General features: G+C 40.8%; 5 protein-coding genes and 1 pseudogene across 35 annotated transcripts; 3 read left to right on the top strand and 3 right to left on the bottom strand.

Annotated features, from left to right (window-relative positions):
- The first annotated feature begins 226135 nt into the window (after nt 1-226135).
- Nucleotides 226136-232709, top strand: SHISA2 (shisa family member 2). The gene is made up of 2 exons (XM_008538350.2): nt 226136-227274; nt 230533-232709. The coding sequence occupies exons 1-2, from the start codon at nt 226941-226943 to the stop codon at nt 231084-231086; spliced, it is 888 nt and encodes a 295-aa protein (XP_008536572.1). The 5' UTR covers nt 226136-226940; the 3' UTR covers nt 231087-232709.
- A 14006-nt stretch (nt 232710-246715) lies between these two features.
- On the bottom strand, nt 246716-838651 carry ATP8A2 (ATPase phospholipid transporting 8A2). Of its 11 annotated transcripts, none has more exons than XM_070578675.1 (37): nt 838420-838651; nt 739907-740051; nt 688066-688165; nt 687498-687596; nt 686472-686517; nt 685747-685787; nt 681465-681538; nt 679497-679566; nt 678359-678486; nt 677049-677160; nt 671108-671273; nt 666503-666630; nt 665577-665654; nt 663049-663137; nt 659095-659139; nt 657069-657144; nt 651128-651233; nt 650308-650390; nt 647608-647657; nt 645292-645361; nt 643617-643701; nt 642468-642607; nt 640797-640935; nt 632144-632208; nt 545277-545449; nt 480350-480533; nt 476380-476490; nt 426359-426433; nt 419037-419159; nt 416976-417054; nt 400643-400704; nt 400034-400090; nt 398536-398643; nt 309057-309145; nt 302851-302955; nt 258482-258573; nt 246716-252471 (listed from the first exon to the last, which is right to left on the bottom strand). In XM_070578675.1, exons 2-37 carry the CDS (start codon nt 740005-740007, stop codon nt 252374-252376), a joined length of 3447 nt encoding a protein of 1148 aa, XP_070434776.1. In that variant the 5' UTR covers nt 740008-740051; nt 838420-838651; the 3' UTR covers nt 246716-252373. The 11 variants fall into 11 exon arrangements, with proteins under 11 accessions (XP_070434776.1, XP_070434775.1, XP_070434785.1 ...); XM_070578674.1 differs by having other exon boundaries at nt 838416-838602; XM_070578684.1 differs by lacking the exon at nt 838420-838651 and adding an exon at nt 837913-838159.
- Nucleotides 838652-893569: 54918 nt separating this feature from the next.
- On the bottom strand, nt 893570-945595 carry NUP58 (nucleoporin 58). 4 transcript variants are annotated; one of them, XM_070578670.1, is made up of 16 exons: nt 944658-945400; nt 939916-940058; nt 938830-938865; nt 936098-936247; nt 935317-935454; nt 932865-932975; nt 928512-928536; nt 927222-927287; nt 926695-926869; nt 922716-922795; nt 920150-920268; nt 919635-919717; nt 914723-914924; nt 909218-909316; nt 907494-907589; nt 893570-893977 (listed from the first exon to the last, which is right to left on the bottom strand). In XM_070578670.1, the coding sequence occupies exons 1-16, from the start codon at nt 944762-944764 to the stop codon at nt 893895-893897; spliced, it is 1713 nt and encodes a 570-aa protein (XP_070434771.1). In that variant the 5' UTR covers nt 944765-945400; the 3' UTR covers nt 893570-893894. The 4 variants fall into 4 exon arrangements, with proteins under 4 accessions (XP_070434771.1, XP_070434772.1, XP_008538430.2 ...); XM_008540208.2 differs by lacking the exon at nt 893570-893977 and adding an exon at nt 904005-906214; XM_070578671.1 differs by lacking the exon at nt 938830-938865 and having other exon boundaries at nt 944658-945595.
- Nucleotides 945596-953865: 8270 nt separating this feature from the next.
- On the top strand, nt 953866-1047561 carry MTMR6 (myotubularin related protein 6). Of its 15 annotated transcripts, XR_011528005.1 has the most exons (18): nt 953963-954254; nt 965664-965780; nt 973232-973394; nt 974654-974811; nt 975020-975148; nt 978061-978195; nt 979100-979213; nt 980545-980677; nt 981870-981979; nt 982618-982743; nt 985358-985407; nt 985842-986042; nt 987757-987888; nt 987973-988099; nt 989971-990146; nt 1039386-1039494; nt 1043776-1043865; nt 1046509-1047561. XR_011528005.1 is itself a non-coding variant. In XM_070578640.1 (17 exons), the coding sequence occupies exons 1-16, from the start codon at nt 954231-954233 to the stop codon at nt 1009423-1009425; spliced, it is 1905 nt and encodes a 634-aa protein (XP_070434741.1). In that variant the 5' UTR covers nt 953963-954230; the 3' UTR covers nt 1009426-1009450; nt 1030798-1030993. The 15 variants fall into 15 exon arrangements, 14 of the variants coding, with proteins under 14 accessions (XP_008538429.1, XP_070434735.1, XP_070434741.1 ...); XM_070578640.1 differs by lacking the exons at nt 1039386-1039494; nt 1043776-1043865; nt 1046509-1047561 and adding exons at nt 1009416-1009450; nt 1030798-1030993; XM_070578639.1 differs by lacking the exons at nt 1039386-1039494; nt 1043776-1043865; nt 1046509-1047561 and adding exons at nt 1009416-1009450; nt 1019781-1019970.
- Nucleotides 967495-968608, bottom strand: LOC139076412 (Y-box-binding protein 1 pseudogene; annotated as a pseudogene).
- Nucleotides 1047562-1058945: 11384 nt separating the features above from the next.
- Nucleotides 1058946-1069398, top strand: AMER2 (APC membrane recruitment protein 2). 4 transcript variants are annotated; one of them, XR_011528004.1, is made up of 3 exons: nt 1058953-1060714; nt 1061078-1062296; nt 1062425-1069398. XR_011528004.1 is itself a non-coding variant. In XM_070578630.1 (2 exons), exon 2 carries the CDS (start codon nt 1059853-1059855, stop codon nt 1061947-1061949), a length of 2097 nt encoding a protein of 698 aa, XP_070434731.1. In that variant the 5' UTR covers nt 1058946-1059486; nt 1059794-1059852; the 3' UTR covers nt 1061950-1069398. The 4 variants fall into 4 exon arrangements, 2 of the variants coding, with proteins under 2 accessions (XP_070434731.1, XP_070434733.1); XR_011528003.1 differs by having other exon boundaries at nt 1058946-1062296; XM_070578630.1 differs by having other exon boundaries at nt 1058946-1059486; nt 1059794-1069398.
- The last annotated feature ends 1800 nt before the right edge of the window (nt 1069399-1071198 follow it).

Raw genomic sequence — 1071198 nt, 5'->3', positions numbered from 1 at the left:
TAAACTTGCCCAAAGCTGCGAAATCAGTAGCTGAGCTGGGATTTTGACACAGGCATGTCTTATTTCCAAGTACATGCTCTTAATCCCCGTTGAATAGTTCGGATATTTAGAGACAGTGGAAAGTTGTATCTGTAACACATGACAAACTAGACAGTCTTTATTGATAGCATTATGATTTTAATTTCAGAGCATCGCATGCCAGCATAAGCTCTAGATTCTGCGATCGTAGGCTCAGTGGGGTGTTCTTACTGAGTGGCCCCAGTCAGCCCGTGAGGAGGATCTCTGGGGCCAGGGCTTTGATGGTGTTTTTATTTTGGGAAAATCAGCTTAAATCTCACCCTCCCCATGAAGATTTCTTTCCTCACGACTTATTCTGGTGAACTTTTATGCCCTGAAGATTGCCTTAGCTACACCCCACAGGTTTGCATACCAAAGAAGTTTCACTGACTAATGATTATTCTAAATATTTTATAATTTCTTATCTAACTCAACTAGTTTAGAAGTGCATTTTAAAGTTTCCAAGTACTTGAATTTCCTTTAAGCTGAAAATCTTATCAGAGTTCTTGATGCGGATTTTTTTCAAAGTATTGCAGACCCAGCTACTAAACCATTAGGTGACGTCTTAGAAAACAGGAGGGAGGGGGCGGGAATACTGAGACAGTGATGGAGTGAGGAAAATCCAGTATAACAATTATCCGCAAGGTCACTACTGTGGTCAGTGGGAGGTCAATCTCACCGGGAAATGATCTGAATTTCTTCTAGACCTACCTATTTGAAGGATGGGAATCTGAAGGATGGGAATCTGAAGAATGGTAGAGGTTTGCCCTGGGCAGGGATGTGGACGAGAGGTGTGGGGAACAGAGGAAACAGCGATCATTCTCTGATATTTCTGGGCAGTGTTTGTCCAGGCCAGTGGGCTCCCACTGCTTCAGCTTCTGAGAAGGCCCTGAGACAGAATGCCTACAGACAAAGGTATGCTCCTTCCTATATCAGTAAGTATTGAGCGCCTGCTAATGTTCGAGTACAGTGCTTGGCCCTGGAGAAGGAATGTTGAATTAAATATGGTTCTTGTCCTTATGGAAATCATAGTCTAGTGAAGTATTATGTGCCAGACCTTATGGGCAAGGAAGTAAATGAAGTGTGTAGAGGTATGAAAGTTGTGCAATCTTGTTGGAACATAGAGGGTGATGGCAAGACTGGATAGGTAAGCAGGGGTCAGATAGCGGAACACTCTTGTAAACAGCATTAAGAAGCTTGGGTTTCATTTTGAGGGAAGTATGTTTTTAAGCAGAGAGTGACATCATCTTTTATATTTTAGAAAGAAATAAGCATTGTGGAGTAAGGCATAACTAGGGGTAGGAGGATCTTGCAACAATGCGGGTGAGAAACAAAAGTGGCTTGCCCTAGCCTTTCAGCAATGGTGGTGGATGCGGAAAACATTTGGGAGGAAATTGTTTATTAATCGAATGTGAAGCGTAAGAGGGGAGGCTGAAGGATGTTACCCAGGTTTCTAGTTAAGGTTGCAGGGTAGATTGTGCAATTGTTTCTTGACGAATAGAAAATATAAAGGGGAATAGATTTGGGGTGAGTTGGATTTTGGACATATTGAGTTTGGGCCTCTCTCGTAGTTATGATTATCAGCCGTGTGTTGAAGAATGGGTGGTCTCTCCCACTGAGAGGGCTTCACATGAGGAAAGAAGGGAACCAGGACGGAGCTCTGACTCATGACCATTGACATTTAAGAGATGGGCAGAGGAAGAGGATGTAGCCAAGAACTGATGAGAGGGTCTAGGAAGAGTCCATTGGAGCTGTTGACAAACAGGATATGGGTGACCTTTACAAAGCCATTTCTGTGGAGCAGTGGCAGCCAGATTTCATTGAGTTGAAAAGTTAGTGGGAGTTGATGAAGTAGAGTTGGCCAGCGTAGACAACTGCTTCCAGGAAGTTTGTCTTTATTTATTTATTTATTTTTTGAGGAAGATTAGCCTTGAGCTAACTGCTCCCAATCCTCCTCTTTTTGCTGAGGAAGACTGGCCCTGAGCTAACATCTGTGCTCATCTTCCTCTACTTTATATGTGGGACACCTACCACAGCATGGTGTGCCAAGTGGTGCCATGTCTGCACCCGGGGTCCGAACCAGCGAACCCCAGGCCACCAAAGCGGAACATGCACACTTAACCACTGTGCCACCGGGCTGGCCCCAACCAGGAGGTTTGTCTTTGTATCAGTTTCTTCAAGCTGCTATAACAAAGTACAACAAAGTATGTGGCTTAAAATGACAGAAATGTATGGTCTTACAGTTCTGGGGGCTAGGAATCTGAGATCAAAGTGTCAGCAGGATGGTCTTCCATCTGAGATTCTGGGTGGAATCCTATCTTGCCTCTTCTTGGTTTCTGGTGGTGACTGTCAATCCTTGGTGTTACTGGGCTTGCAGACATAGGATTCCAATCTCTCTCCATCATCATATGGCATCCTTATTGTGTGTTTCTGTCTTTATGTGGCATGTTCCTCTTCTTGTAAGGATTCCAGTCATGTTGGATTAGGGTCCATCCTAATGACCTCATCTTAACTTGGTTACGTCTGCAAAGATTCTATTTCCAAATAATGTCACATTCTCAGGTATCAGGGGAGACATCAACCTGTCTTTTTGGAGGTCATAATTTAATCCATAACAGTCCTTAAAGGGGAGGCTGGGAAGATCACGCTTAGAGTACAAGGAAAAGTATAGACTCGAGAACACTGAGGACAAATTTACTTGCATCACAACGGCCAGTCTTGACTAGAAAGGTAGCATTTCATTTCAAGGAGTTTACCAGACAACCCCTCTTTCCATCTTCATTCCTCTTCATTTCCCTAGAATGTGAGAGTGCTGTGTTCCTTCCTTTTCCCTGTCAAACACACAGACGCTCACCTTGGGAATCATGAGTTCTAAATAAGTGTGAGAGAATCATAAAAAATCAGGCATTTTTGTTGTTTTCCATGCATACTTTCAAGTTGGAAATTGCCTTGCATCTTACTATAATTCAGAAGTGCACAATTCTTTACTGGGAGCTCACTGGAAGAGTGAGGGAATGGTGGACTATTTTCTGGTCCATTCTGTCTGACTTCCTTGTGGCACCCTCTTCTGGTTCTCCCTCACACCCCAATTTTCCTTACTTTCAGGCTGCTCTTGGCCTGCAACAAGGTCCCTCTGTAGTTAATTCCTTAGGATGCCAGGCCACCAAAAGTGAGTGAGCCAACTTCGTCTTAGGGAAGGCAATGCAATAAGCCCTAAGGATATCCCGCAGCTGTCCACCAGGTTATGTGGGAGAAGGGAAGAGGAAAGGGTGACTGTGCCGGGGACAGGGGAGCCGGAGAGGGAAGCTTGCTGTTCTTGGGAACAGAGTATTCTCTTAAAATGCACCTGACCCAGAGAATGAGCACCTTGGTTAGTAGTGAACTTGTCGGCTACTAAGGCATCAAGAGGCTCCTGATTGAGAGCAAGACCCTTGGGGGATTGTTATGGGCTGAATTGTGTCCCTCCCCCCAACACCCCGCCAAATTCATATACTGAAATCTTAATTCCAAGTACCTCAGAATGTGACTGTATTTGGAGACAGGGTCTTCACAGAGGTAATTAAGTTAAAATGAGGCTTTTAGGGTGGGCCTTAATCCAATATGACTGGTATCCTTATAAAAAGAAGACATTAGAATCCACAGAGAGCCACAAGGGACGTGCGCCCACGAAGGAAAGATCACATGAAGACACCACAAGAAGGTGTATCTGAGTGTGTGTGTGCTGAGAAGGCAAGGAGAGAGACCTCAGAAGACACCTAACCTGCTGGCACCTTGATCTTGGACTTATAGCCTCCAGAACTGTGAGAAAATATACTGTTTCAGCCACAGAGTCTATGGCATTTTATTATGGCAGCCCTGCCAAAGTAATATAGGAATGGACATTACTAAGTCTCCTGGAGGACAGTCTGGAAGTGTGACCTGCCCCACTATTGTCCTACACTGTCACTCTTCAAATCGCACTACATCCTCTGGAGGGGCTGGTCAGGGGTTCTGAGCTGGGTGTGGTGCGGAGAAGCATGTGAGATTGAGGAGCAGCTTTATCTCCTCCTCCCCAGGATGCTCAAGAGGTTGCTTCCTGCAGCCTGTGCTCATGTCACACATTGTCCGGTTAACACATTTGCCGCAAGTGCTATTCCACCTAAAAATGTAGAGTTAGGGGAGGTGAGCTAACTCTCTGCTCCTATTTGTAACACTCCCTTATCAGATTCATAGAGGGTGGCAAGGCCTCCACATTTGGGGTGGTAATAGTGAATCAGAGCACCATTTTGGAGCACGTGGAGCCCTGACATCACTCCACTGACTGGTGTTTTCCAATTGAGGGAGCACTCGTGTACGGTGGTAGGAAGAGTCCTCTTCTATGACTAGAGGAAGAAATTAAAAGTGTGTGTGCATATGTGTGTAGTTTGCCTGGGAGTGATGAGGGGCAGGAAAGGTAGGACAAATTAAATCACTTTTTTTTTTTTCCCCGGTAAAAGAGCTGCCAAATTCTTCTGTCCTTCTGTAGCAGGCAGCTTTACAGAGCAATCTGTCGTTTATCTGATTTCTCCCTCTCACAAGCTATACGAGGTACTTTCAGTGCCAGTTGCGTTTGTTTGTTCATTAACTCCACAAAAACTTATTGGACTCCTCCTGGATCCAAAATCAAATCGTAAGACACAATCCCTGACCTTAAGGAAGTCAATGTCTGACCTGTGTGGTCAGCCGTGTGGACTGAGAAATCACTCCATAACTGGTAGTGCTAAGACTGAGGTTGGTGCAGTGTGTGAGAGGGCCACAGAGAAGGGCGAGAGGGTCAGGGAAGGCTGCAGAGAGGAGGTGACATCTGAGCAGGAGTTTGCTAAGGGAAGGCAGCCTTAGACAGGGTGGCCTGTGCATGTGAGGAGTGGGGTGCAAAGGGGCTTGGTGCGCTCGGGGGACACTGACTGGTTCAGTGTTTGGATTCTCACTTAAAAGGATGGAGTGACAGGAGAGAAGGCCACATAAGGGGCCAGCTGGTGAAGGGTCAGATATATTCTGTTAAAGACTCTGTTCCTGATCCTATAGGCCACAGGGAGCCAGAGAGAAGTTTTGAACTGAGAGACTGAATATACAAACAGACAATGGCCAGACCGTGTATAAAAAGAGAACTCCGACCACAACCTGCAGCAACCAGTCCAGGAAGCCAGCCTGCTCTCTACAAGTCAGCCTTGCAGGAAGTCAGACCTCTAACTCTAGTAACAGTCTGGGAAGCCAGACAATAACCCCTGTAACAATGGCCTCAAACAACCAGGATTCGATTCATAACTGACGACTTGTCTAATTTTTGTCCCTGCTTCCAACTTAGGACCAACGGGAGAAAGCCAAATGTGTCCCCTAACAATCACACAGGATGCCCCACTTCTAGTCTGCTGGGCCTCCAGCTGCCCCAGACTATCAGCTCCCTCAGGGCTCCCCCAGAGCCTTCCCTTTTCCACTGTAAAGCTCTCCCACTGCTCTGCCCGCCTTTCAGTCAAGTGATGGAGGCTGACTCCCTTGCTAGAGCAAGCTCGGAATAAATGGCTGTTGCCTGTTCTCATTTGGTTAGTCTTCATTTATTTCCACAGAATCCAGGGAAGACAACTCAGACAGAACGTGGAGAATAGATGAGAAGTTGAAGAGACAGTGGCTGCGGCAGTCGCCTTTGCCGTGGGCAGGACACCTCTGCAGAACTACTAATTAATTGTCTTTTGTTCATTTTGCTTTTCGGGGCAGGTTCAGAGAAGGGGTCAGGGCCCATGACTTGTGAATCAAAGCCAGGACCAAAGGACCCTCCTCTCGGGGAGATAAGGTTCTCAACGGTCCTCCAGGTCGGGGCTAAGGACCGAGACATCCAGGCAGGCCCTGGGTGAAGCTCTGCCTGGAGAACCATTTGAGCAGCCGTGCCTGACAGTGAGTTTCAAGTTGTTCCCGGCTCTGTCCTAATTTCCCATTCTTAGTCCTAAGCCTTCAGCAAAGCCGATACTACAAGATAACCTTGTATCAGCATTATTTTGTGGAGTGGAGGGAAGTGCCTGTTCCTTTTTGGGAGGTGGTGAGTGCAGCCCAGCATGACAAAGGCTGGACAGCCTCTCAGCACCCCAAAAGCCCAGAGGACTTGATGACACTCCGTATATACTTATGATTTGCTCATTCTCTTTCTTTAGTTATCTCAGTCATATAATCTCATATGCATCAGAAAACCTCAGTGTTATTACTTCTAAATAATCAAAGATTTTGACTATTTCTAATAGTCACTTTTATTTGCATCAACTCACGTATAGTTAAAATATGAAGTTGGTTTTTTTTTTTGCATTTTAGAAAATGTTATCTGAACAGCTTGAGTATGCCCATGGATTTTTACCTATATGACATATCTCCTCAGTGAAATGTAAGTTGGATATTTTCTAATGTATTTATTTCAAGACTTTAGGTCTTTTTGTGGGCAATGCTCTAGAAGTACCGTGGCTTGGAGGACGATAAAGCTCAGCACCCATGACATCATGTTCCTGTGTTCACCTATGCTCATGAGCACCATCTAGCCATGTGACTGGAGTTGGGAGCCAGCATGGAAAAGAACAAAAGGTTTGCAAAGTTCAGACCATCTGCTGGTGAGTGGCATGAAGCTGCTCAGAAATGAGGAGGCTCCTGGAAACGGCCTGAGAAGCTTTCCTTCCCCCTCGGATGGGAAGTTCCACCGAAGCTGTCATGTGTATGACTCTATGATAGTGTCTAAAACAGTGGCTCGCATGTTATAGGTGCTCAATAAATGCATGCTGATTGAATGAGAGCTTACAGCTACCCTTGTGGTCCACTCTGGTGTGTCTCTCTCCAGTCCTTCCTTAGGAAATAGGGTAATTCTGGAGCCTCCCAAACAGAGCAGAGGATGTTATATGATACATAATATAAATACATATAAAATATTATATATAATATAAAGAATAATCAAAAGTAAGATGTTATGGCAGTTATATGTTTGTTAAGTTTTTCCGTGTATACTTAAGCTTCTTACATCCTGTAAAAATGTCACAAAGTATTTATATCAGTCTAGAATTTCAAATTCATGCATACTTAATTAAAAATTAAAAAATTCACTTGTACTTATAACTTTGCCCAAAATGTAATTTAAAATTATTTTGCTGAGTACCAGAGCAGCCTAACTTAGAAAAACACAGCGGGATATTTGTTCAACACAAGAAATTTTGTTTTTCAGCATTGCCTTGAAATGTCCTTTCATAGTCTATAGGTTTTTTCTCTTATCTTATCTGGGAGAATGAACTGTTTCTTCTAAGGTCATCGGACTCATGACTCCTGTGGGCTATTTACTCTATGAAGCCCATGAGTAGTTTTCACATTTAAAGAAATGTTTCAGTCGTCTAACAAGTCTTAACAGTGTTTCTGCTCATGTAAAATAAGTGTTTTGTTTTGTTTTTTTAAGAATTTCAGGTGCTCAGGATTGAGTCAGTCATTGATCACACTCTTTACTGATGGCACAATATCATTGGTCCAGAAAGGTTACACTTATGTTCTGTTTCATTTCACCTTAACAGTTTTTCTTCATCTCCTGCCTGCAATTCCATACTCCTCCCCTCATGTATTTAATATTTGTCCTTCCAAGTCATCTTCCATACTTTGGATATATTTCCTTGAAAAACTATATAATAATATTTATTTTGTATATGTTTTTAAATTTTATATAAATGATATTGCGGTATAAATCTCATTTTGCTAACTTTCATAAAATATTGGGTTTTCAAGATCTATTCATTCTACTTTATATAACATGCTTCTGATTGATGCATATTATTCTACTTCATTCACACACTGTAGCTTATCTCCTCCTCTAGTCATAGGTACTTACTCAGGTTGTTCCCCACTGCTCCCACTTCTATAAATGTGTACCTGTCTTCTCATGACCTTACCCTGTAGTGTCTTTGGTATGTATGTCCTAGAGTAGAATGGCTGGGGTTTTACATGTGACACCAGCCCTGGTGTCAGTTCCCCTACATTAAACCCAGCATATGTGGGGTTAAAGCCAGCAGCACCCGTCCCCTTTCCCTGCTTCTCTAAGTTACACTCGTATGTAAATATCAGTTTCTTTAACCTTTGTGTCCTTGAAGTTTATTACAGGAAAACAGATATCCAAAGAATATCAGGAAGCTGCAGCTTCCCAAACACCCACTCCTTGGCTTCCGGCACCAGAGTCCACCATCCATCAAGGAGACAGAGAACCAAGAATACTCACTGGCGGATTCCCTTATCTCGCTGTCCCCTTCCCTGCAGGCAGCCTCACAAGGCCAAATGCAGGCCAGTGGGAAGATGCCAACCGGCAAGGCCACATGCTCCTCCCTCCTACAAGCAGCCACATTCCTTGCAACCTTTAAAAACCCTTGCCTCACATCTTTTGAGGAGACGAATTTGAGGGCTTGCTCTCATCTCTAGGCTGACATTACCCAAAATAAACTCCTTTCCTTGCTGTAAACCTGGTGTTCCCATTGTTATTTTAGCCCCTTGTGTGTGGCTGGTGAAAAGAACCTGTGTTTGTGGCCAGTAAAACATGCATATTTCGTTTGATTAAGTGATGCTGGACTGTTCTCAGGAACGATGTACCAGAGTAACTGTTAGTACGGTAAATATCGATAGAGATAAGCCACATTAACAAGAGCTCTTTGGGTTCCTTCATATTTTTTGAGTATTAAGGATTCCTGAGACCCTAAAGTTTGAGAACCAATGACTTAGACCATACCGGTATTGGCAAAAATCATCAGTTGCCAAATTTACATTAAGTTCATGTGATTTCAAGTCTTATCCTGATGTGTTCCCTCCTCAGTAAGGTATGATATGTACTTTTTTCCACCATTTGGAAGAAAGATGAATTAGCTTCTAAGTATGGAAGGTCTCTTTTATCTTTCTAGGCTGATTTGAAAGGATGGAGCTCCTTCAGAGGGCAAGAAGAGCACAGTTTGTGAGTGTGGAAGGACAAGAAGCTTGGCAGCCCTGTCTCAGAAGCACACTATGGAGGGGAAGTGCTGAGCCCTCAACTGTCAGAACTTTCAGAGGGGAGCTGAGGGAAGGTCCCCTCTCATGCCAGGGGAAGACCAGGGGCCACAGTCTAGGATTAGGGCTGTCTGTGCTAAGTGACGCCATTCAGGATATTAAGCCTAAAAGATCAGTTTTCTAGTGAAAAGTGGTCTCCTCAGCCTAAGACTGGTGAGTAACTGTGGAGCTCTTTATTGGAATTTGCTGTCCCTTTAAGCATGGCAGCTACACTAACTGAACTTGGTTACATTCTCAAACGTCCCAGGCTCACTCAGACAGTCTGCCACTCCTCCTCTTTCATTCCAGGTTCTTGCCCTTGAAATATTGTGGGACAGGTGTTGAGAGGCTGACATCTGTGTCTTGTATCCTAAATGGCCAGAGAAATAATAAATTGAGATGATAGATTCATATATAATTAACCTATTGCTTAAAAATATTCTGGTAGTTTGGACTGTTGCTATTTGGTGGATGGCAATGCAGTCTATGTGATGTGTGTCAGCATTGTGTGTAAACTTCAACAAACATACAGAATAAATGACCTTCAACATTTTGTTATATTTGCTTCTAGGATTTTCTCTATTTTTTTTAAATAAATAAAGCATTGGAGGTAAAGCAAAGCAAAAATAACCTTTAACCATCATCTCTAGGCTCTTTCCTCCTGTCCCCCCCCCGACCCCCTGCCCCAGCAATTACTATTATGAGTGTGTTCTGTATGATTTTAATCCTCTTTTAGCGTCTAAAACTACTTTTAGGGGCCAGCCTGGTGGCGTAGTGGTTAAGTATGCACGTTCCGCTTCAGCGGCCTGGAGTTTGTGGGTTCGGATCCCAGGCACGAACCTACACACCACTCATCAAGCCACGCTATGGCAGCGTCCCACATACAAAATAGAGGAAGACTGGCACGGATGTTAGCTCAGGGACAGTCTTCCTCCAGCAAAAAGAGAAAGATTGGCAATAGATGTTAGCTCAGGTGCCAATCTAAAAAAAAAATCTTTACATAAATGGTTCAATAGAGTACGTATATCTAGCATTTTCACATCACTCAGGCTTTTGAGATCAATCTATCTACCTATCAATAATGTATTTATTGACAGAGTCATTCTTTTTTATTTTTTTATTCTTATTTTTTGAGGAAGATTAGCCCTGAGCTAACATCCACTGCCAATCCTCCTCTTTTTGCTGAAGAAGGCTGGCCCTGAGCTAACATCCGTGCCCATCTTCCTCTACTTTATATGTGGGACGCCTACCACAGCATGGCTTGCCAAGCAGTGCCATGTCCGCACCCGGGATCCCAACTGGTGAACCCCGGGCCACTGAAGCAGAACGTGCGCACTTAGCTGCTGCACCAGCAGGCTGGCCCCAGACAGAGTCATTGTTTTTAATGCCTCTGCAATATTTCATCGTATGATTAAGAAGGGTTTTATTTAACTGTTCCTCTATTGCAGGATTTAGGTTTTTCCATTTTTTCACTGTTACAGACAGTGCTGAAATGCACATTTTTGTTCATGTCTCCTTGTATACATGCATGAGTTTTTTAACATATAATTAAAAGTGAAGTGATGAATTATACAGCACATGCAACCTAAACTTGATCTCTAAAACAATTGTACCAGCTTATACTCCTACTGGTGCCATGCTGGTTTCCAATTCCCCAAGTCCTCGCCAACCTTTGCTGTTGTCATACCCTTTAGTTTTTAGCTTGAGCCTGATTGAATCAGATCATATTTTTATATAATTACAGGCCATTTGGACTCTAGTACAAACATGCTTTCCTAGTGTTGAGGGCACACAGGGCAAATCCCCTTCCCAGTCTGACCTCTGTTTCTCACCAAAGACACATAAAGCTCACCTTGGTCCTTTTGTCAAATATCTCATTTGTTTTAGGAGATGTTCAAGTAAAAATTGCACTGGACAAAGTTAAACAGGCAAGGAATACTTTATTCAAGACTATCACAATAGATAACCCAATTCAGGTGAAACAGCACTGAAGCGTTTTTAAGAGCTGGGCTAGGGAAGAGCGGTGGGTCGTGGGCCACCTGTGTTTGCTAATTGGCTTTATCCAAAAGAGAAAAGCATGTTTTCTTCTATCTTCATGACAGAGGGGAGCTAACTTGGAGCAAGACACCGTCTGGTCAGGCTTCTGCCCTCCCATGGAAAGATCTTCCTTGATGCCCACGCAGAGATATCCTAGGTCCTGGAGAAAGCCATTCCCTGGATCTTAAAGCTGGCAAGGGGCTTTTAAGGAGATTTATATAAATTTTAAAGGGAGTAGAGTAATATGTTACAATTATCAGGTTTCTAAAGTACGTTCTTTACGTAGAAAACAGAAAAAAGGAAAGGGAGGTCAGGGGGCTACAGGCAGGAAGACATCTGTTTAGTCAAGCTGCGGGGAATGTGAAGGCATCTGGGTCAAGGGGCTCCTCTCTGGTCAGGGAGCTATTGCTTTTCAACCAAGACACTTTCCAGTGGGCCCCCCTTTCCTTCCTCACCCCCTCCTTCCTTCCCTTTGCCTCTTCCCCCTTCCTCCTTGTCTTTCTGAGCTCAGCCCCTGGCCCCCATTTCACCACAGGTCCCCAGTCCCCTCCCTGGCCTGAGCGTTGGTGCCCACCTGGTGCTTCCAGGGCTGGGGAGCAGAAGGGGATGTGTGAGCTGGGAAGGAACCCGAACTGCCCCTCTGGTGCAGGGTAGCAGGGAAGGGCAGCCCCTGCTACTTCTCCTGGCCAGGGTGACATCCCTGGGGAAGGGGGTCGGGCAGGTGAGCAGCTGGGGGCAGAGAAAGCAGTCCGCCCCAAGGGCATTCGCAGAGGCCGTTGTGCCCAACCCCCGCCCCCACTCCCCCCCACACTCCCCCCTCCACTCAGTGTCATTGCTGCCTCCCCTAGAGCCGGCCTTCATTTGCATTGCTGTGTGATGTTCCTGTGCCTTCTTGCTGCAGGACCCGTTCACTTCTCTTTGGGCTTTCTGAAGGTGGAGGAAAAGATGGGCTGGCAACAAGCTGTGCAAGAATCAGATGGGTCCAAAGTCCGCACCATTTACCTCAATGAACCTCTTAAGAACAATTTCTGCAAAAATTCCATCAGGTGAGAATTGTATGTAGCTGGGAGGAGAGGAAGGAGGAAGATGTGGTCCTTCTCTGCAAAAAAGTACTTTGAATGCTTCAGGCTATAATAGTTTTCTCAAACCTTGAGGAACTCTAAATTCTCATGTTCGCTCCCTAGACTAGGATTTGTTTTCATCTCCCTGGGATCAAACTCCCTCTCTCTGAATGGCCTCTGCTCTCACATGTTCCTGTTTCTAGGCAGTATCGTGCAGCCCACTGCCAACTGAGAGCTCTCTAGCAATGCCTACGGATATGAGGCAAAGCCCAGTGGAACCTCACACATCTGTGAGTTCCTCACCAACATCCTGTGCTGGGGAATTGAGCACTGGACTTCTTAAGAGTTCTGTTTCCTGAGGAATTCACTGAGTTGAGTATGTACTGCAGAGGCAGAGTTAGATGAAAGCTTCAAAGGAAACTAGTTTTTCAGTGCATATATATAGATTTTACCAGCTGGCACTGAGGCCAGGAGTTGGATACACTAGCTCAGTAGTCTCTAAGCTTTTTGATTACTAACTAATGGGATAGCTTAAAAAATGTGCATCATTGATGTGGCAAGAAAAAGGATATCCCCAGAGGCCAAAAATGAAGGCAAAGCAGGAATTCAAAGAGGTAGGGGACGCTGAAGTGGATGGTTGCTCTGGGGACCTGCCCCGTTCTGGTGACCTAAAGCTTCCTTTTTAAAAATGCTCAGTTGGGGAGAGAACTCAAGCCTAAAGCCACACAAGGTGGAAGATAGAATTGGAGACCCCACCACCATAAAATCTGGCCTTTGGAGGGCTACATCCTAATTGAAGGGAGAATAAGATTAAAAATCTGCCTTTTAAAAAGGATGTGGTGAGGAAATTTAACCTCTCTTAAATTTGGCTCTGATCTTAGGCAACAAAAAAATTATTTCGAGATTTATTAATATATGCTGACGACCTTCTCATGAGGTTTCTGCCTAAATTGATATCTGTGTGATCCAGAAAAACTCAAGCTCAAAATAAATTTTAAAATGGTGCCAGGTTGCTAGTGTCCCTAGTCATCTGGCAGAAGCAAAGATAAACCTTCTCTGGAAGAATGCTCCATCAACTCAGGCCCTAAAGATTTCCAAAAGATGAAGTTTGATTGAACATGAGCTTAAGAAACATCAAAATGTGAGGAAGAAAGGCCTTATTAATGAGAGGCAGTAGGAAGAGAGAAATAAATAAACAAACCAAAAGCAAGCAGAGTCAGACCCTTGAAGGACCTCAGGTAGGGCAATTATCAGGGATAGAATTAACATAAGAATATTTCTATTAGACATGATAAAATAATGTGTTTAAAAGATTAAAAAGGGTATTAAAAGTATGAATGGAAAACATAAGACTGTTTTCTATAAAACCCCAGTAGATTTGGGAAAGAATCAAATAGAGTCTAAAGATATGATAATCTATTAGAAAATCTCAGTGAATGGGGTGAAAAAAAGGCAGAGAGGAGACGCAACTGAAGACAGAGGTAATTTTCTGGAAAACAGATATGAGAAAATACTCCTAATGCAACATAGAAAGATGAAGAATTGGAAAATATTAAAGAGAGGTTCAGAAAGATGAACAACAGAGTAAATAACTCTAGCCTAGATCAAATCAGAGTTCCAAAATAAGAGAATAGAGAGAGTGGGACAGACGTTATTTAAAGAAATAATGGCCAAAATTTTTCTAGAAACGAATGAGAGATGTGAATCCTAAAATTCAGGAACCACAGCAAATTCCAAGTAAGACAAATGAAAAGAAATTCATATCTAATGACATGAAACACAGAACAAGTGAGGGCCCCACTGTCAACCTGTATATTAAATATTAGTAAGGCTTAGTTTCTTTTCTTTTAGATTAAAAGATAAAAATAGAATTTTCAGTATTTTTTGCTCGAGAATTATTTGAGATATCCCATTTTTGTGACTACTACTGTAGGTCTCTTAGTGCTATTTTTCCTAACCTGCCAAAGACATCATTAACCATTTTACAGTTGATGAACCTGAGGCAGAAAAGAAAGATAATTTACCCTGAGTCACCTGCTCGCTAAGGGACAGAGCTGGAACAAAACCCAAGCCTCTTTGACCTTGAAATTCATTTTCTTTCCACGTTAGGACCCGGCATCTCTAGTTACAGAAATTAGTAAATGTTTAACTATGACAATAGCTGAGGACTTTCAGGATAAGCTTTTATAATTAAAGCTTAACCTGTCTACCTAGAAAACACAAGCTATTCAAACTGGAAAATCTGTTAGAATCAATAAGAGAGTTGAGTAAGTTAGTCAGACACAAGATTAGCACACAAAAATAGTTTTTGCCTCATACTGACAATAAGCAACTAGGAAAAGTAGAGAAAACATACTCTTCATAATAGCAACAAAAAAAGCTCTTCAATATCCTATGAAAAAATGCAATAAGATATTTGTAAAATTTTTATCAATAAAACAAAAATACTTTACTGAAGGACATAAAAGGAGATCTAGATAAATAAGGAGATACGTCATATTCTTCAAAGGGAAAAGTCAACAATGTTAAGGTCAATTTTACTCAAATCATTTATAAATTTCATGAAATTTTAGTCAGAATCCCAGTGGGAATTTTTGTTAAGTGGAATTTAGCAAACTGAGTACAAAGTGTATCTGGAATATTAAATGTGTAAAGAATATCTAAGAAAACATTAAAAAAGAATAATATGGCTGAATTTGCTAATCCGTATATCAGAACACACTGTAAAGATACCATAATTAAAATAGTACAATGTACAAATAGTTAAACAACTTCATGGGACAGAATAGATAAAATAGAAATAGATCCATTTTTATTTTGAAATTTAAAGTTAATAAGATGGCATTTCAAATCAATGGGCAGAGGATGGTTTATGTTTTTTTCTCCTTATGGTCATCCAGTTGTTCCCCAAAAAAGGAGGAAGATTGGCAAAAGATGTTAGCTCAAGGCCAATCTTTCTCACCAAAAAGTATACAAAAAAAAAAAAGGAAAATTAGCTGTCCATAGACGTGTGCATTTATATTTGTGCTCTTGATTCTCTTCCATTGATCTGTGTGTCTGTTTTTGTGATAGTACCATGCTGTTTTGGTTGCTATGGCTTTGTAGGACATTTTGAAATCAGGGAGCATAAGAACGCCAGGTGTGTTCTCTTTTCTCAGGACTCCTTTGGCTATTTGGGGTCTTTTGTGCTCCCATATAAATTTTAAGATTCTTGGTTCCATTTCTGTGAAAAATGCTGTTGGAACTTTGATAGGGATTGCATTGAATCTGTAGATTGCTTTAGGAAGTATGGACATTTTAATTGTGTTAATTCTTCCAATCCAAGAGCACAGAATATCTTTCCATTTTCTTGTGTCTTCCCCAATTTCTTTCAGCAATGTTTTATAGTTTTCAGTGTGCAGATATTTCACCTCTTTGGTTAAGTTTATTTCTAGGTATTTTATTCTTTTTGTTTCAATTGTAAATGGGATTGTATTCTTAATTTCTCTTCATTCTACTTCGTTGTTAGTGTATACAAATGCAATTGATTTTTGTATGTTGATTTTGTATCCTGCTACCTTACCATATTCATTCATTATTTCTAAAAATATTTTAGTGAATTCTTTAAGGTTTTCTATATATAAATTCATGTGATCTGCAAATAGTGACAGTTTCTCTTCTTCCTTTCCAATATTGATCCCTTTTATTTCTTTTTCTTTCCTGATTGCTCTGGCTAAGACTTCTAATACTACGTTAAATAAGAGTGGTGAAAAATGGGCATCCTTGTCTGGTTCCTGCTCTTAGAGGGATAGCTTTCAGTTTTTCTCCATTGAGAATGATATTAGCTGTGGGTTTGTCATATATGGTCTTTATTATGTTGAGGTGCTTTTCTTCTATACCCATTTTATTCAGAGTTTTTATCATAAATGGATGCAGTATCTTGTCAAATGCTTTCTCTGCATCTAATGAGATGATTATGTGATTTTAATTCTTCATTTTGTTAATGTGATGTATCACATTGATTGATTTACGGATGTTGAACCAGCCCTGCATCCCTGGAATAAATACCACTTGATCATGGTGTATGATATTTTTAATGTATTGTTGTATTTGATTTGCCAGTATTTTGTTGAGGATTTTTGAGCCAATGTTCATCAGTGATATTGGCTTGTAATTTTCTTTTTGTGTGTTGTCCTTGTCTGGTTTTGGTATCAGGGTAACGTTGGCTTCATAGAATGAGTTAGGAAGCCTCCCCTCCTCTTCAATTTTTTGCAAGAATTTGAAAAGGATAGGTATTAAGTCTTCTTTGAATGTGTGGTAGAATTTACCAGGGAAGCTGTCTGGTCCTGGACTTTTATTTTTGGGGAGGTTTTTGATTACTGTTTTGATCTCCTTACTGGTGATTGATCTATTCAAATTCTCTATTTCTTCTTGATTTAGTTTTGGAAGGTTGTATGATTCTAAGAATTTACCCATTTCTTCTAGATTATCCAATTTGTTAGCATATACCTTTTCATAGTATTCTTTTATAATCTTTTGTATTTCTGTGGTGTCTGTTGTAATTTCTCCTCTTTCATTTCTTATTTTATTTATTTGAGCCTTCTCTCTTTTTTCTTGGTGAGCTTAGCTAATGGTTTGTCAATTTTGTTTATCTTTTAAAAGAACCAGCTCTTGCTTTCATTGATTTTTTCCTATTGTTTTTTAGTCTCTCTTTTATTTCTGCTCTGATTTTTATTATTTCCTTCCTTCTATTGATTTTAGGCTTTGTTTGTTCTTCTTTTTTCTGTTTGTTTAGGTGCACTGTTAGATAGTTTATTTGAGATTTTTCTTGTTTGTTGAGGTAGGATGCATTGCCATAAAATTCCCTCTTGGAACTGCTTTTGCTGTATCCCATAGATTTTGGCATGTTGTATTTTCATTTTCATGTGTCTCCAGGTAATTTTTGCATTCTCTTTTGATCTCTTCATTGACGCAGTTGTTGTTCTGTAGCATTTTGTTTAATCGCCACATATTTGTGGCTTTTTTGATTTTCTTCCTGTAATTGATTTCTAGTTTCATAACTTTGTCATCAGAAAAGATGCTGGGGCCGGCTCCGTGGCTGAGTGGTTAAGTTTGCACGCTCTGCACAGTGGCCCAGGGTTTGGATCTTGGGCGCAGACATGGCACCGCTCGTCAGGCCATGTTGAGGCAGTGTCCCACATCCCACAACTAGGAGGACCGGCAACTAAGATATACAACTGTGTACAGGGGGGGTTTGGGGAGATAAAGCAGAAAAAAAAAAAAGAAAAAAGAAAAGATGCTTGGTATTATTTCGGTCTTCTTAAATTTATTGAGACTTGTTTTGTGGCCTAATATGTGATCAATCCTGGAGAATGTTTGATGTGCATTTGAAAAGATTGTGTATTCTGCAGTTTTTGGATGGAACTTTCTATATATATCTCCTAAGTCCATCTGGTCAAATGTGTCATTTAAGGCCTATGTTTCCTTAGGATCTTCTGTTTGGATGATCTATCCATTGGTGTAAGTGGAGTGTTAAAGTCTCCTACTATTATTGCGTTACTGTCTATTTCTCCTTTTATGTCTGTTAATAATTGCTTTGTATATTTAGGTGCTCCTATTTTGGCTGCATAGATATTTACAAGTGTTATATCCTCCTGTTGAGTTGTTCCCTTTATCATTATGTAGTGCCCTTCTTTGTCTCTTGTTACAGTTTTTGTTTTATATTCTATTTTGTCTGATATAAGTATTGCTACCCAGCTTTCTTTTCTTTGCCATTTGTATAGAATATCTTCTTCCATACCTTCACTTTCAGTTTGTGAGCGTCTTTACATCTGAAGTATGTCTCTTCTATGCAGCATATACATGGGTATTTTTTTCCACGCAAATGGCCACCCTATGCCTTTTTATTGGAGCATTTAGTCCATTAACATTTAATGTAGCTAATGATAAATATATTCTTATTACCATTTTGTTACTTTTTTTCTGGGTGTTTTAGTAGTTCTTCTCTATTCCTTTCTTCTTCTCTTGTTCTTTCCCTTGTGGTTTGATGGCTTTCTTTAGTATTATGTTTGGGTTCCTTTCTCTTAGGTTTTTGTGTATTTATTATAGGTTTCTGGTTTTTGATTACCCTGAGGATCATATATAATAATCTATGTTTATAGCAATCTATATCGAGTTGATGATCTCTTTAGTTTGATCTCTTTCTAGAAGCTCTACTCTTTTACTCCCCTCCTCCCACATTTTATGTTTTTGAAATCTTATCTAACCTCTTTTTTGTGTGAGTGTATCCATTACCCTGTTATCATTGAAATAGGTAATTTTAGTACTTTTGTCTTTTGACCTCATATTATCGTCATAGGTGGTTGATTTGCTACCTTTACTGTATTTTTGCCTTTACCAGTGATTTTATTCCCTGTTTTTTTGGGGGTGTTTTTTTGATAATTTTCTTATACCCATCTGTGGTCTTCTCTTTCCCACTTAAGTCCCTTTAGCATTTCTTGTCAAACTAGTTTCTTGGTGGTAAATGCTTTAATTTTTGCTTCTTGGAGAAACTCTTCATCTCTCCTTCCATTCTGAATGATACCTATGCTGGGTAGGGTATTCTTGCCTGTAGGTTTTTTCCTTTCAGCACTTTAAATATATCATGCCAGTCCCTTCTAGCCTGTAAGGTTTCTGCTGAGAAGTCAGCTCCTAGCCTTAGGGGATTTCCTTTGTATGTCACTTGTTGTAATGCTCCCCCACTCATGTCCCCCACTCCTTCATGGAAGGCCACATACTTTAGGATTGCTCCCAGGCAGCCATGAAGTGCTGGGGCTTTTGCAGGTGGCCTTTTTTCTTCCAGAAAGGAATTTCTGCCTCTTCCACCTCAGTCAGGACTGTGCCTTGTTACATGGATTCTTTTTGTCCAGCTTTCAGTTTTCTCACGGGTAATTGGTCCAAGAGTAGTTGTAAATTGGTTGTGTCTGTGGAAGGAGGTGAGTTCAGAGTCCACCTAAGCTGCCATCTTGACGCCATCCAACCTCTCCTGTGGAGTTTAGAATGGAGCCCTCTATTCCAAGATTATATAATAGTTATTCACATTTTTTCTGCTGTTTGTATGGTTTCATTTTTTAAAATTTTATTTATTTTCTTGTAACAGCTTTGAAATATAATTTACATATCATTCAATTCACTCAATTTAAAGTGTACAGTTCAAAGCTTTTTAGTATTTTCACAGTTATGTAACCATCGCCACAGTCAAATTTAGAACATTTTCATCACCTGCAAAGAAACTTGATGACCATTGGCAGTCACCTCCCATGCCCCACTCCAGCTAGGCCATCTTTTTGTTTTAACTTTAAGTCTTTCATCTAAGTAGAGTTTATTTTGGTGTATGGAATGGGGTAGAGATCCAGCTTAACTTATTTTCCAATTGGTTAATTGGTCATTTCATCCCTACTAATTCGTAATACTTATTTTATTATATAAATTACCATCTGTTCCTTTAGTGTATTTGAAGACTTTAATATGAATCTACTGATTTGTCTTTTCTTATGCTGGAACTTCAGTACTTGGTACATCTTATTTCTTATTTTATTCATATTCCTAAAAATTGGAGAATCTTATACTTTCAAAGTAGTTTTTATTTTCTTTTTGTTTCTATTTCAATTATTTAGTTCCATTTTTATTGTATGGTAGTCAGAGAAATATGGTGTGAGTTATCTCCCTTTGAAAATTTGTTTAAAAATTTAGTTAATTGTTATAAATTTGAAATTAATTAATTGTTCAAATAACATTTATTCTTTATTAAGGGTATAGAATTTGATAGCACACATTAATATGCATACACCTCTATCGGTTTACCTAATGATTTATTGACAAATATATATGTAGTATTTTAACTATACTACCAAATCTTTTTTTAATTTATTTTTTAAATTGAGATATAATTGACATAACATTATATTAATTTCTGGTGTACATTATGATTCAATATTTGTATATATTGCAAAATGCTCACCACAATAAGTCTCGTTAACATCCATCACCACACATAGTTACAAAATTTCTATCTCTTGTGATGAGAACTTATAAGATCTACTTTCTTAACAACTTTCAAATATATAGTACAGTGTTATTAACTTTAGTCACCATTCTATGCACGACATCCCTGGGACTTATTTATTTTATGATTAGGTGTTTGCATCCTTGACCACCATCACTTATTTTGCCCACCCCATACACCCCTCCTCTGGTAACCACCAATCTCTTCTTTGTATTTACGAATTTGAGGGATTTTTATTTGTTTGATTGATCACTTTTTGGATTCCACATATAAGTAAGATAATATGGTATTTGTCTTTCTCTGACTTATTTCACTTAGCGTAATACCCTCTAGGTCCATCCATGTTGCTGCAAATGGCATGATTTTCCTTCTTTGTATGGCTGAGTAATATTCCATTGTACATATACACCACATCTTCTCTATTCATTCATCCATCAACGGACACTTACGTTGCTTCCGTGTTTTGGCTGTTGTAAATAACGCTGCAATGAACGTGGGAGTGCAAATATCTTTTCAAGTTAGTGTTTTTGTTTCTTTCGTATACCCAGAAGTGAAATTGCTGTGTCATATGATAGTTCAATTTTTTTGTTTTTGAGGGATCTCCATTTTGTTTTCCATAGTGGCTGCATCAATTTACCTTCCCACCAATAGTACACAAGGGTTCCCTTTTCTCTACATCCTTGACAACACTTATTATTTCTTATATTTGATAATAGCCATCCTAACAAGTGTGAGGTGTTATCTCATTGTGGTTTTGATTTGCATTTACCTGATGATTAGTGATGTTGAGCATCTTTTCACTTACTTATTGGCCATTTGTATGTCTTCTTTGGAAAAATGTCTGTTTAGATCCTCTGCCCATTTCTAAATCAGATTGTTTTTTTGCTCTTGAGTTGTTTGAGTTCTTTACACATTTTGGATATTAACTCCTTATCAGAGGCATGACTTGCAAATATTTTCTCCCATTCAGTGGATTGCCTTTTTATTTGTTGATGGTTTCCTCAGTTGTGCAGAAGCTTTTTATTTTGATATAATCCCACTTATTTATTTTTGCTTTTGTTGCCTCTGCTTTTTCTGTCAAATTCAAAAAAATTGTAGCCAAAACCAATGTCAAGGAGCTTATGACCTATGTTTTCTTCTAGGAGTTTTATGGTTTCAAGCCTTTCATTCAAGTCTTTAATCCATTTTGAGTTAATTTTTGTATATGGTGTAAGATAGGGGTCCAGTTTCCTTCTTTTGCATGTGGCTGTCCCGTTTTCCCAACACCATTTCTTGAAGAGACTGTCCTCTCCCCAGTGTATATTCTTGGCTCCTTTGTAATAAATTACTTGACCATATATGCATGGGTTTATTTCTGGGCTCTGGCTCTATTGTCTTGCATTTATCTATGTGTTTGTTTTTATGCCAATAGGATACTATTTTGATTACTTTAGCTTTGTAATATAGTTTGAAATCAGGAAGCATGGTGCCTCCACCTTTGTTTGTTTTTCCCTGTCAAGATTGCTTTGGCTATTCAGGGCCTTTTTAACTTGCAGAAAAATTTTAGGATTGTTTATTCTATTTCTATGAAAAATGTCATTGGAATTTTACTAGGGATTACATTGAATTTACAGATTGCTTTGGATAGTATGGATGTTTTAACAATATTAATTCTTCCAGTTCATGAGCACAGAATAGCTTTCCATTTATTTGTGTCTTCAATTTCTTTCATCAGTATCTTATAGTTTTCACTATACAAGTCTTTCACCTCCTTGGTTAAATTTGTTCCTAGGGATTTTATTCTTTTGGATGCAATTGTAAATGGGATTTTTTCTTAATTTCTCTTTCTGATAGTTCATTGTTAGTGTATAGAAACACAACAGATTTTTTTACATTGATTTTGTATTCTGAAACTTTACTGAATTTGTTTATTAGTTCTAACAGTTTTTTGTGGAGTCTTTAGGGTTTTCTGTATATAACATCACGTCATTTGCAGATAGCAACAGTTTTACTTCTTTTTTGATTTGGATGCTTTTTATTTCTTTTTCTTGCCTAATTCCTCTGTCTAGGACTTCTAATACTATGGTGAATAAAAGTGGTGAGAGTGGGCATCCTTGTCACGTTCCTGTTCTTAGAGGAAAAGCTTTCAGCTTTTCACTATTGAGTATGATGTTAGCTGCGGGCTTGTCCTATGTGGCCTTTATTATGTTGAGGTACCTTCCGTGTATATTCACTTTGTTGAGAGTTTTTTATCATAAGTGGATTTGAATTTTGTTTAATGCTTTTTCTGTATCCATTGAGATCATCACATGATTTTTATCTCTCATTTTATTAATGTGTTGTATCACGTTGCTTGATTTGGCAATGTTGAACCATCATTACATCCCTGGAATAAATCCCATTTTGTCATGGTGTATGATCCTTTTAATATATTGTTGAATTTGGTTTGCTAATATTTTTCTGGGGATTTTTGCATCTATGTATGTCAGGGATATTGGCCTGTAATTTTCTTTTCTTGTACCGTACTTCTCTGGTTTTGTATCAAGGTAACCCTGGCCTCATAAAATGAGTTTGGGAGTGTTTCCTCCTCTTCTATTTTTTGGAAGAGTTTGAGAAAGAAATTGGTATTAATTTTTCTTTGAATGTTTGGTAGAATTCACCAGTGAGGCTATCTTGCCCTGGACTTTTATTTGTTGGGAGGTTTTTCATTACCAATTCAATCTCCTTACTAGTAATTTGTCTGTTAAGATTTACTATTTCTTCATGATTCAGTCTTGGTAGGTTGTATGTTTCTAGGAATTTATCCATTTCTTCTAGGTTGTCCAATTTGTTGGCATATAATTGTTCACAGTAGTCTTCTATGATCCTTTGTATTTCTGTGGTTCTGTTGTTCTGTCTCCTCTTCCATTTCTTATTTTTATTATTTGAGTCCTCTCTCTTTTTTTCTGAATGAATCCAGTTAAATGTTAGTCTATTTGTTTATCTTTGCAAATAACCAGCTCTTACTTTTTCAAGAGGAGTTGATCTTTTGTATTTTCTTTTTAGTTTCTATTTTATTTATTTCCACTCTGATCTTTTTTGTTTCCTTCCTTCTATTAACTTTGGGCTTCATTTGTTCTTTTTTTCCCTAGTTTCTTGAGGTGTAAAGTTATGCTGTGTTTTGAGATCTTTCTTTTTTCTTAATGTAGGTATTTATCACCATGAACTTGTCTTTTAGAACTGTTCTTGCTGCATCCCATAACTTTTGGTATGTTGTATTTCTAATTTTTCTCAAGGCATTTTTCTATTTCTCTTTTGATTTCTTCTTTGACCTGTTGGTTGTTCAGTACCATGTCTTTTAAAATCCACCAAATCTTCAATATTCTTTTATTTGGGCAAGGACTAAGAGAATTATGTTAATACTCCCCACTGTTGTGTGTCTGTCAATTCTTTCTTGTATTTCCTGCAGTTTTTAATATTAGGTAGTCCAGTATTATATTAATCAATGCATAATGGTTTATGGCACTTTTATGTTCTTTTGTGGGTTGTTGTATTAATATTTACAAAGTGATCCTCCTTTTGTACTTAATATGATTAGTTTGAATTAAACACTGTCTTATACTAATATTGCAAACTTTTCTTGCTTGCTTCTCACCTCTCTAATTTGCCTCCTGTACATTTGGGTAGCCATGAATTTAGAGCCATTCTTGGACATTTTGTAAGAATATTTCTTTCAATTGTGTTTTGTGTTTTGACTCATTCTGATACATTTTGCCACTTGTATATATTATATATAAGATGTATTTGGCCATGGACTGTCATTTTGCATCTCGTTACTCTCTCTCTTTGTTGTGTGTGTGTGTGTGTGTGTGTGTGTTTTACAGCTTTCATGCTGTTCTTTTTGTTTTCCATAGTACAATGAGCAGAATGATGTAAAAGTGACCATGAAGCTCACTCTGAGTTGTCTAGCCAGGGCCTGTGGCATATTTAACACTTCCCTTGTCTCTCCAAACCTAGAGGGGCTGCACCCCAAGCCAGGCGTCTGCCTCTTCCTCTGCTGACAAGGTTGCTCTCACCCTTTTCCTACTGGAATGGAGAGCAGTGACAGTGAGGTGGGATCCCTTTAAACCCACAGATCGTCCAGCAGCCGTGCCAGGCCCTGGCTTGCCTCTTAAAGGGATGATGGCAGCATCAGGGATCTGGGCCTTCTCTTGATGACCCCATAATTTCCCCTTTCTTAACCTATACCATGTGATGTTGTGGAATTCATCCTGAACACCTCCTTATCATTTCTTCCACTCCCCATTACTCTTGGATAATTTGGAATACATGCAGTTTTGATTTTAGTGTTTCTGATTTTTAAACCAAAAATTTATTAAGTGAAGTAGCTTAATTAGAAAAAAAGAAATACACCTGAGAGGATTTTCTTTGTCCATGACACATCCTAGTCATTGGGGTGTCGATACATTTAAGATATCTTTTAATGATGAAATATCCTTGAGGGAGAGAGGTGGGAAGAATTGGTGACTCTTATTATCTTTGAACTATGAGACAAACATTGCTTAGGAGTTTTGTTAAAAACATTACAGGCCATTAGAGAATGTGGAATAGGTCTTGCTTACCATCTTCAAACATATATCTATATTTAACTTCTTTATCATTTTTGTTTGTTGTTGTTTGTCTTGCTCCATCAGAATGTAAGCCCCATAAAGGCAGGGATCTTTGTGTTTTTCCTGATATATCTCAAGCACCTAGAATAGTTGCCTGGCACATAGTAGCTACTCAATAAATATTTGCTTAGTGAATTGGGACTGGCCTGGTGGTGTAGTGCTTAAGTTTGCAGGCCCAGCTTTGGCGGCCCGGGGTTTGTGGGTTTGGATCCTGCGTGTGGACCTACACAATGTTATCAAGCCATGCTGTGGCAGCATCCCACATACAAAATAGGGGAAGATTGGCACAGATGTTAGTTCAGGGACAATCTTCCTCAAGCAAAAAGAGGAAGATTGGAAACAAATGTTGGCTCAAGGCCAATCTTCCTCACACCCCAAAAAAAGTTGCTTAGTGAATAAATGAATGAATGATCTCAATCGTTAAGGAAATGAAAGATGACAGGCACGCCTCTCCATCTTCCCCATTTAATGTGTTTAAATAAGATGCCTCTCTCTGGCTTTTGATACTTGACTCTCTATGTCTACTATATTCATAGTTCTTGATTCCTAAAAAGGGGAAAATTCTTCTTTTATCCTGAAATTGTTTTCAGATAACAATCATTGCTTTCAAAAATGACAAAATAGCTTTAAAAAAGGGTCAGTGTTTTATAACAGTGCTTTATCCACCTTCTGAGTTATAATTAACATTTTGTGTTTTCCATTAGTGTTTTTGGAGTCCAGAATGTTAACTGACAGTGATATTTTTCTTTTCACCTACAGCACAGCCAAGTACAGCTTGTGGTCATTTCTCCCTCGATATTTGTATCTGCAGTTTAGCAAAGCTGCCAATGCTTTCTTCCTGTTCATTACTATTTTGCAGATAACATTTCTGAACATATTATTAGATGAAGATTTTTTAAAGGTAAAAAATATATATATAAAAAGCTCATTTAGCTGAAATAAGAGTTTGATGTAGAGAATAAATTTAAACACTGTAAGAAAAGAACTCTCTTCTTACAATAGTTAAATTATGTAGTGAGACACTGAAACTCCGTTTTTGGGCTGAAAAGCATGTTGATACACAATAAAGTAGGTCCACAGTTCATCCTGATTTAGGTCGTTAATGAGATATTACTGGAGTGACTTTGTCGTTTATGTCACCTCCATGATAGGATAATTTTATTATATTTTGAAAGAAATAATTTGAAGAAAATTCAAATGCTGGTTTCTGTGACTTCTGTGACTGGCTTATTTCACTCAGCATAATGTCCTCAAGGTTCATCCGTGTTGTTGGTATGTATATGTATATATATATCACATTTTCTTTATCCATTTAACCATCGATGGACATTTGGGTTGTTTTCATGTCTTGGCCATTGTGAATAATGCTGCCCTGAACATGGGAGTGGAGATATCTCTTTAAGATCCTGATTTCAATTCTTTAATTTAAATTTTTTCAGGAACCTCCATACTGTTTTCAGTTGTAGCTGCACCATTTTACATTACACCAATAGTGTACAAGGGTTCCAATTTGTCCACGTCCTTGCCAATATTTGTTTTATATATTTCTTTGTAATAGCCGTCTAAGAGGTGTGAAGCGATAACTCATTGTGGTTTTGATTTGCATTTCTCTAAGGATTAGTGACATTGAGCACTTTTTCATATACCTGTTGGCCATTTGTATGTCTTCTTTGGAGAAATGTTTATTCAAATCCTTTGCACATTTTTTAACTGGGTTATTCGTTTGTTTGTTATTGAGTTGTAGGAGTTCCTTTTATCCCCCTATCAGTAGAGAGTTTGCAAATATTTTTACCTTTTTCATAGATTGCCTTTTCATTTTACTAATGGTTTCCTTTGTTGTGCAGAAGCTTTTTAGTTTGATGTAGTCCCACTTGTCTATTTTTGCTTTTGTTGCCTGTGCTTTTACTGTCATATCCAAGAATTCATTGCCAAACTAATGTCCAGAAGCTTTCTCCCTGTGTTTTCTTCTAGGAATAACCTCTTTTCAAAACAATTAAATTCAAAGCTCTCCATAATCTGGCTTATTCCTGTTTATTCAACCTTATTTCCAGCATGAACCCCACAATCCAACCAGGCAAATCTTCTCACAGTTCCCCCGTTTTCTTCCTGTCTCTAGACCTTGGCCCATTCCACTACGTAAACCTGGAAGGCACTCATCTGGCTGGATCCTGCCCATTCTCTCAAAGGCACAGCTTACAACTATCCTCCTCCAAACTTCACCAAGTGCCATCATTTACACGGATTTATCCCTTCTCTACTTCCGTAGCAATGGTCTATGCTATATGTCTGGCCTCAGTAAACATTTATAGAGGCTACATAGTATGTATCAAAATCTGTGCACGGAATTAAGAATTCAAGGATGAATTATTAGATAGTTCCTGCCTTTGGAGAGCTGTGAGTCTTGACATACAAGTACTTTCTGGAATATTTATAACATGCTAGAGGAACAGGGTCTACTTCTGGCTTGAGGGTGAATGGTTCAGGAAAAGCTTCCGAAAAGCAGGTGACATTTGAGCCAAAGATCAGAGTAGGAGGAGCTTCAGAGCAGCGTGGGGCGGAGGAAGAGAGGCAGGCCTTCCAGGCCCAGGAGACAGTGCGCAAAGGCACTCAAGCTGGTTGCCTTTCGTGAGGAGACCAGGCACCAAGTGCACAGGGGAAAGAGGTAGGATTTTCTCTGCGAACTCTGTCATATATTGCAAATTATGAAAATTTAAACTATTAAATTTTTCTCTAGTGTATGAAATCTTTAGCAAACAGTAAAAATTTTGTTTTGGGAGTGTAGGGTAGAGCAGAGAAGAAGCTAAAGTGGTCATCTGAGGCCAGGTTGTAAGGAGCTTAGTGTGTTAGACACGGAAGCTCGGAGTTCGTTCCAGAAACAGAGAGAAGATAGTGAAGTCATGAGCTGCATGGTGAAGTGACCGGCTCTGGCCAGTCTTAACTGAGGAAAAGTAGGGGGTCCGCAAGCAAGAAGCCAGCCTGGAGGTGTCTGCAGAGAGATGGAGAAGAGGGCCAGATCCAAGGCTAGTCCAAAGGCAGAGTGATTGATAGCTTTAGCAATTGTACAATTTCCCCCTTGTCTTCCTCTGTTACTCAGATTCCTTTTAAAGTAATTACAAGAATTATCAAAAGCTTCAAAATAGACACTATCTGCTACACTGGACAAAGAAATAATAAGCAAGCAAGAAATAAGACAGCATAGATAGTCCACACAGGCCCAAGTCTGGAAATATAGGCCTAAGAACTTGTCTAAATGCTTTAGAAAACTAAAGGGTCCCATCCAGGACCTCACTCACCCCTGCATCCTTCAGGAAACTCCAGCGGCTGTTTCAGTTGCTTTGTGTCTCGTGTCTTAGACAGTGGGGAACAGCCCTAGGGCACTGTCCACAGTCCACAGAATTTGTACCCTAGCAAACATTATGCTCCTGAACCTCCAAAAAATTTCACTTTTGCCTCAAAAAGAAGTAAGATTCAGTTAAAATAGCTCACCTTCTGGAATTAACTAATTTGAAAAGATGCTATTTTAAACATTTAGGTTTTAAACAATTTTCTTCAAAATATGATAGAAATATCCTATTAGAAAGGTGGCACACTGACTTAAGCGTTATTAAGCAGCCGCTCTGGCAGCTTTCCCATGATGTAATTTTTAGTGTCACATTCAAGGGATGGCTTTGATATCCTGAGGCTCCTTCCCCTTTTTATTTAACATGTCTGCTGTTTTCATGTCCTGGGCCCTGCCACTAATAGTGTGACTTTCCCTGTAAGCAAACTATAATGAGGATTTATCATAAAATTAATAGTTTACCTCTGATTGTTTTGCAACAAATTCCAGATGTGCCTCCAACGGGAAAATACACAACTCTCTTGCCTTTGATGATTATTCTTATAATTTCAGGCATCAAAGAGATTGTAGAAGATTATGTAAATTTACTGTTAGTGAAATGCTCTCAAAACTACTGCCTTGAATAGAAGAGGTATATTTGTTGCCTTTGTAATAAGCACCTACCATTCGTAAAGTTGTAGATTTTTGTCCGTGAAACATGCCTTCAAGAACTGTCGTGTTATCCCGTTTTGAAGATGAGGAAGTCGAGGATCAAAGAGAAGTATCTTGCTCAAGGTCACAGCCAGGAAGCGGTGAAAATAGGATCTGAACTTAAGTCTGGTTGGAAGTCTATATGCTTTCTAATGCGCCTCTGTGTCACCTCTGTGTCATTGTGTGGAATATTTGAAGATCATGCTTCACAATCTGTTGCCCAGGGTACAAGACAGCCTTTATATGAAGAATATCTCAGTGAATGTTGTCGTGAATATTTGCCCTTGGGATGTAAGTTAAAAGCATGCTGGGGTAGATACTGACTTTGTCATCATCAATAATTAGTTGATGCCCAGTGTAAAATTCTTTTGAAAGCTTATTATAAGACTGTTTTGATTTCTAAGTACCGTCAATATTTCTTTCCTGAAACAGATAGCTCAGGTGAGTCAGTAGTGATTTTGCTCCTCTCGTTGGGACCAAGAGAAAAAAGCCACCAAGAGCTAGCCCTCCATTTCTGATGGCAGAGTCTCGGGGGCGAGGGACAAGTGAATGACAGGAGGAGAGGAGGTGAGGCTGCAGTGGTGGGCTTCTACTGAGCAGAGGGGATTGCATGATTGCGTTCTAATTGACCCCAGTACCATCCACTGAAGAACAAGTTAAGCAGTCAGAGCCAGGGACCTGGAATTCGTGTCCGACTGAGTCCTTTCTGTGCATCTACAACCAAATGGAGCACTTTAAACATCGGGTGCTTATACAAGGACAAGGGAAAGACATGATGGTGAAGACCGTCTGCCGTCAGGTCCATGGGTCATAATTTTCTCCATCCGTATTATTTCTGGGGAAAAACCTAGTTTTAATCTCACAGTTTCAAGTTGTCTTATTCTAGCCACCTTTAGACCTTGCTGTAAGTTAGTTACTTATGTAAGTTATAAACGCTTTGCTGTTCATTGCGTTGTGAAGTTTATGTAAGTTGTGAATGTCTTATTGTCAATCTTTTTTCTCCCCTGCTGTTGTGCTTGTCGTCTGCATTTATAGACACATTGTAGCTTTCAATGTTCTCTCCTCACTTTGATCCAAAAGTATTTAATTAATTTGTGGCTTAATTAATGAAGATAGAAGTGATCTGTGTAATCATATTAAAAAAAGAAAAATATAGTCTCCTTGTTCTCTTCCTCCTCAGTAAGATATTATTATCTTTTCAATATAGGTCCAGAAATTGGTTTAGGAATGAATTTTGACCCCCTGCTTTCCTAGCTGCCGAGGAAGGGCCTGACATTTTAAGAGTTGTGTCCTCGGTACTTAGCACAGTGTAAACGTTCAAATGGTCTGTTAAAGAAATAACAATACAGGAAGAAAGCGTCAAGAGCTTATACTGCTTTCCCCATGTATTGTTCCTAGTATTTACATCTCTCTCTTGCTCTTATTTACAAGTTAGAATTCATTCATACATTCAGTCAACAAACGTTTATTGGGTGCTTGCTACAGGCAGCCACTATACTGAGCACTGGGAATTCACCTGAAAGTGAGGCAGGCATTTTCCCTGTTCTACATGAAGCGCACCGGCCAGCCGAGGAAAATGGGCCATTGGGCAAGCAAGGTCAGTGTGAGAGTGTGTGAACAACACGTCACTGCAAATGTAGTCATACTAATAAGTCTGTGTGGATTTCTCAACCTTGGCACTCTTGACATTCGGGGCCAGAAAATTCTTTGTTGGAGGGGGCTGTGCATTTTGGCCTCCACCCACTTGATACCAAGAGCATCATCCCCTAAAACTCCCAAAGTTGTGACAACCAAAAATGTCTCCAGAAGTCATCAAATGTCCCCTAGTGGGGGGGCTGGCCCCGTGGCCGAGTGGTTAAGTTCGCGCGCTCCGCTGCAGGCGGCCCAGTGTTTCGTTGGTTCGAATCCTGGGCGCGGACATGGCACTGCTCATCAGACCACGCTGAGGCAGCGTCCCACATGCCACAACTAGAAGAACCCACAACGAAGAATACACAACTATGTACCGGGGGGCTTTGGGGAGAAAAAGGAAAAAATAAAAAATCTTTAAAAAAAAAAAAAAATGTCCCCTAGTGGGTGAGGAAGGCACAATAACCTCTGGTAAAGAACAGCTGTTTCAGAGAAATGAATTGATCAGGAAATAGAATTGTTCTCATGGAGCTGAAATTTATTAGGGTCGCTCCAGGATTTTCATGTCGTACTTTTTCTTGAGACTACTTGACACATTTTGCGTCTATTTGTGCTTTTAAAATTCATGCTTCTATGTTCTCTCTCCTGGTTTAAAAGGTACACGTGGGTGACATTGTGCAGGCCTCAAATGAGCAGTTCCCTCCTGCAGACATGGTCCTGATTTCTTCCAGGTTAGTAATGTTAGTGAACATGTAAGGAACTTTCATTCTGAATTAGACACTTTAGGAAAACCAAAGGCAGAAGCCACCTTTCCTTGTCTTACTCCTTTCACCATCCCTTTCTCTGTATTGTAGACCAGTGGGCGCAAATTTTTCTGTAAAGGGACAGATAGTACTTGCAGCTTTGTGGACCATGCCGTCTCTGTTGTAGCTATTCAACTCTGCCTTTGTAACGTTGGAAGCAGCCATAGGCAATATGTAAACAAACGGATAAGGCTATGTTCCCATGAAACTTTATAAATATAGGTAGGGCCCAGATTCAGCCTGCGGTTTGCCAACCCCTGTTCTATACAGGCATACCTCGGGGATATGGTGGGTTCAGTTCCACGCCACCGCAATAAAGCGAATATTGCAATAAAGTGAGTCACAGGAATGTTTGTTTTCCCAGTACATACAAGCTTATGTTTATGCTATACTGTAGTCTACAAAGTGTACAATAGCATTGTGTCTAGAAAAAAGATATGTATACCTTAATTAAAAAATACTTTATCACTAAAAACCGCTAACCATCCTCTGAGCCTTCTGTAAGTCATAATCTTTTTCCTGGTGGAGGGTCTTGTGAAAAACACAATACTTATGAGGCGTAATAAAGCATCGTGCAATAAAACAAGGTATGCCTGTACTTTTTAAAAAAATTTTGTATTTGAGTTCATCTAGTTTGCATCATTGTGAAATTTCACTTGTACATTATTTCTTGTCTGTCGCCAAATAGGTGCTCCCCTTCACCCCCTGTGCCCACCCCCCACCCCCTTCCCCTGGTAACTACTGAAGCGTTTTCTTTGTCCCAGTACTTGTTCATATTCCACATATGAGTGAAATCATCTGGTGTTTGTCTTTCTCAGTCTGGCTTGTTTCGCTTAGCATAATTCCCTCCAGGTCCTTCCATGTTGTTGCAAATGGGATTAATGTGTCTGTTTTTCTGGCTGAGTAGTATTCCATTGAATATATATATACCACATCTTCTTTATCCAATCATTGGTCGATGGGCACTGGGATTGTTTCCATGTCTTGGCTATTGTGAATAGTGCTGCAATGAACATAGGGGTGCATATGTTACTTTGGACTGTTGATTTCAAGTTGTTTGGGAAGATACCCAGTAGTGGGATAGCTGGGTCGTATGGTAGTTCTATTTTTAGTTTTTTGAGGAATCTCCATACTGTTTTGCATAGTGGCTGCACCAGTTTGCATTCCCACCAGCAGTGTCTGAGGGTTCCCTTCTCTCCACACCCTCTCCAACATTTGTTATTTGTAGTCTTAGTGATTACAGCCATTTTAACAGGTATAAGGTGGTATCCTGTGTAGTTTTCATTTGCATTTCCCTGATGATTAGTGATGTTGAACATTTTTTCATGTGTTTATTGGCCATGTGGATATCTTCCTTGGAAAAATGTCTGTTTGTATCCTCTGCCCATTTTTTGATTGTGCTGTTTGTTTTTCTGTTGTTCATTTGTGTGAGTTCCTTATATATTATGGAGAGTAACCCCTGTCAGATATATGATTTGCAAAAACTTTCTCCCACCTGGTGGGTTGTCTTTTGCTTTTGATCCTGGTTTCTTTTGCCTTGCAGAAACTCTTTAGTCTGATAAAGTCCCACTTGTTTATTTTTTCTTTTGTTTCCCTTGTCTGAGAAGACATGGTATTCTAAAAGATCCTTTTAAGTTCAATGGTATTCTAAAAGATCCTTTTAAGTTCAATGTCAAAGAGTGTACTACCTATATTATCTTCCAGAAGTTTTATGGTTTCAGGACTTTTCTTCAAGTCTTTGATCCACTTTGAGTGTATTTTTGTGTACGGCATGAGATAATGGTCTACTTTCATTCTTTTGCATGTGGCTGTCCGGATTTCCAAACACCATTTATTGAAGAGACTATCTTTTCTCCGTTGTATATTCTTGACACCTTTGTTGAAGATTAGCTGTCTGTATATGTGCAGTTTTATTTCTGGGCTTTCAGTCCTATTCCATTGATCTGTGTGCCTATTTTTGTAGCAGTACCATGCTGTTTTGATCACTATGTATGCTTGTGCTTGCATTATCTTTTCTTTAATATTCCTGGAAATATTTTCTTTTATCCTAATTCTTAGATTAATTCCATCCCTCTCTATAATTTCTACAGACATTCAACTGATCTAAAAAATTTTACACTTATTTTCTCATTTGATTCTCATAGCAATTGTGACGTATTCCCATTATATAAGCAAACTGACTCACACAGAGATCAAGTGATTTTTTTTCATGATTGTTAAGTGGGCTTGTATTAGGCCCAAGTTTTAAAACATAGCCTCTCTTCTTTTTACAGAACTATACTGCTTAATTCACCAGCTGTTTGGAGGAGACTTACACAGAGACTCCCTACAGGAAATATTTCCTTCCCATTAGGTCGTATTTGACCACCTCCCATGGGCTTCTATGTTGGACCCTCTGGGGAGCACAGCTGTCCACTCCCTCATGTTCTCTGTAAGGAACATGTGGTAGTCTGGGGTGTCTGTGGGTGAGAGTGGCTGTAGACACTAACACAACTACATTCGATATGTTTGGCCATCTGGTTCCCCAGATCAGGTCATGTCATCTCAAAGGGATAAAAAAAAAATGTTCCTAGCTTTCTAGACACATGCTACCTTGGAGCATGGAGAGATTTCTTGGGAAGAAAGACAGACTTGTTCTGGAGCCATTCTCCAATCTTCCGGAAAAGCAATAATACCAACATTAGCTCCTCTTTTTACCAGATGCACTTTGTTCTTTTGCCATCAATGCTTTAACCCAAATGACAAAGGAACTTATTGTTGCTGATGTGTTTCTCTCTTGGGCTTGGCTAGGAGTATGGGGTGGACACAGGACCCAGGGATGTACCATGAAAGGTTTTGTTTTTATAACCTCTACATCATTTATACATGTAACATTTTTTTATCTCTTCATTTCTCCCAATGAAGTACGACTTGTATGGAAAACAGTCTTTTATTTGGCATGAGAAGGAATGAGGGGAGACAAAAATCATCATTCTTGGATTTTTTCTCTAGCAGTTTCACAGATTATATTTTCTAAGTGATTCTCCCTGTGCCCACTAAAACAACTAAGATACACACACACATGCACACACTCACACACACTTATTGGAATGCTTATTTGATCTGGCATAAAAGTAAGAAAACCAGATTGAACTCCAGAATGAACTGAGGTGCTAGGAACCCCAGAAGGTAATCCTGTGCCAACAATGGCTTTCTCCTGGAGGGTTTCTGCCAAACCATGAAGACCTTGAGCTTCCATTTTGTTGAGTGTAGGTAGTACAAGTGACAAAGGATAAAACCCAGGGGACACTCCCATGAGGAGAATTTGATAGGTAATCCTTGCATAAAGCTGAGAAATACACCCTTAGTTAAGGGAGAGTGAAAAAAACCCGCCATTCTGTAGGGGGCACTAGGGGAATGTGTCTGACTTGACCCTAGTGCAGGGTGCAGGGGAAACTTCCCTGTGAGAATTCAAGCTGACCTCATGCAGACAATCTCTGAATTCACCTTGCCTGTGTGATGCAAAATTTTAAGCAGAAAATTTAATGGGATCATAGAGAATAAAGAGGAAACAACTAACTAATTAGAAGGAGATAAGGCAGAGAAGAACAGGAAGCAGTAGTCCAAAAGATGATGACTGACAATTTTTCAGAATTGTTGAAAGTACATCCTTTGGATTCTTTGAGTTTCCTGGTTCTGAGTCAAGAACTAAGATAACAGGAAATAGCAACATAGAAGTTGTGAGGGTGATAATAAGAACTGGGCTGAAGGTATTTGTATTGTTTAGAATGAGGGTGAAAATATTGATTGGCTATAAACCTTAAATTCAGGATATTTGTCTAAAAAAGTTACTTTAGTATTTAAAAGATTAGACATAGTGTATATATATCATTTCCAGCCATATCAAGGTGAAAAATTATTTGAGAAGAAGAAAGAAACCTCAAAAGTACCCAAAAGAATGGAAAAAAAGAGAAATAAAAAGAGACAAAATAAGAGAGAAATAGAAATGCACATAATCTGATAGTAGAATAAATAAAAAATATCAGTATTCACAATTAATGCAAATGGACTTAAGTTAAAAAGAGAAGAGTGTAAAGTTGTCTGGCTATATGTCGTTTACAAGAAATTCACCTGAAACACGGAGTCACAAACATTGAGATCAAAGGATGAAAAAATATACACAGAAAATACTAAAGAAAGGAAATCCAGAAGAGATGGTGCCACTATCAGATAAAATAGACTTTGAGACAAAAAACATTTCTTGAGATAAAGAGTCATTGAATAAAGAGAAAAGAGACATTGCATAATGATAAAAGTTTTAATTCATGAAGAAATAACATAGCGTAAACATAAAGAAAAAACTTACACAACTACAAGGAGAAATTTACAAATCCAACATTATACTGGGATGTTTTAACATTTGCTCTCAGAAATTGATAGATCAAAAGGAGCAAAAAATTGGTGTGGATATAGAATACTTGAACAGCACAACTGACAACCTTGAAATAATGGCATGTATAGAACTTTGGTGCAATACACCAAAAAGTGATGTACACATAATTTTCAAGCACAAATAGAAATATTTATGAAAATTGTTAAGACATAGGACAGAATCAACAAATTTCAAGGGACTGGTATTCTACAGGCCACATTCTCTGACTGCAAGCTATTAAGTTTGAAATCAACAGTAAAAAAGATAGCTAAGAACCCTATATGTTGGGGAAAAAAACATACTTCTAAACAATTCATGGATCAAGGAGGCAATCATAATGGAAATTGGAAAATACGTAGATTTTCATAGTTGTGAATGAGGCGTTGATCTTGCTTCTGAAAGGTGTCCACAGAAGTTTTATTATTTAAAAAATCAGGACATCAACATCATGGTGGAGTGAGCTTTCCCAGTAATCTCTCACCTCAATGATACAACGAAAAAGACATTCATACTCCAACACAGAACATCAAAATGCAACACAAAAGATGTCTGAGAGACCCACACAGTCATACAACAGAGGGTGGAGAGGCTGGAGCCCCCTTGGAGGAGGTGGAATGGGGTAAGAGAAAATTTCACTCCCTCCCCTAAAGACTGCAATCTGGGACCATGGGAGGCCTCCGAGATGGAAGGAACTGGGGAGGTTCCCCCCCCCCCCAGGGCCCTCACAGCCTAGGGTAAAGCCCCTACTGAGGTGAAAGTTAACACGGGGGTGATCTCCTCAAGCCAACACCCCAGGAGAGCAGATAGTGAGAAAACCCCAAGAGCATGCAGAAGAAAGCACCCATACCCCCACCCACCCAGCACTGGGTCCAGTGCCTGGGATCTCATCAGAACACAGAGGGCTCAGAATACGCAGCTCTTGACCCCCATCCAGTGTTGATAGGCGGTAACTGAGACCCAATAATACCACAATGTGCAGAAACAGAGCTACACCCTCTAGCAGTATCAAAAATTATGTTAAATCTTCCCACCATAGAGAAAATGACAAGTACCCAGAAGTCAGTCCTAAGGACACAGACATGTAATCTAAATGACAGAGGATTCAAAATAGCTATCATCAAAAAACTCAACAAGTTAAAAGAGAATGTAGAGAAACAATTTAACAGGTTCAGGAACTACTTCACAAAAGAGATCGAAACTATAAAGAAGAATCAATCAGAAATATTAGAGATGAAAGACACAATGGAAGAAATAAAACAAAATATGGATTTGCCGAATGCTGGAGTGGACATCATAGAGGAGCAAATCAGCATAATTGAAGATAGACATGTTGAAATGCTCCAGATAGAGGAGGAGAGAGAATTAAGACTAAAAGAAACGAAGAAAGTCTCTGAGAAATATTCAACTCAATTAGGAAATGCAACATAAGAATTGTAGGTATTCCAGAGGGGGAAGAGAAAGAGAATGGAGCAGAAATCTTGTTCAAAGAATTAATAGCAGAGAACTTTCCAAACCTGGGGAAGATGTCCAGGAAGTTCCTCCAGGAAGCACGTCTCACCTCCAATGACAAACACAGGCTCAGAGTGAAGGGACGGAAGATGATATTCCAAGCTAATGGCAAACAGAAGAAAGCAGGTGTTACAATACTTATATCAGACAAAGTAGACTTCAAGATAAGACAGGTAAAGAGAGACAAAGAGGGGCAGTATATAATGATCAAAGAGACTCTCCACCAAGAAGATGTAACACTTATAAATATCTATGCACCCAACCCAGGAGCACCAAAGTACATAAAGCAACTATTAACAAACCTAAAAGAAGACATTAACAATAACACAATAATAGTAAGGGACCTCAACACTCCACTCACATCATTGGACAGATCATCCAGACAGAAAATCCACAAGGAAACAGTGGAATTAAAGGAAAAGCTAGACCACTTAGACTTAATAGACATATATAGAACACTCCATCCAAAAACAGCAGACTACACATTCTTCTCAAGTGCACACGGAACATTCTCAAGGATAAACCATATGTTGGGAAACAAGGCAAGCCTCAATTAATTTAAGAAGATTGAAATAATAACAAGCATCTTTTCCAATCACAATGGTATGAAGCTAGAAATTAATTACAAGAAAAAAACTGAGAAAGGGACAAAGATGTGGAGACTAAACAACATGCTATTGAACAACCAATGGATCATGGAAGAAATTAAAGGAGAAATAAAAAAATATCTGGAGACAAATGAAAATGAAAACATACCATACCAGCTCATATGGGATGCAGCAAAAGCCATTTTAAGAGGGAAATTCATTGCACTAAGGCTCATCTTAACAAACAAGAAAAATCCCAAATAAGCAATCTCAAACCATACGTAACTGAATTAGAAAAAGAACGAAGCCCAAAGTCAGCAGAAGGAGAGTAATAATAAAAATCCTAACAGAAATAAATGCTCTTAAAAAAAGGCAGTAGAAAGGATCAGTGAAACAAAGAGCTGGTTCTTTGAGAAGATAAACAAAATGGACAAACCCATAGCCAGACCTACAAAGAAAAAAAGAGAGAAAGCTCAGATATGTAAAATTAGAAATGAAAGAGGAGAAATAACAACGGATACCACAGAAATACAAGAGATTATAAGAGAATATTATGAAAAGCTGTATGCCAACAAAATGTACAATCTAGAGGAAATGGATAAATTCTTAGACTCTTACAACCTCCCAAAGCTGAATGAAGAAGAAATAGATAATCTGAATAGACCAATCGCAAGTAAAGAGGTTGAAATAGTAATCAAAAGCATCCCAAAGAATGAAAGCCCAGGACCAGATGGCTTCCCTGGAGAATTCTACCAAACTTTTAGAGAGGACTTAATACCTATTCTTCTCAAGCTATTCCAAAAAATTAGGGATGATGGAATGCTTCCTAACACATTCTATGAGGCCAACATCACTCTGATACCAAAGCCTGACAAAGACAACACAAAAAAGGAAAACTACAGGCCAATATCACTGATGAACATAGATACAAAAATCCTCAACAAAATATTGGCAACCTGAATACAGCAATACATCAAAAAGATCATACATCAGGAGCAAATGGGATCCATACAAGGGACACAGGGATGGTTCAACATCTGCAAATCTATCAATGTGACACACCACATTAAAAAAATAAAGAATAAAAACCACACGATTATCTCAATAGATGCAGAGAAAGCATTTGACAAGATCCAACAGCCATTTATGATAAAAGGTCTTAACAAAATGGGGATAGAAGGAAATTATCTCAACATAATAAAGGCCATATATGACAAAGCCACAGCCAACATCATACTCAATGGGGAAAAACTGAACACCATGCCTCTGAGAACAGGAATGAGACAAGGATGCCCACTATCATCGCTTTTATTCAACATAGTAAAGGAGGTTTTGGCTAGAGCAATTAGGCAAGAGAAACGAATAAAAGGAATCCAAATAGGGAGCGAAGAAGTGAAAATCTCGCTCTTTACAGACAACATGATCTTCTATATAGAAAACCCTAAAAAAACCATCAGGAAAACTATTAGAAATAGTTAACAACTACAGTAAAGTTGCAGGGTACAAAATCAACTTACAAAAATCAGTTGCATTTCTATACTCTAATAACGAAATTACAGAAAGAGAACTCAAGAATACTATTCCATTTATAATCGCAACGAAAAGAATAAAGTATCTAGGAATAAATTTAACCAAAGAGGTGAAGGACTTATACAATGAAAACTATAAGACATTATTGAAAGAAATAGATAACGACATAAAGAGATGGAAAGAGATTCCATGCACATGGATTGGAAGAATAAACATCATTAAAATGTCCATGCTACCCAAAGCAACCTACAGATTCAATGCAATCCCAATCAGAATCCCAATGACACTTTTCACGAAAATAGAGCAAAGAATCCTAAAATTCATATGGGGCAACCAAAGACCTCGACTTGCTAAGGCAATCCTGAGAAGAAAGAACAAGGCTGGAGGCATCAGAATCCCTGACTTCAAAATGTCCTACAAAGCCATAGTGATCAAAATGGCATGGTACTGGTACAAAAACAGGCACACAGGTCAATGGAACTGAACTGAAAGCCCAGCAATAAAACCGTGCATCTACAGACAGCTGATCTTCAACAAAGGTGTCAAGAATATACAACGGAGAAAAGATAGTCTCTTCAATAAATGGTGTTTGGAAATCCGGACAGCCACATGCAAAAGAATGAAAGTAGACCATTATCTCATGCCGTACACAAAAATACACTCAAAGTGGATCAAAGACTTGAAGAAAAGTCCTGAAACCATAAAACTCCTGGAAGATAATATAGGTAGTACACTCTTTGACATCAAACTTAAAAGGATCTTTTCAAATACCATGTCTTCTCAGACAAGGGAAACAAAAGAAAAAACAAACAAGTGGCACTTCATCAGACTAAAGAGTTTCTGCAAGGCAAAAGAAACCAGGATCAAAAGCAAAAGACAACCCACCAACTGGGAGAAAGTTTTTGCAAATCATATATCTGACAGGGGTTACTCTCCATAATATATAAGGAACTCACACAAATGAACAACAGAAAAACAGCACAATCAAAAAATGGGCAGAGGATACAAACAGGCATTTTTCCAAGGAAGATATCCACATGGCCAATAAGCACATGAAAAAAATGTTCAACATCACTAATCATCAGGGAAATGCAAATCAAAACTACATAGGATACCACCTTACACCTGCTAAAATGGCTGTAATCACTAAAACTAAAAATAACAAATGTTGGAGAGGGTGTGGAGAGAAGGGAACCCTCAGACACTGCTGGTGGGAATGCAAACTGGTGCAGCCACTATGCAAAACAGTATGGAGATTCCTCAAAAAACTAAAAGTAGAACTACCATATGACCCAGCTATCCCACTACTGGGTATCTTCCCAAACAACTTGAAATCAACAGTCCAAAGTAACATATGCACCCCTATGTTCGTTGCAGCACTATTCAAAATAGCCAAGAAAGGGAAACAATCCCAGTGCCCATCGACCAATGATTGGATAAAGAAGATGTGGTATATATATATCAATGGAATACTACTCAGCCAGAAAAACAGACACATTAATCCCATTTGCAACAACATGGAAGGACCTGGAGGGAATTATGCTAAGCGAAACAAGCCAGACTGAGAAAGACAAACACGAGATGATTTCACTCATATGTGGAAAATAAACAAGCACATGGACAAAGAAAACAGTTCAGTGGTTACCGGGGGAGGGGAGTAGGAGGTGGGCACGGGGGTGAAGGGGAGTACTTATGTGGTGACTGACAAGAAATAACGTGCAAGTGAAATTTCACAATGATATAAACTATTATGAACTCAATTTAAAAAAATTTAAAAATCAAAGAATGCACTTTTTCACTTTAGTAGATTAAAAGATGAACAATATGATTATATCAGAAGCATTTCAAAATATGCACCACCCATTTATGATAAAATCTGTTAGAAAACTACCAATAAAAAAGGAATTATCTTAATTTGATCAAAGGAAAAAATGGTTTATAAGGAGGAGAAAAAGGAACAAAATTCTTTTAGATGATATTGTGTACATAATCCCCCCAAATATTTATTGATAAATTATAAGCATTAACAAAAGAGATTAGCAAGTTTGTGAATGCATTATGCAAATTCAGTTGCATTTTTATATACCAACAATTACATATCACTTAAAAATGTAATAAAAAGACATTTTACCGTAGAAACAGAAATTATAAAGTGCTTAAGAATAGATCTGACAAAATATATGCCAGTCCTTCGTGGAGAAAATAATGAAACTATTAAAAGACATCTGAAGACTTAAATACATGGAGAGATATAAGATATAAGATATAAGATGTGCTCGCATAGAAAGATTCACTGTTATAAAGATGTCAGTTCCCTCCAAGTTGATCTAGAGGTTTATTGCAATTCCAGCCAAAATCTCAAACATTTTTTGATGGAAATGACAAGCTTATTGTAAAATGTGTAGTTTGTCCCTGTGGGATTTTAACTTATAGAGGTGATTGACTGATGACACTCAATGCCATTGAAAGAAGAATTTATTGCATTTCCTGAAGGAAGGTGGCATGCCATGCAGGGCCACAGGGGAAGCATTGGGCTTGGTCAGGAGGCAGAAACAGGAGAGAGGGAAAAGCCTAGGCAGAGTCTTACTGGGATTTCTGCAGGAAAGGCAAGGTAGGGCAGAGTAAATGGTTTAGAATTGGCTAGTTTGAATAGTTCTGATGGACTTTGGGCGATGGGAGTGGTCTCTAGTTGCCTCATACCAGTTTTCATTTCTAAGTGTATCTAGAACATTTTCTTTTCTATTTTATTAAGGTGTAAGGTCAGCTTATTGATTTGAGATCTTTGTTTTTTTAGACGTAGGCATTTATAGCTATTGATTTAGCTCTAAGCACTGCATTAGCTGCATCCCATAAACTTTGGTGTGTTGCATCTTCATTTTCATTCACCTCAAAGTGTTTTCTAACTTCCCTTTTGGTTTCTTTTTGACCCATTGGTTATTTAGTAGTATGCATTTAATTTCCACATTTTTGCAAATTTCCAAAATCTGTTTTCCTTATTGATTTCCAAACTCATTCCATTGTGATCAGAGAACATACTTTGTATGACTTCAATACTTTAAGTTTATCGAGGCTTGTTGAATGGTCTAGCATATGGTCAATCCTGGAGAATGTTCCATGTGCACTTGAGAGGAAAGTATATTTTGCTCTTGTTGGGTGGAGTGTTCTATAGAAGTCTGTTAACTCTAGTTAGTGTAGAGTGTTGTTTAAGTCTTTGATTTCCTTGTCAATCTTCTGCTTACGTTCCTCGACCTATTCTATCTATTATAGAAAGTAGGGTATTGAAGTTTCCAACCATTATTGTTGAATTGTCTGTCCCTTCAGTTCTGTGAATTTTTGCTTCATGTATTCTGACCTCTGTTCTTTGGTGTGTATATGTTTATAACTGTTAGATCTTCTTGATGGATTGATCCTTTTATCATTATAAAATATCTTCCTTTCTCTCTAGTAACAACTTTGTGTTAGAGTCTATTTTGTCTGATATTAGTGTAGCCACAATAGCTCTCTTGCTTCCTATTTTGCATGGTTTATCTTCTTCCATCCATTTACTTGCAACCTATTTATGTCCTTAAATCTGAAATGAGTAGCTTGTAGAGAGCATATAGTTGTATCATGTTTGTTTTTTTCTGTAAGCTCTTTTTGCCAATCTTCATGTTCTAATTGGTGAACATAATCCATTTGTATTTAACACAATTACTGATAAGCTAGGATTTTTGTGTGCCATTTGCTATTTGTTTTCTTATATCCTATGTCTTTTTCTTCTTCAGTTCCCCTGTCACTGCTTTCTTCTGTCCTAAATAGATATATACTAGCATAACTTTAACTCTCTTTAGTTTCTTTTACTATATATGTACTTTTACTATATATGTTTCAGTTATTTTCTTAGTGATTGCCTTGGGGATTACCATTAGCATCTTAATTTATAACAATCTAGTTTGGATTAATACCAATTTAGTTTCCAAAATATACACAAATTTTGCTCCAAAATGTCTGTTCCTCTTCCTCCTCCTTTTTGCTGTTATTATCACAAATTACATCTTTTTACACTGTGTGACCATCAATATAGATTTATAATTATTCCTTATGTGGTTGACTTTTAAATCAGGTAGGAGAGAAAAAGCATTACAAACAAGCTATATATATATATATATATATATATATGTTTTATGTTTTTTATGTTTTATGTTTATGTTTTCCTATACAGTACCTTTACTGGCACTCTCATTTTCTTCCTATAGATTCACATACGGCCTTGCGACCTTCCATTTTAGCCTGAAGCACTCCCTTTAGTACAGTCATGCGTCACTTAATGATGGGGATGTGTTCTCAGAAATGTATCATTAGGCAATTTTGCAGTTTTGTGAACATCGTAGAGTGTACTGAAGGGGAACAAAATTTGCCACCCCAAAATGTGTCTCTTTAATATGAGGATTATTTTACGCTAATTATTATTATTATTATTATTCTGCTGAGGAAGATTCACCTTGACCTAACATCTGTGCCAATCTCCCTCTATTTTGTATGTGGGTCACCGCCACAGCGTGGCTGCCAATGAGTGGTGTAGATCCATGCCTGGAAACTGAACCAGTCTGCCAAAATGGAGCGCATTGAACTTAACCACTAGGCCATGGGGCTGGCCCGATAGGCTAATTATTTTTGAGAAACGAAAGACTCAGAAGCTTTTTTTCTTACCTTTCGCTTAACTATCTAAAGGAATTCAGATTTAAAAAAAAAGTCTGTCTCAGGATGTGAGCTATCACCTTAGCATAACATGAACCAGGTGGCAGACAGGGAGGAACCTAGACAAGCATGTTTCTTGGGCTCCCCTTTGTGTTCTTCTGTTTCTATTTGGCCAAAGACTTGTTTTTCAAATGTTTGTTTCTTTTCATCTACCTGTGAATTGCCTTTCTTCCCTTTGAAGTCCCTGACTCCTCACCGTCAACATCTTTTGTCTTCAGCTGAGGATGGTATTTAAGGTAAGGGCTTCAGCTATTTTGGTAAGTTACTCAGTTTTCCTGGGTTTCTCACATGTATTCATGTTGTTTAACTTTTGTTTGTATTTCTCCTTTCAATCTGTCTCACGTCAATTTAATTCTTAGATCAGCCAAAAGAACCCAGCGGGGTAGAGGAAAATTTCTTCCTCCCCTCAGTACTAACACAAGCCTAGGTGGTATAGTCTCCTACAACTAGGCTATATGGTACTAATCTTATGGGGCCACCACCATATATGTGGTCTGTTATTGACTGAGATGTCATTATGCAGTACGTTGACTGTATTTATTATAGGGTAAACTGCTATCAACAATCTCTCTCAGTTTTTTATTTATCTGGGAATGTCTTAATTACTCCTTCATTTTGGAAAGGTAGTTTTGCTGGATATTGAATTCTTGGTTAACATTTTTTTTCCAGTCCTTTGAATATTTCATCCCAGTGCCTTCTGTCCTCCAAAGTTTCAGCTTGATATTATCTGTTAATCATAGTTAGCATCTCTTGAATGTGATGAGTAGCTTCTCTCTTGCTGCTTTCTTTTTTTCTTTTTTTTTTGGTGAGGAAGATTGCCCCTGAGCTAACATCTGTTGCCAATTTCCCTCTTTTTGCTTGAGGAAGCTGGTCCCTGAACTAAGATCTATGCCAATCTCCTTCTACGTTATATATGGGACCCTGCCACAGAACGGCTTGATGAGTGGTGTGTAGGTCCATACCCAGCATCCAAACCTATGGACCCTGAGCACATGAACTGAACCACTATATCACTGGACTGGCCCCACTCCCTTGCTGCTTTCAAGATTCTCCCTGTGGCTTTAACTTTCAATAATTTGATTATGATTTGTCTAGACGAGAATCTCTTTGAGTATATTGGAGTCTCATTTTGTTGAGCTTCTTGGATGAGTATATTAATGCTTTTCATCAAATATTGGAAGTTTTTGGCCACTAATGCTTTAAATATTCTTTCTGCTCCTTTTCCTCTCAACTCTCCTTCTGAGACTCTCATTATGTGTATGTTGGTATGCTTGATTGTGTCCCATAGGTCTCTGAGGTTCTGTTCATTTTTCTTCATTCTTTTTCATTTCTGTTGCTCAGACTGGATTATCTCACTTAACCTATAGTCAAATTCACTGAGTCTTTCTTCTGCTTGCTCAAGTCTGATATTGAGCCCTTCTAGTGATTTTTTTCATTTAAGTTATTGTACTTTTCAATGCAAGAATTTCTATTTGGTTTCTTTTGAATATTAATATTCTCATTTAATTTTGATTTTCAACTTAATATTGATATTGATTTTTTTATATTCTTTATTTAGTGGGACATGTTCTCTCACATTATTTCTTTCAGCATAATGTCCTTTAGCTGTTTGAACATATTTAGCATATCTGATTTAAATCTTTGTCTAGTAAGTCCAGTGTCTGGACTTCCTCAAGGTCAGTCTTCATTGATTGCTTTTTTACCTTGTGTATGGGCCATACTTACTTCTTTCCACCTCTCATGATTTTTTGTTGAAATCTGAAGATTTTAAGTAATAAAATGTGACATCTCTGGCAATCAGATTCCTCATCCTCCCCAGGAATTATTTTTGTTGCTGCTCATTAGAGTTTTTCTTTTAAGCTTTTTGGTTAGTCTATTGTTTACCCCAAGTGTTATACATCACCTCAGGCAGCTGCAACATTTAAGCACTTCCCTGTAAATGTTTTCAACAAATGCCCCCATGAGTCCCCTGGGAGAGGCTTTTAGCACTGAGTGAGCTCTGAGTCAGGCCAGATGAAAACAAGCTTTCCAGTGGGGTCCTCCAGAGAACCATCATACAGGTCAAATAATGACTGTTTGGAATGAGGCTCTGTTCTGCTCTCTCCGTACTGGGAATGCAGACTGCTATTTTTCAAAGCTACCATTGAGCTAAAAGTGGGAAGTGGGAGGAGGGCAAGTTAAAAGGTCACAAATCCCCCTGTTTTTCTTTAACCAAAGTTCAGCTATTTCCTTGAACAAAATTTCCCTGGGTTGCTTTAAGCCTTTGGTTAATTTTCAGAATTTTGAAAAGGTTAACTCTGATAACTTTTGTCAGTTTTCTTATGTTTTTATAGAGGAGAGGCTTTTTTGAAGTCCTTACTCTGTGATATCACTGGAACCCTAGTGAAGCTACATTTTCATTTTGAGGTATATGGTCTTGGTTAGCAAAATTAATAGATTGTTTCACCTCAAACCTGATATTTCAGTGAATGAGATACAGTCAAAAGAGATGTCTGAATTTAAGACTAAGTAAAGTTTAATGGAGAACTTTTGTTATTCTTTGTGGCATTTCCCCCAAAGTGATTAATTATCATGAGTTGCATTTGACATGGAATAAAATTTGGCAAGGCAAATGTTTGCCCTGATTCTCTGACTGTTGAGGTTAGATGGAAACAGAGAAGCCCCATGTGCAATGTCTGTCTCAGGGCCCCTGCTCTGTCCAGAGTTGTCTGGGAAGATCTACCCTCATTCTGAAGACTATGGAGCCTGGGCCTTTGGGGATTACAATGGACCCGTTTTAGAAAATAATGGAATTTTATATTTGACCTCAGATGTGACTCTGGTCTGTTATGAGCTATGTAACAGCTCCCATTTATCCTTAATTGTTTCTTTTGGGGGGATTAAAGAGTAATCACACAGGTCTGTAAGGGTAGAAATTTTTCTCCTGAGCCATTCTGGAAGATGAATTTTAGGTTGGTATGATCAGAGTGGTAATATCTCCTGGGAAATTAGTTGTTGTAGTCCTCTTAGTTTTGAAGAACAGTTATTGATGTAGATCATATTTCATAGTACCATCATTGGGAAATTAATTTGTTGAAGAGATATTAATTCAATATTATTTACTTTATTCTCCTTAGTGAACCTCAGTCAGCATGTTATGTTTCAACATCTAATCTGGATGGGGAGACAAATCTAAAAATACATCAGGTAAAGACACCTTTTAAATTCCTAATTTTATACCTGAGTCCATGATGCCAAGAAATTCTCTCACCACTATTGAATGGATGTAATTTCTCCTCCACAGATATTTAGGGAGAACACACACACACACACATGTTATATATATATATATATATATATATATATATATATATATAATAAGCAGGACCTGGGTGAATGTGTCAGTACTGAAAGAAAAGATATGTCTTATAAAGTTCAGGTCATAAAACATAACGTGCCTTTATGCGTATTGTTTTGAAGATATTTCTATTAGTGCTTTGGTGATAAAACTACTCTCACAGCTAACTATCCTAACTAGATTGAAAGAGGTATAAATGGTTTCTGAGTGAGCTTATACACCACTGTTTTTAAAACTACCATTTGTATTTCAGAGTAACTTGAGGTTATGAAAGGGAGGAGCAATTTCCAAATAACTTTTTATTAATGAAAAAATGCATTGATGTTTAAGATAATCAAGTCTTTGCTTTCTTAATTTCTTTCAGTAAGGAAGCCCCTGGTTTTACATTTGATGATTCACATGTCTGTTTGCTAATCTTTTTTGCAAACTTTAATTTGATTGAAAATGAAAAAAAGGTTTGAAATTTGTTAAAGTCATATATCATCTTTGTAAAAATTATATAAATAATACAGAAACTTGGTCTATTTAACACTCTCCACCTTCCAAATCCCATCTTTATCCCCAGTGCTAATCATAGTAATAGTTTGATGGTACCGCCTTGGTTTTTAAAAAATGCAATTACAGACTTCTGTTATTGGGAAGATGGAGCAGACATACTTCTACCTAATTTTCCTGCTAAGCACAACTAAAAACTTTGGGCATTATACAGAAAACAAATGTAGGAAGACTCCGAAAGAGTGAGAGAAGAAGGCACTTTGCAGGTGAGTTCCCTGGGTTTTCCTTTCACCTCACATGTCCCAGGAGTTTAAATGAAGAAGCTGGATCCTAGAAAGACCAATGAACACAGAAAAAAAATGCACGAACAAAAGACTTCTTTCTCCTGTCAAAGGACCAGGAAAGGGGAAGCCTCATAAGACAGAAAACTTTGAGACAATGGCCAGTCTACTTCAGCCAAAGACCCTAGTAAAAATGTGGCCCCACTCCCATCCCTGCCAGGAAAGGTTTGCTGAGGAGCCTGGACTTCCACCTTCACCAGGTTGTAATAAGCCACCCCAATTCCTCCGCAAGAGTGGTGTCAGGGAAGGCCAAGTATGGAGCCAGGACTTTCATTCAGTGATAAGGGTGGCAATGAGGCCCTCTCCTCTTTTCACAGTGTCAGTAGAGACCATGTGGGCAACAGTAACAAGGCACTTCAACACACTCAAGCCAAGGAGGTATTGGTGGAAGCCTATAGGGGAGACAGAACTTTTACTCTTGCCTAGTTATAGCAAGGAGGCCCTCCCCTTGGCTGTCAACAGAGGCCAAGTGTGCAACTTGTATTTTTATCCCCCATAATGCAGGATTGAAGCAACACCCTCTTCTTCTGTCAGGTGAAGTCAGCTAACACAGAAGGTTTAAATAATATCAGAGTCTCACAACATCATACCCAAAATGTCCAGGTTTCAATAAAGTTATTCATTTCCAAAAACCAGAAGGATCTCAAACTCAATGAAAAAAGATAGTCAATTAATGCCATCACCAAAATAGCACAGATGCTAGAATTATCTGGCAGAGGCTTTAAAGGATCCACTAGAAAAAAGCCTCAGTGAGCAATCACAAACATGCCTGAAACAAATAAAAATATAAAAATTCTCAGTAAAGAAACAAAGTCTCAGCAAATAAATAGAAGATATAAAAGAACCAAATGGAAATTTTAGAACATAAAATTCAATAACTGAAATAAAAAACTCAAGAGATGGGCTCAACAGCAGAACAGAAGGGTCAGAGAAAAGAATCTGCGAGCTGATAGAACAATCGAAATTACCCAATTTGAACAACATTGAAAATAGGCTGAAAAAAAAATGAACAGATCCTCAGGGACTTGTGGAAATATAACCAGAGTTAGCATTCATGTCTTCAGACCCTGGAAGGAGAGGAGAAAGAGGGCAAACCTGAAAAACTACTCAAAGAAATAATTGCTAAAACTTCACAAATTTGCCAAAAGACATAAATTATAGATTCAAGAAGCTGAGCAAACCAAAAGGACAGACTCAACGAAATCCATACCAAAACATATCATAGTCAAACTTCTGAAAACAAAGAAAAAATATTTAAAATGGTGAGAGAAAATGGCACTACCTATAGGGGAAAGACAATTTGAATAACAGCAGATTTCTCATTAAAAGTCATGGAGGTCAGAAGGAAGTGGCATAATGTCTTTCAAGTGCTAAAAAGGAAGAACTGTCAGCCCAGAATCATATCCACCAAAAATATCTTTTGAGAATAAAGAGGAAATCAGAATATTTTCAAATGAAGGAAAACTAAGAGAACTTATTGCCAGAAGATCTTCCCTAAAAGAATGGCTAAAGGAAGGTCTCTAAAGAGAAAAGAAAGAATAAAAAAGGAAGATAAATAAAGAATAAGATAGGAAAAAATAAGGGGCTGGCCCTGTGGCCTAGTGGTTAAGTTCGCATGCTCTGCTGTGGTGGCCCAGGTTTTCACTGGTTCAGATCCTGGGTGCGGACATGGCACCGCTCATCAGGCCACGTTGAGGCAGCATCCCATATGCCACAACTAGAAGGACCTGCAACTAAGATATACAACTAGGTACTAGGGGGGATTTGGGGAGATAAAGCAGAAGAAAAGAAAAAAAGATTGGCCACAGTTATTAGCTCAGGGGCCAATCTTTAAAAAAAAAAAAAGAAAAAAAGAAAAAATAAGACTAAATACAATAGGTTTTCTTTCTCTTGAGTTTTCTAAATTATATTTGATGGTTGAAGGAAAAGCTATAAAACTATCTCGTGTGGTTCTAAATATATGTATAGAAAATATTTAAGATAATATTATAACAGGAGAGGATAAAGGAGCATAAAAGGAGGCAAAGCTTCTATACTCTGTTAAAACTTGTAAAATGATGACATAGACTGTGAGAAGGTACATATAAGTAATGTAATGCCTTGAGCAACCACTAAAATAGCTATACAAAGGGATACACTAAAATACACTATCAGGAAAAGGTTGCTGACAAGATGGCAGCATAGGCGGACTCTGAAATTGCCTCCTCCCATGGAAACAACCAATTTAAAACTATTCTTGGAACAATTACCCCTGAGAGAGAACTGAAAACTGGATAAAAAGAACCCCCACAGCAACAGTCCTGACTGAGGTGGAAGAGGAAGAAATTCTTTTCTGGAGAGAAAAAAGCCACCTTCTTGAGCTGTGGAGCTTCATGATCAGCCAGGAGGAATTCTAAGGTACACAGCCTTCCCTGGAGCAGCGGGGGACCTGAGCAAGGGAGTGTTACCACTATAAGCACCCTTTGGACTCAACACAACTGATATGAGTCCCATAATATCTGGCTTTGCTGGCTGTTAACTACAATGGGGAATATCCCTAGAAAAGCTATCAGACGTAAGTGGAAGAAAGCCAGCTCTCAAAAGGTCCATGCACAAATTCACCCGTTTTGGGAAGCAACCTAAAATCACCAGAAAGGAAGGTGCACAGACTTTTCTTGAAAAAAGACCCACCTGATAGGCTCTGGGAAGATCTCAGTGAGAGGTGAGACCTCTCCAGGGACTGAGACATTGGCAGCAGCCATCACTGTGACCTAGTACAGGAATGCTGACACAGATGCTGGCAGACGCCATTGGAGTTCTTCCACTGTCCTGTTAGCCAGGGTATGCCCTGCCCACTAGGGTGACAATTTAACCCAGCACCTCCAGGGCTGGCAGCACGCCATAGGGACTGACCCAACCCAATAGTAAGCCCTGGAGCAACTTGTGGGCCTGCATAGACCAGATGCCTGGATCCTCTGCAGGCAGGCAAGTGGATCTATCTCTGCAAGGCAGGGCATGCACAAGGAGGAGGTGGAGTGTGTGGGGGCCTCTGCAGTGGGGTGACTGGGTCCACTTCAGGGGGTTGGGACATGTGCATGGGCCACGACTGTGTTGACACTGTGTACGGACCTGTGGGCTGTGGGACTTGTCACCTGCAGAAGACTTGTGCTTTTCAAACAGTGACATAGGGGATGGGCCCCACCTTCCAAAGCCTGAAACAATTGGGTGCTCCCATGCTTGAGAGAGCCAACAACAGCCTTGCAGACTGGATGCCTACAGCAATTATAAGCCTCTGAGCCTAGCAGCCAGCCATGCTGGGGGCCTGCTCACTTAACAGCAAAACTGCAGCAGGATTGTGCTATTAGACCTTGCAGCCAAATGTGCTGGGGATCCCCAAACCCAATAAAGTGACTGAAGGGTCCAGAGCAGCCACATGCAGCTGAGACTTACAACCAGCTGGCCAGGGGGACAGCCTAGACTCCCTGGGCACCTGCAGCAAGAGCAACCCAGCCACAACAGATGGACACTTGTAGCCCACACAGGGGTCACTCCTGGAACATTTGGAACTGGTGATGAGAGGGAAACACACTGCTAGGCCTCATAAGGTGTCTCTTACATAAGGCCACCTCTCCAAGACCAGGAGACAAACCTCACCAATGAAGACATAGATATAAGCACAGAGAAAGAGGCAAAGTGAGGAGGCAAAGGAATAAGTTCCAAGCAAGGGAACAGGACAAAACCCCAGAAAAAGAACTGAATGAAACAGAGACAAACAATCTACCTGACAAAGAGTTCAAACAAAAAGTCATAAGGATGTTCAGTGATCTTGGGAGAAGAATGGATGAACTCAGTGAGAAGATCAACAAAGCACTGATAAATATAAAAAAGAACCAATCAGGAATGAAGAATACAATACTGAAGTGAAAAATTCACCAGAGGGACTCAGTAGCAGAGTAGATGATACAGAAGAACAGATCAGTGAGCTGGATGAAGGAATAGAGGAAATCACCCAAGCTGAACAGATAAAAGAAAAAAGAATTAAAAAGAATGAGAACAGTCGAAAGGAACTCTGGGACAACATTCTGGGTCCCAGAGGGAGAATAAAGACACAAAGGAGCAGAGAATCTCTCTGAAGAAATAATAGCTGAAAACTTTTCTAACCTAAAGAAGGAAACAGACATCCAGGTAGAGGAAGCACAGACAGCACTAAACAAGATGAACCCAAAGAGGCCCACACCAAGACACATTATAATTAAAATGTTCAAAATTAAAGATAAAGAGAGACTCCTAAAAGCTGCAATAGAAAGGCAACAAGTCACCTACAAAGGAAACTCTCTAAGGCTAGCAGCTGACTTCTCAGCAGAAACCTTGCAAGCTAGAAGGGAGTGTCATGATATATTTAAAGTGCTAAAAGGAAAAACCTACAGCCAAGAATACTCTACCTGGCAAGGTTATCATTCAGAATGGAAGGAGAGATAAAGAGTTTCCCTGACAAGCAAAAATTAAAGGAGTTTATCATCAAGAAACCAGTTTTACGAGAATTGCTAAAGTGACTTATTTAAGTGGAAAAAGAAGCCCACAAATAGGATTAAGAAAATTATTTTTTTAAATGTAATAAAAGCACTGGTAAAGGCAAAAATACAGTAGAGGTAGCAGATCAATCACCTATGAAGAAAATATGAAGGTCAAAAGAAAAAAGTACTAAAACTACTTCAATGATAGGAGGGTAATGAATACACACACACAAAATAAGAGCTTAGATGTGATATCAAAAACATAAAATGTAATAGGATGGGGGTAAAAGAGTAGAGCTTTTAGAAAGAGGTCAAACTAAAGAGACCATCATCTCAATATAGATTGCCATACACGTAGATTATTATCCTCATAGTAATCACAAACCACAAACCTGTAATAAATACGCAAATGAATTAAAAGAAAAGAACACAACATAATACTAAAGAAAGCTATCAAACCACAAGGGAGGAGAGCAAGAGAAGAAAGGGATGGAGAAGAATTACTAAAACACCCAGAAAAAAAATAACAAAATGGCAATAAGTACATACTTAGCATTAGCTACATTAAATGTCAGTGGACTAAATGCTCCAATCAAAGACATAGGGTGGGCAACTGGATTAAAAAACAAGACCCATATATATGCTGCATACAGAGACACACTTCAGACCTAAAGACACTCACAAACTGAAAGTGAAGGAATGGAAAAAGATACTCCATGCAAATGGCAAAGAAAAGAATGCTGAGGTAGCAATACATATAGCCGACCAAATAAACTTTAAAAAAAACTGTAACAAGAGATAAAGAAATGCGTTATAAATGATAAAGGGAACAATCCAACGGGAGGATATAACACTTGTAAATATTGATGCACCCAACATAGAAGCACCTAAACATATAAAGCAACTATTAACAGACATAAAGGAGAAATAGCAACACAATAATAGTAGAGGACTTTAACATTCCACTTACACTAATTGATAGATCATCCAAACAGAAGATCAATAAGGAAACATTGGCCTTAAATGACACACTAGGTCAGCTGGACTTAGTAGATATATACAGAAGATTCCATACAAAAACCACAGAATACACATTCTTTTCAAATGCGCATGGAACATTCTCCAGGACTGATCACATGTTAGGCCACAAAACAAGTCTCAATAAATTTAAGAAGATTGAAATAATACCAAGCATCTTTTCTGACCACAAAGCTATGAAAACTAGACATCAACTACAGGAAGAAAATCAGAAAAGCCAAAAATATGTGGAGATTAAACAAAATGCTACTAAACAATGATTGCGTCAATGAAGAAATCAAAGGGGACATAAAAAAATACCTGGAGACAAATGAAAATGAAAACATGACATGTCCAAATTTATGAGATACAGGGGCCAGCCCAGTGGCACAGCAGTTAAGTTTGCATGTTCTGCTTCAGCAGCCCAGGATTTGCTGATTTGGATCCTGGGTGTGGACATGGCACCACTTGGCAAGCCATGCTGTGGTAGGCGTCCCACATACAAAGTGGAGGCAGATGGGCACGGATGTTAATTCAGGACCAGTTTTCCTCAGCGAAAAAGAAGAGAATTGGCAGCAGATGTTAGCTCAGGCTAATCTTCCTCAAAAAAAAAAAAAAAAAAAACATTTATGGGATACAGAAAAAGCAGCTCTAAGAGGGAAGTTTGTAGCAATACGGGCCTATCTCAACAAACAAGAAAAATCTCAAATAAACTATCTAACAGTGCATCTAAAGGAATTGGAAAAAGAATAAACAAAGCCCAAAATCAGTAGAAGAAAGGAAATAATAAAAATTAGAGCAAAAATAAATGAAATAGAGACTAAAAAAAGAAAAAATCAATGAAACCAAAGCTCTTTCTTTGAAAAGATAAAATTGACAAATCTTTAGCTAGACTCATCAAGAAAAAAAAAGAGACTAGTCTCAAGCAAATAAAATCAGAAATGAAAGAGGAGAAATTACAGTGGACACTGCAGAAATACAAAGGATTATAAGAGAATACTATGAAAAGCTATATGCCAACAAATGGGATAATCTAGAAGAAATGGATAAATTCTTAGAATTATACAGCCTTCCAACTGAATCAAGAAGAAATAGAGAATTTGGATAAACCAATCACCAGTGAGGAGATCGAAACAGTAATCAAAAACCTCCCCCAAAATAAAAGTTCATGACCAGACAGCTTCCTTGGAGAATTCTATCAAGATTTAAAGAAGACTTAATAACTATCCTCAAGCTCTTCTAAAAAATTGAAGGGGAAGGGAGGCTTCCTCACTCATTCTTCGAAGCCAACATTATCCTGATACCAAAACCAGACAAGGACACCAGAAAAAAAGAAAATTACAGGCCAATATCACTGATGAACATCGATGCAAATATCCTCAACAAAATACTAGCATGTCGAATACAACAATACATTAAAAAGATCATAGACCATGATCAAGTGGGATTTAATCCAGGGATGCAGGGATAGTTCAACATCTGCAAATCAATCATTGTGATACACCACCTTAACAAAATGAAAAATAAAAATCACATCATCATTTCAATAGATGCAGAGAAAGCATTTGACAAGATATAGCATCCATTTATGATAAAAACTCTGGATAAAATGGGTATAGAAGGAAAGTAGCTCAACATAATAAAGCCCAAATATGACAAACCCACAGCTAATATCAATCTCAATGGAGAAAAACTGAAAGCTATCCCTCTAAGAACAGGCACCAGACAAGCATGCCCACTTTCGCCACTCTTATTTAACATAGTTTTGGAAGTCTTAGGCAGAGCAGTCAGGCAAGAAAAAGAAATAAAGGGGACCGACATTGGAAAGGAAGAAGTGAAACTGTCACTATTTGTAGATGATTTTATATATAAAAACCCCTAAAGAATCCACTACAAAACTTTTAGAAATAATAAATGAATACCATGAAGTTTCAGGATAAAAAATCAACATACAAAAACCGGTTGCATTTCTATACATGTACAACAAAGTAGAGAAAGAGAAATTAACAATACAATCCCATTTACAATTGCAACAAAAAGAATAGAATACCTAGGACTAAACTTAACCAAAGAGGTGAAAGATCTGTAAACTGAAAACTGTAAAACGTTGTTGAAAGATTTTGAAGAATACACAAAGAAATGGAAAGAAATTGCATACTCTTGGATTGGAAGAATTAAAAGTTAAAATGTCCATACTTCCTAAAGCAATCTACAGATTCAATGCAATCCCTATCAAAGTTCCAACAACATTTTTCACAGAAATAGAACAAAGAATCCTAAAATTTATATGGAAGAACAAAAGACCCCAAGTAGCCAAAGGAATCCTGAGAAAAAAGAACAAAGCTGGAGGTATCACACTCCTTTATTTCAAAATGTACTACAAAGCTATAGTAACCAAAACAGCATGGTACTGGCACAAAAACAGACACACAGATCAATGGAAGAGAATCGAGAACCCAAAAATAAACCCACACATCTATGGACAGATAATTTTTGATGAAGGAGCCAAGAACATACAATGGAGAAAGGAAAGTCACTTCAATAAATGGTGTTGGGAAAACTGGACAGCCACATGCAAAAGCATGAAAGTAGACCATTGTCTTACACCATACACAAAAATTAACTCAAAGTGGATTAAACACCTGAATGCAAGACCTGAAACCATGAAACTTCTAGAAGAAAACATAGGCAGTACGCTCTTTGACATCGTTCTTAGCAGCATATTTTCAAATAATATGTCTGACTGGGCAAGGGAAGCAGTAGAAAAAAAATAAACAAATCGGACTACATCAAACTAAAAATCTTCTGCACAGCAAAGGAAACCATCAACAAAATGAAAAGACAACCTAACAATTGGGAGAAAGTATTTGCAAACCATATATCTGATAAGAGGTTAATATCCAAAGCATACAAAGAACTCATACATCTCAACAGCAAAAAACCTAACAACCCAATTAAAAAATGGGCAAAAGATCTTAACAGTCATTTCTCCAAAGAAGGTATACAGATGGCCAACAGGCACACGGAAAGATGTTCAACATCATTAACAATCAGGGAAATGCAAATCAAAACTACAATGAGATATCACCTCACTCCCGTCAGAATGGCTATAATTAACAAGATAGGAAAGAATCAGTGTTGGAGAGGATGTGGAGAGAAGGGAACTCTCATATACTGCTGGTGGGAGTGTAAACTGGTGCAGCCACTATGGAAAACAGTACAGAGATTCCTCAAAAAATTAAGACTAGAACTACTGTATCATCCAGCTATTCCACTGCTGAGTGTTTACCCAAAGAACTGGAAAACACAAATGCATTAAGATAGAGGCACCCGTATGTTCATCACAGCCTTATTCACAATAGCCAAGTGGAAGCAACCTAGATACTCATCAAAGGACGAATGGATAAAGAAGATGTGGTATATATATGCTATGAAATACTACTCAGCCATAAGAAACAATGAAATCCAACCATTTGTGACAAAATGGATGGACCTTTAGGGTATTATGCTAAGAGAAATAAGTCAGAGGGAGAAATTCAAATACCATATGATCTCACTCATAAGTTAAAAGTAAAAGGATGGTGAAAGATGTATCATGCAAAGATTAATCAAAAGAAATCAGGAGTGGCTTTATTAATATCAGATAAAGTAAACATCAGACCAAATAAAATTACCAGAGACAGAAAGGAACATTTTTAAATTATTATATAATGATGAAAGAGTCAATCCATTAGAAGACATAGCAATGCTAACGTGTATGCTTCAAAAACAGAGCTACAGTATTTATGAAGCTAAAACTGATAGAACTAAAGGGATAAATATATAAATCCACAATTATAGTTGGAGACTTCAACAACTCCCTCTCATCAACTGACAGAACAACCAGACAGAAAATTCTCAAAGATATATAAGAACTCAACGCCATCAACCAAAAGGATCCATTTGATATTTGTAGAACATTTAACAATGGAATGTTATAGAATAATACCCAACAGAAGGACACGTTATTTTTAGTGCTCAAGGAATATACACCAAGCTAGACAATACCCATGTCGTAAAACAAGTCTCATAAAATTAAAAGATTTTAAATCATAGATAATTTGCTCTCTAACCACAATGGAATAAAACTAGAAAGCAATGACAAAGATAACAGGAAAACCTCCAAAGACTGGAAATAGATAAATTGAATACTCCTATAACTAATGAGAAAATTGAATTAATAGTTTAAAAGCTCCCAAGAAGGAAATCTCCAGGCCCAGGTGGTTTCACTGGAGAATTCTACCAAACATGTAAAGAAAAATTGGCATCGCTTACACACAATCTCCTCCAGGAAATAGAAGAGGAGGGAACACTTCCTAATTTATTTTATGAGGGTATGATTACCCTGATACCCAAACCAGACAAATACAGTGCAAAAAAAGAAACCTACAGACCAATAGCCCTCATGAGTATAGGCACAAAAATTCTTTAAAAGTATTAGTAAATAGAACTCAATAATGTATACAAAGAATTGTAAAGGTTTATTCCAGGGTTGTAAGTCTGGGTTAATAATTGAAAATCAATCCATGTAATTTACCATCTTAACAGGCTAAGGAGGAAAAATCGTGTGATCATATCAATCAATGCAGAGAAAGCATTTGACAAAATTCAATGTCGATTCATGATAGAAACTCAAAAAATGTATAGAAATAGAAGGAAACTTTCTTAACTTGGTAAAGAGAGTCTACAAAAAAACTTTATAGCTAGCATTGTATTTAGCAGTGAAAGGCTAAATGCATTACCCCTAAGACTAGGGGGTCTCCTAATGTATTCCTAAGACTGGGAACAAGGCAAGGATATCTGCTCTTTCTACTCTTATTCAACATAGTACTAGAAGACATAGAAAGAGCAGTAAGAAAAGAAAACAAGGGACACAGATTGGAAAGGAAGTAACGAAACTGTCTCCATCTGCTTTTAACATAGTGGTCTACATAGAAAATCCCAAGGATCTAAAATAAAGTCTAAAAAAAAGTGTATCAGTCATCTGCACAGGCCCAGTTGATGAGTTGGTGGTCTTAACCAGCCTGAACTGGACAAGGAGTTGACCTCAGTTCCTGAAAAACTCAAGCACCCATTCCCAGGGTGACCCAAGTGTCTGAGATGTTATCTATGGGGTGGGTTTTAGTAACGCGTTATCTAACTACTTTTGCAAGCAGATAACTAACTACGAAAAAAGCAAGTTGATCCCTGGTTTCAGTGTGGTGAAGGAATAGACACATCGCTCAATGAAATCACATAGAAAACCCAGAGATAGATCTACACAAATATGGCCAAATGATTTTGTCAAATGTGCAAAAACAATTCATTTGAGAAAAGATAATCTTTCCAACAAATGGTGCTACAGCAATTGTAATTTCATAGGCAACAAACAAACAAAAACCCCTTGACCAAAGTCTTATACTTTATGCAAAAGTTAACTCAAAGTTTAGTAAGACTTAAATGTAAAATATAAAACTGTAAAACTTGTAGGAAAAAACACTGGAGAAAACCCTCAGGACCTAGGGCTAGGCCAAGATTTCTCAGACTTGATACTAAAAGCGTGATCCACAAAAGGAAAAATTTGTAAATTAGACCTCATCAAAATGAAAAACTTTGCTTTTGAAGAGGATGAAAAGACAAGCTACAAAGTGGGAGAAAATATTTACAAACCACGTATCTGACAAAGGACTGGTATCTGGAATATATAAAGAACTCTCAAAACTCAACAGAAAAAAAAATCAACCAAACAATCCAATTGGAAAATGGGCAAAAGAGACATTTCACAGAACAGCATATAAAAATGGCAAATAAGCACATGAAAACATTTTCTACATCATTAGCCATTAGGGAAACGCAAATTAAAATCACAGTGAGCTATCGCTACATGGCTATCAGAATAGCTAGAATTAAAAGTACTTACACCACCAGATGCTGGTGAGGGTGTGCAGAGACTGGATCACTCACACATTGCAAGTGTGAATATGAAATGGTACAACCACTCTGGAAAGCGTTTTGGCAGTTTTGTGTGAAATTAAACATGCAACAATCATATGACCCAGCTATTGCACTCCTGGTCATTTATCCCAGAGAAGTGAAAACTCGTGTTCACACAAAAACCTTTATGCAAATGTTTATAGCAGTTTCATTAGCAATAGCCAGATGTCCTCTACTGGGTGAATGTTTAAACTGTGGTACATCAATACATATTTTTGTTTATTGATCTTGTATCCAGCCACCTTACTAAACTCTAATACATTTTTATGATTTTTAAGTCAAGTTGTGTAGGATTTTTCGGGTAGTAAATCCCTTCTGTAAAAGTTGGATCACTTTTGATCTTTCCTTCCCTGTAATAATAATACCTAATTTATTTTTCCCCCCCATCTTATGGCAATGCTAGAAACTCCGGAGCAGTTGAAAAATAAGTTAGGTGATAGCACCTGGTCTCTTCTTGTTCCTGACTAACACGGCAATGCTTCTAACTTATTGCTTCTAACTATTTCATAGTTAAGTATGATAGTTGCTTTTGATTTGCACGGATATCTTTTTACCAAATTTGAGAAGTTTCCTTATAAGTGAAGCTTACTAGGAATTTTTTCCCCTAGAATGCATGTTAAATCTTTTACTAGTTTTTTCAGCATCAATTGATATAGTAATGATTTTTCTTCTTTAGTTCGTTAACATATCACTCGAGCATCTGTTTCTGAGTTTGCTGGTAATGCATATTTTTCTCTTCTGGGAAATATTTGTTCATTTTTCTATTGAGATATTTGTATTTTCTTATTGATTTATAGGATTTCTTTATGTATTTTTCATACTAATCCTTTGTCAGTCATATATAATTACACCTGTCTCCTTCCAGTTGGTAACTTGCTCTAATACTTTCTTTAAGGTGTCTTTTGATGAATAGAAGTTCATCCTGAACTGTTTCAAGTGTAGGTTTCTGACTGTCAAAACTTCTAAGACTTTGCATGCATGCCTGAGAATATTTGTCTTAAACCTTCACATATGTTGGATATTTGGAAAGATACAACATTCTAGATTTAAAGGTCTTTTATTTAAATACTTGAAAATAAAAATTCTCTGTCTTCCTGTATCTTGTACTGCTCTTTAAAAGACTTATGACAGTTTGATTCTTACTCTCTTGAAGGTGATCTGCCTTTTCTCTCTGGACGGTTGAGATCATCTTATTGGAATGAGACATTTTCTAAATCAGTGGTTCTCAAAGTGTGATCCCTGGACCAGCAGCATCACTATCCTCTTGGAGCTGTTAGCAATGCAAATTCTGGTACCCCGCACCAGACCTACTGAATAAAAAACCCTGGGGGTGCATCCCAGCAATCTGTATTTTAACAAAACCTCCAGGTGAACCTGATGCACTCAAGAGTTTGGAACCATTGTTCTAAATCCTTGTTAGTTAAAGTGTGGTCCGGAGGTCAGCATCATCAGCTACAGACATAAACGTGTCAAACATTACTTAGTGTTTGGTTATGGTGATTACACTTTCAAAAATAGTATTTTCATAGACAGGTGATGAAAACTTAACTTTCCTACCTCTTTCAACCTTATTAAAATCATTTGCAAAATGCTGGTATGGCAAAGTCTTCTAACACAGTTTATGTTAAAGTTTGATGTATATTATTTACTATCTGCTAAGAGCAATCCCTTTTTAGACACTGACTTCCATAATCTTCTTTTATTAACTATCAGAGACATTGAACTTTGCCATTAAAATTTTATTTTCATTTTTTTCATTTGATTTTGCTTTGTAGGCTTTGTCAGAAACAGCTGAAATGCAAACAGAAAAGCAGTTGTCAAACCTATCTGGAAAAATAGAATGTGCAGGACCTCATTGTCATTTCAATAGCTTTGTGGGAACCTTGTGCCTAAGTGGTAAAAGGTATCATCTTTCTCTTCTCAAACGTTTCCTTTCTTTTATGAAACATAGAATGTGGCAGTTTTTGTTCTCTCAGTAAATAACATCTTAAAACATTATATTATATTATTTTCATATTTTACTTGACTTTGAAATAACCTGAGCTATCAAGGTAATTGTTAAAAAAGAATTCTTAAAGATAAGTGGAAAGCTTATGGCATTTTCTGAATCAGTATGCCTGCCGATGGTAGCACTAGAGAAGTCAGGTCCAAGTTTCCTTTGAGTAGAAGTATTTAGCATATTCGTTGGGATGAATTAGCGGGAAGAACAGGATCTTGAAAGTCATCAAAGAGGAGAAGCCACTAGGATTGTGGTTTGATAATGATGGACGAGTTTTCCCAACTTCTGTTCCACTGCCACTTGATTTCCACTTAAGACTTTCATGGGAATGTCTTTTATATAGTGAGTCAGCTCAGTGGGGAGGGGAGGAGGCCAGGTCAATATGGCCGACTGAGCTTGCTTTCTGTGCTCTGAATGACCACACGTAATCCCTTCCACAGATTGCCAAATTAGCATACAGGGATTTATTTGTTCACGTCATCTTCCCTGACAATAAATTATATAGTCACCTTAAGTATAAGAGATGTTTTTCTCTGTAAAATTTGTGATCAATGTACCTTTGGAATGGTGCGAAATGGAGGACAAAGCAGATTTTTTTCCATGCTCTTTTAGGAATAGGTACTTTCTACGAAGACACATTTGTTTTTATTGCTGTTTGCCCATATAGTTGAACTTAACAAAAGGAAATATCTTTAAGGTGAAAGCCCAGGCTTGTTTTACATTGCGAAAAGAAAAAAAGCTTTTTTGGTAGTTAATAAATGCTCTTTTTAATTTTTAGCCCTCTTCCACTTGGGCCTGACCAGGTCGTGCTAAGAGGTACACAGCTTAAAAATACTTGGTGGATCCTTGGCATAGTTGTTTACACTGGATTTGAAACGAAATTCATGCAGGTAAAATAATCTGCGACGACAAATAGTGTTGCTTCTGGATTTTTCCTTCTGCTTTTATGAAGTGAGGATGTTGAATATATATCTGTTGAACTTAGGGAGCTTATTTCTGTTTATTAACCTGAAATTTGAAGGGAAGTCCATGTTTATTTTAGTCTATATATGGCTCCTATTTATGATATTTATTTTTGCCAAAATGACATTAAAGGTTCTATGTAAGTTATTTCTCTTGTGTACCATTCCTCTCAGTTGTTATCTTTTGAGAACCACTCAGGACATTTTGTCTTGGAGCAGGAATTTCTTGAATGAGAAATTCTCTTATTAATGAGAAGTAACTCGACAATAAGTCTATGCATTTTTCCATTTGCTAAAACACAACATTTGGCTTTGACTGTTCCTTCCACAAATATCTCTAGCCGCTATGCCAGACACCGTGCTAAGCCCCTGGGGTACAGTAGGGAACAAGGCCTGTTTCCTGCCCTCAAGTTACTTGTAGTCTGTAAAGGAAGACACTCAAGGTAATATAACACTAGTGGGAAGTGAGGAGGGGTAGATGCTGTGTGTGTATGTAGGGGCCCTGTCCAAAATGACCTTGAGGCTGTTGTGAGGAAGGAAGATGGAAACTAAGGCCTGAAGCTGATAGAACAGATGGAAATGTAAAGGGCACGGGGATTGGTCCTAGAGAAGAGGAGGCAGCTAAGAGAGCTCTAGGCCAAGAATACGGCATGTGTCCAAAGGCCAGTTGGTGAGTGCAGCTCAGTGTGCCTGGAGTGTAGATGGCAGAGGATGAAGCACGGAGTGGTGAGAGACCAGTCAGAGGAAAGTTGGGGCCTGCATGACAGAGGAACTGCGTGTGTTTTCCTGCAAAGCTTTGACTAGCTCAGTGACATACTACTTTGTATTTGCTTCCCCGTTCTCTGTCTCACTGTCCTTTTTCCTCTCACTCTTCCTGCCCTGAGATTGCACCCTGCAATAATGCATTAATGTGTGAGTTTTCCTCAGACTCTGTTTCCTAAGGAACCCAGGCTAAGACAGTGATATAAGCACAAGTTTATCCACAGATGGAAGTTCAGATCTGGGCAGGGAGCCAAAGTCAACATAGAACCCACATAATTGTGACCTGTGATTCAATTGTAAAATGCACAATTCTCTAACACGACGTGTTTTTGTCTTCAGTTGTGTTCAAATGATAACATATCTTACTTAATTATATACATGGTAGCACAATATTTCATCTGAGATTTAAATGCCTATTGTAACTTGAAAAAACCATTCCATCGTTCTCCCAGCATGATTGGTCTGAGCTGCAGCTCATGATAAAGTGCATCCTGCTCTGTCACGTCATTTTGTGGATCTAAATCTCTGCAGGGCTTATTATACATTTGATTGTGTCCTTTCAGAATAACAAAAACCTCAGAGAGGGGCTTTTCATGACTCTAGGAAAGAAAGAACTGGTAAATGTAAATATTTCCTTACCAAAAGATTTTAAAGCCAGCACACTTAGCTGAAAACTATTCTATATTATATAGCATCTGAAGTCATTATTCAAACAAGTCAACCAAAGAGGGGAAATGTGTATGTATGTATGTATGTATGTGTATATACGTGCACACGTACGCATATACATACACATACACGTACAAGGATGTTCTCTTGCAATATGCTTAATGCAGTTAAACTGAGGAGTTTTTTGACCTTATCTATTTCTGCGCTATGTTAAGAAAGTTGAGTACTTTGGATCACTAACTTATATTTTCATAATTTGTAAACTTGGAGCATTTATGCTTCTACATTTTAATGAAAATGTAGAAATGGTAAATTTAATCTGGTAAAATGTGATTGAAAATTTAAATATAAGTTAAAAATATAAGGGTATATATTCTCCAATGTCCCAGTAAACCTCTGCAGATGATTAGACAGAAATTTATGGACAAATCTGAAATGTTAACAGAAAGTTATCGTTTAAAGCTCTCACCGTATCCCTAACCCAGAGCTTTGGTTTCCCTAAAATATGTATGTTAGAGCAATTTTTTTTTTTGAGGAAGATTAGCCCTGAGCTAACATCTGCCACCAATCCTTTTCTTTTTGCTGAGGAAGACTGGCCCTGAGCTAACATCTGTGCCTGTCTTCCTCTACTTTATATGTGAGATGCCTGCCACAGCATGGCTTGATAAGCAATGCATAGGTCTGTGCCCGGGATCTGAACCGGTGAACCCCAGGCTGCCGAAGCAGAGCCTGTGGACTTAACCACTACACCACTGGGCTGGCCCCTAGAGCAATTATCATACTGATAAAATCTTGAATATTTTCTCAACAGACTCAAGTGAAGACTGTCTTACCACGGTTTTTAAACTGGAAATAATCCAATAACTAGAAGCAGTAAGGCCAATAAATTAGTGAGGTTTTTGTTTGTTTGTTTTGCCTATTCAGAACATCACCCAGGCTGTCAGATTTGCCACATCTGATTTTTAAGAACTCTAGAACGTTGAAGTGGTAGATCTGCTGTGTGAGTGTTTTCTACGAACTAGTAAAAGATGCTCGAAGGACTGAAGTGGAAAAGCCATGCTCATTCAACAATGTGGCACCCTTTTAATCTGTTAGTTATCTGTAAAAAAATGTATTCTACTTTTTACCTGTTGGAAGTTGTGACTTCCTGTCATCATCAAAATGTTTGTGCGCTGTAATTCCTCTGTTTGTTTTGTTCTGGTTTGTTGTTGTTGTTCTTTTTGGTGTATGGGGACTATTGTGCAGAATTCAGTCAAATCGCCTCTCAAGAGGTCAAAGGTGGAGAAACTGGCCAACGTGCAGATCCTGGCGCTGTTCGTGCTGCTCTTGGCGATGTCCTTGGTGAGCTGTGTGGGAGCCTTTCTCTGGAATCGAAGGTATGGAGCAGACATTTGGTACATCAGGAAGAAGGGTGAGTGTCAGAGGGGGCAATAAGCTGCCATTTATGGAAGTTTAAATGCTTTAAAAAGTGACTTTAAACACTTGCTTCCATGTTTTTATTTAAAAGGGAAGGCACTTGTTCTATTCTAACTGGTATATTATTATTATTATTTTTTTTTTGAAAAACTGAGGATTAATGAGCGTTAGAAACAGACTGTTTTCAGATATTTTTTTTTAAAGCTTGTTCTGTCAATTCCACATAATCCTGGCATTCCAGAATAAAGGAGTGAGAGGAGTCAGGGTGGAGGCATGAGACTGTGAGTCAGATACACAAGGCCATGCCTCTGGTTGTACCGCTTAGTCACGAGGAGAATTCGGACAAGGTTTTTACTTCTTTGAGCATTACTTCCCTCCTTTGAAGATGGGGACAGTACCTACCTCATTGGGTTAGTACAGTACTTCCAGGACAATGAATGGTGCCCAGGAAATGAGGACAAGGGCACTGAGGGAGATTCAGTGGTTCAGTTGACTGATTTAAAGGTAAACTGGTATTTGGCATGAAAAGTTCAGCATTTTTTTTTTTATGTCTTTCCGTGTTTTCAGAGTACACCATTATACATCTTTCTGCCTTTTCTAATCTATCTCCTGAGGATTTTAAATTATTCTAACTTCCCTTGAGAGGATCTGTTTGGGAGCATTTTAGGAATAAAGAAACTAAGATACAGACTCTGTAGTTTGATAAAAAAAATCAAGGATTCATTCTTATGCGATCTGGGTTTCTAGATGTTACCTGTTGAGTTTTTATTTCAAGCTTACAGATTTTAGATGATTTGAAAAAAGTAATCTTGATTTAAATTTGCTTGTTTAATTTTCTCTAGCCCAAGAGTGTGAATATTATCTCATTTTTGAAACAGACATAAAAGCTTACAGAAGTCATTGATATTTTGATGTCTGTAAAAAGTGTCAAGTTCTGCATATACTGTACAATTGCTCTCTTCTTCACTTCTTGATCAGACCTCTTGAAAGAAGAGACAACCCACACTGTCTCCGTTTCCTTACCGCCTGGTCATTCTTGGGCCCATTTCAGTGTGCTGTCTACTTCAACCAGTCTACTGAAATTGTTGCTCAAGGTTAGGAATAAATTCCTAATTGCCAAGGCGGGGGCTCATTTTTAAGTCTCTATCCAATTGGACTTCTGCCCCCTCTTCTGATCTTTGTTAAAAAAACTCTTCCCTATTTGACTCATTGATCCACCTTTTAAATGCTGGTGTTTTTCAGGATCCTGCTCACCAAGAATTCCTCAAATTTGGTCCATAAATCCTCAAAATTTTGGGAAAAGTTTTCTTCACATATGTACGTGTGTTATTTTTTTCTTCAGGAGAGACTTCATCAACTTCTTAAGGGTTAATTGTCTCATGCAAGATAATCTTTCTAAGAGAGCTCACCCACTAATAATTTCAACTGTTAACCATCACTTGATGTCTTCTACCTGGTTGCCTCCAGGCTAGCTCTCTCTATGAGTTATTAACTCATTATTGCCTACACGTGGCTTTCTAGATGTCCTGTAGGCCTCTTACCTCAGCATGCACAAAACTAAATTCATCTTTCCCCCCCCCAAATCAGTGTCTTTTTTCAATACTCTCCATGTAAATTGTAAGTACCACCATCCAACCATCCAAGCTGGAAACATAAAGGTCATTCTTACCTCTCTTTCTCAGCTTGCTGCTCTCTTCCCCACTCCTGCACCCATCGCCTTCATCATCCAATCAGTGCCAAAGTCTTGCTGACTCTACCTTTCCAACATTTTCTCTGTGGGCACACTCCTCTCCATCTGTCTGCCACAGTTCCCTAAGTGATTGCCCAGTTCTCAGCCAAGTTCCACAAAAATTCACTCTTTACACAGTTTGCAGAAGGATGCATGTGAAAAGTAGTTATGAATATGTAAAGTAGCTTCGGTGGTGTCCTGTTGCCTGTACTGGGTTGGCAAACTACCACCAATGGCCCATTGCTTGTTTTTGTAAATAAAGTTTTATTGGAACACAGCCACACTTATTCGTTACCTGTCATCTGTGGCTACTTTCATGCTTACAACAGCAGAGGTGAGTAGTTGCAACAGAGACTGTATGGCCTGCAAAGCCTGAGACATTTTCCCTCTGGCTGTTAGAGAAAATGTTTTCTGACCTCTGGCCTACAGGGTCAAGATAAATCTCCTTTAGCCTGGTACATCAGGACTTCTATAACCTGGTCCTATCTCCATCGCTTGACATCTCACCCCTTCTTCCTTAGCATTTAGCGTCTATTCATAGAGGACTCCTTTTTGGTCTTTTTCATGATCCTTCATCCACTGGCTGCTTCATCGTCTCCAGACCTTTGGTCCAGTTCTCCTTCTGCCTCAAATGCGTGTCTCGTCTCTTCTTGCCTTGGTACCTGCCTCTTTTCATTTCAGACCAAGTTGAAGCGTTACCTTCTCCAGAAGCGTTTCCTATGTCTTACCTCCCTCTTTTTTTGTTTTTTTTTGTTGTTGTTGTTTTTTAGTTAGGAGCCCTCTTTGGCTTCTATAATGATATCCTTAATAGCTATCATTCCATTTCCATGTTTTATAATTATTGTTCATCCCTTCCCTACAACTAGATTGTGAATTTTTGAGGACAGGAATCATTGTATCTTTAACTCCAGGAACAGTGCCTTTTCATAGTAGGAACTCAGTAATTAATTGATTGGCTAAAAGAAATAACTTCAGAGTTGAAACAGAATTCTATAGTTTTCTAGTCCAACCCCTAGTTTTATGAAAGTGAAACAGGTTACATGTGTTTACCAAAAAAGCACAGAGGAAGTTAGTGCTTATTTGCAGTAAGAACCTACAATTGGCTCTGGACTACACCCCTTCGCTCAGGATGTTCCAGTCCAAAAGAAGAAAAAGACATCGGGTAATTAAAGTTATGACTGCATTTTCAGTGATTAGAAATTTACCAAGCACTAAAGATTTTGTCTCCATTTCTCTGTCCATAAAATGGTCATAGTAATATCTGCCTGTAGTTTTCTTAAAAGAATGATTTATAACCATAAAGTAATACACTAGGTATAAAAGTATAATCATGGCAAATAGGGGAAAGTTAGTAAACTCAAGGTGATAACAGTTTGAATACATGTGGCAGTGAATTGAACTTGACTTTTAGGTCGATGGAATTTAGAAATCTACGTTTAACTACTATTGTTCTAAATTACAAGTATGCTCCCTTTTACGAAAAATGAATATAAAATTTTGACTTAAAACTATTATTTAATTTTGTCTGTATTTATGCAGCTTTGTGTTTAATTAAATTAACGTTCCTTACAAATTAATTTCTGTTTAGTTCTTTTCAGTTATGACCCCTCCTCCCATAACTCAACCATATAAATTTAACATGTAAGATTGAGATGCAAGTTTTCAGAAAGGTGTATATAAGGCAGTGTGTGTATATCCCCTGAACACCTTCTAGATATTTTTAAGTAAATTTCTATGAAATTTGGTTGAATTCTTATTGGAAAATTATCCTATCAAACACACCTATCTGTTTAAAAATGAGTACATCACTAGGTTTTACCAAGTATCATATTTGGTTTTTGGGCTTTACTTTCCTACTTTCCCTGAGTCTTAAAAGTGGTTATAATAATTCTCTCTTTGACTTCAAAGCTACTGTTACTGCCAGCTAAAATGTCCTCCTCATTCCTTCCCCTCATCTCCTGGATTTAACAAACTCCCTTCTTCAAAGCTTTGCTCACCCCCTTTTCTGCAACCCCTTTCTGGGCCCTCTGCTTTGTGGTGTTGCTACACTGTGCACAGCACCATCGTGGAATTCATCACACCGTAACTGCTGACTCGTCTTGCTTTCTCAAGCTGCATCCAGAGCTCCCTGAGGACAGGGCCTGTCTCTTATTAGCTCTTGTCTCTCAATGCTTCCAGTACACCTTATTCTGTGGTTGGTGCTTACCTAATATTTTTAAAACCATTTTATAGCTGTGTGCGCATAATTATACTTTTAATAGTAATCTTCATGGAGAAAATTCCACAATTTAATAATGTAATAATGCAAACAGAGATGAATAAAGATATCGCCTGAAGCTGTGACACAGTTCTTCTGATTTTCTTCCACAGATTACAATTCCCACAACTTTGGGTTTGATTTATTGGTGTTCATTACCTTGTACCACAATCTCATCCCCATTAGTATGCTGGTCACTCTGGAAATGGTGAAATATGTTCAGACCCTGTTTATAAACTGGGTGAGTATTAAAATCAGAAAGTTAAAAGTTCTCTCTTGAGCTATGGCTTTTGTTTTCTTTTTAAGAATCCATGTAACTAACTGAGTTCTTATCATGGGGCCGGTGCTGCCAATGGGACAGCTGTGCTTTCGACAGGAGAGCCAACCATTGGTGTCGATCTGATTCAGAGTCCCCAGGCCTCTGTGTGTCACTCTTGAGGACACCATTTTTTTATATATATTTTTTCTAGTTAATAAGAAAGGTTTAAGAGACAGTGGCTTCATAGCAAGCGTAGAGAGATAGTCAATCCATTAAAACTTAAGATTGTCACAGAGAAAGAGAGTCCAGTAGACTTACAATAGATTTGCAGATCTTGGCAAGAATGACAGAAATAAAGCCATTCTAGAATCACTTCAAATTAAAAAAAAAACGATTCTCAGGTGACAACCACGTATTGTGAAGTTACTGCTTAGTAAGTTGTGACCAAACGAATTTTCCAGTTTGAATGTGGGGTTGCAATTTTTAGTTATATCTTAAAATATTTTTATTTGAAATAAAAATCATTAGATGTCACATTTAAATGATCCTCTCAATATGTCAATGAATTACCATCATTTGAAGGGGAATGCTATTTTAACAACCACAAAATGAGACAAAGTGCTTTCAAATGTGTTCTCATTTAGTTTTCACAGTAGTGCTGTGAGGTGCGTGTTATTGCTCCCGACTTCTAGATGTAATAGTTGAGGCACGCTCAAGGTCCAGAGCACGTCTGAGGCACAGCCAGGGTTGGGAAGCCGAGTCTTCCAGTTCCAGGTCACCAGCACATTGACATTTGTTCCTACATGGCGTGGCCTCTCCTGAATCGCCTCTGCCAACGTATGTGAGAAACTGGGATCTGGCATTCCAAATCCGACTAGTCAAGACTCCCCATTGTGAGTTCTTTCTAAATGTCAGCCACCTTGGAAGAAGATCAGTGGCAGTATGGCCTTCCTAAAGAAATTTTGAACCAAGTCCTGACTCTGTGGCTTGGCTGTTTTGTTCGTTTCTTGCAGGATGACGATATGCATTATAAAGAAAACAATGTCTACGCCATGGCCAGAACATCGAATCTTAACGAAGAGCTTGGGCAGGTGAGGGCCCCTTCAGGGCTGGACAACGAGATAGGGGCTTCAGAGAAGGTGGATCCAGGAGAAGTGTGTGCAAAGTTCAAGTGTCAAATTCAGGCTCAGACTATAGTTAACTTGACTCCCACATGGAGCTTCAAAAGTATAATTTGGTCAAAACATGGATAATATTCATGATGGGTTGCAAATAGAACAGGCCTTCTAGAGGTGATTATGTGCTTATGAAGGAGTGGAGGAGCTGGAAGGACTCTCAAGGAGCCACAGGAACCCTGGGACCTGCCACGGTGGCCGTCCTCCTGCTGCCCTAAGTCAGATGCCTCACAGGGAAGCTTCCAGAGGCTGCTGCAAAATTTCACGCCTGCCAAACCCATGCATCTGCCCACAGCTGCTGGAAGGGCAGTCATATAGCTGCTAATTCTTTCTTGCAAGTTTTTCTCGATGGTAGACTCTAACCTGGAGTCCTGCTGACAGGGCATTGGGACACACGTAGCCTTGGGCCTCTGGTCACTGCAATACAACGGAAAGAGGTGAGGATGAGGCCAGGTTAACAACAGACAGCCGGTTACTTTTTAAATGATGGGGGCGTCTTTACAAGTGTAAATTAAGTTAAAAAAAAACTCCCACTATTATTTGTCAATTATACCTCAATAAAGCTAGGAAAAAACCCCTCTCCCGTAGTTATACAGTACTTAAAAGGAGAGAGACTTCTAATTATTATTCTTTTCTAACTACTTTTTGTTCTTAATATATTTTTTACTACATTATAATTTTCCATCTTTCAATTAATTGGGGGCAATATATAACTTGTACCAAAAGGCAGAATTTTGGAGCTAAACTTCCTGGGTGTGAATCCTGGCTTCACCCTTTACCAGCAGAGTCATCTTGGGCTTCTTATGTAACTTTCCTGGCCTTGATTCCTCATCTGTAAAATGGGCATGATAATAGCATCCACTTCACAAGGTTCTTACGAAGATTGAATAAGGTAATGTAGACGTAAGGCGCTCAGCATAGTACCTGGTGTGAAGGGATTTCATTAATGCTAGTCATTATAACCAGTAATTGGTAGAGATAATTTCTAATTTCTAGTCCTATTGTACAGTATTAGTTCTCAGTAAATATTTATTTAAAAAGGTTTCTGGCTCCTACAAAAGCCTGTTCGGAGAACAATATCAATAGCCTTTGAACTTGGGCAACTAAAGATGAAGGGGGATGGGATAATCAGATCTCCACCACCTTTTCTGTTCATGAACATCCGATTATTTGCTAATCTTTTAGAATGTATGTTTTCTGTTGACAATTGGGAAAAGGTCACTTCATCTACCTCGACTAGTCAATTGACACTAGACTCTTTAGGATAGTAATTAAACATCGTCTTAATAAAAATGGCTTTAGGACTCAAGCTTTGAAAATTATATTGTTTATGTAGGTAATACATAAAGATAAGAGCAGAAATCAATGAAATTGAAAACAGAAAGACAATAGAGAGTTTAATATCCAGAATACATAAAGAACTCCTACTATTCAACAGCAAAAAGACAAATAACCTAATTAAAAAATGGCAAAGGACTTAAATAGACATTTCTCCAAAGATATATGAATGGCTGATAAGCACGTGAAAAGATGCTCAACATCACTAATCTTTAACGAAATGCAAATCAAAACTACAGTAAGATATCATTTCACACCACAGGATGGCTATTATAAAACAACAACAAGAACAGAAAACAGTAAGTATTAAATGAGGATGTGGAGCAATTGGAACCCTTGTGTGTTACTGGTGAAAATGTAAAATGGTACAGTCACTGTGGAAAATGGTATGGTTGTTCCTCAAAAAATTAAACATAGAATTTCCATATGATCCGACCATTCCATTTCTGGGTATGTACACAAAAGAATTGAAAGTAGGGACTCAAACATATATTTGTACACCAAAAGATGGCAACAACTCAACCGTCCATCAATGGATGAATGGATAAACAAAATATGGTATATATGTACAATGGCGTATTATTCAGCCCTAAAAATGAATGAAATTCTGATACATGCTACAACATGGATGAACCTTGAAGATATTATGCTAAGTGAAACATGCCAGACACAAAAGGACAAATACTATATGATTCTACTTGTATGAGGTACTTGGAATAGTAAGATTCATAGAGACAAAAAGTAGAATAGTGGTTGCCAGGGCTGGGGGGAGGAGAGAATGGAGAATTCTCCTATTATTTAATTGCTTTCAGTTTGGGGTGATGAAAAAGTTCTGGAGATGGATGGTGGCACAAATGTGTGAATGTACTAAATATGCTAATATTTTACCACAATAGGAAAAAACATTTTGACACTGCTTGCCTCTTTTTTAGTTATATGCTGGTTTTGTCCAGTATTTTGGTTTTAAAATCTTTCGACCCCGTAGATAAGACATCATGATTATGATTATGATTTCATGCAGCAATGCTTACTTAGATTTATCCACCTCCTTACCAATGTCTTCGCACACCTTTCATTCTCATAACTCAGAATTCTCACCTGAGGTCCCATATCTACTGCCTGAAAGATGTTCTCAAAGTTTCCTTTAGAGAAGGAATGTTGGCAGGCAGATCTCATGTTTCCTAGGTCTGAAAATGGTTTTGTTTCTCCCGTCTTGAAATACCGTTTTCTCCCAGAACGTTGAAAATACTATTCATCGTCCTGTGCCTTTGATGACTTTGAGAAGCCACTCTTCAATCTAGTATTGGTCCCTGGACATGCGATTGGTCTTTTCTTTCTGCTTTGAAAATTTTCTCTCTAGACTGCTGCCGTTTCGTTGTCATGTGACTAGATGTGGCTGCCTTTTTATTTATGCTCTGTCTGATCACTGAGATCCTGGAGTCTGAGGATCAGTAACTTTGAAGAACTTTAGAAAACTGATCTGTACGTAAATATCAGCTCATCTCCAGCCTCCATTTTCTCTCCCTTTGGAACTCCAACTCAATATACATCATCAACCCTTTCCTCTCTATCCTTGTGTCTCTTGCCCTCCTTTCAGATTTCCATCTCTTTATCTCTCTGCACTGGAGAATTTCTTCAGACTCATCTTTCTGTTTTCTAGTTGTCTCTTCATTTGATTCTGGTCATCTGTTTAATCTGTCAATTAAGTCTTTCAACCATTATAATTTTAACTTTCTAGAAGTTTTATTTACTCTTAAAATACATGCTTTGTTCTTTTTATTTTCCTGTTCCTTGCTCATATTTTTAAACTATTCTTTTTGAAAAACATACAAAATCTAGTTATTTCATATTTTGAGTCTAATAATTCCAGAACCTGAATGATTTGTGGATCTGATTCTGTTTCTCTTTTTTCTAGTGGTTTTCATTTAGGGTGCCTTATTTTGATTATGACCCCATGATGCTTGGAACTTTTTTGGTAGGAATTCTTTGAGGCCTAGGTTGAAGTTGAGTTTCTGCAGAAAGGATTTGCATTTCCTTCTGCCAATCACCTGAGACCACTTTAATTTAAATCCTCTGCTTGAGGTGTTTTGGGCCCACAGGTGGTGTGAATTTGGCCACAAGCCCTTGGAAGGGCCAGCTTGTGTCAACATTCTCAAGAGAAGCATGTTTTTCTTCTGTCCAACCTCAAAGTTTAATCAGGAAAATTCATTCTCTTTAACTCTTATTTTGAGAGGCTGTCCTCTTGGCCAGATTTATGAAGGGTCTTCTTTTGCACTGTCCACTGGGGCAACCCATTGCTTTCTCTTCTAGTTCCGGAATCCTGTACGGCCTTCAAGGTGAAAACTTTAGGTTTCCAGGGTTTGACACTCAGAGAAAAAGCTCCTTACTTTCCACAGTTTACTCTGAATTTCACCTCGGAGGACTACTTCCTTCTGGGACAACTTTGTGATGTTGCGATGATGTTTAAAAACATGAGTTTTTATGTTTTATCCTGTATTATCCTAGTTTTCATCAGAAGGGCAGTTCACGTTATTTAGCTCATCATATTACACAAAATGGAAGGTCTCTTTTGTCCTTTTCAACAGGAGGTCTTTATTCACCTTTACCATCTCAACTTCTTGTTTTAATTTGGCAACTTATTTTTTTCCAGGAAATTATCCATTTCTGCTGGTTAAAAAAATTTGGTAGAGTTGCAAGTAATGTTAAAAAAATCTCTTCTTTATGTGTAGTTATATTTCCTTTCTTATTTCTCATCTCACATATTTTTACACACCCACTTTCCCTTTTCCTAAAGAATTTTCATGCAATTTATATTCTTGATCTTTTCAGTGAATTAAATTTTGGATTTATTCATCCTTTCTACTAATTTATTTTTCATTTCATTCATTTCAGTTTTTTGTCTCTTCTAATTCCTTCAACTGGTTTCTTTTGATTTTTTTCCCTGTATTTTCTTAAACTGAGCACAATTTTACTTTTAGCTTTTCTTCTTTAATAATGAAACATTTCTGATCATCCATTTTCTTCTGCTTGCAGCTTTGACTGAATCCTGTAAGTTTTATTATGGGTTATGTTAGGAACTCTCCTTATTGCTTTTTAGATATTTTTAGATATTTTTTCCAGAAATCAAACTAGAAGGAATCAACCTAAATTTCTTAATTTCCAAGAAGCTTTATGGTTCCTTTTTTCATAATTAATTTTTTTGTTTTATTGCATTATGATGAACAAATGTGACTTATAAAACCTCTACTTTAAAAATTTTGTCCATGATTTATGTGGCCAATTACATAATCAATTTTTATAAAGGACATAAAAAACATGTATTTTTTGCCATATCTACTAAATCAAGTTTATTATATTTTTCAATTTTTTCCATGTCTATAATATTTATTTATTCAGATCTGAAAGAAATTCAGCTCTAAAAGAATCTGAAATTCTGAAAGAAATATTCTGAATTCTCTAAGTGTTATTTACTTTTATCAAGTTCTCTTTGTTTTATGTATTTACTTAGGTTTTGTTTGGTTTATACAGGTTCTTAATTCTTGTATCTTCTTTGTAAATGTTGTCTTACCATTACTTAATATCTCTCTTTAACTTGCACTGAGAACTTTAGCATCTGCTTTAGTGTTAATGTTGCCATTGTGCTAGTTGTTTGTTTTCATTTACTGCATCTCATTTCCGACCCTGATTTTCCTTTCAAAATTACATAGTTTAAATGTTTTTGTGCGCATATATAATAGCATCTGCTTTTTATTGTCATTTTTTGGTTACTTCATTTAACAAAAATGTAAAGTTAACAAAATCTAAAGTTAATCAGTATCTCTCTCATCTTCCAAAATAATACAAAGATCTCGGTGTTGGTTGAGTCAGTTTCGACTCCTAGTGAGTCTGTGTACAACAGAGTGGAACCCTGCCCCGTCTTTTTTGCGCCATCCTCTCACCTTCCAGTGCAGCATCAGACAGTGCTCTGCTGCTGTTCACAGGGTTTTCATGGCCAATTTTTTCAGAAGTGGGTGCCATGTCCTTCTTCCTAGTCTGTCTTAGTCTGGAAGCTCCACTGAAACTTGTCCACCGTGGGTGACCTGCTGGTATTTGAAATCCCGCTGGCACAGCTTTCAGCACCACAGCAACACTCCACCGCCACGCTGACAACCCACAGACGGAGGTGTGGTTCCCCGACTGGAAAACGAGCCTGGGCCAGGGCGGTGAACATGCTGAATCTTAACCACTAGACACCAGAGCTGACGAACATTTTAAAACTGTTTAACTCTATGTTGCTTCGTGTTGATTGTTGGACAGAAGTGATCATCTAAAGAATTTCCATTTGTCTTTAGAAATGAGCATTATACTTTGTGATCATGATTAAAAGGGCTTCGAGTTTGGTTTTCTTTTTCATCTGATAGATAGGTAAACAGATAGATAATTTACTTTGCATATTACCGTGAGATTTCACTTCCAGTGTGAAACTAACAGAAGAGTGTGGCCTCTGAAAGAAGTATAAATATTAAAGATAGAATTCTTATAGACCGAACTTCTTGTTTTCTAAAAATTCAAATATTTTGAAGATTTAAAGAGAAAGAATGTCATCTTGTCTTTGTTTTCTTAATACATTTTAACTTAATGTTGTTTATCATGTTCGTTTTTTCTTTGTTTAGGTAAAATACTTATTTTGTGATAAAACGGGAACCCTCACTTGCAATATTATGACATTTAAGAAGTGTACCATTGCAGGTATAATTTATGGGTGTGTTTTTATTGCCATACTCTGTTGGAAATTCTTATATTTTTTCTTAATAAAGTTAATTATCCTTTATTTGCTCCAAAACATATCTGAATTTCTAATACTATCACTGTATCTGAGTGAGACTGAAACCTAATATAACCTAAATGAAAACTTGCAGTTGTTAAAAAATAGGGTTTACATCTGCTTTCATACGTGGTTAGAATTCTTAAAGGGTTTTATATTTATAGTCTTGTAACTGTTATATTTCCTCCCTCATTTTCCCTTAGAAATCAGTTAAACACAAGTGATGTTATAGACAACTTAAGGTAAATAGACGACATTCTTTTCTCCTTTGCCCTTCTTCCTTTTTCCCTGCAACACACTTTTCATCAGTCCTGGTGTGCTGGCAGATGATAGCACAGCTCTCCCTGGTCCAGACTTCAAATGGCAGTTCCCAGGACGCTCCCCTGGATAGATCTTTCCTGTATGGTGTTCAAAAACCCCAGGATCTAGACTTTACTGCTTTTGTAGTTTCTCTGTCTCAAATTCCACATAACTGTTCAGTATTCAACACAATTTTAGGCATTTTCTAACGCCATTTTGCAGCTTGAGGTCTGAGAGGAGGAACTTTAAATATTTACTCGTTCTATGGACTTTTTAGGTGTGACTTACTGAAAACAGAAGGTAGGGCTATGTGTTCACTATAGATCCTTTTGGTTATTGACTGTTATCATCAGGAACCTTTTGTTAAAACCGCTCTTCTCCATTCTCCCTCAGTCAGCCGCCTTCTCCCATCACAGACTCCTGTGAATTTGATGACCCAACATTATTGCAGAACATGGAGAGTAACCATGTAAGTCTGCTTTTTTCACTCTGTCAACAGGGTAATGCTATATAACTTTAAAACATTTGTATAGTTTCCTAAAAGATATAATTTTCTGAGCCCAGGAAAGAGAGAGTCTTGAAATTTTTTGATGTTACTATAGTAAGCAAGGGACTTTTTACCCATATTATGAACTGAGCACTGAACTTGGTGTGACCGAAATCAAACATTATACAAGAACGTTTTACCGGGTAGCCATCTGTGTAAGACTCTCTCTTCTGCTTTTAAACTATTTGGTTCAATTGCATGCTACCAATATCTTCACTTATCTATTTTAAGATATTGATCTACCTGATTTGAAATCTTAATCTTCTAAAAAGTAAAAGTGGTCTTTTAAAACATAAGTCTGTACGTGTCTTCCTGTGCTTAAAACCTTTCCAAGGACTGACACCACACTTAAGATGAAACCCAAACTCGTGACTGTGCTCCTCTCTCCAGCCTCATTCTGGGTATTGTTCCTCCTGCTCAAGATGCTAGAGTCACACTTGCCTTGAAGCTCCACAAATGCACGAGTCTGATTCCTGCCCCGGAGCCTTTGAAAGTGCTATTCCTCTTGTCTAGTGTGTGCCACCGTCACATGTCACCTAACACAGCTAACTAACCTTTCCATTTAGGTCTTAATTTAAATATCATCTCCCCAGTGTTTTTGTCCTGACCACCTACCTAAAATAAGCCTCTCTTTTCTCTATCACAGCCCCTATGTATTTCTCCAGCTTTGAGAAAGCTTATCTCTCCAATAAGAATAAAAGCTCCATGAGGGCAGGGTCATCTTGTTCCTGCAGGTCTCCCCAGCCTACCACACCGTCTCTGCCTCAGTAGCCACTCCACAGACACATGCTAACTGCACAATATGGTTTTTAGCTGGTGCCTGACTCTGCGTATACCTGAAGTAAAACCTTAGTTGGTAAAAGCTGCAGACTATATATTACTCTTGCGTTCTAAGAGACTCACCAGCTCGGTGCCTTTCTTATATATAGCCCATGAAAGACTATATAAAGGAATTTCTTACCCTGTTGTGTGTGTGCCACACTGTTGTTCCTGAGACAGATGGAAATGATATAATCTACCAAGCTTCCTCCCCAGGTAGGTGCTGTGTGCACCTGGAGCACCTGGCAGGTGATGAGCACAGAAGAGGGGATGCTGCCCCTGGTCCCCTGATGGTGCCTGTGTTTCTCCTTCCCTGGAGTTGTTATGGTCAGGGGCATTGGTGGCACAGTGCAGGCCTCAGCTGCTCTGGGGCTCCGGCTCCCCAGACCCACAAAGACTGCCATAAGGAGGCTGGCGGGGGCTCTCGGGGCCGGGGTTCAGTGGCATGTTAGGTTATAATAAGTAACAGGCAGGGGTAAGGTCAAGACCTGCAACATTTTCTGGAGCTGCTACTACTGGCCCGGAGCACAAACAAGACCATAATGAAACTAGGGAAGGATTTCACTCTCAGCCTGGGGAATTTATCTTAGCCCCACTGAAAGTGGCCCTATTTAGCCAAATTTCCTCTTTCATGAACACTGTCTGGCCCCTAGAGGTACAGATAAGTGCATTTGGATGAAAAAAGTCAAGTTTAAAATATGACGTGATATTTTAGCTGAAGAATGGAAATCCGTATTAAATTAAATTCAATGTTAATACATTTGCTCAGTCTCCATTAACACAGAATTTTTATTAACAGATGAAGCAGCTTTAGTGAAAGGAGCAAAGAAACTCGGCTTTGTTTTCACTACAAGAACGCCGTATTCTATCATCATAGAAGCTGTGAGTAGCATCCTATATACTTTCCCAGGGGTCACACGCACCTGTTTTTCCAGAGAGACACAGGTACACAGCGGTCAGATGAGGAACCCCTGCAGTTACAGTGCGTGGGGTTCCCACCTGCCCCACACCTTCCCAGCCGCTATTCTTGGGCGCATTCCTTAACTTCTCTGTGTTTGCCCCAGTTTGCTCATCATGCATGTCACAGGGTTTTCGTGAGGATTAAATGAGTTGACATATCTTAAGTAGTTGGAATTAGTGCTTGGCACAGAGAAAGTGCTCAATAAAAATGAGCTATTCCGAAGACTTAGAATCATCAGACCTTCAAGCAATACACTATTTTTTTTTCCTATAAGAATTAAAGTGTTTCAAATTATTTTTGGCAAGTTTTATTATTATTTTGATTTACTCATTTTATTATGTATATATTTTCTTGTTCTGTCTTGATGACCACTTACCACAAGACTTTGATATTACGGGAAAAAATTGGAGCAGTGTAAACATGGTGGCCAACACTGATTTTTTTTTTCTAGTAATAATGCAGTGGTTAGGGATGTTTACTAGACATTGAGTCCTTGGCAAGACGGACTGACTAATTCACCTTTGTATCTATAGAATATGCCACATGGATGACTCTCAAATTATTTGAAATCCCGCAGTGTCATATTGGTGAAGCTGGGAGCTGGTAGCTTCACAGATAAATTGATCATGGCTACAGGAAGTCAAGAGGCTATAACTGGAAAAGTCTAGAAAACATGCATGTTTCATTGATATAAAATTTTATAGCATACCACCTTTTTCCACGTTTACCTCTTCAAATTATCTCAGCATTAAGGATTTCATTTGATCTCTGCTATTTTATTAAAAGATGTGTTTGTTCTCCCAGTTTTGTCTGCTGACTGTCTCATTTACTCCCGTGTACCCCTGCAACCTGAGAGTATTTATAAAGTTTCCAATAGTGCTGCTTTTAGATTGAAAAGAGAGGTGTTCCAGTCTTCAGTCGGCACTATTAGAAACATTTGTGCCAATATTGTTCTTGCCAGAGGAGGGCACCATCATCTTATCAGACTTTATATTTTGAAAAAGATGGGTATTTGGGGGGTAAAACTTGTTTGTGCTTGGGAGAGTGAGTTATTTTGCAAGGATACTTTTTCCTTCAGGTAAGAATCTGCTGTTTTATCTTTCTGTAGATGGGAGAAAACTTAACGTATGAAATTCTTAACGTCCTGGAGTTTTCTAGGTAAGCTACTTTTTCATTCACTTCATGTATTTCCCAGGGCTCTTTCTGTGACTGTTCAGTGAGATTTGGTAATGTAAACCAAAACTTTACTACAGAATCATGAAATTCCAGTCTGCTTCCATCCATCCTTTAATCTCAGCTCAGGTCTTGCTTCTTCAGGCCTCATTGGGCCAAACTCCCTTTTGTGGGTGATGTGGGTTCCCACACCTCTCCTTCCTAGCACTTGTCACAGTCAGCATTGCGATTTCTAATCTGAGTGTTTATTTAATGACTGTGTCGCCAACTAGACTATAAGTTCTAGGAGGGCAGGAGTCACCTCCCGCCAGGTCTGGTATCCAGTAAGTGCTCAATAAATATTTGATGAATGGATGGATATTGGGCATTATTGTCGCAAATAAACTAAATACTATTTCTTTTAAAATAGTGAATTAATTAATGTTTTTCAAAAGAAACAACGTGCATCCAAATCCTTTTCTCCCCTTACGCTTCAGAGGGCCTGCTGCTCCAGCAGCTGGCCTGATTCCCCAAAGAGTATTGTGAGTTTATGGCTGATGATTTTATTTTCACTGGACTTTCCTCCAGCCTCATGAAGTCATGTCTCTTGGACCACCTGAGCCTTGCTAATGTGGAATCTGAAAGATTAGAAAAGGAAGTAAATAAGTAAATCATTTGTTCTTCCCAAAGCCAGACTTTTTAAATCATATTTTTAAAGCATTGTTTCCCAATGCCATTTTTTAAAAAAAGCTTTAAACCTCAGAAAAGTTGTTGTTACCAACTCCCCCTCTCTCTAGGAAAGCTTTTTCTAAAACTTTATTACAAGAAAATATATCTCAATGTTCATTCCAGCTTTCCCCTTTCCTGATATTTAAACACTGCTACTATGAGAGCACTCATTTCCAGTCATTACAATGTGCACTCCTAGCTAGGTGACACTTAAAAGACTCAGTGGCCTTGAGTAGTGTTCTAACAGCTTTCTAAGTATTTAAAGCAATTGCTAATCCCGTCTTCCTGTCGGAAAGCACTCTCTGACTACTCACTGGGGCCGTCCTTGGAGGGCAGAAGCTTTGGCTTAGACTGTTCAGGGTGAGATGGGGACAGATGAAGAGTGTTTTAAGTAGATGAGGCCGATGGGGCTCCCAGGGAGGTGAGAGAAGTTTAAGACATTTCTCTCGCCTCTTCTTGCTGACATGCTGCTCTCTGGTGGCCTGGCGAAATGGCCATCTTGGTGGCTGATTGGGCTACTTTGGGGCTGTATTGTCTGGGCCTCGTGGGCAAGAGGAGGAAGAAGAGGAAAGAAGGGAGGATGACAAGCATGGATCCATTTGGAGAGGAGGAGTGGAGAGGGTAAAAAGAGCCTGGGAGACTGAGGAGGGAAAAGGTTTATTTGTGGTCTTAGCTGTGACTCTGTTACTAGCTCATGACCTTCCTAGTCACCTAACCTCTCTGGACCTTGGTTTCTTGGCCTAGAAAATGGGGATAGCATTGATATCCTCCTCATGGGATTGCTGTGAAGATTAAATAACAATGCCTGGTACATACGAAAAAAAGATACAGCACTTGCTATAAGTATTTATTTTTATTCCTGTTCTTTTAAGTGGAACACTCTTTTCCGATGCTTATATGTTTGGATTTTACTAGGTTTCTCCTCCCTCCCTCCGTGAAGGAGATCCTTCTTCTCTCCTTCAGGAATCATTTCTATGAACCTTACTTCTGTTCTAAGCTTGACCATGCATTTCTTGATCAATCTTATTCCTGAGGAAAAATAAAATTCATTTCTTGTTGGAAGAGCTTGAGAACGTGGAAAAACTAATGACTGAGATCCCAATTGGTCTGCTTGACCTGCACAGAGCAGTCCTTCAAGGTAGATGGCAGCAGCCCCATTCGAAGGATATGCAGCTGGAGCTCAATTTAAGCAACCGTGCCAACATCACTAAGCAAATAAGTGGCAGAATCAGGGTTCAAATCAGGTGTATCTGATCCCAAAGTCCCGGTATTTTCAACCAATCTCTGCTTCCAGAGGTGAAAGAAAAGCTAGAGAATGTAAAAAATATATTTTCGTCTTCATGGCATTAAATGCAGTCTACAAATATTTTTGAGCATCTTCCACATGCCAGCCACTGTTCTAGAATTAGAGTGGCCATGATGAGCCCCTGTTTGTGGGGCTTCTACTCTAGTGGAGGGAGGCAGAGAGTAAACAGAGAAGTGAATGAACAAGATAATTTCGGGTCATGATGAGCACTGTAGAAAGAATCAACAGTAGGATCCGACAGAGGCAGACTGTGGAGCTGCTGGTGGTGGAGGTTTACCTTAGAGCGGCCGAGGGAGCCTTTGCGAGGTGTGGGATTTGGGCTGATAATTGAAGGTGGAGGAGGCAGCCACGTGAAGACGTGGAGGAAGAGCATCCCGGGCAGAAGTAACAGCTAGAGCAAGGCACTGAGAGATACTGGTCTCAGCGTCAAGCAACAGAAAGAACCTCAATGTGGCGGAAGCGAAGCGAGGAGCAGGGAGGTGCTGGAGACGAGCTTGGAGAATCAGTCTGCGGCAGGATCTTTGCAGCACACAGTGCGGAAGTCGAATTTTTTGTATGTGTGATGTAAAGTCACTAGAGGGCTTCAAGCAGGGCAGTGCTATCCGATTTGTGTTTTTAAAAGATCATCATTTTCTTGGATGTATTTATACCATTTTTACTTGCCCTAGTAACTTAGATAGTAACATATTCCTTCAAGTAATAAGGAGCAGAATATCTTTAAGTTTTCAGTTTGTAGTATTTTTATTTGTCTGCTGTTTGGCTGCTTGTTGTGTTGTTATCCACACTTCATGCTTCTAGTTTTTACTCCTTGACGTCTTTGCTGATGCTTTTTCTAGAGAATGAGTTGGAAAAACAGAAAGACAGGATACCCATTTAAGTCACTTTGTAGCCTTACTTTGAAAAGAAAATGTTAGTTGCCAAGTTTAAAAATAGCAACTCAAATGCAGTTTAGACTTTGATGTATCTTTCACTTACCTAAGGGACCTCTGTATTCCACCACAGTTGAAAATTAGGTATAAAATTTTTCAGTGGGAGAAATTCTTGCTGCTCTTCTGCTAATCATTTCAGGAACTTTGAGTACTGGTCTGTATTAAGAACTGTGCTAGGGGGTGGAGGTTTGTATCCCGACAAAGATGCTGTCCTTGCCTGTGGGAGCCTACAGTCTGTTAGAAGACAGGTATGTGCAGAAACGGTTTTAGTACCAGACAGGATCTGGTAAGAACTAGGTAGATGGATATATCGCGTTCTGGGTAAGCACAGAAGATATTATTTCTGACTGAGGCGTTTGGGGAAGGCTCTGTGGAGAGGGTTGCATCTTTGAACGATGGGTAGAATTTCAACAGGTAGATATGGGAGTTGGGAGGGGGCACCTACCTGAGGAGGAGGCTGTGGAGCCAGCGACGGCATGGAACCTAATGTAAGCTGTGCCGGGGAGGGAGGGTCTTCTGGTGTGGTTGGAGTCCGAGTGTGCAAGGCATAGGGCTGTGGGGTATGAGAAAGAGCTGAGACAGTGAAGATTCCTGCAAGGATTATCTGTAGGAGTCTCTTGAAAAGTATTTACAGGCCATGGAGAGCCATCCGAGGGTTAAGGGCGGTGGGTGGGGAGGATGACGTGATAAGGAAGCAGGACTGTTTTGAGCAGTTTACTTTGGCAGTGAGAACAGATCTTCAAGCCTATTTGGGCTGCTAAATCAGGAGTAAAATCAATGAGTTTAAGTTTGTCTACGACGGTAAAATAAATAAATACACAAATAAATAAATAAATAAATCTAGAGGACTTTGAGGCAGAACTGTACATTAAAATAAACCTGGCATCTATCAAGCTAGCTGTTTAACATCTCTGTGCAGCAAACTGGAGACAGGAAGGCCTACCTGATGGAGACGTTGTGAGGACTGAATGATACGCAGACGTGGGCTGCTCTCCTCGTTCTTCCTCAGTTTTTAAATGGTTATATTTTGTATGTGTATATAACATGTATTTTATTATATTTAATATATGTATTATATACATATAACACTAAATTACATTATAAATTATAAATTACATTATATAGTATATGTATTATGTACTATAAGTAATATAATACACATTAATATAAAATATATTAATATATATTATACATAATATAATATATAAGTAATATATATAATAGATTAGATATATTTGCATAAGTAAATTTCCATAGAAGAAAGAATAGTAACTGAGAAATAGTAGTAGTATAAGAAAGTGGAGAGTAATGGTAAAAGAAAGAGGAAGTGGAAACTGGCAAGAAACATGTTGGCCCTTTCACTAATGGTCAGTGGAGGACTCTCTCAGAATGCTTTTGATTTTGATTTTTTGTGTGTGTCAGTGCCATGTACTAAGGAAAATAGAAGCTAATGCTTTTAATGTTGTTTTAGTAATAGAAAAAGGAAGTCTGTAATTGTCCGAACTCCTGCAGGACAGCTCCGGCCCTACTGCAAAGGGGCTGTAAGCACTGGATTCATTGTTCATATCAGCTCCTCTCTTGGTTCCCACAACTTGTAGGAGCCTTCTACAACTCAGCAGTATTTGAAAATGTTGTTGTTTTGTATCTGCTGTCGCCACAGGTTGTTGACCGCATTATCCAAGACTGAAAAATCCATGTCAAGGTAGCCAAAAAGCTTCCCCGACAGCCAAGCCCACTGAAATTTATGTGGCTCACACCAGAATTTTTATTAAGCTTTAATGTCAATGAAAAATTTGCTGTCACTCCGTGTTTTATTGAGAGCCAGTGAATAGGTTTTAGATGCTGAGGGTTTATAGCAGGAACTTTGATCCCAGTTCTAAGCCCAAAGTGCTGGGATTTGGTGAGTCTCAGGAATTAGCTTTGACCTCTGTGAATCTTGGTCTTTTTTGGATCACTTACGTATTTGTTCACTACCATAATTACTTTAAAAAGCCCAGCTTTATTGAGGTAAAATTGGCGTAGAATAAACGGCACACATTTAAAGTATACAATTTGGTAAGTTTTGACACTGATCTGCATTCTGTCACTATAGATTCATTTGCATTTACTACATTTTTATATAAATAAAGTCACATAGTGTATATGACTTTTTGTCTGGCTTCTTTCACTCATAATTATTTTAAAATTCATTCAGTTTGTGGCTCGTATCAATAGTTCATTTGTTTGTGTTGCTGAGTAGTATTCCAGTATATGGGTATATCAGAGTTTGTTTATCCATTCACCTGTTGGTGGACATTTTGTTTGCAGTTTTGGCTACTACAAATAATGCTCCTATGATCATTTGTGCAAAAGTCTTTGTATGGACATATGCTTTCATTTCTCTTTGGTAAATATTTAAGAATAAAATGGCTGGATCATATGGTAAGTGTATTTTAACTTTTTAAGAAACCACCCAACTGTGGTTACATTCCTGCAAGCTATTGTCACCAACACTTGGTATGGTTAGTCTTTTTAATTTTAGCTCTTCTACTAGGTGTGTATCTCATGTGGTTTTAATTTACATTTCCATGCTGTGACTGATGATAGTGAGCATCTTTTCACGTGCCCATTTGTCATCTGTGTTGGGGGTTCCCAAAACCACCCCTATGTTTTTAGTAAATCTCTAGAAGAATTCATGGGACTCAGCACATTATTGTACTCATGGCTAAGATTTATTACAGGAATGTAGTAAGGATACACAGCCAGGTCGTAAGGGAAAAAGCCATAGCCAGAGCCTGGAGGAAGTCACGTGCAGGCTTCCCATGGGGGTCACACAGGGTAAGTTGTATCAGTTTGGAGAATTGTTTACCAGCCAAGGGCCAGCCTTGCAAGTAGGTCTTTCTAAGGATAGCAGTCTCTGACCTCTGTGTTAACTCTTTCAAGTTATAACAGCCTTAAAAAATTATGATTCTTGACTTTAATTTTGTTTTTTCAAAATCTATGTCATCAATTCTAGTTTTCTAGGCTTGGAACACCTGTATACCATCTAGAAAAGCTAATAGTCTTGTCTTTCAGTTGTCCTTTTTCTTATTTTGTATCAGCTATCCGAGCATCTAATTATCTGCCTTGTGACTTGTGTTAATTTCCACAATTCTAGCAGATGTTATATTAGTTATAGTTATACGGCTACTTTCTGCAGACCTTTGGGTAAGCATTGGAAACTGACATAAAAGAGCGTAAAATCAACTGGTTCTGTGAAATTGGCTCTTATATACAACTTCATGCACATTTTGATGGTCCTAATTGTTTTCAGTTATAGAGAGATATTTTCTGACACTTTTCCTGGCTATTGAGGCCAGTAGCACTTTGCTTTTTGAAGATTTTTCTTTTGGGGACTCATAAGATTTTAAATTTCTTTCTTGTTGGGTAAGGGTAAGACAGACAATGTCTACATTTGTATCAATAGTCAAATGTAGCATAACTTAGAATATACTTGCTAAAGTAATTAGCTATCAGACACCAGGATTGTTCTGTTGGTAAAATATGAATTTGATAGATCGACTGATTGAATTAGACTTGATTCTGAGGCTCTTTGGATTCATAGTTCCTTTGAAACATTCCCCCTTTTTTTATATGACAATTCTATCTTTCATTTTTTGAGGAACTACCATACTGTTTTCCCTAATGGCTATACCATTTTACATTCCCACCAACAGGGCACAAGTGTTCCAATTTCTCCAAATCCTTACCAAGATTTGTTACTTCTGGTTGTTTTTTAATTTTTAAATTTTTTATTGAGGTAACATTGATTCGTAACCTTATGTAAATTTCAAGTATACATCATTGTATTTCTACTTCTGTATAAACTACCTCATGCTCACCACCAAAGTCTAGGTGCCATCTGTCACCATAATAATGTGCCCCTTCACTCCTTTCACCCTCTTCCTACACCCCTTCCTCTCTGGTAATCACCAATCTATTCTCTGTATCTATGTATTTGTTTGTTTATCTTCCACATGTGAGTGAAATCATATGGTATTTTGGGTTTTGTGAATAATGCTGTGATGAACAGAGGGATGCATATATCTTTTAAAAATAGTGTTTTTCTGTTCTTTGAATAAATATCTGTGAGTGGAATAGCTGGATCATATGGTAGTTCTAGTTTTAATTTTTTGATGAATCTCCATACTGTTTTCCATAGTGGCTATGCCTAAGTACATTCCCACCTGCAGTGTACGAGGGTTCCTTTTTCTCCACATCTTCTCCAACACTTATTATTTCTTGTGTTTTTAATAACAGCCATTCTCATGGGCATAGGTGATATCTCATTTTGGTTCTGATTTGCATTTCCCTAACAATTAGTGATGCTGAACATCTTTTCACGTGCCTGTTGGCCATCTGTATGTCTTCTTTGGAAAAATGTCTGTTCAGATCCCCTGCCCATTTTTTAATCAAGTTGCTTGTTTTTTTGTTGTTGAGTTGTGTGAGTTCTTTATATATTTTGGATATTAACCCTTATCAAATATTGGTAGGTTGCCTTTTCATTTTGTTGATGGTTTCCTTTGCTGTGCAAAAGCATTTTAGTTTGGTGTAGTCTCATTTATCTTTTCCTTTGTTTCCTTTGCCTGAGCAGACATAGTCAAGGAAATACTGCTACAACCGATGTCAAAGAGTTTACTGCTTATGTTTTCTTCTAGGAGTTTTATACTTTTAGGTCTTACATTCAAGTCTTTAATACGTTTTGAGTTAATTTTTGTGTATGGAATAAGATAGGTGGTCTACTTTCATTCTTTTGCATGTGGCTGTCCAGTTTCCCCAGCACCATTTATTGAAGAGACTTTCCTTTCTCCATTGTATGTTCTTGGCTCCTTTGTCAAAAATTAGCTCTCCATAAATATGTGGGACTTATTTTTGGGCTCTCAGTTCTGTTCCATTGATCTGTGTGTCTGTTTTTCTGCCAGTACCATGTTGTTTTGATTACTATAGCTTTGTAGTATATTTGGAAATCAGAGAGTGTGATACCTCCAGCTTTTTTCTTTTTTCTCAGGATTCCTTTGGCTAGTCAAGGTCTTTTGTTGTTCCATATAAATTTTAGGGTTCTTTGTTCTATTTCTGTCAGAAATGTCCTTGGGATTCTGATAAGGATGGCATTGAATTGGTAGATTGCTTTAGGTAATATAGAAATTTTAACTATGTTAATTCTTCCAATTCATAAGCATGGAGTATCTCTCCATTTCTTTGTGTCATCTCTGATATCTTTCAACAATGTCTTATAGTTTTCAGTGTACAGGTCTTTTACTTCCTTGGTTAAATTCATTCCTGGGCGTTTAATTTTTTTTCTTGTGATTGTAAATGGGATTGTATTCTTCATTTCCCTTTCTGCTAGTTTGTTGTCAGAGTATAGAAATGCAACTGATTTTTGTAAGTTGATTTTGTACCCTGCAACTTTGCTGTAGTTATTGATTATTTCTAATAGTTTTCTGATGGATTCTTTAGGTTTTTCTCTATATAAAATTATGTCTTCTGCAAACAGTGACAATTTCACTTCCTCGTTGCCTATTTGGACTCCTTTTATTTCCTTTTTTTTGTCTAATCGCTCTGGCCAAAACCTCCAGTACTATGTTGAATAAGAGTGGCAAGAGTAGGAATGCTTGTTTTGTTCCTGTTCTCAGAAGGATAGCTTTCAGTTTTTCCCCATTGAATATGATATTGATGGTGGGTTTGTCATGTATGGGCTTTATTTTGTTGAGGTATTTTCCTTCCAAACTCATTTTATTGGGAGTTTTTATCATAAATGTATGTTGGATCTTGTGAAATGCTTTCTCTGTGTCTATTGAGATGATCATATGGTTTTTATTTTTCATTTTATTAACGTGGTGTATCACATTATACATATTTGTGGATTTTGAACCATCCCTGCATTCCTAAATCCCACTTGATCATGGTGTACAATGTTTTTAATGTTTTGCTGTGTTCAGTTTGCCCATATTTTGTTGAGGACTTTTGCATCTATGTTCATCAGTTATATTGACCTGTAATTTTCCTTCTTTGTGTTGTCCTTGCCTGGCTTTGGTATCAGGGTGATCTTGGCCTCATAGAATGTGTTAGGAAGTATTACGTCATCTTCAATTTTTTTGAATAGTTTGAGAAGGATAGGTATTAAGTCTTCTTTGAATGTTTGGTAGAATTCACCAGGGAAGCTGTCTGGTCCTGGACTTTTATTTTTGGGGAGGTTTTGTTTACTGTTTCAATCCCTTTACTTGTGTTTTGTTTATTTGGATTCTCTATTTCTTCTTGGTTCAGTTTTAGGAGGTAGTATGAGTCTAAGGATTTATCCATTTCTCCTAGATTGTCCAATTTGTTGGCATATAGTTTTTCATAGTATTCTCTTATAATCCTTTGTATTTCTGTGGTATCCATTGCAATTTCTCCTCTTATCTTTCTAATTTTATTTATTTGAGCCTGCTGTCTTTTTTCTTAGTGAGTCTGGCTAAGGGTTTGTCAATTTTGCTTATCTTCCAAAGAAACAGCTCTTAGTTTCATTGATCCTTTCTAGTGTTTTTTTGTTTATTTCTGCTAAGTATTATTTCCCTCCTTCTGCTCACTTTTGGCTTTGTTTTTTCTTCTTTTTCTAATTATGTTAGGTGTAGTTTAAGATTGATTATCTCAGATTTTTCTTGTTTTTTACAGTGGGCCTGTATTGCTATGAATTTCCCTCTTAGAATTGCTTTTGCTGCATCTCATATAAGTTGGTATGGTGTATTTTCATTTTCATTTGTCTCTGGATATTTTTTTATTTCTCCTTTAATTTCTTCAGTGATCCATTCATTCATGTTCCGTAGCATGTTGTTTAGTCCCACATCTTTGTCATTTTCTCAGCCTTTTACCTGTAGTTGATTTCTAGTTTTATAGAATTATGGTCAGAAAAGATGCTTGATATGATTTCAATCTTAAATTTATTGAGGCTTGCCTTGTTTCCCAACATACAGTCTATCCTTGAGAATGTTCCATGTAAACTTGAGAAGAATGTGTCTTCTGCTGTTTTTTGGATGTAGTGTTCTATATATATCTATTAAGTCCATCTGGTCTAGTTTTTCACTTAAATCTACTATTTCCTTGTTGACTTTCTGTCTGGGTGATCTATCCATTGATGTGAGTGTTGAGGTTCCCTACTATTATTGTGTTGTTGTTAATATCTCCTTTTAGGTTTGTTAATAGTTGCTTTATGTACTTTGGTGCTCCTGTGTTGGGTGCATAGATGTTTACAAGTGTTATGTCTTCTTGGTGGAATGTCCCTTTTATCACTATATACTCCCCCTCTTTGTCTCTCATTCACCTGTTTTGTCTTGAAGTCTGCTTTGTCTAATATAAGCATGGAAACAGCGGCTTTCTTTCGTTTTCCGTTGGCTTGGAGTATCATCTTCCATCCCTTCACTCTGAGCCTGTGTTTGTCTTTAGAGATGAGAGGTGTTTCCTGGAGGCAGCATATTTTTGGGTCTTGTTTTTTAATCCATCCTGCCACTCTGTGTCTCTTTTTTTTTTTTTTTTGAGGAAGATTAGCCCTGAGCTAACTGCTGCCAATCCTCCTCTTTTTCTGAGGAAGGCTGGCCCTGAGCTAACATCCATGCCCATCTTCCTCTACCTTATATGTGGGACACCTACCACAGCATGGCTTGCCAGGCGGTGCCATGTCCGCACCCAGGATCTGAACTGGCAAACCTTGGGCCGCCGAAGTGGAACATGTGAACTTAAACGCTGCGCCACCGAGCCAGCCCCCACTCTGTGTCTTTTGATTGGAGAACTCAATCCATTTACATTTAGAGTGATTATTGATATATCAGGGCTTAATGTTGCCATTTTATCACTCATTTTCTGGTTCTTCTGCCTTTCCCTTGTTTCTCGTCCTGTGTATTTCAGATACCAATTCAGTCTGGTAGTTCTCTATGATGGTTTTCTTAGTTTTCTCTTTATTTATCATTTGTGTCTCTGTTCTGATTATTGGTTTATTAGTTACCATGAGGTTTGTTTAAAAAATCTCATAGATGCGATAGTCCATTTTCTGATAGCTTCTTATTTCCTTAGCCTTAGCCAATTCCATCCCTTTCCTCTTCCCCTTCTATGTTATTATTGTCATGACTTATTTCGTCTTGTCTAGTGAGTTTGTGGTTAAAATGACGAGATTTTATTTATTTTTGATGTTTTCTTTCCCTTTATCTTTAGTGTTAAAATTAAGTGTTTACTAACCTAGTCTGATAGGGAGCTGAAATTTTTCTGGTTTTGCCTACCTATTTATCTCCTTGCTCAAGGCTTTGTAACCCCTTTCTTTTTTTTCAGGTATGAGGGCCTTCTTGAGTATTTCTTGTAGGGGGGCATGTCTTGTGGCAATGAACTTTAGCTTTTGTTTGTCTGGGAAAGTTTTTATTTCTCCATAATGTCTGAAGGATATTTTCACTGGATGGAGTATTCTTGGCTGAAAGTTTTTTCAGAATTGTGAATATATTGTTCCACTCTCTCCTAGCCTGTAAAGTTTGCTGAGAAATCTGGTGAAAGCCTGATAGAGGTTCCTTTGTAAGTTATTTTCTTCTGCCTTGCTGCCCTTAATATTTTTTCCCTCGTGTTGACTTTTGCCAGCTTTACTGCTATATGCCTTAGAGAAGGTCTTTTTACATTGATATAATTAGGAGATCTAATAGCTTCTTTCACTTATATTTCCAGCTCCTTCCCCAGGTTTGGGAAGTTCTCAGCTATTATTTCTTTGAACAAGCTCTCTGCTCCATTCACCTCTTCTCCCTCTGGAATACCCATAATCCTTATGTTGCATTTCCTAACTGAGTCAGATATTTCTTGGAGAATTTCTTCATTTCTTTTTAGTCTTAGTTCTCCCTTCCTCCATCTGAAGCATTTCTGTCCTCCAAGGTGCTAATTCTGTCCTTCATGATATCAGCTCTGTTATTCAGGGATTCCAGGTTATTCTTCATCTCATCCATTGTGTTTTACATCTCCAACATTTCTGTTTTGTTTTTCTTTATAGTTTCAATCTCTTTCATAGAGAAGTTCCTGATTTCATTGAACTGTTTTTTCTGTATCTTCTTGTAACCCACTGAGGTTTTCTATGATAGCTATTTTGAATTCTCTGTCATTTAGATTAGAAATTTCTGTGCCTTCAGGATTGATTTCTGGGTACTTGTCATTTTCCTTCTCATCTGGAATATTAAGATGTTTTTTCATATTGTTTGATGGTGTGGATCTGTGCCTCTGCATAGTGATAGTATTTGGTCATAGCTTCCACCTGCCACCACTGGGTTGAGGTCAAGAACTGTGTATTCTGAGCCTGCCGTGATCTGCAGTTCACTCGCTCACAGCTACTGCTTTTCTGTGGTATGCATGGACACTCTGGCTGACTGGCTGAGCTGGAGTGCCAGGCGAGGGGAGGGGTACTTTTTTTCATCTGTGCTATCCTGGGGGTGTTCTTGCTATGCCCTCGCTATCTGCTCTCCCGGAGTGCTAGCTTGATGAAGACACCCCTACAATATCTTAGCCACCTCTGTGTGTGGCTTTCCCTTTGGCTGTAAGGGAACTTGGAGAATGAAGGTCTTCCCACAAAGGGCTGCCCCTACCTGCTCCTATCAGTGCTGTGCACAGTCCCGGGGCCACTGCTGTTCAGAAGGGAGAGGAGATCCCCTTACCTCCTTCCACTTCCTCAAAGGGTACAGCACCTCCATCTTCAGACGTATGGCTGTGTGTGTTGCAGACATCTTTAGTGTTGTGTGACTGTCCTCTCTTAGGATATGAATGTCCTTTCCATTGTATCTTAGAGGGGAGAGTCTAAGGGAAGCACTCACTCTGCCATGATGCTGATGTCACTCCCACAAGGCATTATTTTTATACTCTCACTTCCATTACACAATCTATATCTATCTTTATGCCAGTATCACACTATCCTGATTACAGTTGCTTTGTTGTAAGTTTTGAAATCAGGAAGCATGAGACTTCCACTTGGTTATTTTGTGTCGAGATTGTATTGGATATTTTGTGTCCCTTGCAATTCCATATGAATTTTAGAATCAGTTTGTCCATTTCCGAAAATAAATCAGTGGGAATTCTGATAGGGATTGTATTGAATCTATAGATCAATTTGGGGAATATTGCTGTCTTAAAAATATTGTCTTCCAATCCATAACATAGAATGTTTATAATTTATTTAGATCTTCTTTAATTTCTTTGAACAATATTTATTTGTTTTCAGATTATAAGTTTTGCACTTCTTCTGTTAAATTTTTTCCTAAGTATTTTGTTATTTTTGATGCTATTATAAATGGGGTTTTGTTTTTCTTAATTTCATTTTTTGGATTGTTCCTTTCAAGTACATAGAAATACAATTGACTTTTGTATATTGATAGTATATCCTGCAACCTTGCTGAACTCATTTATTATTTCTAATCATTTTTTAGAGGGTTCTTTAGGGTATTTTAGATACAAGATCATGTCATCTGTGAATAGAGATAGTTTTACTTTTTAGTTTTCATTTTGGATCTCTTTATTTCTTTTTCTTTCCTAATTACCTTGGCTGGAACCTCCAGGACAATGTTGAATGGTACTGGTGAGGGTGGACATTCTTATCTTATTCATGATCTTAAAAGGAAAGCATCTAGTCCTTTTCCATTAAGTTGGATATTAACTGTAGATCTTCATAGACGTCCTTTATCAGGCTGAGGACAATCCCTTTTATTCCTAGTTAGCTGAGTGTTTTTATCATGAAAAGATTTAAAGCATTCTTTTAAAAGTCCATGTTTCATACCTAGAAACATAAATCGTTACTGAAAATACTTTCTGATAGTTGTGAGAAATCTTACATTGTAATACAAAGTTTTGATATAGAAATATCTTGAAAATATTATAGTAGAAATGACACAAAAATAATATGATGAAAATAGAAAGATGTCTAGTAGGATCAAGATGACTTGAATATTTAACATTTTAAAAAATTCACTTTGGGGCTGGCCCAGTAGTATAGTGGTTAAGTTCAGTGCAGTCCATTTCAGTGGCCTGGGGTCTGTAGGTTTGAATCCCAGGCACGGACCTCCACCACCTAGAAGCCATGCTATATGTGGCAGCCCACATACAAAATAAAGGAAGATGAGCACCAGATGTTAGTTCAAGGCCACTCTTCCTCACCAAAAAAAAAAAAAAAAATTAAAAATAGAAATAAAATAATTCAATTTGTCAAAAAGAATAAAATACTTTATGGCTATTTTAAAGCCTTAATTTACAGTTTGCATGTGATAGTGTTTCAATGGTGTTAATTCTAATTATCAGCACGGAATCAGCTCATGTTAATTCTACTTTAACAACTAATAGCAATGTAAAATACTCTTGAACCTTTAGATTATGCTGGCTTCTGGGAAACAATATCCCAGATTATCAGAGATCATCTGGCTTTATGTTTTACATAAACCTCTTTATCTACCATCAAGCTTCCATTTAAAACCCTCCAGTGATAGGGAAATAATTCACAATAAGAACAAACACTATCAAATAAACCATCTGGTGGTAAGAACTTTATGGAGAAAATTATGAAATTTTTCTTAAGGACTAAAGTAAGGACCTACATAAATGGATGGGTCTATACAATAACAGAAAAACTCAGTATAATAAATGTAATTGTTCTCTTCGAAGTAATCTGTAAATTTAATGCAATTCCCAACAGGATTTTCGCAGAACTGGACAAGTTTGTTCTAAAATTCAGACAGAAGTAGGAGGAGGCTAAGGATTATCATGATAATTTTTGAAGGATAATAAAGAAAGGGGGCTTACCTCTCTAGACATCAAGACTTATCTTAAGGTTATAATGATCAAAATAAGAGGTAATATTAACTATTTATAATATGCTAGACATTATTCTAATCACTTTACAAATGTTAACTCCCACAATAATTCTATGAGTAGTTGTATTTTCCCCTCTTCTCCAGTTATAGAAAAGGAGGCACAGAAGTTTGAGTAATTTACTCTTGATTACATATCTAGTAACTTTTAGAGTTAGGGCACGAATCTAAGAGCCAATGCTCTTAACCATCATGCTACACTGCCTCATGTGGTGAAACAGGGAAAACAAATAGACCAATGGAAGAGACTAGAAAAAATTATGTGTGTGTGTGCACATTTATGGGACTTTACATAATAAATTATTAGACTGCATATCTTCAAAATATACTTCATTCATTTGTTAAAATTTTTTAAAATCTTTGATTAGTAATAAAAAATATCTCTTTCAAAAACATCTAGGAATTTCTGCTACTTGGAGCCACAGCCATTGAAGATTGCCTTCAAGCACGTGTTCCAGAAACGATAACCAACTTACTGAAAGCAGACATTAAAATATGGGTCCTGACAGAAGATAAACAAGAAACTGCAATTAACATAGGTAATAGATCTAAAGAGAGTTTTAAAAATCTGGTTGTACGTGTTTTCTAAATAGGTCCTCGTATCAAGAATGTATGGTTGAACTTCCTTCAAGTAATTGTTTTATATATCTTTGGAAAAGTGGAGTGCAATGGAGTCTTACCATCATATGGCAGAGAATTTGAACAAAATGGCAAAGCAAACTGTTCTTTCTCCTTCACATTCCTGAACTATGGAATGCAGAATGCTCACATGAATAATATGTAGTTTCTTGTTCCTTTTTTTTTGAAACCTGAAGTTATGGCTTTTTTTCTCTGTGATGTGTATACATAGCTTTGTATCATCTATGTTTATTCATAAAAAGTTTGATCATTGGTGAGAATATTCAGTTGGTTTTTCTTTTTCTAACCGAGCTCCAATGTCACTTCTTGCTTTTATAGTTGTTTGGGTTTTTGTTTGTTTGTTTGTTTGTTTACTTCAGTTTGTTTGTATCTTAGAGTTGAAAGAGCAAGAGGTAGAGGGAGTAATTAGATAGAAAAGCTATTAAGGAGGTGACATTTAATGCAGTGACCCAAAAGGAAAGAGTGAGCAATGTTGGGAAGATCTCTGAGATGTGCATTCCAGGCAGAGAGTGTGGTGAGCCCAATGGCTCTGGTGTGGGCATGTGCTTGTCATATTTGAGGACCAATAGAAAGGCCAGCGTGGTTGGAGTACAGGGAGCAAAGCAGAGAAAATAGGAGATGAGAGCTTGTTAGGCTACAGTAAGAAATGTGTAGGGGATGGGGCCAGCCCTGTGGTCGAGTGGTTAAGTTCACGCGCTCCGCTGTGGCAGCCCAGGGTTTCACTGGTTTGGATCCTGGGCGTGGACATAGCACCACTCCTTGGACCACATTGGGGTGGCATCCCACGTGCCACAACTAGAAGGACCCACAACTAAAATGTGCAGCTGTGTACTGGGGGGATTTGGGGAGGGAAAGCAGAAAGAAAAAAGGGAATAGATTGGCAGCAGTCATTAGTGCAGGTGCCAATCTTTAAAAAGAAAGAAAAGACAAGAAATGTGTAGGGTTTTGAGCAAAAGAGTGATATGATCTAATTTATGTTTTAAAATGTCTGTTGGCTCTTGTGTGGGAACTAGACTAAATGGAGGCCAAGAGATCAGTTAGGAAGCCTTTGTAGAAGTCTAGATCAGAGACAACGGTGACTTGTGCTAGGGTGTAATGGGGCATGTGAGAGAGGGGCTGAAATTGGCATACATTTGATGGGTTGATCTGTCAGCCCTCGTTGATGTGGGTGCAGCAGGTGTAGACCACACTTTCAAAGAATTTTGCCATGAAGGAGAGCAGAGAAATAGGGGGTAGCCGATAGATAAAGTTGATGAAGGGTTGGTTATTTTTGAAGGAGCTACTTGACCTGTAAACATCAGTTTTCTCATCTGTAAAATGAGTATGATAATAGTTTTCACCTTATAAGATGGCTGGGATGATGCCTTGAGATAATACCCGACGAGAGCTTAGCTTGGTGCCCAGCACTTAGCAAGAGCCTCCATGAAAGTTAGATATTAACATAATTATTAAGGACTCACGTAAGGAGAGCATGATGTGGTCACTCATTTATCTATCTGACCAATATTTGAGAACACACCATGCATTTGCTTTCTCTTTTCCAGCTCTCCTATATTTCTGCTTTAAGGTCACTTGCCATGTTTCTTGATAACCACGAACCCAATGACCACAGTAACTGAGTATATACCCTGTGAAGAGGCTAGGCTGACACAGCACCATAAAAGACGATGATTGCATAGACAACAAAACTGTATTATAAACATCATGCTTGCTAAGAGAATAGATCCTAATTGTTCCCCCCACTAGAAGAAATGGGAATTGTGTGATGTGGCAGAGGTGTTAGCTAAGTCTGCAATGGCAACTATATTGCAATATAAGTTTATCAAATCAGTATGTTGTACCCCTTAGACTTACACAATGTTATACGTCAATTCTATCTCAAAAAAAAAAAAAAGACGCTGATTGCTCTCACCAACTTCCTAAATTACACCCAATCATCCTTGCCAGACCCACTGCCTGAGGACTATTTGTTTTATCTGAGCCTTCGACTGTCTCGTCAACTCAACCTAGGTAAGACACAGCAGTTGTTGCTAGTAGGGGAATTTTTATTCTTATCGAATAAGGCATTTTTGTTACCAGATGTCTACAATTGACTTAAAGGACTCTGCTCAGAATAACTGGATTTTTAGATAACTACTATGTTGAATTGCACCCAATTAAAAAATTGTGTGGTAGCCGTAGTGTGCCTGAAAGAAGAAAGGAAAAAACTCCTCAATTTCTTAGAGCAGGGCTTGCAAATATCTGGAAGAATCAGGCAGGACAAGAGTGAAGGAATGCACACACCCGAGGGGCAGGAAAGGGTTAATGCACACAAGTCGGGGAGGAGGTCCATGGGGGGGAGTACTGGCCCCTTGAAGGGGCAGCCAGCGCATCCCTGCCTTGTGGAACTGTGTCCACTGTTGGCACAGGGTTTTAGTTTTTAAAAGATAATTGGGAATTCTGTCTTTTGATATGAAGAAATATTCTGATTTATAAATGTTGGGTTAAATGTATAAAATATTGTAAGGGCAAAGCAAAACAAGTCTGTTGGCTCCAGACCTGCAGCCCCCAGCTCCCGTTTGAGTCGTGGTCGTAGGTGGAATACTACTGTCTCCCGTTGGAGGCTCTCACGAAGGGGAAGAGCAGCTGAAAGACAGTGAACTTCGCCTGGTGTAAACTGAAGATGATGCTGACACAGTTTGTTTTCTTAGAGGTTGTCTTAGCTCTCGCTTTTTTCCAGAAAAGTAATAGCCTTTTGTTAGAGAACTCTCATGTTACTTTTTACTGTATGATTTTCCTGAGACTCATTTTTAAAGAATTTTAAATAGATTTTATTTTTTCCTGATGCTTTTCCCCTTTCTTAAATGTAGATCTCAGTTTCTGATATATATTATTCTTCTTCTCCATGAAAAACTTAAAAAAAAATATTTCTTACAGGGCAGGTCTGCTGGTGGTGAATTCCCTCCGTTTTTGTTTGTCTGACAAAGCCTTTGTGTCTTTCATATTTGAAGGATAATTTCACTGGGTGTAGAATTCTAGGTTGGTGTTTCTTGTTCTTTCAACACTGAGTCTTTTACTTCACTCTGTTCTTGACTGTGTGGGTTCTGATGAGAAGTTGGCCACGTCTTATCTTTATTCCTCTACAGGTAAGGTGTTTTTTCCCCTCAGGCTTCTTTCAAGATTTCCTCTTTGTGTTTAGTTTTGTGCCATTTGAATATGATTTGCATCGGTATAGCTTTTTTGGCATTGATCCTGCTTTGTGTTTTCTGAGCTTCCTGGATCTATGGTTTTGTGACTGCCATTAATTTTGGAAGATTCTCAGTCATTAGTACTTGAACTTTTCCTTCTTCTCTGTTCTCTTTTTCTTCTCCTCCTGATATTCCAATCAGTCATATGTTAGACATTTTAAATTGTCCCACAGTTCTTGAATATGCTGTTCTGGTTTTTTTCCATTTTTTTCTCTTTGTATTTCAGTTTGGGAAGTTTTTGTAGACATATCTTCAATGTCATTGATTGTTACTCCTATCTTTATTATTTATTTCCTTCTACCAGGTTTGTGTTTACTTTGCTCTTCTTGTTCTAGCTTTTGAAGTCTATGTATTAACCATGTCTTTTGTTGTCTTTATTCTGATGCTTTGCTATCCGGGGCTTTGCTGACCCTGGGGGTCCTGCCCTCCCAGGGTTGGCTAATTCCTGGAGCTATCAAACAATCACCCAATGAGTGAGCCTTTCTTATGCAAACCAACCAATCCAGAGCTCACAGCCCTACCACCTCCTTTATGGATCTCACACTCTGGGCCACTCTCCACCTGCCCTCATCACCCCCGGGCCAGGCACCAGACGACTAGGGTCAGCCCTATGCCCTAGGGCCCACTGAAATTATTCAAACTAGCCAAATCCTATACCTGCTCGCCCTCTCTCACCTGTTCCTTTCTGAGAAAACCACAACAAAGGTTCTTGCCCACGGTTTCCTCCTGCTTCCTCTGCCTTCTGACGGGACCCAGTGCTTCCCCACATGGCCCCTCATGGAGTGGTTTGCTCTCTGATCTTGAGATCTGTGAGTATAACAAACTGTCTTTTCAATAGCGCTTGTCTCCTAAGGTGTTGGCCTTACTATATCTCAAATTTTCTATTAATACACTGTATTTTAAAACAGTGTATTAGTTTTCTATTGTTGCATAACAGACTACCACAAATTTCGCAGCTTAAAGCAATGTAAATTTTTTATCTTACAGTTTCCGTGGAGTAGGAGTTTGGCATGTTTTAGCTGAGTCCTCTGCTCAGTGTCTTACAGGGACAATCAAGATGTTGGCTAGCTGCATCCTCATCTGGAGGCTCATCCTGGGAAGGACCCACTTTTAAGCTTCCTCAGGTGGTTGGCAGAATTTGCTTCCTTGTGGCTGTCTGACCGAGGTCCCATTTTCTTGTTGGCTGTCAGCCAGGGACTGGTCTCAGCGACCTGGCCTTGCGGCCCCCTCTGCAGCATGGAGGTTTGCTTCTTCAAGGCCAGCAAAAGAACGTCTGCTGCAGCTTCAAATTTCTCTGCCTTCTTGTCTCTCACTGTAAAACCTCTTTTACAAGAGCCCACCTGATTAGGTCAGGCTCACTCACACTCACAGGAAATGGATTATATGGGGCTTGCACATTGGTGGGTGGGAACCTTAAAACCCTGCCTACCACAAGGTGGAAGCTTGGGCCATTATTTTTCAACATTTCCTTTCTTCTAATTTAAGCACTAAAACTATAATTTTTTCTCTAAGCATCGCTTTAGTTACATTCCATAAATATTGTGTTATATTTTCATTATCATCTTTTCAAAATATCTTCCAATTTCCACGATTTCTTCTTTGACCTATGACTTATTTAGAAGTGTATTGATTAATTTACATATATTTGGCATTTTTCTAGATGCGTTATTGTTATTTTTTCTAATTTAATTTTATTCTGGACAAAGGATGTATACTCTAGTTGGTTTTAATCTTTTTAAATTCGTTAAGGCTTGTTTGTGATCCAGTCTGTGGTCTGTCTTGGTGAACATACTGTGTACAAATATCAGTGATGTCAAGCTGGTTGAGAGTACTGTCCTAATAAACTTTCCTTACTGATTGCTTTCCTAGCTGCTCTATCAGTTTCTGAAAGAAGCATTAAAACCTCTTGCTGAGATTTTGAATTTCGTATTTCTCCCTTTAATTCTGCCAATTTTTCCTTCGTGTATTTTGAGGCTCTGCTGTTAGGTACATACAATTAGAATCGTTATGCCTTTCTGAAAACTTGACTTTTTAATGTCTGTGAAAGGTCCCTCTTTGTTTTCGGTAGTACTTTCTGTCTTTACGTCTACTTTGTCTGATATTAATAGAGCCACTCCAGCCTTTGTATGCTTCTGTTTGCATGGTCTATCTCTCCTCATTCATTTACTTTGATCTCATCTGTTCTGTGTTTAAAATGTGTCCCTTGTATGAAAGTACATAGTTTGGTCTTGCTTTTTTCGATATCAATTCTGAAAACTACTGTTTAATTTGTAATGGTTAATCCATTAACAGTTAATGTAATTATTGATATCATTTGATTTAGGTCTAACATGTTATTATTTGTTTTCTGTTTGTCCTGTCTGTGTTTGTTTCTCTGTTCTTCCCTTCTTGCCTTTTTTTCTTGAGGGGGGAGGGGTTATTTGAATATTTTTTAGAATTCCATTTTATGCATTTAGCCAAATGTTTTGCATTATTATTCTAGTGACTGCTTAGCAATTAGAATGTACACCCTTAACTTTTCATATTCATATTAGAGTTAATATGGTAACACTGCATAAAATGTAGAAACCTTATAACCCCATAGGTTCATTTCTCATCCCTTATTGACCTTTATGTTGTGGTTTTCATATACATTCATTTATATGTATTCATCTTAATACATTATAATCTTCACAAGCCGATAGTATAATTTTTGCTTTAAAAAGTATATGTGTTTCAGAGAAATTAAGATAAAAATAATCTTTTATATTTTGCTCATAGATTTACTATTCCTGACACTCTTCATTTATTCCTGAAGACACATGTTTCCCTCTAGCATTGTCTCCCTTCAGGTGAAGAATCGTCTCTGGCATTTCTTGTAGATTTAAGCTGATGATAGTGTATTGCTTTGGTTTTTCTTCATCTACAAATGTCTTTATTTACCTTCACTTGAAGAGTATTTTCACTGAGTATGGAATTCCTATTTGAATTCTTTTCCTTTCAGCTGTTTAAATTTGTTGTTCAACGGTTGTCTGGCCTCCGTAGTTTCTGAGAAGTCTGCAGTCATTCAAATGGTTATTTCCTGTATATGTCTTTTTCTCTGACTCCCTTCAAGATTTTTCTCTTTCTCACTGATTTTTAGCAGTTTGATTTTGATATGAACATGCGTTTTTTTAAAAAAATTTTATTCTGTTCAGGCTTTGCCAAGCTTATTAAATTTGTAAATTTATTCCTGTCACTAAATTTTCGGTCATTATTTCAAATAATTTTTCTGGAACTTGAATTATCTATATGTTTGAACTTGATGGTTTTCCCATAGATCTTTGTGTCTCTATTTTTTCCTTTTTTTATCTCTTTCATGCTCACATTGGATGATTTTCATTGGTCTATCTCAAGTTCACTGACTCTCCTGTCATTTCTATTCTTTATTAAGCTCTCTATTGACTTTTTTATTTGTTACTGTATTTTTCAGTCCTAAAATGTCCTTTTCTGTTTCTCTGCTGAGATTTTGAATCTTTTTATTCTCTATGCATATAATTATAATAGCTTCTTTAAGAACTTTGTTTGATAATTCTGGCATCTGGATCATCTGTGATTAGTATCTGTTTATTGTCTTTCGATACTGGATCTCATCTTTTCCTGGTTCTTCTTATGTTGAGTAATTTAGGATTAAACCCTGGACATTGTGAATGTTTATTGTGGTGACTCTGGATTCAGTTACATTGCCCAGTACAGTTCTTTAAGTCTTAGATGCAGTACACTGACAGTTTATTCTACAGAGGATTGTTTCAGGGTTCAACCAAAGGTTTTAGCTAAGTTTCAACATAGCATTTGTGGTTCCACTTTCCTGTCTTTTTCCTTTCCAAGGTTCTCCCTTCACTTCCTGGTATCCCTGGTTGCCTGGGATCTTTCCACTGGTTCTTTTGGCCAGAAAGATGGCAGACTTTCTATTTGGAGGTTTAGCTACCTCCACGTTACTACCATTGCTATAACTACAGCCATCCTAAAGGCAAACCTGAAAGAGCAGACAGATCTCATTCATTGCTGGTTACTTGTTTCACATTTTGACTTCCCTATAAAACCTGCCCACCTTTATTCAGAGCCTGTACCAGGATTAAGAACTCTCTCTTAATCAATTTTGATAATTTTATCTAAGCTTTCCTATTCGTTGGTATAAAAGTATACATAATTACTTAAAATTTGAAATAATTCTTCTCCATATATGTATTAAATCCCTCCTTTTCATCGTTTCTTTATTTCAGTTTTTTCTCGTAGCAAGATACTTTTGAATATTGTTGTGATGAATAGAATTTTCTTGAGGTAAAGAGAAGTGAAGATAAACATTCCTTTTATTGATTTTTCAAGGTTACAACTGTGGATTTTCATGTTATATTTTAATATTATTTTTATGTTGTTTTCTGATTTTTATGTAATTTTCTATTGCTAAATTTATATTTTTAATCTAAGTGTTTTTTCCTAGCTTCTTGATGTTTAGGCAGCAAATAATCACTTTTTGTTATGACTAAGTTTTCCTATCAGTGAAAACTTTTATTACATCTATAGCAGTCTTGGTTCTTACCTGGAAGCAATGAAAATAATTCTGGCTAATTGAAGGAGACTAATCATTTGTTAGGGAACCTTAGACAGCTCACATAATTCCGGGAGACTAAGAGAAACAGGTTTGGAAACCATGTGTCGGGAGCACTTTGCAAAAGCACACTGTGGAACTGGTCTAATGAAGACACGGTCACTTTGTACAGACCCTTCAATCAGCACCAACAGTCTAACAAAGGCTGGGTACTGAATGCTCTCTCTTGAATTATTGTCACTTCTGGAAATTGGATGTAGTTGCTTCTTTAACCTCATCAGAAATAAGATTTGGTTAGGTGTCCCAGTTATCAAACATCATCAGCTTTTGATTGAGAATCTGGAATGGGTGCTGTTCACAAAAGAAGATATTTGAATACCCAATAAATATAAGAAAAGATGGTGAGCATCATTACTCATTAGGGAATTGCAAGTGAAAATGAAATTGAGACACACCATGACATACTCATCAGAATAGCATCTATTAGAAAGACCCATATTATCAAGTGTTGGCAAGGATGTAGAGTGACTGGAATTCTAATACATTGCTTGTGAGAATATAAAATGGTGCAGCTACTTTGGAAAACATTTTGGTAGTTTCTACCAAAGCAAAACGTAAGCCTGCCCTACGGTTCAGCAATTCCACTACTAGGTATATATCTAGGAAAAAGTAATGCATGTGTGTATCAAAAGATTTGTACAAGAATGTTCATAGTAGTTTTATTCATAATTTCCCCAAACTGTAAACAACTCAAATGTCTATCAACAGGAAAAACAACTGGTGCATTCATACAATGGAATACTACACAGCAATTAAAAGGAACTATTATTGATAAATACAACAGCATAGATGAATCTCTCAAATGTTATTTTGAGTGAAGAAAGCCAAACACAAGAGTTTACACTGATTATTCAATTTATGTGAGTTCAAGAACAGGCAAAATGAATCAATAGAGACAAAAATCAGAAGAGTGATTGCCTCTGGAGGCATGCAGTTTGACTCACTGCAAATGGGCATGAGGGATCCTTCTAAAGTCCTTTAAATATTCTGCATTGATCTGGGTGATGGTTACATAAGTGTATATATCTTTACAGATTCTTTGAGCTGTACATTTGAGATTTGTGCATTTTTTCATCTGTCCGTTATATCTCAATAAAGTATTCAGGATAAGATATTTGCAAGAAAAAAACTCATTATGTTTAAGGAGTAATTAATTCAAGTCTTAACTCTTCATAGCATATAATTGTGGCAGTACCTTTTCTATCATTTTTCTTTATTTCTCAGTTTAGTTTTTATATATTTGGGGAGTTGCATGTAGCCTTTGTATTATTAATAAGGCTCCTAAGAGTATAATATTGAACAGAATCTTCTTATACGTTTGTGGGGTTTTTTTGAGGAAGATTAGCCCTGAGCCAACATCTGCCGCCAATCCTCCTCTTTTTGCTGAGGAAAATTGGCTCTGAGCTAACATCTGTGCCCAGCTTCCTCTATTTTTTATATGTAGGATACCTGCCACAGTGTGGCTTGGTGAGTGGTGTGTAGGTCCATGCCCAGGATCTGAACAGGCGAACCCCAGGTTGCCGAAGGGGAGCACAAACTTAACCACTGCACCACCAGGCCGGCCCCAGAGTTTCTTATATGTTTTATCACGAATTTCTATTGTTAAACATTAGATGAAGTTTGAATTATAATTTTTATTTCTCCAAATTATATACACCAAAGGCAACTAACACGTTTTCAAATTTATGTTTCCAAAGTTTGTTAATATTTTGGTCTCAGTTGCATAAGTAATTAGAATTAGTTGCATGAATTAGAATTTTCCAGAAGCTAGTCTTGTCAGTGCAGCCGACTTTGGGAGGCTCTATTTCACTTAAATGTTGTGGTTTACATGGTGATCCGGATACTTTGTCTCTCTTGGCTTTTCTCTTGCATCTTAAGTTCCTGTAAACTTTAAAGTTACGTCATTTTGAAAACTAATTATTCCTAAATAATCATTATTTAATTACTGATATACTTGTTTTGCATAATTTAAGCAGTAATGCAAGTTTCCCATATAATGTGTTGCAGGTTACCAAAGTGATTTTACATAATTAATTTTAGCAAGTCACTCAGGTAGTCAGAGTCTAGTATGAACCGTATCAAAGGAATTATCTTAACTTCTGTTCGCATTGGCAGCAGAAACCATGGTAAAGAGAAATGAAAAAAATTTAGAAGTTGGAGAAAAAATTAGACATTAAAAGTGTAATAGCTTTAGCTGCAAGCATTTAGTTTTTCTAAGCAATTATAAAATTGAAAAAATATGTTAATTAGAAAAGCACCAAGTCTGGGGTTCAGAAATCAAATGAAATGTGAGGTGACTTGTTGAAGTAGAGGAGAACTTCAATTTTGTCTGATTATTTTTGGGAGAACAGAGCAATTACAGTCATTTGCGTGTTGATGGAATATTCAGCCAACTATACGGAAAATGTAGAAGTGGAAATGTTTAGTATGATACACATATTATATTACACAGAATAATTCCTACACAGTGTGAAATCGAGTTTCAAGTTTTTGAATTCCATCTCTTATTAGAACTTTAGGGTTTATATAAAGGTCTCAGTAATTCAAAGACTATTAAATTACCTTTTCTTTCAGGAAACGTAGTCATTGCATTTGAGTAATGAGTCATGAAGACCTTTCGAGAAAAATAGGGGTGAGGATTATTTCATTAAAGGTTTTGGTGCTTGATACCTATTGTGCTTTAAGGTTTTTCCCCAAGCGACACATTTTGTTAAAATTTCATTTATTAATATGTTTAGGGAAATTAGAGATCATAAAAAATCTTTCTCTACTTTTTATAGGTAATTGAACATAACTGAAAATTATAGTTAAGTAAAATAATTAAATAAGCTTTTAAATATGATTTAGTACTTTACGGCATTCACTTTAGATAGTCAGAAATAAAACAGAGATGCAACAATCAAGAAATATTTTGGTACACTTATTAGTCCACTAATCTTTCAACAGATGATGGTAATTGATATTTTTGGTTTTTTAAAATGTCACTTGTTTTTTCATCAAATTTCTTTAGCATTAATCTATATGACTTAAACTTTTATTACATATCTTACTTGAAATACTCCACTACCTGAATTTTCCACTTTGCCACTGGCATGGGGAGTTGTTTCTCTAAAATTTTGAGCTTTCAACAGTTTATGTGAATTTTGAAGGAAAGAAAGGATGGGGTGAGAAAAATGAGCTACGAGAGGCTAAATGAGCTAAGCTTAAAAATAAGCTTACGATGACTCCCACACCTTCAATTCAGTAATGCGTCTCTGCAGCATACTTCTCTCTTAGAAACCTGATGACTCATTTTGGTAGAAGTTCACTCCATTATTCTCTTTTCATCTTTTACATTTTTTCCAAAAATTCTCTGAACTTCCAGGTCTGCTGTTAGCACCCTTCCCTATTTTACCACTGATTTGAAGTCACTATTATTTATATACCTTAAAAAAAACCCAGCTTTATTGAGCTATAATTCACATAGCAAAACAGTCATCCATTTAGTGTACAATTCAGTGTATTTTAATATCTTCACAGATACATGCAACTGTCACCACAGTCAACTTTAAAATATTTTCATCACCTCTAAAGGAAACTCCATACCCTTTAGTTATCATCTCTCCCACCATTCTTCCCCTCACCTAAACCACCACTAATCTGCTTTCTGTGCCTATGAAATTGCTTATTCTTGACTTCCATATGAATCGAATCATATAACATACAGGCTTTTGTGACTGGCTTCATTCACTTACCATAACGTTTTCAAGGTTCATCCATGTTGTAGCATGCTTTAACACTTCGTATCTTTTTTATAGCTAAAGAATATTCTATTGTATGGATATACCATATTTGGTTTATCCATTTATCAGATTGTTTCCAGTTTTAGGCAATTGTGAATAACGCTGTTATAAACATTCATGTACAAGTTTTTGTGTAGACATATGTTTTCATTTCTCTTGGGTATATATACCTATGAGTGGAATTGCTGAGTCATCTGGTAGCTCTATGTTTAATTGTTTGAGGAAAAGCCAGACTGTTTTCCGAATTGGCTGCACCATTTTACATTGCCACCAGCAGTGTATGAGAGTTTTGGGTTTCTCTAGATCCTCACCAAGACTTGTTATAATCTGACTTTTTGATTCTAGTCGTGCTAGTAGATGTGAAGTGGTATCTCATTGTGGTTTTGATTGGCATTTCCCTGATGACTAATGATGTCAAGCATCTTTCATACTATTTGTTTACTTTTTAATTTCATTTCAGTGAAATTTTTGAAGGGAAAAATGAGGTCAAGATATGTCTCAGTCTACCAGCTTGACTCAGAAGGTCTTTTCATTTATATTTAACATGAGAAAAGTTAAGTGATCCCTGCCCCCTCTCTGTTTTAGGCAACACAGGAAATGATTAATCAGAACTGTCAAGATCCTGGAGCCTTGTTAGGTAAAGAAAATGACCTGGCGCTAATCATTGATGGTGAGACATTGAGATATGCCCTCCGTTTTGAAGTTAAGAGGTGCTTCCTCAGTTTGGCCTTCTCATGTAGAGCAGTACTGTGTTGTAGGTAAGAATATATTTGCTGTTCTTTTTTTTACCCTGATATATTTAATACTGTTTATGTAAAGAAAGTATAGGCATGGAAATATAAGTTTTTGCAAAGGCAAAGTCTTTAGAGGGAAAATATATGCTCAAACTGAAATGACAGTTATTAATTTAATTTTAATTGTCAGGTTTAAGATGTACTGGAAGGTAGTTTATAACTTTGTAATGCTAAATTTTTTATCGATGTAATGACCGAGGATGGAAGTCTTCAGTGGGAACAAAGGTCCTCAGTTTATTTACAGTGAGGAGCAAGTCAGAAAAAACCCACTGACACCTAGAGGAAAATGAAGTTATGAGTATTAGGGCAAGTCAAAACGTTGGTTTTAAAAAGGCAAATCTTCTACAACAAAGATGGCTGGAACTGAGAAAATAATGAAACTACGTACAGGACAGTTGTTCCTTCTTCCTCAGTAAAAATATTAATGGACCAATTATTAAAACATGTCAATTTAAAAAGCAAATTTGCCTGCTATTTTACCCTCAAAATGTGTTTATTCATGAATAGCCAAAAGAATCGCAATTCAGGATGTGAACCATAGGCAAATCCAGAGAACGAAGGAGGGGAGCTTGCTTTTATAGAGAAAAGAAGGGAACAGGGAGGGGCTGTTCTAAACAAAAGTGCGTTGGGGGAAAATAACAGTTCAGGGCACCAGCAGCCTCTCATTGGCGGAGCTGGGGCTTTTCTCACGCGTGGGCTGTTGCCAAGTAGGGAGAAAACCCTTTAGCAGTGAAGAGGTTGTACTTCCTGTCAGAGGTGCAAGCATATGTCTCTCCCTGTTTGGAGTAACTGATGATGTGTGATAGGATGTCAGAGCTTCCCCTCCAGGCTTTCTTGATTCCAATTTAGGTGAGGTTTCTTTTATTCATTTTACATTTTCCCCTCTTGATCAAGATCTTTCTCTGAAAGCATCGCTGGTCAGCAGTCAGGTTCTCTGCATGTACTGGTTTGTCCCTCAGTGCCAGGAATGACCCTTCCTGGCTGTTGTGTTCCACATTGGAGAGAAGGTGCATAGTGGTTGGAAACCATTTAGGTCACATTTGAGTAGCAAGGAAGGTTAGTGGGGAGAACTCTCAGGCATTTTCCATCTATATTTCTCCAAAATCCAAGGCATTGGAGATCATCTTGAAGTGCTGAGCCAGCATAACCTTATTGGGTATCATTTTTATAAGAGGTTCAACGGGTAATAGGTACAGAACTTTACAACAAGTTTACTGAATAAGATTAAGAGCAATATGAGTATCCCAGTTTCCAGGGTGGTTCTAAACCAAGAGCCCAGACCTGAAGGTAACCAGCTGAATTAATCAAAAGACAGTGGATCGTTAAGTGAAATTTGTTGTAGTCAATGTGCTTGCTCTCTCGTCTCTACTTCCCCAGAAGCATTGGAGGTGTTTGCCATTGCGCAGATACCTCTTTTCTCAGCAAGTAAACAAATGAAGTGATATACAATTATCCAAAACTACCTTGGCCAATGAGTTAAGTGACTGTTGCTGAGCTAAAATTGCTTAGGCTGTAGAGTTGTCCAACTCTGCTAGAGTCAGGGAGAGATTGTTGATCATTTATTCATTGGCACTCACTCTGATCCATGAGAAGAAAGCTCTTCCTATGGAGGCAAACCCAGAGTCGAGTATGCCTCCTGGAATTTCTCTTTTAGAGCGACTATGGAGGTTGAATGGGAGAGACCAATGAGAAGTCTCTGGTTATGCAGAGAGAACAGGACAGTGAATATGGCAAGGGCACACTGTTCTTTTATTCTCCAACTGTCAAGGCAGTGAGTTGCCCAAGCATAAAAACCGTTACTGAAACCTCCACAGATGAAGATGGAACCAGGGGATGGACATAAAGCTCCTGCATAAGTGATATTATCTATAGACTTATTCATTGGCATAAAGGAGTTAGCATAATATCACCAAAGCTCAGATACTATGTTGTTACATACTGAGAAGCAACCTAAATACATGGACATGTTAAGAAATATACAACTGATTCAACTTACAGTAACAGTCCCATGAAATTTCTCATACAAATATTCAAAATATTTTTTTTTTTGTCCTCCTAAGACTGGGCTAAATTAAAGCAAGGAATGAATTTAGATGGGCTTAGCACCCTGACTTGCTAAAATGGGCCAGCAGAGCAATTTAGACAAACACAGCATCTGGAATCCCATTGAAATTACTTATAGGGTAAACTATGGGGTCATCACTGTCTTGGAAAGACTGAGGTTTATGATGGCAACTCCAGAAATCAGAAAAGCTTTCCCCTTTTGCAAGGGATTGAGAAATGCAGGTAAGAGAATTCTCCAGGAAAGAGAGGGAAAAAATGAAGGAAGAAACAGCAGTGGGAAGAGAGCATATAGGCCTGGTCCAGTCATCTTGGGAAAGCCGTCTGCCTCAGATGTCAGCTTCTTCTCTTCCTAATCCATTTGATTTGGAGGTCACTAGCATTTGCACATCTAGATGTCAAGTGGAGGCTTCTTTAGCTGTGAGATGTGTACTAAAGGCTTGAGTCCCTGAAGTTTGGCTGCCATCAGGGTAGTGAGGAGGTCCTGGTATAGTCCCTTCCAAGGAGATTTCAAGGGCAGTAAAATTAGAAATGTTGGTTTGGAATATCATAGCTGGATATTTAAAAAAAAATAGAAGAATTTAGGATCTAGTCTAGCTTTCAGATATATAACAAACTTTAAAGACAATTAATAAAACTAGAATATAATATTTACAAAGATGCAAGCATAATTTTTCTTTCCACAATTACCCCCATTTTTATTAAAGATAATCATAAGAAAACTAATTTGTTTGTAGTAAACTTAGCCTGATTATTTATATAAATGCAGCAAGAATAGTGATTGACCATACAAGCTCTTTTTAAGATTGCTTTGCTGGAAACTTGTAAGCAAGGTACCAGGCCTATTTTTGAAGCAGTTTCTTAAAACTGTCTGGTCATATCTGAGTCTGTGTACATCCTTCTAGTCAAAGCCTTGGTAATGTAGTTCAGGGCATCAGAAAATCTGAAGGAAACTTTAACCTTCTCCCTAACTGCCTAAACGAATTTAAGATAGAAGGCCTGTCTCAGGACAGGGCATCACCATAGACAACTCTGAGTATTGGTAAACTGGGAGGGTCCTTACTAAGCCTATTTTTATCAAAAGATCTATTTTGGGGCAGTGGGGGCGGGGTCCTGTTGTCTATAGATGGCCTAGCAAACACTTGTTTAACAAACATTTACATTTAAATCTCCATGTAAATTACCTTCCTCCCTTTGAAGACCCAAACCACTAAACCCAACATACTCCTTTGTCTTTGGCTAAAGATGGTATTTAAGGTGGCAGTTTTGGCCATTCTGGCAAGTTATTCAGCTTTCCTAGGTTTCTCTCATGTATGCATGTCATAAAGCTTTGTTTGATTTTCTCCTGTTATTGTGTCTCATGTCAATTTAATTCTTAGGCCAGCCAGAAGGACCTAGAGGGTAGAGGAATTGTCTTCCTCCCCTGCAGCAGCCGATATTTCTAGTTTGTCTTGTTACAAGCAGAGCATGCCTTCACTGAGCCCATGCCAACACATATATTGTCATGAAAACAATACTTAAGAGTTTCCAAATTCTGGAGGGATCATGTAGAAAGAAAAAGATAAATGTTTCAGAGATACACTTTACCATATTGCTGTAAGTTTTAGATAGCTTAAAATAGAGGAGAAAAAGGGATCTTTTACATCTGGAAAACAAAACAACAAAGCAATCAGTCCTCCACTCGAGTTCCAGAAACTCCCACCCAATTCAGTGCTATAACCTTAAAATTATCAAAAACCTGTGTCCCAAAGTACTTGTTAAAGTATTTTCTATGAATCTCTTTGAAAATGAAACATATTTATAAAAGCATCAGAGTAGAACACTAATTGTCCCTAACTGACAAAAGACTTAAAAGGCCATGGGTAAATACAAGTACTTGGGTTTGACATTAAATAGCTAACCATCATCTTAGGTTCCTTTCTTACTGACAGATTTTATAACAGAGATAACATGATTTTAATAAACTCAGGTAGAATGAAAATTATGTGTCTGTATTATATTCAGCATTGATAACTCTGAAGACATGCCTGTTTCAATTAAACCAAAAACCTTAAACTAGCTTTTATTTACTAAAGGTTAATCCTAGATCACATAAATTTGAAAAGCATTGGAGTTATTTTGCATTATATTTCTGAGATTAAAAATATTTAATTTATAAGCACTTAATTTCAAGCCAATTAAACAGAGCTCTTTACAAACCAATTTTAGCAATACCATCCAGAGGTAGAGAAATATCACATCTCTATAACATACATCCATAGACACACAGACAGACATATACAGAGATCTCATAGCTTTTATTTTAAAACTTTAACTATGGCTCAAGTACAATAATATAAAACTCAAAAGAATTGTTGGATCCAAATTGTATTCCTGGAAGATGGACTAAATTAAAGTTATTTGTTCAGATGGCCAAAGCTTTTTACTAAAGTTTTTTTTAGGAATCATAAATTAGTATATTTTATTTAATTATGATTATATATTAATAACAAGTATGAATCATTCATGTATGTATCATTATCATCATTGGTAAGTGTAAGGCCTGTCTATCTGTCTATCTATCCTAAATATCTTTATTTGCATGCTGTAAGTATCAGTTTAGAGCTGTTTTTGGAGTCATTTTGCCTATTATCACAAGTCCAGGGTAATTGCTATTTAAATTTTCCCTCCTAGTTGTTTATTTGCGCTAGTTAACTTAGAAATAGTCATTAGGAGTTCAGCATTTGAACCAAAAGAATTGCAATTCAGGACGTGCATGCTATGGCAAACCATAGGCAAACCTAGAGAACAAAGGAGGGAAACTTGCTTTTATAGAGAAAAGAAGCAGGAGTAGAGAGGGGCTGTTCTAAAGCAAAGACCATTGGGGGAAAGTATCAGTTTAGGGTAGTAACAGCTTCTCATTGACTGAGCTGTGGCTTTTCTCATTGGCTGGGCTGTTGCCAGGTGGGGAGAGAAATCTTTCGGTAGTAAAGTAGTCGTATCTCCTGTCAGAGATGCAAGCATATGTCTCTTCCTGTTTGGAGTAATTGATGATGTATGACAGGGCATGAGAGCTCACTCTACAGGCCTTCCTGACTTCCATTTAGCCGAGGTTTCTCTTAGTCATTTCACAAACATATTGATACATTGGACTTCGAAATATTATGAACATGCTCCTCAATCAATGAGATCCATTATATGCTTTAAATGTCTCGCTTAGATGTCCTTCTGTGTTCACATTCTATCAGTTAGAACTGGTAGAAATGATGGAAAGCTGAATTAAAATCCAACTTAGGCAAAAAGAGAATTTATTAGGTCACACAACTGAAAACTCTGCAAGTGGAGTTGACTTCAAGGGAAGCAAACAAATTCATCAATAATCAATTCACCAAAACTACTTGTTTCTTTGAACCATTCAGATTTAAACAACTGGTTTTCATTTTGCATCATAACAATATTGTAAGGAATTCTCACTTTTTCTCTGCTCAAACTCCCTAGTCATGCTGGTGGAAACTGGAGGAAGCAATGAAAGGATATACTGAAGAAGCAGAGAGAAGAAGAAAATATAGGGACTAATTTTGCCACTAAGGGTGGATATTCCAGCAGTTGGCTTACAGTGAACTATTGGTGTTTTGTCCAAAATCTAGCTTCAATCACGGATTGACATAGGACTCAAGGGGGATCACCCTTTTGATTCATCTGGTGCAGGCTTTATCCCCAGGCTGGATCCCCTTCTGGCAGCAGGTTGGGGCTTGGCAGCCCCAAGTCTCACATTCTCATATGACTGTGTCCAGAGGAAAATTTGCATATGCTCTCTCCCAAAAACCTCAGCAAATGGGTCATCATGTCTCATGGGCTCTGAAAGTAGACACTTTCTTTCAGGAGCCTAAGATGAAACACCAAACAAAGAGATTATTTACATGCTGGTAGGTGGAAGAGCTGTCACACCCCTAGGTCCAAAGGGATCGGGGAGCGAATGGTCACTGGAACCTGAAAGGAGAGAGCGCTGCAGAACAGCCTGCCTCTGAGGAACAGTGAGCTGTGGTGGACAGACGCAACTAGCGAGAGAAGGCATTGCAGGGAGGAGCAGGGGAGTGACCCACCTGACCTCACTCTCCTCCTTTTCTAGCTTCTGCTGAGGTCACTCATCAACCGACACAACTATAGCACCAAAACTCAATTATCTAGGTATATGTGATCCAAGGCCTTCACTTCTCCACTTACTCACTTCATCCCTTTAAGTGTCCCCATTAGATGAACAGTAAACATAAATGAATGCAAAGCTGAAGCCTATTAGCTGAGCTATACTCTGAACTGGTGAAAACAGTTGAGCACGGAACTAACTGAAACCATAACTGAAAAGGGGAGTTGTGGGGTAGGAGACCAGACTATGCCTCGAGTGTTCTTCACGCCTTTAAAACTTTATGACTCGATTTTATTATTTTTCCATACATTGTACTGAAATTTCACAAAGAATTTTTAGTCTATTTTCTTGAAAGACATTTGTCTGTGGTTTTCTTTCTTTTAAAGTCTTTGCCTGGCTGTGGTATCAGGATAATTCCGGCCTGATAAACTGAGTTGGGAAGTGTTTCTTCGTCCTGTTTTCTAAGATACTTTCTGCAGTATTAGTATGATTTCTTCCTAAAATGTTTGACACACTTGACTGTTGACCGGGCCTGGACCTTTCCTTGTGAGAAGGTTTTGATAACTAATTCATTTTTTTTTTTTTAAAGATTGGCACCTGAGCTAACAACTGTTGCCAATCTTCTTTTTTTTTTCCTGCTTTATCTTCCCAAACCACCCCCACCACACACACACATAGTTGTATATCCTAGTTGCAGGTCCTTCTAGTTGTGGGATGTGGGACGCCGCCTCAATGTGGCCTGATGAGCGGTGCCATGTCCGCGCCCAGGATCCGAACCCTGGGCCACCACAGTGGAGCGCGAGAACTTAACCACTCAGCCACGGAGCCGACCCCATTCAGTTTCTTTACTAAATATTTTCGGCATCTCTTTCAGTTAGTTTTGGTAATTTGTGTCTTTCAAGGAATTTCTCTGTTTTATCTAGTTGTCAGATTGGTTGGCGTAAAGCTTTTCAGAGCAGTCCTTTATTTATTTTTTATTTCTGTGTGATGTGTGCTGGTGCTCCTTCTTTCCTTCCTCATGTGGACAATTTCTATTTACTCTCTCTTTTTTTCCCTTGTTCAATTTTGCTGATCTTTTCAAAGGGCCAAGTCTGTGGTTTGTCTAGTTTCTATTTACATTCTGATATATAATATATATCATATATAATATATTAATGTATTATATATGTATATAATATATAATCATAATACATAATAATATTATATTCTGATATATAATATAATATATTCTTATCTGTATTCTTTCTTTCAACTTACTTTTAATTTAATTTATTCTTCTTTTTCTGGCTCCTTAAGGTGTAGGCTTCTATCATTGATTTTAAGCCTTTCTTCTTTTCTACTGTAAGCATTTCAAGCTATAAATCTGTAAGCACTGATTTAACTACATCTTACAAATTTTGATACGTTGTGTTTTCATTGTGATTCAGTTCAAGGTATAGTATTTTCCCATTTCCCTTGTGACTTCCTTTTTCACTTATGGGCTATTTAAAAGTGTGTTGTTCAAGGGCCGGCCCAGTGGTGCAGCGGCTAAGTTTGCAAATTCAGCTTCAGTGGCCCAGGGTTCACTGGTTCAGCTCCCAGGCGCAGACCTATGCACCGCTTGTGAAGCCATGCTGTGGCAGGCATCCCACACATAAAATGGAGGAAGATGGGCACAGATGTTAGGTCAGGGCCATTCTTCCTCAACAAGAACAAAAAAAGTGTGTTGTTTAATTCCCACACATTTGGCTATTTCCTATATTCTTTTCTCTAATTTCTAATTTAAATCTATTATTGGATGAAATACTTTTTATGGTTGACTTTTTTTCCTTTCAGTACTTTGAATTCGCCATTCTATCTCCTCAGGTTTTCGTAATCTCACCTGAAATTTGAAAAAGTTAAATTCAAATTCATTTTTAGAAGCTGTTTTGTGGGAAGGGGATAATAAGTGAGGTCGTTTACTTACTAGAAAATAAAACCTTTGTGTGTCCCCTACCACTTTTGGGAGAGGTGTGTGTCCAACTTATTGAGTCAATGAATAAATGTGTGATGAATAAGAGATCAAAGTTTTGCTTCTCCTTTCTTAGAATATTTGTAAATATTTTATGGGCAGACAGGGTATACTAGCCTGACATTTTTTAGGAATATTAAATTAACTTTTGTAGCTTGTCTCAGAAAAAAAAGGATCAACGATGTATCCTAATCTACATTGGGCACAAAGCATGAGAAAGAAGCGAATATTTGTTATGTCACTTAGCTTTTGTTTGTTGTAGTAACTACAGCATTACCTCGATTCTCCTGACTGATACCTTCATGTTTTTATATCTCCTGGTATTTTTCGAGTTCCCTTGAGAGTAGTTTCATTTGCAAAGGCTGCTTTACATTCTATATTTTGGGCAAATGCCTTCATATAGTTTTAGAAATAGTGGACTTTCACTTCTTGCTCTCATGTAGGTAGATAATGTAAAATACTAGAGCAGGCCAGTGTCAGGCAACAGGGAGGGGCGGGGAAAATGGCAAACTGAAGAATTTATCTCCGTGTAAACTGGGCAACTGATATTATGTATTTCTTTGGGGATGTTAAAGAAGCTGCTGTATGGTTTTTTTTTTTTTTTGCTTCTTTTTCTTTTTTGGTGGGGGTGGGTAAGAACTTGTTTATATATGTACAAAGTTTAATTAATGAGTGGGGAAATTTACCAGTAACTACCATTTAAATGTGGCTATGTGTAGATTATTGTTGACTCCTTCATAAAAGCTTTTAGAACAGGCTGAATAAAATGAACCAAACCAAAATGCTACAAAGTGGTTGTTTCTGTCTTCTTTTTCAGGTTATCTCTTCAGAAGGCTGAAATAGTGGACTTGGTTAAGAAGCATGTAAGGGCCATCACTCTTGCCATTGGGGACGGTGCCAACGATGTTGGGATGATCCGGATGGCCCACGTGGGTATGGGAATCAGTGGAAACGAGGGCATGCAGGCGTCCAACAACTCAGATTATGCCATCGCACGGGTCAGCGATGTGGGCATGGAGAGTATTGAAGACCTTGGGTCCATCCCCGAGGTCTACCCTACTCCTAAAACTGCTTTCCAAATGAAACTACCAGCGCATTTTGGGTTCTCTTTAGTTTTGTTGTTATGCACTTTGCAGCAGAAAAGGTGTTTCTTGACTAGCTATGGAGCTGGTTAAACTGATGCTGCCAAGAATCTGTAGCTCTGCTAATGTAATCTCTAAATCCCTAGTCAATCCAGTCTGTAATGTGTGTTTTGCTTTGTGGTGTCTCTTGATGAAGAGTTCTTAAAGACTATAATTTCCCCGTTTTCTCTCTTTTGTTTTTAAAGGAGGCACTGCGTCTTGGCAGGCATTTTTTAAAAAAATAGACTTTATATTTTAGAGCAGTTGTGGCTTCACAGCAAAATTAAGCAGGAAATATAGAAAGTTCCCATGTACACCCTGGCCACACACACACACAGCCTCCCCTACTATCAATGTCCCCAACCAGAGTGGTGCATTTGTTATAATTGATGAAGCTACAGTGACACATCATAATCTCCCAAAGTCCATAGTTCACATTAGGATTCACTCTTGGAGCTGAACATTCTATGGATTTGGACAAATGCATAAGGATATGTATCCACCGTTATAGTATCATACAGAAAAATTTCATTGCCTTAAAAAATGCTCTGTGCTCCGTCTGGTCATTCCTCCCTCCACACTAACCCTTTGCAGCCACTGATCTCTTTATTGTCTCTCTAGTTTTGTCTTTTACAGAATGTCATTTGTTTGGAATCATCCAGTATGTAGGCTTTTCAAACTAACTTCTCTCACTTAGTAATATACATTTACATTTCCTCCATGTCTTTTATGGCTTAATAGATCACTTCTTTCTAGTGCTGAATAACATTCCATTGTCTGGGTGTATCACAGTTTGTCTGTTCACCTACTGAAGGATATCTTGGTTATTTCCAAGTTCTGGCAATTATGAATAAAGCTGCTATAAATATCCATGTGCAGGTTTTTGCATGGACATAAGTTTTCAATTCCTTTGAGTCAATACCAAGAAGTGCAATTGCTGGATCATATGGTAAGAGTATATTTAGTTTTGCAAGAAACAGCCAAAGTCCCTTCCACAGCGGCTGTATCATTCATTGGAGGGCATTTAAGAAGAGTGTGTAGCCCTGCGATTTATAGCCCCTGCATGTTTATGTAATATCCTTTGCTGTTTAATAAGAATGCCCCCTCTTTCTACATTTTAGTATTTTTACTTTTGAATAATATAATATTTTGATCAATAATTTGATATTGGCTTTTAATGGATATAATATTTTCATCACATTTGAGCAATTAACAATAACACTTTTCATTCTTGCTGAATTCAGGAGCCTTATGTAATTGTTGAGCAGCTCCTAGGAATAACCTGGTACTCTGGGGAGGCCACGCCTGCTGGGGCTGTTCCTATGGTGGCTGTCTCTGAGAGGCTAGATGATTTAGTAATCTGTCCACAGGTAAGTGGACGCCTAAAACTAGAGTGGTCACAGCATTGATTCCTAGGGTTCTGTACCACAGATGAAAAGCGTATTGCCCCAATGTTTGAATCAGATCAGTTTGGAGATTCTCCTCTTTACTCCTGGATTAAGTGTCCTGGCTTTAGAGATGGGAAAACTGGGGCTCCTATGTGTTAGGTGGCCCTGCCTAAGGAAAGTGTCAGTAGTCTATGATCAAGGCACCACTCTGTAAACAAGGAAATGGACACACCAGACTCACCTATTTCCTTTCCTTAATTGCTAAATGCCATTGGGATACATGCCTCCCATGGGCTCGGCAATGATATGTGACATAAGCCTTGAACTATTACACACCATAGATGCACTGAGCGCCATGGCAGGTGTCGTGTGTCTTGGGGACCCACGGCAATCTCTGTTCGCCATTTTCTCAAGTCTGTCTAGGGAAGGCAATTCCAACCTTCTCTTTTTAAACCAAATCTTGAAGGCGTTTAGAATCCTCAGGTTGTTCTCATCAGAGTTAAAGTCTGAGAGAAACAGAGAGAGGGAGGCAGGGTTTTATGAGTCTGCGGTGGTCCCCACCGTGTTTGTCATCAGCAGCAGAACTAAACTCTCTCTGCTGCCTGTGTCTGAATTCTCGTTGACCTTTGTCCCAGCCCCTCTTATCGCAGCTGCATTTATGATTAGGCAGATGTTGTGCGATATCAGGCTTTCTTTCATTTTTTTCCTTCCACCCACCCCTAAGTTGCCACACCAAGTCAATCACTAATGTGGGAGATTGGTTTGATTCTTGCTTTGGCCCCTATTAACACGCTATTTCAGGTTAATGATAACACTGTAAGCCGCATCAATTTTTTTCCATCTTACTTTTACCAGACAGCAGCTTTGAATGGAGACAGGGAGAGGGTATTATGCCATGGTGTATGCCGTTTTGTACTTTTCCCGGGATGAGTCTTGTCCCCAGCACTGTGGTGGACATTTTCCTGTTTCTGCCCACCCCCTCCCGCCATGAAGTACGCTGCAGCAGTGGCCCAACAGCGGCTTTTTCTTTGCCACCTCTTGGTGATGCACCACTTTCACTCCCTGAGTGTATCGGTATAACGTGCTCACAACCTGCATCATTTTACTCTCTGAAAAGAGTAAATGATTCGCTTCTCCCTCCCCAAATGTCTTCATATTTTTAAATCATCCCCAGAAATAGGAAATCATTGCAAAGCTAAAAACTGAGATGTTGGAATGTTGCCTATAATGACTCAAGTTTAATATCAAGTCCTAGGTCAAAACAAACAAAAAAAACCTTCGTTCTTTAATTCACTTATTTTCAGTTTAGCTATGCATTTTATGAGTCAATGTCTTACAGGCTGTGAGAGTAAACCTAACTGCATCTCAACCGTTTGTAAAGCTTTTAAAAAATACAGCCACCTAGAAGAAACATAGGCCTTTTAAATGCATTGAGACTTGCTTCATGGCTCAAAATATGGTCTATCTTCTAAACATTTCATCTTCACTGGAGGGGAATGCACGAATTAGGTCAAGTTCATAGTGTTGTTCAAAACTTCTGCACCCTCACTGATTTTATGTCCAATTGTTCTATCAATTATGGAGAGGTACTGAAATCTCCAACCAAAACTGTGGATTCATCTATTTGCCTTTGCAGTTCTACCAGCTTTGCTCCACGTATTTTAAAGTTATGTTATTAGGTGTATAAATGTTTAGGATTGTTATATTCTCTTGATTGACCCCTTTTTCATTCTGAAATGACCTTTGTTATTCCAGGTGTTTTCTTTGATCTAAAATCTAATTTGACAGTAATATAATCACTCCAGCTTTTGTCTTTCAATGTTTCTACAATAGGTCTTTTTCCATCCTTTTACTTTTAACCTATTTGTGCCTTCATATTTAAGATGTGTTTCGTGTAGGTCACTTGTGGTCTTGCTTTGTTATCCAATCTGACAGTATCCACCATTTAACTGAGTGTTTAAAACATTTACATTTAATGTGCTTATGGGTGTGGTTTGGTTTAAACTTACCATCTTTCTATACATTTTCTATTTTTCCCATCTGTAATTTGTTTCCTTCTTTTCTCTTGTTCTGCCTTCTTTTGGGTTAATTTTCATGGTTCCATTTTATCTCCTAGTTGACTTGTTAGCTTTAACTCTTTATTTTCTTATTTTAGAACTTCCTTTAGGGTTTATAGCATACATCTTCAGGTAATTATGGTCTGCCTTCAAGCGATTTACTACTTCACATAAAGTATAAAAACTTAGGGGCTGGCCTGGTGGTGTAGTGGTTAAGTTTACACACTCCACTTTAGTGGCCTGGGGTTTGCAGGTTCAGATCCTGGACGTGGACCTACATACTGTTCACCAAGCCATGCTGTGGCAGCACCCCGCATACAAAACAGACAAAGATTGGCACAGATGTTAGCTCAGCAATAATCTTCCGCAAGCAAAAAGGGGAAGATTGGAAACAGGTGTTAGCTCAGGGCCAATCTTCCTCACCAAAAAAAACAAAAAAACAAAAAACCAAACCAAACTTAATATAATATACTTCCATTTCTCTCTTTTTGAGTTTTGGACTATTGTCATACATGTTACTTTTACATGTTATAAACCCCACACCATATTGTTCATATTTTTGTTTAAAAAATTATTATTATTATTATTATTATTTTTTAAAGATTTTATTTTTTCCTTTTTCTCCCCAAAGCCCCCCGCTACATAGTTGTGTATTCTTCGTTGTGGTTCTTCTAGTTGTGGCATGTGGGACGCTGCCTCAGCGTGGTCTGATGAGCAGTGCCATGTCCGCACCCAGGATTCGAACTAACGAAACACTGTGCTGCCTGCAGCAGAGCGCGCAAACATAACCGCTCGGCCACGGGGCCAGCCCCTAAAAAATTATTTTTAAAAGTAATTTGAATAGTAAGAGTAACACTTAAATCTTTACCCATGTATTTATTATTTTCAGTGATCTTTTATCCTTTGTGTAGATTCATATTATCTGTTATAATTTTCTTTCTGCCTGAAGAACTTCATTTAACATTTCTTGTAGTGCAAATCTGCTGGTGATGAACTCTTTCAGCTTTTGTATGTCTGAGAAAGTCTTGATTTCACCTTCACTTTTGAAATTTATTTTTGTTTGGCATAAAATTGTAGGTTTCCAGTTTATTTCTTTCAGTAATTTCCATTGTCTTCTTGTTTGCATTGTTTTGATGTGAAATTGCTGTCTTCATCATCTTTATGCCTTTAATGTGTCTTTTTTTCCTCTGGCTGCTTTTAAGAACTTTTTCTCTGTTACTAAATTTGAGCAATTTGATTGTGATGTGTCTTATGTCTTCCTGTTTCTTATCTTGAGGCTCAGTGAGCTTCTTGAATCTGTGAGTTACAGTAAGAAGATCATCAAACTATGGCCCATAGGCTAAATATAGCAAATAAGAATACGTCTATTCTTATAAAAAAAAGATTTATTGGAACACAGCCGTGCTTCTTCACTTACAAATCATCCATGGCTGCTTTAGAGCTGCAGTTGCAGAGCTGAGTGGTTGCAGAAGAGATCACGTGGCCACAAAGATTAAAATACTACCTTGTCCTTTGCAGAAAATGTCTCCTGGTTTACAGTCTATATCAAATTTGCAAAGTTTTCAGCCATTATTTCTTCAAATATTTTTTTCTGGACTATCTTCTCGCCTTTCATTGCTTCCAGTCATACATATATTAGGTCACTTGGAGTTGTCCAAAACCTCATTGAAACTATATTTTTGTTTTATAAATTCTCCTTTCTCTCTGTTTCATTTTGGATATTTTCATTGTTTTGGCTTCAAGTTTACCTCTGCAGTGTCTTATCTGCCATTAATTTTTTCTTCTGCAATGTTGAATCTGCATCAACCCCATCTAGTAAATTTATCTCACACATTGTAGTTTTTGATCGGTAGAATTTCTATTTGGACTTTTTTTTATATCTTCCGTTTCCCTACTTAACTTTTTGAGCATAAAGAGTACAGTTATAGAATTATTTCAATATCCTTGTCTGCGAATTCTAACATCTGTGTTGGTTCTGGGTTGGATCTGGTTGATTTATTTCCCTCCTCATTCGGGGTACCATTGCCTGGCTGGGAATTCTGAATGGGATACGTGATTTCAAGAATTTCACCTATGTGAGTGCTGGATATTTCTGTGTTATTCTAAGTATTCTTGAGTTTTGTTCTGGAACACAAGCAAGTTAATTGGAAACAGTTGCATCCTTTTGGATCTAGCTTTTAAGATTTATTAGGCAGGAAAGGAGAGGTGCTGAGTCCAAGGATAGTTTTTCTCCACTTCTGAGGTAGAAACTTTCTGTGTACCCTACCCAATGTTCCATGAATGTTGAGGTTTTCCAGTTTGGCGTTATCTTTGTTTTTAACCAGTTTCTTACATTTTTGCCTAAAAACTGCTTTACTCCAGTAAATTTGGGTCATGGGCCAGATATGTTTTTTCTATGCTCTTTTCTTTTCTGGAACTTTATCTGTAAGTCTTCCTGGCAAGCATGAAAATAGTTGGTATATTTAGAACTGAAAGAACAAAGACTTGTTTTTATTTTTATTCTAGCATCTCCTAACCAATATGCCCCCTTGTTTGATTGGCCCCAGATATTTTATATTATTGAGATTTCCTTTGAGAAAATTGTATATGATCTATTAACAATTATTATTTTTTATTTGTTTTTGGTTTGTTTTTTCAATTATTTTATTGAGATCATATTGGTTTATAACATTGTGTAATTTCAGCTGTACATTATTATGTATCAGTTTCTGTATAGACTGTATCTTGCTCACCCCTAATAGTCTAGTTTTTATCCACCACCATTATGTATGTGCCCTTTTACTCCTTTTTCCCTCCCCCCATATTAAAAATTATTTTGATCACAGTCAGGGTGGGGATATAAAGATGCAGAGTGTATCACATAAAATGTTATGAAGTTATATTTAAAGTATAATTTAAAGATGGAAAATATTTTTATTATTTCTTTTAAAAATTACTTCTGGTTCTCTTGCACTGGATAATTTAAACCTTTATATTTTTTATAACAAGTATACTATATTTGAGTTCTACAAATTTATATTTAATAAGTGTTTTTCAAATAATATTATCATATAATTTCACAGTCATTTCTTTTGAAAGTAGAGTAAAGAGATGGAATTTTTCAATCTCCAGGAAAACATTTTAGCTTTGTAACTGTGTTTCACACAGCAAAGGTACTTCATAAAGTCATATGTTATTCGATTTAGACCAAGGTATTATCCTGACTTTCTTGCTTTATTTTCTTTTAGGTGTTTTGGATTCGCTGTCTAAGTGCTTTGGTCCATTCCTTCATCCTCTTCTGGTTGCCCACAAAAATGGTGGAGCATGGTAATGGCTTACCTGTTTCAAATATTTAGCAAACAGCATGTTATTCTCACTGGGGTCAGTGTTTCTAGGTGTGCCTATCTGTGTGTGTCTGTGTGTGTGTGTCTACAGAAAGAACTGAGGGACACAAAAATAAAATTTAAAAAAATATATTCACCTAAATCTAATAGAACCTGGTTAACAGATTGTAGTTTGAACATTTAATAGCTGACCTTTAAAACCCTTTTTTCTTTGCCTCTGACATGTGTAAATTGAGAATTAGTGCTTTTATTGTTAATTTTTACTAAATATTTGAGTAAGGAGGTCTGATAGAAAGCACAACAGTTCTAATGAATCATAGATGCCTCCTGTTAGTGAGTTTGAAATTTATGTATACTTTGTTTCTTGTTTTCACTTCCCAAACTTCAAGCCTCAATTTAGACTATAACACAAGCCTAACAAGATTATACGGAAATTTAACCTTATATTTTATCTTTAGTCTCCTTTTCCTGACATCCAATTTTCCAAATAACATTATCTGTGAAGTTTTTCTCCAAACTGGCTTGAATCTAATACATTGTAAAGTATGTTATTGGTGTGTAATGGGCTCACAGGCACAAATTAAGAAATGAAATATAATTCTTTTCTTGTATTCCGATTTAATTTTTATTGGGTGTTACTAGCAACATGTTCTTTTTCTTGGACATATTTTTTTAAAAGCTGAGTTTGAGTCGTGTGTGTTTATGTTTATTTGTATTTAAAGAAAGAATCTATCATAATATTGCTCAGGGCCTTCCTTGTGAAAAAAAAAATTAGCGAAACTTTCAAATGATTCCAACAAACATAACAAAGTCACAAGTTTTCACCGAGTTGGTTCCACTTCCAGGAGCTCCTTGGACCTGCTCCCCACCCAAAAAAGCAAAGCTGGTCAAAACTATAAAAATACAACTTTGTAGGGGCTGGCCCCGTGGCCGAGTGGTTAAGTTCGCGTGCTCCGCTGCAGGCGGCCCAGTGTTTCGTTGGTTCGAATCCTGGGCGTGGACATGGCACTGCTCATCAAACCACGCTGAGGCAGTGTCTCACATACCACAACTAGAAGGACCCACAACGAAGAATATACAACTATGTACCGGGGGGCTTTGGGGGAAAAAAAGGAAAAAATAAAATCTTTAAAAAAAAAAATACAACTTTGTAAATTCTCTGGAAATTGTCCTAAAGACAAATGAAGCAACATTTACTCAAGCAAATCGACTGAAACTCAGTAAGAACATCAAGAATCCATGGCGTTTGAGCCATGACCCACTCCCTCCCTCCCCCATCACAGCCTAGCTTGATGGAAGCTCCACTCCAGGCGGATATAGTCAAGAATGTGGGACTACCACTCTTCTCAGTTCGCAGTCAAGGTTACCACATCTCACAGGAGGGGCAGGCCGCCAGCATTACTCATCCCCTCCAACTCTGAGTTGAAGAGGCAAAATTCCGATGAGTGTGGCCGAGAGGCTAGAGCTCTCTTTCTCTGATGAACTTATATCCATAGGATGGAGTCTATACCCCAATCTCTATGCCCAGGCATGACAGGACAAGAATACCATGCTTTTATAAAATTAGTATTTTACAGAAGTTACGTTGTTAAATGTCAAGCATTTAATAAGATAATTCTTGTAAAGACATTCATTTTTAAAATAATAAACAATTATTGATTTTTGTTCTGACTGGGTGGGAAGAAGGCTAATTTAAATAAAATGCTCTTTGCAAACTTGGTTAGAAGTTTATGGGAATGTGTGAATATATGTAATGTGATATATGAATATATGTAAATCGGGGACTATAACTTGAAATATATGATTATTGTTTCTTATCAAATAATCTTAAATTAGAAATTCAATAAGAGTAAGTTCAGCCCAAAAGTTTTATTGTATATCACTTATTGTTTATCATTATGACATCACTAAGATATTATACACACTTTCTTTGTGATTTTATTTTGCATTTATCTGATAACTAATCACAAAGAGCCTCTCTTCATGTGATTGTTTGCCATTTGTCTACTTTCTATGGGGAAGTTTATTTTCAAACACTTTGTCCATTTTTTAATTGAATTCTTGTCTTCTTATGGAGTTGCAAGAATTCTTTCTGGATAAAAGTCCTTTGTCCTGTATGAAGTGTGATTTTTTTTCTCAAAATCTGTGGCTGACTGTAATTTTCTTAATTTTATTAAAATCAGAAGTTTTAAATTTTAAGTCCAACGTATCAATAATTTTTATGGTCTGTGCTTTTGTTTTTATCCTAAGAAATATTTGCCTACCCCAAATTTACAAAGACTTAATGCTGTTTATTTTAGAAGTTTTCTGATCAGATTGTTTGTTTTTTTTATGTTGAGTTGTATGAGTTCTTCATAATTTTGGAAATTAACCCCTTGTTGGATATGATTTGCAAATATTTTCTCCCAATTGATGGGCCGTCTTTTTGTTCTGTTCATGGTTTATTTTGCCTTGCAGAAACTTTTTAGTCTGATGTAGTCTAATTTGTTTATTTTATCTATCGTTTCCCTTGCCCAGACAGACATAGTACTTGAAAATATGCTTCTAAGACTGATGTTGAAGAGTGTACTGCCTGTTGTTTTCTTCTAGAAGTTTAATGGTTTCAGGTCTTACATTCAAGTCTTTAATCCATTTTGAGTTGATTTTTGTGTATGGTGTAAGATAATGGTCTACTTTCATGCTTTTGCATGTGGCTGCAGTGTTTTCCCAACACCATTTATTGAAGAGACTTTCCTTTCTCCATTGTATGTTCTTAGCTCCCTTGTCGAAAATTAGACGTCCATGGATGTGTGGGTTTACTTCCAGGCTCTCGATTCTGTTCCCCTGATCTGTGTGTGTGTTTTTGTGCCAGTACCATGCTGATTTGGTTACCATAATTTAGTAGTATATTTGAAATCAGGGAGTGTGATACCTCCAGCTTTCTTCTTTTTTCTCAGAGTTCTTTTGGCCATTCGGGGTCTTTTGTTGTTCCATATAAATTTTAGGATTCTTTGTTCTATTTCTATGAAAAATGTTGTTGAAACTTCAATGGATTACATTGAATCTGTAAATTGCTTTAGGAAGTATGGACATTTTAACTATGTTAATTCTTCCAATCCAAGAGCACGGAATATCTTTCTATTTCTTTGAGTCTTCTTCAATCCCTTTCAACAATGTTTCATAGTTTTCAGTGTATAGATCTCTTTGGTTAAGTTAATTCCTAGCAATATTTTTTGTTGCAAACATAAATGGGATTGTATTCTTAATTTCTTTTTCTGCTACTTCGTTGTTAGTGTATAAAAATGCAATTGATTTTTGTATGTTGATTTTGTATCCTGAAACTTTACCATATTCATTTATTATTTCTAAAAGTTTTTCAGTGGATTCTTTAGGGTTTTCTATATATAAAATCATGTCATCTGCAAATAGTGACAGTTTCACTTCTTGCTTTCCAGTTTGGGTCCCTTATCTTTCTTTTTCTTGCCTGATTGCTCTGGCTATGACTTCCAATACTATGTTACATAAGAGTGCTGCAAGTGGGCATCCTTGTCTGGTGCCTGTTCTTAGAGGGATAAATTTCAGTTTTTCCCCATTAAGAATGATATAAGCTGTGGGTTTGTCATATATGGCCTTTATTATATTGAGGTACTTTCCTTCTATACCCATTTTATTCAGAGTTTTTATCATAAATGGATGCTATATCTTGTCAAATGCTTTCTCTGCATGTATTGAGATGATCATGTGATTTTTATTCTTCATTTTGTTAATGTGGTTCATCACATTGCTTGATTTACAGATGTTGAACCATCCCTGCATCCCTAGAATGAATCCCACTTGATCATGGTGTGGGATATTTTTAATGTATTGTTGTATTTGATTTGCTAATATTTTCTTGAGGATTTTTGCATCAATGTTCATCAGTGATATAGGCCTGTAATTTTCTTTTTTTGCGTTGTCCTTGTCTGGTTTTGGAATCAGGGTAATGTTGGCTTCGTAGAATGAGTTAAAAAGCTCCCCCTGCTCTTCAATTTTTTGGAATAGTTTGAGAAGGATAAGTATTAGGTCTTCTTTGTATGTTTGGTAGAATTCACCAGGGAAGCCATCTGGTCCTGGACTTTTATTTTTGGGGAGATTTTTGATTATTGTTTCAATCCCCTTACTGCTGATTGGTCTATTCAAATTCTCTATTTTTTCTTGTTCAGTTTTGGAAGGTCGTATGATTCTAAGAATTTATCCATTTCTTCTAGATTATCCCATTTCTTGGTGTATAGCTTTTTGTAGTATTCTCTTATGATCTTTTGTATTTTTGAGGTGTCCATTGTAATTTCTCCTCCTTCACTTCTGATTTTATTTATTTGAGGCTTCTCCCATTTTTTCTTGGTGGGTCTAGCTAAAGGTCTGTCAATTATTTTGTTTTCAAAGAACCAGCTCTTGGTTTCATTGATTTTTTCTTTTTTCCTTTTTTAGTCTCTATTTCATTTATTTCTGCTCTGAGTTTTATTATTTCCTTCCTTCTACTAATTTTGAGCTGTGTTTGTTCTTCTTTTTCCAGTTCCTTTAGGTGCACTGTTAGATTGTTTATTTGGGATTTTTCTTGTTTGATGAGGTAGGCCTGAATTGCTACAAATTTCCCTCTTAGAACTGCTTTTGCTGTATCCCATAGATTTTGGCGTGTTGTATTTTCATTTCTATTTATCTCCAGGCAATTTTTGCTTTCTCCTTTGATTTCTTCATTGATTGAATCATTGTTCAGTAGACTTTTGTTTAATCTCCACATATTTGTGGCTTTTCTGATTTTCTTCCTGTAGTTGACTTCTACTTTCATACCGTTGTGGTCAGAAAAGATGCTTGGTATTATTTCAGTCTTCTTAAATTTATTGAGACTTGTTTTGTGTCCTACTATGTGACCAATCCTGGAGAATGTTCCATGTGCATTTCAGAAGGAAGCATGTTCTGCAGTTTTTGGATGGAATGTTCTATATATCCCTACTAAGTCCATCTCTTCTAATGTGTTGTTTAAGGCCAGTGATTCCTTATTGATCTTCTGTTTGGATGATCTATCAATTAGTGTAAGTGGAGTGCTAAAGTCCCCTATGGTTATTGTGTTACTGTCTGTTTCTCCTTTTATGTCTGTTAGAAATTGTATATTTAGGTGCTCCTATGTTGGGTGCATAGATGTTTGCAAGTATTATATCCTCTTGTTGGATTGTTCCTTTTATCTTTATGTAGTGCCCTTCTTTCTCTCTTGTTAGACTTTTTGCTTTAAAGTCTATTTTGTCTGGTGTAAGTCTTGCTACCCTAGCTTTCTTTTCCTTGCCATTTGCATGGAGTATCTTTTTCCATTCCTTCACTTTCAGTTCATGAGTGTCTTTAAGTCTGAAGTCTGCCTCTGGTATGCAGCATATATATGGGTCTTGTTTTTTCACCCAATCAGCCACCCTATGCCTTTTGATTGGAGCATTTAGTCTATTGACATTTAAAGTAGCTATTGATAAGTATGTACTTATTGCCATTTTGTTACTTTTTTTCTGGGTGTTTCGGTAGCTCTTCTCTGTTCTTTTCTTCTTCTCTTGCTCTCTTCCCTTGTGGTTTGATGGCTTTCTTTAGTATTATGTTCGGCTTCCTTTCTCTGACTTATTTGTGTATTTATTATAGATTTCTTGTTTTTGATTACCATTAGGTTCATGTATAATAATCTATGTATATAGCAATCTATATTAAGTTGATGGTCTCTTTAGTTTGGCTCTTTCTAAAAGCTCTACTCTTTTCTCCCTTCCTCACACATTTTGTTTTTGATATTATATCTAACCTCTTATTTTGTGTGTATGTATCCATTACTTTCTTATCATTGAAATAGGTAATTTTAGTACTTTTGTCTTTTGACCTCCATATTACCTTCATAGGTAGTTGATTTGCTACCTTTATTGTATTTTTGCCTTTAGCAGTGACTTTATTGCCTTTTTTTTTTTTTGATAATTTTATTATTCCTATTTGTGGTCTTCTCTTTCCCACTTAAATAAGTCCCTTCAGCATTTCCTGTAAAACTGGTTTCTTGGTGATAAACTCCTTTAATTGTTGCTTGTCAGTGAAACTCTTTGTCTCTCCTTCCCTTCTGAATGATAACCTTGCTGGGCAGAGTATTCCTGGCTGTAGGATTTTTCCTTTCAGCATTTTAAATATATCATGCCACTGCCTTCTAGCCTGTAAGTTTTCAGCTGAGAAGTCAGCTGCTAGCCTTGTAGGGTTTCCTTTGTATGTCCCTTGTTGTCTTTCTCTTGCAGCTTTTAGGATTCTCTCTTTATCTTTAGCTCTTGACATTTTAATTATAATGTGTCTTGGTGTGGGCCTCTTTGGGTTTATCTTGTTTGATGTTCCCTGTACTTCCTGTACCTGGATGTCTGTTTCCTTCCTTAGGTTAGGAACACTTTCAGCTACTATTTCTTCAAATAGATTCTCTGCCCCTTTGTCTCTCTCTTCTCCTTCTGGGACACCTATAATATGACTGTTAGTGTGCTTGATGTTGTCCCAGATTTCCCTTAGACTGTTCTTATTCTTTTTAATTCTTTTTCCTTTTTTCTGTTCATCTTGGGTGATTTCCCCTAGTCTCTCATCCAGCTCGCCTATCCATTCTTCTGTATCATCTACCCTGCTATGGAATCCCTCTACTGAATTTTTCATTTCCAGTATTGTATTCTTCATTTCTGATTGGTTCCTTTTTATATTTTCCAAATCTTTGTTGATGTTTTCACTGTGTTCATCCATTCTTCTCCCAAGATCAATGAGCATCCTCATGACTTTTTGTTTGAACTCTTTGTCAGGTAGATTGTTTATTTCTGTTTCATTTAGTTCTTTTTCTGGGGTTTTGTCCTCTCCCCTTGCTTGAAACATATTCCTTTCCCTCTTCATTTTGTCTCTTTCTCTGTGCTTACATCAATGTTGGGCTCATAGAATGAGTTAGAAAGCATTCCATCTTCTTCAATTTTTTGGAATAGTTTGAGAAAGATAGGTATTAAATCTTCTTTGAATGTTTGGTAGAATTCTCCAAAGAAGCCACTTGGTCCTAGAATTTTGTTTTCTATTTTTATGTTTTATGTTTAGTTTTCTGATCTGTTTTGAGTTCATTTTTGTTTGTGGTGTCATGTGCTAGTTCAGGTTTACTTTTTGCATACAGATGTCTAACTGTTCCAATGCTTTTTGTTGAAAAGATTTTCCTTTTACCATGGAATTACCTTGGCATTATAAAAAAATACATTGAAGGTATATGTATGAATCTATATCTGGAATTTATATTCTGTTTCCTTGATCTGTATGTCTATTCTTAGACCATATTGTCTCTGTTACTGTACTACATATTTAAATATTTAACCATGTAGTGTATCTTCTCTGGAAAAGTTTTGACTAGTCTAGGTCTTTGAATTTTAATATAAATTTTTAAATCAGCTATTCGAATTCTAATAAAAACTCTGGGATTTGGATTGGCATGGTGTTTATCTGTAGATTAATTTTGGGAGAACTGGGGAATTGATATTTTAAGATTATTGAGTCTTCCAGACCGTGAATATAGTGTATCTCTCCAATTATTTAAGTTTTCTTAATTTTTCTCGGAAATGTTTTGTAGTTTTTGATGTACAGTCTTTGCACATCTTTTGTTAAATTTATCCCTCAATATTCAAGTTTTGGATGCCACCGTAAATGGTACTTTTAAATTTTATTTTTCACGTTTTCAGTGTTACCATATAGAAATACAATTTATTTTTTATAATTACCTTATATTCTGTGACTTGCTAAATTCACTGTTCTTGTTGCTATTTTTTGCTTTATTAGGATTTTATCTATATACAACTATATTGCCTGGGAATAAAGAGAAGTTTATTTCTTCCTTTATTTTTATTTCTTTTTCCTGCATTAATGCACAGGCTTGGACCCCCAGTACAATGTTAAGGAGAAGTGGTGAGTGTGGACATATTTGGGGTTCCCCTAATCTTAGGAGGAAAGAATTCATCTTTTTACCCCTAATTATGATGTTACTTTTTCATAGATGTCTTTTAACATGTTGAGGAAGTTTCCTTTTATTTCTAGTTTGCTGAAGATATTTATCATGAAAAGATTTTGGGTTTGATCAAATGATTTTTTTGAAATGCATATATTAAGGTGGTCATATTTTTCTCCTTTATTCTGCTAATATGATTAATTGTATTCGTTGCTATTTAAATATTAAACCAATATTGCACTTTCAGAATAAACCCCTGTTGGTCATGATTTATTGTCCTTTTTATATATTGGTGGATTTCATTTGTTCATATTTGTTAAGAATTTTTACATGGATATACAAAAAGGATATGTTCATGATAGATATTTGCCTACTTTGACCTAAAATATTCTTGGTCTGGATTTTTGAATCAGGATAGTACTTGCTTCTTGCATTGATTTGAGAAGTGTTTTCTTCTTCTCTGTTTTCTGAAAAAGTTTGCATAGGATTAGTATTATTTCTTCCATAAATATTTGATAGAATTCACTGATGAAGCCATCTGGCCTTGAGTCTTCATGGGAAAAATTTTAATTATGAATCTAATTTCTTTACTGAATATAGGAATATTTAGATTTTTATTTTTTTATGTTTTTATTTTTTTTCAAGTTTTATTTTTATTTTTTTTTCTTTCTGCTTTTTCTCCCCAAATCCCCCCAGTACATAGTTGTATATTTTTTCAGTTGTGGGTCTTTCTAGTTGTGGCATGTGGGATGCTGCCTCAACGTGACCTGATGACCGGTGCCACGTTTGCAACCGGGATCCAAACCAATGAAACCCCGGCTGCTGAAGCAGTGCACCCAGACATAACCACTCAGCCATGAGGCTGGCCCCAAGATTTTTATTTTTTGTTGAATCCTTTTCGTTAATTTGTATCTTACAAGGAATTTTTTATTTTCATCCAAGTTCTCCCATTTCTTGGCATAAGTCTGTTTGTACTATTCCTTTATTATCAGTGATATTCATGCTGGTATCTACTGTATATCCTCTCTTTAATTCCCAAGCTTGGTAATTTTGAATTCTCTTTTTTTGTCTTAATCGGTGTAGCTGGAGGTTATCAACTTCATCAGTAGTTTCAAATGACCAACTTTGGTTTCATTGATTTTATATACTGTTTGCCTTTTTTCTGTTTTATTAATTTCTACTCTTATAATTTCCTTCTCTTCTATTTAATTGACATTTAATTTGTTCTTCTTTTCCAGCTAGTTGAAGCTGGAACATTAGGTCATTGATTTGTTCAAGAAAAAGAAAAGCTTTTTGCTTTTCTAACATAAGCTTTGAAAGCTAATTTAAATTCTTCCAAATTTAAAGCAAATGAATAGTGTTTCAAACTTCGTCAAAAAAGACTTTATTTTGCCTTCAATTTTGAGAAAATATTTTTGCTGGATATAGAATTCTAGATCTATAGTTCATTTTCTTCAACACTTGAAAAACGTCAGTCTGTTCCCTTCTGGTTTGCATTAGTTTGTTGAGAAGTCTGTGATATTTCTTGTATTTGTTCGTTCCTCTTTATGTAATGTTTTCTATCTCTGTGTGATTTTATGATTTTTCTCTTTATCACTGGTTTTCAGCAATTTGGTTTGGATATGCCTTGGTGTGGTTTTATTTGCATTTATCCTTCTTGAGATTGCTCAAAGTTTTTGAGTCTGCTGGTTTACAGTTTTCATCAAATTTGGAAAAATTTGCTCATCATTTCTTTCTTTCTTTCTTTCTCTTTCTTTCTCCCTTCCTTCTGTCCTTCCTTCCTTTCTTTCTTATCTCACTGTGTTTCCTCTTCTTCTGGGACTCCAAATACACATCTGTTAGAACCTTTGATATTTTCCCACATCTATATTCATTTATACTATCTTCATTCTCTCTTCAGTCCATTTTTAGTTTCTTTTGCCATGTCTTTGAGATTATTGACCTTCTACTCAGTAGTGGCCCTCTGCTGTTAATCACAATTCAGTAACATTTTCCATCTCCAGAAATTCTATTTAGGTCTTCTTTACATCTTTTGTTTCTCTTCTCATTATGTTCATGTTTTTGTTTAAATCCCTGGTATAATTGTAATATTTATAATAGCTATCTTAAAGACGTTCCTACTAATTCCAACATCTCTATTATTTCTTGGTTGGCTTCTGTTGCCAATTTTCTCCTTGTTATAGGTCAAATTTTTTGCTTTGTCACATTTCGCACATTTTATAATGGCTGCTGGACATTGCAAATTTTATGCAGCTGAGTGTTTTTCTTGTGTACATTTAAATGCTTGGACTTTGTTTTGGTAAGTAGTTAAATTCTCTATGATCCTTTTAAGATTTGTTTTTCTTTTTATTTTTGAGTCTAGGGTATCTTTTACTGTAAGATTAATTTAGTTTCTGTACTAAGGTTATCTCTTCTTGGGTCTCTACTAAATGCTTCATATAGTGAATGATGTCCCTTCACTTTGGCTCATGGAAATTTGAGCAATTCCTAGCTCCGTATTAGATCTGGCAATTTTTGGCTTGCGATTCTGTGGTGATTTGGTTTTCCATGGTTATTGCCCATTGCAGGACTTGTGAAATTTCTCAGTCCACATATGCGAATTGGCATGCGGGCAAAGACTTATGAGGACCCCATGTGAATTTCTGGAGCTCATTCTCTGCTTAGTTCTCATTTCCAGTGTTCAGTTCTGCAATTTCCAGCCACCTTGGCTTCTCTAAAGCCCAATCTCTGTCTCATCAACTCAGCAAAAGTGTTGCTCTGTCTTTGGGCTCTTGCTGCACAGTAGTCTAGACATTGCCTCCAGGTGTGAAGCAAGGGCAATGGTAAAGCTCACCTAATTTTTTACCCTTCTCTCAGGAATCACAGTCCTGTGCTGCTTTTTACCCAATGTCTAAAGGAAATTGTTTTGTCCAATCTTCTTATTGATTATAGCAGGAGGGAAAGTCCTGTTACTTCATCAAGTGTCCTGGTCTTGCTAGTTTCTTTGTCAGCTGATCTTTCATGTCCTGAGAAAGGTGAGGGAAGGTCTTCTACTACTAACATATTTGTTTCCCTTTTAATTTTTTGTAATTTATGATTGAGAAGTCTTTCTTATTTGTTGCACCAATGCTCCTATTTCATAATCATTGCAACTTCTACCACTGGCTTTATAAATTAACTTTCTTTGTCTTGTTTAAATCTTTTTCTCTTCAAGTTCTTCTTAACTAATGTTCATACTGCATCTTGTCCTTTTAATTTGTATTTTCCTCGCCTGTCCTTTATTTTTCAAATTTTATGAATTTTTTTTTAGGAGTGTTGCTTGTGTACAACATAGAAATTGGGTTTTGTTTTAAGATACAATCTGAAACTCATTTTTTAAAAAGAGGTTTTGTTTGCACTATCTCTTTTGACTTTGCATTTCCTGTTTTAATATATTTTTCTAATCTTTAATTAGGTGGTAGGCTTTCTTTGTTTTTTGTTTGTGTGTGTTGTCTTCCGATATTCAGGAAGGTTTTAATTTTTGTTCTTATGGTTATTTTTATTATAAGTTTATGTAAACAGTGCTGTGTTTATTTAGACGACTCCATTTGTTTCCAAGTATGGTAAAATTCTCATGTTTCCCTTTCTTCTGTCTCTCTTCCCTTTCATCCAGCATCCCATTATCTTGCACATGACATACCTTTATACTGTTAAATAAACTTAGAATTCCATTGCTTGATTTGTTAGCTTTGAATTTTCTTTGACTCCCGGTTATTATAGATGAGAAAACCTGCAAACTTACTCTATGTCTCATCTACTCCACCTGTACCCTCATGTATTATATAAATTGCATCATTTCCACCTTCTCTGGGTATAGAATTACAATCAGATTGATCTTTCTAACACCACACTTGTTTTTGGTTTTTTAGTCTTAATTCTGTAGTTAAATATAACAAATGTTCCCAACAAGTCTTTTTGCTCTGGCTTCTCCAGTCATTTCTTTGCTGGCTGGTTATAATAAGGTCTTGTTGCAGGATTCCCTGGTTGAGTATTCTTCATCTAAGTTTTGCTGCTCTTCTGTTCATTTGCTTTTAAACCATTTGAAAACATTTTATACAATAGGCAAATTTATATTATAGTGAATAATAACCATATAAATCATGAAATAGAATATTTTGCCTTTTTTTAGTCTCTTTTTATAGATGCTGTGCCTGCTTCCTTTATATTATTGTTCAAGGAATTAGATTTTTCTTTTCCAGCCACTTAAAGAAGCTTCTTTTAAGGAGAGTATTTTTGCTGATATGTTCTGAGATCTGCAGCCCTTGGCCAGACTGATATTTCCTTTACCCCAGATCTTCTACTATCACTTACCAAGCAAAGCTTCTGTGCTCCCCTTAGCTGTCTGGAAGCCTTCATTAGCTTTCCGAGTCTGTGGATTTTTTGTCTCCTACTTTCCCTGATAGATTCTGTGGATGTTTTCTCTGTTTACATAGTTGGTTTTGTATAATATCCAGAAGGAAAGGAATTTGTGTTTCATACCACCAGTGCATACTGGAAGTTTCCCCTCTGTCCCGACGTGGCTCGTAATTTCTCTCCCTCTTTCGTGAACATATGTCTGGATAACATAACCTATAACCGATATGGCCTTTCTATGCAGTAATTTTCTCCCCTTTTCTAGTCCAGTACAATATTGTTATCATTTATAACTATTACCCCACTCCCCGTGAAATTCACCAAGGTAGGTCTATACACAATCCAGACCTATAATTGTCTCTCTTCTAGCTGGTCTAAACTGACCCACATATTTATCTACAGTTTCCTTCAATCAGATGCCCTAATATCCCATTGCATCTAGTTTCAAGAAAGGATGTAAGCCTTGCATGTTCAATGGGTTTAAAATCAGGAGAAAACAGAACAAGTGAGCTTCAAATACATGGGTATGCTACCTGAACTGGTGTTAGGGTCAGGGATTTGCACTCCAAAATTTTCACATCAAGCAGGACCAGAACCACCAATGTTCATCCGAGAATTTTAAAAAGTGAGAAGAAGCCCTGAAGAAATCATCAAAATTAGGATGAAATTTGTAAGTTTACATCAGACTTAACAATAGTTAAAGAGAATATGAAATTCTATTGTAATTTCAAATTATTTGTTAGATTTATTGTTTTAAAAATCATAGAAAAGGAGTAGTGTGAAAAACATGATGACAAAGTCCTTAAAGTCCAAGTCTTGTGACCTGTGTCTGTCCTTGGACTGTTTGGACTTTTAATTTGTCGATTCTGCCCATCGATTTAGATGCATGTGAAATTAGGTTTAATGAGCTCATTCATGTCCTCATTGTGATTTATTTACTTACTTATTTGCAAAATAGATCTTTGGAGAGAGTAAGAGATGGAAAAAAGTCACAATTGTGGTAGGCAAAGTAAACATTATTGCCACTGACAGAGCACTTTATATTTCTAAATATGACCAATAATTGATGAATACGTTTGGTGTCCAGTATAGGTTCCTTTGGTAAACATTAATTCAAAGTCTATGTTTCAGACTCTATATAAGATAAAAAAATGACTTTTTCACTTTTCAGATATGGTCTTACGAGGTGGTCACACTACAGACTATTTGTTTCTTGGAAATTTTATTTATACAGTAAGATCATCCATGCGAGTTAAATCACTTTTACTAGTGTTTAATCAAAAGATTCAAGCCTTTTAAGCGGCTGGCCCAGTGGCATAGTGGTTAAGTTCAGCAAACTCCACTTTGGGGGCCCAGGTTTGCAGGTTCAGATCCTGGGTGTGGACGTACACCACTCATCAAGCCATGCTGTGGTTACTGCCCACATACAAAATAGAGGAAGATGGGGACAGATGTTAGTTCAGGGCCACTCTTCCTCAAGCATAAAGAGGAAGATTGGCAACCGGTGTCAGCTCAAGGACAGTCTTCCTCACCCCCCCGCCAGCTAAAAAAAATCAAGCATTTTAAGAGAGTATCCCATGAATTTTAGTCTCCCTCATGTTTCAATATCTTTTCAAGAAATAACTATTATAATGGTTGTGCATATATATGTATACGTTTCTAGAAAAGTGACATGCATATACAAACACACATCCCCCCACTTTTTCTTGTACAAGTAGGGGGATGCTCTTCTACATCTTGATTTTTATTACACAGCATGCCTTGGTGATGGTTTTAAATCAGTCCATAAATATCTGCCTCATTCTTTTAGGGCTACTTGTGTGAATAACTCACCCTTATTTATTTAACCAATCTATTAGTGGAAATGAGGTTGTTCTAGGTCCTTTGCCATTATGAACAATGCTGCAAAGACTATCTTATGCTCAGGAGTAAGTATATCTGTAGGACAATTTCAAGAAGTGTAGCTGCTGGATCAGAGGGCATTGTGAATTTTGAAAAACATTACCAAATTGACCCCCAAAGAGGTTGCACAAATTTAGTGATAAAAATGTCGGTTTCCCCAAGTCTCCATAGACAGCAGTCTCACCACACTTTTTGATATCGCAGGTGAAGCGGTACCCTAATACAGGTTTTGCTTTGAGGGCAAGTATATTCACATGAGGTTAAAAACTACTTTCATTTTCTTTTTTCTGTGAAGTGCTTGTTGATTTACTTTACCAGTTGTTCTTTTGGGCTGTTAGTATTTTTCTTATGAATTATTAATAATTATTTACTTATTAAGCATGTTAATTTTTTCTAATATTTGTTACAAAAATATTTTCCTGGTAGGGGCCAACCCAGTGTTGCAGCGGTTAAGTTCACATGTGCCACTTTGGCAGCCTGGGGTTCATCGGTTTGACTCCTGGGTGTGGACCTATGCATCGCTTGTCAAGCCGTGTTGTGGCAGGCGTCCCACAAATAAAGTAGAGGAAGATGGGCACAGATGTTAGCTCAGGGCCAATCTTCCTCAAAAAAAACCCAAACATATTCCTGGTTTCACATTTTCACTTTTCAAGGCATTTTTGTCATGCATATATTTTACATATTAATTTCATGCCCAGGAAATAAAGTCAGATAGGATATTTGTTCATTTAATTTACTCATCAATATTTATTGAGCTCTGTCATGTGCAGAACACTGAGTTGAGTGATGGACATATGGTGGTAAACCCAAGTCCTCATGAAAATTACATTCTAGAGAGACAGAAGGACATTAAATTCATACATGCATGCATGCACACAAACGTACAAGAGATTCCTAGTTAAGATGCCAGAGTAAATTGATCTCATGGAATCTCAATCCCCCAAGGCTAAAAAAGCAAACAAAAAAACCCCAAAATTGTAAAATCAGCAACAAAAACAAAAAGTTACAGCAAAATAAATTGACGATAGCAACTAAAGAAGGAAAGGGAACTAGATGAATGCTAGAAACCTGAAAATGTGATGCCAAAGGAGAGATACAAGGAGAATTGGCAGGCCCATCAGGGTGAGATCGTTCACCCAACTTCCTGACGTGCTGTTCCCAGTGGTAGTGAGTTGGAGGAAAAACTAAGTCTGAAGACAGTCCCCAGAGGAATGAAGTAAACTTCCAGTAAGGTGGTGTCAACCCTGGTGTTTTCAGGGAATTAAAAAAGTCTGGTAGAATTAGAGCACTGTGCAAACAACGTGTTGGGCAGGGGAGATTCAGGGTAATGGCAAAGGTGGCCTTGGAGCAGAAGGTAGGGGCAGCGCCTTGGCACCTTAAAGGTTTGGGAATAGCTTAGGTGAGACGATGAGGCTTGCCAGAATGCTGATGCTGGAGACGGAGAAGTAGACGTAATCAAAGACTACTTCAAAAGTAGCATTTAAAACTCTAGGTGTATCACTCATCTGTTGCTGCCTAAGAACCCACCCTTCAACAAAATCACACTTAGTGAAACATCAAAAGCTTTTTCTTTGAGATTGAGACTAAGACAAAGATTCTCAGCGTTACCACCTCCCTTCGACACTGTAGTGGAGTTACTAATCAGAACAATAAGTAGATAAAAGAGAAGCAAAAGCTTGGGAAAGGGAAAAAAAATCCATTTTAAATCATAGATGGTATGAGTGTGTACATAGAAAATACAAAAAATTCTACAGATAAAATATTACAATTAGTAAAAGAGGTTGGCAGTTTGCTAAACACTGATCAATATTTTAAAATCAATTATATTTTAATATACTGACAACAAATCTTTAGAAAATTTAAAAATTTTAAATACTACTTTACAGTGGTGTCAAACATATGAAAAACATATGAATAAATCAAACAAATGATATTCAAGACCTCTGAGAAAAATTGTAAAACTTTATTGGAGATGTTAAGAACATCTAAATGGAGAAATATACCATGTCCGTTGACTGGAAGAGTCACTACTTTAAGGAAGTCAGCTCTCCTCAGAGGATTTATAGATTTACCGTAATCCCAATGGAAAAGGCCAACGATAACCAAGATGCTCTTTGATTGATGATGATTTTAATCTACCCTGTTCAACTGTGTTTTTTATCATTAGCACTTGGATTCCTCATCAGAATCAAATCTTCCGTGCTATTTATAAAGAATGTAAATATAAGCTTATGACATAAGCATAATTTTCATCATATGTTAAAGGGCTTCTAAATGTGGAACATTTATTGAAAAGCGCTGCATTCTCCCAAAAACTAAAACCTAGCAAAGCACTCAGCAAGCTCATGAGCCCGGAGTTCCCCAGACACGGAGGAGAACCGAGGGGAGGGGCCGGCAGGAGGGGAAAGGGAGATGTGGGTTCTGATGGAGATTTTTAATACATTTTCCAATCTCTTTCCTCTTCCCATCTGACCTCACACAGTATGTAGTTGTTACTGTTTGTCTGAAAGCTGGTTTGGAGACACTGTCTTGGAATAAAGTGAGTATTCTTTAGGATATTTCCTCGATCCAGCATAGTTGTTTGTATGTCGATTTACTTTTTAAGCTTTAAAAAAGTAATAAGCATTTTTTCTGGTCTCCGTATTTTACTTTCTTTTGTTTTGCATGTTCAAGTGATGATTTAAACTGGATGATGACATATTAGCCATCTAATGTCTTTAGAATGTTCATTTTCCTGTCTTACATTTGAAATAGATTCAATTTATCATCCTGTTAATTGAGACTCTTAATTCACTATTATTATCCAAGTACAGAATTATACTAGAAAATTTAGCAAGTACAGAAAAAGAAGGAAATACAAATTGCCCGTATCTTTCAATGTCAATGACATTGACATTTTGATTTCTATTCTTTCAGTCTTTGTGTATGCTTATATTTTTTCACAAAAATAGAATTATAATGTACCTAATATTTTATAATTTGCTTTTTTCACTTAACAGATCTTTAACATTTTTACAGATCTTTAATTTTTATACCTCATTTAATGACTGTATAATATTTTATACATGGATGTTTATTATTGAAATTATTTTTAGAATAATTGCTTTAACTTTTGCAACTATGAACAACATGTAATCAATACTACTGTGAGCACAGATGTACCTGTGTATTTGCAGACATAAGTAAGAATTTTCTTATGATATTATTAAAATTGAAACTTCTGTTGAATTAAACACAATTTTTTATTAACTTTTCAACAATTTAAGTGAATATATATATATATACACACACACATACATAGACACATATACACCTATAAGTAAGTTGTTTTCTAAGCTGTACTCAAAAATTTTATGAGAGAAAATGAATTTTTTATTAGTTTGTCCCCGTTGGAGAGCCAAGATTATGTAGCATACCATGTATTTCTTCTCTGACACAATCAATTTAGAGTTCTCACTGCTTCTGTCTCAATTGGATGTCAACACTAAGTTGGGACTGAGGAGTTCCGCACAAAAATATTTTATTAGCAATTCATAAGGCATACTAATTGTAAGTGTGGTATTATACCACATTAATGTAACATAAATATAGAAATGATTATTTTTGAGTCTTCCTTTTAGTTGTTGTGAAATTCCCTCTAGTAAGAGTATTTCTTAGATCCGTGATGACTTATATTATCTGCATATCGTGAATCTCGTTTATGGATAAGGCAATATTTCAAGGCCAAAGCAGACTCAGCAAAACACAAGAGGTCTCTCTTCTGGTCTAAGAGGTACCAGGCTCCTGCCTTCCAGCTCACAGAGAGGATAACAAGGAGCCTGGAGACGGGCAGGAAAGACAAGGGACTGGTTCTCGGTTTTTCTCTTATGCTACTCTGCCATGTGGGGAGGGTTGAGGCCTGGTGCTTCTTCCATGGGGAAGAGGATGCTGGGAGCCATCGTTCAGGTACAGAGAATGAGCCAGGGTGGAGAGATAACAAATACATCTCAAAGCAGCAGTGGTGTCTTGCCACCGCCCCCAAGGTAGTGGTCCCAACTGAGACCCACCTGAAAATACTATGAGCCATACAGAAATGCCTCACGTTGCAGCTAATGTATTACGTCGACTGATGCATACAGTATTTGAAAAGTTTAAAGTTCCCAGTCCTGGGCTGATCCTCTCCTCCATCATCTCAGCATGATCACGAGAGAGACAGCCCTCAGGAGACCAGTTCTATTTAATCAGAGGGAGGAATCATTTAAGTGGGAGGTTATTTTTAAAGAGTGTGAAAAATTGCCCTTGAAGATGACTCATAAACAAATAATAAATACCCTGAGGAATCGCAGATTGTGGAGGAGGGGCATTCTCAATATTTTTGTTGTTCAGCTATGATTAAGTAATGAGTAGTACCTAACAGAATGAGAGTACTTGAGCCCTTATGAAACCGTCTTGTCCGGCTGCTCATCTTATTACATGTAAATGATACCTCTGAGGCTTGCAGAGGTATGCGGTGCACCCAGCATAGCCAAGTTTGGAGCATGGCTCTCCTACCTTTTCTTACTATTCCTCTGATAACACAAAAGGTACAAAGCAACAGACCAGACTGACAGCAGGGTCTGCCTGCTTAGCATTTACCATTATGGAATGCGGCAGAAGTTCCTAGTCCCAGACATGGGCAGTGATCTTTCAGCCAACAGTCTCAACCAGAATGACATACATCGTTGATATGCACAGCAAATCCTCCAGTTACGGTCGATCTGACATTCACAACTTCTGCCATTGCCCCAGATCTACTCACACAGAACAAGTATGACAGGGTCAAATTTTTATCCCTCTTAATGATTTCTCTTCCAACTTGTTTTTTTCCTGAAGAGAGCTTTGTATTAATAAGTAGGCAGAAACAGAAGTCTCATTAAATAACCTATCAATTGTGTGAACCACATCTGATTGAGAGATGACCATTTTCACTGAATATCACTTGCCTTGGGTGACGAAGGTACATTTGTTTTAGGTCCTTTAAACAATAGTCCCTTGAGTCCACAGCAAAATATTCTGAGAAAATGTTAGAAAGGAAGACTCAAATATCAAGAAATTGAATGAATATCGGTACCTTCATATGAGAACATATGGCCTGGATAAATGTATTTTGTTAGTTGATTGATAGTTAAATATTTTTTTCCTTTTAAATAGAAAAGACTGAAGTATTTCTACGCTATTCTTGTTTCTGCAGTTTTGTCATTTGGCAGTCTGGGGAAGCGCAGTGATATGGCTGGTGTTCCTTGCAGTTTACTCTTCCCTCTGGCCCACCGTTCCTATTGGTTCCGAAATGACGGGACAGGTTAGTTTTACTGTCATTGGTGAATATGCCTTGCATTCTTCATGAAAACTTATGTTCATTAACAAAAGCTGATGTTATCTCTTTCAAAATAGTTTGGAAAGAAAAGATAAAATCAATGCAATTAGAAGTAGTTAGTGATCCAACTAAATTCTGACTGATAACTTTAGTTATAATAAGGTTTTATCTAAAATCTCATTACTTCAAACTGTCTTTATTAACCATCTTTTCCACATTTTTTCTTTTGTGCATATCTGATAAAAGCTGCAATAATTTCAGAATCATCTAAAATAGCTAATGTTGTAATTATATTTTTCACATGATGTGCTATGTGCTTAAATTATTTGGTACTTGGTAATACATGCATGGTAATTAAGAAAACATTTTTATATAAACTGTTTAACTCACCAGAATAGACATTCCTTGGAGCTCCAGAAGCTCCAGCTTCTAAATATTTTAAAGTTCCACCGAAGCTGTTATTTCACTTATGTTAAACCATTTTTTAGATTTTTACACTTATTTGCATATTTCTAAATTCTATACTTTGTCTATATCTATTGTGAGAAATTAGGCACACAATGCTTACAAAATGGATCACAGAGCTGTACTATTTTAGGGCTAGAGGTAGGCTTAGTCCAAAACCAATCAGCTATCAAATGAAGAAACGCGAGTCTAGAGTTCCCAGCCCAATCCCTGTGGTCTGTCCATGGCACAGCCAACGCTCCCTGTCTTTCTTTGTAGAAATGGGAGAAAACCCTTGTACCCCGAGGCCTGGGGCAGCCCAAGGCCCAGGAAATAAGAATTCTGAGAGACTTCCTCTTTCAGCCAGGACCAAGTGTTGGAATAGCCTGACAAAAACAACTGTAAAAACCAAACAAAATATAAGAATTGTTTGAAGACATTGGCTAGACACCAACAGGCATAATACTGAAGGGTATGAGTCATGAAGAAGAGAAGCCTGCCCCTTTCTTTGCTTGTTCTTCCTGGCTCCTTCCCTAACGGTATCTCTCAGCTTGTATTGCAGAGGAATGAGCCTAAATATAATGTAGTGATCTTACTGGGAGGAGAACGCGGAGTTCAGAGTCTCAGGCTACTGAAATGCCTGAACTTGAGGGACAGAGTCGTTAAGAAGAGGCAGTCATGGAGAACTAAGAGGCAAAGTACCAGGGAAAGACCTTGATAGGGTCGAGGGTGGTTTTGAAGCTTTGTTTTGCCTTTAATAACAATCATGACCTTATTCCCAGGGTGTAGTACTTTCTCCTAACTTGAGGCATTTACTTCTAGGGCATGACTTTTCTGGGGGTCTGAAGAAGACCCTGGATGTTTACCAAGGCCACCCTAATTTAGCAAGGCTCAAACTACAATCTCTGACTCCGCAACACTGCGGGAGGGGGGTGCCAACTTTCTCCTTGATTCTGCAGCCCACCATCTGTTTTCTGCTGCCTCTCTTAAAGTCTCACCTCACACATGCTCTGTTTAAGAGTCTTCCCAGGAGTTGAGGGGAATTCTCATACTTCTAAATAATTTATGTGTCAAAGAAGGAATCAAAGAGGAAATTGGACAACATTGTGAACTAAATGAAAATGAAAACATGACGTGTTAAAATGGTGGGACACAGCTGATGCAGTACTTGGAGGGAAATTTTTAGCACTTTAACAGAAGAATTTCTCTGATCAACAGCCCCAGCCCCCACATTAAGAAACTAGGAAAAGAAGAACAAATGAAACCCAAACTAAGAAGAAGAAAGGAAATAATAAAAGATGAAATGACCAAATTATACAATGGGCAAAATATTCAAATAGATACTTCACCAAAGAATATATATGAATACCAAAAAGCAAATGAAAAGATGAGCAACATCATTAGTTATTAGGTAAATACAAATTACAACCAAAATGAGATACCAGGACACAACTATAGAATGGCTAAAACTATAAGAATGACAATACCAAGTGTTGACAAGGATATGGAGCAACTGGAACTCTCATATGCTATTTATAAGAATGAAAAATCGTGCAACTGCTTTGGAAAACAGCTTGGCAGTTTTATAAAAGTAAACATACATGTACCATAAGACCCTGTCATTCCCCTCCCTGGTATTTACCCAAAAGAAGTCAAAGCATATGTCCACACAGAGACTTGAACATGAATGGGTATAATGTATGTCAAAACATATCAAATTGCTCACTTAAATATGTATGGTTTATTGTATGTCAATTATGCTTTTATAAAGCTGTTAAAATAATGAAGTTTTAAATTGAGCCTTAATTCATAAAAGCGGTGGAACAAGCATTGTAGTAAGGGAATGGTGATAAGCTGACTTTGTTCTAATTTTAGGAGAGAATATTTATATTGTCATAAATTTTGTATTAAAAATGAGAATTGAAAATTTTGTACTTTTCTGAATGTTTTTAGCATAAATTGAGTTTTAAAATGAAGGAATATAGAAGTTTTGTGGTTTAGATATCAAATGAATATAAAATATTACTCACTTTGCTTGTTTCTCAGTAAAATGTCTATAATGATAAATTAAATTATCCCTTTAAAAATCCTTTCTCCAATACAACTTTCACGCCTAAATATAGAAGAAGATTCTCCACTGAGAGCCAAACATTGAGTTAGTCTGGGCTTGAGCTACCTGTTCCTGGATCCGAGGTGTTCAGGATATTTATTGTTTCAGTTCTTAAATATACTCAAATCTAGGGTGTGAAAACTATCTCCTTGACACTTGTTGCAAAGACGCAGTTATTTAATTTCTTTCTTACTTTTGTTTATTGTTTGTATTCATTAAAAAGTCTTTTTACCCTTAGCAGAACTTCCAAGGATTGTTAGCAAAGACACACAATGTGTTTACATAGGAAGATCTATTGATTTCGTTATACACACTTCAGAGAAAAGGTTTTTCACTCTGATTCCAGCATGATGTGCAGGAATTCCTTATTTCCCTGTCCAGTGGAACAAACAGACCTGCATGTGGCTCCATCGATGCTGAAATTACCTAGTTGGATTACTTTGGTTTTATATCTAAAAGTCAAGGATCTCAGAATTCCTGACCCATAATTTTCAATTCTAGATATTTGGGATTTTATTTGAATGGCAGGAGGATTCTTGGCTGTTTTTATGAAGTGTGCTGAATAGATAGAACTGAAGACACAAATTTATGTATGAGTGCTAGGTCAGGAAGTCAACTATAATATTTTAGTTTGAGTCAATGTTAAATGTAATAGGTTGAAGCAGAAATAGTGGATGAAGTTTTCATTCATTCTGATTACTCATTAAAGAAATCACTCTAACCTGCTGAATTCTTGAACTGAGCTGAATCTTCATTCTACTGAGCTCAAGTTGAACACTTCAGGACATCATATTCTCCTAGAATTTCTTGAGCCTATTCCAGTTAGTCTTCAAAAGGAGCTGTAAGGAAGAAGTGAACCAGCCAATGGATAAAAATAAATAAGAACAGTGGGGAACATCACCTGAATTTAGTTTTGATTATTAATTCAATTTGTGGCAGGAAAGTGTATAAGTGAACACTTGCAGCTGTAATGGTTCTGTTTACTGCAGCCTTAGCTGGAATGCAAGGGCCGATGGATATGAAAACCACATTGTGAGAACAAAAATGAAAGCACTGAGGAGGTGGAGTTATAATGAAAAATATTTTAGAGGTAGGACTAAATGCCAAAGGGGAAGCTGCCTTTACATAGACAAGATCATGACAAGTTGAGCTTTTCCAAAATCCTGAGATATAGATAGGGAAGAAACTGTCAAGATTTTGTAGATAGTTGAAGCTAAGGAGATAAGTAATTGGGACAAGGCCAAATTAGGACTCCGGTGTTTCCCTGTTGATGCTTTATCAAGTGGTTCTAATCCAAAAAATAAATGTCTGAAACAAAAGAGAAGCAGAAATGCTCTCTTGACCTGCTTTATCTTCTACCTAACATCTGCTATCTCTCCTTGCACACTCTATTAAATATTTTGAAAGAAGAGTCTACTTGCTATCCCTACTTCTTAAGCCCTGTTCTTCCCTAAGCCACTAAAATCTGATTTTCACCCCATCACTTTTCTAAAATTGTTTTGCAAAAGTTATAATTAATCATTTTTAGTAAAATCCAATGGGAATTGGACCTCTAGTTTGAACTTGTATCTGCTTTTTCACTTCATCACCTCCCTATTTTCTTTGGATTTTTGGTACTTCTCTCTACGCTTCTCATCCAACCTCTCTGACTAGTACTTATCCATTTCAGAACTGCTCCTTAAACATTGACGTACCGGGAAACTTCAAAAAACATAGGTTTGAGCAGAAATGAATATACATGCTAAAAACACTCATGCTGGATAAAATATTTTTACAATACATTTTATTATACATCAGTGATCTCAACATATAAAGGATTCCCAAAGTGCCAGAAACAAAGGGGGAACTCAAAGACAGTGTGGAAAACTTGAGCTGACATTGGAATTTCAAGGTGCATTAGATACTGATATGTTACCAAGAGACAGGGGACTAGAGTTTAACAACCTCATTGGGTTAGGATGCATGATTTTTCAACTTTTCTTCTTTGCTAATACATGCATGTAAGGCTGTAGTTTTCCCTCTAAGAAATGATTCAGCTGGACACCACCAGTTGACTGTATGTTATCATTTAAATGACTTCTATTTGGTCCTTTGTACATCTCCTTGATTGATTTGTACCTTAAATCAATGACTTAAGCTTCTAGCTCAAAAAGCTAGAAAAAGAATAGAGAATCAAACCTAAGAAAACTAGAAAAAGGAAACGATAAAGACAATAGATCAGTGAAATAGGAAACAACTACACAATGGAGAAAACCAACAAAGACCAAAGTTGGTTCTTTGAAAAGTTTAATAAAATTAATAAACCTCTAACGAGACTGTTAGAATGGAAAAGACAGAAAACACCATTACTAATATCAGACATTGTGGCAGTCCTGGAGAACTCAGATCTCTTGCTGCAAGGAACATAATTGATTGCTTACCCCAGCTACTGGCCCTCTGGAGCCACCCCTGTGTCCAACCAAGTCTGTGTTCCCCACAGGCTGCTCTCGGGAAGTGAGGAAGAACATGGCAGTACTAAGGCAGGCCTGTTCTACTAAGGCACATTTCCCCTCCAGGGGCTGACTTTGACTTGAGTACTCCCCACCAGGATAGGTAAACATTTCTTAGAACTATACAATGATGCAAGATTCCTCCTACCCAAGTCTTCTTGCATCCCCATCTCCTTCCACAGATATCAGACCTTCAACATGGTCTGAAGGCTTTCTCTGCCCTTTCCAGCTCCCTCCCCCAGTAAGTCTCTTGCTCATGTAAACCTGTCCTGGCATCTGTTTCTTGGCCAACCCAAATTAACACAAATATCACAAAATATATTAGGAGACCCACATAAATATAGTCAACTTATCTCTGACAAAAGACAAAAGGTAATACAGTGGAGAAAAGATAGTCTTTTCAGCAAATGATGCTGGAGTAACTGGACATCCACATGCAAAAAAAAAAATGAATCTAGACACAGACTTTACACCCATCACAGAAATTAACTCAAAATGGATCCTAGACCTAAATGTTAAAGGAAAAACTATAAAACTCCTAGAAGACAGCATAGGAGAAAACCTGGCTGACCTTTGGTATGGCAATGACTTTTTAGATATAACACCAAAGGCATGAACCATGAAAGAAGTAATTCATAAGCTGAACTTAATTAAAATTTAAAACTTCTGTTCTGCAAAAGACAATATCAAGAGAATAAGAAGACAAGTCACAGACTGGGAGAAAATATTTGCAAAAGACACATCTGCTAAAGGACTGTTATTCAAAATATACAAAGAACCCTTAAAACTCAACAATAAGAAAATAACCTGATTAAAAAGTGGGCCAAATATCTTAACAGGCACCTCATCAAAGAAGATATACAGATGGCAAATGAGCATATGAAAAGATGCTTCACATCATATGTGATCAGTACAATGCAAATTAAAACAATGAGATACCACTACACACCTTTAGAATGGCCAAAATCCAAACCACAGACAACACCAAATGCTGGTGGGGATATGGAGCAACAAGAACTCTCATTCATTGCTGGTGAGAATACAAAATGGTACAGACACTTTGGAAGACAGTTTGAGGGGTTCTTGCAAAATTAAACCATACTCTTACCTTCAATCCAGCAATTTCACTCCTTAGTATTTACCCAATGTAGTTGAAAACATATCCACATAAAAACCTGCACATATCTGTTTATAGTAGCTTTATTCATAATTGGAAGCAACATGGAAGCAAAATTTGGAAGCAATCTACATGCTCTTCAGCAGGTGAATAGATAAATAAACTGTGGTATATCCAGACAGTGGAATATTATTCAGCAGTAAAAAGAAATGAGTTGTCAAGCCATGAAAAGACATGGAGGAAACTTAAATGAGTATTACTAAGTGAAAGAAGCCAATCTGAAAAGACTACTTAGTGTATGATTCCAACTATATGACAATCTAGAAAAGGCAAAACTATGGAGATGGTAAAAACATCAGTGGTTGCCAGGGGTTGTAGGGGAGGGGAGGCAGAGCAGAGAGGATTTTTTAGGGCATTTCACTGTCATATGCTGTATGATTTTATAATTAATAATTAATAATAATAATGATGGATAAATGTCATTATCCAAACCCATAGAATACACAACACCAAGAGTGAACCCTAATGTAGCTATGGGCTTTGGGTGACTATGATGTGTCAATGTAGGTTCATCAGTTGTAAAAAATGTACCACCCGGTGGGGGACACTGATAATGAGGGAGGCTATACATGTGTAGGGGTAGGGGGTATATGACAAATCTCTATTCCTTTCTCTGAATTTTACTGTGACTCTTAAACTGCTCTAAAAAATTAGTAAAAAAAAAAAAAATAAGAGGCTAGTATTAACAAATATAACATATTAATAAATTTGTGTAATAATAGACAAATTCCTTAAAAGATACAAACTTACCAAAACTGACAGAGAAAGAAATAGACAGAGACCCTGCAGAGTTTGGGGCAGATAATTGGAGATCTTGGGCAGTCAGCCTGTTTTCCCCTCAGTTCATTTGGCAACTTCTAGGACACCATGTGGGAAGAAGCTAAAACTTCAAAAAAAGCCTGTAAAGAGCACACAAGTGTATTGAGTAGACTCAGGAGAGAAATGTTAGAGTTTGGGACCTGCCAGGGGTATGGCCTCAAAGAAAACACTAGGCATCAGTTGGAAAAAAACCTGGAGAACCAAAGACAAACTAGAGGTAGAAGGACCCTGTTTTGTAGTCTTTTATGAGATGATCAGTCAGGTATCACCACAAGAGGAGACAGAGGAGAGGCTCAGGAAAAAAACAAACTTTATCTTTTTTCCCCCAGCTTTATCAAGATATATTTGACGTATAGCATTGTGTAAGTTTAAAGTGTATTATGTGGTGATTTGATGTGTATTCATATTGCAAAATGATTACCACAATAAGGTTAGTTAACATATTCATTATCCCACATAGTGAGTGTGTGGTGAGAACATTTAAGATTTACTATCTTAGTAAATATGCAATAAATATTATTCAAATACACAATATTGTTCAAATATTTAAACATTATTCAAATTATTCAAATATACAATAAATATTAGCTATAGTCATCATGCTGTGCCAACCGTCTCCCATTCCCCCAGCCCCCAGCTATTTTCTTTGTGGTTACCAAGGGAATTACATTTAACCCCCTAAAGTTATAACACTCTCATTTGAATTTATACCAGGTTAACTCTAATAATATAGAAAAACTCTGTTTCTTTATAGCTCCATCCCCATCCCTTTTGGTGGTTGATGTCACAGAATTACATTGTCATACGTTGGGTGCCACAAAACATAAACTAATAATTCTTTTAAATACATTAGTCTCTGAAATTATGTAGAAAACAAAATGTGGAGTTACGTGGCCGGCCTGGTGGCACAGCAATTAAGTTCACATGTTCCGCTTCGGCAGCCCAGGGTTCACCAGTTCAGATCCCAGGGGCAGACCTATGCACCACTTGTCAAGCCATGCTGTGGCAGGCATCCCACATATATAGTAGAGGAAGATGGGCACAGATGTTAGCTCAGGGCCAGTCTTCCTCAGCAAAAAGAGGAGGATTGGTGGCAGATAGCTCAGGCTAATCTTCCTCAAAAAAAAAAAAAAAAATGTGGAGCTACAAAACAAAGTTACAGTAATAAAGTTAATACTAACTTTTACATCAACAATTTTTTTTTAATGTATTAGTCTCTTAAATCCTGTAGAAGACAAAAAGTGGAGTTATAAACCATTGTTATAATAATTCTAGCTTTTATAATTGCCCATGTATTTCCTCTATTGAGATCTTTATTTCTCCAAACAGCTTCGAGTACTGTCTAGTGTCCTTTCCTTTCACCTTGCAGGACTCCCTTGAGCATTTCTTGCAGGGTGAGCCTAGTAGTCACAAACTTCCTCAACTTTTGTCTATCTGGGAATGTCTTAATTTCTCCCTAACTTTTGAAGAACAGTTTTTTCAGATCTGGGATTTTGGTTGATAGTATTTTTCTTTTAGCACTTTGAATATGTGGGTCCACTGTCTTCTGGCCTCCAGTGTTTCTGATGAGAAATCTGCTGATCATCTTATTGAGGCTCTCTTGTATGTGATGATTTGTTTCTCTTGCTGCTTTCAAGATTCTCTCTTTCTTTGTCTTTTGCAAGTTTAGTTGTGATGTGTCAGTGTGGGTCTCTTTGAGTTAATCCTACTTGCGGTTTTTGAGCTTCTTGAATGTTCAGCCGTTATTTCTTCCAATATTCTCTCTGCCCCCTTCTCTCTCTCTCTCTTCTCCTGCTGGGACTCCAGTGATTTGTATGTTGGTGTTCTTGATGGTATCCCACAGGTTCTTTAGCCTTTGTTCACTTTTCTTTGAGCTTTTTCTTTTTCCTGTCCCTCAGTCTTAATACTTCCCGTTGTCTTATCTTCAAGTTTACTGGGTCTTTCTTCTGCCTGCTCAAATCTGCCTTTAAATCACTCTAGTGAATTTTTCATTTTAGTTATTGTACTTTCACCTCCAGAATTTCTTTTCAGTTTCTTTTTAGGTTTTCTATCTCTTTACTGATATTTGTTCACACATGGTTTTCTTGACTTTTTCCACATCTTCCTTTAGTTCTTTGAGTATCCTTAAGATAGCTGTTTTAAATTCTTTGCCTAGTATATCTACCATTAGGTCTTTTTCATTGACAGTTTTGTAGATTTATTTTTTTCCTTTTAATGAGCCATACTTTCCTATCGTTTGTATGCCTTGTGGGTTTTTTTGACTGGAAATTTGAATCAAATACGGTTGTAAACTTGGAAATCAGGTTCTCTCCCTTCCCTAGGATTTGCTATTTTTTGTTATTATTGTTGTTTATTGTTTTTAAAATTGTTGTAGGCTGTCTCTGTGCTGAGGATCAACCTGAGGTGTAAACTTAACATCTTCTCATTTCTTTTCTGGGCCTTTCCCTGGGTGTGCCTAGTTACTTTCTAATTTTCCCTGTATATGCATTGTTTTTGAATGTCCTAGTCTTTAATGTCTGGCTCCTGAAAGGAGAAAAAGTGAAAAGCTTTAGGGAAAAAAAGGGTACTAGCCCTTTAAATCCCCTGGAAGGCACTTCAGCCATAGGGGAGGGGCTTGCAACAACGGGACCGGGTGCAACAACACTAGCTGCCTCCCCCTTTGTCTGCACCTCTGTGATCAGAAGCAGCAATCAGTGATTAGAGCAAAATCATCAATATTTGGAGAACAGGGTCCTTTTTGCCCATGCTGTCTTTCACAAGGTGTGTGCAAGCTGCTGCAGGAATAGATGCACACCTGTCTGCCACATGGCTGGGGTTAGAGGATGGGTAGCTGTTACTGTGCTAAGAGCTGAAATTGACTGAAATTAACTAAAATTTACCATCCAAGTCATCCCCTGAAAGTTGCAAGCCTTTAAAAGACTCCAGAGTTCCAAAATAGTTACATCAGACAGATGCTGCTGGTGTAATTGTTGGGGAGACAGATTCCAGGGGCTTCCTACTCTGTTATCTTCCTAGAACCCTCTCTCTCTGTTTCATTTACTTTTGCTCCAATCTTTATTATTTTCTTCCTTCTGCTAACTGTGGGCTTAGTTTTTCTTGTTTTTCTAGTTCCTTGAGGTGTAAAGTTAGGTTGCTTATTTGAGATCTTTCTTTTTCTTTAAGCATTTATCACTATAAAATTCCCTGTTAGAACTGCGTTTGTCACATCCCATAAGTTTTGGTATGTTGTGTTTTCATTTTTGTTTGTCTGAAATAATTTCTGATTTTCCTTTTGATTTCTTCTTTGATTCATTTGTTATTCAAGAGTGTGTTGCTTAATTTCCACACATTTGTGATTTTTTTTCAGTTTTCCTCTTGTTATTGATTTCTAGTTTCATACCATTATAGTTGGGGGAAAAATACTTGATAAGATTTCAATCTTCTTAAATTTGTTAGACTTGCTATGTGGCCCAATATATGATCTATCCTGGAGAATGTTCCATGTGAGCTTGAGAAGAATGTGTATTCTGGTGGTGTTGGATGAATTCTTCTGTCTATGTCTATAAGGCCTATTGGTCTATAGTATTATTCAGGTCGATTGTTTCCTTATTGATTTCCTGTCTGGATGATCTATCCCTTGTTGAAAGTGGTGTATTGAAACTCCCTACTATTATCATATTGCTGTGAATTTCTCCCTTCAGTTTTGTTAATATTTGGTTTAAATATTTAGATGCAGCAACGTTGGGTGCGAATAACTTTACAATTCTTATATCTTCTTGATGAATTGAAACCTTTAACACTATATAGTGACGTTCTTTGTCTCTTATGACTGTTTTTGACTGAATTTCTATTTTATCTGACCTAAGTATAGCCAATTTTGCTCTCTTTTGGTTACCATTTGCATGTAATATCTTTTTCCATCCCTTTACTTTGAGCCTATGTATGTCCTTAAATTTAAAGTGAGTCTCTTATAGGTAGTGTATTGTTGGATCTTGTTTTTTTTAATCCATTCACTTTCTCTGTGTCTTTTGATTGAAGAATTTAATCCATTTATGTTTAATTATTGATAGGTGAGACTTACTATTGCCATTTAAACAAAACTTATTATACTTACAGGTACTAGAGATAGAAGGCTCAGCATGCCACACAGGGCCACATGGGAAAGATACCAGGGTGGTTAAGATGCAAAAGACAAGAGCAGGGGGAGCACTTAGACCATGCCTTTATTTGGGTTTCCATGGGAAAGGCAAGGCAGGGCAGGGTGAACAGCCTAGGATTGGCTAGTTTGAATAATTTTTACAGCCCTGGGGCTACAGAAGTGATCTGTAGTTCCTTGGTAACTGGCCCTGGGATGATTAAGGCAGAGGAATATTGCCTCTTGAGGTGTACAGGCCAAATAGAGAAGATATGGTTGTGGATTGGTTAATTTCCGTATCAAAGGCACACTCCCAGCTGAGACCTTGCTATCTGTAAGAAATGGCTAGCCCTGGGAGGAGCAGTCTTGCCCCAGATAGAAAGGTTTTTTAAGAGTTGAAAATACCAGAATATACAGAAAAATTAAAAATATATGCAATAGAGAGCCTTACCCAGTCTCAAATCAGTAGAGTCCTGATTGAATTAAGATGATCAGTCAGCCACCAATTAATCTGCCAGGTGGAGAGAAGAGTGAATTCTCCCAAGGGAGTAATGACATAATTGTTTTACACGCAATGTCTGGCAGTTAAACAAAGTTGCATTGCTAGCTAATATAATGTTGAACCATCCTTGCATTCTTCGGATAAAACCTCTTTGATCAAAATATTTATTTGGTTGTTTGTTTGTAGAATATGCTATTAAATTAAGTTAACTAATACTATTTTTAGATTTTATGTACCTATGTTGACTTAGTAGCTCTAGGTTCATATGACTGCATCCATACCTTTTGTGGCATCTCCCAATTTTTTGGAGGGGAGGAAACTGAAAGCTGCACTTCGTACCCAATATTGACAAACTGAAAGGATCCTATTTAAATATTCTTTATTTTTGTTTATTTTCAGGTCAATGTGGTCCTGGTTTGTCCACACTTCTGCCTGGGGTTTTTCCTAGTCCCCACTGTGTGCCTGATTCAAAATATAACATGGAAATTGTAAGTTGAAAAATGAAGTTGATAACCAAAAAATATATTGTCATGGTTAATTACTCTTTTCTAATTACAGTCATTCATCACTTAATAATGGGGATATGTTCTGAGAAATGTGTCACTGGGCAATTTCATCATTGTGCAAACATCATAGAGCGTACTTATACAAAGCTAGACAGTACAACCTACTACACACCTAGGCTATAAAGTTCTAATCTTGTGGGACCACCATCATATATACGGGCTGTCATTGAAACGTGGCACATGACTGCATATGGCTTTCAAAATTAAGCTAAGTGCCACTTTATGAATATTAAGTGTCATGGGGCTTTTAAAGGAAGTAAATGCCCTGTGCTTTTTGCCACTGGAGATTTACCAGAAATCAATTTAGAAAAAAAAAACAAGATGGAATCAAAATGCATGAGAGAGAAATTTGGTAGTGATATTATTTACCTCATGATTTTTTTTCTGAAAAGAGGTCCATTTTTTCACATATTAGAAGTGACTTATGTAACTTTTATCTACTTTTCAGGAGCCAAAACCTGATACCAGAAGATCACAGATTAAAAAATAAATAAAATGAGAAATAGGAGGGAGATGTTCAAATTAGAAAGGAATTCTTCACTTTTTAAAAAAATTTGGAGTAAGAATCTTTCAAATATAGTTATCCAAGAATATTTAAATATTAGATTAGAGGATACCAGTTTTTTTTTTACCAAGTCTAACAGAAAAAAAAAACCTTTGATCTAAGGTGTTAGAAATCCCTGAAATTCCTAATATTAAAGATAATGTTAAAGGTAAAGAATCCACAAAATTATAAGGTTTCAAAATTAGAAATAATTCAATACATAATATTAATTATATCACATAATCTGTAAAATAAAAAACAAAGCTCTAAAGCATAAATTTAAACTAATTAGTAAGCAGAGAAAGGCATATTCTAGAAGGAATAATATTAATTTTGCTTTTCAATGTTCCATTCTTCCTTAATTCCTTTGTGTATCAGGACAAACAATTATTTGTAGACCCTGAAATGGAAAATTGAATCTTTCTCAAGTTTCCCCCCAAATATATCAGGTTTTCTGTGTGTGTGTGTGTGTGTGTGTGGTCTCTTCATTCATTCTGCCTTTAACGAGAATTGTCTTGCCTGAGAGTTTAAGAAGATAACAAATACAGGGACAAAGAGAACAGATTACTGGTTACCAGAGGGGAAGGGGGTTGGGGGACCAGCGAAAGGGGTGAAGGGACACGTACGTATGGTGATGGATAAAAATTAGACTACTGGGGGGTGAGTGTGATGCAGTGTATTCAGGAATTGATAAGCAATAATGTACACCTGAAATTACACAGTGTTATAAGCCTTTATAATCCCAATACAGTTACTTTAAAAAAAATCATATTTTCTCTTCAAAAACAAAAAGTCTTTTGAAGTCATATCAGTATTAACTCATCAATCAAAGTTAGCAACAGCAGGTGGAGAGAAAGCACTAAGTTTGTAATATCTATATTTATTCATATTATCCTGAAAATAAGAGGGGCAGAGATAGGCTATTATTACACACCTATAGCACCAGCCTCATTGGTTCCTCTTGCCTCTATCTTTCCCATTTCTGGGGTGATACAATGAGAGCTGGGTGGACAGGCCCGCAAGTATGGAAGTTGTAGCACACGAGAGAAACCAAAAAGAATATAGACCTGGGAGTTTCTGTAGGAGAGGAGCAGTTGTTCTTTCTTCCTCCTGAGAGAGGAGAGAAACTTTGCTCCCTGATGTAAACAAATTGTCCTTGGGAGAAGGAGAAGGATCTTTGGTTCTCACCCTTTGGAATGTAAATAAAATTCTCCAGCGGGTGAAACAAGTGTCTCTGAGTTTACAATTCGCGGAATGTCTCTGGGTCTCATCCCTTTTCGAAATACAAACATTTTTGCGCTAACATAAAATGTTTTCTCTACAGTCCCACGAGTACATCATATGTTCCATTTGATAAGTTTTGCCTTTTGGGAAGGAAATCATCCTGATTTAACTAACAGTTAGAGACCCAGCTTTGTATTAATAGATCTGTGGTTTCGTTCATTAAAAACATTCACGACAAAAAAAAAGGGAAACACTTTCCATTTGGGGGCACCTTCAATCTGAGTGCTAAAGAATGCACTGCCCCAAAGGCATCTACTTCACACCAAAGTGTTCCTGGTAGCAGAGCCAGGACTCCTTGGGGAGGCAGAAACTTGAATCAAACTGGGATATGCAGAAGACTCCCAATTTAAAATAAGCATTTCATATCTATGCCAGAGCATAATTTCCCCAGTAAAATATGTATTGGTCCTGTTTCAATCTATACTTTCTTTTGCTTACAGAATGGAATTTTTTATCATACTGTTTATATTCCATCTTGAGTATAAAAATTTCTATTAAACTGGATGAAATTGAAGTGCCTTTTTTTTTTCTGGAAAGAGAAAGCTTTCTATTAAATACTTAACCCAGGGCAATTTTAATCTACTGCTTGTTAACTTTGGAAAACTTGCAGTCTTTTCCTCCTAAGTATTCCTGACTATATTCTAATCCACATCCTATCCACCAGCTTTTCAATTTAATTTCAGAAATAATTATTGAGAAAGAAAGTAATGGATTAGGCACTAGATGTTGTCATTTAGAGGGTGAAGAAGAATGTATCCAATGTTGACAACCCGCAAGTATATGTACATATACTTTTAAATATTGGTATCACTGTAGATCTTGGATCTGGAGATTTTTAATCTTGGCACCTTTTGAAGATGTGTCTAACTTTTTAAAAGTTATTAAATTCTAGCACATGGCAATATTGCCATTACAAAAAATTAATATGAGCTCTTAAGGAAGTCAAGTGCATTATTTCTGCTCTTTTTCAGCCCATTTTTCATTTCTCCATGTCAGAACTCAAACCGTTAGGAGTAAAAAGCATCAGAATGAAGTAGTTCAGTCATTTTTTTCCCATGGTGTTTGAACACTTCCTGGATAATCATCCACTATCAGGCAACAAGAGGCAGGTTTGAGTGTTTAAACATACTCTGCGTTTTTATCCTCGTCACCACCAGAATTTTCATGTGGTATCAAACTTTGCTTAAAACATTTGATTGGGTACATGTGATATCTGGATAATATGTATTTCTTGAAAAGCATAAGTCTTGATTTTCTTATGGGAGGATAATTACTTTATTTTATTCTTCCAAATTGTTTATCTGAGACGGCATTTTTAAATAAGCTGCCATATACTCATTCACAGCACAATGGAGTTCGTTCGTTCAGGTTGCTGTAAAATGCTGTAAAATGCTGTAAAATGCTGAGGTCAAAGCCACTGAGAGTTCGGCGGCAGTGCTTTTGGTTCTGCTTTGTTTTTAACCTCAGTGTATCTGCTTCTTTTACTAATCTGTCATATTTCCTACTTACACAACATTCCATAATCCAGAATGATTTAAAATCCTTGATACAATCCCAGGAAAACACTTAAAGGAAAATTAGGTAAAATAATTCAAACGTGTGACTTGGATTTTAAAAGACTGTATGTACTACTAAACTAATTTCTGCTGAAGTACATAGTACTTACACCAAAGCACAGAGTCCGAAAGATTTCACATTCTCCTTTGAATTGCAAATTCTAACACGTCTATTTACCATGTCACAGAACAAAACAAAAACAAGGAAAGTGGTGTGCTAAATTATCTTTACTCACAGAGAAAAAGGGGCCTCAAGTAACAAAACAGACAAAGAAAAGTTCAGGATTACTACTATTTGCCTTTGAAATGCAGTTGGAAACTTGTGGATAACCTTAGCCCTAGTCACAGTTATGTAGAAGATGCTTACATACTCATATGATAATTCTGATATGAGCCCCTCATCACCCAAGTGCACCCTTGTCTCTCTTTGGACATCCGCAGTCTGTGGCTAGAGGAAGCCATCGCTGAGGAAGCAATTCACAGAAGCCACAGGTTTTAAAATAGTCCAAGCTAAGACCTAAGTTTAATTCCACTGATCACTTTCCAAATAATTTTTGGAGCTATTAGTATTAAATTTTAGCCATTTCACAGTTATACATTATCAAAGAAAGCTTTGATATCTTTTACATAACTGCAGAATTTATTAGACGGATTTTCCCGGGAAACATTAGTAGCAGATGCGTTTCTATCCTCACTTCCAGAAGAGTCCATTAAAATGCATGTAAGTGGCCCCCAACTTCCAAACAAACTATGTTCTGAATACTCACTTGCAGATCTATTTGGATCTAAGGGCATATTTTCTCAAAGCCTCAAATAGTAGTGTCTTTTTTTTTTTTAAGTCAGGGCCATAAATCCTTATTTATTTGGTAATATAGATGAAAAATAATTTCAATGGGAAGAAAAGAGAAGAAATGCTGTTGGAAATGAGCAAGATTTCAGCTCCTGAGAGTACTTTACCACGCACACAGTGCTTGAAGCATCTCGCTCCCAGTCTGGAATCTAAGAAGGTGTGGCAGGGCGTGAAGTTGCAGGGGAGGGTGGTAGGCCAGGGGAGGACCTGAGAAAGGAGGGACGGGTGCAAAAATTAAGGTGGCCAGGAAATAGATGAGCCAGATGTTTTTCTGCTTAAGACAAGACTTCAGACTGCCTCTTAGGACCTGTTGCCAGAACTGCCACCCTGAGGCTCTCCCTCAGCGGCTTTACAAAGGACTTAGTTGACAGGATCCCAAAAGTTAACATCGTGGGTTGACTTCCTGCCGCTGCCCCAGTGGTGTGGCTTCCTGCCATGCGTGAGAAGAAAATGTGGTGGCTCTGATTATCCGGGGAGCTCCTTCCTCTACAGCCAAACGAGTATTTCTCTCTATGATTTATGGTCAGACATGGTTCTGAGTTCAGGAAGTGCCAAATACACATTGTGATGAAAACTAATATGGTTTACTGTCATTTTAATATCTATTTCATGTAAAATTTGTAAGGTTTTTAATTTAATATAATATTAACGTACAAATCTACATTTTAAATGATAGTTCTTTATTACATGAAATTATGATTAAATCAGTTAATAAATATAGTCTTTAGAAAATTACCTACCATATGGTGCTCTTTATCTCTTGATCTATCTATTTATTTATCATGTGTAAAGACTCTATAATTTAGTTCTCTTGTTTATTCTGTGGAAAAAAATACATGACATATACTGTATTTTATTATTTACGGTCTATTCCCTGATAGAAGATGTCTATATTCTGTCTTAAACTTTATTTCCGTAAAACAAAAACTCTTCATTTTAGAATAAACAGAAAATATATCCTATGCCTCTACTTCAACTGATTTACAAAATGTTCTCCTTTGTTACTCTCCTCCTTCCTTTAGCTTGTGATGGCCGAAAGTGTTCCTAGGTGAACACATGCCAAGGCGAGCCTTTTCAGAATAAGTAATTATGTACTTTTGAACCTTTAAAATAAAGCCTGGCCTTTCTTTTCGAAGATCTAAAACCATGTCTTGTTAGCTGCGTTTCCTTCATTTTATTTTATATTTTTGTTGTTGTTAAATTATCCCCCATCAGTAATTTCCTGATGTGTGTGATGGTAGGTCAACCTTGTGATCAGTTGTGTAACAGCATGGTAAAATCTTCACTTCTTTATATGCTACTCATTATTTTACTTTAACCAGAAAGGACTGCAAAAAATAAATGCAGTGCTAACAAAGGGACATCGTAGGTTTTCAGCTAAAATATTGGCAGAACAGTTGCTGACCAGGGAGAAAAGACAGGTTTTTTGTTTCAGGAAGCAGATTAGAAAATTCCTTAAATTGAATCTTACCACTTAGATATGTGTGTTTTTCTTCAGGTGCACTTTAGTATTTAGGTTTGTTAATGTTTTGTAATATTATTTTGAAGTGTGTGGTATCACAATCTTTGAGTTTTTTGTTCTAAAACTTGACCATTGACCTCTCTGATTTCTCCAAATCCACCAATCTTCTTTTTTCCCCACAATTTTCTCTCTCAGCCAGCCTAAAATTTATAAACCATCAAGTCTTACTAACATCCTAAACTCTTTTGCACTTTTTTTTATTGTACTTTCCTGGGGGTAAAAAATAGCCATGACGAAACCAGAAGTCCATGAGTTGTCCTCTGCTCTGCTTCTCAGCACCTGCCTTTACTCTTGGGATAAAGACCAAATCCTCACCAGGTCATGACGGTCTGCTCCGGCCATCTCTGCCGCCTCTCTCAGACCGTGCTCACTGATTTCCTCCCACCACAGGGCTTTTGTGTGTGGTGTTGCTTCTCTCTGGAATGCTCTCCCTCACTCGCCTCTAGTTACTGCCTTCTCCTCCTTTGCCCCAGCTCAAATTCTCCTTCCTCAGAGGAGCCTTTGCTAATACCCTTCCCGAGCTTCCACCTCTGCCTCCTGCTGTTGTGGCGCCATGTTGCTCCCCTTCCATCATACCTGTTTTCTTCTGACATTGCTCATTTGTTCACTTTTCTATCATCTGTCTCTCTCTCTCTTTGTTGGAAGCTTTATGAATGTAGAGATGATGTCTGTTTTTGCTTTAGCACTTAATTGTGGCTCAAGAAATATATTTAACGAATGCGTAAGTGGATGGATGACCAATGCCTGAATATAGATATAGACCGCACTTAAAAGAAATTGCCAAAGAAAAGGAGAACATCTGTCTGGGTTGATGTGTATGTTTCAAGTCAATAGTCCATACACCTGATAGGCAAACCACTGAGATGCCACTCCACCATTATGATTGCTATGAATGGCACAGCCAGCCCTAGGGCTCTCAGATTGAAGTAAGGACTGGAAGTCGCACTCAGCTGAGTGAGAATTTAAGCATCAAGATTCTGGAACTGTGACTATGGTAGAAATAGCCATACAGAATCATGTCTCAGTTCTGTGAATCTTCAACTAACTTTCTGACCAGGATCAAGCAGATTGACTTTTCTGGAGTCAGAGTTCTCTGCAGCCTAGACACACACCCAGTAGATCTACAAGCTTGCATGCAAAGTCAGCAGTGATTGGGGTGGCTGGCTGCTAACATGCACCCCCTACCACCACCACCACCACAAGCTCTGTCTGGCATCCTTCTGGTAATGCCTCTCAGCTACTAGGAAAATAAAGCACAGGTCACACGTGGAGCCTGGGCATGCTGCATTTCATCCCACCATACCACTTAGCCATGGGATGTCCTGCTGTCATCCGAGAGGGGAGAAATCTGTTTCCAGTGTGTGAAGCTCATGTGTTATGATCTTTTTATCTTTCCCACATGGCACAGGATTAGAAATACCCACACGAGAACTTTACTAGAGGAGGTTCAGGAGATGGAAAGCAGCAGAGCTCAAGGACTTGATCTTCCTACAACGTTTGAAAAGGGGTGAGGCTGTTCTCTTCGTCCCGACTTCTGTTACAAACCCGTTCTCTTTGTTGCTCTTCCCACCTTTCCTTCCCGGGTACTTCCATACTCCCTATGATTTCCCAGGAGTATTCAGTGTCTGTCAGAGAAGCATCTGGAACTTCACGTGCCCAGCAGAGCAAGCCCCTCTTCTGCCATGCCAGCTCCCACCGTGGGCTTCCTTTCTGCTGAGGGCAACTTCATTTTTCAGGTTCTCGGGCCGAAATTCTTGGAGTCATTCTCACTTACTCTCCCTCATATCCCACACCCATTGTGTTAGAAAATCCTATTGCTCCTACTTCAAAGTAAATCGAAAACTAGACCATTACTCACGATCTCTACTGTCTCACCCTGACCCAATCCCTCTCATGGATTATTGCAGTGGCCTCTCACCAGGTATCCCTGCTTCCGCCCTTCCCCCGGCTGCCAGAGTGGGAGGCTTAGCCAGTGTCAATTAGATCGTGTCACTCCCTGCTGTCCACCTTCCTGTGACCTCCCCTCCCACTCAGAAAAAGACAAGATCTTTTCAGCGGCCTAGAGTGCCCTACACACTCTGTCCCTTCACAGGTACGCATGTATCCACACACGTGCAGGTATACACACACACGCACGCACAACCGGCTTGAGATCTCTCCTTATGACTTTCTCTCCTAATGTCTGGTTACCAAAAAAGTTTTTTTTTAAATGAATCATTTTGAAAAATCATGTTTCCATTTCACCTCACATATTTTTAAAGAAGCTTCGTCCTTTTCACAGCCTCCCTTGCTATTATTCTACCAGAAGGTGCATTAAGCTTATGCACACTAACTTTGTCTTAACCTCTGGTGGTTGGTGAACAGAAACACATATATCTGTGGTGGGCCAGAGAATCTGATAATTTCTGTTACTTTCCCCTGCAGATTTTTGCACAAAGGTTTGGACATGCAGGGGAAACCAGCTCCTCTCTCTGTCCTTCTTCCCTAGATGAAGCTGTAGATAGAGGAGGACAGCGAGCTGTACTGAAGAAGAAAAGGATCAGGGTTTCTTCTAGCATCTGAATTGCTCCCCTTCTCCCACAGCCTGGGAATAAGAGATCACAGTGTTTGCTCTTGCAGTTGCTGCTTTATTCCCACACGTCCTTATTCGACGGCCTTGAGAGAAGAACAGGCCAAATGCTAGGAGTGACAGAAGGTTTATGGGAATTAAATGTGTATTGACATTTTTAAATCTCTACACCCAGACTCTCTCCAGAGAGCAGTCAATCCCACTTGTCTGACACAGCCTGGGTGTTCTTTGGAGGAGAGGCACCATGCTCCTTCTCAGCAGCAACAAGAAACCTTTGTTCTGGGCTTTTGAATGAGGCCTGCTCATGTCCTGGAGTTTTGAGTGTGATTTCTGTGAATCTGGAATATTTTTCCAGCAATTGTAAGGCAAAGAATCAGTCTTTGCCTTATATTGCAGGTATATTGAATACTTGCTGAATTTTGACTACTTTGTTAAGCTTGAAGGAAAGGATGAAGAGCAACTGATGATGTGACCTCGGTAAAGAGGCCCAAAAGCACATTTAAAAATATCTAGGGATCAGCAACTTTTACGTACAAGCAAATCTAAAGTAAATGAATGGGATGTAGGGGCTGGCCCCATGGCGCAGCAGTTAAGTTCTCACGTCCCGCTTCTCAGCGGCCCAGGGTTTGCTGGTTCAGATCCCATGTGCGGACACGGCACCGCTTGGCAAGCCATGCTGTGGTAGGCATACCACATATAAAGTAGAGGAAGATGGGCACAGATGTTAGCTCAGGGCCAGTCTTCCTCAGCAAAAAGAGGAGGATTGGCAGCAGTTAGCTCAGGGCTAATCTTCCTCAAAAAAAAAAATGAATGGAATGAATAATCAATATCCATGTACTTGGCACCTACTGAGTACTCAGCACTGACAGTACCAAGTGTGTTGGTGAGGATGGAGAGCAACTAGAATTCTTGTACAATCAGTTTGGCTAACTGGCCATTTCTAATTATCTTAAACAAATACCTATCCTGTTACCCAACTGGTCCATTTCTAGGTATTTACCCAAGAGATTTTAAAACATATGTTCACACATTTAGATACATGAAGCTAAAAGATCCCCAACCAGGTTCAAACCAAAGAAGATTTCACCAAGATACATCATAGTAAAACTGTCAAAAATCATAGACAGAGAATCCCAAAAGCAGCAAAAGAAAAGAAGTTTATCACATACAAGGGAACACCCATGAGGCTATGAGTGGCTTTCTCAGGAGAAACCTTGCAGGTCAGGAGAGAGTAGGATGCTATATTTAAAATGCTGAAGCAAAATCTACCAGCAAAGATTACTTTACCCAGCAAAGCTATCCTTCAGAATTTAAGGAGAGATCAAGAATTTTCCAGACAAACAAAAGCTAGAAGAGTTTATCACCACTAGATTGGCCTTACAAGAAGTGTCAAAGCAACTTCTTTATGCTGAAACAAAAGGGCACTAATAAGTAACAGAAAACATATGAAATATAAATCTCACTGGTAAAGGTAAATATATAGTAAAATTCAGAATAATCTAATATTGTAAAGGTAGTGGGTTAATTACTTAAAAAGCTAATATGAAGGTTAAAGGACAAAAGTTGTAAAAATAACTATAAGTACCATCCTTTGCTAATTGATACATGAGATAAAAAGATGTAAATTGTGACATCAAAAACACAAAGCATGGGGGCAGGGAGTAAAAATGTAGAGCTTTAGAATGCATTCAAAGTTAAGTTGTTATGAACTTAAACTTTTATAAATATAAGTTGTTTTATGTAAGCCTCGTGGTAACCACCAAACAAAAACCTATTGTAGATAAACAAAAGAGAAAGGAATCTAAACATACCACTACAGAAAATCATCAAATCACAAAGGAAGAGAGCAAGAAGTGAAGAAAGGAACAAAGAAATTACAAAATAGCCAGAAAACAATTTTTAAAACGACAATAAATACATACATATCAATATTACTTTAAATGTAAATGGACTAAATTTTGCAATCAAAAGACACATACTGACTGGATTAAAGAAAACAAGACCCATCTATATGTTGCCTACAACAGACTCACTTCAGTTATGAGGACACACACAGACTTAAAGTGAAGAGATGGACAAAGATATTTTATGCAAATGGAAACCAAAAGAAAGCTAGAGTGGCTATAATTGTATCAGACAAAATAGACTTTAAAACAAAGACTATAATAAGAGACAAAAAAGGGCATTACATAATGATAAAGGGGTCAATCCAACAAAAGGGTATAGCACTCATAAAGATGCAACCAACATAGGAGCACCTAAATATATAAAGCAAATGTATAAATATATGATAAATATATATAATTATATATACATAATAAATTTAAATATACAAATAATAAATAAATGCATAAATATAAAATAAATAAAGCAAATATATAAAGGAAATATTAACGGACATAAAGGAAGAAATAGACAGCAATACAATAATAGCAGTGGACTTTAGTACCTCACTTTCACCAATGGGTAAATCATCCAGATAGAAAATCAATAAGGAAACATTGGCCTTAAACAATGCATTAGGCCAGGTGGACTTAACAGACATACATAGAACATTCCATCCAAAAGCAACAGAATACACATTCTTTTCAAGTGCACATGGAACATTATCCAGGATAGATCATGTTAGGCACAAAACAAGTCTTAATAAATTTAAGAAGATTGAAATAGTATCAAGCATCTTTTCTGATCACAGTGACATCAAACTAGAAATCAATTACAAGAAGAAAACGGAAATTCACAAATATGTGGAAATTAAACAACATGCTACTGAACAACCAATGGGTCAAGTAATAAATCAAAAGTAAAATGAAAAAATATCTTGAGACAAATGAAAATGGAAATACAACTTACCGAAACTTACGAGATGCAGCAAAAGCAGTTCTAAGAGGGACATTCATAGTGATAAGTACCTACATTAAAAAAACAAGAAAGATCTCAAATAAATAACCTAACTTTACACCTCATGAACTAGAAAAAAAGAACAAACTAAGCCTAAAGTTAGCAGAAGGAAGGAAATAACAAAGACTGAGTGGAAATAAGTGAAATAGAGACTAAAAATACAATAGAAAAGATGAATGAAACTAAGAGCTGGTTTTTTGAAAAGATAAACAAAATGGTCAAACTTTTAGCTAGATTTACCAAGAAAAAAGAGAGGGGATTCAAATAAATAAAATCAGAAATGAAAGAAGAGACATTACAACTGATACCACAAAAATAAAAAGGATCATAAGAGACTACTGTGAACAATTATATGCCAACAAATTGGACAAACTAGAAGAAATGGATAAATTCTTAGAATCATGTAAACTACCAAGACTGAATCACAAAGAATTAGAAAATCTGAACAGATTGATTACTAGTAAGGAAATTGATTTAGTAATCAAAAACCTCGTAACAAATAAATATCCAGGACCAGTTGGCTTCACTGGTGAATTCTACCAAACATTTCAAGGAGAATTATTACCAATCTTTCTCAAACTTATCCAAAAAATAGAAGAAGAGGGAACTTATTTTATGAGGCCAGCATTACCCTGATACCAAAACCAGACAAAGACAGTAAAAGAAAAGAAACTACAGGCCAATATCCCTGATGAACATAGATGCAGAAATCCTCAACAAAATACTAGCAAACCAAATTCAACAATATGTTAAAAGAATCACATATCAGAATCAAGTGGGATGCAAGGATGGTGCAACATCTGCAAATCAATCAATGTGATATGTCACATTAACAAAATGAAAGATAAAAATCATATGATCATCTCAATAGAGGCAGAAAAAGCATTTGACAAAATTCAACATCCTTTCATGATAAGAACTCTCAACAAACTGAGCATGGAGGAAATGTACCTTGACATAATAAAGGCCATTTATGAAAAATCCAGAGCTAACATCATACTCAGTAGTGAAAAGCTGAAAGTTTTTCCTCTATGATCAGGAACAAGACAAGGATGCCCACTCTCACCAGTTTTATTCAATGTAGTATTGGAAGTCCTAGACAGAGCAGTTAGCTAAGAAAAAGATATAAAAGTCATCTATATTGGAAAGGAAGAAATAAAACTGTCACCATTTGCCAATGACATGATATCATATAGAGAAAACCTTAAAGACTCCGCCAAAAAACAAATTAGTTAGAACTAATAAATTCAGTAAAGTTGAAGGATACAAAATCAATGTACAAAAATCTGTTGTGTTTATATAAACGAATAATGAGCTATCAAAAAGAGAAATTAAGTGCTTAAGTTCGTGTGCTCCGCTGCAGGCGGCCCAGTGTTTCGTTGGTTCGAATCCTAGGCGTGGACATGGCACTGCTCATCAAACCACGCTGAGGCAGCGTCCCACATGCCACAACTAGAAGGGCCCACAACGAAGAATATACAACTATGTACCGGGGGGCTTTGGGGAGAAAAAGGAAAAAAATAAAATCTTTAAAAAAAAAGAGAGAAATTAAGAAAACAATCCCATTTACAATTTCATCAAAAAGAATAAAATACTCAGGAATAAGTTTAACCAAGAAGGTGAAAGACCTGTACACTGAAAACTATAGGACATTGATGAAAGAAATTGAAGACACAAATAAATGGAAAGAGATTCTGTGCTCATGGTTTGGAAGAATTAATATTGTTAAAATGTCTGTACTACCCAAAGCAAACTATAGATTCAATGCAGCCCCTATCAAAAGTCCAATGGCACTTTTCACAGAAATAGATAAAAAATCTGTATGGAACCACAAAAAGACCCTGAATAGCCAAAGCAATCTTGAGAAAGAACAAAGCTGGAGGCATCACACTTTCCGATTTCAAACTATGTTACAAAGCTATAGTAATCAAAACAGTATGGTACTGGCTTAAAAACAGATCTGGGAGATGGATACATAGGTAAATACCTTTGTTAAATCTCATTACACTGTACTTTTCAGATCTATGCATTTTACCATACGCAAAATGAACCTCAATAAAAGGAACCAAAACAAATATAAACCAAAACACAATATAAATGTGCAAAAAGAGAGCTCACATAACAAAGGGCTAATCTCCCAAATAAAGTGTTTCCAGAAATCAGCAAGAAGACCACTAGCCAGAGAAAAATAGGCAAAGTATAAAGACAGTTCACAGAAAAAGAAAAAGAAATGATTCTCAAACAACGAAAGTATTCTCAACTTCACTCATAATAAGAAATGAAAATGATAAGTACACAGAAAGGATATTTTTCACCTATCATAGTTGGCAACCTTTGGTTGGTAAAAATATAGGAAAGTAAATCCTTATGGCAGTTACTTTGGTAATATCTATCGGAAATACAAATACATACAGCCTTTGACTCAGTAATTCAATTTCTGGGAATATGTCTCCCCCTCCCACCCTCAGTGTTAGAGATTGCAGCAGGATTTGGCATAGCAGACATTTAGGAAAAACCATACCTGTGTGGTGCATACACACGCTGATAGACTCTCCAGCTGTGAAAAGGAGTGAGGAAGCTCTCTGATGCTGAGATATATTAACAGAAAAATTGAATGCGGAACACTGTGTACAATATGCCAAAGGACAGAGATAATAAGAATATATGATCACTTTTACTTATAAAGCACCTCTGCAAAATCACCTAAGACATCACTACCAGTGAGGAGCAGAGGGAGGAACCAGGCGGGTGGCACAAGGAAAATAGACTGTTCATCCTCTACCTTTGTTTATTTTCTCTTTAAGTTTTTGAACCATGTTTATGTTTTATCTGTGACAAATTTAACAGAGAGAGACAGAGACAGAGAGAAGGAGGAAATGCAAATGAGTAAAGGGATTCTGGAAAGCTCAGAGTCAAATGCTCTTCGGCTCCTGGATGTATGAGCAAATGTAAAACCCTAATCTGCTTCCTTTAACTACTTTGACAATTTTCAACCGCTTTTTTTTTTCAATTTTACACTTAAGTTTTAAAAACTCTGGTGTAGAACGTTATCAGTGAATAGCCTTCATTTTGAGGGGAATTCGGACAGGGACATCAGTAGCCAGCTATCCAGAAGCCAATGCTGTCACGCAGTAACCTTCGGGCCATACCGCCCCTGGGGCTACGTCTCCGGCTCTTCAGGCAGTCCTTGGAAACCATGCTCTGGGTCGCAGAAGGGGAGCTGGCTCTTGGAAGGCCCTCTTGCCACGGGAAGATATGGCATAGGGACGCTGTGGTGGTGGTTGGAAGCAGCTGCAATTTGTCACACAAGCTCTCAGCCCCTCAGACCCTGGAAATATCAGGGTACATGGCAAATCCCAAAACAGCAGAAGGCTCCTCTGGCCTGGTGACATCCAAGAAGTGAGAAAACAGAGCAGGCGATGCTGCATGGGTATTATCTTTTTAAGCCCCATCTTTCAGGTTAAATAAAACAAAAGAAGAAGAAACCATGAAGTTCCCTAGTTCTGCTGCTCTGTTTACCTACAGCAGTGGCAGCCTTGGAGGGGGCACGTTCATCCAACGACCCCACTCTTTGGAATTTAGTATTGTATTTCAATTTCCAGTGTGGTCCCACGATAAGCCTGGGGCTCTGGAGGAGGTCTCTCTCATGCCTAGAGCCGACCTTTCCTGACATACATTGTTAAGAGTCTTGAACCAATGTTGTTTATGGCTTTGCCATAAGAATAGGAAGTTGGGACAAACGTTTTTAAAATACATGCCATAAAATCTCTAAGGTGCTCTGGGAGGCCAGAAGACAACAGGACATTTATTATTCAGTTCAACTATTTGGAAAGGACAGTTAGGAAAGTGGTATATAAGAAATGCTCACAGCAAACACTATTTTAGAAGAAGCACCTTGCTGAGAGTGTCTGGCTAATATCCATTTTATTTTAAACATATAAACATTCTCCAAAACATGATGAGGATTTTGTACTTTTACTTTGCAACTTGTGTTTTTCCGGTACATTCCTTTGATATCTGTTGCAATGAACTAAAGCCAGGCTGTTTGATTTACTCACAGGGTGGAGGCAACAAATCTCCAAACATCCCTGACTAACCAGCCCTGCGAGGTTGTCTTCCGGAACGATTCTGTTGACAAAGGCGCCCCACGTAAGTAACGCGCCGTCAAGTGGGCCACAGCTCTGAGACTCCGTCTACTCACAAGAAGGATGAGTAATTCAAAGTCAGGTCCTTCTCCTTGAAGACATTATGCTAAGTGAAATAAGCCAGACACAAAAGGGCAGATACTGTCTGATTCCACACATATGAGGTGCCTAGAGCGGTCAAATTCATAGAGACGGAAAGTAGAACAGTGGTTGCCAGGGGCTGGGGGAGAGGAGAGTGGGGAGTTGGTGTTTGACGGGTGCAGACTTTCAGTTTGGGAAGATGAAAAGAAGAATGCCACTGAACAGTACAGTTAAACATCATTAAGATGGTAAATTTTATGATACGTGTGTTTTACAATTAACAGAAAGGAAACTACCTGCATTATTATCTATTTGACAAAAAAGGAAGGTAGTTTTCATTGGGAAAGGGCTCAATTAGATGCGTGAAATTAGTGTGCTAGGCCTAAAGCAAGTGCAGTTGGAAAGAAGGCAGTCCTGGTCTCCTCTCCTAAATGATGACGTCCTTCGATGTAAAATCCTCATGTTTTCAAGAGCCTCTGACAGATTCCCTATATACCATTTTAAATGTAAAAGTGGTATTTGGCTCCAAGTAATTTTTACCCAAAGAAAACTTACATACCCTTCTTTTTGGCATAATGTTATCATAGCCCAAATTAGGCATGAAACTTTCAAAAGTTACTTCATTTTCCCCTCCTTCAATAAGAAATCTGTCCAAGAAGCGCCTGGATGGAAGGTTTAGGCCCTATGTGACTCATGTCAGACTATGTGAATACTGAATACTATACTGGGAAAGGAAACAAGTCAAACACAAAGATAATAAAAATAAAGGAACATCTGGTATTTGTTGGGAACGAGAACTAATTGTCCTCCTTTTCTGGCCAAGATGTTCATTGGAAGTTGTAGGATTTTAAAATTCTAGGTTCTCTTATTGTTGATTTTTTTTTCTATCACAGGTTTACGTCTCTTTGGGTTGGTCACTACTTCTCTTTTGCACACACACGCACTGCTGCTTCTTCCTGTCCTCCGCCCACCACGTCACCTTCTCCTCCCTAGAGATGTTTAGGAAGATAGAACTGAAAGGTAACCAAAGGTACAAATTGAACCAGGACAAGGAAACAGAAAGTCCAGCACATGCCTTGAGGATTTAGGTTACAGCTCTCCCATCCTTTTCCCCAACTGATGACCTTGTTTTCTACATCCCCAAGGAAAATGAGCCAGAAATGAACTTCCATCGCTTCTCACCACCGCCTCACCTGCCAGCCAAACACACCCACACATTCTGCCGGCCCGCCTGTTTCCACAGATATGCTCCCCGCACCCTGTCTAAAGCCAGTCCTTCTGTTTGTGCCATTGACTCCATTGCCCTTGCCTCCTCAAGAACATCACTCCAGAAATTCTCGCCTATACCTCCTACCTCATCAACTTTGCACCCTACTGGGTCATTCACACAATGTAATAGGTTGTCTTGAAATGTAAAACTTTCTCTTGACCTCCCCCACCCATTAGATTTTGCTTCATTTCATTGCATTCCTTTGCAGCAACGGTTCTTAATCAAATTATCTGTATCCATTGTCTCCAATTCCTCTTCTTCCATTCTCTCTTAAACCCACTCCAGTCAAGCTTTCACTCCCTCCACTCACCTGACACCAGTGACCTCATGTGGCCGAGTTTACTAGTCTATTCTCACTCCTCCTCCTAAGTGATCTGTCAGCAGCAGATGGCTCAGTAGGTTGCTTCCTCCTTCTTCGTATATTTCTTTACCTGGTTTCCAATACACCATGCTCTCTAGATTTTCCTCTTACCTTGCAGGTCATTCTTTTTCATTTTGGCTGACTTCTTCCTTTTCCCCCCAACCTCTTATTACTGGAATGTCCCATGACTCAGTGCTTGATTTTTTTTTTTTTCTTTTCTCTATCTATAGTCACTCCACTGGTAATCTCATATAGTCTCAAAATTTTAAATACCATCTATATGTTGATGACTCCCAAATTTATATTTCCAGCCCACACCTCTCTCTCAAATCCCAAATTCCTACTCATTCAACATCTCCTTTTGGCTATCTAGTAGATACTTCAAACTTAACATGTCCAAAACTGAGCTCCTGGCTTCCTCTCCCGCCAAGCCCACTCTATCTGCAGCCTTGCCTATCTCAGTTGACGACAACTGCATACTTCCAATTGCTCAGGCCAAAATCCTTGGAGTCATTCTTAATTCCTCTTTCCCTCTAACACATTAGGCCATTGCATTGGCTCTGCTGTCACATAGTATTCAGAGTCTACCACTTCTCCCTCACTCCACTGTTGACACCCTGGTCTGAACCACCATTGTCTGTCTGCACTACTGCAATAACCTCTTAACAAGCCTCTCACTTCTACCCTTGCCCCTCATGCAGTAACTAAAGTGATGTGTTACAAACTCTGTCAGCACAAGGACATCAATTTTCTGCTCAAACTCTTGCAATGGCTATCCATCATACTCAACCAAAAATACCTTACAATAGTCAAAAAAGATCTGGTACTGTTACTTTCCTAGTGTCATCTCCTACTCTTTTTCCTCCTCCCTCATTCTACTCCAGCCTCTGCACTTTTCTCATTATATACCAGGAATGCTCTTGCCCCAGGGCCTTTGCATTGGCTGGCACCACTGCCTAGAGTACTAATCCTTCAAAACCTATGCAGCCCCCTCCTTTAATTCCTTCAAGTTTCCCCCACTTATCACCTTCTCAATGAAGCCTATCCTGACTGCTCAGTTACGCCACTATCCTTACTCTGAGCCCAGGTCACTTTGTCTTTTGTTGATGGTACACTCTTAGGTACTGTATGATTCACTTTTTATTATGTGCTGATTTATTGTATGTCTTCATTGCTAGAATGTAAGTACCACGAGCACAAGGATGTTTGTTTGTTTCACTGATTTATCCCAAGAATGCCTGGTACATAGTAGGCACCCAATACAAATTTTGTTGAATTAGTGACTAATTTCCAAGTGAACAGTCCAAACAGAATTATACATCCTATCAGATAGCCATTCCTTCTTCCATCTCTCCAACGTAAAGTATAAGTATGGACAAAATGGAACCAGTGTTTATTAAGCATGTACTGCAAGCTTGGCCCACTGTTAAACACTTGGCCTTTGTTACACTAAGTTTTTGGAACCCCATGTGGATATAGTTTTTTACATACTTGTTGAATGGAATATTAACTGAATGAATCCTCATTTTGCAGAGGAGGAAATGGTGGTTCAGCAAAGCCAAGTCACTTGCCTTGGATTACAGAGCTAGAAACGGGTGGAAGCCAGACTGCAACTTCAGTCCGCCTCACTCCAACGTGCCACATGGTGTTCAGTTCCAGAGCAGAGACCTGGAAATCAGATAGATGGGCAGCCGCTGCCCAGCTCTGCCACTTAACTTGCTGTGGACTCCAGGAACGAAGTATCATCTCTGAGCTGCCGCGTCTCTATCTTTCTGGTATTTCATGCTTTGGGGGTCATACAGGCAGCATGGAGTGTAAAAGGCCAAGTGTGTCTGGATTCAAATAGAGGGACAAATGCTTTATGCAGGAATCATACATCCTAAAACCACTAAAAAACTGTTCATAATATACGATAGTGTGAGTGACCTCAAAATACCATTGCATACATACGAGAAATAGAAAAAAGATCTTTCAGTTATTTTTTAAGAAGTATTATGTGAGAAGAAATTAGTTTCATGACTCACTATTTTTTGAGGTTAAAACAGAGAATACTATTGGATGTTTAGAAATCTTACTGGGTTGCCAGAGGTCCTAAGTTGTTTTCTCTATTTACGTTATGGTTGTTGCTTGAGGCAAAGTCCCTCGGCCAGTGTGTAGCTTTTTAGGTTCAGCATGTTTTTCTGCTGTATGTCACGATATTAACCTGGATTTGTAAAGTGCTCTGAGCAACTCAAATAAGAAATGGAGGAGCAAATTCTCTCTTAATTGCGATATACTCACTCTTCTCGAGACAGAAAATTCTGACTTTAAGATTCTGTCATACTCCCAAATTTATAATATAATAAAGTGAAATGAGACAATTATGCCAAAATAATGAGCCATGACATGGTTGACTTTGAAATCTGCTAAACGTTTTACCAGGTTGAAGAAAAAAATGACGAAAATTCCCACATCCTTCTCCCTCTACCCTCCTTCCCTTTCCTGCCTCTGTCGCCTCCTCCCCTGGGTCCTGGCTGTGGCTGAGTATGTAGGAAGCAGATACATTAGGAAGCCAGCCAGGGAAAGTTCATAAGCTGGGTCCCTTGAGCACTTTCTCCAGGCCCCATCATTACTTTCAGACGGTCAGGTCTTCCGGAAAGATGAATGAAAGTGGGAAATGCTCAGAGCTGGGGGCTTCCTCTGAGCTCCCATTTGGATGCAAAACGTAGTTCATTGCTCGTCAGACAGAAGCTGCTGATAATGGTGCATGCCTTCAGGCTGAGGGGCGCAGGCTGGGCAGGCAGTGGAGAGGGCTGTGGTCCCTGTTGTCCCACTTCAGCTCTCACTCCTTCCTGAGAACGGTGTGAAAAGGAAAACCAGCCCAGGTTTCTAAAACATCCATTTTGCCTCTGAATAAGGGCAGCTTCCGGTTTTGTGAGACCAGAACTTTAAATAGTTTGGGGGACCCTCTTTAGGAGAAGAATACGAAACTACAAATGCAAAATTAAGTTCAAAAGCAAATATTTATTTAGAATGAGTAAAGAAATCACAAAAAATCACTAGTATATGAAAGCAAATTCTGAAAATCATCCAGAGGCTTGTGCGGGGCAATGCAGCCGCAACTTCACCAGCTTGGGGAAGCGCCTCTCTGTGCACGTGACCTGCTGTGAACCCAAGAGAAATATTCCTTCTCGGCCAAATCTGCCAGGCCGTCTTCCTACTGCCTGGAGGGCGAGAATTAAAAACAGGAAAAAAGAGAGGTTTGGTTTCTCCATTTGAGCGGGGTGGAGACTATTTAAAATGCTAATACATCTCTCATTAAAAAAGGGTGGGGATATTTTTAATTTGTTCATCTTTACAGCCCTCCATGTTTTAATGATTAGAATATTCTAAAACGAAGGGACACGTGTTTTTCACCTTCGGTGGTGTGCAGGGCTGACACAGCGTGGGCCTCTACCTGAAAGGGGAGGCCGCGGAAGGCTCAGAAAACCTGCCTCAGGGCTCCCCGGCCTCATCCGCGGTCTCCTCCTGCCTTTCCCATGCTCCTCACAGAATCTGCGGCTACACACAAGAAACACCTGGCTGGTTCTAAAAAAAACACCCACGTTTGACCTTGAGATTCTGACTGAGTTCGTCTAAGTGGGAAGGAAGGAAACCCCGAGGGCTTGGAAGCTATTGGTACTGGCATCCATCCAGAGATTGTGAATAAACTGGCCTTAAACAGCGGTTCTCCAGGCGCTGTTCTTAGACTAGCAGCAGAAGCATCACCTGGGATGTAGTTAGAAACGTCAGTTCTTGAGCTCCACCTAACTCGCTAACTCAGAAACTCTGGAGACAAGGCCCAGCGGGCACCAGGCAGATTCCAGTGCATGCGTGTTTGAGAACCGCCGGCCTAGCGTTTGTGCTGGATACTGGGATTTTTACAGCTCCCAGGTGATTTTACTGTGCGGAGAAGGTCACGGAGCACTCATCTTTCCTTCTACACAGAAGCATTTCATTTAATTAATAATTCAGTACATAACACATGGATACGAGTTACTTTTTATTCTTTCAAAGAGCATGGCTGCTCACTAGTAAATCCATTGTCATTGATGAGCCAGGCGATAAATCTTAGGTATAGATGGGCGGAAACAGCAGTTGCCTGGCCCAGTGTTGTATTTTAATCTGAACGTATTATTCAAGTGTGTGATGCTTGATGCGAGATCGGTGAGCCGAGGAGTCGAAAGAAAGATTTCTTGGATTCTCAAGATCTGGCAGTAGTGCTCTTTTATTTAGAGAATAGTGTGGAATAGCATGGGGACAGGGCCCATGGGCAGGCAGAGCCGCTGCTGCTGCCCTGAGTTGAGGGTTAGGGTTAATTTTATAAGGCATGGGTATGTGAGTCATCTCTTTACAAGACAAAGGAAAGAACATGAAGAAAAGTTAAAATGGTATCAGTGCAGGTGGGGTCTGGTCATTGGGTGATCCCATGACTTTTAGACAAGAATCAAATCAGATTAAGTAAAGGTTAGAAAGGTTAGAAGCCACCACCCTAAATCGGTTACGTGAGATTGCCAGACAGCAACCAACTTAAGTTCTTGCCTTCCCCATTAAGAGTTTCTAGGGGCAAGGTCATCTCTCTTCTTCTTCCTGGTACAGAGAGGGAGGCACCTTTTACAGATAGAGATTTACCTTACAAATGTAAATGTGTCCCAACAAGGGCAAGTTCCATTCCCCAGAGCCTCCCTCCCTCTCCCAGTTTATCAAAAGCAATCAGCCCCAAACAATCCCGATGCCAAAGAGACATATCCTGGGGTGGCCAATTTCAGGTCCCTACAAGGTCATCCCCCCTTCCTTCACAAATGCAAATATCTCTCCAAGGGCAAGAAAATTCCAGTCCTCAGAGCCTGCTTCTCATCTGCAGTTTTTTAAAATTAACCAGCCTAAAATCCTCATCAATGCTCTATTGTCTCATCTGTTAAGATCAAGTGTTAAAATATGAAAGTACTCGTTAGCTCTGTCTACTGCCTGGTGAGTGCCAGCACTACTACTCTCAGAAATGTTTATAAGGCTGATTCTCCCAGGGAGACAGTGCTGATCAATGAATTAATTGCTCTGAGAATTTCCACCTGTGACCTTGTTATTCCTTTAACCTTGATTAAACCTCAAGGTTTAATACCTATTTAAGTCAGCCAAATTTTAAAACATGAATTTTAAAACATGAATCTTTCCAGCATTATGAATTCTTTACCAAATTTACTATTAACATTGTGTGTTGTCCCCCAGCATGGTCTCAACTTCATAAACTACTTTTTTGGGTTCCAGTGGCAAATTTCAGATTCAAGATTGAGACATTCCTAGAGCTTCTCCCCTCTGCTGGTGGTGGGAAGCTGACATTAGGGACCATGAGACCACTGTTTGAGCTGCTCAGACCAGGCCCAGCCACAGCCCCATATAAAGAGGCATGAGCCACATAGCCTCTCAGGCCAGGCTGCATCCTCCAGGACAGTGGGTCCCATCTGGGATATGGTGCCACATCAGAATCCCTGGGAGAATTTAAAAAGCGCACACTGATGTCCAGCCACCCACAGAGCAGTTGTGGCCCCAGAAATCGGTATGTTTAAAAGGGTCCCTAAGTGGTTCTCTAATACTGCCAGATTTGCAAACTGCTCCGATGCCGTGCCCTCGCCACACCTTGCCACTTTCCCTGCCTCAGTCACTGGCATGGCCCATGTGGCCAATGTGTCCCGGTCCGGCAGAAGTCTCGATTTCTGTCACCAGAATGTTCACTGTACATTAGCGCTCTTAACAGATTCCCCTGTCTTTGCTCTTTCAGATGGGTATGCATTTTCTCAAACAGAACAATCTGTGATTTCTCAGGAAGAAATAGTCCGTTCTTATGACATGACTAAAAGCAAAAGCAGTAGGGGTTTCTGCACTTCCGAGGCCAGTTATGAGTGAGGCTTGGATTGCTGTGTCCTGTACCTGTCCTTCCCTGAGACTGCTGGAATGAGCCACACTCCTCAACACCCATTTCTGTGGCTCTGGACAGTCGATTTGTTATTTATTTATCTACTGAGTTACTTATTTAAACACTGAGTTATTTATCTACAATCCTCAGGTACAAATAATGGGAGAATCCTATTTGCTTTTGTTAATTTGTCTTCAATGTTTTACCTTATTTATTTGCTTTTCTGTGGCTGTGAGGTAATTTATCAGTTCACTCTGAAGTATAAAATTAAAACATTGTTTCACCAAAATTTAAACTTTGGTACAAGTTGTTTTGGGAAAAAAGGTAAAGGATGTCATGTTGCATAATAAGCCTATCTCTTGCTTAATTGAAAAGGGGTCACGCAAAAACTTTGTATTTTGAAAATTCACAGATTAAAGGCACAAGGCAGCATATAAAACATTTTTCTAAGTAGGATGTCCTGTCACTTTGAGTCACATCTTATCTCTGTGAAATTTGTACAGTATTCTTGCTTTCAGTGAACTCACAAAATGAGTGTAGCATCCACTGATCTTGGGCCTCAAAATCAGGTGTGCAAGAATTACCATATCTCATTATTCCCTATAAAGCAATTTAATCTCCCTTGTGAGTCCACCATGCAACAGGACTAGTAGAAAATTCAACCTCGATCACTCTTGTGGCTCTGTCTCAGGCTTGCACCAACTTTCCAGGGTTTCAGACAGTGCAAAGCACTGGGGCACCTCCATTCTTCTGTCATCAGCCCACACAGGTCCCCACTAAGACCCATGGTTTCTTTTGGTCTGGCCACTTTGTGAGGCTTCTCTGCCAGGTATGAGGAACTGAAATCTTTGGGGAGGCTGGAAATCCCCACACCCATGATCAAACATCCCCAGCACAACCATTCCTCTCCTGAACACAGTGTCCTCCCAGTGCACCTTGGAGGAACAAGGAGATGTCTTTCAAATTCTTGTCTAGTCCAGGCTAGAGCCCACTTTCTCAAACCCTATTCTATGTAGTGAGTTTTTAGAAGCAAAGACCAAGAATTCTTGAACGCTACCTCTATTTTCTGTCCGATGACTCCTCTGAAGAAATGAACTAAAAAGCCTGGTTCATGTCTGAATGGAAATAAGGCAACAAGGAAAACAATGGGAGAAAAACCCAATTAATATCTTAACAGTTGGGGCCGGCCCCATGGCTGAGTGGTTAAGTTCGCATGCTCTGCTTTGGTGGCCCCAAGTTTTGCTGGTTTGGATCCTGGGTGTGGAGACGGCATCGCTCATCAGGCCATGCTGAGGCGGCATCCCACACAGCACAGCCAGAGGCACTCACAACTAGAATATGCAACTATGTACTGGGGGGCTTTGGGGAGAAAAAGAAGAAGAAAAAAACCCCAACAAGATTGGCAACAGATGTTAGCTCAGGTGCCAATCTTTAAAAAAAGAGAGAGAGAGAAAAATCTTAAAATCAGCCAGAAGGTGTAACTTCATTACAAAGTTAATGAAGGAAAAGCAAATTGATAATGACTACTGATTTCTCAGAAAATCCAAAAGATAATTTCCCGAAATAAAAAAACAAACAAACTGTCAACCTAAATTCTACAGCTAGTGAAAATATCCTCCAAGATGAAGGGGGAAGACAAGCCATTTTCAGAAAAAAATTGAGAGATTTTATTACTAACAAACCTGATCATGTTAAAGGAAATTGCTTAGGCAGAAGGAACATGATAAGAGACAGAAAATCTGATCTACACAAAGGAATAAAGAGCTCAAAAAATGGTAATTCTGCAATAAGTATAAAAGAATCTTATTTTCTCATTTTAAAAATTTCTGTCTTTCTACTTAAAGCAAAATTGATAAAGATGAGTTATAGGGTTTATAACATATGTAGAAGTACAATATATGTTGACAATAGCACAAAGTAAAGAAGGGGAAAAAATGAAAGTGTACTATTATACGGTTTTTATACTATATGTTACATGGTATAATACAATTTAAAAGTAGGCTTTGGTAAATGAAAGATACATACTATACATCCTAGAATAACCACTAAAAACTTAACCAAAATTGTATGTCTAGTAAACCAGTAGATGAGATAAAATGGAATACCAAAAATAATCAAAAAGAATGCAGGAAAAATAGAAAATAAATAGAAGAAATGAAAAATCAAAAGAAAGCTGGTAGATTTAACCCCAACTATACTGATAAATACATTAAACGTAAATGGTTTAAATATTCCAAATAAAAGTCAGAGATTGTCAGAATTCAAAAAGGAAGATCCAAATATATGCTGGTGACAAGAAATGCACTTTATTTATTTTATTTTATTTTTTTGTGGGGAAGACTAGCCCTGAGCTAACATCTGTTGCCAATCTTCCTCTTTTTGCTTGAGGAAGATTGTCGCTGAGCTAACATCTGTGCTAGTCTTCCTCTATTTTATGTGGGATGCGTCCAAAGCATGGCTTCATGAGTGGTGCTAAGTCCGCACCTGGGCACCTGGGATCTGAACCTGCGAACCCCAGGCTTACAAATCAGAACGTGAGAACTTAACCACTATGCCACCAGCCACTCCATAAATGCACTTTAAATACAAATACACATGATGCAAAAGTTCCAGAGATCTGTTGCACAATATGAATATACTTAACACTGCTGAACTGCACACTTAAAAATAGTTAAGATGGTAATTTAATGTTACATGGGTTTTTTTTTTACCCCAATAAAAAATATGTATAAGTATACTCATAGTTTAAAAGGATGGAAAAGCAGATAAACCATGCGACACTAGTAACAGAAAAGGTGGGTTGCCTATATTAATATCAGAAAAATTAGAATTCAGGTGAATTAATACTATTGGAGATAACAAAGTGCATTTCATAATGATAAGAGGGTCAGTATATCAAGAAGATATCACAATCCTAAGTGTATATGCACATAATTACAAACCTTCAAAATACATAAATTAAAAATTGATAGAACTTAAAGAAGAAATAGACAAATCCACAATTATAGTTGGAGATTTCAACATTCCTCTCTTAGTAATTGATAGGATAAGTAGACAGAAATAAGTAAGGATATAGAGGACTTGAACAGCACCTTTCAGCTAAGTTAATCTAATTGATATTTATAGAACACTGCTCACACCAACCAGACATATTTTTTTCAATTGCACATGGAATAATCACCAATACATGAATACCTTGGAGGCATTGTGAGTTCGGTTACAAACCATCACAATAAAATGAATATTGAACTAAAGAGAGTCACGTGAATTTTTTGCATTCCCAGTACGTATAAAAGTTATGTTTATGCTATAGTGTAGTCTATTAAGTGTGCAATAGCATTATGTTTAAAAACAACAACGTGCATACCTTAATTTAAAAAGAGTTTATTTAAAAAAACCACTGACATTGACCAAGGAGTGACATCAGCAACATGGTGGCATGAGCTCACCCAGGACTCTCTCCCCTCCAAAATACAACCAAAAAGACCAACTGCTTTCCAACCAAAAAATAACTCCTAATAACAGAAATCGTCAGAGACCCACAGCAGCCAAACGACGGAGGGCGGAGAGGCTGGAGCCGCCCTTTGAGAAGCTGGAACAGGGTAAGAGAGAACTTTGCCCCCTCCCCTAGAGACTGGGATCGCTGCTGTGGGTGCAGGAAGGAGCAGGGGAGAGATTGCGCGTCTGAGGATCATCCAGGACTACCACCGCCCATGTAGTGGAAACCCTCTAATGGGGGAAAGCTATCGTGTCGGGGAACCCGAGCAAGCCCGCCTGGGAGACCAGAAAGCGAGAGCTGATCCAATCCAGGTCAGCGGGCAAGAGAAAGTGCCCCTCCTCCCGCAACCTGCACTGTGCGCCACCATCATGGCTGAAGGCGGAAGGCTCAGAACGTGTGCTCTTGATCCCCATCTAGTGGCAACAGGCTGTAACTGCAACCTAATAATAGCATCATGTGCAAAAACCACTCTAACATCCAGCAATTTATAAATGCTCCAGACCAGAAGGAAAACAATAAAAACACAGAATTAAGTCTTGAGGACTTGGAAAGAGGTAAACTAAGTGAAAATAGTTCAGAACAGCTATCATCAAAATACTCAATGAGGTAAAGGGAAATATAGAGAAACAAGTCAATGAGTTCTGGAGTTACGTCACAAAAGAAATTGAAACTATAGAGAGGAATCAATCAGAAATACTAGACATGAAAAATACAATGGATCACATAAAACAGAATATGGATTCCTTGAATGCCCGTGTAGACACCATAGAGGAGAAAATTAGCATAATTGAAGATAGATAGGCTGAATGGTACCAGACAGAGGAAGAAAGAGAACTAAGAATTAAAAAAACTGAAGAAAATCTCCGAGAAATAGCAGACTCAGTGAGAAAATCCAACTTAAGAATTACTGGAATCCCTGTGGGTGTGGAAAAGGAAAATGCAGCAGAAAGTGTGCTCAATGAAATAATAGAAGAGAACTTCTCAAGTCTGGGGATTGAGAGAGAAATGTGTGTGGAGGAAGTTTTCAGATCTCCTAGATTTGTCAATGTAAAAAGACCTACTGCAAGGCATATAATAGCAAAAATGGCAAAAATGAATGACAAAGAAAGAATACTCAGGGTAGCAAGGCAGAAGAAAATAGCCTACAAAGGAACCCCTATCAGACATTCAGTGGATTTCTCTACAGAAACCTTATAAGCTAGGAGAGATTGGAGTGACATATTCAAAGCTTTAAAGGATAAAAATCTTCAGCCAAGAATACTCTATCCAGCAAAAATATCCTTCAGATATAAGGGAGAAATTAAATCTTTACCAGACAAACAAAAGCTAAGGGACTTCATAGCCACAAGAAATCCTCAAGAAGGCTCTCATACGTGAAAAAAGAAAAGGGAGAAAGTGGTCACAAAACACAGAGTAGGGAGACACATAGATACAATCTGAATAGCATAGCAAATATTCAACTATAGCATTAGGATAAAGGGAAGTAAATCACCAAAGCAAAGACAATCTTATCACTCTAACCACAAACTCACAGCACAAGTTGGAATAAGAGATGAAAATAATAATTTAGGAGGTGAGGAGTAAAGGGACTGAAACAGTCTAGGCTAAGTAAGTAAGAGACTGCCAGAAAATGGACTATGTTATACATGAGATTCTGAATACAAAGTTCAGGGTAGCCACTAAACTAAAAAACAGAACAGAGACACAAAACATAAATAAGGAAAAAGCTAAGAAACACAACATAAGAAATTGCAGAAGTCAATGGGTAGGCCAAAACACACAGGACGAGAAACAAAGGAAACACAGGAAAACCAGAAAACGAACAACAGAATGACAGCATTAAGCCCTCATGCATCAATACTCACCCTCAATGTGAACGGACTGAACTCTCCAATAAAAAGACACAGAGTGGCAAAATGGATTAAAGAACAGGATCCAATAATTTGTTGCCTCCGGGAAACACACCTCAGCTCCAAGGACAAGCAGCCTCAGAGTGAAGGGGTGGAAGACAATACTCCAAGCTAATGGCAAACAAAAGAAAGCTGGTGTTGCAATACTTATATCAGACAAAGCAGACTTCAAGATAAGGCAGGTAAAGAGAGACATAGAGGGCCAACATATAATGATCAAAGGGACACTTCATCAAGAAGAAATAATGGTTATAAATATCTATGCACCCAACACAGGAGCACCAAAGTTCATGAAGCAACAGTTAACAAACCTAAAAGAAGATATCAAAAATAACACAATAATAGTAGGGGACCTCAACACCCCACTCACATCAATGGACAGATCATCCAGACAGAAAATCAACAAAGAAACAGTGGAGCTAAACGAAAAGCTAAAACAATTGGACCTATAGACATATATAGAACACTCCATCCAAAAACAGCAGAATACACATTCTTCTCAAGCACACATGGAACATTCTCAAGGACAGACCATATGGTGGGAAACAAGCAAGCCTCTACAAATTTAAAAAAATTGAAATAATAACAAGCATCTTCTCTGATCATAATGCTATAAAGCTAGAAATTAATTACAAGAAAAAAGCTGTGAAAGGCACAAGGATGTGGAGACTAAACAATATGCTATTGAACAAGCAATGGACCATTGAAGAAATTAAAGAAGAAATCAAAAAATATCTGGAGACAAATGAAAATGATAACATGCCATACCAACTCATATGGGATACAGGAAAAGCTGTATTAAGAGGAAAATTCATCGCAATACAGGCACATCTTAACAAACAAAAAAAATCCCAAATAAGCAATCTTAAACTACACCTAACTGAACTAGAGAAAGAAGAACAAACAAAGCCCAAAGTCAGCAGAAGGAGAGAAATAATAAAAATCAGAGCAGAAATAAATGCTATTGAAACAAAAAAGGAAGTAGGAAGGATCAATGAAACGACGAGCTGGTCCTTTGAGAAGATACATAAAATTGACAAACCCCTAGCCAGACTTACAAAGAAAAAAAGAGAGAAAGCTCAAATAAACAAAATCAGAAATGAAAGAGGAGAAATAACAACAGACTCCACAGAAATACAACAGATTATAAGAGAATACTACAAAAAACTATATGCCAGGGGCTGGCCCCGTGGCCGAGTGGTTGAGTTCACGTGCTCCGCCGCAGGCAGCCCAGTGTTTTGTAGGTTCGAATCCTGGGTGCGGACATCACACTGCTCATCAAACCACGCTGAGGCAGTGTCCCACATGCCACAACTAGAAGGACCCACAATGAAGAATATACAACTATGTACTGGGGGGCTTTGGGGAGAAAAAGGAAAAAAATAAAATCTTTAAAAAAAAAAAAACTATATGCCAGTAAAATGGATAACCTAGTGGAAATGGATAAATTCTTGGACTCCTACAATCTCCCAAAGCTAAGCCAAGAATAAGCAGACAATTTGAACAGACCAATCACCAGGAAAGAGATTGAAACAGCAATCAAAAGCATCCCAAAGAATAAAACCCCAGGACCAGATGGCTTTCCTGGGGAAGTCTACCAAACTTTCAGAGAGGATTTAATACCTATCCCTTTCAAGCTACTCCAAAAAATTAGGGAGGATGGAACACTTCCTAATACATTCTACGAGGCCAACATCACACTGATACCAAAGCCTGACAAAGACAGCACGAAAAAGGAGAACTACAGGCCAATATCACTGATGAACATAGACGCAAAAATTCCCAAGAAAATTTTGGCAACCCGAATTCAGCAATTCATCAAAAGGATCATACATCATGATCAGGTGGGATTCATACCAGGGACACAGGGATGGTTCAACATCCTGCAAATCAATCAACGTGATACACCACATCAACAAACTGAGGAATAAAAACCACATGATCATCTCAATAGATGCAGAGAAAGCATTTGACAAGATCCAACAGCCATTTATGATAAAAACTCTGAACAAAAGGGGATAGAAGGGAACCACCTCAACATAATAAAGGCCATATACGACAAACCCATAGCCAACATCATACTCAATGGGCAAAAACTGAGCACCATCCCCCTGAAAACAGGAACGAGACAAGGATCCCCTCTATCCCCACTCTTATTTAACATAGTACTGGAGGTTATGGCCAGAGCAATTATGCAAGAGAAAGGAATAAAAGGAATCCAAATTGGGAGGGAAGAAGTGAAACTCTCACTGTTTGCAGACGACATGATCTTATATATAGAAAACCCCAAAGAATCCATTGGAAAACTTTTAGAAGTAATCAACAACTACAGCAAAGTTGCAGGGTATAAAATCAATTTACCTAAATCAGTAGCATTTCTATACTCTAATAATGAACTAACAGAAAAAGAACTCAAGAACACAATACCATTCACCATCGCAACAAAAGGAATAAAATACCTTGTGGTGAATTTAACTAAGGAAGTGAAAGACCTATATAACGAAACTTACAAGGCTTTTCTGAAAGAATTGGATGATGATATAAAGGGATGGAAAGACATTCCATGTACATGGATTGGAAGAATAAACATAGTTAAAATGTCCATTCTACCTAAAGCAATCTACAGATTCAACGCCATCCCAATCAGAATCCCAATGACATTCTTTACAGAAATAGAACAAAGAATCCTAAAATTCATATGGGGCAACAAAAGACCCCAAATTGCTAAAGCAATCCTGAGAAAAAAGAACAAAGCTGGAGGCATCACAATCCCTGACTTCAAAACATACTACAAAGCTACAGTAATCAAAACAGCATGGTACTGGTACGAAAACAGGTGCACAGATCAATGGAGCAGAATTGAAAACCCAGAAACAAAACCACACATCTATGGACAGCTAATCTTCAACAAAGAAGCTGAAGGCATACAATGGAGAAAAGAAAGTCTTTTCAACAAATGGTGCTGGGAAAACTGGACAGCCACATGTAAAAGAATGAAAATTGACCAATTCTTTTCACCATTCAGCAAAATAAACTCAAAATGGATCAAAGATCTAAAGCTGAGACCTGAAACCATAAGGCTTCTGGAAGAAAATGTAGGCAGTACACTCTTTGGCATCAGTATTAAAAGGATCTTTTTGGACACCATGTCTTCTCAGACAAGGGAAACAATAGAAAGAATAAACAAACAGGACTTCATCAGACTAAAGAGCTTCTTCAAGGCAAAGGAAAACAGGATTAAAACAAAAAAAACAACCCACTAACTGGGAAAAAATATTTGCAAGTCATACATTGGACAACGGCTTAATATCCATAATATATAAAGAACTCACACAACTCAACAACAAAAAATCAAACAACCCAATCAAAACATGGGCAGGAGACCTGAACAGACATTTCTCCAAAGAAGATATACTGATGGCCAATAGGCACATGAAAAGATGTTCATCATTGCTGTGCATTAGGGAAATGCAAATCAAAACTACACTAAGATATCACCTTACACCCATTAGAATGACAAAAATAACCAAAACAAATAGTAGCAAATGTTGGAGAGGTTGTGGAGCAAAAGGAACCCTCATACACTCCTGGTGGGAATGCAAACTGGTGCAGCCACTATGGAAAACAGTATGGAGATTTCTCAAAAATTAAAAATAGAATTACCATATGATCCAGCTATCCCACTACTGGGTATCTATCCAAAGAGCATGAAGTCAGCAATTCCAAAAGTCCCATACACCCCAATGTTCACTATAGCATTGTTTAAAATAGCCAAGACATGTAAGCAACCTAAGTGCCCATCAACAGATGATTGGATGAAGAAGATGTGGTATATATATACAATGGAATACTACTCAGCCATAAAAAAGAATAAAATCGTCCCATTTGCAACAACATGCATGGACCTTGAGGGAATTATGTTAAGTGAAATAAGCCAGATAGAGAAGGACAATCTCTGTATGACTCCACTCATATGAGGAATTTAAACATGTTGATGAAGAGAACAGATTAGTGGCTACCAGGGGAAAGGTGGGGTGGGAGGTGAGCACAAAGGGTGAAGGGGTGCACCTACAACACGACTGATAGACAATAATGTACAACTGAAATTTCACAAGATTGTAACCTATCATTAACTCAATAAAAAATAATAAAAAAATAAAAAATAAAAAGACTTTATTAATAAAAAAACGTTAACCCTTGGGGCCGGTCCCGTGGCACTCTGCTTGAGTGGCTGGGGTTTGACCGGTTTCGATCCTGGTTGCTGACATGGCACTGCTCATCAGGTCACATTGAGGCAGCATCCCACATAGCACAACAAGAGGCACACACAACTAGAATATACAACTACGGAAATTTTTTACTTCCTCCCTTTTAGGTTCTTTGTCTTGTCTAATAATTAAATTGACGTAAGACAGATTAACAGGAGAAAAAAACAAATTTAATTTTGTATATATGGGAATCCTAAAGAAATGAGGTTCTCTGACAGTCAGGCTACTGAGGTTTATATGCCATCCTGAGTTAGCGAGAATAGGTTAGAGGTCTGGGACTTCAAAGGGGATGAACACAACTCACAGGAAAATGGAAAGAGCGAATGTTTGGTAACCAAATGTTGGCTGTGCTATGTGGTCAAGTCTTCCTGATGGAAAAAAAAGTTATCTTTGGTAATAGCTCTCTTCCTGGTACAGGCTGTCTATCTAAATTCTTTTAGGCTGTTAAGAAGGAGGTAAAAAGCTCTTCTTGAGTCTGTTGGGCCTTGATTGTCTCCAGCTTGAAATAATCCACATGCCAAAGTGGTACATTCTGGGGTAGCCTGCTTTGACCTCCATCGAAACCTTCTCCTAAAGAAAATTACAGATCCAAATAGTTTTATCGATAAAATATATCAAATATTTAAGGAAGAAATGTCAATTGTACACAAACTCTTCCAAAAACTAGAAGAGAAAGGAACACTTCCCAACTTATTTTATGAGGACAGTATTTTCCTGATGCCAAAACCAAACAAAGACATTACAATAAAATAAACTACAATAAAATAAAACTACAGACTAACATCCTTCATAATTATAAATACAAAAATCATTGACAAAATATTTACATATTAAATTCAGTGACATATAAAAGGGATAATACGACATGAGCAACTGGAATTTAATCTAGGAAGGCAAGGTTAGTTTAGCATTTGAAAATTCATCAATCTCATTCATCATTTTAACAGACTAAAGGAGAAAAACCATATGAACATCTCTAAAAGTGCAGAAAAGGCATCTGACAAAATTCAAAACTGTTCATGACAAAAAAAATCCTCTCAGAAAACAAGGAAAAGAAAAAAACTTAAACTGATTATGAGGGTCTATAAAAACCCCACAGATCACATTAAATAGAGAAAGACAGAATGCTTTTCCCCTAAGAAGAGCTGCAGAACAGAAATGTCTGCTCTCACAACTTCTCCCCAACATTGTTTCAGACGTTCTAGCCACTGCAGTAGGAGAAAAAAATACAGATTTGGAAAGGAAGAAGTACTCTCTCTTTATTTTCAGGTGATGACATACTTACAAACTCCTGAGCAGTCTTACTAGAAGCTACTAGAAATACTGATAGATGCATAGATTAACCTTGAAAACATCATGGTAAGTGAAAGAAGCCAAATAGAAAAGGCCACATATTTTACAATTCCATTTATATGAAATATCCAGTATAGGCAAATCCGTAGAGACATAAAGTAGACTAGTTGCTGCCTAGGGCTCAGGGAGGGGGATTTGGATGTGATGTGGAGTGACTGCTAATGAGTACAGTGTCTTTTGAAGATGAGAAAAATGTCCTAAATTTAGATGATGGTGATAGTTGCACAATTCTGAGACTATACTAAAAACTATTGAATTGTACCCTTTACACTTAAGAAGATGAATTTCATGGTATATAATTTATATCTCAATAAAGCTGTTAAGTTTTTTAAAAACTCATCTATTAAAAAATTCTGAATTTAGAAATTTAAAGCTCGAAGGTCCATAAACAAAAAATCAATTGTATTTTTATATACTAGCAACAAACAATGGGAAAATAAAGTTTCTTTAAAGATAACATTTACAATAGCACCAAAAGACAAGAAATAAGAATAAATCTAAAAAATATATATGTGTAAGATCTGCATGCTAACAACCACAAAACATTGATGGAAAGAAAATTAGGAAGACTCAATAAATGGAGAGATACACTATGTTCATGGACTGGAAATCTCAATATTGTTAAGACGTCAATTCTCCCCAAACTGATCAATAGGTTCAACACAATCCTAATCAAAATCACAAATAAAATACCATCTACAATAGGGACTTACATTTAGGAATAAATTTAACAGAATGGTAGTGAACACCATAAAACATTGCTGAGAGAAATTAAAGATGATCTAAATAAATGAAGAGATATGCCATGTTCACGAACTGGGTAATTCTCACTGAAAATTGTTAAGATGTCAATTCTCCCTAAATTTATCTATAGATTCACTATAATTGTAAATAATACTCCAGCAGGCTTCTTTGGTAGAAGTTAATGGCTGATTCTAAAATTTATGTGGAATGTCAAAGAACTAGAATGGTCAAAACAATTTGGAAAACAAAAAAGAATCAATTTGGAGAACATAGATTACCTAATTTCAAAATTACTCTAAAGTCAGATATAGTAATTAAGATAGTGTGTATGGTCAAACATAAAGATCAATGGAACAGAAAAGAGTCCAAATATAGACCTATGTATATATTGTCAATTGATATTTGATAAACATTTCAAGGTAACTCAATGTAAGAAATGAGTGACCTTTTAAGAATGACCCTTAGGGGCTGGCCTGGTGGTGCAGTGCTCACATTCTGCTTAGGAGGCCCGGGGTTCCCCGGTTTGGATCCCAGGTGCAGACATGGCACCACTTGGCAAGCCATGCTGTGGTAGGCGTCCCACATATAAATAGAGGAAGATGGGCATGGATGTTAGCTCAGGGCCAGTGTTCCTCATCAAAAAGAGAATTGGCAGCAGATGTTAGCTCAGGGCTAATCTTCCTCAAAAAAAAAAAAAAAAAAATGACCCTTAAATGTTTTCAGCAAATCATGCTGGAAGGACTGAATATTCATGTGTAAAAAAATTGAACTTCAACCTCTACCTCATACCAAAGGCAAAATTAATTTGAAAAGGATGATAGACTTAAAGGTAAAAGCTGATGGTATAAAATTTCTAGAAGAAATTTTAAGAAGGAAGGAAGGTGTCATGATTTATAATAACACTTGCACTTAACAAGGGAAATGAACTTTAAACTTATTAGGAAAATTAGCTTTGAAGAGAAACTAGAGGAAAGCAAAGAAATGAAACTGATGAGAAAGGCTAAATAAATTTCCCCTCCTTTTCACCCTGTCCTAAGTGGTCTGTTGGTTGGTTTTAATGTTAAATTATCAATACCAGTTGGGTCTAGCAAAGTGCTTATCATTTAGAAACATCTGTAATGGCCTGTAGAGAAATTACAATAATATGTTCATGGGCAACCACAAATCAAGGTGTACATTTGTATGCATATTCTGGGCCCATATGTCAGCATATTTATGGGAGAATGCAAAATTCTAACAAAGATCCTAAAAGCCTATCTGTGGAGATCATTTTAGCATTGTGAATATTTTATTCCACTTGTGAATCCATTTGAAGAGTGAGCCAAAATTCAATTCTTTTCCAAGCATGCGGCTATTTCCTGAACTTGATTCTGATGAAGATAAATTAAACTTCTCATACTCCTTACCAAATTTCCTTTTTTCCTTCCTTATTTTCAGGGGTTGTACCCACCTATTAGAGTGAGTTCCAGTTCTTGCTATGATAAAACTCCATAAATTTATTGGCTAATAATAACCTAGAAGTTGATTTTGTGCAGATTTTTCTTCTACAACATTTGACTGATTTAATTTTCTTTTCTGATAGCATCCTGTTTCCTATTTATGCAAAATAAAAACAAATTTGTGGAGGACCAGGGCACCATACATTAATTTAAGAGTCAAATTAAAGTTGGGTAAAAGATTCTTAATAGTGATGATAAACAATCAGAAAAAGGAAGACCTTGAAAGATAGAAAAGGGGAGGCCAAGAGCGTAAACAACTTACAGATGCAGGAAAATACAAATGACCCTTAACAACGAAAAATTAAAACGTTAAGCTCACTTGTAATCACTAGCAAAAGTAGTGAAAAAGACAGCGAGCTACTACTTTTCACCTACCTGGAAATGGTTGACAGAGGAAAGCCAGCGTTTACAAGTGTGGTAAACCAAACCCTCTCAGTTGCTGCTGGTGAAACATTCAGTGGGGCAAAATGTCTAAGTGTGTCAAAATTTCAAAAATCTGCTTTCCCTTTTCTTTTTCTGCTGAGGAAGATTCACCCTGAGCTAACATCCACTGCCAATCCTCCTTTTTTTTTCCTTGAGGAAGATTAGCCCCAAGCTAACATCTGTGCTAGTCCTCCTCTGTTTTTTTTTTTTTTTTTTTTTTTAATGTGGGACACCTCCACAGCATGGCTAGTGGGCAGAGTAGGTCCACGCCAGGGACCCAAACCCACCAACCTGGGCCACCAAAGCAGAGCATGCAGGACCCTGACCACGCGGCCACGGGGCTGGGCCCTGTGCTTTCCCTTTTAACTAATTTTATGTTAGATGTTTACTCTGAGCATATAATCAAAGTTGTAGGTAAAAATCCAAATATACGGATGTTTGCTTGAAAATATTGTAAAGAAATAAAAATTGGAAGAAGATCTAAACGTCCTACCATAGGTCGCCAGTTAAATGTTATGTTATTTAAAATCATGTTATAAAAGAGTATTTTCCAGCATGAGAAAATGTTCATATGTTATATGGCGGGGGGAAAAATGGTCTTCAGAATGGTATGTGAGTTTATATACATTTACAGGTACATCAGACAAGACTGGACTAATATGCCTTGTATTTTAACATTGAAATGTTAACAATTATTATCTTGGGATGGTGAAAATACAGGCAAGTTTTTTTGTATTGCCCATATTTTCTACATGTCAAATATGATTCACAACATTAATAAGACACTTGGGTATGGGCATTTCAGTATTATGCTATGGTTTGTAATTCTCTAAGTTCAAGTCCAAACTTTTGTGAGCCACCAAAAGATCTCACCATGTTCGACTCATATTTTCTGTATTGGAAACTATTCTGAGAGGCATAACGATGCTTCCCTTCTAGCACCTCAGAGGAAATTATCACCAGTTGATCCAAAGAATTGCAAAAAAAGATTATAGTGTGCACAGATAGGTTATTTGTAATTGAAAATAAATCATGTTTTTCAGAGCGGAGCAAATGTTCCCAACCCACCAATAATTGCATGACATCGTGTTAAATGATATTTTAAGTAGTGATCATTCTTAGAAATACAAAACTACTTGTTTGCCATCTTGAATGGTGTTATTTGTATATGAATGGTTGCTTTATTTTCAGTGCCTTTCATATTGCTGCAACTCACTTTGGAAAATAGCAGCTTATCTTAGTCAAAACTTACTGACTTTTCTAGGTGATTAAAAAAAAAGACCAAGATTAAGGAATCTCCCTCCAGTTATTTGAATATTTATAATCTTATTTTCCCATTATGGGCAGCACAGTCTATTGGATTTCCAAATTGAAAAAAGAAAGAATCATACCCCAAACAGCTTATGTCTCTAAAATAGAGTAATAAACCTAGACCCAGGAAGGACCTTGAAAAGTCAACTTAATCACCATTTTGTTTGTTTGTTTGACTTTAGGTAAAACAATACCTAAATCGTCTTTTAAAAATAAGAGTCCTCCCCCTTTTGAATGTGTCATTTATATTTAGAAAGTTGTGGTTTCCCTCGGTAACAACAAGTGGAGCATAAACCTCCATGCTGAGCCAGGCAGTGAAGCTGCCCCAGATGCTGGACCGCATGACCCTGCCCTTCTGAACCATCCTGGGCACGAGCAACAGGGCCTCTGCACAGCCCAGGCATCTGCGCTTGCTCCCAGGGGGACCCACCCAGGTTATCAATCTTTGCTCATGCGAGGCCAGCACATCTGTGGCCATGACCATGAGAGTACCCTACTATTAGACCTACAGGTGATGAAAGGGATGAGCTCGCATTTCCTTGTCATCTCTGCTCCCCGGCTGTAGTCCTGGATGTTCTTACTTCCTCCGGCTGCTCAAATCTTTTCACCCTCTTATATTCACAAAGAACTTGCTAGAATCCACAGCCAAAATACTACGGGAAATCCAGCCTCTTTCTTCAGTTCTTCTGGGGATTCACAGATCTTATGTTTCTCCTATTCATCTCAGCTCTGATTTCCTACCTCAAGTAAAGCCTTGATTTCTTTTTTATTTTGTCTCTTGTGGCTGTTTCCTTCTCTCCACCTTTCCTCAACCTAAACTTGGAACACGGCATTTTTTCTTTGATTTGCTTAAACACCACTAACACAAAACAATTATGGTAGTAGACTTTTACTGACTATTTGAGAGTGATGGGGTGGTAAGGAAGAAGGGCAATTATATTTACACAAACAGTAGGATGACCAGCTACCCCAGTTTGCCTAGGACAGAGGGTTTCCCTGGGATCTGGACTTTCAGCGCTAAAACCAGGTGAGTCTGGGCTAACCAGGATGAGTTGGTCATCCTAAGTTAGAGTTTGGTTGCTAAAGAGACAGGACTCAAAATGACAATGCTCACAAATTTACAGTTTATTGCAGGAAAAGGACACACTCCGGCAACAGCACCAAAGTAAGGTTATGCACCACAGTCAAGGCTGCCCCACAGCCATGGGCCCACAGAGGCCGGGCACCAGCTCCAATAGCCTGCCCTCAGTAAGGGCCAGTACGAACATACTTTCTCTCTTGGATCAGGAACCACTGACTTGTGTACCCAACACCTCAGAACCAGAGAGCCCAAATGTAACCTCAGCTGTTCCTTATACCCTCTGGTCACGTAGGCATATTCTTGTTACACGATGAATCCAAATGGCAGCGCAATCTTGGTGGGGGGAGTATCATTGAGACAAGGTGCAAATCATCATCCTCACTGTTGTCAATCAACAATGCTGACAAGCTAGTATAAACTTGTTAGATCCATGGTTATTAATTAGTATGTTCCACACCTTCCCCAGGGGTTAGTGCCCTGCAGGTACTTTAGGAAAACAGCTCAGTTCAATTCCAGGTCTGCCAGAATTAACCCTCACATTACATCCAGCAAAATAAGAAATTTAAAAGAGAATGGGACATGTTTTTATTCTAAGTCCTTTGGCTTCTCCTAACAATGGAAGTTTCTATTTAGCCTCCTTCTTGGGTCCTGCTTCCTTGCAGCAAACTCAGCCCACTCTCTGTCTTCATTTCTTATTTCTAACCAGCTTTCCTATTTTCCTGGGCCCTTTCATTCTACTTCTCAGGATGCTGCACAAACTGAAAATTCACATTTTACTTTGCGAAGCAATTTGATTCACTTTGTTGTACTCCAAGTTCTCATAAGCAGCGTCCCAGGGGCTACATTTTCACAATTACCATCATCTCTTCATCCTCATTATCATCATGATTATAATTATTACAACAACAATTACAGTAGTAGCAGCAATAGCAGTAACAATGCTTAATCTAGGTCTTACTCCTCCCAGGCTCTAAGCGCCTTGTACATATTATCTCATCTAATCACCACAACAATGCTACAAAGTAGGTAGTATTAATATCCCCATTTTACAGATGAACAAAGTGAAGCAAAACAAGTAATTTTCCCAAGTTCACACAGGTTGTAAATCATAAAGCCAGAATTCCAAGCCAGGCAGCCTGGCTCCAATGTCTGTGCTTTAAACGCTTCACTGAACTGTTTCAATGTGGCCCATCATGGTATTTTGCAGGCAATTCTCTCCAGAGGAACCCTGCCACTTTTAATCAGTATTTTGTAAAATCAACAGCATGAAATAGACAAAGATTTTTTTAAAAAAAATCACTCCTAAGCATATACTGATAACTTGTGAAAGACAACATTTATTAAAAAATTTGTAATTATACAGTATTCAGGTATTTTTGAGAATATATTCACAAAACAAGGAAAGAATGGTATAAAGAGGAAAAATCAAAGAACAAGAAGAGTTCTTGACAATTAAAAATAACATCGCAAAAGTAAAATAAACCCTCTAAAAGGGGGTGTGGAAGATAAAATGTTGGCAATATCTTAGAACATAAAGAGCAAAACTCCAGAAACTATGAACAAAGAGATAAGAAATATAGGGAATCAGGGCTGGCTCCGTGGCCGAGTGGTTAAGTTGGCGCACTCCGCTGCAGGCGGCCCAGGCTGTCATGGAAAGGAAATTCTTTATGCACTAGAGGTGGAAAAGGTGTACGTCACGTCTGCCCATGCTTCACTGGCCAAACCGGTCCCATTGGCCAAGACCAGATGTAAAGAAGCTAGACAAAAAACGATGCAAAAACCTGGGAAATTAAAAAAAATAGCAGCTGCTTGGGAAATATCATCTTCCTGTGTAACATGGACGAAACAAACTGTTTGGTGAACATGTCACTTTGGCTTTACCACAGAAAGCTGATACAGATTGGAGCAGGAGGTCATAATGTTCTGAAAATACAGTCTTAAAGAATTAAGAGGATTTCATACAGTAGATAATATGATTGAGAAGTGCGGTTACATTGAAGACATGAAAAAGATGTATATTTCTTCGATTAAGAAGAAAAAGAGGAAAGGCAATTAGAAGGCTCAGGAAAACCCAAAAGCTGTAGGAGAAAATTATGGCCTGAATACAAAGGAAAATAAAGAGGAGTATGATATTAAATAGGTGACGGGATGTAAAAAAGAGAAGAGAGAGAGAACCAGAGGAATAGAGAGAATACATTTGTCCTCAAAGCCTGTCATAGTTTCATTAAGGAAGACACAAGGTTAGTAATATTGAACATAGAGAATTGTAGAGAAGAAATTTAACCCTTAGATACTACTTGGCTCAGCAGGGAACATATATAATAAAAGGAATGTAAATATTGTTCATTGGCTTTCAATACATAGACTAAACCTGTGATGAAGAACAAAATACTTAGAATGCAAATAATAACTTTGAAAATGTAAAGCAAAGGTACAGTTAATAGAAGAGGAGATATACAGGTATAGTTAGGTATAGTTAATAGAAGGAGAAAATATAGAAGCATTCATTTATATAGTAGTTATTACGGACTGAGTTGTTTCCCTGAAATTCACATGTTGAAGCCCTAACCTCTGATATACTTGGAGATAAGAGAGATAATTAATGTTAAATGAGTACACGAGGGTGGGGCCTTAACCTGATAAGGCTGCTACCCTTATAAGAAGAGGGAGAGACTTCAGAGATCTCTGTGTGCACAGAGAAGAGGCCATGTGAGGACCCAGTGAGAAGACAGCTGTCTACAAGCCAGGAGGAGAGGCTTCACCAGAAACCAACCCTGATGGCACCTTGGTCGTGGACTTCCAGCCTCCAGAACTGTGAGAAAATAAATTCCTATTGTTTAAGCCACCCTGTCTGTGGTATTTTGTTATGGCAGCTCAAGCTGACTAATACAGGAGTCAAGTGTCTAAAGTTGATGGAACAACAGGCTTAAAAACATGATTTCAAGTTATGAAGGTAAGTAACCAAGAGAATATTTTTAAATAGTAATATAATTATCAAAAATATAAGACCAAGGGGCTAGCCCCATGGCCGAGTGGTTAAGTTCGCACGCTCTGCTTCAGTGGCCCAGGGTTTTGCCGGTTCGGATCCTGGGTGTGGACCTAGCACCACTCATCAAGCCACACTGAGGTGGTGTCCCACATAGCACAACCAGAAGGACCTATAACTAGAATATACAACTGTGTACTGGGGGGCTTTGGGGAGAAAGAAAAAAAGAAGATTGGCAACAGATGTTAACTCAGGTGCCAATCTTTAATATATATATATATTTAATATATATATATATAAAAGACCAAAAAGTGGAAGTAGATGGTGTGTGTGTGTGTGTGTGTGCGCGCACACACGCATGCACTTTCAAAAGATATGCTTATCTCAAGCAGGCAGTGGGGACCGCATCAGGAGGGACGAGAACAAATTGTCCTTATTCTTGGGCAACTTCCTCTGAGCTTTGCAAGGAAATGGGGCCCATTCATCCTAGCACAAGATTTGTGACAGACATTGTAATAGGTAGCTTCTAAGATGTCACCCAGTGACTCCTGCTTCCGCGTATTCATGCTTTGGGTAATTTCATTCCCTTGAGTATAGGCTACACCCAGCAATTTGCTTCCAATGAAAAGAACATGGCCAAAGGTATGTGGGATGTCACTTATGAGATTAAGTGATAAAAAGCCTCAGAAGCCTATCTTGCCATCTTTTTGGCTCTCTCACTTGTTCACTCTGATGAAAGCCAGCTGCCATATTGTGAGTTACCCTATGAAAAAGATCATATGGCAAGAAGCTGAGGAAGGTCTCCAGCCAATTGCCAGCAAGGTATGATGGCCCTTAGTCTGACAGCTTGTAAGGACCTGAATCCTGACAACAACCACAGGAGAGAGCTTGCAGGCAGATCCTCCTCCAAATGAGCCTTCAGATGGGACACAGCTCTGGCCAACACTCACCTTGGCTGCAATCTTGTGAGAGACCCGAATCCAGAGGGCCTGGCTAAAGCATGCCTGGACTCCTGTCCCACAGAATCCGTGCGATAACAAATGTTTGCTACTTTTAAGTCCCTAATATTTGGAGTAAATTGTTACACAATAGGTAACCAATAAAAATATCTTTATCATCTGTAGACCTAAATTTTGATTTACTTTTCTCATCCAGAGTTGTGACCAACGTCACTGCACCATCCTCCTCACATCTGGGGTGTGGCAGAGACTGCCATTTGTCTACCAACATCCATCCTCCTCATCTTCTCTATTAATTAACATAGTCTGATGGTATTTACCACATTTCCTAGCTTCCTTTGCAGATAAGATCCCCATGTGACACTTTTAGGCTAAATAATATAAAAGCAGATTCTTTGGGGGGCCTCCAGGAAAGACCCTTAAAGAGGACCATCCCCAGTTGGCACATGTGTTTTACCCTTCACCCTTTATTTCCTCATTGCTGCATGGACCTGATGCTGGAATTGGAGCAGCCATGATGTACTGTGAGGCAAGAAGCACATCCTAGACATGAATAAGTGGAAAGATAGGAGTCCAATCCTTGAAGGCTTTCTAGAAATATACCGGCCCTGGTCTGACTACCATAAAGCCACTAATTTGGTTAAGCTGCTGTTTTTCAGGTTTGAGTTACTTGTAGCCAAACTTAATTCCTAACTCGTATGCCGGTTCCTGGCATAGCTGCTGAGACGTAAGTAGTGCATCCATGCTCACCATTTAAAAGCTTTCCCTGTGCTTATACATAATGAATTCATGTTACCTATTGATACCCCCATGAAAGAAAGGGATTTATCTTACACAGCCCCAGGATCTCAGAAGAAACTTATTTTCTACTTTTCACAAATTTCTGTCTATAAGAAATAAAAAGCATTACAGTTTTAGAACATTTAGTGTAGCGGAAAACAGGAGTCTCAGAGACCATCAGCATACTGTAGCAAAATGTAACACCTATTATGGTCCCTAGCCAATAACTCAAGAGAGGAATAAATTATTTCAATACACATCTTAGGCTTTAAAACTGCATATAGCCTTTGGCACAGCAGCTCCACTTCCACTTCTATCCTAAGGAAATAAGTTGGTAAGTAGATAATACAGATGCTACGAGGGAAGTTTTCAGATAATCTATGAGAATTTAAAAGATCTTTTAAAGTTCTGTTTGACTTAACTTAGCCCTATTCTGCTTAAAATCTTTGATAACTTCATACTGCATTTAAGATTAAAGACAAAACCCTTCAGAAGTTTCCAATCACAGCAACATGATCCAGCCCCTCCTTCAATTCTCCTCACTTCCTTCTGTCTCTTTTCTGCTCTTCCTCATTCAAAAATTCCTTTTCATTTCTATTTCCTATTCATTTCCTATAATAACTTCCTTTTTCTTTTTTCTCTTTTTTTTTCATTTAGAAAGCACCTTTTTTTTTTTTTCCTGAGGAAGATTTGCCCTGAACTAACAACTACTGCCAATCTTCCTCTTTTTGTATGTGAGCCGCCACCACAGCACAGCCACTGATAGATGAGTGATGTAGGTCCATGCTCGGGAACTGAACCAGGTGTGCTGAACCCAACCACTAGGCCACCAGGGCTGGCCCAATAATCTCTTTTTTCATTATCTCTTCCCACTCAAACCACCAAGGCTTCAGCTTCCATCACCAAGCTTTTTATTAAGATACTATATACCTCTCTTTTTATGGGTGCCAGCTATTAATTTTTTTACCCTGCTGCATTTCCTAAGGTAACTCTGTTGGAGGATATATCACGTCATTCTCTTTTCCTCAGAAATACTAAGTCCAAGCTCTTTAGGATGGTACTCAAGGCCTTTCACAAACTGACCCCACCTTTTCTCTCTAGGTAGGCTCCTGGCTGTTGTTAAGTTGATATTAATGTAAGCAGTTTAAAGTAGTGAGCTCTATGTGCGTTTTCTGATTACAAAAATGAAAACTGTAAGTATGTGGGTGTGATTCAGTAGAAAAGGAAATGCATACTATTTCATTGCATGAATGTATCACAATTTATTTACCCAACCCCTATCTTGGACACTCAGTTTGTTTACAGCGAAGCTCTTCACCATAGTAAACAATACTGCGTTCAACATCCTTTAAGTATGTCCTTATGAAATCCTTCACTGAAATATCTTAGTGATAAGAATTGGTTTTCACCTTTTCTTTCTAAATGTTTGAGATTATTTAATCTAATTACATAATTAAAGTGCTTTGTAATTGAATACTTTGACCTCCATAAAGGAAAAGCATTAGTCAATGATTATTGTAATAATATAGGAATAAAATGGTTAAATTTCATATTGATGATCTTCAACTAATAGTGTAACTAAACAGCCTTTCACTGATACATTCTTGGCCAACTAACATTGAATTTCAAAGCACCCATATCTGAAGTGCAGGAAATTATTAATCAAGTAGAATGAGGATTAAAAGACGTAAGAATGTATCCCATCAGTGTTGTCATGCTTATTTCATATGACATGGGAATAAGCATTTCTTTTGCATACATTACTGTAGCAAACATTGTTGGTTGACTACCGAGTATCCATTTTTCTCCACTTGCTTGCTAATAGAACCCTAATTTTGTTCAGGTACCCAGCCTTTCTTCACATTACTACACTCAGAAGGAAGTCCCTTTTTTGGTTTAAGCCAATCATGATGGTTCTATTCCTCATCTGTGATTGGCTTAGAGGTGGGCATGTGACTTAATTCTGCCCAATGAGATATGAAGAGAGTTCTGCTAGGAAGCTTTTGGGAAACGCTGTTTTCCTATTAAGAAGACCAGAGGAGATGGCCTATTTCTGCTTCTGGATGTTTCTGTATCTGGATGTGATGCCTGGAACTGCTGCAGCAAGCATAGGAGCATGAGAAGAGCTGGCCTGGAGGCAAAGCCAACACTCAGAGGATGGTACAACAGAGATGGAAAAACCTGGGTCCTTTCAGTCATAGAGTCGAGGAGCTATCTCAATCAACAGTCAAGCCACCCATAATAATAAACTGCCTTATGGTTTAAACCAAGTTAAGTCAAGGACTTCTGTTAATTGCAGCTGAAGTCATCCCAACTTACCTAGCATAAATTACTTTAAAAATAGTACCAGATCACCATATTTGAAATACTGGCAAGTTACCATTTTCAAAACTTTTAAAACATTTGTCCTGATGAAGTTAGACATTAGAACGTGGAAAAAGCAAAGCAAACAAAAACTAGAGAATGACTCAAACTTTAAGGGAGAAATAATTTCATCATCAGTCTTAGGCAGTTCTTTAAGTTGATCTACATTACCATCAGTTGACACTTCAAAATCCTACAGGTCATTCTACACTGGCACTTTATGAAAGCCCCTGAAAAAAGTGCATTTTTATACAGCATTTTTTTTTTTTTTGCCCAAGACCTAACTCTAACATGAACCCATAAGCAAGTGGTAATGTGAACCAGATAACGTGTATTTACTGCAGGTCACATCACATGTTTAAGTACTTCTGGAGGATTCCAGATCATGGGAAAAATGGCTGTCAGTGGAGGAGTAGTTGCCTATCTCAGAGAAAAGGGTGGGAGCTGGGCAAGCCTCTCAAAAGGTGAGGCTTGAAATGTGTCCAGAATATCATAAAATCGCGTGACAAAAAGAGAGAGGAAAAGATTGGAAGGGGATAGAGAATTCTCATGGGCCCACCATGCCAACGTGCGCCAGCATGTGAATTCTCTGCAGCTTAAGAAGCTCTACCATTCAAAAGTGGCCATGATTGTTAGTGGTAACTCTTCAGAGTTGTATTCACTATTAAGAGAGACAACAAGAAACCAAACCAACATCCATCACCCCTCCATATGTTCAAAGAAGAATATCTTGGCAGTAAAAAAATATATATCCTTGGAAAATGCTGTAAAAAGATGTGCATGGAGCGAGCCAAGCAGAAGCCAGGAAATGGCAGAACACATTGAAAAGGGATTCGCCTTTTGTCACAATTTAGTAAACTCCCCCAACTGCTGCCACGGTTGCAACATCTCACAGCAGCAAGAGCCTGCAAAGATCTGGACACACCCAGTAATAACTCCACTATTTCAGGTTTTGCCAAAGATATACCAAGTATGAGGAGCCTGTCGCAACATCCAAATGGAGATCTAAGAGAAGCAGCTGAGCACACAGACGGAGAGCCAGGGAAGGGGCTTCAGACAGACACCTAAGGCTAGGCAGTCGGATGACCTTGCGTAGCAGACAGTTGAGTGAGAAGATAAGGAAGCTGAAGCCTGAGTCTCCAGGGGTCTTAAATTACTCGCTATATACATGATAATATAACCCCAACTTTACCCCCCCAAATCTTCAGTTAATGTCCAAAACACAACTACCTTAACAGTGTTTGGAGAATCAGGTGAAAATGCCTGCATTCTGTTTTGAGGTCAGCACACACAGAACGACTGTAAATGAAAAGGGAACTTTTTTGAGGTCACCAAGAGCAAATCACTGACACCTCTGAAGGGGGACTATGATCCCAGCAGGATGTAGGGGTTGGGAGGGTGGGAGAGGACTGAGTCAATGTGAACTAAGTGTCAACAGTTAAGGAGGGTGCCCTCAGCTGACACATGGGTTACGTGGCTGAGTTTCAGGAACGCTAGACTCCTTCCATGACTCTTCAACGCTTTTATACACGTTTGTAGTAAATATTTATTACGCAGCTACTACATGCTATACATTTTGCTAGGCTTAGGGTGACAGCAGGAAGCAAGAAAAATCTGTTGCCTGACATTATTCAGGTTACAACTTGCTTAGGGAAGAATTATTAAATACACAACTTACTTTGACAGTCTTGCCTATTGTCTGGAAAATATCCTTTTCCCAGCCATAGAGGCTCACTGAGAAAAGATTTCCTGACGCACAAGACTAACCCAACTGTGGACACCATGTAAATCATTTGGGAAAATGTCTTGCTCCAAAGCTCCCTGTTCAAGTCTCATTTCCACTCAGAAACCGTTTTTTGGAGGTTTCCTCGTGGAAAGGAACTTATTAAAGACATCTGCGGCCTCTTGCCAGCCTGCATTTCTCAAGGCTGTTTATTCAGACTTTGTTGTTTGGTTGGTTTCCTAAGAAATAGGAGGCTAGGGGCTGGCCCCGTGGCCGAGTGGTTAAGTTCGCGCGCTCCGCTGCAGGCGGCCCAGTGTTTCGTTGGTTCGAATCCTGGGCGCGGACATGGCACTGCTCATCAAACCACGCTGAGGCAGCGTCCCATACGCCACAACTAGAAGGACCCACAACGAAGAATATACAACTATGTACCGGGGGGCTTTGGGGAGAAAAAAGAAAAAAAATAAAATCTTTAAAAAAAAAAAAAAAGAAAGAAATAGGAGGCTAGATGGAACCTGCGGCCTGTCCATTTCCTCTCAATGGAAACACATGCCTGGGGCGTTTCATCTATTCCGCTGGCGTCTGCACTTGGGCCGCTGACTCCCAACCCAGGTAGAATGAAGTGCGATCATCACTAGGAAATATGCGATCACGCGCAACCATAAGACCAGGTTTTCCCTCAATTCGGTTTTTTACTCCTTAAGTCAGGATTTTGTCCCATTATCCTAAAGACTTTACATTGACGGCACTATGCCCAGAGAGACCAGCCACATTTAATACTTTGAAAACTAAAAAACAAATAAAAATTGATTGATACACTTGGACAAGTCGCTTCTCAGGAATTTTGTTTCTGCAGAACAAGGAGGCCGTCCCTGGAGTCTCTTGGAGTTTAAGCATCTAGGAATTCTCCTTTCTATGCACATAGGTGGGGGATCCGGAGAGATCCGGGACCACTGAACCTGGGGACACAGGGCCGCGCCGCTCCTACCAGTGCGTGCGTGAGTTGGGCTGAGCGAGGAGAAGGGAAGCTGGCCAGCCGGGAAGGCGGCCATCTGCGTAAAATTGAGTCCTGGCTGTTTCCTCCGTGCAGAAGCTTCCTTTACGCTTACCCGAATCCCCCCCATTCCAGCTACATGTCAAACAGCCAGAGAAGCCGAATACCACACCCGGGGGAAGGAAGCGGGCCTCTGAAGCGCCCCCAAAGCTCAAGACAGGTTGCACCTTCGCCCGCCATACCCTGCCCCAGCTCCGGCCAGGCCACCCAAGTTCATGGTTCGCAGTGCTCTTTCTACCGCCCCTGCGTTGCTGCGCACTCTGCCCACCGAGCGAGCGCCCGAGCCAGTGCAGGGGAGCGGGCGCGGGCAGAGCGCAGGAGGGGCGGGGCAGGGCTCAGGGGGGCGGGGTGGGGCGGAGCCGGGAGGGGCTCAGGGGGCGCGGGGCATGGTGGGGCGCAGGCGGGGCTCAGGGGGGGCGGGGCAGGGCAGGGCGCAGGCGGGCCTCAGGAAGGGGGCGGGGTGCAGGGAGGGGCGGGGCGGGGTGTAGGCGGGGCTCAGAAAGGGCGGGGCCGGGGTGGGGTGGGGTGGGGCGGGCAGGGGAGCAGTTGGGGCTCTGCAAGGGAGGGACAAGGCGGGGCCGGGGTGGGGCCCAAGAGGGTTCCCCAGTTCAGCGCCCTTCTTGCATCCCTAGTGGGAAGATGCCCAGAGGGCCGCCGGGGGTGAGCGGAGGGGCTCCCTTGTTGCTTAGGTGTGTGAGCTGCGCCTGCCCAGGCACTTGAATGAGCTAGAGAGAAAAGTGCCCGAGAACCTTGTAGGGAGCCGCTTGTCCCCAGCTGCCTGGGGATGCGTCAGTCCTGCGCGAGGTGGAGAGAGGTTGCCTCAGAGCTCACAGGGAGTTGAAGCGTCACCCTTTGTGGGGAATGTTCGCCATACATGAGGCTTCTCGCTCCTCACTCATCCAACTAGCGCCTCAAAGCCCCACACCTCCACAGCAGTGGTTCTCCCGGTGGGCTAGCAGTATCACGTTACCAGAGAACTTAGGGAAAATGCAAATTTCGCCACATCCCAGATCTATAGAATCAGAAACTCTGGGGATTGACTCTCCTCCTACCTTATCTGTATTTACTGAGTTCTCCAGGTGATTCTGATGCAAGCTACGAGTGCAAGCCAGCCCACAGGGAGGAACCCTGCCGGCACACACGGCCTACACCCGCCTTTGGGTTTTATCGCCATAAGCGGAGAGCACACGCAGGGGTTTCCCGCCCAGTGTTTCCCTTCACGTGTCTCGTGACACCTTCACGTGTTTCGCTTGTTAGAGTTTACCAGCTGTGCAGAAGTCCAGCTCTTGCTGAGCTGTGTGTAGATCGCCATGACGTAGAAACCTGTTTCCCGGAAGCTTGGCTAACCAAAAGCTCGAAAAGAGCGTTCTTGATATGTTTTGAATTTCATCTTGCGCCTTGGCCCTGCAGTCTGTGTGAGGAGTCCGCCCTCGATTTTGGGAAGCCACTTAGTTGCAGTTCGCGGCTTGAAGGTTTGCACCCCTGGGCTTCTTAGGGCAGAGTAAGGTTTCCGGGGCTTTCTTCAAGAAACTCGAATGGAAACAAGCTCATGGATTTAGCCGGTGGGGAGCATGATGCCCTCCCCTGACACTACAACTAAAATAAGTTGTCTAGTCCCTGAAACTGTATTCCTTGGTTCATTTACAGACATGCATTGCTTAAAGATGGGGATGTTCTGAGAAATTTGTCCTTAGGTGATTTCTTCATTTTCAAACACAGTAGTACTTAAACCTGGTGTGTGGTATAGTCTAGTATGCAGAGGCTATGATACTAATCTTATGGGGCCACCATCAGATGTGGTGCATGACTGTAGCGTGCTTAGCTGAAGATTCCTTTACTAGGCATTGTTCACATTCTTTTAATTCTTGGAAAAGTAAGTCTTGGCTGTGGTTTTCACCTGCCTCATTTCAAGAGGACAGAGGCATTTGTGTTGTGAGAATATTCTCACTGGGCCAGGATAACATCAAACACAGAAAGTCATGGACTTAAAACATCTGGTGTCCATGGGATCCAATTGTTTGGATTCACTTAAGTCAAAGGAAGGGCATTATTCAGTAAAAGGAAACTATTAATTTTCGTCTTCCTTTGTATAGGTTCTCTGAAAACAATTGAATTATGGTGGTAAGATAAGTTTTGTTAGCTGTCAAGCCTTATGAAGTTTTTGAGCAGCCGCACAAATTGTCCTCTGAAAAGCAGTGTCTTTGTGACTTTAATAATTACCTGTTGGAAATGCCTGACCATAAGGTACTCTTAGAGTAATATCATGGAGGGATGGGTAAATATGGGCAAAATCTACCCCAGCACATGGTAAGTAGTCAGCTTCTCAAAAATATCCAACCTGCTGTTAAATGAGTTGTTGATTATGTAGTGATATAATCGAGTGGTCGTTATTTTGTATCTGTGACACTCCTTTGACGCCTGTGTCATTTTGCCTTGGTCAGTCCAAACTGCGCAAAAACAAACCTTTGCTGGGATCTGATGTGCGCTGGGCACCGTGCTGGGGGCGCAGGCCTCAGGCTTGAGATGAAGATTTGGTTCTCCAGGCAACAGGTAAGTAAAGATCCTCTCAGCCCTGTGCTCCACCTACTCTTATCAAGAATCACAGGCTTAAAAAGTGCGTTCCCAAAGGCTGTTGTCTGGCCTTTAATTTCATTTGTGTTTGTTAGATATTTAAAAATTTTAAATGTCCAATTTCTGAAGCTTCTAGTACAACTGGTAAGAGCAAATATATATACAGTAGTCCCTCCTTGTTCGTGGGGGATATGTTCCAAGACCCCTAGTGGATGCCTGAAACCACGGTTAGAGTACTGAACCATATATATATATACTGTTTTTTCCTATACATACATACCTCTGATAAAGTTTAATTTGTAAATTAGGCACAATAAGAGATAAACAATGGTAACTTCTCTTTGGCATATCTGAATTTCCGGCATCACTACTCTTGCACTTTGGGGCCATTATTGAGTAAAATAAGGGTTACTTGAACACAAGCACTGGGGTACCACAACCGTTGATCTGATAACCCTGTCTGCTACTAAATGGCTAGCAGGTGGGTAGGGCGCACAGCGTGGATCTGCTGGACAAAGAGGTGATTCCCGTCCTGGCGGGATGGAACAGGACAGGAGAGGTTTCGTCACGCTATCAGAACGGTGTGAAATTTAAAACATGAATTCTTTATTCCTGGAATTTTCTGCTTAATATTTTCAGACCAAAGTTGACCGCGAGTAACTGAAACAGCAGTTAAGCGGGACGACTGTAGAAACCAGACTCCTCATTTGTTTGGTCATGTTATTTTGATTATTTTTCTGAAATGGGATTTCTTTTCTTTCTTAACGGCCTCTTTTTGTTTGCTTGTTTTGACAGACGGTTATTTGATTGTCTGTCTTCGATCTAACCTGGATTGGAGTGATATTCAGAATTCCCAGTCCAAGCCAGTTTTTCCTCCTCCCACAGTCTGGTCACATTTGTGCTTCCGCACAGTTCTGACCTCTGGTTCTCCTCCTGCACTCTTGATTTTCCTCCTTGGCTCTGGGCTCTTTGCTCACCAAACTCTGCTGCTTTTCACAGGCACTCGGTACTTGTCCCTGTCCCTCCTAGTAACTAATTCAGAAGTTCTCACAGGTGTCTTCACTGATGGCAGCCATCTGTTTATGACCTCCAGCTCCTCTTAGCATCCTTGACTAGCCACTTTCACAGCTGGAGTAAACTCAGGACACAGCCATCAGCAAACACCAGGCCTCCTTGTCTCTCATATTTGGATGGGTATTTGAATTATTATTATCATAATAAAGTATCTCATTAGTAAGAATGGGGAATTAAAATTCATTCTCTGTGATACGAATTGTTCTGAGTTAGGGAAGAATCTACAGGAATCTTTTCTCTTGAAATGATTCAAAAATTTTAGAATGCTGCAAGTAGACCAAAAGACACTAGGGGGCATGAGAGACTGTCTTTCCTCTGGTCAGCCTTGTCACCCAGTTTGTGAAGAATGAACACACACTTACCTCCAGTGTTGTTTGCAGCTTTTCCACTTATGAGACCTGTATTTGTTTTTTCATAGTTTATATAGTTTCCTGTTAAGAATCTTGCTTTTCCCTACTGCAATTTAGTTGGCTATATATTAACTGAAAATAAAACATCTGGGCCAATCAATTAGTGTTTGTCTGTTTCACATAACTTCTCTCCTGATAAGTAGCTGAGGCCTGGATGTGCATTTCCTCCTGTGTTAAGCAGCATCCTTCTACTTCAGAATGTTAGGATGGGTCCAAAAGGTGCTTTAGAAAAAAAGTATATGGTATCCTTGTGCACTGAGTAGGAAGTATTTTCTAGAAAATCCTAACTGGGAAAACAGTCTCACCAGGAACCAAAACAAAATGTAAATGGTGGTCATCATATCATGTTCAATAAATATGAGTTACCTGGCTGAATTTATAAAAGGTGCTTTAGGAACAATAGTCTTCAACATTTTTAACCTTATATGCCCAATGATTAAAAATAATTTTTCTGTCCTTTCTTGAATGATATTGGGAAATTTCCAAAGAAGTGGTTTGCTTGTTTGTTTCATTTTCCAAATAGTCAGTGACCTTCTAACAATGAGTTTTATGCCTGGCCCCTTCAAAGACTCTGAAGTGTCTGCCTGCTTTGGTTGGGGAAGGATCAGCTTCGCTTGTGGGAGCAACTAGGACATATCATGTAACTAAGAGGAGACAAATGACAAATGTTCAGTGGCTTCTCTTGTCATCTCAGATCAAACACCCTGCCCTCGTTAACTCACCTATCCAGGCCACCTTCAGACTCCTGGTAGAGTTATCATCCGATGACACAACCTTGGCAAACCATGCTAGAGACAGTTGAATACCCCTGCTCTGCGCGTCCCCGTCCCCTCCCACCCCTGCAGAATGCATCCCCGCTGACCTCTCCCCCGTGGCCCACAGTCGGGATTCAGAGGAGATGTCTTTGCAAAGGCCTCCCCTCCCCCTTCTCCACTCCCCCTCGGCTCTCTCCTCTGCGCTCTGGTTGAACTGGATTTGTTTTAGCTCTCACCACATCTCATCTCCATGCTGTAGACTAGGTGTCTTTTTACATTATATACCCAGTGCTAAATTCATGACTCCCATATAGTAGATGCTCAATAAATGCTGGGTAAAAAAAATTATAGCTAGATTAATGGATGATCCACAGCTGAATTTCTCTGCAGGTTTAGTGTCCTCATGTCCTCTGACAAGGAATGATTCATCACAAGTTTTAACTAGACTTTTAAAACCCACTCTTATGGAAAACAATGAACTTGGAGGAAAAGAAAATCCAGATCTGAGTGATCACTTGAGTCCATCGTATCTATTATGTAAGACACTTTTAATTTCCGCCCCGTATTTCAGGCAATGTTCCTGAGTACGGTAGTCAGTTCACCCTGGCCAAGCGAACAGCGAGGAGCCCACCTTCCCGAGAATCCGCACTGGCTGCTTATCGTCTTCTAATTCCACAAGCCCGTAAATCTCTACAAGCTAAATTTCTTGATTTGAACTGACTTCAGAAGTAGCTTCATAAAAATTAACTAAAAGTTAGGCTATTCCAACAAAAAACTCAAATATAAGAGGTAAAATTATGTCACATTTATTCTACTGAGTGTGCTATTCCTTAACTCCGAGGGGAAATTTTTTTTTTAGCTTTTTCCTGTACATAAAACACAATTTTCTTGCTCTGTCACACACTCTTGTCTTCTGCAGTTTTAAAATAGCAACTACAGCTGCCAGTACAGACTCTTCAGGGATTTTAGGGCCACTAATCAATTTCACAGCTGGAGGCAAAGCACTTTGCTGGGAAATATTTTTCGCATGACATACAAGGCGCTTTGACCTTCTCAGGGCAGCCAGAGGGTTAAGCTGGAGGAGCAGAGGAAGCAGAGCAGAGTGGGGAGGCCACAGGCGGGCCAGCGCCTTTGCTGGCTACCTTTCCCTGCCTCCTCTCATTGTTCACACACTGAGCTGGGAACAAGGAGACTCCCACCCCTCCAGGAGCCGCTGGGAGCAGTGAGCTGGGAAGTCAGAGCTGCCTGCCTGGCACGTCTCGGAACTCAGTGCAAGACCCAAACTTAAAGTGTATACAGGTTCACTGAAGCACGGACTGCCGGGGGCCTCATCCAGGGCTCTGATCGTGGGTCTGGGGTGAGGCCCAGAGTCTGCATTTCTAACACACTCGCAGCTGCTGTGGCTGCTGCTGCTCTGGAACCACATTAAGAACCACTGCTCTTCTCTATCCCATTAGTTCCCTTCCTTGCACTGGAATATTTGCTCACAAGAGAGTTTTTCTCCTTTGTGTCTCTTGAAGCACACTGCTTCACTCACCCACACCTTCCCTCCAGGTGTCAGCCTACTCTGATGGGAGGAGGGCAATGGACGGAGAGGCATATGGTCAAATAATTGCTCTTGCCTAATTTTAGAGTAAACGTGTCAGGAGAATAACAGAAAGACTGTATTATAAAATCATAATTTTAACAGGCTTCCTTTCTTTAAGCTGCTAAACATATTTCCCTGATATATAAGTTTCATTAACTCAATACACTTTTATTGAGCATCTGTGCCGGTATGCGGTGGGGTCATAACACTTCCTGCTATCCAGACTCTCTTGTCTCAGAAAATCAACTTAGTTTTCATACGTGTATCAGTTTTCAGATGGAAGCGGCTTTCTTCATTTCCTACCTGGAATAAATTGTCCATCATGCCGTAGGGTGACTTCTTGTAAAGTGAACTTCTCCACTTCGCTGGAGCTCAGACCAAAGACTATGTTAGAGAGAGAATGTAGCTTAGTGGTTAAGAACACAGTTCTGGAGTCAGATAGACCGGACGTGGACCGGAGAAAGCTTCTAGACCCTCATGAGCCTCAGTTGTGTGTGTGTGTGTGTGTCTGTGTGTGTGTGTGTGTTTTAAATTATAAACTGGAGATAATGATTCCTATCTCATAGAGACACACCAAATCCAAACTTTGGCTGGATTCTGAATGGTCAAGAGGCCAAAGCCAAATGTCACCACCATAATGTAGATTTCTGGAATAAAAGACTAAGCTTGATATTGTTCTTAAGAAGTAATCATGAACTGTATCAGTTATCCATTGCCACAATAATGCTGTGCAGCCACAAACTTCAGCAGCTTACGAGAACTACAAAACTTCAGTGGCGTGCCATCTTAAGCATTTCTTTTTCATTCTGTTGGTCAGCTGGGTGGTTGTGCTGATCTGGGCCAGACCTGGAGGATCTCAGGTGGGTTCATGTCTGCTCGCTCACATGGCTGCAGTCACTTGGCAGGTCAGCTGGGGGCTGGCTGGTCTAGGACCAGCTGAGACAACTGGCCTCTGCTGCATGTGGTCTCTCATCCTCCAGCGGATAACTGAGCTGGTTCTCAGGGCAGGGCAGGGTTCAGAGAGTGAGAGCGAAAGCAGGCCAGCATGCAAGTCTCAGAACTGACGCATCGGTCATTTCTGCTTCTTTCTGTTGGCTAAAGGAAATCACAAGGGTGCTGAGATTCAGAGGGAAAAAATAGACTCCACCTCTTGAAGGGAGGGGCTTCAAAAAGTCACATTACCACGGCTGTGGAGGGATGGAGAATTAGAATAATTTTTTTCAGTCCACTTACTACATTAACATGCTTTTATTATTAAAGTGTTTATCAGTCAGTGTTATAAATTTGACATTATAGAGAAGAAACAATAATTTCTCCACTGTCAGCTGCTAGATTTCTCCTATGGCAGCTACCTACATATTTACAATAGTAGAGAGAACCCACTTTCAACTGTGATTGGGAGAGAAGCAAGGTATTTGGGTAGCACATTTTAAAATAAATATTCTAGTTTTCTTTAGTCTTTATTATGAGACTTTATAAGATGACTTGTCATGTAGAATGATTTGGGAGTTTTTCCTTGTGAAATTTTAAGTGGCAAGGTTAACATGCTGATTTAAAGCACATATACAAAAACTGAAGAATTTCCAAATAGTATTTTTCCTTAAAAAGATCATGGCTTACATAGAATTTAAAAAAGAAAAAATAAATACAGTTTTGTTTTTTTTTTAAAGATTGGCACCTGAGCTAATATCTGTTGCCAATCTTCTTCTTTTTTTTTTCTTCTTCTCCCCAAAGCCCCCCAAGTACATAGTTGTATATTCTAGTTGTGAATGCCTCTGGTTGTGCTGTGTAGGACGCTGCCTCAGCATGGCTTGATGAGTGGCACCATGTCCACACCCAGGATCCAAACCAGCAAAACCCTGGGTCAGCGAAGCGTAGCACACAAACTTAACCACTAGGCCACAGGGCCGGCTCCTAAATGCAGTTCTTAAATGTCACTTTATTTCATGCTAAGTATGCAGTACATCCAATTCGACGAAGTCTAGAATTAAGATATAATCAATTAATGCTTATTATTCTGCCCCATATTGTCATTTGAATTTGCATGAACATTTGTTGTCTCAAAAAAGGATATGTATCCTGAAGCTAACATGCTTTCTTTTACATAATCTTTATGACTTTTGCACTCATTGTAGTGTGGTTATGATAAATATAGATTTACACTTGAACTGACTGATAGAATTCCAGCCTCTAAACCTCTAGAGAGATTTTCACTCCAAGTTTCATGTAGAAATGCTCACCTGTATTTGAAAGTAAATACTGTATTTCAGTGTTAACAACAAATCCAAATGTCACACCATGTTTGTATTTCTGATGTGATAATAATTAGATATGATGGTAGCCTCTGTAAGCAGATGACCACTGATCGTACACAAGTTCATAGATGCCAGAAATATCATCAGAGCAGGCTTCCAAAGCTGAAACCAAGGCAAATGGCAGATTTCAGCTGAAAACTAAGGTCCAAGCTGAGCTCTGGGTGTGGCACTATGCTCCCAAATGGGTTTTACAAGATGAAATGAGGTGATGTGTGTAGATAATCCATGGCACACAGTGAGTCTACAATAAATGACAGATATCATTTTTCCCTATTTTGGTCTTTAGTCAGAATTATGCTATTGCATTGTATTTTGACTCCTAGTGAAACTTATCAGCAAGGTTTCTTGAGTCAAAGCAGACACGAAGTTAAGGATGAAGCATGCATGTGCAAAAAGGATCTGGTCCCTTGGAGATTTCATTTTACTGTTGTATAGAAGGCTATCTCCTTGTTGCTTCAGTTAATCAACATGGCCATGTTTCACTCTGTTGTGACTCTCGGTACCACAGTGTCCTGACAATTATATCACCTGTTTTAAGGGTATGTTACAAATATGATTAAACCCAGAACAGGCTCCGAAAGCGCAGGGAATCTGTAGATGGAATCTGTAGAATTATTTATGTTGATGTTTCAAAACCAATTGGAGAACTTGATTTTGGATGTAAAGCCTATGATTATTATAGTCCATCCCAGGTCTAGAATATTAGGATTCTAAGTGGATAATTAGTGTCTGCAAATAGGTTGGATTTCAGGAGCAAATGAACATGTGACTAGAGAGATGTATATAATTCTTGCTACTGAAAAGCTATTAGTTCCTAGATATTTTGCTATTGTGTACTACAATAATTTATTACTTTGATATTTGTATTTCAGGTTAAAACTTTAACAGCATATCTGCGCGTGTCAAACAAAAGCACATAAATTAGTTTCTTATTCTTTCTTCACTCATTCAACAAGATACTCTACAATCTATGGATGGTACCAAGGTAAATTGGGCTCGGTTCTTGCCTGCAAGGAGTTTAGATTTAGGAGCGGTGGCTTGAAGAAAGTTTCCCTAAGATTTAAAGTAAAATCATGATGATCAGCTGATACTCCCTGTGCCTGGCCCTCCACCCCTCACCCCACCTCGTTCTCTCTACTTCCATCCCCCACTTGGCCATAAAACCTCCTGAAGCTGGCTTGTAGGATTGACATCCTAGGTAAGCAGAGGGTGTCATTTCAGCCTCGTGGTCATCCTCGTTCTGCTCACATGGATTGCTTTTTTCCTACAGACTTAGTCCATTTTCACTGGTATAATGTTTGTGGCTCTCTTGTTGAAGTCTCATGCCAGGATACTCTGTTATATAATTCATTATAACAATTGGTGTGTTCAACTTAACCGTCTCACGGTCCCATTAGCCAGGAGATGGAGTGCAAGAGCCAAAGACAGGAAATCTTGGGAAGTTTATGGCTTTCATATATTTTTCTCTATATAGAAAGGTCTGGAATTACATTCTTCAATTTAGCACCTGGAACCCAAAGTTCAGCATCGTAATACGTGTAATGTTAGCCAAGCTGTTAGGAGTGGGCTACCCAAATAATATGTTTTGACAACCATATGATTTAGATTTAATAATTTGTTGACAACAAGTAAAAAACATAAATCAATGACCAACATAAGAGAACGGGTTTTGATTCTATTCTAACAAGCAATGTACAATTAGTAATGTTGGTGCTTTTGTCTACATGTCTATATGACGGATAGTCCCAAATCAGAAGGAGCAGGATTAATCCATTTTTATGAGTCATTGTTTGGACATAAAACAGATTGCCCAAATGCTAACAATTGGTGAATATGGTAAAGAGTTCTTTGTACTATTTTTATTCTTGCAATTCTTTCTCCAAGTTTGAAATTATTTGCAAATAAAAAGTAAAAACAAACAAAAAACCGATTTCCTAGTTATTTAGTCAGTCAGACACAGCATGATTTTTATCATTTGGTTAAAAACTATAGCACTTACACTGCCCTTAACCTACTTCTTAGGGAAAAAAACAATCGAATACTAGAATTTGCTAAAATCCATAGCTAATTGTGAAAAAAAAGACAATGAGCATTAAGGAAATTTTAAGATTTGAATTATGTCAGTTATCAGAATCCCAAGTTTTTATTGTCCTAGGAATCTTGGAATCTCCCGTGAGCTGGAGACATGGCAAATAGTGTTGCAAGACTTCCATAGAGAAGCAGTGTTCACTTTCTGTGAAATGAGGACAGGCTGGGGAGACTGTTCTTGGATTCCTCTGTTGTCTTTTAAAAAGAATCATCTACAAAGAGAACTGATTGGTGATTACCAGGGGAAAGGGGGGTGGGGGGAGGGCACAAAGGGTGAAGTGGTGTACCTACAACACGACTAACAATAATGTACAACTGAAATTTCACAAGGTTGTAAACTATCATAATCTTAATAAAAAGTTTAAAAAAAAAAAGAATCATCTAGCTTAGTGAGCTTGCTCCCTATTCATGACTTAGCTACTGTAATACCAGCCCGTGTCAGAGCCCTCTTCTCCTTGCACAGAACTCAACCACAGGAGGGCTGTGCTTCCTGTATCTGGGAGGCTATTATTCCAACACTCGGACTTGAAAGTAAACCAAGTCCTGGTCCTCGGCTTCACCTCGAAGACAACCAAAACAGGACCCACCGTGATGAAGAAAACAGCAGTGAGTGCTGTGTCTCGGAGCCAGTTCCTCATTTTTTTATTTCTTAGAGTCTGGCTTAATCCTTCTCTTCCTATCAAGAAACAGATGGATTATATTTTCTCAAAAATTAGGCTGAGTTTGGCAGTCCTATACAGACTCTGGAAATGTATGAATGAGTTAAAAAGGAAGTGATTTTTTGCTGGTTTGTTTTGTTGTGTTTTCTTGTTTTGTTTTGTTTCTTAGCACTTATTATCCATTCTCTACCAAGAGGAGATTGAATGTTCAAATGCATGTGAAACAGTACTACAGAAGTGGGAAGTTCGGTTTAAGTGTTGAGGTCGCCTCTCCTGTGGTTTCAGCACTCAATATCATGACCACTGCATTCAATCCAGTTGGCAAGATTTCTTCAAGTCAAGTGAGAGATATAGGTTTTACTTGCACTCTATAAATATGGCCATTTATTGGTCCCAACATATTTATGTTCCCATTTATTCAGTGCTCACTTAAACTGTCCAATTTGCTTGACCCCGTCTGTAAATGTAAATTGCCTACATCTGAAACTCACTCTGGATGGCTTCTGAGTGTACAGGATGCGGAGTTGCTTGACTTCTCTAGACCAGACCAGGTCTCAGGGTAACCCCCAAACAGCAAGTCCCTCTCTCACTCTGCCTTTCCTCCTACTCTCAAAAGTGCTAAAAATGCATATTATTCCAAAACTTTAATTAAAATATTGCTGGAATGGGATACCAGATACATTAATAGAGGCAACAATCTTGTCTTGTTTTAAAATATTTTATTTGCTTAAGGAAGTCAGGAAGTTTGATCAATGTCAAAAGAACGAATGTGAATCATGTTTGCTGTTTTCCTCATTATAAGCCTAAAAATTTTGCATGGCATAGTAAGATTCAAAGAATACAAGTAAAGAATCTTAAGAATTTAACCAGTCCTGGCCCTATCTATTTGCAGTTATGCTAAGACACCCCTCCTCCTTCCAAGGCTAGAGTTTATTTAACGAGTTCTTAAGATGACAGGGGTTGGAGTTTTCATTCCCTCTTTAGTCACCTGCATTTCTGCTTCATCTGCACTGGTTAGATGGCGTTCTTCAAATATCGCTTTCTGTAATTTGACTCCACTTCCTCTAGTCTGCCTTCTCTGTACAGGAGGGCTAAGGGCCCTCCTAAAATAATCTTTCACATTATTAAAGGTAATTTGGAAGCAACCTCCCTCACTTTATTTTCTTTAGGCATAATACCTCATCACCTTTAACCTTTCTATACTTTTCTGCTTTTCCAATATTTTCTTCCAGGCCTTGTGTCTCCAGAGTAAATTGACTCACTTCCAGAAGTAAAATAACTAAAAATAGGTGCACCTTATAAAATCAAACCACTGTGTACCAAGACGGAAATTGGTAATAGAAATTAAGAATGCCAGTGATTTGCGTATTTTTTTCTAAGACATCTCATCTCATTTGTGTGACATTAGAAACCACTTCATTGAAAATAAGAGCTGGGAAAGGCATACTAACAATGCCTGTATTAAAACTAATTGAGTGGCATTCTGCACAGGCTGGAAATTTCTTTTTAACTTATTAGGAAATTTTAGGAAAATGCATATGAATTTGAACCTTTTTTAGCTTACTTAATAACATACTTATTGGAAGAGACACTATAATGATATCAAAGAATTCAGCACAATGGCTGGCACATACCAGCTGCTCAATACGTAGTAGTTATTAGCTGGTTGAATTTCAGTCTTGTAGCTATTCAAGTATATTTTCTAACATAAAAATATTTTTTAGAAAAACCTTTCTTCTAATTAAGTAAGGAAGGTCAGCCAGTTGGAGACTTTCCTGAAAACTGTTACATTGAGTAAGAACTTACAATATCAAGCAAGAAGTGTCCTGAATGCTGTAAAGCTGCAAAATGGTCTGAAATACTTAACGAGTCTTAAGGGGTTATGGGACGCTAACATTTTTAGGATATGGAACTCATTAAACATTCTCCTGCTCATTTGAATACTACACAATGCAGAACATTCACCCTTTATTCTTTCACTGGAGACTTTTTGAGGAAATGCAGATGCGAGAGCTATCCAAGGACTTTTAAACAAATATGAAGTTAATTCAGTTGTTTCCTGAGAGATTGACTTCTTGCAAAAGCCAAAGAAAATCTCTTACTAATCCAAAAGGTACAAAAAGAAGGTTGAAACTATAAAATGGGGGAGGGCTTGGTTTAGAAAAAGTTAAAGTATTTGGACAAGGCCCATTACGACGATGGTGAGGCTGCGCTGTGACTTCTGTCATTCCATTTCTGCTAAAATAAGCAGCACAATAGTTCTTTTATCTTTTTATGTTTTTACCGGGAGACTAGTGAGGCAGCTTTGATGAAGGAAATTCCCATTTATATCAAATCTAAACACCCAGCATGAATGGTTTTTTTCCTATCACCCGCCCCATATGAAAACAATGATCCTAATAATGAGAAATCCCAAGAAACCTGTGATCCAAAAGTGCCTTCTGAATTATTTTAATAAAAAATATGAAATTATATTCAATGGACCTAGTTTCTTAGTCTGGATGTAAGACAACATAATTTCATACTACATAACAATATCGGACAATTCTACACCTTCTCTTGCTCTGTTGGGACCAGTACCACCCAGCCCAGAAGTTCCTCTCAGTTGTGGGAATCCTCGCAGAGTGCCCCACGTGCTTCTCAGGCTCATCCTTCTGGTGACTAGGAGGCTGGCGCTGTTCCTTGTGTCAGCTCTAGCTCTCTGGGGGCCTATCATATGCTGAAGATAGCAGCCTCGGTCATACAGCTAGTGCCTGCCGAACGAGCTGGCCAGGCCATTGCCCCACCAACACCAGCCCTAAGGCAATGTTGAGAACACCAATGGCAGCACAGAGGAGCTGCTCCTGCCACCAGATAAAGTTGCTGGAACCAATTCTGTGGATGGCTTACATTTCGATTTCTTGTGGTGACATCCAGGTCACCACAAAGAACAAGCTTGTTCTTTTCTTGCATCTTCTTTCATCGCAAACTTCTGTCACCTTAAGCCTCAAATATAGGTCTGTAGGGGGGCGGGGCCGTGGGAAGCTCTGACTAGAGGGAAGGAATTCACTTCCCTCTGGACCTTCTGTCTAAAGATTTCTTCCCGAGCACCAGATTTTTTACCCTAATCTTACCGGATATTTAATATCCAAGCTGCTATTATACTCAGCATAGCTTTAATATTTAGGTAAGTTTTATTGATTTCAAATTCCTTGAAATTAACACTTCAATATTGAGTATTTTTGTGCCTAGCATATAGCACATGCTCAATAAATGTTTATGGACTGAGTAACCCGAACCTATGCTGTGAGGACTTGAAGATGAGCAAGATTTGATTCTGCCTTCAAGGAGTTATCGTCTAGAAGCGAAGACAAAGGGAATCATGATCCCAGTTATATCAATAGAGACATGAATAAAATGTTCTGGGGGGAGACTGAGCCTGGGTAAATTCCATACTCAGCTCTTAGCAGCCGGTTAGCTACATTCCATTCTCCAACCATTTTGACTCAGCACACATTCTTACTGTACCTTATTCTAGATAGATATCTAGTTTTCTTAAACTGTTTGTAGCACATACTCCTGTCACTCCAAGTCATCCCTCTATGGTCCATAGGTGGAGCTATGACTCAAGCTGCTGCGCCTTTTAGGAAGACTTCACAGTTGTCTTAGGGCATTCCCAGTGTCAGCCCGTTAGAGGGAGCAGGGGAAAGAGGCTGTATTAGTCAGCTCGGGGTGCCATAACAAAATACCACAGACTGGGGGCTTAAACAACAGAAATTTATCTCTCGCAGTTCTGGAGGATCAAGCCATCAAGGAGCCAGCAGGTTTGGTTTCTCCCGAGGCCTGTCTCCTTGGCTTACAGAGGGCTACCTTCTCACTGTGTGTGCCCATTCCTGCTGTCTCTTTCTTTCCTTATAAGGACATCAGTCCTTTTGGTCTAGGGCCCCACTCTTAGGACCTCATTTAATCTTAATTATCTCCCCAAGGGCCCTATCTCCAAATGCAGTCACACTGGGGATCAGAGCATTAACCTATGAACTTTGGGGGGACACAATTCAGTCTGTAACAGAAGATTTGCGACATGTAGCTTAGAGGCTTGGAATTATATTCAGAAGTATCTGGCTGTGTCACGGAACTTCTTAAATGATGATGTTTCAGTACCATTCATTGGTAAGAGAATAGAGCCTTGAAATTGGTGCAGCTTTTTTTTTTTTTTTTTTTTTTTAGCTCTAGATTCTTTCTTATTGTGGTAGGATACACATAATGTAAAATTTACCATGAGTGACATTTAGTACATTCACAGTGTTGTGCAACTCTTACCATTATCTGGTTCCACAGCATTTTCAACCCAGAAGGAAAGCCTGTGCACATTAAGCAATCAGTTCCCCTTCTTTCCTCCTGCCAGCCCCAGGCAACCCTGATCTACTTTCTGCCTCCATGAATATGCCTGTTCTGGTCATTTCATATAAACGGAATCATATAATATTTGCCTTTTGTGTCTTGTTTCTTTCACTTAGCACAATGTTCTCAGGATTCATCCATGTTGTAGCACGCATTCGCAGTACTTCGTTCCTTCTTGTGGCCAAGTGATACTCCATTTGTAAGGCTACACTACATTTTGTTTATCTGTTCATCAGTTGCTGGACATTGAGTTGTTTCCACTTTTTGGCTATTATGAATAGTGCTGCTATGAACATTTGTGTACAAATTTTTGTATGGATATATGTTTTCAACTCTTTGGGGTATATATACCCAAGAGTGGAATTTCAGGGTCATATGGTAATTCTACTTTTAACTTTTAGAGGAACTGTCAAACTGTTTTGCACAGCAGTTGAACCATGTCACATTCCCACTAGCAATGTGCAAGGGTTCCAATTTCCCTACATCTTCCCCAACACATTATTTTCTGGTTGTTATTATTATTGCCATCCTAGTAGGTGTGGAGTGGTATCTCATTGTGATTTCAATTTCCATTTCCCTAATAACCAGTGATGTTGAGTATCTTTTCATGTGCATGTTGGTTATTGTGTTTCTTCTTTGGAGAAATGTCTGTTCAAGTCCTTTGCCTGTTTCTGAATTGAGTTGTTTGCCTTTTTGTTGTCGAGTTGTATATATGCTCTAGATACTAGACTTTTATCAGGTATATGATTTGCAAACATTTTCTGTAGACTTTTTAATGTCATGTTGATTTTGTTTATGCTACTCTTTCCTGCATTATTTGGAGAAGTCTTGGATGTTTTTTAACTGTATGTCTCCAAAAGAAAATATAACAATAGTGAACATCAAAATCAACGTAAAAATGGTTCAGTAAAACTCTGGGATTGGTTAGGGGTGAGGCTGGAGTCGGGGGGGGAGAGAAGTATGTCAAATGTTTAAAGTTAATGGTGGATGAGAAGAAAAAGAATTTAAAATATACAAATTACTTTTCTGAAAATATATTAGTATATTAGGATACTGTACACAGTACATAAAGTCAGTATGTTAATTACAAGGAAAAAATAGGAGGATGAAAGATGAAAAATTTTAAAGCAACAAGAAAGATGTTTTTCAAAATTTTATGACCATTTTTATTTTCAGATGAGGTTAGGTAACCACAAAACAAAATTAAAAGGAATGTAAATTAACATGTTTGTTTGAGTTTGAGGTCTCATTTGTTAACACAAACACTTTAGCTTAAAAGAACTTCTGGTAAACCAAATGTGAATTTTCAATACTACTCCTATTTATAAAAGAGGAGGAAAAAAATGAATGAACATAGTGAAAGCCGTTCTTCCTAACAGACTGCTGACTGCTGTACACATGGTGAGAACCTTCTGCTCTTGCTGAAACTTGCAGAAAAACACTGTAGATCTTACAGCTTTTAGAACTGCCAGCCAAATGAAATATGACGACCTCCATATGATTTGTATCAACTCCAGTTAGCAACGTTGTAAGTAATCATTTCTTTAGTTCTATGACTTTCTACTTGTACAATTGAAGATATGTCAGAAGTTTGTTTTTAAATCAACTGTATTTTATTCACATATACAGGCACAGACTGAAAGGCGAAATAACCTGAAAATATACTCCTGCAGTGAATGTCTATAGAATTCAACTTTTTAAAAGGGAAGAGAGTACTCTTTCATATGTGTTTAAATATATTTTGGCAGACTGCCTGACATTTAGTTTTGATTATAATAAATTATTATTACTACTACCTATGTGTTATGATTACTAGTTACACTTTCTCAAAAGAGAATAGTAAAATAGTTTAGGCTGTTTGTTAAGGATGGAGAGGGAACGTCTTTTTATTTCTTATGGAAGGAATAGACCATCTTACTATCTCCCAGTAGCCCCTCCATAGAGAAGCTCAATAAGTGTTTAACTTATTTTGTAAAATTTCAATACAACACACTAGATACACAAATAAGATGTAAAAGCAAGTCAGAGGGAGGAACAGAGCGATATAAAGGGTCTCTGAGCCTTGAAGACAATCAACACCACGTGAAGGAACGAGAGAACAGGCCTCTCCGTAACTCTCAAGGAATAAAGCAAGACAACAATAAGAAAGAGGCCACGTTTCCTCAAAGCTCTGCACTTCCAGGTTCGCCAGCCGTGGACTAAATTGTGAACTATTGGGGAAAAACTTATTGTGTTTAAATTGTGGCACTACCAAGCCACTAAGTCAATTCCAGTATGAAGATGTTCAACATTTCTTTCTCCATAAATTAACTCTGATAAACTGTGGGTGTTCTGGAGAAGAGGATAAATGGATAGTGGGAGGAGGGTATGGCACAGGTACTGTCTGAAGAAGTGCATAATTCTCTTGCATTAATTTTTTTTCCAAAGGAGAAAAAGTAAAGTGTTAACCCTCTGACCACCACCCAAATCAATTTTGGTGCCATAGGAAAATAATGATACCTAACCATCTGGTGACTGGCACAGAGCTCACAGTTAATCCTGCGCTTACCGTTGTGGAGACTGCTAACTAGCAGCATGGTGGGCGGGCCTTGGAGTCGCTAGAATTGGGTGCAGTCCAGGCAAACTGACACTTTCTATCTGTGTGCACTGGGCAAGCTATCCTCACCAGTAAAATAAGGATAGTAATTCTGTCTTCTTCATAGGGTTGCTGTGAGGATTAAATGAGACCATGCATGTAAAACTCTTAGCACAGTGCCTGGCACAGATTAAGCCCTAAATAATAATAGTAGTAATAAAATGCTAATAGTATTTTCTAAGAAAAAGACTCAGTCTGAAAAACTGAGTCTTCCCTAGCGTATTCTGGTCTAGTTTTGAGTGTCATTCCTCGGAGGACTTGTCTGCCCTCCCTCCGGTCCCCACCCCCAGGTTATGTGCTGTCGTTGATCCTGAACATCACCGGCCATAGCTTTCAGCACACTTGTATTATCCTTGCTTATTCAAGTCTTTGTCTTCCTGTCTGATTTCTGTTTTACCCCTGGGACTTTCAGCTCTGTTGGAAGGAAATGGCCATGTCTGGCTTCTTGGTGAATCCCCAGTCCCGAACGCAGAGCACAGCATACTGTAAGTCCTTAGCATGTATTCGTTGAATTAATAATTCGATATTGAAATTTTGTTCACAGGTTAAGAAAAGTGGGTGACTGGTGCATTTAAAATACGTAATTTTATGTCACTAAAAATTACAACAAAATAGCACTGAAACGAAGTGCAATGCTTGAGAGAGGTTTAGTGAGAAGAAGGACTCGTTGCCAGGGAGGAGGGTGGGTTTTTCCCTTTCACCTGACTTTGTGGGGGTGAGTGGAAGGATATCCACAGGGTCGGAGTCCGTCCATTTACCAGGCATACCCAAGTGCCCAGTGAGTGCCTGAACAGCACGTCTTCGCTGTGAAGAAAATCGCCTTGTGTTCTATAGTCGTGGACTTGGAAGGGACCTTAGTGGCCATCCATCCTATGCTCCGCTTTAAAAATGAAGCAACGGAGGCCAACAAAACGCAATGATTCTTTACTGGCAGGGCTGGGCCTAGAATTCAGGTCAGCTGACTCCCAGACCCTATTGGAAGGGTCAGCAGTCCCTTGAAAAATAATCACTGCTGCTTTAATAGCATCAGCACCTGTTGCTCCAGCTTCCGCAAGAGAGAGGCTATTAATTTCTCCTTCATCAAAGCCGAGTTTCTGGTCTGTCTGAACCTTGTTTTCTTCCTGACTGCAGCTGTCTACACCACTAAGGCCAAATGGTGAACGGCGGCACCTTTCTGCTTGAATCCAATAAATCGCCACGCCCAAATATAGAAAGAAAAAAAGCGACACAGTTCACCCAGACAGTGGCCAGACCTGTGGTCTTTGCCGAACTCTCTTCATTCCACACTGTAGAATCCTGGAGCCCCCAAGACGCAGCCCCAGGCGCGCGAACCCTGCCACAAACAGCCGAGTTCTTTCTCGGCTGGGCCAGTGCCCAGCGGTGGCCAGGACAGCAGATGCTGAAAACCGAGAGAGACAGTTAATCTGAGCGGCAACTTCCTGGTCTGTAAAATGGAAAGTAATTATAATCCTTTTTTGGGAAGTTTTGAGAATCAAACAGAATTTTGAATGCTAAAGATCTTCAATAAGCAAGTTTCGTTTGCTTTTATGATCATGATTGTTGTCATTGTGTTAGCAAGGCCTAGATTCTTTAGGTTCTGTTTTCTCCCCCGCCCGCTCCAGCCGGCAGCCCACGGCCCGCAGCCACGCGGGTTCTTCCCCGCCGCAGTCGGAAGGTGAAGGGCTGGCGGCGTCCTGGGGCTTCCAGGGGCGGAGGGAAGCCCGCGCAGCGCGCATGCGCGCCCGAGGAGCCGCCGGCCTCTAATAAGAGCGCCGCGCAGCGCCGCGCCCCGCCGAGTCGGAGCTGGCCGGGGGCCGGGCGCAGAGGGGTGCGGGCGGCTGCGGCGCTCGGCGTCTTCAGTAGCCCGGAGGACTGAAACTCACGTGGGAGGCTCCCTTCGGGGCGCACCTCCCGACGGCGCAGCGGCCAGGGGAGACGGAGAGCCGGCCGAGGCTGCCCGGCGCCCGTGGGAGCCAGCTGCAGCCGGAGAGGCGGAGGAGGGGAGCCGGGGGCGAGCCGCCCACCTGGACCCGCGCCCAGCAGCAGCCGCGGCCGCCGCCAGCCGGGCAGGCTCCCGGGACTGCGGCGGGGAGCGCCGGACCCTCGCGCGCGTCCTGGCCGGCAGCGTGCGCTGGGAGCACTGCCCGTCGGTCCCGCGGAGGGGAGCGCTGGGGCTGCACCTGGGACGCCTGCCCCGGCGGCGCGGCCGGAGCCATGCGGACCGACTTCGGAGCTGAGGAGGCTGAGCGCGGCCGGCCGCTGCACTTGCTGCCTGGAGCCCTGCGCCTGCTGCCCGCCTTCGTGGCCCCTTCTCGCCGCCCGAGAGGGGAATAAAGGAGAGGAGACGCGCCCCGACTCGTGTGCGGGACCCCGAGGCTTAAACTCTGCGGCAGCCACCTGGCTCCGGGTGCACAGCGACGTGCCCAGCCGCCTTCCGACTGGAGTGAGCGTCCCCTCGGGGATGCACCGGGAGGGTCTTGTCGCGGGTGAAGCCTCCAGGGGCTGTAGGACGGCAGCCTCGGGGGCCCTTTGACTCTGCGCCCAGAGAGTTCCATCAGCGAGTGCCCACTCTCAAGACAGCCCCTACCGGGACCGGGCCACCCGGCTGAGGGAGGGGATGGCTTAGGAGCCCCCGACCCCGCAGCCCGGCGTCGTCGGCTCCCAGACGTCGTGGCAGAGGGCAGAGGCCCGCGCGGAGAGCGCCGCGGAAGGGACACTCAGCGAAGAGGTCCCTGCCTCCGCCCCGCTGAGACCAGGGTCGCCCGGGCCCCTGCTTCCCGGGAATCGCGCTGCGCCCTCTGAGACGCGCCGCCCGCGCCCAGGGTGGTGCCATGTGGGGCGGACGCCGCTCGCCCGCCGCCTCCCCTCGGAACGCCGCTTCCCTCCTGCAGCTGCTGCTGGCCGCGCTGCTGGCGGCGGGGGCGCGGGCCAGCGGCGAGTACTGCCACGGCTGGCTGGACGCGCAGGGCGTCTGGCGCATCGGCTTCCAGTGCCCCGAGCGCTTCGACGGCGGCGACGCCACCATCTGCTGCGGCAGCTGCGCGTTGCGCTACTGCTGCTCCAGCGCCGAGGCGCGCCTGGACCAGGGCGGCTGCGACAACGACCGCCAGCAGGGCGCCGGCGAGCCTGGCCGAGCGGACAAAGACAGCCCCGACGGCTCGGCAGGTAGGGTGGGCCAGGTCGAGCGCGAAAGGGGCAGGAGGGTTGGCTTTGCACGGACCTGGGAGCTTGGAGATGGGAAGGGAATTAGGAGCACTGACATTTCAGAAAAGGATCTGGGACCAGGAGGTGGTTGTGCGAGGTGGGACACCAATTTACTGCCCTGGGCCTCAGTTTCCCCATCTGTCAGCTAAAGAGTGACTTGGCATGGATTTTCCGAGGATTCTCTAGGCTTGGATTCTCCACACGTCTAAGCTAGTGTGGGTCGCAGACAGCCCCACATTCCTCTTCTCCAGGGGCCTCTGCCCCCTCCCAGGTCTCCTGTCTCCATAGGTCTAACTTCTAGTAAGGTTACTGTCTTGGGAGCACCAAGGAAACGGTGGGGCGCTCCATCACAAGGGGGCTGGCAGGGTTTCTGCCTGAAGGCTCCTCAGAAGGAAGGCAGCTCCTCAGGACTTTGTCCTGGGTGAGGCGCTTTACGGGACCACCGGGCATTCTTATGCTCCCGTACGCGTGGCTGCACTGTCCCCTGCCGCGTCCGGGGCCACTCTGGTTTCTGGACAGTTCTTACTACGTCAGACTTGGTTGGTGTGATATCATAGCGGTGCCCAACCTTGCTTTTTGTGGCTTTAATGTTTTTTAATTACCTTTTTTATTTTTTCAAATTGCCATCGCTAGAGTTAGAAAAATAAACAAATTTGGAGAGGAATTTGATAGGTTCCACTTCCTCCCCTCTGCACGTACCTCCCAGACTGGCTGCCTCGAGGCCCTACACCAATGTGTGTGTGTTTGGGAGGGAAGATTTAGTTCACTTTTAGGGGTAGAGGTCAAAGGGCAAACATGTCACAGAGGGGGCATCTCCTCTCTTTTCTGTGACTGCTTATGTCAGGGAGAGGACTTTACCAGCACCCTGAGCCCGGAGTTTGGTCTGCCTGAGCGTTGGCGCTGGGTGGCGTCTGTGTTGGCGGCGCTGTCCCCGGGCCCTGGTAGGGGCAGCTCCTCTCAGTGACCTCCCCTTTGCAGTCAGGCATTTTATTAGCCAGGCTCCTCCCATTGTTCCACTGCCTTGAATCTGAGAGAGGAAGACCGGGTAATTCCAGAAAAGGGGCCTTCCTAAAATGCGAGCTCAGCCTTGCAGGGTGTGTGGCTGTCAGTAAAGCCGTGAGAAGTGAGCCCGAGGCAGAATTGCTATCTTGATGCGTCTGCGGAGCTGGGTGCCTGAATGGTCTAAAAAGTTGCGTTGACTTTGGGCAGATCAGTAGGCAGCTGACTTCTCGTGACGCCGTGTGAACTGCATGGATGCCTTCTTCACTCTGCTTTTAAATCTCTTTTCCTAAAAGTTCTGTTCCTCTCCCTGCTCTTCTGCGGTTACCGCTGGGCACTGCCGGGGCTTGGCCGAGCGCTGCCTCCTGTACCCTGTGCCGTTGTTCACGCCTCCAGTTAAAAATCCTGGGGGCAGAATACTCCTTCCTCCCGAGAACTCATTCTGTGGACTCAGCCTCCTTTCAGCTAGTTTCTGCTGTAGCGTTTGGAGTACTTTTTTACCATCATTTGTTACTTATCGATAACATAGTCGGGGCTGCCATGCTCATTTCTAGAATGAAATATTTATAGCATGCGTAAGGGAAAGCCCAGCGTCGTCTGCTCCCCTCCGCCGGCATTGGCCTGAGGAGGGCGCGCGATGAGACCACCGGCTGGCAGAGCCAGCTGTGCGCAGCCTGCGCAGCGAGCGCGCCGAGTCAATCTGGGATTTACTCTGTTCCCCCTGAACGGCTCCGGAAACCTTCAGATGTCAGCCTTTGCTTAAATACTTACAATGTTCGTCTTACTTATGAGACGTTATTTCTCCGTGACTCCATGTGGCACTGTGTTCTGATACCCCTGACTCCAGGAGTCCCAGAGCCGTCAAAAGGAGAGTGATCCGAAAGGCGGCTGCCCCAGCGGACAGACCGAGGGTGTTTCGTGCGTCCGATCCGAGGTGTGGGAGGACTGGGCTCCTCCCGGAAGCGCTGCCCCGCACCCCTGCGCTGGCGCTGTGCTTTGCCGGGACCAGCAAGACCTGGTCCCTGTCCTCATGTTTTCCAATCACGTAGTCAAGAAGATCGGCAGGAACACAGCAAAAAACGTAGGTTCTTGGTAACACAGGGTGAAATTTCACAGAGGTGGTTCCAGGCATTCTGCAGGGCCTCCCTCCTGATTCTCTGCCCCCATCGGCCGGTGTGTGTAGCTTCTGAAAGCCCTGTAGTGCTAGCCCCATGGCTCCCAAAAGGTTTATGTAAAATAATTTTAAAATGGAGCTCACTACTAATTTCAGTAAAGTTTTTATTTTTCAGGGTAAACCACACTTGTTAAATGTGATGCCCGTTGCTTTGTGCTCTGCAGGCTTTCTGCGTAGGTCTTCACGCAGAATCCTGTGTCATAACTCCGGGCATAACTGCACCATCTCAGCCACCCTGGTCTTTCCTGGGTGCCTCCTTGGCTCACTGTGGGTGCTCTTCCTGGAACAGATGTCTTTTTGCTCCCAACATTTGTTCTCCTTGGTGTGTTGTTTCATCCTGATCTGCTGCCTGGAATAACTTCCCTCCGCAAGAGTCACTTCATGTCCCGCCATCCAGTGGCACATGCTAGGCCCACCACCACAGGCCCAGCCTTCAGCCAGACAAGGGTGGGTGGGGTTTTTTTCACCCTTCTTGGATGTCTGTGTCTTACAGACTGTTTTTGGAAATGGTCGTGGCTAGAGTCTGACCTAAGTTTTTTATTTATTTGCCTATGAAAAGAGAATTTGCTAAAAAATGGTAAAAGAAGTTTGCAAGAAATATTAACAACTTTCTGGGGAAAAAAGTCGTTTAAATAATTAAAACTGAATTCTATGCAGATCCTACAACTATCTGTTGGGGCAGACTTAAGTTTGGGCAGTTCAGTTATTGTAGGAATTTTAGAACAGTCTTAAAACATTAAACTGATATTTTTGCTAAATTGGATATTTGCCTCAATCAGTGTTGCAGCTGGTGAGTGTAGCTGTAAGTATGAACAGTTTTGCTTTGGGGGGACTGCTCCATCATGCCTGTGGTACCCTACTGCCTTTCCTGAGCTCTTGATAAAGGACAGTGCATCTCATGGGCTGCTAGTTAGCATGCAAACCCGCTTGGCCTAGGTCTTTCAATTCTTGGGATCAGTGTTGCTCAGTTATGCGTCTCCGCTGCCAATCACCGATTTTTACTGCATTCTCACAGTCAACCATAATGTTCTGTTTTCATCCTTCAGTCCCCATCTACGTGCCGTTCCTCATCGTTGGGTCCGTGTTTGTCGCCTTCATCATCTTGGGATCCCTCGTGGCGGCCTGTTGCTGCAGATGTCTCCGGCCTAAGCAGGAGCCCCAGCAGAGCCGGGCCCCGGGAGGGAACCGCCTGATGGAGACCATCCCCATGATCCCCAGCGCCAGCACCTCCCGAGGGTCGTCCTCCCGTCAGTCCAGCACAGCGGCCAGCTCCAGCTCCAGTGCCAACTCTGGGGCCCGGGCGCCCCCAACAAGGTCACAGACCAACTGTTGCTTGCCCGAGGGCACCATGAACAACGTATATGTCAACATGCCCACGAATTTCTCTGTGCTGAACTGTCAGCAGGCCACCCAAATTGTGCCCCATCAAGGGCAGTACCTGCATCCCCCATATGTGGGGTACACAGTGCAGCATGACTCAGTGCCCATGACGCCTGTGCCGCCTTTCATGGACGGCCTGCAGACGGGCTACAGGCAAATCCAGGCCCCCTTCCCCCACACTAACAGTGAACAGAAGATGTACCCGGCTGTGACCGTGTAACACAAGGTGCCGGTGGGTTCCTTTACGAGACGGAGGAAGACAGGGAGGCCGTGGCCTTTGGAAGGATTCTCAAGTGGAAGTCTTCGCATGTTGGTGGTGTTTATGGCACGGTTCTTTTGGATGGTTTTATTTGCTCCCTAACTGTATGAAAATGTCTCTCTCTGAATTAGCATTTCTGGATATGTTTCATCCCAGTGCATGATTGATTTATGATGGAAAAAAGCATCACCTGGAGATGGCTGTGTTGTTGCTGACGGTTGTGTGACAAATGCTTGAGCCCTTAAGTGCCCTTGAGGTATGGCTGTCAAAAGAATTTTGTAAACAGGTAGATTAAGGGTTTTTATTATATCGTTATTATTATTATTTCTTTTTTGTTGTTTACGGTACTGGATCAGAATACCTGTTCTCGCCTTTTTACCTGGGTAAGTTTTTTAATAAGCATTCAAGGTTTAGGGGAAGACATAAAGAACACAATTATTATAAAAGGAAATCCAGCTTGAAGTCTGAGGTTAGTCATTGATCTCAGTGTTTCACAGGCGCATCTTAGTTTCATTGTAAAAAGATATATATATTTTGTCTACTTTGTGATTTTTTGAGTCTATTTTGTGCTTTTTTACCCTGTGTAGAGGTCTTATTACAAAGTGATTTTCTACATTAAAAAGAGGCTGGAGGAAATTGTCTAGTTGCTTAAGCAATGACATTTCAGAACTCGGGGATTATTTCATCTTGAAGTAGTGGGTGGTGTGATAATAAAACCATTCATCCCCTTCTTGGTGGGATCATCTAATTTTCTGACTTCACAGTGACATCTGAGAAGTAATTACATGTTTTTTATATTGAAATCATAAACTATCACCTGCTTTCTCCAAGTTACTTTTAATTTTACCGTGTGGTCCGGCTTGGCATCTCGTCCCCTTTGGTCGTCAGATCCCCATTTTTGTGTAGTACCGAGTGCAGGTAATTGTCATAAAGGAAGATCAGCATTTCTGCCCAGATCTGCTCAAACGTTTTCTTGTTTCCCCTACAAAACCTCAAAGAAATCCTTTACAAAGATACTTAGTATAGCTTCTAAGCCATAATCTAAGATTTAGGATGAAATTTAAACCACCAATATGATTTACTTTGCAAATCTCGTTATCAAAATGGCGTATTTTTCAGGCACTAAGGACTGTTAAGTCGAGAAAAGCTTTTGAAAGAGATATTGCCTTTCTTCCCCCACAAAACTGGTTCTTGTTTTCCTCTCTTAGTTCTCAACAAGTGCTATATTCATTACCAATGTTCTGAATTAGGAAATTCAAGTGAATTTATTTGTATATTGTTTACTTATAAGAAATGAGGTTATGTGCAAATGGATTTCCAACTTCTAGCAAAACCAAGATTTGTAATTAAACCATTGTAAGATATGGTCTTTAACACATTTATATCTTTATCTATAGTTTATCATCCATCTGTCTATCACCTGTCGAGCTACCCTATTTATCTCTCTCTCTGTCTCATGGCTGAATACTGTAAAATCATTGTTAGCAATTGGTCTCAACAAAGATACTCAAATCAAAATTTTTTAATAACCAAAGGCAGGGGAAAATGATTTTACTTATTAATAAATATTTTATGTATAAATTCCTAGGGGAGTTGGGTTTTTTCATTTTCATTCTGCTTGGTAATTTTTCAGATGGTCTGTTAAACTTGTCAATAGAATAAAATTGCGAAAAATTTAAAATACCGCTTTCTAGAACCCAGAGCTTGCCTTTAAAAGTAATTAATATCTGGGAACTTAGTGTGCGTGTTCTGTGAGTCAGACAGTATTACTTTACATTGTTCCATAGGAAATGTTGACAACACAAAACAAACAGTTTTTTGGAGATTATTATCAGTGAATGTGTGTTCCGTGCATTGCCTTTGATGGAAGATTCGGCTTATCTAAGGAAGAAAAATTCCTGGAAATGTGGAGGTGAAAGGGACCTTAAAGATCACCCAGCCTAGGGATTGGCAAACTTTTTTTTTGGTTAAGAGCCACGGAGCAAATATTTTAGGCTTTGCAGGCCATGTGGTCTCTATCAACTACTCAGTGCTGCTGTCGCATCACAGAAGCAGCCGTCGAAGATACACCAACAAACGAGCAGGGCTGTTTCAATTTTGGTAAAAACTGGAGAAATTTAGCTGAAAAAGTAAAAAAGTTCAAATACCTGTCTTAAGTATACCTGTCTTACTGTTGTGAAATCAGAACCTATACAGTGAAATACCTAAGTCTGTTGGGAAAAAAAGGGGGGCTTACAGATAGAAAAAATAGTTTGCTGCTGCACATTTTCTTCTATATCTAAACCTCAAGGGTTGGTTCATGATGGTTCCAGGAGAATTCTGTATCCCTGTGTGTAGGAAATAAAGTCAGGCCCCTTGAGTGCAAGGAAGAAGAAATCAACTGGCTCTTTGTCTCCATTTAAGAGCCGGAAACTAAGCAACTCCTATCATTGCGGCTGCTGCTGGAAAAGTTAAAATTTAACAATAATATCAACATCCAAAACGGAGAGAAGACCGTTAGGGCAAATGCGGTTTGGTTTAGCATGTTTGCTCCGCAATACTCACCTTAAAGCTAGCCTTCCATTTCTGGTTTATGTTCTCAGAGGCTCGATGAATGAACTAGTCCATTAAATTTACTTTGAGCTCATCTTTTCCAGATTGCACAGTTTTACTTTCTGAATTCTGTGGCTGACGTTTTCTCCATGTTTTGTTTTTAACCAAATTGGGATTTAGGTTCCCTTCAGAAGCATTTCCTTCGTTAGAACGAAGCTGCCGGGGAGAGTCAGGGCAGATACAAGTGGACCGGACACGGGAGAGAAGTTTAAATTGGGCTAAAAGTTGTGATCGGAAGGAGTTTGGTGGAACACTACGTTCTCGTCTCGCTTTGGCCCCAACCTAGTCAGAGCTCTCACATTTAGTCCCCTTTATCTCAGAGTCTTTGTCTCTGTTTCCTGCAAATTCACAGTGATCTTTTGCTTATAATTTACGGCTCTTGACAACACATATCCTCAGTGATTCATTGAAGCAATTAAATTAATGAACACACACTTGCTTTTAGTTGCTTGAGCTTCCTAAATGCCTAAAAGGAATGTTTCTTTTTAATGGCCTCTGGAATTGAGATGTCTCGTTAATTTAGCCTGCTCTTCCTCCAGTCAGTCAGAATTGCAGCATGAAAATACGTAGTCCGTATTTTACTGCACTGTCCAGTGCAGACCTCCACTCACGCTATGAGCATGGGGAGCTCCTTGGAATCTGGGGAGAGGGTTCCAACAGGCAGACTCTCAGTCGGAAATGAGATTCTCCCCAGATTCTCCAAGGACCCTGTCAGTCGTTAGGATGGAGAACAAGCACCCCAGCCATCTGCCTACCATACTGGACTTGCTGTGTGACCGCTAAGTAGATATATCAGCACTCATGGCTAAGTGAACTTTCTAGGATTTTAAAAAATGTGATCACTTCCCCATTTTGCTTATTTCCCTTGCTTTTTGAGCAGGAGAAAAAAACCAAAGCGTCCGGGGGAGCAAACTCGAGTGGAGGAACCTTGAAGCACAGAGTGGGTGGTGGCAGTAGCTTTAAAAAGCCTGGGGGGTGTGTGGACTCCTGGGGCCTGCCCAGAGCGGAGCCTGGGAGCTGGGAGTGGGTCTGGACCTGGCCACTGGGGCAGGCATGCCCTTTGTGCTCAACTTTTTGCGTTTTTACAAGGAGCAGCCTAAATATTGCAAGGAGGAATAAATCATGCATACAAATGAGAAGACCAGTCCTCATCACTCAACCTTAATCCGCCTTTTCTTCTCCTTGCTTAGATGTGGAGCCCGGAGGACATCTCCATCCTGCCACCGGCTCCCTCTTTCTCTCTCCCTTTTTTTTTTTTCAGAACCGGAGATCAGCTATTTTCATTCAGCCCATTCATTCCAAAATACTTACGTAGAAATTTCTTTGCCTTCTGAAAAAATTTTTTAATTGAAAACATGAAATGTTATTGTGATTCAAGTGCCTTTCAGGGGTCGGGTAAGTGAAAGATGACAAAGAATTAGAAATTACCAACTGTTTCCCTGAAAATTACAGCAGGTCTATGTGTGTGAGTGTGTTGATTTCCATTGCAGGCCTCTACCCTCTGTTCTTCTGCATAGAATCATTTATCACTGAAAAATGGAAGAATTAAACCCTAGAAAAGCAGTTCCACCTGTCTAAGATGTTAGCTATTTTTGACTATTAGCTGTAACCCCACAGCACCATGACAGAATCGCTTTGTAATAAAATTACCAAGTTTTATGTGGGCAGTTGGTTGTGAGGGTCATTCCGCTTTTCACAGTGAAATCTTCAGAATGCCTTCTACATTTATACCCCAAATTGAAGGACCTAAACTCAAATCAAGAGCAAGGAATTCAAAATTAATGCTTCTTAAAAAAACTTTTAAATGAGAGATGATAAAAGGGGTAAAAAGTTTATGATGGCAGCCTTAAGATTGACTTTAAACATAAAACTTGCCTCTTAATTTCAACCATCTTGAAGTGTAGGTCTTTCCATTTAGAAAAATCATGGGTTACACAAGACAGTATTTACTCAGTAGACATAACAGCTGTAGAAGAGTGATTGCCATCTGTAACATGTATATAAAATCACCACATGTGTGTATACATATGTGTACAGAATGATCACAGGAAAATTTGAAACAGAAACAACTTATTATATGAGGCTATCTCGTCCAAGACTCTCATCTTATTTCTTGGCCGATTTTTTAAAACTGGAGTTTGTTTCAGTGCTCAGCTTCTCCCGTCTCGGTTGTAACTGGTTCTGTCGAAGCTCCTCTGGAGTTGGATGGACCCAAGTTAGAACCCATTTCTACCGCTTACGGTGTGGCTTTCAACGTGAGCCTTTCTGTCTTGGAACCTCAGCGTGCTCTCTGTAAAAGGGGGTTAGCAACACCCACCTCCTAGGCTAGGTATGGGGACAAAGGAAACAATATAGCATGGTGTTAGTGGCATCCAATGGGTTTTCATAATACACATATAATTTAAATTCTTTTCAGATATTTTTAACCTACCCAATATAAAGAAGTACATAATTTATATTGACAAAATATGTAAATATATATAGTTCCTTATAAGAGAACTAGCTTAGGAGATTTTCCCTATTTCTTGTTTCAGTAACTCGTCAGTTTTACCTGGGTCTAAATTCCTTGTGTTTTTAGTTGCCTGGGAGACTTGTATAGAATTGGTTTCTCTGACCCTTGAATGAATACTGCTCTTGGTAATGCCCTCACCGGCCTGTCTTATTTCTCTGCACTGTTGCTTTGCAAATACACAGCTTCTCTCATCCCCAGGTCTCTGCTAGGTTTGGCTATTCCTACCGAGCATTTCTAGCCTGCCACTTGGCATCTCTCTGAGCCACTCAGGGTTCAGTCAGGAACATAGACTGAATCATGTTATTTTAATTTTCTACTGAATTTTAGCCTCCACACAGTAGAGCACACACATCTCAAATGTCCAGATCACAAGATAGAAAGAATCCAGTTGACAGCTCCCTTCAAGGTAAGTGCTCCTCTGATGTCTGGCACCACAGATTAGCGTTACCTGGTTTTGAACTTCATGTCAATGGAATCACACAGCATGGACCCTTTTGTGTCTGGCTTCTTTCACTCAGTGTTATGACCAATGTTAAATGGAGCAGGAGTTTGTTTTCATTGCTGTGTAGTATTCCATCTTATGGATATGCCATAATTATTTATCCACTCTCCTGTTGAGGGGCATTTGGGTTGTTTTCCGTTTGGTGCTCTTAGGAATAATGCTGTTAGGAACATTTTTTTTTTTTTTTTTAAAGATTTTATTTTTTTTTCCTTTTTTTTCTCCCCAAAGCCCCCCGGTACATAGTTGTACATTCTTCGTTGTGGGTCCTTCTAGTTGTGGCATGTGGGATGCCGCCTCAGCGTGGTCTGATGAGTAGTGCCATGTCCGCGCCCAGGATTCGAACCAACGAAACACTGGGCCGCCTGCAGCGGAGCGCGCAAACTTAACCACTCGGCCACGGGGCCAGCCCCTGTTAGGAACATTTTTAAACATGCCTTTTGGTGAAGAGAAGCACTCGGTTCTCTTGGGTGGAATTCCAGGAGTACAATTGCTATGTCATAGGATATATGTGCATTTGTGTTAGGAGACAAGGTCATTGTCACACTGTTTTTTATTTATTGTTTTGCTGAGGAAGATTAGCCCTGAGCTGACATCTGTGCCAATCCTCCTCCACTTTATATGTGGGACGCCACCACAGCATGGCTGATGAATGGTGTAGGTCTGCGCCCAGGATCTGAACCCGCAAACTCAGGCTGCTGAAGCAGGCTGCGCAGAACTTAACCATTATGCCATGGGGCTGACCCCCACACCAGTTATTTTTAAGAGCGAATTTGTATGAGGAATTGGGCAAACAGGTGTTAGAGACCTGAAACAGCAAAAGGAGACACAGCGGCAACACAGAGCTAGTAACTGCCCCCAGCAGTTACTACCCCTAAGGCCAAAGGAACAAAGGGGAGAAGTTGGGGCTATTAGCATCTAGAAGCTTGAAGGAAAGGCCCTGCCATGAGCAGAGAGGGGCACTTGCTGAGTGTTGCCCAGGGAGATGCAATGAGGCTGATTCTGGGAACGCCACAAAAAGCCGGCAACTGGTACCAACTGCTGCCGGGGTGAAGGCTGCGACTGTGGATACTGACTGGGCAGTGGACAGACAGGACCTTGCCCTTCTGCTCCTCCAGCCTGGCAGTCTCCCTCCAGTGCCCCTGTTGGCGGAACCCAGCCCGTGGCCAGCAGGCAAAGGGAAAGGGGCTTTGCAGTCCCACCTCAGCATCACTCGGTGGGATTGGAAGTCAGTAATTGGCATCCTTCAAGCTGAGGCTATGCCTTGTGGCTCGAATGGCTCTCTGGAGTTTCCTCCTCTTTCTGACGTGTATGTTGCAAATGTATTAATCTACTCACTATGACTCTATATAAAGTCAGTGATCGAACAAAGTAGTTCATTCGTCCCATTTTAACGCAAAAATAAGAACCAAATGCGCCATCAGAGTTGAGTTTAACAGCATTCCCTGGGCACTTGCATTGGTGGGGACCTGGCAGGCTTCTCCATTTTTAAGGTACAGTACAGACGTTGGAGGAGCTGAGAGTCAGATTCAAATCTGTCTTCCATCCCTGACAAGTGTGGACCATTTCAGAGACCTCTGAGCTTCAGTGGGTTAAAGTGGGCCTCACGGTCACATCTACACATGGGCAGTGGTGCAGATTAAGTAACATAATAGGACAGTGCCTGCCACCACAGCTCTCTCCTAACAGGGTATTGCTTCTGTAGGCTGCTTTCCAGGGGCTCTGCTTGTATGTAAGTGGTACGGGTTTTTGGTTAAATTTTAAACCATCTTTAAAACCTCACCTAGCCACATTCTACTGGGATCCGTTTGTTGTTCCTCTGTTGTAATGTTATCCAGTAATCCTTGGAAATCCGTCCACAGGAACTTGGAGTAGAGCTTAGGTAGGGGACCCTGCTGCTCTCTGCTCCTTTCACAGACACTGGGCGTAATTCCTCTTTGTTCTCCGTTCCCATAGCACTTGCTTGTACCCTTACGTCATGCTGCCTGGTACTGTATTTGTGAACATGTCCCCTTAGATGGTGAGTCCCTTGAGGGTAGAAACCAAGACTTCAACTCTAAATGACTCCTCGGCACCAAGTACAATGCCTGCCTACAGTATGCATGTAGTTAATATTTGCAGAGGTGGAAAAATATTTGGATATAAAAATTTTAACTATTTCCAAAGGAATTTAATAAGAGGTATCCTTAGACCAAGGCAATACCATATTTATTTAAATGTAGCATCCAAGATAACTAGGCATTATGTGGAGCAACACACAGATTTTTCTTTGATTACAAAAATTTTCAAACAGCCATTCAGTTAACAATGCCTGAGATAGAATAGGAATGTTAGTGCTATTTGCTTTATTCTCGGACACTTCTTCTGGTGACCTTTGTGAGGATGATATCTGCTGCTTCTATCTAGGTTTTAGTTGCAGGTTAACTCCAAATATTTGGCCCAACAGAGCTAAGTGAGGATATCAAAAGTTTGAAATCACCAGAGCCATCTTAAAACAATTTCTCCCAATAATAAATCGAAAGACCGAGAGTGATCTCTGGAGTGGATTTTTTTCTAGCTTTTATTAGTAATGAGTTTTCTCTTTCTTCTTTTTCTAACCAGTACAGTATATTAGTTTTAGTTTTAAGAAATTTTATATCTAATGAAAGTTGTATTGGAACAGAACGACTCCTTGGTGACTATCTAAGGATCGATATTTATTCAGCAATCATTTATTGAGAAGTATCAGAACCTCATTTGATTCAGTGATTGTAAGAAATGTGGTTATAAGAAAAAACTGTGCTTGATGAATGGTATTTCAGCCAACATCCACCCCCATGATTAGTAGACAATGAGTTGGTTATGTTAGAACCTCATGACTACAGTTCACTCACCTTGGAGTGCTTTGCACATGGTGGCGTTCGTGCACGTTGGTGGCCTTGATTTGCCATAGAATAGAATACGGAGTGAGGCACCCCACTTGGACATCATCCACAGGATCCTTGGTTCCTGAGCTACATGCTCATCTCTTTATATAACGGGCCTGCTACATGCATTCCCAGGGTAGTAGCACAGAGTCCCTTAATGAATTTAAATAGGCTGAGAGTCAGGTCTCTGACTGCGTCTTAGCAATTGGGAAGAAGCTGCAAAACTTTGTCTTAATTCAATATTTACTGTCACCATCATTGATAATGCATTGGTAGAATATTTTATGTTTTAACTTTATGTTTTCACATCAATTACTTCATCCTGGATGAGACCTTCTCCTTTTCCCTGAAAGGCTCCCTGAATCCCCAGAGAGTTGTCTTGTCTGCACCTTAGTACCTTGTACACGCTTCCCTTATCACATTGTGGTAGAATGAAAATAGCCACAAATTCTTTGAAACTTCTTTCATGGAGAAGTGGGGGTGTTAGTCCCCTCTTCTTGGAGCTGGGTGGGCTCTGTGGCTTCTCACCAATAGAATTTTGGGAAGTGATGCCATGCCTGTTTCCAGACTCAGGCCTTAGACCCTGGCAGCTCTACTTCCTGCCTCTTAGATCCCTCACTCTAGGGACGCTGAGCTGCCACATAAGAAGTCTGACCACCCCGAAGCCACCGTGGCAGAGAGGCCACGTGAAGAGGGTACAAGGAGAGGCCCTGAGACAACATGAAGAGATGGAGATGCCCAGGAAGTCCCTGCCATTTAAGTCATCCCAGCTGAGGTCCCAACATCATGGAGCAGAGATGGACCATTCCTGCTGAGTCCACCCCAAATTGCAGATTTATGAGCAAAAGAGATGATTGATTGTTGTTCTTTTTTTTTTATTATGGTACAATATATATAACATAAAATTTAGCATTTTAACTCTTTTTAAGTGTACAGTTCACTGGCATCAAGTGCATTCACATTGTTGTAAACCATCACCATCATCCATCTCTGGAACTTTCTCATCTTCCCAAACTCGAACTCTATACTCATTAAACACTAACGCCCTGTACCCCCTTCACCCGGCCGCTGGCAACCACCCTTCTACTTTTTGACTTTGTGAATACCTGGGTATGTCATATAAATAGAACCATACAATATCTGTCCTTTTGTGTTTGGCTTATTTCACTTGGCATAATGTCTTCAAGGTTCACCCATGTTGTACCATGTGTCAGAGTTGTTTTCCTTGTTAAGGTTAATTAATATTCCATTGTATCTGTAGACCACATTTTGTTTAGCCACTCCTCTCTTGATGGGCGTTTGTGTTGCTTCCACCTTTTGGCTGCTGTGAATAATGCTGCTATGAACATGGGTGGGTAAATATCAATTTGAGTCCCAGTTTTCAATTCTTTGGGGTATATACCCGGAGGTGAAATTGCTAGATCATGTTGTAAGTCCATGTTTGATCTTTTGAGGAACCTGTTGTTATTTTAAGCTGCTAAGTTTTGAATTTGTTACATAAGAACAGATAACTGGAGCACTCATCACCTCATTCTGTTTAGTTACATCTGTCTCCCCTACTGGGTTGAGCTATTTGGATGCTTTACTTTTCTTATCATTAGCACAAAACAGAATGCCTGGAACATATTTCTGGAATGAGTATGTGGAGATTCTCACAACCGGATGCGATTTAAAAAATATTTATCAATCTGAACAGCAGAGGCACTGAGCAGTCTTAATGGACAAGTGCATTGCAGGGCCAGGAGCCCCGCCAGGCAGGTGTTACCTCTTAGTTGCTGGATTGTGGAAAGGTCCAGAGATGGTGATGGTGTGGGTACCCATGTGTCCCTTTACTAACAGGGGAAGTGGCTATTTATCAACTGGTATGGAAGTATTTCAGTATTTTAGCAAGCCGTCGAGTTGTGCCAGTGTGGATGCACCTGCTCACCATGGCCCGGGAGGAGGGAGGGAAGGTATATTCTCAGCTCTGTAGGTGAAGAAATTGAGGTGCAGAGGAGTTAAATGACTTCTCCAAGTTCATGAGGCTAAAAGTGGCCGAATTTCTGAAGCCTAGTGCTTTGCTTCTGTGTCCGTGTTCACCCCATTGCACAATCTGTAGTGTGCACGTGTGGTGACATGGGCCTTGTGGGGAAGTTTATAATCTTCTTGGAAAGACAAGGCTCACACGTGTAGAATGCGTGCTATGATAAAGTGCAGGCCTGGAATGCCCAGAAGCTGCAGGTGCAGAGACAGGAGCACCGTCGTCTGAGAGGGATTCCTGGAAGAGGCTGACTAGAACCAAGCCTCTAAGGATAGCAAAGATTTAAGCCATCAGGGAGGAGAAGGGAGAGTGAGCAGAGGGTGGGTAGGGAGGAGAGGCTGGGGTGTTAATGGACCCGGGGTCTAGCTGAAGTAGAGATTCTCTTCGATAAGCAGAGAGACCACCATTAGGTATGAAAGAAAAGAGGACATTGTTGTCCCCCTCCCCTGCTCACTTATTTGTGTGGCCAACAGGGACAAGTCAAGTCACAGGGAAGTTTCACAAGGAGCTTGTTTGACAAGAGAAGGACAACAGCATTTGTTGAGTAAGACTAAACCATGCCCTGGGCAGCCGCCTAATATAGTCTGGTGTCAGGCCATGGAGCCTGCATCTAAGGGCAGTGACATCTGCTATAGACTGAATCTTTGTGTCCCCCAAATGCATATGCTGAACTGCTAACTCTCTCAACGGGATGGCATTAGGAGGTGGGGCCTTTGGGAAGCGATTAGGTCATGAGAGTGGAGCCCTTATGAATGGGATTAGTGCCCTCATAAAAGAGACCCCAGAGAGCTCCCTTGACCCTTCTGCCACATGAGGACAGCTGTCCGTGAACTAGGAAGCAGGCTCTCGCCAGATACCAAATCTGCATCGTGGACTTCCAGTCTCCAGATGGTGAGAAATAAATGTTTGTTGATTATGTCACTCAGTCGATGGTATTTTTGTTATAGCAGCCCAAGTTGACTCAGACACCATCTATGCTGCAGGACCTGGTATTAGATTGTATATTCTTTTGTTTATTGTGTCTCTGCCACTAGAGGAGGGGAACTCTGTTGGTTCACCACTACGTCTCCAGTGCCCGGAAGACAGCTTGTACGCCAAAGAGCAGTGAGGAAGGGTGTATGATAGCCCTCCAAGCTGAAGCTCCCCAGGACGGGCAGGGTTCAAGAGCATTAGCAAGTCTTGGGTGCCGCCAGCACAGGGGCTCACGGAAACTGCAAGGCCCAGTGCTCTCCGCCTCTGCCTGCAGCTGAGGCCTTTCCCGTGGAGCAGGGGCCTCAGCAGTCTTAGCAGAAAGGCCCCGGCTTCTCGGGCAAACATTTGGCTGTCTGGTCCGCAGGGAGTGAACGGGCCCTGAAGCATTTTCCCTTTAGCACAGACAGTTGACAGAAGTGGGTTTTCTCTTGTCTCCAAAAATAAGAGATGAATTAAGCCCTTCCATACCTACCATGGCATTGTCAGAGCTGCTTTGCCAAATTCTCAAGGTTAAGAAGAATTCTTTTCTTCTGTATTCGTATACACTTGTGTCTACTTCCTCCTCTCCCACAGAACTATTACATCTGTGTGTGTGTGTGTGTGTGTACGCTAATGCACACACAGTTTCGAAAGCAGCGTGCCATTTGCATGGTCTCCCTCACGCACTAGGGCACGTGGTCCCGTGGAGCACCCTCGCTCCCAGCTCCCTCCACTGCAAGCCCACTGGGGCGTTTCACCAAATAAATTGGAAAGTGGGATTCCATTAAAACGTTTTTCAGCTAAAGTATTAAATAAATTTGCTTGGAGGTGGTTTCTTTTCTGGACGAATGAGTCTCCTCCACCATCACACCCCCCACCCTCATCCAATTTTAAATGTAATATTGAAACAAATTCAAGGACTTTTCCTGCAGCCATCTTTGTCAGTAATTTGCAGACAGCTTCTCTTAAGGACACTGGGAAGGAGAAAAAGTGACTTTAGCTGCTTTGTTTGTGGCTAAAGGGTGTTCTGTTTCGGCTCACAGCAGCTACTTCATTCCAGGCCTTTTGGAAAACAATGGTGACAATCACCTGTGCCCTCAGCCACGGGCAAGATGTGTGAAGTCGGCAGAAGAGCTTTCAATCAAACAACACTGAATGTAGGCACAACCACTGTTTTCAAAGTTGGGGGAGAATCAGGAAGAGTTTCTTGGCAATTAATTTAGAATATTTCAAATCAAAGCACATGTTCTTTAGAGGAGGGGAGAGTGTGCAGGGAGCTTTAAACTTCGCAAACAACTCTAATAACAATTCCACAGAAACTGCTGCGACCGCCCCTTCCAGTTCTAGGCGTAGCCAGGGCAGTGGCTCTGAGGATAGCCCGTGCTCCCTTCTCTAAGCATCCATTGCTCTGGAAGCCCAAGTCAAGGCCAGTTCGCGCAAAGGAGACCAACAGCTGAGGGCCGAGCTCTGTGGCCAACCCTCAGGAATTCTAAGTCATTTTATTTATGTGCGTGACCTACTTTAAATTAATGAAAGCTTGATGCCTGTGAGCTGGACTGTGTTTGGTGCTTTGCTTGGGTAAGTGGAGGGATCTTATTTGGTCCTCCTTTGGGGAAAGATGAAGTCCCTGTTACGACTGCTTGATGTTTCAACAATTGCTGGAAAGTTCCCTTGAAAGATTCAAATGTGGAACAGCATTTGGGCAGCAGCAGGCTCCTGTCATGCGCCCTGTTGCCTTGATATACATTTCAATCCCTCACTTTATCTATGTCTCTGTTTTTTTGTTTTTTTTTTTTGAGGAAGATTTAGCCCTGAGCTAACTACTGACAATCCTCCTCTTTTTTGCTGAGGAAGCCTGGCCCTGAGCTAACATCCATGCCCATCTTCCTCTACTTTATACGTGGGATGCCTACCTCAGCATGGTGTGCCAAGTGGTGCCATGTCCGCACCCGGGATCCGAACCGGTGAACCCCGGGCCGCCGAGAAGCGGAACATGCGAACTTAACCACTGCGCAACCAGGCCAGCCCTATCTATGTCTCTTATAGCAACATTTTGAAAATAAATAGCAGAATCTGAATGATTTTTCAAAGTATCTTGAGACCTCTTTGGAGAGGAAACTACTCTAAAGAATATTGCTTTCGGCCGGAATGTAGGGTCTTCCAACTGTCTTCAGCTGCTAAGTCTTCAGTGGCTAACGGCCTCTGGATGGCTCACTGGTGAGCACAAGTGAAGGATGACATTTCAGAAACAGCCCTGTAGCAGCAAAGGCAGATTTTGTAGACACGACCAAGAAATGGCGACAGTTGGAATACAGCACTTGCCTGTTGATTGTCTGAAATGATTTTCGGTTTTGCACAATTCCAAAAATAGAAGAAGGCCCAGCTTATGGAGAACAGGAGAAAGAGGGCCTTCCTGCTCCTCCCTGAGCTGCAGAACTCTGCCTGGAAGGGAGGCCCGCCTCCTATCCCCGCTCATGCCTGGGATGTGGCCTCCACAGTCAGGAGTGCCCTGAGCAGGCCCACTTCAAACGCGTCGCGGACTACCTGGAGCAAGCAGAGTCAACTGAAGGAAAGTGTGGTCAGTTTAAAGGGGGAAATCATGAGTTTTCTTGGGTTCCAGACTCAAGCCTCTGCGGGGAACCGTCTCCAGCAGGCTCTCTCTCCTTTCTGTCCTCCACCTCCAGGTTCTGCCTCGCCGCATGCTGGTGAAGCCTAGACCCAGAGCCCGAGGCTGGTGTCCAGTGAGGGTGCCCTGCCTCGATGCTTCCAAGGCTGACACCTGGCCCCTCCCGCTCCCACCTTACACAGGCTCAGTGTGGCCTCCGCAGGCGAACTGTGCATCCCAGGGAAGCTCAAGGCCGTGGACGTTTATCTGGATGCAGCGTATTGTACTTACAGGGCATGGGCATCTTCAACACAACATAGGGAGGAAAAGCCTCCTTCTGCTCTCTCAGGTTCTGTGGCTGGCCTAAGGATTTTTTTTTCTTTTTTAAGATTTTATTTTCCTTTTTCTCCCCAAAGCCCCGGGTACATAGTTGTGTAATTTTTGAATTGTGGGTCCTTCTAGTTGTGCCATGTGGGACGCCGCCTGAGCGTGGCCTGATGAGCGGTGCCATGTCTGCTCCCAGGATCCGAACCGGCGAAACCCTGGGCCACCAAAGCGGAGCGCGCAAACTTAACCACTCGGCCCCAGGGCGGCCCCCGGCCTAAGAATTTAACCGACATAAGGCATATCGACAGGAGTCAAAATACAAAGTTGTTTAACATTTTTATGTGTCCATGGGAGTCTTCAGAAGGAAAAGGGAGACCCCAAGAAGCCGTTAGGCCCAAAAGCTTATATACCTTTTTACACGAAGAAAGATAAATTTTGGGTATGTGACGAGAAAAAGGGGCTTGGGCTAGTGGCAGCAAACTGTGGGACAGTGACCAGGAAATATATGGGGAGACTAACGGAAGATCAGGTGATTTCAGGAGGTAGGTTTGTGCATGGCCATTCCAGCGTCGACTCCGTCTGGCGATAAGAATGTTCGCCTCTGCAGGCGCAGGGAGGGCACTGTCTCAGGGGAGATGTCAGGACCTGCTTTTAGGCAGAAGGTGGAGGACAGAGCCCTTCCGCACCTGCCGTTTCTCAAGTGCTTTCAGCTCAAAATTATCAAGATGCCAAAGTGGCATATTTTGGGGTGGCCTGTTCTGAACCCGATCAATAACCATGTCATGATTTCATGCTTGACAATAGAATTTGAACTTCCCAGGTCTCAGTTTGCAGGGAAACTGAGATTAAAAAAAGGGAGTAAAGTAATTGAGAGAAGAAGCCCTCTGCACAATTTTTTCCTTTGCATCATCAATCCACACTCAGTGTGGCCTCGCGGATCCCCGCTCTCGTAAAGGGGGCCTGGCCTCGCAGCACATTCAGCTCCTGTTAATCTGCAATTCAGATTCTCCTGCGCTCCTGCCATTTAACGGTGTGTCCAGGCCGTCAGCTCTGGAGGCAGAGCATGTATCTACAGTCTATCCCTGGTGATGAAGCCTCTGTGTTACAGTCCGAAGTCCCTATGGCAGGGACTGCTTATTAGTGGAAAAGAAAATTCCAGAATAAAACACGGTCCATCATTTACTTTAACAAAAGATTTATTTGAAACAGGTTTGTGCAGACATACACCAGTCAACAGGATTGATCAAAGCCACAAATCACTACATTTTTCAAAACCTCTAAAAATACAAGTAAATGTCCTTCATTTGTATTCACTCCAGGAGGGAACCCAGCTCCACTATAATGTGCTGCTGTAAGTTAACAACCAGAGGACATTAATAGGACATGAAAATGGTAACACTTCTAGGGGGAGGGAACAAAACCCCACACTCCGTAGCACTCGCTGCTCTGCTGGGAGCCAATTAAACGTGCCCCCATAGCCCGTGTCTCTGCATAACCAGATTAAACCTCCCTGTCGCAAACAATGTTTAAGCAATCTGAGCATAGATGTGACAGCAGACAGGAGAGCGGTGGGCTTTGCTTGCACGAGAAACACACCACAAAGATGTTGCCTTCAAACAGCAATCCAGTGACCTGCAGGAAGGATGACCCACAGAGGCTGCAGACCTGCTGCTCCCGCTGGCCCTGCGGGCCGCACCCCTGCTTGCCGGCTGCAGCTGCCTGCACTGCCCTTCAGGGGGAGGCTGTGAGGGCAGCAGCACGGCACACTCCTGAATCCAGCGGCCACCGGCAACGGGGGAGGGAGGGTGGAGGAAGCGTCAGCACTGGCACTGATTTTATTCATGAAAAACCAGAAAAGTATTTCCTTGTGTGGGGATCTTGTTGGAAGGGGAGAAACTCTTTTTTTTCCCCCAGTTTTTTTGCTGGTGTTTATTGATCCACCTGCAGCTGCATTCCAAGCTGTCTTTAGAATACCGCTAAACCCAAGCCCATTGGAAGTGGTTCGCATCCTAATCTTTGGCTTTCTCCCTCTTTCTGGCCCTTTCTCTTCCGTACTGAGGAGCTGGCCTCTAAGCGGCTCTTGATAAGCTCTCTTGACCCCTGGGGTTCCTGGGCGGGATTATTTGGATAGTGCTATTACTTCAACTTTCTTCTTCCTATTTCTGCCATAAATCAAAGCCACCTGACACTTTGTTCCTGACTTTTAAAGCGAACAGGTCTCCTTTCTTTCTTTAGCCAGGTCAGGGCTAATCTGTGGAGCATGTTTTTCTTGGTCTGATGCCTGGGAGAAAGAGCAGAGGAGATATCTCTAAGGCAACGAGGGCAAGAGATTGTTACCTGAAAACGGGCCAGCCTGGGGCAGAGAAAATCAGTCTTCTGTGTCCCCTCAGCAGGGAGCAGAGGTGCCTGTCAGAGTTAACAGCTATGGATTAGGCTCGGGGTGGGGTGATAGGTGAGTGTGCCCAGTCTTTTCTGTTCCCATTTGTTTTGCAACTGCTGGCCACTTAGACTTCTGTTGGCTCAGAAGCCTTTTCTTCCCACTCGAGCTCACACGCCCCATTCACGAACCCCTCACACCCAACTGAGAGCGAGCTTTAAACAGAAGACTAGTTGGAGGTTTGGCATTAAATGAAGCTCTTGTTAGGTAAAAGGGAATGAAAATGCGTACTGTTGGACAATATGGGAGGCTGAGAGAAAAACAAATGAAGAGTACAACACATTAAGTAGAGTATTCCAGATCCACTCCTTGCAGGAATACTTATTAATATGTTATTATGGGGGATCGTGAGCCCTCACCTCTCTGACCCATCGGAAACCCTTCTAATTGTCCTCTTTGCCCTTCAAGATGGAAAAATGGCTAGTGTGAGGCTCAGTAATCTCCCCCAAGGCTAGACTGAGACAAACAACTGCCCCGAGCCAATGAGGAACCAGCAGCAAAGCCAACTGATGTATGCCTTCTTTGGGGGGTGGGGGGGGGCGGCTTTATTTTCACTATCTCCATCACTATTATATTTGCTAGTTTAAGCCCCTGAGTGAAGAAAGCAATGACTATGATGGGGGATGCCATCCTTTAACTTGACCTGATAAACTCCTTTCTTTGCCAAGTTATTATTTCAGGCTTTGCTTAACCACAGTTTCCCTGTTCACATTTTTTATGGATCCCAGGAGATGAAGGCTACATTTCAAATGCTGAAGCTAAATCACGCCTTGAATTACTTTGGGACAAAGACCCTGGGCAGTAATTCAAACCCTGGCTGAAGCGTGTGCATGTTGAGAACTAAAGACTACCTTATCCTATAGCAGAGTTTTGCAAACATTCTATTCAACTTGTGGTTTAAGACATAAATCCCTAGGAGCAGGAATATGATAGATGTCTCTTCTTTATGGTTCAAAAAAATAAGATAAAGGGTCATTGTTAGAACAAATGGAGATTATAGACTATGGCTTTCTTTTTAAAAAATTCAACCTTAAAGCCTGTAATATATATAGGTCCATCTGTATTTTCAGACATTAGTTACCTATACTCACTTTGTTTTCATTACTCACTGCTTCTTGACAAGCTATTACTGATTTTCACTCTCAGCTCCCTACAGCAAGACCTGAAGCCTTATCAAGGAAAAGAAAACATCAACAGAGTTCTCAGCCACGCTCTGCTGAAACCCAGGCTCACGTATTAGGATATTACTCCATGAGTGTTAAAGAAACAGCATCTCCTTTGTCTAAAGCACAGGTTTTGTATGCTATACTGAGTCAGAAAAGGTTATCACATGTGTGGACGTGTGTTGGGAGATGGGAGGTGTAACACTGGCCAAGAAGCCCGGAATATTCTGCAAAGAGACAGGATTGACACATGAGCTACACCCCAAATTATTACAAAGCCCATTCTGATCAACAATGCAATGCTAATCCGGACAGCCAAGCAGAAACCAGCCAAGCTGGTTTGTTCTCTTCCCCCACCTTCCCTTTTCAATGTGCACTTTCCATCGCCGTCCTTACTGACTCGTGTGGGCGTGTGGCCGAACTCAGAACAGAGTTCACAGAACGGCTGGTCTTTTCCTTTTGCAGAGTCAGCCAGGACGGGACATAAACTCAAACCAAAGTCGGGCGACACTGGACCAAGGCCAGCCTGGGTGGATTCTGCCACTTTAGCCCAAAGTTAGGCGCTAGAGCACTAACCGAGTATGACCTGCCAGCCTGTGAGTCACTTACTGTGTGGCAGAATGACAAGTCCCATGTGGCATTTCCACTGAGCTGACAGCTAGAGTATGCAACTTAGTCCAGTCCCCGCTGGTCCCTGGGGAGGGGTTGTGTGTGACACTCTGACCTCAATTTAAAGATAGGACAACTGACACAGCCCCTGAGTCAGCGCCGGCTAAATATTATACATCACACGGAGTGACAGCTGCTCCTCCTAGAAACCCCATTTAGTCACTGGCTACAAGATAGCTTAATAGCACGAGAGAATAAATAGAAAGGCATCCTTCGAATGTTTTCTTCTGTGGGCATATTTCATTATTGCAAAGAATGTTTAGTCTACTTCTCAAAAGAATTGGAAAATATACTTAAATCTCAAATCTGAACTGTATTCTAACGTAAAATATAAAAGAAAAAGCCCAAAACAGAAACACACACTGTAATTCATAAATCTGACTCGGAAGGCTTCAGGAAAGAGCTGTTTGAGAAAGAATCGAGTTTGAATTCCCTCTTTCCAAACAGGCTTAGTTCCCAAATGAAACCAAATAGTCAGAAGGCCTAACAGTTCAACTCTGTGTTTAATTTTCCTCTCTCCTCTGTATTTAGGCCCTTGTCTTTCGTGGCGTGCAATAAAGACACACACCTTGGTTTGCTGTGTTAATTCCAGGCACATTTTTGTTGTTGGTTCCTGCACGGCGGTCCTTCCGTGATTCCCCTTGCTGGGTGCTCTAGTATTTAAAAACATTTTATCACCTTGAGGAGGAGGGAGTGGCGGGTTTTCAGAGCCTCACCTGTTAACTGCATTGTTCTGCTTCCCCTCCAGCCCTCTCTGGATCCCCGTTACCTCATAAGTGAGGGATTAATTTCCTTAGTCTATGCAAATCATACTCTAAATTATTTCAACACCCAGTAAGGTGTGGATGTTCTGAAAATAGAGTTAGGAAGCCAAGGGCACTATTGTTTTATTTCCTAATTTAGCACAGCCATCCCCAAAGGAATTATGCCATTTTAACCAGCAACAGCTGCCCAAATATATTTACGTTAAGCCACCCAAAAATTGGGTTTGGCAACTGAAGCAGAGAAGAGAGAACGTGCCTCCAGGCTGGTAGCTTATTCAAGGCTCCAGGTTCTGTCCAGACTGAGACTGGGGACTCTTCAGTTTGGAAAGTCAGGACTCAGCACTTCCCTTCTTTGTCTCTGATTCAGGACACTTCACATTCAGAGAGGTGCCTGGATCTAACTCTACCCGGACGAGGAGGAAGGAAATCTTGTCAATATAAAAAGGGCTGTTCCCTGAAATGTTTGGAATTCTTTTCAGTTTAAACTGTCTGGGCTTCAGGGTTTGATTTCAGAATTTCTACTGAGGAGATTTGGCTGGAAATGTCCTCTACGTCCTCCTCCCAGGGTCTCTGTGTCGTTCTCACTTTCCACTTTGATGGCCTTCTTCAATCACCGCCCGCACTGTCCCTTATGCTCCCATCTGGGTCACTCATCCTCTGATTCTAGAGCTACAGAGTGACAGGTGTTTTCCTGCGCTGGGGAGACATGCTAGAAATTAATTTGTTTCCCAATAGTGAAAACCCAAAATGTAACTCTCAAGAAAACAAGCGTGAGTTCTAATTTGTACAAATGCCAAAGGTCCAGTGGTCTGGAGGCTGGGAAATGAGCATCAAGGGCCTGACCAGGGCAGGGAGTGCCAAGCGGTTCTAGCACCACCCTCACCCTCAGGCTTCTATGTTGTCAGAAAGAGGCAGATAAACATTTAGAATATATGCAGAACAGCTATGTTTCTTTTCTTTAGTTATAGCAGGAAAAGGGCAGTGGAAGAAGGGATTTTGCATCCATATCTAAAACTGCCGTAGAACAAGGAAGAATGCAGATCTGGGTCGTTGCCCCGCAGCTGCCATGCACTGAGCCCAGTGGCCAGCCATGCATGAGATCTGAGCACGAGAGATGCCTGGGCAGCAACGGGAGGACAGGCCAGAAGGAAACCCAGGAAGGGTGGGGAAAACTCTGTTGGAATACCAATTGGTTTGCCCTGCTGGGAATGCGGCTAAGAGGTTGAAATAAACGTTCTTAGGTTTACTCCCAGATATATATTTTTGTGATTTCATCACAATTAAGAAGTTTATGCCAACTTCATACAAACAAAATAGGAATCAAAGCCAGGCAGCAACCTGCCTAGAGTGAAGTTTACATGCTGCCCGGTGGACTTAACTGTGTGCGTTAACAAAACAGGAAGCTGTGTGCCCCCTCGCCGATTCTGTGAGATGGATTTCTCACGCAACATAAAACTCTTTTACCTTTCTCCCAGAACAACTAGTACTGATGTTTAAATATTGGAGAAACATAATGTTTTTAATTTCACACCTCACAGAGCACAGTTGAATGCTTCATAACAACGTAAACAAAAGTTAGGCCAAGCACTGCAGACAAACTGGAAGGAAAAAAATGGCTTCCCCTGCGGTGTATACTCCAGGTTGCGAGGGAATATATAACTAACAAACTGTTGGCTAAGGCCACAGAAATGTGTTTTCTGGTGTTTTGGCTGCTGACACCAGTCCGTTCCCAAAAAAGATGTGTTAACACTGGGTGCAACAAACCACATCTCTTTCCTAGGATCAATCAAGAAAATTCACGTCTTATTTCTTCCTCGATTTCATTTTGGTAGTGTCATAAGCACGGACTATTTCTTCCTGAGTAACAGCTCCATGCTCTTCTTGAGAGAAGGCATACCCATCTGCAAGAGAAGTACACAGAAGGAACTGGTTAAGAGGCGAATCGGGGAAGCATACTAGGCACAGAAGCAGCTGCTTTTTTTGGGAAGACTGTAGCTGAGCTTGGACAGGCCGGGTTCATTAGCCTCAGGTAGGTGGAGGCCTGAGACAAAGAGACCTGTGACCTTGAGGGAGAATGAGGGCAAAGTGGGGGTGTGGAGCCAAGATGCAGCCTGACAGGCAGGTCCGAGTGGTTCTGGCTGCTGATGCTGGGATGGGAATGGCTCAGAGGGGTGGCCTCCTATTCTAGTGGGCTGAAGCTGAGCTCAGCCTGGGAAGCATAAACAGTGCATCACTGGTCCATGTCTGCACTTTCCCACCACCAATCAAGAGGAAAGGCAAGATGTTCTGCTCCGGAAATGTCCCGATCTGCCTGAAGCTGCAACCAGCCGGGTAATTTATGAAGCTGTAAACATGCTGAGGGAAACACACACGATGCTGACAGTACAGGCTGGCAAAGTGCATCTGATGCTCAGAGCATTCCTGTGTTTAAATTGGACTGATTTGGACTAGTAATAAGAAATTACATTGGGTTTATTTTTGTGTAAATAAAGAAAAAGATCACAAGATAAAGTCAAGAGAAATTTAGTGATTGGCCCCGTGGCCACAGAAAGACTGGTTTTTACAATCAGTTCCAATAATAATAATAATGATAATAATGACAGCAGCCAACAGTTATTTAACACTATGCGTATCAGGCGCTGCTTATGTACTATGCACAATCAGCTCATTTGTTCTTCCCAACAGCCCTATGAGATAGGTGACTGTATTCTTCCCGTTTCACAGATGGGGAACCTGGGGCCCAGGGTGATTTCAGGACTTGCCCAAGGCTGCACACTTAGTGAGCGGCAGAGCTAGGAGCCAAAGCCAGGCAGGGCCCGCGCTCTCCTGCATCTCCGGTTCTGAAACAGGTTTAGCATTCATAAGCCCAAGTAGGTTTTCCTTCCTAACTAGTCCTTCCTCCAGAATGGACATTTACAAAACTCCCTCTCTGTCGGCTGACCCTTCTGGGTGGGGGGTTTGGAAAAGTCCCATGGCTGGGTTAGACATTCTGACCAAAAAACAACACACTAAAAAGCCTGATAATTGTGACTTCCATCCATACATACTTTTTTTTTTTGATTTATCAATGGAGCTGTTAATTCATTGTTATCTTCTTTAAAGGAGAGAAAAAATCAGAAATTGTGTCCATGTATCTTCTGGATCATTAATTATTTTGCTCAGACATTTGGGTTAAAAAGGAAAGTTTCTGGAGTAGAAAGACACACCATAGCAATGTTTAAGGGTCTTTGTGGGGATGGAGACGAGGAAGAGACTTCAAGACAACATGCTCAGGGTGAATCACTCCGAGTCTGCCCATAAACCCAGAGTCTCTGTCCCTGGCCCGGTTCCCCGGCACTTCCAGGGAGCGTGTCTTTCAGCCACTGCCTGAGAAAACCCAAGGGTTCAGGAGGGCCACCCTGGGAGGCAGGGGCTTGTCTGCAGAGGTGGCCTGGGAGCCAAGTGAGGACATGGCTGGATGGCAGGGAGCCAGCGGCAGCAGTGGGAGGGAAGAGCAGGACAAGCCAGCAGGCATGACCACGGAGGAGTCTTCTGTCTACTCTCTCACCTCTGTTTCCAACAGGACCAAACCCGCAAACCAAAACATCCCACTATGAGGTCGCCACGGGGGACCAGCCCCAGGCCGGCGTGAGCCCCAGCTGGCTGGGTGGAGAGCGGGTGGCGGTGCAGGAACCGAGCACGGCCGGCCCCATGCTTCTCCACACAGCAGGCCATGCCATGTCACATGGCCTTGCAGGCTTCATGGGTCAGAAGAGGAAAGGCCTCCGCTCACCTCCGGTCCCCTTAGAGCTTTTAGATTTTCGCTGAGTTCCTTGATCCAAGATGACCAGGGACGAGGAGACCTCGTTGTCTACTTCCGAGGGGCGCCACTGCCCCCGTCCAGCACAAGGTGCTCTGTGCAGGTTTTTACTGCACCCCCAGACAAGATGCCTTTCCTTGGGATGTTTCACAGCAAAATCTAGCAAATAACACTGCTTCCTCCTGGAACAGGCTGTGCACTGTGGTCAGCTTGGACAGTTTTCGTTCTCTGGTCTTTTACAGGCACTGTTCCTAGTAAACACCTGTTGTTCTCCTGAGGGGGTCAGGGAGCAGCTGTCTTTGGATCTGACGTGCGGCTGGCACGGCAGCCCCGCCAGGGCCCTGCGGGCATCTGTGCCACTGCAGGTGCAGCTTCCCAACCCGACAGAAATGGCTCGGACCCCAAGTAATGGGAACACCTTGTAAATGCTCTTCATGAGCCTTCTGCTGGCAGCCAGATGCCCTCTCCACCCTGAAGATGCCTTTCCCCACCTGCTCTGCTTTCATCTTGGATCCTGGGTCCCAAGGGCCTGAGACACGCGGGGCAAGAGGGACGATTCTAATCTTTGCTTGGCTGTAACTTGGCCATGGGACCGTAGGCTCTTTAAGATCTCTGGGTCTTCTTGGTTTACTTTTCTGTAAAATAAACGGCCTGGAGTAGCTGAGGGCCAGGTTCTCACAGCTCCAATTCTCTCTGCAGGCACCGGGGCCTTCCCTTGGCTATGGTACCCAGTTCTGTGGGTCTCTCCTTCCTTTAGGGCTAATTTACACCTGGCACCGCCGAGAGAGGCCTCGATCTCCATGCCAGCAAAGGGAGCCTGTATCAACCATCTGTCCAAATAGAACACTTGCTGCCTATGGTTTTTGGTGTATTTTTTGGGTGGGGAGGTGAAGGGAAAGGAATGACGGGACTTGCTGAGACATAAAAATAAACACTGTTCGGAGTATCCTTCTGGGAAAGGTACCTTAGCATTTAGAATTGTCTACCCTGTGTTCAAAGGGAAGGAGAAAAAGCCTTGTCCTTGATTTATCTTGTTTTTGACCCATCTCCTGCCCGTGCCTACTGGGAAGCCACCTGCAGTGGGTTTTAGCTTGTAGCTTTATGGCACCCTCTGCTTGCATTAGTCTTACTGGCGCAAGGGCCTTCCAGCGGGATTACTCAGTCACTCTGGGTGGGAAGGGTTTCTCGTTTCCATCAGAAGAGATGGCAGAGAGGACCAATAGCAAATCTCTTCTCCCAGGGAAAGCAGGGCACCCAGAGGTCACTACCAAAGGGTATCGCCTCAGTTCCCATTGGCTGCATCTACCATCATGCTTCCAAAATGTTGTGCACTAAGACTTTCTTAAGTAGACATTTTTAGCCTCAACTGAGGCTTAAAGTGGACCCTGCAATTCAAGAACAAAAGGAGGGTGGCCTGATAGTTACCCTGGGGGCAGGGGTGTCTCCCTGGTTCAAATAAAATATTTTCCTTGTTGAAATCAGGCCTGGTGAGAGTGAGAGCCATAACAGGAGAAGTTTCAGTAGGACAACAGGGACCCTAACCCTCCACTACCTGCCCAGCACGCACCCCTCAGACTGACAAAGATGCACCATCAGGTCACCAGCTTCTGCCCAATGAGCACTGAACTAATGAGCTCAGAAGCAGCCCCCAGCTCTTAGCATTTCTCACTGTCACTTATCTTTCAGGAAGTCCTGACAGCTAGAAAGTAATGTTGGGGGCCTAGAGAAAGCACTCAATGGACCCAACTCATGAACTTTCCCTGGCTGGCTTCCTGATGTATCTGCTTCCTAAATACCCACCCACAGCCAGAATCTGGGGACAAAATGGACCAGGTGAAAGGAGATGGAAGGGTAGGTGAATTTCTCAGTTATTGTGTCTTTTCCTGGTAAAACATTTGGTGAAGTCCATAAAAACATGTCGCTTTTTCATTATTTTGGAATAAAACTCCCCTTAGGTAGCATTCCTTTGAATCTGAGCTCTGATAACATCCTAATGAAAGTAGCCATTTCCTGTCTGGAAAAGTATTCCTCACAGCAATAGAAATGGGGATGATGAAGAAATTCGACTGTGTAGGACAAGGTGATCTCAGTTACAAATACTGTGTGTTGGTGGCCCACCCATAAGGAACTAAAAGTCCTACCAAGGTTAGCATTTTTCTTCTAGTTTCCCGGGGAGAGTGAGGTCCAGATAGCTGAAGGGCAGACCCAGGAGACGTACGTAAAGGTGGAGACCAATGACGCAGAAGTTTCAGAAGGCCAGGAGCAGTTCGAACTGCTTGACAGCCTTCTCAGCTGCTAAGGACAGAGCGTTCTTGTATCCATCAGGTTCTTACTAGTCGTTGAGTATTTTTAAAATGTGGTGTCATTTTACAAGCTTTCTTATTTTTCGTACTTGCTCATTAGAATTTTTTTTGTCCTTCAAAATACTGAGAGTTAAGAAAAATGTTTAGCTGTTGTTTTAAGACATTATATGGACCTCCCGCAGAAGTTCTCACTCCGTCTTTGATCTCGGTATAGGGAACCAGCACAGAGAAGGGGCTTTATGTACATCATCGTGGAGCCTCACGAAGATTGTGTAAGATGTATATTATTATGATTCTACTTTTTCCCAGAGGAGAAAACAGAAGTTCAGAGAATACGTAAGCTGCCCAAAGTTATTCAACTGGTGACAGAATAATAATAGTAATAGTAATACCTCACATTCTTGGATTCTATACTGTCAGAAACTATTCTAGGCACTGTATATACGCGATCTCGTTTAATCCCCCTGATAACTCCAGGGAGCTTCACATATCATCTCTATTTTACAGATGTAGAAACAGAGAGTAACTTGCCCAAGGTCATAAAAGGTTGCAGAGCTGGGTCAGGACTCTAGAAGCCTGGCTCCTGAGGCGGGGGCCCACAAAATGCAGCAAGCCTCTGGACTTGACCTCTCTCTCAGATCAGAGAGACCACGGCTATGATCCAGATCGCCCTGCCACACTGGGCCAGTTCCTGTACCGGCCTGAGCCTCAGCCAGGCGCTCTCAGGGCTGACATCACCTGCCCCCTGGGACAGTGGAGTGGAAAAGGACATGAAGCCTGTGGGGCTCCACACAGAGCTGGCCTCATCCCCTTTCTCCCACGTTGCTATTCCATGGGGGAGATGGAGGAGAGGGAGTGGATTACTGAAAGGCGATGATATTCCACCCCTTTCCTCCCTCCATTGAGAAAGTCTGTGAAGATCCGTTGACAGGTGGAGTTCAACTGAACTTGACATTGATCCTTCAATGTACTATGGATACAATGATTTTTCACTTTTCCTAAACCGTTCTCGGTCTACCAGTTGTTTCCTTCTCAACTCCTCAGGGAGAGAAAGGAAAGCAGGATGCAGGACATAGATTGAAGAGACGGCGTGTGCGCCTGTAAGAGAGGGAGTGCAGGCAGTTGCTGACTGCCAACAGGCCTGGGCCCTGGGGAAGGCAGGCAGCCCAGGGAAGGACACCTGCACTCTGACCACCCCCTCAGCCGGGAGCCCAATAGCTGCATTGCCGCAGGAAGCCCACAGGCCGCCCGAGAGCTCCAGCACCCCATCTGCCTTTCACGGCCTTCTGCTCCCCGCTTCTCTGGGTTTGGGTGCATCTCCGGAGACCTCAGCGTGAGTCAGGCCCCTGCAGCAGAAACCAGGCCTGGGCCTAGTGTTCAGAGGAGGGACATCAGTGCTAGACACAGGGCACCCTTCCTGGGAAAAGCACAGAGATTTTTTTCCCAGTGATTGTCATTGTTTTAATTAATATGCTAACATTAAATAAGGCAGTACGTATTGATATCTTTGAGGGAAACAGTTTAAAGTGCTATCATTTCAACCTTAGAAAAAATGCTATTGGGAGGCTGGCAGAAGGATCTTAACCACATCAGGATTTTAAGTTGAAGGATTTTGTCATTCGGGCATTTGATTGGGTCCCTGGGAATCGCCTACATTCAGGCTGCACTTGCCTCGGGCCAAATAATCGAATCCCACTTGCAGCCGTGGGGGCAGCTCGGCGGTCTCCTTCCCCAGCGGGAAGCCCACCCGGCCGCCCGCCTGCAGCTCCCGCCTCCCTGGGGCCATCCCCAGCCGGCCGGGCTACTTACGGGGGACGCTCTGCTGCAGCGAGGCTCCCCGGAGGAGAGTGGGGGGCGTCCTCTTGCCGAGCCTCTTTATCAGGCGGTCGCGCTCGTTCACCCTGCGGGAAAGCAAACACGCTCAGCGTCTAGTTCACAAGGGCGCGGCGCAAAGACACTCGCTGAGCGACTCCAGGTTGTACAGGAAAACAGACAGACGGGAAAGAGCTTCCTCTCATCCAGAAAAACGTCCAGTTTCGCAAGCTGCCCTGTTATTGACAGGAGACGCTATCTCGCCACTTTGAGGGCACTGCTGCGCTCCTGAAAGGCGCCCTGTGCCGCCGCCTGTACACGGCACCTTCCCTCCCTCCCCGAAGCGCGCTACAAGCGCCCTTTCACACCGGGTCTCGGCCTCCCGCTGCACTTCTGAAAGGACCTGTTTCCACGCCACACGTCTCAAAGCCTCACTCCCGCCTGCAGCTGCCTGTCCCCGGGCGAGAGCCTCCCCAGGAGGCTCAGCACACTGCAGGAGGCGGGCTTTTTTTCTGCAGAACCTGATGCTTATTTGGAACCCTGATGAAAACCAAGGTGAGTTTTCTTCTAAAACACAAGGATTAGGAGCTCTTCCTGCTTTTCTTGAAATTGTTCCCACCTGCTGTAAAGTAATATGGAGCTATCCTGGAGGCCGGCTGCTGTTTATTCCTATAAACCAAAATGGGGTGCTTGAAAACGGTCCTGCTGGGCCAAGGTGTTTTGATTTCTTCCCATCAGGATGTCACTCTGCTTGCCCCCAGAGAAACTTCCGGTGTGCAGGAGTCTGCCAGTGCCCTCTGTTATGAGCTGAATTGTGTGCCCCCTCAAGGTTCATATGCTGAAGTCCTAACCCCCAGTACCTCAGAATGGGACTGTGATCGAAGAAGGTCTTTAAAGAGGTAATTAAGTTAAAATGACGTCATCAGGCTGGGCCCTAATCCACTCTGACGGGGGTCCTCATAAGGAGAGATTAGGACACAGACACACAGAGGGAAGACCACGTGAAGACAAAGGAAGATTGCAACCGTCTATAAGCCAAGGATAGAAGCCTCAAAAGAAACCCAAGCCGCTGGGACCTTGATCCTGGACTTGCAGCCTCCAGAACTGTGAGAAAATAAATTTCTGTTGTTTAAGCCCCCCAGGCTGTAGTCCTTTGCTGTGGCAGCCCCAATAAATGAATACACCCCCAATCTACCGTTTGTGGGAACTTGATGGCAGAGAAGTTAAGGAGCTGCGGTTGCTTGAGCTCTAAAGCACCTCCCCTGCATCGGCCTGTGAGCCTCAAGCCTGAGGGGGCTGTTCCCCTGACCAGCTCCCCCAAGGGCCTTCGAGAGAGGAGTGGGCCCTGGGCATTCTCAACAGTTCTATGAGCTTAAGTTCATTTTGCATTTGGGTTTCCAGAAGCAAGCATTTTCTGATTATCTTGGTTGAAAGGACAATGTTTAATTCATCAGCAATTAAGGGTGAGCCTCAGCTAGCTCAGCTTGGCAAATGTTTGATGGCTGATGAGGAAAAACACTCTTTCTGTCCCTTCACACTGGCTTTCCTTGCCTCTCATGGCTTTTTCTTCCACGGGCCAAATTAATCTCACCGGGCCCAGCTATGCAACTGCCCCGGACCTCAGGGACAGCGGACGAACCAGGAGGGAGCCCGTGAGCCAGCTAGTGCGCTGTCCTCCGTGTGGCTGCTGCTGAGTCTGCACCTCCCTGTGCTGGCTGGTTTCAGGACGTGGGGTGTGTAATGAAGGGCCGTGCTCCCTGTCTGACGCGGCCCCAGCCGTGATTCCTGCCCAGGAGGCCTTGCTCAGGGCACTGTGTGCACAGGGGGCTCCCTGAGGGCGGTGCTGCAGCTCCCTGGCAGCCTTCCCGGCCAGGGCCCATGTGGTGTGGTAAAGGGTGGCGAAGGTGCTCTCTCCCCGGGAACCCAGGGGACAGATACAGGACTAGGCTCTGCCATCACATCCCTCCTCCCTTCCAGCCATCCCTGGTCCCTCTAACATCTCAGCTCCAGAAGCTGCTCCTGGTGCTGGGCAGGTGAGGAAGCAGACTCAGCTGTGCCAAATAAGAAGGTCACAGGGTGCTTGCTCGCAGTGCTCCTGCCCCCGCCTCTGTGCTGGGCAGATGTTCCTAATTCCCCTGTGGAATGGCATATGCTTGTCTCATTCTTCTTTTTCTATAAGGAAATGTTCCAAGCACACAGAAACAGTCAGAAACTCGTACAGTAAATATCCACAACCTGCTCAGCATCAGCAAACGACAGCACCACTCTTGACTCCATGCTGCAGGGGGACCCATTCTGTCCTATAACCCTTCCTCCCACAGGGTGAGTGGGCCACGGGCCAAGGAGACCTGTCCACCCAGAGCTCACGCCTGTCCCCAATCCTAGGTATTTGGGACCCTAGAAGTCCCTTCTCAGTGACCCCTGAGCTAGCATCCAAGGCCAACCCGACCTCTTCACCAGCTCCATCCCTCTAAAAGTAGATCATATAGCTAATGTCCACATTCCTCAGCCTGTGGGGGTGGCCAAAGGGTGGCTTTTTTGCATGGGACATGTGGACTGGGATGTCCACACACCACGCACCAATCCCCTCCCAGTGTGGGACGGAGCTGGGGTTGGGCAGGAAGAAAGGGGTGCGCACGGCTGCTACCTCTCCCCCACGCACCCGCCTCCTGGCCCGGCCCTCCGAGGGGTCTGGGAATCACCAAGGACTGCCGTCTTTATTCAGGTGTGTTATCAGGTTTGCAGCTGTCTGTCAGCTCGTCTTATAACTTGCACACGCTTAGATGTGGTACGTGGCCTCCCTTTGTAGTCCCGCACCAAGTCCTGCAAATGTCAGGAGTGGGCCCCCTTGTGAGAACTACTTCTGATTTTGACAAAATAAGCACATCTCAAACATAAAGGCCCCTTATATTCCTCTGTCATCCCATTTATTTCCATTCTACTATAATAAAGTTAGAAATAATCTTCTGTCCATATTTCACACCTTTGTTCTATATATATGCATTCACAATGTATAATCTGTTTTAAAATATGTGTAAGTGACGTCATTTATTTTGTTTCTAGTTTATCATACATTTCCTTTGCTCCTTTTCTCCCTTCTTATTTTCTTTTGTATTGTCTACTCGTTTAAAGGACTAGTTGTTTGCAGTTAATCTGTCTTCATTCTGGTTGCTTTAATAATCATTTGTCTTTGGTGCTCTGCAGTTTCATTACACTTGGTATGACTAAGCGTAGATTTATTTTTATATCCTGCCCAGCTGCTTAGACCTGGAAAGCGACAATAACCTGAGGGCTTCTTTATCTTCACTTGTGGAAAACACTCTGAATTCCCTCATTCTCTGTTTTTATATATCCAGAAGCTTCATATATATATGTGTGTGTGTATATATAAAATTCTATCTTCCACATCCCTAAATCTCCCCCACATTTTCCATTTCCTTTTGGCTTTATCTAAACTATTTTTAAACTGACCAATATGTTTTAATTTAAATTACTACCTTTTTCGTTTATATATTTTATTTTCTCCCAGATCTACCTGTTCCTACATATTATCCAACTTTTGCTTTTTGATTTCTGTGTCCTCTTTCACCAGTATTTTATACACTTTCAGACCCTCCTTGCATCTTCAGTTCTCGGGGAGCTAATAAATGTCTGTACTACTCAATGAGTCTCCTTCATTGTGCTTCATTTACTACGTGTGCTCTAGTTGTGGAATCTTTCTTCAAAATGATTTTCCTTTTGCCTCTGCCAGGGCCCTACAGGTTACATCAATTTTTATATTATTATCTTAGCTTAGTGTTCCTGTAGCATTGGGAATAAGTCTAAATGGGATCTATATAAAATATATAAGCACAGCTTCCAGTTTCTAGTGGATAATTCTTTTTTCCACCTGTTTGCCTGGGCATGTAGAATGACTCATTGCTGTTTTGTTAATCTAGTGAGTAAAAGTTTTCTGGTTTCTGTTTTACTAAAATAGCAGCCCTACAAAATCTGCAGCTTTATGCATAGAGCTCTGTTCTATCTCACATGGGACTGAGGTTTTATCTCCTCTCCCTACACCAACCCCCGAACCTTCAACCCCTGAGCTTTTTTTTTTTAAAGATTTTATTATTTCCTTTTTCTCCCCAAAGCCCCCCAGTACATAGTTGTATATTCTTCGTTGTGGGTTCTTCTAGTTGTGGTATGTGGGACGCTGCCTCAGCGTGGTCTGACGAGCAGTGCCATGTCCGCGCCCAGGATTCGAACCAACGAAACACTGGGCCGCCTGCAGCGGAGCGCGCGAACTTAACCACTCGGCCACGGGGCCAGCCCCAACCCCTGAGCTTTTATGAGTCTGTGCTGCCTCCTCAGCTTCAGGTCCCTCTTACCCTGCTGGCTTTGATGTCTCTCCATTTCTGGTACCTAGGTTTCCTTGTCTTTCTTTTGAACTTGATTATGTATTGAAAGCCTTTCTTTGTTCATATTTCACCCAGCATTTCTATGCATTTGGAAAAGTCCTCTCTGCATCAGCTCAGTCTACCATATTGACTCTCTGGTTTCCATGAATAATTTATACTCCCTTGACCCAATTACTGGAAAATATTATGGCCACAGGACAAGATCACAGAATTATTCTTTCCCAAGTCTTGCCATCCTCAGAAAGAGCCTTTTCTGGATGGAGACTTTTAAAACAGCAACGGATTTGACAAAGCTTTGGGTGATGAAAAGTGTATGAAAGCTCATGAAAGCTCTCCACTGGAGGTGTCTGAGGCACTGGCTTCTCCATGTGCTCCAGGTTGAAATGTCAAGAAACATTATTTCCCAATTTCCCTTTCTTCTTTGGGGAAGAAAAGACCACTTGTGAATGAACATTATTAAAATTTCTCATGAACAATAATGTTAGAAAAACTCAAGATAGAAAGGAGTGATAATAAGAATAACATTCACCATTTATAGTATTCCATCATCTGTATAGGGTTTGGAAGCTATCCATTCACAAAGACAAAGGAAAAAAGGTAAAGAAAACACAACCAAATATTTACTTGGTTAATTGTAAATAATGAGAAGAAAAGAAAAAAAGGGGGGCCGGTCCAGTGGCACAGCAGTTAAGTTTGCACGTTCTGCTTCGGTGGCCTGGGGTTTGCCAGTTTGGATCCCAGATGCAGATCTACACGCCACTCATCAAGCCACGCTGTGGCAGGCATCCAACATATAAAGTAGAGGAAGATGGGCAGGGATGTTAGCTCAGGGCCAGTCTTCCTCAGAAAAAGGAGGAGGATTGGCAGCGGATATTAGTTCAGAGCTAATCTTCCTCCAAAAAAAACCAAAACAAAACAAAAAACAAACAAAAGGAGTACAAATTAACACCGAGAAGAACAATTTAGATCAATGAGATTTTGCTTTTTTAAAAAAAGATATTCCTCAACAAAATACTAGCCAACTGAATTCAGCAATATAATAAAAAGATTATACGTCATGACCACATGGGATTTATCCCTGGAATGCAAGGGTGGTTCAACATACAAAAAAAAAATCAATCAATATAATATACCACGTTAATAGAACGAGGAAAAAATATCACATGATCTCATTGATACAGAAAAAGAATTTGACAAAAATCCAACATCCTTTCATGATAAAAATACTCAGAAAACTGAACAGAAGGGAAATTCCTCAACACAATAAAAGGCGTTTATGAAAACCCACAGCTAACTTTATACTCAATGATGAAAGACTGAAAGCTATCTCTCTATGAGCAAGAACAAGACAAGGAAGTCTGCTTTCATTACTTCTATTCAACAAATTTACTGGACGTTCTAACCAAAACAATTAGGCAAAGCCCCAACAGCCTTTTTTGCAGAAGTGGAAAAACTTGTTCTAAGATTCATATGGAATTGCAAGGGACCCCAAATAGCCAAAACAATCTTGAAAAAAGAACAACAAAGTTATAGGACTCACACTTCCAGATTTAAAAACTTAATGTAAAACTACAGTAATAAAAACAGTGTGGTACTGGCATAAGGATAGACATATAACTCAATTTAATATAATTGAGATCCCAGAAATAAATCCATATATCTATGGTCAATAGATTTTTGGCTGGGGTACTAAGACCATTCAATGAGGAAAGAATAGTCTGTTCAGCAAATGGTGCTGGAACAACCCGATTTCCACATGCAAAAGAATGAAGTTGGGACCTTATCTGCAATCATAAACAAAAATTAACTCAAAATGGATCAAAGACCTGAATATAACAGTTAAAACTATATAAATCTTAGAAGAAAACATAGGAGTAAATTTTTATGACCTTGGATTTGGCAATGGTTTCTTAGGTGTGACACCCAAAGTACAGGCAACAATAACAACAAAAAGATAAACTGGACTTCATCAAAATTAAAAACTTTTCTGCATCAAAGGATATTATCAAGAAAGTGAAAAGACCACAAGATGAGAGAAAAATATTTGCAAATCATATATCTGATAAGCATCTGATATCCAAAATATATCAATAATCCCAACAGCTCAACAGCAAAAAGACAAACAACCCAATTAAAAAATGGGCAAAAGACTTGAATAGATATTTATCCAAAGAAGAAACATAACGGCCAACAGCATGTGAAAAGATACTCAACATCACTAGTCATTAGTGAAATGCAAATCGAAACCTCAGAGATAACACTTAACATCTACCAGAATGGTTATAACAAAAAGAAAACCCCCCAGAAAATAACAAGTGAAATTTACGTGAAATGTCCACAATAGGCAAATAGATAGAGCAGTGGTTGCCAGGGACTGTTGGGTGGGGAGCGGGGGAGGACAGTGACTGCTTAAAGCATACAAGGTTTCCCCTCGGGGAGATGAAAGCGTTCTGGAACCGGACAGTGGCGATGGTTGCACAACACTGAGAATGCATTAAATGCCACTAAATATACACTTTAAAATGGTGAATTTTATACTTTGTGAATTTTATTACAATTTTAAAAAAGAAAATTCAATTAAAAACCAAAAAGGAGGAGGAATGGGTCCTGAATTAAGGTAAATTCCCTCCCATCACCTGAACTGTTGGCAATGATGCCATCTTCACAGTTTATTTCTCCAGTGGTTGGGAATGTGGGAGTTAAGGTGCTTTCCTTTGAGTTTTTTGTCCCAGCTTAAGCAGGTACGCTGTCTGGGATCTACTGGTATGAAAGGTGTATGCAAACACAAATTCACCCGACGAATGTGTACTCTTGGTGCCTCCTCAATAATGAGGGTAAAACCCAGTCTCACACAAGTCCTCACAAGCAGGCTCTGTGTGGAAGGTGACATGTCCTACAGGAGGCAGCGTGTTCCTGTCTCAACAAACGAGCAGTGGGAGGAAGGAGTGGAGAGCTGAGAAGTGTTATGCTGGAGAATAAAACTCTATGTCCACATTTCTGTCAGGAGGCTATTCCTGCAAAAACAACACATGCAGAATTGCCAAAGAGCAGGAACATGGAGAATATAGTGAATAACCCCAAAGCTGAGTTTTAGATCTTGTCAGTAGTTACAGCCGGTAAGAATCGCAGCTGACACCACAATAAAGCCAAAAACAAATAAGTATTTTTAGAAACATTTTCAAATTACTGCTGGACTGACTTCAAAACATAAATCTGCACGTTCCTCAAGAAAAAACCTAGTTCAAAGTTCCCTTTCCTTCAGGTAAGGTCGAACATCTACCAATCTGTTAGACTGCTGAAATTCTGACCTATTTTTAAGGATCCCCAGAGAATGAGATTCATAGCCTCAACTGATAACTTATTTCACGCATTATAATCTGAACATTAGGAAATGAGAACCTTTTGGGCTCAAGTGTATTCCAGACCCACCCAGGCCTTTGCAGGATCAGGAACCTTACCTCAGTTAAATACACTTAACGTAATGAGGGAAAATAACAAGAATAAAACAAAACAAAATAGGTTTTGCAGCCTAAGATTGCATTAAGATAGGAGTTATATGTTGGAGCTAGGAGCCCTTCATAAATTCTATTCTATTAGATGGCAGTAAATTCTTCTCCTCCTTCCTTTCTGCCAATCCATACACATCCTGCTTTTTAAAGCTTGACTTCTCATTCATCCAGCCTTTATGCTGCACCTATTTGTGTGAGATCCAGTGCTGGGAACGAAGTTACCTAAGACACAGTCTCTGCCCTCACCAAGCTCACAGCCTCTGAGGTGATCTCACTGTGTAGACCATATCATGGCATAAGGCGATGAGTGCCAGAATGGAGGTCATATGAGGCTCAGAGTTTTACCTCTTGGTGAAACAGAGGAGGGAAGGACGTGGAGAAAGTTCAGCAAGGCTTAAAGAAGAATTGACAGTGAAGCTACATCCTGAACAATGGAGGACTCCTTGCTCATCAATCCAGATGGAAACACAGGCGGAAGAACAGGTTTAGTGGGAAAGACAATGAGTCCAGTTTTGGATGTGAGACTTCAAGTTGCCTCTGAGGCATTCAGGAGGCCGTGGGACGCTGGTGGCTAGAGAGGTGCAAGCTGGAGATGCTGCTTTGCATTCCTCAGCCTGTAGAAACCCATGGAGAGCAGGTGGCGGGTGGGGGGAGGCACTGTAAGTGGTGATTCCTAGAAGCACCCACATGTCGTCTGTGTGTTCAACTATAGAGGGTTTGTTCTCTCAGAAAGGGATCAAATCTTATACTTTGTCTGCATTTTTCACAGTACCTACCCTGGGCTGAGAACAGAGGACATTGTTACAGATATAAAATGGCATTTGTCCTTTGTATTTATGGATCTGAGCCGTGACTCACTATCTTACTCCTGTGTTTCTCCATCACTCGGTCCTGGCATCATTTGTCTTTGCACGTGTCCACGATGCCCAGAACTGAGCTCAGGACACAGCAGGTTTTCCAATAGCAGCTGAGATAAATTCCTGGGTATTATTCTTTAAAAATGATGGGACAGAACATCATCTCAATCCTCTTCCAGAGGAGAAAAGCCCCCTCCAAACTCTGGAGGATACTGTGAGCAAAAAAACCTCTGTGGCCTTTAAATAGCTAGGACAGTGTACTTTGTCAAGAAAAGAATTCAGGTTACATGGAACAGCTGGAGGACAGTCTGGCTGAGGACAGGGCAGAGTTCAACGTTAACTAACAATACAAATTCTATTCCAAAATACTAAGATAGATTCCTCTAGTCCTCGCTGGTTTCAAGTCTCCTCTGACTTTCAAAATAGGGAACTGGAAAGAAGGCAGGCTTGTACCAGCATGGTGTTTATTTTCCTCCGTTCCAGACCAAGTTTTGGATAGCAGGTGTAAGCGGGCCATTCTGGGTATTTGAAGAAATTTCATTCTTTTATAGTGTGTTTTGGGGGAATTCCTATACAAAAGAAGAGTCTGTCCAAGGAGTTGTAGTACCAAATGGTTAGGCAATGACTTTGTAAGGGGAAACAGCAGATTTGCAGCCTCAAAATAGATGGGCTCTGTCTGTCCACAACCATCCCAGGTCAGAACACAGATGTGCAGAAGCGAACTGTGCTGATGGACAGAATTGCCTAGCAAGTCTTTAACAAAAAGAGGGGTGGGGATATAGAAAAGATTTAAAAGCAAAAATAGATACATATAATCCTTTTCTACTGTGCCTGCTAGCTGGAGTGGTAACTTAAACAAACCAGTGAGGTAGGAGGAAAGTTCAAAAAGAAACAGAAACTAGCAGCCAGCAACCACACTGTTCTTTCACCTGGAACAGCAACTTGGGTAAAATCGGAAAAAATGGCTTCTTCTGAAAATTAGTACTGCATTACCATATCCTATCTACTTATAAGAGTTAACAAAAATCCATTTTTAAACATTCTTGGTCAGAGAGACTTCTGCTTCTGGGATGATGGAGTAGATGTATTTTCCCTATTTCTCTTAAGTACAACCGACAACCCCAGACATTATGTGTAAACAAATATAAGAAGATACTGAAAAAGTGGAGAGAAGAAGGAAGACCAGCTAGGAACCTCAGAGCACGAGAAAAGTGTGCTTTCTTTTGACCTTACAGATTCCAGACTTTTAGCTGAAGAGCCTGTCAATCCAGAAATGCCACAGGTGCAGACAACAAAGCCCAGGAAAAGCCTCTTTTCTCTAGCCAACGGAGCAGGAAAGGGGCAGCCTAGCACAACAAAAACTTTTAGACCATGATGTCTTTACTCTAGCCAAATACCCGCCAAAAAACTGTGGCCCCACTCTCACCCATGTCAGCAAAGACCAAGTGGGCAGCCTAGAGTTCCACACTTACAAGGCTGCAACAAGGTGCCCAACACCCCTATTCGGGTAGTGATAGAGGAGGCCTCGTAAGGACCTGGGGTTTTCATCCTTGCCAGCTGATCATGGTCCCCTGTCATGTCAGTGGAGACCATGTAGGGGACACATGGGGAGAATGGGCTTCCATCTACCACCCAGTGAGATAAAGAGGCATTCCTCTCCTTCCTTGCTGGAGTGGTGTCAGAAGAGGCCTAAAGGAGAATCAGGACTTTCATCATTGCCAGGCAGTAAAAAGGGCACACTCCTATTCCCCCTGCAGGGTCAGTGGAGATCATGTGGAGAGCAGGAACTTTCATCACCACCCATCAGGCATCAACAGAGGCCAACTAGGGAAACTGGATTATCTCTACCTGGCAGGAGCAAGGCTGTCATAAAATCCACAGTCACATAATATAACACCCAAAACATCCACATTTGATTTGAAAATCACTTTTCATACCAAGAAACAGAAAGATCTCAAACCGAATGTAAAAAAACACTCAACAGATACAAACTTTAAGATGACAGAGATAGTGGAATAATCTGAGAAAGATTTTAAAGCATCCAAGATAAAAATGCTTCAATGAGCAACTATGACATGTTTAAAACAATTAAAAAAAAAAAAAGAAAGCCTCAGTAAAGAAACAGAATGTATAAAGTAGAACCAATTGTAAATTTTAGAACTCATAAGTACAATAACTGAAATAAAAAGCTTAATGGATTGGCTCAATAGCAGGATGGAGGGAACAGAAGAAATAATCAGTGAGCTAGAAGACAGCACAGTAGCAATGACCCAATCTGAATAACAGAGGCAAAATAGACTGGAGAAAAAATTAACAGAGCCTCAGGGACCTGTGGGAATATAACAGAAGACACAACATTCAAGTTTTCAGGGTCCTAGAAGGAGAGGAGAAAGAGGATGGGGCTGAAAAAGCACTCAAAGAAATAAAGGCTGAAAACTTCTCAAATTTAGTGAGAGATATAAACCTACAGATTCAAGAAGGTACATAAATCCTAAATAGGATAAACCCAAGGAAATTCAGGTCAAGACAGATTATAATTAAACTTCTGGAAATTAAAGACAAAGAAAAGATCTTGAAAGCAACCAAAGAGAAACGACATTTTACCTATGGGGAAAACCAATTCGAATGACAATGGATTTCTCATCAGAAACCACTGAGGTCAGAAGTGGCATAATATTCTTCAACTGCTGAAAGAAAAGAACTGTTAACTCAGTGAAAATATCTTTAAGGAATGAAGAAGAAATCAAGACATTCTCAAATGGAAGGCAAACTAAGAGAACTTTCACCATCAGAACCACCCTACAAGAACAGCTAAAGGAAGTTCTAGAAACAAAAAGGAAGTGATAAAAGAAGGAATCTTGGAACATCAAGAAGGAAGAAAGGACATGGTAAGAAAAATATGGGTAAATACAATGGGCTGTTCCTTTTCTCTTGAATTCTCCAAATTACGTTTGACAAGTTTAAGCAAAAATTATAAACTGTCTGATACGATTTTAAATGTATATAGAGAAGATATTTAAGACAATTATATTATAAAGGGGGGTGGGTAAATAGATGTAAAAGGAGTCAAGGTTTCTGTATTTCACTCAAATTGGTAAAATGACAACACAAGTAGACTGTGATTAGTATAGTGTAATACCTGGAACAACTAGTAAAAGTTATACTATGAGACACACTCAAAAACACAATAGATAAATCAAAATGCACTTCTAAAAAATGTTCACATAAGTCATAAGAAAGAAGGAAAAAGAAAATAGAGAAATAAAAAACAGACAGAACAAACAGAAAATTAAAGATAAAATAGTAGACCTAAACCCCAACATATTAATAATACATTAAATATAAATGGTCTAGATATATCAATGAAAAGAAACAGACTGGCAGAGTGGATTAAAAAATATGACCCAATTATATGCTGTCTACAAGAAATCCACTTCAAATATAATGACATAGGAAGACAGAAAATAAAAGGATGAAGACAGATATATCATGCAAACATTAATCAAAGGAATGCCGGAGTAACTATGTTAATATCAGATAAAGTAGACTTCAGAGCAAAGAAAATTACCAGAGACAGCAAAGGACACTATATAACGACAGAGGGTAAATCCACCCAGAACACATGACAATCCTAAATGTCTATGCACCAAGCAAGAGAGCTGCAGAAGCAAAAACTGATAGAACTGAAGAGAGAAACAGACACATTCATAATTACAGTTGAATTCTTCAACAGTCCTCTCTCAACAGTTGATAGTACAGACGGAAAATCAGGAACGAAATTAAAGCACTCTAAAACATCATCAAAAAAAGGATCTAATCAGGGGCTGGCCCCGTGGCCGAGTGGTTAAGTTCGTGCGCTCCGCTGCAGGCGGCCCAGTGTTTCGTTGGTTCGAATCCTGGGCGCGGACATGGCACTGCTCATCAAACCACGCTGAAGCAGCGTCCCACATGCCACAACTAGAAGGACCCACAATGAAGAATACACAACTATGTACCGGGGGGCTTTAGGGAGAAAAAGGAAAAAATAAAAATTCTTTAAAAAAAGGATCTAATCAGCATATATAGAACACGCCACTCAACGGCAGCAGAATACACATTCTTTCCAAGGGCACAAGGAACATATGCCAAGAGAGACTACAATCTGGGCCACAAAACAAACCTCAACAAATTTAAAAGACTGAACTCATTGAGAGTGCGTTCTCCAAAAACAACAGAATCAGAGTAGAAATCAATAACAGGAAGATAATAGGAAAATCTTCAAACACTTGGGAACTAAACAGTGTGCTTCCAAATGATCCCTAGGTCAAAGAGAAAGTCTCAAGAGAAATAAAAAAAAAAAATTGAACTAAATTAGAAGAAAAATACATCAGAATTTGTGGGACACAGTTTAAGCAGTGCAGAGAGGGAAATTCATAGCAATAATGCATACATTAGAAAAAAACAAAAAGTCTCAACTTAGCATTCTAAATTCTCACCTGAAGAAACTAGAAAAGAAGAGCAAAAGAAACCCAAAGCATGCAGAAGGAAGGAAATAATACAGAGTAGAAATCAGTGAAACAATAGGAGAAAACCAGTGAAATAAAGAGCTTGTTATTGAAAATAACAATAAAATTAACAAACCCCTAGAAAGACTCATAAAGAAAAAAAGAGAGAAGATATAAATGACCAACATTAGGAATGATATGGGATAGCTCCCTAGACCCTACAGACATCAACAAGATAATGGAGGGATATTGCAAACAGCTTTATACACATAAATTTGACAACTTAGATAAAATGGACCAATTCTTCGATAAACAAAAACTACCCAAACTTACACAATTCCAAACAATTTGGATATCCTTATAACTATTAAGCAACTTGAATTCATAATTTAAAAATCTCCCCAAAAGAAATGTCCAGGCCCAGAGGGATTCACTGGAGGATTCTACCAAATATATTTAAAGAAGACGTAAAACCAGTTCTACACAATCTCTTCCAGAAAATCGACGAGGAAGGGACACTTTGCAATTCATTTATGAAGCTAGTATTACTTGGGCATTAAATCCATATAAAGACATTACAAAAAAAGAAAGCCATAGTCCAATATCCCTCATGAATATAGATGTAAAATGTCTGAACATAATATTAGTACATAAAATTCAGCAATATATAATAAGAATTAGGCAACGTGACCAAATGGGGTTTATTCCAGGGAGGCAAGGCTGGTTCAGTATTCAAAAGGCAATCAAGCAATCCACCATATTAACAGGCTAAAGAGGAAAAACAAATCACATGATCATATCAGCTGATGCAGATAAAGCATTTTACAAGATTCAACACCCATTCATGATTTAAAAACAAAATAAAACCTCTTAGTAAATTAGAAATAGAGGGGAACTTCCTCAGCCTGACAAAGAGCCTCTATAAAAAAATGTACAGCTAACACCACACTTTATGATGAAAGACTGAATACCTGCCCCCTAAGAGTAGGAACAATGCAAGGATGCCGACTGTCACCACTCTCATTCAACACAGTGCTGGAGGTTTCAGCCAGTGCAATAGGCAAGAAAATGAAATAAAAGACAAGGATCAGAAAGGAGAAATATAAGTGTTCCTATTTTCAGATAACATGATTGTCTAGAAAATCCCAAGAAATATAAGCATATAAATATAAATAAAAACACACACATATACATATAAAACTCCTAGAACTAATAAGTGAGTTCAGCAAAGTTGCCTGGTATATGACCAACACACAAAATTCAGTTGTATTTCTATATACTAGCAGGGAACACATGAATCCTGAAGTTAAAAATGCAATGCAATTTATGACTGCTCAAAAGAGTGAAATATTTAGGTGTAAGTCTAGCAAAACACATACAGGACTTGTATGCTGAAAACTACACAATACTGATGAAAGAAATCAAGGAAAATCTAAATAAATGGAAACATGCCATTTTCATGGATTGGAAGACTCAACGTAGTAAAGATATTCATTCTCCCCAAATTGATATAAAGGTTTAATGAAATTCTTGTCGAAATTCCCACAAGATTTTTTGTAGGTATAGATAATATTATTCTAAAATACGTATGAAAGGCAAAGGAACTAGAATAGTTAAAACAATTTTGAAAAAGAAGAAAATGGAAGAAATGGTCTACCTGATTTCAAGACAGTGTGGCATTGGTTAAGGGATGGACACATAGATTAATGGAACAGAATAGAACAGAGGACCCAGAAATAAACCCACATAAACATGCCCATTTAACTTTTAACAATGATGCAAAAGCAATTCAATGGAAAAAAGACACTTTTTGCAACAAAAAGTGCTGGAGCTACCATGTATACAAAGGCCAAAAACAAAAACAACCCAAAACCCCCAAAACAAACCTCTGAGTTTCACACCTTATACAAAAATTAACTCAACATGGCTCACTGACTTAACAGTGAAATATAAAACTATACAAATTTTAGGGAAAAAAAATAGGACAATATCTTTGGGATTTAGACTATGCAAAGAGTTCTTAGACTTGAAACCAAAAGCATAATCATAAAGCATAAAGAAAAATTAATTAATTTGGACTTCATCAAAGTTAAACACTTTTTTTCTGAAAAAGACTCTATTAAGAGGCTGAAAGGACAAGCTACAAAGTGGGAGAAAATATTTGTAAACTACACATCTGACAAACGACTAACGTCTAGAATATATAAAGAACTCTCAAAACTCAACAGAAGAAAACCCAAAGAATCCAATTAGAAAATGGGCAACAGACTTCGGGAGACATTTCATTAGTAAGGATATACAGATAGCAAATAAGCACATGGAAAGATGTTCAAGCTCATTAGCCACCAGGGAAATGCAAATTAGAACCACAAAGAGCTATTACCACACACGTATCACCATGGCTGACGTAAAAACACCAGTGACGACACCAAATGCTGGCAAGGATGTGGGAAAACTGGGTCACTCAGACATTGCTGGCGGGATTGTAAAATGGAACGGCCGCTCTGAAAAACAGTTTGGCAGTTCCTTAAGAAAACTAAACATACCACAACCTTGTGAATATACTGTAGAGCACTGAATTATCCAGTTAAAAATGGTGAAGTTTATGTATTTGAATTATATCTCAAAAAAAAAAGATCAAACCTGGGCTAACGTGCAGCCCAAATTGCCAACACAGAATCAGGAGCTAAATAAATGGTTATTTTTAAAAAAAGAAAAAAAACCCATACCGCCTGAATATGTAACTACCACAGACCCAGCTGTTGCACTCCTGGACATTTATCCCAGAGAAACGAGGACTCACACTCACACAGAAACCTGCACATAAGTGTTTATAAGAGCTTTATTCCAATAGCCCCAGACCGGAAACCCAGATATCTGTTAGCATGCGAATGGTTTAACAAAGTGTGTGCATCCACACCATGAACCACACTTGGCAAGAAAGAAGAAGAAATTACTGATACTTGCAACAACCTGGAAGGTTCTCTAGAGAATTACGCTGAGTGAAAAAGGTCACTACCAAAAGATGACATAGTGTAGGATTCATTTATAAAACATTCTTGAAATGACAAAATTCTAGAAATAGAGAACGGGTTAATGATTACCAGGAGCTAAGGAGAGGGTAGAAAGTAGATATGGCTATAAAAGACAACATGAGGGATCCTGTGGTGACGGAAATGTTCTGTGTTTTGAGTGCACCAATGTCAATGTCCTGCTTGTGATACTGTTCTGTAGTTTTGCAAGATGTTACTACTGGGGAAACTGAGTAAAGGGTACATGGGCTCTTTCTGTATTATTTCTTACAACTGTATGTGAGGCTACAATGATCTTGACATAAGTTTAAATTAAAAAAAAATCCCTCTCAGTTTTTATGCATTCTCTTCTCTTTCATGTTTCTCTGCGTTACAGTCTGAGGAAATGCCGCATCTTGGAGCTGGATTTGAGGGGGTGGGAGACTCTCATCCATCTCTTGCAGGCGTACTGCCCCAGGGAGAGGCTGTCCACCCCAGGCAGAGCCGTCTGACCTCATTAGTGGAGCAGGCAAAACTGAATATGAATGACAGCCCCCGCACATATGGAAACCATTACCTCATTCCATGACTTGCAATGAGCTTGTGAGGCTCCTCTTAAGAAGTGAGCTCCGTGGTCCAGTGGGCAAGCCTATGGAAGGGTCAGGTCAGAGTCATGAGGCTGTTAGGAACAGATAAGTTAGCAGGGCACCTGGCTGACCCAGAGAGGCCTCAGTGAAATGCTATGCGGTGGGTTGAAAAGCCCCAGGTGTAACGGAGTGAGTGTGGACTAGTCAAGGCTCTGTGCACTTCCTGATACCGTTGGGGGAAAGGACAAGACAAAACAACACCATAGTGGGGAGCACCCCACCCAGCAGGAAGATGCAGCTTTCGGAGCAGAAAGTTTTTCTGTTAAAGTTCTATTTCTACCCATTGGATGGTGCCAATTACCTGCTTCAAATCATATACTAAATGCAAGACCCTGGCTTCCTCTCGAACCCATTTTCCTACTATGCTTCCCCTCCCTCCCTCTGCTCCAGCCACAGGGCCTTTCTCGCCAGTCCTGGAACACTCGAGTTTCCCACCTCAGGTCTTTGCACTTGCGCTCTCTCTGCCTGGGATGTCTTCCCATGCTGGCTCTCTCCCTCAGTGCACTCAGAGCAGCTTCCCCCAACCAGTTTACAGTAGCAGCTCCCCTCTTCCTCCCTCCCCACGCACCCCGCTCCCCTCCTCCCTACACCTGCACCCTGCTTCATTTTTCTTTATCCTACTTGTCACTGCACATTTTCTTTACTGTCTGTGCTCCGCACTAGAAGGTAAATTCTATGAGGGCCAGAATTTTGTGTTTTGTTCACAGTTATATGCCCAGCACCAAAAATAGTGCTTAATACATCGTAGATGCTCAAGAACTTTGTTGAAGGACTGAAAAATGAAGAGATGAATGAATAAATGCAGGCTAGGCGAAAAGTACAAAAGCAAAGACAAAGATAGAAATGGCAAGGCCATGGGGCCCTCCCTCTTCTCCCTGCAAAGGTTCTGCAGGCGTGGCCTCTTCCAGGGAGAAGGGAGGAGCTGGTGTGCTGACCTCCCAAGATCTTGTCTCAAGGAGCTTCTGTTTATGTATGTATGTAGGTACGTAGGTATGTATTTATTTTGGTGAGCTCTGAGCTAACAGCTGTTGCCAATCTTCTTTTTTTTTTCTTGCTTGAGGAAGATTAGCCCTGAGCTAACATCTGTGTCAATCTTCCTCTATTTTGTATGTGGGATTCCTCTGCAGCTAGGCTTGACAAACGGTGCAGGTCCGCACCTGGGATCTGGACGTGGGCTGCTGAAGCAGAGCATGCTGGACCTAACCACCATGCCACGGGACCAGCCCACAAAGTTTCTTTTTGAAAAAGAGAATTTTCAGGGCCACAGAACTAGCAGGTCTACACTCTAATTTTGCCAAGAAAGAGTCGATACGTCTCAGACAGATGTGCAAGCTTGTACAATGGAAACTGTGCACTTCAGCCCAGGTCCAAGGTTCACCCTCACATGAAGCTTGAAAACAGCGGCCTCATTTCAGAGTGTTAAATTAATACACAAGGAGGTCCTTAGACTGAGAGGGCTCTAATGCCAAGCTGGCCTACGTAGGCAAACTAAAAGCTTACAAAATTGAAACCTGAGGACCACCAATCGCAAGCAGCCAACTAGGCTTTAAGCGATAGCCAATCAATAATTTCCTTACGTGGCTTCTGTCTTTTCTCTATAAAATCTCTCCCCAGCTGCTGTCGGTGGCATGCTCCTAACCATTTCTGGTTTGGCACTGCACAATTCTAATTGATTTTTCGCTCAAATAAACTAAAAATGTTTAATATGCCTCAGTTTGTCTTTTTTTTAAAGATTTTTTATTTTTTTCCTTTTTCTCCCCAAAGCCCCCCCGGTACATAGTTGTATATTCTTCATTGTGGGTCCTTCTAGTTGTGGCATGTGGGACACTGCCTCAGCGTGGTCTGATGAGCAGTGCCATGTCCGCGCCCAGGATTCGAACTAACGAAACACTGGGCCGCCTGCAGCGGAGCGCGCGAACTTAACCACTCGGCCACGGGGCCAGCCCTGCCTCATTTTGTCTTTTAACAACAAAGTATGTGAACGCGAAGGAGAGAAGAACCCGAGAGAGTGGCATGGATACTTATAAAAAGACAATGAGGATTTTTAAGGTGTTTGAATGTCACAGATAATCAGCGGAGGAGAGAAATAGCACAGGGCGCTTGAAAGAAGCAAAGGGAAATTTCAGCTAGATTTCAAGGACAGTTTTTGAACAATGAAGCCTATTGGGCTGGAATATAATTTCCTGAGGGTATAGTTGGCAGCTTTATGATGTAAAATACTGAAAATTAAATGTGACTTGACAAAGTATATAATATGTGAAGGTAAAGACGTGGGGTAATGACTTAATAGTATTTTTCAATCGATTAAATTCCTTGAATGTGAACTTGCCCTTATATGAAAAATAAAACAAATCTGCCGATTGGAATTTAAGATTTGGATCAAGTTTGAAAGAGCTGATCTCTCTCATCACTGTTATTTTCTTTTAAAACAGCAAACTTTCTAGTCGGCCCATTAAGCTGCAAATTCATCACAATAAAAATAACTGTGACATCCATTGCCCCTCTTTTCCTAGCACCCCCTCCAATGCACATGGGGTGTGGGTCTGGGTAATAAACATCTGACTTTACAAATTCAAATAAGCATCCAAACAAACAGAATAATTCAAAGCAGCCGCAAGGTCCCCCTGACTCAGCTGTTGAAGTAGTTAAAGAAAGATGAGCTTCTCTACCGATTAACCTCCTCAACACTAATTACAGATAATGAGGGATCAAGGTGCCTGGCCCAGCCTGACCTCTGTGCTCTCCGGAGCTCACGAGCCAGCTGACGGCCCCCGGAAGACACAGAGGAAAAGGATCAAGTGGACGCAGGTGCCTGCCTCACTGTCCGCCTGGGCAGACGACTGGCCCAGGCTTCGGTGGGGAACACAGTCAACTCTCTTGATAAGAATTACATAGAGGAAATTTGGCAGATCTCAGCCTAGGATATTTGTTTATAGGACTTAAGACCATCGCTGAGTCGCTCAAAGTTCAGCCTAGCCGCTGGAGAGAGTCAGAGGACTTCAAGAAATTGTTTTTTAAACTAAAGCACTTTATTCATGTTTTTGAACTGCTTGAAGTCTGTTCTGGAAGAAGGTGGGGTGTGTGTAAATAAGAAGTTATAAAGGAATGAATGTCCTGAGTACTCTGGAGTCTAGCCATGCCACCACTAACATGTGGAAATATTTCCTCTCATCCTTTTTCCACCTCATCCCACATGGAGGAATGTAATATTCGCAGTTAAGTGCTAGGTAGACTCAGGAAAAGCCATAGAAACAAGTAATTTGTGTGCACTTGAGCCTCCCTCCCTGTTCCACTGAACGTGCTCCAGGTAGGACGCAGCGTGGGGCCTGGACATTCCTTCACGTCACAACTACAGTAACTGCAGGCTGCAGGCTGAGCTGAATGAATAAAAAGTGTGTGGCTGCCATTCTCAGCACTCGTGAGTCACGGCCTTTCCCCAGCTCTGCATGCAGGTGCTGGAGCCCAGTGTCTTCACTCTCAGAGCGGAGACGGCATTCGAGTCCTGTGACACTGCAGGACAGGCAGTGAACACCACCAGCTGAGGCTGACACCCACGCTCAGTTAGCTGGACATGCAGGCGCTTCAGCTGGGCCCTCCTCAGTCACTAACCTGTGACCAGGTCTCCACTAACTAGCTGAGTTGCTTTAGAGTTGGAGCTAAACTTTCATTTTCCATAATCCTGTAGGGATACTTATAACTCTGTTTCCTGCGGCCAAGCAGTTGGGCTAAATATCTGAAAATGTCTCTTGAAAAATGTCTGCATCATCTGGGAAAAAAATTAACCTGTAGTCTTCAGCAGAGGTGACTAAGCAGTGGGTTTTCAAATCAACAGTTCGAAGAGAGCAAGTGTGCAGTCATTTCTCAAGTGAGGCCACACCTGCAGAAAGTTCTACGTGGAACAAGCAGGAACCGTTCCACAGATGCCTTTTTTATTTTTGAGTTGATTGTTGAGTTAAAGTAAACGGAAAGGGAAAATTAACATTCAGTTATCTGGTGCCATTTGAAGGCTGTCCAGATGGAGAGCCAGACCTCTAGCCGGGGCTGCAGAGGGCTAAGAAACGTGACCCCCACCCCAAAGGGGTGGTGGCCATGGGGGGTCTTGGCAACACATCAAATTCTTTCTGGGCCTCGTCTTTAGAGAAGTGTCTTCAAGGTGGAGATGGGAGTGAGGCAACGCTCCACAGACATTGCCAGAGTCTTCCTTCATTACTTTTGAAGCAGGCCTTACTGAAAGCTGAGATGCACATAGACAGATGATGCTGAAGGGGTTCTTCAGAGGGAAGGCCCTTGCCTTCTGCTAGGCAGAACAGCTGCTAAATCTGCCCAGTATTTATGGCAAACCATTTCATTTTAAATTTCAGAATAAGATGACTGTCCACATCACTTCTTGCTCACATTTTCCAGTTTGGAGGAACTCTCCTTGAAAAGACTTAACTGGATCCACAGTGTGAAGCTGTCCTGACAGGTCTGGCTAGATCACCTTACTCTTGGGACCTAGCAGTCTGTGGAAAGATTCATTGAAACTGATGTTGGGATAGCGTTGTGAAAGACATGGTAAAAAAAAAAAGATATGGGGCACAGAAGAGGGAAAACACATTTCCCTTTCCCTTCCCAATGGAAAAAAAACCCCTGTGGCTTATGAAGTTTTTAAAGAATGAATTGAATGTTTCAAATTAATTATTGTATTTAATTACTTGGCCTTTGTCTGGGTTATCCATAAAAATTATGAGATAGCAACTCAAAACCACAATTTACCTCCAGCGTTTGATCACTCAACTTCCTGAATAAACACACAGTACAGGAGAATGCTGGAGTCTAAGAATAAGATGCCTCTCTGTTCTGGAAGCAACGTTATTTTCCTAAGTTAAAGAATGACACTCATCAGGAGGTTAGTGAATTCCCTAAAAATCTAATGCAAATTGACATGTACGGAGATGGGGCATAGCTTTCATAATCTTATCAAAGGCCTGAAGTAGACATGCTAATGTTCCCACCAATATCCATTTCTTCCCTCCTGTGCCAAGGAGCACTCATAAACGGAGTGACATCCCCCACCCCCAACCTTCCTACATGGATGGGTTCTGGTAATGTGAGCCTAAATCAATCCGCCATGGCATTTCCCTGACTGTAGGGATTGGCTCAAGACGGCCCCATCAAGGAAAACAGGAACTTGTTGTCTGTTGGTAGTGCCAACTCTCTCTCTTCCATTGGTTGTGAACAAGGTTGCACATGGGGTGACCTCCCTGTGATCATGACAGTGGGTGGAGGGCAGACTTAGTATAAAGTGTTGGAGCAAAGTGAACAGATAGAAAGAAACTGGATCCTTGATGACATTCTTGGCTAGGCATCCATCATCTATGACTGCCCTCCATCAGGATGTTCAAATTACACGAGCTAGGGACTTCTCAAAGCCTGAAGGGAAGTTTGAATTGGGGCCTCTGTTATTTGCAACGAAAACCATCCTCCATTGATAGAAGAGTTCTTGTTCCAGAATAATTAAGAACCATTGGCCCAAGGACCGACTTTAAGGAACCAAGGTATGTTCTCAGAAGAAAGCAGGGAGAGTGAATCGGAAGGATATGGAGTGGAAGAGAGGTGGGACTTGGCTACTTATTCTTGGCCTTCTGATCCTGAGGTACACTTAGCAGTTATTTTTTGAAGTCGACTTTTTGGATATAATTCATAAGAGTAATCTAAGTTTTATCATCTTTTCCATCCTTGTAACTAGCATACATTATTTCTACTAAATGAATAACTACCCATAGGTCTTATATGAGAAACTGCATTCCCCACATTAGCAGTGCCATGAGCTCCCTGGGGACGGAGGGTAGTTTATGGGCAGCCCAAGGGTCATCATGCTAAATTTGCAAACTTGGTTGCTTAGTGCTTATCTGCCAGGCAGTTACTAACCTATAATTTCCTTTTCTCCTCAAAAAGGGTGAGACCACTATAAGAAAACCTTTCTATAGTGTTGTTCTAGAATAGGGGTGAGGGGTGACTTTCGAACACTCTCAGAAGAAATATGCATGTTCCAATACAACCCTGCATGGGAGAGGAATCCTGGGGACATATACACGTTGTTTTGGCATGGACAAACTCCAGATGCCTTGATGAAGAAAGGCCAAGTAGCTCTTTTCAATATTCTCTACTCGTAAGATCTCATCCCATAGCTATTTCTTATAAGTGAGGCTTTTGATGGTTCCCTTTACTACAGAATAAAGCCACAACCTCATCATAGGTCATTTGATTTGGCCCTTACCTACTTCTCCAACCTAACGTCTCACCACCATGCTGGACTCTTGGCCCAGCATACTGAACTTTTCATGGGGCCTGGAGAACTCTGCCGAGTCACCCTCTGCTGCTGGAATCCCCTTTCCTTCCTTCACTCCTTGGTAACAAATTCTAATCTGCACTGGGCTCTCCCAGCAGCCTCCCCATCACTCTATTCAAACACTTCCACATTGTATTCCCATTCTCTATCTACTCATCTCCCACCATTACCCTACTCTTTCTCTATTTCTTTACTGCCTGGCATGATCTCTGGCAAAATGCAAGGACTCAATACATGCTCCTGCCTGGATTAGCATCACCATGAAGGACAACAACATAAGCATCTCTGAGTGAGTGAATACATATAAGCAACCATGTGTGGAAAATTCTCAGAAGTTCTTCTTTTATTTAAGCTGACTCCTGAAGATTAGGAGGAAAATGCACCAAGGTTCTGTTAGAGAAACCTATTTTTAAAATATGGTCTTCAACAACAGGATATGCCCACTCACAGGCATTTAAAAAAAAAATCATGATACTACTTGATCAGCAGGTGTTTCGTACAACAAGTTTATAAGAGTTCAGACGTAAAATAGGTAATGGTAAATGGAAGAAAAAGGATTAAGGGAGCATTATGTCTTGCACTGCTCATAGATGGGTGGACAAAGTTTTGGGAGAACAAATTATAAATTTCACTGTAAATTCTATGATCAGGTTTTTCCTTTGTTGTTGTTTTTCCATTTTCATTTTCTTTGCTGTTCTAACAAATGGTAGAAGTATATCAGAAATGCTGCTCTCTATATGTATACATATTTACACACACACACATACATATCAGTTGTTAGGAATGTGAAAATATTTGCTGCTGTGACACTAATGTGAAAGCAGCACAGAAAATCAAAATGGACAAACAGAAGGTGCATCCCAGAGCACATACAACAGCACTCATGATGTCGTAAGTTGGACATGCTCCAACAGTTATAAAAGAACAAAAGTCAGAAAACATGAAACCTATGCATGGTATAAGCCACTGTGTTCAAGAAAGAAATTAATGCAAGGAATACAGCAGTGACACAGCTATGAGGTAAACTTGAAGGAATGATGTGGTTATGTCCTCTGAGAATATTACATTAAAAGGAAGAGGAAGGAAAAGTCGCCTGTAAGGAAACAATCAGAACTGAGGATCTAAAGTCCATAAATGAGGATGCATGCTGGGCCTAACGGAAGAATTCCCTGAAGATCCTTAAGAAAATTCTTTATCTGGAATCAGATGGTGCACTTTGTCTGCAGACATTCCTTACAAAACAGCATAGATACAAATCAATTGTTTTTGAGGCTATACGTGTATTTTCATTTTCAGATACTGAAGGAACTAAAGTGAAAAATTTTGAGGAATAGCAGAAATATGGTCTTCAGTCAGTTGAATCAGGACTGCATGATTTATGGATTCAAGAAGCAGAGGCCAAAATGGAGCAGAAACATGTAGCTGGAGCATTTCGCTGAGTCATCAAATAAAAGCTCACTTGCATTTACTTTGAAAAGTCATCGTGTCTCACATGGTCCAGGTACAGAATACCTGTAGATGTCTGGTCAAAGAATATAACCAATTTGTCTGGCAACATGGCCACAGAGAGGCTTATACACAACCCAGCCCAATGCCTCTTTGCTCCTGACTGCTTTAGCATCTTTCATCTTCTGCAGTGTGTGAAAGGTGCGGCACGAATTGGGAGCAGGCAAAGGGCTTTGTCTGTAGCCTGTGGCAACCTGGACAGTTCTTCAGTTTTCCATAAATTTGTGAGGATGGCGAAAAGATGATAGCTTGGACAGTGACCCCAAAGTTCCACATGACAAAAGTGCTTTCGTTCCTGTCCTCAGTTCTGTGTAAGAAAGCAAATGTTTTCTGAATAAGTAGGACAAAGCCAGCCAGGGAAAGGTCTGGGTGATATCCCAATGCTTTAATAAACAAAACAACTGTCATTCTAGAAATCCCTTGAATATCTAAAATTTCTTCCATCTGAAATCTTGACTATTTCTGATGAAGTGGCAAAAAGAAATATATGGTAGAATTAAAAATTTTTTATTCCACTACTAATGAAAAGTTATATTTATCAGTAAATTCAATGAATGTATGTAAAACTCTTGCTTAAATTATACTTTTTAATTTAAATACCAAAATTTTAAGTTATTCATTTTATATTATAAAACTATATGTATAAGAAATACTAAAATAATTGTTTTACTCTCTCTAAAGTGCATATTCTTTCCTAAGACTTCAAATTTTTTTGAAGAATATATGTATGTGGATTTTCTGACTAAACTGAAATAGAAGGATAACATATGCTTTTAAGGTTACAACGCTATTTACTATTCTTTCAACACTAGCTTTTAAATCACATTCTACATACGTTAAACATTTAAAGAAATATTCAACTAGGAGTGATGTCAGCATCATGGAGGAGTGAGTTGTTCCCTCAGTCTCTCCCTTTTAAGTGACAACTAAATGGACATTGATTAACCAGCAGAGGATTCCCTGCTCAACACAACAGGACTTTTGAGAGATTCATGCAACTATACATCTGAAGGTGGGTGGACTGGATCCCTGGGAGGCAGTGGAACTAAGTAAGCACACCCCTCCCCCTCCACAGGGGCAGTGAGCCAGTTTGTGGATCCTTACACAGTGGTTGCACACAATTGTAAGAGGAGGTAGGGAGAACCCGGCATTCACGAATGCTTGCAGAGTTGCAGCCGGGCCTGCGGGAGCACCCAGTGTGCCACAGCAGCCTTGCCCATGCGAATGCTCTACACTGAGGGGCAGTGGTGATACTCCAAGCTAATGGCAAACAAAAGAAAGCAGGTGTCGCAATACTCATATCAGACAAAGCAGACTTCAAGATAAGACAGGTAAAGAGAAAAAGAGGGGCAGTATATAACGATTAAAGGGACACCACCAAGAAGACATAACACTATAAATATCTATGCACCCAACACAGCAGCACCAAAGTACATATAGCAACTATTAACAAACCTAAAAGAAGAAATTAACAATAAGACAATAATAGTAGGGGACCTTAACACTCCACTCACATCAATGGATAGATCATCCAGAAATAAGATCAACAAGAAACAGTGGAATTAAAGGAAATGCTAGACCAGTTGGACTTAATAGACATATATAGAAAACTCCATCCAAAAACAACAGAATACATATTCTTCTCAAGTGCGCATGCAACATTCTTAAGGATAGACCATATGTTGGGAAATAACACTAGCCTCAATTAATTTAAGAAGATTGAAATAATAACAAGCATGTTTTCCGTTCACAATGCTATGAAGCTAGAAATTAATTACAAGAGAAAAGCTGAGAAAGGGACAAAGATGTGGAGACTACACAACAGGCCATTGAACAACCAGTAGATCACTGAAGAAATTAAAGGAGAAATAAAAAATATCTGGAGACAAATGAAAATGAAAACATACCGTACCATCTCATAAGGGATGCAGCAAAAGCCATATTAAGAGGGAAATTCATCGCAATACAGTCTCACCTTAACAAACAAGAAAAATCCCAAATAAGCAATCTCAAACCACACCTAAGTGAATTAGAAAAAAGACCAAACAAAGCCCAAAGTCAGCAGAAGGAGAGAAATAATAAAAATCAGAGCAGAAATAAATGCAATTGAAACAAAAAAAAGCAGTAGAAAGGATTAATGAAACAAAGAGCTGGTTCTTTGAGAAGATAAACAAAACTGACAAACTCCTAGCCAGACTTACAAAGATTACTCTATCCAGCAAAACTATCCTTCAGATACAATGGAGAAATAAAAGCTTTCCCAGATAAACAAAAGCTGAGGGAGTTCAATGCCACTAGACCTCCCCTACAAGAAATGATGAGGGAAGTCCTCCTACCTATATCAAAAAGATAAACGTTTACAAAACCTTGAGCAAAGAGATAAATAGATAGAGGGAATCAGAAAATTGAAGCTCTATATCAGAGTAGGTCAGTAAACAATTAAAACATAAAAGACAAAGGGAAAGAAAGCATCAAAAATAAGTATAAACACTTTAAGTCACAAACTCACAACACAGAAAAGAACAATTTGTGACAACAATAACTCAGAAAGGGAGCGGAAAGGGATGGAACCTTCTTAGGCTAATGGAGACAAGAGGCTATCAGAAAATGGATTATCTTTATACAAACCTCATGGTAACCACTAAACAAAAAATCAGAACAGAGCCACAAATCAATAAAGATAAAACTGAGAAAACCATCAAAGAAAACCACCAAACTGAAATGGCAGGCAGAAATACAAGGGAAGAGAAACAATGGAAACATAGAACAACTGGAAAACAAGAGATGAAATTGTGCTACTAAGCCCTCATTTATCAATAATCAGTCTAAATGTAAATGGATTGAATTCTCCAATCAAAAGACACAGAGTGGCTGGATGGATTAAAAAACAAGACTCAACAATATGCTGCCTCCAGGAAACACATCTCAGCTCTAAAGACAAACATAGGTTCAGACTGAAGGGATGGAAGACAATACTCCAAGAAAATGGCAAACGAAAGCAGGTATTGCCATACTTATATCAAACAAAGTATACTTCAAGATAAAAAAGACTATGAGAGACAAAGAAGGGCAGTATATAATGAAAAAAGGGACATTCCACCAAGAGGACATAACTCTTATGAATGTATGTGCACCTAACACAGGAGCACCAAAGTATATAAAGCAACTATTAACAGACCTAAAGGGAGAAAGTGACAGTAAGACAATACTAGGGGACCTCAAAACTCCACTTACATCAATGGATAGATTACCCAGACAGAATGTCAACAAGGAAACAATGGCCTTCAATGAAATATTAGAGCAGATAGACTTAACAGATATAGACAGAAAGTTCATCCAAAAACAGCAGAAAACACATTCTTCTCAAGTGCACAGGGAACATTCTCAAAGACAGACCACATGTTGGGAAACAACGCAAGACAATAAATTTAAGAATATTGAACTCATATCAAGCATCTTTTTCAACTACAATGCTATGAAACTAGAAATCAACTACAAGAAAAAGGCTAGAAAAGTCACAAATATGTGGAGACTAAACAACATGCTACTGAACAACCTCTGCATCAATGAGGAAATCAAAGGAGAAATAAAAAAATACTTGGAGACAAATTAAAATGAAAACACAACATACTAACTCTACAGGATGCAGCAAAAGCAGTCTTAAGAGGGAAATTTACAGTAACACAGGCCTACCTCAACAAAGAAGAAAAATCTCAAATAGGTAAACTTAAACTATACCTAGCAGAATTAGAAAAAGAAAAACAAACAAAGCCCAAAGTTAGCAGAAGGGGGAAAATAATAAAAATTGGAGCAGAAATAAATGAAATAGGGACTAAAAAATAATAGAAAGGATCAATGAAACTAAGAGCTGGTTCTTTGAGAAGGTAAACAAAATTGACAAATGCTTAGCCAGACTCCCTAAGAGAAAAATAATAAGAAAAAAATAGACAATGCTCAAATAAATAAAATTAAAAACGAAAGAGGAGGGGCCGGCCCTGTGGCCAAATGGTTAAGTTCAAGCACTCTGCTTCAGTGGCCCAGGGTTTTGTCACTTTGGATCCTGGGCATGGACCTAGCACCACTCATGAAGCCATGCTGAAGTGGTGTCCCACGTGGCAGAACCAGAAGGACCTTCAACTAGAGTATACAACTATGTACAGGGGAGGCTTTGAGGAGAAGGGGAAAAAAACAGAAAGAGGAGAAATTACAACAGATAGCACGGAAATACATAGGATTATAAAAGAATACTATAAAAAACTATATGCCAACAAATTGGACAACCTAGAACAAATGGATAAATTCTTAGACTCATAGGAACTCCCAAAACTGAATCAAGAAGAAATAGAGAGTCTGAATAGAGCAATTACAAGTAAAGAGATTGAAACAGTGACCAAAAACCTCCCCAAACACAAACATGTAGGACCAGATGGCTTCTCTGGAGAATTCTACCAAACATTCAAAGAAGATTTAATACCTATCCTTTTCAAACTATTCCAAAAAAGTGAAGAAGATGGAATGCTTCCTAACTCATTCTATGAGGCCAACATTACTCTGATACCAAACCCAGACAAGGACATCACAAAGAAGGAAAATTACAGGCCAATATCGTTGATGAACATAGATGCAAAAATCCTCAAAAAAATACTGGCAAATCAAACACAGCAGTACATTAAAAGGTTCATACACTATGGTCAAGTGGGATTTATACCAGGGACACAGGGATGGTTTAACATCCACAAATCAATCAATGTGATACACCACATTAACAAAATGAGGAATAAGAACCACATGTTCATCTCAATAGACACAGAGAAAGCATTTGACAAGATCCAACATCCATTTACAATAAAAACTGTTGAGAAAATTGGTATGAAAGGAAAGTACCTCAATACAATAAAGGCCATACATGAGAAACCCATAGCCAACATCATACTTAACAGTGAAAAACTGAAAGCCATCCTTCTGAGAACAGGAACAAGACAAGGGCGCCCACTCTTGACACTCCTATTCAACATGGTACTAGAGATCTTGGCCAGAGCAATTAGGCAAGAAAAAGAAATAAAAGATACCCTGATTGGAAAGGAAGAAGTAAAACTCTCACTGTTTGCAGATGACATGATTGTACATATAGAAAACCCTAAAGAATCTACCAGAAAGCTATTAGAGATAATCAACAACTACAGCAAAGTTGCAGGGTACAAAATCAACTTACAAAAATCAGTTGCCTTTCTATGTATTCATAACAAACTAGCAGAAAGAGAAGTCAAGAATACAATTACATTTATAATTGCAAAAAAAAAGAGAATAAAATATCTAAGAATAAATTTAACCAAGGAGGTGAAAGACCTATACACTGAAAACTATAAGACATTATTGAAAGAAGTCAAAGAAGACATAAAGAAATGGGAAGATATTCCATGCACATGGATTGGAAAAATAAACATAGTTAAAACGTCCATACTACCTAAAGCAATCTATAGATTCAGTGGAATCCCAACCAGAATCCCAATGACATTCTTCAATGAAATAGAACAAAGAATCCTAAAATTTACATGGAATGATAAAATACCCCAAACAGCCAGAGCAATCCTGAGAAAAAAGAAGAAAGCTGGAGGCATCATAATCCCTGACTTGAAAATATACTATAAAGCTATAGTAATCAAAACAGCATGGTACTGGCACAAAAATAGACACACAGATCAATGGAACAGAATCGAGAGCCCAGAAATAAAACCACATATCTATGGACAGCTAATCTTCGACAAAGTAGCCAAGAACATACAATGGAGAAAGGAAAGTCTCTTCAATAAATGGTGTTAGGAAAACTGGACAGCCATATGCCAAAGAATGAAAGTAGACCATACACCAAAATTAACTCAAAACGGATTAAAGATTTTAATGTAAGACATGAAATCATAAAATTCCTAGAAGAAAATATAGGCAGCACACTCTTTGACATTGGTCTTAGCAGCATCTTTTCAACTACCATGTCTACTCAGGCAAAGGAAACAGAAGAAAAAATAAACAAGTGGGACTACATCAGACTAAAGAGCTTCTGCAAGGCAAAGGAAGTTACTAAGAAAATGAAAAGACAACCTACCAACTGGGAGAAAATATTTGCAAATAACATATCCGACAAGGGGTTAATTTCCAAAATACATAAAGAACACATACAGCTCAACAACAAAAAGACAAACAACCCAATCAATAATTGGGCAGAGGATACGAACAGACATTTTTCCAAAGAAGATATACAGATGGCCAACAGGCACATGAAAAGATGTTCAACATCACTAATTATGAGGGAAATGCAAATCAAAACTATAATGAAATATCATTTTACACTCGTCAGAATGGGTATAATTAACAAGACAAAAAATAACAAATGTTGGAGAGGATGTGGAGAAAACGAACCCTCATACACTGCTGGTGGGAATGCAAACTGGTGCAGCCACTATGAAAATCAGTATGGAGATTTCTAAAAAAGTTAAAAACAGAAACACCATATGATCCAGCTATTCCACTACTGGGTATTTATTCAAAGAACATAAAATCAACAATACAAAGAGATCTATGTACCCCTATGTTCATGGCAGCATTATTAACAATAGCCAAGCCATGGAAACAACCCAAGTGCCCATCGACTGCAAAATGGATAAGGAAGATGTGGTGTATATATATACAACAGAATATTACTCAACCATAAACAAAGACAAAATTGTCCTATTTGTGACAACATGCATGGACCTTGAGGGTATTACATTAAGCAAAATAAGCCAGACAGAGAAAGACAAACACTGTATGATTTCACTCATAGTGGAAAATAAATAAAAACATGGATAAAGAGAACGGATTAGTGGTTACCAGAGGGGAAAGGTGCAGTGGGTGAAAGGGGTAGAGAGGCACACATGTATGGTGACGGATAAAAAGCAGACTATTGGTGGTGAGCACAATGCAGTCTATACAGAAACTGATACATAATAATATACACCTGCAATTACACAGTTATAAACAAATATGACCACAATAAAATAACTGGAAGAAATTTAACTGAATTAAAACATATAAATATTTCATTTAATACATATCAAATCCTTATTTATTAAAAACCACCAATGTTTTCAAGTTAACTTGCTTTTGTAAAGATCTCAAATTAAAGGCGTTTATATTTGATCTAACAAATAGGTCACTTATTAAAAAGGCCCCAATTATATATTGCTATTTTTAAAAAGCATTCTTATGTGTCCATTCATATAAAATAATACTGGCAACCTGCCTATTCTGCTCCAAGGGCATTGCTTTTTTTTTTAAAGATTGGCACCTGAGCTAACATCTGTTGCCAATCCTTTTTTTTCTTCTTCTTCTCCCCCAAATGCCTCCCTCCCCAGTACACAGCTGTATATTCTAGTTGTAGGTCCTTCTAATTGTGGCATGTGGGACGCCGTCTCTGATGAGTGGTGCCATGTCTGCGCCTGGGATCTGAGCCAGCAAAACCCTGGGCCGCAGAAGCGGAGCACACAAACTTAACCACTCAGCCACTGGGCTGGCACCCAAGTGCATTGCTTGACCATGTTGCTGTCTGCATAAGTCAGTCGCATAACGAGGAACAATCAATTTATCACATGATGTTATTTTAGAGAGTTTTAGAGCTTACATAAACCATTGGTGGCTTCTTTTTATTTTTTTAAAGATTGGCACCTGAGCTCACATCTGTTGCCAATCTTCTTTTTTTTCCCTCTTCTTCTCCTCCCCAAAGCCCCCCACTACAGAGCTGTATATTCTAGTTATGGGTCCTTCTGGTTGTGCTACATGGGACGCTGCCTCAGCATGGCCTGATGAGCGGTGCCACGTCTGTGCCCAGGATCCGAACCAGCGAAACTGTGAAGTGGAGTGCGCGAACTTAACCACTCAGCCACGGGCCAGCCCCAGTGGCTTCTTTATATGCTTTGTACATTTATGATGAGAAATTTAAGCTAATTTATTTTATAGAAATTATTTATATTAATATTTATATATTATTTAATATTTATAAAATTACAAAATTAAAATCATAAAATTTATTAAAATTATAAAAACTATTATTAAATTTATTTAACTATATATTATTTACACATTATTTATATTATTTTATATAGATTAATTTAAGCAAATGTTATTATCATATTAAATATAATGGAGAATAAAAACGAGAAAGTCTGAGGTTACAAGGTTAACTGGGAAACACTTAAAACTGGCAACTAATCTTTGTACATTGGAGCCTTTCTCAATACCACTCAAAAGAAAAACAGAAAAAAAATTGGACACGGAGATGATATGAGACATCTGTCCTCCATAACACTAATTTCAAATTTTTGTCATCTTGAAAATCATCTCATTGTTACCACTAATTGACTTTAAAACAAATAAATGTGTTAATTTGAACTTTTATAATGCATTCATGCTAATAAGTGCTTTCTGTTTTATACACTGAGATTTTACTAAACTTTTTGAAAATGGGACTCTATGGCTTTCAAGTGGCATGGCAATCGCATCTTCTAGAAAACTGGGTCATGCATTTCCCTTGCTGGCCCCCTCGGCTCCTGGTGGCTGAAATCCTGATCCCTGACCCTTGCCCACAAATCCCTGAGCACCTCTGCTGCCTCTTAGATGGCTTTGTGGGCACCAGCAAGACCAACTGTGCTCCCCCTTGGGCCTCCCCTCCAACACTTCTGCTGCATGCAGTGCTCCTTGCCCACACCTTCATTTGGATGGCTATCTGACTTAGTTAGGTCTCAGTTCACCGGTCATCTTGAGAGGCTTTCCTGACCACTCAAACCCAGTCATTCATTCCCCATTACAAACCTGTTTCATTTTCTCACAACAGTCATCACTGATTCTCTTGTTTATTCGCTTGTCTGTTCATTGTCTGTTACTCCCACTAGAGTGTGAGCTCTGCCACAGTGGGAACCTGTCTCTCTTGTTCTTGCCACACCCTGGCCTGGCACGTCTTCAGTTTTCAATGTCTATTGCATAGATGAATACATGACTTGTCCCATATTAAGGCAATCACTGATTCTATTTGCTATGAAGCCAACATGTTTACTCATTAGCAAGTGTGAATTCCCAATTAGCACCACATAAGGTGCCTTGAGCCAATCCTAATTGCTAGAGAAAGAGAATAAACACTGAATACCATTATCACCGCCTTGTTAGAAAGGGAAGGCTAAACTGAGAATTACTGAGTGGCTAAAACCCAAGGCTCCATGACGATAAGCAGTCCTGGTCTCCAGAAGGATTTACTCTTAGGTGCACTAGTGTGAGACACACCCATTTTTTTCTGCTTCTATTAATAGAGAAATCTCCCCAAAAGTCCAATAAATCTATTGCTAAATGCAGTGATTCCCACTACAACGACCATCTCCTAGCCATAACTTTTACATATTCTCCAAGTTCTTCTCAACCACAAGATCAATGATGTCATACTCACCTGTGACCAAATGGGCCTTAACTGGCTTTCCAAGTGCCAGCCACAGAGATGGGAACTACAGCACCTTACAATAAAGACCACACCTGGGACTTGGGTGGATATGTTGAGAGTAGTGTCAGGTGCAAAAGGAGACATCAAACATAAACAAAAAAATGTCCCGCACTGCCCCTCACGTTCTTTTTTCTTCCCACAGTCCAATACATCCAGAGGATTTATTAATTCTCTTAAATGCACTACAAAAACAACTTTACACCTGTACTCGGAGGGTGCCAGAAAGCCTACACTTCTTGCCTCACTTCCCTCAGGATTTAGGAGCAGCCCATTGAGAAAAGAGCAGTAGAATCCGCCTCTGCCTGGACTCTGTGTAAAACCGTAACTCAGTTTCAGAAGCGGTGTTTCTGGTCATCTGTTTCCAGCTGGCTGGAATGCTTTACTCTCAGAGACCCATCACATCACAGTCGGAGATAGGGAAGAAAGAAAGTCAAACTGAAAAGCAAAAACTCACTGATAATGAAGTAGAGAGGTGATTAGCCAAGATCTTCTAAGAACCTCTCACAGAACTAATCCTTGCTTGGAATGTGAATATCATTATTCAAATGATATGACCTATACAACAAAAAAACACTCTTTTTTGAAAATCTGCCTTTGTATGCTTCTATTGTTGCTCAAATGGGGTTAAATAAAACCAACTTCTAAAAAAAGGATTAAATTATTTCATACTACTTTAAAGGGATACAAGGAGCCATCAGTAGTTTGTTAGTGACATTAACCTCATGAGTAAAACGATTTTTGAAAAGGGTTCTGGTAGGCAAATAGAGAAAGTTGACGTTAAACTAACTTAAGTCATAATCCAAAAGTAAATTTACTCATGTCATCCTGGAAATACAGTCTGAGGATGTGTTACTGGCAAACTAACACAGAACCTGCCTCCATACCTGTCGGCTCACCTCCCTACACCAACAGCAAACGACTGCTTCTCCTCTGGCAGCAACGCCTCTCTCCAGGCATCTCAGAAAGACGCTGCCCGCCTCCACCACAGCGGCGGCGGAGGCTAAGCTCCTGAGTCGACTTCTAGCACAGTTCAGGCACCACTTAAAGGTGAGCAAGGAGACCTTTTCTTGCTTCGTAACAAATGAAAAATGGTATTTACAAAAGCTTTTTAAATTATGAAACATCAGACCATAACAACACCAAAAAAAGGCACCTGGGATTTAACATCCATAAAATAACACAGAATCAATTATTGTAGTTGACACAGGCGGCTTAGGCATTAACTAAATGCTAATGAGGACTTTTACTTCCTTGAAAGTTTATTTTCCTCAGCCTATTCTTCCTGTGCCCAGGATGCAAACAGTCAGCAGAATCCCCGTTTGGGTAATCCAGTCAGCCTCTCTGTAATTTCCTGAACCATTTACTCCCTTTGTCCCACTAACGCATTTCCTCACCTGTTCTGAGCATCTGCCAGGGAGCCTAGAGGTTTAACTGGTCTTGCTTGGGAGCATTGTGGACTCTCCAATTGTTCTCCTAAGAACGCTCCCTGTTGTCTCAACCAAAATATTTGCCAGCGTTAGGCCTTGCCCAAGCTTCTTCCCTGCACAAGATTAAATCCATTCAATTAATTTCTTTTATAGACTAGTCTTCATTAAGGTGGTTCTGGCTGGAAATCATCTTTCTCAACAAAGCTTCTCTTTTCTGAACCATATCAAAGCAGTTAACAGCTCTCATGAGCTTCTTTTTCTTTATTTGCCCTCGAGTGGTCAGCTTGTTTGGCTTCTGTATTCCTTTATGGGAGGGTATAGTTTCTATGTTTGCTCCATGTTCTTTCTACATTTAGGGATATAAAAGGCAACAACTCATAACTATTATTTTCTAGCTTCCTTGGAGTTCTGCCTGTGACTTTATCAAATCAGCAGACTTTGACCCTTTTCTGCGGCCCCTAATCAGACTCCCACTGCCAGGAAGTCGCCCCTCCTGGTCCCTCTGGGGCTCCGCTGCTCTCCAGGCACTCTCAGAAAGGGGAAATTGCACATGGGAGCTTGTGTGTGACTCTCGGTATCTTGGCTTTGGGAAAAGAACCCTGGAGTTCAGAGACACGGGCTCCCCTGTCTTTAGTGGGGCAACTCGAGGTGGGCGACTCCACTTCTCTGAGGCTGAGTCCCTCCTTCTGTGCAGGAAGACACTTTCACTAGCAGCATGTGGTGATAACTGTTATGAGAAAAATAAAATGGGACATAATTTCTGTTCAGCCCGTGGCACTAAAAACAAGGAAGCGGAGCGGGGCTTCTTGAGATTAAAAGACTTAAAAAATACAGCAAACAAATGTTACATGTGGACCTTGCCTAGATCCTAATACAAACCTAATAAAACACTAAAAGGACAGGGTTGAGATGATCAAGAAAACCTGTGTATGGACTGGGTATCAATTGGTAGCAGGGAATTATTGTTGATTTATTAGATGTGATAACAGGCATTGGAGTTACACTGTTTATATGTAATAACATAAACAAGTATAATATATATTAGTCATACACACGTCATGACGTATAATGTGATATTTAGAGCTACATCTTGAAGTCTGTAAGGGTGAAATGTTGTGATGGCCAGGATCTGTTCTATACGCTTCAGCAAAGGAAAACAGGGCCAAAAAGAGGCTACTTGAAGCAACTGTGGCAAGATCTTGCTAAGCGTTGAGTCTGGGCAATGAGTACATGGCAGTTCGTTGTGCTAGTCTCTCCACAACTCGGAATGCTGAATATTTGAATAATTTAAAAACCTTTTAAAACAAATGTATTAAGGGAGTCCCAGGCCGAAGTTATCATAGTGGAGAGGTCGGAAACAATGGAGCAAGGTCAGAGGGTGTGTCTGGAGGTGGATGCATTTGTCCTCAGGGCTGCAGGTCCCTCCAGGACAAGGGTCTGTCTCCTTTGTCCCCGAGTCCCCTTTGCTTGGCCCAGTACTGCCACAGCTGTATGAAATCAGAAAAGAGAAGGGCCCAGGGGCAGCATGAGCCACAGAAGGGCATGGCCAAGCTTGGTGAGGGGAAGCGTGGGAGGGCAAGGGGAGACAGGAGGCCGAGAGTCACACAGGTCAAAGAGGCCGAGGAGAGAGACATCATTCGTGGCCCTGGGCTGCACCTAGCTCAGCGGACAGTGGGAAACCATCACAGGTTTAGACCAGAGAGCAGCATGGCTTGGGGCTGCGCTTCAGAAACCCAGTTTCCAGCTGTGTGGAGGGAGGAGAGGGGAGAGAAAGGCACCACGGCAGGGGACCAGTTGGGATGACAGAGCTGGAGAGAAGTAACGGACCTGGGAAAGGATACTGGCCGAGGAGGGGAAACTGGCCCTTTATGCTTGAGACCTGGTGCCCCGCCGGCTGCAAAGACGAAGAGGGCACAAGATGGGGCTGAGAGGGAGCCTGTGGTACTGGAACAGCTGGTCATGAATGGGAGCAGAGAACCCTGCAAGAAGAGCTGGTTCTCGGGGAGACGGCGAGCCCCGGCCGACATGGGCCTTCACGTGGACGCGACGTGAGCAGAGCACCTCCTCAGGGGAGTCGCAGCCTGGCTGGGAACACCCTCTTCTTTGCCAACAGGAGGCAGTCAAAGCAGGAATCCAAAGGCTGACTTGGGAAACTGTCAGGATTTTGAACCCTCTCCCATCCCCACAATCTAAAACTCACTGTGGCTTGCCCACACGCTCTGAGGTGACTGGGGTTCAGTTGGATCTTTGCCCTTTGCCCCAGCCTGGGGGGTTGAACCCCGACTATACAAACCAGAGAGTGCTACGGACAAAGCGCCTATGTGTTAAAACGGCCAGTGAAATTTAATTGTTATTCAGCTTCTAAGTTAGGGGACCCATGAATGTTAGTTAACACTTTCTGAACGTCTACATATGCTATAGATTTAATATGTATTATTTCATTTGAACCTCAAAGGAACTTTATGATGAGAAAACTAAAGTTCAGAGAAGTTAATAACCTAGCCAAGGTCACACAGCTACATGAGTGGCAGGGCTTGGAGCCCAACTCAGGTCCGTCGGTCTCTACAATCTGTGTTCTTGCCTCTGCTTCATGACACAGTGATGGAAAAAACGCAGCTGGAAGTAAAATAAATCTTAACCAGGTGTTGGAAGCAGACATTTGCCACCTGGCCTGGAGAGGCTTGCTAAAATGATGCCATAATTTCCTATCCTTTCAGCTAATAAAAAACTAATAGATATTTTAGGGAAAAAAGTGTGGGAAGGAGTACAGGGGAAACAAAGGGAAGACAGATATATTAGTATTGCCAACAACCAAAATTTGAGGAAAAAAAAATTTTTCCTGAAATGATATAAAGTCTATATTGGAGAAAGAATATACAGTAAAGCTGGTGCATCTCACATTTTTGGGCTTGCTTCTACTCATCTTTGACTCAGCAGTTGTACCAACTGTGATTTGGAGGTGTGACAAAACCAAATAGCTTTTTGAACATTATTTTAAAGATCAAAGGATTTCTGCCTAAAGATAAATGCATAATGGCTATTCTTTAGTTGAGTACTCAATTCAAAATATATCGGGAAGTTTTTGTTTTTTAATACAATTGGTTTTTAAAAGAGCACTGGGAGACTGCTGCCTGGAGTGGAGGAATAATCGTTTGTCTGAAAATCCTGCTGATGTGTTTCAGGCTCTGTCTTCTACTTTTCAGCAGATAACACTCCATTAGGATTCCCAGATCGGCCACTTGGACCAGCGCCCTACCTACGGAGAGGGAGCCTTGATGAAATGGAAGCTGAGTGAGCACCGTGGATCCCAGACAGAGCAGTGAATCAGATTTCCCTCCCGAATTCCCAAGACGTGGACAGGCTGTCTGGATTACCCCGTGTGCGTGGTTCAGCCCCGGGGTCACAGGGCCCACGCATCAGCATTCAGGGAGGACATAAAACCAAATGGGAGATTCAAGAGATCGCTCACCATAAGGTGAAGATCAGTCACACAGATGCCTTTATCAGAGGCACAGAGAAAGCCATGCTTGGGGAAAGCACTTAAGTGAAAGAAAATTCCACCGCTTTGCTGGGGAAAGGCAGGGGCAGCAGCCAGAACTCCACGACCTTGAAACTGGAGAAAATCAGCCTAGCCCCCTCCCTGCCCCCACCAACTGTGATGAACAGAAAGAAGGTCTAGAATACAACAAGGTCTCCTTTTTGTTTATTCAGACTAAGTATAACTAGATGTTTTCATCAAATATATTCACCTTTCTTCTTGCTTGTCAAAATACCTAAAACATCAGAAGACTCTCTACCCCACACCACGGGAGAAAAACAATTTAAGGGGAAAAAAAGTTAATTTGTCATCTCACATAACATTTTAGGCACTTGTTTAAATTATATTTGCAGAAGTAAGTGGCCATCAGTAGATTTTCTTCTACCAGAAAAAAAAATTGTATCAGATACACTTTAGAAATAAAGAGGGGAAAAAAATATTACCGAAACATTGAAAAAAGGAATTCTTCCATTTAGCTCCTCATTTTTCAGACTTGAAAAATAACGATATGCACGATAGACTCTCTTCCACACACAGGACAGGGGAATAGCTCTTGGTAAAGATTACTGGGGAAGGTGGTTTGGGGAAAGATATTCTGAACAGGGCAAGTATTAACAAGCGTCTAGTGTCTGTAAGGTACACAAACAACGTGTCAAGAAAAATGCTCCACCAAGAAAAGATGAACTAAAATCAAGACCAACTTTTTGTTCATTACCTTAAGCATTTTCCTACTTCACTCCACTTTCTAGATATCTAATTCTCCGACTTTGCCCTTTCTCATTATCAGCTTGTTTTATCTAAGTCATGATAACAGGCTTCTTTATGCATAAATTACACAGGTTAATCTTGGAAGACAAGATGTACTAATGAAAAAGTGCAGAAGCACACTAATGAAATTTTAAAGTTTACCACAATAGTGTAAAAGTTTGGGGCTTAGACAAGATCAATAAAATGTTAGGTTGAAGTATTTTATTGAATGAATAAAGCGTATAGAGGGACACTTAGAACCCCTAGCTACTGTTTCAAAATTGTAATTGTAAAGTTGGCACAAAAGTGTTTTTTAAGATTAACACATAAAGATTTTTGTTCCATTTCTTCTGAGTACATTCCTGAGAAAAACTGCTAGAATATTTGCCAGTGACTTGGACCCGCATTTTACGACTTGGCAGAAGGTCCTGAAGGGGCCTTAAGAAAGGCTTTCCAAACTGAAAGCCTTTGTAACCCTCGTAGTTAGGGATGCTGAAGACACCAGGGGGCCAGAGGCTTTGCTGGCCCTGGGGGGGGGGGCGGGGGGGTGGAGGGGTTGGGGGGATGGGGGAGTGGGGGGGTGGCAGGAGGGCTGTGGGCTGCTGGGGAGTACCACTCCTATCTGTTCCTCTCTGTCTGGGTAGGGCGATGCTAATGCCCTAAATGTCTCTCCATCTGTGATTCTATGTAAGCTCTGTTCTTACCCCATGAGATAAATGGCCCTCGAACTAAAGGCCAAGTGACTGCCTGCATATCTCTCAGCATCTCTCTGGCCACTTTCAACACAAGCTAACACACCAGGCACCAACACCAGGCACAGATAATGCAGATTCCCCTTCCCTTCCTCACTGCCACCTCAGTGGACTTTTGCGTTTCCAGCCAGCCAGTCAACAAATATTTACGGAGTCTCTCCTATGTGCCAGACTAACAGCTAGAGAGATGCATGGGTCAACATCAGGCGGGCGTGGGGAATAAGGATGAGGAGGTGTGAGAAGAAGCAAAAATGCTAAGGACCTCTCAAAGACGGCATCTATAAATCTTTAGAGAGAAGATGGAGCTGAAGAAGCTTCTACCCCACCCCTCCTGGGCTTACCCTCCCCTATCTCTCTCCAGCACCAGAGGTACACAGGATCCCAGGCAGGTGCGAAGGAAGAAAACAAAGGTGATAAAGGAACTCCTGGGAGGCCAAGCAGGACAAAATCATCTCTTGCAGAGAGCAGCATGCTGCCATTATCTAGTTTGCAGATGGACCACCCAGAAAATCTGGGAGCAATTAGGATGGAGAAAAACAAATCCGGGGGTGGGGGAGGCTGAGGATGATAGGAGGCACAAAGTCCCCAAACTATCTTCTGCTAGGAACACAAAAGTGAGGCAAGACACTGGGATTAGAGGAAAAAGAAACCCGTGTAACCAAGCATAAGCAACCACATTCACACATTCATACACCATCACGTCAGCTACGAAGCTGCGAAATTCTAGCTGCGAAATTCACAAAGGTAGGAAACCGCATTTAAATTTGAATTATCTTCTGATATCCATTTGAACACTTAAAAGTGATTTTTTAACAGGATAAGTGAATTTTTAAAAGTACATTCTTTTTATCAGCAACAAGCAAAGACAGGCTTACACTCTCAAGGCTGACAGCCCACGGTTCCTTCAACATGGCCACTCTCCTGCCAAACTGAGGACTGATTGCTGATAGTTTGCCTTCCTGCTGTGGATCAGGCAATATAGTGTGTTGTACACATTGTTTCATAAACCCTAACCCCCCAAATAATAGTCTTCTTCCATAACAGATGAAGAGACAATCTCATTACATGAAATAGCTTGCCCAAGGTCCCGTGGCTAATCAGTGGCTGAGCCAGAATTGAACCGCAGGCTCGCATTCTCTGTGGAATGCACAACGGCCCTCCAAACTGAGTAGGGGCTTCTCTTGGCACACTGTCTGACTTGCGCCTTCGCACAGACTGCTCTCTCAGCCAGAAACACTCTCTCATCGTTTCTCTCCATCAAGTCCATCTGTCCTTCACATCTTCAAAGCCTTGTTGTCCATTCTATCTCCAACATGAAGCCTTTCCTGATTCTCAAGCCAGATGGCCTCCAGGACTGCTCCTCTTCGGAACGCGCTCTGCGCTACTGACCCCATGTCTGGTCTGTTTAAGAACCTCACAGGCCGGAACGAGACCCTGCCCCACATCAGATCAAGCATGCTAAAGTGTATTGTCATGTCACATTATATGGAACATCTTCCTGTCAAATATTTGAAAGGAGTTTTAGAATTTGGCTCTGATTTCTCATTTTACTTAGAAATTACTTATGATTTCTCAGCAATCACTGGGTATGCTTGAGAATTCTTGAGATAGAGTCTATAAGTTGTTTTCAAATATGATAAAATTTAATGTTCTTATTAAGCTTAATAATTATTGACTGGTATTCATTTTAGAGTTTTAAACATTTATTTTATTTATTTATTTAAAATTTTTTTTGAGGAAGATTAGCCCTGAGCTAATTATTGCCAGTTCTCCTCTTTTTTGCTGAGGAATCCTGGCCCTGAGCTAACATCCGTCGCCATCTTCCTCTACTTTGTATGTGGGATGCCTACCACAGCATGGTGTGCCAAGTGGTGCCATGTCCACACCCGGGATCCGAACCGGCAAACCCCAGGCCACTGAGAAGCAGAATGTGCGAACTTAACCACTGTGCCACTGGGCCGGCCCCCTAAACATTTATTAATTTCAATTTGCAGAGGCTTCCTCTACAGTAGTCCCTCCCTCCCTTATCCACGCAGGATATGTTCCAAGACCCCCAGTGGATGCCTGAAACCGTGGACAGTACTGAAGTAGGACGGCATGAGATTTCATCGTACTACTCACAACGGCACACAATTTAAAACTAATGAGTTGTTTATTTCTGGAGTTTTCCATTTAATATTTTTGGACAATGGTTGACGTGGGTAACTGAAACTGCAGAAAGCAGAACTGTGGAAAAGGGGGGACTATTATATTTTTAGAGCCCATGAATATTTTTTTTTTAAGGTCTCAATGTCGTAGGCCCTTGAAAATCTAGTAGGTGCTAAGCACTGTGCCTCAAGTGTCCGAGGGACAGAAGAGCTGGCCAGCCTGGCCGCGTGCTGTCCGTGTGCGGGTTACACAGAGATCTGCTCTATAGATCTGCTTGAGACCCTGATGGGGTAGGTGGCCCTGCCCATCCCGTCAGGACCTCAAGCCCACTGAAAACAGTGGTTTCTGTGTTGTTGACTGACCCTTTTTACAGCAACAGCACAGCTGCCATACAATGAATGCTAATGGATGCACTTATTGAAAAATGTCATAAACAAACACAAAGCCACCACTTCAACTACGCACTCTACAACCCCTTTCCTAAAACAGCAATGGTTATTTGAAATTATACTCCTGATACTTCTAAAAATGTTTGGATTTTCTTTCCTTTAAGAAAAAATATTGCTTGGAAAGATGATACAAATAAACAGAATATAAACAAAACACAGTAGGAATGCCTAGCAGTATTCCACTTCTATATTTCTGTTTCATCAGCAGTTAGCTACAAATTTCCTTCTAAGCATTTATAGGGGAGTTGTAGTCATAATTTTCTAGACAATCTGTCTCTAACGCAGCAATAGCTCTTTATTACCCTGCAAACTGTCCTGGGGTCCAGGTAAATTTCCTCTGGTAAACTTTAACCAAACGTACTCTAATAACACTTGAACATACACGATTAAACAAAAACTACTCAGATGCCCCACTGTGAGGTACAGGGGAGAGGAGGGTGATGCTCCATGAGAAACAAGGGGAGGGAACAGCAGCATTTGCTTCCATGAACTAGCATGTCTGTAGGTCACATGATACTTTCTCAACGCCAGTAGAAAATAATAATTCATTAAAGACAAAACACAAAAAACCTCAGGTATACTTGAAGTGGACTATAACAGGATTTACATGAATAATTAACAACATGCATAATTCAGCATGAAAACCTCTACAGTAGATACTCATCCTTTCATATAATAATTGAGCCTGATAGCAACAGGCCTCGCTTTTAAATACTCTTTGGTAATACTCCTTTTCTACCTTAAGATAATATTGCTACTATTTCTATTTTCTACATGTGGGTTGTTTTGCCCACGTCCACCAACAAAAACCCCAGTGTTAACTGGGGCAGGTCCAGTGACTCAGAAATTCAGATTGCATGTTGCCACTGAAAGAGTGAGATTTAAATCTATGACCACATCCTTAGAGAATAAGCAAAATGCTGAAAACCGAGCAATCTCTGCTCACATTGAAAACTGGGAGGAGAAAAAGAAACACAGGAAGGAAACGGGAGGAAAAGGGCCAGGAGGACTCGTGTTCTGCACATACTCGGATGGCGCCGCCCCACCTCTTTCCATTACTGTCCCGAAGCATCGCCTTTCCCATCACTCTGGACTTAGTTTCCAGCTCCTGCACCTCCTCCAGCAACGTTTTCTTGCAGGTATGCTTGGCCCTGTGTCACAAAGAAAGACAAAAAGAACATGACATGACACAGCTGGAAAGATCAGTCGCTCCCCTCATGGGACACATCTGAATACTCTTTCACCAAATCCGAGGCTTGTAACATCACAGAACATTCATGGTCCCTGTTGCATGGCAAGGGCTCCATCTTCGTAACCTGGGAAACATCCCAAGTCCCGCCGAACAGACTCAGACCACGAACATCAGAAGTGACCCTCCTCCACCTCCTAAAACCCTGCAGATCTGGCTGGGGACCCCAGACACTCAGAGCAAAGACCGGGGTTTATGGATACTCATGGGTGTGTCTCTAAAGCTTTTCACTGTAAGACCTTAAAACCTGGAAGGTGCTTTCAATCCTCACCTTAGTGGATGTATGCGGGTCCCTTGGCCCTCGCCCCGACTGTGATCAGAGAGCCCGGGGTGAGCAGTTTCCTCTTTCTCTTTTTGGTGTGAAAACAGCCACTGTCAGGGCAGGCATGGGATTTATAATGCTAGAGTTCATGCTCTTCATGTCAAAGCCTTGACCTAAAATTTGGGGTCAACACAAATATCCAGGCACAGCTTTTCCATCCTGCTCCTGCAGAGACTTACCCGTAGGGCCCATGTATGTAGGCCTCAATGGTGTTAAACAACCAATGGAACAACGAAAGCAAGCTGGCCTTCCCACCAGGACTGAAACCGCAGCCTGGACTCGTCCATCTGCTTGAACTGTCGGAAGAGTTATCTGCACCCTTTTTCTGATTAAACTAAGGAATACCTCACAACGACAATGTTGAATAAGAGGCTGATCTCAGGGTCCTCCTACAACTGAGACTAAACACAGAGCTACTGTTTGGAAACAATATAGGCGAAGAAGAGGCATTTAACAAGGTACAGGTTATAAGTGGCAAAAGAAAAACTATAAAAAAGGCTCCTAACTGAACAATATGGGGCGGGTTCCCTTATTAAGAAAGTTTTCTATGAGGTTCAATATAAATGAATGTGAGGGTCCCGCTAAGGACCAGGACTCCCAGACAGAACAAGAACAAAACTGAGCACGTCTGCAAGGAAGTGAAGCCAGCGTAAGGGAACACTGTAAGGCTGTGGGCTGTTTCCGTGGGATCACATGCTCCCGCCCACCCTCCACCTCCAAGGAAAGAAAGTCTGTTAAGATAACGCCCAGCCATCCCGCAACACTCCAAGTTAATCTATAATGGAGTATTAGTACTAAGACACTGTCTATGCGCCTGCCATTCCTTTTCCCCAAAGTAAACAAGGGAACTGAACCACACAGCTTCTAACACATAATACCTTAATTACATCAAGCAGAGTCCTGAGACTCAGGAGGGATAAAACACTGCAGTTCAAAGCAGGGACTGTGGAATTTTAATTCAAACAGTAAATGAGAAAATGTTAAACATTTTGCTGGAAAGGAGACAGTCAAAAAGAAGGCTAAAATTTACACTGTTCAATATTAATCCAAATGCTGGGCCCCAAACATTATCTTTTATCTCACGGGTTTATGGGACTATACTGATAAGAAGTCGGCTTCGCGGCAAGCCCCATTCTGTTCAGATTCACCCCCAACGTACAGATCCCATGAGAACAGATCTGCTCGTCCTGAAGGAGGAGCTCACTCTCCGTTTCAGGACTGTCCTCACTCCACCATCATCCTCCGGTCCTCTTCCCTCTCGAGCCCACACAGAGTAAGCATTCTTCATCGACCTCTAGAACAGCCAACAGTGTTATCTTCTGGGCTAGGTGAGAAGGGTGGCACTAAGAAGGAGGATTGGAACAGGAAAGGCTGGGCCACTGGGTATAGGGCACTGGATATCTACAGCTTAGGCCAAGGAAGAAAAGAATCTGATCCACTGCATTGAAGCTGCCAGTTTTCACTCATTCACAAAATCGCCTCAGAGGGAAATGATCTGAGTATCTTGATGCTACCAGGCATTGTGCACGTTCTCAGTGGATGAAACTGCATCCACGTCCATGAGTTACTCAGCAGCTTTGCAGTATTTCCCTTAGGCTAGCTCCTATGAGCTAGCCTGGGAACTTAACCACTGTTTGAGAACGCTGAATGGCAACTCTGGGATGATTGGCTAGGCTTTCTGCGTGAGGCACTGGAGTAGACGTGATGCCAGCAACGTAAAACCATTTTCTCAAGAACCTTTACCTAATAAAGCCCTAACTAGATAAATGATTCCAAAATCTCCCGTCAGAGTCTACGTGTGAATTGACTAAAACCTAATAGTTATAGGTTTAAAAAGCCAGTCTTGAAGCATTAGCCACTGGCATGTAATTTAGGTGTCACCAGGAGCTGGGGTTTGGCTTATTCTGAGTCACACCTTAGGCAGAGTGAGCCCCATTATCTGTGAACAGCTTACCCCAGTGGCCCAGGGCTGGCTTCATCTAACTCCACATCGAGAGCCAGACAATCTCATGGGGGGCAGGGCAGGGGTGCACAGCCATCAACAGAGAGTGTGACAGTCGCCTGGGAGCCTTCAGATACAGCTCCAGGTATCTCCAGGCTATTAGGGACTTTAAAATAAAGAGATCAGCTTAGAATCTTGAACTTTTCATCTTTTGATTTCTGAAACTTTTTTCCTGAACTCTTTCTCTTGCATGGAAGGATAGTAAATTAGAAGGAAATGTTAAATTCTAAACGTAGATGAAAATGTAAATACAATGTACTTCAAAAGAAAATAGTTTAATCATAAAGTTTTAAAAAAAAATCAAGGCCCATTTGTACACAGAAATTTCTTATTACCTTTATTTCCATTTAACTGCCCATCTGGGATTATAATAAGGGAATGAAGTCATTCTGGAATTGTGGAATGCATTGTGCGCTGACTGGTAAAGTACAAGAGATACGGCTAGAGAAAAGGAGACGGGTTCCTGTGTTCAGTGGCCTTGAGTTTTTTATTATTTTTATAAAGCAATACTAAGGAATTTGTCTGAGAGGAGAATAAGTACACGGCGGCTGAGCTAAGAATGCTGCCACAGGTAAACACTGTGGAGAGTGTGAGCTGAAGGATATCAAAAAAGTTCTGGGCAATTTAAACTTCATGCTTCTAATAAAATACTCAGAGCCAGGTATCACATATAATCAATCAATTTTTTAATAAAACATGTGTTAGTTTGGTCCCTCAAGAAAATCCTGGTTCACAGGATAACAGAGTAGGTATTTCATGGTGTCCAAATCTGACTTAAGATAGTCTAATAATGGATCTTCATCCAGAAAATTGACAGACTTCATGGAAAAATGACCGAATTACCTCATGCTGTCTTTTTTCTTATTTTTAACACTTCAGGTCCTGACATGGAAGAGCGAGACCGGGCAAAGAAGGGGGAAAATGCAGAAAGACAGAGCAAGTCATGTTCTCAAGCGCTCAGAGAAATCTAGGTGAAAAGGCAGGCCTGTCTCGTGCTGGCATTTAAAAGCTCTTTCAAAATAGAGTTAACCACCAAAACTCAAAACAAAACAAAAATTCCTTAAGACTGGCCCAAGGCAAGATGAAAGTATTACGACACAGCAGGAGACTCCTCCCAAGGCCACATGGCCATCACAGGGCAAGTTCTTCAACTGCTCCTTAATGCCTATCCACTGAATTTAAAACTCTTCTTGGAAGTCCGAGGTGCATCATAGCACATCGTGTTTCAATAAATAGCTGACAATTTGAACCAAATGATGGGTGGTTGTGGACAATCAGGATTAATATTTTTGTTCAGTGTGCAGGGAGAGAAAACAGAACGTGTTTTACAAAGCTGGAATTCAGAAGGAAATCACAGTGCAGGCTGTGGCCTCATCAGAGGTAAGGAACTCACAACATGCTTTCTCTTCTTGGGAGCAGCCTCTATAAATGTACTCAACTCAACAACAAATATTTCAGGCTGGGAGTAAAATGCAGTAAAACATGGGCCCCATGATCAGAGAGAAATGCCCAAAGAAACTTGCAAAATTCTTGTTTTCGAGGAGAGAGGTGACTTCATTAGATAGTAAATATACATTACAAATTGAGCATATGCTTTGGGCAAATACTCCAGCTGAGAGCCAATAATACATGCCATTCTCCCTGGTCCCCCAAATGAAACGAGACAAACATGCACTTTAGAAAGTGTCTCTGGGAGTCAGTGGGGTCCTTCCCGCTCAGCCCGCCGCCGAGGTGCTGTCTCCTCCTGGGCAGGGCTGTGATCTGAGTGCTCACCAGGCAGTGGGCAGCAGGGAGGACAACACGCACGGCCAGCCTCTGCTCGCCACCCCCCCAACCCCCGCCCCAACATCTTCTCTGTAGGGTCCTGTCCCTGCTCCTACCTGGCTGGCAAGTTTCTTGGGAAGGAAGTGACTTTTACTCTTCCCATATGGTGGAGCTAGAAGCAGTGTCATTTGATTTATCACTGTTAAAATGTAAATGGTGCTAATTATACCGAGCCCAGGAGACCAAAAACAAGTCCTGTTTGAGGGAGTAGATAACTTGCCTCACAGTGATGGGGAACTTTTACTTAGAATATATTGGAAAAGATCCAGAAAATAAACAAGTAGGCAGAGACATCGTCTCTTTGAAACTCACTTTGAAATGGTAGAAAGATACTTCTGCTAAAGTCTCACTTGGCAAATACACAGTCTCAGCAAAAATTTCTTTTTCACGACATTAAGATAGTTGAATTTAAATAGGCTGAGATTAATTTATAGTCAAATTACTGTTCTCAATCACTATAACTAGAAAAGTGACTTGATGTAACCAAGACAGTGTTATATTTATCTAAAACTAACTTGATTATCTTGCAAAATTGAAGAAATTTGGCAAGGTGATATATTGTGCCACAATTGGGCTCTGTGCTAAAAAAGCAAATAATAGAACTAACATTTTCTTTCAGTGCATTTATTAGATTAAGAAAACATCTCTCCTGGCTATAATAATTTCATTTCTAAGGATTCTGATTTTGCTATTTACAGAGCAGATATAATGGAAGTAGTGGTAAATCAAGGCATTTAAGAAATTAGAATTATTTAATTTTTACTAACAGTTGCAAAACCTAGTGAAGACAAAAACAACACCCAAAATATGTGCTATAAAATTCTCTACCTCTTTCTGCATTAGGTATCATCAGTTGTCAAGATAATGCCAAAATGAAAACTTTTTCAAAAGACATCCTTAACTGTCAGGCAAGAATAATTCTCACTGAGTGTGGGAGGAAGGGAGAGAGAAAAATGAAATCTGATGTCTCTTCCTGGAAGGTCTGGATGAAAGGCTCAATTCTCTACCTCAAGGCCCTAAAATAATCATGCTTTGCCCAAAGTAGAGGCAATCCAAGAATCTCACTTTTCAGGGAAATTGGCAACTATTTAGAGGAGGAACTCGGTCTGCCCCAAACAAAAACCAGTATTATCTCACTCAGAATATTCCATCTTTTGCTCATGGATGACATTAAAATGCATATTATCTTGGAACTTAGCTGGCTGCTTCTTTTACGTTGTACATAAGGTATTTCAGAAACAACATATTTTGAAACGTATAAATAAAAATTGATCATGAGTATTTCCTATTTAATCTGTTATAATTTCATTTTTGTGATTAATTTTCTTATTAGACTTATTAGACTGTAAATTGACAGTCTAGAAAAATGATATTCGAAGGATTCCTACTGTAAATTATTTGGAAAAATGAAGACTATCTCATTCTTGTATTTTGAAATGAGTTACATACACACAATTTCAAGCATGGGATTTAAAGCCAGACTATATTTGTGATCATTTAGCATTGACTTTTAGGTACAAGGAGAAATGAATTTTGAGTCATGCTCCCTAACCTTGACGGAATGGGTCTGTACTTAGAAACTGTCCCTTATAACTATGTACAAGTAACACCTCTCTTGACCTTCAGACAGCTTGTTTCGGGACTTCTTTTTTGCCTATATTCTCATATCAAGGTAAAGCACAGGTTAAAAGAAAAAAAACCCCAACATCCTCTACATCCTCTGCTGGCAGGTGGCAGGAAACCTGTTCCTTCCGAAGTCCCAAAGCATCTATTACGCTGTGGCAGGGCTCTTGTGAAAGACAACTGCAAGGACAGATGAGCAAGACTTCAGGTTACTACTTCATTTTTCACTTACGCTTTCCATGCCACATCTTCGATCAGACATGCAGTAGGAACCAGAAATAATCCCAACCAGAAGTGTGCAGAGCTCAGGACCATAGTTGCCTGCAGGAAACAGAAGTGACATGTGCATTAATACTGACTCCTTCAAAAACAATGAGATGTAATTTAATCAATGTATAATATCCCATAACACAAAAGCAACACAAAGTATTCAATTCAGTGAAGATTAAAACATCCACCTAGGAAGAATGTCAAGGGGGACTGAGGGGTGAGCCTCTCTCCATGATCTCCATCAGCTTTTGTCTCCATTCTTTAATCCTGACAAGTGTTGTTGTCTCCCTCTTTTATAAACAGCTTCAAGCCCCCTTCTGGTCAGAACACTGTCCTAAATCCTCCCTCTGGAGAAATGTGGGAGCCACCAGACACCAACATAATGAACTCCACGAGGCTGCTTCCATCCGCTCACTCACGCATCAGTTCATTTTCCTTCGCTGCTCATTCATCCGTGGAGCCAGAATCCTGGTGCAAGGCACAGTGATTCTCAACACAGAGAAGAGAAAGAGGAACAGGGGGTAGTCGTTGCCTTCAAGGAACTGAAAATTGTGTTGTGCGATCTGCATCACACATGGAATATGATATGTACATTATAATATTCTATGGGGTTTCAGAGGAAGTCTAGAAGGCTGGAAAGACTTCCTAAAGAAGACAGAATGTAGGATGTGCCTAGAAGGATAGACAGGATTTCAGCAGCTAGAGAGAGAGCCATTCCGAGTGGAAGGGTGACAGGGAGGAGCAGCGAGGAGCACAGTCTTTGACGAGATTGACCCATGCTGGGTCACAGACAGCTTGGGAGGAATCAGGTAGAGGGTTTTAAGGAACTGTATTGCAGGGCCAATTAGACATCAGTTAGGTGAGGAGCTGAAAAGAGAACTTAGGGCAAAAGCAGAGGGAGGGAGGAGTTTGCTTGGAACAGAAATGGGGGCTGGGGAGCACAGGTTCCTTAAATTTTGGTTTCCAGTGAACAAGGCCGGGAGTGTGGACCTGGCAAGCTGGCCTGGAAGGATGGGCTCCTTAGAAAACGGATCAAAGGAAGTTAAAGTGTGACAGAATCCTTCATGTTCATCAGTGTTTCTTTTCCGGCGTTCTCACCATTTGATTCGACTGGAATAGATGGGTTTTGCTGTAACAATATAAAGCAGAGCGAGGCTTATGGAGGGAGGGAGAGCAGAGAGGCTGGGGCACGATTAACTTTGCTGACCCTGTGGGGACTTGGTGGGGCTGAGAATCCAGGGGGCCCAGAGCAGCTCTCTTCATGCTGCACAGAGAGGGCAAGGTGCACCCTGGCCCTAGCCTAGCGTCCAAGCTTCAGCTCCCTCTTTGATTTGGATCTTCTGTTCCAGCCAGCCGGCCATGCACACTGAGGCCCTTGTTACTGCATGTAACTTCACCTGAGCAGGCTTCCCCCTCAGTGTGCGTCCTCACAGCTGCTCCATCCACACACCCTCTCCCATGCAGCCACAGCAGAGTCCACGCCTAACCACATCTGTCTTGCCTCTGAGCTCCATCACAACCCTGTTTATGGGACTCAGAATGTTATGACAACGAAACCGAGAAGCAGTGAGGTTTGGGGTAAAAGAGCTGAACTCTAACCCTGGCATTGGAGGACGTGCTTTCCTTTTCTAAAAACGAGAGTACCAGCTTTCTGAAAAAACAATTTATAACCTTAAAAATATGTGAGTACATTTTGCCCATCAATTGCATCTCTCAGAGTTCATCCTCAGGAAGTAAGTAAGAAAATGTGTAAAGAGGCAAGTACGAGAATATTCACATAGTGCTGTACCAGCAAAGAAAGTAAGAAATAAACGTCTGAGGGCTCACTAAACGTGACGCGGTACCTACATTCAGTGGACCGCTACGCAGCAATTAAAGTGATGGAGAACTGTTTGTTGACAGAGGAAGATATGTTGCATTGTTCATGAAAAATATGGGTTTTGAGACAACATCTTCTAGGGAACCTGCCACGACAATGAGGGGCATGGAAAAGGAAGCACCATTAGCTCAAGTCTCAGAATTAAACTTGAGATGTTGCCCCTGATGCAGGCCACCCCCAAGTTATTGCATCTCCGTGTTAAGCGTTATACATACGTCAATATACATCAATATATACTATAATTTTTTAAGTCCTCTTTTGGTATTTCCTCACCTTTAAAAAACACATTCCAAGATTTCAAACCCAGTGGAGCAGCTCAGGCTCGGATGGACTTGAGACTACCAGCCCCCGTACCTATGTGCACGCTCTTATGTTCAGGAAAAATGCAGGCAACCGTATATCAGGAGTACGACTGCTCATTTTTATTTTTATGTCTTTTCGGCTATCTCTACTTCCTGTTTTTTCTACAGAAAACATTTCTTACTTACATGAAAGAAAGATTTAACTGGCACCCCCTCTCACCCCACCCTCCCCCAGCAAACCCCAGGAAGGATTGGGCCAGCAGTTCCATTCTGCACGTCCAGCCATCCAGCCTGCCCCCTAGGCTGACAGGGGTCCCAGGGGCCCAGCCTGCACCTTGGGTTCTGCTCTCGCTCCCAACACCTGGGGTGGTGCTCAGCCCACAGAAAGTGGACTTGTTCACGCTATACTGTGGGGCCACATCCTGGATCACCTGCCAGGTGTGTTTATCAAAGAATACAGTCATTAAAAAATAACATTTACAACACTAAATCAGGTATTACTTAAAATAGATTATGAAACTCAGTCAGAACTTTTTGTTGCTGACGGAAATAAGGAAAATGAACTTTGAACTCCCCTGCTGGAAATATGAAGCCCCTCCCAACTGGAGATTTGGAAGTACTGCTGTTTTGTTGGTTTTTAAAACTTGGAGCTGTGAAGATATTTTAATTTTAAAGGTGTTTCTCCAAAAAGGTTTCCACCATCCTGATTTTCACATTGAGTTGGAAAGTCCTAAAAGCCCTGCTAAAGCCACAGCTTTAGTTATTTAAATTTAGTTAGATTGTTCTTGTTCTCTTAGCATGACAAAAAAAATGTTTATTGAGTTGGGCCTAGGTGACAAATGGCACTTAATTACTCTCCCCCTTGTCTCTCTCTCTCTCTCTCACATAAACTCTTTTTTTTTTTCTGCTTTATCTCCCCAAATTCCCCCCGGCACATAGTTGTATATCTTAGCTGCAGATCCTTCTAGTTGTGGCATGTGGGACGCTGCCTCAATGTGGCCTGACGAGCGGTGCCATGTCCAAGCCCAGGATCCGAACTGGCAAAACCCTGGGCTGCCACAGAGGAGCTCGAGAACTTAACCACTGGGCCACAGGCCGGCCCCTCTCTCTCACACAGACTCTTGAGTGAGGCTTTAAAAACATCCTTTTGAGGTGCTAAGAGTTCCAAAGGGAAGAATGCAGCCCTCAGTTAACACGTCTTTAGCTGGCAAGGACCATTAACCACTTAGGTGCCAAATGCATAGGAACCCACTGAGGTAAATTAGAGGAAAGTGACGCTCAGGTGGGTGAAATTACTTGATAAATTAGGACACAAACTGGTGAGAGCCCAGACAGGACTGGAGGCTTGTCTGATGGTAATGAACTGTGCACAGCACCGTCTCTCGTTAGGTGAGGAGTATTATCCAGGGACACCATGAAATGAGCAGTCAAGGATTATGGTGTCCGTTGGCTTCAGTGTGCTACTACCCAAACCACACATCCACGGTGCCCAGGACCCGCCATCTGTGAACGTGCTGACAGACAAGAAAAGGCTTTAGGAAGGAGGCTGGAGCAAACTGAGCTAGGTAAGGTACAGTTGTGTTCTCCACTGTGGGGAGAACTTGAAACAATGTGATAAAGATGCAGAAGGCAACAGCTCACCTATGAGGAGGCCACTAAGATTTCTCTGTGCATCACTATGTACCAAGACTTCCCATAACGCACCTCACCTAAGCCTTCACAGTCCCTATTTTACAGAGGACAAGTGAAGTCCGCTTCCCCCAAGGACCTACCGTGGGAGAGTCATCAAGATTCAAACCCAGGCAGGCTGGCCCCCAACCTCCTCCTTCCCTGGAGTGTGAGGAGTGAGGAGCTCCCTTCTCCCCGCCTGCCTCTCCCAGGGCAGAGGAGAGCATCTCCAGGCTTACAGATAGCACAAGACTCCAGGTGCTATCTTCGTTAAATCGAGTTTGATTTCAATTTAACACCAGAAACACTAGGCACCACATTCGAAATTTAAGTAAATTTGGAGAACACATAAAGTTATAAAACAAAAAGAAACACAGGAAGAAAAACAATTCCTCAATTCCTCCACTCCAACCCAGCAGCAATAACGACAAAATAAACCCAAACCCATCGCGATCATCAGCTCTGCAAGAACACTTGTACCTGCAGGCCCGTCTCTTCTCCTGGGGCCTTGCTGCTCCTCACCTTTCTCTCTTAAATTATTTTTCCATTTGAGGGCCAAGGGAGCCCCAGTTTTGTGAGCCATGGCTTTCTGAAAACCTCATGAATGTCCACGTGAAAAGTCAAATCCTGTTCTCTCTTTCCTGCGAAGGGTGGCAACGAAGTTCTAACTCTATTTGCCTCGGTGGCTGTGCGACAGTTACACGTTTAGGAGTCGAGCGCCCCTCACAAGCCTTGGCTGCGAGGCAGGTGTGCTGCAAGCTTCCATCATCCGCAGGGAATGCAAATTCTCAGCCACGCAGAATGACAGATTGCTGTTAACTGGGCGACCCCTCGGAGTAGAAAACCCCATGGCCTGAGAGAGCACTTAGTGAGCCAGCATTTACTTTCCACCGGAGGGAGGACGCCAATTCCAGGCTGAAATGGATCACATCCTTCATTTCCTGGAATCACTCATGCCTCCCTCCCCCTGCCAAAATGCCTAGAGCCTGGTGCCAGCTTTAAGCTTAGATTTACTGAAAACGGAAAGACATCAGTCGTCTTCCTTGGAACACCCTCTGAAGACTAGCCCACCAAGCATGCGTGCCAGACACCCCGTGTGAATGCAGGTGATGTTTTAGAAAACAACCAAGGGATCCCAGAAGCACCTACACACCTCAGATAACTCAAAAACCACGCGACGCCCAATCCTGACATTTCAATGCCAACCCAGTGGCACGTCTAGGTCCGCCTGCCCCAAAGGGGATTTGAGCCCACAGCCTCCAGCACAAAAATCTGCGACCTCAGTCTATTATCTGCACCCAATGGTGGGAGAGATTAAGCAACCACCTAAAAATACCATTCCTACAAATGTACTGTCATTAAAAACAAAAGATATAACAAACACTTTCTTTTTGACACTAGGCTTTACTAATGTTTTTTGTCACCAAAGGGAAAGGGAGCCTTCTCAACGGATGTTACTATTATGAAATCATCGAAAGTTAGTGGTGGTTCATTAACATAGTTGCATAGTTTCTCAAAAGAATCCCCTTATACTTTCAAAAAGCATATTCATCCTCCAGGATGAGGCAATGCTTTTTGGGGGATTATACTTTAAACACATGAAAATGCACAAATCTTAAGTATTTAGTTCAGAGAGTTTTGACAACTGTCTACATTTGCGTAACTACCACCTGAAACAAGATATAGGATATTTCCATCACCCCAGAGAGTCCTCTTGTGCCCTCTCCAGTCAATCTCCACCCCTAAGATGCAACCCCTGCCCCAATTTCTGTCACTATAGGTGAGTTTTGCCTATTCTAGAACTTCATATACATGGAAAGAACAGTATTCATTCTTTTGAATCTGGCTTCTTTCATAAGAAAGAACATAATGTCTTTCAGATTCATCCATGTTGTTGCTTGTATCTGTAACTCACTCTTTTTTCTTTTTTGAATAGTAATCCATATACTATTATGAACTATATCACAATTTGTTTATCCAGTGTCCTGTGGATGGACATTTGGGTTATTCCCAGTTTTGGCCTATAATTAAGAATAAGGCTGCTGTGCACACATGTGTACAAGTCTCTTTTGTATATGTATTTCTGTTTCTTATTTACTCCCCGGCCAGTGACGATGAGACATTTCCCAATTTTCCCAAAAGCAGTGGCGTGTTGTTACTGTTATTTGCCTACCTAATAGAGAGAAAAGTGAGGCTTTACAGCCCTTGAATTACTAACATTTTCTTTTTCAGGTAGTGGACATTTTGATTTCCCATTTTCTATTTAGCACCCATTTTAAAGACCAAATGGTTGGTCTAACCAATCAGCTGTATTGTATCACCCAGGATGACCCCTGCACCCGCTTTGCACTAACTTCCTAAAGCAGTTGTTTGGATGAGAAGACAATTCCCCCCATTCTGCACAGGGCTTGGTGTGGGAAACGAAAACAGGGACATTAGCTCTTGCTGCTCTGGGACGTAGGGCCTGTATTTCCACAGTGAGGACGGGACAGGTTTAAGACGGGCACCGCGTGTAACTTAGAGACAAGCAATCTGTATTCTCTTCTACTTTCAGGAGGAAAAAAAAGCAACATTCACTGCAGACACACGTGTCGTCTCTACTGCCTATGTCATGGGACAGCTGTCCTGCAGGGTGGCGGAGAGGGCTGCAGGAACACCAGGGTACCAGCTCTGACTCTCCTTCTGCAGAGGTGAGGCTTCCGGAAATTATGCTGTGGATCTGCGTGCTTGTGATAGTGTTTATAGGTAACTTTAACAATCACTCTTTCTAGACTGCAATCCTCGTGTGGTCGCACAGAAAGCCAAAAGAGTCATTGTGCTGACACAGAAAGTTATTCATCTTCCCGAAGAGAAAATTAGATGCTGATAATCCCAACAACCCTAATAATTGAGAATACTAGGGTCAACATTAAGGCACAATATTGAGGACAGACACCAATAAAGATAGCTGATCATTTCATTCATTCATTGGCTGCCGGGGGGTCTGAATACGGGCACCAGCAGCATGGTCTGTGGGTCACCCACACTTCCCATGCAGAGGAAGGAGGTGTTTGTGCACTCCTCCCACAGAGGGGATGAACCAAAGTCTCATCAAGAGCTTGGTGGAGGCCCTGCTGAGGAAGGCGTCTGAAAGGACCAATGAGAGCGACCAGAGAGTTTCCTGAAAAGCTGAGGGGCTGTGAGGGCTTCTGTGGGAGGCTGGACCACACAGTCTTTAAGGGCGCTGAGTCAGCTTGAGCTGCCATGAGAGGACACCAGACACGGCGGGGCTTGAAAACAGATATTTATCCTCACAGGGCGGAGGCTGGGAGTCCTCCATCAGGGGCCGGCACGGCTGTTTCTTGTGAGGACTCTCTTCCTGGATTGCAGATGGCCACTTTCCCACTGTGTGCTCACACAACCTCTTTGTGTGTGTGTGTATGTATGTGTGCACACACGTGCGTATGTGGAGAGAGTGAGCAAGCTCTCTGGTGTCTCTTCTTGTAAGGGCACTAACCCCATCATGAGGGCCTCATCTCACGACCTCATCTAAACCTAATCACCTCCCAAAGGCCCTGCCTCCAAACACCACAACCATGGGGGCTAGGGCTTCACCGAGGGAATTTGAGGGGACTCATTCAGCCCATAACAAGCATGGACAGTCTGTCTAGGCTCCAATCCAAGCTCTGCCACTTACTCTTACTTAAGTACCCTGCCTCAGTTTCTTCCTCTGTCAAATGGGAAAAATATAATAGTTCCTCATAGGGTTACCATGAGGCTTAAATGAATTAATAAGTGTAAAACACTATAAACAGTGCCTGGCACATGGTAAGCACCATACTGTTACCTACAACTAACTGAATTTTTTTACGCTATTAACATAACAGCAAATGTTACTTAGACATCCTAGCAATGGTCAACAGTGATGAGGAGTGACTCCTGAGAGAGTTCTGAGAGAGAGTTGGGTCCAGAGGACAATGTTCTGATCCACTAGTCAGGAGGTTTACCCACCGCTGTTCTCAGACAGGCGGAAGGGTTGAGCTGCATGCTGCAGAATTCCCAAGTTATATTACGAACAAGTTGTTTATTGGTGACAGGCAGCAAGTGCTAATAGCCATGCAGATAGGAAGCTAAAATCTATTCTTTACATTCAAGTATAAGCATCCTCACTTGTGCTTAACTGCTGAAACGCTGCCGTCTATTTTTAATTGATCAAGGTCAACTTCTATCATCATGCCAGGCCAAGCACTGCCTCTTAACTCCACAGGGCACCACTCAGAGCACAGGCTCAGCTGTGCTCTACAATGATGAAGGATGTCCACCAGTAACTTTGTGCCTGAGCAGAAAAGACAAAAGAGTAGGTACTAATTGCTCATGAACAACGTTCCCCACGTAGCTGTATGTCAAAGGCTAAATATGGTTCCTGCCTGAGTCATGGTCCCAGGAAGAAGAGGAAGTTCTCAACCCAAAGAGCCTTAGCTGCTCCACAAGGCTGAAGGGTGAGTGAGGTCTCCCCAACCATGCAGAACTGAACTGCTGCAGAATAACCAGCCCATGGTCATTTGCTTATCCTTAGCATAGAATGAAAAGGAACTCAGAGCTGGAAGATCCTGAAGATGATCTTGGCCTTCAGGTTTTTCTGTAGACTCCTAGATGGCAGGAACCACAAACTAAAGACATAAAATTATTGTTTCTGGGGGTCTGCCCCATGGCCTAGTGGTTAAGTTTGGTGCATTCTGCTTTGGTGGCCTGGGTTCAGTTCCCAGGTGTGGACCTATACCACTTGTCAGCAGCCATGCTGTGGTGGTGACCCACATACAAAATAGAGGAAGACTGAAACAGATGTTAGCTCAGGGTGAATCTTCCTCAGCGAAAGAAAGAAAAGAAAAGAGAAAAGGAAGGAAGGGAAAGGAAAGGAAAGGAGGGAAGGGAAGGAGGGAAGGGAAGGAGGGAGGGAAAGAGGGAAGGAAGGAAGGAAGGAAGGAAGAAAAATTTATTGTTTCTGACAACGATAACCACTTCTCCCACCCCAGGAGCTAGCCTCACAGGCAGATGAGGCACATAGCCACTCAAGCGCCTGAGTGACTATCTCCCCAGCTTTTCTACTCGAAATTAATGAAGACATAGACAATGGCAATTACAAAATTAATAGAATAATGCACTCACACATAGCCTGAATATGAGATATTTTATCTAACTGAAAAGCCCTTATCAATCATTGCTTTAGCATTTAGAATGCCTTTTAACAAGCTATTACGACCCGGAAGGTTTGTGTATTCCCAGTTAGAGTACCAACGTGCTGGTAGTTACATAAAACAACAGGATAAATAAGACACTTCCTGGACCTTCAATTTCACCCAAAGTTTTGAAAAATAGATCATTTCATATTAAAGCCAAGAACACTTTCACAATCAAGTTGAAAGATTCCCTTTTTTCCTAAAACCGGAGTCTTCAAATGAATATCATTTTGAGACGCACTGCTGCAGGACATATGCCCAGGCCACCCAAGGGAGGCATGTCTTCTCTCTCCTCCACTGCCAGGGCTGTTCCATGGGTACCTTTGAGGAAAGTGGAATTAACAGTCATAGACACACATCTGGGTTCAAAAATAATTCAGACATTAGACGGCCCATCAGCAGGCATGGGACGTTCACAGGAGTTGTAAGCAGGGCTGACAGGGTTGGGGCAGAGGTGGGGTGGATGAGGAAAGGCCATGAATCACCAAGCTTTAGCCGCATCACAGTTTCTCTCAGATCCGGGCTTTGCGACTCTTGATCACTGCTGTGGATCAAGGTTTTTCTGCTTCTCACCCCACTAGGTTTCTTGGGCATGCTTCTCAATCTATATCGCAGAATGGAGGTCTACGAGGAGGATTCTCAGGAGGAGAGAGATGTCTCCTTGGGGACGTGGCCATGCTCCTTCGCCTAAGTCACATTGAGTATTTACATACCGAGGGCGCAGAGTTCTAGGACCCAACACAGCAGCCTTGGGCTAACCCTTTACTGCTCTCGAGGATTTTCTCAGCAGCTGAGTACAGTAGTGAAAAGTGAGGAGTTTGGAATCAGATGGACCTGGGATGGAAGTGTGCCTCTGAGCCCTAGACTGTGACACTTAAACGGCTTAACTAACTTCCTCGCCTCTCCGCTCCTCCGCTGTAAAACCAAGATGGCCCAGCACCCACCTCATGAGGCTGTTGTGTCCAGTACACCATTAGCTGTGTTCATACACATTCCATCTTACCAAAACCTCAAGAGGCCCTGGGCTAAATCTTCAAAAATAAGCACGTATTTCTTCCTTCCTTAAATTCTACCTTGCTTCCCAACCCCCAAACATCTGTAGAGGGCCTTGTGCAGATCTTGAAACAGCTTTGACTGTAAAATGACTTAGGTGGAGCAAATGAGCTCAGTGGCTGGCGCATGGTACCCAGGCGTCTGAGCCTCTGCCAGCTGGCGGTGATCCATCCCTCAGCTGGCCTTCCTGGAGCAGAACAACTCGGAGAGCCCTCGATGAGACATTTTCTCCAATGTTTTCTTTAACTCTGACAACTGCAACTGAAATTTAGCAGCAGCTTGCAGCCCCTCAGGGATTCCTCCTGCACATTTCTCCCTCTCTCTCTCTCACCCTTGCTGTTACTTTTTACTGCTCCTTCACACCATAGTTCAGATTTCTTTTCTTAATAGAAAAATGTCCTTCAGGAGAAAAGACTTCACTTAATAAGGTTTTCATGGTACCAAATGAATATTGCAAAATATCCATCCCAAGTACCAAATTAAGAAGTTAAAATAATGCTTTCTGCTTTTAAAGTTGATTTCCTTCTTTCATGAAACTAAAACTTCACAGTCACAACCAGTCTGCCTTCCTTCCTCCAGCAGTTTTTGAGCACTCATTCTGTGTCAGCCCCTCAGTGACTTATGAGAGACACGAACTCATCTTCAGGCAGCTGCATGTTGACAGAATGCAGCACACAGTGTTAAACGACTTATTCATCTCTCTCTATACACCGCTGGATGAACATAAGGATTCACCAGCACACCCTGCAAGAACTCCAAACTCCCCACGACAGTATCCCAAATAATATACATGTATATTATTAGTGTAAAACCTCCTTCACTTCTCCCCACCCCTTCCCTACCTTTTCCTGTTTTCATTAACGACACCATTGGCCTCAGGCACAAGTGAGAGAGAAGTTTTGGTTCTGACTTATACTCTCTTCTATCAAACCTCTCTTCCTGGGTACTCCCACATGTGTCATTTCTAAGACCCACGAAAACCCCTGCAAGAGAGATAATATTGTTCCCATTTTACAGGTGAGGTGGCTAAGGCTCAGTGGTTAAGTGGCCAATTCAACGTCACACAGTAAGGGGCTAGGTCAGGATTTGAACCCAGGTCTGTCTGACCCTAGAGCCATCTTCTTAGCAGACAATTGCTTTACCGTCTACTCATAATTTACTAGTATTTTCCAGCATTTCAATAACTTTTTATTTTAATAAATTACAAGCCTTTAAATTTGTATAATCCAGCTCCCATTTTTAGCCCAGAAAGTTTAGTCTGACTTTACTGCGCATAAATTCTTTTACGACATTTCTGACCCTTGTCTTTTTCTATTCTGCTTAAAATGTAACATTTTTCAATGATGACTTTAATAATTGGACTGTTTCATGAGAACGTCGTTACTCCCCCAGCATGATGCAGCTGTGCTACCCGAGTAAGCAGTCGTACGTCCCCAGTCGGTAAAGCAAAAGCTACCATATCGTGGTGCTTAGGGAACAAATTGGCGCGTATGAGTGAAGAGACGGCCCGGAATCTAAATAGGCTGTGGGATCTGATTGGATTTCATGGTTCCTCACTGTTCCTCAGTAGGACAAGTCTTATTAAGGTTAGTACTTATGAAGCAAAAATAACATCTTAGTCTTCAAAGCATCCCAGAGGACATCAACACATTAGAAAATACATAATCATTTTTCTAAAAGGGAAGGAATTTGAGAGAGGAGAGGAGGCCTCCAGTTGATGGCCCAGCAGCTCTCCAGAGGTTTGCAGCACACAGACGCTCCGACTTCACTCTGCTGAAGGTCTCATTACTCAGAGACTCTCCAGAGACACACAGTCTCCCATGCAGGGATCACGGACCATCTCAGGCGCTCTTTAGGTTCAAACCCTGGAGGGAAATGCTCATATTCCTCTCAGTGTGGCCAGCAGAGTATCACCAGGCCCCACTCTGCTCAGCTCCTGCCCCTCAGATGCAACACCAGAGGCTCTGAGCCTGGACGTGAAGAATCCCACGCGGCAATACTCAAGACCTAGCAGGCAAGGAGCCTGTGCATCAAGCGGGGAAGGAGGACTCGCCAGTGCGTGGCGCTGCTTATCGAGGTGGAAAACATCCAGTTACGCCCGACCACAGGCACATGTCACTTCCAGGTAGACCAAAGACCTCAAGGTGAAAAGTGAAACTTTAAAACTTTTAGAAGAAAACGTAGGAGAATATCTTTGTGACCTTCGTTAGCTTTTAGGAAATAAACAAAACAGCAGAAACCAAGAAGGAAAAGAGATGAATTTGACTGAATTAAAACGGGAAGCTTTTGGACTAAAAGACACCATAAACAAAGTTTAAAGAAAAGTCACAGATTGAGAGATTTCCAGTGTGCATTCCACTTCTGGTTATATACTCTAGGGAAACTCATACGTGACCACAAACAGATATGGACAGGAAGGCTACTGTAGCATTTTTAGTGGAGGTATTTGGAACGGAGAATGTTAATCAAGGCACCAGCTTATGGGAGCGATCAAAGTGAGGGCAGAGTCTGGAAGGCTAAAAGGAGGCCTCTGAAATAGCCAAGGGGACAAAGGAGAGCCTCAACTGGGCGGGAGGGCAACAGAGAAAGGAAAGAATGGAGCCCGAGGCAGAAGCAGGAGCCAGCAATGAAAGGGAAGGTGGAACCAAAGCTTCTGTGGTTGAATGATTCTAACTTTCAGACAGTTCTGATTTTGGAGAGAGGCTAAGGAAATGTGGGTGTGGAGCTCACAGAAAAGGTTAATGTGTGGAGATTGATGAGGACGGCCATGACAATGAGAAAAGAGCTGCTTTACTCCATGCTTGCTGTGTGCTAGGCAATGTTCTCATCCTTTTCCATGAATCAGTTCATTTCATCCTCCCCAAAACCCTGTGAGGTAGGCACTATTGTAATTCCTGTCTTACAGATGATGTAACTCAGGCAAGAAAGGTCAAGTAACTAAGCCAGGATCACACAGCTGGAACATGGCAGAGCCAGGGTTTGAACCCAGCTACCTGACCCCAGAGCCCAAACTTTCTCACAAAAAGGTGGGTTAGTCCTATATATTTGGGGATCATTCGTACCACAGCGATGGGTGAACCTGTGGAAACATACAAGACCACAAAGAAAGGGAATATGGTAAGAAAGGGCTTGAGATTAGAATCTGTGTGATACCTGCCTTAGGAGGTGGGGAGAAAGAAAAGAAGCCAGGACTCAATTAAACCTTAGTCGGGGAGGAGGAAGACCCAGGATGAAGCTGTATTTTGAAGGTGAGGAAATTTTAGGGAAGACATGGTGGAGGATGAAAGGGAGCACAGCAGTGTGCATGAATAAATGGGGGATGGAGGATGGCCAGACGGAGCTTAGCCAGAACAATGAGATCAGAGTGGGGAGTGAGGAAGGATCTTGAAATGTAAAATCAAGAGGGAAATTGGTGAAGAATGTCCCAGAGTGACTGAGAGGGGATGACATCAGGAGCCACGTCGGACGACGTGGCTTTAAAGAGTTCAAGGCCAGTTGTTAACTCAGAGATGGGAGGAAGGCAGCATCATAGATGCAGCTCTGAAGAGATTTCTGGATGGCAAGAAGGCTAGTGAAGAAACTGATGGGAAGTGACTTCAAGCTTCATGAATAAGTAGAAGGCTAAGTCAGACATTCAGAACACAGTAGTCTGGGGCTACGGAGGAGCAAAAAACCTTTGCAAATGCTGCTTGGAGAATGAGAAATCAGACACATAAATCTTACAATACCAATGAGAGTCCAACTACGAGCATGAACAGACGAATTTGATGAGGATGGAGATCATTTGACTTTCTCTAAAAATGCTGAACAAATGAGAGCACAGAGCTAAGTGAGCGATGGTGGGGAGTGACAAGGTTGAAATATCAGAACCAAAAAGGGTAAAGGAGTTAAGGACAAGAATGAATGAACCACTTAAATAATCGATTTTGGAGCCCGGCTGGAAAAAAAGGAAGACGAAGGCTGGGAGAATGGGTAAGAGTATATTCATAGGCTATTTGCTGGACACCGACTACAAGGCTGAGAGACTGATAATGACAATTAAGGTGAAAAGTAGGGCCATTGGGAACGAGGACCTAGAGGCGGAAGGAGAACAAGGGGTTGTTGTGAGCTGAGGTGACTCAGATGCTGACGTGACTCAGATGCTGACATCTTGTAGAAGACACAGATTTCAGCAACCAGGTTGTGGAGGTGTAAGCCTTGCCAAAGAATGGGGAGGAGGCTGCGGAGGACCTCACAGGTACTGAGGAGGTCAATGGATTATGAAGACATGATAAACAGAGAAACTGTCCACATAGGTAGAAAATCCCCAATGATGTACCAAAAGTCAGGAGTGAAAAAGCAGTGAGTAGCTATGATAACGGCAGAAGATGCCATTAAGCAGACCCATAAACTAGAAGAGAAATGGCCCAGACAATGCTTCGGCAAGAGGTGTGTGGACTCCATCCTGGTCCTATGTGTGAAGTGAGAGATGTATCGGAATATATACCACATAAGCTGACTGAAATTTTTTTTTAAAGCCAACAACCAATCAGATCAGTAGATTGGATGCTTTCAAAGGAAAACATTTGAGCTGTTGTAATGAGCCCAGTAAGAGAAAGGGGTATCTAGAGAGGAAAATGGTTGGTAACTGGGCTAAAAATAGGAGTAAAAGGAGCATGTCAGAGAGAGAGGGAGTAGTTTGCATGAGGCAAGCAAAAGCAAAGGAGAAACTAGACTGGGGACATATTTAAATCCAATGTGTCGTCTCCGGAATGTACTATAGACTTCCTTCCGTGTACCCAGGACACTCATGACTTCTTTACAATTGTTAAGAAATGTGCATATCTTCCTAACTTCTTTGGGGAACAACTGGACTTTGAATCAAAACCTGGCTCCTCCTCTGCTCTATTCCAAGGCGCATGAGCCGCATGGCCTCGAAGGCTCCTGGGTGACTTGTGAAAGGAGCAGGCAATCCATTATGTGTCCTGTTTGCACCTTTGTTCCCATTACAACCGTAATTCAGACGAAACACACACACACATACATGTTTAGGCGTGAAAGTTAACACCATATACAGTAATATGAAATACTACATATGTGCAATGGGGTTAATTTACAGTTACTGCGGGATCCATAACTTTGCAATTTCCTGGCTTTGGTCTGTATAGTTTTTCAGACTCAACATTTTATTAACTTTTCCCTTAAACCAGCTATCTGTCTTTTGGCTGGTATTCCCCATCGTATTAGCTTGCATATTTCCAAGCTGAATATCATGTTGTAAAAGTCTGTCCATTTCCTCTCATCTCTCTCAGTCCATCTGTACTTTTTACATCTAACCTCCTGGTCTTCACCTTTCTTGGCTCTGTAAATTTAATTAATGTACTTTTGACTTTCTTAACTAGGTCACTGTTGAAAATTTACATAAAACAGATCCAAGTTTTTCCATCACACCTTAATAAAAACACTTCAGCTGCATTTCCCTTCCCCATATATCTCAATTTATCTTTGCAGTACAGCTTCCTAGTTTAAAAATTCTTAGATACAACCAAACATAAATACTTTTGACTGATATTTCTACTTCTATAGAGAGCCACCTACAATCGCAGTGTTCTCCCATATTAAAATTAGATTAATGTGTAAATAACATTTGACATCACATGCTCTTCATAAAATCATCGACTGCCTCTTCCCATGTCTTTGTTCCCCTTAATATTGTTAAAGGCTCTCAGGAATTTCTTTCACTTTTATAGAATTGTCTCCTTATATTTCTATTAATTTTGGAGGAGTAAAAATGTGTTCAGAGAAGAAGCAAAACACAATAATTAGACTTTTATTCCCATTTCTTCAAAAATGAAACCAATGTGGTTACTTTCAGTTGCTGTTTAAAAAAAAATCAAGAAACATCTAGCTGATTGAATGAAGGAATTCTTTCTTCTTTTTTTTTTTAGGAAGATTAGCCCAGAGCTAACATCCAGTGCAAATCCTCCTCTTTTTGCTGAGGAAGACTGAGCCCATCTTCCTCCATCTTCCTCCTTTTTTCTTCTTCTCCTCAACCCCCACCAGTGCACAGTTGTGTATTTTAGTTGTGGGTCCTTCTAGTTGTGGCATGTGGGACATCACCTCAGCACGGCTTGACGAGCAGAGCTAGGTCCACACCCAGGATCCCAAAATGGCGAAACCCCAGGCTGCCAAAGCAGGGTGCGTGAACTTAACCACTTGGCCACAGAGCCGGCCCCCTGAATGAAGGAATTCTACTAACACATTTGAGATTCTGAATTGCAGAATATTTACTGCAAGGATCCATTTTGTTTTTCCTCATATTTTTACTTGCTTACTCTCTTGGCATTTAATGTCAATAATATATAATTTTATGTCTCCTTTATCTCTGTTTTCTTTAAAAAAAATTTATTACTAAGCTATTGTCAGTTCCCTTGTCTCCATATTAACAACTTGCCTTCTCCCTAGCAGATATATTCATATGCTTACCCCCAGAAAAAGCAACATACATACTACATTCTTGGAAAAAACAAAAACAAAACCTTCAAATCAACTCAAGGCAGTCATGGCTGAGCTTACATCTTTGCCTGTAACTCTCTCTACTGAAATTCTTAACAGGCTATAAATAAATTGGTAATGGAACCAATGGAAGAGAAAAATCTGAAAAACATGTTTTCTGAATTCAATTCCTCTTGGAATCCCTGTTTAAATACTTTGCCTTATTTCTAAATTTTTCTTAGATGATCCTTACTGGTCAAGACAATTCTCATTTTATCAGCCCTTTCTTTGTGGCTCTTTAAATAATCTAATTTTCAAGCTAACAGTACTTATTGAAAGGTTCCAACCAATACATCTGGATTGCTATGAGAAGTATCAAACTTAAGTTCACTAAACCTATAGAGTGCCACCCAGAAAGACTTAAGAAAAAAGGAAGCCATCTTGGGGTTGGCTCTCCACAGAGCAGTGCTAGCGTAGGAGTGAAGGATCATAGGTGGTCCACTGAGCAGACACTAAAACTGTCATGACTTAACAGTGTTCTTAGGATTTAGATCTTTAACTCAGAGTAGCTTGGATAGTGAGCTCAGGGGCAGACAATACCACTGACAAAGAAATTGCAGGACAGCCAGAAATGGCCAGGAAGAAAGAGCCTGTGTTATATTGGGATAACCTGAGCCCAGCCTTAAAGGAATTTTCCCAGGGCGTGAGTGTGTGTGTGTGTGTGTGTGCGTGCGTGTGCGTGTGTGTGTGTGTGTGCAGTCAACCTTCCAGTGCTCTGTAAACCATCTTCCAATGATTCACCATGGAATCAACTAGAGGATTCGACTCTGATGCTTCAGTGTCAGGATCTAATTAATTCATAGATTAGAACTTAAATGAAAATGTGTGGGATCAGGATTTCTTCCCTTCTCCATTCAGCTTGACTTAAAGATGATTTACTATTTTTCTTTCAATTACAGGACACCAGGAAAACATTTGTTTTGCGTCCTGATACACCGGCCCACTGAGGCTTCTTTCATGGAACTTCTCACTGAAGGTTCAGCAGGGCCAGCCTGCAACTCCACAATGAATTACTTCCGCAGACACTCGGGCCCGCAGCCTCCCTGAATCCTTCCCTCTAATCCCCAACATCTGTTCTATGTCCAGTGCTGACCAACGTGGGAATCGGCAAGTATTGGCTGTCAGCATCAGCACAGATGAGCAAACATGCTCACAGAACGTCAGCTGGCCTGTGATTTCAGCTGAACACGCCGGACATCAGTGAGGCTCTGGTTTAAACCATTTGCGACACAGAGGAAACACCTGTTTAGACCTCATCCAAAATAAATGTGTTGAGTATGTTGAGGGGTTGGGGTTGATGGCAGCAGTTCAGATTACAGAGCCCCGGGTACTAGGGTGCATTACACACCCCAGATTCCTAGGCTGATGCTGACATGGACTTTTCCAATGTTTGCATCGAGGATGGTTTGACTCTTACTCCTTTTTGACTGACGTGCAAAATTTCGTGAAATCCATAGCTTCAACCTCAACCAAATGTCCCCTATTACCTTATTTTGGACTCAAGCCTAATATGTATCATACAAAATTAAAATATAGTGTGCTGTTTTTAATATAATGCTTGATTTACTTTGGGAGAATGATATGACCTAAAGTAGAAATGAATCTTTTCATCAGAATTACGCTATAACAGTGAGCCACATCTCCACTCCTGCCTAATCAGCTGCCCAGCTGGGGAAGGTAACCAAATTCATTCAAGTTTGATCATCAGTGGAGACAGTTTATTTTATTTATTTGTGGTACTGCTTTATTCCAAATGTAGTCAAGGGAGCATAGTGAGTGTCTAGGAAACAAAACAATAAGGCAACAAAATTTAACATGAAATATCAAATAAGATAAAATATCCTTCAGGTGGGCAGCTTGCTTAACTCACCATAAACTAATATGGTGAGTTTAATGATTGAGTAACAATCTCCTTGTGACCGAGTTTATGTATCTGTAAAATGGCGTTATCTTATCCTTGTAGGGTGGTTCTTGGGCATCCAATAACATATATAAATAGCCTAGTATAGTACTTGGCACTGAAACTTTTAGTACATTGCAAAAGTTGAAAAAATCTCCTTTTCTAGAATGTTATTTGAGAGCATTCGTGGTCTGGCCCCTGTCTTTCATTGAAGACCCTGTTCTCGGCCTTCCCTCACCAGCACCTTGCATTCCAGAAATGCTGGACTGTCTGCATTTCTCCAAATCCTCCAGGTTCTTTTTTTGGCCTTTGCCCATTTTCTTTGCTCAGCTGACAATGCCCCACTCCATCATTGGTCTGAGTTTGAGAACTCCTCTTCCTCCTTCAAGATTCAGTTCAAATATCACCTCCTCAGCTTCTCCAGGTGAAATTATATGCTTCCTGAGTTCCTCTATAATGATAATAATTCTGTTGCTACCATTTCTTGCACGACTACTGTTTGCTAGGTTCTGCACTAGTCATTGCCCTCACCTAATTTAATACACACAGATGACCCTCAACAACTGCACTATCCTCCATTTTATAGATGTGAAAGTTTGGTGAAAGAGGTCACACGATCTTCCTAAGGTCACACTGCTGACCAGAGGTAAGAACCACCATCTGACACAGGTCCATAGACCCCAGAGTGCATGTTCTTCCCACTGTGCCTTGTGATTTTGCATTATGCTCAATGTTACACCTGTTTGCTCATTTTCATTAGACTGAGAGCCTCCTCATGGTGGGGATGTGTTCTCTACCCCCCTGTCCTCAGCACATGGGTCTATTTTGAGCTGCTTAGCTGGAAGCATACACTCTATGAGGGGCCTGCAGTGAGCACAATCAGGCCAGACCGCCTTAGTGCCAGGAGCTATGGCTTCCTGCCTTTAGATTTTGCCAGGACCGTCATCCTGGCAATGAATCCCCCTGGAGGCCTGACTCTGAATGCTGTCTTCACAGTGCGAGTCCCATAATGTAATGACAAACTGCAGCTGAACTCACTGCAGTAGTCCTTGCCACTGAAAATGCCTGCTGGGAAAGCCAGTCATGTGCGCAGGTACTCCATTGCCCTCAGCATGTGTGTGGTCACATGTGGAGTCTTCTCATGTGACCTTCAAGGCCTTCTTAGACTGGGCTTGCTCAGAGCACTGAAGGTAGGTCTACTCCAAGACTTTGGGCGGCCTAGGTGTACAACCCTTCCAGTCTTCCCTGATCCATTGGCTGCGGCTAATGGGGATGTGCCTCCCTCTGTCCGGGGGTAATCATGACAATGGTTGCGACTTACTCAACACTCATCCTGAGCCAGGCATTGTGCAAGCACTTTAACGTGAATTCTTTCATGGAATTAACACAGTAAACCCTATGATGTTGGCACAGTTTCCACCACCCCGACCTCCACTTTGCAGACGATATAACAAGGCATAAAGTGATGAGGTGACTCATCTAAGGTCAACCAGACAAGAAGTGGTCTAGCTGGGAGATCCTGTGCTCTGAACCTCTGTGCTATACTGCCTCTCAGGCAACCCTGTGCCTTATTAAAGCAAAGACCGTCAGTGAAAAGTAGGAAAGGAATCCACGTACATGACTGCCAAGCCAGGCAGAAAAACTGGGCTGGCCCTGCCGTGGAATCTGGTATCAGCGGAAGGAGAAGCTGAGTAAACAGAAGTCGGAGTAAAAGTTCACGTGCAGCTCACAACTGTGCACTGAGAATGGGAAGCATAAAGAAGAAGATGAAACGTGAAATTTGGGGGCATTCAATGTGGTTCCTTTCAGGTCTAAACCCCATGACTACTTCCCCAGCAGGCTTTGAGCAATCAAAACACCCAAGACAAATCCCATAAGCAGACCTAATTGAATAATCCAGATTCTGTTTGCTTGGGTTTGTGAAGCATCAAAACAGGCCCTTTATATGCTGACTTTGGCTCCCCTGCAGTTTTAATTAAGCCTCCCAAGGCTCACAGCCATATTAAAATGAGGCGGAGAGAAAACCTGTGGCCTTTGACGGCAATGAGCACAAGGTGCAAGTATTCTGGTTTGATCTTTGCTGGAGCAGCTACAGCTGAGGCTCAGAGTCAACCCGAAGAGAGAATTTTCCATTTTCCTTTGTGAGGAGGGGGCAGTGATTACTCAGGTGATGAAACGGTTTCTCTTTTGAGAGAAGCTGCGACAAAGCAGACACCAGGGACTCCCCAAGTGGACTGGTGTTTCTTCTTTGGCCAATCCCAAGAGACTGGGGCAGGCACACTTTCCAATGACCACACCAGGGCATTTTCCCTTTTGTTCCTCTGTGATCGGCATTCAGTACAACATCCGCTTACCGGCTGAGCCAATATAATTGAAAGCTGCTTTTTTTTTCTACTTCAGGGGAATAAAGTCAGGTCCTGCGCCCATACCTTGTAGGTAAACTTATTATAAAACCTAAACTCTCTGGCTCTACCCTTTCTTGGAGGCCATTCAGCACTTCTTATCAAGTATCTTCTCTTCTGGGGTTGGCCAAGAACTTCAAGATTCTTCCCCCAAATTACCTCAGTTCAGTTCAGTCATTTTAACAGTTTGCTCAGCTCACTCTCCCTGCCTTGCGGTGTGCAGAGCACCAGCTGCCCCCTGCTGCCTGTTTATGCAGCGCGTCTACACCCAAGGCCCTGTGCTCAGCAGCGTGTAGGCACCAGAACCAACGGGACACACTGCTTCTCCAGCATCTCACATTCTAGTTCAGGAGAGAAAAAGCACACACAATTTCTGTATCGCACAGGAGAAGGGCCGAAATGAAGATACAGCAATGTATTACGGGAGAGCAAGTGAGGAGGAGACCATGCTGGGTGAGGACAAATCCAAACACATCACACAGTGACATGAACTGGACTTGTCAAGAATGGGGAGGGTTTTGATATTAAAAATGGCAATGGAGGGAACTCCAGGTGGAGGGCCAACAGCAACAAAGGCATGCTGGTGATAATGAACATTTCCATTTGCTCAATCACACATCACTCATGTGGGAGCTGTGAGGGAAGAGGCGGGAAGGTTGGCTGAAGCCAGACCCCAGAGGCCCTTGAACAAGAGGCCGAGGAGCTGAGATCCTGTTTGATAGGCAATGAGACAGCACGGAACCTTCATTTGCTATTTATCCAAAAAGTTATGTGTAAGACACTGAGCTAGTTGCTGGGCACATGAAGAAAAAGACGTGTGAGGTTCTGCATCTTAGGGTGTTTACATTCTAGGGGTTGGGGGGAGCGGACGGATCGTTAAACAAATAACACACAATTGAGATTCTGGTCATTAATGGCAATTAAGGAAAAAATTTTGATGCCATTACAGAGAATAATGAGGGGACCTAGGGTTTCTCTTAAGAAGTATTATTTGAGCTGAACTCAAAATAAGGGGTAGATATTGGCAAGAGAGGTTGGGCAAGGGGTGTGGAGTGCTGCACACAAAAAGAATAGCACATGCAAAGGCCTCCAGTGGGAAAGACCTTAGTGAATATGAAGAACAAAAGAGCAGGAGTATGGCCAGACAGTGCTTTATGGGGAAGCTGGCAAGACGGATGGGGCTAGATCAGGCTGGGCGGATCATGTAAAGGATTTTGGTTCTAAATAAAATTCTAAGTCATTAAAGGGGGAGATGGCCTGGAGATGGGGATAAATGGACACACTGGGAAGATATTTGGGAGGAACAATGGACAAGACTTACTGATGGACCGAGTGTGAGACTTAGAGAGAGGGAGATGCCAAGGCGGTGGTCTCAACTAGGATACATTGAAACAGAAAAATGAATTAGGATATTCCTATACTTAAGGGCTACCACTGGGAGATGGCATTGGAAATAGAAATCGCAGGAAAGGTGTGAAAAATTTTGCTGAGGGAAAATTGGTAAGATTTGATGCTTGAATGTAGAGTTTGAGGGAAGAGGATAAGAAAGATTCAAGGATGAGTTGTAGTAAAGATCTACAGTCTAGCCCTGGGAAACAGACTGGTTTAAACACTGGGCCAAAGTAGAATAGATTTGGGAATTATTCACATGGAAATCATATTTGAGGCTAAGTGTAGAGTAGATGAGATTAGCACTGGAGAAAGTGGAGAGAGAAGAAATGTGACAGAACTGGGAGGAACCCTTACGTTTCAGGGGACAAAGAAGAAAAAGGGGCCAGCCCCACGGCCTAATGGTTAAGTTCAGGACACTCTGCTTTGGGAGACTGGGTTCAGTTCCCGAGCACGGACTTACACCACTCGGCAGTGGCCATGCTGTGGCAGCAACCCACATACAAAATAGAGGAAGATTGGTATAGATGTTAGCTCAGGGCAAATCTTCCTCAGGAAAAAAAAAAGAAGGAAAAGAAACATAACAAGACAGGAGGGTTGGAGGAGAACCAAGAGCATGGAAGAAATTCAACGTGGTGGGAGAAGAAAACAATACCAAATGCTGCAGAGAGACTGAGGAAGAGGAAGACTAAGGCTCACAGGTTCCGGAGACTAGAAAAGACATCTATGAGCTGCGAGAGAAAGTTAAACGATGAGGGCTTACGTCCAGGGCAACGAGTAAAGGGGCGTGAGGGGAGTGGCACAGCATGTGTAGGTTACGCTTCAACAAGCTTGAGGTGAAACAGTGTGGGTAAGCAAGGGAGGGAAAGCAACGACAAGGAAGGTGTTTGGGGAGCTCATGTTAGAGAAAAGCCAGTGAAGATGGAAAAATTAAACATGTACAAGAAGTCCCAGGATTAGGCAAGGTTTTTGTATTTGTTTTGTTTTGGGGAGAGGGAGTATCAGTCAGGAAGTGTGTGTAACTAAAAATTCAACTAACAGTGGCTCAAACAACAAACAGTGGCTGATTTTTCTCTCAAAATATTTCTGGAAGTAGGTATTTGCTGCTCAGTGCTACCGAGCACCTAGGCTTTTCTGGTCCTCAGCCCTTCAGTGTTGGCTTTCTTTCCTCTTGCTTGTGGCCTCATAGGCCCAAGATGGCTGCAGTAGCAATAGGCATTACATCTGTCTTCAAGGAAGGACGAGAAGCTAGCCCCACCCAACTCCGGTCTCATGATAGAAGCCCTTGGCAAGCTTCCCCCTAGTGCTCACTGGCTAATTCCAGCTCTTATAGCTACAAGGGAGGCTGAGGTCCGAAATATTTATCTTTTCAGCACCCTTCGTGGGAAGTGGTAGGAATGAGAGAGGCTGTTAATGGCGTTTGAGTCAGCCATAGAGATGCAGAATATAATCTAGGGAACAGGTAGTTAGTCTGAAGCATGTAGAGAAATTACATAGTTCCAGGGAGAGAAAGAGAAGATAGAGAATACAGAGGAGTTTTGAGACAGAGAAACATGAAACTGAAGGTGTGTGAGACAGCTGTCATCCGTGTGAGACACGGACCCATCCTCTCAGAGAGCCCGGGGGCGGGGGGTACAGTCAGGAGGGAACTGGTGCACTCGGGACCATCACCTTGGGCAACATCACAGAGACAACAAAACGTGTCATCCACAGGGGTTGGCTCCAGCATATGAAACCTAGAGCAATGTTCTATTATCGAAACACCACTTCTAATTATCAGTTTTCTTTTAATTATTTAGAATAATCATTTTATTTTTCTTAGAAGGTTGGCTTTTAAATTTGAAGCAAGTTTTTGCTCTATACTCCTTTAAATTTTTAAGGGAGTGGTTGAGGCAATTTGAAAGAGGTAAATATTGATACAGGTTTAATGTAAAGTAAGGAGACAGGACTGAAAAATACCGTCAACAATTTTCATTTGAACACAGACAAGTAAACTGAATAATTCTTCTACGTTCTTCAGTGACAGAAGTGATATAATTTTGAATCAATTGAAAGGATTCTAGTATCTATTCTTCCACAGGCAGTCTTTAAATGTGTATGTCTGCTGACTCGTGGCCTCTTCCTTAAAAGAGGCGCCCCCGCCATCTGCACCGGGAAGCCCAGTGTCAAGGAGGCCGTTATGGCTGCCAAGCTGGAGCGACGTTCCAGCCGACAGGGAGAAGATGTGGGTTTGTAGAACTTACCAATTGTTTTCTCTGGGGTTTGAAACCATAACATTTCCATTCAGAGGAAATAGTCTAGGATGTTTATTTTTTCAAACTTCATGAATATTAAAAGCACCATAATGGAAGCCAAAACATAAAGAAAAAGAATGCAGTGATACCAAAGGTGGGTGTTCTGCTTTCAAAGCAGTCTTCACCAATGTAAAATGTTTGAAGCAAAAGAAGATAAATGGTATAAACATAAAGCTAAGTCAAACACAGTTTTGGAGATGAAGTGATCAGTTTTCTCTGGGCTGTTGCCATCCTCTACGATGGAGGCAGCAGCAGAAGGAAAAGCATTGTTATGTGAGTGACTGCAGGAAAGAAGGAACAGACATCCACTGAAAATTCAGTGTGCCAATTCTTTTTTAAAAGTTCAGATTTATTCAGCCTGGATATACTATGAACCTCTGAGGATTTACATATCTTTAACTTAATGGGAAGAACTAACAACCAGTAAGTGGCTTAGATAAGACTTTATGAATATTCAAACCTTTTCAACCCTTGAGTGCCAAAACACACATTTCTCAATATGAACTCATCTACTGCAACACGCATCATATTACTTCTTTTCCAACCCTGCTGGCCCAAGAGTAGCCCCACGGTTGGAGAAACACTAACTGGCATTATGACAAAAAAAGTTCAGAAGGCTGACATCAACAGCTACCAGCCTATTTTGGGGTTGAGAATGATTCAGGGCCCCCAAAAAGTCAAATCTGATTTATATTTTAAGAGAAAAACCAAACACTGAACTCACTTTTGAGATGAAGAAGCCATTAAGTTTTGTTCAACAAAGGTGATAAAACACAGAATCTTAACCTTTTTATTCAATGCTTTTTCCAGTATGTTGAGCGGCATAGGAGGTGTGAATATGAGAGCAGGGTTCCTGAGCACAAAGACCAGCCATGCGGTGGGCTGGGAGAGCAATACTAAACCAGTGTTTATGCGCTCGTATTAGGACAAACCGCGTACACGAGACATGGGAGAGGGAAGAAGCAAAGAATGGAGAGTGGGCAGGAGGATCAGGAAACACAAAATAAGCAGAGAAGAGAGGGGAAAGGAGGAGACGGTGGCCTGGGAGAAGCTAGGGAAAGCGCATCGCCTATCATTCCTGTGGTCCTCCAGGGCTTTCTGACATCAAGGTAAGTTACTGCCAAGTCATCTTTCAGTTTATTAGTTCATTCTTTCAAACATTTCTGAGAGTTAACTAAATACAAACTATATTAGCTCTGCAATAATTTAAAATGTAACTTTCTTGTGACTGATGATAATTTATTTTTATTTTCAAACTTTAAGCTTATTTTTTGAGACATGATTCATTAATTATGTGTTTCTCATTCATTCATTTAGCAAAACATCCATTGAACACCGACTATATGCCAGAAACAGTATTACATTCTGGAGATACAGTAGACTATATGGCAGACACAGTTCATGCCATCCACAGCCTCCTGTCCATTGGAAAAGAAAGAAACTAAGTGAATAAGTACCATGAAAGTGACCCAGAGGATCACAGGGTGCTCTGGGAGTTGACGGCAGTTGGGGAGAGGCGTGGGGAGCAATTGAGAACACCCCTCCTGAATAAGCCACTTTTCAGCAGAAGCTTGAAGGATGAGTAGGAGTCGATCAGGTGAGGAGGGGAGGAGGCATGCAATTGGAAGGAACAGAAGACCCTGTTCCAGGCATGGGCAAAGCCCCAGAAGCTGCAGAGAACTTGGAACATTCCAGGAACTAATGGCAGAGACAGCAAGAGACAGCTGACGCAAAGAGGAGTTAAGACTGTGGACGGCCTTTCAATCTTGTTAAGAATCCTAGACTGTATCAAAACGTCAAGTTGAAGCTATTACAGGGTTTTAAGCAGCAAAATGACACACTCAGATTTACACTTAAGAAGGATGATTTAACCATGGAAATTTCCAACAACTGAGAAGCTTAGCTTGAAATCTTCAACTCTAAGCCTTTTTTATATTTATAGATGTACCTGCAATCACACCCATATTGATTATTTTCCTTGAATCTCAGATGATAAGGGCTCTCTCTTCTTGTCTAAAGCTCCTATTTTGCCCTGAACACTTGATTCCACCTCTGCGTGTCCGCTCACTACTCTTGCCACAAGCCACTCGCTCCCCCACCTTCTCTCCTGTCTCTCTGGTCCTAGAACATATTCTCTCCTATTGAAATGCTGTCCTGCCCCTTAAATACTGGGAAAAATCTCTATTTTCCTTCAGGATCTTGCTGAGGGGAGTCACTACTATCCTCAAGAAGTCCTACAGTTTCCTTGACCCCACTCCAAAGTTGGCCATGTCCTTTTCTAGTCTGAGATAATTTGTTCCATGGACATACACTCATTCATTACACGGAACATATTGTACACGTCTGTTTCCTTCGCTGACTCTATAAGGGCAGTGACCAAGCATTTTATTTTTATATTCTCAGCACCTAGCTCAATGCCTGACAGAAATGAGATCCACTAAGTGTTTTCTTTACCTGAGTTCGGTAAAAATAGCAAGCATTTGAAAGTCCTCGTCATTCCCCAAACCTAGCTGAGAGACGACTCTTCTATGAAATAGAAGCACTAAACTATTTGCAAAAAAAGGACAATCCTGTCTTACCTGGTTAGTTCTTAGTGAGAATTACATACAACAGGAACCAAAAACATCTCAACAAAAAAATCACTTTAAGATATTGTTATAGGTTGAACTGTGTCTCTCCCAAATTCTTGTGTTGAAGCCCTAGCAGCCAGCACCTCAGGATGTGATCTTAATTGGAAGTAGAGCCATTGCAGATGTAGTCAGTTAAGATGAGGCTATTAGAATGGGCCCTTAATGCAGTATGACTGACGTTGTAAAAAGGGGAAATCTGGGCACAACATGCACACAGGGAGAACATGATGTGAACATGAAGGCAAGGATCGGGGTGATGTTTCTACAGGCCAAGGAATGCCAAAGATTGCCAGAAATTACCAGAAGCCAGGAGACAGAGGCATGGAACAGATTCTCCCTCACCGCCCCCAGAAGGAACCAACCCTGCCAACACCTTGCCCTCAGACTTGTTGCCTCCAGAACTGTGAGAGAATAATTTCTCTTGTTTAAGTCACCCAGTTTACGGTACTTTGTCACAGCAGCCCTAGGAAATGAATACAGATATTAATAGGTGGTTGATTGTTCACAGTTTAATTGCTCTTATTAATCCTTCAGTTACACTGCTCTGAATGGGAGAGGCACAGCAGACAGTTGGGAAGGAAGACTAGGAACGGCGTTAGGGGATGTATACCATGGAACATGATCAACCCATTATCAGCACTATCCTCTGATTCTTGCTTGACATGGGAAGGTAAGTTGGAGGGCAGTATACCGACTAGTATTTGTTTCCCCTGTCCATGTTGCTATTCAGAAAAAAATGACCCTTTGATGATGATACAAATCCATCAATTAAAAAGCCAGACACTTGTAACTATAGTATCATTTTCTGTAATGTCTTATGCAGCCAGAGAACAACTTCACAGAAAATGCTAGAGTTACATAATCCCATCTAGATGATATTCTTAGAAAAACAAAGTCAGAAAGGATTTAAATTGTTCAACCAACTGTCTACAGAAAGATGACGATCAAAGCCATCATAAGTACTCCTACCCTGGATGGGGCAACGTCTTCAGTGAGAATACTGCACAGGACCTCCATGTCCATCATTTTACTAACTTCTAGGTACAGGGGGACTTAACGTCATCCCTATTTTACAGAAGAGAAATGAAGGTTGGAGGCTGAGTTAGCCCAAGGCTACCATGTCAGTAGATGGTAGGACAAAATCTGGACTTGATCACTGGGACTTCAGTCTCTATCACTTTTCTAAAATAAATGATATCTGGATGGACATCAACATTAAGACAGCAATACTTCTTAACTTGAAAGAGCTAATAGTAAAATGCAGAACAAGCTTTCACATCTTGTGCATGTCATGCTCTTTAGCCCTCAGACCAGCCCTCAGTGGCCACAGACTGCGGCTTACCCTCAGTGCCTAGCAGAGTGCTGGCTTGTAGGGGGCAAACGATAAATGTTTGCTGAAGATGAAATAAGACACTTTAATAAAATACTATTTCAGAGGACTTCATGAACTGGCAAGTATATTGCTGCTGCTCTTGGCAGGGCTATGCTGGTGGATCTGGTTATGGGAAAATTTTACTACATTGTTCAGGCAAATATGATAACTGCTGAACCTTTTCTGATGGGGAGAGGCACTGTTTTTCACTCTATATTCCTATCAAGACATGTGTTCCCAGGTTGTTCCTTTGCTTTCTAAAGTAAAGAGGGTCTGGATCTGTTTAACCCCACCTGTCCTTTCTCCTTCAAGTTGATAATAAAAAGAAGAGAATCCACCTGAGATCTGGACCAACATGGCAATGAGTCCGAGGCTGGGTCCCCACAACAGAAGATGTTCCCTGGGCTCCCTAACAGCGATGTCACAGTGAGAAAGCGCGGCTGCCTGGCAGTTGCCTCGGAGGCGGACAGGTGAGCAACAAATGTGTATCAGACCAAATCTCCCCACTTCTGGGAAACCACACCCTGTGAGGGACAGCTGGACACATGCAGGCGTACTGGATGTGGCATACTAACTCCAATAGCAAGCCAAAAAAAGAATGTGAGGAGTCGCTAACCCTTCTGCTTAATGCTCTCTGAAGGGGCTCCAATAATTGCTTATTTATAACCTCCGAGCGCTTGGTGGCCTTCCATGGAAGGAGCAAGCAGCTGCCTACAGGAAACCAACTGCCCTGCCCACTGACTGGAAACACATGTTCCTTTCTGTCATCTTTGGAATAGTTGCCATTCCATAATGTGATAGTTGTCAACTTATTTCCTTCTATTTGTGGTTCACTGAAACTTCAGGATCTAAAGATCTCATCATCCTGTCACCAGCCGCTGTTAATGCCTCAAACATGTTGCAATAATAAGAGTAATCATGCTGATTCTTGTAAAATCATCCTTTTATTCTAAACTCCTGCAAAATCACATGGGGCCCTGCTCAGGCTCACTCAGATATCCAAATTCTGAACGCTGGAATAAAATTCTGAAGGTGTAGAACAAAAACTCTCAATAAGTGTAATGAACTAACCACAGAGATTTTTTTAAATTGCATGTTACTGATTAGGATGATGGACCTATTCATAGAATTTTAGAGTTGAAGAACTCATTGATCATGTACTACATTTCTACCTCCTAATTTTATACATACGACACAGGTAATCACCATGCCAGGATTTTCCTGTTCTATCATAAAACTGAAACGCAGCTAATTCTTACTCTTCAAAATGAAATGCAGTTAATTCTTACTCTGCAAACTTCACAAAACAACGGTGTCATTGTTTTTATATTTCAAAAGTCTAAGAAATAAACTTAGAAGGAAAAATATTCACTACCAAATAAATTATTTAACTTACTCCTGGTTTAGAAATATATTTCCATATACTTTTCACACTTATAACATTTGATCAAATAAACACCATGAACTATGCTTCAAACTATCAATATTGTACTGTCCTACAGCGTGTCACACAATCAGTCAAAATGGCATATCTTGGCTTTTAGGCTTAAATCTTTCGTGCCAGCACAAGGTTTCATAGGTAAATAAACTAAACACAATACAAAAATATAAATTTACTTTCAGTTCAGCTTTTCTAATATCTGATCATCTTTTACATATTTTAAAGGGGAAAAAGGTTCGACAGTATGTTCTCTGTGATACTCACTTACACTAGCTTATTCTGGTGGAGGCAAAGATGTCAGCCGTGCTGCTGAATTCTGTTAGATCCAATTCATTAGTCATCGCCTTATAGTGCACGTGGTAGTGGGAAAAACAGGACAGTGTCGCTTCTTGGGATACAAGGAAGGAAGACAGAGTTTCTGCCCTTCTGAATCCTCAGTTTTTTTCAGAGTACAAATAAGTAAAAGTAAAATAAGAAAATGTTGGGAACATTCAAGAAAATGAGTCTGCTAAAGGCAAGGGAAGGGCATGGGAGCTCAAGACTGCTGGGGCAAACTGCGAAGTTGCAGGATGGGGACCCCTGCGGTCATGCCATCAGAAATGGTGAGATTCTAATGAGGTCACAGGGTAGAATGCAGGGAGACTTGGCAATATTTCGGAGGTAGAATTACTAGATTTGGTGACTGATTAGACTGTTGAGAGGGAGGATTCTGGTTCCTGGAGATGTGAGCTGGTAGATGGTGGAGCCACTTATAGTGGCAGAAACACAGACAGGTCGGGCGTGTGTGGGGAAGTGAAATACCTGTCACACAGGCTGAGTTCAGGATGTGTGTATGTGTCATCCAAGTTGGGAAGTCTGGAAGGCACTGCGTCACCGAGTCTGGCACTTAGATGCGGGATCTAACCTCTCAGAGATTTAGACTTGGAGGTCATAAGCACAAAGGTATTGGTGAAAGCCAGAGAGTAGATAAGACCATTCGGCAAGAAGGAACCAGTGGCTAAGAACAGAAGCTTGGGGAGCATCAGCATGGAAGTTAACAGGGAGGAAAAGGAGCCCAGAATGGAGAAGGAAAGGGGCTGGCTGGAATACAGACAGAATCCCAGGAGAAGACGGCTTTAAAGAAGCAAGGGGAGGAGTTAGTTTTTTTTTTTTCTTTTTTTTAAAAAAAACCCAACAAACTACAGAGAGGACTGTAAGAAAGAGAGAGAAAATATTCTTTGGAACTGGAATTAAGAGCTGGTTGTAGTCTCGGGTGAGACTAGTTTCAGAGTAATGATCAAGGCAGCGGCCGGCTCTGACAGGTTAGGGCTGAACTGGAAGTGAGAAAGTGGGTTGAGTAAGGGAACATTTCCCTTGTAAGTCTGCCTGTGGAGTCTTTTCAGGCTGAAGCTGGCGGGGTGGGGATGAGAATCCAGAGCGCTACCTGCCCCCAACCCCACAGCCCTTCCACTAAATTAGAGCTTACAGAATGTGCCCTCTCTACTGAAGCATTCTCCTCAGCACATCAATATATTACATTCTTTTACATCCTAAAAACAAAACCCAACCCCAAATACCTCCAATCTCTTGAATATAGTGATCAGAATACAGTTAAAAAGGAAGTGGTACACTCAGCTAAAAATCACACCAACTCTAGGAGTGATGTCAGAATCATGATGGAGTTTTTGAAATCTGGTGTGTATTTCACAACCACAGTGTATCTCAGCTGGGACTAGCCATACTTCGAGCACTCAAGAGCCACAATGGCTTGCAGCTACCATATTGGAAAGCATACCTATAAAAACTGATGTGAAGAAAATTATTAGGGTAAAGAGGAAAGAGTGATGGATTGTGAAAGTGGATGGATACTTTGGACAAGATACTTTGCTTCAGGAAGTCTGAAGAGTGGCCCTGGAATTTCCATTTCAACAAGCCTCCACTTGCCCAGGTGAGTGAGTCAGGTGATCCCCAAGGCACCCGTGAGTAGCAAGGCCTGAGTAGGCAGGGAGTAATTTAATCCTCCCAACAGTCCTATTAGCTACGAATGATGATTATGTATACCCATTTAAGAAGAGTAAACTGAGGCTTCAGAAAGGTGAAATTAATAACCAAAGACCCTGTATTTTCATTCATTCACAAATACTAAATACAGATATTTCTTGACCACCAAAAAAAGAAAATCACACCAACTCTAAATGTTAAAAGTTAATATTCCTGGTCAATGGCCTTTGTGTGATTCTTGTAATACATAATATAAAATAAATATACATATACATATTATAACAAGTATACATATTTGAAAGGAAAATATTTTAAAACTCAAATTCATAACATAGTAAAAAGGTTGTAATCAAGGTAATGGTCATAATGACAATCAAATAAAGTTTTATATTTAAAAATTAACCCCTGGTCAATTAAACGATAAGTATGAATAATCAGCACAAAGCAGAGCCTTGCAAACAGTAGATAAGCTATAAACGTTTGCATTCCAGGACACCACTGTGATTGTGGCCAAAGCTCTGAGCTCTCACACTAAGTCTAGTACCACACCAGCAGACCAGGGAGCAGGGTTTCCTGGGGGTACAGGAAGCCAGTCTCCTGGAGATGACTACCTTTCATGAACACCTATAAAGGCCATCAATACTCCCGGGAAATAGACTAGCTTTCCTCTATCTTACTAAAATACGTGTGTGTGTGTGTGTGTGTGTGTGTGTGTGTGTGTGTGCGCATATAGCATTAACCAAACACTACTTTTAAAATATCTAGGAAGAGTCAGATGTCATGATGTGCCATAGTCTCAAATCCTACAGTTTACTCCTGAAAAGTATTCACAAGTACTTGTCTCCCCCCTTTGCTCAAAGTTCAGGTGTATGTAAGGAATCAAGGAAAGAGAAGGACAAGTCATTTGGCATAATGCTGAGCACCTTAGCCAAGATCTTTTTGGTGTTTTTTTCCCCCAGATGAACATGTGTAGTTTTTCCCTATATCAACTTTTAACTATGAGCTCAGCTGAACATTTCCAGTAAAAAGAACAATGTATAAGTTTGGAAGAGAATATATTAAAACATGGATGGCTTCATATCTGGAAAAATATGCATTCCTCTAAATGTGAATTTCATTTACTTTCCAGGCAGCACTTAGTTCGGGTTAAAAAAGCAAATTCATTATCTAAGATCTTGGTTGGCTCCATCCTCCAGTTCATTAACCGTGTAAGGTCTCGAGAAACACAGGTGCTCATACTGACTTTTAGAGATCACATGTATGAATATCCCTGACTAAGAGAAATAGTATTTTAAACCTCCTTTTCCTATTGCTTAACCTCCATTCCAGTACCAAACCCCAGGTAACATTTGCTTTCTTTAATAATTCTTCTATGAAGAATACATGGGAAGTTAACTGCAAATAATCACAGTAGGCCCCTAACATTATGTTACAGGTAGGGTCCATAATGAAATGAAAAGTCCAGGTATGGGCTGCTGGGATGGAGGGGAGACAAGTGCCAACCACGATGCTGGAAATTCACGTTCTCTTCAGTTTCACCGCGTCCAAGTCTTCTGTGTACTGATTCATGAATTTTAGGGGGACTAAAACTTTCACAAATTGGAGCAAATCTTCCTTAAAATAAGCCACTGTAATGTTTTATCACATAAACTTCTGCTCATTCCCTTCTGAATTAAGAGCCCCTTTGGTTTGAGAGTGGGCTTTTCTTTCCAGGTTTCCTTTTGGTGCTACAGGGAACAGACACGGTTTTCACATGTCGAATATTCCACACATTCAAGACATTGAAAAAGACATTGGTCTCTTTCTTGTTTTTAACCATGGATCCGGCTCTTTGTGCAATGACACAGTCAGCAGCAAAAAGTGACCTTATAATTGGAATATCATAGAGTTGGAAGCACACACGGTCCAATCAACAAATATAACATTTCGGCTTCCTCATTTCCTGTTACAAATTTCCCTCCCTTCTATTTTAGTAATTGATGTCCTCCCCAAGAAAACCTCCTATCTATCACTCATGCACCTCTAGCATCTTGAAGTATTTTATTTTTATCGGAATGCTTTGGGAAAGCATATCCTGCAGGCTGCACCAGTGCCCTTTCATTTTTAAAATGCTCCTTATCTGGCAGTCAGTTCAAGTCCATTTATGTGGTTTGGCCAGGATTTCCACTTCATAAAAAATGAATTCACTGAATCTAAAAACATATGTCCCTCTACAGATAATTATTCTCTTCAAACATCCGCCTTCTCTTATTTTCTCTCAGCCTCTTTCCTCATGGTCAACAATCTTTTGGGGCCTCTAAGATTCAAAACACAAAAATGTATTCTCTGACATTTAAGAAATTTTAGAATTAAATAAGGTTTCTTATTCTATTACGGTCCATTGCTATGCTACATCAATTAACATAAAATAACACATCCCATTATGAAGAAATTATTTTATATTTATTGGGGGAAAAAAAGTGTCTTTCTTTAAATATTTATCAGCACACTGAAAGCCATGCTATTTTTAAACTTCACCAAGACAGAATTTTCCAGTGAATTATTTATGTCAACATTAATTAGTCATTGTTCCTGAAATTATATTTATACGAATTTTAACTGGTATAGCTATCAGTTGATTATATATATCGTAACATAGTACAGTGAGTAATCTAGCACAGTGAGTAGGTCTGAGATCAGTGCGATCTGGGATGGAGCCCAGCTCTGCGACCCTGGCTAAGTTACTTAATCTTTCTCTCTTTCTCAGTTTCTTCATAAAGTGAAGACAATAAAACTGGCGCTTCAGGGTTAACTGTGAGGAATAGATATGATCTATGTAAAACAACTGATATAGTATTCGGCTTGAATTAGCCATCTACTAATCTAACCTGCAGAAGTAAAACTGGCTCTCTGCGGATTTAGGAAGTCTTTAAACGAGGGGAAAAAAGGAAGGGAAGGAAGAAAATGAGGATAATATAACGTTACTATGCTTCGCATTTGGGGGCAATTCTGATGAACTGGATCCTGCCCTGGCCAGGAGGTGACCTGGATGATGATCTTTTTAAAGACACTAAAATTCTGTCTACACGTAGAGGTTGCTAGCACGTATGGGTGGCTAGAGTCACTCCTCTGAGTTGAGTACAATCTGTTCACGCACTGAGGAGTCAAAATGAGTGCGAGATTTAAGGGCTCAGGTGTGAGAGCAGTTGGACTGATGGGAAGGATGCAGGTGCTGGAAAACACAGGAAACATGCACCTGGGACAACGTCTAGAACTCTTCAAGTGCTCAGTGTATGATCTCTGAGTCCAAACCTAAACAAAAGCTAATAAAAGAGGTATATAGAAAAAAATTAACACAAATAAGTTAGAAATAAGAGAAAACAAATAGAGGAAAATCAAATTTGTTCCCTAATTTGGCAATGATGACACTGCAACATAGTATGTAAGGTCAAGGTTTAAAACAACTTCTGGAACCTGTGCAGCAAGACAAAAACAACTATGGGCTAGGAATGACAGGAGTCAGGTTCTAGGCCAGGTGTGTTGCCATTGAGTTATGGGCCATGAGCAAATCTGTCACCTTTTTCTGGGCTTTGATGTCTCCCAGATTTCCTCCAACTTTGCTTGGCCACATGCCTCAAACATTAGATCCCGTGCCACATTTTCAGTTGTAACCCTACGTCTGACAGATCCAATCTACAGGATTTTGCAGTGGCCAGGCGACATCAGAAGAGTAAGGCTGAAGGCTGATTTATAAGCAAGACTGTGACCTCTGAAGCACATGCAGCTGAATGCCAGGGTCAAGGGTGCTGCTGCAGCGACAGCCTTTCTTCTTTGGAACATCTCCTCTGAGGGAAAGCAAGACAACCTGGAAAGGCAGGCAGGGGCTGGCTACCCAGCCTTCCACCTTCTGTCCAGCTATGCTCTGCCCGCCGCCAGGCTGCTGTGCTCCTGAAGGTCTGTTCTGAGAGGCCAGGGGAGCCTGGCCACAGACCAGGGAGGGAGCCTGTTCAAAGGCATATTTAGGATGAGTTATGTGAAAATTGCCCACAACACCATTTTTTTTCTTTTTCTCTCACATTGTTAGCATTTATTAAATCAACATCTCCATTTCCCTTCCTGTATTTTAATCTGACTCACAGTTGGCGGAGAATGTTTTCAAAACCGACCCAGAGTTGATAAATAGCATTGGCTTAATGTTAATAAAGAAATAGGGTCGAGACTGAACTAAAGCATGAGTTTAAGTAAATAACTACACAAAATGTATGATTTTATAATGAAAAATCTCATGGAAATGTTTCATGTTTTTGTTTCAGCAATATGATAAATGGAGGCAATGCACTGGGAGAGAAAGCATAATTCTAGTCTTGGAAGGAAACTTTAGAGCTCATTTCAATTCACTAAATATTTATTAAACCTTACTTGGTGCTAGGCACTGTGGTTATACAGGCACACAAGATGAGGCCCCTGTCTTCAAGCAGCTCAAAATATATTAGGGAGACAGACACAACCTGTGCCTGTGCTCCGTCTCTTTTGCACTCATATCCCTTCTGCGTTGTCCCTGCGCTGCTCTGGTTCACAGGGGGGACCCTTGCAGGACGAATTTTTTGGTAGCTTCAGCTGGGTTCTGCCAGTGGGAGGTTCTCGCAAGAGATTAGAGGGTGGGAAGAAGGGAAAAGCCAGGATTTTTCCTCTCTGCCTGGAGAGCTCCAGAAGTGGCCATTTATCCCCAGGGTTCCTGCTCCTGCTGGACAGACCAACCAGGATTCCCAGTCTGCAGAATGACCCAGCTCCTTGGCTCCCTTCGGCCTTCCAGCCTAGGGTGCTGGGGCCTTCCTGTTGTGGTTTACCTCTGGGTTCTCTCAGCCCCTATATTACCTCTGCAACCAATTCTTTGAATGAAAATACACTACTTTAAATAATTAGCCTGACTTCTATGTATCCCTGGTTAGACTCTTACAGCTCTACAACCCATTAATGATAATACAGTATAATAGATATCCTTCTAGCAGTTTAAAGAAAAACCCTTAAGAGCTACGGGTGGGCACAGAAAGAAAGGTTAATCTTGCTGGGAAGTCTGGAGAAGACTCCACACAGGTAGTAACACCTGCCCTGGTGGACCCTTGACAAATGATGAAGGTTTGATCTTTGAAAGGTGAGCTAAGTCTTAACAATTGAGGAAGGAGGAAGAAGGGTATTCTCCAGAGGAGACTGCACAACCAGAAGCTTGGGAATGCACAGCATGTTTGCAGCACTGGGTGGAATGAAAGGAGGTGGTTAAGAGGGTAGAGAAAGGCTCCATTCTGGCATCTTGAAAGCCCTTCCAAGGAGTTTGGGGTTTGCTCTTTAGGTACTTGTGACCTTTATCAAGTTTCTAAGTGGTGACAGGGTTGCACTATAGGATAAAGCACGGAGTGAAGAAAGTTACGACGTGGAGATCATCCAGAGTAACTGCTATGGTGGAGCTGAAAGTGCAGAGGGCCATAATCAGCGTAGTAGCAGTTGAGAATGTGGAGAGAAGTGGATTTACAAGACATATTGGTGAAGGAAAGAATGGGATTGAAAAAAGACGGATATATAGGTCAGGGAGTAGTAAGAGTATAATAAAAATTCCATGTTCCATGTTTGAGCATACAGTGAATAATGATACTCATAAGCGTGCAGGTTGTAGGCAACGAGTTTGCAATGAGTTTGATTTTTGTGCATGTTTAATCTTAGGTGATCATGTGAACAGACAGGTGCAAAGTATGAGAGGTTCTTAGAAATGCAAGTCTGGTAGCCATCCAAGAGGTAAGGCTGGACGTTGATATTTGCAATATAAACATTTATATTTAGCTGAAGGATGGAAATGAAAGAAATAAGAAATACAAGAAGGACTGAACTGAACTGTAAGGAACAATACCCTTAAAGGCCAGAAAAGAAAAGAAGAACCAGTAAATGAGATGGAAAGAGATGGGCAGGAGGAAAGTAGGCAACAGAGATAATTTGGACGTCAACAGAGAAGAGTTTTAAGAAGTAGAAGGTAGCCATGAATATACAACAGTACAAACATCAAGTGAGATGATGACTGGATGTCTTTTGGTCTGGCCTTGTGATGTTAATTCTATGTGCCAACTTGTTGAGGAGTTACATGAGGTCATCTGGTTCTATTCCCTCATTTTACAGTTGAGGGAACGGATCCTGGGGTGACAGACTAAACTGCCTGAGGGCTCAGACTGCTTATTAGTAAAGCTGGATTAGACCTTTGGCTTTTGATGGCCAGTTAGAATATTTTCCACTAAAGAGTCCACTCTCCATGATAAGAACCTAGAGTTGGGGGTCGCTTTTTTCTTTTTGCCAGTTGCTTTTTATATTTACCTATATAGACCTAAGAGAAGTTAATTCTCAAAGACTGAACTTACTCACCAAATCAAACATCCAAACAAACACAAAATAGACTTCTGAGTGAGACATTCAAAGCCTAAAATATCCTTTACGCCAAGTTTAGGAGTTAGCATGTACCCCTGCAATCTAGTTTACAAATTGTACCTTTTGTCTGTGGGAAATAAATAGCTATCTTGAGAACTAACAATCAATATCTTGCTTAAATGTTGTCCTTCCCCTGATAGAAACTTGCCAGAAATAAATAAATCCTAGTTTTAGGAAAGGAAAATAGTTTTCTGACCAAAAAGATCACAATGGTACTTAGGAATGTTTAGTTATATTTAATGTACAGTTTTTCTCATCTGCTGTTTTAAAAGATGGAAATGAGCATTAATATCCTATCTTTCATCATTTTTGAAGTATATTCATATTTTCTCAAACTCTAGGGATGAATTGACACTGAAGTGTCCTGGAAAAGCATAGTCTTTAAGAGTCAAACAGTAGTCAGTACAAACTGTACCTCCATCACTTCCTGGCTATGCAGCCTTGGGCAGTAATTATAATAGACGCCATACTCAGTGCTACTATTTACCTAGTGATGCACTGAATAAAATAAAGGATGAGCTCACTTAATTTCTCTCTGCAATTACTTTATGAATTAGGCATTTTTATCCCCGTACTGCTTTTTTTAAGGCAGAAACTTAAGATTACGCATTTTTAACTTGCTTAAGGTCACATAGGTTGAATGTAGCTAAGTTAGGAGGAGGACCCAGTTCTGTCTGACCTCCAAGGCCACACCTTACCCAATGGGCTGGAGCATTTCAGCAGTCACACAAACACCTCCTACTTAGATTGGGTTGTTATCATCACCAAGTGAAGGCTCCAGGTGAAATGCTAGGCACCATGTAGTGCTAATTGGGCCGGGGGGGTGGGGTGGCTGGGAGGGGAATGCTAGTTTCAAATGCTAACCTTGATTAGAATTAGAACCTAAATGGCAAAGTAGGATTTTCCTATGTAGTGCCATCCCATCCTGACCGATAAAGTTTTAACACAAATTCTCCAAGAACCTCAATACTGTACAAAATTATTTGTAAGACAGCTAATGATTTGTGATAATAAAGAATGAGGTGACACTAGGTTTTGGGACTCATTTAACCTAATACGTGAAACAAAAATGTCGCTTTTTAAAAAGGGAGAACTGAGGTATAGGCTGGACACGAACCTTGTGTCTTCCTGTGTCGAAGCAAAAGCTTTGGGACCTTTCTACCTGTGCTGGAGCCCTTCGCCCCCACCACATCACCGACCACGAGTCCTAAACTGCCAAGCTACTAATTTCTTTCAAACCCCTTCCTCATTCCTTTACGCACTCCTTTATGATTCTGAGGATAGACTCTAACGGCTCTCAGCACACTTCCTCCCGGTTCAGTCTAAATTAGTCCCCTCCCTAGGATTCCCACTGGGCTGCCTTGGCACATCACAGAACGCTGGCTGAGAAAATCTTCTTTCAGTCCCCACCAATCACTCTAGTACCTGCTACTCTGACCAGGCCTGTGCCATTATTTATTACAGAACAAGCGCTAGCTGTTGAGGGTCAATTATTCCATTGACCAGGCATTACAATAATTCCTGGTAATTAAAAGAGGTACTTATGTGAATCTGGGTGCATATTGAAAGAAACATTAGTCCTTTTGTCAACTTGGCAAGTCTATTGTTCTGAGCCAGGCCCAACCAATTAACATCTTTCGCCAATCCCTGTCAGCTGGGGCTTAAGAAAAGGAAGAGAAAGGAGGTCAGTCAGATGCTAATTTAGATACAATTGTGTCAGGGCTGTTTGGAGGGGGCTGGCTCTAAAGAAGCCACCAGGGTTTAATGAAGCAAACAGCTTGGGTCCCAGTGACCCTGCAGGGGTAATTTTAAAAAGACCTCTCTGTGTTCCTGTGCCAAATAGCAAAGGGGCATCACAAGGAGCCCATCCTTAAAAAAAAAAAAAGAAAAATTAAGAGAGGGATAATCATCCGTTTAATCTGCTCATTAAACAAATCTCTCAGGCGGACTTAACATGAATTAGCACTTCTCTAAAAAGGTAAAAGGTGACACACAGCAAACAGTTCAGATAATTCGAAAGGTCACAATTTTTTATTATAAACTCAATTGTGGTTAATGTGTTAATATTTGATGATATCGAGCAAAGACCACCACCTTCATTCAACCTTGGAAGCAAAATAGTATGTTTTCCGAACTGGAAAACAAAAACAAAAACACTTTCATCAGGTCTCGATACAGCTCCAAGCACAAGCTAAAATGGATGACACTTTTTGTTTCATGTTTTTCAAACACAGGAATTAAGAGAGAGAGAAAAAAACCCAGCTGAGTGTGTTGACTCCCTCTACTGCTTTCCACCTAACAGCCGCTAGGCGCACACATGTGGTTAATAATGTGCTCGCCAAGCTTCAGGGAGACTGCAGCTCTGCACGGAACTTCAGAAACCTCACGCCCGTGTTGCAGGGGGCCATTTGGTCTGGAGCACCACAGCCTGGGCGCAGTGACTCAAGACGCTGAGGCCTCTGGAAGATTCAGGACTGAGAGGGTCTGGACGGCAAACTTCCTGGAATACAGTGGAGTCTTTGGTTCAGGAGCTAAACATAACCCTGACACAAATGCCTCTCTCACAGATCTCCCAGCCCATCAGCTATGGGAGATACTTAGTTTTCTCTTCACATTTACTTAGCATGTGTAGGTGCTGGCAGTGGGCCTATTGTCATGCTAAGGTGGCCTTTGCAACGAGGCCTGAAGACTTCCACAATTCCCTAACTAGTCAACCTAGACTATCAAATAGGAAGCTGATACCCACAGAAGTATTATTTCATCTGAAAAGAGCAAAAAGGCCAATCCTGGACCACTTTTGGAAGTATATTTAATATTTCTTGTCAAGAAGTATTTCCTATCATAAGAAAAAGAGAGACTGAGGCACATTTCAAAATAAATCATCACTAAAACAGAGACTTGTACACGAATGTTCATAGCAGCATTATTCAAAATAGGCAAAAGGTGAAACAACAAAAACGTCCATCAACAAATGAATGGATAAACAAAATGTGGTATACATCCATTATATACTGATGGGTTCAGGGCATACTACCCCAAAATATGGCACCTTGGCATACTGAATATTTTAAGCTGAAGGAGTTTGAGAAAACGGTAGAAGCAGGAAGGTCTCTTTGAGCTTCTCCCACCGTCCTTCCTGAAGCACATCATTAGACCCACCTGTGAGTGGTGCCCTCCGATGCCCAGAGTAAAGGGGCACGGACACCGAGAAGGATCGAACAGGCCCTGCTCAGTTCCCCCAGTTTATCACAGCTCATACTCTTTGCCCTATCATATCTTTCCACGACTTTCCACTCTTCTTCAAACCTAGCATAAAAACACTGGGGTTTAACCACTTCTCTGGGTCTTCATTTCCTTATGAAGATTCTCATGTCACGTAAAACATATATAAATAAGTCTGTATGTTTTTCTCTTGTCAGTCTTTGTCAGTTTAATCTTCAGACCCAGGCAGGGACTCTAAGAGGGTCAAGGAAAACTATTTTCCTCCTCCACAAAACATTTAATGGAATAATGTTACTCAACCTTAAAAAGGAATGAAGTTCTGACACATGCTACAACATGGATGAGCCTTGAAAATATTCTAAGTGAGATAAGCTAGGCATAAAAGAAAAACATTGTATAATTCCACTTCTATGAGCTACCTAGACTAGGCAAATTCACAGAGACAGAGCGTACAAAAGGGGCTGGGAGACGAGGGGAAGGAAGGAGGAGTTATTGTTTAGTGGGTATGGATTTCCCATTTGGGATGCTGAAAAAATTTCAATTTAAAGCCACATATAAAGTATTAAGTTTTTTTATACTCCTTAACACTGTTTGCATCTCTTAGCATCCAAACAATATTTTCTACCTTATTGGCTTGTTATTTAAAAGCTAAGTATCATGCACTAAAATTATTCAAAATCATTGAGTCAACTGTCCCCACTAAAAAAGGGCCAGGAAATGGAAATGCTGTTGAAGTCAGTGGAAGCAGGATCCTGAGGGCCTGGAAGAGCTGTTTCTCGAAAGTTCCTTCCTTTTGAAGAAAGCAGCAGTTAGTTGGTATGTGAAATGTTTTCTCTCTTTGTCACTTGTTGCCTGAGCAGTAAGTCATGTCAGCTTTGGCTCAGCCCCCTTGAGGCCTGAACCAACTGAAGCCTGAAGTCACCATCCGCAGCCACGGGGCGTCTGGCATTTGTTGAGTGCACTGAGCCTTAAAACAGAACAGCTGCTGTGGAATGCTGTTACAAGACACCTACAAGGGACCTGGGCCTCAGGGACACGCTCCTCTATTCTGAAGAGGGAGGCTAATCGCTGCTTTACTACTTTCTTACAAGACGGGAAGCTGCAGAGATGAAAGCATCCACGAGCAGGGCACGGACTAGTGAGGAAATCCTCAGTTCCTCTGTAGTCCCAGCTGGACAAGACAACCTGATGGGTGAAACTATGTTGAACGCAATGAAGTCTCTGTTACCACAGACCCAAAGTGCTTAGAATAGAGCACGTGTGCTGGGAGGAGCCACAGTTGACTTACACAAATTACTGAACCTGTCTCATTAAAAGATCTGCTATGTAGGAGCAAAGAAAGTGTATCTCAATAGGCAACCATGAGGCACTGAAGGACTGTCTTTAAATGAGATCTCTAAGGTTTGTCTCAAATGGTGCCATCTATACAAATTATTTCACTTTTGATAGTCTGGTAGGGGAGATACTAGATGATAGACCTGGCTTGTTATTACAGAACCTTTATCTGGAAAGATCTGTCAAGGATATAGAAATAAGTCAAAGGCTTAAGATGAAAAAACAATGAGATAGGACTTTTGAAAAGAACACGCAATCTCCTACTTCTATATTAAGAGCTATCTCTATCATTTCATGCTTTGGTCCATCATGGAACTTTGACAAAACCTCTCTCTTTTTTTTTTTTTTTTGAGGAAGATCAGCTCTGAGCTAACTACTGCCAATCCTCCTCTTTTTTCCTGAGGAAGACTGGCCCTGAGCTAACATCCATGCCCATCTTCCTCTACTTTATGTGTGGGATGCCTACCACAGCGTGGCTCGATGAGTGGTGTCATGTCCGCACCTGGGATGGGAACTGGCGAACCCCAGGCCGCTGATGTGGAATGTGTGCACTTAACTGCTGTGCCACCGGGCCAGCCCCACAAAATCTCTTTTTACTCGATATTCTATTGTGTTTACTTAAGAGTGTAGTATGATGTTTGATACTGAAAGCACAGGGGCCTAGCCTCGAATTAGAAATAAAGATAGGACAAAAATAAAGGGAGGGAGCATGTAGAAAGCCTGTAATGGCACAAAGAAAATGACAAAAAAAATTTGAGAGGCCTGCTAATCAAGAAAGGTCTTTGTTTTTCTTTAGAAAATGTCATTGCTATTGTACTGTTGAAAGGGGCCTTAGAAATCAACACGTCCTCATCGTATGTATTCAAGAAATGATTGTTGAATGGCTGAGTCAACAAACCCTTTTACTGTATAAATGCAAAAAGCATGAGATATAAAGAAATCTAACACCGCTGTCATGGAGCAACCCACTGAGGAGGCCAAGATTGCAAATGATTATTAGTAAATGGCTGTCCAACTGGAAGTTGGATTTTACTTTAGCTCCTTTTCAAAGTTATCATTTGTCGGAGTGCAACAATATACCAGGTCCTTGAATCTTTTCCACCCTGTTTTGACTGCTCATTGATAAAACATATTACCAAGGACTCAGGCTCCGAGCATTGATGTAGTCAGCAGGGAGAAAAAGACGAAGCTCCAAAGCCCAGTCACGGAAGAGCGCAGGGCTATGTGTCATAGAAACCAGATTTCCTATCCTAAGGCTCTCATTTTGTCATCTTGATAATTGAGTAGAAAAAGCAACAGAAAAGCAAAGACCTGTGTAGGATGTACTCACAACAGAACAAGAACAGGAAGAAAGGGCAGATACGGCTAGGTGGAGAGACGGGGACAGCATTTTACACAGGAAGAACCACAGCATTCAGAGAAAGGAGAGAGGAGGAGACCCCAGTGCTGGGCAGTGGGGCGCTGGGGAATCAGTGGGGTGGGACAGGCTCTGGAAAGCCTTGAAACTGGGGAGAGCGGTGTGGAAGAAAAATAAGGGAATCAGAGCAGATTCTGAGCAGAGCGACAGAAAGAAAATGGGCCTTTCGGAAAGTCAAGGTTGTAGTTGTGTGTATCACAAAAGGAGAGACTGAAGGCAGGAAGACAGGAAGCAATAAAGGATATAAAGGTTTACACTAGGACGGGGAAGAAAAAGTCAACAGGATGCAAAGACTGATGGGCTGTGAAGGGCAAATAAAGGCGGAGGAACAGCGAGATGATCAGAGGCCTGGGACGCAAGTCAGAAGACGAATGGCAAAACAGAAATTGGGAAAGATCTATTTTAAAAGGGGTGAGGAAGAGAAAAGATAAGTTTTAGACAAGTAAAGTTTAAGGTAAGGACAGACCACATGAGGCGCACAGTTGGAAGTACAGACTGTGCTAGAATAAAGATTGCAGACGGAGTGGAGATAACTGTCACCTTTGAGAGAAAGCTTTTCTTGAGGAATATCAACAAAGGACAAAGAGAAAATGACCAAGACTTGAGAACAAGACACAGGAGTGTCCTGAATGCTTAGTGGCCACAGACTTTCTTCTGGGTTCTCTCATTTATCCTACAACAGCCTGGCGAGGTGAGGAAGGGCTGGAAGAGAGAGGATCATCAAAGAGGCAGGAAGGGACCCAGGAGAGCACAGCCTCAGAGCAGCCTAGAAAGTGTCCTCCAGGGAAGCAGAAGGCTAGAGGGCGGGATGCTGCTTGTCAGCAGGTGGAGGAGAACGGGATGGGGATGGGCACAGAGTCAGGAGTTTAAATGGCAACCGGCGACCTCTGCATTTCCAGAGAAACTCAGATGGTGGGGGCTTTCTGAGCAAATGGTGAGGAAACTGAGGCACAAGCAGAAACTCGATACTCACTAACTATGGACAGTGATTGGTGGAGAGAAGAAAGCAGCAAAGAGAGTGCAGCATCAGGGGTCAGGCAGGGCTTTTATTTTTAAGAACGATTCTTACTTTTTAAATGATAGGAGAGACCAGAATATTAAGAGACAAAAGGGGAGGGAGGGAGGGAGAGAGAAAATAAATGGGGGTTAAAACAGAATCAAGTCCATTAAGAAGTGATAGAAGATTGGACCAGAGAAAAGGAAGAAAAGTTAATCCGGAGCAGGAGAGAAATTCTTACCTGTTTAGAAATGAATATATTAGAGATGACACTTAGAAAGTCTTCCTTTAAAAAAATTTAAAAAAAACAAAGTACTAAGGAGGTCATCTGCTGCGAGAGAGCAGCAGAGATTAAATTTAGGGAAAGAGGAGGAAGTGGGCGACTGACAGGAACCAAGCGATGAGTAACTTGCACTCTCTTTTCTGGACCAAGGACCAGGACTGGACACACACACTTCTCCTTAGAAGTGTTTGTGTCTCTGTGCAGGTATCTACTTATTGAACACTCAAGAAAACCCAAAAAAGGTATCTCATATCATTAAGACAATTTTTCTTTTGGGATGGTAGATGAAGAATTATATTTAATAATTTGCTAGATGTTCAGGATAAAGCAATGGGATGTTCCTATAATCTTTTAGGAGTTTCGAGTCTGATTATAATGGAATATAGTATAGATAGGATATATAATGTGCTATAAAAAGTAACCATTAATTATTGGGATGGTTGTGGAGAAAAGAGGGTATAAAGGAAAATTATATCTAACAACTGACATTGAATCAAAACTTTAACCATGAGCAATCCACACAACAGAGAGTGGGAAGAAAGCACTTTTGGCTGAGAAAAGGCACATGCATGTGAAGCAGCACTCTGGGGAAGAGACAAATGTCTCCGTAGGGTGGGAAGGAGAGGCAGGCAGATGAGCGGCGGGAACCACGACTGAAAAGTCCCCCAAGCCCCATCCACAGAGTCACCTTAAGGAGTCCGGGAGGACTCCACAGGAAAATGGGGAGATGCTGAAGGGTTTTAAGCTGGGGACAACTACAATTTAAGAAATCTCTCTGGTAGCAATGGCTCTCAGCCTGGGCTGGGCATTGGATTACCTGGAGACCTTGTAAAAATATCAGTTTCTGGACCCCACACCCTGCAGTTCTGATTCCGTAAGTCTGAGAGAGAATTTGCACAAGTGTTTTTTACATGCTCCCCAGATGATTCTCATTCATTTAAAAACTATCCATCTACTTCCTACTATTTTAGCCTGAGAACTCAAAAGGGAATAAAATAGACAAAAATTTCAGCCTCCTAGAGCTTACAAGTGTGGGAAGACAAATCAAAGACAAAGGTAAAGTATACGGCATATCAGAATGTGAGCAGCACTATGGATAAAAATTAAGCATGGAAAGACGGATAAGCGGGGTGTGCTGGGGATGTTACACAACATGTATACCACAGTTGTTGAGGAGGGCATTGCTGAGAATTTGAGCAATGACCTGGAGAGAGTGGGAGTGCCAGGACATGGAGTTCTAAGGAAGAGAGCTGACAGCAAAGGGAACAGCAAGTCCATAAGCCAGAGGGCAGAATATACCTCTGGTAGTTGAATGACAAGACCTGTGGGATAGAGAAGAATGTGTGAGGAGCGTAGCAGCAGGGGATGGTCATGAACAGTCTGCTAGACCATTATAAGGACTTACTCTGCGTGAGGTGGGAAGCCACTGGAGGTTTCTGAATAAAGGGATGACATGAGTAAGTTAGGTTCTTCAAGGATCATTCTGCTTGCTGTATTGAGAATAGATTTAGAGAGGCCAGGATGGAAGTAGGGAGACCAGGTGGGAAGTGGCGGGGTTGGTGAGAAGTGATGGAGTCTGGATGCATATTATAGGGAGGACTGAGATGAAGGGAAGGGAGAGAGAAGCAGCAGCCAGACCAGTCAGGAGGTTATTGCTACGGCTGAGGATGAAAACGACTGGGTGTAGGGAAGGAGAGACTAGAAGGCAACGTCAGGGTTAACAGTGCCATACTTGGGAATTTGTGCATATGGTGAGTAGGGGACAGGGAGAAGTCAAGAATGAATCTCGGGTTTCTCGTTGGAGTTACTTGAAACCAAGACAAGATTTACAGCAGGAGAAACAAGTTTTTGTTCTGCTTTGTTCCCCTACCTCTGTTGCACGCATGTGTGTGAGTGTGTTGGGGGTGTATAAAGTTAGTTACGATTTTGACATGCTGATTTTGAGAGACCTAGAGTCATTTAGGAAATGACCAGTAGACAAAGCTTGGAATTCTTTCAATAAGTGCGGGCCTGAGGCTCAGGAGGCGGTCTGGGCAGGACAAGGAACTGGGGCCAATGTCCAGGAGCAGTGGTTGATGCTGTGCTGTGATGTGACTAAGCATTTCAAATGAATGGATATAACTGGTTGATTCAAATACCCATGATTCAGAATATAAATACAGACACACAGTATTTATACTCTATTATTTGCCCACCAGATATGGGGATTTCTATAGATAGAAGCTGGATTTTCTAGTTCAAAAATGTCAGTCATTTGGACAAATAACTCGATCTGCTTGTATAGAGAAATGTCCAATGCCCCCCAAGGTTTGGGGAAGGAGATAAAGAAATATTATTGAAGCTTCACTGTGCAAAGAAAAAAAAACCAGATAGATGATTAGCGTACCCCTCCGCAGTCAGATAATGTCTTCTGACTCAGATTGCATTTGCCTTTTGAAACGCAGAGATGGTTTCCTGCAGATCTGTTGAGCAATCTTCCTTTCCTGCTCAGTGAACTTTTTCATTGTCCTTTTTAAAACCCATATTCTTGTTTCATTTGATTGCCAAGAATTTTTTATTTTGTTATCCTTTTCTATAAATACTAGGCTAGTTACTTAATAGATCCCAAATCTAGGTAAATATGACTAAATTACGCTGAGCTATCTTTACTTAGGCATCTTCCAATTTGGTAAATCAGTAGTATTTATATGGTTGTACATATGATATTTTCACTCAAATAATCTTTCTATGCATGTTTAAAAGGAGCTGTTCCCCTGAGCGCCCTGTGATGAGCTATTGTCAGAAAGAGCAACGATCACTTACAAATAATCACCATATCCTGTTTGGAGATAGTTTCCCAGCCAACAGGCTAGCAGAGGCCTCCATGGAGTGGCTGGAGCTTAGCTAATAGACTCGAGAGTGAAATCTAATCTAACGTTGAAACCTCAGCCATCTACAGCAGTTTCTTTGTTATCAACGGCAATTTAAAGCATGTCTATTTGCTTCTCTTAGAAACTGACTCCTGTGAAACTGCTCTGTTCCTGCTTCTAAGATTTGTATATGAAAATAACGTATTTGTATATGAAAATAATGAAAAAACAGATAATTAAAATGTTTACTTTTTTCCTAACTAGTTGCTTTAGCTTCTAAAAATCACACTTTAAATTATGTGTATGTAATACAGCCATGAATTTGTATTCATAACTATGATAAATTTTTACATTAAAACGTACATCTTTTGAGTATAAAACTTAATTCCTTTAAAAGCATACACACGCATATAAAACAACTTCAAGAACTATGTGATTTTTCTTCTTTTACACAGATGCTATTGGAGCTCCTTACTTAAGACAAATTCCCCAATCCCACAAAACTCCCAAGGCCCTTTCAGTTCAGTCTGTTTTTCTTTTTCCTCCTCTTCAAACCAACTCTTAGCTACCCTTACCTCAATTCTACCTACAAAATCCCCTGGCCCAACACTATTCATTAGCCACTTCTAGTACCACTCAGACTGGCAGAAGCCTCCAGAAGTGTTTCTTCTCCCAGGTCTGGCATTTTCAGCAAATCTCATGAGCCTTGTTTAGGCGCTCACTTTAGCCAGTTTCTCTGCAATCCCAGCATTGTCGCCACCACCCTGTCTCCTTTCACCTGCCCGGCTTCTCCTCCTTGTTAGACCAAGGGAGAGTCATGCCCTGGGCCCTACCTCTCAACACAACACTAATTATACTATCTATTTGATTCTAAGATGGGTCACGCCTTAGATACTCTCACCTCAAATGTGGAGTTAGTCTTTTCTCTTGCCTAGGTCCAAACTCCATGAAGATACCCATTGATTCTCTTGCTGCTTCTGTGTATATCCTCCATTAGCAAATAACATGGCCAGTACAGAGGGATTGATTTCCTCCATGAACCCTCTCATCTCTCAGTGTTTTCTGTCTTGCTAAATAGCACCACACTATCTCTACACTTGCTCAGACCAAATATCTAGAAGGTGTTTTGGATTCTGCTCTTTCTCTAAGCCTCTAATCCAATCCCTATGCAGGCTCTACGTATCCCAAGTACATTCCTCTCATTCCACCCACCACTCCACTCCAAGTCTTCAGGATCTAACCTAAACTGTTGTGGTGGTCTCTCCACCTCGCCTCTTTCCACTATATCATCTATTTCTCACACAGCGGCAGGTGATATTTTAAAATGCACAACATGTGGTTTTCATGTTTAAGACTCTTCAAAAACTTTCCATGCCATTTAGAGTAAAATTCAAGTTTCTTATTTTGTCCTTTACAAAGGCCGCCATGATCTGGCCACTGCTCACCCGCTCTGTTTTCCTTTCCTGTCACCTGCCCCCACACTCACTCCAGCCAAACCAGCCACTGCTCTTATTTAGAACACAGCACACTCTGCATCCTCTGCTCGGCTCCTTCTCTCCTGGCTTGGGCACCATGGGCTCCCCAGTTTGTCATCAGATCTCAGCCAAGATGGTGGCCCCCCTGAGCTACCTCCACTACAGCTCGATCTGAAGGAAGCACACAGCCACTTGCTGTTGTCATTCTCTGCGTAACCGTGAGACAGTTGTTTTTCCTGTTTAGATATCATTCACTTGTTTCTGCCTGACTTCGCTAGAATGGAAGCTCCATTAGAAAAGGAGCCTCAGTCTCTTCCTGGCTGTATCCCCAGGTCCTGGAACAGGACCTGGTACATCACAGGCATAAATTAATTTGCGTCGAATGACTACATATAGGCATATCTTGTTTCACTGTACTTCATTATATTGTGCTTTGCAGATAATTGTGGGTTTTTTTTTTTTTTTACAAAATGAAGGTCCGTGGCCACCCTGCCTCGAGCGAGTCTATTGGCGCCATTTTTCCCACAGCATTTGCTCACTTCATGTTTCTGTGTCACCTTTTAATAGTTATCATCATATTTCAAACTTTTTCATAATTATCATATGTTATATGATCTGGGATTCTGGTGTTACTATTGTAATTATTTTGGGGCACCACGAACCACGCCCACATAAGATGGTAAACTTAATCGATAAGTGTGTGTGTTTTGACTGCTCCACCTCCGGCTGTATCGCCATCTCTCCCCCTCTCCTCAGCCCTCCCCATTCCCTGAGATGCAACAAGATTAAAATTAGGCCAATGAACACCCTACAATGGCCTCTAAGTGTTCAAGTGAAAGGAAGAGTCGCACGTCTCCCACTTTAGATGAAAAGCTAGAAATGATTAAACTTAGAGAGGAAGGCATGTCGAAAGCCAAGATAGGCTGAAAACTAGGCCTTGTGCCAAACACTTAGCCAAGCTGTGAATGCAAAGGAAAAGTTCCTGAAGAAAATTAAAAGTGCCACTCCAGTGAACACATGAATGATAAGGTGAAACAGCCTAACTGCTGATATGGAGAAAGTTTTAGTGGTCTGGATAGAAGATCAAATAGCCACAACATTCCCTTAAGCCAAAGCCTAATTCAGAGCAAGTCTCTAACTTTCTTCAATTCTATGAAGGCTGAGAGAGGTGAGGAAGCTGCAGAAGAAATTTGGAAGCCAGCAGAGGTTGGTTCATGAGGTTTAAGGAAAGAAGCTGTTTCTATAACATAAAAGTACAATGTGAAGCAGCAGGTGCTGCTGTAGAAGCTGCAGCAAGTTCTCCAGAAGATCTAGCTAAGATCGTTAATGAAGGCAGCTACACTAAACAGCAGAGTTTCAATTCACAGGAAACGGCCTTATATTGGAAGAAGATGTCATCTAGGACTTTCACAGCTAGAGAGGAGAAGTCAATGACTGGCTTCAAAGCTTCAAATGTGACTTATGTTAGAGGCTAATGCAGCTGGTGACTTTCAGCTGAAGCCAATGCTCATTTACCATTCCAAAAATCCTAGGGCCTTTAAGAATTATGCTAACTCTACACTGCCTGTGCTCTATAAATGGAACAAGAAAGCCTGGATGACAGCACAGCTGTTTACAACATGGTTTACTGAATATTTTAAGCCCACTGTTAAGACCTACTACTCAGAAAAAAAGATTCCTTTAAAAAGGTTACAGCTCATTGACAACACACCTGGTCATGCAAGAGCTCTGACGGAATGTACAATAAGATAAATGCTGTTTTCATGCCTGCTAACACAACATCTATTCTGCAGCCCATGGATCAAGGAGTAATTTTGACTTTCAAGTCTTATTATTTAAGAAATATATTTTGTAATGCTATAGCTGCCACAGATAGTGATCCCTCTGATGGATCTGGGCAAAGCAAATTTAAAGAATTTACCTTTCTAGATGCAATTAAGAACACTTGTGATTCAGGGGAAGATGTCAAAATATCAACGTCAACAGGAGTTTGGAAGAAGGTGATTTCAAACCTCATGGATGACTTTGAGGGGTCCAAGAATTCACTGGAGGCAGTAACTGCAGATGTGTTGGAAACAGCAAGAATTAGAAGCGGAGCCTGAAGATGTGACTGAATTGCTGCAATCTCATGATAAAACTTGAATGGATGAGGAGCTGCTTCTTATGGATGAGCAAAGACAGGCGTTTCTCGATAATTCTCTAATAGAATTAGATTCCATCTCAATTGGAATCACCAGTTCCAGATTGTTGAAATGACAAAAAGGATTTAGAATATTACTTAGTTGATAAGTAGCAGCAGGGCTTGAGAAGACTGACTCCAATTTTGAAAGAAGTTCTACTGTGGGTAAAATGCTATCAAACAGCATCACACAACACAGAGAAATCATTTGTGAAACGAAAAGTTGATTGATGTGGCAAACTTCATTGTTGTCTTATTTCAAGAAATTGCCACAGCCACCCCAACTTTCGGCAACCACCACCCTGATCAGTGAGCAGCCATCAACATTGAGGCAAGACCCTCCTCCAGCAAAAAGATTACAACTCACTGAAGGCTCAGATGATGGTTAGCATTTTATAGCAAAAAAGCATTTTATAATTAAGGTGTATACATTGCTTTTTCTAGACATAATGCTATTTCACACTTAATAGACTACAGTATAGTGTAAACATAACTTTTATATGCACTGGCAAACCAAAAAATTTGTGTGACTCGCTTTATTGTGATATTTGCTTTATTGCAGTGGTCTGGAAACAAACCCACAATATCTATGAGGTATGCCTATACAGGCTTATTGACAAAAAGTGCTTCAAAACTATTTGACGGGTTCATATTATAAAATGAGAAGAATCCTATAATAAGTAGCTTTTATCAAGTAACTATCTTAGGAATATACCAGATACTTTCATGTGTTATGTCACAAAACCTTTAATAAATTGGGTCCTAAATCCTCCACTTGTCAGATATGCTCAGGAGGTTAAAGCAGCTGTGGCATGTCACACAGCAAGGGGCAGAAATGGCCAATGGCTTCCTGAGCAGAAGCTGAAGTGGCAGCCCCTCTTTATGCAGGCTCATAGCGGCACGTCGGTGGGACATCCCAGAGGTGCCCTGGCTCTTCGGACCTCCGGCATTCAGACGGGGAACCAAGGAGAGCACGCATCCATGCCTGTCACTATTGACTTCCCCCAGACCCATACTAAGACCATATTTGATTGATATGTCCAAGATGTTCGACAGCAAACAGTCCAAACCCAGGCCTATCTAATATTAACCACCATGTAACACTATGCTGGCACTCAATGCTTTGAGCCCTGGATAGTGTTTGAAGAATATTTTCAACGAGGGGTCATTTAATGATCCAGTCCTCATTTTTATGCAAAAAACAAGCACACAAAACAAAGCGTCTGTGCTTCACACAAAGGCAACATAGCCTGTGGCCCCGTATAAGTCACTTGTTCCATCCAGTAGGGCATGGCTGGGGGCAGGAGGAGCTTCCAGCCACAAATGAGAGAGAACACTGCACTCTGGATGCACAAAACTTCCCCAAGTATCTCAGTGCCACAGGGGAAAGGAGGAAGAAAAGTCACAAAGGGGAGTGTGTGTGAAAAGAAAGTTCCCACTGACTTTAAGGTATTTCCACAGGCATCAAGAAAATTCCACCCCTAAAGCCAAAATAAATATCTCATAACCCGAGATGCCACACACGCCAAGATAGGCTCTCCGCTGCACGCACCCAACTGACACCACCTACTAACAAAAATGAGAAAAGACTTTAGAGGTCACATACCTCCATTTTCTTAAAAGGGTATGAAGCCTCAACAATCAAGCAAACAACAAAAAACACCTGTCCAATTGATCTGTTAGATACGTTACGTCGGGATTTTCTTTTTTAATGTGTCAGACAAAAGGAAACCACTGTAGGTCTCTCTGCTTTCTCTCCTTTTGTGGGACACTTTGGCCCTTCCTGGACAAACAGAGTCAGCACTGTGTCCCCTCCAATGTTACTCAGAACCTACGGCACACAGCCCCCTGATGTAGAGATGTATATAAACATAAACATATGTTTAATTTATAGGGACCAAGGGGGGTCATATCAGGGATCAAATGGTTTACATTTAAGAAGCAACCTAATTTCTACTCCATTTCAAATCCTGTAGGCTTTTAACACGACCATTTTTGAGCGGCATAACTTTGTCCTAAAGAAACATCACATGCACACTGAAGAAAACCATGGGTTTTCTTAGGGCAATGTACAGGATCTATTAAAACACGTTTTTCATTAGGCAAAGGTAAATCTCAGAGACAACGTAGCTTGCATTTTCAACTTCAGTCTTCGGCTGTACTAAGTGGACTCACGGAGAGAAGCGGGATGCTCGTCCAGCCCCCTGCGCCGTCTCCCCTCCCCAGCCCGACAGCGCCCGGCCCTCACGCAGCCCCAGCGCTCCTTATCACGGCAGACCCGCAACTGCCGAGCTCTGCGGAGCTGTCAAAACGTGTTCCAGGTCGTAACTTGGCAAACATGACTTAACCTGAGAGAAATGCTTTAAAACAAATTTTCATAACATCTGCCGTGTCATTTTTAAGCAATACCTTCTGTTTCCACAGAACTCAAACACAGCTTTGTTTTTAAAAGCTAAATTTCATAGGTCTTTCTTCAGCTCTATGGGATATTCACTTCTGGCAATAAAAGGCTCCCACTAGGAAATAAAGGTTCCCAAATGTTTTAACATTTCTGCTTGACGGACTTATGTTCAAAATCAGTCTGTCCCACAAGAATAAAGGGAAAAAATTATTCAGCAATGTGTCACCTCAATCCCCAAAATGCACTTCCACAAGAAGTCTGATAGAGTCCTTTCTTAAAAACGTACCCATCGTGAGGGTGGCCTGTGGGTCATCGCGGCAGAAGTATAAATATGTCTCAGGGAAAGGAAACATCTATATTCATTTTTCTAGTTCATCATTGCTCCGGGGACATGTCATTAGAATAAAATCGTAAAGCTGAACACAGAAATTAAGAAACTTTTACTAACGTGAGCATGTTTTTCATCCATCTGATGTTTATCATGTACCAGGTATTCTGTTATGTATTTAAAGAGATACAGAAGATGAAAAAGATCTGTCTCCATTTTCAAAGTAAATCAAGTTGTAGGCAACTAAAAAGTGTTGGCCTAAAGATATATAGTTGGAAGTTGATAGTTTTTAGCTGGAATTGAAGTCATTGGTATGTATGATGGAACCTAGGGAGAAAGTAAAAAAAAAGAAAAAAAGATGGCTGAGGAAAGAATCCTTCAGACCAATTATGTTTAAGAGACAGGCCACGCAGTAGGATAAACCAATGAAAAAGTGGTAAAGTAACAATCTAGAGAGAGAAGAAAGAATTATGTTTCAGAAGTAAATACAGAGTTTCTAGAGGCAGTGAGAGTTGAGCGTGCCAGGAGATCAACCAGCATGAAGGTGAAGGGGTTACGGCACTGGGGAGGGGGGATGTGGAAATGGTATTGATAATACACAACCGGAAAAGAGCGAAGGTTCACATAAAAACCCATACTGTGCCTAAAATAATAGTCCTTCTTAAAGAATACTTTATTACTCTACCATTGAGCCTCAAGCAAGTGTGAATAGAGTTACGATCGGACCACGTCTCGAAGACTTTCTTAAGAGAAGTGAAATCATTTCTTAAAGAGTCTTGTAGCCAAGAAATAGGGGACAAAAAAGTGATTTAAACAAAACTTATTCATACAATCCCCTGCCCAGGGGATTTTCAACTTCATGAAAGCTTTTATTATCTTTAAAACATCATTTAAATTATATATATGATAAATGACGATAGAGAAGATTTAATAGCAATGAATAGACACTGGTTCCCTGTTGGGAAATGGGGAAGAAGATCAGAATTGAAGCAACATCAAAAAAATAGTAAAACGTACAAATTATGGCCTGAAGATGGTACACAAACAACACATTTAATTATTCCTTTGTAAAAAGGAAGTCTCTCTTATGTGGTGGAACTTAAATTGTTTGCTTCCTGGCAGTCCTTGATAGGTCATAGAAAAAATGCCATATTAAGGTGAAGCAGAGAAGGGAAGCTTCAAAAGCAAAATTAAACATAGGGACAAATGTACCTATTTCCATAAAATTTCCCTCTATGAGAATAACCACACGAGCCCTGCACACTTCTGGATCCCACCTGGTTGAATGACCCAGCTCCATCACTTGAGCTCCCTGAACACCCCACGCATGTTGACGCTCTTGAGAAGGTACTGCACACGGTACCCATATTTGGTTGCTTTCCATTTTGGTTTTAGCTTTTTCCAAAATTGATAAAGAAAAAAAGAAGAAATTATTATCAGCCAATTTCAGAAATTTCACGCAAAATATTTATAGGCATCTTCTAAAGTTCTTTAATGAACTGTGGTGCTACTAAGCCCTCAGTCAGGGTACTGTTTTGGTACTAACCTAAAATTTCAGACAGGAATTTCACAGCAGCTCAAAGCCACTTCACTATTTAAAGGGAAAACAAGACTGAATTATTCAGCCAACCTTTAGAGCGCGATCACTGTACTCTGTCTAGCTAACCTGTGCCACCTTTGGTAAGCTTTCTATCCACCCTGTGGATGCCAGTATTCCCTGGGGGCTCTGGGCTCTGGTCTTTTTTTTTTAATCTCTTTGCCAACTCACCATGGGCAGTGATGTCCACTCCGATGACTCTAAGTACCATCCAAAAGGTGGTGGCTTCCAAGTCAGGGTACTGAAATGAATTTTTTAGACTATTCATTGCATAAACAGCAAGTGAAACATTCATTGAAAAGCATTCTGAGATGAACGAACATATTGATATGTGTATTATTAGTCTGTTAAAAAAAATCAAAACTAAAATACCAAGCTTGGAACCCTCAAGAGACAAACTAATGCTTAATAAGAAGAGTTATTAAAAGCTAAACAGTGCACGGGGCCAACGTGAGGGAAGTTCCTACCTCGGAGCGCTGAGTACAGAAACCGCACTTAGGTTTGTTGCCTTCCTTTGTCATCTGAATTCACTATTAATGCAAGTCGGATTGAGGAAAGAAGTTTCTTCTTATGCTATTATGTCATATTTCGAAATGTAAACTTTTAGTTAAAGTAAAATATCTATACACCAACAAAGTGCACAGATCATATGTGCACATCTCAAATGAGTTTTTGTTTTCACAAAATGAATACCTGTGGACACAGCACTCAGATTTTTTTAAAAAAACACCAGATTTTTAAAAAAATCACCAAGAAACTTAGAAACCACCTCATGCCTCTTCCATTTCTTGCTCATCTTCCCTCCACCCAAGCGTAACCAATATCCTGACCTCTAACACCATAAATTAGTTTTGCAAGTTTTTGAACTTTCCACAAATGTAATCACACAGCATGGATGTTTCTAGAGACCACTTAGACATTATGGATAGTTGACTAGTATACAGAAAAATGTTCTATGTCTGCTAGTAGACTAGGTGTTGTCAAGGTGCCTAAGTTGATTCCCCATTTCTTTGCAAATTTGACTCTATAATGAACAACTGCCAATACCAAGTATATAGAGCCTACGGAATGCCACGGGGCTGGGAATTGGAAGCCTCTTTATGTTTTTCTCATAATTTCCCACTCTCGTGGCAGTAAATCTCTGATGGTCCCTCTGCAGAAGGCCCTGAGTTTCAAAACATTTTTCCTATATGCCAGTCAACAGCTACCAGATGGCACAAAGAGGCTCTGGGCTGCCGCTCGGCGCGGATTTCCACAGAGTGCCTGGGGAAGCGCTCTGTCCCATGAGGTCGAGCCCTCGGGGCGCCTCCCTCCTCTCCCTGTCGGGGTCCAGCTCATGTGGAGCATGTCAGCTGTATTTCACGCCACTAGCCTGGATTTAGTGACCTGTTTACAAAAGGCAGACTACACTTGCAGATGTGATAAAAAATAGGGAGACCAGAAGGGTGGGCAACATACGACAGGCACTGTATATAAAGCAGAGGCACAGAATCCCTTTCTAATTATAAAAGCACACAAAACATGGAGTCAAACCCAAATTCCACCATTTCCACAGTGACAATCTTCTAGAACAAGAGCTAATTTAGATTTATGACCTAATGCCAGCAACAAATACTTCATTCTATCATCACCACCCCCACATTCCAACCTCTTTTTTGGGGGAACAGGTGCCATATTAGGGAATTTGGAAAACTTCATGCCATTATTTATTAGTTATATAAAACCATATACCTCATGTAAGAGATGATATAACACGGCCCGACAATTTCAGAACCAGCTACTGTGATATTCCTGGAGGAGAAAACTTCCTCCAAACCAAACGCAACTTTGAAACAATGGAGAATCAGCACAGACAGCTAGCCATGTGCTGCTCTAGAAAACTGCCCTCTTAATTCACTTATTTTCCCACATCCTCTTTGGTAGGGTTTTCTTCAGCATTTCTCTCGGGAATTTTGAACCCACAATTCCCTTTGCTTTTCTTTGAAAAACCCCTTCCTTCAATAGGAATCCTGCTTATTACAAGTTAATATTAGATTACTCAAGGCAAGAGAGAATTGTGTGAATCTGTAAATAAACACATCATTAAAGGAGTAATGCATGGAAACAATCCCCGTGGCTGAATAAAAGGCCAATTTTGAGAGAGAAAAAAATGCCTTGACTCCACAAATACTCTGCTCTGATCAAATTCCCCTCCTATCAGGTTATAACTGCTTAATTCTCAGAGGAACAAGACGATAGAATTAATAGGAGAAAATAGCATAATCAGAAACAGTGGGACACGAAGATGTGTCTCGGTTAGGACTGACCTATTTGGGCCACCAGCCACCCGCTCTTCTGTTAATGAGCTGGAAACAGGAAGCGATATTCCTCAGACAACTACCAGACTTAATATTTAACCTTTAAATTCCCCTCTTTAAGGAAAATGCCTCTCACCCCAGGTGGAAGGATGGAAGGAGAGAAGGACAGGGCCAGGGAAAGAGACACAGGAGAAAAGAGGCGAAAGACTGACCTTTAGGTTGGAGTCAGGAAGTCAGTCCTGGGTGAAGCAGGAAGTGGAAGCAAGAGCGGCAGAGCGTGGCCTGTTCCTGTCCTTGCCACAAAGGCAATGGCCCAGGAAGGCAGCATGGGGGAGCGCCACAGTGCCAAGTCCCTTTCATCTCTGTAGAGTTCTCTTGGTCCCCACAGAGCGGACAGTCAGCAGGACAGGGAGAGGAGGCAAGAGCAGACTTAGAGGCGATGACGAAGAGGCCCAGGGGTTGGAGAAGGCTCAAGGGAGGGGGCCGAGTGCCGGGGTCAAGAGGAGCGAGGGAAGCCACAGCGGGGGAAATCGAATTCCGTTCACGCAGGTGCTAGGATTTGGGCCCCACTCCTCACACATCTTACTTTTCAAAGCATGCTCAGGATATCCTAGGGCCAAAGTCAAGAGCAAGAACTTGGAAGTGAAAGTACTCATATCATCTGAGGAAACATCAACAGTGAGAAAGAACTTGTCATGGACCTGGCTCGAGTGATCAGGGTACAAAGTTCTCTATCTTCCCAGGGAAGCAAACTGGAAGTGCAAGCCGAAGCAGATACTGATTTTAGAATTATCTCCTTGCTTCCTTCCACAGCCTGCTTCCAGATAGCCTGCTAATAAGCAGAAAAGGCTGGAAGAGACAGGCAAGAAAGGAGTGGGAGAAGCAGGGAACTGCATTATCCACAAATAAATCAGTCCCTGAATATTTGGGAGTTGGGTGTGTGGGCGATGAGTGACAGAGAACGAAATCCTGAAATTATTTTCTTCCTCCAACTCTGTTCAACCACCATCCTAAATCCCTAAGGACCGACAGGAATTTGTTGAGTCCCTTTGCAACACTGCTGCGATGGAGAAGGGAGCAGAGACCCACTCAACTTCAACTTGTACCGGTTTGCTAGAGCTGACTAAAGGCCGCTGTCCCCCGCAAAGGTTGATCTGCACAGAAGGCAGGAGCGAAACGCCCACTGTCCTTTCCGATCTCCCACAATGTTGGTGAAAGTGAGAAATTTGACAGTGGGCTAGATGGATGAGCCTGAAGAACTCGATTTCTCATCCCCTCCCACCCCCACCCCTGGAACTCCCTTTCTCCTGAAGAGAAAGGCTATTTGTACAAAAGGGATGGAAACTAGAAATGAAAATGCCTTGCTTTGCTTCCTGTCATTCTCAGCCCGAGAATAAATCCCTCCTAAGCTAAGCAGGGTGTCTGCCAAGACTGTCAATCAAGGGCTCAATGACTTGCAAGATTTTTCTGCGTCCGTTGACTTACACACGCAGGCCATGTCAACGTCAACAGGAGCTCCATGTGCGTCCTGCAGATCCTGAGGTGGTGATGTTTTCTCCAGTTTCAACCACAGTGGCCTATCGGGGAGGACTTTTCTTTAGCCTTTTAAAGAAGCTGGGACAAACCCAAGAGGCAAGGGCTCTCCACTCTTCCCCAGACCTCCACTCAGTGTTGGTAAAGTCCAATTATGTTGCAAGTCCAACTACAAGACCAGGGCAAGGCACAGGAATGAAGATGCTGGACTGCCAGCATTCAAGAGGAATTAACTACTGTTCATTGGGCCCTTATTGTATGCCAGTGCCTTCTCTAAAATTCCTAACAATTCAGTGGGAGACTTGTCCACGTATTAGGCTTGTAACAATAATAAAAATATTTTTCTATAACAAAATTACACAAAGGGTTCTAAGAGCACAGAGAAGGCATGCAGCACTCTGCAGAGGCAGTGCCATGGAGTGATTCAAAAAGAAGGTACTGCTGTGTGTTGAAGGGTGAGGGGTTGCTGTGAGGGGCCCTCGAGACAGCCTGAGGTGGAACCCTGGCTCCCCTCCCCACTATGTGACCATGGGCAGGTTCATTAACTTCACCAGGACTCAGTTTTTCTTTTGTTTTTTGGTGAGGAAGATTGGCCTTGAGCTAACATCTGTTGCCAATCTTTCTCTATTTTGTATGTGGGATGCCACCACAGCATGGCTTGATGAGCGGTGTGCAGGTCTGCACCTGGGACCTGAACTGATGAACCCCAGGCTGCTGAAGCAGAGCACGTGAACTTAACCACTACACCACCAGGCCGGCCCCAGGACTCGGTTTCTTGCCTATAAAATAGGAATTGTAGTGAGGATTAAACAAAGCATTCAACAGAGTGCCCAGCACTTGGTTAGCTATTCTCATCAGCATCAGGCCAGGCACAGAGGCATTAAGGAAACCATTTCCAGATAAAATTAAAGAACGTGACTCTTCTCATTTATAGCCATTCCATTAGTGAATCGGGACAAGGGACTTGTGGCTAATTTCTAAGCTAGGAAACAGATGTCTGTTTGGAATAAATAACATTCAACGAGCTCCTAAAAATGACAGTATGAGAACCGTCTTTTAATGGTTAGGCGAGTGTCTGCCCAGCACACCACAGGGGCTTTAATAAACGCTAATTGGTGATGATCGCTCAGCCCCCAGAACAGCTCATCAACAGGAAGTGCCAAAAATCAAGCCTATAAACATTTTACAGGTTGATGGCACAAAGGAGTTGCTCTTAACCTATAGAACTCAGTTTTCTCTTCCCTGTTTCTCATGGACTCAGTTTTGTAAGGGAAAAAGTGGATGTGAACAGGTTTTTATATGGAAATGCTAATAGGCTGCGTAGGATCCTGGAACTGTCCTATTCATTTTAACCCCTGGAAATCTGATCTGTACTGACTTTAAAAAAAGAGAAGGGAGCAGTCAAATAAGCTTAATCTTTTCAAATAATTAAGATTTTATCTATGCTAGCACAGCCTCTCCGGTTCCACTTGGTTTGGCACTTAGCTCTGCATTTAAAACCTCCCTAACACAGCACGCTCACACCATCCTCACCGTCATTATCTCGTGGTTGCAGGGCCAGCTGACAGGTCCCCAGGTAGCTTTTCACGGCCATGCCCTGCTTTCCAGCCTGATCCCTGCAGGAAGCAGCCTCCGCAGCTGCCAGCGTTTATTTACACACATTCCTGCCGCAAATTGAATTAATGAGCGTAATTTAACTCAGGCGATGTCTTCCCTGGCTCTCCTTCCTCTCTGCCCCCTGGCCAGCTCGCTTTCTCCCTTGCAGCCTCCCGTGGAGATCTTACTGGAATGGACTGAGGCACTCTGGCAGCATGGATGTGACTCAGGGCTTCTCCACCTTCAACATCCTGTGAGCCACCGGGGCTCCGGTTAAAATGCAGATTCTAGTCCAGGAGCCAGCTCCGGGTTGGGGCCTGAGATGCAGCATTCTAACAAGCCCGCTCTCTGGTGATGCCAGGCTGCCCAGCTGGGGGCCACACTTTGAGAGGCGGGGGTTACTGAAGAACTCTCCTGCCTTGAACATAATAAGCAATGCCCCTAATGTGTAACCAGAAGGCAAATGTTAACTTCTGATCTCTCGGATCAATCTGATGTAAAGTAAGGTTTATCAGAAGCATATCCACAGGGGAGCTGTTCACCTTGTCTACCTCTTCCATGCGTGCATAAAGAACCACAGAATGAGTCAAACCACAAGTCCTATTAACCCCTAAACACGGTCCTACACAAATTCCAAAGCCTAGGAGCTAACGAAAGTGTGGAATAGGAAAGCTGGGACCCTTAGCTTTTACATAAAAAGAAAAGTAACCCCACATAAGAAACTTCAGCGTGGATGTGGTGAGGCAGGAGGTCTGTTTATTGCATTGGGCAGACGAGTGAGGAATTTCCTGCATGCTATGCCAAAGTCAGAGTGCAGGGAACTTTCTCTGAAGTCTGTGAAATGAAACCAGCAGCTCTCCAGTGTATTCACACATTGTATACCTGCACTAGTTATCCCTGGCAGAAATCCTTACAAATTCTACCAAGTGTGGAAAAGGATTAAAAAGGGGAGCAGGGAGAGAAACATTCCCCTTACAACAAAAGAAAGTAAATTAATACGCTTGAAAACCAGTGTCAATGTGTTAAATTTTGTTCTTCCTGGATACGAATACATGTAATACCTCTAGCAATAAATATCTTTAACCTTGGACCCAGAACTCTTTCCCCAGGTCCACACAAATTCAGTATTTGGCTGCTTCAGTAGAGAAAGGCCTTCATGTTGAATTTTGCACAGAAAAGTAGATTTGGGGAATTTTTTTTGAGGAAAGATTGAATTTATCATGAAACATATTTCTTCAAGAAACCGGTAAAATGAACCACCTTTTTACCCAAACCACAAAGACTGCAAATTCCTTTGCTAGAAAAGTTGGCTGCTTCTGTTGAAAAGATTAACTAATGCTGGATAGCTTTTGGGGGCCTGCAGGCATGGACGAGACGGCGTTTTCCATGTAGGGGACAGAACTATAGTAGATCCGGGAGGGGAAAAATGGTAGCTATCAACGCCATCTCCTTACTGTAAAGGTTCTTCTAGCAGATTTACATGAATTGATCTAAATGTGTTCTAGAAAGATCCTCACAATGCCTAAATTCTGCTGCAAAAACAAAATTCATCTCAAATGTTTCATTACCACTTAAGGCCTGACTGTAACGATTATGGACAGGGAGCAACTTTCCTTGGTTTTAGTAATTTGCTAGAGCTGAAACTGCCACACTGTTTTAATTAATACAATGAAATAATGCTAATCACATTTTTTTCTCTTCTCCTTTTTTGGTTGCTCCTGACGTGACAGTATCCTGAGAAAACACAGAAATTACACTTTTTAATCTGGTGGAATGTTTAACTACTTCACATGAGCAAGTTTGCCAACCCTCTATGAATTAGCTAGTGGATTTTTCTTAAACATAAATAAAAGGAAAATTGTCATTTGAATTGCCATAGACATTGACAAGTCATAGATAATTACAGGTCTATACATCATTACTTTCCGATTTTAGGATTATCTGATATCTGATATCTGATTATCCACCACAGTTCGTCTACCCCAAATAGCCCACCCCCTGGACAGGCCCCTGCCCCTGGGCTTCTTCCAGGATGCCACCTCTTCTTTACCACCTACCTTCTTTTAGGCGTACCATGCTCATCTGCCTTTCCCCAAGCTCCAGTCCTTACATGGATGACTTTTGCTTTGTCTATGCTCATTACTGAATATGATACTTTTTAACTGTACTTCTTAAACTTATTCCAATTATCTGTTAAGTTAGGCAAATTTGTCTTCTCATTGAGAGCTGTTCGAGAAAAGGTCTGAGATTCGCCTCCACGCTCCTTCTCCCTATGGAAGCCCAATGGAAAACATGTTCTTTCCTCCTGTTTTTTACAGGAGAATGTGGACATTGCCAAGATCTTTCTAAAACACATTTGGGTCACTTCATAATAAACCTGCTAGAAGAACCGTGGCAGAAAGGAAACAGCTGGGGCGTGGCAGGAGACCTGGGCTTGTCCCTCAGATGCTCCTGCTGCACTCTGGGTGCTTCAAGGATTATTTCACAGCGGCAGAGTCCAAAGCCCATCACCAGCAGGGGCACACAGTCAGTGGCACCAGCGCCAGGTCCTGTCCCGACCACATGGTCCCAAGGTAGCCTCCATGGCTCCTACCAGGTTTCTGAGACTGCTTCTTAAGCCTTTCCGCACATTCTGTGGGCTGCATCATCACCTTCTACATATTCTTTTTCTGTTTATTAAGTCAAAGTCCGTTTTTTTTTTTTTTTCATTCATTGCAATGAGGAACCCTGACTGGTATAATTAATAAAGAGAAGTTTAGTATGTTTGGGTTATAGCTCCCAAATGGCAAGACCAAGTGCCAACAGAGCAGCCTGCTCTTCCTCAGGAGCCTTAATTTAGTGCCACCAATGGAGATATTTTCCTGGGTACTCAGTAAAAAAATTCTAAAAAAGGGACATTAGCAGGGAACAAGAGTTTAAGATACTGTTTCATGGAGATAAGCCAGAATAATAGACATTATCCAGAGTCCTGACTCTTTGAGTTTACTTCAAGTCTTGTCTTCAGTGCCAAATGCTCTCTCCTCTTCTGCCATTTCAACATGTCCTATAGACCAAGTATGTGTGCAGACCATTTGTGTCCTCCGGGAGCAAATCACATAAAATGTCTGACGTGAGACTGGCGGTGTAATGCTATAAATGCTATAACAAACATACAAACAACATGGGCACCCAGGGGAAAATTAATGACATCAGGTAGGTCTCTGATGTGTTGGGTGACGCTCTGGTGATGAGGGACAGAGGCGGAAGGTAGCTTAAAGGTTTAAGCATGTGTGACTGGGGAGAGTGATGATGCCACTGGACAGAGAGGGAACATGAGAGAATGCGTTAGGGTGACAGGAAGGCAATAAAGAGTTGTGCTTTAGATATTTCAGAGTCGAAGGCCTGGCCCCATGGCTTAGTGTTTCAAGTTCCGCGTGCTCCACTTTGGTGGCCCGGGTTCGCAGGTTTGGATCCCAGGCGTGGACCTACTCCTCTCACCAGCCACGCTGTGATGCTGTCCCAAATACAAAAAAATAGAGGAAGACTAGCACAGATGTTAGCTCAGGGCTAATCTTCCTCAAGCAAAAAAGAGGATTGGCAATGGATGTTACATCAGGCCGAATCTTCCTCACCAAAAAAAAAAGAAAGGTATTTCAGAATCTAGGATCCTGGGAAGCCAAGCGTATGGATGACATAGAATTATTCAAAATTATTTAGATTCACCATATAGTTACTATCCTATAAGATTATTCATTAGTTCTGACACAAATTTTATAGTAAATAACAAGTAACCCAGCATGTCTGAGGGAGCTTGATTGGCAGCTCATTTGGTTTATATTCCGGCCCTCCCCGCCCTCCTCAGTCAGCCATTCCTTAACACTTATTCAGTTGTCTTCAATACGCAGTTGAGTATGCTGTCCTCGAGAAGTTTTCTAGCTAAAGGCAGTAACTGAAAACTCATTTTTCTCCAATGCTGAGTGGAATTGAGTGCTTTGAAAGTAACCTTCTGCTTACAATCTACTTACCAATTTTGTTATTTTCTTAGGCAATCTTCTAAGATTGACATACATATTTCAGGTCTCGAGGGCTCTCTCTCTGGGTACAATAGTGGCTCTGTTAGGAAGCCACCAGAAAAGGAGCATTTTCCCGTTGTCAGCAATAGCATGTAATAAGTAATGCCCTTAATGAACAAAGTACTTTCCAAGCCATGTCTGAAGGGTCGGGGGGCTTATCAAACGGCTTCAGAATTCATGGTGATAGTGATTTGGTAGTAAACAGCTTGAGAGGGCTCTTTGGCAAAACTGTGATCAATAAACTAAAATTTAAACTTAAGCCAGTATGTGGTGACCCTATGAACGAGTGCTGTCCACAGTGTCCCGTCCTAACAGCCCTGCTCAGCTCCTGTAGACTCAGGCCTGTGGCTTCCTGTACAGAGTCAATCCATCTCATACTTGCTCTTCCTCTTTTCCTGCTGCCTCCTACTCTTCCCAGCATTATTGTCTTTTCCAAAGAATCTGCCTTCTCATGATGCGCCCAAAGTCGGGCAGCCTCAGTTTTATCATTTCTGCCACCAGTGATAGATAGCTCAGGCTTAATTTGCTCTGGGACCCACTTGTCGTCTTCCTGGCAGTCCAGGCTATCTGTAGGGCTCTCCTGCAAAACTCTGTCTCAAATGGATCCATTTTTTTTCCTGTCAGCCTTCTCCACTGGCCAGCTTTTCCACCTGCATACAGTAATTGGGAATTCAAGGGTGTGAACAATCCTGACCTTAGTCGCTAGTGACACTTCTTACACTTGATGACCTTTCCTAATTCTCTCATTGCTGCTCGAGTCTCAGTCTTCTCTTGATTTCTTGGCTGCGGTCTCCATTTAAACTGATGACTGAACCAAGGTAAACAAAATCTTCAACGATTTCAGCGTCTTCATTGTCGATGTTAAAGTTGTAGCTCTTCTGTAGTCATGATTTTTGTCTTCTTGATGGTCAAATGCTGTCCTGCCACTGCAGGGGTATACACAAGTTTAGAAAGGGACTTGCTCTAAGAAACATGAGAGGAGATGTTCTGGAGAAACTACTACTGAATGGGGACTAGAGTTAGAGGGAAGAGCAAGGGTCGAAATGACAGAGGACATCAAAAGAAAAACAATCAAGAACTAGCTTTAAAGAAGGCAAGGGGCTGGCCCCGTGGCTGAGTGGTTAAGTTCGCGCGCTCCGCTGCAGGCGGCCCAGTGTTTCGTTGGTTCAAATCCTGGGCGCGGACATGGCACTGCTCATCACACCACGCTGAGGCAGCGTCCCACATGCCACAACTAGAAGGAACGAAGAATATACAACTATGTACTGGGGGGCTTTGGGGAGAAAAAGGAAAAAAAATAAAATCTTTAAAAAAAAAAAAGGAAGGCAAAATATATATATAAAACTAATGAATATAAACAACTCTCTGTGAAACAGAAAGTAAAATGACATAGAGAATTCACAAACAATATAGCTTCAAACACATCACTTTATTAGTCAGATGTTCAATGTTTACAGTTTTGAGTTCTGGAAGCTCACTTCACCCTATTAGAAATTTAGAGGATAAAGAGGTGGGCTCTGTAGACCACTTGGACTCAAACCATAACTTTCTAGAATGATAACTCCCAAGCTCGGCAGTTACATATGTGATATTGAGAAATGAAGGAGTAATTACTTTTATTTAAAAAAAAAAAGGTTTAGGGGCCAGCCCCATGGCCAAGTGGTCAAAGATTTGCATGCTCCACTTTGGCAGCCCGAGTTTGCAGGTTCAGATCCCAGGAGTGGATCTACTCCACTCATCAGCCATGCACGCTCCCACATACAAAGTAGAGGAAGATTGGCATGGGTGTTAGCTCAGGGCTAATCTTCCTCAAGCCAAAAAAAAAAAAAAAAAGAGGAGGATTGGCAACAGTTGTTAGCTCAGGGTGAATCTTCCTCACTCACACCCCCACACACACCACACAAAGAAAAACGGTTTTTTTTGGAGAAAGTGGTTCTAAAACGGCATCTAGTAGGCTGCAATCTATCACTAAGACCCATGTCAGAAGAACTTCATAAAAGGCTTGAACGAAATCCACATGCATGCTGTGGATGAGAATATTACCTTTATTAAGTTATTCCACTAAGTTTGAACCATTGAAAATATTGAAAAAAAAGATCAGTTTTTCTTTTAACAAAATTAACAAATCCCCAAGTAGACAACTTTGTTAATTATCTAAAGTTGCTTCTAGATTTCATATTTCCTGTTCAAAACAAACAATTCTGGCATAATAAGCTATTTTCTGAAATCATCTTGGATTTTTATAATTTCACTTAGAATCAATGTCTATATTACTGAAAATTACTATAATGCCCTAATCAATATTTAATTCTCTTTGAATGGTAGATGGATTCAATTTATTTACTTATTTTTTACAGCCCAGACAAGAGCTATTTTTTTAAGATTCATTTTAAACGATTTAGTAGTCAGAAAGGTTAACAAAAAATAACACTCACATGCCCTCTATTTCCTTTTGTTTCTAAGAATTACTTTTCCCACATTAATCATAAAAAGGTAAAATTCTGACTTATTATATTACAGGACCTTTATTCGCGGTTAATCTTATTCTTTCTTGATGTCTCATCTAGGAAAATTTCTCCACAGCCCTATAATTTCCTTCAGTGACATTTACAAACCCTCTCCTTTCAGGTTTCATTGCTCCACCTGGCCTTCTCCATCACACTAAGACTTCTTGTCCTTCCGACATCAATCACTTTTCTCTCTGTCTTTCTCTTTTTCCCACCTCTGCTTCTTCTAGTTTTTCTGGGCATAGATCACTTTACCTGCTGCTTTTCTTTCCTTTAATTAACATGCTGTGTTGGGAACAGACAAGTTTCAAATCTTAACCTTTTTCTTTTCTTGTAATATCACTTTACTTGACACTAAAATTCTATGCCCCACCTTGGCTCTTGGCGCCTGATCCACCCACGCGTTAAGCCTCTTCCAAGGCAATCCATGAGCCTGGAATGCTCCACCACCTGATCGACTAAGGAACAATCCCCCAGAGAAGGTCCATTTCTCCCACGAAATCAACTCAGATTTATCAGAGGCCAGCTGCCGACTACACTCTACCTGAGCTTGACATTTTCTTGACCAAAACCTCCTCTCCAACTCTGTGCTCATTTATCAATCCAAAACACCAATCCCTTCAACATAATAATGAAAATGTTGTCCAATGATGTTTAGGGAACCTACATTTCTGCCAGACTAATCTTCATCAGTTTTATCTCCCATAATAAAACCACTGGATAATGATTAGCTTAGTACTTCTTCAAATTAGGTACTCAAAAATCTGTCTTCATTTCATTTTTGCCTTTTCTTTAATATCAGCTCCAAAACATTTTCCATGAAGTAATTAAACCTTATTACTCGTCTTTTACAAATACCAATATCAATGAATATTATCCCACAAATATCACTCATGTAGCTAAAATAGTTTGCCTAAAATCGTGACTGGAAAAGTTCCAAAAACAATTTAACTGGAAATCATTCTTTGGTGGGAAAACATGCATGGTGTGTGCTGCTGGTTTCTTGAGTATACCTAAGAAAAATGCTAAATTAATTAATCTATCAATCACTTATTATGTGTAGATCCTATGGTAGGCTATTTCCAATTATTTGAATATTTGGCGTCTGCTTTTGTTACCAATTCAGCAAACAAATATGAAGCACCTATTTGCACAAAGCCAACTACATTCCCCAACTCTACATGAGGGGTGTTTAATTTAATTCATTCATTTATTTAAATATTTTTCGAGGAGTTCTCGTCAAGATGGCGCTGTGAGCAGACGTTGAACTCGCCTCCTCCCACAAACACAACCAGGTTACAACAATTTTAGGAAGAATCACCCTGGATTGAAAACTGAAAACTGGATAAAAAGAACCCCCACAACAAGGGACAGTCCTGACGAAAGCAGAAGAGGCAGTAACTGCGGCCAGAGAGGAAAAAAGCCACCTTTGGGAGCAGCGGAGCTTCTCAGCTGGCCAGGCGGGAACCAACCTAAGGTACGAGCCCTCCCTGGAGGAGTCAGGTCCGGAGCGGGGGCAATACTGCTATAACCATCCTTCGGACTCAGCCCAACTGAGAGCGGGGGTCTTACTGTCTGGCTTTGCTGGCTATTAACTGCAGCGAGGACACCCCAGAAAAGCTATCGGCCGAAAGCCGAAAAGATCCGGGTCTTAAAGGGCCCACGCACAAACTCATTCATTGCAGCAACCTAAAATCACCAGAGAGAAGGCTGACTGTCCTTTGGTGAAACAAGACTCACCTGGTGGGCTCTGGGGGCATCTTGGTGAGAGGAGGATCCCCTCCGGAGACTGAGACATTGGTGGGGGCCGTTGTTCTGAGTTAGTCCAGGCCTGCTGATACAGACACCAGTGGGGGCCACTGAGGTGCATCCCTTGGGCTGTTAGCCCAGGGGTCTGCCACACCCACTAGAGCACAGATTTAATCCAGTTCAGCCAGGGCAGGCAACCCGCCCTAGGGACTGGCCTCACCTAACAGCAAGCCCTCAGGCTACTTTTCAGCCTGCATTGACTGAGTACCTTGATCCTCTACAGGCAGGCAAAGGTGTCTGCCTCTGTGGGGCAGGGCTGGTATGAGGACCAGGTGAACTGTGGGGGGCACTGGGGCAGAGGTGGGGGCCTCAGCAGTGTGGCGTTGGGGTACGCTGCAGGGGTTGAGAAGTGTGCATGGACCAGGACTGTGCTGACAGTGTATGTGGTCCAGAGTGGGGTGAGGCTTATGAGTGGCAGAAGACTTGTGTTTCACCAACAGCCATAAAAAGGATCAGCCTCACCTTCCAAAGCCTGAAACAACTGAGTGCCTCCATGCCAAGGGCTAGCCCCACTCAGCTACATTCCTAAGAGAACTGACATCAGCCTTGTTGGCCTCAGGCCTATCACAACTGTACGCCCCTGAGCCTAGCAACCAGCTACACTGGGTACCAACCCAATTAAGAGGACAATTGCAATAAGAGTGTGCTAATAGACTTTGTAGCCAACAGTGCTGAGGCCCCTCCAAACCAGATTTACAAACAGCTTGCCAGGGAAGGAAAGATCAGACTCCCTGGGGACCTGCAGTGGGAGCGACCCTGCCACAGCAGAACACAAGTAGCCCACAAAGGGGTCACTCCTGGTTCCTATGGTCTGGTGATGAGAGGGAAGCACACTGCTGGGCCTCATAAGGCATCTCATACATAAGGCCACTTCTCCAAGATCAGGAGACATAGCTGACTCACCTAGTACAAAGAAAATAGCACAGAGAAAGAGGCATAATGAGGAGGCAAAGGAATACTTTCCAAGCAAGGGAACACTACAAAACACCAGAAAAAGAACTAAGTGAAACAGAATCTAGCGACCTCCTTGACAAAGAATTCAAACAAAATATAATGAGGATGCTCACAGATATGCAGAGAAGAATGGATGAACACAGTGAGCACATCAGCAAAGAATTGGAAGATATAAAAAAAGAACCAATCAGAAATGAAGAATACAATACTTGAAATGACAAATTCACTAGAGGGACTCAATAGCAGAGTAGAGGAAGCAGAAAAACGGATCAGCGAGCTAGAGGAGAGATTAGAGGAAATCACCCAAGCAGAACAGAAAAGAGAAAAAAGAATTAGACAGAATGAGAACAGTGTAAGGGAACTCTGGGACAATATCAAGCGTGCTAACATTCGGATTATAGGGGTCCCAGAAGGAGAAGAGAGAGACAAAGGGGCAGAAAATTTATTTGTTGAAATAATAGAGGAAAATTTTCCTCACCTGAGGAAGGAAACAGACATCCAAGTTCAGGAAGCACAGAGAGCTCCAAACAAGAGAAGCCCAAAGAGGCCCACACCAAGACATATTATAATCAAAATGTCTAAAATTAAAGACAAAAAATCCTAAAAGCAGCAAGAGAAAGGCCACAAGTGACATATAAAGGGAAGCCCATCAGGCTGTCAGCGGACTTCTCAGTCGAGACCCTACAGGCGAGAAGAAAATAGCATGACATATTTGAAGTGCTAAAAGGAAAAAACCTACAACCAAGAATACTCTATCCATCAAGGCTGTCATTCAGAATGGAAGGAGAGATAAAGAGCTTCCCAGACAAGCAAAAATTAAAGGAGTTTATCACCAAGAAACCAGTTCTACAAGAAATGCTGAAGGGACTTATTTAAGTGGGAAAGCAATGACCACAAATAGAGATAAAAGAAAAAAATTATCAAAAAACCCCAAAACAACAACAAGAAAAAACAGGCAATAAAATGACTTGTAAGGTAAAAGTATAGTAAAGGCAGCAGATCAACTACCTGTGAAGGTAATATGAAGGTTAAAAGACAAATGCACTAAAATTACCTGTTTCAATGATAAGAGGGTAATGGATAGACACACACTAAACAAAAGACTATATATGATGTGAAAAACATATAATGTGGGAGGAGGGGAGTGAAAAAGTAGAGCTTTTAGAAAGAGGTCAATAGACTGTTATATGCATAGTATATTAAATAGGATCCTCATGGTAACCACAAACCAGAAACCTATAACAAGCAAGAAAAAAAGTAAGACAAAAGAAATCAAACATCTTACTAAAGATAGCCATCAAACCACAAGTGAAGAGAGCAAGAGAAAAAGAAAGGAACTGAGAAGAACTACTAAAACACCCCAAAAAAAGAAAAAGTGACAAAATGGCAATAAATACATATTTATCAATAGCTACTTTAAATGTCAATGGACTAAATGCTCCAATCAAATACCATAGGGTGGCCAACTGGATAAAAAAAACAAGACCCATGTATATGCTGCATACAAGAGACACACTTCAGACCTACAGACACTCACAAACTGAAAGTGAAAAGATGGAAAAAGATATTCCATGCAAATGGCAAAGAAAAGAAAGCAGGGGTAGCAATACTTATATCAGACAAAATAGATTTTAAATCAAAAACTGTAATAAGAGACAAAGACGGGCACTACATAATGATAAAGGGAACAATCCAACAAGAAAATATAACACTTGTAAATAGCTATGCACCCAACATAGGAGCACCTAAATATATAAAGCAATTATTAACAGACATAAGAGGAGAAATAGACAGTAACACAATAATAGTAGGGGACTTTAACACTCCACTTACACCAATGGATAGATCATCCAAACAGAAGATCAATAAGAAAACACTTGCCTTAAAGGACACATTAGACCAGATGGACTTAGTAGATATGTACAGAACATTCCATCCAAAAACCACAGAATACACATTCTTTTCAAACGCCCATGGAACATTCTCCAGGACTGATCACATATTAGGCCACAAAACAAGTCTCAATAAATTTAAGAAGATCAAAATAATACCATGCATCTTTTCTGACCACAAAGGTATGAAACTGGAAATCAACTACAGAAAGAAAACCAGAAAAGCCATAAAAATGTGGAGATTGAACAAAATGCTACTGAACAATGATTGGGTCAATGAAGAAATCAAAGAAGAAATCAAAAAATTCCTGGAGACAAATGAAAATGAAAACATGACATGCCAAAATCTGTGGGATACAGCAAAAGCGGTTCTAGAAGGGAAGTTTATAGCAATTCAGGCCTACCTCAACAAAGAAGAAAAATCCCAAATAGACAATCTAAAAGTGCACCTAAAGGTACTGGAAAAAGAACAACAAAGAAAGCCCAAAATCAGCAGAAGGAAGGAAATAATAAAAATCAGAGCAGAAATAAACAAAATAGAGACTAAAAAAACAATAGAAAAAATTAATGAAACCAAGAGCTGGTTCTTCAAAAAGATAAACAAAATTGACAAACTCTTAGCTAGACTCACCAAGAAAAAAAGAGAGAAGGCTCAAATAAATAAAATCAGAAACGAAAGAGGAGAGATTGCAAAGGACATCTCAGAAATACAAAAGATAAGAGAATACTATGAAAAGCTATACGCCAACAAATTGGATAATCTAGAGGAAATGGATAAATTCATAGAAACATACAACCTTCCAAAACTGGACCAAGAAGATATAGAAAATTTGAATAGACAGATCACCAGTAAGGAGATCGAAACAGCAATTAAAAACCTCCCAAAAAATGAAAGTCCAGGACCAGATGGCTTCCCTGGTGAATTCTACCAAACATTCAAAGAAGACCTAATACCTATCCTTCTCAAACTCTTCCAAAAAATTGAAGAGGAGGGGAGGCTTCCTAACTCCTTCTATGAAGCAAACATTATCCTGATACCAAAACCAGACAAGGACAACACAAAAAAAGAAAATTACAGGCCAATATCACTGATGAACATCGATGCAAAAATCCTCAACAAAATACTAGCAAATCAAATACAACAATACATTAAAAAGATCATACATCATGATCAAGTGGGTTTCATTCCGGGGATGCAGGGATGGTTCAACATCTGCAAATCTATCAACGTGATACACCACATTAACGAAATGAAGAATAAAAATCACATGATCATCTCAATAGACGCAGAGAAAGCATTTGACAAGATACAGCATTCATTTATGATAAAAACTCTAAATAAAATGCGTATAGAAGGTAAATACCTTAACATAATAAAGGCCATATATGACAAACCCACAGCAAATATCATTCTCAATGGAGAAAAACTGAAAGCTATCCCTCTAAGAACAGAAACCAGACAAGGATGCCCACTGGCAGCACTCTTATTTAACATAGTATTGGAAGTCCTAGGCAGAGCAATCAGGCAAGAAAAAGAAATAAAAGGGATCCACATCGGAAAAGAAGAAGTGAAACTGTCACTCTTTGCGGATGACATGATTTTGTATCTAGAAAACCCTAAAGAGTCCACTAAAAAACTTTTAGAAATAATAAAGGAATATAGTCAAGTTGCGGGATACAAAATCAATGTACAAACATCGGTTGCGTTTCTATACACTAACAACAAAGTAGCAGAAAGAGAAATTAAGAATACAATCCCATTTACAATTGCAACAAAAAGAATAAAATACCTAGGAATAAACTTAACGAAAGAGGTGAAAGATCTGTACACCGAAAACTATAAAACATTGTTGAAAGAAATTGAAGAAAACACAGAAATGGAAAGATATTCCGTGCTCTTGGATTGGAAGAATTAACATTGTTAAAATATCCATACTTCCTAAAGCAATCTATAGATTCAACGCAATCCCTATCAAAGTTCCAACAACACTTTTTACAGAAATAGAACAAAGAATCCTAGAATTTATATGGAACAACAAAAGACCCCGAATAGCCAAAGGATTCCTGAGAAAAAAGAACAAAGCTGGAGGTATCACCTTCCCCGATTTCAAATTACACTACAAAGCCATAGTAACCAAAACAGCATGGTACTGGCACAAAAACAGACACACAGATCAATGGAACAAAATGGAGAGCCCAGAAGTAAACCCACACGTTTATGGACAGCTAATATTCGACAAGGGAGCCAAGAGCATACGATGGAGAAAGGACAGTCTCTTCAATAAATGGTGTTGGGAAAACTGGACAGCCACATGCAAAAGAATGAAAGTAGACCATTCCCTTACACCATGCACAAAAATCAACTCAAAATGGATTAAAGACTTGAATGTAAGACCCGAAACCATGAGACTTCTAGAAGAAAACATAGGCAGTACGCTCTATGACATTGGTCTGAGCAGCATATTTTCAAGTGCCATGTCTGACCGGGCAAGGGAAACAAAAGAAAAAATGAACAAATGGGACTACATCAAACTACAAAGCTTCTGCACAGCAAAGGAAACCATCAACAAAACGAAAAGACAACCTAACAATTGGGAGAAGATATTTGCAAACCACATATCAGATAAGGGGTTAATATCCAAAATATACAAAGAACTAATACAGCTCAACAAAAAAAATCCCGACAATCCAATTAGAAAATGGGCAAAAGACCTGAACAGAGATTTCTCCAAAGAAGATATACTGATGGCCAACAGGCATATGAAAAGATGCTCAACATCATTAGCTATCAGGGAAATGCAAATCAAAACTACAATGAGGTATCACCTCACTCCGGTCAGAATGGCTATAATTAACAAGACAGGAAACAACAAATGTCAGAGAGGGTGTGGAGAGAAGGGAACCCTTGTTCACTTCTGGTGGCAGTGCAAACTGGTGCAGCCACTATGGAAAGTAGTTTGGAGTAGCCTCAGAAAATTAAGGATAGATCTACCATACGATCCAGCTATTCCACTGCTGGGTATTTATCTAAAGAACTTGAAAACACAAAGGCATAAAGATACTTGCACCCCTATGTTCATTGCGGCATTATACACAATAGCCAAGACTTGGAAGCAACCTAGGTGCCCATCAAGGGACGAGTGGATAAAGAAGATGTGGTATTTATACACAATGGACTACTACCCAGCCATAAGAAATGACGAAATCCAGCCATTTGTGACAACATGGATGGACCTTGAGGGTATTATGCTGAGTGAAATAAGTCAGAGGGAGAAAATCAAATACTGTATGATCTCACTCATAAGTAGAAGACAAAAGAGACAAAAAAAAAAAATACATAGCATTGGAGATTGGACTGGTGGTTACCATTTGGGATGGAGGGAAGGGGGAGGGCAAAAGGGGTAATTAGGGTCACATGTGAGGGGATGCACTATAATTAGTGTTCGGGTGGTGAACATGATGTAATGTATACAGAATTTGAAACATGCTGTACATCCGAAAAAATTAAAATTAAAAAAATAAAAAAATAAAAGACGCAGACAGTCACATTAAAAAAATAAACAAATAAATATTTATCGAATGGCAGAAAAGACGGGAAGGATATATTGAAGACCATTCACTTTCTTCATGGACCCTACAGTTTAGAGGAAGAAACTGATATTAATTATGATAACACACAAATGTAAAATTTTAAAAAACTGTGGTAAAAGACACGCAATGCAAAACTCACCATCTTAACTATTTTTCAGTGTGTACGGTCATGTGCTGCACGACAACATTTTGGTCAACAATGGACCATGTATCTGATGGTGGTCCCATAAAATTAGTACCATATCGCTTAGGCGTGTGGTAGGCTATACCATCCATGTCTGTGTGAGCACACTCTGTGATGTTCACACAAGCACGAAATTGCCTAACAACGCATTTCTCAGAACGTATCCTGTCCTTAAGCGACGTGTGACTATAGTTTAGTAGTGTTAACTATATTTCACATTGTTGTGCAACAGATCTCTAAAACTCTTCCATCTTGTAAAACTGAAACTCTGTACTCATTAAACACTAACTCCTCATTCCTCCCTCCCACTAATCTCTGGCAACCCCCATTCTCCTTTCCATCTATGAATTTGACTACTCCAGGTACCGCAAATAAGCAGAATCATACAGTATTTGCCTTTCTGTGGCTGGCTTATTTCACTTAGCATAATGTCCTCAAGATTCATTCATATTGCAGCAGGTGACAGGATTTCTTTCTTTTTTAAGGCTACATAACATTCCATTGTGTGTATATACCACATTTTGTTTATCTGTTCATCTGTCAATGGACATTTAGGTCGCTTCTACCTCTTGGCTATTGTGAATACTGCTGCTATGAACAAGGCTGTGCAAACATCTTTCCAAGATCCTGCTTTCAATTCTCCCAGGTATATGATCAGAAGTGGAATTACTGGATCATATGGTAGTGCTACTTTTAATTTTTTGAGGAACCTCTATATCATTTTCCACAGTGACACATCATTTTACATTGCTACCAACAGTGCACAAGGATTCCATTTTCCACATTTTCACCAAAACCTGTTATTTTCTGTTTTTTTTTTAAGTGGCCATCCTAATGGGTGTAAGGTATTATCTCTTATACAAATATAAATTTTTAATAGTGGTAAGTGCAACAAAGGAGAGGTAAATTGTGCTAAGAGTAGGAGGAGGATTTAACCTGATCAGGGATGCAAGGAAAGACACACTCAAGAAGCAATGACTCATCTGAGGTCTGAAAACTATGTAAGCATTTCTACACAGAAGGCCGAGAACAGGGCAATCAGGAAGTGAGGTGAGTAGATGCAAATGTACTGTGCACGAGCAGCACATGTGGGGAAGTGAGAGAAGACCAACCTGGGTGAGTGAGGAGTGAGGGACAGTATGACAGGAGTAGGGACTGGGGCTTCACAGGGCCTAACGGGGCAGGAAAATGACCTGGACCTGTATCCTGAGGGCCATGGGAAGCCAGGGGAACAACTACATCAGATTTGTGTTTTTGTTTGTTTGTTTGTTTGTTTTTTGTTTTTTTTTTGAGGAAGATTAGCCCTCAGCTAACTACTGCCAGTCCTCCTCTTTTTGCTGAGGAAGCCTGGCTCTGAGCTAACATCCGTGCCCATCTTCCTCTAGTTTATACGTGGGACGCCTACCACAGCATGGCTGCCAAGCAGTGCCATGTCCGCACCCGGGATCCGAGCCAGCGAACCCCGGGCCACCGAGAAGCGGAACGTGCGAACTTAACCGCTGCGCCACCGGGCCGGCCCCAGATTTGTGTTTTGAAAGACTACTTTGGCTACAGTAGAGCAATGGATCCAGACAGACTGGATGCTAAGAAACTAGTCACGAGGCTACTGCACCGGTCCAGGCAAGAAATGCCACAGCACCAACTAACTGGACAGGACCAGAACTGGATGGAAAGAGACATACGTAAGAGATATTTAGGAGGTAAAAATGATAGGGCTTAGATTCAGCATAATGATGGGGGAAGGGACCTGAAACTCTAGAAGGAAAAAAGGACCAAGGTTCACACAGTCTTAGGAATTAAATAATAATCCTACTTAGAAATTGCCATTTATTGAATAAATTAACCATTTTTTAGGAATAGATCAAATTTATTCTCAGTGGCATATGTTATTATTGCTCAGCTGATTGCAGCATGACATAAACGTGACCAAAGTCCTGGGTCCTGACCTCCTCCCTCCCACACACAGCAGGAAATGGTGGAGTAATAGCCAACACTTTGGAAAAACTACTTGAAGTCAGATCCACACTTTATAAATCTTGGTTTATAAACTCTGCTTAAAGCAATTAATCAGCATAGATTAACAGCTCAGTTGTCCCCAGATTTTGTTTTTCAGGGAAAGCCTTGAGTAAGAGCCAAGACCCTTTTAATTGCAAGTGACTGAAGTCAAAGTCGGGTAGTCCACACCCTGGGTACAGGGGAGGGACCCGGAGCGCCAAACTTCTCCCAGGCCCGAGTCTTATCTGAGGCTGGGTTTCCCACCTCTGAATCTTGCCTGCACTAAATTTACCTTCGGAGAGTGAATCTGTGTTCCAGATCTCCGGTGGTCAAGAGCTGTGCTGTCCAACCCAGAGCCCTGGCCAGATGTGGCTATGGAGTGCCTGCAGTCGGTCTAGTCTGACTGGGATGTACTGCCAGTCGAACAGCACACTGGATTTCAAAGATTTAGTGCAAAAAGAATGTAAATAAGGTCATTAATGATTTCTTTTCATGTTGATTACACGTTGAAGTGATAATATTTTGGAATATTTGGAAATCTTGGTCTACATATAGTAATAAAAGTAATTTAACCTGTTTCTTTTTACCTACTTAATGGGGCCACTGGGAAATTTAAAATTATACATGTGTCTCCCGCTATTATCTCTACTGGACTGCACGGCTCAGGACACTGGACTCCTACCATTTTGAATTGCTGGCTGCTGAGAGATAGGCGTCTCTCAGAAAAGCCTCTATCTCCTCCCATCTCTGTTCCCAGCAGTCAGGTCTACCCAAGCCTGTCTTCTTTTTCTTGGGTGGGAGAGGAGGGACAGGGACATACTGAAGACTACAAAAAGTAGGCAAAGTCCCTTGGTCCCCCACCCCGGGAGACTCGGCGCAGGGAGAGGCCACCAGCTGCTCTGTGCAACAGCACAATCATGGCCAGCTTCCCAGACGGGACAGGAGAGTTCTCTCTATCTTAACTTGACCCAGTCAAGTTAAGTCACACCTTCTGTGTCCGTAACTTATTCATTAGGATTCTTTTCAGAAGTAACAGAAATCCAACTTGAATTGTCTTATGCAAAAAGCCTATCAGTTTATACGTATCTGAAAGTTCAGACATGGCCCTAGCTACAGGCAGAGCTGGATCCAGGAATACTCTCAATGCCATCATGTCTCAGTTCAGCTTTCCACTGTGCTCGATTCATCCCCAGCCAGGCACCTTCTCTGTGGCAGGCCCTGGCAGCTCCAGGCTACCATCCCTATATAGCAAACCTAGGAGCAAGAGAGCTTTCTCCTTCCCCTACTAGCTTCTATAAAAACCATGCCTGGGTGGTCTCTAAGAGTCCTGGTGTGGGTTGCCATGCCCATTCCTGAACAGTCATTGTGGTCCATAAGATGAAGATTCTGGTTGACTAGTCCTGGGTGGCAGGTCCAGACCCAGAGGTGAAGCAGAAGTAGAACCAGCATTGTTTGAAGGCAAGTTCTGAAAGAGGGGAAGGGATTTAGGGACTGGGACCAAAAAAGGAGAAACGGATGTAGGGCAGGAGACAGACGACAAGAAGACACTGCACCTGCCATGCAAAAGGCAACTTCGCTGCTGCTGAGTAGACTGGGCAGGGCCTGCCCTCACAGCACGCCCAAAGGTATCTGCACATTTAAATATGTCCTTCTTTCAGTTCCTATCCTTTATCAAAATCATGTTGCAATAATTTTAAAAAACACCTGCGAATGAAACTGCATTATAGGCAGAGACACAGGTAACCTAGTTTTCTCTTTTCTTGTCTTTACGACAGCTGGTTAATCCAGGTTCAAGAGCATACGATGTCCTCAATGGACGTTCAGCTATCTTACAATGCCGATGGCAACCAAAGTAACTGAAAAGCTCACCGACTGCAAGTCCTCTTAGCATTTTAGTCTTCTTGGATACTGTCAGCAATAGGTTTGCATCATGATCTACACAAAAGAGGAAAACCTTGGCACATGCTCCACAGCACGCTGTGGTTCTCTTTGCTCCCTTCTGAGTCTAACCTGCGCTGGTTCTCTTTCCTTGCACAAATCCTTTATCTCGTGGCCTTTCTCAGGCACCTCTCTACCTCTTAAACAGAACAAGCCCAAAGAACAGCCATGGCTCTGGGTGGGAGAATCCAGCGATGGTCACAGACAAGGCCACCTCCCTCTGCAGAGGTCAGAGAGTAAAGCCCTGCCCGGAGCCTCAACTCCCGCGCCTGAGTACGCATTTCCACATGTTTGGAGAAAGGAAAAGTTCAAAACCACATCACACACACTCCACGGCCACTGAGTACAAATATTACAAACAAACAAAATCAGCATGTAATGTGTACTTTAATTTGCTGACAGATATTTAAAAAATTAACATCCGAATGAATGGCAAATGCCAACACCACAACAAAACCTTTAACCGAAGAGAAAAACAACTCACAATCAAAGCCGCCTGGCCTCTAATTAGCACACAGCATCCTTGAAACGAGAGGCCAAAATAAAATAAACTGCCAACACAGAGAACCACGCAGGGGGCCAGGGGCAGCAGGGACTAAACACTTACTGCTTTCCATAACGTACTTAAAAAAAGACTGTTTGAAACCTGCCTTGCTGGTGTCCACGGGCAGGAGCTTGCTGCTCAAATATGAGCACCTTCTAACGCTACACTGATTCCTTAAACCTTCAACCGCACTGCAGGGAAAGGTGCTTCAGATACTATTTAATAAAAGCACAACTTTAAGGAGAACTGAGTGACATTTAAGCGACACCTGGTTTGTACCAGCATCCCACAGGTGCTTCCACAGTGACAAGCATGGGGTTCACGCCCTAGAGTCCAGCCAACATGGGAAGTCCCAGCTCCTCTGCTCCCTGGACCGAGGTGCTGGTCCTTTCTTTCTAAGTCTCTGTTTCCTTCCGCGGTCGTAGACTACCAGCTGAGCTAAGGCTTAATTCACTACTAAGTAACTGCATACGTAGAGCATCTTTATATAAATGTACATTTTGTCTGAGACGGAGTAACTTCTCAGTAAATATTACCTAATATTACTTACATGCCTTGTTTTCTTTAATGTCCCTATTATCTCTAAAAATAGAAATTGTCTACTTCATATACTTGATGAAACTGAGGCTCAGAAATAATATAGTTATGGATACTGTGAACGACAGACTTAACTTCATGAGTTTCTTAGGCATAAGGTTAATTCAGTTCAAACCGCACTTTTGCTGTTAGCATTTGCTCTGAACAGGAAAGAAGCTGGATTCAGGTCACTGTAACCCAGACTGAGTCTGGCGACACTGCGGCCTTGCAGAGACGCAACCAGGGAAAAGTGGCTGCTCGTCCCCTTACTGCCTACAGAAAAAAATCTAAAATTACTTTAAAGAGCTAACAAATCTTTAAAAATATACTTTTTCTCCTGTTTGGTAATCAGGAAAAGAAAAACAAAACAAGTTGGCATGACCTGTAATGACTACAAAAGTCACTTTCTGATAGAACTGTTATCTGATGCCTTAATTTTCAGAACTTAGAGCCCAAATACTTATAGGGCTGTGAGAACCCATCTAGCTATCCCTGATCAAGTGCATGTTTCTCACTTTTCTTTTCTTTATCAATGGGGAATTTTTTGTCATGGTTTTAATTCTTTTCGGTTCTAGTGCTTGCCTCCCACAGGAATGAGCGCGGGTGCCAAACACAGAGGAATGGGGCACCCTGGACGGGTGACGAGAGATCCGTGAGGAACCAGGAAGTCCGTGCCCTCCTAATTTTGCTCCTATTGCTTTTTTTTCAGATAATTATGTCATCCAGAAACACGGCGTGTTCCTTCTTGTTAGTCAGTCTTATTATTATACAAAATGTACACGTTTAAAAGCCAAAATGTAAATTGAACTTCAACAAATTACTTGGCCGAGTTCAATACACAAGAAAACTTTACAAAGAAGATGCCAAAAAGTTATTTCAAACCAAGAGGCAAGTCTCTACTGACGGGACTTCCTACCTCATGAGGTTGGCCACTTCTCTCACCAGCCAGGCACAGGCTTCTGAAATACATTATTTGAGGAACATAGGACCTACTTTATTTAATACTGCTGTATTAAAGATAATTCCAATAAGCTTACAATATTCATATTAGGTGCTTCTGGGATGTTATTACCTAAAACACTAATAATCGCAACACTAAAGTACTTATTCACCAAATCTTTAAAAAAATCTACAAGCACCTAACTTCGAGTAGAGTATAACATGCGATGTTAGCCTTAAGCCTGTTTTTTCAAATCACCTATTTTCCTGGTTGACCACATACTTTTGAATTGAAAAGAAACATCCTAACATCTACAGGCGGGTGAAGAGCATTTCGTAGGCACCTGCTCCTCACAAAGGACAGGCAGGATGTGCACAGGCTGCTCCCTGGAGAGCCCACGCCAGGGGTGGGCTTCAAGCATGGCTTCATTTGGTGTCTCGACAACTACATAAGAGACTTTCCTTGTCTTTCTATTGCACCTTTCACAACCGCAGTAGGATTCTGGACGTGCTTCCCTCCTTGTGGTTGCACAATTCCAAGCATCTCAGTAGCAACTACATCATGCACATGAGAAGGCCATCTCTTTGATGGACTTCTTTCAGGAGCAAACACGCTTCTATCTCAGAAAGCCCCCCCACGAATGTCTCCTGGTGTCTCCGTCAGGGTTTCTAAACCACTCGCAATAGCATGGGGGTTGGGATCAAGCTCTCCCGGAGTTACGGGTGGAAATAGCTCTCCTAAGGTGCTGGGCCTCTTGCACAAGGCATAGCATGGATGCAAACTGGGCCCCCTTAGGAAAGGGCAAAGGAGTACGGATGCTGGGGACAACCAACCATGTCCCCACATCATGGAAGTTAACCTGAGGACAAGTCCTCTCCTGGCCTTCAGGTGGCCCTGTCCTACAGAGATGTTCTGGAACTGCCACTGAGCAATGATGGTGAGGGACACAATCGCTGACCCTACTTCTCGGCTCACCTCCTAGGGCACATGAAACTTGCAAACAGAACTCCTCTTTTAACACTTCATGTGGAAAATACCTGGGCCTGAGATCTTACTAGGCTGCAAAGTCCAGGAGACGGCAATTACCTAGGGAAGATGAGTAATTAATTGCTTTGATTCAAGGATGGCAAACAGCAACCATTCCTCCTTCTGTTTACTTTCAGTTCCTTGGGGTTTGCATTGTGTATACATAAGTGTGTATATAAAACTCAAAAGTAAACCCATTCCCTGTGTTTAGGGTAAAAAAAGCCTGTCATTTGCCAGAAACTGGCTGGAGCCTGGACTTGGCACTGCAGCCAGAGTTCGCAGTCTGCAGGCTTTGAAGTGAAAGGTTTCTCTCTTTTACTAGCCATGAAAAGAACTTTAAAGGAAAAGCACCACAGTTGGTGAGGAGTATTTTTCCATGGTGAACGATGTAATGTCTTTCGGTATAAGCCTCTATTTAGAAAGCTAGATGCCTTCAAGCAGTCACTGGCACTACCTGCTGTGTCTTACACAACCAAGCACATGAGAAGTCAGTCAGTTGTGAATATTTGAAGTATACCATCTTCTCCTTTGATACCCAGCACTGGCTCAAACATTGTAATAGAATACTATTTTAGGTATTTTAGAACAGTGGTTCAAGCTTTAAAAGGAGGAATAGTCAGGAGATTTATTAAAATTCAGAGGCTGGGGCCCCACACCCAGAGATTCAGATTCAGAGAGTGTGTGTGTGTGTGTGTGTGCGCGCGTGCACATGCATACTGTAAGTACGTACTTTTGGGGAGGAGGTTGTCATTTTAGCAAACAACCCAGACGATTCAGACATAGGTGGTCAACGGACCTTACTGAGAAATATCACTTCTAGAACCTAAAAAATGTTAAAGTTCGTTGGCCAAAACAAATGGGAGTTTAAGTCGCAATATTCCTATTTACAAAAGTTCACAAATAATTGATCAGCCCAGGAAAAAGAAGAGCAAGTATGTTTTACATTTCCCATAGGTTATCCTATTATAGCCGCACCACATTCCTCTGAGATAATTAGGGTGGGTAATATCATTCCGACTTTGCTGATAAGGAAACTAACGCAGGCTGTGATTTACCAAAGGTTACAAAGCTGGCTGGAGCCGCTCTCTTGACCTTTAAACAGAGGTCAAACAAGAAGGCATCCTCACAGATACTCCCAAAGTAAAAAGCCTTGAGAAATACCTGCAGAAAATATAAGCACCCTTCCTGGTCCAGTTTTCCTATTTCTCTAATCCAAAGCTCTGCTCGAGCAGGCAACTTTGGGCTAAAGGAAGTTTGCCATTTTCCACCTTTAAGCACTGCCTCTGGGACCCATTATGGAGAGGATTATAACCCATGGTTATGCTATTGGGAGAAAGAAAAACATGGTCCCCTGTGGAAAAACATCATCACCTGTTTTCCCTAGTTGAGGACTTTGGCATGAACCAGGACAGACACACCTGAGGTTTTAATTCACTTTAGATCTAAACTTGGGCCTAGAAAAATGGAAAAACAGGGTGCCCCTTAAAATCCCACAAATGTTGCATATTGTCAGGAGAAGCAGCACAGAGATGACTGCTTTGATTTCAGAAACTTCCACTGGGACTTCCTGGCTCATTGTCTGGTGGGGTTTCACGTACCACATCAGGAGGTGCTTTAGGGAAGATAAAGCCTCTTTGACAGTGGAAAAGAACTCTAATTCTACAGCCCTTCCTTTCCTTTGCCCTCCAGGGAAAATGTGCCTTCTCCCTCGTGAGAAAAACTCCCAATATAAAGCACAAGACAAAGAAATATTTAATCACATTAGTTTGGGAAACCCCCACAGAAACAATGCATCTTTTCAACAGTTTAAGATGTTATGAATACACAGAATGTTCCATGTGTTGAATCCATCTCCGGCTCCTGGGTGAGAAATGCTGTTTGCCATTAGACACTAGTTTAATTTCTAGAGCTCAAGAAAACCATGCTCATTTGCCAGAAACCTACTGCTTCATGAACTACAAAAAATGGTTTATAAAAGTCACTAGAAACATTCTTAAAATAACAATAACAATAATAATAACAGTAATAATAATAACAATAAACCAGTCTTCTCCCAGAGTATCCCCACTCTGAGCATTCCCCACCTGTCTTCGTCAGCGCGGGCTGGCAGAACAAAATAACACAGACTGGGTGGCTATCAACAACAGAAATTTATTTCTCCGTTCTGGAGGCTGAAGGTCTGAGATCAGGAGGCCAGCAAGGCCGGGTTCTGGCGAGGCCCCCTTCCGAGGCGCAGGTGTTCACCTTTGCACTGTGTCCTCACACGGCAGAACACAAGTCAGCTAGCTCTCTGGCCTCTTCCTATAAGGGTACTAATTGCATTCACGACCTAATCACCTCCCACAGGCCCTGCATCCAAATACCATCATTAGGGCTTCAACAAAGGAATTTGAGGGGGCCCCAGTCAATCCATAACACCAGCCAGAACCAAAGAGAGGCACGCGGCGTGGGCATATTTTCAATAGTCCCCAAGAGAGCCAACTCCTGTTACTGCCTACACCTGAGCCCAGTTCCCGTCTTTCTTTGTGACAGCATGTGATTCCTCCGGAGGCAGCAGAAAGCCTGTCTGAGACTTCAGTCTAGTTTTAGCCACTCTCCACCCAAACGACTGTTCAAAAGTGTTGAAATAGTTTTTAATACTTCTCTGCCACTTTTCAAAAAATGAACAAACCATTGGGCAGCAGAAACCAGGAGAAAGAGTATTAAAGTTGACTCTGACGTTGTTTTCTGACACCTTGTCCCCACTAAGAGCTCCCTGCCTGAGAAAGACTAGAGATGACAAACAGCTCTTTAAAAGATGGCCATTACCCACTCAGAAGTCCTGTGACATGAAAAGTACATTCATCATCTCAGTCAATGTCTAACGAAAACCTCAGTCTCAGCCAGCTATGTTTGATTTCAAAACAACATCATTTGCCTCATGGAAACAAACCAACCAACAAAAAAGTTAAAATGAAGGGCTGGCCCCATGGCCAAGTGGTTAAGTTCGCATACTCCACTTCAGCAGACTGGGTTTGCCAGCTCGGATCCTGGGTGTGGACCGACACACCACTCATCAAGCCATGCTGTGACAGCATCTCACATAGAAGAACTAGAGTGACTTACAACTAGGATATACAACTATGTGGCGGGGCTTTGGGGAGAAAAAAAAGTTAAAACAAGATGGTTTAAGTAAAAAAGAAAAAGCTTTTATACCAAAGTGAAATAATATTATATAGTGATTTAGTATTACAATTTCTTTGCTTTTGGATGGTAGGAATAGTTCATTGAATTTCTTCAGAAAGTCCCCAACTATGGAAATGACACCATTAAACCGAGCCTTTGAACCACACAGACCAGCACGCGACTTGGATAGTGAAAATGTGGCATGTTAGTGACTGCGTGGCAAACGTGGTCCCTTGGCACTTTGAAAGTCAGCCTTTTGATGGGAGTGAGAGTCGGCAACCCGCCTAATTTGTGCACATGTGAACTGAAATTACTGATACAAATGCATACAGAGGGTGCTCACTAGGGCATCTCTTTGTGGGGGCACCGGGAGGGGCTTTCAAAGGAACAGGCTTTGTCGGCCAGTCACATATCAACTGACCCTATCCAGGCAGCTGTCATTCTCCTCTAATTCAGGAAACTGTCTACAGCAATCAGCTGCAGTCCCTTTTATTGTCCTGAACCAGAAAATACCCTGCAGGAAATATTCATCAGACCATACTCACCCTTAATCAGAAGGAAGAGAACACAAAGCAGACATTCTAGGCACCAACACCTTACCAAATGATCCTCAGTGTAGTGAATACTTTCCCTGATTTGTTTTTTGGGGGATGAATCACACTGCTTTAAAATATAACCGATTTCTTTGAATGTACAAAGTATCTTTGTTGGGAAACACTTATTTTGCTACACAACAATCTTCTCGGTTCTTATAATTTCCTCTTCCACCTGGATTTGGCAAAGAACTAAACAGTGTGTTACGTGTTTGCCCTGGTTCCTTACAGAGAGCAAAGATGCATTAGGGGACACATGAGCTTACTTGTGTAGGATATTTCTGTCCCACTCAGCACCCACACTTACAGAAGGTCCCAGACAGCCTGGGGTCTATCAGCTGACTGTCCACCAAGTAAAAAAGGTAAGCAATGCCACCCTGGATTATTTCAGGTGAAATAGCTGCTGGACATGTATCCAAACTTGGGTAGACCCAGGAATTTCGGTACATTTCTGCAGAGTAAGTGAGGCAAAGATGGCAGCCAGATGTGCCATGCACAGGCCTGCCCCTAAAATACATATCCCAGGGCAGAAACACCAGTAGAAGTCCCCAACTCACAGTCCTTCTCTTTCCATACTTAGTTCTGTCCCACAGCACAAGCATCTTCATGCAAATGTGGGTGGATATACCAATGGACCCAGGGCACATCCCTTGCAAATAGCTGCCCCTTGGACCCGGGGGTGCGCACGCTGGCCTGGATCTGGGCAGAGAACCAGGCAGACCTGGGAAGTGGGCTTTTGGCTGTCTGGGAAGGAAACTCAGCGTCCTGGGAAGCCAAGGAATGGACTAGAAGTGGGGTGCTCGCTTTGTGCACCATGGGCTTCTTACTCTGTGAAAGGAAACATATCCAGCCAGGGACGGCCAATGCAGAGGCCTCTAAAGCAAAGGAACTGAGGCGGCCCCTTGTCAGGGTCTCAGGGCAGTGCTGGCTGTGGTCTGTGAGATGGACCTGGGGGATCTGGGTCTGAACAGTTTCATTTCTAAATTGAGGAGGTTTGGACCACAGGATTGCCATGCTTTTCTCCAGACCCAATACTGTGGGATTCTAAGATCCACTTTGTCACTTTTGATGGCTCAATCTCAAACACTGGACAAAGATAATAAAATAAAGAAGAAAATATTACAAAAATTCAAATGAGTATAAAGGTCTTGAATCTCAGCCTCTCCAGTTAAAGAGATGAACAATGAGATATTCTGATTAATTAATGACCTGGTTAACAGAGTTGTTAGATTTATCTTTCACAGGTGACTAATTATCAACTCATCAGAGTATAATATACACTGAACATCAAAAGTATAATCAACATAATCATTAGATTATGAATAATTCAAAATATCTCCAGTTTTCCAAGGGCCATGACCTGTACGCATCAGAACAGTGTGTAATCAACATTGTGGAAATGTGGACAAGCAGGGTGAGTCAGAGGATTCAAGTCAACAGTTTTCATGATAGCTAAAATTTCAAATGCCATTTCTATGAATTGGACAATCTCTTCCAGGTGCTTTCATTTGGTTTGTTTTGCTCCTGATAAATTTTGATGGAAGTAGGCAATACCAACCTCTCCTGAAGTTCATCATTGTCATAAGACATGGAAAGCCCACACACAGAAAAGCATTGCTGTCATGAGACACGGAGAGTCCACTTACAATGACCAGCACTGACCTGTCCTTTCATATCTGGAGCAATGGGAATGGTAGGCCAGATGGTTGAGTAGATGCCAAAAAACACCAACCAGATCAGCATGCTTCCCCAGACAGCCAGATGACTGAACTGCAAAGAAAACACACGCTCAGGCAGGGCTTCTCTGCTGGCACGGAGAGCCACTGAACGCCATCGGCCACAGAATCCCTGTGTCCAAGCTGCCTTTCTTTATGGAAAGATTTCGACAACTCATCAGTTATTGGAGAGTTCCATCTTTCTAATTTTCTTGTCTCCAAATTTTGAATAATGAATTCAAGTAACCAGTGGCCCTGAACTCCTCTGAAGATGAAAGTGCTTTTGCTGCTACAGCTGACCTTCCTCCAGATCCATCCCATACTTTTGGCAGGCTCTCTCCATTCCTCACCAGTGTTTGCCCCAATTTGGAGTTGTATAAAACAAGGTCTCATTAATCTAGTAAGAGAGCACTGAACAGACCAAATGAACAAGATGTTTTTATTTATCATTTTGAGACTTTGATTGTTCTTTTCATTTTCCAAAGAACTTTTAAAAAATCTGGATATTAAAAAATCTGGAATAGATATCTTAACAACACCCTTTAAGAATCTACTGAGTTGTGAATTTTTTCTCCTTTGTCCTCTTAATGTGATGATCCTTGCCTTCTTGCCTTCTTCCACACTCCATAATCTCATTCATCAGCAAGTTCTGTTAGCTTTTTAAAAAAAGTACATCCAGAATCTGCGCCCTTCTCACCACCTCCTCCTCAAACATCCAGGCTAAGCCAGCATCACCTCTCACGTGGGTCAATTTCCCTTGTCCCTTAACAAATCCCCACTTCCACGTTAATCTCCCACCCCTCCCCCATTTTCTCAGCACAGAATTCGGAGCCTATTTAAATAGCAGTGACAGAAGACATGAAACATTGGTCATAATCCCCAAATGTTGGAAATAATCAAAGCGTCTAAAGTTGGGGATAACGATAGAAGTTAATACTCTTTAATCATGAACAAGAATCATATAGAAGTATATTTTAAGGTGTGGAAAATGTTCACGATATATTTTTAAGTGAAAAAGATTACAAAATATATGTTCTGTAATGCATTACCTTATTAAAAAATAAACACAGAGAACAAAGTTTGGAAGATGCTACAGCAAAGAGTTAACAGTAACTATCTTTTGGGGGTAAAATTAAGGAAATTATAATTCTCCTTTTTGTGGTTCTGTATTTTCTGTGTGTATTTTTTCTTTGACAAGGTGCATATGCATTTGAAATGAAATGACTGTTAATAGCTTAGATCTGTATTAAGTGTCAAGCAAATGCATCCTCAGGAAACTTTGGATTGCAAATTTGCCCTGATAAAGATCAAAACACAATTTTAAATATGCAAAACTTAAAATAAGATAGCTAGATATTGCACACTGTTTTCCCAAGGCTTAAAATGATTATCAAACCATAAAAAAATACCTATACTGGAGAGAAACAATTCTAGAGAAAACTTACTCTAGTCCAAGCTGTAGTTTCCAAACCAGCTTTCAGACAAACAGTCACAACGACATACTGTGAAAAGAAAGAGGAATTTGGGAAAACATATTATCCTCAGTGAGTTATTTTTACTTCCCAGGAAAAATCCCAAGGCTCCCCTCTAGAGGCACTGCCCCCCGGGCAGCTGTGCATGGAAAGTGCCATCTTGGGAGCTAATTCTCTAGGGGTTAGTTTTAGGACATATACAGGCAGGTTTACTTCAAGAAAAGCTCATTTTAGTGACTATCTTCTCACAAGTAATAGTTTCTTTTGCCCTTTTCTTAGCTCGGAGGCTTTGGGGAAAATGACCTCCCTCAGCACTGTTTTTTCACAGGAGATCTGAAATGGTCATTTGCAGAATGAGGAAATCTGTTAATCACTTGTCCAGAAATCTTGACTCTGCACGATCTTCTCTAAAAAATGAGGTAAGATTTCACAACCATTCTGAGCTTTAAGAAATCTATAACATACAGTTTAAAGATTTAAAACAAATAGTAATGAGGAAGGCCTCACATAAAGAATTTCCAGAGGCAGAACCTACACACAGGCCACTTAAGAACGGTTCAAGAAACAGAGAGAGAAACTTACCGTGTAAACAATATTTCCAACAAATAAGTAGTCTGTGGCATGACCATTGGCCAACACAGTATCTAAAAGACAAAGAAGTTACTTTTAACTTCTGGAGCAGAGCACTGAAATCTATTTTATTCAGAACATAAAAACAGAACTTTAGGAACGCTTATCAAAATACAAGGGAATTTCGAAAATTGCATCATCTGTGATTCTAATGCCTTCTCTTTCTAACTCTGAATTTTTTCCATCTTACATTTTCTGCAAATGAAGCAAATGAACAAAGTTAGCTTTCCAAGAAACCAAACAACCAAACACTTGATCTGCATTGAAATTTACTTTTTTATAAAGATTAAAATCTCCCTTTGTTGGGTTAAAAAAAAGGGATAGAATAAAAACATCTCAATCTCTTTATTAATGTCAGTATGAGTCCTTTTCCAAGTGTTCATTTACTACTCATTTTTAGTTTTTGCTAAATTGAAATTATAGGCCAATAAAAGAAGATGTCTACCGGAATACAAAATCAATTCATAATTATTGAACTCAGAATTTTGGAGGGTATTCACTACTCATGTTCTGAAATGCAACTACATGAACTTCTGGAGTCTATAAATTTGGGGAATGCAGACAATCCAATGAGAGACGTCTGGAAAATACAACTAGGATTTTGAAGCTTTAATTTTCAAGTCTTTTCCACTTTTTTCTTTGTTATGGATGACTATTACAACATATATAACAATCACTAAGGCAGCACTCTAATAGAATTGTCTAATTCATGTCAGCTAGCCTGCTGTGAAAAATCTGGTTTTTATCCGGAGGGGTCAAAGCCTGTTTTAAGATCAGGATGGTTTCTTTGGATGATACGGCCAATCTCCTTTTATTCTCTTTTATACTCAGATTTAGATCTGTGTCCTATAGGCCAAGTGTATAGGGATTTTTGTGTTCAAATTTCCAACCCAATAACTGCTATGCACACATATTTGGGCTCGCCAATTTATCCATGTGCTTGTTGAAGATTCCAACTCTTATTAAAGAATCAAGATCTGTTTAGTTTTCTGAAACACTGTAATGATCAAGTAGCTTCACAGGCACAATATGGAAATTGCGTGGCCCTGGATCCAGCTCCACGGCATGCCCTTTCTCCTGATTCTAGATAGGTAAATTTGTGGATGAGGAAAGATTAACCCACCAAGCAACATCATGGGCTGCATTAGGTACAGACCTAATCTGAGGGTTTCCTTCATCCCAGGAGAACAGAGAGAGATATGGCCACTGACTTAAAAAGGAATGACCTCAAAGCCTAGGGGAGAGGTGGTGGAGAGAGACTAGAAGCTTAGGCAGGACTTCAATAAAAGGAAGCAGAGAAAAAGTTCAAAAAGTAAGAGAGAGGCTAAATTAACCTCAAGAAAGCAACACATTGACGTATTAGCAAACAGTTCTTCAAAACTGGGGGGGTTCACTTTTCAGTAACTGGTCCTAAAATTGATAAACGCAACACTTTTAAAAGCATGCCTCAATCAAAAACACTTGAGATTAGACAGGAGACCATTCCTTTGATTCTAACAGAGATTATAGCCTTGAAAGGGGTAACATTATTCTGTCATTTACTCAACAAGTATTTATTTAAAGTCTACTTTATGCCAGGTACTACTATGGGAACCAGGGAGGCAAAGACCCTGTCTTCAGGAGCTCACATTTATAGTTGGGGAAGCAGAACATAAATACACAAACAGATACACAGTAAAATGTCAGGTGTAATAAACGCTACAAAGAAATATAAGGCAGGGTAATGGAATCGAGAGTGACAGGGGCTATTGTTTTAGATAGGGAGTTCAGAAAAAGTCTTTTTGGGAAGGTAACATTTGAGCAGATCTGAACAGTATGAGGGAATGAGTTACATGATTATCTAGAGCGAGATCATTCCAGGCAGAGAGAAGAGGAATTGCCAACAGTCTGAATATAGACAGCATTGGATAAGCTCAAAGACCATCACAAAGACCATTTTGGCTGGAAACACTGGGAGAGTGCTCAGTTACAGGGGCAAATTAACGTGGGCCATGGTGAGGAGTTTGGATTTCTTGGCTAATTGTGCTAGAAAACCACAGAAGGATTCTGAGCAGAGTGAAATGGTACGAGTTATGCTCTTAAGGGAATAGTCCAGCTTTTATGGAAGAATAAATCTTGGACAACCAAGAATGGAGTAATAAATGCAATGCCAGTTTGGAAATACATCCAGGAGGGCGATGCTGGTGGTGTGTAGAGCTGTGTCCAATGTGGTAGCCACTAGCTGCCGCAGTTGTTTATATTTAAATTAATCAAAATAAAACAAAAAATTTAGTTCTTGCCAAGTCCTGGGGAGGAGGGGGAAAATGAGGAGTTATTGCCTAATGTGTACAGAGTTTCAGTTTTGGGTGATGAAAAAATTTTGGAATAGATAATGGTGATGGCTGCACAACATTCTGAATGTAACTAATGCCTCTGAATAGCACACTTAAAATGGATCATAGAACTAAAACTACAAAACTTATTAAGATAAAACGGGGTAAATCTTCACGGCCTTATTTGGCAATGGTTTCTTAGATATGACAGCAAAAGCACAGTGACAAAAGAAAAAGATGGATCAGCTAGATTTCATCGAAATTAGAAACTTTGTGCTTCAAAGGACACCAGCAAGAAAGGGAAAAGACAACCTGCAGGATGGAGAAAGTACTTTCAAATATTTGATAAAGAACTTATACTTAGATATATAAAGAACTCTTACAACTCAACAATAAAAAGATAAATAACAATTTAAAAACAGCCAAAGGATATGAATAGACACTTTTCCGAAGAAGATGTACAAATGAGTGCATGCAGAGATGTTCAACATTAGCCATCAAGGAAATATAAAATCAAAACCACAATGAGATATCATTGAGCCACTAGGGCGGCTATAATAAAAAAGAGAGATAATAGGGGGCTGGCCCCGTGGCCGAGTGGTTAAGTTCGCGTGCTCCGCTGCAGGTGGCCCAGTGTTTTGTTAGTTCGAATCCTGGGCGCGGACATGGCACTGCTCATCAGACCACGCTGAGGCAGCGTCCCACATGCCACAACTAGAAGAACCCACAACGAAGAATACACAACTATGTACCAGGGGGCTTTGGGGAGAAAAAGGAAAAAATAAAAAAAATCTAAAAAAAAAAAAGAGAGATAATAATAAGAGGTGGCAAGTATGTGGTAAAATGATAACCCTCATATACTGCTGGTGGGAAAGTAAAATGATACAGCCACTTTGCAAAACTGTGAGGAAGTTCCTCAAAGGTTGTGTATAATTACCATATGACCCAGCAATTCCATTCCTAGGTACATACTCTAGAGAAATAAAAATATATGAATGAAACATAGAAAAACTTGTACATGAATGTTCACAGTAGCATTATTCACAACAGCCAAATGTCCATCAGCTAGTGAATGGATAAAATGTGGTATATCTATACAATAGAATATTAGTGAGTAATAAAGAGGAACAAAGTACTGATGTATGCTATAACATGGATGAACTTTGGAAATCTTACGCTAAGTGAAAGAAGCCAGTCACAAAAGGCCATATATTGTATGATTTTACTTGTATGAATGTTCAGAATAGGCAAATCTATAGAGACAGAAAATAGATTAGTGATTGCCAGGAGGTGACGATACTTCGGAGGAAATGAGGAGTGATTGCTAGTACGTACGGGCTTTCTTTTGGGGGCAATGAAAATGCTCAAACATTGATTAAGGAGATAGTTGCACAACTATGTGAATATATTAAAAACCATGGAATTGTACACTTTAAATGGATGAATTGTATCGTATGTAAATTATATATCAATAAAGCTGTTATTTAAAAAAATTCAGTTCCTCAGTCACACTTAGTCACATTTCAAATGCTTAATAGCCACATGTGGTTAGTACTATTGCATTGGACAGAACAGATACAGAACGTCTCCATCATCACAGAAAGTTCTGTTGGACAATCTATTCTAGGCCATAGTGGTTATTTTGGAGGTGGAAACAGGTGATAGAAACTGGCACATATTTTGAAGGTAGAGATGATAGCATTTGTTTATGATTTGGATGTGGGGTGGAAAAGAACGTGAGGAATCAAGGGTAATTTCAAGGTTTTTTTCCCCGAGTAATTAGGGAAACAGTGGTATCATTTACTTGAGATGGAGAACACTGGTTCTGGTCACATTAATCCAGGAATAGTTAGGAAAAGAGTAGCGCAGGAAAACTTGGTAAGAAGTGATCAATATGTTAAATCCATGAAGGAAGAACAGATAAAGTGTGATGCTATTCAGAACGGAAACAAAAGGATATTTAGAAGTGTGAGGTGGAGAGAAGGAGTTGGGTTACTAGAAAAAACCCCAGGAATGAGTGAGAAGCCCTTGTTCCAGCCCTGCTCTCCTCTTCCAGCTCTGCCACTATTTAGACTTCTAAAATTTTAGGTTCTGAGTCCCAGTTTCCACATCGATAAAAGGGGTTTTCCTATCAGATGCAGAGGATGATGATTCAATTATCACTATGGTTCCTTTCAGACAGACAATTCCAAGATTCTAAGGTCCACATTCTTAGGTGCTCAATCAGCTCAAGGTATTTAATGGGAGAAACTTGAGATCTTCGGATCTTCCTCCCATTTGATTGAGCTTAGGATGTAGTTCCCAGTCTCAGCCCCATCCCACGTGTTCGTGAACGGAGGACAGGCACTTTAATTGAGAAGAGCAGTGGTCTGAGTGCCCTGAAGTTCATTCGGCTCTAACGGGGTCTAGAGAAAACTCTAATCAGATGGAAGAGTTGGAAGAGGTGGGAGACTAAGCTGAAAATCAAAGTTTACAATTTGATTTGACAACTTTTTGAGTTTCCTTTTAAAGCCAATATTTCAAATCTTGGTTGATTCATATACCAAAAGAAATAAATATACAAAGCATTTGTCTAATATGGAGGGTTTAGAATGTGTTTCATATTTTATGGATGTACACAAAATAAACAGAAAATTGTTAGACAACATAAATTCCACATCGAAAATAGATAACATGTTACTCACTACATGACAGGCACTGCTCTAACCACTTTCCATACATTAGTGTACTCACTAACATGCAAAATTCTCTAAGACATATAAAACTAATACATGTAATATTCCGGTAGGACTCCAAGCCCCCAGAGTTGAAGAGTATGAAGAGTCTTCATGTCAATCCAGATGATATGCAATAGTAGTATTATCTGCATATTTCAGAGGAGGAAACTGGGGCAGCAAAGAGAAGTTAAATCGTATGCAAAAGGTCACGCAGTTAGTAAGAAACTGTAAATGTTGTAAATGAGTTTGTTTTCATTGAGTTAGAAAAATGATCTCTAAAGAATAAAAGGGGAAACAACTTCAAGAGGAAAAATAATTAGATTAGGAAGTACTCTTTTGAAATACCAACACCTAACGGGAAAGAACTTTCTCGGAGAGAACTAAAGTGGACAGAAAGTTAGATTGATGTGACAGAAATTCTGTACCACAGAAGGAAATATACATAAAAAGTGCACAAATCCGGGGAGCAGCAGGAAGCCCCTGAGACCTGAGCTTTTATTCTGAGTTAACGTGGGCATTTCATCAGTCCAGAGTTTCTCAACCTCACCACTACTGACATTTTTCCAGATAATTCTTTGATGTGGGGGACTGTCCTGTGCATTGTAGGATGTCTGGCACCATCCTTGGCCCCTACCCACTAGAGGTCAGTAGTACCCACACCCTGGATGTGACAACTAAAAATGTCTCCAGACATTGCCAAATATTCCCTGGGGGCGAAATCACCCAGTCTGCGAACCACAGCACTCGAGGAAAGAAAAAAGACTAGCTGGAAGAAGTACAGAGAACACATCCTGACGTAAGAGCGCCTCATGTATGAAGAGAGCCCCGTTCTCTCCAGTCAGGCTAAGACTGCAGGAGAGCATGTGGTGGGACCTAAGTGTTTACACGACCAGCACCGAGAAACAGCGAGAGGCTTTAGCACAAAGTGATGCAATTCACAACGCTTGATGGCCTTTAAAAGGGGGCAAACTCTTTGATTATCTATGGGACTGAGAGCTCACTTAAAGCGAAGAGAGCACCTCATGGAGACCCTTAAGACTATGAACATTAGACTGGGGACGCGGCACGGACAGAAGAAATAGACAGGGAAACCTAAAGGACATTTCCAACTGTAGCTCCTAGAGCTTTATAATGGATTGATTTTTAACTTGTGATGATAGTAAAATGCTACTGGCATCACAAAAAATGTTTACACTTGAGGTAATTTGAATACACTGAAAGCAACTATTTGTGAAGACAGGATAAACCTAATATTTCAGTTCATCATTTTGGAAGGGTAACTCAACATTGCGTTTCAGTTTTCTGCATAGGAAAGAGTATCTCCTGCCCCAGTCAAAACTAATACCATCTGGAAATAATTTATTCCTTGGAGCAGAAACTCCCAAACCAACTTGAGATTCTGGGACATGCCAAGAGCCTCTGAAGATAAAGCATCCTCTAAACAAGTCACCATCATCTCTCTGCACACTGTGCTGGGGAAATTCCCATGCAATAGCTTTTCTCTTACAGGTTATATGTCAACTGTTTTAAAGGCAAATGCCTGTGGGCATCATTCCTTGTTAAAACTTGCCAGTAACATACCCCTGAAGAACAGAGCAGACTTCCTAAGAAATCGTTGGAGGATGAACACATTAATAAGCTACAGCTTGCTGAGAATTTGAGGCTAGAAAAGCCCATTTCGATTGTCCAGTTTATTCCTGAAGCATGTTGCTGACAAATTATTTCTTCCCACTTTGCTTAATCTTAGAACTGGTGTGATTCCATTACCGTACTCAAGAAAACATCTTTCCTGTAATATGGCTGTTTTTATTTTAGTTAGATATTTAGAATCTCAGCTGATTTTTTTTTGATAGGGGAAAAATAATCCCCAAACCAAGGTGAGTAGTTGGGCTCCCCAGGCCAACCTTCAGAACGTTATTTAAACTCCCTCTGTGTAGACAATAGTAAGAACAGTAGTTCAAAGCAGGATGGGGTAGTGTAGATGGATCTTTGGGAGGAAGGGGGCAGTGAGAGGGGAAAGGACAATTCAGGCATTAAAGAGCAGTCCACAGAGGCAAGGAGGTAGACACCTGCCCCGTCAGGACGGAACGGTGAGCTGCAGGAGGTGGGGGTGGGACCACGGTGGTTTGTGCCAGACCTGAGGTCAGCAGCAGCCAAACCATGCAAGGCTTTAAAAAGGTCCCTATAAAAGAGCTCCATCACAAGTGCATGTGGAGAGATGTGATCTCACCAAAGCTTTGTTTTCCCACCTTACCCAGCAGGCTGCTGAGCACTTTCCCAACAGAAACCCATCATTAGCACACAAAGGCGTAACGGAGCAAGGGGAGAGGTAAGAAGGATTAAGCTGCCTATTGCATCACAACAGCTGGCCTTTAACTGAACGATCTGAGTTCAGTTAGCCTTTTGCAAATCAAGATCAGATTCATCCAGATGAGAGCTGAAATGAGAAAGGAGGGTGTAGCCTGTCCCAAAAGTCCAGGGGAGGATTTCCACACAGTAAAGAACCTGAAAGAGCAGGAAAAATTCCCCATCTGCTTTGTTTGATAAAACACTGAGTCACATTTAGAATGATCTGACTGTGGCTACATATGATGTAAAACCTAATATAATGATGGTGTGCCTACTATACATCCAAAGTGCTACAAAATGACAGAGCTAGAAACACTGTCCTGAACAGCCAGCGCATTCTCCTAGAGGCCAATATAATGCTATGGCTTCAGAATCCACCGACCCACAGCAGCAGATCAGCCTGTTCTTGCAGACTTAGATTATCTGCAAAATCTGGTTGGATTCAGGGACCAACATAAAGCAGGATTAGCCAAATGCGGTTTAGAAACACAGTCACTAAAACAGACTATGGTGAACAACTGAGACAAAACCAAATGGGCCCTCCACATTAGTAATGGCAGCCCAAAAATGTTATATGCAAAAACCTCTTTGAAAGTATCTGTGGGAAAACCCACAATTTGTAAGAAACGTATGTCTCATTCTCTAAACAGAATGATGAATGATCAAGGAACTTACTTTACAATATTCCAAAGGGCTAGGCTGATGACATTTCATAAAGAAGCCATTTCAATTAAATGCTTGTTAAAAACATTACCTCATTATCCAGCGAAACCACAAAAATGTATTCAGAAATGGCTCTGACAAAAAGCAAAATCTGAAGACAAAGTTACAGCATAGTACTGTACGGTCAGGAAAGACAGGGTTTAATAATCAAGAAAACAGATGGGGTGCATCTAGATGTGTATCTTTAATGTAGTAAGAAGCCATGGAACACCTGAATTGAACACCACAGGCACCTCACTCCACAGGGAGGTTAGGGTGGAAGTGGCACCATTCCCTTGACATCAAGGCATTTGCCAAGAATTTTGGTTGGAGAGCAGATGCCAAGTTTCTCCTGCTTTCTCTCTCCCACACTTTTGCTTCAGGAACTTTCAGCAGCAGTAGTTCAGAGCAGAAAATTCTGATCCAGAATATTACCAAGGTCTCTTTTCCCCACCTCACTCTCTGGGCCTCTGAAGACTCCAGAGGCTCAGACAAGCTACGCTGCCAACCAGCTACTATGAGAGTAATATCAAGAGGGAAAATGTATTCCAAGTTTCAAATAACTAGTTTACAAATAAGCTCTTAGAACTCAACCTGCTCAAATGCCTGTACTGTAATTCAAACTATTCTCTCTGCTTCCAACACGATGTATTCATGAAGAGAAAATTTATTTTTTCCTTTCTCCATAAAGAGTGGTATAAAATCCTGGAGAGAGTTTATAAAAGGTAGAGTTTATACAAGTGTTAGTGATTATAATTGCATTCACAACCAGTCCTGGGTTAAGTTCCTGGTTATATAAGCCTCTTGCTGGATTTTCTCCTTTCTACTCCCATTTCTGACGGATAAAGTTAAGGATATGAAACTCAAATTTCAATCTTTTTCTTTTTTCACTTTTGTTTACTAAAAATAGATTGCAAAAAGAAAGTAAAAATGACAGAAAGTAAACTTGGCCAATGTCAAACAGCCACCTAGTGAGACCACAGACTCCTTTCTTATTTTTGGGTGCACAGCTAAATGATATTCCCCAGCCCTGTGTACCCAGGTGGGGCCCCGTGACTAGTTCTTGCCAATCAGACATGAGCCAAAGACATGGACCGATTCCTGCCAGAAATGGTTAAGAGCAAGCAATCCTTCTCCCAGCTCTCTCCCCTCCTAGTGTTCAGGCTATGGGTGAACTCAGGGGCCTATGTACTAAACGGAGCCCTGCTGTATGAAATGGACCCAGGGTGTGTTTTAATCAAGTATGGTAAGATACACAGACATGGGAATGACTGTCATGAAGCAAGAAGTTTATGCTCACAGATCCCTGGAAACAGGAGAAGTGGGACGTTATGCAGGACCACAAAGAGAAGCAGCAGGGTCAGCCAGGAGGCAGAAGAGGAGAGGAGAGAGCATGGCCCAGAGCCTTTATTGGGTTTTCACGGGACAGAGTGGGCAAGGCAGGGTAGGGATGCTGTGTGAGCTTAGGATTGGATAGTTTGAATAATTCCAACAGGCTCTGGGTTATAGGGTGATCCCTAGTTATCTGGTACCTGGCCTCAGGGTGATTTAGGGCACGGGGGATATTGGCTTAGTGTGTGAGAGTTTGATGAAGGAGATGGTTGGGGGTGTGGCTCTAGACTGGTTGGTCTTTATATCAAAGACAAGCTTGCAGCAGGGTTGTTTGCTCTCTCTAGGCATTAGCTAGCCCTGGGAGGGGCAGTCTCTCCAGGATCAGGACTCAAATGCCAGAGCATCAGAATAAGAAAATAGTCAGTACACTCACCAACAATGCATTACTCCCTTTGATGGGGTCATGAGCAAGAAATACGCCTTCACTGGGTTAAGCCCTGAGATTTGGGGTCGTTTATTGCAACAGCTATTCCCACCTTGGCTAGTACACTGTGATTCGACTTCCTGATAAAGTCATAAGGGTGAAATTTGGGGACTCTGGCTTGCATTTCTTACAACATTAAACCAAACCCTACTGTTTAAAATACATTTAACATAGAGTCTACTAAAAGAGACATTGAAACATACAAAATATTTAACTGAATGAAAACAGTGGCCCTACCAACCCAATCTGTGTTTCCAGAGAACAAGGCTACAGAGAATAAGGCAGAGCAGCAGCAGAGCTTCACCTTGCCAGCTCAGTGTGCGTGAAACAAACTGAAACGGGGAAAAACAGTTTGAATTTGAAAACCTGGTTTTATTTTAAGTGTATTACAACAATGGAGTTGGTAACCAGTTATTTAGATTTATAAGCTGTAGTTTCATTTGTGTAAATCTACAAAGCTTCCAGAGTGTTGTGTCTTTCCAGTTTTTAGCGACCAAGTTCCATTTCCTTGATTCATATGCTTCGGGGTTTTATGAATGTCCTCCACGCCACCCTGTCCTCTCAGCAGGAGCTTCCAGATGGCAGAGGCCCCGTGGAGGTACTATTCCCATTTTCTGTCCCATTTAGCATTTAATGTTTATCTCTGGATCTTTTTCATTTATTTTAGATCTTTTAAAATCTGTACACAGTATGGTCAGCGACTTTTAAAGGGGAACAAAATGTTGGCTTATTGTTTCACATACCTTATTTTAAAATACAGTATTTTGTTGGTAAACTACGTAACTGCAACAGCACACTCTCCTAACAGGTGCAGGACATAGAACAATCAGGCAGATCAGGGAAGTATTAACTGATGCAGTACTGGGTCCTTCCAGCTCTCCCTCCTAAGTAGGCAGCTCTTTAATCCACCCACTGCTGCTGTCACTACCCCAGACCACGCACCAGCCAACCAACTGGACTCAACAATCATCCTCGCCAGTGTGGTTACATTAAAATAAATCAGATACATGGCTCTCTGCTTATAACTTATCAATGGCTTCCACTAAACTTACACTACAAAAGGCTCGCTACTCCCAAAAGGCCCGGAAAGGTCTGATCTCTTTGTCTCCATCCTTATAATCACAAGGCAATCTGTGTCTTACAACCTTGGCCCCTGATCCTCCATCCACATATGCCTTCATTCACTTGGAATCACACCCTCTCACTCCACGCTATTCCCACAACCTGAAACCCTTTCTTCTCTACTCTTTACCTAGCTCACTCCTACTCACCTTCAACTCTGTTGTCACATCCTCCAGGAAGCAATTCTTAAAGCCAGGACCAGGTTAGCTTTTCTCAGAATACATTCTATTTGACCGTGACCGTCCTCTTTCGTAACACTTCTTGTTCCATCCTGCCTTCTCTAGGTGTAAGTGCCGTGAGGGCAAGGACTTGCCTGTTCTGTACACTACTGCATGCCCGGAAACCAGGACTGGTCCAGCAGAGGGAACATACTTGTTTATCTTTTTTCTCTTTAATGAATGAGTTTAAGAAGTTCAATCTCAGAGAACAATGGCAGTCTTGCCCAAACTTAGCTTAATATGAAACGATGCAAGTCATCAGGATTTACATGATATAAAATAGCCAGATTTACAGTAACAGGTATAGGTCATAAGTAGTTCAAGCTAAAATGACCCAATAATGCCACAGGCAGAGAGAAGCACGCTACGTTTCATTCTATATACGTACACTATTATTTCAGTTTATAAAAAAGCCTGATCTTACAGTAGTACATTTATTAAAAAGTATAAAATAGCCTTCTCCAAAAATGTTGAAAGACTCTGTTGCTTAATCAGTAAAAATACAATAAGTATCCATACGGTATTTTTTTCTTCTGAAAAGGGGTGGGAATGGTTTCCAGGGTGTGGTCTGTGAGGCATTGAGAACAAATTTTTTTAGAAATTTTTCTCTGCTGGTAAGTATATTTTCTTTCCCATCACCTCCCTCTTAAAATGCATCAAGAAAAATCTGAAAATTTCCTTTATTAAAATCAAAACTGATTTTACGTCCTTTTGCCAATAACCACATTCCACTTCAAGGAGGGTTGCTCAAATATGCAGACTAGATAGACCAGTGGAAAACCTGAGTGTGGCCTGACACCAAGGCTCTTGATGAATTTCAGTCCCTGCAAAGGTGACATCTCTAGTTTTAACCTAGAGTCATCTTTCAGATCAAAGGGTGGGAGCTGCAGGCAGGCCATGGGAGTAAGCATAAGGTTGTGATGGTTGGAAGAAATCTGATTTACTGAACTGCTTGAGTGGAAAAATTTATTTTGAAACTTGAAATGAATCATCACAAACTCCATCAGCAAAGGAGAGCTTTGAAAAGTCTATCCAAAAGCACTCAAAAATAAGCAAAGCAAAATTCTTGGAAGCTTTCTAAGGAATGAACAACGTGCTCACACCTTCTCAAAAATATTTCTCCCCAAGAATTATATGCCTACAGTGAATAGCACTGATCTTGTACCTAAGCCTCTCTCTGTGGAGAGTGGAGAGAATTTCCTAGTAAAATTCACTATCTTTGTGATATAATCCACACAGTGCGAAACAATGAAATGAAGCTACTCGAGGGACCCTAGTCTCTGGTCAGGGAAAACCACCCTTAGGGCTCTGAGTGTGGGCAGGACCTGGGGGTGGAGGGAGGCCTCGGGCGCTTTTCAGATAGATCAGGGTCCCCAAGCTTTGAAAGTGCCGCAGTTTATCTCAAATTGGAGTCACGTCCCTATGCCTCTTTGGGGGTGAGGTAAATACATTCTTCTAAATGGCAATTCAAAGTGTAACAAGAACTCATTTATATTTAGAACAGTAAATCAGCATATATAAATAAGTAATTCAATCAGCGGCCATATTGGTCTTCTCAAATTTGCAATCTTTCCTGATTTCTACCAGTGACTCCCCCTGCCCGACTCCCCCAAATATACCCCATGCTCTTGACAAACCTTATGTGTTTCTCTACATAGTAGTCGTATCTTATTCTGAGGCAAACGCCATCATGTAGCTCTCCTTCCTCGAACCCTTCACTGAGAAAACGTCCCCACCTGGGTTTTAGTGATCTTACCTCACCTAACTTCTCTGCCGTAGCTGTCTCAACCAGGGGTGCTGTCGCTGACCTGAGAGGAGATGTGGGGAATGTGTGCAGATGTGTTTTGATTTATGGTGGCACAAGGATGGGCAAAGAGGGAGAGGAGGGTACCAACATTTACTGCCCAGGGCCAGGGATGCTCAGTGTCCTGAAATGCTCATCAGAGGCTGAACAAAGTCTAGAATCCAAGGCCTCCCCATTGGGAGATACCGTGCATGGCCTCTTCAGGTGATGGGCAGCACAGGTCCTGTGTGCTTGCTTATTCTGGGCCAGGAATGCTCTTTCTCGCCACCTAAACCCACACCTCTCCTGCCCCACTTGATCACCCTCTACTCGTTTCTTTCAAGAACCTAAATATCACTTCCTTGGAGAAGACTCTTCCTTGATCCACTAGACCAGGTTGTGTCCCTGTATTATAAGCTCCATGCGCAGCCTGGCAGCACGCTGGTAATTAGCAATTACATATGTAATTCCTGATCATCAACCTGACCTTATGTAAGGCCCCAGAGGGCACGATATCTATTGCACTCTCTGTGTCTGGCACATCACAGATATGCCATGATTTTGCTGAATGAATAAGTTCTTCTCAAAACATATTCCTACTTCCTGGGTTTAACCTCCTGAAGCTCTCCCCTGGACACCCAGAGACAGAACCAGATTCTTGCCACCAGTTCTCCTTTTACCAGTCATCCTACAAGACCTGATAGAGTCATTTCCCCAAACTGCTCTGATCAATACCCTCCTTGATCTAAATTCTATGTTGACTCTTCAGTGCCTAAACAAGGAAGTTGCAGTTTCTTAAGCTCAGGGTCGGAGCCCTCTACAACCCAGCTTTCACCGACCTTGTCCATCTTTTCCCCGTCTTACTCCCTTCAAGGACTGAACTTCTGACCACCTTCCACACCTGCCCTAAAGTCCCCCATTTTGCTTGGCTCTTCCCTCCACTTCTACACATCTCAATCCCACTTGGTCTTTCAGGCAAAGCCTAAATGTTACCTCCATTAAGACTCCCAAATGACAGGTGTTTCTCTCTTAGCCCTCTGAAATCCAATAGCACTTTACCTGTATTTTATTTGAGACAGTTATTTTCTAACTTGTTCTAGAATCATCCATGTGGGAATCTAATCTCCCTGACCAGACTACAGATTCTCTGAAGGTAAGACCCACATTGGTTCTCTTACTTGTCACCCTTAGAATCTACCATAGTGTCTTGGACAATAAATATCATATGAATGAGTTTAATGAGCAATAATGCAATCATTTTTGCTCTGTACTAATAGTGAGAATTTAAAAATTAATTCTAAAATATTCATTCAATTTGTTAGAGGAAGTCAACTAATGAACTAGAACGCCAATGGCCTTCTGTTGTTCGATGCTAAATACGCTTAATATTTGCAGTTTATTTCAACTTAAACAGTTTCACTCAATAGGTTAATGTTTCCAACACAACTAAAAAAAAAATCTTTATGCTGAAGGCTCAGTAAATATAATGAAATAATGACATTAATGATGATGGTGATAATAACAAAAACTGGAAAAAAATCATCCTATTGGCTTGCTGCTAGGCAAATTGTGAAATTTGAGGAAAGCAGATATGGGTGGCAGAAGCTAACTTGTAGTTTACTTGGTGATATCTCTTAGGTAGACTAGTAACGATTGGGAGTCTGTCTCCTTTTAAATATAGAACACATTAGGTCATTGAATGGATTTACCTAATGGAATCTAGGTAAACTATAGTAATTCCACCATAAACCTCAAGCTGCAATCTCAAAGCACATGGTCATAACTCCAGGATTAGAAAAACATTGTCTCTACTGCAAAATGGGGCTATATTAGTTCCTTTGGAAACAGGCAAGTAAATGATCATCTTGTAAAACTTCTGATAGTCCAACAGTGAGCACTTTGGAGTCACGATCACAGTGCGATGTCTAGAAAAAAAGGGTAGGAGGCTAGAGAGAGTGCTTGTGGTCAGCCCCGGCTATCTGCTGTCTCTTCCTACCTATGAAAGGCTAGGCTCAGGGAGAAGAAGACAATTGCCAAAACCATTCTTACGCTCATTGACATTGCTCCCCATCATCAGTGCATCCTGATACAGAGGGCTGCTTCTATCACCAAATTGTCACAGCCTCTAAGACAAAACTACATACGACACTCTTATATTTATAAACTGTTACTTACAAAACCATTCCAAAATAAATTAAATCCACTATGAATAAAGATGAATCACAGGAAAGCTTCAGAGTTAAAAGAAAATGATTCCGCTAGAATGTCCCTTTTGAGGTGGGGCTAGAAGTAGAAAACTTGATTTTCTGACTTAGAGACTTCGGGACTCTTGAAGGCAAAGGAGGTCTAATGAAATTGAAAGAATAGGTCATATAAATTGGCTCCGCGTGCACTTTCTCTCACTATCAGTATTTAACAGGTTAAAGAATACCAGCGAGGATGAGTCATTTCTGTTTGAATCACAAAACACATTGACAGAGAAACAAAGAAGCTTGGAAACTCCATATTCTTTGGTTCTCTGAACAATAAAAGCCCCTGTCTAGTCAACATTTGGGGTAATTTTTCCCAGGGGGATTATTACTATTTGAGAGGGATTAAAGAGTAGCATTCTAGTAATACATTTTTGTTTTCTGAAGCTAAAAGATATGTCTCTTGAAGGGACAACGTTTTGGATCTATGAATAAGTGTGAGCAAACACAGAGAGGCCACATTTCCCACAGACCCTCTTCGAGCTCCAGGGAAGACTAAAACCAGTTGGGAGAATCAGTCTGCAAATAAACTTTACAAGTTTGCTTGAAAAGTGTGTCAAAGAAAGGCGACTACTTCAGAAAACTAGGTGGAAGATGAAACTTTTACAAGATTTGAGGTACTCTGCATACAGGTATGTGAGGTTTGGAAAAGGAAGGCCCAAGCAATTAACAGAAAATTTCAAACTCATGGACAAGAGGCATCAATGTTTCACTACAGTACAGTGCTTTTCTTCAAGATCCTCGACTCAAATAGTTATTAAAAATTAAGCTTAGAATTCTTAGTATTTAAACTTTCCAGGCAACTGGAAAGAAAATGTGTTCTCAGAGCCAGAATGGATGAAACCTACAAGCTGTAAACCTGAGACTAGCTCTCATTAGATTTTAGGTATGTTTTTCTTCTAAAATTTGTTCTTGTGATTTCCAGTTCTGCAGAACCGGGAGAAAAAAACTGTGAACAACTGGCCCCAGAGGGACTGCAAAGCTACTCGCTGACAGTTGAAATCCTGAAGCCGTTACCGTGCTCCAGCGCCTTCATGGGAAACCAGAAGAGGATGAGGGAGTGGACCAAGGCGTTGATGCAGTGACCCCAGAAAACCTAAGGGAAAACAAACCAAGGGAGTCAGGAGCTGCCCACAACTCTTGACCTCTGTGTAACTCAACAAACGCCTCATTGTGAAGGATACTGGCAGTGTGCTGCACGGTTCCAGAGGTAGCATATTATTCTTGAAGTTAAAAAAAAAACCCCGCTATTTCCTCATTTTTACATACAAATGACTGGAGTATCTCCAGATAATATTAATTTAGTACAAAGACCTAAATATTTGTATACACATATACATAGACTAATACACAATCTATCCATAGCCAAAAGATGAATTATGATCCATTTTCTTTAGAATCATTAAGAAAGACAACAAAACTTTACAATAATCCATAATTGTTAATAACAGCCTGAAATTGTGTACTTTTTGAAAGCTTTAAAAACATTTTAAATGTAAATTTTTACATGGCATTCTCATTCTTTACTTTTACTCCTTAAAATCTGTCCCATTCCACTTTTTCTTTAACTTTTAGGATTTTGGTTATCACACACATTTAAAAATTCTGTTTCTTTTAATACTTGAAAGGTCAAACAAAAGAACACAAGGTTTAGTTTCTTTTAAATTATAGTTTCTTAAATGCATTTCAATCATCCTTTAAGCACTGAGATGCCAGAGCTACTAAAGCCACACTGAATTTATTTAATAATCTACAAATTGTTCTGGAAATTGTCATACAGTTTGATCCTAAATGGTGCTGGAATAACCAAAAATAATGAAAAAACTATAAGACAATAGGATTTTCCCATTTTAAATGTTCGTTTTCTACTTTTTCCCTGACCTCTGCACCCCGTCCCCCTCCAAAAAAAATCTTCAAGGTGCCTGCAAGTCAGTCTCAAGGGCATTCCCAGCCCTACTACCTTTGAAATGGGTCCGCCCTTACTTACTTCCTACCTTATATGGCCTTTGAATTCAAACTCTGTAAAAAGCAGATTTGATTTATGTAAATAATGCAAAACAAACAGACCATATTTCCCGATGCCAGAATCACAGTAAACAAGGACTGACATAGTCATCTAGATCTCCTTGTGTATAGAAGATACTAGAACCAATAGGATGCCTTTCATTTTTTCCAGTCTTGGACATGTCTATTATGCTTTCCCCAAAACAAAGCAGCTCTGAAGGGAGACTATCAGTAATACCTGGCTCAAAACGAAGCCTCCAGAGATCCTCCCCTCACTGAGGACTCCTACAACAGCCCTCCTGAGGCCCCAGAGCTACCTGCCGCACATGCGGCCAGCACACAGCATGTCAATGGCCTGGGCAATGAACCTCTGTTTAAACTTCCTAATCCCCTCCTGCACCAAAACCTAAGACAGAAACGTGGCAGTGCAGTTGTGTTCACATCTTTGCCTCCTCTGCCAAGCTGGGCACACGTCTTCCCTTCTGGCAGGTGGCACTCAGCTGCGCTGCCACACTTAGCCATCACTGCCAGGCTCAGGGAGAGCCCCTCTGCCACTCATGGGCAGAATCCTGTAACACCTGACCTAGCTTCTGCCTGGCTCTTCTCAGGACTGCCTATTCCTTTCCTGTCTAGATGCTTTTCCTTTTCTGATTCTCCAGACTGAAAAAAAAAAAAATACCCACGAATACCTGATTCCTGTGTTCACATCTGGCCAGTTTTACTCACTAGTTAAAGAAACATTTTCTTTCAAATGAAAAACCAAGCAGTGGTGGCGAGAGGGCCCTGGGTGCTGCTGGCCACACTGATGTCGGAGGCATTGTGTCGGAGGCACTGATGTGGAGAAGAGTACAAACAGGAACCCAAAGAAGCGCTACATGCAACGCGGAAACTTCCTTTCCCATTTGGCACCTCAAATTCACTGGGCTTGCTATATTGGGAGAGGGCCATGGTCTCAACTCTTTTCAAGTGCTCCCTCTAAAGCCCCGGCGTCTCACGGGCAGATAACAGGGCTGGAAGACAGAAAACAGCGCTCCACTGTTTGAGGTGACAATTCCGTAAGCACACTCTGTTTACCTTTGTGTTGAAGCCTTCGGCATTCTGGGTGATTCTGTAGAGCTGTGGAAACCTGAGCATGCTCTCCTGAGTGCAAGACCTCTCGAAGATCCCCAGAGTGAAGGGTGGCAACGCGGTGAAAATCTGTAGGAGAACAACGAGCCATCAAAAGAGGCCCTTCTGAGTCACACAGCCCAAGCGACTCAGTTCTACGGAATGAGGACTCAATTTTCAGTCAAGTCCAAACCTGAGGGTCAATGAGTCACCACTCCCAGACACTCTCCCACCAAGGAAATCAACAAAAGACCATTTTTAACTGTTACTCGTTCAGCATAAAATGAATACACCGAGGACTAAAAACATCATCACAAATACTTGATTAGCCAAGAAATCTTGTTAAATTCACAACTACCTTCCTTTGCAAAATGAGCGGTGATTTAGAATCATGGCACAGTCAGCTGTGTGAAGTGCTGTCTTTTCCGGCAGTGCCAGCCGAGGCGAGGTTTTACAACTTCCCATCCTAATGTTATATCGAATTTCAGGAAGCAAGGCATACTTTATCCATTCACTCATTTGACAGATAGTTACTGAGAATGAATTATGGGCCAGATACTTTGATAAGCACCAGGAATACAGAGATTTATAAACAGAAGAAGAAAGAAGGAAAAGAAGCAGGTCCCTGACCTCCAGGAACTCCGTCAAATGCAGAGGTGGGGACAGGGCAGCTGGCAACAGGCATATAAATAAACACATAAAACACAGTGCTCTGCAAAATTACTCCTGCGGGAGAGGAAGGAGATGAAGGGAGGGTCAAGAAAAGACTCCTGGACCAAAGAGTGTCTGACCTGTAAGATCTTGGACCTATAGGATTTGGCAGGGTGCTAAGGGATAGGGGTGAAGGGGTGCAGAAGGGAGCATTCCTATGAAAAGAGCATCCCTCACAAAGCTTCAAGGCATGAGTGACCATGGCACATTTGGGGGGAGCTTCTAAGACATGCAGGATGGTGGCCAGCTGAGGGCATGGTGCCAGGCAAGGCTGGGAAAGAGACAATCTCTTGTGGCTACAAACTCTCGGGCAGATGGTGCCTCCTGAGACTTGTCCTTTTACCTGTACTCTTGGAGTGTGGCATGCTCATATCTGTGTTTTAGAAAGAGAAAGGCAGATGCTGAAGAAGAGGTCTAGAATAAACATGTCATTTCAGCCTGGGAGGTACAGCAGCTCTGTGGGTCATGCTCTCACTTGGTTCTGGGCATGGGTCAGAGAGACTGGGTCACTCACTGCTCAGCATCAGCAGTGAGCAAATCCACACCCACAAAGCCAGCAAGCCCTCAACCCATGGGAACTGGATGTGTGTCTCTAAGAGAGCTCTGAACACACACCCATTAATGGGAGCCTGAGTATCTGGCCAGAGAAATAAGCCTTTTCCAAGTCTGTTGGGATAAAGCAATCAGAGATGCGGTGGGGTGAGGCCAATAAAACTTTCAGGCTCCTCCTCCACCCTAGAGCAGAAGGGATAACAGCCCTGGCATTTCAATGTTCTACAGAGATTTCAAGGTGAAAAAGACCAAGAGTTGTACTCATTTCCCTCACAGTAGCATAAGTTATCTGTTCAATGGCTAGAAGACGGAGCTCTCAATGAACATCTCTGAGGCTCTGCATGCTCTGAGCGCAAAAACTCACTTTAACTGTTTTGCTTAAATGTGCCATCATGCATACTGTTTATACTGTCATCTTTACTTTTTAATTTTTACTTAACTTTCTCCTTCTACCCACTTCAAATCCTGCCCCACCTTTTACCACTAGGCTAACAATCTAGTATGCCTTACTATATTTTTCACCCTGCTTACAGCATGCTATACACACATGTGTAGACTGTTTGGGAATCATTATTTGTTTTATAGAAACAAGACACTATACACATTTTTCTTCATCATATTTTTCTCACTATAATCATTGGAAGGTCTCCAGGTCCCCTGAGTGCAACACTAGGTGGTCTTTTTCATGCTCACATAAGACTTCGTAGCATGGATGTACCATATTTTTTCAACCATTCACCTACGGATAGGCATTCATTCCGTTTTCACTTCTTTGTTCTCAGAAACAATATGTAATAAACACCTATAACATATATACTTCATCTTTTGTTTCTATGGGAAGGATTCCCAGAAGCAGGGTTGCTGGGTAAAATAACATAAGTATTTTTTTGTGTGTGAGGAAGATTGGCCCTGAGCTAACATCTGTTGCCAATCTTCCTCTTTTTGCTTGAGGAAGACTTATTGAGATAACATCTGTGCCAATCTTCCTCTATTTTGTATGTGGGATGCCGCTACAGTGTGGCTTGACAAGCAGTGCTAGGTCCACACCCAGGATCCGAACCAGTGAACCCCAGGCTGCCGAAGTGGAGTGTGTGAACTCAACCACTACACCACAGGGCTGGCCCCAAGATACAAGTATTTTTAATTTCCTAGATGCTGTCTGGTTGCCTTCAAGAAAGTGCCAATCATTTATCATTCCCTCCAAATAGGACAACAATAATCTTTCCCTGCTTCCCTATCAGCAATGGATGTTACGTAATATTTAATATTCTCCAGTCTGAAAAATTAAACATATTAACTCTTACTCTAAAAAACTTTACATTTCCCCAACTACCAGTGAGTTTGAGCATGTTCTCATATATTTGTTCTACATTTAGATTTGCAATTCTGTGAAATGTCTAGTCAGGCCCTTTGTCCATTCTCTATTCATGGTTTATCCCCTTTTCTAATAGGTTTTTGAGTATAACAGATATCAACTCTGATTTATTTTATGAAATTCTATCCAAATATACTCTTTGTCCAGTGGCTTTCTTTATGGGTTTTTTTTTTTTTGCCATATAAAAGCTTTTACTTTTTATATGGTTAAGAATAGCTTCGGAGTGTCCAACTGTGGTTATGGAACTTTTCAGGAGTTCCTTGCAGGGTTCTTACAGTTTTATTTTTCACATTTAAGTCTTAATATATCTGGAATTTGTTTATCTATGTGGCACAAGATAGAAGCCCAATTTAATTTTTTTCCAAATATTTAAAGAGCCATCTGTGAGAACACAATTAATCCAAACTTTCCCAATAAACTGAAATACCATCTTTGACATTTATTCTCACACATTACAGATCTAGAATCTAGAACTGGGAACTACTTCTAGATTCTCCAGCTTATTCGTCTAGATCTATGTAAATATCACATTGACTTGGTTATGGCGGCTTTATAGTCTTGAGTGATGTTTAGTAAAAATAAATCTACCCTTATGATTGTTCTTTTTTGAACATGCTTTGTATATTTATTCTCAGGGACTTGTTAATTCTATTTATACTTCAATAACATTTTTTGCAATCCCCCTCCTACCCTCCAAGACCATCACCTGTTGGGATTCTATTTGGAATCACATAAATTTATACACTAATTCTAGAAGAGTTGATTCTTGTATGATACCAAGTCTTCCCACACGAGAAAATGGTATGCCTTTCCATTTGTTTAAATCATGTTTTGTATATTTCAATAAGATTTTGGTTTTTTTCATATACGTATTATAAAAATTATTTCTAGGCAATGTATAATTTTAATTGTTATTTTGAAAAGAATTATTACGTCCTTTACATTCCTAAGTGCTCACTGATGGAGTTTTAAAAAAGCTATTGATTGCTAGGATAGAAAATAGCTATTGATTTTTATATGTTTATTATGGATCTGGTCACCTTATCAAATTCTCTTATAATTCTACTATTTCTTTACTCGTATCTTCTGGGTTTTCTAGATATACAATCATATATGAACATACTTGTATGCCCATTTTTTGCATATTTATATAAGCACAGAAATAGTTCATCTTTTTTTCTGGTATTTGTAATAGTTATTTAATTTTCTTGGCAGTTGCTAAAAATTCCAAAACCATGCTGAATTATATAGTGATGGCAGGCAGCCCTGACTAATTTCTTATTTAAAGTGAAATAGTTTTAGAATTTTGCCATTTATGGCAACATGCTACTGGCTTTTTATAAAAAGTCTTCAGCAAAGTTACTTGGCTTCCTTCCTTCCTATTTCGCTTAGTGTTCTTTGGGGATGGCAGCTGAACTGCCTCCAATACTTTTGCAGCATCTACTGATGGGATCATGTTTTCCTTCTTTATTTTGCTGATATAATAACATTTAGAAAGATTTTTTTGTTTTGAACCTTCTGTATTCCTGAAATAAATCCTAGTTGGTTAAATATTTTATTCTTTTGATACATTGTTGAACTCTATTAGCTGATATTTTATTTAGAATTTTTGTATTTATGTTAATAAGTGAGCTGGCTCACAGTTTTCTTCTTCAAATTATGCTGGTTTGATAAAATTAAATGGGATAAATTTTCTGAAACAGTTTAAATGACATTAGAGTTATCGCTTCACTGAAAAATAGATAAAATTTAGCTGAAATCCATCTGATCACAGTAGCTTTTGTCACTGGTGGCCTCTTTAGTCTCATTTTACTCGTAAAATAAAAGGATGTAGGAATTTGACTATGGATATAGTGAGAATCTAATAGGACAGCATTCATTCATTATCTTGAGAAAGGTAAGAATTTCAAGCCAGTTTTACTGCTATTTAACCTGCTCTGAGACTGAAATTGAGAAACAGTGACTTGCTGCTTTAGCTGGCTTGGGGAATCAAACACAAAGAATAAGTACAGAAGAAGAAAAAGCAGGAGAGAAATACTGCTTGAAGAAAAGGGAAAGGGGGAATCCAACTGGGACGACGGCGTCACCAGCAAATGCCTGAGATGTCACAAAGTGCTTCTTGCACTGGGTCTCTGTGAAGTGATGCTGGAGCAGAAAAAAACTGATGAATAGGACATTATTGGCACAATAATGGCAAAACTGAAATATGGTCTAATAAGGATTACATAATGGTATTGTATCCGTGTTAAATTTCCTGCTTTTGATCAGTATACTGCGGTTACGTAAGAGAACAGTCTAAGCAACTATGCACTAAAGTAGTAAGCAGTAAGGGGGTATGTCGTCTTAACTTAGTCTCAACTGGTTCAGAAATAAATGAGTTCGCATGTGTGGGTATGCACATGCATGTAAAGAGAGGGAATGCAATGGGGGCAAAACGCTAATAACGGATGAATCTGGGTATACAGAAGCCCTTTGTACTCTTTTTGGAACTTTTCTCTAAATTTCAATTTATTTCAAACAAAAATTACCAAAACAACTTCCGTGGGGGCAAAGCTCCAAGCTTTCAAAAGGTTTGGCCCTTCCAGTATGATTGATTTTGGAGGCCAATGAGCCTTCGGAACCCACTTTACAGATCCTTGACATCTCAGCTCTCTGCCACCACTTCCTGGTGGCCGATTCCGACACCTGCACTGTGGGCTCCATAGCAACACAGGGCTGTTTCACCTTGAAATTCACTTCACTGCCACAACATTTTCTTCTCTATAGTCTGGGGGACACAAAGTACATAAAACACATTCCCAGCCCTAGGGATCAAAGGCCACTGTGAGTCTTAGACTTTATGTGCATAACCATCACTAGAAAAATTTGTTTAAAATGCAGTATCTCTAAGAAACTCTGTTAAGTCAGGTGGAACTCAGGAATCTGCATCTTTAAACAAATCCTGGCTATTCTCACACAAGTGGTCTGTGAACCATGCTTTGACCAACACTGTCCGACAGCTTGCATCTTACGTTTAGTAGGCCCTCAATAAAAGTTTGTTGGATTAAATTTGAAAGGTGTTAAAAGAAGAATCAAGCTCTCAAGCCTGAGCATGAAAATAGGGCTAAAATCCATTCATTGCATAACCAGGTGACACGTATTCCAGTCCTAGCTTTAGCTCTAAAGGACAGTCTCCTAGGTCTCAGCCTCTTATTTATAAAATACCTACATGGGCATTGGTTTGTGTGAGGTGTCAACTCTACAACACTTTGGCTCTTTCCAGGACCAAATCATTATGGAGCAGTCAGCATATTTCTTCCTAAACAGTTGCATAATTTTACCATACTCAAAATAGTTTTAAGTCCTGCAAAGTTAACAAAGTTAACAAAGTTAACAAAGTTAGTGCTCTCCCCTTAGTATACCAAGGGGAGGTCCGTGAGCCCCTATCCATGCAGTAGGTGCTTAGAGTAGCTTTTCTAGCACAGGTGATAAATGAAATCCATTCAGCCCTGCTCTCACCACCTGTCATCTTTGTCTTTCTGGGCATAAGTATTAGCGGTGAACATGCCAGCCCATTTTGTAGTGAGTAACACAGTTACTAACTGACCAACGCTGTTTAAACTCAAGATCCAAACTCAAGTCTCAGTGGCCTGTTAGTCTACACATCTGACCCTCTTAACCTGTAAGCTGCACAGGGTGAGGGCAACCTGTCACATGCAGAATTTTATACCTAGCATCTAGCATAGTGGCTACTCAAAAAATAAAGGTCAAGAGCATGGATGACTTGAATATCCAGCCACTAATGTATATACAAACCATAAATATTTATAGCACCGCGGTTTGTATTATTGCATGTGTGGTAACTTCCATCTATATCTATCTATGATGACTTCAGAGTATAAACTCCCACAGGGCAGAGAATGTCAGCGTTAAGGTCCAAAATCTGAGTGACAGTGCAACTCAAGAAATATGCCAAACTAAGGTCTCTAAACCATGAAGCTACAAGGCCCTTCATTCTTCCTGCCAGTCAAACAAAAAGTTAAGTAGCTACTTAATTATTTTACTTTATAGTTTATACTTATTTCTAGCTTTTGAATTCACTAAAGTCAAGTAATGAAAAAAGAACTCTAAAATCATGAAAAATACCAAATAAGCTATTTACCATTTGCCATTCCAGGAGTCAGAAGTCAGAATTCATTACTTTAGCACTAATTGTGGGAGAAAACATTCTTCCACAAAGACAGATAACTCTTTTAAGAAGGACAAAAAAGACACTAGATCATATACTGTATATTAATATCTATGTTTAAGAATTCAGAAATAAAATTATGAAGTGGAATGAGTTTAGATGTAGTTCAGAAATTTTTACTTGAGCTAAAAACATGGAAATGTAACAAAGACATTTAGTAAGGAGGTAACAAGGGTCTATTATCAAGATATATGGGTTAATAATTTCATGGGGTTATTCAAGAATGATCTGCTATGATTGAAACCATGTGTGCAGAGTTTGCACTTCTGCAGGATGTGTCGCAGCAACAAAGGCCCTAAAGATGTATTTTTGCTGCCTGCTATGTATACAGATGATTGACTTAGATACACTTCCGAGACATAAACAGTAAAGGAATGTCACTGAAGTCCTGCATGCTATCAGATAGAGATAGGGAATGCTTACCACATTGTACAAGCCGATGCACCAACGTTCAAATAAAATCTGCCCAGAAAATCCATTAACAAAGGCGAACCAAAGCTGAAAGAGAAGAAAGTTCATGAAGTTTTATATCAATATTGACCTAAATGTTTCCATTTACTGAAGAAGTAGCGGGGAATGTGGACCACCAGCTGGACACAGCTGCTGAGGGATGAAGAGCTGCAGAACCGGAGCAGTTGTTCTTTCATAAAATATAAATTCTCAATATCACAATCACCAACATTTTAAGGAAAATTTATATTTAAGGCACAAATCAATTTTAAGAGGTAATATGCACATATTTACAGGAAAGCAATTGATGTTTAATTTATATCTGTTTTGTGTCAATACTTTCTCATTGACTAGAAGAGTATCAACTTCACGTTCTTTTCCCCTATAAAGTTTATTTGATAAATATAATTTACCTTTGTAGGCTTTTAAGTAGATAAAAACGGTAAACAAAAAATAGCAAAAACTCCTGTCGGTCATGTGTGTTCTTAGTTCATAAAACAGTGACCCTCCTTAATGGAATGTCCACCGCTTCAGCAAAGGTCAAAATACAGTAGTATGAAAGAAACATGCTCAAATCATCATTTGGAGTAACATGGTATGTATAAATAAATAAAATGTAGACTATTATTTATGTCTTCAAGTAGACTATAATTCTAATTGATTAGGCAATGCTGACATAAAAACAACTGCAGAGCAAAGTGCTAGGGACATGCACGAGAGGGGTACAAAACCATTTTAGAGAAGAAGCCATCACCGGGTATAATTGGGAGAAGACGCAGAGGTGGTATGAGTAGAGTAGAAGAGGGGCGAGCCATCAGGAGGATGGGCGGGAACCTGCTTTAGAAGGGAGCAAATCCGGAAATGTGGAATACAAAATGCTGCTGTTTAAAATTCAGTTAAATGTACAGGATAAGTCAGTATTCCAGTGATTTGGGGTAGACTTTAGAGTATCCCATGCTAAAATCACAGAATCCACCTTGTGGTGTAAAATCCTGACAGCCTGAGGCCGTTACCATGGTGGAACTACACTGGCAACACAGCTGATCTCTGCGTAGAGATCAACTCTGATACTGAAATTTTACTGCGTCAGATTTTTCCAAATCAGTTTCTAGACTCCACCAGACTTAGTTTCTTAAGATGGTAATTATTACCCTAACTGTACAACTGTACCCAGTATGATACGTGGTACAAACAGGGACTCATCACGTTCCTGTGGGATCAAATGAAACACCTCAGTTCAATTGCCAGATGAAGTTTCCTTAAGCACAGCTTTCATCATCTCATTGCCCGGTTCAAAAAACTCCTAGGGATCCGTCCTAAATCTAAGATAAGCTTGCTGACCTTAAAAAGTCCTTCCACACTCCTAGTCACTCAATTTCAACTACCTCCCAAGAGGTCCCCATGAGGCCTGGCTGTTCTCGGTGAAGAAATATTGGTAGAGAACTATAAGAACCAGAAATTTGTGCTGTGCTCTGTGCTCAGGATATTTTTACAACACCAACCCAAATATTAGCCATCCCTACAACAACAACTGCAATCGCACTGCCTCCCCACTACTCGAGGTCTTGGCAGACATCCTTCAACCAAACTTTTAGTGCAATGAGAGTCCAGATCCACGCCTGATTCAAACATATTTGTCTATTGTTTAACCTAATTTTCCCAAGATTATGTTATACCTCTATATTTTCCTAGTCAAACAACTGAGCGAACACTGATAAATATCTAGTGATCATTTAACTATTTTCTTGCATAATTCAGTTAATGTATTGTCTTTTGTTGAAGATGGAGTACTGATATTCCTGTTGCCTTCCCCTCGCTAATATCAATCGAAAACAGCAAAAATAATTGAAAGTAGAAAAGAACTACTTTCAATGAAACCATGAGATAGCCTTAATTAAAACTACAAATGACATAGAAAAGAAGTTGATAAATAGGACAAGATTAGATCACATTGAGGTAGAATGTTAATAGCTGACAAAACCTACAGATTAAAAAGGTTTCTAATCTAAGAAATAGGTGAAACACCCAAGAAATAGCTGAACCAACTCTTACTTAGAAGGTAAAATTGAGAAGTAGGACAAGTCACACTGAGGTCCCTGGACCAATTCAACACAACAGATAAATTGAAGTTGAAGGACAATATATGCACATATGCTTTTATCCCCCAAGAAGCAAGTGACAGGTGCAGAAGAGACAGAACATTTGATGAGAAAGTGTTCCGAGACAACTTTGAAACCCCGCTTCTCTAGACATCATCAAAAAACAATGGAAAAAAAAGGAATATGACAAAAAGCACATGAAATAATCTCTATAGAAGGAACCAGATCACAGAGCAGAAGAAAATTTTGATGTTCTCGGAGAACCTAAAAGACGTAAAGAAAGGGTGGCTTTTCATTGAAATAAGAATTAAAATAAGATATGTAAGATAGCAAAGAAGGAAACAAATAAGAAACAGTCAGTGTTACAGACTAAAGCCACATAAAGGGAAATAAAACCCAGAATTGACCTTGCTGAAAGCAGTCAGGGATAGGTAGGGTAGGCTTGAGAAAACAAATGCTAACCAAAGGACATGAGGTTAACACTGATTTTAAGAGAAAATGATAGCCTTTCAAAGATAATTAAAAAAAAATTCCAAAAAGTTGCACCTAAAAAAAGAAAGCCCTACTCTGTAGAGTAGAAAAACAAAATGTCTAAAGACATAATAGAAGAAAAGTTTCTGAAATATTCTAAAACCTTAACCAGCTTGCAGAGAGGGCATCCTTTGTCCCCAGGAAACAAAACAACAGATAGAGAAGGATCAACACCCACACATATCCTGATACATGAACTAATGAGTTTTAAAATTTTATAAGATCAATTCTTTAATATATTCAGGCGGAAAAGGCAATTAACCTACAAGTGGAAAAATCAAGTTGGCTTCATATTTGTCTCTGGTGGTGTACAGGACCAGAAGCCAGTAGTGAATGTTTACAAATCCTTAAGGAAATAAAGTATAACAAGACTTTTAGCAAAAGATAGAAACCAAAGAAACATCAAGAACTGAAAACATAACATAAAATGTGATAATAGAAGTAATACTAAATATGGCTGTTATATTAATAATAGAAAAAATTTAAAAGGCTCTATGGATACAAAAATAAAATCCAAAATATATGCCATGTACAAGAGAAATATGTCAAACAAACATGGAAAAGAAACACTATTTGAATAAGATCAAACTTATAACACTGACTTACAAAGCCCCACAGACGGAGCCCTCGCCTCCTGTTCTGACAACACCGCTTGTCCCTTCACTAAAGCCACAACGGCCCTCTGTCGGTTCCTTGCAATCGCCAAGTATGGATCCAACTTTCTGATTGTGCACTCAAATATGAGGCAATTGTGTCAAGAGCATTTGGTTAATAAGCCATCTTCATCTCACTTGTTTGAAAGGACCTTTATTATATAATAAATTACCACAACATATAGAAAAAATTTGTGGTATTTTGGTCTCACTGCATATACTCAAATTAATTACAGATGGCGTGAATATTTACACATAAAAAAATCAAAGCATTAGGAGAAAACAGGAAAAGAAAAGGTTTTTTTTGTATATGAAACTGACTATAAGACATTAAACTCAGAAATTATACAAAAAGAGGGATAAACTTGGAAGACTTTCTATAGAGAAAAATATTAATAAATTTAAAAGAAAATAAATAAACAGTAGAAATATTTGTAACATCTTTGAAGACAAAGGCCTAATTTCCTTAATATATAGAGACTTATAATAAATGAGGAAAAAAACACCTGACAGGCTGTTAGGAAAATAGGCCAAGAGTATATGCAGTGTGATCACAGGGGAAAAAACAATTTATAGATACAGGAACTGTTACTTTTTATGAAACACATGCACAAATGGATATCATTTTTTACTTAACAGACGGGCAAAGATTTAAGTTTGATAACCCAAGGAAATAACTACTCTCATACACAGATGGTAATCTAGCATTGTCTACAAATATGTTCAATGTACTTTACCTTTGACCCAGGGATTCCATTTTCAGGGACATACTCTAAATTATATCTAATAGCTATAATCACATAGTATTCTTCATGAACATACAAGGATGTTTACTGTGGCATTATTTGGAAAGATAAAAAATTAGAACCTACATGGACATTGATAGCTGGTTAAAGGAACTATGGCTCATCCATAACAATGAAACACTATGCAGACATTAAAAAGAATAAATAAATCTATAAGCACTATAATTAAAAAATGCCATAGATCCTATTAAAATGAAAAATATCAAGGTATATGTTGAATCATTATGATTATGCAGAATAGATGTCCATACTCATTTATGCATGGCAACTTTCTGGATGACATAAGAAGTGTTAATATTCGTTATCTTTAGGTAGTAGATGTGCTATCTAGCAGGTAGTATGGAGACTCATACTTCTCGTACTATTCTGAACTTTTTAAACACGTTCATGTCTTATGTATATAACTGTTTCAAGCAGTTATTCTCCACCAGGGTTGATTTTGCCTCTGAGGAGACACTTGACAATGTCTGGAGACCTTTTTGAGGGTGCTCTTGGCATCGGTTGGGTAGAGGCCAAAGATTCTGCAAAATATCCTACAATGCCCAGGACAGTTCCCTACAACCAAGAATTATATGATCCAAAACATCAGTAGTGCCACTGTTGAAAAACCCTGGATGAAAGAAATAGATTTATTAGGTCAACCTGATAAAACTTAGAACTTCTGTTGTAACAGATGTTTGTTACAATGTACAAACATTGTATAAGCAATGTACAAGCAAAACAATGACCTGTGACAGACTGCAGGAAGCCATGATTATATTTGTATGTATGGGGTGTGGGTTCAGAAATCTTCACTTCTCTTTGAGTCACTCCCCTCTGGCCTAACCTCATACACAGAACCATAGGCCCTATTCTTTAAAGGCCATAGTAACATGCGATGTGAACCAGAACTTCACAAATTTACATCCCTAAGCCAGAATTACATCTTTATAACTTATTAATGAGAAATTAAGGACTGTGAGTGAATTTCATATAACTAAGACACTCAAGCTGTTCAAAACATACAAGGGGAAAAAAATCCTAAGAAATTGAGCATCTCTTTCCCAGCATTAACCTTCGCTCCAAGCAATCCTGAACCGTAGAAAAATTTTCAATCCTTATTTCAGATTAACATCTTTGATTAGCTGAATGTTGAGATATTTTCTCTAAAAGCCAGTGTTCTGTTTCTGTCCAAGTTGGCAGTGGCTCGGCCACGGTTTTCTTCAAAGACTTTTGATCTGTTTGTACTAATTTTTATCAGTTGCAGGTGCTGCAGCTTTTTGAAAAGTATAAACAAGTTCATTCTCAACATTTTCAATTCAGTTTCAATCTTCATTCAAATAATCCACCATTAGATGGTTACACTTGTTTATCTCATTGGAAATATTTATTTGGTAGAGAAAAGAATTAAAACCAAAATAAACAAAACAAACAAAGTCCATCTCCTAATTTCAAAATCCATGAGCTGGTTTTCTCTTACATTGTAAACGCTCAAACTTGATTTCATTTTGGCAAGACTTCCATAGGTGAAATGGAAAAAGTATGCGAACACACTGTATTTTTAAATATTTTTACAAACTTATTTAGTTTGTATTTATTCATGAGACAGGTACACGATGGCTCCCTGACACATTATAAAATCAGACTTTCACACTGGTTAGTCACATACAAATGTTAATTCACATACAAAAAAGAAAACACTGCCCAATTCCTCCACATTAATGTCATTTTTGGTGGACCACAAGTTCCAAGCTGCATACACCAATGCCCTCAATGCAAACAGATGGCCATTCCTCTCTGATGTGCAGTTCCCTGGACCGTGGCTTGCTTACAGACACTAAATTTTACTCTTCTGGACTAATGTGGAAAAAGACTCCTCTGCCTTTACTCTCTTGTTAACTAGGAATGCTATTAAATGAACGCAGTCAAAGCGGAGAGGGCCAGGTTCTGCCTGGACGGCCTCAGACTTGGTGAGTTGGTGGGAAGACCTGCCAAGCACTGACAGCTTGCCAAGCTCCTGGGGTTTTTGGTCCTCAAATGCAGTGCTGTTAGGAGCAAACTGACCCAAATTTATTAAATGGCTTTTCCTTCTTGGAAAAAGATCTTTCTTTGCTTTAACTGCTGCCTCTCTGCCAAAAATGCAGTAACCGTCTTGGCTAATTGCACAGAGTCTGGTCTAGAGGTCCCGGCTGCCATTGCACAACCTCAGAGGCTGGACCCGCCACCACTCAGGCTCTCAACTAACAGCCGACGTACTTAGATGATTGCTTCCTTTGGGGAAGGGAGGACCTGTTCCTTGATTTATTCTGTTCTTCCAAGACCTATGGCAGAGACTGAAGTGGAAAAGAACCCTACTGAGAATAATTAAATAAATTAGCCATTGAGTTTCTCTCTAAAGTGGCAATAACATCTTGATCTACTGATTTGCACATCAAGTCTGAACTGCTTAGCTAGCATTAAAGATACCTGTTTAAAAGTTAAAGCCCTACAATCTTTTTGGAATTTGATCTGGCAATATGTATTAGGATAAAAAATAAGCATCTTGAAATTCTGTTTTCAGAAATTTATTTCTCATAAATAAAAGCACCTGTACATAAAAACATACCCTGTTTTTGAAGTATTGTTAATAGTGAAAAATACAACAAAGCAAAAAGCATAAGGAAAAAAATCCCCCTAAAGTTCTTTATTAGGGGTCAACGTAGCAAGTCTACGAAATATTAAGCACTTATCTTTTAACGTGTTAAATCTATATGTATGTAAATGAAGGAATATATGCCAAAGAAATAGGATTAGACTGATAAAAGAAAAGGCAAAATAAATAAGTCAGTAGGTAGGAAGGTAGATGATCAAGGGAAAAGAATCAGGAATGCTATAATAGAACAAAGGTTATCAGAAATAACAATAAGTAGTAGTAATAATAAAAATGGTAGTAGCAAAATACCCCAGAAACTTCTCCCTCAAGTATCTTTTGTCCAATAATTATAGGATTGAGTGGCCAGAATTAGATGCAGACTATTGTAATAAATGGGCATGGCTCCATCTTGAAAATCTTTGGTGAGTTTTCTCTTTCTGAGTCAGTCCCGGGCAGGTACAATACTAGCAACAAACACCAAATACTTAGAAAACTTCTAAGGACTTTTCAAGGCAAACAAACAAACAAAAAAGAAAGCTACAGAGGAATGTGTATAGGATCCAATTTTGTAAACCACAACAAAAATGCCCCATGTTGACACACATTTGTATGAGTGCAAAGAGAGGTATGGAAGGCTCGCTAAATTTCCCTACTGATTCCCTGAGCAGACATGGAGGCAGATGAGGGGAAACCATTTCTACTCTGTACATCTCTATTATCGTTACAACAAATAGGCGTTACTTCAAAGAAGTATGCAGAAGAAAAGACCTTGTTATTCTCTAACACTACACCATGCTCATTTCTCTCTTCACATCCTATGATTTTTGTTGCCTTGTTATCTGTCTACTCCACCCTTTGAAAGACACAGGCAGGCAGAGATTATATCGATTCCATTCACCGTTACATGCTCAGGATTTAGCGCAGTGGCTGGCATATAGTAGGTGCTAAATAAATGAATACACGCAGAAAATTAATATTTAACATTAAAGAAGAAAGGTCACATAAAAGTGAGCATAGGACCGATCATGGAACTGGCCAAACAGGTTCATCCTAGTTCGAGCACTTAATTGCTATGTGAGCACAGGTGACTTTTTTTTCCCTGAATGAATGGAAAGAAAACCACACACTGTAGAATTGTCATTTTTCCTGTTTTTGATGATGATGATAAAAGCTAACATGCATTTCACACTTACTCTATGCCAAGAATCTTGCAACACTCTAAATGGATTCTCTCATTTAAACTTCACAGCAATCCTAACAAGTAGGCATTATCCCCATTTCACAAATGAGGAAATCAGGGCACAGAACAGATTAAAGATAGTATGGCTGGTACCAAATAGGTGTTTACTAGACTGTAGTTATTAACAATAGACCCTAAATGACAAGTAATTTTTTAAAACATCAAAGTAAAGGCAATTCAGAATTGAATGAATATTTATGGCTATGAACTTACAAAGCAAGCCCTGATGGTCTAGTGGTTAAGATTCGGCGCTCTCACTGCCATGACCCGGCTTCATTCCCCGGTCAGGGAAGCACATCACCCACCTGTCTGTCGGTTGTCATACCTTGGCGGAGGAGGAGTGTTGCTGTGATGCTGAAAGCTACGCCATATCAGCAGGGTCACCCAGGGTGGAGTGGATTTCAGAAGAGATTTCAGACTAAGATAGACCAGGAAGAAGGACCTGGCCACCTACTTCCAAAAAACTTGGCCGTGAAAACCCTATGAATGAATTGTCTGATACAGCACCAGTGAGTGAGAGGATGGCCAAAGAGATGGGGCAGCGTTCCACTCTGCTGTATATAGGGTTGCTAGGAGTCGAAATCAAATTCATGGCACAAACAACAACAAAACTTATAATGCTGTTGATATTTTAAGACTGTAACATTAACAAAATACTTCACATCTATAAGCACATAAGCAGATTGAAAAACTTAAGAAAATGATCCAAATCTTAAGCTTCTGATGCCATGTAAGGAAGCTAAAGGATCCTTTTTAGATTAGGGCATAAACTGTTTTGAAAATCAGGCTGGAAAAATCTTCCCCATTTTGCATAATAAAGTACAATCACTCTAGGGGCCAGCCTGGTAGTGCAGCGGTTAAGTTCACACCTTCAGCTTCAGTGGCCCGAGGTTCGCCGGTTTGGATCCCAGGTGCAGACATGGCACCGCTTGGCATGCCATGCTGTGGCAGGCGCCCCACATATAAAGTAGAGGAAGGTGCGCACGGATATTAGCTCAGGGCCAGGCTTCCTCAGCAAAAAAGAGGAGGATTGGCAGCAGATGTTAGCTCAGGGCTAATCTTCCTCCAAAGAAAAAAGATACAATCACTCTAGTTTGAAATATTTTCCTGCAATATCTGAGCTAAAATACTGCAATCTTTTGCTAACATGGATGAAACTGACCCAGTAGACAATCAAAAGTAAACCACTTACCTTTCATTATCCAAATTCTTTGAATAAAAGAACCCCACAAATTAATACTAATGTGACAATCTAAGTTATGTTTAAAGGGGTTCGAATTTCAAAAAGTATAAAATAGAAAGTATTACATGCAAATAAATGCATACACATATGATGTGCACATACAAATTTCCTACTTTAGAATTTTATTTTCTATTAAAATCTCAAATAATGCAAGAAGTTGAATCTATAGCTCAAAAGTCAAAAAGTTAATAAGGGGAAGTCTGGTAAACACTTTTAAAGTTTCCTTAATTAATTTTTCAATGCTACAAAATGCCTCTGTTTCTGCAAAATTACATGCTTATACTACGGCACATCAAGTAAATACAAAATCGTGTTTCCCTCCCATAAAAGGCCATAAAACCAACCAGATGGTGTATGCAAAATTAAATTGATTTTTAATAAGGAATTCTTGGCACAATAGAATGTAATCGCTCCAAATTTTGTCAAGGACTACTTACATTTTTTTATAGTTTAAGGCTTAGATTCTTCAGCTCAAATCGTGTGCTACAGTGTTAGGCGACCAAACGGCTCTGGAGACCAGTAATGAAATAATGAGTCTTTCATCTGGAGGGCATTGGTTAGGATCTGCTAGCGTTCATTAATGACACAGTCGTTTCCAACCTCTGGTGTTGGAACAGTGGCGGGGGTTTTATTATGGAAGGGGTAGCAGAAATATGTATAAGATCATTTCATTTATGGACAGGACCTATGGCAAATATTTGAGAACATGCGTTGTATAACCAATAAAGTTACGTCTTAACATATTGACAGTAAGATTTAACGCCTATGCCTGGTTCCACAGACTAGAGTCGTAAGAAGGCAGCAGAGTTTTGATGCTGTCCCCCTACCCCTGCCAGCCACATGATCCCTGTAGCCTGGGCAAGATGTGACATTTCTTTTACTTATTTTCTTGTTCTAGAAATTGGCAGAAAGGTCTGTCTACCCTCTCAGGGGAGGATTACAAGGAAAGACTCACAGGTATTCTTTTAAAAATTCAGCTATTGAACCATTTATTAAGACTCTCCTTCAAATTATGCTCTGTGCAATGTGTAGGGGTCACAAAGGTGAAGCAGATGCCATCCTTGCCCTTAAAGAATTCAGTGCAGCTGGGGACAGGTTTGGGACAAATCAGGGTTACAGAAAAATTCTTTGGGAACATAAAAGGAGGGAGAAATGGGCTTTGTCTATAGGAATCACCACAGCTTTTCCAGAGGTGGTGGGCACTTGGGCCGGTCTTACAGCAGCAGATTCCATGCATCAATTGGGTGGGGGAGAAGGGACACTAAACGTAGAGGGAACAACTTGTACATAACTGTGCAGATGTGAATTTCCAGGTGGCTAGAGCAAGGAAAGTGAAGCGAGAGGAGAGGGCTGAGTGCAGGCTGTGCAGGACACTAGACAGGTTCTTCAAATATGTGGACAGCGCATACATTGCCTTTGAAAAAAACTATGAATCTCAAAAACTATTCAATATATTTTTATTTATTGTGGTAAAATATACACAACATAAAATTTACCATTTTAACCATTTGTAAGTGTACAAGCCAGTGGCATTGAGCACATTCGCATTGTTGGAAAACCATCGCCACTATCCATCTCCAGAACTTTTTCATCGTCCCAAACCAAAACTGTTCCATAAACAATAACTCTCCATTCCCCCTCCCTGCAGTCCCTAATAGCCACTCTTCTACTTTCTGTCTCTAGGAGTTTAACTATTCTAGTTACTTTATACAAGTGGAATCATGCAATGTTTGTCCTTTTGTGCCTGCCTTCTATCTTTCAGCACAATGTTCTGAAGGTCCATCCATGTTGTAGCAATTACCAGAATTCATTTTTAAGGCTGAATAATATTTCATTGTATGTATATACCACACTTTGCTTATTCATTCCTCCATGGATGGACACTTGGGTTGTTTCCACTTTTGGCTTCTATGAACACTGGTGTCCAAATATCTGTTCAAATCCTTGCTTTCAATTCTTTTGAGTATATATCCAGAAGTAGAATTGCTGGATTTTATGGTATTTCTATGTTTAACTTTTTGAGGAGCCTCCATACTGTCTTCCATAGTGGCTGCACCATTTTACTTTCCCACTAGCAAGGCATAAAGCTTCCAATTTCTCCACATCCTTACCAACACTCGTTCTTTCCTTTTCGTTTTTTTTTTATAGCAGCCATCCTAATGTGTATGAATTGGTATCTCACTGTGGTTTTGATTTGTATTTCCCTAATGGTTAGGAATGTTGAGCAATTTTCATGTGCTTATTGGCCACTTGTATATCTTCTTTGGAGAAATGTCTATTCAAGTCCTTTACTGACTTTCGAATTGGGTTTTCTTGTTGTTGTTGAGTTGTAGGAGCTCTTTATATATTCTGGATATTAATCCCTTATCAGATATATAATTTTCAAATATTTTCTCCCATTCTGTGGGAGAATCCAAATGTCATAATTTTCTCCCTAAGTGTTCTTCTGAGAGTTTTATAGTTTTAATTCTCCTCTTTAGGTCTTCGATCCACTTTAAGTTAATTTTTCTATATAGTGTAACATAAGAGTTCAATTTTCCTTTGCATGTGGATATTCAGTTTTCCAAGCACCATTTGTTGAAAAGATGGTCCTTTCCCCATTGAAGAGTCTTGACATCCTTATCAAAAATCATTTGGGGGCTGGTATGGTGGTGCAGCAGTTAAGTTCGCATGTCCCGCTTCTCAGGGGCCCGGGGTTCGCCGGTTTGGGTCCCGGCTGCTGACATGGCACCTCTTGGCAAAAGCCATGCTGTGGTAGGCATCCCACGTATAAAGTAGAGGAAGATGGGCGTGGATGTGAGCTCAGGGCCAGTCTTCCTCAGCAAAAAGAGGAGGATTGGCAGTAGTTAGCTCAGGGCTAATCTTCTTCTTCTTCAAAAAATCATTTGACTGTATAGACAAGGGTTTATTTCTGGGCTCGCTATTCTATTCCATTGCTCTATATGTTCATCTTTATGCCAGTACCACACTGTTTTGATTACTGTAGGTTTTTAGCAAGTTTTGGAATCAGGAAGTGTGATGCCTCCAACTTTGCTCTTCTTTTTCAAGATTGTTTTGGCTATTTGAGGTCCCTTAAGATTCCATAAGGATTTTAGGATGGGTTTTTCTACTTCAGCAAAACATGTCATTGGGATTTTGACAGGGATTACATTGACTGTAGATTCCTTTGATCTCAATATATTTTTAAAGTAATGTAAATTTTTTAATGATAAGGTTAAGTAATTGGAAAGGATATAATTTCTGGCATATTGTAAATATTGACATTTTAAAATAAATTTGCTTCATTCTTTTAACGTAGCATGGATTCCACGTACCACAAATGGACGCCCATCACAACCCGCTTTGAGAAATACACAAAGAAATACTTCAACAGTCATAAATTTTATATCATTTTTTTGTCTTGAACTTTTTCCATTCTACTTGACCTAGACATAATTTAACCCTAATTTAATGTATTTTTGTTTGAAAGCCTTTTATTGATTATCCTATCATACTACACAAAAATAATGAATAGAAATGAAAATTAACTTTTTTTAAATTTCCTGTGGCTATATGGCTCTAAGTGTTAAAAAGTTCTTCTGGATTGAGTTTTTGTTACAATTACTAGTGGTACACAATTGATAAAATTATGTATTTTGATAATTATCAAATAATAAGATTTTGTTGTAAATACATCTTTTAATGAGATAAATGGAACAGAGGCCTCCCCTAGCCCATTAGTTCACATAACTATGGAAGAATATTACCTATTATTAGATTGTGACAGGGTTCAGTATCATTTCTATAGATCTAAGTCCCAAGAATCTAGTTCACATAGTAAATGAGAATGGAAAGTTTTATTAGAGCAATATCCATTAACACTTTGGACCTCTGAGCCATGTGCCAAAAAATAATACAGTGCTCTAATAGTAAAGTTAATTTTTTTTTTTTAGATTTTTAAAAATTTTTTTCCTTTTTCTCCCCAAAGCCCCCCGGTACATAGTTGTATATTCTTCGTTGTGGGTCCTTCTAGCTGTGGCCTGTGGGACGCTGCCTCAATGTGGTTTGATGAGCAGTGCCATGTCCGCGCCCAGGATTCGAACCAATGAAACACTGGGCCACCTGCAACGGAGGGCGCGAACTTAACCACTCGGCCACGGGGCCAGCCCCAGTAAAGTTATTTGAAGTGATCTATCTGCTGATATCTTGATTAGGTCCTTTCTAAAGTTTTCTGAAAGCAAAGAAATAGAAACCACTGACTTGCAAAAGAATTTGTTAACTATCCATCAGAATAATTTACTTTCCTAACTTCTAGGAAGTATACCTGAATGCCATACCAAGAAGTTTCAAATAACTTCTAATTATTCCTGCTATGTCTTCAGTTAAACACATCTTTTTCATCTAATACACTCAGAAAAGTTTGGGAAAAATAAAAATATTTTTCATTTTTAATACACTGTTGCTATTACATTATTGTCTGATAAACAGTTTCCTCTTATCACATAAGTGCTACCTTACTCACACCATATTCTCTGTGCATGAGATTCTCTGAGTGTGTGACACCGTCACCCAGGATCACATGCTTTAAGTATTCTTCCAAACCTTAGAATTGCAGATTTAGCTCATTTAAGTTTTGGAATATTTCTGCTATATAACCTAACTGGCAATACCCATCTTCATTTTTTTTTAAGTAATCAGTTAAATCAGGAAAAAACAATTCTGATTTCAAATTTCAACTAAAATATACATGTTAATATATATCCCCATAATGACTATTTCATTCTGAGCTTCCCTTCACAGATACAGATCAAAGGAATGAACAGAGCCCTGCCATGAATATGGTGTCTACATGAAATAAAGGACAGCTGCCTTCCATGTTTCTCTCCGAGGATCTCTCTGGACAGTTCTTCTTCAGAAGCAATGTGTCGTTGACGTGGGGTAGAAGAGGTGGGTTTTATTTTTTCAATAAATGTTGTCTTCTCGGTTTGTGTCCTTGAGAGTTTTTTTTTTTTTTTTACCATGGAGCAGGCCCCACAGTATGATTCTGAAGAGGCAAGACGTATGCTGGTCATTTGTATAGTGGGAAATGTTGACTATGGAGAGGGAGGTGGGGACAGAGCATGAGAAGAACCAAGAGCACTGTGTAAGTCAACCACTGGGAATGGCTGCCGTGGAAAGTCTTCAAATGCTCCCAGAGTTCCTTCTGCTCTAGGACCTGCTTTCTCCTAAGAAATGGGGAGCCCAGGGCAATTACATCTAGGCAGGGAGGTGGTATGAGCCATTTACCCTTTTGGAAGTTTACCTTGCAAATGAAAATGTAGGAGGAAGATGGGAGAGTCATGAAAGGCAGAAATCACACTGGGGATGAGTCTTAGAAAGAGTTCTTGAGAGGTCCTGATTGACGGAATTAATACGGAGAGGCAGCAAAGGATAATTCCGAGAGTCTTCTGAAGGAAGACTGGAGAGATAGTAATGACCACAATTAGAGGTGAACCTTGGTGAGATGGTAGAAGACAAATTCATTTTGGGAGCACGTTAAATGTGCAGTACCTGTGGGCTCTCCAGGAAGAAATTCAAAACGCAAGGCTGATACCCAGGGGAGAGTTTTAGGTAAGAAAAATGTTTGTAACATTAATAAATAGATAATAATCGCATCAATGGGAGTAGAAGTCATCCAGTGGGATGTACAAAGGAAACCTGTGCAAGGAGGAAAGAAGAAATCCATGGATGGGCCTTTGGGGTTTCAGCAACATTTACAGGTCAAGGGCCAGAGACAGAAGCAGAGAAAAGGCATTTTGTATTAAATTTTATAAATGGACTTAAAGTTTATAGCTAATTAATTTTAACCCTAAGTAAATATTTATTTATGGGCCAGGCACTTCTGAAAGTCCCATCCAGAGACTTCCACTTGTACATCACTGGCCAGAACCAGGTCACACAGCCACCTCTAGAAAAACTGAGTGTGCTATGGGGAAGGAATTTAAAGATGAAGTCAAGTTAGAACAACAACCCTGTCTGTCCCATCAGATCAAAAACTACACAAGATGATAAAAGCTAAAACCATACCATCCACTGTAAAACTACCCACCTACTCTGCCATTGGTCCCAGCCATTATGCCCAGTATTCCCAGCTCTCAGCGTCTGCCCCTTTGAAGTGGCAGCTTCCTCAAAGGCCCAAAACTGAGAGCTGCTTCAGCAGGCTTAGTTATAAGATCTCTGAATGAACTAAAATGGGAGACATCCTTAGGAGCATCACTTCTCCCAGTCAGTATCATACATCCATCTCAGGCCTTACAGAGTTGTTAATATAGGGCTTAGAGCTTCACGTGGAAAACCATTCCTGAACGCTTTTTCCTTTCTCTTCCCCCTTTTCTTTGCCCTCAGCTTTTATTTTAAGAAGGAAAATGTAATATTTCCTTAAGAAATTCATAGCAGTCAGGCTACCATGATGGTCATTTTATTGCCTTATGCTTAACTATGGCATTATTAATATTTACAATACAACATAATTTATTTACAATAATTTTAAGGCATTGATATAGCAACTTGTCTATTTTAAGTGTACATATTTATGATTTCAGAATGACAGTTTAACAACTAGCAGAAATATTTTTCAATCTTGCTAAAAGGCCTAGACAGGCTATCAGCAACTGCTGAAGGCACTAATTGCAGCATGGTATGTGCTTTACGAGGAGTTAAATTCTCAAAATATCCTTTCTTGCTGCAGATACTTGTCAATCTTAGAATTGCACTAAATAAATTAATATATAATTTAACCTGAATATTATATATAACACAATTAATTATTAATGCCTGGGAAAAATTCCAAAATTCATTCCTGAGAAGGTCCTCTTGATTACTATCCAAATGTACATGAACATATATAGTAAAAATGATGTGTTCTTCATACTTGCATGATGTAAAACTCTTTTTCACAATAGGATTTGGGGAGCAGGCACAGTGCTCATCATTATCTAGATTTGCTAAGAAGTTCGTTCTCTGATATTTTCATAACTCTTTTGGAGATTCTTTCCGGAGAGGAAAATAAATGCGATAGACAATGGAAAAAGCTGTTAACTTTTATCACAGGGCCAAATTACTCTGAGCATACATTAATTTTATTAGTATCTGAAATGTATTAACTGTTCAATATTTCAGTATTTGCGTTATTAGATAAATGTTAAATATATAAATAAGAAACAAAAATGTTCATTGAAGGAAGACTAAAATCACATATTGGAGCTTCAAAGAAGAGCTTTCAAAAACAGAAAAAGACAACCAGACAAATGGAGACAAATAAGGAAACAAAAGGAAATTTCAAATAAATTTTATTTCATATCCCCAAAGAAACATTTAGAAGATATTACATCCATAAACTAAGATCAGAATGTTACTATAAAAGTAGGAGGGGAAAAAAAGAAAATAAAGCACTTGCACATTAAAAAGAAAGAAAAAGACTGCTAACATTAAAAAAACCCAAAAACTCTCACTAGTGGGGCTGGAGGATAAGTGCAGGAATCTCTAAGAAGGCAAACACAAGATGAAGAATTAAAGAAAATACAACAGCTTAGGCGATAAACCCAGAAGGGTCAACATATGACCAAATTGTAAGAAAGACGAAATGCAGAAAATGGAAGGGAAGATATTACAAGAAAAAAACATAAGAAATGTCACAGACTAAAGAAAACCAGTTTATAGGCTGGAAAGGCACATAAAGGAAAGAAGATCCACACAAAAACACACACACCTTTGCAAATTTCAGAACATTAAACAGAAAGAGAAGACAAAAATATTCCGGAGTCTAAATACAAAGGATTGAGAATTAGAAGTGCATTGAGTTTCTCTCCAGCCACCCAGAAGGAAGCTAAAGAGCACAGAGCATTCCGAGAGAAAAAGAATCTCAGCCTAGAATTTTATACCCAGCCCATCTACCAGTCAAATATAATCAGAGAATAAAGATATTTTCAGTTATCCAATGTCTCAGAAATATACTACCCATGTAAAACTTCTTAAGAATCTACAGATATGTGTGCTTCAGGAACAAGTGAGGAAATCAAGAATAAAGGAGACAAGGAATCCGGGAAACAAATGTCAGCAGGAGCAGAAGCCCTAGAGAAGAGAGTCTGCAGGGGACCTTGAGGAGAGGGGTCCTCTGAAGGGAGAGGCAGGTGAACAGGAAGTTGAAGAAAACACCTAATATAATGGAACATCTGGAGAGTGTTCTGGAGAATTAAAAGTATGCAGAATTCCACTAGGTCAAGAGACAAAAAGAACAGCTTTTACAAACTACAGGAAAAATTGAAACCTGAGCAAGAAAGGAAAAATAATCATAACATACTTCTTGCTCCACAGAGAACATTATTTACCTAATTTTAAAGAGGTTAACATGGATCTCCACATTAATTACAATGATAAATATATCTATATTGGAATGGAGAAGGAGGGCAGGGCAGTCATGTCTGGGAGGGAAATTCTCACCCACCAAAACAGGAATCAAAAGATAACGTCTAAAACAGACAAATCAACACACAGCACAAGTACATATTTAGCGATATGAAGATAACTTCCAGAAGAAACATCTAAAAGATGTTCTCTTTTGGGATTATGACCAGAAGAGGAGTACAGCAGGGTAAGGATTACCATTTTTAACAGTACATAAATATATACATATGCACAGCATATACACAAAAATACACCCACACACGTATACTATGCTTCCAGGTACTATGACTTTTAAGTAAACAGCATGTTTTATTTTAATTTAAAAATTTAATATAATTGACAGTATTTCCCAAAAACATTATCTCAAATTATTGACTACTTGATAATGGTTTTATTTCTGCGTTGACATTTGGATTATATTTATATTTTTCTATTGCCAAAGTTATGCCACTGATATCACTGTGTATTTCACTGCCAAGTGCCTTCCACACACTAATTATCAATTTAAAATCATGTTATTACATCCCACTCAGTACAGCTTACATAATTAGGAGCAAAAAATCCAGGAAAACAGCTGCCTGTTAATTAAGATGACAGGGTTTTTTAATAGAGCTATGGATATTTTTTCTTTTAGGGGAGGCAAACGGCAAAAATTTTGGATAACTCTCTACAAAATTCATCTCTTATGATCCTTAACTACAACATCATGCACAAAATTTATAGGGAAAGCTGAAAACAAAATGATAAAATGTAAACACGATCATAATTCCATCCTTTAATATTTACTTTCCAAAAAAGTGTCAAAGTTCACCAACGATTTGATGGTATAAATGAATATACCACAATCACATCAACAATTCTTAAAAAAAAGATCAAATAGTCAACCCAGGAAACAAACGGCCTGTGTGCAGTTCTGCAATTGCAGGTGAAATCGGCCTCCCCCGGCTCTCCCCTCCTCACTCTCTCCCACCCCTCCTGCCCCGGCTCTCCCCTCCTCGCTCTCTCCCGCCCCTCCTGCCCCGGCTCTCCCCTCCTCACTCTCTCCCACCCCTCCTGCCCCGGCTCTCCCCTCCTCGCTCTCTCCCACCCCTCCTGCCCCGGCTCTCCCCTCCTCGCTCTCTCCCACCCCTCCTGCCCCGGCTCTCCCCTCCTCGCTCTCTCCCACCCCTCCTCCCCCGGCTCTCCCCTCCTCACTCTCTCCCACCCCTCCTGCCCCGGCTCTCCCCTCCTTGCTCTCTCCCACTCCTCCTCAGTACCCTATTCCCCTCATTGAGCCATTAATGTCCCTGTATTTGAGCTTTCTGGAAATTTATTTACTATTACAAACAAAGTCACATATTACTGCTGCTGAGAATGGACCCACGAATCAGAGAGACCAGCATTTTAAAGCTGGAAAGGACTAACTAATTCAACTTACTTTTATGAAGCGTTTACTAGAGATAGAGTAGTTCAAAAGAGACATGTTCTCTGGCCTTAAGGAGTTTTTTAGACTCGGGCTGGGAACAACAGACGGTACAATTAATTTTGTCATCCAGAAAGTGATAAATGCTATTAAGGATAGTAAAGGCTGCTAAGGACCCGAAACAAGGCTTCTCTAAGGAAAAGCCCCCACAGCTAAGGTTTGAGAGGTGGGTGGTGGTTAGCTGCAAAGACGGATGGGCAGGGTCTGTGCTCTCCATTCACACTCTAATTTTAACTTGCTGTTTAAAGAAATAGAATCTTGTGTAAATTAATCAGCAATAAGATTAGAAGTACGGGTAAATTCAGAAAGAATACAAACAAAGCCTCATTCAGAGAAAGTGCTTTTCCCACAACTGTCAATACTGAATGAAGGTCACAAACTATAGGAGTGGAAGGAAAGCTGTTATGACAATTACTTTTCTGAGGTTCAAAGCCCAGAGAAAAACAACACAACCCAACAAAACTGAAACAACTTTCTCCTTTACCGTCTTTGAGTGGTTGAAGTTTCCATAAGTGGCCCCCCAGGCAGTGAGCAGTTTAGGTGGTCCCCTCCATGGCAATAAATTAATTATCGCTCTACACATATGAACGTTTTCTCAGATTCTCCAGGATTTGACTTTTGGCTATAACTCACTAATGTTTGATCATTTATAGGTACACATATTTATGGAGCATCTACTACGTATCAGGCTCTACTCCAAGTGCTAGAGATTTAGGCTGAAAGATGGAAAGATCCTTGCCTCCACGGCAATTATGGACCAGTGGGGGACATGGGTAATACATGAGTAAATATACAAATCCGAATATCAGGGCTATGAAGGAAAAAAAAAGGTTTGTGAGCTGCAGGTGGGAACAATCAGCCTTGCAAAGGGAGATGAGACAACCCAGTTAGAGAGGGAGGAGAGTTCAGTCTGTACCCATAACAGTAAAGGGTGCAATTCAATTCCTCTGGAGCTTGAGTCATTGGGAGAGTGGTGCGAATAGGCTGAAAGATGGTCAAGAGCAGATCACAAGGGGAGGGGCAGGGGCAGGGGCAGGGGGAGGGAGCAGCAAGAACAGGTTTTGAGAAGAATCCATAGCTGTCTCTTGGACATGTTAAGTTTGAGAGGGCAAAACAATGTAGATTTTAATTTCAAATAAGAAACTTCCCTCTTAAAAGCAGTATTTCACTGTCTAATAATTTTAAGCTAATATTATTTCATATATGAGCCAAGTCATTGTCAAAATCCAATAATTTAAAATGTAGCATGTGCATGTTCACTGGAACAATAAATTTCAAAAATATTGCATGCGTTTCTCAAGTCTAGCTCTTGAGTAGGACGCAATCCTTCCTTCTGAGATTTGAATTCCTTAGATCCCTTTCAAATATTTGGAAAATCTCACAGCTCTCTGAAAATATGGATTCCCAGTTTGGTTCTCAAGAGATCTCTTTGTTTATAAGGTCACAGAGGTTTCTAAAAGTTAAATCATGGGTATGAAAGTGTAGGTATTTGGAGGATTTTTAAAAAAAATTCAAGCAGAAATACGCTTTAAATAGATATTTCAAGTATAAAAAAGTCTTTGGGAAGCAAAGAACCCAGCTCAAAAAAGGTTTTAGTTCAGGATGCTATTATTTCATGCCCTTAAATTATGGTAACTTGTGATTCAAAGCTCTCTTGAAAATATTTCTAAAAGTGTACCAAGAGACACACAGAAGTGCACAGCTGGTGTACAGCCTGCGTACTGCACTCGGTAAATCGGGGGCTTACAGCAGAGAAAGGGAACGGCAAAGTACAAAATATGGAAAGGAAATTTACTGTTTACCCCTTCCTCTGTGTCTATGTGCGTAAAGTGATTTTAGGGGTCCTGATGCTTTGTGTGTTCCCTGTGTCTTCTGCGGTATATAGGGAAAGAAATGAGCAATGTGAACAGAGTTAGTGAAAAAAAGAAACAGGTAAGAATAACAATTGTAAAATAATTAAATGGTCGAAGTCTCACTCAAGGGAAATATGTCAAAACATTTACAGTGACAGGATTATAAATTCTTTTCCATGCTCTATTTTCTGTATCAATTCAGTAACATGACTAAGTTAATGTCTCACTATTCATTTTTATTTAAAGAATTTTGAGGTTGGACATATAGATCAAGAGAATAGAACTGAGAGTCCAGAAATAAATCCTCTCATTTATAGTCAATTGATTTTCCACCAGGGTATGAGGACAACTCAACGAGGGACAGAATAGTCTTTTCAATAAATAGTGCTGGTGGATATCCACATGCAAAAGAATGAAGTTGGACACCTACCTTACACCATATACAAAAATTAACTCAAAATGGACAATAGTCCCAAATTTAAGAGCTAAACTTATAGAATGCATAGAAGAAAACACAGGAGTGTATTTTTGTGACCTTGGGTTAGGCAATGACACCAAAAACATAACGGACAAAAGAAGAAAAAGATGAGTTGTATTTCATGAAAATTAGAAATTTTTATGCTTCAAAAGATACCATCAAGAAGGTGAAAAGACAACTCACAGAATGGAAGAAAATATTTACAAATCATATACCTGATAAGGGATTTGTATTCAGAATATATAAAGAACACTTACAGCTCAATAATAAAAAGACAAATAACTCAATTAGCAAAGAAAAAATGGAAAAGGATCTGAATAGACACTGCTCCAAAGAAGATACACATATGGCAAATAAGCAAATGAAAAGATGCTCAACATCATCAGTCTTTAGGAAAATGCAGATCAAAACAACAATGAGATACCACTCCACATCCACTAGGATGGCTATAACCAAAAAGAAGGGTAACAACAACTGTTGGGGAGGTATGGAGAAATTGGAACCTTCACATATTGCTGGAAGGAATATAAAATAGAAAACAATTTGGCAGTTCCTCAAAAAGCTAAGCATAGATATAAACATAGTTGATCATATATATATATGATTCAGCAATTACATTCTTAGGTATACACCAAGAGAATGGAAAACATATGTCTTTACAAAAACTTGTATACGAATGTTCATAGCAGTATTATTTATAAAACTGGAAACCTCCCAAATGTCTATCAGCTGACAAATGGATAAACAAAATGTGGTAGATCCATACAACGGAGTATTATTTTGCCATAAGAAGAAATGAAGTACCATTACATGCTACAAAACATGGAAGAACCTTGAAGATTTTATGCTAAGTGAAGAAGCCAGACACAAAATGCCACCACACTGCATGATTCCACTTACACGAAATGTCCAGAATAAGCAAATCCATGAGACAGAAAGTGGACTGGGGACGGGGTTTCTTTTTGGAGTGATAAAAGTGTTCTGAAATTATATAGTGGTGATAGTTGCACAAGTCTGTGAATATACTAAAATTCCTCAATTGTAACACTGTTGAGGGGTAATTTTATGGTACATGAATTATATTTCAATTAATAAAGGAACTTAGCTCTCACCTCTCCTTCCAATAGCAGCTATCTATCTACAGCTGCCTACCAGACATCTCATCGGATCAGCTCAAATTCTCCATTCCTGTGATGATGTAGAAGAAGAAATACAAGATTGCCTGAGAGAAGATTTCCATGATAGTCCTGATTGTACCCCTGAATAGTCCTGTGACTCCAGGCAATGCACATAACCTTTCCTTATGCCACTTTCCTTCTTTGAAAGAAGAGTGAATTGGGTGTGATAATTTCCATGGGATCTTTTGGATTAAAAATGATGTCTTTATGCAGTATATTCAGAGCACTTTACTGTGGGGACTTCAAAGGAAATGCGTCAAAACTTCATCTTAGCCATGCTCCAGCTGGTGCAACAACTCAAACACCAAATAATCATCAGGTAAGTTGAACTTTTCCCTTATTACAGGTACAGAGATGGTATAACTTTAGTCTGCCCATCTAGTTTCTTTTCAAAGCCAAATCTCTGATGACAGGCACACTAAACCGCCTTAAGTATTCTGCTTTCATTCGTCTCCCAGTTCCTTCTGGTTTCAGGGCTACTTCTTAATCAGGGTCTTGGGTCCATTTCCATCTTTTTCTACCATTTCTCCCAAATGTACAGCCTCTACCAGAATTTTCGCTCTATAGTCTCTTCTTATAACAGATTGTCTTCCATAGTTTAAAAAAAAAAGAAATAAAAACCCTTCCTCATCTTCCTAAAAGGAAAGCTGTTTACCTCTTAAAAGGAATCTATACTTCTAGCTTCTATTTCCAGATCAACTGCATCTTAACCTCTACAACCCAACTCCAACGGTATTGAGACCACCTCTGACAGGTTTCTCCCCACCTAATCATCAGATTTAATGGCCATTTTAAGTCCTCATTATTCTCCCTCTCTTAGGAGCATCAGTACTGACCTTTCAGATTCCCCTCTCTTGGCTGCTGTGCTGTAATGTGACACCTGTACTCCTTCAATTTTAGTGTCATTCCTTTCTGGTCCTCACCCTTTCCTCATCGTGAGCCACACAGCTATGTGGGAGGCTGGGTTCTGGGCCTCCACATCTTCCCTTTCATCACTCCCTATCAGGAGCTCATCTACTCTGGAAGCCCAAAAAGCCTCTTTATATAGATGACTTTCAAACTGCGTTTCTGACATCAACCCTTCACCACCCACAGGCTACTGACCAACTTCATGCATCACTACAATTTTTAAAAAATAATTAATAGACATGCCTTTATAGAGCAGTTTTAGGTTTATGTAAAAATTGAGCCGAAAGCACAGAATTCCCACCCTACCTGCACATACCCAAACAGTTTATCCTCTTATTAACATCTTGTATCAGTGTGGTACATTTGTCACACTTGATGAGCCAATGTTCATACATTATTATTAACTAAAGTACACAGTTTACAGTTCTATAGGTTTTGACAAATCCAAGATGCATGTATCCGTCATCCCAGTATTACATGGAGTACTTTCATTGCCCTAAAACTTCCCCGCTCTCCACCTGTCCATCCCTTCCCAATTCCCAACCCCTCACTGGGATTTTAACATCTCTAAAATCAACTTGTCAGATTTTACCAAATCAGCCTTCTCTCTAGATGTTCCCATTTGAAGGCTTAAAATCTTGATTTCTTTCCTCCCTCTCTCACTCATTCTCTCCCTGGTGTCTTGTGTTTCCCCTACCTTCTCTTTTCTTTGATGTTCTACTCTACTCTAAGTTGTGAGATTCAGTTCAAGCAGGGAACTTGCTCTATGTGCCTGCAGATCAGGTATTTTCAGGGTCTGAAATAAACCCAGTCTTCAAATAAATGAATAATGACCTCCCATCATATCACCAGGAGCTTGATCTTGGGATCTGCTCTCCAGAGTAGCAAATGCTATATTATCTAGTTACTGCTGCATATGGTTACTGTTTATGAGATTAAAGTATCTGCAATTTTTTTCACTTTATTATAAGCATTAAGATATACCTGCAGGGAATGAAATAGTCCAGGAAAACAAATAGCTCCATTGGCATTTAGAATCTATGAATGTCTTCAAATCAGTGTAAGAACTTAAGGTTGTAAAAGCTGTAGCCTTCATTAAGACAGTAACAATTATTTCCAAGCTTTCAAAACTGAACGCCATGTGCCATTTTATAAACACACTTTGTACTTAATTTCTGAATTGCCAGTATTGTTTTCAGTTTGGAATACGTGTAGAGACTATATACACATAGCTTCAAATTGCAAGCATGTGGAAATTTCAAAAGCAACCTTCGCTTTTGAATAAATTACGCATAGTAGTTTTTTATAACCAAATAAAAGATATATCACCTCATTACTCTTAAATAGGGTTAAATAAGACAAAATAAGCTAATTCTAATTATCTATATCTAAAACAAAGTCAGAATTTACAGGAGATGAGAATTCAAACAAGACATATTTTTTTTAAAGGGAAGCATACAATATGTTCTCTTTTATTTATTTATTTTCCCTGCTGAGGAAGATTAGCCCTGAGCTAACATCTGTGCCAGTCTTCTTCCACTTTACATGTGGGTCACTGCCTCTGTATGGCTGAGGAGTGGTATAGGTCCATGCTCAGGATTTGAACCCACAAACCTGAGCCACTGAAGCAGAGAGTGACGAACTTAACCACTACGCCACGAGGCTGGCCCCCAAGAAAAGATATTTTAACAAAATCCTTAGCCAAGCACCTAAGACACATGGACTGAAAATTAGCAATCAAGAAAACAGAAGATAGAAACTGAATACTTAACATCAGTGAGTCGGATAACTGTTACGTTCTGGACCTAAGACTGGAATAATTCAGAGCCACTAATCAATGCTCAAACTCTGACGGCAATGTCTGCCTGTTTAACACCTCGTGTTTCTGCTAAACGAATCTCTTAAGCCTCAGCTAGCTTCTGACTTTTCTTTATGCTAGAAGTGCCCTTGGACAAGGGATATGATTTTTAAGTTCACAGAATTCATTTTTCTATACACTAAATGAAGAAGTCATTGAGCAGGGCCACCAAGTGCAGACTGTGGTAGCCTGATAGCGAGGCCACAATAGGTTCAGAGCTTCTCTCCCTAAGGAGCCCCTTTATAGTAAAGCAAAATGCCAGCCCAATTGAAGCTCTGTCTTAAAAGAAAAAGTAAAAAGCTTCATTTTTAGAGATACATTATATTTAGAATGTGTTTCCAGAAAGCTCTTGACAGTTTTGGGGACCCAATAATAATGGACAAACTTCCCACAAATACTCGTCTTATAAATGCAGACATAATCGTTTCTATTTAATTGTTAGAGCAATACAATCACTCTACTTGTACAATACAATACAAAAGCTCATTATATGAAATTGGTTACTATCATAGAAAATTAAGTTTCAAAACACATGGAGATTATATTTCAGAGTTAAAATTAGCTTTCCCATTCCTCGTCAGAGTAGGTAGGCTTCTAAATTTTATAACTTTTCAAGTAGGCTCCACTCATTTCTATCTTCACACTTTTGACATAAACTGTAATATTTACCAATTTTACTAACCAACCAAGAATCCTCTCTATGTTAGTCTCATTAAAGCAACCATTCCTCATACTCCCCAGAAAAAGATGATAAATTAAGACAAGCATTTTTTAATATCCTGGCAAAAACTAAAAGGCTCTCTAAGTTTAAACAAAACATTTTGCCAAAGTATACAGTGCACTATACGTACAGTCACTTCACCAGCAGAACATTATTAATGCACTTTTTTCTCAAAAAACGTATCTGCGCTTGCTGTGGACAATCATTTGCTATCTCTTCCAAAACACAAATGGAAGTTCTTGCTACTCTTCACAGTAGCTCAGTGTGTTCTCTCACATAAGTTAGGCCAAAGTGCCCACGACAGCGGTTCAGAAAAAATGGAGATGTGGTACAGACAAACATACACACAAGTGCAAGGATGTTCTCAGATGATTCCAAAAATCTTAGTCCCAGGACCAACTCTAACTAAGGCCAACAGTAGGTAATGATCCAGTGTACTATCAGCAAATAAGTTTCATGAGCCCAGCGCAGCTTCAGGGAGAACCAACGGAAGTCCTCCAGTAAAGGAAGTGTTGGAGCTGGTTGTTGAAGAACGAGTAGAATTTCAATACCAAGATACAGGGAAGAGGCAAGTGGCATTTTGGGTTTAGATGCCGACACAGACAAAAGCGTGAGAGCAATAATCTGTGTGACAATTATTTATTAAATGACTAGAGCTACCTAAAATTTATACCTGGGCCAAGTTTTTACAAATGTACTATTTAATAATATACATATATATTTATATATTACAGGATATACCTTAAATTGACATCATGAACCTCTATTAAATTAGTTACAGATTTAACTGTTCCCCAAACACTGAATTATAATTTTGATATTCAGTTTCAATTATATTACTAAACTCATTTTAGCAATCTGTTACAATACCGTCATCTGATTTAGTTGAGACCTGCAGTAAGTCAGTTAATTGAAAAAGCAGTCAAACCTGACACACAAATATTTTATTTACCTTAGGATATATAAATGCAAATTCATTCACCAAAACCGATTCCACAGTCAGGAACCGCTCTCCTGGTTGAAGGTTCGTTTTCTCCATCACACATAGATATCACAACACATCAATACTTTTAAGTTATAAAACGTCCCGCTTCAGGTTGTTTTTTTTTAAGTAAAGAGAAAACTTTCAAGGCAATTTGAGTGTAAATCCTCCATGACTTTTTTTTAATCTACCGGTGTTTCAGTTGTCTTACTCACATCTAATTTGTTTTTAAACACAACTTCCGCTTTGAGTCTTTCCAAATCATACAAATTAGTTTTCATTAAAACAACACAACTCCCTTACTTTCTGCACATGTATTTCATCCTCTTCTGTGATGGTTTATCCCATACAGTTACAGCAACGTGAACTATTAGTAAGGAGGCGACGAGTGAAACGACATATGGCATGAAAGGGGAAGCGACTCCATTTTTCTTCCTCACAACTCGAGCAGCGAAAATTTCAACGTGGAGGGTTAGAGGCTTACTTTTACCATGAAATTAAAAACAAGTCGATGTTCAGGTTTATCTATTGCTAAATTAGCATCTAGCATCTAAGCCTTCTTTTTTACTAATAAAATCAGAACTGGCACACACTGACAGCAGAATTCTAGCAGTTAACATTTTCTATCACTCCCCAGTCTGCTGTTTTCAATTCAACTTGAGAAAAAGTTCTCAAGTACAATGAACAATTACCATCTCCCTATATTTTGTGGAGAAAAAGAAGCTCACTTGGGATTATTGTATTTTCTAATTAAAACATCCAATTCATATCTCATAATACTAAAGTTGATTTGCTTATTGTTTAAAAGTTGGCAAGCATTACTGGGCATTAGTCATCCTGTCTCTCTCTGCTTTCGCCTTCTCCCCGGGGAACAGGATAGAGAACATAGCTGCTCGGCTTCAAGGTCTCTGTGAAGTTGCCACTCTAGAAACTGTGCCTCAATTACTAAATCCTGATCACTTGTTTCACTGCAATTATTGATTGTGCATATTTGTAAAGACAAGTTCTAAAATGACGTTTGCTTCTCTTTAACAATGGGAAGTGTCTCTAATGCAACGCAAAAATTTCAAAAGTTCTATTATCCAAATAATGAAGCTCTAATTAATATAAGTTACCGTGTAGACCACATTTTTAATATCTAAAGAGTCAAGTAACACGTCCAACTACTGAATTATCTTCAAGTTGGAAAGCTTATTTTAAAATCTCCCGGTAGCCAATCCATGTACTCTGGGAAGGGGAGGGAACAATATCCAGAAGCAATTCCTCTCTGATGATTCTGAGACTTCTTTCCATCTCCACCAGAGTACCACCCACAGACAGGGATGTGGGAGGCAGATTTTAAGAGCAGCACTGGCTCAAGTTTACCTGTATGAACTTCCGAAAGAGTTATGTGTTTGGCCAATGTGTTAGAGCGATGGAGCAATACTGAAACCTTAAAGAATCTGGCTCGAAGCTGAGAAACAAGGGGATTATTATTTGGGTCAGAACACTAACCCATTCTAGGTGAGCGTGTCGGGACAGTCTACCAGACATGGAGAACGCCTGAGAGAGAGATGCCCTGGGCTCCACAGCCATCCCAGAAGAGGGAGCACAGATTCCACGTGAACCCAGAAAACCAGCCGTTGCACAAAGTGGAGCATCCAGAGAGGCATAAACCCCACCCAGCAAATTTTCATTCTCTTTGCAGAAGGCAGATCTCTTTTCTGGTTGTAACTGTACGTATCTTATTCAGACAACAGCCCACTGTGCCTCTATAGACAGACCTCAGAAAAGCAAGCAAGACTAGGGTTCAGATTTAGGTTCTGTGGCTGAATGGAAGTACAGTTTTGCCAAGGGTCAAGATACCAGTAATTCTTGACCTTGAAGGATACTTTCTGCTGCGTCCACCCAGGATTAATACAGAGCTGGGCAACTGACAGTTTCTAAGGAAGATCTTAGAATCATGAGCCCCTTTTGGCTGCTGAAACCACGTCCTAACAATAACACCCTATGGTTATTCTCACTGTTGCTTACTGAGAATTTTTAAAAGGTGAAGTTTTCCTCCATGGATCCAGATGGGGAAGCAGGCCGAAGCAGGGCTTAGAGATGGAAAAGCTCAATACAACCATTATAGCTGCAATACTATTTCTCAGCAGTGAAACACACGCATCCTTCCAGGCTCCCATTCAAGCCACATCTGTCTTCCAATGAGGCAGACTTGTTTAAAATTATTTTCTAGTGACGAACTTCTGTCATGCCCAATATAATCATTCACCAAAATGACCCTGTGTTTAGGAAGGGAGTGTGTTTAGGTATTTAGACTCTGGCAGGAGCTCATATGCTAATACCACTTAACTGCCATAACTAACTGGGTCAGTTAAGTCCCCTTTTACATTAGGACACTGAAGTGCAGAAAAATTATGCAACTGGAGCTTGAATCCAAAGGCATGCCTCTTAGCCTCTTCCTTCTAAAGATCAGCCTTTAGAATATCCCATCCCTTTAAGTACTATCTTAACGCACGGCAATTTGATATTATTTTCTTACCAGGCATTTAAAAATGTTTGAAATCGTCTTTCCTCATTGAGTACTGGACACTCAGTTATTAAAAAAAAAAAAGCCATCTATAGGGCTGGCCCCAGGGCTGAGTAGTTAAGTTTCTGCACTCTGCTTCGGTGGCCCAGGGTTTTGCTGGTTCAGATCTTGGGTACTGACCTAGCACCGCTCATCAGGCCACGCTGAGGTGGTGTCCCACACAGCACAGCCAGGGGACCTACAACTAGAATATACAACTATGTACTGGGGGGCTTCGGGAAGAAGAAGAAGAAGAAGAAAAAAGAAGATTGGCAACTGATTAACTCAGGTGCCAATCTTTAAAAAAAAAAAAAGCCATCTATAATCAGAGAAACCTTTACCTTTGATAGGCCAGGTGGACAAAATAGTTGCATCAAAGTACATGACTGCTTCACGGTCGTGTGCATCAAATCACCACCAACATGCTGTAGATACCTCCCACCATATTCCTTTGTCTCACCCCGAAACATACACAGAAAGCCAAGGAAGTCCTTAGAGAATCAAGTGACATTTTCCACAAATAACAGATGCTTCCCTGAGAGAGTTTCAGAGTTATGTGAATCCCTGATCATTCTGTGTTGAGTGCCTTCACAGTAGAATAACTACTATTTCTTCCAGTACAAATGAAACAGATAGGGTCTGATATTAGTCTGGAAGCTCACTATATGACATATGGCGGCCATTAGTAATGTTCATCAATTGGAGATTCTCTAGGGCGAAAGAACCTGATGCTGAGGGCATCATAGCCTCGGCAAAATTAAACAGGGAAAATAACACAGGGTGTTAATTCTTGAAATATAAACGTGAAACACAAAAAGGGTCACGTTATTATTGGATATAGATCAAGTCAGCATAAATTATCTAAGCATCTATGACTCATTCATCTCTAAACAGGTCAGATTTACCAAGGCCCTCCCTAGGGATAACCACTTATACTTCAACAGAATCCATCTGCGAATGCTACACTGTTTCTCCCTTTCGATTATAATTAAATATCAAGACCCTTAATTTTTTATGAATTCAGCATGGAATGTTTAACAACACTTGAAAAATGTGCCATTCTAAGAGCATGGAAACAGCTAATAGGCCCTTGGAGATTCCGCCGGTAAACAGCCATGCCATCAAATAAAACGAGTTTGAGCCCTCTAAAACTTGAAGAAAGAGAGAGTTCATGAAAGGCTGCTGAGGTGATGCCATTTTGAAAAACTACTTAATAGTATTTATCTTTCAGGGAGAGCTGTTTGTAAATAAATATGTATTATTGACAGCAAAGGTGTTGTGATAATGTAAGATTCCCTAAGTGAGACTTTTCCCGTAATATCCTAATTTTTGTTGCAATAACCTACTTTTGTTTCTATGGATTATTTTGGTAATTTTGTTTTAATATGCATGTCAGCTAAACTTCTAGCTGTCTTTCTCCTAACCTTCTTCCTTAGAGCATCTATTCACATATGTATAAATTAAAGTGACATTTTCTGCACATAAAATCAACATATTTTAGAACATTTAAACATATCTATAAAACATAGGAAAAAATCATCCTACATTTACTAGCTCAAATATAAGCATGTGAATATATTGGTTTTCGTCCTTCTGGTCTTTTTTATATGCACATATATTTGCATAGCTGAATTTATATGGTATAAAAAATTGTCATTACATATCTTAACAAAGCTCTCTCTTGTTATTAAAAATGCTTAGTAATCACATTTTTCACATTACTCTTCACCTTAAAAGAATCTGACACAGGTTGAGACCAAGGGCACAACGTGGCCAAGGGGTACAGTTTTGGAGTGGGCAGTGAAGCTGTGAATGGCACTTGAGTCTGCAAATATGTTTTACTAGTTTTTTTTTGGTATTCTTTTTGGATTTATTATCACCATCATCATTTTATATTACCGCCAAAGCCCTCTTTTATTCCTGCAACTGGTGTGGTAAAAAGCCCTAGGGGCTCCTTCCATGAAGGAGTAGCAAAAAGCCTCCTCTTTGCACAGTCAGGTGAGGACCAGGACGGGGTGGGGCGGCTAAAATGAGACCTGAAGCCTTGTGGGTGCAGATCAGCCGGCCAGGCTCGAGTTCTATGGCGCCAGATCCATAGTCCATGGATCCACATTCTATGGCGCCACGTCCACAACAGGACGTTTGTGGATTTGCCTGAAAAATCTCCTCTAGTGATCACACCAAGGAACCTATGCTGTTTGTAGACAGTTGAAGGACTCATGGTCCCTGGCAGCTGTTACTTATTTTCCAGAGAAAAATTACAACTGCTTTTTCCTGTATATAAAATTTACCTTCTTCACCAATTTTATAGTGTTTTCTCCACCCTGGATCCATATCCTTAAAGAGCTCTCCTTTAAAATCTTTCCAGTTTAAAAGGAATCAAGGTAAGGCAGGCAATGTTGTTGTGTGGCACAATGGCCATTTCAAATGAGTGTGAAGAAACACATCCTTTTGGGCCAGTGCTGGAGATTTACGACAGTCCCTTGGGAAGCCAGGCTTTTTTCTCTCCAGTCAGGAAACAGCTCTTCCCCAGTAGGTCCTTGCCTAATTTTATCCTCTGGGAACCAGCCTGGCCATTCCTCACATTAAAAGCGATTTAACATGTGTGTCACCCTCCTTTCCTGTTTCCAGTCCTCAGGGCTGGTACACAGTAAAGAGATGGTCCCAAATGTTCAGAGGCAGAAAACACACACAGCCTTCTTACCAAATGATTTCCGCAACCTCCAGGTATTGACAAGGTCATAATTTAGCCCCTAATCCTAAAAAAGTACCCTTCATAAGAAACCAGGATCTCATGAAGTGATCATACTTCTTAAAATAGACATGTTAGGAAAATATTGTCCTGTGAACTCCAGATTTTAGTTCACAAATAAACGTAAAGAAATGCCCTCTCTATCTACCAAGTTTTGATCAGTCCTTTTTCTAAAGCATTGTCTAAGTAACAGAATACAACAAAGAACCAGAGACCATTTTAAACTATTTTTATTTTTTCTCTATCTTGGGCTAAGAAGATTGAGATAATTTTCTTTACTATTTATCAACAGGTCTATTCTAGTAGATGTTAGAATGTTGTTCAGCAAACTCCAAATTTCCTTTTTCTTTTATAAAATACTTGTTAATAATTACTAATTGGTTTGACCATAACCCAAAAAGGAAAAAATTCTGTAAGCTTGACATATAGAATAACAATTCTTCTCCCTATTATTATATTTCTGAGAAAAGCTCACTTAAAAATCACTCATTCCCACTAAAAATATACATCTAAAACAATCTATGTCAATGTGCTGACACTCTGTCATCCTAAAGAAATCCCTTCAGCTGTCATTGAGTGGATATGGAAAGGAAACTAACTAAATGTGCTAAACGTGGGCAGAGAAGCTGTTTGCATTTTTGAGTTGTGGTTTATGATTTACTATAATATTCATATTTGAAGGTTAAGGAAATGCATAGAAACATGAGCATTTTAACTATCTTACAACTCAAATATAATGAGGAATATGAATCTTTGACAGCCCAATCGTACATAAGTACATTCCTGCCTCAGCACCTTTGAACCATCTAACCTCTCCGGGAGGAGAAAATAGAACGGAAGAAAATTCCTTGCTCCTATTCACATATGCTTATACATATGCAGAAATAAAGTCCATGCATAACTTTTCCAGGCTTAAGTTGTCTTGAAGGAGACTAAGTTTGGTTTTTTTCAAATGCTCCCCAGGTTTATAAGGTATAGAACCAATATTTTGAACATAGCCCTATTTGTTGAATCAAAACTCAGGCGTGGATGTATGGAACACCCTTAGCAGGCCTAACCATGAAAAGCGATTATAAGAAAGTGGCTGGGATTACGAGAGAGAGAGCGAGAGAGAGAGAGAGAGAGAGAGAGAGAGAGAGAGAAAAGGGAGGAGTTCAATAGAAATGGAAGACCTCTCTGATATATGTGGTGTTTGGCTTGATTCAAATATCAAGAAGCAATTACTAGACTCTCTCTCTGCCTATTTTTATTTATTTCTAGATATAATTTGCACACAGGAAAATTCACCCTTTTCAGTATTCAGTTCCATGAGTTTTGACAATGTCATACACTGTGTGGCAACAGGAAAATCTGGTACTTTTCTGTCATCAGGAAACTGATAGTTTTAGTCCAGGTAAAAAGAATACGAGGGTAGGGAGAGCAGATTGTGCCGAAGGCACTGGTAGTTCGCCTGGTGCCTGATCATTAAACTTCATGGTGACAAGGTCCTTGTAAGTAGGTTTCTTTTCAAGAAATTTTTCACCTGTACAAAACACTCCTTTGGGTTCCCAAAAGTGACTGGTTCAAGGGAACATGACCTGGCAGATAAAGAAACTTGCTGGTCTGTTGGGACATTAACTAATTGCTTAAAGTCACCATCTGCCCAGCTGTTTGTTCTAGTGACGGTGATTACTTAACAAGTTATCCCCAAAACGTAGTGGCTCGAAACAAAGACATTAGTTTTGCTCACAGATCTGTAACTGGGCAGGGCGTAGCAGGCATCACACTGCTCCACGGGCATCAGCTGGAAGGCTGGGGCTGGCCTCCTCTAAGTCCGCTCACTCACAGGCAGGCAGCTGAGACTAAGAGAAGCTGTCAGCCAGAAAGCTGCACGTGGCTTAGTGGCCTGATCTTCCTACAACAGGACAGTTGGGTTCCAAGAGTGGCTGTCCCTTGTCATGCCTTACCCTTGGGAGTCACCTGGTGTGTAATGTTTGAGTCTGTTACAAAGGTCCACCCAGACTCAAGGGAAGGGAACACAGCCCCACTGCTCAGTGGAGAACTGTCAGAGGCACTTTGTAGGAAAAGGACGGGACTTAAAGACATATTGCTGTAACCATCTTTGGAAAATAGAATCTGCTGCTCTGTTATAAGCCGCCAAGAAGAACAGCTACCAGAATGATCTTTCAGAAGCTCCAACCTCATCACATAACTGCTACTGTGCTTAAAATGCCGTGACACACACATCCAACGCTTCACTGATATCACCCTAGTTTTCTCTCCCCCTGCATTTCTAGACACTTCTCTCATGTCCAACCTTCAACCATTCAGACCTACTTGCAATTTCCCAGGCTCACTTATATATCCTTTTCCTAGGGAAACCTTCTTTCCTTGCGTTTCTTTGCTTACTCTCAGTCATTTCTCTAGGAATCATTTCTCCTGATCCAGGCTGGGCAAGGCTGGGGCTGGCCTCCTCTAGGATGCTCTCCTCGGAAGCAGCAGCCTATAACTATGCTATACTGAGAGCAGGAACATGTCTTCTCATCCTGGCTTTGGCCCCTGGCCAACTGTCCGACCTAGGGTTTCATTCATTTACCTGAGCCACAGTTCCTTCGTGCTCCCTTCCCTCCCTTCGATAGATGTTGATCTCAAGGGCATTCCTTAAGAAACATCCCTCATGCTAAACTCCCTCTTAGAGTCTCCGTCCCACACAACCCAACCTGCAGTGAACAGTGTAGGATGATTCCAATCTTTTACTACAATGAAAAATAAAATGCTTGCAACTCACGTCACTGACAATGGGCTAATCTCCCCAACTTATAGAGAACTCTTAGAAATTAAAAAAAGAAGGAGGAAAATGGGAGTATTTATCAAAATTATTAATGCATTTACCCTTTGACATGGAAGTCCCACTTCTGGGAATTTATCCAACACTGCAGCATAATTTGTTGAAGGAAAATGTTGAAGTTGGAGAAAACCCAAATGCCCATCAATAGAGGACTGGCTAAATACACCATTCACCTAACTGACACTCTGCAGTTTGAGAAAGGACGAGGAGGCCCTCTGGTACGGGCATGGGAAGATTCCTGGGATATGCTGTGATGCACAAAAGGAAGGTGCAGAACACCTCTGCGGAGCCCAACATTTTGTGTGAAAAAGAAAGGCACAGTGATGAACAATCACATAAGCCGGCATCCACATAAACAAACGCCAGAAGGATGTATTCGGGACGCCTTGAGAGGGCAGGGGCAACGACACGGACAGAGACAGGAGGAGATTTTACGATGTTTAACTTTGGATGGGGTTTTAAAGTTTAGAACCATGTGAAGGCATTATGTTTCCATTACATGGAGTTTTTTAAAAACAAAAATAAACCTCAAATCCATTTGGAATTAATTTTGGTGAAAAGAATAAAGCAAGGATTATGAAGCCAATGTAACATTTTCTCCAAATGGCCCCCTGTTGCCTACCATCATTTATGTAAAGTATTTTTTACCCACTCATTTCAAACGCCAGTTTTACCATAAACCAAAGGGCCAGCTGTATTTGGATATGTTTGCTTTCTTTATGGGGTTCTCTTGATCTGTCCATGCACATCCCAAATTGCTTTTTTGCTACACCTTTATACTGTGTTTAACAAAGGTATGACAAACCTCTCCACACTTCTATTTTCCAAATTTCCAGGCTATTTTCTCATATTTATATTTTCTTATGATCTTCAGTATTTCCTTGTTTAATAATTGTTTTGATACTTTAATTGTGATATATTATACAGATATATGTGTATGCATATGTATGCATATATGTATGTATGTGTACACCTCTGTGTGTGTGTCCGTACGTATTTCTTCTTATCCAAGGGTAGGGTAGGTCTTTTGATTTATTCACATTACTTTTATAGTGGCACTTTTCTTACTACAGATTTAGTACATTTAAGTTCATTTTAAATATTATATATTTTTTTTTGCTGAGGAAGATTAGCCCTGAGCTAACATCTGTGCCAATCCTCCTCCACCTTATATGTGGGTCACTGCCCAGCATAGCTTGATGAGCAGTGCATAGGTGTGCACTAGAGGTCTGAACCCGCGAACCCAGGCTGTCCCCAGTGGAGCACGTGGAACTTAACCACTACACCATGGGGCTGGCCCCAACATTATATCTTTTTAATTAATATTTAAGTTAAATACTTTTTTCTAATCCATTGTAGGTTTTTTTCCCATTTATGCTTATTGTTTAGAAACCATTGATTGGCATTTCTTGATATGGGCAGATACCACTTGTGGGATTAATGCTGTGACGTGCTAGAGAAGCAGGGGCAAAAGGAGAGGCAGCAGAATTGTCAGTCATCACTCCTAGCTGCATACCTCCAGCTAGAGGCAGGAGAACCACGGCCCTGGCTACGGTTACAGTTGGTGGCCGACAAGGAGGAGAGTTGTAGGAAGAGGCATCCTGTGAGAGTTCCTGTGGGAGGCAGCCCCAGGAATTTCCATCACAGATTTCTATCGAACCACAAAAGAAAGAGGAAAGAAAACAAAACCCCAAGGGCATGTGTATATAATGGTTCTTATAAGTGTATGGCACTGCTTACTCCAGGAAGCACTGCTGGGAAGATGGGCCCAGGAGACCAGTGTAGAAACAATGGCCATCTGTTTGATGTCATTCAGGTGGGAAGAAAAACCCCTAACTGCTATATGACTTTCCCATAGTGACTACTCCATCAGTCTTTTCAGACACATTCAGGGCTAAAGCAACAAGATATTGGGAATGCTTAATGTGAGTTTTTAACATTTCCAGTAAGAATTACTAAGTCAAATGCATACTTTATATCAGCTAACGATGCTATGAACAGATGAAGAAAACGGGAGATACCAGTGGCCTTTATCATGATCTATCAAATAGCAAAGGAAATTTTCACAGCATTGCCTTTTCGGGTAAGTTTTTCTGGCAAGTCCCCTCCCCCCTTAAAAATGTCAGCATATACAAAATGCACCCAGCTTTTACAGACTTCAAATAAATTCAGCAATAAGAACAGCAATGAGTCCAAGAAAACTTATTTTTCACTTTCATATCAACACATATAGTGGCCAGGATATATCTAATTGTCGCTTGTTTTTATGGTGGTGTGTTCCAAAGCAGGCGAATTTCAAAGCACCCTGAAGGCAGGTGTAACTGTGGAACTCCTGGATATTTTAAGCTTATAGTTGGTCCAGGCAGAAAATATCCAAGATCAAAATAGCACTTCACCCACCTGAAAGAACTGACATTATCTTTGTTGACAGTAGAATCCCTACCCAGCTGGCACACGGGGAGAGCGGAAGTTGTGTTTTCAGGTCATTAGTAGGCGCCCAGAGGCAGTGCTCTTCTTGGTCTCTGAAATAGGCAGACGTCTTAATCTAGCGAAGCCTGGAAAACTAGTTTCAGTCAACAGGTGATGGCTTAGCTTTGAAAGAAACCAGCAAAACTCACGTTCTATTCCTTCCAGCAAATTCCACCAGAGTGGACTGTTTAGGGGCTGAAGTTTTAAGGTACAAGTACATCAGTTTTAATGTTTCATTTCAATGCTCTTGATTAACTGAGGCAAAGTGTGTGAGCATCAAGAGTTCTAGGATAATTAATGAAATCTGTAAATACCACTCTGGGTCAGGAGAGAAGACTGGGTTAGAATTATCGTTAGGAGAACTGTTTCTCAGTTTTGAATAGGTGACCACATTACTGGAATATAATTATTTATCAGCACCTCAATTCTTAGCAATGCACAGACAGGAAGCAAGCAAACTTCGAGTTCATCTAACAGATTTCATCATGGTCCTTCTGCTCTACAGTGATTAGACTTAGTTGCAGGGTATAAGAGCTACAGTTAAGGTAGAGCTGTCTAGAGATGTAGTAAGGAAGACTTCGCTCCTCCCCAGAAGGTTCCCAGCAGAGGGTGGACTAGACGCCTGTTAGGCTGATGGGGGGCAGATTCCTGTTTTGGGAGGAAACCTGAACTAGCAGAGCCTCAAGACCAAAACCACACCATAGTCGTAAGGTTTGTCAAATACTAACTACCTTAAAATAATGCTAAAGGTGAACCTGAGGGCTCATTATGTGGTTGATGGTATGCTAAAGGCTTTCCTATATGATTTCACTTAATCCTCACAAACGCTTCAATGTATGTGCTCAATTATCCTCAATATATTGGGAAGGACACTGAGGCTGGGAGTGGTCAGGAGGCATGCCCAACTTTGCATGGCTTGAGCTGGAAGCAAAGTCCCCAGCTGGTCTGACCTAGGAGCCTTGGCCTGCCCTAACCCTGCTGCTCTCTGCTAATGGCAGTCACCAGTGACACAGCAGATGGAAGAGTGGTTCTAGGAAAACAGTTCCTGGCTTTTCTCCTCCCCAGGAAGCGTCAGCAGCGGGGTTTCACCAGGCCAATTCAGCCCTCCACCACCATCATCTTGCTTTATTATGGTCAGTATTGTTCTAGTCAAATTTTACTCAAGCCCTTCCTTAAACTACCATATTACCTGGAGTCCAGTGACTTCCTGGTCCTAGTTCACAGCCCCAGGGATTGGGCGTCCAGAACTCCCAGAACAAGTGAAACCCTATTCCTATAATGGAATACTACTCAGCAATAAAAAAGAAGAAACTACCAATACTCACATGACATAACATGGATAAATCTCCAATGCATTACGCCGAGTGAAAGAAGTCAGAATCAGAAGACCATATACTGTACAATTTCACTCATATGACAGTCTAAGAAAGCCAAAACTATAGGGTCAGAAAACTGACCGGTCATTGCCAGGGACTGGCTGGAGGGGGCAGAAGCTGAGTACAAAGCAGGGCTGGGGACAGTTTCTGGAGTGATGGCACTGATCTGCATCTGAGTGCAGCGGCGATGACCTACTATGTGCATTTGTTAAGACTCAAGGAACTGTACACTAAAAAGGTCTAATTTTCCAGCACGTAAATTATGCCTTATGAAAAAAGAAAGTGGTACACTAATAAATACCTTCAAAGGAATAAAGGAAACCAATAGGGTGAGGCTAATGAGGAGGTATAAGCTTTTAGTTAATAGCCAATGTTATGAAAAAGCAACTTCAAATTAATAGGTGACTGACAAAAAGATTATCAAAACAACATGCAACTTAGGTAAAGAGGCAATAATAACCTTCATCCTATACTCTCCAGATAAAAGAGGCCAATATTTTCATCACTATTCTTTTATTGGCATGTTCTGGAGGAACAAGTAGTATTTAATAGTACTAATCTACTGTGGCTTCCCTCGGTTTGAAAGATCAGGCAAGAAAGCATGTACATCACTCCTATTCTTGAGCCTTCTTTAAATAGCCCACTGGATCTGCCAGGACACTGGAACTAAGACATGAGGGGCACTCTAAACCCCCAGGACATCTGTGGGAAAACCAAAACAGTGGCTCACGTGAGTTGTCAGAATGTGATGGAGATTATTTACCACTTGAAAGTACAGGCATTTACTAGAGAGATGGGCTTCCTAATGTGAAATTTACTAATATGATAACTACTTTAACTAAAGGTCAAAGTAAAAAAACTCCTAAGTCCAAGAAAAGGAAAGATGAATTGTATTATCACAAATAATACATTTTACTTGCCTATAAAAAGATTTTAAAACTATGGGCCAAAATCTATGTCTCTTTCCTAAGTCAGGCTGACCAGTTTAGAGAAAAGGGGCAGAAGAGAAGGCATTCTGTGCCTGATCCCCACCAAGCAAATGTAGGATTGTCCAAAACAAGCGATCATTTTCCACCACTGGAGCAATATGTTACGAATTCCCTTCATCTCCTCCTGTCATCTTCTCCTTCATCTGCTACAGAAGGTGTTCTTTTTGTGGTCACCTTATCCTTTCTACAGCCTATAATCGGAGTCTCCATTCTTGATCGTGGACTTTCTACCACCCTTGAATCAAATGTCACTGAAATGCACTTGCTCAGAATGGTGCTTTTTGAGTGTACAGAGATGAAAATGCATAGACAGGCATGACTAGTGGATTCGTGCTTAGACACTACCACAAAATTAATTTTAAAAATTAAAGGAAAACTGATTTCAAAATTTTTAGAAAATCTGGTCTCTACCGGCAGAAGAAAGGATAGGAAGAAAAACAGAGGAGAATGATACAGAGTAAAATGGCAAGAAAAACCAGTACAAAAATCCCTAATTGGTAAAATCAACTGAACAAAAGTGAAAAATCTTTTTGAGAGTTTCAGCCAAAATAAAAGATAGTTTAAGGTAGGAATGAGCTTAAAGAATGCAACCAAAATTATCCCTTATTCTACCAAATGATGAGATTAAACAAATTGCAAAATGAATTAATTTTCTAACACTTGAAGGCTATTCTTCTCTGTATGAAAATTCCACCAGGAAAGATTTAAGTTAGATCACAAAGGCAGTTCCTAAAAGCAAAGACAAATAATATAACATGCTACTTAAGTAATCTTCTCTCATATTCTAAAAAAAATCAAAAAACAAAGAGCCTGATAGATTCCTGCACACTGGCCTACACTGAAATGCGCACAGTTGACTTTCCGTTTATTGAGCACTGTGTACTTAGTCCTCTCCGGGGGCAAAGTCAGAAAGAAACAGTCCCCGCCCTTCGGGACGTCATAATCATTTTGTTAATTAAATAGGAGTAACATTTGCCCTCACCAGCACCAGTACTAAACCATGCAGCTGCTGTCCCTGAACGCAACAGGATCTTAAGGGAGGGAAGCAAGTCGGAATCTGTGAGTGTTAGCGCCCCGAGGCGATGACTGCAGCCTTGGCTGGGGGCTGACTGGTTTCTGCCTCAGCACCAGGTGGGGAGGAAGGGTGGCACCCTAGAATAAAGCACAGCGCCAGCACACAGCAGACCTCTCAAAGTTCACATCAGCTCCATGAGGGCTTTGCATCGATTATGTTTTTGGACTTGTACTTTTTTTTATTCCAGAGAAGTTTAAACATTATCTGGAGTTAGAGACTCAATTTTTAAAACATGGCCTAAATACATTTTTTTGAATATTAGGTCTTTATAATGATCCTTTTTAGGTAAAGCAGTTGCAAAAATATCATTTACAAAGCATATATTGTCACACGTAAAAGGCAGTAAGAGTCTATTTTTACAAAGTTCAAAGTGATGGTGTATCTTGTAGAGGAATTCCTCCAGACTGCTAATATTGCTCTGGCTTTGTAACTCTTCCTCCCTGTCACCCCTCCTCCCTCTCCCTTTTGCTAATAAACTCTATAAACGAGCAGTAACCAACTAGGCTTTGAGAGAACACTCCTAAGCACATGCCTAACTAGTTCGGCAGCCACCTTCCTACTGAAACATAAAACCCCAGCAAACTGCACTTCTTCCCTGATGTTTACTAAGGGCCAGCTGACTTCTGACATTCATCATAGAGCTGAGATAAACAGAGAAGGCGGAATTGGAAAGACAGGTGCAGGCCTCTCTGGCACACTGATCTAACAACCTTTTCCTCCAGCCCCTTCAACTGGTTAGGCCTCCTCATCCTTCTAGTCTTAACTCATTTCATCTTGGAGACTTGAGGCCCCACCCACCACTTCTAAGAGTCCTCATGGCAAGTTGTCTTCCTCTAACCAGCACCACCGCGCTGTATTCTAATTGCCGGAGTTCTTGTCTGCATTCCCCGCTCAATTGCAAGAGCAAGGGCTGTCTTGTTCATCTCATCCCCATGACCCAAGAGCGCTTGACTTGAAGGATGAGAATGCACAAGGCAAGGAAAGTACTATTCAGAATGTTTCTATTTCTAGTTAATTCCCATTTTCAAATTGCCCAATGGAAGTCATTCTTGAAATAGTTTTTCTCCTGACATATTAAAATTGTAATTATCAACAACTATCAGCACAAAATAGGAACCACTCAGGTAGTCATGGACTCCACAGCTTGGGTGTTCTTGGAATGGTTCTGACACCACACCTGTGCAAATAACCATCAAACACTGCAGCTCTTCTCACGCTGTCCTCACCACCACCACTCCACATTGAATGGGGAACTTGGTGGGGCTTGTCCCAGGGCCCCTTGTCTTAGCATTCTGCCTGCCAACTCCTGATTAAAGCTTTTAATAGAAAATGGATGGTTTTGCCCTTACAGAGAGGTCCAAATGTTGAGTGTGTTTTTCAATTCACCTTTACCTGTTAACACGCTAACATTAAGCTTGTGGCTGCCTACCTAGCCCCTCAAATAATAAACCTATATGAGGAAACATAAAGCCACCTCTGGCAAGGCAGATGCACAGGCCAAAAGAGGAAAGCTTAGCTATCAAGAATTTTGTCTTTTACCACAAAGAGATTTCTTGTGTGTCAAGAATGAAACACATATATCCAAAATGGGGAAAAGTTACTGGATAAAATTTTGGTCATGGTTTAGAACATCTATTCTCTGTTGTTCTAACATTTAGAGCAAAATCTAGCAAAGCCAGTGCCTTCTTTTGCCATCTGCAATGCGATCTGGTCATTCTGGGACAACAGCCAGCAGTTTGGAATAGGGCTGAGCAAACCCACAACATCTCTGCACATTAACATATTTAATTAAAGCTCCCAAACCAAAAACCAGTCAGACAGTAAATGAGAGAAGGGGCTGCCTACAAGCAATTTAGATATAATCATTTTCAAACAATAATGACCTGAAAAATGGAGAAAAAAACAAAAAGTTGTAAAACAGCTAAAGAGAACAGGCATATGTTTTTAGAAAAAATAAAAAATTCCAAGAGCTCCTCTACTGAGAATTTTTTGGATTAGAATGGCAGTTTATACATGAACCATAATTCATTTTACTGTTTTAGTTTGAAGACACAGAAAACGAAATGCTGGTAAGCCTTTCTCATACCCCGTAGTACGTGGAGCACAGGTTTTTTGTTTGCTTGTTTTAGGTTTGTCAGATATTGACAAGTCTTAACTAGCTTTCGACTAAATTCTGTTGGTTAGGTTTCATTTGGCCTCAAAGTTGCCATGGTTTAAGTCCCTACTTCTCATTCAGTGATAATATTTCCAGACCTCCATGTTAAATATGCATCTCATTTCCTGGCCTGTATCCCATACCAATTTAATGACCACAAGAAAACATTAAAATTTCTTATATACGTTGCCAAAAATAAGTAGACACTCTAAGTGGTATATAATTCTCATTTTTTCACAATAATATCCATATGTTATCGTTATTCTCTGTATTAGGAACGACCAATTGCCATCATAATTTCAAAGTCACATCTCTATTTCAAAGATAATTTGGCATATTTTCTAAAGACCCACGTCATAATTTTTTGAAATATAGCTTACATTCAAGTAATCTTCCTATTATTTTTATATTTGAGTTTCTTTATCACTAAAAATTTTCCAAACGTTTTCCTTTTCCTAAGGATTCAGAAAGTCCACGGACAAATGCACACCTAGCAAATGCTTAAAATGCCGACACTGCTATGCTTTGAAAATATTCTGAACAACCAACTCCTAGTTTGTTAAATAATGTAAGAACTCTAAAGAATTTAATCGATGCTTCTCTTTAGGAATCACCATAGAGCAATCACACCAAGACTTCGAAAACTTATAGAAATCCTTCTCGAACCTCCCACTCCCAATCTTTGCATTTAAGGTAACGTCCTCCCATTATCAAAATCAAAGAGTTTTTAAAAATCAGTCTTTCCTTTCTGCTTATAAATTATGTCAGGCAATTGTTACATAATGGTCATGATTTGTGCCCCAGGTCAAAACTACAAAATTCCATTAAAGGTCTCTGCTTACCATCCACCCCACATACTGACAGACGAATTTTCTGAAATCGCTTTTACCATGTGACTTGCCCACTCCAGAAGGGAGGGGCCACCCAGCTTTCAACTCCTGTGGGGTCATCCAGATCACTTTCCCGGGCTGCTCCTGTACCGCATCCACCTCATCCCCCTGCCTTTCCTAACTGTACTCCTTTTCCTGTCCCCCAACCCAGACACACAGGGAACGCACTCCCTCCAGCTGGCTAATAGGAACCCCACCTGCCTGCTGAGGCTACGAAGTTCTGCCCACAACAGGATCTTACCTTCTGAGAAGTATGGTCCATCTAGTCACAGCTACAAAACTTAGCATCTAATTGGTTTTAATACAAAACACTACATGTAACGTTTGTTCTTCAGACCTTCAATAAGCTCCCCAAGCACACAGTCTGTCTATACATTTTTGTTTCCCTCAAGGAGACTAAAGCCTCAAAGTGCTTGTGACATTCTTTTAAAAATTTTTAGCATTTTTTAATTGTGGTAAAATCCACTGTGAGGCATACAATTCAGTGGCATTAAGTACATTCACACTGTTGTGCAAACATCACCACCATCTGTCCCCAGAACTCTGTGACATTCTTCTCATCATCTGTGGGAGGCAGATGGAAAACTGTTAGTTTCTCATGCTAAAAATCCAATGTTAATTCATAGAACTGTATGCCTGAAAAAGGTGTATCTTACTGTATGCTAGTCATACTTCAATAACACTGACTAAAAACAAAATGAGAAGGATGTGGAGGGAGATGGGGCTGGTGACATCAGGACTCAAACCACGATGGGGCAGGGGCAGGCAGGGAGAGATGGGGACTTTATCTGAAGGCAGAGGAGCCCTTAAAGAGTTTGATGAGAGTAGTGGCATTCACTCACTCATTGCCAACATTTTTGAGCACCTATGTTCCAGACACTGTACCAGCCACTGGAGTTGGTCAGACGTATGTTTCAGAAAGTTCATCCTGGCTGCAATATAGGTGGTTAAGGGGCAAAGCTAATGATTTTTGCAATCATCCAGGTAAAAAGTACTAAATTAAGGCAGTAGCAGAGGGGGAGAACAAAAGTTATATGTATTTTTAGTTTACCTATTAACAGGGCCACCACTGAATCACTGATTCCATCATTTAGTACTGTTGTTTCATCACTTGAACCAGTAGTTACTTTAGGCTGGATAAATTTTATGTGGCACACCAAATAAGCATCAAATAAGATCTGTCAGCAACAAAGAAGCTGTGGCACAGGATGATGATACATAAATTGAACATGAGTTATGTTCAAGGCACTAGGGTGAAAAAGGTCCAATTAGATCAATATCATTTTGGTGGAATATTTACAGCCTGCTTAGAAGGAAAGCTGTTATTCCACAAGGCTTTTTGTAGATGAAACTGGAGATGACTTGAATATTTAACAACACAGGAGTGGTTAAAAAGACTGTAGGAAACCATACTGTGAAAAACCACACAATGGATCTATATGTAGTAATGGGGAATGTTCTCCAAAATATACTAAGTAAAACATGAACTGCGGAACGTATTACACAGCGTGATGACATTTATGTAAAAACACTGGTATGTTTGTACAGGTAAGTATCTCTATAAATAGAGAGAAAAAGGTCAGAAAAGAATATACATAAGGGGGCTGGGAACGAGAGTGGGGGGAACTTTCAGTTTGTGATCCATAGCGCAATGAGAATATAGCCATGTATACTTTCCATAGAAAAATCCAGTTTTATAGGTTAGCATACCAAGTCAGTAGATGGCATTACATCATAGGCTCATAGCTCCTCCATATAATCTTTATTGGGAATTCAAATCAGCTAATGATGCTCATAATAATGGCTAAGACTATATAAGTGTATGTGTGTGTGCACGTGCACACAAACATGTGAATCTTTTCAAAAATTTGTCAAGTTGCTTTTACACTGTAATTTTTTTTTTAAAGATTTTATTTTTTCCTTTTTCTCCCCAAAGCCCCCCAGTACATAGTTGTATATTCTTCGTTGTGGGTCCTTCTAGTTGTGGTATGTGGGACGCTGCCTCAGCGTGGCTTGATGAGCGGTGCCATGTGCGCGCCCAGGATTCGAACCAACGAAACACTGGGCCGCCTGCAGCGGAGCGCGCGAACTTAACCACTCTGCCACGGGGCCAGCCCCTACACTGTAATTTTTAATGACTGGTAGTTACACGTATCAGAGGACACTTGCCATGAAAACATACTGGCTGTTGCAAAAGGTTTCTCCTTGAGTTACAAGAAAATCATTTAAGAGAAATACATAATATATTTACTCTCACTTAAGTAATTAACTATAAAGTAACCTTTAGAACACAAAACTATTCTTTGCAAATGAGCAAGTCAAATTATAACAATCTTTGATATTTTAGTTCAAAACGCACTAAAATAGCATGAGGTAGTACTTTCCTATTTTTACCATTATATTTGAAGTGCATGTTGATGCCACAAAGTCATTTAGCAATAGTAGACACCGGGTCAGTGTTCTAAGCCTCTGGGCTCAGTCAAGGATTTTGTTTTCTTGGTTTTTAAATTCATATCTCCTAGAAATACTAAGTAGAAAATTGGGCACAGAGTGGTGGAGACTTTTATTGCTTATTTCTTAATTTTGTAAAGAATATTTTAAAAGGCTGTTACAGAAGACCATTTAACAACTCTTGCTCAGCTACAATTGAAAAATTAATTTAAGGGCCTTGTTCCAAATAGAAATTTTCAGACAAACTTCCCAGCCTCAGCCCATTTAAAGTTAAAAAAAAAAAAAGGCAAGATAATTGGCGTAAATGACTACAAAGGAGCCCAGAGGATGCTCTGGAAAGCTGAGGGTTGAGAGCTTCATGCAGAAAGCCTTGATAAGATGTCTAGACTATCTGTAATCTGCTGATTGTGAGGAAAACCAGGTTAATAAGAAAACTTGTGAGGCCAATGGCTACAGGAATTGAAAAATGCGTGTGAAATTCGGGATGACGTGTGGGAACAGGGATTCCAACACCCCTTTACTTTAGTTCACAGCACTAATTATCTACGACCCCAGTGACATTTAGGAGTGACTCCTATCACAGATGCAAAAACGCCACAGGAAGGAGGGGGACAAACGTCTTTAAGCGTCAAAAGGGAATTGTAAAAATGAGGGCAGGAAGAAGACAGGAACTAAAAACCCCATTACACCTAGTTCTTAGTATGGACTGAGTTGAATATGACAGCACCAGGGGAGGAGACAAGGCAAGCAGGCTGCACTTTGTGCAAATAAAAAAAACTGTGTCCTTTTTTCAGGTGGGCTCTGGGCACTAGAGGGGTGGAGAGGCACGGACTATGTTTCAGTCCCTTTTACCTCTTTCGCTGGGCAGCCTTGTGCAGTGAACAACCTGTACAACTTGGGAAAATTACGGTTAGTAGTTTAGTTAAAGGATGAGTGACGTGAATCTATTTGTTTGACCTGAATGATTGAATGGTAAAGCGTAGACAATTTGGTAAAGAAACAGTCACAGTTTCATTTAGTAAACCACTTGTTAAATTATCTGAACTGAGAATTTTAAGGGACTGCATTAGAAAAAGTTCATTTACATCTTGGTTATTATTTTCATCAAGAGTTGAGAAATCAGTCACAAAATAACCCATAAAGGAATGAGATATTAACACCTGTGATATTGTGATTTATAATACGAAATATATATATATTTGATCTTAGATCCCATTTCTGGCCAGAGCTCCTAAAACCCTTGGAATTTCTTAAGTGATGAGAGCTATAAAGGTGTCTTTTGTTATGTTAATGAGGCAACTTTGGGACCAGCACCTCAGGATGGGGTTCCTTGCAAGGGGAGCTGACCATGTGATTAGAGCGTTGGGACTTTCCGTTCTACCCATGCCCCTAGCCCCGGGAGAGGAGAGGGGCTGGAGATTGAGTTCAGTCACCAATGGCCAGTGATTTAATCAATCATGCCTGTGTAATGAAGCTTCCATAAAAACCCCAAAGGAAGGGGCTGGCCCCGTGGCAGAGTGGTTAAGTTCACGCGCTCCGCTGCAGGCGGCCCAGTGTTTCGTTGGTTCGAATCCTGGGTGTGGATATGGCACTGCTCATCAAGCCACGCTGAGGCAGCGTCCCACATGCCACAACTAGAAGGACCCACAACGAAGAATATACAACTATGTACTGGGGGGCTTTGGGGAGAAAAAGGAAAAAAATAAAATCTTTAAAAAAAAAAAAAACCCCAAAGGATGGGCTTTCAGAGAGCTTCCACGTTGGTGAAAACGTGGAGATTCGGGGAGAGTGAGGCACCAGAAGAAGGCATGGAAGCTCTTACCCTTTTCCCCATACCTTGCCGTATGCATCTCTTTCACCTGGCTATTTGAATTATATCTGTTTATAATAAATCAGTAATCTAGTAAGTAAAATGTTTCTGAGTTCTGTGAGCCGCTCTAGCAAATTAAACAAACCCAAGGAGGGGTTCACTGGACCCTCCCATCTATAGCTGGTCGAAAAGCAGCACAGGTGACAACCTGGACTTGCAACTGATTTCTGAAGTGGAGGTTGGGTGAGGGGGCATTCTTGTGGGACTGTGCCTTCACCTGTGAGATCTGAGGCTATCTCCAGGTAGACGGTGTTGGAATTGAGTTGAGCTGGAGGACACCCAGCTGGTGTCTGAGAATTGTTTGATGATGTAAAATGACACTGCCTATACACACACTGGAAATGGGTGCAGAACATATTTTAACACCAGACACAATGAACATTACTTTTCTATTTCTCCACAGAGTGACTGCCTGCTTCCTTTCTTCCTAACACATTTAGAAATCTGTCAGTCCTAACGGCCTCAAAAGCTGCAACTTTATAGCAGAGCTCTTCTTAAAAAGGAGGACTGAGGTGGCTGGGACTCCCACTGAGATCAAACATAAAGTGCCTTTTCCACTTTTTCCTGGGCCCACCCCTCTCCCCATCGAGTCCCTCTGGCAAGCGCATTGATTTTACTTATAACTGAGTCAGCATCTTGAAAAACAGTTTGACAGCAGAATATGAACTCATTGAGATATTTTTAATTACCTTATTGGTTTACTCCCCACTCACTCTCACACCTTCCCCAGTTAAGTACTAGCATCCAAATATCCCAGAAGCCATGAATGAATGCTCAGGAAACTTGCAGCTTCTATGAGAAATACAGCAAGAAATCAGGCCCTGTTGATTCTAGTAAAGGCAAAACTGACCCAGGTTGCCTAGAGAGGTCTCAGCCCACCAACAAAGGTGTGAACACCTGATGCCCAGCTTCTGACCACCCTGGGGGAGGAGGGGATGAATGACAGCAACATTCTCCTGGGGCCAAGGACACAAAGCAAGAGGGAGGGCTGAGAAGAACTCTGGAACAGAGAGGGCCTTCACTCACCCATGGGGAGAGTGGGTGAGGAAGGCATGGTAATGCAGAGAAGAAAGGCTGCTGACTCCTGGCTTTGGTTACTCCACATAAGCACCTAGATCTGGAAGGTATGCTTCAAAGAGATTACCTGCATCCAGGTTTCAATACCTCACAGCAGCACTTTTCTTTTCTTTTTTTTGAAAGATTCGCCCTAAGCTAACATCTATTGCTAATCTTCCTCTTTTTTTCTTTCTCCCCAAAGCCCCAGTACATGGCTGTATATCCTAGTTGTAAGTCCTTCTAATTCTTGTATGTGAGAAGCCGCCACAGCATGGCAAGTGACAGACGAGTGGTGTGGTTCTGCAACCCGGAAACGAACCTGGGCCACTGAAGGGGAGCGTGCTGAACTTTAACCACTAGGCCATCGGGGCTGGCTCACCTTTTCATTGTACATTAACAAAATCCTAACTTGAAATTACCTTAAATACCTAAAGATGCCTCTGGAAAAGGTTTTCTTCTTCAAGGAAAAAAAAGTGAGTCTTTCTTACCTCAATAATGTAGAGGACCACGTTCTTGTAGAAGCAGTACAATATGCACTTGGTCACCCGATTGTAGCTCCAGGCGCCGTGAACCAACAGGAGCTTCTCCAAGTAGGAAAACTGAAAAAGGAAAGTAACATGTTCAGAAGAACCCAACATATAGGCGTAAAAGTCACAAAATGTCTCCCTGAGCAGAAGGCAGATGAGTAGCAGAGGAAACCAGATTCTGCAGGTAACCGGAGAAACCTGTTCACTAAAGGCAGAGCTTTCAGACCCAGTAAGAACAACTAAAATCTCCTCTTAAATCTACACAATTATTATTTCCCCAAACACGCTGCTGGACTTGGTTATTCTCATGAATTTCTATTTACCCAAATGCCTTTTTAAGAGCTTAAATATTAAAGGAAGGTGGACATCTGAACTGGAAGAAAAGAAAAATATAGTGGGAATCAGACGCCTCTTTAATCACAAAATTTATGGTGACACCAGGAGCAAGGGACAGGGACACTCGTCCACCAATACTCTTTTAAACAAAAGGACACACATATATACACGACCTATTTCCATTGTCAATCTGCAGGTTAAAAACAATTACGCATGCACAGAGCACACACACACACACTCTGCCTCCTTCTCTATCTATTTTGTTGCCCTTTTTGCCTCCAAATAGTACAGAGCACCTCTTGCTAGAGTACTATGTGGCCAGGAAAAACAAAACACCAATAGGCAGGTCACTGGTACTATGTCGAGAGTGATGTATTGGCTTTGGCAATTTGAAATATTCAGCGATATTCCAATAAAATATTAGAGTCTTCTTTGGGGCAAGGGGTCATTGGGCATCACTCAAATCACTTCTCCTCAGCCTCCCCTTAGCCTGGCTTTGCCTTCCGTGTCCTACTTCTCGAAGGTCCCAAAACCGTGAACATTGCACTGGAGGGGGCAATTGAGTTTTTTCAGTTTTGTAGATTGTGTTGTGCTTTGGCATGGTGCACTGTCAGGGGAAATCCTGTTTAAATTCACAGCTTCTATACATTCGATTAGCCTCAAACAGCACTGAGTTCCCCGTTGGTTGCCCTGACTTTCAACTGTAATCCCCTGTTCTGAGTCTCAGGGCCATCCACAAGCTCAAACCCCCTATTCTCCCAGGAGAGATAATCAGGCTGCATTGAGAACATCCACAAACACTGGAGATTCTTTTGCTTTTGTAAACTTCCTATTAGTTTCAGTTTACTTTTGAAATTAAATTTGTAGAAAAGAAAGACTCTTACTGAAAATACAGTATTTTTTTAAAAAACAGTTCTCTCAAAAGGAAGCCACATAATTTCCACTAGCACCAAAGAAGGGAACTCAGTCCGATATGACATCACCTTTCAATGAGTTCTTCCAGAAGATCAGGGTAAGGCAGGTCACTCATCTCTGGACTCCAAAAGCTAAACGACAACTTCAAAATGGCAAGAGTAGGTGCATATGGAAAAATAAAACTCCCCATAAAGGCTCATTAAGGATTCCAAAGGGGAATGGGGAATCATAAAATAACTAGCTAAACAAATAAAAAGGAAGTTAGGATGTGACCTAGACCCCCCGATGCTCAACTTCAATGGGCACAAAGAACATCTGCTGGAGTCATCCGCAGGACTCAGCCTCAGCGCTGCATTGATTTGTTTTCAGGAAAAGAAACATAGATCCTAAATCAAAACGCTGTTTTCATGAGGCCATTTAAAAAGCATTAAGGTAGGGGGCAGGAACGATTCTCTCTGAGGAGAACAGGCCGCTGAGGGCCAGAGGCGCCGGCACAGGCTGCCCACCGGCAAAGCAGCAAATCCGGGGTGGTGGTCAGCGCCGGGGCTGCCCCTGTGGGTAAACGGACAGGCAGGCGGAAGGGCAACGGAACCAGAGCGTTGCGTGCTTCCTAATTTTCCCAAGGACAAGCCTTCGAGCTCAGTTCTTTTCTTCTGTACACAACCCTCCAGGGCACTTTCTCAAAAACTCAATCAAAAATTTATTCATCCATATTAAAATAAAAAGATAAAGCACAAGGTGTTAACTTCAACCAAAGATATTTACCATTTCATTAGGGGCCAAGAAATTCATCAAAATGCGGCACTTCCCACTTAGCAATTAAGGCGGAGGAGGCACACTGCCAGGCGGAGGGTGTGGAACAAGGAGGGATGCTGCCCTGAAAGAAGGGCATCTCTGTCCACTCGGCACAGGACCGCGAACAGGAGAGACGAAGACCCACAGACCCGCGGGCGTGCCTCAGTTCCTCTGGCAGAGGCGACTACTATGCTGGAGGGGCAAGAAAGCCCCTCAGCAGAGTTACAAAGCCCTGCCCCCTCTCCACCCTTCTGTGATGCTTTTAATTTGAAGAGAGCAAATGCTCGGTTCCTCATCCTGTGAGTATGCAGTTTCAATAAAGCAGGTCATGGAATCTCCCTTCTCAAGGCATTTTAAAGAAAAAGACAGACAAATATTTGCCTGGAACTCCTAGGAAACCTCTAAAGATCCCTTCCAGCCATATGATGCTATAACTCAAGTATTTAATAATGCTGGGGTATATAACATCTATGGTTGCTGACAGACTACAGGAAGCGTGAGTCCCACAGGCCTTAGAGTAGTTGACTCAGGAAAGTAAACGGGCAGGTGTGCGGGGCTGGTCCCCAAGGTCACACGCAGGGCTGCTGTTCTCTGACCCTGGATTCCTGGACTTGAAGCAGGTCACCTAATGTGAAGGAGCCCCAGTTTTCCCACCTGTAAACTCAGAATTCCTTTTCCTACCTACTTTAGCAATTATTTTGAGGATTTATTTGACGTCAACAAAGGAACAGGATTGCTATGGCGCACTTTTCAGAGCCATGAGGATTTTGTGATCCCTCTGTGTTTCCAGGACCTCGAGCAGAGAGAGGATCTGAGAGGTGATCTAATGCAGAGCCCTCTCTTGGGGAGGTGGAGCCCCCAGGCTACAGAAGACCAGCCTGCAGCCCTGGGCTTGTTGGAAGCTCTTTCCTGTTTTATAGGCAGGCCCTGGTTTCAGCTTGAAGGGAGAAAAAGCCATTATTACTGGTGTTCATGTGATTAAGGTTGACACATTCTTCAAAAGACTAAACATGAGGGAACTCTAGCTAAGCAGCAAACACACAGGCATGCAATCACGACACACTGCGATCTGGAGATAGGAGCAAACGACGTGTGTGCATTGTGATGTCTAGATTTTCTAGATGGTCATCTGATCTAGATCCGTACCCTAGGGGTCAGGAGGTTAGTTATTTTCCTTCACTTTTTGGCTGTCATTAAGGAGTAGACAATTTCTTTCATCCTCAGGCCACCTGTACAGTAACCCCCTCTGCACGCAACGTTCGATCCACAGAGGGCTGGGCTGAGATGACCTCCTTACAGAGGCTGTGTGCTACTGACCATGGGGTAATTACCACCCAAAACTGGTTCATGCTCTCAGCAATGCATCTCACAACAGCGGTCCTGGGCAGCAGCTGTAAATCACTACTTTCCCTTGATCTTAAATGCCTGATGAGAGAGTGTTCCAGCACCTTCTGAAAGAGGTGAGAGGCCAGGATGGGGATTATAGAGACCTTTCTCTATAATGTTAGGAGTACAGCCACTCTTCGGCATGAGAAGGCATAAGGAAAAGCACACACAGCAGATGTAGGAGTTGAGGGTAAGAGATTATTATTAGCAGGATCCGAGACCTGTCTGTCAGGAATGACACCTCACCTGGATCACAGAAAGCTCAGGCAATCCCACAGCTGGCCAAAAGAAACCCAACCAGCAGGAGAGGGTCTCCAAACTGCACAAGATCAAGACTATAAAGAAATAAAATACACTGATGGTTTCATTTAGACAGCAACCTCAAAAGGAGCGGCAGAGTTATTAGGGCTGGACTGAAGGTCAAGCACCAACCAGACCTTCATGCCCAGATGACATCTCTGTCAACAGGATGGGACAGCTGGTCAACCATGCCTCTGACCTGTGCAATGGCGTAATCCGAGTTGTTGGTCGCCTGCATGCCTTCGTTCCCACTGATTCCCACACCCACATGGGCTGTCTGGATCATCCCAACATCATTGGCACCGTCCCCGATGGCAAGGGTGATGGCCTTTACCCGCTTCTTAACCACATCCACTATCTCAGACTTCTGCAGAGGAGACACTCTGTAAGAGAAGAAAGAGAAATTATGACTATACACATCTTTCCAGAGGAAACAGCTGTAATCTAGATTTAGTTGTATTAAAAGGGCAGTTACGGGACAATTTCCAAATTCAATGCATACGTTTTATGCTCATGTGCAAAGAAGCTTTCAGAAAACAGTAGCTTGTGGCTTTCAAGTATTTGCCAACTTTACAGATGAAATACACAACTCAAAACTAATTTAAAACACAGCCCATTTGTGATCCCTGTGCTCAGTGGGGCCTTACGTGCAAACTCCTCAGAGGAGCATGTGCCTCCTGAATGATAAAGGCTGCTCAGCCAGCTACAGAGCTTTCAGGAAATGTCTTCCCAGTAAATCATAAAACTAGCAAGACTCCATTTTTGCTTTGCTGTACATCATACACAACCTAGGGCTGGCAAGGGAATTTTCTATAAAATGTGCTTTCACAGAAGGGGAAGAAAAGTGGCAGGGCTTGAGAAGTGCAGAAAGAGGACTAGAGTAAGAGGAAGGAAGAAAAACTTCTCCATCTTCATCCCAGAGATGGAGACAGTGTTTGAAGGGCAGCCAAGGAAGAAGGATTTAAGAAGAGGAGACATGGGGTAGAAAGCTTACTAAAGCTGAACTGCGCAGAAGCACAACCCAAAGAAGAAGATAAGAGCAGCCTTTGCCTAAGAGGGGCTGTTTCCACAAGGAAGCAGACAAGGTGGGGTATTTTTTGCAAGCCCTCAAGTTGTCTGGAAAGAAGACCCAATATAAATCTATGGGGTCTATATCACAGCAATGTCAACTATAATGGAGTGTTTGTCCAGAGTATAGGACCAGACAATACAACAACAGGAATATCTCAGGACTGATTTATTTTAAATTCTGAATTGGTGAGCTGATATTTAATTTGGCAAATTTATGGGTAAACTCCTGAATGGCTAAAGCGTGCGACGCATGCGTGCACGTGCGCACACGCGCACACACACACACAGACTAAAAGATCTTTCTGGGTTTCCCAGAGGTATATATACTGGCCACACTCACATATGGACTATGCAGTGCTTGTAAACTAGAATGGACACTCAAAGACATTCTCAGTAGAACTATGATCTCTCATATGGCCTCCAACCCACGAAAAGACCTAATTCCAACAGAAAACTTAAATTTTACCTTATATTGAATTTTACCAACCCTAGAAAGAAATGTGTTTGGTGAGACAGTAGCTGAATTTAAAGCACAGGTTCTCTGAAAGCCTTTGCTCAGTTATAAAGAAATGAAAATTAGCAAGTTAGAAAAACAGAATTAAGGGTTGAAAGGGCTTTAGGAGCCATGTTGTATAATCTAATATCTCTTTTATCATCTTCACAGGGATTTTCAGTGATGGGAATTTACTGCCTCCTGGGAAAATTGCAACCATTAAAAATTATTATTACTTTTTTCTTGTTGATAAGCATACTTGAAAGCACTCATTCTGTCGTCTGGGTTAGACTTGAATAAGTCTAACTCTTCTTCCGAATACTAGGAAGCCTGAAATATAAGGACCCCTGTCACATCATTCCTCCTAAATTTAGCTCAGTTTCTGCTGGCTGAACAGCTTCAGGTCCTTCAACCATTATTTAATAGGCATGCTTCATAACTTAAAATAGCTTCCAAGTATGATCTTCTAGACAGCTAAGAGCAGAAGAGAACAAAATCACCATCTCCCTGGTAGCAGATGCTAGACTTACTTTAACATAGCTAAAAATGTAAGTACTGAAAGGTTTACTATTATTTATTATCGAGCTTCCAGTCACCTAAACGTAAGCAATTTTAACATACAGGGATATCAGCTGGATCGATTCCCTCCAAGTTTGTTCAACTGCTACTTGGAGCCAAGGGCTGATTTTTACATTCCTCTTTCTCATTAAACTTCTGATTGGCAGACACAACTCAGAGTTCTAATTTGCTACACAAGTGCAATTCTCCATTTCATTTTTGAACTCAACAGAAGCAGAGATCAAATATGGTACAGGGAAAACAACGTAGGATTCAAAGTTAAATAACTGAGCATGATCTTTTCTATGAGTCCTTGCCTTTTCATCAATGAAATGAGGAAAATGACAACCACTCACCCAATGAGAAGGTTGTGATGTGTTTATGTGAAACCACTGTGTTAACTAGTAAGTGTGAAACAAATGTTATCTCTCATCCCACCTGCAAAACCTCAGTTGTTGGAAAAAAATAATTGGACATATTTGAGAATTGCATGCCATCTGACCCATTGTTCCCAAACTCTGTATGTAAGTATTCTGGGGTGCTATAGTGGGAAACCATAAATTTTCAAGGAAAATAAAGCAACATCTTTTATGTAAGTAAATATCCTGTGAAAAATCAATGTGGATAGGCAATGAGGGAGGCAGCATTCACTCTTATTCCAAGGTTTGAGAAGCTGTGCAGTGCTCAACACGTGTACCATACCATACCATCAGTAAGTGACTAGGTTAAGGATGACAGAAATAAGTATTATTTCTTTCCATTTACGTGCGTTATTGTTTCAAATGTCTGCTAAGTTGTTAGGACATAAACACTTCTTAAATTGTTTGACCTTACCTCCTGAATAGTTAGAAACCGTTCAGTTTTTCTTTTCGCCTAGGGGCTTTGCAAAGGAATTACTGTGGCACTAGGATACTGTGAATCCAGGGAGTCTGGGAACCTCTGCGTTCCTAACTTCTCTCCATGATTACATTAATCATTCTTCAAGTACAATTATTCACCCACTGAAGTGGAACTTTACCAATCAAGTGGTGCCATCATTTCGTCTCGAACTCCTCTTCTGCATCCACAAAGGTATCACGAGAGCATGGAGTAGACACTTAAACAGCACTAGGCTGGCCTGAGGCTGCAACTCCTTGAGATTCTATATGCCACCCAAGTAACCAAGCAAGTTGGCCTCTTTATCAGCTGACCTGAAGTGTTCTGGAGAGAAAGGAGGTCCACAGGGCAGAAGGGGAGCCTGCGGGGCAGAAAGCTCAACCACACGAACACCGTGCCGTGGGAGGTTGCAAGGGTTGTGGTGGCGGAACAGGGAAGTTACTAAATAAATTCAAGGTTTTCTTTGAGCTTAAAGTCATTGCTTTTCTGTCAGGGGCTTTAGCAATAAGCCAACCATCAGGAGACAAGCAGCAAGTCAAATATACTCACTTCATTTGCCACTCTGGGATGTGGATCTCAGTAAATCGAGTCAAGTCATGATTCTGATGGCTTAAAGTAAAACTGTGAAAGTCCGACAGCTGCCTTTCCCCAGAAAAGCAAAAATAAAGAGAAAACCTGACCAGGGTATACAAACCAAGTCATATCCCAGTGTTTTAGAAGCATGAAACTCTCATCAAGGATTATTATGCCCTTAGCTGTAACGCCTTGAGAAAACACGTCTAGCATATACTAGGAGTTCAAAATGGACGTCAAAAAGCTAATTTCTACAGAACTGAATAGGCACCATTACACTTCAGCCATGCACAGTATTTTACTATGCCAAGTTACCACAAAGCACAAACTAGCTTTTTTAAAATCTTAATCTGTGACCTGGAATCACATGCCATACTTAATAAGGATTCCCAGCACATAATACATTCCACCCATAAAATAAGAATTCCAGAACACATCTGAGCCAAGCTAGGCGTTTAGGACACTGCCATAACCTATTTTGGTGCATTATGAATAAAAAATAAAATCAAAAATCTTCAACTGGAGAGATATTCTACTTGCTTTTTTTGGCTAAAACAATAGATTCCAAAATAATAAAAATGTTTTTTTTCTTTTTGAGACTTAAAAAAAAAATTCAGTCTCCTGGAATATCTCATTTTATGGGATATGTGTTCCTGAAATTTAAAAACTCACTTTCTAAAGTTACTTCAAATATAACACTTAAGTAAAACCTTTGGTAACTGCTTCTATAGAATTAATGATCATGCATTAATTTATCTGATCTCCCAAAGACCTGGTCTCAGAGCGAGTTTCTAAATTCTGAATTGTAATATCACCTGAGCAAACTTAAATGCGTCCCCTTCCCTCTCAGCTGTCAGAGGGGCTGGCCCTCCATCACTGATTTGTAACTGAGCTCAGCTGAGCCAGGGGAGTTACAAGGAACCCCGCTCAGGGCACCCAAGAGAACTTCAACCAGAGCCACCACACTTACTAATTAACCAGATTCACTACAGACTTTAACTGTAAAGAATAACTTCTTTACTCTTTATAGTCAGTCCTTATGACTAAAAAGGAAGGATGAAGAGCACGGGCCTACATCAATGAGTCTCAGATTTTAAGTGAGCATCAGAATCACCTAGAGAGCTTGTAAAAACACAGATTCCCATTCAGCAAGTCTGGGGCAGAACCTGAGAATGTGCATTTCAACAAACTCCCAGGTGATGTCAGTGCTGCTTGTCTACGGACCCTACTGAAGTAGCCAGCACTGGCCTGGGCGTGATCACAAGTTGTCTCTTACTCAGATGTTGTAATTAGCTAAGCTTACATTTCCATAGCACAAGATACATGTACAACTTCACACAGCAACTTTAACAGTTAGGCAGCAGAAACACCGAATCTCATCTCTTCTTTCAAGCTTCGTATATACAGGTTCTTCTTTGCTTTTAAACCCAACTAGTAAGTACAAATTTGCACTGGAATTTTCTTTAAAATAGTCTTCTAATCTGAGTGTCTCACATAAGAGGGTGAGAGGCGAAAAATACTAACCAAAATAAGGTATACAGGACCTCATAAGTGATTTTTTTTTTAATGATGCAGAAACCAACATAAATGATTTCATTTGTGAAAGTTTCCATTTTCCTGTTAACGTAAACTTACGAAAGAGATTTTCTTTGATCAAAAAACATTGAAATAAAATATATCTTATTTCTTAAAGAACCCAGTTACCTGACGAAATTAAAAAAAAAAATTTAATCTCATATAGGGTTTGCAGATATACAAACACCTAACATGTAAGTCTAAAAATCTAAAAATAATCAAATTCTCCTACCTGTTAATAAGTGCTGCCATGGATGGCTGACCAACACCCTCTCTGACCTGTGTTCTTTTTTAGGTGCATTTAGTACATTTATGCAGAGCCAGTTGCCCAGGCCTTCCGGACAGTTACCCCCTTCTGGAATGTCCTATATCTGTGCTCTGATCCAAAATGTGTGACACTCTCAGATTTAATCTCATGTCCCAGTTGTGGCTCATCTCACTGTAGCTCTAAACTCCAAAAGCAGATAATTGTGTCAGCTTGGGTTTCTCCCTAGAGCACAGTGACAGATGTGGGACTATAGGGGAGATGGGGCAACAGGAGGAATAAAGGGGTGTCCAGGTGACCCCAATGGGTAGCTGTAGGCCAGCTTATTTGTAGGCACAAAGAAGTGACATTGAAACTCACTCAGTCAATGGTTCTAAAGTAGATTGAGGGACTCCCTCATTATAAAAACTTACACACAGAGAGGAGCTCTATTCTACACGAGGTAGCCGTGAGAGAAGGTGCCTCAGAAAGATGCAATAACTAAAGCACCCGGTCAGGCTTTGTTTCAAAGAACACGGTGCCTGACCAAGTGGCAGCCTCAGGAGGGCTGGAGCTGGTATGGAACACATCTAAAAAGCAGCATGAGAGCTTACAAAGAAAAAGCAATCCATGAGACAGCGGGTCTGGAGTGGAGCACCACGCACCTAGGTGTCAAATGAGCGACACACACAGACTTTCAGGATGAGCGTTTCTAGCATTGGTTGCTTCAGCTGTGAAAGGCTCTGTCCTACCCCAGCCTGTCCTCCACAGATTACGCTGTTGTGGAGACCCCCTTAGGAAGGATTTCTCTCAATCCTTAAAAATTTCAAAACCACATTAGATCAGTATTATAAAAGATGGAATTTCCTACAAAACACCACGTGACTGGAGTCACTATTCTTTCCTTACCTCACCAGCTGCCTCATGAAGAGCGGACAGACCACAAGGAGACAACATGGACTACCAACTACCAACGTTTCAAAAATTCACCCCCAAGTTATGTAATAGGCACATGTATTTCTGTAAACTGTTTCTTCAGTGTAACCGATTGTACCCATTGTGCAGATATGTTTGTCTCTCTAACCTCCACCTTTCATTCCTCTCCCACCCTTCCCTTTCCTCACCCTACCCTAAGTGCTAATCCAAGGATTTATACAGAAGATATTCAATAAATGGTGACTACTAAAAGCATGATTCTAAGACCACTTACATCTCTAACTGTAACTATGAATAATAGGAAAAAATACAGTTCTACTCAAACAGGAATACATTAACTTCCAAATAAATAAGAGACCTAGAAACATGCTCTTGGTGTATAATCGTGAACGACTACTTCCACTCATAGATGGAGAGAATGAAAGCAGTACGCAATGACTGGACACCTCCATGAGACCTAAATTTACCACCCACGGAAAGTAGTTAGAAACACCCCACTTTTCCTGTGGTCCAGGGATGAACAGTGTTTGCAAACTTCCCGACCAAATGCACCAATGGTCTTCATTCTGTTTTCTACTAATAGCCTGTTGTTTTTTGCAACAGCTCTTAAGGATGTACAGCTAGCAATAATCTTTGCCTTCACACAGGGGTCTCTTGCTAGCACATAAGCCTGGCCTTCTTTCCCCTGCCTCTTTCGATCACAATGCTTTGACTCTTATAAGGCAGTAGTTAGCCCCTGTATATCATCTTACGTAAGCACTTTGAGGGCTTGACAGACACCAGCTCACCAAGTCTTTAAAGATGGTCTCAGGGATATTAGATGATGCAAATCACTCAGTCTTTATATTTAAGCACCTCACCATGTATTTGTTCTTCATACAATGATTTAAGTCTAAAATCCCATTCTATCACAATCTCAAATAACTTGGTACCTTTGCACTGTTAATAACTATTCAACACAGTGCTTAGTAGAATAAGCATCTAGCTTGCTGACTGAATAAAATGATGGACCTATAGCTCATGATTGGTGATAAATTTGTACGAAATAACTATGAACCCTGATGTGATCCAGCCACCCCTGTGAAACACAGGCCAGTAGGCCACAGGATTTGTTGAGCAATTAATCTAAGAGCCCAGGTGTACTGATGGCATTACTTATTTTGGTATGGCTGAAACATATGGATTTTGATAACATTCTGTGTATTTTGCCATTATTGGCAATAAGGTCCTCTTCCCTCAATTACAGTAAAGGTTGGACTCATGCTCTGGGCACAATGCGACGTTTGACTTTGCCAGGTGAGGTGGAGAGCAGGCAGTTGCACTATCATCTTGCTTTATATCTTGGTATGCAGTTCTATGGTCCTTTTAGGAATTTGATACATATTTGGGCATACATTAAATTTAAAGTGAAGAAAGCTTAAAATTTCCATGGCATCCTATAAGTACAAGGATTATTTTCAACATGGTATAAGTATTCATTTTTCAAAACTACTAGTAGGTTAAATGTTTTCACACTCCAGAAAAGACTCCTTAGGTATAACCTAACTTCCACAAACAGGAGTTGAGCTCTCCTTCACACTGTACCAAAAAGGGGAAAGACAGAAGGAGAAGGGGGGGGGGGGGAGGGAGGCTGGAAATGAGACAGAATGTGAGAGCTTTTTAAAAATACTATTTCTATAAATTTGCCTCTGTAACAATATATTTACAATTACTACTACTGATTTCCTTGTTGTTTAAAAGGTTCATTTAACTCATTCAATATTTAATGTTTTTTTGGTGAGGAAGATTAGCCCCGAGCTAACATCTGCCACCAATGCTCCTCTTTTTTGCTGAGGAAGATTGTCCCTGAGCTAACATCCGTGCCAGTCTTCCTCTATTTTGTACGTGAGATGCCACCTCATCATGGCTTGATAAGCAGTACGTAGGTTTGAGCCTAGGATCTGAACTGGCACACCCTGGGCTGCCGAAGTGGAACATGCAACCTTAACCACTACACCACCGGGCCAGCCCCAATATTTATTATTTTATAATAATAAAAAGTTTTAAGGGGTCATTGATTATCTCAGTGTTATACACACACACACATTCACACACTGCACAAAATACAGTCTTAATTCTCCTCCCTCTTAGTATTGTGCCTTGAAAACAGTCTTGCTAGTGTCTGAAAGTATTCTGCACTTTCGCCTTGGATGCATTACCCAGAGTTCAACACGAATAGTTTTCAAACTAGATATTCCAACCATCTGAAGTCACCTGTTCTAGCCATCAGAAGTTACCCTTACATGGCCTCTAAATCTTGATTCCAAAATCTACAAATTTCCTCAGGAAACAGGAATTTTAAGGGGAAGGAACCCTAACAACTGCTTTGGGGGTGAGGCAACCTATTTATCACTGATCTTAATTAGCACAGGACTGGCGACGCCTCCAGCGCCCTGTGACGCTCTCTCCTCTCCCCCCGAGGAGCAGATCAACCATGGTGCAGTAGTGAGTTGTGAGGGAACTTGATATTCTTTATTAACCGAACAAAACCTTATAACCTGATCCTGCGCCACGGCCATGACTGCTGCCCGTGCAGCTGAGGCTTTCGGAGTGGGTCTCAGAAAAAGGGAGGACACCCCGTCTGCTCGAGATCAGTTTACTCTGCAACTGAGAAAGGGCTCTCTTTGAAATAACTATACCCTGCTTGGGGGTTCAGAATTTATGCATCTGTACTTGTGTCCATGACAATTTTATCGCATGTCCAGGAAACAGGACAATTAAAGCGGCGTTCAGATAGGAGTCTAGCTTCTGAAAACCTAACAACTCCACTAAGTGATATAGAATATATTAAGATCCGGGCAACTGCATTTTGTGTAAAAATTTAACAGGTCGTATGTTGTGAATTACATACAATTTTATGTTCACAGAAATCAACTGGTTATAGTCTGTTTCTTCCTGTTAGTACTTCAAGCTGAAAAGAATGGGGCCGTCTAGGAAGGCTGGGATTCAAATAAAAGATATGAGATCCTTCTGTTCCCAGGCTGAAACAGGGATTAGAATAACACATTTAAATACCTTAATGTTTTTAGCACAAAAAGCATTAATTCGATACTCTGCTTCCTTGAAATGCTTTATTAAGGCCCCCAAGACCCTCTCAGGAGTATCTGCCTTCCTTGAAGTTAACACACATTTATTGTTCTCCACTGCAAATTTCACTAGAATTTCCAAACAGCGTGCCTGGCCTCTGCTGTGGGGAAGGTGGGAATAGGAAACAGAACCAAGAGGAAAGCTGAGAAGTGTTTCGAGTTTTGACATTTCAGACCAAGCTTATGGCTCCTTCAGGACCAGGCAGCATGAGCTCATGCACCACTGAAAATTAATGACGACCAGGATGCTGAATAGAATGATTTTAATTAGACCTGCCCTTCACTTGTCACCTGAGCCTGGAAAAAATGTCATCTGACTACCAATCCAATAAATAAGCCAAACTGTAACTACTCGTACTCTGGAAAAAAGTGAGGCAGCCTGTCCACCTCTGACCTTCACCCAAGTCCTAACACAAACAACCAAGAGCCCTGACAGCCACAGGGACGCAGCGGCCAGCACCACGTGCATCCACACCCGGGCAGGCCAGGCAGGGGGTAGTTCACAGGTTAATGCATCTCCTTTTTTTTTTGAGAGTGGAATTTGTTGGGTAGGAATGGGAGTAAGGTAGACAAAGCTCTTTCTTTCAAGTAGCATATGCCCTTTCTCAAAACGAAAGCCTGTGTTTAATAAGGCACTAATTCTGGATCTCTATAGCAGGAAATGACGATGCTTTTTTCATTAGCATATATGTAAAACTCTTTAAACAAAGAGGTACATTTGTTCAAATCCAAAGAATGTACAACGCCAAGAGTGAACCCTCATGTAGACTATGGACTCTGGGTGACAATGATGTGTCAGTGTAGGTTCATCGATTGTAACAAAGGCGCCACTCTGGTGGGGGCTGTTGATAACTGGGGAGGCTGAGCATGTGTGGGGGCAGGGAAGTCTCTCTACCTTCCCCTAAATTTTGCTGTGAACCCAAAAATGTTCTAAAAAATAAAGTCAACGGGGGGACAAAAGGCAGCAGCATTCGACCATTCCCCAAACAGAACATGAAAATGACTCTTCAAGGTTCTATACGTCTGCTAAAGTCCATACAGACATTAGGCAGATGGGGCAGGAGGTCCTGGTGGTGGCGGGAGGAGTATGTGTATAGTGATCAAGCACAAGAGGGTCTGCATAAAGAGAGGACATGAGCCCCAAGACATTGAGCACCTGCAGAAGAAATCAATTATAATAGCCAATTATGATTAGTAGTCAACTTAATCTACTGCAAAGCTTAATTTATAACTTGCCCTTCTAATTGATTAAGACCATTAAAATAGCACTTCTAAGGACAAAGTCTGGTCTGAAATGCACTGGCTGTATACTTCTGTCTCCATAATTAGGTTATGAGCTATCTGGTTTTAGAGATTTGTTTTACTCATCTTTAAATCCCAAAGCACCAAACAAAATAGGTATCAAATGAATGTTTGTTGAATTAACTGTTTTTTAATGATTGTTGGACTTCAAACAGAGCTCTTTCTCCTCCTTCTTAATTATAATTGTTTCCATTTCATGTTCAAGGACACACTTATCATACTAAATGAATAACGATCATCTGGTAGTTTTGATCAAAGAAATAAAAGATTATTTGTTCATTACAATGCCTGTTCAGAGAAGCCCAAATCTCAACCTCTGAGTCCACCTGGTAGCCATACTTTTCAAAGTAAATTAATACACGGAAAGCCATGTTGATCAGGTTACCACTTTTCCTAAGTAACAGCCACCACTTAAAAATCAAGTTTGCCATTTATGGAGTCTGATAGGTGGGGTCATGCTGCCAACACCTGCCCCATTCACCTGGGCTGGCAGCTGCAGCGGGCAGTGAGCTGATCACACGCCTTTGGGGTGGAGAGCCTAACACTGAGCTTGGAAAGGAGATAAAGACCAGGGCTAGCTACATACACCACTGCTTGGCTTAGGGCTGGTACCAGAGGGGAGTTTAGAATGAAGAAACTTCCACCCGAGAAACTTGAGAAATAGAGGGCAGGTGCTCAGGAGCACACATGGGGGGCTCCCAGCTTTTTGTGCTGATCTCATAAAAGTCGAAATACAATGAAGAAGGCAAGAAATGCCTATACCTTGCAATTACACCTCGCAGCTAAAGATGTGAGTCACCAACCAAAGTGAGCCTCAACTAAGGGAATGTGACAGAAGGAGAGGCTACCATAGTGTGGCAGCAAGCAGAGAGACAGTGAACACCCTCTCTCTCTTTCATTTTCATACACACACGCACAGATGCATAGTATCTCATTAAATTGAAAGGGTATATACTACAGACAGAACCTAAAGTAGTGATACTTTTCATATTATAATTGTTTTCAAGCAAAGAAACAAAAATGACCTATCACTCGCTTAGAATAGAGTGACAGGGCTTCCAAGGCAAAGTGACAGGCACATGCCAGGGCTTCGTTTGGGCTCCAGTGATATAAAGGTGATAAAAGCATGCACTGCACCCAGTGAAGCCACAGGGCACCGTTTTTTCTTTTTATCACATGGCCAACACCCAGAGTTGTACAAGATCCAGAACCAGATTCTGTGATCTGAGGCCCAAGGTGATAATAACGCACAAGTGGGGAAGCCTTCATGATCCTCTGGGTTGCTGAGAGAATTCCACCCTTCCTCCAACAGCTCCCCCAGCCCTTGAGGGCCAGTTCTCGTCCCTCTCAGATTTTAGTGTGCTCACTGTTAAAGCTGTGGAGAAGGGAGGATATGACTCAGGTGATGACCACGTGTGAACAAATGAAGAGGGAAGAGCAGTGGGGAACAGTTCAGGTGAGAAGCATCAAAAGACGGGCGTCAATGGGATCCTTGCCTCTACTTATCCAGATGGACAACCTCCCTGGTTGTGCTTTTTCTCCTCTGTGACTAACAATGAGGATTTCTAACGTTCCTTAAGCTCCAAAACCTGTACTTGTAAGTTGAAAGCAAAAATATGAAACTATAAGAATAATAGTAACACAGGAGCAGGAGCAAGTGCTGGTTTAGCACTCACTGTTTATTCATCCACAGCTGGGCTAAGTGCTTTCCGTGCACGGGCTGATTTAATCCTCACTTTAACTGAGAAATTGGCACCAGTATCCTGACCATCTCATGGGTGAGAAAACCAAGCTCAGAAAGGTTGACACAGTGTGCCCAAGGTCACAAACCTAACAAGTGCCAAGACAGGACCCGACCCCAGCTGCCTCACTCCAGGGGCCGCTCAAGCACCCTGCTACACTCTTGGCTATGGTGGAAACACCCATTTGGAAGCTCCGCGTGGTTCTGCTGAGCAATCGGGCCAGGCAAGGCTGGGGGATAGAGCACAGGCAACAGATCTACTCCCAACACTGTGAGAACCCAACAAAGTGACATTATCCCCTGACTCTCAGGTTTCTACTTGTAGTTTGGGGATGTCACCACTGCCATCTGCCTCACAAGACAGCCAGGAAGACTGAATGAATGTTAAAGGTGAACCAGCATTTTGAAAGGTAGGGGGAAAAAAACCCATCTCTTAGTTTCTACCTGACTCAGATTAGGTGCCAAGCACCACTCATCACCTCCCACTGAGGACACCATCCAGACTCCGAGCTAGTCCTGGCTGGGAATGCTCTTCTCCCAGAAGTTCCTGGCTTCAGGACCTCTTAGGATCTTCAGGATGGAGATGGGAAAGAACCAGCAGAGAAGAAAATTTTGGCTGATGTGTCCCTGCTTGAATTTACCACCCTTCCCTTAAAGTCCTGTATCGGATTGTTTCCACATACAATTTTATATAGTTTCTTTATATATCAACGCATTAAATTCTATAATAATTCACGCTAATATACATACACACTGAACAGAAATACATGTAAACACAAACAAGATTGTGAGTTCTTGCAGGGCAAAGATTATGTCTCCAGTTTTTAATATTCCATACATCCAACGAAGTGCTTAGCACATAATGGCTGCTGCTAATTTCACCTACGTGAATCAGACTGCAGAAACAGCGACAGCAGTTCTGGTATGTGCTGTGAGGGGAATGGTACACGTGGAGGTTTGAAGCAGAGAGCAAATGAGGAAGGAAGAACGAACTCTTGTCATGGTCAGCAGGCCTCTCTCAGTAGTTTTGTCCCTGGGTGGAGGTGGGAGCTAAAGTGAGGAGGGCCTGCCTCTGAAGTCCGGACTGTAATATTATCAGAGTTTTTCTTGAATGATGAGAACTGTGCAATTAGCCCAGTCTGTGTCACGCCCTAAGACAATATCAGCTGTTCACTGGAATAAATTACAAACAGACGAGAAACGTGCAGCCACCACAAGCACCATCTCCTCTCAGCAGTTTCACACACGCAATGTGGCTCTTCTCCATTCAGATGCTAGAAATAGTTTCCCTCTTACTCTTGTCTCCAAAAGCAAAACAAAACAGCAAATAACCGAATTGGGATGCAATTAATACAGGTGGATGTCTATAGTCAGTTTTACTCTTTCTAAAGAAAACAGACAGAAATCGATATAAAACAAATTTCAGACAAGCCTAACTATGTAAAATAACACCAATGAACAAGTCAAAATTACCCACTCCAACAGATGACTGCTTTCAGTTAATCTAAAATCCTAATGAAATCTGAAATTATTCCCTTACATCAGATGATCTATTGCTATAGTAAAAAATAATAGAATCACAAAGCATTTCATCTCTGAAATGATTAAATAGTATGAAAAGAAGTTAAATTAAAATTTGAATTTGTTGTTTATATTTGATCTGAACAATTTTAAGAGCTAAGACCTCTCTACCTACTTTTTGGGATCAGACAATTCTCCAGGACATTCTTAACTTATGCAATGTTTTATTTGAGCTATAATTTAAGGCATTAATTTTTAGTCAAAGATTTTTCAACATTGTTGAAAAATATAGTTTTGACTGGTTTCTAAGAAGCTAGCCATAGCTCATTAAGTCATATTAGTAAAAGCTAAAAAAAAGTCACATGGGGTTTTTTTCCATTCGAAATGCTTAACAGTTGAAGTTTCCCTAAGAAGCAATCAGAAGGCCACTGCTTCCTGGGAAGATAATGCTCTGGCGGGTCTGGGCAGTGAGCGTGGTAATGAGCCAGTTCTGTCTGACTCGCTCACTGATATTCCCAGCGGCAGCAAAGCAGCTGCTGGGGCCAGCTAGTTTAATGAGGCATCGATGTTCTTTGCCAGTTTTCTTTGTGTGCGTTTTGGAACTCTTTATCAGCATATCACGAAGTTCAGGTCATGAGTAGAACAAAGAAAAATATAACAATCCAACTACGCAGATTGCAGCAAACTAGTCACTCAACATGAACGCACGGGGCAGTGGGCTCAGATTTGCAGACATGGTCCCACACTCCTGAGCGCTCCAGTGCTGAGGCGGAATCAGTCTTGACCGAGTCAGATGGGATCTGCAGGGCGCCTGACAGCTCTTGAATAGTCACACAGACATGTTAAATGCAAGGGGAGCAATTTCTTTTCAAGTCCTCCAGTGAATGAAGGAGAGAAAAATATACACAAACGTTGGTTTAATACACTCTAATGGTAATTAAGAGATAGCCATTTTCTATTTCTTCCAGGTGCTATGTTAACTAAGGAAACAGAATTTTCCTTAACTCTGGGGGCTAAGTTTTGATGCAGGTGGTGTTTCTCTTTTGCGTGCACACCCATTCACCAAGCGCTGGGAAAATGGGGACCCTTCACACGGTCAGGGAGATGCTTCACTTCAGAGCACTGTCACATGACTCTCATGGGGCTGTCAGCTCTCATGACAACAGGTCTCTAAGAAAGAAACTGGAAAAGGACATCACAGACACGGAGGACCATCCCTCTACGCTGGGGATCGTTTTCCCTCTGTGATCCCTCCATGGAGGCCTGCACCGCATTCCTTGTGTCACAACATAACCCCGATGTTCACCTCAATACCTGGCACACGGCTGGCACTCAGATATTGGTGGACTGACCTACCACTAGAATGAGAGTCTCCACATTTACCACTACACATTGCTCCAGTCTGTAAAAAAAGGCAGGGTATTGTATTCATTAAAGGGAAAGGGAAGCAAATAACCACACAACCCAGAGCGTCTGGCCAACACCCACATGAATCAGCACTGAGCTGGGTGGCTGAATAAGCTAGAAATGGTTTTATAAATGTGTGTAGGTCGAGTCAAATGAGCAGCTGTGGGACTGCCCCCGCACGAGTGTTATCACTCGGTTTGCGGGCTCCAGATCTGCATCAGCCAGGTCTGTTTGCGATGCCGCTGCCCAGATGCACCTGCGTTTTTGCTCACGCAGTGTTCTTAAACGTGCTGCAGCTGGTTGGGCCAGCACTCTTCTGAACAGTGGTGCCCGACGCCCACTACTCCCGCAGCCTGGTTTGTTCTTTTCCTTGGCAAATGAGCTTAAGGCCCAGCGTGGTGAAGAGTACTATGGTGGGGAGTCCAAAGACCGCATAGTGACCCAGACCCCATCCCTGGCCCCAGAACTCCAGGCTCTAATAAAAGAGAGAAAACCAGTTTATACAGCACTCCAGCCAGGTAGAAAGTGAAGACTGCAGGAACATAGTTTAGCCAAAGACGCAGCGGAGGGTAGTGAGTAAAGAGGAGGGGAGTTAGGAAAACAGTCACAGAAGCCTGTCTCCGAGCTTGTTCTAAAACAATGGACAGAGACGGTGGGCCAGACCCACAAAAGAGCAGTTCAGGGGGAGAGAAACGTTTGAATAGAGTTTGGCAAAGACAAAATAGACTAAAAATACATAATGTTGATGTGTGAGTAAATAAGCACCCCAATATACTACCAATGGACATATATGTGTGTGTGTGTATATATATATATAAAGCTACATATAGCTTCTGAACAGGCAACTTAACTCCAAGAACTTATGCTAAGAAAGTAAATGGATACACAGGCAAGGTCATAGGTGTAAGTACAGTCCAGAGAGCACTATTCACAGTATCACACGGTTGAGAATGCAGGAGCTCTCCAATGCGTCCACACGGAACACAGACATGTATTCTCATGTACTGCTGAATGAAGAAAGCAAGTTGCAAGGCTACATATACTAAATACACACATACACACATATACAGCCCGAGATGAAACTTCAGGAGAAAATAACTTAGAAAGTGGTTATCTCTGAACAGAATGGACTTAGACATATTCCTTCATTTTGTTCTGTTTCACATCATTAACGTATTACTCTTGTAATGAAAAAGCAAGTAAGTTCTTAAAAACAAAAGCTGATTAAATGTCCTTCAAGGCCTCATACAACTCCGTCCTCCTCTTTAAAGTCTTTTATGACCACCTTTGCCCTAGATTGTAGCCATTAGAGTTTACTACATTATACAATATTTATAGTCTCATATAGACATGTCTGAACTTCCCAAACACAAAGCATATGAAAAAGTCCTCGAAAACACGATGCGGACGTTTCTTTGCACTGTGCCTCTATCCTTCTCCTCACAGGAACAATTTCTTACATTTGTTGATGAGGGTGAATTCAGAATAAGCCAAGGGTGTGGGAGGGTAACTCAGTTACCTTCAAATGACCACAGAGAAGGTTGTAGAGGAATCAGGAAACCCACCAAATAAATCGCCTTTACACAGCAAGATAAATTTCACCAGGAAAGTGTGGCGTTCACACTCGGAAGACAGCAGCGCTGGCGCCAGCTCACCAGCACCCTTCCACTGCACGCCCCTGAGCCCTCTACCAGTTTCCAACACACTGAGAGGCCATCAGCACACGCTCTGCAATTTTAGACCCTGGACACACAGACCAACAAGTTCTTAGGCTTTAAAAATGGATACATTGCTACTATGTTCCTATACTGAACTACCAAAATAATCCCTAAAGGGTTTCTATTTCTTCCCCAAGTGACTCTTTCAAGACAGAAATTTTATATATAAGCAGGAGCTCTTCACATGCAAAAAGTTATTTTTAAAGTAAACCTAGATGTCAATGACCAGACTAAGGAGACAATACAGTTGTCCCTCGATAGCGCAGGGGATGGTTCCAGGACCCTACAGATACCCAAATCCACAGGTGCTCAAGTCCCTTATATAAAGTGGTGTAGTGTTTGCGTATAACGTACGCACACCCTCCAGTATACTTTAAATCGTCTCTGGATTACTTATAATACCTCATACAATGTGAATGCCATGTAAACAGTTGTTACACTGTATTGTTTAGGGAACAATGACAAGAAAAACAGCCCACAGGTGTTCAGTCCAGACGCAGCCACAGCAGGCCCTTCATCCGCGCTTGGCTGAATCTGCAGACGCGGACCCACGGACACGGAGGGCCGACCGTATTACAGGTACCTTGACTAACGCATTCTTCTCAAGAATGACCAGAACTTCCTGTTTTAATTTCCTTTTCATCTTTAAAGAAAATCTGAACAAACGCAATAGTTTGCTACCCTCCCTTTCCCTGTCTACATGGCAACCTTCTCCGCTCAGAGGGCCGAGCTGAACACGGCCCTCTTTCTGGAGCAGTTCTACCCTCCAGGAACAGGCCGCCGCTTAGCAGATCACCACTCAAGAGGCTCCTCATCATGCTTTTGGAGGTGACGGACGAGTCCATTACCCTGATTGTGCTGACGGTTTCACAGGAGTCTGCACATGTCCCAGCTCAGCCATTGTACATGTTAAACGTGTGCAGAGTTCGTATGTCAATTATACCCCAACAAGACTGCTAAAAATATATAATGGAAATGGACTCTGAGGAGAGTATTATATTTTATATCTGTAATCGTCTGTTTTCCTGTGTAGGTCTAGTTTTATTTTTTCTTTAGTTTGAGTCTCTTTTGCACTTGGGCTGCAAATTAAACTAATATTTCAAACACATAATCTCCCTGTTACTTCTCTGAACTCAGATCGCTATATTAAGTTACAATAAATCTCTTTAATAAAAAAAGTTTCCTGACCCTCCGCTGCCTGAGGCGGCTCGTCTCCTGAGTCTGCATCCCTCTCTGACGGCATGGACCCAGAACTCCGTTGTCCTCGTCCCTGCCCCACATTCCTGCTGCCCTGCTTTTTCTCCTGACAGAACCTCCTCCTCCAGCTCCCCGGCTTCCCCTCTCCCTCAGCTGACTTCTACTCCATTTTGAAGACCAGTTCCATGTCACCTTATCCTCGGGCGGGCTCTCCACATGCTTCTCCCCATCTCAGGCCCTCCTTCCACCCCACCAGTCCAACCTAGCCACCCTCCACATCCCCTCTGTCCCCTGGTAAACAGAATACGCGTCCCATCCCATGAAATGACCATTTATGTGTCTGTCTTCCTCGAGGGACTAAGTCCCAGAAGACAAAGACTATTTTCTTTTGTATCTTATGTGCCTAGTACAACGCTTGGCACAAATAGTGCCAATGATAATCAAAGTGTCAACTTTCATCTAATGGAAGACAAAAACTCCCCCCACAATTTGATGTTTATAAGAACTATTCTTCTAACATATCTCAATTGGTGTTACAACTTCACTGTCCTCTGATGACAAACATTGGGTACTATACATATTTTAACTTTCAAACTTCATAAAAACTTTGGCGTAGGACCAGCCTGGGTTCCTTTAGTCTGATCTGCATGTCTTGCTATTGAAACGCCTACGTATGTACATGCAGTGATGATGGTGCGGGTGGCTCTTCACAAATACTAAAAGCATTGAAATAGAAAGAGGAGAAAAAACTTTTCGAAAACGCTATAACCCAAACCAGAATAACTGCTAATAGAAACAGGCCCCTTCCCAAATGTAAGCGGGTCACAAGGAATGACTCACCTCAAAGCGGCCACAGCGATACTGTTTACTCTCCATTTGGGGCTTAAAAGCATTTTAGTTGATGAACAGGCCCTGAAGCAGAAACATCTAAACCCATGCTAATGCCCAGCAGAGCAGTAACTTCTTTTGATTAATTTACCAGCACTGAAAGCCCAAGAAAGAGATCAAACCGCATTCTGTGCTAAACAATTAAACAAGCGGCCGATGCCTCCAGGATGGTGTGTGTCAGGATGAAAGCTGGATGGGGTCGAATGAAAAAGCAACAAGTATCTTACATTGATTAATGCTTACAGGATTTTTTCCCCTTAAATGTCATAACATTTCATTCAATGGTCGAACCAAAGAGTTTATAGAACATTTAAAATGGAAAAAAGTTCCAAAAACTTAAGAGAATTCAGATGTGTAGCGAGGAGAAAAATCAGGTCAATTCTAAAGAAGCTTCAAAAAGTTTGGCAGACCTCTGACCGGTTTGCTGAAAGATCTTCAGCACGAAATAGCATGGGGAAAAATCTCATCACCTCCTGTAAGTGAAAAATAATTTTTCTGCTACGAGTGAAATTTTCTTCAACTATTGAGCCCATTCACAACGGTCAATACCATCCATATACACTGTTTTGAAAACATAGAGCCAAAATAAATATAGTACAAATGTACCTCTACTTAATTTTTTTAAAAATTGGAATATAAACCAAACTGACTCCCAAATCAAAATGAACTACAAATATTTTAGTAACTAACCCTCATAGATTTTATGAATGCTTAGCTAAATCAATTTTTTTAAATTCCATGAATGTCTGTAATAAAACAAAACTAATTTATATACTTGTAGAAAAATACCTGAACAAAGCCAGCTAAAAATGTCAGCTTACTGAAAAGATGAAAGTTGCTAATTTATATCCCCAAGGAACATTTTTTAGGTAATTCAATATTATTTCAAAATTTATTGCTTGTGTTTGGGCTACTACTACTCTTTCCTAATCTGTAAAATGGGGATGAGGATGCACGCCTGAGGATTTTAAGATTAAATGGAATATTCTGTAAAGCATGTATCTTTAAACTCCACCACATCGCACACCTCCCCCGAGTCTCCCCCGAGTCTGGGCCACCTCTGGAGGCTGCCTGCAGAGCCTCAGCCCTGTCTTCTCACTGCCTCACTGAATCATGGGGCTCCTCACAAGCAGCCTTAAGGCAGAGCTTGTTCTAGAGGGTTCTCTGCTCTGTGGAAGATGTTATGGTACCCTTTACTACATCTGCCAAAAAATTAAAATTGAATCCCTTCATATTTTTAAACTCTTATGTGGAAAGACCACAAATATTTGGGAATGCAAAACTGAAAGCTTACTCTTGTACTGACCCTCCGGCAATTCTGTCCCTCTTAGGAAGATACAAGAGCCCAATGAGCACGGACACACAGGCGTGGCCTCCTGCTCCAGCCCTCTGGCTCCACTGGGCTCTCATCCCTTATTGCTACTCACAGATAAAAGAAATGGGCTGTAGATGAGGTGGACATAGGTTTCTTCGGATCCCTATTTCTGATTTTCTTAGATGTGTACAGAAAAACAAAAATTTCCTATTTTAAATCTTTTCAAAGGTGGTGAATCCTCCCTTGTTAAAAAATAATTGAGGGCCAGTCCCAGTGGCCTAGTGGTTAAATTTGGCATGCTCTGCTTCCGTGGCCTGGGTTCAGTTCCCAGGCACAGACCTGTGCCACTTGTCTGTCAGTGGCCATGCTGTGGCAACGGCTCACATAGAAAAAGAAGAAGATGGGCAGCAGATGTTAGCTCAGGGCAAATCTTCCCCCCAAACCTCAAAAATAAATAAACAAGTAATTGAAAAAACTTGGGTGAGATCAGGAAACACAAGGAAGAAGGGTCTTGTTTCACAGAGGAAGCAGAGGAACACAGCACAGAGTGAACAGAATCCCCACTGGGCTCTAGGATTCCCCCAAATGGAGCTAAATGTATCCTATCTAAAGGGTTCTGGTCACACAGGGGTATTTTGAAAGCACAGGCAGAAAAGCTGGAGATGACATCACAGTGTTTAAAATATAATAAACTTAAGAAATGCCTATGAGTTATTCCACACTGATTTTGACTCTGGTTGTAAAACCTGTTTACACAGTTCTTACATGCACCTCTTGCTAAACACCCTTCAGCTGGAGTTGGCAGACTTTAGCTACCAAGGGAAGGACGTACTGCTATTGTTGTTGAGGCAAATATGACGTCTGCCCAGGGGAGAGAACATGCTGGGAAAGTTTCCTCTCAGCAGCCGATCATCAGATCACCAACAGATGAGCAGGAACATCATAGACACAAGCTCAGGTAACGTTTTTCTAACTAGAATGCAACTGTACAAATATTTGAGCACCTAGAGTATACAAAGTGATCTCAAATATCTTCCCACAAAAAGACACCATTACATGTACAAAAAGGGCCATGAAAAGTCCTTGAAGTTCAAATTCAAATTCTTTTCACAGCTTCATCCTAAGAAGTTTATTTGCCTATGTGCTAGAGTCACTCTTCTCATTTCCCAAGTGAAATAAGCAACGCAATGCCCATGCCACGCCATCCATGCTGCTCTAAGCTCACACTCGTGTGCAAATTCCCACAGCCAGTCTGAAGGCTCTGAACAAGTCTTCCTGGTTATCACTGGAGTTCTTCTTTTTAGGTTTGTAGTGTTGAGTTGGCTTGATCATTAGTTCATTGAGAATAACACTGAGAACATCATTAAGCATGCCAATTTCAGCTGGAAAAATGATTAATATGAATTATATTATGTAGATTTTAAAGTCTTTTCTGAAAAGCATTATTTGCAATGGAGAATTTCTTGGATATTGAATAGCATTTTAACAATGGCTCTCTGTATAAAAATGAGAAGTCAGCCCGAAAAGGTATCCAGAGTATGGTGAAAATAATATCGGGGACAAACATGGTAGGATTTAGTCAGCCTCATGCTCAGCATTCTGTCAAATCCAGACATTTCTTATACCAGTTCTCTTTTGATACAATATCCTTTTTGGCACCAAAGAAATGTTGCATTCCTAGGAAACTGAACTAGAGGATTAAATTCAGGTATTTTTATTTGTTTGCTTAAAAACACTTTTATTTAAAAAAAAAAATAAGCCAATAAAAGTTCCACTGGCACTAGAAATGAATACTGGCACTTATTTCATTCATGCAATATTCATTTCATTCCTTAATATTACCCTATCTTTAGATCAACTGTGTCTTGGCTGAATTCACATTCAGTCTACGTGTAAACACTCCAGAGCATCCCCGGTCAACAGGAAAAGTCCACTCCCAGTTACAGAGCAGGAGATATAGTCCAGAGCTTAGATGGACTAAGACCAAGCAAATGAAATATTCCGAGTCCTCATGAGATAATCTTGAAAATGATGCCAAATCAGATGCAAGCATCTTATGTCCAGTTTTTAGAACCAAAACAGGATATAAACAGAGTTAATTATAGAAGCGACTGAATTCTAGGCTGGCTCCCCTGTCACGGAGCATGCCACTTCCCATTGACATCAATTGGCTTGCAGCATAATGCACATGGTTTGTCATTTCAGCCTCAGGAAAACAAGTGGGAAGGTGAATTACACACCATCAGCACTCGCACCTACTCCCTAAAATTCCAAAGCCAAATCCCAAAAGGTGGGTCCCTGCTCTAGTGTTCTCCTACCTACCCACCTCAATCATGGAACACAACCATAAAAATCACTGAAGTTTTCTCAAAAGGTGTTAATTTCCCCCTCCCCACTCAGCTTTATTGAAATATAATTGACATACGACATTGTGTAAGCTTAAAGCACACAATGTGTTGATCTGAAACACATATTGCAAAGTGATTACCACCGGAACATTAGCTAACACGTGCATCACATCACTGAATTGCATTTCTTGTTTGCAGAGACAATATTTAAGATCTACTCTTTTAGCAACTTTCAAGTATATAATACAATATTATCACCTACAATTACTATGCTGCACTTAGATCTCCAGAACTTATTCATCTTCTAACAGCAAGTTTGAACTCTCTGACCAACATCTCCCCTTCTCCAGCTCCAGCCCCTAGTAACCACCATCCTACTCTCTGTTTCTATGAGTTTGGCTTTTTTCGAATCTGCATGTAAGTGAAATTATACAGTATTTATCTTTCCCTGACTTAAAATTTTCCTTTTTTTATCTGCAGGACAGTGGTTATATCCTCTGAAAATATATCTAAGGTCCTTTCCTCTGAAAACGTAACTTGTGTCTAATTAGCAAAGATAAGAAAACCCTAGCATTTCCCTCTGGAGGAATGCACTTCAATTTCACAGCATGCCTTGCAAGGAGCTTTATATTGCAAACATTGTCTGAGGCAGGCTACTCTCGCCGCAGTGGCTTTTGAGATTTCTAACCATGGTGACATAATAAGGACACCACAGAGCTAGGATAGATAGTGCCATCTTGATTCCCAATCTAATTATCAGCCCACTATTACTTCCTAATTGTTAATATCACTGACGTAACTAAGATATCTCACAATCTCAAAATATGGAACCATGTGTATAAAAATTAAGTTCTCTGCTCCTCCACCTTAGTCCTTTTGAAAGGGCAAAGGAAAGTGCATTCTAAATGAAATGTGTGAAAACATGTACAGCTTCCGTTTACCCAGTAGCGTCTCTGACCCCATAAACCTGCATATTTGGGGAGTAGGAGCCTCACAGAGAGTAACATACACACATAGGGGAGGGAGGAAAGAGTAAGTGAGAGAAGGCAGGTATCAGTTTATTTTACTGGTGACGAAACAGAAGAGAACGAAGAAAAAATATTCTACCTACAGTTTCAGGTTTAAATAAAATTTGCATTCATATTAGTTTATAAGCTGAGAAACTGGAAATAAGAGGGTAACTGTCTAAGAAAATTCATACTTAGGATAAACGGATTTCAGTCTCTCCCCTCTTACAGGATCAAGGCACATTCAGGAAGACACTAGTTTGTAAAAATTACTAAACCAGATCCACAATAGAAGATAATTAATGGCTTGAAATGTTTCTACTATACGAAAAGACAGTATATACTTATTTCATAAGTAATAGATGTAGTTACAGGATTAACTTACATCCTACAGCATTTCAAAATACTTTCCTTATAACCTGAAACACTCTTTCCAAGGACATTCCATCAATGCATAAATCAACTGTTAACTGACAGCACTCATGTTCCTCAGAGGGCCTTCACCTCATTCATCGATGCAGGTTTTCATAACTAATTAGCATTCTTGCCAAGCTTACGGAAAACTCAGCAACAGGTAAAGTAGATGGAATTGATCAACTTGTTGAAAGCTTTAGAACAAATCACTGCAGAACGCTTGCAGTGGTGCCGCTTGACACCTCAAGACACATTTGTCTAATATTTGTTGAAGTTTTTCCAGTCCAATATATGCCAGAACCTGATGCAACATCCACCATCACAAATGAAAAATGTGATGCTAAATTCCTATGTAAAAGGGAAGCTATGTTCCCAGATTTTGTGACCACCCACACTGGGAGCCATTCCTCTTATCTCCTCCACACCCTCAAGCTCATTCTTTGTGCTTCCTTCCCTGTGACCCGACCATCCGCCATGATACCATCTCCCCTTGTATTAGTTTCCTCGGCTGCCAGAACAAAGTGCCATAAACTGGCTGGCTTACACAACAGACACTTATTGTCTCACAGTTCGGGAGGCTGGAAGTCTGAGATCAAGGGATTGGCAAGTTCCTTCCAAGGGCTGCAAGGGAGAATCTGTTCCAGGCCCCTCTCCTAGCTTCTGGTGGTTGGCTGGCGATCTTGGGCGCTCCTCCGACTGCAGAAACCCCATCTGATCCCTGCCTCCACCTGCACAGGTGCTCTCCCTGCCTGCCTGTCTGCGTCCAAATCGCCCCTTCAGACAAGGACACCAGTCGTATTGGACTAAGGCCACCCTGACAACTTCATCCTAACGTAACTGATTACATCAGAAACAACCCTACCTCCAAGTCACGTTCTGAGGTGCCAGGGGTTAGGACCTCAACATACGAATTTTGGGGGACACATTCAACCCTTAACACCCCTAAATCCTCCATCAAAGCCCTCCGCCCCCCACGCTGGAACCCGGCTCCCGAGGAGGCCTGTGCCGCGTGCGCCTCCTCCCTGTAGCACACACACCGCCCGCACTCCGCGGCTTCAGACTGCGAGGGGCGGAGGGGCCTTCTCCTAAACCTCCAAAGGCCGCTTCCAAACCGCGGCTGCCCTATCTTCTCCACAACCCCCGGTTCAGAGCTCCCCAGCATATTCCTCAGGACAAGTGATCCAAAGATTCACCACCAATGAAACAAACGCAGGGGGATTCAAATATGTCAAACCTGCTCAGGAATCACCGTGCACTATACTTCCGAAGGCTCAAAAGAAGCAATGCCAGTAGATGAGGCACTAATGGAGGTGAGAAGGAGGCAGAAAACACCGAGCAGCACAGAGCCTCACTTTCTAATTCGCCCCAAACTTATAACTCTCTCTTGAGATGAAACACGTGTGTCCCTATTTGTTGCCTGCTTTAGACACGTGGTCTTTGCTGACATTAAGAGTGCACTTTTCATATGTACCTCACCTTACACACCTCAGATGCACACTGAGGAAACCGTCTCTCGGAAACACACGTGAGGAGGTTGCTCAGATTTCCACCAATAAACATCCGCACAGCCACAAGTCTGCAGCACGGACACAAGAAGACGCAGGCCCCGCCCTCGGGCAGCTCCAGGGCCTCGGGACACAATTCTCCCACCTTCAGGCTCCACTGCCCCCCACCCACGCAAATGCTGGGACATTGAGCCCCCATTTTGTAAAGCTTCCATTTTAGTTGAGGATCAATAACTCAACTTTCCTAAGCTTTTAAATTTAAGAACTAAAACTTTGCTGGGTCACCTGCTTCAGCTGTCCCAGGGACACTTCCATTCTGGACACTCTGCTCGTTCACTGCTAATTACTATCAAGGGAAAGAATCAATTCCAATATTTTAAGAAATGAAGCAGCAATTTGATTTCAACCTTGTGGATCATCAGCCTCCTTAGAATGTTAGATCTACATCTAGTACTCATCAAAATTTCCATCATTTTCTAGAATTAGTTGATTTTTAAACTAACTTTTAAAAGTCTTTCCTATACAATTAAAATATGAGAACTCATATACGTGTTCTTAAAAATGGTTTTCTGGAGCCAGCCCTCATGGCTACTGGTTAAAGTTCGGTGCGCTCTGCTTTGGTGGCCTGGGTTTGGTTCCTGGGTATGGAGCCATACCTCTCATCCGGCAGTAGCCGTGCTGTGGAGGAGCTCACACAGAACGAGGACTTACAACCAGGATAGATAGCCATGCACTGGGGCTTTGGGGAGGAAAAAAAAAAAAAGAGGAAGATTGGCAACAGATGTTAGCTCAGGGCGAAAGTTTCCCTGCAAAAAAAAAAAAAAGTTTTCTTATGTAGTTCTTAAAAACTTTTAAATGTCTGATTATAAAAATAGCCTTATTTACTACAGCTATATTTAAGAAAGGTGAATAAGTACAGTCTTAGGAAAGGAGCACTTAAATGATTGGCTTCCATTGATTTGACCAAGGTGTCAGAGATTCTCGCATTTTTCAGCCTTTTGGGATAAAATGCTAAAGGTGTATACAACATAATATTTCATATCAATCACCATTAGCACATCAAATTAGCTTACAGAGTAACCCATTGAGACCTAAACATCTATTTGTATACCGGAAACTCCTACAGCTGAATATCCCTTAAGCCTCTGCAATTCAGCAAATATGGAATTCATTATCTTTTCTGCCAACTCTGACTTGCCTCCTCTAATCCCTCTTGTGGGTACTAACGGTGACCACCCACACCACACAGCTCTAATGGTGGAGCCATCCCCTCTCCTTCCTCCTTCTTGGATCTTCATCCCGTTGATTTTGCCTCTTAAATTTCATCGAGGCTGATCTCTGTGGACCTACCCCACTACCACAGTCTCAGCTCAGACCTTCCTCATCTCTATTGCTACATTCCCGTCTCCCTAGTGTTACATCAACTTCTACCAATGACTGCCTTCCAATCTCATTATCTCTTAAACAATGATATTACGGAAACTAAAATAAACACCGCTGGTCATCCTCCTGCAAAATAAATCATCTCTTCATTGAGGATGCACAATGTAGGTGGCCCCTTATGGTCAGCCCATGGTAGTGTGTTGCAGGGTCCAGTGGATACTTTCAAATATTCCTATTCTTTGGCATTTTAGTACACGTTTCTTCTGTTCACTTGGATCCTGCATCTTACATTATTTTTCCCCAGTTGTATTAGTGTGCATTTTCCAACTTGTATTTAATTTTATTTCCTGCCTAAATTTTTAAACTCCTTAAGGTATAATTATAATATTTCTGTCCTTCCAGATTTTTGAAATCTCCTCTGATTTAGGATCATCTGTCAACTTCATTAACATGAAGCTTATTTCTCCTTAAATAAAATGGGATACATTATACGAACCCCCATAACATCAAGCTACAAGTGGTAATTCTGCCATTTTTGTTACATTTTATTTATTGTCTTTCCACTATTTTCCATCTGTGTGGCTCTTCTCCAAGTCAAGCTGAACTTATCTTGCAATGGAACAGGGACAAAATTACTGTAAAAAAATGAGATGAAAAAGAAAACTTCCTTCTACAGCATATCAAGGCTGCTCTCACCCCTCAGTTCACCTAGTCACTGAGTAAGAAGTTCAAGTCCACAGCTTTCACCCTTTAAACCTTTCTGCTCCTGTTTCTGTTTCAATGCAGTTTGACTGAAGGAGAAAAGAATTTCTCCTGCAAACAAGAGATAAGGTCAACCAGTTCTATTTAGGATAAGGAAGGGTTTAGGTGGGCCATGTTAAAAGCCTTGGCTGCAAGAAGCAGCTGCTCCTGGTGCCTCCCTAACGGCATCACCAAGATGCCTTGGGATCTGCGTTAGCAAGGGCCATGGGAGGCTGGCACTCCAGCACTGGCGCTCTGACCAGGCTGGGATCCTGCAGACACCTGAGAGAAACGCCAGGCGGTTTCCTTCCTCTCCTCAAATGCATGAGGTGACTCTCCTGCTCCAGAAGTTCAAGAGAAAAGGAAGAGCTTTGACTTGCCAATTTCACACGCCAATCTACCCTTCCGTCACTCCTCCCTCTTGCACTCACCAAAGAGACAGTAGAAGTTTTACTTATGAGTCCAATTACCAACTCAATAATTGACACTATTTTTAAACCTTGAAAGTTTTGTTTTCATGTTTCTTTTTAAAAAGGAAACTAATATTCAGGTATCTTGGGCTGAACAGCTATAACAGATGTAGCCTTATCTTGCCACCTCATTAGAAGAAACAAACAACTATAAATCTTGTATTACATCCAAAAAGTTGTCAGCCTGAAATAGAAGCTGGCACAGATCCCAGTGGCATGCACCCTTGATTCCAGTCATTTTGCCTGTAGTTCTTACATATGTAAATTGAGAAACTGTTAGCAGAAGCAAGCCAGCTGAAAACAGATGTGTTTAGGGTACACAGACACATTAGAGAGGCCCTCCAGGCCCGGCCCCTTCCCACCCTTCACCACAAACCCCTTTCTACTTCCTACCCTCTGCTCACCCTGCTTGTCTCCCCACCCGCTCCCATCACAGCACACCGTTATCATTTATTACTGGCCAAGTTCACATGCCCGCCACGGTGGTAGACCTCAGCATGAATACAGGATGTAACAAAATTGCACAGCCCTACCACCTTCTTAAAGATTAAACCTTAGCAACTATCAGAAAAAGGGGGCAGGGCGGAGGAAGGGGCAGAGACAATAGAATCCGACAAGGCAAGAGGGAACATCACGCCTGTGGGCTGAGTTGGCAGTCAGTGGCCCCAGCTTGTGGGAGGAAGTCTCTGGGACATAGGAGTTTAAACCCCAACCCAGTACTTACACTGGGGCATCTTGGACACCACTAGGCTTTGCTCAAGGATAAAATGAAAGTAACACTTCTGAAATCAGCAGGTTGATATAACACGTAAACGAACTAGCATGCCTAATGCTCTTGGCCCAGGGGAAGAGATCGTCTTCAGACTTCCCAGTGGTATCACATTTACAAAAAGTGTCGGCTGGTCTCTACACGTAAAAGTAAGAGTTTACAGAAACAGGAACAGAGTCTGCTGTGGATAACTTCTAGAAAGCAGGCTTTTACCTATGTACCAGGGGACCAAGAGGTAACTAATTCTTCTCGGTCAAACCATAAAGCATCCCCTTAACTTGGGATTTTCCAAAATAACCGAGAATTAGCTAAGGTCCAGGTGGGTACAACAAAAAACACAAAACAAAAAACTGCCCACAAACATAAGCTGAAACTACGAAGTTTGAGTTCTGGCTCAGGCTTTGTGATAGAGTTTACCTTTGTGAGGGTCTGTCTCCTCACAGTTAAACTTGGGGCACAAAGCCCTGCCCTCACTTGCTCACCTTCTGTTCACTCTTCAAACTACTCCTGTCCCTTCCTCCTGCCGAATGGACACCATGAAGCCATTCTCTCAGCACTGCAGCTATCTCTGTGACAGCCGATTCCACACCCCAGACACTGGACACCTCTCTCCACTCTGACTTGGAGATAGCTATCTTGTTTTTATCTGCTGGTTTGTGTTACTCTATAATTGCTGGTTGGATTTCTCCAGGGCTCTGCGTCAGACATATCCACATGGTCTCTACTCTCATCCACTCCCATGATCACCTACAGCCTCCACGATGATAATCATCTAGACCAGGGATTCAAACACTACAGCCCAGGGCTCAAACACAGACCAGGGGAGGGGGTGGGATGGGGTAGTAAGGGAGGGGAGGAGGAGGGGAGGTAAGGGAGGGGAGGGGGCGGGGCAGAAGGAAAAAAGATTGGCAACAGATGTTAGCTCAGGTGCCAATCTTTAAAAAACAAAAATTTCCGACTCATTTCTCACTTGGTGTCCTCTAAGATAAGCCCCAAACTCTTTATCTGCATCTAAAATTGCTTCTGCCTTCACATCCCACACTCTAGCTAGCCAGCAACCTGCATTAGGATTTCTAAGATGGAAGATCAGTAGCTACCTTCTAGTACAGGGAATGGAACCAAGTAACCAAGTAACTAAATAAATAAAATTATATTTTAGTGGCTGTGCTAGAATCTAAGTCAACCACTTTTTCTTGACTATTAGATAGAAATGATCACTTATTCCTTTCTGCCACCATTGCTCCTTGATCTTACCTCCATTAGGAAGTTTATCACAATGGGTCATGATTATTTGTTACATTCTGTCCCCTCTACTGGGCTGTGAGTTCCCTGAGCCTAAGAGCTGCTTTAAGCAACCTCGAAGCTCCACCACCTCACCCACTGGGTAGCCCAGCAGGCTCTCAGTAAGTGCCTGCTGAGACATTACATGCTTTGTCAACGGCAAAGGACTATACAAACATCAGTTGAAAAGAGATAAATCCATGCTACCTAATTTTCTACGTTCAGTCTACTACCCACTTCTTATCCTCCAGACATAAACTAGAGATGGGAAAAGCTCTTGGCTAAGAATTTGATCAAGTCCTTACAAATGGCCTCTCGAGTCCTGTCTTAGCAATGGGCCTAGTTCCTATTCCTAGCTGGACACAGGCGCCTTTCCAAGTAGTACTAACCAGGAGGAAAGAAATGGGGATGGAGAGAAGGTAATTAGAAAGGAAGACGATGCTTTATTTACATAGCAATTCACAACCAATGCTAAAGTTTATCCAATCAAACCTATTAATTGAATGCATACCACATGCCAGGCACTATGTGGTGTTCATAGCAAGCTTTTCATGGTAAAGAGAACTAAAAGAAGAAATTCAACGCAAAGAGAAAGTTAAAGGGTAACTTGATCTTGTATGTACACTGGGAAAAGGTAATGTTACAAAAGAGGTGACCAGCTGTTCCCCATCTCCAATGAAGAAAAATCCAAAGGAAACGGGGTTAAGCTGTGCCATAAGGTACTGAAATTAGGTAGGAGAAATAATTTGCTGACATCAAAGGGTGTTAAACACTATTTGTGGTTTACAATTTTATTTTTAGGAGGTCCTTAAACAGTTTGCGAGGATTTGGGCAGTGCTATTTGAGGAAAGGAGATGGAACTGCTGAATTCTCAAGCTGCCTCTTTGACCACCACTGGTTTTTTTTTTAAGTGGATCCATATATAAAATAGATTAAGTGATTCAGTACTTGCAACTACTGTATACCATACCCTTTGGAAAAGCTATTAAAATCCAGTAAGTGAGAGTTGACAAAGTATGAAGAACAGAGCAAACAGCTACTGAATTAGCAAGAATTAAAAGGCAAAGGTTCCTAGTGGGAAGAATGTAACTCTGGAGTCTTTGGGACCGAGGTTTCATCTCCTCTCACCATTTATGACCTATTTGACCTTGTGAAAAATGCATGATACACACAGAGTACACCATGAAAAATGAAACACATGTGCGTGTGCATACAGATACATGCAAACAAAAAGTGTTACAAGGAAATAAAAGCAGTTGTCTTAGAATGGTGATACCATTAGTGATTTTATTTCCTTTGTTTTTTTTTCAAATTCTACAATAAATATCTATTACTTTTACAGTTGGGAGCAGAGAGAAATTGCTCCCTTCTCCCAAAAAAATCTGCCTTGTTTTTTTGGGCAATATAATCCTTCATGCCATTCTTTATTATGCTATAAACTAACTTCTCTGTTAATCAAAACACCTGCTGTTAGTAGGATTATGTCCTTATTAGGCATTGAAGACTTCCATGACACACATCTCCCACTGTCTATATTTCATCATAAAGGCACGTAAAATTGCTGTTGAACAGCTTATTATTCTTAGAGCCTACCCATTCAATTTTCTCACATGTGGGGAAATTACACCACTGAGATATAAGAGAAACCCCAGCCAACTATAATAATTCTACATTTTGGATGGAAACAAAGGAAGGGTGGGGGTTTTGTACTACATTTTCAATAAATTTTCAATAACTTCCAAATGTTCCTGCTTTCCAGGTTTATTCACACCTGTGGGACAAATCAGCAATAATACAGGGGACAGTATATTTTTTTTCAGGCATAAGCTAGTTCTTTCACTGAGATAAATTATGTATTTTTCATAATTTTTATCCCTTTGAGATTTGACTGATTGATTCATAAAACACAGTGTCCATTCTGTTATCACTTAGTTTGTTAGACCAACTCAGCTGAGAGACAGGCTGAAATCCATTACAAAGGACACAAAGATAATAAAACATTTCAAGTAAAACATAATCCCATAGAAAATAAAAAAGTACTTCTTTAAATGATTCCTTTATATCAGTGAATATTCTTGGCCATGAACTACGTATTAAAAACAAATTCAGGAGACATTTCATTTATTTATCTTAGGTATTAAAATTTAAATAATATCTAGAATTTTAGAAATACATCAAACAATACCTCGGAGATTATGTAGCCTATCCCTCTTATTTCACAAACAGGAAATGGAGGCCTGAAGTGTGAATACTCTGCTGAAGGGGCTGTAGCTGATTAGCGACAGAATCATTATGTGGCTACAACTCACATCTTGTGAGTTCTGGTACAGATGCTTTCCCATCATGCACTGCTGCTCATCGCTGCAGTGACATCAGAAACAATAGCCTGCAAAGGACCATCGGTACTTCCAACTTCCAAACACTGTTTTGCAGGGGAAAGTTGCCTCCTTTCTCTAAACTCAGTGATTGGAGTAAGGGTCCTTCTTCTTCCCTATTGGAAAAGCCCCGCTCTTTGGGCTGGGGAGAGAGAAGCTTGGTTTTATCCTGACATGAGGGAGATAGAGTGGTGTGTCTGACATGCATAAGCGTAGGAAGGAGGGTAAAGGGGCTGGGAGGGAAACACCAGTGATGCAGAGACACATGGGGCATGGTACTGGGGAACTCTCAAGGGCACCAAAGTGCTGAGAAAGGATACATTGCCCACCTAGGAAAAAAGTCTAGTTTTCCAGTTTTCATGTTGCTGCCTTCAAATCAACCACTTCCATTTTGAGAGCTTAAGCTTTTCACAACCTTCCGTATAACTGAAACCAAGTTCCAGATGTGGATGTTCGCAGGTTTTGCGGTAACTCTACTCTCCTTTGAGTGAAAAGAACAAGTTCGGAGGTGTGCGCTGTAACAGCATATTTTCCCAGTTTAAGTCTCATCTCTGCATCCACTGCAAGCCATGTCTTGCGTGCATGTGTTAGATTCTGCTACACGTCCCTCCACTGTGTTCTTTAACTGAAAAGAACATTATATTCTACTTTCTGCAAATTTGATTACACCAACAGACACATTCCACGAAAACGTGGGTGACCCTAAATATCTTACCTTAGTTCTCAAGTTCTTAGTATCTGTACCCAGAAAAATGAAAGTACAAGACTAGACAGGGTTTCATCCAAACCAAAAGCATTCTGGGGCCAAAAAATTTGGGAAGAGAATGGGGAAAACCACAGGCACAAGAATTCGATTGGTCAACATTTTAATTATTATGGCTTTAATCCTTATTTTGATTCCCTCCTTTAAACAATTAAACAATAAAAATCCAAGAACTCCTCAAACCCCACCTCACATAGTAAGCTTCTCCAGAATAAATAAATTGGGTAGGGACTCTACGTTTGGCCTTCTTTATGGCGTTTGCATTAGGTCTATTAAACATGAAAAACTGTAAAGTAAGAATATAGAACAAGGGGCCGGCCCGGTGGCACAGCAGTTAAGTGCCATGTTGTGCTTTGGCGGCCTGGGGTCCGCCAGTTCAGATCCCGGGTGAAGACACGGCACCACTGATCAAGCCATGCTGTGGTAGGCGTCCGGCATATAAAGTGGGGGAAGATGGGCACGGATGTTAGCTCAGGGCCAGTCTTCCTCAGCAAAATGAGGAGGATTGGCAGATGTTAGCTCAGGGATGATCTTTCTCAAAAAAAAAAAAAAGAATATAGAACAAAATAAAGAAGCACAACCCACAAAGAGAAATCAGCACTGTACTACTGTGAGTGTGAGAGATTCTACACCACTTGAGCCTATGAGCTCTAAGACGCTACCTAATGAGCCCTTTTTCACGTGTTTATGACACTTTAAACACCAGCAGTAGAAGCAGAGAATACCGGTATAACAGTAGGAAGTCCTGACACGTAGCTGGAACGTCCAAACCAGTTCTCTTTTGCTCTTCAAAACTAAAGTCAATTTGATGGAGTTGAAGACAAATTGGTCTTAATCTAATTTTTGTTTTCTAATAAGTTAAATGTGAACAAAAATAAGTTTGGGAGATGCTGTATACTACATTTCTTTCTGATAGAATATACATTAATTTATTAAGACTCAGGGAGGAAAAAACAACCAAATTTAACAATGGCCTCATTTATTTGTGCAGGGAAACACTTTCCTGCACACTGCCATTGGCATCCTGAATACTTTTCCCTTAAACGCAACTTCAGAAGTGTTCAATTGGATCTACCTAAGTCTCTCGTGGATCTTATATCTTATCACCATTTCCAGCTTTTTCAGCTTAACGAAGTCTTCTAAAAGTAAAGGGGAAAAACAAAATAAAACAAAACAAGCCAAACAAGTGTAGGACAGGACCAACTTCATCCAAACCTAGCTAGGGGAATAACAAACAATGATACCACCATAACAAGAAAAAGACCCAGGGGTCACAACAGACTCCAAATAAGGCTAGAGTAGCTGCACTGAGATCCAAATTCCTATGGTAAACTCCCTGCATGTGACACACTGGACAAAGTACTCAACCCCCAGGCAGACGGCATATCAGGCCGGCCCTGAAGGGCACTAATTAGGGCTAAATGAGACAACACACAGAAGCACCTCCCACGGTGCCTGGTCCAGCCACGCTGCAGGCATTCGACATGATTCCTTACTTTCCACCCCTCTCGTTCTCTGCAGGTTGAGGAGCTAAGAGGGCAGGGAGGTTGAGAGGGTGGAAGAGAAATCAAAACCAGGTCATCTCAATTCTGCATTACAAGTAAATATGCTCAGTTTATAATCCTCGAACAGAAAAGGAAACGAGGAAGAGCACAGAGAGAACCAGCAGAAGCAATTCAAGGGCACAGGCATGTAAGGGCAACTCGAGAAACCGACAGAAATCTTGTGCCAGGAAGGAGACACAGAAAAACATTTCTCCCATGTCGGCACTGAGGGTGATGAACACAACAGGAAGAGCTTCCACCGGACAGGGCTGGCAATGAAGCTGCATGTGTGCTCCGAAAAACAGAGTTTTTGCCTTCCAAGGAGAACGCAATGGGAACCAACTTCCCAACAGTTTCAGGCGCACACTTCTCTACACACACGTGCCAATTACAACTTCCCCCACACTCACCGAAGTGGACGCAGTGAGGATGTCTCCTTGAAGCTCACAGTTGTGGAAACAGCACAAGACAGAAGATGAGCTAGAGCTGGCTCCGTTCGCAGGGCAGCCATGTGACCCAGGACACAGCAGCCCCCTTCTCGGAGGCTCAGCCGCTTCACCTGCACCGGTTTCAGACGACCACCTCAAATGTCTGCTGGCCACAGCCTGACGCAACCCTGGCCACTTAAACCGTCTGTTTTCTCCCTAAGGCAGAGACATTTTATTTGCCCTTCTCATGGATCAAATGTCCTAAGTTATTCTGAAAAGTAGTATCGCTTGTATGTATTGGTGGCTTCAACTCCAGATGCGAGGCTTGGTGTAAACAGTGGATAAGACACTGTGGCCACTGTCACCTCCATTATTCAACAGGAATATTCTCAGTCAGGGATTGGGCTAGGCACCTTGAATTTGCACAGTACCGCCACAAGGCAGATGCCCTGCCTCACACAGGAGAAAACCATGATTCCAGCTAGTTCTGTGCTGAGGACCCAAAGCTGTGAGTGGTGGTGGCAAGGTTCAAAGTCAGGGGCGTCTCCCTTCAACCTGTTTCCTTGTCGCCAGAGCTTCTAAGTGTGTTCACGCCAGGAAGTTAGATGTTGTTAAAGTCCAAACAATAAGAATAAATTATTAATACCCATGATTATTTCTAAATAAATAAATGAAATACTACATTATTGAGAAGGAGTAAATATTACTCCAAATTTTGACATTTGATAAGGGCTATAAAACTGGTTGCAGGGGCCGCCCCATGGCCGAGTGGTTAAGTTCGCGCACTCTGCTTCAGCAGCCCAGGGTTTGGCCGGTTTGGATCCTGGGCGCAGACATGGCACTGCTCATCGGGCCATGCTGAAGCAGCATCCCACATAGGACAACCAGAAGGACCTACAACTAGAATATGCAACTATGTACTGGGGGGCTTTGAGGAGAAGAAAAGAAAAAAAAAGAAAAAGAAGATTGGCAACAGATGTTAGCTCAGGTGCCAATCTTTAAAAAACAACAAAAAAAACCCAAGTTTTAGGTTTTGTTTTGGTTTTTTTTTTGGTGAGAAAGATTGGCCCTGAGCCAAGGTCTGCTGCCCATCTTCCTCTTTTTGCCTGAGGAGATGGTCCCTGAGCTAACATCTGTGCCAACCTTCCTCAACTTTGTATGTGGGACACCACCACAGGATGGCTTGATGAGCGGTGCGTAGGTACACAGTACGTAGGGATCCGAACCAGCGAACCCCAGGCTGCCAAAGCTGAGCACAGGAACTTAACCACTACACCACTGAGACAGCTTCAGGTTTCAGTTTTAACTAAATCTGGCATATGGTTCTTTCACAGATGAGCCAGTGCGCCAGCTGAGAGCAGGGAAGGACCTTGCAGATGACCTAGCCTTCAACATGCCCTGGAGCCGGAGAGCTCAGAGGTGCAGGGAGCCACACTTGGTGGGCCGGTGGCCACGTAGTACATACCATGGGTGGGCCACAATGCTGGGACCAGAGCACAGAGGCTCAGCTCCAGATTCAGATTCTGGCCTATTTAAGATTTCCGCCTGAGATACTTTCCCATATGCAGACTTTGCAGAGTTAATGTTCTGTCCATAACTGGGGCAAATCAGTAGGAAATTACAAAGGGGTGCGTATTCCCAGTGCTTTGTCATACTTGAGGAAATGAAAGGATTTAAGCATATCTGGCTTGAATAAATATTTTCTCTATAAAAGTTAATCTACAATTACATTTAATGTGAAATATTATATAGAAAAACATCCCACGTGTTTTTGTTGCTGGAGGATACTTTATAGTTTGTGTTTTATTACTGGTCCCCCACATAAGTCTGAAAAATTCCCTCTGGGGAGGTTTATTCCGGATAGTGGCTGACTTTAGCCATGAGCATTTCCAGGCATCTAGGACACAGGTTCTCACGTTGTCCAAGGGCCCGCACTACTTGCTTTTCACTATTGCAAATACAGCTCTACCATGTGGTGGCTCCTTAAGCCTTAAGAGAGAATACAAATGACAACAGTGACAAAATCACTTCCCTGACTGTCCACAGAGTTTGTGGTAGCTAATGTTTTGTGAAACCAAATACAACCAAAACTGCTCTAAACTTCTTCCTGTAATGTTCCAATACAGGACACACTGTTTCTCAGGCTACCAAAGCGTGTCACATGAGTGTTAAGCTAGAATGCGTTTCAAGTTTCTTGGTTTATCTGGAAAATTCAGGTGACCTTTACATTGTCCATCACACGATAGTTAAATTAATTTACATATAAATGCTTCTTTCTGAGACCTGAGGGAAAAAATATACCCCAGAATGCGCCAGATCTTTTCTGTGGCTTTGCTTACCCAGTTCTACACTGACATATGTGTGTACCCCAGTTGGAAAAGGATGGGGAGATAATATTAAAGATACCAGGTGCTACACTGAAAATCAAGACAAAGAAAAAGAGGGTTGAAATGTACACATGTATCCATCCACTCTCCTCTTCCTCCTCAGGGCCATTCTTACCTACTTTCCTATGCAGCCTCCCAGCATTCCTGCCTTGTTGCTGGAAATTTCCTCCACACCCTTGGAAATCTAGGCTTCTTCTCATGAAAAGGATTCCTTGGAGTTGATCAAATAGTTCCTATGTCCTTTCAAGTCAACCATGACAGGCTGAATAATAGCTTCCCAAAGATGTCCACATCCTAATCCCGGGCACCTGGACGGCACACAGGAACTTTACGGATATGATAAAGTGAGGGATTTGAAGATGGAGAGATTATCTGGGGTCATTGGGTGGGCTGTAAATGTAATCACAAATGTCCACAGAGGATGCTTTTACTACAGAAGAGGAGAAGGCCATGTGATGACAGAAGCAGAGACTGAAGTGATGCATTTTGAAGATGGAAGGAGGGGCCACAAGACAAGGAATTTATGATTTAAAGAAATTGTTTAGAATTCAGCATCCACCAGAAGCTGGAAAAGGCAAGGAAAGGGACTCTCTCTTCAAGCCTCCAGAACTGTAAGAGAATAAATTTGTGTTGTTTTAAGGTACTAGTTTGTGGCAATTTGTTACACATCAAGAGGAAACTACTCCACCCACCTTCCAGGTCTGGCCCTGCCCTTCGCCCCCCTACGCCCCCCATGCTCTGGACACTTAGTGACAGCAACACCTGCTGCGGCTCTATTGGTCCCATCCACCTCTCAACACAAGTGTACCTCTGTTCATGTACAACAGAACAGTACAATCTCTTTTACACAAATCATAAAATTATTCTCTTTGGAAAATAATTCTCATTAAAGGATTTCTTGAAATAATAAATATCACTGATGTATTTCAAATAAATAGGTCCAAAATATTTTACCTTATTTTTCTATTAAGTGTGCTTCTATCCATACACCAAAGGTAAACGTATATTCAGCAATAGCATTTGCTTGTCAAGTTACTTATCCTTTCTGAGCTTCAGTTTTTCGGGGTTTTTTTTAACCAGAAAAATCGAGTTGCCATGCAAATGAAATAAATAACACATATAAAACTCCTAGCGTAACTCCTGGCACATAATGAATGCTCATTATGTGCTGGTATTAGTGTCATTGCCACAGCATGTGACATTTAGCCATAAGGTCATCAGACTGATCTTTGTGGCCCTGATGGAGATATGACTTAAAAGCCACAAGACTGATCCGTAAGCCAGAAATCAGTCTAATTTCTTCCTAGTTGTACCACATGTGGACTCACGCCCATTTCCCCCTTTGGCTAGAAACTTCTTTGTGCCACCAGAAACAAGACTGTCATGTACAATGCAGAAACTGAAATAGGAATGAGGACCTGTCATTATGCAAACATCAGGCACAAACAAAACCAGGGTGAAGTAAGCAAAAGGAGGAGACAAAGAGAAAGCTGGGCTGGCAGCAGCGCCCCACAGTTAACTGAGCAAAAGTGGAATGTTCCAGTAACACACCCAGAAAAGCATTCAGCAGGCAGGCAGGAGTGTCCACAGCTAGGGTAGCCTAGAGTGCCAGTGTCTGGTCCCTAGTCTGGTCTACCCGGATGTGTCTGTGAGTCATGCCTAGTAGCCTGGCTGCCTCCATGGGGCACACGATTTTCTACCCACAGCATGAATGACAAGAGCTCCAGGAAGACCTGGCTCACTTGCTCCTCCCGCCTTGCATCCACAGGAGAGAAAGTTCTCTGCTGTCCTTGCCTCTGGTCTTCGGTCCCTTGGGTCTTGGAATACTCACCTCAGAGGGTCAGAGTCAGCACAGACTGAATCTTGGGTCTGAAATGAACCTCAGATCCCATCTTGGTCAATTGTCACCATTCCTAACCCTGTTCTGCAAGATCAGCATGAAGCTCCTCACTCAGGCTTTGCCCCAAACCTCTGGGTCCATCCCCACCGATAAGTGACGAGCCGACAAGCCTCGTGGGATGACTTACCCACACGTGTGTCCACAGAGAACAAGAAGTGGAGAGCAAAGCAGTCAAGGACAGTTGCAGGATTTAAGGGAAAGTTTTTTCATGCCAGAAAAGTTTTTTTCCAAAAAGTTTTTTCTGTTTTTGTTCCTGTGCTTTCTCCTGTTGGCAGAGGAGGAGTGTTTCTCCAGGTGAATAATGGCCTTCAAAGAGGTGCCATAACGCAGAAGCCAGCACTTACCACAGAGCACTTGTTCACCCGCCGCACAGCCTGGCAGATGGTGGACTCTGGGAGGGCAGCGGATACGCCTATCTGGGTAATATTCAATCTCCAGTTCCTAGCACAAGGCCTGCTGCGTAATAAGTACTGCGATCACTTGTTCATTCTGGGAACACATATTTGTCTAAGAAACCTAGAAACGGCCAGTCAATGGTTTCTGGGGGTTGGTATAGGATGAAATTAATCTGGACTTTATATTGATTTCCTCACCTGATTGTCCAGACTCTGTGGACCCAACCTCCAGTCACCCATCCTAGGATACCATAAGACACAGTCTGGTTTTCATCCTCTTTACCACTCTTAATATAAAATATTCCTAACAAAAGGGAAATAAATAACAGCCATTTGTTTCTCTTCCCTACTCCCAGGAAATGACCTGAGGACTAGACAGCAGCCTGTATACATTATGGAACTTTTAAATGGAGAAATTACTACAGATGAGGCCATTGTAGGTTGTTGAAAGCAGTTAGTATATAATATGTGCTCAGCTCCTAAGAAGAATTGTAACTCATCGAGGAGATAAAACTTACAAGTTTTTGCAACTTACACAGCCCTGAGCTGTAACTTGGCACCCCCTCAGGCCCTCATTCACAGGTCAACATTGGGAAATGGAAGGGTTGCCAACAGTTCTGTGTTGAGCCTCTCTACCTGTTCACTCCTTCTCTGATGGACCTCATCCACAGGTCACATTTCTACAGTTCATATAGCAACAGTCATAAATCTATCCCCAGGCTAGATCTTTCTCTCGAATACTTGGTATTTATTCCCAGTTACCTTCTGGAAATGCCTGAATATTGTCCCAAAGCTCTCTCAAACGCAAGATGACTGTGTTAGTTTTCTATTCCTGCATAGCAAATCATTACAAGCTTAGCAGCTTAAAACATCACCCATTTATTAGCTCTACAACAGCTGTGTAGGTCAGAAGTCCAAGTCCAGCATGACTGAGTTCTCTGCTCAGGGGTTTCTAAGGCTAAAATCAAGATACTGGCCAGGCTGGGTTCTCATCTGGAGCTCAGGATCCTCTTCCAAGCTCATGTGGCTGTGGCAAATTCAGCTTCTTGCTATTGTAGGACTGAGGTCCTTATTTCCATGCTGGCTGCATTCGGGGGCCACCCCAGCTCCTAGATGCCATCTACATTCCTTGCCATGTGGTTCTCTGCATCTTTAAATCAGCAACAGCCCATCAAATCCTAATTATATTTTAAATCTCTTTGACTGCCCCTATGTCTGATCTCTAGACTCAGATTTAAAGGGCTCACATGATAGGCCAGGGCCGCTCAGATAATCTCCGTTTCCTAAACCAACTGTGCCATAAAACATAACCTAATCATGGAAGCAAAACCTGTCATATTCCCAATCTCACAGATTATGCAGGAGGTGTCCACAGAGGGTGGGGAATCCTGGGGCCATATTCTAATGCCCCCCAGCACAATGGTGACACACAAACTCCTTTCTCTCATTCTTCACTAACCCCACACAACAATCACCACAGCCTCTGTGGAAATGGACAAACTTCTCCAGCTACACAGACCCTCCAATTGGAGTTAGAAACAAAAAACTAACAAAATCCAGCTAGATGTTGTTTAAAGAGAATACAGAAAAGCCAAAAGTAAAAGGATGGAAAAAGATGTGCCAAGCAGGTGCTAACTAAAAGAAAGTCACCATAGCCAAATTAATGTCAGATATGAGACTGCAAGGCAAGAAAAAACATTGCTAAAAATAAAGTTATCTAATTAGGAAGTGGGGAAATATAAAAGCGAAACAAGGTGATAAGCCATTTCACACTTGCAAGATTAGAACACTTTAAAAACATAAGTCTTCACAAGGATGTAGATCTGTGAGAATTTTTATAAACTGCTGACAATTCACTTAACAATATAATTTTGCATTATTTAGTGAAGTTGAAAATGCACATTCTCTACTACCAAGCAATTCTACTTCCAGATATTATACCCCAGAAAAATATTTGCACATGTGCACAAGCAGACATTTACTATTTCCTTCGCCACATTGTGTGTAACAGTAAAACTCTGACAACAAGCCAAATCTCTACTGACAGGAGAATAATAAAATAAGTTGTGGTAATATTCATATAACAGAATTTTATGTAGCAGTGAGAATGAATACACTACAGCTACATGAATTCATATGGATTAAACTCAAAAAACCTTGAACAAAATAAGCCATATTGTAGTACCATTCCATTTATTCCATATCCAAATACATGTAAAGGAAAGCAATATGCATGATAGTCAGGTAGAAACTGTGCAGGGAAGTACGTGAATGAGAAGACAAAATTAATGAGAGTAGCCACCTCTGTGGAATAGAAAATGTGATGTGATCTTAGGAACAGAGGGGTCTTGGACAGCACTGGTAAGGTTCAGTTTCTTCAATGGGGAGGGAAAAAGAAGCATTTATTTTATCGTGGCTCTTATATGTTATATGCATTTTTTTTTAAAGATTTTATTTTTTTCCTTTTTCTCCCCAAAGCCCCCCGGTACATAGTTGTATATTCTTCATTGTGGGTCCTTCTAGTTGTGGCATGTGGGACACTGCCTCAGCGTGGTTTGATGAGCAGTGCCATGTCCACGCCCAGGATGTGAACCAATGAAACACTGGGCCGCCTACAGCGGAGCATGCAAACTTAACCACTCGGCCACAGGGCCAGCCCCTGTTATATGCATTTTTGGTAGGTACAGACAAAAGTCCAAATAGATAACTAACAAATGCAAAGCAATAAATTAGTGCCGAGTGTGTCTTGCTAATAATAAATGCTGGAAGAGCGTGGTAGAAGTCCATTCCATCTGGCATAAGCAGAAAGGGTCTCATAGAAGAGAAGAAGAATTGCAGGAACAAAGACTCAGGGGTATGAACACACACAGTATGTGTAGGATACAGTAAATATATCAGTCTCATTGGTCAGAAAGTCGTCTAAAAGAAGAGTGGAATGCAAGGCTGAGGCTAATACCAGAGTGCCTGTAACCCCAGTGAAACACAGACACCAGCCTGTAGACAATGGGGACCCCCCTGAGGACATTGGTCAGAGGGGCTCTAGGACCAAACAATACTTTAGTAAGGCTCTTGGATGGCAATCTTGATGGAGGCCTGAAAAGCAAAACGGACTAGCCACTGCCATTGAGAAGGAAGGGGAGAATTAACTGCAGAGGCTACTCAGGAACGAGGAGAGCCCTGCAAGGGGGTTCAGAGCGCATGGCTCCCACCTCACACCCACTGGGATGGCTCTAACAAAATGGCCACATAACATACTGTGTCACGTAACAACAACTGTTGGCATGGATGTGGGGAAACTGGAACCCTTGTACTCTCTTGGTGGGAATGTAAAATGGTGCAGCCGCTGTAGAAAACAGTCTGAAAGTTCCTCAAAATGTTAAGCATCCAGTTATCAGTGACCCAGCATACACGCAGGTATACAGTCAAGAGAAATGAAAACATATGTCCACACAAAAACTTGTACACGGATGTTTATAGCATCATTATTCATCATGGCCAAAAGGTAGAAACAACCCAGATATCTACCAACTGATGAATGGATAAACAAAATGGGATATATCCATACAATGGAATATTATTCCACCATACAAAGGAAAGAAACACTGCCACATGCTATGACACGGATAAATCTTGAAAACATTACACTAAGTGAAAGAAGCCAGTCACAAAAGACCACATGTTATGTGATTCTATTTACATGAAATGTCTAGAATAGGCAAATCTGTAGAGACAGAAAGTGGATTAGCGGCTGCTTAGGGCTGGGAGCTGGGGCTGTTCAAGTGTATGCTTTGAGGGGATGAACATGTTTTAAAAGTGACTGTGATGATTGTTGAGCATATCTGTGAATATATTGCAAAGCACTGAATGGCTCACCGAAATGGCTGAATTGTTTGGTGTATAAATTGTATCTCAACAAACCTGTTACTAAAAAAAACGTGCCCATAGTTCGGGTCAGTCAGAGCTGGGGCTTCTACACCCAGTTCCAGCCCAGGGTCCAGCCTGGGACATGGTGTCAACTTGCCTCCATAGGGCTGTGACAAGGATTTGGTAAGAGAAGGTGCATAAAGTTCTTAGCAGAGGCTGTAGCACAGATTGCTGAAGGCTGAATGAATAGAAAAAAAAAAGATTTAAAAGAAACAATCAACAAGAAGAATGGCTAATGGGGAACAGTTAAGGGGGATAATAAGAAGAAATGCAAAAGACTGAGAATTCACACCAAGCGACTGGAAAAATGAGACTGTCATCAACAACATCTCAAAGTTACACAGCTAAGATTCAGTGAGGCGGAAAATATTCTTGAAATGCTTGCCTGGGAATAACTTACTTGTTTGTCTATCTCTACCTACTTAATCAGCTTTTTTCAATTTAAGAGGCAACATTCACCTCAACTTCAGAGCTGTTAGGCCAGCTCCTCTCACTAACCATCCGCATAGACCCAGGCAGGCTGCAGCATCGTAGAAAAACTCACTCCCTGGTTGGAGAGAGTCAATCATGCCAAAGTAGCAGTTAATCTGATTTTCCTTCTCCTTTGAATCAACTAATTAAAATGGGCAATCCCCGAAGGAGAAGGAGCAGCTGCCCAGTCAGCACAGGGCCGTGATGCTGTGGAACTGTTCTATTTTGGAAGAAATAAAATGGAAATACCTTCACAATTAAAATCATGACATCCTTCTCTAGCATTGCATTGGAATCGTGGGATCCAAGGGCTTGGCTGAGGAAGCCCAGGGTAAAAAGCATTCACAGACACTGACCTGCGAGCTTTCCTCACAAGTGCTAATTGAAAGAGGGAGAACAAGGCAAAGTCTTCTGAAACCCTGAACTACACAGAGAATGTCACTGGGCGTCCATATGCACGCGTGCATGTATGTTTCTACACATGAACAAGGGCCTTCCCTTTCACTCCCTCTGCCATTTTGTACCAACCTTATCTGTCTGTTCATTCATTCATTCAGTCATCGATTCATTCATTCCACTAGTTCTAATCAATGCCAAAAGCCAGTTACAACAGAAGAAACACTCCCAAACTTCATTTGTCACTAAATAAAGCGGTACATATTTGTAAGCCTTTACTTCTAACCAACTTCTAAAAAGTCAATTTAAAACAATTTGCCGGTGTTTTAATCTTTCATTGTTATTCTTGGCTCTAAAAGCTTGTTTTTCTTTCCATGATTCACATTCTGTCTCAGGAGCTGGGGGCCTATGCATTGGTGTTCTTGGTGGAGGTTTCCTAGATTGTTGCTGGTTCCTTAGCATTCTCTCTTTTTCTTAGCACATGTTGATTTTTGTAGCACATAGAGCAAAAAGTCCATATTCTTCCAGACATAATAGATTGGCAGCAAAATAACAGCAAATAGGTTCTCAGCTTTGTATACCAGCTAGCAGCCATCAGCACAAAAGTGATACGCAGGTATGAAAGAATCAAGAGATTCAGAAAAACAGCTCAATGAAAAGGAAACAAATGTCAAAAACTGAATTAGTAAATGAGAAACTCTACTTACTTTTGTCTAGTCATTTAAATTTTTTCTGACCCTGAGTCTCTGAGATATTAAAATGTTCCTTAATAAATTTTCTAACTAGAGAATTGCTCCGACTCAAGAAATTACACAAATGCTCAGTTTTGAACTAGTCGCTGTACTTCATTTTTATGAGAAAAGCGATGTCAGTCCAACATTCCTAGTGTCACTATCCTGCTCTAAAAAACAGCACATCACTACACAAATTAAAATCCAATGACCTACAGTCCCCCAGTCCCAACACTAAGAGAATAAAGTGCCGGGATACACTGGGCATAATTTAGGAATAGGCACCATGCACCATGCCCGACAGCCCTCCCGCTATCTGTTCCATCTAACCCCCAGGTACTTACATACAATATTGTTTCCTTTTCCTTGTTAGCCTGGGCTTTTATGCACTATCATAAAACATATATATTACATGTAGTAAGAGAAAGGAAATTAAAACGCCAAAGATAAGCAAGCTTAATCTCAATTCTTAATCCAACTTGTGTGCATCAGGCACTTGCCACACCATAAGGAACTGTAAGCCAAGCCCATGCTATAACGCTAGGGTCAGTTATGCAAAAAGTCGTGTTCAGATTAGGGTTTCTCTCTCAAAAAGGAAGCACATCCACCAAACATAGTCATTCATTATACAGAGTCAGTGAGATTATGGGAAATTTATTATTATTTTTGGTTATTTTCCCTCAGAATTTTCTTCATTAAATATCTGATTAGAACTATTATATATTTTTTCATTCAATCTTTAGATACTTTTTGAAAAGGAGAGTTCAGCAAAGTTAAAGGAGTCCATTAAAATAGTAAAAGGTGCCACTATTTATCAAGTTTCATAGTTCTATGATCCAGGGAAAGTGGCTCTATCTCTCTCTCCAAGCCTTGGTTTGTCTGATTGTGGTGGTGGCAGGACCGACCTTGGAGGGATATTTTGAGCATCACAAGAAATAATGCCTGAAAAGTGCTCAGTAGAGGGCCTATTCTCCGCATTCAATAGCTATCATTATCATCAAAATACCGAATCTTGGATCCTTTTCTTGACAATTCTCTCTTCTTCACTCTTACTTTTCATACTTGACTATAAAGTCCTCTCCATTTTATATCTAGCTCTCCCTCAAATCTGTTTATTTCTCTTCACCTTCTTAATCTAAGCTACTCTTATCTGATTTGCTATAGACAAATGAATGAATGAGATGAATGAATGAAAGAGTGGCCATTCTTTCAGTCAGTCAGTCTCTGGAAACGCTGCCAACAGTTGGATACACAAATTAAGTGAAAGCTCACAGGTGAAAGTGACATGTACAGGGCAACGACAACTAAAGACATCTTTCTTTGCAGAGACTATTGACCCAACTCCATTCTACCAAGTTGTGTGTGACGGGGCATGTTCAGCCCAAATGTGGAGACACATTTGAAATTAAAGGAAAGAAACCAAACAAGCAATTCATGTTTTACACATTCAATATCTACATAATTTATAATGCACAACATCACTCTATTTCTTCTTTCACAATTTGTAATCATCTTGATAGCTTTTTTCTTTTTCCTATTAGATTTGCGTCCTCGTCCTCGGTACCTGCACAAGCTGGAGCTATGTCTGACCATGTTGTTTATCACCATAGTTCCAGTGCCTAGAATAATGTTTAAAACATGAAAAGAGCTAAATAAGTATTTGTCAAATTGATCTCCCTTCCTTTAAACCACACACCACCAGTTAGAGTGATCTTTTAAAAATGTAAATCTGGCCGAGACCGCTCAGTGAGGAATGGACAATTTCTTCAACAAATGGTGCTAGGACAACTGGATAGCTATGTGCAAAAGAATGAAACTGGATGCTTACCTCACATCATACACAAAAATTAACTCAAAATGGGTCAAAGACTTAAATAAGGGCTAAACTATAAAACTGTTACAAGACAAAATGGGAATAAATCTTCATGACCTTGGGTCAGACAGTGGCTTCTTAGACATGACACCAAAAGCATAAACAACAAAAGGAAAAGTGGGCAAATTGGGCTTCATTAAATTCAGAAACTGTTGTGCTTCAGAAAATGTCATTAAGAAAGCGAAAAGACAATCCACAGAATGGGAGAAGAAATGGGAAATCATCTATCTGAGAAGATGCTCATACAGAGTATATAAAAACTCTTACAACTCAATAGTAAAAAGACAATCCAATTAAAAAATAGGCAAAATATTTAAATAGGTATTTCTCAAGGAAGATATACAAATGGCCAATAAGCACGTGAAAAGATGCTCAATATCATCAGCCATTAGGGAAGTACAAATCAAAACCACAATGAGCTAGCACTTCACATCCACTAGGATGGCTGTAATAGAAGACATAAGTTTTGACAAGGATGTGGCGAAACTGAAGCCCTTATACATTGCTAGCGGGAATGTAAAATGGGGTCATCACTTTAGAAAACAGTCTGGCAGTTCCTTAAAAGGTTAAACACAGAGTGACCATATGATCCAGCAACTCCACCCCTAGGTATATACTCAAGATTACTGAAAGCACATATCCTTACAAAAACTTGGACATGAATCTTCACAGAAGCATTATTCGTAACAGTCAAAAGTATAATCAACCCAAATGTCCACCAACTAATGATAAATAATATGTGGTAAATCCGTAAGTGGAATATTATTCAGAAACAAAAAGAAATGAAATGCCACAACCGGATGACCCTTGAAAACACTACGATAAGTGAAAGAATCCAGTCACAAAAGACCACATATTGTATAAATCCATTTATATGGAATGTCCAGAATAGGCAAATCTAGAGAGACAGAAAGTAGATTAGTGGTTGCCCAGGGCTGGGGCAGGAGGGCAACTGGGAGTGACTAATGGGTACAGAGCTTCCTTTCGGGGTGATGAAAGTGTTCTAAAATGGACTACAGTGATAGTTGCACAACTCTGTCAATAAACTAAAAATGATTAAACTGTATCTTCAAATGTGTGAATTATATGTTATTTGGACTATATCTCGATAGTTGTTATTAAAAAATACCTATCTGATCACATAATTCCTTAGTTTAAAAATTTCAAAGGCTTCACATTGTGCTGAGGATCAAATCCAAATTCCAATGTTACCTACAGATCTGCATGATTTGGCCCTGGCTTGCTTCTCCGTCTCATCTTGCACCACTCTCCCCAACACAACACATACACACAGTAGTTGCTCAATAAACACTAGCCTGATGAAGTGATTTATGACAGCATTCAGTAGTAGTAGTTGTAAAGGAAGCCACCTTCACCTTAAGACGGGGCATGAGAAAGAGAAAGGAAAAAATAAGGTATGTAACTTTCAAAGGAAGCATTTACTCAAATTTCCAGACAAGGCTTTTTTTTTTTTTTTCTCTTTCCAGTACCCAAGTGGAGATTCTATGAGCACCCTTAATTACATGCTAACTCAGATACAAAAGGCTCTTTGTTTCCTCCAAGGGCCTTTATATTCTCTTACACAGGTGTCAGTTTCCTAATGTACGTAGCACAGAAAACAGAGATAAAAGCAGCTAAGCAGGTGCCCCTCCGTTGGAAAAATAATGAAAGGAGAAAAAAGTTGACTCTGATACCATAAACATTTACTTTCCCATTGTTACATCATCAATGTTCTCAGCAAAACTTCAGCAACTGTCCTGAGAAGGCTGCCTCCAAGAAAGTATCAGCCTACGGCATTAGAAAGCTATTAAATTTAAGAATTCAATCTACCTAAGATCAAAAGCATCTACACACTGAAATGCAAGAGAGTAAATAGCAAATGCATAATTGTACAATCTACATAGTTCTTACCGTCCAGCTCTTCCTGAGACCATGAGCGCCACAGAGACAGGGACTGTGCTGATCCCATCTCCCACGAGACCACGACATCCCCAGGACAGATCAGGGGGCCCACAGAGGTGTTTGGCAGGAAATATTTTTGTGGCACCTTTAATTCATTCAACATATATGCAGATAATTTCATTTTTATTTGCATCCCAAGATACACAATGTGACCTACCTTTGAAATAATTCTCAGGAGGCTTTCAACTTTGCAGAAATAGCTGCAGAAAAAGTACTAAGGTATAAACAGGAAAAACTTATGGATCACTAACAACTACCAGATTCAGGTTGGGCTTTTCTAAAATCTTGACTGAGAATCTCAGTTTGGGGTAATGAGGGGTTTTTGAGTTTTCCATATAATATCTACATGCAAGCTGTAGCAATCAATACTGATTAACTTCAAGATTTTGAAAAGTGGGCTAATATAAATTTGTTCTAAATCAATATCCTTTCGTGCAAAGAGATATGCTTGAACAGTATAATGCACATAAACTGGTAAAAATTTCTAAGCCAATAAAACTTGCTTCTTAGTCCTATCAGAAACAACAGACTTAGTGAGAATGATGAAATTTGTTACACAGAATTATAAAAATGCCTTTCAAGTTGGAAATAGAAGAAGTAATTTCTGCCTTTTAAAACATACATCAAAACTGAAATATGGAATGAACTAACAGAGCTGAGAATGTAGTAAAAGAGAAACAGATAGCATTTTGGGAAAGGGGGGAATTCTGTACAATGATAACCACTTATATTTTTAGGGATGAAGTTGCTAAACTTACCCTAAGACAAAATAAATCAAGTTAATCTTAGGACAGTTTTAAGGGAAGATTGGTATAGTCAACTAAATACAGTATTAAATTTTTAGTTCCATGAAGATATTCCTTACTTTTGCTTTTATAAGATGAAATAATGTATCCTTTGTTGGAATGGCATAATTTTTAATACAAAGCATTCTCTATTTTGAAGGAAATATTTTCAAGGTTATCATCTCCTACTCATGCAATTCTCCCCACCCATCATTCACCCCCGCTTTCCAATCCTTTTATATACGCAAACTCAGAATTGATTGTGGGAACTCCAGCTGATTAAAAATAACTATAGTGAGGATTTTATTAATTACCTTGGGCAGTATGGAAACCTAGCTTAGTGCATTAGTCAGCTTGGGCTGGCAGAACAAAGTACCACAAACGGGGCAGCTTAAACAACAGAAATGTATCTTCTCACAGTTCTGGGAGGTGAGTGTCCAAGATGGAGTGCTGGCTGACTCAGTTTCTGGTGAGAGCCCCCTTCCCTGCTTGCGCATGGCTGTCTTCTCGCTGCGTGCTCATACGGCAGGGAGAGAGAACTCTCTTTTCTAAGGACACTAATCCTATGGGATCAGGCACACACACCCCCCCCCCCACCCCGCCCCGCCACCTTATGACTTCATTTTACCATAATTACCTCCTAAAGGCTCTAGTTCTGAATACATCATATTAGGGGTTAGGACTTCAACATATGAATTTTGGGAGGACACAATTAAGTCCATTGCACTTAACATCAGATTTACCTTCGCTGTGTCTTCTGTCCTGGGTAAAGCACTAGGGAATCACTTAGGTCCTTTTCATGCATCATCTGGTCATGTCGAGTGCTTAGTTTCAGCAAACCCACAGGACTGGCCTTGTTCCAGGCAGCATATGGGTCCTACTCTCAACAGGCTTATTACTCAGCAAGTCAGTCTGGCTTCACCCAACGGCCTGCCTCTTGGTTACCTTGACAGAGGGCCTGAGTTATGGGGAGACCTTGACCTTCCTTAACATGTTTCCCTGTCCTGAGAATGCACCCAGAAATAGGGATTTCCTACAAGGCTAGTTCTCCAGGTTTTGGCGCCCTAGAGGCAGCAGCACTAACCAGTGAGGGACATCTCAACTCCTTGAAGGTGACGACCCTCATGGGTCTGTGCAAACTGAGAGAGGAGTTGACAAACCCTTTTCCAATGGGGGGACTGCTCCAACAACTTGGCTCACAAACCCAGCGTCAAACAGTGGCCAGGTAAACACATCTGACTGAGGCAGAACACAGAGTACGAATGGCTGGTTTAGACACTACTTTATGCATCAAGCAAATTCATACAGAAAATGAAGTGCCTCCTCAAAACCAACTACGAAGCATTCATATTTACTCCAGCAGTAAAAAAAGTAACACATTTGTTGACTGAACGTAAACGACAACTTTGTCTAGTGCCCCAGATTACTTCAATTCTTATGCATATTCCTTCTAGAGTCTTGCCCGTCTCAAGCCCAGCCTAGTTCATCTGAGAGGAAAGTATGTGCCTCTCCACATGTTTAAAAACATGCATTACCTCCTGCAAGATGCAGAGGGAACTCACCTGCTTTAGAAAACTTCCCCTGATTAGACCAACTCCAGTAACAAAAACTGGAACCTGAAGATTTGTGATATTTAATTTTCAATCAGTTCTCATCTTCTACACTGTTGCTTTATATATCTCCTAAAGTCATACTATATTTAGGTCTTTTCCCACTAGAATGTAAGCTAAGGGAGACTGTGTATGTGTCCTTGAGTCTTTCTCATCCCGCGGCAGCACACACTGTTGTGACTGATCGAGAATGGGCATTCCATAAATGCTACTTACAAAGTAAATAAACAAAGAGGCATTTTCTGTAGCTTCAGACAGACTGACAGACTGTCACTGGAGGAATCTGGAGTTGGCAGACACCCACCCACCCCAGAACTGACTGCTCGACAGCTGCTGGAGATTATGCAGCACCTTGAAATTCTGGAAATGAATTCCTCTCCAGGATCCCCTCTGATATGGCCTGTCTTACAGCGAGCCTTAACTTCTTCCCCCATCCTACCAACCCCATCTACATTCAGCCGGTCACCAAGAGTCATTGATTTTAATTCTTTAATGACTATGAATATAAATCCTAGTCCATTCCAGAGAACCTGGAAATTCAGTCCAACAGTTTCTTTGAATACCTACTATGTGTCAGAGACTCAGGCTACCACTACCCTAGTTGAGGTCCTCATTGTCACTAAATTGAAGTATCGTAAGGGCCTCATACCTTGCATAAATATTCTAATTTGACCTTCATCTTGCTGCTTTCCCCTAAACACACAGAAACTTTGCTAATCTGCTCAAAAATCATCAGTTCCTCACCATCATCTTTAAAGTCTTTCAGCATGGATTCTGGAGTGAGACTGCCAGGGTTTCAACCTTGGATCTGCCTATTAAAGCCACAGGACCTGAGGAAACTGTCTTTAGTCCTCTGTGCCTCAGCTCTTTAAACTACAGAATAAGGATAACAAGTTTCCTCTCTGTGGGATTGCTGTAAGGATTCTCAGAGGCTGGAAACATTAAGTCCTTCAGGGGGTCTGGACATAGCAATAGCTTGAGTGTTCGAGTCATTATCACTGATATTTCCCACCAGACACCCAGCCCTCGGAGCTAACTGGATTCCCCCATCTTCCTAGATTTGACTTTTATAGCATCTCATTGTGAACTGTGCTGCCATTTGTCATATCGGGGCTGGCCTTCGCACCACAGTGAGCTTTCTGTAGGCAGAGCTTATACCACTTGTGTTTATTCATCAACTTTAATCAATGGACACTTACGCAGCTGGGCCACAGTGAAGAGCCCGGACAGTCCTGTGAGCTGACTGGCAGCAATGCTGCTCAACCACATTGAAAGCAGTTTGCTCCAAAAAAAATAATAGGATCAAATACAGCAGACAATAGATCTTAACTAGGCCTAGAAGATGTTTAAAAAGTGCTTTTTCTCCACGCCATTATCTAAACACACGTGACACTTAATCCAAAAAATCTTTAGCTTGAGACTGTCTTAAGTAGAAATGCAGAACTGCAAGACATCAATAACGGAGTCACACTGAGGACTCTGGGCAGCAGTTTTCAAATAAAGAAAACACAAATAGGACCACAGCTAGCCGCACCTTATTTCTTTACTACTCTGACTATAACTATTTTAAAACTTCATGAAATGTTGGTACCAGTCCTAACACATTCATTATTTATTATTCTGAAGTAGTTATGTTTACACTTACATGGGTTAATATACAATTACAGCTATATAGGAATATAAATTCAGATCCCATTTGACATTAAAGTAAATTAACATCATTCAACATTTATTTTTCCCTTTTTAAAAATGACTTCGCTGCCTTCTATATTAATCTTGTATTTGTTCCCAGATTTGATAATTCAAAAACCATATTTTGACGGGAAGCATTAGAGTTTGAAAACAACGTTGAACATATACCTAAACTCATTTGTTCACATATCTACAAATAAGCATATATTCCCCTAATGTTGTCATTTTCTGTCTCAGGGAAAAAATTCAATATATATTCATCATGATTTTATAAAGAGAAAATAAGAACTTAAGGTTCAATTACCTGTAAATAGGCAAAATATTGTGTTAAGATAGGACTTCTAATTTCTCAAGCTCTAATATTTTCAAACAACACCTATCCACTAAAACAAATAAAAAGTAAGGAGAATGCACAAACGACTGACAGATAGTTTTAACTTGGCACTTGTATATTTGTGAAAGGATTATCTTCAAGCTGGTATATTTACTTTGGTCTTTAATGACTGGTATGTCCAAGTGGTGAAAGGACACCACTATGAATACTTACTTAGTAGGAGAAAAATGCTTGCTCTGTTTTTCTCAGATGACCCAGGTGTCAAGACTTTGATGGGATGGTGAGGGAGAGAATGGCTGTCTAACTGTCTGCCTCTTTCTTATTTGCTGGCCTATCAGGAACTAAGCCACTGGAGACAGTTCAGCCCTGGAACTCTGACAGAGCTCAGCTAGCTGATTAACAAGAAACAACAGAAACCAAATCTTTCAGCAGAAGCTCTTAGTCTCTGCTGACCCAGCAAAGCTTTGCAGATGACAATGGTAATAAAGCTTAGAAATCACCAATCATAAAGCTCAAACCAAGCCCAGGCTTCCAAAATTTGGCACCTTAAGTTAGCTCCGTCAATCTGATCTATCTCCTGTTGACACTTTACTTGTAGCCCTAAATGGGACTAAATACAAATATCATATCAAGAACTCTGAGAAATGAAAGGCTTCAATTTTCCTCTCTTGTCATTTGTTTCCTCTCTAAAGTTAAACAAGTAAGAAATTGAACCAGAGAGGATCAAAGCAGAGAAGGCTTCCTACTAATTCAACAACATGGAAGGACCTGGAAGCCATTATGCTAAGTGAAATGTCAGTCACAGAAGAACATATACTGCATGATTCCTCTTATATGAGGCATCTAAAATAGTCAAAGGTATAGAAGTAGACAACAGAATGGTGGTTACCAGGGGACGGAGGGGGGGGGCAACGGGCAGCTGTTGCTCAGTGGGCAGAAAGTTACAGTTATCCAAGAGGAGTAAGTTCCAGAGATCTGCGGTACAACATAGCGCCTACAGTTGGCGGTGAGGTATTGTGTACTTAAAAATTCGTTAAGATGGTAGATCTCGTGCTAAGTGTTCTCACTACATGAAAAAAAGGAAAGAGGGACACAAGGAAACTTTTGGAGGTGATGGATATGTTTATCACCTCGATTGTGACGATGGTAACACAAGTGTATACATACGTCGAAACTCACCAAATTGTGTATGTTCATTATGTGCAGTGTTTTGTATGTCAATCATACCTCCACAAAGCTGGAGAAACAAAAACCGAGAAGACTGCAGCCTGCGTGTAGCTGCTAAGTGTAATCTTGATGCTTCCTGTTCAAACTGGTGGACAGCGAAGCTTCCAGGGTGGATATTCCTTATGGTTTTCAAAGTCATAGGAGGAATATTAGCTGTCAAGATCAGGAAAGGGAAAGCATCGATAATTCAGGAGGTGATAAATGAGGGGAAGTGTCAGATGTACAGACAGGAAAATGGAAAACATAATTTTCTTTGGGACCAATTAACGTAAGAGCTACTTTGCATAGTCTCAATCAGAAAGGTGTCAATGTTGTCAGGAGAAGTGGAATTTTTTTCCTAACGAAAGTTAACACGACACTTTCTTGTATTAATGAAACACATTCTGAACTACTTCACAGGAAAAAGAGAAAAAAAGCACTTTAAGTAAAAATACCGTCATAAGGCAAGACTTGGGGGCATAAATATTCATGACATATCCCACATGTTTCATTAAGCTCTATTCTTGATTTTTTTTCCTCGTTGGTTTTTCTAGTAGGAAAGATGCCAAATATTATGAGTTTCTACTTCAACATTTTGTACCACAGTTTGACCTCACATCACTCTGTTTCATTTGGCAAGCAGTGTTGTCAACAGTGACATGCACCAATGAAGGAATCATTCATGACAAGGGAGAGAGGAAGAAACTCAGGAAAAAACTTGAAAAGTGATGTGTCTGTGAGCTCTTCTGACATCTCACATGGGTCCCAGCGTGTTGAAAGCAGCAGAGCAAATGGGTGGGAGATCACACAGACCCTATTACCATGATCCTTAGACGACTGCTAGAAGAGGAAAGGGCCTTGTTACCGCCACTGCCCATTTTGTATCTGAGCTTCTGTACAGATGCACTAGTGTGAAAGTCCTCAACCAAAGGGAACTTACACCACGGAAACCACTTCTCAGAACGGTTCAGAAGGACAGTTCTACTATATAAGAAAAGTAATATGATAACATCAATTTTACAACCAAAAAAAATTTCCTAGGAGATGTGTTCTTTATTGTACAGCATGTTATTCTATACCAAACTCTATTATTAAATGCCCCCTGGTAGAGATTTCTGTCATCTTATCATGCCATAAGTGACATCTTTTAATGTGGATTATTTATAGATTTTCTTAAAGAAGAGTTTCCTGTATTCTTAATCTTATACTAAAATATTTGCCCACATTTTATCACATGTACCATACCTCCATACCAAATTATTTTGCTAGTTCAAGACATAAGCAACAAAGTTGACAGATTAATTTACTTTTCTACTTCTTACCTGAAGGAGTTATATATAAATAGTGATAATACATAACTTTTAGCTGGAGGAGAATCAAAAATATCAGAAATCTCTAAAAGTCAACAGTTGATCTTATAGAGTGATTGGTATAAATTATTTCCTGCAATAGTTATTCAAGATGAAAAATAGTCCATCATTTCTAAACATGTCATCATCAAAATTAGCTTTGATTTCAAAAAGTTTAATAAGAGCTTTTTGCTTCTAAGCTAGAAATAATTACTTAGAAAGGGATTCCTGTTTCTACTTTGGATTAATACTCCAAAGTCTCCAAATATGCCAGTCTCTACAGCAGTTAACATCAGCTAGTTTGCATGCAGCAAAAAATCTATAACAATCTAATTTTCATTCTAGAGAAATACTGGTAAAACCTATGGGTGGAAAAACATTTTTTTAAACTTTGGACTTTTGGAAATTGTTTGTTTTCTGCATGATTCTGAGGAACCATTACATCTGGACACACTCATCTTCAGAAGAGTAACAATGAGGCCAGTTATGACCCAATAAAATTGCCGCAATCATTCAAATAATAGCATTCATTTTAGAGCTAGGCGATAAAAACAACCTGTCTAAAAAGGAATTCTGCCTTAATTGCATTTAATCAACAAATGGCCAAACATATACTAAGCCGTAATACAAACAACCCAAGGATAGGCTTACAACCTGGACAAGTTAATAATGCTCTCTGGAATAAAATGTCAAAGGAGGAAGTTGACTTATAACTAAACATGTATGATGCTAAGAAATCACATGATGAAAGAAACTAAAGAAAAGCTTTATTTTTGCAAGTGTATGATTGGATCTCTACCAGTAAAGACGCCAACCAAAACACAATTGGTGGTACAATTCTAATTAGTGTGTCTGAACCCTGTTTTGATATAATTCTTGTGTGTGGTTCCCAGGCTGAAAGATACCACACATAAAATGCATAATGTTCTGAGGTTTCTTATTATCCATCATGCCTCATTAATGTAAAAAGCTCAGCTGGAGTGGAGACCAAATTAGAAGAGCTGGGTTTTTTCTACACTGAGTAGTCTAATGGTAGGACAGATGGACAGGTTTTTGGATGCAGGCTAAGTGAGTCATAGGCTTAAGACAGTCCAGAAAATGGATATAAGCCTGAGCCAGCTATGGGAATGATGCACTGTCAGTGTGTAAAAATGTTGTATTGACTTCTTCTTAGATTCTGCTCTTGTATGTATCCTGCCACAAAATCTCTCAACTGCTCCTCTTCCTAGTAAGGGTAACAAACCCCAGGCTATGCTGACTAAACAGAAAGGAACACAGTTGTCCCCACAGCGAGAGAGCTGCAGACCACATCGCTCTCACTCTAAGTCAGATAACTTCACTTTCTCAGGGGAAGGGCACAAACTTTTTTGCAAAGTTCTATGTTGCTTACTCTTGAATCCATTATTGCTTCATGGAAATCAAGTGTCTTTGCAAAGATTTAGCTATAAAAATCTTATTCATGGTGACGTTTATAATAATAATTTAAAAAACTGTTAACCTGAATGTCCAACAACTAGAAGTATATTTAATTACTGTGTTTTCATATAACCGAACACTATTAAGCTTTTTAAAAACATATTTTACATTACCATTTGACACAGAAACTGTTTATAACTTTCTCACCTGACATAATGTGAACAGTCTAACCCTCTTCCAGTAAAAAGCATTTTAACTAAAAGAGTCATACAGTGAAACACCAGTTGCTAAGAGTGACGACCTCTAGTCAGTGGGATTGTGAAGGCTGTCTTCTTTCTTCTTGCTTATCTGTATTTCCTAATTTTTTCTATAAGAAATATAAATCACTCTTATAGTAAGAAAAATAAACCCAAAACATTTTTAGAAACATTCATTTTGCCCACTTTCCCTTTTTCTCTTGACTCTATTTCTGTGGTATCACAGTAGGTTTATACATGTTTATCACTGAATCTATCCTGAAAGACAGAAGTCTAAACACATCCGAGAAAATAAATGATGTCTTCTGAAATCCTTAATTTGCACATCCAGTGGAAATCCCTGCTGTGGTGTTTTCCTTCCACTCCATCTCCTGCCCAAAGACATAAAGCCATAAATCACGTCTGCTTGTGTGGCAGCACCGGGGGCCATGAGCATCACTGTTTGCCGGGCACTGTGGTGGGGCCATCAACCAACTTCCTCACAGGGGAGCCCTGATGATTCTTTCATGTCCCTTTTCCTGACAATGCACACCAACCTAACATTTCTGAATGCTCTCAAGAGGTCAGAGTCTCTCCCACCACAGCATCTGTGCCTACAAAATTTATCTCCACTTGACAAAAATAAAGAGCTTCAAAAAGAAAGGAAAAATAAGAAAACAAGAAAGATGGTAGTTTTAAGTAAAGGAAACAAAGAGAAGAGAACAGAGAACTGTTTCTTGAACGCAATGAAAATGGTTTACACATTTTCTACACGATTTTTATCCTTCTGGAGAATGACAAATCCTACAAGACTTTATGCTAAATAGGTTTAAACAAATTCTACAGATTGAAAAATATGTTAAAAGCAAAAACTTACGTAGGAAACTGCAAGTATTAACAGTAATAAACATGCGTCCGTGAATTAGCTGACATAGCCAACTACGTGATTTAAGAGCACAAGCCCTAATATTATTCAGCCCTAGTATAAATTGCTAACACTTCCATTACTAGCTGAAGTCATGGGCAAATGATGTAATTTTCTGAGGACTGTATTTCCTCATTTATAAAAACAAAGACAACACTTATCAAAGATCAACAAATTAAGCAACTGTAATTTCTGACCTCAGTATAAGAATTTGCCTATCTGGTTTAGTCTCTCTAAAGGTTCAGGAGACATAAAATCATGGTTATTACGCTATAAAAGTCTCTGTGACTGAGAGGAGAGTGGTACCATCAATTGAGACAGTCAATTCAGGGAACCAGTGGAGAAGACCAGAAGGAATGGGGAGACGCACAGATGAGGGCATTGTGACTAATTCGGTTTACACATTTTGAATTTAAGGTGCCCAAAGAATGTCAGTGTGGAAAAGTCCCAGATGCAAATGGATCTACAGACGTGGAACTCAAGAAAGAGGTCATGCTAGACATGCAGGCTGGGGAAGTCATCTATTCTCAACCCTGACCATTCATTAAGATCAACCAGGGAGTCTGTCAATTCCTAGAGTTCTGATTTAATCGTCCTGGGATAGGGCCTAGGAATCAGAATCTTTTTTGTTTGCTTTCTTTCAACAAAGATTTCACTCAAATGAACGAAATATTTCATTTTTTTCATTCAACAAACATTTCATTTAAATGAATGAACTCTTTTATTCATTTGCTTATATTTTAAGGTAAAGTTGACGTAACAAAATTAACCATTTTAAAGTATAACAATTCAGTGGCATTTAGTATATATATTCACAATGCTGTGCAACCATCACCTTTATCTAGTTACAAAACATTTTTATCATCCTCCCTAAGGAAATCCTGCACCATCAAGTAGTCACTCTCCACTGCTCCTTCCTCTAGCCCCAGCAACCACTAATCTGCTTTCTGTCTGCACGAATTTGCTTATTCTGAACACTTCCTACGAATGGAATCATATAATATGCGGTCTTTTGTGACTAGCTTATTTTATCAGGTATGTTTTCGTGGTTCATACATACGGTGGCATGTATCAGTCTTTCATTCTTTATGGCTGAATAATACTCCATTGTACGAAAATGTTTATCCATTCATCTATCTGTGGACACCTGGGTTGTTTCTACCTTTGGCCACTGTGAATAGTGCTGCTGTAAATATGCACATGCAAGTATTTGCTTACCTGTTTTTAATTCTCTTGGGTATACACATAGCAGTGGAATTACTGTGTCATGGTAATTCTAGGTTTAACTTTTTGAGGAAAAAAATTTTTTACAGTTCTCCAGATTATTTAATATGAAGCTAGTGTTGAAAACCACTAATGTAGAAGACGGATAAGGCAGTAAGAATAGACGGAATGCACTAGGGAGAAGATATGGAATGGAATTAGGATAGGATCAAAGGCAAAACGTTGGAAAATTGACATTTCAAAAGCTGTTAGAAAAAGAGCCCATTAGGGAGACAGATGACTAGGGAAAAGAGAGGTGTCACAGAAACATTAGAGAATCCAAGGGGTGAACCATCACTATCAAATGCTAAGTAAGAATCAAGAAAGGAACTGAGAGTCTGTTGCCTATGATAAGATGGAGGTTACTAGAGACTTGGGGGGTGCTAACTTCACTGAGGGCCTGATTTCAAGGAGTTGGGGCATACAGGAGATGCAAAGTAAAGGAGAGGCAAGTACTATAACATACTCCTATTCATTATTTGCGCTTAAAAGGCAAAGACCATGATTTGTCTATTTTCCCATGACACCTAAGAATGTACAATACAAATATCAAGCTCACAATAAAAATCTCATTGGACTAACCAGTTTATACCTCTACAAATAATGTGGCAACGTCCCTGCCAGATACAACAGTCAACTGCAACAGAGCACTGACTAGTAAGTGCTCTGATGACCATGTTAGGACCTTTCCGGATTTTAACTACATGGAAAATATTTGGGTACAATGTATAACTAGAAAAATTGTTTGATTCTAATCTCAGCAAAATATTCAACAAATTCTTAAGTTCTCTTCTTTCCATTGCCTAAAATAGTGCTTTAGTTTAAAAGTATTTATCCATTTTTATACAACATTCCCTACTCTCTGAATCAATATTGATGGGAGACAATGCTTCATGATTTCACTGAAAAGTTATTTTCTGAAAAAAGTTCTTTTCTTCTATTATTAGAGAAAAGGGCAACTTTTAGAACTATTACATTTTAAAGATGAAAAGTGAGAATTAAGTCAACGTTATGTTTGAACTCACATATTAGATTTAACTTAAGTTTAAATTCTCAGTAAACAGTAAGTACATCTGAAGCGTATGCCTGCTTTTCTCAAAAAAAGTCTGTGTTGATTTCTTTAATCTCAAGTGTGAGACCAGCCAATAAGCGTCTCCTACAGCAGTAAAGTAGTGCAACATCCAAGATTCCTCTTTTCAATTCGTGCTTCTATTTTGTAGACAGTAACAGTATTTAATTTGAAATTTCCTCTTTCTGTGCCAATACCAGTTTGAACTCCTTCCTGTGAAGTCTGTAAGTGTACCGCCTTATGTGACACACCAAGCGCCCTGAAAGCAGCCAAAGAAGGAAGGGAAAAGATGTTTTCCTTGAGTACTGAGCACCTGGCAAGAAGAGAGCACGTTCCTGTTGTGTCTTGAAGGTGTTCCTGGCTCACCAGAGAATCCAATGGACTCACTTTGAGTTCCCTTTGAGAAGCCATGAAGTTGGAGCATGTTTACTTCGATTTATAGTTTACTAGACTTTTCTGTGTTGTTTCTTGTTGTTTCTGGTGTTGCTGCTTGTTTCTGCTCACCAACAAGTCATGGTGATGGCTCCTTGACCAGCCTGGCAGTGAGCGGAGAGTGACTTTCTCACCATGACTTCTGGCTCTGGGCGGGGCAGTCACAACTGCTAGTGCTGAGGACTTCTTGTGAAGACAGAAATCAGGGACCAGCCACTCAGCAACTTTACAACGTAGACACAAAGAGGAAACTATGAGAAAGTATTTCCTCCCATTCTTTCTATCATTCTTGCCATTTGCAGGTCCCTAATCTAAACTGCCCAAACAGAATCCAGGAAAGGAAGTACTTTAAAAAGAGAGCTTGTTAGATATGACACCAAAACACAGGGCACAAAAGAAAAAATGGATAAATTGGACTTCAAAATCAAAATCTTCTGTGCTGCAAACAAGACCATTAAGAAAGTGAAAATACAACCTACATACGGGAGGAAATATTCGTAAATCTTGTATCTGATAAGATACTTGTATCCAGAGTATATAAAAACTACTCCAAATCAATAATTAAAAAATAACCCAATTTTAAAATGTGAAAAGGACTTGAACAGACATTTCTATAAAGAAGATACACACATGGCCAATAAGCACATGAAAAGAAGTTCAACATCATTAACCACCAGGGAAATGCAAATCCAAACTATATATGAGATACCACTTCATACCCACAAGGCTAACCAATCAAAACAATAGATAATAACAAGTGTTGGCATGGATGTGGAGAAACTGGAACACTCACACACCACTGGCAGGAATACGAAAGGGAGTAGCCACTGTGGAAACCAGTCTGACAGTTCTTCAAAAGGTTCAACATAGAGTTGCCACTTGATCTAGCACTTCTACTCCTAGGTATATTCTCAAGAGAAATAAAAATGTGTACATATGCAAACCTGTACATGAATCTTCATAGCAGCATTGCTCATATTAGCCAAAAAGTAAAAACAATCCAAATGTTCACCAAAATGGATAAACAACCTGTGGTATATCCATAGAATGGAATATTATTCAGCTATAACAAGGAAGTACCAAGACACAGTACAACGTGAATGAACCTTGAAAACATTACACTAAGTGAAAGACGTCAGACAGAAAAAAGAATACATCTTATGTGACTGCATTCATATGAAATGTCCCAAATAGGCAAATTTAAAGACAGGAAAGCAGATTGGTGGTTTTTGGTAACGAGGGGAGTTGGGAAGCTGAAGGAGGGTGGGGATGGACTGATAACGGATAAGAGGGTTTCTTTTGGGGGTGATTAAAATATTCTAAAATTGGTTGTAGTAATAGTTACAAAACTCTGTGAATATACTAAAAGCCATTGAACTATATATTTTAAATGGGTGAATCGTATGGTATGTGAATTATATCTTAATAAAGTTGTTAAAAAAAAACAAAAGGAGAGGGAGGGAGCCCATGATAAAGCCAGGGAGCACGGTATTTAATTTCTAGATGCCCTGGTCATTCCACACTATTCCAGGTCCCTCAAGGTTGCACCAAGCTTCCTGACTTAAAGGCGAAAGAGTTCTCATTCACCGTTTCAAACACATTTGAATTTGTTCCTCACCCCATGGTCCTTCAACATTCATCCTATAACCACAGGCATAAAAGCAACACTCCCTTCCACCACAGAGGGTCCACCAGCTGCTCCAGCTCTCCTTGGCGTTGGGTGGCATGTTCCAAATTAAGAAAAGGGATCAGGACAGCAGAATAAAATGATAGTGAACTATCATTATGTGAAGACAGTTCAGGGTTCTGGGTGGGAAGGTGTACTTGTGGGGAAATGAGAACAGATTCTTCGGACTCATATAAGAACCAGTGGTGGGGGTGGGAGGTGAGGTTGGGGTGACATGAGAGAGACATCTTTCCTGATGTCAGCATAGGCGGGCTTTCCCTCAGATTTGCTGAGCATCCCAAACAGGCAGTGTCATGAGAGGTCTGCGTAGAGAGGCGTGGCAGATGCTGTCACTAGGACCTTCCAGGAAGGCATAAATCCAAGACCATCTTGTTAACATGACAACTGGTTACTCTAAATGAAGCATATTTGAACCCATAAGAGGCATTCTTCAAGGACTAATAAGGGGCCGGCCCGGGGGCGCAGCAGTTAAGTGCGCACATTCCGCTTCGGTGGCCTGGGGTTGACTGCTTCAGATCCTGGGTGTGGACATGGCACCACTTGTCAAGCCATGCTGTGGTAGGCATCCCACATATAAAAAAGTAGAGGAGGATGGGCACAGATGTGAGCTGAGGGCCAGTCTTCCTCAGCAAAAAGAGGAGGATTGGTGGCAGATGTTAGCTCAGGGCTAATCTTCCTTAAACAAAACAAAAAACAAACCAAAAAGAAAATATCAAAGACAACAATGTATAGAAAGAGTGTAACCATAAAACATAAGGGCAGGCACAGATGAGACAATTAATCCAATACTACCAATTGAGCATTTAACCATGTACCAGGTACCGTCCAAGCACAGTGCTTTCAGAAATGGAAAGCTTTCCTCTCACCTTCCAGGGCGTTTACTGTTCAACTAGGGTGGTGCCACTCATCTTTCCAGTAGTTTATTTTCTTATAATTCTGTCTGATCTTCAAATCTCTACCACATTGGATAGCCAGCAGTCAAGAGAATGTAACAATGCCCACTCTAAAAAACCCTCCCAGATTTCATGAAAAACCAACAAAGGCTTCTAGTTAGATCTTAACACAAAAATTGCTATAGCATGGACCAGACCAAAGCTCCTTGTTGACTGAAAAGAAATAGCCGCTGTACATCAGAAAGAGGCATCAGAATCCCACCAGCCTTCGAAGTTGATCTCAGCTGTCCAGAACCAAAGAAGCAGGTAGGCAGTAGGTAGCACCCTTCTAACTTCCCACACGGGCTGGAGGCCGAGTTTCTCCAGTTTATCCCCCAGTGTGAATGACTGGAGGTCCTGGTTCTTACTTCTTTTATCTTCTCAGAAGACAATAAAGAAAACAAAAATGTAAAAACCACTAACTGCCTTCTGCAAAATCTGTGAACGGACAGTTAAATTCACGTTTTTGTTTCGCCTTCATTACAAAACTTTACCCCTAGAACTCCCATGCACTGACTTCCTCTGTGCTCACACTGGATGCAGATGCATGGGAGCATGAACGGCGCAGGCTGCACGGGCCTACCTGCAGCAGATGACCGCCTTACAGGAGAGCGCCAAATCTAGGAAGCTTCTCCTGACTTCGAAGGAGAGCGCGTACTTGAGAGTGTGGCCATCGATGATGAGGGCCACGTCATTTTCCTTGCCCAACAAATTTCCAAGGTCAGTGCAGTGCTGAGTAATGGCTGCCCTTGTTGCCTGAAACAACAGTGAGGGTGGGGAGGTGGTCATATTTCTGCGTGTCTAATATATCAAAAACAAAACAGAAATCAATTAAGTTCCTTGATATGAGAACATGCCCATTCTAATGTAAAATATACAAAAGAGCTTCTTTGGACTGCCCTCTAGGTCTGTTTTACGGGTAAAAACATCCCCATGTGGTACTTACATTTGATAATAACAATAATCTATTTTGGCTGCAGTCTACAGCTGATCTAGAGCACCCAAATTCTTCTCCATTGTAACTTTAATTGCTAAGGTTCTTGTCACTCTCTCTCTCTCCCCTCCTTTACACTACATACACCTTATTCTTGGTGCCCCTAGAACAGGAAACTCCTCATAAACAAACGTGCTTTTAGGGAAAAGATAACATTGTTGGAACTTAAGTGGCAAACATTTCTCAGTTTGCACAAGGTAATCTGTAAAGCATCCAAATGATATTAGGGGAAATAAAAATAACCCAAAATATTATTTTCTATTCTCTGCTGAGATTTTCAGATTAAACCATTTCTCTCCCTGTATCATCAGAGTAAGAAATGAATTGATCATTTTTTCTTGTTACAGAAAATAGCTAATCTGCCAATACCTTTTAAAACATTACTACCAGTCTAAATAAGTGCCTTAGGGTGATGTCTATTATCAAATGTAATTAAAGCATAAAACCATTCTCAAGATTTAAAAAAATGATGTTCTGATCTTCCCAGTGAATTTATGACTATGAATAGGCTATCTGGTTGAAATATAAGAATGCAATGTTTGGCTCATAATAAAAACTCTGGTTTAAGTTAATCAGGGAAGCAGAAAAGTCTGCCGAAATTATTCTGTCTGGACAACTGTCCTTTGGCTATTAAGTTACATTTACATGTAATTTAGCATATGATAACATAAATTACAGTCTTAAAGGAATACTTTGGATGAACAGGAATCCTTCTAAGCTTAGTTAAATTGAGAATCAGCTACCATCACAAAGTGACGAAACAGGTTCTAGTGTCTTACTGCTCAGTTTTCATTCTCAACAAGCGACTTTTGACAACATCAGAAAGATGTATTTAAGGCACGATTGTGGTCTAGAGCCCTGTTCTGTGGACAGATGGCAGGAGTCTGGTCCCAGCTCTCCACTTATTATCTCAGTGACCTTGGGAAAATACTTAACCTCTTTAAATTGCAATTTTCTCATGTGTAAAACGGAGCTAAGAATACTTACTTCATAGCACTTTTGTTATGAACAAATGAGCTAATCGATGTACCCTGCTTAGCACTGGGCTGGGCACACAGAAAGCACTCAATTAAACCCATTCTTCCTCGATTACTATTTATTCATTAAGAATTTCCTATATCAAGGAAAATGCACAATTCTTCTACTTCAGTCAGCAAATAAATATCATCATTGACCATGCTTTCTTTGTCCATGTAATAATAGAACAATTGATCAATAATGCTATAATATTAAAATTAAATTGACTTTTAGTAAAAAGAATAAAGGGGACTTTATACTCTTTATTCTTAATGAGTTGTGTAATTCTGAATCTCAAACAAAACACCTATGAAAACATTTATGTTTGCCTTGTCTGTGCAAACAGCCTGCCCTGTAGAATTTGGGTAGAGAGAAGAAAATTCTACCCACTTAGGGAAATCCCACCTTGGCAGCCTGGGTGTGTTCGCCGGGGAACTCAGACAGGTCTGGGCAATTTGGGAGGATGTGCCTGCCAGAGGTCAATGCATGGCAGAGAGAAAAACCTCCTGAGAAATATTTCACCAAATGGATGAGGCAAGGTGTGCAGATTTGGTCCATGGACAACAGGCCAATGTTGTCTTAGAGGCATGGCCCAGGCCAGTGGCCTCCACCACAGACTTATGGAGGAAAAGCCTGGGGAATAAAAATCCCTGAAATGTGGAGACCATTACCTATAGCTTTTTTAAGGGGGCACAGCACGAATGGAGATATAGAGGCAGTAACATTATGAAGGGTACTTCCTCTACTCGGGGTTATTTCTGGAGCATGCATGAGAATAGAGTGGACACTGATGGCTCTTCTTCTTCAGCCAGAGGAGTGAGGAGGCCTCAAGTACTGGCAGCTGATCACCTATGGGTGCAAGAGGCTCTGGGGTATGAGCAGGGAGAATGCCACCAGAACAAGCCTGAGCACTGGGAATACGAATGGCAGAAATGTGTAGGTAAGAAAACCATGCTCCTGAGACAGCTGCAATCTCCCTTCCCCCCACAAATTGTGTAGGTGAAAGCCCTGAAATGAAGCTAAAGTTTTAACAGCGGCAGGTGGGGACCGGGAGTAGCACGTGTGGCTGCTCTTCCTGGGAGCCTCTCACGATGTTGCAGCCCGCCGCAGCCTGGGAAACACGGGTGATACTAAGGTGAAATATTTTCAAGTGGAACCATGAAAAGTACTATGGACTAATGTTTGTGTCCCTCCAAACTCCGTATGCTGAAACCCTAATCCCCACGGTGACAGTATTTGGAGGTGGGGCCTTTAAGAGGTTATTAGGTCATGAGGGTGCAGCCCTCACGATGGGATTAGTGCCCATATAAGAAGACACAGGACAGCTTCTTCCCTCTCTTCCTCCTCCCCACCTCCTCCCCTAATCACCCCCTCTGGCCACAAGAGGACACAGCGGGAAGGCAGCGTCTGCAAACCAGGAAGAGGGCTCTCGTCAGACACTGGATCTGTTGGCACCTTCCTCTTGGACTTCCTAGGCTACCCAGTCTAGGGTATTTTTCTTCTAGCAACCTGAGCTGACTAAGACAAAAGGCAACTCCTTGAGCCCACTGGTGACGTAGCACGATTGTTGGCATAACAGATATGGAGATGAAAAGATGTGCTTTCCAACCACGGCAACACCAGAGCACGTAGTCACTGCAAAAGCAACAATAACTATCATGTCTACTGTCTGGAATAACCCTTCTAATAGAATGTAGTAACTGCAGTGGCAGATACATGCACAGTATGGAACGTGGGAGAAAAGCCCACCAATACATGGGGAGGGGGAGAGGGCAGGACAAGGCCTCTTGGAGGAGGGGATGCTGTGGGAGTGAATGACTACGCATTGGCCATGTTGAATTGTGCAACCTGCAAATTGTAGAAACAAGGTAGTCATGCTCTCTACTTGCAAAGAGAGCACCAAACATTACTAAGTTACATAACAGCAACAAAAGAAATTTAACATTTATATTCCATTGACTAGGCATTTTCTCATATAGTGGTAAATAGTATAGTACATTAACAAATAGTTTTCTGAAGTATAAAATAAGTTCAATTAAGCAATTACATGAGTCAAAGCTATTGCAATCAACCAACCAAGATGTAGTTATTGGAGCACCTTCTATGCATCCATGGTAATAAAAAAAAATACCAAGCATACATGTTCTATGTTGTCTATACCCCCAAAATCTTACAATACAATCAGGGTGGCAAATACACAAAATTAAAAACAAAATAATGAAAACTTAATATTCTCCTTATGGGCCGATCCTAGAGATCACCACCAATATACCTTAGCCTGCTTTGGCTCATTGTTGTGTTTGTCCGGAATTACACTAAAATGTAAATTCAATGAAGGTGCAACTCCCTTTGCCACCCTCTGATCATGCTGACCCCTAGCAAGCGCTCAATAAATATGTTAACTTCATAAATGAACTGATCTAAGTCTTGATTCTAAACATTCACTGTAATATCTTTGTGAGATCATTTACAGGTCTTGGAGACATCTATTTGTCTGACATCCTTGTGGGCTGTTAAGCCTTTCTGGTACATTTTGTATTATATTTTCCTTAAAAATGATTGGTTCTTGACCCTTCTTATTCCTCATATCCTTGCCTTTTTGCCTTTAACCCTTACCGGAACCATCCTGTTCTCTCCTCACTTCATCTGCTCAGAATCACACCTTTGCCTTTGAGATTCAAACCTTTCCTACCACTAAAACCTCTCCAGATCCATCCTCCTAACTCCACCCTTGACTGGTCTCCAACCTCTACTTTGGTTTTAATTCTTATGCTTTCATTGCCCACTCAGCAATAATCTTTGATCAAACCCAGACTAGCTGGGTTCACCACACATGTGTGGCAGAATATAGGTCCCTTCTGTGCAGTTCTCAAGCAAGTCAATCGAAGGTATTACCATCACAAACAGTTCCTTATTCTCAAACGGACTATGATTCAAAAGTCTATTTGTAAGTTAGTTATTGGGCACTTAGAATCCATTTTCCCAAAGGAATGATGTTACAAATTGTGGTTGGATCCCAGGGCCTGTTAATGCCTATTTAGCCTAGTCACTAAAATTTATACTGCAGTCTCTTATTTTAATAAAGAACCAATTACTGAAAGTTACAATGGACTTAGCTGTTACGAGAGGCATAGGCAGTTAGGGCTGGAGGTTTCATTTCCAGAAAGATACGAAACATTCCAAAATCCATAATTAGAATTTGCCTTCTAGGCATAAATATTAAAAAATACATTTCCAGCTTTTCATACGTGTTCTACAATTTTATTTTTCCTCACAATTAAAAACACACACGAGTTAAGGCCAAAGTGAGCAAGTGAGACTCAAGACTGTTCCCTTAGCCATGCCAAACACTCACCTTTTCCCAGTTGTGCTGTATTGTGAACCCTGCATTTCTTATCTGTAAGGTCAACACTTGCCTTTGTATTTCCAGTTTTTTAAATAAAATTATATAAACACCATAGACAGTGCTAGCCTGTGATCTCAGGAAATGGCTGGCTGGCTGCTGATTCACAGATCAGAGGTCCATCTGATGGACCCTGACGTACAGCTGAAGAGCAACCTGCCCAGCCTAGGAGCAGACGCATCTGAAAGGTGGTTTCTACTGTTAATCACTTTGCATTTAATAAACCAGGGAAGATAAAAATTTCTAGAACCTAGATTCATTTCTACCAACTTGCAAATAGCAGAAATCTTTCCTCAAAATTAAACAGTTTCAGCAACACTGAAATCTGGAGAGGCAGGTAACCCTCTCCCTCTAGGAGCTTGGCAGCATCACAGGAATTTCTTAGACGCCATGGTAGCAGCAGCTGCCTCAGCCCTCACTTTGATGCTTTGCAAATTCCAACGGGCTCAGAGCTGACGATGCTGAAAGCCAGGATGGTTCAAGTTTCACGAGCAGCAATTGAACCAAATCATATTTAGCCTTCAAGTTTGAGAGCGAACTCTCTTCTCCTGAATTAACCTTGGGCTAGGAGTATCCAGTGATGCTCTAGACCATGGGTTCAAAATGGTTTTGTTGTTTTTTCCATTCCATCCATCCATTTTTCTTGTCCCTTGCCAACTGTCAGATGCATCTTTTCTCACCATGGCCCTCTCTCATTCCTCAGACAATTCCCATGCCAGCCTCTCAAACCAGCTACAGTTACATTCACCATATTCCTGCCTCTTCTACTTTTTTTTTACTATCATTTTCATTTCCAATATAATCACACCTCTTTCTTGATAGGATTGATATTCTCAATGCCTCTGCACTTAAGGGCCTTAATGAGTGTAAAAGTTAGCAAAACTTAAGATAAAGCACAAATACAGCAAACTCATTACAGGCTGATAAAGAAGGCCAAGGCTGAACCAAAATAATTACACATGGCCTCTGCTGGCAGCTGCTGGTGCTGGCAGAGAAGATGCCTTTCTTCTCTGGATGTTGCTTTGCCCCAGTCGATGAATGCCCCTAACATTAAAGTTGATAAGTAGATAAGAGGAATCTGTGTTAAATGTGTAATGTTTCAAGGATAATGGAATAATTTCATTACTAATAATTTCAAGGAAGATGGGAAGATCTCTCACAGCCATTAAGTAAACATTCTCAAGGGACAATCTGGCCCCTGGCCTACAAGCACTCAGATGCCTGTCTGGTACCCTCAGGTCCCCTTTTACCACCACTCCCATCAGGATTTCTCTACACTGGCCATCGCTACCTGCCACAAAATGTTTGTATTTCTGATAAAAAATTCTTATCGTCTCAGAGTAAATCAACCCAATTTACTTAATTCACACCAGCATTTAAGCCTCTACAGAAAACTTCTTTCTGGTTAATCAGATTTATGGAGTTATAATTAACATACAATAAAGCTGAACCATTTGAAATGCATAATTCAATGAGTTTTGCCAAACGTACACAGTCATGTAATCTCCTCCACAATCAAGACACAGAACATTTCCATCTACCCAAAACGTTCCACCTGCCACTCTACAGTCAGTTCCACCCCCTCACTCCAAGCCCCTCGCAATCATCCATCTACTTCTGTCACTAATTGCCTTTTCTGGAATGCCATATAGGGAGAATCATAGTTTATAGTCTTTCCAGTCTGGCCTAGTCATTTGGCCTAATGCTTTGAGATTTTCCAACATTTCTGCACATATTAATAGTTTACTCCTTTTTGTTGCCAAGTAGTCTTCCAATGTATGAATATACCACAACCTGTTTATCCATTCACCCATTATTACACATTTGATTTGTTCCCAGTTTGATGATGTTATGAATAATTCTACTATAAATATATGTATACTAATCTTTGTGTGTACATGTGTTTTTTCGTCTCTTGGGTAGATATTTAAGATTGGAATTACTCTGTTATACCACCTGTACAGATACGTACAGAGAAAGTGTATGTTTAACTTTATAGAAGCTGCAAGACTGTTTTTCAAAGTGGTTGTACCATTCTGCATTCTCACTATTCTGGTCTGAGCATTCTAGCTACTCCTCAACTTGTCAACACTTTTTATAATTTTAGCCATTCTAATGGATATTTAGTGTTAGATGTAGTAGTTTTAATTTGCATTTCCCAAATGACTAATGGTGTTAAATATCTTTTAATGCTTAATGAATTTCTGTTTGCTGGGACTTCAAGACATACAACTAAGTGAAGCGGAACCAGTGAATGGCACCCCGGGGCCATGGCTGTATCAGGTACTAACAACCACGTACACAGGTTAGCCCCAAGAATCCCACTTCAGGGTAGCTGAGATACCCTATTTTTCAGTTTATTCTTTTCTTTTTACATCTCACATCTCTAAAAAATCCACGTCTTCCTGAAAAGGGATCCCAGGCAGTGCAGACTCAGGAACTGGGGCATATGAAAGAAACCTGGCAGCAGCTGTTAATGAGCAAGTATCATTTATAAGAAACAGACTATTTATTAACTTAGGCTTCAGAGCCTAGAAAGTTTGAAAACTGTCAATCACTACTATTTATTGAAAGAAAATTTGACTAACATTTTTGACAGAGCTCAAATCAATGAGGTTAAAAAATTCCCTGAAAATATGTACTTTTTTCACTTCTCAAAGGATATTAAATAGCAACCCTTCTATGTTTATTTTCTTCCAAAAAACTACATTTTTATTTTAATACTAAGAATCCTTTTACATGCGAAACAAATATGTTCTTGAATAGCTGTGTGTAATAAGATCTCAAAAGTCATTTATATGCTATTTGCATTTGCTATTTCCATTTTGACTATGGATCCTTTTTGCAATTTCTTAGAATGTGGAATTCTTCCTAAAGTAGATAACAACCCTTTTCCTATGAGAAATGATTTCAAAGTGTGACCCTCCTGCAAGAAGAACGTGTAATCAGCATTGGTAAGGGGTCACTCAGCTGTGTATAAAATGACACTCCATAATTCCATGGAATAGTTGCCTGTCACACATGTGTCCAGACTGGATCTCTGGAAGTCACTGTATACTTTGGGGACACAATGAATCATGCCACATTTAATATTATCACACTAAGAATAATTTTATTATGAACATAACCACCTTAGCTTAGTTACTTAATTTCCTGACCTCTGGGACTTAAACTTTTAACTTTTAAGATATCAATGATACAGCCATGGCACTTACTATTTCTCAAGTCTCCTTGATTCTTGGAGGAATCATAATGAGCCCAAACCAAACATAATGGTGACTGAGTTTATAAATTTAGAAAGAAACTACTCCAGAAAATAATTTCTAGATGAAATCTGCAGAGTGTTCTTAATGAACTATATAATTAAGTATGTCAGGTAAACTTCAGCAAAGGAAGACAGAACCTTATCAATTCTACACAAAAAGATAAAACACCAACTGCAACCTAAACATCTATCTTTACTTCAAAGCGACAGATGCTAATATCTGTTAGGAAGCATGTCATCAGTAATGCAACGTCATTTGAATTCTTGAACTACTTACTTGCTATATGATAAAAAAAAAAATTTTCTTAAAAAAAAGCTAACTTTTTAAATCCACCATAGCTGTGCTATGTAAGAAAATGCACATAATAATCTTCATTAGTTAATTTCCTGACCTTGGGGATTTAAACTTTTAACTTTAATATTTCCATAATTTAGCCACTATGCTTACTAATTCTGAAGGCTTCTTGACTCTCTGAGGTATTATAACGTGCCCAGACTGTGTTTAGACTTGTGCAAAAAACAAAAACAGTAAAAATTTCCCAAAGAGAAAAAGGTGGCAGATCATAAAAAAAACTCCACATGCACGTGTGGCAGCTGCTGGCTGTGCACACAGGCGGTGAAGACTGTAGCCACGTGAGGAAAACGTGCCCTGGGCTCGCAGCTTGCACCCACTGGAGCAAAAGCGGGGATATAAAGGGCTGGTTCTGGCTGCCACCCACAGGCTCCCAGACTGTGGCTAAGCCACCAGGGGCCCATTCTGGAAAGCACCTGCCTATGAGACTCTTCGATTTTCCTTGAATCAGTAGGAGCTGGTGAGTACTGAGACAGTCATGCGAGAGGAAAGAACAGCTGTATAAAATCCTCCGCTATGTTAGGAAAATATCTGACATTTACGCACAACACTATTAGCACACTTAAAACTGAGAACACTTTCTAAATGATAGTCTCCAGTTGGTAAAGTCAACGTAATACTCTATTATATACAAATTTTAAAAATAAATAAAACCAAATAAATAAGTAAAAAGAGTAGAAAAAGTCTCATTCCCACTGGAGGTCTCCATACTGATGGTAGAGTGAGGCAGAAACCCCGTCCCACACACCTGGCCAGCAGGCTCCCCAACTATGCAGAATCCGTAACCACGTAGGGCAGGTGAGGGCGGGCTGGGGGCAGACCGAGACACTCACCATTCTCTTCTCCACACAGACTGGCAAGGATTCAAGGTTAAGGGGATAGAGTTTACACTGAAATATAGAGTAAGAAAAAAAAATCCTTTAATTAACCTTTAGCCATCAAGGGCCTATTATGTGCATAAGCTTCTAGGGGTAGAGAGGCCCAGAGAGAAAGAGTGAGCACTACAGACAATGGCACACAACAGCCAAAGATCACCTCATGCCTGGTGTGTCCAGGCAGCAAGTATCGGAGGCCTGTAAGGTGCAGTGGACCACAGACACAGGTTAGGAAGGCACTGGGGTGAGGAGGCCTGCCGGCCAAGAAGAAGCGCCTGAACCTCCTCCTAGAGCCTACAGGGAGCCAGCAAAGGCTCCGATGTTTAAAAAATACCACACTCAGATGTTCTTTTGTGGAAGATCATCCATCAACAGTATGAAGATGGGTTAGTACAGATCAGCTAAGGAGGCTTCAGCTGATGAGACTAACCTTCGACTGGGATAAGAGAGAAAAAACCAAAAAATCCATTTAAGAACAAGAATACGCAGTGTTTGGTGAATGGTTAGAGGATGGGAGAGGAAATGAAGACAAATAGCAAGCCTCTAGCCAGGTAGATAAACGAGGCCAATCGCTGGGAAAGAGATAGAGGAGGATTTGGGGGGTGGGCAGCGTGTGATTGTGGGTCAGAAGATACCGAATTTTGACTTTGTGGAGAGAAAGTTGGCTCTTTAGCTTAAACACAACCTACTGTTCCCTGCGAGACCAGAGTGGGAAGGCCCACTGGCATGGGGGCCCCGGAGCACCCGGTGCTGCTCGCTAGGGACACTGCTACTCAGAAGTCACTCTGACCACCACACCCCCGTTAACATCTGCAAAGCTGCAACTGGACATCCGGCAGCCACCACTTGCTCTTTGTGGATCGTATAACCTTTCAATCAATGCTGGCTGAAGAAGGGAAAAAGAAACCATTGGGCAGTTTCCTTACCACTCCCTCTGGGTGAAAAAAGCAAACAAACAAATCACTCAGCATCTAGCAGGTGCTGAGAAAATGCTCACCGCCCCTTGTCTGGGGAATATTTGCTGCTTCCTGAACTCCTGACCCTGGCAGAACAATTGCTCTCTGTCTGCTGTGAATCATCTCTTAGTCTCTTCTGCACATTACTGCATTTGCGTTGTGACAATGGCCTTCTATTAAAATTTTTTAAGTCTTTGAGACATTAGCTTGGTGGACTGTTCACACAGCCAGTAAGTGCTCGTGAAATGCCGACTGTGGGGACACAGCCATGCACACAAATCCAAAGGCCCTCTCCCAAGGAGCTCACACGTCCATGAGGGTACAGATACGAAGCCCTGTCTTGAGCGGATGTGCCATGGAGGAAAGTCAAGTGGGTTTAGGCAGCAGGAGCCCTTTGGAAACTGGATCTCAGGTCAAGATGGCTGAGACTGACTAACTGGCTGGAGTACAACAGTGTATGCTTAACTGGACAAAAGGTCCCGAGAGTCGATTTGAGTGGCCAGGAAATATAATCAATAAGTTTATTTTAGGTTAATTATTCATCCCACATTTTTTAAAAAAAGTTTTTTTAACCAAAATCTAAAAACCAGACAATTTCACATGAAAACTCTGATATACAGCTTCTGTTAAAAAATTACAGTATCAGACCCACAACTAAGGATACACAACTATGTACCTGGGGGCTTTGGGAAGAAAAAGGAAAAACAATTACAGTATCGGGGAACCCTGGGCCCATGTTCCTGCAAAGTAACAGCCAGCTACCCCTGACAAATACACGTACATGCTCTACTGCTGGCCATTGTCCCCCCAGCCCCTCTGGCCTCCCGCTAGCTGGGATACCAAGAGTTATTGGGCATGCACTGCCTCATTTCTCTGGACCTCTCTCTCCATTAAAGGTGGGAATAAAAAGGACTAGGGCAGGCACAGCGTCCTGGTTTGGGGACACAGATGTACTGTAAGCATTCCCATCATGCTCCTGGCCCTGTGGCCCTGTGCTGTACCCTCTCATCCTGGTGAGGACTGTGTTCTTTAATTTCTAATGGGACACGACTTGTGGAAAGATGGGCCGCATGAGGCTCTGACAGCTTCTCTTCAGATTGTCCAGGGCTGTTGCCAATACAGGCACAGCGCCACATTCTTGATTCCACCCACGTGACCAAGGTTCAGTCCTAAAACTGAACTAGCAATTTTGAGAGAATATACAAATTCCTAGATTTAAAATCCAAAAGGTATTGTGGGGACCTGAAATTGGCCACCCCAAGATATGTCTCTTTGGCATCAGGATTATTTGAGGCTGATTGCTTTTGATAAACTGGGACAGGGAAGGAGGCTCTGAGGAATGGAACTTGCCCTTTGTTAGGACACATTTACGTTTGTAAGGTAAATCTCTATCTGTAAAGGTGCCTCCCTCTCTGTACCAGGAAGAAGAAAGGGGATGACCTTCTCTCTAGAAACTCTTAATCAATACCAAAGGCAAGGACTTAAATCTGCATTTTACTGTGCTTCTCTGGTAACCTCCTGTAACTGACTTCCCTGCCCCTCCCAACACTGGCATTTCTTAAGGATTAAGCATCTTTCCTTAGGCTAGGAACTGATTGCTGCGCTCACCTGTGACCGCCCAGCTCCAGAAGATAGACTTGCCTCCTGCTACGCCCACCAAGATAGCAGACACTACCTGCCGTGTCCATCAAGCACTGTGCCAACAGGGCAATCTTGTGACTATTGTGGGAGGGACATTTCAATCACATGTGAAACACCCTGTTTGGGGGTATATAACCACTCTGTGCACCCCACTTCTTCGGAGCCCTTTCTTCCTTCGGGAAGAAAGGCCCTGGGCCATGGTTCCTCATAAAGCTTTGTTTAATTTTCTCTTGCTATTCTGTCTCATGTGAATTTAATTTGTTCTCCGGCCAGACAAACCCACATTTGGGGAGAGGAAATGTCCTCCTCCCCTACAGTATCCAGAGGAATGAGGATTTCCTGAAGCTTCTTAAATTGCTTTCTGCAGAGATTTCACCTTTAATCTAATACACACACATGCACACCAGTTTTCTAGATGGCTAGCATTTCTATCACAAAAAATAAAGCGTCAGCTTTACTATTGAAAACTTTGAATAAGATGGCATATTAGGTGGGCTTAGTAATTTCTAATGTGCCTGTTAGAACTTCCTTCTCCATATAGACATTTTTGTGCGCCCAAGCCTTATTACCAAATGCTTGAGAGAAGAGATGAAAAGTTATTCTGAGGAAAATAATATCTTATGTATATAAGATATATAATATACAAAAAATTATATATAAAATATTTATTTATATACTATATATATACACTATATACTATACCAAATACTATCTATAAATGTATTACATACAATATATAATAGAAACCACTTCTGTAAAGCTTAATAAATTTAACTCAATTCAACAAACACCATGCTGTTACATGTGGGTGATTTCAAAGGACTGGAGATATCAAGATAGACCACCCCTCCCCCGTCTTCAGGGAACTCGCTTTCTACCAGGGACAGAGGAAGGAAAACAAAACAGAATAAGTGCTATTACAGAGGACCGTGAAAAAAAAATAATAATAATATGAATGGAAGAGAAATAGGTTCTAACAGGGGAGGAGTAAGGAGCTGGAGAAAACAAGGGAGATTAGTTTGTAATTGTCACCCTTTAAAGAGCAGTAACACAGGGAAATTTAATACGGGAAAGCATATCGGATTAGGGAGGGACAAAGGGCACTCCAGCAAAGAAAGCAACCCGGCAAGGGAACTGCAGCTCAGCAGTTGTCCTCACCTGTCTGCGTACATGGGGGAACACCTAGAGAAGAGCTGGAAGGCTAGGCTGGGGGTGGGGACAGAGATGCCAGGTTAAGAAAGCTGAGTTTCTGACTCCTATAAGAAAAATGATCCAGGGCTCAGTCCACGGAACTTTCCTACATTTATCTGGGGAATCTCAGCTGGTCTTATGACCTTGAACACGTGTTAGACTCTCAAACTTACATCTCCAGGTAGAACCCCTCCCCCAAATTCCAGACACAAATATCCAACAACCTAAGTGGGTATCTCCACTTGGTTGTCTAATGGGGAGACATCCCAAACACAGCACATGCACACTGAGAGCCTGCCTCCCTCCTTCCCAGCCTACTCTTTCCTGCACTAAATCCTAGGGACACCCACAACGACACAGTGGTGCACACCTTCCTCCCTTTCCATTCATGACAACTCCATCCTTCCAGGCACTCAAGCCAAAAATATTGAGGTCACTCTTATTCCTTTTTTGTAAATGCCACATAAGCAATCCATCAGCAGTAATGTCACTTGTGCTTTCAAAACGCATCCAGAACCTGGCCACATGTCACCACAGCTCTGCTAAAGCCACCCTTCCTCACCTAAACCATCACAACAGCCTCCAGAATTGCCCCCTCCCCCACTCCACACTCTATTCTCAACGTAACAGAGACCTGGTGACATGGAAGCAGATGCTGTCACTCTGCTCAGTCTTCTGGTCTCTGTTCTCTGTTCAAATTTCTGCTCTCTGTTCAAGTAAGCCAAGAGCCTTACATGGTGGGTGGGGCCTAGCACCCCTCAGAGCTTGGCCCACATAGCGCACCACTGACACCTTGGTGTTCCTCAAACAGGCCCTCCCGCCCCCTCCCAGCCCTCTCCCAGATTCCCAGGGCCTCACTCCCTCTTGATGTTACCTTCTCATGAGGCCCTTCTGAGTGACCCTATTTAAAGTCACACTCCCCCCCACACACTCCTTATTTCCCTTTCCTGCTTTATTTCCCTCAGGGCACTTAGCACTCACAGTCAACACTCTCTACCTTTTCCTTCCATGTGTTGCTCACCCATCGGCCCTCCCTACTAGTTCCAAGCTCCCGGGGCCAAGGAGTTTTTGGCTGACACTTTCACTGTTGTCTCTTCAGGCTCAAGACAGGCCTGGCCCACAGAATATATTCAAATCTTTATTAAATGAAAGATATGTCTATACTGAATTTCTGCCTCGACCTGAGATATAAATGTGAGAGAGAAGGTAACAATGGCGAGTGGGAGACAAATTCACGGGCTGTGCCAGTCGCCACATACATAATGAGGCCTGGACTGAGGTAGTGACAGGACTGAAGACTTTCTAGGAGTAGAACGTACAAAGTTTGGTCACCATGTGAGAGCCATGGGAGGGGTTGTTAACTAGAACAACAGCTTGACAAGCTTGATGGAGATGGAAAAGGCCAGAGGGATGAGGGGATGGGGAGGAAGGGCAGACACGAGGAGCTCAATTTTTGAGCATGTTAATTAAATGAGGTGTATTAATATATGGATTAGGGGCCGGCCTGGTGGCGCAGCGGTTAGGTGTGCACATTCTGCTTCTCTGCGGCCCGGGGTTCACCAGTTTGGATCCCGGGTGCGGACATGGCACCGCTTGGCACGCCATGCTGTGGTAGGAGTCCCACACATAAAGTAGAGGAAGATGGGCACGGATGTTAGCTCAGGACCAGGCTTCCTCAGCAAAAAGAGAAGGACTGGCAGTAGTTAGCTCAGGGTTAATCTTCCTCAAAAAAAAAAATATATGGATTAACACACCCTTCTTAGATATAGTTCAATGCCTAATAAACTCCTCCAAGGCAATTTTTAAAGGTTAAAGTTATTCCTAAATTTAATAAATCGAAAGGCTCACAAAGGCTCAAATTCATGAGTATATGTGTTACACTCCATCCTCCAGAACAAAAGAAAAATTACAAACACCAGAAATACATGGGAAATGATGATCTGTAGAAGACCAGAGTGTCCCTAAGTGCTTGAAACTATGTGGAGAATAAAGAAGAGAAGTGGTCCTGTTCTCCAGACCTACATTTAATAGGTTCTAAATCCAGCACAGATTTGACCTTTGCTTTAAATAGATTTTCTTGGAGAGGAGGGAAGAAAACATTGATTCATCCGAGACTCCTGAATGACCTACTGTTCACATTACTTGAAATAAAGTCTGCTTTAAATCAGAATTCTTGAGACACAGAAATAAATATACCAAGAGGTTTCTAATTCTATGCTTTCACCAACTGATTATTTTCATTCACAACAGTCGATGAACTCGATATGGTCTTTGCAGAGAAGGCCCATGACCAGGAGCAGAGCACAGGGAGGAATCAGACCAGTGCCATCCAGGCTCAGACTTCAGCTTGTCTTGCAACCAACACTTTTCAAAAGAACAAAGAAGACAAGTATGTAAAATGGAGATGACTTTTCAGGGGTTTTCAAGGCCTGTGTTAATTCAAGAACTTTTGGGGAATAAGGGAAACCTAAGAGCAAAAATATCTCCAGTAAGATCTAAAAAGGTTAAACCAGAATCATTCAATATCGGGACTGTTCACTCAGAAGACATGAAACACATGGGCTTCCCACTCTGCTAAACTCGGTCATGAAGATCAGTGCCACAAATTGAAGGGCAGTTAATACACAATCTGGCCCCTAAACCTTCTTATTCTATTCTTCAGCCATTTTGTTTCCTCTCAAGACTTTTGAGCGTTTCACTGTTCATTTTAAATTATCGTCAGCAGACAGCTACAGAGACAAAAACAAATATAAATCAAATAGAAGTCTGCCTTACTATCTATATGCTTCTGTTTGGGGAAGAAATTTGAAAACGTCTTTGAGTACCATGTAGATAAATGACCTCAGGTCACCAGGCAGGTAACAAAGGTATGACATTGACATTAAGGAGTAGTGGGGTCTGTGGCGAACTGGAAAGTGCCTATCCCACCTACCAATACTCACAGTGCTATCACAGTCTGTTTGACACCACTACAGGCTAAATGGGGCCCACTGACCATCAGTTTGCCAGCATAATCAAGCACGATCAGAGACTCAGAATAAAAAAAGGAAACGGTGACCTATATGGCATTTTTCCTAAACTATGAACAACAAACGCATCAACATGCTCTCACAGAAGCCACCACTCATGACAGCACATCACCCCTCATCGGTTAGAAGAAAGCAACGGCGTCTGGCACTTCAACTGAGACGAGAACTCCTACCTACAAACAACCATTTCAGAGCTCTGATGACAAGAATAAAATACAAATCTGTAGACTGAAACAATGACTAACCACAAAGATGTACTAATACACACACACAAAGTACACACTAAATCCAGCAGAAATATATTACTCTTCTACCAAAGCAAGCATTTGACAATCTTGTGAGTCCTTACAAAAAAATGGACCAGACGCAGCCCAGAAAGACAGGGCTGATATAGAGACTGAGTAGAACTCTCTCACAAACACTCTCAGCCAGGACCTCAAGGATGCTGTGGCAGCCGCAAGCTTCACGCTAAAGGACAGTGTGTCCACACAGAGACTCCCTCCTTGTTTGCTTGTCTATTTCATTGTACACACTATTACTAAAATAACCTCAGATTGTCTTATTAGCAAGTCATTTTTCTCTTTATGGTCTTTTGCTCTCTACTTATGTCCCATCAAACGCAATATTTAGAGATCAATTTAGTACTTTTTTTGGTTTTTTTTTATGGTTTATATTATCACAGCTTCCATCCTTTTATGGCAAACAACCACAGAATCTTTCTCTAGTTACTTTAAGAATTTCTTCTTTAAAATCCAAAGCAAGACTATTAGGTATAAAAGAAAGCCATAAATACATGTGAAACCAGCCAGAAGGGAACAGGCCAACAGGAGCTCCAGGCCCTATGAGAGTATGACCTCACAGTCCTCATATTCCTTGAGTAACTTACCCATCTACTGTGGTGAGAAAGCTTTCATGCTGCTGTAAACCAATACACACACGTGAATCCTCAAAGCGGGCCTCGCAGTACAAGAACTTTTGGGAAAGACATCCTGCAGCTGAGAACTGGGTTCAACAGTCCTCAGGGTGTAACTCAATCGGTCAGCCTGCAGAAACGCACCAATGACTGCTTTCTGAAGAAACGGAGCAGAGGAGCAGGCCAGAGGGCGCCAGCCTCATCACCAGCAGTGTGCCCCATGGAGAGAAAATACCCCTCAATAAAGAAGGTGGGGAAATTACTCTCGTATGAGTTTTAAGAGTTTTCATGACAGATGAAGAGAACTGTGGCCAATTAAAGCAGCAATACAACTAAGAAAAACAACTGCCGGAGAGGGAGCCAGGCTGCTCCAGGCTCTCCGCCTGGAAGGTGACGGGGTCCCAAGCTAGAAGACAGAAAAGGATCTTATTCCTGATTACCATCTCTCAGAGCTGTAAGCTGTTTGGAGAGGAGTGTGGAAGACAGATCCAGTTAACAACAGGAGCCCCACAAGTAACTGTGGAAGATTGAGAAGAAAAACTGGAACTGGAGTGTGGCTAACTGACGTCAGCTGTTCACTAAAGCAACATGGCGCTTCTCACTTCAACAGAGTCTAAATCACAAAGAATGGCAATCAATTTTTTTTTTCAAGTTCAGCTTTCCTTCAGCTATAGTTACAGGCAGAAACTGATACATAGTAATTCTGCATATCTGTTTGACATGTTTTTCTTCAACGCGTCCACCAAGGACCAGAGTGTTCTTTTGGGCCTGGATTACATTTGAACATGGTCACTTGGCAGAGACTCACCCTTCTACCAGTTAGAGGGTGAACCAGATCACATCCCAGCAGTGAGTCCAACGTTCTCCTCTGTTCCCATCTATTTTAAAAGAGGTACACAAGAATAGAACAAACCACTGAGGTTTCTTTTTCTTCAACACCTTAGATCACTGTTTTCACACATCTTCAGCAAATAAATCATCTGGAGGTATTCTCAAAGAGTGTTGCTTTGTTTTGATAAGGGATAGGAGGGAGGTAAAAAGAGAAAAAATTACTTATATCTAAGAAGGGAGAAACAAATCCGTCCACAAGTTCACATTGGCGCTATTTCTCTTTTTCCCCAGGAACAAACTTCCTGTAACAACACTGGACACTGCACGAATGGCTCCCCACTAGCTTCCTTCCCTGTCCCGGGTTGAGCGAGATGGCCCACTGTCCCGAAGCCCCAGTGGTCAGGCCTGCAGGAATACACACAGGTTGTGCTGTGGCCCAGAACTAGACACTTGTCAATCTCTGGAAGAATTATGAGTGTGGAAATACTAAACTGAGGGGTCCACAAGCCTTTCATTCTGCATCCAACACGGGAAAACTCTTCTAAGACATTAGCACTAATCCCAAATTTTCAGTGCAGGCTTTTCCAATTTTCCAACGCAGGAGCTCTAGGGAAACAAATTAAAGACATTTACTTTCACCATAGCCAAACTGTCTGCAGTCACGAGAGACAAATGCAATGAACACCACAGGGCCATTGGCAAGGCCAGCTTCTTGGGCATAGATTTTTCTTTTTTCTTCTTTTTCCCAAACAGTTTCCCAACCTTCAAAGACTCTTTTCTCCAGAAAACCAGTCTAGAATCCCCAGTTTTCCTGGAGGCCCTTGCAAAAGGAACCAGTCATTTCAATACCAACCACTTCCGTCTCTTCAGAAGCATACAGAGGCATACAGAGATTGCATTCTCTCAAGGAGAATATAGGCAGGGAGTGGTTGGCACATTGAACCCCTTCAACCTGAAAACCTCAGTCCTGTTTAGATGCACAGAGCCCCTTTTATAAGACCTGCAAAAGAAACCTAGAGTCCATACCAAGCACAACCTAAACCCAAATGCCAGGAACCAACAGGCCTCGACTGCTGAGATGAGTAAAACCATGAATGCAGAAGTGCCTTCATGCTGGTAGTGGAAGCCACACACTTTACTTGCAAAGAAACAGAGGTGCAAGGAGTTTATGATGACATGAGCAGTTAGAAAGGAAGGCTACAGAACACTCCCCTTAGCTACAGGCTTTTACCGCTCATCATTGCTTTCTTACTCCATCTCTCCACACTGTACTCTGAACCTGGAGAGCTGCATCCGTGACTCACCCCACTTTGGTCTCCATGACCTTCATCTTCACTTCCCTTCAGCCACTATCAGTTTCCCAGGGCTGTCTTAACTAATCATAAAGTGGGTGGTTTAAACCAACACAGAATTACTCTCTCACAGTTCTCAGGGTGAGAAGTCTGAACTCAAGGTTGTCAGCAGGGCCATGCTCACTCTGAAACCTGGAGGGGAGAACAGCTCCTAACCTCTTCCCAGCTTCTGGCGGGTTGTCGGCAATTCCTTGGCTTGCAGCTGCAGCTGACTTCAATCTCTGCCACCACACTCTCCCTGCGTGCATGCGTCTCCTCTGTTCTTAAAAGGACACCAGTCATTGCACAGGGCCCACTCTACTCCAGCATGACCTCATCTTAACTAATTACATCTGCAGTGACCCTATTTACAAATAGGGTCGCATTCTAAGGCCCTGGGGGTTAGGACTTCAGCAACTCCTTTTGGGCACACAATTCAACCCATAAAAGCCGAGAGTTAGCACAGTCATACCCAGAAACTTACAGCACGAAATTTCCCTTTCCTTCCATCTCACTCAATTTCTGCCGCTCCTTCAACACTGCCTGCCTTATTTTCAAAATGTGCTTTGTTCCCTAAGCCACTGATGACTTGCTCTCAGGTCTTTCTCAGCTTGACCTACCTCTTCAGCTACCCTGGACTTCAAGATACTGATGCTGTCCTAATCTCCTCGACTTTCTGTTTCTTCTATTTTTCCTAATCTGCAATACATAATCTATCTTCTCAACTCACATTCTCAATCTACAAAACATCAAAGGAGAAAGACACCTGACAATATCAACTGCTCTTTTAAATATCACTCATCCCGGGATGTGCACAGGATGGCAGCTTTGACCCAGCCCTCTGCTGATCTTCTTCCACAACGACTACCTCGATTTCAGAGCATTCATTCATTCAAAAGAATACTTATAAGTACTGAGTGCTACCAGGCCTTTAACTTATGTTTAAGATTCGACGGTATTCAAGATTAATATAGTCCCTCCCCCCAGGATCAAGAATGTGTCAGGAATATGAACAAATAAACATTCAGTGCTAAGTGTGATGATTCAGGCAGGTAAAGAAGCTACGAATGCATCAAGGAAGGCCTAGCACCAAAGGAGGCTAAACGGCATCATCTCCCCCTGGAGTCCGCCCTGGCCTTCTTCTAACGCTGTACTTCGACCTGGGGAGAACATTTGATTCCAAAATCTCCCACACTGCTTCTGGTGGTTGGCACCCAATCCCAGCCTCAATTTTTCCTCTGTGCTTACAACTAGATTTCCTCTTGCCATTTCCTAGCAGGATGTTACAATAGTACCTGGAATTCCGTAAGTCCAAGACAAAGGCCATCACCTCGATTTCCAGTCTTTCCCTGCGTGACTCCTCCCAGTTAATTTTACCACCATTCTCTCAGTCATTCAGATGCAGAATCCTGGTATCTTTCTCAACCCTTCCTTCTCTTTTATCCCATTGCCTTTCCCCATTGCTTAACTGGTTTCCAAGTGTAATTTTTAAATTCTTACTAGAAAACTCTCTATCTGTTGTCTATTTTTTTTCCGTTACTATAGCCTTGATTATTGTTCTCATTAATTCATTGTGATTATTGTAAAGACATCTTCACCAGGTTACCTTTCCTCAAATCTCAACCCACTGCAATCCAACGTACAAATAACTTGCATTTTTATAGCATGTTACAGCTTATAAAATGCTTTCATACAAATCACTTTTCATCCTCACATCATCCTGCAGTGATTGGTACAGTAAGAATTATTCTCATTTTATGAAGAGGAAACAGCCTGAGAGGTTAAGTGACTTGCCCAAGGTCAAGAGGAAGCAGTGGCAGAATAACCATTTAACACCAGCTTTGATTTCAAATGCAGAGCTCCACAGCCACACTGCTGCCAAAGGCATCTTCCCAAAGAACATTTCTGATTCCAGGTCTCTGCATAAAACACGTGATCAAAAGCTAGCCACCACCTGGGAGACGTATTCCAGAGATGGCTATGGCAGCCCTCACCTCTGCTTGGGTCCACCAGTCATGCCCTCCTGCCTCAGAAGAACCCCACCTGCAGGGGCTGCTCTCAGGCCAGAGCTGGTGCCAGGAGGGAAGTGCCAGAAGCTGCACCAGCAACGTTTACTTTGGCACTTTGAGTCTAGGTAATCCAATAAACTCAGGAGGTCCCCTGCGGGGCTTTTTAACTCCATAAACTCAGCAATGCTCCTGGCCACACCTGCCACCTGCTGCCGGTCCAATCACTAAGTATCTCTACCTTTCTCCCCAACTTCCTTCCCTTCTTGCCGAAATTACCCCTTCAGGCACGGAAATCTGTTTAGCACCATACTCCATGACTGTTCAGTTTGTGAGCCCAACCTTCCCCACACAGGCAACAAACATTTAATAGCAATCCATTAATCATCAAGCGCTTTGCAGGAGCTGGGGACACAAAGTTGATGGCCAGTTTCACGCCATCATGAACTACCTGTGCCTCCATTACCCTATTCTCTGCACCCTATGGAACCTGAGCTGTCATGAGTAATCTTCCACTCATCTTCAGCTTCTTAAATTCCTGCATTATGGCCATCGTTAAACCTGATTTTCTCTAAAGATATCACTTGCCTCATAATCCTCTATAATACTTTCTTTGACTCTCCTGCTCTCCCTCTCTCATTTACACCAGATCATCACAGTGTTCTTCCCAGGATCTTTGGAGCCCTAACTCTCTATCATCATTCCTCTGAAGTACACACTATCCGCTTGTTCCCATTACTCCTTACAATTACTGAATCAACTCTTTCATGTTCTTTTTTTGAGGAGAGAGGAGATTAAAGGTGGTTGATTCAAATACAGGCTGAAGACCACGAGAAGACACTTTCCTATATAAAACCCTAACAAGGCCATCTCTCTCTCTCCTGTTGCCCTTCGTTCACCTTACACTTCACCAAGATCAAGATCTTCTACACTCCCCAAACTGATCTTCACATTCACACATTTTCCGAGAACCATATTCTACCACCTCCTGCCTGTCAGAGCACCATCCATTCTTCAAAATGGAATGAACTGTCTCTCCTCTTCCACCGAGCTTCTCATGAGCTACAGCATATGAATTTTTCTGACCACCTATTAATAAATTCTATTCAATCGGTAGAGATAGCAAGATTTGGGGAGGCTTAGAAGCCAGCTAAGGAGTGTACATTTAAAGTCTAAAAAAAAAAAGGAAACTATTCTGGGTGTTAGACCAGCACTGCCCAATAGAACTTTCTGTGACGATGGAAATGTTCTTCTATATTGTCCACATGTGGCTTCGAGGACTTGATGCGTGGCTAGTGCAAGGAACTAAATTTTCAATTTTCTTTATCTTAATTTAAATAGCCACATGTGGCTAGTGGCAACCGCAGTGGGCAGCAGATTTCTAGACTAAGTTGATGCCACAATAGAAGAGTTTTTAAAAAGATGAATCTGATCCAGTAAAATGGAAGACAGTGTGCTGGGGGCAGAGCAAGGGAAACTAGCCAAGAGCCCCTGAAAACAATCTGGGCAGGAGGTTTCCTTTCTCTAGACAGAAGAAGAAAGAGATGACTCTGCCTTATCACTGAGGCAGTAGGAGAAGAAAAACAAAAAACAAGAGTTGGAGGTTTCTTAAATCCCTCCAAAAAACAAGACTACGGGAGAAACGACACTTTTGTTTGGGAGTCTTACTTTGTCCAATTGAGTTTCCTATTGAATAACTCTACCAGTAAGAGATTTTGATCCCCTACTAAAAAGCTCATAGTCTCATCAAGTCAAATACAAAAATAATTATTTTCTAGAAAGAATACACAAAATGTAAAATAATCACTTAATATGCTGTTTGTTTTTTCCTTTCCACTTTGGCAAAATTCAAACTTTTTACTTTGTCACATATAAAACAATAGATTTCTGATGCAGCATGGTGAGGTTGGGTAGATCTGCTCATAAAAAATAAACCCTGCTGCCCAGGAACTGATTAGAATATCCTAAGGTAGAGTTCATGTGTGGTCTCTGAACCAGATTAGATCTTGCACTTCTGAACGGAGCCCGGAAATGGCTTGTTTATTTCCTCACCATCCTCCACCCCACACAGAGGTCTGCCCCTTTCCAGTACAACTCAACTCAGGGGAAGAGCTGTGAGTAGCACCTGTAGAAATATCTAAGCTACACAGGAAAAAACAATCTAGCTCATCCTTCCACAGATACATGTGAACACTACTGCCATTTTAAGACGTCTACGCTTAAGCTCTCAAGTTAGAAACGTATTCCTTAATTTGAAATTTCAATCCTCTGATCTGTACCACCAATCAGATCCTTTGCTTTTAACCAGTATCTACCTGTCAGAATACTCATCCTCCAAGGCACTACTGATTTCTAAAAAAAATAAATAACCAGACAAATTGTATTAATTTTATTTATATAAGTCAAAAGGAGAAAGCACCAATTGAGGGATTTCCATTTAAACTGTTCGTTTTTGAGCCCTCTTTATCACTCCATTGGGAGCATTCAGGCCTGCCTACTGAGGGCCAGTTTATCCAATCCATGAACTCCGACAGAGCCCAGGAGAGTACTTTCTATATTCTTCCAAACACCTTCACTCTCTGAAGTAAACTCATCAGGACAAAATTAATGCCCACATATTCTAAAATTAGTGTATATGATATTCTTCTTTCATAATCCTTTCCTACTTGTGGTGGAAGGATTTCACATCCTAGCAAAAGCACACAAGATCTTAACAACAAAAGACTGTTTCATCACATTTCCCAAAATATTAAAATGAAAAACTACTTGATAAACTGTGTAACTTCCACATAGCCACCAGTGTCTGAAGCAATTGGAGGCATTTCCCAAGGTGCTGCTCTGCACCTGGACCAATTTGACTCTGTCTGTCCTGTTCTACAACCCACCCATCGACCGGCTTGATTTCGACGGCATAGATGTGTAAACACAGGATGCCCTCTGGAAAGGAAGAGTTTTAGACATTTTTCAGCATTTGAAGATTTACAACTGCATAGGAGTGGCCCTGGAGAAATTCGGCTTGGCTCCTGCTCAGCCACCTGGCATTACGGGTCACACGATGCAAATCCTAAGGACAAAGCCGACATGACAGACTTTACCTTGCTGCCATTCCCCAAATTCTGTCCTACTAGGGCCTGTCCATCACCTCAAGGGGACCATGTCTACTTCATACGTTCATCTTCCTTATAAAACCTGAATGCTAACAAGCTAGCAAGTTCACTCAGGGGAGAAATCAGAATTTATGGACAAAGCGAATGAGAAAAAGCAGGATCCACCGCCCCCCCCCCCCCCCACGATGTGGTTCCAGAACACTCCCATGAAAACAGAAAAGTGAAGAGAAAAGAGAAAGAGCAGAGGGCCCTTCTAGGGCTGCCTTATACTCACTTGGCAGCTGCAGTTTGCTTTTAAACCATTCAGAATGTCAACCAGTGAATCCAATACGCTCAAAAGCCCACCAGTGAAATTATCTCCTGGAGGCAGATGGCAAGTAATTCAGATGTGGTTTAAGCCTACAAGCAGCTGCTCACGTGGCCACTATTCCCAATTCTATTCTGTTTGCTTGATAGTCACATTGTAATTTTGAAAAATTATTCAAGTACCACTTTCTTGATAGCCAAGAAATGGGAGGAAATTGCGGGTGGGGAGAATGTGCCAAGGAACACTCTTTCTCTTAAAGTTTCAATCTCATTTTGCTCTCCAGTCTGACAGGAAGTTTATATTCTTTAGAGAAAGAGGGAGTAAGAAACCGAAGTCTGTTGCAAGGATTGTAAAGTGACAAATACACCACCTCCTCGGAGAGACAGACATGAGAGGGCAGCCCCGGCCAGCAACCCACATAACCTTCTCATGCTGAAAAATACACACCAATAGGCATCAGAGACAGTTGTTTCAGGTAATTCAAGACCTAATGACTTGATTTGGGGGCCTAAAACTGACTGGAATAGAAAAAACATATTATTTGAGGAGGAATAATGTATAAAAATACTTAATTTACATGTTTAAGCCCAGGCATGGCCCAAGATTAAAAAAAGAAGAAGAAGAAAAAGCGGCTTCGAGAGCACCCTGGGTCCTCATAGAACAGATACATTGTTTCTTGGGGGCACACATCTGGACCTTCAATAGGAAACCTGGGAAAACACCATGACCAGGGTGAATTTGTTCACGCTAAGCCTAAAAAGGGAGAGAGGTCTAGAGGTTTTTCTGAGTGCAGAAATATTACTTTGAGCAGAAAATGGAGATCCTTGGATGGCTGGGTTTTAACTTAAGACATCATCACCATGAAAATTTTTAACTTAAGACATCAACACCATGAAAATTCCTAAGACTCATTCTGATGGAGGATACAGCCATAGAAGAACCAAAACCAAATGGCATTCCGTGACTGCAGTCAAGCCTGTGAGTTTCTTCTCCTGAACCATGAAAAATAGTTTGTTTAAAACATGAGCTTAATGACGACAAAGCAGCTTAGGGAGCGTACATTTTCACCAAACGTTCTGTACGATCTTTCACTTTTGTCCTCTAAAATTATTTTTGTTTTTCTCCTGTCCCTATACGGAACCAAGCTCAAACAGGATCACACAGGCAAATAAATACACCTTTTACATTATAGGGTTTTTTAAAATGTCAGTTCAGTAACCATTTTTCTTTCTTTTTTAAAACTCCCTTGTTGTGAATCATCCTTTATCAGCCTAAACAATTTTTCCTACTCATCAATAGCTGTTTTGGTGGGGTAAAAGGAAGATTATGATTAAATTTGTGTCTAGGGGAAGAAAGTGAGCTTCTTAGATGAACAGAGCAGGGTAGACAGGGAGAAATAAAGGCCAATTGAAAATAGCATGAAATTAACGTAAATTAGTAAGGTTGTATAACCTTCAGTATCACATTTGTTGAAACATTTTTTTACTTCTATTCCTAAAATTACATTGGTATTATACGTGACAGGATTAGAGTAATGAGACTCAGTTTCCTGTGTGGTATACAGAAATCAGTCACTGCTTTACGGCCATAGCAAACATTCTCCTTTGCCACATCAGGGGTAATCTTGTAACCCATGCAGAATCTCTGTGAAGTTAAATGACAATTACCAAATAGAATTCCACATAACTTCAGAGAAGCACATCAGTATTCACTGAGGATACAGAGCTCTGCTCATGGTGCAGTCTGAAAGCCACGGGAACAAACAGGGGTAGAGAGGAAGGCATTCCATTCCTTCTCCCTCCCCTTCCTCTTCCATCCTGGTAGGAAAGAGGCAGGGGTTGAATAGAAAGACAGTGCTAACGTAGGAATTCTGTGAATTTTCTATTTAAAACACTATCAATATTTTCATTCTGAAGAAGGAAGCTGGAGAGATTATTTTCAGGGAACGCTGACCATAAAAACTACCAGATGAACAAAGATTTTTGTCTCTGTCCCACTCCTTTCCTCTTTTCCACCAATGCCTTCTGTTATTCACGTCTCCCAAACCACTCAAGTCTGTGCACTCCCACTCTGTAATCGCCTCCTTCTTCCGCTGTGATCCAGGCTCTTCCAGTCTCAAATAAGCATGTTCACAGTCTTGAAATGTTTTAATAGCTATCATATGCAAGGGAAATTAGATTGAATATAGTAGATCAAAACGGCAGAAGTGGGACTACTGGTACAGATTTTGATCCTGTCCAAGGGTCAAATTCATCTGTGCTCAAAGAGGAGTAAAGCCAGTGCCTGGCAACCAGTAGATGCAGCTCCAGAAATGCTACTGACAAAATGAATTCAGAGAATGAAGAAAATAAATGGAGACCAGAACTAGAAGCTTAGAAGTGAGAAAAATTTAGTGCCTTATTTTTTAAAAAAGAAGGCGCACATTTTAAAAATGAATTCCTTATAGTTTTGAATTTAACTTCCTTTACCAAATGTGTCAGAAAAGAATATCTTCCTATGCTCAATTCCAACCCCAGAGAGATATGGAAAGACTCTGCTAGCATAGCAACGCATCGAGGTGATGCTATGAGAGGCATCTAGCACTTTAGAAAAGCTTATGATGCTACAGTCTGAAAAAAAAAGAGACCTAACAGACTTTCTCTAGGGTGTCTTGTAAGGATCAGCTGAAATGGAATCAGAATATCCTTGGGCATTTTGTATTATTCCTCTAGGAAAAAGGTGGAATCTTCAAACAAGAAAAAAGCATACAAAGAGATACGCTAAGAAAGAGATGAGAGAGAGAGAGACACTAACTCCAAGTTGATGTCCACTCAAGGTGGATGCTATGGCCTACAAGGTCCCCCAGTGGACAAAACTGTACCCTGTTCCTCTGTACCTTTCCAGAGGCTGCAGGCACAGCTGACACATGATACAGAACAGAACTGTGAATAGGAAATGTAGTAAACAAACTTTTCAGTAATGAAACTGACAACAAAACAGCACCATGATTTCACATACAGGCCAAGCCTTCAGCGTTAGCGAGCCAATGCAAGTTGGAAGACCATCAAGTTGTGATTCCAGGTAAAGCCTTTAGACAAAATAATCCATCTAAGCACACAGCTGGACTGCAAGGAAATCTACCAGTTTCTTATTAAGGTGTCAGTAGGAACATCTAAGACATGGAGTGTTGCTATCTATTTTTCTCTCAGGAAATCAAAGGAAACCAAGCTAAAGGCTCTCCCAGTCAGGCTCAGCAAATTAATTTAAATTTAATATACACTTGTGTTGGCTATAGTGGTTTGACAGCTGAAAAACAGTAAACGAGTCTTCTAAGAATAGTTTCACTTTATGTACCTAAACCTAAATGCTCACTTATTTGGCAAATATTAGTAAACATTTAAGACACCAGGGCACTGTGCCAAGAAATTCAGAGAATGTAAAAGGAACCAGTGCATGCTGTCCTCATATATCTTAAAGAGAAGATGTAGGATGTGTACCAAAAATAACTATAACACAAGGCACTAAAGTATAAGAGCCAAAGAGTAGTAAAGTTAAGTAATAAGGGATTGCAAAAAAAGAAAACAAGAAAGAATATGTTAACTTTGACAGAGCCTTCCTAATCCCCCACAACGGGAAGAACCGACATTGGGGCTAGATTTTGAGGGAGAGGTAGACTGTTGACACAGGAAGAAAGAAAGGTGAAGGAAGAGGAAATTGGAGTGAAATAAACTACAAAATGGGAACCCTCAGGTGCTACACCAGGAATGGCGACCGGCTTCATTTAGCAGGAACAGAATGGAATACAATGGGAAATGATGGGCAAATAGGACCAGGATGGACTACTGGAGCATCCTGGGTGAGCCCCAGAAGTTGAGACTTCCTTTTTAAGTTATTAAGATGTTGTTTAAAAGTTGCTAGATCGAAGCAGTGCTTTAAAAACATTAGACAGGCAGAAATATTGAACAGTGGGGTGAAGGATAGACAGGCACAGGGCATGAAGCTCCAGTGACAATACAAGTGGAAGGCCAAGGGAGAGTCAACTAAGAAAGCAGCAGCAAGAGGGAAGGTAAAGAGAACACTTCAGCCCCAACTCAGTCCACAAGGCTGCAGGGCCTTGACAGGGGGGCAAGAGGCTGCCGCGCGGAACTGCTGACCCAATAACTCTCAGACACAAAAACGTTTCTAGGCTCTGAAGGGCCGCCTGAATCACAGCACGCTTAGATGAAAATAGCACCACTCAGATTTGCATAAGTAGGAACAGCCTCCTTCAAAAAGTGATCACCCACACCTATTAGAACGGCCAAACTCTAGAATACTGACAACATCAAATGCTGACGAGGATTTAGAGCAACAGGAACTCTCATTCATTGCTGGTGGGAATGCAAAACAGCACAGCCAGTTTGGCAGACACTTTGGCAGTTTCTCACTAAACTAAACATAAATAACAGAGATTTATTTCTCACAGTTCCGGAGGCAGGACGTCTAAGATCAGTGGGCTGCCATGGATGGGTGAGGGCCCTCTCTGGGCCATAGACTTACTGTATCCTCACATGGTGGAAGGGGCTAGGGAGCTTTGAGGGGTCTCTTTGATAAGAGCACTAATCCCAATCATGAGGGCTCTACCCTCACGACCTAATCACCTCCCAAGGGCCCACCTCATAATACCCTCACCTTGAGGATTAGGATTTCAACACACGAATTTTGGGGGGACACAAACATTCAGACCATAGCAAGGAGAGGATCAAAAAGGTATGCTAGGAAAAAGTCAAACACAAAAGAAGGCAGCATCGGATGCTAAGTGAAAGAAGCATAATGTGACATAAAAGGTCACATATTATATGGCTCCATTTACATGAAATAACCAGAGTACATCCATAGAGACAGAAAGCAGACTGGTGTTTGCCAGGGACTAAGGGTGAAAGGGGACTTAGGAGTAATTGCTTAAGCAGTACAGGGTTTTATTTTATTCATTACAGGGTGATGAAGATATTTTGGAACTAGACAGAGATAGTGGTTGCACAACCTTGTGAATGTACTAAATACCACTGAATTCTTCACTTTAAAATGGTTAATTTTATGTTATGTGAATTATACCTCAATGAAAAAAAGTAAGCTAGAAAAAAAAGTAATTACTTCTAATTTTGTTTTCATTCTGCTAGTAGTAAAAAGAAAATAACCAAAGCTTATTCCTTATAAGAAGAGACTGAACAAAATTGTCCTTCTAATGAAAAAGATATCAGAAGCAGTTTTCAGATCAACTCAATCTTGCCTCTACCCAGAAAACCTTAATCCAGTTGCAAATCCATCTCAAAGTTTTTCTCCTCTGCCCTAATCTGCCTGAAAGCGAAGTTTAAATGCACATTTATTTGTCATATTGCAGTCTGGTGTCATCAAAAGGCTCAGAGTTTAACACATATAATAACGAAAAAAGGAAAAATGCCCATTTTCAGCCAAAAAAACTCAAATTACCATTATAATAAACCCAAATATTTCAGATAGCAAAGTTCAACCTGAAGTCATTAATTTAAAAACTCATATTTTTAAGATTTGACAATTAAAATGTTTCACGGAATAGCTTCCCATGAAGTTTAAAACCTATGCCACACCATGTCAATACCGGAAACACAAAGACAAACCAGACTTGGCCTGGGTCAATATTTCATAAACTTGGCTCACAGTCCCTGAGGTCCTTCCCACTGGCCAATAAAAAGCAAAGGAAAGAAACACCATTCTTAATCTTAAAATTTATACCACACATTTTATGTATATATAAGGCTTACAAACCTGGCTCTGGATTAAAGAACCTAGCCAACATGATTATTGTATGCAACTTTAAAATCCATGATTTCTGGAATTCAAGATTGGATGACAGGAGGTATGGCTGATTCAGATTAAGCCCTTACCTGGAACAGGCACAACCGTGCAAACAAATGTTAGTGTTCTTCCCCACGAGCCCCATAACCTGAACAAATTTCACACATGCTGCTAAGACCGGGATGAAAGGCATATACCAGGGAATCAAAGTTTGCAAACAGCATCTCTGAGCTTGATAAAAATAATAAATTGTCCCAATTCTGACATACGTATTCTAAAATACTCAAAAAGGTTGAATGATCTGTTGTGACTCTGGGTATGGTGACATAATCCTGAAGAGCTGGATATTAACTTGAACATCAATGCTTATCAGGAAATAGCTGCCCTGTCCTGCAAGGAAAAACACTATGTTCACTGTGTGGCCGCACCTCACTATGCGTGGAGATCTCCGCTCCCTGGGATTCTGTAGCCTTCGCTGTCTCCACTGCCTTGGACACGTGAGCTCTGGAAGAAGTCATGGCCAGGCGGCTTCCATCGCACAGGCTTTGGTGATCTCTGACGCCACAGAAATATTTTCCGGGGCTGGCCCCGTGGCCGAGTGGTTAAGTTCGCGCGCTCCGCTGCAGGCGGCCCAGTGTTTCGTCGGTTCGAATCCTGGGCGCGGACATGGCACTGCTCGTCAGACCACGCTGAGGCAGCGTCCCACATGCCACAACTAGAGGAACCCACAACGAAGAATGTACCGGGGGGCTTTGGGGAGAAAAAGGAAAAAATAAAATCTTAAAAAAAAAAAAAAAAAAAAAAGAAATTATTTTCCTAGTTCTCCAACATTCTGGACCAAAGCCTGGATCTTCTTCTTGAGTATATGCAACAGACATCTTTTTAAGTGTCATTTTCCTTGCAAGTAAGCCTCTCGACCATCTAAGAAAGTTAGTTATATCACACGTTCCCTTAAGGTAAAGGGTATAGTCACCAGATATGCAGGAGAAAATAAAAGCCAAGTCTCAGGAAGCCAGAAACTTGTGGCAGCGACAGGAATGTGACAAACCTTTTGCATCTCTTCAGTGGTACCTCTGCTTCTCTCTGGAGGTCCCTCTACATCTTCTCTATCAGCTGGATCCCTCTGCCTACCCACTTTTGGCTTCACGTGACCCATCCTAGCCAAACGGATCCAAACTTCATTTGGCATTCCAGCTGCAACAACCACTGCCCCCTCTGCTCTCTCTGTCTTCAACACTTTCTCAGGGCCTTCTTTTTCTCCCAACTTTATTGAGGAATAATTGACAAATATAGTTGTACATATTTAAAGCGTACAACGTGATGATTTGATATACATATACAATGTGGAATTAATACCAAGATCAAGATAGTTAACACATCCATCACCTCACATAGTTAACTCTATTTTTTTTAACTGGTGAGAATGGTTAAAATCTACTCTCAGCAACTTTCAAGTATACTATACCACATTATTAACTGTATGACCATGCAGTAACTTAGACCTTCAGAGCAACTTCTTCTTGTAACTGAAAGTTTGTATCTCGGGACATTCTTGTTGCATAGTTCATCTCGGAGTCAGTCTACATCAGTACTTCTACAGGCGGGCCTGTGACAAACTCCTCCTGGCAGTGACCTCCACGGTCCAGCCGGCTGAGAGGAGAGGGCAGGGTCACACGACCCATGCCCACACCAGGAGAGGTGTGAGCGGGGAAGGCAATAATAAAACCTCAAATATCATTACCATTCTATCTAATTTCATATTCTCTCCTACAACCTAATCAATATTTAAGGCCTTTCACACAACATGCAAGGACGTAAATTACTATTTTAATCACTGATCTTCTGACTTCTACAGTTTCTAATTAAAGTTCAGAATTTCCCCCCCTCATTCTGCTACAGTAACTCCTAAAAGTTACAGGTTTAACAATGATTTTAAATCATCTGTAGTTAATAAAGATTCCTATTAAAGAGACTTCTAAAAATTCTTTGTTCTCAGCAAATGGCTAGAATAGAGGCAAAATTCACATTAGTTCTGCACATTATGGGTTGCAATAAAATCCTACTGCCAGATACTAACTAGGTCAAAGATGCTTTATCTCGTTATGTCACCAAATAATGGGTCTAGAACAAAGAGGATTCTAGTCCTGAAAAAGAAGCTGGTACACAATCCTTGAAATAGAGAATTTAGGATGCAACTCCAAAGATCAAGAGATAAAAGCCAGTAGCCCAATTCATCTTCAGGGAACATAAAAAAAGGTGGATTACGAGGCCATTTGAAGATTCTATCAGGTAATGAGGTTAAACTGAGACATTTCTACTCTAGCTACTCAATTTCAATTGCAAAGTTGACTTGGAGAACACCTCTCCCATCTACAAACACATAAATGAGACTTGCTCAGTAATAGAATAAAAAGTTCCATTCAAATTTTATGGATACGAGGAACTTGAAATAACTCATAAGGAAAAATTGAATTAATATTGATGCAAAAGTCACATTGGCACCAAATTCACTTTTAGAGGCATTAGTTGAATTTTATTAAACCTACACATTCAGGAGCTTGATCAACTCTGGAACTGAATTTGAATCTTGGCTCTTCTATTAACTAAGTGTGTGATCTTGGCAAAGATACTTATCTCCTCTGAGCCTCGATTTCCTCAAAAAGCCAAATGGAGCCACCACATCCTATTTTGGATGCCTGTGCACGTTCACTGGGCTGATCACCTAATGACACCCAGCACAAAGCACAGGGCAGGCAGGTAGTTAAATGTCCATCTCCTCAATGCCTTCCTGCTACTTAAGTTCTCGATGATCCCTTTTCCTTTGTATTTGGGCTGCTGCCGTCTGTTCACTGATGGGGTGCTAAATGAGCTAATATCTGCATATAAGGAATTTCTTCTGTATTATAAAAGGATGCTGCATGCAAATATTATAGTATAGCAGAAGACACCTTCACACAGATCCAAGTTTCTTTAAGCTTTTCAAGGGCACCTTCTTAGATCCTCCAGCTAACAGTTTTAAGGGACTTTTGCAGCCTAACGACAATTGCAAGTAAGTATACTGAAGTGTAAGGTTTCTTTGTTGCCAAGGGCTCATTTTTTTTCCAGATTAGATTAACCACTAATTCACTTTAAGCCCGTGACTGTGAACTCACGCTTCTCAGAATAATCATTTCAGTCTGCAGTGGCTCACTGTTAGTTTCTAGTCAGGCTTTTCTCAGCTATAGAGAACATTTGAAGAACATTCTTATTTTATACCAAAAGAAATTTAAAAATTAGTAAGACCCCTCTCCTATTCAATAAAATTAAGAAAAAGATATTCAATAGATAAAGCTAGAGAATGATGATGTTAATCAGGAAACCAGCATCCCATACCAAGGCGGCCAGAATTTAGGCTCAAGTCAACCGCATGTCAGGCCTACAAATCCTTTCTTTCTAAAAAACGGGGAACCACTTTAGGGCTAAACTTTGCCAAGAACGCAGCCCCAAAATAACTTCATCTCTGATGCTGGCAGCTTCCTCTGTGTCCTAGTAAACCTTTGCCCCTTGATCCTAGCAAGTAATGACAGCCAGCATACATGGTGCTTAGAATAGCTATGCATTCCTTTAAGGAAATGCGAATTTCAACTCACTTAAATACTCACAATAATCCTATGAGGCAGGCGTTATTATTAACACCATTTTACAGTCAGGAAAGCCTAGACAAACAGAATTTAAGTAATTTGCCCCAGGTCACAGAGCTCGGAGGTAGTAGAAGCAGGATTCAAACTCAGTCTGCCTTCAGAATTCTTGAATTAATCACTACGCTATGCTGCCTCAAGGATCCTGGAAACAAAGATGCTCAAAGTATATAACCCTCATTGTTTTAATTAGTTCTCATCATACATCGAATGAACGATTTCACGCATGTAAATCACAGCTTCACACAATCACTTCAATTAGCATCTGATCCTTCTCTCTTCAAAATCTGATGCCATAATCTTTTATTTTATTTATATTTTTGGTGAGGAAGATTGTCACTGATCTAACATCTCTGCCAATCTTCTTCTATTTTGTATGTGGGATGCTGTCACAGCATGGCTTGATAAGTGGTGTCTGTGCCCAGGATCCAAACCTGCGAACCCCAGGCCACCAAAGTGGAATGTGTGCAGTTAACCACTATGCCACCAAGCCAGCCCCCTGATGCCTTAGTTTTAAAATATCTTTATAGAAATAACAAACTTACTCATCACTCCCAAAGAATGTGCTTGATCAAATTTCCATGCCCATCAGGATGTTAGAAATAGGTACTACAGATAGGACCTGCTACTCATGATTCAGACATTAGATCTCACATCTTTTAAATTTTGCTTTATGCAATGAGAAAAGATGGTTTCTCCAGAGTTTGCAAATTGATTTAATCTTGCTTAAGTTCCAAATCTTTTTCCATCCTTTTCTTAAAACAATTTTCACTGTATTTAGTATATAAACAAGATATCACAAGCTAATGAGCAAGAGAGAAAAGATAAACCTCAGGCTCCACTCAATGATCTAAATAACTATAGTCAAAAACAAGACTTGTGCATCCATCCTAGTCAGGACCAGAAGACCAGTCAATATACCAATAAACAAGAGGAATGAGTGATACCATCCGAATCAATAAACGTACAAAGGGAAAAAGAATTTTGACCTTTAATACCATGTATTCTTTTCAGCTTATGTATACAGCTATACTAGGTGGGTGTAGCCCTAGGCAGCAGCAGATATTTTCAGAAATGGAAATGTAGAACAGATGGTTCTTATAGTTAATATCTGATAGGTAGGCCAGGTTATGTTCCTATGTCCAAGAACCTGTGTATCATAATATTCTTGAACTTCAAGGAACTCAGATTCCAGTAGGGGAATCTAAATACCATACAGGTTAACTCCCTCTGTCTCTCTCAGACCCATGTGTACGCACACACACAAATTAACTATCAGTACAGATTTATTGTTGACATATATTCAAAAATGCAATCATCTCATACAGCTGCTATGAGAAAAGATAATTATTTTAAAAGCGCCCAGCATGTGGTAAGCACCTAACAAATCATGTCTATTATTCTAACAATATCATTCTCATCAAGCTGAGAAATACATAAAGTAATATACCTATTGCTGGGTCAAAGGCTTTATATAAACTAAAAAGTATATATGATCATATATTGCAAGTGTACTGTTTCCACCAATTTGCTGAAAATATGCTAACAGGATTTTTCTTAAAAAAGTATCCACAATGTAATCACCCTAGCACATTTAAAAGATTTTTTTGTACATTTTTTTACACATCCACACAGGCTAATTCATACACTGGCATTTGCATTTACAGCATTCATTAACCCACCCTAGCAAATGTGTGGGCTTTGACTAAGGAGGTATGTTAGGTGCCAGAAACCAAAAGACTACCTGTCAGGCCTGCTCTCAAGGAGGCCTTGTTATAAAACAAGGGAATATTCTCGATTTGTGACTTGGTTTATTGCTTCATATCTGAACATAATATCTTTGTTTTCTACTTTGTGTTCCACAGTTTGATAATTTGTCATCTTTAGTTAACCTGGAGCATCCTTTTCGTTTGTTTGTTTTAGGTGCATAGTGTGGGATGTAAATTTTTGGCTCCCAACTGCTGTTTCACTCTGCCAACATCATTCATGAAAAGTTCTTATGTCTTATTTGGGAGTAATATTTGATATTAAAATAGATCCAACTTGCTAGCTAGTGATTTCTCAACTGCCCTCTGGGTTTCTACTATTTTATCTCAGCCCTAAGCACCACATGGCCTTAAGGATTGGTGTTTTAAGTTAGGTTCTAATATTTGATGGGTTAAACCCCCTCCCCAGATCTGTTGTTACAGAAGATATGATTGGACTTTCTGCCCATTTTCCACATGAATTTTAGAATCACAACAAGATTTCAATGAAGACGATGTGATTTACTGTAGGGAAGACAACTCAAGCATGAGAAGGCACCCAAATAAAGAAGTGGTAAGGAACATGGCAAGTTCTCCCATTACGCTTTAATTAAGAAAAATGAAATGGATGCTTTGTACAAGACTTCCAAAATTCTAACGTTTAAAAGAGTTAAACTTGTCTAAAGCAAAGGGCCTTATAGGAAAAGATTCTGAGTTCCTTTCTTACTGCACACTGTTAGAAACAACTGGCTTCAACTTGTTCTACTTCATTAAAAATAAAAGGAAAAAAAATGGCTAATAGTAAATTCAAGAGGGTAGCTTGGCTTTCAGTAATTTAATTCTAAATGTAATAACATGCTTATTAAAAATGGAGGGTCACTCTTCCAAAAATTTCCCTAAAGGCACAGCTGCCAAATTGACTTCTGATCTAGTCTTTACAATATTATTAATTCAATGACATAATAAAGCTGGCGAGGGAAAGCCTCATGTTTGCCTCACAAAGGGAGATGGCAGTACCTGAGAGAGGACCTTCCATGTTTCTTAGAAAAGTGATTCGAAAAAATCAAAGTCAGCCGACATTTTTTTTTAAACTGTCCTGATAAATGACTAAAAACTCTTTTCTCTTGCTTTTGGGAAAAGCCTACCAAACTGGATTCCCCACCTCTACCACCATCAATGCTCTGCTTTGCCTCCATGCATTAGCAGCAAAGCATTCCATATCCAGCGGCAGAGAGACGGCTTATCCCAGGGCAGGCCCCACGGACTTTGTCTAACAGTAAGCTGGCCTGGAGACAGGCAGAGGCTCCTTGCCGGTTCTCCAAGCTCAGACAGGCGACCGTTGAAAGGCACCTGGCATGGAAGTTGGCCTCCAAACCATGACTTGGCAGCAAACTCTAATTAAATGAAACTTGACCACAAAATGCTTGTTGATCTTAACTTGTGTAAAGTTCCAGACTTGGAGAGCAGGTTGGAACCTGCTATGATCGTAATCAGCACAATCTATAGCTTTTGGAAAGAACTTTTTCTAACTAGGTTTCAAAGGGTCATCTCCTCTTCTTATCTGCAACTCGAATCTCACTACCTCTGCAAATCTCCCCACAGAGTCTTCCTGGCTTTCCCAGACACCGAAGCAGCAGCACACACACAACAATTTGTGAAATGGCTCTTATCGAAATGGAGGATTCATTCAGTTTTTACCAACCTTCCTCTATAAACTCTCCTCTTATTATACGTCCTTCTGCCTTTAATTTTTCACAAGTGCCAAAAAGTAAATAAGTACATAATAATATCACAAATTCTTGCATAGGTATCAATACCCTTCACCCACAGGTCACCAGGATAAACTGTGGTAGAACCACATTGGGTTTATTGGTTTGTTGCAATCATGGAACCAGAGACCTTGGGAACTATAGGGCGGCTCTGAAAGAGGGGCTTGTTACAGATTGGGGTTCTGCTAGGTGATTTTTGGGAAGGGTCACAGAAGCATGATTTTGCTCTGGATTAGGAGCTGTCAGGAAGCAGGGACAAATCTATGGCTGGGTGTCATGGCAATTTTATCTAGAAGATGGGAAGACCAAAGTAAGGCTAAATCTTTAACAGGTAAAGAAGCAGCAGTCACTTACGTTAGCCAGGCAAGGAGAATGTCTGGTCATTTTTGTGGTTTGGACATAGGTAATTCTAGATGTACATCTGTCTATATGGTAAACTTGCAAATTCTTATAAGTTTTTCAAGTAATACAACTTAGGGAATCTTTAACGAAAGCCAAATAACTGCTGAAGCAGTCATTCCGGAGGTCAACCAACTCTCACTCAGTAAGAAGACAGTGTGCACATCCATACCACGGGGCTGGGCGCCAACAGGTCCAACATACTCAGATGTCTCTATTAGCTCCTAAAGCTTCCCTGAATTCAAGACTCCAAGCCATAAAACTGAAATTCTCTAAAAAATGACACTTTCAATTGAATGTGAAAGAATAGAAGAACCAAAAGTAATGTTTCCTTTATCAAATTAATAAAACCTTAAAGGCAAAAGACAAGCATTCCAAATATTTTACAGGACGGTAATTTGCTACTTCTGGGTCAAGTTTTACTTGCAGCAATTGCTCACTCTAAAGGGAAAACGTCAACTAAATTATGTATTAATTTGCACAGTAAGTACGCCCTGAATAACTGAAAGCAGGCATCACACGATAATCTTAACCAGTTCACCAGATGTCATTTTACTCTAAGATTCCAGTAAAATTACCTGTTGTTGTCAATATTTGTGTGCTACATGTATGGTAAATGTCTTCTTCCCATTTCAGAGAATGCAAACTGATGGCCTTAAGCCAGGATCTAATCTAAAGACATGATTTATTTGGGCCACACAGTACTCTTAAAACATTAAATGAGCTGCCAACATGTGAAAATCAGGAGATTTTATGTAAAAATCTAGACTTCTGTCTTCTCGTGAAAAATCAGGGAGTCTGGGACAGTGGGCCTGAATTCCTACGTGAAACAAATGGTTGGACCTGAGTAGTGGCCGCCCCCTTTAGAAGAGGAAAACGCTCTGCATCTGTGGCAGCTCACGTGGCCCACTACAGGCATTAAGCTGCCTGTCTCACCCCTGCTGGCACCTGTGCTCGTAACGCCCACTTTACTGAAAGGCACGCTGAGGCTCGAAGTCAGTTTCTAGGACGGGAGGGACAAGATCGCCTGGTGTATTGCAATGTGCTCATTAAACTGCACTGCGGCTAGGACTTCACCCTGCTCAGCACCCCACACGTCTCCAGACGAGGCATCTGGAAGAGAAAATGCTTCCTCCTCTTGTGCTCACACTTTGGTTTCCTGGCCTTAACGCCAAAGATCGATCCTCAACTCATTTTATGTGGCTGTCTGGGGTTAAAAAGCAAGTGTAACTCCTATGTCTAAGTTTTTTCCAACCTCTTTGGACACTTTATATCCTGAATTAAAGAATAAAAAATTTTAATAACAGATTATGAATTTCAGTGATCTGAATCCATTGGGACTTTTAATGAAAATATAATCAAAATTTAAATAATAGTAAATTCACTAAGAATCACTTAAGTTAGCATTCTGGTCCTAAGTGAAAGCTACATTTTAGAAGCCACTTCACAATAATGTAAGCTACCATTTGAGTGTTTATGCTTTGTCAGATACTATTCTCCTTGTTTTTACATGCAAGAACCTATTTAGTCCTCACAACCTTCCTAGCATACCCTTATTACCCCCATTTTACAAAAAAGGAAACTGAGGCACAGTGTGTTTATTTAAGTAAAGAGTCCCAGGTTACACAAGATGGAGTCAGGATTTCAACCCAGGTACTGCCTCTGCCTGTGATTTCCTGCCTTCTACTTTCTGTCCCATTTGTTGAAAGAACTCCTAGAAACAACAAGTGCTGTTGTATTTGGAAAGAAGAGCCTGTTTACCAACATACATTGAAATCAAGTGACCTAAACAGTGACGTCTGACAAGCTGGTGAAATGGCTGCCACTCCCAATTCATTCTGCCCATTTGTACACAAATATTTCTAAAACAAAATATAACTTACATGGGTACATATCACATTCGCTACAATGAAGTTTAGCAATGATTCATATAAACTACAAAAAATGGATAGTCAAATAATTATGTTGCAAGACCTAAAAGTGTATTATTTCCTTTACAGATTTAGTTTGGGGCCATGAGCTTGGGAAGCAACACGATGAGGGTTAAGTTCTGCTCTAAAGAATCTACGGGATCTGTTCCCAGTTAGAAACATTTGACAGTGCCTGGCCACTGCCCAGGTGTGTCTTACCTCACTACATCAGAGATAATCGCAGCTGGGGAGCATTTCATTTCAACTGCAGGATGCCACTATCTCCTACCATCTCCAGCTCACCTCCCTGTTATTTAACTGCAATAATAACAATACAGTCATCTCTCAGTATTCATGGGCGATTGGTTCTAGGATCCCCGCAGATACCAAAATCTGCGGACTCTCAAGTCCCCTACATAAAATAGTGTAGTATTTGCATATGATCTATGCACATCCTCTTGTATACCTTAAATCATCTTTACATTACTTGTAATACCTAATACATTGTAAATGCTATGTAAATAGTTGTTACACTCTATGGTTTAGGGAATAATGACAAGAAAAAAAATCTGTATATGTTACAGATGCAACCATCGTAGGCCTTTCTACTTGCAGTTGGTTGAACCCAGGGATGCAGAACCTACGGATACAGAGGACCAACTGTATTCTGAAGGACGTTAGGAACTCCACAGAGGAAGCAAGGGAAGTAGACTACTCAGAATGGGTGACAGCCCATTTCATCAACGTAGAACATAAAACTCTCCCAATTCTTCCACCCCTCAGACACCACCTGTGAAGCACAGAGGTTCACGGAGAGGTTAGCCCCGGCCTCCTTCCACCTATCTGCATAACCCTGGGTAAACCAGGCAGTTAATATGACTCTGGACTGGTGCCAATTTGGGAGGCTTCTCTTGAACACAGTGGGGTGCCAAAAGGTCCCCTAAATAGAGCACATGTCTGCTGAAAACTTCCCAGGATCACAGCGTCATCAAAACACACATCACTGATGAATATTTCCTTGAACCACCTGCACAATGTCACTGGCAGAGAGACTTAAAAGGAGTCCCCAGGGACAAAAATGAAAGGCAACATAGACGGAGAAGACCTTCTATGCCTACAATCCAAGGGCACAGAATAAGGGTAGAAGCGAGCTCTCCCATGAGACGGTCTGCCCACCTAAGAGGAAACCAAACCACACATTAGCCAGGGTCTGAAGATGGAATTCCTACATTTTCTATCTTATAAGGCCAAAGGACGGCCTCGTGACTCAAGGCGGTAGCTTCAGATCATAACTACTGTCAAAACTCTGCCACAGTCCTTAAAGCAACTCACTAGAAAGTGCAAATAAACAAAATAGAATTGCTCTGTATTTGTACCCAAAACCAGTTTTGTTGGATTTTGAGGCAAACAATAATTCCTAAAGTGTGCTCCCTCATGCCTTATCTTCAGGGTACACAGGGGAGAGAGCAAATGTCACCGCCTCCCCCCCACCCTCCTTCCCAAGGCCAGCTCCTCTGGGGTGCCCCATTCACCCAAAAAGAGAAATCTCGCTCTGTCACCAGCACCTGGTTGGCATCTCAATCATGCCAATCCCACCTCTTCACTCTGAAATCTAGTCCTTATTCTGCATCGCGAGTACGTCTACCTTAGTTCACACTCTCATCTTCCTCTGCCTGGACAACTGCAACACATTCCCCCTGCTTTCCCTACATTCTCTCTCTTATTCCACCATGATCTTGACAGTGCTGAAGTGATGCTGCTAAAACACGAATGCATGTGTTAATTTAACCAATTTATTGAGTGGCCACTGTGTGCCCTGCACTACGTGTCCTGCACCACTGGAGACAGCAGCAAAAAAGACCAAAATCTTCCTGCCCTCAAGGAGCTTATAATCTAGCAGGGAAGAGTGATACTAGGTGAGTGCTTACACCAAAATAAAGCTGTAGAATGGAAGACGGCTGGTTGTGAGTACACAGCCAGAGGACATCACCTAGATAAAGGATCGAAGAAGACATCTTAGTGGAAGTGCCGACTCAGCTAAATCTAAAGCTTAGGGCAGAGTTAGGCGTGAGAGTGGGGGGTGATGGAAAGCCTTCCATATGAAAGGAACACAATTTAAAGGAGAAGTGACACAATTCAGGAACTGAAAGAACTTCAACAGAGCCATAATTGCAGCGCATGCTGTGAAAATTCTACTCAAAGAGAATCACTAACTTTCCACCCACCCAGAACAGCCAGTTAGAAAACCAAGAAAATGCCATTCTCTTCACAAATTCAAAGAAAATTACATAACAATGAAAATCCACACACAGAAGAAATAATCTTAAGAAAAAGGGGTGAAAATTACATGAAAAAGGTGATAATGTTTGGGAGCTTGTTTTGAACGACACATTTAAATGGAAAAGCATACTATACATGCTGAGTAGAAAGATATGGGTTTTTGCCTTTTTATAACATTGTGAAATTTCATTTGTACATTATTATTTGTCATTCATCTTATAGGTGCACCCCTTCACCCTTTTTCCCCTCCTCCCATCCCCCTTCCCCCTGGTAACCACTAATCTATTCTCTTTGTCCATCTGTTTGTTTATCTTCCACATGAGTGGAATCATACAGAGTTTGTCTTTCTCTCTCTGGCTTATTTCACTTAATACCCTCAAGGTCCGTCCATATTGTTGTGAAAGGGACTATTTTATCATTTTTTATGGCTGAGTAGTATTCCATTGTATATATTATATATATATATATATATATATACCATATCTTCTCTATCCAGTCATCAATCGATGGGCACTTAGGTTGCTTCCATGTCTTGGCTACTGTGAATAATGCTGCAGTGAACATATGGTGCATGAATCTCTTTGAATTGCTGATTTCAAGTTCTTTGGATAGATACCCAGTAGTGGGATGTGGGGGTCGTATGGTATTTCTATTTTTAATTAGAAAGATATGTTTTTAAAAATAAGAGTAAAGAAGAGGTAAGACCCACCTTAACAGACATTCAAATATGTTATGACACCACCATCATTAAGTCTGTGATGTTGCTATAAGAACAGACTGTCTACAGAACCAATGAGCTGTGTCCTGGAGTTCATCACATAGTAAGAGGGGAATCTCAAACCAGCAATGAAGGAAAAGATTGCTCCATAAATGTTGCTGAAACAATCAGGTAGCTATTTGGAAAAATAAAAGACATTTAAATAAGTGGTTCCCAATCCTGGTTGCACATCAAGAACTATCTGTGATATTTTTAAGAAAAAACATTCTGAGATCTCACTACCCTACCCTAGCTCTAGAAGGGGATTGGGTAAAGGTCTTTCTAAAGAGAGCTTTAGGAGAGTTGATCATGAGGCTGGAATTTTGAATCACTGCTTAGAATCAGAATTCCAGATAAGAGAGTTTCATTAGAGTTAGAAACACAAATAAAATTGTTAGAAGAAATTTTTAAATCTTTAGTTTCTAGATAGACGATTTCCTAAGTTTAAAAATAATGGAAGAAATTATAAACCAAAAATTTGACTAAAATAAAAATTAAAGAAACCAGAGAAAATCATTCACAACCAAGTTGTCGGTTAGATAATGAATATCTTCCATACATAAAGACATAACTTATAAGAAATGATAAGAAAAACACCTATATCATGATAGACAAGAGAGAAATAGACATGTATAATTCATCCCCCAAATGGCTATCAAATAAAGTCAAAAGTTTGCTCTTTGAAAAATCTAACTCCCCTGGTAACGTTGTTCAAACGAATAAGACCTGAAATAAATCAACAATAAATTGAATGGAAATGAGAGATGCTACATCATAAAGTTAAGAGGATCATAGCTATGAACAACTTTAAAGTAATGAATTTGAAAATTTAATGATATAAAGAAATCCCTAGGGACAAAAAGTATCACTGGTAATGTGACTTCAAAAGAAAAAGAAACCTAAACAATCTTACAATGATTAGGGAAATTGACTCAGTTTAAATTTCTCCACAAAGAACATTCCAGGTGAGTTCTATCAAATGTTCAAGGAAGAAATAATTCCAGCTTTATTCAAACTAAGTCAGAGTAGAGAAAAACAGGGAACATGTCCCTGACTCATTATTGTAAGTTACATAACTCTGATAGCATAACCCAATAAGGCCAACACAGGAAAACAAAAAGTACAGACAAATGACGCTCAAATGTAGACATAAAATTCTAAACAAATATTTACATACAAAAGTTAATAATGAATTTAAAAAGTAATTCAACATGACGAAGTTGGATATTTCTGGGAATGCCAGATTGGTTTAATATTGGAAAATGAGTAAATGAAGTTCAAACACTAAAAGACTAAAGAAGAAAAACCATAAGATGATCTCAGTGAATACAAAAAAAGTATCTGATACAATTCAACATCCATTCGTGTCAACATGATAGAGGGTATCTACAGAAAATCTACAATAAGCATCGCTCTTAAAAGTAAAACACGAGAGGAATTCCGATCAGAAAAAAGCACAGCAGCCCCATGATTACTTCTATTTGACAATGTGCTGGGGGCGCAGTCAGCAAGGCGAGTCAAGAAAGCGAAATAACCAAAAGGACTGGAAGGCGTACCAGCACTGTATTCAAGGGTTGCATTATTTTTTCCATTAAAAATTCCAAAAGAACCTACATATTAGAATATTAGAATTTAGCAAGGTTCCTACATTACAAAATAATGTACTAAAATAAATTCCATTTAGAAATGCCAACAATGTATACATAGAAATTTGTTTTTAACATTTTAATTATTATCTAATATAGCATAGAAAGACAAAGTATCCAAAAAGAAATCAAAAAATAATTGAGAGACCTTTAAGGAGAAATTATAAAATATTATTTGAAAGACAGTAAGGAAATACTAAATAGATCATGTCATAGATTATCTGACTTAGTATCATAAAGATGTCATTTTTTTCAGAAAATGACCTATAGATTAAATGTAATTATACTCAAAATCTCAACAGAGTATTTATATAAAAGAAGAAAGAGACAAGTCTCCCCTGGAGAAGAGACCGGGGGACTTGCCGCAGCGGACTCAGACGCACCACACAGCTCTAACACCTGAGGGCGGGGGCCCCTGGCAGAGGGCCACACTGACTAACCAACACGATAATGCACTGCACTAGTCACTAGTTGACTAATGAGCTGACTAATGAAAAGGACAGACATGTCGGCATCACATCCACACATGTGGGCACCGATGATAATCAGGGAGAGGATGGATAGCCATTTACCTAATGGCACTGGCACAATTGCTTATGCCCATAGGAAAAAGGTAAAATTGACTGTGACTTCACATCCTGCACAAAAAAATCAATTCAAGACTTAAGTGTGACAGGCAAAACAACCAAAAATAATTTATAAAACTGTACTTTACGATCTCAATAATTTATAAAACTATCTTTATAATCTCAAGAAAAGGGTTTCTGAAGACACAGAAAGCAGAAGCCATAAAAGGGAAAACGATTAATCTGACTGCATCAAAATTACAAACTTTCCATCATTAAAAGAAACCACAGGGAGACTGAAAAGACAAGCCACAAACGGGGAGAAGATATTTGCTACATATATAAATTAATAAAATTTTAATATTCAAAATATACGAAACAATACCTACATATCAATAAGCAAATTACAAACAACCCAATAGAAAAACCAGCAAAAGAGATTAACAGGCATTTCACAAAGGAGGAACCCAAATGCAAGATTGGCAAAAATCAATAAATCTTACAACACCAAGGTCCGGAGAGGAGACGGAGGAACAGAAATTCTTATGATGCCAAAACTACGTAAATTGCTTCAACCACTCTGAAAAGCAGCCGACATCACCCCACAAAGCTGAATACGCTTGAACACGATGACCCAGCAATTCCACTCCTGGGTCCACGCCTCAGAGAAAACTTCACACAGTAGGGGCCACATACAAGATCGTTCAGGAAAACACTGTTCCTAACAACAAAAAACCACAAGCACCCCAAATGTCCATCACAGGAGAAAGGATGAAAATATTACCCTACAATGCAGTAAAATATTTCCCTACAGCAGGGAAGAGGAACTACGTCTATATTAAAACATGGACACGTTTTTCAGCATAATGTTGAGTGAAAATAAGCAAAACCCAGAAGATCACATACAACCTATTTTTTAAAGCTCAAAAACAAGCAAAACTAAACAATATGCTGTTCAGGAAGATATGTATATGTGGGTAGAACTGCTTTTTAAAGGCCAGGGAATTAGAAACACAAAGCTCAAAACAGCGGGAAGCAGGAGGGAGAAGGAGACGGTGGTAGGGAAGATTGCCCAGGTGAGTTCAGAAGGAGCCCCCACGTCAGGTGCTGAGTTCATGGCCATTTATGCCTCACGGCTTATCATGCCTATTCTGTCTATCGATATTACATACTTTTTGAAAAATAATAAGATATCTTTGGGAAAACTAAGAACATTAGGTAAATTTGAGATAGCAAATACCTGGAAGCAAGAATTTACAAATCTTAAATGTGATTTGGTGGCACCAACAACAATACTCATCATGGCACTTTTATGAGGTTCACACGCATATCAAACCGCTGTAACATTATTCATGTGAACTGAAAGCAGTGATTAATACTACATATCTTAGGGACTTTGCACATTACAAAATATAATTTAATCATTCAACTCATATTTCTTGACATCTATACTGCACCAGGCAAGAGTCTAGATGGAGACACGGTGGGGAGTTAAAAAAAAGCCTTGCTGTCAGGGAGAGTATTCAATATTAAGTTGCTCAAGACAAAAGCTTTCAGAATTCCAGGATATTCTTTCCCTACCCTCCAAATCCACTCCCCAATCCTGTCAGTTCCACCTTCTACATCTTTCCCACCAATCCCTGAGGTCTTAGCCCTGGACCTCCACCACTCCATGAACCGGGCTCCACTGTGGCCCCTGCCCTCATCCAGCCTTCCCCATCCAGCCTCCAGGCCTGCAAATCTGGACATGAAACATCACTGCATCCCCACAGAACATGAGGGAGCATTCTCATTGTTTAAAGCGACTGCAAAACCTCTATTTAAAACAATTACCTTACGTATCAAGATAGCTTGTATTTCTGTCTCTCCATTAAGCTGTGAGTCCCTTGAGGAAAAGAGGCCAGCGACTTCCTTTTATCTCTCTCCAAAGCAGAGGGCCTCAGTGTAATCACAGCAATTCTGTTTCTCATAGAGGATGTGAAAATACTAACATTTTTACACAAAGGAAAAAATCAAAATTGGAGCGCAGCCTATAAGGTTCCCCATAGCCCGGCCTTGGCCAAGCTTCCCAGGCCCTCGAACACCTCCAGCAGACAGCATTCCCTGAAACACTGCACAGAAACCGTTCTATGGAATATGACAAGGATGCCATGCTCAACTAAGTTTGCAAAACCCTGGATTAAATCAATTTAGGAGGGTTTCTTGGCAGGGGACATCTCAGAGACTTTAATCTGGCTATGTGACTAGAGAATCTCCAGAAGGAGCATTGGAGATGCTGCGCCCTCACGCTCACTCAGCCACAATTTTTCTCCACGTGGAGCATCTATTTACAGCCTGCAGTACAAATATTTAGCAGAACATTCCCCAACTATGGCAATTCCCTTTAAGAAATGGTTTCTCATGCCTCATTCTTCCCCATGTGCTTTTTACTCCAACTCGTTTTTTCAGGCTTAATTTTTTCAGTGCGTCCCATTTCAGCACACTCCTGTCCTACATTCCCCGTTCTTTCCACAGCACTCTATACATCTGTTTATGAGTTTCCACTTTTTAAACGTTATGTGGATCCTTCTCCTTTAGACTGAACTCTGGGAGCGTGGCGATATGATCTGGTATCCCCAGCACAGAGCAAAGCTCCTGCACCCAGGATGAGCTGACACATGCCAGTGACACAGACACAGCACACGCATATTAATGAAAATTCACTTGTTCCTAGTTTTGCTGCTGTACTTTTTTAAAGTATAAGGACATTCCTCAGAGCAATTTCAGAAGGTATTTTGCAGCTTCTCTTTAAAAAAAAGTGCTTACTAATGAGCTGGTAACTGTTTTTATGGCTTACAAGCCAACTGCTAACCACTACGGTGAGAGTCAAGGAGGTAGTCTTCATAGCCTTAACTCCCTCTGGGAGGCCTATAGTCACAGACCAAAGAGTTAAAATCACAATTTTGAATCAGTTTGAATAGATTTAGAGGAGGCAAACAGAAGAAATGCTTGAAACAGGTCTCCTTTCAAATGTTTTCCATTGAAAACAAAAAATACCACCACATGAACCAATGGCAAAAGCAAACGAAGATACACAGATTTATTTTCAATGCCACTGTTTGGTACAGTAGAATTTAAAAGAAAACTTCATTAGTTCAAACTCCTAGGAGAGCCTTAAGAGATCATTTAAGTCATAATTTAAAAGCCTTAACACAAACTAGCACTTCTCAATACATTTTAAATTTTTTAATGCTTACTTTCAGGTTGAATTTATGACTTTTTGGAATTCTATTTCTGAATGATCACTTTATGGGTCTGATGCACACACTCTAACAGCACTCATTGCAGTTAGAGCACAAGGTCGCCATTTTAAAGAGCTCGTGACTTAGAGTTACGATGTATTTACTTTTAAGAAATTATTAATATTCATGGATCCAATTTATTTGATGTCTACTCCATCAGGAGCACAGTTCCCAATTGTAGCAACAGTCCCCCGAGAAAATCTGAAGGCTTTCCTGACAACTCATTTTGAGATGCTGTCTCCTAAAACAACTGTTAACTAAAAGCAGAGACAGTCCACGTCTGTGTCAAGCTTGACTGAATTTGAGTTAATCTACTTTAAATTCTTACATTTTCTGGTGAAGTTTTCAGTAGATTTTTGGGTATGGTGTTAAAGTTAATTTTTTCCCTACAACTTTTAATATTCAGGTGGTTTTTCCATCAACAAAAAATATTTGCAAGGTATTCACTATGATCTTGATTTAGTTGATGCTACATTACATCCAACTTCTCTCACACCTCAATTCCTGGGATGCAGAACTTTCCCTTAGACAAACTGACATAAAGTGCTCATTACATCATCATTGTTATTGTCATCATTGTTATTTTATTGCTGTTATTGAAAGGGCATAGTAAGAAATTAAGTCTGATGCCCACAGATAAGATTTCTAAAAAAACAAAGAGGTGATCTTCTCATACTCTCTAGTACATTCTCTCTCTCTCTTTTTGGAAAGGAGGGCAAGGCTGGAATTCAAATAAGCTATTGCGAGGTCAAAGATATATATTATCTACCCTTCCATTCTTAGAACTCATACTATAAGATGAATCCCCTTAAAAACAGATGTGCTAGCAGTGAAGGTGGAATACATAACGACTATCCCAGGAAGGAAGGAATTTCTTTACATACTATTCTGAAAGGGATGTAAGTACTCGCTTGGTATGTGTACTTGCGGAACGAAAATCTTGACTCTATTTGTAAAACGAAGCATCCTCGGCCAGATCTATATTGATCTCTAAAGGTTATTATAAAGGATATCACCAAGCTCAAGAGATATCCAACTTCATTTTTCTTTGCTAATGGGAATAAGTACAGTCTTGAACAAAACAAATGAGCAGGATCTTTTTCAATACTTCAGGAATCAGTCAAACGTTTCTAGAACTAAATATATTCCCATGACTCAGTGCTTTTACTTAAAAGGTTGAATTACAACTGTTTATCATTTAGACATAAAAGCATAACCAAACTCGCAGTACTAAATAAGTTGTGTAGCTCCGAGAGTGCCTTCCAGAGCCTCCTCACTGGCAAGTGACGAAAACCCTTGGGGGGTGAGCAGAGCACCACGTCTCCCACGGAGAAGGGCAGCTTCCCAGTTGAGGGAGAGAATTAACAAGCCCCTCATCACAGAAGACACGGATTCCCACTCTTCCTCTGAATCTCTGCTATGTTAAAGATACTCCCCACCACACCGCCCCCACACACTGCTCCGGATTCTACCTTTCATCGCACTCCCACCCTACCCAAAACGCTACTCTGGCACTAAGATCTCAGTCACGGCCTGCAGAAGCCAACCAGGTAAAAGCATGAGGTGAAGGATTTCGGGCAAAAATCAGGTGAGCTGTGAATATGAAAAGGTAAAAGAGGTGAAAGTATGACAACTATGTTGATGATAGCAGCATTTTAAAAACACCATTTAAGAAAACTGTTCCAGGGGCCCCTATACGGTAAATCCACATCAGCTGACAAAGCATAGTGCCTGGTACAGAGATAACATTTGTCTTCTTGAGCTCGTCAATGAAGTAGGAGCCCACCAAATCACTCTTTTCACATATAAGCAGCAAGCATTTTCTTTTAGAGTCAATGTAATCACCAAGCAGCACTTGACAAAATGATGTTGCATGAATACAAAGTTTAGATGACTTCAAAACGTAAGCGTCTTCTCAAATCAACTTAGGACCAAAAATAGAAACTTACCGTGGAGTAGATCTAAGTTTATAAAATTTATTTTAGACCATCAGGTAGAATTGTCTTCAGTCTCTAAAAAATATTCTAAATCTACAGAGTCCAATGTAATAGCTACCAGCCACATGCGGCTAGTTACATTAATATTTAAATTAAATAAAATAAAACACTCAGTTCCTCAGTTGCACTAGCCACATGTGACTAGAGGTCGACACATTAGGGAGCACAAACAAGCATTTCCCTCACTGCTGGACTGGGCAACACTGTTGTAAGTTCTGAAGACTAGTTTTTCCCCATGCAAAAATCACATATATGGTTTTCTCTTATTTAACAATTACTTGGGAAAAGTTATTCACTTGCTGGATCAGAAACTGAAAAGCGAATCACACTACGCACTCTCAAAGTCTCAGAAACCCACAGTCAACAACTCAAGATGCAAATACTGGAATTAAGCTATGACAACAGAGGCACCCGGCATTTCACAGGTGAAGTCTTTGGCCTCCGGCACAGCCAAAGGCCTTTGAACCAGACTTAATCCCCAGAAAATACTCCCAGTCAGTCCCAGAAGCAGTCACCACTCTTGTAAACTAAAATGAAAGATGAGAGAAATAGGACTCTAAGGATTTTTTTCAATAGATGATGCAGTTGCCTTTGGTATGCCCAGAGTATTAATAGAGAATAAACATCCTGTTCATTAGCCAATCAAATTGCTCAAGTTATCAGTCAACACTCCATTTATCTGATTACCATGAACATGTATTATTAAGAAGCATATTTCACATGTACCAACATAAAGGCTGTCTCAAGATTTCCTGTAGAACCATTCCCTCAAGGAAATATTTGGAAGAGCTCTCTATTCATAAGAGTACATAAGCAGTAGCTGGTTTCATTCAGCAAACCACAGCTCCATCACTTGAAATTGTTAGCCTGAAGCCAAGCTTCACCAATGAGAGGATGAACACTGACTGATGCATGTGAAATGAGGATTAGGGCTGGGGCACACTGGCAGAGAAAACTGACACTGTGAAATAAGTGTCACAGCAAATAAATGCTGTCATCTGAAAAAGGGAAAAGGCTTAGTCTCAACTCATTAGTCATCTCTGTGGAGATCTGCCACTTCCCTTGGACACACGACAGTACCTGCAGTGGACTTTTTTGCCAATAAGTCCGCGTGAGTTATAAATTGTTCTATGAACACATTATTTCCAACTAATTGCAAGCAAACAAGAAGCATTTCAAGGCCACAAAATTAAATCTCTGAATCACCTAGCTTTGGGTTTATGTGCGCATATGGTCTCAATTCACTTAGAAATAAAACATTAGAAGCAAACACAAAAAAATCCTAGGCTTGGTTTTCCCTCCCATCCCCTGCTCAGGGAAGAAAAAAAGTCTCTTTAACAGCATGATGGTGGTGTTCATGTCTATGATAGAATAATAAGAATCACCTTCTTTGAAAGAAATTGCCAACACAAAGCTTTCAGTATTATAAACACATCACCATTTCTAAAGTCACTGATTTTGCCATAAAATTAAACTGTGGCTGCCATACGAACTGCAATATTATATTACCCCTTTCCCCCTAAATCTCAAGTTCTCTCTCAAATATAAAAATAATCAAAATATTAGTATAAAGTTGTCATAGAAAGCAGACCAATTTACACCATATGTTAAACCAGCATTTCTTCCTTTGAGGTCAGGGGTTTTATACTGGAAAATGGAAGCCACACTGACCTAAACAAAGAGATAAAGCAGAAGGAAAGCTGGTGGGTGCGAGGCCAGTGGGTGACCAATGTGAGAGAGGAAAGAGAAAGAATGCAAGAGACCCTCTGATGGGCCCACCATCTAGTTCATACTATCTCCTTCACACTAGAACATTGTCTCTCCAAGCTCAAGCGAATTCAACATACTATATGTATCATCTGGCCTAATGCAAAATATTTGGCAGCTCTTCAAATATCAAATGAAATAGAGTAAAGATATGTATACGTTGACCTATTACTTCAAAATCAAAGAATATTACTAAAGAAGATGGGAACAAATTTATGAAGTCTATCTACAAGATTAAATGACTGATTAAATAAAATATTTTAACAAGAAAAAGAAATAGGCATCCAGATCAGAAAGGGAAAAAGTAAAGTTGTAACTGTTTGTAGATGACATGATATTATATATAGAAAACCCTAAAAAACTCCACCAAAAAAACTGTTTGAACTAATAAATTCAGTAAAGTTGCAGAACACAAAATCGATATACAAAAATCTGTTGTGTTTCTATACACTATTAATGAACTATAAAAAAAAAGAGAAATTTAGAAAACAAATGCATTTACAACTGCATGAAAAAGAATAAAATACCCAGAACTAAATTTAACAAAGGAAGTGAAAGACTTGTACACTGAAAAGTACAAGACACTAATGAAAGAAATTGAAAAGGATCAAATAAATGGAAAGATATTCCATTGTGCTCATGGACTGGAAGAATTAATATTGTTAAGATGTCCATACTCCCCAAAGAAATCTACAGATTTAATGCAATCCCTACCAAAATTCCAAAAGCATGTTTTATGAAAATAGAAAAAACAATCCTAAAAGTTGAAGGGAACCACAAAAGACCCTGAATAGCCAAAGCAATCTTGAGAAACAAGAACAAAGCTGGAGAACAAAGCTCCCTGATTTCAAACTACATTACAAAGCTATAGCAACCAAAACAATATGGTACTGGCATAAAAACAGACATATAGATCAATGAACAGAATAGACAGCCTAGAAATAAATCCACACATAAATGGCCAATTAATACATGACAAAGGAGCTAAGAATATACAATGGGGAAAGGACAGTCTCTTTAGTAAATGGTTTTGTGAAAAGTGAACAACCATATGCAAAAGAATGAAACTAGATCCCTATCTTATTACACCATACACAAAAATTAACTCAAAATGAATTAAAGACTTGAATGTAAGACCTGAAGCCATAAAACTCCTAGATGAAAACACAGGCGGTAAGCTCCTAGACATTGGTCTTGGCAATTATTTTTTTGGACTTGACACCAAAAGTAAAGGTAACAAAAGCCCAAATAAACAAGTGGGACTATATCAAACTAAAAATATTCTGCACAGCAAGGGAAACCATCAACAAAATGAAAAAGCAACCTACAGAATAGAAGAAAATATTTGCAAGTCATATATCTGATAAGTGGTTAAAATCCAAAATATATAAAGAACTCACACAACTCAATAACAAAAAAAGATCCTATTAAAAAATGAGCAGAGAATCTGAATAGACATCTTTCCAAAGAAGACATACAAATAGCCAATAAGTACATGGAAAGGTGTTCAACATCACTAATCATCAGAGAAATGCAAATCAAAACTACAATGAGCTATCACCTTGCACCTGTCAGAATGGCTATCGTGAAAAAGACAGGAAATAACAAGTGTTGGCCAGGATGTGGAGAAAAGGGAACCCCTGTGCACTGTTGGTAGGGATGTAAATTGGTACAGCCCTTACAGAAAACAGTATGGAGGTTCCTCAAAAAATTAAAAATAGAACCACATTGATGCTGCAATTTCACTTCTGGGTATCCATCTGAAGAAAACAAAATCACTATTTCAAAAAGATATCTGCACTCCCATGTTCATCGCAGCATTATTTACAATAGCCAAGACATGGAAGCAATCTTAGCATCCATCGGTGGATGAATGGATAAAGGAAATGTGGTATATATGTCTACACAATGAAATATTATTCAGCCATAAAAAAGAAGGAGATCTTGCCATTTGCACCAACATGGATAAAGCTTGAGGCCTTGAGGGCATTATGCTAAGTGAAATAAGTCAGACAGAGAAAGACAGATACTGTATGATCTCACTTCTATGTGGAATCCAAAAAAAAACCCAAAACAACAACAACAAAAATGAGCTCATAGCACAACCAGAGGCACTCACAGCTAGAGTATACAACTATGTACTGGAGGGCTTTGAGGAGAAAAAGAAGAAAAAAAAATGAGCTCACAGATACAGAGATGGATCCGACGTAGGGGGGTAAGGGGTGGGCAAAATGAGTGAAAGGGGTCAAAAGGTACAAACTTTAAATAAGTCCTGGGGATGTAACATACAGAACGGTGACTATAATTAATGACACTGAATTGTATATTTGAAAGGTGCTAAGAGAATAGACCTTAAAAGTTCTCATCATAAGAAAAAAAATTTCTGTAACTGCGAATGGTGATGGATGTTAACGAGACTTATTATAGTAATTCTTTTGCCAGACTTGATGTAACTTATGCCTTTATTATAGTTTTAACTAGGCTTAATTCAAAAAAAATTTTAACCTCTATTATTTTCAATTATATGACTAGCTATTCTAAAAAATAAGTTTGTTGAGTCAAATTGCGCTTAGACCGAAGGCCACAACAATGTTAGCCAATGCATTCACTTGATAATGTCCATGTATTCATTCTATGAGCACTTTCTAAGTGCCCAGGGAGAGGCTACAAAACTGATATTGGTTCCTGTCCTCAAGAAGACTATGGGCCAGCGAGAATGACAGACAAGTCAGAAGATAAATATGATGGAAGAGTCACAGGGCTGGTGACTAACAGGCCACAGCAAGATCATGCTGTCCTGCAAGAGAGAACATCATCCCCAAGTATCAAACGAGGGTTCAGGATATTTGAGATGCAACCTGCAATGCGACACCACACCAGGATATGGGAGACGATATGGCAGTGTTAAGGGTGGAATCAAGTCCCACAATAAAAGATATGTCAGAGTCCTAAGCCCCAGTACCTCAGGATGTGACCTTATTTGCACACAGAGTCTTTGCAGAGGTAATCAAAAGAGGGCCCTAATCAAATATGACTGGTATCCTTACAAAAACAGGAGCCTTGGACATAGACACACACAGAGGGAAAACAATGTGAAAACATGGGGAGATGACCACCTATAAGCCAAGCAGCTCCTAAGGCCACCAGAAGCTAGGAGAAAGGCCTAGAATAGATTCTCATGCACAGCCCTCAGAAGGAACCAACTCTGCTAATACCTTGATCTTGGACTTCTAACTTCCAGACCTATGAGACAATAAATTCCTGTTGTTTAAGCCCCCCAGTTGGAAATACTTTGTTTCAGCAGCCCAAGGAGACTAGTGTGGGCTGTGTCAGTCAAAGTGACTTAGGAAAAGGTATTCAGACACGGCAGGGAGAAATAAAAACAATGCAGTGCATTTGTAAGCGTGGACTACAGAAATAGAGCCTCAGCGTGGTGATTGGGAGGTTGGATAATCATACTAGAACCCAAAAATACAGTATGACTAATTAATATAAAGGATCAAAACAAAGTTGTATGACATTATGTCAAAGAGAATGAATGGCTCCTGGGTCGGAGGGCCTCAACTATAATTTGACTGAAGGAATTAACATTCAGGGGAAAAAACTGCGGAGATCACTAGAATCCAATAGCATGGGTGTCTAAGTCAACAAAAGGGAAGACGCCTTAGGAGTGTCCAGCCAGGCTTTTCATGAGTCTATCACAGAGAGACAGCCACACCATCTGATGCCATTAACTATTTAAATTATAGAACAAAGTACCATTCTATCCTGAGTCCAAGTTCACCAAGCAACCTTCTGATAGATAACATGTCTTCTCAGATACTTTGGTCAGCCCAAGCCATACACACAGTTCACTTGACAGATAGAATTTTTATTGTCACATAATACACTTGCATCCTGCCTCATAGAACTTGTAAGCTAGGATGGCCCTGGACATGTCTGAACCCAACAGGACAGAGTGTGCACCAGTACTCAGAGGTCTAGACATTCAGCCAGAATGGCCTTGCCAAGGGATATAATGCATTCCCCAACCTACTGCTTCCCCATCCCAGTCAACGGCAGTACCCTTCGATTGGAGGTCACGTTGCATCTAGAATAGTTCTGCCTCTTCCCATGTCCTACAGGGCACTGTATGACCTGCTCTTTTCTCTTCTGCTTCTTGACCCCACTCAGCACATCTTGCTCACCGCAGCCTCAGTGTTCCAAGTCTTCCTCCCCTGGCACTGTCATCACTGGGTCTCAGATGAAAGGTCACCTCCTCACAGAGGACTCTCTTGGCCACTGTATCAAAAGGTGCCCTCCTTATCCTCCACGCCACTCCTTAAGACTCCAGGCTGTCACTTGTCCTTCAAAGCACTTATGTCATTTGTTGATTCGTTTCTTTTATTTGTCCTCCTCCCTCCAACTAAACCATGAGCTCCACTTAGGTGACCTTCCAAGTCCTTTTTAACTGCTCACTCCCAGTTGCCTGTAGCGGTGCTTAGCACCCAGCAGGTGCTCAAAACATTTGTTGAATCAAAGAATAAAACCTCTCGTTTAATGATCAGTCCTCGCTCCTTGTGCTTGGGATGGCAAATCAAAATCACTTTAGATTCAATTTTGACTGTAAAACATCTGAAACATTAGAACAACTAAGATACAGTTAAAAAAAAAAAAGACAGAAAGAGACATTCAGAGCCAGGAGAGCTGGTCTCAGCAATTGTAGTTAGGCATGTGACCTTTGGTAAGTCACTTCTGAGCCCAGTTTATCCAAGTGTGAAATGCAGACAGCGCCAGTCACAGCATAGGCTGTTGCAAGGGTTAAATAAAAATAACCAAGTTATATACCAAAGTGTGCCTTTGGTTCACAAGTAATTTTATTTAATTTCTAGTTATTTGAGATCAACACAAAACTCAAAACAAGAGTCGAGCGATGCAAAAGGCCCAGGCTTTTTTCAACATCCTATAGAATGAAATGTTAGCAAAGTCTCTCCTTAGGAAGGAGCAACAACCAGAAGAGGTCTGCAGAAGCAAAGCTGAAACGAGACACCCGTCACCCCAGCTTCCCCAAAGACCTTCACAATGCACTGCTCAAATGCATTAACGTTGGTTCCCACTGAAGGTGTAATTTAATACTCTTTGAATCGCCAAGGCCTGTGTATTTTTAAACCTGAAGGCTCAATTAGCAGCTGGAGTTCAATCACTATGGTAGCACTTGTAATTTTAGACAATTACTTCACACTGAGCAGAACACTTCGGATGTAAAGAGCCATATATTTTAAGTCACATTTGCACTACTACATTTCTACATCATTTTCTAAACAGTTACTGGTTCAAAGACTGCATCTGTTCTTCCTCAAAAAGGGATCTGATAAAGTGAAAGGGTTTCTCTTACCAAAGAGCACTTCTCCTGTAGCTTGATTACTGAACTCCAACTTGTGTGTCCCTCCTGACGGATAGCATCTCCTGTCCTCCGCGTGCTGAGGCAAGTACAATCTTTGGATCCACAACCGATCTCTTGTTCCTTCCACCACTAAACGCATATTTTCTCTTTGCCCATCCTTGCCTACTTAAAGTTTCTTTCTCCCAAAATATGACTACATATAATTGACCATGCGCAATCCATAACGGCTGTGAAATTTTCCCTACACCACTAAAGAAAAATGTAACTTTCCACGTATTTAGAGACAAGTCAAACGCAGAAACCTTATAGATCTCAGCTGATTCGAGTATGCCACAAGCAACACACTACTGCAGATGGAAGGAATTTCTTTTAAAATGATATAGTTGTAAAACTTACAGGAGCTGAAATAGAAGTGAAAAACTTAGAGGAGTGGTCATCCAGAAAATTGTACTGATCTCCTTATTTGGATAAACTGACTTTTTCTGAAAAGCAGCTCACATAGACAAGACCACCCCTGGGCAAGTATAATTCATACAACTTGTACTTACCCAATTAATAGCAAATCACCAACGTGATAAATGCATAATTGCATACATACCTCAATTGCCTTTAGGACATATAATTTGGGGAAATACTGTAATTTGTGCTTGGGAAATACACCATTCAACCTTCATGCAATACTCCACAACATAGGTGCTATTGAAAACATACAGAAAGATTAACATTAGGAATCTTGATAAAGTTAACAGGGTCTCCTAACAACTCAGCAAAACATAAATTGAGATGAAATTTAAAAAGGTAAAGCACTTGCCCACAGTTACAAAAATGAGAGTTAAGTTATAACTCCATCAGCTGGAGGCAGCTTTTATCATTTAATTTCCTCCATATTGCTCTCCTTGTCTTCTTCCGTATTCATAAACCACAAGCTGTAGAGAGGTGATAAAGGGACTCTAGCCCTTGACTTAACCGATGGTCTGTTCCAAAGCCATAAATGCCACATTTCAGGGGCGCAGACAGGCAGCAAAGGAAAGAAAAGTGACTGGTCAACTAGTCAAGTGGAAAAGAAATATACGAATGAAAAAGCAAGGCAGTTTTCCATCAGAAAATATACTTCTTAGGGATTTCAACTCAGTAAGTGTCTTAAGCACCACCTATGTGCAAAATATTTAAAAAATCTCTAACATCAAGAATAACGTCATTTTCGAGCCAGCCCTGATGGCCTAGTGGGTAAAGTTCTGTGCTCACGGCTTCTGCGGCCCGGGTTCGCTTCCCAGTCATGGAACCACACCACCCATCTGTCAGCTGCCATGCTTTGGCCATGGCTCACACAGAAGAACTAGAACGACTTTCAACTAGGGTATGTAATGGGGCTTTGGGGAGGAGGGAAAAAAGGGAAATTGGCAACAGATGTTAGCTCAGGGCAACGCCTTCCCTGCAAAAAAAAAAAGTCATTTTTGTTTTGTTCATGGTTTCCTTTGCTGTGCAGCTTTTTAGTCTGATGTAGTCTCATTTGTTTATTTTTTCTTCTGTTTCCCTTGCCTGAGTAGACATGGTATTTGAAAAGATGCTGCTAAGACCAACATCGAAGACTGTACTGCCTATATTTTCTTCTAAGAGTTTTACAGTTTCAGGTCTTGCATTCAAGTCTTTAATCTATTTTGAGTTAATTTTTGCGTATGGTATAAGATAATGGTCTACTTTCATCCTCTTGCATGTGGCTGTCCAGTTTTCCCAACACCATTTATAGAAGAGACTTTCCTTTCCCCATTGTACATTCTTGGCTCCATCTGTGTGTCTGTTTCTCTATCAGTACCATGCTGTTTTGATTACCATAAGTTTTGTAGTATATTTTGAATTCAGGGAGTGTAACACCTCCAGTATTCTTTTTTCTCACAATTACATTGGCTATTTGGGGTCTTTTTGTCACTCCATATAAATTTTAGGATTTTTTGTTCTATTTCTGTGAATAATGTCATTGGGATTCTTATTGGGATTGCATTGAATCTGTAAATTGCTTTAGGTAATGTGGACATTTTGAGTACGTTTATTCTTCCTCTAATCCATGAGCATGGAATATCTTTCCAGTTCTTTCTCTCTCTCTCTATTCTTTTTTTTTTTTTTTTTTTTTTTTTGCTGAGGAAGATTAGCCCCGAGCTAACATCTGTGCCAGTCTTCCTCCACATTATATGTGGGCCCCACCACAGCATGGCTGATGAGTGGTATAGGTCCGCGCCCAGGATCTGAACCCACAAATCTAGGCTGCCAAAGCAGAGCACACTGAACTTAACCACTACACCATGGAGCCAGCCCCAATCTTTCCATCTCTTTACGTCTTCTTCAATTTCTTTCAATAAAGACAAGCCACCAACTGAGAGAAAATATTTGCAAATCATATATCCAACAAGGGGTTAATTTCCAAAATATATAGAGAACTCATACAGCTCGACAACAAAAAGACAAACAAACTGATCAAAAAATGGGCACAGGATAATGAACAGACATTTTTCCAAAGAAGATATGCAGATGGCCAACAGGCACATGAAAAGACATTTTCAACATCACTAATTATCAGGGAAATGCAAATCAAAACTACAGCGAGATATCACTTCACATCCATCATAATGGCTGCAACTAACATGACAAGAAATAACAAGTGTTGGAGAGGATGTGGAGAAAAGGGAGTCCTCATATATTGCTGATGGGAATGCAAACTGATGCAGCCACTATGGAAAACAGTATGGAAAGTTCTCAAAAAACTAGAAATAGAAATACTATATGATCTAGATATTCCACTACTGGGTATTTATCCAAAGGAAATGAACAATTCAAAAAAATATATGCACCCCTATGTTCATTGCAGCATTATTCATAATAGCCAAGAAGTGGAAGCAACCCAACTGCCCACCAATGGATGAATGGATAAAGATGATGTGGTATATATATATAATGGAATACTACTCAGCCATAAAAAAAATGGTGTGCCATTTGTGACAACATGAATGGAATTTGAGGGTATTATGCTAAGTGAAATAAGTCAGACAGAGAAAGACAAATACCATATGATTTCACTCATGTGGAAGATAAACTCAAAAATAAGGAGAACAGATTAGTGTTTGCCAGAGAAGGGGATGGGGGAGGGTGAAAGGGGTAAAGGGGCACATACGTATGGTGATGGATAAAAACTGGACTGTTGGTGGTGAGCACAACGCAGTCTATACAGAAACTGAAATTTAGTGATGTATACCTGAAATTTACACAATGCTGTAAGCCAATAGGACCTCAATAAAATAACTTAAAAAAAAGAATAATGTCATAACAAACAAGCTTACAGTGCAGGGAGGGGAATAAGACAAGCGCTCCACCATATCATTCACATAGGGCAGAATATACCCTCTAAGATAAGTACATGGAGATCTAAATCTAGCTTGAGAGATGGGGGGGAAGCAAGATAAGTCAGGAAGAAATGCTTTGACGTGCACAGGATTAGGGTTAGAGTTTTCGGCTGAGAATCAGGGTACAGAACTCACACAATGAGAAATTCATTCTTTCAATATATTGAGGACCTATAATGTTAGGCAAGGTGCTAGATGCTAAGAATATAATGCAGAGGGGTTTGTTCAATAAGCCAACTGAGCAGAATTGTAAAGAAAAGGTGAGGAAAGAGATTTACACCGTCTTTTGGGAAGCTTTCTACAACATGTGAAAGGTTAGAGCAGTATTATTTCCAACAAGGTAAAAATCTCCAATGTCCAAAAGTCCATAAAGGTGATGAATCCAAAACAAAGAAAGAGAAATTGGTCATAATGACAGAATCAGAAAAGGAGACTAATTAATTATAAAAACTACTATATAGCAAAACACATATTTAATGAATTTATAGGATTTTTTTATTTACCTCTTCAAATTCTGCCTTGAACAAAAAAATAAAGAAAGGGGAAAAAAAGCCCTTTTATCACTTCTGAGTTGACACTGAGAAGAACTTTTTAAAAAAGAATCATGGTCCTAGCTTTTTTGTTCAACCTTAATTTTTGGGGGGGGTGGGGGTGTGAATTTTAGAATATAGTCTTTAAAGTTCAGTTGTTCATAATTTATAACAAAATATTAAAGATATTTAATTTAGAAGATTTCTAATGAACTTACATACTAATTTTAAAAAGAGTAAATTTTTGCAAATCAATTTTTCTCTTAAACTAATAAGATGATGTAGATGGTGATGACCCTGCGATAAGTCCAATGAGCATTTGTGTCCGAGTATTTCACCCTTTCCTAAAGCATGGGAGGGGGAAGCAGGGAGGGCCTGCCAGGATTCATTCCTTTTCTAGCTTTCAAATACAGTAATTTCATATCTCCACAGGCCCACTTTCCTGCGATATCCTTTCTCCTTGCTTCTGCTCATCATCACACTTCATGTTGTCGCTTATCTCATTCTATTCCCACTTCTTTTTATTCACTCCATAAACAAATAAACTTGCTGGTTGCCAAAAATCTGCTTAGCTCTACTTACCCATCTCCCACGTGGCATATAAATTCCCTGAAGGTCTATGTTTATAAAAATAACACACGATCAAGGTGTGATTGAGTCACATGCACAGGACAAAACTGAGGGCCCACTGTGGATTTTAAAGACATCAAACTTTGGGCTCTAGGTTCAGTGCAAATTTGCTTTCTACAATGTCCCGTTTTGACAACCTTTCAATATGTCAAAGGAAAACAGATCTCTGAGTCCTGAAAGGGGCATCCACTGTCATGTAAGCCCCCTCCCGCCCCGCCCCTCAGCCTTCCTGGATGGAACTTTACTTACATATCAGGACTGGATTTGGGAAATATCAGTATTAGCTAGATGAAGAAAAACAGGCTCACTCTGAAAAGGCAGGATGGTTTTTGATCTCACGAAAAAAAGGTCTTTAATTTCTGTACATAATACCTCTGTCTGGGAAGAACACAGATTATAAAATAAGTATTTTTTTCCTAGAATTCTTTTATTTGAATAAATATTTTGGATCGTTTACTCATTGCCATTCTGTATACTCTGATATAAACTCAGAATTAGAAATGACCTAGTTAGGTTCCAATAGAAAGAGGCATACAGAAAATATATTTTGCTCCATGAACTGAATTTATGATTGATGAGTATTTGCCACATGCATTCAATTAAAAAAAAAATCTACAAGATTACTTAGAGAAAGGAGTCCTCTTTTATTTTATCAAAACTTTTAAACATAAATACAAAATTACATATTCCTACATCTTACAACACAAGAATAAGAATGCATTATGGTGAATTTACTAAATGTGAATCAGTAAGAAATAAGAATGCATTAAACAAAACCCCCAAAAAATTATACTTAAGAGAAAGAAGCGCATCTCTCAGCTCTACAAAGTACCTCAAGAATTTATAAGACCAACATTTACAAGTATTATCAGCCTGAAAAGTACTTTAGAATAAGTATATTTAACTCAAAAACCTAAGACAATGGCAAGAAAGCACTAAGTAGCAGAAAAGGTTGAGAAAAATAAAAATAGAAAAGTAAATAGACCCAATCGAAAATAGGCCAAACCTCATGGTTAATTTGTCTTCCAATGTTTCCACCAACACTCAGCCTAGGGAATAAGAAATCCGACATTTGACACACTTATGTAGATTTCATATTATTAATGCCCCAAACAAGTAATCTTTCTAATTATTATGTAAACATTTCTTGATATATCTCAGGGAACCTTCTTGTGCACTGGAGAAGAGGACAGACACAGGATAACCAAGATAAGATGGCCTCCCCCTGGGAACGCAAAGTCTAGTGGGAAAGATGCTCAGACAGTAGTTCTGACAGCATGGGAAGCGATGAAATAGATGCCAGACAGCAACCATCCTTTTAATTCCCATCCTCAGGGACGCCGCTCAATTCTCAATTTAAATAACCTCCCTCAAAATAACTTCACATCACAATGATGAGAGATTTGTTGAGGTTTTCCATATTAGTTTAGGTCTCTTTTCCCTCTATGATTTCACACAATTTTACTGAAAAAAGTAAAATGTCACCATTGGTTCAGTGATTTCCATTTTTCCCCCTTGATTTAGGAATCAAGCAACATGCATCACATGCCTATTTCTAGCACTTTGTTCCATTATTCTATGAAAAATGGAGTAAATTGTTTCTAGACTTGATTTCTATCGACTGTAAAACTGTGCTTGAAACAGTTTTTGTTTTGTGATTTCCAAACAATATGGGATTTTAAATCCTTTACACATCTTTCCCACTCTTCTCAACTCATAGGCTATTGCTATATTATACTTCAAATCAATATTTTACCTCCCCCCAAATACTGTTCTAATTTAGGTTTTATCACATATTTAACATTTTCTTTGTTTCTTATTCCTTTGCACAACTCAGATCTTCCACCCAAGATTATTCTCCTTCTGTGTAAAATACAACCTCTAAAATTTCCTTTAGTGGGGTTCAGCTGGTGGCACACTCTCAGTTTTGTTTCTGTGAGTGTTTTGATTTTAAACTCATTCTTGAAAGATTTTTTTCCCCTTAAAACTATAGGTTGGCAGGTATTTTCTTCCAACATTGAAGATGCCATTCTGCTGGGTTCTGGCCCACAGGTGCTGGTGAGAGGTCACCTGTCTCTCCAGAGGAAGTAATCTCCACCTTTCCCCTACTTTCCCCGCTGCTTCACAAAATCTTCTCTTTGTACTTGGTGTTCTCAAGTTTCACTGCGATATATCTTGGTGAGGAGGTTTTTAATGACCCTGTTTAGGATTTATCGGGTCTGCTTGAATCTATGGAATGGTGTCTTTTTATCACTTCTGGAAAATTCCTAGCTATTATTTCCTCAGATATTTCCTCTGTCCTATTTTTTATCTTCTCTCCTTCCGACACTCTGATGAAGCACATGGTAAACTTTCTCATTCTACCCGGCATGCCTTGACCCCTCTTCTGTACTTCCTCTCATTACTCCTGTTCACACCATATTCTAGATTGCAGTTAAGAAACTATGGCCTGTGGCTAAATCCATCCCATGGCCTGTTTTTGTGTGGCCTGTAATCTAAGAAATTCTTTTACATTTTTAAAGGTTTGTAAAACATAAACGAATGAAAACAAAGAAGAATATGCAACAAAGACAGTATAGGGCCCATAAAGCCTAAAATATTTACTAGCTGGCCCTTTACAGAAAAAACTTCGTTGACCTCTGTTCTAGATAACTCCTTTTTGCCTATCTTTGCTTCACCAGTTCATTCTAGAGTGTTCTCTAATACACTGTTCAACCCTTTCTTAGAGTTTGTAATTTTTCATTTCCAGGAATTTTATGGTCATATCTTCCCAGTTTTCTATTTAATTTTCCAGTTATTATATTTTTGACTTTCAGAAATTCTATTTAGCCATTTCTCATATCTGCTATGCTAAATTTTATGGGTTATTTTAGTATCTTCAATCTTTGTAGTTTGTTTCTAGTGTCTTTTTTGTACTGCTAATTGGCTGAGATGTCTTTTTTTCTGTGCTCTATTATCTTTTACAGTGAACTTACTCTTTGCACTCAGGATTACAGCATCCTCCTACAAAGAACATCTGCATTTGCCGCCGAGAGACGCATGGCTTGAGGTCCCTGGGCCATGCAGATGAGGAGAACCCAGGCTTCAAACCCACAGGAAGCTGGTTCTACTTCCACTCACTCCTGTGGCCCTTCAAGGACCTCAGCACGAGGCGGCTTCGTTGTCTCACTGCCCCTCTGCTCTGTCTAGGTTCCCTCTCGGGTTCCCACTCCTCCTTTAGTTTTAACTGAGAATCCCTTACTGTCTTGTCTTCTCTTCAATGCTCTAAATACATATTTTCTTTATTCAACACTCTTATTTATTTTCAGCAGGAGGGTTGGTTAGGGTAACCTCACCTACCACTGCTGAAAAACAGAAACTCAAGTTCAAGTCTTTAATTACATCATTGCCATTTCCAGAACTGGGAGTTGTTTCCATTTCAAGGCTAAGACGCTGATTAAGCAAGCTCCTTCCCATCATGCAAGAACCTGACGAAACGCATGTTGGATGTAGTCCAGGAGGACGCTACATCACGTGTTCCTGAAAAGTCTGAAGGTACCTACAAACTACGACTAGGCATCACTTTTCTACCAGCAGCATGAAATCTCCCTGTGTCACACAGGGATCCTGCTGAAAAAGGAAATTTTAACTATTAATAGAACCTTAAATCCTACAATTTCTAAAGAAGGACACAGTCTCATTTTTTTAATCAATTTTTACTGCCATTAATGTAATTCTTCATTGCTCTAGAGCTTAAAACAAACAAATTTCCTAATGAGATTTTTTCCAAGTATCTTAAACCATGGCACTCACTGAAGTAAAAGCATGAGGCTAGCCAATGTCCTGTTCACATGGACAGCCAATTGCCTGTCGCCTCCCGTCCAGACGCCCATTCCAGCACTTTCTCTCCAAGATGACAAATCTTTCCTGATAGTGTCAAGGTGGTCTTGAAGCAGTAACAATACCCTGCATGAAGAACCATCTATGCCAATATCTTTTTCCCTTCCCACATTGCCCCCACATGTCCCTCGGCTCCTCACTACTTGGAGGTCAGCTCACGCTATTATGTTTCACACATACAAAGAAATGCTCCTAACTGACCTTGGCCCAGTTCCATGTAAGGCACTCTCAACCACTTGCTCCATTTTAACATTAAAACTACTGAAGTCCCAGAGCAGCAGAGCAGTGCTGGTTATACTCACGTACCGAGAGACAGTAAAATCAGAAACCTAGGGACTTACGCCATCAGCAGCTTAAGTTCTTGAGTATAGTAAGGAATCTCCTTTCAAAGAGCCACCTAAATACCCATCCATGCTCAGATGGAGTCTCAGCTCCCAAGCATGTTTTCATAGGATGGGTGCCTAGCCCCAGATTCTAACACTGCTTTCATGAATGTAACATGCTTACAGGCTGGGAACTTGCACATAATTTACAGGCCAATAATCAATTTATGTATTGTTTAAATTCATAATATAAAACAGAGGAACCCATAAGTTGGCTAATACAAACAACGTGTCCTAAGGCAGCAGGGATTGGTAAATTAAATGGATAGAAAGTGTGTAGCATGTTAAATTCTAAACACACATATACATCACATCACCAGGTGCTATCTTGCAACAGTAAGAGGCCCTCTCCTTTCTTTCTCTATAGCTATTATTCTTATCCATTGTGTGCATTATAAGTGTAGATATTAAGATTGATGAGGGAAAGTTCAGAGGGAAGAATGAAGGCGAGGTGTTTCTTAAAGTATTCTCCCCAGGACCACTCTAATTTTTCCAATTCTGCAGTAATTAAGAAAACTGTGGGGGCCGGCTCCGTGGCCGAGTGGTTAAGGTCGCATGCTCCATTGCGGTGGCCCAGGGTTCGGATGCTGGGCACGGACATGGCACCGCTCGTCAGGCCACGTTTAGGCGGCGTCCCACATCCCACAACTAGAAGGACCTGCAACTAAGATATACAACTATGTATGGGGGGGGTTGGGCGGGGGGGAGTGGTTTGGGAAATAAAGCAGAAAAAAAAAAAAAGATTGGCAACAGTTGTCAGCCCAGGTGCCAATCCTTAAAAAAAAAAGGAAGATTGGCAACAGTTGTTAGCCTAGGTGTCAATCTTTTTTTTTAAAAAAAAAAAGAAAACTGTGGGAAAATATAAATATAAGAAATTTAGAAAAGTTCATGATGGAACTCTAACAAAAATTAATAAATTCAGGAAACTCATAAATAAAAATCACAATAAACAGCACAGTCAAGGTAACACCTAGTAAGAATCAGGTGAGCAAGGAGAATTTACACTCCTCTTGTTGGTACCTAACTTAAGAGGTTTTTTTGTCAGATAAACTAGTTTTTAGTTTTATTCTGTCAAACTCTTCAAATCATTTCCTACTAAAAAGATAAACCTGTCAATTCCCAATGGAAAGAACTGAAATAATGAAAAATGATTATAACTCATAGATTCAGCGGAACAGAAAATCCCAAAATTTAAATAAAGATGTAAAATAATCAACCTCTAAACCTAAAATCTAATATCTAACTTCCGTAAATGCCACACAAACAAGGAAAAGACCTTCAAATTAATCTATTAGACAATGATAAAGAAATTGTATATGGCCGTGAAGTAACAACTCTCCATATAACTACAGTCAGAAGAATTAACTTTAAGGAAATGAAACTGTTTTTACATTCAGTTTGGCATTATAGCTTCTGTTATTTCCATACAAACGCAGCAGGATTTTCCGTCTTTCTTGAATCTCTTTGTGGAGATTTATCAATTGAGTTTGTCTACTACGAAAACTATAATTAAACTGTACAGTAAGCTATTTATATGTCTGCAATAATTTCCTTTTCAAGATACAACAGACTTCAGTTTTATTCTGCAAAATCGTTTTCAATTATATATTTAATCTCTATGTTATTGCTTAAATTACACAAGCACCACCCTCTAGCCCAGATCCTGGCTGAAGACTCTGGCAGCAGCTGCCACACATGTTAAAGGGTTATTATTACGTTCAATAGGAGCCACATGTGCCAGTCGGCCACAACAATTTGTACCCTATGATCTAATTCAACCTATCAGATTTTGCTAATTTTTTTTAAAGGAACAAAGTGTGATTCCTAGTGCTCATGAATCAGAAATGGAAAACAAATGTTCCAGAAGTGAGGCATCCTAGAATTGTCACTTTCTCTCTAGATCCCCAAACAGGTAACTATTTAGGAACTTGGAGAATCTGACAAGATAAGCTGTACCAAACACTGCTCTTAAAATTTAGATTTCCTTAACTGGTCACTAAAGAAAACAAGGAAAGGATTCATATTCATGCAGCTGGGAAAAAAAGGGCTGCCCTAGAAACCATTTCAGTAACAAAGGAAAAAAAAGGGAAAGACCACCAAAAAGGTAAGTAGGGCGCAGGGGGTCCAAGGTCCTTAAAAAGAAAATAACATTTTAAATATTGGCAACATAATTCTTCACACAGCTCCCAGAGGACTTGTGAAGGAACATGCTGCAAACTTTTCTCCCGGGTAGCGAGGAGGCAGAATGAATAAGTTTCATTCAAAGGTGAACATCAGCCTTTGGCAAAGATTGCAGAGAAAGCGGACATACTTTTCTTCCTGTTGAATTCAGGATTGAGCATCTGTGTGGAGGGGGAGACGGAGCAGTGGAAACTTAGGCACACTCCTGGAGAAAGTGAGATTGGTAGACCCGTTCTGGAGAGAAGTTAGGCAATATCTCGTAGCACTGAAGATGTACACATAGGGTGGCTCAATTTCTGTTTCTAGGGACATACCTGAGAGATTCCTACATGTGTGCACAGGAGACGTGCACATACAATGCTGTTGGCAGCACTTGTGATAATATAAAAACTGCAAAACAATCCAAAATGTCTGCCAGCAAGTTTTACATACTGTACAGCAATTAACTAGAGCTAGATTTATCAACATGAATAAATGTCAAACAAGTGAACACAGCAAACTGCACAAAGACATATAAAACACGGCATCCTTAACACAAAAATGAAAAGCCCAAAACAAGTGTGTATACAGCTTATGGATACAAACATGAGTAAGGCCAAGGTATAAAGACATGCCAGACGGTGGATCTCTCTCGGGCAGCGGGATAAAGGAGGAGAACTAACAGCATTTCAATTATCTGTAATGTTCTGTTTCTTCTAAAAACCATCTAGCAAGCTAGAACACCTAGCACTAAAAAGGACTACCGGCAGAGAATGTGTCCATCTCATCACTACTTTAAAAGGAACGATTCTGTCACTCGACCATGAAGTACAATGTTTGACACAGGATTGGGGAGACACACCTTATCAGATTAAGAAAGTCCACGCCTACACTCCAGGATTAAAAGTTTGTTGCTGTTGTTGGGTACTGATCAATGAATGCTCAATTTTTGGATTTTTTTTTTCTGCATCTAATTAGATGATTGTATGGTTTTTTCTTTTATCTGTTAATGAAGTAAAGTCATTAATAACAGACTTATCTAAAGAAAACACACGCCTACATTCCTGGAATTAAACCCAACTAGATCAGAGGTATAATTTTTCTTTTTTACATTATTGGATTTGGTTCGCCGATCTATTATTAAATAATTTTATCTCTCAGTTCACAGCAGAGATTGACCTGCAATTGTTATCATTTTGCTCCTTTTGGTTTTTATTTGCAGGTTACATTAGCATCAGACTACATTGAACAGCACTATTGACTTTTTCTTATTTTCTGGAAGACTTTGTATAAAATTGGAACTGTTTGTTCTTTTACTGTTTGATAAAACTAGACTACAAACATCACAAGCGTGTCTGGTGTCCTCTTTGTAGGAAAACTTATAAGAAGCGATACCACTTCTTTCACGGGTGTAGGGTTATTCAGGTTTTTCATTTCCTTGAGTCTGATTCTGAAAGTTTTATATTTTTCCTAAGTAATTACCCATTTTATCTAAGCTTTAAATTTATTTACATAAAGTTATTCCATAGTATTCTCTTATTACTCTAATCACCGATCTCCCTATCTATGGTTCTCTTTTCTCATTGCTAAAAAAAAATTGTTTTTCCTTAAACACATTGGCTTGTGTCGATCTTACTAGTCTTTCTGAAGAATCTATTTTTGGTTTTGTTGATCTTCTCTGCTCTTTCACTAACATCTTAAATTGTACATACAGCTCACTAATTTTTAATCCTTTCTTCTCTTATAATATAGTCAGTGATGCTACAAATTTCTCTCGGGGATATTCATATCCCATGAGTTTTGATGCAAAGTATTTTTTCAATCATTTCAGTTCTAAGTATTTTCTAATTTCCAGTGTGATTTCCTCTCTTTGACTCCTGAATCATTTATAAGTGTAGTTTTAAAATTTTCAAGAGTATAAATTATTATAATGATCTTTGTGTGTGTGTGTGTGTGTGTGTTGAGGAAGATTGGACCTGAGCTAACATCTGTTGCCAGTCTTCCTCTTTTTGCTGAGGAAGGTTGGCCCTGAGCTAATATCTGTGCCCATCTTCCTCTATTTTGTATGTGAGATGCTGCCACAGCATGGCCTGATGAGCGGTGCATAGATCTGTGCCCAGGATCTGAAATGAAGCGAAGTTTGTGAACTTAACCACTACACCACTGGGCCGGCCCCTATAATGATCTTTTTTATCACTGATTTGTTAGTTCAGTGCATTGTGTTCACAGAACAGGAGCTGAATGATAACCAATTCTCGAAAATTTTGTTGAGACTTCTTTTATAACTTGCACGGTCATTTTTGGAAAACACTTTACTTGAAAGGAACATGAGTATAGAGAGACAGCTGGATATGTATGTATTTATGTATGGCATACTCACACACACATACGTATGACAAGTATGTGTGTATGTGTGTATCGTCTATGGCTGCTTTCTTATTACAATGGGAGAAATGAGTAGTTGTCACCTAGAGCATATGGCACGCAAAACCTAAAATATTTACTAGCTAGTCCTTTACAGAAAAAGTTTGCCTATTCTTGCCCTAGCTCTATGTACTCAGCACCTTACGCCTTTCCTTTGTGGCAACTGTCACAAAAAGAATTTAATTGTATAAGTCAAGATTTAATGGTTATTTGCTCAGAAAACACAGAAACTTGAGAAAGGCAGAGAATATGCTGTCATTTATTGCCATGTCTACAATCCTAGCAATCTCCCTGGCCTATTCAAAGCACTCAAATATCTGTTGATTGAATATTAATTCAGAAATTAAACATGCTATTTTCTTATTCTAAGCATGTTCTTTCATATGCTTTTTCCTTTACCATCATCTATCAAGAGGAAAACTCTATTTTTTAAAGCAGGATTTCTAAATCTGTGTTCCTTATCACAAGAGTTACTCATCAAAAGACAAATTCAGTGATCAAATAAGTGTGGTTAACAAAATATTCTATATCCACCTCTGCAAGATTCACAGTGCAATAAGCATATTAAAAAATGCATAAAGGAGCCAACCCTAACAGCCTAGTGGTTAAAGTTCAGTACACTGTGCTTTGATGGCCCAGGTTTGGTTCCTGGGTGCAGAACCACACCACTCATCTGTCAGTAGCCATGACGTGGTGGCGGTACACATAGAAGAACCAGAAGGACTTACAACTACACATAACTATGTACTGGGGCTTTGGGGAGGGAAAAAAGAGAGAGAGAGGAAATCCGGCAGCAGATGTTCACTCAGGGTGAATCTTTCCCAGCAAAAAAAAAAAAAAAAATGTGTAAAACTTGTAGCAGAGAAACACATTTATTTATAACTGTGTATCTCCCCAAATTATCATACATCCAAGGCTTGTTAACATTTCAAAAACATTGTTTTAGAACATGCAGCAACAGCAGACAATGGAACTAGAACTGGGTCAGTTTCCATTTGATCAGACAGAGCAGGAGTCAAAAAACCTTCTGTACATGACCAGATAGTAAACAGTTTAAGATCTGTGGGCCATTTGTTCTGTTGTGCAACTATTCAACTCTGCCATCATAGCACTAAAGCAGCCATTGCCAATACGGAAACGAATGTATCTGGCTATGTTCCAATAAAACTTTATTTACAAAACAAAAAAACAAACAACCCAATTAAAAAATGGGTAAAAGATCTAAACAGACATTTTTCCAAAGAAGATATACAGATGGCCAACAGGCACATGAAAACATATTCAACATCACTAGTCATTAGGGAAATGCAAATCAAAGCTACAATGATACATCACCTCACATCTATCAGAATGGCCCAAATTAACAAGACAAGAAATAACAAGTGTTGGAGAGGATATGGAGAAAAGAGAACTCTCACACACTGCTGGTGGGAATGTAAACTCGTGTAGCCCCTATGGAAAATAGTATGGAGATTCCTCAAAAAATTAAGAGTACAATAACCATATGATCCAGCTATTCCACTGCTGAGTATTTATTCAAAGAACATAAAAACATGAATGCTTAAAGATACATGCACCCCCATGTTCACTGCAGCATTATTCACAATAGCCAAGATATGGAAAAAAGCTAAGTGCCCATCAACTGACAAATGGAGCAAGAAGATGTGGTAAATAATCAATGGATACTATTCAGCCATAAAAAGATGAAATCCTCCCATTTGCGACAACATGGATGGACCTTGAGGGTATTATACTAAGTAAAATAAGTCAGACAGACGGAGAACGTCAAACACTGTATGATCTTACTCCTAAGTAGAAGATAAAAACAACAACAACAACAAACAAACACATGGATACAGAGATTGGATTGGTGGTTACCAGACGGGAAGGGGGGAGGGAAGAGGGCAAAAGGAGCCACAGGGCACATGTGTATAGTGATGGATGGTAATTAGTCTTTGGGCAGTGAACATGATGTAGTCTACAAAGAAATCGAAATATAATTATGTACACCTGAAACTTATATAATATTATAAACCAGTTACCTCAATTAAAAAAAATAATAAAGATTGTTATAATCCTAAAAAAAAAAACAGGTAGTAAGCTAGATTTGGTCCAATAGCCAGAGTTTGCTGACCCCTGCACTAACGGACTTAAAATTATCTACATTGTACTATCCAATATGGTAGCCACTAGCCACATGTGGCTATTTAAATTACTCAAAATTATAGTTCCTCAATCAAACTAGTTATGTTTTCAGGTGATTAATATACACTTGTGCCTAGTGATTGTTGTAATAAACAACAGAGAAAAACATTTTCACTTCTCCTTAACCCCTTATAGAAAAAATTTTTTTAATATACTGAACTTTATATTTTACACTGCTTTAAAACTTAAGCTCTGGGTAATAAAAGGAGAAAAGCATCTGAATGGAGTAATGTTAAGACCAAATGAATATGCTCAGTTGGACCAAAACATTTTTCAGTAGGCTTATAATTTAAATTTAAGAACTAGACTATTATGTTGGATGAAGGAGACTGTCGTAACTTAATAAATCAAGAACCTCCCCGCTGAAGGCAGAGCAGAGAGCTCGTCTTGTGGAAATTAGTCAGAGAAATCTCAGCTAAACTGGAGTCAGGAAGGCCTGTAGGGGGAGCTCTCATGCCCTGTCATACATCATCAAGTACTCCAAACACGGAGAGACAGACAATTGCATCTCTGACAGGAAGTACAACTGCTTGACCGCCAAAGGAAGATTTCTCTCCCCACCCAGCAACAGCCCAGCCAATGAGAAACGCCACAGCTTGGTCAATGAGACGCCCTTGCTGCCCTGAACTGACACTTTCCCTCAATGGACTTTCCTTTAGAACAGTCCCTGCCCACTCCCCTTTTTCTCTATAAAAGCAAGCTCCCCTCCTTTGTTCTCTAGATCTGCCTATAGTTCAGCACAGGATACACATCCAAGTTGTAAATCTTTTGGCTATTCATGAATAAACTTATTTTGAGGGTAAAATAACAGGCAAATTTGCCTTTTAAGTTGACAGTCTCTAAGAGATAATAATCATGTTCCTACTTATATAGTAAGCTATGGTTTTTATCTGCCAATGAATTATTTTTCTTCAACATGTTCTTAAATCATGCATTTAAGACTGTTCTCGGGGCCGGCCCGGTGGCGCAGCGGTCAAGTGTGCACATTTCACTTCAGTGGCCCGGGGTTCGCTGGTTTGGATCCCAGGTGCAGACATGACACTGCTTGGCACACCATGCTGTGGCAGGCGTCCCACATATAAGGTAGAGGACGACGGGCACGGATGTTAGCTCAGGGCCAGTTTTCCTCAGCAAAAAAGAGGAGGATTGGCAGCAGTTAGCTCAGGGCTAATCTTCCTCAAAAAAACCAGCCTGTTCTCATCTTGAAAGATTTAAAAGAAAATGAACATTCAAACAGCAACAGAATCAGCAACAGCTTTACATTTCATGGTTTACCTAGCACTACACATCAAATAGGAAAAGCAGAAAAGATCCCTACAAATTGAAAATTCATCAGTATTTCAAGTTACAAGCTATGCAGCTATCTATTAAGAATTCATTTTGCTGTAATAGCTTCAAGTTTTTTATTTATTTATTTATTTATTAAAGATTGGTGCCTGAGCTAACAACTGTTGCCAATCTTCTTTTTTTTCCTGCTTTTTTTTTCTCTCCCCAAATCCCCCCAGCACACAGTTGTGTATTCTTAGTTGTGGGTCCCTCCATTTGTGGCATGTGGGATGCCGCCTCACCATGGCCTGATGAGCAGTGCCACGTCTGAGCCCAGGATCCGAACCGGCGAAACCCTGGGCCACCAAAGCAGAGCGTGCAAACTTAACCACTCGGCTACAGGGCCGGCTCCTAGCTTCAAATTTAGAACATATTAAATATAACTTCAATTCAGAGGATTTCAACTCCACAACTGATACTGGGAAAATATCCAAATGTCCAACATTTATATTACTTGTACACAAATACGGTAAGTTCTTTTAATTCATTGGCAAATACATTACAGATAAATTGGCAAAACTTATCTGGAGGGCAAGGAGAATATGAATATATGTACACACATGTTGTGTGTGTGTGTGTGTGTGTGTGTGAATGTGTGTCCATGTGCATGGATAGTCTCCATCCAAAAAGGTATATTCTCTTAACCTAGGATCCTTACTTTTAGGAATTTATTCTAAGAAAATAAACTGCAGAAAACAAAATATGTTCCCAAACATGAAATGTTAGAAACAACCTCAATATCCAATAATTAGTGAAGAGTTAAATAAACCATAGAAACATATACAATGAAATGTATGTCATTCTCTAAAAGGGGGCTCCAGCTACAAATTTATTGATCTTGAGACAGAATTTCAGTTAACAGAGAAGAAAACCAGGTTGACAAGAATATCTGTTGTGTATAATTCCCCCCACCTTTTGTTTTGTGGTGAGGAAGACTGACCCTGTGCTAACATCTGTGCCAATCTTCCTCTGTTTTGTATGTGGGTTGCTGCCACAGCATGGCTGAAAAGTGGTGTAGGTCTGCGCTCAGGATCCAAACCCATGAACCCTGGGCTGCCAAAGTGGACCACGCCAAACTTAACCACTACGCCATCGGGCTGGCCCCTATAATTCCATTTTTTTAAATGGCTACATATATACATACTGTACACACATATGTGTGTATATACATATAGTTGTATTGACAGTGAATGAAAAGAGCTAAAACATAAATATACAATATTTACATATAAAATATTATATATAATCTATGAAAAATGTATATGTAGATATAAATATAAAATATATGCTTCTACTTGCCTCAGAAAAAATTCTTTAGGGGCCAGCCCTGTGCCCAAGTGGTTTAAGTTTTCTGCGTACCACTTTGGCAGCCTGGGTTCCTGGGTTTGGATACTGGGTGCAGACCTACCCCACTCATCAGCCATGCTGTGGAGGCATCCAACATATAAAGTAGAGGAGGATTGGCACAGATGTTAGCTTAGGGCTAATCTTCCTCAAGCAGAAAAAATACGAAGATTGGCAATAGACGTTAGCTCAGAGTCAATCTTCCTCACCAAAAAGAAAAGTTCTTATACTATTAACCAAATTTTTAATTGTAGCTCTTTGGGTAGTAGGATTCCAAGCAATTTTTCTTTTTTCTCATTTATATCTATTTTTCCAGTTTTTTCTGCTTTAAATGGATTGAGTAATCTTAAAAAAGGGGGTAAATGAGGCTTAAAACTATTAGATTGCCAGAAAATCTAAACTATCCTAGGAAGAAAGCTTGGAGGTTATGCTCCCATTAATCAAGTGAACTACATCAAAGGTTCTGTTTCAGATACATCTTGGAAGTCATTCCAAACAAAACATGGCCAGGTTTACATAAGTTACCTTATATAGGAACAACAGTGCTTAGAAACTTGACCACAGAATAAACTTCATTGATGAAGGAATTTGACAGACTGAAGCCTCCGATGTAACAATTCTTCCCTTACAATACCTAGGCTGCACTGTCACGTGACGGCAAAGCAGGCTGTTATCCCAGCCTAGGAACTGCCATCGTTGTTGACATTAAACATTTTTCTTGATGTACCTTTATGATACACCATGTAATCGCTGATTTTCCTCACTCAGGAAGTCAGCCATGCTAAGGGTCATCAGGCTCCCTGGCAGGTTTGCCTGCCTGTCTCTCCATGCTTCTGATACTTTCAAGGATACCATTAGCACTAGAGATAGACAAAGCCTCCTGAGTTCACCCCCCCCCCCCCGGACACCAAAGCTGGATTCCACAGACATGGATCATCTATCACAAACAAATCCATCGGATGGGAACGATTCTTCAAGCAGCTACAGTAGAACAAAAGGGTACTACCAGCTCTGTTTTGTGAAAAACATAAACAAAAGTATAATTGCTAGATCATGAAGAGTTTAATACAGTAAGTTTAAAGTTCTGATTGATTCACCTAATTATTTCAAGAACATTAGTAACAAATATCCTCCACTTTCACTTAAACAGAGAAAATGTTAATAAAAGAATATTCTTTTTATTGGTAGAATTTATTTATAAAAATCATGGTTTATGATGCATTAAGAGAAGAATAAAGTTGCCCATTAATTTGCTCACTAGATAGGGAAATAGATTACCACACTAACCAAAGATCTGCCAAAAGTCTTAGCAAAACACACAGAAATCTCTATACTTGTTTTCTCCAATTCTCCACCCAATCCTTTGAACACATTCCAGTCAGGCATTCATCTCCACAACACCCTCCAAACAGCTCTTGAAAGCAGTGACCTCCACATGGTTAAATCCAATAATTAATTCTCAGACCTCCTCTCAATGGACCTATAAAGCAGCATTTAACAGTTGTTGCTTCCCTCCTTCTTGAAAGGCTTGGTTGTACTTGGTTTCCAGGAGCCAACCTCTCTTGTTTCCCTGCCTATTTCAATGGCCACGCTTTCTTGGTCTCCTTTGCCAGCTCTCATCTCCCAAACTTTTAAACAACGAAATACTCCCAGAGCTTAATTCTTAACCTCTTTGCCATCTCTAATCAATCTAGGGGTCTCATCAAGTCTCATAGTTTCACAATGGTACGCTGACTACTCCCAAGAATCTCTCTCCCCTGGACTCCCAGACTGAAATATTCAACTGCCTGTGGATATCCAACAGTCACCACAACCCTAAACGTGTCCGAAAGACTCCTGATTCCTCCAAGCATCCTTGCTGCTCCTACAGTCTTCTCCCACTCAGAAATGGCAACTCGATCTTTCCAGTTGCTCAGAGCCAAACCCTTGGAGGCTTATATCCCACATTCAATATATCAGCAAATCCTGCCAGCTTTACTGTGAAAATACTATACACCCGGAATCTCACCACCTCCCATCACTGATACTGCTAACACCCTGATCCAGTCCACACCATCATCTCCTACTGGATTAGTGCAACAGCCTGCTAACTGGGCCCTCTGCTTCCGCCCTCATCTCCCTGTAGCCCAAATGGAGGTATCTAGCCCAGTAGCCAGATACCCTTTTCAAAGGTAAAACAGATCATGTCATTCTTCTACTCAGATTCCACCAATGACTACCCATTTTACTCAGAATAAAAGCCAAGTCGTAACAATGACTTATAAGGCTACAAGTTGAGGTCCCACTATTTCTCTGACTCCCTCTGCCACTGTCCCCCTCACCCACTCCACTCCACACACTCCCTCCCTCACTGCACTGCAGCCAAATGCTGTTCAAACAGAGTTGGAATGCATCAGCCCTGGGTCTTGGCACATGGTGTACCACCTTCCTGGGACACTATTCCTCCAATATAGGCTGATGGCATTTACCATCCAAACCAGGATACTTTGGAGAGTCAGCAGGGGCACTCTTAAAATTGTGCCAGGACAACAGGTGTAAACTGAAACTATCCCAGGCAGAGTGAGATGTGTAGTCTCCCACCCAGACAGCCCCGTAGCCCCCTCCCTCATAGTCTGCTCAGATACCATCTTATTAGAGAGAATTCCTCTAACCACTGTACATACCATAGTAACCACTGAACTCCTGATTTTCATGTCCTCCTCATCCTGCTTTATGTTTATCAATAACACTTATCACTAACATATAACAAAAAAATGTTTTTAATAGTCTCTCTGCCCTTTACATGTAAGCATCGTCAAAGGATTAAAAGAATTATCAATTGAATATGCCTAAAATTAAATCAGGAAAAAAAATTGCCCAAGCAACATTTCTAGTAAACCACAATCTTACTTCCCCCACAAAAGATGTTGAAGAAAAAAATATAGTTATAAGGTGATCTTACCAAGTAGGTAAATATTATCGAGAATGTATGATCAAGACGGTAGGAAAAAATGGGGAGAAATTTTCAGACAAATATTTTAGCACTTTCACTTTAAGAGTTGCGAGGAGGATTAAGAGAGAGAACTCATGTAAAGTGCTGGGTGCTCACGGATAAGCACTCAACAGACGAAAGCTTTTGTTACTGGATTGGCTGCTTAAGATACATTACCCCCATCTTCCACAATAAAAGCCATGACAACACAAGCATTTCCAAACACATCTTTCCAAAGTGTTCGCTCCATACCGAAAAAAAGCCCTCAGCACATCGCATTTTAAAACGTCACTTTCATCTTGAAGCAACAAATAACAACAGTGTGCCTGTGGGTATGAATATGCGCGTGTGGTTACATATTTTAAGTAACTTACCATAGAGGCACCTGTCATCAAAGAAAAGAGTTTAAAGTAGAGAACTGGACTAATAAAAAATAAATAATAACTGTGACTTACACAACAAGAATTGATTGCGAGTCAAAGACTAAAGCACAGGGAGCAGGATTTGAACCAGCCAGGCATTCCAGCGCCTGCTCCCGCAACCATTACGCTATCACCCCTGAGCCTGCTCACTGTTAAGTTCTCTGCCGTGGGAACAAACAATAGCAATAGAAACAAAAGAGTAAACTTCTGAGTGGTGCACAAGGTGTTCATGGTCACTCAGCACGTCACTGCAAAATACTGTAATGGGTCTATTGTATGTTAAAGGTCTGAATTTTATAAAATCATCCACATCAATGAGATCTTATAGCATTCTGTGTCCTCCTGATTCCTACTTGCCTTTAAATAGGCCAGTGCTGGATATTGTTTATTGATTGACTCTCAGCATCTATTCCCATCCTCCTCTACGTTTTTCTCTATATTGAAGGGACTGCAAGGCTAAAAACCACATTGTCCAGACTTCCTTATTAGCAGGATTCTAGATGAATTCTCTTAACAAGCTACATCTGCTTAAGATTTGGGAGACAGAAAAGAGACAGCTATTCCCTTCCACGCGGAGGAATTTAGAAGATCTATCATACGTATGTTGAAGGATCTAAAGGAAAGCATGAATACAATAAAGAGAAATGGAAGAATCAAATGGTTCTTACATTACAGACCAAAAAACCCACAATATTTGACATCTGCAAGACCTGTAAACTGAAAACTACAAAATATTGCTGAGAGAAATGAAAGAAGACCTAAGGAAATAAAAGCTACGCCATGTTCACGGATTGGAAATGCGTATTTTTCACAAACGGCACTGGAAGAATCTAAATATACACATGGGAAGTAAACTGGATCTCAATCTCTACCTCATTCCATGCACGGAAGATGAATCGGAGACTCAAATTTATAAGCCAAAACTATAAAACTCCTAGAAGAAAACATAAGAGGAAATCTTTCCAATCTTGGAGTAAGTGCACATTTCTTAGAGCACCAAAGATCTACTCATACAAAAATTTAAAAAAGAAATTAGACTTCAACAAAATTAAAAACTCCTGTTCTTCAAAAGGATACTTGAATTCATTTTCTATTGCTACATAACACATTGCCACAAATTTATCCGCTTTGAATAACAGACACACATATTAGCTCTGTCTCCATGGACCACTTTAGCTGAACCTGTGGTTAGCGTCTCACAAGGAGGTAATCAAGCTGTTGATCAAGCTAGGGTCTCACCTTAAGGCTTGACTGAGGAGGACCTGTTTCTAGCCTTCCTCAGGTTTGTTGGGCAGAATTCATCTCCTTGCAGCTGTAGGACTAAGGTCCCAATTTGCTTGCTGGCTGTAGGCTAAGGCCACTGTCAGCTCCTAGAGGCTGTCTGCAGTTCCTTGCTACATGGTCCTCTCCATAAGCCTTCTCACAATATGGCAGCTTAGTTCTTAAAGCTATCAAGGCAGAAAGTCTCTCATCAAGTCTGCTAAGATGGAGTCTTATATAATGTAACATAATCAAGGGAGTGACATTCCATCACCCTTGCCATACTCTTTTGGTTAGAAGTAAATCACAAGTTCCACACATATTTAAATGGAGGAAATTACACAAAGGTATGGACACCAGGAGGGAGGAAGTGTTGAAAGTCACCCTGGGTCTATCCTTCCTACCACTGTTAAGAAAATATCTCCAATACACATCTCTAACACAGGGCTTATCTCCGGGATATATAAGAACTCTTATCACTCAGTAAGACAACACAAAGCCAGTTTAAAACTGGGCCAAAAATTTGACAGAGACTTCACAAAGAAAGATTTTTCTAACAGCCCTTAAGTACAAGAAACATTAATAGTCAACACTAATAGTCATCAGGGAAATGCAAATTAAAGCCATGATAAGATACCACTACATACCCACTAAAATGGTTAAAATTAAAATGACTGAAAATACCAAGTACTGGAGAAGATGTGGAGCACTGGAAACTCTCAGGTAGTACTCATGGGAGTGTGAAATGGAAACTGTTTGACAGTTTCTTACAGAGCTAAATATACATTTTCCTTACGACCCAACAATTCTATGTATTTATCCAAGAGAAATGAAAACGTGTCCACACAAAAACTTGTACAAAAAATGCTCACAGAAGCTTTATTCATAATAGCCTCAAACTGAAAATCACTGAAAAGTCCATCAACAGATGAATGGATAAACAAATTATAGTATATCCAAACAATGAAATATTACTCAGCAATAAAAAGGAATAACTAATGATACATGCAGCAACATAGATGAATATCAAAATAACTATGTTGAATGAAAGAAGTCAGACAAAAGCAGAGTCTATCGTTTGGTTCCACTCATAAGAAATTCTAAGACAAGCACAATTAATCCATCACAATAGAAAACAGACCTGTGGTTGCCTAGGGATGAGGAGGGTTGGCTGCGAAGGGACATGAGGGAACTTTCTGGGATGATGGAAATGCTCCCAAGGTAGGAGTCAATGAATGTTGTAGTCACACTCACCAGGTCTCTTCCCATGGAAGTTAGGACAATGACTGAGAAAGAGTGGGACCTTAAGAACCAGAACAGGGACATCTGTATCAATTTGAATGAATCCAAACCCCCGACCTCCAAATTCCTTTCCCTCTCTTTTGCCAGCAGAAGGGCAAATCCTCTCTCTCTGAGGAGAGCCCCACGCCATGCTTGAAGAGCCCGTATCGACACTACTTTTAGTACCAGGTTCTGTCTTACTAGTGGGGTGAGGCTAAACCAAGAGACCTCCCGAACCCCCATGCAGTATTTCAAACTATATAATTTTTTCTCACAGACACACAAAAATCCAGAGGGAATCTGCAGAGTTTGCTCTCCAAAGTCATCCAGGGACCCAAAGAGGTGGAGCAGCTCTGCTGTCCTCACTACAGAGCTTCCTCAACACAGTAACTTCCAAAGTGGCTCCAGCTGTTGCCATTTCCAGCCAGCAAAACGTAAGTGGTGAGACACCAGGGCAAGGGATTCCCTTTTCAACGGGTAAGGCAGAAATTTCCCGCCTCACTTCTCTTCACATGCCACCAGCGAGAATTAAACCTCACGGCCACACCCAGTGACAGCGATGCTGAGAAACGCAGTCTCGGCCACAGATGCCATCAGTGGACTTTACAGCATTCCACTCCCATTCCCCAGGAGGCATTCTATCAGTGACTATACATATTTGTTTCACAAAACTTTTGAGTTAAAGAATTAATATTTTGCTCAAAACAAATATCTTTTCCAATACATCCTTCTTTAGATGGTTCATCAAAAATAATAGGTTAACGAGTTAACACATGTTAGAAACAGCAGCACTTTTATCCAAATATGGAACAAATCTCCTAAATTTTATAACTTTGTAATTCCTGGTTTCTTAGAAAAGCCTAGCCTGGCTTCCCACGGGTCTCCCCTCCACGTTCATTTCAATTGTTGCTATGTTGTTTCTCTAGATTACTGCAGCAAGAAAAACAAAAGCTCCCCAAGGGGCTTGGCACTTTTTACCTTTTACTAACAAATATCAAAAGACATTTATCATTCAATAGCTAGCAGTAGGTTTTGTGAAACTTTAGAGAATAACCGATTTGAATATTACATGTTTTTTATAAATTGCTGATAAAATGGTAGATTTTTATTCTCATACTCAGGATTCTTAGTTTTTAAAGTCACACTAATTCCGATTGTTTCACATTACCACAGCTAATATTTCAGGATACCATATACATTTAGGGCAAGAGTGATTAATGACAATAGCTCTGTGGTAATTTTGAAATTTGTTTAACTTGTCAGATCTAATCATTGTTTTAACTCATCAAGTAGCCGAAGCAAAGCTTGAACCAGCACATGTGTCCAGCACTGCCATGTTGTTGCAGCTTCTGCTTACATGATTGTTATCTCAGTTCCTTTTTTTTCCCCCCACAGGAATCCTTTCAAGCCAGCACCTTGTGAGAGTGAGTTTTCCATAAATCCATTTAACTACTACACATAATGGTAATACATCACAATGAGCTAAAAGCAAACAAAATAGTGGGAGCCCCGGGGTCAACCTTTCTTACTCCTGGCACTCCACGCCTCCCTCCTCCGAGACATTCCTCCCGGACCCAGAAGTAAGATTGGGTGTGCCAGTGCCAATCAATATGTTATTATCAATAAATCTGACTTCTTAGTACTTTTTTTACAACTTAAAAAAAAGAAAGTCACAGTTTCTTCTGGCATCCTAACATCTCATCCAATGCCTCCCTGGGGTGTGCATGATCACCACCCCCAACCCTTGCCCCCCATTTCAGTGACCACCGATCTCATCTATATCACAGAACTTAGATGTTATTTTGGCAACAGCTGAAAAACTCAAAACAGAGAGATGAATTCTAATCATTTATAAGTATTTGGAGCTCCAGTCTGGACATACTTATTGGTCAAGTGAAGGTGATGGATGCAGCCCTGAGTCTTTGAGGCAAGCCTCTTAATTCCCTCACACTTATATGCAAGATGAAGTAAGAGAAGCCAGGCCCACTGCTTCTAATTCTTGGGCCATTTTCTTCATCCCTGTCTTGTCTGCTCCATCATCAGAGCCCTGCAACATTAATAGCTAACTTGGGAGCTCCACCAGGAATCTACTTTCTATCTAATTTACTGCCTTAGCACTTAGCCTTATTCCACACCTGCCAAATGAAATCTTAATGAGAATAGAAATGCCTTTAACTCAACTAAAGAATGAGGGAGGAGAAGAGGGGAAGGGAGAGGAGGTGGGACTCGAGTCAGAAATATGGAGTGTCCCTTTGAGTCTGGAACAAAAAAGAAGTACACAGAAATTGCACCTCTGCTCAGCAGATACTGAGTACATTAAAGTCATTATACTAAAAGACAAAGTTCAAAACTGGTTAAGGAAAAAGCGTCCTTAACAGGTTACGAAGGGAAGTCCAGCACACACCCATAAGCCCTCCAGTTCGGCCTCACAAATCACTGCTTGGGCTAGGTAAAGCAGGGGTCTCTGTGCGCTGCGAGCCTGAGAGCGCTACATAGAGTCAAAGTCCGTCTCTTGGATTCCAGAGAACGGCCTGTATGAGAGGGAAGCATAGGCTCACTTCCGAGTTACCTCCAGAAAATGAGGCTTATTTTAAGACTGTGGATACCTTGGAACTGGAAAACCATCAGCAAACAAGGGAGCTCCAGGTACAGACACCCTTGGTGTGCTCACAGGCTATGTGGATTCATCCAAGAGTTCTAGGCATGTCTCTGCGCTAGCACTCCACTCTCCTCTCTACCAGTGTGCTGTTGCATCTTCCTCCGTTTTGATCCCCTCCTAACATCAGCTTGCACTCAGCCCATCATGGCTACCCTAGCCACTACCTCATCAGTATGACCTTTTAAATAGAAGATCTAACTGATAACTGGAAAATTATCTTAAGTTTGTTCATGCATTCATTCAAACACTTACTGAGTGCCTAATTTAGGCAAAGCACTGTCTTGGAGGTAGAGATGTTCCTTTGAAAAGAAAATTAGACTTTTGCTCCATGGACCTTACATTCTAAGAAACTAAAAGGAGACAGAGAAAATAGAAAGTTTTCACAAAAACAAACAACCTGATTAAAAAATGGGCAAAGGATTAATAGAAATTTCTCCAAAGACTATATACAAGTGGGCAATAAGCACATGAAAAGATGCTCAACATCACTAATCATTAGGGAAATGTAAATCAAAACTACAATGAGATACCACTTCATATTCATCAGGACGGCGACTATCAAAAAACCCCAGAAAACAAGTGTTGGCGAGGATGTAGAGAAATTGGAACCCCTGTGCACTGTTGGTAGGAATGTAAAATGTTACAACACCTTTAGAAAACAGCATGGTGGTTCCTCAAAAAGTTAAACATAAAATTACCATATGATCCAGCAATTTCACTTCTGGGTGTATATCCACAAGAACTGAAGGTTTCAAAGAGTCATTTCGACATTCATGTTGATAGCAGCATTATTCACAATAGCCAAAATGGTGGAAGCAACCCAAGTGTCCATCGAGAAATAAATTGATAAACCAATGTGGTATATCCATACAACGAAATATTATTCAGCCTTTAAAAGGAAGAAAATTCTGACACATGCTGCAACATGGATGAACCTTGAGGACATCATGCTAAGTGAAATAAGCCAGTCACGAAAAGACAAATACTGTGTGATTCCACTCACGTGAGGTACCTACAGCCGTCAGATTCACAGACACAGAAAGCAGAATGGTGGTTGCCAGGGGTTTCACAAGGAGGAAGTGAGAAGTTGCTATTTAAGGGGTATAGAGTTTTAGTTTTGTAAGAGTTCTGGAGATAGAGGGTGGTGATGCTCACACAACAATGTGAACATATTTAATGCCATTGAACTGTACACTTAAAAATGGCTAAGATGGTAAATCTTATGTATATTTCACCACAATTTATATATACATATTATTATATTTATATGTATATAAATAATAATATAGATTATTTCCAGTGATGAAAAGGTCTACAGAGAAAATGAAGCCAGTGAAATTGAGAGTGCTGGGAGACGGGCACGCTTGGGTAGAGGGGGTTTCCGCACTACCCCAGAGCACGTGAGCATTAGAGTCAGGACGACCCAGGAGCGCTGGGCTTCTTGCTGGCAGTGACACAAACAAGGATAAGAGGCACACTGAGATAAATCCTGAAGAGCCCAAGCCAGAGAGAGGTATTTTGCTAATGGTGCCTTGGCGGCCGGCAGACTCTCTCCCTGACTTTAGAGTCTCAGAGGTAAAGAGCATCTTGGCCTCCACGTAGGATTCGTGGCTACGCCAATCTGCAAGTACAGAACTCTCTGTACTATATCTCCTTCCTTTAAAACTGTAACTAACCCTATCATCTGCTCCTAGCACTGAAATTTAAATATACTGCCTGGAAGGGTGGCTGTGGGTGCTGGCCAGTGACAAGCCCTTGTTAAAAGTCCTGACAAATGGAATCTCATTATTCAGCTCAAATCTTCATATCGAATCACTTCCCAGGTCACTGGTTACCCTCAAATCAGTTCCTGACCCTGGTCTCATTAGTGGCTTTAGGCCATGATGGGGTGGGTACACGTCCATAACATGCTCAGAGAACCACGCTGTTCAATTCTCCACGAGCTGGTGGCATTGGGATGTTGGGGAATTAAGTGCAGATGTATCCTATTACTAAATAAGTTTAAACAACTCCTGACACTTGAATATTATCTTTATTTTCAAGTTTGTACTAGAAAGAAAATCCTACAAGTCTCCTTAGTAACCAATACTGGAGTTAACCATTGCCACTTAATGTAAATCATAACAGGAAGTTAAACCAGATGAAAACTATCTCATTTTAAAGGCACAACCATTTTAAATGTAAAATAAAGTATTAGCATGAAACAATTTTCTAAGTTTACTATTTTGATAAAGATATGACTTTACGACATTTATTCATAAATAAAACAGAAAACACAGACTAGTTTTATAATTGCTTTTTAGTAAAAGAAAAAAAACCACCCCTGATTATCAGCCATAGTAGAAAAAGGGATTTTAATACACTTATATCAATATAACTTTTGAAAAGCTACTTACATCCAAAGAATCCTCCTTCAGCAGAATAAGGGCCATATTCTGTGACACCAACCGGCAGGAGTATCCTAAAGTGGAAGGAGGGACAACACAGGTGACTTTATCATCTTCCATGAACTCAGCATTTTTTAATTGTTATTCGAATTGAGCCCCCTTCTTACATCTCCCTTATTACTGTTTTAAGCCTATTGGTGCATACAGAGGAACTGGGCAGCAGTGAGGATAGGAAAAGTGAGTTTAAATTGATCTTGATTCTTGCAGACAGCTTGAATAGAACTGGTTGGGAAGGGCTTCAGAACGAATGGCTAAAACAAATACTTGCCAATTTTCTGAGGATTTTTCTTCATCCGTGTTAGCCTGTGGGATAACATTAGGATAAGCCTTGGATTATCTAAAGTAACAGCAAACACTTTAGGAAGACAAATGGAATCTAATGGTGCTCCTAAGTCAGCATCAACATGCCTGTCATAATAGCAAGATCCCTCATTTGCTTTTTTAAAAAGTAGGTCATTCTCACAACATATTTCAAAGGAATATTATTATACATTGAGGGAGTCACTTTTCCTACCAGAAGTTCAAAGCAACCCTCATCTCAAGAATTAAACCTGAGTTTAAAAAAAAGCTTGTTTTGGAACAAAAGTATTCCAATACTAATTCTTATCAACAATCTCCATGGTATTTTTAAATAAAGTTATCTCTGTAGGTTATGCAAGATACTCTTTTCTACTTTCTCTCCCAGAAGGTGAACATATTTTCCACGACGCTCTTTCCCACCCAGGCTTTGCGATCCACCCCGAGGCAGCTGGAGACACTCGGCGACACCACAGACCCGGAGGAAAGCCTCCTCTGAGCCTCCCCTCCAAAGCCACACGCTCTGGGCCTCGCGAGCCGGCTCCGCAGACCCCAAGACAGGCGTGGCATCAGGCTCTAGTCTTTCCTTCAAATTGCCCCCCAACCTCTCAGGGCCCCTCAAGAGCTGGCATTAATCTGTGCTTTTCACCACCCCCCTCTCAATTTATCACATTGAGAAAAGGCAAGAAAAGCAGCCTTCCACCTCGAAAACTGGCCCTCACAACCAGTCTTTTTCTCAGCACCTTAAGATAATGGATCAATGATTACAGAAGCAGGAAAGAAACCACCAGCACGTAGAATTTCAGCCTTCAAACAAGCACACACGTGACGGTCTCAGGCAGGGGCCTTAACCAAAGCTGTTCCTAAAGCAAGGAGGAGCCTGGCTCTCCACCGCACACCAGCTAAAATGGCCTCTCCCAGAAATGCCATGCTTCACGAGAAAAAGGGGGACAGGCATTTAACTAATAGTTAAGTCGCAGAACTGCTGCGTTTATGTGCTCAATTCTACGCAGGGGGTCCCCTTTTCATCCTGAAGAAACCCTGCTAAAAGGCACAAAATAGAATTCAAGACAGACAAAAATTAAGAACAAGAAAAACCTTGGTGGAGCCGGCTCTGCAGCGCAGCGGTTAAGTTCGCACGTTCCGCTTTGGCGGCCCAGGGTTTGCCAGTTCAGATCCTGGGTGCGGACATGGTGCTGCTTGGCAAGCCATGCTGGGGTAGGCGTCCCTCATATAAAGTGGAGGAAGATGGGCATGGATGTTAGCTCAGAGCCAGTCTTCCTCAGCAAAAAAGAGGAGGATCGGCAGCAGTTAGCTCAGGGCTAATCTTCCTCAAAAAAAAAGAAAAGAAAAACCTTCGTTTTGGGGGGGGGAAGAGGGGACAGTAAGCATTATTATTTATTTTGGAATACACAAAGTATCTCCTTCTCTGAGTGTCATTTGAGAGGAATATTTTGTAAATCACTTCAGAACACATTTTAAAGCACAAAATTATGGCTTTTAATCCAAATGTTATTTTTTTAAAGCAATACCACCAAGATACAGTCCAGGCTGTAAACAATGTTATCTCAGTGGAATGAAATTATTTTGCTTGCAAAACAACCACGTATTATTTTAAAAACTAAAACAAACTGAATAATTTAAAATCACAATACTACATGGGCAGTACCTGTTAAACTTCTAAGACAGAAAAAAAGGGAGGAAACATGAAACAAATTTCCATACATTTTCAAACCTGTTCAAGTCTGTATTTTAACAATAGTGATGAGTAAAAATGAGATTTTCCCAGAATGCCATTAAACGTTCTGCATGGTAGGATTGAAATAATTGAACTTTTTGTTTCCCATTAAAATTTCGCAAATGTATTCTCCTTAGATTAGGCCCAGGAGGGAGGTCTATATTTTCTTTTCATTTAAAAAGAGGATATTGAAACTCGAAACATCCCCTCTACGTCAGGCTCACTCTCTCTTTATCCCCAGAGACTTTAAGCAACTTCACGCAATACAGACTGCTACAAATTTAGTGTAACTGATGCAAAAGGATTTGCTGGTAGTTTTTGATTTGCACAACAGCTGCAGAAGCGAGCTGTAATTTTTAAGCCCTAGCTTGCTGCTTTATTTTATATTTTTCAATTTAAGCAAAATGCCACTCGACATCTGAAGCTTCACAAAGATATTATGGAAAAATTCTAAGTATTTTTCTAGTCATTGCAGGAAGAGGGCAAGAAATAAAACCACTGACACTTTTAAGAAGCTAAATATACAAAACTAAAGGTTTCTGCGAAGAAACACGTTCTTGTTTTTGTTTTAATTTTGAAAATGAAGCGAGATTTTTTGCTTAGAGAATTATCACACAGAACACTTGCTCTAGACAGACCATGGAAGTTTAACACAGTTAATTGTGACTTAGCTAATGTGGCAAATTAAATTATGTCAATCCAAGTTTGGTGTGCTTGATTTCTAATGTTTTTGGATAAAATGAGATCAGCTCTTGGAGAAGAGCCAGGTATGAAATGTCAATCCACACTTGTAAATTGAGGTCTAGTTCTTTAATCTCACAATCTAACAAGACGACTATAAAATGACTAAGAAGAAAACCTCTGGGATTTCACTTTTTACTACGGCTGAAACTAACAGCACACTACAGAAGTGTTTAGTCTTTCTACTACCTGACTATAATCAACATTCAAAGAAATCAAAATATTACAATCTATGGTACTTAGAGCGGGACTTGATTTTAAGACAATAAAATAACAATTTACACTAGAAAATGTTACCAAACCAAATCTCTCAGCTCTCACAGCCAGTGTCTCTTTTTTGAGGTCAGCTAATCCCGTCAAAGATATCCAAGTCCACATGTCTCTGGAGATATTTTTGGAAGGGCTGGGAATGATTTATCCTTCCTAACCAGACCTCCTAGGACAGGATTAATCAAGCTACCCATCACTGGTTTCAAACCCTCAATAAGTGTGTTGTTGGTTCTAAATATTTTCAGGGAAACTGGTCAATCAATATTTCAGTGTGAGTGTATGAAACACACGCCAGACAACAGGAATGGAGGATGAAAGATGGTATTCTTAGTCTGTTCCATGTGGGTTCTGAGAGGCCGCAGAGAGTCCCTCATCACCCAGGGAAGCAGGAAGCTGAGGACTCACCTGCAGAGCCACACACCTGGGCACCTTTCCCTCCAGATCCTTCCGATGCTTCTCAGAAAGGCTCCGCCACACCTAAGAACACACGGCCGCAGCCTGCCTCATGACCTTCCCCCAATATTGGGGGTCCTGACCCGTTCCATGCTCAGTCTTTTTCTCTTCTTTTTTTTACACAAATCCTTGAAGGCTCCAGGTTTAACACCTATCTCATCGTGAAGCCTTCTCGGCCTTCTCCGACTCAGATATCTTTCCCTCTGGGCAGCGAGCATCAAGCGTCACAGTCGCGAGCTCAGGTTGTCAGCACAACTACACCTGTGCAACCCAGGCCAAGTTACCTGATATTTCTGTTCTGTATTTAAAAAGGGGATAATACCAGTCTCAAAGGGAATTAAATACAAAACTATGTGAAGGACTTAGCACGGTATTTGGCACATTATAGCTAACAGTTACTGAGTAACTACTATTAACTATTATTAAGGCTTAATATCTATACAGCCCAACTAGTACTTTCTCATCTATTTCGCTTTCTAATGTGACTCCGAATTAGCTCACGCCCTTAAAATTAGGGAATGTAAATTCCCCAAGCCTATAGTGGAGCATCTGGCAACAATGCTAGCTACAAGTAAGCAAGAAATAACACATCTGGGGCTGTCCTGGTGGCACAGCAGTTAAGTTCATGCACTCCACTTCAGTGGCCTGGGGTTCGCAGGTTCGGATCCCTGGTGCAGACCTACGCACTGCTTGTCAAGCCATGCTTGGGAGACGTCCCACATATAAAGTAGAAGAAGATGGGCACAGATATTAGCTCAGGGCCAGTCTTCCTCAGCAAAAAGAGGAGGATTGGTGGCGGATGTTAGCTCAGGGCTAATCTTCCTCAAAAAAAAAAAAAGAAAGAAAGAAATAACATGTCTGACTCTCCTGTGAAAATCAATAAAACAATATTGAGATTGTGAACTCCACCAAACAATGCCCCAGCTTCACCTGAGAATAGGGACTTGTCTTCCTTTTAATGGGCAAGGCAATCTACAGGCACTAATAGGATGGGCGAACACAATATTTACTCGCTTTAAAAAATTAAACTTCTAAGACTGTAAGAAATGGTTTAAAAGTATTAAATGATGGATAACAAAGTGTGGGGGAGGGGTGGCAGAATTCCAACTCAGAAATGGTTTACAATAAAAGCTATTTCCAACTTAATGACTTTAAAATGGAATACACAATAAGATTTTGTTTTCACTCATCCTACAACCATTAGGAAAAATTTATAGACTCTGAAAACTTCACATCTATTGTCTAACTATTTAATAGATGTTTTATCCAGTGGTAATAAGGAAATGACGACTACATGATTCACAGAGGCTACAGCTGAAATTTCACTTTAGACTAGCTGATGCCAAATTTTTAAGCTAAAAAAGAAAATTGTCAACTCCTTAAAACACAGCTAGTTAACATAAATTCAAGCACAGTGCAGCAGGACTCTGGCATCATGCCAGTTCCAAACTACCTAAAACCCACAGGCAAGATGACTATATCTACATAATACTCATAGGCTCATAAGAGAGACAAATAGCCTGCAACTTAATTTGACTAGGTAAACTTATTTTCAAGGTATGAACTAAAAGTAACACTTTAAAAGTAAATTCTCAAACTATGATAGATAGATAGACAGATAGATAGATAGATAGATAGGTCCAATGCTAAAGAGGGCCAACAACCCCATACACCAAACATACCAAATGTTGCCTCTGAAGGTGATCTCTTACTACACGTAACACTAAGAAAATGTTGCCAGTTAAAATTCTAAGAGTCAACAATCATAAGATATCTCAATTTCAGAAACGTTAAAATATAAACATAATGTACATCCTAGAATGGATGAACCATTCTCCCAGCTTCTAACTCAATTTCAGACAATGGTTCTTGTGAAAGCCATGTGAATCTGTTTAGAATGAGCCCTGAGACCTAGTCATTAAGCCTGGTCATTAAGCAGAGCATAGCCTCTATAAACTCTGAATGTTCCCCCTGAGCTATAAGACTGTCCATGTGTAAAGACCAAAGACAGCATTCAGAAAGCTCTCCTAGCATGGTGCCTGGTACTTGGCAGACACTCGGTTAATTTGCTCTCTTTTCCTTACTTCATCTAGAAGTAGAACTGATAGACGCTTGATCTTCTTCCCAAATATCTTTTGGGCACCCTAAAAATGCACCTAGAATGCACTAAAATGCACAGCATATCCAGTAAGAGTTACGGGAGACAGATCGATGATGGTTCATATTACCGAGAGTATGAAGAACACATGACGAGAACACAGGCTTATAAGTCCACACCGTATCTGGAGCATGACCTCGTGCTGCTTACAGCTGTCGCCTGCGGTCTGACACAGACAAGTCTATTAAAATGTCTGTATGTCTACACTTCGCTGAGCCTTTTGCATCATTTGTAGGCTCAAGAGATATCCTAAACCAGAAAATGACATTTAATCCCTCAGCATCACCCAGGGTAACAAACTTGAGTTCTGAATGCAAAGTGAAAAAATAATTCAGACATAGCTCTTTCAAAGAGCATCAGTTTCCCAGCTGTTGGAAGCATATTTAGTAATACCAAGGGTATGTTTGAATTCTACTGATAAACTAGTGAAAATGTAAGTAGAGAAAAACTCCAGGGTAAATACAAGACTTTGGCCAAGTCATCAGCTTATAAGTAGGAGGCATCACCTTCTGGTGGTCCTGAGGAGCATTCACTAAAAAAGATCAATTTTAAAATATCTAATGGATGTGAGTCCTTCTGGAACCAAAACTACAAATGTTCCTATACCTTCTTTGAAAAAACACAAAATAATATAACTGTTATTTAAAAAAACTGGAAAGGTATCCATTATTGCATAAGGCTCAGAGAAGTCTCACTGATGCAAGTCAAACTTTCCTTCAGGAATAACCCATTTGTGTTCTCTGGGTTGATTTTCAGCCCTTTGCCTTCACTTGTGTTTATTCCAAACTTAGCTAGACCCGGATAAACTCACATATAACAAAACAATCAAGCAGGAAAAGGGGTGTGTGTGCTCCCCGAGGGCTGGGTGATTGGCTGAGAGGCGGTGAGAGCCGGCCAACCAGCACACTAGCAGCACACTCAAGGTCGCTTCTCACAGCAAACACAAGAAAGGACTTTAGGAAGTGAAGCCTCGGGCTAGGGGCACCAAAAAGGCCATTAGTCCACCAGGAACACTCAAGATCTGGAAAGCTAAGAAAGCTTAGCACTACAGTTCAATCTTAACTTGAAGCGTTACCCATCTCTTTCATTATCACTCATTATCACACATTAAATGTGTGATAATGAGCAGAAGGTATACCCCTAAATTTTAAGTAAGCATTTCAGGACAGCGGTCCACTTTATGTGCCCTATATGAACAACAGGAGCCTCATATCCATAGCAAATGTTTTGCTGTTGCTGCTGTTAGCACAGTCAAGTCCATGCAGGCTCCTAGCAGCCCTGTGTAGAGCAGAGTGGGAGCTGCCTGGTCTTTTTGCTCCATCCTTTCACCTTCCAGCACTGTATCACACAATAGGGTTTTCATGGCCAATTTTTTAGAAGTGGGTGACCAGGTCCTTCCTCCTCGTCCGTCTTAGTGAGGAACTTCTGCTGAAACCTGTCCACCACGGGCGACCCTGCTGGTGTTGGAAATACTGGTGGCATAGCTTTCAGCATCACAGCAACACACAGCTGGCACAGTATGACAACTGACAGATGGGTGGTATGGTTCCCTAACTGGGAAACAAACCCGGGCCAAGGGGGCGAGAGTGACAGATCTTAACCACTAGACCACTAGCACTGGCTAGCAGGTGTTTTAGGCAAATTTGTATGGGAAATAATACCTGAAGGGCCGAGTATATACATATACAGAGATACATTACACTAAAAGCAAATGTTCACTCATAAAAATATTGCCAACATCACCAAGAACTGTAAACTATGGGTTTTTATTTTCTAGTAGTAGCAATGAGTCTGCACAGAAACATCATCACACTTTTCTCCAAAAACATGCATTTGAGAAACAACTAGCATGAATGGATGGGCAAAATCTGTAACTGATGCCTCAGAGACTGCTTATGAATCACGTGGCACTCTCCTGAGACATTAATTTCAGTTGTTCAGGAACCCAAATTCCATTTGATTACCTACAGCCTTGACAAGAAATGACTAAATAGCTTTTGTCTATTAAAAAAACTCGAAATTCACCCCAGATGGTAGGTATTGCCTACAGCTGAGCGCTGAGCTGGTCTGAGAGCCAGGGCTGATGTCAAAGAGGAAGCTTAAGGAAAGGGGCACCACAGAATTCAGCTGGTAACACTCCAAGGACCCTACTCGGAACAGGACAACAATCACTTACATTCAGATGTTCTGGTATGTTTCTTTCTGAAGTAAGCTGTGACACAGTCTTTTTCCATAAATACATTATAAGTCTTGTAGTCCTTACATATTCATTTTATAACATACGCACCAGAGCTTGTCACATCATAAAGGTGACAGAGTACGAGATAATTTTAAAATAATTCAAATAATAAAAATTGCATTTCCTTTCCATTGTAGTTTCAACTCCTTTTCAAACTTAAAATGTGCCTCTTTAACACTAATGAAGTTATTTAATTCCCTTTAAATATTTAAATTCCCTTTCTTCAATTTTCTTCTCTGTGATGCTTTGCAAGCAAAGAGGTTGCCAACCCAGATGGGGAAGGAAAAGATACAAGACTCTTAGAGAAACCTATCAACTAACAAAATCATTAAAATGGCTATATTATATAAAATAATAGTGCATAAACTTAGTGCAAACATCCTCTTAGTCTCTTAGACTAAAATTTTGTGAGGAAAGCAATAAGAAAATCAAAGGTGTCAACTCTTGAATTCTATATCCTATGTAAGTGTGTTTAATACTTTTCAGGAAGATGTCATAGTTTTAATGTCTGTAACAGGAAGATAATGCTCATCAGAGCATCTTCATCTTCATCTGATTCCAGTAAACGTTTCCTGGCCTTACGAATGAAGAGTTCTACAAAACGTCATCTGACAATGCATCTGAGGAAGCCTGAAGCACTTCTAGAAAACACTTTAAAAATGTAATACAAAACCAGCATCAGGAAATTATTTTCAAAATGAATTACCTATATTGATTGCAGTTTCTTGTTTGTCTCCTGTCAACACCCAGATTTTAATTTCTGCCTTCAACAGAGTTGCTATGGTTTCTGGAACACCTGCCTGAAGGCGATCTTCTATGGCTGTGGCTCCCAGTAACAGCAAATTCTGGATTGAAAAATAGCTTCAATTAAAGACCAGCAGATACTTAAGAGCAGCATTAATGACAAACTCTGACAAAAGAAAGGCAGTCAAAATGTTCTGAGACAATGATCTTATTTCCTCTACATTAAACCTTTGTTTGCAGATGATTAATGATCTCTAGATGTGTGACATTTCAAAACTATTCACAATGTTAGAACCACTCCATACGCATAGGCACTCATCACTTACTCATCACGTATTTCTTGGTACATGAGCACGTCAGAATAGAAATCATCTGGCAGTAAGCATATGGGAAAATTATCCTGAGAATATTAACAGTAGGTGACCCCCCCCTCCACTAATGAGCAAAGTATTATGTTATAGTTAACACATGAGAAAAACTGATTCAATGATGAGAAACTGACCTCATCTGAAATTGATTCACTTGATGAGAAAAGCCAATTACCTCTTGAGCATCCAACCACGTGCCTAGAACCGCATGGGCATGTCACCTATTTAATTGCTCATTTCTGATTTAAAGAGTAATTTTGGGGGGCCAGCCCAGTGGCGCAGCAGTTAAGTGCACACGTTCCGCTTTGGTGGCGCAGAGTTCGCCAGTTCAGATCCTGGGTGCGGACATGGCACTGCTTGGCACGCCATGCTGTGGTAGGCGTCCCACATATAAAGTAAAGGAAGATGGGCACGGATGCTAGCTCAGGGCCAGTCTTCCTCAGCAAAAAGAGAAGGATTGGCAGCAGACATTAGCTCAAGGCTAATCTTCCTCAAAAAAAAATGTAATTTTGGATATTTCCAGTAAAGCAGGGCCAAATGAACACTTGAATTCAGTTCTACCCCTACCCAAATTCCATGAAAATGATGAAGAAGTGAATAGAAAACTCAAACACTGAGTATAAAATAGCAAAGGGGAATTAAACAAAAGACACACAAAATAAGAAATGAAAAAAGAAAACAAGTGATGACTTCAGAGTTTTAGAAACCGGAAAATGGATGGACCAGTGGTTGCTTATATGAAACAGAAGAAGTTGAAATCCAGCTCCCAGATTTGAGGGAACCCAATACACAGAAAGCTGGCTAATGCCTTGGGATAAACTGAAAAGAACAACAGCGAAAATCAAAGTAGCCAACATGGATCAGCAATGGCAAAGCTTAAACACTATCAGAGTGAGTAAGTGTGAAAATTCTTAGTATGTACAATGTCCGACCAGCCCATGCGCTCAGTGCTCAAGGAACTCAATAGGGTGAACTAATCTCATTAAGCCTAATCTCAGGCAAACCCAGAAAGTCATTGATGCTGTTTTTGACCTGATACTTCTTAAGATATCATTAATGCTTAGCTGAGAATAGCTCGATCTTTCAGATAGCCCATAAAAACTGTTTCTTAAAGCAAAGAAAGAAACGATTAAAAGCTAATGGTTAATTAAATACAAGAAAAGAGAACATCACTATATAGCAAAAGGATTCCTGTTCAAAGACTTCATCTGATAGGTGATTAAGCCCCTCACTGGGCACATAATGACTACATCATGTGCAATTACCTTCTCGATGATCTCATAACACTCTTCCAGCCGTTGAGCTCTGTCTTTCAATATGGTGCTGGCCTCTTGATAGACTTTGAGCCACTCTTCATAATCATTCTCAGAGAGGTCAGCATAAGCCACACAGAGAGTCCGCAAGCCTACAAAACAGCCACAGTGTATCCCAGTGATGCCACTAGTGACAGGGACAAGCAGGACATCCTGCCTCCTAGGTGACTTCACGTGGCTCCATTTCATATGAGCATGCTCAAAAAAATTAAAGAAGCCATCTGCTTTTTAGTTCACTCGAATTCAAGTTTCACACATCTAAAAAGGGAATTTAAAAACAACTCTACTGCATTTTAATATAAACTACCTCTTCTGTAAATGTGAGAGCACAAGAGGAACCGTGAGAGTGAATTTCCCACAGCAGGGAAGTGCAGGAGCTCCGCACATGATCCATATGCGCATGCTCAGGAGGCAGGCATCAACAAGTAGAGGAGGCAGGAAGCACATTTCAAGATAACAACAAAAGCCCAGTATGTTATCACATGAAATATCCAGGCCTTCAAGGAGTCACAACTTTAAGTGTGTGTATGTGTGTACATGCACACACATGCAATCATGCGGCCACAGGAACACACGAAGGCAAGAAAACAGCAGTCAGCACTTGAGCAAGGGTCCAGCTTCCATCACATTCACTTGCAGGAAAACCTGACGTTTCAGAGAACTCCTTTCCTGTTCTCTATGGGTTCAATAAATTATCATTTCCTTAAGTCACAGATAAGCCAGTGTCATAAGGATAACAAGAGAGGGACAGGGAAATAACAACATGAGTTTTCTGAGAAAGGGAATCATAACTACAAGATGATTCCGCATATTATGAGCTGGCCTGCCCTTACCCTCAGGTCTCCTGATTTAGAGTTCACAGTCATAAATAGGCAACTGAGTATGGACTTTGCTGTGCGTCTCATTACTGCTATAGGCACAGAACGTGGAAAGTGGGGACAGGGGTTGGCTCTAGAAGAATATAGTCCTATGAAGCAAGCCAAGTACTGCACCAAAATGACATGCCTGTTCAGAGCATGACCACTTACCCCAACCATCAGCCATAAACACGTGAAAGTACAACTTTAACAGTTAAAAATAACATTTCCAAATTTCATTTACCTTCCGTGGCAAAATATTCCAGATGGCATAATGTTTCCTCCATGTATTTTGAATCTTTTGAAAGTCTCTCAAAAATTACATTATCCTATAAAAGAGGGAAACATTGTGACTGGCAAACCCTTAAGTAAACCCACCAGTCAGCATTCTAAACATAGCTTTGTTCTAATGGTGTTGATCTAATGCGCATGAGAATACTTGAGTGGGCAAGCAGAAATGTAACTCTTGGCTGGATTCAGTCATGAGCTTTGGAAGATAAATTGGGTATGGATGCGTCCAAACAGAAACTTGTTGGGGAGGACCAGAGGTGTCAGGAGAATAACCAGGGATACAACGGTGAGTACATTTACCCAAATTTGCAAAATTCATACCAAAGTTTGTCATGCCTTTTTGTCCAAGTGGAAAGAGTAAGATGCACACCCCAAGTTGCTTCAGCACACTCTTGCCTCCTGACACTGCGGGAGCTCCAAACCAGGGGCACAACAACCCACTTGGCACTGAACCCAGTTTGGCTATGAAACACGGGGTCATCACCCTGTGACTATTCCCGTGCCTGACAAGGAGGGCTGGGGGACTGGAAGCCACAGATCATCCAAATATGTTACAAACTGCACAGTTTTATGACACTAAAATTTTTTTAAAGAAATCTGGTTTGGGGGTGAGCAGATTTGAAGAGAATTAAATCCTATAAAAATAAAATGCACCATTGCAGCATTTCATATTTACACTATTCTATAGTTACATATTGACAAATAAATGAAAAGTTAAAAAAGAATATCATGTGAGAACAGCATCCAGGTTACCTTGATTTAAGTTGTTATTATAAACATATAATTCTCTAATGGGTCCAGCTATAATGCCTTCAGAATTCACACGCATTACTCATTTTTTAAAAGCTCCAGTCACAGTGTACTCAAACCAGACCACGTGTCTGCCCACAATTGGTAAAGATTAGCAAGATTTTCAACAAATCATTGATCCTAGTGTAGCTTCACAGTCTTGACATAGCCCCATAAAATGAGCTTGCTAATTCTTTCCCTCAACACATAAGACCACAATTTAACAGGCTATAGTTTTGCAAGTAAGGATCATAAGCAATAGCATCTTTCCTTAGAGATGATACATTTAGATTTGATTACTAGGAGGCAGGAGGACAAAAGCCTGACCTAGGAAACTGACCAAAGCGGGCAGTAACAACGCGGCCACAGTAGACATGACCCTTGTGCCTCCCACATAGCCCTCTGTGATGAAAAAAAAATAAACCCCAAAATTGAGAAGAATAGCTGCTAGAGAACCAGTACATATTAGAGTCCTTAAAAGAAGATTATCACAGGTCAATATAAAGCGCTTTATCTTCCCAAAGTCACAACACAATGGTGGTAAAATTGGAATCAGAATTCACACACTCAGGATTTTGCATGACACATCAAGTTGCCATTTCTGACACCAACCAGGGACTAAAAGCAGGCTTTTCACTGAGCATCCTTGCCACGCTGGCTTGACCCCGCCATGATCTTCAATGGGCTTTTACCACCAAATCAACTTTATGGCCAACCTGAAAGACTCTTTAACCTTGGGCAGGTATCAGGGAATGATGAGGACAACAGTGAGGAAAACAGCAGATCAACCAAGCTTTGCCCAGAACTCTTGCTGTGCAAGACACTCAGCCAGTACTTACGGCCCCTTTACAGTAGAGTCGAAGTTGTCCGGAAGGAGTTCGAACAATCACAGACATTCTTTTTCTGTCACTGTAAGAGTAAAGAAAAGAAAAAAAAAGTTGTCACTGGTCTGCTCTATAGGACCCATTAAACACCAAATAAATTAAAAGGTGGTCTGGCGGTCCCCAAAACGAGCAAGCTCCATTTTTCCTGACCTTCTTCCTCAAAGTCTGACTTTAATTGTCTATCTCCGACTCTTTTTATTTATACATAACGAACATAAATCTATTCCTTCCTCTGCCATGGAAATTCACTAGTATGGCTATTTCTGGGAGGAGAGACAGAAACGGAGGATTGGAGCATCTGCTGTGTGCATCTAAGTTACTTCTGACGACACTCTGTAAAAGCATTTTTCTTTATTTTACAGCTCAAAAATATTGTAACCTGCCCAGTAAATAGCAAAGTGGGAGATTCAATATAAATCCACTTAACTCAAAGGCTCTTCATTGTGTCTTCTTTTAACAGGAGTAGAAAGAAACTACAAATTTGTAAAACATTCCTACCTTAGCACGTAGGTACACTTTGTCTCTCCTCTCCCTACTCCAACACGTAAGCTTCCTTATTCACCTCTCATCATGACCCACCCTCATTCACTGAGCCTTCAATGGCTCCCATTGTCTACAGATTCCTCCTCTTGCTGATCTCCACCCACCTTTGCAGGCTCACCTCACCTCCTATTAACACTCTCGGGCACCACCAGACTTCAAGAACACCAGAAGACTCACCATTCTCCTCTACACCTCCTGTTCCACTCCTTTGCAGACAACATCTCATCCTGCTGGAACACATCCCAACCACATGGGCCCCAGACCGCCCATCTCTTTGGCCTTTCAGCGAAGTGATTTCCAATGCACTATGAAGCTCCTAAAAGTAGGCAACATTCTCTCTCCATTATCCAAACCCACAGCACTCTATCTGACCTGGATTTGGATTCTCTCTCAACTACCTATAGCCAGGTGCCCTCAGCAAAGTTATTGACCCAGCATTTCAGTTTCTGAATGTGTAAAGCAGGGTTGCCACTAATTACATCAAAGAAGTGTCGTCAGGATTAAGTGGCATCTGGAAAAAGATGAGTCAAGTAAAAAGAAATAGAACCACAACCATAACCACAAATGATCTTTTTTGTTCCCTCTTATTCTCCCCTAACTTTTTAAATACATCCTCATGTCTCCATCCATAGTCACCTATTTATCTATCTCCCTTTTCTCCTCCTCACCCCTCCAATAACTGCTGGTCCCAGTGACTGCAGCCACACAACAGCACATAGTGTCTAGGACATCAACGAGATATGGGGCACAAAAGGTCTGGAGAGATGTCTAGTGCGTCCCTCACCTCCACACACAGGAGTCTGTCCCCTGCTCCACACGTGAACTGCTACTGTTATCAACCGCCTCTCTCTCCCACTGAGTACCAACCCCAGGGGCTCCTGACCCAACAAAGGCCAAGTTTGCAGTCCTAAAAGTAAAGACTAGGGTTGGAAAGTATTTCCTACAAGAGGGTGAAAAATTGATCTTTTTCAAATAGCTTACAGCTTACTCAGACACAGAAAATAATTTGTGAATAATTTAACAAATGTTATTTACAAACGCATCTAATTTTAATAATAGGAAAAGACACTTCGAGACAGCAACAGAACCTTGCTCTAGGATTGACAGTTCAATGACAAGAAGGGAAGAAACAAAATATTAAGATATGTTGGGGATTGTTATGACAAACTACAAATGATCCAGGGAAACAAACAATCCAACAAATATTCTGAAGTCTTATATTAAATAAACTCCACTGGGGAAGAATGAGTCCGGTTATGTAGAAGAGAACTGCTCTACTCGGACAAAGCCTCCAGTGAGATGAATTGATCTCATCTGCCTGCATTTGTCAGCTTCCCAGATCCTGCATTGGAGTGCTCAGATGGAGCACGAGCCACGACCTTGTGGGACCTGGGAAAAGCCAACAGAAATAACGCCCTCACATACTCCAAACCAGACAGACGTGTCTGCAGCTACTGATGCCAGAACACCAGGTTCTGGAAATGTAAAGAAAAAGGAGGATATGGAAACATAATGTTTTATTTGAAAAAACAAAGAAAAATGACCTACTTTGCTTTCTTTAACGAAACTTACAAATTCCAAGGAGAAAAGATTTGTAAAGATATATTTACTATATTTAATATTTAAGTACCACATTTAATCTTACCATACAATCATGCAAACACTCTGATGAAGTTGTTAAATATATATATATATATTTTATTTCAAGTACAGGAAAGAGAAACATACCTAGAAAATTCCAGGACATTAAGGATTCCAAACGTCTGCTCCTGTCCCATCTAAAGGAAGAAAAACAGGCTCTTAATTGAGGTGCAAATTATTAAAATCTCAAAACAACTGTCTCCCCAATCATGACCATCTCCCTCCCTCTCTATCTTCTATCCCTCTACAAATGCCTTTTCAAGAGTGCTAGTTTCTCACAGGTCACTCTGGTGGAGTCAAAGTGCCCCCTTCTGGTAGAAGCTTCTCATTTTTCTCTAGTTGGTATGGCTGTCATAAGAACCAGCTTGGCATATCCACTTCCAAGACATGAAGATAAAGAACACAAGCTATACAGGTCCATCTGAAACCTTAGGGTCACTTATGCTTCCGAATTCAGAATTTTACACTTTTTATAAAAGTATATGCAAACATCATATACCATAACATCCCCAGGGGGGCTCAGGGCAACACCCTGTAATACAACACATCAATTTTCTGCAGCAAAATGTATGATTATTCACACTAAATGAGATTCATAGAGAACATAAATAGCCTCATGTCACTTCTGGTTAGGTTTTGCTGCCAAATGTCTATGCTCCAAATTTAGGGAAAAAACTTGGAATTCAAAGCTTTTTGGATCTGGGATTTAGAAATAAGAGATTATGAATTTGCATCAGATTTTAGAGCAATTATCAAAGCAATTTTCTTCAGGTTCTTCAAAGTTGTAAAATGAATATTCTCAACTTTTTTCCAGAAGATTCCAGATTATGTGTGGACCATTTCAAACTTTTAAGTCTAATCTGCTGTTTCCCCAGTACAACACAGCCATAAGACTGTGGGCTTTGGGGTTCAACAGATATGAGTTCAAATCCAATTTCTGCCATTAAGCGTGTGACTTTTTAATGAACGGTGATAGCACCTGTCTCCAAGGTTTGCACAAAGCAATCAATGAAGTAACATGCAGAGTACCAAGCGCACGACTGACACAGCGTAGTACTGTCCCATCCACAGCTCCCAGCCCTTCTCTTCTCATCCCAAAACACAACCAAGGATCCACTTAATCCACCCTTCACAGCCTTTATTGCCCTCTGTCTGCAACCTCCAGTCAGTTCCCTTTCTCCTCAGCCTGTCCCAGCTCTGTCAGACCCCTGTCCGGAGCCACGCCCACTGCTACCCACCCCTCTCTGCACCGCTGTTACATTGACCACGCCCACCTGCTGCCCACTGACTCAGCTGTCAAGACCACCAGTAAGGCCACTTCATCTAAATAGCTGGTAACCAACTCGAGAACTTGGGTTTGATGATACCTCAGTAATAATGGCTGAATAAGATTCTTAAAGTTATTTATGAATCTTAACTAATCAGGTAGTCTTTTTTACTCCCAGAAATATGGCCCTAATACTGTAATAAAATGATGAAGGGGTGCCATTCCACTTTTCGTCATCATCTAACACCATGACAACAACGTCAAGAGGCACCAGCTGCCCACATTGTGAGCCAAGCAGAAGCGGCCGTCCCCTCCTCCCCCACTCAAGCCGGCGGGTCCCGGGCCCTCCCCGTCCCCACGGCCGCCACGCAGAGAAGGACAGCAGCACCCACACAACCGAAAACCCACAGTAAGGCTGCGTCTCAGACTGACGGGGAGGAAGACTTCCGTTGTGAAAAGCCTCCATAAAGGAAATTCTCTATTCAGTCAGTACTTTGTTCCAACTTTTAATGACTGTACACTTCCCTAACTAAATTCCCTCTGTGGACTGAAATAAAGGACAAATAAATAGGGTCTGACCTCTGTACTCCATAAGAAAAGAAACTGAAAATGCCAAGACATGGGTACTTTGTCTAAGGTTATGATATTTCATAGGTTTTGCATACAAATAAAAGAAAAAACGTACTACTGCCAAGTCAGGATCAACACCAAGCTATTACACCAGTTAAAGTGAACTTCACACGTATTGAAGACATCTAGAGATTTAAGGATGCACAAAGCCAAAAACTCTGATAACCCACGAGTCCTCCCCGAGCTGCGGAGTGGAGAGCGGAGGCGAGAGCGGGCAGTGACTCCCCCAGGCCCCCAGCGACCCAGACAGGAGCCAAGTGCAGCCCCTCTAACCGGCCAGTCCTAACCACCAATGTCCCTACTGCCCAGCTCAAGTGTCCGATTTGATCTTATTCTTGATTTAAACTTTTTTCTTTCCCCAAGTTTCTCCCTCAGGCTCCTTGAGAGGGAAACAGAAAAAAAATCGTAAAATAAACAAACCCTTTGACTTTAGGGAAAAGGAAAACTAATACAGATAAAAAAAGATCTTAAGTGCCAACTCCTTTCTCTCCCATCAAGGAGACTGAAGCCGGCAGAGTGAGGGCCTACTGGGCAAGAACTGCCAGGCGCTGAGGATACAAAGAGAGACAGACTCGCCTCCAGGACAAGCGCGCCATGAACTGTTGCAGAACAAAGACTGGCTTGCTAAGGTCTTTTCTGCAAAGATCACATCAGTATGAAAGACTTGTGAGGAAGCACCTTTAAGAGAGAACAGTTACTGCGTTGCAAAAACAACAGGAATAAGCTAATATAATCACATATCATCAGTTCTTCAACAGGTCTAGTTTCTCACAGAAGAAAAATTTGAAATTTAGCTATCCTATTTACAATAGACATGCTATTTCAAATATATAATCTTCAAAAAGAGTAGGTGGTGTGCACCGTCAGGAGGCGCCCAGCGGGTCACTTACTGCTTCTATGATGACCGAGTACGGCGTTCTGGCTGTGAAGACAAAGCCCAGCTTTCTAGCTCCTTTCACCAAAGCAGCTTCATCTGTCAATAAAGAGTTGACGAAGCATTGACTAGCTGCTGGTAATGACAGAATCCTGTTTACCGAGCACTAGGTTTCAAATTAACAAAATCCACCCCAGGCACAGAGGCCGGGCCTCCCAGACACAGCAGTGAAGACTAAGGAGGCAGAGGCGTGCTCCCTCTCCCCGCCCCAGGAGCTGAAGGAGCGCTGCCCACGCACGGGGAGACACACCAAACTAGCTCACCAGGACACGACTGATGGCGCACCGCCGAGACTCGGGTGGGGTCCAGCTCCCTCTGAGGAACTTAAGTAACATTCCCATGACTTTCTGGCTAAACGTCTACTCTGAATAGGCAGTGCTCATCCCAGGACTGCAGGACTCACAGAGCACCAGGAAGGGGCTAAACTTAGTGCTCCAGGACACAGCTTCGCCAGCAGCGGGAAATCCCGTGAGGGCGGAGGTGAACAAGGAAGCCCGCACACTCGCCCTTGAGAGCTTCATCTGGTGCAAGGACTTCTGCCAGGACATGCAAGATGGCCCGGGCCCCCCTGCTGCCCAAGTGTCACCCGAGTCAGGAGGGCTCAGCACCAGGGTTCTCCAGTTTTATCCCTTGCAACCATAACCTGTAGACCGTGTGAGGCCAGAGGCAAACAGCGGGATGTTTGTGGTGCAGGCCGTACGTACCACCGCATCTCCCACAAGTAACTGCAAACACCCAAGTCTCCAGAGAAAGGGAGGGCAGAGCACATCCCTCACCTGGGGAGGAGGCCTGGTAGATGATGTTATCTCCATCCTTCTCGGGAACGACGGTGTGGCACACAGCCAGGAGGGTGAGGAACTCCTGTATGCAAGGAGCTGTGGGCTACAAGCAGGAGACAGAGTTAATCCATCTGTTACAACACCGCTGACATACACTGGAGTTAGAGTCAAGTCACCCCCTGTTTAAACCCTGTAACGGTTTCCTGCTCCATTCAGAACAGAGGTCCAGACGTGTAGCGCGGACTCCAGGTCTGCTGTGGTCTGGCATCTGCTCACCATCTAGCCCCATCTCCTGCCACTCACCCTCCTGTATGTGCTACCAGCCACTGGGGGCTGCACTTCTTCAGATACGGCAAGCCTTTTCCCACCGTCCCCTCTCCCTCTCCCTGCTTTCAGCCAGGTGTTCTATTCGCTCATCCTCTGCGCTTCAGTTTACCAGTCACTTCCCCTGAGAAGCCTGTCTTGGAACGTCATTCTTGATATGCCAGCCCATGTGGTCAGGTGAGAACCAAGAGGAGGCACATGCCCCCTCCCCTGACTCCCCCAGCAACCTGCCTTGCTCATTTCTAACACTTCAAACACTCCTGCTGCTCACGTGCTTCTTCCCCACTGCCCTACGATCCAGGCAAGCAGGTGTCTGTCTTCCTCACTAACGCATTTCCAGCCCAGCAAATAGAGGGCACTGAAATCTATGTTGGCTCAACGTGGCGAGCACTGACTCACCAAACATACGAGTCCCTGGCTTTCTCTCCCACTGTAATGGCACTTACTCCACACCATGTCTGTTCTGTAACTTTATCATCTCTTAAAACATGCAAGGCAGTGCATCCCTTGCCTATTGCCGTTTTAAAAAGAAAAAGAAAAAAAGAGTATTGTCCTGGACACATATTTAATACCTTTCTCCTCCTTGACAAAACCCTGATAATTTTATTGGGACTAGACTATAATTATCATTAGTGAAGAAAAGACATCTTAATACTGTCTACGCATGTGAGAATACAGTATGTCTCCCTATTTATTTAAGGCTTCTAAAACTTCTAAATATAGGCCCTGGCATATTTCCTATTAATTTTTTGATTTATCCAAAATGTATCTGAGTGCCCACTATATGTGAGGCACTGTACTAGGTGTTTTATCATCTGCTTTTTATACTATGAATGGAATCTTATTTCCACCACATTTTACAGGAGTTTACTGTTCAAATGTAAGAAAAACATTGGATTTTATAAGTTAATTTAACATCCAATTGTAGCTGACTCCTAGCTACTCTGAGTTTCACTTGAGCCTCCTGGGTTTTCAAAGCAGACAGTTGTAGCATCTGCCATGATAACTTTTCCCTTTTCCTTTCCAGTATAGACACCTGTTTCATTCTCATCTGTGTGTGGGGGGCTAGTACTTTAAGAAAGATGCTCAAAGACGGGTGAACCCAGGCTTCCTTGTCCTGAGGTTATTTTAATGACAATGTCTTTAATGTTTCCTTTTGAAATAGGCAGCTGGCTATGAATTTGAGATAGATTTGTATTTTCACACCCAGGAAGCAACTTTGTGTTGCTACTTTTTATGGAGTTTTCTTTTTCTTTTCCTTGTTTAGTTTAGTCACAAATAGATGGTGACTAATATTTTAAACATTTTTGGTTTCTCCTCTGAACTGTCACTGTGATTTGAAGCAACTGTATGCAAGCAAATCACGACCGTTTGCATAGCTACTTCTTCTGAGCTCCCACAAAAAGAAAATCCACATTAAATTACAGTTGAGTGAGATCAAGTAAGTCAGAGAATTCACAAATTCCCAAAGGCCTACACTGCAAAAATTGTAAGAAATTTTACCCAAAAGTACTTTAATTCGAGAGTGGAGCTTCAATTCAAGATGGCTTTCTGCATCTGAGAGTTATCAAGCCTGGTCCATCACCTTGTCCCACAGTGAAACTACACAAAGAGGGTCTTTAATCTTACAGCAAATAAGTAAACTTAACAGTGAAATATTTTCTGATTTATAAGAAGAGTTGCACACACATTCAAATTAAGCTTCCACCTTGAGTAGTAGGCCAGACAAAATTCTTAAAAATCAAAAAAAGATTTCTAAGACAAATTAATTTACCTTTGGTTCTCTGCTTAACCTGACATTCTATAAGAAATCAGGAAAAGGAGACAAACTTAATTTGAAGCCTATGGATAAGATGTTTGCAATATGTTTTAGACAAGTGCTCCATGTTTGAAAATAAACATTTTTCTGTAACTCCCAAGGAGAAAATCTTTTTATACCTTCCACGAACTGACTGTGTATTGGAGAAAGTATGCACGCATGTTTACATGTCTTTTTAGAAGTTAAGACATTTTTATTGTGGAAAAATACACATATAATATTCATCATTTCAGTTATTTGTAATTGTACAATTCAGTGGCATTAAATACATTCACCATGCTGTGTACCCATCACTGCTATCTATAACCAAAACTTTTTCATCTTCCCAACAAACCCGGTACCCATCAAACAATAACTCCCTTCTCCCTTCCCCCAGCGCCTCGTCATCTCTACTGTGCTGTCTCCACGAATTTGTGACTCTAGGTACCTCAGAGAAGTGTAATCATACAATATTTATCCTTCAGTTAACAGCTTTTAATCTGCACAAAATGCTTTATATATCTAAAAATGAATATTTTCGATTTATTTGATGAATGTAAAATAGCAGAAAACTATACATGTTTAAAATTGTCTTGCACATCAAATTGCTGCCAGAACGTATCTCAACAATATACATACAAATAATTTCTTCTTGAAAACTTAAGCTCAAAAGTTCTAGGTATAATGATTCAAAAGACAGTCATATGTTCTTCCTTAGAAAATCTTTGGGGAATTCTCCCTCAAACAGGAAGTTACTGGTTAGCAATGTAATCTAGGGACCACATGAATCGTTCCTTGAAATTCACCATAAGTTGATTCTCTGACTAAAAGGCAAATTCCATCTTGGCTATCAGCCCACATAAAGCTTAAAACACAGCCCTAAAGGACCCAGAAAATCAGGAATGATGACCCAAGAAAAACAAAAATTCTGTAGCAGATGGAAGTACTCCCTTGAGAGGAAAGCAAGGGTTTTCTTGGTTCAAATGCTTTGATTTTAGTCAATGGTCCCAAGACAATTTAGATAAGAATGTGGGACATCCAAAGGCTAAATTCTTAAAATGATTCTTCCCTCTTCTCAGCCATATTTTGGCAAAATAACCAAATGATCTAACAGGCCCTGTATTTAAAATATTTACAAACATCCATTGGGTACATTTCATCCAATCCCACACCTCCCCAAAGAAAACTATTGGAGCCTATGGTCCTCATTATTTATAGTGGAGCTAGATGTTAAATGTCATAGGGCTTAATTAGTGCAGTAGCCAAGATGAAGACCTCAGAAGGCTTCAAGGATACAGGAAAGCTTAAAAAGAAGTTAAACATAGGCAAGTAGGCTTTCACTAAAAACTAGAAAATAAATTCCCAAATCTGTGGCCTCATTATGCTTTTAATGCACTGTGAGTATTCAGATTATTAAAATATCCTTAAAAGTCCCCATGTTTTCATCGATGCTTTATGATAATCTCCCTAAGCCAGGGCTTCCTTTTTAGAAGGGCTGCACCTGCCCCTACCCTCATTGGCCTTCCCTCGGGAATGAAAGGAAATTTGGCTCAGGAGGGTAGAAGATGAGGAGGAAATAAAGAAGAAAAAAGAAGTTCATTAACTTCTCACAAGAGTGAAGTTTCTTCCTAAAATGCATGCTATTGATCATGGGACAGGAAATGCTCATTAGAGGGTCCTTATCCACGCTTGGGTCTCCACTCAAGGTCTCCACTCAAATGTCAAGAGAGGACAGGCTCAAGAAGGGCATGTGATCAACAGTTAAAAACCCCTAAGAAACCCAGCACACACAAATATGGGTTCGGCTTTGGAAAGAACACCTACATGTGCATGTAAATTAACAGGGCTAAGTATTTAAAGATGTCAAAAATTGGGATCCCATCAGCAGGTGTAGTGGTTTCCCCAGGATCCCTTCTCCAAATGAATGATTTCCCCCTGCCACTGAGTGTCTATGCCAGCCCACATTTAGGTCGGTGAGAATACCATTCAGTGTGGGTAGCCACACTGCTCACATTTCAACAGTTACAGCCATTGCACCCAGCAAAGAGACTGGACTCCTCTGTCTACACAAGACAAAATCACCTTCTCCGAAAGTCACATCATGCCTATCCCTATGACACAAAAGTGTACAATGGCTCTTAATGATTTTACTTGTCTTTTCCCCCAATTAATAGAAATCCCTTGAGTGCTGTTTATTCATCTCTTCCCCTAGCAAGGTGTTTGATATAAAGTAGGCCCTTAGACTGTTTGCCAAGTGAATGAATAAATAAGTGAGTCTCTTAAACAGAGATCCAATCGTTTGTTGCTATTCCTAAAGCAACACGGGGATTCCGGGGTACTCAAAACACTATGCTCATCTCACTTCCTCTGCTGCTTTTTCACCTGTTGATCTACGCTAGGACAACAAATTTGGTGATTCCAAACTTAGAGCAGTTTCCTCAGCCTCGATGTCTCTCCTTTCCCATTCACCATCCCAACCCAAACAAATACATTTACTCAACCACTGTCGTTACTACCCTCAACCTAAATATGATTTGAGAATACTTGAGTCCTCTTTCAGAAAGAAAGTCCTCACAGTGCACTTGTTTCTTTGACACCCTCCTCCAGAGAAGCTTCTTCTGTGACATCACTCTAATGCGTGGAGAATCTCTAGCCTAGTAGCTGGATCATCCTCTAAGACCAAAATCCAAGAAAGGACCACGTCTACGTCCGTGACTGTGACCCAGAGCACAGACTTCAGCAGCGTCCTCTGTGCAGTCTGGGATCAGTCCATCAACATCCCCAGGGGCTGAGGCAGAACATCTGCATCCCAGCCTGTGGTCGTGGGTGCCCTGCATGCTCACTTTTGAGAACCACCGCCAAGAAGGTTTTAGCACTAACACATGGGCACTAACCACAATCGAGAAGAGAAAAGAAAATTCCCTCACTGAAAACTGAAAGTTTTAAATATATCTATCTCTAAAGAAAATTTGGGGAAGATAACATTTTAATTTTGCTCGTTTACCTAAATTTAGAACTAAAATTTTTCCTGAAAAAATTATTCTCATTAGATCTAATTTATACTGACTAATTTATACTAATTTAAACTGGTTGTGAAATGTTTTGATCATTGAATATTTTTCTAAGTTGGTATTTTTCAGAGGAGCCTTTAAAACAAAAATGAATTCATGTGATCCTGCAGTTAATCCTTGTTTGTTGCAACAGTTAAGATAGTGTGATGTCATAGTTAAGAATTGAACAGACTAAGGTTCTGAGTCTCATTTCTACATTTGTTTGCTGGGTAACTCTTGGCCAAGTCAATCTTTCTATGCAACTTCCTATCACCTCTCTAGGGTGACTCGAGTGCTAAAGGAAATACATGTCAAATGTCTGGCACGTAGTAGGATGCTATAAATGCTACATGTTATTATATCTTACTGTTGTTTCCTAAATTATCCTAGTCAAAGGATATTGCAATTTCTTTTCAAAATATACGACCTGTTAGAGTCACAACTGTGAAGAAATGGTACTGCAGAAATCTTCCAAAGAACAGAAATCTGAGATGTTAGAGAATTCTATGGTAAGATTTGTGGTAATCTTGATATACTACTTTATAACTTCACCACATATTTAATTCAGCTTTACATTAACTTATGCAAAGTGTTAAACACAAACCATTTATTTAAGATCACTTCCCTGAAGTACTAACACCATGAAAGTGAGATTGCATCTCTTCCCCAGGCTCCGAAATTGCAACTTTCAAGATACTACACATGCACATAAATAAAACTGCATCATAAGCTATTTAATGTCCTAGAAGCAAAATCGTGACCTTACATGCTGATCCTCAATATTCTTCAAGAGCCTGGGATCATCAAAGTCACATGAATCGCTAGGGGGAGGAGTTATCCGGCTGCAAGAGAGAATGGAAAATATTTATTCAGTTCAAAAGTTCCTTTAAGATAACTCAGACCTTGTAAGAAGAACCATACCTAAAAAGCCTATAGATTTATATTAAACTTCTAAAGATTTGGAATACTATATATTATTTCAAACCTCATGACAGAAAATCTTTGACCTTACTATAAATAATGTATTTTATAAGTTATTATAAACAACATAGTTACAAAGAGAAGAAACAGAGGCAAGGATCAACAGCATGACTTTGTCATTTTAGTTGGTCTCTGTACGACTTCTACCAGGGAAAACTTCCAAGAGTGCCTGCTCAAAGCAGATAAAATGAGAGCAATTACTGCATCGTACCTATACAATCATTTCTGGCCAGAGCGCATATGTAGGCAAGAGTAGGAGGCAATAATCATGAGAAAGCAAACTTGCTATGTTAGCTGTGTGCTATCACATTGAAGAAAATGTGAAGGGTTAAGTATTTTCACATATCTCCACTCCTTCCTGAAAGCCTTTCTTCAGGAGAAAGACAATGGAAGAAGAGAAGACAGCAGAGTTGAGGTCAGTCCAAATTCTGAGTAGATATCAGAGTTTAGTGCAGGAGAGAAAGCAAAAACCAAGAGCTTGCAAGGGGAAGCACATAAATGTGCAGCCTGATGCTCCTAGCAGAACCTTGTGAAAGCTGAGGAAATGGCAGCATAAGGTACCTGGGAGATAAAGGAAGGGTTGAAAACAGGAGTACTTCCAAATCCACCTGAGGAAAAATCAGCCTGCAAGAACTCTCCCTCATGACAGGTGGCCAGGCAACTGAACCTTCTGCACCCAGAAAAAATGGAAGTTTATCCTTAGAGAAGTTAAACCAGAGTAGCCTGGGATGCAAGGACACCACGCACACAGGCAGGTAGAGTGAGGCATCCTCCCAAGATAGGAGTTTTAAGTGCCATCCTATATATGATGAAAGGTATGATTACCAACCCTAGGCCTCCACTCAGCAACCATAACAGCTGCACCCAGATTTACAGCCCTTGAAGGAAACTGGAGAATTTATCTCATGAGAAGATGATCGATCAGCTCACAAGAAAGACCCACAGACACTGACATCCAGGGATCCTCTAACAAAATGGTGGGTCCTGGCTGGTCATCCAGAGAGAAATCACTGAGTCATCAACCACACTCTCCCCCTCTACACACACGGCCCTACCAATCAGCTTTGTTAGTGTCTCCTTCTTAAAACATGAGCAGACAACATCATTAGTCCTAAGGGAGATGCAAATCAAAACTACAATGAGATATCACTTCACACCCACTGGGATGACTATTATATTTAAAAACAAACACACAAACAGAAATTAACAAACGTTATGACGATGTGGAAAAATTGTGCATTACTGGCGGGAATGTAAAATGGCAGAGCTATTATGAAAAAAATGTTGAGTGGTTCCTCAAAAAGTTAAACATAGAATTGCCACATGACCCAGCAATCCACTCTTAGGGATATACTCAAAAGAACTGAAAGCAGAGACTCAGATTCTTATACACCAAAGTTTGTAGCAGCATTAGCCACAATAGCTAAAGAGTGCAAATAACCCAAATGCTCATCGACAGATGAATGGATAAAGAAAATGTGGTATCTACATACAATGGAATATTATTCAGCCTTTAAAAGGAATAAAATTCTGATACATGCTACAGCATACATGCTACAATCTTAAAGACATGCTGTGAAGTGGGAAGTGAGTGGGAAGTACTGGTCCAATGGCTGGCTATTTTTTGTTAAAGCCTTATAGTATCACTGGACCTTTAAAACCATATTCATACTTAAATTTTATTCTAGTTCTCTCTTTAAATAACATATATGCAACTCTTATTCACAAAATATTCATGTGAGAAATGCCAACATAAAATTGTTCCAAAGCTTTTCCCACTAAAGCATCAAGAAGCACTAGAATCTACTTACCTGAAATCATCTGAGGATGGCTCTCTTGTCAACTCTGGAAAATGACTGCCAGAGACAGGGAAACAGAGTGGTCACAAAACTGTGATCAAAAGACAGGCATTCACACATGGAACATTCTCCAGGGTAGATCATCTAATAGGCCACAAAACAAGTCTTAATAAATTTAAGAAGACTGAAATTATATCAAGCATCTTTTCCAACCACAATGGTATGAAACTAGAAATCAATTACAAGAAGAAAACTGGAAAATGCATAAATATGTGGAGATGAAACCACATGCTGCTGAACAACCAATAGGTCAAAGAAGAAATCAAAAGAGAAATCAAAAAAATATCTTGAGACAATAGAAAATGGAAATGCATAGCAAAACTTATGGGATGCAGCAAAAGCAGTGCTTAGAGGAAAGTTCATAGCGATAAATGCCTGCTTCAAGAAACAAGAAAAATCTCAAACAACTTAACTTTACATCTCAAATAACTAGAAAAAGAAGAACAAATGAAGCCCAAAGTTAGTAGAAAGAAGGAAATAACAAAGAGCAGAGCAGAAATAAATGAAATAGAGGCCAAAAAGACAATAGAAAAGATCAACAAAACTCAGACCTAGTTCTAGGAAAAGATAAACAAAATTGAAAAATCTTTAGACAACTCACCAAGAAAAAAAGAGAGAGGACTCAAATAAAATCAGAAGTGAAAGAGGAGATGTTACAACTGATAACACATAAATAAAAGGATAAGAGACTACTATGAGCAATTATATGCCAACAAATTGGACGACCTAGAAGAAATGAACATACAATTTAGAAACTTACAACCTCCAAGACTGAATAATGAAGAAATAGAAAATCTGAACAGACCAATTACTAGTAAGGAAATTGAATTAGTAATCAAAAACCTCCCAATAAACAAACGTCCAGGACCAGACAGCTTCACTGGTAAATTCTTGCAAATATTCAAAGAAGAATTAATACAAATAATTCTCAAACTCTTCCAGAAAACAGAAGAGGAGGGAACACTTCCAACTCATTTTATGAGGCCAGCAATATCCTGATACCAAAATCAGACAAGGACACGACAAGAAAACAAAACTATAGACTAATATCCGTGATGAACATAGATGCAAAAATCCTCAACAAAATATTAGCAAATCAAATTCAATAATACATTAAAAGGATCCTACACCATGATTAAGCAAGATTTATTCCAGGGATGCAGGGATGGTTAAACATCAGCAAATAAATCAATATGATACACATTAACAAAATGAAGGATAAAAATCATGTGATCATCTCAATAAATGCAGAAAAAGCATCTGATAAAATTCAACATCCATTTATGATAAAAACTCTCAACAAAGTGGGTATAGAGGGAATGTATCTCAACATAACAAAGGCCATATATGACAAGCCCACAGCTAACATCATACTCAACAGTGAGAAGCTGAAAGTCTTTCCTCTAAGATTAGGAATAAGATAAGAATGCCCACTCTTGCCACTTTTATTCAACATAGTACTGGAAGTCCTAGCCAGAGCAATTAGGCAAGAAAAAGAAATAAAAGCCATCCAATTCAGAAAAGAAGTAAAACTGTCACTTTTTGCAGATGACATGATATTATACATAGAAAACCCTAAAGATTTCATCAAAAAACTGTCAGAACTAATAAAAAAATTCAGTAAAGTTGCAGGATATAAAATCAATACACAAAATCTGTTGCATTTCTAAAAACTAATAATGAACGATCAGAAGGATATTAAGAACACAATCCCATTTACAATTGCATCAAAAAAAATACATTAAATACCTAGGGATAAATTCAACCAAGGAAGTGAAAGACCTGTACACTGAAAATTATAAGACATTAATGAAAGAAATTGAAGAAGATACAAATAAATGGAAAGACTTTCTGTGCTCATGGATTAGAAGAATTTATATTGTTAAAATGTCCATAGTACCCAAAGCAATCTACAGATTCAGTGCAATCCCCATAAAAATTCCAATGTGATTTTTCACAAAAATAGAACAAACAATCCTAATTTTTATGAAACCACAAAAGACCTAAATTGCGAAAGCAATCTTGAGAAACAAAAACAAAGCTTCAGGCATCACGCTTTCTGATTTCAAACTATATTACAAGGCTATAGTAATCAAAAGAGTATGATACAGGCATAAAAACAGACACATAGATCAATAAAACAGAGTATACAGCCCAAAAATAAACCTACGAATACATGGTTAATTAATTTATGAAAAAGGATCCAAGAATATATAACGGGGAAAGGATAGTCTGTTCAATAAACGGTGTTAGGAAAATTGGACAGTCACAAGCAAAAGAATAAAACTGGACCATTATCTTACACCACCATACACAAAAATTAACTCAAAATGAATTAAAGACTTGAATGGAGACCTGAAACCTCCTAGAAGAAAACATAGGGGGTAAGCTCCTTGACATTGGTCTCAGTGATGATTTTTTGGATATGACACCAAAAGCAAAGGCAACAAAAGCAAAAATAAAGAAGTGGGACTGCATCAAACTAAAAAGCTTCTGCACAGCAAAGGAAACCATCAACAAAATGAAAAGGAAATCTACTGAATGGGAGAAAATATTTGTAAGTCATATATCTGATAAGGGATTAATATCCCTTATATATATATCATATATAAAGAATTATACAACTCAATAGCACAAATACAAACAATCCAATTTAAAAATGGGCAGCACATCTGAAGATATTTTTCCAAAGGAGACATACAGATGAAAAGGTGCTTGAGAAATGCAAATCAAAGCCACAATGAGATATCACCTCACATCTGCTAGAATGGCTATCATCAAAGAGACAAGAAATAACAAGTGTTGGCAGAGATATGGGGAAAAGGGAACCCTTGTGCACTGTTGATGGGAATGCAAATTGTTAGAGCCACTATGGAAAACACATGGAGGGTCCTCAAAAAACTGAAAATAGAACTACCATATGATCCAGCATTTCCACTTCTGGGTATTTATCCAAAAGAAAAGACACACTAATTCAAAAAGATATATGTACCCCTATGTTCATGGAAGCATTATCCACAATAGCCAATCACAAAAACAACTTAAGTGTCCATTGATGGATGAATGGATAAAGAATATGTGGTATATACACAATGGAATATTATTCAGCCATAAAAAAGAAGGAAATCTTGCCATTTACAACAACATAGATGGATCTTGAGAATATTATACTAAGTGAAATAAGGCATACAGAGAAAGACAGATACTGTGTGATCTCACTTACAAGCAGAATCTAAAAGAAAAAAACACACACAAACACAAGCTCATAGATACAGAGAACATACTGGCGTTTGCCAGAGGCAGGGGTAGGTGAAATGAGTGAGGGGGTCAAGAGTTGTAAAATAAATAAGTCATGGGGATATAAGTACAGCATGGTGACTAAAGTTAATAATACTGTATTATACATTTTAAAGTTGCTAAGAAAATAAATCTTAAAATTTCCATGATGAGAAAAATCAAATTTTATAACTATGTATGATGATGAATATTAACTAGGCTTATTGTGGTGATCATCTGGCAATATATACAAATATCAAATCATTATGTAGTGCATCTGAAACTAGTATAATGTTACATGTCAATTATACCTCAATTTAAAAAAAGACAGGCATTCAGATCAAAACATGAGTAAGAAATTTATAATTATTAGATTGGAAATATAAATTCATGGATTCCCTGGGATTTCTCACTAGGTTAATATCTGCAGAAATAAATAATGCTTTAACTGTGCAAAGCTGAGACTCATTAAGTTTTCAACATATTCAACAGTAATTGCATATCTAAATCCCTTATAAATATCTTTTCAAAATATCAGAAAATCAAGCTATTTGACTAAGCAGCTAAAAATGAAGTCATTTTGTTGAATGAACGCAAATCAAATTTTCAACAAGTGCTGAACACACTCACCCGTAGGTCACTCCAGCGATGCTGCACTTCTTGAAGTTCATGATATTGCATGTAAGAGTTCCAGTCTTGTCAGAAAATAGGTATTTTACCTAAAGCAAAGAATAGAAGAAACATACATTAAGAATGTAACAAGATGCAAAGGCCAATAAAAGAAGTCTTTCCATCTACATTTTTCAAAATCTATAAAAAGGTAAATATCCTTAAAGCAAGCAAAATATATTTTATAATTGTATACATTATATATAATCATTATAATTATACATCACTAGAAAATTAATATATTTTAATGCTTAGACCACTTAAAAAACCTTCTTCAATAACTAATTCTAGAGTCCAATTGTGTGGAAATGTGCAAAGGCGGCTCCAGCAACAGCCATTTCAGATCGCTAAGCATACGCACTAAACCTGCCACAAGGCACCTCAAAGATTCACCTCATTCTTCAAGAGAGCCCCATGATTTTCTGTTCTCGCATCTAGTATGTCAAGACAACAAGCTCAGACTTGGCAGCCCTCAGAACATTTCTTTTTAAGGGTCCATCCCCTCGCTGGATTAAGAAGGCAAATCCTGAACTGGCAGAGAACAAACTCGAAGCTTCTGAGTCACTCTCTCAGTTAAGACTACAGGAAGGCAGCAGGAACTGCTTACAGACTACGTAACTTCCCAAGATACAAACTTTTACAGATTTAATACACTGGGCTCTCAGTATAGCAGGTGAAAAGAGAAATTTCTGAAGGTCAACAAGCACACCATTTTGACATGATTAACTGAATGCAAAAGAGATGAACTCCAGATGCACGTGTGCTGTGCGAATTAGGCTCCCTCAGGTGGATAATGTGATGGGGAAGAGAACTCAGGACCACGAGAGGAGAAACGGTCCAGTTCAGGCTCTGGATACGAGCTCGTCATGTGGACTCTGGAGAAGTCACCTCTTCCTGCTTGGCCTCAGTTTCCACATCTATGAAATAAAGGGTTTGGCCAGAAGATAAATAACATCATTCGATGTGTACCATTCTTGGGAAATTATGTCACAGATTGGCGAGGGGGCAGTACTTAACAGAACGGACTCCAGTAACAATTCCAGTTTCTCAGCGGTTTTCTAAAGAGGGATCATGATTGTTGCTGGATAATAGATGTACTCCAGGGACCCCAAAGCACGGTTCCAGGGAAGGCGTGCTGTACTGTTTTATAGGACAGGGATTAACAACATGAGTTGTTTACTCTGCACTTGTTCTGAATGATACAATGTAAGCAAGTATACTGAGAATTATTTTCAAAGCAATCAAAGGAACTTTAAGTAAAGAAAGATTATTAATGCTTCTAAAGAAGTCAAATATTACATAGAAATATGAAATTAGTACACTATGGGTAAGTACAGCTATAAATAAGTTTTTATGTAAGTGTTATATGCAGTAAGTCTAGGGGTATAAAAAATTGAGTAGAATCAGCCTTCTAATAAGCAATGTTTCCTTTTGCCTCTTTCTAAAAAACTAAAAAATTATATTAAAATATTTAAAAAATGAAAATTTTATAATAAGGAATTAACAAGATTTGCTTATCCTTTAAGTTCCAACTCAAAAGTACATCCTCATGCAAACTTTCCCCATATATCCAATTAGGATGAATTATTTCATCTTGGGTGCAACTTGAGCACTTTCAATCTTCAATGATTCAGGCCCGGTTCAATGGCACCTGAGAACACTGACATACTGAACCCTGTGCTAAACTGATCAAGGAAACCAAGACCTTATGTTGGGCGCATCCGTGCCCTTGAATGGGCGCTAAAGTCAAGAGGGAAACAGACCCTGCATCACCATCATGTCTCTTGTTCTACTGTATTTATGTTTGGAAAGACTGCTATGGGAACATAGAAGAGAGATAAACTAACTTACCTGGAAAACTGGAACAAGGTTCAAAGAGGAGGCAAATTTAGTCTAATATATAGCTCCTACCTCATAGGGTTGTTGAAAGGTTTAAATGAGATGTATAAAATGAAATTATAATCTTTAATTGCAATGCATTCAAAATAAGTTATTCCTTGCAGTAATTTCAACATAAAATGAAAACATAATGCAAAGGCAACTGGGGTTTGGAGGCGATGGTGGAAAAAAAAACTGGTTCCCTGTAGTATTCCAGAGACAAAAATCTGGAACATTTGCTGGAAACATGTCCTTCATATTAGCCCCCACATGTAGGATTGTTCAGTATCTGAGTATCCTAACCATTATCTTCTCTATCATTTGCTCCTGATAAACAATTTTAAGAGTCCAAAATAATGTTATACTTTATTTTTTGTACTAAATTTTTTGCAGGTACCTTCTAGGTGGTAAGATATATCCATACCTTAAAATGCAAGTCAAAACAGATTGACATTTGCATTTAACAATACTCTCAAATACTATATAACTTTTCAGACATCAAAACCACATTCATAGATAACTATTTTTGCAAAATCTCTCCATGGTTCTTCTAACACTCATCTCCCTCATGCTCATGTCACTGTTCCCAAAGTCCCCAAAGAGGCACTCACCTGCCCAAGCTCTTCATTAAGGTTTGATGTCCTGGCCATTGCAGGAGTGTCATTTCCGAGATAATACATATCTGTGTCCTGAGAGAGAGAAAGGGGGGCACCTCAGAAAGTGTATACCATTAATCCTTCATTTAAATTAACACAGAAAAGAAGCTAAAAACAGATAACTTAATATAAATGCTAATTTTTAATTTGGGGATGAAAATACAGTGGCTATTGTGTGATACAAAGAGAAAACATGGGAATTTATATGGAGAAGATTTGGTTTCAAGATAGTCGTCTGATGACCTAGAGGGACTCACACTTCTGAGCTCAGCTAACATCTTGTTCACAGAATTGTTATGAAGATCAAATAAAACGCAGAGGAAAGCACCTAGTCTACATATACTGGTTGGTGAAGTGAAGTGCTTAATGGCCCTGACAGTTCCTTAAAAATTCCATTTCCACTCTTACAATGGAACCCATGTTTACTGTCACCATGACTTCTGATACATAATGAACACTGATATAGACACACACAGGAGATCTTTTCTTCAGCACTAAATTAGACTTCAAAAGCATGAACAACAGCTGCAGCCATTTTATCCCAACTCACCAGAAGACATGTACCTGCTAAGCGTTCTGCTCCCATTATCTCACTTAATCCTCACGAGTACCTTGAATCAGGACTACTGTCCTCCCCACTTCACAGACCAGGAAGCTGAGACGTTAGGTAACAAGTCACTGCCATCATGGCTCAGGGACACCCTGGCCGGAGATCCCTTGCCAGTTGTCTGGCTAGTTTAACTTCCAGACCAAAGCATAAATTACCTACATTCTTCCTTTCCTTGGAGCTCAATTAAATGACTAAGGCTCTGAGAAAGTATTTGAAAATAGTAGTTGACAATTCTCCAGCAGCTCAACTTTTGAACTACTGTGATACTCACCCAGTTTATAAAAAGGGCTTGAGTGTATTTCACAACCTCAAGAGTCACCAACAGACTGATGGGAATAAGATTGTTGTACAAGATGATGAATGTCAACAAGTTATATCCAAAATTATCCGAGCTTGTGTCTGTGGAAGAAAACCATAATATCTCTATAGCTTTAGTTAGTCTCCACTCAGTTTCCTTTTATTTTATTATTTTGGAATTTTTCTAAAAGATGTTCAGAAAAAAGTCAATTGGCTTATGTATAAATTTAGAGATTCAAGTTAAAGTAGTTACTGAGTACCTACTATGTGGTGCCAACTGTGAACACAAAGACTATTAAGACATGATCCCTTCCAATAAAGAGCTGGCTTCTCATAGGAGTTTGCGGGGAAGGGGAGTAAGCAGAAGCAAGTATGCCCCTCAGTGTGACTATGCAGAAGCAGGCTTCATCTATTCAAGAGGAGTTCACGGGGCACTACAGAAACCAGGACAGGAGGGATTTTTAACGAGAAGGCATGGTCACTGAAGGCCATCCAGAAGAACAGAGGCTTTATTTAAGTTTTGGAAGACAGAGAGATGACAGCTAACTAAAAAGGATGCAGAAAAGAGGACAGCCATTTGAAACGGTTGTAAGAAATATCTACAACCTCATTCGAGTATGAGTATATTTGGGACATTCCAAAGAATTGGTAAAATGGAAAAAAAAAAACGTGTGAACAGGGAAAACAGGCAGAGTTGGAGACTATTTATTGAAGATAAGAGAAGGAATGTCTTGATGGAAGACGATCCCCAAAGATGAACCAAGACTCCTAAGGGATGGACTCCAAAGCAGAGGCAGGACCAGGAAGGGGGAAAGAGGTCAAGTTCTATGACTACCAAAAGAGGAGAGCTCTTTGAACTGAAGTCAAAGCTCCAACAATGCAATGTGACAATGCAAATGTGGAGTTTGATGGCTTTCACAAGAGAGCTACTCAGACTTTACCATAAGGATAACAAGACAGAAAGCATTATGGGTAAGACAAAAAGATCATTCTCCCACTGTAAACTATGCAGCTAGTACTGGAGGTGGATATAATCTAAGCAATTTACCACAAAGCCTGTATACCAAGATAGTGTCAATGCTGTTTATTTACTCAGACCATGACATTTTGGAACTAACAACATATGTATATAGAATGTCAGTCTTCACATTTGAAGCTAGACATATAACACAGTCCAAATCCAAATTTTAAGAACCAAAATCAAAGGATTTTGATACAAGCTACAACTGAAGTCCCAGTCACATTTCCCACATTTGTAAAGTGGCGGCAAGAGTTCTCCTGGGCAGTTCAAAGTGTATGAGTTTTTCACATGAGATAATTAGAAAAGGAAAAAATGTTTTGATAGGTTTAACTAAAATATTTTGAAAGATGGAAATAACAACAACCCCAAGAAAATATCCCAAAATTTTCAAATTCAAATTTATTTAAAAAATTGACATTAACTCTTATTTATTTTCTGGAATTGCTGTGTAAACAGATTGGCAAATCTTCTCTCAAAAAAAAAGCAATAAAACTGGACAAAATTGTCAAAAAACAAGCATTTAAAGTGTTTGGAAATTGATCAGAGAGGATACAAAAAATTCAAAAGCATGTATTCAAGAAAATCTACTAGGTGCCAGCACCCTGGCTGAGTGGTTAAGTTCATGCACTCCACTTCAGCAGCCCACATTTTCACTGGTTCAAATCCTGGGCGCAGACATGGCACCACTCATTAAGCCATGCTGAGGTGGCATCCCACATGCCACAACTAGAAGGACCAAAAACTAAAAATATGCAACTATGTACCAAGGGGCTTTTGGGAGAAAAAAGAAAGAAAATCTTAAAAAAAAAAAGAAAGAAAGAAAGAAAATCTACTCAATCTCAGTAAGTGGGAGCCTTTGACATTTAAGCGAAAGGCTGTTTCTGCCTCCTTTCCCCCAGATCCATGTTGCTTAGGTTCTGTTCTGGGTGGGTGGTTGAGACAGGCATGAGGACTAGCAGCTCTCATCTCCTCTGACACCAGCTCCATGCTGCATAAATTCTATCCCAGGGTGCGGCAGTCTGCTACCACAGAGTAGGGCAGGTTGTCAGGACAGAAACAGCCCAAGGGAACTGACGTTATTTGGGGCACAGCATAAAAAAAAGCCATGCCCAGGGCACTGTCAAAAACAATAGCAATTCCAGTGGCTAATAATCAGGAAAGACAAGCAACTCACAATACTAGTAGGGGCAAACAAAACAGCAGACTAGCCAGAAATTAAACAGGGAGATCTAAGGAAAGAAATGGCCAAGAAACCTTGCTAGGATCACACTCAACGCTAGTGGTCCAGAAGGTCATGTCCATGAGCAAGGCTGCATCTTCTCAGGAGAGACCAGAGAGGGTACTGTGAGCTACTAGTCCCTGACTGAATGTGGGGCAGATTTTAAACTCCCCAAACACTGAAGGATTCCCCAAGCCTCACACAGATCAAACCACAGAGGGTGGGATTCTTACTGGCTCCAGGAATTTAAGCACAATCACTGACTGACTTCTAACCTAGGCTGACCTGCTGACCCAGAGTGACCCCTAGGAATTCAAGCTTAAAAATAAAAACAAGGAGAGGAGTGACTGCTAATGAGGATAGGATATCTTTCTTGAGATGATGATGATGTTCTAAAGTTAGGTAGTGGTGAACGTACTAAAACCCACAATATACTTTAAACTGTACATTTTAAGAAAATTAAAAAGTAAAAACACGGAAATGAAACTGAGCAGTAACATCAGAGGCTGTACACTACAGAATAGAACAGACTTCACAGAGCTAGTCCAGCCAAGTCACTAAAATAAACAAAAACAAGCCCCAGGAGGAAGAGGAAATCAGAATCCAGAGTTGCTACAATATATTATCCGAAATGCCCTGTTTTCAACAGCAAAAAAATAATGAAACATACAAAGAAACAGGGAAAAAAGAAGCAATAGAAACTGCCTTTGAGGGGGGCCCAAATGATGAACCAAACAAAGACTTCAAAGTGGTATTATAAATGTATTCAAAGAACTAAAGAAAACTGTCTAAAGAATTTAAAGAAAGTATGATAACAATTATTGACAATTAGAGAATATCAATAAAGAGATAGAAGTTTAAAAATAAAGAAGCAAATGGAAATTCTGGAATTCAAAAGTACAATAATTGAAATGAAAAAATTACTAGTGGAGCTCAACAGCAGATTTGAGCTGACAGAAAAGAGAATAGACAAACTTGAATATAGACCAATAGAGATGATCCAATCAGAAGAAGAGAAAGAAAGAGAAATAAAGAAAAATTAACAGAGGACACTCAGAAACGCATTAGGACACATCAAGTGACCCTATAGAAATACATATATAATGGAAGTACCAGAAGGAGAGGGGAATGAGAATGTGGCAGAAAAAATATCTGTATAAATAATAGCTGAAAACCTCCCAAATTTGATGAAAAATATTAATTTATACATCCGAAAAGCTCAACAAACTCCAAATAGAATAAACTTAAAACTATTGAAAACCAAAGACAATTTTGACAGCAGCAATAGAAAAATGACTAACATACAAGGGAAAAACAATAAGATTAACAGCTGACTTCTCGTCAGTACGATGGAGGCCAGAGGGCAGTGGAATGGTGTATTTAATGTACTGAAAGAAAGAGAATGTCAACCAAGAATTCCACAAGAATTCTGTATCAGAAAAACTACCCTTCAAAAGCAAAGGAGAAAGTAAGGCATTCCAAGATAAAAACTGAGATAATTTGTTGCTGTCCAATATGCCTTACAAGAAATAATAAAGGAAATGTGACACCAGACGGTAATTAAATCCACATAGAGAAACAAAGGGCAGCAGTAAGGTAATTATATAGGCAACTATAAAAGACAGTATAATTACTATTTTTTATCCTTTCTTTTGAATTTAAAAAACAATAGCAAAAAAAGTCATTATAAAACTGCATTGTTGGACTTATATGCAGATGTAATATATATAACAGCACAAAGGAGTGAGAAGAGAGTGAAGCTCCATGAAGCAAAACAATGACACAAGCTAGTAACTCAAAGCCATAGAGAGAAATGAAGAGTACTGGAAATGTTAAATAAGTAGGTTAATGTAAAACAACTCTCTATTTTTTTTCTTTTTTTGCTGCTTTAAGAGACATAAGATTATATAAAGCAATAACACTGTCTTATTAGGTTGATAACATAGATGTAATATATATGACAATAATAGCATAAAGCAGGAGAGGAAATGGATCCATACTGGAGTAAAATTTCTGTATTTTACTGGAATTGTTAGTATTAATCTGAGGTAGCTGCTGATAAATTAAGATTACACTGTAATCCCTAAAGCAACCACTAAGAAAACAATTCAAAAAATATAGTTAAAAAATAATCATTTGACTATAAATCCCCAAATGTGTCCATCTTCACTTCATCACATAACTCCTAATCTTTCAACTCTCCTTGAAAGGCTGGCATTATATAGAGTACCCAAAGAGAAGAGAAAAATGACATGGTCACCACACATAAACCACGCTTAGATGGATTTTCCAAAAGTAGTTTCATCCTACTTCAACAGGAAACCCACTCCAGAACTTACCCATCTTCTTGATGTACCAGTTCTTTCCACCTTGAGACCCATTCCAGTAAAGGGCCCCCACCGAGCTCACCAAGGCCATGACCAAGAGGATGCCAAACAACACCAGGATCTGGACATTGGTCACTTTCTCAACATTTGATCTCTTGAGAGGTGCTTTGGTGGAATTCTGCACAATAGCATTTAAAATCAGTAAGGGTCACAGAACAGACTTGGGGACAACAAGTGGGGAGAAAGGGAGGTAAGTTAACTAAAATCAACAAACAAAAAGTAAAAGATTATATTTTTTTGCCAAATAACCAACGAAATTAAAAAGTGTACCACTAAAAAACACTGTACTCCTGAATCAACACGGCTAGTTTTAAGTAAAGAAGACAGAAGACATACTGTACCATTTTAAAGAACACATTTCAACTCCACATGATTCAATCTGGATGTAAGATTCCATTTTAGCATAAAATTAGCTACTTTTACTATCTTTGACCACAAGTTCTAAATCATTTAAGTCCAGTTTAAAAGAAATCAAGATGTTGCTAATTCAAGAGAAAGTTAAAGATCCTATATATCATAAAAATCTAGAGAGAATCTTCAAATAACACAGCTCTCCAATTAATATACAAAGAGATATTTTTGAAGTACATATTTTCCCTCCAGCAGCTCAAAATTTGAGGAAAAAAGACACACACACACACAAACACATACACATCAATAATGCAAAATAGAACATCAACAGGTGTCAAAATAAATGGATGGACAAAAGGTGTGTGTGGAAAACAGTGAACAAGAAACAAGCAGGAAAACTCAGGAAAGCTCTAGTGGTCAGGAGAAATCTGGATGGAGTCCTAAATCGTGAACAGAATGTAGACAGGAAGGTAAAACAAAAGCAGAAACACAGCCTCGCCATCTATAAATGTGCATGGCCTGCTGTCTCACTGCTAGTGGGAAAGCCAGTCTACCGGGAGCAGAGGCCAGCGCTGGGAAGTGAGTTCAGAAAGATTCATTAAATCCACATTCAAGGACCACTGCACATCAGGCAGAAAATTTGGGACTACATCCCTCGGCAGTGGAAAAGTCAACAGAACTGTTTGCACTAGACAGTTATGCACCTGAAGTTAATTTATTAAAAATTTTCCAACGGCATTTGTGGTGAGCAGAAAAATGGTCCCTCAGTGATGCCCATGTCCCAATACCTGGACCCTATGAATATGTTACTTTATGTGGTAAAAGGGACTTTGCAGCTGTGATTAAATGAAGGACATTAACTTGGGGAGGTTACCTTGGACTATCTAAGCGGGCCTAATTTAATCATATGGGTCCTTAAAAGCAGAAAAAGAAGAGATCTTTTCCTGGCTACAGGCAAAGGGGGATGTGACAGCAGAAGAATGGTAAAGGGATGCAACGCTGCTGGCTTGGAAGATGGAGGAAGCGGGTCATGAGCCAAGGAATTCGGGTACCTCTAGAAGGCTGGGAAAGGCAAGGAACAGATTCTCCTCTAGAGCCTCCTGGAGTGTTCCAGAAAGGAATGCTGCCCTGCCAACACCTTGATATGGGTGAGACCTATACCAAACTTGTGACCTACAGAACTGCAACATTAACAAATCGCCTTGTTTTAAGCCACTAGGTGTAGTCGTTACGGCAGCAACAGGAAACTAATACAGCCACACAGCCGATGATGATAATGCATTCCTGGAGGTGACCAGAGCCTGGGCTAAATCAGAAGCCAGGAAGTGGATGGGGCGGAGGGACAGGAGCTTCAGTCTGCAGGCCTCCTCCCACAACGCACGAGCCTTGTCTCCTTGGAGTCAACACTGATCTGCAAGACCAGGTGATCTGAAAACTTGCAAGGCACTAACTAGCCGTAAAAATCGCGCCTCGTACCAAACTCAAGGCGGCATTCTCCCTCACTATTCTCAATCTATCTGACCATGAACAGAGCGAGGATGAAAATGTCTTTGAAAATAAGAATACAAATAAAGTCACAATGTGAAAATACAACCAACATGAAAATGGGAAGCAATTCATTCCTAAGTTCCATAAAGAAGGTCATACCACAACATCGCTGAAATTGGCTGAATTCTATCACCAAACCCAGAAATACCACTATCAAGCCCAACGCTTTCTGTGAGGTGGGGAGTTAGGGAAGCGCTATACTGGCGATTTTGAAAAGTTAACTGCTTTAAGCATCCAAACAGCACAGCAGCATTTTCCTTTAGAAACTCTCTTCTCCCTTTCACTTTAGCTCTCTAAATTATTTGTTCTTTATAGACTTTTAAAAAAATTCCTCCAGAATCTAAAAGGAAATCTATTAGTAAAGGCTGACCTATCATCCATCTAACGCTATCTAAAGGTTGATGGGGATGACACATCACCTCTGGTCTCATGGCAGAGCCAACGGACCAGTTCCAAGACTGCCTATACCAATCTTTTAAAAAGTAAAGATGATCTTATCATTTTTAATAAACATTCACGGGAGGCACACGCAGAAAAAAATTATAATTAACATCATTCCTATCACTCTATTATTTTATTGACTTCTGATCTTTTCCAGTGGTGAACTGGACTCCTGGCCAGTTAACAGCATTAGAAAAAGTTATCCTTCATCCAACACAAGAGCCCAAACCTCAGGCTTCAACACATGCACTTTGAGGGAGCCAGCTCTGCGCACTCGCTCCCAACCCTGGGACGTGTCCACTTGTAACGATGAGCTTGTAATGTTACATTCTGACCAGCATTGTACGTTCTTCTACACAATTCTTAGAAAACACTGCTCCTTCTGAGTAATGGAGTTCTTAGCTGAAACAGGCCAAAATGTCAGAATTTGAAAAAGCTTATATTTGATCTGAATTTTACACATTTTATTCTCTCCTAAGAAAGCAGTCAGTAGAGTGCTAGTTAGAACACGGACTCGGAAGCCAGACTGCCTCGGTTTGAAGCCCAGCTCTCCCTCTCCGTGGGCGTGTAGCTTCGATAACTTACGTAGACACTCTGTGCTTCAGGGTCCTCATCTAGAAAATGGGGACAATAATAGTATCTTCCTCACAGGGCTACTGTGAGGAATAAATGAGTTAATACATGCAAAATGCTGAGAACAATGCATGGGACACTAAGTATTTGCTGTAATTAATGTGATAATATCTCTCTTTACCGTTAAATCAACCAACGGAAATAGGAGACATGGAAATATTTTTATGTGTAACTACACTAAATATGAAACAAGGGAACTTTGAAGAGTAGAAGGCGTTGAGGTGAGAGTTTAAAAAACAAAAACAAAAAAGTGGAACCCTAAAGCAATGGCGTTTCCTGTCTGTGGTCAAGGAGCACAAGTACACACAAAAAATATTATTTCACAAACAGGATGGCTTCCAGCTACGTGTGTTATATTATATTCCTTTTGAAAGCTCATTATTTTTACTTGTTGTTTCAGCCCTAAAGGCACGGTGACTCCAGCACAGGTGTTTCTGGGGCTTTCCATTATTCTGTACTCAAACAGTCAACATGTCATACGCCTTGAAAAGAGGTTTATCCCATCCAGGGCAGGGAAAAGTGCCTATTGCACTCACGAGATGCAAACTTCCCGCGGTAGCTTAGTGCACACCCTACTCACTGAAGAGATGAGGGATCATTTTTAAGCGTAACTTAATTATCTCCTACGCCTTAGCCACAAAGCAGTATTACTAATGTGCGTTCTAGAAAAACAGCATTACACCCTGAAAAAACAACCAGTGTACAAGGCATCTTGGAGAGTGATTACATTTGTAATATGCACAATCTGAAAACCAGCCTTGGGGCCCCGCCCAAATTTGAGCAAGCTCCTTGTGATCTCTTTGTCACTTCATCACAAAAACAGAAGTGATCTGTGGTTAGCGGAGCTCCAAAAGTGCGCAGCAGTGGCTACTGGCTGCGGACTGGGGAAGTGAGAGGCTACCGACGAGGTGGCAGAGCACTAAACTACTCGCCAGGATCAAACCTTCACGTACAGGCTGCTCAGAACCAACACACTTGAACCGTTATAATCAGCGCTTACGAATGGGTGAGGACCTGGCAGGAAGGATGGATCAGGCATATCTCAGATATGCTGAATGATCTTCATCCACCCAAGAGCTGCCTCTCAGCATCTGCCAACTATTTATTTTTTTAGCTGCCATGGATGCCCACACACACACCACATCCCCTCTGTAACCATTGCACCACACTTGGGCCCTACCATTCCAGGACAAAACTTCCCTGTGTCCTCTGCCTCCTTCAGGAGCTCTTCTCTCACTCCTTGCCTTACCCAGCCAAGGACACTCCTTCCCTGAAATCTCTTCAAGCAAAGGGTGCTGGTACAGACTCGCATCCCTCAGAGTCTAAAGATGGTATAACTGAATGTATACGCAGGACGCCATAATATTTCTGACACTTTATTTTTCTAACGCCATGTTAAAAAATCACTTGTAAAGTTCATGCCATTTGGCAACGCTACCTTCTGCCTCTTCCCTCTGAAAGTCCACCAACCTCTCAGTCGCTCCCCCTCACTTTCTGAAGATAAGCAGCTGGCTTATGGCATCTGTCTCTACCCCAGCCTCGCCATGATCCCGTATTCAAATCACAGCACTGACCCATTGAATGCCCGAGTCTCTCAGTCTTTCACTTCTTGACGTCGAATAGCCTCCAACAGCTCTATCTTTAGCCTCCTACTCCCATGTTCACTCTGGGTCTCTCCACTCTGCAACCCTCCACCCCAGAAACTCAAAGACAAGCACCTTACACACTGATCAATCAGTCACTCAGCAACTCCAACAATTTTCTTCAACTTCAATGAGCCTCTCAACTCTTCTAATCCTCCCTATCTCTCTTCCCTGTCTCCACTGCGTTACCCAGCTGGTGTGGCCATTGGAGGCCATCACTTTATCTGTTCTAATAAATATTTAACTCTCTCCTACATCACTTGGCCTCAAACAGTGGACCAACAAAATAGCGCCCCTTCTCCAATTCCACATCTAAAATGTGCTTCTTAATATCATTCTTAGTATCTAGTCAAGTGACACCCACAAACCTGGGTTGGTTGACTCTTTCACATACACTCACAGCACTCTGTAACAACACATACTACAATTCTCTCTCTACTTTGTAATTCACTATTACTCCTTAGTCTACATGGCTCCAGAGGGTAAGACTGGGCCTTTCACTATTGTAGACATACAGCCTAGCACAAGACATGGCGCACGGTGGCCACTAAATATTTTTTAATTAAAAAATACAGCCAAATATGTGCTTTAGAAGTTACAGAAAATGGCAGATAAGCTGAAAAGCCAATTCTTATTAATAGCAACCATTAGCAAAATAAGATGCCAAGTGATACCACAGAAACGTAAGAAATGACACATAAGGACACTGGTTTATGCAGAATTTCAAAGTTTCCTGGCAAAATAAGTCATAACATAAATGTGAGCTGTAAATTCACAAACAATAATTTAAAAATTAACAGGTAGAAAGAGCAAAATCACTTTAATATATTTTCTCTGGTATATGATATGAAGAATAAACATGAGTTCAAAAACAACTGCTTTTAAATTGTCTCGAGTTCAGTTAAATAAGACAATTTACTGCAAAATCCTAATTAATGAGGTGAGGAGGAAAAGTAGAGAAAGGAAATAAGGAAGTTAGAAGAATCCCCCTTGAGTCCAGAAGATAAAATCGGTTAGAACAGATTTTCCCCCTAAATCTGGAAAACAAAGACCATGGATATTTCAGGCAAGAAGTAACAAATATCTGATACAATAACAGAAATCCAGAAGAAACGACTTAAGGAACCAAAATAAAGGCACTTCCTTTCCAAATTTAAGTTCATAGACAAAATTGAGCTTCCTAAATGCAGCATCTGCATTTTCCACCCTCTACTCCATAAAAACAGAAAAAAAGAAGCCTAAAATCAGCATTGTTTTTCAGCAGAGAAATGTTTTACCTGCATGAGTTTGGTGTCGTGTCCAGTATAAACAACTATGCCAAAGACCCACTGAGTGTTCCTAAGCTGTGTACCTCTTAATAAGATCTGGTCAGGCCCAAGGGAAACAGGGCTAAAAATAAGAAACAACATTTATATTTAATGACAGTCTGACAGACGAGCATGAGCTTCCCCTTAAACATACACCCACAAGAAATCAAATGTTTCCTTTAGTCAAATTTGAACTATTTTACTGGTAACAGGGGCAATAAAAGTTACCACTGGCTTAATCTACCCAAAAACGACCCATAAAAAAGCTTTACCTTATCCACTCACCACTACAGAAAAAGGTAGTTTTTTTCCTATGAAACATTAGAAGGAACTGTGTCTTTTATAACCCTGTATGAAACTCAACACCCAAAAAGGAAATTGCTAAAATAACCAGAAGTTTATTGATTTGGGAAACCCAGTTTATTTTATAGACTATTACAAGAAAATAAAAGCAATAAAGCTATATCACAGTTGTCAAAGATGATTTAATGATTAAATAAAAGCCTGATCGATAATTTAGAAATTCAAAATGGGGAGCCGACAGCATGGCTCTGCGTACTACATGAAAACCAAGAAAGCAGCCATGCTTAGTCGTCACAGCTATTTTGGGTCAATTCCCATGACCAGGTCCTTCCCTTTGGGTCTGTTCAAAATACAAAGCTGGGAAGCACGGGTACGAAGCATGCAGAGTAAAGACGGGCAGAAGACAGAACTGCACCCCAACATAATGACAAAAGTGACTCTCAAACAATAAAACAAATGCCAAGAGGACAAAGACGACAGAATATGGACAACAGGGCAGTGACTATAATAAAGGAAGACTAATTGTTGTCCCTTTCATTCAACTTTCTAAAAACAAATGCTACTTAGAAGAATGCTGGCCAAAAAAAAGATGTTTCTCTAATAAATATATTAGCTTTTATACACCTCGGATACCTCTCTTCTGCTTTTCTGGACAATTTTATGCAGCCAAAACCAACTGTCCTCCCGGGTAGATAATACACACAGAAAGAACAGGCCAGTTCTGTGAACCTCAATAACCCTCGGGCTATTTTCTCGTCGAAAATCAGTTCTTTCTTAAATTTAATGGAGGGTTTAAATTGACTGAAATACTATTTTGAGGAAAGCTCAGTCTCTCATATCTAAGCCAAACATACAGAAGTATGCTTTAAAATATTATGAAACCAGAAAACAAACTGACATTTTCCAAAGCTCCAGTAATCCTTAGTCACATTAAAAAAACAAACAAACAAAACACTTAAGAGAATGGAAAACGATACCTTTCCCCATCTAAGTGCAGGTTTCCTGTGAAGTCATAGAGGTGGCGGTTGGGCCCTTCACACTCTACGGTCCCAGACAACTTCATCAGTACTTCCCTCGTTTGCATGTTGGCGGTGTGACTCAAACTCTAAAACGTTAAACCCAAAGAGGACACTGAACACAACCTTCCGGGTTTAGGGAAGACATTCCGCGTCTCCAGTGTTAATCAAAAGGAACTAACGAATCAATTAAAATGGAGTAACTTGGGGGGGGGGGAGGCGCTAAATCAAACCACCAGCCCCCTAAGATAGACTTTACAGGCAGCGTTTGCCACAGCAGCCTAATGCAAAAGTTTCAGAAAAATTCAATGAAGCAGCAAGTTAAGATTCCACCACTGTGCTGGAAACATCCACGTTCAAGCATTAACACACTCAAACACCTTACAGAAAGCAGACTATTAGCTGCACTCTGACACAGGTCATAAACATCAAGTATCCCTTTCAAACAGGATGATACGTAGGCCCAGTAACTCTTCTTTAAACAGAAAAAAATGTCTAAATCGAATACAGAAGGTAGAAAAGATATCTGGACAGAATTATCAAATTCAACTTTATGCAGCAGAAAATGTGTCAAAATGCTTAAAATTGTTGTTATATTAAAGACTATTCTTCATTCTAGCATTAAAATACATGGTAAGAATAGCTTTATTTAAGGCTTGTAAATTTTATATCTAACACAATACTCTCTAGAATTAGAATCTCAATTAAAAGAACAATGTAAAGTAAGGTACCCAGAGTTCGTCCACTGCCTCTGTCCACTGCAGAGGCTGTCCTTTCCACCATGCAGCTCGACCTAGCTGAGGAGATCCCTTCCAACCTGCACTAACAGGCACAGAGCTCAGTAAGATATAAATTAAGGCGTGGTACCCTTCGTGACCCATACACAGATGAAGCCCACTTCTCCTGGCTCCGCTCTCACTCTCAAGGAGTTCCCTTCATAATAAAAGGCGTGTTCTTCCCACAGATTCTATTAGGGTTAAGGCATAACTTTTTGTGGCAGAAGATTTTTTCTCTAGAAAACTCACTGACTGATACATGTGGGGAGCAGATTTGCAATTTGGGCCTCCATAACAACACAAGTCATAAAAGGTGACTTTACCTGACGTATTTTAAGGTTCGTCTCCCCATCTAGATTAGCTGTTTCGACATAACACATTGCCTGAGGTTCACTACGGAGAGAGGAAAAAAAACAGCCAAAGTTTAGTAAGGGCCTCGCCATAAATTCATAGCTCATAAAGTCTACTATGGAAACTACTTCTGCTGATCGGCCCTTCAAAATAGTGTTATAAACCACTTCAGTACTAGTAATTGATTAGAAAGACAAACACTCATCTTTGGGGTGCAACACCAATACAACGTTGTCTGCCCAGTGACCCGCCCTGTTGGCCCCACAACATGGCTGCTCGACCTCCAGTAGACAGAAATAACTGAGGATGACTGAGAAGGGGAGAGGTGGGTTATGGGAAATGCATGACGTCCCCGCTGAGACCCAACCCCTGCGTGTAGGTGCCCCTCAAAGTCTGATGCTTGGCCTGCTCCTGACCAAGAGAGCCGCCCTAGGCACGGCACATATAAACACGTCTTTTGAGGAAAACTACAGCCAGAGGCATTGAGGAATCAAGGCACGGGCTCAGCAAGACTTCTTCCCTGTACCTTGTACTATGTCAACAGGCAACTTTTTAATCAAAACACTTAATTTTAAGGACAGAAAACTCAGGGGATAAAAATAAGCACAGCAGATATTATATTCCTACTTCTAATCTTCGCTTTAGGTAGAATAGTTAGTATGTGAGAGATTGGATGGTGCAACCCACTGGCTAAGCTAAGATAGCACTATCTTTATTGGCTATGCGGCCTTGGCAAGCTGTTTAATCTCTCCGTGTCTCTCTTTTCTCATGTACAAAGTAAGGACATCAGAGGTTGTTGACAAGATTAAGTGAGATCATGTACTCAGCAGGCTGCTTGGCACAAAGCACAGACTCAAACACTAATGAGCATCCTGAAAACACGATGTCAGCTCACAAACAATCCCAATTAAATCCAGGTTTTCAGAGGGTCACAACCAAAACTCATATCCCAAACTATCAAGCGATCCACATCTTACTATTTCTAAGAGTCTCTCTGTTACCAATCGGTGGGGACAAACATGAATCCTACTCTGTGTAAATATTGGTGCTTTTCCCCCTCTATGGGCCTGGGATGGTCCTTTTTTAAAACCTTTTATCTCCAGCAGAAAATTCATGCTAAGGCTTAAAATCTAATGTGTGATCAAACCCAATAAAAGAAACACTGTCTGCAGTCAAAGAAGATGCAAACAGTGTGAGCACCTATGATTCCCAACAGCATGTAAATGTAGGAAATTCTAGTCTTAACATCGTATAATTTAATCTTGAACTGAGGAATAGAAGTTTATCTTATCCTAATTTTAGCATTCCTTCTTTGATATGTGCTTTCATGTGTCAAGCCAAGGAAAAGTCAAGGGCTGCACTGTCCGTTATTTACGCTGCTTAGTGGCTGGTCCCTTTCCAGCACAAAACTACCTGGAAAACACAGCAATGACACTTGGGCAGGCAGGGGGCAAACTGCGGACGAATGAAGAGGAAACACCCTCTGCAGGTCATGTCTGTGCTGAGAAAATGCCCGTGGTTCTCTGAACAGCTAGTAAAGGGAGGCACTGAGTTCTGCGGGGAAGGCTGCTGGCTGGATCCAGCAGGAGACGGGCTCTGTCATCTCAGATATGCCGCAACCCGGATGTTACTGAATGCATCCCTCCGCTGCTCTTGAATGTTTCCCATAAATGAGGAACAGCCCAGAAAAGCCCTGAGACTAAGAATCAAAAAATGTATAAGAGTCCAGAAAAAGTACAAATGAATGAATGGTAGAAAGAAAACTTAGGGTTAAGGCAGGAAAAGGCAAATGACAAGTCATGGAAGGGAAGGCTGGAAAGAGAAGGATGGTGACCAGAGGGTGGAGCGGAAAGGACGGCTTGAGATTTCTGCAGCCACCATGTAATATTTTATTGTTCTTAACATGTATTTCAAAAATTGTGCCCACGAGCACACCTGACCTTGAGGATAGCAGGACCATGTCTGCTGGAAGATACTGCCCATTGACAACCTTCACAATGTCTCCCACCGTCACCTAGAAAACCAGGGAGAAGGACAGAGAAGCGTGAAGGAAAAGAAAGCACAAATGGTGATAAAGGTGGCTAAATATTTAAACAACAAATTACTATACACCTATGCCATGAAGTTTAAGAGCAAGAAGCTCGAGTTATTTTCCTTAACAAGAAGAAAAGGAAAATTTTTCAACACAAACAAATAGTAATATTGCCTTTTTGCAATGATGCTTAGCAAAAAAACAAAAAAAGAAAAGGAGAGGGAGAAAAGAGATGAGTCAGAACCACCAGCAAGGTCTCGTTTTCTTACCACGCTTCGTCCACTTACAAACACGTGAACATTTCCACAGCTGCGCGGGAGGGCAGAACGCACGGCAGGAGCCAGCCTGGCCGCCTGGGTTCAGATCCCCGGCTCGACTCCCTACCAGCTGTGTGTACCCTGAGCAGGTTATGTAAACTCTGTGCCTCAGTTTTCTCATCTACATGATGAGGTTGACGGCACATATTTCATGGGTCATTGTGAGGACCAACTGAGCTAATGCATGTAAATTTTCTCCATTTCACAAATGGGGAAACTGGAGCTCAAAGTGAAATAACTGATCAAGGTCACACAGCCAGTGAATGTTCGAACCAGGATTCAAAACCGGCCACCTGCCTGGAGGGCCAGAGGTTTGACTGAAAGGTAATACTAGATGCACCCATGAACAGGGCATCTAACGGGTCCCCAGGAACACCACTTAACCCAGCGATTCGTACAGCCTCAGGAAAAGGCCAGAAAGAATCATGGCCAAAGTCAGAGACCTCCTTGGGAAACGGACTCCATGGGACAGAACACCCCGAGCCAAGGAAGCAGGCCCGCGTCTGCAGAACACGAGCAGCACAGCGAGAGTCCGTCGATCCTTTAACTACATCCCAGAAGCACCGGCTGGATGGAACGGCGGCTCTCAGGGCAGGCAGGCCTAGGCTCGAATCCCAGCTTCTCTGGGCTCCCGGCAGGCTCTTCGCCTCTCTAAGCGCCAGTGTCATCACTTGTAAAATGGGGAAGTGCCACCAGTGACCTTTTGGGGGTGATGCAGTGATTAAGGAAGTACACACAAGCACCTGGCAAGACACAGGCACGTGTTACGTATTGGCCTCCACCAGCATGAACAGGCACCATGAGTGTGAAAGTCAAGGATGGCAGGATTCTCTGATGGCACAAGAAGTAAGGCCATTCCTAGTGCACAAACAATTTCAAAATTCAAAACGGGCACTACGTTTCCTGTTTCCTAGCGTAACCCACGTTAGCACTCTCTCAGAAGTCAAGAATACTTGTGGAAAACTACTGGATCCTACGAGCTAGAAGAATGGCCCTGGCGGGCGCCTATATTTAATTTTTTATTAGTAAAAAGGAGAGTTTACCAAAATGTGTGCTACTAGTATTTGAACCACTTATCAAAGTGTGTGGGGCAGTCTAAGGAACTAGGCTCAATGTCAGGAAAGGTGTAAAAGTTAAATTCCAGAACCCCCGTACCTGTGCAGTTAGTGTTCGATTCAAAGGCAAAAGAAAGGCATATAGTTAAAGTATATTCCATAACAAAGAGAAGCCAAGAACAGACGCTCCAGAGCTATTTGAACAACCATCAGGACAAAAGCAAGGAACGCTTATGAAAATTGAAAATGTTTTTTAAATAAAAAAATATTTTATGTGAATAATTTAATTACGTAGAAAACAAGCAATTAAAAAAACTAGAAAGGAAAATTAGTCATGTTTTCAAAAGAAAAAAGGCAGTGGATTTTTTTTTAAGTCAAAGTGGGAGGACAAGAGAAATTACAGCTTTCACCCGTCTTTATTATCTAAATAAAGAGTATATTTCAGTAACAAAGTACTGAGAAGTTTCATGCATATGAGAAACTTACTTGAATTTTGTTTGAAATGGTTTCTATTTGATATTCTTATGCACAGTTGTCTCTTCACACACTACCTAGAGCAAGAATTCTTAAGGGGGAAAGAGCCCCCTAGACCCCTGAATCCACTAGAGCCTCAGAGGATTTCTGAGCCATCTTAGTTTGGAAGAATAAGCTCAAAGCTCCTCTCAGAGTTAACCAAAGCTGTCAACATCCGCCCAAGACCTGCCTCTCAGCATCCGCCAACTATCCAGCTACAGCCCGGGGGGAGGCTGACTCGAGCTTCAGCGTTTCAGATTAGAGTTTTATGGCTTTGGGAACCTTAAAGATGCCATTTCCACCTCGCCTGACACCTCTGGCCTGTGTTATCACTGCCCTCTCATCACCTGGCCTCTGCCATAGCTCATCCTCACTCTGAGCAGTTCTGCAGACGTGCCTGGCTTTTCCAGACATCTTAGAGTTCCACTCGGTTACCTCTGTCTTGAACAGCATTTCCCTCTTAAACTGGTTACCTCCTGTGTGTCCTTCCAGAGAACTCTATAGCATCCTGACCCGAATAGGTGGGTCTAGACTAGTTGCCCCTCCCAGATGTTCCCAGGGCGCCTGAAGCATGCCCCTGCACAGAGCTCAGCCCCTGCACTGCATTCTGTTTAGCTGCCTGTCACTTCCACTACACCAGTATGATCCCTGGACCAGCCCCATCGGCCTCACCTGGGAACCCATTAAAAATACAAAGTCTAGGACTCCAGCCTACAATTACTGAATCAGAAAGTCTGAGAGTGGCCCCAGCACTCTGTGCTGTACCAGGCCTGCAGGGGACCAGGATGCCCAGTGAAGTCTGAGAACCTCTGTGGCAAACTCCTTAAGAGCAGGGGCCTTGCTTTATGCTAACTGGCACCCCCAGGCCTAGCAGTCTCTGGTACATGCTAAGAGCTGCATTTAAATAAGCAAACAAAATGCACTTTTAACTGAAATAAAAATGCACGTGGCAAAGCATATAACAAGTGTTCGGTTTGCTGTTTTTCCCATCCGAATGTGTTTAGGAAACAGTACTGAGCTTTAGGAGTCTGAGGCCATCAACTCCTGGACCCAGAATTCAGAGATCATCTCTCCACTTTCTGCTGTTTCAAGTACTGTCAATCCAAATCCTTATCATTTTCCACTCCACCCAGTATTAATGACTTTCTGGGGACAGAGGTGGTAATAGGAACCGTAGAGAAACAGAAGTCATTCCTCAGAGCCATGGGAATCCTTGAGTTCCTATAGCATTGGGAGTATTTCCACCCAGAGTGAAGTCAAGAATTTCCAAACACTTGACCAAGAAGCACCACACTTCCAAAGGAGAGCGAGGTCCATTAATATTTGCAGTACAGGACACTTCTGGATTGATACCAAGGTTAAGGTGCTATCACAAAACACTATCAAGGGGCTTGATGGTTCTCCTATAACAAAGCAAAAACAAAACTAAAACTAAAATGAGGGCTGCAGTTACCACGCCACGGGCATTGTGCACACTTAAAAGATCACAGAGACATTTTAAAACATTGCTTATTACATGTTTAACAAGAGAAACTGCTGTAAGTTACCCTTCTAAAACATAGTTTTCTTTTGAAATCATGTTAATCAGCTTTGAATCCTGGATTAAAGAGATTCTTCTCCAAAAAACATCTTGTGACCATTAGGAAGGTCCAGCTAAAACAGAGATTCCCTTAAAAAGCTAATTTTTTTAGATATGAAATACCCAGATGGCATTCTTCTAGATTTTCTATTCATCACTATAAACAACAAAAGCCCGTCACCTCAAGCCCCCCAGACCTCATGCTCCCAGGAGGGAGGCAAAGCCCTCTTGCGGTCATCAGGGTCTCAACCACCCGCCTCGGGGTCCAAACGGGGTGGCTTCACCCCTGCCCCACCACCGTATATGTAACGGTAACCACAACCCAAACTCTGCCCATCAAAAACATCAGAAGTGAGAATCTCAATAGTTAAAAAAAAATCTTTAAAACATTGAATTTAGGTTAAGAGAACAACAGAAGATCAGGGAAAATATTTCTTTAATTGAATTTAGGAACTAGAAAATGCTTTGAGATTTCAGAAATACCCATGAGGAGCAACGAATTTCACCACTCTGAACTGCCACAGTGAGCATCTTCCAGAAGATGCAGAGATCAGAGTGAACAGGCCCCAGGGCCAAGCGAGCCACACAGGAAAACCCCACACGTGAACCCGACAGAAAAGGAGACGACGTCCGTCCACACAAACTGTACACTGCAATCAATGCTAGCAATTAACTACAACTGTCCCAACCAAGACCTTCTGGCATATCTTTAAAATTAGTTTTTACCTCTTTCCACATAATGGTATGCCACATACCATTTCTCAACACTGAAAAAGAAAAAAAAAACAATGGATCAGTTAATACCTGTGATAATCGAAATAAAATCAGCTTTCCAAAATCCAAAACGTTCCTTTTAAATTCCACTTATTAATTCCAACATAACACACTCTTACACCTTTATGTCTAACACGGCCATTCCCCAAAATGGAGCTCCAATCTATGCACCTATGCACCATATACGTTAATGTATACACACAAATAAAGATGCATGCATACAAGTTAAATCTATTCATATTTATCAAGGAGAAAAAAAAATCACCTTACTGTTACAAGATTTCCCCAAACATACACATACACACACACACATCCTTAACAACACAGAGCTAATATTCTAGAAATCAATATAATATACGTAGATAGAGAGAGGTAGGGGGCAATTATAAACCAAGGATATGAATGCTTTGATTTTTTATGAACATAAAATATGTCCAGTTCCTGAAAATTACAACCTGTTCTAAAATTCTAAAATACACAAATTCTGTTCAAATCCTAATTAGCAGGGTCCTCCATTTTGTTGGCTTTGTCTGTCATTTTGCTATTTCTTTAAAATATTTTATAAATCATTTCCCCAATTTATCTCAATATCATTAACTACTTATTTAAAATTCCTTAAATGCAGGTCTTACTCTTAAGTTTTCTAAAGGAAAAAGTGACTCAGCCTGGAATCTTACCTATCGTTTTCTTTTTGTTAACTGCATTGTCTGCCTTATGTCGCTTCTGTTATAGAAAGAAAAAAAGTTCTTAGATTCAAGAGTTCCAAATGAATAACTGAAACAGCAAACAGTAAGATCAGGAGAAAGTAGGGGCAAGGAAACCACGCAGCATCAGTGCTAAAGCTCTAGGACTCAGTTCAGCGGTTTGCGGTCCCGACCGCTCCTAAGTTTAGGGACTAACGCAGTAAACGTAGGTGTGGTCTACCTCGGCCCAAAGGATTACATTTGGTAATTTTAGTTCTAGCAGTGAACAAGCACTCTGAAGTATGAAACTTCTCACTCCTCCCTTGCTTTAGATCAGATTAAAAGAATTATTCAGAAAGATGAACCCAACAACAAACAATTAAATTCATTTTATTGATAAAGAACTTTTGGGGCAAAGTACCTTTGCTTTGATTTGTATTGCATTAGTTGTTTACCTATTCCCAGAAAAATGTACATAGGTGTTTGAGAGAGCGTGTGTGAGTGTGAGAGAGAGAGAGGAAGGAGGAGAGGGAGAGAAAGAGCACAGAGAAAGGGAAGAGCCTGAAAAGAGGACAGAGAGAAATAGGCAAGAGAGAGTATGAACGTGGTTGTGGCTGATGAACTTGGAGATACACTGAGAAATGTGTGAGGAGGAAGGAGATGCTTGTAAATTTACCTCAAGCACAGTCAGCACAACGCTGCTATACCAGACAGCAATACAATCCTCCCTTTGCTACCCAAATTAGCAGCTGTAAAGGAGGATGTAAGGAACATCAGTGACAAAAATCAAAGGGACTCCACGGACCCAACAACAGAATCAACAGTTTGCACTAGTCCTGTGTCACAGTCCAGGAATTTATGATACTGCGTACACAGGTTCCCTCCCCAGAAATATCATCCTGAACCTTGAGAAGCCAGTTAGGCTACAGACCAATTCTCTGTCTTAAAAAACCCAGAGCAACAAATACGTTATAAGTTATATTCAGTACAACGTTTTTATTATCCGAAAGCAACACTTACAAAATCTTCCACAATCTCTTTGATGCCTGCGATTGTTAAAATAATGATCAATGGCACCAGGGTGGTATATCTTCCTGTTGGAGATACATCGGGAATTTGCTGCAAGATAAGAGACCAAAAGAAGAAAGTTGGCAAATTAAAATCTTCTCCATGAAAAAGAAAATACAGCACTCACCCCTCATTCCTTTGCAGATCTGTTCCATTTGTGTTACACCAAAATAATTATCTTATTTTAAAAACGAAGTATTTTAGTATTTAGTATTTAAGTATTTTACCTATTTTTAAAACTCTATTCAACATTGTTACGTGTTTGAAACAGAAAAAAGGGTAAAAGTACAACCCTGGAGCCATTTTTCAATGCCTCTTTTGGTACCTGCAATTGCCCTTAAGGCCAAGCCTAAAGAGCTCTGCAGAGATCATGTTTGTTCCCGCGAACGGTTACTGGACGCAGGAAGCAAATTACATTCAAGTATTATGACACTTGTTCAGTTAAGTGACCTTTTACCAAAATTTCACTTTGCGTGTATTTAAGGTTATAAATTTTAAGTAACTTTTTACAAAACATTACCTGTAATAAGGCAATGAAGAGGAAGAAGGCATTAGCAGCTCTTCTAATCTGCTCGTACAAGAATCGAGGTAGAAATGTCAGCACGCTGTACTTGGCCGTACTACAGGAGCAGAGAGAATACTAACGTCAGTGATAGACGTAAACTCGAAAACACAAGAAAACAAAAAGTTTCAAAAATTTTACAAGCAATTTTAAAAACAAAATGTTTCGAAACTCAGGACAAGAAAATTGCTGTGCTGGCACCCTCGTAGGAAGCTTCATTTTGTAAAAGGACACACCTGATAAGAAAATCTTCTAACACGATCTTCATTTTCAAACTTTGTCAAGCATGTGTTCACAGTTTACAAACTTTGATTTCACACAGTGTATACAGAAAAATTTACCCACCTTCTAGAGGCTACGTGCTACGAACACAGTAAGCAAATAAAGGATGTTAAAGGAAGATACGTTTCAAGGATCACAAAACAGAAAAAGGTACATGTTCCAAGTACAGTAAGTACGATACAAACACTGAAACAAAGAGTGAGCAGAAGCATCACTCGAGCACGCACACAAGAAAGGAGGAATTATTATTCCAGAACTTGTGACACACCACAATTCTTATTACAAATCCACTGATTCAATGTAGAAATGTGACTCCATAAAACGCCCTGGGTCACAGGCGTGTGAATAACGTTCACCGTGTCCCTTTGGAAACGCCCGCAGATGCTTTATGCTCAACCACACCTAAACAAACTTCACGCCTTCCACACAACCTTTATTTGGCCACCTTTGCTCATACTTCTGCTTCCACCTGAGGCATCCTCTCCCCTCCACACTGTCTCTCCACGACTGAACCATCCTTCCCATCTCACCCTCCCATCCAACCTTCTGTCTTCCAGGAAGTCTGGTCACATTCACAAAGACTCTTCTTCCCCCAAACCCACAGTAGGACGTTTACACCTACACTACCTAGTCTCTGCTTTACTTTATATTATATTTCTTTATCTAGCGCCAGAATAGATTCCGGGAACAGTAAGAATGTTTACTTCAACTTCACACATTCCTGGACCATAGCAGATAATCAGCGAACAATGAATAATCCCAAGGCATAAACTGAGAACCTGAAGGGGTAAAATGAACCACACCTCCCCTCCTTTGTCTGCTCAAAGGCTTATCCATAAAAGTACCTGCTCAACTCCTAGCTCACCTTCTGAAGGCATGACTCTGAGCCAAATCTGAATTGAAATATATTCTAGCAAGATTATCTAGCAGGTTTCAAATATACAACCAATTAGAATCACCAAAATAGAAGAGCAGAGGGCTCTGGAGACAGAACACTAGAGGCATATGTACCGTGGTAAGACACGACAGCAACCAATCCTAGAATGACGAAATAAAAAAACCAGCTGACAACTCAAAAATATAGCAGCCTGAGGTCATCAGACGGAGCAGGAAATAGCCCCATGGACCATTTACTGGCACTGCCTCAGAGAGATCATCCCCACGGTACAACAGCCTAAGGTTTCACAGTACACAATGTCTAGTCATCTCCACAGATAGAATTATTTTTAGCCTTCTTCTACTTAAGATATTGTGATATTGTGATTTTTAATAAGAAATATATATATATATATATTCGGTCTTCATCGCCATTTCTGGCACAGAGCTCCTAAAACCTTGGAATTTCCCAAGTGATGAGAGCATAAAGGTAACTTTTGTTATATTAATGAGCTAACTTCTGGACAGCCCCCGGGGAACCTCAGGATGGGGGCTGGTTGCCAGGGAACCAACCATGTGACTGGAGGGTTGGAACTTTCAGATCCATCCCTGACATCTGGGGAGGAGGCCTGAGGTTGAACTGATCACCAACAGCCCATGATTCAATCAATCATACACATGTAATAAAGGTCCAGAAAAACCCAAAAGGAGAGGGCTCAGAGAGCTTCTGGGTTGATGAACACATGGAGACTTGGGAAGGGTGGCACAGCCAGAGAGGGCATGGCATCTCTGCGCCCTTTCCCACATAGCCTGCCCGCTGCAGCTCTTCCACGTGGATGTTCTTGTGATATCCTTTTTATAATAAACTGGTGATCTAGTTCGAAATGTTTCTTGGAATTCTGTGAGCGGCTCTAGAAAACTTATTGAAAACAAGGAGGGAGTAGTTGGAACCTCCAATCTACAGCCTGTCGGTCAGAAGCACAGGTGAGAACTGGCCTTGCAAATGGCCAGTTTGGGGGTGGTGGAGGGTGGGTCTTGTAGTGCTGAGCCTTCAACCTGTGGGATCTGATGCATCCCTAGGTAGCCAGGGTCAGAATTGAGTTGAATTGTAGGACACCCAGCTGGTATCAGAGAATTATTTGGTAACGTGGGGAAACTCCCATACACACCCCCAACACACTGGAATTGGTGATGAGCATCAGAATCTTTAGGTACTAAACATGTATATGACAAATTACATGAAAACCACTTTTAAAACAGTTCAAAGAATCTGACACTTGAAGGAGTATCAGTGAATTAGCTGGAAAATTTGCTTAGATGGAGCCCCTATTCATTTGTGTAGCCCTATAAGGGTACTGGGGCCCAGGGTGGCCCACTCCAAAACATCCCACAATGGCATATTGATTATTTTGAATTAACATTTGTTTTGACCCTCCTTTCTCTGTTCCCCCTGAAAGCAGAAAATAAATATCCCATGTGAAAGGTATCCTCCCCCATACCAGGAAATAGAAACATCCTTATCACCAAAGCTATGGGATTCAGGGCTGAGAAGCCCATACAGGCATATCTCATTTTATCATGCTTTGCTTTACTGTACTTTGCAGACACTGCATTTTCTACAAGACCCTCCACCAGCAAAAAGATTATCACTTGCTGAAGGCTCAGATGATGGTTAGAATTTTTTAGCAATAAAGTATTTTTTAATTAAGGTATGTATATTGTTTTCTTAGACATAAGGCTATTGCACATTTAATGGACTACAGCATAGTATAAACATAACGTTTATATGCACTGGGAAACCAAAGCATTTGTGTGACCCACTTTACTGCGACGTTCAGTTTATTGCACTGTCTGGAACCAAACCTGTAATATCTCTGAGGTACGCCTGTATAAACAAACCTTGTTACTTTTACTATTTACCACCTCAAGCCTAAATTCTACTTAAATTCCTCACTAATTACATACCCCAAACCTAAGTTTCTTTATCTTGTCAATTCCTCATGAATTTATTGTTTCTTTGTGTAAAAGATATATAATCTGCCTGCTTTGTTCACTCTCTAAGCATTATTTTTTAATGATGATCTCCCATACATACCTATTAAATTGGGTTTTTTTTCTCCCATTAATCTGGTCTTGTGTCAATTTTTATTATTAGTTCAGCCATAAGAACTCAAGAGGGGTGGGGGGGGGAGCATTTCCCCTCCCTGACAGTTTTAGAGAGGCAGCCAGGAGAACCCACCAACTGAAAAACTGCTTTCTGCCGGGTCTACAGAAGGTTAAGAGATGCCATCTGACAGAAGCTGGCAAAAAAGTAAGTATTTCTTACTACGTCAGCCTCCCAGATTTCTACCTGTGGGATCCAGTGAAGATGAAAGTGGTATGAATCTTTTTTTCTCTCTAAATTTAGATTAGCAGGAGAAATTTGTCAGACTAGTCTCTTGGGCAAAAGTGATTCTGGTAAAGATTTGGCATGAGTGCTCTTGTTTTCTGTTGATCCCATTCGTCCCACAGATGGTCATTGTTTTCTTTTGTCTCCACCAGCTGGAGGATGAACACGCATCTGGGGGTCAGCCCACTAGGCTGCAGACCCGAGCTCAGGGAATCTAAAAACAGTGGGTAAACTTTTGGCTTGATAAGTCAGCCTATTCTGTTAAAAAGGAGGGAGGAATATGTGATTCCCTGTGTTTTGGTATGGCCATTTAAAAACAGGGCCCTCACAGTTCCCACCCTCACTGTCTTTGGCTAGCTCTGGGAGTGAATGCTTTGGATGTCATGAGGGCTGCATCCTTTGCACTCTCGTTTGGGGACGCCACTTGCATCCATGGTTAAGCCATAAAAAAGCTTATTGGTCTGAGTCACTATTAAGATCCTACTCGTCAATGGCCAGATGATAGATCCTTTGAGTTGGAAAAACCACATTCAAAAAATTTTTAGAGAGCTCTGATACTGGTATAACGGCTAGCCATTAAGACTCTCTTAAGACGGAAGGACAGAAATTAGAACAAAACTCAAAGTCCATTCAGACCCCTTCCTATTTGTCTTCAGACATTTGCAGATAGTGTAAAAGATCAGGACACTGAAAATACAACTGTCTGGCACTTAAGAAGAAACAGAAAAAAAAATAATATAACACATAAATTTCGAAACTCCCTAATGAGATAAAATAACAAAAATTTAGACTTGAAACAAAAATCCAGTGCAAAATTCCCTTCTTAAAATATGGCCACAACTGCCTTTTAAAGCTTCTCTTTCCTACAAGATTTACAGGGAGCACTGCAGCCTAACCTCTAAAAGTATGCAGGTGACTGATGGAAACGCTGAAGGCCAGAAAATGAATTCAGCAGAAGTTCCTGGGACAGCCAGCAGGGCGCGCTGTGCTGGCTCTATAAGCAGGCTCTGCCAACTTCAGGCCTTCCTATGAAGCATCCTTTGCAGATATATCCTAGAACCTCCTCCCAGGGAATTCATGCCCTGGACAACAGCCCTCTTACCTCCACTCACTGGCCATGCTATAACGCCCAGTCAAGAGAGAAAAAGAAAGTTTCACATTGCCCTTTCCTTTCCAGATCCTGACCCTTTGGTCTTTGACTCTTTCTCTCCCAGGGATATCTATTGCGTTCTTGCTTGTCTTGTTTTGTGTCCTAAGGGTTTGGCTTGGCTTTCCGCTTGCCTGGAATGTGCAGGCTGTTGGTTCTCCCTTTTGGCTATCTTTAAGAGTAACTCTGGACCTTGTTTGGTCAAGTTAACTAAAATTAAATAAATGGTTATTTTAAGAATTTTTTAAAAATAAGCTTTAATATCAATAGTGTATTTAAGAAGAACTGGAACTTAATTTTCTTTTCATATCTTGAAAGAACAAAGTTTTCTTGGATTATTTATCTGGTCCCAGTAAAAGATTATGAAAGGAAAACAAAGATTTTATGTTTTATCACAGTAATTTTCTGTGCTTTACTAGATCTTTGATTACTGAAGAAAACTGAATCTTCTCAACAGTAAGAGCTAAGTTTTACTAACAGCTACATAATCTTCTGTATTTGCCTTTAAAATCTTTATCATCACTTTGGTTGAATAAATAGGAATTGTTTCACAGTAACCTATGATCCTATTTGACCAATGTTTTAAAACTTCTTTGATATTTTTGACAAACCTCCCAAAATCAGATTCTAAATAAAATCTCTTTTTTGACCAGGAACATTCCAAAAAGTTTGTTAAACTAATTAGGCATATTTGATACGATAAATTACACTGGAAGCGTCATCAAGTAAGAAGTAGCATAACGTCTTCTTTAGTTGTATTTGTACAGGTATATGTGTTCTAGAAATTATGTGAGATTCCTAAAAATCTGATATGTCCTGGTGTAACATATTAGTCATAATTTTAGTTGTTATCTTAAAATATTGTATATCACAAAAATAACCAAATTTCTTTGTCAACTGTATTATAATGAACCATTTTAAAGTCTTTTGCCATTTATAGTTACTCTGATGCTTTTGCAAAATGCTTCATAGATAAGAAACTCATAAAACTGAACTTGAGGGCCAGCCCAGTGGCATAGTGGTTAAGTTTGGGCACTCCGCTTCCGTGGCCCAGGGTTCACAGGTTCAGATCCTGGGTGCAGACCTACACACTGCTTATCAAGCCATGCTGTGGCAGGCATCCCACATATAAAATAGAGGAAGATGGGCACAGATGTTAGCTCAGGGCTAATCCTCCTCACCGAAAAAAAAAAAAAGAACTGGCGCTCTGTCATCAAAAATTGAGGCTCACACTAAAAGGACTGAATCTGAGCATCAGGAAAATGTCCCAGCTGACTTTCATGCAGAGGTGGCAACAACAGAATCTGTAAAGATTGTGGCACGTGTGGATGAAGTTCATTCTGCTTCTGCAAAAAAATGACCCCTCATTGTCAAGCTGTTGCCATCCAGATGTCCTCGTATCATGGCAACAGCCTGCTCCTGAATCAGAGAAATTAAGATGGGTGAAAAATGAAATTAAACAGTTGGGGCTAAGGGAAACCCAAGACGGCTGCTTGGTTCTTCCCAGCTCCCTGGCAAACCCCATTTTTTGGATTTTGCGTTTCTTCACCCACCATAGGAAAAACTATTTTTGTCTCCAGAGGCCTCCGAACTCCTCCCTCTGGGTCCTTGGAGCATCTGCAGCTGAACTTCACTCAATTGCCACTTAGTAAGGATCATCAATATGTTGTCATTAGCGTATGTATGTTTTCCAGATGGGCTGAAGTCCTCCCCTGCCACAAAGCTGACATCCTCACAGTGGCAAAGAAACTGTTAAAAAGTACGTTTGCAAGTTGGGGTATGGCTTCCACAATCTCCAACGACTGAGGCACCCACTTCACTGGGCAAATCATACAAGCTTTAACAAAAACCTGGCAAACTTCTCAGAATTGTCACTGTTCCTATCACTCGAATCATCAGGCAAAGTGGAGAGAACTAAAGGAAAAACTGGATTCAAGCAGAACAAGAATTAATTACATGGGACTAACTGAGCTGATGAGGATGATTATAATTTCTATGACTTTTTGTCTGAAATATTACTATTTTCTTTTAATCTTTTGTTTTTCCAAATTTAAGGAAGCCTCTCTTTCTTTTCTCTTAAGCTATCTATGACTTAAGGCAATTTGATGAATTATACCTTTGTAAGGAGAATTGAAACAAATACTTTTCTCCCTTCCTGAGCTCTCCAGAATTCAGAAACTCTCAGTGAGTGTTCTTATTTTCAGGACAATATATTTTTTTGCATAAATTCAATAAGAAACTGTTCTCCTTGTAACAGGACACAATTGGAAACACTGGTTATATTACCAAGGCTTTGACTGGAATGTCATGTTTGAGAGAGCCATGCATGAACTCAGATATGACCAAACAGCTTTAAGGTACTAAGAGTGACTCTATCAAGCCAATAAAGCCCTTTGGAAAAACAGCCTGGTACGTTACACACAGGGTTCCTGACAGCCTAACCGGGTGGGAAAAGAAGTGCAAGTGAGGGAACCTAAAGATACTTTGCGAGCCTTAACAAGGGAGGAATTCACCCAAATCTACAGGTATCGCAGGCGGAGTCTGATGGCAAGTATTTGGTTTGGCTTCTTAGCCTCAAGAAGCTGTTAAAAGTTCAATCTAGAGATTCCTTTGAAAAGTTCCCACAAAGCAAATTTTAAAAAGCCTATATGATCAATCGCTCCTCTTGCTGTACTTATGTAAATAACTAGGACAAGTTTATTAAACTAGACATTTTGCAAACAAATTAGTTTTAATTTGAATATATTTGGTAAAAATGAGGGTAATTTAGAGAGAAAAATTATGTTTCAGTAGAAACTATAATATACACTTATTAGATTATATTATATTATTATAGGATATTATATTATTATAGGATATTAGATTCTAGTGCTGTTAATTTTCCTTGAAGTTTTGTTATTTACCTAAAAACTGGACTGGATCCTAAATTCTTCTAGTTTCCACCAAAATCTGACTACAACTCTCCAAACTAATATTTCCAATTTTCTCTTATGTTTTTAAACTTAGAATCATTGAGAACTAAAGTCGCCCTTTTCTCTAAAGCCCTGCAAACCGAAGCTGAACAACTTAACGTCAACCGAAAGGGCCCACGACAGCCAGTGTTCAGTCCTCGTGCTGCTGGTGTGCGAGTCAGCAGGAAGTTTGCCTGAACACTCGATGACATCATCACGGATATTTCAAACTGCAGAAGATGCTTTGACCCTGACATCTAGGAACCTTCTCGACTGCCTGCCCGCTAGGCTCAGAAACTGGTTTATAATTTGCTCCAACCATTAACCTTTGTTTTTGTTTCCATAGAAATGCCTCTTACCAAACACCTGATGGCTTGCAGCACAGATCTAACTTTGGGAGCATCACTGCCTCCTGAAATGAGACACAACTGTTTAACCGAACTGATCTATTTTTAAGACTAAAAGGTTAATTCAATGAAATAATAACGTAATCTATCAGCTCAACTTTTTTTTTTTTTTTAAGATTTTATTTTTTCCTTTTTCTCCCCAAAGCCCCCCAGTACATAGTTGTATATTCTTCGTTGTGGGTCCTTCTAGTTGTAGCATGTGGGACGCCGCCCCAGCGTGGCCTGATGAGCAGTGCCATGTCCGTGCCCAGGATTCGAACCATCGAAACACTGGGCCACCTGCAGCGGAGCGCACAGACTTAACCACTCGGCCACGGGGCCAGCCCCTATCAGCTCAACTTTTAACATGTGAACCTTCCAGGGAAGTTTCAGAGGAGGGAACTGTTGGGGCCAAGGCAGGCTGCCTCAAAATATCCCACGATGCCATATTGATTATTTTGAATTAAAGTTACTTAACTTAAAGTTTTACCCTCCTCTCTCTGTTCCCCCTAAAAGCAGGAAACTAATCTCCCACCTGAAAGGTACCCTCTTCATACCAGGAGATAGTGACAGCCTCATCACCAGAGCTAGGGAATTCAACGCTGAGATGCCTGTATAAGCAAATCTTGTTACTTTTACTAATTTACTACTTCAAACCCAAACTCTGCTTAAATTCCTCACTAATTACATACACCAAATCTAAGTTTCTCTGTCCCGTCAACTCCTCACAAATTCATTGTTCCTTTGTATAAAAAAGAAAGATATATAAACTGCTTGCTTTATTCACTCTCTGAGCATCAGTTTTTATAATGATGTCTTGTGTGTACATATTAAATTGGTTTTTCTCCTAATAATCTGGTCTTGTGTCACTTTTATTATAAGTCCAGCCATAAGAACTCAAGAAGGGTAGAGGGGCAAATTGCCCCCTTGCTGACAGGGATAATAGTATGCCACTGTAACAATTTGCCAGGCAAAATAGCTGACACTAAGCTCATTAGAGAGTAGGAAAAATACATCAAACTCATGTATGTGGTAGCTCATGGTACGCAGTTTTCTTCACCACAGCTTAGAGGACAAGTTAAATGCAATTTCATGCATTCCTTTTAGCAACACTGACCAGTGAAATAAAGCAACCAGCATCCATCAGTAAAGGAAACATGAAAATTCACACACTCTAAGGCAAGACTGTAAGAAGTATCTTATAAGATAGACAGCGTAAGATGACTGTAGTATCAGACCCCAAGATTCCATCAGTATAAAACAGACACACAGTCCCACACAGGTGCCACATGACCCCATCTGTGCGTGAACATTTCCCACTTGAGTAAAATACTAAGTGTATTTAAAGGGGACCCCTGTGTCTCTGACTGCCATGAAGGTAGAGGTCTGGGGAGGAAAAAGATACCTGTTTATGTCAGGAAACCAAAGACAAGGGGGTGGGAACGGGAAGGGAAATGCACACTTTTACTCTAGTCAAACTAGAAAAATGAGTCTAAATGTTTTCACTTGAAATAGAATCAGCATGATCAATAATTCAGAGAAACTAACTTTCATCCAAGAAAGGGCTACTGTGTAGCATTAAAATTACCGAAATAGACAACCCTGATTTATCCTATTACAGAATTAAACACATGCAACTACAAACAGCTAAAGGCAGCACCCATCAAAATCATTCCACCAGAACAGCAGAGGGCTGTGATTCTCAAAGGTGCTACAAATCTCTTGGGTATCTTGTTAAATACATTGTATCAGTCAGGGGTCTCTAGAGAAACAGAATCAATACAGTGTATGTACACAAAGAGAGAGATTTATTTTAAGGAATTGGCTCACATGACAGCAGAGGCTTGGTGAGTCCAAAATCTGCAGGGTGGGCAGGCAGGCTGGAAACCCAAGATCTGATGTTGTCATTCAAGTCTAAATGCCATCTGCTGGCAGAATTCCTTCTTGCTCAGGGAGGTAGGACTTTGTTCTATTCAGGCCTTCAACTGATTGGATGAGGCCCACCCACGTAATGGAGGGTGATCTGCTTTACTCAAAGCCCACCAATTTAAATTTTAATCTCATCTAAAATACATTCACAGAAACATCTAGAATAACGTTTGACCAAGTATTTAGGTACCATGGCCTAAACTGACACAGAAAATTAACCATTACATGCATATTCTGATTCAGTAGGTCTGGAGTGGGTCTAACGAGTTCCCAAGTGAAGCCAATGCTGCTGGTCCAAGGACCACATTTTGAGTGGCAACGACCCTTGAGGAGGTAGATTTGTTCAAATCTCCTGTTTGAGTTCAATCCAGACGAACACTATAAAACGTAAAAGGACAGGAGACGTTTGCCGCTCACTGCACCAGGGAAAAGCAACGTCTATAGGGTGACCGGGTGAAGGAAGGAGCTTTCCAGCAGGAGTTTGTTCGCCCATGTGAATCAGTTGTCCCCAAAAGCTTCCCGCTCAAGCTGCGTGTGTGCGCATCCCTGCCAGCATGGCAGTTCACAGCAAGGACGGGCCTGGCTGGGAGCAAGTCTGAGGCATTCCGCGAGTCTTAGAGCCTGGGGAATGGGGACAAATGACCAGGAGAAAACAGAAACATTTCCTGTGGTTCCGTTTCCCTCTAAACATCTGTTAGACCAGTGTTTCTTGAAACTGGATGACATAAAGAATGACCTGGGGCTTGTGGAAAATCCATCCATCCCTCCGTCAAGAGGTATTCACCGAGCCCTATCTATGTGCTAGGAACTGTGCTAGGCACTGAGGGATCCAACTGGTCAGAAACGCATACCCTCAAGGGAATTACATTCTAAGAGAAGTTCAATTTAAAAAAAGAAATAAAATACATAGGATAGATTGCGATGAATACTGTGGAGGAAAACACAACAGGGAAAGAGGGTTCAGAGGGGTAGACAGGTGGGGGCCTTTCAACAGAATGACCAGGGAATGCTTCACTGAGACGGCAACCTGCAAGCCAAGCGCTGAAGGTGCCGAGGGGCCGGATGAGGCGGCGTGTGCGGACGCCCAGGCCAGGAGCCCTGCAGAGCGCCGCGCAGGATGTGGCTGGGGAGCCGGCGCTGCTCCTGGTGGAGGGGCTGCCGGAGGCCAAGGTGGGCACACCAGGTGGGGAAGTAGGAAGAGGAGTGAAGTCAGAGCGACCACAGGGCCAGCCTGAGCCTTGTAGGTCACGTCCACACGCTGGCCTTTTTCTTGCAGGAGATGGGAAGCCTCCAAAGGATTCTGAGGAGAAGACAAGATCCGACAACAGCAGCAGCCTGCAAACCCCTCCCCTGGGGACCTGCTCACAGCTGGGGGCTCTGTTACGCAGATGTTGGGCACACTCCTCTGGGTACTCTCAAGATCTAGCAAGTACGGGAAACAAGCCATTAGAAAACAGCCTGGCAAAAATGTGGGTCTGGGGCTACCTGCCAGGACAGATCACAAAGCACTACAGGAGCTGATCTCCAGAAGGCAGCACAAAGCAAGACCCCCAGACGGGGTCCGAGAATGACTCTCCAGTTGTGAGGAAATCCAAGCTGACAGCTGTTCTCTGAAGGCAAATCTGAAACGCAGGAGCTGATCCAAGTGCAACTTCCCCTTAAAACAAGCCTCCAGAAACCCAGACACTAAACTAGCTTAACACTGGTCTTCAAAATGTGAACAGTCATCCACACTGAGGTGGACAGACAGCCCAAAGCAACCATCATTGCTTTCATTCTCCTGCACCCCACAGACAAATCGATTTCTTGTATGTGCGCGACGTACACCAAGTGTGCAGTGTTTACTGAGAGCAGAGGGCCGTCTTAAACCGCTCCCCAGCGGCTGGCTGTGTGAGCTGAGCCACGCTCCATGATCATGCTCTGCAAACCTTCCATTACACCCTGTAAGATGCCTCTCACCTTCCTCCTCTCAAATACTCACTCAGCAAGGAGTTCTGGATTATTGGAAGTGGAAGACAACAAAATGTCCTAAGGAGGTTGTTCAAGTCTTCATAAACAGCTTAATTCATTTATCCTTTAAGAGTTCTTTAAACTAACCCACAGGAAAAAGCAAGAGCGAGTGAGACCACTAAATGCAAAGGCCTCCCCAGTGGGTCCTCTGCCACCCCCGCTGGCAATGGACATCACTGCACGCCCAAGAGTCACCCAGAGGATGTGCCGATGGACAGCAAAACCTATGGTCCTCCCCACCTGGCATCATCCTGATGCTTTGCCAACCATCCTTCCCAAATTACATTCCGGAAATCTTGAATGCAAAAATTCTTGTTGATAAACAGGGCCCGTCAATGCTAAGATATGACCTCCTCATTGGAAATTTTCATTTCATTTTACTGAACTACTAAATTTTTACCAGTTACAAACAAAAGGTTAATAAGCTCATTTTAAAACTGACATTTTTAATTTCAGCACTTCTCCTATTTCTTAGTCTACAGCTGGAAAAAGGTACCACACACTGCCTTATCTCACAGCCTATCCCCAGAATGCAGTAATTGGACATGGACCAGTGCTATTCGTGCTATAACTGTTGACAGCACTGCGTTACAGCTCACATGGGCTTTTTCAGCATATTATTTATAATACCCATTCAATAAGAATAATGGTTTAGGTTCTAATCAATCAACTTATAAATAGGGCATTGAACATAAGGTCATAAATTAGAGACTCCCTATAATTCCTATTAAACAGTATGAGTGTCTCATTCTTATCATATTTCGAAATCTGTTTTTTGCTCAATGCATTATTCAATGAATAGCTGTGCACACAAAGCAGCTTCTTTCATACAGAAATGTGGCCTGAGAAGAAGAAAACAGAGAGAAGATAACATTTTGAGCTCAGAGCTTGCTGCCAGGCAAATCTTTCAGTGTGGAGAACTCTCAGATAAGCAGTTCCAAATGCAAGACACTGATATTTTTAGCTAATATCTTTAAATGTGGCACCACTGAAAAGTATGTTTTATTCTATTGCTTCAAAAGAAAACGTGAACTTTATGATATAAAATGAAATGAAAATGAGTTGTGAGACTCTTATTCAACGTTGCACTGCAAATCTCAAAAGATCATTTTCAATGATATTCTCCATCTTCAGTAAAAAGAAACCACAAATATTTATTATGAAAATGCCTGGCCTAAAGGCAAACGAGCACAGGAGTCGCGATGAGCCTGACTCTCCCGCTGACCCAGAAGAGAAGCTGACAGCTCCGAATCTACTGGATCACACCCCTTCGGCCCTTCACTCAGAATTCAATACATTCCTCCCAAACACAGGGAAATAAATCCTCCCAAAAGGGCAAGTTTAAGCCTCTCCCAGGTTCTGGCATTCTACAAGTCACACAAGACGCGAGGGGACTCTGAAATCGAGTTATCAAAACAGAAGCGCCTGAACCGTCCTGCTGACGCCCTGCACGTCGCTGCCCTCGGTCCGGAGGCAGCGGGACCGCTGGCTGCAAGGGGAGGTCATCGCAACTAGTCCTTGAAGGCACTTCCTGGGCAGGCAGCGTCCAGGAGCTGCACCAGTGAGGGAGACCTACGTAGCCCGAGGCAGTCGGATTGGGAGACCAGCAGGGGCCGAGGCGAGGAGCACACGGTTCCCAGGTGTGGAAGGCGCAGACACTGCATCTAGGGCTGGATATACTGCACGGCTGTCAGTCCTCTGGGTTGCAAAGAGCCGAAGGAGTTTAGCTATCAAAAACCCAAGACAAGCTGTATCATTTTATTTTTGTGAATTTCTCACATAATTGCAAAACTTTATTCTAATGTTTAATTTTAACAGACATTTTTCTGTTAGGTTTTGTGAACTTTTCTGTAGGCACGATAAACTAAATGTACAGCTCAGTTTTTCATAAAGTGAACACACCCCTGTAGTTGTCTACTTGAAATTTAACACAGAGAGATGCGGAAAAGAAGTCTCTATGTGTGGGATTCTAACAGCAATTAAGGCCCGGTCTAAAGGCTACCTAGCTTCTGATTCACGATTGTAAAATGGACACACACAGTTATCACCTCCGCCTACTCAGGCATCACTAAAATAGTAGAAAGAAATTAAAAACATACAGTCCCATTTCTAAAACTAGGAAGGAATCATCAGCCAAGAATTTTTTTTTCTTCTTTTGGCAAGAAAGTTGTCTGCATGCCTTGAAGGTACCTTCTGAGTATGAGCTGCGACCAGAGAGGAAGCTGCAGAGGAAGGGCCCTGGGCAGCAAGCCGGAGAGAAGCAGTTTTCCTTTCAGATTATTTTCTGAGAAGTAATTCAGTTCTAGCAAGAAGGTCACTGTGTTAGTCAGGGTTCTCCAGAGAAACAGAATCAACAGGATGTACATGTAGAGGGAGAATGAGATTTCTTACAAATGGACTCACACAATTATAGTCTGACAAGTCCCAAGATCTGCAATCAGCAAGCAGGAGGCCCGGAGAGCCGATGGTGTAGTTCTAGTCCAAATGCAGGAAAAAGACCACATCCCATCACAGGCCACGACACAGGAGTTTCCCTCTTACTCTGCCGTTCCTTCTATTCAGGCCTGCAGTGGATTGGATGAGGCCCACCCACATGGGGAGGGCAAGCTGCTTTACTCAGTCTCTGATTCAAATGTCAATATCATCCAAAATCACCCTTACAGAAACACCCGAAATAATGTTTGACCAAATATCTGCATGCTCCATGGCCCAATCAAGTCGAAACCTAGAATTCGCTATCACCATCACGGGTGGGCAGAGGACAGCACAACCTCGGTATGTCGGAGGGGTCTGTGGACAGGAAGAGAGAGGCTTGTCTGCAAGGCGGAGGAGGCTCATGAAGTGGAGACTTCAACGATGGAAGAGGGACTGAAAGCAAAGGGAAATATTTAAAGTCTCTACACAGAGGAGCTGAGTGGGGAGGTCAGAGTTAAGAGTCCGGAGAAACTTCATGAGATAAACTATAAAAGGCTAAAAGCAAAGGCTTAAGAAAAGAAGCTTTGTTCCTCTCTCATCAGCCCCCTTGCTCCTGGCTGCACAGAAACCTTACACAGCCAGATTGCTACACCCAGGCCAGAGACCCCAAGATTACCCCTGGGCAACCACTGAAACCTCGCCGGAGGACAGGAAAAATCCTCCACGTACTCGCGTTTGAAAGTCCTTCACCTAAAAGCAAAGCTTACTATCTGACCTATACCCACAGAGCACCCCCTCAGTCTGCTTTGCTCTCCCTTCAAAAAATTACCAGATATGGGTAGAAAGAGATTCAAAAGTGAAAACAGAAAAAAAGGGGGAGACTTGAGGAAACAGACAATGCAGCAAACTTTAAAAGACTACTTTTAAAAATGCTAACATCTTCAGAATTATAGGATGATAATACATTCACATAAAACAAGAGTAAAATGCTGTTTTTAAAAAGTAACAGAATATGGGGCCAGCCCGGTGGTGCAGCGGTTAAGAGCGCACGTTCCACTTCGGCGGCCCGGGGTTCACTGGTTCAGATCCTGGGTGTGGACATGGCACCGCACCGCTTGGCAAGCCATGCTGTGGTAGGCGTCCCATGTATAAAGTAGACGAAGATGGGCACGGATGTTAGCTCAGGGCCAGTCTTCCTCAACGAAAAGAGGAGGATTGGCAGCAGATGTTAGCTCAGGGCTAATCTTCCTCAAAAAGTAACAGAATAAAGGAGCTAATAAGAATTAGAAGTGTGATAGTCTAACTAACATAATGCAATCAGAGGAATGAAAAATAAAAGTGAGTAAATCTCCAAAAACATAGAACAAAAACTGACATGAAAAAGAAAAGAAAAGAGATCTGAGAGAGCCAATATGAGAGTCCATATCCAACCACTGAGTTCTGCAGAAAACAGAGACAGAGAACATTTAAAAAGTTACACAAGTAAATTTCCTAGAATTCTAAGAAATAAAGTTTCTGATTGAAGGGCTTCACCAAGTACCCAAAACAAGAAGAGACCTATACCAAAATTTTGAAATTATAAATACTTTTTTAAAATACAAGATTGTAAAAAGACCTTTCTTATAAAGGTTGGGGGGTGGGAATCTATATGACATTGAACATCTTAAGAGCAGCATGGACAGCTAGATTATAGAACATTAGATTTCTATACCCAGCCAAACGACCAGACACTCAAATTTACTTTTCGCGTAAGCTTTCTTAGGAAACTACTTACTGCAAGATGCGCTCCAACAATGCTAGAGATTGATCAATATAGAAAACACACACAGCATCCAGAAAATAGGGACTCCAACTCAGAAAAGCAGCAAAAACCTCTGGGATGAGAGCTTTACAAGACATCTACAAAACAACCAGTTGCCTGAGAAGGAAATCTCCAGGGGAAAAAAATAGGACTGAGAAATTATTCTGAGGTATTGCTTTTAAAATACATAGAGAGGTTGTATAATATAAACATACAGTGATTTCATGGAAAAAATAAGGATGGATATGCAAAAAATTGTTGTAGTAGAAAAATGAGGCAGGAAATCAACTTACACTGGGGAAAGAGACAGACATGACATGCTGCTGCCCTCCTCAGCCTGGAAGGAAAGAAGCTAGATCTCCATCTACAGGGGAGTTCAGAGAAGTCACTTCTAAAGCAAATTTAGAGATACGGTGGAAACCACCAAAAGAATTAAAAACAGAAAGCGTTCAAAGTGGTTGCCTTTGGTGGAACAGAACCAGAATGGGAGAGACGGGGCTGCAGACTATTAATTTTCATGAAAAGCTTCCACAGTATTTGAACTTTTAACTACTTACATATCTTATTTTAATAATTTAATATTTTAAATAAAAATTAATAATGTCCAGATATAACTGTCAAGGGACAGGTCTTTTATTTTTAGCTAATTTCAGGAATGGTCATACACAAGGAGCTATGTATCAAAACACGAAATTAGGCTAAAGACCTAATTTATTCTTACACTACCTCCCACCACATAATGATCTGGTAACCACTCATATCTGATATTAACCCCCACAGTCACTTCCTTCTGCCAGTAAGAACTGGGCCCTAGGTCAGCGCTGAGGAAGGGAAATTCTCACCCGCCCTGTATGAGTCGAACAAGAGACACACATTAGCCCTCTGAGTACAGAACTTTTCTACAGTCGTTCCTTTGAGAAGAACAGGCTGGCTTGAAGAATAGGAGTCTTTACCCTACAACTCAGCACACAGGAAAAATGAGAGTAAAGTTCTTCCCCCTTAGATGGAAATCACTCTTTGCTGAAGAGTATTAGCTCTCATTAAGTTCTCTTGCTTCCTTTAATCTTCTGCCAAATTCCTAGAACATCTTTCTTTCTTCTTTCCATCAAACCACATCCTTCTTTTCTGAGCCAACAGCCCAAGGGGTCATCTTCTCTACAAGCTTTTCCCTATTCATGTCTACCAACGCACAGTCTGTAATCCATCCATCCATTCATTTCAACAGTGTGTGTGTGTGTGTGTGTGTGTGCATGAGAGGGAGAAAGCGTGGCGGGGAGGTGGGAGAAGAAACAATTTCTTCTCCTCTTACGCAGGGAGCTCTAAACTGGCCACGTCAAATATTTATTCTCTTCACCACCTCTACCAGCCTTGCAGGCAGAGAGCCCACCGCACCCCTCAGACCAACTACACAGCGCCCTCTGCTGGCCAGCCGTCATAGCAGCGTTTTCTGCAATGAACACGAGCAGCAGGTCTGCCAGAGGAGATCAAGTTCCTCAGTAATTTTCTAACACAAATCCTCAGGGAAGTAATGTTTAAGGAAGAAGTTTAAAGCTTTATTTCATTTTAATAATTGGTATTCACTCATGACCATTTAATATAAAAACACGAAGTAGTATACTTCATTCCTAAGTAATCCTAAAATGTTTTCTCATCTTTTCATTTAGTTTACTCATTATACGCCCAGAGTTAGATCCAGATTTTGTGGGGCATTGATATAATCTGTATATAATACACATACAATTTGGAGATCTCACTTTAAGAAAAATACAAAAACCAAATAGAGTACAAAAGTGAATACTCACTTAGAATGAGAGGGGAAATCACACCATAATATAACTCATGAAAGCTTAAATAATATTGCAACTTCCAGGAAACATAGTATTTTTATTAATTTTTTGGTCCTCTAAAATACTTTTTCCCCCATGTTTTTCATTTCATTTGCTTAGATCACTTATTATATGACAATTTTGTATTAGTTTTTACAGAAAGAATAGAAAGATAATTCATTCTTCCAGCTACGGTTGATAAGTTACTTTCCATTGATCTTTTGGTAATGTTTCTTTCAGCTTCACAATTCATGAACAGTAGTAAGTCATGTAAATTTTTTGATCATTGTCAAATTCAGAGAAACTTCTATCAAATTTCTTTTACAAATGAAACTTAAAATCTGGACAGATTAGCTTCTGCAGTCTAGCTTCTGGTCCCATACGTTTCAAACACTGTTTCTCCAGCACGACTCACATACTTCAGGAGTAACATGTCGCACTGGTATTTTGATCCTTCTAACTCTACACGGCCAAACCACAACCCCAGGTGAAGTGGCAGCATGGGCAGTAGTTCTCTCATGCTGGGACACTTAACAATTCAACTACTCACAAAAGTGACTGCACACCACACAAATACACCTCTAAACCCAAAGCAAACGTTCTTTCCAACTTTTCCTTATCTAGATCCCCAAAACACCACTCCAACGCCATCTAACAGGAGAGGAAGTGTGATAAAGGAGAACAGCTCACTGAAAAGAGACGAGTCTGAACGATCAGCGTTCAAATCTCTTTCTAAGTTAAACAAAATTCCCTGGCCATGGAAACATATTGTAGGGTCTCTTCCAGGGCCTAGGATGGGCAGATGTCTTGAGGCTTAAGCTCCATGAGCTTCAAGTAAATCTGCTTCTGTGGATATGCATATAATCTAAAACAAACATGTAAGCGATCTCCACAAGGTGATTTTAATAACTACTTATATACCTTCTCGTGATTTTTCCAAGCTTCTCACACATCTTACATAGACATGGATACATATTCACACATATCCAGAGAATTGCCAGTGTTCCAGGAAAATGGGACATTATGCCATTTTCTGAATTTTGCTTTTCTCACTCAGCAACACTGCAAAATCCTTGCAAGTCAATGATATAGCTTTAATTCATTCTTTTTGATGGCTATATAATATTCCACAATTTATTCAGTCATTCTCCTATGATGAGCATTTACTTTATCTCCAGACTTTCACACTATAAAACATATCACAATGAATATCATGTTCATATGTCCATGAATGCTGGTGAGTTTACTTATATGAGATAGACTACCTTAAGTGGGGTTAAGAGTCTAAGGATCACATGGTTTTTTAAATTATTAACTAAAGTCCATACTTTATTCAGATTTCCTAAATTTGTACCTAATGTCCTTTTTCTGTTCCAAGGGGATCATAAATTTTTAATTTTGATAGCTATCAGATTACTTCCCAAAAGCATTTTAAAAGTTCCCATTTCTACCAACAACATATAAGAATCCTCTTCACCTCCAACTCTCTGCCGGCAGTAGGTGCTAACAATCTTTCACAGCACTCAGCCTTATGTCAAATAGCACATCGCTGTCATGTTAACTTGCATTCCCTTGATTATAACAAAGTTGAATATATTTTCATACATTTGTGGGCAATATAGCTTTGCTCCATTATCACCTCCTCATATACTTGGCCCATTTTCCTATTGGCTGGTCTTTTCAGTGTCCATTTATAAGAATTCTTGGTAGTGTCTATTAACTCTAATTTGTGTTAAATAGTTTTCAAGACCACTCATTTGTATATTGAGTTTTTTAAATGGTACCTTTGCCATACAAAGAGATGCTGGATAATGTAAATGTTCCCCAAAAATTTATAGCACCTTGATTTAGTATTAAGAAATGCTTCCCCATCTTTATTTTATACATATGTAGTCCCCAAGATTCTCTTTATAATTTTTTTAATATCAGTCTTTAATTTTTGCAATCAGAATTTATTTTTACGTATAAGATAGGATGGAGTCCAATTCTGTCTTTATCCTAACAGAGAGGCATATTATTTAATAAATGGTACCACCACAATTATCTATTCCACTTAACTGTAATATCATTATGTAATATATTGTCATATATTTAGTTCCATGGATACCTTTGTCAATTCCTATGTCAATACCATATCAATTTACAGGAGCTTTCTATATGCTCTGACTCTTGGTAAGGAAATGCTTCTCTCAGTATTCTTCTTTTCCAAAATTTTCTCGGAGATATATATATATATTTTTTTTTTTAACCCAAGTTCTCGATGGGAAACTAACACCACAAATAAGAGGGAATGCTAAAGGAAGAGCATTAGTTTCCGTATCTTTTTTAAAAATAGTTATTGCAGGGCCAGCCCCGTAGTGTAGTGATTGAGTTTGCATTCTCTGCTTCAGAGGCGCAGGGTTTGCGGGTTTGGATCCCTGGCACAGACGTATGCACCGCTCATCAAGCCATGCTGGGGTGTCATCCCACATGCAAAATGGAAGAAGACTGGAACAGATGTTAGCTCAGGGACAGTATTCCTCAAGCAAAAAGAGGAGGATTGGCAACAGATGCAAGCTCAGGGCCAGTATTCCTCACCAAAAAAACCCTAAAACAACAACAACAACAAAAATGGTTCTTGCAGATTTGGCCATGATCATTTGGTGCAATAACACAAAGAAAGTGGTTCCATCCTAAGAGCCTCTAAAGATTGTTTTTAAGTCACATGCATATATGCTTTACACGAAATTCTCACATGAGGATTTGGTTTCTTGAACTGTTCAAGTCATCATTTTAGGAAAATAAACCTGGAATTTTTCACATTATGATTAATAATTCCAATTAGTAGTAATACTTTGATAAATAGGATATAGTTTGGGAAATAGACATTATTATGAGCTAATGGCAAAATGCTCACATAACTATGGTAATGTATTAAAACAAAAAGTCATTAATCCAAGAATGATCCACAATATTTATACAATATTTTAGCCAAATTCTCAATCTGGTAGATTTTCAAATGAAAAGTACACTATTTGCCATTAATTAGAAAGTCCTTTTTTATTGAAAGCCAATGAGAATGAAATGACCACCGTAAAAAAAAAAAATTGAAAGGCAAATATGAATGCAGGTGAATTTAGAAAATGAGCAAGTACTGTGGTTAGAATAAAAAATGTTCTTAATCGGAAATTGAATTCTGCTACTTGCAACACAAACTCAGCTGAAGTCACCTAAGCCACTGGGGGTATACTGTCCTCTCAGCATAGAATTCCAGACGTGAGCCATCCAGTGCTGACGCAGTAGGTCCACAGAGGTCAATTATCCTAGGCACCTTCTCTCTGCTCCATCATTTCATTTGCCACATTTTTGTCACAAAATAGCTGCTCCCTTTCAGATTCAGAGCTGTGTTCCACACAGGAAGAAGGAAAACAGGAGGCTCTGCACCTCTCTCGGGGCTGGAACTTTCCCGAACATCCTCAGCTCATGGCTTATTGGCCAGAACTGCGTCTCACAGCCATTTCTAGTTCCGAGCATTCTTAACTGGGCGCACTCAGAACACAACTGGTCGCAGTATCTGTCTTAACGCCTTTTTCTGAGATAAGCAAACGCCCAAGCCATTTCAAGGGCTGCTGGTTTTACACATGGTCAGTCAGCCAGGTGGTCCGGGTCCCCAGTCCACGCGCCATGAGGGGTCAGCATGGACTGAGGTTCAGGGTCGGACCGAGACTGTTCTACACATAGATTAGACTGGAAAAGAGTGGAAATATTAGAGGTTTGTGCTGGGAGTATGACAAAAATCAGGTTCCCATTATAGCATCCATACTAACGAACGGACCTAAAATTAGAGGTGAAAAAGTCTGTCCGCTCCCCTCACATGAGCTCTGAACCAGAAAAGAACGGACTTTCAGCGACGAAAGCAGGCAAGGCCTGGACATCATAACTGGGTATTATCTGTGATAAACACAAAGTAAGAGTTCACACAAAGCAAAACGTAATTGTCCTTTATAATGAGCAGTAATCAAGCATTCGCTAGATTAGTTTCCCCTGAAGAATAAGAGAGAAAAAGGTCCAGTCAGGGCGCAGGGAAAGCTCTTGTAGCCCCAGCTCCAGCTTGTAGAAGCCACTTGAACTTTCGATGCCTCTACGTCTACACTCCTAAGTGAAGACCACTTTTTTCCTGCCTGTGTCACAGGTCTTGGAAAATTATGGCTATTTTATAATTCTAGAGCAAGAAAGAACACCTGTACAGGAGAACACAACAGAGAACAAGAGTACGTCTGATATTAATAACAATATTTTAGTAATATTACGCAATATATATTACATAAAATAACAATACTGAGACATGCAGAGCCAGAGCACGGAAGCGGCCTGGCAGCGGTTCTGAAAGGCAAGCAGATGGACAGGCTCCCACCACAAACGAGGTTCGGCAGACCTGGGGAGCCGAGTCAGGAAGGCCCAGCGTGGAGAGAAAGTGTCTCTAGGTCAGATACACTGAGAGCAAACAAGGTAAAGAGCTGACAATCAACCAAAAAGTTAAGGTATTTCTATCAGGTGATGTTTTAAGATGTCTTTGAGGTTAAAGTAAAATGGTGAGTGAAAGCGTCTTTAATGTGTATAACCAGTTATACAAACGCAAAATGGTTTTACTATTCAAACTTCATAACTAACACCAGACATTAAGGTTACATGAGGAAACCAATGGTCTTCTAAGGTAAAATAAATCAAGGGAGTTTCTATGGTTTTGAGAAATGAAACTGGAAGAAAGAGGAAAAGGTATATGTTAACAGGTCTCTTGAGAGAAATACAGAGACAGAGACATTTCCAGTGATAAGAAAATTGTTGTGAAGAAAAAAAAATTCTGGCTGACAAAACTAAAGAAAATAAAAGTTGTGTCACCTGCAAGCTGGAGACCAGGGGCCAAAGCAGACAATCTCAGACCCATTCAACCCAATCATTCTAAAACTGACACACACACTATTCTTGATGAAGTGACTACCATCAGGATATCACCCTACTTCGGGGGAAGATGGAGCAGAACAGCAGGTTCCTCAACAACTAAACGATAATTGTCAATCCTCATTAAAAGTGTGATTCTGGAGGCTGGCCTGCCGGCATAGTGGTTAAGTTTGCACACTCCACTTTGGCAGCCCCAGACTCACAGGTTCAGATCCTGGGTGTGGACCTACACACTGCTCATAAGTTATGCTGCAGCAGCATCCCACAGATAAAATAGAGGAAGACTGGCACAGATGTTAGCTCAGGAATGATCTTCTACAAGCAAAAAGAGGAAGATTGGCAACAGATGTTAGCTCAGGGCCAATCTTCCTCACCAAAAAAATGAATGTGATTCTGAGAATACAGACCAAAGTTAACAGCTTCAAATGGCCTCAAGCCCACTGACCCAAGCAAGGATTTTATAAGTAATGAGAACTATAGTTTGGTTTCTGGGCATGTAATTACTGAAAAGGGACCATACATTATTTTATGTGACTTTTCCCGTCACATTATAAAGCAACTCAGCCTCAACATCACAAACTTTAAAAAAAAGGAAGATAAAAAGAAGTTTGCTCTGAATGAATAATCTCCTATAACTAAACTTCCAAAAAAATACTGAATAAATGTCAGATGAAGAAGAATTTTAGAAGAATAGAGTACTGTTTGGATCTACCTTTTCAAAATCCCATACCAATCCTGGAAAAATTCTACCAATATAATATCAAATCCTCATCCCTTTCATATACACAATACTGAATACTGACGGTATTCCGTCCAGAACCTGACTGAGAGGGGGAGGTAGTTAGAGACACAAAAACACCACTAAACATTGCACTGAAATGAGGTGGAGGGAAGTGGCTGCAAATCCCTATCAGATGCCTCCTAAGGTGCCCTCCAGCACATAACATACCTGTGTGCACTATGCAGTCATCTTCTCTTACAGCTTAGGGAATTAGTACTTCACGGCACTTTTCAATGTTTCAATAATCATTAGCAAAGATGATCTCAATATCCTATTTGAGAAAATTTTTTAAAGACCTGTATACCTTGTTTGGCCCTGAGCTGTTACCTTGTGTGCAGTGTGCATTACGCCGGCACATCTTCATGCCGGTATTTGCTGAATGCCGGCAACAGGCTCATAGGGACCTGGTACCCTAAACTCGTAATTAAGCAATCAGACTCTGTCTTTGTGGCTTTTTTTTTAGCTCAAGGACTTTAATCTTCTTCACAATTTACTGTATTATTATCCTTTTCAGCATCTTAGGATGGGTGGCAAATATTCAAATTCCAGAAGATCCACCACAAGAGAAAATATCCAGAGTGTTTCAATTATTTTTCCAATATCTTACTACTTCCAAGAGGAAGTTACTTCTTTCTACTGAGAAATGAGGCCTTGTCCTGGCCCCATGTTAAAACAGATGCTTAGTTCTTACAGATTTGGGTCCAAATGTCCAAGGATAGAACCAATGCTGGGTTATCTTACCCAAAAATCAAATTTCCACCTCAGCCTAACTCTTAAAACTGGCAAGTTCCTGTATAAATACTGTTCCACAGCTCGTTCATTATCACCCTGCCGACCTCCCTCTCCAACCTCACATCTGGTAAGATTACTGCCCTTTTTCTTCAGCTCCTAGAGGACTGTTCCTCTTGGATGTGTCACCAATTTGACCACACCCAGTACCGGCTCCATAGGAGCCACCCAGAGAACCAGGCTAAGTCTGGTTGAGCTACGTCACTGATTCATCCCACCGCTTCGGGTAAGTCTCTTAATTACTCAATCTCTGTTTCAACTATAGAATGAAACATTGCTGGGGGTGGGGGAGTGAAGTTACATGGCATCTTACCTCTCTTTCAGCCCTAATATCAAAGAGGTGCTTCCACCCAGACACAACACAGACCCACCCGTGTCATCCTTGATATCATGGCCCCCTTGGACATCTCTATGACAGGATGCTTACCTTCCAAAGCAGCCCAGCCCAGCTTGGACAGCTCTCACCATTGAAAGCTCGGTCAAGCCTTCCCTCTTGGTCTCTTTCCTGAACTAGTAAACAAAAACCTCATCACTCAGGTTCTTCAACAATGCCTCTTTAAATGGAATAGCAAAACAATATCCATGAAACACCTATAATGTCTACACACTATCGTACTAGATACCCAGAGCACACATGATGCTGGTCTGGAGACACGTAGAGCCTAGGGAGTGGCAGACAGGCAATTACACAGTGCAATGGTAAGTACTACAACCACAACAAGCATACGATACAACACAAACATGGAGAAGGTGATATTTGAGCCCAAAGGACAAGTGGGAGTGGACCAGCCAGTGCGCTAGGCAGAGGAAGGAGCACATCCCTCCCGTTATTCTGACCATGGCCCTCTTCCGAATATGATCACAATAGTTACTATTGGCACCTTAAAAGGTTAATTTAGCCTGTATCACCCAAAAAACAGAGGCAAGACAAAACCCAAATGACGGAGGCATTATTCAAACTGAGGCCCTCCACAGAAACACGAGCATCCATCCACCTGCAGCATTCCAGGCTTCAATATTTGACAGGATTCATTTTTCCAATAACACTATGATGGTATTATAACGAGGCTTGAAGCCTGAGGTCTTCTCTGGATAAATGAACGCAGCCAAGCATCTTCCCTTCATTGCTTCTTGTTTCACTCCCAATGCCAGCATAGCCTATTGGAAGCCCTCGCCATCTCACACCTCCTAATTAATGCCCCCAAATCTACCCCACACAATGACACCTCGCTGCCTTCTGACATACCACATGTCATATTCAAAAACACCCCGTGATCCAAATAGGAGCTAGTATTTGAAAACTACTACAGTAATTTGCTTTTGAACAGTAGGGTCTGGAAGCAAAGCCAGGGACATGGGAACTGGACTTGCACTGCGAATGAAATCCTATGCCTCTCTCGGAGCTCCCCAGCCTGTAACCTACAGGGCCCAACATTCTGCTTGCAGACATGTCTTTCTAACCACTGACATCTCTCCAATGCAAGCCCCTGCTTCAGACACACTTGTCCTGTTCCCTGAGCTCACTATGCCCATTTCTCCTCTCCTTTCCTCTAACCACACCCCACTCTGGAGCCCCTTGCCTGTTCTAGAATGCTTCAGGACTTCTCAGAGCCCCAAGGAACAAACAACCCCTCCCCTCAAGTCCGAGAAAATTGGGCTCACCCTTCAGCATGGACCCTTATGCTATCCTCCACCACAAGTTATTTGGGTATGTGTGTCTTGTCTCAAATTGAATCCACAGAACTGAAGGCTTTTCATTGTGTGTTAACTATATTTCCTTATCTTCTATATTCTCGATGCTCTGGCATCCAGGGCACCACTGACCGTGGAGGGACTGCCCCTCTAAGAGTTAGTTAATTCCTAGGAAGAGGAAACAACGTTCGGGGAGCATGTTTCTCATATGCAAACTAACCAATCAAAAGCCTGTACCCTCAACCACTTTCTTTATTGAGCTCTCACAGATCAAGCAGCCTAATATCCCAGGGACAGACACCAGGCAACAAGGAGTCCCCAGGTCCAGAGCCTACTGAAACATTCAAACTATCCAGTCGTAAATCTGCTTACCCTGCTTTGCCTTGTCCTTCCTATGGAAACCACAGGGAGAGCTGCTGCCCACACTTTCCCCTCACCCGCTCTGCCTCCTGACTGCCACGAGTGCCTCCCGTGGGGCCCTGGGAGGCCCTGCATGGCAGGCTGTGCCTCCTGCTTCCTGAGAACTGTGGGCACCAACTTCTACCTTCATGACAGTCATTTCCATGTCTGTGTGTCTTACCTTACCTGATTAAAACAAATCCTGGGTATATTTTAAAACACACTGGGATTGCATCTCTTTTATGTCTCCCCTTTCTGCCAAACCATACTATGAAAATAGTGTTACAACACAGAGTAGGAGTCAAATATGTCAAAGAAATACAAACGTGGATTGAAGCAAATGGACACTAAGGTTTAATTTGTCAGAAGTGAGCAAATGGATGAAGCATACAAATCAAAAACGCATATGAAATATATTTATATGTCAAATAAAAACACACATACAAGTTTTAATTCACCATTTTATACTGGGCCTCAAATCACCAGGGTACTCCCCTGAGCCTCTGGATTCCATGCACTCTAACCTCACCTCAGTCCATCTCTAGACTTGCACAAGCACTGCGCACACACAGTCGCACGGAGCTCATCCTGCCACAGGGTAACACCAACGAATTCTTTCAATTTAACTAACCCATTTAAATCCCTCTGGCAAGTTTAAAGGGTTTGTTTTTATGAGATAAAGTGTACATGCATATCCTATGATGTTAAACCTGAATATTTTGACCACACCTTCAGAAAAGTTCTATCATAACATAACTGAGTTCCCTCTGATTCTCCAGGGTGAACGAGGCGCTTGGATACTTTCCCTAGCAGTTCTAATGACTTGTGTGGCATTGAGTGCACCATACTGTGCCTTCGTTTCAAGTTCAGGAAAATGAGGATCTTATTTTTACCACACTGCCAAGTAATACAGGATCCAGAGTTGCACTTTTGGAGGCACATTTTTAAAAGGAAGGATTTGTGAGGAAATAACTTACTCTTCCTCACTATGACACATGCTCCTTGGTGAACCTTGGGGTTGCCGTGTTCGGGGAATTCCCATCGTCCTGCCCCAGGCCTGTGGTGACAGCATGCTGCTGTGATGCTCTGCAGGTGGTGACGACTCCTGATGGCCATCACTGCGAGGGAGAGGGCCTCACAACTAGCGAGGCAGGTGAGACCCTCTACCTCATTATAACCATCCTCAGCTCCCTCCCCTGGCCTGCTCTCTCCTGCTCACATCCTCTGCCCTGACTGCTTTCTCTGCCCGGTATCCTCCCTCCGCCACCTTCCTCTAAATGGTTGGCCCCTTCTCTTCCCCATATCTTGACACAAACATCACCTCCACAGAGAAGCACTCACCGATCCTTCCTACACCCCGACCCTTCCTTACGGTCCCTTGTGTATTTTCTTAATAGCCCTATTACAGTCTGAAGTTACGTAGTTATTCTGTTTACCGCCTATCTCCCTAACTAAATCAGGAGCCCAAGTACGTACTCAACAAATATTAAGTAAAAGAATACACTGGAGAAGAGAATTGGTAGCTTTCTTGGCAGCTTGTGGTAACAGCTACACAATTCCTGAATGACAGGATAGAAGACAGTGCCCAGACATGGAACTGTTGCCATCCAATTCAGTAATTAATATAAGCCAGGCAATTAACCTTGGAAACAAATCTGTTAGGTGGGCACTAACTTATAAGGCGGAAGCACTCTCAAATAAGGGACCTGCCTTGCCTGGGATCACATAGCTAGTCATCAGCCAAGCCAAGATTCAGACCCAAGTGTATGTGGCTCCAAATCTCATATTCTGAAACATCACACGGGCACGGGCACTACGTCTGTAGCGGGTCACAGAGCTGTACCTTTGTAAGCCACATTCAAGACTACATTCCTTTGGGTTTGTTTCTGGATAGTAAGACATCAGCCTTTGCTGAGGCTTCCTTAAATGTTACAAACTCAAGTCAGGGACGGTTACTGTCTGAGTCCGTTTGGGCTTCTCTAACAAAAATACCATAGATTGGGTGGCTTACAAACAGCAGAAATTTATTCCTCAGTTTTGGAGGATGGGAAGTCCAAGATCGAGGTGCTTGCAGATTCCCTGGTGAGGGCCCACTTCCTGGTTCACAGAGCCAGACTGCTGGGTTTGCTGTAAGACCCTGGGCTAGTGATTTAACCTCTCTGGGCCTCAGTTTCCTCATCTATAAAACGACAGAGTCGAATACTGAGTCAACAGAAATAAATATAAATAGTGCTTGGCACAGAGTAAGTCCTCAACAAATATTAGCTCTGAGGTCTACTATTATTCAAACCCCTACCTTCAAATTTTTACTTCAACACAACCGCAGGGAAAGAAAGACTTATAAAATTAGCTTCATGCCACCTAACATTATCCTCTGACCTTGCCCAAGGTACGGTACTAACAGGGCCAGCCTTATCTACCTCAGCCAATTCTACAACCAAAAAACAAAGTTTTATAGAAAAGCCTAACTGTCAAGCGCACAGTCAGCGCACGAAAAAGGCAGGACGCAGGTGTGAGATACTGAACCTGTAGCATCATTTGAGAATTTGTGATTACCAGAAGCAGACACATATGTGTAGAAAAACAGCATTTTGTGGGAGAGGTGACTATTGAAGAAATAAAGTCCTTTTACAAATTACAAAGCTTACTGATTTCTTTCTATGAGAAGAAATTTTAAAGGTAAAATTTCAAATTTTATTAATGAGAGTCTACCATCAAAAAATCCAATCAGGCACACAAATATTAGTGCCATATTTGCTGATCTAACACAGTCATGTGCCGAATAACAACGTTTCAGTCAACAACTGATCGCATATACAACAGTGATCCCATAAGATCAGGACCACATAGGCTAGGTGTGCAGTAGGTTAGACCCCCTGGGTTTGTGTAAGTGCACTCTGTGATGTTCCCACAGCAATGAAATCACCCAACAACGCGCTTCTCAGAACATATCCCCATCACTAAGCAACACATGACTGTACTGATGCTCTTCTCACAAATACACCTCACACCATAGTTTAAGCATCTGCTTCTCTCTCCTGCAGTGCAAGTCCCGTCCTATTGACCTAGAGCATGATGCCCGGCCCCTAGTGGGCACCCAACATGTTCAACTTGTATTCAGTGTGCATGTCCACATGTGCATGTCCACAGCTTATCAATCAGGTGAAATGGTCAGCAATTATGATGAACAAGTACTAGAGAAAGAAACTTCTATTATTTTATTTTTCTGCTGAGGAAGATTTGCCTGAGCTAACATCCACTGCCAATCTTCCTCTTTTTGTATGTGAGCTGCCACCACAGCGTGGCCTCTGACAGACCAGTGGTGTGGGTCCACGCCCGGGAACAGAACCAGGGCCACAAAAGCAGAGCATGCCAAACTTAACCTCTAGGCCACCAGGGCTGGCCCAGAAAATTTTATTTTTATATAGTTATCTTCAAGCAGAAAGGTAGACTAGAAAAAACCAAGAGTCTAAATTACAGATATTAGCTTACATTGGTTTAACACACCCACAAATTCTCCCGCTAAAGGAAATAAACAGTCATGAGAATATATCTGCAAAAAAACCCCACAACTTTATTTTCCCCTTAAACCTGAATAGAGTTCTCTCCAAACCAAATTAGATATTATAAATTTAATTTTCATTCAGCTGTTTAAATTTTTCATTTCCCTAAACGGCCAGAAGTTCAGTAGGCAATGAGTAGTCCTAAAACTAACCATTATTTTGAACAGCTAAATCAAACCTAAAAAAGTAGTAACTGTAGTTACCCTATGTTTAATTCAGTCTAATTGCGCGTTAGATTGAAATGTGAAGCCCATAAACTTCACAGATACCAAAGGTCCTGCCTTGACTTCAGCACGGGAAGCGGCGGTGCTCTGAGGGACCCTGCCTCCAAGACTTGGGGGGGGGGGCAGGCTCAGACCCCTGCGACTTGGTCTCTCTAGCTTAGGGCTCTCAACCCTTAACCTAAACAATACCCAAGGGCTGCTTTACATATAAAAGGATAAATTAATACATCAACTTATGCAAGCAGATTACGAAACTGAGATTTATAATTTCCTCCTGATAGTCTAATAAAAACATTAAATATTCTACTACAAAAGCACAGAAATCCACTAATCCAAAATAAGATTTGCATACACAGTTCAACTCTACCAATGCCTACGAGAACACATTGTTCTTCTAAGTTTGAAATACGATTTTTTAAAACTCCATCTCTCGTTTATTTTAAGGACAGAAACATGTTTCTCAAAAACGGAATTCTGTGGAAAGGGCTGTCAGTGATCACATCACCTGAGAATCACCAAGAGCCATCACCCCCCATTTCACGGATAATGAGGAAGGTTAATGATTTCCTTAACTAAAAACTGTCCGTGTCATGAGCTAACTAACATAAAAAGAAAAATATATTTTCTCCCTTTTAATGTAGATTTCGCCAGTTCAGATGCTGGGTGCAGACATAGCACTGCTCATCAGGCCATGCTGAGGTGGTGTTCCACATGCCACAACTAGAAGGACCCACAACTAAAATATACAACTATGTACTGGGGGAATTTGGGGAGAGAAAGCAGAAAAACAAACAAACAAAAAACAGAGTGGGAAGACCAGGGGGAGTCGAGGAAAGGGCCCCCCAGTTTCACCTAAGCTTCCAGCTCTCCCACACAGATTCAGGTCCCCATGACAAGTAGAATACCCCTCATCAACCCTCCCAAAATCTAGTCCCATTGCTTCTTAAAACCAACACAAACGCCTGGTCAACATCTGAAACTTCGGCCATTTCTAAGGTAATCACATACTTTGGCCTTTCCTGAACAAAGATCAGGTGGGTAAAGTTAGATGAAGCCCACACTCAAGGGTAGAAGAGACTGGAACATCCTCACCTTCTCATTCTTGTTTTGTTGGCCCAACTCTGTTCCCTCAAAGTCTTTATGAGCAATACCAAAAGGGGGCTCACCTAACACCCGTCAGGTTGGCTAAAGGGAAATCTGAGGAAACATCTGACTCGGACAGTTCACGAAGGGGAACAGTAAATGGACATGAGAGGCACAATGTGTGACAGGAAAGCAGACGGTAATCCCAGGGAGGCCAGTTAGCAAGCAGGTGCCAGGGAACAGAAGGACATGGGGAGCTTCAGGCTGAACCTGTGGGTCTGTGTGCGTTTGCTGACATCGGCGTGACAAAAGACACCATTACAGTGTCACACTTACTCACTGCTGCGATTCCAACAGAAGGTGTCCAAAAGAATAAATAGGAAGATAAAGTTCACTGTGCTTGAAAACAATTATAAAAATGTCACAAGCTTCAGATCTGTTTGGGTCCTAACGTCTTCAGTTTTTTAAACACAGATGAAGGTCGTATAAATACCAGAACAGCAAAGTTCTTCTGCAAACCAGCAGATGCCACAGGCTCCCCGCCCCCAAAGATGAGACAGCACACAGGCGATGCTCCCTGTACGCCCCTCTTATCACACAATCGGGCCCACGCTCACCTCTACCAAACAAGCTGCATACCCTTGCGGCATGGTTTTGCTCCCAGGAAACCTAATGGGATATTGATGAATGTTTCAATATTGGCAGCAAGAACCCTCTGCAGTGGCAGACAGGTCAGAGCCCCCCTCGCCCACAACACACACAAAGCCCCCACTTGGAGATTCCATCTACTGTACACAAGAGTAAAGGCAGCAGACCCAGAAGGATCTTTGCATTTCATTTGTTTGGAGATTTTTTAATCACCAAAGGATTAAAAAACTACAATATATTATTCAGCAAAGCAAAACTAAGTGGGGCCCTTAACATACAGTACCCCACATGTGTTTTCCAATGGCACACACATGTGTGCCACAGAGCCTGGACAGCTCCCTCTCCCAATCACCGTGTTGGCTGCCCCGACCCTTCCCACTCCATAAACTCTCCACCCTACGCCCGCCCCTTCACTTTGATTGCGACCGTGGCCCCTCCCCACGTCATGGGGTAAACTGAAGCTTTTGGTTGGGCTTGACTCACCTTGAGCGCCAAAACACAAGAGCTGACTCTGCTCATCCAGCCTTGGTTAGTCCTTTCCACCCTATCTTAGCAAGGGAACAAGTCTCTCGTCTTCCTTCCACATTTACACTCTGCACCTGAGCTCAGGAACCTCCTCCAGGCTCTGGTACCATCTATCACCCCATCCAATGTCTTTAGCCTATCCCTCCTCCCTTCTGCACTGCTTACCCCTCAGCCTATAAACATGCTCAGAACTCTTTTAACATGATTTTTTAAAAATAAAATCCCCCCTAGCCTTTCTCCCCTTTTATCAGTCTCTCTTCACCTCCCTGCACTGCCAACTTCACCCAAGAACACAGCTCTACCCCGCATCCTCCTCCCCTCACTCAGCCTTTAACCGGACACCACCTGGCTTTTGATACTCTCATTAACTGAAACTGCTCAGCGACCTAACTGTCACTGCAAAAGTGCTCTTGTCCACATCTGCCCCCGCCCTCTTTGGAGGGCCTCCCTTCGCTCCTGCAGCCCTCCTTTCCTGGTTACCACCCCCACCTTAGACGGCTCCTTTCCTTCCCTGAGGATCCTCACACGGGGATCTTCCCTCAGATTCCACCCTTGGCCTTTAGTCAACGTCCTGACCCATCTTTTCCACTCCCACAGCTCAAATGACCACCAGTGTGAGCATGGTCCACAAATCCACCTTCAGCCTTGACCTCTACCACAAACCCTCTCTGGACCAATATAGTTAACCTCTGGATACAGCTGCCTGCCTATCCCACAAACTCTGCAAGGTCAATGTGGCCAAAACTGATGGCTCTGCCTCCCACGTCCCCCATTTGCTTAGTAATCCCACAATGAGTGTCATCAGCCAGGCCCAAGAGTCAAGAAACAGACAAGGAACAAAAATAAGAAACAAAACAAAGGAACACACTATCAAAAAGATATGACAACAAAGAGGTCAAGTGCCCCTACTGAATGGAAAAAGGATCTCTGTGGGGATTGTTACTTAACTCAGATAAATTAAAAACAAGTTTATGAGCAAAGTCACACAACACAAACATGTACAAAAAGAAAGCAGGCTGTAATATTAACATCAAAATCAAGTTTAAGACCAAAATAACTAATAAGTGTAAATACTAACTATAGCTACATTACCTCCACTGTAGTAAATTCTATGTTAAATGACATAGCATGAAAACATGTAAAACAAAAATCACAAGCAAATTGACTGAAAACTTTGTAACAGAGACTAATGCTATTATCAGACTAATTGGATAGGCTAAGGATGTAGAGTTGAAAAATGTAATTAAAAAGTCTGAACAAATGAACTCTGGAGCCTATAGAGAATATATCTTCCTTCCCAATGCAGAGGGAAACCTCAAAAAAGCCCCTCACTCCTAGTCACAGGGACTAAAGCAACAGGGAACAGTGACCCATCCATGGACCACCCCCAACTTTTGCCAATAGGCAAGAGAAACCATGCCCCACTGCTCAAGCCCTCAGGACGGGCAGGAGTTGAGGGTGCAGCAGTAACTGGCCGACAGGCCAACTGAAACACTGATCCACCAGGACAAGGCCACACGGTCTTAGGATCCATTCAACCACAGGATTTCAGAACTGGGAGAGACCTTGAAAAATCCACTTTGAACCCCTCATTTTACAGAGGGAACTGGGGCTTGGAACAAAGGGTGTTCCATCTAAACACATCCACGTAGGGGCAGAAGAAGCTGCAGCCCAGTGGACAGGAACACGAGGGTGAGAGCCCAGAACTGGATGAGGTTCAGCTCTGCCAGGACGCTGGCTGCGGGAGGTGACATACTTAACCAACGTGTCTGACATGCAGAGGAGGTGGTTTGTTCTTTTTTTAACAGTCCCCTCTTCTACATGGCAAAATTACTTTCAGTATCAATCATTAAAGAAAAACATATAAACTGACCGGAAAAGAAATGGCAAAAATTTTCTTCATCTAATCAAGCCAACAAATAAAATAAAAATTACAGTACAAGAAAAGAAAAAAGCACAAGTATTTATTCAATAATTTTTATATCTACATAACAGTTTGAATTTTGGTCCTTTGGTTATAAGCTGCTACAATACTTATGTCAATAATTGTCAAGTAACTAATAAGTGAAATTTAACAAAACCAAAATGTCAGCAAAAGGTATAGTTTAGACAATTACCAAATCATATCAATAATGTTACATTTTATTTTCTTGATTTGGTCTTTAATTTATTAATTAATTATTTAAAACAATGATTTAGTTTTTATGAATAAATTCCAACTTTAAGGAAATAATTAAGAGGCCAGCCCCATGTCCAAGTGGTTCAAGTGCCATGTGCTCTGCTTCCGTGGCCCAGGTTTGCAGGTTCAGATCCCGGGCATGGACCTACTTGGCTCATCAGACATGTTGTGGGGGTGTCCCACATACAAAGTAGAGGAAGTCTGGCACAGATGTTAGCTCAGAGCAAATCTTCCTCACCAAAAAAAAAAATACATATATATATATATATATATATATATATATCATTAAATTGAGTCCAGGTGCACTGGGGGCTGGAGAGTTAGCTGGGAGTGCTACCTGATTTCCAGGTAGAATACAATACTTATTTAAAAGTAATAAAAATGTGCTAATTTGAAGCATTTATGTGTGTATATGTATCTTTAAGACCACATAGTAATCACAGCAATCACTTAGGACTTAGCTCCCCTGAAGACTTTCTCAGGGGAGCATTTGTATCGCCAACACTGCTCACAGTTGCTGGGGCACGAGGATGACAGAGAGCAGACGGGCTCTTAGTCAGCTATGGTGTGTGCACCTCGGGCAGCTCCCCCCCAGGTCCCCCAGGGACTGCGGGGACTTGAGCGATTATGTAGCTCTTTCCTGTCGGCGTCCTCATCTGTGAGGGGGGACGCCAGCCGGGAGCAGCTCTGCCTCGCCCGCACCGCACTCCTGACCTCCCCTTGGGAGAGCAGGTCCCAGGTGACGAGCCCTGGCTCTCCGGCCCATGCAGGTTTGCACCCCAAGGTGAGCCCAGGATGGAAGTGCCACGGAAATGACAGTTAGAAAGTGGGCAACCCTTCGAGGAAGGGCACGGCTCGCCCGTGGTCTGGGAGGAACACACCAGAAGGCAGCTTTCCATCTTTCTCTGCTACAACTCTCTTTTAAGAGGCCGAGGACCTGGACCAAAAACCAGAGGGGAACAGGGGCAACTAACCCATTTTCTCTACTCCAACCTTCCCAAAAAGCTGAAGAGAGGTATAGAGAAAGAGGTGGACAATGAGTAAAAGGCGGTCAGAATCACGAAGGTAGAGGTCTCGCTCTTCCACCAGTGCATCTCCAACAGCAAGCACAGGGACTGGTGTCTACTAGGCACTAAAAATAAATTTGTGGAACAAACAAAATTTAAACGTCAACCGATATAACCAACTAAGGATGCCAGCTAGCAAGTTAAATCCCAAAGGCGCCTGAGGGTAGATATCAATCTGTTAAATCCGAAGAATTCACATTAAAAGCATTTAACTCAGCAGCCCCCTTTCAAGAGTACTTTCTATATAAAAGTACAACATCAAAACCACACAATATATCTATTTCCGAGGCTTAAGTAACTGCGTTAGGGGCTCTACTGCGTTCAATAAGCAATTAATGTGAAGCGAACTCCTAGAACAACGTGTTAAGCCAATTCCTATTTTCTGTGCAGTTTCAACCTTCACCTTTAGAGCAAAGTCACCCAGCAGAGATTTTCTGCTTCCTATTGGCCAGGAACCGTGCTCGGTGGGGAAAGTGCAAGATAAAACAGACAGACTTTGCCATCCAGGATGAGCCAGCAGAGCTACAGAGGCAGAGACGTAAAAAGAGAGGTGCTGCAGCCTGCCGAGTTCCACAACAGAAAAGCCTGTGCAGTGCTGGGGTACAAGGAGCGGGTGGGGACACCGGACGAGGAAGAAAACGCTTCTGCAGACATATGAGACCTGAGCCTGAAAAGACAGAGCTCCCCGGGAGGAAAAGCTTTAGTTGGGAGGGAGGGAGCATTTGAAGGAAAGTACCGTGACTACAGGCCCAGGGAGTAACTCACTCCGGCCAGAAGGCAGCATGAGAAGGAGCCTGGGGAGACGTAAGGGGAGGCCTGGGAAGAATGAGGATGACCTCGTGTATCTTACTGAAGGCAAATAGAGGTAGCAACTGGCATGGAACAGGGAGAATAACAGCACCTTGACTGTTTCAGAATGACAGCCCTTGGAAGGAAACAGACCTGGAGCAGGGCACCACGTTAGAAGTGGAGAAAAGTGGAGAAATCCAGGTCTGAACCAGCGCAGCAGAAACCAGCTACTTGACAACGCGGGTCTGGTTTTAAAACCCCACGCCAATCCCACCAAGATTCTTCTCCAGCCCTCTAATTCTCCATCCTGGTCCTGGAATATCCCAACATTTTCCCATGATTATCATGGAAAAACAAGTATGGTAAAGTCAGCCATACTGCAGAAATGGAGAGGAAAAAAGTCATCTGAATGTCCTTAAACTCTTATACCTATTTTTATAAACGGCGCACAGCAAGACATAAGATAAAGCCTAGAAGTAAAGGAGAGAGACGTCATGAAAAACGACAACTTGACAGAGTGCTAAAACCCCCGAGAATGGTGGAGAATTTCTATTTCAAAGAGCAATAAGACTATTGTGAGGTACCCAGAGTGGTCAGATGCAGGGAAACAGAAAGCAGAATGGTGTGGCCAGGGCTGGGGAGGGGGAATGAGGAGTCGTTGTTTAATGCACATAAAGTCTCAGTTTGGGAGGATGTAGAGTTCTGAGATCGGCTGCACAACAGTGTGAATGTATTTATTTAACACTACTGAACTGTACCCTCAAAAATGGTTAAGACGGTAAATTTTCTGTTATGTGTATTTATCACAATTAAAAAGAAAAGAGAGCAAGAAGCCTACCTGATATGTTATGGAAGACGGAATATACAATATCCACAGCGCACTATGTTCTAGACCCTTTCACATTTGTAACCTCTTCTAGCGTCCTGAAAAGCCTTCAAGGGGAGTCTGCTCCCCACCTGACAAATGAGGAAACGCAACTCAGAGAAATCCCTGGCAAAAGGTCATTCAGCTACTGGTTGGTAGAGCCAAGACTTACACACCAGGTTTGCTTTGCCCCTTTTACTTCACCTAATTGCCATCCCCCTCGGGTTATTCCAAAAAAATAAAAAAAACGAAAAGAGGGGCCAGCCCCATGGCCTAGTGGTTAAGTTCACGTACTCCACTTTGGAGGCCCGGGTTCGAGGGTTTGGATCCCAGGCACAGATCTACACACTGCTCACCAAGCCATGCTGTGGTGGCATCCCACGTACAAAACAGAGGAAGATTGGCACAGATGTTAGCTCAGGGACAATCTTCCTCAAGCAAAAATAGAGGCATATTGGCAATAAATGAAAGCTCAGGGCTAATCTTCCTGAGGGAAAAAAAAAAGATAGTTTACACTGCTAGTTTCTTCTATTACCATTTTCCCAATAAATACTTAACTTAAATTTCTCCATAACTTTAGGAAAATACTAAAATTAATCTTAAAAATAAGGTTGCTGCAAAAAGGAAATGTTTGTAGTCTGTTCCTTAAATATACTCATGCTACTCAATTTGCACATTATTTTTTTAATCTCTATGAATGTAATTCAAAACCTGGTTTTTTTTTTTAACTCAAGTGATATATATATCAGGTTTAGTGGGAAAGTTATCGCCAAACATACAATCCAAAATGCAAATGACATCAAAATTTACAAAGCACTCAGCCAGGCACTGTTTAATATGTTTTATGCATATTAACTCACTTAATCCTCACAATAATTCTATGAAATAGGCGCTGTAGGATGGGAGTGACAACGAATGAGGACCACCTCAACAAAACCACCCAGAGTGCCGGTTTCAAACAGATACCAGAGCTCTGCCTCAGACCAGAAAAACCTAGATTCTTCTCATGCAATGTAAGGTTTTAGAAAAAAATGATCTATATAGCATAGTCTCACCAACCCAGTTACCTTTATCTGCATGCAACAGGAAATGAGAAGCACATTACAGCCTGCGGAAAGTAAACATGACAGGAACAAGAAACTGAGGGCAAAAGTAAGTACCAGCACTGATATCACTTTGCAAATATTCCACAAAAAACACATTTGAAGACTTTACGCGGTACATAAACCTTGGCAAAAAGGTTTTAGAGACAATTCACTTTGTAATCAGAGACTATCTTTAAAGTCTTACTAAGCAGAGAACACATCTTAGAAGTTACTACACAGCTGTATCACTCCTGCAGAACTCCACCACAGCTCTGTTCATTACAGTAGAAACATTATTATTCCACAGATGCACGTGGACCCATTTTTATGATGCCCTAATTTTTAAAATACTCAATATATTTCAAAAAGTAAACAGCATGTGAGTTTCTTAAAAAGCTTAGACATTCTTATTGTATTCATTTTTTCTAATGATAGTATCTCAAAATAACAAAATTCATGAGGTCTCTTAGCACAACAGTTCAAAAAACCATATGACTCAATCAATTTATCTTCAACTACTATGTAAGGAAATACGTTTGGTTGTGAAGAATGTTAAATCAATACTTTCAAACTATATACAAAGTATTTTGATTTAAAATCCAAGTCAACTAACTTTCTTCTAAAGCAATCCACTATTCCAAAACCGTTAAATATCACGGGTTGGTTTCTATAAAACACTTATTTTACTCTACAGCAAATGCCAGCACTGTATGAAAAATAGCTTCTTGTCTGTTTAAGCATGTAACGCATGAAAACAAAATTTTGGAACACTGTATTGTGCCTGTGAACCATCAAAGAAAATACAAGCAAATGGACCACAAAACTAGAAATACGTGGTCCTCAGAAATTGGAATAGAAACACATGATAAAGTTGTCAGTAGCTGACTGACAACATCCAGCTTTCTCAGCATTTCCTTAAAGTTTACACATGTTAACACAGTTTTTAGATACAGTTTTAAGGGCAAAAATACAGAAAGCTTCTCCAATGCTCATTTTAATTTTTGTTGAGTACAGGAACAAGGTAAATTAAAGCAGTCATCAATTAACTTCATGAAATAAGAAAACTCCCTCTTTCTCAAGAATATAGTAGAAAACTCAACACATGAGGAGACCACACCTACTCCCTGGGACAGTAGAGCTCCTCTCTACAAATGAGTCTACGCTATTACACAAAACATTCAGAGCACCAGTAAATGCCTGACAGTTCATGAACACTCATTCAAATGTGATGTTAGAATTAATGATTTGTTACGGTGAGAAAAATATTTACACTGCTTTGGGGCCTACACAGTTGTAAGTTCAGGTGTACAGGAAGAACTTTCCATACCAGCTAAGCATGGACTAGAACGGTTTAGCAGGTGAATTAATAAGTTCCCAATGGAGACAGATGCTCATGCGTAGGCCAAATGAATTATAAGCATTAAGAAAGAATTTTGGGGTGTGCGTACGTGTGTATACATTTTTACAGAATGTGGAAGGACACTGGTAAAGCCATCAGTAGGAAGATCCCATTACGTTATTTTCTGCTATGGAGTTCCCTGACTCTACAATATCTACAATGTTTAGCTTACAGACTTGGCTAACCCATGTCAAGACCTCCATTTAGAGAATGACTGTGGTACACACACACACACACACACACACCCTCCCTCCTGTACTTGAAATTACTTCTTCTGCAATGTCTGAGGATATCCTGTGAACAAAGCTTTATAGAAATTCTAGCGGCAATGACAGCTGGCAGGCAAAACAGTAACACTGAGAGAAGTTAATGTTTCTGTCCGCCCTTGGCATAGTCATCATATGAAATCATTCCATTGACTCATATATCAACACTAGAATGATTAATGAACTCTAATTTGTAAAGGTAACATTAAAAATTAATATGAGACAGTTTTAACAAAGGTGGAATACTGGGGAAGTAATTATGATACTTCTCAGCAAATAACATTACTGTTTTAAGGAGCTCTATTTTTAAATTGTCAGAGCTTGGTAACACATTTCATATGCTGCAGAGTAATACTCTCAAAGCCCCGCCCCCTTTTACTTGAATAGAACTAAAGAAGTAATATATTTGATTGGATAATTTAAAGAATATTCTTTTATACAACTAAATTTACAATTAAGCATTCAGATTAAACCTCAGGCACAGTGCCAAATTCCTTAGAGATACTATCCAAACCAGGGTCCAACGGCTGAAAAGCTAACAGTCCAAAACAAGGAACAAAGGGGAAAAAAGAGGAGGGAGAGAAATACACAGACTTTATGTTCATAACTCGAAAACATTCTAGGTCTCCACGTGGACCAAGTTTCAGGTTTCTAGATTCTGTGGTAAAGCATCTGAGTCACTGCTCAGTTGAGGGGGAGGTCACAGAGAATGCAACGTGAACTTACACCCACCTCCGCTCGCTCGGTACAGCAGGAGCCCCAGTCCCTGGGCTGATTTGTAACATATACACAAACACACGAACACGTCTCAGCCTGCCCTAGACTCCGGTGCAGCACACTTACTTGGACAAGTTGCAGGCTAGAAAGAATATGTACAAAAGCCCCTAACAGCCAAGATTTACCTTGTTATTCTTTAACCTGCATATTTACTCTCCAGGCACTCTGTGTTCCTTGCACAGGGTAACACTCAAGTCCGCTTTCCTTTTCCCCTAGTTATAGCTTATCATCTGAACATTTCAGTTATCAAATAACCAGATAGTGAGCGACATGAGTTGCATAAAAGAACAATATTAGTAATAACTAGTACAGACTGTCAGCCATTCTGGACACGGTACATCTAATACTGCAACTTGAGTACATACACAATCTCATCTAATTCTTCGCACCCTGTGAGGCGCAGCATTACCACAGTTCCTGTTTACTAAGTCCAGGATCTTGGAATCAAACACATCTAGAGCAGAGAAGGATCTGTCCAAAGCTGGAGTCTCTCTCCAGCAGAGCTAGCTCTGCTCCACCTTGCTGGAAGAGGGAGACGAAAAGACAGCTACAATCCTTCACGACACAGCTGACAGAGGGCACCCCATCTCCCTCTGTTCCCTTGGGGTTGTCTAATTCTCAGGTAAAGGGGGGTCTGTGTCATTTTGAGGTCAATGACTTGCCCCAACCCACTGCTGAAAATAGTTAAAAAAAAAAAAACCCAAAACCCTCAGGAATATGAGAAACACTGTCACCACCTGCCAGTCACCAAAACTGGAACCCTGGGCACCATGCTGTCTGCTCCTCACCCACTCACAAGCCCACCTCTAACCTCCCTGCTGACTGTTTCTTCTCCTACAACATTACAGCCTCACGCCTCTCCCTGGGCAATCACAACGGCCTAACGAACTTCTAAACGCAGTGCATGTGGGCGCAGACGCACGCCAGAGCCAGAGGAGTGCTGCCACTTGCCCCTTCAAAAGCTTTTCCTGGCTACACTAACCCATCTCTGGTAGCCTGTCCTCTCACACTCATCATCCATCGTCCCCAACTTCCCCCACATTATTTCTGGAAAGGCCTGCATGCGACTGTTAGACTCCTCTATACTTTTGCACGTGCTGTTCCCCAAGCCTAGCATGGCTCCCCACATGAACTGCACCTTATCTTTCAGGCTGATATCTACTCCTCTGTCAACCCAGCTTACTGATCACCTACCAGCAAGCTTTCCCTCATTCTTCTACTTGCCTAGCCCTGCAGGGCTGCAACTAACCACCCAGCCCCAACTCGTCCCCCTCGATAGAGGAGGACTGAAATGCTTCCCTATATACCACATACCAAATGTAGCGTTAGAAATGGTGCCTGAGTCTTGTTACTATGTCTCAGTAGTGCTGAGGCCTAAAGTCAGGGTCAGACTGGGTTTGACCACATCAATTTTTCTCCATGGAAGAAAATCTAAAGCCCATGGCTCCAAAGCGAGGTGTGGGAAGATGTTATTAGAGCCTAGATGTATATGCACCTCCAAAAACTTAAGCTTTAATAACATTTATTGAATGGATTGACACTGGTGCCCCCACACAGTCCTATGTAATATGGTTGAAGGAGAAGCTCCCTAATGGAGGGGGAAAGTGCTATGGACTGAATTGTGTCCCCTGAAAATTCGGATGTTGAAGCCCTAACCCCCAAAGTGATGGTATGTGGAGATGGGGCCTTTGGGAGGTGATTAAACTGAGATGAGGCCATGAGGGTGGGCCTCCGTGATTGGGTTAGTGTCCTTACAAGAAGAGACACCAGAGAGCTTGGTCCCTCTCTCTTCTCCATGTGAGGACACAGCGAGGCGGCGGCTGTCTACGAGCCAGGAAGAGGGTCCTCATCAGAACCGGATCATGCTGACACCCTGACCTTGGACTTCCAGCCTCTAAAACTGTGAGAAAATAAATGTCTGCTGTCTAAGCCACCCAGTCCATGGTGCTCTGTGATGGCCGCCTGAGCCGACTAAGAAGCGGGTAACAGTGGAGCTTCCCTGCCTGTTCTCTCTGCTTATTACTACATATTTCAGTTTCCGTGTCCAGCTAGGTGGGTTTATGGATTAGTTTACCTAATTTCAAATACACTCACCCTCCCAAAAAGAACAAGTGGCTTAAAAATCACGAAATGAAACAAACCACAGATTGAAAATGATAAGCAAATAAAAAACAGCAGAATTGACACATCTATTCCTAATAAAGACTCTCCAAAACCATTTTACTAGGTTAAACATTAGAACAATTTAATCAACTCTGATGTCAGCCAAAATATTCAAAATAATCAAGAAGATGATTAACAATATGTGGATTTGCATCCATAATTCTTAACTGAGAACCTCGGCAAGTACTTATGGGGTCTTGAGATAATAACTAATAATAATAATACATAGACATAGATATTTAAATATACATATTTAAAGTTCATGGCAAAAAGTTTTACTGATGGGCATGCGATCAAAAAAGTTTGGAGGGGGCTGGCCCCGTGGCTGAGTGGTTCAGTTCACATGCTCTGCTTCGGCGGCCCAGGGTTTCGCCGGTTCAGATCCTGGGTGAGCACAAGGGACTGCTCATCAGGCCATGTTGGGGTGGCGTCCCACATGCCACAACTAGAAGGACCCACAACTAAAAATACACAACTATATACTGGGGGGATTTGGGGAGAAAAAGCAGGGGCAAAAAAAGAGAAGATTGGCAACAGTTGTTAGCTGAAGTGCCAATCTTTAAGAAAAAAAAAAGTTGGGAGACCACTGATGCAGATACAGAACTTATGTGACAGAGCCAGGCCCACTCGCAAGCTGATGTCTGTGTCGGGTGGTCCTGAAAGCTGACACCAGCAGCCTCTGGAAAGACAGTTTGTGTAACAAATAGGGAAGATGCATAGAATCATCCCCCAGAATGACCGAGGACATCCCAAACTCAACCCCAAATGCTTTTCTAACTATATGCGATATAAAATAGTAAAGGTGGCTAAAAACCTATGATTCAAGTTTTGAAGAGCTGGCTTTCATTTAAGAGAAAAGGATAGATCAGCATTTAAATGATCAAACCCAACCTCATGGATTTCAGGAAATTTCTTTGTAAAGCATCCCTGCATCCCAACAATGAGCAGACCTCTCCTTTGTTCTCTCTAAGCATTGTCCCTCTTGAAAGGGTTGCTGATTAGCATTTCTGAGTAGGCTTTTGCTGTCTGTTGAGTGACTCAGCCATAAGTAGTAGAATAGACACTTAGATGCTACTTTCCAGAGAACAGCACAAAAGCCCACATGACTAACCTCCGACCACAGAACTTTCTGCAGCCCACACTGCTGTCTACTTTTCAACTTGTACACCTCGATCAGACATCAGGCAAACAAACTCTCAGTGCTGCCATCTAAGGGAACGCTGTGGGATACCCAGGGAGTGAGTGTCTTCCCATCTACCCAGCACAACAAATGTGAAGATGTAGTTCAGTCTCGTCTGCCTCCAATAAAGGACCCAAACATTCCCAAAGCACCAACAGAAAGACTGAAGAGCTTAGCATTTAGTTCCTACTCTCCCAGATGCTTCTGGTTAATTTTTCAAATATTTTTATTTTGAGATAAGTTTACACTTACAAAAGAGTTGCAAAAATAATACAGAGAGTTACCATATACCCTTCACCCAGTTTCCCCAGAATGTTGATATATCTTATATTGCCATAATATAACGACCAAAACCAGTTAAATAACATTGGCACAATACAACTCCAACTACAGAATTTACTCAAAGTTCACCAGTTTTTCCACCAACGGACTTTTCCTGTTCTAAGATCTGATTCAGAACTGACACTGCATTTAGCTGTCATATCTCCTCAGTCTCCTCCAATTCTAGTTAAATTTTAACTTGCATTTTTCACAAATCCTGATGCTTCTTTTTATCTATAAGTGAAACCGGCTCAACACAAGGTTGACATAAGGAAAGCCATATTGCAGAAAAGAGACCATGTTGTAGCTTTGAATGACCTCTGACAAACTAACCCAGTTGGATTTGCACCCTCCAGGAGATCCACCATCTCTGTAGATTTTATGACCCCTGTTTGTGTATGTACCTCCCAGCTGCGATAAGACGATACCTTCTTTCTTTTGAGTTCCTTAGGAATGTGATGGCTCCCCAAACAGTCCATGCTGATAGCCATCATCAATGACAACTGAAAGATCTGGTGTGGTGACTCCCAGTCTGGAACACCAGAGGGTCAACACTCCTAACCCCTCCCATATAACCCAGTGGCCTACATAACTGCTTCAAGAGTCTGTGCCCCCTTAAGATGGTTCTTTTGGACATTAGTCAGCCATCTTCCCTCTTGCTAGCAAGCTGCAATAAAAAGCCCTTTCTCTGCCATCATCTTGCTTCTCGATGACGGCTTTTGTCTCACAGCGAGCAGATCACGCCATTTGTGTGGTAACATAAGAACCAGAGGTGCTCACAAGCTGACAGACACTAAGAGTTAACAGAATTCGGGCATAGGAGAGAGGGAAAATAAGTCCCTGACTGAAACTCTCAAACCAAATGCCTTGACCTGTTTTCATGAATGGGAATGGCATAGATATTTCTTTGCTTAAACTCAGAATATGCTCCATATCCACCCACACAAGGGTCAACTTGATAAAGAAAGCACCATGCGAGTCTGTTCTCCTCCACATTTGCTGTTTCCTTAGAAACATCAAATACAAAACTGGCCCAAGGCTGACACGCTTTTCTGTTTCTAAAAATACATTTCAAGAAAGCTCACGCCTTTAAGGGTTACCTGAAGTACACAGCGCCAAAGGTCCCCAATTTGAATATTTTTATCTGCAAGATGCTTCAAAAGCTTTGTCCACGGGTGTAAATGAGATAAAAATTCTAACTACAAGAACCTGCTACAGAGTTAATTGCTACTGGTACATATAAATTAAGGACTCGGATATGCCGTGACACTCGTTCAGAAAATACAGGATGGGAGTGCCTGGTCTGGAGAGTAATCAAGTATATCTGCCTCTAAATTAAAAAGAGTGAAAGGGGACTATGTGAAGAGATCACACGTTAATTAGCTTGACTGTAGTATTTCACGACGTATATGTATATAAAACCATTTTGTACACCTTTAACATACAATTTTTATTAAAAATACGTAAACATAAATAAAAGCAGTGTACACAGAGGAAAATCTTGAGGCTGCTTTAAAGTAGGTAAATGGAATGCTTTCAATATAATCAATTACTCTTGATGAGGGTTTTTATACACGTTTACCTTGCCCAACTTGACAAGGACAGCTCTCTCAAATGAGATGTGTCACCCTTGGTTTTTAAAACAAGAATCTTTACGTGAGTCAAAAGGATCTACTAGGATTCGCTGCTAGGATCTTGGTATTGTTTCTTTGTTAAGTTGTAAGTAGCGTAAGTGTTAAGACCAGATCCTACCTAAATTATCCAGCTTTCAACGTTTCCAGGAGAGTCATTCACCCTTGAAGCACTCAATGGTATTAGCTCTAGTGCGACACGTATCATCTACCACTACTATTCATGCACAAACTGGTGTTTGCAGATAGGCTTGTTCTCTTCATTCCTCAAGACAAAAATACCCTCTCAAATATTAGGATCCAGCTTAACATTGTAAAACTATGATACTGTAAAACCTACCACACAGTGCTCAATTCCCATCGCTGTAAAGGCAAAATTCTATTTTAAATTTATCTTGGCAAAACCAACAGAATCTTCATATAAAGCAATTTTCCTTTACAAACCAATCTGAAGAAATGCAACAGCTGGGCAGAGCTCAAGTCATTGCTCTAATGAAGATTTTTGGTAGCTAAAACTCCCACCTGAAATGGATGACTCATTCAAAACTGAGTATCTGTAAACCTTCCTAACTTCCTTTGAAGACCTCATTTCAAAGGCTGAAGAAAACTGCCCTCACAGCCTTGAAACTCACTATTTCAAAGGGCATGCTGATAATCACATAAAAACATTGCACATGCCTGATCTTGATTACATAAACAATGCCTATTCCTTTGATTAGTAAATTATTTCAAGATTTTTCTGGGAAGAAACAACATTTTTAACTTTAAACACTTTTCAAAATTCAGATGCACAAAATTAAGATTTGCCACCAGGGTCCTCTAAATAGTAAGCTTTCTGTAAGCATTTAATGTTTTATTTAAAACACTTAAAAGGAGATGATATCATTCACATGAAATGTGCACAACAGGGAAATCTACAGAGATAGAAAGTAGATTAGTGGTCGCTTAGGGCTGGCGGAGGAAGGGATAGCAAGACGGATAGCAAAGGGTAAGGGATCTCTCCTGGAAGAGATAAAAATGTTCTAAAATTGACGATAGTGACAGTTGTACAACTCTGTGCATATACTGAAAAGCACTGAATTGCACAGTTTAGATGGGTGAATTATATTTCAATAAAGCTGTTAAAAATATTTAAAAGGAGATAGGATTAATACTTCAGAAAGAAGGGATCTTGTTAGGTGGACATATATACTAATCCTAGATACACAGATGTACATTGCAATATTCCATTAACTACTATTCATTTCCAGAGGATAAATGTTATTGCTCTCACAGTTAAGGCTCTAGAAAATCGATGCCTAGGAGAAAAAGAACATGTCATATTTCTCCGTAATTATGATAATCAAAATTCATTGGCTTCAATAACGGAAAACTTCAACCTACCACAGCTTCAGATCAAACACCGGTATTGTGTGCAGTGTTAAGAACAAGAACAAGGTTTGGAGAGACATCTATTCACATGGCACAGACCCTCCCAGAATTTCAAGAACTTCCCTGGAATTTGGAGTTACCAGGTCGTACGTTCACTTGGGGGTGCCAAGCCTGCAGTTAACCCTGGCGGCGACCTTCTCTCTCCTACTCACCAGGTCCAGCCTCTTGGATACTAGTCCAAACATTAACCCTAGACCTTCAATTCCTGTCCTGAACTGCACCACCCAACCACCGCCCCCAGTGTCCACCAACCACTCCCCTCCTTAGCAAACTTGGACCCTTTCCTGAAGTCAAAGTGCCAGTTACTCATGAAGCAGTCACGGAGCAACTGCCACGATTTCTGAGGCTGTAAGTCAGAAAGGGCCTGGCGTGGGGCAGGTGAGTGAGAGAACTCTGTTCCGGAGAGGGCCCGTCTCCTGAGGTACGCAGCATCCCAAGACGTCCAAATCCCTGATTTCAGGGACTGGCACGAGCCTTGTCTGTCCCACATGGTCCCTTCTCTTCAAAAGCCTTGATTCAGAAGCAAACAGCCTGGGATAAACCCTCCATGACCCTGCCTCCAAGAAAAACTCGCTCTTTTCTCAAGAAAAATTATATTAAGGGAAAAAATCCTTTACCAATTCCCTTTCATAGAAGTATTCCTTTGAATAGCTTCATCAACTTTTGGCAAACATTCACGGCCAAGATAAAAAGCCTGATTTTTAAAAAATCAGTACTTGACTTCAGCAATATTAAAGTGCTAAAATAACATGGCTCAACATTGTATAAAATCCTTAAACTATAATGTCAAGAAACTTCATGATCAATTCCTTAATGAACCAAAGTCACATTCTCATTAGTAATTCCTATTTAAATATACAATCCAGGCAAAGCAAATACTCAAAGGCCATTTTATAGGACAGCAAGGGCCACATTTTCATTTCTTAGACCCTATGCAGTGTATTCGGAAACTTACACTTAGAGTATAAGCCAGGAACTCAGAAATTGTGTGAATTTTAATATTTAAAATATTTCAACTAATTCAATTATACACTTACGTAAGGCTTTAAATAGTTGGTATCTACCTACTTTAATCCTGGCCAACTCACTGTACCTTCACACATACATATTCCTCCCCAACCCCAAAAAAGCACAAATGAAACTGTACAAGAGGTAGCCACATGAAATCTCTCTTCAGTTAGAATAATAATAAAATCAGTCTCAAAAGTCAGCTTTGAGTCTTGATTACAGAACAGGTTATGATGCCCCATCACCAAGGCTTTTAAAAGTCTTTACCTTCTATGGAAACTAGAGAATTTAGACAAAAACAAAGACTCCTATTTCATTCTCCCAGCTTTCCACACGCACAATGGATACCAAAATTAGAAAAATTAATAGGAATTAAGCAAAAATACTACTTGAAAATATCCTAATGTTTAAAAAGAAAAACAACTCTTTAATTCCATATCCTATACTGTATAAGTCACTTTTAAAATAATCTTTTGGGAGGAGGATGAAAGGGGCAAAGGGGCATGTGTGTATGGTGACGGATGGCAACTAGACTTTTGATGGTGAACACAAGGTAGTCTACACAGCAGTCAAAAATAATGATGTAAACCTGAAATTTATATAATGTTATAAACAAATATTAGCTCAATAAAAAATAACAATAATTTTTTTAATGTATATAAAGTGTTTATTTATTTTTGGGGGGGGCGGTGAGGAACATTGGCCCTAAGAAAACATCTATTGCCAGTTTCTTTTTGCTTGAGGAAGACTGCTGCTGAGCTAACATCTGTGCCAATCTTCCTCTGTTCTGCATGTGGGATGCTGCCACAGCATGACTTCATGAGTGGTGTGTAGGTCCATACCTGGGATTTGAACCCACAAAACCTGGACTGTGAAAGCAGAGCACACGAATTTAACCACTACACCACCAGGCTGGCCCAACAATAATCTTCTCATCTTTTAAAAAGTAATTCAATAGAAACGCATATAAGATGGTATGAGAAAATGGAACTATATTAGCAGTGCAGGATTCCAAATGGTTTTAACCCTATTCACAGAGTTGTGTAACCATCACCCCAAAATGAAAGCCCATGCATATTAGCAGTCACTCCCCCTTCCACAACTTCTTCCCTTTTCCTCAGCCCTAGAAACCACCAATCTATCCTACGTCTCAAAGATTTGCCTCTTCTGGACATTTCATACAAATGGAATCATACAACATGAGGCCCTTTGTTACTGGCTTCTTTCAGTTAGAATAAGGTTTTCAAGCTTCATCCATGTTGTAGCATTTGTCAGTACTTCACTCCTTCTTATGGCCAAATAATATTCCACTGAATGGATCTACCACATTTTATTTATTCATGGATCAGCTGATAGGCATTTGGATTGTCTCTACTCATTAGCTATTATGAATAATGCTGCTATGAACATTGGCGTACCAGTTTTTGTGTGGACATACGTTTTCATTTCTCTTGGGTATACATACCTAGGAGTGGAATGGCTGGATCATACGGTAACTTTACATTTAACCTTTTGAGAAATTGCCAAACTGTTTTCCACAGCAGCCGCATCATTTTTCATTCCCATGAGCAATGTATGAGGGTTCTCATTTCTACACATCCCTGCCAACACTTGTTATCATCTTTTTGATTAAATCCATCCTAACGTGTGAAGTGCTAACTCACTGTAGTTGATGCCCTATACCTTAAACCAAGCCCACTCATTCTTGAAGTTAGCCTCAGCTATTCTAAGCTACACTTTTAAGCATAAAATATGCCCCAAGGGTCATTCTTAAAATCCAAAATAAAGCCAGGATAATCTAACACTCCCTTAATAAATGAAGGTATCATCTTCACATAATACGCACCATTATTCTACCCCAAATCCTATCAAGCTACAATATTGTACAGTGGCCAAACCTTCCCAAATAAAGCTGTCAGGCTCAGCAGCCTGTACAAGTGCTAATGCTGTAGTGGAAGACTTACACATATAATAGCAACAAAGTTTTAGCCAGAGCTTTCAAGAAAGAACACTGGATTGGAATTCAGGTTTGTCAGTCATCTACGTGTAACTTGATCCATCATTTAGCTTCTCTATACCTGAACATGGTGTTCCAAGCCACTCTCAGAACTGCCTCCTCTAAAGTCACTCCCAGAGATAAAGTTGTCTAAACCTGAAAGTTTAATGAAATTTGAAAACGTACTAACACCTGTGCCTAAAGACTTAGCTTTGCACAGCAGAAAGAATTTGAGCTTGGTAGCTGGATAGCCTGGGTTCTATTTCCAGCTCTGCCATTTAGTAGCTATATAGCCAAGGTACATTATATAACATCTTTCTATCTCAGTTTCCTGATCTGAAAGGTAAAAACACTTTCTTCAAGAGGTTATGAGGATTTACAAAGCTAGTATAGCTAAAGCATCTGACACAGTGGCCAGCAAAAAGTAGACACTTAAATGTTTGCTTCCGTCCATCTCTCTGCTAACTCTGGGCAAAGTTTCCCAGCAATAAAGACCTCTTAACAAATGTCCTGGACCATTTAGAGCTGAATGTGAGTCCTTGTGACCTATGGGATTCCTTTATAAAGGACTTCCCCACATTATGGTCTGTAAATTGCTAAGGAGAGCTATCAATTGGCTTAAAACAGGACTAGAAGGAATTCTTGGAAGGGAGCTCAGGGATGAAAAGGTAAGAGACCTCATTTTTTGTTAGGGGCATAAGAATAAAACTTCCTGGGGGCTCACACAGCCTGAGCACAGAACAGATGCAAAGGAGAGAAAGGTAAAGGCCGTATTCACATGACCTGACTGGAAGCCATGGTGTGGACCGCCACGCTGTAGGTGGCGGCGGGGGGGGGGGGGGGGCGGGGGGGGAGTGGAAGGGGCTCGAGGAAGCAGACGGGGGTGAGGGCTCGCTAGACTAGAGTGGAAAAGCTAACAAGAGGAAGATGAGCCCCATGCTAGCTATGAATTAACTGCTTCTTGCGTCTCTCAGCCGCCGTATCCTACCTGATCTGGTTGTCACGGAATTTGTTGAGATGCGGTTGGTTGAGGTAAATGGTGCGGGCTGGTATCTCCAGCTGGTCTCCAACAGACGTGGCCCGGGACATCTCATCATCTGCCTTCTTATAGCCCGAAGAAGGACGTACAGGTCCTGCAGAGAAGAGGCGCGGGCAGAAAACAAAACACAAAGAAGTCACGCCAGGCAGGAGGCAGCGAGCACGGGCTGCAGGCGGGCGGGGACCAGCTGGGAAAGGATGCTCTGGGCAATGTTGGGCCCGCCTATGTACCTTGGCTCCCCCTGGAGACCCGCCGCCGCAGCTGCTCCCCGCTCCTCCCCGCCCCCTCCCCGCGCCCCACCCCACTGGCCGTCCCCGGGCCGGGAGGGAACCTCTCCCGCGGGCGCGGGCGAGAGCGGCCTCCCTCCGCACTGCCTCCACCTCGGCCCCTCCTGTGCTCGCTCCCTCGCTCCCTCCCGGATGGCTGCAGTGTGCGGCCGGCAGGCGGAGGCAGGGACAGCGAGGGGCGCCACTGCGGGCTCCAGAGGGCGGGGCGGGGAGGGGCACGTGGACAGAAGGGATGGGGTGAGCAGAGGCCAGAGCCTCCCTTCTCCCCCAGGTAAGCTCCCCCTCAAGGCCCAGGGATTGAGCTCCGGAACTAGGTTTTCTTGGCTTCTTTGATATGTTTAGGAACAGAGAGATGACAGCAAAAGAGATGTGCCCTGCGTTCAGTCACTGCAGAAAGTACCGGCGAAAGCACATCTCTGTGCTCTAAAAATGAAATTCCCAAACCTCAGTGTCAATGGCTTGCTCCCCTATTATCTTGAAGGGACCAGCTGCTTTCTCCCCAGATGTGCCTGGCAGCCTGAGTTCAGGAGCTTTACTAATTCCAGCTTATAGAGGGTTGGGTGATCTTTCATTTCATTGCTCAAATTACTGTTTCTGCGGTTAAGACACAAGCAAGTCTACCTCCCTAGGATTTTATTTCAGTCCTATAGTCAAGCCTCTGTCGGTGAGTTCAGCCTTGCCATAACCTTCACGTAAGGAAGTGTCAGCATGGAGACTAATAATAGACTCATTACTAAAACTGCTATGCGCATGCGCACACACAGGAGGCTCCAACTACAAGGCAGTATCCCTCGTTAGAAGGGGCGACCCACCTCAAGAACTGACTTCGGGAGGGGTGCCTGAAGCAAAGGATCACAGAAAAATAAATGCCCTACAGATGAAGCCCTCTTTCCTCTTCCTTAAATATGCGTTTGTTCTAATATCTGCCATGCTTCCCACCTGTCAAAGAAATGGATGTCGCAGAGTACTTAAGAAACTGCATCTCATTTCAGTAAACATCCACTTCACAGCTGCAAAGAATGTTGGTTGACATAGAGAAATATTTTGAAAGAGAAAGCTTTGGTTATTATGTATGTCATCTTTTTAAAGTGATTAGAATCCTATTATAATCTTTACCATAAGAGGGGGACAACCAAAATGTAAAGTTGCTTACTGAAAGCTGACACACTATGGTGAAAAGTATAGCCCACTCCCTGGTCACAGGCCAGGTGTACATCCACAGCACCCTGGTCATTCCTCATTACAGGACCCCAGCCGTAGACCCTCTCCTCGGCCCCTCAGCCTCCGCCCTCTGGAGTCCCCCTGGCTCCAGAGGACACTGGTCTGCCTTCTGCTTACGGACACGGGGCAGCAGAGAGCTGGGGTCCCTACCTCAGTCCCTACCTGGGGACCGGCTGGCCGAGAGCCTGGGCTCCTGGCCTTGAATCACAGGAGGCTGGTTGTAAAGCATCTGGTGATTTAAGGCAGATAGGGAATATTTTTGAAATTAGCCTATATAAAAATACTGCTTTTCTCCCTGCCCACTTATTGCGCTTTGTATTCTTCCGCAGCCTTTATCATCGTTACCTGACAGTATTTATTTACGGTCTGTATTCCCACGGCCAAGAGCAGACGCCGCAGGACAGCAGGGACATGTTCTATTCCCTGCAGTGACTTCAGCACCCAGAGCAGTGCCTGGCACATAACGGGCACTCATATTTGCTGGCTGAATAAGTCATTTTTACTCAAGTCTTATAAAGGGTCACTTTGAATTCTCCAGGCAGAGATGCAGTGATATGCACAGAGGGGTCAAACTCCATATACCAGTGTGAGTCAGAGTAGTTCATTGCCAAGACTGTGTTCATGGAGTGACTCTCAACTCCAGCTGCACGTAACCATCACTGAGGGCGCTCTCACAGTTAACCGGATCCTGGGCCCAGCCCTCACAGATGCTGACTTGTTTTGTTTTATTTTGTTTTAAAGCTCCTGAAGTCATACTAATGGACAGCCACAGTTGAAAATTACTAGTCAGATGCTGCTGGGAACAACAAAACGAAAGATCTGACTCCTGCTCTCAAAAACGTTAGCCAGTTTAAGGTGCTAAGGTGTAACCTGGGTACTCGTGCACCACAGTTTATGACCAAGTGACTAAAGTGGGCTTGAAGGTGCTAAGGAGGTCAGAGGTCAGCAGCTACTTGGTGCTTGGGGTGGGGAGCCGGTCAGAACAGCGTGAGGACAGAGGTAAAAGTCGTAAAGCTTGGGTAAGGTTTATATTAGGCAAGAGGAGGACAGTCTGGTTAAGGGCAAGGAGAGCTTAGGAAGAGGCCCAAGGTGACAAAATGTATCAGGGGCCAATTAAAAAACAAATAAAACCCAGCGCTGAGGGTCCAAACTGGAAAAGAATAGAAAGGAAGCTCGGGGGAAAAAATAGCCTGTGGCCAGACCGGAGATGACTTAAAGTCCAAGCAAAGAAGCTTCAACTTCCGCCCCAAGGTCAGAGGAAGCCGCAGAGGGTTTCTCAGCAGGAGAGACGCGCCGGGGGCAGTGAGGTAGGAGCAGAGAGAAGGGAGGATTCGCAGATGAGGACATCGGACAGGAAATTAGTCCTACCATCTAGAAGCAAAATGAGAAAAGCATGAACTGAGTGGGGAACTGGAAAAGCATGGACATGAGAAAGACCTCAAAACAAAACTCTGTAAGGCTTTTTGGATTGAATGCGTGGGCCAGAAAAGAGAAGAACCATTGGGTAATGGGATAGAAGAGGAGCCTAGGCACAAAAAGCATCACTGACAGCAGTAACCATGGAAACAACAGGGTTTCCAAACAAGAATCTAAACGTTAGACAGTACATACTGGGGTGAAAAACACTGACACCAACAATTAGTGATGACAGAATTCCGTGAAATAGTATCTCCCAAGCACCTCTCATGCTTTGTTCCATACTACAACATGGCCACACCTAGACTTTTATTCTAGGTTGAAATAATGATAGTTCCCCACACCCCAAAACTCAGATAACTTTCTTCTACCTCAGTGGCCTCATCTTGACCCAATCTTGCTTTGGAGAAAAACATTAACCTTTTCAAAATATGACAGATTTGTTGACAATGTGTTGCCTAAGGAAAGCATTATACCATATATTGCAAAGCACATTATGACTAAAGTTTCTATTTCAGACTCATGAGATGAATCCTGAGTTAATGTATTTTGAAAATACCACCACACAAAATGAGAGTATATGCTTACAACTTCCCCATATAAACAAGTACAGTGTCAGCAGATAGTGGGAGTTCAATAAATATCTATTGAGAAAGAAACCAAAGTGAAAGGAAAGAATAAAGAGAAACAGGAGGAGGCAAATGGACAAGCACTAAGTTTGCCCGCTACAAAGTCGAAATGCAGGCAAGACAGCTGACGGCCAAGGCCATAAGGACAAGGACTTTGTCTTGTTCACGGCTCTATCCTCGTCATCCTGAATAATGCCTAGCACACAGTAGGCGGCCTGTAAGTATATGTTGAATGGATAAATAAAGGGCTATTGCGGTGGGGGCTTTTTAAAGATGCCTACCCCGTGCTGAACCAAAGGCCTCTCCGTTGTCTGGTAACTGACCCCTTCCCCTCACACATACAGGACAGGTCAGTATTGTGCAACCCCCTCCATCCGTCACAACTCTTCGCACCATGGATGGCTATTTGGTCCAAGTCGGGCCACTAAGAGTTTCTTTTCTGGAAACTTTGACATGGGACCTGGGGGAGATGTGCTCTGCATGTGGCTACCCTATTAACATATATACTCCAGGTCTCTGGACGGTCATCTTCCACCCACCCAGGGGGCAGGGAAACAGAGAAAGAATTTCTTTGCAGATAAGGATGAAGCAGCTGCATGGAGAGCAACAGAAACTGTTCCAACAGCTTTTTGGATCCTGGGTACAGTGCCCTGCTAGATCCCAGCTGCACTGGGGTCTTTGGGTTCCAGAAGCCACCCCTGAATTATTCTATAAATTATTCATAACCAGAAATCCCAACCAATACTGTAAAGGAGCACACAGAGAACCTATTTTTCCCTGTAAGACAGATGAGCAAGTAAGGTCAAAGGAGGGAGAAACACTATTCATGTATAGATCACCCGAGCTGCCCAAGGTTTTAGATGCCTATGGCACAGATGCCACCAGATGCCACCCCAGACCCAGGGAGGCCATATCTGACAAAGGAATTCTTCATGGCAACATTTGGCCGGTTGGTTTGAATGAAGCCCAGAAGTAGCTGGAAGGTGACTTGCTAAATAAAGAAGCAACTCCTCCTCCCTTTAGAGTTTCCACCAGGGTTGGAGAGTGAACAGATCAGATGGTACAGAAAGCCCACCAGAAGATGTGAACATGAGGCTGGGTGAAGAACAAGGGAGGGGCAGAGGAAGCAGACTATTTATGGTATACATGCCACCGACCCACAGAAACAGGAAAGGGAGTCCAAAGGACAGGGACACACACCCAGCAACTCCCACCATCCTCTGTCCATCGTCGATGGGCCTCAGCCACTCCGTGGCTCTACCTCACCTGTTAATATCTTCCCTACTCACTGTGTCCGTGTCACTGTAGTAGTATTTTCATCTTACTGATGACCCAAATTCCTCATCATTTCACTCACACAAGTGTGTCTATGGCAATAAGGATGTGGAAGTTACTGGTTAGGAAGCAGCGACAACGCTAGACCTCCCACTGGCAGGTGAGCAGACAGAAATGAAGACAACTCCTCCTTTCTAGTCACTACATAAACTAATTACATGGAGATCATTTTTGGAAAGAAAATGAAAAATCTTAACAGACTTTTGAAATTTGTTCCTATCTCATAAATATTATTATAGTAATATATAACATTTTTCATTTGTTATTTTATTATAACTAGTGAAGGGGAATAGAACACACGACCCTAAAATATGACACTTTGGCACGTAGATTGTTTTGAGCTGAAGGCAATCAAGACCCAGCAGATTAAGAAAAATTTGTACCTCTCCCTTAACTCCCTAAAAGGACTTAGATAGGGGGCTGGCTCAGAAGGAGAGCTATTATCGGAGATAACTTGATCTGAATGACCTATCTGTATGGCAGGGCAAACATCTGACTACCAAACATCTGCTCTTCTTACCTTCCTGTGAAATCTCCTCGTCCTCTTTGAAGCCCCAGGCCCCCATCCCATTCCTTAGCTCAGCATGGCATGTAAGCCTCAACTGCCCGATTTGCCCTTGGGTCTCATAATCTTATGGGGCTCCTGTATGTACATAATTAAATTTGTTTTTCTCCTGTTAATCTGTCTTATGTCAGTTTAATTATTAGACCAGCCAAAAGAACCTAGAAGGGTAGAGGAAAATTTTCCCTCTTCTATTTATATAATATACATAAATAAATATTAGTGGAAACTAAATAGGTTCAGGGAATCAAGAATTTGAAATAAACAAACACAAAAGGAGAGTTAATATTAAGGCCAATTTTTACTAAACATTTGATTGCCTTAAGCAAAAGAGAAGCAAAATCCTTCACTCTAAACTGTAATAATTCCCCCAACTCAAATAAAAGTGTCCAAATTCCAAAAGATGCTCAAGATCCATCTGGTCTGTTTCCCTTGCAAAGAAGTTTCACCATCTCACAGTAGAAATTCTTAGGAAAGAAATACTCTAGTCTTCCTAAGTCAGAAACCTATTAAAGTGGTAAGATTGTTTTTGCAGCACCTCTGTAACTAGCTCTGTGGAAAGTGTCAGACCTTGGACATTGTTGTCTAATAACGAACTTGGTCTTTGTCCTGGCATCCTCTGGGGAGCCTCTAACCCCTTGGAATTTCCCAAATGATAGGAGTGTCTTTGTTATTCATGGTGGGCCCCTGCGACCACACCTGAGTTTGCACTAATGAGGTGACTCATGGTGGGCCCCTAGATGGTTTTAGAATGGGGGCTGACTATGCCAGAAAAACTAACTATGGGATTAGAGGATTGAGGTTTGAGCCAGAATGACCTCCTGACTCTGGGGAGGGAGGGGGGCTGAAGACTGAGTTCAGTCATGTGGCCAATGATCCAATTAGTGATGCCTATATAATGAAACCCCAACAAAAACTAGGGACACCAAAGCTCAGGTGACATGTCCTGAGGACACAGAAGCTTCACATGTGGGACCCTCCCAGATCTCGCCCTATATGTCTCTCCATTTGGCTAGTCCTGATTTGTATCTCTTATGATAAAACCGTAATCATAAGTATTGTGCTTTCCTGAGTTCTCTGAGTTATTCTAGATTATGATTGAAACTGAGGGGATAATGGGAACCCCCAAATTTCTAGCCAGTTGGTCAGAAGTGCAGGTGGTCTAGGAACCCTGGAGCTTGCAGCTGGTACAAAGGCAGTCTTGCAGGGAACTGTGCCCTTAATCTGTAAAATTGGACCTAACTCTGGGTAGTTAGTATTAGAATTGCATTGCAGACATTACCCTGTGAATTCTAAAACGACACTTTATTAACAATCGCGAAAGTATATTAGGTCAAATGAAAGATAGGACTAGAAGCCAGGTCTACAGAAACTTGAATCCAATTCTCCCTCCACTAGAACAGGCAGCCTCAATGAGTTTAAGACAAATCAGCTACCATCTGAGCCTTGGTTTCTTCATCCATGAAACAGAAATTGATTATATAAATCAAGAGTTGGAAAACCTTTTCTATAAAGGGTCACGTAGTAAATATTTTAGGCTTTGGGCCACATATAGCTTCTGTGTAATTTTTTTAAAACACAAAAGTCTTAAAAATATAAAAACCATTACTCACTCACAGGCCAGATTTGGCCCACAGGCCATAGTTTGCTGACCCCTCATATAAACTAAGTTCTTTCACAGTTAACAACCTGATTATATCCCCAACTCGCACCTCAAGAAAATATTAGATTCAATTTCTTCTGTATCAACAAGACATGACATAAAATTCCTAGCAAACATAGGTGTTCAGGCTTTTATCACATAAGTTAAGAAGTTGGTTATGTCTTTTTCCTAATTTTTTGTGTGCTTGAAAAGTAGGTAAAGGTGGTTTTCTCTTTGCCTCCAGAAAAATTTCCAGGAAAACAAAGCAATCATCATGGAGCTTCATAACAAGAGGCATGCGTGCACGCACACACACGCATACACACACACACACACACTCCCCTTCCGAAAAGAGTCTCAAGTTCAACCCTGGCCTCTACCCTATATTTACAAAGATGTTTCATAACCCTTCCGAACCCAGACACAAAGCAGTCCAGCGGCTGGGGAAGCACTTGGGCTAACTGTTTCTCCTAATCAAACACACACAATGAAAATGCTGTGCAAATGCAAAATGTGATTATTCTAGCCTTGGCAGACACATTTTAGAGGCCTTTTCTAGACCCCATTTTGAGCAAACCACATCTCTCCAAATATAGCATCTGTGATCCATTTCTACCCAAGAATTCAAAAGAAATAAACACAAAGGGAAAGTGACACTGATGGGTCAGGATTTCTTACTACTTACTGGTTTCTCTTTTCTCATTTTTCAGGGATAGAGAAAATGGGAAGGAAAGTAATAGGTCATGGACTATTTATGACTTAAAATATTGTTGAGTGCTGAATTCATTCAGACAATTATTGAGCACCTCCTAGATATAAGGCGTTTTGCTTGATAGCGGGAAGGGAAAGGTACACAGTCTAAGGCTCAAGCTTACTAATGTTACCAGAGACCAAGAAATATGGGAATTGAGAGGACAAAGATGAATGCCAGTCTCATATAGGGCCAGAAAACAAGGTGATTTCATTAAGCAAGCATTTGAACTAGGCTGATAAGAATGAGTATGATTTGGTTGTGCAGAGAAAGAGCAGAGCATTCCAGGAACAAGAGCACGCGAGCAGAGACACAGACCGGTAATGCTATATTTACAACCTAGTTGGCTCCAGCACGATGGCTGAAAGTAATTTAAAGCCTTGTTTCCAATACGTACAGCAATACAAATTGGGCCTCTGTTCCTCGAAACCCATTTTATACCTCAGATATATAAAAATTCATCATGTAAATTAAGTGAAGACAAAATGTGCTTTTAAGGAAATGTATTTAATATATAAAAGTTAAAACAACAAAAAAGCAAAGCTGTGTTTCAAAGACTTAGTTCAGAGGATTTTTCCATATGGGCTAGATTGACTGAGGCTTAAAATACAAGCCCAGTGACTTCTCCGTGGCAATTCCCTCTGTTGCTAGGATAGACGTTCTTCATCGCTCCTTGGACCACGAGACAGGGCACAAATTAGGGACACCGGCTTTAAAATCCCATTGCTGACTCACTGTGCATGATGAGTCTTTGAACAGTTAGCCCTGGGAGAGGTGCAGTTTTCTATGAAGTTGTAGTTTGCCTGTCCTAAGCATTTTCAAGACCCACAACACCTTGGCCCAAGGCATACAGATCCACCGCATGTGGTCTCACGCCAGCTCACTTCTCCAGTTCATTAGCGACCAATCTCTCCCTTGCTCTTGAAAGTCCACTCCCAGTGGCCTTCTCTCCATTCCTCAAAGGCCATCAGCTCTGTTCCCTCTCCAGAGACTTGGTACCTGCCTTTCCTTCTACCTAGAATTCTATTCCCCTAGTCTTTGCTTTGTAACTCCCTCTTATCACTCAGGCCTCAGCTTAAATATCACTTCTCCACAAAAGCACTCCTGGCCCACCACCTCTGCAGTAGTCCCCGGCTTATTTATTCCACATTATTTCTTCCATTGCGCTTACCACCTCACGGAATTTGTTTGTTCATTTTCTGTCTTCCAACACTAGCTATAAGCTCCATGAGGGCAGGGCCCATGCCCATGCTAATGTCTCTGCTTCCCCAGTGCCTGGGACAGAGAAGGCAGTAAATAAGGGTGTCCAATGAATGAATCAAGTGAACATGGCCACAAGATTTCTCATTCTGTCTTAAGTGGACAGAGAAAAATGTAACTCCCTAAATTTAGTTTACAACTAATTTGACCTATCTCCTAAGGTACCTCCCAATAGAGAATTAGAAGGAAAAAAAAAGGAAATGTCTGGTTTTGTTTTGAGATTAGTCCAATTTTATAATTTAAAAGTTCATATAAGTGCTGTGAACTCTCTCTTGAATAAAGGTGTCTTGGTTCCCAGATAACTTCATCATCTTCTTGCTTCCCTCCTTAAAATGGCACTGGGTAAATGGAGGGTGGGGATGGGGGCGTGGGGAAGAGTTGGGATCCTTGGGCACAAATGCCTTCTGCCTCCTCTAGTCCATAGAGTGATACCCTGGTCCCCCTGCTGGCATTTGTGGCTGCAGTCTGTGACTGGTCTGGCTTGGCTTTATCAGTGGGCATTCATGTTAGCTGGTTCTGCCTCACCAGGGCTCCCTCTGCCAAAACCACAGCATCTGCCATTCTCTACATCCAGCCTGCTTGCCGTCAGCCATCTGTCTGCAGCCCTGACAGGATGGGCCCCTGGAAGGCCCAGTAGATTTCGAGTCAGCTCCCAGAGGACATGAAAAGTATGAATATGCAATTCAGGAAAACAAAACCTCCTCTTACCCCTCAGTTTTATCCTCACTTATCCCAGACACCTCCCCTCTCTGACTGGGTAAACTTTCCCCCAAGAGAGAAAAATTAAGATGTTTCTTATCAGATTGGTTTCTTCTCTCCCCACCTTTCTCCTTTCTACCTCCTAAAGATCAAAAACACAGGCAAACTGGGGCCGGCCCGGTGGCGCAGTGGTTAGGTTCACACGTTCTGCTTCGGTGGCCCAGGGTTCGCTGGTTCGGATCCTGGGTGCAGACATGGCACCACTTGGCAAGCCATGCTGTGGTAGGCGTCCCACATTAAAGTAGAGGAAGATGGGCAGGGACGTTAGCTCAGGGCCAATCTTCCTCAAAAAAACCAGGCAAACTTTTTAGTGTACGTCCCTGATGTCATTGTCTGGATTCCAAACAACCCTTTAAAAATTTACTGAAATAGCTCTTCTTCAGTGCAGAATTGCTGAGCATCAAGCCCTCCAAGGTCTCTTGTAAATAAGATAAAAGGGAGAGAAAAATTAATCTACAAAGTCTTCACATAAACAGAAGCCTAGCTTGCCTATTCCTGTTTTGAGAGGCATAAGATGAAGACAACTTGATGTTTCTCCCGGGATTTCTTCTAATCTTTCCCAGGCAAAGTGCATGGAAGTCAAATGTCACATACAAGAGAAAGGTACGTTCATTTGCTTCAACTGTCATCCCGACTTCACATGCAGATCAGCCTGTTATGTTTGCTTATCACCACTGGTCGTGTGAACCTAACACTCTTTACTTCCATCAACAATCTTAATGTACCTTGAAAATCATGAGCTGTCAGATTTTTTTTTTTAAAGATTGGCACCTGAGCTAACATCTGTTGCCAATCTTTTTTTTTTTTAACTTCCTCTTCTTCCCAAAGTCCCCCAGTACATAGTTGTATATTCTACTTGTAGGTCCTTCTGGCTGTGCTATGTGGGGTGCCACTGAGCTCAGGGTGGCCTGATGAACGGTGCCATGTCCACATCCAGGATCTGAACCAGCAAAACCCTGGGCCACCGAAGTGGAGCACATGGACTTAACCACTTGGGCACAGGGCTGGCCCAAGCTGCCAGATTTGAACAAGTTAACATGGAGGCCAAGTCATTCGCCTTTATTCCCAACTTCATTTACACAAAATATACTTTTCCAGTGTGAAGGCTTTTCCTGACTTTCTTGTTGATTTGACATTTTGTGTACCACGTTTCTTCTCAGACAGAGAAGTGAGAAAGTTTCAAATATGGAAAAATCTTTAAAAAGGAAGATCAATGCCAAAGAGATACAGATGGAAACATCTGAGTCTCTGGTCTGCTCCACCAATTCAGTGTTGCCAGATCAATTAGTGGTCTTTGTCCTGTCACTAAGAGCTCATACGTAATTATGATAAAAAGCACAACTATCCTGCTGAGCTTGTCTACGCATCTACATGTATTAACCCATATAATTCTCCTAACAATCACATGAGCAGCATGCCCATTTTGGAGATAATAAAAATGGGGCAAAAAATAAGAAAACAACTAGCTCAACGGCTACAAGTTGAATTTTTTATTTTTTACTATGTGAATCATTTATGTGACCCACAGTATAAAAAATTGGGGGGAGGAGCTTCCTAAAATAGACAACTAAATATTTGTTAACTAATGAATCTTTTATCCTTACTAGGTTTTGGTTTATTTTTTCTTTAGATCAAAGTATAGTCCCAGAGTTACACATTACAAAAAAGAACTCCAGGGGCCGGCCCGGTGGCGCAGCAGTTAAGTGCACATGTACCGCTTCTTGGCAGCCCGGGGTTTGCCGGTTTGGATTCCGGGTGCGGACATGGCACCACTTGGCAAAAGCCATGCTGTGGCAGGCGTCCCACGTGTAAAGTAGAAGAAGATGAGCACGGATGTTAGCTCAGGGCCAGTCTTCCTCAGCAAAAAGAGGAGGATTGGCAGCAGTTAGCTCAGGGCTCATCTTCCTCAAAAAAAAAAATAATAATAATTCCACTGAGTTCCAGGCTCACAGGCAGTGTGGTGGTGGTGGTGACAGGATGAAGTACTTAAACCAGAGAACCAGGTCCCAGCTCCTAGAAATTCAAGTGTCCTGGATACAGGAACATGTGGAATAAATCAGTAAGTTAAACAGGCAAGCAAAAAGGTTGAGGCAGACAGGAAATCATTCATTCATCCAAAGTTCAGAATATTCCATGTGCACGGTGCCTAAGACAAAACCCTCTCCCCACCTTTAGAGAGCTTGTAATCCGGCGGGAGCAGATCAGTGCCCAATAGCTAACACAGCATAGAATGCGAAATGTCCCCTTTCACCTGGACTTGCTTCCCCTTAGCGTGTTCTCTGCCTGCCAACAACTCATCCTTAACACATAGCTTAGGTTTCTCTCCTCTGAGAAGTCTTCTCTCATCACACATCCCCGGGTTGGGTTACATGCCCCTCCCTCTATGCACAGGACCCCCAGATACAGCCAGGCAGGAAATAATTCCAGGGGGCATCTTTCTCAAGTTCACACAATCTATATAACCATATGCAACTGTCCAGTCTGTGCAGTTTCCATATTATAATTATTCTGTTTATGTGTCTGTCATTCTGATTGAAAAGGTCTCCACCTGGAAAAGTATGGGCCTTGCCTTCTTGATCTTCCTATCCTCAGCCTCTGTAGGAGAGGAAGCAGAGATAGTGAGGGCTATGGGCATGTAGTGTCTAAGAGAAAGACTAGTACTTCCAATGGACAGCTTTCTACCAAAGCGGGGTGGGGGAGGGTATTGGTAAAGTCAGCAACTGAGCTTCATCTAAAGGCTAAAGATGGAGAAGGACATCTCACACAGCAGACAAAGCCATGAACAAATACGCTATGAGAGCAGCTACTATGTGGCCTTCCTGGCATGCCCTCTCTTTTAGGACTGTGCTCAACTCCCCTCCACACCAGACACAAGAAAGACAAAAGCTCCTAGTTTTGCTTCCCTATACACACTGCCTCTGAAGATAAGAGCACAGAGGAGAGAATGGAAAGACCATTTCAACAGACCAGGTCCAAGAAGCTAAACGATCTAGAGGGGAAAACATGTACAAAATTACCCAGATATAGAATAAGAAATGCTATACTAGAGACACCAGTCAGCTGAGGTGTCCACACAGAGGAAGTGTCCCTCGTTACAGGTGAGAGAGCCTGGGGCTCCAGAAGGGCAGCAGCTGATCTTAGAAGCAAATCACAGGAATTAATGAACAGAGCCTGGCCGTCGACTGGACAGCGGGGAGAGGAAAGACGAGAGGCCTGGCGTTTCCTGATACTCTTCCTTTAGCTATGAATTTCTGATCATTTAAATGATCATTTTCCCCCTTGAGTGAAAGGGTTTTCACATCAATGAACTATGAAACGAAATTGTAAAGTTAATATAACCAAGTATAATATCCATAATAGTACGACATCCTTATGACTAATAATTCTCTGAAGATAAGGGAATTCGAGGCCCAGATAATAAAAGCATTACATACTGCTCCTGGGCAAGAGTTCACCATTCTACCAAAGGCCCTACTCACAAACGGACTGAGTGTCACAGAAACCTGCCGGAACCGTCCCCAGCTCTCCATAATGTCTGACGGGCAACACTGAATCACAACTAAGTTTTTGTGGCATACTCCACTCTGTAAATCCTTTGCCAAGGCACTAGCAGCAAGGATGGTCACAACCAGAGTCTTGTACTATTTCCAGACCTTCCTGTTATTACCTTTTCTCTGCTGACAGTCAGACTCTGTTCTACACACCTGTAGCAGATGTTGCTGGGGAGGGGGGAACAGTGAGGGGAGGGAGCACTAATCAAGGGACTACACCCCTCCAGAATTCAGGGACCCCCTCTGAAACTGAACTCCAGGCAAACACAGACAAAATAGATTTGCTTACAAAATACAAAAAACCAGGCACTCCAAGAGAAGATCAGTAAATGTGATGTTCCTAAGATCAGAATATCTCTTAAAATTCTACAATTAGTCAAAGCCATTGCTAAGATGGTGACCAGCCAATAAGTTCTAATCTGCCAAGTCCAGTCCTAGAGGATCCCACTGGGTCGGCACCAGCCGAGCTCTGCTTCCTTCTCTCTTTTCTGCCACTTGAAGACTCTCCTGGCCTGATCCCACCCCATCCCCACCTTCCTCTGTCAGAGGCACTGCCCCCTATAAACCTCCCTGACTCCTAACCCCATCCCTGTGTCAGTGGTCTCGCTAGTTCTCGTGTCCTCTAGTTCCAGCTTGCATTTTCATGCTCGAGAAATGGCAGTTTCTAGTTTTATTTGAATAATGACAACAAGGCTTGGACAACTACTATATAGTGGGATGACAGACATACCAATGGCAAAGCAAGTCAAACACACAGAACATTTTCAAAGAGATAGCCAAGCAACAAAGGAGAGCCCCAGAAATAAGAAGACCACTCAATTTACCCCAAAATGACTCACTCCAGAGGATCTGTGCAGCTGAGGAAATGAAAGCTAAACCCACAGTAGAGCTCTCCAAGTGCTTAGTGAGACCAATATCAGAAATACACATTCCACAAAGAAATAATTCAGTTTTTGGTCTTTTAGCCTTACACACACGGAAATCACCCACATGAGCTTCAAACACCAAAGTAGGTTGGCAGAGGGAGGGAAAAATAATTTGAACTTATTTTGTTAAGACATATTTCTTAAGAAAAACACAAAGTACACATGCTTTTCAAGCACATGGTTTGATACGTATGACTTCAGTCTTCATAAGTGGAGATGCTTTACTTAAATTCCATTCATTACCCAGGAGCTCAAGGTGCTGCTTAGGTGCAAGCATCTCCCCGTCAGGCTCATCTCTTATTGCTCCAGCCGTCAGTCAAAGGCTACACTCAGTGGGCCACTTGTAGATCCTGAAGGGACTGAGGGCTTTTTCTGTGCAGTTTGACACATCCAGCTCCTGCTTCTTTCTCCACTCGGATAACCCTTCCTGACCCTTCAAAACTCCCTGGAGCAGCCCCTTTCCCAGCCCCCTGCAGTGGGGGTTAGATACCCTCCTACACAGCACGTCACCCCTGAGGGCGATTGTGGCCCTCAGACTGCACCAAGGTCTTGCCTGTAGGTTCATGCTCTACATATACACACAGCCTACCCTGTTTAAAAGCAGGCCCCGCCTCCAGGAAATCAGTCCCAGCCCCAGGTGAAGCACAGATGGGAGAGAGCAGACACAGAAGGCCCCATGCTGGGACCTCCCCGCCACACTTCCCCAGGTTCCGCACCTGTGAGTCATGCCTGCCAAGAGGGATGCAGGTTGCATTTCTATGCTTGTCTTTCCCACTCTGCTTTCTCTTCCCCGTTGCCAGCATTAATCTCTCAGCAGACTCCCTCCCACTTCTGACCAGGTCCAGAGTTCCAGGCAATAAACAATGTAAAAGGCCCACACCTCTCACACCATAAAGACTGAGTCAACAAATAAACTTTGAAGTCATTGGTTGGAACAGACTCCTCATCAAGGTTTGCTGGGCACACGTCAGTCTGTGTGCTGGGTAGACGGGCAAGTCTGGACCCAGGGACTTCCGGGCACTGTGACGGAGCATAGCTAAGAGGCCAGGGAGCTGAGGGGACGACTAGAAACGTCATCCTGACCAGCACGTATACAGAAATTCTGTTACAGCTGATGACGCCTTTCTCCCCATAACAGCCTATCTTAGGGTGACCAAGGCTCACATGGTTAAGGCCTAGGGTGCAAGAAGTGCTGCAGCCCCAGCATGTGAGCAGCCAGAGACACAGAAGGAGTCTGTGCACTGAATACGAAACAGACACTTGATCCTTCTCCGCTGAGACAATGCAGTTTGAAATCCAAGCAGGGAATCTTGACTTACTTTATATACTGTGAATTCTAATGATGAGGAAAATATTTCTCGACTTTAATTTTCTGAAGTATAAATTACTTATGTAAATTTTTTGTTTTTGCATATTTCATAGGACATGTATCTTTAAGCTTTTATCATTGCCAATATGTACAGAAAGAGAATAACAATAAGTTTATGAATGTTAAAAAGTCGTATCATATTTGAAGACACATAGTTCAAACGGGCAATAATGATGAAGATGATGATGAAGGAAGAGTAACTTCATTCTTTACTCCACGGATAACAGGGGAACAAATTCATAAAGGCCAACAGCACTCACTGTGCTTCCTGTCCTCCATTCTCAAACCGCACCTCCTGCCTGGATACTTTCTCTGACAGAACTTTCCCCTCTGTTGGCTTTAATTCTCTCGTCCTCTTAATTATGGAGCCTGACTGAACTTCTTTCAAAGAGTTCTTCTTTTGGGTCCTTGAAGTCAAGGACTCTCTCATTTCCCTGTAACCTCTGGCATTTAACGTGTGCTCATGTTAAATAAAGAGATTGTTGGCTTCGTATTGTGGGGGGGATCAAGAAATGATTGACCTGAAAAAAGAACAGTTCAGCATCCTCGCTCACAATTACTTCCCAAATATTTTGATTTATCTTTCAATCCCACATCCGGTCTGTCAGGAAATCCCATCAGCTCTACCCGACCCCCCAACAGAACCTGAATCTGCCCGCTTCTCCCCACCTCGACTGCTACCACCCTCGATCACCCCGGCATCCTTCCTCACGGGGATGTTGCAGCAACTTCCTAATGCTTCCTCCTCCAACTCTTACCCCTCAAAAGCCTGTTTTCCACATAGGAATCAGAGTCATATTTTTTTAATGTAAAACCAGATCTGGTTTGTCACTTCTTCAAAACTGTCCAACAGCTTCCCATAATACTTCAAGTAGAGCAAACTCCCCCCACAGGCTACCAGGCTCTATTCTGGACACACTGTTGTCTTCTTTTGTTCCTCATAAGGGTCTAGGACATTTCCACCTCAGGTCCTTAGCTCTTACTATTACTAGTCCTTCTGCCTAGGAGAACCTCAGCTGGAACTCCCTTCTTCTACAGCTCCTCATCTCTGGCTCCTTACTGTTTGGGTCTCTGCTCAAATGTCGTATCGTCAAAGAGTTCTACATTAGTTCTGCCCTTTGGCCATTCTCTACCCTGCTCCATTTTCTTTAGAGCAGTGACAACTCCTGTAAACATCATTTAGTCACTGTTATCAGTCTACCCCTCAAGAATGTGAGCTGCATGAGCTGAGTTTGTCTTGTTCTCTGCTCTCCCTCTAGTGCCTGGGGTTCGGTAATTGCCTTTTAAATGATTCAATGAACAAAGTCTTAGCAAATAATCTACTCAACTTTGTTGCTAAGGCTTATTAATCCCCTGATAAATATCAGACATACTACACATATTATCTCTACTTCTCACTACACCCATAAGCAGACATTTTGTCCTTTTTTAGTAGAGCCAGGATTCGAGCCTAATTTTCCTATTTCCTCAAACCCATGAAGTTTCACCTATAATTTAAAACTTAACCTATGAGATTTGACTTCTTTAACTGAGAGATGAAGATAACAACTACTTTGCCTAATAGGAATTTTATAATGCTAAAATAAGACTACGGGTCTGAAAAAGGCAAGTAAACCGCAAAGTTCTGTAATAAAATTAGGAATTATTGCAAAACTGCAAGATGAAGACATTAGTTAGTGACTGTGTGCTGATAATTAAACTTCCATTTCCTAAGACCCACCCCCTGCCAGATGCTTTCCACACAAAATCACATTTAATTCACAACCACCCTGTGAGAGAGGTATTTTCACTCTTTCAGAGATGAGAAAATTGAGGATCCATGAGGTTAAATAACTTGCCCAAGGTCACTTAGCTCACAGGTGATATATCCAAGGTTCAGATCTGGGTCTGTCTGGTTCCACTGATCATGCTTTAAATTTAGAGATTATTTGACAAAGATGTTTCATAATAACGGTAAAAATGTTGCTTAGAAACCTATGTAGCATGATTGTCATGAGTAAACAAAAGAATTTTTTAGTGTGAACACAATGACCCAGTCAAAAGGTGATTTGAGTCATACGTGAAGACCAGGGAAGTTCTTCTGACGCTCTGAAGAGTAACTGAGGCACACAGCTGCATTTCTGGAATAGACAGAAGACCATGTATTACCCCTCAAAGCCACAGAGAACATAAAACAAATACCTGTGTCCAGAACGTGGTCAAAATCTAAGAAATAGGAATAGAATCTAGAAATAGGAATCCAAGAAATAGAAAGTTCCGACAACACAAGGCAATACGCTTAATAAGAAGATAGAAAAAAAAAACTAAGGCCTTGAAAAAGCAGCCACATTGTAATAAAGCTGCACATGTTTCAAGTTATCTAGGTCAAACAACTTACCATAAGGAGAAATTTTAAAACCATAATATCTGAAAATAATTGTGCTAGAATACTGTATGTTGGCTCCTTACTTGGCCTAAGTAACTTTCAAAATGAGAAAAACTTTCTGATTGGAATTTTACTATCTCCCTCTAAGAGTAACTTTAAACCACAGTTTTGAAAAAATGATATTAAGCAAAAGTTTAAAAGTCAAAAGCCAATGATCTAAACAACTTAATCTGTTTTACAGGAAGATAAAAATTACTAAAAGCAATCTCCCCAAAAATTTCCTTGAAGGGAAAACAGTCTTGCGTCACTTAATGGGGATATGTTCTGAGAAATGTGTCGTTAGGCGACTTCATTGCTGTGGGAGCATCACAGAGTGCACTTACACAAACCCAGATGGTACAGCCTACTGCACACCTAGGCTCTATGGTACTAACCCTATGGGACCACCATCATATATGCGGTCCATCGTTGACCAAAACATAGTTATGCGGTACATGGCTGTATGAGATGTAACTACATGAAACACATAACTCACTGTCAACAGAACCTCGCTCTAGGTAACACATTTGCCTAATTCAGTACTCTCACTATCCCCGTTGTTATGGGTGTACAAATCTGTCAAGTGTCTGCTCCCTTAGGTTAAAAATCCAGCCTTACAATAAATACAAAGCCACTGAACTCTACGGAAAGCTCACACACCTGATGCTGACATTGTTAACACGACGATCTCATTACAGCTACTACACCATATGCTACAATAAACTCAAGTCTAATCCAAAGTCATAATCCCACCTTCAACTTGATGAAACCCAAGAACAAATCTCTTAATCTTCCTGACCCCAAACACTGATATAAAGCTAACAAAAATAGTATAATTTTAAAGCTTTTTTAATCAAAGATTCTATTAACTGATATGGTGTAGCTGTCGAAAAAGTTACAATACCATAAGAGAACTTGATAAATATCTAAACATCAGCTACCATAATGCCTTAAATCTTACATAACCCTCATTTTGTCACGTCGTTTTTCCCAACTTTCTACTCCAACGGGGAATTCTTCTGCCAGATCCACTTTTGAGCCTCAATTTTGTGTTTCAGATCACAAGGGCCATCCCCATGTCTACCATTCCCTTCTAACTACATTATTCCTGTAACTTAGAATTCTAAATTAAATCCCATATTTTCCTTGTACAAAAAAATTACTTGCATATTGCATTAACTAAGCCAATGAACCCTTCTCTTCCTATTGTGTAGTCACAGTTTGTGTTGAAAATACTTACTGTGTTTAAGGTTGCCCTCAAATTTCTACCATTGAAATGCATCACAAAATTCATCTGTCATTTACCCAAACAAGTATAAACATCCAGACTAGAGTACTGGTAAGTATAGCAATGAATAACCAAAAGACCAAAGATTATTTCATTATAGCTATCCAAAGTGCATTAAAATGAGTATTTGTGAACTATCAATATTTTACTTACACTGCAATTTGTGCGTGCATGTATACATTTTTAATAGGAAGAACAATGGTGACCAGATAACAACCAGAGACTAACAATGTGCTGTCCAATATGGTAGCCAGTAGCCGCATGTGACTAACAAGTACTTAAAATGTGGCTTGTCAGAATTGAGACATGCTATAAGTGTAAAATATACAACAAATTTTAAGATTTGGTATAAAAAAATTTTAAATATCCTAATAACTTTTTATATTGATTACATGTTGAAATAACATTCAGAATATACTGAGTTAAATGAAGTATACTATTAAGGTGCAAATATGCTCACATTATATTTCTATTTGACAGTGCTGGTTTAACAGTTATAACTTCATTATTAATAATTACCTTACCCCTCATCTGCTTCTTACCTGTCAACATCCCACACAGCCCTCCCACCCCTCAATTAAACCTGTAGCTTGTATCTAAAGAAGGAAAAGTAATTTCAATACCAGCTTAAGGAAAACTTAACAGGGAAGATAGATCTGTACGCAAAAGCACTACACCCTACAGCTAAGAACAAATGCTTCCCCTAGCTACAACTCGGCCCTCTGGGAAACTCCCCATCCAGCTGTGATGTAGGGATCAGAATGCTTGTAGAGAAATCCAAGTTGATATAGGAAAGTTTTTCACTAAAATCAAAACTGTTTTCTTATAAAAGAACTTTAGTCCTACCTTAGAGGTAAGCACATCCTTAGTTCGTCCTTGTTTCCAATAAGATTAACAAATATGATACAGCCCTCTCTCAGATTAGACACAAATAGAGAAAAAAGGATTGCCACAATCAGTCATGCTAGCCACAGTCAGAAGTGACAGCTCACAGCAAGGAAGGGCAGAATGGTAAAAACACATTCAAGTTTACCCAGCACAGCAACCCAAGGTCACTGCTGAGGGAGTGCACAGCCCGAAAACCCCGGCCACAAAGACAGCCCCAGGTACACAGCAAATCATCACTTAGGTTCACCACTACCATTTTAAGCCATTAAGAAAAGTGTGTGTAACACTTTCTTAGGAGGCCTGATCTTTGACCAAAGTCATTTTTAATTCAAAAGTTTCCCATTATGTTTTGGTAAATTAACATTTAATTTACTAAAACTGCATTTTAACAATCAATCTTAAATACTTAATTTAGTATCTATTGATCAAACTACAGAAGATATTTGCTGTTTGAAATATTTGGGATCTTCCTGGAAATGTAAAATGTCTAAAACAATATACAGCAGTGTATCTTAAAGACATCTGTGTCTATAAATGCTTTTATAGCCAGTGAATTATTACTACATACTTAAAACAAACTTAAATAGAATATAAATCTTTAATAGCACTTTTGTCAAGCATACTATATTGATATCAGATTTAAACAAAAATATCATAATCAAGTGGACATAAACACCAATCATAAGTTTATAAGAAGAGAAAAATACCTAAATAAAATCAAAGCAGATCAGGTTAAAATGGTGACATAGGTGGACTCTGAACTCTCCTCCTCTCTCAGAAACAACAAATTTACAACTACTCTTGGAACAATTACCCCTGAGAGAGAACTGAAAACTGGATAAAAAGAACCCCAAGGGACAGTGCTGACTGAGGTGGAGGAGGCAGAAGTTCCTTTCTGGAGGGGAAAAAGCCACATTCTAGCTATGGCACTCCATGGCTGGGAGGAATCCTAAGGTACACAGCCTTTCCTTGAGGAGCAGAGGATCTGAGTAGGGGAGCTTTACCACAATAAGCACCTTTTGGACTCAGCACAACCAACACGAGTGTCATAATATCTGGCTTTGCTGGCTATTAACAACAACAAGGAATACCCCTAGAAAAGCTATTGGACATAAGGGACAAAAAAGCCTGTTCTTAAAGGGCCCAGGCACAAATTCACCCATTTGGAAAGAATCTAAAATCACCAGAGAGAAAGGTGTATGGTCCTTTGGTGAAAAGAGACTCACCTGAGAGGCTCTGGGAGCATTGGTGAAAGGTAAGAGCTCCCCAGGCTGGGGCCACCTCCTCAAGGACTGAGAAATTGGCAGCAGCCATTATTCTGACCAAGTACAGGCATGCTGACACAGACACTGGCAGATGCCATTGGAGTTCTTCCTCTGGCCTGTTAGCACACAGGTGTGCCCCACTCACTAGAGCACTGATTTAATCCAGCCCAGTCAGGACAGGCAGCCCACCTTAGGGACTGGCCCCACCCAACAGTAAGCCCTTGGACAACTTGTGGGCCCACATAGACGGGGTGCATGGAACCTCTGCAGCTGGGCAAGTGGGTCCACCTCTGTGGGACAGGGCATGTGCGAGTGGGCCTGCATTGGTGGAGTGTGTGGGGCCTCTGCAGCAGGGTGATTGGGTCCACTTAAGTGGGTAGGGGTGTGCACATGGGGCAGGATCGGGTGTGTGGCCCTGTGGACAGTGGGGCTTGTCAGCTACAGCAGACTTGAGCTTCTCCAACAGGCATGTTGTGGATCAGCCCCACCTTCCAAAGCCTGAAACAACTGGGTACTCCAGTGCCTGAGGCCAGCCCCACTCAGCTGCAACCCTGAGAGAGCTGACAACAGCCTTGCAGTCCAGAGGCCTACAGCAATTGTAAGCCCCTGAGTCCAGCAACCAGCCATGCTGGGGACCTACTCACTTAACAGAAAAACTGCAGCAGGAATGTGCTATTAGACCTGGCAGCCACCTGTGCTGGGGCTCCCCACACCTAATAAAGTGTCTGAAGGGTCTATAGCAGCCACACGCAACTGAGTATGACAACCAGCCAGCCAGGGAGACAGCCTAGCCTCCCCAGGTACCTGCAGGTAGAACAACCCTGCCGCAACAGAAGGACACACGAAGCCCACACAGGGGTCACTCCTGGAACATTTGGAACTGGTGACAAGAGGGAAGCAGACTGCTGAACCTTGTAGGTCATCTCTTACATAAGACCATCTCTCCAAGACTGAGAGACATAGCTGACCTATCTAATAAATAGATATAAGCACAGAGAAAGAGGCAAAATGAGGAGACAAAGGAATACGTTCCAAATAAGGGAAGAAGACAAATCTGCAGAAAAAGAATAAAGCAAAACAGAGATAAACAATCTACCTGACAAAAGGTACAAAATAATAGTCATAAGGATGCTCACTGATCTTGGGAGAAGAATGGATGAACTCAGTGAGAACGTCAACAGGGAACTGGAAAATATAAAAAAGAACCAATAAGAAATGAAGAATACAATACTGAAAATGAAAAATTCACTCAAGGGACTCAATAGCAGAGTAGATGATACAGAAGAACGGTTCAGCAATCTGGACAAAAGACTAGAGGAAATCGCCCAAGCTGAACAGATAAAAGAAAAAAGAATTAAAAAGAACAAGGACAGTCTAAGGGAACTCTGGGACAACATCAAGGGCACTAACATCTGTATTATAGGTGTCCAGGAAAGAGAAGAGAGAGACAAAGGTGCAGAGAATCTACTTGAAGAAATAATAGCCAAAAACTTTCCTAAGGAAGGAAACAGAAATCCAGGTACAGGAAGCACAGAGAGGACCAAAGAAGATAAACTCAAAGAGACCCACAACAAGACACATTATAATTAAAATGTCAAGAATTAAAGAGAGAGAAAGAATCCTAAAAGCTACAAGAGAAAAGCAACAAGTTACATACAAAAGAAATCCCATAAGGCTATCAGCTGACTTTTCAGCAGAAACCTTACAGGCCAGAAGGGAGTGGCATGATATATTTAAAATGCTGAAAGGAGAAAACTTACAGCCAAGAATACTCTACCTGGCAAGGTTATCGTTCAGAATGGAAGGAGAGAGAAAGAGTTTCCCAGACAAGCAAAAATTAAAGGAGTTTATCACCAAGAAACCAGTTTTATAGGAAATGCTAAAGGGACTTATTTAAGTGGAAAAGAAAAGACCAAAATAGGAATAAGAAAATTATCAAAAGAAATAAAATCACTGGTAAAAAGCAAAAATACAGTAAAGGTAGCAGATCAACCACCTATGAAGATAAGGTGAAGGTCAAAAGACAAAAGTACTAAAATTATCTACTTCCACGATAAGCAGGTAATAGACACACATGCACAAAAAAGAGATTATATACGATATCAAAAACACAAAGTGTGGGAGGAGGGGAGTAAAAAAGTAGAGCTTTTTGAAACAGGTAAAACTTAAGAGACTATCAACTTAATATAGATTGCTATATACGTTGGTTATTATATATGAACCTCATGGTAATCACAAACCAGAAACCTATAATAAATACACAAAAAATTAAGAGAAGGGAACCAAAACATAATACTAAATTAAGCCATCAAGCCACAATGGAAGAGAGCAAGAGAAGAAGAAAGGAACAGAGAAGAACTGTTAAAACACACAGAAAAAAAGTAACAAAATGGAAATAAGTACATTCTTATTAATAGCTACTTTAAATGTTAATGGACTAAATGCTCCAATCAAAAGGCATAGGGTGGCTGATTGGATAAAAAAACAAGACCCATATATATGCTGCACACAACCACACTTCAGACCTAAAGACACACAAAAACTGAAAATGAAAGGACGGAAAAAGATACTCCATGAAAATGGGAATGAACACAAAATTGGGGTAGCAATACTTATATCAGACAAAATAGACTTTAAAACAAAAACCATAACAAGAGACAAAGAAGGGCACTACATAATGATAAAGGGAACAATCCAACAAGAGGATGTAACACTTGTAAATATCTATGCACCCAACATAGGAGCACCTAAATATATAAAGCAATTATTAACAGACATAAAAGGAGAAATAGACAAATTATAGTAAGAGCAGAGGACTTTGACACTCCACTCTCACCAATGGATAGATCAACCAAACAGAAGATCAACAGGAAACATTGGTCTTAAGCAACACATTAGACCAGATGGACTTAGTAGATATATACATAACATGGCATCCAAAAACTGAAGAATACACATTCTTTTCAGACACACATGGAATATTCTCCAGGACTGATCACATATTAGGCCGCTAAATGAGTCTCAATAAATTTAAGAAGATCGAAATAATACCAAGCATCTTTTCTGACCACAAAGGTATGAAACTAGAAATCAACTACAGGACGAAACTTGGGAAAGCCACAGATATGTGGAGATTAAACAAAATGCTACTGAACAACAATTGAGTCAGTGAATAAATCAAAGGAAAAATCAAAAAATACCTGGAGACAAATGAAAATGAAAATACGACATGCCAAAATTTATGGGATACAGCAAAAGCAGTACTTAGAGGGAAGTTTATATCAATACAGGCCTACCTCGATAAACAAGAAAAATCTCAAATAAACAATCCAACAGTGTACCTAAAAGAACTGAAAAAAGAAGAACAAACAAAGCCCAAAATCGGTAGAAGGAAGGAAATAATAAAAACCAGAGCACAAATAAATGGAATACAGACTAAAAAACTATGGAAAGAATCAATGAAACCAAGAGCTGGTCCTTTGAAAAGATAAACAAAATTCACAAACCTTTAGCTAGACTCACCAAGAAAAAAAGAGAGAAGGCTCAAATAAATAAAATCAGAAATGAAAGAGGAGAAATTACAATGGACACTTCAGAAATACAAAAGATTATAAGAGAATACTATGAAAAGCTATATGCCAACAAATTGGATAATCTAGAAGGAATGGATAAATTCTGTAGAGTCACACAACCTTCCAAAACTGAATCAAGAATAAATACATAATTTGAACACACCAATCACCAGTAAGGACGTGGAAACAGTAACCAAAAACCTCCCAAAAGGGGCCAGCCCCATGGCCAAGTGGTTAAGTTCATGCATTCCACTTCAGTGGCCCAGAGTTTCACCAGTTTGAATCCTGGGTGCAGACCTAGCACCACTCATCAAGCCATGCTGAGGTGGTGTCCCACATAGCAGAGCCAGAAGGACCTACAACTATGTATGAGGGGGTGCTTTGGGGAGAAGAAAAAAAAAGATTGGGAACAGATGTTAGCTCAGGTGCCAATCTTAAAAAAACAAAAAAAACCCACCACTTAAAAAAAAAAACCAAAATAAAAGTTCAGGACCAGATGGCTTCCCTGGTGAATTCTATCAAACATTCAAAGAAGACTCAAACTCTTCCAAAAAATTGAGGAGGAGGGGAAGCTTCCTAACTCATTCCATGAAGCAGATATTACCCTGATACCAAAACCAGAGAAGGACAACACAAAAAAAGAAAATCACAGGCCAATATCACTGATGAACATCGATGCAAAAATCCTCAAAAAAATACTAGCATATCAAATACAACAGTACATTAAAAAGATCATACACCATGATCAAGTGAGATTTATTCCAGGGATGCAGGGATGGTTCAACATCTGCAAATCAATCGACATGATACACCACATTAACAAAATGAAGAATAAAATCACATGATCATCTCAATAGATGCAGAAAAAGCATGTGACAAGATACAGCATCCATTTATGATAAAAACTCTGAATAAAATGGGTATAGAAGGAAAGTACCTCAACATGATAAAGGCCACATATGACAAAGCCACAGTTAATATCATTCTCAATGGAGAAAAACTGAAAACCAACCTTCTAAGAACAGGAACTAGACAAAGATGCCCACTTTCACCACTCTTATTTAACATAGTATTGGAAGTCATAGCCAGAGCAATCAGGCAAGAAAAAGAAATAGGGATCCAAATTGGAAAGGAAGAAGTGAAACTGTCACTATTTGCAGATGACATGATCATGTATATAGAAAACCCTAAGGAGTCCACCAAAAAACTTCTAGAAATAATAAATTAATATGGTAAATTTTCAGGATACAAAATCAACTTACAAAAATCAGTTGTGTTTGTATACACTAAGAACGAAGCAGCAGAAAGAGAAATTAAGAATACAATCCCATGCACATTTGCAAAAAAACAATAAAATATCCGGGAATAAATTTAACCAAAGAGGTGAAAAACCTGTAGACTGAAAACTATAAAACACTGTTGAAGGAAATTGAAGAAGACACAAAGAAATGGAAAGATATTCCGTGCTCTTGGATTGGAAGAATTAACATAGTTAAAATGTCCATACTTCCTAAAGCAATCTACAGATTCAATGCAATCCCTACCAAAGTTTCAACAACATTTTTCACAGAAATAGAACAAAGAATCCTAAAATTTACATGGAATAACAAAAGATCCCGAATAGCCAAAGGAACTCTGAGAAAAAAGAATAGAGCTAGAGGTATCACACTGCCTGATTTCAAAACATACTACAAAGCTATAGTAATGAAAACAGCATGGCACTGGCATAATAACAGACACACCAATCAATGGAACAGAATCGAGAGCCCAGAAATAAACTCACACATCTATGGACAGCTAATTTTTGACAAGAGAGCCAAGAACATACAATGGAGAAAGGAAAGTGTCTTCAATAAATGGTGTTGGGAAAACTGGACAGCCACATGCAAAAGAATGAAAGTAGAACATTACCTTACACCATGCACAAAAATCAACTCAAAGTGGATTAAAGACTTGAATGTAAGACCCGGAAAGAATAAACTTCTAGAAGAAAACATAGGCGGTACACTCTTCGACATCAGTCCTGGAAGCATATTTTCAAATACCATGTCTGACAGGGCAAGGAAAACAACAGAAAAAATAAACAAATGGGACTACATCAAAATAAAAAGCTTTTGCACAGAAAAGGAAACCATCAACAAAACAAAAAGACAACCTAACAATTGGGAGAAGATATTTGCAAACCATATATCTGATAAAGGGTTAATATCCAAAATATATAAAGAACTCATACATCTCAACAACAAAAAACCTAACAACCCCATTAAAAAATGGGGAAAAGATCTGAACAGACATTTTTCCAAAGAAGATGTACAGATAGCCAACAGGCACATGAAAAGATGTTCAACATCACTCATTATTAGAGAAATGCAAATTAAAACTATAGTGAGATATCACCTTATGCCTGTCAGAATGGCTATAATTAACAAGACAAGAAATAACAGGTGTTGGAGAGGATGTGGAGAAAAGGCAACCTTCATACACTGATGGTAGGAGTGCAAATTGGTGCAGCTACTATGGAAAACATTATGGAGATTCCTCAAAAAATTAAGAATAGAAATACTATACGATCCAGCTATTCCACTTCTGGGCATTTATCCAAGGAACATGAAAACATGGATGCTTAAAGATATATGCCCCCCTATGTTTATTGCAGCATTGATTGCAATAGCCAAGACTTGGAAGCGACCTAGGGGCCAATCAAGGGACAAATGGATAAAGAAGATGTGTTATATATACACAACGGAATACTACTTAGCCATAAAAAGGATGAAATCCAGGGGCTGGCCTGATGGCATAGTGGTTGGTTTTGCGTGCTCCACTTCAGCGGCCCAGAGTTTGCAGGTTTGCATCCCAAACACAGACCTACACACTGCTCATCAAGCCATGCTGTGGCAGTGTCCCACATACAAAATAGAGGAAGCCTGGCACAGATGTTAGCTCAGCAACAATATTCCTCAGCAAAAAAAGATTCACAACAGATGTTAGCTCAGGGCCAATCTTCCTCACCAAAATAAAATGGATGAAATCTTGCCATTAGTGACAACCTGGATGCACCTTGAGGGTATTATACTAAGCAAAATAAGTCAGAGCGAGAAAGTCAAATATTGTATGATCTCACTCATAAACAGAAGATTAAAAACAACAACAAAAACACAGACAGAGAGATTAGATATGTGATTACCAGAGGCAAAGGTGGGAGGGAGGAGAGAGAAAGGGGTGATTAGGCACATGTGTGGGGTGATGGATTGTAATTATCTTTGAGTGGTGAACGTGATGCAATTTACACAGAAATCAAAATTTAATGACTTACATCTGAAATTTATATAATGTTATAAGCCAATGTTACTGCAATAAACAAATAAAATAAAATAAAATTGAATTATGTTAGTGAAGAAAAAAAATCAAGATGATACTCTACAGCACCTCCAGAATAAAACATAACATCCTCTTACTGTACTTTTAGCCCTGGTGCTGGGGAAGATGCCAGAGGTAACATGCAGCAGTCACGTACTTTTCCATTCCCCGGGGCACAGTGGTCTCCTGTGTGATGAACATTTGAGCTTGGTTGTGAACTTCTGCTGAGTTCTCCAACCAAAACCCACAGGCTTCTTTAAATTCATGAAGATATATTTGCTTAAAGAAAAGGATATGTCTTCCCCTTTTAAACTCTACATTGAGATTTTGAAAATTGAACCCAGCATGATACCTGTGCTTTTGGTATGGGGTGACTTTCCACTACTGTAATAACAACCCAAGTTAGATGATATCCAAGAAACTGGCTCCCTCAAGCTATACCACGGTCAGCCTAGAAAGTCCAAGCTAATTCAGAAGACAAAAATGTACACCTCAATAACCAAGAAAATAAACATTAAAATGAGATTGTCTTACCTCAAAAATTGACAGTTTAACATATACCAATTGGAGTTTCTGCTTCTGATCATGAGAGGTATAAGGAGGGTCAGATTAACATCCTTCCACTATAATGATTAGAAAACTGGACAAAATACAGGAAACAATTATTTTCTGATATCGAACAACAGGAAATAGAGGAAAGTAATCCTTGAGAGAAGAGAACAAACAAGATGAGCGCTATGACCGTATCATCTTTCTAAATTGAAAACAATTTCTGGGCCAAAGTGCAATGATGGGGGAAGCCAAACAAAGCAGTCTCAGCAAATTGAAAAGACAGATATCCCAGCATGAGGAGGCAGAAATGCTGAGAATTTACAGGGGAGAGAACTGAGGAAGGAAGAGCCATGCAAAAAAGAAGCTCTAGAAATTTGCATAGGAGTCACCTTGAATCTTTGGCTAAATTCCAATATGTACACATATATGGCAAAACTCATCAAGGCCAGGGAAAGAATAATTACGAAGGAACTGTAAGAGCAACAATTTCCAGAGTTCACACAAAGCCAGGAACTTGTTAGAGTTCCTATGCTCCAAAGAGACCACGTTGATTGCAATGGGAATCATGCCTTAGCTGTGGAGCTGAAAGAGACCTATAGGAAAGGAGACTCTAGACCCACTACATAATAGCTTAAAAACTAGCCTTGGCAAGAGCAAACTAACCTATAAGAAAACAAGCCAGAACAAAGTCCAAAACTCCTGATAGGAACTGTAAAAAGAATCAAGCACTCAATTTACAATGTATGGCATTCAATTAAAAACTACTAGACATCCAAAGAAACAAAAAACCCACATGACACAAATGATTCAGTAATGGGAACAGATCCCTAAGTTAAAGGGATGTGGAATTACCAGACAAGGATGTTAAAATAACTAAGATAAGTAGATTCAATATGTTCAAGAATTTAAAGGAAAAAAACAATATAATGAAGAAGAAATGGGAGATATATAAAAAGAAGCAAATGAAATTTCTAGAGATGAAAACTAGAATATCTATAATGAAAATGACACTGGGTAGGATTAAAAACAGATTAGGCGCTGCAAAGGAAAGGATTCATGAGCTTGAAGACACAGCAATAGAAATTTAGCAATCCAAATTGAAGCACTGGGGGAAAAACGTAAACAGAGCATCAGTGACCTATGACACAGTATCAAGGGAGTCTAAGGTGTATATAACGGAAAACTCAGGGGAAAAAAAAGAGGTGAAGAGGGAAAGAAGACAAATATTTGAAGACATAATGTGGAAAAATATTTCCAGATTTGATGAAAACTACAAACAAACAGGTCCGCAAGCTTGAGTACCAGGGTCCGTGGGGGCACCTTAGGTGGCCTCCAAGAAGAGTTCCCAGAGAAATAAATGGCTACGTCCATACTTTAAGAACAAGGACTGAACAGAGGGGTTGCAAAAGACAGTCTGGACAAAAGAAACAACATATATAAAGTCTCCAAGTCAATAACGAATATGCAACATTACATTCTGGAGGCTGTAAGACGATCCATGTGGCCAGAACACAAAGTGTATGTCATGTGTTGAAGGAAGATGAGAGCACTAAGTAAACATGCAAATCTAAAGGGCCTCAAAATCCATGTGCAGTTACCTAGACTTCGTAAACCATCTGAGAGATATTGAAATAATTGGAGGGGAAAAAAAGAGATGTGATCAGATTTGCTGGCGTTGAGTGAAGTCATCTGTTTGAATTACAGAGGGAGAAGAGTGAAGGCAGCGGGGGAGGGACAGGTTAAAATATCGTGATGGCAAACCAGGTGAGAGATGGTGGCCGAAATAAGATAACGGCAGAACTGAAAGAAGCAGAAAATTTTGGGAAAACACTAAGTCACTGGAATCAACAGGGCAACTGCCAGAGAGGAAAGCAGAGTTAGGAATGATACTCCAGTTTGGGGCATGAACAACAGATAGCAACATTATTAACTACAATAGAAAGAATGACGCGTGGGTGTTTGAGCGGGTGAAAGGGATGCAAAGGGTGAAAAGGATATATGAGACAAAAGAGGAATTTTTCTGTTGGGTTTTTTTTTGACATTTCCAGTTTGTGGTTGCTATGAAACCTTCACGGGGAAATGTTCAGTTCATTTGGGCATTTGTGTATAGAGGCTGAAGTCAGACCTGGGCTGGAGACTAAGGAACTACGAGCACAGGAAAGGTGTCGGAGGCCAGGCAGTGGATGCGACTGTCTAAGGAGAGCTTGTTAAATGAGAAAAACAAGATGGCATTGGATATGTAGTACACTATGGCTTAGAGGAAATATAAGCTTTAAATGCTTATATTTAAAAAGGAGAGGAGTCTAAAATAAATGATAAGCTTTTATCTCCAGAAACTAGAAAGAGAAGAGCAAATTAAGCACAAAGTGAGGGAAACAAAGAAAGAAGAGGGGAAAAAAGAGAAAGGAAACCGATGAAAAAGAAAATATAAATAGAAAACTATAACAAAGATTAACAAAAGATTTATTTGCAATACATATGTCTTGACAACTTGAATCCAGAATAAAAAATGCCTACAGAGAAATAGCAAAAAGAAAACAATGTTTAAAAATGAGCATTTGTTTCTGAGAACTGTCTTTTTATATACCTGAGCATAACAAATAAAAATTAAATTAAATAAATATGGCCTAGGAAACAGAGAGGCTTCCCCAGCTGTCCCTTTAAAATCTCATTGAACTAGGTAATTCACTTGACAATACACTAAAAGGGGAAATAGGGGCTCCAGAAAGGGCATTGGGACAACTACAAGGTGGCTCACCTGCAAGAACCTCGTTTTAAGAAAGAATTTCACCACTAGAGAAAGTTTGGGAACACTTCTCATAGACCATAACTCCAATTACAGCAACTTCAAATTCTACTAGCCATTAAAGCTGCAGAACAGGTGCCATATCCAAACACTGCGACGCACTCTGACATGTGGGACCACAGCTGCGACTTCCTTTACGTATGGGGTTATCACATTAGGAAAACGATATAAGAGCTTGTAACAGAAAGCTCACAAAGGAAAGGCGAGGGGCAGATAGGGGAAGTTACGCCCAACCAGGTGTTAAGGAGAAAGGACAAAGGCTCTAGGTCCAAGTTAAACAATCTATTTGCTCTATATCATTGTCCCCTTACTGTGGCCAACAGACCATATTCTCTGCAAACATTGAGAAAAACAAAGTTAAATTTAAAAGAAAATTTGTATACCTGAAAGGCTGTCAAAAGAGAGGTCTTGTGCCTCTGTCTTATCCTTAATAAAGGAAAAGTGAATTTTGCAGTTGTTTAAACTTAATTCTTTTGCCCTTTCAAATGGGAGTGTCTAAATTGAGCTTATTTTTTCAGGCTAACTGCACTAATGGCTTTAAAATCATTCCAAGATAGGAAAAGTTTTCTTAAACAGAACTCAAAAACTAATAGCTTTTAAAGTAAACTTGATCAATTTGACTTCACTAAAATTAAGAATTTGCATTAATTAAAAGATAGGAAAAGGAACAGGCAAGTCACAGACTGGAAAAAGATATTTGCAACGTGCGTATCTGACAAAAGACTTGCAGTCAAAACAACGAACACATAGTAAACAACAAAACAAGCACAAAACTTGAACAGGTATTTTACAAGAAGATACCCAAATGGCCAATAAGCACATAAAAAGATGCTCGACATCATCATCTCATTAGAGGAATGCAAATTAAACCCACAAGGAAATACCACTACACACCTGCAAGTGTGGCTTCAAAAAGGACAGAGACACTCTTGCTGTTCACCAGAATGTGGAACAATTGCTGGTGAGAATGGAAATTACTTCAACCACTTTAGAAATCCGTTTAGCAGTTTCCAAAAGTTAAGTATACATCTATCCCACGATTGAGTTAATTCTACTCCTACATACTTTATCCAAGATAAAAGTTATGTCCACAAAAATATAAGAATTTTATTCATAATGGCAAAATAAGGGAAACAACCCAGATGTCCGTCAGTAAGGGAGTGGATAAACAAATGGTGAGCTGTCACACATGGACCACCCCACGGCTGAGCTCATAGACATTACCTCAGCCAAAAGAAGCCAGACAAAAAGCACATCCTGCAAAGCTCCATTCCTATAAGAAGTTCAAAGCCAAATGCATCTATGGGTGATGAAATCAGGACAGTGATTGCACCGGCAGGGAGGGGACTGTCCGGGAAGGGGCATGGGGGGTCCTCTAGGGTAGTGGACATGGTCTGTGCTTTTATTTGGGTGTTAGTCGCAGGCATGTGGATACATAAAAATTCACTGAGCTGTGCACTCTAGATTCGTATGCTTTATTTTATATGTTATCAAAAACGAAAGATATTAAAAATACAAAATATCCTAACTGCATTTGTCTTTCAAGTGATTTTATTTTAGTTATAATATTCTATCACTTAACAGATACTCGCTGATCCCCTGCTATGTGCCAGGCGCCCTCCAGACGCTGGAGCTACAGCAACGAACAAAACAGACCGACCTCTGCCCTCGTGAAGCCTACGCTCCAGCCAAGAAAGAAAATGAGAAGCAAAATAAAGAAAAGGAACAAATAACAGTATTTTATAAGGAGAGAGGCGAGATAGCAAAAAAGTTAAAAAGGGAATCAAGATAAGGAATGGGGGACTGGATTACAATCTCAGTATTGACCCTACAAACTACTGTTTAAATTGAATCATGATGGATAGGCAAACACAATAAATTCCATGTGTGTTTTTTTAAATTGTGGTAAAATATAGATAATATTTATCTTGACCATTTTTAAGTACAATCCAGCGAATAGTGCACAAGGGTTCCAATTTCTCCACATCCTTGCCAACATTTATTTTTTTCTACTTTTTATATATACTTTTTTTTATAGTAGCCATCTTACTGTGTGAGGTGGTTTTGTGGGGGTCTTTTTGGCACTAAGTCACTTTTTATTGTAAAAATAAAATAAGACAGTGAATTAAAACAGTAAGTATAATGACTAATGACTAAGTCAGTCTCTTCATCTCCAGTTGCCAAGTTGCCCTAGAGACCACTATCCACAATTTCTTTTATCTTTTCTTTTTTTTAAGCTTTTTTCGTGCAATTTTATTGAAAATTTGATGGTAACAGAAGATTATGATACAGCATTATACAGGTAACAATTTACAATAGCCAAGAAATGGAAGCAAGGCTGGCCTGGTAGCACAGCAGTTAAGTTCACACATTCCACTTAGGCGGCCCGGGTTCGCCAGTTCAGATCCCAGACGTGGACATGGCACCACTTGGCAAGCCATGCTGTGATAGGTGTCCCACATATAAAGTAGAGAAAGATGGGCACAGATGCTAGCTCAGGGCCAGTCTTCCTCAGCAAAAAGAGGAGGATTGGCAGCAGTTAGCTCAGGGCTAATCTTCCTCAAAAAAAAGAAAAAAGAAATGGAAGCAACCTAAGTGTCCATTGATGGATGAATGGATAAAGAAGATGCGGTATATATATGCAATGAAATATTACTCAGCCATAAAAAGAATGAAATCTTGCCATTTGTGACAACATAGATGGACCTAGAGGGTATTATGCTAAGTGAAATAAGTCAGAAGAGAAAGACAAATACAATTATTTCACTTACGTGTGGAATCTAAAAAACAAAACAAACAAATAAAAACTAAAAAACATACAGAGAACAAACTGCTGGTTGCAAACTGCAGGTGTGCAGGTGGTAGGGGAGGGTTGGGAGAAATAGATGAAGAGGATTAAGAAGTACAGACTTCCAGTTATAAAATCAGTCAGTCACAGGGAGGTAAGGCACAGCCTTGGGAATACAGTCAATGCTATTGTGCCAACTTTATATGGTGACGGACAGTTACTATACTTACTGTGGGGATCATTTCCTAATGTGTATAAATGTCAAATCACTGTGCTATACGCTTGAGACTAACATTGTATGTCAACTTTACTTCATTTAAAAAAGAGCAGAAAGTTGGAGCATCAATAGAAAGTCCCATGGTGGCAAATGACCCACACTTTGGTAGGACTGTTATGTCATGTTCAGTCTTAAACTGTTGCCTGTATAATGCTGTTGTAATATTAGCTTGGGTTTTTCATCCCATTTCCACGTGATCATTGTTAAGTATGACTCATTCACATTACCCAGAACAGCAGCTGATTCTCCTCTCACATTATCTTTACCTGAAATTAATTTACTATCTTTTCTTTTGTAAGAAAGCATTTCTATTATTTGCAAAGCCCTCAAGAGGGAAAAAACAACAATAAAGTTTATATTTGCCCTCCAATATATCTCAAGGGCATGACAGTATTTCTGCTTAGGAGGCTTTTAATGTTAAAATAAAATTCCATCTGCAGTTAAGATTAATCATGGTCTTTAAAGCTTGAAACTCTAAATTTTTATTCGGTAGGTTTCATCTGCTACACATAGTAGTATGACAAGAAAAACTCAATCTACTTCACAGTTATAAGGATAAAATTAAACTGTAAAAAAAAACTAGTATAATTGTTGAAAAAATTATATATACAAAGCAGGACATTTTACTGTTGGGTATCGTTTACTACGGCAATTTTCTTGTCATCCAATAATACTTTAAGTGTCTGAAAGAATCATAATTTGGATCCAAGTTGCAAAAACCTGAGTCCCAAGTTTTAGCTATGTTGAAAAAATGACTGAGTAGATACGCCAGGAGAAGACCCCACCGGGCGAGGAGGGGAGCCCTCAAGACGCTTCACCCCACGGGCTGCTCTGGCTCCTCCTCACATGCCTTTGGCATCACTCTCGACTCTGTGCTCAAGTCCCTGACACCGTCGCTCCAATTGTAAGGCAGGGACAAAAACATCCAATCGCCAAAAGCAACATATCTTGACAAACAGTGCCTTAGACTCTTCTCCAACTACAGTTTTCAGCAGTTGTAACTTACCAATTAAAAGAAGTTGCCCAGAAATTCAGATTTCCATTTATGTTCCTTGGATTTTTATACTTTAACAGCCATTACATCTCTGTTCTAAGCTGCAAAAGCAAATTAAATACCTAACAATAATTCACCATGATATTTAAACTAAAAGAAATAGTCAAAACAAATTTGGGGGAAGAAAAAAGTAATTTCAAGAAAATGTGAATATCGTGATCCCCAGTCAGGAGCTTACAGCTTTCCTTCTGGCGCCCACTGAGGTAACAACCTGTTCCAAGACCACAGAATATTATTAGACCATTTTCACATATAAATTCTGGGTTTCTTGCTGTCTGCATACCATCCAATTCATTTTAAGTTTTCATTTAAATATTTTTATCACGAAAAGCTATTTCAAGGCTCTCAACATGTTGAAAATAGATTTGGCTAACATTTACAAAAAGAAAGAATTCTCTAAATAATCATTTAGGCAGGTTTTGCTTCATTTTAAGCTATAGAATCCATCTCTAGAAGGAGTAGGATTGAAAACTTGCTAGCCACAGGCTAACCATCTGCTCAAAAGATTCCTGCTTTTCTTACGGTCCCCCGTCACCCATGCCCTGTGCAAGCTGCATCTATATTATTAAAACAGCTCTGAGATGGTGTCTGTTACCGATGGAGCAGCATCTCCTCCAGCCACAGGTCAGGGGCATGGCGCTCAGTCCTTCACACGGGGCACATGAAGACAAAAGCAGCAGGAACCGTTCATATGTGTCTAGGTATTAGGAGAGCTCAAGGCTGATCCTCGTGGTAATCTGGGAGAATTATATTACGCCCTGAGACTGTTCTGTTCTAATTGACCTGGCATAAAGCAGAGCTCTCGAGCACAAGAAACTTACGATGGATAGTGGAGTGTTGTATGGGATTAGGGGGAGCAATTTTTAAGGAAAAACAAACCAACCTTTCCCCTAGTACGTTAGCAAAGGAAAAAAGGGAGGAAAGAATCCTGCTCAGTGGTGTATTCTGCTGTATTACAAGAGAACTGCTAAATGAATAGGAAGCCTTCTTGGCTCGCTTGACTTCCTGATCACATCTGGGATTCATCTTAGAGCCTGTGAGCAAGTTACAGGGAGAACCACCAACAAGACCCAGGTTCCCCGGGGCCATGCTAGAGCTCCTGGCGGTCAACGGCATGTGCACGCAGAGCGTAGTCACACCAAGGCAAGCACCCTCAGCACGTCATTCAGAAGAAGAGGCAGATGGTGACATGTGCACCCCAAAGAATTTCTCTCTAGTTAACCTCCTCCCCTTAAATGACTCTTGGATTTTAATCCCCAAACTCTGCAGACTGAGAAGATCTCTCAGCATTATAGCTCTTGGTTGACATTTATATAGAAAACTTATACAAGTCTCAAAACTCAATATATTTAACAAAACCATATGTGGGAAACATCTCTAGTTACAACCCAAAAACAAGTGGTAGAAAGTTAGAATCATGTGACATTTTAAAATCCTGCCAAGTAGCAGGGGACGTACAGAGGCAATGGCGAACATTATCCTTAAATACGATGGCAAAATAAAAAGAATCTTTCTCCGATAAAATGGCCCAGAGGATTGTCTAGCGCCACACGAAGACAGTACAGAGATCAACAGGAGTGTGAGCAAAGCTCTGTCTTGTCAGGTTTTCACCCTGAAGCATCTCCAACCTGCTCAGAAGGTGTAACGCCACCTCCGGGTTAGGGAGACTCTGCAGCAGCACCAGGGCCCATCTAACAGCGCCCAAGCCGGACCGTTTGCCAGAATTGCCCCGTCCGGGCACACAGTAGACACTGGGAGAGTTTGTCGACTGACTTGCACCTTCCCAGGCAACACATCAGGATATTTTCTTCAGGGCAGTTATGAAGGTTGTGGTCCCACATCACAGCATCTTTTGGGATTTCTAAGGGAGAAATTCAGTTCTGGACTCAAGACCAGAAATAGCTCAGTGTCTCCTGAGCAGAATTTTTCTCCTCTAATGGACACTAATTCTCATGACAGATCATGCCTCATTTTTGCTTTGGCTGCTTCAAGGCTCTGAGCCAAATGTATTTTCTTTGACCTCTAATTTTGTCTTCCTTTTTCTTACTCCTCTTTTCTCTTATCCACTATTATCTCATTTATTGTTAATTGTGACATACCATGCCATATTGATATGTGGGATAAATAATTCTCCCACAAAAGGACTACAGTGAAATAAAATAAAACAATTAGTAATAGAAATAAAAACTCAGCATAAACTAGGCTAAATTTGCTAACAAATTTGGCTCAAAGCTGGGAGAGACTGTATTTTCTAATTCGTCTCTTACCGTCTTCGATTATTTTTAGAACGTGAAAATCCTTCTATAAAAATCATACAAAAAAGTTATTAACACACTTAAAAGCTCTTTTGAAAATAAGAGGTGTTTAGAGGTGGGCTTATTTCTCAAATATTTACTGGATTTTTCTAGGTTGCAAATCTCCTACCCAGAGCTTCCCTCATTTCTCATCTGCCCTGAAGGTTTAACTGTCCCACAATTAAAAATCCGCTAAAGATCACAGAACACTGCAGAGACAGTTCACTCATTTAAGATTTTCAAACAAAATTTTGACTCTGAAAAATAACAAATATAGCAACCCAATGAAAACAAAGAATTGAAACTCATCATACTTCTTTGTAAGAGGAAATACAACAAAATGTTAATAGTAGTTATCTTCTTTGAGCTTTAAGAATACAGGTGATTTGTTTCTTCTTTAGTCCTCTTCCTGTTCTATTTTCTAAAATGAACATATTTTGTGATTAGAAAAAGATTAAAACACAAAGGGTTATTTTCTAAAAAATGCCTTCTTAACGTTGGATTAATAAATTAAGGCTGCCTTACCTGATGACCAACAAGGAGTCTCCTATGTCTAAGTTGAACTTTGTCCAACGGGAAGAATCGTCATGGGAATTATGAAATTTCAGAGTGTGGCTTGTTCAAAACTGCCCTCACTTCCTGTCTAAAGGAGAGCACGCAGTCCCTCCATGTCTCCTGTCTATTTTTCAGACTCCACATAAAGCAGGGGCTTCCCTGAACGCACTTTCTTTAAAATCCATTTCTAATTCCGACTTTAAAAAATACGTGGCTCTCTACCCCTGTTTAATGGTGGGATCTCTACCATCAAGAATCTTTCAGAAATGCTAACTACAATCCCCAGCAATACCTGGAAAAGCTTTATTTTAAACCAGCCGCATTGATTTTATTTACACTGATTTCCTGAAAGTACCACAGCTTCAAAAGCTTTCACAACCGATCTTGCAGGGCTTTCATCTGTGAAAAAGCCGTCAAACTCCTTAGCATAAATATATCCCAGAGAGGAAAAAACAAACTAGGTAAACATCTCATCTATGTAAACATTTCTACTAACGTTAAAGCAGTTATTAGCAGCAATGTCAAGATGGTCAAAATAAAGTTTCGAATCCACCAAATGACTAGTTCTGATCCTGATTGGAAGGCTATGGGCACACCTTCCGAGTCAAGTCATTACACCTTGACCTAAGGCAAACCTGAAATCTCAGGGCTAGGATCACCTTCTGTGGCCAAAAAGGTAGCCAATAGTTTAAATTCAGTCAGAAAAGGCACACGTGGGCACGCACATACACACAGACTGTTTTTTAACTGTGCAAAACTTATGAGATCAGTTTAGTCTATAATTTAACATAAAATTAGAAGAAGAATAAATAAGATTCTGGTCCAAAAATAGTTCCAAAAATTAATAGTCTACATTATATTTCCCTTACACAGAACTCTTAAAGAAGAGCAGAGACACAATCCAATACAACAATAAGTGTATGTTTTCAGTGGGGAAAACCTCACAAGATCCATTAACTGTGCAAATAAGGCTCAAAAGGAACAGGAAATCCAACCCCAGCAAAAACAAGGAGTAACCTGTCCCGTCAATTCCAGCGGCATTTGCCCCAGAAAAGGACCACATCAAGCTTGAGGTTAGATGATTTCAAAAGAAAAGTCCTACAAAGACCATGTTGATAAAAACAAAACTTAAACTTTATTGGTTTTCTGTCCCAGCAGACACATCACTTAATTGACTATACAAAGATTTCCCACAGCCACCAACACCTACAGTGCAGACGGCCTCTGCTGCTGTCACTTTCTGGTAACAGTAAGTTTCTACCAGGCTCCTGCAGATTAACACACAAGAATTCCAAGGTGCCCCTGCATGGAACAGGTGAACAGGTCCCAAAAAGAGTATCTAGTGCTCAGAAAGGGTCCTGTGGCTGCTTTCCCACAAACTCCCATCACCACCCAGGGAAGAGAAGAGGAGTAGAATGCCCACTGGCTACACTTGGATCAACAATGGAAGAACATGTCCATACCAGCAGATCGCATCCATGTTGGAAAAAACAGCGTGTGTGTGCAGTAAGCCCATTTGTACTCATGCCTTCTCTACTACGGCATTTGGATGCAGGAGTAAAAAATAAGAGAGACAAGCCATCAACAAAACAAAGGGGTGGGTGCTGGATAATGCTGGAGAAAGTAACAAAGGATAGTTATTTTAACTCTGCAGTGGGGCAGCTGATGCAGATGCAAGAAAAAGACCCTCATGGTTCTCATCACTGATTGGGTGGTAAGCCCAGGTGAATTTCCCAAATAACTGACATGCTGTGGGTAAGTGTCCTGAATGGAACTCACGGCACAAAGAGCCCCAATCCTAACCATCTCTGATGAGTCCTCCTCAGCCTGAAAGAAGAAGGTGCTTGCACAAAGCAGGAGTTAAGCACACTTCCCCTTCCATTAGTGCCAAGCACATGATTTCTAACGCATGTTAGTTCTGTGTGGAGCTAAGCATTTCAGCCAAAACACAAGAATCGAGTATGCACACTTTACTTCCATATATGCAAGTAACACTTGTAAAACAGACCAGAAACAATGTGGACTGTAGGACACAGCTGAGATTTTCAGAGAAAGTCCATTCCACGCTCTTCTCCTCTCCCTCCCCAGACACGCCCAAATCAAGGAATAAACTATTGAAAAATGTCTTTTCCAGGCACTCATGGAAAGATGTGGGGCCAAAGCTTAGGAACGCAGACAGATCTTGGAACAACTCAACTTGCACCGCTAAGATGGAAAGGAAAAGCGAATTAGAAGTCATTCTCTAGACTAATGTAGATTTCTCTAAAACTGTACAGTACACAAGGAGCCTCACTAAAGCTGATGATGCCCCATTCCAAGCGGAGCCAAGAAAACCCAAAGTTTGGGTGTATTTCTTTAGATAACGTGAGTGCTAGGTAAGTTTGATCACAAATTGTCCCTGTTATTTACTCTGTTAGAGGAGAAATAAAATGTGTATATTTTAAAAATATATATCAAGGGTGACAGAACTCTGGCGAGAGGTTCAGTTGCGCCGCTCTGTTCAGCGCGGCCCATTGTTTCGATGGTCGAGATCGGGTGCGAACAGGCACTGCCCATAAACCACGTTGGATAAAGCAGTGTGGCACATACCACAATGGAATATACAGCCATGAACCAGGGGAAATTGGGCGATCAACAAGGGATGAAAAATGAGAGTATTATGTTAAGCGAAATAGCCCAGTGGCCGAGTGGATAAGTTCATACGCTCCACTATAGGTGGCCAATTGTTTGTTGGTTCGAGATCCTGATCGGTGGTACAGGGCACAGTCGTCGGAACGGTGAGGGGAGCGTCCCACAGGCCAGAAGTAGAGTACCCACAACATGACTAACAACTATGTACACGGGGGTCTCAGGGGTGAAATATGAAAACATTAATAATCTTAAAAAAATATATATATAAATATATGTCAAGGGTGTTGGGCTCCATGAAAGAAAGTCTACCACTTAAGAATGGGGAAATACCCACAAGTCCACTTAGTTATGCATTCTAAGGAGATTTTTCTGGAAGTGCTTACTCTTGAGAAACGTAGACATGGTCATGTCGTCCACAGGAAAAGCTGAAGTAAGAGAGTGAGCAGGCTGGATCGCTTGCTGCAATTCACAGGGACATCAGCCCTGTTCCCAGGAGCCCAGCTCACAGCTGGGACGTTCCTGCCCAGGGGCTCCATCCTGCCCAGAGAGCCCCTGATCAGTTCATAATCACATGGCCAGATGCATCCCTAGGATTGTCTAGGAACCAGCAATGCCCTCCAACTACAGAAGTCAGGCGGTGCTCACTCAAGGAGAAAAAGCTTACTCCATGTTTATGCAAATCTAAAGATCTCCAAGGAAAGAAAGTCAACTGACAGGCTTTGCCTGGGATTTCTGCTCCAATCCAGGGTCCCCAGAAATGCCCTATTCTTCAGGGGAGCACTGCAGATAAGACCCAAAGCTGTCCTCTGGCCATGAGCACCCAAGTGTGCGGACACACAAGGGCCTCAGAGGTTAGTCAGCAAAGGAACCCCAAGTGCCAACTGACAGGAGCTAAGCTGAGAGCACAGGCTCCTGTGGGGCTCTGCATGCACAAACGGAGCCTCATTTTTAAAATGAAAACATTAAAAAGCAATCATGGGCATCAATTGGGGCATGAATAAACAAAATGTGGTATATCCATATAATGGAATATTATTCAGCTGTAAATAAAGGAATGAGATTCTGATTCAAGCTACAACGTGAATGAAGCTTGAAAACGTTATGCTAAGTAAAGAAGGCAGAAACAAAAGGCCACATATTGGATGGTTCCATTTTTAGGAAATGTCCAGAATAGGCAAATCCAGAGACAGAAAATAGGTTAGTGATTGCTAGGGGTGTGGGGAAGGCCCAGATGGGGAGTGCTCGCTAATGGGTACAGAGTTACTTTTCAGGGTGATGAAAATGTGCTGGAATTTGATGGTGGTGATGGTTGCATCACTTTGTGACTATATTAATACCCAGTGTACTGTACACTTGAAAAGGGTGAATTGTATGTGTGATTTATAGCTCAGTAAAAACAAAACAATCATGCGCTTTTGTGTATGTAAGTTATATTTCAATAGAGTTAAACTTTAAAAAATACTATGAGCTCACATTTTACTAAGAAACACTTCATATTAAAGCAACATTATTGCTTAATTAGAAGAAATCAAGCTAGTACTAAAACTGAGTCTCGGATAACCTCAGAATGTTTTCTGGAGCTCAGGGGGAAAAAAATCAGTTCCCATTCCATTGTGACTGCAAGGGATTTTTTTTGAAAGTAAAAGTCACTATTAGAACTCATCAATTAAAATCTGTTTAGAGAAAGCATATAAAATTAAGAGTGTTGAGACTTTCTGGTCAAGGTTTTATTAGCAAAATATCCAGGAAACAGGTTATATACATAATGTAACATGTATATATTATATACATATGTGTTATATAAATGTATTGTAATATATATGTGTGTATATATGTGTGTGTGTGTGTGTGTATATATACATACACACACATACCATGCATGCCTACTTTGTAAAATACAATTTAGGAAGGAATATACACTTAAGCAAGGAGAGCCAATGTTAACTAGTTTCTTTCTTTGGTCTACAAGCGTGCTCAAGTCTCTACCATAAGCCACTGCCTTATTTGTCCCTCAGAACATCTCAAACAATCCTCCTGTCTAACCACTGTTCATTCCTCAACCCACTACAGTGACCTCCTGCTAGCATCTTCTGACATCGCTCTTCCCAAGATCATTGACAACCTCTTACCTGCCAAATCCAGCTGTCCACTCTCCTCTTCCTACAAAACCTCTCTGTAGCATTTGGCCTCAAAGCACCCCTCACTTGCAATTGTCCCTCTTTGGGCTTCTAGGAATCCATGTGCCAGTTATCCTGACAGTTGATGTTTTCTTCTTTTCTTTCCAAACAAGTGGCCCCCTGACCAGCCCTTACATGCGAAGCTCCCCACAGTTCTCTTTTCAGGTCCCTTCTTGTGCTGCACATTCACCCAAGGTTATGCGTCCTTTCCCAAGCTGGTCTTGGTCCTAGACCTCTCTCATGAACATGAGCCCACATTTCTAGGTGTTTACTAGACATCTCCATCTGGAGGCCCCACATACTTCTCCAACTCTCTAAATCCAAACTGCATTATTTTTCCTCATTAAATCTCCTCTTTACCTAAGCTCTCAAACCATAAATATCAGAGCCATCGCTGATTTTCTGCCTCTGAGGTAACTTGCTGGTTTCATCTCTGAATGCCCAGCCCCTGCCCACACTCCCCACAGCTGTCTCTCTCCTTCACCCTCTCATCTCGTCCTAAAGGACCTAACAATCCTCTGTGCTCCAACTATTCACCTTTCCCTCTCACCCCCCATTCCTGGCAACCACTGATCTTTTTACTGTCTCCACAGCTTTGCCTTCTCCAGGACATCATATAGTTGGAATCATACAGTGTGCAGCCTTTTCAGATTGGCTTCTTTCATTAGCAATATTCATTTTAGGTTCCTCCATGTCTTTTCATGGATTGATAGCACACTAACATTCCATTGTCTGGATGTACCACAGTTTATTTATCCATCCACCTGCTGAAGGACATCTTGGTTGCTTCCAGGTTTGAACAATTATGAATGAAACTGCTACATTCATTTGCGGATTTGTGTGGCTATAAATTTTCAACTCCTTTGGGTAAATACCAAGGAGTGCCACTGCTGCTTTGATGGTAAGAGTACATTAACTTTGTAAGAAACCGCCATACTGTCTTCCACAGTGACGGTACCATTTTGCATTTCCGCCAGCGATGGATGAGAGCTCCTTTGGTTCCACATCCTCATCAGCATTTGGTGGTGTCAGTGTTTCGGATTTTAGTCTTTCTAATAGGTGTGTAGTGTATCAATTGTTTTAATTTGCAGTTCCCCAATAACATATGAGGTTGCACATCTTTTCTTCTGCTTATTTGCATCTGTCTATCTTCTTTGGTGAGGTGTCTGCTCATAAATTTTGCCCATTTTTTTAATTGGATTGTTTTCTTGTTGAATTTCAAAAGTTCTTTGTATATTTGGAATACCTGTCCTTTTTCAGATATGCGTTTTGCAAATATCTTCTCTCAATCTGTGGTTTGTCTTTTCATTCTTTTAACAATGTCTTTTGCAGACCAGAAGTTATTAATATTAATAAGGTCCAACTTACCAATTTTTTTCCATGGACAGCGCTTTGGGTCATTGCCAAGATCTAATATCACCTAGATTTTCTCCCATGTTATCTTCTAGGAGTTTTAAAGTTTTATGTTTTACATTTAGGTCTATGACCCATTTTGGTTTAATTTTTGTGAAGGGTACAAGGTATATATCTAGATTCTTTTTTTTTTTTTCTTGCATGTGGATGCCCAGTTGTTCCAGCAGCATTTGTTGAAAAGGCTGTCCTTTCTCCATTGAATTGCCTTTGCTCCTTTGTCAAAGATCAGCTGACTCTATTTGTGTAGATCTATTTCTGGGCTCTCTATGCTGTTCCATTGATCTGTTTATCTTTTTGCTAAAACCACAGTCTTATTAATGTAGCTTTGTAATGAGTCTTGAAGTCAAGCAGTGTCCATCCTCCGACTTTGTTCTTCTCCTTCAATATCATATTGGCTATTCTGGGTCTTTTGTGTCTCCCTAAGAACTTCAGAACCAGTCTGTCAGTATTCACAAAATAACTTGCTGGGATTTTGACCGGGATTGTGTTGAATCTATAAACCACGTTGAGAGGACTAGCTCCTTTTACATGAAAAGTACTTGACACCTCTCATCCTCCCTGTGTGCTGGCCTTCAATGGTCAACCCTCCACACACTTGTCTCCTATTCCTTTGTGTTCTGAACAAAATTAGACCTCAAGCCCTGGTGTCCCAGCAAGGTCTCCAGACCCAGAACCACCAGGATGCCCAGCAGTGATGCAGAGGGAGATTCAGGATAGACGAGCATGAACAAGGCAACCCCTGATTCACCAGGAGCAACTCAAACGTCCCACTTTATCAAAGGCTTGTCTTCTAAGAAAACCTGAAAACTAAAATTTTCACTAACATTTCAAATAAGACCAGTGACTGGGGGGAGGGGTGAGCAAAAACAACAGAAAGGAATTACATGCGCATACCTAATTCTTTAGAGTCAAATTATATCCCCATACCTCCCCCCAAATTTTAAAACATTCAGAAGATTTAATAGAAAAAGTCAAAATTAAAAATAATAGGAGATCCATTTTATTCAGGTTTAACGATAAAGCTCTAATGGGGTGGGGGTGGGGGGACAACAAAACACTGTCAACTTTGACCTCAGTCCCAGATGAGTCTGTCCAGCTTGTCATCCTCTTTTAAGCCACATGTCAATGATCCCAGCCAGACAGCACTCCATGTCCTCCACACACAGCGTTTCCTAGCTTTTTTTTGGAAGCTTCTAACTTTAAAAACAGAGATTGATCTTGGGCAATAGTTGGCGGAAATGCAAATAGGTAAAATGTATGTTCATAACACAGCAGTTACGGAGCCACAGACATACACTCTCATGATGGTGGAAGGAGAGAGGCCCACTTGCTTAGACCTCCGCCCTGAGGACAGACTTCAGGGCTCCTTCTGCAGTCAGTTCCTCAGTTTTTAAGAGATGTGCTGTGTCTGTGGCTATCAAAAACCATTAATGGCTGGAAAACAAGATGAGTCAACTATCATCACCTAAACGCACATTATCTATGAGGAAAAAATTGAAGAATGTCTTTAATTACACAAAGTCAGTCATTTAGGAATGGCTTAAGTGAACTTGTTTCTGAAAAAGAGCTTCAGGTGAATATTTTACAGTTGAGTTTCAGAGAAATTACATCAACGCTTTAATCTACTCTGCAATTCCCCCTACGTTAAGGGTAACAGCTGTTAAACACAAATGAGTGCATATGACAGGGACATCCTGCTCAGAAGTTCCTGCAGGGGAGGAGCAGTGCCTGGAGAACAGGAGAGAGTAATCACCCGTGAAGTCCTTCCTAAACGGGAAGGTGGCTGAAATTCACAATGGCTCGATGACGTGATGATAGAGACATAAGGTTAAAACAAAACTGCTGTTCGAATGATCAGCTGTAGAAGAAATGACACAAGGACAGGAGGAGCGAATGACAGGCTAAGTGACTGAAGACATGGAATCACATATTCAGTCCACACACGTTTATACCAGATAATAAAAAGTGCTTCTAGGAGAACAGGCTTAGGTGACCCTCATGGAGGAGACCTCATCTCTCGAGCCTGTCACAGTTGGTCCCCATCAGCTTCCCAGCTTCATCTCCCACCCCTTCCCTCTCAGGAGCTTCTCCCGAGCCCCACAGGACAACTGGTCTTGCGCTAACAATTTTGTGTAATTACTAGGCCCGTCCCCATCTCCCCTACCATTTTCCACTTGGATAAATCTTCAAACCCAGCTCAAACCTACCCTTCTCACACCCTCTCCTCACATTCCCTTCTTTAAACTTTACCCACACTCTCAACAGAACGCAGTTCATATTTTTTACGATGATTCGTGCACACCTCACTGCTGCTCAGCCAGCCCTGGTGGTCTAGTGGTTAAGATCCAGCATTCTAACCACCCTGGCCCGGGTTTGTTTCCCGGTCAGGGAGCCACACCACCATCTGTCGGTTGTCATACTGTGGCAGCTGCGTGTTGCTGTGATGCTGAAAGCTGTGCCACCAGGATTTCAAATACCAGCAGGTCACCCATGGTGGACAGGTTTCAGCGGAGCTTCCAGACTAAGACAAACTAGGAAGAAGGAACTGGCACCCACTTCTGAAAAAACTGGCCATGAAACCCTATGAACAGCAGCGGAGCACCGTCTGATAGGGCACCGGGAGGTGAGAGGATGGCGTGGAAAGACCGGGCAGGTTCCATTCTGCTGTCCACAGGGTCGCCAGGAGTTGGAATAGACTCCATGGCACTAACACTGCTGCTCACTGGGTTGTGTACTCCTTAAAGGGAGACATTTGACCTTCTTAATCTCTAAATCCCAAGCAGCTACTAGTCCTTGATATGCAGCAAAACTTAAATTATCATGTTGAAAGGAAAGATCTATGCCAAACAACTGATCTCCCACTAATAAACTAACCAACGAACATATAAAAAGATGCTCAACTTAACAGGAGTCACAGTACATAAATGAGAATAATGACAATGCCTCGGACACCCTTTACATTAGCACAACCTAAAACAATGGGTGATATTCAGTGTTCCCGGGGTCAAGTGGAAATGGGTGTTCTCACAGATTGTCATAACCACAGACTGGTATGGCCTTTAGAAAACACAGCATGGAAGTGTACGACAAAATTCAAAACTCAGTTCCACCCTTAAGATTCCATCACACAAAAATATTTTAAAATGTACACAAAAGTACATACAGCCAAGGACCACTCAGCATGCTTTGCAAAAGGTAGACATCCTGTAAGTTTACCAGTGGGGAATCGTTTCATTATCTTCATCCATACATACTATGGAACACTGGAATATCACGTACTATTAAAAATGGAGTAGATATCTACAAACACGGAAAGCTATCAGAGAAGATGTGAACAATAAATTGAAAAAAAAAGTTGCAAATACATACAACCTGACCTAATTAATGTAAAAAAAAGAAACAGAAAGAAGGAGAAGGAGGAGGACGAGGAGGAAGCAGCCTGGGTGTATGTGAAAAGGCAGAGAAAAGTTCTGAAAGCGAAACTCGACTGACCCACCCTCAATGCTCACCTCTTCCGGAGTGGAGGGTGGGAGTCATGTGCAGTAGCGCTTGTGGGGGGGGCAGAGGAGTGCAGGAAAAAGCACGAAAGGCAATCTCATAGCGTTATTGAAAGCATGACTATTGATGGGACTTTCTTATGACATATATTCACGGACCTTTGGGTAATTTCTTTTTCAAACTTGCAAAACAGGGAAGGCAGGGACACTTATTGACAGAAGTCTACAATGACCATGAGGATTCTGGATCATTGGTCTGATGGAGACATTGTTTTAAATCTGAGTGTGGAGCTGACCAAGCGTGTGTGCTCTGAGACCTCACCTGGACGCTCCTGCGCAGCACAAGAAACAAGGCCGGGCTTTTAAAATAAGCATCCTTAGTCTAAGGAGCAATGCTTATGCCAAAATATACTACGGAGATAAATAATACACGCTTTCAAAGAGCCTCTTATGCATTTAGTAAGTCTTTAAGGAATTCCTTATATTACTCTTCTCATTTCAGTGCTTTGTCTGTTTAAGTAATACTATAGTTAAAGAACAAGCCAGCCAAGAAAGGACAGTTACATTGTTTTGTCTCCCATGAAAATCAGACATCGAGGCCTGAGCCCACGCCTGTTTTAAGCACCGTCAATAAGTGCTCATTATTAGCGTTTTGTAACCGATGGGCCTGGGGGGTTGTAACGGACAGGATCAGTTCCAGGTAGGACACGATATGGAAAAAACAGTGGTAAATTTTAAAAGAGCAAAACAGAAAGATTCAAGTATCCTCAAAGAGAACATCAGTCAGTACTGCTCTGTCAGGCCTGCCAGGCCCCCCAGTCTGCAGCACACACATCGGTACCCCCGAGATCCACGCACCACAGGGAGCCAGCACAAGGTTAGAGCAAACTCTGTTTCCATTTTCTTTGCTCTGCCTTGTGCTTCCAGTTCTGTGCAGGTAAAAGTAATAATTACTGGTGTAACTTTCAAATTGCCACATAGTTTACTTCTCTTGTAAAAGGAGAAGGAGAGAGACTGTATGTTACGGAGAAATACATAAACAAATGTAAAAAGTATAGTAGCCATGCCTCGCAGTGAGCAACAGGGCTCCAGAGGACCTGAAAACTTGAGTAATCATCTGGTCAGCCACCACGGTGCCAGAACCATTAAAGGAATATTCTACGTGATATAAAATTTGCCCTGATGCATTCTATGCCAAGATGATTAGCAGTAACATTTCTTAAAGAATGAGATTTCTGTCCATCTAGAGTTGTGTCACACTTTACACAATAGACAAAATCCTAGATATTTCATATTCAGCCTTGGAACTTGAATCAAAGTTTTGGAAATAAAGGGAAGGCACGGTTTAAATAAAATAACCTCAGGGAGACATCCCATGGAAGTAGTAATTTGAAAATAAAAAGGGTTTGTAGAGAGCTCTTTAGAGCTATACTGACTACATCTTAAAACTCAAACTCATCATCTAAAGCTTGATCTTTACCAAGAGAAGAACGAGACTCGAAGGGGCCACACGCCCGTGTTCAGGTCACTTGTCTGGATTCCATTCCCACCATGGACATTCCTCAGATATTTACAGAAAACTATCTGTGACCATGTTAATTAAAGCGCATAAACTTTACAAATTAAATATTAAGCCCATTTCATTTATCACCAAGACCATTACTTTGTACTCACAACATTGCACCTAAAAGCCTATCAAGTATCATTTGTACTCACAGCATTGCACCTAAAAGCCTATCTAGTATCGAACGTAAAAACCCGTGGTATATCACACTTCTGTGAAAACAGGTTTTAAAATGCTAACAAAATTGGGCTGGCCCTGTGGCCGAGAGGTTAAGTTCACGCGCTCCACTGCAGGCGGCCCAGTGTTTCATTGGTTCGAATCCTGGGCGCGGACAGGGCACTGCTCATCAGACCACGCTGAGGCAGCATCCCACATGCCACAACTAGAAGGACCCACAACAAAGAATATACAACTATGTACTGGGGGGCTTTGGGGAGAAAAAGGAAAAAAATAAAACCTTAAAAAAAATAATAATAAAATAAAATAAAATGCTAACAAAAGAGACATACCGTCCTCCCAGGCCAGGCTCTGCTCCGGCAGAAACCCTCCCATCCCACCTGGCACCTATCCTCGCCTTGACTGCCACTCCGCCCGCCCTGTGGTCCTGCCTGTCCTAAGCCTCCTGCAGCCAATGAATTCTAAAGTGGTTCTTTTCAAACGGTTCTAAAGACAAACAAAAATAAATAAATTACGCAAAGAAATGAACAGTCCTGAAAGGAAAAGGACGAATCCCATTCGGCCCTCTCCCCACCTTTGAAATGATGTCACATTCTGAGATGCTCCCAAGCTTTGGTCTGAAGGCTGTTTCTGTGCTGGTTTCTCCACAGCAACCCTTCAGCAAAAGAGCTTAAAACTCTGGGAAGATAATTTGTTCACCAGGCCAATGAGTGCAAACACACACACACACACACACTTTTCCATGAGTTATCTGAAAGTCCTTTCTAGAACTATTCACACACCTGCCTCAATACTTTGCTCCCGCCAATTGCCAGTAGAATCCTAGCCAAGATGGCCCTTAATTCGGATTGTTTGAACCAGGGCCCTTTCCCGACCACCCACAGCATTTATCATTTATTTACATTTCTTCTCTTAATAGCACTCAATTATATTTCACTTGTAGTATTTCCTACCTGTGAAGCTTATATTTCCAATTAAATATAAGTTCTCTAAAGCAAGGGATTATGTCTTATAATTCTTTAGAGGCATGAGATTAATGCTTGTATTAAATACATTGTAGTTGATAGAAAAAGAAAACTCCTTTGGTTCCCATTGACTAGTCCCGATTTGAATCATGGCACCTCCTTTAGTACTGAAAACTCAGAGAGCCTAGTGAGAGGGTACCTCGGGTGTTAGTTAACCTTTATGGTAGTTTTGTGATTTGGACGTTGTACGAGCACATGCCCCTCCCCTGGCCCCCGACTCCAAGATGGATGAGCGTCAGCCAGGAGGCCCGGAACAAGGGGCAGCAGAACGGAAGCAAACTCACCTTTGCAGAGGACCTGCTAAGTGCCAGGTACTTTACTTCATTTGAACTGTGCAGGGTCCTAGGAGGTAAGTATTGTTATCTCTATTTGAAAGATGAGACCACCGGGGCTCAGAGAAGTTCAGTGATCTGTTCGGTTCACACAGCTAGAAGAAAGGAGAGGTAGAGGAAGGCTCTGACTCTAGGTCCTTGCCCCTTGCACGGTCTTACAGAGAAGGCCCAAGATCAACAGTGAGGACACAGGCAACAGCCCAGGTGATGAGGAGAACACCTCTCACCTACGCTGCACATTATCACATACAAAATGCTTCCATATGCATGACCTGAGCTGATCCTCAAACCAACCTCCTAAGACAGGCACGTTTATGATGAGGATTATTTTAGGCTGGTTACTTTTAAAAACTGCAGATGACAAGGAGGTTCTGAGGAGTGGAATTTGCTTGCCCTTTGATGAGAGACAGTTGCATTTGTGAAGGAAGTCTCCATCTGTGGGGGTGTCTCCCTCTCTGCACCAGGAGGAAGGGGGGATGACCTTATCTCTGGAAACTCTTAATGGGGACGGCAAGGACTTAAGTCTTGTTTATTGTGCTTGTCTGGTAACCTCATGTAGCTGACTGCCCCCCACCACCAACATCCTCCTTTGCCTTTAGCTGAAGATAATATTTAAGGTGGTGGCTTCTGCCATTTACTTAATCCGGTTTGATTCTTATCTAAAAGTTATAAGACCACCCAATAACCAGACCCCGCTGGCACTGACACCATTTTAACAACTCTTTTTACATATTCTTTCCTTTGTCTTGTAAAGAGATAACTCACATACCTATGCCTTAAATTTAGCCCTACTCTCAACCCACGTTTGCAGCAGCAGCTCTTTACCGCCCACAGGTCCTGTCCCCATGCTATTCCATACTATTCTCTAAATAAAACAGCACTACTGCCAGACCTTGAGAGTCCAAGAAATCTTTCTTTCGACTCTTCGGCTCACCAACCCCGCATCAATTGGTATCTCTCCATGTCTTAGATGAGGTGTCTAAAGTTAAGTGATTGGACCAAAGCCCAAGGGGTGCGAGTAGTTCACCAGAAGTAGAATTCGAGTCTCAAGGACACGGACGGGAGTCACTGCACTGATGACAGTGGGAACCTAACGCTGCAGAGCAGTCGTGTACCTCAACAAGGCTGCAGGGAGCTTTTCCAGCATGCGCACGCAAACACACACAGGCCCTACGGGCGATTCTGATGCATCCTTCCTCCTCCTACATCCCCCTCCTCGCCCCCCCCAGTCCACAACCTTCAGGACCCCTGCTTTCACTAGGGGATGTGTTCCTGTTTCAACACAAGGGCCTAGGTGAGACATCTCAGAGCAGCCCAGTTTAGGATAAATTCCCTCCTGCAAACTGACCGTTCAACACAAGTGCATAAAGCCAAGTAGGGAAAATCTGTGTTTCAAGAGAAAACTATGAACTGCTGAGCTCACACCCTTCCAGGTTGATTCTAGTCTTTATTGTCTTTGAGCTCTGTGAATTACAGATGACTGAAGGCAATGCAAAACAATTCTTGTCTGTAGACATGGAAACACTGTCAGGTGGCAGTTCAATTTACTTTCCCCTCCCCCATGCTGTAGAAAATGCTAGCTTTACCCCAAATGCACATTCATTTCAGTGTTCCTGATCCATAAATGTGTCTGTTCTTTGGATTATGCTTTGAACCAATTAGAACATCTTCCGGGTTCCCTCTTTCACACTATCTGTATGAGAGTCATGTTTTAAGTTTTTTCAATTATCCTTTAACACTGTGTAGTAATAGATCAAGAGGTAGGCAGATTAGCCTTGTCCCCAAGGAGTCCAGAGTCCCTCAGTGGAGGTCTGGCAGCTGCAAGGCTTAAAACCCTGTCCATTAACTTCTGTGGGGCTGCCATTTATGCAGAGGCTTTAAAAGACTGCAGGAAAGCCTCAGCTTACCCTCTTTAATATAGAGCTGCCCTTGGTTTTATGCAGACATGATGTAAGTGAGCATAAGTGAGGCCATCTTGTTACACCAAATGACCCCAGCCCCTCCTCTGTGTGGCTACTGCTGCTCTGCATGTACTCTAAAAATTCACATGCTCTCCTGATTTATGGCCTCTGATTACCTATGTGCACACTGATAGCTTGATAAATTAAAACTTTGTTCTGCGAGTTTCTCTCCAGGAACAGGCAGACCACAGGTGGGAAACACAGCTACAAGGTGTCCATCACAGCTGACAGAGGATGGAACAATGTGATGCCTGGAGCCCGTCCTGCCTGGAGACCAACATCCCTGGACCCGCCTCCTCACTGCCCATTTTCCCTACATAACTGCCTCAAGATTCTGTAATCCTGGAAGATGGGGGGATTTTTTGAGACATTAGTCTGCCATCTTCTCAATTATGCCAGCTAATCGAATTAACTTTCTCGATCACTTTCTTTTCTCCATCACTAACTCGTTGTGATTAATTGGCTCAGATCTCGGTGAGCAGAGCAAGCCCATCGCTCGGTAGCAGTTAGATGTATTATTCTAGAGGGGCTGAGAGCTCTTTATGCAGTTCCCCATTCTTCCACATTTGAGGGCTTGCATTCACTGAGAGATCTGCTCCAGGCAGAGAGATCTGGGTGGGAGAGTGCATGGGCTTCCTACATCAGGCCATCGAAGGAAAAAGCAGGACAAGAGAGGTCGTTAAGAGGGAGAAACAATAGTTTGTTAGTGGTGTGGGGGTATTAGACGTGTGTGAGGTAAAATCTGAAGGTATAGGGCGTGAGAAAGGAGACCTGGGAGCATAGCACACAGAACGCCACTTAATTTTACTATCAGACACCTGAAGTGCCAATTAACTGGTTCCACAATAAAGCTGAGTTTCCCATTGCATCCATTGGAAAGGCTGTCACCTATTTGTCCATGCTTAAGTTTTAATTCTATTTCTATTCTATTTAATTGACCTGAGACTTGTTGTCCACAGAGTAGGTCAATAAACGTTTGAGAAAACCTATGCTGTGCCAGGTGCTGTGTCAGCACGGAAGGCACTATTGCTCAAAGTGCACTCGGCAGACCCCGAGCAGAATTGCTACCATTTCTTGTCAGAAATGAAGATCTTGGGCTCTGCCCCAAATAGTGAGTCAGAAATCTCCAGTTTAAACAAACTTCTTATTTACACACACTGAAGTTTGAGAATCAGTGAAATAGAATAATTATACTCACTGGTCTAAGCCGAACAATTAGACTGCAGAACCATCAAATTTGGGTTATTGGCAGGGACTTTTACCCCATCGGTACCGTGGAGTTAATAATACCGATATTAACTGCCTCTCAGGACTATTATGATAATTAAATGTGAGAATATACGTGGAAGTGCTTCATATGCTATGAAAGAAAATACTATTACCCAACTGCCTTAAATTTTCCCTGAGACAAATTAGAATATGAGTCAATGAATGAATGAATCAGTTGAAGTTATTCAGTGTCTGAGAAGACAGTCCATAAATATTTGCTGATAAATGAATTTACTTACAGATTGTCTAATAAACTGTTTCGTCTTATAGATGAAGAAACTCAGTGCCAAATGTCACAGTAACTTGGCCAAGATCACAGAGATAGACTATGACAACATCTCACATGGACCAAGAAGGCAGGACACCGGGCCCAGCATCTGGGGGAAGGGTGAGAACAACGTAAAGTAAGAGTAACGCTGCTGCGTAGTTAGCACAGGTGTATTAGCTACCATACACAGTAACAGGTGTGGTTACGGTGTAGTTAGCATAGGTGTAGTTGGTTACTGTACACAGTAACAGGTGTAGTTAGCACAGGTGTATTAGCTACCATACACAGTAACAGGTGTGGTTATGGTGTAGTTAGCACAGGTGTAGTTGGTTACTGTACACAGTAACAGGTGTAGTTAGCACAGGTGTATTAGCTACCATACACAGTAACAGGTGTGGTTACGGTGTAGTTAGCACAGGTGTAGTTAGTTACTGGTACACAGTAACAGGTGTAGTTACTGTGTAGTTAGCACAGGTGTAGTTAGTTACTGGTACACAGCAACAGATGTAGTTACTGTGTGGTTAGCACAGGTGTAGTTAGTTACTGGTACACAGCAACAGATGTAGTTACTGTGTGGTTAGCACAGGTGTAATTAGTTACTGGTACACAGCAACAGATGTAGTTACTGTGTGGTTAGCACAGGTGTAGTTAGTTACTGGTACACAGCAACAGATGTAGTTACTGTGTGGTTAGCACAGGTGTAGTTAGTTACTGGTACACAGCAACAGATGTAGTTACTGTGTGGTTAGCACAGGTGTAGTTAGTTACTGGTACACAGCAACAGATGTAGTTACTGTGTGGTTAGCACAGGTGTAGTTAGTTACTGGGTAGTTACTGTGTGGTTAGCACAGGTGTAGTTAGTTACTGGTACACAGCAACAGATGTAGTTACTGTGTGGTTAGCACAGGTGTAGTTAGTTACTGGTACACAGTCAACAGGTGTAGTTACTTGTGGTTAGCTCAGATGTAGTTACTTACTGGTACACAGTAACAGGTGTAGTTAATGTGTAGTTACTTACTGGTATACAGTAACAGGTGTAGTTAGCACAGGTGTAGTTTGTTACTGTACACAGTAACAGGTGCAGTTACTATGTAGTTAGCACAGGTGTAGTTAGTTACTAGTACACAGTAACAGGTGTAGTTACTGTGTAGTTAGCACAGGTGTAGTTAGTTACTGGTACACAGTAACAGGTGTAGTTACTATGTGGTTAGGCACAGCTTCGTGGAGGTGGAGATGCAGTTATACCCACAGACTGAAGATGGAAGGAAACGCCTGTGTCAGCCTAACCTGGGAAAACTAAATCATACCTGCCTCCTGAAATGGCCATGGATTTATGGAAAACTGGGGACCAGAGAAGGTCTCAGGGGACAAAGACAGGATTTTCAAACAAATGGAAAGAAACTAAATACCCTAACGCTTCATAATTAAAGCATCGATAAATGGCTTCACTTAACCTGGAGTCCGGTTCCCAAAACTGCCTCGTGGTGGCCCCGGTTCTAAGCTCATGGCAATCCCGAGCAGAGATGCTCAAGACCTCACAGCACTTATCAAGGAACACAGGTCACAGGTACAAAATACGGCTGTAGGTACTGCTTCATTCAAATGTCTTTAATTTGTGTATGCCTCAATATTTTCAACCTGAAGAGAAATTGCTTTTAATATCTCCCATGAATAAAAGAAAGTAGAAAAGCTACAAGAAACCATTCAGAGATTAATCATAAATATTAATAAAGTTAGTCATTCTGGAAGAACTATTGACAATTTATGATTCTCTTGGGCAATTTATAAGTCTTATGATACAGCAAACTGACCAAACAGTAACAGTAATGGTCCACAGCTAATGTCTCCTGAGGGCTTTAGAATCTGTTCATTTTGAGAGGACTTGGGGAGAGCAACACAGACTCTAAAACGTCTGGAGAGAACACAAACAGACATCAGACTGCCCAGAATCAATGCACACTGTCTAGGCTTCTGTTGATGGATACCAGGACACAACAAGAAACCACACACAGGGCTCTCACCTTCTAACTCTGGCGCCAGGACTCACCCTGGAGACGTGCATGTGAAATCTATAGATAAACTGTTATAGAATAAATGGCGGGGAGGCAGGAATGGCAGCACAAACAAATCCAATGAGAATGAGGGGAAAAACAATAGTATTTTCCCATTTTATATTGCCAGTGTCCTTTCAGTCCTAATATGCAACAAAGCTTTGGTCTATAACAGGAATTTTAATAATTGCAATACAGTTCTCAGATAATCCCAATAATTCATTTAACAAATATTTATTTTCTGTAGAACAAGTAGTGAACAAAACCCAATGTCTATCTCTGAACCTACAATCTAGTCAAGGAGCAGACAACAAACAAACGCATATTAGTATATACAATAAAGAAAAATAAAGGATAAGGGCATAGAGAGTGACGAAGGAGTTCAATTTAGATGTGGGAGTCAAGGTGAGTCCTTCTGAAGGGGTGACATTGAGCAGATAATTGAATGAAATGAGAGAGCAAGCTTAGAGAGAAGACAGCATCCATGCTGGAAAGAAGGGCAGGTGCAAAGGCCCTGAGACAGGGACGTGTTTGGTGCATTTGAAAAACAGCCAGGAAGTCAGTGTGCCTGGAGAGCAAGTCAAGAGGAGGAGGCTGGTAGGAACAAGTCAGTGAGGTCCCCAGGGCCTGATCATGCAGGACCCTTACCTGTGATGAGTTTTACACTATATTCTAAGCAGGATTAAAAAGCCATGTTAGTATTTGAGCAGGAATATAACATGACTATTAAATCATAAAAGGATCAATCTGGGTGCAGGTTCGAGAGTACCTGGTTGGGGACGGGAGTGAGTTAGGAGACCAACGCAGACTCCAGCTGAGCAATGTTTGGCTTGGACCAGAGCCTTGCTGTAGAGGTGGTGAGAAGTAGTTATATTTAGGGCTTATTTCTAAGGTAAAGCGAGCAGGATTTGCTGACGCATTAAACGTGAAGTGTGAGACAAAGAGCAGTACAGGGTTACTCCAAGATTTGGGGCTCTATAACTGGTACCACCACTTGTCAAAAAGGAGAGCACACCTTGGAAGCGGGCTATGTTCAATTTAATACACCCACGAGACTTCCAACGTTCGGATGTTCCCGGGCAAACATATGAAAGTAACAACCTGCTGTACTGCAGGATCTGTAGAGGGGAGGATGGGAGTCTAACGAAGCCACTTAGGAACGATTACACCTGTCACGTGCTGTCTGCTTAGAGTGTCAGTTTGCCCAGAAACCAGCCATCTTTACCATCTGCTCGATCTGCAAAAGTACCACGCCTTTCCTGGCCATACGTATGCTCTGCTGGTTAATTATTTACATGGTACCTGCCTGACACAACGCTGTGCCACCAGCAACTGCTAAAGGAACAAATGCAGAGATGAAATAACAGCCGGGTAGTGGGGAGAGCACAGAAGGAAGGAATATATAAAAAGTAACCAAGGGCAAGTCTCCAAGAACAAAAGGTACGTTTGGTAATTAACTGCAAATCAGGCAATGAAATTCAGCATCGTTTGTGGTTCTGAGACTTTGCAGCATGAATAATATCACGACTAGGGTTATTGATATGTAGGAAGCCTCAACTAGACAGATGGAAGCACTCAATTTACGGAAAGGTGGCAGACAGAAAATGATTCCAGGGACTGGTTAACAAAGACGTTTCAGATACGTCCTGGGGAAACAAACAGCCAGCTTAGTCTCCTAAAATGTATATTTCCGTCTAAGTTTAATACAATTGATACTTCTGTTTAGAACACAGTCCCTGTGATAAGACAGGCACAGTCAAGAGTCTCAGGTTCCAGTCACAGCTCTGAGTTTTGACAAGCCGTTTGGTCTCTATGGGTCTCAGTTCCCGATTTGAAGGTGAAAGTCCGGCTCAGTGATCACCGCAGCGCCTCTGGCTCTGGCAGGCTGTGGTGCGCCCTCTGACTGTTGGCGGCCCGCGTGGCAAACGCCGACCAATCCTCCTGCTCCCAGCACTGCCCTCACCACGGCAAAAACAGCCACCCCTTCTAAAAGGTTCCAACCAACCTGTGGGAAAATGGCAAAGCTCGTTAGTAATCAAAGGAAAACTAAGTGAGAGTCACTGAGGAATACGAACAGAGCAGCCTTCAAAGAAAGGAAGAGCCCTCACTGCCGACGATGACCAGCTCTTCGGGCCGCGAGGGAGGAGTCCTCTGCTCCAGGACCCACTCAGCCTCTAAATCACTGTGACTTTGGACAACTCATACAACACTTCTGGCCTCCATTTTATCATTTTAAAAAAAAGAGTGGGTTGACCTCCACATTACATTTTAGCTTAAGTCAGAATCAGAAAGAATAACTAGATTCACCTAGTTGTTAACTCAGATTACCACTTTGCCAAACCACGCTGTAAATCTGCTGAAACATAAGTCTGACTGCAGGTATAAAAGATACTCTCGCCACAACTACTTGACTAATTTATTTGAGTATTTCACATAAAATCAAGCATAAAGTTAGATTTTTGTTTTGGTTTACGGAATTAACAACTTGATCCATTTGCCATTATGCTACACCTACACGTGTCCTGCCTGAATGCTCTGGGGTCCAAGAGAGGACAGGCTGGTGGGGACCAGCTGGCTTTGCCGCCCCCTCTGAGTCTACACTTCCCCACTCCCTAGGCCGCTGCCTCCTTCTTACCGTTATAACTAGATGCTCTACACCTGAGGTGGGTCTTCTCTGCCTTTTGCTGAGGTCTGAAGGCCTCAAGAAGCTGAAGGACGCTCGCAGAAGCCCTCTAGCAGCCACCTGGCCAGCAGCCATGTGGGCAGTCAGAAACTTTGAGCTTGGCTGTCCTTAAGTGGATTACTTTGGCATCTAACACACTTTGAGCACAGCCTGTGGCCATGGGAGGCAGATGACCTCTAAACAAGCAAAGCATGTCTCCACAGAAGTAACTGCATTGTCTGCCCTGAACACTGCGGCTGAAGCTACAGTTGTGTACAGTAAACAATTTATTACTTTTGAGTCTTGCTTTCTGCAAACTAACTGCCCTGCAGGAGTGGTCAGGTAAACTGCTGTCCACCATTAATAAACTCCTGGTACTACTGTCCCGCAGCAGCCCCATACAGACTCGTCCATCCGCATGTTCCAAGCTGCTAGACCCAACCCATACCTGTACCTGCCCTGGAGGACGACCGTCTGTCTCTGGGGGGTACCCCCCAGCCCACCCCATCCTGAGCCCACTAAGTCAGTCTTCAGTTTAGAAAGAAACCTATATTTGAAGTCAGACCTACCCAACATTCCCTGCAAATTTAGCCAAAAAGAAATCTGTATGGTCATTTGGTCTGATGCATGAAGAGACAGAACTACAGGGAGACAAAACTGCATTTTACTTATAAGCACAAGGAAAAGAGTTTTGTCAGGAAGACGTTATAGTTCTTTTCATTAATTTGTTTTAAATACTGCAAAAGAGAAGATAAAAGTCGCCCAGAATCCCACCACTTAAAGAAATGTAGATATCAGAAATGAAATATCAACTCTTCACTCACATGGACTCACGATTTTATATATCTCCTTCCAAGCTCTGCCTCCTTTTCCTGCATGCATGTGTATAAGCAGGTGTTTGTTGTTGTCAGTGCCCTCCAGGAGATTCCAACTCCTAGTGACCCTGTGGACAGCAGAGCAGAACTCTGCCCAGTCTGTCTGCGTCACCCTCTCACCTTCCAGTGCTACATCAGACAGTGCTCCCCTCCTATTCATAGGGTTTCATGGCCAGTTTGTTGGAAGTGGGTGCCAGTTCCTTCTTCCTGGTCTGTCTCAAGTCTGGACGCTCCGCTGAAACCTGTCCACCATGGGTGACCTGCTGGTATTTGAAATCCCGGTGGCACAGCTTTCAGCATCACAGCAACACGCAGCTGCTACAGTATGACAACCGAAAGATGGTGGTGTGGCTCCCTGACTGGGAAAGGAACCTGGGCTACGGTGGTGAAAGCACCAAATCTTAACCATGGGACCACCAGGGCTGGCTATACATAGAAACCCATAAACGCGTGTGTGTATATATATATACACAAACACACAAACTTTTTTTACATAAAATAGAATTATGCAGTAATTTTTTTAAAAAGAAAATGCATTTTGAGCACCTTCGCAGAGCCATAACTACAGAGCTACGATCTGGCCTCGCATTACAGGGAAAATTGGAATTTGTTACACTAGTCTCCTCGGTCTCCTAACAACGGTCGAAAACAGTTTGCCAACGAGATAGATGACGACTTTCTGAGGTAGACAGGGACTACTATCCCGGCTTTATGTGCAGGAAGATTAAGGCTGAGAAGGCTAAGTGACTTGTCAAAAGTCATGTAGCTGATAAGGGGGGAGCCAGGACACAGACATCAGCTTCTCCCTGTTAACCCGGGTCCCCTCGCGCGTCACTGGCTGCCTCTCATAACCATTAACCACGTAGAAACAGACATCTGACATTCTCCTTCTGGCTGACCAGGACACAGCATGAGCTACAGCAGGGAAAACAGCCTCGTCTTTGCAAAAGAAACCTTCCTCCTTGAAATTTATGAACACTCTGAAGCTAATAAGAGAGATTTTTTAAAAATTTATGAGTTTGACAACATTATAAACAAGCCACTGACTTTGGCTAACATTGTCCCAGTGAGCAGCTTCTAAGAGAAAGGCTAAGGGAAGACTCTAACTGGAGAGGCTAGGAGCCCAGAACTCCTGCAGACAGAGTCAGTGGAAGAACCAGAGATGTTAAGAACAGACAGAACAACTGGATGAACCTAGTAGGATTGGCTATAGGACGGTATTAATAGCAAGAACAAAGGAAAAGTGGTCACAAAAACTTGGAAGCCCACTGCAGGCCCAGAAGGCAGTCAAAGCCAGTTCAGAGAATTTTGCAAAGCGGAATTCCTGAGATGATTTAGCTCGGTCAGCTGCCAAGGGATCAGGCCGCAGTACAGCTGCTGGTCCAGCAGAGCACTTTCTTCCAGCCTGACTGCAGGGCTCAGCTGGATGCAGCCCTCACGCAGCACCTCGCTCACAGGAGGCACTGAAGAGCTGTGTGCTGATTTAACACAATCTGCTAGATCAGGGTAGTAACCTTTTAAATTTAGTTAGAACTAATTTATTTCTCCAGCAAATACTTTTCTGAGACCCTACCACATGCCAAACACCGTGTGGGGCACTGAGAACACAAATAAGTGTAAGGGATGGTCTTTGAGTTCAGATAAGTTAAAATCCAATGGGAGAGATGGGTGTGCAAATGAAAATACAAGACAGCGAAGTGACTTCTGTGTAGAAACAGACAGGGGTGCAGTGGGAGTGTTAGGAAAAGTTAAATTCTTTCTGACAAGACAAAAGGGGAAAAGCTTCACAGAGGAAACAGCACTTGACCAAGGTCTTGAAGACAAACCTGAATTCGATGATCAGAAACTGGAGGGAGAACGTTTACACTAAGGGGGGAAAGCCCCTAAGTGCTGTCTGTATAAATTCATTTGCACTTGCAAGTGCCCTGGCTGGCATGAGAACCTCTGAGTTTGTGTTGTGACCCGACCCACTGCGGCAGGAGCCACACCCAGGACTGAGTGCCCATCGTAGTTCATTTATTCGGGAAAAGCACTGTACTAATGGGGTCAGCCTCTTCAGCCTGTTGGAGTCAGACAATACCCTAATCCCTGCTACTTGCCCTAAAAATAATTTCCTGGTGATAAGGCAGTGCGTGCTGTTTCATCGCTGCATGTTATTTTTTCATATTTTCCATCTTTCTCCCCAGTTATCCTCTCTGACTCAGAGGCGGCTCCACATGTGACCCAAGCTTCATGGCACCTGGTCTAGTGTTTCGTCTCTTTTTGAAGGTCATGATTAATCCTTACAAGAACCTGAAATAAAACATTATCATTCTCTTGAATCACATTTTCCACGTACTCTTCCAGGTTATCCATTTTACCGTCTCCTAGTTCAGCTTAGCTACTTGCTATGGCATTTGGAATTTCTAATCCTAGATCTCGAGCCCTGGATGTCCGAGATCTTGTCTTTTTGTTTTATATTTTTCACGTGTCATAAAGATCATGCTCTGTAACCATCTCCTTCCTCCCCAAAAGGAAATGAGGCCCAGGCAAATTCCTTTTCTGTAAATACATACAATAGTCACTATTCCTAAGCTGGCTGACTTTAAGCCAATGGTCCAGTAGACAGAGTGTATCATGGCAGAGAAGGGATGAAAGCCAGCCTGCTGGTCTACCCACTAGTGTTATTTCCAGAAACTGTTGTTTGCAGAAAAAGAGAGAGTTACAGGAAGATCAAAACAAAAAAGAGCATACACCAGTACAGTCAGGGAACAGAAAAATAAAGAAGAAAGATTTTCAAATAACAATTCCATGAGACAATATATGAATTTTCAAGCTCTAATTGAAGGAACTAAAATCAAGCATCACAACAATGCTTTATTTCTCAAAGTGTTATTATAATTCTTTGCATGTTTGTAAAAGCCAATTATTTCTATATTTAAGCTGTTCCTTTTGCAACACTCCAAGAGAATCATAGTATTGTTCTGCATCTATAATCAGAAATTTAAGTTATTAGACGTAAAATTAGTTTCCTTGAACTATCCGATCAAGGAACCGCGTGAGCTGTCCCAAAGCGTAAGAGATGTGAGGATTTCCTAGTTAAACAGTCTTTTAAAATAAGGCCAAGATTATTTTGGGAGAGAGAAGAGTGTATGGCAATGTCTTGGTATAGATAACCCATAAATGGAACTCATTAATAAGACACTAATACAATACTTTGAGAATTTTTACTTTGCTATACTATGAACCCAGTTACCAAGTAATATTCAATGACTGAAGACCGGAAAAAAATGACTTTCAGCAAGAGTAACACATCAATGTGTGTGATCCTGCCACAGGAAACAGGATCTTCACTGCAGGAGACCCCACTGCTCTCCAGCCTGTCCCACCGGAACCCAAAAGGGCAGGGCTAACTTATTCTGGATCCTTATCAAACACTTTAACATCCAAGGAATGAGAGGTCCCTTTCTTGCTTCTTTGGGAGCCTTATCTTTGGCCATGAGAGACACCGGCTCCACATCAATAAAATTAGGCTGATTACCACACCTGTGCAGCAGCTCTCATCAGCTGATGCAACAGCACATCTCCCGGAGCAGAGGCCACCGAGTGGCAAAGTGGAGCCAGACAGCAGCAGTGTCCACAGGAGGACATCAGCAGCCAACAGAGAAAGTAGGGTCCAGGTGAGGGAGGAGTCTGTGGGGGAGGCAAGGGTGGAAACAAGTTCCTGCCATTCTGCTCATGGGAGTTCAGAGCCTGAGACTAGGAAACTGCCCCAGGTTGCTGCAACGGCAGGACAATGTGATCCTACACATAAACGAGGAGTTAATCTACTGGGTGGAAAAACGCCAAAATTTCATAATGGGGCAGAGCTTTAAAGGGATGGAGTTTTTCTTCAGGGGCCCAGAAGACACTGACCCCGTAGACATCCATTTCTCCTTTGCTTCTGTCTCTGTGCCAGGAGGCAGCCTGAGAGAGCTGAGAAGGGTCTAAAAAAGAGGTTGGAATATTATCCCGTGATAAAAAGAAATGAGCTATCAAGCCATGAAAAGACACGGAGAAACCTTAAATGCCTAGTACTAAGTGAAAGAAGCCAATCTGAAAAGGCGACATACTGAATGGTCCCAAGCACATGACATTCTGGAAAAGGTAAAACTGGAGACAGTGAAAAGATGAGCAGTTGCCAGGGTTTAAGGAGAAGGAGAGACGAACAGGCAGAGTCTAGAGGATTTTTAGGACAGCGAAAGTATTCTGGATGATATTGTAAAGATGAATGCATGTCATTATACATTTGTCAAAACCTGCAGAATGTACAATGCAAAGAGAGAACCCTAATGCAAATTATGGACTTGGGGTGATAATGATGTGTCAACGTTGGTTCATTGATTGTAAAAAGTACCACTCTGGTGCAGGATGTTGATAGTGGGGGATGTGGGCAGTGGCAGGGGGAGGAGACTCTTGATACCTTTTGCTCAATCTTGCTGTGAATTTAAAGCCACTCCAAAAACTAAGGTCTATTAAAAAAAGAAAAAAGAGGTTGGGATCAGGGTCAGATCCAGAGAGCAGAGTGCTTAGGAAAAGTCATGGAGATGGCTAGGTGGAAAGGAGGCTGATGCTGGTTAATGCGGGCTGGACCAATTACAAATTGCGGAGGCAAAATATTCCTTACCATACTGATCTTTGAAAACTATTATAAGATTACCTCATTCCCTCAAGTGAATTGTTTTGAGAGGTGATGTGGTCTAGTCCCCTCAACTCAGACCATTCTACAGCACTCCCTTTTCAGAGACCATGTCTTACTTACACTCCTAGGGAGCCCCATGGCACCAGTGTGTTGCCGTCTAGCCAATATATATATTCAAATTATTCACAAAAGGAGAAACTGCAGGCTTCTTCGGAAACCCATCTAGAACCTTCCAGCATAACACAGGCAGAAAGTTTTCCCTAATGGCAAACATCCTGTTCAATCATAATCTGCTTTCTTCTAGGCCTTTGGATTGTCTCCCCACTGGGAAACTTCTGAATAGCTGCTTATCATTTTCCTCATAACGCCCCTGTATAATCCTCCTCTAAATTAATATTCCCCAGCTTCTAATGTCATACCCATTTCCCTGGACTCCATATGAAGGGAAATCTAGGTGGTTAGAAAACAGCTTTTTTCCCCTTCTTCATTAACTTCATTGGATATTTGGGATACAAGTTTCTAATTTAGATCGTTTCAGTATTACCATAACTAATTCTACTTGCACTTTCCAAAATACATAACGTTGGAAGAGTCTGACTTTTTCAATTTGCTTCCGTGTTCGGTGGATTTTAACTCTTAATAATGAATCAAAAACTCATAACTCAACCAGCCTTCTCCCTCAAGAGGCTGGGCACTAGGTGGGAAAGAAGGGGAGCGATGCGGCCAAAGGACTTGTGTTTCCTTCCTGCCTCCGACAGCACCGCTCTCCTCCTTCCTCGCAGCCCCGGTTACTCATCCACCTCTCATTCCCACACGGTCCTCCCAAGGGACTCAACTGATCTCTGCTGCAGGGGGACGGATTCTTTCCGAAGGGTTCGCATGTTCACAGAGGACCTTCGATCTAGAAGAATGAGGGACCCAGCGTCTCCTCTAACCACATGGCTGCCTGATCATGGTATGAGCCTTGTCCGGACATGAGGCCTCCCCAGAGCTCCTTGGGAAGGAGAATGTTGTCTTTTCACACCAATTCCTAAACCCCTCGGGAAACATTAGCTGTGGGCCATTACTGCCATTGTACTTCCGTTGTGTACTGACTGCGAGGGGGAGCCCCCAGCCTTAACTCAAAAGCAGAAAACTGCGGTGGTTACAGCAATCTTCATCTTTCACAATAGTTTGACCATTGCAGTCAGAATATTCATTCATTCACTTATTTGACAAATGTTTATTGTGAGCCTGCTATGTCATGAAATCTGTGTAGGCATGAGCAGCACCGTGGCTCACAAATTATCCTTTGCAAAAATTAGTCTCCCATCTCACTGAAACTAACTTGTCTGAAATACAGTCTAAAAACAAAAGCTTCTATCAGATTTGAAAGGCATTCTTCCTTTTATCTGGAGAAGGCCTCTCAGGAAGAATGTCTAAGTTTTATTTTCTCTCTAGTTACTCTAAATTATCTCATAAAGAAAAATACTACACATTCAGAATTACAGGACATCACTTATCTGCTAAAGCCATCAGTTTCCCCAGTGTAATCAGATTTAATGATAGAACCCTTTCTATAGCGAAACTGCATTGATACTGAGAATATTAGCATGACAACTGAGACCTCAGCAGTCTCTTCTGCAGTTCTCAATTCAACGCAGTCATGGTGTCTTTAAGTAGCCCTTACCGACCATCACTACCAGGCAAACTCTCCTTTTCAACAATGCCATTGCTGTGCTCAGAATCTGGGAAGAGCGGTAACAAGTTGAAACCAGCCAAGAGGGTAGATATCGTTGTGGCAAGACCATCTGAGAGGCAGCCTGAAAACACACCACATGGTAAAGCCACTGCTTGAGTTGAGGCGTTAGCCATATAAAAGCACTGTTAAAATAAAGATATCTTACCTGGAAGAGACAACACATTTTCTGGGAAGGCTGACAAAAGTGATTCATCAATTCCTTAACCCAGAATCTGGCCCTGCAAGAATGAGATGGGTGCTGAGCAGAGAAATGGACATGGGAGAGGCAGAAGGGGATTCGAAGCATGGTCTCAGCTTGAGCCACCTGGAGAAATCCAACCCTCCTCTCCAGACTCAAATGTCACCTCCTCTGTGAGGCTGCCCCTGCCCTTTCCACCCTCACAGGCCTTCTATGGGGCTCCCACTGCAGTGTGCGCATGGTCCCGTTACAGCATTTGTCACATTGCCTCCTGAGGGCAAAAAATCCCATTTTATTCATCTTTGAATCCTTAGTGCCAATCACACCCTGACACAAGGTCCTCAGAGTAGCTTTGTTGAATAAGTGAATGAACGAATGAGTCATGACCCAATGGGCCAGAAGCCAGGTCGAGAGAAGCAAGGGGCAGGGGAAGAAAAGAGTTCTAGGGAAATATCGCTGCCACACATGGAGGGGGAGCTCCCTAATCTCCCCATGTAGAAAGCTGGCCTGGAATGAAAGATCTGGATGTAGAGGAGTTGAAAAGTTATTCAAGGTCCCAAGTAAGTTCCTGGCAAAGGTGGAGATAGGATTTACAACTCAACCGGCACTCTGTTTAGAGAATTTTTTCCCATATTTTCTCCAGCACAATATGATGCTGTACTCTCACTGCCTGCTTTACCCACTCTCTCCTAACTTAACTTTACCAGCCAAGATAGACTGGTCCACAGAACAAGAATCATTTTACCAAGAAAGCCCCCCTAGGTGGGTATGGGGAAGTGAAAATTCAAAGGACCATATTCCACTAGAGTCTCTTTATTGGTGCCCAGTCTGACTCAGCAACTCCCTACTGAAAAGCAAAGAAACAATGAGATTGAACCAGTAAGTCATATGCAGGTTTTGATGCAGACCCACGAGCCAGCACCATGTCAAACGAGCAGAGAAGAAGAGAAGCTATTTTTAAAAGGCAGCTTTAAATCAATCCTGTCCTTTCACCTATGCATAAAGACACATTCACCCTAACACACACGGGGCCAGTGGCCATGAATTCTGTTTGTGGTTGATACCTCGCTCTCATACACACGTCTGTTGTTTTTCACCTCCCCAAACCAAAAAGCAATTATCTTTGTCACTCACAATCTAGCCTAAACTGTATCCACTGCTAAAGAAAGAACAGGTTGGGGCTGGTCAGGTGGGGTAGTGGTTAAGTTTGCACGTTCCACTTCAGTGGCCCGAGGTTTGCAGGTTCAGATCCCTACACACCGTGGACCTACACAACGCTCATCAAGCCATGCTGCGGTGGCATCCCACATACAAAATAGAGGAAGACTGACATGGATGCTAGCTCAGGGACAGTCTTCCTTAAGCAAAAAGAGGAAGATTGGCAAAAGATATTAGCTCAGGGCCAATTTTCCACACCAAAAAGAAGAAGGAGGAGGAGGAGGAGGAGGGGGAGGGGAGGGGGAGGAAGAGGAAGAGAAGAAGAAAGAAAGAACAGCTTGAAACAGGAGAACAGCAATGAAAAATTGGGAGAAAAAAAGCTTTTGGATGCCACTTAAAGGGAACAAGAGCCTCCTTACTATAGCCTGAGCACACATTTATTACTAATATTGCTGCTCTTCCTTTTCTCAGATTCAATTTATGACTTGAGAGATATAAGCATTTGCTATAGTATACCAGGCTGCAAATACCGAGGACAGGCTGCTTCTGTTACAGCATCGTGCCACTTATCCGGCGATCCTAGTTCCAACACTTTCAGTAAGTTCCAACACTTTCAGTAAAAAGAAGAATCCCTTTCATTTATATAGTACTTAACCATTTAAAGGGATTTTGCATAGTTTTTCATTTCATCCTCACTGCTCTGCAATATTGGAAGAGCAAGAAGGTATTCAAATGTCACCGAGAGAACACTGGGTCCCCGCGCAGTTGGGGAACCTGTCTGATTTCCCAGCTGGGCGGCACGCGCCCTGCATGCCTGATTCATCTTTGTGCAAACCCAGAGTGCTCGACAGTGGTTGAACGAATGCATAAAAGTTAACAATTAATGAGAGCTGAGGACTTAGTAAGAAGAAGAAACACTGAACGATAAAAACGAGCCATTATTGAACTGGGCACTCACAGAACCGATGTGTATTCAGGGTTGATATGTGTAGTACAGCCTTACTGTTGTTGAAATAATGAAATGCTTCTGTACCAACTGGTAAAATATCCCAAGCCCCTAAGTGGCCCTCCGAGGCCAGGCCTCCTCAGACCTTCTCCTAGGACCCACGGGCCTTCCCACGAACTAGAGACTTCAAGGTCAGTGCCTGCCAAACCACAGGAGCCCCCAAGCCTCTTCTCCACACGGGACGGGCATCAGTGCAGACTGCTGTGCCCTGCTGTCGGGCGTTAACCGGCTGGAATGTCTCCCCATGCATCACTGAACTGAACCATAACAGATATTCGCTGTGATAATCCTGAGTCATCAAGAGAGGGTATGCTGGTGCTCAGAATCCTCTGATTAAGAAAGTAAAGTAATGCAGAATTCATTTTAGAAACTGTTTTCTTAATATGATTTAAAGAAACAAAGCTTTGGCATTTGGAGACAGAAGCTTTAGTTATCTGGATAAGTCAATTACGTGGACCACTTCCTCACAGCACCAAGAAATCAGTGGTGATCTTACATACCAGCGATTCTCAAATGTGGTCACAGACCAGCAGCAGTGTCACCTGGCACTTGTTAGAAATATAAATTCTTGGCTCCACCCCATACAGTCATGTGCCTTGTCACAACTTTTCCATCAACGACAGACCCCGTATACAACAGTAATCCCACAAGATTAGTACCACACAGCCTAGGGGTGTAGTAGGCTGCACCACCCAGGTTCATGTAAGTGCACTCTGTCACGTTTGCAGGATGAAACCACCTAACAATGCATTTCTCAGAACGTATCCCTGTTGTTAAGCGACGCAGGACCGTACAGAAGCTCTGAGGTGGGGCCCAGCCATCCTCATTTTAACTAACCTCCAAGTGACTCTGTGCAAGCTTCAGTTTGAGAACCACTGCTCCACACCAGGGTCCCCATGCTTGCAGTGTATCAGATCCCTCTGCGGGGCTGGCCAAACACGCAGACCAGACCCCCAGCTCCTGTCTCCCAGGGTTGTGCCTCAGCCAGTCTACAAATTGGCATTTGGTGATCACTGCTATAAACTGCAGCAAACTCCTCAAGCAGAGGTAAAGACTAATAAGAGTAATAGTATCTTATTATACATATTTATACAAATGTACAAAGCTGGGGTTTATAATGTCTGTCTCCGGGCTTAGTTCTTTCATACTCATTCCTTCAGTTAAATAAGGACACTTTATCATAGCATCACTTTCTCTTGTGAAATGTTCTTGATCACTCCCACCCCAAGCAGAGCTGACTCTTCTCCTCCCTGCCACCTCTCAACCTCACCCATATCTTTTAATGAAATGTATCCCATTGTACAGAAAATAATTATATAAAGATCTCCCTCCTCTCCTGAGTTCCTCAAGGACAGAAACCGAGTCACATTCAAATTGGTTTCTAGGGCTTTTAGCACAGGGCATTCAGCACAGGGCATTTATTGAACACCTACTGTATGCCACACACCAGGGACACAAAGTGAGGCAGAGGAGACGTGGATTGTCTCATGGACCCATAGCCTACAGTGGTGACAATCAGATAATCCTACAGACGAAAGTACAATAACTACTTATAAAGGAAAATTCCAGGAGACTGTAAAAAAGATGCCCAATTGTTATGGACTAAATGTTTGTGTCCCCCCAATATTCATACCTTGAAGACCTACCCCCCAGTGTGATGGTATTTGGGAAGTGATTGGGTTTAGATGAAGTCATGAGGATGGCACCTCAGTGATGGGATTAGTGTCCTTATAAGAAAAGGAAGAGACACCAGAGCCCTCTCTCTCCCCACCATGTGAGGACACAGCAAGAAAGCGGCTCTCTGCAAGCCAGGAAGCAGGCCCTCACTGGGGAACCAAGTCGGTCAGTGTCTTATCTTGGACTTCTCGGCCTCCAGAACTGTGAGGAGCAAATGTCTATCGTTTAACTCACCCAGTCTATGGAATTTATTTATTTACTTATTTTTTCAGATGTACATCATAATATATTTCGAATTCTGTGTAGATTACATCATGTTCACCACCCAAAAACTAATTATAGTCCATCCCCTCACATGTGAGCCTCATCACCCCTTTTGTCCTCCCCGCTCCCCCCTTCCCCTATACTAACCACCAATCCAATCTCCGTTGTATGTGTTTGTTTGTAGTTGTTTTTATCTTCTACTTATGAGTGAGATCATACGGTATTTGACTTTCTCCCTCTGACTTATTTCACTCAGCATAATACCCTCAAGGTCTATCTATGTTGTCACAAATGGCTGGATTTCATCGTTTCTTATGGCTGAGTAGTATTCCATTGTGTATACATACCACATCTTCTTCATCCATTCGCCCCTTGATGGGCACCTAGGTTGCTTCCAAGTCTTGGCGATTGTGAATAATGCTGCAGTGAACATAGGGGTGCATGTAACTTTATGCCTGTGCATTTTCAAGTTCTTTGGATAAATACCCAGCAGTGGAATAGCTGGATCATATGGTAGATCTCTTCTTAAATTTTCTGAGGATACTCCACACTGCTTTCCATAGTGGCTGCACCAGTTTGCACTCCCACCAGCAGTGTATGAGGGTTCCCTTCTCTCCACATCCTCTCCAACAATTGTTGTTTCCTGTCTTGTTAATTATAGCCATTCTGACCAGCGTGAGGTGATACCTCATGATAGTTTTGATTTGCATTTCCCTGACAGCTAATGATGTTGAGCATCTTTTCATATGCCTGTTGGCCATCCGTATATCTTCTTTGGAGAAATCTCTGTTCAGATATTTTGCCCATTTTTTAATTGGGTTGTTGGTATTTTTGTTGTTGAGATGTATGAGTTCTTTGTATATTTTGGATATTAACCCCTTATCTGATATATGGTTTGCAAATATATTCTCCCAATTGTTGGGTTGTCTTTTTGTTTTGTTGATGGTTTCCTTTGGTGTGCAGAAGCTTTTTAGTTTAATGTAGTCCCATTTTTTCTTTTGTTTCCCCTGCCCAGTCAGACATGGTACTTGAAAATATGCTGCTAAGATCAATGTCAGAGAGCGTACTGCCTATGATTTCTTCTAGAAGTTTCATGGTTTCGGGTCTTACATTCAAGTCTTTAATCCGGTTTGAGCTGATTTTTGTGCATGGTATAAGGTAATGGTCTACTTTCATTCTTTTGCATGTGGCTGTCCAGTTTTCCCAACACCATTTATTGAAGAGACTCTCCTTTCTCCATTGTATACTCTTGGCTCCTTTGTCAAAATTCAGCTGTCCATAGATGTGTGAGTTTATTTCTGGGCTCTCAATTCTGTTCCATTGATCTGTGTGTCTGTTTTTGTCCAATATCATGCTGTTTTGGTTACTATGGCTTTGTAGTATAATTTGAAATCAGGGAATGTGATACCTCCAGCTTTGTTCTTTTTTCTCAGGAATCCTTTGGCTATTTGGAGTCTTTTGTTGTTCCATATAAATTTTAGGATTCTTTGTTCTATTTCTGTGAAAAGTGTTGTTGGAACTTTGATAGGGATTGTGTTGAATCTGTAGATTGCTTTAGGAAGTATGGACATTTTAACTATGTTAATTCTTCCAATCCAAGAGCATAGAATATCTTTCCATTTCTTTGTGTCTTCTTCAATTTCCTTCAACAATGTTTTATAGTTTTCAGTCTACGGGTCTTTCGCCTCTTTGGTTAAATTTATTCCTGGATATTTTATTGTTTTTGTTGTAAATGTGTATGGGATTGTACTCTTAATTTCTCTTTCTGCTACTTCGTTCTTAGTGTATACAAACACAACTGATTTTTGTAAGTTGATTTTGTATCCTGCAAATTTACCATATTCATTTATTATTTCTAGAAGGTTTTGGTGGATTCTTTAAGGTTTTCTATATACATGATCATGTCATCTGCAAATAGTGACAGTTTCACTTCTTTCTTTCCAATTTGGATCCCTTTTATTTCTTTTTCTTGCCTGATTGCTCTGGCTAGGACTTCCAATGCTATGTTAAATAAGAGTGGTGAAAGTGGGCATCCTTGTTTGGTTCCTGTTCTTAGAGGGATAGCTTTCAGTTTTTCTCCATTGAGAATGATATTTGCTGTGGTCTGTCATATGTGGCCTTTATTATGTTGAGGTATTTTCCTTCTATAGCCATTTTATTTAGAGCTTTTCTCATAAATGGATGCTGTATCTTATCAAATGCTTTCTCTGCATCTATTGAGATGATCAGGTGATTTTTATTCTTCATTTTGTTAATGTGGTGTATCACGTTGACAGATTGGTGGATGAACCATCCCTGCATCCCCAGAATGAAACCCACTTGATCATGACGTATGATCTTTTTAATGTATTGTTGTATGCAATTTGCTAGTATTTTCTTGAGTATTTTTGCATCAATGTTCATCAGTGATACTGGCCTGTAATTTTCTTTTTTTGTGTTGTCCTTGTCTGCTTTTGGTATCAGGATAATGTTGGCTTCATAGAATGAGTTAGGAAACTTCCCCTCCTCTTCAATTTTTTGGAAGAGTTTGAGAAGGATAGGTATTAAGTCTTCTTTGAATGTTTGGTAGATTTCACCAGGGAAGCCATCTGGTCCTGGACTTTTATTTTTTGGGAGATTTTTGATTGCTGTTTTGATCTCCTTACTGGTGATTGGTCTATTCAAATCCTCTACTTCTTCTTGGTCCAGTTTTGGAAGGTTGTTTCTTTCTAAGAATTTATCCATTTCTTCTAGATTATCCAATTTGTTGATGTATAGCTTTTCATAGTATTCTCTTATAATCTTTTGTATTTCTGAGGTGTCCATTGTAATTTCTCCTCTTTCACTTCTGATTTTATTTATTTGAGCCTTTTCTCTTTTTTTCTTGGTGAGTCTAGCTAAAAGTTTGTCAATTTTGTTTATCTTTTCAAAGAATCAGCTCCTGGTTTCACTAATTTTTTCTATTTTTTTTTTAGTCTCTATTTCGTTTATTTCTGCTCTGGTTTTTATCATTTCCTTCCTTCTGCTGATTTTGGGGTTTGTTTGTTCTTCTTTTTCCGGTACCTTTAGATGCACTGTTAGATTGTTTATTTGGGATTTTTCTTCTTTCTTGAGGTAGGCCTGAATTGCTATAAACTTCCCTCTTAGAACCACTTTTGCTGTATCCTATAGATTTTGGCATGTCTTATTTTCATTTTCATTTGTCTCCAGGAATTTTTTGATTTCTCCTTTGATTTCTTCATTTACCCAATCGTTGTTCAGTAGCATTTTGTTTAATCTCCACATTTTTGTGGCTTTCCTCGTTTTCTTCCTGTAGTTGACATCTAGTTTCATACCTTTGTGGTCAGAAAAGATGCATGGTATTATTTCGATCTTCTTAAATTTATTGAGACTTGTTTTGTGGCCTAATATGTCATCAATTCTGGAGAATGCGCCATGTGCATTTGAAAAGAACGTGTATTCTGTGGTTTTTGGATGGAATGTTCTATGTATATCTACCAAGTCCATCTGGTCAAATGTGTCATTTAAGGCTAGTGTTTCCTTATTGATCTTCTGTTTGGATGATCTATCCATTGATGTAAGTGGAGCATTAGAGTCCCCTACTATTATTATGTTACTGTCTATTTCTCCTTTTATGTCTGTTAATAATTGCTTTATATATTTTAGGTGCTCCTATGTCAGATGCATAGATATTTACATGTGTTATATCTTCTTGTTGGATTGTTCCCTTTATCATTATGTAGTGCCCTTCTTTGTCTCTTGTTACAGCTTTTATTTTAAAGTCTATTTAGTCTCATATAAATATTGCTAGCCCCGCTTTCTTTTCTTTGCCATTTGCGTGTGGAATATCTTTTTGAATCCTTTCACGTTCAGTTTGTGAGTGTCTTTAGGTCTCAAGTGTGTCTCTTGTATGCAGCATATATATGGATCTTGTTTTTTTTATCCAGTTTGCCACCCCATGCCTTTTGATTGGAGCATTTAGTCCACTGACATTTAAAGTAGCTATTGATAAACATGTATTTATTACCATTGTGTTACTTTTTTTCCTGGGTATTTTAGTAGTTCTTCTCTGTTCCTTTCTTTTTCTCTTGCTCTCTTCCCTTGTGGTTTGATGGCTTTCTTTAGTAATATGTTTGATTTCTTTTGTCTTACTTATTTGCTTACTTATTATAGATTTCTGATTTGTGATTACCATGAGTATCCTATATAAAATTCTATGTACATAACAGTCCATATGGAGTTGATAGATTCTTTAGCTTGACCTCTTTCTAAAAGCTCTACTTTGTCACTCCCCTCCTCCCACATTTTATGTTTTTGAAATCATATCTAATCTTTTGTTTTGTGTGTGTCTATCCAGTTTGTGCATGTCTATCCATTCCCCTCTTATCATTGAAATAGGTGATTTTAGTACTTTTGTCTTCTAACCTTCATATTACCTACAGGTGGTTGATCTGCTACTTTACTATATTTTTACCTTTACCAGTGGTTTTATTGCCTGGTTTTTTGGGGAGTTTTTTTGATAATTTTTTTATCCCTATTTGTGGTCATCGCTTTCTCACTTAAAGAAGTCCCTTGAGCATTTCTTGTAGAACTGGTTTCTTGGTCATAAACTCCTGTAATTTTTGCTTGTCTGGGAAGCTCTTTATCTCTCCTTCCATTCTGAATGACAACCTTGATGGATAGAGTATTCTTGGCTGTAGGGTTTTTCCTTTTAGCACTTTAAATACACCATGCCATTCTCTTCTCACCTGCAGGGTTTTGGCTGAGAAGTCCACTGACAGCCTTATGAGCTTTCCTTTATATGTCATTTGTTGCCTTTCTCTTGTTGCTTTCAGGATTCTCTCTTTATCTTTAATTTTGGACATTTTAATTATAATATGTCTTGGTGTGGGCCTCTTTGGGCTTATCTTGTTTGGAGCTCTCTGTGCTTCCTTTGCTCAGATGTCTGTTTCCTTCCTTAGGTTAGGAAAATTTTCAGCTATTATTTCTTCAAATAAATTTTCTGCCCCTTTGTCTCTCTCTTCTTCTGGGACACCTAGAATATGAATGTTAGTGTGCTTGATATTATCCCAGAGTTCCCTTAGACTGTTCTCATTCTGTCTAATACTTTTTTCTTTTTTCTGTTCAGCTTGGATGATTTCCTCTAGTCTTTCGTCTAGACGGCTGATCCATTCTTCTGTATCCTCTACTCTGCTATTGAGTCCCTCTAGTGAATTTTTCATTTCCAGTATTGTATTCTTCATTTCTGATTGGTTCTTTTTTATATTTTCCAATTCTTTGTCGATGAGCTCACTGTGTTCATCCAGTCTTCTCCCAATATCTGTGAGCATCCTTATGAGTTTTTGTTTGAACTCTTTGTCAGGCAGGTCGCTTATTCCTGTTTCATTTAGTCCTTTTTCTGGAGTTTTGTCTTATTCCCTTTATTGGAAGGTATTCCTTTGTCTCCTCATTATGCCTCTTTCTCTGTGCTTATTTCTATGTATTAGGTGAGTCAGCTATGTCTCCTGATCTTGGAGAAGTGGCCTTATGTAAGAGATGCCTTTTGAGACCCAGCAGTGTGCTTCTCTCTTGTCACTAGTCCAAACAATCCCTTTGTGGTCTACTTGTGTCCTTCTGTTGTGGCACGGTTGCTCCCACTGCAGGTACCCAGGGAGTCTAGTCTTTCCTTCCCTGGTCAGCTGTTTGTAGATCCTGTTTGGGAAACCTCAGCACCATTGGCTACAAGGTCCAACAGCTCACTCTTGTTGCATTTTTCCTGTTAATTGGGTAGGTACCCAGTGTAGCTGGTTGCTAGGCTCAGGGGCTTACAGTTTCTATAGGCCTCAGGCCTACAAGGCTGTTGTCAGTTCTCTTAAGAGTGCAGCTGTGTGGGGCCGGCCCTAGGCACAGGAGCACTCAATTGTTTTGGGTTTTGGAAGGTGGAGCTGATCCTTTTTATGGCTATTTGTGAAGCAGAGGTCTTGTACCACTGATAAGCCTCACCCCCCCCCCCCACCACCACCACCACCACAGGACCACACACACTGTCGACACAGTCCTGGTCTGTGCACACTTCCCAACACACTGCAGCGTACCCCGATACCCCACTGCAGAGGTCCCCATCTCTCCACCAATGCCCCTGAAAGTTCACCTGGTCCTCACACAAGCCCTGTCCCCACAGAGCTTGCCTGTAGTCCCCACTTGCATGCCTGTAGAGGACCAAGGCACCCAGTCAATGCAGGCTGACAAGTAGCCTGAGGGCTTGCTATTGGTCAGGGCCAGTCCCTAGGGCGGGCTGCCTGCCCTGGCTGAACTGGATTAAATCTGCACTCTAGTGAGTGTGGCAGACCCCTGGGCTAACAGGCCACGGGAAGAATTTCAATGGTGTCTGCCAGGGTCTGTGTCAGCACGTCTGGACTAGGTCACAACAATGGTCACCACCAATGTCTCAGTCTCCGGAGAGGTCTCTCCTCTCACCAAGATGCACCCAGAGCCCACCAGATGAGTCTCTTTTCACCAAAGGACTGTCAGCCTACTCTCTGGTGATCTTAGGTTGCTGAGATGGGTGAGTTTGTGCATGGGCCCTTTAAGACCCGGGTCTTCTTGGCTTTCATCCCATAGCTTTTCTGGGGGCATTCCCGCTGCAGTTAATAGCCAGTAAAGCCAGGTATTAAGACCCTCGTCTCAGTTGTGCTGAGTCTGAAGGATGCTTATAGCAGTATCGGCCCCACTCTGGACCTCACTCCTCCAGGGAGGGCTGTGTACCTCAGGGTGGCCCCTGCCTAGCTGGCTGAGAAACTCTGCTGCTCATGAAGGTGGCTTTTTTTCTCTCCAGAAGGAATTTCTGCCTCTTCTGCCTTAGTCAGGACTGTCCCTTGTTGTGGGGGTTGTTTTTATGCAGTTTTCAGTTTTCTATCCAGGGAAATTTTTCCAAAAATAGTTGTAACTTGCTTGTGTTCATGGGAGATGAGTTCAGAGTGTGCTTACACCGCCATCTTGACTCATGTCAGTCTATGGAATTTTGTTACAGCGGCCCAAGCTGACTAGTGAACACCAACCAAGAGAGCAGTTGGCTCCCAGCAGTGGGGTACTGCAAGCTGCCAGTCCTAACGCGAGGAACGTGAGCTGAGTGGAGGCGAACAAGGAGCAGTGAGGACCTCCCACCCGAGTAGGAAACTGCAACCATAGCTGGACGGCCGCAAAGCAAGCTGGTGGAAAGACGTCTGTGCATCTTGGGATCTCACCACATTCCAAAGAGGCTGCCACTTTAGGACTTGATGAAAAAATATCAGGCCGTCAGTGGCAGAGGCTTCCTTCCAGTGGACTTCAGTAAAGTCCTGTAATAGACAGACAAGCTTTTCCCTCAGGTGCCCGCTCTGAAAGCAGAAAGGAACAGAAACGCAGACTTGCAGAAGGCAGGCTTTTCAACTATGGCTCAGGGTCAGTGTTAAAAAGGCCAAATTTGCAGCCCCAATATAAAGTTCGTAAGAACAAAGATTGGGAAGACAAAGAAAATAATGTGTCCAAGAGCACCCTCTTGGTCACAGGCTACCTGGGCCCAAGGGCAAGTCAGCCCAGGTTACAGGACGTCCAGGCCAAGGCAGACGTGGCAGAGCCGAGGGCGAGGAGGAGCAGGGCACCAGGCTTCACATTTCTAATATGGGCTTCCTCCGGCTAGAGGCCAGATCTCTGGCTTTGGTAACGAGCTTCTGGATGGACAGATTATGTCCACGGACACCAGCGGTCTACTGAGGGGTGGCCAGACGAACGCCGAGCCTAGTGAGCCTAGACCTGACCCACGGACCCAGCAGCCAGGAGCAGGTCTCCGCCACCTCCTGCCTTGTCATCTGCCTGTTCTGACTGGGGCTCCCCTCAGGCTCAGGGGGCACAGCTCAGCGCTGGGGGAAGCCTGCTGCGTCTCCGATCCTGGTCAGACTTGGAACTTTCTTTCGTCTTGCCTCTTGGTTTGCTGCTTTTTTCTCTTCCTTCCTTTGTTCCTTTTTTTTTTTCTTTGGTCGGGGCGGCAGGGGAGTTGTTTTCCATTGTAAAATAAAACACAGACACGGAGAGCTGCACCGAGCAGTGCACGGCTTACGGAGACACCGTTGTTGACGCTTGCGGGGCCGACTCCCTGCCCCACCGCTGGCTTCCAGCGAGCCGCTCTCCGGCCGGGTGTCCCCCTCCCTCGCAGCCCGCCCGTGACCACAACAGGCCACGGCTGATCCCACTGCAGAAGACAAGCCCGCCCACCTGCAGCCTGTGGAGGAGACTAGAAAACCGAAACCGTCCATTAGAATCTTTCCCAGCTGTTTGTAAGATGCACTTACAAAGCGATGACAGTTATACTGTTAGACTGATCGCTCACTTAATTATTTATGGCAACCAAAACAATAAAAACAGTGTTAACGGCACAACTGTCAAAAGCCCGGCAGTGTGACAGTCTAGCTCGTCTCGGTGATCGTGCGGCAGCCTTCGTGTTTACACGTGGGTGGACTGAGGCTGAGAGCTCCGTAGTTGTCCGGGGCCTCGCGGAGCGCCTGGGCTCCCGGCCTGTCTCCGGGCGGCGGCCGGGGCTCCCCCCATCCCAGCCAGCCCCCCGCCTCCAGATGGCCGCCCCGCGAGCCGCCTCTCGCGCACACGGTCCCTCTGAGACACTGAGTCCCAGGACGAGCTGAGAAGAGCCCTGAGGCGAGCTTCGCTGAGGCACACGCACCCCAGGAGCGGCCGCGCCAGGAGGGGCACTACCGCCAGAGGCCACTTCACCCGAGAGACGGCCACCTGGCCGGACAGCCCACCTGGGCCAGACCCTGCCCCACCCTCCCGCGCCCGGCCCGCTCGAGGCCCAGGCTGCCTTCCGAGGCCCCTGTCTTCACCGGGCTCCTCAGGTACAGACGAACCTATGTTTTCTCCTCTTGTTAATCCTTGATTACAAGGAGAAGTCTCAGCCAAGAACCTAGAACGGTAGAGAAAAAATGGTGTTTTTTTAGATGAGATTTTCAATAAATTAGATTTTATTGTTTTCAGTAAGCGTTTGCTGAGCATCTCTCAAGGCACACACAAAATGACGTGAATCCCAGATTCTTCTCTCACGACAAGGAAAGCCAAAGAGACAGCTCAAAAAGTATGTAAATAATGCTGAGAAGGTAAAAAAAAAAAAAAAAAAAAAAGCATACATTAGAAAATGATACACATAAAGTGCCATAGTGGCTCAGAGAAAGAACAGCTCATCAATCTTGATCAATCATGAAGGGCTCCATGGATGGACTCGCGCAGACGTGCAAAGGAAAGGCACGGTACATGTAAAAGCAACAGAATCTTCTTCTGACTAGAGAGTCAGACCCTTGCCCGTGTGGGGCTCACTACAGTCCCCAGCACCACACCATGACTCCACCGCGGGCTAGGAGGTGAGCCGAGGAGCGTCTCCGTCCACGGGGAGGGCCCCCCCCCGAGCCTGCCGACCCCTCACGCTGCCCGGGCTCAGCACTAACGGAGAGGAGCCGGGGCATCCTGGCTGACGTTGCCCGTCCACCCCTGCATGCCCTGAAATGGCATTTGATGGCTCCACTTCTTAATCCATGTGCTTATATATTGTACATTATGACAGACTGTTGCCTGTTGGCATTTTTCAAACCATTTTCTCGACCACAACAGGCACTGACAAAAATGTACCCGCTGTGATTTTCCCGGAGCTACATGCACTCAAGGGTCTACACGCCTGCTCAAGGGTCCCCCTGCAGCCAAAACTTCTGTGAGGCATCCTGCCAGGGTGAACACGTCAACGCCCATAAACGTAAGTTTCTTTTGTTTCCCAAAGAGCAAAACTAATCTAAGGGACTTCAACTTACGTTATCTTTTGTAGTTGAACTCAGAAGATATTCACGGCACTGAACATAGGGCAAGGCGAGCTTCCCGCCTTCAGGGACCCATGTGGAAAGTCAAATAAAAAGGTAAAGCATTATATGATAACTGTTTTTGTTAATTGCAGACTTTCTTGCTATTTCCTCCACTAAACTAAGAAGATCTTGGGGGCAAAGATTATGATCTTTAATTTGTTTAACCTGACATGGCTCAGTGCCTGGCACTTTGGAGGCCTTCAACAAATGTTGCTACTGATGAAGAAATAGAATAAGTAAATAGATGATGGAAGCATGGATGAATAAATAATGGAAGGATGGACAGAATAACAGGAGTCCAGGGTAGGGAGAAATGACTGCTGGTTGGAGAAAAGGCTTGGGCTGGATTTATCAATAATAAAAACGCAGACAAATCCTTGTATTTAGAAGTCTTCCTCTCTGATTTCCTGGTTCTGCCCAGAGTCAGAATATATCTTAGAAACTCATTCTATTCTACTTCCTGCCACTTCACCTCCAAATTGCTTCATCCTCTCCCCCACCACCACCTCCATCTAAATCTGCACATCCTAACTCAAGGAGAAGCGGGTAAATGGATAAAGAAATTGTGGTACATCCATACAGTAAAACACTCATCAGCAATACAAAGGAACGAAACCTCAGATGCGGATGAACCCCAAAAGCAGGAAGTGAAAGAAGCCAGACACAAAAACTACAGACACATGATTCCCTGTGTCTGACGCTCTGGAAAAGGCAAAGCTACAGGGACAGAAATCAGATCTGTGGGTGTCAGGAGCTGGGAGAGGGGAGAGAACTGGCTGCAAAAGGACATGGGAGAACTTCTGGGGTGATGAAAATATTGTGTCTTGATCGTACACAGCTGTATACGTTTGCCAAAATCATCAAGCCACAGTACACACCCAGAAAGAGTGAATTGCACTCTATGTAAATTATACCTTCATAATCCCAACTTTTTAAAAAGCCAAAAAATAAAAACCTAACTCAAAACCTCCTCTTAAAAGCTTAGCATGGCCACTCTCTGCTTCAAGTGTTCGTTTATCATCCTCGTAACTCATGCAGTGATTGATTATGCCTCGAGAGCGCCTCTACTATTATTGTCTTGAAACAGTATTTATTTGTTATTATTTCCTGTCCAGGTCTTATCTCCCCAACCAGATGATAAATTCCTTGGAAACAGGAACTGTGTGGTATTACACACCCTTTATCCACAACTAAGATCCAGCTCACTGCTTGACACGCACGCCATACGTGAGAAATGTTCAATACGTATTTGCTGACTTGAGTAAAAACCAGCTAATTAGAGATATTTTGGGTACTTCTCCTGCAATCCAAAATTGAGTATGATAAAGAAGCGTACAAGTGCCTTTCTCCATTAAAACACACCTTTCCTCGCAGCCTCTCAGACTGTCTACAGCAATCATTCACACACCTCACCCTCAGTCAGCTCTCTGGCTGATTTATCGCTGACAGAGGAGCCTGAACATTTCCCAGCAGCCCTGGCCCGAGGTGCAGACGCCCCGCAGAAAGTGCGGAGGCCGCGTGCTGACAGCCCCTTCTGCGTCTCCTGGTCTGTTTCCTCTGTGGACCGTTACTGCCTCGTGAGGCCCGGAGTTTTAGTATTGCAGGGGTAAGACACGACAGAAATAATTTATCAGATGCAACAAAATCACATTCCTATTTTAACGTCACAAAATCCAACAATTTCTATTTCATTCTCCTTACATCTAAAATGCTGGGATTTCCAATTTCCAAACTTGCCTATTTTACGACGGCCACTTTCCTCCCTGTATTCTCTCAAACGTCATCAAATTTAATTAACTATCTTAGTGAAGCTGCTGTCTGTCTTATTGCATCGTTTTTAAAGGCAATTTAATCTTTGTTAGCCTCTGCTTGGGGCAGGCAGTTTGTCCTAACTAATCTAAGCCCCGGATTGGCTGCAGAATCTGTTTTCTCACACTGCGCAGCTTCGCCCTCCCACTGTAGCTGGTTCCCCTTGGTTTTCTCTTAGCCGCTTTGGTGCATCTATTTTCCCTCAAACCGGCAGAGACAACATGTCCTTCAGGCACTTTCCCTTCTACCCATCGCCGCCGCGTGGGGCTCCGGCGTCCAGGCCGCTCCTCCTGCCCACCGGCGCCCACGGCGTCCTGGAGCTGCCCTCCAGCCGTCGGGCCCCCTCCCTCCTGCCTGCCTGTCCTCCTTTCCTCCTTCCCTAATTCTGACGTTAAATAAGAAGATAACACAACCACGTCTCCACCAGAACAACACTGACCACAAAAATATTTGGAAACATTAGTAAAGAGAAAAGATTTTAATTAATGTATATATTTACATTACATTTAATACACAGAAATATTTTCAGATTAAAGAAAAGAAACATCTATCTTAAATTTTTCTAATTTAAAAAAACTCTTATAATTACAAAATAATCGCTAGAGCTTCAGGAAGTGACAGCTCACAGCAACGTCTCAGTTCCTTGGATAGTTCCCTCTCCTTCCAGCGGCGCCCCGCCCCGGGGACGCCGGGTCGGCTTCGTGATCTCTGCCCATTTCAGAGGGCAGTGATGCGCTCGCGCCAGAGGTCCTGCTGCCCGCCCGCAGCCCAGGGCGCTCGCAGGGGTGGGCGAGGGGAGCGATCGCCGCCGGCTCCGCCCTCCCGAGAGGGAAGCCGCTCTGCGGACAGGGGGCCCAGAGGCCAGCCCGCCCCAGGGTGCCCCGCAGAAGCACAAGCGATCAAGCGCTTAGAAATGAACATGTATGAACAAAAAAGGGAAACTTTAAGACTTGGAAAGGACACGTCCAGATAGACCCTGCCGCTCAGAGCCTTTCGAGCTATTTTCATTCCTGCCCAGCTTCCTGGCTGCTCCCTGCTGCCCTGAGAAACTCTCCGCAGTGTCTGGGCAGAAGCTCCTGAGTGTGTTGTCTCAGGTTTTTTACTGCCGCGGGCCCAAGAATGGAATGGGCCTGTTCCCTTTATTTCCAATGCTAGAGGAAGGGGAAATTTTTCTCCTAAGGGTCCACAGAGACAGTGATTTAATCCCGTATTTACAGGATCCGCTGAGAAGTCAGGAGGTCCCTGAAAGATGTGCTCTGTGGGGGAAATCAAAGTAGAAAAAAAAAGACACCATTAAATCATTTTAGAATCTGGACTTTATGAGGCAGTCTCATCTGTCATCCTTAGCCATGAGAGGAAATGACAATTTGGATTCCAGGAGGAAAAACAGCCATCCCTGTTAATGCTCAGACTATTACTCGGCTGAGCAGAGCTGTGGTGAAGAAGTGCAAGCTTGCCGCAGGTGCCCACTCAGCCTGCCCCAGACCCTTCCGGGACGCGGGCGGGGACAGGAAGGCCGGGTGACAGGGCTCTGCATAAGCACTGCCTTGTTCTAGGTTGACCAACGCACCACCACCACATAGAAAACTGGTTTTGTTTCACAGGAAGAGGCAAATTCTCCCACGTATTTGCTGATGTGAGCAGAATTTTGGAACGCTCTTTAAAAGTGAAGCCCACTACAACTGTCATTTGACTTTCCAAAGACACTTGTATCCATACAGAGAGCTCAGAGAAGTTAACAACCCAGTTACAGACGAAACAAAATGGAGAGCGTCAGGGCCCTGTATCCCTAGTATATTGTTCTTGAAATAATTATAATATCATATTAATGTCATGTTTTAATTATTAATTCTATAATAATTTGTAAGGAACACATTGTTTCAGATGGTGTTAAGAGCTTCACATATGCTAATCATTGAAGTCTCTCAACAATCAGTGAGGAAGGTGGTATCACTACATTTTAGAGAGGAGCAAAGTGGAACTGAAAGATTAGGCGACTAACTTCCCCACCAACACCCAGCTGGGATGTGTCGGGGTCAAAACTCAAAAGCAAGTCTGACTGAGCCGTCTGGTTATATCGCCGCCTAAAGACAGGACTGTTTCAGCCTGAGCTACAGCACACCTCAAACCAGCAGGGCGCACTCAGGTTGGCTTCCCTCTGCAACCAGCACACACGCATCTATGCAAAGACGGGAAGGAGCAGGATAAACAAGTCCCATGGCTGATGTGACACCTGACCCCAGGCCAGGGTTAACCACTGACACGGGGCCTTGGAGATGGAAGACGGACAGGCCACCCTGTTCACGGGACACAGAGGCAGACCGGCCCAGAGTAGCCCACTGGGCAGCGCGTCCAGCACCTGCACTCACTGCAGACAGTGCAATGGTCCCTGCTGCTCTGCTCTGGCCCCTCCGTGCACTCCCAACTGCAAAAAGGAAAAAGTGAGTTCTGGAATCACAAAATACTCAAGGTGCATGAACACCACGAAGAGGAGAAAGCACACAGAACTCACACTCAAACAACAAAGCGATCAGAAAAAGACTGAAGTGTCATTCATATCCTCCAGGAAATGAGTGAGTATTCAACACAGGAAGCAATTCCAGACTGTTATGAAAAAAGAATCAATCAGAGACCTCGGAAATAAATATACCATTGTTGAAATAGAAGCCAATAGATTCTAAAAACTAAGGAGAAAAAAAGAAAAGAAAAGAAAACCAAAGCTGAAGAGTGAATTACTGAACTGGAAGGCAACATCAAGCAATTCTTCCGAAATGGGCCATGAGGAGATAAACTGTATCAAAAGAAAATTAAGAAAGCTGGGGGAAGAGACAGAGCGCCAACAGCGGTCTAACTGGAGTTGCAGGCAGCGGGAGGGAGAACACAGAGGAGGCAATATTGACAACGTAAGATTCGAGAATTTCCCCCAAAAAGAAAGACACAATTCTCAGATTGAAAGAGCTTTCCAGTGCTGAGCATTTAACTAATGGGAAAAAAAAATACTTAGACCATCATATTGAGATTTGAGAACACCAAAAACAAACATATTAAAAACTAATCAAAAAGAAAAATAGCTTAGCTGCAAAGGAACAAGAATAAGATTGACATAGAGTCTTATCAGCAAATCTGGGAACAGGAAGATAATGCAGCAGCATCCTTAAAGCGCTAAAGGAAAAGACAATTTTGAGTCTAGGACTCTGTATTCAGCAAAACTATTGCTTAATTGTGAGGATGACATAAAAGCAATTTCAGGAACACAAAGAATCAATTTACCACTCACAGATGGTCACTGAGAGATCCTAGGGACCTATTCCAACATGAGGAAGGAAACACAGGGAGGCACTGGTGGGCAAAGAAATTAGTAAACACCTGTTAACTACTCTCTGGAGCCAGCTCCCGGGATCTCGGCAAGGCAGGGAGTGGGGGAGACAGTAAAACTGTGCCAAGTGTCTGTCTTCTTTCCAACGGGGGGCTCACTATGGAGAGGAAAGGATATATACCGACTAATTCTAGCCATTGTTAGGGGGAAAATAAGTAAATATGTGTATTCATAATTTAAGAGTGTCCTTTAGAAGAATAAGTTTATAAGTTTCAAAAAGCTAAGGAAAAATACTGTCATAGAAAACTTGAAACACCAAATTTATAATCCATGAAAGAAAATATTGATAAATTGGATTTTGTTAAAATTAAGTGCTTTGCAAAAGATACTGTTAGAGAATGAAAAGACAAGCCACAGACTGGGAGAGAATATTTGCAAAACACATCTCTGATAGAGGACAGGTATTCAAAATGTACAAAGAACTCTTAAAACTTAACACTAAGAAAACAAACAACTTGATCTAAAAATGGGCAAAAGTTCTGAATAGATGCTTAACCAAGGAAGATATACAGACAGCAGCATAAGAAAAGATGCTCGACATCACGTCACTAGGGATGTGCAAATTAAAACAACAATGAGATACCACTACTCATCTATTAGAATGGCTAAAATCCATGACTCTAACACCAAATGCCGGTGAGCATGTGGAGCAAAAGGAACGCTCATTCACTGCTGGTGGGAATGCAGAAATGGTACAGCCACTTTGGAAGACAGTTTGGCAGTCTCTCACAAAACTAAATATTCTCTTACCATAAGATCCAGAAATCATTGCGCTCCTTGCACACAGATGTTTACAGTAGCTTTATTCATAATTGCCAAAAACTAGAAGCCACCAAGATGTCCCTCAGTTGGTTAACGAATAAACAGTGGGATATCCAGACAAAGAAATATCATTCAGAGATTTTTCTTTTAAATGAGCTATCAAGCCACAAAAAGACATGGAGGAATCTTAAATGCATATCACTAAATGAAGAAGTCAATCTGAAAAGGCTACATTCTGTATAATTCCAACTAAGTGATATTCTGGAAAAGGCAAAACTATGGAGACAGTGAAAAGATCAGTGGTTGCCAGGGGCTGGGGAATGAATAGGTGGAACACAAGGATTTTTAGGGCACTGAAAATACTCTGTATGATACTGTATATGACACATGTCATTACACATTTGTCACGGTGTGCCACTATAGTGCTGCCCTCACAGTGTGATACTACAGCACTGAATTCACAGTTAACATGGACATCATCACATCCAAGGTGTCATCTGCACTGCCTCAGCACAATACTGCTGGCATCGCCCTGGTATATCTTGTCAACATCCCATCCTGCACGAAAGACCCTGGATGAGGGACTCAGAACTACGGAATACCTCTCCTACCCTGGGTATCTTCAGTCACACTCTATATCCGTGCTCACAGAGCCAGGCTTTCTGCTGAAATATACCACAGACTATAGACGACACAGCTCTCCGTTATAGAGACTTACAGACCGAGAGGAAGTCTGTATACCATCCCTACAGCAAAAATGACCACACACCACTGATACATGACATCTGACTGCTGACAACAACACAAGTAGCATCTTGGTTACCAACACCATATTTGGTATTACAGCTGATAACTTCATCAATTTAAAAGAAATTCCTAAAAACTCAAAGGCGTGAACAATCTAAACAGTCTAGGGTCATCCCCTGATAATAAAGCCTACCCTGTCTTCTCAACAAGACTCAGTGCCACTAACCGCCTGATGCTGTTTGAACACCGCCTACTTGGAATTTTTCCTTTTCTATTTACTTCTTCCATTTTTCTGGGACACTCATTTGAGAAAGTAATACATTATAGAGAAAATATACACTAAGACGAAAATATTTTTAAAACGTGTTACTACAAAAAAACCAACTCAACTCCAATTAATGACTGGCCTCTGGGAAGAGCAAACCACTACTAAGATGCCCACTGTTTGCACAGAGGCTGTCACGTGGGCAGATAAGGTTTGCCTCTGCTGCCCCTAGCCTGTGCGGCATGTGGTCAAAGTTCGTTCAACCATAAACTGCAAGCGCACAATATTGGGAGATCCTCTCTGCAAATACTGACTGATAACATCGACCACAATCAAAGACTCAAGCAACGACATTTCTACTAGAGATTAGGTTCAAAGAAATATAATAGAATTTCACAGTCCTGTGACCCAGTTCATTTTCAAAATTAATTTTAGCTAGATATCTTATTCTGTGCCTAAGGGAGATTTTCACTCAACATAAGAGGAAGATAAAATAACCCTGAAAATAATACTGGAGTTTAAAGACACGAGCTCTCATCTCTGTCACTGTCCCCGGAACGCTGGGCAAGTTCTGGAATGTAAACTTTGATAGCCTCAGTTTCCTCACCTAGAAATGAGAGCATAGGACTGCTAGATAACTTCATTTCTGAAAGTCTGCAATTCAATGAATCATCAATCAAAAATATTTGGACAAGATGATCTATAATAGTGTTGTCCGGTAGAAATATAGTGCAAGCTACATATATAATTTTAAATTTCCTAGTTGCCACACTAAAAAAAGGAAAAAATACAGAAAATAATTTTAATAATACATTCTAGTTAACCTGACATAGCCAAAATATTATTTTGATATATAATAAACATAAAACATTGTTAATGAGATGTTTTACATTCATTTTTCATAATAAGTCTTCAAAGTCCAGCATGTGGCTTGCACTTACAGCACAGCTCGATTCTGACTCACACTTCTCAAGTGCACGGTAGCCACACGCGGCTGGCAGCCACCATACTGGAGGGCATAGACCTAGAAAGTGACCTTCAACTTGGATGACATCTGACTCTATAAAGTATTGCCTGCTCTGTGCAAATACCTTGGGCTCTCTGAAGGACAAACTATCTTTAGCCACATAATGATTATCCTCATAAGGAGGAGATCAACTCTTCTCCTTGCCCATGATCAGAAAGACCTGCTCCCTCATTTCTCACCTCCCTGGTGTCCATCTCTCCAGCTTGTTGATTCCAGCTCAGCTGTGTTTCCCCGAGTCATTCTCTCTTTTCATCTCCCATGCTGCCCTGGTTCAGGCTCTCATTATCGCTCACCTGGAACAGCAGAACAGCCCCTAACTGTGCACTTCATTTGCCGTCTTCACTGACGCCCTGTGTTTACATCCAGCACAATTCATTGTTACCTGAAGCCCCGTTCTCAGTCACCTGTCCATACTGGTGCTCCTCTGTCCAGAAAAGCTACCTGAACCCTACTGTCAGAAAATCAGACAGTCCCAGAGTTAAATAGCACTGAATGAACGTATTTCCAAACATCAGGAGGGGTCGACATGAAAAGGATTATAGCAGACCCGGAGAATCTATTTCTAATATTTTGGCCAGTACAAATGAGCAGCATGGGCCATGTGGGGAGGAACACAGCAGCAAAGGCACGCGCTCTCACACTCGCAGCCATCGCGCCAGTGTAGACTCAGCTGCTGAGGGAGGCCCCTGAGACTCCAGAGGACAGAAGATCACTGAGTTTGTTTGCTAGATAAACAGTAACTTACCTCTTTGGGGGTTCAAAGATAAAAATCTTGTAGTTTTAAAACCAAAGCTATGTTTCCTCAGTGGACTAGAATAAAGAAAATGGAAAAGAGTCTTAAATAGGGATAATCATTATGTGGCTAAAAATAGTTGATAAGAAGACTGATCCTGTGGCCACTAACCTGAATGCATCATCAGGCAGTGCGCTGCTTTCTCCCCTTGAAGGGGAATGAACTTCTCCCAGCCATGAAGTTATCATTTAAGGCCCGGGAAGAAAGCAACTGTCTTTGAACTTAGGTTCTGGGATGAGATTCCAAACGTCAGAACAGAGAGGGACTTACTCCGTGGATTAATTTGCTTACCCTCATTTCCCATGTATCAGTCTCAGTAATGTGCTTAAAATATTGACAGTAATCCTGGGATCCTCAGTGCTGCCTATGGCTCACACAGTGTCTCCAGAGAGGGGAAGGGGAAGGAGCACCCAAACTCTCCCCCGAAATCTGTGAAATGTGACATTTGCTTATAATTTGGCATAAGATTACAAAAGAGTGGAAAATTTACTTGCCAAATGTAAAACCTCTAAATCAAAGGTAATCAGGATTAGATCACTTTTTAGGATGAAATATGATATATCAGATTCTGATTCTTCAGAGGAAGTGAGCAAGGTAAGAGATGAACTGTCAGAGCAAGAGATTGACACACATAAACAATACACACGCACACACACAGTAATATGTGCGGCATATGGTAATATGTTGACGCAGTGAGCCCTCCACAATCATGGCTGTGAAGGAGCACTATCACTCCTGCACCCTCATGAACACATCTTGGCAGGTGGACCCAGGCTCCGTGTGTGATTGTGACCCTCTGCGGCTGTCCCCCACTTCGGCACTGCTCCGTCCAGTCAAGGGCTCTCTCCTAGGGCCTGTTTCTGTGTTTGCCCTTGATGACAATGGGGAGAAACTCCCAGGGTATGGATATGAGATAATTTTTATTTTTAGCCTTTCTTAATGATTGTTAATATTTGCTCTGAGCACTTTTACTGGCCTAAATGGATGTAAATAACATCTTGTATCCAGTGTGGTATTGACCAGAGGTTATATTTAGTAAATGTAAAGATCCAAGGAGGAAAGGTAAAGACCCATCTTTGAAGGTGCTCTATACACATCCTCCCATCAATGTTTGAGAACTTTTTGGAGAATAATTTTAATTTAATCCATTTGTCTAGCTAGCACCTCTGTCAGGTGAGAGTTTAAGAAAAAACATCCTTAAGTTTGCAAGAGTAAAATCAATTATTAAACAACTGAAGCCATCCCCTGAGGTGCTTACTGGCCACCTGTAGGGGAGAAGATGGCCTCCAAGGCAGGACTGCTTTGAAGAAAAGGTGATACCCTTCAGCGACATTAGAGGATGAACACTCTACAATCAGAGTGCTTGGTGGGTAATCACATACACCTGGAGAAAGACACGAAAGGAACCCTTAAATTCCCCACTAAGGACTCTATGCAGTCATCTCCTGGTTAGGGCTCCAGCATTAGATTTAGACGGGAAAATAATGACCAGTGAAGTTTTTGCCCAGTCTGCTATTATGCAGGATAAGTGTCTCAGTGGAGAAGTTTACCTTGGTTGATGATGGGCAGCATGAGAAAGAGCTGACGTATTGTCAACATAAGCTCTGTCGCATCATAAAGTTCTCTGAATGTACAGAATCCTTAATGCATGCACTTTTATACACATTACTCACTAATCACAACAACCCACAAGGTACAAAATTTATTTTCATCCTCATCTGTAATAGAAGTAAAAAAAAGCTTTTTAATTTCATATAGGTAGCAAATGACAGTGTCAAAATTTGAATTCAATTCTCTCTAACACTAAAGAGAAACTTCCAAACATAATCTAGACCATTAGACCAAGACCACAACAAATAATCCATGACCAAGCTCGGTCAAATCTTTATTTATTGAGTACCCACAGGATGGATAGCACAGAAAATGGAAGCAGGAGAAATTAGACCCAGTTCCTTATTTATTTCCATTTAAGGAACAGAAAACAACAAAGAATGAATGGACAGTTCTCTTCAACTTAGATCTGATAGTGAAGCAGGCAGGGTGGAGACAGTAGAAAGCACACTGGATCCCGGAAATAGCTGGTCCTGCCGGAAATTAACCGGCAAGCGAACAACGTGTCTACGTTATTTTTCTCATCTGTGAAATGGAATTAAACTCTCCTTGAGATGTCGTCCAGCCCTCTCATTCTAACTTCAGAGTTCCTTGTACTTTTAGTTGCCCCAATTCTCATTCTCCCCTTGAAACTTGGGGCAGGTTATTATGGGAAAACTAGGTCCATGCAGGAACCCTTTTAAAACAAAACAAAATAAAAACACTTTGATGATCAGGAGAGGACGGAAGAGATGGATGGGTGGAGTGTGGGATGTGGAGGAGGACTCCAGGAAGAGTTTCTGGAAGATGTGTCTTCCTCCAGTTTCTGTATTAGGTCTATGTGCTTACTGCCTACCTGCTCCTCATTGCTAATCTTGTGTTCTTTAGCCAACTCCGTACCGTCAGTAAGACAGGGAGGAAGCTTCTGCACCAGATCTTGCTGACGCCATGCGCAGTCCATAGGAAACAACTCCCCCTTTCCTCCTGTCCTCGCTGCTCACCCCCACTCCACACACCCAGATACACAGTCACCCACTGCACCCCCCTACTCATCTGTGCACCGCCTGTGAGTGTCAACCGAGGCAGAATAAGAGAGTAGAGAGCACTCGTCCCTGCGTTTAACCCACCCCAAACCACAAGCGCCATGAATGCCCCTCTGCTCTGCTCTCTGCTCCACCTCTAGCCCCAGGAGCATGGCCTGGCATGGAGTAGGCACTCAATGTATATTTGTTAAAATCAATGACTCTGTTTGCACTCTGTCTCCCTTACTAGACTAAAAGGCTCCGCCTTGAGCGGACTGTAAGCTCCATAAAGGCAAGAGGATCTCCCCCTCTTCCTAGTCTGTGTTTCCACCCCCTGGTAAAATGTCTGAGACACACTGGCACAAACTATGTCTTGGGGAAAGGTAGACCTGATAAAAGTACAAATATGCAGTGAAGACAGTAATCAAAGATATCTCATAGGCAAGAAATAATAACCCTGGAATTATTTCACTAATTAGCATGCAGCTTGGCACATCATCTTGGAGCGGATTGTGATCTCCGACTTTTCACTACTAGTTGGTAAAAAACAAGAAGAACAATTTTAAGGGAGTACATCACCGTCTAAGTTCACCCCTGCCCCAGACCCTGCCAAGATGCAGCAAGCAGGAGGGAATGAGCCAAGCACAAAGCTTCACAAACACGGAGGCTCTGCTGTGTTATACAAATAACTGGGTACACTTTGATGGCCCCGAGGCAAACCCTATCAATGCAATTATAATAATATAATTCAAATGTCTTCATGGGAGTATATGACAAGACCTGAAACATGACAATTAACTACTTTCTTTTGAGGAAAAATTACTATGGTTTACATCTTTTTCATTAAACTTTTTGAGATCATTTTAGACCCACATGCAGTTGTGAAAATTAATATAGAGATTTTGTGTATCCTTTACCCAGTTTTCCCCATGGTAACATTCTGCAAAACTAGAGGACAATATCACGACCAGGCTATTGACATTAGGTCGAGAGAACATCCCATCACCACGAGGATCCCACATGTTGTCCTTTGCTCCTCCCCATCCCCACACCCTCCCTGACCCCTAACCTGCTCTCCGTTTCTGCAATTTTATCATTTCATGAATGTTATATAAATAGGATCAGACAGTATGTAACCTTTTGGGATTGGGCTTTTTTCGCTCAACACAATTCCCTGGAGATCCATCCAAGTTGTTGCAAAGACCAGCAGCTGGTTCCTTTTTATTGCTGAGCAGCATTCCACGGTGTGGATGTACCACAATTTGTCTCATCATCCTACCATTGAAGGAGATCTCGTTTTTGGCTATTACGAATAGAGCTACTATGGACATTCACGTGAAGATGAACATCCATTTCTCTGGAATCGATGCCCAAGACTGCAACTGCTGTGTCAAACGGTGGTGGCATGTTCAGCTCTGTAAGAAACTGCCAAACGTTCTTCCTGAATGGCTGTACCATTTTATATCCCCAGCAACAACGTGTGAGTGATGCAGTTTCTCTGCATCCTGGCCAGGATTTGGTGATGTCACTATTTTTTATTATAGCCATTCTGATAGGTGTGCCATGATCCACTTTTAATGAACACAAAGACCCAGAGACAAAAGGGAGAGACCCCACAACCACCCAGGAATCTTTAAGTATATTCCCGGTCCCTTGTGATTGTCTTAAGGTGCACAACGGATCAGCCTCCGCCCTTATGAAGCACCAGATAAGAATAGAAGAGTATTCCTTAATGTGATACAGAACAGCTACTAAACTCCCAGAGCAAATATCATACTCAACAGGAAATTCTGGAAGCATTGCCTTTAATATGCTAAGAGCAAAGCAAGAATGGCACTTCTGGTCAAACTTTTATGGGCAGTACTAGCAAATGTAATCAAATAGGGGGAAAAAAGACAACAATTATAAAAGGAGAAATGAGATTTATTATTTGCAGATAATAAGCATGTCTACACACAGAAAGTTAAGAGAATCCATAAACTATCAAAATTTATAAGACAGTTCACCAGGTTGTTGGATATAATATACAAATCCAAATAGCTTTCCTAGATACTAGCAACAACCAATTAAAAATGTAATTTTGGGGGGCCACCCTGGTGGCGTAGTGGTTAAGTTCACATGCTGCACTTTGGCAGCCCGGGGTTCACTTGGATCCCAGGTGTAGTCCTAGCACTGCTCATCAAGCCACACTGTGGTGGCATCCCACATACAAAATAGTGGAAGATGGGCACAGATGTCAGCTTAGTGACAATCTTCCTCAAGCAAAAAGAGGAAGATTGGTAACAGATGTTAGCTCAGGGCCAATCTTCCTCACACACACAAAAAAGTAATTTTTGAATAATCTCATTAATTCTAGTAATAGAAGAATCTTGGAATAAACCTTTTAAAATGCATAAAACCCTCAGGGAGAAAATTATAACACTTTAAAACAAGACATAAAAGAAGACATAAATGACGAGAAATACCACATTTGTGGTTAAGAAGACTCAACATTTTTAAAATGTCTGTTCTTTCCAAATTAATCTGTAAACAATACAAATTTAACCCAAATCCTAACAGGATGTTTTTGTTTTGTTTTCAGAAGAGGTTCTTTTAAAAATACACATGGAGGAGTAAAGGACCAAAAAGAGCCAACATGTTTTTGCAGAATGGGAAAAGAAGGTGTCCAGAGCTTTGAGCGCTAGTTCTGGTGATGGCAATGTCCCACTCCTGGCTCCATACCTCTATCGACTGGGAAGAAGAGGGTTCAGAGCTCAGGACACTCCTGGGCCAACCCTCCAGCATCCAACCAATCGTCCCCTTGCAGCGTTCACAGCCCCACCACCTCTGTGTGCCTCCGTCATCTTCCAAACAGACCCCACAGGCTCTTCACCCAAGCTCCCATGAGTCATTCCAGAGAGCCCACACTATCCAGGTCCTCCCTCTTTTCCACACGGTCTATAAATACTCTAAGCAGATCCCCACCTCTTAAAACCTTCCTCTCTGTCTTCTGGAACTTGCAGCCTATCATCAGCAAGGTCCCCTACGTCTTCCACCTCCGGACCTCTTGCCTTCCTTGCTCTGCCCTGAGGACCCTGCTCCTCATTGCTGATCTCAGATCACTGTCCCCCTTCTCCTGAGGAAGCCCTTACTTTGACGTTCATGACATCACCTGCATGACTGTGACAGTCTTAAAACAGCCCCTCTGGAACTTATATCCTCCTCCAGCTACTACCTGATTTGCTTCCCCCTCCCCCAACTGCTCTACAAAATTCACCCAAAAGAGTTTTCTGGACTTACTGTTCCCAATATCTGTCCTCTTAGTCTCTCTCAAAGCCATCCTACAGACATTCTTCCCAATGATTACACACAAACAGCCCTTTGCAAAGTCACCAAGGACTTCCACATTGCTAAGGCAAATGGTCAGCTCTCCGGCCTCGTCTCTCTTGAGCTCTCCGCAGCATTCGCCACAGCTGACCACGCCCCATGGCCCGAGCGAGTGCCCCACCGAGCTGCTGAGCACCCCTCTCGGGGTTTTCCTCTGACCCCAGTGGCCATCCTCGCAGCCCCTTTGCTGTTGCCCTTGTCTCCCTGACCTTGAAATGTTGGAGTGCACGGGACTCTGTCCAAGGACTCCTCTCTTTCTGATCACCTCTATACGCACTGGTTACATAATCTGCAGAGCCCAGTGCAAAAGGAAAATGCAGGCCCCCTGTTCAAAAACTATCAAGACTTCCAAGACAGCAACAGCAGAGCATTAAAGCAAATGCAAGACTCCTCCAAAAACAGGGCCCTGTGCAACCACACGGTCACACACTCGTGCAGCCGGTCCTGCCGAGGACTCTAGAATTTTTCTCTCTGGTCTGGAACACTCCCCTGAACTCCAGGCTCATAAATCCCATTCCTGGCTCTCTAGGAGGTACTTCATATGTTCAAAACCAAATTCGTGACCCTCCCCTCCACAAAAAAGAATCCTGTTCTTTCTGGAGTTTTCTCCATCTCAGTAAGTGGTATAATCCTCCACTTTCTCACACCAAAAACCTCCGAGCCATCTTTGTTTCTCATCACTTAACCTCATATCCAAATCATGAGCGGATGCTCTTGGCTCTACCTCCCAATACAGGGACTAAGCCCCCCCACCTTCCACCTCAGCACTGCCGCAGGAGCCATCTGGCCCTGGGTCACTGCGGTCCCCTGCCAGCTGGTCCCCCGCTTCAGCGCTGGCTCCCCACAGCCTAATCTCCACCTGTCAGCCCACCATCCTTTTACACTGGGATGTCCTCAAAATGAATGTGAAGGTGCCCTTAGATGACTCAAGTGTCAGAAACATGGGCCTAGATCACCTGAGAAGCTGCTTCCCGTTCACATCACTCAACTACAGAAATAGGAGAGGAGCAGTTTTATATGCCTATTTTCTCAGCACTAACCAACACAACCCCACAAAGATTCCAAGTGACTCCCGCTCCTAACCGCAAACCCTGTACCTTCCTCGTATCAAAGATGGACCTACAGACTTACCGGGTGTCCTGAAATGGTAAAAAATCTAATCACTTTTGAAGTTCCCTTTCAATTTTTCATTATCTAAGGGTCTAGGTAACCCATCATATATCATAGTCACATAACACGCAGCTCAAAAAGATCGTGGTTTCTAAAAATGTTATATACGAGCCAAAATAGTCCCGGTGTCAAAGGACGGGAGCGGTTGGGGACGCTCTATTCGAAGCACGCGGCGGGGGAGGGGGCGTCCTAACGCCCAGGGTTGCGGGGCGTTTCCCAGCCGGGCGTGGAGGCTGCGCGGCGGGCGCGCGCTGGGGCGTGTGCGCGGGGCCCACAGTGAGAAACCCCCGTGGGAGCCTCGGCCTCCCCTCCGAGCCCCCAGCACACACCGCACGCGGCGAGGCGAGCTGGGCCCCGCGCGCACCTAACCGAGCCCACCGCGCGGGGCCGGCCGGCCGCGCTGCCCCCGGTCCCCTCCGCCCGCCGCATGGCCGCGCAGGGGCGCCGGGGCCTGCGCGCGGCGCTCACACACGCACCCACACGCTCACACACGCACCCACACACTCCCACGTCCCCTGCCCCAGGCGCGGCCCGGGGTCTCGGACGCTCCCCTCTCCCCGCCCCGCGCGGGGCACTGGGGCTTCTCAGCTTCGCAGGTGTGGCGGCGCCCGGCCCCCCAGGTGGGGACAGCGCGGATCCAGTGGATGCTCCCGGCGGATCCCGCGGCCCCAGACCCTAGGGAGGGGGAGGCCGGGCGGGGGCGGGGCAGTGTCACATAAGAGCCCGCTTCGCCCCAGCGCCCGCCCCCGCCCACCCTCCCGCCCCGCGCCCCTCCCCTCTCACCAACGGACGAGCGGATCCGCGACCTTCGGGGCAGGGACATCTTAAGCGCTTTGTCCAGGCCGGAGCTGCTGAGCATCTCGCCCCAGTCGGGGGCTACGCGGCCCCGGGCGAGCGGCGGAGGCTGCGCGCAGGGCTGGGCGCTGGCGCGGCGGCCCGAGGGCCATGGGGGGCCGCGCTCGGGGGCCGGGCTGCTGGCGCGGCCGGGGCGCCGGCGGGTGTGCAGCGGCCGCCGCCCGAGGCTGCGCCGTCCGTGCCGCAGCGGCCGCCCCTGCGGCAGCGCCCGCGGACGCCACCGCGCCGGGCCGGGCGGCGGGGGGAGCGGCCCGCGGCGGGGAGGAGCGGGAACGGCCCGCGGGACCGGGGGCTTTAGGGTGACGGAGAAGGCGATGCGGTGGGATGGTTGGGGATGGGGGCTGGGTGGGAGCTTTAGGGGGTCTCTTGCAGGAGACGGGCGCCCCTGGGGGTGCCGTTTTCTGGCTGTGCCCGTCTGCTGCCTGTTTTACCTGCCTGTCACTTGCCGTGTGCTGCGAATGTCTCGTGTGAATCATTCAAGAATCATAACTTCTTTTCCTTTTAGCGCTTTCTGTTCTTCTGTGTCCAGTTTGGTGGGATCTGTGTAGCTTCTTCACTGGAACAGGTATTTCTAAGGTGGCTGACACAGGCCCTGGAACTCAGAGGTCCTGGCTCTCCAGACTCCCGCCCCCGCCCCCACAACCTGCCTGGAATTCTAACCAGTGGCATGTTGAAGCTGTGAAAACCCTAGGGAACTCTTATTAAACCACTCCCCCCCACACACACACACACAACCCAGGACACACACTCACACTTTGTTCCATAGAAACATAATCATTGAGAGGCGAGAACTTGTCCAAGATCACTTAAATTGTTTCACGTGTCAGTTAATGTTTAAATTGTGCTTGGTCCTTCTGGGCACAGTTCCATAAAGGGGAAAAAAAAAAACCAAGCTGAATCTTTTTAATATCTGATGAAATTCTGACCTCAGATGAAAAGAAAAAAGAACATGATTCCAGTAAGAGCCTGACCTTGCGTTTACTGGTGTGATCCTTACGCTGTATTTCACCTAAAGTAAGCATCAAGGACTGACAGGCAGAGCAGAGTTCGGCGGACAGACAGAATCCGTGCCCGAAGGAGGACCAGGCTCCTCCTGGCTGCCCTCTGCTCCAGATTTTGTTAGAAAAAAATGCAGAAAAGAGACATTTTGCTTTGAAAACTGTAGGCTGGCAATTTTAGCTTCAAGTAGGACAAGCCTGTCAACTTTGTGCCCTCAAAATAAAAAAGTGTTCCTGATAAGAAATGAGTTTTTAGCAGGAAGTTGAGGAAGAAGAAAATTTTCTGAGTTGTTGAGCTGAGCTCCCGGGCCGGAGATGTTATCTCAGTGGGTCTTCATGGCTGCTGAGGGGGATCTTAAAGCAAGTTGATCCTAGAAATGAGTTTGTCAAAAACTTTGTCACTAATGATTCAGTAAATTTTCTATCCATGATAACCCCTTCAGGACCTAAGCAGAACTGAAAGGGACATGAGTGAAAATTATGGTTTTTTCAACCTCAAACTTTAAGATAAAGAGAAAACTTTTTTTTTCCATAACTAGATGAGAACAAGAAAGAGTAGACAGAAGTTATTTTTAAGATAAAAGTGAATATGTTAAATATCGAACATTTGCCTTGACCACCACAGGCTAACCCAGTGTCCTACCCTGATTTCATGCAACCCTGTCGTGAAGTTGGGTTGTCGCTTCTTTTCCATGTTTATCTTCCGGTGGCAGAAACTGTCCTGACAACTTTGTAGGGCATTGAGAGAGTTCAGCTGGCACAGCTTGAAGATGACAGCATAGATGCATGGAGCAGAAGATGGATATTGCACTTGAACTCATGTTGTCTCACTGCTGCCATGGTTAATTCCCCTGATCTCACTGGCTGGTTGGTGTCTCTCTTGGGAAGTTAGACATTAGGAAGACATTTGACCACAGAATTCAGACCTGATCCTCTCTCTGAGGTCTTTGAGAGCTATCTGTGCACAAAGAACAAACACTAGTGAATGGCTAGCATTTATCATTAAAGAATTCAAATGCGAATATGGGTCACTCAATAAGCTATGCTTGACCTCGAGGAATCCTTTCACCCTTGCCAGAGGCAGCCTAGGCTAGATCCAAAGGAGACTAAGCAGGCTGCCAAAGGAGGAAGAGCGAATGCAAGCCACAGAACAACGGGCAAAGTCAGAGAAATGTATTTAGTCTCTACCCTTACAGAGGCAGGAACTTCTGCAGAAAGGGCGTTGGCCTCAATTCCCCAGAGCCACCACCTCAGACGCTCACAAGTCAGGTAACAGAAGCAGCCTGCAGAAGAAAGAAAGAACCGCTGGAGAGACAGCCGGAGGAGGACCCGTGGCACGCCCTGGCACTGCGGGTCAGTGAATAGCACTGAGCTAAGCCAGGGGGGCAGCCCTGTTCTTCCTTAGGGGTGAAGTGCTGGGAGAGGGGAGGAGAGTTTTCTTTCCCTGAAAGCCAGCTGTCTCCATCCTCTCCCACTGTTCTCTGTGCCCCTCCCTCAGCAATGAGATCAGCCAGGAGACCCAGTCTCCCAGAGAGAGCACCCACGCCTCGGCTGCTGTGACTGCTTGAGGGCTGACTCCACTTTCCTCCGAGAATTCCAAGGAAGGAAGTCGGCGTGGCTTCGCTTGGCAGCACACTCCGTGTTCAGGAACTAGGGTTTTCAAGCAGCTCTTCCTATGACCATCTGAAATTTCTTCTAACTTGAGCCTGTAGGGGAGGAAGACATTTCCTCTACCCTCTCTGGGTTCGTCTGGCTGGAGAATGAATTAAATTCACATGAGACAGAATAGCAGGAGAAAATTAAACAAAGCTTTATAACATGTATACATGGGAGAGGTCAGGCAAGCTGAGCAACTCACCAAAATGGCTGAAGTCCCCACTTAAATATCATATCCAGCTAAAGACAAAGGAGGATGTTGGGGGTGAGGGGAGTCAGTTACAGGAGGTTACTAGAAACAGGAATAAAATTATTATGCAGATTTAAGTCCTTGCCTTTCCCATTGATTAAGAGTTTCTAGAGAGAAGGTCATCCCCTTTCTTCTTCCTGGTACAGAGAGGGAGGCACCTTTACAGGTGGAGATTTACCTTACAAATGTAAATGTATCCTAACAAAGGGCAAGCAAGTTCCACCCCTCAGAGCCTCCTTCCCTGTCCCAGTTTATCAAAAGCAACCAGCCCAATAATCCTCATGCCAAAGAGACGTATCATGGTGTGGCCAAGACCAGTCCCCCACAGTCCCGCCTTTGAAACTAAAAGTTTCACAATCCTCTGTAACTTTAAGAGCTTTCATAGTCCAGAAGCTGAGTGGTAGATTGTTTCATCTCACTGAACACATTTCTTAGTCCTGGTGATAGATCAGTCCAGTTAAAGTCATTTTAGAAGGCAGTGATACAGGCGTGCTCCCAAAGTTAGGCCTATATTTTGGAAGCAAGCCATCAGATATTTAATAAGTATTTCTGTGGAAATAAAAAGAAAAACAAGGTTAATGGTTGGAGCAAATTATAAACTAATTCCTGAGTCCAGGAGGCAGCCAGTCAAGAAGACTTCTAGATGTCAGAGTCAAAGCATCTTTTGCAGCTTGAAATGTCTCTGATGATGTCATTGGGCATTCAGGTATCTTTCTGAGTGGCTCACAGATTACACAGCAACAGACAGGAATCTCTCTTAAGTTTCTATCAAGTTGTTTAGCTTCAGTTTGCAAGGCTTCAGGAAAAACAGCAGGTTCAATTCTCAATGATTCCAAATGAAAATGAGGTAAAATATTGAAAACATTAGTTTGGAGATTTGTAACCAGATATTTCAGTAGAAGAATTCAGGATCCAATCCAGTTCACAGGTAAAAAAAAAAAAAAAAAAAAAAAAAAACCTCAAAGACAATTAACAGAACTAGGATCCAACATCCACAAATGTGTATTATAGTTTTTCACTGAAACATAATTCTTCTCTCTAAAAATCACCCTCATTTTTACCAAAGATAGCCAAATTAAGATTAATTGGTTTGCTAAATAAGTTTAGTTTCAAGAAAACTTGGTCCAATTATTTTCATAAGTGCAGCAAGAATAGCAATTGATCATATAGGCTCTTAAATCTGCTTTGCTGGAATTTTTTATGAGGAATCTCAGATTGAACTTTAAAGACCTCTCGAGGCTGGGAAAGCCACGCAAGGATTTGTGCCATCAGGTCTTGCCTGCAATACTTTAGATTTGGGTGAATTTCTCTCCTTTCTTGAGATTTCCCAAAATATTTCGAGGTTCCTTGCACTTGCCAGATAAGCAAGCTTCCTTACTTACCAGCTAAGATTGCTGGAATCTCTCTGTAAAGCAAGTTACCAGGCCCATATTTCCAGGCTTATTTCCACAAAGTCAACCTTATTCCTCAAAGGCAGTATTGTCATATCCGAGTCTGTATATTTCTCTCAAATATGACATTCCAGTCAAAGCTTTGGTAAGATAACCAATGTGTCCTGTTATAAGAACAGATTCTTATTGAACTTATGCAAATAACTATATTGCCGTGAGATAACCATACTCACTAAGTTTCCAAATTCTGGAGGGATCAGGTAGGGAGAAAAAGATAAATGTTTCAGTTTTGCTCACAAAGGTATAATTTCACTAAATTGCTATGAGTCATGGTTAGCATAAGAGAAAGAGAAAGTTTCTTGAATCTGAGAAAACAAAGCAAAACATCCAAAAATCAACATTTTAAATAAAAGTCGTAAGAATTATAATCATCCTCATCAGTTCGTTCAGTCTTGTACAATCGGTTCCTGATCTTAATCTTCCGTTAGCAGTTTTATGAGGTCATCAGTTTCTCCATTAGATTTCTGTAATTTCTTACCCAGTTCAGTTCTATGATCTGAAAGTTTATCAGAAACCTGTAATCCAGAGTAAGTGTCAGAGTCCTTTCCATGAAGCCCTCCGAAGATGAGACATATTTGCAAAAACAAAAAGCATCAGAGTAAAGCAACTGAATGTAAACAACAAAAGACTTAAAAATGACAATTGACAGAAAAACTTATTATTTCTGTGATATACACCTTAAAATAATAATTAGAATTATGGTTGATAGCCAGGACAGATCAGAATTTTAGGAATGTTATATAATTTTCAAACACTTATATCAATAACATTTACCCACATAATACCAACTAATAAAGATTATCATCACTTATCTGACAATGCTTCCAATGTAATTTAACAGACCAAATATGCCTAATTAGTTTAGAATCTTCCACCTTATAGGAAGAGAGAGCAAATTTCTCTGTGAAGTCCCAGGGGCCCTCTGAAAATCCCCAGAGAAATCCTTCTCCTTCATCCAGATCAAAAGAAGCCTTTATTCCGGATTTGAATATTTTTAAGGGAGAAGCTTGTCAAAAATATCAAAAAGGTTTTAAAACATTTGTTCAGATAGGAAATAACGCTCACTGTGAAACAATGCTCAGGTATATGCTCAAAATGACAATAAATAGTCAAGGGTAAATAGCTTAAACAGTCAAAATCTTAAGAGACCTCTTTCTTTGTGAACATAAATTATTTTAACAAAACAGATTTTCTGTCTTTTAGGTAGACTTAGAGCAGACCAAAAGTTCAAGAAAATTATCCTTTTGAGAGAGAAAACCAAATTCTAATTTTTGTACCAGTTTACTTTTTCGTATTAAAGCCCATTTACTTAATTAGATTCATTTCAATCTTAGCCAACTTGACCAGGTACAAAACTTTTTTCAGAATTTCTATAACTTCCTTTTGCATTCAGAATTTGTTCCATGCTTTCTTTCTTACTTTCTAGTATATTAGGACAAATTTATCTTTCTTAACCCATCAAACAAAATATTTCCATTCTTTATACCCTCTTTACTGAAAACATACATTTTAACTTTCCTTGAATAAAGAGCTGTTTTCCTTATGAATTTCCAGTAGCTTTAATTACATATATTAATTATAACTTTTAACCCTTAACAGACCCTAGTAAAGAACTAAAAACTAAACAATTATGAACTGTCTTTTATATCAACATTCTAAACACTTTTCATAATTTCTCGAAACATGCCACTTTACAATAAAACACAAGGCATACGTTCTAATAGATCCAAACGCTTTTAGCCTCTTTGCAATAAGAAGCCAAAAGTAGGTAAACTTACATTTACTAATTAATGTCTAATATCTTATTTGGAAATGATCTAGGTACTGAATGAATTTTATCGTTTAAATTAACCTAGCAAAACTTCAAAGTTTCGACTTACCAAAAAGATTTTGGAAGTTATTTTAAATACACACGCCATAAACTATAATTATTGCTAAAAGTTTATCTATAAACTCTTACTTAATTTATATCTAAATCATTTGTTCCCAATAATGATGTTTAGATTACCCACAAAAACTTTGAGACATTAGACAAATTTAGCTATCATTTAAAGTTATTATGCTGACAAATTTCTAACATACAACATGAGCTTATTTGACTAGTAAACCCAGGCTGCGTGTTTGCATCATATCCAAATACTGACAACTCTTGAGGACATGCCTTTTCGATCAAACCAACAAACTTAAACTTTCATTAACCAAAGATTAATCTATATCATCTTAACTTAAAAGACATTGGGTTAATTTCTATTACATTTAGAATTTATGTAAGCACTTACTTTAAGCCAATTAAACAGAGCTCTTAGTTTTGGCCATACCATCCGGGGGTAAAAATATCACACACATATAGACACACATGCACAGAGCCTTCACACCTATTGTTTTAAAAATCACTGCCGTGAATCAGGTACAATAATATAAAGCTCCCTAGTTGTGAATCCAAATTTTGTTTTGAGCTTTTCTACTAATATTTGTGGGGAAGACACTCAAGATGCTAGATTTTTTTTTTTTCTTTTTGGCAACAGCATGCTTATGGCCTTTTCCCTTCTTTTTTTTTCTTCAGTCTTAGGAATTAGTGATGGGCTAGGTAGTCCCCAGAGGATTTGCAAGCTCTTTGAGATAAGGGAAATGGGTGGAACCTGATGCCTCTAGAGCTGCTTTCCTAGCCTTACAAGGATTTTCCAAGGACAGTTGCTCTTGATTTCTCAGAAACTGGGTTGTAACTTAATGACATTCTAGGTTGATCCACCTGTCCAAGTACATCACAAAGGCACAGAGAAACCCCTCAAGTTTTCTCCAAGCTGGAGTTTCTGGGGCATAACCCATCCAATTGCAAGTGTTTCAGTTAGTTAGAATGCACCCAAGTGGTGAGTCTCTGGGGATGCTTAGGACACTCCCCATGGCAGTAAAACTGGTGTCTGACTGCGGCCAGAGAAAGGGTGCAGAGCCCGATTGCAGACATCAACATAGTTATAAGATTTAGTCAAGTCTCACTTAGCCTGAGCACTTAGTCCCTGAGCCAGCACAAGGCAAGGCAGGGAGGCAGGAGACAAAGGCCTGGAGCTGGCTGGGGGCCGGGGCTCCCTGAGTCTGGGGCTGAGAGTTAAGTCCAGGAGGTCCAGGTTCTGGTTAGGTCCAGCCTGAACTTAACTTCAACTTGGTGACAAGAGGAGGTGACAAACAGAAAGGAAAAGAAATCAGGCCTCGCCCTCATGGCCTCTTCCCCAAGGGTTATCGAGATAAGGGTCACACAGCAGTTCCCATGCCGGGACACAAAACACCATCAAGACAATTCACAGAATAAATCACAGGTCTCCTATCCTCATAACTGACTCAGTAGGCACCTAAAATGCTTAACGAGTCAATTGCCAAGAGATGGCACCCCACTTGGTCGCCGGGGTGATCAGACCCGGAAACCAGAGAGGGTCTCCCAGGGGTAGAGCCTTTAACATCTTAAAGATTTCCTTGTTTCTCTATTGCAAAGCTCAGAGGAGCCCAAAATGGTCACTGTAACTTTAAGAGAGAGGAAAGAAAAGGGTCCATTACCTTGAAAATCTCCCCTGAACTTTGGGCAGCATCCTACCCGTTCTGCCTGTGGAGTCCCTATAGCAAGGGGTGATGGGGGTGTTTTCCTGCATTGCATCCCTTGTATACCTTCCCTATTATGCCTGGCAGTCATAAGTGCCAGGTGAATTGTCCCAAAGATAGAAGAACAGAGAAAAACAGTGAAGAATTTTCCTCCGGTCTGGGGAACATTCTACCCAATTGCATCCTGGAGCCGTTCTCCCAAGAAGGGGTTCCCATACTCAACCAAAGGTTAGAGTTTGGTACTATTCCTTGAACCAGAGTCCCAGTTGGGACTTTCCCTCAGTTCGGAGTGTGGTCAGGAGCCATAGGGAGGGATGACAATCCAGCCTTAGGAAAAGAAACCTGTCACAGGAGTCTTGGAGATTGGTGACCATCCTAATGACTTAAGTGGTCGACCTGTGCCCATGTAAAATTTATATATCAGAGATAGAGTCAGGAAGGGATGGATTAATTCATTCTCCATCACCCTCAGGCTTAAGGTACTGATTCTCTTCAGGTTGAATGCCACAATTTGCCCCAGAGAGTAGCCATGGGCAGCAAACATGGATTCATACAGCTCTCCGAGAAGGTTCCCAATGGAGAAGTGAATTTAGATCCATCCTTGAAAAAGAAAAAGGCACAAGGAAAACTATAACTTCAGCTCACAAGGTGGTGAAGCAAGGGGGCTCAGCAAGCCAAGGAGTCAAAAGAAAGACTTCCTGGACTCAAGGTCTGGAAGTAGCACTCCTCCATTCAAATAGCATGGGGACAGGGCCCATGGGCAGGACTTAACAGGTCTTAGTCTTATAACATTACATAAGGAAGTATTCCTAGTCAGACATTTTAAAACATACTCAGGCAAAGTTGATGTAACCTCTTCATAAAAAGAAAATCAGCTCAAGCATTCCAACCTTTATAATCTTATCAACACTTAGACCTTTATATTTCACCAAGTCAATTATAACCTGAGTCAGGGTCTTAAACCTACTCATCATTTTCTTGTGTTTCCTTTATAATTTGGCCTTTTCATAGATACCAATAAAAATTATGACGAGAGCTCTTACAATTTTTTCCCCCAATTTAGAAGTTTTCTGAATTTACATGATCCATCGTCTGGCCGAATTGACGAGTAGGATCTTGACAGCAACTCAACCAAAGCTTAACCAAGGACACAAAAAGGCGTCCCCAAAAGAGATCCAGAAAATTCACTCCCAAAAATAGTCTAAGAAAGTAAAGGCCTTCATTGCACAGCAAGCAACAAAGGTTGAAACGACAAAGGCCCCTTATGAAAGCAACTGGGACCTCTTATAACAAACTCCCCAGAGAGCTAACACAGCCGGACAAAGAGAGCTGAGCTCTCAAGATATCTAAGTTTTCGCGGAACCCCAGTCTACTCGACTGGCCACCAAGATGCGTGCCGGGACATGCATCCTCCGATGGCGGAGACCAGAAAGGTCACAAAACCAAGCTCTCATAGAACAGGACAAACAAAACAGGCTTATAGAGATGCCTGTGTCTTATGACAAACAAAAAGACAGAGACAAGGAAAAGTACTATCTCTGGGAGGAAAAGGATCTATAACCAATGAGTACTCAACCAAATGCTAGAGTCACTGAATCCAAGAAGCTAGCCTCACCAAAATTTTTCCTGATAATCTAAATTTAGAAGAGCAAAAAAAACTCACCACTCTTGCTTCCATTGGACCCTGTAGGCAGAGATCTGGGAGACTGATGTGGTAAGAACTCTTACCTCTTGCCGGCTCTCGTCAGGGGTCTGGGATCTCTCGGCCACAGTAGTCCAGGAGCAAGCAGTGTCCAGCCAGTGAAATTTTATCCCATCCAAGTCGCCAAACTGTAGGAGAGGAAGACATTTCCTCTACCTTCTCTGGGTTCGTCTGGCCGGAGAACAAATTAAATTCACATGAGACAGAATAGCAGGAGAAAATTAAACAAAGCTTTATAACATGTATACATGGGAGAGGTCAGGCAAGCTGAGCAACTCACCAAAATGGCTGAAGTCCCCACTTAAATATCATATCCAGCTAAAGACAAAGGAGGATGTTGGGGGTGAGGGGAGTCAGTTACAGGAGGTTACTAGAAACAGGAATAAAATTATTATGCAGATTTAAGTCCTTGCCTTTCCCATTGATTAAGAGTTTCTAGAGAGAAGGTCATCCCCTTTCTTCTTCCTGGTACAGAGAGGGAGGCACCTTTACAGATGGAGATTTACCTTACAAATGTAAATGTATCCTAACAAAGGGCAAGCAAGTTCCACCCCTCAGAGCCTCCTTCCCTGTCCCAGTTTATCAAAAGCAACCAGCCCTATAATCCTCATGCCAAAGAGACATATCTTGGCATGGCCAAGACCAGTCCCCCACAAGCCCATTCTTATTTAATCATAATTCTAGAGAACAACCAGTTTACATCCTTCTCAAGAAGTTCTTTCATACAATTGAAGACTTCAAGCCATTTCTTAAGCTCTTCTTTTCCTCAAACTAAAACTCCATTTCCTTTCAAAATGTTCATACATGTATACATATAAATGCATACCTTTTATATATGTATACATATGTCTGTACATATATAAAATATATAGAAATATATGTATATAAATACATATATTTCTATATATTTTATAAATGTATAAACATTTTTTTAAAAGGAAATGGCACATATATGGCATGTAAAAAGGTGTGGATAAGCCCATAGCTACCATCCGTGTACCTACTCTCTGTTTAGGAAACAAAACAATATAGACAGTGGAAGCCACTAATCCCTAATTGCCTCTCTTCCCTCTGTCCTCAGACCAGTGTCTTCTGAGGCTGCTTCAGAGGACCTCTTTCCTCTTTCCCTGTTGTTATTTACAAACAAACTAAAAGCAACCCTAATAGTGCTGGGCAGAGGACCCAACAAGGAAGATTGTTTCATGGAAATCTTCGTTCTTCGACAGTGGTCTTATTCAGCATTCTGTAAATGCATATTGGTGACTCTTAACACTTCTCCAAATTCGTCTCATTTTTACACATTGTTTTTAGAGAGCAGTGTCCCAAACTGGACATAGAAGAAATACTCAGTAGAACTGTCAGTATCTGTCTTACTAACGACAAAAGGGGCATTTGTCCCAGACCCACTCCCCCTCAATTACTCATTCCTTAGCATTCAGGTCTGGCCTGTGATGCTGGCTGCAGCTGGAATTTTAGCTGGCGCAGTCATCTGGTGTACCTGCACATGGCCTCTCTGGGTAGCCTGGGCTTCCTCACAACATGGCGGCTGGGCTCAAAGGGTTCTGGGAGAGAGAGTAGGTGGAAGCTATGTCAGCTTTTCTAACCCAGCCTTGGTAGTGGTGCAGGATGGCTTCCACCACGTGCTGTTTGTTAAGGCGGTCACAAAGACCCAGTCAGTCCAAGGGCATAGGAAAGAGGGTACATCTCTCGGAAAAGTGGCAAGATTCTAGAAGAGCATGAGGAAAGGAAACACCCATTTTTGGAAATACAATCTATCAGAACTAGGAACAAACAATTTTAATAAAATATAATTGCACCAAAATCATAAAATATTTATGGAAAAATTAATGAAATGTGTGAAGACTTTTACACTGAAAACAAGGCATTTGGGCTCTCAAAAAACAAAATTGAAGGACTTACACTCCCTGATTTCAAGTCTTACTATTGTACTAATACTAATCAAGACAGTGTGGTGTAGACATACGAATAGACAGATCACTGAAACAGAACAGAAAGTCCAGAAATAGACCCGTGCACATAAGGTTAAATAATTTTGACAAAGGCACTAACGCAGTTCAATAAGGAAAATATAGTCTTTTCAATAAATAGTGCTGTGACAACTTGATGCTCACATGGAAAAAAATAAAATAAGCCTTGATCCCTTATCCATACACAATAATTAACTCAAAATGGGTCATAGACTTAAATGTAAAAAACTAAGCATATAAGCTTCTAGAAGAAAGTATTTCTTATGCAGGACATAGAAAGCACTAACCATAAAAGAAAACAACTTATAAATTGAACATCATCAAAAATAAAACTTTTACTCCTCAAAAGACACCACCAAGAAAATGAATAGGCAATCTGCAGACTGGGAGAAGACGTTTAAATGCATACATCTGCCAAAGGATTTGTATCTAGAACATACAAATAACTCCTACAACTCAATACTAAAAAAAGAAATCTAATTTGTTAATCATCAGGAAAATGCAAATTAAAATAGTGACATTCCACTATCTACTCACCAGGATGTCGAAATAAAGATTAACAGCTCCAAATGTTGTAGGGGATGTTGAACAACCACAACTCATACATTGCTGGTGGAAGTGTAAAACGTTATAACCATTTGGAAAACTTGTAGTTTCTTATAAAGTTAAATGTACACCTTCCCTATGACCCAGAAATTCCACTTCTAAGTATTTACCCAAGAGAAATGAATGCATATTTATAAAGAAAACTTAGAATATTAATGAGAGCTTTAGCCATAATAGCTCAAACTGGAAACTACCCATATATCAACAGGTAAATAAACAAATTGTGGTATATTCACATAATGGAATATGACTTAGCAATAAAAAGGAATAAATTACCAATGTATGCAATAATATAGACGAGTCTCCAAAACATAATGCTGAGTGAAAGCAAGACACAAAGAGTAGATAGAGTATGATTCTGTTACAGGAACCAGATTAGGCCCAGTATGGAGCCCCGCATGCTAATCCCCACATCAGCAAGCCAAAACTTAACTAAGTTCCTATGCTCTATGCCCGGCTCTCCAACAAAAGCAGGCCTAGGTCTACCAGCCAGGACTAGTCTGCTCAGCACAAGTTACCTAACCCGGCTCCAAGACTTCCCTTTGTGCCATATAAGGAAAATAATGCTGCTTTAGCCAATCAGCAAATGCCCAGTATAACTTCTTTGTTCCTGCTCATTTTGGTCTATAAAAATCTTCTGCAAAGTGCTCAGCATCACTAATCATCAGGGAAGTGCAAATCAAAACCGCAGTGAGATATCACCTCACACCTGTTAGAATGACTGTTACCAAAAAGACAAGAAATAACAAGTGTTGGCAGAGATACGGGGAAAAGGGAACACTTATGCACTGTTGGTGTAAATGTAAACTGGTCCAGCCACTATGGAAAACAGTATGGGAGTTCCTCAAAAAGTTAAAAATAGAAATACAATATGATCCAGCAATTCCACTTCCGGGTATTTATCCAAAGGAAATGAAAACACTAACTTGAAAAGATATCTGTACCTTCATGTTCATGGCAGCGTGATTTACAACAGCCAAGACAGGGAAGCAACCTAAGTGTCCATCAATGGATGACTGGATAAGGAAGATGTTCTATCTACCCGTCTATCTCTGTGTATAACGGAATATTATTCAGCCATAGAAAAGAAGGAAACCGTGCCATATGTGACAACACATGGATGGAACTTGAGGGCATTATGCTAGGTGAAATTAGTCAGACAGAGAAATACCATATGATCTCTCTTATATGTGGAATCTTAAAAAACAAACAAAAAACCAAACTCATAGATACAGAGAGCATATTGGTGATTCCCTGAGACAATTGTGTGTGTGAGGCGGGGTTAATCGGGTGAAGGCAGTCAAAAGGTACAAACTTCCAGTTATAAAATAAATGAGATGGCATGTAATATACAGAATGGTGACTAGAGGTAATAACACTATTTTGTGTATTTGAAAGTTACTAAGAGAGTAGATCTTAAAAGTTCTTATTATAAAAAGATTTTTGTGACTATGTGTAGTGATGGATGTTAACTACAATTATTGTGGTGATCATTTCACAATATATATAAATTTCAAATCATTATGTTGTACGTATGAAACTAATATAATGTTATACGTCAATTATATCTTGATTAAAAGAAAGTTCTTGTCTTGTACAGCTCCTTGGGGCTCCTTTCTATCTGCTGGACTGGATGCTGCTGGATTCATGAATGGCTGAAACCTATTGATCTGGTAAATTGATCTGTAAATTGTCTGTGCAAAATTTTCTTTTAACAATTCCATTTATATGATGCAGGAAGGATGAAGAGATTTGTATTAATTAGTAATATTTCGGCTGTGAGCTCTACAAACCTCACTAGTGTTAGCTTTGTGAAAGATGACACGAGTGGAGCCATATTAAAATAGAGCCGGAGCAGCCATTTCAGAGGAATTCCTTGCACGTCTTGTTTTCTGTATCTTCCAGACTGGACCAAACAGCCGACATTCCAAGTCAGCAGGGACAAGAACATCCTGCTTGTAAGGACCAACGAAATTGGACTTTGCTGATAACCGAATCGCTAACTAATCAATGAAGCACAAGTCTAGCCTGTTGCCTGATGACCAAATCTCAAACCCATCTAGCAGGTACAAACCTACCCTACCTCCTCCAGCACCAGTGAACTCTCCCTTAATACAACTTACCTCATCTTCCTCCCTTTTCCCCATGAAACCCCCGAGCCCCTCTCCTGTAGTCGGGACACTATTTGGGTTTCTACCTGAATCTGGGGCTCCTGAATTGCACTTCTTGAGACCCCAAAATGAACTTCTTGCTTCTCTTGCAGTTTATGCCTCTTCTTTGTTGACAGTATCCAGGACTGGCTTGGGGGGAGGTTCAGTTCCCCGCCCCCAATAATCTCCATTATCCCTCCGAACAGCCACACTATAATTAAAGCAGTATTTGCCACCACTTCAAGATACATTCTCTAGATCTTTCCTTCCCTAAGTTTTTCCTCCTATTTAGGAATTCTCGAGTTGCACATTATCTTGAATAGAAAGGGAATTTATCCAATCACATAAAGTTCATTGAGCGGCCTGGGCTACAGAAGAGGCTGGATTAACGAGGTCAAGCAATATTATCAGGAAATGAACCTGAGTCTTCGATAGCTACCTGGGGTCTCTCTGAATGGTGCCAATGGCTTCTGGAAGCCCCAAACTTACGTGCTCCTTACAGCTCCAGATCCTCTGCCCTCTAGTGTTTCTCTCTGTGAAGCCCTCTGGTTTTTCCTGCCCCATCACCTTCTCACCTGCAGATAAAGCACGGTTTCCAGGGAGACTGAGTCTGACGGGTCAGCAGGGGCCCTGTGGCCGCTCCAGCGGCAGGAGAGGTGGGGCTGTGATGTTGTGAGCCCTCTCCCTCCAAACCACTTGCAGTGGAGAGAGGGCAGTTTGTCAAAGACGACAAAGCAGCAGATGACCGGCCCCTAGAGGCTTGATGAACTTCACAATTCTGTGCAATACGAGGTTTTATTCATATTGTGCACGAGAGAGCATGTGTTCCAAGCTGTGATCACCTTTGTCGGTCTTTAGTGAGCAGATGTGAAAGAAAATACAGATGCCTGATAAAGTCTCTCATCCTGCTTGTTTAGAAGCATGCCTTTGGGCCTGTGCTATGATGACACAAAGGAGACACAAAGGAACACAAAGTTCAATTGCAATTCAGGAGCCCCAGATGCAGGTAGAAACCCAAATAGTGTCCGGATTACAGGAGAGGGGCTCAGGGGTTTCATGGGGAAAAGGGAGGAAGATGAGGTAAGTTGTATTAAGGGAGAGTTCACTGGTGCTGGAGGAGGTAGGGCTACACTTGTACTTCATTGATTGGTTAGCGATTCGGTTATCAGCAAAGTCCAGTTTCATGGGTCCTTACAAGCAGGATGTTCTTGTCCCTGCTGACTTGGAACGTTGGCTGTTTGATCCAGTCTGGGAGATACAGAAAACAAGATGTGCAAGGAATTCCTCTGAAATGGCTGCTCCGGCTCTATTTTAATATGGCTCCACTCGTGTCATCTTTCACAAAGCTAACACTAGTGAGGTTTGTAGAGCTCACAGCCGAAATATTACTAATTAATACAAATCTCTTCATCCTTCTACCTACAAGGTAAATTTTACAATATCAAGAGGAAATTTCAGACAATTATAAAAGCTTTTAAATATGTGATTTCTAAGATCAGATTGCACAATTGCTGTTACAATGCCAAATAAACCACGTTTCACAGATTCATTTTTAGGAACGTTTTTTATCTATCTGAGGACATTCTCTTTCAACAGAGGAAGTTGATCTTCGACGTTCAGATGACTTTGAAGGATAACTAATATGTAACTATTTTTTTTCCCCATCTGTTTTCCTTTAGCTCTTCTTTCTCTGAATTACATTCTGTCTCTGGGTGAAAGGTTCATTGTCCCGTTTGCGGCTTGTATGGAAATGCCATTAAGGACACACAGTGGAATACAGAAAAATTGGTTTCTTGGCCAAGTCGTTATATGTCTTTTGGCCTTATTTTTCCCCTAAATAGATGAATAGGTGGGTCCCTTTAAACTCTGAAATTCAATGATTACAAAAATAATACAGTCCCTGTGGTATAAAGTATCTAGTGCCACACTCGCACTCGCAACAGCAGTACACTGTGGACAGGTCCACACGTCCTTCTTTGGCATTCCTTGGACCCGTAGATGTCAAGCTTTAGAATACAAGACGACCAGTTATGAAACAGGGCCACTTATTGAACCGCAGATCCTCGCCCCCCGCCCCCCTGATTCAGTAAGTCATAGATGGGCCCAAGGGTATCTGCCTTTTTATAAGCGTTCTGGGTGACTATGATATGCATGGTCTACGCCTCATTCTCAGAAAACTGTCCTAGATTCAATCCAACTTTCTATGTTTTGCATAAGCAGAAAGCAGAGCAGCCTTTTATTTGGTTGATCCAGCCAGCATGGGCCCACCAGTGCTTGGGCTGCCAACTGTGGTCACAGTGCTGCCACCTGGTGCCCTGAGAGTCAGATTTGCTCCATCTGGGTTCAGACAGAAAGAACCCCACAGCATGACAAATGGCCTAGGTGTATGAGACCAAGAGAAAAGCAAGCATTCAGGTGAGGAGAAATGAGTATGTGTGATGTATTATCATATACGTACACACACACGTGTGCACAAGAATGGGATGCATCTCTAACCTGGGTCCATTTCAAGCATGGTGTTCTCATGATGGAAGACACAGGAGAGCAGTGAAGGCAACTCCGTATGGCTAGAGCACTCATTTCAGGACATCAAGCCCCAGCGACCAGTTGAGGAGAGAGTAGATTGAGCATCTCTGTCAGCCATACTTTTAGGAAGGTGGGCCTCTGGGAAACAATTCTGGAAAACAGACTTGGAAAAGAAGCTGCCATCCCACTCCATCTTTCCTCCCATTTGCAGTCACAGCCTGAAAGGCAGTCTTGACCCATTGTACCCTCCCTGGCTTCCTCTCAGGAAAACCTAGAGGAGTTCCCTCCCCTCTCTGCCCTGAGGAAAGAGGAGACGCAAAGGAACACAAAGGAAAGCATGAGTGTCCAGTGGGAAAGAGAGAATGATGTGAACTGGGCGATTAATGCAGAGTTCGTAGAAACACTGGCAATTTTCTTCCACCATCGCCACTTACAGGCAACTGCTGTGGTTCCTGATTCTCACCCAGTTTTTAAAGCCTCTTGTTAACCTCATGACGGTTTTTTTTGGCTAAAATTAGACAACATAATCAGTACACCCACATAAACCAGGTACACATTAACTGCACTATATCACAATATGCCTTAAGAGAACAAGGGGTTAGGCATGACTGGTCACCCCTCCCTGTCACGGAACTGAGGACACACTGAGTGCCTACATGACATGCAACTGACGTACGAGCTAAGTGAGGACACTGCAATAAATCTATATGGTAGTTATGAATAAAGTCCATTTCTTTTTTACTTCATACATTTAAAAAAATACTTTTCAACAAATGATGCTGGAACAATTGTATACCCACATGCAAAAAGGTGAATTTAGACCCTTACATCTTACCATATATAAAAATTAACTCAAAATAGATCATAGACCTAAATATTACAACTGTAAAACTTCTAGAAGAAAACAAAGAAAATTGTTGTGACTTTGGATTAGACAAAGAATTCTCAGATAGGATACCAAAAACATAATCCATGAAGAGAAAATGACAAATTGGATGTCATCAAGATAAAAAAAAATGTTTGCACTTTAAAAAAAACACCATTATGAAAACGAAGATACAATTCACTAAGACAAAATATTTGCATATCATATATCTGGTAAAGGATTTATATCCAGAACAGCTCAATAAGACAAACAACCCAACTTAAAAATAGGCAATAGGTTTGAATAGACATTTTACCAAAGAAGATATACAAATGGCTCAAAAGCACTTTAAAAGATTCTCAACATTATTAGTCATTAGGGAAATGCAAATTAAAGCCACAATGACTGTAATAAAAAAGACAGACAATAACAAGTGTTGGTGAGGATGTGGAGAAATTGGAATCTTCATACATCACTGGTGAAAATGCAAAATGGTACAATCATTTTGGAAAACATTTTAGCAGTCTCTTAAAAAGTTAAACAGGGGCCAGCCCCATGGCCTAGTGGTTAAGTTTGGTGCACTCCATTTTGGCAGCCTGGGTTCATGGGTTGGGATCCTGGCCGTGGACCTACACCACTCATCAGTGATGCTGTGGCAGCAATCCATATATAAAATAGAGGAAGACTGGCATGGATTTCAGCTCAGGACTAATCTTCCTCAGGAAAAAAAAAGTTAAATATAAACTTATCTTACGACCCAGCAATTTTACTCCTAGGAATCTACCAAGAAAAATGAAAACATCTATCCACACAAAAACTTGTACACAAATGTTTATACTAGCATTATTCATAATAGCCCCAAATTGGAAATATCCCAAATGTCCATCAATTGGTGAATGTATAAATAAGTGTGGTATGTCCATATACGGAATACTATTGAGCAATGAAAAGGAACTGACTATTCATACATGCAAGACATGGATGAACCTCACCAACATAATGCTAAGTAAAAGAAACCAGATGCAAAAGATTACAGATTGTATGATTCCATTTATATGAAATTTCCAGAAAAGAAAAATCTATAGAGACAAAAGGCAGCTTAGGCTGCTTTGGGACTCAGGGTGGAAATGGAGATGGACTGAAAACGGGCATGTGGATCTTTTTTGGGGTGAGGAAAATATTCTAAAACTGGATTATGCTGATGGTTGCACAACTCTATAAATTCACTAAAGATCATTGAATTGTACACTTAAACTGAGTAAATTTTATCACATGTAATTTATGCCTCAATAATGCCATTAAAAATTTTAAGGAAGAACCAGGATTTTGAATTTGTGAATTCCATAAATGGAAATATTAAAATTTAAAAAGTAATAAAAATATGATCTAATATTTTCTTTCCCTGTCTCAGTGGGTCATCTCCCCTCTCGAGGAGCAGGCACTCCAAGGTAAAATTCCCTGTGGTTCTACCACAGGAGTCACCTTTGAGGAGCTTATTAAAAATGTAGATTCCTAAGCTAAGTTCCTCCCATCTCACCCCCAGTGATGGATTCAGTGTGTCTAGAGCGGAGGCTAAAAATCTGAGTTCGTAACCAGACTCGCAGGCTGAGCCCTGCCCACAGCTCCCGTCCCTCCACCCAGGCCCTCCAGGAAGCAGGAAGGGAGAGTGCTGATGATGGAGCATTTGGACCTGCGGTTCAGAGGAGGGCCGAGGTGGGGGGCAGGGCTGGGAACTGAGAGGAGGGAGCATCTGCTTTAGCCCTGAGTGAGAAAGAGGCCCAGGGAACCCTTGGGATGGGGAGCTGCCTCCAAGTCTTCACTTTTCAGTGAAGATGAAACCTGTGTCTCTACCACGAAGATTAAATCTTACCTGGAAACAAGGGAGACATTAACACAAGTGCTGTTTTACAAACTGTTGAGTCCTGCACTGATTTATTCATTGCTGAGTGCTGAGTATAGAGTGGAAGAAAAGGCACAGAAATATGAGAGTGCTTTGCCTCTGTGAGTAAAATAGTAAGACCCACTTATCTTTTTTATTATTGAGTTCATAATACTTTACATCAATGTGAGATTTCAGTTGCACAATATTTTTGACTGTCACCACATAAGTGCTCCCCTTCACCCCCAGTATCCCCCACCCCTCCTGCCCTGGTAACTACTGAAGTGTTTTCTTTGTCCCAGTAATTGTTTATATTCCACATATGAGTGAAATCATCTGGTGATTTTCTTTCTCAGTCTGGCTTATTTCACTTAGCATAATTCCCTCCAGGTCCTTCCATGTTATTGCAAATGGGATGAATTTGTCTTTTTTTCTGGCTGAGTAGTATTCCATTTTATATATATACCACATCTTCTTTATCCAATCATTGGTCGATGGGCACTTGGGTTGCTTCCATGTCTTGGCTATTGTGAATAGTGCTGCAATGAACATGCGGTGCATATGTTATTTTGGATTGTTGATTTCAAATTGTTTGGGTAGATACCCAGTAGTGGGATAGCTGGATCATATGGTAGTTCTATTTTTAGTTTTTTGAGGAATCTCCATACTGTTTTCCACAGTGGCTGCACCAGTTTGCCTTCACACCAGCAGTGTGTGAGGGTTCCCTTCTCTCCACACCCTCTCCAACATTTGTTATTTTTAGTCTTAGTGATTATGGCCATTTTAACAGGCATAAGGTGGTATCTTAGTGTAGTTTTGATTTGCATTTCCCTGATGATTAGTGATGTTCAACATCTTTCCATGTGTTTATTGGCCATCTGTATATCTTCTTTGGAAAAATGTCTGTTCATCTCCTCTGCCCACTTTTTGATTTGGGTTGTTTGCTTTTTTATTGTTCATTTGTGTGAATTCCCTATATATTATGGAGATTAACCCCTTGTCAGATATATGATTTGCAAGTATTCTCTCCCAATTGGTGGGTTGTCTCTTTGTTTTGATCCTAGTTTCTTTTGCGTTGCAGAAGCTCTTTAGTCTGACGAATTCTCGCTTGTTTATTTTTTCTTTTGTTTCCCTTGTCTGAGAGGACATGGTATTTGAAAAGATCCTTTTTGGTTTGATGTCAAAGAGTGTACTACCAATATTATCTTCCAGGCGTTTTATAGTTTCAGGACATATCTTCAAGTCTTTGATCCATTTTGAGTTTATTTTTGTGTATGGTGTGAGATAGTGGTCTACCTTCATTCTTTTGCATGTGTCTGTCCAGTTTTCCCAACACCATTTATTGAAGAGACTATCTTTTCTCCATTGTATATTCTTGGCACTTTTGTCGAAGATTATCTGACCATAGATGTGTGGTTTTATTTCTGGGCTTTCAGTTCTGTTCCATTGATCTGTGTGCCTGTTTTTGTACCAGTACCATGCCATTTTGGTCACTATGGCTTTGCAGTACATTTTGAAGTCAGGGATTGTGATACCTCCACCTTTGTTTTTTTTTCTCAGCATTGCCTTAGCAATTCAGGGTCTTTGACTGCCCCATATGAATTTTAGGATTCTTTGCTCTATTTCAGTGAAGAATGTCATTGGTATTCTGATAGGGATTGCATTGAATCTGTAGATTGCTTTGGGTAGTATGGACATTTTAATTATGTTTATTCTTCCAATCCATGAGCAAGGAATCTCTTTCCGTCTCTTTAAGTCATTATCAACTTCTCTCAGCAGTGTCTTATCGTTTTCTTTGTATAAGCCCTTCACCTCCTTGGTTAAATTTATTCCTAGGTACTTTATTTTTTTAGTTGTGATTGCAAATAGAATTATATTTTTGAGTCTCTTTCTGTAAGTTCATTATTGGAGTATAGAAAAGCAATTGATTTTTGTAAGTTGACTCTGTACCCTGCAACTTTACTGTAGTTATTAATTATTTCTATTAGTTTTCCAATGGATTTTTTGGGCTTTTATATATAAGATCATGTCGTCTGCAAACAGGGAGAGTTTCAATTCTTCACTCCCTGTTTGGATTCCTTTTGTTCCTTTCTCTTGCCTAATTGCTCTGGCCAAAACCTCCAGAACTATGTTGAATAAGAGTGGTGAGAGTGGGCATCCTTGTCTTGTTCCTGTTCTCAGGAGGAGGATGCTCAGTTTTTGCCCATTGAGTATGATGTTGGCTGTGGGTTTGTCATATATGGCCTTTATTATGTGGAGGTAATTTCCTTCTATCCCCATTTTGTTAAGAGTTTCTATCATAAATGGCTGTTGGATCTTGTCAAATGCTTTCTCTGCATCTATTGAGATGCTCATGTGGTTTTTATTCCTCAGTTTGTTGATGTGGTGTATCACGTTGATTGATTTGCGGATGTTGAACCATCCCTGTGTCCCTGGTATGAATCCCACTTGATCATGATGTATGATCTTTTTGATGTATTGCTGAATTCAGGTTGCCAAAATTTGGTTGAGAATTTTTGCATCTATGTTCATCAGCGTTACTGGCCTGTAGTTCTCCTTTTTTGTGCTGTCCTTGTCAGGCTTTGGCATCAGAGTGATGTTGGCCTCATAGAATGTGTTAGGAAGTGTTCCATCCTCCCTAATTTTTTGGAATAGCTTGGAAAGGATAGGTATTAAATCCTCTCTGAAAGTTTGGTAGAATTCCCCAGGAAAGCCCTCTGGTCCTGAGATTTTATTCTTTGGGATGCTTTTGATTGCTGTTTCAATCTCTTTCCTGGTGATTGGTCTGTTCAGATTGTTTCTTCTTGGCTCAGCTTTGGGAGGTTGTAAGAGTCTAAGAATTTATCCATTCCCTCTAGGTTATCCTTTTTGCTGGCATATAGTTTTTCTAGTATTCTCTTACAATCTGTTGTATTTCTGTGGAGTCTGTTGTTATTTCTCCTCTTTCATTTCTGATTTTGTTTATTTGAGCTTTCTCTCTTTGTTTCTTTGTAAGTCTGGCTAGGGGGTTCTCAATTTTATTTATCTTCTCAAAGAACCAGCTCTTTCTTTCATTGACCCTTCCTGCTGCCTTTTTTGTTTCAATAGCATTTATTTCTGCTCTGATTTTTATTATTTCTCTCCTTCTGCTGACTTTGGGCTTTGTTTGTTCTTCTTTTTCTAATTCAGTTAGATGTAATTTGAGATTGCTTATTTGGGATTTTTCTTGTTTGTTAAGGTGTGCCTGTATTGCGATGAATTTTCTTCTTAATACAGGTTTTGCTGTATCCCATATGAATTGGTATGGCATGTTATCATTTTCATTTGTCTCCAGATATTTTTTTATTTCTTCTTTAGTTTCTTCAATGATCCATTGCTTGTTCAATAGCATATTGTTTAGTGTCCACATCTTTGTCCCTTTCTCAGCTTTTTCCTTGTAATTAATTTCTAGCTTTATAGCATTATGATCAGAGAAGATGCTTGTTATTATTTCAATTTTTTAAAATTTTCTGAGGCTTGCCTTGTTTCCCACCATATGGTCTATCCTTAAGAATGTTCCGTGTGCACTTGAGAAGAATATGTATTCTGCTGTTTTTGGATGGAGTCTTCTATACATGTCTATTAGTCCAACTGTTTTAGCTTTTCACTTAATTCCACTGTTTCCTTGTTGATTTTCTGTCTAGATGATCTGTCCAATGATGTGAGTGGGGTGTTGAGGTCCCCTACTATTATTGTATTATTTTTAATATCTTCTTTTAGATTTGTTAATAGTTGTTTTATGCACTTTGGTGCTCCTGTGTTGGGCACATAGATATTTATGGGCATTATTTCTTCTTGATGGAGTGTTGCTTTGATCATTGTATACTGCCCCTCTTTGTCTCTCTTTACTTGTCTTATCTTGAAGTCTACTTTGTCTGATATAAGTATTGCAATACCTGCTTTCTTTTCGTTGCCATTAACTTGCAGTATAGTCTTCCACCTCTTCACTCTGAGCCTGTATTTGTCATTGGAGATGAGATGTGTTTCCTGGAGGCAACAGATTGTTGGATCTTGTTCTCTAATCCATCTTGTCGCTCTGTGTCTTTTTATTGGAGAGTTCAGTCTGTTTACATTGAGGGTGATTATTGATGTATGAGGGCTTAACACTGTCATTATATCACTCATTTTCTGGTTTTCCTGCATTTCCTTTGTTTCTCATCCTGTGTGTTTTGGTCTACCCATTGACTTAGGCTGTTTTTTATGCTGTGTTTCTTTGTTTTTTCCTTATTTATTTTTTGTGTCTCTGTTCTGATTTTTAGTTTAGTGGCTACCCTGAAGTTTGTATTCAGAATCTCATGCATAACATAGTCCATTTTCTGCTGGCCTCTTATTTCCTTAGCCTAAACTGATTCAGTCCCTTTCCTCCTCCCCTCCGAAGTTATTGTTCTCATATCTCATTCCAATGTGTGTTGTGAGTTTGTGGTAAAGTGACAAGATTATCTTTATTTTTGGTGTTTTCCTTCCCTTTAGCTTAATGCTATAGTTGAATATTTGCTATCCTATTCTGATTCTGTCTATCTATTTGTCTCCTTACTCTATGTTTTGTGACCCCTTTCTCCCTTTTTTTCTTTTTTCAGATATGAGGGCCATCTTGAGGATTTCTTGTGGGGGCGGGGGGCGTGTCTCGTGTCTATGAAGTCTCTTAGCTTTAGTTTGTCTGGGAAAGATTTAATTTCTCCCTCATATCTGAAGGATATTTTTGCTGGATAGAGTATTCTTGGCTGAAGATTTTTATCTTTTAAAGTTTTGAAAATGTCATTCCATTGTCTCCTAGCTTGTAAGGTTTCTGCAGAGAAATCCACTGAAAGTCTGATAGCGGTTCCTTTGTAGGTTATTTTCTTCTGCCTGCTGCCCTGAGTATTCTTTCTTTGTCATTCATTTTTGCCATTTTTACTACTATATGCCTTGCAGTAGGTCTTTTTAAATTGACAAATCTAGGAGATCTGAAAGCTTCCTCCACACACATTTCGCTCTCATTCCCTAGATTTGGGAAGTTCTCTGCTATTATTTCTTTGAGCACACTTTCTGCTCCATTCTCCTTCTCTTCACCTTCTGGAATACCTATAATTCTTACGTTGCATTTCCTGATTGAGTTGGATATTTCTCAGGGACTTTCTTCATTTCTTTTTAGTCTCAGTTCTCTCTCTTCCTCTGTGTGGAGCAATTCAACATGTCTGTCTTTGATCATGCTGATGTGCTTCTCTATGGTGTCCACAAGAGTGTTCAGGGAATCCTTATTTTGTTTTATCTCTTCCGTTGTGTCTTTCATCTCTAGTATTTCTGATTGATTCTTCTTTATAGTTTCAATCTCTTTTGTGAAGTAGCTCCTGAACTTGTTAAACTGTTTCTCTGTATTCTCTTTTACCTCATTGAGTTTTTTGATGATAGCTATTTTGAATTCATTGTTGTTTAGTTTACTTATTTCTGCATCCTCAGGACTGAATTCGGGTGCTCGTCGTTTTCTTTCTGGTCTGGAGATTTGAGGAATTGCCTGATGCTGGAAGGACTGGTCTTTCCCATTCTGATATTATTTGGTTGGAGTCACAGCCAATCACCACTAGATAGGGGTCGAGAGCCCTGTATTCTGAGCCTTCCGCCTTCAGCAGAGGTGGCCCAGCAGGGGGTGGGTTGGGGTGCTTTCTCTTGCCTGCAGTCCCCAGTTTCCCAATCAGCTCTTGCTATCTGGTCCCCTGGGGTCTTAGCTTGATGAGGTCACCCTGCGTGAAAGCTTTTGCCCCACTAGAGGGCTTCACTCCAGGCTACAAGGGCACTAGGGAGTACTGTGTGATCCTCTGCATGTGCAACCCCTCCCCTACTCCTTCCTTCATGGAGCTTCCCAGGGCAGTGATCTCAGTCTCTGGGGAGGGAGTGAAGTTCTCTCTTACCCAGTCCAGCTCCTAGCTCCTCTGAGTGGGTCTCCAGCCTCTCTGCCCTCCATCATGTGGCTGCGTATCTCTCTGAGGATTTTTGTGCTGTTAGGGTATTTGCTGTTGGAATATGGTTGCTCCTCTTTGTTGTATGTTGGAGGGGAGAGAGTCCCAGGCAAGCTCACTCCACCATGATGCTGATGTCACTCCAAGACCCACTTACTCTTTGAGGCTAATTAACTTATTAAACTGCCATATACACTGTAATTATCATCCTATTCTGAATCTGGGCTAGTTGCATCTTAGGGTGTCCTGTAGCTTGTGCTGCTTACACAGCATGACTGTCTACCCATAAAGCAGGTGCTGTCTTCCCAACTCAAAAAAGGTGGTAGAGCATTACTGGTGTACACACGATTTCACCCCTCCCATGTTTTGAGACATCCTCCCTCTCCACGTAGCCGAGAAGCTGGGAAAAGCAGATTCCTTCTGGTATAAGAGAGAATATATGTTGTCTACTGGTTGGAGGATGCTAGGTGGGATCCAGGGGTCCTTGGAGAAGCCGGATCTCCTCTGCTCCTGTTGCTCCCTGCCCCTCCCCAGCCCTCCTAACAGGACACCACCAGAGAAGCCACATGTAGGAGTTCCTCAGCTCAGAGCTGAGGGGCCAGGGACGCTAGGAGAAGAAACATGGTGGGGGTCTACCCTGGAGGTGGCAGAGTTTCAACCACATGGGAATGAAGGCACAGCTGGTTTGTGCTCTCGCACATGAGAATCATTTTTAAAATTGTCTTATTATGGATGACAGACTTCATGCCTTATGATTGAGAGACTACATCTTTTCTTAAATTGTTGGAAACTTTCTTGATTAAGATGAAAGCTTATTTCTGTTTACATGTTCAGAGAGAGAGGTGTTGCTGATTCTGTTATTTCTGCTGCTGAGAGACAGAAACAGCACTGCTGAAGGCAAGTGTTCAAAAGACACAATTTTACTTGGAAAAAAAAAGTTCCTAACATCCTTCCCTAATGGAGCAAGCTTAACGGAAACAATAGATATGGTATGAAAAATATAAATATAAAGCTGTAAAGACTCACTGCCCATTCTCTTCATCCCACTGGCCCCCACAAAGGGAGTGGAGGCAAAATCAGGGCCAAAAAGCACGCTGGGGGTAGGCTGGCACCCCAGATGGTGGCAGGTTACTCACATGGGCATAAGCCAGGCAGTGTTTTGAGACTTTAACATTTAATATTTGGTTTGCTGTCCGCTTCATCACCTCTACGGGCTAAAAATATTTTAGAAACATTAATTCTAACGTAACATTAATTTTAAACATTTTTTCTCACTACTTTCTACGTTTTTGCTCTGAATTTTAAGACGAGTGGCAAAGAGAGATGAAGGTTTGGACCGAGGCTGTTCCTGAATTATGGAACAACGGAAAAGCTTGAGGTTGCATACTGGCCGAGGAACAGGAGAGCACTCAGGCCCCTGCAGCATGCAGCGTGCCTGGAGGGAGGGCAGCCGCTGTCCCCAGGCCCTCCCGGGGTGGGAGAGGACCCCGGGGCGGCGGGGCCTCAGCCACAGTGGGCAGGAGAATCACGGCACGGCGCTTCAGTGATGCTGAGCAGCATTTTGTGTGAGTGTTCGCTGGGCTGGAACCATTTTTGTCCTCCCAAAGGGCCGTGGTATGACACACTATTTCCTTATGACTGAACTGTGAAAAAGAAGTCTACCAAATATACCTTGCAAATGCCCTCTCAGATTACGGAGCACGCAGCAAATGTAGGAATAAATGGTAGAATCCAGCCACTGAGTCTGGGTCACCACACCTGCCCACCCGCACCTGGCCCCCTGCTCAGCAACGGAGGGCAGCTGGCTCCCCCAGCCTTTCCGGAACAGCCCGCATGCTTAGGAGGCAGCCAGGCCTGGCCCGGCATGTGTCTGCGCTGGGCACCACTCCCTCCTGCCGCACTCACTGATCTAACTGCCTGAGCCTGGAGAGGCAGGGAGGACAGGCAGGATCAACGGAGCAGAGAGGGAACAGGCAGCAAGGGAGGGAGAGAGAGCAATGGCAGAAGTTAGGGCAAAGGGCACAGCCCTTCCCCGCTGCCCCGCCACCCCTGCGCTCTTGAGCCCATGCCTCCCTGCAGCTGCTGCCTCTCCCGGGAGCTCCTCAGTGCAGTCCCACACTGGCATCCTCGAGATGCGCAGGCCACTCGGCGCGGGCGCTCCTTTGGATGCCCTGCCGAGCGACGCACGTCCTCAGCCTCCTCCCTGCATGTGTAAGCATGTGCATGGACGCACACCGTCACCTACAGGTACCTGCACAGGTAACCTTCTCTTGCACCCCAACCACCTGATGGCTGCATTGCACTGGGGCTCCCTTTCCAACCCTTTCCTCATGTTCCTTCCCTCTTCTCCTTTCCTTCCCTCCAGTCCCAGACTTGCGTCTCCATCCACAGAGCTCCCACTCCTGCCTTACCCAGGGCATGCTTGGCAGTGCCACCAATTGTTTCAGAGGTGGACACTCATTGTAAAGCTCCAAAAATAGAGCGAGGCGACAGCAGCGCCGGGTGGAGGATGCAGTTCGAGAACATGGGTGGGCCCATGCGGCGGGAGACTGAGACTGAGGGAGGTGAGTGGAGGGACCTGAGGGTGGCCCTGGCTGTGGGCCCTGAGCGGATCCCACTGATCCTGGGGGTGACCTGGCTCCATGGCATTCCCTACGTGGCCAGGGCCTCTCAGGTCTCCTCAGTGTAGAGCATCACAGCTTAGAGACGAGGAAAGCAGGAGGAGGCAGGAGTGCCTAACTCTAAGGAGTTGGAAAACAAAGCCCAACACCCAGCAAGCGTAAAGGGAACAGAGATTTCCCCTAGAGAAAAGATTGCTCTGAGAGGCGACCACTGTGCCTCCTTGGAAGATGCAGCCTGTGGCTTACTCTGCCACCTGGCAATTCTAACGGGTGTTAATACTTGATTTTCAAAATCAAGCATTTGCTTATTAGAAAGATTAAACATCTTTTCATAGATTTATTGGTAGTATTTTCCTTTTCTGAATTGGCCATTAACATTCTTTGTCTATTTTCTCTAATTGATCATTTATTCTTTCTGTAGATATTTTCCCACTTTGATATTTTTCTTTCAACTCAGTTAGAACGTTTATGGGGTGAGGGGGCAAGAGGGAGGTGGGAAACATTTTTCCCCATCCAGGTCTCTATTCATCAGAGTTCTTTGAGTGCAAGCAATAAATGCTGACTATGGCTAAGTAAACAGAAATAGAATTCATCAAAGGACATGGGCCCGCAGATAACCAAAGGCAAACAGAACAGGAGAGCTTGAGAAGGGCAAGCCCTTGGTGTTCCAGGTCCAGGCACTAGACGGTCTCCTCAGGGCACTGCCACTGCTTTCAGTCACTATGTCCCCCAGCTCCAGATTCACACTTCTGGGACAGAGTCTGATGGCCAAGACTCAGTCAGCAACCCAGCATGTGTGGACAGGCGGTAGGAGGAGCGTGGGTTGAAGGAGCTAGCCCACACAGGGCAATCACAAGGCAGCTGGCGTCCAAAGAGCGAGAGCATCCTGGAAAGCAGAAACAACCAACCCCAAGGGGCTTCATGTTCAGGTTGTCAGATTGTTTATATTCTTTGCCCTTATGCTTTCTGCATTTCATGACATTTTTAAAAAGCATTCTTCATCTCAAGATTACTGTATTCTCTTTTAAATGATCCATTTATTTTAGTATTTTTGTCTTTTCCTCATCCACACTTGAATCTTTGTCCCATCTGGAATTTATTTTATTTTCTAGAAGGAGGCAGAGGTCCAGGTTTATTGTTTTCTAAATGGCAAGCCCACACCATTTATTGAACCAGCCATTTCTTCCTCACTCATTGGAAATGCCAGCTGTAATGTGGATCTGTGTTCTATACTGATTCCCATAAAGATCTATGTCTATGTCTGAACACTATATTTTACTCCATGGATAAGGCTCTGCAGGCTGGAAGAAGCTTCGGCCTCCAGTAGAGCATAGAAGGGACAAGGTCGAGGACAAGGGCTGGCCTAGTGGCATAGTGGTTAAGTTCACACACACTCCACTTCAGCAGCCCTAGGTTTGTGGGTTCAGATCCCAGGCGCAGACCTACATACCACAGCAAGCTGTGACAGTATCCCACATACAAAATGGAGGAAAATTGGCTACAGATGTTAGCTCAAGGCCAATCTTCATCACCAAAAAAAAAAAAAGAAAAACAAAAGGTCAAAGTCAGAGCTTGTCAGCCCACCAGAACCCAGGAAAGGCTCTGAAACATGAGCATAAGGGAGGGCAGGATGGAAGAAGAACTGCAAACAGGGGAGTTAGTGCAACCCTGAATAGGCTCCACAAACATGGGCATGCACACAAGTTCACACGTACAGAGCACATGCGCACACAGGCACACATGCAGATACATGTACATGTGCGTGCACATGCACAAGCACAGATACAAACCCAGACACAGACCCCAGTACACATACAGACATATCTGCCTACTGGATGCACAGAACCTCCAGAAGCCAGGCATTTAGGGAAATAAGACAGAAAGGATAAAAATTAGAAAATTAATCTGATTACTAATAGGAATTCCAGGAAGAGAAAACTAAGAAAATTAATAGGTAGAAAATACTTTTCAAAAGATTAAACAGAAATATTTCCAGAGTTGTGTTCAAAGATTTTCCAATTAAAAGGACCACTTTTAATTGTGCCCAACACAGAGAATTACAAAAAAACCCACATCCAGACAAAATATTGTGAAATTTTAGAATATCAAGAAAAAAAGGGAAGAAGCTACAGGCTCCCAGAAAGAAAGAAACAAGTACTCTGAAAGAAATGAGACTCCAACCAGCAGAGATAACTTTCCTCTTCATTAACATGATGCTGGAAAACAAAAGAATGATGCCTTCAAGTTTCTGAAGCAAATTTCTTTTTTTGAGGAAGACTGGCCCTGAGCTAACATCTGCCGCCAAGCCTCCTCTTTTTTGCTGAGGAAGCCTGGCCCTGAGCTAACATCCGTGCCCATCTTCCTCTACTTTATATGTGGGATGCCTGCCACAGCATGGCTTGATAAGCGGCACATAGGTCCACACCCGGGTTCCAAACTGGTGAACCCCGGGCTGCTGAAGCAGAACATGCAAACTTAACCACTGCACCACGAGGCTGGCCCCTAAGGCAAATTATTTTTAACCCAAAATTTATACCCAACCAAACCTTTAAGTATGAATGAGGATAAAATAATGCTATTTTCAGATTTGCAAATTTATGTCCTATACATTCTTTGTTAGGAAGTAAGTGACTAGAGTTTTTCAGGATGTGCTCCAGAAAAACAAGGGACTGAATGAAAAAAGAGGAAGACATGGGATTTAGGAAATCATAGATTCTGCCCAGAATAATAAGGGAAAAAGTCCCAGGATGACAGTTGTTAGTGGATATGGAAATTGATCTAGATTGGTGCAAAAGGGTAGATGCTTCAGGAGGGAGGCTGTGGGAGAAAATGGGGATGTGAGAGATTTAATTTTTGAGAATTGGAAAATCATACAAAAGCAGTAATAGCAGACAGTTTAAAGAAAAAGAAGGCAATTAGGATGTAAGAACTAGACAATACAGCACTTACAGAGTCTTCTGGAAAAAAATTCTGGAGATGAAATCCAACCAACCAATAGAGGGATCAAAGCAGAGTGCACCCCACCAAAGACTGGTGAAGTCCAAAAGATTATGGAATTACAACTAAATACCTGTGGAAATGTTGTTCTAGAAAAGTAAGTGATGTAAATCATATCAACGAAAAAATAACAATATGACATAATTATTTGGAACAGAAAGATGGAAAATGAGAGAAATGAGCTGAGAGCTACTAGCTTTCTGTCACTGTTCACAACAGGAAGTTAATAATCACTGTTTAAAATTAAAGCAGGCAGCCAAAAATACGTATAAAAACTGTTGCCTTTTATTATTTTTTCCTGCCCTTACCTTCTTCTTAAAGAAATTATTTAGAAACTAATGGTTCCTGTGGTCAAGAAATATTTATCTGAGTTTCAGTATTTTTATTAGTTTCACTTTGGTTATTTTCTCCCTATTAAGTAAAAATTTCAATAGTTTTTTGTTAAAAGTATGTGTCATATGATCTTATTTGTAAAAAAACTGTTTCTTTCTTCTATCCAAGATATTTTTCAATCTACCTACCTAACAATGTGTTAGAGAGCCCTATTTGAAATTATGTATATCCCATATTGATGATGGGAAGTAGGATTGAGAGTAAATTTTGACTCACATCTTTGTAATTTCCCATATTTAAAAAATAGTAAAAGCATGTATTGTTTTCATAAAATAATAAAATCATTAAAACAAAATGCAAATGCTCACAAAAGGAAATCAGTTTCAAACTAAACTGAATTCAAGGCAAGACAATATTAAGTTGGGCAAACAGAACTCTTTTCTACTGATGAAAATTTACTATCCTCTGAGAAAATAGAACAGTAAGCTTTATGTACATAATAGCATCGATTTTGTTTACTTTTCAGCTAAATAAGGCTCTAAGATGACCTGAATAACACATCAAAAAATTTTTGTCAGATAGAGAACTCACTGCTACCCCATCCCCCACAATACATTTTTTTCAAACACTCCCAGAACATAGGAAATTTAGCATTTATTTTGTCACAAACCTAATCACAATAAATTTCAAATGTGTTTCTATGTAAATTCAAAAAAAAAAAGTCTGGAAAGATATTTCCCAAAGGGGTTCCCTCTGGGGAGGGGAAGGAATTGGAAATGGGAAGGGGGAGGGGCACAGGTTTTTGCTTTTATCCCGCATACTTTCCATATTAAGTTGTTTAGAATGTTTGCCTATATTTGAAAAATTATTAAGTAAGCGATATCATTTATGTTTTACTTCTTTGACTTATTCATATGATAAGATTTTTAAATAGATTTCCTAACAATGAATAATCCTTATCTTCTTGGAATAACTCCATCTGCTCAAGTTGGATTTATTTGCTCAAGTTGCTCAACCATTTATTTAATGTCCTACTAAATTCTATTTACTAATCTTTTACCAGGATATTAATATTATGCATTAATAGTATTAATATTAACATTATGGTTGAGATTGGTCTGTAGTTCCCCTTTTGTGTACTGTTTTACTATCTCTTAGGATATTTAAAATATAAAAAGTAATTGGACAGGTTTCATCTTTCACTCTGAGCTGGAATAGTTTAGATGCACAGGGACGAGACAGGACAGCGCAGTGACTAAGCACACCCTTAGGGGGCAGATCTGTCACTTCCCAGTGGTGTGACATTGGGCAAATCAACCATCTTGTGCCACAGTGTCTGCATCTATAAAATAGCGATGATGATGATGATATGATTTCATAGTGTTATTCTGAGAATTCATATAAAGCACATGGTACTTTTTCTTAAGTGTTTGCTTTTATTATTCTGTGTTCCTTAAGGGTTTGTAAGAATTCATCCATGGAACTGTCTGAGCCAGGTCCTTTTGGGGAGTATAACTCTTTGTAACTTTTCTATTTTATATATATATACACTATATGTATAATGCATATGTTATGTATACAGTATATGTATATACACTATACACAGTGATACATATAGATTGAACAAGACATTATATGAAGACAGCACTACTATTTACCCATTTCTACTGATAGTCATTTAGGATGTTTCTAGATTTTACTATTACAAACAATGCTGCGTCAACATTGGTATGCTTCCTTATGCATATTAGGAGAGTTTTTCTAGCGTCTATACCTAGGGGTTAAATTGGTATGTCCTGGCATATGTGTATCATTGACTTTAGCAAATATTTCCAAATTCTTCTCAAAGTGTTAGTTCTGTTCTTTTTTTATTTTATAACTTTTTCTATATGTTTTTATCTTTACGAATTCCTTCCCCCTGTTTCACTCACTTTATCACTCTTCTTTTTTACTTCTAGAATTTAATGTTTTATGATTACATTCCAAAGCTCATGTTTGTTCAACATACTGATTACCTGCACTTTATATCTCAGTTGACTGCATTGTGTCTACAAGCGGATTTTTTTTTTTTTTAAAGATTTTATTTTTTCCTTTTTCTCCCGAAAGCCCCCCGGTACATAGTTGTGTATTCTTCGTTGTGGGTTCTTCTAGTTGTGGCATGTGGGACGCTGCCTCAGCGTGGTCTGATGAGCAGTGCCATGTCCGCGCCCAGGATTCGAACTAACGAAACACTGGGCCGCCTGCAGCGGAGTGCACAAACTTAACCACTCGGCCACGGGGCCAGCCCCTACAAGCGGATTTTTTAAGAGAGCGTGGGCAATATACTTCTCCAACTCTGAAGACCCTTCCCGCACGTTGCTGAGGTGCAGCAGTAGCTGGCTGTGCCCTCCTCAGAGCTCTGACCGCTGGCTTTGTAGACTCTTCTTTCAAGTTCCTGTATTTTGATGATAATCTCCTCTTTTACCTCCCTCAGTCTAGGCGTGGTAGCCACTTCCTGGCATAATTACTGTCTTTGGTTTTTGCTCTTTCAGCCCCCAACATCTAAGTAACCAATTCCCCATATTAAATCTCTTCTGTTGAAACATCTTGTGTGGTTTGTATTTTCTGACTGTACTAATGTCATGAACTGAGGAAATATCTGTTGGATCCACATCTTCTTTAATATGTCCACATTGCATTTTGTCTAACTTACATTCTTTGGAATTTTTAGCATGAATTTGAAGTCTTTTCAAAGTTTACCATAAATATACACTTTCCTCTGTATTTCTTTTTTTAAAAAGATTTCAGCAAGTGGGGTTCTTTAATGAAGAGAAAAAGAACAGAAGAAAATATGCTGACGTTTTAAACAGTATTATCTCTGGATGATGGGCTTTCTTTTATGTTTTTCAAATTTTGGCAACAGTCACTTCTGTAAATGCAGGAGCTAAGAGATTTTAAAAACTCTTTAGTAATTTTTGGTAAAAGCTACCCCTATTTTAAAAATAACGATGTATATTCTGGACCCAAATCACCTGCTGTACAAGTAAGCATGGGTCAGTTTCCTTCATGTATTCACTTAATCTATCTGCAAAAGGAAGTTGCCCCTCTCACCCAGGGATATTGGGAGGACTAGTGAAACCAAAAAAGATTTAATATGCCTGAGAGTGTTGTGAACTCTGCAGAAGAAATACGTTGGTTTTATAAAGTAGAAACATAGGGGCCATTCTGGGTATTTTAAAGATTTGGTCTTTAAATAATATCCTATTTGCAGAGAGTAATTATGGATCCTGCAAATTAACATAAGGGCAGATTTCTTCAGGACCTGATATACTCACTCAACCACTAAAAATAACTCACTAAAAAGTTGAATCTGTCTCTCAAACTTGGAAATACAGCCACTACTGATGACCATTATCTTGCCTTTTGGAAACTGAGATGTTTGTTTGGCGTTCTTGGTTACTGATGCGTCTGGGTTTTTCGGAAAAGAATCTAGCACAGATGGCCCTGCTCTTTGTTTTTCAATGTTAAACCAAGACTGAAGAAGGACCCTCAATAAGGGAACTGGCACTACAAAGTGAATTAAAGCAACTTCCTTCACATGGAAGCTATTTCTATACAAAGGTGTCCTCCTCCAGCTGGAGAAAAGCAGAGAGAAAGCAGGGAGCATTCACTAAATGTCGGCCTGGGGGCTGCATGCAGGAAAATGCATCGTGGGCAGCTTGACAATTCTGATTCTGCATTTTCAGTTACCATGTTTGTCTCTTTTATGGGATCATCTCTATGACACAGAATCTGTTTTGTATTTTTTGAGATTCTTCCCGTCTTCCCCTATATCATACAAAGGATACTGCAAATCTCAGTTATTCTGAAGATATAAACTAGCCAATTTACCCTTCATGAAAAATCTTTAGGGAAAAGTAGATTTATATAAAAAGGACTCTTCTCCAGCCCATCCAAGACGTTTCTCTAATTTTTCCAGTGTGGTTGTGCAATGAGCACAACTATTGGAGCAGTATTTTCAGAGGTTTGAATCACAGTGCTACATCTCAGCTTATGAACTGAGACTAGTATTAAATTCCTCTTTCTCTCAAAATGATGCTGGCTCTGATATTGGTTCCCCTACATTAAACCCAGCATATCTGGGGTTAAAACCAAAGCACTTTCCCTGCTTGCTCCCTGGCTTCCTGGCTCCAGAATCCACTTTACGCCATGGACACAAACAGCCAAGGACAGCCACCTGGATTCCATATCATCCCCTCCTCCCCCCTGCAAACAGCATCCCAAGGCTGACTACAGGCTTGTGGCAAATCTCCCACCAGCAAGGCCACTGACTTCCCCTGCCATCTACAAGCAGCCACATTCCTCACAAACCTTTAAAACCCCTCGTCTCCTCTCTTTCGGGGAGATGAGATGAAATGAGACGAATGTGAGGGCTCACTCATCTCCGGCTGATGTCATCCGAAATAAAAACCCTTTCCTTGCCGTAAGCCTGGTGTTCCAGTTTTTACTTGGCCCCGCTTGTGTGGCAGGTAAGGAACCTACGTTTGTAGGCGCTAACAAAAACAAGGACATTAATCATCCTGTCCTGAAGGGAAATTGGAAGGTTCAAATAATGAATATAATATTAAGTATTAAAGGCAAATTATATCAACAAAAGAGTGAGTAAAATTGAAAATCAAGGATAGAGGAAACAAGCATTAGTCCAACCCTATATAAGGAAAAATTACTCTGACTATGACGTGGAAATGTGAAGACTCAGAGGTAAATAGGTAGCCAGTTAGGAAGCCAAAAGCTTGTCAATATAACTCAGCAAGGTGGCTGTAATCCAAAGGACAGGCACTCAGGACCTAGTGAGGCTCAAAGGAAGAGCTTAAAACGTCTTCCCTTATGGGTCAGAACAAGAAAGGCACAATCATCATTAAAGAGAAGTTACAAATAGATGATGAGCCTTTGTGCTTATCACCAATCTCATTTATTGAGAAAACAAATGAACATGCTAAAGAAAATGCTCCCTTGTTCTCAAATGGGATCCTGATGCAAAAAATTAATTAAGCTTTGCTGCTGCTCCCTCGGAGACAATCTGTGTAGTGCACGTTCTAGCTCTATTCCAAAACCCTCATCTGGACTCCCTCATGTTGTGGGTAATACTCACATAAATAGTCATATGAAGAGCTAAAGTCTACCTGTGACTGACTGTGCCTTTTTCCTACTTCAAATGCTTCTACCTTTCCCAGTCGATTCCTTTTGCTCATCTTAATATCTCTATGTAGCCAGGCTGGAGAAGGTGGAATTGCCTGGGGATAAAAGAAGCAATGAAAAATAAATCACGGGAACTTTAGAGCCTCCAGATAGAAACAAGTAGATGCTGGGTAAATTACATCATCCTGCCTTTTAAAGCATTACTGAGTTTACAAGTAAGCATCAAAAGCTATCAAAAAAGGTGAGGGTGGAGAGAAGTTTATAAAAACATTACGAAGAACAGTGAGCTGAAATGGGAACAGTAAGCAGCAAGCAAACTTGTAAGGTAGCTTTTGCCCTGGAGGCAGCACTGCCTCCCGAAGCCCACCACCAAGTGGAAGAGGAGACCCTTAAACTCCTCCAATGAGATGGGACCTCAAAGGGAAAACGTAACCTTGAAATTGAAATGGCAATTTAAGCTGAAAAGGAATTGATGAACAAGTCTGAAAAAATTATCTGGAATTACAGCATGAAGAGCAAGGAGACAGAAAAAGTTAGTCATTCAGAATCATAGAGGGGCTGGCCCCGTGGCCAAGTGGTTAAGTTCGTGTGCTCCACTGTGGTGGCCCAGGGTTTCACCGTTTCGGATCCTGGGTGCAGACATGGCACCACTCGTCAGATCGTGCTGAGGTGGCATCCCACACAGCAAGGCCAGAGGCACTCACAACTAGAATATACAACTATGTACTGGGGAGCTTCGGGGAGAAGATTAAGGAAAAAAAAAGAATCACAGAAAGAGCAGACTTCCAGATTACTGAGGTGGTGGTGGGCATCCACATCTGAATCTCCCCATGCATCCTCCAGTAAACTCTACAGTTCACCAAGAAGGACAAACAGCACAAGTCCCATGCTGTCAGCATTGCCATAAGACAGACAAGATTACAAAATTTAAATTACCTGTATGTAGAAGAATAAACAATGACTTCCAGAGAAATAGATCTCTAATTCTCACCACAAGCCTTTGTGGAGATCTAGGGAGGAAAAAAGGGTTTCCTATTCACCTAAAAGCTAGCAGAGAAAGAGAAACTCCCCCACCAGAGCGAAGATATAGGAAAAAAGCCCTAGCACATCAGAGCATCGACGGCAGGGAAGGGACTGAAAAGTGCATTGGGCCCAAGGCGGCAGTCACATAAAATTATCACTTCCGGGGGAAAAGAGGCTTAAAAAGACAAGTGAGGTCCCTTTGGAGACTTGATGGTTAAGGAAAAAGTAAATAGAGGGGCAAATTTAGGATCTTCAAAGGTAAAAGCTGAGGAACACACAACCCAAGCCTTCTCTGTACCGCACCCCCCCCCCCCACCAAAAAAATCCATTAAAAACAGTCGTTTCTTACGCATCCACTTTGCTACATAGAGAGAAGAGGGTCTCTGGAATTAGGGATTTTCTGTAGAGATCATTCACACAGATCAGTGCAGTGGTTAGTCTTACGCATCTGCACATGGCCCCTTGCAGTGTTATTTTGCACTCTATTTGCCCTCTGCCTTGAATCTGGGCTAATCCTCTGATTTGCTTTGATTGGTAGAATGCAATGGAAGTGACACTGTGTGGCGTCTGAGCCCGGGCCTGAGAGTCCTCGCAGCTTGCACTGTCACTCTCTTAGAACACTGCCGTGAGGATGAACAACTACATGAACAGAGCTCAAGGTGTCCATCCTGGCTGAGACCAGTCCCCAGCCAGCCTTTCAGCTGAATGCGACTGCATGAATGAGCCCCGGAGAGACAACTGTAGAACCACCCAGCCAATACATGCATATAAATCACTGAAGTTTTTTGTTTTAAGCCAGCAAGTTTTATGGTGGTTTGTTGTACTGCAAAAGATAACACCATAAACAAACAACATTGTCCCTAAAATGCATAGATGTAAGAGCAGTCTTCACCTATACAAAGCTACCATAAGGGAAACAAAATCAGAAAATAAGAATCAAAGCATTTGATTCTTGAAGAACTTGATGAACCATCCCTCCCTGACAAAATCAAAGAGCACAAGACGATTGTCACATAGTGCTCCAGACAGAATGAAACATTCTCAAACAAGCATTGGGAATACGAAAAACAGCTTGAATGAGAAACTTTTATTAAAAATAATAGAAGGAAATGGACCCCAAACAGGAAGAAATCAAATGAAATTTGTTTAAAGGGAGGAAAGAAATGAAAGCAAAAGACAAAATCATACAGAAATGGAAGACTAAATCACTAAGTGTCTAAGAGAGAATAGAGTCAGACGAGTGTTTAGTAAGGTGCATTAAAGAAATGTAGTAAAAACATGAAAATAAAAATGACATTAAAAGAGAAGAAGAAAATGGTTGAAATGGAAGATGGGGAAAAAAAGATCAAACATATGTATAAATAGAGCCCCTAAAGGAGAAAGAGAAAAATAGGAAAAAGAAAAGAGAGAAGAGGAGGAGGAACAGAAGGAAGTGGAAAAGGAATAACAGGAATAAAATGAAAGAAGGAGAAGGAGTTAGTGAAAGAGGAGGATGAGGAAGAAGAGGAAGAGAACTGTCCAACGGCACTAACACAGACGCCGGAAGCCAAGACAACTTTCGTGAAGCAAGAGAAAACCTGAACGTACATATTGAAAGGATCAACCAGACGCCTGGGGAAATTAACAGACTAGTAAAACCGTTAGACTTCACAGACAAAGGGGAAACCCCTCAGGGCCTCCAGACAAAAAGATCAAATAACTGCCGATGGCAAGAGGATTAGACTGCTGTCTAAAAAGCAACATACAAAGCAAGGCAGCAAGGGAGCAACATTTTAATGAAATACAAGAAAAACACTGAACCAAAATATACAAAGAAAGAAAAACGTGAACCAAGAATGATCTAGTCAAGATTTTTAAGATAAAGGCTTACAGAAAAAAGTTTTAAACACGCAAGAGCTGAGGGAATATTGTATTCAGAGGCCCTTCTTTGGGAGTATCCTGGAGGATAAACTTTCTCTAAGACATAACTGGACAAATTTCAGCAAAAAGGCTTGATGGTGAACATTTAATAAGTTTAGATGTTGGGGCTGGCCCCATGGCCGAGTGGTTAAGCTTGCGCGCTGCGCTGCGGCTGCCGAGGGTTTCGCCGGTTCAGATCTTGGGCGTGGACATGGCACCACTCATCAAGCTATGTTGAGACAGCATCCCACGTGCCACAACTAGAAGGACTCACAACTAAAAATACACAACTATGTATCCGGGGGCCTTGGGGAGAAATAATAAGTTTAAATGTAAATCTAAGACTAAAAGATAGGATGAGGGTGGATGAATAATATATAAATGTTATATGTTTTGACAAAGTAGAAATAATTTCAATGAGAAGATGAAACGAGGGAGAGAGAAAAGTAGAATAAGCTCATGGATTATTATATAGGCAATGAGTGGAAATCGAAGTATATTACTAGAAACCAACAAACCCGATGGTAAAAGGTTAAATAAGAAAATAGGGAACCAAAGTCAATAGAAAAGGTTAAAGTACAAAGGTAATCCACTACTATAAAAACTAAAATCTTCCCTAATACCAAAAGAAATTTTAAAATGAAAAAATATGTAGAGAAAGGAACACAGCTGATACAAAGAAAATATTCAGAGTAATTATGACATGGCTGAATTGCAATGAAATATATTAATAATATCAATAAATGTGAACGGGTCTAGTTCATATATTAAAATAAAAAGATTTTCTGTTTGGCTTACAAAACAGGACTTAACTATATGCTGTTTATGTGATTCAGAAAGGTTAAAAATAAAGGGATGGGGGCCGGCCCAGTAGTGTAGTGGTTAAGTTCATGTGTTCCACTTTGGTGGCCCAGCGACCTACGTACCGCTCATCAAGCCTTACCGTGGCAGCATCCCACATACAAAACAGAGGGAGATTGGCAGCAGACGTTAGGTCAGCGCCAAACTTCCTCATCAAAAAAATAAATAAATAAAAGGATGGACAAATGAATATGATAAGAAAGCAAAAATTGAGATTCTGCTATCAAAGTAGAATTTCAGCCAAAAATATATGTGACAAAGAAGGACACTTTATAATTCTGAAAGCTTTAATTCACAATGGATATATAACAGTCGTGAATATTGATGTTTCAAATAACATACCCACCACCTTTATAAAGCAGGAAACTATAGGAGATGCAAGAAGAAAAAGATACAAACACATTAATAATAAGAGATGTTAAGACATACTCTTAGTATAAGTTGGGTCAAATAGGACAAAGAATAAGGACAACGAAGATCTAAACGATAGAAACAATAAAGTAGGACTTACAGGATACGTATAGAACTTTATACACTGATAACAGAGAATATACCTTCTTTTCAAAACCACGTGAAACAGTCACAAAAATTGATCTTATATTAGGTAATAAAGAAAGCATCAAGAAGTTCCATAAAATAGAAATAATATAAACAATGCTCTGGTCACATATAATAAAACTATTAATTAGTAATAAACTTTTTTTGAGAAACATCACCATTTAAGTGTGATACTAAATATGACTATGAAAGCTAAAACACACACAGAGTCCTTTTGTCATTCAAGATGGCAAATGCACAGAGGTCAGGAGGACAGGCTTTGCCACTTACCTGCTCATGAGCTGAAGCAATTGCTCGACCGCTGTCACCTCCCTTTTCCTCATCTGTGACACAGAATTAATGTGAAGGGGATTAAATGAAGTAAATCACTGAGCTCACTGCCTGCGGACTGAGAGCACTCAATCATTAATCGTAAGGTCTACCCATTATTAGGGGATGATAGCGGTCTGTGGATCTCAGTAACTGAAAATTCTAGACTTGATAGAATCGGGAGTTGGAAATTTTTTAAAGTGCAGGGAAATTATATTCCAAAAAACAGAACTCAATCTAAAGTCTAGCAAGCTTAGAATTCACATGACGACTAGCAGAGTTCTACTTTACATGGAAAAATGGATGCACATCTAGAAGGATATTTGTGATACAAATGAAGCTGGAGGTTCAATTATGATTTTCCAGGGAAACTGTTGAGGTGACACTTTACAAGGGCTGGTGGGATCAATGTATGAAGTTTTTTCCTCTGAAAGTTTTATTGGGAAATTTGATGAAATTTAACCAAACGTCGCATACCCAATAAATTGAAGTCAGATAGTGGCTTGAGTGTGACTATGTCTGTGTGTTTCTTCCCTTTTAAAGAGTCCTAGCAGAACAAACATTTTTAAAAAGATCCTTCTGCTGGAAATTCAAAAACTCATATTTAACAACACTTAGGTAAAAGGAGAAACTTTTTAAAAATTACAAAATTTCTCAAGAACAAGGATATTGAAAAGCAGTATCAGAATCTATAAGATACTTTTAAAGGTAATGATAAAATTTATACTCTAAAACATGTGTACCAATAAAAATGAAAATTAAAATAATTATCCAGCTAAATGCTGTTTATAAGAGACACGCCCAAAATGTAACGGCACAGAAAGGTTGAAAACAAAAGAACAGAAAAGTTACTTTATGCAGATATTAACAAAAAGAAAGCAGGAGTGACTATGCTAATAAGAGACAAAATCGATAATAGCAATATTACTAGAGGTAAGAAGGGTTCTACCTAATGATAAAAGATTCACTTCACCTAATAGAATGGCCTTCATATGTATAATGGAAACTTGATAGAACCTCAGTGTGAAATTGACAGAGACATCAATATTGTGGGAGACTCCAACACCCGGTCTGAGCTACTGACAGGTAGTGTAACGCAGCAGTTCAGGGCTGGAGCCAGAAGGCCAGGTGTGAGTCCTTACTCTGGGATTTACTAGTTGTGTGATCTTGGACAAGTTAATTAATGCATTTCAGTTTCCTCGTCTGTAAAATGAGGATACGAATAGTACTCACCTCACAGGGCAGTTAAGATAACTAACTACCTCATAACGACTGTAGAGAGTCTGGAGCATTGCCTGGCACATAGCCAGTCCTACACAACTGCTAGCGATCTCATCGTTGATAGGTCAAGTGGACCAAAACAAACAAATAAACACAAAAACACTGACAAAGATGTAGAGGATTTAAACAGCACAGTCAAAAGTTTCATTTTTAACAGGCATCAAAACCTTGCACTCAACAGTCAGGGAATAAATATTCTTTTCAAGCACACATTATAAAATGGAACAAGTGCTATATCGAAAACTTCAAAAAAAGTTAGTCAAACCACATTCTATGAGCACAATGCAACTAAGTTAGAAATCAATGACAGAAATAAATATATGTATTTTAATAAACATGGCTGGAAATGTAGAAACTCCCTTCTAAGTAACTGAAAAATCAAAGAATTCATGCTGAAAATGAAGAAACACTTAGAACCTAACACCAATAAACATAAAGCATTAAAACTTGTGGGGTAATGCTAAATTGACACAAAGAGATAAATTTAGAGACCTTATGTTTATGTTAGAAAAACAAGAAGTGAAAAATAACCCCAAAATTAATTATCTAAATGTCAATTTTTAGAAATTAAAAAAATAGCAACAGAGTAAATCTAAAAAAGATAGAGGATAGTAAGGGTGAGAACAGAAATTAACGAACTAGGAAAGAAAGATAGAATGCAGAGGATCAACAAAGTCGAAAGTTCATTCCTTTAAAAGATCAATAAAATAGATAAACTGCTGGGATGGGAGGAGTAGGAGAGAGAAAGACAGAGAACGAGAAGATAGCTTATAAAAAAGGCAGTGCATCATGACCAACTTTGGCTTATCCTGGGAGTGCAAGAATAGTTTAACAGAAAATAAACACATGCAATTTAGCACAGTCACAGATTAAAGGATAAAACCATTTTATCATCTCAATGGATGCAGAAAAAGCAAGATATTTAATATCTATTCAGAATTTTAAAAAAATGTACACAAAGGAACTTCTTTAACTAAATAGAAAGAATCTTTAAAAAAAATCCTTACTGGTGAAATATTGAGAAGATTTCCTTTCAGATCAGGAAAAAGACAAGGATGCTATTATTTCCACTTCTGTTCAACATTGTACCAGCACACCCAGCCAAGAGAATAAGATAATAAAATCAAGTAAAAGATCAAAGGACTGGAAAGGAAGAAACAAAACTGATTATTTGCAGATGATATGATTGTCAAAGCAGAAATCTCTAAAACATATAAATTATTAGAATTAATAAGGGTTTAGCAATTGCTGAATGCAAATTCATTATATGAAATTCAACTGTATTTCTATACAATAGGAAATGTTAGCTGTTTTCTTTAAAAAGCTGATACCATTTACAATAGCAATAATAGCTTGTGAATAAATCTAATGAATACTGTGCAAGTCCTATTATAGAAAAAAGTTACAAAACTTTATTAGAAGACATTAAAAAGGCCCAAATAAACAGAACCCTATACCATTCTCACAGATAGGAAAACCCAGTGTTAGATGATGTAATTATCCACAAATCGATCTGTAGATTCAGCAAAATGAAAACAAGTTTCCAATATGAATTTTCATGAAACTTGAAAAGCAGATTTTCAACTGTATAAGAAAAGCAAAGGGCCAAGAATAAGCGAGATACTCCCAAAAAGAACAAAGTAGGAGAACTCAACCTACTGGACTTATTATGAAGTTATAGAAATTAAGCTCACGATTTAGTTTCTATAACAATTACGTTAGTGTGGAAATGATTCTGGGAGAAATAAATAAACCAATGGAGTAGAAGAGTGAGAACTAACAGTGAGAAGAGTGTTTCACGTACATGGAACTTGACCTGACACACACACTCCAAGCAGCGGGGAAACCGATTATTCAATAAACAGTGCTGAGTTTCCATGTGGAAAAAGAATTAAATTGTGTTTCTCACACCATATGTGAATCAATTCCAGTTGGAAAGAGCAATATCTCTGTGACTTCTAAGTAGGGAGAGATTTTTTAAATAAACCAAAAAAAAAAATCCATAAAAATCATAAAGAAAAAAATGAATAATTCCAACTACATTAAAACTAAGAACTTCTGCTCATCAAAAGACACCAAAGATGGAAAAGGCAAGCCACAAATGTGATTAAATATTTGCAACATATATAACCAAGACAGGATGAACAGCTGGAATTGATGAGTTAATAAGAAAAAGGTAAACAACCCATAGAAAAAATGGGCAAAAGATATCACAGGTATTTAACTGAAAAGACAACAGGAATGGCCCGTAGACAAATGAAAATATTCTCAACCTTATTAGTCATTTAGTAACTAAAAATTAAAATTACCAAGAGATACCATTTAATACCAATTAGGCTCACAAAAAATAAGGACTCTGTCATTGGTAACACTAGTGAGGATACAGGAGAAGGGGGACTCAACAAACACTGCTGGCAGGAATGTGAATTTACACACTCCTGTGAAACAGTTTGAACACTGCACACTCAAATGCTCTGTAGAGGAGCGGCTTGAAAGCTTTTGACCATCAGCCACAATCATACATTTTACATCCCAATCCAGTACACCAATGTAATTACAAGTGAAATTAGTTTAAGAAAACAATACTTGCTCTTATGTGATATGCTCTGCTATTTTCTATTTTTTCATACAAAAGTCTTCATTTGTTTTATACCAATCCTGCCATGAATTTATATAGAGTCGTCCAGGAGCTTGGCCTTCTTGTCTTGGGCCATCGGAAAGGGATTTTTTAGGTAGAGCAGACTGGTGTTCCAGTTGAACCCAGATGCCTTTCTCTCTTGACTTTCACTTCTGTCTGATCATTCTTCACATTTCAGGAAGCTCTCTCAGTTCATTAGAGTGTTTAATATGCACAAATCACACATTAATTCTCTAGGTAAATATCTTCTTTGATCCAACAATTTCAGAAACATGATGTTTGACATTCTAGATTCTTTCTACCTTTGCTGTGGTAACATTTGTGAGGCCTCCTTTTAGAACAGGAAATATTCCCTTGATGTCTACAACATCAGCTTTCTTGTGGATTCCCATGTATGCAGCCTGAGGAAAACTTCCATGTTTTCAAGAAGGCCTAGGGAGAGTGTACGAAGTCCCTCCTCTTTTTTCTCTTTCTGTTCACCATTCTGGTAATTACTAAAAGATATCAGGTCTGGTTAAAATCTACAGATGCTGGATGAATTCTACTAAATGCGTTTTCATAGCTTACTAATGGATTGTGACCCAGAGTTTGAAAAACACTGCGCTAGAGAACCTCTTGCATGGTGTGTCGGGAAACATGCAGAAATATTCATGACAGCCATTGTTGATAACAGAAAACAACATAGGAACTACAAAGTGCCCATTTTCAGGAGAAGGGATAGTTAACTTCACACAATTAATGTTTACACAGTCAAAAATTCACGAATCTAGATACAATAGAGATAAATCTTGGAAACATAATGTTAAGTGAAAATAAGCAATTTGCAGACTATATATAATATACCATTTTTATAATACTCAAAAACAAGCAAAATGAAACGTTTGGGGAAATATGCATATGTGATTTAAAAATAAACCTATTTTTAAAACATCAAAGGAAAAGAGGAGAACAAAATTTAGAATAGTAGTTACTTTTGTTGGGAGTCAAGGAGATGCGGTTGGGAAGAACACACAGGTAGTTTCAACAATACTGATCATGTCCTGGTTTCTAAATTGGATGGTGATTTCACAAGTGTTTAACATTATCACTCATAATTTATGCTTATTTTGTTTTATTATTATACTTATTTATTACGCTCATTATGTGGTTAATATTATATATTATATGCTAGTTATTATTATCGACACTATATTATACCTGCAGTTATTTTATTATTACCCCACATACCCCATACTTTTTTTTTGTATGTATCAGATATCGTATATTTTTTTAATTAAAAAAACTGTAGATTCGGTCCAAGTTCCCATGTACAAGAGCCAAGAGGGAGCCCCATATGCTTGGAGGAAGAACCACTTTGCCCCAGGCCCCAAACCACCGGCAGTTTTTAGGAAGAAGCTCTGGAATTCTGTATGTTCCAGGCAAGATTCCCAACCCACCTACACTCAACTCTGTGGCCTTGTCACCATCACAACTAGGCTCATAATGCTCTTTATGTTATGTCAAACCCACACAACCCGAGGACTCCCCATTTATCCCTCAATTCCCACGTTCAAACTCTCTACACCTTTGCACATCAACCTAATCTCATCCCCCACCTTTCCTCATTTCTTGAAAGCTGTGTCCTTTGCAATGCCTGGTCAGTCACCAGCAGTCACTTATAGCCTCAAATTCTGAATACTCTCCTCACCTTCTTGCTAGAATGGAAACTCATCTCTCTTGGGAGTGTGCTGCCTCCCTTGCAGCCTCCTCACAGGGTTGCTGCTTTCTCTGACATCCCTCATACACCTGGCCAGGAGATAGTGAAAGTGTCCTTACCCTTCATTGCTGCTTCCAGGCCATTCTCTCTCCTTCTTCCAAAAAATCCCTGAGCTCTGGAGCTCAGGCCATCAGACTACACCACTGCCTACCCTGGGTCATCCCTCCTCACTGCGTGCCTTGAAGACTTTAACTCCTGATTTATTCCCACTCTCTGCAATACTACTCCTGCCATGATTCTTGGTGACTGCAACATCCTTGTAGATGATCTATCCAGCACCATGGCCTCAGGATTCCTTAACTTCCTCTCCTCCAGTGATCTTATCTTCACCCTACATAGCAATCACTCCCATGGCCACATGCCCAGCACTGTCCAAGAGAGCTGTCTGTGAGGATGGAAATGTCCTATATCTGTGCAGTTCAAATGGTGGCCATTTGTCACATACAGCTTTTCAAATGTGGCTAGTGTGACTGAAGAACTGAATTTTTAATTTTATTCACTTTTAATTTATTAACTTTTAATTAATTTAAATTTAAATAGCCACCTGAGGCTAGCAGCTATCGTATTGAAAAACACAGCTTGAGACTCTGTCATTATCAGCAACTGGAAACGGCCCCCCCAATGCAAATTTTAATCACATTCTCTTACCATCATCTATTTTTCCAGCATAGCCTCCTGAATATCAAATACAATAATCCTTCCATCTCTATCGGACCTAAAACCCACTGATTCTACAATTATTTCATTGTCCCTCAATTCTTCTTTTCCCTCTTTACCCAGTCTGAATTCTATATCCCCCAAACTCCTTATTACCGTCTAGCTTCACTTCATCTGCTAGGCAAAACTAAAACGTGATTTAATCCAAGTCTGTACCTTTCTACATGCCAAAATCTGAACATCTGAACCTGGAGAAGAAAAATGCCCAACTCTACTGACTGGGCTTGTTTAATTCATGACCGCCAGCCTCAAAAGGGAACTCAGTATTGCCTGGCAATCTAGTCTATTCACTCTTGCTGTCACAGGGCGACTATTTTGTTTCCCTTCCTCTCCAAACGTCACACCTTCACCTGCATCACCTCTCACTCCCACCACGACATCTCTCCATCTTCAATCTATGTCCATCAACGCTGCGTTCCCTTCAGTTACTATCTTCAGAGTCAACTACAAGTCAACTGTCTTTGCTCTTATTTAAGACAGAGCCTATCTCCCCTCATTTATCCAAAGACATCACTCCAACAATTCTCTCCTCTCTCTCTTGCATCACCAATTTTTCTTTCTCCGTTAGGTCTTTTCTGTCAGTATACAAACATACCATTATTTCTAGTATCTTAAAAAAATTCTTGCTTCTAATTTGCCCTCTAACTCTTGCCCCACTTTTCAACAATATCCTCCAAAGTGTTACCTTTAATCACTGCCTGAATTTCTTCCTTCCCATTCTCTCTCTTTTACTTTTTTTGAGGTAAAATTGGTGTACAATAAACCACGTATACTTAAAGTGTACAATTTGGTAAGCTTCAGCGCTTGTATTCACCTGTACACAGTCAAGATAACACACATTTCCTTCACCCCAAGAAGTTTTGTTCTGTTCTTCTTGTGTGCCTTCTCTTAAACATTTGGGCATATGTAGCATTCCATTGTAATTCATCTGTGACATTTTGGCTAACTTTCTTTGTATTTTTCTTATTGGTAGAGGCGGTTGCTCTAGGGATTACTATATACTTGAACTTTCAAATCTATTTGGAGTTAATAAACTGTAGAGACCTTGCAACCACAGAGATCCCTTTATTCTTCCCCCAAAGCCTTTGTGTGAGACTGATCATAAGTAGTGCATCTACATACATTTTCTTTCAGGACTTTAAAGATGCTGTTCCACTGTCTACCTGCATCCATGGTTTCTGATGAGAAATCCATGATTATTCAAATTGCTGTTTTTCTACAGTAACTTCAAATATTTTTTCTTTATCTTTGATGTTATACGGTTTGATTATGACATGCCGAGGCATAGTGTCTTTGACTTTGTTCTGCTTGGAGTTTGGTGAGTCTTTTGAATCTGTCAATGTATGCCTTTCATCAAATTAGAAAGTTTCTAGCTATTATTCCTTTAAACATTGTCTTGCTCCAATATTTATCTCTTCTCTTTCTGGGAATCTTACTACACACGTTAGATTTTTAAATATTACACCACAATTCCTAAAGCTCTATTCATCTTTTTTCTCTCCATTCTTCAGATTTGATAATTTCTTTTTCCTCCCCAAAGCCTCAGTACATGGTTGTATCTCCTAGCTCTAAGTCATTCTAGTTCTTCTAGGTGGGATGCCACCACAGCGTGGCTGGATGAGCAGTGTGTAGGCTTGTGCCCAGAATCTGAATCAGAGAACCCTGGGCTGCTAAGTGGAGCATGCAAACTTAACTACTTGGCCATGGGGCCAGCCTGATTTGATAATTTTTACTGATCTCCAAGTTCACAAACTTTCCTCTGCCATATTTATTTTGCTATTAATTTCAACAGTAAATTTTTTATTTCAGATGTAGTTTTCAGTTTAAAATTTTTCGTTTGGTTCCTCATTTTGCCTTTATTTCTGTATTGAGTTTTTTTTATCTTTAGTCATCTCAAGGGATTTTTCTTTTACTTCATGGAGCATCTTAGCATTGTTTCTTCCCTTGGGGATAAGTCACATTTTCTCAGTTCTTTATACGTCCTGTAATTTTGTATTGTGTCTTGAACATTGTTGATGTTATCTCATATAGACTCTGGGTTTGTTCTAGTCACCTATAGAAGGTTTTTATTTTTTATTTCATTTCTTTGTTCTAAGTTCAGACCATAAGGTCCATTTTGCCTTCAGTGGTTCAAGTGTCAATTCAGTTCTCTAAGCATTTGCTGCCCTGGTTTGGGTCTTCCCAGCATATGTGTGGTTCAGGATTAATCTGAGACTTACATACATTCACATACAAAGTTAAAGAATCTCCTTCTCTGTTTATTTTCCCCTTCTCAGATCTGTCCACACCCCACCCCATCCCCAGGCCACACACACACTCTCTTTCTTTCCAGTCCACAGGGGCTCCTTTACCTGATTCCTCTGGCCAGAAAGACTGAGAAGTTTCTACCGGAGTTTTAGCCTCTAAAAACTGATAAGCTACTGGGGGCCTGCCTCTGGGGCAAAGCATTGAGAAAAGAAAGTTTTTCTATAAAAAAAGAAAATGAGCCCTGTTCCACAATTTGCCTTCTGTTGCATACTTTTCAAAAATCCTCAAGTAGTTGTTTTTGTGTTTTGTCCAGAGTTTACATTTGTAATCAGCAAGAGGGATGGGCTCTCAGGGGAACAGAACATAACAGCCAGACTGGGAATCTCCCCACTCTTCTTTGAGCCCACTCCAGTCAGGTTCTCCTGCTCACCGCTCCACCCAGCTATGCTTCTTGAGGTGATGAGAGATTTCTTCTAAATTGACAGCTAACTCCTTTCTCCTTCTATCTCACTGGACATTCTTTCCAAGTCTCCTTGACTGGTTCCTGCTCATCACTCTTTTTTATGTTGGAAAGCCCCAGAGCTGTCTCCTTTTCTAACTCACCCCTTTTTGATCATCTGGCCTGAAAAGACTCCCAAATTTATACCACCATTCAGACCTCTCTTTTCAACTGCAGGCTTATGTTTCTAACTGCCTACTTAACATACTTACTTGCATGTCTAAAGGCATCTCAAACTTAAAATATCTTATTACATCCATGATTCCACCACCCCTTCCCCACTTACTCCTCCCTCAGTCTTACCCTTCCCAGTTAATGCCAACCCCATTTTTCCCAATGCTCAGACCAAAATCCTTGAAGTCATCTTTGATTCTTCTCGTTACCCCACATTTCATTTATCAACAAGTCCTGTCAACTCCAACTTCAAAATGTATCCAGAATCATCCAGCTTCTTTCTCACCCACACTGTCCCAGCCTGATTCAAGTCATCTTCATTTCTTAGTTGGATTGCAGGAATAGCCTCTCAACTAATCTCTTCTTTCTTCCTTGCCCCACTGTTTCCTAGCCTGGCTTCTATTGACATTTTGTGGAAGATCACTCTATATTTTACAAAATGTTTAGTATCCCTGGTTCCCAGTGATTGAGGCAAGCAGTACCCCCCTAACTATGTGTGTGCATACACATGCATCTCTAAACATCTTGTTAAGATGGAGGTCATGGCAAGATATTCCATGCTCATGGATTGGAAGAATTAATATTGTTAAATTGTCCATACTACCCAAAGCAATCTACAGATTCAATGCAATCCCTATAAAAATTCCAACAGCATTTTTCACAGGAGTTGAACAAACAATCCTAAAATTCGTATGGAACCACAAAAGACCTTGAGTAGCCAAAGCTATCTTGAGAAACAAGAATAAAGCTGGAGACATCACATTTCCTGATTTAGAACTATATTACAAAGCTATAGTAATCAAAACAGTATGGCATTGGCATAAAAATAGACATATAGATCAAGGGAACAGAAGAGAGAGCCCAGAAATAAACACATGCATATATGGTCAATTAATTTATGACAAAAGAGACAAGAATGCACAATGGGGAAAGAACATTCTCTTCAATAAATTGTACCAGGAAAACTGGACAGCCACATGCAAAAAAAAAAAAAAGAAAAGAAACTGGACCACTATCTTAGATCATGCACAAAAATTAACTCAAAATGGATTAAAGACTTAAACATAAGACCTGCAACCATAAAACTCCTAGAAGAAAACATAGGTGGTAAACTTTTTGACATAGGTCTTGGTAATGATTTTTTGGATTTGACACCAAAAGCAAAAATAAACAAATGGGACTACATTGAACTTAAAGCTTCTGCACAGCAAAGGAAACCAACAATAAAATGAAAAGGCAACCTATTGAATGAGAGAAAATATTTGCACATTATATATCTGGTAAGGGTTACTATCAAAAATTTATAAAGAAATTATATAACTCAATAGCAAAAAAGCAAACAATCTGATTAAAAAATGGTCAGAGGATCCGAATAGATATTTTTCCAAAGAAGACATACAGATGGCAAACATGTACATGAAAAGGTGTTCAATATCACTAATCATCAGGGAAATGCAAATTAAAACCACAATGAGTTATCACCTCACACCTGTTAGGATGGCTGTTACGAAAAAGACAACAAATGACAAGTGTTGAACAGGATAAGGAGAAAAGGGAACCCTTGTGCACTGTTATTGGGAATGTAAACTAGTACAGCCACTATGGAAAATAGTATGGAGGTTCCTCAAAAAATTAAAAATAGAACTACCATATGTTCCAACAATTCCACTTCTGTGTATTTATCTGAAGGAAATGAAAACACTAACGCGAAAAGGTATCTGCAACCCCATGTTCACTGCAGCATTATTTACAATAGCCAAGACAGGGAAGCAACCTAAGTGTCCATTGATAGATGAAGGGATAAAGGAAATGTGGTATATACACCACAGAATATTATTCAGCCATAAAAAAGGAAATCCCGTCATTTGTGACAACATGATGAACCCAGAAGGCATTATGCTAAGTGAAATAAGTCAGACAGAAAAAGACAAATACCATATGATGTCAACTATATGTGGAATCTTAAAAAACAAAACAAAACACCAAACTGATAGATACAGAGAACAGATTGGTTGTTGCCAGAGGTGGGAGGTGGGCAAAAGGAGTGAAGTTGGTCAAAAGGTATAAACTTCCAGTTATAAAATAAATAAGCCATGGGGATGTAATGTACGGTATGGTGACTGCAGACAATTTGAAAGTTGCTAAGACAGTAGATCTTAAAAGTTTTCATCATAAGAAAAAAAATGTATAACTATGTGTAGCGATGGATGCTAACTAGACTTATGTGGTAATCATTTTGCAACATATAAATATCAAATCATTATGTTGTACACCTGAAACTAATATTATGTCATATCTCAATTTAAAAAAACCTATTGCTGGGGCCAGCCCTGTGGCTGAGTGGTTAAGTTCGTGCGCTCTGCTTCGGCGGCTCAGGGTTTCACCAGTTTGGATCCTGGGCACGAACATGGAACCCCTCATTAGGCCACGCTGAGGTGGCGTCCCACATACCACAACTAGAAGGACCCACAACTAAAATATACAACTATGTACTTAGGGGATTTGGGGAGAAAAAGCAGGAAACAAACAAACAAACAAAAAACCCTATTGCTCCTTTCACTTATGATAGTAAAGTCTTCTCATAAGTAAGGTAATATCTCTCAAATTTATCTTCTTTCTGGAATTTATCAGATGCTTTTACATATTTCATGATTTACGATATGCAGCTATATCTTACAGCCAAGTTTTATGCATTCCAAGCTCTACACTCTTTATAAATATTTTAGTTCAACAACCAAAAATAAGGTAAATTTCAGTGTTATTTTTTCCCAAGACCAAAAATATAACTGTTAATTATTTCTGATTTTATTAGTGTTCTCTAAATATCATATTTTTTAAAAAAGATGGGGGTCAGACCATGTCACTCTTCTGTACAAATCCTCCAAAGACTTAGGATGTCAGAGTGACAGCCAGAGTCCTACGCTGGCCTACAAGGCCCTGCACAATCTGATCTCAGTTTGCCTCTCTGATCTCCTCTTCCATTCCTACTCTCCTCCCTCTCTTGACTCCAGCCCTACTGATGCTCTTTGAACGAGCCAATGACTCCTCCTGCCTTGAGACTTTTGCACTGTCTCCTTGACCTCCTTTTGCCCGTGTCTGGCACAGCTCCCTCCATTATCACTTCCAGTCTTTACCCAAACGTCATCTTCTTGGCAAGGCCTTCTCTAGCTACTTTATTTAACATTGTAAGCCCCACCACCAGCGGACTCAATCCCTCTTTCTTCCCTTCCTTCCTTCCTCCCTTCCTTTCCTTTCCTTTCCTCTCTCTCTTCCTTCCTTCCTTCCTTTCTTTCTTTCCATAGCATTTATCATCACCTAACATTCTACATACTTAACTTATTATTGTATATATTGTCTATGTCCCCCCACTAGAACATATGTTCCATGAGGGCTGTAATTTTTTATGTGTTCACTTACCTATTCCAACATTTAGAAAGGTGTCTGGCACATAACAGTTGCTCAACAAATATTTGTTAATTAATAGAATGAACATAGGAATGGTGTAGGCATCCTAAGAATGAATTGCATACGATACAAATGGCCAATAAGCATATGAAAAGATGGTCAAGGTTACTGTTACTAGTCACTAGGGAAATACAAATCGAAACCACAACAAGATACATCTTCATACCCACTAAGATGGCTATAATAAAAAAAGACTGGCAATAACAAAGATACAAAGAAAGTGGAATCCTGATTTATTGCTGGTAAGAATGTAAAATGGTGAGCTACTTTGCAAAAGTTTGGCAGTTCTTCAAAATGTTAAATATAGAGTCACCACGTGACCCAGCAATTCCTATCCTAGGTATATACTTAAGACAATTAAAAACATATGTCCATGGTGCAGCCACTATGGAAAACAGTATGGAGATTTCTCAAAAAGTTAAAAATAGAAATACCTTATGACCCAGCCATCCCACTACTGGGTATCTATCCTAAGAACCTGAAATCAGCAATTCCAAAAGTCCCACACACCCCTATGTTCATTGCAGCATTATTCACAATAGCCAAGTCATGGAACCAACCTAAGTGCCCAGCAACTGATGATTGGATGAAGAAGATATGGTATATATATATACAATGGAATACTACTCAGCCATAAAAAAGGACAAAGTTGTCCCATTCACAACAACATGGATAGACCTTGAGGGTATTATGTTGAGTGAAATAAGCCAGACAGAGAAAGACGAACTCTGTATGACTCCACTCATAGGTGGTAGTTAACATATAGACAAAGAGAATTGATCAGTGGTTACCATGGGAAAGGGGGGGTGAGGGGAGGGCACTAAGGGTGAAGTGGTGTACCTACAACATGACTAATAATGATGTACAACTGTAATTTCACAAGGTTGTTAACTATCATAAGCTTAATTAAAAAAAAATATGTCCACACAAAAATCTGTACATGAATGCTCACAGCAGCATTATTCATAACAGCCAAAAGGTGGAAACAACCCAAATGTCCATCAACTGATGAATGGATAAATAAAATGTATTACATCCACAACTGAATATTATTCAACAACAAAAAGGGATTAAGTATTGATATATCCTACAACACGGATGACCTTTGAAAACATTATGGTAAGTGAAAGAAGCCAGTCACATTTATATGAAATGTCCAGAATAGACAAATATCTCAAAACAGAAAGATTACTGATTCCCTAGGACTTGGTGGGGGGGCGGGGGTGGATGGGAAGTGACTGCTAATGTGTATGGGGTCCTTTTGGGTTGACAAAAATATTCTAAAATTAGATTGTGATATTGCACAACTTTGTGAATACACTAAAAACCCTTGAATGTATACTTCAAATGGGTGAATTGTATAATAAGTAAATTATACCTCAATAAAGGCATTGTTATAAAAAAGAATGAGCTGCATAATTAAAGTTAACAAATATTTAATTCACTCTACTTGGTCATTTGTGTTTTGTGTCAACCTTTCCTACTCCCTCTGTGAATTTTCCACAATTCCTTATACACAGTGAATTAGTGGCCTACTTCTGAATTCCTCTTAAAACACTCTAAGTATCTGGTATATGATCCATTAGATCATCCTTAAACATCAATGGCAAGTTTTCTTTCCTGAATTCTAAATATCTTGACAAAATTCACTCTAAGCCTTATTGTTTTGTTCTTAATAATGAGGTTCATAAAATGATAATCAGAAGTTCCTTGCAAAGTAGATATTTGTTGATTCAATGACTGCTCAGAACTGGATTTTTCTTCCTACTTCATTGGTTTCTGTAACACTGGGTTTTCGAAATCCAGTTAAAACCTGTGGTATGTTGCCTGAGAGAAAAGGAAAAATAGTTTAGACTGTATTATGACAATTATAATAGTTAATATTTATTGCATGCTTAGCTTGCACCAGGCACATATTTAAGCACCTTACATATGTTAATCCATTTTAACCTTCACAATCAACCTGTAAGATAGGTGTTATTATCTCTATTTCACTGATGAGGCACAAAGACGTTAAATAACTCGGCCAAGCTCATACACCTGCTAAGTGGTGGAGTAGAGATTCTGACTCTAGCAGCATGGTTCCAATACATATCCAGAGAAAGGTCAGCAGGTAAGGTTAAGCCTTTTCTCACTACATTAATTACTCAATTCATAGATTTCTATAGAGTCCAATTAGATGCTAAATAGTGAAGATACAAAACCAAATCAAAACACAAACAAGACAGGACTCTTGTTCTGGAATTACACAATCTAATGTGGGAGACAAATGTACCATCAAGTAAGAAAAATATTGATGTGGTAAGCCTCTATCACGAAGTCCAAAGTCTAACCAGAGTGAAGATGTGCCCATAAACTTTGCTGGAGATGTGGAAGGATGAGGAAAGATGGCGCTGAAAGGCTAGCATTTATTCCAGACAAAAGAAACAGCATGTGCAAAAGCGAAGTGGTATGAAAGAACATTGTGTTCTCGGATGGCTTTCTGATGGTGCCAGACGAAGGGGTTGGGAAAAGTAGAGGCCAGGCTATGAGTGGCCTTGCATATTTTGCTAGAGAGTTTGGAATAAAGAGCATCAAAGAGTAGGGGCTTTTCATGATCCTACCTGCATTTTGAGAGGGTAAGTGTAAGAACTACGGATAAGGGCAGAGACAACGAAAGCAGGATACCAGGAGGAGGCTGTTATGACATTTGACACAGAAAAAAAAGCAAATTAAAAACTTAGAATTTATTTCTCTTTCAGGTGTATGATCAACCATATTTGGTCCCAGAACCACGGTTAGTACCATTTAAAGCAGCACTGTCCAACAAATATAATGCGAGTCACATAAGTAATTTTCAATTTTACATGAGCCACATTAAAAAAAATAAAACCACCACGTGAAATTAACTTTTTTATTTAACCCAATATATTATCATTCCAACATAACATCAATATAAAAATATTAATGAAATTTTACATACTTTTTTTAATACTAAGTCTTCAAAATCTGGTATGGATTTTACACCTAAATGTTTCTCAATTTGGATTCTGAATTCGCCTTGGAACTACTTGATCCAGATTTAGATTTCATAAAATTTACATTTGAAAAAGTAGACTCATAAATCCAAGTTGTTCCAAACACACTTAAATATTGCCCAATATTTGAATCAAATGTCAGTTTTTAAATTCAAATTTAAATTGCTTCAAAAGAAATTTAAAAATTCGGTTTCTCAATCACATTAGCCACATTTCAAGGGCTCAGTAGCTGTCTATGGCTAGTGGCTACCATTTCGGACAGCAGAGATAAAAGCACTAATTCTGAACCAAGACAGAACGATTTACCAAACACTCCTGCTTGGCTTATAGGAGGTGTTTACTAAACATGTCTGTTATTATCAGAGAGTATGGGATTTAAAAAGTGCAGAATCACTAATTCTAATAAAACGTAGTATACAGGAGGAGAAGTAATAAGCGCTCAGCACATTATTGGTCTTGGCTAAGTTATTTAAAAGAACATTGCTCTTTAGACCAAGCCTTTGTTCAGCTTATAATACAAAAGATGTAAACAATGATTGGAAAGAATCATTCTTTGTTATTAATGTACCTACAAAAGAGTAAAACACAAAAAAACAAGTCCCATTATAGAACCGTAAGTCATAAAATAACAGGTCAGGAAACATACACTGCACCTTGAATAATAACGCAAGAAATGTATAAGTAGGGCCCGGACAGCAGGGAAACGGGCTCCCCTGCCCCCTGCTGTCAGCTGTCCCGCACTGCAGAGCTCCAAGTTTGGATTCACTGCATTCAGAGAGATGACTGACTGCCAGAGGCTTTCCACAGCACTGAGAAACCTACTACACAGTGACTACCTTTCCGGTCCTAATGCTCATTTGTGAGCAGAGTAACATCTGTTTGAATAGGGAAGGCCAGAAGTCTGGCTCTATGTGAGTTGGTTTTCCCTACTGTGAAATGCAGAAAATATTTACCCCATCCTACTACACTACCCGTGGCACTAGTGAAAGAGTGCATAGAGGGGACTCCTGTGATGATTAAAGTTGAGGAAGAGAATCAACAAAGCCAGTGTAAAATAGAGTAAGTGATTAAATTGGTGTGGCAGGTAATTCAACAAAGTAATGGGAGAGTAAGAGACAGTAGGGAGTGGTGGGGACTGGGATAAACTGGAGGGTAAATGTCAGCTGTGAAAAAGGCAGCTCCCTAGACCTGTCCAGTGACTTTTAGAAGGAAGAGATTTGGAATTTTATGTAAAATCTGATTTTGAAAAATGAGCATTCTGTGGACTAAACAGGTCAAGCTGCAGACCTCTAGTTTGCAACAAGTGAATATAAAGCTACAGAAATTAAAAACAAAGAGCAACACCAGAAACAGTTGAAGTAAGAGCTAAACTAATTTTAAGTGAAAGCTCAGTGAAGGACAGTTGTTCTGAAGAAAGGATAACACAAACTAGATCATGGACAGAGAGAATAAAATCCCTGGTGGGATCAGAGGCGATTTAGGTCAGTTTACATCCATATCAGGAATAAGATAGATTCAATAGAATATGTCCCCGTAACAACTAAGCAAATGCCCTCTATTTAAACCTATATTTGGATTAGATCTCCTAAAACATAATCCCACTACAAAACTCCTGAAAATGATGGGTACAACTTTTAAAAGCAACTTTTAAACTCACAGCTGAGCTAGAAAGAAAGTAAAGCAAAGTCTTAGAAGCAAAACTGAAGTGAAAGCTGGAGGAAGGGGCGGGGGCCCTGACACTGGAGCCGCCAGTGATCTAGAGGCTTTACAACCCTTCAGAGGACACGCCGAGGCCCAGGCGCCTGGGGCAGTCCATCAGTTGTGCCCCCAGCAAACATTCTCCCCTTCTTCTTCACCAATACAAGTTTCATCTGAGAGCATGACCACCTACCAAAGGACATTTCCCAGCCTCACTTGCAGCTATGTGGCTAGGTGCTGGCCAATGTGATGTGACAGAGTGACATATGCAACTTCTGGATCACATTTTTAAAAGGAAAAGACATGTTCTTCTCTTCACTCTTTCCTTCTTCCCATGAGCTGGAGTGCAAATATATTCCATCATGCAGACAGTGACATTACTCTTGGAATGGCAGAACAACACTATTAGGAGTCTGGGCCTCTGAGCCCACTGAGCACCTCATCAACCCTGGACTGCTACTTGGACCATCATGTGAAAGAGAAATAGACTGTCCTGTGTAAGCCACTGTATTTTGAGATCTCTTAATAAGGCAACTTTGCCTGTATCCTAATATAAGCCATGCAAGGTAAGGAGATCAGAGAACCCTCTAGAGAATAAGGATACCAAAGATCACACTAGGAGTCAAAAGTTTTTCTGTAATGGGTCAGAAGATAGTGATTATTTTAGGCTTAGAGGCCACATGGTCCTTGTCGCAATCACTTAACTCTGCCAATGTAAAGCAGAAGCAGCCATAGATAGTTTGTAAACAAATGGGCACGGCTGTGTATCAATAAAACTTTATTCACAAAAACAGGAAGTGGGCAGACTTTGGCCCATAGGCTATAGTGCCAACTCCTTGTCAAAACTATTACCATGAATGAATGAATGAATGAATGAATGAAAGTCTGACAAAGAGAACTTGCGTATTATAGCCTTGGGTCTCTGAAGTGAAAGAAAATTCTGCTCTGAGACTTCATTACTTAGAGCTGACTCTCAGAAGGGACTATGGTTTCAATTCACACTACATATGTGGTCCAACAAGTCCTCAGAGTGAGATGTTATTTTAAAGTGGACCTGGGTTGGCAGTGTTCTCAGTTACCTGACAGAAGCAAACGCAAATCCTCTCTGGAGGAGCACATCTTCAGCCTCAAAGAATTCCCAAAGATAAACTCCTATCAAAGATGAGCTCACAATTAAAAATTACAAAACACACAACGAAAAAGACAAGTCACACTGACCAAAAGTTAGCAGAAAAAACAAATTAAAAAATCAGACGCTATTGACTTTAGATATTGGATTTATCAATGAAAAATATAAAGTAAGTTAGTTGACTAATGCTTAAAGAAAGTGTAAGTAAGGAATAACAGATTATCAAGAAGTGACCAGGTGTACTTTTTAAAGGACTAATTAGAACTTCTGGAAAGGAAAAAATTGAAATTTAAAATTAAATGAGTTTCCAATAAAATTACCATAAAAGGAGTAAAAATTTTAAAGAGGACCTGAAACCACAAAGCCAATGAGAATAAGAAAAGAGGTAAGAGCAAAGAAATTTTAGAAACTTTAGAAACTGGAATGGAAAAGTAACTGACTTAGCAAATCAAGAAAGCTAAATTTTAACCTTATAGAAGGGGAAGCTGAGAAGGAAGCTATTTGTATTTCTCCAAGTAAGAGGTGAAGGTGAGACTCAAAAAAGAATTGACTAAAAGTGTAAAGAAGTGAAAATGATCACTTTGAAATGGAGAGAAAAGTGAGACTGCTGCTTTTGTAACAAACCTTATAGAAACATTTGACTCTTTAAACCGTGTTGTGTAATTTTGATAGAAAACAAGAATTAAAAAATGAAAAATTATGCCATTTTCAAGAGTAATAAATTCGTTGGACTAAGTCATCAATTTGAGGGTCAAAATATTGATATACAAAAATACATAAAATATCTTTAAATTTTTATACGTCATCAAAAATAAGGATGACTTTCAATGACAGTTTCCATTTTATTTATATATAAATGTTATTTTAATTATATCTGTAAACACACACCACCCAATTAGTTTTAGAAAAAAATATACAACTAAGAGCACATAGGCTCAACAGTATATGAGGAGTCCGAAAGTGGTAGTTTTTAGAAACTTAAGAGATTATTTCAAAAGATAAAATCATTACATGTAAAAAAGGCTCAGTCTAGAAGGTCCAGTTAAAAGATAGTTTCAGTTTTCAAAATGGCATCTATATAGTTCACCAAGTAACATGAGAAAAGAACTTGTCACTCATGTTGTTTATCTAAGAGTTGGTGTCCTTCAATCAAGTCCTCACGTCTATGTAGGAGAAAAATATTTTAAAAAGAAATGAAAAAAAATTCATTGGCCATTTTTCTTCTGCTTTCTCACTATATAACAATATAGAAGGCATTAACATTAAATTTGGAAACACCACTGAGCTGAAACTGCTCTCCATTTGATAACCTATTTCAAAAAGATTGCACTGGATGACACCTGGGATATTGGAGTTTGAGTCTTATCATCACTTAGTACTTGCATAAGTTTGGGCAAATTACTTAGCTTCTTCCCTGATCTGTAAAAGATAAATGATCATTCACTTACCTTAATGTTACTGCAATGCTCAAAAGCTTTACGCCTGTCAAAGCGCCCTGTAAAGGGATGTGGAGTGTCCCTTCAGCTCTGCCACTCTCTAATTACAGCCTGACCCTAGCCACCAAGCTGAATCGTTAAAGACATTTCGCACAGTTAAGAAGTTTTAATATAATCAATATAAAAGACTTTATAGCTGTAAAACTTAAAATGTCTTAGTCTCTTTTTTCCTCTCGAGTTCTCACCTATTCCCAGAAGTCATTAAAAAAAGACTAATAAATTTTGGCAACATAAAAAACTAAAATTTCTACACAACAAAAACAAAAAGCCATCAACAGAGGTGAAAAGATTAACTGCTAAACATCTGTAATACATACGACAAATAGTTCAAAAGCAACATGAAATAGGGATAATGACATAATTTTCATTAAAAAAAAGTCACAAGGATCCAAGACCAAAGATTGAAAATTGTTAATTTTTCCAAACTTCCTTAAAGATAAAAAGTGATTACATGCAAAGAACTCTTACAAATAACTAACAAAAAGATGGCCAATACCCACACAAAAGTGTTCAAACTTCCTCATAATTACAGAAATGTCAATAAAACTGGATACTATTTTCACCTATCCTACTAGAATTATTATTTCTAATAGCAAAAAAATAGAAATGATCTAAATATTTACCAAAAGAAACTAGTTAAACAGAATGTGGACATATATGCTATGCAGCTATTTTAAAACATGAAGAAAAACAATATGAATCAAGATGAAAAGAAATTTAGGAACTTCCTTTGCAGAATGGAATATTAGTTGCTTTTTATTTTATTCCCTTTATATTGTGAAAATTTAGGGTTACTTTTAAGTAAATATGTGGTTCTTCAAATTCAAATTGTAAACACTTGATAAAAAATTAATTGTATTCATACTCATTGCTCAAAGCCACCTATTACAAGAACTTTTTGAGTCCAAGTCGAATTAGTATCTCTTCTGTGCTCTCAATAGTTTTCTTTGTATTGTTATCCTATCACTTAATAAGAAAGCCCACTATGTTATATTTATTTGTATATACTAAGAGTTAAAAGCCTAGACTCTAGAAAGACTACCTCGGTTTGAATTCCGGCCCATCCATTTACCAGTTGAATGACCATTAAAAGTTATTTAACTTCTCTGTGCCTGTTTTCTCCTTCGTAAAAAAGGAGTAATAGCATCCACCTCATAAAACTGGGGATTAAATGAGCTCATATATGGGAAGCTCTTAAGAGCACGTCCTGGCCTCTACTTAGCACTCAATAAATGTTAGCTAACGTTATTGAGCACAGACAATATCCTACCTACATTTATATCCTCCTAAACTCCCAGCAGTGTCTTGCACACAGAAAACATTAATAAATGTTTACTGGATTAAGCTGACTTGCTACAAGGGGATTCAAAGAGTAGCAAGGATGAGAAAAACAAGTTCCCTGCAAGTTTAATCTACTGCCCACTCTTCAGCACTGCAACCTTTGTGAGCCTGGCAGGTTTTTTGTTTTTACTGACAGATTAGGTAGAAAAGAAAAAGTACATTAGATTGAATGAGTGGGAAAAGGCAAAAAACATTCTGAGCCATGACCAATTTTTCCAGTAACCCCTGCTCTTTCCTCTAGCTGCCCCTCTCTTAGCATCTGACGCTTCCTGCCTGTTTCCTGGTCTCCTGAGGCCAGCTGAGTCATCTCTGTATGGCAAGAAAGGATCTAGTCTCACTTCTAAGGAACATATTGTGCTCTTTGGGTTTACAGGAGAGTCAGGCAAGCCTTCCTGGAAAGGCTTTCTTGTTAAACTTCTTACAGTTCCTAAGATTCAAAGAGCCAAAATTACTCCCCTCCCCCCTTCCACGGTGGCAGACGACTCCCAACATTGGGATGCCTGGCTTTTCTCTAGGAATGTCTTCATAGGGCAACAGTGGGGAAAGGTCGGAGATGGTCGCATAAGCCTAGCCCTGGCTTCTTCCTAACACTGTTGACACCCTAGAGAGGATGATTCTCCTCAAGCCACATGGCCCTCTGTACTTACCTTACCTTTCCCTCATCTACAGTCTACTGAAAACTTGCAATCTCCCCGTATAAAGTAGGTAGTCTCATTACCTTCAGCACCTTTGAGAGGTAGCATGGAAATCAGTGTGCTATTCCTGTAGCACAGAAAACCCCGGCTCTGAGACTTAATAGCCACACGACCTTGAGTAAATTGCTTGACCTAAGCCTCAGTTCCTTCATCTACACATTGCCGATTTCTGCTTTATAGGGTAACATTGAGATTAATCAGGCTCAAGTATATAAAGCTCTGAGTGTGGTGCCCAGAACAGACTAAACACTCAGTAAATGGGAGATATGTTGATAGGCCAAGATGACTTTGTGAATGAGACTTAAATTAGGCCCTCCAGCTCAGATTTTCCAGGTCCACGGCTGTGTGCCCCAAGCCATAACCTTCAGTGTGTGCTCTGGAAAGTACAGTGAGCCAGGCTTATTCACAGTGAGACTGCGGCCAACCATGGAGGAAGGGGATGCCAAAGCAAAATACTTGTGATACACCATTCAAACCCAAATATTTTACACAAAAAATCCCGTTACAATACTTCTAAAGGCACTATTCAAATTGCCTTGTTGCAAAAAACACTATTTGAGATGAGTAGGACATTAACTTGGTCTTACTCTATTATCACAAAAGAACAGTTAATCTGCTTTTGTAATAATGTGAATGACCTTGTACCACCTAGAGGATAAAAATGAACTCAGAAATAAAATTGAAATGCTGTTAGGGAAACCAATTAACCAAGGATCTAATAAACACTGTAAAACCTTGCCAACAGAATGAAAGACGTACTAAATGCATACACCATGTTGTACGTATTAAGATGTCAATTCTTCCCAGATCATAATGTATTTTATTTGTATAAAGCCAATCAATATCCCAATAGGATTTTTTTTTAAGAAAAATCAAAATTGACAAAATAGGTACTAAAGCTTATCTTAAAGAGTTAAGTGTCCTAGAATAGCCACTCCACACAAAAACAAAACAACACAAAGAATAAGATCGGGTGGCTTCCCTATCAGGTACCAAAATAAAGCATCCAGCTATAGTGATAAAGCAGTGGGGCATCAGTCCAGGAACAGTAAATCCTTGCAAAGTGTCAGGGGTTCATGCCACCCAAGTGCTTTAAAGTAGAACTGTATTATTAATACAACCACCCCTCTTTATTGTCCCCACTGTTCAGATGATGAAGCTGAGGTCTAGAAAAGTTAAGTAACTTGCCCAAGATCATACGGGTTCAAGGCAACCGTCTGAACCCAGATGATTCCAGGAGCCCAATCTGTCTCACAAGAAAAATATTAATATTCATTATGTAGAAATCATTAAGAAAAAAACTCCTAAATAATCTGGTATAAAAATGAACAATATCACATGCAATTACATTAATATGCAAATGGGAATATATATATTAAAAAGCTCAACTTCACAAGTACTTGTTATTAGGATTGACAATATCTAGAGTTATGGAGAATGCTGGGAAATGGGTACTAATACACACCGTTGAAGTGTAAATTTATACAGCATTTTGGGAAGGCAATCTGACATTAAAACATGCAATTTGTATGCCTTTTCAGCAATTCCTCTTCTAGAATCAATCCCAAAGAAACATCAAACATAAGCATAAAGAGCCATGTACAAGGATATTGACTGCAGCTTTTTCGGGAAACACTAGAAAGAATGTAACTGCCCATCAACAGAGAATTTGCAACTAATCATCGTACATTCAAACAAATCATTGTACATTCCTGCTAGGGGACAGTATGTAAAAAGGAAATCTACATGCACTGACAGGAAAGATGATGATATCACTCAAGGGGGTAAAAAGCAAGTGACAGAATACAGAGATTTCTTAACCCATTTGTTTAAAAAAAAAAAAAGATCTAAGAGACAATGGTAAAATGTGAGAAAATGAGAGAAAAGAAAAAAAGAAAGGAGAATATACATTTGTACACATACGTTGAAAAAGATATTTTTTAAAAGGGTCCTAAAGGATATACACCAACTCATTAGGAGTGGATACTCTAGGGAAGAAAGTGGGATTAGGACCTGGGAGCTGAAGGGGACTGTTACTCAATATTCTTCCATAGTATGAACTAACAAAGAACTTACTATTTGTGTTCAGTCTTTTGTTTTTTTAAAAAAGCCAAATTTAGGGGCCAGCCTGGTAGTGTAGTAGATAGGTTCATGCACTCTGCTTCGGCGGCACAGGGTTCACAGGTGTGGACCCCAGGCATGGACCTACACATTGCTCATCAAGCCACACTGTGGCAGCATCCTACATACAAAACAGAGGAAGACTGGCACAGATACTAGCAGCAACAATCTTCCTCAAGCAAAAGGAGGAAGATTGGCTAACTGATGTTAGTTCAGGGCCAATCTTCCTCACCAAAAAGAAAAAAAAAAAAGCAAAAGACATAAACCAGCGAAAAGAAAACACTAAAAACCAACCAAAGAGAATAAAAGAGCAATAGTAAGAAAATTACATATTAAGAACAACTACTTACACCTATAAAGATTCAAAGCAACTGACACAATAACCTTTATTGTTTACATAATGATAGGCTCTGGACAAAGTGAGGACAATGGAGACAATGACAACAACACATTTAAACTCCTATCACAAATTGATCTGTTACAAATTTCCAGTGGTACAACATATTAAAAAGTAAAATATATAAAGAAAAAAAACCAAGAAATATAAATATTCAGATTTTCGCAGCACAATGCAATGTCCTTTTAATAAAAAGTTTGTTGTAATTGTGTATTTAATTCTGACAGTAATTCAAAACACAAAAATCACACATTTTCCTACCCTTCCCCAAAATCTGGATCTGGGGATTAGAGTATTAGAGAAGTACGCAAAAATAAAAACAACTTTAGTGCTCAGAAACAAAGCATTTTCCTTATTTTAATGCATCAAGGTGCAAAAATTTCAATTCCAAAAAGCCAATCATTGCTATATGCGGATAAATAAAACAGATTTGACAACACTTTTATACTCTAACCCAACTAACATTATACTAAAAATATGTGTGTGTGTGTGTGTGTGCGTGTGTGTGTGTGTGTGTGTATGTGTGTGTGTGTGTGTGTATATATATATATATATATATATGCAATACCTATTTTAGAAAAAAAGGTGCCTTGGTGAAAATGATTCTGAAAATAGTCACTTGATGCACATCATGTACAAAACCTTCTATATAAAAAATTAAACTATTTTCAATGAAATTGCATGTTCACATCCCACCTGAAAACTACTTGAAAGATAAACAGGTCTACCTAAAGGTTTCTGTCTGAAATCGTGGCTAAGGCAGTTCTCTCCCCAAGGGCTGTGTCACCCACTTCACATCACTAATACTAATGGAGACAAAGAGCACACAGATGTCACCTGACATGCCTATGTATTGTTACCTGGAGCTCTGTTCACCGTTAAAATGGGATCGTTTACAGTTGCTACAAAGAATACTTTTTACTTAAAATATATTGTTTCTCTATTCCAAATTAAGCACTTACTTAAGACATTAAGAGGCTGATAAGCCACTCCATTTGGTGTCAGTATCAATAGCCCTATAAGAAAGAACTCTGTATTGGAATAGCTAGAAAAGTTTCCACTAAAGTAATAGTGCATCCTTCACCTGCATAGAATCAGTTTGGCTTAATAGCTCTTTGCCCCCAGAACGTCAGTCTGGAGTCAAATATGCTCCTGAAGGTTCACCTTAGATATGAAAAACATCTCATATAGGCAATATGAGGATATATAGGATGGTTAAAATTTTTAAAATCTGTTCAACGAGTCTTACAGCATTCCTCATTTGGAGTAGCTGCTAAACGTTAACGTGGAAACAAAAATGGAAAAGACTAGGGGCAATGAAGTTGAGTCGGTCAAATATTTATGCCAGTAACCGTTTCACTAGGCCTTGAAGCAAATAACTGAAATGATCTGGTACCTCTAGCTCATCATTCTACAAGCACTGAGGATTTGAAGCTTAAAGGGTGAAAACTGGAATACCCTTAGAAAAGGGAAACAGTCTGAGGCAAAAGTTGTAGGTCTGTAAATATATATTTTATATGCACACACAATTGTGTGTATTATTTTGTATATATTTACATATATATTCACAAGATGCCCTGCAGTGTAGTTCAAAAGGCCTTTATCAAGGAACAAACTAATTCTAGTATAGGCCCTAGAGTTCATACCATCTGCATAAGAACAAATGTGCATATATTCACATAATGTAAACCTTATCAACAAAAACATTGCTATTAATACTAAGTTAAATAGTAGGTTTTACCAATCAGTGATGTAATCAGAACATTTCTTACAGTGAAAATCAAAATAACAAAAAATACACAACTAGGTTTCAAATTCACAAGAAAAAAGATGTTTAGCATGGCAAACAAGGAAGAAAGTCCAAATTCCAGAGTAGGGAAAATATCAAAACTGTATAAATCTCCTGGGATGCAATTTAATTACTGCATCAACGTTAGAAAAATAGACTCATAGAACGAACGATGCTGCTATGGATTCTCTCAACACATCAACTCATATGTTTATCTTTTTCCTCTTTTGTTTCCAGCTGGAGGTTTCTTCAACTGAAGGAGTTGTCCTCCTGTTCCAAAACCTGCAGACGCAGGATTGGACACCCCAAATGTCAAACCAGCTGATGCCGTGATGCCAGGATTGCTGAAGTTAAACCCAGATGTACTTGAGCTGCCAAAGCCTTATGTTTAGGGAAGAAAATATTCATATCAGAAGTTAAGTCACAAAAACAAAAATAAAAAGTGGGAATGAAATGTAAATTTCTAGCTGAAAGAACATATAATCTATAAAAATAGCAAATATCTTAGGGCCCTAAATTTCTAACACGGAATTTTACAGGGAAATAATTTAGCTAACAACTCAGTGGCAACTTTAAAGACAGAAGTCTAGTGATCCAGGCCAAAAGAGACAGCTTAGCGCAAATCACTGAAATCTACAGAAAATGGCAAGTCGCCAGGCCCTTTTCTGTGCAGCACACGAGCGAGATGCCTTCCTCCTCAGCCCTCCAGAAACATTTATCAACATGCAGAAGAAAGACTCTCACAACCCTTGCACTCACCTGCAATTCTAAGTCCTCCAAGAAAGCCCCAACTCTCAATTTTCAGGACCATGAACACACCGAAGAGTAGTACCTATTGTTTTGACTTTATAAGAGCACTTGCATAATTAAGATCAAGTACTATTACTGCTTAGTTAACTAATACTAGCATATTTAGATTATAATCTTGACACCACTAAATTCTACTGTTATCTACTCTGTTGGAAGTGCTGATTTTAAATACTACTTAATATTAAACGGAATTTCCTTCAAGTTCTCTCAATTTAAACACAATTTAATCTGTATTATGTCATTATGTTAGACATGATATTTACCCCTAAGCATTGCACGTTAAAACAAGCCATTATTTACAAACATAGAGAAAATGCAAAAGTAGATAGAATTCAGACTTTTCTACTAGAAGAGTCAAAAGATTATACACATTTTAAAAATGAACAAAGAACCCAATTAATCACCATTTCTAGGACTGGTATTCTTAAAGCCAGAAGGACTTATAACTGAAGAACATCTCTTTGGAAGAGAAATCCTTCTTCTGAATGAAGAATGATAAAAACTGGGTTAAAACTTTCACAACGATGGGTTCATTTTTGTAATAATGAAAAAAATTCTTTAACCATGAAACTAGTCTTTGGGTCCAAAAGAATCTGTACATAGTAAGAGAAGATGTAACTACTTATTGTATGAGACTAGTAAGTGTTGTTTGAAGTATTTTTACACACTTGACCTTTAGCTTACAGAGAGATAAAGCTGTGTGCTGAGTTAGGCTTGCATGCTTCATCCCGGGGGGGAGAAACTGAATCAGGGATCTTTTTCAGATAGTGGAAATAACAATACTTATATTTTTAAATTAAATAATTTGCACCTTTAAATTTGCCTGAAATTCAGGCCGAAACACACAAACCTGCACTAAGACTTCCTGAGGGTTTATTTGTTGTTCCAAATCCAAATGTGGAGGCCCCTGTGGTGCTGCATCCAAAACCAGAGCTAGTTCCAAATCCTAGTGGAGGGTAATAGAGAAATACACAACGGTACGTAAAACACAGGTTACAGGACACTGACAAGTCAAACCTAGCATCATCAAAGGTCTAACAATAGTGTTGAAAAACATGGACTTATTAAGGAAATCTGCTGTTTACTCGTTGGCATAAGACTTTAGGAAAAAATAGATTAATTCTGAAATAAAACATTTATATCTAGTTAGAGTAAATTTATGACCCATCAGTAATTCTTAAAGAACAGGGCCATAAAAAACAAGATCATATTAGTATTTTCTCTCCCAAATGGACTGGAAATTTTAGTGACCAAGTATGATTTTAGTCAAACAGACATAAATATATCTACTCAGGGATACTTCATTTTGCCAAAAAAAAAAAAAAAAAAGAAAGGCTGACTAAATTCATAAATAAGCATGACATGCACAACAATTGAAACATGAAGTACCACAAGGTAATTTTACTATGCTTTTTACCAAAACATTTTCACTTAAGAACCTTTACCATTGAAAAACTGTGTAACTAAATAACAGTCAATCATTTAAAATCTACTCAGTAACAGTAGGCTCCTGCCATAGTACCAGCCAATGCAACAATGAGAAATTGGGAGTGGGAGCATCATGTTTTTTCTCTTAATAACACTATAGTCACAATTTAAATAAAGAAATATTTTTCATGAAATCAAGTTCAAGAGGAGATTCTGCTAAGTACTTGAAGACTTGTTTCCACTCTCCTAAAAGTCAAGTGCTCTAAAAATAAAATTCAAATTCTTCTTAGGCTACTCTGCAACACCTTATCAAATATTAAGTTTAATAGTATTATTGCCTGTAACTCTAAGAAATATGATGACAAATTGGATTATACCTCATAGGAATTATGCTGTCTGCCGTAATTCTACTAATTCCTAATAGAGTCTACTATATTAACTAACCACGATAGCTTATAGGTTTCCCCCTCTTACGATGATATATATTAGTGGAAATAAGGAAACCTTATTCATTACATGACAACGCACTTGTCAAAATAGAATCAACTTTCAACTATCCATACCAGAGAAGTGTGAATGCATCTCTATTTAGCATGATGTTTTTGCAGAAGACTTACCTTAAGAGTTAACTTATGAAACTATTAAAATAAACTTAATTGCTTATGTACACAAGTATGCATAAAGGCAAATACACCAAAAGTGCTTAAGAATGGACAGAAATCGAGCTGTTCAATTTAGAATAAAACTATTTCCCCATTTCAAGTGTTCGTTTTCAGAAGATAATGATTAGGAGAATGTACGTCCAGAAGTAGTTTGGACTCCAAATTGATGACCATTAATTTTTTTCAAGTTAATTAAATTTATTAAAACTCAGTAATTTTCAAGTTATTTTAGCATATGCTTTGAAAATATGAACATCCCTACCACTTAATTTTAATACCCTTTAATATTTACTATTCACAGAAAGTGACATTATTTTTTAAGTTCTAAATCTAATAGAAAGCACTGACTATGTTTGGAGAATCGTTTTTTGCCAAATGGAACCTTAACTTCCAAAATAGTAGTTCCTCTTAGAGAATTTTCACAGGCTGGTATCAATTCCAGTGTATAATAGTCCAATGCAATATTAGAAAAGTTAAAGTGTACCTCCAAGGTTTGAAGAACCTAAGCCACTTGATTGCAAGCCAGTGCCAATACCTGAGCCGAATGGCGTTCCAAAACTAACTCCCAGAGATGGCTGTGGCCCTGGTATAAAAAAAAAATGGGGGGGGAAAAACAAATTTTCCTTACTCTTTCAAGATTAAAGTTTCTTTATGAAATTATTTTTCAAATGAACAGTGATTATTTTTAACAAATTCTATTTGCTAAAATTAGTTTTCAGGATGTCTCCCCAGCCTAATTTATGTCTCAACTGATTTACCTATCAAAAAAACCCTTTTTAAAATTAAGTTGTTCACACTAGACAATTAAGAGGCTTACCACATTGACAGATGAATGTTAGTTTAACCTACTAAATAATTTGAAATCTTTAATGTATTGTAAATTATAGTTCCTTTAGTTTTACTTCTAGAATGATTTTAGATTTCCCCACCTGTTTTCTGATAAAATTAGTTGGTCTAATCAGTAAAGGGTTTCACTTTTTTTCTTTTTAAAACAAGCTCCTTACGTTAGAGTCAAGTCTCAACTGATCAAGAGATTGACGCTAACATGGCAAAACTATCATGTTACTTCATAAGATTAAGTACCCAAAAAACTAGGCATGATTTCTTACATGAAATATAAATGATATATACAGTAAGTGGATAAAAAACAAGACAATGTTTTATTTTATTAAATTTATTGTTCCATTTTAAAGCAAATCAATTACACAGTAACATGACAATTCCAACTTGTTCACAAAAAGTGATAGAGTTCTACTGTTAAGCTCTGCTACATTACACCACTCATCACCTGATTAAATAAGATAGATAATGAACATTTACAAAGGCACCGCTGTGTACCTTGACAGATTCAATACATTCAAGATTTCAATTCAGAAGTTTCTTTCCAACATTTTGGAAAACGCACTCAGATGCAGAATGATTAATCATCCTTTTCCCATTTGTTAACTTTAAAGATTTTGGCTGAGTTTGTTTGGCAAGAATAGCATCAAACTCACTAGCCTCTCTTTTTACCTACTTTTTTTTTTAAACTAAGCAGAATACAAAAATCTAAAAATCTTTCATTTGATAAATAATTTATGAAAATTATTCAATAAATTTCACAGTACAATCTTCAGTCTTGTCTTTTTCAAGCACAGTGATCAGTGCATCTCAAAGTTGAGGGAACTGCCAAAGTAATATACAGATTGAAATTTACACTCTTCAGAGAAATCAAAGCCTTCAAGTTGTTCAATGAAGAATGAGGTTTGTATATTCAAAAGGTAGTGTAAAATTATAAAGCATTAAAAAAAAACAACTGAAGAACTACATTTTGCTACACTGGGACAGAAACTGGACTTTTCAAATAAACTCCTATCCAGAAAATAAAGAACAAGGACTAATAGCAGCCAGAGTTCTTATACTACTATTAAAAAATAAATTAAAAAAGGATTTAAATTTTTACATCCAGTTTGACATCAATTTGAGAATAAAACACCTGCCTAGCAGCTCTTTTGTAAAATGTTACTATAGGAAAAAGAAACTAAGCATATTACTTCCTTATTTCTAGCAAAAATAATATGTAGAAAACACACGTCCAGTTTCTTTAACATTGAGAGACTTAAGTGTCACATGTTAACAGGAGGCACTGCTGGTGGAAGACCCTAAAGAAGACGCACCACAGCCCTCAGCCCTAAGCGTCATAAGAGTTACTCAAATCACAGGCTTTTTGTTGTGTGTGGGTCTGTTTGAGAGCAACTCTAATCATCAATATTCAGGATATAGATAAGAACTCTTAACGATGACAAGACTTTCCATTGCACAACAGGTACATGGTATTTTGAGTTTTCTACCTTCACACAAATTCTGAAGGCAACATCATTTATAAAACTAGTAGGCAAATGTATAACATTTTTTAGTAGTAAAAACTCATGATAAATATCTCCCATGCCAAAGTATTAGCATATATTACACTCTGGCCACTATATAAATTAGTTTCACTATTAGAAAGCAGAATCTAAATCCTTCAGGCAAAAGTTACGCGAACAATTCAAGAAGTCTGTTTCAAAATCTGAATAGTCATTCAATAAGAGGCTCTTAGTTCCATAAATAAAACCAAGTTAATAGTAATATAACCCAATGACTGCCCAAAGTGAAATCTTCATGTAGAGTAACATTTTACAAAAGTTACTGTATAATATATTCACACACAACAAAATCAAGTTTAGCACTGTAATTCATTATTTTCCAGAATAAATTCTACTTTCTTCAAAGCAAAACTGCATTCACAGGAAAAGGACTAAAGTGCTAAAAGTCTTTATAACTTTCAATGATCACTCAAAATACCTAACATAATTAGTATGGTTGTTCCTAAGTCATATTTTAAAAATTATAGTTTTTCTTAAAAAACAAAAAACGCCTTTTCCCCAATTTGAAAAATTTTACTCTTACTGATTTAATGGGGAATGTCCCTTTGGTTATTAAATACAACAAAAATCACAAAGCCACAAGACTAAAATTAAATACTTAAAGTTTTCTATTTAACACTACACTTTAAATGTCCAAACCTACACTAAAAGCTACAAAGTAGAAATTCCTAACAAAATGTCTCAGCTCTCCTTAAAAACAGCAGCTAAATCACATGAGTCTTATTATGTAAACATTAAGAACTTTTTAAAGTGTCAAAACACAACAGCACAACTTAATCCCAGTACCTTAGCTTAAAACAACCTACCCTAAGTTAAAGTAAACTGAAAAGCCTAATGTAAATGTCTTAAGCTTTTTAGAGGCTTCAGAAGCACTGGTGGACAAGTATACTCAAGATCTACCAATGTGTAATTCATCCATGTGTTGATGCTTATTTCATACATAAACAGCCTGCTGGTTTTTCATCAATTTGCTTCAGCCTTCAGAAGCAATAACCATAAGTCACAAAGGCGTAAGCTCTATTACATACTTTTTCATTAAAAAACATTGAAGAAGGAACCAAGCAGTCACTTAAGTCCATACCTCCACCTCCAAGAAAGACTACATAGAAACTACCTTCAGAAGGTAGCAGCCTAAGAAGCTATCTGTTATACACTAATGAAGTCAAGAATCCATATGCAAATAAAAGTAAAACACCTCTGACAACTCAAATCTTGCACAGATCAACAGTGATGCATTAAAAACAGCCCACAAGCTTTATCTAGCTTCATCTACATGGTCTTTAAAATTGGTTACTAGCGCTTAAAAAAAGATTTCATCAAAGTCACAGGACATAAGAAATAAGTCACTGGGTACAAAGCACAATGCAATAAATAGGGACACTTCTGAATGGGCTGTAACTCATAAAATCAGTACGTTTCTAACAGAGCTAAAAAATTCTGCTATAGTGGTGACATGACCAAAATAACTAACATTCTGACTGGGAGAGGCATAATGGAATGGACTATGGAGCCTGGGAGACCTTTAGAGACATAAAAGGAAAAAGAGAAGGCATAATGCAAAACTATTAGTACTACTGTTTAGCTTCTCAGTTCTAAAAATCCATATAACTCAAAACGAAAACACTCTAAGACTGTTTAGGTCGATAAACTACAATTCCTGCCACCTGATTAGAAAGCCCTTATGCGAATAGAGAAAACAACTTCAGGGAACAGAGAAAATAGTTTCCCCAAAGTCTGGCAAAAGTACAGACAAAACTAAAGCATATGAGCAAAAGGCTCCTCAAGATGATTAGTCTAAATTCATCTAATATGCTCCACCACCACAGAGAGCAAAGACCATATCCATACTGTTTATCTTTCTACCCCTGGAGCCAAGCACACGGCAGGCACTCGTATTTATAGAATGAACACATGTTTTCATATGTCCACAAGTCCAAAACGTATGAGTGAAAAACCTACAAACCTCTCAAGACTGTCTACATGAGAGTTAAAAAACAAAACAAATGCCCTGACAGCTGGTTTTCCTTCAATTTTAGTTTATACCACAGAATAAAGTTCACTTACAGCATAACATTTTAGATAATGGATCTTTCTCCAGTTTTATTTACTAGAATGGAAATCCCCTGTATAAAGACGACTTAAGCAAACCCATGCTTTATCTGATCTACTTTAGGATTAACATTGGCTCTAAAGAGTAAATTGGTACTCTGGTTGGTTTGATTAGCTGGTTAAATAATCATGAGAACTGATGATCATAATTATGAGATTGACAGGAATCAATTCCATAATCGCTTTATAGTAATCAATCCCATAATGAATGACTTTTTTTCCCTCCATAACTTGAGAATGCAATTCTACACTCCAGCCAGCTAGAGACTACTATATAGTGCTTATGTGAGCCACTATTCACATGGATCCAGCCATGGAATGTGGAGGATTTGGCATAAACCCATCATCAGCCATTTACTGATGGAAAGTCAATTCCGTCATCTCCAAATGTGAAGAACAATGGCTTAAACTGCCAATAGTGAAAACCAGAGAATGGTTCCCTAATAGAGGCAGCCTGAATGCAATCTAGATACGTTTTTTACTTTTTTTTGTACTATAATTTATTATTGGACTATAAAGAAATCTCAGAAAGACACAAGCTGTAGAATAACTAATAAGCATTACTCAAAAATCTATGAATGAGTAAAGAAAGAAATCAACATTCATTAAGACCATATTTTTCTGTTAAACTTCAATCCTGACAAAAAAGGGACTGCAGGATAAAAAGACAAATAATCTCCAAAAGACATAGGACCAAACTAAATATTGCAGAACTAGACCACAAAAATGTTTCTCTCATTAGAAGCGAAATTAAATCAAGGGACTAGTCTGCTTTCCAGTATCTCACCAATTCTTTCTACCACCTGCTCAACTTCCTAGTTCATACTTCTTCATCTGCAATCCAGAGCATCTCAAAACATCTTTTTCCTGCTCTTGCTACTGTTCTGTTCATTTTGAAAAGGTACAAATAATTTTAGAATATACCTTCTTCCAAATTTGGTTAAGAGGGCCTGTACTCTGTTTCCAGTCATTATACACACAAACTGATCTTCAACACACCTTCAGTGAATAAAAACGTACTTCATCCTGAATGTGGGTGCTCTGTAATCACCATGTATGAGGAAACGAGAATGCACCATCTATCAGTGTCATATATGAAAAATGCAGTGTATGGCTGGATTACCTCAGACTTTAAAACAATAAATGATACAATCACGATTTTAGAATCTGTTATTTTTAAGTGTAATTCAGTAGTGAAACACTGTGTTCTAAAGGGCATTTATAGCAATACAGCAAGTAACATTAAGTAAATTCACAATATTCAATATCTATTGACGTATAATTATTGCTAAGACTACCCTGCGTTTTTTATCAGGTATATGTTTATAATTGTGTCCATCACAATTTTTAGATTGTATTGGAACAGCTACTCATAGAAATTTCTTCAGTGCTAACACAAAAGGAAGACTTATAAAAATGCACATAAATGTTCTGCATTTTAACAGTAAGAAGCTATAACTTGAATGCATTCAGACCTGTAGCAGGCTGTTGCTGCTGTGTAAGTGTTGCAGCCATGGCAACGGCTGCTGCATTTGGCATGTTGCTGAAAGGGGTGGGTCCAGTAGTAACTCTGGGTGCATTCTGCCACTTCTTGGCTTCTGCTCGCCTGGCTTCAAACACATCTACAGCATCTCCCAAGAACATTTTCCTGTAGCCAAGGTATTGTTCTTTAAGCACCTAAACGAAATTAAAAAAAAGAAAAGATTAATCAAGTTCTGGACTGACTCTGGTAGTATGTGAATGGATATAACTATGAAATAAGTTAGCAAAGACACTGCCAATATTATACATTCCATCTAAACTGCAAATGAGAATGTTGGTAATGCATGGTGTGGGGAGTAACAAGTTTGTGAGTTCTAGTACTCTTTCGAATATTTGAATATTTTTTTCTCTATTCTTGTCATGTCTTTACAATAAACTGCCTAAAATATTCTGGCTTCGTGAGGCCCTCTTTAAAATGAGTTAGAGCTAAGTTTTGTTGCTTTTAGGAAGATTATCCCTGAGCTAACAGCTGCCACCAATCCTCCTCTTTTTGCCAAGGAAGACTGGCCCTGAGCTAACATCCGTGCCCACCTTCCTCTACTTTATATGCAGGATGCCTGCCAAAGCATGGCTTGACAAGTGGTGTGTAGGTCCACATCCAGGATCTGAACTGGTGAACCCCGGGCTGCCTAAATGGAGGATGTGAACTTAACCGCTGCACCACCAGGCTGGCCCCGAGTTAGCTAGGTTTTGAGACAAGCAGAGTAATATCTAAAATTTCATTTTAATATTCCAGTTTTTCATCAAATTTTCCCCTCCAATGTCCAACCTTTTGATAACTTTTAGATTCAAAAAGCTTGAAAACAAAGTACTAAATACGTATTTGTTAAATATCTTTCTTAAAAAGCCTAGGTAACTTATGTTGAGCTTGTATAACCAAACAGGATGGGAGTGGGAGGCAGAGGAGTGAGTTTATAATTTCAGAGTAAGAAAGAAAAAATCAAGTTCATAAAGTGGGCTGGTTTATCCAATGCAACATCTGCTTTGATTAAGGCCATTAATATGGACCATTCTGTTTCACATTAGAATTATTAAATACTTTCATTAAAGATTTAACCTAATTTAGATCAGTTTTATACCACTTTTTGAAGAGAGGTAGAATTTGCATATTTCCGACCCACTCTTAGCAGAAATTAATAAATATTAAGCTTTTTGGTTTTAACAGAGAACTCAGAAATCTTACTGTTGTTTATAGTATTTAAAAGCTATCATCCCCTTTATGTGGATGTCAGTATTTCATGTTATAGTTCCAAACTCCTCTGCCTCTATAATGTACTCAAGTAGGCCTGCCAGGAACTGAAAATTGGGAAAACTGCAGTCAGAATTAGGGTGTGCGACGTTGGGAAACTGCAGTCAGAATTAGGGTGTGCGATGTTGGGAAACTGCAGTCAGAATTAGGGTGTGCGACGTTGGGAAACTGCAGTCAGAATCAGGGTGTGCGACGTTGGGAAACTGCAGTCAGAATCAGGGTGTGCGACGCTGGAAAACTGCAGTCAGAATTAGGGTGTGCGATGTTGGGAAACTGCAGTCAGAATTAGGGTGTGCGACGTTGGGAAACTGCAGTCAGAATTACGGTGTGCGACGTTGGGAAACTGCAGTCAGAATTAGGGTGTGCGACGCTGGGAAACTGCAGTCAGAATCAGGGTGTGCGACGCTGGAAAACTGCAGTCAGAATTAGGGTGTGCGACGCTGGGAAACTGCAGTCAGAATCAGGGTGTGCGACGCTGGGAAACTGCAGTCAGAATTAGGGTGTGCGATGTTGGGAAACTGCAGTCAGAATTAGGGTGTGCGACATTGGGAAACTGCAGTCAGAATTAGGGTGTGCGACGTTGGGAAACTGCAGTCAGAATTAGGGTGTGCGACGTTGGGAAACTGCAGTCAGAATTAGGGTGTGCGACGCTGGGAAACTGCAGTCAGAATTAGGGTGTGCGACGCTGGGAAACTGCAGTCAGAATTAGGGTGTGTGACGTTGGGAAACTGCAGTCAGAATCGGTGTGTGACGTTGGGAAACTGCAGTCAGAATTAGGGTGTGCGACGCTGGAAAACTGCAGTCAGAATCAGGGTGTGTGACGCTGGGAAACTGCAGTCAGAATTAGGGTGTGCGACGTTGGGAAACTGCAGTCAGAATTAGGGTGTGCGACGTTGGGAAACTGCAGTCAGAATTAGGGTGTGTGACGTTGGGAAACTGCAGTCAGAATTAGGGTGTGTGACGTTGGGAAACTGCAGTCAGAATTAGGGTGTGCGACGTTGGGAAACTGCAGTCAGAATCAGGGTGTGTGACGTTGGGAAACTGCAGTCAGAATCAGGGTGTGTGACGCTGGGAAACTGCAGTCAGAATCAGGGTGTGTGACGCTGGGAAACTGCAGTCAGAATTAGGGTGTGTGACGCTGGGAAACTGCAGTCAGAATCAGGGTGTGTGACGCTGGGAAACTGCAGTCAGAATCAGGGTGTGTGACGCTGGGAAACTGCAGTCAGAATTAGGGTGTGCAACGCTGGAAAAACAAATACTACTAGAACTGATCTCCCCCAAACCCATCCTCCTTTTTCTGTGCGGTTACATAAACATACCCATACAATGTTTGGTATCAATAGCCCATACATTTTATTTCTACTTCAGATACTAGGAAATAATGACCCGTCTTAAAGACTCTCAAAAGACAATTAGTTTAAGAAAAAACAAAAAACTGACATCAGGGGCTGGCCCCGTGGCTGAGCGGTTAAGTTCGCGCGCTCCGCTGCAGGCGGCCCAGTGTTTCGTTGGTTCGAATCCTGGGCGCGGACATGGCACTGCTCATCAGACCACGCTGAGGCAGCGTCCCACATGCCACAACTAGAAGGACCCACAACTAAGAATATGAAACTATGTACCTGGGGGCTTTTGGGAGAAAAAGGAAAAAAATAAATAAAATCTTAAAAAAAAAGAAAAACTGACATCAGCCATGATTTATATAATTAATTGATGAAACATCCAATTTTGTTAAGGACATTACCTGGCTGGATCAGGTAGCTTAAGACTGTTTCAATACATTAACTCATGAAAAACAATATAAAAGGAACAAAAAAATGCCTCTTACGAGATTTCTATGAGAAGTCAACAAGTCTACAAATTACAGTGTGCTCACTAAATGCAGCTGAAAATAAATGGCAATGTAGCAAATCTGATCATGGAATATCATTTGGTTCTTGGGAATGTGTATAAAAAAAAGAGTAGGTCAAAACTTCATGTAAAGTTCATACAACACAATCTGAGGCTGTTTTGTGCAAATCTCTGTCATTGTTTTATGGTCACTGTTTTATTGAAAAGTGTAGTTTTTAAACCAGAGAGGAGAAACTGCCATTGAAAAAGCACGTATACTTACAAATGACATATCTGGAATTTGCTTTAAAATACCCCAGGGAAGAAAAGCATCTCTGTGCGGAGAACTGATAAAACAAGATCAGCAGCATCTTGATAGTGACTGAAGGTGGGTGGTAGTACCTGGGCATTCATTAGGATATATAGCATGTATTTGAAAATTTCCATAATAAAAAATAGCCATCCGCACAAGAGACTTCAAAGTACCAAGAGAGAATCATCTTTAGCACTTTAAAAACTAAAGTAATATTTACTATAATACATAGAAATCTCACGAAAATCTGATAAAAACTCCTCCTTTAAAACGAAATTATTTTAAAGATTTAGTTTAGAATTTTAAATCTATTAAAGAAAAAGGTCTGAAGTGTGCTATTATTTCAGAAATGCTATAATTTAAAGGGTTACCTTTTTAAAAAATTCTATTACCATGCTTCAGATTAAAATAAAAATAAAGGGCTGGCCCAGTGGCGCAGCGGTTAAGTTCGCACATTCTGCTTCTCGGCGGCCCAGGGTTCGCCAGTTCAGTTCCCGGGTGCAGACATGGCACCACTTGGCAAACCATGCTGTGGCAGGCATCCCACGTATAAAGTAGAGGAAGATGGGCACGATGTTAGCTCAGGGCCAGGCTTCCTCAGCAAAAAAGAGGAGGACTGGCAGTAGTTAGCTCAGGCCTAATCTTCCTCAAAAAAATAAAATAAAATAAAAATAAAAATAGTGGTAATCTCGATTAAACTCTATTCTACACAGTTAATAATTTATTTAGACTCAGGTTCAGATGCTTTGAATTTTAAAGGTTTTTTCTGGCTGTATATAACTCCAAGAAAGATTTTAATTACATTTGCTTAATTAGTTGGAAAAAGTGTACTTACATTTAACATTTCACTTAAAGTTTAAAAATTAACATTGTTACATGAGGTTCAAAATACTCAGTGACAGATTACTTTATTTATATTACTTAATAAACACAAACAGTTTCCTGCATTTATGGACAAAGCAAGTTTTTTTATGCAGTGGCTAATAAACATTTAAAACATATATAAAATTAAAGCAGTGCAAAATGATTTTGCTACTAGGAATGTTTATTTTCTGTAGCAGTGTTTTTTGTGGTAGAGATGGAAATAACCTAAATGTCCAACAAAAGAGGATGGGTTAAACAAACTATGCACATACATATAATGAAATCCTAGGTAACCACTAAAAATGATGTCAAAGAAACATGTGTTATGAACACAGAAAGTGGTTCACAATATACTGTTGAAAAAAGTTACAATAACAGATTGCATATGACACTTAGATCTTTTTAAAAAGAACAGATATTATCCATGGATTTGTCTGCGCATGATTATGGACTATTTTAGTTTTAGTCTTTTTCACTTACATGTAATTTTAGCTATTTGTGTAATAAGCATGGATACTTCTGTCCTGCAAACGAACAAACAGTTTGCTTGGGTCTAGAAATCCAGATAGTTGAACTGGCACTGAAAACTTACCTTTACATTTTCATGAATAGACTGAAGTTGTGCAGCTAAAGCTACAAATGTTTGATAAATTTTCTGCATAGCCATTGACAAATCTATAAAAGAAAATTATATTATCACACAAATACATGTATAACACAATCAATGTTATTTTTCTATTACTTGAGTACAATTTTACATTGGGCCTCTTAATGTGTAGGAGGAAAAAACTCCATCAATATTTCTGCGGCTAAGAGAAGAGAGCAGAATGAGCAGGCTGAGAGAAGGATGTCTCCATCAGCAACATGCAGAAGGGGAAGAGGCCCTAAGACTTCTGCCTTTATTAGTATAGTAACAATTCATAATAAAGCATTTTATATTTACGAGGAATGAAGATCTAATCAAGGATTTTTAAGGAAATTTTCTTATGGCAACTTAAGACAACTACTAGTGGTTATCTAGAATATCTACTACATAACAAAGCCTAACCTCTCTCTTATCAAGAAAATTGTGCTATCAAAAGAAAATCACCACAGAAAACATGTTACCTTGAGGGGTTATATGTGAATTATTTGCTTGAGTGGCAAGATGGTTTTCTAGTTCTTCAATCTGCTGTCTGTACTGCTGAAGCTGTACCTCAAACTGCTGAACCAAGATTCTAAAGTAGCTGTATAAAACATTTACAAAGTCAGATCAAAGTTTTAAAAACATTATTTTCTTTATATACAAAATACCAGGGGCCGGCCCCATGGCCGAGTGGTTGGGTTCGCACGCTCTGCTTCGGCGGCCCGGGGTTTCGCTGATTCGGATCCTGGGCGTGGACCTAGCACCACTCATCAAGCCACGCTGAGGCGCTGTCCCACATGCCACAACTAGAAGGACCCACAACTAAAATACGTAACTGTGTACTGCGGGGCTTTGGGTAGAAGAAGGAAAAAACAAATAGAGGAAGATGGGCACGGATGTTAGCTCAAAGCCAGTCTTCCTCAGCAAAGAGGATTGGCAGTAGATGTTAGCTCAGAGCTAATCTTCCTCAAAAAAAATTTTAAAAACATAAATAAATCTTCATTAAAAAAACAGAATACCAAATAAATAAACATAGGCCCCCTTTTAAGCAGGGCCTTTGAATTAGTCTGATGATATAAGGTATCCTTAAGAGGCAGGGATTATTATTGAAACAAAAACCCAAACTTGTAAGTTATCAAGGTATCAAAAATAGTTGCATATCCTTACTCCAAACATGAAAAATCCCAATCAAGGGGTAATCTACAAAATAACTTAATACTCTTCAAAACTATCAAGATCATCAAAGACAAGGAAAGACTGAATAATTGTTACAGATTATAAGAGATTAAGGAGAAATAATAACTAAATGCAATGTGAACATGATCCCATAGTAGAAAAAATACATTGGCGGAAAATAAGATCCAGGAACAGAAAAAGCACATTAGTGGAAAAGTCAGTAAAATTCAAATAAGTTGAGTAGTTTGGTTAATAATATTGTGCTAATGTTAATTTCCTGTGATAATTATACTATGGTTATGCAATATGTTAATGTTAAAGGAAGCAGGGCAAGAGATATAAGGAAAATCTTTGTCCTACTATTTTTGCAAGGTTTCTGTAAGTCTAAAGTTCAAAATAAAAAGTTAAAAACACAGTGCAATTGTAAATCAGATTTTACAATCAGGTACTTAAGAGTTCTTCTATTTATAATCTGAAACATTACTTATAATCTGAAAACACTACAGTGTACTATAGGAAGAACATGCAATTATTACTACTATTCTGATAAATTTAACCAGAGAATGCTGGAAAGATAAAAAGGAACTTGAATAGCATGCAAAGCAGTCAATGTTATTCTATTAGAAACGGGGAGCTGTGAAAGCTTTCTGCAGTGGAAAGTGATACAATTCAATCCATTTCAAAACTATCTTTGATGGCAGCATGAAGAACAAGACACAGGGATAAAATACTAGAGGAAGTCCAGCGAGGAAGCATATCTCATGCTACCTTGAATACGATAAGAGGAGTATCACTGTCATTGTTAATTTCCTGATTTTTGATCATTGTACTGTGGTTATGTAAGAGAATATTCTAATGTTTAAGAAATACACACTAAAGTACTTAAGCATAAAGGGCATCATGTCTGCAAATAACCTATTCAGGGGAAAAAAGTATATATACATACACAGAGAGCAAGGAATAAAACAAATTTAGTAAAAATGCTAACGTGGGGAATCTGGATGAAACGTATATGGGAATTCTTTGTTTTATTCTTGAAACTTTTCTGTAAATCTGAAATTATATCATAATAAAAAATTGAAAGGAAAAAAGTGAGGGAGCAGGAGTCAGACCTCTACCACTCACAAGCTCAGGACTGCACCTCTTCATGCCTCAGGCTCCGCATCTCTCAGACTGCACAGTAACAGCTGCAGAGGTTTTGTGGGAAATGAGATGAAGCATGTGAAGTGCTAAGCACACTGCTTGGCGTATGGGAAGAATTTGATAAGTATTAGCTATTATTATCTCTAGCAACTCAAAAGGACATTAAAAAAAGACAAGACATACATCACACGCGTGGAAACTAAACAGATACACAAGCTGACTAATGAGATTACAGGTGGATTTTTAAAATTTAATTTTACTTGTCTACATTTTGTAATTTTTCTTCCTGAAGATTTATTACCTATGTAAATAAAAGCTATGCAAATAAGTAAAAGGGTTGAACTATATTTAGTATGCCCTGTTTACAGAAAGGACTATCATAAAATTATTTTTAAATTAAAAGTCCTTATGGGTAAAAATGTAAGTTTCTACTACCTGTACAACTTAATAAAGAGGAACAGACCCTATATGTAACATGTAAATGAAGTGTAACTGCCTAACAGTAGTTAAAAGCGAAGATCTTAGCCTTCACTTACCCTTTAATAAAACAAGAATAATCAACTACCCTCTTAGGGTTATTACAGAATTATATTTAAAAATCCATGTAAAGTGCTTATTAACTCAGACTTGGTACGTAGTAAACTAAAAATTCTTACCCAGTGTATTGTTTTTACTGTTGTGCTTTCTTAAAGTAAAAAACATTTGTTTAAAAAAAATCCAGTAACTTACTCAGCAGGAGCTGTATTTTCATGGTGGAGTCCAGGTGGTGTTTTCTGGGTTCTTAAAGCTATTTCAGCATTCTTTAACTCCTAGTATATTAGAGGTTTAAAAAAAAAAGGCCAGTTAAAAGTTAGGCTAAAAATACCAAGATCCCTGGACTGGAACTTCAAACAATGCCATTTTTAGAGAGTCATGCCATGAGAACATATGGATAAAGCTGCTTTACAACAAGTTGCTAACACCTCTTTCCAGAGAAGACAAACTACACTTTTTTTTTGCTGAGTAAGATTAGCCCTGAGCTAACATCTGTTGCCAATCTCCCACCCCCACCACCAGCTCACCCCTAACTAAGGAAGATTAGCCCAGGGCTAACATCTGTGCCAATCTTCCTCCACTTTATGTGTGGGACACTGCCATAGCAGCAAGAAACTATACTTTTAACAAATTTTATGATAAATTTATAATGAGGTGCTGGTCTATTTTAAGAAACTATAGATTTCTGTAGGATTCATACAGTTAATTCATCCACAGTGGAAGACTATGCTGCTATTTAAACATCTTCAATATACAAATGTAGAGAAAACTATTTTAAAAAAGCAATGCAGGGGCCAACCCTGTGGCATACTGGTTGAGTTTGATGCACTCTGCTTTGGTGGCCTGGGTTCACAGGTTCGGATCCTGGTCGCAGACCTACACCACTTGTCAGCCATGCTATGGGGCAACCCACACACAAAATGGAGGAAGACTGGCACAGATGTTAGCTCAGGGCGAATCTTCCTTAAGTGAAAAGAAGACTGGCAGAAGATGTTAGCTCAGAGCAAATCTTCCTCAATGGAATAAAAAAAAAAAAAGAAAAACCAAGGTAGTAGTAATAATAATGTTGAGGCTCATGATGGCAGCAGCTAACACTCTGGGCACTTACTATGTACCAAGAACTATGCTAAAGGCTTTACTTACATTATCATGGTTAATCCTCAATAATAACCCTATAATGGAGCTCATGTCCCCCTTTTTACAGATGAAGACATGGAGTTACAGAGACATTAAGTCCTTTGCCCAAGCTGGAAGACCTGAGAAGCGAACTGAGGCAGCCCAGTTCTTTGAAAGCTTATAGATATAATCTTTCTTATATTGCCTTCTTCTGCTCCTCAGTGCAATTTCTATCTTCTAGGCAGAGGTCTTCCAAGACAGATATTCTGTTTTACCCCCTTATACTTCATACTCATGTCATTTCACTGCTTTTTCAACCCCTATTTAAGTTTTTCTTATTAAAAAAAAAAGTATTATACCTTAGCTTTACATTCCCTGCAGCCACCTCTTGCCCTCATTTTACGCCATGCTGTTAAGTCTCTAACTGTTCTCTCCACTTCCTTTTCACTCTTCAATCTGGGCTTCCATCCAGTGGACTCTAGTATAAATGCCCTGGAGAGGTCTGGACTATTCAAACTCCGACCCTGCCTACTTCTCCAGGCATGGGCTCTTGCCAGGTCCAGATTCACACTCAGGGCTCCTGTAATACTAAACTATCAATCCTCAAACATGCCAATTTCATGCCTCTATGCCTTTGCTTGTCATCCTTCCTCCCTATCAGCCTGGGCAACACCTGTGTATGTTTCAAGACTCAATACAAAGGTGTCCTACTCCTGACAGATGATAAAAGTGTCCATTTGAGCCCCTGGTGTCTCTATCATACCTTGCACCTGGAACATATTACCTGATTTAACTCATTCTCCCTAGTGTATCATAAGTGTTTGGATCCCAAATGCCTGTTGAAGTGCTCTGCACATAACAGATCCTTAAAAATGTTCACTGAATGAACACATGGACTCAGCAATGTAACTTCAATGAAGCATGTGGCACCCACCCTACCCTAAAAGAATTTTAACCACCCTACTAAATTCTCAAGTTGTGTATCAAAAAATGAAGTATACAAAGGACTTTGCTTTCACAAGGTTCTGGTCTACACAATCACAACACTGCTCCTCAAGCTCAAAACTGCTTGTATTTCCCAGAAAAAAAGGCTTTCTTTGAAGAAAAGGTTTTGGGGTTAAATAAGATTGATAACTACTCCACTAAGGGAGTCAGAACATTTTTTTCCATTGATAATTCACTAGACTGTGAGTAGAGCACTAATTCCTGTATATTGCAAATAAGAATAATCTTACATCAAATTTCTTTGATATCTCCTATAAAATTTCCTAAATTCAACTCAGATTATTTTTCCCTTAAGGAAAGTTTCTTTGACTTATATCCTCTTCTTCATTTGCCACCTTTATACTCTATCCAATCTTTTATTGTTTCATTTACCCCACCAGACTTTTAGTACCTCTGGAGTTGTCTTTTTATCTCTGAAAGACTGTTAACAAGTCTAGTATGTAACAGGTATTCCACAAATACTTGTGACTGGAATCATCCAGTGTTAAAATTACAGTGGACCCCATTATAGCATTAATTACACTTTTTCTTGAGTTTGCCAGCTCTGTTAGTTTGCTAATGACCTTTTCCATACAATTTATATAATTTCATATATGAAATTTATAATTTCATGTAATGTTTAATCAAAGTCTAAACATTCTCCGTAGTCTAAAACCATAACTAACATTTTCTTCCTCCTAGAAAGTACATAACTGATGATATATAAAGAAAGACTAAGTGAGAAGGAAACAGGGAGGAACCTTTTATTGATATTTAACCAAAGAATTTGTAAGCAAACAGGAAATATGAAAGCAAAGTCTTTGACCAGTCTTTGAATTTCCTTTAAACATCATAGTTTAGAATAGCTATCTTAGTAACACATTTTTATTAAAAACATCACAAAGTATTCTCCAATAGTTGACTTAAAAATATAAGCAGGTACAAACTTCCAGTTATAAAATAAATAAATCCTGGGGATGTAATGTATAGTATGACTACAGTTAATAATATTGTATTGTATATTTGAAAGTTACTAAGAGAGTAGATCTTAAAAGTTCTCATCCCAAAGGGAAAAAAAATTTGTAACATTTATAGTGACAGTGGATGTTAATTAGACTTATTGCGGTGATTGTTTCACAATATACACAAATATTGAATCATTATGTTGTACACTGAAACTAATATAATGTTATATGTCAATTAGATTTCAATAAAACAGACACATAAGTACCTTTAAAACTTTTACTTAAAATATTCTCACTTCATTTACGCCGAGCACAGCACTCCGAGAAGCCAAAGTAAAAAGGCGTATCACATGAAGTTCACTGACTAATCGGGCAGAACTTCAGGGAAAGATTTCTGGACTGCCACGATGAGATCAAGTACACTTCATAATTGTGCAATACAAAACAGAGGTAAATCTTCTATCATCATTCTTCCCCACTGCTACAGAGAACTACTACATATATATTTTACATATTGTTTAATTCACCAGAGACAAAAAACAAGTAGACATGAGTGACAGATGAGCCTCATTAGTATGTTTATTAACTGACGTAAGACTAGCAAGCCATCGGTAGAACTCAGTATCTATAAAGCATGATAGAATTTTTATTTAATAATTCGCAGATCCAACAAACAATTTTTTCTGTCGAGCCGTTCCCTCTGGTATAATATAACAACTTAGCCAGCAGGCATTCTTATGGAACAAGCAGTTAGGAGCATAAGCTCTGGAGCTGGATTGACAGGGTCTGAATCCAAGCTCGTCTACTTGTTAACAAAGCTCTCTGCCTGTTTTCTTGTCTACAGAATGAGGATAATAACAGTACCTACCTCACAGGCTGTTGTGAAAACCAAACTGGGTTAATATATATAAATCATTTGGAATACTTCCTCACATGTAGTAAGCATTCAATAAAAACTAGTAACTATTGTTATTATAGCAATTTAAAAGTATATGACCTACATGGTTTTCTAATAGTAGATCTGTATTAAACTTGTAATTTAAAAAGACTTATTTCCATTTAAAAAAACAAACAAAAACCAATGATAAAATGACTGTAAGTTAGTTTACCTGAGCAGTTTCCATTTTCAGTTTGTCAATATTGAGAGTGTTTCTCTGTAGTCCACTGGCAGCCAATGACAGAAGCTGCTTCAGAGCTTTAAGATCTTCTTGTACTTTAAGCATTGCTTTTGAAGACATTCTGCTAATTTCTTCTTGGACTTGTTTTTGTTCCTTCACAAATTTCCTTACAAAAACAAAACTGAGTTTTAAAAAAAATACACTTTTGGTTTCCCACAGAAAGAAAGTACATTTACAATAAGTTGGTCAGAGTCCAAGTATTTTAAGAAGCAAACACTAAAAATTTATCTATAGTTCACATGCTTTTTTTAATAGAATGGCAGAGAATTTTAATTCCTGTTGTTCTACTTTCTAATTTCTAAAAGCATTAAAATTTTAATCCAAGTTAAAATGTTTAGGAGGAAGAGATGTTCCCCCTAAAATATATTCAAAATGTTTAGGAGGAAGAGATGTTCCCCCTAAAATATATTCTAGCATTCTTCAAGTATGATTTATCTGATCATATATGACACACTTACTGGAGATTTTCAACATCCTGGCAGATGACAGGAGGTAGATTTTCATCCTTCAGGGCCTTACTATCCCTAAGAAAAATACCACAGACATATTAAAACCATCGAGATTATAAAAAGCTGACAGCTGAGGTATACTAGACTATGTGTTAAGATACTAGAAAACAGAGCAAATATTTCCCATTTATAGCTTTCTTGAATGATTTCAAAGTTCTTTATAAAGAACAATAAATTTCCTGACCTATAAAATAACTAACAACTCATCTGACATGGAGATTTCTTTTCTAAGACTGGCATCTATTCTAAGTAATTAAATGCATTTGACTAAATGTTTAAGAAAAAAACTCAGAAAATACCACAGATTAGGTGAGATATTGAACTAAGTTCCCCTGGCTCAAAAATTCTATGACTGATATTTTATTCAGTTCAAAAATATTAAAGCATTCACTAAAGAAAGTCTACAAATTTCTCATAATGAGATGCTCACAATATTTTACTTTATTATTTTATAACTTCAATTTGTTCTTCAACAAAGTAAGACCTAGGGAATTGCTTAAGGGAATCATAACTACTTAATGAAGACAAGAGTAAGTGACATTTGGCATCACGTAAGAGAATCATGAGCTAGATTTCAGTTACAGATCTGCTGCTACTTCCTTGATATAACCGTAGGCCAACTCGGTCTCTCGCATCCTCCTCATTTATGTAAGAGGCTAAAGTATACACAAGATGTTGTGGAGGAGTGAGCTTCATCATTTATTTACAAATGCTTTATTTAATGTAATACAATCTGGGTGAGAAAATATAATTTGGTAATAAAAATAATAATCTTCAAACATATGTATGATGTATACGGAGGCTATTCTCTTCATCATCAGGAAATAAATGGTACTGGCACAGTAATTTTTATATAAAAGGGGTATATATATGTTTTCACTTATATATATAAATAAAAGGTGCTCCAAGAGTAAAGTTCCATGAGTAGTTCAATACTTTAATAAGTTAAAAAAATACATACGTGTATTTGTATTTATTGTATTATTTGGGGAAAAGCCAACCACTTCCTAGGAAGAAGTGATCCTAAATTTCTTTAATGATTAAAAAGTAAAGATTTGACCTTTCAAAATCTTTCTAGAGCATATGTTTACTATTTTATTTTTGACAAAAACTGGTTGAAAGTATTTTTCTTCTAAGTGCCTATACAGTTTCATTTACTTCCAACCATACCATTTGCCTGCAATTTAATAAATAAAACTCCTTAATTAAAATATTTTAAAAGTTAAAATATAAACTTACTCTGGTCTTGTTCCTGTTTTATCACCTAGAAAATTCAAGAAGCTTCATGTAAAAATAGGTAATTTAACAATGTATTCCAAATACATGTTTTAAGTTAACATAAACTAAGTTAGAAATAGAAACTGTTAAGCATTTCTTAGACCGCCTCTTAAATATCATGCGATGTCAACTTGTCACAAACTCCAAAGATAGCATGTTATGGAGACATGTTCAGGTACAGATCTTTGCATCTATTTCTTTCCACAGTAATTATCCTCCTTTTTCAACTATCTTCCATGAAAAATATTCTTCCTAGCAGTTTAACTCCCAAGAGCTTTACTTGACACATTTTAAGGCCATATCAGTGTAGAATACTAAAATATGTCAGATTACCTGAATTTCCCTATTGTACAAAAGCAGCAAACTAAAAAAATGAAAATAGTTTTTAATACCTGCAGACATATCAACAGCTCGCTCAGTAATAACACCTATTTGATAGTTATCCTTAATAATATATATCTAAAAGCAGAAAAGTAAAAATGCTCCTTCAGCAAATGATGCAGTGATTACCTTTCTGCTTTTCCAAAATTATTTCTGACTATAGGACTTGGTTAATTAAGAAAATATAGAAAATACAGAAACACACAAAACTTCATCCCACCCAGGGCGCTCAACGGTTCCTTCCAGCCTTTTTCTGCACTTACATACATATTTTTAAAAGCAATCGGGATTATCATAAATAATATTTGAACATACATTCTCAGCATGTTGGGAATATTTTCCATTCACTTACAATGACTTTAAGTGACCGTACACTACAGATGATGTACTGTATCATAACCTTTATGCCCCACCCTTTTCTTAGCATATTAGCATTTACTACATAAATAACGCTGCTACAATGAATGTATTTTTCTACAAATACTTGTGCATTACTTGATCTGTATTCCAAGAGGAATTTACAGATCAAAGAATACGCCAAGGAAGGCCTCTGATATATTACCAAACTGATCCCTTAAAACAACTGTCCCAATTTACTTTCCCTTCTACGATGAATAAGAGTACTTTTCCATCACACCCTTAACAACCAACATATTTTTAAAAAAAAATCATTGTCAGTGTATAGGTGAAAAATGCCACTCCATTATAATCTTAACTCATATTTCTGACAGTATTAAGTAAAGCAAAACACATTTCAAATGTTAATTAGACAAGCATATTTTTCCTTTTGTGAAATGCCTATTCATGTAATTTGTACATTTCTGAGGTCTTTTTCTTACTGACTTCTAAGAGCTATTTCAACAGTAAGTATATTAAGTCTCTGCCTCAAATGTATCATATTTCATGTGTCTATTTCTAAAATTAGATCCTTATAATTGTTAAGACACATCTCAATTTCAGAGACGTCAACATGTGAGAAAACAAGTGCTTTACTTTCAATTTGTCATTTACCTTTTACTTTGTACATGGGGTTTCTTTTTGTTTACCTCCTTATTCAACCGTAATTTATTTTTCCATATTTTATTATTTCACTGAAGCTAAGTTTTTCTTTTTTTTTTTTTTGAGGAAGATTAGCCCTGAGCTAACATCTGCTGCCAATCCTCCTCCTTTTGCAGAGGAAGACTGGCTCTGAACTAACATCCATGCCCATCTTCCTCTACTTTATACGTGGGATGCCTGCCACAGCACGGTTTGACAAGTGGTGCCATGTCCGCACCCGGGATCCGAACCTGCAAACCCCAGGGCGCCAAAGCAGAACGTGCAAACTTAACCACTGTGCCACTGGGCCAGCCCCCAAATTTTTCATTTCATAGTTTAACATTTCTGAAATTGGCACCCAGGACTTAGATTTAATGAGACAATAATACAAAGTAGGGATTTAATTTTATTTTTTTCCAAATAGTTCATTTTTATTGACTAATATCTTATTTTGCTATTTCTTTGCTATTCCATTTTTATCATATTTTACAAAAATTTATATAAACAAAACGTATATATAAAACTTGAGCCTGTTTCTAGATTACCATGGACTCCTGATTAGTCTACCTAGCTTTGCCTCAGTCATAAAAGCTTCCTAACAGTTCTCCACATCTATTCTTCCTTCCTTTCCACAGGGTTGTCAGAATGCTCTTCTTAAAATACAAATCTCATCATGTCACATTACCCAAATCAAAACCCTTTAGTGGATCCCAACTGTCTTCAGAATGATTACAGAATTCCTTAGCATGGCAGGCAAGGCCCTTCATGACTCTCTGGAGTCTGATCTTTCTGTTCTGTAGCTGCCCTGGCCTTCCAGCAGTTCTTCAAAAGGGCCAAGGTCATTCTCATCTCCAGGTCTCACTGCATGCTGCCCCTTCTTCAGGAAATGGTGTTTCCTACCACTCTTCATCTGATTGAACTCCTCTGATAACGCAGGTCCAGGCTAACTGATATAGCTACTAGGAAAAAATAGAAATCCTTTAGATTAAAAAAAGAATCCCTTGGGCCAGCCCTGGTGGCCTAGTAGTTGAGTTCTGCCCACTCTGCTTCAGTGGCCCAGGTTTGGCTCCTGGGTGCAGACTTACACTGCTCCGTTAGTGGTCATGCTGTGCTGGTGCCCCACATACTAAAACATGGAGGAAAGATTGACACAGATGTTAGGTCAGGGCGAATCTTCCTCAGCAGAAAAAAAAGAAAAAAAAGAATCCTTTGACAACATAACAGACTAAAGGGAATTGGGATATGGTACATGTTGGCAATAACATTTATTCCATGCATTCCTTTCACTCAACTCTAGCTAAGGCATGTGAGTAGGACGATGTGGGGGGAGGTGCAGCAAGGGTAAAAGACAGGGGAGATTAACTCTTTACATTTCTCTTACACCTTCGCCTCAATCTGCCCTTTCACATGGAGCCTAAAAGCAATCAGTGAAGACAAAAGTAGTCTCATGCTTAAAACAGAACTAGTTGGAGGGTATCAGGCTGCTTCAAATGAGTAAAAAAATGAGCTGCTAAAACATCTAAGGCTATTTTTCTAATTATAGAGTTGCCATAAAGAAAAGTAAGTAAAAACAAGAGATAGGACCCTATGTTTAAGAATTAGTCGATTCTCTTTCAAAGGGAAATAAATCCAAATCTTTTCAGTTTAAAAGGATTTTACCAACTTTTGGAATAGTAATTCTAAAAGCATCTAGAATAGCATGTTCTTATAATAATACCCATGTCCAATTTAAAAAAAATTCGTATACAGACATATGGACACTGAATATGTTACACCTTCATCCACTACCTCACTTTACGTTCTTCAGAGAGTATCAACGCAACAGGTAAATATGTACTCTAGTGAAACATGCTTTCATCAGAAGCAGACAAGATGTTGCAAAACAGAACAAAAAATCACACACACAGAATCAACAATAATAACAAACTTCTCAAAATGAATTTGGATTGGCAAATTTTTAAAAAGAATATTCAGGATGGCAAGAGCACAGGGAGAAGGGCATTTTCATACTGTCTGGTGGGGAAATAAAGTGGTAAAATCTTTCTGGAAAGTAGTTTCACAATATATACCAAGAGTCCCCAAAATGTCCTTCTCTTTAAGCCAATGACTCAATTTCTAGGTATTTTACCTAAAAAAAAAAAATAACCCCAAATACGAACAAAAATTTCTAATAAACGCAAATACCTAGACAGCATTTACTCTGTGCCTGGCTCTGCAAAGGTTTACAAACAGTAATCCTCAAACCAATCCCATGAAGTAGGTACCATTATTTTCCCCCACTGTATAGATAAGGAAACTGAAGTACAGAGAGGATGAATAACTTATATAAGGTCACAGAGTTTATAAACATTTGAGCCAGGATTTGAACCCAGGCAATTCAGCTCCAGAACTGGCACTCCTAAACTGTGATAGTATGTTGCCTCTCTCTATAAAGATGCCCAATACAGTGATACTTCCCAGAGGAAAGGAACTGAAAACAAACACTAACAATAGGGTGACTGTTAGGTTGACTAAATTATGATATATCTATTCATAAAACTGGTACTAAGCAGCATTAAAATACTTTTAGGAATTATTGACACTGACACATATTTGAGATACATCATATGAGAAAGAATAGGTTACAAAACAATATATTTATCATGATCCCAATTTAAAAGTATACAATACACACATTAAGATAGCTAAATAAGACATATGCACATATAAATCTTATTTTCCTACAAAAATAAAATTTTCAAAGCACAACACACAGCAAATTCATGAAATATGATGCAAACAAACTTAACAGTAAAAACTTTACCACTGAATATATAACTAACAATCTTTGAAATATAGGAATCAAGTTTCCTTAACAGGACTGTTAGAACAAAAAATTACAATAACATTACTTACTCTTTTTATCTGACGAGCTACTAAAATCTATACCACCAAGGCCTTCGTTGCCTGCAGTTGAAGTAGCTGCCGTAGTTCCCAAGGTCAAGCCTAAAGCATTCTGTCCAAGTCCTACAAACAAGCCAGACATCACTCACAAAGCTCACTCAAAGGCTTTATAACCATCTTCCCTCACTGACCAAAGCACTCAGATACTTTTAAGTTGGATCCCAGATTTTCTTCATACTTGATTTGGGCAAATGACAAGAAACAAATCTACAGCATGCTTCGGACAAAGACTTACAGTCTTGCTTGGATTCAATGCTATATGTAGTTTAGATGATGTGATTTTTCTTTATGAAAAGGATCAGAATGTATCTGTTAGTTCAATATATTTGGACACGATTTTCTTGTTTTTAAACTCTCTCTACAAAAGCAGCTTTAGTTTGTACATTTTCAGGTAAATAGATCGTCTCCCAATCATGCTTTGGAATTGTATACTTTTAAAATAATCTAGTCCTGGATGTGTTAATTAACTCAATGGTGGGAATCCTTTCACAATGTATATGTATGTATGTATCTCAAATCATCATGTTGTACACTTTAACTATCGTATAATTTTGTCAATTATACCTCAATAAAGCTGGGGGAAAATAAATAAAATAATCGAGTACGAATTTACAAGATTGTAGTATAACATAGAGCAAACAGCTTTACTATTAATGAAATTTAAAGAACTGATATTGGAAGTCTTACAGTTCAAACATCATCAAAATTTCATAGTCTCAAGTTCTTTTCATAAAACTTTTGAAAACATAAGTAGACTTTTTAAAATTTAGACATTTATTTAAATCTTACCTCACTGACAAAAGGAACTGAAGAGGCTAGACTATAGTTAATCTTAAGTCATTAATGTATACTTGTGAATCAAGTAGCAAAATGTCAAAGATCTTGCGTTGGTAAATTATGCAAATCCATGCATTCTGAACTGTGGATCTTTTTAGACAAGACGCTATTTACTTTAAAAGCAAAAGAAACAGTAGGCTGTACTAGATAAGAGCATGGGATAACTGAAAACTGGATTTAAATCTTGGGAATGCTTGAAAAACATAGCTAAAAAAATAACTGTTGTTAATTTTTTAAAAATCAATGCCGCCTTTAGGTTAACATAACCATAAATTAAGCATTGACTATTGTGTCAAGAGCCTAAGAAAAATCAGAACAGACCTAAAAACTCAATAACAAGACACAAAAACAACTCTCTACCTCTCCTTTCTATTATTTTTATGTTTTACTTTCATAGGAATTTTTGGGAGATGTTCAAAATATTTATCCTGCAAAAAAATATGTTACAGTCATCTAGTAATTTGGTTACTAGAAGACTATTTGGTTATTAGTAGACATTTTCAATACTATAAAGTTAGACAATAATGATAAAGATAAGTCTTTGAAAGATTAATGCAAATTTGAACACTACAAATTTCTACAGATCATTTTGACAAAGTCATTTTTTCCCCTTCCACTGACTTGGAATTTCTCCATTAAATTTGGTCTCTGAACAGAAGACATGAAAGAACCATAGTTTTAATAGAAAATATAGTCACATTCCTTCATCTCTCCCACCCAACCAAGTAAAGTATCAGACACATACTAGGTGCTCAGTAAAACTTCTGAAATTAAATAGCTATTGTAAGTTAACCTAAGTACTATTGGAAATTCTGTGATTTCAACATCTATCAACTTTTCCCAATCTGTAAATTGTTAAACAGAAATTCTTGCTGTTACAATGCTATGTGAGGTAATTACACAATTTCTTCAAATAAGAATGCTTTTCTCACTCCCACAAAGCCCCACTGGCTTTCCTACATTGGCCTTAACTATAACCAATATTCAAAACATCTGTAGAATCCTTAACATGAAGCTTATCTCAAAATAAGCATGAAATGAGAAATCAGACCAAGATATAAAATATTAATTCAGTATCCTCTGCCAGGTGAACTGGTACTTCAGCATTTTGCCTGACTATAACAAAATTATTTAATATTTGTGTTTTAAAATTTTGCCTTCAAAGCATGCTAATACCCTTTCCTGGTGTCTATAATGGAAAGTCATTCCTAGAACTGGAGCTTAAAACGTCAAGTTGTCTTACAATGAATTTAGGCAGTTACATGATCTACAATATTCAAATGCCATTTATTAAAAAGAAAGTTTCTCTAGAACAGTTTACCAACCAGGGCTCCTCTTTCTTTCCTTACCTAGTCAATTAATATTGAGAAACAGGAATATGTATTTCTAAAATACAGCTAAGATGTCCAATTATGTATAAAAAACATTATTTTATAATTCAGTTTTCATACCAAAGGGAAAATACACAGGATAAAGAGACAAAGTGATCTGCTCGAAAGGCCAAAATAAAGATAAAGTAAATTTAAATATAAATATCTGCTATTTCTGGAAAGCAAATATCAATTACCTGATGTTGCTGTGTTTGTACTCTGGAAAAGTGAACCTCCCAGACCAGCTAAGGCTCCCCCTAAAGAAAGGCCTGTTGATGCAGTCGTAGTTGTGGCTGTTGCTCCACCCAAATTATTTAAAGTAAATCCTGTGGATGCTATAAAAAGTGAGATTGTAAGCCTTCACAAAGAAACATCATTCCTAAGAACACTACAGAAAATACAAAACACTTAGTAAAACAAAACGATGTCGTCCATGATAAAACTGGCTCTTGGGGAAAAACTACTCACTAAACATAAAATTACATACACTTAATAAAGAGAAATAGTACCTTCAAAGTAAAAACCAGTAACAGAAATATGGGCTTTGGGTAATAACAGAATGGTACTAGGTAACTGATTCTGGACAGTAATAGTTTTCAACCCAGTTCACCAATCCCACCCTCAAAATTGAATGAATCCTAAGCCAGGAAAGGTTTATGCAAACTCTTGATCCTTCCCTGTCACCAAAATGCTCCTTGAAGACAAAGTGGATGTTAACATTTTTACATTTTACCTCTCTCACTCTCTCCCCTGACTTGCTATGTAAACAGAGACCAACTTCCAAGACGTCCTCCGCTGCTTTAATGCCCAATGCTGACCTTCTTCACAAATCAATTAGTAAGTCAAAACTGCTAAATGACTGACATAAAAATTTTCCCAAACTAAAGTTATCTTTAATAAAGGTGGATATCTATGCTCACTAGCCAAATAAAGTTGAAATTTAAGCATAAAATGCAACTTTTTTCCATTCTGCCTCACCTGCCGGAGTTGATGTCAGAGCAGACGAAAGAGTAAGACCACTAGCTGAGGTAGAAGTAATAGGCAGAGCAAACGGCGTGGCGGATGCTGCCGGTTTACTGAATCCTAAACTGAAACCAGTGGTAGATGCAGATGTAGTAGCTGGCGTTCCTTTAAAAAAAAAAATCCTATTTTACCATAACTGTATATGTATTATACCAGCTTCAACCAGGATCCCTAAAAGTTTATGATCCTACTTTTTGTAGAGAAAACAATGATATGCGTACTTATGTATGTATGAGAGAGAACAATATGAAAGTTGGAACCAAATCATGGTGAACACTGAAAAGATGGCCCTGTGAGTCAAGAAAAGCAAAAGAAAGTCCAATCAGCATGGTAATATTGAAATCCAATGTCAGTTCTACTCCAGGGTTTACCTAACCCAGCATTTACCCTTCCTTTCCTTCGTACTCAGCACAAGAACACTCCCTCTTCTCCAAGAGCATTTAAGCGACCACTCTGCACTGCTTCAAATCCTCTTCCTTCTGGCTTCTGTTTGTCAGCTCCCAGTTCTCTCCCTCCTACTCCCTGTGCTATTCCTCTCAGGCTGCTTTTGTAGATCTCCTGCCTCTGTTCACTTCTTAAATGATACTCCCTATGGTTCCACTCCTGCTCCCTTACTTCCCGAACACTCTCAGGCACTTTCAGAATTTCAGCTGTAGGCACACGGGTCTAAATCTGCATCTACCTGAGTCTCCATTCACTAGCTCTACCTGGATATCCCTTTGGACTCCTACACATCTCCCTATAAAAAACTTTCCTAAAAACATGTCCCACCGTGGTCAATTCAGCTGCTCAAGCCAGAAACCACAATCATCTTTGCATCCCTTCCCTCCTCTGCATTCTGTTAGTCACAAGTCCCGTCAATTCTACTTTAGAGATATCCCTTGATTACAAACATCTCAAAATCCTTAGTTCAGGCCATCTCTCTCTCAAGAACTATTACAATAAACCTCTTAATTTGTTTCTCTGCTATCGGTCTCTTCCAACCACTAATCTATTCTTGGAATTATCTCAGTTACTTTAAAAAGAGAAAGGGGCTGGCCTGGTGGCACAGCGGTTGAGTCTGCACGTTCCGCTTTGGCGGCCCAGGGTTCACCGGCTCAAATCCTGGGTGTGGACATGACACTGCTTGGCAAGCCATGCCGTGGTAGGCGTCCCACATATAAAGTAGAGGAAGATGGGCACGGATGTTAGCTCAGGGCCAGTCTTCCTCAGCAAAAAGAGGACGATTGGCAGCAGATGTTATCTCAGGGCTAATCTTCTTCAACAAAAAAAAAAAAGAGAGAGAGAGAGAGAGAGAGAGAGAGAGAACAACAAAAAAATAATACCCTGGTGATTCCCCCAGACTTAAGGTTCCCACTAGTGCTATACTGTCTCTAAAATAGAGTCTAAGGGCTTGGTATGACCACCTTTCCTATCTGGTCCCAACCTGCTCCTTAAATCTCCTCTCCCTATCATTCCTTCTTCTGAATCCTAAACTCCAAGAACAAAGTATTTTTCCTTTTTCCCTGGATCCTTTTACGATTTGGCCTTTGCATTGTCCACTCCTTCATCTGGAATTGTTTCCTACTCCCAAAATAAACTCCAACTCTCCTCTTCCTCTGGCTTCCTTGGCGTCTTTCATACATCGTTAGAGCATTTATCAGATGACACCAGAACATATATCTGCCTGTTCCCTTCACCTCACAACAGACTGAATGCTTTGCTCACGCACTCAGCAGTTCCTGACATCAGTACCATCCTGATCACCAGCATCAAACCAAGATCTAACAGTGAACGTTCAAGGCATCATGCATACCCAAGGCCACTGAGTTGGGAAATAGCAGCTGCTCAAAAAGTATAAACGAAGAAATGCATGCATCATCTGCATTTTGGCTTCTCCTGAGAGCACTGAGAGAAAAGAAGCCAGAAATTATACTTTTGGATTGCCCTTACCACAAGTGGAAGTTCCTACCAGAGTTCAGTGCTTTGAAATCATGTTCTACCCTCACAGAAAATAGGATCCAACTGCTTTCCCTTGTAGCCAATCCTGTCTAAAACCCTGGTGGTGAACGGATGTGTTGTGTTTTCTGTTGACAAGTAGCATCCAAATAAAGTCCACCAACCTTCATTTTCATGTTTAATTTAATTTAATTTTAACTGAGGTTCCTCAATGCCTTTCAGTCTTTCATTTCCTTTCACATTATTTACTGCCATCCAGATTCAAGGCAGGCAGTAACCCTAGTCATCCACATTCCCTTCAGCACATCACTACAGAGAACCATGATGTTTTTGAGGCAAGGGAATCCAAAAACTTTTCAGTCCAATACCCTCGTTTTATAGATAACTAAAAGCTGCCAGACATTACATGACTGTTTAAGGCCTCACAACTATTTAGAGGTTCAACCAGGGCTTAACTCCAAGACTTCCGACTAGAGTTTAGTGCTTTTTCCACTACAAGGACGCAAATGACTGAAAATGTAATGTGAAATAAATTTCCACAGAAAAATCATTTCTGTATTTAAATTTTTTTATGAATTAAAAAAGACTATCTAGTCACTGATTTTTTAAAAATTCAAATACTGAAAGTCAGTATCTGTGATCTATATTCAGTTCCTTACATACTTTCTTCTACACCCAAGCTCTGTGAGATATTAGGAAAGAGAAGAGCAGAAACCACAGATCTGGGATCTTTCCTCAAAAATTCTTACCCAGAGTTAATCCAGTAGTTATAGTTGTTGCTATTCCTGGGGATAAGAAGAGAAATACAATTTAATCATCACTGGAAGATGGCATTCGTTTTGTGTGTCATAAGGGCAGGAGTTGGATTCCCTCTCCGGGAGTGATAACACTGCTAACAGGAACAATATGTATCACAACATCCTCCACAACCACACCCTAACACAAGTGCTCTACGGTCTGCGGACTACAAAGTACAGAATGTCACTAATTAGGAAATAAGATTTGTAAAATGCAAACAACTGTTGTTTATAACAAAATTAGGCAAGGAGAAAAAAAGCTACTCCAAGCAAAACACTGGCACACAGAGCTGTCTCAAGAAGCTCCCTGGCTAGTCTCATATTTACTCCTGCAGTTCTTTCATTTTCTACATGTGGCTGTGAAAAGTACGGCAATCAAAGCTGGAAAGTCAACGCAAAAGGTGGTAACAGAGACCAAGGGGCTCTGAAGTAGAGAATAAAGGGTAAATAAGGAAGCAAACTCTTAAATGGTAGCTCCAGTGAAACATATTTTTAGCTTATAATAACAAACTACCTGTAAGTATTAAAAAAAACTTTTTATTATTGAAATGTCCACCAGAAACCTTTACCTCTTGCCCTTTACTTAGTGAAACAATTGCTTTAATACAAAAATTTAAAACATCTCTTAGGGATATAAATTATGAAGTTATATCAAAATACAATGCTGACTGTCCCATATATGCTAATTTTAATTAACATCCAAATTGGCAAACTTAACAATCTTCACTAAAGCAAAACAACATTATATAGTCTAATATTAAAATTTTAATTACTTTAACTCATTAAAGAGACATATCTTCTTCAATTCTTTAAGTGGGTGTGTGTGTGTTTTTTCCTTCCATACACTAAAGTAGATCATAGCTGCTGACTGGGCCTATTGCTGGCCCTTAATTGCACATCTCTATGTTTCTTTTCATCTTCGTATTGACCATTTTTAGGTCTACCACCAATGACGATTCTTGTAAAAGGAGGAGACAGAACCTGAAAAAGAATAAATATCTCAAGCTTACTTCCTGAAAATGTGGCAATCCTCCTTACCTGTATTTGTTCCTCCTAGAGTGAACCCAGTGGCAGGTTTGGATCCAAAGAGCCCGGTTCCAAAACCACCCGAAGAAGCAGATGTAGTTGCTGGAGTCGAGGTGCTCCCAAGAGTTCCAAAATTGAGGCCCACAGAGGGATTGCTTGTTTATAAAAAACACAAAATGAAGTCTACGAGAGCCAATATTTACTTAAGAAAAATGAAAATTAACTCTTCAAGGTTAATTTTTCTTTCATTTAACATATTTAATACATCTGCATAGGATACAAAAGGAAGTAACAATTTACCTTTAACCAAACAAGTTCAAATATTTTTCTGTTCTCTTTAAAATCTACATATAAAATTAGTCTTAAAAAATATAATACCAGTCTTCAAGAAAAGCATAATCTATAGCAAGTAGGATTTCAGACCCCAAGAAATCATAAACAGGTTCACACATATTCTGCTTTCACCAGTTTTTGTTTGAAAGTTCACATATTTTAAAACAGCCATAAGGAAATCCCATGAATGTGGATCATTTTCCTCTTAAACTACTCACACACAGTTCTCATTGCTAAATTATTTGCTTCTTCCCCAACTATTAATATAAAGAAAAGAAAGACACACTCAGAAATAGAAAAGTTACTCTCAGTTGTCTTCACCATCTTTCTATGGCTATATTACCATATTCATGGGGGGTTGGAGGATTAGGTAGGTATCTTGCCACCGAAAAAGCTTTAGGAAGATCTGGGTGCAGCGCGTAGCGGGGAGGGACAAGAACAGACACATCCAGGTAAGAGTAAAATGCAAAGCAAAATTACCCTCTGTCAAGATTATGTGTTCATAAGTAGAAATCTTCTTCAGAGTTTCTGAAAGCTTAAAAAGAGCAGCTGACAATAACAAGCGATGTGAACAAAGCTCACAACTTTTCAATGGTCCTTATCCAGTCTCAGAGGCTCAAACTCACCGCCCGTAGGTGGGAGAATAAATTATGAAAATAAGCCAAAAACCTCGACAATTTGACACTCCAAAAATTATGTAGGAGAGTTAAGAGAAATTATAACAACATGTACAACATAATGGGAAATCCCATTCATCCTATAGATGTATCTTTATTACTTCTCACTCTGTCCTTCCAGACAGACATAATCACCATGAGAGACCCAATGTGAGTTTAAAAAAGCTTAAAAGTCAAGGGTGTTTCAATTTAAGGGGACGGCAGCAGTGTTGTGGCTGGGTTCGAGTATCAGCTTCCCAATGTGCTGGTACTTGTGTGACATTAAACTTTTTGAGACTCAATTTCCTCATCTGCAAAATAGGAATAACGGTATCCACTTAACAGAATTTTTTATAAAGATTAAGAGATTATGCAGGGCAAATTAACTTTACTCAATAACTGTTATTACTTACTGTTATAAATAATACTTATAAATTCAACTGAACACATTACGTACAAGGTATTACGCCAGCTAATCACTGTGAGGGGAATGCAGAAGGAGGAGCGTATCAATGAGGTAGAACTTGAAATCAGTGAACAACACTGAGTAGGAGGAAGGAGAGGGCATACCCTAATTGTGTCTTAATTTACCACTGATTCTAAAAATGATCCTTATGAACACGTGTGTGTGCCCCTGGGTGTATGAAGTATAGGGGGTCGGCAGAGCAGGGTTGCAAAATCTCGTAAATCTTTAAACATTTAATCAACTGAATCAAAAGGTATTTTAAGAAACAGTATTGGCAAATATTGAGGACATCAAATTAAGAAAATGATTAATATGCTCGCCTTCCTCCCAAACAAATCAGTGATCCCATTTGTATCTACTGCTATTCCAGAAATAAACAAAAGAAGTACAGTGAAAGTATGTACTTTCAGTCAATTAAAATAATTTAAAATTTCTTGACAACTTAAGAAAACTGAAGACACAAGGAAGTGTTTTGTAACTAAAGTTGAAAACATTACCAAAGAAATACATCAAAGTGAAATCTTCTTACTCTACCAGAGAAGCAAAAGGGAAATTTCTCTGCAGCAGAGAAATTTACTTACTTAAGAGAAAAACAAAAGCTACCCCCGCCCTGACCGATTATTGCCTCAACCCAGTATTATCTGCCAATGCCCCACAGGACGTCTTGTAGAAAAGCCCTCGACTCCAGCAGGTCCGGCCTGTTATTTTAATTTCTGGAGCTTGGGTTCATGCGGACTTAGGAGCTAACAGACCAGCTAACATTTATGGAGCACTTACCAAGTGCTGGAGGAGCTGCTAAATACTTTCCATGCTTTATCTCATTCAATACATCTCTGAGGTAAATATGTTGTTATACCCCTTTTCCAGACATGGCAATTGAGGCTTAGAGAGTAACTTCCCCAAGAATAACTTACCTAAAGAGACCAGATCACCAGGTGCCACTAGGGGCAGACAGGCCTCCAAACCAGGACTCCAACGGACAGATGTTAAGACTGTCCCTCCTTCTATTAATTTATCCAAGCCTTTCTGAAGCCTGTGTACATTTTTCTAATTTACTACTAATAATTCATTTATTCAATCAATCGACAAGTGTTTAGTAAAGTCCTTTTTATATGGCAGGCTCTGTCATAGAGACTGAAGATGGAGTAGTAAATATGACTCAGACCCTGCCCTCAGGAAGTTCCTAGTCAGTGAGAAAACGAGATTAATCAATCATTCATTCATTCATTCAACAAATATACACTGAGCTCCACTGTGTCAACCAGAAAAATAGCATGAAAAAGTCTCCACCGCCATGGAGCTTACAGTCTATTGCCGGGATCAGACAATAAACAAGTCAACAAAAAACATGATGAACTGACTACAACCGTGGTAAGCGCTTCGGTGGATGAGGACGGAGACCTCCTCCTGAGCCACAGGTCAGAAAAGGCCCCTCTGGGGAAGCAACCACGAGAGTCCCCAAAGTGGGCATTAGCTTGGCAGACAGGGTGAGAGGCAGTAGGGAAAGTGGAGGCAGAGGGAACTACCTTAAAGTGGGACAGAATTTGGCCAAGCCCACTAGGAGTTGAGAAGAGGCCCGTTACTAGAGTAGGGTTTTTCAAACTAAAGCAGGACCTGTGAGAGGAGTATAAAATCAATTTAGTAGATCACAACCAGCATTTAAAAAAATGAAATGGAACCAAATAGAAAATATCAAAGTGCATCACTTGAAGTAAGGGTAAGGGTCTTTCTTTGACACTTTGTTTCAGTTACTTATCTGTGTGCCTGTACTGGGTGTTAATGCAAATGTTATTTTTTTTTTTTAAATAAAAGACTCAGGATGAGTCTGAAGAGATTCCAGGTTATTTAGGTCTCGCAGATCATGGTACGATTTATTTTTACTTCATTCCAATGACAGTGGAAAAATCACTGAAGGGAGGCAATGGGAATTTAAAAAATCACTCTGGCTACAATGTGGTAAAAAGATTGACTTAAGAGGAGATTTTTGAGACAGCAACTAGGATTCCATTGAACTAACCTAAGTAGGAAATGATGGGAGAAGTTTTCATCCAACAGGAGAAAGGTGAGTTGTTGAAAAGCTGGCAGTGATCATAAGGATTTTCACAAGAATGTAAGCTTCAAGAGAGCAGGACTCTTATCTTTAACCCCTAAAACAAGTCTACTTCACAGGAGTCTGTTCAGTAAATATTTGTTCCACGAACAACGAGAGCTTGCAACAGGGTGGTGGCACTGGGGATGAAGCAAATGGAAACTGAAGAATTACAATTATCAGGCCTTGCTGATTAAGCGTGTAGAGTGAGACAAAAGGAGGTATTAAGGAAAACTCTCAGATTTCTGACTTGACTGTGTAGTCTGTCACCCCCGCCCCTTTTTAATAGACAATGCTGAAGGTATTCTTGCCTTGTCAATCTACAACCACATTCTTCAAGCTTCAGGAGATATCTTGTAACTCATTCTATATACACTCCTTGGTTGAAAGAACTCCTCCACTTTATCTTCAGAAGACTGAGTTCCAAAGATTAAATCTCTCATAATTAAAATCATCTTTAACTGCCTCTGTCTGTACCTCTGCTACGCAAATTTTTGTCACCTTCTGAAGTGGTGGCGTAGCAGGTTGCACAAAAATGATGAATGTTACCTACATTTTGCAATTTAAATTTAAATGTGAGTCATTACGACAACACTCTCACCTATAATATACTAATTCAAACACTTCTATTCAAAATAATCACCAACAAACTCTGTAAAAAGTATTTAAAACAAACTAAAAAAAGGACAGATAGGGTCCCATGAGGCACAAAGACTTGAAAGCTCGTTTAAAACAACGGCGCAATCACTAAGGCCCTGCAATGTCCAAAACCGTAACTCTGCACTGGAATCTGAATTATCAGGGAGAAATTTTTGATTGTCCTCCTTAGAATTTTCTATTGTCTTTTCCTAAAACCTCACAATAAGCTACGGTCTCATTCATTCGTTCCACATTCATTCTGCGCCTAAGACCGGCGCGTCGCTCGGGCTCAGCAGGGAAACCCAGGCCCTCACGCCGCCGGCCGTCCCTCGGCGGGGACCGCGCCGGAACCATCGCGGTTCCCGGGTCCCCCCGACAGAGACGGCGCCCTCCTCCCACCAGCCGCCGGGGCCGGCCAGGGCGGCGAGCGGGCGGCCTACGAGCCCGGCGCGGGGCAGGTCGTCTTCTCCAGGCCTCCGGGGAGCCAGCGGGAAGAGAGAGAGAGAGGGGCGCGACGCCCCCGGGAGCCGCCGCGGAGGCCCCGGCCGGGCCGGCGAGGAGGTGCGGTTACCTGGACGCGCTCGTCCCGAAGGAGAAACCGCCGCCCGTGCCGGTCCCGCCGGCGGCCACGGTGGTGGAGCCCAGCGTGCCGGTCCCGAAGGAGAAACCCGTGGACATGGCTGCCCGGGGCGCGGTGCCGCCAGCAAGCTGCAAGGGCTCTAGGACTCTCCTCCCGCCTAAAGCCGAGCCGGGCCGGGCAACATCACTCTCCCCGAACCCGGATCTGGCGGGAACCTCCAACCGCGGGAACGGCCAAGACCAGGCCCAAGAGGGCGGAGCTCGGCTCCGCCGCGCGCTCGTAGCTCACGGGGGCCAGCCCGCCGCGCAGGGAACCCTGGGACGGTGAGGGGCTGGGCCGGCGCGCGGCGCAAAGCGTCCTGGGACAAGGTGGGGTGGAGCCCCGCCTACTCTCCTAAGCGGTGGGCCCCCTGAGTCAAAAGCCGGTCCATCCCTTTTTGTTAGTTCTGTGTTGGTGTTTGTGCGGCTTCTGTACTTTGTGACCGTTGACTCTCAATGTTACTTATATTTTTGCTTACTGCCAAAAAAGGATGTGCAGAATCCCAGCGTTGGGAAGGCCCTATTGAGCATCCCAAGCCCCTCTTTCAGAAAAGGAGGCGCTTCCAGTCTTTCCTTGGCTGCCTCTCGTTCCCCAGGGAGGACGGAGCGTGTCTGCTTCCTGATGGTTTGCAGATCAGTCGATAATACCGCATACTCGTTTCATTGTGCCTTGCTTTATTGCGCGTCGCTCATACTGCGTTTTTTGCTGGACTCTCTGCCCCCAAAAAGATTCTGACTCGCTGAAGGCTCAGATGATCGTTAGCTTCTTTTAGCAATAAACATATTTAAATTAAGGTATGTACCCTGTGATTTTAGACATAATGCTATTGCACATTTAATATAGTATAGTGTACACATAACTTTTACATGCACTGGGAAACCAAAATATTCGCGTGGTTCGCTTTATTGTGATACTTTATTGCTGTGGTGTGCAACTGAACCCACAATATCTCCAGGCATGCCTTTCATTCACTCATCCATCTACTGACGTGAGCCCCAGCTCAGCGCCGCGTGGGTGCCGCCGGAGCCCGCTAAGGGCAGTCACCGGGAGCCCGATGCGCGGCCCTGAAGGAAGCTCAGAAGAGCGTCCTTTCGTGAGCGGAGTGGTCAGTTCTGTTAGTGGTGCTGAGCAAACAGAACTGGCCAAGGCGCCTGGATGGCAAAGGATGTTGTCAAGTCCGCAAATAGTGTCAGCGTATCCTGCAGGGGAAGAGGGCCCGGCCTGGGGCGGAGCGTGTGGGGTTCCTCCTGGATGGCTGCCTCCCACCTTTGCGGCGCTCAGGAACCACAAAGTGAAAGGGATTTTTAAAAAGTACAGAAACAAGTATAATATAAGGCGAAATATAAGGCTGCTATGAGTAACCTTTTAACATAGGAAAAATGTGGGTTTAAAGAAGCACTCCCCTCTGGCAGAAAGATCAGGACAGACTGCCTGGCGGTGATGCCTTTGAGGTGCTGCCATCATAATGTGGGTCTTTATTTTTCCATCAAGGATTGTTACGTTACTCCCGCAAAAGGTTTTACTACCTGTAGTCTCTTCCAATAAAATTCATCCCATAAGCAGTCACCAGATTTTCTCTCCTAAAACATAATTCTTACCACAACACTGCCTTGGTCAAAAACCAGTGGCTGTTTGTCTGGCGCTCAATGTCCTGTACGTAACCAATCTTTCTAACCTCACATCTTGCAACTCCCCTTGATGCAACACTTTCTCCAGTATTGAACTTGGGCTTTGCCACCTGTTATGAACTGAATTGGGTCTCTCCAAAATTTCTTTTGTTGCAGCCCTAACCCACAGTGCGATGGTTTTTGGAGGTGGGGCCTTTGGGAGGTAATTAGGGTGATGAGGTCATGAGGGTGGGGCCCTCAAGATGGATTAATTCCCTTATAAGAAGAGACTCAAGAGAATTCCCTCTCCTTTCTCCACCTCTAAGGACACAGCCTAAAGGCAGCCTTATGTGATCTGGGAAGAAAGCCTATGGGCACCTTGATCTTGGACTTATCAGCCTGCTGCACTGTGAGAAATGTTGTTTAAGCCACCCAGTCTTTGGTATTTTGTTATGGCAACCTGAGCAGACTAATAAACCACCTCTGTGTTTGTATAAATAAAAATTAAATAGCATTTAGAATATGAAGGTCACCATGGGAATGATAAAACAAAAGAGAAGAAGGACATATGTGAACTATAGTATACAGAAAAAATTCACAGTGATTGAACAGGAAGAGAAAAATAAAATACGGTGGGTTTTAGAGCTTCAATGATCTAGAGAATGCTATTATCAATGATGACTCTAGGATAGTCAGTAAAGGACTGAGGATATGAAATCTAGGGGACTTTTGACTGGGGAAAAAAAGGTAGATCCAGACGATTTTTGTAGGAAGACAGAAAGTGGCTCCCTATGTCTTTTAGTGGCATTTCTGACTTGTATCTGTCAGAGTAGTTTAAGTTATACTACAGTAAACCCAAAAATCCCACAGAGAGAAGCACTGCAGAGATGGAAACTGGAATATTTGGTGAACAGTAGTACAATCTACCACAAGCCGCTAGGTGCACCAAATGTAAGACTAGACCTCAAAGACCCTTTCTCATCTTCTGTGCCGTCTTCTCTTTGTCCTATTAGCAAAAAGAAAAGAAAAGAAAAAACTTGACATCCTTATGTTCTACAGAAATAAAGAACGCAGCTTCTATAAGCCCAATTGTTTGGTTATTCAATTGAAAAATGACAGTAAAATGGCAGTAACATAAACTTCATGCCTATTTAAACCTAAAGCCTATCCAGCGAGGCAAACACATGCAGTGCTGGAATTTCTTAACCCTCCCAACCTAATGAGAGGAACACATGCTATTCCAAAGGACGTTCCAAACATTCCCCTTCGACATCATGACACCTGAACCATATGTCAGTTCTGTGTGAATTACTGCTTTCCAAGAATAAAGCAAGTGATTCAGATCCTAAACTCTATGGCAAGCCATTTTGCTTCCCTTTGCTTTTTATATTGTGAGAATTCTGTCAAGAAACCCCATCTTTTGCTGATTTACTGGCTGTGTGATGACATTGCTAATGTCATAGACTGAATCATCTGAAAGGCAATAGCACTAAAAAGATTCTAATTTGGCTTTGCATTAAAATATCTAAATAGGCTTGCCTCAGTGGTATGTTCAGATGGGGACAACCTTTTGAGAAGTACCAGTTGAGACGTTCTAAAACAGAAAGGAAATGGGAATCACAAGTCTGTTTAAAGGGATCTATATATGTATGATCTGATCCTCTGAAATATCCAAGAGAGAGCTATCTTTTAGAGACTATATATAACCAGTTGCCCTCTATCTTGAATTTATTCTCAGAAGGGGTCTATTGACTTTAAAGATTTAGCTAGTGTCCTTCCTCTTTAGAAATCTTATTAAGTTTTCAAACAATCCAACAACAAAATTTATAGAGAGATGAATAATGAAAATGTCACAAAATGTTAACAATTCGTGACTCTACAAGCAAAATATATGGGTGTTCATTGTACGTACTACTCTTTCAACTTTTCTGTGGGTTTGAAATTTTTCAAAATAAAAAGTTAGAGGGAAAAAGCCTAAAGCTAAAACGTGTTTCCAACAATAGATCAGAACAGTAATGATCTGTTTCCCCCAAGAAATGAGGAAAACGAAAGCAATGTAGGGAGTTTTCCATGAAGCTAAATATATTTAATTCAAAGTGTGGTCATTTATTTTGAAATTATGTCCTTCCTATTGGTGAGTATGGGGGATGGGACATGAACAGTTGCTTTCATGATAGTGGATAAGGAAAAGATCAGGAAAAGAAACTTGGAAATGTCAGCATAAAATAAATGAGGGAAGCTCTCTTCTTGCCACCATTTTTCATTCTTCCCTTTTTCCTTACAAAAAACATCCCATTTTTGTTCAAGGTGGTACATCAACCAGGTATACAACTACATACCCCGACTTCCTTTACAGGTAAATGTGGCTGCTTAGATGTAAGTGGGAGACATGAGATGAGACGTCCAGTATGACTCATTTAGAGGAAGAGATAGCTGGCATATGTCCCTTTGGCTTTTCTCTTCCTTCTTCCTTTCTGCTACCTGAAACTTAGACACATGGCTGGGTCTCCAACACCCACCTCAGACTGTGAGGAACTTAAGAATGGATGTCATATATTAAGGAGGGCGTAGCAGAAAAATATCATGAACGTAGGTCCTTGATGATGTTACAGAGCTATCATACCAATCCTGGTCTGCCTACCTTCAGATTTCTTTTAAATGACAGAAAAATCAACTTCTATGTTGTTTAGGCCATTATAGTTGGGTCTCTGTTGGTCACAGCTAAATTATTATACCATCTTTCATAGGAATCCACACTAAAAGATGAATTTTACATGCGTTAGTGAAGAAACGTAGGAAATATCCAAGATGAACCAATGTCCAGAATATCTATAAGACTGGAATATAACAATAAGAGCAGAAACAACAACCTGTTATCAATTTTGTCTTGAAACATGCTAAAAGAAGGGCAATGGTCAGGGTCTAGTCTCAAAAAAATGGGAGCCAAAGAGGAAGAATTCATCTGCATTAATTCCTCTCATCTGTCAAGGAAACAAGTCACTGTACCTGATGGACACTCATGTTCTGGCCACTAGACTGATGTCCACTGCTGTGAAGCAGGAATACATTCATAAGGCTTTTCCATAGCATCGATAAAATTTCCCTCAAAACTGTCCATCTCCTTTGTGATCAGTTTTCCCACAGGTTAATTAGGCCTCTTTCGATTGCAAGGAATAGAAATCCTCTCAAAGTAGTTAAAGCACAAGTGTGTGTGTATATCTATATGGAGGAGACATGAGAAGACAAAGCTATTGTACAGATACAGAGACGTTTCAAGTGAGTCTAGAAGAAGAGGAATAACAAGGCTTTGAGTAAATCAAAAACCAGGAGCTAGCTAGCTTGTAAGAAATGAACTGGAGAGCACTGCACCTACTTCAGGGAAATGAGAAGATCCAGAGGTCCCAGAGGATGGAGAGAAGGATTAACTAATTGACTAAGTGCCCAAGGGAGAAAGAGGGGGCATTCAGGCATCAGCCACACAAAAAATCAGTGATGCCAGATTATAATAGGACTGGTCAAGTAAGACTTGATTCCCAGAGAGCAAAGGCAGGAACTAGCAAGCAAGCAGGGAGAAAGCGGAACAAACTTGTCAAAACAGATGCCCCCACCTCTGTTCCCACCTCCATCCCCACTGTCATCAAACCTGGGGGGTATAGGGAAAGAGAAGCTCTGAATTGGATACAACGGCAGATTTTTATTTACATTAGACTGGATTCTTTGACTCCTGAAAATTAGATTGTTCTAAAACCCAAGACTGACTGGTACTTCTCTAGGAGCTTAAGTTCCTGTTGAGGAGAGGGAGGGAGAGCAGCAAAGCAGGCTTGAAGGGCAACTGGAGAAAAAGAAAGCTGCTGCCTGCGTGAGAACCACAGAACCAGAAGACCCCAGTATTCAATGAAGTGGTTACACAGAACAGAGCCCAACCGACTACTGCATCACCTGATGTCAACAGCAGGTACAAATGGTCAGAAATATTTACTTATCTAAAAGATTCAGAGAGGAGGTCACACAGTTAGGAAATGCAAAAAAATGATTAGTAACCTTCTTTAGGATAGAATGAGGAGCAAGCTCCCAAACCCTCAAATCCTGAGAGAGTGAGAGTCATATTGCCCTTCTAGAAACATCATGGTATGTCTCCCTCCAACTCAGCATGAGACTGAGGCAGTCCTGTATGTCAGCTAACCAGGACACGTGCACATCACTGGGCCAGGTGCACCTCCTCAGTTGCAGGGTTATAGAACACATAATATGATCACTGGAGTATGGTATACAGTACACTCAGATAAGAACAAATGTTTCATCCTTCACTCAGTCTCCCCAAATGAGCACAGCCTCATCCAAATAAATTTGTGACTCAGGGCAAAAGATTAGAATGAGGATCAGCAGGTATCTAGACATCTCTGGGGATTCTGAGGGTGCATTCTGCTTAACACACACATACACAACTACTATTTGCTGAGCACTAATTGAGGCCAGCTATTATGCTTAAGCATTTCTGTTCATTATTTCATTTAACTAGCACAAATACCTCAGTGGAGGAGATAATGATAAGTACTAAGTATTTACAGATAACTAAACCAAGAGTTAGAGAAATTAAATAATTTTGCCAAATGCACACAGCTAGTAAGTGGCAGAAATGAGATTTGAATTCAGATAGCTTTGTTTCCAGAAAGAGTTCTGATCATAGGCTTCATCTTCTGCAATAATACACCTAAAAATAAAAGCCTAGAAATGTAATCAAGTGAAATATTCTTGCTTTTTTAATGATTTATGTTTATTTAAGAACACCCATGTTAGAGAGTGTGATTGCTTTTATAATATCCCATTAGATAGTAAACAGTAAGCATAATTATGAAAGCATCAACATTTAATTTTTAAATATGATATGTTTTCTCATATGACAATCATAATATCAGACACTTCTTGTGCATTTTATAGGGGAAATAAGTGAGGTTTTTTTTTCAACAATGTAAAAATAAACATTAGGGAGAAATGAACGCAGAAGATGCTGATTCCCCGTTATTTCAAACCATTGTGATTGCTTATTCAATGTTTTTGTATATTTGTTATTTTCTGATTCATAACACCACCATTTTAAATACAAGGTCAATTAAGAAAATGATATTTTATTAAAGTCATCAATAATAGTCATGTCACCATTTTAAGTTGTTTTCATAGGCATATGTAAACCAAAATCTAGGTGTCCCTCAGAACTTGGATAATAAAGGAAATTATGAATATACACATCAAAAGAAAATTAATCAAAGCACAGATGTTTAAAGACTCCTTAAAAAGACAGCGTGACTTCTAGACCATATCTTGATAGGAACTTAATTGACCAAGTGCCATATCTAAAGAAACAACAAGGCCCTCAGAAGGGGTGTTGTTCAGCAGCGAAGCCTAGATTAGGGATATTTAATATATGCGTATAATAATGAGCATTCAGGGCTGCCTCTAGAGGCTTCCATGGCCCAGAAACACTATCATCTGATCTTGCAGTTGGTACATCTCATAGGGTTTACAGATGCATCAAGATTTTGGCTGAATGACAACAGCCTCTCATATCTTTTGGTTAATTTCCCTTGCTCTGAATTCATGCTAACTAAGCAAACTTCTCAACTGTAAAGTGTCCAAATGGCTTTATAGGAAGAGAATGTGCTGACCCTCATTCCTGTCTGCTTTAAACTTCGGTTTTTCATGGCCGATAATTATGTTGGCATTTCGCCAGACTAACTACCCTAAGAAACAGATCTCTTCTTGGCTGGCTGGTCTTTCTTCAGGTTAGCTTATAAGTCTCAGTGAACTCCTTTATTGAAACTGTAACTGTATTAAGTGCCCTGTTTGCATACGTGATGAGATCAGGACAGCAGAAAATACTAAATCCGATTAATTTTATTGGATCCCAGCTTTTTTAGGGAAGGATAGGATTTAGGCTACTGGTGCACATTGAAGTTCTCTTAAACTGGACCATATACTTTATGAACGTTAGTAAGATAAAACAAATCTCAATGAACAAAACTCTTCTTCATTTCCGTTTCACATCTTTTTTTTTTTTTTTTTTGCTGAGGAAGATTAGCCCTGAGCTGACATCTGTGGCAATCTTCCTCCACTTTATATGTGGGACACTGCCATAGCATGGTCAACAAGTGGTGAATGTCCCCACCTGGAGTCCAAACCTGTGAACCCAGGCCACCAAAGTGGAGTGTGCCCAACGCAACCACTACACCATGGGGCCAGCCCCACCATTTCACTTTTGAAGGATAATTTCACAGGATACAGAATTCTAGAATGCTGGGGATTTTTCTGTCAACTTTAATATTTCACTCCACTCTCTTCCTGCTTGCATGGTTTCTGAAGAGCAGACAGACGTAATTCTTATCTTTGCTCCTCCATAGGTAAGGTGCTTTTTCCCTCTGGTTTCTTCAGAATTTTTTCTTTATCTTTGATTTTCTATAGTTTGAGAATGATACATAGTTTTCCTGGCATTTATCCTGCTTGATGTTCTCTGAGATTCCTGGATCTGTGGTTTGGTGTATGACATTAATTTGGGGGAAATTCTCATTCATAATTGTTCCAAATATTTGTTTCTCTCCTTCTTCTCCTTCAGCATTATGCATATGTTACACCTTTATTCTGTTCTGCTTTTTTTCAGTCTTTTTTCTCCTTGCTTTTTAGTTTTGGAAGTTTCTATTGAGATATCCTCAAGCTCGAGGATTCTTTCCTCAGTCATGTCCAGTCTACTAATCATCCCATCAAAGGCATTCTTCATTTCTGTTGCCGTGTTCTCTTATCTCTAGCATTTCTTTTTGGTTCTTTCTTATGATTTCCATCTCTCTGCTTACATTATCCATCTGTTCTTGCATACTATCTACTTTACCCATTAGAGCCTTAGCATATTAATCATAATTGTTTCAAATTCCCAGTCTGACAATTCCAGCATCCCTGCCATGTCTGAGTCTGGTTTTGATGCTTGCTCTGTGTCTTCAAACTGTGTTTTTTGTCTTTTAGTGTGTTGTGTAATTTTTTCGGAATAGTTAGACGTGATGTACTGGGTAAAGTGAACTGCCTGTCACTGGCTCCCTGCTGCCTGCGGGTTTCTGCTCCTGTAAATCGTGATTTTTCTGTCTTCGCCTGCCCCTCTCTCTAATTTGGGGGGCCGTAGTTTGCCCTGTGACCTCGGTTCTCTTACAGATCTAAGAAAAGTTGTCGATTTTTCAGTTTGTTCAGCCTTTACCTGTTATCTGGACCTACTGCATAATTTTTAATGAATGCCGGTATTAACAGTGCATGGACATAACCACACTTTACATAACTAATCCTTGGAAATTTCGATTGTTTCAAGTAAGGCTGCACTGAACATATTTGTTAATTTCCTTACAAGAGAGTCCTGTGAATAGAATTATAGCTCAAACCAAAGAGAAAGTATTAAAATTTGGCGCGGTCCATTGGTAGGTTAATGAACTTCCGTGACATCGTGTCTCTCTTTATACCAGCACGTCGGGGGACCCACTCCCACACGGGGAATAGTCTTCTCTGGACCCCTCCGCGCTCTTGCTTTTCTGGTCCTACGTGCCGTAGAGGACCGCCTTCTGTCAGGCGTTGGTGAGCCTCCCCGGGCAGGGGGCGCTGTAGGACACGCGGCGACTCCGAAGGAACGAGACGCCGCTCTCCCTCGGCAGACGCTCTGCCCCGCCCGCCCGCCCCGCCCCCTCGGCGACGCCCGGTTTGGGGAAGTGTTTCTAGGAGACGGCGCTGGCCCGCTGCGCCTGCGCAGTTGACGCTGCCGGGGGCGGTCTGACGGGCCGCGGCGGTGGCCGGTGGAGGTGGTTCCCGCTGCGTCTGGGTCCCTGTGGTCCCCCGAGTTCTTTCGCTCCATGGTACGCCTGTGAGGCGAGCTGCCGGCAGACGTCACCTCGGGATGGAGCACATCCGTACCACCAAGGTAGTCGGGCGCGGGAGAGCCGTTCCTCCCCGGCCGGGGTCCCGCTCGGCAGAGCTGGAGGCGGCGGGTGGCGGCGAGAGCTCAGCTGGCCCGACGGGGGCCTGGGCCGGCCGGGAGGGCGGGGACCTGGGCCGGGCCGGAGGGGCCTGGCCGGGCCTAGTCCGGGAGGGCGCGGGCAGTTTGGGCCAGGGCGTGCGGAGGCCTCCTCTACCCACGGGAGTGGGCGTCTCGCTTCAGTTCTTGGTGTTGATATTGCGGGATGGGGTGGTGCGGAGGATGTGGGCTGCTTGGGGTTAAGTCCGGTGAAATCGGTCGGCCCCTCTCAGCGCTACACTGTTGGGCAAAATTGGAACTGCCTGGCTTCGGGGGCTCTCAGCCGTCCGCGGCCTCATGGAACGGAAAACTGGTGGGTCCTCAAGGTGCTGTGTAAGCTTTTCTTGTTCACCATGAATTGTCCGGTGCAAGATTCTTGATGCAAGATTTGCAGGAGCTGACATCCGCCCCGGGCTCCGCCCCACGTTCTTGTCTCGGTCTCGAGTCATTTGCATTTGTTTCCGTCTCTGTGCTTCAAACTTTGTCTTTGCTGTCAAGAGCCAGCTTAACAGAGAAACTATGGAGAAGAGAAAAATGTTAACCTGTGTTTTAAAATGTCTGATGGAACTGTTCTTCACTTGAGCTTATTAAATCCCATGCTTAATTTTTGTGTGTGAAAGGTATTTATTTTGACAACGGGTATTTTTATGATTCTGTTACAAATTTTAAAACTGAAGAAAAAACATCAGAATGTTACCAAATTACCAACATTTAAGTTCAGCTTCAACACTGGGAGGGAGAAAACGTAAATTGAGACCAGAAGAATTGAATAACATGATTTTAAGATGGCTCAGAGCCTAACAAAATCAGGAAGAGGACCCATTGTGAATCCTGACTCGTCATGTTTCGCTGAAACCATCAGTTAATTGCTGCTCATCCTAAAGTTACCTTTCATCTAGGAAAATGGCAGACATACCTCATCTTCATTTGTTTCGTGGAGAATTTGAGATCTTTGTCTTTCAAATGTTTCACAAACCTTTTTAAGGTGTACGTGGATTTTTGTTGGAGCTTTTTTTTTTCTTTTAACATTGCATCTACTATAATAAAATTGAAGATGCTAAAAACTAACCCCTTTTAAGACATCTTTTTTTTTTTTAAAGAAAAGAAAGGTAAAATAACTCTAGAATTCAAGTTGCTGGCACTTAAAGTTTGAAAATAGAAGGGTGATTAAGTAACCAAACTAGTAGAAGATGCAGAGGTGGAAAAGAGGACTAGAGTAGTCATCAGATCAGGATCTTGTCCTGTTTCCAAGGTTCCAGATGTTTACTAGGCAGTAGCTGTGTGCACACATGCCTTCCTTCTGTACAGGATTGAACCTCATCTTTGCATTTTTCATGCCTGTTACAGTGTATACCACGCAGTAGAAAAGCAGTAAAAATGAACTGAATGTAATAAATTAGAACAGACCCTATTTCTAGGTGATCGGTAAGAGCGAAACAGAATTTTAGAAAATCTTTAGGATTCCTTGACTTATTTTAAACCTTTCCTCCTTAAATTTATGATGGATATATGTCTTTATTTATATAGTTGTAGCTTCTCTTATTTCCTGGAAGATTATAGCTGGTGACTTTGATTTGGTCTGATATTCCTCTTTAACTACCAGTTGATGGACTTTTCTTCAATTAATTTTCTGATTTAGTCTTACCTTTTCACAGTGAGTCCGTGCTGGTGGTTTAGTGAGGTTCTTTTATGCCTTTTTAAAGACTAAGAGATTTCTGACTAATTTTCTATTAAAATTACTTCTCAAGTGTGCTCCTTTATCACTTTGGGTTATTTTTCTAGCAGTGGGCCATTACTACTCTGGAATAATCTTAAATGGGTGTGTGTAGACTGTCATTCAACAAATAGTTATTAGGTAGCTGTTGTGTGCCAGGCACTGTACAGACACTGGGTAGGCCACAGTGAGCACGATGGACGCAGACGGCATAATGCATTCTGATAATTGTTGTGTGGACTGTAACATTTTCTTAAATTTTAACTTATTCTTAAAAGGTTGATTGGAACATAGTCAACTTTTTGTTTCTGTTATGCATAGCCTTCACCTGGACATAGTTAATTTGCTGCAAAAATAATTGTAAGTATTTCAAAACTAAAAAAATTGCTTTAAGTTTATTTAGCTGTTTTGAACTCTATGTAGTTTAGTCACTATGATCAAGAATTGATTATAGAGTAGTCCTTTGTATCTATTTAGTGATTTCTTCTATGTTTTTCAGAAAGCTATATCTGAAAAGTAATAAGTACCATTTATTAACAACTATATGTTAGTATAACCAACTATAGGGTATTATTTCACAGTGTATACAATTTCACATAATTTATGCAGAATTATCACTAATTTCTTAAATAACCCTGCTAATTGGGTCATTATCTCCATTTACAGAGGAGGAGGAAGTAGGTTTAGAGAGTTAAATAACCTGCCCAGTTAGCTCATGAGGGATAAAGTCGAAGTTTCTCTACCTCCAAAGACTTGGTAATGTTTTTTCCATTGCCTCTCTAGTTTTACTCTAATTGTTTAAATGTATTAATATCAATTTAGAAATAAATTCTAATAATAATTCCTTTGAGTGCTTTTTCTTCCCCAAATCTCTTCTTTGCGTAAGTAAATAGTATTTATGTAGTAGTAGTATTTTTTACATTGTTGATGGTCTTTTTTTTTATTGCTTACTAACCAAAGTAATTTATCAGATAAAGTATTTTAGCTGAGTACTAATTAAATGGCTTTATACTTCTAAAATTTGGAAACAGGTATGTCATCCTGTTTTGGTCACATTTTGTTTACTAACTGTATAGCATCAATAAAGATGTCGTCTGATAATGAATCTCCCAAAGAGCATTTCCAAGCTATACTGATGAAGAGTGTGGTTACTGCCTATCACTTTGAGCTTTCATTTTGCCTTAATGAGATAGTCTTGCCAAGAAACAATGGGAAATTAGCAGGGACAGTTCTTCTTTCTGCAGTCTTTCTCCGCCAGGCTCCAGTGCTTTGGCTGACATCATATATTGCTATCAAACCATACTGTGCTGTTTGTGAATGGAATTTTACAGAATGAAATGGAAGAATGTTTTCCTAGTTATATCTGAAAGACTGCTTCCTGGAGTTTGTTACAGAATGGAACGCCCCATGAGAATCTAACCCTCCTAGGGCTCAAATTGAGTTATTCCAAAAGGAATGCCCAGTTTGTTCTTAGCTTGCTACCCCTTTTGTCATTAGAATGTGAGATCATACATGTATGTATACAGATATGTCATCTGTTACAAAGAGGGAAGGAGATGCAAAACTAAGAATAGATCAAGAATAAGGAGAAATTGATATTATTTTAATTGTCTTTGAAATAAGAGCCAGTAGATTTTGAGGAGCACCTGAATGCTTTTCCCCGTGTAAAGTGCTGTTTTGACTAATATCTCATTATACAGGTGAGAAAACTGAAGCTTGTAGAAATTAAATAAAATGGCTTGTCCTGACTCACACAGCTGCCTCTACTAAGAAAGAGGTGGTGCTGGGAACTTGAGTCCAGGTCTTTGTGATACCAGTACTGTTCGCATAACCATTACACATCCTGCCTCACAGAGTAATTATCTAATCGAGAACTTTGAGTAGTGAGGTAGGGCAGTGTGAGTGGGGATGGAGAGGAGGAGATGGATGAGAGGAGCTGAGGTGGTAGGATTTTGTCTAGTAGGGAGCTGAGTATGAGGGTCCAGAACTGAGGAAGAGGTCTGGCCCAGAGAAATAGATTTGTCAGTGGAGTTGTCAGTGTTTTGGTAATCACTGAAATTTTCTCTCACAGACGAGTGTATGTAAGGAGACTGTGTAGAGGCTCTGTGGAGAAGAGTGTGAAGGTTGGAGCCCTAGAAATCCTTAAAAAGGGGCGAGCAGAGAAAGAGTATCAAGGATAAAATGGGAGGAGGTGAATCACAGAGAGGAAGGGAACAATCTTCCCTATTCCGATTTCCTCCCCTGCTCCTTCCTTTTCCGTGGGTCAGGCACTGTTCTAGGTACGTGGGAAATGGCGATGAATAAATCAGACAAAAATCTCTGACCTCATAAGACTTATTTTCTGGTTTAGGAAGAAAGACGTAATAAACAAATTTATTGTCAAGTAGGTAGTATGATAGATGGTGGTAAGCGCTGTGGAGAGAACCAGGGTGGGCCCACGTTGGGGGAGGACAGTTGTAAATAGGGTAGTTGGGGAAGCCCTTACAGAGAAAGTGAACCTTGAGTACAGACCTGGAAGAGGTGAGGGAGTAGCCATGTTAACATGGGTGGGGAATAGGGACAGTCTCAACAGTGGGAACAGTAAGAGCAAAAACCCTAAGGTGGGCATGCCTGGTTGCTAAGAACTAGCAAGAAGACCAGTGTGGCTAGAGCAGAGTGAGTGAAGGAGAGAGCGTAGTGGAAGATTAAAGTTGGGGGCAGGGACAAGTTACTATAGAGCCTTGAAGGCTAATGTGAAATCTTTGCTTTTATGGAATGAGATAGAAAGCCGTTTATGGAATGTCGCCTGTGTCCAACGCTGCAGAAAAGCAAGGTAAGACAGGACTGAAAAGTGCCCACTGGATTTATCATCTGTTTCGTTTGGTGATTTATGCAGCCACATGCTGTTCTAAGAACTGGGGACACATGAACAAAAAAAGCCCTGTTGATGCTTTACTGTCCACTTCATGAAGGCAGCTCGATGATCTTTCTCTTTTTTTGAGGAAGATTAGCCCTGAGGTAACATCTGCTACTTATCCTCCCTTTTTGCTGAGGAAGACTGGCCCTGAGCTAACATTCACGCCCACCTTCCTCCACTTTATATGTGGGACACCTACCACAGCATGGCGTGCCAATCGGTGCCGTGTCCGCACCTGCGATCTGAACCGGCGAACCCCGGGCCGCCGAAGCAGAATGTGCACACTTAACTGCTGTGCCACCGGGCCAGCCCCATGATCTCTTTCTTTTTGATAGCTAATTCTTGCAAGATGTCAGTGCTATGGAGTGTGGAATAATGATTCTAAGAGTCCCAAATGGGTGCCTGGCTATCGGGAGGGATGTGTAGCAAGCCAGAGAAGCCGTGACAGTGCATTTTCTGCTACAGGAGCCTTGTCGTGTAGTTGTAGAGTAAGCATGACTGTTGGTTACAGAACTTTGATTGAGGAAGTCCATTGGTCCATTCCTGTCCCAGTGCCCACTTTCCCCCTGGGGTAGATAAATGTCTGAATTTTTAGTGTGATTCCGTGTATGTGTGAGTCCCTGTGTTTTTCATTTCCAGCTTTATAATCAGCTGAAATTTGAACTTCCTGTATAGACCATTAGGGTCTCTTTTAGTGCAGGCCGATGGGTAGCACAGTTCAACTAAATGGCCCTTTAAGTAATGTGTTGGCATTCCCCTTCTCACCATCATGACCGCACCCTTCACTTCTTTTCTCGCTGCTCCATTTTCTTCTTCTTGGTTTATTCTTTCTTTTCCCATAAGCTTTCCCTCCTTTCCCATTCCCGTTTTGCCTGTAGTGACACCTGTAATTAAAGGATCCTCACACTGTCTCTGTAGTGCCTCCGTGCTAGTGACCTGAAAGAGTTGTAGTTGCTTCCTAAATATCTGACTTAAAACATTTCCAAGAAAACACTAGGAAAAATCTCTAGCAACATCTGTAAAGCACTCTCAGTTCCTTCCTGGAAAGGGGAAGTGTGAAGCAGCAGTTGATGTTTAGAAATTGGCTAAGTCTGTGGTTTGAAATTTGTATGCTGATGATTTTAGCAAAGAAAAAGATCTGATTTCTTTTGTTTTTTAAATTTATTTTAGGATTTGCAGCAAAGACAATAATCAGTATATTTTCTCAGAAATTCTGTTATTTTCTTCAGAACTTTAAGTACTAATTAAATGTTTTGGAATAATTTCAGATTAATTTTATTATCTGTTACATCCATATAGAAATAGCTATATTGAAGCAGTCAAGTATAATGATTTCCTATTATATTTTCTTGATTTGAATATTATTTTGCATTTACTGAGGTAATGAATAATCCTCAATTTATTATAGTCAAGATGAACTTTTTCTTTCAGACTTACAGTTCCTTTTATACCCTATCCTAGTGAATGACAGCCAGTCTGACAAACTTAATATCTTTAAGAAGCCTCTATTTCTCCTTCCTTCCTTCTCACGTCAGTTTTGTCATTATCTCAAGATGGGCTTCCTCCTTGTGCTGTCTGTTACAGCTTAATCCAGGCCCTTATCACATTTCTCCAGGCAGGGCTAGATTACTTCATTAGCCTCTTCCCTGGTTGCCCGCCATTAGTCCCTTCTAACTCAGCAATTTTTCCACATTGCCCTTGGAACGATCTTCTTAAAAATCACACCTGGTCATAGACTACTGTGCTTAAAATCTTCTGTTTATATCCTTTTATCTGTGGCATAGATTCTCTAATCAGTGTTTCTTTTTCATCAGATAAAATGTTATGCGCCTCCCTTTTTATGTTATGTCTCCTCTGTTGAGAAGTCTGTGTTTCCCCTATATTCTCCGTTAGTCAAGAAAATTTTGTTGATCCTTGCCTTCAACATTTAGAGCAGGAAAACATAGTTTTTTCCAACTATAGAGCACATTAGAATGTTGAATTTCTTTTAAAGTCCATGTGCCTCCTCTTTCCTTTCTCCATTTGAGTTTAACTGGACAGTAGCTTAAAACAGAGGACTGTCAGGGCTCAATTTACCTTATCAGCTTACTAACAATAGTAATTTTTGCAAAATTTTATTTGAGCATTTTATTGCTTACTGTTTGTCAAGCAAACGTGGGGTAAAATACCTGACATTTATTATCCAACCTTATTGCAGCCCTTGAGGAAGAGATTATTGTCCTTATTTTACAGATAAAGAAGATGAGACCCAGACAGATTGGTCTTTAGTTGATAGGCAGTAAATCTTTGTTGAGTGAATTAGTAAACTCTCTTTTTTTTTTTTTAAAGTTTGTGTCTCCTCTTTTTTTTTTTTTTTCCTTGCTTTTTCTCCCCACATCCCCCCGGTACATAGTTGTATATTTTTTAGTTGTGGGTCCTTCTAGTTGTGGCATGTGGGACGCCACCTCACTGTGGCTTGACGAGCGTGCCATGTCCATGCCCAGGATCCGAACCAGCAAAACCTTGGGATGCAGAAGCGGAGTGCGCAAACTTAACCACTTGGCCACGGGGCCAGCCCCTCTCTTTCTTGATATTGTGTGTTTATGTACCTGTTTTTCCCATATTCTTGAAAGATGTGGGGGGAGGGGCACACAGAACAGTTGTATGTTTCGGAGGGCCAGAGTTGATAAGAAGCTCTTTTAAAAAGTGAGAGGACTAGATGAGCTGGGGCCTTAAATGTTTGGGAAATGAACATAATGATAGAGAAGGAGCCAGCCTAATGTGAGTTAAGAGCAAGAGGGATTAATTTGGAGTTAGAAGGAATATGAATTGCGTAAGAATGACATGATGAGCTTCTTAAAAATACAGATTCTTGGTCTCCATCTCCTGAGATCTTTGAGTGGAGTTGAGGTGGGACTTGGGATTTGTACTTCTGCAAAGTTTTGGAGATCATTCAGCTGAACAGCGAGGCTTTCAAACTTGTATGTAGGTAACCAAAATTAAAGATCTCACAAAGGTGATTTCACATAATTTTGGATGTGGGGATTAGGGGGAATCAAGAAATATGCTTAGAGCATTGGGAAGAGTATTTTCAACCTGAATTTCCAATCTTGATAGACACCCGGCTAGAAAGAACTATGTTGTATCTATTATACAGCTCTAGAGGAAGAGTACTTTGTCCTAATTGGGTGATGGGGTGGGTATAGAGGACTGAGAGTCCACACATGTATTTAAGAAAAAAAAAAAACGAACTATAACTGTATACTCTATTAGTAATTTGTCTACTTATTTTGAGTTTGTTCATTCATAAATTACTGAATGAGTATCTACTGTTCATATACTGTGTAGGGAATAGGTGGCAGAGAGAAATGAGGGATGGTAATGTTATAAAGAAGAATTCTGTTTAATGAATCCCTTGGCAAAAGAGACCACTAGTAAATTGTGGGCACCTTCTCTTTTTCCCCAATGGGGAATTTCTCTGTGGCAGTTCACCCTAGTTCAGCAAACATTTAGTGTGTCGGATGCTACACTAGCCATTAGGTGTTCAGACGTAAATAAGAAACACAGTTCTTGCCCTAGAATATGTTACAGTCTTAGTGGGAGAGAGGGGCACATGAACAGATGCTTTCATTATAATGTAGGAACTACTTTAACAGTGTTGAAAGGTTCAGATTTTAAAAATATTTAGACTACTGGGGCCGGCCCTGTGGTGGAGTGGTTAAAGTTGTGTGCACGCCACTTCTGCCCAGTTCCCAGGTTCGGATCCTAGGGTGGACCTGCTCCACTCGTCAGCCATGCTGTGGAGGCATCCCAAATACAAAATAGAACAAGATTGGCACAGATGTTAGCTCCGAGCTAAACTTCCTCAAGGAAAAAAAAAAAAGAGGCAGATTGCCAACGCATGTTAGCTCAGGGTGAATCTTCCTCACTGAAAAAAAAGATATATCCGTATATATATATTTAGAGCGTAAGATTGGTAAGAATTGGTGATTAATTGAATGTGGGGGTCAAGAAGAAGTCATAGAATGATTCCCTGATTTCTGGTGTGGGTGACTGGATGAGCATGGAGTAACATTAACTGAGAAATACAGAATTAGGAACATAAATCTGTGAAGGGTGATCAGTTCTTTTTCAGTATGCTTAACATGACTCTAAGACATCCAAGTAGAGCAGTATAGCATGGTGGGAGGGTGTTCCAGCTCAGGAATCAGACTTATGACATAGGGTTATAACTGTGCTATTCCACTTACTAACTGTTACTAGCTGTGTGATGTTGGTGCATTTAAGTAACCTCTCTTAAGTCTCAGTTTCTATGGGGATGGTAATAGTACCTACCACACAGGAGTTGTAAAAATTAAAAGAAATAACGGATGTTAAGCACTTGTCATAGTACTGGGAATATAGTAAAACCTCAATACTGTGTCAAAAATTGTTATTATTATATGTATAGCAGACAGTATGAACTCAGGAGAGATCAGAGCTGGACATACAGTTTTGGGAGTCATTAACATATAGGCTAAAATAGTGACTGTGGATAAGATTGCCTATAGACAATGGAGCCCTGAGGAATAACATTAACAAATAGGGGATGGGCAAAAGAGGGTTAAAATCCAAATGAAAAGTGGTATAATTGTTTTGCACGTAGATAATTATGTGTAGAGAATGGTGTGCCTTATAGAGAAATTATTATTTAAGGCTTATAATTGGAGCACAACGAGAAATATTTATGAGGTTTTAAAAACCCACAGACAGTGCCACAACTGGAAGGACCCAGAACTAAAATATACAACTATGTACTGGGGGGATTTGGGGAGACAAAGCAGAAAGAAAAAAAAAAGGAAAAAAAATCCACCGATTAAAAAACTTTATGTGGACTTTTAAAAAAAAAATGAACTTACTATTTCATTAAATAAATGATAGTAAAATCAGCCTCTTCCTTTTTAAACTACTTGCTAAATATACTTTATCTTCTCTGAGTAGCTATCTAAAGTGCTGCAAAATGATGTTGGCACAAATTGTTTGCTTGAGTAGTGTTGATACGTCATAATAGTCTTTATTTCAATGTATATTCATTAATTCTCTTTTCTTTAGAGCCTAATATTAACACTTTGTTTTAATTGCTTCAGGAAATAAGGCTGGTGAGATTTATATTACGGTAATTGCTCTTGGTTGGCTGTAGTGTCCCTACAGCCAAGTCTAGCACAACTGAAGAAGAGTAAACAGTAGTTGATCCCATTGTTTTAAAAGTGTTTAAATTTATTTTGCTTCAAAGTGTGTGGTGTAATGAAGCTAGGGTTTTATTTAAGGAAGAAATGGTCCTGAACAATGAAATACACATTGACCTCCAAGAGCAATCTTCATTCAGATTGTAAGAAGGAAGTTTTCCTGCTGTCTTAAGGGACAGTGTGTGAGGATCTGACAGTTTTTGTGTGTCAAATCAACTGTCAGACCTCAACTATATAAATTAGATCATATCTCCACATTTCCAGAGGAAAGTGTTAAAACTCAATTCATTGCCTTAGCCATGCAAATAAGGTTTTGTACCAAAAACAAATATTTTAATTTTGCAGTTAAATTTTAACTTATTTGAACAGGTGCTGTCATAAGCAAAAAATTGTCTTTGGAATGAAATTTTGGGAGGAGGAGCTAAGCCTTTTAAATGGTAGTTACTAATTATTTTGGAAATTATAATTTCATAAGGGGGAGCATTTTTTCCTTCAATTTTAGTAAGGGAAAAGAAAATATGTGTGGGGGATGTATACAATTAAGGAGATAGTGGCTAGCTATCTGGTCTTGAAGACATATGCAATTTAAAGAACTATCTACAACCTGTTGCTATAGCTGTGGATTAAAATTTTTGAGTTAGTACTGGTTATTTTTACTTTTTTCCCTCTTGTAAGAATAGATAGCAATACCTGGCTAACTCTAACCTCACTCTCCGGTGGCAGCCTTGTGTGTGTGTGTGTGTGTGTGTGTATGTATGTGTCTGTCTCTATTGTACTAATATTAAGATGTACTGTGTACCTCACTGCATCAGCCACTAGAGGACAGAAAAGCAGCACATGGCATAATCTATGCCAGGGAATTCAGAGCCAGGAAGAGAGACAAAGCTAAGACATTAGGTAGCTAATTAATTTTCTGGGAAGGATTCCTGTTAGGAGACAGGGCATCAGTGAGTCTTGAAGAATGCTCAGCACTTAGCTAAGCAGAAGAGACGGCTTTAGGAAGAGAAGTATGAGTTAAAGCACAGAGCTAGACAAAACATTGCCCTGGGTGGAGTGGTGAGGAGAATATAGAGATTAAGTTGGAGTTTGCAACTATTTAACTGTTTCCTGACTGATTTAATTTTTCTGGTAGTTCTATAACTCTAGATAATAACCTTATATATTTATTACTTGCCAACTTTAAATAAATTACATTTACTCTTCAATATGAAAAATGTTTTTGTTTATGCCACACCCCTCCTTTCTGTTCCCTTAATATTTGTGTTAATATTTTTTTTACAGAGTTCTTCTCTATTGGTTCTAGTTGTAACTGTAAATAGTACCTATGTTGTTTGTGGTTTATATATTCCCCAAGATATATGAAATTTAACATTGAACATTAAACTCAGGTTTTTGAACAGAAGGAGGAAAAAATTTGAAAATGGTACATTTAAATCCCGAGACAACAGAAAAAGAATTTATACTACTTTTGAAATGAGAAATAACATCTTTTTCTTTTCTAGGTTGAGCAAGTGAAATTACTTGACCGATTCAGTACCAGCAACAAGGCATTAACAGGAACACTGTATCTTACGGCCACACATCTGTTGTTTATAGACTCTCATCAGAAAGAAACCTGGGTAAGGAGGACCTCTGCTGTGCTGTTTACCGTAATTATAATAATGAGCTTGGTCTATTCCTGTGTTTTATTTTGAACATGTGCAAAAAAGTTTAATCATTGGTTACTCTCAACCAAAAATTTTTCAGTCACTCCATCACTTCTACCCTCCCTCCTAGTAAAACAAGGATGTCATGTGGAATGTGGGATTCTTTTGTAGAATACTAGGCTCTTTTAATCTACGTGAATAATTACAAAATATCTACTTGTGCCTTTTAATTTAAAAAAATCTAAGTAATATATGTACATGTTAACAGATCAAGTACCATACTCCACAGTATTTTTATACCAAATTGCAATTACGGTGTCTAATTTATTTTTGCTAGTGCAATGCAGTAATAGATATTTTGTGTATGTTTCTTCCTGTATATGTGCCAGAGTTTCTCTGGGATATTTACCTGAGAGTAGAATTATTGAGCCTTATATGAGTGCATTTTCAATCTTACTATGTGACCTCTCCAAAATGATTGTTTCAAAATATTCTCAGTAGAGTATTACGTACTGTTCTCCATCCTTAGTGACATTGATATTGTCAACTTTAAAATTTTTGCGTATCTAGTGGATGTGCAATTGTGATTTTAATTTGCTGATTACAAGGAAGTTATCCTTTCAGGTATTTTGACCTTTAGATTTCCTTTTCTTTTTCTGTTGGGTTGTTTGTCCTTTTATTGATTTTGTATGAGTTCTGGTTTTGAATATTTCATCAGGTACGTGTATTGGTAAATAACTTCTCCCAGTGTTTAAGTTTGTCTTGTATGTGTATATGTCTTTTAATTAAAGTTTAAAACTTTAGTGTAATAGATTTTTCATTATTTCTTTTATGGTAACTTGTTTAAGGAATCCTTCTTTACATCAAAGTCATAAAGATTCTCCTGTATTTTCTCCTCAAAGTTTTTTCTCCTTAAATTTTGTATTCCAAGTATAAGTTTTTAATATATCTGGGAAATACTTTGGTGGGTGTTATGACATAAGCATTTGTTTTTATTTCATTTTTTTCATATTGATTACTGGCACCGTCTGCTGACTCTCATTGCATTGGTGTGGTGTCAGCTGTGTCGTGAGTGAGGCTTCCGTGTGTGTGAGGGTCTGTTTTGGAGCTCGCTCTGCTCTGCTGGCACACTGATCACACTGCACCAGCAGCGTACTGATTTACTGACGGTAGCTTTTCAATAAGCCTTGACAACTAGCAGGGCAAATCTCAGCTTGCTCTTTAAAATTGCCACGGCTGTTTTGGGACCTTTGCTCTTCCCCTTATTTTGTAGAATTTATTAATTTATTCATTTAGCAAACATTAATGAGTATCTACAGTGTGTCTTTATTTAAGACCTTTATTAACAGGTACTTGCCGTTTGTTGACTTTTTTGAAAAAATCAAGTTGTAAACTTTTATTACAAATTAAAAATGAGGTTCTTAAAAATCTGAGCTTGACCAGATATGAAACATTTTAAAAACCTTTTAGGGTGTATTGAGAAAAACCTGGCTTTTTTTTTTAAAAAAAAACAAAACATGTTTGTCATTACCAAAAAGAGAGCTCTATAGGTAAAAATAATAAAAACCCCATGCTGGATAGATAATGCAGATAGTTCTTGTTATCTGGTCAGCAGGCAAAAAGCAAGCACTTAAGGTCTTCAGCTCCAGTCTTTTGTTCATTTCTTATTGCTGGAATTTCATATTCATTTCTTCTTCTTGGATGACTGAACCGGATGACGGTAGAGATGGTAAGCCGGCATTTATTTACTCATCTTGGCCCTGCTCAGCCTTGGGAGTGGACGAGTTCTCAGCTGGTGGATCGGCTGCTTTTGTCTCTTTGCCATCTTGTGGTTTAGGGTTTTCTGGGTGTCTGTGTCGGTAATTGAAGTTGCGGTGGTACCGACGTTGAGGTGGCTGCTGACCTTGGGTCTCATCTCCTTGATTTTCCTTATCTTCATTGCCAGCCTCTCTGGGCTGTCTTTGGCCAGGAGGGCCCCTGCGGAATCGTGGTCTATAACCCCAATACATATTCTGCCTCACTCGTCTACCTTGTTCTCCTGCACCCTGGTTGTCAGCACCCTCCATCACTTCTTGCATGGGAGGGTTGGAATACTGTGGTCGACGCCAATAGGGTCTCCGCATGTAGTAAGGTGGGAACCGTTGCCTGTGGTAGGGCCGCCGCTGTTGGGCCTGGCCTTCGGGAGCACTCTCCGAGCCCTCATTCTTTTCCCCACTCTCACTATTCTGGTAATTCTGCTGGTAGTTGCGTGGAGGACCCCTGCGACGTGGATAGCGTCTATAATGGTTCAGGTCTGCTGCGTATTTACTGCCTTGCTCTGGAACCCCCCCAGGGCCTGTAACTTGCTGCCTCCGCACCCTTTTCTCCTTCAATAACATCAAACTCCAGTGTCTCTCCATCTCCTATACTGCGAAGGTGCTTCCTGGGGTTATTCTTTATGGCAGTGTGGTGTACAAATACATCTTCCGTGGTGTCATTCCTCTTGATGAAGCCATATCCGTTTCTTACGTTGAACCATTTTACTGTTCCCAAAACCTTCGTTGTGATGACCTTCTTGTCCCCGCCTGCAGGCGCCGCCGGTGTGAGGCCACCCCGCCGCTCCCTGCGCCGCTGCTGGGGTGCCGGGCTTGGTGTCAGCAGCGGTGAGGGCAGGGGCGGCGGGCGGCTGCTGGGTCTCGGCCGCACTGCTCATGGTTGCGGTGATGGTGATGGGGCCGGCTGCTGCAGCTGCGGCTCCTCCCGGGGTGTGCTGGTAACTAGGCCTGCGTAGGCGGTGGGGCTGCTCAGGGCTCCCTGGGGTCCGCCCTCCGCTCCCACTACCGATCGAACTCTGCTGTGTGTCTTTTTAATCACTATTCTAAGTATTTTGGAAACAATAGTGAACTAAATATAAAAATTCTGTCCTCATGGAGCCCACATTCTAGTGGGGAGAGGTGGCCAATAAATAGGATAAATGAGTAAAATACACAGTGATGAAAGCTAAGCAGAAAGAGGGGATAGAATGTTGCATTTATGGGTCTCTGTGCTTGAAGGGTTGGGTTGAAATTTTAGACACGATGGCCGGGAAAGCCCCTCACTGAGGACATTTGAGTTAGACTTGGAGAGGTTGGCAGGTGAACCATGTGGATACTGGAGGACAATGCTTCAAGCAGAGGGAACAGCAAATGCAAGCCCTCAATAAGTGGGACTGTGCCTGGTTTGTTAATGGGGTTGAGACTAGCAGGGTGGAAGGGATAGTGATAGGGAATGAGAGGACATGAGGTTAGAAATGTAATGATGTGTTGTGTGTGTGAGACCTTAAGTTCCACCAAAACCCTATTAGGATTTTGATTAGAAATTATATTGAGTTTATGAATTAACTTGAGGAGAATTGACATCTTGACAAAATTGAAACTTCTATCCTTGAACATGATATGGCTCTCTATTTAGATCTTCATTAATATCTTTCAATAAAGTGTTATACTTTCCACTGTGAAGGTAATGCCCATCTTTTGTTAGATACATCCATAAGTATCCTGAATTTTTTTGTTGCATCTAAAGATCTTAAATTGCATTTTAAAAGCTTGCTTTGCTATAGAAAGGCCTTTTATTTTATTATTTGTGTGTGTGAATGAGGAAGATTGTCACTGTGCTAACATCTGTGCCAATCTTCTATTTTATGTGGTATGTTGCCACAGCATGGCTTGACAAGTGGTGCTAGGTCCACACCTGGGATCCGAACCTATGAACCCTGTGCCACCAAAGCGGAGTGTGCGAACTTAACCACTATGCCACCAGGCTGGACCCGAAGGCATTTTATTTTTGTCTATTGATTTTATAGCTAGCAACTTTACTGAACTTCATTTTTCTCTAGGTTCTCTTGGGTATCTTACATGCTTCAGTCATTTTTCCTGTAGTTATTGACAGTCTTTTTGCTTCTTCTTTTCCAATTTTTGTGCCTTTCATTTCTTTTTCTTCTGCCATGCAGGATAGGACTACCAATGTAATACTGAATAGAAGAGATTATATCATACATTCTTGTCTTCATGATTTTAAAAGGAATCCTTTGAATGTTTCATCATTAAGGGTAATAATTACTGTAGGTTTTTGTTTCTGGTAACTATCTTTTAATAGAAGTTCCCTCTATTCCTAATATGCCAGTGGTATGCTTTCCATGTATTAAATTATTTTTTCCTTACAATAACCATATAAAGTAAATTCACTATTATTCCTCTTAGTATCCTCATTTCACATGTAGTAATCTGAAGCTTAAAGAGGTTGAGTTACATGCCTGACATTACACATTAAATACAGTGGAGCAGGACTCAGGCTCACATACTCCAGGCCTTAGGCTCTTGACTACACAACTCCTTAGCTTTCTCTTACTGTAAGAAGATGAAGGAGACTGAGCATGTTTCTCTGCCACTGGTGACACCAAGTTTTTTAACGTCCATTTTATAGATGAAGAAATTGAAGTTCAAGGAGGTAGTGATTTGTTCCAAGTCACACAGGCAGCGCAGAGTAGTAATGTGAGCTTAGGCTTTCTTGACAGGCAGCTTTGGGTTCAAATACTGGTTCTGCTGCTTGCTGATGGGGTGCTTTTTGCTGTAGGTAAAAGAACATGTAACTGAAAATAGTGTCAAACCTTCCAAAAGAAGAGTGGGTGGGCTTACCTTAGAACCTCCCTCTCCTTGTATCAGGGAGGAAACGCTTTCCCGGGTGGCCCAGTGGACTTTCCCTAGTATCTAATTGTTGAGAAATGGGACTCTTGGCAACTCCTACCGGGATAGGAGGCATTTTTGGTCTCTTGTGGGAGATGGGTGTTACAAGGTGGAAAGGAAAGGCAAACCAAGAGTGTCTGCCAAAAAATATGTAACTTTCAAGTCTTAGCACCCCCAGAATATGGGTATAGCATCAGTCATCATGTAGGGCTTTTGGGAATCTTAATTAAGGTAAAACATGAAAAGCACCTGCGCCTAAGGCATGTAGTAGTGACTCAGTAAATCGTAGCTGCTCTTACTATTTTTCTAAGTAGTAGAATCAAGATGACAGGTCAGTTCTGACTCCCAGTCCAGGGAGTCATATTGTGCTTTTGTGTTGTGTTGTGCTTTTTCTTTGTGGAGCATGCTGCATTTTTCTCTTCTCTCTTTGTACTTTTTTGATTTTCCCCAGGAAGGCCATCCTGTTGATATGCGATTGCAATAAGTAAGTTAAAAAACTTACCGGAGATGTTGATCTTGGAGAAGTTATATTCCCTAGAGGCACTGGATCTCTTCCCCGTCCAGTGTTTGCCCAGGAACTGCCAGGAGTTTCACCTAGCAGGGCCTTGTAAAATCAATAGTCATATTATCATCCATTCTGCCTACCCTTCCTTTGTCCGCCTGCCTTATTATCTTCTCTGTGTGTTATCCATCCCCAGGAGATACAAATGAAAGTTTCCTGTATAGCTATTCTTTCAGATGTTGGGAATGTAGTTTTAGGGGCAGATACAAGATATCTGTGTTGTTCTCTTCTTTCCTATTGTTGTCTTTAAAATGCTTTCTAATCAGACATTTCCATATGTCTCTCCGGAATGAAGTCTGTTGAGTATGCTGGATCCATAGAAATGAGCATTTTAGATCTAGAAAGGGGCCTTGCTAACTTTTTATTATCCTTTTCCTCGTTTTACAGATGATTATTTTTTCAAGATCACATAAATAGTTACTGGCTGAGACAGGTCCCTTCATCATTCTCTTCCTGCAAATAATTTTGGGTCTTAATTGGAATCAAAATAGTCATATAGTATTATAGTGGCTTATTGTTCTTTATTTTCTATTTGGATGTTACTTTGAGATCATTTTGAGTAACTTGGCACAGATCTGCTAATATAAATGTCAGTAATGTTAAATCTTAGCCCTAAGTATGGGCTACATATGTGTAGTGTGTGTTAGTTGTCTGTGCTGTATGTGCTTTTAATTTCCACAGGACAAGTTATTCTCTTTTTAGTCTTCTTTTTCAAGCTTTTCTTGATTATTCTATGCATTTAATCTTGCAGGTGAACTTTAGACTTAATATATATATTTAATACAATTAATAACAGCATATAATAATATAATTATATAATATATAGATATGATATAAATAATCATCCATCTTTCATCCTGCCACAAAAAAACAAAAAACAGGCTGGAATTTTTTACTGGAATTTATGTTAAATTTTTAGATTAATTTGGGATGAGCTGATTTCTTGCCATGATTGAGTTTTATCATTCAGGAACCTGCTATGACTCTTAAGATCTTTTGTATTCCAGAAAAGTTTTCTATAATTTTTTTATATTAATAGGAATGGTATTGAAAAAGGGAAAATGTTTATAGTAGCAAACAATATTATAGGTAGCAGGTGAGAATAATAATCTATGTTTAAAATGCTATCAGGTATTGAGTTTATAGTAGGACTTTCTATTCATTTATTCAGTAAACATTTATGATGATGGAGGAGGTATCAGCGATGACACCTATATTTCTGGCTTAGTCAAATTTTAAGTTTGAATGTGTAATATATAACATTTGAACCTTTATTTTATTTTAAGAGGGTCATCATAATGTTCCAGATACCATGTCAAATGCTGGAGATAGAGTGGTGATCAGCTTAGCTATAGTACTGCTCCTTATGAAGTTTCCAGAATCTAGCTGGAGAAATAGACATTCACTACACAATGAATTACTCATGCACTAAGTGCTATGAAAGAAAAGTATGAGTTAATATGCAATAAGAAAATGGAGGGGACCTAACTTACTTGGGGAGGGTGCTGGGGGGGTTGTCAAATACATAATGTCTCATATACTTCTCAGTGATGACTTTTAAGCAAAAGCTGGAGATAATGCAAGAAGTTCCTAGGTGAAAAGGTAGAGCTGCAATATCCCAGTTAGTAGGAGCAACTCAGAGCCTATGTAAAGGAGCTGGGCACGTTTGAGGAGCCAAAAGAAGGCTCTTGTCGCTGGAACGTAGCAATGTGGGGAGGGACTTGAATGAGGCTAGAGAAGTGAGAAATAACATGACAAGATTGCTTTATAATGGTCATCTGCCTTTTAGAAAATGTATTATAAGGGGTCAAGAGTAGATATGGAGAAAGCGTTTAGGAGGCTTTTTATAGCAATTCAGGTAATAAACGATGGGAACATTGCAGTAGGGGTGGACAGCAGAGATGGAGAGAAGTAGGACAGAGATATTTAGGAGATGCTGTTCTCGGGTTTGATGATGTATTGTATATGTGGAGGGATGGAGGAAGTATCGGGGCATATATTTCCAGCTTGGGCATTCAGTCATTTAAAATTTTTGGGTGTGTAGTATATCACATTTGAGACTTTATTTGGAAAGACCATTTCTAACATTTGTGCAATCTGGAAGAGAATAAGGTATTTACTGCTTTTTAAAATGATGGTCAAATGTTTTTTTCATGCTGTAGATATTGCACCACCATATTGCCTCAGTAGAGAAACTGGCTTTGACTACTTCTGGATGCCCACTTGTGATTCAGTGCAAGAACTTCAGGATTGTGCATTTCATTGTTCCCAGAGAAAGAGATTGCCATGATATTTACAACTCTTTGCTACAACTGTCAAAACAAGGTACTGTTCTTAGAGACCAAAGCTTGCTTACTCAATTTTGAGATGGATTATCTAAGATACTTTACTTAATGTCTCATTGTTATTATTTTATACTTTAAATTACTCTTACGTCAAGTTCTTGTGCACTCTATTCCAAAAAATTTGGCCTAAAAATAATTAGAAACTTATGATCTGAATTGTAAGAATACTTTCCAAAGGGGTAATAGTAAAGAAAAAGCAAAGCATTTGTAGTACAGATTTTTTAAAAAACATAGATTTATGTTAATGTTTTAAAAGTCTGTTGATAGCCAGTAGCACAACTTTTTTTAAGTGGGTATCCCACAACTAAGCGGAATGACTTGGAAATTGATATTACTAAATGCAAAGCTAAGAAAGGTCAGGCGTCTCTGGTTGCGGTGGGACTAATAAATTTAATTGACTAGGGTGGAACATAAAGGAGATGAGCACCCAAAAGAGAGGGTGAATCCTACTTTAGCAGAGGTGGGAGTGAGAGGGATACAGGCCCTAAAGAGGAATATTATCACTACTCATGCCTTAGGGATCTGGAGGCTTCCTTCCGCCAGGATGACTTGAATTACATAGATCCTTCCAGGGAGACAAAACACCCTGGTTACTGCATGTTACTTTTTCGTCAGAAATCTAGATTGCGTTGATCTAGGTCTGTGCTCACTCTTCTCTCCTAACATATAAAGCCTATAACATTTATCCTGTTGTCCCAAGTTAAGCCAGATCTTATAGTTAAGATGGTCTGTGACTTCAGGGGCTTCTTGTTGTTCAGCAGTAAATGTTGTCTGGAGCTCTGTGCGACCATTGCCATTTTTGGTCAACACTGTTCTGTAGAAATGTATATTCGGTTTCATGTTCTATATGCCACCTCTAGTTTTTCATTATAACATTAGTCTTTCCATATTACATCTCATTTGGGAAAAATGGTGGGTGGGAAGTGTCTATTTGTGTCTTTAATATTTAACTTTTAAGAAAAGGAAATATTGCAGTAGAGTAATGTATAAGTCTAACTATTGTTTACTAGCTTTTGCTGATGATATAAATGAATCTCAGATCAGTTGTGTGTGCCTCTAGATGTAATCATTTGCATCAAAAAAGTGAGAAGATACTAAGTTCAGACATGTTCAGGTATTAACTGTCTCTGATGATCTTAAAGAAAAAATGGAAGGATAAAACTGAAAAATTACTTTTATTTGTAGTGTATTAAGTCCTATAAATTGCATTTTAACATTTATGTATTTTGTATACTATAGCAAAATATGAAGATCTCTATGCATTCTCTTATAATCCCAAACAAAATGATTCAGAACGACTACGAGGTTGGCAGCTCATTGACCTTGCTGAGGAATATAAGAGGATGGGAGTGCCAAATTCAAATTGGCAGTTGTCTGATGCCAACCGAGAATACAAGGTAACTTAGCAACCTTTTAGAGAAATTCAGAAAATGTTAGTACCAGAGAGTCAGAGAGAGTGTCATAGTGTCAAGTCGTCTGTGTATTACTATGTACTGTTCTTGCATTTAGTTACTTTTAAAGTTTTTATTGCTTTTAAAGGTTTTTTGTAACCTCATGGTTTTTGAACTATGAATGGAATGGATATGTTTTATTTGTTATTTACAGATCTGTGAAACTTATCCCAGAGAACTTTATGTTCCCCGAATAGCAAGCAAACCAATAATTGTTGGTAGTTCCAAGTTCCGGAGCAAGGGGAGGTTCCCAGTTCTCTCCTACTATCATCGAGAGAAAGAGGTAAGAAGCTTTTCTTTTGGTTTTACTAATGTAGTATAACCCCTCTTCAGGTTTAAGTATCCAAGTGTTAACACTCATTTTTACATTAAGAGGTCATTGTTATGTTTGTAGAGAAGTGCTGGCTTTTCACATAATTACATTTTTGAAACTTTAAAACAAAACTACTCTGAAATATAGAAACTTGCATACTTATCTCCCCCTCCACCCCCAACTTCTTTCCTTCCTTCTTTCCTTCCTTCCTTCTAGGAGTGACTAAAAAATAATGGGATTAGTGAACAGCTTGGTTCTTCTTCCTTTCCTGTGGTTCTCTTTTGATCCTGCTTGTGTTTGGGAAAACCAGATAGTTTTGACAAGCCAACTATTGAGAAAAGGGAGAGAACCAAGAGTATTTCAGACTCCCATCTTAATAGTAAGTTCTTCAAATTGGAAGGGTTTTGCAATATGAAGAGGTGGAGGAGGCATTTTTATACTGAGATGCTGTAATAGGGTTTGCTCATTAGAGTAAAATTTAACTTTGTAGCCTATAACAGTAGGCCAGGAGGTACTATAAGTTAAATACTTTACATGCCTGAAATTCTCTTTGTGAGAGAGAACTTTATAAGGTAGACTCTGCTAATCACCTGCAACTTTCAAATGGGGAAACTGTAGTTGAGAGAGGGTAAATCATTTTTACTGTATCTCACAGCTAATATGTTGAGGAGTTTGATGCCAGTTCTGACTTCCAGTTCTTTGTGACGTGATTTTTTTTCTCAGCAATCTTTTAGAATCATCTTTTTTCCAAGTGTTCTGAAATCCCACAGTGATGTGCCTTGGCATATTGTTTTAAATTCTATCTGGAAACTTGGGTCTCAGTTTTGGGAAGTTGCTTCTCTATTTCTTCAGTAACTTCCTCTCTTAATTTACTTTGTGTGTGTGTGTGTTGACACTTGAGCTTCCTAGCATAAACCTCCATTTTCTTAAATTTTCTCTCCTATTTTCCTTCTCTTTCTCTGGAAGATTTCCTCAACCTTATTTCCAATCCATCTCTTCAATCCTTTATTTTTGCTATAGTGTTTTTAAAATCCAAGAACTCTTTCCTATTTTCTGAACTTTTTAGGCAAGTTTTCTATTCTTAGATGTGATGACTTGGTTCTCTGAAGATGTTACAGAATTTTTAAAAAGAATTCTTGTGCTGCCCACATTAGTTATCTGTTTGGACAGAGTTCCTTTTTCGTTGTTGTTTATTTTGTCTTTTTGTTTTTCATGTCTTTCAAATATCTGTTTCTTGGTTGGCCTCTCATATTTAAGAGTGAGGTACTACAAAGCTGTTTAGAAGTTTGTGTGCATGAGTGATCTCTGTCTTTGGATTCTTTCTGTTGTGATTTTCATCCCGATGTGTGTGGTAGGTCTGGCCAGGATCCAAGTGTGGGAAGAGAGCTGGGAAAATCTCACATTTCGTTATATAGGCTTTACTTAAGCCTCCTGTTTTTGGAGGTACACGGCTTCTCCCTCACCCACAGCTGTGTGTGTTGTCCGAAGTCTTCAGGTTAATCCTCTTTATGGAATAAACTTTGTCTTCAGGGTGAGGGAAGGTCTGGGTATCTTAACTAGTCCTTATACAGATGTTCAGCCAGTTTTCTGTTTTCAGTTAGCTCAGGCTCTCAGAGGTACCACATCCTGAGCCTTTCTGGGATTTTGCTGCTCAGAAAGCCTTGCTTCTTATTGACTCACAACGAGTAGGCAGCTTTCTTTGCTCTGGAAAATTAGTTATTGCTTGTCAATCTGCTTTCGTTTCACCAAATTTTGTTGACATCTCTGCTCTATTTTTGTCTCCTTTCCCATTCTCTTTGGCCTTTTGGTTTTATACGTTTTAATTTTCTTTGTTAGAACTTTAGTTGGATTTTGGAAGGGAGCCAGCAGTAGAAAATAGAACTTTAAACAGAAGTTCCTAATCTGCTTTCCATAACAAAGTCATAGGGAGTTATGACTGGTTATGACCTCTTGTTTGATATGGTCATGTTTATATACATTTTTTATTGGAAAGCTGGGTTGAAAATAGATATTCAGTGACCAGCTTAACAAATCAGAAAGTAGGTCTAAAAAGAATGTAATAAGGCAATCCTCATTTTCTTCTATTTTATTAAATTTTCATAGTTTTATTCTTTGTGTGAATTTTAAATGTGTGAATGTGTGAATTTATGTATACTTTTTTTCTTTAATGATATTGTGGTTGGAATGTTTGAGTAGAGCTAAGTTGGAGTTGGTATGGATGAGACTGGAGAAAAAGTCTATGGATCTAAATCTTTTTAATCTTTTCTTAAGACTTTAAACAACAGTAAATATCCAATCTAGCATTCACTTCTTCTTATAGATATTTTTACCCTCTTAGATTTACTACATTATAACCCAAATTTGAGCTGATGCTCATTTTTCTCGTTTCATGTCTCATTTCATATAAAGATTACTGATTTCTAATTAGAGATCTGAAAGTCTTTGGAAAGTAGAAGTTCAAGTGTTGCAACTTAAAAAATCCTCTTCTGGTTTTATTGACTAATCTCTTACTTGAATTTAAGTTGAAAGTATCTCGTAATCTAAATAGAGCACAGAATCTAAGGATCTTAACAGTAGGTTACGTGATAGGCAATCAACCAGGTGTTACCTCTGAGGACCTAAGATTGTTTTCATCAAACTAGGTAAGGAGGCATTTAGGTTTCGTAGTAGAAGAGAATATTTAGAAAACTTAAGTAGTGTTAAGATATTGAAATAGTATTTAGTTCAAATAGGATTTCAAAGTTAGTGCCTTCTCATTGTCTTGCCAACTTTTAAACAGATTGCACATTTGATTTTAACTGATTTTTTTTCTTTTAAGCCTTTTTTTCTGACACATTTTTAGACATCTTTGGATAATCTGTTTTCTTTCTTTTTAAAATTAGGCTGCCGTTTGTCGATGTAGTCAACCACTGTCAGGATTCAGTGCCAGGTGCCTGGAGGATGAACATTTGCTTCAAGCCATTAGTAAAGCCAATCCAGTCAATCGCTATATGTATGTCATGGACACCAGACCCAAAGTATGTGTCTTGAATACAGCACAGTTTGTTAGTTTAATTATCTTTGTTACTTTAATTAATGGCAGTGGATCAATTTGTCCATAGTTAAAATATCTGAATCCTAGTTTTATTTATTTTTTTTTTAAAGATTTTATTTTTCACTTTTCTCCCAAAAGCCCCCTGGTACATAGTTGTATAGTTTTAGTTGTGGGACCTTCTAGTTGTGGCATGTGGGATGCCACCTCATCATGGCCTGATGAGCAGTGCCACGTCTGTGCCCACGATCTGACCTGGTGAAACCCTGGGCCACCGAATTGGAGCGTGTGAACTTAACCACTTGGCCACAGGGCCGGCCTCTGAATCCTAGTTTTAAATTAACTGAGACTAATGATACTAAGAAATAAATTTTTAAAGGATGCAACTTGAAGACCAGTTTCCCAGTAACCCAGATGGTGATTTCTTATGTTGTCTGATAGATATATAAATTTAGGAAAGCTGAATTTTATATTGGGAACTCTTGATGGTGTATAAGTCTTATGGTATTATGAAGAAATACTAAATATTGTGTATGTTGTGAAAAATTAGAAATTCTTATTACTTTTTTTGGCAGAATTTTTAATTGGCAAAACACTTTGTGTTAAAATAATGGAACTTTTAATTTGAAATATTCAAGTAAATAAGGAAACTAGATAGTGAGTTAACTTAGGAGACATTGAACCTAGAGAGTTATAAATAGTGAACAGCAAATAGTTGTTCTGTTAGGCATCTGTAATGTTAGGTTAAATTTTTATCATTGGGAAAATGTCAGAATCCCTTTTTCTTTTAATAAACACAGTTAAATAATCAATTCATTTAGGCTCCTGAAACTAAAGTAATTAAAATTCTCAATGGTAATAGCTAACATTACTTTTAATTTTTATTATAGCATCGCATGCAGAGCTGGTGGGCTACACAAAAGGACATTGGCAGAATTATAGTGAGAATTTCTTCAAAAATCTGGAATGATGAGAAAATAAGAGAAAGCCATGAGCAAAAGCGAGTGAGCGATATAGAACGCAATTTTAGGCAGCTTTTTTGAAAGGCATGGTAGCTGTTTTAGAAGTGATTCTCATCATTATACAGTCTCACAGAAGATAAGAGTAATTTGAGTAAATTAAAAGTATTAAAAATTAGAAATTGATAATTTGATAGTCTTTTGTTTTACGAAAAAGAAAAGGCTTTCTTAGAAGTCAAGAGTGTTGGTATTATCTCTTGTAAGAAAAATGTTATTTTACTTTCTTGTAAAGTCTGGGTGAATTAATAGGTTAGAACTCTTTTGGGGTAATATTGGATGTAAAAGGTCATTGTAATGCAAGACTTTCTGAATGTAAGTCTAAGGGTGATTTGTATCTAGGGACCTAATGTCTATTATTTGTATAATTGACTTCTGTACAAAAATGTATCTTTCTTTGATTGTTTTACTAGTTAAACTCAAGTGGTAATAATGTGGTAGCATGTTTAATATCTAACTCTTACCTTAGTCATCATAGGTGTTGAATAATCAGTGAGTCAGTAGATGCAATTTAACTGTACTTGTTACCAACCTGGGCCCCAGTCCACTGAATGGAAAGCTACTTTTTCTTTCAGCTTAGGTTCTATTTCATCCACGTTTGTGAGAATATTTAGTAAGTTCTAATAATGTGCTATGTGAAATCCTAGTCTGAAAGAATTAAACACGTCAAATCCTCAGAGAACCTCTGATAGCATTTGATCTAATAATCGAAGACCATGGGCCTACAGGCAGTCTGTTTTCTCCTAGAGATCAGTTTATTTTTGGTCCAATTCTTGGAGGTATATCAGGCTATCAGATTGTGTTTTGTGTTATACACTGTATGGGCCTCAGGTAATCTCTAATATGGAGGATCTCAAATAATCTGATGCATATTTTAGATCTGATTTTCAGGGTCCTTTGGCCTTCTGAATGATCAAGTGCTCCAGGCTTGTTCTGAAGTGAATCTCATAGGTTCATTCTGCAAAAGAAAAACACCCCAGCTCTGCTCATCTCTGAATCATTTAGGATTTAGATAGGAGACATTTCTTTCTTTTCTTAAATTTTGAAATATTACAGTCATATGGAAAACTGACTAAAGACATAAATGAATTAGTTTCATGATTATTTTTGGGTAACTTCTTGTCTGACCTTTCCATTCTATAGCCATCGTGTTGTTACTTTATGGTATCCTTCTTTACTATTAATAACATGTGACACTTTTATTTATTAAAAAATGGTAGCATATTCAGTTATGGTTTATTTAGTATTTTCATGGTGTTTTGGTAAACTAAGTTAAAAGATAAATTTGTCTCTAAAATTTCTAAAATTTAAAATTTTAGCTGAATGCAATGGCCAACAGAGCAGCTGGAAAAGGTTATGAAAATGAAGATAACTATTCTAATATTAGATTTCAGTTTGTTGGAATTGAGAATATTCATGTCATGCGCTCCAGCCTTCAGAAATTATTGGAAGGTATGAATAATGCTTATCTTGTAGGCAGCTTTGTCCAATAGAAATATAATGCTAGTCACATTGTAAAATTTAAAGTTATATAATTTAAAATTTTCTAGTAGTCACATTCAAAAAAGTAAAAAGCAGTTGAAATTGATTTGAATAATATATTTACTTAATCTAATATATTAAAAATATTATGTTAACATATAATCAATATGAAAAATTAATAGTGAGATATTTTACTCTTTTTGCCTTTAAGTCTTAGAAATTGACTAGTGTATATTTTACACTTACAATGCATCAGTTTGGCCTACCCACATTTCAGGTGTTAAACAGCCATATTTGGGTAGTGGCTACTGTATTAGACAGTACAATTCTAATGGTTTTACAAAAAATTCCTATTTTTAGATAGATATTCTTGATTAATCAGTATAGTGAAGATTAATTTATGATAATATTATATTTAAATATTAAAATATCTTTTCAGCCATGGTGTGGAATTTAAAAATTTTAAAGATTTTTTTTATTTTTTTACTTTTTCTCCCCAAACCCCCCCTGTACATAGTTGTGTGTTTTTAGTTGTGGGTCCTTCTAGTTGTGGCATGTGGGATGCCACCTCAGCATTGCATGATGAGTGGTGCCATGCCCACACCCAGGATCCGAACTGGTGAAACCCTGGGCTGCCAAAGCAGAGGGCGAGAACTTAACCACTCAGCCATGGGGCTAGCCCCTAAAAATTTTAAATATCAGACTATTTTTAATTAAACAGTTGTGCTGCAATTTTTTTTTTTTCACTGAGGAAGATTTGCCCTGAGCTAACATCTGTGCCAGTCTTCCTCTGTTTTGTGTGTCACCACCACAGCATGGCTGCTGTCAAGTGGTGTAGGGCTTCGCCTGGGAACCAAACCCAGGCTGCCAAAGGGGAGTGTGTTGAACTTAACCACTAGGCCATGGGGCCAGCCCCATGTGCTGCAAATTTTTTAAAAAAGGAGATTGGAGCATTTTTTTTTCAGCACAAGGAATAACAGAAAAATGTACCAAAAAATCGATTATTGAGTTTGTAATAGCATCTTTTCATTTATAAAGAAAGAGTCTTGCCTATTTATTTCGTCGTCTTCTTCCCCACTTCACTCACCTAGAGATATCTTCAATAGGAGAAGTGGAGACTCTAGTCCCATTCTAATGGAAATGTTTTTCTCCCCTTTTTTAGTCAATGGTACCAAAGGGCTTTCTGTCAATGATTTCTACTCTGGTTTGGAGAGCTCAGGATGGCTTCGCCATATCAAAGCTGTTATGGATGCTGCAATCTTCTTAACCAAAGTAATGCTTCATCGTTCATATTTGGTTTTGGGGTTTATAATGAATGGTCGGGAAGGATTGGATTTATTCTGCTAGGTGCTGGTATCTTTTCCAGTCACATAACTTTTATTATGTTTTACCTTTTTAATGAGGCTTACTTCAATTTGAGCTTTAAAAATATCATGAGCCCTTAGTGTAAGGACTTAAAAAGAAATTCCCAAACACTTTGAAACAGCATTTTTTGTTGTTGTTGCTGAGGCAGATTCACCCTGAGCTAACATCTGTGCCAATCTTCCTCTATTTTGTATGTGAGATGCTGCCTCAGCGTGGCTGACAAGTGGTGTAGGTCCACACCTGGGATCTGAACCTGTGGACCTGGGCTGCCAAAGTGGAGTGAGCTGAACTTAACCACTACGAATTTAACCATTACCACGGGGCCAGCCCCTGAAACAGCTTTTTTATCTTTGTTTTTTGTTTGCTTTGTGGTTTTATTGTGTTTTGTCTTGTTTTTGGAAATTATGCTGTGACAACATTGTCATTGCAGTCATAGCTCTTTTTTATAATGCAATACTTGTTAGTATGGTTTTGAGTGAGTAGAACTTACTGATTTACCTGAAACGCGTTTTGCTCGAATCTAAGTATGTGATCTTTCTTTTCAGGCAATAATGATTGAAAATGCAAGTGTGTTGGTACATTGTTCTGATGGCTGGGATAGGACTTCCCAAGTGTGTTCCCTTGGCTCGCTTTTATTGGATTCCTTCTATAGGACAATCAGAGGATTCATGGTAAGGATTTATTTGGCGAGACTGGTGGTTCTCAGATAGGAATGATTTTGTCCCCCCAGGAGAGATTTGGTAATGTTATAGGTGAGAGTTTTGATTGTTAAAGCTAAAGGAGGGAAGGCAACTGGCATCTAGCTGGTGGAGGCCGAGGACGTGCTGCACATCCTGTAATGTGCAGGACAGCCCTTCCGGTGAAGAATTACCTGGTCCAGAATGTCAGCAGTGCTTGAGTTAGACTGATTTCCATCTGTGCCACCTCTTTGACAAAAAGTGTTATATTAAAATGTTTTCCTAAAATGTTACAAAAGAAATATTTAATATTTTCTTCCTCGTTTTTATCTAACAAATGTAAGTAATGTAGTAAAACAAGGCGTAAATAAGAGTACTTAAAATTGTATTCTAGAGTAAACCCTCTATTTAAAACTCCTTCATTTGTTAATTGTAATTATGTTAGGAAACGTATTTTATTTCTGAAGGTTAAATTTCTAGTTGAATTTTCTGCTTTGTGAAGCTAAAGCCCTGGCTCCTGTGGTTTTTTTTTTGTTTATTTTTTAATGTATGATCAAATTAACTCATGTTTTCAAAATTTACGTTTTAACTCATGGCAGATAAAGTAAATGAAGGGATGGTAGAACGTTTTCATTAGTTTAGAATCATTAAATACTGTACCATCTTAACAAAGGAAGGTTCAACATCACTGGGTCCCTTTCTGCACCATTATTTTGTGGCGCTAACATATCAAATCTGGGACAGGCCAAATGGAAGTGCCGCTAATAAGGTAGTGTTCAGGCTACCTTGAGAGTGTAACATAAGGAATGTTTTCTTTGCCATGTTTGGCTTTGTTTCTTAGACATCCAAATGAAATCATGTGATAAATGACCAGGGACAATGTGAGAGCTTCCCAGGCAAAAGGAACAGTGAGAGCAGAGCATGGCTCCTTTAGGTGACCACAGGTAATGTGTGATGGGTGGAATTCAGGGTGAGCATTAGAGCGGGGGCTTGGGTGCAGAGGGGTATAGCGGGGTGAGGTCCTGAGGAAGAGAAGACTGTAATTTGGACTTCACCCTCTTTGGGTAAGGAGAGCCATTAAAGGGCTTTAAACAGGAAACGGTAACTTGCTTAGATCTGCTTTTTAAAAAGGGGGTTTGGTATCTTGAAAGCAAAGGGGAGTAGGAATTGAGGCTAGGAGACCAGAGTAGAAAGTGTCATGGGAACTTGAGAGAAAAGAGAGCCAGACCTAAGGCAGTACCACACGAGTGGAGGAGGAGGTGATGAGTTCAACCTCTAGGGATGTTAAGGAAGTAGAGTCCGTTAAGAATTGTTCACGCCTTACTGCGGAGTAGAAAAGAGTCCTCCTCTAGGATGATTTCCAGGCTGCAGGCTCAGTTGCCAGGGTGGATGGTGCTGTTTTCCTGCTCTTCACTGAGATCGGCTGAGGAATAAGTTGAGTAAGAAAGATATTGAATTAAGTTTGAGATGTGGGTGTGTAGAAGAAGGGCGGAGGTCCCACAATGAAGTCTGCGGCTTCTGCCTGAAGATCTCGTGCCTGAGGTTGCACAGGTGTAGAAGTAGTGAAGCTGGGATTTGAGCCCATGCAGTGTGACTCCAGAAACTGCGTCTTTACCCATCACATTACATGGCCTTCTGGGGAGATTAAAAACAAAGCTAGGGAAGCTAAAAGTGGTAATTTTGATAGAGTGAAAAGAATGTACTTGGTGATTATTTAATGAAATTATACAGTATATTAAGTACTAAGAAGATATGTTTACATTAGATTGAAAAAAACTAGAAACCTGGTATTTCAGTAGAGTTGTGACAGAAAACACAAAGTCAGTCCATTCAAGAGGTTAGATGTCAACACTTAAATCTGAATATACTTTTCATTAGTCTCTTTATCATTCTTTTTTTTTAAAGTACTATATAAGTAATGTGCAAGTAAGCCAGAAGGTTTAAAAAACCCACTCAGTCTGACACCCACACTTAACCATTGTTCACTTTTTGGTTTACATTTTCCTAGGCTTTTTTCTATGCATATATCATCATCATACATACAAAAATATAAATGCAGTAGTGCTTTATAATGTACTTTTCATGTAAAATGTAATAAATACAACTGAAATAATTTGTCACAAGTGTACTGTATTTCTTTTTATGTATCATTTTCACTCTTCGTTAAGTCAACCTAGTCCAGGTTCTTGCTGTCTTTTGCCTATAATTAAAAATAATTTTTTTGTTTTGTTTGTGGCTGTAAATTAAAAGTGCAAATGCTGTTTAAGATAATAGGATTTAGGAGCCAGCCTGGTTGCATAGTGGTTAAGTTCACGCTTTCAGCTTCAGCGGCCTGGGGTTTTTGGGTTCAGATCCCGGGCATGAACCTACACACTACTTATCAAGCCATGCTGTGGTGGTGTCCCACATACAAAATAGGGGAAGATTGGCACAGATGTTAGCTTAGTGACAGTCTTCCTCAAGCCGAAAAAAAGAGGAAGATTGGGAACGGATGTTGGCTCAGGGCCAATCTTCCTCACCCACAAAAAAGAGAGTGTAGGATTTAATCTATTCTAAACAAAGAAAATTGAAAGTAGTTATAAGATGGATTTCACTTTTTCTCCTTAAGGTTTTAATTGAAAAGGATTGGATCTCCTTTGGACATAAATTTTCAGAGAGGTGAGTCACCTTTATACATTTATATATTTTGTAAAATTAGTAAAACTAGTTTAGAATGCCAGAATGTTTCTGTTCTTCATGAACTTGCATGTCCAGTGGGAATGATGGTGCTATTGTTTTTCGTATGAAGAATGATTTAATTTTTTCTGTCATTTCTTTCAATTCTCATACCTTTGTTAATTCATGGCAATTTAGTACCTCCCTTTTTGTCTGGATCGTAGTAGTTAGAAGGTAACAGCTCCTTTAAAATTGTTGTTGAAGAACTCATAGGTAGAAATAGTTTCAGTAAAAACATTACGGGTTTTTTTCCGCCAATGTGATAATGTTTTAGGATTTTTAAGTTTTTTGTATGTGTATTTAAATTTAACAATACCTGAACAATTGACTTCTTTCAGAGGCATTTTTAACAGCTTGTACTTTCCGGGGGGGGTTAGGTGTGGCCATTTGGATAGTGACCCAAAAGAAGTCTCGCCGGTGTTTACCCAGTTCTTGGAGTGTGTGTGGCATTTGACTGAACAGTTTCCACAAGCGTTTGAGTTCAATGAAGCATTTCTTCTTCAGATCCATGAACATATTTATTCATGTCAATTTGGAAACTTCCTTGGAAATTGTCAGAAGGAAAGAGAAGAACTCAAGTAAGATGATTTGATTAAAATGGGCTCTTATTTTCCTACTTAGCTGAGGTCTAATATAAATTATAATTGAACTTAAGTATCTTGACAGTATGAAATAGAACTGAATTTTATTGTAAAAATTTTATTGTATATATCTGACTATCCCTTACACCCTCAGGTCAATAGTAAAAATACATTTTTAAAATTTGTTTTGAAGTGTAGCATACATACAGAAAAGTACATATAGCATAGGTGTGACGCTCAGTAAGTCTTAAACTCATCCGTCTATGTAACCAGCACCCAGAACAAGAAACATTACCAACAGCCTGGAAACCCTCCTCATGCTCTTTTCTAGTCTGAATATATATTTGGAAGGGAAACATTTTTACACTCTTTTATTTCCTGGAAAGTATTGGTCACTACTTTTTCAAGTGTGGTAAAAGATTGAAAAACTGTTGGTTTTAAGGTAAGATGAAGCCTTGTAGCTGTTCTCAGATTTCTAAACAGGCAGTTTTTTGGGGAAAATAAATCTACGTATGTTGGTTGCAGTGTGTCTGTTCCTGAATTGGATCTCACACCTGTTCTTCCCTAACTCTTTGGGAGTAGGGTCTTCTGGCTAAATTTTGAAGCAAGGGAGATGAGGGGTAAGCCTGTGAGAGGTCCATATATATATATTTTTTTTTAGGTTGGGCTTCTGAGTTTGGATTTCTTACAGTAGTCAATAAAGAGCACTTCCAGATTCTTGAAAATCCAAGTGACTATTAGAGAACCTAAATCTAGTACTAGTTTGAAGACAGCCACATACTGTCACTCCCAGCAGAGTTGAAGGCAGAACTGAGAGCACATGGAAAATTCTAAAGATATGTAAAGGGAATAACAAGTGAAATAGAGTATGAGGGAGATGAACAAATCAAAGGACATTGAGACTTTAGCTCTGTGCTATAGTAATTCACAACAGTTTACCATAGTTTAGAGCAGGTGACTCCTGGGGTCCCGGGCTAATTTAGGAAAACCTGTTCTTCTCAATTGGTGCCAAATATCCTTATAAATAGGAAGATGGTAATAAAAGCACGTATTTCCTGGTAGTCTTTCTCTAAGAACATACCTATGGGTCATCTTAGGGGTCACCAAACAATGAGCAGATTCTCCGCTTTTCCTTATCTATTTTATGTTTATTTGGTAAATCTACTATCTGAAACCCTTCTACCCTTTACCCACCTACTTACTCTTAGATTTACAATGCAGTTAGCATTTATTTACTCTTGAATAATGTCCTGATTTTTCCTAATTCCCTTTTTTGTGCCCACTCACACTTAAATTTGTTCCTGCCCTGTGATACATGCCACTACAACCCAGATATGGGGCTAAGAGAATCTGGTCAAACAGAGAGATCCATTATTTTATTCCGTATACGTGTGTGTGGTGATTTGAAATAGGTGTAACAGAGACCGAATTTATGAAATTGTGTGAATCAAGAGAGGAATCTCTTAAAGTGTATGGTTGTGAGAGAACTGGATACCTGTGTTGTGTTCAAGAGCATTATTTTATTTATTACATGATTGTAAGTGAAAAAGGAGAAAAGGGAGAATACAGAATTCAGAGACAAGGTGAAGTTAGGCTGTGAGTAGAAGGAAAAACTAAAACTTAAATCTACTTGAGAAGCAATTGCCTAGTTTATAAAAATGAGTAGTAGCATCTATGGGCAAGATCTTTTTGTTTTTCTCATCTCATTAAGGTTAAAGGAGAAGACTTACTCCCTGTGGCCGTTTCTTTTGGATGACCAAAAGAAGTACTTAAATCCTCTGTACAGTCCCAAATCTCAGGCAGTTGCGGTTTTGGAGCCAAATACAGTCTCTTTCAATTTTAAGTAAGTTGACGTTATTGAAGTATTTATACTCTATTTTACTCAGACACAATTTGTTGACAGTTTTGTGTTTTTTTTGTCATAAAGGTTTTGGAGAAACATGTACCACCAATTTGATCGAACATTGCATCCTAGGCAGTCTGTGTTTAATATAATTATGAATATGAATGAGCAGAATAAACAGTTAGAGAATGATATTAAAGACTTAGAATCTGTAAGTATTCTGAAGTATCTCATATAATATATTTGGAATATTAAATTAGTTTATTTCCTTGTGTTGTTGGTGTAAATTGGTATATATAGAAACCTCGCAAGCACACATGGTTGCTTCAAAATCAGATCTCTACTTTGACTAGGTTAGTTTGAATCACTTTCCCTGAATTGTAAAATATTTTGAAATATTTGACGTATATAGAAAAGTAGAGATATAAGCATAATAAATATTGGGGTATCCACCACCCAGCTTGTGAGATTTTAACATTTATCATATTTGCTTTAGATCTTTCATGTTTTAAGAAATGAAACGTTGTAGAAATGTTTGAAGACCCTGTGTACTCCACCTCAGTGGCCCCACCTGCTTTCACTCTGCTGAGTTTGGTGTTGATCATCCCTGTGCATATTTTTATACTTCTGTGTATGTTTGTACCTGTGGACAATTTGTAATGTTTTGTATGATTTAAAATATTATTTTTCTTATATATTGAAAAAATGCAAAAGGATATAGTTTTTCTGTGACGTATATAGGGCAAAACCACATGAATGCCCATGTGCCCTTCACTCAGGTTAAGAAACTGCATGTTTTAAAACTACTGTATAAAGGTCGTCATACTGTCACTTCATTTCGCTCGCCATTGTTTTCACATTTATCCATGTTGACACATGTAGCTTTAATTCATCTGCTTTATTAATAACTACTGTATAATATTCTCTTGCATGAAAACATCACAGTCTATTCAGCTGCTGCTCAACATTAAAATTGTTTTCAGTTTTAGGTTTCTGTGATAACAAGTGAAGTTAAATGAATTTTCATATGTTTACTGACCATTTGGTTTTTCATTTTCTGTGAATGGGCTATTCAAACCTCTGCTTGCTTTTCTTTTGGCCTATTTGCCTTTTTCTTATTGATTTGTAAGAGTTCTTTATATACCAGATGCTAATTCTTTGTTAGTTATATACATATCACAGATGACTTTGTCCAGCCTATTTTTGTCTTTTTCCATTTTATTTCTGGTATGTTTTATATAGATGTTTTGAGTTTTAATGTAGTCAAATTGATCAATCTTTATGTTTTACGCCTTTTTGTGTATCTTGTTTAAGAAATCCCTCTCCACCCTAAGACTTTCCTATAATCTTTACTTTGCCATCATATGTAAACCAAAAAAGGATCAGTAGGTGCACATTTTAAAAATTCTAGACAGTTGTTATAACTCAGTAAGACTATCTTGTCTGCCTCTCAGGCAGGAGTGTTCCTTAGTCATCTCTCAGATAAGGAAGTAATGACTGCTTGAGTAAACTGTAGGAGGATGTGTTAAAAGAGAGGCAAGTCCAAGATATAGGTGATACAAGAAGATTGTCTGGAGATCGGTCCAAGGATTTGGAGACCATGCTACTCTGCCAAAAAAGTACTTTTAAAATCTTCTGTTCGTTTAAAATAAAAATCTGCTGTGTTCTAAAGCCTGTTGTGTTTACCTAACAACTACAGGAAAACCATGTAAGAAAGCTCTTTAGTCAGTAAAACCTTTAGCCAAATAAGTGTGTGTTTGTCATATTATACAGTTGTGATTTCAGGGTGAATGTCTTGTATACATTTCTTTCATTATAAAATATTTACTTTTTATAGTATGTCCTTTTTAAATATGAAGGCCTAGATTCCTCTGCAGTCAAGTATAATAGCCATTTTCCATTGCAAATGTAAATAATTAGGATTTCAGCTGCACTAGATTGTATTAATTTTTTGAGATTTAAGTTTGTATTGTACATGAAGAGAACATTTTCAAAAGCATGTTTTCTTCTTCCATCTAACATAGATTGAACATCATGTAGTATGTGCAATTAGTAATTTTTTCAAATTTTCATTTGTTTTAGAAAATTAAACAACATAAAAATAAGCAAACAGATGGAGTTCTCACCAAGGAATTATTACATTCAGTTCGTCCTGAATCGCCTACCCTCAAAACTTCCTTGTGTTTTAAGGAGCAAACTCTGCTACCTGTGAATGATGCTCTTCGAACTATAGAGGGCAGCAACCCAGCAGATAATCGGTACAGTGAATATGCTGAAGAGTTTTCCAAATCGGAACCCGCTGTGGTCAGCTTAGAGTATGGCGTGGCAAGAATGACTTGTTAGACTCATAGGGTATTTTCTGGACTGACTGTAGTGCAACAAATGGATTGTTGTGAGGATGATCTGTGCGCGTGACCAAAGGGAATTTGTTTAAAAATAATCTTAGAGTTTAACAGTAGGCTGATAGTTGAAGGATAATAACTGCTCTTGTGAGAGAAATAAGTCAGTTTAATTGCATTTCTAACAAAGAATGACTTCCAGTTCTTTAAGAAATGAGTGGTATTGGCAAATTAATTCAAAACGCAATTTGTACTGTATACAAGTGAATTGACATTTCTGTATGATTTGTTAATTACAGCCAAACATGAATAGCCTTCTTTAAGTTTAATTGCCAGAAAACGAAACTTGACAAAGTGGTCCCTTACTTAACAGTTAACATGGCATGTACTTTTGAATATGTAACTATGTAACTAGGAATATTTACATATTTTGCCTATTAGTGATATTTAATATTGAAGTGCCATGAAAAATATTTCTAAGAAAGCCTTAAAATCTCAGTTTATTCTTTACTCTTAAGTCTTATAGCCTAGAGTGAGGTTTTTTGTTGTTTTTCTTTTGGTTAGCCTTGTTTTATAAGAAATCGCGCTCTCATTACTGTGGGAGTTGCATGCTACAATACTTCTGTATAAACAGTTGTAGAAATATACTGTTAAGTTCATGTTTAGCTGGTCCCACTTCCATATTCAAAATTATTGAAACTGAAGGTTTTATTCAGATTACAATTTGTTGAGTGCTACATTTGATGACTTATTATTTACAACTTTGACAGATTATTGTTTTCTTAAATATGTACGAGCACATTTGACTGTCTTTTATGTATGAATTACTGCATTCTATTGGTTCTTGTTTTGTGGTGGGTTTCACTCCTTTGATAACTATGTGAGTTTAAAAAGCTAAAGCTCTGAAACTCTTCTTAGAAACAACGAATAGTACATATCTGTATATTTTTAAACTGTTTTATCTCTCAGTGAGTTGCTCTTCCTGGAATAAACTTTCAGTTTACCCCGAAATTTGGGGGCCAAAAAAAGGAAGTACAAATAGTTTAGGGTTTGCTTGGTCGCATGAATTTTAAAGCAGTCGTTTCTGTGTAGAACATTTTTTCCTTCTCTGTTAACATAGAAAAAAAAGGAAACTTAAGGATAACCTAGTACAAAGTTCATGTTTAATGGAAACAACTTAAATGCTAGGAAAAGTTTCATTTTGCCATATTATGTTACCTGTTTATTCTGCGTACTGGTACATATCTTTCACACTCACACAGAATCACTTGCAATTGGCAGTATCACCCAGCTGGTTTTAAAACTGAAAATTTAAGTAACATGGGTGGCATGAGGTATGATTCAGGGTACTAGGAAGTCCACATAGGATCCTTCATGCTTCTCTTTATTATACCCACAACTATCATATTAGTTTTGAACATAAATACCTTTTTCAAGTGGAACAAAAGCCTTATTGTATGAGAGCTTATCTAATCCTGTTTATTTTTCCACTGCTTTTCTGTAATGCATATTGTGTAATAAGAAAAATACTCTTTTTAAAATAGTAACAAATGCACTATAAAATACAGTTTGTGATTTAGCCAAGCCTGTCTCCATATTTAAGCACTGGGACGGGAATCTTAATATTTGTGACCACAAAGGGAAGCTTTTGTGCCTTGTTACTTGGTTTGAGTTATTGATTGTGGTTTTAGAATATTCCATGGCAGACTTCTTATATTCAACTCTTTGGTTTATTTTCTTAATCTTCAACTTGAGGCATATATATGTGTGTTTATGTGCTCACATATGGCCTGAGAAATCAGTTAATATCCTAAGTGACCTACAGGGTATTTGTTGGCAAAAAGCAGATTGTGTATATGTCTTATAAAATTGAATTTACGTTCAATGTGTTTGAGAATGTATAGCATGTAAATTATTACATATATTATTTAAAAGTAATTAAATGTTCATGTTTTACTTTGAATGTTTTTCATTTGGTAAAAACAAATGGGATCAAGTTGTGGTTGTTTTTTTTTCCTCTCACCTAAGCAAATGGACCTGCATATTAGACTAATCATAACAGTATAAGGCTTGAGCAGTTCATTTTCCAAAAGGTGGATGTTCATAAATAACTGTTATATGCGAAAATAATTTCTAAAACATTTAGAATGGGCATAGTGGGCTAAAAGGTTCAGCAGATATAGTTGATAATGTCATTAAATTTTCCTTTTGCTGCTGTCACTTCCTGATGGTATAATTAGTGTTTTGTTGTGCCCTTGCCAACTTGTTGATGGAAGACAATGTCCAATGAGTTTGTACAGTCAAGGTGAAATGTCTCTCCAAAGGCAGATCTGGAAGTAAATATGAACAGGAACATGACCGGCAGAGGAGAGTATAATTTGATATGGGGATGCTTTGAGCAGGTTAGCTAGGTCAGAATCTTGATGGAAGGAAGTCTTTTTTTCTTTTTTTTTAATTCTCTTTATTTGATCAGGTAGCAGAGGAGAGGTAGTGCCAGGCTGATCTTTTTTTTTTTAACAACTATTTTTTAGAGTAGTCTTAGGTTCCCAGCAAAATGGAGGCAAAGGTCCAGAGGTTTCCTGTATACCCCTTCCCCTATACATGCATGGCCTCCCCCATTGTCAGCATCCCCCGTCAGAGTGATACATTTGTTACAATTGACGAACCTACAGTGACACATCATAATCACCCAAAGTGCATGGTTTACATTAGGGTTCACTCTTGGTCTTGTATATTCTGTGGGATTTGACAAATATATAATGACCTTTATAGTATCATACAGAGTATTTTCATTGCCCTAAAATTTTCACTGCTCTAAAAATCCTCTGTGCTCTGCCTACTCATCCCTCCTCCTCCCCCCAGCCTCTGGCAATCACTAAATTTTTTAGTGTCTCCATAGTTTTATCATTTCCAGAATGTCATATGGTGGGAATCATACAGTATGTAGCCTTTCAGACTGGCTTCTTTCACTTAGTAACATGGATTTAAGTTTCCTCCATATCTTTTCATGGCTCCAGCTCATTTTTTTTTTTAGCACTGAATAATAGTCCATTCTCTGGATGTACCACAGTTTATTTATCCACTCACCTGTTGTAGGACATCTGGGTTGCTTCCAAGTTAGGGCACATTTCAATAAGGCTGCTATAAACATCTGTGTGCACATTTTTGTGTGGACAGAAGTTTTCAGCTCCTTTGAAAAAATACCAAGGAGCATGATTGCCAGATTGTATGGTAAAAGGATCTTCAATTTTGTAAGAAACTGCCAAACTCTTCCAAAATGGCTATGCCATGTACATTCCCACTGGCAGTGAATGAGAGTTCCTGCTGCGGTGTTGTCAGTATACTCGATTGTGGCCATTCTAATAGGTGTGTAACCAGACTTTCTTTTTATTTTTGGCAGAAGATCAGCTTTAGAATACTGAAAAATTTCCAGTTGGTAATTTAAGTTGGATAAAATGCTGATCCTCTGCAAAACTATATAGAGCAATTGCAGACTTTTATCAATGACATCGATCCATTTCCATTAGCAAGTTTTAGCTATTTTGTTGACTTTTCCATATAGTAGTCCAATTTGCATTAGCATATCTTTACTAAATAAAATGTAGAATCTATTTTTAAAAACACAACCATAAATTTAGGAACCTGTATCTAGAAAAAAAGACAGGCTGTAATCTAGAATTATCTCCAAAAGAATATATAGGGGGCTGGCCCTGTGGCCTGGTGGTTGGGTTCAGCACACTCTACTTAAGTGGCCTGGGTTCAATTCCCAGGTGCAGACCTACACCACTCATCTGTGGCCATGCTGTGGTGGTGACCCACATATAAAAAAAGAGGACGATCAGCACAGATGTTAGCTCATGGTGAATCTTCCTCAACAAAGAATAAAAGAGTATACATATTCTATTGTACTTGCCATCTTATAAGAAAATAACACTAATTTCTGCCATTTTTATAAACAATACTACTCTAGTTATTTCTAAGCAAGTAAAATATCCTTTTTACAGCAACTTTTATAAAATAGTGGAATGTGTAACTGAAAGCAAATTTCAGAAGCTACTTAGTAGTAGACTCTTAAAGCCCTAGTCTTTGAGTTTCTGATTCAGCAAGTTTGAGTTGGGACTCTGGAGTTAAAAGCATTTGCAAAGCAATAAAGTGTTGCATTTAAAATGTTTTGGAGATTTTGGTGCAAATGGTAGGAGAGTCACACTCTGAAAAACACTGCCCTAGACCACCTACCCTGATCAATAAGCATTTCTCTTGTTCTTAGAGGAAACGCAGAATTACTCTTGTACAAAGAGCAATAGATTGGGGAGCATCATGCTTCTGAAACATTGCTACACGAGTGGAAGTGAGAAAGAAACCTTCCTTCTAAGTCACTGAGAGCTGGGGCTTGTCTGTTACTGTAGCGTAGCCTCGTCCTTCCTGAATGATAAAGCCATTAGCACACCTAAGAAGTTAATTCTCCGGTTTCATCTAAAGTCCACTCCCTCACTGTCCCCAAATGGCCTTTTACTTGTCATTTTTGCAGTCATATCCAGTTAAGGTTCATGCATCGCGTTTGGTTTTGGCTCTCAATTTAGTCTATCTTGAGCAGTCCCCTCACTTTCCCCCTTTTGCACTGACTTTTTGAACCAGACCTGTTGTAGGGTATCATGTCACTTTCTGCATTTGTCCTGTTGTTTCCTTGTGGTGTAGTTTCACTTGTTCCTCTATCTGCTGTACCTCCTGTAAAGTAGGGACTGGCTGAGATTCAGATTGAGCGTTTTAGAAAAAGATGCTGTGTACTTGGTATTGAATTCCTCAGGAGGGGATAATGTCAGGCTGTTCCACGGTTAGGTTGCTAAATTTGATCACTTGCTTGATCTCTCTAATGTAAAGGTACATTTTTTCCTTTACAATTAGCAAATGTTCTGCAGGGTGATATTTTGGTATCAAAATGAATATCCTGTTCCCTAACAACCTATCCACTGATGATATTTGCCTGAATCAGTTATTTCATTGAGTGTTCCAAAATGGTGATTTTCTAATTTGTCTTCCTTTTTATACTTATTTGCTGACATTGTTTAAAGAAATCCTTTCACTCATCAAATGGGAAATTCCTCTGAAAAATGGCATGGTAAATGCTGAATTCTTCCCCTTTGATCACTAATTTTCAGAGTAAGGAGTTGTAATAGTCACCTCCAAAAACTAGTTTTTTCTCTTTTTCTATAGGAACATATATATATCTTTGCTTCTTGTTTGAATCATAATTAGACTTTTCTAACCCTAGGTTATAAAGGAATTCACCCATCATCTTCTAGTACTTACAAGGTTTTATTTTTTTGCATTTGACGCTATGATCCATGTGGAGTTTGTTTTGGTATATAGAAAGAGGTATGGATCCAAATTTATCTTTTTCCAGATGGCTGTCCGGTTGTTTCAGTCATTTGTTAGTGAATTCATCTTGTCAGTGATTTGAGACATCACTTTATGTAGTTCTGGATTCTCCTCTTTAACACTGGTGTGTCTGTCCATGTACCAAAGCCATGCACTTGTGTTACTTATCAAGGCTATATGGTAGAGCCAGCCCTGCCTCATCGCTTCTCCTTCTCAGGTTTTCTTCACTATTCGTTTATTTTTTATTTTGAAACAGTCTCTACTGTACAGAAAAGTTGCAAGTACAGTAGAAGGAACTTTTTCTCCTGAACCCCTTCTAGAGAGAGAGATGCTGACCTAATGCTCCATCTCCTTTAAATACTTTAACTGTGTATTTCCTACAAATGAAGACATTTTCACATAACCACCATGTAGCCATCAAAATCAGAAAATTAACATTACCACTATATAATCCTCAGATCCCATTTAGATTTTCCAAAAGTCACACAAATTACCTTTGTTTAAAAAGGCAGTCTGGTCCAGAATCACATGTCGAATTTGGTTGTCAGGTCTCCTTAGCTTCTCCAATCAGGAACAGTTCTCAGGGTTTCCTTGAATTTCCTGATCGGTGCAGGCGAGTTATTTTGTACAAGTTTCTTCAATTTGGATTTGTCTGAATTTTTTTTCTGATTAGATAAAGAATATGTATGTTTGTCTAGAGTATCAACAAAGTAATGCTGCATTGTTTTCTTGCATCTTATCAAGTGAAATCACCAAGTTTCAGTTTATTCTGCTACTTGCGGGGACGATGGAAGAGTAGTGGAAAGAAACAGTGTGGGAGGGCAAGCAATAAAAGCACGACTTCAGCATATACCTTTTTGTATGTTTGAATTTTGAACTATGTAACTGCTTTACCTATTTAAAAATCCACTAAATCAAATAAGCAAATCCTAAAATTGAAAACAAAATATCTCAGTTGTATATCAAATTACTAATGTAAACAGAGAAATTATTTCAAGTGACTTTTGAATATAGTACTCTGTCCATCCTTGGTAGGACGTATATAAGGATAAAGAGGACTGCAAAGACATCTTCCATTTTACTCAGTATTTCTATTAGAAGTAGTAACACTGATTATACTTTTGAAACTGTACTTTGTACATTGCAGAATAAAGCAAAAAATGTCCATATATTCATGCTATGAGAAACCAAGATTTTCGGTATAAGGCAAAAAGAGATATACATCAAAAAAGAAAACACTGTGGTAATGATAATTTGAAGTAATATCGTTTAAACTCATGATTTTTAAAAATACGTTTTCTGGCTCTGTCAACTGAAAGGGCCTAGAAGCAGTGACACTCCAGTAGCAATGAGCACATCTAATGCCCTGAGCTGGGATTCTAAATATCATTCCCCACTAACAGGAACAAAGTTTCCTTGGAGAAATGGCTAATTCCAAAACTGGGGTAGGGAAAGTACAAGATAAGCCTGGGACATCTCTCGTGTCCGAAACCAAAAATGTGCTCAGAACAAATAGGGGCGTGTCAAAAGGGTGTGGCAGGAACTTGAAGGGGCTCCCCTGGCCAGATTCAGAACAGTTCGAGCACAAAGAGCATTGACTGTAATTGATTACAAAAATCCATATCCTTACAGAAAAAGAGAGAAAACTAGTTTTTGGAGGTGACTGTTATGACTCCTTACTCTGAAAGTTTTCCTATGGTTGTTTCCCCAGTTCCGGAATTCATAATTGGAATAGACATACTCAGCAGCTGGCAGAATCCCCACATTGGTTCCCTGACCTGTGGAGTGAGGGCTATTATGGTGGGAAAGGCCAAGTGGAAGCCGTTAGAATGGCCTCTACCTAGGAAAATAGTAAACCAAAGGCAATACTGCGTTCCTGGAGGGATTGCAGAAATTAGTGCCGCCACCAAGGATGTGAAAGATGCAGGGGTGGTGATTCCCACCACATCCGCATTCAACTTGGTTATTGGCCTGTGCAGAAGATAGATGGATCCTGGAGAATGGCAGTGGATTATTCTAAACTTAACCAGGTGCTGACTCCAATTGCAGCTGCTGTATCAGATATGGTTTCATCGCTTGAGCAAATTAATGCATCCCCTGGTACTGATATGCACCTGGTATTTGGCAAATGCCCTTTTCTTGCTACCTGTTAGAAAAGACCACCAGAAACAGTTTGCTTTCAGCTGGCAAGGCCAGCAACACATCTTCACTGTCCTACCCCAGGGGAATATCAACTCTCCAGCCCCAGGTCATAATTTAGTTCTCAGGGATCTTGATCACCTTTCCCTTCCACAAGATATCACATTGGTCCGTTACATTGATGACATTATGCTGAATGACCTTGCTCCAATATGCTGATTAGAGCAAGAAATAGTAACTACTCTCGACTTATTGGTAAGACATTTGTGTGCCAGAGGGTGGGAAATAAATCTGACAAAAACTCAAAGGCCTTCTATCTGCATGAAATTTCTAGGAGTCCCGTAGTGTGGGACATGTCAACATTTCTCTTCTAAGGTAAAGAAAAAGTTGTTGCTTGTGGCCCCTCCTGCAACCAAAAAGAGGCATAATGCCTAGTGGTGCCCTTTGGATTTTGGAGGCAACATATTTCTCATTTGGCTGTGTTACACTAACCCGTTTACTGAGTGACCCCAAAAGCTGCTAGTTTTGACTGGGGCCCAGAACAAGAGAAGGCTCTGCAACAGGTCCATGCAGTGTGCAAGCTGCTTCACCATTTGGGCCATGTGATCTATCATATCCAATGGTACTTGAAGTGGCAGTGGCAGATAGAAATGCTATTTGAAGTCTTCGGCAGACTCCTATAGGTGAATCTCAGCACAGGCCTTAAGGATTTTGGAGAAAAGCCCTTCCATCTTCTGCAGATAACTACTCTGCTTTTGAAAAACAGCTCTTGGCCTGCTTCTGGGCTTTGGTAAAGACTGAGTGCTTAACCATGGGCCACCAAGTTACCATGCAACCTGAGGGAACCATCATGAACTGGGTGTTATCTGCCCCACGAAACCACAAAATCGGATGTGCACAGCAGCACTCCATCATCAAATGGAAGTAGTATGTACACGATTTGGCCTGGGCAGGCCCTGAAGGCACAGGTAAGTTATACCAAGAAGTGGCCTAAATGCCCATGGTTCCCACTCCTGCTACACTGCCCTCTCTCTTGCAGCCTGCACCTATGGCCTCATGCAGAGTTCCCTACAATCAGTTGACAGATAAAGAGAAGACTCGGGCCTGGTTTACAGATGTTTCTGCACGATATGCAGGTACCACCCAAAAGTGGACAGCTGCAACACTACAACCTTTCTGAGACATCCCTGAAGGACGATGGTGAAGAGAAATCCTCCCAGTGGGCAGAACTTTGAGCAGTGCACCTGGTCATTCCGTTTGTTTGGAAGGAGAAATAGCTAGATGTGCAATTATGAACTGATTCATGGGCTGCAGCCAATGGTTTGGCTGGATGGTTGGGAACTTGGAAGGAACGTGATTGAAAAATTGATGACAGAGAAATTTAGAGAAGTGGTATGTGGATAGAACTCTCAGAATGGGCAAAAAATGTGAAGGTATTTGTGTCCCATGTGAATTTTCACCAAAAGATGACCTCAGAAGAGGAGGATTTTAATAAGCAGGTGAATAAGCTAACTCATTCTGTGTCTACCAGTCAGCCTCTTTCCCAAACCACCTCTGTCATCATCCAATGGGCTCATGAACAAAGTGGCCATGGTGGCAGGGTTGGAAGTTATTCGTGGGCTCAGCAACATGGACTTCCACGCACCAAGGCTGACCTGGCCTATACCCACTGCTGAGTGACCAATCGGTCGGCAGCAGAGACCAACGCAGTTTCGGGATAAGGCACTGCTCCCTGGGGTGATCAGCCAGCTACCTGGGTGGCATGTTGATTACATTGAATCACTTCCATCATGAAAGAGGCAGTGTTTTATTCTTACTGGAATAGACACTCTGGATACAGATTTGCCTTCCCTGCATGCAATATTTCTGTTAAAACTATGATCTGTAGACTTACAGAATGCCTTATGTATTATGGTATTCTACACAGCATTGCTTCGGATCAAGGAACTTACTTCACAGCAAAAGAGTGGCAATGGGCCCATGCTCGTGGATTCATTGGTCTTACCATGTTCCTTACCGTTCCTGAAGCAGCTGGCTTGATAGAACAGTGGAATGGCCCTTTGAAGACTCAGTTACAGTGCTAACTAGGTGGCAGGACCTTACAAGGCAAGGACAAGATTCTCCAGAAGGCTGTATATGCTCTGAATCAATGTCCAGTATATGTTGCTCTTTCTCCCATAGCCAGGATTCATGATTCCAGGAATCAAGGAGTGGAAATGGGAGTGGCATCACTCACTGTTACCTCTAGTGACCCACTAGGAAAATTTTTGCTTCCTGTTCTCGTGATGTCGTGCTCTACTGGCCTACAGGTCTTGGCTCCAGAGGGAGGAATTGTTCCATTAGGAGATACAACAGTGATTCCATTGAACTGGAAGTAAGACTGCAGCCTGGCCACTTTAGGTTCCTCATACCTCTGAATCAATAGGCAGAGAAGGGAGTTCCTGGGCTGGCTGGAGTGAGCGATCCTGACGACCAAGGGGAAATTGGACTGCTACTCCACAATGGAGGTGAGGAAGAGTATGTCTGGAATGCAGGTTTCTTTGGACATCTCTTACTTAGTATTACCATGCCCTGTGATTAAGATAAGTGGAAAACTACAGCAACCCAATCCAGGCAGAACTGCTAATGGGTTACATCCTTCAGGAATGTAGATTTGGGTCACTTCACCAGATAAAGAACCATGGCCCCTGAGGTGCTTGCTAAAGGCAAAGGGATACAGAAGGTACTTATAAATATCAGCAATGACCACGTGACCAGTTACAGAACAAGGACTATAATTGTCATGAATATTTCCTCCTTATTTTCTTTTACTTTTTTTGAGGAAGATTAGCCCTGAGCTAACATCTGCTGCCAATCCTCCCCTTTTTGCTGAGGAAGACTGGCCCTGAGCTAACACCTGTGCCCATCTTCCTCTGCTTTATACGTGGGATGCCTGCCACAGCATGGCTTGCCAAGCGGTGTCATGTCTGCACCTGGGATCTGAACCGGCGAACCCCGGGCCGCCAAAGCGGAACGTGCGAACTTAACCGCTGTGCCACCGGGCCAGCCCCACTCCTTATTTTCTTAAGAACACATTTGTGTGTGTGTGTGTATGAAGCAAGTCTCTGTTTTCTTTCCCCTCTTACTCCCTTATCATGTGGATACAGTGTATTGACTTTATGTCATAGTATTTAAGTATTGTTAATTTTATCTCATAGGACTTAAGTTACAGGACATCAAGGAGAGGAGTAAACATCACTCAAGGTCTGTTTCCTTTTCCAGGCAAGAAGTTAGTGCTTTTTCAGTTGTACACAGGATAGTTGTATCACGTTAGGCAGAATTATGACCTGTTAATTGTCCTTATTTGGAGAGTAAGTATGGTTTAAGGAGATATGTATGGGTGCCAAGTTGACAAGGGGTGGACTTGTGATGGTTGATTTTATGTGTCAATTTGACTGGGTCATGGGTGCCCAGATATTTGGCTAAACACTATCTCTGGGATTCCTGTGAGGGTGTTTCCAGATGAGATTATCATTTGAATTGGTGGACTCAGTAAAGCAGATGGCCCTCCCTAGTGTGGGTGGGCATCATCCAATCCATTGAAGGCCTGAATAGAACAAAATGTGGAGAAAGGGAGAATTCACCCTTTCTTCTGCCTGACTGCTTGGGTTGGCACGTTGGTCCTCTCCTGCCCTCGGACTGGTATTTACATCATTGCCTCTCCCCGGTTCTCAGGCTTCTAACTTGGACTGAATTATACCACCAGCTTTCCTTGGGTCTCCAGTTTGCAGATGGCGGATTGTGGGAATTCTCAGCCTCCATAGTCATGTGAGCCAGTTCCTCATAATAAATCTCCTTCTCTCTCCATATCCTATTGGTTCTGTTTCTTTGTAGAATCCTGACTAATACAGGTAGTTACCGTCATTCTGTGGGAACCCAGAAGCCGCCAGTCTGTTACTCTCTTTTGTTTGTGTGAGGAAGATTGGCCCTGAGCTAAGGTCTGTTGCCAATCTTCCTCTTTTTGCTTGAGGAAGATTGTCGCTGACCTAACATCTGTGCCCATCTTCCTGTTTTTGGTGTGAGATGCCGCCACAGCATGGCTTGATGAGTGGTACTAGGTCTGCACCTGGGATCTGAACCAGTAAACCCTGGGCTGCTGGAGCGGAGCACACGAACTTAACCACTACGCCACCAGGCCGGCTCCCCCAGTCTATTCTTTTAATGTTATTATTATTGTGGCAAAATATAATTAACATCAAATTTACCATTTTAATCTTTTACATATGCAATTTGGTGGCATTAAGTACATTCAAACTGGTGTACAATCATCACCCCTATCCGTTTGCAGAAATTTTTCATCATCCCACACAGAAACTCTGTATCCATTAAACAATAACTCCCGATTGCTTCTGGCAGCCACCCTTCTACTTTCTGTCTCTACGAATTTGACTATTCTAGTTGCCTCACAGAAATATATCATGCAGTTTATGTTCTTTTGTGTCCAGTATATTTCATTTAGCATAATATTTTCAAGATTTATCTATGTTTTAGCATGTATCAGAGTTTCATTCCTTTTTATGCCTGAATAATATTCCATTGTATGTATTTATCAATTTGTTTATTCATTCATCTGTGGATGGACACTTGGGTTATTTTCATCTTTTGACTGTTGTGAATAATGTTGTTATGAACATTGCTGTACGTATCTGTTTGAGTCTCTGCTTTCAGTTCTTTTGGATATATACCCAGAAGTAGAATTGCTGGATCAAATGATAATTCTATGTTTAACTTTTTAAGGAACAGCTAAACTGTTTTCCACTGTGACTGCACCATTTTAGCTTCCCACCAACAATGCACAAGGGTTTCAATTTCTCCACATTCTTGCCAACACTTTTTATGTTTTGCTTTTTTGATAATAGCCATCCTAATGGGTGTGAAGTGATATTTCATTGTGGTTTTGATTTACATTTACCTAATGATTAGTGATGTTGAGCATCTTTTCATGTTCTTATTGGCCATATGTATATCTTCTTTAGAGAAATTTCCGTTCAAGTCCCTTGCTCACTTTTGAATGGGATTGTTGGGTTTTTGTTGTTGTTGAGTTGTAGAAGTATTTTGTATATTCTGTATATTAATCTCTTATCAGATATATGATTTGCAAATATTTTCTCCCATTCTGTAGGTTGTCTTTTAACTCCATTTATAGTGTCTTTCGATGCATAAAAGTTTTTAATTTTGATGAATTTCTATTTATTCTTTCTTTTATTTGCATGCACTGTTGGTGTCATATCCAAGAAATCATTGCCAAATATATCATGAAGCTTTCCTCCCATGTCTTCTAAGAGTTTTATAGTTTTAGCTCTTATATTTAGATCTTTGATCCATTTTGAGTTAATTTTTGTATATGGTAAGATAAAGCTCCTGCTTATTGTTTTGCATGTGGTTACCCAGCTTTCCCAGGATCATTTGCAGAAAAAACTGTCCTTTCCTCATTGAATGCTCTTGACACTCCACATGACCATATATGTGAGAGTTTATTTCTTTGTTTCTGGGCTATTTCATTCCATTGATCTGTATGTCTGTCTTTATGCCAGTGCCACATTGTTTTGATTATTGTAGCGTAGGAAGTTTTGAAATCAGAAAATGTGAGTCCTCTAACTTAGTTCTTTTTTCTTTTTTGTTTTTCTATTTTGTTTTGGTTATTCAGGATCTCTTGAGATTCCATATGAATTTTTGGGTGTGCTTTTCTACTTCTGCAAAAATGCTGTGGGATTTTTGACAGGTATTGCGTTGAATCTATAGGCTTCTTTGGATAGTATTAATATCTTAACAATATTAAATCTTCTGACCCACGAACAAAGGATGTCCTACCATTTATTTGTGTTTTATTTAATTTCTTTCAATAACATTTTATAGTTTTCAGGGTACAAGTCTTTCACCTCCTTGGTTAAGTTTATTCCTAAGTATTTTGTTCTTTTTGGTGCTATTATAAATGGAATTATCTTCATTTCCTTTTCAAATTTTTCATTCTTAGTGTATGGAAGCACAACTGATTTTTATGGGTTGATTTTGCATCCTGCAAATTTGCTGAATTCATTTATTAGCTCTAACAGTTTTTTGTGTGTGGCATCTTGATTGTGTCATCTGTGAACAGAGATAATTTTACTTCTTCCTTTCCAATTTGGATGCCTTTTATTTCTTTATCTTGCCTAATTGCTCTGGCTACAACTTCCAGTACTATATGTTGAGTAGTTGTGTTGAGTAGAAGTGGTGAAAACAAGCATCCTTGTATTATTCTTGATCTTAGGGGAAAAACTTTCAGTCTTTCACCATTGAGTATGGTATGAGCTGTGGGTTTTTCATATATGGGCTTTATCATATAGAGGAAATTTCATTCTATTCCGAGTTTGCTGGATGTTTTTATTGTGAAAGAGTGTTGAAATTTGTGAAATGATTTTTCTGCATCAATCGAGATTGTCATTTTTTTTTCCTTCTTTCTGTTAATGTGGTGTATTACATGGATTGATTTTTGTATATTGAACCATCTTTGCATTCCAGGAATAAATCCCACTTGGTCGTGGTCCATAATCTTTTTAAGATGCTGTTGAACTCAGTTTGCTGGTATTTTGTTGAGGATTTTTGCATCAATGTCCATAAAGCATATTAGTCTGTAGTTTTCTTTTCTTATGGTATCTTTGGCTTTGGTCCAGCTATTCTTTCTTGTTGGCATGATATAGGTTGATAAACTAGAGGAAGAGTGACCACCATGAAAAGCTGACCCTTAGGCAAGGAAGAGGAGAGAAAAGCATTTCTCAGCTTCACTAACTGAGCCATCATCCTTCTACTTATCTTAAATTTTTCTTTTGATATGGGTACTAAAAATATGAAAATTAAACATGGCTAAAAGGATCATGTAAAATATATCAGAAATTCTAGACTCATTATAACCATCTGAAAGCAAACACGGAATATTGTAAAAGAAAGTTGGAGACATGTCGAATAGCACACATGAGCATGAAATTGGGCGAGTGAAACTCTTATTCAAATTACCAGATCATCAGATGTTATCATCAGAAGGTGTTCTTGTAGTTAGAGTAGTGACTGAAAAACAGTAGTGGGAAAGTCCAGACCAATACTCTCTAATATAAATATAATGTAAGCCATATATGTAATTTTATGTTTTCTAGAAGCCACATTAAAAAAAGTAAAAAGGAGCAGGTGAAATTAATTTTAATGTTATATTTTATTTAACACATTGCATCCCAAATATTATCATTTAATAAGTAATTGATATAAGAATTATGACTGTGATATTTAACATTTTTTTTACTAAGTCTTCAAAATCTGGTATATTTTATACTTATAGCACATATCGACTTAGACTCATCACATTTTCCTTGTTCAATAGCCACGTGTGCCTACTGTATTGGGCAGCAAAAATTTAAACACTTGGATCTTGCTTGTCCAGCTCTGTTTCTCGGTTTAATTTTCCAAAGTTTGACAGATAAAATTGTTAGCTTTTCTGCCCTCTGTTCTTAATTGATCCATCTGTATGCTTATAGACAAGACATTTCCTATAGAAAGATATAAATCCTGAAGTCTTTCATTTATCTAGTGAGGTATTCTTTAGAAATAGCAGACATTGGACAGATTGTCAAAAACAAGTCCTTGGCAAACAATCTTGGCACTTGAGAAGGGGGAAGGAGGACTGGTGGCTAAGTAGTTGTGGCAGGTGAGGGCCTAAGGGGATTTGTTGAGGATTTTAGGCTCACTGGATCCAGCAGGAGGTAGATTTTTTGAGCAGTTGGTAGATAGGGGAGCAAAACATCAGGGAGTTTGGGAACAAAAGTTGAGTGGGCAGAGAGGTTGGCCTTTCTTCCCTCTTTTCTCGCCTGCATGTGAGTGTGAGGGAGGTGTGTCCTAGCTGTGCCACTGTACTTCCAGGCAAGAGCCTTCCCCACAGAGTCTCCAGTTCCTCACCTGTAACGTGAAGTGCAATGCTTACTGAGGTTTAAGTAAGCACTTAAGTAACCCCTTACAGGTTTAAGATCTTACGATTTTATTGAAGGAAGATCTGAGTATTTGTGGCAGTTAGAGAAGGCATTAGAAAAGAGATGTAAAGTATTAGTGGAACGGGAAGGTTGATCAGAAAGTTATCAGCAGGCATTCGTGTGGGAGTGTGTTAGGAATTAAGTAGCTCATCTTTTTCTTTCACCACTTTGTCCAGCGACATCAGGAGCAACCAACCAATATCATCATATTCCTTAGTTTTCCAAAGTATTCTAAAGTATCACATACAGAGTCATTTAGCTCCTTACTTCTTATAAATGGTTGATTAGGAGTAGCCAATGCAGATATTTTGCATATCTCTATAAACAAGCCACACCATGTAGTATCAGTGCTTTCTTTACTATTGGAAATAGACTCATTAGCATCTTTAAACTAAATCAGATTAGAGAGTATTCCAGAAATCCAAGAACCAATTCAGAAAATTCGTTCTTCAAATTCTCTTCCTCTAGAGCCACTCTCGGCACCAAAATCTGTTTTAGTTTGGGTTCTCCAGAGAAACAGAACCAATGGGACATATATAGATATATTTCAGAGGAAATTTATTATAGGAATTGGCTCATGTAGTTACGGAGGCTGAGAAGTCCTGCTGTCTGCCTTCTCCAAGCTGGAGAACCAGGAAAGCGGGTGGCGTAATTTGGTCTGAGGTGAAGGCCTGAGAAAGAAGGAAAGGGAGGCTGATGGTGTAACTCCCAGTCTGAGTCTGAAATCCCGAGCTGATGCCCAAGGGCAGGAGATGGATGTCTCAGCTCAAGACAAGAGAGTAAATTCACCCTTCCTCTACCTTTTTGTTCTATTCAGACCCTCAATGGATTGAATGACGTCTATCCACATTGGGGAAGACCATCTGCTTTACTCAGTCCACCAATTCAAATGCTAACCTCATCTGGAAACACCCTCATAGACACACTCAGAAATAATGTTTTACCAGCTATCTGGGCATCCCTTAGCTCAGTCAAGTTGACATATTAAATTAACTATCACATAAGGGCAGACTCTTAAAGGCCTTCAAATCCAAGGCTTTGATTCTCTTGACTGTCATGGGGACACCATTGAAACTTTCGGTTATTACTTTTGATCAAGTTAATCTCTATTATCTTCTCTTGGTTTATCTATAGATAATACCAACCTCACTGGCCTTAAGGTAGTTGACAGGTATGTGTGGTGCACATGATAGTGTTTGGTGCCAAATACTTGATGTTTTAAAACTATAAAAGCTATTTTATGAATATTAACTTGGCGACGATGTATTGAGTGGATTGGAGGGGAGCCAGTAGTTCAGTGTTTTTCAGAATATGGTCTCTGGATCAACTGTGTCAGAATCACTTAAAATATTTTGTTAAAAATGTAGATTCTTTCAGCCATAAAAAATAATGAAATCCTGCCATTTGCAACAACATGTATGGACCTAGAGGGTATAATGCTAAATGAAATAAGTCAGAGAAAGACGAATACTGTATGATTTCACTAATATATGGAATCTAAAAAACAAAACAAATAAACAAACAAAACAAAACAGAAACAGACTCCTGGATACAGGAAACACACTAGCGGTTACCAGAGGAGGAAGGGAATGGGGGTGGGGGGCAAAATAGGTGAAAGGGATTAAGAGGGACAAATTTCCAGTTATAAAATAAATAAGTTATTGGGATGTAATGTACAGCATAGGAAACATAGTCAATAATATTGTAATAATTTTGTATGGTAACGAGACTTATCATGGTGATCATTTCATAATGCATGTAAATATTGAATCACTATGATATACACCTGAAACTAATAGAATACTTTATGTCAGTTAAAAGAAACGTAGAGGGGCCAGGCTGGTGGCGTAGTCGTTTGCACACTCCACTTTGGTGGCCTGGGGTTCACAGGTTCAGGTCCTGGGCATGGACCTACACATTGCTCATCAAGCCACGCTGGCAGTGACCCACATACAAAAATAGGGGAAGATTGGCACAGATGTTAGCTTAGGGACAATCTTCCTCACACACACACACACAAAAGTAGATTCCTGATCCCAGTCTTAAATCTGATGAATCTGAATATTGGAATGGGCCATGGAAATCATCATTTTAACATCTTCCCAGGTGGTTCTTATGCACATTTAGGTCTGAGAACCACTGTGACTGGTTTGTGGTTGTTTTGTTACTTTTTACTACTGCTGCAGCAAATTATTACTGTTATAGCACAGAAAAATCCTCACCCAGCTTGGGGAGGAGTCGTCAAATGCTCCCTTTTGAATCATTTGCACAAATAAGTAGGCTTGGGATGAATGTGTGGGCTTTGACCAGGTAAAGACAAGGAGAATGTTATCATTTAGAATGAAGGAAAATAAATAGGGAGAACATGTCTTTTTGAGGAACTGTAAGTAGTTCAGAGTATGATCATAATGAAGTTTGACTAGAGAGTAGTAAGAGTTGATATTAGATCCGATATTGAAGAAGATGGAAAAGCAGTTTGAAGTTTTGGTCTTAAGCAAGAGTGACATAAAGTTGGATTCGTATTTTAGAAAGATTGCTCTGGACTGGAGGAGGTCAAAAGGAGGCTGCTGAGATAATCCAAGAGAGAAGTTATGAAGGCCTAAAATAAGCCTCTAATGATGGAGAAGGTGGGAGCTGAAGAGCTAGAATAGACAGGGCTTGCTGACAATACATTGTTGAAGGTCTGGGCTGGGTGTGTGCGTAGGTACAAGTCAACGATGACTTCCAGATTTCTCATAACAGTAATTGGGTTGGATGGGGACTACCATTCACCTAGGTAGGAATAGAAGAAGAGAGGCAGGTATGCGGGGAGAAAATGCTCTTAGTTTTAGGTATATTACATTGGCGATGTCTATGGAACACCCAAGTGGAGATATTTTATAAATATTGGAGTATGGGGCTGGTACTAAGGGAAGAGACCTCTATTCGAAATGGAGGTCTGCAAGCCACCAGTTTCTAGTGGAGGATTAAGCTATGGGTATGAATAAGTTTATCAGGAGGTCTTAGAATAAGACCAGAGATCTGAGAGTGAAACCTTGAGAAGCAGACAGAAGAAGAGAAGACAAGAAAAAACAAGAGAAAGAAAGTGTTGGAAAACCAAAGAGAGACAGATAGGCTCCAGTGAAGAAGAGTTATTAAAAAGTTATTAACTATGTCAAATGCCACATAGAGGTCCTTTAATTTAAAGAGTAGACATTGTCTGTGTCATTATCTGGCAAGAGCAGTTTCAATATTAGATAGTAGAGGCAGAAATCAGATTTCAGCGGCTTTACAGTTGAATGGAAGATGGTAAGTAGAGACCATGAATGCAGACAACACTTAAGGTTAGGAAGAAAAAAATTTCTTAACTTATTTATATAACTTTTCCATTAAAAGAAATGAAGTGTATTAAAGATTATTGACTTTAAAAACCTGAATGAACCTATCTGATGGAATGGACATGGAAAAAGAAAACTGGCTCATAGGGGATTTTGGTCCTGGACTATAAGCCTTTCCGTGGCAGGGCTGTCTTCCTCTTTTCATCCACAACTCGTGAGCGCGCTCCTGGGAACCCAGCAGGTGCACAGTGGAGCTTTATTGATTGGATGGATGGATGCATATACAAACCCAGACTTGTTAAGGTTATTTTTTTTTCTAATTTCAGATGGAGTTAAAAGAAAAGGAATTAAAGAAACCATGGTAAAATATTGATACATACCAAGAATGATATTTTTAATTTTCAAATACCCTGTCATTTTTCCAATTTGCTAGAATTGCTCTTTCTCTTTTAATATGCTTTCTCTTCCCTTCCTCATAATTCACAGCGAGCATTTAATCTAAATATTTTAGTATCTATAGAGCTTGGAAGTGAATTAGGATTTTAAAATTTGAATGCTGATCCCAGATGACAAGAACCTCTGGTCCTAGTGGGGCCGTGTTTGACGCTGCTCAGAGCCCTGTAACCATCTAATGGAGATCCCACTTAGAAGGCCCTGTGTGCTCTGAAGCCAGCCTCCCAGCAGCCTGGGGCTGGGGCCACCGCTCCAGGAGCCAGGCCAGGTGGCTCTTGGCCAAATGGTTTCTGAAAATGGGCAATATTAATAAATGTTTAATGCTCCTCCTTTCTATGCAGCTGCTGCACAGCGCTGTCCCCTTTGTGAGGATCTTGTATCTGGCGCTGTTCTTGATTGCTCCCACTGAATGTTTTAACCCAGTTCCTTACTCTGCATTGCCCTTGTCTCTGTCTACCATTTCCCGATGCTTTTTCTGAAGTCTCTGATTTAGTGTCCATTTTCAAGTTCCTGGAGATTTTGAACTAATAAAATTCATAGCAGTTGCTCTCACAGGACCATACTTTAAAGGGTAAAATATAAAAAGAAAAGAGGGAAAGCTGCTCTCTCTGGAGAAGAGTAAGCACAGAGGGATGGAACCTCCAGCTATTTATCTCTGACTGTTCATATAATCCTTCCCTGACCACTTGACGGGAAGTGTTTCAGGTGTATTTTATTTGGGCAAGATTTTGATTCCTCCGTGCACCTCAGTGACATATGCATTAAATAAGTGGCTGATTTGTTATAAGTGACCAATTCATGTTGTCATTAAAGAAATATTTAGTGGATGACCAACGTGAAAAATGCTAAGGTGCTAAAAATACAAAAATACTGTGTCTTATGTAGTAGACATAGTGGTCCTGCTCTCAAGGGTCTCACGAGATAGTAAGGAGAGAGACAGGCATGTAATACAAGAAAACTGATAAGTAGAATTACAGAGTTGTGTACGTGATCCCATCTGTAACAATTCCTTGTAATTATCTGTTACAGGAGCGAAGGAAGGGAGCTTTAACTCTTTCTTTGTGGGCCAAGCTGGGGGCACGTGGTAGGAGTCAGGAAGGTTCTACAGGAGAAATGGTAGTTGGGTTGAGTTTTAGATAAGTAGGAATTCACCAGGTGGAGAAGAACGGCATTCAAGATGGAAGGATGAAAAAACACAAAGGAGACAGAAGTCCAGGGTGAAGCTCTGGTATGGCTGGAGCCCAGGGCACGGATGGGGATGGCGTGGTGGGAGGAGAAGTGGAGACGGGTGTGGGAAGTGAGGTGAGGAAGGCTGCGGTGGCCAGATCATGCAGGCTTTATGCTCTTCTAATGGCTACGGGTGCTGTTTGTAAGCCTCAGTGAATCAGAGGATTTTAAGCATGGGGGAGGGGCTACATAATCAGGTTTATATTTTAGAAGGACATTTTGGAAGAAAGGTGGATTCAACTGGGCATTTGTCACATACCTCTGGTGCCGTGCCCCCACCCCTCCACTGCACCTCGGAAGTGCAGGAGATTTGACACCCTCAGGGTGAGGGATGGGAGCTGATGGGTAAATGCTTCCACTCGTCCTCCCTCAGCAAACGATTCAGAGAGGCGATCTGCATGTGCTGAGGAGCGGGTCAAGCCCCAGGCACCCGCACTGGCCACCTTAGGAACTCATCCTTACGTTGGCTTTGGCTTCTCCCATCACTCTCCAGGTCCCTCACTGCTGCGGTCTTGAGCACCCCCCAGATTACCTCGTTACTCACAGGCTCTCGTCAGCTCTGCTTTTAGGGAGCGGGGGGATGCCCAGGCTGGGACAGAAGGTACCAAAGAGGAAGCTCTGCAATATGTCAGGGGAAGGTGATAAAGGACCAAAAAAAAAAAAAATTTAACTGCCAGGATGTCTCGCAGGGGAAGGATGGAGGGATTGTAGGAGGGAGAATCGACACGTGTTGATGGCCAGTTCACTGAGAGAGGTGGAGAAGAGGGAGGGGATTGCTGACAAGGATGGTATCGTTAGCCAAGAAGAAAAATAAAGCTGTAAGAGTGGGGAGTATGTCGAGGAGAGTGGGGGTCTCACTTCTCACGGGGAGAATTGAAGGCGCTGTGGGAAACGCAGGCAAGATGGTTAGTAGGAAGTTGGATGCAAGCCCGGAGCTCAGGACCGAGGCCTGCACCTGGCGGTCTGTGCATCGTGAACACACGAGGAGGAGAGGGCATCTACATTTATTGAGTCTAATATCAGTTAAACGTGGCTCTTTGCCCAGACTTTTGGAGGAAAGGGGAAGGCATGGTTGGGAGTGCCCCTTTCCTGCGCCCACTGTTTAATTTCCCGTTACTGTTTTGTTTTTGTTTTATTTATTCGTTAAAAGTTATAATATTGAAGTTTTATTTTTAAATTTCGTCTTCCTAAAAAAGGACTCATGCTAAGGACACAAGTCCATTGTCACGTTGGAGAGCAGCGCAGGAAGGCAGGCCAGGAGGAGGCACGATCACAGCCTAGGGGCTTGGGTTTGATTCCACGTGCGCTGGGAAGTCTCTGGTGGGGGCAGCCGTTCAAGGACAGCGCGTGGGGGGAGTGAGGAGACCCGCCTAGAAGCGGGGGAGGTTTACTGGCTCTGCCAGCATAACCCCATGTCTTACTCCCCACCCTGCCCCTCTTTTTGGCTAACTTCTACTCATCCTTCAAGTTTCATCTTAGGCCAGTGAATCCTTGAGTTTGTGATGAACAGGAGGACTTCCCTTGTGTCCCAGTCAGGGCTGAGCGGTCTACTTGCGGACTCCCAGCAATTCAGATAAATCTGCGTATATCTTCAGCATAGCACGGTGTACTGTGAAGGTTCACGTCTGCCTCCTCAAATACATTATACGCTCCTTGAGGACAAAGACCAAGGCTTGTTTCACCTTCATATCCTCAATGACCACATATCTGGGCATTCAACTAAATCACTGTTGAAAAAAGCTGAGTTTGACACCCAAGGGAACATGTAAGGTATGGGTAGGGCAGGAGACACTTGAAGAGACTCCGAAGGAGCTGCTGGGGGGAAGGAAGCCATTGGTAAATTATAACCATTAAAAGTAATTTGTATTCTACGGTAGAAACTGACAAGTGCTATGAAAAGAAGTCATAGGGCTCAGGAGGAGGGGAAGGCCGTGGGGTACCTAGGGTGATAGTGCTGGGCCTTGCCCTGGCGACACGGAGCAGAGACGGGCAGGCGTCGGGAGTCAGCCATCAGGTGGAAAGAAAGGCTCTAGGCCAGGAGCCACCTAGAGGCCTGAGGAGCTGCAAGCATGAGAATGGGCGGGAGCCACATTGGCTTCTGTGTGCCCCCACTTTTGCCCTCCCCCATGAGTCGATTTGCAACATAGCCCCAGAACAGTCCTTTTAAACTGTCAGCCAGCTCTCTTGAACAAACTCTCCGTGAGGACAGGGACGTTCATGTGTGACGTGACTCAAGGCTTGGGGCCTAGTGGACACTCCGTGATTTGTTGAATGAGTGAGTGAATGCAGGAAGTCAAGAGGGGAATGGCTGGAGAGGAGAGCCATCTAAAAATGGGAAATGTGAGAGCGGCAAGAGAAAACAAGCCCCGAAAAGAACCTTCGACTTTGGCACCTGCCCAGCGTGATAGGTTCCTATAAAGAGGGAAACTTCTGAACACAAGGCAACTGTGATTCTAAAGTGGAGCCATGTTCATCCTCCTCGGGCCACTTTATTTACTTGCGAAACCCTATCTCTTCTGGCCTCTGTCCCTGGACTTGAATTACTATGGGCCCTGCTAAAATAAAAGCTGTAAAGAATTTTTCCTTATTTATCTATTTTTGTCATCTTCTACTTATTTCTGGTCTGAAGGTTGCCCTGTAGAATGTTTAGTTGTTCTCCACAATGGTTTTACTAGTGTGTTAGGAAAATAGATGGGAACGAGCTACTTCAAGAATTATCTAGAGTCCTAGTCCAGGGCTGCAATGCAGCCAATGCAGCCGGCCCTGCTGCAGGGCGAAGTTTCACATCCCGAGTCAAATACAGTCGTGGCTCCTGGAATAAGGGTTTCTGGTGTCTATTTCTTCATCTGCTACATCTCACGGTTGACACCGACACGAAAATGAACAATGGTCGGGTGTCATATGTCATTTCTTAAACGGTAACAGGATGAAACCCCTTAATTTAGGATTCTGGATTCAATTTATAATTTTAGATTCAATTCATAATTAGTTGTCTGCTGTGGAGATTTAATATGGTACGGAATGTGTGAGCGGAGACTCTCTCACTGTGTTAAAAGTAGAAGTCAGGGGGCCGGCCTGGGGGCATAGTGGTTAAGTTCCTGCACTCCGCTTTGGCGGCCCAGGTTCACGGGTTCAAATCCCACACATGGACCTACACATGGCTCATCAAGTCATGCTGTGGTAGCATCTCACATACAAAATAGAGGAAGATTGGCACAGGTGTTAGCTCAGGGCCAATCTTCCTAACCAAAAAAAAAAAAGTGGAAGTCAGTCATCAGAAAGCCGAAAGACAAGGTTAGAAGTGTCTGTGGTGTACAGGCTACAAGAGAAGTCTTTTAAGGTCTAGGATTCACTTTTGGTGGTAAAGCTTAGCCATGATGACAGGGAAAGCCTGCTTTTAGCCATCTCAAATATTTATGTACGTCTTTCCAGCTCACGCTAGAATAGGAGTCCATTCAAAGAGAAGCATTTCAACCACACGGGACTAGAGGGCCCTGATGGAGAACGCTGGAAACGCAGGCTCAGGAGGGAGGAAACATGTTTTGTTCAGCAGAAGCATGATTTATTCAGTAAGAGCGGACAAGAGTCTGTGAAACAGCCTCCGCTAGTTTTTGCCATTACAGAGATATATCGGAGGAAAAGAATATTGGAGATCCACACCGGTGAAATTCGAACAATTTCCAAACATGTGAGTCTACTTTCCTCGTAGAAGACGAGGCCGTCCTTAGGAGGGCGGTTCTGCTTTTCTTAGGAAGTTAGGGGATGAAGTCCCTGCTGGAGACCCCTGAGCGACCCTCTGCTCAGCCCCCTCCCCGCTCAGCTTGTGTGTCTGAGCAATCCTGCACGTCCCTCCGCAGCCTCCGGGGATCCGGCGGATCTTTCCAGCCCCCTGCGGCTCTCTCTCCCCGTGCTGGCTTCAGGTCTCCTTGATGGGCACCTGCCTGCCTTTTCTTCCTGCCCTTCATGCTCGTTCTGGCTTTGGAGCCTGAGCAAGGCCGGCCCCTTGGCCTCCGCAACCCTGCTTCCCATGAAATCTCAGCCGCTCTGCGCACGTGTCCCAGGCAGCCCCGCTCGCCCGTCTCCATCACACCGCCTCGCTTTGTCGTCTTCACGTCACTCTCTGCAGCCGATTTGTTTACTTCCTCTTGGTTTCCCCACAGGGATGTAAGCTCTGTCGGAAAAGGACTTGTCCAGGCACCTTCTCGACCGCGCCACCGGCAGCTCGCTCCGCGCCAGGCACAGTGATCGGGTCCCTGAAATGTGAAGTCGCCGAGGCGGACACTTTACTATGAACTGAGTGGATTAAGTCAAACACCGTATTTGTTGAAGGAAGGAAGGAATAATTAGTTTTAAAAGATTATAGATCACAATAAATGCTAATAAATAGAAAAATCTTTAACGGGACAAAATGGGAAACTTGGATAGATCAATAATAAAAAAATAAATTTTAAAATTTTGTTAAAGATTTATTTTCCCCAAATTCCAGAGTAGAAACCTGTAGACCAATCTCACCTTTTAACATAGATGTGAAATGCTACATAAAATACTAGGAAATTAAACAGTACATTTAAAGAATAATTTATTATGCTCATATAAGATATATTTCAAGTATACAAGAATAACTACATTAAAATATATTAATAAATCAAATTAATAACTCATAAAGTGAAAAATTCCCCTCTTTAGACGCTGAAGAGATATTCATGAAATTCAGAGTTCTTGCCCTATTGAGATCAGAAAAACCCTTAAAACACGAGGGATATCAAGGTACATATTTGAAATAGAATATGTGATTCTATTAAACAACAGCTAAGTGTGAAAACCTAGGCGTATTTCCACAAAAACTGGGGGTAAACTCCAAGGATGGGTGCTATCACTCTTATTATTTACCATTTCCTGGAGGTTCTGGGCAACGCAGTTAGACATCAAGTAGAAATGAGACATAATTATCTAAAAGAAGAAAAGAATTTGCAGCCAATATTGTTGTCTACCTAAAAAGCGCACCAGATCATCGATTAAAGAAACATTTCATTGGATAAAGAATCAGTAAAGTGGCTGAATGCAAGATAAATATCCTAAAAATTGACAGCTTGCTTCTATACCAGCAAACTGCTGCATTCTTCGCTTGATCTGAAACAAATAATTGTCATAATTCAGAAGTGGAACCAGGGCCTTCTTCATTAAGAAAATATTATTTTTCCCCTTCGATGGTGGTTTTGCCTTCTTCCTCACTCTGGGAAGTCGACCACAAAAACCAGCCCACAGAGGAGTTGGGAGGCTGAGAAAGCAGCTCTGCTTCAAACTGATCTTAAAGATAAGAGTCACTCAGATGGTGGGGGGCGGCGTATGTGTGGGGTGAGGGTAAGGAACCAGGACCAGTGTCCTTGTGCTGTTTAAAGCGTAGCTTGAAATAAGAATTACTGGAGGAGTCCCTATCAACTCGTGCAAGTTGAATAATTTAAGCCCTTTAAGTGTTCCTTTTTGGAAAAAGAAATCAAGAGTTTATTGATCACACGTACGAGGCCGTGGAATCGAAAGGAAGAGACAGGCGGAGTGAGGCGGCGCCCCCTTCCGGAGCAAAGGCAGCAGGAGGGTGTGAGTTCGCCGGCACTTGCCTTTCGCCTTAGCGGACGTCGCAGATCCGAGGCTGCCGCTTCCGAGGAAAGAGCGCCACGCATGCAGGGTGCACAGTTCTGTTGCTTCCACATCACACTTCCTATCCCTCCCAGTTAGAGAGTCTCTGTCAGTAGGGTCATCTTCTGGCCCGTGGCTCCAGACACCAGTTAGCCTGTGGGCGGCTGCTGGCCTCAGGCCGTAATCAAGTTTTCCCAGTCTTTGGCAAAATGAAGGATGGAAGGACGGTGTACTATGCACATATGTGTTGGGATCAGGTTGCTAACTGTCTTCTCCTGGGAGGGATGATCTTTGTTTCTGAGACCTTGTCAGTTCTATGTTCTTTGCTGTTATAATATCTTTATTTTTGTTTGTTGACTGCTTAATGACCTTACTTGGCATAGTGGAATGCTACCGTTCTGTCTGCCTAACTCTGCTTCCCCTTTTGCCCTTTCTAATATATCATATTGCTTTATTTTGTTGCTTGTGTATTCATTTATTCGTTTATTCCACATGTATTAACCATCTATCATGGAATTTAGTAGAGCTTAGGCCAAAACCAAAAAAAGAAACTTTGCCCCCATGAAACACTCTTTGAACTTCATCAGTTCCTTAAATCTCAAGGTGGGAAAGTCTTAGATTCTTTCCTCAGAGGATGGAGTGGGGAGGGAATATGAGAGATTTTTGGAATTCTAAAGAGAGAAGAGATGGGATAGAAAGATGAGCAGGAGGTTGCCAAATTAGACTTTGCCAGTGTGCCAGCTTTCCAGGCAACTGAGGGGATGGCTGTCGACTTTGTTAAAATTCACTAGTCTAAATAGAAAGAGTTGTTCTTTAATCACACACACTTTAAAGATGATTGAAGGAGACTTCAAAACGTAAAGAGCTGTAAGATGTCAATACCAGAGAAAATCTGGTGTCATTCTGTGGATATTTTAACTTGGGATGAGCTTATAAAACTTGTAAAAGCCAGATGAGTGTGGAACCGATCTTTCCCAACCAGTACCCATGACTGCGTCTCTCCAACACTAGGCTGTAAGTGTCTTAAGGGCAGGGGCTGGGTCTTGCTCATCTTTATTCCTGGTGCCCAGCACAGTGCCTGGGGCATTACTAGTACTGAATAAATATTTGTTAATTGATCGAATATAAAAACTCTACGTGATTACCTAGAATGCCAAGATCCTTTTCCCAAATTGAAACCTGGTTCAATCTTACGGTGAGATCCCACAAAAATGCTGCTTGTCAGGTAAACCCTTTCAGGAAATCAAGACTTTGGGAAATTGTTTCTTTTGACCCCAATTTTCTAACATGTCATTAAAATTTAATGGAGACACAGAGCCAATAAACTTCCCCGCTGTTCCAAGCAGGTCTCTTAAGTTCCCCAGCACACACAGTCCTCGGATGGCTGCCCTTCCGGTGACTTCCCAGTGCACTTGGAGTAGAATTTAACCCCCTCACTGGACGTGAACCTTTTTTCCCTGCCAGCCTCGCTCTTGTGTGCTGAGCTCCAATGTGATGAAAGGGACTTTTGTCCTCATTGTGAATCTTCTTTTAGGAAAACAAAATCAAATGCACTGTCAAAACCATAATATTACCACTTTCAGTGTATGAATGCTTGCTTAGTGAAAAAGACAGCGATGGGAAATGAAACAGCGGGATGCCGGAAGACGAGACGCTCTCCCAGCTCCCTTGGCCTCGCCTCCCTGTCCCCCAGAAGGCTTGGGAAAAGAGCTACCTCTATTACTGAGTTGGCCTTGAAGAGCAGGGCCTTCATTGTGCTGCGCTGGGTTCCCCACTGAGCTGCCACTCAAACGGCAGCACGACCGGAAGCTGACAACGCTGTTGCCACGGCCAAATGCTCATCCGAGTACCATCATCTGCACTGAGACACAGCTGCGGGAAAATGCGTCTGCTCTCACCAGCGTCACCAGCGCCAGCTCCTCCGGCGCGGTCGGAGTTAAAGCTCTAAAACTCTAAATCCCCTTTCAGCTCCCATAGCCTAGCATTAGTTGCTCTGGTAGTGGGTTTAGTTTCATCAGGTAGCCAGAAGGCAAAAGAGAGGATGCAATATCGATTGGTCATCCTTTCCTGAATATAGTCGCGTGGTACTGGAGAACATTCTGATTTAAATTCCTTAGGTGTCATTGCAAATGAATTCACAGTTCAGAGATGTATTCAACTGGGATTACCCAAAAGAAAAGGGAGCAGAATTTGAAACTCAAAATTTAAATTAAATCATTGTCTAGTTAACCTTTTATAGTTAATTACTCTATGTACAGTCACTGGTAATTTCAAAATCCTAAGTCCCAAATCGGAGTTAATTAGCATTCGGTAAAGTCGTCATCTGCTTTTGATTCCATTTGTGTCATCTTAGCTGCTCCTCGAGGTGACAGGATCCAAGTGTCGTCAGGCTTAGAGTTTTTTTTCGGTTTTCTATTCCTTAGTCTTACATAAATGGCTTAATATTGTTTTAGCTTAGATTCATCTAAGTTTTTAGAAAATGTTCGATTTTAGAATAGTCAGGTTTACAGAAGAGTTCTAAAGATGGCACAGAAAATTCCACATACTTCATACACCGTTTCCTCTAGTGTTAACATCTTACATGACTATGGCACGTTTGTCACAATTAAGGAACTAACATTGGTACATTATTATTAAACCCTATGCTTTCCTCAGTTTTCCCCCGATGTTCTTTTTCTGTCCCAGGATCCCATCTAGGTTACTAGCTTACATGTAGGTGTCGTGTCTCCCTAACCTCCTTTGCATTGTGACGACTTCTCAGTCTTTCCTTGCTTTTCATGACTTTGACAGTTTTGAGGAGTACTGGTACGTATTTTGCAGAATGTCCCTTTGTTGGGATGTGTTGATGTTTTTCTCATGATTAGACTGGGGTTGTGTTTCTTGGAAGGAAGCGCATGGAGGTAAAGTGCCATTTTCATCACATCAGATCAAGGGTACGTGTTAGTATAACTTATTGCTGCTGATGTTGACCTTGACCACCTGGCTGAGGTAGTGTTTGCCAGTTTCTCCACTGGATTACTCAGGATTCTCCAGTGAAACTGAACCAATAGGATTGCTCATAAATGTATATATAGTATAAGGGTAGTATTTATTAATACTTTATTATTTGCTATGTTAAGATTATAATAACGTATTATAAAATATTATGTTATTTTATTATATTATATATTATAAGGTATTGACTCATGTGATTATGGAGGCTGAGAAGTCCTATGATCTGCCGTCTACAAACTTGAGACGGAGAAAGGCCGTTAGTAGAGTCGGAAGGCCTGGGAGCCAGAGAGCCAATGGCCTGTGTAGATGATGGTGCCAGTGATGTCCCAGCCGCCCAGCCAGGCAGAGAGCGAATTCAGCCTTCCTCGCCTTCTTCCATGCAGGCCCTCAACAGATGGGATGCTGCCCACCAGCACCGGGGAAGGTTGTCTGCTTTGCTCAGTCTACCAATTCAAATGCCAATCTCTTCTGGAAACGCTCTCACAGACACACCCAGAAATAATGTTTAACCACATACCTGGGCACCCATGATCCAGTCAAGTTGAGGCATTAAAATTAACCAGCACATCCGCAGTGGAGTTCCGTTTTTCTTCCTTTCCAGACTCGACTCTTCGGAAGCAGATCACTAAGCACAGCCCACACTCGAGGGGTAGGGAGTTCAACTCCACTTCTTTGAGGGGGGAATATCTACATAAATTATTGGGAATTCTTTTTTTTCCCCCACAGTATCAGTAAATTAATTAATTAATTAATTAATTTTTACTGCAGTAACATTGGTTTATAACATTTTGTAAATTTCAGGTGTACATCATTATATTTCAAATTCTGTGCAGATTACATCATGTTCACTACCCAAAGACTAATTACAATCCATCACCACACACATGTGCCTAATCACCCTTTTCACCCTCCTCCCTTCCCCCTTCCCCTCTGGTAAACAGCAATTCAATCTCTGTATCTATGTATTTGTTTGTTGTTATTGTTATCTCCTATTTATAAGTGAGATTATATGGTATTTGACTTTCTCCCTCTGACTTATTTCACTTAGTGTAATACCCTCAAGGTCCATCCATGTTGTCACAAATGGCAGGATTTCATCCTTTTTATGGCTGAGTAGTATTCCATTGTGTATATATACCACATCTTCTTTATCCATTCGTCCCTTGATGGGCACCTACGTTGTTCTGAAGTCTTGGCTATTGTGAATAATACTGCAGTGAACATAGGGGTGCATATATCTTTACGCATTCGTGTTTTCATGTTGTTTGGATAAATACCCAGCAGTGGAATAGATGGATCATATGGTAGTTCTAGTCTTAATTTTTTGAGGAATCTCCACACTGTTTTCCATAGTGGCTGCACCAGTTTGCACTCCCACCAGCAGTGTATGAGAGGTTCCTTTTTGCCACATCCTCTCCAACACTTGTTATTTCCTGTCTTGTTAATTATATCCATTCTGATGGAAGGGAGATGATATCTCATTGTAGTTTTGATTTGCATTTCTCTGATAGTTAGTGATGTTGAACATCTTTTCATCTGTCTGTTGGCCAAATGTATATATTCTTTGGAAAAATATCTGTTCAGATCTTTTGCCCATTTTTTAAACTGGGTTGTTGGTTTTTTGTTGTTGAGACGTATGAGTTCTTTGTATATTTTCGATATTAACCCTTTATCTGATATGTGGTTTGCAAATATCTTCTCCTAATTGTTAGGTTGTCTTTTCATTTTATTGGTGTTTTCCTCTACTGTGCAGAAGTTTTTTAGTTTGCTGTAGTCCCATTTGTCTATTTTTTCTATTGTTTCCCTTGCCTGGTCAGACATGGTACTTGAAAATATGCTGCTAAGACCAATGTCAAAGAGCGTACTGCTTGTGTTTTCTTCCAGAAGTTTCATGGTTTTAGGTCTTACATTCAAGTCTTTAATCCATTTTGAGTTAGTTTTTGTGCATGGTGTAAGGGAATGGTCTACTTTCATTCTTTTTCATGTTTCTGTCCAGTTTTACAAACACCATTTATTTATTCGTTTATTTTAAGGTTTTATTTTTCCTTTTTCTCCCTAAAGCCCCCCGGTACATAGTTGTGTATTTTTAGTTGTGGGTCCTTCCAGTTGTGGCATGTGGGACGCCACCCCAGCACAGCCTGATGAGCAGTGCCATGTCCGCACCCAGGATTTGAACCAGCGAAACCCTGGGCCGCCTAAGCAGAGCGTGAGAACTTAACCACTCAGCCACAGGGCCGACCCCCCAACACCATTTATTGAAGAGACTTTCCTTTCTCCATTGTATGTTCTTCGGTCCCTGGTTGAAAATTAGCTGTCCATAGACGTGGGGGTTTATTTCTGGGCTCTCAGTTTTGTTCCATTGATCTGTGTGTCTGTTTTTGTGCCAGTACCATCTGTTTTCATTACCATAGCTTTGTAGTATATTTTGAAATCAGGGAGTGTGATACCTCCAGCTTTGTTCTTTTTTCTCAGGTTTCCTCTGGCTATTCAGGGCCTTTTGTTGTTCCACATAAATTTTAGGGTTCTTTGTTCTGTTTCTGTGAAAGATGTCATTGGAACTTTGATAAGGATTGCATGAAATCTGTAGATTGCTTTATGAAGTATGGACATTTTAATTATGTTAATTCTTCCAATCCCAGAGCACAGAATATCTTTTCATTTCTTTGTGTCTACTTCAATTTCTTTCCACAATGTTTGATAGTTTTCAGTGTACAGATCTTTCACCTCTTTGGTTAAATTTATTCCTAGGTATTTTATCCTTTTTGTTGCAATTGTAAATGGGGTTGTATTCTTAATTTCTCTTTCTGCTACTTTGTTGTTAGTGTATAGAAATGCCACTCATTTTTTATGTTGATTTTGTATCCTGCAACTTTACTGTATTCATCTATTATTTCTAAAAGTCTTTTTTTTTTTTTGAGGAAGATTAGCCCTGAGCTAACTGCTGCCAATCCTCCTCTTTTTTGCTGAGGAAGCCTGGCCCTGAGCCAACATCCGTGCCCATCTTCCTCTACTTTATATGTGGGACGCCTCCCACAGCATGGCTTGCCAAGCAGTGCCATGTCCGCACCTGGGATCTGAACTGGCGTACCCTGTGCCGCTGAGAAGCAGAAGGTGTGAACTTAACCACTGCGCCACCGGGCCAGCCCGATTTCTAAAATTTTTTGGTGGAATTCTTTTGTAAAGGATATTTATCTCTTCTCTCCCACATATTTATTTATTCATTTATTTACTTACATCGGAAAGGACTCATGGGTATTTATTTTATATTTGGGGTTGTATATTAATACTACATTATTTATTTTGTTGCTCATTGTTTGAGTTTTGACCTTGGAGCTCTTTCAGGTTGGAAACCCATACACTTTTTAAAATGTAAAATTACTATAATGTTTAAAATGTAAATCAGAGAGAAGTCAATGGCCCAAGTGTAAATTCCTTGGGATGACCTGTTTTGAGAGTGGCAAACCCAAAGTGCAACTGACAGCAGGTGGGGTAGCTTGTCTCCAAGATGCTGCCATCAATTCCTTCCCTCCCTGGACACAAAAGCCACCTCTCCTTTGAGAGTGGAATCTCTACCTCCCTTGCCCTTAAATCTAGGCTGGCCTTAGTGACTTGCTTGACCAATAGAACGTGGCAGAAGTGATATCTGGGGCTTTCAGATCTAGGTCATAAGAAGCTTTGCAGCTTCTCCTGGGCCCCCTGGAATGCTCACTCAGGAATGCTTGCTCTGTGGGAAGCCAGTCACCATGTAAGAAGTCTGACTACCCTGCTGGAGAAGCCCAAAGTGCAAGGAGGGGCTGTCAAGGATGAGATGCCAAGTAGAGAGGGACAGGCTAGGAAGCCTGGAGTTGCCAGACATGGGAGCGAAAAAGCCATCTTGGAAGTGTCTCCTCCAGCCCCATCTCCCCAGCTGACACCCTGTGGATCAGAGACAGATTGCTCAGCCATGCTCTTCCTGCATTTGAACAAAATCAAGTTGTGGTTTCCATCAACTACGTTTTGGGGTAGTCTTGAAACTGGTAAAGAGAAATTATTCTGACACTCGTGGAAAATAGCAAGAAAGAGTTGATTCAAGACTATTGCAATAGGGGAGAGAGACTGAACTCACCTCTGAATATAGCAGGGACAAGTGGGGATTTACAACCAACCAGCAAGATGGGGTAGTGGATGCAAAATCACTAAGAGGAACTTGGTTAGGAGTCAAGGTTGGTTTCGGGAGAGGAGCTTGCTTGGATATCAAGGGGAAGGGTTCTCAACAAACCGACAGACTCGTTGGTAACATTGGACTTGACAGACCAAGGACAGGGCCAAGGTTAAAGGCTAGTTGGCTGTGGAGCCAGACTCAAGTTTGGTGGAGGATGGAGTCCTTGTCTTGTGCAGTGATGGAGATCAACGAGCAGGAGTGAGGGTGGCCAGAAGGCATGGCAGGAGCCAGGTGGGCTTCCCTGGAGCCCTCCTGCGTCCTGGCTCAGGAGTGCCTAGAGGAGCTGGGCTCCTTCCCTCTGGGCCCAGGAGGACACTTTGTTCAAAAGACATTCATAATTTCAACACATTTCCGGGTTTTGAAGAAGGCTCAGGAAGAGGCGCTGGCAGTGATCAGGTGGGGAAGGACGGGGGCTCCTGAGGAGGAGCAGCTCAGGAATGGAGAAACACAGACGCCATTTTCTCTGCTTAACTGGGGGAAGGGGTGAATGTGGGAGCCTGCTACACACCCCGTATATTCCAAATACAGCTTTTATCCTGTGCCACAGCTACTGAGGGGAAACTCAAACCATTTTCTAAGTTTCCTGTACCCAGCATTTCTTTAAGTAGTGGCAATATGGATGGACTTCTGTACCTCCTAGTTATAAATTTCGTCTTTAATCATCACTCCCACAAAAAAGACTCACTATTGGTTTCAAGATAATCACAGAATAATGTGATGAATGGAGTCCAGGGCTATAGACATACTTTATGTGACATGAGGGCCGTGGCTTGCCTAATGAGTTCAATGACATATTTATGACCCTCATGTTTCACTTTCAACCCAAAGCCTAGAATATTTCATAAACATTATCTTATATCAAAGCCTGCGGAATCACTATTCTAGAAGTATTTTATCAGTCATATATTTTCTCTCTGAAATGCTCTCATGAAATCAGAGTTACGCGTGTAATAACACAGCACGCGTGCAATAGGGAAGCCGATGCGCAGCCGCGGAGCGGTTCTCCTGAGAGCGGCCCTGGAGAGGAGACATAGATTCTACTCTGGTTCATCGGCATCAGCATTGTGCACGCAGGAGATGAAGTCTGAAACAAATGTGAAAAGACCCGAGACCTTCGGGTCGGCCCAATTCTCCCCCTTGCCCTGGGGGCGCACGGTGAAGCCATTCACAGCGCCAGGAAAGGGAGAAAACAGACCCCGCCCCGCCCCCCCCCCCCCACCCCGGATCCCGGGGAATAAGGACAGGGTGTCGGTGTTGGGTAGAGTGGCAGGGTTCACAGCGCTCCTCCGGGTCGCGCGCTCGCTCCCACGGTACAAACGAGGAAGGACAGTCTGCGAGGGGCCGCGGATCCGGATCAAGGTCGTGAGCTGTTATGTGGGAACCAGAGGGTCCTCAGGACAGAAACGAAGCAAACCTCCAAAGACTTCGTGTATGTAAGGCCTCCAGCCTTACGAGGAATTGTACCTCTTGGCGTCCCCTTCAGTCCTCACTATAGTCCTATGGATCATGTACAGCAAGAAGTAGTATTCTGGTTCGAGTTACGGAATGGGAAGCTCAGAAAGACCAGTCTCCCAGCTTAGAGCTGGTGCGAAGCCTCCGTCCCGGCCACACTGCGTGGCGCCCACTTCCCCGGAGCGTGAAGGGTCACCTGGTCGTGGGCGAGCTTGGCCATCCCGCTCTCCAGATGGGCGGCTTTCTGTCCTCCCTCCGGATCGCAGCAGGCATGGAGGGCAGCCTGAGCGAGCTCCCAGCGCCGCTGCCACCCTCTGACCCGAGCAGGCTGACTTCCCCAAAGTTGTTTTTTACCCCCTCCCCCTGACCTCAGCCTCCTCCTCTGTACAGTGAGGATGTAGGTCAATACAGGCACAGGTGCGCGCCCACAGCACACGCGCCCTCCGTCTGCAGTGAGGGTGTGGGAAGACGCTTTGCCGAACGGTGACACGTAACTCACCCAGAGCTTTTCCATGGGCGGACACGACGTGCCTTCTGTCACTCCACCCTTGCAACCGTGTGAGATAGGTGCTACGAAGCCCCCTCCCATGGAGGGAGAGGCTGAGGGGGGGCGAGGCCGCGCCCGAGGCCTGGGAGCCAGCAGGGTGCGCGGTGGCCCCGGGGCCGGAGCCTTCCTCCACCAGCCCTGCCTCGTGCCGCCGGCGGGTCTCGGCCAGCAGGCACCGCCCCGGCTGCTGCTTTTACCGTCCTCACCCTCCACACGGCCCGGAGATTCGGAGCGTGCCCCTGGCCAGGCCCCTCGGGGGCGGCCCCTCGAAAAACTTAGAACCAAACATGCTCCGACAGGCCCGGCGTTCAGTCTTTTGTCCGAGTATCTGCACCGTTATGGTCAGTATGTGAAATTATCTATTTTATAGAAATGGCTTATCTAAGAGGCTCACACTTACTGCTGTCCACACCAGGGCACGCTCCTGGAGGAGAGCCTTTGAGAACGCTCATCTTTAATGAAACAGACTAAGGTTAAGATGTAATCAAGTTGGTAAAACCAATACAGTTTTGGGAGAAAAATTCCTAAAATGACTATTCCTTTGTAGAGCACAGGAAGTGATGAGCTGAGTCGTCTCCTGAAGTCGTGTTAGCTGTTTCCCCGCCCCTCCCTACGGTACCTGTGAGTCCCGGGTGGGAGAGAGGGAGCTGCGCAGTGTGAGGACCCGCCCCCGCCTTCCTGCCCACTTCCCCTCAGTGTGCCGCCAGCCCACCCTGGGCCAGCTGGCGTGCTGGTTACCGGAGGGGAGGATGAGGGAGAAACGTGAGCTTCCCACGTTTCTCAACTATCCCAACAAGCATGTATTTCCAGTGGAGGGCCCTGCTCTCAAGGTACGGGGTGCCTGAGAGCTTTTAGCAGGGGCACTTCTTGGAGGAAGTTCCCCGGGGTTGAGAGACGTGAGCTGAGCTCTGAATTCGCCTGGGCGGAAAGTGGCACCACGTGGGGAGGAGCTGGTGTCCGGAGGCTGAGGCAGGAAGTGGACAGGTGCTTGGGGCCAGGTGGCTGGAGCCTAGTGGACAAGGGACCATGGCAGGAGGCAGGGTAGGACAGAGAGCCAAGGGCCATGTCATCAAGGATGTAGACTAGGCTGAGGATTTCAGACTTGATTGTCCTGAGAAAAATGGGAAATTACTGGAAGGTTGTAAGCAGGAGCGGGCCTTTACTCTCAGAGTCTGGCCCTTTAGAAGAGGAGGAATTGCTAGTGTGGCGGGTTGTGTGCAGCTCCCGCCGCCCGCTCCGGCTGCAGAAGCGCAGCCCATCCTGTAGGACCGCCAGGCCCTCTGCACAGGAAGACCAGGCCCCGTGGCCCGCCCCCAGCGCAGGTGAGCTCACCTAGAGGGGCCTGGGGACAGGTGGTGGCCAGGACAACCATCTGTGAGGAACAGGAGCTGTCACTCGACAAACCTACTGAGTGCCTCCTGCAGGTGGTGATGGAGTGACAGTTTCAACTAGGCCAAATGGAAAAGTTCCTTTTTTTTTTTTTTTAAAGATTTTATTTTTTCCTTTTTCTCCCCAAAGCCCCCTGGTACATAGCTGTGTATTCTTTGTTGTGGGTTCTTCCCCAGTTGTGGCATGCGGGACGCTGCCTCAGCGTGGCCTGATGAGCAGTGCCATGTCTGCACCCAGGATTCGAACCAACGAAACACCAGGCCGCCCGCAGTGGAGCGTGAGAACTTAACCACTCGGCTACAGGGCCAGCCCCTGGAAGAGTTCCTTTTTTTAGCAACGGTTGGAAGATCTGTTTGGGGGCTTGAGTTGAGTTTGGTGTTTTTCCCGTTTGTCATTCGGATAATTGGACACCTTCCCCCCGCAGCCCCCGGTGCCTCCCCCCGGTGGGGACATGTGTAGGGGCACCAAGCAGAGCTTCTGGGGGAGACGAGGGGTGGCTCCTGTTCCTGCAGACCAACGGCCATTTCTGTTTGACAGAAAGAAGTGTCTGGGGCGTCAACATATGAAATGTAAGAGAAAACGGGCCTAGGCCGGTTTCCCCTCATGAAACATCCCTCTCCATGTGCACAATATGTTCTGGAAGGAAATGAAACAAAGCTGAGCCCAGCCTAACCCAGGTAGGGTGGAGCGTCAGAAAGTTTCACAGAGAAAGTCTTTACCCAGACGCTTTAGTATTTTGCTCTCTTTTGTTTTATTGAGATTATTAGACGAGTTTCTTTTAAGGCCCTTGGCTCATGAGTCTGAAGTGAAGGCTGCTTTGTTTCTCGCCAGGAACTTTCCATCCTGGATCCGTGTTTCTCCATGAGTAGGTTCCAGGGGGGTATAACTGTCCCCACTTGTGCTCAGTTGAGGGGAATGTGGAGTGAAGCACTTCACAAACGCCGTCTTTGAGCACAGGGAGTGTCACAGTCCAGGCAGTGGTGAGGTGACACACGGGGTGTCACAGTCCAGGCAGTGGTGAGGTGACACACGGGGTGTCACAGTCCAGGCAGTGGTGAGGTGATGCACGGGGTGTCACAGTCCAGGCAGTGGTGAGGTGACACATGGGGTGTCACAGTCCAGGCAGTGGTGAGGTGAACATAGTAAACCAGAGCACGTGATAATGCTTTGAGTGTGACGTCCAGCTATTGCAAAAAGTACGAAAAGCCAGTCTTTCCTCTTTTTGACAGTGTGCTTAGAGCACATCTCTCATGTCCATGTCTCAAGGATTCTGAGAGAACGCAAGAATCAGTCGGACTTCTGAATGACACCATTTCCTAAAATAATCCTGTAAGTGAAGCACACTTGAGCTCAGCGTCCAGTCTTTGATTTTGGCCTTGAATCAGCCAGCCAATTAGCTGCTGCAGATCCATCTCCTTGATTATTCAAAATGTAACCAGCGAATGCTTTGGCACAGTCACCCATTCTAGGAAAACCTGGCATCTGACATGGAAGTCACATTTACTTCCCTTGGAATACATCTGAAACGCTGGCACATGAAAGCTCACACATCTAGACAGCTCTTTTGGATAAATCATTTATGACACTGTTATGGTCACACTTGGCCTCGTGTGCCTTTATTATTTTTCAATTGTAAATGCCAAACACACAGCCACCACTATCCAGACATAGGCCCTCTCCCAGCTTCCGGGGCCTCAGCTCCCCACCAGGAGCACCCACAGCCGGAAGCCCCAGGGTCCGCGGGGCGGCTCTGCACTGGGGGCGCTGGCGGGAGAGCTTCAGGTTGTCTCCGAGGACAGGCTGTCTGTCTGAGAGGACCAAGTGGCATTGAGGGCTGGGCACGGACCTCTGCATCCCATTCCTACCAGGAAACAAATGGCCTGTGGTCCTTTCTCCTTTCTTCTTCTTCCCTTAAGCCGATGAACATCTTTTTAATCTGTCTTCCTCCACAGTTCACTCGTTTTCAATTAGTTTTTCCACGCTCTTTTCTAAGGCGTAAATTATTCAGAATAGAACTGTAGCACGTTAATGCCCTCTTGCTCATCCCTGAAACCACACAACCTGGCACCTAGTGCAGATTAAATATGCGTTCGGTGAATGAACTAATGAATGATTTCTTTACTGGCCACAGAGGCACACACCGTCCATTCCAGAACCGTTGCAATAATGTCATTCCTGAAGAGAGAAATGGAACATATTTCACCATCGGAAAAATGTTCTGATTGGTTTGGGATCAAAATTGAGAAGCGATTAATTGAAGGTGAAAGAACAATAAGTACTGAACAGTGACCTTCAGGAGCTCTTTTAGTGCTAAGAAAAGGTACTCATCTGGCTACTGTAGGCAAGGAGGCCTCATTAAAGGGATATGTGAGGAAATGAAGAAACGAGGGACGTGTCACACGGCAGGGCCTCCGGGGACACAGTGCCAGGCGTCTTTCTCATTGGCGACAGGGCCGCCTGGCCCCCTCGCGACAGGAACTGGCTGAGCTTCATTCTACCCTACAGCACCCAGGCGGTGGTGGCTCTGGGGCTCTGGTACTGACCCACCCGCCTTGACCAGGGACTGACTTCTGTCTCCAGTGGTCCTTCTGGCTGCCGATTCCTCCCTGCATTGTCTCTGGGCTCCTGATCGCCGTCTCTGCAGCGTGCCTCTGTCTTCCACTGTGTTCTGCCTTTCGCATCCACACTCCCCAAGAGGAGAATTGGATTAGTCCATTACAGTGGTGGAAATTAAATTAACCCCAAACCCAGAGCATGGATATCCAAACTAATTAAAACAAGCCACACTCTAACCTGCTGTGCTCATCGGGAACCAGTGGAAAACAGAAAGAGAAGTAACTTCTCTACAAGTTCACCTGCAAATCCAGAGGAAGCTGCCCTTTCTGCTTCCTTCGCATTCTCCTGTCCCCCTCCGCTCCGGCCGCCCTTTCCTTCTCCTTCCATCTGGATGCTCACGTGTTCTCTCGGTCGTGGCAGCAGCGCCATGTGCTGTCAGAGCTCTGACACCCTTGCACCGCTTCTGGCTGATTTCCACATCACGTCCCAGCCCCTCTGCCCGCTCCCGCTCTCTCCCGCACGTGCCCTAAACGACACCTGTCTTCACTACGCTGGGCCTGTCAGTCCTTCGCCACATCCCCCTCCCAGCCGAGCAAACTTCCGGCTGGGGAAGCCGGGGCGGAGAGTAAAGCCAGGCTGGCCATGTGGCCCAGTGGAGGGCCCGGGCAGCCCATCCCCAGGTGGGATGGAGGACCCTGCAGCCTGGGGCACACGAGTTGCTGGGCTCCCTGACGTGTTCCCGCTCTTTGATTCAGCCCGTTCAGGGACTTTCTGAGGGGCACGTGATGCAGAAACAAGTCTCTTAGAACTGGAGAATTCAGCTCGGCTCCGTCCCCCAAATCACTCGTGTGTGACTCTTTCATTTCAAGAAAGAAGGACTGGTGAGTGCTGTCTCAAGATTTGCCCTGGGCAGAGTCATGAAGTAGAAGCAGGTGGTATTCGTCTTTGGCACCTGCGGTGACGATGTGGGGGCCTACCAACAACCAGTCCGTCCTCTTCCCTTGTTAACCAAATTCCAGTTTTGTTCTAAGATTGGTTGACTCAGGGAAGATGGAACCAGCTCTAGATTAGTCTAAGCCAATCACCATAATCCTATTACCCTTTGCTAGTGATTGGGTTTGGGCAGGAGGGGAGGGCGAGCATGTTCTTTTCTGGCCAATGAGATGTAAAGGAAGTCTGTTGGAGAATTTGGGGAAATATTTTCTGTTCTGATGAAAACAGAGATACATGAAGTGAATTTACTCTTTCCTTCCAGCCTTTGTATATTGTTGTGTGATGATGTGATGCTTGGAACTGTGGCAGCCATCTTGTGACCAAGAAGAGAAAAAAAAAATCAAGAGAATGCAGAGAAGCCGACCTAGAGCCCTGATATCATCAAACCGCTGCCTTGATGTGGAACTTTCTACCTCTATACTTATTATATGTAATAATAAACCCCTATTGCTTAAGCCACTCTTAGTCAAGTATTCTGTTGCTTGCTACCAAAAGCTCCTTGATAAATGTGTCAGGCACCAACAAGCCTTAGGACCTTCCTGGAGAAGCCCACGGTGGTGGATTTTGTCTGGAGGAGCTTGTTGTATGCATGGCAGAGAGGAAGGGAGATAGGAGAAGATGAAACATCTTTTTTGATAACCCTTAGCCAAGAAACAGTACTAGCCCCCAGGAAATGTCAGGATCTGCTTTGTTCACCCCCCATCCCAGATTGCTCCCTCAGTCAGGTGCACCTATTTGTCTTTCTCGGGAGAATTTGGAAAGGAAACAAATGAAGAGACCCCCAAAGTCAAGGAATGTCCTCTATCTTGGTGCTGGGGCATTGGGTTCAGATGAGATATGGTCTGCGTGGAAGCGGGAATCAGCCTGGAGCCATCTTAAAGGAGAGGCCACGGGCAGGGACCTTGGGGCAGGAGCAGAGAGTCTGTGTAGTGTGGGTGTGGGGTGTGCTGGGAATCAGGAGCCTGGGCTGGCAGCAGGGGTGGGGTAGATGGCAAGTGGCCAGCGTGAGGGCGTGTTGCACTCATTCGGGGACCTCCCCAACAAAGGAGAGTCTCTAAAAGATAACATGAAATCCACCTCTACCCTAAAGAAAAGTCGGATCGAACACGCGCCAGGCCCAGAAAACACCAGCCCTGGATCCCAACCGGCCTGTCAGGTGAGTTGGCTCTGGTCCCCCTCCCAAGCAGGGGCCCACGCGGATGGAGGGGAGGAGGCCCCGTGAAGAAACGAGAGCCCCCCTTTTCCTCCTGGCCTTCAGCCCAAAGAAGAACCAGGCTGGAGGGAAACCTTAACGTTTTTGTAAAAATGTTAAAATGATTATGGAAATTTTCACGTAGACACAAAAGTGGAAAGAATAGAGAAATGAAGCCCCATTTCTTCCTCCTTTCGTTTCAACAATGCTCAGACTCTGCCTTTATGCGTTACCTGTGCTTCCCCAACACTGTTTTCCCGGTGTATTTTGAGGCAAATCCCAGACATTGCGTCACAGCACTGGTACGTAGCTCAGTGTGCGTCTCTGACAGATAAGGGCTTAAAAAAACACACATAACCACGGTGCTGTTATCACATCCAGCCAAACTCAATACTATTCCCACAATATCTCACATTTAATAGGCAATCCATGTTCAATTTTCCCCTTGACTCAAAAATGAATTTTTTGGTTGGTTGATTCTAGACAGGATCCAAACAGGACCCTCGCCTTCCGCTTGTGTGATGGGTCTCAGGGCTCCATTTAGCTCCGGCTGGTTTTTAACCGCCACCGATGATCATTCTCCAGCTCCACCACTTCTTTAGGGGGCTGCAAAATTGTGATTTTCTAACGATATAATTACTTCAGTATTAATTAGCTGGGTTCTTCTGGATTAAGGAGAATTTCCCCCATCCACTGTTTGATTACTCTCAAGTGCAGTCTACGTGGGAAAGGCAGGCTAGATGCTCGATTCTTCCCCTTTATAGACCCGTCTTCAGAGTAACCTGCGAGTGTTCTTGCAACCTCTGAAGACAGCCAGTACGTTTGGGTTCGTTTGTGTGTTTGATTTTGTTTATTTTCACGTTATTGTGAACCCACGGGTTTTGTATATTTGATTGCCATGACCCTTCTTTCTGATGCTCAGATGGTCCCATTTTTGGTGAACTGGTAACCTGCAGATTGGGTCCTGTGTCATTTACAAAATACTCAGTGGTCTTTGATGGTTTCCTTACCTTCAGGCTCAAAATGTCTTAGGTTCATCTCGTACATTTCATGCTCCAAATCTGACATCAGGCATTTCCCCAAGGAGCCCTGGTTCCTTTAGTTGGAAAATGGTATTTAGGAACTAAATCTGTGTGAAGAAGTGTTTAAAAACCTCTACTATTGCATGGAATTGGACATTTTTAATTACAGATAAATGAGACTTTACTAAAATTGACAGGAAGACCTGTTTTCTGAGGCTGATGGGAGTCATGGACCTGCCCTAACTCGTGCCTAGCTCTGGGCAATTGAATGAACATTTCTAGCCTCAGGGCCTTCTCATTTGTAAAATGGAAATAGCAGTACCTCGTCAGTGCCTGTGATGATTAAGTAAGAGAGTCCATGTATTAAGTTCTTATTCTAATACATGTTCACCAAATGGTGGTAATAGTGATCATTGTTGTCGTCGTCTCTGAAACCCAGAGGAGAGACTCATTCTCGGGGATATAGGAAAGTTACCCGGAGGATGGAGGTTTCAAAAATGATGGCCAGACGGGGCAGGCACGAACAGTCTCACAGTTGACCAAGGGCTGGTGATGTACTCACGCTGTTGCATAGACACACACGTGTGTGCACACACACAGTTCTGCAGCAGCACACCCCACAGTGTAGATGGAAGGTCATAACAAGAGAGTGCACCAGAAACGCTGATGTATGGGCCATTATTAATGGTAATTGCACTAACCACACACAAACCCAGCATCGGAGCTGCTACGATTGCCCTGAGAACTCGTGGATGGGCGGGCAGCCGTTTGGAATAATGAACACGTGAATGCATTGGGCGGTGAAAGAAAAGCAAGAGACGCCACACGTCTGGTCTCATTTAGAGAGCTGGTTGTGATTTCACCCACTGCTTTGTGTTGTGCTGCTGAACACAGCTGGTCAGGTGACTGACAATGGCACCGCAGAACACAGGGCTTCAGCTGACACAGCGAAGCCCGATTCCTGCCTTCAGTACGAGAGCCCACCAGGTGTGCAAAGTAGTTATCAGTGCTGGGAAGAACGACATAAAAAGAGCACGGCACGAGGGAAGGCATTGGGCCAAAAGGAAGAAATGTTTTCAGTTTCTGTCTAGTGAGATTTGGGCTCGTTTCTTACTAAGCACGATTGCAGCAAAGGCTCACATATTCGGCATTGTCACGGAACAGAGCCTGTCCTTTGTGGTGAATAATGAACGTTATTATTTTGGTGGTTAACTTTATGTATCATCTTGACTAGGCTAAGGGATGCCAGGTACTGGTAAAACACCATTCCCGAGTTCATCTGGGAGGGTGTTTCTGGAAGAGATTAGCGTTTGAATTGGTGGACTCAGTAAAGAGATTTGCTCTCGCCAATGTGGGTGGGCATCATACAATCAGCTGAGGCCCAAAATAGAACAAAAAGGTGGAGGAAGGGTGAATTTGCCATTTTTGTTTGAACTGAGACATCCATCTTCTCCTGCCCTCAGACATCGGCACTCCTGGTTCTCAGGCCTTTGGACTCAGACTGAATTAAACCACTGGCTTCCCAGGGTCCAGCTTGCAGATGGCAGAGGGTGAGACCTCGACTGCCATAACCACGTGAGCCAGTTCCTACAATAAATCTCCTTATCTGTCTATCCATCCATCCATCCATCCATCCATCCTTCCATCCATCCATCCATCCTTCCATCCATCTATCCTGTTGTTTCTGTTTCTCTGGAGAACCTTGATTAGTACATTATTTTAAAAAAAGAGAGAGCATGGATGCCAAACAAGCTATACTTTCTCTACTCACACAATTTTTATCCTTTGATATACATGTCACAAATCATTTTTTAAAGAAAAACAGAAAAAAGTCTTTTAAAAATTATTTCTCTTCAGAATAGACCATCCGAGCACACTGGATGAGAGCTGGAGGCAGAATGCCCAGGGCGGCAGAGCTCGGATGCCGAAGTCTGGACCGTCCCTCGCCCCCACGCTCCTCACCACCTCACCTCAGGCAGGGCATTGGGTGTTTCTGTACATTTGACGCTGTTTCTCACCAGGACTTTTTCACTCCAGCTTCTAATGCTTCTGATAGCACTTAGGGGGGACAACTCAGGAGCCACGTCTCCAACTTAAGCTCCGTGAGCCTCCTACCCATCTAATTCTTGCCCATCCTGTGTATATATATACACATACACACACATGCACCCCATTATCTATCTATCTATATAATGCTATATATAGTGAGAGAGAGAAAGAGAGATTGATTTTAAGGAATTGGCTCATGTGATCCTGGGGGCTGATTCTTTGCTGCACCTCTCACCAAGAAGTAGAAGGAATTTCCCCTCCCCTTGAGTCTGTGCTGGCCTTAAAACTCAGTTGGCCAATAGAATGCAGTGGAAGTGGCACTGTGTCAGTTCTTGGGAGGACCCGGAGGCCTGACATTTGTGCTCCTGGAACCCAGCCACCATGCTGTAAGGAAGACCACGTGAACCTGTTGGAGAGAGCCCACATGGGGAGAGAAGCCTTGCAGGGGGTGTGAACTGTGAGTACCTGGCCCTCGGATGGAGCGTAAGTGTGAACTGTCCGTGGTGAGACATGCAGAAGACCCACCCAGTCAGCCCACAGAATCATGAGAAATATAGTGCTGTTTTCAGCTCTGATTTTTTGGGGTGATTTGTTACACAGCAATAAATCACTGAAACACATACACAGAACAAAAAACGGCCAGTGGCAACATTAAAGTAATTTATTCAGGAAAACATTCTGCCCTCATAAGAAAAGGAGAATAAAGATTTGATGTAAGAAAATGACCCACTCAAGACTTACTTTGATGTAAACTATGCAAAGAATGGGGGACGGTCTAATGATCAGAGAAACAGTGATTTGGTGACAGAAAAGTTTCTGAATGCTGGAGAGAATCTCATCTTTGCCATCATTGGCTGTGAGACTTTGGGCCATAAATTTTCTAATTTGTAGCTTGGAAAGGACCCCTGAAGTTGTAGCTTTCAGGGCTGCTAAAGGAGAGCAGATTTTTGTGCAGGCAGAATGACTCGGGTGGCAATGTGGGGGAACATCTGAGACGAGTGCCCAGCCCACGGAGCCCCACGGGCCTGAGGGCAGTGGCAGCAGGGAGCTTTAGGGAGATAGCAGAGAAGAGCAAAGATGTTCCAACTGGATTTCATGCTCCTGGCGTGATGACTTTGGGAATCTGGAGCCCAAGTATAAAGAGCTCAGGAAGAAGGTAAGCCTAGGTCTGGTTATTGTCAGAGCCGCGGGAAACCCAGTCAACGCTGTGCCTTCCCGTGGAAGCCTGGGCCAACTGGCTACTTCCCTCCCATCCGCAAGAACTTAAATCCAGAGAGATGAAGGCAGGTGGGGAGTAAGTGAAGTCATCAGCTGCCTACAAGGAGAAGCTACACGTGTCCCCGTGATCCTAAATAAAAAATGCCCAGAAGCTTGCTAGTGCCATAGCCAAAGGGAGGACTTTGTAAAAGGCCCTTGCAGCAAGGACGAGAGAACCAGGAGGCACTCTGGCCTGCGAGCTGAGGGGCGTACTTCCTTCAGGACTGAGAGCACAGCAGAGGTGGGATCTACGTCCTGCTGCATTTCCTTAGCTGCCCTCTCTATGGAGATGCCAGGAGCAGCTGGTGATGGTGGTCTGGGGAGAGGCTGGTTGTGTGCCAGCAAATGTTGTGACGTTGTGGCAGTTAAGCTGGGGGGACTACATTTGGAACAGTGAAAATAAATATTATAATGTTACAATTTTAACATGTTATGTTTCCAAATGTTTTAATTTTTAAGTGTTTAAAATGTTATTTGATTTTAAAATGTTATCATTTTCATTTCATTTTATTTATGGTAATATTTATTGAATATCAGTTATTAATTTTTATGTAATCAAATAGACTTTATTTTTTAGAGCAGTTTTAGGTTCACAGTAAAAGTGAGTGGAAAATACAAAGATTTCCCGTATACCTCATGCCCTCACATACGTACAGCCTCCCCTGCTGTCAAAACCCTGCACCAGAGTGGTGCATTTGTTACGATCAATGAAGCTTTACGGGGCCCCGCACTGACCCATCCTTATCATCCAAAGACCATAGTTTACATTAGGGATCACTTCTGGTGTTGTACATTCTATGGGTTCTGACAAATGTGTATTAAGATGTATTCATCATTATAGTATCACACAGAGTACTTTCACTGCCCAAAAGATCCTCTGGGCTTTGCCTATTCATCCCTTTCTCCCCATTAACTCCTGGCAACTGCTGATCTGTTTATTTTCTCCACAGTTTCGCCTCTTCCAGAATGTCATATAGTAGGAATCGTGCAGTATGTAGTCTTTGGCTTCTTTCATTTAGTCATATGCCTTTAAGTTTCCTCCATGTCTTTTCATGGCTTGGTAATTCATTTCTTTTTATTGTTTAATAATATTCCATTTTCTGGATGTACCACAGTTTCTTTGTCCATTCACCTACTGAAGGACATCTTGGTTGCTTCCAAGTTTTGGCAATTATGAAGAAAGCTCCTATAAACAAACATACGCAGGTTTTGTGTGGATATCAATTTTCAGTTCATTTGGGTAAATACCAAGGAGTGTGATTGCCAGATCGTATGGTAAGACTATGTTCAGTTTTGTAAGAAACTGCCAAACTGTGTTCCAAAGGGCTGTACCATTTTGCATTCCCACCAGCAATGAATGAGAGCTCCTGCTGCTCCACATCCTTGCCAGCATCTGGTGCTGTCAGTGTTGGATTTTGGCCATTCTAAGAGGTGTGTAGTGGTATCTCACTGTTGTTTTAATTTACAATTCCTTCGTGACATGATATGGAGCACCTTTTCACATGCTTATTTGCCATTTGTATGTCTTCTTTGGTGAGATGTCTGTTCAGCTCTTTTGCCCATTTTTTAATCTAGTTGTTCCTTTCCTTATTGCTGTGTTTTAAGAATTCTTTGTATATTTTGTATAACAGTTCTTTATCAAATAGATCTTTTGCAAATATTTTTCTCCAGTCTGTGGCTTGTCTTCTCATTCTCTTGATGTGTCTTTTGCAGAGCAGAAGTTTTTAATTTCAATGAAGTCCAGCTTATCAATTATTTCTTTCATGGGTCGTGTCTTTGGTGTTGAATCGAAAAGATCATTGCCATACCCAAGGTTACCTAAACTTTCTCTTATGTTGTCTTTTAAGAGGTTTATAGTTTTGCATTTTATGCTTAAGTCCATGATCCATTTTGAGTTACTTTTGTGAAGGGTGTAAGGTCTGGATTCATTTTTTTGCATGGGCATGTCCAGTTGTACCAGCACCATTTATTTTGAAAGACTATCTTTGCTTCATTGTATTGCCTTTACTCCTTTGTCAAAGATCAGTTGACTGTAATTATGTGAGTCTGTTTCTAGGCTCTCTATTCTGTTCCATTGATTTGTTTGTCTCTCCTCCTTCCCGCCAATACCACACTGTCTTGATTACTTGTAGTTTTATAGCGAGTCTCAAAGTCAGGGAATGTCAAGCCTCTGACTTTGTTCTCCTCCTTTAATATTGTTTGGCTGGGGCTGGCCCCATGGCCAGCTGGTTAAGTTTGTACTTTCTGCTTTGCTGGCCCGGGGTTCGCAAGTTGGGATCCTGGGCGCGGACCTCCGCACTGCTCATCAGCCATGCTGAGGCAGCATCCCACATAGAAGAACTAGAATGACTTACAACTAGGATATACAACTATGTACTGGGGCTTTGGGGAAAAAAAAAAAAAGAGGAACAGTGGCAATAGATGTTAGGTCAGGGCAAATCTTTAAAAAAAAAAAGGTAGAAAAAAAATTATGTTGGCTGTTCTGAGTTTTTTGCCTCTCCATATAAACATTAGAATCAGTTTGTCAATATCCACAAGATGACTTACTGGGATTTTGATTGGGATTGCGTTGAATCTACAGATCAATTCGAGAAGAACTGACATCTAGACAATGTATCTTCCTATCCATGAATATGGAATATCTCTCCGTTGATTTAGTTTTTTGATTCTTTCATCAGAGTTTTGTATTTTTCCTCATATAGATCTTGTACATATTTCATTAGATTTATACCTAGGTTTTTCATTTTTGGAGATGTAATGTAAATGGTATTGTGAATAACACTTGTTCATTGCTGATATATAGGAAAGTGTTGACTTTTGTATATTAACCTTGTATCCTGCAACCTTGCTATAATTGCTTATTAGTTGTGGGAGGTTTTTGGTTGATTCTTTCAGATTTTCTATATAGATGATCATGTCATCTGTGAACAAAGACAGTTTTATTTCTTCCTTCCAAATCGGTGTACTTTTTTACTTCCTTTACTTGTCTTACTGAATTAAGTGGACCCTCCAGTACAACGTTGGAAAGAAGTAGTGAGAGGGGACATCCTTGCCTTGTTCCCGATCTTAGCAAGAAAGCTTCTAATTTCTCACCTGTAAGGATGATGTTAGCTGTAGGCACTTTGTAGATGTTCTTTATCAAACTGAGGAAGTTCTCCTTTATTCCCAGTTTGCTGACAGTTTTAATTGTGAATGGGTATTGATATATTTTTAATTAATATCACATGATTTTTCTAGTACTTTTATGGTTTTATCTGTTTTTAAAAAGGACATTTGGCTTTATTTGCTTTGGTATAAATCGCCTAATAGTCTTTTTCTTTTGTTAACTAGAAACTGAAAGGATTTTCAATATGAAGAAGAAGGAGAGACCAAGGATGAGACAAACGGAGAGAGAGGCAAAGGAGGAGAGAAAGGAGGACCGTCGGTGGGAAGAGAAGAGGTAGAGTATTTGAGAGAAAGGAGGAATACAGAGAAATGGCGATTGGTTAGAGGGGCAGTGTGAAATGAACGGAAGAGCACTGGATTGGCATTTCACTGGGGCACCACAATAGCAGAATGTGGCACAAAGATTTGGGTTCCAGGGTTGGAGGTATTTGATCATCCGTGGGTGGCGGGAAGGGCACTGGTTTTGGGATGGTCCCATGGTCCTTCCGCTGCTGGGAGCCAGAGCTGGGGAGCAGCTCCTCCTGACCCTCTGACATACACAGACCCCTTTCAGGTAGAAATGTGACGACTATTCTCCTTCCTGTGTCCTTCCCCCAGACACCCATCCTGAGGCGGATCCACAGCAGACGTGGGTGACAGGCTGTGTGGGCCTCATGGAGGGCAGGCTGGCCACTGCTGGACCAGGGTCCTGGAAAAGATCGCTTCAGATAGTCAGGCACAGGGAAGGGAAAAGAAGGCACGAGCCACCAGGAGCTCCCTCTTCCTCTGCAGCCTGGCCCTGCTTCATCTTCCAGGGCTGCCTCCAGAGCCCCTCTTTCCACAGGGAGAGATGCTCTCGCAGTTGGAAGGGGCTTTCCATCTCACCCACCCCAAACCCTCTTAGCCTTTATGGCCACCTCAAGAGCACTCACCTTCCCAGGTCCTCCCCCACCCAGGGTCAAATGGCTCCTTCCTTGGCTCTCCCTTTTAAGATGGCACCCCCCCTTACCCAGCACCCCTTTTTCTCTTCCTTCGTTTCTTGGTTTTTTCACATGGCACATTTCAGATTCTGACAGGCTCTATGTCCTCCTTATTTATTTGCTCGTGGTCAGTCTCCTCACCCAGAATGGAAGCTCCACAGAGGCAGGCAGGACTTTCTGTCTCCTTGCTGCTGCTCCATGCCCAGCACCTACAGCAGCGTCTTGCTCTTAGTGGCTTTCCATAAATGTTTGTTGACTGAACAAATGGATGAATGTGGGGTACTTCTACTTGTCAATTAATTCAGTCAGCCTTGTATGAATTTTTTAAATTATATTTGTTTCCTTTACCAGATTGTACAATTTAAGGGTGGAGATCTTACCTAATCTGAACTATGTTCATTCATTCATTAAATATTTATTGAGTGGCTGCCATGTGCTTTCAGGGCACTTTGTAAGGCGTAAAAGACACAGACAGATTTGACCCATATTCTCATGAAATCTGCAGCTCAGCCATGAATATAGATAACTAAATAAGGAATAAAAATTAAATGGGATGCTTATTTCACTAGGCAATTCACTTTTCTGCAGGATAAGATAGTGCCCGACACTCAGTTTTTATTGAGTGAAATAGTCCTTCAATGCAAACGATGATATTGATGTCATATTCCTACTGAGAGAGTATAGAGAAATTAATTTCATGCTTGTTTTCACAACTGTTCCCATTCCAACCTATAAAATTAAAATAGAAGTAAAAACAGTATAGTGACACACTTAACCCGAGCCAATACAAATCTTAAATTAGCTTAAGTATTAACACGACTTGGGCATCTGTGGTCGCCCAGAGGAACCTGTTAGATGTCAACTGCCCAACAACAAGTACTGCCTCTTGCCTCAGCAAATGACTCAATGACAGTGAAGTGCTATGTCCCCCTCTGAAATCGGACCCCGTTCATCTACCCAATTCAACTGCCTTCTCCTCTTCTCTCCCTGGAATCTCCTCTGTTGAGGGTTTCCAAACCTTGTGTGGAGTGCTCCCTATCTGGACTATTGTGAGATCGTGGTGCCAGCACAGGGCATGCCACTGTTGCGAGCTCAGCTGGTGCCATTTCCCTCCTTCGCGGGGCCCCGCCCAGCCTCGGGCTGAACATCTGTGGTTGACAATGAGTCTGATTTCACATTTTGGCTCTGCCATAGGCATTGTCACGAGAACTGAATACATGCCCAAAGGATTATAAACAAGGGTTGTTCAGCAACAAATACCAAAATGAAAACAAAAGGAAAGAAAAGCTTTTTGTCTTTCTATGTTCTTTCTGTTCCCCAGGATTCCTGCATAGGGCTTCATGAAAACCTTGAGTTCTGTCCACCATGTTGGTTTCCGCCTACATGCTCAAAGGCTTCTCCGGAGAGAGACAGCAGCATCTGTCTGGGGGCTTCTGGAAGGTCTTCCCCTGAGCCTGTCTTTCCCTAAGTCAGACTGTATTCACCTTGGAGTCCTTAGAGACTCACAACGCTCGGGACATGAGTCTTGAGCAGATTGCTTACCTAGGTGACTCATTTGGGCTCCGAGGCCATGGGGTGCGCAGGAGCATGTGTTTGTATAGAGTGTCCACAAACAGGGGTGCATGTATTTTTTTTCAAAATACACAGTGATACTACTTCCTTTTCTATCAGCAGAGTGACCTACTCATCCTGGTCTGCCAGGGATTTTCCTGATTTTAGAACTGAAAGTCACACATCTCTGGAAACCCCTCAGTCTCAGGCAGACCGGGATGGATGGTCACTCTGTGTAAAGGACATTTGGAAAAGGTCTGTATGTTCTCTGAGGGCAGGGTCTGTGTTGTACTGATCATCATATCTCCTGAATGGAGCATCCAGCCTTGCACTTAGCAAACGTGTGCTTACAATGGTTTGAGAGGGTTCTCTCCTTTCCTGGTGCAGATGGAATGTGCTGGCATCCACCCTGTCTCAGCGTTACTCTGAGATGGAAAGCTTGCATGTCATACTTAGCTGAGCTGGAGCTAAGTCGGATGGTGTAGGACAGAGCCTGTCCTTCATAAAAGAATCTGAGGTACGCCTGGAGATCTGGAACCTCCGGGCTCAGATCCTCCGCTTGCCAGCTGGGCACCCCGAGTAAACGCAGAGCCAGTTCATGCCACGATTTCCTCATTTCTAGCAGTGGGAGTCCCTACCTCGTGACTGGGGATTAAATGACAATGTATACAAAGCACTCAGCTAGCGCCTGACCCGTACAGAGTAAGCAGTCAAACAACATTACCTCTGATTGTTATTATTATTAACCAGTTGGGCTATTTGTAAATGGTTCCTTTATTTTCTAACAATTTTTAGAAATTAAACTACATGAGTGAAAAACAAAGCCCTCTAAAGAGAGGAATGGATGACACTTGAAGAGAACCTAATATTTGTAAATCAATCAATAAACTGCAAAGGGGAAAGAATGACTTCACCTCAATAATTTGAAAAGAAGTTGAAATTATTTCATAAAGAACAATCTCGATTGGCAGGAAGATGGATGGATGAAATAGAATGATTCCTTTACTCTCTGGATTTTATAGGCTTTCCTAACATTATAAAGATGTATGTGTCTCAGGGAAATAATTTGATATAGTTTAAAGGTTAATTAGTGAATTTTCCCAGTTTATAGAATGCAAGGCCAAAGGAAAGAAACGGCTTGGTCTCTATTTCACTAACTTCAACCCGCCTCAGAAGACATCTGTGTATGGCGACATTTATTATTCAAAAGTGTTCTTTAAAACAAGAAAAAATTGAGGATCATACAGGATCTTTCAGGACTAAGGGACTTATTTGGGCACCGCTTGTTTACAGTAGTCAGTAAAAGGTGGTAAAATGGGAGCGCCATTGATTTATTTTAAAGGCACGACAATTTTGCCTCATCTCAAACATTCAATTTGGCCAAGGAAAATCAGTTCATTCCCTGAAATTTCAAAAAAACTATATAAAGACGTTGCCTGGCTCATATGTCACAAAAAAGGACACATATGCCACAAAGTCACAATTACCTATTTATTCTGGGATTATACATAGGACTGGACCAAGAACAGATAAAAATGATCTGACTTCATTAGCTTAATTAGGGAGCTCCAAATTAGATTTTCGCAGCTAAATTCTTCAGCCACGCAGGGTGAGCAGCTGTTGCCCGGCGCAGCCTCAGAGGTAGAGGTCCCCCTGCGTCTGGCGAGCCCCTGGCCCTCCCAAAGCGACCTCAGTGAGAGCCTGTGCGGGAAGCCCATGGGGCCACATCCTGCAGTCCTGGCCTGCTTTGACCTAAAGAGCCACGTCAGACATTGTTTCCAGGAGGCACCCCACTGACCTTTTCTGTTATTTACTGGGACGTGTGTCTAGTTCTCCGGCTACATAATCTGTGGGGCCCAGTTCAAAATAAAAACGCAGGGTTCCCTGTTCAAAAAGTATTAACAATTTTAAGACACAACAGCAGGACATCAGCCCAGCATGGGCCCTGTGCCACCGGACATGCCATGAAGATGGCTCTGCTTTGCAGTCTGAACCGTTCTCGTACTCACCATCCAAGCTGCGGTTCTCTCTCTGTCTCCTCTCAGGTTCTACCACACCCTTCTACTCAGGAAGCATGACTGAGTCCACAGGAAGTGTTTTGTACACAATGCATACACGATTGGATTATTTACCAGGTGAGCACCTTTTTGTTTATCTTGATATACATAAACACAGCATGATATAATCTCTAGAAGTAGTATTCATGAAAGAAAATGCACTATCACCAATGAAAAGACACCAAAAGGTACACTAGCCTAGGATTTAAATACCACTGAATGGCTTTGCGATAGCCACGAAGACATAAATACTGTTTATAAAGTTCTAGAAGCCTAAAAAGACAGAGTTATCATCTGATTTTAAAAGCTTGGAGACTAGTGGGCTCATGAACCAAATTCTATGACAGAAACTTTGTCAAAGATTTTTCTCAGCAACAGTTATTTCTGTTACTTGGGCATCAATAGCGTCCAATGCAGTAGAGACAGAACACCCAGACAAGCAAGCCAGAAGGTCAGTTGGAGCGTTCTGGAGCCAGCTATGTGTCAGGGTGCCATCAAGTGCCAAACAAGTTAAAGGTTGATAAAGCAAAAATATCAGTCAACTCTCTTGATAATTTCTATGCTTAACCTCTCTCCTTCTGGCTCCCTCACTGTGGGTTTTCTCCTGCTTTCCTCTCTGCTGCTACATTATCCTCTCTTGGCAATTTCATTATCTCCAAGAAGATAGGTCAGAGAGATATCCCAACCCTGGTTCTCCTGGGCGTTAGCCATGCATCTCCCTGGGCCTGCACCCTTGTGTGCCAGATACACCTGAAATTCAGTTAGAAACAAATAGCAGCTCCCCGTTCCTAGCCATGAAACCTCAGCACCTGGTAACTCCCTCCTGTCTCTTCCCCTTGCTCTATACATTCAACTGGATAATGACAATGTGGCTCGCACCGGCAAGGTTTCCCTAATCTAGTTTTGTTTCCTGTCTAGTGCCTGATCTGCAAGGCCCAGTTTTGCCCCTTTAATCACCTGCAGCAGACAGAGTCATCTCTCCTGAGCTCCAATGCTCTCCTGCTCAAAAGCCTTCACTATTTACCTCAAACCACGGAATACATTCTGTCATTTGTATTTATAGCTTCCTTAAACTAATCTACCTTCCAGCTTTCTCTTCCAGTAGCTACTCCTTTATGTGGAGCATACCTCCAGCCCAAAACACCACTCACCACTCTTGAGCACACCTGATGCTTCCCATGCCTGGCCTATTCCCGTCCCATTTGCCATTGCTGAGCCTAGAAAGGCCTCTTCCCCATGTATGCTCGCCAACACCCTCATTCTTCACGGTTCCATACAGCCAGGCCTGCTCTACGGGGCTGAAGCTCTCCTAGATTGTCCCAGGCAGTGGTCCTTTTCTCCTTTGGAGGGTCTGAATTCCTCTGTGTTGTACTTCTCAGATGGCACTTGTCACATCTGGTCATATGCAGAATTTTCTGTTCTAGATTTTATAAGCAGCTTGAGGATAGGCCTTGTGTCTTATTTTCCTATACTGAGCTCGGTAAATTACTGATTAAGTACTAGTGATTAGATGTAGAAGTAGCTATTAGAGTAGCTATCATGGACGTCACATGCAGCTTTACGACGTTTAGTGTTTAACTTAGGAGGGATGGTCATTAACCATGAGGTCCAAGAACTCAGTCTGTTAGCACCTGTCATCACCTCTTACCGCCTCTCTTGCCGCCACCTTAGTCCAAATCACCACCAGCCCTCCCTGGATTACTGAAATTGCCTCCTCTCTGGCCTCCCCAGGTCCACCTTATCCCCCAAATCTAACCTCCACACGACAGCCAGGCAATATTCTCATGTCAGTTCTCATCACCCCCTTGTTTAGAACCTTCCAGACTTTCTACAGGAAGGGCTTAGAGTCATAATCTGATTGGAAAGGAAGACTGGGACAATTGTCTTTTTTTTTTTAAAGATTGGCACCTGAGCTAACATCTGTTGACAAACTTTTTTTCTTCTTCTTCTCCCCAAAGCCCCCCAGTACCTAGTTGTATATTCTAGTTGCAGGTCCTTCTATTTCCGCTGTGTGGGATGCCGCCTCAGCATGGCTTGAGGAGCAGTGCTAGGTCCATGCCCAGGATCCAAACCGGGGAAACCCTGGGCCACCAAATCAGAGCACATGAACTTAACCACTTGGCCACGGGGCTGGCCCCTAGGACAATTGTCTTGATGCTGGATTTGCACACCAAGAACACTGCTTTTTAATCAGAGTATAAAAAATTGAGGTTGCTTTGGGATTGCTGATGGAGAAAGCCAAAAGTATTCCCCAAACCAAACGGCTGCCAGTACCTGGTTCCCAGGTGCAGTGTGTTTAAGTGGGAAGAATCTGAGAGGACGTGGACACACCTGCACATCTGGGTGCTGCCTTGGTTTGGAATCTACCAGAGGGTTCTTTCTTGGGCTCCCTTCCTCTTCCTTCTTTTGCATTTGTTGCCCTCTTAACTCAGATTCCCTCACCTTCCTCCCTCTTCCTTCCCGGGGCTGCCTGTCTCAGTGGATCCACGGCCCCTTGCTTTCCGAGTGTTCCCTCAGTCTCTATTGGGCCAGGGAATTCTTGCTTGGCTTTCCGGGGCGTGGCTGCCGCCTGAGAGGGAGAGTGGGGCAAACAGAAAGGAGCGCAGGAGTTCTAGGCATGAAGTGAGAGACTGGAGGGGTCACACTCTGTAAGCACAATGTTTCCCACACGAAGAGGCCATTCCATGCAGCCGGAATGACAGAGCAATATCATTTTCACAGGTGCAAGAAGAAACGCTTCTCGGCTTACACAAAGAACCAACCCCTCGTAACGATTTAAAGAAATGAAAGAACTGTGTTAGCACACACCACCCACAGGAAATTCCAAGCGCTGTATTACCAGGGAAAAACATTTTCTTCCAGTGCTTCATTTGTCAGAGGGAGGAAAGGAAGAGAGCTTTTCAAGTCCTCCCCACCTACAGCTCTGTCTATCCTGACGTGAGCTCTGAATGGTGGTTGTGCTTCTGAGGCATCCAAGACAGTAAGACTGGTGTGTGGCTCCAAGGCATTTCTGTGGAAATTCAGGGAAATCCCTTCAGAGTGAAATATTAGTGGCCTTTCCCTCTCCCCATGCGTCCTCACGTCTCCTCCTGAAACAGGCCTGTTGTTGACATCTTGGGCAACGGTTTTGGATTTGTTGGAGGCTGAATGTTCAGCAAAAGTAGTAAGACCAGAGCTTGCCCTGGTTAGCTCTCTTAGTTTTGCTAGGCTGAGAAAAGAAGGGAGCCCATCTACTCCTTTATACACCGCATTCGGCCATCCAGCCCTGGGAGGTACGCTGCAGCCTGCGCGCCTGCCCGGGGACCAGCAGGTGCATCACGTGTTCGCAGCGACAAGTCCCGTCTGTCCAACGGCCGGGTGGCTGCATGTCCTCCCAGAAATCCTGCCGAGGCGTCAAGTGTCCCGAGGCAGTCTGGCAACAGGATAAGGAGAAGTCAGATAACTAGATCTGCCTTTGACAAACACTTCAACTGTCAGGCTTTCACTTGGAGGCCGGTGGGATCAGCGCAAGGCAAGGACGGCAACTGGGAGCGCCCTCTGCGCGCGGTGCGGGGGCGGGCGAACAATAGCCACTGTTCTCGTCCCGCACTGGCTTTTTCTTGACTTTTTAATTTTCCAAATGGCAATACTATTCTCCCAAGTACCTGGCCTCCAAATATTTTCATTACCTCTGGAAAATATAGCAATGTACGTATAGGAGAACAAAAGTCACCCAGAGTCCTATTAGCAGAGATGGCCGCTGCTACTGCCTGATTAAATTTCCTCTTTGAGGCACATTGTTTTACATGGTTGAGACTATACTGGGTACCATTTTAAGGTTATATCTTGCTGTTTCCCTGCTTAGCTCATGTTATCACAAGCATTTTCCCATGTCACGAAAAATAATTCATAAAATAATGTGAGGGAAAAATGTATATTATTAGCAACTGACGCAAGGATTCCTTTTAGGGAAAAACTTGCCTTTTTTGAGACAAAAGCTCTGGGGAGAATCTTGGGGAATAATTTGTCCGTTGTTGCAGGGAGTTGAGAGAGCAAGCGGGTGAGAGGGAGACCGAGCCGGGCTGCGTAAACTGTGCCCCTTGCTGAGCCTCAGGACGACAGTAAATCACAAATCAGGACCTGCTTGGGGAAGCAGAAGCTGAATTTAGGCAGCCCCGGACACGGCACACGCAGAAAAATCACTTGGAAAGAAGGAGGCTCTGAGTCATCTACAAAATTAGTGGGAAAGCATTGCATTTTCAGAGGCTGTGGAGTGGAGAACCAGGGCGGGGCAATCAGATATCTGAGAGACCAAGGGAAGGGCCTCTGCCTTCCCCAAGCTGATGATCAGGTTTACGTTCACAAAAACCCTTTTGAGCGTTACCTAGTGTTCCATTCAATGGCAGGATCATTTATATAACACTATGGAAAACGTTGTGTTTAGATTCTTTCCTTGGACTTTGAAAGCCTTAGGTCAAATGGTACAAGTGTTTTAAACTCCCACTGGTTCTCCTCAAGACTGCGCAAACGGGCAGCGCTGGGAGAGCCAGACCCTGCCGCCTCGCCCGCACTCCCCTGCTGGTCAGGATCCACTCCACACGCCACTGCCTCCAAGGAGCTTTTCTTCTGCTCCAATAGAAACAGTTTGTCTTATGAACCTTATAAGAGTTCACTTTCACTCCCCTAAAGGCAGTAATTGTACTCTGTTTTATGTTATTGATATTAGCATACACAACTCCCTCTTGAACTATACTGTAAGCAGCTTGAAGCCAGACTCTGCTGCGCCGTAACTAATGAAGCGGGCAGGAGCCCACATTTCTTTTCTATTATTATTATTTTTTTAAGGATTGGCACCTGGGCTAACAACTGTTGCCAATCTTTTTTTTTTTTTTCTGCTTTATCTCCCCAAACCCCCCCTGTACACAGTTGTATATCTTAGTTGCAGGTCCTTCTAGCTGTGGGATGTCCACATTTCTTGAAAAGAATGAGCAGCACCCACCACTCTAACTTTGTCTCTGGTGCAGATTCACAAGAGGGTCAGGTGGTAAGAGGTGTGGCAGTTAATTCGATGACTGCACCACTGAGGTTGTCTCTGGAGACGAGGAGAAGTGCTGGTGAACGGTGCTGTGGTGTTCAGAAATGGCAGAAGATGGGTGAGGAGGGGCGAGATTCTGGCGTGGTGTGCTCATGGGATGATTCGGGAAGGGGACGTTGTTGTGATTACCAGGAATCAAGAGGGGCTCAATAAGAAAGTTCAGGTGGACTAATCTCTTTTGCTGCCAGTGTCATGGTTGTGGAACATCAGGGGAATGCAAAAAGCAGGGAGTTTCCAGAACCTGAGCAAAGTGCTGGCAATGGCTCTTCGGACACTCCTGAGACAAGGTGTAAAAAGGCAGGTTGGATGCAAAGAAAGACAAGTGGGTGAATCCAGAACTGCCTGAACAACTCTGCCCTATCAGTTTTCACAGTTGCAGATCAATGGCTAGATTTTCATGTGGAGAGAGGGCTTTTTAGTGGTGTTCCTGGGAGCTGTCTTCTTGTCTCTGACTGAGCCAATAGTTTTATCAGTGACTTGGAAGGAGATGTACAAGGAGGAGGTAAGACATGAGTCAAACGTACATTTGACTGAAAGCTGGGAAGGGGTGTGAATACAGTGGACGACAGAATCAGGATCTAGAAAGGCTCAATGAATCAGAATACCAGGCCAAATTTCATAAAGTAGAATTTAACTTGGGTCCCTCAAAACAATTCCCAAGTACAGAGTGGGGGGCGTTGAATTTCAGGTGATAGAATTTCTATGTGATGCTGTGTGGCAGTCAAAAATTCCTATATGATTCAATATCCATATCTAGAAGACAGGAGATGATGGTCCTTCTGCTCTGTGCCAGCCTAGGCACACCCTGGAGTATGACATTAAGTTCTGGGCACGTCAGAGGAGAAGGACAGGTGATTCCACATTTCATAAAGAACAAGAAGCCTAACCTGAAAAACAGAAGACTCAGAGAGACTTGAGAGGCAGTGTCAAGTATCTGGAGAGGTGTCATTTGGAAGTGTGTATGAGCTTATTTTCTAGAGAGGCAGTATGGTGTTGTGGTTTGGGTAGATGGTGTTTCCCCAGATGGCCATAATAATCTCTCCCTCACATATTCTTTTGTGTTACGATCTTGCCATTTTCCAACAAAGAGGTGGAATTTAGTTGTCCTCCTCTTGAATCTAGGCTGGCCCTGAGACTCATTTTGACCAATAGAATGTGGCGTATAACTCTGGAAGCTGGACCTGAACAATTACACAGCTTTCATGTTTGCTGATTGAAATGCTTGCCTTGGGGTCCATCTGTCACGAAAAGAAGCACAAGCTAGTCATTTGTGAGAGCCACATGGAACCTTCCAGCTGTCCTTGCCACAGTTCCAGATGTGTGAGTGAAGCCATCCTGGATATCCCAGTTCTAGCTGCCATCTTGCTGCAATCCATGAGAGACCTCAGTTGACGCCAAACAGAGAAGATCTGCCCAGCTGAGCCCTGGAAAAATACCTGATCCACGGAATTCTGAGCAAATAAAATGGTCGTTGTTTTAAGCCACTAAGTTTTGGAGTGGTATGTTATTCAGCAATAGATAATCAAAACAGTGATTAAGAAGGTAGACTATGGAGCTAGACTGCTTTGCCACTTACTAGCTATTTGATCTTGAGCAATCATTTAACTCCTTTGTTCCAGTTTCCTCTTGTGTAACATAGGGAGGACCAACCTCATGTGCTGGTGTGGGGATTAAATAATCTAAAGCATGGGAATCACTTGGAACAATACCTGGCCCATAAAAACTGCTCAGTACAGGGGTAGAGCTATAATTAAGGGACAGAAGCTGTGAAGATACAAAATAATTCAACTCTATTTTTAAAAAATCTCTAATGGAATTATCCAGACATGGAGTAAGCTGCCTCTGGATGTGGTGAGGTCCCTTTCCTTGGGAGAATTCCAATCATAAATGAGTGGCTGTTTTTAGAGTTTGGGGATCGATGGCCCTGTCAACTAGAGACTCTGTGTTTCATTGTGCTGGGGCTGTGTCTTTGATGGAAGAGGCACTCAATGTGCTCAGCATGCTTTTCTTGAATTGACTTGAGCTAGATATATAAGAAAGAAGTAGTCATCTGGCTGAATCATTACGATTTCGAGGTTACCCAACATATTTTCTTTGGCGTATGTTTTCTCATCAACGGTTGATGTTCCTGAACACATCCTTAAGAGGTCGGCATTACCACTCCTGTAAGAGAAAGGACTTGAAGCGGAAGAGCTAAGTGGCTTATTAATTATTGAATGGACTGCTTATATCACCTTCCTGCCTGTGGTTTCAAGGCTGGAACACGAGGCCTAAGCCACTCAGCTTCCTTGCTCAGCAAGGTGGTACAGAGACTGTCCCAACCCCCTCAAATGCAGAGGTGAGAGGCACAAAGACACAGACTAGATCTCGCTTCACTCCTCTCCAGCTTCTGAGACACAGAAACAGCCTGATGCAGCCCCTGAATTACAGAGGTTCAGGAAAGGAGGAGTTGCTGCTCAGTAGTTAACAAAGGAAAAGAAGGTCTGAAACTGAAGTCTTCCTGTCTGTCGTGATCTCATAAAACGTCCCAGACCTGTTCCCAAGGGCCTTGAGAGATAACAACCACAAAGTCACTTGCAATTCAGCTGAACATTTCTTACCAGGTCATTCCAGGGCAGGGCACGAGATCGAGAAAGAAACAGCAGGGCAGAGTTCTGGGCGCGCCGAGGGCCGGCCCTGCCTGCTTCCTGCGCGATTCAGTTTCTCCACATGTGGGCCTCAGAGACAGCGACCTTGGGGCTCTAAATGAGGCCAGACTGACCCGAGAAACAGGGACAGGTGGTCACTTTGCTCCTTACTCTGAAACCCCACATGGGGTATTTTAATAGTGTTCTCCATCTGTCCAACCTCGGGGGTTAATCCCCTCCTAATCTGAGCTGTAACAATTGGGTAATCAGACAAGACACTCCAAAAAGCCAGGCCATAGTTTTGCTGTTCTTTTTGGCTAGACTTTTCTTTTCTTAGAGCAAAGTGTAGCTGACCTAGAAATTTCCTGTTTGAGCTTCAGTCTTCCGCTAAACAAAAGCAGACTCTCCTAAGAAGTGTGCATGTTAAGAAAGCGCAGCCCCCCTCCTGGAGGGTGATTCCAGCCGCTGCTCCCTGAACACACAGGAATGAGAGCTGCGAGGAGCAGACCGCATGATCCTGCTCTTTGCTGCAAACTGAAAAAAAGAAAAGAGGAAAAAAGCCTCCTGGTTAGCTTGGGCTAATGAGCTCACTGGGGTGTGTCCCGCAAACATCCCAGAATGAATACATCTGCTGAGATTTCTGTCTTTTGAAAAAAGTAAGCTTGTTGTGGTGGATGGCAAATGAGACACAAATGAAAGCTGCGTGAAGCCGGATCAGGCAGTGAACCTAAAGCACACGAAGAAAAGCCAGTAGGTGGTTAGGATCCGGACAGAAGCAAGCCCGGTTATTTGGGGATTAACTCATCTTGGAGGAAAACACAGATATTTTTTTTTCAAAGGAGAAAAAAACTAACACCTAAACTGCCAAGGCCTGGTCATTCTGGCCTAGCCCTTGGGATGGAACAAAGGTAGTGTCAGTGTAACCAGCTGGAGAGTTTTGCATTGAACTGAGGCTCACAGTGATGAATCTTCTGGTCACCATCTACGGCCAATATCATGATTTACTCCCAGCAGCACCAGGACACAGTAGACATTCAATAAATGCTAATAGATGCAGCTAAGGCAACATGGAGGCCCTTCCTAAGATACTCTGGAGGTGGAAATGACCACAGCCAGATGCTTGATTTAGTCTATTTCAAACATTTACTAAATGTATTTGCTTTAACCAAAAAGCATCCTCTCTGAAGGAGAAGGCTAAAGGGTATGAAGACAGCTGGGAGTGGGCTATAGAGATTGGAGCACAGAGATCTTGAAATCTAATGTACTGTGTTGTGGGGGGAGGAGGCATGAAGGAAAGAGTCCACCGGGGGCTAGAGAATGCTCCCTTTCCCCAGCATAGCTGCAGAGTGGGTTGATTCATGGCAGGTTCTGCTAGCTGTTTGCTCTAATTTATTCTCTCCTTCCATGGTACAAAGCTTGTGGCCAAACACACGGTTAGACCATATTTCCCACTCTCTCTTGTAGCTAGATGTGGCCGTATGACCAGTTGTCACTGACAAAATGTGAGAGGAAGTGATGTGCACCACGTCTGAGTCAAAGGTCATTCCAAGATCTCTTTCCTCTACGACAGGCTAGAGCAGATGGCAACAAGACCCTGGGGGTGACATGAAAGGCATGAAGCCTGGGACACTGAATGATCACCTGGGAGAAACCCACCCCATGACTTGAATACTGCCTAGGACGGATAGGTGAGAAAAAAGTACACTTCTGTTGGCTTGAGTCATTATGTTGGGGGATCTGTTTGTTACAGAAGCTAGCGCAATCCTACGTAACATATTAGAATACCAAGAGAAGTAACCCACCCATCCCATGTAACTCAAAAAAAAGAGATCTTGGCCCCGGAACATGAGTCATCAGCCTTTGATGGAGCTGACTGGGCTTTTCCCCTGCAGCTCTGCTGGTTGGTGGCTCTGCCTATCACAGAGGGGAAGAGTTACATTCTTCCCTCTCGGCACAACCCTTAGTCCCTAAAAGTCAGAGTCAGTTTATGGGGAGGGGGCCGTGGGGCACCATGATGATGGACGCTATGTAAAAAATGCCTGATCTTTCACAACATGTCATGGGAATCCGCTGGGCCTCAGAGAGGCGTAGAGGGACTAAGGTCCCAGCCATTACCTGGGGGATGCATAGAACTCATTAACTGCACAGGTGGGGCAGTACTATCCCAGGTGATAGCTACAGTGGGTACAAATGCAGAAGGCCAACACCATATTCAGGGAATATGTTCAGACTTGGGAACATACACCGTGAGAGCAAGTGTGTTTGTGTGTTATGTGTATGGAGTTAGGGATTTTACAGGGCTGGGCAATTAGACTAGAATAGGTAGGCAGAGATGCAGAAAAAAGACAACAAAAAAAGACGAGACTCTTTTTGAAGTTCAGAATAAACTTTTGAAGCCCATGGCAGTATCTTTGGGGAACAAGATCTTTTTATTCACACAAGCCAGGGTCATTTAAACCTCCAGAGTGAAGGTCCCACCTAAGCAATAAATTTAAAGAATAAGTATGTGTTTTTGTCTGCTGCCCTGACTACTTAAGACCCAAAAACTTTGGAGAATGGGAGAAAAGAAGCTGGAGAAGAAGACAGAGTGACGCGGGTCTTCAGGAAGAGGCTGTGCTCTCTCCTCTGTCCACCCAGGTCAGCTCCAAGGGTGTGGGGATGAGACCCGCCTGCCCCGGCCCCCTGGGCTTAGGGAGCTAGAGTAGAAGGACCCTGCCATGTCTGTCGGGAGCCCTTGTGTGTGCCCCCTGTGCCATCCCGGCAGGGACAGGGGAGGAGATGTTATGACCTGGGCCAGGGGTGGAACCAAAGTGGCATGGGAAAGCTAGGGAACCTTCTCGTGTTTCTGAGCCTGAAGCTGAAGTAGCTGAGACAGGGAGCCAGTGATCCAGAAGGTGTCACGGTTGCCATGCGGAGATGCTGAGGCAGAGAGCAGCTTGCTCATATGGCTGGAGACCAGGTGGGAATGAGGAATCTGGGCAGAGGGCCTGCCTTAGCTACACAGGATGCTTCGTGCGTGCTGTCTGTGTGGACCAGCCCTGCGTGTGATGCTGCTTCACGTCAAGAGGCACACAGAGTAGAGCTTCTTTAAGATGAGTGGAAGTACACCCAAGGGGCCAGATGATTGGGCTTTAATTCATTTTTCGCAACCCCCTCCAGGCTCACACTCTTGAATTCCTGTGCCTCCTCATTAACACCTGTGGGCCCTCATCTTGGACTCTGGTTCTAGGTGCATCCTTGCTAGGATTAGATGAGTCCCACTGCTGAGTTTGGCTGCTCCCTGATGTGCATTCATCCATGCCCAAAGCCTTGGCATCCTGTCCACCCGCCCTCTGCTATCTGACCTCATGCTGCCCTGTTTTTGGCTTCCTTGCGTCCGCCTTGGTGCCGACAGCTTGAAGGAACCCGCCCGACTCTGAAACCTGGGATAGGATATTTTCTAAGAGAAGCTCTAGCCAAATAGCAGACCAGGAGAAAAGGGAATTCTGGGGAGGAGCAGACTAGTGGTAATGGTGTAACATGTTTCTCTGGCCACTCTGGCTTGCGTGCAGGAAATAGGAGAACAGTAACAGCCACGGTGTCTCTCTTGTTCTGTCCTGTGCACTACAGGGGACCTCTGATCCCGCTCAAGTTCATGGGTAATCCTGGAAGAACCCAGGGACCACCATATGTACACCAAGATCTAGTCTTCTTGACCAACACCATTTTCTTCCTTGTTTACTCTGGTTGCACTGGTACTGTCCCCTCATTGCTGGCAACCCCAGAAGTGCCATCTATGACCTTGAAATCTGCTGAGGGCCCACACTTGCTGGAACAGCCCACACCCAATTTGAATTCAACAATGTGAGTCCAAGGACATTCATGTCTGTGCCCAGGGCACTGGTGACTGGGTTGAAGGAATGAAGGTGAAGTGGATGCTGTCACAATTACTGGCAGTGATGCTTGTTGTGGGTTGAATTGTGTCCTCCAAAAGATATGTTGAAGTCTCAGGCCCTCATACCTGTGAATGTAACCTTATTTGGAAATAGGGTCTTTGCAGCTGTGACTAAGAAGTAAGTTAAGATGAGGTCATGCTGGACGGATTAGTGTGGGCCCTTAGTCCAATATGACTGGTGTCCTCATAAGAAGAGAAGAGACACAGACAGACATGGGGGAGAACAGCATGTGAAGATGGAGGCAGAGTTTACAATGATGTGTCTAGAAGCCAAGGGATGCCAGTGATTGCTGGCAGTAACCAGAAGCTTTGAGAGAAGCATAGAAACTGCCCAAATGGCAGGGCTGCCAGCTGCTGCACGGCCCGTGCCCCCTGGGGTCCACCAATGTTACAGAGAAGTGCTCATTTTGCTTTTATTTGGTCTTTTGTTTGCACACCTCCTTGCCCTGGATCCAGGTACAAATCCCTGGGGCCGGGCCGAGGGGACATCTTATGAGTGATGACCTGCTGAGCCCAGCACACCTCACTCCCTGAGCTTCCCGGGCACTCCAGAGCCTGCGGAGGATTCTGTCTCCTCTTGCAAGGAGCCCTTTCCCCTCAGTAGCCCTAGCTGTACTCCAGGGTTAATGTGGAAAATGAGGAGGTGTGCCGGGCTTTTACACTTGAATTTTTCTAATTAGAAATGAACTTCTCCTCTGCGGAAACCTATACCCAGAACAGCTATTAACCCCTAGTGAGAGCCGATGTTCAGAAAAAATCAGAAATCAAAATATGCAAAAGAAAACATAAGAACTTCAGTCTAGCTCAGGGTTTACTATGCTGAGACCTCTCTGGTCCTCACCCTGCTGGCCTTCGGCTGGAGCCTCATCGTCCCCAGGAAGGAGGGTACAGGAAAGTGCCAGTAGCATTGACCCCTGAGCCAAGCTCCCTGTAAGGGGCAACCCCACATTTCTCTTCCGGCATCTGTGCACTTCGTTTTGTGGTCTCTGCTTGTAAGAGGCCCATAGCATCCCTCAGAGGGCAAAGACAGGTGAGGGTCAAGGTTAACAAGGCTGGGCTCTTCCTGATAGTCCTCGTAACAAGGACATTTGAGGGTCTTCACTCACATCACAGGGTTTCTAGAGCTCGCCTTGGAGGGTAATCATGGTGCAGTGGGGTGGGGGGTGGAGATGGACGAGAGCACAGAGCTGACATTTCCAACTGGGCTGGGGTCCAGAGCAGGCTAAGTGAGCTGGAGACGGGACCTGTTGGTCCCAATTCAAGTATCACTTCCAAACTTTATTCATTAAACATGATCGCTTTAAAGACCTAGGGCAAATTTAAGGTAAAGCCAGCGGCCTCCTTAATGGGAATGCTGTGAAACGGACAGTTCCACAGCAGCAGCCACCGTGGCTGGGAGCGCAGCTGCTCACCCAGCCTTTCCCACATTATGTTCTGGGTGGTTCCCCTCAGAAAGACAATTCCACACAGTAAGTTTAGGACAAAGGCAGTGACTAGGCTGGTTAGAAGACACCCGGGAAAGGAACTGATGATGATGATGATGATGATGGGCTCTCAAATGTCTCCTCCTGTGTTTCTCTTATTTTTTTCCTCCTTTTGTTTATCCTCCTCCGCAGACACTCGCTAACCAGAGAGAAAAGCCCCGACTGAATGACAAACACTTCCTTGTGCCAAAAAAAGAAAAGCGTGCGCATGTTTCCAGCAAAACCCACTTGCTGTTTACACTTGGGAAGCATCCTATCATTTGGGAACAGCTTTGCTCTGAAACCTTTCCCCTCGGCCCCTTTCTCCACTCCTTTCCACTCTATTTTTCTGTTCGCTTTCTAAATGGGGGCAGGGCAGGGCAGTGGCAGGGAGGGGAGAAGGAATGAAAGAAGAAACCACAACCCAGAACAGGCTGCTTCCAGTAAAACTATCTTCACGGTCATGATCTGTCTTTCAGGGAAAAAAGTCACCATTTTGTGCAAATGCAATCTTTGCTTTGCCCCACGCCAGACTGTGAAGAGCAATTTCAGGTGTGAGTAAACCTTTGCAATGCTTCACAACAATGGCCTTTGCTTCAGGCTGCCACCCAACAATGTGACTGGGACTCTAACTATCGCCCCCACACCCCTCTCCCCTTGGCCCGGGGATCAGGGTGCTCTCCTCACCCACCTGTTTTTCTGGTAAGGCCCTTGTGAGCTGGCCTCACTCTCCCTTCTCTGATAGCCCTCTTAACAAGGACCGTGGGCTGGAGGACATTTGAGGGGCCTCACACCACAGCTGGTAAAGCTCACCTCGTCCAGGGCCTTTGGATGGTTCCTGGTCTCCTGGCTCTCTTCCACCTCAGGACCGAAGACTTGCCAGCAGGGTACCGTCCCCAGACTAAAGACTGCTTTGTCCTTTTCTCTTTGTTTGGATGTCTATGTCCCAAAGGGATGATATCTATCCCAAAGTCCTGGCCAAATTTCTCCTGGGGTGGGTGGGTGGGTGGGGAGGGGCCTCATGTAAATGAGGCTCCCATTCCGCTGTCCTGGTAGGTCAGAGCTCCCCAGTGGGTAAGCAGGTCTACCTTCTCCCAACTCTCAGGCTCAGGGGCGGAGAAGGGGCGATGTTTTAGCGACTACTTCATCTTTCCCTGATCCCCGTCCGTCATAAGCTCCTTCAGACTGATACAGTTGTGCGGTACGCCACGTATCGAAGCAATTGTACAGTGCATGTGAAAAAACTGAGGAAGATTTTCAACCATCCTTCAAAAGCTTGTGAAGAAATAACAAATGAGCTTCTCCTCCAAGTTCCTCAGCTGTTCTTCCCAGGCAGCGAGGACTCTGATTTCTCGTGGCAAGTGGTCACTTAGAATTGGGGAAAGCCTCTCACACCCTGTCCTGGTCCTGGAGAGAGGTCTGCTAACAGTGAGAGAGCCATGGGATCAGAAACCTCTCTAAATCTAAACTCTGATTTCTTAATTTTACAAAACAATGTTCTCAACAGAAAAGGGCAAGTATATGACTAATAACCCCAAGGCCTGAACTCAGACCAACTGTGTTCCATGTTATAGAAGCTTCAAAGGCCAACACACGTTATTAGTAAAACTCCAGCTTCAATCAGTGGGGACTGGGGTTTCTGGGTATAATGCAAGTAGCATAGAAAAAAGGAAGCTCACAATGATTAGGGAAAAGATTGATATTTGTATACACATGAAGATTACGTATTATGAAATAATATTTAATAAATAACAATGAATATATTATATATAATAAATATTATTACATATTTATTACATAATATTGCTAAATAATATTAAACACATTTAAATTATCTATGTGTACATACTTCTCCAAATTTCTTCTTTTTTTGCTAATAAACCCTCAGCTAAGATCACATCAGGTGCCAAGGTTACAATATTAGCAATCACCTTGGAAGTCAGAGCACAGAAATGACCCCCCAGCTGGGCTGTTCCCTGGGACGAGGTTTTCCTTTTCCCCAGATCAAGCAGCTGCAGAGACTCTCAGGCACTCAGGGACCCTGCCAGGCTTTTCCCTATCTCACCCGGGAAGGGGGCTACAGGACAGCCCTGGGGCATGTGCATGGTGGGTGGCAGCAGCAGAGGCAGGAGTAACGCCTGTGTCCTGCTGGATGGAAAATGAGGGGGTAGACCCTGGCCCCCAAGGACCACCTGTGGAGTGAACCTGAGATTCTCAAACTGTGTTCTCCATCCTCGGCTCCTCCATTGCGACCAAATGAGGCTGGGCAGTGCCTTCAGTGACCTCAGCCCCAGCAGCGGGAGTCTGGGATAAACGCCACGGTTGTCTCAAAGGACCGTTCGACTTCCATCTCACAGAACTGATGCACCTTCCTTGCAGACAGTTGCTAATTGGTTTTCGACTGATGGCCGGTGTTTACGTAGCAAGAATCAGAACCGCAATAATAACGATTCAACATCGACTAGGCGACTGTGCGCAGCGCTGGACAAGACACGGATGTAAACAGATGCTCCCTGCCTGCTCAGCTTGGTACCCAAATAATAAGGACAGACATGAAGGGCTTGGGAAAGGCATGAAGATTCATGAAGTTCAGGATAGGTGGTAAGAGAAATAAGCATTTCGCGTTGGGTTGAATTTCTTCGTGCATTTTGGGGGCATTTTGTGCTCCATGATTGGGCTTCTGGAAAGAGCGAGTCTAGGGAAGGAATCTGAAGGTGGGTACGATTGGCTAGAATTTGAACTCCATAACTGCGACTCTAATTCTGCAATCAGCTCGAGGCTCTGTTGCCTGCTCTTGCCACGGAAAAGCTATGCAGCACAAAGCCAAGCCGGATCCGAAGTGGGTTAGGGTATTATGTAAGCCCTTGGCGGGAGGGGAGATGGTCTTCTACGTGTGTTCCTTTTGCAGCAGCGGCGGCAGCGGCGGCGGCGGCAGCAGCGAGTGGCTCAGGTTGATTTAGAATACGGATGACAGTGGCCTGGCGCGAGCCCACGGCTGACGAAAGCTGCTTATCCAGCTCGGTTTCCATGGCGACGGGCGCGAGCAGCGGCGGCGGCGGCGGGGCTGTCAGCGAGCGCGGCGGCGGCGGTCGCGCGTCCGCGGGGGTCTGCAGGAGGAAGGAGGAGGCCGGGGTCCGGACCCTCGCGGCAGACATGGACTTGCATTGTGATTGTGCTGCCGAAACTCCGGCCGCCGAGCAGCCGTCGGGGAAGATTAATAAAGCTGCTTTCAAATTATTCAAGAAGAGGAAATCGGGTGGCACCATGCCCAGCATATTTGGGGTCAAAAACAAAGGGGATGGGAAAGGCTCGGGCTCGACGGGAATGGTGAGGAGCAGGACCCACGACGGGCTGGCCGAGGTGGTGGTGCTGGAGAGCAGCAGGAAGGAGGAGCCGCGCGGCGGGGGCGACGGGGGCGGCGGCGGGGGCGGCGGCGGCGGGGCTCGGCCGAACCCGGGTCCCCCCAGGGCTGCCGTGCCCGGCGTGGGCTCCCTGGCCAACAGCTCGGTGGCGAAGTCACACAGCTTCTTCTCCCTTTTGAAGAAGAACGGGCGATCCGAAAATGGCAAAGGGGAGCAGGCAGATGCAAGCAAGGCTGGCGGCAAACAAAAGAGGGGGCTGAAAGGGCTCTTCAGCAGTATGCGCTGGCACAAGAAGGACAAGCGGGCCAAGGAGGAGGACAAGGGGGAGCGCGCGGGGGCGCCGGGCGGCCGCGTCCTGGTCCTGCCGGGGTCGCTCACCGCCAGCCTGGAGTGCGTCAAGGAGGAAACGCCCCGACCCGCCAGCGAGCCGGAGGAGCCCCGCCAGGACGCCCCGCGGGGCCCAGCAGGTGAGCCCGGAGGGGGAGAGCCGGCGCCGGCCGAAGTGCGGACCCGCCGAGAGGCCGAGAGCCCCGGGGTCCCTCACGCCGAAAGCGCCCGGGGAGAGGACGCCGCGGGGCATCGGCGCGCCGACACGCCCGGGGCACCCCCCGAGCTGGGCGCTGCGGAGGCCCAGACGGCAGAGGATGCTTCCAGGACAGGTGACGTTCCGATAAAGACCGTCCCCCCTGTCGACTCCGAGTGCGGCAGCGGCCGAGCGTCTGCCGTCCCCGACCCCTCCTCTGTCGACCCACCCTCAGACCCATCGGCCGATCGTATTTGTTTGATGTTTTCTGACGTGACTTCACTGAAAAGCTTTGACTCTCTTACAGGCTGTGGAGATATTATTGCAGACCAAGAGGACGAGGCAGGTCCCAGCTGTGACAAGCATGCCCCCGGGCCAGGCAAGCCAGTTCTCTCTAAAAAGAACCCCAGCGTGGTGGCCTACCAAGGAGGAGGGGAGGAGATGGCCAGCCCGGATGAGGTGGACGACACCTATCTCCAGGAATTCTGGGACATGCTGTCCCAGACTGAGGACCAAGGACAAGGGCCCCAAGAGGGAGCGGCTAAGGCAGCAGCAGCAGCACTGGAGACCAAGGTGGTACCTGAGACCTCCAAAGATGCCAGGTGTGCAGAAGGGGCCAAGGACGTGTCCTTGGTCAAGCGCAGGAGGCTCAACCGGATTCCCATTGAGCTCCAGCCGAAGGAGGAGCCTCAGCACCCGGAGAAGGAGCAGCAGGAAGGAGTCCCCAACAGTGACGAGGGCTACTGGGATTCCACCACCCCTGGCCCAGAGGAAGACGGCACCAACAGTGGGAAAAAGGCGGGCATCCCCCGGGACAGCTACAGTGGCGACGCCCTCTACGATCTCTACGCTGATCCCGACGCGAGCCCGGCAGCCCTTCCCGCCAACGAGGAGACGTCCTGCGTGTCCCGGTTAAAGCCTGTGTCTCCAGGCACCATCACCTGTCCCCTGCGAACACCAGGCAGTTTGCTGAAGGACTCGAAGATCCCTATCAGCATCAAGCACCTCGCGAACCTTCCATCCAGCCATCCCGTAGTGCACCAGCAACCAGCCAGGAGTGAGATGCCCAGAACAAAAATCCCCGTTTCCAAAGTGCTGGTCCGCAGGGTCAGCAACCGGGGCTTAGCTGGGACCACCATCCGCGCAGCGGCGTGCCACGACAGTGCCAAAAAATTGTGAGGTCTCCGAGGCCAAGGTGGATGGACCACATGTCAAGGAATACAACTTTCCCTGGAAATCACTAAAATAAGTTTTGTTTCCCCTAAAGAAAGGCTTTTAGGACGTCCCTGCTGCAGAGCCTGGACTGAGGAGGTCTTTGTGCCGCCAGTAGGGGCAGGATCCACCCGAGAGGGGGAGCTACACATGGGATTCTCCTCTCAAGATAAGTCCCTGAGAATTCTTTTCAAGCACTTTTTCTTTTTTACCTTTTTAAAAATCTTTTTTCTTTCTTTTTTTCTTTGATGCACTGAACACTCAGAGGCCACCTTTACTTGCCTTTGCAGAAAACAGGACATAATCAAACCTAGGTAAGCACCATGCCGTGATATTTGGCTGCCGTGGTCCACAGAGCCTGGAGGAACCACTGGGAGGACCAGAGGGGCCCTCCTCTTCCCTGATGCTTTCCTTCCTACCTTATTTTCCTTTTCCTTTCCAGGAAAAAAACGACCCTTTGTTGTATCACTGTGTGGGAAACACCTACAAAGGTGAAAGAGCCAGGTATTTACCTGAGGAGCAGGAGGGGGGATCATTGATGGGCAGAAAACTTGCCTTCTTTCAGTTGCTAGGTATGCAAACAGGTAAATACCGACCACTAGGACAACAAGGGAGAGTCTGGGTTGGTTGGTTTAGATCATTCCTTTGGCGAGAAATAAAAAGCTCAGCAGAGCACGTTTTTCCCTTTTTTTTTTTTTTCCACCCAGTGCAGAAATCAGGATCAGGGAAAGATTTCACTAAATGCCAATAGCCACAGTATTTTAGCATTTATAAACTCTGTAACCTTTTCATGTGTAGATAATGCATATTTTACAGTTTATTCAGCTGTTAACATTTTATAATCTGTCAGTAACCTCAAGTCTAAAATCTGGTTTTATAGCTAGATATGGTAACTGTCCCCAAACCATTGATGTTCTTTTATGTGCTGTGACCAGAAGCAGTTCTGTTTTGTTTTATATGGGTTCTCTGGCTCTCAATGCAGAAAAAAAGATCTATTGTGTTGATGTGTCAGAGGAATGGTTCTGCCTTGTCTTGGGTAAGGGTCTATTCGTTTCTCACCCCCAACCCTGGTGTTCAGAAATTTGACCTTGGTTATAAAAATTTTGGATTCAACCATTCCTCAATATGGGGAGTCCAAAATGAGGAACACGTAAAGAAAAACAATAGAAAACTATAGTTTTTCATGTTATCGGACTTTTGCTTTATAGACTTGTATCTGAGACAGATATGTTCAGAATATGACACTGGCAAGCTTACGTATCCTAAACACTTTATGCCAAGATTTTTTTGAAAAGTGGTTGACTTCGACACATATTTTCTATTATTTTAGATAAAACACTTATTTCAGAAAGGGTTACCGTATGCCTACTTGGAGTGATACACTGAACCAGTGCCTAAAATGCTATTAGTGCCCCATGATTATATCACATCCTCTTTGAAATGCACTTCAGTGTATTTAATCAGAAGACCGGGGCCTCTGCTGGGAGGTGCCTCACAGTCTCAGGAAGGTTAGACACATTCAAGGGGAATTACACGCATGTAAATGCCATAAGCCCTTCTATGTAACTCTAGTTTTCCAGAGAGATTGCCCTAATAACCAACTGATACTACCTTTGCTTTTAAAGTTTCTTCTCTGTTTTATAAAGGAAAGAATAAAGCAAGTTGAGTATATGAAAACCTATTTTAATAATATGGAGGAAGTAACAAAATGAGCAGGCGTCAAAGGAAAACAGATTTGAGCCAGTAGCACAAAGCAGGTTGTTCCTCATTTTAAATTTATAATGATTTGATTAGAAGAGGTGGTAGAGATTTGCTGAGTTTCTTTATTAGTCAGATTACTGGCTTTTATTGCTTTGTGTCAGATCCTTAATGTTATTACAAAGTAATGTTTTAATGTTGAATTTTCTTATGTCGGTAGATGAAGTCCTGTACTCAGACAGAAGCACTCTGAATACACCACCAGGAACTCATACAGTAACTCACACTTACACGTGCCCATGCACTCAGCTGTGCACAAACCAACAGACAAAGGCAGCTACTGTAAACCCAGAAATATTTTAGAAATTATTTCTGTCTTTAGAAAAGCAATTTAAATTTGATTTAACACTGATAGTACTATTTAGACTCAAAATACATTCATTTTTCCCTAGTGAATGGAAAGAACATAAATTTTATTCCTAGCTATAAAACAAAGGATCTTTATTTTCTTCTTGCACACTTTCCTGCAAGGGTTATTTTCTTCTCTGCATGGATTCTTGACAAAGTTATATTAGTTCATTTGTTCAATTGTACAGGAAAGTTAAGAGTATCTGAAGTACTAATGAGAATATTGTAATAGTACAAGCGGTCTATTTACTTGTTTTGTAAGCACTGGAACAAACTATTTTTGCTTTCACAGCTTGGGGACTTATTTCTGCATTTACACCACTATGCTGTGTCTTCTTTTCTAAGTAAAGGAAAATGTCAGCCAAGTTTATTTTACTTTCTCCTTCCTGTCAACCGGTTAGACAAGATTTAAAATGTTTTCTTTTATAATTCTTTTCTTCATATATTTCCCACGTTTTTTATTCTATATCTTTAAGAATTCCACCCACACCAGTCAAATGAAGAATTCAGGCAACGAATTAAAGGGCCTCAATCGCTTGATGGGAAATCCGGGCCAATGCAAGAAGAGTGTGTCTTAATCTTTTCCAACCACAGACAAGGGATAAAGTTGCTTTTTTGTGCCAAGGGCTACTTTCATTTACGTTTGTGAAGACTCTCTTTTAGAATTTTAATAGATTTACATTCCAATTATTAATGCATTATCTAATTTGGCCCTATTTGCTGATATTTTTAGGGAAAGGATTGGATATGGGCTGATGACAAACTTTCCTGTGTATATATGATTCTGAAATACTTGGTTGATTAAGTCGCTTTAGGCAAAGAGCTGGCCAGTGTAGAGAGGAAAAGTCAAATCAATTGTTGGCCCTGAATTTATCGGTCAGTTCGATAGCTCTGCATGAAGACAGCCTGGCTTTAAAACCTCCATCGCACAGACGATGTTTCCTGACCCACTCTGCTTCAGCACCAATGGCGGTTGATGCTTTTAATCTTCCATTAGCACCAACTGGGAGAAATTTTACCACAGCATTTTTAATAATTGCAGGAGGAAATAGATTTTTATTATTTCCCCTAATAAACAATGGAATATAGAACATTAGGAACTTCCTTTAGATACATTTCCACAAATTATCTGCCAATTAAAATACAAAGTGTTGAATATCTGTGAAAATGATGCCTTTCTGAGTGTAAAGGGTTTACTCAGTCTCAGAAGTAGTTTTCAAGTATTTGCACTTAAATGAATATTCAAATAACCCTTTGCTTACACAGTTGTCAAGGTAAAGAGACTGTATTAGGTATCAAGATTTCTTTGACTGAACTTTCTGAGTTTTCATTATTTACATCTTTGTCAGGTTAAGTTTTGGAGACTTTTTACTGTCCACTTCTTTTGGAGAGATTGGGTAATGTGCTCGTGGTCCTCTCCCTTTGTCTCCATGCTGTTGGCTTAGTGCCCTTGGATAGCAGTACTGGGACCCTTGTCGCGATGGTAGTGTGTTTTGACACTTCTTAGTGGAACGTCTTTCCTGCTTGTAGTTGTACCAGACTTCTCTCCTGAAGTGTGACTATCTGGGCTTGGCCCCTGGGCCTGGCTTCCGCTGAGAAACGTTCCAATACATTCACATATACTTCACCCCCCCTTGTCATTCTTAATAAATTAATTCAAGAATTTTATTCTCTTAAACAAAGGAAAAGCATTGCTGTAGCCTCTTACCACTCCTGATGACCTGAGAATGCTCAGTTAAAAGTACCTGGGTGAAATAAGAGGAGAAACCCAAATACCTTGGCCTAACCCCCCTTCCCTCCCCCTTCTCTAGGCAGACCAAGGGATGAACACACTTCTCATTTGTGTACACTCTGCCTTAGGAATTTTGAATTTGTTATCCACAAATATTTATAAAACAGTTTGAGACCAAAAGGCTAGTATGGCGGACTGGTATTTTCTATGTAGCCATGTGGGGAAGCAAGAGGCAAGCTTTTACCTCCTAAAAAGAAGCAGGCTACAATATTGTCAGGTGGTAGGCAAGTGTGGTCCTTTCTTAAGGGCAGTCATTGACACTGTGACCCGTCTTGCTCTGAGGATGTTCTGACGGCTGTTGTGGATTGCTTCTCAGAGCCTTTTCACTGTGATGATGATTTAAACAATAGCCACTTATAAAGAAAGTTATTATCTCACTGCAGATAGTGTCTTCAAGGAGTCATTCAGAATGCTAGTTTCATGATTATGGAAAGGAGTTCCTTCTCAAACTGGAAAAGGAAAGATTGAACCAGTCACAAAGACTCCAGATCTGAAACTGGGCACATTTTATGACTGCTATTTACTTTAATTCAATGCAACCCATATTCCTGGGGCATACACTGTACCTAAATCTTAAGAAAAGCCCATTCAGTTTGGAGCTCACACATAGCTGTGTTGTAATTGGACTTTCTTAATATTTTTTAAAACCATCTTGATTTTATTTTATCTATCTTTGTTTTGTTGCTTATAGTTTGTGGGGTGGAGCAGAATGGCTGAGGTTGAACACGGGCGATGTGGATTAAGCCACACAAATTCCTCTAAAAATAATAATTATCATAACAATGATTAACATTTATCGAAGACTTAGTAAGTTCCAGTGATTGCTAGGAGCGTTACAAATATTTACTTAGTCCTCTTAACAGCCATGTGAGTTAGGCAAAATCTCCCTAATATGCCATCTTTAATTCACCTTTTTTGTTTGTCTCCATCCCATTCCATCTCTCTCTCTCTTTTCCCCTAGTCTTTGCAGCAGGGATGGAGAATCTTTAGTGACTCATGGTAGTAGGGAAGCTAAGAACTGCTTAATATCTTTCAGCAGAAGCAAAGCTAACCTATGTCAGAAGCTGAAAATGGTATTGTGTCCAAGACGGTGGTGCTCCCATTGCTCACAGGGAAACCGGCCACTGTCGCACAGTTAATAGGCTAACAATCTGCCTTCCTTTGGAGGCTCCTCTCTTTCTTGGGATTAACTTCAAACGTGTGGACAGAAATCTCTTCTGCTGTCATGGAAGCACTTCTTCCCTGCTGGGATGTCAGTCATTCCAAGCACCCTTCACTTGTTGCTTTTCCAACTTCAGCCCAGTCTAAGCTTGTTCTGGGTGTTCTGTGTTATTGTTTGAATAGGAGCAGCCTGGGGAATCCCTGGCCTGGATACATTTCTGAGCCTCAGACATAAGCTCCTGTCTCTTTCAAAAGTAGCGCATCCTATGTTCTGTCTACAGCCGTTGAATCCTGGCCTATCTTTTCTGATTCATTAATTCGTTCAACTAATATTTGTCGAATAGCTACAAATCAGTCACCATGAATCTGAGTACTTTATATTAAATTAAAATTAATGTATTAAGGTAAAATCCTGTGTGTTTACGCCGTGCCGGGATGACGCTGTGTACTTGCCTTTGCGTTGCTCTCTCCGCTGTTCACAAGAACCGTGCAAGGTGGGTGTTGGCTCCACTCTACAGAGGAAGAAAATGATGCTCACAAAGGTGAAATACCTTGTCCAAAGTCACCCATTTAATAAGAACGGACAGAATTTAAACCAGAAGTCTAACTCTGTAGCTCATGCTTTAATTATAATCCTTTTTTGGCCGTAGGATTCAATCTTTGCGTAACTTGTTTTACGTAACAAACTGATCAAAGTTCTGAAATGCAAGAGCCAAACCAGATTTTTGATTGTGGATACCGTTAAAACCATGACTAGTTTAGTCAAAGGTGAACTTGGTTTTTTTAAGAAAAATTGCTTGATGGCTTTTATATGTGCAAGTCTAGAAGGTAGATCTCGGAGTCTAGCAGGTTTTTTTTCTCACCTGGGCCAGTCAAAATTTTGGACCATATTCACCAATTATTTTAGAGTTACATACTGGCAGGTCTACATACGGATTTTATAATCTGATGACGCTTTGTCAATAAGAAAACCAAAAGCAGTTTCGGGAGTGAACTCAACAGATTGCTGTCTGAGTTTTCTTCCACTCTGATTCTCCTGAGATGCCACTCTCAGCATTTAGGGAAAATCCGTTTGAAATTGCATCACGGTCACAATTAATGAGGTTATTTTACTAACACGTGGGCTGCCTACACTTGGTAAAATGCTTTTTTAATGAATTCTACATTTCATTTTAATGGGAGGTAATAGAAGATTTCAATAACAGATGGTCATTCTACTGAATTGTAAACTGGGGTAATTTTTGGAAATTATTCGGTGATTGGGTAGAGTAACTCTCTGTTCTATGTGAGAAGATCCATTTTTAATAAGTTACTGGTTATTGGAGACATATTAAACTTTCCCACATACCTACCGAATCACTTGGTAACTCAAGCTGAAATACTAAAAATATCGGGTCAAATTGCATAGGGACATAGAGTAGACACACAGTAAATACTCGTTAACATGTCATGAGTGGCCCCAGGTAGCCTGAAGGAATCAGTGAACCTTCTCGAATATCTGCATTACAACCATTTATCCCCCACTACACAGTTACGTCTAGATAAAGGAGGAGAAACTCTAACCAAGTAATATTTAACATTTTTATTGCTTCCAGGATAAATTTAACTGGATGTGGAGGACCTGATAGTGGTAGCTTTATCAAGAATATCAGGGAGAATGGTTTTGATGCTACAGGAAAAGTCAATTCTTGTCCTTTTCACTTGACTCCAGCTATCTACCAGGCTCATTGCTAACTGCAGGTTTTGCCCAAGATATTTATATGAAATATCTCAGTGTAATACAGGAAATTGCAGGTTATTTGAAAACAATGATAAAGAAAACCCAAATGAGAGACTCCCTTTCTATAATTAATTTTCCTGAGAGTCAGGCATGTCTTTGAGGACAAGCTTTTGGCTGTATTATTTTTGTGCACAGGAGGAAAATTGTTAGTAGGTTTATATATATTATTTTTATAATAGAATGTTAAACTCCCCCAAAACATCAAAAATTGTCTCCTAGAACTACTCTATGTTTTTGAAACTTGTTTTAACAAAGGATTCTAAATAGCAATAGGGTCTTTTCTCCTTTCTCCACTCCAATGGTTTAATGGGGTAGATGAACCAATGTTTATATTTTTAAACCTGTAAATATTTTATTTTGGGTATTTTGTATATTTGTTGATATAATTCCATTTTGTGCATATGTATCATTGTGCATGTTGCCGTTTTTGATAGTCACTCTTAATGAATGTAAGAAGCTTGGACTAATAGCACTTTTCTTGTTTCATTCAAACATCTTAAATTGAAAATACGACACTGCCATTTTAACTGTTGTGTTTAAGTCAGTCAATAAATTTCGTTACTCCTTTACATTTAAAGTGATTTCCATTGGTTGTTATTTTTCCAGGATGAATTTTATTTCCATCTTCTTCAATTTTTAGAAGGTATACTGATGATGATGATAATGATGATGCAGGTGTGTGTGTGTGTGTGTGTATGTGTGGTTGGTGAAAATACCAATGGGGAGGCCCTTATTTCTTTCCACACTTTGTAAACAAGTGAAAAATTATTGTTTGGTTTGGGCAGTTGCCTTTTGAAAAGCTTATTTGTTATTCTGACTCTGCTCTGATTTCTGAGCCTTTTACTCAGAAAATCTCCATTCCTTGTAAGCCCATGTGAGGCCAGCCAATCGCTGTGGCTGTTAGGAACCAGCCAATTAGAGTCTTTCTAAAGAGTTGTTTTCTGTTTTTACTTTGCTTTGTTTTGGGGGGTGTGTTTTCATTTCATATGTCTCATAGTTCAAATCCATCGTATTTTGAAACTCAATCTGAAGAATAATGAGGTTGTACCATTTTATGCTTAAAAAATAAGGATTAAAGACTGCATAAATTGTTTTGAAGCGTACCTCCCTTAAAATAAGCTTGTTCACACTGCAATTGCTTACATTTCTCTCTCTCTCTCTTTTTTTTTTAATGCTTTTCTTGTGAGGAAGATTGACTCTGAGCTAACATGTACTGCCAGCCTTCCCTCTTTTTTTTTTCCTCCTCACATCCCTGGTACATAGCTGTATATCCTAGATGTCAGTCACTCTAGTTCTTCTGTGTGGGATGCTGCCACAGCATGGCCTGATGAGCAGCGTGTAGGTCTGCGCCCAGGATCCGAACCTGTGTACCCCGGGCTGCTGAAGCAGAATGCACAAACTTAACCACTACACCATGGGGCCAGCCCCCACATTTCTCTTAAATAACAAGAAAAATTCATGCTTATCTGTAGAACATGATGAGGATAAACTTCTAAAAGGAGATCTGATTTGTCACAGTAAATAGTCATCAGCAGAATCACAAATAGTGACATAAGAAATGCACAACCCTCCACACTCTTTCTGCTTTTCCTCCCCTTTCTCCCAGCCCCTTGGTCTTCCCTTGTCTTCTTTTCTTTTCTTAGAGTTAACATAGAAGTCATCTCAAAATAACTTAACCCAGTCTCCCATTCACGAGGCGAGGAGGAAACTAAAGCTCAGAGCTTCTGGGAGACTGACCCTGAAGTCTTTGAGGTAGGAAGCTGTGGTAAAAAGAGACCAAGATTGGGAACCAAATGGAATCTGGGTTCGAGTTCTGGTTTGGACACTTAGGAGCTCTGTGAGTCCAGGCAATCTCCTTAACTTCTGTGAGCCAGCTTCTCCTTAGCTTCTGTGAGTTTCCTCCTCTACAGAATGAGGATAAGGAGATTTAATTTATAGGGTAGTTGTACCATTATTAACTATCAAAGAGATAGGTGTCTAAGATATAGTATATTTTTTGTATATGCTAACTTAGCTACTTTTGTTAAAAAAAAAAGAGACATAAAAATTAAAACTTGATGGGTTGGACTTGAAATATTCTTGAACAGAGAACTTGCTTTGATGTAAGGTAGCGATCAATATGGACTTCTCAGACAGGGGTGGACTTCTAGAGTGGTGAAGCACGCTTATATAAAAATGGAATGCAGGGGCAATCTTGAGTGTGTTATTCTGAGATACAAAAGCCTACATATGGTTAGGAGAGATGGGGGAAAACCCTAGTCTTTGTGGAAGAAGTCAAGGGTAGTAGCTGAGTTAGTTGGGGAGTTGGCAGCAAAAAGAGCAAAGATCAGACACAGTGGTGGTCAAATCAGAATGGAGCTTACTCCCCAGACACCTA

The sequence above is a fragment of the Equus przewalskii genome, chromosome 16 (genome assembly GCF_037783145.1).
Source record: "Equus przewalskii isolate Varuska chromosome 16, EquPr2, whole genome shotgun sequence".
Taxonomy (NCBI): Eukaryota; Metazoa; Chordata; class Mammalia; order Perissodactyla; family Equidae; genus Equus; species Equus przewalskii.
Note: the sequence above shows the minus strand (reverse complement) of the source record. Positions and strands in the feature narration are given on the sequence as shown.

Excerpts from the sequence above, each read along its gene's own strand:
- SHISA2 (XM_008538350.2), top strand. The coding sequence starts at position 226,941 with ATGTGGGGCGGACGCCGCTCGCCCGCCGCCTCCCCTCGGAACGCCGCT. Across the intron at positions 227,275-230,532 it reads CAGCCCCGACGGCTCGGCAG|TCCCCATCTACGTGCCGTTC; the intron begins GTAGGGTGGGCC and ends TTCATCCTTCAG.
- ATP8A2 (XM_070578684.1), bottom strand. The coding sequence starts at position 837,988 with ATGCTCAGCAGCTCCGGCCTGGACAAAGCGCTTAAGATGTCCCTGCCC. Across the intron at positions 651,234-657,068 it reads AGAATATTGAGGATCAGCAT|CCCACAGCTCCTTGCATACA; the intron begins GTAAGGTCACGA and ends TCCTGCTTGTAG. Across the intron at positions 545,450-632,143 it reads TGAAGGAGGATTCTTTGGAT|GCAACAAGGGCAGCCATTAC; the intron begins GTAAGTAGCTTT and ends CTGTTGTTTCAG.
- NUP58 (XM_008540208.2), bottom strand. The coding sequence starts at position 944,764 with ATGTCCACGGGTTTCTCCTTCGGGACCGGCACGCTGGGCTCCACCACC. Across the intron at positions 938,866-939,915 it reads TCTAGGAGGAACAAATACAG|GAATAGCAACAACTATAACT; the intron begins GTAAGGAGGATT and ends TCTTATCCCCAG. Across the intron at positions 928,537-932,864 it reads TAGCTCGTCAGATAAAAAGA|GTGATAAAACAGGAACAAGA; the intron begins GTAAGTAATGTT and ends TGAATTTTCTAG.
- MTMR6 (XM_070578633.1), top strand. The coding sequence starts at position 954,231 with ATGGAGCACATCCGTACCACCAAG. Across the intron at positions 965,781-973,231 it reads CTCATCAGAAAGAAACCTGG|ATATTGCACCACCATATTGC; the intron begins GTAAGGAGGACC and ends TTCATGCTGTAG. Across the intron at positions 974,812-975,019 it reads ATGCCAACCGAGAATACAAG|ATCTGTGAAACTTATCCCAG; the intron begins GTAACTTAGCAA and ends TGTTATTTACAG.
- AMER2 (XM_070578630.1), top strand. The coding sequence starts at position 1,059,853 with ATGACAGTGGCCTGGCGCGAGCCCACGGCTGACGAAAGCTGCTTATCC.